The sequence below is a fragment of the Bos grunniens genome, chromosome 23, assembly GCF_055505025.1.
Source record: "Bos grunniens cultivar Pamir isolate PY7600 chromosome 23, Bosgru_T2T1.0, whole genome shotgun sequence".
Lineage (NCBI taxonomy): Eukaryota > Metazoa > Chordata > Mammalia > Artiodactyla > Bovidae > Bos > Bos grunniens.
The window spans coordinates 38,140,835-39,294,267 of record NC_141187.1 but is presented as its reverse complement, the minus strand read 5'-3'; the positions used below and the strand labels follow the sequence as shown (position 1 = coordinate 39,294,267).

Genomic DNA, 1,153,433 nt, shown 5'->3' with positions numbered 1-1,153,433 from the left:
TGGGACATAAATATTTTTGTGAAAGTGAAAGTTGCTCAATTGTGTCCGACTCTCGGCAACCCCATGAACTATACACTCCATGGATTTCTTCAGGCCAGAATACTGGAGTGGGTCACTGTTCCCTTCTCCAGGGGGTCTTCCTAACCCAGGAATCAAACCCAGGTCTCCCCCATTGCAGGCAGATTCTTTACCAGCTGAGCCACCAGGGGCTTTTTTATTTTACGTACTTGTTTTCTGCTGTGCTAGGTCTTCGTCGTTGCTTGGGTTTTTCTCTGGTTGCAGCAAGCAGAGGCTACGCTTCTTTGCGGCAAGCACGGGCTTCACATCGCAGTGGTTTATCTTGCTGTGGAGCGCAGGCTCTAGGATGCTCAGGCGTCAGCAGTTGTGGTTCCTGGGCTCTAGAGCACAGACTCAGTAGCCAAGGCACACGGGCTGAGGTGCCCCGAGGCATGCGGGATCTTCCCAGGCCAGGGATTGAACTCGTGTCTCCTGCATTGGCAGGCAGATTCTTTACCACCGAGCCACCAGGGAAGCCCACAGATGGGGCATAAACACAGACCAGGAGACCCTTAACTTGGAAATACCTTGCCTGAAGCTTTAGTTCACGTATGAGCCAGGAAGTCACAAACCATAGTTCTTTAAAACTATTCTCAAGGTTAGATTGTACTCCCACACTTCGTTGAGGTTATTGAAGTGTTACAGTCTATGTTTTGTGAATCTCCTCATTCTTACTTCAGTAAACCTCTGGAGGATTTGTCAATTTTCTCGTTAAAAACAAGATAAACAGAAGAGGCAAACCAGTGAGAAACAGAAATTTCAAGTCTAGAAAACATTGCATTTATTTTATAATCCCATTTATATTTAGATCTAGTGCATGCCCAGAAGACCTTGATATACATTTATTTCCTTGGGAGAAGATGCCAGCCTGTATAACAATATCTGCAGTCATTATCTCTGTCTGGTAGCAGATCACATTTGTTAAGCCCTTGTGGGCATGTGTGAATGCTGGATGAGTTATAATTCCTCTATAAGTATTTACATTCTAGGGGTAAAAACTCCACGTTAACATTGAATGTTAGAATAACTTGGATTCCTAAAACCCAGCAGAAAACTAGGAAAACGACTCCCACTGAAAATAACATGCTTTTGAGCTTTAAATCCACGCAATGAAACATACCACTCTTCCTATCAGAATATGCAAAGAAAACCAATAACCACCACTCATTGTTTGCTTTGGAACGATTGGAAAAACAAAAGATGTGAACATTATATTTGACTTATGACTAGATTTAACTTTCATTGCTGTTTAACCCAATCCTTTTCACCTCATGAGCTGAAAAATTCTGGTTCTCATTCAATACAGACCATCCTTTCTTCTCCCCACCCCCAACTTGAGCTCTTAAGGAATGTATTTCCTAGAGGAATTTTCTGGTCTGCGTTCTCATTCCCGCACCGCACACGGTGTGATGCACACACATAAGTATATACTTTGTGCTGTTTACCCTTAAAGGTCCGATGTGGATGGCTACCCTAACAGCTGACTCCTTTTCAATATGCAGTTGATAATAGCTGGAAGTTCCCTTAGAGTTCCCCAATTTTTAAACATTAAGTCTTTTAGACTCATTCCAGGCCATTTCCTTTTCTAGTCTTTGACTCTTTCTTGAAATGACCCCTTTTAGTTCAGCCAAATGTAAACAGAACTGAATTTTAGCCCTGCTCTTACAGGGCTGTGTTTAGATTGTGATTTACTTCAGGCCAATGCTTTCCAAAGGAGTAGATTTTGATCTCTGGGAATCCTTGAAGGTGAATAATGACAAGGATCGGGAAGGCAAAATTCAAATTATATATATATATATATTTGTTCATCATTCTTATGTTAGAGGGGGAAAAACTAGATTTAGAGGCAAGTAAAAAGCATCTAAGCATGAACAGACACTGTCATAATTCAAAAACACAGAACTATTAACCATTAAAATAACTGTTTACTTATACCTCCATATTATTTCAAAATGGATTTTATTATGGTGCTCAGTCGCTCAGTCATGTCTGACTCTTGTGACACCATGGTCTGTGGCCCACCAGGCTCCTCTGTTCGTGGGATTTCCAGGCAAGAATACTGGAGTAGGTTGCCATGCTCTCCTCCAAGGGATCTTCCTGACCTGGGGATCGAACCTGAGTCTCCTTTGTCTCCTGAATTGTAGGTGGATCCTTTACCACAGAGCCACCAGGGAAGCCCTTAATTTTATTATATGATTCCATTTATGTGAAATATCCACAATAAGCATATTTGTAGAGTCAGAAAGGAGACTGGTCGTTGCCTAGGTCTGGAGGGTGGAGATGGGGAGAAATGGGGAGAGGCTGCTCGGGGCGCAAGGCTTCTTCTGGAAATGATGAAAATGTTCTGAAACCGGACAGTGGCGAAGGTTGCTCAGCTCTGTGCATAAACTGAAAACCACTGTACTGTACGCTCTGAAAGGGGGGGATGTTATGGCTTTGTGCATCAGGTCCCAATAAAGCTGTTATTTTTTAAATGTACATGGTTCCCACCCAACAATAAGAAGATAATAAATAACCCAATAGAAAATGCACAAAGGATATGTATTGGGAACTCTCAGAAGAGGAACCAGAATTAGATAAATAAGTGGTTCCCCCCACAAAGGGTCGGGGAAAATGCAGAGGGCAGACAACAAGGAGATGTGTAAGCCCATTATATTGGCAAAAATAGTAACAATTCCAAATGATATCAGGATGTGAAAGTGAAATTCTCACTTTCCCACACAGCTGGTGGGAATGTAAATTGGTACAAGAGCTTCAGAGGGCGATTTGGCAACATCTCAAAGATAAGCATAGCCTCCCACCTGGCACTTCCGTTTCATTTCTCAGCACACTCTGGCACAGCAGCGTGAAGATATTTGGACAGGGACATCCGTCAGCATCGTTTGTAATAGGGAAAAAAGGAAACAAATGAAGGATCTATCAATAATGGGATGGGGAATTAAATTGTAGTACATGTTTACAACAGAATACCGTATACCACTAAAGTAAATTAGGTTCACTGGGGGAACCTTTGGCAGTCAATGCAAAAAAAAGGAAATTTGATCAATCACAGAATCAGACCGCGATGGAAAAACACACAACTCTTCCTGACACTAAGATCCAAGGGAAACTTCCCCCAGGGTTTTCAGAAAGAGATAACAACCATGGAAGTTGAGTAATTAACATCCTCTCTGTCATTCTCTCACGCATAAGAGACCCTCATTTCCACAAAGACACATCCCTGTGCTTCAGTCTCCAAGCGTCTGGCTTTGCCAGAAGATTCATTTTTGAGAGGAGGGGTTAGAAACTGGGTGCCAAAGTACTTTGCTTGGCAGCATGGTGTTTAAGATTTTTTTTTAATTTGAATGCCTTCAGGTGGGACATAATACTCCTTGGAGGAGCTTGGTAAAAACTTTCTGCCATGATGAACATGCTCTATTACCTGCACTGTCCAGAGTGGTAGCTGACAGTCCTATGCAGCAACCTACTAAGTACGTGAAATGTGGCTGGTTTAGTAGAAGAACAGAATTTAAATTTAATTTAATTTTAATGTAAATAGTCATGTGTGTCTCGTGGTGACCCTACTGGGCAGTACAGCTCTAGAAGACCACAGGTCCCACCATTTTCTACTTTATTAAACCTCCCACCCTCAACATCACACATTTAGGTCGTCTGGCCCCTAGAGGTATTTTTGTATGTCAATCATGTTCTAAAGTACCACATTTGGAGGAAGGACAGATTGTCATTTTATTGTATATCCTCTTTTGTTCATTGATTCAATACTCTTTCTACATATATCAGTCTGGGGCAACACAGCACTTACCATCTTGGGGGCAGCACAGACAAATCAGTCTATGACAGCCCTGGGGATGGGCGATGTGTGTGACGGGGGAAAAGCAAGCTCCATGGGGGCCACGCAGGATGGAGGTGCTCTGCAAGGGAGAACTAGGAATAAGCATTAATCAGCTGCGGGGAGGAGCAGTTTTCAGAAGAGGAAACAGCGTGACCTCCTCTACAGATTCAAAGAAATTCACTAGAATTTAGAATGCGGGGGTAGAGGATTGTGAAAGATTGTCAAAGGGTGAGATCCTGCAGGATGTTTGACCTGACTTTGGACTTTGTCCTGAAGGCAACAGAAAACCACTGAAACATTTTACACAGAGGAGTAGATTCTTATGATCTCTACATTCAAAGAAACCCACAAGAATTACCATGTGATCCATTAATTCCACTTCTGTAGATACCAAAAAAATTGAAAGCAAGGTCTTGAATATGTATTTGTATGCCCTTGTTCATAGTGCCACTATTCACAATAGCCAAGCGATGGAGACAACTCAAGTGTCCATCAACAGATGAGTGGATAAATAAAACATAGTCTATACATACAGTGGAATATTATTTGGTCTTAAACAAGAAGGAAATTCTGACACATGCTACTATATGGATGAATCTTAAAGACATTATACTGAGTGAACAGGTTAGAGACAAAAAGAGAGATAGTATATGATTCCACTTATATGAGGTAACTAGAACATTCAGATTCATAGAGACAGAGAGTAAAATGGTGGTTACCAGGGACTGGGGGGAGGAGGGAATGGGAAGTTATTGTTTAATGGGTACAGAGTTTCAGTTTGGGAAGATGCAAACTGTTTCAGAGATGGATGGTGGTGATGGTTGCATAACAATATGAACATATTTAATGTCAGTGAACTGTATACTTAGAAGTGGTTAAAATGGTAAATTGTCTGCTGTGCATATTTTATCCTAATAAAGAATAAATGAATAAAATTAAATAAACTCTTCATTATTTCTTGCACAAACTCTGTAAAACCCTCCTTACTGATCTCTTTGGGACCATTCTTGATCCCTTGTACAAAGTTTATTTTCTACTCAATAGTGCAAGTGATGGATGAAACATGAGTCAGGTCACCTCCTCTCTGGCTGAACAGTTTTCAGTGGCTGGACAGTCTCTAGATATCTGGTCCCTCATCACCTCCCTGGCCTCCTTTCCTCCACTTTCCAAAGGCTGACTCCACTCCAACCTCACTGGTCTCTTTGAGCTTACCAAGAAAGCTCTTTACGTTAGGTCTTTCTCATTCTGGAACATCCTTTCCTCTGATGTTCACCTGGTTTGCTTTCTTACTTCATTCTGAAGGTAATATTACCCTTCAAACACCTTCCTTGACCTCCTATAAATATGGCTACCTTGCTTTCCTTCATAGCACTCAACCCACCCTTCATTTTAGTATATATCCATTTGTTAATTTCTTGTCTGTCTCTCTTGCAATGTTAAGTTCCATGAAGACTAGGACTTAGTTTTGGGTGCTACTGAATCCCAGTCACTGGAACAGAGGCAGTCATGCAGGAAACGTTCAATAAATATGTGGTGAATGAAAGAAAAATGATAGTTCTGTTTCAGCAAGATTGTGAGGATGGATTGCAGTGGGGACTAGAATGGGAGAAACCAGGTTGGGTGGCTGCTTCTTAATCACACAAGTGGTTAAAACAGCCAGGATGGATGATGGTGAGTGTGGTACACAAGGAGATTCAGGGAGACAGATATTTAGAAGAGGAAATCAAGAGGCGGGATGATGGGTTCATTCAATGAAGTAGAAGAGTCAGAAAGAGGAGCAGGTTTGCAGGAGAAGTGAACTCCATCTTAAACTCAGAGTGGACTTTCTTCATAGAAATATACAGTGGGCAGTTCAATTTCTTCAACAGAGAAATCTGGGTTAGAAATGCAGATTTGGCAGTTCATAAATATAATCTCAGTGGAAATTTTGATAACTGTTGAGCAGCAGTTAGTTGGAGGTTATACTGTTTGAATTAGTATTTAAATGTACATATTCACTGCTGCCAGTTAAACAGACTCATGTGCTCTCACAGTCAGCCAAGCTGGTCATATTTTTTAAACTGTAAGGAATGCAGGAAATGAAACTTCTATTTAAAAAAAAATTGGGGTAATGCTACTCTTTTTTAAATTGTAACTGGGTCAATTTTAATGGATGATATCCAATCTTAAACCATATATTCTATAATCCACCTAATTAAAAATACAGATTAATGTTTAGCCTTTATGGGAACATCATTATCCTTTATATTTAAAAAATAATCTCCTAATCCAACTCATCATTTCACTTATGTGGAAATAATATCCTTTGGATGTTAGTGACCCACCCATCTGAAAGTGAAAGTGTTAGTTGCTCAGTCATATCCGACTCTTTGTGACCCCAGAGACTGTAGCCCGCCAGGCTCCTCTGTCCATAGGATTTCCCAGGCAAGAATACTGAAGTGGGTTGCCATTGCCTCCTTCTTTGACCCAGGGATCAAACCAGCATCTCCTGCATTGCAGGCAGATTCTTTGCCACTGAGCCATTGGGGAAGCCCAGCTCACACAGTTGGATGTAACAAAATAGAACTGGACTCCAGAGCTCCTACTGTTTCTCAGTAGTTCATAATCGTGGGCACACTGTTTTGATTTCTGTTTCGGTGTATCTTTGGAGGATTCCTTCAAAACTGCTCATCACGACTGTGTGTGGTTAACTAAGGCCAAAGCTACCCAGAGATCCTACGGTTAACAGCTGTCCCACCCAGGGAAGCATTGTTAGACACCAAGTCTTCACTCTTCATTAGTTTTCTGCAAAGGTGAATATGTACAAGAACTCCTTGAAAATAGAGATATGGCCTCCAAGACATGCTCAGGATACTAAAAAGGACAAGGCATTTCTGCCTTCTTGATTTAAAGTCTGGACTTTGCAACCACTCCGGGCCTCTTCTCCAACGTATTTCTTACTTCATGGAAATACACTTTCAGATGATGTCCCTAAGGATCAAAGTTCAGTGCCCACATCTAGCAATGAAACCTTACCTTAGAAGCAGAATAAAGAGCCATCTCAATTGTGAGGGTCACTCGATCAGAGCTGGTCATTTTCTGACCATGGTGGAAACTAATTATGTCAGACTCTTTTATCACATGTGTAATTACAAAGACAATCAACTTTATTTTTTTAACTTTTTGTTTTGTATTAGGGTGTAACTGATTAACAAAGTTGTGATAGTTTCAGCTGAAGAGCAAAGAGACTCAGCCATGCATGTATATGTATCCATTCTCCCCCAAACTCTCCTCCCACCCAGGCTGTAACTGCGGCAAACTCTTTAAATGGCTACCCCAAGCCTCCCCGACTTCTCCTTAGACCTTCCTACTACAAATTCCTCACTGAAGTGCAGATAGCCAAGGGACTCAATTCAGATCCTGAGACACAAGCAGAAGTCTTCCCAGGCAGATGCTGGTAGTTGGCATGATCCTATTCCCATTTCCCTTCCCTCCTTATGGATGCGATGGCTTGAGCTACAGCAGCTTTCTTGTGTTTATGAAGGAAGTGAAAGTGAAGTTGCTCAGTCGTGTCTGACTCTTTGCGACCCCATGGACTGTAGCCTACCAGGCTCCTCTGTCCGTGGGATTTTCCAGGCAATAGTACTGGAGCGGATTGCCATTTCCTTCTCCAGGGTATCCTCGCGACCCAGGGATCAGACCCAGGTCTCCCGCATTGTAGACAGACGCTTTACCGCCTAAGCCACCAGGGAAGCACTTATGAAGGAAAGAGCCAAGCAAATCACACAATAGGGGCCCTCCCATTGTCTCACTGCTGAACCAAAACCCACCAATGCCAGATGTCTCAAGGGAGAAAAGTTATTCTCTTTTTGTTTAAGCCACTGAAGATGTATTTTCTGTTTCCCACCTCTAAATGCAATTATATTAGATTAGTCAATCTAATTATGGGGAGGTGGTGGTGAAGTGGTAGAAGAAATGGGAGAATTGGGTTCTTTTAGATTAAGTAAGTTTTATTATTTTAATTTTTAAACATAAATAAATTAGAAATAAATACGATTATAGCCAAAACACTAATGAAACAACTCAAGTTGAAAGGGTTGGGGACGGGGGTAGGATCTATCAGAATATTTGTAGTTGGAAGCTAGTGTGTATATGAGTGTACACATTATAACTATGTGGGTGTGTATATAGCCCCCAACACCTTCTCTCCGAATTGGGAATTATTTGTGCATAAGGTTTTCTTATGAGGTCCAGTTTTATCCCTTTATACCACCATAATCAAGCATCAAAATAAAATTTTAAAAAATATAAAAAATGACCTAGAGAGTCAATATCTGAAGACAACTTTCATTCACAAGGAAACTTTCCTAATTTGTTAAAGACTGAAAATTGCCCCTAAAATTTCAGAATATATCCTAGGAGCATGAAATTGTACAAACCATTAGAGATCCTCTTAGGCCATTTGTGAAGCTCTCTAGGGCTGCACCCGCAGGACCATGTGCTGAAGAGATTAGGGAAAATCTGCTTTGCTCAGCCTGGGACTCGGGCTCCATGCGTGTCCTGACACGACCCTGTGACAGCCCACTCCCTCGTCTGTGCAGTACGCAGGGCCTCCGCTGACTAAGGAACTGCGAGCCCTGGGCTCTGTTGCTATCAACACCTTGGCCACATCACTGCCAACCATCTGCTGGCTTTCCCTGCCTCCATCACTCTGCAAAGATCACGGTTCAATCTGTTCTTTCACACCAGGGCCAAAGCTTCCTGATTGACAATGCTAGTCAACTCAGAAGTCTAGATCTTGCCAACACTGGATTTTTCCTTAGGTCCTTGGTGGGTTTCCACCCAGTTCTACAAATAACAAGGGTAGGAGGCCTTTGAAATCCAGAGGCATGTTCTTGGTTCTCTGACTTTGCAGGTAACAGCTGAGCACGTGTCTCAGCATTATGTTGTCATCCTTGATTTGACCACCAGGCTAGGAAACACCGAAATGGGTGAAGTCAGCCCACCCTGGCTCTGTTAGAACACCTGCTGGCACCCTCAGAGCTTCTTCTTTTCCCAGGTGCCACCTGATGACTCTCTGCCCACCCAGAACCCTCCCCTGGAAACTACACACAGGTGTCCCCAGCCAATCGCTTGCCACACCAGGGAGAGAGGCCCTTCATGAATAACTTAGCCTAGACTTAAGGTTGTATGCATTGTGGACACTGGCTCTTTAACAACCACCCCAAATCCAAAGGCATGAATCAGGTGGTACTATTTCAGGCACCAGTTGACAGGCTGCTGGGAGACATTCTTCAGCAGCAGCGACCCCAAGCATGTCTAGATCCAGCCTGCCTTCATTAGAAGCCTCTGGATTCTCACTTTTGTGAGACACTAGCACTGACAAATAGCAAAATAAAAATGAATACAACCTGCACACATTTTTTTGTGTCCTCTTTCTACCATCAGCTATTTCTTAAATCAAGTCATCTTTTTTACTAACCATAGAAGTTGTAAAACAGTGTCAATGTTTGCTGGAAATCCTAGAAGCTCACCAAACTAGCCAACCTGTAGGTACACCACACTGTTGTAACCACACACAGGCAAAACTTGTCCAAACAAGGCAGAAAAACAGCCCATTGGGTCACTTTCCTTCACATTACTGTCATTTTCCAGTGGCCACTAAGAGTCATCTGGTCGGTCTCTCTAATCATGAATATTCCCTATTGTGACATTGTTGTTCAGTCGCTCAGTTGTATCTGACTCTTTGTGACCCCATGGACTGCAGCACACCAGGCTTCCCTGTCCTTAACTATCTCCCAGTTTGCTCAAACTCATGCCCATTGAGTCAGTGATGCCATCCAACCATTGCATCCTGTCGTCCCTTTCTCCTCCTGCCCCATTCTTTCCCAGCATCAGGGTCTTTTCCAATGAGTCAGCTCTTCACATCAGGTGGCCAAAGTATTGGACTTTCAGCTTCAGCATCAGTACTTCTAATGAATATTCAAGGTTGATTTCATAGTCTATATTTTGTTTCATGAATTAATTTCTTTGTTTTTCTAGTTAATACAAATGAAACATCACCTGATTTTTCTCTCACTCAATGCAGCATAGACTCCCCCACTAGCTCTGCAAATTATTTTTTTCAGTGGTATGTGGAAGCTGGCAGAATAAGCGATCTGTTATTTGTCCTGCTGCAGTGGCTTATGAAGAAAAAAGCATGACAATTATAAGAGCAATGTTTTGAGTACTTAAGGTTGATGTAACTAATTTCAAAAGTCCTTGGATCATCGTAGGCTCCTCCCCTACCTTCTGCCAGATCTTTTAGGTCCTGTTAAAAGAGCCTCTAAAATCATGGGAATTGTGTTCAAAGTAATTTAAGAAAACAAACTTTACACCTTTGCAAAAATAGTCCACTGGGAATTATTGGTGTCAGTTTTCAACCCTGACAGACTGCCTGGTGTGAATTTCACCTGCCATTTGTTAAGGATCCCAAGGATTGATTCAGGGCAGCCGGGGGAGTCAACAGGCAACTCCTCATAACATAATTAGAAGGGAACCCTTTGTCCCAGGAGTGTTTTTCTCTTTCTTTCCTGCCCTCTGCAGTATGGGCTCCAGGTCTAAAAATGCTACTTCTTAGCAGAAGCATAACAAGCAACAGGCAAATGCATTCTCGTCTGTGATGGAAAGCAAGCCCACACGGCTCATTCTTACTGGGATAAAAACAAACCAACACGGAGACAAAATGCATTGCGAGGCGTACGAGCCCATGGGTGCAAGATTTCACCTCAGAGGCTGTTTCTGTCATGTGATGGGCAGGTGCTCAAAGGCACCAGTTCTGTTAACCAGTCCTGCTGTGTGTGCCCTTCTCTCCCCCTACTTCCCTGGGTGAGACATCATGTGAAGCCTCTGTTCTCCCAGGTGTGAAACAAGCACAATGATAACCTCACACATCAGGTACCTCCGTGAGGACTGGGCTCACAGTCATGCCCCTGTCTACATCTGTGTCACTTTCCTTGCCTGCACCCACAACCCCCCCGTGAAAATCTGCAAGGGGAATTTCTGTTTCTTTCTCTGTCTTTATCACAGCCTCTTTTTCTATTCCCACTGTTGACACAGTCTCTCTAGTTCTACTCACTTCCATCTGGCTGCCAATTCATTCCCACAAAGCCAGATGGAATTACAACCCAACACTGTACCGTTCAAATGTGGATTTCCTCCTTGTCCCATACATCCTAGCTGTACTTTGATAAGATGAGACTCTTTGGACATCATAAAGTGATGATTACTTTGTAGTGTTACATGTTCGAAGGTCAAAAAGAAATACAGGAGGGAGAGTCTTATCCAGTTTCTTTTTTTTTTTTTTGGTTTAATTTTTTATTTTTGACCACCTGCACAGGATTTTAGTTCCCTGACCAGAGATCAAACCCGAACTCCTTGCACTGGAAGCACAAAGTCCTAACCACTGGACCACCAAGCAAGTCCCCAGTTTCCTTTTTAAACCGTATGCTTCCAGTCAATCTGATGGGATTACATAGTGAACTTGTATAAGAAGTGATTTTGCATCTATTGCCTGCTAATCTGCAAAAAAAAAAAAAAAGGGGGGGAGGAGAATAGGACTATTGTGCAATGAATTAGCTCAGTTTTAACAAGTTTTGTTAGGTGAATGATATCCTCAAATGCTTTATGGATTAAAAAATCCCAGCACTGGAGGTACAAAAACATATCTGTAAAACAACGCCAAGCCCATCAGCTGTTGTCCCTACCTGTGCTTCTGAAGGGAACAGAATTCAGTATTAATTTCATGACAATTTTTTTCTAAAGCTAGGATCAAATTGGAGAAGGCAATGGCACCCCACTCCAGTACTCTTGCCTGGAAAATCCCACGGACGGAGGAGCCTGGAAGGCTGCAGTCCATGGGGTCGCTAGGAGTTGGACACAACTGAGCGACTTCACTTTCACTTTTCACTTTCATGCATTGGAGAAGGAAATGGCAACCCACTCCAGTGTTCTTGCCTGGAGAATCCCAGGGACGGGGGAGCCTGGTGGGCTGCCGTCTATGGGGTCGCACAGAGTTGGACACTACTGACGCACCTTAGCAGCAGCAGCAGCAGCAGGATCAAATCACGGCTCTTCAAAAAACTTTGAGAAGGAATACATTTTTAGAGGCAGGGTTGTGAAAGTCCTAGAGTTATGTTCGACTGTTTGTGACCCCATGGATTGTAGTCTTCCAGGCTCCTCTGTCCATGGAATTCTCCAGGCAAGAGGCAGGGTTACCTGGAAGTATGTAGAGGCTGAGAAATGAAGCTTTAGACTAATGTAGGTTCAAATTCCTGCTCTTCTACTCATCAGCTATATAACTTGGACAGATTACAAAGCCTTGGTTTCCTCATCTCAAAAAGAGGAATGAGAGCATTTTTTGTAAGATTTGTGGCATTCTGTATGTAAAAGAGGCTGAGCACAAATAGTGGAGTTTTCGACTTGGGATTGGATCCTGGCATTGTTATGTGACCTTGACCTTGCTATGCATTCCAGCACCATTATAGCTTAAATGGAACCGTGATACATGTCTTACAAGAGTGCTGTAGAATTAAACGAGACTCGACTACAGGGGTCAGTAAACTTTTTCTCACAGGGTAAGATAATAAATATTTCAGACTTTGCAGGCCTTGAGGTCTTTGTCACAACTATTCAGTTCTGTCCTGGTCACAAAAAAGCAGCCATAGATAATGTTGAAGTGAATGGACATGGCTATGTTCCCATAAAACTTTACTTATGAAAACAAGTCATGAGCCAGATTTTGTCCATAGGCTGTATTTTGCCAATTCCTACTCTAGAGATGATTAATAAAAGATAAAAACTGTAGTTAGGAACACAATCTTTTTAATTCACATAACGGATAATAGATGAGAGAGAAAGAGAAAGAACTGAAGATTCAGTCTTTCCTTAGACATCAATATGCTTTTACATAATTATTCCATGTTATGGTAGCTCAGCTGGTAAAGAATCCACCTGCAATGCAGGAGACCCTGGATCAGTTCCTGGGTCGGGAAGATCCTCTGGAGATAGGCTACCCACTCCAGTATTCTTGCCTGGAGAATCCCATGGACAGAGTTGCCTGGTGGGCTACAGTCCAAGGGGTCGCAAAGAGTCAGACATCACTGAGCAACTAAGCACAGCACAGCATATATCCATATGAATTCTATGAACAATAATAGTGCATATGTTGTTGTATAGCAGAAACTAGCACATTATAGACTAGTTATATTACAACTTAAAATAGTTTTAAACTAGTGCAATAAACAATAAAAATACATGTACTCCAGTATTCTTAGCAGCACTGTTTATAATAGCCAAGACCTGGAAGCAACCTAAATGTCTATTGACAGATGAATGGATAAAGAAGATGTGAAGATGTGGTATGTGTGTGTATGTATATATAATGGACTATTATTCAGCCATAGAAAAGAAAGAAATAATGTTATTTACAGCAAACTGGATGGACCTAGAGATTATCACACTAAGTGAAGTAAGTCAGACAAATATCATAGGATATCACTTATCAGTTTAGTTCAGTTCAGTTCAGTCGCTCAGTCGTGTCCGACTCTTTGCGACCCCATTAATTGTAGCACGCCAGGCCTCCCTGTCCATCACCAACTCCCAGAGTTCACTCAAACTCATGTCCATTGAGTCGGTGATGCCATCCAGCCATCTCATCTTCTGTCGTCCCCTTTTCCTCCTGCCCCCAATCCCTCCCAGCATCAGAGTCTTTTCCAATGAGTTAACTCTTCACATGAAGTGGCCAAAGTACTGGAGTTTCAGCTTTAGCATCATTCCTTCCAAAGAATACCCAGAACTGATCTCCTTTAGAATGGACTGGTTGGATCTCCTTGCAATCCAAGGGACTCTCAAGAGTCTTCTCCAACACCACAGTTCAAAAGCATCAATTCTTCGGCACTCAGCCTTCTTCACAGTCCAACTCTCACATCCATACATGACCACAGGAAAAACCATAGCCTTGACTAGACAGACCTTTGTTGGCAAAGTAATGTCTCTGCTTTTGAATATGCTATCTAGGTTGGTCATAACTTTCCTTCCAAGGAGTAAGCGTCTTTTAATTTCATGGCTGCAATCACCATCTGCAGTGATTTTGGAGCCCCAAAAAATAAAGTCTGACACTGTTTCCACTGTTTCCCCATCTATTTGCCATGAAGTGATGGGACCAGATGCCATGATCTTCGTTTTCTGAATATTGAGCCTTAAGCCAACTTTATCACTCTCCTCTTTCACTTTCATCAAGAGGCTTTTGAGTTCCTCTTCACTTTTTGCCATAAGTGTGGTGTCATCTGCATATCTGAGGTTATTGTTATTTCTCCCGGCAATCTTGATTCCAGCTTGTGCTTCTTCCAGCCCAGCGTTTCTCATGATGTACTCTGCATATAAGTTAAATATCACTTATATGGGGACTCTAAAAAATGATACAAATGAACTTATCTGTTTTGTAAAACAGAAACAGACTGACAGATACAGAAAACAAATTCATGGACAGAGTGATAAGACAGGAGTTTGGGATTAATAGAAACATACCAGTATACATAACATAAAATAAACAACAAGATCTCACTGTACAGCATGGGGAACTATATTCAATATCTTATAATAATCTATAATGGAAAAGAATCTGAAAAGAAATATATGTATATCTATATATCACTGAATCACTTTGCTGTATATCAGAAACTAACAAAACATTATAAACAAACTTAACTTTAAAATTATTTTTGAAGTATTTTCATAGGCTGAATCCAAATAAAGCAAGGTCATGTGGGTCATGATATATATTTTGGACTTCATCCTGAGGGAAATGGAGACCTACTATGGGGTTTTAAGCAGGACAGTAGCAGAAGTCAGATTTATGTTTCAGAAGACATGGTGGCTATAGTGTGAACAGTCCTGTTAGCAATCTATTGCATAGTCCAGGCATGATGTAATGGTAGCCGAGACAGGATTGGTAGAAATGGTGAAGAAGAGTGAATGGACCAGAGAAATATATAAAAGGTACAATTGACACAATGTTAGATTGGTTTCTGAGAATCAGAAGGCATGGGAAAGACTACAGTGGAAAGACGATAACAGTCTGGGAAAAGACAAGGAGTGGATAGATGGTCACATTATCTAGTGAGCTAGGGAAGAAGAACAGGATGATTTAGGGACAAGATGCTTCCATTTTGCACTTGTGTTTGATGGAACCATGAGATGCCCAGTTGGAGAAAGCTTTTACCACACCTTCTCGGCTGCCCACCTCCCGCCATGCACCTCTGACCTGCTTCCTTGCTCTTCCTTGCTCTCTTTCTCTCCTGAGTTTAAGGCCTCCCAACCTCAGGTCTTTGAATTCCCATCAGAGGAAACAAAAATAAAAACATATTTATGAGAAGGACTCATAATTAATTCTCCCTAGAGAAGACATTTGGAGAAAGCAATGGCACCCCACTCCAGTACTCTTGCCCGGAAAATCCCATGGGCGTAGGAGCCTGGTGGGCTGCAGGCCATGGGGTCGCTAAGAGTCGGACATGACTGAGCGACTTCACTTTCACTTTTCACTTTCATGCATTGGAGAAGGAAATGGCAACCCACTCCAGTGTTCTTGCCTAGAGAATCCCAGGGACGGGGGAGCCTGATGGGCTGCCGTCTATGGGGTCGCACAGAGTCGGACATGACTGAAGTGACTTAGCAGCAGCAGAGAAGACATTTGATAATCTCATATCAGAGTCTGAAGCATCTCCTTCCATTGATTGGATGGTATTCACTGGTCTGGAACGTTCCCACAATAATGGTTAGTTATATGGTTCATCTCATATCTGTTGATTAAAAGTGGTCTCCAGTGGGTTCTTTCTCAGAAGACAGCAAGATCACTGAAATATGGGTTCTAACTTCTTTCCTAGAACCACCTGGGATCCCACCTACCCTGGTAGATGTCTCACAATGTATTTATATTAGAGCTATGATTTTTACCCAGTATCTAGTTGTGGAACCCTTTTGTCTAAAGAAAGTTTCCCTAGAATAGAAGTTCCCTAGCATAGAAGCTGAGATGGAGATTCTTGCACAAGTGATTTATGGAGGAAATGCTCTTGGAGAGGAGGAATTAGAGAAGAAGGATAGGGCAGGAGGAAGAAACTAACAAGGACAAGGATGCTGTCTCAGCTGGAGCCTAGCTTCAGTTTGATCCCCAGGGAGCCTGGGAGCCTATCTACACCAGAGTCAATCAGGCATTAGGCAGGGGGTCAGCCTTTTGTATCCCACCAGTTGGTTATTGACTGGGGGTGGCTGAGACGGGTATAACCTCCAGGCAGCTCCATGCTGAGGGCAATTCTTTGGACCAGGGGGGCAGCAGTGGGTCATAAACAGTCAATGTTCCCTGCAGTGAAGGGATGGGTGCACCCATCCCCCTAGATTATCTGGGAAAGGTAACCGAGACAGGGAACTCATGGCTTTCTTCAAACAAGATCTTATCAGGAAGCCCAATGTATGTAAAAGAAAACACATGCTCATGTACACTGCTGATGCATGGCACCTTCACCAAAAACTTTCTGACTCCTCATCACCCCCAGAAGGAGAGAAAGCTCACCAGTTTGTACGAGAAGCCTACATAAGTAAATAGTAAATATTGTGTTTAAATACTTAATGTCTAACAATGTGAGAAAAGTAACCAAATTAGATAAGATGACCATCATCTCAAGATATAATGAGCTTAAAGCACATTCTAAAAACCCAATGAATCAAAGAAGAAAGAATAGCAAAAATAAAGATGATTTTACAAGGAGATGCAAGAAAAGTGTGTGACTAGTTCGATTATTGAACCCAATCCACACTGGGTACTTAATAAATATTTGCTGAATTGAACGGCTGAATTGAGTATCTCCCCCAAAACATCATCCTCTGAATGTTTAATGTTTTAAATTCATTCGTTGAAGTCTTAACCCCCAGTATCTCAGAATGTGACCTTATCAGGAGACAGGTCTCCACAGAGATAATCAAGTTGAATGAGATCATTAGGGCGGGCCCTGATCCAGGATTGCTGGTGACCCTATAAAGGGGGAAATGCAGACATAGACACATAGAATTAAGACAGTATGAAGAGAGACTGGGAGAAGACACATGTCTGCAAGCCAAGGAGGGAAGCCTGGAACCACTCCTTCCCTCACAGCTCTGAGCAGCAACCGAGTCTGCCAACACCATGATCTTGGACTCAGCCTGGAGAACTGTGACTCAACAAACCTTTGTTGTGTAAACCGCCCGGTCTGTGGTCCTTTGTTAAGGTAGTCCCAGGAAACCAATACATGTGTCAAGGAACATGTTTGGGGAAAACACTGAGGGAGGGGTTGACAAGGCTTTGCCTGTTTGATTACAAGAAAACCAAGAGTTGTGGGACTTCTCTGGTGGTCTAGTGGTTAAGGCTTCAGCTTCCAATGCAGTGGGTGCAGTTCCAATCCCTGGTTGGGGAGTTAAGAGTCCCACAGACCTCACAGACAAAAATTTGAAACAAAACAGAAGCAACAATGCAACAAATTCAACAGACTTTTTAAATGGTCCATGTCAAAAAAGAAGAAAGGAAACTAAGAGTTGCTATCTCACTGCTTGATTTCAAAGTGAAATAAAGTCATCAAAGAATAATCAAAGTTATAGTAAACAGCAAAAAGTCTAAGAATACCAGCATACCATGCAAGGAAAATATAGACAGAAATAGAATTGTACTTTGAAATGATGGTATTCCACACGACAAATCTGAAGGATAGAGATTGAACAAAGAAAGTGTGGGGTTGATTATTATAATAAATTAGGTATAATTAACAGACGTAGAATCACAGAAGTTAAACTTTGTTTTAGGATAATGGATCATCAAAAATATCAATCAAATAAAGCACAAAAAATTTTCTTCACTTGATTAACAACAAAAAAAGAGATTCTACATACCACATTCCCAAAGTAAAAAATAGTGCAACTTGAAAGAATAAACAATAGTAGAGTTGATTAAAATTTTAAATAATAACCTACATCAGAGAGGAAATCCACTATATAATTCAGTATATTTTAAATAACACATCCATTTGGTCTAATACCCACATGTGGTCGATAAAGCTTATACATGACTGTCACAAAATTTTGCAAGTGCAAGTAAATGCATCAAAATACACATAGTTGTCTTTGGGTTGTCAGACTCAGCCCTAATTTTCCTTATTTAATGAATTTTCTAAATTATCTGTTTTTCAAAAAGAAAGAAAATCATTAAGAAAAACTAGGAAAAGGAGAACTAATAAACTAAGCATAAATAAAGAAGCAAAAGCTATAAAATGAGTAACAGGAGCTTCTTTGACAATTTTTTTTAAAGTGTTAATCAATGAAATAAAAAGAAAATCTGGATTAATAATATTCAGTCAAAAAAAAAAATAGCTATCACAATTCAAACCCAAATTTTTTTATTTCACTAAAATAGAGGACTATTATTTTCAATTGTATGTTAAAATACTTGATAACCAAAACAAAACAGATGAGTTTTCAAAAATATAAAAGCTAACAAAACTTGCAGAAGTAAAAGTTCTCATTTTGATTAGTGTACTGTCCTAAAGAATACCTCATGAAGTTTTCTGAGAATGTCTTTAAAAATTAATCTCCAAGCACCAAGTACCTTTGTTATTCCATCTTCGCGTGAAAAATTAACAACAGGAGATGATTTATTATAACACACTTACTATATTGAGTTGGCCAAAAATTCCGTTCAATTTTTCTGTAAGATGTTACAGAAAAACCAAGGCAAACTTTTTGGCCAGACCAATAGCAGAGAAAAAAATGCCCCGGCAGAATTAAATAGAAGGGGAAAAAAAAAAAAAAGGAAAAGCTTTTACAATAAAATGAAAAAAAAAAGGAGAAAAGGCCACTGACCCTGCTAAATTTGCAGATCTTTCCAATAATAAATAATTCCGTCACATATTGTTTCAGAAATGGGAAAAAAATATATGTTTCTGACCTGACATTTTAAAGTTAAACATGAATTTATGGCCCAAATCTAAGGCCAGTAACAAAGAAGAAAACTATAACTATCAGCATAGATGCAAAGGAAGAAAGGGCAAAAGGGAGGAAGGGGAAAAGGTAAGAGAGGAAGTGAGGTAGTAGGAAGGAGGAGAATGAGATTGTTCCAAACATCTAAACACAAATAATCACTGATGACTGAGTTAGGTTTATTTCAGGAATGCAAGGTCAATACAACAAAACATGATCAAGAGCATCATTATATTAACAGGAAAAAGTAAAGATCATATAATTACACGAATAGGTACAAGGAAAGTATTTCATTAATTACAAATATTTTCTTGATTAAAACTCTAGGAATTTTTCTTTCTTAATTTGATAAAGAGTGCATACTTAAAACCGATAGTAACTATCACACATAGCATAGAACTTAGCATTAGAAATGTCCAACTTCAAAATAGGAAGATGACAAATTTCCCTTTGTCATTAATCCTACTTAATATTGTACTAGAAAAGTTGTCCATTGTATTCTAAATAAAAGAGATGCAAACATAAACAAAGGGGAAAATAATCTATGACTTTTCACAAAATGTTATATTTGAGTTGCATGAAGAAGCAGGTTATAGGGAAGATACATGCATCTTAATTGGATTGTCATAAATTAGTGACATGCCTTAAAAAAACAACCAATGAAGTAGTGGTACTAGATGTTTGTTCTAGAAACCAGGAAAAAATGATTAACCAAAAAGAATGGAAATCAGGAAAAGAGTCACTCATTAATGAGTATTATTGGGATAACTAGATATCCATATCAAAAATTATGTGGATTACTACATTATGTCATACAATGAAGTAAAGCCTATTTTAAAAATAGAAGCTATAAGAGTATTACAGCTATGGATGGCTAGTTATCAGTATTGTCAGTCAAAGATAAGATTTCAAAAGAGATGAACGGGTAGGATGAGAAAATACAACAAAACAACGCATACAAAATTCACAGGCTTACCATTAATTATGAAAATCAAAATTTAGTAACTCTAGGATCCACCTTTTAAATCAGATGAACTTGATTTACATAGCAAAAATCCAATACACTGGGACTGCATGCAGAAGGGCATACTAGCAGCTACCTCAGGGCATGTCTTTCCAGAAAGCAATCTGACAATATTTAAAAACATCATTAAACTCTTCCGCACGTTGACAAATCTATTCTCATTCTCCTCCAAACTCCAAATTTTAGGAATAATAGTTTACATAAGAATGTTCATGGCAGCCGTTTAATAGCAAGCTATTATAAACAGCCTAAATGCCCAACCAGGAGTAGATGCTTAAGCAGATGAAGGCGAGTGCTGTGTGAAGTGCTTGCTTTTCTCCTTCACCCCCTCTCTCAGTGAATGACAGCACCGCCCACACAGGAACCCAACAGAGAAACCTAAGACTTCTTTCTTTACCATATTCCAGCCCTCCCCCCATCTGTTAGCTTCCTGACTGGTCTGGGCCTCCAATCTCAGACTCCTCCAGGTCATTTTCCGCAACAGTGCCAGAGTGCTAATTCTGAAACTCGAGTCTACTTGAAAGTCCTATAGCGCCCATCCCCCTCTCCCCAATCGCCCATAAAATTAAAATCCAAACAGCATGGCATCCAAAGTTCTCCCAGACCTGACCCTACCTACCCGGTTTATTTCTTCACACCACTCCCCATCCCCCACTCCCTACACACACACACACACACACACACACACACACACACACACACGCATACACCCTGTTCCTAACCATCTGGACCATTTTCAGTTCAGCAAGTTCATCACGCTGTTGACAATTTACAATGCTGTTTCCTTTGCCCGGAATGCTCTCCCCTCCCCTCTTGTCCTCCTGACAAACACGCCTCACCTTTTAACCTTCACTCAAGCTTTACTTCCTTATAAGCCCTGGGTCACATAGCTGGGGTAAAATGTGTGCACTTTTGTCTCAGATAGGCAAAAATGCACTCCTACATTGATTTCCCCTCTGTTGTATCACTCCTGCTCGTTATCGGGGCAGTACCAAAATGTATTGATAATTCCAGCTCTTGGGGTTTAAAACTGTTAACTTTCAGGAAGATGGGGAAGGTTCCAACACCTCCTGAGTCAATTTCTTCTTTTTCACAGAGACTCATGTGCCCCCACCACCCCCACCCAACGTTGCCTGCAGGGACATCCCATATCCTCACCACCGTGCATCTGAAGATACCAGTCTCCTTCCTGGCTTTGCTGAGATGCCACCTGCCTTGTCAAGTCTCTGAACATAATGAACCAGTAGTTGCTGAGATATGGTGTCGACCTGGTCTGAGGAGATTGTCATAATAAGAAATCCACGACCTTTGGCATCATGCCTATATTCTAAAGCCTCCTCAGTCTGAGCCCAGGAGTCTTGCCACTCTCCTGGCTGAACGAACAGTCCTGCTCTGACGTGTGTGTGGAGCTTCTGGAACCCTCGTGCCACGTGCTGGCTTCGGGCACCTGGTACTCTGCAATCAGGCTCATCCATGGTCCATCCTCTGCCAATGCCATCCTATTGTTCTTGAGAGATACAGGGTGGGATGATGTGATGAACTGCCCCCAAATAATACCCAAAGAAACAAGGGATCTGCCCCAATATAATACCAGACTGTTTCTACATCTTTTCCCAACCCTGAAGTTCAGCAGTTATAACTCAACCCTTGCCCTTCACCTCCTCTCTCCTGAGTACCTTCTCTTAGTGCTGGAATGGGTTTCTGATGGCCCTTCCCAACTTAACAGGAATTACTTACATCAGTGCTTCTCAAACGTTGATGTGAATATAAATCCCCTGGGGATGCTATTAAAATGCAGATTTCTAATTCAGAAGTTCAAGAGTGGGACCTGAGGGTTTGCATTTCTTACGAGTTTCCAGGTGACACCAAGCAGGCTGGTCAACCACCACTTTTTCAGGAATCAGGCTGATCCATCCTCGTTCACTGTATTGTATTTGTTTCCCCCACTCCACTTCCCTGGGACAATAACAGCAAAGATGGCTCAGGGAAAGAAAATAGGCGCTCAATGGGAAAATGTCTCAGAGGGTGTTCCACAAATATTCTCTCAGTCCACCACCTTCTCTCTCCCACTGGAATCCTCCTGCTTCTTATCTGCTGTACAAATTTCAGCCACTGCTCCTGTATCTGATTCTCTTCATTTCTCTAAGTAATTTCTTGAAAGTACAGAACAGAATCCCAAGCTGGTGGCAAAGGGCTGCATATGGTCCCACAGATGTTTTGTTTTACTATCACAGTGTTTTTAAAATATATGAACGGGTTGCCAAAGGTAAAGCACTGATTCTCAACCCCAACTGCACATTAAAATCACAAAACATGTCAGTGTCTGAATGCTACCCTCAGAGAAATTCCACCTTAATTTAGTGCAAACGCATCAGTGCTTGTTTTTAATAAACTTTCTTTTTTTCCTTGTCATGCCACGCGGCATGCAAGATCTCAGTTTCCTGACCAAGGATCAAAACCCTTGTCCCCTGCATCGGGAGTGTGGAATCTTAACCACTGGAGCACCAGGTAAGTCCCTTTAATAAACTGTTTATTCTTGAACAATGTGAAATGTAGAGAATTATTGCAAATGTGGTGGTTTAGTCGCTAAATCGTGTCCGACTCTTGTGACCCCATGGACTGTAGCCCACCAGGCTCTTTTGTCCATAGCATTTTCTATAATAACAGGCAATAATTTTTACTCTAGTTACAACTACATTCCCTAGACTCCCACACAGCAACTCAGGGGAGGGTGGTCCTGACAAACTTATTTTGCCCAACTTGGAAGGAGGCATGAAGCCACATAAGGAGAAAGCTGGGCATAGGGAGAGTGGTTTTTCTGGCCAGCACAGTAATGGAGAAACATTTGGTTATTCGGAGACCGGCAGACCTGATTGGGCCCTGGAAGCAGCAGCCAACGGAGCAGGCCAGTCCTCAGTGTGGTTCTGGGAACTGTTTCCCCAAACACAGCCTCCTCAATCTATTCTTGCATCTTCCCAACAATTTCTCCCTAAATTTACAGCCTGGATTCTGTCATCTTCATTTATTCCTCTTGAGTGATAGAATAATTGGTCCGAAACTGTAAATTGCCTACCCTGTATCTATTCTCTTCTTCACTAACTTCTATATTTGGGAGGTGTAAATATGTCCTGCTTTAAAAACATATGCTCCATCTTCATATCCCTTTGCAGAATGAATGGCCAAGGAGATGAAATGGAAGAGTTTGGACAGCACTTCTGGGAAAGATCTAAAGGCAAGACCTCAGAGATACCGCAGGGTCGGTCCAGACCACTGTAATAAAGCATATAGTACAATCAAGCCAGTCACACCAATTTTGGGGTTTCCCAGTGCATCTAAAATTATGTTTACACTCTACTGTAGTCTCTTAAGTGTAGTCTATTAAGTGTGTAGTCTGTTTCTATACTGTAGTCTGCTAAGTAGCACCATGTCTTAAAAAATGTACAGACCTTAATTTTAAAATACTTTATTGCTTAAAAACATGAGTTGACCATCATCAGCTCATCTTGCTGAGCCTTAAGCAAGTCATAATCTTTTTATAATCGTCATATCAGAGATCGCTGATCACAAATCACCATCACCCATCTAATCATCACGGACAAGCTTGAAATCCTACACAGAGGTACAAAGTGAGCAGATGCTGTTGGGAAAATGGCACCGACAGACTTGCCACAAACCCGCAATTTGTTTTAAAAAGAGAGTCCAGTATCTGTGAAGGACGATGAAGAGAATCGCCATAAAACGAAGTGTGCCTGTACTCGCTGGCAAGCACTCATTTGTCCAGACCATCCTCCAAGTTGGACGAGATGTTTTTAACACCAGCTCTTGTGAAGATGGAAGCCAAGTGCTAGGGATGGCAGAGAAGAAAACCAGGAGGAGGAGGCTGGATGCTGATGCCACAACGGTGCCATCTCACCAGCCCTCGACTCCCTGCATCCGGCCTTCCTGATATGTGAGCAACAAACTGATCTTGTTTAAGCTACTATTATGGGGGAGGGAAATGGCAACCCACTCCAGTGTTCTTGCCTGGGGAATCCCATGGACGGAGAAGCCTGGTAGGCTGCAGTCCATGGGGTCGCAGAGTTGGACATGACTGAAGCGACTTAGCAGCAGCAGCAGCAGCATGGGGGAGGGGGTTCTCTTTTCCTAAGCATTTAGAGCAGTTTCTTCATAATATAAACGTAATGCAACAAAATATCCAGCTGGAAATGAAACTTTTTGAGTGATTTTTGCTCTAGGGAAAGGGGAACTAGAAAGTCAGCTTGGCCTTTTCACCTCCCCAGTCTAATCTCCTTCGAGCAGTCAAAAGGGTCTCCCTCCATCTTCAGAGCCAGTTTAAGGTCTGAATGTTCACCCAGGTGGTCAAAGCTGAGACGATGAAAGATTGCCCTATTATCTGGCAAGGGAATTCTTTCTTTTTAAAAATAAAAATTATTTATTTCTTTGTGTGGAGTGTTTTTTTTTTTTTTAACTTTTTCTGGTATACTGTAATGGCACCCCATTCTAGTACTTTTGCCTTTCAGAAAATCCCATGGATGGAGGAGCCTGGTAGGCTGCAGTCCATGGGGTCGCTAAGAGTCGGACACAACTGAGCGACTTTACTTTCACTTTTCACTTTCATGCATTGGAGAAGGAAATGGCAAGCCACTCCAGTGTTCTTGCCTGGAGAATCCCAGGGACGGCAGAGCCTGGTGGGCTGCCGTCTATGGGGTTGCAGAGTTGGACACGACTGAAGCGACTTAGCAGCAGCAGCAGTATACTGTAGTACAGCCGATCAACAAGGTTGTGATAGTTTCAGGTGGACAGTCAAGGGACTCAGCCGTACATACACCTATATCCTTTCTCCCTCAAACTCCCCTTCCATCCAGGCTGCAACATGACACTGAGCAGAGTTCCCTGTGCTCTGTAGGTTCCCAGTAGGTTCTTGTTGGTTATCCATTTTAAATAGAGCAGTGTGTACCTGACCATTCCAAACTCCCAGACTATCCCTCCCCTCCATCCTTCCTGCAAGGGGGCTCCCTCTCATCAGTCTTTTATCCAGACAAAGCCCTGTGGAGAGCCTGACTTTGGATTCACTTGTTTATTCAGGGCTTCCTAACTCTTCGTGTGTGTCACACACAAACACTGCGTATGCCAGACATGGTCTGGGCAGTAAGTGGCAACAAGAAATGAAAGATCAGGGTCTACCCTCAGGGGGCAAGCGCTCTGGTGGGGCTCCTGCTGGGAAGCCGAGCTGAGTTCTAGAATCGGCCAAGAGGAGGTGACTGCATGGGTGAAAATAGAGAAGAAATCTCTGCCCATGATGGCTCTGCAGCCTGGGACAGAGCTCCCTCGCCCTTTAAGGGAGGGTTTCTCTCTCAGGCCAGCTGTCGCTCTCTAATCTGCCCTCCCCACCGTGATCCCAGCTGGACTCACGGCTCACCAGCTTCCCTGTTCCTTTGTAAATTATGGATAGGAACTCTAGCCCTCATGTTCTAAGAATAGGAGCGTAAGCTGGGGTCCAGTGAGCTTAGAGAAGGGGGAGCAGAGGTCTGGTTAGGTAGTTATTAAATCTTGGTTTTTAAAGACAGCTTTCTAATAGAATATACGCACTGATTATATCCATTTATTTTATAATGAACACAGACAGTGGCCTGCCATGTGCAAGGCACTTGATCTCACTCAGTCGTCACAGAAACCCAGAGAGTGATACACTATTATCTTCATTTTACAAATGAGATCAGTGCTCAGAGAAGTTCATTATCTTGATTGGGTGCAGTAAGAAATCAAAATTGATCCATCAGGCTCTGAGGTCACGTTCTTTCCACTTCACTGTTCTGCCTCCTCCATGCCAGCCTGCAATTAAAGACCTTGGATCCTGGAGAATACGGCCAGTTTAAGTTTTGCCAGGGAAATCATACAAATTGAAAACACAGCCACAACAATCACCCCACAAGAACTGATACTGAAGCTTCAAGTGGGCTGCCCAGCTTGGAGGACAGCACTAGAGCCATATGAGTCCAGGAATTCAGTGTTTTTCAATAATTATCTTTCTCAAGAGTATATCCAGCCATAAGAAATATTTGACAGAACAATAAATCACTGCCTTTTTTTTCCCTTTTTTTGGTAATTTACATGACCTATTCTTTCTGGGGATGAGGGTTTAAGGCCAGTTACTGCTGCCTGAAAGACAGAAAAAAAAAATTTTTTTTTTTTCTCACCATTTCACCTGCTCAGTCTTTGATTAACACTGTAGGGTCTTCAGAAATACCCACCGGTTAATTAAAATGCACAGACGAGGGGAAATTGGAGAAGAAAAGGAGTTACCAGAAACTTTTTTTCCAGACCACTGGCTCCTCCTAGAACTAATTAGCTAGAGGCATGTAGGAAGAGAGATTATATGTCTCATGGTCAGTAGGAGTGTTGGTTAGTCACCGACTGTTACCCTCTCCAGGCTGAGGAAACTTACTCCCCCAGACAGAGGCAGCGGCTCTGCTCCCATCACAGGAGGAAGATATCTCTAAATTTGTATTTACCACATACCTGCCACCTCAGTATCAGGAATGACAACTTGTCATTTATGTCTCTATGTCAAAAGTCTGAGTTGTTGGTGGCAAAGGACAAAAAAGTTAACTCAAACTGGCATAAGCTAAGAGGAAGTGTGTGTTTTTTTTTTTAAAGGAAATCTATTGGCTCATGAGACTGAAAAGTTCAAGGTTAGTACCAGATTGATAAAGCCTGGACCCAGAGGCTCAAATAGTTATCTTCAGAATTCCATTTTTCTCCATCTTAGCTGTGCTTTCCATGGTGTGGGTTAAACACTATGTGCTGACTGCTGGCAAGGTCAGGTTCACCTCATTCTTACTATTATCAACCCGAGAAGATATTAATGTAGTGCAATGGCACCCCACTCCAGTACTCTTGCCTGGAAAATCCCATGGACGGAGGCGCCTGGTAGGCTGCAGACCATGGGGTTGCAAAGAGTCGGACATGACTGAGCGACTTCACTTTCACTTTTCCCTTTCATGCATTGGAGAAGGAAATGGCAACCCACTCCAGTGTTCTTGCCTGGAGAATCCCAGGGACGGGGGAGCCTGGTGGGCTGCCGTCTCTGGGGTGGCACAGAGTCGGACACGACTGAAGCGACTTAGCAGCAGCAGCAGCGGTGTTTCCCTCTTAAGTTCTGGGTTCAATCTGATTGGAGAAACCTGAGTGCCTCAGCCATTTCTGAACCAATCACCAGCTAGGAGAATTCAGTGCTGCTATTGGTCAGCCTTGAGGCACATGCTTCATCTCTGAAGTGGCGGGTGGAGGCTCCAAAGGGGGGGTGGAGACTCAAAACCATTGGGACTGAGCAAGGTTGGATGGGATCAGTTCCCTAAAAGAAACCCATGGAGCTTTTACCGGAAGAAAAGGTGGAACAGATAGTAAGCGATCAAATGTTAGACTCTTTGTGACCCCATGGACTGTAGCCCGCCAGGTTCCTCTGTCCATGGAATTTTCCAGGCAAGAATACTGGAGTAGGGTGCTATTTCCTTCTCCACCGATGGAACCTGGGTCTCCTGCATTGATTGGCAGGTGGATTCTTTACCATTGCTCCACCGGGGAAACCTGAAACAACACATATTCGTACAGTATTCCCACTGCCTAACACAGTGTTTGGCACATAGTCGGAGCTCATAAGTCTTTATTCAATTTATTATTGCAGTAAGAGGTCTTCCTGGTGCCGATCTGTGCTTGGAGGAGTGCCCCGACTCTGGCTCCCAGTGGTGTTGGTAAGAGATGCCCCTCTTGGCTTTCTTTACTGTCAGCCCCTCTCCTCTGAGTTCTGAGTTGATTCTCACTTGATCCTGCACAATCTGCTCCGCTTCACAGCATGCCTTCCGTTTCCCAGTCATAACCAGTCAACCCTCTTTCCCCTGAGGTCGAGCTCTTTAGAAGGCAAAGTCCAAGTTGCCTCCCTCCCTGGTCTTCAGGACTCAACTGGACCTGAGCTGTTCTGGATGAGACACAAATGGGGACAAGTGCATTGCTATACCGGGATGAAGGACGGGGAGTGAAAAGATGCCAGAACGGGGGTCCTGTTCTCTAGCTCCTTCATTGCATCCTCTTTCCGAGCCACCCAGGGCCTCCTTTCCACAGTTTATCTGGTTGGTATCCCGAGAATAAGTCCGGTGATCTTATAAGATGGCAGCAGTTAGTGTCTAAGTAGTATGACTACATTGGTAAATTTCCACCTCAGAGTGTTTTACTAGTTGGCCAGAAAATATTGTGTCCTTGAAATAGTCAATAGCTAAACCCTGTCTAGCATCTGTAAGAAGATACACTCATTTCCTGGCTACTGTCATTTTAGAGGTAATCCCCAAAGAAATTAAAGTTGACTGAATCGTCTTAAATTATAACTCTCACATGCTAAGTTAGTCTAACAGGATGTTGGTAATATTCTCTTTTTTCCCCTAAATGTCTTCCTAATTAATCAGTTCAGTTCAGTCACTCAGTTGTGTCTGACTGTGACCCCATGGACTGTGGCACGCCAGGCTTCCCTGTCCATCACCAACACCTGGAGCTTACTCAAACTCATGTCCATAGAGTCAGTGATGCCAAACTGATGCACTCATTTTAAAAATTTACATTGTATAGAACAGCTATTGACCTTTATCATGAAAATTGTGTTCCAGAAGGTAAAATATCCAATTTCCTATTTTCACCACCCATATTATTTTTAAATAAGCCTGACATTTAAGACATTAATTATAGACATACATTCTTGTTCAGGCATCATAGAACCTGGAGTAACAAATAAACTTTTCATTTCTTATGCATTCCAAATAAGAACTTGAAAAGGAGAATGGGGAAGCAGTTACCCAAAACAGTGGATTTTAATGGGTGCTTGAGGATTTGTCTTCAAGTATTACTTTACAGTCTGAGGAAACTGAAAGTGAAATATAGCATAGCTTATGATAAGAGACCTAGTCTATATCTGTGCCATGCATTTCTTCACAGAATGTTGTAATCCTTATCTCAGTGATCTTTATAACCACAAGCAGAGTTGAGTAGGCGGTCAATGATTCCATTTTACAGATAAAGAAATTGAGGTACAGAATAATTGAGTTTCTCAAAGTCACATACATGAGAGAGAACGCTGGGAATAAAATCCACTCTTAATTATCAGCCAGTCTAGAAACTAGTCATATTTTTCAAAGCAAAAACCCACCCAGCTTGTTATGAACCTTTATTCTGCACACTCCCGTTCTTTCTGTCTCCCTTGATTTTCTTCTCAGATATCAATTCTCTTCCTGACACCAGAATCTTTTTTTTTCCCTAATCCTTGGTTGCCTCTGAGTATGAATTGATTTCCTGTTTGTGTTCCTAAAGCTCACGAGTGCATTTATTTTTACCAGCTAAAAGACATGAACCAAAATCCTTGTGACATACATTGAAATGCAGCTGAGTTGTTAAGTGGAGCACAAAATGTTGTACAATCAAAATACAATGGTTTGTGGGTGCAGAAAGTACAGGTCTTAGGCTACTCAGCCTTCATTTCCAGGAGGCATGTGTCTGCCCTTTGCTGATGGAGGGCTAAATTTGACAAATTGATTTTTTTTCCAACCAGGGTTAAATAACAATTAATTTCCCAGGGGGTATAACTTTCCTTAGGGGTTGTAGTCAAATGTCCTTGTCATTTCCATGGTTAGGTGACAGAAAAGTTGAATCTTTGGTTTTTAAATAGGCATTTGACAGCAAACGTTCAGAAAGCTTCCAAGGGCTTACACTAAACACCAAACGCTTCCTGGATCACATCACTTATTCTTAAACATATTGCAGATTCCAGGAGGGGAAGCATTTATTTAGCACGAATCACCTTCTAGGTGTCAGGGTCTTCTAGACACTGTTTCCCTAATCGAAAATGTATCATTGAAAATGAAGTAGAGAGAATAAGGAATCAATATTCGAGTAGCTTTTAATAGGAGGATAGAGTGTGTTGATTAACAGCAATGGGCTGCAGAGAGCTGTGGACTCAGAGCTTAGCTCTCTGCTGCCTTGGGATAGTCAGTTGATTTCCTGTGCCTGACTCCTCACTTATAAAATGATGTTAATGGTACCCAGTTCCTAGCATCCAAACGGAGCTGAAATGAGCATATAAAGCATCCTTATAATACTCAATGAATAGCAACTGTTTGAGAGTATGCTTAAACATTTTCAAAGGCTGTTAATTGCACTAGTGTGTATGAGAATATTCAAGGCAATTTGTCCCTGATGATTGGTGATAACCTGAACTTTGCATCCTGTTCTGTTCATCTTGTATACTGTTGTATGTCTCAGATACAAGGTAGCAAAGTCACTATGTGTCCATTTATAATTTGAATGAGTGCAGATGGTCCAGTTGTCTCATGGGCAAGTGGTAGAGCTTTCAGTTTCTGTAAGAAATGAGAGCATTGATTTCCAATCTTTTCTAAGAGGAGGGAGACAGAGTTCCTCCCACTTCCCTAGGGTCACAGAAAGGTAGTGGTGTATCCATGAAGATTAGAGAACCCAGCTGGTTACCCTTTTGTAAGTAGAAAATCTTTATAGATGTGATGGAATTGAATTTTAGTTTTGCAGATGATCTAATTTGAAGCGCTGGGGTTAAGAGGGAAAAATCTCTTATTTACTAAGAACTGAATTAGAATTGGAGCTTATGATGTGTTCTTTGACACCCCCGTGGCCATAAGGCAGCTGAGCCATGAGGACCTGGATGTAACCCAAGCTCAGTTTCTCTTCCATCTCTTGCTTTGTCGGATGTATTCTGCAAATGCTTAGGAGAATGCTTTGCCCTCCCCTCCGCCCCCCGCACCTTTTTACAACCAACGCGGCGTCTGGAATTACCAGCAGCTGCCACTAGCAGAACTTTATGCAGGAGTTTCCAGGTCTTGCTTTCAGTTCACTCTGATACAGGTGTATAAAGCCCTGCAGAATCCCTGCCGATCGGATCACTGGTCATGGCATGCACGGAGCTCATTAGCACTTTTCCTGTGTGAATGGGACCACTGCCTTGGTGTTCGATTGGTGGGAGTCAGTTAGCCACAGTCAGACCAATTACCACCTATAAAGTCACTCTCTCTCTCTCAGACACACACACACGCACACACACACTCACCCCCACCACCAGCTGCCTGACCTGTGGATAAACAGCCGCATCACATCCCCATCACAAGGTCAACACCACCACTAACTAGAAGGAAAGACCACAGGACTCCTTCATGTTGGGGAAAGTGGACAGTCCTACCCGAGGACGATCCTCATACCATCAGTACTGGAAACAGCAATGCGGAATGTATTTTAGCAACAAGGTAGGAAGAGTAAGGATGTGGAATGATTCAGGAAGCAGGGATAGAGATAAGCATGAGGTCATGTTGGTTAGCTATTATTATGGCACTTAAAAAAACAAACCACAGAATGTACTTGGGTGTACATGAGGACCCAAAAAAAGTCAACTAGTATCCATTAAGCAACAATGTTGATCACAATATTGAGTTGGATGTGGTTGGAAGCACATTAGAAGTATCTAAATTCTACCCATCTTTTAAGGCCTAACTTAAGTACCACAGCTTCTAAAAAACCTACCAAGAAGAATCCTCTGAACTTCTATTCTCTTTCTTGTCTGCCAGAAGTTTTCAAACTTTATTTTTACCTTGTTTTTTTCTCCCCCTGTGCTATACAGTAGGTTCTATTCATTAGGTATCTATTTTATACACAGTAGTGTGTGTGTGTGTGTGTATAAATCCTAATCTCCCAATTTATCCCCCACCCTTGCTTTCCACCCTTGGTGTCTATACATTTGTTCTCTATGTCTGAGTCTCTACTTCTGCTTTGAAAATAGGTTCATCTGTACTATTTTTTCTAGATTCCACATATATGCGTTAACATGCAACATTTGTTTTTCTGACTTACTTCACTCTGTATGATACTCTCTAGGTTTATCCATGTTTCTGTAAATGGCACATGTTCATTCCTTTTTATAGTTGAGTAATATTCCATTCCAGCACTTCATGGCAAATAGATGGGGAAAAAGTGGAAACACTGGCAGATTTTATTTTCTTGGGCTGCAAAATCACTGTGAATGGTGACTACAGCCATAAAATTAAAAGACACTTGCTCCTTGGAAGAAAAGCTATGACAAAACTAGAGAGCGTATTAAAAAGCAGAAACATCATTTTGTTGACAAAGGTCCATCTAGTCAAAGCTATGATTTTTCCAGTTGTCATGTATGCATGGGAGAATTGGACTATAAAGAAGGCTGAGCACCAAAGAATTGATGCTTTTGAATTTTGGTGCGAATTGTGATGCTTTCGAATTGTCCAAGACTCTTGAGAGCTCCTTGGACAGCAAGGAGATCAAACCAGTCAATCCTAAAGGAAATCAGTCCTGAATATTCATTGGAAGGACTGATGCTGAAGCTCCAATACTGTGGCCTCCTGATGCAAAGAGCCGACTCATTGGAAAAGATCTGATGCTGGGAAAGATTGAGGGCAGGAGGAGAAGCAGGCAACAGAGGATGAGATGGTTGGATGGTATCACTGACTCAGTTAACATGAGTTTGAGCAAATTCCAGGAGAAAGTGAAGGACAGAGAAGCCTGGCATGCTGTAGTCCCTGGGATTGCAAAAAATTAGGACAAGACTTAGTGACTGAACAACAACAACAATATTCCATTATATATATGTACCACATTTTCTTTCTCCATTCCTCCATCAATGAACATTTAGATTGCTTCCATGGCCTACCTATTGTAAATAGTGCATAAATATGTAAACATCTTTATTGAAGACAAGAATTCTGCAGAGGCCAATATGAACACCAGATATAAGCAGAGGGGCTCTGTGAGAAGTGGGGATGTGCTTGCCTGGGCATCTCTCCACTGATAACCTGAGGAAACCTAGGGTACCCTGGCATACTATTTGAAGAATGCTTGCCTTTAAGGTCCGTCTAGCCAAGGCTATGGTTTTTCCAGTAGTCACGTATGGATGTGAGAGTTGGACTATAAAGAAAGCTGAGGGCCAAAGAATTGATGCTTTTGAACTGTGGTGTTGGAGAAGACTCTTGAGAGTTCCTTGGACTGCAAGGAGATCCAACCAGTCCATCCTAAAGGGGATGAGTCCTGGGTGTTCATTGGAAGGACTGATGTTGAAGTTGAAACTCCAATACTTTGGCCACCTGATGCGAAGGGCTGACTCATTTAAAAAGACCCTGATTCTGGGAAAGATTGAGGGCAGGAGGAGAAGGGGACGACAGAAGATGAGATGGTTGGATGGCATCGCCAACTCAATGGACATGAGTTTGGGTAAACTCCGGGAGTTGGTGATGGACGGGGAGGCCTAGCGTGCTGCAGTTCATGGGGTCACAAAGAGTCGGACATGACTGAGCAACTGAACTGAACTGATCATTTACTTGGCAGTTAATTGGCATACACTGTCTTATGCCTCCCCCTGATTCTTGTAGGTTTGCCAACTTGATTACAAGTTTCCAAAGGGTAAAGATTCTAATGACAACAACAGAAACAGCAAGGGCTAGGAGCCAGAAGATGGAAGTTCGGGCCTGGCACTGCCAGGCATCAGGCCTTGCATATGCGCCCACTCAGTGTGCTGGGCCTTCGAAGACCAAACTGGATAGCACATAAGAAATGTGACTCTAATTCCCAGCATCCCATGAGAGTCTTGGTTTCCGTGTGCTGTAGATCAACGACTCTATTATATTTAGGGCTCCTTTCTGAGAGTGAAAGGAGCCCTAAAAATATCCTATGGATAGAGGAGACTTGCAGGCTACATTCTATAGGGTTGCAAAGAGCTGGACATGACTGAAGTGACTTAGAACTCATTCTCAGAAGTCTCCTGATTTAGGATGATAATCATATGACTTCTCTTTTTAAGGCTTCTTTTTTATTTTTAAAAAACATTTATGTGTTTTAATTTTTTTGGCTGTGCCAGGTCTTATTGTGGCATGCAGTATCTTTAGTTGCAGTATGCGAACCCTCACTTAGTTGCAGCACATGGGATCCAATTCCTTTGGCCAGGGATTAAACCCAGGACCCCTGCATTAGGAGCATGTATCACCAGGGAAGTCCCATGGCCTCTATTTGATTCATGATGCTGTGCTGGTCCTACAGTCTTCCCTGGTGGCTCAGACGGTAAAGAATCTTCCGACAAGGCCGGAGACCCAGGTTCAGTCCCTGGGTCGGGAAGATCCCCTGAAGAAGCAAATGGCAGTCCACTCTAGTATTTTTGCCTGGAGAAGTCCATGGACAGAAGAGCCTGGCAGGCTACAGTCCATGGGGTGTCAAAGAGTCAGACACAACTGAGCAACTAACACTTGCATGCTGGTGCTTCACCTACACATTCACACACCCAAACACACACACACACACACACCCTAGGATCCAGCATTGGGCTTAGGACATAATAAGAACTCAATGTATATTAAATTAATTCATGGTAAGACATAGTTATTAACCTAAAGGGACTCAAAACCTAGCTGAGGAGATGACTTACATGTATGAAGTCTCTGGAAATCAGTACAAACCAGTGTCCGGGGAGGGCTGGTAAATTGCAAGACACACGAGAAAGCCTGCAGGCAGATCCCATGTGCTCCGTACCACGGGTGGTCCTTCCCATCACAGCAAGTGAGATTCTGAACATCAGAGCCAGTGAGAGAAGCCAGCTGAGCAATGGCCAGGACCCAGACACGGCAGACCACCAAGTGGGAACCGTGACTGGGTCCACAGGGATTTCAAGGTAGTATCAGGGAGGCACAGTGTGGGTCTGGTTAGCTGGCTGGCTGGCTGGCAGCACTCCACAGAGTGAGACATTTGACAGCAATCCAGGCAGGCAGCGGTGTCAGTCAGGTCCTTGTGCGAATAGGCCAACAGCAGTGGGGTTAATGTGCTAAGGGCAAGCCAGGCATTGGGTCCAGGCAACCCCATGCAGCTGCCAAACCCTGGAGAAGAACAAGGCATAGTGGTTTAGGCAGGAACTTTCTGAATGTTGGGGGAAAGTGGATGCTCTAATTTGGGCTGATTTGGCCAAGGGACGTGCTGGGATCTCAATGGTGGGTGAGAACTGAAAGAATGAGCTGAAAGTTGGCGGAGACTGAGAAGTGGGATTAATGTGGTTTTAGGCATGGCCCCAGGGAGAGAAGCCGGATGTCCAAACCACAAACTAGGGTCTGACTTGGGTTAGTACCAGTGTTCAAATCTGGCAGCAGAAGCCCAGTCCCTGCCTCCTGTTAGAACCAAGCAAAACCACTGGGGCTAATCCCACCAGATATGATGGGTCCCTGGGCATAACACGACTTCCCCAGGGCGAGCGTTGCAGTGGGTGAGGCTGAAGGGAGAGACTTCTTTTTTTAATATAAATTTTAATATTTACACTGGATGTATTTTAAAACTGACTTTGTATTCGACTTCATGTTTTATACAAAAAAAATTTTCACAGGAATTAGATATAATAAAATATTAGGTGGCCAGTAGAAATGTGCTCCTAGACTCTAATAATCCTATAAAGAAGTATTTTCACTCTTGTGCACCTACAACAATTCAATCTCTGTGGCACGAATAGCTTCCTAAGACGAATGAATAATATCTGTTGACATAATCTCTTCAGCTCTATTGTTATTAGGAAAGACTAACTCAGGACTCTTAGTAAAGACAAATCTTCATAATGTTCATAGCAGCACTGCTTAGAACAGCCAAGATATGGAAACAATCCAAGTGCCCATCCACAGATGAAAGGCTAGAGAAAATGTGGTACATACACACAGGATGGAATACTACCCAGTCTAAGAAGAATGAAAATTTTTCTATTTGCAGCAACATGGATGTACCTGGAGGGTACTATGCTAAGTGAAATAAGTCAGACAAAGAAAGCAAATACTGCATGTGATATCACTTATTTGTGGAATCTAAAAAACAAATGAATATAATGTGAAACAGAAATAGACTCACAGGTATAGAGATCAAAGTAGTGGCTACCAGTGGGGAGAGGGAAGGAAGGAGGGATACAATAGGAGAAGCAAGTTAAGAGGTTCAAACTACTATCTATCCAATAAATAAGCTGCAAGAATATTCTTGTGTAGCCCAAGGAATACAGCCAATGTTTTATAATAACTTCAAATGGAATATAATCTGTAAAATTTTTGAATCACTATATTATACACCCAAAACTAATATAATACTGTAAATTAACTATACCTCAATAAAAAAGTAAAAAAATAATAACAAATTTCAACACACAAAATACTTAGACAGCAAATCTAAAACTAGGTCACACTCAGTCAATGAAAAGCCATGAACTCCTGGTTTACCATCAATATAACCCTCCCAGCTTCCTCTTCTGCTCCATAAAAGCGTCCTCTTTCTCTTGCTGTAGGGAGACTTAACATGGCTTACCGTGGTTGCAAACCCCAGATTGCAATGCTCTGCTGATTCCTAATAAACCCATTCTGCTGGGAGAAATAAATAAAACTAGGTCATACAGCAAGGGTTTGATTGAGAATAGTTTTTGAGTTAAAGAGCCCACTGGGAGATCAGGAAACTAGGGGAGAGGGTGAAGAGCGCAGGGCACCCAGGACGGCTTCCGGGGCAATTTCATGACAAAATGTGAGCCCCTAGAGGGGCCTTTATATGTAGCGGTCCCAAGAGGGACTGACACAGATGCGCTTGAGCCCCTGAGAGAGGAGCCAATAGTGCATGGCAACAACCATCTGCAGATAAAGGTCGGGCAAGCGGTCAAGCAGGAGGGAGGCTCCTGGTTCGATGAGAGCCTGGTCAACTGAGCACAAGATTGCACCAGGCAGCTGGAGGGAACAGCTGCAGAAGAGGAGGTAGGGAAGGTCTGAGGCAGGATTCGAGGGCTTCAGCAAAACAGACTGCGAGTCAGGCTGGAGCTCCGGTCTAGGAGGAAACGTCAGAATCGAGGACAGAAGCACAGACACACGGACGAGGCACAGGCAGTGAGGAGAGATGTGAGGCCGGAGCATGTTGCACCCGCCCAAGTCCACAGATCCTGGCCGTGGGCAGCAGGACTGCAGTGGGGGTGGAACCTGGCATCCACTCTGGACTCAGACTAATTGGGGTTTTTGTCTTGATTCTGCCATGAGCTGGCTGTGAGACTGTCGACAGGTTAATTAACGTCTCTGAGTTGCGGTTGTCTCGTCCTGAAGATGAGGATAACAACATGCACTTGGCACACGGTGGCTGTGAAGATTATGTGACGGGATGTGTATGAAGCACTAAGCCTGGTGCCTGGCGCCATGCTAGATGCTCTGTAAACAGAGCTATTACTATCATTAAGACCAAATCCAAACCACACCTACAGCGAGGAAGGCGGATAGAGCCTTTAATACGCTGCCAGGTTGGTCCAGATCAATAAAGGAAATGGATGATGCCTAGCCTGGAGGCTCGGAGAAGGCAATGGCACCGCACTCCAGTACTCTTGCCTGGAAAATCCCATGGGCGGAGGAGCCTGGTAGGCTGCAGTCCTTGAGGTGGCTGAGTCGGACACGACTGAGCGACTTCACTTTCACTTTTCACTTTCCTGCATTGGAGAAGGCAATGGCAACCCACTCCAGTGTTCTTGCCTGGAGAATCCCAGGGACGGGGGAGCCTCGTGGGCTGCCATCTATGGGGTCGCACAGAGTCGGACACGACTGAAGGAGTGGCTTGGTCCTATGGAGAAAGCAAGGGCTGTGTTTCTTAAAATAGGAGTTCAGGTTCAGAGAAGAACCAGCCTTGGGGTGCCGACTCACTGGCCTCTGTTTCCAGCTCAAGGAGCGCCAAGCCTACAAGCAAGGTCCAACCCTTGCAGAAACAGGGAAGGGATATGGGATTCAGCAAATAAACAGCTCATCACCTTGAGAGCCAGTGGACCCTGTCATCCAAATATACCCCTCTCCTTAATTCAGGACCATTGGTACCTAAAATTCCATCATTACATGTTCATTTCTTTGAGTTAAATATTCTTCTCCCTGGGTGTAACTGTTCAAAAACGTAGGCCTTGGAAGATGTGGAATACACTGAGTCACTCATAATTCGTGTAACCAGACCTCAATCTGCTGAGATGCCTGCAACCCTCCCAGAGGATTCACGGGGGCACTGACCTTCCCAGACCTGGGGCAGCCAGCACCAGAGGAGATGAGGAAGCATCTTTAGGAAGACTTGGGAAGAAAGTGAGAAAAGATGGAAGTTCACACAGCCTTTGTTCTCTTCTTCCTGCTCACATCAGGGTTTCATGGGGTCTGTTTTCTAGATTCAGTTCTCAATGTGAGGACTATAGGCATCTGGTCATAGGCAAGATGGTCTGGAAAGGTAAGTAGAGGAACATTGTCTCCACTGACTCCTTTTTTTGGTGTCTAAAACCCTGATGAGACCTTCTTCCTTTACTCTCCAGGCTTCCCCTGATGAAGCTAATACTTGGACGCAATCTGGCTGAAGCAGCTTTGAATTTAGGCTCCAAAGCTACATGAGAAATTTATGTGTGGTTGGCTTGCAAAGATAAGTTTTTGACCTGTAGCCCAAACCATGTGTGCCTTGAAATGTGGCTGGTTCAAACTGAGATGTGTTATAAATATAAAATACACACAAGATTTCAAAGACTTATTACAAAAAGAATGTAAAATGCCTCTTTAATAATTTTTTACGTTAATTACATGTAGAAATGATATGATTTGGAATATGCTGGACTAAATAAAATATATTACTGAAATTTAATTCCACTTTTCTTAGGTTTTTTTAATGTGACTACTAAATTTTTTTAATTCCACATGTGGCTTGCTGCTGCTGCTGCTAAGTCACTTCAGTCGTGTCCAACTCTGCAACCCCATAGACGGCAGCCCACCAGGCTCTGCCGTCCCTGGGATTCTCCAGGCAATAACACTGGAGTGGGTTGCCATTTCCTTCTCCAATGCATGAAAATGAAAAGTGAAAGTGAAGTCACTCAGTCGTGTCCGACTCTTAGCGACCCCATGGACTACAGCCTACCAGGCTCCTCCGTCCATGGGATTCTCCAGGCAAGGGTACTGGAGTGGGTTGCCATTGCCTTCTCCGCATGTGGCTTGCATTATGTTCCTATTGGACAGTACTGTTTTAAACAAATTGATGACTTAGTTTTGTCCAAAGAGCCCCAGCCCCCAAAGGTCTGGCCACCCCCACAGTGATTGGTCAGGTGGGTGGGTACCTGACCTCTGGCCAATCACAGAGGGGCAGCTTCTTTGGTGAGAGGGAGGGGGTGGTTCCAGGTAGGCAAAGATAACTGAACATTCCCTACAACAAAGGAAGCCCTCAACAAAATGAAAAGACAACCTGGATGGGAGAAAATAGTTGTAAATGATATAACTAATAAGGAGTTAATATTCAAAATATATAAACAACTCATACAACTCTATCAAAAGAACAAACAAGCCCATTAAAAAATGAGAAGACTGGTATAGACATTTTTCTAAAGAAGACAAACAGATGGCCAACAGAATGTGGAAAGATGCTCAAGATCATTAACCAAGATAGAAATGCAAACCAAAACCACAATGAGCTATCACCTTACACCTGTTAGAAGGCTTTAATCAAAAAGAAATGTGTTGGTAAGAATGTGGAGAAAAGGGAAAGTTTGTGCACTGTTGGTGGGAGGTAAATTTATACAGCCACCATGAAAAGCAGTATGGAGTTTCCTTACAAAATTAAAAATAGAACTACCATGTGACCCAGTAATTCCACTTCTGGGTATATATTTAAAGAAAATGAAAACATTGATTTGAAAAGATAGCTGCACTTCAGTGTTCATAGCAGCATTATTTACAATAGCCAAGATATGGAAGCACACTAAATGTCCATCAACAGATGAATGGGGAATTCCCTGACTTAGGGGCTTAGGACTCTGCACTTTCACTGCCAAGGGCCCGGGTTCAATCCCTGGTCAAGGATCTAAGATTCCACAAGCTGCATGGCACAGCCAAAAACAAAACAAAACAAAAAAACAGCTGAATGGGTTAAGAAGATGAGATGTCTACATACATACACACACTAGAATACTGTACATACACACAGAATACTACTCAGCCATTAAAAAGAATGAAATCGTACCATTTGTAACAACATGGATGGACCTAGGGAGTATTCAGTTCAGTTCAGTTCAGTTGCTCAGTCGTGTCCGACTCTTTGCGACCCCGTGAATCGCAGCACGCCAGGCCTCCCTGACCATCACCAACTCCTGGAGTTCACCCAGACTCACGTCCATTGAGTCAGTGATACCATCAAGCCATCTCATCCTCTGTCGTCCCCTTCTCCTCCTGCCCCCAATCCCTCCCAGCATCAGAGTCTTTTCCAATGAGTCAACTCTTCGCATGAGGTGGCCAAAGTACTGGAGTTTCAGCTTTAGCATCATTCCTTCCAAAGCAATCCCAGGGCTGATCTCCTTCAGAATGGACTGGTTGGATCTCCTTGCAGTCCAAGGGACTCTCAAGAGTCTTCTCCAACACCACAGTTCAAAAGCATCAATTCTTTGGCACTCAGCCTTCTTCACAGTCCAACTCTCACATCCATACATGACCACTGGAAAAACCATAGCCTTGACTAGATGGACCTTTGTTGGCAAAGTAATGTCTCTGCTTTTGAATATGCTATCTAGGTTGGTCATAACTTTCCTTCCAAGGAGTAAGCGTCTTTTAATTTCATGGCTGCAGTCACCATCTGCAGTGATTTTGGAGCCCCCAAAAATAAAGTCTGACACTGTTTCCACTGTTTCCCCATCTATTTGCCATGAAGTGATGGGACCGGATGTGAAATAAATCGGACAGAGAACGATGAACTCCATCTGAGCTCATTTATATGTGGAATGTAAAAAAGAAAACAAACAGAAACAGACTCGCAAATACAGAGAACAAACAAGTGGAGAAAAGGAAGGCGGGAGGAGCAACATGGGGTAGGGGATTAAGCATGCAAACTACTATGTATAAAATATGTGTAAATAAGCTACAAGGATATAGTGTACAGCACAGGGAATGTAGTCAATATTTTATAATAACTAATAATTGAGTATAACCTTTAAAAATTATGAGTCAGTATGTTGACAGTATGTTGAACACACATATATATAAGCTTATAGAAACTCGTATAATATAAATCAACCATACCTAACAAAATAGATTTTAAAAAATAACTGACATTCCTTTTATCCCTGCTGCTGGGATCTGTTAAGAAAGTGCTGTCTTGCTTCTTGTCAGACACGAGGGACACTCAGGCAGCAGGAGAACCACTCCCACCCTTTCCCCACCATCAGTACTTATAGTTCCTGCCTGTGTGTGTAGAAACAGAAATTCTTAACTCTCTATTTTTTCACCAGCTGGTACCTTGGAGGATAGAACCTCCATTAAAATATCTTGTAGACCTCTTGACTCTGCTAGCACCCTCTCACCTAGATCCAAAAACCTGCTCTAGCTCCACCTCTGAAACAAGAAAAATTAGTCCTTGATTAGATTACTAAGGACACAGACCTTACCTCATTTCTTTATTCATTCAACAAATATTTGTGCAATGTCTACTCTATGCCCAGCGTTGAATAGAAGAGCTATCAAACAGACATCTGGCTCTACCAGCAGAATTTGATGAGTCCACCTTGAAATTTCCTTCCTGAAACACTTGCTCCTTGTTGCCCCTAGACATCCTTTTTTCTTAGTTCTTCCTACTTAACTGTCCAGTCTTCCATCTCTGTGAGATCCCTCCAGTCTTCATACCTCATTTTTTTACTGTCACAGACTCCCCAAGTTATAACTATCTTCCAATGGCTGCAAATTCAATCTATGCTGCAGCAGCATCTCATCTTCTCCATGACCAAATGCCGGTCCCACCTCCCTCTTGGGCCCCAGACTCATATATCCAGCTCCCTTTTCAACATTTCCACTTGGATGTGCAGTAACCATCTTAAATGGAGCACATCTAAAGCTAACTTCTACTTTCTCCTCTAAAATCTGCTCCAATTTGATATCTTGAAAACCCATTCTGCCAGCTGTTTAGGTTTGAAAACAACCCTGCTCAGTGTTATGTGGCAGCCTGGATGGGAGGGTAGTTTGGGGGAGAATGGATAGATACATGTGTATGGCTGAGTCCCTTTGTTCTGCAGCTGAAACTATCACAACATTGTTAATTAGCCATACTCAAATACGAAATAAAAATTTTTTTAAAAGGACATGGAGCAGTCCTCTTGCCTAGAATGAAAAATTAAATAAAAAATAAATAAAAATAGGAAAAAAAAATCTTGGCATTGTCCTGACTCCTCCTCCTTTCACATCCCATTTCAAATCTGTCAGCAAATCCTATCCACTCTATTTCAAAATATATCCATTTTCTGACGATTCTCTCCATGCTGACCTCTACTCCCTTGGGTCAAGCTACAGTCATCTCCTATGGGGGAATAGGGAGGAACATTACAGCTATTTCCTAATCAGTCTTCCTGCTAGTATCCTTGCCTTCCTATATGGTCTATTATTAAGTCAAAGGCCAGAGCGAGCTTAAAAAATGTAAGCTATAGCATTATCATTCTCAGAACACTCCAGCCACTCCATCTCTCTCTAAGTGAAATCCAGTGTTTACTATATCAACCAGGCCTACCATAGTCCCCCTGCTCTCTCCAATCCAGCCACCCTGGTCCCTGGTGTCCTTGCTTTCTTCAGACATACCAGCCAAGATGCTCACACTTCAGAGGCTTTCTATTTGCTATTGCCTCTCCCTAGAAAACTCTTCTCCTAGACATGTGCATGGCTTGCTTCCTTACTTCCTTCAGGTCTCTACTCAGACGACTTTCTCCAAGAGGCCTTCCCAAACCACCTCTTATAAAGTAGCACTCTATTCCTTGCTATCCCCTTCTTCTGTTTGATTTTTTTTCCCTGATGCTCATCAGTACCTGTTGTATATTCACTTCCATGTTTTTTTGTGTTTTGTTTTTCAGCTACACCATGCAGCATGTTGGATTTTAGTCCCCTGACCAGGGATTGAACCCACATCCCTTGCATTGGAAGAGCAGAATCTTAACCACTGAACCACCAGGGAAGTCCCTCACCTTTGTGTTTATTGCCTGCCTCCTATTAGGATGTGAATTCTCTGACAATAGGGAGTGTATGTTTTTGTTCACTATTGTCTCCCAGTATCAAGTATAACACCTGAAAGTGAAAGGGAAGTCACTCAGTCGTGTCCGACTCTTTGCGACCCCATGGACTATAGCCCACCAGGCTTCTCCATTCATGGGATTTTCCAGGCAAGAGTACTGGAGTGGGTTGCCTTTTCCTTCTCCAGGGGATCTTCCCGATCCAGGGATCGAACCCCCGTCTCCCACATTTGCAAGCAGATGCTTTACCCTCTGAGCCACCAGGCAAGCATGGTGAAGCATTGTTGTAAATGCTGGTTCAATATTTGTTGAATCCACAGTGGCAAAGAAATGGTTTCCTTCATGAAGATAATCATTGTAAGAGCCAGACAATAAACCACAAAAGAATAAACATATATAATTACAAGTTGTGATAGTGCTGTGAGGAAGCTAACAGGTACAGTGATGGAGAAACCACTTTAAATAGGCTGGTCAAAAGGGATCTTGGGAAAGAAATGATGTTTAGGATTAGAAGAATGAGATAGGGCCAGCCCTGCCAAGGGAGGAGAAGACCATTCCAGAAGGAAAACAAAAAACAAAAAAACACACATTCAAAGACCTTGAAGCGGAAATGAGTTTGACATCTTCAAAGTACTGAAAGGGGACCCAGAATAAAGGAAAAAATGACAAGAGTTGATGTTGAAGAGGATCTGATAGACTATGGTGAAGTTTAGATTCTATTCACCTTTCTAAGGCAAGATTTGTTATAGTAGCAAGTTGAGAGGCATAGGTGTCCAGAGATGGAGTATGGATTTCTGGCCCATTTCCTTAAGTTTCTTAGTTAGGAGTGAGGTGGCCTTCACAAGGAGAGCGCGGACTGGTCCTCCGACAACGGAGCTGCCAAGATGCCATTTCCCATGCAGGCAGCAGCAGCATCCTCTCTCTGTGGTCCCCGGCTGCTCCAGCTGTTCTCTTCGCGCCCTCTGTAATTATGTAGGCAGTTTCTTCTCCCGCCGCAGCAACGTATCGCATGACGTTTTCAGTCCAGGGGGCCTGGTCCCGACTGTCTCGTCTACATCCTCTTGGCTGACCCCTAGGCCATTGCTTATGCTGTTTCCCTGCAAAGAAATACTGGCCTCACCCACATCTCCAAAACCCAGCTCTAGTCCTGAGACAACCAGGAGATCTGACTTATAGGCCTGGCTCATCATTTCACATTTACTAGCTCAGAAGCCTGAATAAATGCCCCCTCCTACTGCCGTCTCCCCAGATACCTAATCTCCCTCCAGAGATTAGATATCCTGGATAGATAGACTTTGCAGATTGGTCTAAATGAAAGATCTTGGCATGGGGAGAGTATAGTCCACTGTCTGGGCCCATCCTAAATGCCATCACAGGGATTTTTATAAAAGAACAGTAGAGGGGGAAAAAACACAGACTAAAAGGGGGAAGGCAGTGTAACTGTGGAAACAAAGATAGGAATGATGCAGCCACAAGCCCAGGGATGCCAGCTACCGCCGGAAGCTGGAAGAGGCAAGAAATGGATCCTCCCCTAGAACCTCCGGAGAGGGTGGCCATGTGACGTCTGGTTTCAGCCTAGTGATTCTGACTTCAGATATCTGGGCCTCCAGAACTGTGAGAGAATAAAATTCTGTTGCTCAAAGCCACCAAGTTTATGGTAATTTGTTACAACAGCCACAGGAAACTAACACAATTATGCTGCTCTTTCTCTTGGCATCTTGTCCCTTTGGGAGGTCACAGCACCTTGCTGTCGGCTTTCCTGGTGAATTGCTAGATAATTCCTATTCTTACCCTTCTTGAGGCAATGCCCACTCACATTTGTTGCATCCTAATTTCACAGTTTTATGCATGGATGTTCTCTCTCTTGCAGTCTTCATCTGAAAGCCCCATGTCCTAGCTAGTCAGACTCCAGGTAAATATCTTTATGATGTGGGTGGCAGAATCCAGGATAGATTGTGCTCAGCAGGTCTAGAGGCTAGTTCAGTCATCCATAGGGTGTGGACTAGTAGGTGGTTTGAGCTAGTTGGATTTTTTTTTTTAATTTTGATAATACTGGGCACCTGAATTGTGATGACTAGAGGCAGATAACAAAGGCTGCAGGCTTTATTGTACCCAGGGACATGATGACCTGAAAGGAAAGGGAAGAACTAGCAAAACATAATAACTGAATGGCTCCAGGGGGTAAATAAAATAGAAACACAAGGTTTTAAACCTGAATCACTGGGAAGATAAATAGTAGTACTATTTACAGAAAGGGAAATATCAGGATGCAACGAGAGTTGGGGAGAGAAAATTATAAATTTTTTATCTGAAATGTTGAGTCTTAGGTAAGTGGGAATGGCCACTTGAAAGGTCATCTCCTATGAGAGGGTTCTTCCTCACCTTTGGTGCTTTCAGAATCCTCTTAATTAATTAATGCCTACAATTCACGCCTTAATTGTAGCCCTGATGACCCTAAAGCATGATTACTGGCTTTTCTGTCTCCATAATGGGCTTCTCAGGTGGCTCAGTGGTAAAGAATCCGCCCATCAATGCAGGAGACATAAGTTTGATCCCTGGGTCAGGAAGATCCTTTGAAGATGGAAATGGCAACCCACTCCAGTATTCTTGCCTGGGAAATTCCATGGACAGAGGAGCCTGGTGGAGGCTACAGTCTGTGGGGTCACAAAAGAGTTGGACACAACTTAGCAACTCAACAATTGTCTCCCTAACAGCCTGTGAATTCCTTAGGGGAAGAATCGTGTCTTCTTTTATCTCCAGCACCAAACACACTGTCCAGCACCTACTAGATGCTCAATAAATAAATTTTCAATGAATTAACAAATGAGATGATCCCCAGACAAGATGTTCAGGCTTCAGCCAAAGTCTTGGAGTTTATAGCCCACTTTCATCGGTAAACAGTGAAGCCATGAAAAATAGCACAGTTGAAACAGATGACAGCTTGTCATCAGTTGGGTTCTATAACAACAGGAGGTAGCTCTAGCTAAGTAGATTTGTAAACTTTGACCCAATATTCAGGTGTCAGGGATCACAATAATCAAATAAGGAAGAAGACAGGAGTCTGAGACATTATCATCCATCCAGAGCTTTCACGAAACTAAAAGTAATTTTTCACTAGCCAGGCAGGTCAAGGTTCAGTCACCCTTATCCCTGTTGTCATGCAATCTTATAATAAGCTGCAGTCAGAGGCATAAAGATATTCTTTATGTGATGTGCCTGACTTCTGGAGACTGGTAATTATATTTTATGCCATATCAAAGATCTAGTCAGGGCAGGAAGCTCTACAGGCAGTATACTTTCTTTGTTGGACATTTCTGCTCCTAAAAAGCCACCAAAGGTATGGAGTATTCTCTAAAATGCATTTCAGGCACTACTGGAAAATGATCTTCCTTAAATTCCCAGCCAGATCCTTTTTGTACCTCCTGCAGATATCCGGATATGGAGGTCAACATCTTCTGAATGCCAAAAGATTCAGACAATAATCCTGGCTGCTTTAGATACTGCTCTTACCTTCATAGCCTGAATCTATCATTGAATTTCCCTGGGCATTTTATGATATATTGATTGAGCCTAATTAAGTCAAAAACTTGCTTACTATTATCTGCCTTCACAGCCTCTGCACAGAGCTATTCAATTCAAACAACATTTACTAAGCTACTAATAAGTACAAAGCTCTGGGCTGGACACAAAGATAAATAAGACACAGTCCCTCTTGTCTGGCAGACCATGGTCTCAGAACAATTAGGGTTTGTATGCATATACTCTGGGATTCCCTCGTGGCTCAGACGGTAAAGTGTCTGCCTGCAATGCAGAAAACCCGGGTTTGATCCTTGGGTCAGGAAGATCCCCTGGAGAAGGAAATGGCAATCCACTCCAGTACTCTTGCCTGGAAAATTCCATGGATGGAGCCTGGTGGGCTACAGTCCATGGGGTCGCAAAGAGTCGGACATGACTGAGTGACTTCACTTTATGCATATACTCTAACCCAGGAAAATTAAGATAAATACTGCAAAAGCATTGTAAAGAGGGATCAACCTTTTTTCACAAAGTTTACCTTCAGTTACTGGATTGAAATGGTAATGATCTGAATTATTTGTTGGAAATAGTAATGACCCTGCCCATAGATTTGTACGCACTTGTTCCTGAAACAGGATAACGAATACTGACTCGTGTGGTATTATGTACCTCAATCACTTTCTTCACGATTAACCCAGACACATTCTTCTAGTAACCACCTCCATTGCTCCTCTGGTTCCAGAGCCCGTGTTTAGACAGACACAAAAAGATGTGGGATTATGTCCTAGGAAAATGCAGTAACATTTTTAGGATGACCTTGGAGAGCTTTGTTTCTTTATTTTGTTTTTAATAATTGTATTTATTTGTTTTTCTTTGGCTGTGTTGGCAAAATGGATGTTTGAGGAGGCTTTACAAATAGCTGAGAAAAGAGGAGAAGCTAAAAGCAAACGAGAAAAGGAAAGATATACCCACCTGAATGCAGAGTTCCAAAGAATAGCAAGGAGAGATAAGAAAGCCTTCCTCAGCAATCAATGCCAAGAAATAGAGGAAAACAATAGAATGGGAAAGACTAGGGATATCTTCAAGAAAATTAGAGATGCCAAGGGAATATTTCATGCAAAGATGGGCTCAATAAAGGATAGAAATGGTATGGACCTAACAGAAGCATAGATAACCATGATGATGCGGTCATTCACCTAAAGCCAGACATCCTAGAATGCGAAGTCAAGTGGGCCTTAGGAAGCATCACTATGAACAAAGCTAGTAGAGGTGATGGAATTCCAGCTGAGTTTTTTCAAATCATAAAAGATGATGCTGTGAAAGTGCTGCACTCAATATGCCAGCAAATTTGAAAAACTCAGCAGTGGCCACAAGACTGGAAAAGGTCAGTTTACATTCCAATCCCAAAGAAAGGAAATGCCAAAGAATGTTTAAACTATTGCACAATTGCACTCATCTCACACGCTAGAAAAGTAATGCTCAAAATTCTCCAAGCAAGGCTTCAACAGTATGTGAACTGAACTGAGAACTTCCAGATGTTCAAGCTGGATTTAGAAAAGGCAGGGGAACCAGAGATCAAATTGCCAATGTTTTCTGGTTCATCAAAAAAGCAAGAGAGTTCCAGAAAAACATCTACTTCTGCTTTATTGACTATGCCAAAGCCTTGAACTATGTAGATCACAACAAACTGTGGAAAATTCTTCAAGAGATGGGAATACCAGACCACCTTACCTTCCTCCTGAGAAATCTGTATGCAGGTCAAGAAGCAACATTTAGAACCAGACATGGAACAATGGATTGGTTCCAAATTGGGAAAGGAGTATGTCAATCCTGTATATCAATCCTGTATGTCAATCCCTACTTTTAAAACTTATATGCAGAGTACATCATGTGAAATGCTGAGCTAGATGAAGCACAAGCTGGAATAAAGATTGTCAGGAAAAATATCAATAACCTCAGATATGCAGATGATACCATCCTTATGATAGAAAGAGAAGAGGAACTGAAGAGCCTCTTGATGAAAGTGACAGGAGTGAAAAGGCTAAGATTCTGGCATCCAGTCCCATTACTTCATGGCAAATAGATGGAAAAACAACGGAAACAGTGACAGACTTTATTTTGGGGGGCTCCAAAATCACCGTGGGCAGTGATTGCAGCCATGAAATTAAAAGATGATTGCTCCTTGGAAGAAAAGCCATGACCTAGACAGCGTATTAAAAAGCAGAAATATTAGTTTGCTGACAAAGGTCTGTCTAGTGAAAGCTATGGTTTTTCCAGTGGTCATGTATGGACATGAGAGTTGGACTACAAAGAAAGCTGAGTGCCGAAGAATTGATGCTTTTGAACTGTGGTGTTGGAGAAGACTCTTGAGAGTTCCTTGGACTGCAAGGAGATCCAACCAGTCCATCCTAAAGGAAAGCAGTCCTGAATATTCATTGGAAGGACTGATGCTGAAGCTGAAGCTCCAATTTCTTTGGCCACCTGATGTGAAGAACTGACTCATTTGAACAGACCCTGATGCTGGAAAAGATTGAGGGCAGGAGGAGAAGGGGATGACAGAGGATGAGATGGTTGGATGGCATCACCGATTCAATGGACATGAGTCTGAGTAAACTCCGGGAGTAGGTGATGGACAGGGAGGCCTGGCGTGCTGCGGTCCATGGGGTTGCAAAGAGTCAGGCACGACTGAGCAACTGAACTGACTGACTGTGCTGGATCTTCATTGCTGCACAGGCTCTTCTTTAGTTGCAGTGAGTGCGGACTGCTCTATAGTTACCATGTTCCGGTTTCTCACTGTGGTGGCTTCTCTTGTTGCAAAGCATGGGCTCTAGTCTCGCAGGCTTCGGTAGTTGTGGATCCTGGGCTCTAGAGCACAGGCTAAATAGTTGTGGCATCAGGCTCAGTCGCTCCGCCGCATATGGGATCTTCCCAGATCAGGGATCAAACCCATGTCCCCTGCATTGGCAGGCAGATTCTTTACCACTAAGCCCCTGAGGAAGCCCTGTTTCTTTATTTTTATTTATTTTTTTGCAAATGATCATACACCCATGAAATCAATTTTAAATCTCTGAGGGGAAATGGATGTTTTTTGTTTTGCTCTTGACATCTTAAAACTATTCCTAGCTTTTTAAAGTTATTGCTTATTTTTTTATTTTTTTCAAATTGGAGTATCTTTGCTTTACAATGTTGCATTAGTTTCTGCTGTATGACAATGTGAATCTGCTATATGTATACATATATTCCCTCCCTCCTGAGCCTCCCTTCTATTCCCCAGCTTTCTTTCTTTAGTTGCAGAATCCTTTTATCACATTCTCATTACTTGATTCCCAGTTCTGGTGGCTCAGCGCCATGTTACCCAGAAACATTTGAGAGCTAAGTTTCAACAGTTGTGTGTGGACTCTCCTCTCTGTGGGACTCTCCCTGGTATCTTAGCAAAGGCTATTGATGCTGAGATAACATCCTTCACAATTCTTTCCCACTCCTTCCTTCTGAGAACAGCTAACATTCTGACATGTCTCCACCACTGCCAACATTTCAAGACAGGCACTCAAGAAGTGGATGAATCCAAATCTTCAAGCAGACAGTGCTGTACCCTAAATTCTGATAGAAAATAATGTTTGTGAAAACCTATAGCTATGTCTCTGGAATATTATTTTACATAAAACTTCAAGATAAGTGGTGTTTGCTTACGTGTGTGTGTGTCCATATAGATAGACAATCTGTGTGTCAACTTCCTAGTTACTTTCAAAAACTATAATTAGAGCAACCTTTGCGTCAAGGCTGTATATTGTCACCCTGCTTATTTAACTTATATGCAGAGTACATCATGAGAAATGCTGGGCTGGAAGAAACACAAGCTGGAATCAAGATTGCCAGGAGAAATATCAATAACCTCAGATATGCAGATGACACCACCCTTATGGCAGAAAGTGAAGATGAACTAAAAAGCCTCTTGATGAAAGTGAAAGAGGAGGGTGAAAAAGTTGGCTTAAAGCTCAACATTCAGAAAACGAAGATCATGGCATCCGGTCCCATCACTTCATGGGAAATAGATGGGGAAACAGTGGAAACAGTGTCAGATTTTATTTTGGGGGGCTCCAAAATCACTGCAGATGGTGATTGCAGCTATGAAATTAAAAAACGCTTACTCCTTGGAAGGAAAGTTATGACCAACCTAGAGAGCATATTCAAAAGCAGAGACATTACTTTGCCAACAAAGCTTCATCTAGTCAAGGCTATGGTTTTTCCAGTGGTCATGTATGGATGTGAGAGTTGGACTGTGAAGAAGGCTGAGTGCCAAAGAATTGATGCTTTTGAACTGTGGTGTTGGAGAAGACTCTTGAGAGTCCCTTGGACTGTAAGAAGATCCAACCAGTCCATTCTGAAGGAGATCAGCCCTGGGATTTCTTTGGAAGGAATGATGCTAAAGCTGAAACTCCAGTACTTTGGCCACCTCATGCAAAGAGTTGACTCATTGGAAAAGACTCTGATGCTGGGAGGGATTGGGGGCAGGAGGAGAAGGGGACGACAGAGAATGAGATGGCTGGATGGCATCACTGACTTGATGGACATGAGTCTGAGAGAACTCCGGGAGTTGGTGATAGACAGGGAGGCCTGGCGTGCTGCGATTCATGGGGTCGCAAAGAGTCGGACACGACTGAGCGACTGAACTGAACTGATGACTAGGCAGTAAGTGAATTGATTGCATCTCACAGACTTCTAGACTTCAAATGTATGGGTGGTTAATTTAGGAAGAAATTACCATGCTTTTCCTATACATATATCTTAAACAAGTCACTTAACCTAAATCTTAGTCACCTTTTTACAAAATGAGAATGATGATATCTGACCTTCTGAACTTTCAAAGTGGTAATAAGGAACAGATAGAACCATATTGGTTAAGACCACCTTCTATAAAACAAAGGGATTGTGATGATAATGAATCAAAAGTGTCTTCGAGACCTTTGGGTTCTTTGCTCTCTGTAGACCACTTGGCAACCTAGGTATTGTGGGCATTAAAGGTGGACTTCTTTCCATTAAAATTACTTATATCTTGAACCCCAAACATCTAAGACTAGAAGGTATTCGACTCAGAAAATCCAGAATCTTGTGTGCTGTGCTTAGTTACTCAGTTATGTCCAACTCTTTGTGACCTCATGGACTGCAGCCCACCAGGCTCCTCTGTCCATGGGCATTCTCCAGGCAAGAATACTGGAGTGGGTTGCCATGCCCTCCTCCAGGGGATCTTCCCAACCCAGGGATCGAACCCAGGTCTCCTGCATTGCAGGTGAATTCTTTATCATCTGAGCCACCCTGTCAATTGTTTAGTATTGTGTGTGATTAAATATTCCTCTGTGCCAGGCACAGCAATAGACCTTGGAGATGCTAAGACAAAGAATTCTGAATTTCTGCCTATAAAGGGCTTGGAATATAAATGAAAGCAACAAATAAATGAAATAAAATTGTATGGGTGATGTATAGAAGCTTGTATGGAAAAGAAATAGCACTCAGGAGGGAGTGGTTGAGTCTAGCATTGGTTGGGGGTGGGAGGGTGACAAACTCTGCTGACTGCCTACCTAACAATCACTCTTTCCCCTTCCCCAGCTCTGCTACCCACTGGACAGACTTGAAGGTCAAATATTCCCTTTCTCACCCTCCCAAAGCAACGAAGCATACATGTGACACAGATGTGTTCAGTGAGATACAAGGATAAATTTACTAGAATTGCTTTCTTAATAAAAGCTTTCATGAAAGATTGTATTTTTCAAACATGGCCACAACAAATGGTATCGATGAACTCATTTACAAAGCACAATAGAGATACAGATGTAGAAGACAAATATGTGGACATCAATGGCAGAAAAGGGTTGGGATTAATTAGGAGATTGGGATTGACATAAATACACTACTATGTATAAAATAGAACTATTGAGAACCTACTGTAGAGCACAGGGAACTCTAATCAATGCCCTCTGATGATCAAAATGGGAAGGAAATCCAAGAAAGAGGGGATATATGTACATGTGTGGCTGATTCACTTTACAGCAGAAACTAACACAACATTGTACAGCAATTATACTAAAAAAAATAATAAAAGGTGGCCACAACAATGGCTCTCAGTCCTATGCTCTTCTTACAATGTGATCTTAAAGCATCTCCCACTAAGAGATAGGGTCAAGGTCCCGTTCCCCTGATCCTGGAGTGAGCACTGACTGTCTTAGACAACAGAGTGCAGCAGAAGTGGCACTGTGACATTTGAGGCTAGATCATAACATTGCCACGTGTTTCCATCTTGCTCTGTTGGGATATTTGCTTCTGGAAGCCAGCCACCATGTTGCAAGGAAGCCCAAACTGCCGGGAGACCACAGGGAGAGACCATGTTGCAATGTTCTGGACAATATAGCAGAGTCCTAGCCCACAGTTGGCACCGACTACAAGATGTGTGTGAGGACATCTCTCAGTGACTGTAGCCCCTTCCAAGGAATTGGCCTTCATCCTAGCTGAGACCCAAGATGTGGTGGGACAGAAACCATCTTTCCCCACTGTGCTCTGAACAAATCCCTACAGAATCTACAAGCAAAATAAAATGGTTCTTTAGGGATAACTAGATAACTAATGAGAACCAGCTGTATATCACAGGGAACTCTACACAGTGCTCTGTAGTGACTCAAATGGGAAGGAAACCCCAACAAGAAGGGACGTATGTATACATATAACTGATTCACTTCGCTGGACAGCAAAAACTAACCACAACGTGGTAAAGCAACTATCCTCCAATAAGACATTGTTTTAAATAAAGTAATTCCTTTTATGTTACTCAGCTTTGGGGTGATTCGTTCACATCTGGAGTGTGGATATAGCTGGCCTGACCCCTTCTTTCTTCTTCCAACCTTGATTCTAGGAGCTGAGCAGAGTGGGAGCAGCAGAAATCTTACAACCACGTGGTGAAAGCACGATCTTGGCCTTGACACTGTTGAGCTGCTGAACCAACACCCACAACTACCTATCTGCAAACCTCTTGAAATGGGGGAAAAATTAACACACTCTTGTTTGTTTATGCTGCTATATGCCAGATTATCTGTTACTTACAGTCAGCCTGGTAAGATCTGGTGGATTCTGGGGGGATAAAATTTGATTTTAAAATATCAGTGACTGTCTAATCAGAAAGTGGAGGTAGCAATTGTAATCTACTCTTCTGAGAAATCTGACTCTGAAGAAAACAAGAACATGAAGTGGTAGCTGGGCTGAGGGTGGGGGATCCTATGGGAAAATTTTATAATCCATGAGGCACTATCTAGCAAAGGCTGAGAGATTAAAAACTGGAAAGAGGATGACCTCAGCAATTCTTGGCACAGCTCAATCTTCCTTTGGTTCTCGCTGTCTTCAGCCAGTCTCCCATCCAAGTACTAACCAGGCCCGACCCTGCTTAGCTTCCAACATCAGACAAGATCGGGCACGTTCAGGGTGGTGTGGCCATAGACCAGCCAGTCTCAGAGACTCCCTTGGAATTGTTAAAAACAGGGCCAGGACTTCCCTGGTGGTACAATAGATAAGAATCTGCCTGCCAATGCAGGGGATATGGGTTTGATCCCTGGTCCAGGAAGATCCCATGTGCCCCAGAGCAGCTAAGCCCATGTGCCCCAACTACTGAGGCCGTGCACCCCAAAGCCTGTGCTCCACAGCCAGAGAAACCACTGCAACTAGAAAGTATCCCTGTTCACCAGAGGCAGAGAAAGCCCACACGAAGGAACGAAAGGCACGAGGCTCCAGCACAGCCAAAAATAAATAAATAAAATTATTAAAAAAAAAAAAAAAACAGGGCCAGCTTCCAGGGCATGCAACCTATACAGCTGCCCAGAGTTTTGTGCTGAGAAGGACCTCTCGTGTGATGTAATGCTCTACTCTCTCTGTCTTGAATGTCTTGATTTTTGAATAAGGGCCCCATGTTTTCATCTTGCAGAGTCCTGCAAACCACATAGACAGTCCTGCCTAAAAGTTTCTTGCTCCAACTACCCACATATGTGAGGTGCTAAGAAACAACTTGGACTTTTATTACTAATGGATTTTTGTCTTAAGGGAACTATACTCCTCTAGTTTTAAATAATGTGGCACAGGGTGACATATAGACAGATCCCCAGATGGCCATCAAGAAAGTAGCCTCTAAAAAAAAAAAAGAAAGAAAGTGGCCTTTTCCATCTGGGAAATTTTCCAGTTCCCACGAGTCATGGGCCAGATGACCACAAGAGAGGTGAGACTCTTGTACTTCCATATTCAGACCATTCATTCAAGCCCAAGAATCTCCTGTGCAACACCTGCATCACAGAGTCAAACGTGCAAGCAGACCTGTGAATTAACTCCTCAAGAACTACACCCCATTATGCCCAGATAATTGGGCAGTTGAGTGGCCCATGGCTGACTAATACCTTCTATATGACCAGCTGAAATATTCCTCCCACAGTAATTATGAATTCTCTGGTCCATCCAGCCCATGACTACAACTGTGCCCACAGGATGCGCTCCTGGTCAGTCTCTGGGACACACTTCATGGGGCAAAGGCATGGTATGAAATCTTTGAAAAAGAATGCAGCTGATTAAAGGGGATTCTATATGGATGCAATGACCTTGGTTGCCATACTCATTATATTTTATCTCTCTAGCTGCTCAGAAGACCTCAGGATGTCTCTCTGAGGACGTGGAGAGCTAAAAATAGTTAAGCAAGTGATCTGATCCGTCCACTCTTACTGACGTAGATGAACAAAACGCTGTTCTCTTTTTCCTTTTTATGTTTAAGATTACCAGAAGCTAGGACTTCACCCATTGCTCCCCAGAGACACCCCTAAGGTGGGGCAAAGGGGACAACAGAGTGTTTTGCGAAGCTGTCATTTACGAGCTGTCAGGTGTATTATAAAGCAGAGGCATCATTTTGCCAACAGAGGTCCATATGGTCAAAGCTATGGTTTTTCCAGTAGGCATATACGGATTTCAGAGTTGGACCATAAAGAATGCTGACTGCCAAAAATCGATGCTTTCAAACTGTGGTGCTGGAGATGACTCTTGAGAGTCCCTGGACAGTAAGGAGATCAAACCAGTCAATCCTAAAAGAAACAACCTGAATATTCATTGGAAGGTATGCTGCTGAAGCTCAAGGTCTAATACTTTGGACAAGAGTGCAAAGAGCTGACTCATTAGAAAAGATCCTGATGCTAGGAAAGATTGAGGACAAGAGGAGAAGGGGACGACAGAGAAGAGATGGTTGGATGGCATCACTGATTCAAAGGACATGAGTTTGAACAAAGTCCAGGAGATAGTAAAGGACAGGGAAGCCTGGTGTGCTACAGTCCATGGGGTCACAAAGAGTCAGACATGACTGAGCGATTAAACAACAAGGCATGTGCCATAACTGTGGATCAGGAATCCCAGATGCAGAGCTCATTCCTTTTCTAGATAAAGGCACGGTGATCAGGTCTCCAGCCAGCTGGGCTGAGCTTTAGTCCTACCCAGAATGGAAACCAAGCAAGGGGGTGGGAGGTCTGCTGGGGGGGGTGGCCCACAGATGGTAAGGGTTTGATTAGAACCAGGGCCTGCATGTCCATGAAGGTGTCTATGGCCCCATTTTCCAGAAAGAAAGCAGCAGACTCTTCCCAGGCTCCCTCATCCTCCCCACCAGTGGGCAGAGAGCCGCTGACATATACCACCTGGCCTGACTCTAACTGGCTCAGGGAAGCAGATGGTCATCTCTAGCAGATGGGGGTGAGTGTGCCTGAGATGAGGGCGGTGAAAGCAGGAACTTCCCTCCTCTCCCCTTCCTTCTCCCTGTGCTAAGGGAAAAGGCTGAGATGAATTTGTGCCTCCACAGCCCCTTATACCAGAGAAGGCAATGGCAACCCACTCCAGTACTCTTGGAAAATCCCATGGACGCCTGGAAAATCCCACGGATGGAGGAACCTGGTAGGCTGCAGTCCATGGGATTGTGAAGAGTCAGACACGACTGAGCGACTTCACTTTCACGCATTGGAGAAGGAAATGGCAACCCACTCCAAAGTTCTTGCCTGGAGAATCCCAGGGACAGAGGAGCCTGGTGGGCTGCCGTCTATGGGGTCGCACAGAGTCAGACACGACTGAAGCGACTTAGCAGCAGCAGCAGCAGCAGCCCCTTATGCAGGGCTCAGCAACCATTTAAAAAAATAAACACTTGTTTTTAATAACAAACACTGGCAAAAAGGCAGAAAACAAAAAAAGCACCTCTACTCACTCAGAGGTGCTGTGTTTAGACACTCAGTTGTGTCCGACTCTTTGAGAACCCCACCGACTACAGCCCAACAGGCTCCTCTGTCCATGGAATTTCCCAAGCAAGAATATTGGGGTGGTTTGCCACTCCTTTCTCCAGGGGATCTTCCCCACCCAGGGATCAAACCTGAGTCTTCTGCATTGCATGCAGATTCTTTACCATCTAAGCCACCAGGGAAGAGGAAAAGCTGGTAAAAACCGTGGGTGGTTGATAAATGTCTTTAAGACTCATTTCTGTGCCCACAATAGAGAGCCCTGTGGTCCAATGCTTGCATATCATAGCAGCTTGAAATCACTTCACCCCGAATATCTTGACAAGGCATATGACATCCTTTTTTAAATCTTCTTTTTCTTCTCTCACCCACTGTCCCACACTCAACAGCTCACTTCTCAATTCTCAAAACCCTTCAGAAAATATCCTCCTCGCCCTAGCCAATATGCCTTTCCTCTTAATACTCATCACAAAAGCCCAAAGGAATTCATCTGGTAAGACAGGCCCTTCCATAGAGTTTGAGGAAGAGAAAAGAAACCTCTCAGGCAGTTAGAATTCTCCATTTCAAGTGGAGAAAGGGGAAGGTCAAGCTCATGTTCTGGTAATCGTTGTCTGATATGTGCATTTTTTTTAAAAAAGAATGCTTTTCTACATCAATCAATATTCTATGTTGTAATTTTGCCTGGCTTCATTGTATTCCATTGTACAGAGAAACTATAATTTCTTTAACCAAGCCATTATTTTTTGCAACTTTCACATAAGGTCTATAATAAACTTGATTGGTTTTTAAATCTTTGCACATATCCCCAGTTACTGACTTAGGGTAAATATCTAAAAGTAGGAATTCAGAGGCATTACTTGGGATATTTTGGGCCACATGTGTCACATAATAGTAGCTTAAATAACATGAGTGTATTTATATCTGGGATAAAATCAGAGTTGGGATGGTGATTCTACATCGTGACATCCAAGATCCAGGTTCTTTCCATCTTGTGGCTCTGCCATCTTTAGACATTGCTCTTAGCCATGTGAGTGAAAGACACACGTGAATGCCAGGCAAGGAAAAGGGGGAACAAGACACTGAACCCTACACTCCTGCCCTTTTAGGGCTCAATCCTGAGGTTACACACGTCACTTCTGCTCTCATCCCACTGACCAGAACTTACTCATGTACCCATTCATTGCTGCAGGGGAAGCTGGGAATATGATCTTTATCCTGGGTAACCTGGCTAAGGAGAAGGCAATGGCACCCCACTCCAGTACTCTTGCCTGGAAAATCCCATGGGCAGAGGAGCCTGGAAGGCTGCAGTCCATGGGGTCGCTGAGAGTCGGACACGACTGAGCAACTTCACTTTCACTTTTCACTTTCCTGCATTGGAGAAGGAAATGGCAACCCACTCCAGTGTTCTTGCCTGGAGAATCCCAGGGACAGGGGAGCCTGGTGGGCTGCCGTCTATGGGGTTGCACAGAGTCGGACACAACTGAAGCAACTTAGCAGCAGCAGCAGCAACCTGGCTAAAAATTCCATTACCATAGAAGAAGGGGTTAATAAGCATACATATTTTTAAGGTGTTTGATATAAACTACCTTATTGGTCTGCAGAAAGACTGTAGCTATTTATATTTTCCTCTCGTGCCAACACAGGACAATTCAAATATCCTGCCAAATTAATAACTCAAGAAAATGATCATCATGCTATTTTATTTTGCATTTTCCTAATTTCTGGTGACTTTTGTAACATTTATGTTTCTGGTGAAACACATCTTAGAAGTGGCTTCTGAGATTCTAAATGCAGAGGCAAACGGGAAACCCAGATTTCAGGATTATGGACACTCAGCAGGGCATGCCAGCGTGCCTAGCATCTTCCAGGGCTGTTTTGTTGCAGATAGTTCTAGTCCTAGTTCTCAGGAGTGGCCCTTTTTTTCCACCAGGTATGGATCTACCGTTACCAAGTAGGTACCCATGGGTTTTACTATTTCAAAGACTTCATGGCATGGTGAGGCAGCCCATTTGAGGCTAGGGCTGAATTCCTTAGAACTTAAAAGGTCTGTTCCTCCCAGGAATTCCAGGTAAACTAAGTTCAGTGTTATCTTTGTTTCTTTAATGTTGCCGGTCACCCAGGACTCCCAGTCCTAACTGAGAGCCTGATCCAGGACCACAAAAACTCCTGCCAGGTCTGGGAGATGTTCACAGTATCTGTTATGCTGAGGTAACAAACCCTTCCAAATTTCAGTGGCTTAAAACAACAAAGCTTTGTCACGCTTACAGCCCTGTCTATCTTGGGACTGTTTAGGAGTAGTGAGCTCTACTCCACGCCACTCTTAGCACGAGACCCCATCTAATAGAGCCTCACCATGCGGAACATGGCCAGCCCCTAACACAGCAAATCATGTACTTGCTCACAAAAGCTTTTTCTCAGAATGACATGTGGGGACTTTGCTGGTGGCACAGTGGATAAGAATCCGCCTGCCAATGTAGGGGACACAGGTTTGATCCCTGGTCTGGGAGGACTCCGCCGGCCTCAGAGCATCTAAACCTGGGCGCCACAACTATTGAGGCTGTGCTCTAGAGCCCTCGAGCCACAACTATTGAAGCCCACGCACTCGAGAGCCCAGGCTCCACAAGGAAAGGAGCCACCGTGATGCAGAGCAGCCTCCGCTCGCCTCAACTGGAGAAAGCCCAATCAAAGCAACTCAGGACAGCCAAAAACAAATAAAATAATACATTAAAAAAGTGACATGTGACTTCCACTCAGATCATATTAACCAAAGAAAGTCATACGGCTAGACTTCATTTCAAGGGGGAGGAGAAGTGAAATTCTACCAGCGTCCGTGAAGGAGGAGAACCAGAAACATTGGAGAATAGCACTAATGACGATCAGACTCTTATTCCCCGGGATGTAGGGGATGGGGAATGCACTTCAGGTTTTAGGAAACTTCAGAGTCATCTTGGTTGGTTTTCTAAGGGTTTTTAGGTTTGTTTTCCATTGTCCTTATGAACCTGCAGTCTCCTTAAGATACAATCTGGTCTCATTTGCTTTCGATCCCCAACACCTGGCACATCTCCTGGAAATTACTCAGCAAATATTAATTGAATGAGGGAAGAGAGGGGGAATTGCTCTTATATAAAAAGTACTGGAGGATGGAGAGCATAGGAACAGAATGCTAAGAAGGGTGACTGCCTGCTTGGGGCATTTCAATTCACCGCATGAAAGGAGCCGGAAATAACAAGTTTATATAACTAGGAGGCATGAGTGAAATGGTGGACAGCTAGCTAGGATGGAAGGATATTGACCCACTATTCTCATCATCACACACTCAGACTCATATCACCTTGACTCACACACACTCTCAGTGCGTCTGAGTTCACATGTGTATCAGTTTAAATTCCAATTACCTCATAATGCTACGGGGACACATAAACACGCACATACATACACCCAGCACTAGCTGATTATAAATGTCTTGTTCATTTTTTTAAAGGCTTGGTAATGATTACCATCACCTTGAAAAAAGAATTTTAAAAGCCCAAAAAGTTTCTATGATTTAATTTATCATAGGCAAGAGGACAAGATTGATTTATTCTTTATGTTTTATCTCACTAATCTTTTACACTAAACAAGCAATACATGTTGTATCAGTAAAGTGATCGTTTTGTTGTAAACTGCCAAATCAATTTAGGGTAACTTAAAAACCAAAGACAAAACAAATAGAAGAAGCTGGCTAACCCTAAAATCAAAGAAATTCCTAAATCCTCGAGAAAGATAGAAACCAAGGAAGTTTCAGGTCTCTCTTTTAACACGGCCAACAGGAAATTTGACTCTAAAAACCATATTTTCCTATATTATCCGTATTAAGGTTTAGATTCCAGGAAAGTATCAGATTGGCTAACTTTAGGTGATATCTGCTTTTCTGTTGGTGGGATAGAAGGTGGTAAACAGAATCACACAGACGGAAAGCAGGGTAGTTACTCAATAGAATGAACACCAATTAGGACAAAAGTAATAGCTATTTATGATATGCGCTTATACTTTTAGAATAAAAATAAATATACAGAAAGAAAATTTCAATCACCTATATCCCCAAGAAGTTTATATTCTGGTATACAGCCTTTCAGACACTTCTCTAGTCATATATTTCTCTTCCTTGCAATATTTGAGTCATACTGTATATCCTGCATTATAATTTGCCTTTTTTTCACTTAAAATATTGAGTTGGCCAAAAAGTTCCTTTGAGTTTTTTGTAACATGTCATGGGAAAACCCAAAGGAACTTTTTGACCAACCTAATACCTTGTGAAAACTCTATATAAATAGCAACAAGATCGAAATATAGTTTTTAATTCAGAGTAAGGACAATCAAATGAATTGTAATCAAAGATAGTGACCACTAGACTAATTAATCAATGTTAGAGTAAAAATTTACAGTTATGCTTTTCAGACCTATATTCCTACCCATGAACAACTACTACCAGTACCTCTGGATTCTCATCTCTTTGTCTATGTATCTTCCTACCTACACACATACCTTTCATCATCTGGCTGCTGCTGCTGCTAAGTCGCTTCAGTTGGGTCCGACTCTGTGCAACCCCATAGACGGCAGCCCACCAGGCTCCCCTGTCCCTGGGATTCTCCAGGCAAGAACACTGGAGTGGGTTGCCATTTCCTTCTCCAATGCATGAAAGTGAAAAGTGATAGTGAAGTCGCTCAGTCGTGCCTGACTCTTCGCAACCCATGGACTGCAGCCTTCCAGGCTCCTCTGCCCATGGGATTTTCCAGGCAAGAGTACTGGAGTGGGGTGCCATTGCCTTCTCCCATCATCTGGCTAGCGACCTACTATACCAGTCATGATGGACTAAGTTATGCTCTAGTAACAAACACCCAGGAAATCTCTGTGGCTTAATAAATGTACTTCTTCATCCTACCACATGTCCAATCTAGGTTGGGGAGATTCTGTTCACCTAGGTACCTGGGAACCAGGGTAATAAAATTTCCATTCAACCCAGCAGGGACACCAAATATGGCAAAGTACACCCTAGTTCTCAAAGCCTCACCCAGAACTGATACATCTTTTTACTTCTGATCATAACTCATTCATCAAAGCAAGTCTCACGGCCAAGCTAACAACTCTAAGGCAGCAATCCTGCCATGTGACCCTGACATGTCCTCAGAAGAATGAAAATATTTGTGAGTGGCAAGTGGCAGAGATGACATTTTGTTTTTTGGAGTTTATAAACAATTTAGTAGTAGAAATTAGGTTTGGAATGGAGAATAGAATCTTTCCCAATTTGCAAATCCTCTAAGAGGATCAAATGATTTAACCGTATTAGTCAGAGTGTGCATCATAAATCATTTCCATTTCTATCTCAAACTGTATTTTTCCCTTGCCCTAATTCCCCTGTTCCTCTATTACCAAATGAACAAGAAAGTAAGGATGTGGACAGCTGGTGTCAGTAACTCGCACAGAAGATGACTTTGTGATATACTATTAAATAAAAAGCCCAGAGTTATTCATTCTAGGTGATCTAAAACAAATTCTGAATAGTTTTGATTATTTAAACTGCTTTAAAAACTATCCCAAGGAACAGAATATTAATATTAGAGCACTATCATCAGTGATTCAGACCAGGAAACTATTATGAAAATACGACCTATAATAGTAGGTAGCTCAGGGACCAGTTTACTTCAAGGGTTGCCTACCAAATATATTAACTGATTAATGTTTAACGTGTTTTTTAAAGAAGTGATATATTATATGGCTCTCCTGGTGGCTCAGTGGTAAAGAACCCGCCTGCCAATGCAGGAGACATGGGTTTGATTCCTGGGTTAGGACAATCCCCTGGAGAAGGAAATGGCAATCCATTGCAGTATTCTTGCCTGGGAAATCCAATGGACATAGGAGCCGGGTGGGCTACAGTCCATGTAGTCTGAAAGAGTCAGACACGACTGAGTGACTGAGCTCACATGCAGATATATTAGATAGAATATGGGAAAGCTACATCTTTAGCCATTGTACGATGCAACTAAGATATATCAAACTGTTACATATATTGGTAGATCCCGAAGGGCACGGTCTTGGGGAAGAGAAAGATGGACAAGGTCATCTTAAGAGGGGATCTGAGTCTAGGACAAGTTGGGTACCAAAGTATACAGCCCTCTGAGTTAGGTGACAGCAGACATGGAGGCAAAGGTAGCTGATTGAGTCATACTAGAAACTGTGAGGCAGACAGATTCCAGGGATGACCTCTGATGAGACTAGACCAAATGCTCGTTTATAACCAATCTTGTCAACTCACTGGTAAAGAGTGGGAAAAGGGGAGATGATGGGATGACAGTTTGCAGCCCTTGGAAAGGGGAACTGAGCCAGCAGTGGGCACACAGAGGACTCCCTGAGGCCCAGGGCAAGTCTTACTGGGATGTGGGCAGGAAAGGGTAGCAGAGGAGGATGCTTCCTAGAAAAAATTCATGAAGACACTGAAGAACCAAACCTTGCTGCAGAGGGAAATTCCAAGCTGGTGACTGAGGGCTTGGCTTTCACTTCCTGGTCCCTGCCTTCTGGTCCCTGAGCAGCTTAGGGAGGGTGAAACTGGCCTCTGTCACACACACACTTCTTGCCAGACCTCGGCTACTCTGAGCAGAGAAGTGAGGGTCTCCTAGGTCCTAAAAATGGGGGGGAGGGGGGGACAGGCTGAGGGAAGAGGGATAGATGACACAAAACTGGATTCAGAAAAATGCTGCCAATCCTGCTATGGCCCAGTTAGTCTACCCTTCTTTTAGAGTCCAGAAGGTGTGTGTTTGGTGATAAACATTCATGTTTCAATCAAGCCAGCAAGTATTTTTTTCAGTCCAATATAATAAGCAAAATGGTTGAGCTATTTTTTTTAGTGCATCAAATATACTGGAATTTTTAAAAAATATATATTTTGTAATTATAAAATTAATATCTGAAAATTTCAAATATTTTTGGAAAAGCAGGAAACTATAAAGAAAAGAATTTAAAGTAACCATAAGCTCACTGCCAGGACATGGCTATTGTTAATGTTTAAAATAGTTCCTTCTCACCTTTCTCTTTGCAATTTTTAACAATCTAGACTTGCAAAAACATTTAAAATTATATGTTATATAGTTTGGACACTATATTTGTCAATTTTAAATAAAATATGAATGTCTTTCTATGTATTGGAAAAACTCTAACACTATTTTAATGGCTTTACATCATCTTAGTGGTTCACTAGCACTTATTCATTTTCCTATTGTTAGTCCAACATTTCATTATTATAAGCTACATTGAAAGCATTCATAAATACATTTCAGTATAACTAAAAAACATAAATATGTATTAAATATAAGTATATTCTATTATATATATATGTGAGCATATAACTTTGTCCACATTTTGAATTGTTTCTTTAAGATAAATTCTGAGAAGTGAAATCCAAGAGTCAGAAGACAAACATTGAAGTAGTTTTGAAACATGACCCTGAAATTCTCTGATACTTTTTCTAGGGAGGGCTGAGGGTCTATATCCCTTTTTCTTGAATCTCAGCAGGTTTGGGACAACTTCAACCAACACAGTAAGCAGAACTGACGCTGTGTGGTCTCTGAAATTTGATGGCTGGAGCATTCACACTTGAATCTCTGAGCTGTCATATATACAACATGACTACCCTATGGCTACCATGCTGGGAGGAAGCCAACCCACGTGGAAGCCAAGTGAGGACTTCAGGGGACGTTGCTGGCCTGTGCACCAGTAGTTGAGAAACCAAACTTGTGAGTGAGCAAACCTGAAATTTCCAGCCCCTGGCCACTGAGTCACCCCCAGCCTTCAGGTCTTACCAGCTGAAGCCCCCACATGTCATAGAGCAAACAAACCATCTGCTCGAATGACAAACCCACTGTTCGAATTGCTGATTCCCAGAATCTGTGAACTTAATAAAATGATGTTTTAGGCCAAGTTTCTGGGTAATTTTTCAGGTAGCAATAGTAACTGGGTCAAACATTTTCAGGGTCCTTGATTTATCCTGTCAATTTGTTTTCTAGGCAGCTTATGGCAATTTGGCCTCCCACCTAGAGTACATGAGACCTCCCATTGCACTGCACTGATCCACAGACATATTACAGACTTCATCTCTTGTTTAATCTTTAAAATTTTAACTATGGAAAATGAACATTCACAAAAATGAGGAACCAATGTATGAACGACCATGTACCCATCAGCTAGCACCAGTAATTCCCACTCTTACATCATCTCGGCCCCCTCCTACTCCCATTTTTTCTACCAGCAGAGCTGTTATATTTATACATTATTCTTCTTAAATAGAGATATATTTGCTCCTGTAGTCAATGAAGACCAAGATTTGCCAGGAATAGCTTCATTAAACAATAACAATGGAGTAAGAAGATTGTTAAATACGTATTAAATACTACATGTTAAATAGTTACAACAAGCAAGGTGCTATTGTATCACATGTAACTACTTATTTATGCCTCTTAGGAATTCTAAGAGGTAGATCAAATTAATTATCATCATTCCATTTTACAGATGAGGACACAGGAAACTAATCTGTTCAAGTTTGCATAGCTAACTAGGAAGTGGTAGAGACAGAAACGGAACCCAAGCAATTTGGCTCTGAAGCCCAGGCTGATAATCACTCTACTACTTCACCCCTCTTGAGGAAGCCTAAATTTTGTGGTTGGTTATAGCAAATTAGCTTGTATGGCACACTGCACTGATCCTCTAATCCACCATCATCCAAGTTACTAGGAAGATATTTGAAGGTTGAAGATAGATATGGTGCCATTTGATGAGGTGGCTCAAGTAGAAGTAGTCCTGGTTTGTGTGGAGCCTTGTAAAGAAAAAAGCCAGGCTAGAAAAAAAGACAACTGTGTTATAGGCTCATGAAGACAGGGTTTCTACTGCATATGAAATAGGTTGTTTTATACTAAAAGGAAAAAAATACAACTTCTGGATTAATATGGTAGATATGGTGCCACTTGACAAGATGGCTCAAGTAGAAGTATTCCTGGTTTGTGTGGAGCCTTGTAGAGAAAACAGCCAGGCTAGAAAAAAAGACAACTGTGTTATAGGCTCATGAAGACAGGGTTTCTACTGCATATGAAATAGGTTGTTTTATACTAAAAGGAAAAAAATACAACTTCTGGATTAATATGGTAGATATGGTGCCATTTGACAAGATGGCTCAAGTAGAAGTATTCCTGGTTTGTGCGCAGCCTTGTAAAGAAAAAAGCCAGGCTAGAAAAAAAGACAACTGTGTTATAGGCTAATGAAGACAGGGTTTCTACTGCATATGAAATAGGTTGTTTTATACTAAAAGGAAAAAAATACAACTTCTGGATTAATATGGTAGATATGGTGCCACTTGACAAGATGGCTCAAGTAGAAGTATTCCTGGTTTGTGTGCAGCCTTGTAAAGAAAAAAGCCAGGCTAGAAAAAAAGACAACTGTGTTACAGGCTCATGAAGTCAGGGTTTCTACTGCATATGAATTAGGTCTTTTTATGCTAAAAGGGAAAAATACAACTTCTGGATTAACATGGTAGATATAGTGCCACTTGACAAGATGGCTCAAGTAGAAGTATTCCTGGTTTGTGTGGAGCCTTGTAGAGAAAACAGCCAGGCTAGAAAAAAAGACAACTGTGTTATAGGCTCATGAAGTCAGGGTTTCTACAGCATACGAATTAGGTCTTTTTATGCTAAAAGGAAAAAATACAGCTTCTGGATTAATATGGTAGAATGAAGCTGAATCTTATTGCATTCCTAAGGAAATAATGGGAAAAAGAAGCAAGTCCTCCAAAAACTCATCAGCAGCAATCCAGTGAGGAAAGGAGCCTATTCCACTGCCATAAACCTTGAAACGATTTTCCAGAAAGAACACAGACTCAGGGTCAAGCAGGGCTGCCAACCCCAGTTCCTTGGGTCCCAAGTTACCAAAGCCTACACCTTCTCATCAAAACTCCATATCTGCAGATCTGTGTGATTACCCTTATTTTTTCTGCTTTCTGGATTGCAGGGAATGGAAATGGCTGCTGAGATAAATTGGATGAAATAGTCAATTGGAATAACCTGGACGGGAAAGCTCCCAGGCTACCCTCTAAACCAGGGGTCCCCAACCTCCAGGGTCTAATGCCTGATGTTCTGAGGTGGAACTGATGCAATAATAATAGAAATAAAGTGCACAAGAAATATAATGCTCTCGAGTACTTCCGTGGTGGCAGAGTGATAAAGAATCAGCCTGCCAATGCCTGGGACACGGATTCGATCCCCGGCTCAGGAAGATTCCACATGCCGTGCCACAACCACTGAGCCCGTGCCCTAGAGCCCAAGCTCCACAACAAGAGAAGCCATCACAGTGAGAAGCCTGCGCACTGAAAGGGAAGAGTAGCCCCTACTCCATGCAGCTATAGAAAGCCTGAGCACAGCAACGAAGATCCAGAGCAATCCAAACAAAAAATCATATAAATAAATAAATGTCATGCACTTGCCCCGAACCATCACACATCCACTACCATCCATGGAAAAATTGTCTTCCACAAAACTGGGCCCCAGTGCCAAAAAATTGGGGACCGCTGCTCCAAACTGGAGAAGGGATCCAAACCCTGTAGAAATGCAAAATGAGGAATGAACTCAGAGAGAAGCACATAGCCCAGGTTTTCTAAGAAGGCTCCAGCCCCAGTGGAGCCCCCCTACCATGGCCAGAGGGTGCAGAAAAACAGGAAATACACCGAGCCCTCCAATTACCGCACCACACCGAAAACAAACTGGTTTCAGATAAGGTGGGAAGACAGTCACGGAGTCACCCACACATCATCAGAGCAAACTGGGGGTCTGACAGAGCTGCCCTAACTTAAGCAAGATGAAAAGCCTCAGCACTGGTGAGGACGCACCGTGCTGTGGGGCTGGGGGCGGAGTGAGGGTGGAAGGAACCCAGTGGAACAAAAGACAAACACACTGCAGCTGGCATGAAGATGTAACTCAAGGGAAAGGAAGACGTGACCTTACCAGCGTCTAGGACAAGGCAGACCCAGGCAGCAGGACCTTTGAGAGAGGAGAGAATGGAGGAGAGGAGAACCAGCCAGAATGTGTCCACCTGAGACAGTGCTGAAGACCGGCTGGGGAGCCTTGAGACCTTATTCCTTCATGAAATTCAAGGAAGTGAGCCAGCTCCAGCTTTAGGACTAACATTGAACCCTTCAAGGGCTTCCCAGGTGGCGCAGTGGTAAAGAATATGCCTGCAATCGCAGGAGACGCAGGAGACTCAGGTTCCATCCCCGGGTCAGGAAGATTGTCTAGGGGAGGAAATGGCAGGCCACTCCAGTATTCTGGCCTGGAAAATCCCATGGACAGAAGAGCCTGGTGGGCTACAGTCCGTGTGGTCACAAAGAGTTGGACACAACTGAGCATGCACGCACGCACACACACACACACACTGAACCCTGCAGAAAGAAGACAGCTATTTGAGTACCTTGATGTATTAGGTACTAAGCTCTTTTCCTGCATTAAATCATTGAATACTTACAGTAACCCTATGAGATTATACTCTTATCATCCCATTTTACAGATAAATAAATTTACCCAGGGGCTGGAGAGGTGGTCTGCATTCAGAATCTACCCTCTTATCCATTATACTCCCTGGGGTCCCCTTTACTCAAAAAAAAAAAAAAAATTGAATCTTCCTCTAGAGCTAGAGGAATCCATTAGAACTACTGGACAGACAGAACTAACCACAGCCTGCCTATCCTGAGAGAAGTTAAGAGTTTGATTTTTTTTTTTTTTCTTCCCACTCCTATCCTCAGAAACAGGTAAAGAAGGAAAGCATCAGCCACCCACTTGGTTACACTTTTGCTAACAAACCTTATTGTCCATGTAAAAAACCAGGTGAAATTAATGTGATTTCTGTTAAGTGTTAAGAGCTTTCTCTTGGGTAAATGAAAATCCCTTCACCAACGGGTTTGGCTTCCCAGGCTGCAGACTACACCCATACATAAAACACCCACACAGGCACACACAGCTTGCAGCAGTGTTTTAACACAGACATAATTATGACTCACAGATAACCATGGCTGGAGCATAAAGCACTCAACCAGAAGTTACATAAGCATGGATGACATCAATTTTCTACTAGAGCAGTACTAACATTATGCATCGTGGGTTGGAGATTCAATTAACAGAAGGCAGAATAGGCCATTTATTGTAATGAATTCTTGAAACGGGGCGAGGGAGGGGGAACTGTCTTGTAATCACTAGTCCACTGTGGGGAGCGTAATATTTCAGCAATTAACAATAAACTCGGCGATAAGCCCAAATGTTTCTTCCAGAGAGGAATTTGGTCTTCAAACCAGTGACTCTGACTCAATATTTCGTGTTCTAGAGTTGATTACCCTTAAATAATTCCCACATGTGAATGATGATGGTTTCTTTTTTATATCTCCCGGAAAGTACCTAAATTATATCAAACTTCTCAAACCAAGAATAGGAGAGAAGGACAAAGCCAGGGTTCTCAGCTCAGAAGCATGAGGGACACAGAAAATACCTACAGCCTGTGGGGCCGCAAAAGCGCTCGACCCAAATGCTGTACCCTCCTCTCTGTTTTATTTGCTCCTTGATCCTTCTCTAAAGTTTCTGGTGTACGAGTGTATGGAAAACTTGTGAGAAGAGGAAGGATAGAAGGAGCTGATTATTGGAGACCTGATTATAAGAAGTTGACTGTATAAAATAGATCATCGGGGACTTCCCTGATGGTCCTGCTGCTGCTGCTAAGTCGCTTCAGTCGTGTCCAACTCTGTGCGACCCCAGAGACGGCAGCCCACCAGGCTCCCCCGTCCCTGGGATTCTCCAGGCAAGAACACTGGAGTGGGTTGCCCTTTACTTCTCCAATGCATGAAAGTGAAAAGTGAAAGTGAAGTTGCTCAGTCCTGTCCGACTCCTAGTGACCCCATGGACTGCAGCCTACCAGGCTCCTCCATCCATGGGATTTTCCAGGCAAGAGTACTGGAGTGGGGTGCCATTGCCTTCTCCCTCCCTGATGGTCCAGTGATTAACAATACACATGTCCACTGAAAGGTGGTGCAAGTTCGATTCCTAGTCAGGGAACTAAGATCCCTGCATGCTGCCTGGCGCAGCAAAAAAAAAAAAAAAATCATTGGCGGCCCTATCCTCTGTGACCTATTCTCTATAAAATATCATTAGTATTCCTGTCTCTATAGTACACCCAACTGTTGGCACATGTAAAGGTGTTAGGAAGATAAGCAGGAAGAAAGGTCAAGTGACGTCAAAAGGAGGATAGTGGCTGAAAGCGGTGTTGGCACCAGCACAACTTCCCCCTCCAGCAATGAGCGTGTGCTATAGGAAGTGATCTCACATCTAGGGAGACTCTGGGGCCCTCCCTGAAGCAGCCAGGAGTGTTTAGACACTAAGTTAGAACAAGTCAGCAAGAACTACTACTATTTAGAATCATCAAGGATATTTAAGTACTTGCACTGGTATGAGTGCAGGGGACAGAAGAACAAAGTGTATCGGGGGAAGAATCAGGAAGAGTGAGAAGAGGGGAAAAAAGGGACCAGTGAAAAGCAATTACAGGGAAGCCAAGAAGGTAGGGAGTTTCAAGAAGAGAGAGGAAAGTTAAAAGTGTCCAAACAGTAGGTGTCTTGAAACGTTTACTCCTTTAAAAAAAAAGTCTTTTCTGAATCCTACACACCTCCCTTGTGCTCTCTCCCAGCTACTGTCCAACCACGCTCTTCCTCAAGAGAAGTCCACTGTCTTCTGTCACTCTCCACCCTGCCTCTGAGTAATTCCATCCACTCTTGTACCTCCTCGCTCAAGTGCCCAGGTCACAGTATCTGACGCATGTTTTCTGAGTTAATTTATAGATGCAAAAATCCTAACCAAATGGAAGAAATTAACGACTTGATAATCATGAGTAGGTAGCCCCCATGCCTACTGAAGCCTAAGGTGATCAGGTTAATACCTGTGACATCTGTTACCTCAACACGAACCAGTCAGAGGATTGGGCATGAGCTGTACCCTGGAACACATCCCTCCCACCCCTGCCCCACTTACCTGGCCTTTAAAAATAAGTTTGATATTTGGCAAAACTAATACAATTATGTAAAGTTTAAAAAATAAAATAAAATTAAAAAGCAAATAAATAAATAAGTTGCTGAAAACTTTGGAGGAGTTTGAGCTTTTTGAGCACTAGCTGTCCTGGATCCCTTGCTTGGTGCCTTGCAGTAAACACTGCACTTTCCTTCACCACAACCAGACTGACTTTACTGTGTGTGGGTGAGCAAATCCAAGCTTAGTTTGGTAACACTTCCCTTATCTTAGCCACCTCTCATCTACATGTTCAGACTCCCAGATCAACCCTACCTCTCTCTATCTCTCCCTCAAGTTTAGGCTTTTTTTTTTTTTCTTTTTCAACTACTTGCTAAACAATTTCACCTGGATGTCCTACTGACCCAAGTGAACAATTCTCCCTGTCTATAACTTTCAGCTATACGTACTACTTTGACCATTACCGAAGCTGGAACCCCGAAAGGCATCTTTTATAATTCCTTACCTCTAACCCTCATTTCTGATACCTGAGACTTGCCTCTTTTGAATTCTAAACATTTCTCAGATTCATCATCCCCTATCCAGCCTGCGTACTTCCTGCCACTTCATCTCTCCTCTACCACCACTTCACATATGCACGTGCACGCTCAGTCAAATCCGATTCTTTGTGATTGCATGGACTGTAGCCTGCAAGGCTCCTCTGTCCATGGATTTCCCAGGCAAGAATACTGGAGTGGGTTGCCATTTCCTTCTCCAGGGGATCCTCCCTGCCCAGGGATTGAACCCGAATTTCCTGCATAGCAAGCAGATTCTTTACCACTGAGCTACCTGGGCAGCCACCACCATGATGATCTCCTATTACCAGAGAAGACCAGAAGGTCTCCTCTTCTCTGGTCTTGCCTCCCTCAAAGCCATCCTTCCCACATTCTCAGGGTCAGCTGATGGCAAAGCTCACCATTTCACTCTCCTCTTTCAAAGTTCTCTGGGACTTCCGTGGTGGTCCAGTGGTTAAGAATCTGCCTTCCAATGCCGGGGACGCGGGTTCCATCCCTGGTGGGAGAACTAAGACCCCACACGCTGTGGGGCTACTGAGCCTGCGTGCGTGGAGCCCACACAGCACAACTAAAGAAGCACACGCAGGGTAACAAAAGATCTCGCATGCCGCAATGAAGATCCCATGTGTGGCACTGAAGAACCGATGCAGCCAAATAAATAAATAAATACCAAAAAACCCAACTTTTCAATTGCTGCCATTGCCCATGGACACTATGTACACACTATGTCCATCGATGGATGAATGGATAAAGGAAATGTGGTATCAACATACAATGGAAGATCATTCAGCCACAAAAGAGAGATTTTGTCATTTGCAACAAAATGGATGAATCTTGAGGGCATTATGCTAAGTGAAATAAGTCCGAGAAAGAAATATCATGTGATCTGTCTTATATGGGGAATCTTAAAAAAATAACAACAACAAACCCTCATCAGTAAAGAGAACATACTGGTGCTTGCCAGAGGCAAGAGGTGGGTGTGCGTGAAATGGGTGAAGGCGGTCAAAAGATACAAACTTCCAGTTATAAAAAAAATAAGTCATGGAATGTAATGTACAGCATGGAAATTATAGTTAATAATAAGTGTGTGTGTTAGTCACTCAGTCGTGTCTGACTCTTTGTGACCCTATGGACTATAGCCCACCAGGCTCCTCTGTCCGTGGGATTCCCCAAGCAAGACAACTGGAGTGGGTTGCCATTCCCTTCTGCAGGGGATCTTCCCAATCCAGGGATCAAACCTGGGTCTGCTGCATTGCAGGCAGACGCTCTACCATCTGAACCTCCAGGGAAGCCCATAGTTAGTAATACTGTGTTACATATTAGAAACTTAGTAAGAAGGTAGATCTTAAAAGCTATTGTCACTCGAAAATATTTGCTATGTATGATGACAGATGTTAACTAGACTTACTGTGCTGATCCCTTTGCAATATACGCAACTATCAAATCATTACACTGTATACCTGAAACTGACATAATGTTATATGTCTATTATATTTCAGTTGAAAAAGAAACCTCACTTGCTGCCCATCATGCATTGGATAAAAGTTCCATGTCCTTCCATCATCCAGCCCCTGCCTCCCTCTTCCATCTCCTCCCAATGCTGTCTTCCCCAAACTCCAACAACAATGAAATTTATGAGGTTCTAATTACACGTGGTGCTACTTATTCCTCTATTTCTCTGCTCATGCCTCTTCCCTGAACCCAGCTCAGCCTGACTATCTCATACTTTAAGACTCAACTTTCTCCAAAAAGCTTATCTGGTCCTTCCAGGCTACTTTTCCTCCTAGTACCTTGTACATTTTTTAGTTCATGCAATACAACACTCAGAATTGTACCCAACAAGTGGCCTAGAGCAATAACTCCAGTACACTACACAGCTACTCTATTGCCTCCCACATCATATTTATAGTACCTGTTCTTATTTGTCTTAGATACTGAGCTACTTGAGGACTTGCAGGATACCTTTAATCTGGGCATCCAGATCCACTCCACCCTACTCCTCCTTGTTCTGGTTGAGGAGGCTGATGTACAGAAGCATCAACGGGGTTCCTCCTTCACTGGCTTTCAATTGGTTTGGAAGGGACCCATCAGGGTGAGGAGGTCAGGGTATTTATTCCCCAGCTCCCTGCTTGCTAGTTTGTCCTCGGCTGAACGGCACCCTTGACTGACAACCACACCTGGGCAGGAGCGTCTCTGCTTACCTTCCTGGTCCTTCTTCTCCTTCACGTCCCATGTCCCAGTAGGTTGGCTTCCGATCTCCCCCAGTTTCATGCCAAAGGATGGTAAGGGATTCCTGCTGTTCCTGGCCTTAGAGGACTACACTATCCCATGTGTTTTCCTACACTCTGTCTACATTCTCTTCATTTTTAAACTTTTTTAAAACCATCTTTTTTTAGATTAGTTTTTATTGGAGTATAGTTGCTTCATGATGTTGTGTTAGTTTCTACTATATAGCAAAATGAATCAGCCATACATATACATATATCCCCCCTTTTTTGGATTTTCTTTCCATATCAGGTCACCATGGTATATTAGAGTTCCCTGTGCTATATAGTACATTCTCATTAGTTGTGCATTTTATACACAGTATCGATAGTGTACATATGTCAATTCCAATTGCCCAATTCCTCCCACCCACCCCCACACCCCACATTCTCTTCAACTTACCCAGCTTTAAATACCATACATTTTCTACTGGAATCCTAACTGGTACAGGATAGTTATCTCTGGATATTCCTATCTAGCAGAGTGTTTGGCAGACAGTAGGTGCTCAATAATGACTGCATGAATAAATGTGTCATCCTGCTGCAGTTCATCAAGTCACACCCAACTATGTCTGAAACAAGAGTGATAGTTAACAAAGTAACTAAACTGGTTCAAGAGGAAATAGAAATACTATCAAAAGCCAAGGAAGGGGAGTAGTCCCAACAGAGGGACTCATATAGTCTGTTAGAATTAGAGAAAGCAGGGATGGTCTTGATCTTCCTGGTAAATTTAGGAGAAAGGAAGTTCACCTTTGGAATGTAAAGAAGATTGGAACAGCTAATGTGAAGAAGCAGATATGGAAGATACAGAAAAAAGAACTATCAATTATCAGGGAAAGCTGAGTTGGCATTAGTAATTGTTTGTATTTGCACATTTCTATAGTATGCTGGGGTAATGACTCTCTGATGTGAATAGAGGGACAGAATCCAAATAAAACACTGTGTCGAGTACTCCCATGGGCCAGGCATTAGGGTATCATCTGGAGACATAACAATGAATGAGACACTCTATATTCAGATAAAAAAAGAATAGAAGAGAAGACAAATACAAAAACAGATCATTTCAGGGCCACTTGGTAAAGACTATGGTCTGTGGGGAGCACCAATAGACATAGGAAGGGTTATCAAGCCAGCTTGGAAGAGAGAATGGGAAAGAAATCCAGGAAGACTTTCTAAGGCAGTGTCCTCTAAGAGTCAGCCAGGTGAAGAAGGGCAGCCCAGACTTGTAGTAAGTACAGTGAGCAGTGGAGAAAGTCAATGGGGTAGAAACCCAGGACTCATACACTCAACTCCAGACCGAAGATCCAAATACTAGGACCTTCTTGGAAAAATGTATTGTCTATGATTAGCTTTAATTACAAAAGGTATCATTAAAACACATCTGTAAATAATTCAAAGAAGCCAAAAGAGGATTTACAAAGTAAAAACAGAAAGTCTGCTCTCTCCTCACTTTCAGTTCCCCTCCACTCCTTAGCAATAAACCCCACTAATAACTGGAGCGGTTTCCCAAATTTTCTTCTGTGTGTGATGAAATAATATGTTGATATATTAATCGGAGTGATTTTGTCTTTGATATTTGTTTTCCGTTTGTTTTTTTTTTTGTAATTCTTTTTTATGTGATAACTCATTCAGTCATAAATAGGTCCCTACAGACCCTATACACTCACACTCACACACACACACACCATGAAAGCAGGACTGTGAGGCCAGGGCAGCGTAGGAATCAAGGTGACTCATGGCCAAAGTTTTCGATTCCAGTGACCTGATATAAAAGTATTCTCAGTTTCCAAATCTTGATGGTATGTATCAAAAGCAAAACCCTAAAATGCTGTGGTGTGCTTTGTCGTTCAGTCGTGTCCAACTCTTTGCAACCCGTGGACTGTAGCCTGCCAGGTTCCTCTGTCCATGGGGATTTTCCAGGCAAGAATATTGGAGTAGGTTGCCATGCCCTCCTCCAGGGGATATTCCCAACCCAGGGATCAAACATAGGTCTCCTACATTGCAGGCAGATTCTTTACCATCTGAGCCACCAGAACCCATTTTTAAAATATTTTTTGTGACTAAATGAAAAGTCCTGAAGTTCTTGCAGACAGCATAAGGGTATTGGTGAGGGATCTGAGTCAGAGACAACAGAATCACTCTAGCTAGCCATGACAGAAATGGATTTATCACTGCTATCTAAGCTTAAGGAATTTCCAAAAAGGCCAGGACCAGGTTTGGCAGCCACAGGGCCAGGAACAATGCCTTCAGGATAAACACCCAACCACACCAGGACCCTGTCTAACAGCCACTCAGCTGCCACTAGGACCACGGGACACCAGACAGTTGTGCCACCATCGGGTGGCACTGGAGGGATCACAGTCTCCACCACAGAATTCTCTCTCCCCGTGGGCTGCCAACTCATATCATTTGCTCCACCTTCTGAGTTTCTGGCAGAAGCTACTTACAAATGAGTTTGCAAAGTGGATTTTAAGCTTTCTAGTCTCCAAAGTACAGTCCAGAAGGGTTTGGAGTGAGCTCTACACAATTGACAGATTTCACTACAAGGCAACATACTTTCCTCCCTAAAGATTCAATAAAGTTTTGTCTTCTGTGAATGAGGGGATGGAAAGAGATATGATTTAGAAATATCTTTGTTTTTCCTGAATTGGCTCTCTTACAATGTGTCCTATACATGAGTGCAGGGCTGTGAGAGAGAATTAGTGGCTCCAGCTATAAGAACAAGGTGAGGGGACTTCCCTGGTGGTCTGGTGGTTAGGAATCCACCTTGCAATGCAGGTGATGTGGTTTTGATCCATGGTGGGGAACTAAGATCCCACATGCTGTGGGTCAGCTAAGCCCAAGGACTGCAACTACTGAGCCCTTGAGCCTCAAGTAGAGAGTCTGTGCCACAGCTAAGTCCCAACACAGCCAAAAATAAGTAAATAAATAAAAGAACAAGGTGGGAACTGGAAACCAGTGAAGAGTCAACATTTCCAAACCAGGATAACCAGTCACCTGTTAATACAGATATGACAGTAATTGACATCCATAGCATTGTCCCCTCCCACCCCAGCACTGACCTCTCTGCTCCTGAGAAGTGCCCTCCCCATCCCTACTCCCATCTATTCAATACATGGGTACATCAGAACTTCCCTTGTTCGTCTATGCTCTTTATCATTCTTGCCTGACTACATCTCCCAGCCAAATGTGGCTGAGCGAAGGGGTGGCAACTGGACCCAAACCAAAATAATGCCTACCTTTACTGGTGGTTTTGAATTTGTGACTTGGTGGTGGAACCAATAAGATCTGACCCTAGAGAGCTATTGGTAGCCCTGTCTCTTACTAGTCTGCAGTGAAAGAAATAAAGCTAACCCAAATGAGGGAAGCCATGGCCATAGACAGAGTTCCAGTAGTACTTGAGCTACTGGCTCAAGTCGTTCCCAGGATGTACCTGCATTACAACCCTCTGTGATTCACCATACCTGATGAAGTTTCAGACACCGTCATACAAAAGATGCACCCCATGTTATGTATGCATCTTATGTAAATATACTTGTAAAAAACAGTTATGTTCCATCAATTGTCAGACTCATTTCAAAGCTATTTAAAAAATTGTAACGCAAATTTTAGAATCAATGAGATAGAGTAGTTATTCAACTCTTCCTTGGCATCTAAGCAAATTCAAGTTGGCTTGCCATGAATTACAATGACAAGAATAACTAATATATTATGGACTTACATATGTGAATATGATGCAGAAAAAAGTTCCGACCTGGGAGTAGGATAATGTGAAAAACACACGGCAGTAAGTATTTCTTAAGGGAAAAATTATTTCATGCAAGAATTATAAACAGCATAAATTACCCTGAAAGTAAGCGTGAGTGCCAGTGTCCTCATTTGCCCTAGTATTACTTGGAAGCACTCTGGTGCCCCATCTTGAGGTGAAGAACTAATGGCAGTAACAATAGTTTCAAGCAAGTCAATTAAGCTGTTTTCTTATAATTATCAAACAAACACAATTTTGGATATTGGTTCATATACATAAGCATCTTCTCAAGAGTGAGAAAGTCCTCAGAATCCAGCCTCTTCATATAGTTAAATCATATTCTAACAATTAGTGATGAGAGAATAATTCGAACTAAAGAAAGCTTTGTTGTTGTTCAGTCGCTAAGTCATGTCCAGCTATTGGCGACCCAATGGACTGTAGCATGCCAGGCTTCCCTGTCCTCCACCATCTCCTGGAGTTTGCTCAAGTTCATGTCTGTTGAGGTGATGATGTCATCCAACCATCCCATCCTCTGCTGTCCTCTTCTCTTGCCCTCAGTCTTTCCCAGCATCAGGGTCTGTTCCAGTGAGTTGACTCTGCATCAGATGGCCAAAGCATTGGAATTTCAGCTTTAGCATCAGTCCTTCCAATGAATATTCAGGATTGATTTCCTTTAGGATTGCCTGGTTTGATAACCAGTAAAAATTAACTTTTTTAAAGAAAGCTTTAAAACTTTACAAATAAGCAAACTTTTCTTTGGGAACAAAACCATTGAGAAACTCAGATTTACCTTTGTCAGCACAGGTTAAGGGGACCAGTGGGAAGACTACAAAGATTTGCCAACTTTTAAAGGTGACAGTCCCACCAGAAAGAATTTACGGAGCAAAACAAGAACTCATTCTTACAAGTTCAAGTGTCCTGTAGCTCACTTTTATTTTAAATTTGACTCGTGGTCTCGTTTCTGCCATAGCATGAGCTGCAAACTCACACACTCTGCCAGATGGCTGCGGGAAGCCCATTAGTTATGCATCACACATCCTGATCAAAACTGAAAGAAATTATGCTCAGATTGAGGAGAGATGCTCGAGAGTAAGGCAATGATTAGAATTTTCTGTATTTCTACAGAAGATTTCACATCATCATTGTCCATAAATAAACTCATTCTTATGATCTGCAGACCCAAATTCTGGGATTGCTGCCAAAGGAACTCCTCTCATGGTTTGGGTCAAAACACACACGTCCCTGTGATATTCATTAGAGAATGCCATGGAGTTGATGCCTTTTCAAGGTTATCTCAAAAAGTCTGAGAATTAGACTGCAAGATAATACATTAAACATTGTGCCTTTCAGAGGATGTCTGTTTTTTAATGCATACCGGGGAGGAAGAAGAGGAATTCAGTTACAAAGGAAGCTTATTAGAAACTTCAAGAGAACAAACTTGAAAATTAATGGGAAATGCAGTGTATAAATACTGGTGATGAGAAAGATACTAAGCAGTACTTTGAAAGGAACTGAGGGACCCAAAGTGCATACAACAATATCAACTAATTGCAAAATATATAATCTTTGAAATAAAATATACGATCATATTTGTTGCTCAACAAAACCATCAGATTGTATTGTAATCATATGTTACCAGTTTTCTGCTAAGTAGAAGACATTCATGTAAGGGCTTATTCTAATGTAGTCTCCCAAGAAAAGTTCTTTTTTGTTAGTGCTTAAGGAAAACCCATTACTGTACATATGTCCATGGAAGCCAATCCCAGCTCCACTTGGTATTCTTCTTTTGACAAAGAATGAAATGAATAACTATTTTAGTCCTTGGTTTCCTCATCCATGAAATAAGAATTAAAATACCTATCTTTTGGGATTTCCCTGGTGGTCCAGTGGTTAAGACTCCACGCTCCCAATGCAGGGGGCCTGGGTTGGATCCCTGGTCAGTGAACTATACCCACATGCCACAACTAAAGATCCCACATACTGCAGCTAAGACCCAGAAGAGCCAAAACAAAAACAAAAAGCTGTCTTTCCCCACCCACTGGGATGCTGTGAAGAAAAATGACAGAGAGAGACATTTCAAAGAGGGGAAAGCTCTGTCTCAGGTGAAGAGAGGAAAATATCTGTCTGTCCTAGTCCCAGATTTTCTGAAAAAGCTAGACAAATGAACACTCACTGAGCATCTATGATAACTCCAAATCAGCTCCAAGCTTAGAAGACCACAGACAGGCAATGCAGAAATAGAAGTAGAGAAAATAGCACAGTGGCCCAGGGTGACGATGGCCTTCCAGTTGTGGGAGATGCAATTCCCTGCTCCTATGGAGCATCCAGCTAGTGTCCAGGGGAACCCTGGAGATGCAGTGTTCAAGCCTGGAATGTCTCCAATACATTCACCTGGGAAGCTTCCTACGAACATAATCCCTGGGTGCCTCTCCCCACACCCAGTGAACTGGAGCATCAGGAATGAAGAGGGATGTAACAGGTAGAGATGTAATTAGATGACGTCCTGGACTTCTCATCCAAACTCACATCACTGAGGCTCTGCCCTTATTATATTCAGCAAGATCCTGGTTGAATAGAGAATTCATCATCTAAAATAAAATAAAATTAAATTAACCTTTGATTTTGAAACACCATAGGTCTAATGGGCATCCTCCTGAACAGAAAATTATTTCTAGAGATTCACTCATTCACTCATCCTTCATTCCTTCAACAAATATTTCTTGTATGTCTCTTGTGGCACTAGGCTCTCAGCAGTGAAAAGGACAAAGTCCCAGCTCTGAGGAAGCTCTCACCAACATAAACTGGGCATCCAGGCCCCCAGCTTTTGTTTTCTCAGGTTTGATTCTTTAACTGAACCAGATGTTCTTCCCATAATTCCAAACATTCCTTCTCACCCTACCCCCTTTCTGCCACCCTTTCTTCCCTCCAGAAAGTCATTTCTATTTATTCGCAAACACAGGTTTTAACGTTTGCTCATCTGAAGTCTATTAGTCTCTGCATATTTCTGCCCTTGATTCCGCACTAGGCAATGCAGTAAAACAAGTGTGTCTGGGTAACATGTGCTTGCTCCTTGCTTCATTTTCTTCTGTTCTATATTCAGGATGACATGTGGAAAAGACGTCTTGGAGCAGGATGTTTACATGTACGGAGCTTGGGTAGATACAATTTGATGGGCAATGTAGACATAATCAACTGACAAAGACTTATGAGACATTCCTGAACATACAAAACAGTATTCTCATTCTCAAGAAGTGTACCAAGCTTCCTGCGATAGACAACACAGTCAAAGTAACAGAGACCTACCCTCTCCCTTCAGTAATGTGAGCAGAGGAGAGGAGGGATTTTAAAGGTGGCAGGCAAATTACCTCCTGTTGAATTAACAGTCCAAAGTCAAAATAATAATTGCCTTGTATTGAACAGTTTCACATTAGGTACTATTTGTGTGTGTGTGTGAGAGAGAGAGAGTGAGTGAGAGATGCAAAAATAGGAATAGTGGGTACCTAAAAGGATGAGCTTTTCACTGAATATCTCACCAGCTTTGGGCAGGATGAAAATAAGGTCACTTCTTGATAAAAACCAACAAAAGGGAAGATGGGAAGGTGACCCTTGGAGCATCCTCTCCTCCTTTGTTCTTCCTGCTTGCCCTCAAGTGGGCTTTCTCATCACCTTCACCTCATCAGCACCCCTCCCATCTTTCTGCTCTCAGACATTGCTACCCAAGGTCCTACTGTTTGTCTTGCCTCCTCACTAGGGTATGAGGATGCAGCATTCTATCCAGCCCCCTCCTTCATTCATCAACAGAGTAGGTCCAACTGTTCTGGTGGATGGACCTCCCTTCCTCCCTGCTTGAGAGCACCCCCGCCCCCTCCTTAAAGCTGCCTGGCCAAAGGAGAGGACGACCTTCCTAGACAGAGAAGAGCTGTGTCTGTATAAAGAGCCTACTGGTCTCTCCAACAGTCCTCCAAGCTCATGTTATTGTGTTTTCTCCACTACCAAATTTAGCCTCTCTGATCCAGATTCTTTGACATTGCTGGTAAACTTTAACAGATCAAGTAAATTATTCCAGGCTAATCAGCTCATGGGAGAAAAGCCATGGAGAATCTAAACACTTATCTGTTACCTCTCTCGGATGTCATCTGTGAATTATTACAATCTCTCAAAACAATGATGTCCTGACCTTTGTTCGCTTAACCCAAATAAATGACTCTGTAAGAGAAGAAATTTTAGGCTAGGGTAGAAAGGGAAGAGGGAGGTATATTAGTACCGGAGGGTCCTTCACTTCATACTAATACCTATAGGTCATCCCCCAACAAAACTAGTTCAACAAAGAAAATTCAGTAACCTTCTTGCAAATTATCTTCTTCATGAAGGGAAAAACATTACTATATTCTTCAAATGGTAGCCATGCTTTATATATTTTCTGCCATAGTTTAAGTTTAAAATGTTTTCACACAACCATAATGCGTAAGTAGCTCTCTATACATTTCCCCCAAAACATAACCTCAGGGTTTAAAAAGAAATCTGTTTTTGTAATAAATGTTGGGGGAAATAATGATAGGGATTAAATATCAACTACTTGCTCTTAAACCAAGAACACATCATTTCTTTTTGAACTCTGAAACCATCATTGAGTAACTGAAAGATAAAAATCATATTGTTTCTGGCTTTTTATGAGTGCTTTTGTTTTGTGTTGAGAAACTTAACATTTAAACAGAAAATACTATCCTGGAGAAAAGAATGTGATTTTTTTTTCCCTTTGGCAAATAAGACGTTAGCAAAGACGTTTACCTTTATAGAATTTATTAGAAACAAATTTACCTGCTGTGTTAGTATCCTAGGTTGCTGTCATGTAGGGCTGTAAAACCAATGAAATTTATTATCTCATAGTCCTGGGGGCTTGGAGTACTCTTGCCTGGAAAATCCCATGGGCGGAGGAGCCTAGTAGGCCGCAGTCCATGGGGTCGCGAAGAGTCAGACAAGACTGACTCTTCCAATGTTCATGCATTGGACAAGGAAATGGCAGCCCACTCCAGTGTTCTTGCCTGGAGAATCCCAGGGACAGGGGAGCCTGGTGGGCTGCCGTCTGTGGGGCTGCACAGAGTCGGACACGACTGAAGCAACTTAGCAGGAGGCATTACTCTGCGGAGAAGGCAATGGCACCCACTCCAGTACTCTTGCCTGGAAAATCCCATGGACGGAGGAGCCTGGTGGGCTGCAGTCCATGGGGTCGCTAAGGGTCAGACACGACTGAGCGACTTGACTTTCACTTTTCTCTTTCATGCATTGGAGAAGGAAATGGCAACCCACTCCAGTGTTCTTGCCTGGAGAATCCCAGGGACAGGGGAGCCTGGTGGGCTGCCGTCTATGGGGTCGCACACAGTCGGACATGACTGAAGCAACTTAGCAGCAGCAGCAGTCCTGGGGGCTAGAAGTCTGAAATCATGGTGTCAGCAGGACCATACTCCGTCTGAAAGCTGTAGAAGAATCCTTCCTTGCCTCTTCCAGTTCCTGGTAGTTTTCTGGCAATTTTGGGCATTCTTCAGCTTGCAGCTACACACCCCAATCTCTGCTTTCATCATCACATGGCGTTTTCCCTGCCCGTGTCTTCACGTGGCCATCTTTTTATGCAAACACCAGTCTTACTGGATTAAGAGCCCACACTATTCCAGTATGACCTTGTTTAACTTAACTATGACTCTATTTCCAAATAAGATGACATTGTGCAGTACTGGGGGTTGTTGTTATTCAGTTGTTATGTTGTGTCTGATTCTTTGTGACCCCACGGACTGAGGGTACCAGGATTCCCTGTCTTCACCATCTCCTGGAGCTTGCTCAAACTTAAGTCCATTGAGTCAGTGATGCCATCCAACCATCTCATCCTCTGTCATCCTCTTCTCCTCCTGAGGGCTAGGACTTCACCCTATCTTTTGAGGGGGACATGACTCAAGCCATAACATCCAGAATCTGCAATTTTATTTGAGAATGACTTGGAAACCAGGTATGGCTCTCTGGAGGAGCTGGGTACTTGGTCTAGACCAGTGATCCATTTTCAGAGCTCTGTTATATATAGGTCACTGGGCTCCCATTTAGGTGGTATGAGTTGTAGAAGTGTCACTGAATCAAGAGTAGGAACATCGGAATTTGAAATTCAGCTCTGGTCAGTGGAGTTTGGAGGAGAATGGATACATGTATATGTATGGATGAGTCCCTTTGCTGTCCACCTGAAACCATCACAATGCTGTTAATCAGCTAACTCCAATATAAAACATTTTTTTTCTAACAAAACTTAAAAAAAGAAATTTAGGGTCTGCCATCTAGCAAGTGTATGATTTTGGGCTATGCATTTGATATCTGTAATCCCTTGTGTTGGCAATTTGATCATTACTTTACTAGTGTGTGAGATGAGTGCAATTGTGTGATAGTTTGAGCATTCTTTGGCATTGCCTTTCTTTGGGATTGGAATGAAAACTGACCTTTTCCAGTCCTGTGGCCACTGCTGAGTTTTCAAATTTGCTGGCATATTGAGTGCAGCACTTTCACAGCATCATCTTTCAGGATTTGAAATAGCTCAACTGGAATTCCATCACCTCCACTAGCTTTGTTCGTAGTGATGCTTTCTAAGGCCCACTTGACTTCACATTCCAGAATGTCTGGCTCTAGGTCAGTGATCACACTATCGTGATTATCTTGGTCGTGAAGATCTTTTTTGTACAGTTCTTCTGTGTATTCTTGCCACCTCTTCTTAATATCTTCTGCTTCTGTTAGGTCCATACCATTTCTGTCCTTTATCGAGTCCATCTTTGCATGAAATGTTCCCTTGGTATCTCTAATTTTCTTGAAGAGATCTCTAGTCTTTCCCATTCTGTTGTTTTCCTCTATTTCTTTGCATTGATCGCTGAGGAAGGCTTTCTTATCTCTCCTTGCTATTCTTTGGAACTCTGCATTCAGATGCTTATATCTTTCCTTTTCTCCTTTGCTTTTCACTTCTCTTCTTTTCACAGCTATTTGTAAGGCCTCCCCAGACAGCCATTTTGCTTTTTTGCATTTCTTTTCCATGGGCATGGTATTGATCCCTGTCTCCTATACAATGTCACGAACCTCAGTCCATAGTTCATCAGGCACTCTATCTGTCAGATCTAGTTCCTTAAGGAGGAGAAGGGGATGATAGAGGATGAGATGGCTAGATGGCATCACTGACCCGATGCACGTGAGTCTGAGTGAACTCTGGGAGTTGGTGATGGACAGGGAGGCCTGGCGTGCTGCAATTCATGGGGTCGCAAAGAGTTGGACATGACTGAGTGACTGAACTGAGCTGAACTGAATCCCTTGTGTTAGAGAGGGTAAAAATACCTAGGTTTTTCTGGTTAGAAACACCTATGTATCTCAAGAGGCAAAAGCACCTAGCCAAGTAGGTGATTGTGAATATTTTAAATTGTTCAAAACAAGACTGTATTCATAGATTACTTGTAAAATTAAAATACCTTCATTAAAAAGCTTAAGGCTTTATAATCTGTAAAGCACTCCCAAATTAAGATATTACTACACTTAATAAATCATCAGTCAGTTCAATTCAGTCGCTCAGGCATGTCCGACTCTTTGCAACCCCATGGATAGCAGCACACCAGGCCTCCCTGTCCATCACCAAATCCCAGAGTTTATTCAAACTCATGTCCATTGAATCGGTGATGCCATCTAACCATCCCATCCTCTCCTTCTCCTCCCACCTTCAATCTTTCCCAGCCTCAGGGTCTTTTCAAATGAGTCAGTTCTTTGCATCAGGTGGCCAAAGTTGTGGGAGTTTCAGCTTCAGCATCAGTCCTTCCAGTGAATATTCAGGACTGATCTCATTTAGGATGGATTGGTTGGATCTCCTTGCAGTCCAAGGGACTCTTAAGAGTCTTCTCCAACACCACAGTTCAAAAGCATTGATTCTTTGGTGAAGAAAGAATACTTCAAGGTATTAAATATACTTAAGGTCTTAAAAATATTAATATTCCTTCCAAAGCACCTACCATTCATCTTAGACTTCACTCGTGCAAGTAAATGGCATTTGACGCAATTTTGTCCACAGCACTCTGACAATTCCACCTTACCGCATGCCTGTGACTGCAGAGGAGCTGTGCTGGAGAGCTCCCCAAGGCTGCTGCACCCCACGTGCAAACCCAGCACCTGCCTACAGTTCTGCTTGAAGTTTTCTCCCAAGGTGAGGAAGCCTACTCAACTGGCTGCACCAGCAGCCCTGAATTCTGATACACGAGGGAGCAGAGATGCTGGGTGGATGCCTGCGTCTCCCTTCCTTGGGAGGGACGAGTCTGAGACGGTCTACCCAGAGGGTCCCCGGGTCATCAACAACCCCTCTTCATTGGATTTTGCTCTTTCATTCTCACTGCTTCTTTACCCTTGCTTTCTTCACCCAAATAAACCACCCACACCCTAATACTTATCTCTGGCTATGGAGCTCAAACTAAGACAACATCTGATATTAAAAAAATAGAGAGACAACATCTCATAGACTTCAACTCCACAAGTCTTTAGATACGAATTGTTCCATTTGCAATAACAGAAACCCAACTCATACTAGATTAAGTAAAGAGGGTCCAACTCATATAATTGAAAGTACACCTAGGCCTAGGGATTCTACTTGTATTATTAGTACTTGAATTCTCTTCTTTTTCACTTTCATTGTCCTTTGCATTGACTTCATTCTCAGGCAGTCTCTCTCTAAATGGTGGTCTCTAGATGATCTAGACTTATACCTTCCCAGCTTAGAATACAGTAGAAAAAATTCTTCTTTTGCAATAGATATAGAAAAAAGAGTCCTGAGTGGAGTTTCACTGGCTTGGTTTAAGCCATATGCCCACCGATGACATTCAGTTCTACCTCATCTTACCTTAAGAAGAGAAATGAAAGGCAAAAGGAGAAAAGGAAAGATATATCCATCTGAATACAGAGTTCCAAAGAATAAAAAGGAATGATAAGAAAGGCTTCCTAAGTGAACAATGCAAAGAAATAGAGGAAAACTATAGAATGGGAAAGACTAGAGATCTCTTCTAGAAAATTAGTGATACCAAGGAAACACTTCATGAAAAGATGGGCATAATAAAGGACAGAAATGGTATGGACCTAATGGAAGCAGAAGATATTAAGAAGAGGTGGCAAGAATATACAGAAGAACTATACAAAAAAGATTTTAATGTCCTGGATAACTACGATGGTGTGATCATTCACCTAGAGCCAGACGGAATGTGAAGTCAAGTGGGTCTTAGGAAGCATCACTAAGAACAAAGCCAGTAGAAGTGATGGAATTCCAGCTGAGCTATTTCAAATCCTAAAAGATGATGCTGTGAAAGTGCCGCAACCAATATGCCAGCAAATTTGGAAAACTCACCAGTGGCCAAAAGACAGGAAAAGGTGAGTTCATTTCAATCCCAAAGAGAGGCAATGCCAAAGAATGTTCAAACTACTGCACAATTGCATTCATCTCACATGCTAGCAAAGTAATGCTCAACATTCTCCAAGCTACATGAATGGAGAACTTCCAGACATTTAAGTTGGATTTAGAAAAGGCAGAGGAACCAGAGATCAAATTACCAACACCTGTTGGATCATAGAAAAAGCAAAAGAATTCCAGAAAAACATCTACTTCTGCTTCATTAAGCCTTTGACTGTGTGGATCACAACAAACTGTGGAAAATTCTTAAAGAGATGGGAATACCAGACCACCTTACCTGCCTCCTAAGAACCCTGTATGCAGATCAAGAAGCAACAGTTAGAACCATACATGGAACAATGGACTGGTTCCAAATTGGGAAAGCAGAACATCAAGGCTGTATACTGTCACCCTACTTATTTAACTTATATGCAGAGTATCTCATGCGAAATGCTGGGCTGGATGAAGCTCAAGCTGGAATCAAGATTGCTGGGAGAAATATCAATAACCTCAGATATGCAGATGACACTACCCTAATGGCAGAAAGCAAAGAGGAACTAAATAGCCCCTTGATGAAGGTGAAAGAGGAGAGTGAAAAAGCTGGCTTGAAACTCAACATTCAAAAAACTAAGATCCATGGCATCCAGTCCCATCATTTCATGTCAAATAGATGGGGAAACAATGGAAACAGTGAAAGACTTTATTTTCTTGGGCTCCAAAATCACTGCAGATGGTGACTGCAGCCACAAAATTAAAAGACGCTTGCTTCTTGGAAGAAAAGCTATGACAAAACTAGACAGTGTATTAAAAAGCAGAGACCCCACTCTGCTAACAAATGTCCTCCTCGTCAAAGCTGTGGTTTTCAAGTAGTCATGTATGGATGTGAGAGTTGGACCATAAAGAAAGTTGAGCACAGAAGAATTGATGCTTTTGAACTGTGGTGCTGGAGAAGACTCTTGAGAGTCCCTTGGACTGCAAGGAGATCAAACTAGTCAATCCTAAAGGAAATCAACCCTGAATATTCATTGGGAGGACTAATGCTGGAGCTGAAACTCCAATACTTTGGCCACCTGATGTGAAGGACTGGCTCGTTGGAAAAGACCCTGATGCTGGGAAAGATTGAAGGCAGGAGAAGGGGACGAAAAAGGACAAGATGGTTGGATGTCATCACCAGCTCAATGGACCTAAGTTTGAGCAAGATCCAGGAGATGGTGAAGGACACGGAAGCCTGGTGTGCTACAGTCCATGGGGTTGCTAAGAGTCAGACATGACTGAGTGACTGAACTGAACTGATCTTATCTATCTTATTATTTTTGGTGTCACACAAGCACAGGACAAGTGAGTCCTGTTCCTATCCCTGGAGGGATAAATCTTTCAGTTTTACTCATGGATAGCTCACCAGTTTTGGGTAAAATGAAAGTAAGGTCAACTCTAGGCAAAATCAACAGAAGGGAAAGTGGACCTCTGAGCCCTAAAGCAGGAAAATCTAAGGCTTAGGAAAGATTTAATGACCAGGACGAGGCCACATTTGAATTTTATTTAATTTTTCACATCATGGGATATAGTCTTCTTTTGATTTTTTCCAGCCATTCAAAAGAATAAAAAAGTCTAAAAATGGCTCTAGATTGCAGGTTGTACAAAAACACACAATGGCCAGATTTGGTCCAGAAGCCAGATTTCCCATCTCTGACCTAGATCATTGCCACAGTCCTTGCCCCTCCAATACATTCCCCATCCTGTCACCAGAGGAATCCTTATAAGATCAAGTCTTATCATGTCACACATCTGTCTCAGTGACCTTTCATTGCCTTCAGAATAAATTCCACATAGCTTGTTAATGGGAAGCTTCTTCACAATTTCTTGCTGAAATGCTTTCATTTCCTCCAACAAGTCATGCATCCCATATTCCCTGCTCCCACTCCACAATACTGAAATAATCCCTATCATTCTTCTACCTACTTTTTCCCTCCAGGAAACCTTCCTTAAATTCTTCCGCCAGCCTGGGTTAGGTGTCCTTAATGTTTTGATAGCACTGCGTATTGCCTCACCTCACAGCACCTTTTAAATACGATATCATTAGTATCATAATATGTAATTACAGTGACCATGTTATTATCATTTCCTGTTTGCCAGCCTGTATCTTCAAGCTGGATGAAGACATCTTTCAGTCTATCCGTTTCTCACTTACATTGCAGTTCCTGAATTGGGGTCTGGCACAAAGTTGATGCTCAACAAGCATTTATCTGATAAATAAGTAATATGAGGAGGGCTGTCTTAGGAGGCTTTGCAGAGGAGATGTCCCCTGGGCAGAGTCTTAATAGATGAGTAAGAGTTTATAAATTTGACAGGGTGACTTCCCTGGTGGTCCAGTTGCTAAGATTCTGCACCCCCAATGCAGGGGCCTGGGGCTCGATCCCTGGTCAGGAAACAAGATCCCACATGCTGCAATTAAAGATCCTTCATGTTGTGACAAAGATCAAAGATTCCACATGCCACAGCTAAGACCTGGCACAGCCAAATAAATAAGTATTTTTAAAAATTTGACAAGGAGTGGTAGGCATTTTTTAAGCAGAGTGACAGCTATATTAGACATAGAAGTGGGAGAGACCATTTGAGATACTCCAGACAGTGTGAGTACAGCTTGGAGTTCATGCTGCCTACTGGAAAATGATGGGAAATGAGGCTAGAGAGATAACTGGAGAGCTTGTAGACGAAGATTATGAATTCAGTCTTAAATCTTCAGGTAATGAAGAGCCTCAGAAGGACAGTTTGTTGGATTTACATTTTAGAAATTTCACTTAGATTTCATTGCACACAGAGATAGTCTAGATACAATGAAAGTGCCTAGGATAAAGCAGACACGATCATTCTGGCAGTAGAGGTAACTGGACTTGTTGCCAACCTCCTTAGGAAATAATATTGGAGTCTGCAGTGACAATGCATGTAAGAAATTAGGGCCATGTGATTCAAGGAAATGTCAGTGGAAAGTTAGTGAAAATGTATATTTAAAACAGGAAAAATGGCCAGATTGGAAATACAGAATTAGAAGAAGTCACAGCCTGTCAATATACAATGTCTGATTTACTAACCCACATGTGGCTATTTAAATTTGAATTTAAGTTGATTAAAATTATATAAGGGGCTTTGCTGGTGGTTCAAGATGGTAAGGAATCTGCTTGCATTGCAGGACACCTGAGTTTGATCCTTGGGTTGGGAAGATCCCCTGGAGAAGGAAATGGCAACCCAGAATTCTTGCCTGGAAAATCCCATGGACAGAGGATAAAAACTCAGTTCATTTGTCAAACTAGCTATATTTCATGTGATCATTAGCCATGTGTGGTTAATGGCTATTGTATTGGACAGTGCAGAATTATAGAACATTTCAATTATTGTAGAAAGTTCTATGGGACAAAACTACAGACTGTTGTTGACATTGTAGCTTATGTCAAGATTGTCCCAGGAGTGCCTCAAAAAGTTAAATATAAAACTACCCTATGACCCAGAAATTCCACTGCTGGGTATACAAGTATACTTCATGTTATTATGCTTTGCTTTACTGTATTTTGCAGATATTGTATTTTTTTACAAATTGAAGTTGTGTGGCAATTCTGCATCAACCAAGCCTATCAGCACAATTTTTGCAGCAGCGTTTGTTCATTTCATGGCACTGTGTCACATTTTGGTAACTCTTTCAATATTTCAAGCCTTCCACCAACAAAAATGTTATGACTCACTTAAGGATCAGATGACAGTTAGCAGTTTTTATCAATGAAACATTTTAAAAGTATGTATTTTGTTGCTCTAGTATAATGCCATTGCACATGTAATAAACTACAGGACAGTATAAACATATCCTATATGCACTGGGAAACCAGAACATGTGTGTGGCTCACTTCATTGTGATATTCACCTTATCGTGTGGTCTGGAATCAAACCCTCAATATCTCCAAGATACCTATATATCCAAAAGAATTGAAAGCAGGTACTTGAACAGATATTTGCGTATTAATATTCATAGCAACATTATTCACAATAGCCAAAAGGTGGAAGCAACCTGAGTCTACCAACAGATGAATGGACAAACACAATGTGCATACATATAATAGAATATTATTCATCCTTAAAAAAGGACATTCTGACCTGCTACAACGCAGATGAACCCCAAAGATACTATGCTAATTAAAATAATCCACACACAAAAGGACAAATTATATGATTCCACTTATATGAGCTACCTAGAGTAGTCAAATTCATAAAGACGAAAAGTAGAATAGTGATTACCAAGAACTGAGGGAAGAAGAGGATAGGGAGATAGTTTAGTAGATACAGAGTTTTTGTTGGGGATGAAAAAAAAAGTTTGCTGTACAGATAGTGGCAATGGTTATACAACATTTATTTAGTACCACTGAATTTTACCCTCACAAATGGTTAAAATGATATCTACTATGTTATTCAGATTTTATAATAATAATAATAATATAAAAGATTACCCAGAGAGAATGAAGAGAGAAGGAAGAGGAGAAAGAGATTTGTAAGGAAATAAAGAAGAAAATGAAGCCATCAAGGAGATCCAGAAGGTCAAAGGGTTAGAATGAGAAACCAGAGGCAGTGCTGTCAAGGAAACCAAGGTGGAGAAGAAAAAGCACTTTTCTGCCCACAGGTCCATTTGTGACATGCTGCCAACCATGTTCCCCATTTAAAACCCACAAGAAAGTACACCCAGATACCAAGTTTGAAAAGGTACCTTGCATCCTTCTGCTTCCTCCCATCCCAGATCTCATTCTAGCCATTATCTAAGGGGACCACTTTTCTTCATTTTCAACTTCTCTCTGAGAAACTGAAAACAGCTTATCACTTTACATGCTGCTGTTAAGTCACTTCAGTCGTGTCTGACTCTGTGCGACCCCATAGACGGCAGCCCACCAGGCTCTGCCGTCCCTGGGATTCTCCAGGCAAGAACACTGGAGTGGGTTGCCATTTCCTTCTCCAATTCATGAAAGTGAAAAGGGAAAGTGAAGTTGCTCACTTGTGTCTGACTCTTAGCGACCCCATGGACTGCAGCCTATCAGGCTCCTCGGTCCATTGGATTTTCCAGGCAAGAGTACTGGAGTGGGTTGCCATTGCCTTCTCCCATCACTTTACATATATACATGTGTATACACACACACACACACACACACACATATTTGACTGTGCAAGGTCTTCCAGGATCTTTAGTTGCAGCATGTGGGATCTAGTTTCCTGACTGGGGTCAAACCTGGGCCCCCTGCATTGAGAGAGCAGAGCCTTAACTACTGGCCCAGCAGGGAAGTCCCTCCCTTAACGTTTGTTGGAAACATTTTTGGCTCATGTGGCATTATTTCAATGACACTTCCAATCTGCTAGTCTCAAAACAAACATTTTTTTAAAAAAAAGGAAAGGTAAATCTGAACAAGAGGATGAAGCAGCATCGTTTTCCCATCTCTCCTTACTCCCATATGAGAACAGAGAGACATCTAGATATGAAAACCGAAACCCATGGGCTACAAGACTTGGTGGCAGTGTTACCCCGGGAATCCCAAAATACAAATGAATGTGAACCAACCACCAGCTGCCATAAGAGCTGTGTGGTCTCAGCCTGTATATGAGGGAGAAGGAAAGAACTGCATGGTACTTGGTGCCTGCTGGATCTAAGAACAGGAGAACAGCCCCCTCTCCAAGAGATCCAGATTTTCACTGGGATGTGAGTGGACTGATGGGGTAATGGTGGCTGGAACAGAGAGTGGTTTTGCTCCCCAGGAGCAGGTGAGAGCAAGGGGCTGCAGTAGGAAGGTCTAGAGGGACCAGAGCAGTCTCACCCAACCCCCTCAAAACCGACCCTCAGGGCTCCCTTTTAAGACAGAGAGGAAGACCAAGGAGAAACTGCTGGGAGTGGAATCATACTGACCAGGACAGTATGGAATCAACTTAACTGTCCACTGACAGATGCATGGACAAAGATGTGGGGGGTGTGTGTGTGGGGGGGGGTGTGCGGTAGAATACTACTTAGTCATGAAAAGGAATGAAATAATGCCATTCGCAGCAATGTGGATGGACCTAGATATTATCATTCTAAGTCAGGTAGAGAAAGAGAAATATCATATGATATTACTTATATGTTGAATCTAAAATCTAAAATGATTCAAATGAACTTATTTACAAAACAGAAATAGACTTATAGACATAGAAAACAAATTTCTGGTTAACAAAGGGGAAGAAAGATACATTATGAATTTGGGATTAACAGATACACACTAGTATATATATGATAGATAACCAGCAAGGGCCTACTGTTCAGCACAGAGAACTACAATCAGAATCTTGTAATTACCCATAATGGAAGAGAATGTAAGAAAAAGTTTATACATATATATAACTGAATCTCTTTGCTGTATATCTAAACTAATACATTATAAATCAACTATATTTCAATAAATTAAAAAAAAAAACCTTTATATCAGGGCTTCCCAGGTGACACTAGTGGTAAAGAATTCAGTTGCCAATGCAGGAGACTCAAGAGATGCAGCTTTGATCCTTGGGTTAGGAAGATCCTCTGGAGAAGGAAATGGCAACCCACTCCAGAATTCTTGCCTGGGAAATCCCATGGACAAGGAGCCTGGTGGGCTACAGTCTGTGGGGCTGCAAAGAGTTAGATGTGACTGAGCACCCAGAAAGGCATATCACTATTTTTTAATGGGCATGACTAAATTATATTTCCTGGTGATGCATATTTGGGTGACAAATTTTTTTAAAAAACAAACAAGTGAAGACTTAAAACTATCAGGCTAATGGTACTTTTATTGGGAGGGAAGGGGCCGTGATCAGGATTTTGGGGAATGAAAAGGACTTCAGGGGTGCCGATCAAGTTCTACTTTTTGACTTGAATGGTGCTTACAAATGTTCACCTTATAATAATTCACTAATCTGTGATTTGTTTTGCTTAGTTTTCTGTATTTTTTTGTTTCAATAAAAGCCTGGTAACTACTGTGTGATCTATAAGATTCTTCTAGGAAATTCTGCTTTTAAAAGATAAAAATATCACACTGAGAGGGGTGACTTACTTATATCCCACACTAGTGGGTGGTCACTCTATTTATAGGATCTTTAAAGTAAGTACATTTTCAGTGAGCTAAGGTGAATAAGGAGACAACTAAAAGTTGTCAAAAATTTTAAAAAGATTAAAATCTAATTCAAAACAGCAAGGAAACACACACCTTTGAGATAATACCATTTTTTTTCCCCATCCAGTACATTGTATCTAAATAGTATTGTTAACTGAGCAGGAAGAGCTTTAGTAGAAGAGGCAATGTGCACTCAGGGTACAGTCTAAATAAATAGTTACACTAACAATGGTACCATTAGTTGCTCAAAGATTCTATATACAAGAGAATTGTCTATGTCATCATTGCCTAGGAAGCCAATGCACAGAGCAGAGACTGCTGGGGCATGCATGCCGGTGTGGCAGTGTTTCCCAAAGTGTGTTCTGTGGACCACTGCATCACAGTTATCCTGTTTATGAGGTGGATTCTTGGAGTCCAACCAGAAATTCAGATTCAGTAGATGAAATGGGGACTAATGCTCTAATGCAGGAAGTTCATCTGAGATTTATTTAAAAACACAAAAGCTCTATCTAAACAGTACCTTCCTGGACTGGTCAAAGAACTGAAGACAAGAAACTCTACACCAGCATCTATAATAAATAACCATAATGGTCAATTTTCAAGGATAAGCACTTAGAAATTTTGTTACTAGTGTTTGCTATGGTAATGGCTTAAGGACACGCTCCTTTTCCCTCCTAACCAGGAAGATAAAAAAACAGAATGTTATTTCTATGTGGGCAACCAACTGAATTGCAATAGAAAACCCTTAGATTCAAATCTTGAGATTCAAAACTCTATACTCTCAATCCAATGCAGCAACCAGATTTGGCTAAACTAAATTAGAGGCACAATTTAAATTTTAGATGTTCCAAAGACTATCTGGATTTGTGAGCAGTTTCCTTAATCTTGAAAACCCATAATTTTTCCATCTGAAGATTTAACTTTTAATTCCAAGATAACCATTTAATATTGAATAGTATTATTTCTTGGGAGTTATTTATATAGGTCTTATTATTGGCCAAATTGTATTTGACACTGAAAAAATGAAGACTTTTAGAGAAAACTGTAATGTCAAACTTTATACCGATAGTGTATATAATGTGTGTATATATATACATATATGCATACTACGTTGCTTCAGTCATGTCCCACTCTTTGCAACCCTATGGACTGGGGATTCTTCAGGCAAGAATACTGGAGTGGGTTGCCATGCCTTCTCCAGGGGATCTTCCTGACCCAGGGATCAAACCCTTGTCTCCTGCATTGGCAGGTGGGTTCTTTACCACTAGCGCCACCTGGGAAGCCTATAAATGTGTGTGTGTGTGTGTGTGTGTGTGAATAAAGAACTTGTTAGAATAAATGGAAGGATAAGAAGGTGCAGTAGGAGATTGGAAGCACCCATCAGGGTATTAGACATTGGGGTGGCAAGGCTGGCTGTAGCAATGGGAAATAATGGGCAGACTATTTGGCCCTCAACTTTAGAGCATAAAGGACTTACCTGGAGGGACTCGTTAAATGAGTCTCAGGCCCTGTCTCAGGGATTCTCATTGGCTGGGGTAGAGCTCAGGAATCTGCACTTTTATAATCTCCTAGGCAGCAGCAGCAGGGTAAGTCTACACCAGGTGGTCAGCAAGTCATACTTTGAAGAATCTTCAACAGGAGCTATCACCCAGGCTGGCCATGAGTATCATCCATGTATAGTAAAGAATGGTATCTTGGCAACAATTCAAAACAGGGTGAGTAGCAGCTAAGAGGTCTGAGGCTCAGGTAGGCAGGCTAACCAACCCAGGATTGCCATAATAAATCACAATAAACTGGGGAGCTGAAAACAACAGAAACCTACTCTCTGGCAAGTCTAGAAGCCAGAAGTCTGAAATAAAAGTGTTGGCTCTGTTCTCTCCAGAGGCTATGGAGGAGATTCTGGTCCTTGCCTCCTCCAGCTTCGGGTGGCTGCCGGCATTCTTCAAATTCTGCTCCTCATTCCAACCTCTGCTGCTGTCTTCACATGGCCATCTCGCCCTCTCTACACATTTCTCTTCTGGGTGTCTAAGAATACTTGTCATTGGATTTAGGGCCCATTCAGATAATCCAGAATGATCTTGTTTCAAGATTCTTAGCTTAATTATATCTGCAAAGACCCTTCTTCCAAATAAGGTCACAATCACAGGTTCTAGAGATTAGTACGAAGATGTGTTTTGGGAGCACTGACACCATTCAAACAGAATCAGGGGCCAATTCTGGGACAATTAGTTGCCTTGGGTCACTGTCAGAGCAAGGGAGAGCGTGGGGGTGACTGGCAAGAACAGTCTGGCTCCAGTGCTAGAGCAGTCTGACCTTTGAGGGAAGGTCTTGGGGCTCAGATTTAGGGACCAGTCAGAAGCTGGCCACCGACAGATGAGAGGGTTGGAGTAGGAGCTGCAAAGTTGACCTTGTTACCTTGAACTTCTGAGTCAGGATTCTATAATCCCCGCTAACCAGGACTTGACCGTGCTCCTGCCCTGGAACAAAGCTAAGCTGCCACGGCAAGTGGACATCCGGCGGCAGAGGGAAGATTAGAGGCTGAGTCAGAACTGGACCAAAAAGTGCTACAGCACAATTGCACAAATGAGTAGAATCATAAATTGTTGTTGTTTGTTGTTTAGTCACCAATTTACATCCAACTCTTCTTATGTGACCCCATGGAGTGTAGCCAGGCTCATGGTCTGTGGGATTTCCCAGGCAAGCACACTGGAGTGGGTTGCCATTTCCTTCTCCAAGGGATCTTCCTGACCCAGGGATTGAAACCAACTGTCCTGCACAGGCAGGCAGATTCTTTGCTGCTGAGCCACCAGATAAGCCCAGAATCATAAATACCTATTAATCAAAGTGCTATTATTATTGCTCCTTGTCATCATAATCTTGTGATATCAGTATTAACAATATGGGATCTCATTTAACATACAAGAACACAAGCTTTTAAAGATGAAAGTTAGATAGCCAGTAAGTAGAAGAGGTAGAATTTAAACCCAGATCACTCTGGCTCCAAATCCCCTTTTCTTTCTACTAAAACGTGCCACCTCTCCACAAATTAACTTCCAGCACTTCCTCTTCTCTCTTTGAACCCTTCCCACCCCATCCTGGGGTTCATTAAGCGTAACATGTCAAAATATGTCTTTCTCCACCAAATACCTTACATTAAAAAGTGTAACGTGGCTAAGGTAGAAGGGTAAATATTTCAAAGCTTCCTAAACTAGAACCACAGGGGTGGGTCTAGGTGGTTAACATTTGCTACCTGTGACTATGTCCTATCCATCTTACCATAAGCAGTAAGGAGGAGCGTGAGGAGTTCAGGCAGAGATCCTGTGCACAGTCCCAAGTCCTAGACTTGTCTCTTATCTTAAAATGCAGGTCTATAATGACAGTGCCTGTTGTACCATCACTTCTTCCACAACCCCCACTATATTCACCCAATTCATGCTGTCAGTGATGTACTGTTATTGCTGTTCAATCATGTCCGACTCTTGCAATCCCATGGACTGTAGCCTTGCCAGGCTCCTCTGCCCATGGAATTTTCCAGCCAAGAATACTGGAGTGGGTTGCCATTTCCTACTCCAAGGGTTCTTCTTGACTCAGGGATCGAACCTATGTCTCCTACAATGGAGGATTCTTCACTGCTGAGCCAACGGCAAAGCCCAGTGACATTCTACAGCTGGTGATATCCAAGTAGTTACTAGTTTCTTCCACAGTGACCCACAGTGGAAAGTAACATTGATGATCAAGACCAAGGAAGTTGCTAATACCTTATGCCTCTAGCCCAATGAGGCATTGATGCCCTATGCTGCTACTGCTGCTAAGTCGCTTCAGTCCTGTCCAACTCTGTGTGACCCCATAGACGGCAGCCCACCAGGCTCCCCCGTCCCTGGGATGATGCCCTATGAATACCACCTAATTTGTCCTAAAGATAGTGTCAGTTTGATGACACGTATCATTTATGTTAATAAAGGTTTGGGTACTGGGCCTTGGATCCTCAATTAGCTTGAATGCAAAAACCAAAATTTTCCTAAGCCTGGTGCAAGTTTTAAAAATACTTTGAGCTCACCCTATTTCAGGTAATAAGACTGATATATCTTGTCAGGCTTTTCATAGGACTGGGTATATGAGTTTTGGAAATTAATAATAATAGTCTTGCAAAAGGGCTGGAGGTATTGCAATGCTCATCACCCAGTGAACACCAGATCAGCAGTTATTTTGTACAGTTCTCAGTGACTGGAACTGTAAATGATGACCCAACCTATGTACACCTTTTCTCTCAACCTGCTCGGGGTCCTTTTCCTGCTCAGTCTCAAAGGCGCAATCTTCAATTTTAAAGTCCATGAATACTTGCAGCAGTACAAAAGTCAGTTTGACAATAATTTAATATTTTTCTGGTGGCAATGAATAGTTTACTTTAAAAAATTCTTTGAAAATATTTTGGAGTAAGTTTGGGTTGTTCTGTCAGAGAACTTGCTAGGAAACCAAAATTGTAAAGTGCTGGTGCCAGGCGTGCGGCGTTTGTTTGGAGCAAGACGTCATTGTGGGAAGCGTGTACTTCTTTGGATTACCGTTTGGCGGATTAGAACCCCGCCAATCAGTCCTAGGTTAGCCCAGATTAACCGCCCTGGGTGCTTCTGGGCCAGAGGGTGAGGGGTTGGAGGTGTCTGCTGAACTCAAAATTCGCTATAAGATTTCACTTGGCAAAACATTCGGAGTTAATTTTTACTTAAATCCCATCAGGCTAATAATGAAACTACCAGAAATGATCTGTAATGGTAACTAAATGGTGCCCGCAACCACGTCAGTCGAACCTTCTGCCCCCACGATTCTGTCCGCCCACATGCTTCTGTCTGTCAGCCTCGGCCTCGGGATCAGCTCTTGCCGCATTGGTTGGATTTCAGGAAGGGGGAAACCCACGATTTAAAGGGCTCAGTTTCCACCTGCCAGGCGTCATTTGCAAGGTCCAACTTGCCTTTGGCACACACTTGGGAGAATCTCTCGCCGTCGTTCACCTATTACGGTTACTGGTCAAACGAAAGTGAGTCCCCGAAAAGTGTCCCCTTGGTCACCTTGACAATTTCCAAAAGCGAAACTTGCGCTCTAGGTTAAATCCACACTGAGTCTGCGGGGCGCGGAGTCCTGCCCAGGTCAGCAGCGCCCGCCCGGCTGGAGGGCGGGGACGAGGGAGGAGCCTGTACAAGGCGTGGTCTTCCGTGGGAGAGAAGGCAGACTTTACCCCCCACCTCCAAAACCCCACACTGCGTCCCAGCCAATCAAGGAAGAGTATGCAAATAGAGGCCCTGTCGCCCCGACAACCATGATGCGCGGCAGCCAATTGAAACCGGCAAGTCGCGGTCCTGCTCCACGATTGGGACGGAAGGAATGAGACAGAGGCCCAATGGGCTGTGGGAACGGTCCTCGGCGGGTTGAGGGGCGGGGATATGCAAATATGGTTTGAAAAGCCGGCGGGAAATCTGAGTTTCGCGGGAGGACCTTGGCGCGTAAACCGTATCCCTTCATTCATTGTCAGCAGCAGCTTCCTGGAGCCATTTTTCAGCTGCCGGCCGCAGCACTCGGGCAGCCGCCGCCGCCTCGCAATCCATTGCATCGGCCGCCCCCGACGCCTCCATCCCCCCTCGGGGCCCGATATCCGTGCGGCCGGGACCCTCCTCTCTCCAGGGCCCCGATTATTTTTGGCCCCCGGGGCCCGTGCGGTGCGGAAAAATAAAAAGAAAAGAGAGAGAAGGGGCTCGGAAGCGCCGGGCGGGGAGGAGAGAAGGAGAGACTTGGAAACTCCGACTGCAAATAATAAAAGAAATTGCAAACAATACGTTAATATTACCATAGCAATAAAAAGAGCAGGAGCGAGAGATGAGAAAGGGGATCCAGCCCGCCCTGGAGCAGTACCTGGTGACCGCCGGGGGTGGGGAGGGGGCGGCTGTCGTCGCTGCGGCCGCTGCAGCCTCCATGGACAAAAGGGCACTGCTAGCCAGCCCCGGCTTCCCCGCCGCCGCCGCCGCCGCCCCGAGCGCGTACATCCAGATCCTCACCACGAACACTTCCACCACCTCCTGTTCCTCCTCCCTCCAAAGCGGCGCCGTCGCCGCCGGCCCCCTCCTCCCCAGTGCCCCCGGCGTGGAGCAGACCGCTGGCAGCCTCATCTACACCACGCCGCACGGACCCTCTGGCAGAGCCGGGCTGCTGCAGCAGCCACCAGCGCTGGGACGCGGCGGCAGCGGCGGCGGCGGCGGCCCTCCGGTAAATGCCCTCCCGTCCCCACCGTCCCCAGCCCGGGCGGGAGGTGGGCTCGCATTGCGCGGGGTGGTGGGCGCGCTGCGGGCCGCCCTTGGTGGGGAGCGCGGGGCCGAGCGTCTCGGGCCTCGGCGGCTGCCCCTCCAACGAGGGTTTATTGTTAAAGACTCGTGTGTTGCCCCCCGCCAGCGCCCGGAGGGTCGGGGGACTCCGCCGCGAGCGCAGGGCGGCGGGGATCGCCTTGGCGCGAACCACATCAAACACTCCGAAACTTTTCGCGGCCCCCCCTCCTCTTCTTTTCCTGCACTTTTCCCTACCCCCACTCTCCCCTCCCCTCCAACTCGAAGCTTCCTCTTTCTCGGGCGTAGGAAGGGGTCACGCCCCGGATGGAGAAGGGGGTGGAGGAGGGAGTAGGGAACTGGGGAGTGGGAGACTCCGGGGGGTGGAAACCGGGGTGGGGGCCCTGGGGGTGATAGCCCCCCCTTCCGGCCTCCAAGGCCCGTTGGCAGCCGGGGGTCCCTAAGGCGTGCTCGGAGTGCAGGGGCTCTGCCAGGTTGCGCTTTGACACATTTGGGGATCTGTTAACTCCCGGCAACAAAGGGGCTGGGGGGAGTGGAGGCGGGCGGTGGAGCACGGATCCGGGTGCCGGCGCGGGCGTGGGCTGTCTAGCGGGTGAGGGGCTCGCGGGCTGGCGGCCCCGGCCTGGGCGCATCCCGGCGGTGGCCGCGGCGGCGCCCGCGTGGCCCGAGCGCCCGGGCCTTCCTCGCCGGGCCCCGGGCCTGCCCTTGACCCGCCTCTCCCCTTGCCCCTTCCTTCCCCCCGCCCTGTCCCCCTCTCCGCCCCCCGGCGACGGAGGGCGGGGGCAGCCGTGTTCCCGTCCCGCCGCCTGGGTCTGTCCCTCTCCCCGGGACCCGCCGGTGACGTTTCGCACACGTGCGCGGAGGACGCGCCTGTGACTGGGGAGGAGGCGGCGGCGGCGGGAGGGGGCGCTGGAGGGGGAGAGGGGGCACCCACTTCCTCCTGCTCGCCGGCTCCCTGGCCTGGGACCGTCCCGGCGCCCTCGCACCCGCCCCCGGCGCGGCCACCCTCCCTCTCCTCTCCCCGGCACCCCCCCCCTCCACGGGCGCCCGCCCTCGCCCGGCGCCGCCGGTCCGCTCGGCCCTCCGGGCCCCCTCTCCAGCCGGCACCCCCCACCTCCCCCCCGGAGCCAGGCTGGTTTCGGAAATGCCCTTACAGCAGCAGGTTAGTGACCGGGACGGCTCGGGGGGCCGCCGCCGCCGTGGGGGTACAGGATTCTGCTGGGGGGCTGGAGCCGTGAGGGTAGGCGGTTGAGCGGGGTTTTGGAGTGGGAACGGGGGGTTGGGTGCTCGAGGGAAATGAGTAAGCAAGAAAAATGTAACTAAGTAAATGCCCCGGCCTCCGGTTCTAGGAACCCAGGGGGCAGGAGTGTCCGCCCCAGGGGGTGGGTATGGCGTTTACGTGGATTTTTTCCTAGGGGGGCCGAGGGATGGGCGATCGGAGGGGGGCTTCTCGCCGATGGCCGAGTTGAGCTCTGTTTTCTGTCTTCCTTCCCTTGTGCTGGAGGGGGAGGGGGGCGGGTCAGAGGGTAGGGTGTCTGTAGGATTCCCAGGCCACCCGCCACCCCCTCCCTTTGTCCCTGTAATTTATAAAGCGCCTTTGAGAGATGATTTAGGTCAGTATGCGGCTTCTTTTTTTGTTGATACTAGAAAGAAGTGTGGCCGGGAGGTCTTCCCCCTTTCTCCTTTTCTCTCCTGCATTCCCTTCCTCCATGCCTCCAGTCTTCTCCCTCGTGGTGAGGCTTGGCCCCCACGAGGCTAGAAACGAACCAGACCCAGTTTTGATAAATGGTGGGTTGGTCGTACCCAACGTTGACCTCACCTTGTCTCGGCTCCGAATGGGCTGAAATTTGGGGAGACTCGAGATTCTGCAGAGGTCTTTAAGAGCGGCAGCACCCAGGCAGCACTTCGGGGGCAAGAGATGGGTCTGGGAAGAATGAAATATTTTATTTCCTGACTTTTCTCAATTTCTCCTCGAGTTGGGTCTTTAGTGCTTTTCAGCCCCGGAGATACTTGCTAGGGATGTGTGATACCTTCTCAGTCAAAGGAGCTCTCTTCGCGTTTAGTGACTAGGGTCTGCCAGCAGGGGGGAAAAGAGTATAGGACCTGCTCACACATACAGTATCCACTGTGCCGGATTCTGTCACAGAAATATGCCACGCTTTTACTGACATTAAATACTATTACTGACTTTACCTAAACAGGCTTGGATGTATTTCAAGCATATATGCCCCCTACTCAGTTCTGCTCCTATATCATAAACCTAATCTGAAACAACCAGCTATTGACATACTTCTGGGATTTGATTCAGATTTATGGGAGGGTAGTTTTGATCATGGGAAATTGCAAGACCACCGGTTTGGTTTTTTTTTTTTTTTTTTTTTAACTTTTGAATTTTAGCCCACTTGGGCCCAGTCTTTGAAACTGTGTAGCCAAACTTCTCTGTAGTTCATTGTATTTAAGTATAGAAAATTACCCTCACCACCTTCCAAGCTATTTCAAAACTTTATCCTTTTCATGAGATGATTATTCTAAAGACACGAAAACTGTATATAAAGTTTGGTTTCTTTTTTTTTTTTTTCTTATCAAAATTGTATTAGCCCTCTATTTAAGTCTTGAACTTTTGTTGATATTCTTTCCCTAAGCAGGAGAGACAGCTCGGGGAGTGCTAAGTGATTGGCTGAGCAAAGAGATCATTTAAACACTTTCCATCCAAAACAGGTTGAGAAATCCTGTTGAGGTTGCCAGAGTTGCAGACCTACCTGGTTCTGATTTCCACGTTCTGTCTTTGGAATTTAAAACTAAGAGCATACTCTTCACCTTTTTTTTTTTTTTTTTAATGTGGAAAAAATCCATATATATATGTGTATCTATTATTTGTATATATATTATTTTATATATATATATATATATACACACACACACACATTTAGTACCGCCTTACTGCTGCAATTGCCTGTGTCATTTACAAGTCATCAGATCTTAGGCAAATAACAATCTCTCTCACCAACACTACTGTAAAAAAAAGGGGCAATAAGAAATATGAACATGAAAATTTTTTTTAGGGTTAAATATGACAGTGCAAGTAAAACACTTAGCACTGAACCAGGCAAATAGTAGATGCCTAATAAAATGGATATCCAGAAATGTTATTTTTTTTTAACTTAGAGAAATAATGTAAGAACCTGTGCACACTGCCCCTTTGTTGACATGTATGAGTAAAATGGCTAAAACTCTTTCTAAAGTGGTACATAACTATACCTAACTGAGTTTTTAAATCCATATGTCATGGCGATCTTCAAGAATGGATAAAATAAGGACACATCACTAGGACAGGCCTGTGTTAGAGATGGCGGTGATGTACTACCGCAGCATGAGCTTGTGGCTTGAGTTGTGACAAATGTAGATCAACTCACCCTCACTTTCTGGCCTTGCCCTTCCCTTGATCCCAGGGACCTACCATCCTTGGGTGCAGCCTGTGCTCTGTCGCTTTTGCAGAACTGAGCTCTTCATCATTGCCATGGCATAGACATGCACCAGGTAAACCCAGTTTCAGACGACGAGCTGTTGGACACAGAACAGATCTAGGGAAACCAGAGTCAACAAGCACTGTCTTCTAGAACTGAAGGGGCTTCATCATTTTCTGCCTTTGCTAAAAAGCAGCTGAATGAGTTCATCCCACTTCTAGAAAGTTTGGGATCTATTAATGCAAGCGACAATGACCTGTCACATCTGATTTAATTTGATCCAGCCAGAGCAACCCGCTGATTAGACTTTGGGAAGGAACCCACAATGCTTGAAATTTCCGTGTAAGAATGGAGAAACCATAGGTGCTATAGCTGAGTCTTTTTTTCTTTTTTTTTTCCTGTATGAGTATAAAAGAAGAAAAATGCTGGGTTCCTGTGGTTCTGTACTCAATAATCTTGCTTCTGCTGAGATAGATGGTTAGTGCCAAGTTTAAGCTAGGAGAGAATTTTTAGTCACTACATACCCCAAAATGGAAGTTTTAATATAATGCAGTGCCCAGACTCGGGCAGTACAAATAGCTCTACTATAATCAGTACCCATGGTGCCACTCTAATCATCCTCTGAAACAAAGCACTCTTAAATGTGGCTCTGTGAGCTAAAGAACCCAAGCTTGCGACCAGGAAAGGATTTTTTTTTTTCTGTTTTTCTATAAATCGTCACCTTGTGTAATACTTGGAAGAGTAGATTCTGAGATTAATGTTGTGTTGTGTAAAAGCTAACTTGAAAACAGAAAATAATACTCTGAGCTTAGACATGAATAAATAACAGCATCTGGAGATTGAAAGGTTATAGAGAAAAGTGGCTTTTATTCTCATTTCTTAACAGGTATAATGCATAGTTGTCTTTTATTGCCATTCCCAGCGATACACCATCCATACCTTTAGCCTCCCTCCAAAGGACCTGGACCCATTTGGCAAGGCTTCAAATATTCATAGTTGATTTTCTGGCTGCTTTTCTAATTTGACATGAGTTACATATATTCCATTTGTATGTCCAGTTTTCATCCACTTTCCTAGGCTGACCAACCCCCATTTCTTTTTTAACCATCTGCTTTCTACTAACATTTTAAACTAGGATGAGTGAAAAATCAACCACCGCCTGTGCTCACTAAATCATGTCCCTCCTAGATGTACGTGAAACCACCACAAATAGTGCGTGGCAAAGAAGGTAGCTTGCAATTCTTATCAGACGCTCTGTTTCATTTTAGTTTTTAAATAGAGGAACTTCCCTGAATTCTTTGAGGTACTAAGCATGTGGTTTAATGCATATTTTTCATGCTTGTTAGCAGCTTAAAAATAGTGTTTCGAGTACTGTATTTACAATGGCTGAGAAGCATTTTTTTTTTACACTAATCATTTTTCAGGGGACTAAGAAGGCCAGCTAACTGGGAAAGCAGTGAGTATAGGAAACCACCAATGGTATCTTCTTCCTCCTACCCTGACCCCCTCTTTGGCTTCCAAGAGTGACTTGGAAAATGTATCTTACCCAAGGACAAGTTGTACAGCAGAAGAGACAAAAAAGCAGCAACTGGGATGGGGTCAAGGAATCCACAAAGGCGACGGTGGGGATAATACAGAGGGATCACACATACAGCTTCTGCATCAGTAAAAGGGAAATTGGTTTGTTTTCTGTTGTCACTTTTGCTTCACACGCTCTTCCCCCAAAGCAATGCATTTTTAGAACGCCAAGAATGCGTGGGTTACAAGGATGTATTCTCAGGTTGCCTCCAACCTTAACTGCTGTGGCGGCTACGGTCATCTATAGTAGGGGTGCCCAAGCTCCCGGATCAAAGAGGTAAACCCCCTGGTCACCAGGTTGTAATCACAAAGCCTGTGTACCTTGCTTTGCTGGAGAACCTGAGTGAAACAGACCACTGCTTAGGTTTACATCAGCGGAGGTTGATAGAACAGACAGCTGATGGAATAGAGAGGACTTCAGAGGAGGTAGGAAGAATAAAAGTAATTGACTTCTGTCTGCTTTCTATTACTTTAGCCCAACTGTCTGGGGCCATTTCTAGTGTCCCAGCAACATTTTTATAACAAGTCTTACAATTAGCACAGCTGATAATTGATATTCTTGATGGTCTTTGAATCATAACATGTGAGAGCTGTAAAAGCAAGAATCATCATGTGACCCAATGCCCTTCATTTCACAGGTGAGGAAATTAAGACTCAGTGCAGTTGAGTTACTTACCCAAGGTCACAAGCTAACTAGCGACAAAGCCAGAACTGAAACCGGAGACTTGAATTCTTAGAAGCCTCATTCGCCAAGAGAGTTAACTGTGTCCCATGTGCCCTGTATGGGAAAATTGGGATGAGTAGAATGTATTTTAGATTGCCTTCAGGAATGGTTACACTTTTTGAAAATAGACACATACAAAAGTGTCCTTTGAACAGTTGGCTTTAGAGTAACAGCTCATTCTCAAAGATACAAAATAAGCGAAGCTCCTTTAGATGTTCAGTGAAAGGGAATTAAAAAAGAAAAAAAAACAGAAGGAATGACTGACTCATAGAAACGTGATAGTAGCATGTTTAAAGCTTTCTGTGTTATTTGCAGACTTCTGTGGATATGACACTTCCGGTGCTCGGAAAGTGAAACATACACTTCACTGAGAATAGAACCTGAAAGGATTTTTGCCATCGTCTTTGGGAGAGGGGTACGCGGTAGCTCTGGTGTTGGAGGTCTGTCTGGGCCGTCCACATCCTAGGTGACTGCTGTGCTTTTTAGAGGTCAGGCGCCCTTGCCTAGTGACCTTAGACCAGGTGCCCTGCCGTCTTTGAAGATTGCTGGCTAAACAGAATGGCCGGTCAGTTTAACTCTTTCAGAGGAAGTCCTCATCCCCTAAAAGCCAGAACTTTTAACTCTTGAAATTGAGAAAGCCTAAAAATAGAATCGCTTCAAGCCCTGAAGCCCAAAAGTGAAACATAATCCAGTGTGGCGATAGTCCACTGACTAGGAGGCAGGGATATGGCTGGTCTATAATCCACAGACCAGAAAGGTGCTACCTGCAGGTACAGTCTCGATCAGGGCAACTGTTGGTGAGACCTGTGGTCAACAGTGAAGCGGATTTCCCCTGAAGGACTCTATGGAGGATGGAGTCCATCTCAGAAAGCAGGGGAGCCAACCACCCTTGGTGCTCCCAGCCAGCTCATGCCTGGCTACCCAGGAGATCCCGTTGGCTCCTCCAGCCTGACTGCTGAGAAGGGCTTCTCCGAGCTCTGGTTTTCATGATCCTGAACGTTGCAGCTCTGGACACTGGGGGTCACGGGAGGTCCACTCAGAGCCTGTAGACTTCACCCCTCCCTGGCCCCTTTTCTGTGTCTGATGCTTTGAGGCTCCAGAAATAGAACCCGAGCAGCCACCCTGTGGCCCCATCCATTCTGAGCCTTTCTGGGTTTGGTGGCCCTTAGGAGAGCTGAAAGCTTCTATGTACTGAACCCATGCCCTCCACCTAAAGGGCAAAGTAAACTAAATGATTCAGACGATGGAGCGTGAAGCCAGTGTCTGGGTTCTTATTCTCTCACCAATGTGTCACTGGGCAAATCTGCTTAACCTCTGCATCTTCATTTCCTCCCCTGTAAAATGGGGGCATCATCCTACCTACTTCATGGGATTGGGAAGATTAAATGAGTTCATGCCGTAAGGTGTCTAGACCAGTGCCTGGCCCATGGGAAGGATTCAGTGGATTCCTGATGGAATTGCTTTTTCTGTTTAGGACTGTCTCTCGGGCCCTTCCTCTGGTGGTTTATTTTCAGAACCAGCCCCAGTGTTCATCCAAAACCAGTGATGCCTCTAAAAATGACGGTGATGGGGAGGAACAGTGAACCGCGAGGCGGGTTCTCCTAAACATATTCTTCAGGATTTTTGTATGTCTTTATAAATTGTGCATGGACTTGGGAGAAAGAGCAGAAAAATAAGCTCTTTATTATAATAGCCCTCTCAGTAGTGATAGTTTCATGACTAGAAATTTTATTTCTGTGATGATCTGTGCTACGAAAGTTGCAACTATTAATGTGATGTCACTTCTGTACAGTAAACGAGGGCTTAAGACAGAATGGTGGAGATCAGGATGTCTGAGGTCTCTGGGCCCTGGCAGGATGGGGAGGACCCCATGTCGGTGTAGGGGAGGGGCTCTGCCTCTGGGCCCCGCTCTCCCTTTCTCAACCCCGGCTGGCAGCGCCCGGTGGTTCCGTGTGTTTGCCTGTTCCTCCCACTTACCCCTCACCTCTCCCTCTGCCTGGCGTTTATAGAAGGATGCTAGAGTGACTTATCAAATTAATTACAACCTCCTCCCTACCGTTTGAGGTCCCGGGAAATCTTGCCCTTCCCGTTCTTCTTCCCAGCTGGGATGCTGGCGGGTGCAGCGTTTAAGGTGCTGCTGCTCTCCTTTGTTGTTCAGTCGCTCATTCATGTCCAACTCTGTGACCCCGTGGACCACAGCTCGCCAGGAGCTTTCTCTCATGCATGTATTTGCTCGTTCCTCTCGGCCCTTCCCGGTGGCCTATCAAGGACACGTCCTGCACAGGGCCTCCCCTGATTCCCAGGGCCTCGGGTCCCCTCCCCTTCCTCGAGTTCCTGCTTCCTTCCTTCCTGTAGCACATTTTAGTTCACCTTCCATCCCCATCAGCGGTGCCCTTGACTTGCTCTTCCTCCAAACCCACAAGCTTCAAGAAAACCAGCCTGTGGTTTGTCTTCATGTTGCCCTTGCCATGGCTTCTTCATCGTGGATGCTCAATTATTTGAGAAGAGGCCTTTTCATCAGGCGGCCATAGTGTGCTTGACACCCCAGTCTTCCTGTCGAGGATGCAAAAGAAGTATGAGGTGTGCGATCCACCCACTCTTTGAGTTTACAGTCTGTTTGGGGAGCCAGGCTTTAAACACAAGCCGAGTTGCAGGCAAGACTAAACAGGAGTCGGGAGGAAAACACGACTCATCTTGTCCTCGGATGTACAGTGTCGGCAGGACGTGCCTGCCGGGCCGGCAGAATGGGGAGGCCATGGCTCCCGTGGTCACCAATCTTAGAGCACGTGCAGCTGTACTTCTGGATCACCTGAGCACTGAGGAGAAATACCCCATCTAGACGTGAGATTTTGAAAGTGTCCCAGGTCATTTTAATGTGCATTCAGTTGGAACCTCTGGACTAGGTGGAAAGGGAGGGCTGGGGAGGCTGATGATGGCTGGGAAGACATCTTGAAGCCAAATAGGGAGGTGGGAAGTAGGCATAAGGAGACCAGCTAGACTGGCATCCATAACGGAAATATTCACACCTAACACTGGATACATTGGGATGACTGGTCTAGAATAGAGATTCCCTTCCTGCAAGGGCCGGGGGTATGGGAAAGTGAAAGTGTTAATCCCTCAGTAGTGTCCGACTCTTTGCGACCCCACAGACCATAGCCCACCAGGCTCCACTGTCCATGGGATTCTCCAGGCAAGAATACTGGAGTGGGTAGCTATTCACTTCTCCAGGGGATCTTCCCCACCCAGGGATCAAACTCAGGACTCCCGCATTGCAGGCAGATTCTTTACTGTCTGAGCCACCAGGGGGAAATGGGAAGGTGAGAATAAGTGGCATGGGGGTTGGTCTTGAACAGAGAAGAAATGCCCTTTCTGAAGAGTGCCAAGGGACCCCACCCCAGGTGATGGTTGCCAGAGGGGAAAGCAGGCCGCGTTTGTTGCCAGGTCTTCAAGTGTCTTAAAATGGCCAGGAATCTACCAGTTTTTAAATGTTGGCTCAATTAAAAAGGAAAATGTGCAAGCCAAACAAAATAGGTCTCTAGGCCAGATCTGGCTTTAGCTCTGCCTCTCAGCAGTCTCTGGTCTATGGGATAATAATAGCTAATGTTTATCAAGTGCCCGCGCGTGGAGGCCACTAAACTAAGTGCTCTACGTGCATTAGCACATTATCCGTATAACCTGTGAAGTGGGTGTCGTTATCATGCTTATTCTTCACAGGAAGAAGCAGACAGTGAGGGGTTAAGAGGCTAGCTCAGGGCTCCACTGAGGAGTGAGGCAGGTGAAATTGAACCCAAGGAGCCTGGCTCCAGGGTCTGCTTGTTCCTGGTCTTTATCCTCTATGGTCTCTGTTATGGTAATAATTCTATAGTACGGACCCCAGATACCTGTCAAAAAGAAGAGATCCAATGTTTTTTTTCTGAGCTACTCGAGAATAAGAATTGCCTGCAGCGTGTGTTCCAGATGCAGATTTCCAGGCACTTTCTCTACCCTCAGAGACGTGCCCTGGCCTTCTGGAACATTTGGGAAACACTGCTGCAGGTGGTTGAGCACAAGCAAAGGTTCTTGTAGCTGGAGTGACCTGCAGAATCAGGAGCTGCCTACAGAATCCGCGCACATTCCATTCATCCCAAGTCCTTCCTCACAGACCCCAGAAACGTGGGCAAGGTGCACCGGTATCCCATACCTACCCTTGTCCCAACTTCTGGATTTCTAGCTCATTGCCAAAGGCAAACCATCCAAAGAAATGTTACCCAAAACCCAAAGGAGGTAAAACAAGGACTTCCCGAAAGGCTGAGAATCTTAGGGGGTCCAAGGGAGCACTGCTGCCTGGCACAGCACCACTGGAAACCAGGGCAATTCACTGGACATCCTGCCCTTGAGGGATTTGCTTTGGCTGATAGTAGGAAAGCTTTCCATTCTGTTGGGTCTGGGCTTGCCTGGAACAGGTTACCACGTGGACAAAAAGCCAGAACTCCCCCTGGAAAGAGAAGTGGGGCATACCCTTTAGAGCATGGGCGCTACAGTGTCGATGAATCTAGAAGCAGGACAGCAGCAGGGATGGTGTGAAAGGCAAGATGGAAGAGAGAAGAAATAGATGGCCTTGGCTCCCCACATGGTTAGCTTATGGGGCTGAAAGAATGGACTGAGTTTTTCCTCCATCAGGGTTTGTACCACGTGGAGGGAATGATGAGTTTGGAATGTGTTGGCTGTGAGGGATGCCAGGGGCCACCCAACTTTCAAAGAGGCTGGGACCCAGCACTAGAAATATGGCTTTGGCACAGAGGTTAGAGGGGAAGGCTTGATGAACAACAGCCAGCCAAGAACGATCTCCCTAGCTTAAAAAAAAAAAAAAAACTGTGGTGCTGCAAAAACCTTTCATTTTCACTTCTCCCTTTATAATATGAAAACGAGACAGATTCATCAGGTTGATTTGGGCGGGGGGAGGATCAATACTGTCAGGGCTCCCAGAGACGAGCCATCAGTTGTTATTTATGAAGTGCTTTCCCAGGTCTGGGCCTGGCTCCTGGCTGCTTTGAGAAAGCCCACAGTTTGCAACCTCTCAGAGCAAAGACGAGCCAGCTGGAGAGAGCTGTGCATAGAGAAAGGTCACATAATTATGTCTTGAACTAAGATGGCTTTTTTGACCATGATTTCCTAGCCTCTCTGATTTTATTTAAAAAAAAAAAATCTTGGATTTATTTTCTTAAGCCCTCGCATATTAAAGTTTAAAAATGAAAGAGCCATGTAAATTCTTTGTTATTGATTTTTAAATATGTAACTTGTGTTTAAGCCTGTTTGCAATAACCCTTGAATTGACCGATTTTTGTTGGTGTGGTGTATACCCAAACTTGTGATGATTCCACTAATAATGTGGTAAAGTTTTCAACCTTTTCTATTCCTGTTTTCCTTGCCAGCATCTCAGACACTCTAATCCTGGAATTGGTCTTTAGGAGGGAGGTTTTCAACTCTGGGGACCCATGGCATTGGTTGTGGGGTACGGAAGGAGCAGAGGGCTTGGCGATCCGGCTCCAGAAATGGGCCCTGTCACTTACCAGCCTGTGATCCTTCACAAATTCCATCTATGAGCTGTAACTACCAAAAATAGTGTTCCTGTCTCCTTCCGTAATTGAAAGGATTCAATGAGCTATGTTTATAGGAAGTGTACTGTGCATTCCTAACTTAGTGTATACACCCCACCTCCCCTCCTCCATGGTAGGAGCTCTTGAGAATTGATTACATCTGAATTCTCAGTGTTTTTAACCATTGGAGGGAAAACAAACTACAGGACAGATACTGAGCACTGAGCTGACTGGGTTCCCAGTATTCTGGGTGCTCCAGTGACTAAGATACTCTTGCCTTCAAGTTCATCAGGAGATCAGTTTAGTCGCTCAGTCATGTCCGACTCTTTGCTACCCCATGAACCACAGCACGCCAGGCCTCCCTGTCCATCACCAACTCCCGGAGTCATGTCCATTGAGTCGGTGACGCTCTCCAACCATCTCATCCTCTGTCGTCCCCTTCTCCTCCTGCCCTCAATCTTTCCCAGCATCAGGGTCTTGTCAAATGAGTCAACTCTTTGCATCAGGTGGCCAAAGTATTGGACTTTCAGCTTCAAAACCAATGAACACCCAAGACTGATCTCCTTTAGGATAGACTGGTCGGATCTCCTTGCAGTCCAAGGGACTCTCAGGAGTCTTCTCCAACACCACAGTTCAAAAGTGTCAATTCTTCAGCACTCAGCTTTCTTTATAGTCCAACTCTGACATCCATACATGACCACTGGAAAAACCATAGCCTTCACTAGATGGACCTTTGTTGACAAAGTAATATCTCTGTTTTTTAATATGCTGTCTAGGTTGGTCATAACTTTCCTTCCAAGGAGAAAGCATCTTTTAATTTCATGGCTGCAGTCACCATCTGCAGTGATTTTGGAGCCCCCAAAAATAAAGTCTGACACTGTTTCCACTGTTTCCCCATCTGTTTCCCATGAAGTGATGGGACCGGATGCCATGGTCTTAGTTTTCTGAATGTTGAGCTTTAAGCCAATTTTTTTACTCTCCTCTTTTCACTTTCATCAAGAGGCTCTTTAGTTCCTTTTCACTTTCTGCCATAAGGGTGGTGACATCTGCATATCTGAGGTTAGTGTTATTTCTCCCGGCATTCTTGATTCCAGCTTGTGCTTCCTCCAGCCCAGCGTTTCTCATGATGTACTCTGCATAGAAGTTAAATAAGCAGGGTGACAATATACAGCCTTGACGTACTCCTTTTCCTATTTGGAACCAGTCTGTTGTTCCATGTCTAGTTCTAACGGTTGCTTCCTGACCTGCATACAGGTTTCTCAAGAGGCAGGTCAGGTGGTCTGATATTCCCGTCTCTTTAGAATTTTCCACAGTTTATTGTGATCCACACAGTCAAAGGCTTTGGCATAGTCAATAAAGCAGAAATAGATGTTTTTCTGGAACTGTCTTGCTTTTCCGATGATCCAGTGGATGTTGGCAATTTGATCTAGGGGAGATGAAAGGAGTTTTTCAGTAACTAAGATGAGAGAAAAGATGGTGAGGGCCCTAAGAGAGTATGGATGAAGTTTCTTAGGCATCCAACCTGGGGGCAAGAACAGATAAGGATTTTGGAGGTTCGAAACTGGAGCAGCGTTTCGGCACCGTTGACACTTTGGCCAGACTCCTCCTCGTGGTGGGCAGGTGGTCCCATGCACCTTGGGGTGTTGAGCAGCGTCCCTGGCCTCTGCCCACTAGATACCTGTAGCACCTTCCAGTTACGAGAAGCAAAATATCTCTGGACATTGCCATTGTCCCTTAAGGGTAAAACCCGCCCGCACCTCTCCCTGGCCCCCTCCCCGGGCCTGTTGATGAACCACTGAACTAGCTCTTTAACTTGGGCATGCTCAAGCCCCACATGGAACCACATGGAACTCCAGCACTGGGATCACTGTCCACCACTGAAAGATGATACAGAAAAAACCAGCTCTGTGTAGCCAGCAAAGCCCTGCCTGTTTTATGATCAGGCAGGCGCACTAGGAATGGGCCACTCGAAGCCCCTCCCTAACCTGGAGAAGAAGAGATCAAAGCCTGCAGTTCCAAGAAGGCCAAAGAAGTTTTGCGTTTATCATTGACTCAACTGGGTAATTAAGAAAAGACTTTCTGAAAAAACAGGGACCTTCTGCTCGGGACCAGCTTCTCCACTGATAGACTAAGGACTTGGTCATATCACTTACTTTCCAACCTGTTTCCTCACCTGTTAAGTGAGGAGAGTCAAGGTTTCCATCTCGTAGGTAACTGTACAAATTGAGCGCCCAGCGCTGGCCACGTACACTCCGAGATGTTGGTTGTCATCATGTGTATCGTTATTGCTGTTGCAGTCATTGCTGTCAAGCTGAGCTTCCCTCTCAGGGCAGTTCAGCTATTAAAAACCATTCCCTTCGTTGCTGGTGTTTCCACAAGAACTTTCCTTGCACCTCTATCTCCGTGCCAGCCCCAGTTTCCACCATGGGGCAAACTGATCCATTTGACTTACTTAGCAGGTATGTTTGGGGCACCGAGTATATATGTCAGCCCCCATTCTAAGTTCTGGGATGCAGCAGGGTAGGCACAAAAATCCCCTGCCTTCATGTGGTTTGGATCACGATTGATGAAAATTTTGCCACATTTTGGCAAAATAGCCACCTCCCCCCAACCTCCTACTGTTCCTTTTTTTTTTTTTTTTTTAATTGGAGGATAATTACTTTACAATATTGTGGTGGTTTTTGCCATGCATCAACATGAATCAGCCACGGGTGCACATGTGCGCTCGTCCCCCTCCAGCCTGACACCTCTCCTTCCACCTCTCTCCCCACCCCATCCCTCTGGGTTGTCCCAGAGCACCCGTTCCTGTGTTAGATGGATCCTGTTCTGTTTTTTTTTTTTTTTTTTTACAATGTTCTTTCTTAAATCAATGGTTCTAGATCAGCAACAGCACTCAGGCTGTTAGAAATGCAAATTTTGGATTTATATCCTAGACCTACTGACCCAGAAATTCTGGGTGTGGCCAGCAGCTTGGGGTTTGACAGGTACCCCCAGCCCAGGTTGAGAGGCACGGTTTGGGGAAAGATGCCCCTCAACAAAAAGGACTAGGGGAAACCAAGGTCTGAGTTGGGCCGTGTTACGTGCTGCCATCAGAGAGGGAGTTGCCCATAAAATGTGTGTGTGAATCGCTCAGTCATGTCCAACTCCTAGTGACACCATGGACTCATGGTAGCCCGCCAGGCTCCTCTGTCCATGGAATTCTCCAGGCAAGAATACTGGAGTGGGTTGCCGTTGCCTTCTCCAGGGGACCTCCCTGACCCAGGGACCATACCTGGGTCTCCTGCATTAGAGGCAGATTCTTTACTGTCGGAGCCACCAGGGAAGCCCTGCCCAATATAGTACATTTCCAAAAACAGCAGAGCTTATGAAAGACAGTCTTAGATGTATCAAGACAGTTCAAAACTGGCAGCGTGCTTTGATCTCTTCCGGGCCTGGCCTCCCTCCTTGAAACAGGAGGATCCTGCAAGCCACAGCGCAGAACTCAGTCACAGACATTCTTAGCCTTCTTTGGGCTTTTCAGCATCCTGTGAATGGGAAAACTGCTTCCTTCCCTTTTCTCCAGAAGCTTGTGATGTGTGTGTTTGACAGTTATGCTCCTTCTTTAAATGTCTTCTCTTTTAATCATCCTCTTATCTATCTGAAAGTGAAAGTGAAAATGAAGTCACTCAGCTGTGTCTTGACTCTTTGCGACCCTCTGGGCTGTAGCCCACCAGGTTCCTCTGTCCACGGGGTTTTCCAGGAAAGAATACTGGAGTGGGTTGTAATTTCCTTCCCAACCCAGGAATCGAACCCAGGTCTCCTGCACTGCAGGTATCTACCACCTGAGCCACCAGGGAATCCCATTCTTTTCTATCTAGCACCAGTAAAAAAAAAACAAAAAAAAAACCCTCACATCATAAGCCAGCTAGATGGACCAGGCTTCCCTGAAGATGAAATGGTAGCTCTCCGTACTCGTCTGGTAATTTGGGTATTTAAAGATACCATGAGGAGTAAATGAAACGAGAGACCCTGGGCCAGCGTCCAGCCTGGAGCTGGGCACAGAGTGTCCAGCCACTTGATAAATTCCCGCCCCTGTTCCCAACTCATTATGAAAACCAATAAAGGCATTAAATAGATACCACAGTTATTTATGTGAAAAGCTTTTGACTATAGACAGTTTGAATGAGTATGAATAACCATCATATAAATTATAACCCAAATCATGGAATCAGCAGTTTTGATCTGTTAAAACTTGTATTAAATATGTATGTAATTAAATAAACTTTAGAGACTTAAAAGAAGTAGATGTTACCTGATTTTTCTTTTTTTTTTTTTTCATGAAAATGGATTTTTTTTTTTTTTTCTTTGTCTGAAAGACATGTGGGATCTTAGTTCCCTGACCAGGGTTTGAACATGCACCCTCTGCATTGGAAGCATGGCATCTTAACCACTGTACTGCCAGGGAAGTCCCAAAGATGGATTTTTATTTTTTTAAAGCCCTAATCAGATTAACAGAAATTCTTTACTTCTGCACTAACCCAAACCTGGTTCTGTTTATATGGAATCTGTTAATGTAAGAGCCATCTTCAGTTTACAAATGCTAATTAATTACTATTATGTTGATTATGTTAAAAGGCGTGTTTGAGATGGACTGATGGTTCCTTTTGATAAAGGGTTGTGTCTTGAAAATGCACGTGGAAGGTTATAAAGCTTTTCTGTGGTCCAGCTTGGACCTGTTGCTGTCTGCTTCTACAAGTGCCTCTCTGGCCATTGTTAGGCCTTTCCTCCCCCCACTTCCATCTGCCCACCTTCAGCCAAAACAACTTCTGGTTACAATGATGTCTTTCAGTTTGCCATTTGTGGTTGATTGTATTATAGAGGTTGGGAAAGTAAGGCGAGCAGTACTCATTTCTTGCTTCCTGCCTCGCTCGAGAATAAGGATCAGCTTTTCTCAGTCCTTGACTTTGAGCGTTCACTCCTGTATATGGTTAAGGGTGGCCAAGGTGTGGCCCTGCAGTGCCGCCCCTCTGAAGGTCTGTTATGACGCGGTGCCCACCGCCCTTTCCAAAACCAGGTCTGGGAACCAGGGTGTGGGCTTCCCCTGTGCCGTGCAGAGTAAAAGAAGTATCTAGACTAGAAGTAAAAGACTAGAGCCATGCTGGCTGCATAGTTGAGTTTCATAAATATTTTTTTGATGGATCTAAACAAGCATCATCACATTTGACAGTAACAGGTTACTGAGCGCTGGAGTTTTGCTGTAATAGAAGAATAATGTTACAGTGGTCAGCTTGTGGGCTGCCGCTTTGAAGTCAGCTAAATCTCCGGCTCTTTGCACCTTGGAGAAGTGCACTCAATCAGACTAGACATAGACCCCAACTTGGCACGATTAAGGACTTTATTTATTTATTGCCCTGGGGACTACTTGGTGTAAATCAGAGTTCTGGAGGTTGATGAACTGGAATGCAAACTTACTAATTTACTCTGAGAAACATAACTGCCAAGTGGACAGTTGCAGAAATTGGTGTTGCCTTGGGTTTGCAATCAGAAGGTTATTAGCTGAGTCAGAATACGGGGTTTGACTCATCCTGTTAGCATCTTCCCACTGTGCTGGCTCCCCTCTGGAGCTCACCTGCAGGGTCGGGAGGCCTGCCTTCTGCTGGAAGAACATAATGGACACTGTCATTTACTCGGGCGTCCCGTGGTGTCTGTTAGGATAACACTGACTTTGTTGCCTTTTTTAAGGGAAAATACTTGTTTTTAGTCCAGGTTTGTTATTTAAAGAAATCAAAGATGGTCTAAGTCAGTGAAGTAAAGTTTGAAATACCCTCTCCACTCCCTCCTAGTCCTGCTTCACTTTCCAGAGGTGACTACCACAGCTTGGTTTGTCCCTTTTATATCCACTTGCAAATATATATGTTATATGCAGATGCAAATTGCAGCTTGCAGTTTGTACTTAACAGGTATTAGATGCATTTCCATCTTAATGTCCGTTACACCTTGTATGTGACAGTCACTCAGTCTTGTCTGACTCTTTGCAACACCATGGACTATACCGTCCTTGGAATTCTCCAGGCCAGAATACTGGAGTGGGTAGCCGTTTCCTTCTCCAGGGGATCTTCCCAACCCAGGGATTGAACCCAGGTCTCTCGCATTGTAGGCAGATTCTTTACCAGTTGAGCCACCAGGCAACTGCTGCCCATTATATGGGATATGCCACAATGTAGTTAATTCTTCCTATTTGATTTTTATTCCTAATTTTATAAACGGTTGTACACTAAATGTCCTTGTACATATGTTTTTGTGCGTACATGTATTTCTGAAGGTTAGATTTCTTTAAAAATTTTTTAATTCAGGTATAGTTGATTTAGAATATTATATTCAGGTATACAACATAGTGATTCAAATTTTTTATAGATTACACTCCATTCAAAGATCTTATATGTAGACTTCTCTACATATATTGAATTTGTAGATTGTATTGTATATATTATATTGAATATGTAGATACATTCATATCTATGAATGCATATTCATATTATATTGCATATGTAGATTTCTATACATATATTGAATTTTTGTCACAGGGCACTTATAGTAAAATGCTGGATGGTTGTTGTTTAGTCACTAAGCCACGTCCGGCTCTTTTGCACCCTCATGGACTATAGCCTGCGGGGCTCCTCTGTCCATGAGATTTTTCTAGGGAAGAATACGGGAATGGGTTGCCATTTCCTTCTCCAGGGGATCTTCTCGACCCAGGGATTGAACTTATGTCTCCTGCATTGGCAGGTGGATTCTTTACCACTGAGCTACCTGGAAACCCAAAATGCTGGATAGATAGGGCCAAATTGTCACCGATTAAAAGCCAAAGCAACTCTTCTTCCTCTCACCAGTATGGAGAATGCTTCTTTTCTCATACTCTTTACAATATGAGATCATGTTAGTTGTTTTGCAGTTTTGCTCATGATGATTTTGCTAGAAATGCTAGATTCTATCTCCCGATTCTTGTTTTGTGTTTCTTTAATTATACGACTGTCATCACCACCACTGCTGCTATTATTACTGCTGCTGGTTAATAATATCTGTTGGATGTTTTATGTGACAGGATTGTTTTAAGCACTTTAAATGAAATTTACTAATTTAAAGTTCAAAATCCCTGTGAATGTGCTATGATTATTGTTGTGATTTTACAGATGATGAAAGAGAGAGGAATTAGTCAATTTAAGCATCTCTGCCTAATGTATTTCTGAGTTGCTTCTTTGTATCCTTTATCATTTGTGTTTATACAGCTATTTATAGTTTTCTTACTGATTTATTGGAGCTTCTCAGATACTGCACTTGCTCTGTATGTATGTGTGTGCACATGTGTGTGTACTAAATATTTTTTTTGCCAGTTTGTTGTTTTTCTTTTCTATGAGATGTATTTCTCTGTACAGAAATTCTGCTCATTTTTTAATATATAAAATTATAGTCTTTACTTTTGTCAGTTTGGCGGCCCTTCCTAATCCCCAAATTATAAACTATTCTCCGTTTTCTTCTTCTGACCTTATAATTTTATTATTTTGATGCTTAACCTCTTTGGAAGGGGTTATGTGTAGGTGTTAGAGATCTGACCCCGTATTTTTCCCAGATGGATAGCTAGTTACACTAGTGCCATTTATTGAGTGGCTCAGCCTTTACCCGTGAATGTGAAATGCCACTTGTGTTGTGTGTGTGTGTACATGTGCGGCCTCGTGCACGGATCTTTGTTGATCAGTACTTGGACCTTCTACTCTGCTCTGCTGATATCTTTGTCTCTTTCTAAGGAAATACCATCCCTCTAAATACAGTAATTTTATGCTATGTTTTGCTATAAATTGGAAAAATCCCATCCCCTTTCATCTTATACTTGGTTTTTTCATTAAAATTGCTTTTTATTATTGAGTCATTATTGGTTTTCATTATTCATTCTTGCAATTGTACAGACTGGGGTTCTCTCTCCCCTCTCCACTGTCAATTTGGGGCCATAAGAAAGATAACAGTTGCCTACTTTATTGTGACTGAACCACCACCACAACAACCTGATTGAATAGTTTTGTACACAAGGTATGGCAATGAGCATCTTAAATATATTATTTCATCTTGTAAAGCAACCCTCCCTCATCTGTCAAGGGGGAAGGTGAGGCTCAGTGGTTAAGCTGTTTGTCCCCAGCTACATTTCCAGACGAAAGGATTTCAAACCTCTCTCTTAACTCTGATGCTCCCTGCCCACCCCTAGACACGTGGAGTCTCTTCATGGGGTACCTACAGGCCTTTGTCTGGGGTGGGTTATCAAGTGTTTCCATGTTCTGCGGGGCAGTTGATGGCACTTAAGCAGTCTTTATTGTGTGAAGAAGACCTAACAAGATCCCTCCTAAGGACTCAAACATTGGGGCAGCAAGAGTTGAAAGACCTGGCTTTGCCAAGAGTAGTTTTTCCAATTTAGGATGAGTCAAGGTGGGGCCACAGTGTAAAATATAGAAAATGAGAGGAGAGAAATCACTTAGCAGATGCTTCTTAGGCTGGATACTGGTTTAACTCATCCTCGGCTCTGAGAGCATCTTTGGGTCAGGGCATGGATCATACAGAGGTGAGGTATACACTGTCCTGGATGTTAAAGGAGAGGCATTTTGATGGAAGAGGCCACAGACAGGACTCTGGGAGCTTCTACAGTTTCAGAGAAAGGGCAGCACGTGTTGGAGGAACAAAGGCCTGCAGAGATCCTAAGAGAAGGGTTTAAATAGGGATGCTTTCTCTCTCTGTCTAAATCCATCTACCTACCAATCTATGGGGCTTCCCACGTGGCGCAGTGGTAAAGAATTCACCTGCCAATGCAGGAGACACAGAGACACGGGTTCAATCCCTGGATTGGGAAGATCCCCTGGAGTAGGAAATGACAACCCAGTTCAGTATTCTTGCCTGGAAAATTCCCTGGACAGAGGAGCTGGCGGGCTACAGTCCACGGGTCTGCAAAGAGTTGGTCACAACTGAGCAACTGAGCACCAGTCTAAGACGTCCTGTCTCACTGCTGGTTGCCTCTGGATTCAGTTTCTCTCAGGTGCCTTCTGTGGGTTTTTAAGGGTGAAAGTAATTTTCTTCGGAGAACTTTGAAACTGCCTCCCAAACAAGTCCAGCTGAGCTCCCACCAGGAGTCGTGGAAAAGTAATCCTATTTATTAGTAGTAGTATATTGATTTTGTGTGTAAAATGGACCCAGAGGCCTGTGACAATGAGTCCATTTGAAATTATAATTTAAAATACCTAACAGAATAGCCGGGCAGAACTACCACCCCCTGAATGTAAATTATTAGATGCTTAGTGAATTTCTCATGTGCAGTAAATTGGCAATCAGCAGGTCAAATTTTGTTTTTTAATATCCTAAATTCTTTCATTTTTTCCTTTTCTTCAACAGTCACAGGTGTAAGGATAGAGGCGTAGCTATTAAATCTCAGGGACCCATATAAAAATAATAACATATAGTTGTGCTTTGTTGTTCACTTGTTTAATCAGTCCACTTTACCATAAAACACAAGGCACTTCATCAAAGAATTCTTTTGCTGCATGACTGCACTCTTAATTTTGTGAAAACTTGCAAGGTTTCCTTCCAGACTGAAAGGTAAATGTATGATTACTTTATTACCTATTTAGCACTGGCTGCCCAGCCTTGATTTTAGGTCTGCAGTTATGGCTGGTACATCCGTTTCAGTCCCACCTGCCCACTGGGCAAATCTTTCCAATCACCACCTAGTGTCCCAGGACTGTGACTCCCAGGCGGGCCGCGGGGCTGCTCTGGTGGTGACCACGTGGTGCGGGGAACTCTGATGCCCTGGCTTCACCTCTGCTGACCTGAGCTTTCCCTCGCTCCTGGGGCTGAAGTTTTAACTCTGCCCACTCTATTAGCTGTTCTTCTCCATCTTTCTTTTAAAATATACTTTCACTTTTTCCTTCCCATCCACACCCCTGCCCCCCCCCCCAATACAACTGCCCCGGCATCCTGGCTTTTTCCATTCTAGACAAATGATCTGTCCACTGTAACTGTAGCTCCGTTGTGCTGATATCTGTTGAAATTAGACCTAGAATCTAAATGCAGCTTCATGGAACGATGGATGAGAGAGACATTTTTCTCTTCGAACAGCCTGTGATCTACTGCTACTCCAAACCACCTATCTGTAACTTCCCCACGATGATACCTGGGGGTGGGGGGTGTTGGGGGGAAATGGGGAAAGGGACTTAGAATTAAAAGTTCTGTATAAGGCACTGGGTTAGCTGGTTTTGCCTCCATAATAAAGCAGCAGGGTGTTGCCCACCATTGCTAACTGCTCCCTCCCCTCAAGCGTATTGAATGGACTTCAACCTCATTGCATTTCTTATCCTGTGATAGGAATCGAGAACCTTCCCTGTATTCACACCCACTGCTGCTTCTTACCCTAGTGTGACTTTGTAACCTAAAGATGAAACGTTTCACTTGTGCTTTAGGGAATGTGCTGCCCAAATGTCATTTTCCTTTAGAAGTTCAAAACAATAATTGGGTCCCGAAACTACTCCTGCAAAGATAGGTGTGTGACAAATATGACTGTGTTGGAGGCAGGCCAGACTGCGTGGTGATTTCTTGGGAGGCTGCTTAGGAAAGAAGGATGGACCAGGGCCCAGCTGGCAGAGGGGTTTGCTGGGGGGTCAGGCTTCTCGTGGGGACATGGGGCCTGGTGGGGCTCACAGCCTGGAAGGGCCAGATCAGTTCTTTCACACCTTGGCTCATTTCTGATTTGTCAGGTGTGAGCCATCTTTATGGCCTCCTTCCGCTCAGATCCCCTGTGACTTTGTCCACTAAGCTACAGGGGTACTTGGGGGCTCAGGGTAGCCGTTCAGCTGCACCCATGCATTGGCTGTTCCACTGGAGGTGACTGGGACCCTAGCAAGGAGGGGAAACCACTGAGGGCGGGGTCCTCCCTTCAGTCACCACACCCTTTCCCAGCCAGACTTGATGTCGCTCACTTCTCCTCTTTTCAAGTCCTAAGGGTTAATTATGTTGTTTACTGTTTACATTTGCATTCCTGATAGTGCTCTTTCACAGTGAGTTGGCTCCAGTTCATTTTCTAGTCTAAGTAGATCTCAGAAGCAGGGTGTGGTTCTTCTGGCCTTTGAGATGGGCACAGTTCAAGTGCAGCAGGCCTAGAGAATGCCACAGTCATTCAGAAATCGCTGAAGATCTCTGCCTGCCCGCAGCAGGGACTTTGGTCCCTGCCATCTAACGACTCACTGAACTGAAATTTAAGTTCTTGCAGCGATTCTGAGAAATACTGAGAATTGTTATTTCTGGGTTGCAGGTGAGGAAAGGAAATGAAGGTCAGAGACATTTAGTGACTTGTTTTTCCCCTCAAGGTTAAGAGGTTGAGGTTAAGAGGTTAGAACTTAGCAGTTACTTAGTTTTAAAATCTCTGCGCTGTGGGGGCTCAGCAAAGTTACTTCGCTTTTCTAGACCTCAGTTTACTCATCCATAAGGTGGGATAATTCATGGCCTGCATCTCCAGGTTGATGGAGAGACAGATGAGAAGGCACATCATAAAAGGTGACCAGAAGGTTAGGTCTTCCTAGATGGGGTGAGCAAGTAGGAGAGATGGGACCGAAAACAGATCTCCAGTCTAAACCTTGCATTAGTGCTCCACTTCCTCATATAAAGAGAATTAGAGGCGTCTTTAGATAGATAGACCTGTTGCATTTAATTATACTATAAATATGTTTAGAGCAATTTTGACCATCATGGATTCGGTGCAAATTTTGTTATAACTTTTTTCCCCCTTCTCTCTGTTATTCTAAGCTGAGCTGCAATGATACTTTTAAAAATTGCCAGGAGCTCAGGACTAGAGAGAGAATCAAGAGACTAAAGGTTCTCCTAGGCCAGTGATTCTCAACTGGAGCAATTCTGCCCTCCTGGGGATGGATATTTGACGGTGTCTGGAGACATTTTGGGTTGTCATAACTGCAGGTAGGAGGCTGCTACTGGCATCTGGTGGGCAGAGGCCAGGGATGTTAAGCATCCTGAAATGCACAGGGGCAGCCTTCCTTGTAGTAAAGGATTGTTGTTGTTTAGTCGCTAAGTTGTGTCTGACACTTTTGTGACCCCATGGACTGTAGCCCCCCCAGGCTTCTCTGTCCGGGGGATTTCCCAGATAAGAATATTGGGGTGGGTTGCCATTTCCTTCTCCAGGATATCTTCCTGACCCAGGGATTGAACCCATGTCTCTTGCATCTCCGGAAGTCCATTATCAGGCCCCCAATGTCAGCAGTGCTGAGGTTGAGAGGTCGTGCTCTCAGATAATCCTACTTCTATTGCAGTCAGACTTTCTTCCATTAATGCAGAATCATTTAAATCTTTTCAAACAAGGTGTGCTCATTTCCTAAGGTATAGTGTTTTCCACGTGAGCTGTCTTCTAAGTCCTGAAAACTTTGGACCATGTCTCGGACTATAAGGGGAGGAGGAGACAGGAGAGGAATTTGTTCAGCTGTTCCTCGAGGTGTGTAAAGCATTCAAATCCAATCAATTTTTCTCAACAACTTTCTTTTTTGTGTGTTTCTTTCCCCCCACCAGGGTCATATAGCCTACATTAATGTTTTAGTTTTTGTAAGCACGAGGTAAACAGTAAGCTATACAAATAAAATGGGTTCTTAATACATTTTAATCGCTCTTTTTTTGTACAGGTAGTTTATGGCTTTTTGCTCCTACACATGGATTTCGGGGGAATTTTAATATTTATTCTTAAACTTTTAAATTTCTTTCAAATTGAATGACCATAATTGTTAGAATGAACCATCAGTTCTAATGGGAATCCTGTCAGAATAGCAACTTATTTGAACTAGTCATGCTTTGAGCATGTGGTTTATTGAAGTTAAATTAGGAAGTTTAAATTCTAAAAAGAAATCTTACTTTTAAATCCTAATTTTGATAATTTTCCATTCTGGGATGTTAAGGTAAGTAGGATTGCCATATAAAATAAAAGATGCCACCAGATAAGTACTTTTAGTTTAAGTATGTCTCATGCAATATTTAGGATATACTTATAATAAATTATTTGCTGTTTGTGTAAAACTAATTCAGCTGAGTGTTCTGCATTTTTATTTGCTAAATCTGGCAACTCTAGTGATAGAACTCAGAGTATTGGAAAATACCAGGAAATTCCACTCATGTCTGGCATCTCCCTGCATAACTTCATCTTGGATGCTGTACTTTATAAAACTGTTAAATAATACGTTTCAGACAATTATTTGCCAAAAAGATGGAAATAATTTTCTGAAGGCAATTTGGAAAATTTGTTCTGTGATCCATTGATCTTTAAGGGTAGCTTGAATAAACTAGAAGTAATCTCATCTGAAGTTCAGAAGTGCCATATATCTGAGCTTAAAACTCAGCTTCAGAGATGAAACTTGGATGGGAGAGAATCCATTCTATGGTTTGACTTCCAGGGATTACCTGGAACTTAAATGAGGACTTAATAATCTCTAAACTCTTTCTGCTGCTCCTTTCAGTGCTGAAGGGCCAGTTACATCGAATGGAACAGGTAGATTGTAAAAGACTTTAGATTGGCTTTGGAAAATAGCAAAAAAAAAAAAAAGCCAATCAAAATTCTTCTCTGAAAGACAGATTTTTTGTGGGACTTCCCTGGTGGTCCAGTGGTTGAGACTTTTCGCCTTCCAACGCAGGGGCTGCGGATTTGATCCCTGGTTAGGCAGCTGAGAAGCTAAGGTCGATCCCACATGCCTCGTGGCCAACCAACCAAAAAACGTCAAACAGAAGTAATATTTTAACACTCAATAAAGACTTTAAAAATGGTCCACATTAAAAAAAGAATCTTAAACAATAAAAGAATTTGCAAGAGTCTACGGAAAGCCTGCATGCCCAAGTGAGTCTTCTGTAACCTCCCTCTCAATTATCTACTGATAGCCATACTTACCCTTTGGGAGGAAAGCAGCTGTCATAGATGCCAACATCTTGTACGTCTTTGTGGCCTGGAAATGGGTCCATTGCAGAATGTTGCTGCCTCAAGGATGTTTTTGCCTCTGGAGGAAAAGCCAGCTGTGTCAACTGTCGTCACCTAACTGCACGTTCCCTTGGGTCCCATATCTTTTTCCTGCAGTCCACCCTGTTTTCAGCCACCTCTGGTGCCAGCAGAACTGCTTTTTGCTTTCTCCCGAGGAGCTCTCTAGTGCCACACGCACTGCAGCCTACAAGTCAAGGGAGCTAACACCCCTAGAGGCAACCCTCCACTCCCTGGGAAAGGAAGGAAGCCATCAGTTAAATGGCCCTGCCTCCCAGAACAATTTTAGGGGGCATTCTGTTACCCATGGCCGTGAACTGGTCCACACTCTCTTAAACAATACACCTGCCTCCTGCCCCCTGCTGCCCACTTCTTCTCCCTGGGAGCACTTCCAAATAAACTGTTTGCACCCAAATCCTTGTCTCGGTTTTTATTTTTGGAAATGTCTAACATTAAGACACCTGTTGCATTAGTTGCTAGGGCTGTCATAACGAAATAACCACTGACTGGGTAGCTTCAGCAATAGAAATTTATTTTTCAGAGTTCTGGAGGCTGGCAAGTCCAAGATCAAGGTTAGGTTCAGTTCAGGCCAGCAGGGCTGGTTTCTCCTGAGGCTTCGCTCATCTTGGCTTGCAGATGGCCACCCTCTCGCTGCCTCTTCTCATGGACCCTGGGCATGTGGATCCCAGTGTCTCTCTGTGTGTCCAGATCTCTTCTTCTAATAGGGACACCAGTCATTGTGTTAGGGCTCACATTAACGACCTCTTTTTCACTTAGTCATCTCTTGAAAGATTCACTCTGAGGTACCAGGGGCTAGGGCTTCAACCTATGAATTCTGAGGTGGATGTTCTTCAGCCCAGAACACCTGTGAAGAAGAAAAGGTTGATGTAGAAAATGAACTGTTGTGAAAGTTAGTCACTCAGTCGTGTCCGACTCCTTGCAACCCCGTGGACTATGGCCCGCCAGGATCCTCTGTCCATGAGGTTCTCCAGGCAAGAATACTGGAGTGGGTAGCTATTCTCTTCTCCAGGGGATCTTCCCAACCCAAGGATCAAACCCAGGTCTCTGGAGTTGCAGGCAGATTCTTTACCGTCTGAGCCACCAGAGAAGCCTGCCCCACCATAATTATTTGGTCCCAAGTTTGTGGCTTTTTCCACAAAAATTTTCCATCTTGTCTATCCTAGGACCTTGGAGAGGTAGGCCTAGGAACTTGGAGTGGAAAAAAACTACAGTAGTTGGCTATCTTGCTTTAAGTTTAGGGAGCAGCCTGTATGAGTCCACTCCCGCCCCCTTCATTCTGGAGCAGTCATGCCAGGCAAGGCTGCTTCAGCCTGAAGGAGGTTAATGTCTTAAAGAAGAAAAAGACATCATTAGGCATACATCAGCAGAAAACTGTTTGAGATAAAACTGACTATATGGTACAGTCCATGAACTTAGAAGTTTAGGGGAGACAGGCTGCTTCAGTGGGGTTGAATTTCTTGTCACTGAAGGACTGATCAGATTATGACAGGTCATGGTTGAATTAGGTGATTTGTGGAACTCCCTACCCTGAGATTCCCTGATTGAGAGATCAGTGTGGCCTGGAGCTTGTGAACACGTGTGATAGATGGAGGGAAGAAGCGAAGCTTACGGCAGAGATGAGCAGAGCCTCTTTCAGGATCTTGGAAGAGACCTGAGGGTCTGTAAGAGGAAACGCTGAAGGGCATGGTGCAGTCAGGTGTGTGGAAGGAGAGGGACTTTTTATGTGTTTTCTCAAGGGTCCCACAGCACAAAGGAAGATGCTCTGGGTGGTGTTTTGTGGGAGGGAAGGGGGGTCTAGTGGGTAGAGCAGCTTTTTAGAGGGAAATAAGTTAGGAAGTAAGAAAGGCCTGAGCCAAACTTCTTCCTGCCTCAGAGCCTTGGTACTTGCTGTTCCCTCTACCTGGAATGGCCTCACTCATGTCTTCCCACATGGCTGTGGTTCCTGGTCATAACTGACTCAGCCGACACTTCAGAAAGGGCCCTGCCACCAGCCAGTCTAAAGATGCCCCTCTCCCACCAGCCACTGTCTCCTCTTCTTGTGTTTTATTTGTGTCACACTAACCTGGACCTGGGCTCTTCACCCAGTACCTAGAATGTCGCCCGCCACTTACAGGTGCCTGGTGAATATTTGCTAAATGAAAGAACTCGATTGGGCTCCAGGGCCCGGACCGTCCAGTTGGCCATCTGTCCTTGTGGACTTGGCTTCTGGGTCCCGTGCATCGAGTTGTGAGTCAATCGCAGTTGATTATGTCTTTTCAGTTGCTGGCAGTAGGTGGACTAGCTGAGATTTGGGAGGTTGAAGGTCACTAAGAGTTTCCTCAGCATCTTACTACTTTTTTTTTTTTTTAAGGTCATATTTACTTAGTCCAGTTCAAATACTTACTGAGTGCCTGTCTTGTTGCTGTGTGTTGCTGTGCTGTGCTTAGTTGCTTGATTGTGTTGGAGCCCAGCAGGCTCCTCTGTTCACGGGATTCTCCAGGCAAGGATGCTAGAGTGGGTTGCCTTGCCGTCCTCCAGGCTGTGCATTAAACTTACTGTTAAATAGTTCTCAGGAATCACAGAGCAAATAAGACCTCAAGGAGATCACAGGTCAGTGTATGGTCCTTTTTTTTTTTTTTTAAGTTTGCAGTAACTTTTTTTTCTTTCATCAATTTTATTTATTTATTTTTGGCTGTGCTGGGTCTTCATTGCCACGCGGGCTTTTCTCTAGTTGCGGAGAGCAGGGGCTACTCTCTAGTTGAGGTTCACGGGCTTCTCATCGTGGTAGTTTCTCTTGTTGCAGAGCACAGGCTCTAGGGTGCTTGAGCTTCAGTAGTGGGCTCAGTAATTGCGGTTCCTGGGCTCTAGGGCACCAGTTCAGTAATTGTGGCACCCCGGCTCAGTGGCTCTGTGGCATATGGGGTCTTCCCAGCTCAGGGGTTGAATCCGTATCTCCTGCGTTGGCAGTTGGATTCTTTACCACTGAGCCAGGGTAAAGGGAAGGGAAGGCCCCAGTGTATATGGTTCTTGACGGCCTCTCAGATAGAATTCTAGATTTCCTTTATTTTTACTAGCCTCTAACTGAAATTTGGGGCTTCCCAGATGACTCAGTGATAAAGAATCTGCCTGACAATGCAGGAGACGCAGGTTCCATCCCTGGGTCAGGAAGATCCCCTGGAGAAGGAAATGGCAACCCACTCCAGTAATCTTGCCTGGGGAGTCCCATGGACAGAGGAGACTGGCGACCTATGGGGTTGCAAAAGAGTGACTTATCAACTAAACAACAACAGCAATGACTGAAATTTTTCGTTTCCTTTCATTATGAATGTAGGCAATAAATCAGAGCAGTCCTGACAGTACCTGTGACTTCATCACCTATAGAAATCACAGATGTTTTCATATCACATTACACTTGTTGGCACATATCTTGAAATGCTCATCACAGCTTCAAAATGACAGTGATTTTTGGACCTGTTACTGGATATTTTTATTGAATGCTTAGTAAAACACACAGATTACTGTATCGTAAATGTCTTTTTAATATTTTGAGTAGCTGTATCTATCTCAATACAAGTGTTTCCTTTACGATCCTGTGTATTTTATCTTAGGCATACAAAAACATTAGTCTGAGCAAGCGTACATGGGCTTCCCCAGAAGACCAAAGGAGCCCCTGGCACAAAAGAAGTTAAGAGCCGTAGTGGAATTATGTAAAACAAACAAACAAACAAAAACCGGGTCCCATCACTTTATCTTAAATTAGGATAGTTAGTAATTCCTATCAAAAATGGTCCCCTGCTCTGGGCTTACTGATTCTTCTTGAGTCTTCATCTGGCCCCCAGGATCTTTTGTAATTTTGAGATGGACCTTGTGTGAAAGATTCTTTTTTTCTCGTAGTTTGATTGGAAGATATACTCACCTTGACAGGACTGTAAGAGGATATTGCAAGCTTTGATGATAGAGCAGAAAAATCTTAGGACAGCTGGTCAAAACAAGCTTGTCCTGCCTTGTGGGAGGGACAGGGCTTTCAAATGATCCTTTGGTTTAAGACCTTAATTAAAAACAGCCTAAATTCACTTGTGGCAAGAGTTTATTAAAGGAAAATAACCATGAGTAAGTCTCTGTTGTGATCTAAAGAAAGGAGCATGCCAGCAAGGGTCAGGAGGCTTGAATCCTGGTGAACTTGGTGCAGAGTACCCAAGAAACCTCGGACGGTCACTTAACAGTTTGTGATCTATATAATTAGGGGGTGGTTTGGTCACTAAGATCCGGGAGTCTCTGAACCTGAAGACACAATAATCTGTGACATATTTACATATAGTTTAAACTGTGATGTTAAGGTGTTAGAAGAACAGTTTACCAGTGATACATCTCCATTTCACTTTTCATTCGAGAAGCCTCTTAGACCCACAAAAAGCGCCTCAATGCATCAGTGGATTCTTCAATGTTAACAAAAGTGTTCTGCTTATTCTTTCTCTAGACAATAACTAGAGCAATGCAGGTTTCTTCCAGAATGCCCTTTTATTCAGCTTAACTGTCATACCTTGGAAGCTTCACTTCTTGGTCTCATTTAGGATCCGAAAGGGGCCAGGTAGCTGAATATCCTTTCCCTGCCCGGACACCCCATTCACTGCTGCAAACTTTTTAACGCCTCTGGGCATCCTTGGAATGACTGAGCACTGGGGACCAGTCTCGCGCCATACTGAGCAGAGCGAGTGGCTTCTACCCTTCAAAATCAGCAGAGGCACCTGCACACAATCAGAGCCTGGCAGACGGAGAGGAGGTGGGGAACCTAGAGAGTGACCAGTTCCAGGCATACTCCATGGAGAAGGGCCCTGGAGTATGGCGCCAGAGCCACGGCAGTTGGCATCTGCCCCCAGCCCTCGATACAGCACTAATGTGCTAGTGGGCGTCGCCGTGGATGAGTGAGGTCCCACTGGATTATTTCAGAATATTTCATGATGGTTTTTATGTGTTCTTCCCAGCAACAGCTCTTTGAAGTAGTTTACTAGTGGATCCATTTTACAGAGGAAGAACTTGAGACCTAGGTTGGTTATAACTTGCCCAAAGTCAAGTGAAAAATTAATGGTGCACCCTGAATATGTGGCGACTTGAATATTACTTGGACTTTTTGACTTGATAACAAGACCAGACTGCTTTAGCATTGTAAAAGTTTACTAAGTCGGTTTGTTAACTTTAAAAAAAATAAAAAAGAGGGAACAATATGTGTTACTAAAATTCATTGCACTGGCTGAATACCGTAATTAAAGGGATACCAGAGGTAAGAACGAGCTCCTTTTGTTATTCTAGAATAATAAAAGTGTTGTTGTTAGTCCCTCAGTCATATCCAACTCTGTGACCCCATGGACTATGGCCCACAAGGCTGCTCTGTCCATGGAATTCTCCAGGCAGGAATACTAGAATACTGCAATGGGTTGCCATTCCCTTCTCCAGAGGATCTTCCCAACTCAGGAATCGAACTCGGGTCTCAGCGATTGTTATTACAGCTCCTTCTTTCCTTGCTTTCTTGTTCCTCTCAACCTCCCCTGGGGAAAAAGAGAACTTAATCAAAACTAAGATCATATACCAAAGAAGTGCCTTTGTGAAAAAGGAATATTTGCGTTTTCTCTTAGAACATTTACAGTAGAATGGAAATTCTAGATTTTCTTCCTCTCTCTGTACATTAGGAGGTTTCTCTCATTAGCAGCCCTTTCCCCCGTCCCTTAAACAAAAGGACCAGGCAGGAGTAGGGAAGCATGCAGGTAAAGAGATCACAGTGACTGTAATTCAAGCCCTTGAATTCCAGTAAAGTTCTAATATGGACTTACATAAAATTGTAGCCATTAAGTCCATTTAGGGAGCAGGGAAATCTTTCATACCTTTTAAAACATCAAAAATCAACATTCCCAGGTGGGATGTACTACCGAGAAAATGAAGTCTCTTGGTTGGACCTAACTGATATGGAAAGTGAAAGAAACATCAGTCATTGCCAACTACAGGTGACCGGTCATTTTGAATAGCATTTATCAGCTTTTGAAATGGCATTAATTTTACAGGAACAATTTTTCTCTCTAGGGCAAGACTGTTCTTTGGCTTCTGATAGCCTTGATCTACCAGAAGAGTATAAAAATTGGAAATTTTCCAATCCAATTTGGAAAAGAAACAGCATTCTAATCTACAGAAAACATTGGATGATTCTCAAAATGTTGGTTCTGCAGTGTTTGTATATTGCTTTACTTAGGTTGGCCAAAAGTTGACAAAATGCATTTCATAACCCTGTTTCTGTTTTGATCCCTGGGTTGGGACGATCCCCTGGAGAAGGAAATGGCAACCCACTTCAGTATTCTTGCCTGGAAAACCCCATGGACAGAGGAGCCTGGTGGGCTACAGTCTGTGGGGTCCAAAAGAATCAGACATGACTTAGCAACAACAACAACAACACTATTCTGTTTAGTTGGGGAGAGTGGAGAGTGATTGACTTGGAGAAGCATCTAAAATCCAGAAGGGAAAGAAATTCAACACGGAATTCTGAGTAGGCATGAACAGAAAAAAGTGAAGCCACTCAGTTGTGTAACCAACTTGCTATTGAAAGGACTTTGGAGATTCTCTACTTAGTACTTTTGCTTTACTGCTTAAGAACTGAGTCAGAGAAATCGATTGCCCAGGGTCAGCAAAGCCAGTGCTAATGCGGCCTTTTTGATTACCACCTTCCCTGTGCCATCTGTATTCTCCCGCCGGGCTTGGTTATAAGATTTATTTAACGATGTTGACCTAGGATTATTTGTGATGGTGAATACCACAGATTTGACTGGGTAATGTGATCCTTTTTATTTGCTTTAAGTTAACTTTAGCCCTTAGCATGGTGTGTTGGAAAGGGCACTAAACTTGGATCCGGAAGACTTGAGTTCAAGTTTCAGCTTCGACCTTAGCTTCTCCTCAGCAAATCTGAGAGCCCTGTATTCTTAATCCATAAAATGGGGATAATAATACCCAATTTACCCTCCATAGTGTGAGGATTAGTTGTGAAAAGCTTTGTAAAGTATAAAGTACTAAAAAAGCATAAGGGTATTCATGTTTTCAAATTTTGCTCACCCTAATTTGCATAATCAATACAAATGCTTTTTCTCTGTTTTTTACTCTGAGTATCTTTTCCCGTTAGAATTTCTAGATGCTAGGAATGATAGCATCTCTCTTGATCTGGCCTTTGTCTCAAGGTGTATACACACTCCAAGTAGTACCTCTGGTGCAATTTGTCAGTCCTTCAATCTGTCTTAAATTTTTGTTTCATTTGACATGAAGCAAATGTTCAAACTTATATTGTGAAAATCCTAGCTTGCTCTCCACTGGGGAAGTAGAGAACTGAGTATGGTTTGTGATAAGAGCATCACTTTAAAACAGCCCACCTAGGCAACACAGATTGGAAGGAGATCTGGTAATCGCACTCTTTTGTTCTTCTATGAATATAGCCGATCTGGGCAATTTGGGCACCAGAGTGAATTTTTAGGCATGAGTTATCTGGTTAAGTTAGCCAGATAATTGCCAGCTGTCTCCTCTGTTCTCTGTTCTGTAGACCCCAGCCTGAGTAATTGTCTTGTTTACTCATGCAAGCAAGTTGCTGGTTTCCATTTTCAAACAAAACCAAACTACGTATTAGAATGGTATTTTAATTGAGCTATTTTTGCCACTGATTCAAAGGTCCCCCATCTCTTGCCAGAAGAGTTGCCCAGATGAGAACCCATGAATTTAGTCGATTTGGGGGGTTCCCTTGTTGACTCTAGGAAAGACTTACACACAATAAAAGAGATTTGGAAGTTGATGGTCTGAGATTTTGTGAAATATTCAAAACTTATCTCACATTCTGACCAAATATTTTTCTACTAATTTTCATAACTAAATGGAAACTCCAGCTGTATAAATAATGATTTTTGTTTGAAAATATTTCTTCCCTTGTTTTTAGAACCATCAGGGGAATTAAATTATAAATAAGTAGCAGCAAAGAGCTGCTTTGTCAGTGTGAAAACAAATGTAAAATGGCTGAAATTTTGAACTGAATTCTAGAACGTAGACACCACCCTTCCATGTGGGTTGACAAAGCAAGCTGCGCTCTCAAGAGGGAGGAAGGTGTTTACTCACGTCTTTCCTTTTGTTTGTGTGTATGTTTATTCTTAATTTATTTGCCCATTTCTCTGTTGGATCTGATTTTAATCCTGAAGTTCTTTCCACATACTTTTAACTGATTACCAGTGCAGTGATGTGTCCATCTGTACCCATCTTTTTTTCCTCCTATTTTTTTTTCTTAAAAAAAAAAAAAAAAGAAAGAGGGACTACCCTGGTAGCCCAGTGGTTAAGACTTCTGCTTCCAGTGTGGAGGGGTGCAGATTCGATCCCTGGTCAGGGAGCTAAGACCTCGCATGCCTCAGGACCAAAACATTCAAACCAAGGCAAAACAAAAAACAGAAGCAATATGGTAACAAATTCAAAAAAAACTTTTAAAATGGTCCACATCAAAAAAAAAAAAAATCTTAAAAAAATTCACCTTTCATTGACCTCACAAACCTCATCCTACTTAAGCATATGTAATGAAAATACTTTATGACCCGTGCTTTCTGTATATTTGTATTTTGTTTATAAAGTCCAGTGGAGAAAGCAGTGAGTCATCAGCCTAGCCAGGGTGTTCTCTGCCCAATACTTCACCTGTTGCTGTGAAATCCCCTTATCAAAACATTATGAATGGGGACTTCTGTAGTGGTCCAGTGGTTGAGACTCCAAGCTCCCATTGCAGGGGGCCTGGGTTTATCCTCGGTCAGGGAAATAGATCGCACACACCGCAACTAAAAATCCCATATGCCCCAATGAAGATTGAAGATCCTGCATGCTGTAACGAAGACCTGGTGCAGTCAAATAAATAGAATGAAACTCAATTATAATGATAAGATAAGCAGAATAAATATAAAGAAGTAAAATTAAAAACAAAAACACATTTTGTGCTATCAGGACTCTTCATTGCACTTTCTGAACTCCCGTCACTGTACATCAAGGATGTTGTCACATTATTGAACTATAGGCTTCAGAGATTTTGAACTCATCTTTCATTGGAGGGAGTTGTATTCATCATTCCACAAACACTTAACCAATGCATATTTTGTGGCAGAGATATTACTATCAAAGAAATGGTAATAATGAATTATTTTTATTTAATTATAATAACCTAGGTTAATAGTGGGAGAAGGCAGTGGCACCCCACTCCAGTACTCTTGCCTGGAAAATCCCATGGACAGAGGAGCCTGGTAGGCTGTAGTCCACGGGGTCACGAAGAGTCGGACACGACTGAGTGACTTCACTTTCACTTTTCACTTTCATGCATTGGAGAAGGAAATGGCAACCCACTCCAGTGTTCTTGCCTGGAGAATCCCAGGGACGGGGGAGCCTGGTGGGCTGCCGTCTATGGGGTGGCACAGAGTTGGACACGACTGAAGCGACTTAGCAGCAGCAGCAGTAGCAGCAGCAGGTTAATAGTGTCACCATTATCTTATACTGAACTTTCCTGTAGAATTATTCAGTAGAAACAAGTGGTTGCTGTGATTTTTTTTTCCACTATGAATTTTTACCTTAGCCCTAGCTTACTTCCTATCATGAGAGTTATATATCCATCTGTCCAAAAAAGAGAAGAGAAAATTTAGCCCCCCTCCCCTGCCCATCAGGAGAGCAAAAACCATCTACACGCCTCGAGGCTTCGCCTCTCTCAGGCTTCTTGGGGGGAAGTCAGTGACACCAGGACAAAAAGGCCGTTTTTCTTACTTGGGATTTGGTCTGCTCTCTGGAAACCAGTGGCGACACTGAAGTTTTCTTTCCATAATGATCTTAAGTGTTGGTAGTTACCGTCTCTGTGAAAACTCGTTAGGAATGAGTTCTTTTCCTCTGGACTGGGAAGTCACACGCTGGAGCTCACAGTGGAACAACAGGACGGAGGATTGCAAACCTGCTTTAACTCAAATTTATTTCTGCCTGATTCTGCCAGGAGTCATTTCAGTGGATGTCTCACTGTGTACAGATGGTCAAGGAGAGGGAAAGTGGCCAGGGGTAGGGGTGGGGAGACCCGGCAATCAAGTGAAGCCCACACGGGGCGAGGACCTGCAGGGCTGAGCATATCCTTTAGGAATCTTTGTTTAGTTGGTTTGTTTTATTGTGGTAAGATATATATAACATAACATTTGTCACTTTTAGGTGTATAATTCAGTGACATTAAGTACATTTCTAATGTTGTACAACCATCACCGCTATTTCCAGGATTTTTTTCACCATCCCTAATAGAAACTTGCTACCTGCCATGCAGTAACTCCCCACACCCCCCACCCCCTAGTCCCTCGTAACCACTGTTGTACTTACTGTCTTTGAACTTGACTACTGTGCGTGCCTCATACAAGTGGAATGATAAATTATTTGTCCGTCTGTGTCTGCCTTATTTCACTTTGCCTAGTATCTTTGAGGTACATCCATGTTGTAGCATGTATCAAGATTTCACTCCTTTTCATGGCTGAGTAATATTCCATTGTGTGCATAATACACGTTTGTTTATTGGTTCATCTTTCAATGGACTCTGAAGTTGTTTCCATCTTTGAGCTATTGTGAATAATCCTGCTATGAACACTGGTGTAGAAATATCTTAGTTCCTGCCTTCAATTCCTTTGGGTGTAGATCCAGCAGTGGGATTGCTGGAATATATGGCATTTCCATGTTTAACTTTTAGAGGAACCTCTGAGCTGTTTTCCACAGAGGTTGTTTTCCACATTCCCACCAGCCTTGCACAAGGCTGGGAATCCTTGTTTTGACCCCTATGAATGTCACCTAATTCTGATTTGCTCGCCAGGCCTCATTCCTCACTGGGTTTCCCATGAGTAACTGTTTTGACTATCTGATGAGCTGGCTGTGGTTGGGGAAAGGAGCGTTTTTGTCGTGTTTTTACCTGGTTGGACATGGAAGCCTGTTTATGATGTGTACGAAGGCTTCCTGAGGCCTGGCTGTGGGTGCTGTGGTGTCTGTGTTCTCCACTGTAAAGGGAGCCACATGGCAAAGACTCACCCTCCCTCCAGAAGCAGTCTACTTTCCAGTCTTTTCATTCTCTCGGTAACCATCTTAATAGCTGCCGGGTCGTCTAAATGAAAAATTTATCTTGTGCTGCTTACCCAAAGGAAAGGCTCCTCACATGTCAGATATTATTTTACCAATTATCTTGGTAACTTCTGTACTTTTCATTTCTTCAAGCAAAGGTTAGAATTATTTGCATCTCCATAACCTTCAACTTTTTACACCTTTTTATAATTAGTTAGTAACAGTAAACCAAGCAAACTTTAGAATTATTTGAAATGCTATGACACCTTCAACTGCATGTGTTTGTGTGTGTGTGTGTGTGTGCACTTATATTTGGACATGATTCTTTTCCTTCATCAATGCAGATAAAGCCTTTCATTTAGGTTTGCCAAACAATCATTTTTATGGAAATCTGAGATTTTTTAAAATTAAATTTTAAATTAGTCAATTTAATTAAACTTTACATTAATTTTTAAAATTAATTTATTTAATTGGAGGCTAGTTACTTTACAATATTGTGGAGGTTTTTGCCATACATCAACATGAATCAGCCATGGATGTATGTGTGGCCTCTGGTCCCAAACGCCCCTCCCACCTCCCTTTCCACCCCATCCCTCTGGGTTGTCTCAGAGCACGAGCTCTGGGAGCCCTGCTTCATGCATTGAACTTGCACTGGTCATCTGTTTTACATTTGGTAATGTACATGTCTCAGTGCTGTTCTCTCAAATCATCCCACCCTCACCTTCTCCCACATAGTCAAAAGTCAGTTCTTCACATCTATACCTCTTTTGCTGTCTTACATATAGAGTCATCATTTCTTTCTAAATTCCATATATATATGTGTTAATATACTGTACTGGTGTTTCTGTTTCTGACTGACTTCACTCTATATAATAGGCTCCAGTGTCATCCACCCCATTAGAACTGATTCAAATGAGTTCTTTTTCATAGCTGAGTAATAGTCCAATGTGTGTATGTACCACAACTTCCTACTTCATTCATCTGCTGTTGGACATCTGGGTTGCTTCCATGTCCTAGCTATTGTAAACCTATGAAACCTTTTATATTGTAACCTTTGAAACATTTGCATGAAGTAGGTAGCCTGAGCACCATTTTTTTTTTTTTTTGGCAGACGAAAGAAGTGAGCATGTCTGTCAATGAGGAAAGCTGGACCTGCCCAAATTCCCTTGGGGGTATGATGTGGGAAAGGCTAGTGTAGACTGGGTACCACCATCTGTGATGGGAGCTGTGTAGGCACAAGTGAGGGCAGAGACATCTGCTTTCATTTCTGTCTCTCTCTGTAGCCTTATCCTTTTTGGGTCCCCACTCTTTTTCTCTTCCTGGATTATTATGCTGGAAATGGACATAACCATCCCACATCACAACTCGTTTCCCCATACCCTCACACTTTACAAATACACACTTTCTTCATCTGGAATCCCCAATATGGGGATAATCCCCGTTATCCCCAGGGATTTGGGATAGCGTTTTTTGAAAACTGTAGTGCTTCAGATGCTGTCTCAGCCTGTGTGAATTCCCATGGCTTTATTGCCTATGGAAATTATTTGACTGTGTGTGTACTAATATAGGCGCTTCCCTGATAGCTCAGTTGATAAACAATCTGCCTGCAGTACAGGACACCCTGGTTTGATTCCCGGGCCAGGAAGATCCACTGGAGAAGGGATAGACTACCCACTCCAATATTCTTGGGCTTCCCTGGTGGCTCAGCTGGTAAAGAATCTGCCTGCAGTGTGGGAGGCCTGGGTTCGATCCCTGAGTTCGGAAGATCCCCTGAAGAAGGGAAAAGCTACCCACTCCAGTATTCTGGCCTGGAGAATTCCAAGGACTGTATAGCCCATGGGGTTGCAAAGAGTTGGACACAACTGAGCGACAATATGGGCTTCCCTGGCAGCTCAGACAGTAAAGAATCCACCTGCAGTGCAGGAGACCTGGATTTAATCCCTGGGTTGGGAAGATCCCCTGGAGAAGGGAATGGCAACCCACTCCAGTATTCTTGCCTGGAAAATCCCATGGACAGAGGAGTCTGGTGGACTACAGTGTACTAATATTGCATGTCTTCCATAAGTTAAAAGTTAGTGGTTATTTTATTTTATTTATTTCAGTTTAATTTCCTATCAACTATTTGATCATTGTTTAGCTTGTAAGTTTTGTTGAGATAAAAGTTCCATATTAGTGCCTTGTACCTTTGAAGACACATTAGTGTCTTCCCTATGGTGTCCTGTACCACACATTTATGATTTGATACAGTACTTTCGAGCAAAGAGGTATTTTGTGTGTGGGGGGAGAGGGGTAGGTGTTGCAGCATGCGGGATCTTAGTTCCCAGGTCAGGGATTGAACTGGTGGCCCTCTGTACTGGGAGTGTGGAGTCCTAACCACTAAACCACCAAGGAACTCTTGCAAAGAGATTTTTAATATTAGATACTCATAATTCATCACAAGTTCAGCCTCTGTGAAATAAGCTTCATTCAGACCCTTGAAACGTCCAGTGTATTTTGCAGAAGAGTTGTGTAGTTGACACCTTGAACAGTTTAAGCCAGCCAGTACGTGCTCAGTTGTATCAACCTCTCTGTGACTGCATGGACTGTAGCCTCCACCAGGCTCCTCTGTCCATGGGATTTTTCAGGCAAGGATACTGGAGTGGATTGCCATTTCCTACTTTAGGGGATCTTCTGAAGCCAGGGATCGAACCTGTGTCTCTTGCATCGACAGGCAGATTCTTTACCAGCTGCACCACCTGAACAGTTCAAAGGTTTATCCATCTCTTAGTTCATCCCTTCACAAAACAAGAACATCTAGTTTCTAGTCTGATCCCTAGTAGCCCTCAAAAAATGTTAGTTTCCATCTCCACTTGTCCAAGTCATAGGTCTGTTTCTCTTTATCCCATTGTGTGTCAGTTCCTTACTATGACTGATGCCAGAAGAACAGGCAGGAAAGCAGAGTGAGGGCCATCCTGGCAGTTCTGCCCACGTTGTTCACATCCTCACCCAGTAGCAGCAAGATCCTTGAAAATGAAATGTCATGTCAAAAGACAAAACAAAAAGAACAGAGAAAACACATTTTATTAACTCTTCAATGCAAGACTTTCTACTAAGTCTGAGGAAATGTTGCAGAGTCAATCCAAAGGCCTTGGAAAGTCACCCTGAGTCATGAATGGGCGTAGTTTATGGCCGGGACGTAGCATCAGGACCTCTGAGCTTTCATTCTGATGCTGAGTTCCCCAGAGGCAGGTATCACACGGGACCCAGGTCTAGCCCAGTTTCTGCCACATAATAGGTGCGTGTTTTTGGAGCTAAACTGCCTTGGTCCTGCCACGCCTTGAACCCTTGGTCAAATCACAGCCTTTTGAACCTCAGACTCTTCCTCAATCAGGGCAGGAAGTGGGGAGCAGGTCATCATGAGTTGTGTGTGTGTATGTATATATATATATATATATATATATATATATATATATATATATACCTAGAAAGTTTAAGAACAAATAAACCTTCATGCCAAAAAAGCAGCTTTATAAAATGTCACTAGTTTACTGCATCTTTATAAAGCAACGCGGCCACCTTGGACCCAGAAGACATTAGTTTTTAAAAGTGTCTTCCTTGGCTAATAACAGGATGTAGTGTGATAAGTCAGATTAATGTATTATATTAGCTGTGGCTCCAGAGAAAACAGGGAGGTCCTCAGAGCACCGAGGAGAGACGACCCTCCATGCCGTCTTGAATGCCATTGGAAGGGGAATAGGACCAGCCACTGCCTCAGTGTTCTGCAGCTTTTGACAAACTTGGGGGAAGGGCCCAGGCTCTCTTGTGAGGTTTTTTTTGCCCATGGGACAAATGAGCTAAGCCGTACTGCATTATTGGTTGTGTGTGTGTGAGAGAGAGAGAGAGAATCTCACAGTGGCAGAGCTAAGTAGGTCCTGCCATTTTGCTTTACATCTGACCAGCCAAGCCACCGCCTTCTCTGCTTGGGCCTCTCAAGGAGGCAGTTCCTCCATTGCCCCCAACAGAGACCCACGGCGATCTTCTGGGATACTTTTTCCTGAGTGTCAGTGATTTGTACTGATCCAACCTCCAAGGGGAAGGGACAGGATGAAATAGAGAATTTATTTTTATGTTATGTCATCTCATGCAGAGACTGCTACATAATCGGGAGTCAGAAATTGAAAGGATTAGGCCATGAAGTCACTCTGCCTGTGAGCTGGGTTACAACACGTTCATTCATTGTAAAGCAACAGAAGCCACTGTCATTACCATAATTTATTTGTGACAGAGTAAGCTCAAGGAATTAAGCAACTTGGAGTTCCCGTCTCTGCTGGAGAATGCTGGGGAAGACCTCTGTGAGACCTCAAGTACCACCACCACCTTCTGGAGATGAGCACATAGAGGCCCAGAGAGGAGCGGTGACTTGCCCAGAGTCACACAGCAATTCAGGGCCATATCGAGGGTTAGGAAATGGGTAGTTCTTGATACTGTCCTTGGGTCTTTCTAATCCGTTTCCTGATGACACAGTGGATAGGATTTTCCTCAGATTTCCTTCTTTAGGGTTGAAGTGAAAGGTCTTTCACTTGTCCAACCCCATTCTGTTTTCCAACTAGATTACAGGTAGCAATTGTAGAAATTGAGCAAGAGATGCTGGAAAGCTAGTTTGCGGAGTAGGTGGTTTGGTTTTTTTGTTTTTTGGTTCGGTTGTCAGGAGCACTCTGTACACAGCCTAGAAACACCTCCCGGGAAATGATCATTGGTTCTCCAGGGAGTGTTGTGCAGTGGCCGGGTCTGTGCTTGCTGATAAAGGCCCTTTTGTAGGTTCCTGCCGCTGAGAGTCCATGCAGGAAAGGTCAGCTGACTTGTTTTCTTTCATTGATACGTGACACAGAGTCAGAACTGTAACTCTAGTGCCTTGACATGTGCCCAGAGTAATAAATGTGTTTGTTTTTATTTTAAAATTTTTTCTATAACATTTATATATATAAGGTTTATGTTAACTTTAGTTTTTGTTTTTCTTCCAATTTTATAGAAATGTTATTGACATGCAGCACCATGTAAGTTTAATGTGTACAGTATAGTGATTTGACTCACTTACATCATCAAGTGATACCACAAGGTTAGTGAGCATCTGTCATCTCATATATGTGCAAAATAGAATTAAAGAAAAAAGTGTTTGTGGAGCTATTGGTAAAGAACTTGCCTGCCAGTGCAGGAGACATAGGAGACGTGGGTTTGATCCCTGGGTCAGGAAGATCCACTGGAGAAGGAAATGGCAACCCACTCCAGTGTTCTTGCCTGGAGGATCCCAGGGACAGAGGATCCTGGTGGGCTTCCGTCTATGGGGTCGCACAGAGTTGGACACGACCGACGCGACTTAGCAGTAGCAGTGTTAATATATTTCTCTTATTGTACATTATATCCTTGAGGACTTCCCTGGTGGCTCAGACGGTAAAGCATCTGTCTACAATGTGGGAGACCTGGGTTCAATCCCTGGCTCGGGAAGATCCCTTGGAGAAGAAAATGGCAATCCACTCCAGCACTATTGCCTGGAAAATCCCATGGACAGAGGAGCCTCATAGGCTATAGTCCATGGGGTCGCAAAGAGTCGGACACGACTGAGCAATTTCACTTTCCTTAGTATTTATTTATAACTGGAAGTTTGTACCTTTTGACTGCCTTCATCCAATTCCTCCACCCCTACCCCTCATCTCTGGTAAGTACAAATTGAAGTTTATATTTACTTTATAAATTTTATGCAACAACAGTCTGAACACAGAGATGATTTTAAAATAAGATACTTCAGGGATTATGTAAAAACTGCTATCACTTCAGGGAGGCATGGAGGTATTAAAAATTTGGTTACTCTGACTTATTTGTATATTCTGTGTATTGTACTTCATACAGTATCAAAAGATGTTTCCTGGTTTTGAATTAGAGAAAAGACAGGTCTGAGAGGTGGGGGAAGAGGAGGGTGTCATTCTTGGTCTGATCTAGGGAATTTTATGTTCCTCAAGTCTATAAATTAGGTGCTTCTGTTGATTGTTTATTTATTAAAACAAGTGGGGGGAGAGTGCCACGGAGTGAAAAACACTGGATGGCAAACATCTTGAGCGTGGCTTAAAAGCATGGGCTGCAAAGAAATGGAAATTCATTGACTTAATTGGAAGAGAATATTTATAGAAATTGAATGATCCAGTAAAATTAAAAGCCTGGCTTCTTTCATCTTCAGAGACCTTTTGTAGTAAATGCTCTTCTGAAAAGCCCTTGCCTGTAGAGTGGACTTTGCCACCTAATGTCTGGCCTCCTAGAGGTCAGTGGTTTTGGCCCAACCCTATCACTTGACTTGTATTTGCTAAGCCCTGTTTTTTGAATGGGGGCAGGGTACAGGACTTTGAAAGGTGCTGAAAACATGTAAGGAAAAGCACTCACAGACACCAAAGTTTTCTCATGTTTTGAATAGTACTACACTTTGACTGGGGCTTCCCGGGTAATAACTCAGATGGTAAAGAAACTGCCTGTAATGCAGGAGACCTAAGCAAAGCAGGTTTGATCCCTGGGTCAGGAAGATCCCCTAAAGGAGGGCATGGCAACCCACTCCAGTATTCTTGCCTGGAGAATCCCACAGACAGTGGAGCCTGGCGGGCTACAGTCCCTGGGGTCGCATAGAGTCGGACACGACTGAGACAACTTACCACAACACACTTTGGTTTCAATCACTATTATAGAGGAACTTTTATGAGGTGTATCTGAAGATCGTACTCTCAGGCTTGTTCCCATCCACCGCCCCACCCTCCTGTTGCCATTAGTCTTGTGAATTCTTCCACTGTTTGTGCAAACTCAAAAAATTAAATATTTTTATTTTCCTCCTTTTCTTACAAAAGATGACAGCTGTTGTTATTCTGAAATTTGTATTTACATTTAACGAAATACTTTAAAAAAATTTCTGTTGGTGTATAGTTGATTTATAATGCTGTTTCAGGTGTACAGGAAAGTGACTCAGTTATACAAGTACATATATCCAGTCTCTGTTACTGTAAATTCTTTTTTCATATACTCAGAGTTGTGAGTAGAGCTCCCTGTGCAATACAGTAGGTCCCTTAATGAAATACTTTAATGAGCCTTCCGTGTCAGAACATACAGAGCTACCTCATGATTTTCGGACGTAAATAGGCTTTTGACTGTGTGGATCACAATAAACTGTGGAAAATTCTGAAAGAGACGGGAATACCAGACCACCTGATATGCCTCTTGAGAAACCTATATGCAGGTCAGGAAGCAACAGTTAGAACTGGACATGGAACAACAGGCTGGTTCCAAATAGGAAAAGGAGTACGTCAAGGCTGTATATTGTCACCCTGCTTATTTAACTTCTATGCAGAGTACATCATGAGAAACACTGGGCTGGATGAAGCACAAGCTGGAATCAAGATTGCCGGGAGAAATATCAATAACCTCAGATATGCAGATGATACCACCCCTATGGCAGAAAGTGAAGAGGAACTAAAAAGCCTCTTGATGAAAGTGAAAGAGGAGAGTGAAAAAGTTGGCTTAAAGCTCAACATTCAGAAAACAAAGATCATGGCATCTGGTCCCACCACTTCATGGGAAATAGATGGGGAAACAGTGGAAACAGTGTCAGACTTTATTTTTGGGGATTCCAAAATCACTGCAGATGGTGACTGCAGCCATGAAATTAAAAGACGCTTACTCTTTAGAAGGAAAGTTATGACCAACCTAGATAGCATATTGAAAAGCAGAGACATTACTTTACCAACAAAGGTCCATCTAGTCAAGGCTATGGTTTTTCCAGTGGTCATGTATGGATGTGAGAGTTGGACTGTGAAGAAGCCTGAGCGCCGAAAAATTGATGCTTTTGAACTGTGGTGTTGGAGAAGACTGTTGAGAGTCCTTTGGACTGCAAGGAGATCCAACCAGTCCATCCTAAAGGAGATCAGTCCTGGGTGTTCTTTGGAAGGACTGATGCTGAAGCTGAAACTCCAGTACTTTGGCCACCTCATGCAAAGAGTTGACTCATTGGAAAAGACTCTGATGCTGGGAGGGATTGGGAGCAGGAGGGGAAGAGGACGACAGAGGATGAGATGGCTGGATGGCATCATCGACTAGATGGACATGAGTTTGGGTAAACTCCGGGAGTTGGTGATGGACAGGGAGGCCTGGCGTGCTGCAATTCATGGGGTCGCAAAGAGTCGGACACGACTGAGCGACGGAACTGAACTGAATATTCCACTGCATGGAAGTGTCAGTTACCAAACCAAGCTTCTATGAATAGTCTCATAGATTCTGTCAGTCTTCTTTTACTACAAACAAAGTTGCAGATGTATCAGCTTCACCCACTTGCAACTGTAACTGCAGAGCAGTTTCCTGAAGAATGGGTCAAAATTTTGATCAGAGAATATGTTCACACATACTTGATGTTGTTGATTGCCCTTTCTAGGAATTGTTTTATTTTGCTCTCTTTCCAACAGCATATGAGAGTTTTACCAACAGAGTGAGTTTTCACACTGTTGAAATTTTGCCAGTCTGATATGCAAACCATATCTCAATATATATTTTACATTTGCATGCCTTTTTTAAAGAGTGTGAGATGAGACATCTTATCCATTTAAAGGCCATTTGTATTTCTTTGTTTGCAAACTGTGTCTTCCTGTACTTAACTTACTTTTCTACTGAGTTGCTGGTCTTTGTGTTATTACTATATAGAGTGCTTTATCTAATAGGGAGATTAATTAGCTCTGAGACCATGATATGATCTCCAAGTATTTTTCACAGTTTATCATTTTCTTTAGCTTTAAGGTTTTGGTTTGCCACACTTGGAAGTCAGTTTTTATAAAGCATATTTTTTTTCCATTCTTTCTTTGTTGACTTCCAGATTTTGAGTCACAGAAAGCGTCCTCCACTATCCCCCTTCCACACACACATACAAAATTGAGCCCGTTTTGGGGGTTTTTTTTGCAGAATTATGTAGGGTTTTTTTTTTTAATATTTCAATATTTGCTTCATTTGAGGTTTTTCCTGCTCTTTTACAAAGTACAGACTCAACTTTGTTATGTTTTTTTTTCCACATATTACTCAATGGCCCTGACCACTTAGTTAAAAAGCCCACATTTACAGCCAATTAAATGCTTCCCAGGTGGCAATGGCACCCCACTCCAGTACTCTTGCCTGGAAAATCCCATGGACAGAGGAGCCTGGTAGGCTGCAGTCCATGGGGTCGCACAGAGTCGGACATAACTGAAGCGACTTAGCAGCAGTAGCAGCAGCAGCAGCAGGTGGCACTAGTGGTAAAGATGCAGGAGATGTGGATTCGATCCCTGGGCTGGGAGGATCCCCTGGAGGAGGGCATGGCAAACCACTCCAGTATTCCTGCCTGGAGAATCCCATGAACACAGGAGCCTGGCAGGCTGCGGTCCATAGGATTGCAAAGAGGTGGATACAACTGCAAAGAGTTGAACACACAGCACGAATGCCACATTATGAAATAAGCCTTTTGTAAATGAAACATAGCCACTATTTTTTTCTAAAACAAGAAACTATGAAAAAAAAAATCATGAGTCCATGTTTTTTTGAGGGTAAATTTTTTAAGGTCTTCCTCTTTTAACTTGAGGCATCTCTCATTTTCTCCTCTGAGGGTAACATTTACTCACAAGTGAATGAATGAAGTTAACCCATCTGTACCTTTCTAGGGGGGTGATACAAATTTGCCTCTTGACATAAATCTCAAGATTTATCTTAATATCTCGTTTCAATCAAAGTGAGTTTTCTCTTTATCACAAAGCCTGAAGCAAGACAGAAACATTTCTTGTTACTTCAGAGCATGCCATTTGTGAGTCCTGGGGACAGAGGTCCTCATCACCACACCACACCACACCAGCAGAATCTGTGGCACCTGGGAACTTGGAAATGCAACTTCGCATCCTCAGCCTCTGGAATCACAGATCTGTGCTGCAGGGTCCAACAATCTGCATTTAACAAGCCCTGTGGGTGATTCTCAGGGTGCTTAAGTTTGGGACCCACAGCCTTAGAACTTATATTCAATCTACGAATGGAAAATTGCAACCTTAGAGCACTGCCTTTAGGGTGGATAGGTTTGATCCTTATCTTTTTGCCATGGGAAAATTAAAGACTGGTAAGAAATGACAATATCTGCACTTTAACAATAGTATTCTTAGAATAGACATCTTCTCTGGATTCTCCCAGAAATCACAGAGATAATGTCATTAGTGCTTTGGACTAGTACATCTTCCATCCAGAATTCAGCAAAACTGGTTTCCATCATACGCTAGGAAGTTTTGTAGCATTGAAGACCTGCCTTATTCCTACAAAGCATCATTGTTCCTTCTGTCTCTTGCCCTTTTGCCTTTAAAAATAATTTGGTATCAGAACAGAATACATATTTCCCTCCGATGAGTGTTTGCTACACCAAAATTGTGCTTCTATTTGGCAGATTAAGGCAGACTTCCCATAAACAGCAGTACCTTTGAGCCTAATTGCCAACCAGGGTATACCTTAGAGCTGTAGTTCGGAAACTTTGCTAGGCATGAGACTCAGTTGCAAGGCTTTAAAAACTCTTGCCACCCACGCAGCCACATGGATGGACCTCAAGATTATCATATTAAGTGAAATAAGTCAGAGAAAGACAAATAAAATATGATATCACTTATACGTAGAATCTAGAAAATGATGCAAATGAGCTTATTTACAAGACAAAAATAGACTCAGACATAGAAAACAAGCTTATAGTTACCAAAGAGGATGGTGACGTGGGGATAAATTAGGAGTTGGGAATTACTATAAACACTGCTGCTGCTGCTAAGTCACTTCAGTCGTGTCTGACTCTGCGCGACCCCATAGAAGGCAGCCCACCAGGCTCCCCCATCCCTGGGATTCTCCAGGCAAGAACACTGGAGTGGGTTGCCATTTCCTTCTCCAATGCATGAAAGTGAAAAAATAAAGTGAAATCGCTCAGTCGTGTCCGACTCCTAGCGACCCCATGGACTGCAGCCCACCAGGCCCCTCCATCCATGGGATTTTCCAGGCAAGAGTACTGGAGTGGGGTGCCGTTGCCTTCTCCACTATAAACACACTACTATATATAAAACATAAACAACAAGGGCCTAGTGTATAGCACAGGGAACTATATTCAATATCTTATAATAACCTATCATGAAAAAGAATCTCAGAAAGAATATATATTCCTTTTCAGAATATATATTCATACATATATATATATGTGTGTGTATATATATATATATATATAGTACACCTGAAACTAACACAGCATTTTAAATTAACTATGTTGTTGTTGTTTAGTCACTAAGTCATGTGTGACTCTTTTGCAACCCCATAGAGCCCGCCAGGCTCCTCTGTCCATGGGATTTTCCAGGCAAGAATACTGGAGTGGGTTGTCATTTCTTCCTCCAGGGGAACTTCCTGACCCAGGGAACAAACTTGCGTCTCCTTCATTAACAGGAGGATTCTTTACCATTAAGCCAGCAGGGAAGCCCAAATTAACTATACTTCATTTTAAAAGGCTTAAATAAATGAATATGAAAAACAATTTTGCCACCCAAACCACACCCATATACCTAATCAGTATCTCAGGTGTGGGACCCAGGCATCGGAATTATTTAAATGTCCCAGTTGATTCCAATGTATGGCCAAGTTTGGGAACCAGGACTTGAATGTTTATTTTACCGTCATCCCGGATATCACAACAAAGACTCTTAACCGTGACCAGACATCACATGCAAAGAAAGTGTCCTGAAAATGCCAAATACAATCAGAACAAGAAACTTGTAGTTGAAACAGCAACTGGCTTGAAACTTAAATCACCTGCTTTGGGGATGACTTTCTCATCTTTTGAAGATTCTGGGTGGTAGCATGTGTTTCTCTCCAAACCCCCTGTATTTCGTGGTAACAGTCTCGCTGATTTGGTTGGCTGCAGAGAAAGTGACACAGTGTCCGGGTGGGTCATTATTGGACTTTCCCATTGGCTCTGCTTTCGTGCATTTAGTGGGTTGATTCCAACCCACTTTGGAAACTTTGACCTCCCGAAGATTCTGCTATCTGAGCGCCTCTGGGAAAGCCGTGGTCCTTTTCAAATCTTTTCCTGCCTTTTGCCCATCAGATAGTGCTTTCTCTCCAGCAGGAGTCGATAATCATGCCTAGAAGTCTGTGACTTTATTAACTGATTCTGCCATATAATTTTCTCTGTAGAGAATCATAGTTGGCTGAAAGGGAAGATGAAGATTGAGTGCAAACTTTTAGAACATTCTGCATTCTCTGAAGACAGGAGACTGTTCATAATAAAGCAAACATTCTTTTGCACAAGCCCTGAGGCAAGGGTGTCCCAGATGCTTTGACAAGGGTGCCATTTGGTCATAAACAGTGTGATAACAGGGTGGGGACGGAAAAGAAACTCTCTCATCCCTTTTACATCTCCAGACAAGTCTAGAACCAAACCCTGAGGAACCCGGGGAAAGAGCTTGGGAAATGATCCACAGGTTGCTTACACACCCACACACACACCTTGGCCACTCAAGTTTAACGGTTGAAGGAGCTGGGGAGAGGGCAAAACGGTGTTTGGCTACAAACTAAGTCACAAATCAAGAGACTTCTGCTCTTCTTAAATTTCTGCTTCAGGTTCTATGACAGCTTTTGAAGTGTCTTATTTTCATAACTAATCTAGTAAAAATTTCTGGTGAATTTAACACTTCCCAGGGGCTGGTTAGAACCCTCTTATGGAAGGGATCTTCCTGAGAAATGTAAATACAAGTGAACTTTATTAGTAGATGAGGTTTCAGAGATGTTCACAGGCATCAAGGCTCTGGAACGTATTCTAGGGATCTTTCTAGTCCTCTCTTCACTGTGTACAAACAAGGAAACTGAGGCCCAGAAAGCTCTGCAGCTTGGCCAACGTTTCTTGCCCTTCACAGTCTCACTGTTAAAAGAAAAATCTTTTTTTTAAGTTATATTTTGTGAACTGACAAAAAGAATGATATACTACTGTGGTAGAAATAACAGTAATGTATATGTTCCTGTAGCTTCTTATTTTATTCTCCTTTATAAACCACTCTGAGAATATAAAAATAAAGAGCGTTCTCCAAAATTGGAATGTGACTCAAATAGCCCTCTTTTCCTCTCTGCTTTTTATGAAGTGGCTGCCTACACTGCACATGTCTTTCAGTGAGCAAATGCAATTGTGAGTACAAATAGAGATTTTTGTAAAAAATCAATGTCAGTCCATGAGTTGAAAAAAGTACCAAAGTAATTATAGGATTCATTAATGATATGTTTAATAAAAACTATCCAGGTTTTTTTTTTTTGGATTGGTTCCATTTATTCTATAAAAATCTTAACATCCTCAGGTCGGTAAACATAGCTGGTTTGCAGAGATCAGGAAGTTTGACTTATCACACAGATTTGTTATTTTTAGTAACCAGGTACTTATTTCACATTTATAATAACTGTGGAAAAGTTTAACACAAGTTATAGGAATCGCTAGACGAACTCTCAGGTGAGACCTCCGGCCATTCTGTAACGTTCGCCAGGGGTCCTAGGTCAAGAAAAGCTATGCATTTCCGGTTTGTGACCTCGTGTTGCTCACCGCGAGATTTCCTGGCCCAGAAGCCGCGGGAAGAGGCTTCACCGCACTCAGAAGGAGCGGTGTTTGGTCGCGATGCAGGTACCACGTCAGAGATGAAGAGAGTGCTTGTGCTTCTTGCCTCCACCATGCGGGTATCTGGAAGTAAGTTCCGTCGTTCCTCGGTTTCCCCGGGAGATTTGGGTCCAGGACCCTTGGGTATTCCAAAATCCCTGTATGCGGAACCCACTGAGCCAGAGGGCAGACTATACAGACAGGGGAGAAATAGTTCTCCAAGTTGTCAGGTTCAACTTGAGTCATTTTCGTGATCTCTCTTTTGTCTCCCAATTAACATAATATCTATCGAGATAACATCCAGTGCTCCAAATAAGGTACATAGGCTAGAGGTAGTAAAAAGATAAAGGGGGTGAGAAAAAGAAAAAAAAAACCTCACTTGTAAAAAAGGAGACAAGCTCCATTGGCCCCTAAAAAGAACCTGATTTGTTCCACGACTGAGCTTAAGCCCTGTTCAGATAAATCGCTGCTTTTCCTGTAATTACCAAGCTGCTGAATAGAGCCAGGTCCTTGATAAGCTTTATAGTTTGTTGTTGATTTTCATCATTACTAAAGGTTAACATTTATCATCATCTCCTATACAACCCAGTAGCTTTTTTTTTTAACTCGCGATAAAAAACATTTTTGCCTACATGCTCTTTGAATTCAATATTATCAAGTTTGCATATTTTTAGAGCTATTGTAGCACCAGTATTCAATCCCACATTTTTCATAGCATTTATTTCTAATATGTTTGCAAGATCTTTTTATGTGCATTTGGGAAATGAACCGATTTCATATGTATTCATTAGCCATCACTGCCATAGGCTTTTCTGTTTGATTTTCTTCTGGACCTCAAAGGTAGTGGCTCATTATGAAGCAGAAAAAGCTAAGACCTTGTTCGGAACCTTTCCTGGGTAAGTGAAAGGATTCTGAATTATAATCTCTATCAAAATGTTTGCTCACTAATATAAGAGGAAATTAAAGTCCTTTTCGTGTGTCAGAACCTGAGAAGTCAAAACTGCAAAAGTGAGTTGGGAGAATTTGACTCCTTTCAAAGGGTTATATTTTTTTCTATCTTGATGGCTGTATTGTTTTGGCCTGCAAATCTAAAAAGAGAGGATCCATGCTTTGTGTTCTCCAGACTGCTGCTGCTGCTGCTGCTAAGTCGCTTCAGTCGTGTCCTACTCTGTGCCACCCCATAGACGGCAGCCCTCCAGGCTCCCCCGTCCCTGGGATTCTCCAGGCAAGAACACTGGAGTGGGTTGCCATTTCCTTCTCCAATGCATGAAAGTGAAAAGTGAAAGTGAAGTCGCTCAGTCGGGTCCGATTCTTAGTGACCCCATGGACTACAGCCCCACCCGGCTTCTCCATCCATGGGATTTTCCAGGCAAGAGTACTGGAGTAGGGTGCCATTGCCTTCTCCAGACTGAGGGGTCTTTAAAACCTAGGTCATGCAGTACATACCATTCAGGAATTGCTCTACAGCTAAATCAGGGCCCACACTTACACAGATGACTCCTCTCCTCCCCTGCCTCAGACCATTTCTCCATTTCTTCAGTCTTAGAAAACTCACTAGCTGTCCTACTTGGTGAGAAATTTCTATTCTTTATTGTTTAAAGAATAAAAATTTAATGTTTAAAAAATAGAAATTTAATGTTGAAAATTCAACATTTTAAGAGTGTTGAATTCTCATCTTAGAGCCAATACATGTCTTATGGGTATTATTTTATTCACTTTCCAATGAATCCATTCTATCTTTTAAACTCTGGGAAGTTTCTCAAAAATAGGTAGGCCTGTTGGTAAAATTCTGTCATTATAAAGCAGGTAAACTTGCATTTTTTGCAAGTGGGTACTTCATTTAAAATAATCTGTTCCCCAGAAACAGGAAGCTTCTGTAGAAGTTATTGGGGAGAAAACAATTAGAATAAAGAGGGTCTTCTATCATGTGTTCCCTGTCTGGGTGTTTTAGGGTGATTCTCCCATCTCAAAAGTTGTTTAATCTCATATTTACTTTGTTGGGGATCATATGAATTAGGATCTATGTTAAATTTCCCATAAGTGTTTGCTCTTCAGTGATCTTGCCACAAAGAGCACCAGTGGGTGGAATGGATTTACAGGGATTATGTGAAGAGACTCATTAATCCCAGGATAACCTATAAAAACCAAGACTCCCTTATTACCTTTATATGGAGAGACTACAATCAGCCCTTCCTATCCACAGGTTCTGCATTTACAGAATATTTCAACCTCAGATTGAAAATATTCTGGGAAAAAATTCCAGAAAGTTCCAAAAAGCAAAACTTGAATTTGACATGCACACTAGCAACTATTTACATAGCATTTACATTGTGTTTACAAAGCATATCAGATATTATAAGTGATCTAGAGATGATTTGAAGTATATGGGAGGAATGTACATAGATTACATGCAAATACTAAGACATTTTATACAAAAAAATTGAGAGTCTTTTGATTTTGGTATCCTGGTTGAGGGGCAGTGGGGTGGGGAGGCAGTCTTGGAACAAATCCTCCGTGGACACTGAAGGACAAAGGAATTCTGAAATTCTCCAGTCACCACTGTACTGTGTATAATATTGTGCTTCTAAATAGTCAGTGTATCTGAGAATTGACATCACTATGTTTACATTGTTTTTTTTTTTTATAAGAAATTTTCATCTTAACAAGTGAAAAATTTGTCAGAGGACCCACCTTTCCTTAATTGAAATAATCTATATGAAAGAAAGTACACAGTAGGCATTGGATAATCAATTTCCTTTCTGAAAATTCGAAAGTTACCTAATTATAGGGAAGCAAAGAAGTGGTATTATAGAAATGGTCAATAATCCTAAAACCTGAAGGCTCTCATCCCCTTCTTTCTTCCTTTCTCCCTCTTATCCTTCCATCCTTTTCATAGACTTGATTCTTTTGTCAGTCTTCACGGAGCTTTCCACCCACCCTACCTCCCAGAAGCCCAGCCGTCCCAAAACCTCATCATCATGAGGGCTAGGGCTGGCTAGCCCTCACACTTCTCATCTTTAATTTCTAGTTCCTCACATTTGTCATTTACAAATTCCTGGTCCCTAGGGATTTTTGTTTTTAACGTTTCCTCTGTTAATATTCTTTTTTAATCAGTTTTTGAAGTGAATCACAAGGTAGTGTATTATGATATACCTTCTAGCAGAAGTCTAAAACGTACTGCCTTCCTTCACCCTTCACATTCCTCCTCATTTGATGGACTTCCACTTAGGCCTTTTCTGTGTATTTTCAACTGTGGTTGTTTTTGCTTTTACATAGGATACCATAAGGCAAATACTGTTCTGACTTGCTTTTTCTCTTTCTCTAACTGCTGCTGCTAAGTCACTTCAGTCGTGTCCGACTCTGTGCGACCCTATAGACGGCAGCCCACCAGGCTCTGCCGTCCCTGGGATTCTCCAGGCAAGAACACTGGAATACCTTCTCCAATGCATGAATCTTGCCTGGGATTCTCCAGGCAAGAACACTGAATACCTTCTCCAATGCATGAAAGTGAAAAGTGAAAGTGAAGTCGCTCAGTCATGTCCGACTCTCAGCGACCCCATGGACTGCAGCCTTCCAGGTGCCTCCATCCATGGGATTTTCCAGGCAAGAGTACTGGAGTGGGGTGCCATTGCCTTCTCCACTTTCTCTAACTAGATAAAGCCGAAGATGGATCTCACCATAAAATACTGCAGCTACATAATGTGGGTGTATAATGTAATGTTTACTTAACCATTCCTCAATTAATGGACAACAGACATTTAGGTGTTTTTTTTTTTTTTTTAATTATTTTTAGCTCCCCCTACCCCCCCCCCCCACCATTAAATACAATGCTGTATTTAAATCCTTGTACTTATCTCTCTGTGCATATGTTTTTAGTATATCTCTAGGATAAATTGGTTCTCAGAAGTGCAATTATAGTGTCAAAATGATGTGTGCATTTAAAATGTTGATCACACTGCCAGATTACCCTCCAAATTGTTGGGCATGTACCTACTCTTTTACTAGCCAACTCCTGTTTATTGTGTAATTTTTTTTAATTTACTATAAAATGTTTCAGGTACAAAGGGTACAAAAAAATAGCCGCATGTAATAACATGAACATTTTAAGAGTGCTGAATTCTCATCTTAGAGCCAATATGTGTCTTATCAGTATTATTTTATTCACTTTGCAGTGAATCCATTCTATCTTTTAAACTCTGGTAAGTTTCTCAAGAATAGGTAGGCCTGTTGGTAAAATTCTGTCATTATAAAGCAGGTAAACTTGCATTTTTTTCCAAGTGGGTAGTACATTTAAAATAATGTTTCCCAGAAACAGGAAGCCTCCATGGAAGTTATTGGGGAAAAACCAATTAGAATAATGGGAGGTCTTCTGATGCCAAAGAAGCTGAAGTTGAATGGTGCTCTGATGACCTATAAGACCTTCTAGAACTAACACCAAAATAAGATGTCCTTTTCATCATAGGGTACTGGAATACAAAAGTAGGAAGTCAAGAGATACCTGAATAACAGGCAAGTTTGGCCTTGGAGTACAAAATGAAGCAGGGCAAAGGCTAACAGAATTTTGCCAAGAGAACACACTGGTCATAGCAAACACCCTCTTCCAACAACACAAGAGAAGACTCTACAATGGACATCACCAGACAATCAATACCGAAATCAGATTGATGATATTCTTTGTGGCCAAAGATGGGGACACTCTATACAGTCAGCAAAAACAAGACCGGGAGCAGACTGTGGCTCAGATCATGAACTCCTTGTTTCCAAATTCAGACTTAAATTGAAGAAAGTAGGGAAAACCACTAGACCATTCAGGTATGACCTAAATCAAATCCCTTACGATTATACAGTGGAAGTGACAAATAGATTCAAGGGATTAGATTTGATAGAGTGCCTGAAGAACTATGAACAGAGGTTCGTGACGTTGTACAGGAGGCAGTGATTAAGACCATCCCCAAGAAAAAGAACTGCAAAAAGGCAAAATGGCCTGAGGAGGCCTTACAAATAGCTGAGAAAAGAAGAGAAGCTAAAGGCAAAGAAGAAAAGGAAAGATATATCCATCTGAATGCAGAGTTCCAAAGAATACCAAGGAGAGATGAGAAAGCCTTCCTAAGTGATCAATGCAAAGAAATAGAGGAAAATAATAAAATGGGAAAGACTAGAGATCTCTTCAAGAAAATTGGAGGTATCAAGGGAATATTTCTTGCAAAGTGGAAGTCGTTCAGTCGTGTCTGACTTTTTGCTACCCCATGGACTATACAGTCCTTTGAATTCTCCAGGCCAGAATACTGGAGTGGGTATTCCAGTATTTCCCTTCTCCAGGGGATCTTCCCAACCCAGGGATCGAACCTAGGTCTCCGATATTGCAGGTGGATTCTTTAACAGCTGAGCCACAAGGGAAGCCCAAGAATACTGGAGTGGGTAGCCTATCCTTTCTCCAGCGGATCTTCCCGACCCAGGAATTGAACTGTGGTCTCCTGCATTGCAGGCAGATTCTTTACCATCAGAGCTGTCAGGTATTCCCATTTCATGCAAAGATGGGCATAATAAAGTACAGACCTAACAGACATGGAAGACAAAAGAAGAGTTGGCAAGAATACACAAAAGAACTATACAAAAAAGGTCTTAATGACTCAAATAACCAGGATGGTGTGGTCACTCACCTAGAGCCAGACATTCTGGAGTGTGAAGTCAAGTGGGCCTTAGCATCACTATGAACAAAGCTAGTGGAGGTGATGGAATTCCAGTTGAACTTTTTCAAATCCTAAAAGATGATGCTGTGAACGTGTTGCACTCAGTATACCAGCAAATTTGGAAAACTCAGCAGTGGCCACAGGACTGGAAAAGGTCAGTTTTCATTCCAGTCCCGAAGAAGGGCAATGCCAAAGAATGTTCAAACTACCGCACAGTTGCACTCATCTCACATGCTAGCAAAATGATGTTCAGAATTCTCCAAGTGAGTCTTCAACAGTACGTGAACTGAGAACTTCCAGATGTTCAAGCTGGGTTTAGAAAAGGGAGAGGAACCAGAGATCAAATTGCCAGCGTCTGTTGGATCAAAAAAAAAAGCAAGAGAGTTCTAGAAAAACATCTTCTTCATTGACTACACTAAAACCTTTGGCTGTGTGGATCACAACAAACTGTGGAAAATTGTTCAAGAGATGGAAATACCACACCACCTTACCTGCCTCCTGAGAAACCTGTATGCAGGTCAAGAAGCAACAGTTAGAACCAGACATGGAACAATGGAGTGGTTCAAGTTGAGAAAGAAGTATGTCAAGACTGTGTGTATATTGTCACCTGCTTGTTTAACTTATATGCAAAGTACATCATGCGAAATGCTGGGCTCCATGAAGCATAAGCTGGAATCAAGATTGCCGGGAGAAATATCAACAACCTCAGATATACAGATGATATCACTCTAACGGCAGAAAGCAAAGATGAACGTAAAGGGCCTCTTGATGAAGGTGAAAGAGGAGAGTGAAAAAACTGGCTTAAAACTCAACATTCGAAAAACAAAGATCATGGCATCTGATCCCATCACTTAATGGCAAATAGATGTGGAGACAGTGGGAACAGTGACAGACTTTATTTTCCTGTGCTCCAAAATCACTGCAGACAGTGGCTGCAACCATGAAATTAAAAGACACTTGCTTCTTGGAACCTAGACAAGGTATTAAAAAGCAGAGACATTACTTTGCCAACAAAAGTCCATATAATCAAAGCTATGGCTTTTCTAGTAGTCATGTATAGATGTGAGAGTTCAGTCATAAAGAAGGCTGAGTGCCAAAGAATTAATACTTTTGAACTATGGTGTTGGAGAAGACTCTCCACTCCCTTGGATAGCAAAGAGATCAAAGCAGTCAGTCCTAAAGGAAATCAACCCTGAATATTCATTGGAAGGATTGATGCTGAAGCTGAAACTCCAATACTTTGGCCACCTGATGCAAACAGTTGACTCACTTGAAAAGACCCTGATGCTGGGAACGCTTGAAGGCATGAAGAGATGGGTATGACAGAGGACAAGATGGTTGGATGGCATCACCAACTCAATGGACATGAGTTTGCACAAGCTCTGGGAGATGGTGAAGGACAGGAAGCCTGGCATGCTGCAGTCCATGGGGTCTCAAAGAGTCTGACCTGACTGAGATACTGAACAACAAATACTTCCATCTGGCATAATTTCTTTTTGCTCAAAGGATTTCATTTAATATTTCTTTTAGTGCACATATACTGGTTAAAGTTTTTTTCAGCTTTTGTGTCTCAGAAAAAAATCTCTGTTTTGCCTTTGGATTTTGAAAGATATTTTTGCTTGGTATGGAATTCTAGTTTGACAGTTTCTTTTCTGTCAAAGCTTTTAAAGCTGTTGCTCCACTATCTTCTGACTACATAGTTAGAAATGGGAAAGTTCCCATCATTTTTATTTCGTTTTTTAACTTGTCCTTTTTTTTTTTTTTTTTAATCCCTCTGGCTGCTTTTTGGATTTTCTCGCTTTGTCATTGATTTTTGAGCAATTTGATTGTGATGTATGTGCCTTGATACAGTTTTCTTTATGTTTCTTGTGTTTGAGATACTGAACTTCTTGAAAAAAAACTGTACATTTATGTCATTCATGTCTCTACTTAACTTTTTGAACATATGCAATATAGTTATATTAACTTTTATATATGTCTTTGTCTACTATTTCAAACATTTGTGTTGGTTCTAGGTTCATTTCTGTTGATTGATTGATTGATTTTTTTTTTTTTTTCTCCTAAATATAGGTGGGATTTTCATGCTTCCTTGGAAGCCTGGTAATCTCTGGTTGGATGACAGTCATTATTGGGTGCTAGACATTTTTGTATTTCTGTAAATATTCTTGAGTTGTGTTTTGAAATGCAGTTTCGTTTCTTAGAAACAGTTTGATCTTTCAGGTCTTGCTTTTTTGGGTGGGACAAGAGCATGTTTATTCAAGGGCTACTTTTGCCTCAGCAATGAGACAGTACTCTTCTGAGTTTTCTACCCTATACCTCATGAATTATGGGGTTTTTTTTGTATTTTTTTCCAGCCTGAGAACAATTGTAGGAACAATGTGCCTGTGGTTTCAGGCCCTGTGGGAACTCTCGACAGTGTTTTCCATCCCCCTTGGGTGTTTGTTTTTCCTAGACTTGATTCGTGTCTTCACGTACATCAACCAGTCAGGGGTCTGCTGAATTCAAGGGACCTTCTGCAGATTTCTAAGATTCTCTCTTTAAATAGGTCTTTCCTTTTTGGTCCTTTGTCCAAATTGTAGCTATTTTGAACTCCCAGACTCTAAGCAACATCTTCTCAACTCAGCCTTCACCTGGGTTCCTTCCTGCAGTACTACTGCAGCCTAGCAACTCCCAGCCCTCAAATACAGGGATTGAGTTTGCCACAAAATGAAAGTTGAGTGAGCAGGAGAGCAGCACTTTTTGGCCATCAAGTCAATTGTACAAGTATTGAATATTGCTGACATGATTCGACACTAACAGATGTCAGCTTTATGTTCTTTGTATTTCTTAAAGTAACACTTTACTACTTTAAGAAGGAGTTCTTCAATTAGTTCTTAGGGTCATAAATCTTCCAAAACCATTCTTACTTCTTGAAGTCCATTTATTAATATCTTGCTTCTGTACCAGGAGATAGTTTGTGAATCTCTGTCCTCCAGAGCAAAGTGCCCTGTCCCTTGAACCCTGGGTGATAATTAAACACATGCTGTTTTTCTGAGATTTAAGGTACCAGCACTGTGCTGCAAGCTGTTTTAGCAACTATGTTCTGAAGCAGGCTTCTGTGAACTCCCCAGTCTGGATTCAGAACAGTTACCCTCATGTATTAACAGTAACTCAATGGGAGAAAGATTGCTGACATTTTTTGGTGCTAGTAAGGAAACAGTGAATTACTACTCTCTAAAGTTGATCCGTCAAACCCATGGTAAGAATTTGTTTGTATCTGTTTATTGCATCTATAAACTCTTTTTAGAGGTGAATGGTTGAGGACATAAAAAGAAGTACTTTTGTGTGTTTAATTATCATTGTTTTCCATGGATGGGATGAGGTCCAACTATTCAAATGGATAGCTCAGATTTGCTTTTATTTTTAGTACTTGTTTTGAGTCCTCACAGATAACATTAAGCATGACTGAGATGTAATTTCATTAACCCAAAAGATGATTGGCTTTGTCACTTCATAAAATTTTAGTGTTTGGTATGAGCAACATAGGTGTCCTTTGATAAAACATAATGAACATTTTTAAGATGGTAATAATTTATCCTCTGAGTCCATAGACTGTGGCCCAAGGCCATATCTGTTCCACTGCCTGTTTTTAAATAAAGTTTTGTTGGAATAGAGTCAAGCCCGTATATGTATGTGCTCTGGTTGCTTTCTTGTTACAACAGCAGATTTGAGCAGTTACAACAGAGCTGTGTCCCACAAGGCTTAAAATATTTACTGCCTGGTCTTCCTGGTTTATTACACTGCTGATGAAAGGAGGTAAAATCTCAAGAAAAAAAAACTAGGAATTGGAAAGGGAAGTAGAGATTAAATAGTACTCCAGTGAGAGCAGCAGAATGAGAGCCTGTTTCCTAACTGCCCATCGCTGAATATATTTTAAATACTTTTGCCAACCTCCAAATTGGAAATTCAGATGTCTGAAGAGAAGAATTCTTGAATTCCATTTTATGGGCAATAACTACATATTCAAGGCTAGCAATCATTTAAATTAAAGAAGAATACATTATGAATTTGGTAATATGAATAAATGTAAAACTGTCTTTTAAGTTAGCAATTTAATTGCACAATTTTCCCTGTCATTTATTTTTCTGTAAAAGCATAGAAAATTCAGACTTTGAAGGGAGCAATAAAGCATAAGCATTGCAGAGGGGATAAAAATCTTTTGCCCACTCTGATTTAGAGACCTCTGTGACTCACGGATAAAAAGGGTCATCATAGTGTTTCTTATTATTAAAAGTATTACTCATTTTTTCTTATTTCATCTGAGTAGCATTAGGTTTATATAACTTATTAATCATTACTTTATCTTAAGCTTCTTACCCATTTACTCTTAGTTTGAGATACATAGCCAGACAGACAGATTGACAGAATTAATCTGTTAAAGGTTTTCAGAGGTCTTCACTTTTTAAGACCAGCATATTATTAGGGGTAGAAAGACATTAGAGCTTCAGGTCCTATTTTCAAAAGAAACAATTGCCTTTATTATGTGGGTTCATTTACTGATATAAAATACCAAGCACAGTGCCTTATACTTAGAGACCCAATAGTGTATATGTGTCAATCCCAATCTCCCAATTTATCCCATTCCCCAGTTCCCTGCGCACTGCCCCCCGCTTGGTGTCCATACGTTCTCTATATCTGTGTCTCTATTTCTGCTTTGCAAATAGGTTCATCTGTACCATTTTTCTAGATTCCACATACATGCATTAATGAATGTACTTAGTGCCACTGAATTATAGTGTTAAATATGGTTAAAATAGTATGTCTTCTGTCATGTGACTTTCACCACAATTTAAAAAAAACACTTAAAAATAATCAGTGGTATTAGAGAGGCTTTGCTATTCAGAAAACAAGAACAACATGCTATGAAAATAGGTTGAGGGAGCGAAACAAATGTTCTTGGAAATTAAAAATCTAGTTGCCCTTTTTTTAAGTCAAGTAAAAGCTAAATTTGGTGTAAGCAAGTAAGTAAATTTGATGTTAATGAGTAGAACAACAACAACAAGAAGACTTGGAAAATAGAAGATAAAAGCTTTAGAGGATCAATCCAAGAGGAATAGGAATTCCAGAAAGATTAGACCATGACAATGAGAGGGAGTGGCTTACAGCATAAATATTCCTCACCGCTGAAGGCCAAGCATGTAGTTTCTAGAAGCTCACAGTGAGTGAACAAAAGAAGCAGACCTGACTATGTGTTGTGAAATTTTACAATAAATGTGAGACAGGCCTGGAAGCTTTGAGGGAAGTTAAAAATCAAAGAGCTTCAAAGGAATGAGAATCTGTGACCGCAGGTTTCTCATCATCCACCGTCGATATCAAAACCCTGGGAGCAGTGACTTCAGAGTCCTGAGGGCTGCTGATGGCCAACCTTCAGTTCTTAGCTTAGAACCCTCAAGTGCGAGGGTGGAACACACATTTCAGGTATGTTAAGGGCTCAGACTTTCTCTTCCGTACTACTGTTGGAAGGTGTTCCAGGAAAACAACGAATTAACAGCAGGATCAGGAAACTGACTCTGTTGCAAGCAGTAGTACCCAACTCTGGCCAGCTTAAGCAGAAAAGATATTTATTGAAAGGATATTGGATAACTCCACTGAATTGTCAGGAAGATTAGAGACCCAGGCTTGGCAAACAGGCAGAAACAAGGAAGGATCTGTAGCCAGAACCACAGCTAAAACATTTCACCGCAGCCATCAGCACCAATCTGCTCTTGTGCTGGAGCAACTCCAAATTCCAGACCTAGGGAAGGTGTATCTGCCTGTCCCAGCCCAGGGGACCCTAGCCCAGGTTCCAGGGAAACTGGGAGAGAGGACTGGGAGTCTTCAGTTTCTGTGGTTGACTCGAGAGGGAAATTTCTCCCCTAACCCTCTTGAGTTCCTTTGGCTAGTGTAATGATTTAATTGACACAAAACAGATTAACAGAGGAGGGAGAAAAAAGAGAAAAAAAAAGCAATTCATATGCATGAGGTCTTAGAGGATTAAGATCCCCAAAGTGACCAAAACAGGCCATTTATCATTCTAGATGAAGAACCAATTACTTGTGAAAATTTAACCACAAAGGGGCTTGTGCTTGGGGTAACAAACTGGATGAAGAAGTAACAAAGTTTGTTTATATGGCTTCCTTACCCTTGAATTCCCTAATTCTGGTGATAAGGAGGCTTTCCATACCTTCATGTGAGAGAATTATTTCCCACTTTCATGGGGAATGGGGTGGGGGTAGGGGGGATGGACAGGGTGGTTTTTTTTTTTTTAATATATTTTTTCCCATCTATTTCCTCAAGTAACTTTTTTTTTTTTAACTTAAATTTATTTTTAATTGGGGAATAACTGCTTTACAGTATTGTGTTGGTTTCTGCTATATACCCACCTCAATCAGCCATAAGTACCCACCTCAATCAGCTGTAAGTATCCATGCGTATGTCCCCTCCCTCATGTGACTCCCTCCCACCTCCCACCTCATCCCACCTCTCTAGGTTGTCACAGTCAAGTAACTTTTAATTCAAAGTTTTTAAATATAGAAAGGAAGGCAGTCACCAGTTCATAAGTAATTGACTTCTGTTCCAAAAGTTGTACGTCAATTTAAGATTTCTTCTCCTTTAGAAGCATTCTTGTGTACCTGGTTAGATTCCCAAACTAGTCCACGAATACAAGTTAGAGTGAAGTGAAAATGCCTAGATCTGTTGTTTACAAATCAAAAGAAGCAACAGAGTCAATTTTGGGGTCCATTCTGGTAGTCCATTGAGAAATTGTGGAAGGATTTGCCTGGGGCCGTGAAGCAGGCATGGAGGGGGGCACCTGAAAAAGAAAAGAGACTCTTCTGCCCACCAGATGCTTGTGGCTAGAATGTGGGACCTCAGGCGGCATCTCCACCAAGGAAAATGCACACTAGCTACTGCCGGTGCCAAGTGCTCCCATCTGAGCTTCTTGGGTGCTGTTCAGTTCATCAGTCCTCTGAGATACTGGTTTCTGAGTAGGCTTCTCACCTAACAGCTTCTCTTGATAGATTCTAAACTTAACCTGTTGCTGGAAAAAACTCCTGGAAAGACCAGAGCTCTTCCTCTTAGGTAACCTTATGTTCAATGAAAGATTGACGCTGGCAGTGTGGTTATTTCTTCTCCGAAAAAGAAAAAGTTAAGAAAATAAAATCACTGTAATCCTACCGGGAGAAGGCAATGGCACCCCACTCCAGTACTGTTGCCTGGAAAATCCCATGGACGGAGGGGCCTGGTGGGCTGCAGTCCATGGGGTCGCTAGGAGTCGGACACGACTGAGCGACTTCACTTTCACTTTCCACTTTCATGCATTGGACAAGGAAATGGCAACCCACTCCAGTGTTCTTGCCTGGAGAATCCCATGGACGGAGAAGCCTCGTAGGCTTCAGTCCAGTCGGACACGACTGAAGTGACTTAGCAGCAGCAGGCCGTAATCCTACCACCCAAAGATTAATACTGTTAAACTGTTATTATGTATCCTTAGATACTTTCTTTCTATGCATATAGTTTTCCCACAGAAGTAGTAAATCTTACTGTTTACTGCTTAAAAAAAAATCTTACATACATAAATGTACATCATTATTAATTGCATAACATTACGTTATATAAATGTAGAATAACTTCCTGAATTTTTCTTCTGAGATTGGGCATTTATGTTGGATATATGTGGAAAAGTATAAATATTCAAGAAACTGGGTGTGCTGTTTTTAATAGACAAACCATAGAAACACCGTAAATGTTCTCAGAATATACTCCAAAAAATGGAAGTGTTAGTTTGAAAGATATAAATTTAATGTGTATACAGACACCTCACTTTGTGAAATCCAACCAAATGTTACAGAACTATAAACATGAAATCATTACCTCATATTTAATTTTACTTCTTAGACATAATCTCCGTTAACATTGGATGTGGATCTTTTCAGACTTCTCTCCTCTGTGGATACATGGGAAATTTCATATTGAAGTCTATAGTTTTATAGTTTTTACCCCCATGAGATAATACTATACACATCCTTGTGCAACCTTAATTTTTCCCCTTTATAAATATGTCTTAAAAAAATATTTCCAAACATGTAGATGTATGTGTGTGTGTTTATCCCTTTTATAGGTTGGTAATGTTGGAGCTTTGTGATTGACCTGCCAAGAAACTTTGGGAATTTATTCCTCGATTCATTGAAAATAAATACGTCAGTTTGATTGAGTGCATACCATATGCAAGGCTTTGAGGAAACCAAGCTACTTAGGATCTGAGCTCATGGTCCAGTGTGGAAACCTGGAGAGTCTATGTGTTATGATAGTGAAATCATGCCCCAACAGCAAACACTATGGCAGCAAAGGAGGGACGTGTCAATCAGTCCAGGGAAGTCATGGTCACTGACAAGCTATTTGAACAGACCCGAGTTCAATCCTGGTTTCTGTGATTTATTAACTGAGATTTTAGGTAAATCCTTAACTTCTCTGCCTCAGTGCAAGATGGCTTTAGGAATGCCTAGCCCACGATGCTGTCATGAATATTTATTGGGGAAGTGGTTATAGCAGAGGAGTGTTGAATGCCCATTAGTAGGTGTCTGTCTAACTAAACGAATCATGATATATTAATGGATACACTATTATGCAGCTCTGAAAAATAAAGTCACTCTCTGTATACTGATAGGGACCAAACTCCAAGATGTATTATTAACAGTGTGTGGTTTGCTACCATTTGTGTAAAAAAAAAATTTTTTTTATAAGATGTGATGGTTTAAAACTATATGTACTTGTATTTACACAGCCTGTCTAAAAGGATATCTAAGTAACTTAGCAGTGCTTGCCTTTGAGGAAGGGAATTGGGGATCAAGAGTGAGAGAAAGACACAACATTGAAAATCAACTATCAATAAAAATTTTAAAAGGAACAGAAAAGAATGGGAGAAAGATTAGCTGTCCAGGTATATCCATTTGTGCTGCTTGAATTATCTTGTGTGTTTGTTATGAGGAAAGTTTTTTTTAATTATGAATAAAATAAAACAAGTTTATCATAAAGTAAGATGGTATCAGTTTAGTATAACTTCAAATATTTTTATATGCCAATCTTTCACTATCATTTTATGGAATGGTTACAGACACAGACTTTAGAGTACATATTTACTGGCTGTGGGGATATTGGAAAAGTTATTTAAGAAATCTAAATATCCATTTTCTCCTGTAAAGTAGGAAATTATATTAACCACTTTATGGGGTTGTTGTAAAAATAAGATACATAGTCGAGTGGGAAGCGATTAACCTGTTATATGATATATTGTAAGCACTCAAATGTTGAGTGTGCTGTAGTTAATACTAAAAGGCTGTATCTAGGACTCTTTGTTGCAAGTGATAGTAATCTAACTGTTGTCATTTACCAAAAAGGGACATTTGTCAGCTCACACAAATGAAAGTCCAGAGTAGCTCTGTTTTGGGGACTGGTGACATCTAGCAACCCCTTTGAAGGGACTCAGTCTCCCTTCAGCTCTTAACTCTGCTTTCTTCTCTGTTGGCTCATCTCCTAGGGAGCTCCAGGCTCACGTCCTACTAGCCTCGCAGTGAAAAGAACCCAGTACTATCCAACAGAAATCCCATTACTGACTGATTCATCATGCTTTGGTCATGGGCCCATCCGTCAGTCAGGTTAGCCAGCCGACTGGACCATGCTGATGGGTGGGCCCAGATTAAGGCACCCACCTCTGCGACTTTAATGGGAAGGGCCAGCCTAAGATGCTGAACAGTGCCAGACCTTTTGTTCTCAAGCTTGGAGACAAAGAAACCACCTAAACTGAGAACTGTGAAGAAGTTCTCCAGATGAAAAAAATAGGAGCAAGAAATACCAAGGTAGACAGAAACCACGGATGTTCCCCCCGGCCCACTGCTTGGCTGCCTGACAGTTATTCCTGTTATTTTCATGTGTATATTTCCTGAAATGCTTAATGGTGCAACTCTTCCATACAGAGTCATGTCATCATAGTTGGGGCTGAGGTCCTGAAGTTAACACATACTTCCTTTCCAGTAAAAGCCACCCTTGATAATGACAGCTCAGGAAGATGCTGCATGGCTCATGGTCAGCATTTACTCCTCCTCAGGACCAAATGGCTGGGCCTTCTGTTAAGTACCACATGTATTAGTTGCTTTACTGGTAGAGGGCATGTAATACGAAGATCCCTTTATAAACAAGGTAGCTCTCCGTTCAGCAAGACATTCACACTAAGAGCAAACAAACGTTGAGATAACCAAGAGGAGATTTCCTCTGTGCTGGTGCTCTGCCCAGGGCAAGGGGGTGTGTAGGTGGAGACTACCTGCCCTGTTTAAATCCTCCCACCTGGCTTCTTATTTGTTTTAGCAGGCACATGTGCTCGAACTTGCTAAGGTAACCATTAAAGTAATGTTGCTGCATCATATATCAAAATGTGGAGCCCTTCCCCTAGAAGAGAGTCCCGTTATTGTGCCTGTCTTCAGATCTAGCACCTGCACAAGTTCTGTGTGGTTCAGTTTAGTCCCTGCTCACTACACAGTGGAAGAAAGGAAACAGGATAACCCGAAACTTCATTTGAAAAAGGGGAGATCACACACGGAGCTCACCTCCCGAAGCACATCCGTGTCCTCCCCACAGCGGAAGGCTTTCTGGAGATGTGACCTGCTTGTGGGGCCAAGATGGCCACTCTGATTTCTGTCCTTTAGGAGGATTTTTCTGAGGGTGCCCTTCTTTCATTTCCTTTGGGTATAAATTCACAGGCTTAGTGATTGATTCCCTCAGAGACAGAGGTCTCATAGGCTGTCACTTTCTCGGGTGCCTTTCAAATTGAGTCGATTTTCTATCTAGTATTGAGATTTGGTCCACTCTGGTTTGGTGCTTGGTTACCAAAGTCACACAGCCTGACTAGTTTTGGTCCTTGAAGTTGAATCTGAGTTTCTTAGCAACAGATCTCAGAATTTTCCCCAGCCCACAGCCTACTGCTTCCATGGACCTTAGCCTCAGAGCAGTTGGAAACAACATCCTAGGATGGAGAAGCAAAAACAAGTATGTCCCCAGGCTGCTGGCCAGCGGATGGTTCTTTATTGAGGGGTCAAGGAGGATGCAGCCTGTAGGGTGCAGGAGTTAGGATCCCAAGCTCTTTTCCCATTTTACTTTACTTCTGTGGGCGCTAGCCAGGCCAGAGAATACAGCTCTCTTAAGTTTTTACAGAGAGAAAGTGTCTCTAGAGCAGAGCTGTAGAGCTTTTCTCCTCTATTTTTAGGTAAGCCTCAAATGAAGCTTGTCTCTCTCAGTAATAATTTCCTGAAGACCACAAGAAGTGGCCACCACACCCTGCCCCTCTTTAGCGATGCACACCGGCTCCACATTGCACTGGAGCCCTTCGTGACTCAGCCATTTCCACAGGCTCTTACTCTGCCCACCTCACCTTCCTTCAGGAGGTCCTTCAGGGGTCCTCACCACACCTTCAGGAGCACAACTCAAAGTGCTCTGAGGAAAAAAAGAGGCTTTATTGGCCAGTGTAACTGAAAAGTCTGGGGAAGACCAACTTCATGACCTGACCCAGAGTTCTGAAGGATGGCCTCAGACAGACTCCCACCTCTCCTTTTCCTCACTCTGCTTTCCCCTGGGGAGGCCTCATTTTCAGGCCACTTCCGGCTAACAATTTAACCTTACTAACAAGCCACACCCCTTACTAGCAGTAGTTCCAGAAAACTTCCTTGGATTGCCTTGTTCACCCAGCTTTGGTCCTAGGTCATCTGATTCGATCACTGTGGGGGAGGGTGAGGATGGAAAGAAAGACAAGCCTAGTCGGGGTCACCTGTGTGCACGGATACACCTGTCTGTGGGAAGAGATGCTCCCCAAAGAACAATCAGGGAACTAGCCCGATTAAGAGGGAATGTTCTCTGGGCCAGCCAAAGCAACAGGCCCATATAAGGATTTGACGGACTATGTGGGAGCAGATGATGACATGCAGAGGGCTTCCCAGGTGGGGCAAGTAGTAGTAAAGAACCCGCCTGCCAATGCAGGAGACATGAGACAGGGGAGGGTCAGTTCCTGAGTCGGGAAGATCCCCTGGAGGAGGTCACAGCAATCCACTCCGGTATTCTTGCCTAGAGAATCCCATGGACAGAGGAGCCTGGCAGGCTTTGCTAGTCCATAGGGTCATACAGAGTCGGATACGACTAAAGCTGCTTAGCACACACACAAAGTTAATTTGCTAATTGTCATTTCTGGGCCTTTGGAGTGGTGATGTTTAGCTCAGCACTGCTCAGTGGAAAGATACTGTGTGCCACAAACACAGGCCACGCAATAAAAAGATATATATGTGTGTATGTGAACAACAGACTGGTTCCAAATAGGAAAAGGAGTACGTCAGGGCTGTATATTGTCACCCTGCTTATTTAACTTATATGCAGAGTACATCATGAGAAACGCTGGGCTGGAAGAAGCACAAGCTGGAATCAAGATTGCCGGGAGAAATATCAAGAACCTCAGATATGCAGATGACACCACCCTTATGGCAGAAAATGAAGAGGAACTAAAAAGCCTCTTGATGAAAGTGAAAGAGGAGAGTGAAAAAGTTGGCTTAAAGTTCAACATTCAGAAAACGAAGATCATGGCATCCAGTCCCATCACTTCATGGCAAATAGATGGGGAAACAGTGGAAACAGTGTCAGACTTTATTTTTGGGGGCTCCAAAATCACTGCAGATGGTGACTGCAGCCATGAAATTAAAAGACACTTACTCCTTGGAAGGAAAGTTATGACCAACCTAGATAGCATATTCAAAAGCAGAGACATTACTTTGCCAACAAAGGTTCATCTAGTCAAGGCTATGGTTTTTCCTGTGGTCATGTGTGGATGTGAGAGTTGGACTGTGAAGAAGGCTAAGTGCCGAAAAATTGATGCTTTTGAACTGTGTTGTTGGAGAAGACCCTTGAGAGTCCCTTGGACTACAAGGAGATCCAACCAGTCCATTCTGAAGCAGATCAGCCCTGGGATTTCTTTGGAAGGAATGATGCTAAGGCTGAAACTCCAGTACTTTGGCCAACTCATGCAAAGAGTTGACTCATTGGAAAAGACCCTGATGCTGGGAGGGATTGGGGGCAGAAGAAGGGGATGACAGAGGATGATATGGCTGGATGGCATCACTGACTTGATGGGCGTGAGTCTGGGTGAACTCCAGGAGTTAGTGATGGACAGGGAGGCCTGGCATGCTTGGATTCATGGGGTTGCAAAGAGTCGGACATGACTGAGCGACTGAACTGAACTGAACTGATGTGTATAGATAAAATACATATACAGATAAAATGATCACTTTAATAGTATCTTATTTAATAATTTATAAAGCCAAAACAGCACCATTTTAACATGTAATCAATATAAAAAAATGATTCATGAGCTCTTTGACCCTTAGTTTTTGAAATCCAGTGTGTGTCTTACATGGACAGCACGTGTCAGTTCACATGAGCCTCCTGTGGCTCATGGCCACTGTAGTGAACAGAATGAATTTAGCTGATAACTTTTCCGTAGAGAAGCTGGATATGTATCATCAGCTGATAAGTTGTTACTTCAGTGTCTACATCATGGGGAGTTATTTTGAAATTGTGAATCTCCTCATTAGGAGAATCCACCCTGAAATGAGCCTAAATGCACATTGCTGTGTGGGTGTCTAGTTGGTACCACCCCTGTCTGAACGCCCTTCACACCCATGCAGTCAGCAGTCGGCACTTACTTACTTAATTACCTGGCTTCTTTCCTGGTCTCTGCACAGTAGGAACCAAGGGACTCTTTATCTGTCTTGCTTAGCTCTGTTCCCTAAGCCCAGAGCCCAGTACACAAAAGACACAAAGTGGATATTTTTAAAGTGAAAATCAGATGAAAAAGTTGGGTGAGAACTTCTCGTTTGCCCAAATTGATAACAAAATGCAGAAAGTAATCCCAGTGGAAGCCCAAGATTGAGTGTTTGTGGTATTTTTTATTCTGATGAATGACCATTTGTAGTCTGTGACTAGTTGTGTTCCTCTTCAATCACTCTTTCTTTCATTGAATATATCAATATATGTATATAGAGAGAGAGACTGTATGTGTGATTGAATACCTACAGAAACCCAGGCTCTGTGCCAAGCCCTAGGTCTGCAAGGATAAATGGGAAACAGTCCCTGCCTTAAAGGAAATGAGAAACAGATAAGTAAAATAACTCTTATATCCAGCAAGTGTTATGATACCAACAAACACAGAGTGTATGGGGGAACACATGGAAGGGGGTTCAGTCCAGGTCAGAGATGGAGGTAGCAGCCGAGGTTTGCTGGGGGAAAGTGAATTAAAGTTCCACGGTGCCTGTGGTATTCTTAGTCTCCAGCCCCATGCCTGGCACATGTGTTGAATCCATGAGTAAATGAACAAAGTGCCTGCAGAGCCTAAGCCTGAAGGATCGTTGGATCTGTCCATCTGTGCACAGGAGGCCAGAGCCCCGTCTTGGAGGGTTCCGGGGAGCCCAGGCTGGAGGGAACTGAGGCCCAGAGGAGGCCGAGGGGGCCAGGGTAGGGCTGATGCAAGCCCGCTGCGTTTGGTAGGAGCCAGGCCGCAGCCTCACTTGCGATTGTCCACATGACCTGTGACCAACAACTGTACTCTCTTATTCCAGGCAAAGCGCAGGCTGGAGCTAGGAGAAAGCGGCCAGCAGTACCTCTCAGATGGTTTAAAAACCCCCAAGGGCAAAGGAAGAGCTGCACTCCGGAGTCCAGACAGCCCAAAAAGTAAGGATTGTGTCGTCTTTCCCTCCCCCAGGTGTGAACTTCCCAACTTTCAGAGCTCGTGGCTGAAGGGACCCGAGGTGTGGACAATTTTGGCATGTTTGGTTCTTTTTCATTTCTGTCTTTGCCTGTCCAAAAAAATAAATATGATGTCTGCAGACACCCAGTGAAAGGTTTACAGAGTGAGTCCTGTTACCTGTAAGCTGACCTCAGGGGAGGCCTCTGTTGATATGCACAATTTCATTTTTCAACTCAGAATGTAAACTCCTTGGTACCATTCCATGGTCAAATCTAACTAACTTGCCTTCATGGACCTTATTTGAGGGACCAAGGCTAGCTGGGCATTAGGTGTTACCTCTGTTGGCCTAAATCTCTAGCTCAGCATATGGCAGCCTAAGACTTGATGGAGACCAGTGAATTGCAGCTAGTTTGCATTTCCATCAACATGATCATTGTTTCTTTAAGAGAAAAGGAGGTTGTAAACAGCTAAATTGTCCTTTATGTCTCTGGCATTTAATGTGGAGGCTAAATTAATTTAGACTTCATCCTCTCCTAACGTGTAGTTTATGAATTAGGGAGTCCACAAATTGTGTGTCATATTCAGTTAAACCCTTGACCTGTATACCTATAAGAGAATAAATACAATATTAAATGGGGATATTTCATACCAGAGGGATGGGGAGATGGGATTGAAAGACATTTCCTAGGCATTCTTCATCTACATTATTTGGAAAGTTGGTGAACAAGTTATATGCAAACAGATAAAGGAGTCTGAAAAGCCAGTTAGGATGGGTCTGTCATCAAAAGCTGGAGAGGTTCACAGTCTGAACCCATTGAGTTAGGCTCCATGTCGCTACAGCTCCATGAGGCTACAGCACTTTTCATTCATTCAACAGATAGTTTTGAACACCTACCATCTGTGAGATACTTCACTAGTCCCAGAGTAAGATAAGTCAAAATAGAAACTACTGAGAAATACGCAGCGAAACACTTTCATCAAACAGGAATTTTTACCATCATTTCCTTTTCTAATAAAGCAGTTCATAGCTTTCTATGACTCACCAAAAACATCAGCAACAACAGCTTTGCTTCTGATGCTAATACCTGGGCTGCTGGGGGAGAGGGGGCTTGCTTGACTGCAAAGAAACCCTTCATTTCTTTACCTTTCCCCCTATTCCCCCTACCCGCTCGGTTTTTGTTTTTCTTTAAGCTCCAAAATCTCCCTCAGAAAAAACACGGTATGATACATCCCTTGGTCTGCTCACCAAGAAGTTCATTCAGCTCCTGAGCCAGTCACCTGATGGGGTCTTGGATTTGAACAAGGCGGCAGAGGTGCTGAAGGTGCAAAAGAGAAGGATTTACGACATCACCAACGTCCTGGAAGGCATCCACCTCATTAAGAAGAAGTCTAAAAACAACGTGCAGTGGATGTGAGTACGGGTCACCCCCCACCCCCAGTTCACTGGCTCTGGGCTGGGTTGGGGGTGGGGTTCCTTGCAAACTGCAGCCGGGTTTCTCCCAGGCCCAGCTTTCACACTCATGCCCACACTTTCATTCCTTTTTCCTCCTACTCTTCTCTCTCCTCTCTTCCCTCCTCAGTTCCTTAGCCGAAGTTCAGAGTCTCTTTACAAAGAGACCTTCTGTTTAGCTGGTGTCATAGATAAAAGGATTTATATTCAGTTAGCCTCAAGCAAGGGGACCCTGGGATTAAATAGGGCCCTGCAGATGTACAGTAACTTGCTGTTCAGCTGTCACCATCATATCAGCATGTGTGCTCTCATGTAATCTAACAGATGCTTACACAGGCCTCTGGCTTGTCTCTAGTAGGAATTTAGAAACTATCTATGGCTGGTATCCACACATACGTGTATTACACAGTATCTTTATCCATGGTTCTCACTGCAGATGAACTCACTTTCTCTGTAAATTAAGTCAAGACTTAAATGCCTTGGTTCCTTCTGGAAAGCCTAGATGATAATACTTGTCACCTACACACCCACACGCATGATTAAATGTGTGATCACATCATTTGTGAATTATGGACAGAGAATCTGAACACCCAGTATTTGAGAAGCAACTTCCAAAGCCTTATTAGAAGGGTTGACTTTGAAAAAACACTGCTTCTAACGTAAGACAAACAGGTAGTTTTTTGTACTTTTTGGAATTTTGTGACGATTCAGTAACCCACTTTAGCCAGTAGTTGAGACAGACCTGTTGGGGATTGGTCTTTGTTCTTGCTTCCAGCACATCTGTGTTTCCTTAACCTCCTTTTCCTTCTTAGTTGTTGGTATAAGACGCTCAGAAATTACCTAGGTTTTTCATGCTTTTTTGGGGTGATGTTTGGTTGAATTTTTGAACCATTCCGTCTTTTCCTTCCAGTCTTTCTACCTTGCTGTTTCTTTCCTTTCCCCCCCACACCGCCCCACCCCCGCCATTTCTTTTTCCCCGCTGGGAGGCACGTGGCAGGAAGAAGAGCCGCCTCCTTCTGCCCTTTGAATTTGAGTCTTCTAAAGAAACAGGCCTCCTATGGAGGAAAGAAACCTGAAAATAGCAGTGTTTCTTCACTTAATTTCTATGGTGTGAAAAGTGAAGGACTGTATGTATAAAAAAAAAATGTATAAACGTTCTAATTTTAACACTTGGCTAACAAGCAGTGTGACCTCCTGCATAAAGAGGGGACGTTTACCCGAAGGACCATTTCTCCCAGCCCTCCCTTTCACTGCCCCACCCCTACCCCCCGACCCTTTTGGCCTGTTGAACAGCCAGGCAGAGTCTGTGTTTGGATTTCCAGGGGCTGCAGTCTGTCTGAGGACGGGGGCATGCTGGCCCAGTGTCAAGGCCTGTCAAAAGAAGTGACCGAGCTCAGTCAGGAAGAGAAGAAATTAGATGAACTGATCCAAAGCTGCACCCTGGACCTCAAACTGTTAACCGAGGATTCAGAGAATCAAAGATATCCTTTGTGCCACCTGTTCAGTGGGGGTCAGTGCTTTCTAGACTATTTCCAGAGTTGACCATCTGACTTTTATGTGCAAGGTAGAATTTTACCCAAGTTTCATCCAAGTAAGTGGTGGGGGGAGGGGCAGTGCGGGGGGCATGTGTATGTGTATTCATTATTTATGGAATGATAGTTATTAGACTGCATCCTATCATCTCTCTTCTGATAACCAGATGGGAACTATTTTTTAAAGCATTTTATTCACATGTGGTTGGGACATACGGGTACATTCATAGCATAGGACAACACTATTAATGAGATCCATAAGGTGTCAGTATTCATATTAATGATAACATTAAGCAGATTCATCTTAGCCTTCCTGGATTTTGGATGGGTGTTAGCTGTCATTGTTGCAGTTCTCATATTCTATTTTCATTTCATCAGATATTGGAAGCAGTTGGAATTTATTGACTCTGTGTGACTGAACTATAGTTGAAGGAGTTGAGTGAGTGTAAGAAGAATTGTTCTATAATTTTTAAAGCACATTATGGTGGCTCAGCGGTAAAGAATCTGCCTGCCAATGCAGGAGAGGCGGGTCAGATTCCTGGGTGGGGAAGGTCCCCTGGAGAAAGAAATGGCAACCCACTCTAGTCTTCTTGCCTGGAGAATGCTATGGACAGATGAGCCTTGTGGGCTGCAGTCCATGGGGTCACAGAGTCAGACATGGCTGATCGACTAAACAACAACAACACCGGTGCTGAATCACAGCACTGAAAACTGATTGCAGAAGCACCCTAAAGCTTAAGAAATCTCAGTTTATCCATTCTTCTAGTCATTGGAAGTAAAAGTATTAAAAAGCCAACTCTTGTTCTTAACTGGCTGGCAGTCTGTTGACTACCTGAAGGAAACTTACTGGTCATCACTTCACGTCAGACCATAGCAGAGGGCGATTACTTCATTGTGTTGACAAGAAGGTTTTGCAATCTTCTCAGTTATTAGTAGAAAACAAAACCAGTATTTTAAATAATCTTGTTTCTAATTTTAGCTCCACGTTTATCTTTGTTAGACAAAAAATAAAATGTGACCTGCCCAGTTTCTTGTAGTGTCTCATCTAAAGTAACCTTTTGCTAAAAGTTATGGAGACATTTGTTTTCCAATTCAAGCAGTTTTCTCAATTGTTCATTTCCTGTTGGCCAAAGGATTAACCTTGTCAGCTGATGGTTAGTGAGCTGGAGAAGAGGTGTGATGATTTGACGCCCACCACCCACCGCCTCGTTGGCCAGGGTGGTTTTACAGGGGAAGAAAGAAGAATAGCCGTAGCTGGGCTGTTTCCTACTTTGTGTAGTCGGGAACCCCTTAAAGGAGGAGATGCGGTTTTTACACACGATTGGCAACTTGTAGCCTTATCACCTACATTCGCTTTCTCTGGGGCCTTTTCTGCAGAAGTGAAAGCTTCCTTCCAGGGGGCTGCTATCCCAAGAAACAAATTCAGGAGGGAGCCACAGTGGAAGCACTTGCAAGTTTGTAAGATTAGAGAATATGTTTGCACAATTTATTTCAATTTGCCATCCAGTTCCGAATGTGGTACAGCTTGTTCACAAATGTGTTGAAATTTTCCTTCCTGCAGCATGTTGGGTAATTGTAGATGAGCTTTTGTTTTAATAAGTTGTCAGATAGCTTTCTGACAGTGGGCTATGGGGCAAGTACCTAGTTATCAGTTTCCCCACTGTTCTCAGTAAAAATTCACAACTGTCAAGTCTTCCATAAAGATAGCAATTGGCTTCCTTGATGAGACAGATGATGACCTAAAACCTAGAATCCTGCATGAGCTTCTCTGTCAAGCTCAACAGTAAATTAGCTGTTGTCTAAACTACTGAGACTTAACATGATAGTCTGTGAGATGCTGGATGCTCAGTCACTTCAGTCGTGTCCCAACTCTTTGTGACCCCATGGACTGTAGCCCACCAGGCTCCTCTGTTTATGTGATTCTCCAGGCAAGAAGCCTGGAGTGGGTTGCCATTTCCTACTCCAATAGTCTGTGAGAGATGCCCCTAAATGTGCATGCAGGGACTTCCCTGGGCTCCAGTGTTTAAGAGTCTGTACTTCCACTGCAGGGGGCAGGTTTGATCGCTGGTCAGAGAATTAAGAGCCCACATTCCACTCAGTGCAGCCAAAAAAAATATTTTTAATGTGCATGCAGATTATGGGTGAAGGAGTTTTTTTTCTGGACAGTAGGTTCATAGCTTCCTTTAATTTCTAATAAAAAGCTACTAATCTAAGGGACATCATTTCCTCTAGGCTAAGACCTATGACTGTATCGAACATATTAGATCACAGACTCCTTTCACTATGTTATCTTCGGAAATGCCTTCATTGGCTTGTGATTTGCTATTTCATCTTAGGCATTTTTTGGTACGTTAATATAAAAAAGCAACTGGCTAAAGCCATTGTAGATTAATTATGTTATTCCACGTCCCTTATAAAAGAAAGCTATGTGAGCTCTTCTCTAGTAGCACCAAGTCAAAGCCTGTCTCTCTAAGCAAGCTTGCACAAATACTTTTATCATATAATAAATACCATATTCTTTCATAATATCCTCTTAGGTTTGACTCTCAGGGCACTTTAAAGAATTGTTCAGTGCCCAGAAGTAGCTACCGAGAGTACTGAATATGATTTTATTCTCTTTTCCTCAATCATTTGGTTTGCAGAGCATCTGGAAGCTGCTTTCCTCCTTGTGAGCACCGAAATATTGTAGTTAATAGTATTATAGAAAGGACAGTTTTCCTAACAGAGAAATAATGACACTCTTATCAGCAAGCAGTCTATAACACAACCAGCCCAGGTGCACTTAAGAAAACAAGCTGTCTGCCTGAGTGGGACTTGGAGTTCTTCCACGGATAAATGTAGTTGCTACTCATTCATTCATTTTGGGTGGCTGCTGACACTTTATAATAGTAGAGTAGCAGATATAAGTTACTGCAATTTCAACAAAATTATGGCTAATAGAGCTCAAATTTTTTCTGTAAATTGGGATTCTGCGGTCATTCAACTTGAATGACAGAACACTCAGAATCTGGTTTGAAAAGCCCTGACCAAACTGAGTTTAAGTTTTCTTTTGAGAGTTTAACTATTCTGTTTGTTTTTATGTTAATATCTTAAGTAGCCGTGGACTTTTTAGAAATGGGCAGGAAAAAAGCTATATATTTGATTTGTTGTTTGGAAGATCTAGAAGGAGATAAGACATAAAATACTTAAAATTTTTTCCATGCATCTATTTGGTTCTGTTCATAGTGGTTACATCTGAGACAATTAGTTGGAAGAGTTCCTTAACACTCATTACGTTAGCTTATGTTACATATCAAGATATTCGAAAAATTAGTGGCCTTAAAGACCAAACTGTTATAGTTGTGAAAGCCCCTCCAGAAACAAGACTTGAAGTGCCTGACCCAATAGAGGTAAGGAGATAACATCTCTGTTCACCTGCAGAGATCTTTTTGGAGTGCCCGGTGTTTTTTGGTTTTCTCCTTATAAACTCTATTTTGTATTGGAGCATAGCTGATTATGTCATGATAGTTTCAGGTGAACAGTGAAGGGACTCAGCCATATATAGACAGGTATCCGTCCTCCCCCAGACTCCCCTCCCATCCAGGCTGCCATGTAACACTGAGCAGAGTTTCGTGTGCTATATGGTAGGTCCTTGTTGGTTATCCATTTTAAATATAGCAGTGTGTACCTGACCATTCCAAACTCCCAGCTGTCCCCCCACCCCCACAACCATAAGTTCATTTTCTAAGTCTGTGAGTCTGTGTCTTGTAAGTTGTACCATTTCCTTTTAGATTCCCCATATATGGGATGTCATACGATATTTTCCTTCTCTAGCTGACTTAGTTCCCTCAGTGTGACGCTCTCGGGGTCCTTTTAGATTCCCCATATATGGGATGTCATACGGTATTTTCCTTCTCTAGCTGACTTAGTTCCCTCAGTATGACGCTCTCGGGGTCCTTTTAGATTCCCCATGTATGGGATGTCATACGATATTTTCCTTCTCTAGCTGACTTAGTTCCCTCAGTATGACGCTCTCGGGGTCCTTTTAGATTCCCCATGTATGGGATGTCATACGATATTTTCCTTCTCTAGCTGACTTAGTTCCCTCTGTATGACGCTCTCGGGGTCCTTTTAGATTCCCCATGTATGGGATGTCATACGATATTTTCCTTCTCTAGCTGACTTAGTTCCCTCAGTGTGACGCTCTCGGGGTCCATCCGTGTCGCTGCAAATTGGAATGCCTAGTGTTTAAAGAATCATTGACGTCAGTTAAAATCCATATTTTCCTGAAAGCTTGAGAGTTCTTCCCCATCTGTTTTACTTAATCCTAACCTTAAAAATGTATGAACAGTTTGCTATGTATTGAATGTCCATAAAGTCTAATTTTAACATACCAGGGCATTCAACTCAAAGTGGTTGATAGTTTACAAAGTGGTATATGGGGCCCTGTCCCTCTTGTGGTTTACTCTTTTTCATAATTTGTTATCTAGTGGTTCTGATTGATGTGAACCAGTGGGGACTTTTATGTTGATTACCCTGGATATGGTCCCCACCATGAATAAAGATATAGATGTTTTAAAGTAGCTCCCTACCTTGTCTTAGCACATTTAAAGAATTTATTCATTTATAACACATTAACATTTATAAAATCAAATGAGACTTTGGGTTTGCTGATAGATGAGAATATTATAAGGAGCATATTTTTGTGATTGTTTTCAAATATACTTTGATAATATAAGCTTAGACTATAAGATAAAGAAATGTAGTAAAAGAATGCACACAAAATAAAAAGAATGAAATTTACAAACTCCCATCTAGTGTAGAGTTCTCATCTTAAATGATCATAATAGGTTTATGACCTAGATGAAGAATTTTAAATATTAGTGTGCTGTATTCTTTTATTAAACTCAGTTCCTAGCACTTAAGACTACTTGCTATTCATGCAGTGGCGATTAAAGTTCAGTATAAACAAACCCTACTCTTCAGGAATGAGTAACATAGAAATATGGTATTTGGAACATTTAAAAGACCTTTTAATAGTTTGCATAAAAGAAATAATTTTTTTTAAAAGATTCACCTCCTCTTGGCAGGGATCAGCAAAGTTTTTCTTTATAAAGAGCCAGACAGTAAATATTGTTGTCTGTGTGAGCCCTGTAGTCTGTTGGGACTACTCAACTGCACAGTCCTACCGTTATAGCATTAAAAAAAAAGAAGAAGAAGAAGCCAGAGGCAACATATAAGCAATGAGAATAGGTATAACTTTTCCCAATAAAACTTTATTTACAAAGCCAGTTGGTGGACAGGATTTCCCTTCGGGCTGTAGTTTGCTGACCCCTGCTCTAGAGGTTGACAGTCATTGACTGAGATAGACTACCAGTGGAGAAGCAAAAGCAACAATGAAAATTACCCTTTCCATTTTTCCATGAAAATTACAAAACAGCTTCCAGTTTGAACTTTTCTCACTTCTATTCATAGAGCCTACAAATACATTTGGCAAGTACCCAAGGACCCATTGAGGTTTATTTGTGTCCAGAAGAGACTGAAACACACAGTCCAATGAAAACAAACAACCAAGACCACAATGGGAATATCCCTAAACCCACTTCCAAAGGTAAAAATTCCACTTTTGTCATTTGGAAACTATGTTAAAAATGAAGGTAACTAGAAGGATCCTGTATCAGAATCACAAGTCTTGGCAAGAAACAAAAATTTCTATCATTAATGTTACATTAAAAAAAATTCCGAATAGTTTTCAGAAGAAAATAATGATCTTGGGCAAATGGCTCCTCCACCCACTTAATGGAGTCCCCTCAGGCTTTTGCTATTGGCAGAAACTGTTTCTTTGCAGTGTTTTGGAAAACCAGCAAAAGTGAAGAGTGGAGGTGTGATAGCTGTCCAGCTGAATCACCAGCTATACTTGGCCACATACCTCTGAGTGATATCACTGATCATTGGAGAGGGAACTGAAAAAAAGTTGGGAGAAGGAAGCCTTTTGCCCAAGAAGTTTTATCTTAATTTTTCCCCCCAGTGTGATGGGGAGAGAATAAGGGAAGAGAAGAAAAAATAAATCTAATTCCTCCCTTCATTGTCTCCACAGCAAAGGAAGCTCTTTGTAGTCTTTTTGTTGTCTCAGATTGGAGATATGTACTTAATTTTTTCTCCCTCCCAAGATAGCAGCAAGAAGTGATTTAAGTATTCAGATCTGACTTAATATTGAGAGGAAAAAAAAAAGGCACCTCAAATGATAAAACCAAAAACCACTTTTTTCCCCCACCCTAGAACTTCAAAGTAGATGTGTCCTTTTATTTGTATTTTTAGAATTATCTTTAATAAGCTAGTTGTTCAAAAAAAGACTAAAATCAGTGACCTCTACTGGGGAGCCAACTTTTCAGTCTGCATGTTTTGTTTTGCTTTTCCTAAAGGATGACTAACTGGTATTAGAAACTTGTTTTTGAACTTGTTAGTCTCTAATCTTTGAAGCTACCTGTATTCTTGTTTGCTAACGGTTGATATTTTAAAAGATGAGCGAGTAGACAAGAACAAGAAAAGGCTGACCAGAGTCCCTACTCAACAATGCACGTTAGTATAAAAGCTGATCTATACCATAATGGCAGGTTTCCCCAGTGGCTCAGTGGTAAAGAATCTGCCTGCCAATACAGGAGACGTGGGTTCCATCCCTGGGTTGTGAAGTTCCCCTGGAGAAGGAAGTGGCAACCCACTCCAGTATTCTTGCCTGAGAAATCCCATGGACAGAGGAGCCTGGCAGGCCACAGTCCATGGAGACACAAGAGTCGAACATGACTTATAGACTAAACAACAACAGTGTCGTAATGTCATCTAATTGTCCTTAGCAAAAGAATGCATGCTTCTATGACAGCAACGTGTATATGCTTCCTCCAGATTAGATTTTTACCTGACTCATTTTCTTGTTTCCACCACCTTTTTCTTTCTTCTCAGACTTGGCTTCAACCAACTCAGGACATAGTGATTGCTCGATTTCTATGGCAAACCTTTCTCCTCTGGCCTCCCCGGCCAACCTTTTACAGCAGACTGAGGACCAAATTCCTTCCAACCTAGAAGGACCATTTGTGAACTTACTGCCTCCCCTGCTCCAAGAAGACTATCTCCTAAGCCTCGGGGAGGAAGAAGGCATCAGCGATCTCTTTGATGCTTACGATTTGGAAAAGCTCCCGCTGGTGGAAGACTTTATGTGTAGTTGATTATGCTTCGTGTGAACTCCCCTTATAAACCAATATTTTTTTATTATGGAACCAGAACATGTGTCATGCAGTGTTGTCCCTTCCGCCCTTCTTCCTCCAAGATAGTATCATGAAGTAAACTACAGACTTCAGAACAAAGCTGACATTTTAATGAATTTAAAAAAACAAAACTATCAACGCACAGTTGCAGGCTCCCTTGGGAAAGCCCTGCCTTGCCCCAGGCTCCAAAATCTCCTGGATGAGTCAGCAAGTGAGAAAATGTGCAATCAGGTGTCTCTCACCCGTCCTCTTCCTCCCTCCCTCCCTCCTGGATTGGCTTGCTGTGCCTGACGGATGGGCTGTAGAATGGGGTCTGGCCACCTGGCCCACTCGAAAACAGCAATCTTCCTTAATAGCATTTCAAGCCGTGCCTTCTTCGCAGAATGCATGTCTTTGGGGTCTGCTAATTTGGGATGGAAACTGCAGGAACTGTAAACTTGAAGTCATGCAAAAGTATGAAATGAATTTCTTCAGCTCTTCTTAGGAATATTTAAATTACTGTCATAATTCAGTTTAAGCTATGGACCGCATGTCCCACTCGGAGGCCAAGAGATCTTCCACAGCCTTTCAGATGAAGAAACTGTTCTCCAATACTCATCGCAGATACAGAAGAACAGTCGAGTTCTGCCCCTCTAAGCTGTTGTGGATTTTCCTGTCTCCATAAACCACTCCCACTCTCTTGCCCCCAACGTATTTGTAAGTTTGAAGTTTATAGCAAATGCCTACTTAGGAGTTCTTTGTGGATTGTTTTTTTTTTCTTTTTCTTTTTTTTAGCTGCCATTTAAGCATTCCTGTGGCACCCATCAACCATTTCAATTTAATTGTTTACTTTGAAGCGGTTTTTGCTAATTCAAATTATTTTAAGCAGAGGTAGAGAACCTCTACTGATCAGAGCATGTGTGATCTAAGGCTTAATAGCCTCGGCGAGAAGCTTTGCCCCATCTCGCTTCCTTCCCCAGGAGGGGGTGCTCGGAGCGAGTGGAGCTCACTGACGGGGGTGGCCCATTGGAGAGAACCAGGTCAGACCCCCAAGAAGCAGCAGGTATGGATGGATCCCTCCGTCCCTTGGGCTTCCCAGGCCCCCTGTGACCGGGGAAAGGGCTCTTACACTGCACTCAGGGAGACCACTTCTCAGGATGGGGTCGGATGGAGAGGCCTCTGGGGAGAAGGACATCCCCCGTCGTGAGTAGCATGCTATCAGTGGCACTTCGCTTCAGCCATTGAGAGCAGGGAGCTCCCACTGTGTCTGGGGCTACAGGAGTCCTGGCCAGAACCCCCGTTCCCCCTTCCACTGTGAAGGAGCAGGTTGGACCAAGGAAAGCTGGGGCTATAGAAAAAAGGCAGGGCAGGATGCCAGGACATCTCCCACTTAACTCTTCAGGAATGGCGTCCCAAGTCGGAGGCTTCCTGACAGTGGCAAAATCCTACCAGTTGAGTCCAAGAATGGCTTTCCCATTGGCCAGGGGGTAGATGGCCATCTCCCACTGGGAATGTGGCAGAGTACCTCACATCCATTCCTTGGATGCTAATGACTGTGGGAATGAGGGAGTCATCTAATAAATAAAACCTCAACACCAAGAATGGTTGAGTTGAATTGCTGTTCTGCCCGACACAGTGGGAGGCACATGGTAGGCACTCGATTCAACAGGATGGGAAAAAAGAAATACTGGGTTGGCCAAAAAGTTCATTTGGGCTTTTCCATACCATCTTATGGAATATTCCTTACTTATATCCCTTAGGAAAAGTACAAAACCTACGAAAGCCCCAGCCGATTTACTCTAGGTAGATTTCCACAATATGCAAAGTGGTGGTGGGGTCAACACAAATGACACCAGCACTTTAAACTATTTGTGTAGGTATGCATGGGTGTATGTTTGAGAAGAAAAACAAAGGTGCAGTTTATCCTCCTTTTTCTTCGGCCTCCATCCCCGCCCTCCTCCCCTGGACACACACTGGACCTGGTCCGAGATGAAGCATTGGGTGGGGGAGGGAGGGGGAGCTTTGTGTCAAGTGCCTACTGGAAATGCACTGTGGGGTTTTTTTCCTCTATGGGAAACCATTTATGCCAAGCTTTTCCCTATTTCCCATATTTATCTCATCTGGTTAGCTGCCTCTGCTTCCAGCTTTGTGTAATTCTCTTTGCCAGCTGCACAAAGCTGATTTTTTTCCAAAGTCTAAAGACTGAGCTCACCTGGCTATGTGGTTGTGTGTTTGGTTGAATTTCTTGTTAAACCTTTTCGTAACGTGATGCCGTATTTATTGTTTTAAAAAACGAAAAGAATCCTAATAAGTCTTAAAAGTTCCTTCATGCATAAGGCTTTCCCAGTTAATGGGCTTAACTGGTGTACAGTAAGTAGACGTCCATACTGTATTCTGTTTGCATTAGTCATTTTCTTTTTGACATAAGTTTCTGGCACACGAAGTGGGTTAGTACTACAGTATTTGTGTTACTTTAAGTACTGAGTATGCAGGTTTCCTGGTACCATTGAGTTGCTGCTATTAAAGCTCACACATGAAATGGCTAAAAGTTACAAGTGTGCGAATTATGACTGCGTGAGCCTTAGAGAGTAAATTGTATAAAGAGCAACACATGAGCTGTCAAACAGTGTTAGGTGTGTGTTTATATGTACAGATTTGTGCGTAGTAATCATTTTATTTAAGTTGATACGCAGTCTCCTCATATTTTCATTATCTAGCAATTTTGTACAAAATAGCAATTAATTTGTAAACACTGCCAGAATATTTTCTAGCTGGTTTGTAATTTTTTAAGAGTGTTATTTTTTTTTTTTCTTGTTGTTGTTCTTGTTGTTGTGGTGGTTCTTGTGTTCATTTTTGTTGTAAGTGTAGATCTGTAAATACAATTGCAGTATTTAAAGCTTTAGCTTTCAGGAAAAAGAAAGTAAGAACTCAGTGTGTGCATGACAACTCGTGTGTACGAAATGAGGGATTTGAAGGAAGATGCCTTGCAGAGTGAGTTGGGTGGCAACTGTCCGATTGTGGGAATTTCTTTTCCTGTGGGGTACGAGATTTTGTCAAAAGGAAGTATTTCTCCCAGAATTGGGAGTATGCAAACTACTAATCAGTTTAGCTTTGTGTTGTATGCTAGTTTAAAAAAGAAAATATGTAATATAATGTAAAAAAAAAAAAAAAGCTTTTATGATGGATTTTGTAAATAGATTTGTTACAGGGTAACCTGTTCTCTAGCTGTGATCTTACCACTTCAAATGGGTGTAATTTGAATAAATTTTGTATGGTAAAGGATCAATAAAATGATTTTTTTTTTAAGAGTTCAGCCTTGTGAATGGTTTCTTACTATTGTCTTATGCTCTTACATTATATTTATAAAGACATGCTTAAGTTAAGGGGAAAGTTTGAATAAAAACTCAAAACATCATATGCTTTACTGTTCTGGGAATCTGGGGAGCATTAAGCAAAAGGCTTTTTGACCACTTGTGAGTGTTTGCCACTTTAGGAAGCAAAAGAACTTGCCATGTCTCTGATCACCTGCAGAAGCCACCCGTGGAAGAAGGATTTGTACACCGAGAAAACACCAAGTCAAGTTTTCTTCCTCATAAGGAGCTTGAAGCAAGTAGATTATTTCTCAATACAGGTAATTGCCTCCCTTGTTCTAGATTCACTCCATGTTCTTTAAGTGAAGTAGTTGTTCATTTATTCATTCAGTCACTCTGAATGAGCATGAAGTGATTACTATATGCTGGATATGGTTGTAAGTGCTGGAGTCCAAATAGAAAAAGACAAAGATCCTTATCAGCATGAAGAAGCTTACAGTCTAGTAGGGAAAGAAATAAGTTTTAATTAGAATTAAATTCTGAGGACAGGCTCTTAAATGATTTTTTCTTCTGAAGCCATATTTGGAAGACTTAAGGATAGATGCTTTGAGGCAAAAATGGAAATGAAGGGAAGATAAAAGCCTTGCTATTGGAGAGCTGTACAAGGAGGAGAGATTCTGATCCAGAGAGCTTTAGGGGCCTATGCATCTGGATGCAGGAAGGTTTGCAGAAGACTGCCTGGGTGGGTACAACTCAAACCTGAATAGCCAATGGATTCATCTAGGATCCAGGAAGCTGGGGAGCACCTGAATCCAATCTAGACTACAATCCAGATATCATGAAAGAAAATGGAAAAATTAAATGGTAGGTCATGCCTTGGGATACGGATGAGAATCCCTGCCCTGCCTACTTAGAATTAATCACCCAGGAGTCAGTCAGAAGTTAACAGAAATACCATTAACAGCAGGAAGTTGCAGTGATCCACAGAATGCAAAGAGCAAGCTTTCTGTTGTGCCCTTAAATCTGGGACTTAAAGACTGAAAGACAAATAGAACAATTTCTTAAAATACTCTGGAATGTTTATAACACTAGGAATTAGTATTATACTTTGTTGTGCAAAGAGTACTATCAAAAAGTTCTGGAATTCCTTATGCCGGGGTGTCTGAAAAGTGTTGTGGGAAACAGAAGGGACAAAGTCCCATGTTATCACGTGCCTTAGAAACAAAACTGGAAATTCTGGCATGTTGGGCTTCTGTTGGGCTGTTGTAGGACTTGAGTATATACAACAGAAAAGACAGAGTTCGTTCTAGGGAAAACAGAGGATGTGTGTGTTTTCTCTTTCCTGCATCAATTTCAGTAGCTGCCTGCACACATCAGGAATACAGAAACAAGGGAATCAGAATCATGTTTTAATTTAAGCAGGAAATTCAGATAAAGAAACCAAAAACATTCATTAAGGCCTACTTTTTCAACTTGAACAAAACCATGTCAACTGATAATGACCAGAGAGTCACAGGATTTGAGTTGGAAAGCAACCTGATCCTGAACAAGGAGCTGGTTTCATCATGTGACAATTCAGCCATCATTTTTTTTTCACCAAGAAAACCATCTCCAGAATCCTAATCCAGTGCTCTTCCTGCAATATTTTAAGGTCTCCTAGTTCCTCCTCCTCAGACACATATATCAGAAACTGGCCTCTTCTCAGTTTTACTCTTGGAACCACAGCCTGGCTGACGTGGTTAATTCATCCTTCTGAGTTAACTTCACCTGGAAGCTCTGTGACCATCCTGTCCACAGGCACTGATTTCTTGTACTCTTCCCCATCATATTTGATGAATGCGATCACTGTCTTCTGTGCCTCTGTGCACAGTTACAAACTGAGAGAGATGGAAACCATTGGAAGTCTAAGTTGAAGGACTCCTCAGTGGTTCTTTTGTCCTCAGTCTTTGATAAAAATGGATTTGCTGTATTTAAACAGAGGAAGAATTGAATCCACAACAGCTTCTAAATAGGATGTTCCATTTCCCCCTTGAAAGACTCAAACTTCTCTTCCTGTACAGACTACTTTTCAGCTCCAGAAGCCTTTAAGACTTTTTTTCTGCATAATCAAATTCAGGAACAGTTGCCTCAGCTGAAACCTAAATTAAACTGTGTCTCAGCCTTGAACAGCCCTTAGCATTGTACAGGGCTTTACAGTTTACAATGGATTTTCATCTGCCTTATCTCTGCATATAAAGCCATTTGTAACTGATGGCATTAGCTGCAGAAGTAACTAATCAATCTACAGAACAGTATGTGGGCAGTGATATGAAGAAAGGATAAAAAGCACTTAGCTTTAAGCCATACTCTGGAGACCCAAGGAACAAGAAAGAACACTGTGATTCCACAGGAGAGATCTGAAATAAAGACATCAGTAAGTAAAAATTAAACCATGTCAACAAAGAGAGCATGTTTCAATGGGTTAGGTATGGGAAGAGAGGTTGTATGTGCTTAGAAATGGGAAGAAGCAGAACGAGACCCAAGATGCTTGAAAAGAGCCACAACCAAATCCTACCCTTGGCAAGAAACCAAAGTACAGCTGTTCTTTAGTCAAAGAGAAGGTACTATCACCATTGACTCAAAGTTTGGTTATCTATCAAAGGAATAAAGTGAGTACTAAAGACAGGGACAGGCATAGGGGTGCAACAATGAAAAGGAGACAATAGAAAGCATAGAAATGATTCCCTTACCTGGTCCTGAGAAGGAGCTAAACCAGCAACAGGGGGGCAAAGTTATTTCTAAGTGAAGAATAAAGAATTGGATAGGACTCCTGCTCTAGCAGTATGGCAGATTAAATGGCCAGGAAACCCTCCTGTTTCAGAAAAACAGAAAAAAAATTTTTTATTATACTGCTGAGATTACAAGAAATTCCCATGGGCCAGAAGAATAAAAAAGAACTGAACTAAAAAGAAAGGTTGAAGAGCATGTAAACAGTAAAGACAGATAAGCCTAAGGTTGGCTACCAGTTGCATTTCAAATACTGTTGCTGGCATTGAGAAAAATTGTCTCGGGCCAACAAAGAAAGCCTGAAGAACTAAACCTAAGATTCAGATTAAACCAGATAAACTGGAAGAAGGCTCTAGTGCTCCAGCTCAGAGTCATCTCTCTGGCTTTCAGCAGAGCAAACTCATCCATATTCTGGACAAGACCACATAGGACCACAGACTACCAAATAGAGTGTTAGTCACTCTGTTGTGTTCGATTCTTTGTGATCCTGTTAACTGTAGGCCCCCCAGTCTCCTCTTTCCATGGAATTCTCTAGGCAAGAATACTGGAGTGGGATGCCGTTCCCTTCTCCAGGGGATCTTCCCAACCCAGAAATTGAACCTGGGTCTCCTGCATTGCAGGCAGAGTCTTTACCATCTGAGCCGCCAGGGAAGCCCCTAATATAAGATCACAGTGAAAGGTCAACAAACACGAAACAAACCAGCATTGATAACAGAAGCAGAAAACATCAGATTTAGAGCTCAAAGAATTCAAATAATGGAATTACCAGATACAGTATATAAGATAAATATGTATGAAGTGTTTAAGAAGAAGTACTACAAAAACGAGTGACCAAGAAGAAATGATCAAAACTGCCCCCAGAGACTTGGAAAAGAATAAAATGTTAGGAATTAAAAATATAATTGTTGGAGAAAAGAAATGATGGCTAAACCAGCAGTTTAGATACAGCTAAAGAGACCGAAATGAATTGGTATGACGAAATTACCCAGAGTATAGCACAGAGAGAAAAGGAGATGGAAAATATAAATACATTTTGAGAGATCCAGATAATAAATATTTTAGGCATTGTGGGCCATAAGGTCTCTGTCAAAACTACTTAACTGTGTACCAAGAAAGCAGCCATAAACAGTCAGTAAATAAATGAGTAGCATGGCAGTGCTCCAATAAGAATTAGGGATGCTAAAATTTGATTTTCATGTATTTCTCACTTGTCATGAAATAATATTCTTCTTTTGACTTTTCTCAACCATTTTAAGAATGTAAAAACTGTTTTTAGCTCACAGGTTGTACAAAAAGAGGTGGTGGGTGGTTTCTGGTCCAACATGTAGAGTATGGAAGCTGTCACCCCTGTCCTCAAAACAAGAAAAAGACTGAACAATGTGCAAATCAATAACTGTCAGAGTGAATTACAAACTCGAGCAGGGCTCAGACCAAGGGGCACTTCCCAGGACTGCTGCTGCCAGTGCCCCCGCCCCCATGGTGAGCCACTGCGACCCACGTCTTCACAGGAAACCCTCCAACACTAGCAGATCTCCGCTATTTCCCAATTGACCAGAGCGTGTCACATAGGAGCACCTCCATAATTGACTGCTTTACCTAGTTTCTTTCTGCCCCCCATTTAACAATAAAAAACTGAGACTCCAAGAGCTTAGGTGATTTGCTCAAATTCACAGGGTTAATAAGTGGCAAACTGGGAATTTGAACCCAAGGATACTTGACGCCAATGTTTTTTCACTCTGCCACACCACCTCCAGAAGCAACTAGAACAGGTGGGCAAAATACATCCTTCTAGCCTTATCTGGAGATGCTGACACTACACGGGGGAGGTGCAGAGTTCTGCAACACAATTTTTTAACAAAAAGATAACTTCAGTATGAAGACCAAGCCCTTGCTGACCTCACTCACTTCAAGAATATTCTCACACATGTGTGCAACCCTTTGTGACACAGACACATATCACAACCTGTACCTCCCTGCTTCCTGGCCACACAGCTGGACTGCACTTCCCTGCCGCCCTTGCAGTGAGACACGGCATGTGGCTGCCTTCTACGCAATGGAATGAATGAAAGCACTGGCCATCACCTCTAAACCTGGCCTTTAAAACACCAAAAAAAAAAACAACAGACAGCCAACTATATGTTATTTATAAGACATCTACTTTAAATACAAAGACAGCTAAATTAAATGTAAAAGAATGGAGAAAGATATGCCATGAAAATACTAACCAAAGCCAAGTGGATTCACTGTATTAATTTCAGATAGAGCAACACTATTTGAATTAGTGCCCCCCAGAAGCAGACACTTAGGCATAAACCTAATAAAATATGTATGAGATCTACATGAGGAGAACTGTGAAGCTCTGATGAAAGAAGTCAAAGATCTATATAGATAGAAGGCTATTCTGTGTCCATGGATAAGACAAAAAATTGTAAAGGGATCAGTTGTCTCCAATTTGACCTACAGATTCAATCCCAAATTAAAATTTCAGCAAATTATTTTGTGGATATCAACAAAGAGATTCTAAATTTTATATGGAAAGAGAAAATTCCCAGCATAGCCAACCCAAAACTGGAGAACACAGTTGGAAGACTGATACTACCCAACTTGAAGAAATACTATAAAGCCATAGTGACTAAGTCAGTATGACACCGGTAAAAGAATAGACAAACTCATCTGTGAAACAGAAAAGAGAGTCGAGAAGTAGAACCAAAAAAATGTAGTCAAGTCATCACTGAGAAAGTAACAAAGGCAATTCAATGGATAAAGGACAGTCTTTTCAACAAATGGTGCTACAACAATTGGACATCTACATGCAAAAAAAAAAAAAATCTAGACACAGTTTTCACCCTTTTCACAAAGATTAACTCCAAATTAATTATAGGCCTAATGTATTGGAGAAGGCAATGGCACCCCACTCCAGTACTCTTGCCTGGAAAATTCCATGGACAGAGGAGCCTGGTGGGCTGCAGTCCATGGGGTCACTAAGAGTCAGACACGACTGAGCGACTTCACTTTCACTTTCATGCATTGGAGAAGGAAATGGCAACCCACTCCAGTATTCTTGCCTGGAGAATCCCAGGGACAGGAGAGCCTGGTGGGCTGCCGCCTATGGGGTCACACAGAGTTGGACATGACTGAAGCAACTTAGCAGCAGCAACAGCACAAATCCATAAAACACAAAACCATAAAACTTCTAGAAGATAGAATATAAGAAAATCTAGGTCCCCTTTGGCTTGGTTATGGCTTTGAGATACAACACCAAAAGCATGATTTGTGAAAACCGTTTTGATAAGTTGGCCAGTTTGATATGATAGTAATGGTCCTTTATTCTTAAAAGTAGGTAGTGAGTTCATAGGTAGTCATTTTATTATTAATCATCAACCTTACATTCACCCTGCACATAATACTTTGTAAAATAATTACACAATTTTTGTCTTAAATTTTGAGGTTGGGCCTGAAAATGTCAGAAGGATAAAGGCAACGGATTGGTATGTTCTGCGACAACCAACTGATCTTTACGGTGGTTTATTCACTAAGTCATGTCTGACTCTTTTGCGACCCCATGGGCTGTTGCCCGCCAGGCTTCTCTGTCCATGGGATTCTCCCGGCAAGAAGACTGGAGTGGGTTGCCATTTCCTTCTCCAGGGGATCTTCCCCACCCAGGGATCAAACCCTGGTCTCCTGCAATGCTGGCAGATTCTTTACCAGCTGAGCCACCTGGGAAGGGGGACAACTGCTCTTTAGAGTACCAAATATGATAGATTAATACCTGATATATTGCTAACCCACCATAGATTGAATTATCTTTTTTTTTTCTATGCTGCACACTACAATAAAGCCTTCTGATAGATAAAAATAGGGAATTGGGTAGAATTAAGAGAAAGGCAAAGCTTTACAATTCATTATTTTTTAAAGCCAAGAATTAAATCAGAAACAGAATGCTTGGGAGAGAAACAAGTAGACAGAAAAAATTAGTTTCACCTCAGCAGGACGATGGCATGCTCTGCCTAGCCCTTCTTTGAAGTGCTGATGTGTGCAGACAGAGTTCCACGAACTGCCCTCGATTAAAACTGCTTTTCCTCCAGGCCCCTTGTCCAGCTGGGTTCAGTTACCTTTTCAAAGGCCCCAGGCACAACCTGCTTGTGGACGGGTGCCAACAGGGTAGAGGTCGGTGAGAGCAGGAACCACCACTGATACTGAACTGTGTGCCTTGCCCCTTTTGTAGTAATTTCATGAAAATACTCAGCAAAAACTGGAATAAGAAAGGATTTTTTAAGCCATTCTTGCTGATTTATTCTCTCTTGCCTCTGTCTCACCTCCAAATTTCACAGCCCATATCATATCATCTTTGCCTTATCTTCTTTCTTCCTTCGGGCCTGTTCTTTGTCAGAAGATCACAACCAGTGTGAACTTGATTCAGGTGCCTACTGACCCAGCACTGACCTCCCAACCCTGAGCCCAAATGCCCCCTTACGACCCAGAGTTAGTATTTCGCGTCTTAGACCTTAACATTCCAATTCTGACTCTCACAGTATGCACTAATAAAAGAGCAGAGACAATCAAACAGTATTGCATTGACTGTCCTCTGGAAAGAGCCACTCAACTCATTTTACAACCTTCTTCGGCTCTCTCATCTTTCTTTCCCCCACTTATTGTACTTTGAGGGAAAATTCTATATAATCTATACACTTTTATCCTTTGTTTATTTTCTTCCTCTTCTTTGCTTTCAAAATCGATTTTTAGGTATTATCAACATTTGGCTTAACACATGAAGGTCTAGAAGCCTCTAAAAGTTATTTCTGACACGTTTTCATTTCACTGCTTATGTTTCAAAAATTAGAAACCCTATAATTGAGTAAAGCTGCAGTGGTGTGGATTTCGTCACTGAAGTCTCATGTTTCCTCCAAAGCAGTCAACCAATATTCATCGTCAAGCCCCAATTCCCTACCACCTACAAGTTCAGTGTGGCCTCTTCTTTAGTCCAGTGCAAACTACCCACACATACACACACATTAAGAGTCTCCAAGTCACCCACAACACACAACAGTCTCTCAACACTCATCTGGTTGCTAATTACGAGTTATTCTTCTTGACAGTGCCTACTAGCTCTTTTTCCATTTCTCCCATAATACTCAAAACAACAAAAGAAACAAGTTCCTTTTCCCTAGACACAGAAAAAAACTAGCTCTTTACTTTTATACCCCCTTATCCTGTACCCTACCTTTGTTATTTAGAAGGTGCAGGGTCTCCTTCACCTCTGCTACAGGCACCAGGACCCAGTTGCTGGCAGATCCAGGATAGACTAGCATCAAAGTCCTACACCAGCCATATTCAGTCACCTCATCCACCAGTTCAGTTCAGTTCAGTCACTCAGTCGTGTCCAACTATTTGTGACCCCACAAATCGCAGCACACCAGGCCTCCCTGTCTATCACCAACTCCCGGAGTTCACTCAGACTCACGTCCATAGAGTCAGTGATGCCATCCAGCCATTTCATCCTCTGTCATATCCTTCTCCTCCTGCCCCCAATCCCTCCCAGCATCAGAGTCTTTTCCAATGAGTCAACTCTTCGCATGAGGTGGCCAAAGTACTGGAGTTTCAGCTTTAGCATCATTCCTTCCAAAGAAATCCCAGGGCTGATCTCCCTCAGAATGGACTGGTTGGATCTCCTTGCAGTCCAAGGGACTCTCAAGAGTCTTCTCCAACATCACAGTTCAAAAGCAACAATTCTTCGACTCTCAGCTTTCTTCACAGTCCAACTCTCACATCCATACATGACCACTGGAAAAACCATAGCCTTGACTAGACGAACCTTTGTTGGCAAAGTAAGTCTCTGCTTTTCAATATGCTATCTAGGTTGGTCATAACTTTCCTTCCAAGGTCATGGATGCAGTTACCATCTGCAGTGATTTTGGAGCCCCCAAAAATAAAGTCTGACACTGTTTCCACTGTTTCCCCATCTATTTCCCATGAAGTGATGGGACCAGATGCCATGATCTTCGTTTTCTGAATGTTGAGTTTTAAGCCAACTTTTTCACTCTCCTCTTTCACTTTCATCAAGAGGCTTTTTAGTTCCTCTTCACTTTCTGCCATAAGGGTGGTGTCATCTGCATATCTGAGGTTCTTGATATTTCTCCCAGCAATCTTGATTTCAGCTTGTGCTTCTTCCAGCCCAGCATTTCTCATGATGTACTCTGCATAGAAGTTAAATAAGCAGGGTGACAATATACAGCCTTGACGTACTCCTTTTCCTATTTGGAACCAGTCTGTTGTTCCATGTCCAGTTCTAATTGTTGCTTCCTAACCTGCATACAAATTTCTCAAGAGGCAGGTCAGGTGGTCTGGTATTCCCATCTCTTTCAGAATTTTCCACAGTTTATTGTGATCCACACAGTCAAAGGCTTTGGCATAGTCAATAAAGCAGAGGCAGCTGCAGAGCCCAGGCCATCCTGGCTCCTTCCTTCTGTGATTCTCCCCAAGGAGGGCAAGACTGGAAAATTCCAAATCAGTATCTCCCACATAGTACCAGCCAGCCACGCCTAAGTCCGACCCACACTGCCTGCACCCCTTGGCTTCTGGCTCTTGGCTGCACCGACCTTAAAAATTTATCTCCCCAATTCTCTACAGCTGTGCAAGGTCCCTTTGGCTTAAGTCTTCCTGATCATCCGGAAGCACCCAGACTCCCTGCATCCCCCTCTCTGGCTCTCCCCTTAAGCTTGTGCTTCCCAAACAGACCAGCGACAGTGACCTACCTGCCGCCTACCCGGTGCTCTCAGGAGATTTTTGCACCTCTTCTTGCCCTCTTCAGACTGGAAGCCCTCTACCTCCTGGGATCTTCTCCCTCACTTCCAGCCATACCTAGTTTCTGGCCATCCCAAGATCTTTTCCGGTCACCCTTTCTCAACCCAGGACCCTTAGAACCTAATCCAAGGTTCTGCTGAGCCGACTCCCTGCCCTGTGTAGCCCCGTGTGCCTGGAAATAGAGATGGAGACAACCCAGCTCCAGCTTGAAACCAGACTAGCCAGGTTCCTCCACCGCCCCAGCTATCTAGCTTCTGAAAATCACAGAGGTAATTTGTTTCTGGTGAAATCACAATTTTGTCTTTATATATATATATATGATTGTTTGACATAACTGAAATAGATAGTACTAATGCTATGTCACTTATGAAAACTTTTGTTTTAGGATGACTATTTTCCTTTCTGGAGAAGGCAATGGCACCCCACTCCAGTACTCTTGCCTGGAAAACCCCATGGATGGAGGATCCTGGTGGGCTGCAGTCCATGGGGTCACGAAGAGTCGGACACGACTGAGCGACTTCCCTTTCAGTTTTCACTTTCATGCATTGGAGAAGGAAATGGCAACCCACTCCAGTGTTCTTGCCTGGAGAATCCCAAGGATGGGGGAATCTGGTGGGCCTCTGTCTATGGGGTCGTACAGAGTCGGACACAACTGAAGCGACTTAGCAGCAGCAGCAGCATTTTTTTTCCTAGGGTAAAAAGGTGATATGATAATAGACAAAGAAAAGGGGGCTACCTCCCTGGTAGTGGTTAAGACTTTGCCTTCCAATGCAGGCGTTGCAGGTTCAATCCCTGGTCAGGGACCTAAGATCCCACATGTCTCAGAGCCAAAAAACCAAAATATAAAACAGAAGCGATATTGTAACAAATACAATAATGATTAGAAAACAAAAAAGGAAATGGGGACCACTCTCTGGACTTTCTCCATTTTTTTATGTACCACTTAGAGCTGCTACTCTGGAGAAGCTGGGGAGACGCTAAATGAACATCACGTAGAAAGCCTCAACTCTTAGTGTTACGTACATAATAAAGTTCCTATTGTTTCAGTTATCAAAAATATAGTGGTTTCAATGTAACCTCCTAAACTTATATAGCTGTGTAATTAAGGAGATTTTCCAGATGGTTCAGGAAAATTCTAATGCATGTTTATTGAACAGATTCAGTTATAATTACAAAGACTCTTTTCTCAGTTCTCGTCTTGATCTCAGCAACTCTCTTTTACTTTAACTCACTTTTTAGCCCTGCCACCGCCAAACACGGCTTCCCTGATGGCTCAGACAGTAAAGAATCTGCCTCCAATGCAGGAGACCCAGGTTTGATTACTGGGTTGGGAAGATACCCTGAAGAAGGGAATGCAATCCACTCTAGTATTCTTGCCTGGAGAATTCCATGGACAGAGGAGCCTGGCGGGCTAGAGTCCATGGGGTTGCAGAGAGTCAGACACGACTGAGTGACTAATACACTATACACTATACCCCCAAACAAAGGGCTTCTAGAATCATTACGTTTGTAGATCTGAGGAAAACAGCATAGTTTTTGGAGGGGACGGCGGGCACTGTGCCAGGTCTTCATTGCTATGCATGAGCTTTTTCTGGTTGTGGCGACCTGGGGCTACTCTTTAATTGTGGTTCATGGACTTCTCATTGCAGTGACTTCTCTTGTTGCAGAGCTCTAGAGCACTCAGGCTTCAATAGCTGTGGTACTTGGGCTTAGTTGCTCTTCAGGATGTCGGATCTTCCTGGACCAGGGATCGAACCCACTTACCCTGCATTGGCAGGCAGATTCTTAACCACCTGGCCACAGGGAAGTCCCATAGCATATGTTTTAAGATGGTTTTATGGAGAACAGTTTAAGCCCGTAAAAAAAAAAAAAAAAAAAAGCCTATATATATCCGTATGTGTGTTAAGTTGTTTCAGATGTGTCCGACCTTGTGCAACCCTAAGTACTGTAGCCTGCCAAGCTCCTCTGTCCATGGGATTCTCCAGGCAAGAATATTGGAGTGGGTTACCATACCCTCTTCCAGGGGATCGCTCTGATCCAGGGATCAAATTCTCCTCTCTTAAGTCTCCCGCATTAGCAGGTGGATTCTTTGTCACTAGCGCCACCTTGGAGGCTCCTGTATACATATACCACATCTTTATCCATCTATCTGTCAATGACTATTTACAATGGACATTTAGGTTGCTTTTATGTCTTGGCTATTGTAAATAGTGCTGCAGTGAACATGAAGGTGCCTGTATCTTTTTGAATTATGGTCTTCTCCACCTGAAAGGTACACCATATTTAAATCAACTATACTTCAATTTAAAAAAAATGCCCGGAGCTGTTTTGACAACACATTGCATCATTGAGCGCTTGGCTTTCATTATGCTTTGAACGGTGAGAGATTGATGATATGTGCTGTTTCTTTCGAAACTTCTTAACAGGAAGGCTGGAATGGAACGAATGTGAGAATCAAATCATATGATTGTAGCCGTGGCTCCCCAGCCCAAACCCGAGGTGTGATGATCCCTTCCCTCTTCCCTCCCTGGACTAGCTAGTGCTCTCTGTTGAGGCAGGGGCTGATTCATCACACCTCTCTGAGCCCAGTTGCGCCTAGCCCATTAGGCGGCTGCTCCCACTACCCACCGCTGTACAAACTGGCACACAGGAGCTCCACTCTGGAGGTGCCAGCTCCCAGACCGCCTTGTTGGTCGCGAGGTGACTGGTGGGGCCAGGGAAAGGCTGAGCCCACGGTTCCCGCCGCCTCAGGCAGTGATCCTGGTTAACGGGTGTGTCAACTGCCTCTGCGTGGCCTTCATGATCTCTGCCGCCTGCAAGCCTCACTCCACTGGGGACTGGAGGATGACATTGCTGGAGCAGCGGTTACTTCTTCGGACATGGCAGCTTTCTGGAGTCACACCTTTCAGCTCAGGGTACTGTGGTGGCAAGATGGGCACCAGTTGTGGTGGGTACGAGTTATAGCGGCCGTTGGTTGGTGTTCACATCGGCCCCTCCCCCAAGCAAGCGACCAGTAGTGAGCAACTGTCAACTAACGACCGTTAATGCTCCTGCTCCCCCATTGGTTGGTGGCACAGGGGGCCCCTCCCCCCTCTTGTATATAAAAGGAGCCTGAATTCTGACTGAGGTAGGTTGGTTTTTTGAGAGGCTAGTCTGCCAACTTATCAGTCTGCTAGCTTTCTGATTAAAATAATTATTCCTTGTTCCAAGAACTCATCTCCCAATTTATTGGCCTGTTGTGAGGTAAGCAGAACCATCTTGGGCTCAGTAACAAGATGACTTTTAAAAAAAATGACTGGTCTGTTATATGGATATCCTATGGGTTCTGTTTTCTGGAGAACTTGACTAATGTAGCATCTATGTAGTAGAAAATTGTGTCTGCACCTCCTCCAAAATCAAACCACTGAGTCAACACTGGTGGGCCCTGTGATTAATATTACATAACCCTCATTTCCTAGACTCAGCTGATTGAATGAAGTCTCTTCTCTAGGAATTGAAATTAAAGTTAAGAGAAATTCGTGTCTATTTCTTGAATAGAGGAGATGAAACGATTCGGGAATGTTGTGTAGCTACTTTTCACATGAAGTGAGTAGCAGAGGAAGCCATGGCAATTAAAGAAAAAGGAACTCCAGAGGTTAAGAGAAACTGAAGTAAGAGAGCAGTGAGTTCTACATGCTTCCTGAGACCAGCAGCCCCCTCCAGCCCTGAAATTCTTCTTATAATAAATTCTTCACTGCTTACTTGGGCTTAAGTTCTTTGTATTACTTGCAACCAAAACCTCTTAACTAATTTAATAACCTAGTGTGTCAGACAGTTTATCAGCCAGTAGGGATATGGAGATTTTAAAAAAAGATATAGTTCTTATCCCACCAGCCCACAACTCTCCACCAAAAAAAAAAAAAAAGACATGGTCCCTTCCTGCAGGGAACTTCCAGTACCCAAGGGAGAGGTACACACTTAAGCAGATAAAGGCTATACAGTATACTAAGTGAGGAGATACATTGTGTTGCCAAATTTAGAAAATAAAAACAAAAGCAGGATGCCTGGTGAAATTTGAATTTCAGATAAACGATGAACACATTTCAGTATAAGTGATTCCCAAATATTTTACCTGGCAACCCCAATGAAAGGATAAACCACAGACAGATGTTAGAGAAGCATGTGTGTGTGCACGCACGCGTGCTCAGGCATGTCTGACTCTTTGTAACCCCATGGACTGTAGCCCATGAGGCTCCTCTGTCCATGGAATTTTCCAGGCGAGAATATTGGAGTGGGTTGTCCTCCTCCAGGGGATTTTCCAGATCGAGGGACCAAACCCATATCTCTTGTGTCTTCTGAACTGGCTGGCAGATTCTTTACCAACTGCGCCACCTGGGAAGCGCTGTTAGAGAAGGGGGGTACTTAATTCAAACTATGTTGTCAGAGAAATCTTACTTATTTATATATCTGCTTGGTTCTTTTCTGGAAAAAGATCACTTGGGTTATGTTTTAAAGGACAAGTGTGTGAGTTCACCAGGGGAAGAAAGGCAGGAAGTGTATCTGAGTGAGAAAGAAAAAATAACAGGACTAAAGGCACAGAAGCATGACATGGCAGTATGTGAGAGGGGATCTCAAACATTTTGTTATCACCAAAGCTCACCAGTGCAGGCAAGGAGATTTAAAATGTCAGTAAATGTTCAGGGATTCAGATAATACACTAAACATGATGATTTTCTGTCTGTGTGCACGCCTATTGGAACGTCAGGAAAGATATTTTTAAAAATGTAATTCATAATGACACTAGAAATGTAGAAGGGCTATAGGCAGCAGATAAAAGAGTTGAGGGATTCATGGAAAATAGAATATTTATAGCATGACAGTAGCAAAGCAACAAAATGGAGAAACTGTAGGCAAAACACAAATAGGAGAAAGTCACTTCAGTAATATTTCAAGAGTATGAATGAATTTTCCTAAAGAAACCCCAAGTTCGGTTGTCCATACATAGAAAAAAAGAAAAGAGCCTAGATACATCAAAATGGAATTACTGAAAGGTCTGACTTGGGACAGCAGGATCTTCTAGATCTCCCTCCCCTCCCTATGTGCTAGCCAACAGTTTGCTCCCAGAATAAAGGCTTGGGGATGTTTTTTCTAAGCATGGCAAGGAATGGTTAGGGTTAGAATTATCATGGATAGTTGGGTCAGAGAGCAAAAAGGGAGGCGCCAGAGGTAACTTTAGACTATGGCCAAGACTGTAGAGGGTGAAAGATTCCAAATTAAAGTCAGGAGCACTGCTCTGTAAAGAGAATTGTATTTCAAAAGATAGGTAGAGGCCCCAGGTAAGAGGAAGGTGCCTCCAAAAATCATCCTCAATATTTCTTGATTTCTCTTTCTGTATATAAACAAGTACATACATATACGCATGTATATTATGAATATATTATCTTTCTACTTTGACAAATACTCCTTCATAACAAAAATTTTTTTAGTATTATATTAAAAGCCATGGTTTGCAAAATATTCAAGATGTCTGACTTTAAAAGTATTGTATCTGTCTGGATGGTCAGTTTAGGGACCAATCATGCTTAAATGTGTAAAAAAAAAAATCTGTAATTGATAAATGATTATGTATTTAATCCATAGCATTTCTTTTTCTTGACCATAACAGCAAACTATTATTATATCAATATTTTCACATAATTGGTGTTCTACCAGCAGTTATTATCTGAGGGATTAAAAATGTAAATATCTTTAAAATGTATAAAATTTCAATTATTTTAATGAAAATGTGTATGAAAATATGAAAATTATTTCATACATAAGGTTTCAAATGTTATTTTCTCTAAAGTTTTAAATCATTAAAATGACAAACTACAAATTTAAGTTAATGAATATTGAATTTTCAAATCAAATTACTTTTAAAACTGAAATTTAATCTTATTTTTAAAAATTTATTTAAATGTTATTAATTTTAAAATAAAATACATTAAAAGGTAGTCACATATTTAGTTTTTATTATCCATCTGATTGTCAATAGAATCAGCATCATGTGACATGCCTATTATGTCTAAACATGTACATATATACATGCAAATTTAAGAGAAATATGAATGATAATATTGTAAAATTTTATTCAGCTGTACAGTTGTTACAAATGTTGAGCTAATATAAAAGAATCTTCAGATTCACAAAGGCAGGCAAGAAAAATGGATGCTGAGCCCACTTAGAGAATAATATTCATTATGCAAGAATCTACTGCATTCACCTTGAGAGGAAGGATTTGTCACAAGTATTATTTTGTATTTTCTCTCTCTTTAGTGTTTCTGCCTCTTGAAACCTCCCTGCTGAAACAATACCCATTTCTGAAATTGACAGAACACAGCTAACAAATGTTTAGGGCCTTTGGACAGGATTGCTTTTTTTTCCATTTCAAGGTCATGGACTTGAGGGAAGGTACTGGCATGACAGCAGATGTTTAGGGCTGCAGATCTCACTGTGCCAGGACTGAGTTCCTGTCCTGAGTAGAAAAAGCACCTATGTTCTCTTTAATAATTTTTTTCTGTGCAGAGTCTTTTATGCCCAAGTGTCAGAGAATGAACGCTCCTGTTGCCACATGACCCAGCTCTCACTTGCCATCATCAGAAATAGTTTTCCATGATCAAAACTTAAGCCCACTGGACTTCCCTGGTGGTCCAGTGGTTAAGAATCCACCTGCCAGTGCAGAGGACACGGGTTTGATCCCTGAGCTTGAAGATTTCACATTCTGCGAGGCAACTAAGCCCATGCACCACAATTACTGAGTCTGCTTGCTGCAATCAGAGAAAACCCACATGCAGCAACAAAGACCCAGTGCAGCCAAACATAAGTTGAAAAAAAAAGACAGGACCTTCTGTTTAAAAAACAAACAAACAAACAAACTTGAATCCACTGATAGGTAACCAGAGAGTCTCATTTGAGGGCTTCCCAGGTGGTACTAGTGGTAAAGACCCACTCTGTCAATGCAGGAGACATGCGATGTGGGTTCAATCCTGGGGTCGGGAAAATCTCTTGGAGGAGGGCATGGCAACCCACTCCAGTATTCTTGCCTGGAGAATCCCATGCACAGAGGAGCCTGGTGGGCTACAGTCCGTGGGGTCACAAAGAGTCAGACACGACTGGGGTGACAGCACACAAGCATGCTCTTTGGAGTGTGGAAATAAGATGTTTAATTTACATCCACACAGCAAACATTAACAAGAAAGAAAAAACAAAATGAAACAAAGCAAGATCCACCAAGCATCCAGGGAAGATCAACCCTTTGAAAGAGCGGCATCAAGTGCAGCAAGAGAATTAACTCTTGGTTACACTGTGTTCGTTAGAGGAGAGACAGACAACAGCCAGGTCCTGACAGGCCTTTCTGGTCATGCTAAGGAGACTGGATGCTGTACAGCTGTCAGAAGGCCAGGAAAGGTTTCATCAGGGAATGCCTTTATCATACTTGTGTTGTAGACAGGTCACAGGCTGCAGTGTGAAAAACAAGTTCCAGGGGAATAAGATTAGAGGCAGGAAATAATTTAGGAAACTATTTAACAGTCTAGATGGGAGTTGATGGATGGAGGCCTGAACTAGGCAATGAGAGTAGGAATAAAGAAAATTATCTGAAAGTACTTATAGATATTATTATTAGAGCATAATGAATGATTGGATGTAAAGAGGAAGAATAAAAGCATAATATAATATCAAGGATAATATCCAGTTTTCTGGTATTTTAACTGTCTGGATCATTGTCTTGCTGATTTTAAAAAAAACAACAGAGGAGGAGAAACAGATTTGGTTAAAATTAAAATTAAAAAAAAATAGTCATAACAATAACTGCAGATAATAATATAGATGACATCTCATAAGTTTCCACTGTGTGTGTGTGTAGTCATGCAATCGTGTCTGACTCTTTGCAACCCTTTGGACTGTAGCCTGCCAGCTCCTTTGTCCATGGGATTCTCCAGGCAAGAATACTGGAGTGAGTTGGAGCTTCTACTATGTGTATATAATTCCATTTTATTCTTTGAAATAGCTGCATCTATTATTCTAGTTGATGTTACAGACATTCTGAAAAATGGATGCTATTCATTAGTCCCTTTTGACAGATGAAAAAACAAGGTAGTAAGGTTAAGTAACCTGCAAAAACTCACAGATAATACCCTTAATTAACAGTGTTACTGTTATTTTAGCATAGTTTATGAGGGTCGTTTCTTTTCATGTCTGCTTTAATCTATCACTGCGTAGTAAAATACCAGAACCTATTGGCTCAAAACAACAATAAACATTTCTTATCTCATACAGTTTCCGTGGGTCAGGAATTGGGGAGCAGCTTTGTTAGGTGGTTCTGGCTTGAGGGGTCTCATGAAGCTCCAGTCGTCAGCCAGGGCAGCAGTCTTCTGAACTGGACTGAGACTGGAGTATCCACTTCATGTTGGTTCACTCATGGTCAGTGTGTTGGTGCTGGCTTTTGGCAGGAGGCCTCAGTCCATCCCATGTGGACCCCCTCATAGGTCTACTTGAGTGTCCTCATCGCATGGCCACTGGCTTTCCCAGGGTGAATGATCTGAGAAAGAAAAAGATGGAAGCTATACTGTTTTTTATGTCCTAACCTTCCAAATCACACACAGTCATTTCCTCAATATCCTAGTGGTTCTTCAAGTCAGCCAGATTCAGTGTGAAAGAAGAATATATAAAGTTGAGCCTCTTGAGATCATCTTGGACACTGGCTGCCATACATCCTCTAACCTCACTTTGTGGCATGAAGTCATAAAACCTTTCAACAGTGTAATCTAGCTCTCAGCTCATCTGACTTAATCCACATGTGTGCGTGTGAGTGTGTGCTAAATTGCCTCAGTCATGTCCTACTCTTTGCGATCTTATGGACTGTAGCCCACCAGACTCCTCTGTCCACAGGATTCTCCAGGCAAGAATACTGGGTTGCCATGCCCTTCTCCAGGGATCTTTCCGACCCAGGGATTGAACCTGTGACTCTTAAGTCTCCTGCATTGGCAGGTGGGAGACAAGCATGCACTCCGTACCCATAAGGCAAACTTTTACTAATATTGAACCTGTCAACTGAGCTTTAGTCAATGTTGAGTATCAGAAAATTTGAGATGGTAATCACTGACAGGTTCCTTGAGACCAGTGAAGCTTTCTTGGGGACTAACAGTATAGAAGGGCTAGCGTAGTGGGTCTCTGTCTCCCTCCTGTCAGGCCACTCTCTTCCCATTCATATATTTCAGTTTCACGGGCCCTTTTTTCTACTTCGGAGCCTTTGGATCTGCAGTCCCCTCTGCCTAGAATTTTTTTTCCTTGCTTCCTCACATATTCTCTCTCCTCTGGCTTCTTATTCTAGGCTTCAGTTTACATATCACTACTTCAGAGAGTACTTTCCTCTTCATATGAGATTCAAATGGAATAATGGCCTCTCATAACTGGGGGGCCCTGAAACTGACATCTTGCCATGAAGCAGGTGAAAAGAACTCTGCTCTGATTGAGGAGGGCAGCTCCATTAGCACCCACATGGGGAAGAAATGGCACCATTTTTATAGTTATTACGAAGGATGATAAAGACAATTACTGCTATTTGTCAGTACTTAGAGAGCAGTTGTACCCTTGTCCTCGGCTCTTTTAAGAATTCATAAAAGCAAGAGTGAGTAAAAGGGATTTTACTAAAGATGTCATGGGAAGAATGAGAAGAAAATAATCTGCAAATATATCTCTTACATATCTCTGTTTCTAAGCAACTTTCTTTGCTGCTTTGGTATATTTTATCCAGTGTTAAATGTTTACCAACCAACTCTTTCAGGGGTAGAAAGGACTTATTTGTAGAGTTGCCAACTGCTGTGGTGTAAATATTCTCATTGTAGTTGATTTAACACTATAAACATGATATCACTGAACATGGAGTTATGAAGAAATGCCAACCATCAGCCCTTGGGAGCCAAGAAGAGCCAACTAGAGCACCTTCTACCCCCTTAGCACCAACTACATCGATTCTTTTCTTCTTCCTCACAGATTTAACTTCTCTCTCAGCTCCTGACTATCAAACATCCCATATCCAAACCCTACTCAGAAAAACAAAGGGCCTCAGTCAACAAGATTCAACCCTCCTAGAAGGCAGTATATATATTTTTTATTTGATCAAAGTTAATAGATGGGGAAACAGTGGAAACAGTGTCAGACTTTATTTTTCTGGGCTCCAAAATCACTGCAGATGGTGACTGCAGCCATGAAATGAAAAGACGCTTACTCCTTGAAAGGCAAGTTATGACCAACTTAGATAGCATATTCAAAAGCAGAGACATTACTTTGCCAATAAAGGTTCGTCTAGTCAAGGCTATGGTTTTTCCTGTGGTCATGTATGGATGTGAGAGTTGGACTGTGAAGAGGGCTAAGCACCGAAGAATTGATGCTTTTGAACTGTGGTGTTGGAGAAGACTCTTGAGAGTCCCTTGGACAGCTAGGAGATCCAACCAGTCCATTCTGAAGGAGATCAGCCCTGGGATTTCTTTGGAAGGAATGATGCTGAGGCTGAAACTCCAGTACTTTGACCACCCCATGTGAAGAGTTGACTCATTGGAAAGGACTCATTGGAAATCCCTCCCTCCCTGATGCTGGAAGGGATTGGGGGCAAGAGGAGAAGAGGATGACAGAGGATGAGATGGCTGGATGGCATCACTGACTCGATGGACGTGAGTCTGAGTGAACTCCGAGAGTTGGTGATGGACAGGGAGGCCTGGGGTGCTGCGATTCATGGGGTCCCAAAGAGTCGGACATGACTGAGCGACTGATCTGATCTGATCTGATCTGATTGAGCAGCAACTATGTGCCCAACCCTTGGAATACAGCAGTGAACAAGAAGGACCAGCTATCTGTCCTCATGAGTTTATAATCTAGCAGCCAGCCAGCCAATTACATCCATAATTTTAACATTACTATTATAATAAATGCTCTGAAACAGGCCTGATACTAAAAGTTTAACAGTACGTCTTGACCTCCATCGAGAAATCAGACAAGGTCTCTGTGAGGAAGAAACACTCAGGATTAGCAAGGTGGGAAATGGAAGAGTGTTGCAAGCAGAGAGAACAGCCTGTATGCCGGCTCTGAGGCAGGAAGACAGTGAACAGAAAGACAGCCAGTGTGACTGGAACATAGGGAACAAAGAGAGGGTGATGGCAGGCAGAGGCTGATTTATGCAAGGTGTTTGGATGTAGGATTTTATTCCAAAAGAAGTTGGAAGTACTGAAGAATTGGCAGGAGGAAAGTTAGATGCTTAGGTTTGTTTTCTAGATCTCACTCTGCCATGTGTGGAGGTTATTGTTGTTTAGTTGTGAAGCCATGTCCAACTCTTTTGAAATCCCAAAGACTGTAGCCTACTAGGCTCCTTTGTCCTTGAGATTTTCCAGGCAAGAATACTGGAGTGCATTGCCATTTCTTTCTCGTTCAGTTCAGTTCAGTCGCTCAGTTGTGTCCGACATTTTGCGATCTCATGAACCACAGCACTCCAGGCCTCCCTGTCCATCCCAACTCCCGGAGTTTACTCAAATTCATGTCCATCGTGTCGGTGATGCCATCCAGCCATCTCATCCTCTGTCATCCCCTTCTTCTCCCACCCCCAATCTCTCCCAGAATCAGAGTCTTTTCCAATGAGTCAACTCTTCGCATGAGGTGGCCAAAGTACTGGAGTTTCAGCTTTAGCATCAGTCCTTGCAATGAACACTCAGGGCTGATTTCCTTCAGAATGGACTGGTTGAACCTCCTTGCAGTCCAAGGGACTCTCAAGAGCCTTCTCCAGCACCACAGTTCAAAAGCATCAATTCTTCGGTGCTCAGCCTTCTTCACAGTCCAACTCTCACATCCATACATGACCACTGGAAAAACCATAGCCTTGACTAGACGGACCTTTGTTGGCAAAGTAATGTCTCTTCTTTTGAATATGCCATCTAGGTTGGTCATAACTTTCTTTCCAAGGAGTAAGCGTCTTTTAATTTCATGGCTGCAATCACCATCTGCAGTGATTTTGGAGCCCCAAAAAATAAAGTCTGACACTGTTTCCACTGTTTCCCCATCTATTTCCCATGAAGTGATGGGACCGGATGCCATGATCTTCATTTTCTGAATGTTGATCTTTAAGCCAACTTTTTCGCTCTCCTCTTTCACCTTCATCAAGAGGCTTTTTAGTTTCTCTTCACTTTCTGCCATAAGTGTGGTGTCATCTGCATATCTGAGGTTATTGATATTTCTCCCGGCAATCTTGATTCCAGCTTATGTTTCTTCTACCCAGCATTTCTCATGATGTACTCTGCATGTATGTTTGGCAGTATATTTTGTTGGCATAGCTTGACTCTTGGGATCTTAGTCATCAAAGTATTTCTTCTAAACTCAAATGTGCTAGATCATAAGAGGAATTCAAGAGAATGTTATCTCCTCTCTCTTTATTCATAGGACATCTCTTATACAATTCCCATGGCTGTCATTTGGGATATTATTATCTCAGTTTACCAATTAGGAAATTGAAGTTCAAGGAGTTTAAGCCATTTTCTCAAACTCATTGAGATAGGAAGTGGAATAACTAGGATTTGAAGCCAGACTGTTTGGTTCCATTTCTGGGCTCTTGATCTTTATCTTACGTTAAGTGCACCCGTGAACCATGCTGTGTCACTGAGTTCTGGCTGAGAAGCACTGATAGAGCCGTTTCTCAATCAGCCCTACAGACTTTTCAGGATGTTGCTGGAGAACTACAGAATTAATAGTATGACTCAAACTGTTTTAAATATACATTTAGAAAACTTTTGTGTCAATTTTGTGCAAAACACAAAGCAAGATAGAGTTGTGAATATAAACTGGAACCAAGACCTTTTCTACATCTGTAGAAAACAGTGATTAAAGTATTTTAAGCCAAGTTTCACAGGGTGCTGCATCTTGGAGGCAACCCAGAGGATCATTGTTAACTGGACAAAGGGTCAACATATCAGGGGAGAATCTTAGAAAATCAGTTCATTCTTCCTAAACTCAGTTTCTGATGGATAGCAGCCATTCACCCTTCTTTTAAAAAGAATGCTCATTTTATTCTGTGAAACCTTGCCTCCCCAACCTTCAGTCCAGGTGCTGTAGGTGGCATTCATTCCATGTCCCACTTCCAAAGCGTTGGTGTGGGATAAACTTTATGGCTTGTGAACTTTATCTCAATAGAGCTGTTATTTAAAAAGTAGAATTCATGCAACTTAGACTGGCTAATTAGAATATTACATTTTCCTGGCCACAGTAAATTTGTTCAGGGACAGTCACGCAACTTAATCAAGGTAATAAAAATAAATGAGACTTTTGCTGGGATTGTTAAAAGGCACACCTTTAAAATTTTTTTTTAAATTGAATTGAATTTAGGAAGATGTTTCTACAGGCAGCCATCTCATTACCTCATGAAGCCAGAGAATAAGCCCAGGCTTCTCAAGACAAGAAATTGAAAAGGTGTTGCCTGATGACATTTTGTTTCTCCTTTCTCCCAATCCAACCTTGACTGAAGTGGGATCTTAATCAAGACTTAACTAACAAGCCAATAACCTATTTTTATTTAATCCAATTTGGATTATAGTTTCTGTTATTTGCAGTGACAAAGACGTTCTAAATGATGAAGAAATGCATAATAGAAGGACACTAAACTGTAGAAAAATCTAGGGTAGGGTAGTTTCAAGAAGAGTGAAGAATCCTTTCTCCTGGGCTGGAAAGTTGGTAACTCTTAACCTCTCATGTAAAGTAGTAAATAACTGATCAAATGACGATCATGTATTTTGTCCTGGGACTCAGACTGTTTATTGACAAAGGATGGGACATCAGAGGATGGAGTAGAATGATGTCAGAATTTTAGAGTATACTGGCTATTTCTTGTGGCCTATGTTCTTATGTTCCAAGGAGGGCTTAGGTTGCAAGTGATTCATTATGAAATCTAAGAGCTAGCATCAACATTTTAAAAACACTCCTAACCCCACAGATTCAATCTAACCACCTTGCAAAAAGTACTCTGCCTGAGAAACTGAGCAAGTACTGTTTACAAAAGAGTGGATGGAATATAGGCCTGGAGCAGAATAACCTCACCTACCTACCCCAGCACATCATTTTGAACTTTTCAAGACAGATGTGGAAAGAAAGGTCACTAAACGAAGGGTTATAGAAGAACAACAGAGCACTGAAACCTGCTGCTAAGAAACAGAAGTCCATAGATCCTGTTCTAGACTCAACTAGTTGTGTGGCTTTGGCTGTTAGCCCAGAGAATTGCAAAGAAGCAAGAGCTAACTAAACTCCAAGTCTGGCAAACAAAGACTAGTGATTATCTCACATCTGAATCTCTTGCCACACTATTAGTAGCTAAAGAGATGTGAAGGGAAATCCTCCCCAATGTCCACCTCGAAAATGGCCATGGAGGACAGGGACCATTTTGACCAATTAAGAAACTGACTCCACCGCCATGACTGGGGACCTTGCCATCCCTATCCAGCAGTGTATGATCTATATGAACTGGGGACCACTATGTGTTTTTTCATACTTTTTCCTTTTTCAAAAAAGGGTTGATGGAAGCTTGGTAGCAAAGACAGATCATGACTTCACTTTTATTTCTGATTCTCTCCCCCAGATAACTTGAAACTTGATATAGAGTGTAGTGTTGGTTCTAGCCTATCAGGAAGCAAATGCTGATGAAGTCAGAAGTGCAAAAAGGTGTATTGGTCAGGGGTTGGGGGTGGGAGGGATGGGGAGTGGGGGTGGGGAGAGCTTTACACTCCTTTAAAAAAATTTATTGGGAGTAATGTCTGTAAGGGCTTCCCTGGTGGCTCAGTGGTAAAGAATCCACCTGCCAATACAGGAGATACAGATTTGATCCCTGAGTCAGGAAAACCCCCTGGAGAAGGAAATGCAACCCAACCCAGGCTCCATTGGAGCCAGGTGGGCTACTGTCTATGAGGTTGCAAAGAGTTGGACATGACTTAGAGACTAAACAACAACAACAAACGTCTGTAGAAGATACAAGGGGAGCAGGTTGGGTAGGGAAAACCTTCAGTTGACAACAGCAATCATATGAAGCCAGTGCCATGGACAGTTTTGTAGCAGTCAGAGTGATGGCTACATATGAATAAGTCTATCAAGTTTCACCACTACCTGAGGGCAGTTGCTCAGGAAGAGCATGGCCTCAGCTAAGAAGCTGGGGTGGATCCTGAAGGCGCTGCTGCTGAAGCGGGTAGCTAATTGCATTCTTCACAGCTGAGCAGCTTGTGCTTTCTTGAGAGCAACCCTGCTGGTTGCACTTCCATGGCTGCCACGGGGTGGTAACCAGTTGATCTGACCATCTGAGCAGCTTGTGTCTCTCATTACCATTAATATACATTTCATATGTTGGTGTGTGTGTGTGTGTGTGTGCTTGCATGCACGTGCACAAGAGTTATTTTTATCATTTAATTTGGACTTTGCTAGATTATATGGAATCACTTAGAGAACTTAGACATGTATTTCAATGGAGCAACTAGACAGGTCTTTGAGTTGTCTTATTTTAAGAATGGAGTGGTTGTGTTTTGGTTGCATATGGTATTCCTGTATAGAAGTGTGGACGTGTTTTCACGTGTGCATATGAAAAGAAGGGTGTGTTGGAATGTTGAGCTGCTGAAAGGAATGAAATGACTAGTGAAAATCCATTTTTCTACCTAGTACTTGGTCATCATTCCAATTTGCCTCTGTGGAGGCCCCCCGTCCCACACCAGTGCAGGTGGTTTAGAGTGAGCATGTTCCACACTTGCATCCAGGGGCGAGTGCCACTCAGTCATTGTACTGAAGCCCCTGTGCCATAGCAACTCCTTAAGGAGAGGCACAACACCCAGTCAGAGCCGACAGTCTGCGATGAGACTTTTGTTTTTAGATTATTGACTGAAAAGTAATTTTTTCTTCTTTTCTTCTGGATTTGAATCTGGAAATTGGCCTGGAAACTAATGACAGAGTCTGAGAATGAAAATGAGGCCAAAATGAACGACAGAGTCAAGACATGGAGGGAGAAATTGGTTGTGGGTGAAATTATTTGAGGCTCTAAATCCATTTTTTGCCTGACGCATGAACCATCCAAAGATTTAAACATCATGTTTTACTTAAGAAAATCTGGTTAATGTGTATTCACACACACATCATTCGCCATAGACCTAAAATGTATATACATACATATATACACGTGCTATTCTGTTTATATTTTCTTCTATATCTACTTCTATATTAAAAATGAGTTCACACTGACGTCTGTAATTTAAATCCTGTACCACAGTGTTCCTCCTTATTTTGTCTGTTTTCATATTTCTCATTCTCTTGTTAGTGAGAAACTTGGCTCCCATTATCCCCAATACATTATTTGCTTGATCATCTTATATGCAACTAATCTCCCATCATGGCCACCATGCCTCTTCCCCTGTCATAGACACCCTCTCACCCTTGGAATCTGACACCCCACCCTCACCCTTGGCAGACACTCTTACTCGGTCTGAGTTCTGATACTCTGATACTTTGTGCCAGGTTGGTACAGGTGTTGGCCCATACAGATATCCTGGGTCATCCCTGGCAGGTAGTATCCATAGTATGGAGATACCATTGTTCATGGAACCATTTACCTGTTGAAGGATGTGTTAGTTATTTCCAGTAATAGTGTGCGGTATTACAAATAAAGCTGCTGTGGACAGCAGCATGTTTCTGTGTTAACATGGGTCTTCATTTCTGTGGAATCAATGTCCAGAAATGTAATTTATAGATCATCTGATGTCTAGTTTTTAAAGAAACCACCAAGTTCTTTTCCAGAGTGGTTCTGCCCCATTACATTCTCCTAGTCTAATGACTTTTTCACTAAATTGTTCAAGCAGGGCAGAGCAAAGGAGGGAAAACAAGGGAAGGGAAGGAAAAGAGGAAAAGGAAAAGGTTGTAAACTATCACCTATAGTTAAGTCTATATCTATGTCTGGTTTCTTTGGGCTTTCCCAGGTGGCTCAGTGCTAAAGAATTTGCCTACCAAGCAGGAGACAAGCTTTTGATCCTTGGGTCAGGAAGACCCCCCGGAGAAGGAAATGGCAACCCACTCCCAGTATTCTTGCCTGGAGAATTCTATGGACAGAGAGGCATGGCGGGCTGTAGTCCAAATGGTTGCAAAGAGTCAGACACGGCTTAGAGATTCAACAGCAAAACACAGCTGCTTTCTTTAAGTTTTTCTTTTGCTCTAGATTTCTGTTTTCATGCTACTAACATATCATTTTAATTTTGGTCTATAGAATACTCTTTTATAAGAGCATTGTTTTGCATGTGCATGCATGCTGTCGCTTCAGTCATTCCGACTCTTTGTGATCATATGGACTATAGCTCGTCAAGCTCCTCTGTCCATGGGATTCTCCAGGCAAGAATACTGAAGTGGGTTGCCATGCCCTCCTCCAGGGGCTGTTCCCCACCCAGGGATCTCTTATGTCTCCTGCATTGACAAGGAGGTCTTTTATCACTAGCACCACCTGGGAAGCCTAAGAGCACTTTTTAACCTGTTCTTTTCAGAATTATTCTTCAATATTTTGTCCATTAAAATTTTTAAAAATCCAGTTTTCAGTTCAGTTCAGTTTAGTTGCTCAGTCGTGTCTGACTCTTTGTGACCCCATGAACTGCAGCACGCCAGGCCTCCCTGTCCATCACCAATTGCCGGAGTCTACCCAAACCCATGTCCATTGAGTCAGTGATGCCATCCAACCATCTCATCTTCTGTCGTCCCCTTCTCCTCCTGCCCTCAATCTTTCCCAGCATCAGGGTAATCCAGTTTTATTGAGGTGTAATATGCATACAATAAAATTCAACATTTTTGGTGAGCAATCCTAAGAATTTTGACAAATGCACAGAATCATATAACAACCATTATTAAGATATTGAACATTTTTTAACACCTTAATATGTTCTCTCACTGTTTACAGTCACCTTTTCCTTTATTCCCAATTCCTGTCAGTTGATGTTTTCTGTTTTTATAGTTTAACCTCCAGAATGTTATACAAATAGAATCATGTAGTATGTAACCATTTATGTCTTTTTCATGCAGAATATTTATATGTGTTAAGGAATTCATTTCTCTTGCTGAATAATATTCCATTAAATGTCTGTACTAAAGTTCAATTATTTACTAGTTGAAAGACATTGGGTTACTTTCAGGTTTTTCTGGTATTTGAAAAAATGAAGTTTATGAACGTTTCCTCATTTCTACAAAAATTCTTTTGATACTATTTTCATGTATAGTTTTATGTTATTTTTTATTTGCTTGCCATGTCTATATTCTAGCTTCTAATTATTGTTTTTTCTCTTTAGTGTGTTATATCTGTCACTTGTTATAGTAGTCTCTTTTAGAAAAATCAGCTGTTGATTTTGTCATGTGTTTTTAATTTCTAATTTATTTTATTATGCTTTTAATATTTTTTTCACCCAAGGTTTAAAAATTTTCTTATCTAAGATCTTAATTTAATGTTTATTTAATTATTAGTAACCAAATAATTTAAAGGAATATCTTTTTTTAAAAATTTTTTTTGGTGACATCGCATGGCTTGTGGGATTTTAGTTCTCCAATCAGGATTCAAATCTGGGTCCCCCACTTCTTCCCCCCTCCCCACTCCCACAGTGGAGACATGGAGTCCTAATCACTGCACTGCCAGGGAATTCCCAGCATATTGAATTTGCTTGCCTTTTACAGTTTTTGAGAAGTACTTTATTTTTTAAAATAAGTTTTTATTGTGTTCTTTTTGCTTGATAAGTCTACTATTTAGGAGAATTAAATTTTTTTGTATGTAACTAGGCTTTTTTTGGTTTAATATTTTTGTTATTAATTTCTGTTTTTATCACAACTGATGGCCTGGAGAACATTATGTATGCACTATAAATAGAATTCTTGCACCTCATTTAATTTATTACAAACATCAATTAATTCTGTATTTGAAGATGTCAGGACCTTTTATACAATACTTTATTCACTCAGTCTCTCATATTGACAATGGAGAATTAAAATCTCCAGCATAATTTTGAGTCTGTCAATTGCCTGTATTTCTAACAAACACATATACACCAGGGTTTTGACACTTGGGTCACATCCTCTACCTAATTTCTGCAACTTCTGCACATAAATTACATATACCATTTCTTACTGTCAGAGTTTCTTAGTCTCTACTCCAACTCTTACTTCCTTTCAACAGCTCACTCTCCTCACCATATCCTGTACCTTATTACAGTTTGGGGCTCCTCCACCTATGACATCGCTCTCTCAGACCACATCTTTCTTCTTGATTCCTGACTCCCACAAAGCAACAAATTCATCTAACCATGACCTGTAGCCTCTCCGCTCTTTTCCTTCTTCCAGTTGGATTTATCCCATTTGGGATTCTCATTCCAATTTGACTCTCATTTTCAACCACTGCAGCTTCGTTCTCACTGGTACCTTTAATTTCCTTTTCTTCTTGGTCCTTCTACTCTATCTATCCTACAGATCCCCATCACTGGGTCCATACGTTCATCTGCCTTTTCTGTCAATACACTCAACTATGTTCAGGGGCTGCAGAATCAGTAAGGACTCTTTATTGACAACGAGAAATCAACTGGAGCTAGCTTCAAAGGAAATTATCATGAAGATTCACATTTGTATCTGCTCAGGACTTCTCTCTTCATTTTTATCTCTGTTGCTATCTGCCTGATATGCTTCTTTCTTCTCTTTCTCTCTCTTTGGACCAGCTTTCTCATCTCCCGTAGTCACATGGATTCTCCTTCACAAACAACTCTTCTGTTAGATGTCAAAACTGATACTGGACTCTTAGTCTCAATTTTGACTTCATAGGGGAAGACCTCTGATTGGGCCAATTTTGGTCAGAGGTCAACTCTAGATTAATCTATTAGGGCCAGAAGGGCATGGTCATGTTAAATGGCAGCAGGGGACTCTTGTTACCAAGGGATTGTGTTACCATGTGCTCATCCATGAACTTACAGCCAGGGAGGATAAGATATCCTGATGGGGCTTGCCCAGTTATATGTAAAATCCAGTACCGTGGTTGGAGGAATCCTATGTTCTGATTGAACTGGTCTTAGTCACTTTCCCACTAATAGAGGCTGAAAGTAGTCCATGGCAGCCTGAACCACACAGAATTAGAGTAGGTTCTTCTGGACAGAGAAAAACAATGACTATCTGACATCATTGCTAAATGATAGATAATGAAGCTGAGAAACTTTCTGGTACATCTGTTTATTGGAAATTTTTTCATATGCAGGGCTAAGCTATGATCTAAGTTTTTACTCAGTGTGTTTTTGTTGCTTTATTTGAAGTTTTTAAAAAGATCTTAGCATGTTAAAAATATCCACATTCATTGCCAAATATCAAACACTTTTTTCAAAGTCCAATATAAATGACCTTAGATTATTTTGGATTAACCACATCATTGTTTCCCTCCATTAGCCAAGATAATCAACAATCAACTAAATAAACTTATATGTCATTTGTCTAATAATACATCATAATTTTGTCAAAACAAGTCAACTTCAGGGAATACAGTTTTGTTTTGAGCAAATTCATTTAGGATATTAATTTTGCCCATATGTACACATAACATAAATATATCCTTTGAAAATAAATGCTTTAATTATTCAGTAAGTGACTTTTTTCTAAACAGCCCTTTTTTGCCTCCTTACAAATAATTTATTGAGAAATTAAAGTGGGTAAATACAAGAATACAACAAAAAGAAGACAAAATATCTTGTTTCCTTTATTTTCCTTGCTTTTTCTTTTGATCTTTGTTCTTACTTTCTGGTTGAATAGACAACAAACTCAAGGGGGTCTTTGAGAAATTTAGAATAATCAAATTAACCATAACTGGACGCTCCCTCTACTTCCTCCCCTCCTAACTATTGCAGCTTATTTACTTACTTTATTTATTTGGCTGCACTGGGTCTTAGTTGTGGCATGTGGGATCTAGTTCCCTGACCAGGGATCCAACCTGGCCCCCTGCATTGGGAGTACAGAGACTTAGCCACTAGACCACCAGGAAAGTCCCTGCTGTTGCAGTTTAAAGCTGATTTCTCTGTAACTTCAGGGAATAAATTCTCATTATATCAGCTATGTGTTGATAGGGTTGGGTTGTAAGAGTTGTTCTGTTCTCTGGCTGAGAGTCTCTGACTAGTATTGTCCTACCTGGCCTTTATCATTCTCACCACTCACTCTCAAAGAGATTTTCTCTCAGTGGAATTGCAAATCTCTGAATTTCCCCTACAGATTTATCACTTGTAAGAAAGTACTTGGAAAGAAGCCAGAGAGAGATATGACTAATAGAGAGCATTTAATGAATGCATCAAATACACACACACACACACACAAGCCATCTATGGTTAAGGAGAAAAAAAGAAAAAGGAAGAAAGGATTTTCTGTTTCTACATTTTCCTGGCAATGATCACATTCTTCTACTTTTCAGTGAAATACATCTCCAGTATAATATATTAGTTGACTCTTGATGATCACTGCTAAGGTCTTATTATTTCACAGAAAGCTCTAGTTATTAAAAAGTCACATTTCTTTAAATATGTTTTTTAAAATAACATCAGCCAAATGTATTTGATTTTTAAAACTAGGTGAACAATCTTTATTTAGTCTCCGAATATTTACGTCTCAGGTACTATGATATAATGCTTAGAAAATCGTCACTGTCCTTTCTCAGAAGTATGACTTCAGTAGTTTTTCCCTCTCTGTACAGTACCATGAATTTTCCCATCTCCAAAGGATTATTCTCATTTAACACACAATAATTCTCTTGTTTTTCCTTTCTTAACAAAATTTCCCTCCTTTTGAACCCACTTTCTCCACTTTTATAGTCCTGTATCTTTGCTCCTCTTTTTAAAAAATTTATTTTTAACATTTATTATAATTGAAAGATAATTGCTTTACAATATTGGTTTGATTTTTGCCATACATCAACATGAATTAGCCATAGGTGTACATATGTCCCCTCCTTCCTAAGTCTCCCTCCCACCCCACCTGCCCCTGCCCCATAGGTCTTCACCGAGCACCCAGCTGATCTTTGCTCCTCTTTGTGGTAAAACTTCAAAGTTGTCTCTAAGTCCTACCTCCAGTTATCTTCCCTTCTTCCCCCTTGAATCCACTTCATTCAACTTCTACCCACTCCCATCCACCAAAACTACCCTTCCAAGTTGCTCAATTCAGTAACTTTTTCTCAGGCTTCATCTTACTTGACCTGTCCACATAATTGGACACAGCTGATCACTCCCTCCTCCATAATATACTGTTATCATTTGACTTCTGGGATACAACACTCCTAATTTTCTTCCTACCTCACTGGTTACTCCTTATCAGTTTTCTTTGCTGGTTCTTCTTTCCTCTTATCTTAGTATTGGAGTGCCTCGGGTCTCTCAGTCTTTGAGCCTCTTCACTTCTTATGTCAATTCTAATCTCATTTAATATTTTGGCTTAAATATCATCTAAATTTCTCACCCAAACCTCAGAATCATAATTCTAACTGCCAAGTTAACAATCCAGTTGGATGTCTAGTAGACCTCACAAGCTAAATAGGTTTAAAATCAAGCTCCAGAAGCAATGCCACTCGATAGCAATGAGCACACCCAATAGCAGTGAGCTCACGCCTAGTCTCTAAATACCATTTCCCACTAAAAGGAACCACAACTCCTTGGAGAACTGGTTGGTTCTAGGCATAGGACAGAGCAAGTGCAAGATGAGCCTAGGGCATCTTGTGCTGCCAGAAAATGAGGTGCGGAAAAAAAAAAAGGAGTAATTCTCTGGCATCAAGTGGTTAGGACTCTGTGCGCTCACTGTCAAGAGCAGGGGTTCAATTCCTGGTCAGGGAACAAAGATCCCACATGCTGCTCAACACGGCCAGGAAAGAAAAAAAAAAAATGCAGATGTGTCAAAAGAGCACAGAAGCTAACCTGAAGGCCAATGGCCGAACCTGGAATAATATGAGCATCAAATTAATTTTGGTAGTGGATTACAAACCAGAGAATAAAGTAAGTGTCTGTGAACCCATACTAATATAAATAATTGAATAGAGAAATGAGAAGGGACAGCTCATTTAATAGTACAAATAGAAGGAATAATGGAAATGGAAAATGACCTTTGTTAAACAGCATAATAATAGCTGTTGTCTACATCTCTAGATCATTAAGGGATACTAAAACGGAGGCAAATACACGGTGGGAAACAGAATACTTATATATTCTCAAAGTATCTTCCCACAAGACACTTACTAATAACAATGGAAATATAGTAGCCTTACGTTGCAGAAGCCATGTTCGAAGTACATCACTGGTAAGTGAGACCTATCAACATCAAGTACGTCCTTAATATGATGGACCGAGAAGGGCACAGCATCACTGCTGGAGAGTGTTGCCAAAAATTTGTAACCTGAATTTGGTCATCAGCAAACATCAGACCAGCTCATATTGAGGGACGTTTTACAAAACACCTGATTCATATTCTTCAACAGTGTCAAAGTCACAAAAGACAAAGGAAGAATGAAGAACTGCCGTAGATTGGATATCATATCAATGTTAATAGTATTGTATCAATGTTAATTTCCTGGTGTTGATAATTATACTTTGTGTGGGTATGTGTTAGTTGCTCAGTTGTGTCCGACATTTTACAATCCCACGGACTATGACTTGTCAGGCTTCTCTGTTCATAGAATTCTCCAGGCAAGAATACTGGAGTGGGTTGCCATTCCCTTCTCCAGGGGATCTTCTCAGCCCAGGAATCAAACCGGGGTCTCCTGCATTGCAGGCAGATGGCTTGTAGTCTGAGCCACCAGGGATTATACTTTGGTTATATAAAATGCTATCCTCTGGGGAAGCTAGGTGAAGGTTATACATGAAATAATTATAATAATTTTACAACTTTAAAAAATCTAAAATTAAAAAAAAATTAAGCATATTCAAAAATACCCCAAGTTCCTGATCTCCTCCTTCGGCAGTCTGTTCCATTTCAATTGATAGCAATTTCATTGTTCTTGTAGTCTAGGCCCCAAACTTGGAAGTCATCATCCTTTATTTATTTTTTCTCCTGATACCCTAAATCAACCCACGGGAAATTCTAAGGACTTTGTCCTCAAATATGTCCAGAATCTAACCACTTTTTATCACCCGCTACTCATGCCGACTTAGTCTAGGATTCCATCAGTGACTCCCTGGGTTATTTCAACAGCTTTCTAACCAAACTTCTTCATCTGCCCCTCTTCTTGGAACTCTCTAAAGTCTCTCGTTTCTTGAAAACTCAAAGGTCTGAAGACACTTGTAGTTTGGTTTTGTTCAATCTCTGACATCTTATTACTTACTCTGTTCCAACCACACTTATCTTCCTTCTGTCTTTGTTCAAAAAATTTACTTATTTATTTTTATTGAAGTATAGTTGACTTACAGTGCTATGTAAAATACAAGTGTACAACACAGAAAAATTTCAATTCACAATCTTTCAAGGTCATACTGTTTATAGTTATGATAAAATATTGGCTATATTCCTTGTGTTGTACAATATATCCTTGAAGCTCATTTATTTTATACATAAGAGTTTATACCACTTAATCCCCTACTCCTGTCTTGTCCCCCCACTTCCCTCTTCCATTGGTAACCACTAGTTTGTTCTCTGTGTCTGTTTCTTTATATTTGCTCATTTGTTTTATTTTTTAGATTTCATATGTAAGTGATAATGTACAGTATTTGTCTTTTTCTGTCTCACCTATTTCATGAAGCATAATACTCTTCAAGTTTATCTATGTTGTTGGAAATGGCAAAACTTCATTCTTTTTTATGCCTGAGTGGGTATCACATCCTCTTTATCCATTCATCTGCTGATGGACCCTGCTATCTTTTGAACATGACAGGTGTGCGCTTTCCTTAGAGACTTTCCCCTGGGTGGTACCTTTTATTTGAATGCTCTTTCACACACATTTTTTTTGCTAACCTCCTTATCTTTTTGAAGGCTTTGCCTAAAGGTCTTTTTCTCAACAACCCAACCAATATAGGCTTAAAAACTGCAAGTCCATCTTTAAAAACTGCAGTGCTCACTCTTGGTTCTCCTTAATCTGCAGCAATTTTGAGGTTATTTTATCACCTCTGAATATACTAATTTTAATTTATATCATATTTATTATGTATTGTCTGTCTCTACTTGCTGTTATATAGACTCTGAAGAGGGATGAGATATTGGTCTGTGTTTTTTCCCCGAGTGTTAAAACAGTTCTTGGTATACTGTATACATGCAATAAATATATTATTATATAACTCAATAAATTTGTTATTTGAGTCATATATTACTGAAGGATAGAGAAAGGATAGAGAAGGATAGAGAAAATATCATATGTCTCTTCTCCAATCAGGGAGTTAGACAACCAATATCAATTGTTTAAAAACTAAGAGAATATGTAAAAATAAGATTATGAAAGGGTTAGTCGCTCAGTCGTGTCTGACTCTTTGCAACCCCAAGGACTGTCCAGGCTCCTCTGTCCATGGGATTTTCCAGGCAAGAATACCGGAGTGAGTTACCATTCCCTTCTCGAGGGGATCTTCCTGACCCAGGAATCAAACCCGGGTATCCTGCATTGCAGGCAGATTCTTTACCATCTAAGCCACCAAGGAAGCCAGGGGGGGAAAAAAGATTAGCCAGGACTCTTTTGGTTGCAATTGAAAGACATCTGCTCAAAGTATTTTTGGGGATGAAAAGGGGAATTTACTTGTTCACAAAACTGAAGAGCTCAGAAGTAAACCTAGCTCCAGGCATGTGGAAGTGGGGGGCTTACAGCTGTCTTTACAATTTCTTGATGTCTCCCTACATCACTCAGATCTACTTTCCTCTGAAATAGCCCAGGTCTCAGGCAGGTGTCCACATGGTGGCCCTTGAAGTTCTAGCTGTAGATTCTCCCACTGACTGAGAGCCCAGAATCCTCTCTGGCTTGGCATGGGTTACCTGCCCTGGGGCAAGGCAATGTGGTGATCTCATCACTCTGGCCTGGGCCACAAGAATAGCCCCCAACCACCCACAGTGACAGTGGGAGAAGGGAAAGATAAGATTAATTATAAAATTGAGCCAAACCAATTTGTGTAAATTGATAGAACAGGATAGCTGATACTAGAAGTATAGCACTCTGACCCCTAGTGGTTAGATTACACCAAGAAAATTCATCATTAGCCCAAAGACAATAGCAGGTTAATTTATTTCACATCATGTTTTTAACATGAAATAGCTCAGATGGTAAAGAATCCGCCTGCATTGCAGGAGACCTGGGTTCGATCCCTGGGTTGGGAAGATTCCCTGGAGAAGGGAACGGCTGCCCACTTCAGTATTCTGGCCTGGAGAATTCCCTGGATAGAGGAGCCTGGCAGGCTACAGTCCATGTGGTCGCAGAGTCAGACATGACTGAGCAACTTTCACTCATTCACTTTTTCATTTATTTAAGGACACCAGTGTCCTTTTTTATCCTCTACATTGAAGCATTCACCCATTTGGAACGAATGTTCTTTTGACTATTCTTGTATCCTTTTTTAATTCTCTGTTTTTACTATCATCATCTTCTTGGTTTCATATTTAGACTATTGTGATAATATCGTTATTTCCTATTTTTTAATCCTTTATGAAAACAAACACCTGAAAACTCTTACTAAAAATCTGCTTTAGTTGTATGGCATTCAGCTGGGAAATTTACCTGACAATTTATCAGACCCAATCAAAATCCCTGGGTCTAGAATTAATTTTCATGTGTCCCCTTATTCTTCTGTCATTAAGAAATCACAGTTAGCTTTCTACCACGTGTGGTGGGAAGGTAGCATATGTAATAATATATTTGCATAATATATGTTGACCTGCTGAACTTTAAAAGTTGAGAACATATGCTTATATATAAATAGATTAATTCATTTTAAATTTCCTTCTACTAAACTTATCTGATATTCTACACAGAAAATTTCACATATGTTTATTATCATTTTTCAAGAGTGAATTAAATGCATGATTCATTTATCATAAAGAGATACTGATTGGAGCAAATTTATAAGTATGCCAGCTAATTGCTCAAATCATAAACTAAGTTTAAATTATGGCTCCTAAATTTTTATAAGTTTCATATTTTATTCCTTCTTTCTTCATTAGTGGCTGAGATAGTAAGAATTCTCTACCTTCATTATTGCCCACATTTTCTCTTTAATTTTCACTGTGAAGAATAACATTAAAAGATTGAGTTAATCACTCTGGAGGTTTATAATTTTATTCCATATTTCCCTTTTCATTCTTTTATTTTTTTTCTCCAGTGATTTTCTTTATTTGAAATTTTGCATTTTAAATGAAAGTATACAGTTTCTTTTTTCTGAGTTATTTATATAGAGTTGAAACAAGCACAAAAACCTGAAGTTGGACTGCCTAACCTTTAGTTTTCTCTGTAAAAAGGGGATAATGAGACTAATACTAGTACTCCTAATTTATAGGATTACTTATGGAGTCATTGTAAAGAATACATTTGATAATTCACATAAAGGACTTAGGGTGGTTACTGGCACGTGTAAACTCTCAAAATATGTTAGCTTTTACAATTATTTTATAGGCTCAGTTGCATTTTTAATGTATCTTTTTATACACCAACTGGTTTGTCTACCACCAATCATTTATAAAGCATTAAAAATACAATATTTTAATATTATATTGTTGGCTGGAAAAACAATAACAATATGGAGTGTCTATTCTTAGGAAGTTTAAAAGCTAATTTGAGATACAAAGCATGAATATTTAAATTTATAAACAAAATGTATTATACACATAAATGGAATAATATTTACCCTTAAAATGAAAGGACATTCTGACATGCTGCCACATGGATGAACCTTGAAGACTAAGTGAAATAAGCCAGTTACAAAAGGACAAATATTGCATGGTTCCACTTATATGAAGAAACTATAGTAGTCAGATTCATACAAACAAATTCTGTAGGATGGTTGTCATCAGGGTTTGGGGGAAATGGGGATTAGGGAGTTATTGTTTAATAGGTAGAGAGTTTCAGTATGGGAAGATGAAAAAGTTCTGGAGATAGATGGTTGTCTAAAAGTGTGAAGGTACTGAATGCTACTTGCTGCTGCTGCTACTTACTGAGCTGTATAGTTAAAAATGGTTAAAATGGTAAATTTTATGTTATGTACATCTTAACATAATAAAAAGATTTGAAATTTAAATGTTCATAAAAATACAATGTAAACAGATAAACCAGTAAATAATAAATTATCAAATGTCATTTTAATTTTATTTATAAAATCCATCCATTTACTTTTTGAATAAATAACACATCTGCATGGTCCAAAAATGAAAGGTATAAAATAACATACAGGGAAAAGCAAATCTTCCTTTAGCCACTCAGTATCTTTTCCTAGAGACATGATTCTATTACCAATTATTTATACATCCTACCAGAGATTTTATACATGTATAAAACTGTAGTTATAGCTATATTCACACACCCTTTTTCCACTTAAGAATAGATAGTGCATAGACTAGATAGTGCATAAAGAAATTATCCTTCAATTAAAAATAAGTTTAAAAAAGGATAGTGCATTAAAAATAAACTTGTTCTTTTTCAAGAGCTGTATAGATACTGTAAAGATATTTAACCTATTCCCTACTGAGAAGCCAGTGAGTTTTCAGTCTTTTGCCTTTGAAAGCAATCTTTCAAAGACTAATTTGGCACATATGTCATTTTGTGTAACCGTGAGCATTTCCATAAGTGAAATTCCTAGAAGTAGTGTCACTGGCTTTTCAAATGATCCAGATTGAGTGCCTTAAAGAGACAGATTTCACCCAAGAAGTGCTAGTGTCAGCTGCTTTATTCCCAAACTTGGAAACATCCTTGTATCCTCTCTTTTACACCTATCAATCTCTAAGTCTTGCTCATTTTACCTTCTCAAAATCTCTTCTGTCTTCTCATTTCATTTTCCCATTGCTCACAGCCAACGATTTCATTTAGGCTTTTCACTGTTTCTTCATGTTTGAAATGTCCTCAAACCCAGCCTCTTGCTCAGGTACTTTCATGCTACCCAATACAACCAGGATTAAGTCTAATGTCTTAATTTTAGCAAACAAAGCTCACCTTAATCTGGTCCCTGCACTTTCCTTTTCAGCCTTTTCTGCTATCACCCAGCTTTACTCTTTTTGCTTTTATAATATATAACAGTTTATAGTTTTAGGCCCCCATGTATTTGCCCTCACTGGAATTGTCTTCCGAGTCTGGAATACTCTCACGGCATCCCAGGGGCAAGTACTGATTTCCTCATGTAAGAGAAGGAACCTCCCCGTTGTACCCACAGGCCCCTTGCATCCATCTTCGATAGGGATTGCTCTTCTCTACTGAAGCTATATCCTTGTAGTAGCCTCAAAGAGTGGTAGGGAGTTTTCTTTTTTCCTTTCTAACCCTATCATCCAGCATCATCTTGCTTGAGGACACATGGCATGCACTCAATACACTTTCTTTGATTGAACTTAGATCTTGCAGAGAAGGGGTGCACTCATTCCTTCACCCCACATATGTTTATTGAGAGGCTATTAAGTGCAAGATGATGTATTAGGCAGTGGGATTACCACCAAGAAGAAGATGAGCCAAGGCCCACTTTTGGTCTAGAGAAAGAGGTGGGGCAACATAACACACAATTCTAATTCATTTGGGTAAAGACTTCCATGGACCTTACGTCACAATTTAGAATTTTTTTTATAGATTAGGATGAACAAAGTGTGGCATTTTAACTGGAGGGAATTGCACTAGGAAAGGTATTTACAAAATGAGCCAATAACTCCAAATCACTGTGAAACCCAGAGTCAGACGTAACTCTGAATTCCTGTTCGTGGCCTATTGTCTTCTATAGTGGAGATGCTTTTCTGGTAAACAAGGTCAAATACGATGTCTAGGGTAAAGAATAAGGTGAGATAATTCATGTAAAAGGTAACCAAGTCAGAATCTTACATACCCCTTATTAAAATTCTCTTTTTACGCCAAACTCCTACTTCTAAACTGTCTTCTGACCGTTAAAAAACAAAAACAAAAAACAACAAAAACCCTTGCTTGGTGTTAAATGATCTATATTAAGTTTAATGCAGCTGTTCTTTCTTTACCCTTTTCCATTTTCGTTAACACGATCTCTTTTCAGAAAAGGCTGAGGAAGCTGGGAAAATGTAATGAAAAGAGCAGGTTCTTTGGAGTCCGGCAGAGTCGGATTGAGTATGGAGGACAGTTACCCCTAGCACAGTTATTTTGGACAAGTAATTAAACTCCTAGCTTCCTCTTCTGTAAAATAACAATAAATAAATGGGGAGATAATGTTTATATAAAGCGTTGAACACAGTGTCCCACAGTAGTAAGAGCTCAGGCATGTATGCATGCTCAGTGGCTCAGTCGTGTCCCATTCTGCAACCCCACAGAGTGTATGTAACCCGCCAGGCTTCTCTGTCCATGGAATTCCCCAGGCAAGTATATTGGAATGGGCTACCATTTCCTTCTGCAGGGAAGAGCTCGGGGAGGTTAGCTATTAAACGATTCTAAGAACTCTATGTCTTGAAGGTCTTCTCCCTCCTGCCGTCAAAGGAATTGTTAAGTGTAATCGGTTAAACCTGAACGCGCACGTTCGGCGCCGATGTAGTTTGACCTCTCCAGGCCGCCGTCTGCGAGCATGCGTACATAAATGTGGCGGCACGTACGTGTCATGGCGAGCTCCAGCTAAAGTCTGCAGTTTCCGGAGAGTGGCGTGTAGGTTCTGTTACTTTTGGTTGGCTTGTTATTTCCCGACTGCTGGGTAAGGGTGGCGGGTGGATCAGTGTGGGGCAGAGTTTGACCAAAGCTCCTTTTATGGCAAAGCCTTGTTCCCCTAGTTTCAGTCCTTCTCGTGGCCGTTCGCTGGTTTGTTTCGAAATTGAAAGAAAACTTACCAGCTGGGTTGGGAGCATTGGGAAGCAGCGTTGCCTGAAGTGAGGACCGGGACCTTGGCCTTAGGTGCTGCAGGACTGTTAGGAGTACTTAAGAGATCTCGTTGCTTACTATAAAATTTAATTTCCTCCGTTCTCCCACTTTCTGCGTTAGTGAGTTCGTGGGACGGGATAAGGCTTTTACAGTTACCATGCTTTCACAAGGCTGCATCTCAATAAAAATTTAAACTGAAATTGGTCTGAAGAGCAGGTGTCTTGATTTTTCACTTTTCTTTCTTGTTCACTGGTGAAACCTGTCTCTGAATCTTGGGACAACACGTGTCTTTTGGTGTCGGGTGATATGGATACCTATTTCTTTGCTCTGTTTTGTAGTAGTATTACTACTGGATCACGCTGACGTATTGTAGTGCCGGATAGTATTTATTACTAGGGCCATACGCTGGATCTCAGTCATAGCAAATGTGGCAGATGTCAACATACCAGTCCTAATCAGTAAGAAATTGGGAGTGGTACAGAACACCGGTAACCTTGCTGTATAAACAGCATTTATAGAGTGTAATCCCTTTTAGGTAGTTTTAGAGGCCTTACTGTGGTTTTGTAAACTTGTTGCGAACTTTCTTTTCTAAACAGTTTTTATTTTCCAGACTCATCTTTCAAGACGATTTGAGACTAATTGCAAATAATCAAGGTACTCGTTTATTTTAAAACTTTTATGTTGGGAGTGATATTTACCCAATGTAATATGCAAAGAGGTAGCCTAATTTTAATTTCTTAGTGATTTTGTCACCATCATTATATGGAAACGCTAAGATCTCCATATCACTAAATCCAAGAAACATTTTCACTCATTTTACTCAAGCTTTCATCACTTTCCTTAAGCAGCACTGAACATGTCCACCTGTTTGACATACTGTCTTCATTTTCCTTCTGTGACCCACTGATTTTTCTCATTTGGTGACTGCTTCTTGATCTCCATTATAGGAGGTTTCTCTTCTGTTTGGTAGGTAAATTTGGAGTTCCTTAAGGCTCGGTCCATCACCTTTTCCAATTAGGAGAAATTCTATTCTTTTTCTCTCTGGTTGATCTAATCTACTTCTTCAGCAACACTATTCTTTTTTATTTTAGCCATCTTAGTGTGTGAGAAGTGTCTTGTGGTTTTGATTTGTATTTCCTTGATAGCTAATGATGTTGACATCTCATGTTACTGGCCCTTTGTATATCTTCTTTGGAGAAGATACATATTTGCAAATATGTATCTTCTTGATGGTGTTCTTTGAAGCATGAAAGTTTTAAGTCCAGTATCTTTTCCTTTGTTGTTCTTTTGGTGTCATAAGAAAGATGTCAGAAACACATATACCTATGATTTCTTATAAGAGTTTTATAGTATTTCTTAAATTTAGGCCTGTAATTTAATTTTTGTTTATGATGTGAAGTTGCAATCCAGCTTTATTCTTTGCATGTAGCCATCAAGTTGTTCCAAAACTATTTTTTGAAAGCATACTCTTCCTCATTGAATATTCTTGGCACCCTTTTAGAAAATCAGCTGACTAGGTGACGTGTTTTTGACAGGCATTCTAGATGATTTTTATGAAAAAACAAACAAACAAACAACTCCAGGACAGTGATTTTCAAACTGTAGTGCATGTCAAAATCACCTGGAGGGCTTGTTAAAGATTGCTGAGCTTTACTCCAAGTATCTGATTCAGTTGGTTTGGAGGGGGACCCAAGAGTTTGTTTCTAGGAAGTTCTCTAGTGACCCTTAATTGTGCTGGTGTGGGAACCATACTATAAAAACTATGGGTGTAGGACTTTCGTTCCCAACTGTGGCAGCACATGAGACTTACTGGAAAGTTTTAAAAAATATTGATGGCTAGGCTGAGTTCTAGAGATTGATTCAACTAGAGCGTGAACTAGTTGATGATTTTGTTGTTGATAATTTTCTATAGCTCCCCAGGTGACTATAATGAACATCAACTGAGAACTTTCCTAGGAGAACAGTGGTTCTCAGTGGGATGTATAGTGGAATCACCTGGACAGGTTTTACATAGCCACCCTTAAATTCCACTCTGGAGATTCTAATTCAAAATGGGGCCTCGGTATTTGCTGTTATAAAAGCTCTCCTAATAAATCACCTCTGTAAATAGCCAAATATACTATCTATTTGTCATCTTTTTCCATGTCTCCTTTTTCACTTTGTTTTTATTTCCTTTATCAAACTGATTTTCTCTGCCTTTGAGAGAGAACTTTATATGATTCATTCTGTAGCGCTTAACTACTATCTTGCTTTCTACTATCAAAACTACTATCACACTTTTCATTATTATTCACTTATTTAATGTTTTCTGAAGGCTAACAATTCACTTTACCGGTTTGTTGGAAGTAAAAAGCTTGTTAATAGTGATAGGTGAGTTTATTCAGGTGTTTATGATATGCAGCCAAGTTTAGGAACCTCTGCATTTTATATTTGTCTCTTTTGTCTCTCTAGAGTGAATTTCTAGAAATGGAATTGCTGGGCTAAAGGACATATATGTGTTAAAGTTTGATATGTATTGCTAGATTGCCCTTCAGAAAGGGTATGGCAGTTCTACCATGCTTTTAGCTAACAGTTGGTTTTTTGTCAGTCTTTGTTATCAGTGGGGTAGATGGAAAATAATTTCTTGTTTAAGCTCAGGCCCTTAGTGTGTTTGAGCATTCTTTCCTATGCTTAATGGCTATTTGACTTGCTTAAGTGTGTTGCCAGTTTTTCCTTTGCCCATTTTTTTTTCTGGAATGTTTTTCTTTCTTAGGGTCATCTCAGACTCTTGCATTATTTGTGCTTTGCCAGTGAAACGGAGTCATCTGGGGAGAGCTTGGTGTTGAAAGAGGGTCCAGTTCTAGTTGTCAGTGGACAAATCTTCTAACTCCTCTGGACTTCTCCCATATAGTGTGAGAATTTCCTTCTGTGTTATAGAAAGACTAGCTAAATTCAGCTTAAACAAAGATTTATTCATCCTTTCATTCAGCAAATATTCTGCACTTGCTGTGTGCTAGGCATTGTTACAAGCGTTGTAGATATAGTGGTAAAAAAGACAGGGTGCCTCTGTTCTGAAGCTTACACTGTAGTGAGAAAGACACAAACAGTTATATATATGGAGTCAGGTAAGTGTGATGAAGGGAAATGAAGCATAAAGTGGAGTTAGAGGCTGGTGAGAGTGTGTGGGATGCCTGATCAGTGTGTGGTTATTTTAGATAAGGTCGTTAGGAAAAGCCCTCTCCAAGGAGGTGTTATTTGAGTAAAGGAGTAGGCAGCAAGCCATCCAAATATCTGGGGATGATATTCCAGACAGAGGAAGAGCAAGTGTGAAGGCCCTGAGTCAGAAACTAGCTTGGTCTGCTTGGAGAATGTCGGGAAGGTTATTACAGTTGGGGCAGAGTGGGAGGTGGCAGAGGGACCATATTTTGTAGACTGGGTTGTGGACAGTTTAAAAAAATTTTTTTTGAGAAGCTGCAGTGAGCTAGGTAGTTTAGGCACCACCTGGGATGAAGCAGTGAACAAAACACTCAGAAACCTCCCCAGCCCCGGAGTATATATCCTAGTAGAAAGAGAGAGTAATAAGATGATGAAGGTACTGTGGTGGAGGAAGAAATTTTCCTCTACAGTTCTCAGACAAAAGTGTAGTAGCATGTGGCATGTGTACATGGGCTTCCCTAGTGACTTGGTGGGTAATAATCTGCCTGTAATGGGGGAGACCTGGGTTTGGTCCCTGGGTTGGGAAGATTCCCTAGAGAAGAGAATGGCTACCCAATTCCAGTATTCTGGCTTGGAGAAGAATGAGTGGATACCTACTCCTCTCCTCCATGGACAGAGGAGCCTGGCAGGCTATAGTTCATGGGATTGCAAAGAGTGGGGCATGACTGATCAGCTAACACTTTAACATACATGGGACAGACCCAGGGAAACTGAGTAACTTGCCAAAATGGCTGAAACTCTTACCTTAAATATTGTTTTCAGCTAAAGACAAAAGATCTTGGGGGTAGTGGTTTGGGACCTCAAAGGGGAGGAAGGCAGTTGCCATGAGATGGAAAAGCAAATGTTTGGTAACAGTTTTAACAGACAGACTTTGCCTGGTTGCTCCCCATCTGTGCACATAGTTCATACTATAGTTATCTATGGGGATTGCCTCCCTTCCTGAAACATGTCTTCTCTTTACATTCTTTTAGCAGTTAGAAGGAGGGTCAAAGTTTCTTCTTGGCCTTGATTTGTCTTCAGCTCAAAATAACCCACATGCAAAGAGACATTTTTGGTGGCAGGTTTGCTCCTCTGTAGTGTCTAAGCGTGTGGGGAGGTGCTATGGCACGAAAGCGAGGCTGGGGGGATGGGGACAGGGGGTGCGTGTACATGGTGAGGTGGGGGTTGTTCAGAAGGACCTCACTGGTGACATTTGGACAGAGTTCCAAAGGGTTTCAAGGCATGCCAGGCATGACCAAGACCTTGAGATGAGTGTGTGCCTGGTGGGTATGAACTAGCCAGGAAGCCCATGTGTCTGAGTGCAGTTGAAACTGTGCACCTCAGATGGGACTTGAATCCACAGCCTGGGACCCAAACCTTGCCAGAACCCAGACGGGACTTGAACCCACAGTCTTTTAATCGAAATCACATACCTGGTCTCAGGGCTTCCCCAGTGGCTCAGACAGTAAAGAATCTGCAATGCAGGAGATCTGGGTTCGATCCCTGGATTGGAAAGATCCCCTGGAGAAGGGAATGGCAACCCACTCCAGTACTCTGGCCTGGAGAACATGGACAGAGGAGCCTGGTGGGCTACAGTCCATGGAGTTGCAAAGAGTTGGACATGACCAAGCGACTAGCACATTAACACATACCTAGTCTCAGGACTTAATGAAGCTCACATTCTTCTTATCAAAATAATTCAGTGAGAGACAATAGGTAAGAAGTGGGTTTATTTAGAGAGAAACACACTCCACAGAATGTGGGCCTTATCAGAAGGTAAGAGGCCCCAAAATATGGCGTGGTTAGTGTTTATGTCTGGATAATTTCATAGGCTAATTTCATGGGCTTCCCTTGTAGCTCAGTTGGTGAAGAATCTGCCTGTAATGCAGGAGATCTGTGTTTGATTCCTGAGTTGGGAAGATTCCCTGGAGAAGGAAATGGCAACCCACTGCAGTATTCTTGTCTGGGAAATCCATGCACAGAGGAACCTGGCAGGCTACAGTCCATGGAGTCCCAAGAGTTGGACACGACTTAGCTACTAAACCACCAGCCTCTAATTTCATAGGCTAATGAGCAAGAGGATTATTCCACTTATTTTGGGGAAGGGGTGGAGATTTCCAGGAATTGGGCTACTCTAAAGTGGCTCAGAGGTTAAAGCGTCTGCCTGCAATGTGGGAGACCTGGGTTCGATCCCTGGGTCGGGAAGATCCCCTGGAGAAGGAAATGGCAACCCACTCCAGTAGTCTTGCCTGGAGAATCCCATGGACAGAGGAGCCTGGTAGGCTATAGTCCACGGGATTGCAAAGAGTCAGACACGACTGAGCGACTTCACTTCACTTCAGCCTTTCACAGTTAGCTCTGCTCTGCCGTGCAGTGGCTGTGTCACTTAGTGTGCTGATGTAGTACAGTGAGCGTATGAGGCTCAGGGCCCACTGGAAGTTGGATCTTCTGCTACCTTGGACCTAGGTGGTTCTTACCAGTGTATCATGTCCTGTGGCTAAGTCTTGTGGAATCTTCCTGGACAAGGGATTGAACCCGTGTCTCCTGTATTGGCAGGTGGATTCTGGATTCTTTACCACTGAACCACCAGGGAAGCCCCTGTCCTTATATAACTTAGTAGCGATTTTAACTCTGGGCTTTTTACTCTGAGATAGACTACCAATGGAAGGTTTTGATCGGAAACCTGAGATGAACTTAGGTTTTAGAGGGATCCCTGGCTTATTGTGCAGCAAGGTTCCTTTGGGAATTGAGGGTAGAAGCAGGTGACTATGACAGTAATCCAGGCGAGAGTTAATGTTGGGACCAAGAATGTAACAGGGTATGGTCAGAAATGGTTAGATTCTGAATATATTTGGAAGCTCAAGCCAATGGGATTTTGCTGATGTATTGGACTTAGGGTGAAGGAAAGAGGAGTCAGGGATGATTCCAGGATTTTTGGCCTGAGAGGTTAGAAGGTTGGTATTGCCTTTCAGTGAGATGGAGAAAGTCGTGGGGGGATCTGTGTGATCCTCCTGGCTGCAGATGGGGTCAGGTGGGGAGAGAATCAGGAGTTCTGTTCTTGATTTTAAGTTTGAAGTAACTCTTAGCCATTCAAGCAGGGTGTTGAGTAGGCAGTTGGATGGACATCTGAGTCTGAAGTTCAGGGGAGGCCTGGGGCTGGTTATATAAGTATATAGTTAGTATTTCAAGGCCACAAGGCTGGATGAGATCACCTAGGGTGCGCCTGTAACTAAAGAAGAGAAGACGTCCTGTAATGGAGCCCCGGGGGGGTTCTGACCTTGAGAAGTTGGAGAGATGAGGAGCGGGCAATGGAAACTTGGGGAGTGGCTAATGCGGTAGGAGGAGAACTCAGCGTGTGGGATCCCAAAAGCCACGGAAGAAGATATCTTGAGGGAATGAAGGGTCAGTAGTGTCAAGTGCCGCTGGTAGGATCACATGAGATGGCTGAGAGGTGACCGTTCCGTAGATTGTTGGAGTCACTGAAATCAGGTTGGCAGTTTTGGGATGGTGGGGGTGAAAGCCTGGCATATGAGAAACTGGGAGGGGGAAACTGGAGACAGTTCTTGCAAGGAGTTTTAAAGGATAGAAATGTGATAGAGACAGTAGGTAGAGGAAGCGAGGCCATGATAAGGTTTTTTGTTTTTTAAATGGGAGAAATAACAGTACCCGTATACAATTAGTGATTAGGTAGGGAGGAGCATGACTAGAATTCTGTGCTCAAGCTGGTTAGAATAGAGGGGTTGTTCTTAGAGGGGTAGGTAGTTCCTAGTAACAGGTTGGTATGTGGGCAAAGAACCATTTCCTATTAAGAGAATGCAGTCTTCTGTCTGCGGAATGTGGGAGGGGATCTGAGGGTGGGCTTCACTCACGCCTCCTGTTTTCAGTACCATCTACAGCCTCATGAAGAGGCAATCCATGAGAAATTAATTTTCAGAAAGTTTCTAAGATAAATGAGTTTGTTTCTTTACTGTAGTTCTTCCCAGCCCTTGCTCCATAGTATACACATACATGCATGCACACACATACTGGGAGTCTGTGAGAGGCAGAATTTTCCAAATTTATTTGACCACAGAACTAGTTTTTCCCTGATAGTTCATAGAACCAGTTTGGGAGAAACTTAGTTCATTTCACCTTCCCTAGTGTGCTGAGTCAGAGAAGGCGATGGCACCCCACTCCAGTACTCTTGCCTGGAGAATACCATGCATGGAGGAGCCTGGTAGGCTGCAGTCCATGGGGTCGCTAAGAGTTGGACACGACTGAGCGACTTTACTTTCACTTTTTACTTACATGCATTGAAGAAGGAAATGGCAACCCACTCCAGTGTTCTTGCCTGGAGAATCCCAGGGACGGGGGAGCCTGGTGGGCTGCCGTCTATGGGGTCGCACAGAGTCGGACACGACTGATGCGACTTAGCAGCAGCAGCAGTGTGCTGAGTCAGCCAGGGCTCTTGTTGGCAAGAGCAGAAAGCCCAGCTCAAATGAATTTAAGCCTCGGAATTCCTGAGCTCACATGAATGGGCAGAGCAGGGCTATGTCTGGCTTCAGGCATTGGTTGGATCCCGCTGCTCAAGGATCTCGTCTCTCCAGCTCTTATAAGACTTCCTGCCTTGGGTAGTCTTCTGCTTTGTGGCAGGCAGGATGGCCCCCCAGTAGCCTCAAGTTGACATCCTCCTAACTGAGCCACTTCAGTGAAAGAGAAGTTAGCACTGGCATGGAAGTCCTCGTGGTGATTGTGACTGACTGGGCTTGTTAGGTCCAACCCTGAGCCGGTCTTTATGGCTCAGGGTGAATTACTCTGGCAGGCATGGGTCACATGCGCCATTGTTGCACCTGGGGAGGGAGGAGGCCTGTAATTGACAGGTGGTATGCATGCTGCAATTCATGGGGTTGCAAAGAGTCAGACACGACTGAGCGACTGAACTGATGCATGCTGTGGTATGTTACAGATTTGTAGTGATATCTCATTGTGGTTTAGTTTGTATCTCTCTGATTGCTGGTAATGTTAAATCTCTTTTCATGTACTTAATGTCCCACTCAGTAAGATTTATCTGATTTATCCGATGTTTCTTGTTTTTCAGTATCTCTTGTATTTTCTGTAAAGTTAGAGTTAAAATCTAAAGGCTTTATTAGATTCAAGTTTGGCAAGAATATTTCATAGGTGATATGTTAAACAGATGTTCTGAGGACTCATGCCTGTATCATTTGTAACTTGTTTATATGATAGAGAAAATGCCTTCTGCATCCTGTGATACATTCCTGAATGACATAGAAGATATTGTGTCGCAAGAAGATTCAAAGCCGCAAGACAGGCATTTTTCGAGAAAGCACGTTGTTCCAAAGGTGCGAAGGCGAAATACCCAAAAGTATCTGCAAGAGGAAAACAGTCCACCGAGTGATAGGTAAGCTGCTTTTGAGATTATATTCAGTACCGTACCATGGGAGAGGCTGACACTACTGTATGTGATACACATAATGTATCTTTTAAAAGAATCTTTGAAGTTTTGAAAGGAAATATGTAGGCTTTTTTAATTTGAATGGTTATATTTAGCAAAGTCATTAATTAAAGATGTCAAATTGCATATTGGCCTAGGGCAGTATTTGGCACAAAGATAGATCACCCTGCCTCCCACCCTCCTCCGACCAGATCTCTTTGATATCACTGTGGTTGGTATGTTCTTGTTACTTCCACATTAAAATTTTTATTGGAATTTGTGATTCTTATGAGATAGTGGTGGTTTGGGCATGTGGTTTTTCTTAGCAAATTTAAAGTACTTATGAATCAACTAAAGGCTTTTGACACAAATTCTTGTGCTGTTTATACTATTAGGTGTCTAGTAGAATTCTAATACAACCTAGCCAGAAAGGATTATGCAGTTTTAATATGCTTATATTTGTGTATATAGTAAACTTGAAAACTTTGATGCATTTGATTATTTGGAACAGAGTCATAAAGTCTATGAATTTAAATTTGCTTAATACCTGAAATTTATTAACTTTTTCTTGACCATATCATTAAAGGTAATGTCTTCTTAGTTGTTAATTATTTAGGGCAATCCAAGTTGAAAGTCCTTTTATTCCCTTTCTAAAAATTACATTTTTTAGAACTCTTTTTATATGTGGAATACTTTTATTATTAATAGTGCTGTAGGGTGACAGATTTTCATTTTGATTGAGTTATTTATATCTAAGTTATGAAGATTGTGATTAGTATATAGTGGCCTTCAGATGTGTTTAGGTTTTCCTTATTTGCTTTTGCTGCTAGAACCATCTTCTGTGCTATTGTTATTTGTTTGTACCTTTCCAGGAATTGAACTTAGTGGTAGTATTTAGTAGTATTGAACTTAAAATACAACTTGGAGAAAAGGTATTCTTTACATAGAAAAAGAGTCTTAGAATTTTATACTGTTATTTTATCTTGATTTTAGACTTTTGGTGTAACAGAACATTATGTGTTAAGTTGGTACATTTAATGAATAGCTTATGAATAGAATGCAGTGAGTGTTTTTGCATAATATGCCCAGAAATTAACTAGTGCTTTTTATTTTAAAAAATCCCTTAATGAGGCTTATTTTTTAAAATTGATTAACAGCACTATTCCAGGCATACAGAAAATTTGGATACGAACTTGGGGTTGTTCTCATAATAATTCAGATGGAGAATACATGGCTGGACAACTGGCTGCTTATGGATATAAAATTACAGGTAATGAGATACGTAATGTGTTTTATTGATTACATTTTTTAAAGCCAGGGTTTTTAGAGATATAAGTTCTAGCTTCAGCAACTAAAGGATATTTTAGCATGACTTAATGATTTTAAGAGAAAATAAAATGCTAGTATGTTGTCTAGACTCTTGAGCAACGTGGCTTTGAGCTGTGTGCCACACTCATCTGGGGCCCTTTGCCAGTGCATATGCTATTGGACTGACAGTCTGGGGCTGGTTGAGTCCTGGGATGTTGAGCTCTCCAATAGGAGAGCCAGGTGCGGCACTTGGGGATATGTGGATTGTGATATCGGCCGCAGGTCTGGGAACCAGTCCCCTGCAAGTGCTGAGGGGTGACTATATATCTCATTTAAAAAAAGAAAAATAAAACTCCTCATTTTGAAATAAGTTTGGACTGACAGAAAAGTGGCAAAATTATGTTTCTGTACGCCTTTTATATCTTACGTAGTTTTGGTATAATTCACTGGGAAGTGAGCATTAGTGCAATACTATTATCTAAACGACAGAGCTTGTTTGGATTTTGCCAGGTTTCCCACTTACATTCTTTTTATGTTCCAGGATCCAATCTAAGATCTCACCTTACATTTATTTGGAATGTCTCCTTAATCTCCTCCAATCTGTGCCAGTTTCTCAAATTTTTTCTCATTTTTTTATGACCTTGACTCTTCTGAAAGAGAATCATTTTGGAGAATGCCCATCACCTTAGGTCTGTCTGCTAGTTTCTCATGGTTAGAATAAGGTAATTAATGCATTTCTGGCAAGAGGAGCATGCAAGTGTTCTTGTATCCTTCTCAGCGCATCATGTCAGGGGCTTCATGATGTTAGTACACTAACCCTTATCTGCCAGATTTCTCTTCTGAGTTATTTTTCTCACTGTAACCAATAAATATCCTGTGTTTCCTCAACCTTTTGCATCCTAATTTTAGTATTCGATAATTTTAGTGTCTGTTGGTGAATCTCGTCTGCAACAGTTGTTACTGTGATAGTTGTGTAGTGGTGGTTTTCTATTTTCTTTCCTCCCACATTTAATAGCTTGAATTCTTCTAATCCTCTGGAGAAGAAAATGGCAACCCACTCCAGTATTCTTGCCTGGAGAATCCCATGGACAGGGGGAGTCTGGTGGGCTACAGTGAGTTGGACACAACTGGGCGACTGAGCGTACACACTTTCTTCTGTAAGGAAGCGCTGTCCTTTTGCCACCATGCTACTTGTTTGTATCAGTATGGATTCATGGATATTTATTCTACAGGTTCTAGTTCGGTGCTGTCATCATGTCGTTGCTTGTATTTTTCCAGCTTTGGCCACAGGACCTCATCAGGCTGGTGCCTGTGTCTTTCAGACATGCCCCCCTTGCTTTCTGATCACTTCCTTATTTTCTGGCACCACAGGAGGTTCTAGTCTTGTATTTTCCCTTTCCCAGCCTCAGAAGCAACCACTTTTTCGAGAAATCCTGACCCTTTTCATTAGGAGACTAGTGTTTAGAACCAGACCAAAGACCTGGGCACTAGGTGTGCTCATTGCCACCATGAAGTATCAGTGCTTCTAGATCCTCTCCACAGAGTTAGGAAATACGTAGGCATACTAACTGGCGCGCACACATCTCTGTTTCTCTTATATGTGTATTAGATGGGAACATAGTTTGAGTGCTTTGTGACAGGCAATGGCCCAATGCTTTATTTGTGTTATCTTGCTTGTGCTCTGCTTAGTCATGTCCAACTCTTTGCGACCCCATGTACTGTAGCCCTCCAGGCTCCTCCGTCCATGGGCATGGACAGAGATAAGAATACTGGAGTGGGTTGCCATTCCTTCTCCAGGAGACCTACCCGACCCAGGAATCAAACCTGAATCTCCTGCATTACTCCAAAACACTGCTTTTGACCGCTAGTCTTTATCACATAGCAACTTGCTTTTGCATGTGTAATTGGCTGGTCCTAGGTTCAATGCAGATGTTAGGAGTAGGGAAGATTGGAAAGTTAACTCCTTTCATAGCTTTGTTTCCTTCAATAAGTAAATGGTCATATGTCATTAATTTTGTTTTTGATACCATTGTTTAGAGAGCGAAATCAGTCTTAAAACAGGTAAAAAAAAAAACACTGAAAATCTGCTTTTAGAATCACTTCTGTGTTCATTAGTAATTTTTATATAATTTAGCCTAGACTTGTCTAATACATTCTGATGGTGCATTTGAAAATTAAGGAAATCACTTTAAAGGTAATTTCCTGAAACATTAAAAAAAATTCTAAGTTTGATTTATCCTGTGTGTGTGCGTGTTAGTCGCTCAGTCGTGTCCGACTCTTTGCAACCCCATGGACTGTAGTCCACCAGGCTCCTCTGTCCATGAGATTCTCCAGGCAAGAATACTAGAGTGGGTTGCCATTTTCCTATGTGATATTAAATATCCAACATATTTTAATGTTTCTGTCTATTAGCATTTTTAAAAAATCTTATAACAGTACTCTTCTATATAAAGTAACAGTCTTAATGTGTTTACACAAGAATGTTAAGCTTTGTTATGCACACCTAATTTTGGTTTCTCATTTGGGAATACTAAAAAGGGAACATTAAGGAACCAATCACTTAAATATGAAATTTATTTTTCTTAATGTGGTTTATTTTATATGTCTGTGTTACTGATACATATTTTTATTAATTTTATTTGTTTTTGATTTTACCCATTTCAGAAATTTGTAATCGGTTTCAGTTTAGTCTGGCTTGAGTGCAGTAGACACTAGGACCACTTTTCATGCTTGTCTAGATGCTATAGGCCCAGAAAATATAAGCATTATCTTCAGTAGGACATTTAATAAGGAAATCTCTACAGGAAATCTCTCATTTAGTTAGATATATGAATGATTTCTGGATGCCTATGCCAGTGGTCTCTTTTGTTATTGTGAAATAATGGGAGTTTATAAAAAATATTATTTCTTAATAGCTTATAATTAATCAAATGTAGACCTAAAATGGGCTTCCCTGGTAGCTCAGCTGGTAAAGAATCCACCTGCAATGCAGGAGACTGCGTTTTGATTCCTGTGTTGGGAGGATCCCCTGGAGAAGGACATAACAACCCACTCCAGTATTCTTACCTGGAGAATCCCATGGGCTGAAGAGCCTGGCGGGCACAGTCCATGGGGTCACAAAGAGTTGGACATGACTGAGCATCTAAGCACAGCACATACCTAGAATATTTTCATTTAACTCTGTAATTGATAAGAATGAGGTATAAAATAGTTATATATATATAATGTACACAGAGATTATTGAAAACAGGATACAGAGAAATTCAGAATTCTCAGTTACCAGTGGGGGATATTTTTACTATTTGAGGAAAGTGGATGTTTTTTTACTATTTGAGGAAAGAAGAGAGATTATGTCAGTATATACTTGAAATTGCTGCTTTTGTGTAAGTCTAGGAATATAATTCGGAGAAGGCAATGGCACCCCACTCCAGTACTCCTGCCTGGAAAATCCCATGGGCGGAGGAGCCTGGGGGGCTGCAGTCCATGGGGTCACTAGGAGTCAGACACGACTGAGCGACTTCACTTTCACTTTTCACTTTCATGCACTGGAGAAGGACATGGCAACCCATTCCAGTGTTCTTGCCTGGAGACTCCCAGGGACAGAGGAGCCTGGTGGGCTGCCGTCCATGGGGTCACACAGAGTCGGACATGACTGAAGCGACTTAGCAGCAGCAGCAGTAGGAATGTAATTACTCCATAGTAACACTGCACAGAGGCTTGCTCAGAGTAGTAAGTGCTTGTTTGGTGACTCTTTCAAACCCTTTTTATTTTGAGGAGAAGGTGATTTAAACCTTTGAAAATAATTCCTGCTTGCTTTTCATTTTCTGCCCTACTGAGGGAAAAATGATGTAATTCTCCAAAACTTGGACACCTGTTTGCATGATATAATTAAATTAGTATCATGGAAAGCAGTCAAACTGTCCTGGTAGGTACACTGGCTTTTAAAAGAAGTGTGATTTGAACACATACATTTCATGAGTGTGTTCTTCAAGTGAGCGATTTCTTATAGACTAAATAGAAAATGCACTCCCCCCTCACCATAATGCTTCCTTTGGTTATTGGTTTTGGATTATTTATTTTGGAAAGTTGGTAAATTATTTTCAGTTCCTCATTGGTTCAGTTCAGTTGCTCAGTCGTGTCAGACTCTTTGTGATCCCATGGACTGCAGCATGCCAGGCCTCCCTGTCCATCACCAACTCCTGGAGTTTACCCAAACTCATGTCCATTGAGTCAGTGATGCCATCCAACCATCTCATCCTCTGTCATTCCCTTCTCCTCCTGCCCTCAATCTTTCTCAGCATCAGGGTCTTTTCCAATGAGTCAGCTCTTCGCATCAGGTGGCCAAAGTATTGGAGTTTCAGCTTCAACATCAGTCCTTCCAAGGGGTCACACAGAGTCGGACACGACTGAAGCGACTTAGCAGCAGCAGCAGATCTCCTTTAGAATGGACTGGTTGGATCTCCTTGCAGTCCAAGGGACTCTCAAGAGTCTTTTCCAACACCACAGTTCAAAAGCATCAATTCTTCGGCACTTAACTTTCTTTGTAGTCCAACTCTCACATCCATACATGACCACTGGAAAAACCATAGCCTTGACTAGGTGGACCTTTGTTGGCAAAGTAATGTCTCTGCTTTTTAATATGCTGTCTAGGTTGGTAATAACTTTCCTTCCAAGGAGTAAGCGTCTTTCAATTTTATGACATTTTAAGGGCGGTCTAGTATGGACATTATTAATGGCTTTAATGACTAGAGTAGTTGTTTTTTGCTGTCCTTCATTTTGAAATTTCTTCTCTTGTATGTAGTCTCTTCTGCTGCTGCTGCTGCTAAGTCACTTCTGTCATGTCCAATTCTGTGTGACCCCATAGACAGCAGCCCACCGGGCTCTCCTGTCCCTGGGATTCTCCAGGCAAGAACACTGGAGTGGGTTGCCATTTCCTTCTTCAATGCATGAAAGTGAAAAATGAAAGTGAAGTCTCTCAGTCGTGTCCAACTCTTCACAACCCTGTGGACTGCAGCCTACCAGGCTCCTCTGTCCATGGGATTTTCCAGGCAAGAGTACTGGAGTGGGGTGCCGTTGCCTTCTCCATGTGATCCTTATTAGAAGCCATTTTTCTCCTGGAGTGGTGGGCAAGAGGAATATATACCATTGGATTCCATGCTGCAGGAATGTGCACAGCTTATTAACTTCTGTTCTGAGTGAGAAGTTGGGAGTTGCTGTTTAGTTACAGACAGCAGTGTCAGCTGAGAGCTTCCTGGTCCATTCCTACCTCCTTAATTAGAAGGTCATCTCCCATCTTCCTGACTTTCGTATTCTTGAATTTCTAGTGCAATTCAGTGAAAGACTCATCAGCCGTCTTAGTGCAGAGCTTTTAGCTTGCCTTCCATGGACCTCTGTAATTGAGCCTTCTTGCCCCTTCACCATCGCCACAATTATTTACATGTGGATAGTGTCTTACAGTTTGTAAAGTGCATTCATATCTAATTGTTAGTTTTATGTAGCTTTGGGATAAAGACAGAACAAAGACTTTGTTGACCTAGGCTTTGAAAAAGTTATTTAAAAATATCCTGACATATAGGTTGCTGACTTAAATTATATATATTGGTCATTAATGTTTACAATGAAGGGTTTAGTTATGTGCTGAGTAGAACATTTTCTTAATGTAATACAGAATTTCCTTGCAGAAACTCTTTATTGTGTAGCCAGAGATGGTGCTTTTATCTGAAGGTTTTGAAGTCTGTCTGGAATTACAGTGAAAGTAAATTTTACTGTGATCATTTGCAGAGTGCTTGTAATGCAGAGGGGACTGCAGCTTATAGATTGTTGAATCTTAGCGTTATTTTAAAGCCCAGAAGTTAAACATAGAAAGGATTATATAAAGGGAAACAAAGCCTTTCCTCCAACTAAATTAGAAGCTATATCTGATCTGTAAAACGTCCTCATATGGGCATTTCAGGCTAATTTTATAAGCTTTTACTTTTTATATATATCATATGTTCTAGAAAACTATATTCTTATTTAAAAGTACTTTCTTTAAGTACTTTTAAGAAAATACTTTTTACTAACTTCCCAGTAATTTACTTTGATTTTCTCTCCCTGGTTATTGTGGAAATACTATATTAGGTGCTTTTCATGTAATCTTGTAAGAATATTCTTCATAAGTCATAATATTTTTATGGTTACTTTTTGCCACTATTAAATCACCTAGAAAATTGAGAATTTTATTAAAAGCTGGTCTTGTATGAAGAACCGATGGTGCAGGGGTAGAAGAGTAAACCTTTTCCAGGGTGTGTCTTCCAACAAAATAAAACCAGGATGAACCACTTGTGGCAGGGATGACAGTTGGTATTGGATCACTGAGCTCTGTTTTTTCTATGGAGTCTCTCTCCAACAGATTCAGCTTTTAAGGATAGAGGTCTTAAAAAGAAGTCTTAAAGAACCTTTTATCTGCCCAGATGGGAGAAAAACCAAGACAACTCACAATGTTAGGATTTGTAGACAGAAAGTAATTAGATGATATCTATATCTTAAATCTAAATGTATATTATTTACTTTTATTTATTGGGATTGAAACAGTCGAACCAGACTGTCTTTTTTGATCAGACCTCCTGTTCTGGGTAGGGCTTCCCTGGTAGCTCAGCTGGTAAAGAATCTGCCTGCAATGAGGAGACCCTGGTTTGATCCCTGGATTGGGAAGACCCCCTGGAGGAGGGAATGGCTACCCACTCCAGTATTCTGGCCTGGAGAATTCCATGAACTGTATAGTCCATGGGGTTGCAAAGAGTCAGACACGATTTCCTGTCCTGGGTGGGTGAGACTTTGGAATCCTGTACTTGGAGTTCTGGAATGGCTTACCTGAAACAAGAACATCCTTTGTGATCTCAGAAGGAATTGAGTCAAGACTTAGTCTTCAGCCACATTCCCTTTTTGTTGAAGAAAGTTGATAAGGAACGGTGGTAAAGTAAAAGATGCAATGGTTGAAGCGTGGAAGATGAGCACTATTTCAGGGGGCTAAAGTATGCTCTCTAAAGTGGAAATTGCAGGCTACAGATTTGATTTCCTAAATAAAACCAAAGACTGAAATGAAAGTCAGTGTAGGAGAATTAATTAGCCGAGGGTGTGCATGTGTATTAATGAAAGACTCCGTCATTTGGAAGAATGTGGACAAACGTAATTGAGAAATCATTTTTATAATTGGGTCTTAAAGTGCTTCCATTTGGGAGGCCATTGATACATATAATTAATTGCCATATGTATGCATCACTTTCTGGAAAACTATCAACTGTTGCCTATGTGAGCTCAGGGAGTAAGTAGACTTTATAGAAGTGTTATAACATTGTTAGGTTACCTGAAAATGGAGCTGAATATGTACATTTCATAAGTGTTGTAATAAAGATATTACATATCTTAATTGGCATATTGTGATGAATGGTTTTCCTGTAACTTTTCTTTTCTTTTTTTTTTTTACTTTAAAGCAACTTTATTGATGAATAATTTAGATTATATTTACCCTTAAAATTTACCTGTTTTCCCTTATAAGGTCTTGTAAGGAAGTTGTCTTTATTTTAAAATCAGCCTGAGATGACTGAGAAAATAGGAGAAAATTGCTTTACATAAGGAATTGTTACATAAGGAATAATAGTATACTTTATATTATAAAAAGTGAATAGCTTTCTCTATTCAAGTTCCTAAAATTTAAATTCTGTATACTAAAAATTTACTTAAATCCTGCAGTGCTTTAAGTGGAATGAAACATCTCAAAAAAGTGTGTTGGGACTCTGTTACTGTGATACAGATCAGGATACATACTGTTTTTTTTTTTGATCTTTACATTCTAGTTTTTTCTTCTTTAAATAGAGCATGGGAATATTTAGTTTGTTATTTCTCCTCTTTTTGTCTCAACAGGAATGTCCTCTTATCATAATAAGAAGCACAAAGCTACATGTGTTTCAAACAACAGTCAACTAAGTGGGACTAGTTTTGATTGTACTGTTATCCATGCAGATTAAGTAGTGTCAGCTTTGTCATTGTTGTTTACATCCTGAGCAGTGTGTCTCTCTTGTATTTGAGAGTGAAACTACATGGTTGATTAGAATCTTCACCTTTTTCAGAGATACAGAGAAAATCTAGTTTACTCTTGTGAATTCTAAAATATTTTGGCTCCAGGTTGTGAATGTCCAGTAGTAGTTAATGTGCATGGTAATCAAATTATTTGGATAAAAGTTCTATGTTCTTTTTCTTAATTTTCTCACTAATAGATGTGGGGAAGCTTCACCTTTTTTTTTTTTATCTTTCTTTGAGAACGTGAAGATCATTTTTCATCTGTTCCACTTTTGGCCTGACCTTTTCAAGTCACTTAAACTTCTTGTTTGCATTTTTAAAAATTAATTAATTTTGATTGGAGGCTAATTACTTTACAATATTGTGGTGGGTTTTGCCATGTAGCACGTAAGTGGTAGTACTTCAGCTCACACATAGTTGCATTAATTTTTGTGAATAAACTGCTGTGGAGTGCTGAGTTGTATTAAGATGACATCTTTTCAGAATTGCTGGCATTCTGGTACTGAACAACTTAAAATAGTTTCTAGGTTCAGTATTTTAGAATTTTTATGAGTGACAAATTGACAGACTGATAGATTTTCAGAAACTTTTGTGTAATTGCTTAATATTCATATTACCCTTTGAGATTTTATAAAACTTTTTTTTGATAATTTAGAAATAGCCTGTTTTAAAATTTTATTTATTTTTTAAGAAAATGGGCAGATAAATAATTATCACCAAGGCTTCGCTTGAAAATCTTTCTAGGCATTGTTTTCTCTGAATTGGGGGAAAAAACTCTTTTGAGATACTGACACCAGAACATGTAAAATAATGTTGGCTTTTTTTGGCTTTTAAATTTCAGTGGGTTTGGGTTAGAGAGACATGTATTTTTAGCTCTTGGACAATAGATGGCAGTATTACATTATATGATCACTGCAGCTGTGCCATTACTAGGAAAAGTGAATTTTGTGTTACAAATAGTCTTCTAATAAAATTATTAGAAGTCATTAAGTTTGTTAACTCTATTTTATTCTGACTTACTGCTTTTTAAACTTTTTAGTAGGACTTGTGTAAGAACTGGACAAATTGACCTTTCCAGAGGCAGCATGATTCAGCTTGGATACAGCTCACCATATGCTTGACACTGCATGTGAAATTGTTCATTGATCGAGTACTACTTGACATCCTTGTTGCTCTGTTGCCCTGACTGTGGTTCTTCTAGAATGTGGTTATTGTCCTTTGCCGTGCTAAAGTGGGAGATTTTGAATCTGAGGATAAACATTTGATTCCTTTTGGCATTATATTGCTTTCATGCTTAACTAAAAACTAACCTTTGTGTAAGGTACATCTTGAGTATCTCATTACTCCCCAAATCTGTTAACAAATATTGAGGTTAAAGATGTTCCATTTAAAGGAGAATAGAGTGAATTATAGCACTTTAAAATTTCCCCTGCTAACATGTGTTTGGTTAATTCAAGATGGTTTGAACATCCAGGCATTTTCAGAGACTTTTCGTTTGGTCCTTTCTTCATCGTAGCATGATGATTCTCAAATTGAAAAGTGTCTACGAATTTTTGTGTCGTGTTGTATACACATATTCATGTATATGGGTGATTTAAGGGCTGAAGGCAACGGCACCCCACTCCAGTACTCTTGCTTGGAAACTCCCATGGGTGGAAGAGCCTGGTAGGCTGCAGTCCATGGGGTCGCTAAGAGTCAGACACGACTGAGCGACTTCACTTTCACTTTTCACTTTCATGCATTGGAGAAGGAAATGGCAACCCACTCCAGTGTTCTTGCCTGGAGAATGCCAGGGATGGGGGAGCCTGGTGGGCTGTTGTCTATGGGGTCGCACAGAGTCAGACACGACTGAAGTGATATAGCCGTAGCCGTAAGGGCTGTGTGTGTGTGTGGTGTGGTTATTCTTTTGATCACCTGATCTGATCATTTTAGATCCGTTTTAACTCCTTTTACAGCTGTGTCTCCACTTGCTCTGGTACCGTTCAGCTTACTTCCTTTGACTTGGAGTGGTAACTCAGCTACTTCCTGTCTTACGATTATTTATCGTGTTTTTTTTTTTTAACCCTTTCTCTGCCATGGTGTGTGAGTTCCTTCTGTCTTAATCATCTTTGCCTTTGTTTGGCATCTCAGAGACACTGTAGCTTAGTGATTAAGAGCGGACTGTAGCCATTAATATTGAGCCAGACTGTGAAACCAGCTACCGCAGTGTGTTAGCTTTATGGCTCTCGACAAAGGACAGGACCTCTATGCTTCAGTATCCTTAGTTATCTAATGAAGATGACAATAGCAATCCTTTCTAAACATTAAATATTAGTATATACACAAGTATTCAGTGTGTGGTTTCATCATTATCAAATTCAGTACCTGGCACACGATAGGAATTCAGGTGTTTTTTTGTGTGTGCGTTAGTGAACAAATGAAAACTATTTTTTTGACTATAATGAAGTTAACTTTGTTCTTTATGCTCTAAAGAATATTTGTAAAATATACAAATTAAAGTATATTCTAAAGGTTCAATAAATGTGTGTGGTGTGTGTGCGTGAGTCCCTTGAGTTTTTTCAGTAAACTCCTATTTAGTGGCTGTCAAGTCCAGACTGCATGGTCCTGACATGTCTTGGTAAGACCCCTCATATTATCACTTTGCCTGACATGGACACTGCAAATTATATTGAATCAGTGATCTAATTTAATCCATTCTTATAAATTGGAAGTAATTGCTTTCAATTTAGTAGGATTGAATTCAGTATTAGAAATTTTGACGTTCCTTCAAATGCAGTAAAATTTAGTTCTATATGTTTTCATGTACCTATGTGTATGCCTGTGCATTTGCAGACAGAAGTGATCTTGGAGCATCGCTTGTAATCAAGTGAGTTATTTGCAGGAATTGGTAAGGGGGCATATAGTATAGGGTGTCAACGAAAGTGACATTTTCTCCTTTTTTCCCCTTCTACCTAGGGTGGAAGCAAAAGAAATAAAACTAAGGGCCTTCAAAATCGGATTTTCATTCATTCAGAAATAGTGGAGGGAAATTAAGAGTATCTAGAGAAGATTTCTATGTTATTTACTCTTGCGGTGGGGGCGGTGCATTCAGTCCTCCCAGTGATGAAGAAAGAACTGTGAGGGTGAAATGGAATACAAAATGTATTACGTTTATATTCAATCTTTCCCACTAAGTTATTTTTAGAAATGGCTAGCTTTACCAGCTTTTATGTCTCACACTGTGCTTATTCTTCTTGAATATATTAAGAACAAGAGGTGAGGCTACTTAACGAACATTTCTAGTTAATGTCTGGTAATTGTATTTGATTCTGGAGTTCAGTTTCTCAGAAGATGTAGTACTTCTGACTCTTCCCTCTGGCTTGCTCTTTGCTTTTACTTTTTCAGTATTTTCAGGAACCATTTTAGTTACCATCTTACCAGCTCTTCTTTCTTTTGAATTGAGTGGGGGTATACAGTAATTTAAGGACTCATTACATATATTAACTGTTTCTGAAATTTCCATGAATTACTATCAATGACTGCACTTTGAGTAAAATTCATAATAACAAATGAATCAAAGATAAGACTGTTGAATATTTTCTTTTTTCCATGTGAGAGCTGAATTCTTAGTGAGCTTACAAAAATCAGGGAGTTGTGAAGGTGTTTTAGAATAAATATATTACAGTCTCATAAAAATTATTCAGGAAATCAATGGAAGAGATTAAAAATAGAAGATGTTGAAAATGCTCTATGCTATGCTATGCTAAGTCACTTCAGTCATGTCCGACTCTGTGTGACCCCATAGACGGCAGCCCACCAGGCTCCCCCGTCCCTGGGATTCTCCAGGCAAGAACACTGGAGTGGGTTGCCATTTCCTTCTCCAGTGCATGAAAGTGAAAAGTGAAAGTGAAGTCACTCAGTCGTGTCTGACTCTAGCGACCCCATGGACTACAGCCCACCAGGCTCCTCCGTCCAAGGGATTTTCCAGGCAAAAGTACTGGAGTGGGGTGCCATTGCCTTCTCCGCTAAAATGCTCTACAGACATCTAAATACAAGAGATCAAATTAAGACAGAGAAGCTTTAGGGAGAATATTTGAAGCTTATCATTTCCATCTCATCTGTAAGCAGCTTTTTATCTTGTGTCTTAGGTAAGTTGCAAATCACGTGCAAGCCATAAACAAGGGCTTTTTTACCCTGAGAGAAAAAAAATGAGAGAAGGTTTTTTAGTTTTCAGTGAAGGTTTTCTCTGTTAGCATAGAGGCAGGAAGAATACTGTGTTAGACGAAGAGTTTTTGTGTTTGTAAAATGTAAACAGCTGTGTGAATGTAGTCAGTGGATGTTCTTCATGTAATAATTTAAGCATAAATATCATTTCTTTGCAAGTGTATACAAAAAAACTGTACAAATAGTTATTTTGCAAAATCTTATGTAGCGTGGAAATGTGTGCATTATTGTTCAGTTCAGTTGTTGTTCAGTACAGTGCATTATTGTACCTTACAGGATTTGACTGAGGAATTAATGTTGAAATTTAAAAACTAGCAGTTTCAAGATATTGAGGACTCAGCCATTCTTAACTGAGGGATTATTTGGGTCAGGCATTAACATTTTCTGAACCTCAGTTTTCTTTGAAATGACATGGTGGTCTGCCAACCTCATGAAAATGAAATGGAAGCATATACACGAGATAATACTTCAGTTTTTGAAAATGTAAGTTTTAAAACAAACAGCTAATTTATTATACTTTAATGTTATTATATTGTAAACTGGTGTTTTAAAAATTTCTCTTTCATCTGTTACATTTAAAGGTATTTTTGTACAATTTAGAAGCTCAGTTCTGAAATATACCAAAAGGTGGCACTGTTTACATATGTATACTCTGCTTTTTGATGAAAAAAATGTTGCATGTTTTATCTGCAAATGTATTAAATTGAGGTTATATTTTTTAGGTTTAATTTTCTGTTTTGTAAATGGATTTTTAATTCATGTAAAGTTTGCTAGGACCAGGTTTCATTTTTATTTGGAAATGGTTTGGAAATTCAGATATTTAGCAATCATCTTGTAGACATAAACTCTAGTATAATCCAGTATAATTAATGATAAAACCTTGTATTAATGTGACAGCCTAATGTTTCATGGAAAACATAGTTGCTTTTGTATAGCAAAAACCATTAATTTTTTTTAAGCCTCTAAAAACTACCCAGTGATTAAAACATAACAGCTATAAATAAATGATTTGTGTGGCTTTTAGGTCATACCACATAGGTTATCCATTCTGCAGTGTTATTTTATGGTAAAAATACCTTTGAAAATTTACCAAGACCTTCCATTGCTTGCATTTCCTACTGGGAGTAGTGTGATGAAAGGAGACTCTAGATTCTATGGATAGCTTCTCTAGGTGAAGAATGCAAAAATTAAGTAAAATGAATTTGACTCGGAGTGAGGATTATTTATATAATAGGATGTGGGGAATACATTTCCCATGCTATTAGGTGAAAACCTCCTGATTTTTTTTTTTAAATTCATGGAGCGTATTATATCCAATGTAGTTTATGACCCAAGAAGATAATACAACTATTAATATTATATTTTTAATGTCCAATCAAAGCTATCTTTTTTTTTTTTTTAAATATAAATAGAATTTGCCAGTGATTTTTGCTGGATGTAGACTAGCACGGGATGCTTCTGTGACTAGTAGTATGAAATGCTTGACTTTTGTTTGGGGGTAAGATCAATAAATCTAAGACGACTTCAGGTGTGGTTCCACTGTTTCCTTTACTTAAAAGTGGAAAATGTTTCCAGCCAACATAGCTTGTACATTTTGGTTTTTGTTATTTTCTTAAATATCTCTTTTTAAGGTACTAATCCTTAGAAATAGTTAACATCTTGCTCCATTAAAAACTCGTCTTTATAGCTCTGACGTGATTGTCTCAGTTACTAAATGTATGTAGCTTGGGGGAAGTGAAGACATACTTGGCAGTTAGAGGGGTTCATTATGTTTATGAGAGTGTATGTGCTTATATCTAAATGTTCACTCTTATTGCTGCTTTTGCCAGTGTTACTAATATACATGTGTGATTTGTCTGAATTATTTAAAAAATGGATAATTAAAGGAGGATTTGACTATTCAGCAACTGTTTCAGTAGCTAAAAACTATCATTTAGACAGTTTCTTCCAGTGGTTGACAATTTTTTTTGTGAGCTATGGAATAGTATGAAAAATTGAAGGAAAGTATTGTGACACTTTAATACTTCAGAGCCCATACTCTTAGGAAATTCTTATTGTAGAGATTAATAGTGTCTTAATTATTCAGCAAGAGACAGATCTGTTTTTTAACCTAGTCTTTTAATATATGTAAAACTTGTGGGTTTGGTAAATAACAGATTATTTTCATAAATGACTTTGGGTTTACAGATTTGTTGTAAGTTAGAGCAAAAATGCACTCATAATAACTTAAAAAAATTGTTTCTGTACATGAAACTGAGAGACAGCTAAGTGTCCCCAAAATGCTTTCAATAGGTTCCCATCTACAGCCCTTCCCCAGGTTCCCCATAGCTTCAGATGTGCTTCTCAGGATAAGAGCTGAAGTAATAAAATGTCATATTATACAAGCAGTTTTTTTTTTCCCTAAATAATGCTTGTGATTAAAAGAAATCCAGTCAATCAGCATTGTATATCTGTATGAAAAAAAAGATCCATCATACAAATTTTGTTTGGCTCCTTTAGATGCCTTCATAATGTGCTAATTTATGCTGCTGGTCTAACGGTATGACCCTTCCCTGTGGCCTAGATATGTAAATCTGTTATAGCTTTTTAATTTCAGTCATCTGTGTTGGTTGAATATGCTTGTTAGTCCACCGTACCACTCACCAGTCTATGTCAGAGACTGGAAAAGAACAAGAAAAATGAATCTCAGAATCGGTTTCTTTAAGCATGCATTAGTAATGAAGGAAATTACAAAATAGACATAATTTTAATAAGACTGTTACATCTGAACATTCATTGAAAATAGTAAGTACTCCAAGTACTGTCAGCTTTTAATTAGGAAAGGGAATTGGATCATTGGTTTTATTAAGCAGAGGCTTATCAACATCTTTTTATTTTTTAATTTTTAAAAATGTCAATGAGAAAATATCTCAAGAGTGAAAAACAGACATCATAGACAGTTTCTAAGAAGTCAACCATTTTATTATGCTTCTTTCCTATTCTGTGAACTTTGAGGGTCATGTATCCTCAAACACCAATAGTAGAAAAATACTACCTGTGGTTGAAAATTGCAAGACCTTATGATGAATATGCAGTGAGGATGACCAAGGCTTAAAATATGGGTGAACTAAAATATTTAAAAAGTGTTAAAAATTTCATAGTAAACAATGTATATGACTTAAACATAAGTAATTCAACTTACCTATTCTTCTTCATTCAATGAGAATTACAAAGTATTTTTATTCTTTCTTTCTGTGAAAAGTATTCTAGGGGGGATTACTTTTCCTTCTATTATTTAGCCCTTTATCTGAAAGTGTAATGCCCCTGTAGCTTTGCCTTGGAATTTTTGTCCCCCAGTTTTGGTTCTTGTCATAATCTGAAAGACACTGATCAACTCAGATGCTTGAACAATGTGGGGTGATTTTTAAATACGCATACTCAGCATCACTGAATAAGTATTTCTCATACCTCTCTGAGCCTGTGACTCCTTGTCTCTAAAATGGGTTATGGGTTGTTGTGAAAATTAATAAATGGTTGATAAAATGTTAGCTTTTATTATATTAAGTATTTAATAAAGAAAATTCACCATTATGTTTTAAATTCGAGTCTCTGCAATGAACTGGTAACTTAATGAAATTTAATTTAAACATGTTTAATTTACTGTAATCTATTTAAATATCTTTTAAAGTATTTCTCTTGCAGATCTTTTTCTTATGGTGAGTGTTAATTAGGACATGAGGCTAGTATATTGAAGTAATGTATAATAAATGTCTTCTTTGGGGAACCAGCGAGGCAGAATGGGGTGATTTCATGGAAGGAATTAAGAGATTAGAAGTTGGGAGATTGGAGGTCTTGCTTCTGAGATGACATGGATTATCAGGGAACTTATTTATCTTTTCTTTGGCTTTCCCCCTTGTTTTTTTTTTAAAGTTTTTTACTTTGGGCTGTGTTTTTGTTGTTCAGTCTCTCAGTAGTATCTGACTCTGCAACCCCATGGACTGTAGCTTGCCGGGCTTCCCTGTCCTTTACTAGCTCCTGTAGTTTGTTCAAACTCATGTCCATTGAATTTTGATACCATCCAACCATCTCATCCTCTGACATCCCCTTCTCCTTCTGCCTTCAGTCTTTCCCAGCATCAGGGTGTTTTCCAGTGAATCTGCTCATCACATCAGGTGGCCAAAGAATTTCAGCTTCAGCTTCAGCGTCAGTCCTTCCAATGAATATTCGGGGTTGATTTCCTTTAGGATTGACTGGTTTGATTTCCTTGCTGTCTTTGGACTGTAGTTGATAGTGTATACATACATAGGCTTCCCAGATGGTGCTGCTGCTGCTGCTAAGTTGCGTCAGTCATGTCCGACTCTGTGTGACCCCATAGACGGCAGCCCACCAGGCTCCCCCGTCCCTGGGATTCTCCAGGCAAGAACACTGAGTGGGTTGCCATTGCCTTCTAGTGGTAAAGAACTCTCTTGCCAGTGCAGGAGATGTAAGAGATGCGTCTTCGATCGCTGGGTTCGATCCGTGGGTCAGGAAGATACCCTGGAGGAGGGCATGGCAACCCACTCCAGTATTCTTGCCTGGAGAATTCTACGGATAGAGGAGCCTGGTGGGCTACAGTCCACAGGCTCGCAAAGAGTTGGACACGACTGAAGCCACTGAACACAGGCACATAGTGTTAGTTTCATTACACATATGCACGTATCTTTTTTTTACTTTTTAATTCTCATTTGTGAAATAACACATTTTGATGCAGAAATATGAGGGGCGAGTGGACAGATCATGTTTTTTCACTTTCTTTGTCTCACTTTGAAAGAGGTAAAGCTTCAGGTTAAGTACCAGATGTGAAATCCTTCTAATTCCATTCCTCCTCATCCCGTCTCCCTCACCACACCTCCAAATCAGGCTTTTTCCTTAACACACTATTACCACCAAGATCATCTTTATCTCTGCTTATAGCACTCATTAGCTTCTAGAGTTATTTGTTTACATGTCTTTCTCTTATAAAACTGAACTTGAGTACAGAGATAGCCCTTGTTTCTTGTATTCTTGGTACCAGTTACCATATTTGGCCTATAATAAACACTCAGTTCATGTTTGTTGAATGAATTTGTATCAATATTCATGTCATTCATGAGAAATGGGTCAAATTTACCAAGTGATACTATGAAGTACAGAGGTGGTTTCTCATTTTCGTTGCCCTTTCTTTTACTATTAGGTGTAAACCACCGATGGTTTCTTAACCACCTGAAAGAATTAAATTTAGCATTTTTTTTAGGTCAAGTAGTCTTAAGTTTTTGAGACCATTTAATGAGCCTGACCATAGTAAGGGGCCTTCTTGGTGCATTACAAATGCTGTGATTCATGGGGACCTTAAGCATAGATTTCCTGCCTGAAATGACTGAACAGAATAGACACATTGTTCTTTGTTAGTTTCCTCAATTGGTTCTTTTAATTTTCCTGTTCCTACTGGTGATACCTTAAGGCATCTGGCCAGTGCTGAGTATTTCTTCCTGACTCATCATTTCTTCTGCCACCTGCCAAAGACATGCTTTTACTTTGGTCAAGAACATCTGGGGCGAGTTAGATTTCATCATGGTGTAGGTTATGGAGCACCTGAGAAATCTAAGCATGTTGTGCTAATTAGCATTGACTGGCAGCCACTAGAATGCTTAATTCTGGTGGTTTGCTTTGTAAACCTAAAGGTGTTATAGAGGATGGAAAAATCCTTTATCGGAGTATGAAACTAGCTGCTAAGTTTGAATGCTTGCCCCCACTCCCAGTATGGTTTTTACATTGTGTGACGTTCCTGTAGATTATACTTACTTTTTTATAATCCTTCAGGATCGTTAGAATTTGTTTCCTCAGGTATATTTAAATCACCCCTTTTAAAGATAATTTAGAAAAGAGGACACTGAGGGTTAGTGATTAAAAAGGAAGAAAAATGGCTCCTAGATCGTTTGTAGAGACTTAACCTTTCACCCTGGAAGAGAGAGATAGTTTGGGGCCCTAGTGCTTATCATCTTTTATCTGAGAGATGGGACAAAGCTGAGGGATGTGCTGGAGGGTCCCTGGGACCTCTTGGGACCCCTCCCTGCAAACGGGAATCTGTTGGAATTCCCAGAAAGAATCTATTGGACTTGTAAATGTTTGGATACATCTTGAGTATGCATTTTATCTGCTGCAAGTCAAAAGAAGTTTACTCATATTTGAATTAAACTATAGAAAGGAAATCCTGAATTTTCTCGGAAGCAGGGGAGGTTCAGTTCAGTTCAGTTGCTCAGTCGTGTCCAACTCTTTGCGACCCCATGAATCACAGCACACCAGGCCTCCCTGTCCATCACCAACTCCTGGAGTTCACCCAGACTCACGTCCATCGAGTCAGTGATGCCATCCAGCCATCTCATCCTCTGTCGTCCCCTTCTCCTCCTGCCCCCAATCCCTCCCAGCATCAGAGTCTTTTCCAATGAGTCAACTCTTCGCATGAGGTGGCCAAAGTACTGGAGTTTCAGCTTTAGCATCATTCCTTCCAAAGAAATCCCAGGGCTGATCTCTTTCAGAATGAACTGGTTGGATCTCCTTGCAGTCCAAGGGACTCTTGTCTTCTCCAACACCACAGTTCAAAGCATCAATTCTTCGGCGCTCAGCCTTCTTCACAGTCCAACTCTCACATCCATACGTGACCACAGGAAAAACCATAGCCTTGACTAGATGAACCTTTGTTGGCAAAGTAATGTCTCTGCTTTTGAATATGCTATCTAGGTTGGTCATAACTTTCCTTCCAAGGAGTAAGAGTCTTTTAATTTCATGGCTGCAGTCACCATCTGCAGTGATTTTGGAGCCCCCCAAAAATAAAGTCTGACACTGTTTCCACTGTTTCCCCATCTATTTCCCATGAAGTGATGGGACCAGATGCCATGGTCTTAGTTTTCTGAACGTTGAGCTTTAAGCCAATTTTTTCACTCTCCTCTTTCACTTTCATCAAGAGGCTCTTTAGTTCCTTTTTACTTTCTGTCACAAGGGTGGTGTCATCTGCATATCTGAGGTTATTGATATTTCTCTCGGCAATCTTGATTCCAGCTTGTGCTTCCTCCAGTCCAGCGTTTCTCATGATGTACTCTGCATAGAAGTTAAATAAGCAGGGTGACAATATACAGCCTTGACGTACTCCTTTTCCTGTTTGGAACCAGTCTGTTGTTCCATGTCCAGTTCTAACTGTTGCTTCCTGACCTGCATACAAATTTCTCAAGAGGCAGATCAGGTGGTCTGGTAGAGAACCTGAAAAGTACAGTCTTTGTCATTTCGAACTAAAAGTTAAATGTCACTATTCTTTTCTTTTAGTGTGATATCTTCATTAGATTGTAGTAAATTTTACAGATATTGATAGGGGCTTCTGTGGGTTCTTTTTCTACCTTTGGTCTCCCTGTCCTGTCTTCCAGTTAGATCTTAAATTTCTTCCAAATTTATTATTCTCCTGCTATGGGAATCTTTAGAAACATTAGCCCCCTGATTGGGGAGGGTCTACATTGCATCTGTATTTCTTAATCTCTAGAAAGATTTATATTGAGTAAAGAATAAGTATTAAAGGTGGTAGAACAAGAAAAAACTCGATGTTAAAGCAGCATCTAGTGTGTTAAACTCTGCAAGGCTGACCAACTTGCCATGTCATCTTAGCCAAGCCATTTAATCTTTTTGGGTTTCAGTATACTTATATCTAAAATGAGTGAGTTGAACTCCAGTGTTCTCTGGTTCTTTATAAATTTATTTATTCATTAGATATTCATCATGTGCCTATGGTGCTGTGTATTCATCAGTGAACAAGACTGATACAGTCTCTTCCTTGTAAGAAGGCTTCTATTTCTCCTGTCTCTGCTGACCTGTCTTTCTCCCCGTTCTTCGCTTATCTCGTACTTGGGTGGATAATGAAGAAATGAAGCAATGTGAGGTGATGAGTTACAAATTTGGAGACCCTGTTTATTTATGTACAGAATGGATCAGTGTTTTTTTTGGTGGGGGGACAACTTGTAAAGAACATAGTTTGTATATATTTAAAAGGTTATTAAAATGAAGTGAGTTATCTGCTAGTGGAAATGATGGGGTGACTTAGGAGTGAGAGAACTGAAAGATTGCTAGAGAATGATCTTGTTTGAGTTTTGGTGTGCCAGTTATAAATGGGATAGATTTATCCCTGGTGTTGAAAAGTAGTTTAAGAAGTGAGTTTTTGGTATATTTACTCATGCCTAAGGTCAGATGTAATTTTTTGGGGTGGAAGAGGAGTGGGCGGATCTCCTTGGTTTGAATCAGCTCTAATATCTTGAGCTTTATGCCTTTAGTTGGAGAACTGAATTTGTCTCAGAAAAGGGGGAAACAATTTGAATAGAGTTAATTGAAATGAATGGAGTAAATTTTTACTTAATTAAGAAATACACTGAGGCATCCAAAATGAAGGAAACTCCTATATTTGGCTTCTGCATCTGAAGTGATCCTCTAGTCTGTGTAGATTGGTTCAAGAGCATTTTACTCTCTTGAAGGCAACCAAGTTAGCTTCACAGAATTTAAAACTCTGGCTTTTCCTGAGATACTGACGAAGGCTGCTAAATTTATTGGTTATTAGGGAACGAGAGTAAGTTCAATTTTCTCCAGACTTGTGACAATTAGAGGTTGGTTCTAGCATATCTAATGCTTCAGTTTCAAGGCTTCCTCTATTTGAGAGCTGTTTTGGGGAGATAACCCTGTAACACATACATTTTAATGAGTACATTACTTTTACCACCTGCTGAAGTCGACTTGGAGTGACTACTGACCTGAAGTGAATGCCTGTGTTCAATATTAATATGGCATGTCTGGATCCAGACAGCAATCTTTCATTTTGACATGCACATAGTCAAAGTAAATTAATGTTTAAAATGTGAACACTTTAAGTTCAGCCAGTGTGTGCATTCCATAATAATCCTTCAGAAGCAGTTTACATAGAAATGCTGAGTGCTTTCTTATACTTTATTTATCATATGTATGGGTCCACATTGCAGTATTTGTAACAAGATTTATCCACTGCTATTTTTTGTGACTCGTCTTGAGGTGGCTAAAGAAATTAATTATTTTAGGATTTAGTCTTTGCATGTTTTAAATAAAATTACACTATTTTTAAAAGATATTTCTGGCAAGACAAGTAGTCTAATTTCAGTTATTTTTTTTTTTTTAAACTAAGCTAGTTCCTTCCTTTATTTCTGCTCAAATCACACATTTTTGAAAGTATAGTAATATCTAGCAAACGTTTATGTAATAAGGATATTGCTGGAGGATTTTTCTCTTCTTCCTTACGTACCATTTTCTAACCTTGCTTATATTGGTTAAAAAAACATTCATGGCAGATGTAGTAATGGGAAAATTATATTAACATTTAAGTATTAAATTAGCCTGTAGCCAGTCTCCTACTAATATGATGACATTTAGTGAGTTCAGGATTTTAAGGACCACGTTGTGCAACTCATTGTTACACATTTCCTGTTTGCCTTTTTAAAAAAGTATGTTCGATCTGCCTTTTCAGATGGAAACTTTCCATTGTGGAATACAATATTCTTATTTTACCTTGCTTGTCACTGTTTGCTGCTTATGTATTAAGAATATGTGTATACATATTTACACACAAGTAACAAAACGTGTGTGTATATACATATGTGACCATATATACACATTTACTATACACACATTCTTAATACATAAGTAACACACACTGACAAGCAAGGTAAAATAAGACACACATAAGCACACGTAGTGACCATAATGGAAATAGTATGTGACTGGCGCCGTCTGCAAACAAGACAGTTTTCATAACACTTTTACAGTTTAATTTCAAAGAAGAATCTCAAGTTATATTTATTAGCAAACATATTTCAGTTAGCGAGCTTTTCATCCTTTAGAAAGATGGCAGATGGAAGTGAACTTAATATGTGTTTAAAGAAAATACACTGCATTTGTTTTAAATTCTATTTCTTAGAATCAGCCTCATGCTTTTTATTTTGTCTTAGAGTTGTAATAAATGGCATACTTTTGCTGCAAATATCAAAATTAGGTTTCTGCTCTGTCTTACAGAATTTTCTGTTCAGAAATAAATCATTTAGTTTAGGGTATAGATCATCAAATAACAGCTGTTAGACTACGCTTTTTTAGTACAGTTTTAGTGTCCTGGATCTTGGATATTCCTCCATCAGAAAATTATGTACATTTACCCATGATCCAGTGGGTTTAGTTCAGACTTGGAATCACTGTACAGAGAACACCTATTGTTTCCTGTGAGTGATGTGTGCCCTACAGACCTGACCTTTGACCTTTGTGACCCACTGCTCTTCCGTGATCATGGATCTGCCCTGATTCAAGCACAGTCTTTCACTGGGGCCTGTTTTTCAGTTCTCGTGTGTGACGGCTGGCTGGCAGAATTAAACATCTGCTTTGTGGCTGTGGAAGGCAATGTGACTAGCTGGCTTATACTGGGTTCAGATTTATAGCACTGGCTTGATGAGTATTAGGCTGTCACTACCTGAGTTAAAACTAGCTGTGGATAAATTGTCTTATACCATATGAACATGCTCATATCTTTTTGTTCTGCTGCATGAGGAATTTTTGTCCCTCTGTAAGGTTTTGTAAGAGGTTTTGTATCTGAGTTTGGATTCATTGAGAAGTCAGTATTTTAGCACCGCCTCTTTCCCAGTCAGAGACTTTGTGAGTGACTTCTACAAAAAAGAGACTGTATAAGATTATATGATCAGGCCTGTTAGTCCTGATCTGACTTTTTATTTGCTTATTTTATAATTTTCTACAAAAAAAAAAAAAAACTCAGCCATGTTCTACCTCTAGAAAGGATGAGTATAGCTGGAATATATGTACATGTAGGTTTTTATGGAGGGTTAGACATCTGTACAAACACATTATAGAGGAAGTGCATTTTGTTGAAGTAGTAAGATCTCTCAGAAGTAAGAGGTATGAAGGCCACGGAAGTCTTGGACTATTTTGTTGGAAGCTACCTTATACCTCCATCGACAGATGATGAGGCAGATATTTTCTTTGGTGAAAAGTAGTTCACAACAAACTCCGATATCCACCTCTTGCAGCTTTATGGACTTAATTCAGAGGGCTGGTTACTGAGAGCAAAATATGTGCATGATTACATATAATCAAGGTTAATTTTTATCAAGGGTCACCATGTTTTCGCCATGGTCTGACAGTCATGACCTACATTACAAGAGCCCTGTGGGTCTGTCTGGTGTATTTTTGCTTGATGTCTGGGTAGTTTATTTCAGATGCTTGTCAGTTTCATTATATATTATTGTTTGTGGCTCTTGCTAGGTTTTCAGGTATACCATAAAAACAGTGCTCTTTGCAATTAGATTGTCATGAGGGAGCTTCTGTTTATGGTATGTAAACACTCTTTAATCTTGAAGGATGAGTAATTTGGAGGACGTTTTTCATTTGGTTTTGTGTTATATTCACTAGGTAGATTATTTTGAAATAGAACAGACTTTAGTTCTACAACCAAGATTCCAGAATTGATTCAGTTAATTCATTCTTAACTCTACTTGGGGAAAACATTTTGGAGTTTTCAATTCAAATGCATTTTCCTTGCTTAAGAAAAATCCAGATGAGTAGTTTATTTCACAGCTAGCAACTAAGTTGAATTTATAAGTCAGAAACTTACAAATATTTTCCCCTTTTGCCAGTACAAAAGGAATGGTAAATAGTGTTTTTAAAAAATGTGATTTAGGACATTTTGGTGATTCAAAAGACAAGCCTTAATGGCTGTTAAAACTGGGTATTTGGTTTTGTAGCTTGAAATCATATTTAATTTTGGCCGTATCTATCTTAGAAGTTTAAAGGATAAACAGTTCAAACAGTAAGAAAAAAGCAGTTTGTGTTTTGTCAGTTTTCAACTTTAGATATCAGTAAATCATTGCTGTAGCCTTCTTTATCTTTTGTTTGCACAAAAAACCTGTTAGAATTATGTCTGAGGGGACCATCTGCTGTGGTTCCCAGTCTTGTCAGTGTGATAAGGGATAAGCTGTATAAACAGGGGCAGCAAAAAAAAAAAAAAGAAAGAAAAAAAAAAAAAGCAGACTGCTTTTAGGAAGGGAAAAGTATGGTGTGGGTTTAATTTTATAATGTATCCATAGAAAGTCATAGGATTTTGCTCATAGTCTATCGGGATTGAGGGTGTAATGTATTTATTTAGAAACCACAGGTCCATGTTATTTGAATGGCTTATCTTCACGTTAATATTATATCTTCCTTTTTGATTACAGAGTTCCTGTTTTGGAGGTCAGGCTTGTATAAGTTCTTTGGAAATATTTCACTATAACTCTTGACATTGCAGTATTTTCCAGGTTGTCTGTTCAGTTTTTGTTGTTTTTTTTTTTCCCCCTAGCTGTTAATTTTTCTCTGAGTTGAATCATCAGAAATCATCCTATTCCTTTCTCATTTGCCATGAAGTCATGGTGCTTCATAAGGAATAAGCCAGTCATTTCCATGGCAACACACTATCAAAACATCGCAAATCTGTCTTGTCCCTTAGCTTTAAACTCTCAAGTGCAGGAAGAAGGAGGTGTGTAAGCAGTGGCATTATTCTTAGAGCATATTGGATTATAGAAGGGTTGAAGGAAGGAGAGGAAAGTCATTTTAAAAAATTAATCTCAAAAGTACTTTAAATTTACTTTGTTATACATACGTGGTGTGTGTGTGTGTATGGTTGACTTTATTTTGAATCAAACATTTTTTTTTTTTAGAATGGAAAAATGAAGTTTCTAAAAAACTAACTTGAGACTGGTCATTTAGTGTCTATGAGAACAGCAAAAGAAGAAAAAGTGACTGAGTTGTATTATCCATGTAAACGTACTAGTCACTCCAGTCAAGAAAAGTCTGCCTTTGCTTAAAGGCTCAATCTAGCACGTTCTCATCCGTCACTTCGGCTTAAGGCAGTATTGTTTCAGCAAGAGAGTAGCACCTTGAACTTCACAGTGAGTTCCAGAATTTTGTCAGTTTTTTTTTTTCCCCTGATGGGAGGAGCTAGTGAGATGATGTGATTACCACTTGTTTATGGAATAGGAGGATAATGAGTGTTGAATCATTACTGAATCATTACGAACCCCCTGTTGCAGACTTGTGCTGTGTCTTCTCCAGTCCTTACTCTAGAGTCTATCTGCTGTATTCCTGCAGTTGGCACCCCTGACTATCCCTCCTATTGGATGGCAGGCACTTAGGAGGCAGGAGCTTGTTTTTCTCTGGGTGAATGTTAGCAAGTGTTCAGTAAACATTTGCTTACAGAATAGAGATCACAATGAATGGAGTTAGTTGTTTATGATAAACTATTTTTTTTCCTATGGCAGGTATATATACTCCCACTTTTTTTTTTTCTGTGGATATATAAAATGAAGTTGGAATATGTCCTACACCCCAGGCCTAACACACAGCCGTCACTAGAGAAATCTTAGCCTGTCTCCTCTCCCATTCACTTCCACATCTGACTAGCTAACCCTGGCATCTCTAAGTTGTCTGTCGTGGGATAAGCAGCTGCTGGTGGGGAACGTTTTCAAAGTCTACAGGCACTACTTGGAGGATTGCATTAAATTTTTTTCATTACAAAATACTCGACAGAGAAAAAGAGTTAAAAGAATAAGGCACAGAACAGCCATGTACTCCCAACCCAGATTTAGAAACAAATGCTGTCTATACAGTTGCAGCTCCCTTACGTATAGGGTAGAGATTAGGTGGGAGTCTATTTTTCATTCTCTTTCTGCGTATTTTCTCCAGAAAAGCTCCAGCCTTCAAAGGAAATCTTCCCCCTCCTCTGTGCTTTCAGAGTACTATACTCCAGGCCTCTGAACCCAATATATTATGACCATCTGTTCAGATGTCTGTCAGCTCTGCCCGACTGGGGCTCACCTTTGTATTCCCAGCAAGCACACAATGACCGGGATGGAATAGGTGCTCAGTAAGTGCTTGTTGAGTGAACGAATGAATGAATAGGTGCAATTCTTTCCTCACAAACACCATTTTAATGTAGGATTCTGTTCTGTTCTGCAAACTATTTCCTTGTCTAGGCCATAGTTATAGGGCTTTGCTGCTCTGATTTGAACAAATTGAATTAAACATAAAATCCTGTGGAACAGATGCATTTACAAGTCTCTGCTCACACAGCTGCTTGCCTATTTAATAAAAACGTTGCTGTTTTGATTGAGTATTCATAGTCTTTCTTTCTGTTAACTCTGTTAGCATCGTGGTGTAAGCAGAGACAGGAAACTCTGCGTTGAGTGGAAGAATGAGCCAGTGATCAGAACTGAGAGAGACAATAGGAGATGGATGAGGTGGATATAAATAGGAGGTGTGCTGTTACTAGAAAGCACAGATGCATATATTTGTTCTTCGTGGACCATAACTCGTTAAGTTTTGACCCTAAATTTCACAATTCTTTTAGTTTTCCTTCTCCTAAATCACCTATATAACTTCCCTAACTCTCAATTACAAAGAGGTATTTGCTTTTTAGTAAAAAATTCAGGTATAATTTATGTCCAATAAAATATACAGGTCTTAAGTGTTCAGTTCGATGAATAATTCCCATTTTGTGTTTCCATGGTCCAACCACCCAAAGAAGATGGAGACCATTTCCATCATCCCAGAAAATTTTGTTGTGCTTCTTTCCCATCCATCCTCCCTTTTCCTTCCCATCTGTAGCAGCCAGTTTCTGATATCTCTGCTTGTTCTTGGGAGACATATAAACAAAATCATATGATATGTACCCTTTTGTGTGTGGCTTCTTTTACTCAATGTTTCTGAAATTCATATTTTTGCATATACAAATTGTATTTGCTTCTGATAACAAAATGTGTACACTCACAACCAGATAAAATTTTATTTTTACCTGAAGCCGAGAGATTGAGCAATGCTTTTTCAGGAGCATTGTTAATAGAATTAATGACTACAACTCACATTGATGGAGTGCCAGCCCTTATGCTAAGTTCTTTGCACACATTATCTTATTTAGTTGAGTTCTGTGGTTGTGTGTTTATTTAGTCCTCTGTGGCAGACCTATTTGATGGAAGTCTTGACATCTGATGAAGGACTGTCTTGTGTTGTAAAATTCTAATTGTTTTCCTCAGGACCAAGCAATGTTTATGGCAGGTGTTGATGACCTAAAAGACGAACCAAGAGCAGGAGCATAAAAGGGCAATGGAAGAGTGGCGCTGGGTAGGGAAGAAAGCCGTGCGGTAGCTCGGTTTAGATTCCCCTGACATGGATGCACGGAGATAGCCTTTGTATCTGTGAAAAGTTGTTGTGTTAAGACTTTTTAAAGGTGCTTGTAATAACACAGTGCCCTTCTTTTTGTTGAGGATTTTCAGTCCAGCTTTGAGTTTTCATGTCGGTTTTGTTTTGCTTGCACTTACGTAATGCCTGCCGTGTGCCAGACGCTGACCTAACTGCTTTACATGTATTCTCACAAGTGTGCGAAGTGGGAACTTTTTCTTCTTCATTCCTGTTTTGCATGTGAGGCTGCTGAAACACTGAGAGGCTAAAAGCCTGGACCAAAGTCACGTGAGTCATAACGGTGAGCTGGGATTCCTACCCTGGCCGGCTGGTTTCAGAACCCACACTGCTTTTAGTCACTAAAGTATAAGCCACAGTCCCCCAACCAGCTTCTTCCTTTTGCTTGACCTTGGTGGTGATACTGGCTGAGTCTTGGGTTAGGGAGGATTGATAATATTTATACAGAGGTAGTGATTGGAACTTAAATTAAGACTTGTGTAGTCCATGAAATAGTGCCTCTTTAAGCCTTTATGCACAGAGGATTGATACTTCTCAGCTATTTGTCTGTACACCCTGTGGGTGAGAGACTCAGAAGATTCGTTGTAGGGAAGGTCTCTGAATAAATGTATGTGTGTGTTTTCTCAGTCATTGGCAGTTGAAAGTAGTATACCACCACATGGGGTCTTGTGCTCTGAAGGATTGGACACATCTGCACTAGGTCCTTGACATTTGTGAACTTAGCCTTCAGGGTGTCAATTATTTTCAAGCACCCACAAAGTCTATGACATTTGGTAGTTAGTTATGAGAATACTATCAGTTTTGTCGTTGTAGGAATTAGCTGTCAGGAGGCGGGATTATAATATCTAGTCCTTCGGTTAGTGAGCCCAGCAGAGGTTCCCGCCTGTCTTGTGATGATCGTGAATGTGGGAGGACCTCAGCACCCATCCATTGGCCATGTCAAGGGGGCGCTGTTGTCACTCGGGTCCAGCCCGGCACACATTTCTTCCCTGGACTCAGGCCCTCAGTGTTACTTTCGCCCCCTTGTCACTTATGGAGCAGTTACTTTTTACTCCTGTTTGGTCTTTAAAGATGAAATCCCTTAATTATTTATTGTCTGTCTCCCCTCTCCAGGTTGTAACAGAGACTGTTCATGGCTGTCACCTTTCTTAGCTGTGGGTTCAAGCATTCAGGACAGTACTTTCCCTTTTTCACTGTGCTGTAACTCTTGTATCTCTTCTTCAACTCATGGTTAGGTTGGCTTCACTGACATTTTTTTCTCTCTCTAATTTTTTTCATCTTAAAATACATTATTAATTTTTGCAAGAGAAGCCCAGGTGTTTTTTCAGCACAGCCTTCAGAACCTTAGTAGCACCTTAATGCTGTAGATCATTTCTTTGCTTCCTACTAACTTGGATCTTCGGACTTTGTGGAAACCTGGAATGGGGTTATTATAATACACATTTTTCATTTTTCAAAGTCATACTTACATTTCACTGTACTGTTATTTGGGGATAAAAGGTTATCTCACATTTGTATCTTAACAAATATACCATATATCCTTTCTGGTAGAGATTATTTCAAATTCACAATTCTTTTGTAAAAGAATATTTTATCCATATACTGACTCATGAGATATACTGCCTGTGTTTGGTTTGGTAAACAGGCCAACTTACAATTCTTGAAATTCTTAGGAGTTGTTTTCATTGCAGCTGTGCAGTGTGTACTTGTGTAAAAGATACTGAGGTTTGTGTTGTGGGGGGTTCAGAGATGAAACCTTATCTTCCATTCTTACAAAACATTCATCCTTTTTTAAAAGTTGAAAGGTGTTAATGTTTTGGGCAAACCAAATATAAATTCCTTTTGTTAGAGTATGGGTAAAATTTTGAAGAACAATTCTATACATAATAAATTATTAATTTATCACAAATTTCATTAACCCTCATTTTTAATGCTCTTCCTTATTCCTTTAATGCTGTTCCTACATTAATGAAATGTAGGTATTAAAGTGACCCATGTATTGTGACAGTTAGTAATGGCGGCTGCTGTAGCTCCTTCAGAACTGAGCAGATTACAGCCAGTGCGAAGTGCCTGCAGTGGTCTTGAAGTACAGTCTCCAGTTTGGGTATTATTTTACTTATGATTTATACTAAATATCATGAAAAAGGCACGTTTTGCCTTTTTCAGTGAAGTACAAGTCAGTAAACAACCTTTAGCACCCTAGTTTTGGTTTAGCTATTCATGGTAATATCGAAAACGTACTTAGCTTTTACTGTATGCTAGGCATTACTCTGTGGAGAAGGCAATGGCACCCCACTCCAGTACTCTTGCCTGGAAAATCCTGTGGACAGAGGGGCCTGGTGAGCTGCAGTCCATGGGGTTGATAGGAGTCGAACACGACTGAGCGACTTCACTTTCACTTTTCACTTTCATGCATTGGACAAGGAAATGGCAACCCACTCCAGTGTTCTTGCCTGGAGAATCCCAGGGACAGGGGAGCCTGGTGGGCTGCTGTCTGTGGGGCTGCACAGAGTCAGACACGACTGAAGCAACTTAGCAGGAGGCATTACTCTGCGGAGAAGGCAATGGCACCCACTCCAGTACTCTTGCCTGGAAAATCCCATGGACGGAGGAGCCTGGTGGGCTGCAGTCCATGGGGTCGCTGAGGGTCAGACACGACTGAGCGACTTGACTTTCACTTTTCACTTTCATGCATTGGAGAAGGAAATGGCAACCCACTCCAGTGTTCTTGCCTGGAGAATCCCAGGGATAGGGGAGCCTGGTGGGCTGCCACCTATGGGGTCGCACAGAGTCAGACATGACTGAAGCGACTTAGCAGCAGCAGCAGCAGCAGGCGTTACTCTGAATGTTAATGCATGGTTTTCCAAAAAGTAATACTAAATCTTTCTGGGAAAATAGAACAAAGCTGTCTTGCAGAACCTGGGTTTGAAAAGCCTAGCACTGTATCCCCAACTCCTTTTTTTAGGGGAAAAAAAAATGTGCTTACAGATGTATAAATTGTATGAATATATATTCAAATGTAGACACACTGCAATTTTCTAATTCATGTATGTAATGCATAAAATGCTATTTCTTTCACAAGATATTTTATATCAACCTTTTCATTTATGTGAAGTCAGTTTTAACATGTTGCTTAGCTATTGAACGAATCTGTGAGATATACTGCTGCGGGTTGAGGGAAATGATTTTAAAAATGAAAAGATTGGGTCTTTGTCCTTATTTTTTTCAATTTTTGCAGGTGGCAAATATGTATGATTTCGATATAAAGTGATGCCCTTGTTTTCCCAGTGAGTAGGTTAAGTAAAGTGTTATGACTAACTGGAATATATAAAGTTTAGGAATGCAGATGAAATTGTCACATATCCTTATATTAAGTTATACATGTGTGCTTTAAAGTTGCATCGTATGAAGTAGTTGTTAAATGTTGCTTTCCTCCCCTGGCTTTTCATGAAGCAATTTAAACACTTCCAGGGCATCATGAACATACGGGTTTTTTCTCTCTCCTTAAATCACTTTGAATTGTCTGACAGTTTGACTTTACTTCCATTTGACTTGTTTGAAATCCAACATATTTTGAGTCTTTGAGGTCCCTGGAAATTTTCTCTGTGGTGCCCGTTCTCATAATTAAAGGACAGTTGGTTTTGTCTTTCCTCTTGAAGAAGCATATATGTTGATCTCTAAAGTGTAACCACTTACTATAATGCTTTGTAAAAATTTGTCTTTGAAGGACTTGTTTACAGTGAAATCAAATACTTGCCAGTATCAGGTTATATCCTTAGGAGTTAAATCAGGCTTAAATCCTTTACAGCCCTTCTGACCGGTTCAGGTGACTGATTCAGGCGACTTCCCTAGGCTTCCAGGGATCCTGTTACTTGGGGTAATGTCTACTTGAAGTGATACTGTAACTCACAATAAGGGGATGGAGAGAGTAAGAGCCGCAGTAAAAAAGAAAGACTTGATATGGACTGAATAGGAATATGAAACAATTTTCTCTTCTGAGGGATAATTGTTCTAGGAAAAATAAACCATACCTTTGCATTTGGGCATTTTTTTTTTAATAGCTATCTAACACCTAGTAGAGAGAGTGGATAGCTATATTTTAGCCCACTTTTTTCTTACTGTACTGTCACCATTGCATACTTGCTTTTCCTTGCCATGAATTTAGTTCTTTTTACCTGATCTTTATGTTTTTTGGTTTCATATTATCTTGTTAGATTTTTTCCCCTCATCAGGTGAAGAACCATTTATCACTATTGATGTCTTCAGGATCATAAATACCTGTAACTCTTATTTGGGGCATTAGAATAATGTTCTATTGGCTAAGATTCTACCAACTTGACCTCTAGTACATGTTGATATATTTCTGGAATGAACGTTCCTGTGATCCATCCTTGCACACCAGAACTTTAATATTTGAATTCAGACCTGTGCAGTACAGAAAGACAAAATACGCTTTTAAAATATTTGCATGATAATCTAAAGAACAAAAACATTTAGTGGGAGTGGTGGTAGAATGTTTCCAGGATCAACACTTGAGTGCTGTAGGAGAAAAAGAAAATTATTTTAATGGATGGCAGGTGGTAGAGTTGAAAAACAGGTTTTTTATAATGGAAATGCTAAGAGTCTTAGCTATAGTGAATGGTATTGTTACACTAGATATAATAGACGTATTGCATTATCTTATCTAATCAGACACTTTTGTTAGTCAAAGCGTCCCCCCATTAGTTTCAGCATGCTTATTGCAGAGAATGATTCCTCTCAACAATTTGAACTACTTACAAAATTTTTAAAAGACTGAGGATATTATTTTATCTTTGTCAAGTTTTAACAGATTTAATAAGCCTACATTTATTTGGTTAGAAAAATACTGCGTTATGCTAGGAAAGCAAGTATAGGAAGCAAGCTAGATGTAGTCCAGATGAGAGGGGATATAACTTTGCCCCTTTAATGAACATCAGTAATGGTGATTGCTTTTTTTTTTTTTTTAATGTTATTACTCCTATTTAACATCTGATTTGTTTTCAGTGCCCTTACTCTTAGAAAAGGGCTCAGGAAATTGAATTACATTTTATATAGTTAATTTCTAATATTGTTCAAATTTTGTATAATTTCTGAAAGCTCATTGTAAACAGGGGTCTGTAGTGTTTGCAAGTTTGGGAGGCTAGGAAGGGAAAGACCACACAGGAGCTGGGTTTGATCACAATGAGAAAGGCACTATGTATGGTATGCTTAAAGGCAAAGAGACTCAGTTATAGTCTAAGAAAGTAGAACCACTTGGTCTGTCCTGAGTAAACAGACCACTGTCTGATGGGGAGCATCAGTCAAAATAAAAGTAGGTAGTTGCCATTTGGGGATTACAGGCAGGAGACACTTTCTGCACATGGAAGCTGGATATGTGTATAATCCTCCCACCGCATCCTGGAGTAGCAGTGCTGTGTCTGGAGGGCAAGGCGGCAAGCTGTGGTTGGTGATGACTGTGACACCTTTTCTTCTGTGTAACCTTGAGTGTTCTTCGTACAGAATGGATTGGTAAGTCCTGCACAAGTCAGGGCTTAAGCTGAGGTCCCTGTGTAGTCAGGTGGTTCCAAGAATATGTTTGTTGGATAGAACTCTTGAATAATTTAATGCGTGCCAGCTTGCCAGTGTTAGGAATACAATGATAAGTAAAACACAGTTGATTCCTTTGAAAAGCAATGTCTAACGAGGCACATAACTGTTTAGAACCATCAGAAGAGAATAGTCACATGTTCCCAATACCAAATCCTCCTGTCTTCATGAATTTATTTCACCAACCTACCCTGGCCCCTCCATGGCCCTTGATGAATGGTCTATGCACCCTTCTGATGAGATGATTGGATGGCATTACCAACTCAATGAACATGAGTTTGAGTAAGCTCCAGGAGTTGGTGATGGACAGGGAAACCTGGCGTACTGCAGTCCGTGGGGATGCAAATAGTCAGACACGACTGAGCGACTGAACTAAACTGAACTGAGGCCAGCTTTATCATTGTGAATTCACCTCCTCTCATCTGCTCAAGGACGTTCCTGCTGTTTTTCTCCTTCCTCTATTGAACCCTTTCCCCTCTTTATTGGATTATTCCTGTCATCAAACATTGTCATCTTAAAATAATGTCCTTCCTTGGCACCATATTTCTCTCCAACTGTTCCATGTCTTTTTGTAGGTGGCAAAAACTCCTTGTAAGCAGTTGTTTATACCTACTGCTTCCCCTTCTGCTCCCAGCTTACTCCAGTCGCACCCCTTTATAAAATGCTCTTGTCGAGTTCACCAGTGACCAGATGCAGTCAGTACGTCTTTGTCCTCTTAGTCTTTATCTGTTTGCATTTGTCATAGCTCTTTCCTTCTCGAAATACACTCACTGGACTTCCTGGACACCACTCCCTCTTGGTTACTGGTTCTCTTCCCATTTCACCGGCTGCTCCTTCAGTCATATTTGTTACTCCTCCTCATTATTATGATATGGTATCTAAATGTTGGAGGGTCTCCAAGGTACTTCTTTGTTTTCTTACCTATACTCACTGATTTGGAATTTTATAGAGCTCCACAGCTTTTAAAGAATCTCTATATGCTGGCACTTCTCAAATATATATTTCTGAATTTAATCTCTCCTTTGGGCCCTAAACTCTCTGGTTATGTATTGTTTGATTGTGGATCTTTAATAGGCCTGTCTATTTAACATGTCTAAAACTCCTGATCTCTCCGACAAATCTCTTCCTCCATTGTCTTAATAAGAGGAGTCCACCTTTCAGTTGAGGACGCGCAAAATTCTGGAGTCAAGGATGATGCCTCTGGTTTTCACAGCTCACACTGAGTCTTTCAGCAGATGCTGGCGGCTCTGTCCTGACATCCAGAGTCCCGCTAGTTCTGTCTCCCACACCGAGGCTGCCATCTTACACCAAGTCAGTGGCATCTCGTTGCCTAGATTGTAATAGTTGCGTGACTTATTTCCTTGCTTTCACTCCTACAATCTGTTTTCCACCCAGCAGTCAGAGATTCTTTGAATACCATCTTTCGCTGTTCAGCTCAAAAATCACAGCACTGTCCAATAAAACTTTCTAAGTGGTGGAAATGTTCCATTTTACATTGTCTAATGTGGTACCTGGGGCCTCCCAGATGGCTCAATGGTAAAGAATCTGCCTGCCAGTACAAGAGACGTGGGTTCGATCCCTGGGTTGGGAAGATCCCATGGAGGAGGAAATGACCACCCACTCCAGGATTCTTGCTGGGATAATCCCATGGACAGAGGAGCCTGGCAGGCTACAGTCCATAGGGTCACAAAGAGTGGGACACAACTGAGCATACGTGCACGCAGTATGGTACCCATTGACCATCGGTGGCTGTTCAGCACGTGAAAATTGGCTAGTGTAACCAAAAACCTGAATTTTAAATTTTATTTAATTTTAATGAATTTATAAACAGGCATGTGAGTAAGAGCGAAAGTTTTTATCAAGACTTGTGAGGTGTCAGATGAGCACCCTTTCACTTCTCTGGCTCCATCTGCTGCCACTGTCACCTTCATGTTCTTGCTGTTCCTGGAACACAAGCATGTGCGCACAACACAAGCGTGTGCGCACACTTCCTTTCCCTTCGCCTGGACTGTTTCCCTCCCGGTATCTCCTTGTTCTGGTCTCACATCTCAGACTTTGTTCAAACGTTGCCTCACCAGAGAGTCTTTCCATGACTCCCCTATACAAAAGAGCATCTTTCCCTTCTCTCTGTCTCTAATTTTCTGTATTTCCTTTGAGTAACGATCACCAGCTGATAGACTTATTTGTTTGTGATCTGTGTCTTCCTCACTAGAATGTAAGTGCTGTGAGAGCAGGGGCCTTGTGTCGCAGGACTATCTGTAGCTCCAGAGCCTAGAGCAGTTGTTGGCAGTCAGTAACTAGTTAATAAGTAAATGATTAGCGTCAAGGTGATGATATACTCTTGTTGACTGATGAATGAAGGCTTCTTGTCATTATAGAGGAATTAGTAATGACTTCAGATTCAGGACTAGAACTGTCTTCATAGAACACTGAAACTCGAATTAGGCCTTCATAGAAAATTGTCTTATTTTAGGAGAGAGAAAATTAATGTGACTTAATTTATATTTTGTTTTTACCTCATTTTCAACAATGGTGACATTTAGGCAACTCAAATGAATACACAAGTTCTGTTGTGTGGTGGACTCTGTGCTGGGTCATAGTGAGATAAAGAAGATAAATATGATGTTCTTGCTTCCTTCCAGGAACTCACTGTATGTGATACAGTGATATTCACTGATTGGAAATAGAGTAAAGTAGTGAAGTTTAAGTTCAGCTCTTTGTATTAGCATTTAAATGATATATGGATTATTTAATAATTATAAGATTGACATATAAAAATATTTTGAGAAATGTCTGTTTGATTCCATCTATACTGATAATGACCATTCCTCCTCATGGTTGATTTGCTCCAAGCTGTTGTTGATGGGGATCAGTTTTTTTTTCTACCTCCCTCCTCTTCTCATTATGGGATTGGGTTCTGTAGAAATCTAACCTGGCCAATAAAACTCATCAGTTGTCTATGAACTTTCAAAAATTACAAATCTGAATTGTTAAGATTTTCATTGTAAAAAAGGAGTGCTAACTAGGTTAATATGATAATCTTGGATTGCTGCAGAGTAGATCTATGTAAATACTTGATAAATTTAATGCTTTTTAAAATCGAGTAAATATAAACTGAGGCAGTGTCTTAGTACCCATTTCCCAGTGTGTTGTGGTTCATTTAGATGTCCTGGGTGAAAAATGAGCTTTTCAAAGCTACTTCCTTTTCTTCAACCCAAAGAGTATATTCTTCAAAGTCACCTTCAGCATCCCTCCCTCACCCAAGAAAACTCATCTTTCCTCCTAGCTGCCTATGTTCCTCTTAATTCTTTGAGCCCACCTTTGAATTTTGGACTTGTAAAATTATAAACATTTATAAATGTTTGATCTCTAAGTCCATGGAACAGCTTTAAAAATCTTCTTTAATCTCTGAGATGAGGCAGTCAAGAGTCAGGCATCTTCGATTATGGAATCTCTTTGAAGTTTTCTTTCTGTCTCAGTTTTTCCCTCTAGCACTCCTACGTTCAGTGGCTCAGAGGTGGGTTTTTTCATTAAAACATTTTTTTCCCCCTTTCACTTAGGTCTCTTTGGCAGTCTTTCAGAAGTTCACAGGCAAAATTAGTAAAATTAGGCTTTGAACTTTGTTTATTGTGTTCAGACTCCACCTCTCTACCAAGATTATTGCTTGAGTTAGAAAGATCTCCTTTCAAAGTGTTTTTTAAAATCTATTTTACATGTTATTGCTGCTTCTCTTGTAGGTATAGTAGTCCTAAAAACAAGCTGTTGTTTTCCTTGTCTAGACTAGAAAATTCAATTAATCAAGATGTCTTGAGTCTAGCTACTATCCATTTCTGTTTAATAGAATTATACACATAAGTTTTGAAATGAAAAATCTGAAAACTTACAATGTGAGATTTTATTTTGTGGTTTTACGTGAATCAGAGTCTTGGGCCAGGGAATAATATGAAAACTCTCACTACGAAAAAGGTATCTTGTTGTTCTTTCATTCAGGTAGCCCTACGTGAGAGTATTGGTAGTCTTTTTATCTCACATCTACTCTCCTACATTGAGAAATGTGCTTTGCTTTTTGTTATCAGATTCATATGTTATGAATGTTCGGAGTAAATAGCATTAGTCAGAGCTGTTATACTACATGTATCATAAGATCTTGCATATTTGTGTTGGGCTTTTACTTTGGTGATAGGTTTGCCTCTGCTTTCTCCTTTATGCTTCGTACACACACATACGCACACCCCTTCTAGTTTCAGATCACTTGCTACTTGATTTTAGATGTCATTGATACTCTTAGTGAAAGTCAATGAAATTGAAAGGCTTAACTTTGTAAGAGAGTTTTTGTTTCTTTAATTCTATACTTAATAATTATTGTTTTTCAAGTTTCCTTTGGCAGGTATTCTCATGGAACATTCCAGGATCCTATAATACTTCTTGTTTGATTAGAAAATTATTCATTACCTGTCTCTCAGTTCTTTAGGAAAGTAGAAAGCCTCCCTGTTCACATCAGTGAGACTGAATTTCAGAAACAGAATATATTGCACAAAAATACTTAAAAATTATTTTGTTAGGTGAGTTTTCTCTTATTTCAGTGAAATTTTATGAAGCTCAAATTTACGTTTCAGAGATTTACAGAGTGACTCATTGACTGTAGAACCGCAGTCTGTTATTTTAGACCTTAGAGGGATGATATAGGAAAGCAGGCACCAGGCTGCCTAAGTCCAAGAGCCACTTCGTTACTTATTTTCTTTGTCACCTTGAATAAGCTGTTTAACCTCTCTGTACAGAGTTTTCTCATCTGTAAGGAGGATGATAGGACCTATTCTGTATGGCTGTTATGAATAATAAATGAACTTAGATTAAAATATTTAAGACACTTAGAAATGCATTAAAGTATATTGAGAAGAAACAGTCCGATAGTAATACAGCTGCTACTAGTATTATTCTTGTCCTATTAGTATTTACAGTTCTGTGCCTGGATTCTTGCTTTGTCATTGAATATTTATGCGACTCTCCAGCTTACTTTACTTCACATCTAAGTTTTCATCTTTAAAATGAAGATTATATTATGTTGTACCTAATAAAAGTCATCAGAAGGCATAGACGCATATCCAAATGATCTACTACACTGATCTCCAAGCAGAGTAGGGTATAACTTTATTACTAGCAGTTGTATTATTAGCATTTTTTCCTCTTGAAAGTCCTACCTGATATCCATTTTCCTTTTCTTTAACCTGTTGTAATGTTTCACTGTATCCTGCTAAATGAATATCTAGAGAGTTTCCAAAAAAGAGGAACGCTTTTGGAATTCCAGACTTTAGACAGAATTGAAATAAATGCTGCTTAATTGCTGGCTGTGGGAGAAACATGGTGGGGACCATTATGGTTTCAGCACTATGTGTGAGGATGTGAGTGCTGGGCCAACAGGCCAACATTTTCCCTCTCCTTTATCTCCTGTCTGTCTGCAGATAGGCCGTCCTCTTTGTCCGGTATTGTTTCTGTTGTGAGGTTGTTACAGTGCCTGGAGTTACGGTGCAGACACTGTGATATGAATCACAGTCCTTTTAGAGTGCCGGCGTGGGGCCACGTAAAACTGTAAAGGCATTAAAGGATTAAATGAGTTTCAGAGGCACTGTTAGAAAGATGAAGTTGCATTTCCTTAAATTCTTACATTTGTCATGGTTATAGTTACAGAAAGCATGGGAATAATCTGGAACCTAGGGAAGGCTGTGGCATGCTAGTTTTGTGTCAGAATTTGCTTTTGCTAATGTCACATACTGATTTTCTTTTCTCCGGAAGGCAAAATTGTTTCTAAACTGAAACCTCAGCTTACTGAGCTTATAGTATGAGCTTATGATTTTGAGGGCTGTATAGTGATGACTGAAAAATAGGTTACAGCCATTTTTGAAGCGAGAATGTGTTTGAACTTCTGCATTAAGAATGGCATGTGCTATGTGTCTGACACATCTTGCTGAAGCAAGTCGGTAATGACATGACCTCCTGTCATGAGCACAGACACATGTTTTAAATTCATAAATGGTGGCCCACTGAGAAATGTCTACTGTGTTCATTAAAGTATACATATGGAGCTGGAATCAAATTAAACATTTCAAACAGCTCATTTTATCAACTCTTAATAATTAATTAGTTTTTAGCACTAAGAATAAAGGTAATTAAAATAGATTTACTCCATGCTATAAGATTTCTGCTTCAGGAAGATGAAAGAGAACATTTATTTTTCATACATTTAAACATTGGCATATCTGCTTTTATTCTCTGGGGCCTTTATATATATAACAAAAGAACTTACTGAGTTTTCTAAATTATAAAACTGTAATTATAAAATATATTTAATGCTTTTTTAGTCTACCTAATTCAATTACAGTTTGTTGAAATGTTAAAATTCCTTCTTTAACTTCTGCAGTTAATGAAAAGGTATTTTCTGCTACTGTGGTGTATTGTCAAATCATTTTATTTACATTTTTCTTAGTCTCTAGTGTGGTTTATGTCTTCACATGGTTTAAAATACCCAAGACATAAAAAGATTCACAGACAAAAGTATGTTCCTGTCTGAATTCATTCCTTATTTGCTCTGTTCTCATATCCTCTCCTTGTGAAAACATTGATTAGTTTCTGTGTATCCTTCCATAGTTTAAAAAATGCAAACAAATACATTGTCACATTAAAAAAAAAAAAAAGGTAGAGATCCAGGCATATAAGGTAATAGATAGCAAATGTTAGATAATGCCTTGGAAAGAATAAAGTCAAAGTATTGTTATTCTTGGAAATCATTCAGCTGTGTGTATTACCTGCTCCCCTATTATTTCAGGTTGAGTGTACGTGTTTGCTTCATCTTCAGAATAGAAAGTTCCTGGTGAAGATCTACCCTATCTGGAACTGTTTCTGTTGGACCCATCCTATGCAAACTTACTCAGTCATGCAAACACTGAGTGCTTTATACAAATATTACCACCTGTATTTTTTATTTGTGTTTCTCAAAGGAGTTTTTGGTAAAATTTGCATAGTGATTCAGCTCATTTAGTTTTGTATATTGTTAGGAGTTCAAATGCTGTGGATATGAAACATTATAGTGTGTACCAAATAGAAAAGTTCTATGACAGGCAGCGTTCTCAGGATAACTCTGTCTCAGATATTCAAATTTGAATTTGCATATTGAATCTAGACCTATGATTATTAACCCAACTCCATTTACAGTTGATGAAGATTTGCATAAAATTGGTCTGCTTGATAGCTTATGGTATAGTGAGCAAAATGTTAACTCCTTATTTATGTAGCATGTGCAGCTCTGACTGACTGTCATGGTGAAAAGCTAATCTAAGCACATTTAGTTCACTGATAATTTTTTCTGGAAATTAGCTGTGGTATCATGTCACAGTGTCAGACACATGTCTGACAGGTTTGCCTTTTCACACAGGAGATGGTGGATGGCATGTTTCAAATCCTAGAAGCTGTGCCATGTTAAATCCTCTCTATATGGGATCTTTCAGGAGAAGGGTGTGTTTTATAATTTTGAAAGAAATTGCACTAATTTTGTTTACTTCATGTTGGCTCTTGTTTCATTGTAGGCTTTATTTCTGATGTTAACTGATAACTTGCCATTCATCTCATCTTTTTTGTTATTGTTTTTAGAAGCGGATTCTGTTTTTTATTAAATACTGTGTGAGTGTGTGTGTGTGTGATAATCTACTGGAGGCAGTGAGTGAGTGAGTGATAGTCGCTCAGTCGTGTCCGACTCTTTGTGACCCCAGGGGCTGCAGCCCACCAGGCTCCTCCATCCATAGGATTGTCCAGGCAGGAATACTGGAGTGGGTTGCCATTCCTTCTGCACGGGATTTTCCCAACCCAGGAATCGAACCTGGGTCTCCCACGTTGTAGGCAGACTCTTTACTGTCTGAGCTACTAGGAAACCCTCACTGGAGGCAGTGAGCTTATATCAATCTTTTCAGATAAAGTTCCTGGTTATTTACAAAGGTTGATTACTTTTGAGAACAGTGATTGCCTGAGATTTGCAAAGGCAGAGGAAAATCACACCTCTTGCTTTACCTTTCTCCATCTGTTAAACCTACTGTAAATATATTGGTAAGGGTGTTAGGCCATTGACTAGGCGGCTGTATTTGAACAGTTTGATTCTATCAATTCCATTGAAGTTGTTATTCTCTGTAGGACCTCGGGATGATATCAGGTTCGAGTTAGTGGCTGAACAAACATCAGTCCTTAAGTAGTACAATTTCAATTAAATTTCCCCTTTTATTATGAATAGTCTCTATGCCTTTAAAAATAAGTTTTTAATAAGATGGTAATTGAGTAATACTCAAGGTATTTGTAAAGTTTTGGCTGCCTTGAACAAATCTAATGATGTCCAAAAAAGCCTTGAATTATACATATATAAATATAAAATATTTTGTGGCATTATTTATAAGTTATTTCTGGCTAATGTGCACTCCTTAGTGTATTTAAAGTATTAGATTTGTAAAATTCACTTTATATACAATATTAGTTTAGGACATGTGTTACATAAAGCCAGGCAAATGCCTCTATGAAACCTGGCATGTTTTTTTGTTCCCAAATCCTGTGTTGTGTGTACTGAGTGATAAACAGTCATGTTCTTAGTCAGGTTGATCCTGGATCCCCTGAGGGAACTGGTAATTTCCCTTGAATGGCATTTCTAAATTTCCAGTTTCTTCCTGACTTGCTCTCCGTGTGGCTCACACTGAAGTCAGATTTCTGAGAAATTCAGTGTTACTGATGAATGCTTTGTACACGATTATAGAAGGCTCAGGACCTCTGAGAAAGAGGAGAGATGTAATTAAATGCAAATGGTAGTAACTTGTTTAATTTTGAGTTAATGTAGGTTAATCCCACGTCATTGACCACTTGGGGATATGGGGTCCGTCTAATAAATACAATGATTCTTAGTTTTCCTTTTAGATCAATTAATGTTTGAGTACAGCAAACTTTTATTAAGCTTGAACAAACTTTTTCTGGGAGAAGGGTAAGTAGTGATTAAAGTTTTGAGTTTAATAAGTGGAAGGAAAAGAGAAACCCTGAGAATTGATTTAAATTTGTTCTTGGAGAAATGGGAGTACTCAGAGCATCCCTGGTAGTGAGCTGGTGTGTGATGGTGATGAAGGTGATGATATGAGTAAAAATCTGGGAGGATCAAGCACAGCTATACTAATAACACAGAACTTCAAAGTTTGCTTTGTGATTATTGATGATAGAATTGTAGTGGAGGAAGAAACTCTTGCCAGCACTAGACTCACACATGTATTGTATTAATAGGAAAACTGAGGCACATAAAAAGAATGGGGAACTTGTGCCAAGTTATTGAACTAATAAGTGACAGCTTGGATTCCAGGTCTTTTTTGTTTAGCCTAGCACCTTTTCCTTTGCTACTATCCTTACTTGTTTATTGGTTATACGGAATTATTATTGGGCTAGAACTGTGGTGTTGGAGAAGACTCTTGAGAGTCCCTTGGACTGCAAGGAGATCCAACCAGTCCATTCTAAAGGAGATCAGCCCTGGGTGTTCTTTGGAAGGACTGATGCTAAAGCTGAAACTCCAATACTTTGGCCACCTCATGCGAAGAATTGACTCATTGGAAAAGACTCTGATGCTGGGAGGGATTGGGGGCAGGAGGAGAAGGGGATGACAGAGGATGAGATGGCTGGATGGCATCACCGACTCGATGCACATGAGTTTAAATGAACTCCGGGAGTTGGTGATGGACAGGGAGGCCTGGCGTGCTGCAGTTCATGGGGTCGCAAAGAGTCAGACACGACGGAGCAACTGAACTGAACTGAACTGACCAGATGGTTAGGTGTGATTGAGAAAGGAGGTAGGAAGACCTCCTTATTTCACAGTTCTACTGATGACCAGGGTGGCTGACAATCATAATTGCCATTGTAGCATCGAGGGCTTGCTGGGTAAGAGCCATGCTGCAGAGAGCTTTCCATGTACTTGCTGTAATCCTCGAAAAGAGATCTGGGGACTAGAGAGCATTGTTATTCTATTTTGTAGATGCAAAAGGTAGGTCTTAAAGAGATGAAGTAATCTGCTAAAGTATAAGTATCTGCTGAGTGTAGGCGCACAGATCTGAACTCCCATTCTGCTTTCCATTGTATGTCTATCAACATCTAAGGGAAGGCCTTTGAAAAAACCCAAAGCCCTTTCTAGCTCTTAAAATCTACTGACCACTGAATTTTAGTATCTTTTGTTTTATTTTTCAGTTACAATGGGAAAGTTAGCTTATTGGAACTCACTCTAACTTCTAAGTGAGTAGACTCCTTCATGTGATAGAGCTCCTGCTGGATGGTCTGATAACCCTTAGAAAGGGAACAGTTTGATTAGGTTGATCACAGATAAGTAAATAGATATGTAATTTTAGTTCTCAAGATTTTAGGCTTCTCCTGCCTGGTTAGTGATTACTTTCTGAAGTGGTTTGAAACCATCTTTAAAATGATTTATTTACAGTCCTCTGAGGATTAATGGCAAATGGACAAGTTGCCCAAGGTACTTGATCTTTGAACATTGGAATATTTACCTACCTTTTTGTCTTCCCATGTTTCCTTATTTCTCCAAAACTTCAGAGATTAGTGATGGATTCGGCAGCCTCACCTGCTTGTTCTCTCATTACCTGAGATATCAATCACCTGGGCTGGATTTAGAACACTGAGACACTTTATTCTTCCTCATCTTGGCCAGTATTTCCTTTTTGTCACATTCATTGTTTTCTTCTCTGATCTGAAGAAAAGATATCACATCCAGTTTCTCAAGGCAAGAAAGAAAAACTCAGTAATCATCTTTTCTCTGGGTCTCCTTTCTTGGTTGGGACTGTAGTCCTGGCATACTGATGAAATCTCAAGGGGATAGATTTAGCGAGCAACACTCACTTGTTCCCTTTTGGGAGCAAAAGTTGTATTCTGTGATTTTTCTCCCCCTCCTACTTTTTCCTTTTTCTTGTGATTATTTGCCTCTGGCAAACACCAGTAAGAATCACAGTGCAGACGTCAAGGATTTAGAGGTAAATCTATGGCCTCTTCTGCAGATAATGATTCTTTTGAGAAATAGCTGCTGGTCTATAATTGGGCCTTACTGGAGATTGAATATGCAATCATGAGATACCAGGTGACTATGTGACCTGAGCTGCCTGAGCATTGGGTGTTGTCTAACCCATTTGGCCAGAGATTGGGAGTGAAGACCAATCTGTTATCAGATGGGAATGGAATATGAGATCAAATTTGGGCAGCTGTGGAATGTGTAAGTCAGTTGTATGAGTAGGGGGGTCCAACTCCTTCAATGCCAACTTTTGTTGCATTGCTTCTTCTTTTTCAATCTGTGTCTCTGGCCTCTCTGAAGTTCCTTATGATCAGCTGAGCAAAGAAGAAAACGACTTGAGCCTGGTTTACAGATGGGTCTGCATGATATGTTGGTTATCACTTAAAAGCACAGACACTATAGCACTAAAACCCTACTCAAGACTAACCATGCATGACAATGGTGAAGGAGAATCCCTACAGCGGGCAAACTTTGAGCAGTATATTTTGTTGCCTGCAATCCTTGGAGTGGGAGATGACCAGAGAGAAAGACCTAGATTGATTAATGGGCAGTTGCAGATGTTTTGTGTAGAAGGAGCACAGTCTGAAGATTGGTGACGAGGAAGTCTAGGGAAGAGGTGTATGGATGAGCCACTCTGAATATTGAGGCTGTGAAGATTGTTGCCCTTGTGAACGCCCACCAAAGGGCAGTACTGCAAATGAGTTAGAACGATGTCCTCTGTGGATGTCAGTCAGCTTCTTTCTCCAGCTTCCCTGGTTCTTGCTCAGTTGGCTTATGGAAAAGTGACTGTGTTGGCAGGGCTGGAGGGGTGCTCATGGTTCGACAGTATGGACTTTGTCTAACAAGACTGACCAGACTTAGGCTATTGCTGAGTCCCTAATCTGCCAGCAGCAGGTTCGACGTTGAGTCCCTGACCGGACTGTCTTTACTAAGGGAGCCAGTCATCTGCCTGCCAGTAGTTGATTATAGTGGACCTCTTCTATCATGGAGCGAACAGAGGTTTAAATCTTCACTGTAATAGTCACATACTCTGCAAATGAATTTGCCTTCTCACCTCTAATGCTTCTTCCAACAGCATCATCTGGGTTCACAGAATATTTCATCCACTATCATGGCATCCTGTGGGCTTCCCTGGTGGCTTACTTGTGAAGAATCTGCCTGCCAATGCAGGAGATGCAGGTTTGATCCCTGGGTTGGAAAGATCCCCTGGAGAAGGGAAATGGCAACCCACTCCAGTATTCTTGCCTGGGCAATTCCATGGACAAAGGAGCCTGGCGGCCTACAGTCCATTATGTTGCAAAGAGTTGAACACGACTTAGCAGCTAGACAACAACAACATGGCAGTCTGTATTGTATTGCTTCTGGTCAGGGTGTTCACTTCACGGCAGCAAAGGTATAAAATAGGCTCCTGTCCTTGGAATTAGCTGGTCTTGCCACATACCCTGTTACCCGAAAGTGGCTTGCCTAACTGAAAAGTGGAGTCGCTTACTGAATACTCCATTACAGTAGCATCCTTTCAATACCATGAAAGGATGGAGTTCTGCATTATAGGATGCAGTCTAGACTTTGAATTATACGGTTTTCTCTCTTCCACAGTTAGAATTCATGGCTCTGGTAATTAAGGATTGAAGTGAGAGTGGCGTTTCTCACTGTTATACCTAATAATCCACTTGTAGAACTTTTGCTATCTGTCTTGGGAATACCAAGCTCTGCGGTTTTGGAGATCTTAGTCTCCAAGGGAGAATGTTTGCACTAGTGGGAATGACGGTGGCTCTGCTGAATTGGAAGATGAAGATACCATTTGGCTATTTTAGAGACGTTGTGCCATTGAACCAACATGTGGTGAAAAATGAGTGTAACTTATGCACTGGAGTGCTTGATGTTGATTACTGAGGGGAATTTGGGTTACTCTTATTTTATGGAGTCAAGGAGACAAAATCTGGAACCCAAAGGGTTTTGGGGCATTCCACCTAGCATTTTTATTCATAGTAATAAAGGTCACTGGAAAACTGTATCAGTCAAAAAAGGAGAGTGATTAATGACTCGTCTTTTAAAAATGAAGGTTTGGGTTCACTCTGCCAGATGAGGAACCCAGAGCAGCTGAGATAGTTTAATCTCTAGAGATTCAATTTTTTTTTTTTTTTTTTAGTCTTTCGGGTCTATGCTTAATTTCTTGAACATAAGTAGATAGTTATAATAACTTTTTAATGTTTTTGTCAGCCAGTTCTAATGTCTATGTTAATTCTGGGTCAGTTTTGATTTACTGATTTTTCTCCTCATTATGGGATTTTATTTTCCTTCATTTTTGCATTGCATTTTTGAGTAGATGCTAGACATTGCAGACTTTACCTTGTTCGATGTGGTATTTTTGTATTTCTGTAAATATTCTTAAGCTTTGTTCTGGGATCCAGCTAAGTTACTTGGAAGCAGTTTGGTGCTCTGGAGCATGACCAGAGCCATGCTTGGTCAAGGGCTGCTACTAAGGCAAGACCTTTCTGTGTACTCTACACAGTGTCCCGTGAATCATAAGGTCTTTCCATCTGGCTGGGGAGAATAGGCATTATTCCCAACCTCAAGTGAGCTTTGGGCACTGTCACCTCCATTCTTTTGAGGTCATTCTTTTTCTGACTTTGGCTTGTTTCCTCACATGTTTGCACTGATTAATGCTTAGCTGAATATTTGAAGAGTCTCTTCTACAGATCTCTGGAGTTCTCTTGTTTCCCATACTCTGTCTTGCAAACCATAGGAAACCTTGGTTTCCCCAGACCCTTAACTTTTCTAAATTTAGATTCTTCTAGACTGTCTTGGTCAAATACATCTAGACTGGAAACTGTTGAGGCAGTAAGCTGGGGCAGTTGAGAGCCCACCTCCTTTGTATCCCATCTCGCAGGGCTCATTGTCCTTCATGGTGTGATGTTCAGTATCTTAAACTGTTGTTCTGTATATTTTGCATGTCTTTTTTTTGGTTGTTTCAGGTGGGAGCTTTTAGTGTAGTGTTTGAAGCCACATATTCATGTAACATTTAATAGGCTAAGATTAAGCAGAACAAAACATATTGATTATTTCAAAAGTCAAAAGAAAACCTTTCTGCATCATGGGAACCTGTTTTTAGCCATTTATATCCACTTCTTAATCATGGCGAGATGTATTTTTATTGAAGATTTGTGTGTCTCCAGAGTTTTTCTTCATAACTTCTATCAGTAGAACATAGAGAAGAGAGAATGCAGATAAGATTGACCTGATTGCCTCTGTAGGTTTGTGTTTGCAGAGCAGCTGAATGTGTAGAATTTCAAGGTGATAGAGAAGTCGAGAGGAGAGTTTATCTGAGCACCAAAGAATCATTTGTAAATAAATGTGGGATGGAAATGAAGAGTCAAAAGAGAAGCTTTTAATGCCCAGTATTCCTAAGGTCTTGTCTTCAGTATATGTTTCGTGTTTGTTGTTTATTGATTTGAGATTGGCTTTGTGTACGTTGGAGAATTTATCAGGCTGAAGGAGTTGATCCAGACATGCTACAGAAAAGTTGGATAAGAAATGGGAGAGCAGAGAGCTAAGTTTGCAACTTTTGATAGAATTGGTCTCAATTAAGGGAGAAAATGGCCAACCTTGTGGCTCCCACTGCGGTTTTGAAGGCCACTCTGGTTGTTGGTTTGAGTCTTTATGAAGTAAGGTTTTTATTTCTTTAACTTCTTTTTGCCTTACTGTATGTCAGGTGCTTTCCCTGGAGAAGGGAATGGCTACCTACTCCAGTGCTCTTGCCTGGAGAATTCCATGTACAGAGGAGCCTGGTGGGCTCTAGTCCATGGAGTCACCAAGAGTTGGACACAACTGAACAACTAACTTTTTCATTTCATGCCAGGTGCTTTACATATATTATTTCATCTTTTTTTTTTTTAATTGACAAATCCTGTGAAGTATTTGGTGTTAATCTCATTTTTAAAATGGAGATTTTTGAGGCTTATAAGGGTTTTAGGTAGTTTATTTAAGGTCACTGCTGGTTAGTGAGCAAGGATTGTGCTGGGGTTTTGACTCATAGACAAGTATTCTTTATACTTCATCACATACATGGGTTGTGTGTTTATATCTTCCTTCTGAAGGTAATAGATAAAGATTTCTTTCCGTGGGTAAAGAGCAAAAACTGAAGAACTGAAAGTAGTTCTTAGGTTATCTCAGTTTATTCTGGTCACCAAATTAACAGGAAAAGGGAAGTATAGACTGAGTAGCCTGTCTAAAACCCAAGCTTTGTGTTTTCCCTGTTCTGACTTAACGTACATTTTGTTGAAATGCCCACAGTCACTGTGTTGAAATGGCCATATGTTTCTAAATAAAATAGTTACATATTTTTAAATGCATTTTTAAAACTAACTAATCATGCATTCTTGTAAATGATCCAAGGATTAAAGTAAGTTTTTGTATCAGGTAGCACGTGGAGTCATAATTTTAGTATCTCAGGAAGATTCAGAGTCCATTTCCCAAATAAAATCATCTGATCCCAAAGCACAATTAAATAATACTATAAAAGCAGAGTTGTTATGACTAGGGGGTGGTGGCTGTACCTTTTTCTTGAAGGCAGTGTAAGAATAGAGTTGAACACATTCAGTGCCAGCATGTATTCTTTTGTTAAAGCCTGTTGCATTATTAAGAATGTTAAACAGTAGTGTACTTAGATAGCCCGTTACTTTAAGTCTGAGTATGCTCTGTAGTTCCTAAAATAACATGAGTAGTAGATTCTGAGATACCACCATGTGGACAGATGGACGTTTACTGAGGAAAGCAGTTTAGTGCTCATTATATAAAAGATATTACTGCTTTTGGGAATGTATAAAGCCTGTGGCCAAAGTTGAGAAGATTCTTGAACTAATAAAAATAATTCTCATTGTGTGATTGTGACAGTGAAACTGGCACTGTATGTGCTTTTGTTTTCTTTGGTATACTCTGTATGTGTGTGTATGCTCTGTCAGGTCTGACTCTTTGCAACCCCGTAGGACTGTAGCCTACCAGGCTCGTCTATCTGGAGTTTTCCAGGCAAGAATACTGGAGTGGGTTGCTATTTTCTACTCCAGGGATCTTCCCAACCCAGGGATCGAACCAATGTCTCTTGCATCTCATGCACTGGCAGGAGGATTCTTTACCTCTACACCACCCTGGAAGCCCATATACTTGATATTTGAGGAATTAAAAAATTTAAGAAATTGAAGTTCCAAATTGGTATCAGGTTTTATAACTGCATTGTACTATGTTTTACTCTAGCCAAAACCAAAAAGTAAATAAAATTCAATTTTATATCCTTGACAAGAACACTGTTTTGTTGCTGGCATATGGTTAGTCATTAGTTGTATTCAGTACTATACCTTCCTCATTTAATGGCACCATCTGTTAAAACTATGACTGATACCAGTAGAGAGGAAGCCAATTATTTATTTAGTTTGTAAGCATGGAGTAAACGAGAGTATGTATGAAGTTGCCTGCAGTCAAGTACTTTACAATGGGTTTAGTCAAAAGAGTTGGTGCTAGTGCTACTTTGGGAAACCAGATCAGGAAAGAACATGATTTGGCATCTTTATTTACTCTTAGCAAAAGGGTAATGTGTTATAAAAAGTAAATAACACTTGATTAAGTTATTTTAAAAGATTTGCATGATATGCCTTGTTTTTAAAGGAACTTCCCTGGTGACTCAGATGGTAAAGCGTCCGCCTACAATGCGGGACACCCTGGTTCAATCCCTGGGTTGGGAAGATCCTCTGGAGAAGGAAATAGCAACCCACTCCAGTACTCTTGCCTGGAAAATCCCATGGACGGAGGAGCGTGGTAGGGTACAGTCCATGGGGTCACAAAGAGTCGGACACGACTGAGTGACTTCACTTCACTTCCTTGTTTTTAACACTCTCAAACTATAGGTGTTTGTGGTTTGTGATTGCAGCTTAACATGCTGAGGGTTCAAAAAGGTGTTCACATAATGAGGCAGAAACTTGTACAAGAATGGTTTTTATAGACTGGATTTAGGACAAGTTTATACAGTAAAATAAATCTTAAGAAAATTGTTCAGTTCAGTTGCTCAGTGGTGTCTGACTCTTTGCGACCCCATGAATCTCAACATGCCAGGCCTCTCTGTCTATCACCAACTCCCAGAGTTTACTCAAACTCATGTCCATCGAGTCGGTGATGCCATCCAGCCATCTCATCCTCTTTCGTCCCCTTCTCCTCCTGCCCCCAATTCCTCCCAGCATCAGGGTCTTTTCCAGTGAGTCAATTCTTCGCATGAGGTGGCCAGAGTACTGGAGTTTCAGCTTTAGCATCAGTCCTTCCAATGAACACCCAGGACTGATCTCCTTTAGAATGGACTGGTTGGATCTCCTTGCAGTCCAAGGGACTCTCAAGAGTCTTCTCCAACACCACAGTTCAAAAGCATCAATTCTTCGGCGCTCAGCTTTCTTCACAGTCCAACTCTCACATCCATACATGACCACTGGAAAAACCATAGCCCTGACTAGATGGACCTTTGTTGACAAAGTAATGTCTCTGCTTTTGAATATGCTACCTAGGTTGGTCATAACTTTCCTTCCGGGGAGTAAGCATTTTTTAATTTCATGGCTGCGATCACCATCTGCAGTGATTTTGGAGCCCAGAAAAATAAAGTCTGATACTGTTTCCACTGTTTCCCCATCTATTTCCTATGAAGTGATGGGACCAGATGCCATGATGTTCATTTTCCGAATGTTGAGCTTTCAGCCAACTTTTTCACTCTCCACTTTCACTTTCATCAAGAGGCTTTTTAGTTCCTCTTCACTTTCTGCCATAAGGGTGGTGTCATCTGCATATCTGAGGTTGTTGATATTTCTCCCGGCAATCTTGATTCCAGCTTGTGCTTCACCAGCCCAGCGTTTCTCATGATGTATTCTGCATAGAAGTTAAATAAGCAGGGTGACAATATACAGCCTTGACGTACTCCTTTTCCTATTTGGAACCAGTCTGTTATTCCATGTCCAGTTCTAACTGTTGCTTCCTGACCTGCATTTAGGTTTCTCAAGAGGCAGGTCAGGTGGTCTGGTATTCCCATCTCTTTCAGAATTTTCCACAATTTATTGTGATCCACACAGTCAAAGGCTTTGGCATAGTCAATAAAGCAGAAATAGATGTTTTCTGGAACTCTCTTGCTTTTTCCATGATCCAGTGGATTTTGGCAATTTGATCTCTGGTTCCTCTCCCTTTTCTAAACCCAGCTTGAACATCTGGAAGTTCACGGTTCACGTATTGCTGAAGCCTGGCTTGAAGAATTTTGAGCATTACTTTACTAGCATGTGAGATGAGTGCAATTGTGTGGTAATTTGAGCATTCTTTGGCGTTGCCTTTCTTTGGAATTGGAATGAAAACTGACCTTTCCCAGTCCTGTGGCCACTGCTGAATTTTCCAAATTTGCTGGTGTATTGAGTGCAGCACTTAGTTATTAGACATTTATAATTTGCTCCTTTTCATGGCTTTGACTCTGTTGTGAAATAAAGTTTTGCATTGCCTGTATGGGGCAATAGCACAGTTAGAGGCCTTGTTGCAGGCTGGGAGTATACACATTGTTGGGGTTCCTTACAGACCTCTGTGGTTGTGTTGTGGCGGTAGTAAATGTGCGTGCTGTCAGTCTTTTGGTCTCTCCAGCTAGGCTCTTGGAACAGCTCTATTGTTTTTTAATAGTTTTGACTTTGAAATTACTTACAGTTGTGCTTTTGTCTGGTGTCCTCTTGACTCACTCTTCCTGCCCACTCTTTAAAGGACCAATAACCAATATTGGGTTGGTTGAAACCCAATATTGAAATCAGGTTAGGATTTCCCTTCCCTCTCTCTCCCCCTCCTTTCCTCCTTTCTCCCTTCCATGAGTAAATCTTATCCAGGTGATAAAACCAAAAATTAACAAAATATAAAAGGTAGAGAGATATGGCAACAAAGTTCACCCTTGACTTAGAATCTGTCCTGAGTCATTGTGTCTGAAGAGGTCTGCGGTAGTACACTGTCTGCTCCTCCTTGACCAAACATGATTCATACTTGTTGGAATGGACATAGTTTTCTAGACCAAAAATGATTTTCCCTCGAATCTTTGAGGTATTCTTTCCTTTTAGAGTTCAGTCTAATAGATCAGAAATCTGATGAGAGTCTGGCTTTCTCTCTGTAGGTATCTTATCTTATCTTTCCTTTTTAGAAAACATTTAGGACTTTATCTTCAGAAAGCCTCAGTCTGAAATAGCAAAAGGGTATTTCCAGGTGTGGATGATCTTTCCGTTACCATACTTAGCACTCTATTATCAGTCAGAAGTCCCAATATCTTATCTCTAGGAAGTTTTCAATTTTATTCTTTATTTCCATAGCTTTATTTCCTTTGTCTAATTATATTTGTCATGGACCGAACTTCTTTGCCTTTTAACTTATTTTCTGTTTGTCTTTTTGCTGTACTTTCTGGAATTTCCTTTACAATGGTACACTAAAAAATATGTGGTAGCAGTTAACTTTAGTGCATATTTAAAAATTCGTATGTGCATTAACTATATCTAAAGAAATGTTTTCCATATTCCACATTTTCATGCAGATTGTTAATATATTCTCAAATTTATATATACATATACAGTGTTAATTTTGTGTGCTAGGATGACCACCCCTTTATCAGCAGTGACTTCTGGGCTCATCTTTCATGCCTCTCCGGCATTTTCTCTCAGTTCTCTTCTGTAGGTTACTTTCTGTTAACTACTTAACCATCTTTTGCTTTTGCTGCCTCTTTCCTAGCCTGAGAAAGTGTGCCGGTGCCCATCTACCCACCCCAGAATAATTTTCTTCTAGTTGTGACCATTTCATCATCTTACTTCTTTAGTGTAGAGACAGATGACAGGCAAACCAGACATTGTGCCTTGATGATAGACTAGTAATTATAACGAGCAGTTGGTTGTGCCTGCTACTTCTGTGGATGTAGGAGGAATTCTAATAGTCTGATTGAAAACAAATTAGAGATTATTTTTAAGTAATAGTATCACTGTCAGGCATCTTAACTTTTTTATCAGTGTATTTTGAGTAGGGAAGACTTTTTGTGACTCAGGACCAAAGCATTTGTTACATCTTTCAGTTTAGTTCAGTCGCTCAGTCATGTCCGACTCTTTGCGACCCCATGAACTGCAGCACGCCAGGCCTCCCTGTCCATCACCAACTACCAGAGTCCACCCAAACCCATGTCCATTGAGTCGGTGATGCCATGCAACCATCTCATCCTCTGTTGTCCCCTCCTCCTCCTGCCCTCAATCTTTCCCAGCATGAGGGTCTTTTCAAATGAGTCAGCTCTTCACATCAGGTGGCCAAAGTATTAGAGTTTCAGCTTCAGCATCAGTCCTTCCAGTGAACACCAAGGACTGGTCTCCTTTAGGATGGATTGGTTGGATCTCCTTGCAGTCCAAGGGACTCTCAAGAGTCTTCTCCAACACCACAGTTCAAAAGCATCAATTCTTTGGTGCTCAGCTTTCTTTATAGTCCACCTCTCACATCCGTACATGACCACTGGAAAAACCATGGCCTTGACTAGATGGACCTTTGTTGACAAAGTAATGTCTCTGCTTTTGAATACGCTGTCTAGGTTGGTCATAACTTTCCTTCCAAGGAGTAAGCGTCTTTTAATTTCATGGCTGCAATCACCATCTGCAATGATTTTGGAGCCCAGAAAAATAAAGTCAGCCACTGTTTCCACTGTTTCCCCAGTTACGTCTTTCAGTTTTACATTAATAGTGTATGTAACCAAGACTCTGGTATTTACTATTACTATCATGCTTTTGAATCAGATGGAGAATATTAAAAAAAAAAAGTTTTTGAATGAATAATTTATTCACATGACACAAAATTCAAAAGGAATGAAAGGGTGTACAGTAATGTCTCCATCCGCTTTAGTTACTAAATCTTCCTGAAGAAATCTGGTTTTAAAATTTCTTTCTCTTTATAAAGAAGGACTTGGAAATATAAGGATAAATGTGCATACATAATCACACTCACATGTATAAACAAAAAAAATTTTTTTTGCTTCCTTTTACCTTTTACCTAAAATATTTTTTGCTTCCTTTTACCTAAAAGCTGGCATATAATACACATGATTTTGCACCCTTTTTATTTAGCAGTATGACTTAGTGATTGTTTTTACCATTTCATTGCAAATTTCCTTGATTCTTTGAACTAGTATTGTATTCTCCTGTATAGTGTAGGATCTTTTTTTTTTTTTTAACTGGACTGTTTATTCTAGACATTCACACTGCTTCTGTTGTCTGTTACTGTTACCAACAGCACTGCAGTGGTACGCACATCCTTGTGTTTGTGTGTTATTTTGCATGTATATCTGTTTGAATAAATATCTGGAAGTGTAATTATTGGGTCAAACAATGTATGCATTTATAATTTTGGTTGCTCCCAAATTGCCTTTTTTGCTAATGTGATGAATGAAACATGGTATTTCAATGTCTTTTAATTTGCATTTCTCAGAAGAGCTATATTTATCTCTTGTGACCTGTCCATATCCCTTTATCCTTTTTCCATTGGTGATGCTTACTAATTAGTAGGCCATCGCTGTTTGGGAAAGTGTTCCTTTGTGATATGATTTCCAGATTGTCCCCTCTTTATTGTACTTGTTGTTTATGGTTGGTTTTGCCATAAAGAAAGTAATTGTTTTTTTATACAGTTGACCTTATCAGTGTTTTCTTTTATACCAAGATGATGATCATAATTCTCTCATTGCTTCTGCTGTGACCTTAATGGTTTCACTTTCCTACATTTAAATCTTTGAGCTGCTTGGAATTCATTTTGATTTATGTGTGACATGTGGATCCAACCCTCCCCCTCGTCCCAGATGACTAACCAGTTCTCCTGACACTATTAACTGAGTCATTTATCTTTTCTCCTTTAATTTGAAATGCTACCTTTACCATACATTAATTTTGTATATGCATTTGTATTTTTTTCCATATTTAGGAGTTATGTTTGTTTATTGTGAAAGTGCAAACATCCACCAAAGTAGAGGGGATAGTTGAGTGAGCCCTCTACACCTATCAACAGGTTAAGTAATTAAGATTTATCTTTCTTTCATTATTTGTTTCTGCTGAGGAATTTTAAAGCAGTCCCAGATACGTTATTTGACCCTTATATAACTTTTGCCTGCAACTCTAAAAATACACATATTTTAAAAGATAAGTTAAATATTTGACTTTTTAATTTCAAATTCAAGAGAAAAAACATTTGAGGCTAACATTTGGTGTCTCTGTGCTTTTCTTAGTCATCCGTTGCTTCAGAGGGTGATGTCATATTAGCCCTTTGGTTGTTTTAGTGTTGAATCATCATGAAGTTCTCATCCTGCGCTGGGTTCTTTTTTTGAAGAGCCTGGGTCTGTGTACCATGGGTATTGAGATATTTTTATTAGTGTAGAGGTGCTCCGATGATTTCACTAGTAGGCTGCATAATGGCCAGTCTGTGTGTAGGGTATGTGAATAATAAAATTGTAAATGGCAGTTAAATATAGCCAAATGTATGGGTGCTTATGTATCCATAAGCAATTAAGCAGGGATACATAAACAGTTAAGCTACATCTTAAACTACTTCTGACACTGTATGCTGCTGCTACTGCTGCTAAGTCGCTTCAGTCGTGTCTGACTCTATGCGGCCCCATAGACGGCAGCCCACCAGGCTCCCCCGTCCCTGGGATTCTCCAGGCAAGAACATTGGAGTGGGTTGCCATTTCCTTCTCCATTGCATGAAAGTGAAAAGTGAAAGTGAAGTCGCTCAGTCGTGTCCGACTCCTATCGACCCCATGGACTGCAGCCTACCAGGCCCCTCCGTCCATGGGATTTTCCACGTAAGAGTACTGGAGTGGGGTGCCATTGCCTTCTCCGTCTGACACTGTATAGAAGGCTAGAAATCGTACTTGAGAATCAGGGCTTCAGATTGTGCGGCCCATTTGATTCCATAGTTCTATCACTAACGTTAGTGCTGTTTCAGGCGTGCCGGTTTCATATGAGAAAGTACACATCCACAGTGCCAGATGGGCACACATGTTTTACATAACTATGAATTTCAGTTTAACTTGTATTTGTCAGATTTCATGGCTAGATTGTTTCCTTTCAGTTTAATCTTAAAACTGAACTAACTTCATAGAACTTGTTCGTAATAATTCAATTATATCCTCAGATTTACTTCCAAAGGCAGCTTCAGAAACTTAAAACATATCTCACACTATAAAACTTTTGTAAATGATAAGCCATTTTCATCAAATAGCCCTGGTATTCACTATGATTCACCAAATATCTTACTGTGATATAAAATGAGTTTGGAATTTAGTTAGCATTTGCACATTTCATATGTCCAATTTGACTAGGAATTCTTCCGTTTTTTTTTTTTAAAGAATTTTATCATTCCTTGATTTTCTTTAGTTTCTCTGTGTTTTATGTGCCTTGTTAACATCTGTTACTGTCTGGTGAGTCTCATAGATATTTGACTAGTTAGGAAGCTCTGGAAGCAGAGCCCTACAACTCTTGGAAATGATCTGAGGAGGCACTTTTTCATTTATATCATTGATTTTTACTATCTAGTCATTTGATTGAATTAAAATAAACTGCCCATATTCTTAAGCTTTTAAATTTCCCCTTAACTTCTGTGTGTGTTCATCTGACTTGGAAAGGTTATAGCACAATCTCTTAATGAATAATTTAGTGGAAGTCTAATCACCACCTCTCTTATTTGACTTGAATAAACTGTCTGAAATCTTCTTTTCACCCTATGGCAAATTATCTATGGCAAATGTACTCCGTTTTTCCATGTTAGACAGAATTTCTTGTTTCCTTCTGGTAGGTTTTTGTCTCTGTGCTGGCTAAATAAAACAGAATGTGGGCTGAAAACCTTACTTTTCTACATACTTTGTATTTGAGGAAAAAACAAACATAAAACCTCAGTCTGAGGGAAATGGTAAAAATCTCAAAGTAGTATCTAGGCACTGTGTATTTAACAAGATAGCTTTTCAGTTTTTATAAATCTAACCTGCTTTCAGAACTACTAAATTCAGAATTATTGAAAATAATTATTAGTCCAGATCCTTAAAGAATTTAAGTGTTTGTACTATCTCTTGCTTCACAGTTTGCTCTATCTTTTCCTAGTAACAACTTTGCATATATCATCTTTAATTTTGACAACAAACCCACAAACTGAATATTATCTCCATTAGATGAAGAAACTGAAGCTCTAGAGGTTGTCCTTGCCATTCACACTACTAGGATATGAAGCAGTGAAGATTCAAAGCTACATTTCTGAATGCAAAGTTCTTAACTTTTCAACATTTGATGGTTTCTATTGAGTTCATGAAGATGACAAAACTATCGATAACACTCTGATATTTATTGTACTTTTATTCCCTGTCTATCTAAGTCATCTTTTGCGGGGTAGATTGGAGAACTTTAAACTTTTAAAATAGTGAATATTTGTTCTCAGTAGGCTTTTTTGGTGGATAGTTTTAGACTTAAAAGTTAAACGTATGGTACAGAGTTCATGTATGTGCCCCTATTCCCCCATGCGTTACCTGTAAAGAGTCAATATTGATGCATTTTTTACTAAATCCAGATGTAGGTTGCCAGGCTCCTTCCTCCTCTTTAGACCAAGAGGCCGACACTCATCTCTGAGGAAACTGCTCTGAAGAGGTAGAGCAGAAGCCAGTCTATATCTGATTTTTGGCTAGGAAATATATGCAGTCAAGCATTCATGTTGGTAAGAGATTACTGCTAACCACAAAAAATGAGTATCTCAGTTCAGTCACTCAGTCGTGTCTGACTTTTTGTGACCCCATGGACTGCAGCATGCCAGGCCTCCTTGTCCATCACCAACTCCTGGCGTTTACTCAAACTCGTGTCCATTGAGTCAGTGATGCCATCCAACCATCTCATCCTCTGTTATCCCCTTCTCCTGCCTTCAATCTTTCCCAGATCAGGGTCTTTTCAAATGAGTCAGTTCTTCACTGTAGGTGGCCAAAGAATTGGAGTTTCAGCTTCAGCATCAGTCCTGCCAATGAATATTCAGGACTGATTTCCTTTAGGATGGACTGGTTGGATCTCCTTGCAGTCCAAGGGACTCTCAAGAGTCTTCTCCAACACCACAGTTCAAAAGCATCGATTCTTCAGTGCTCAGCTTTCTTTATCTCAAGTTAATGATTTTAGTCTTTTTCTGTGTATGGAAAGATGCAGGAATCTGGGGTCATTGAAATTCTTCCCAAGGTAGGCTTCTAACTATCTTTGGAGCTAGTTCATCCAAAACAGAGTGCCTTATCCTCTTTTATTCTTTTTCATCCTAAATTGCCCTAGGGTGCACTGTCAGTCAGCAGCTACAGTGGCTTGCCACTTCACCATTGTGGAACTGGGTGGTGGGCAACACCCTTTGTTCTTCTTTGCTCATCCCCAGAAGCAGCCATTTCTCCAGGGAGCCCTCGTTCCTTTTACTGGATCGAGATGTTTGAAACCAAGATTGGGGTGCTGGGTATACTGGTTGCCAGTGCTTGTCATTTCCTTTAGACCATCTCTGATGGCAGATCAAGGAAATATATATAGGTACTCTAACCCATGTGTCTGTACATATGTATAAATATTTCTATCTGTATCTTTGTTAGGTTAAACATGAGTTCTTACTTATGTCTCCAACTCTAGTTCAGTATAACTCTAATTTTTTAAGTAATTGAAAAAATTTTTTTCTTTTACAAATCTATGGCAATTTTATCCTGTCCCATAATAGATACCCTCTTCTGTTATTCAGCTTTGTTTGTTTAGCTATATTAGGTGGATTCATTGTTCACTCCAGTTGTTTCCTGTAAGGACTTCTCCATTCCTGTATCATTTTCATTCTTCTGTGGACTGTATAGCTTTTTTATGCTCAAGTTGCTGCCTCCTCCTTCCCCAGTGTTTATGGATAGCTATATTTCCTAAGCTCTTACTCATATGTTTGAAATTGTATTTTAAATAAAAATTAAGTTCCATCAGTGAGATATTTTTGAAAATTTTATCCATTCACCTTTCATCCTCATAATATTTCTTTTATTTCTACATTTATTTATTTATTTTTTGGCCATGAGACATGAGAGATCTTAGTTTCCTGACTAGGGGTTGAATCCACACCCCTTGGAGTGGAAGTGTGGAGTCTTATAACCACTGGACCATCAGGGAATTCCCTCATAGTTTCTGATTTTGCATAGATAAGAGGGGCAAAAGAGTGAAGGATAACTCTGAGATGATGATTAAAATACTTTGTTTTCAGTTTTACATGTTTACTCTGCTTCCAGATGACATTTAAAACAAATTTTATAGATTAAGTTTGGTCCCTTCTCAGATTAGAATGTTGGTGGTATTTTTTTTTTTTTTTCTTTGTTAATTTTATTTTTTCTGTTTAGTTCATTGGGGTTTGAGAAAGACAGGTTCAGTGATTCTGTGTTAATCTGCCATCTTTTCCCTTGACCAGCACATTTTTTCTTGAAAGCCTTCCTGCTCTGGTTTACTGCCTCCTCAAATTTACTATTTTCTTTTCAGTGCTATTGTGTCATCTAATTATTAATCTTAGCTGTTATATAGTACAACTCTCAATTTTTTAAGAACTTAATCAGCTGTCATTTTCATGAGAAACTGACAAATTGATTTTTTTAATACTAATCTGAAACAGAAAGGAGACCACTTGGATTTGCCAGGCTTTTTCAATAAAATGTTTTTGTTCCTAAGCATCTTTGTGGGGATTGTTTGTTTTTATATGGCTTTTTGGTGAAGAAAAATGTGTATTAAAGTTGCTTTGTTGGTTAGCGAGCAGTGAAATATAAATCAATCTGTATATTTCCAGAGCAAAGCTAACTTCTCTTCAAATAAACAGTTGTAGACAAGTTTTGTTGTTGCTGAAATCCCATTCATTTTTTAGTAACAAAGAGTTTTAACATTCCAGTGAAATATATACCCTGACTTTAGTGAAATAAGTTTTGAAAGATCTGAAGATAATCAGTATATAAGCTAACTTTTTAAGCCAAGAAAGCTAAGAAGTTTACATGGTGATCCATTTGGACTGTGGACAGTGGGGAGATGATATAATATTGTAACAGCCTGCCAACTCACTTATTTTGTAACACTTAAATTATTTACTGTATTAAAGGTTTTAAAATGGGATCCTTTACAATATACTTTCCCAAACTCCACAGGAAAGGGAAATTGCTATGTTGTGTTCAGATCTTGTTAAAATGAAGTCTTATTACTGTAATTTACAGAAAGAGAGGTATACTGATTCAGACATTTTTTTGTCAAGTGCAAGATGCTTACTGTATGTGTTTTTACAATGTAAATCAAGATGGAAGTTACTAATTAATAGGTTTTGCTGATTTCTAAGTCATAGTGCCTGGCATAAAGAAAAATAGTGCTATGTAATAGGCCCTTATTTTATTCCTGATATATTTTGAAGTGCTTTTACATACGTTTGACAGCAGGAGTGTATAAGTGGTGATTAAAGTTGAGAGTTTGGAGCCAGAGTGCTCAATTCAAATCCTTGTTTTATCATTTGGCAATGTGTGACCTTGGCCAAGTTGCTTACGCCCAGGTTCCTCATCTGTAAAGTGGAAACAACCATGTTCCTGTCTTGTGGAATTGTTGTAAGGATTGAATGAATTTGTGCATGTAGAACTCTGAGAATCTGGCACAAGAATGTGCTGAATAAGTAATAGTTATGATTTGTTATTTTTTTTACATCTCTTTTTTTTTTTTAAGGCCACTCAATTGCTTTTTTTTTTAATTTTATTTTATTTTTAAACTTTACATAATTGTATTAGTTTTGCCAAATATCAAAATGAATCCATCACAGGTATACATGTGTTCCCCATCCTGAACCCTCTTCCCTCCTCCCTCCCCATACCATCCCTCTGGGTAGTCCCAGTGCACTAGCCCCAAGCATCCAGTTATTCATGTGCTTTCTTTGGGAGACTGGAGAACCTTTTATTTGCAGCTTATTATGGAATTCTTTTCTTGAAACTAGATCCTATGAAGTTTGGGAGAGTTTACTACCTAATTCAAGGGGTTTGTTTTCAAAGTTTATGAGAAAGCATTTGGTGATTTGGGGTGACTGCTAGCATGAGGGCTGGTCAGCTCTTGGTTTAGGAATGGAGTAGTAGTAGTTAAGAGATGAGACTCACGGAGATGGTCTCTTCTCTTCAGTCAGTGAAGAGGACTCATTAGGAAAAATTCATAGTATTTTGTCTGTTTTTGTAATACTTTCCTTCTCTTTTGAAGATGCTTATTGTTATACTCTGACTCAGGAGTAGGCTAGGCAGCTAATAGGGTGTCCAGCTGCTAGGCAGGTAATAGGATGTCTTGTATATAAAATATGAAAGTCCTGCCTCTGATATACTTGGATCCCTACTTCTTTGCATCTTTATTCTGTCTCAACAGCTCACCAGCACCCTCGGCTCCCCAAACTCACATGAAACTGGGCTATCATTTCAGATGAGAACCGAGGGCCAAACTTAATTTAAAAGCATCCATTTCCACAAACGAAGGGAATAGTAGGGGGAAAAAAGAGACATGAAAATCTGAAAAGTATTTCAAATTATAAGATGACTTAATACAAAAATATGTACATAAACTTCTATGTTTAAAATGCTGTGTAGTGTAATATTTTTGCAGAGTTGATGGAAGCCAATTTTTGTTTGTTTTTAATTGACTTTGTTTTATTCACACCAACAACTGGTATTAGAATAAGCTGTAGAACAGAAAATTTCTTTGTAACAATGATTTTATTGAAACAAAATTCTGTGTCTAATGCTTATATGCTTTTTGCATAGATCCTATTATTATAGTTTGTAAAAATATTCTCACCTTCTTCATCTGTTTTATGAGTAGTAGCATGATTTCCCAGAATACTTAGCACACTTAATTAAAAAAGACAATATTTGTCTTTGCTGTGGTTGCAGTGACACAAAACACTGACGCATTCTGGATAAAGACATTATGGACAGTTAATTCCTAGAAAAAATTATTTTATTTCTTTTAAAGCTTTTTCTAAGAATAAAGTCATAGATATGATTGGTATCTGTTTTAATAACTGTAATCTAGAAATAGTTCCATATTCTATTCCACTTTGGCAAACTTCTTTTAAATATGTTGTAGAACTTTTATTTGCATAAGTTCTCTTATCTATCAAATGTAAGAATGGCTGTTAGGAAAATTTTATTGGTTAATTAAGTTAGTGTGTAGTCAGGATGCATTCATTTTACTTTTTGTGCATTGGTTAGTTAGACAGGAATTCCAGGGTGTCTGTATTAGTCTAGAATGTTAGCCACAGTTTCTCACCAGGGAAATGTGTGAATTTCACTCAGTTAATGGAAAGTTTTTAATGTCTTTGTGACTCATGACAAATTGCTGAAAATTGGGGCTTTCTAATGAGTCAAGTTATATAGGTAGTGTGTAAGAAGTCAATATATTGCTGTAAGGTACATTTTAATAAGTGTTTAGACACATTTGACTTAAATGCACTCTGTATTTTAACTCTCTTAAGTGATTTGTAATATTTAGGTCTATTTGCCCCATGAGATTAAGTAGAAGTAAAGCATTTAACAATCAATGAATTGCTTCTGGGTAGAACAGAACAAACAGATTTGGCTGTAGTGAAGATTATAAAATATCATCGTAGAAGAAAATGTTGACTGGTAAGTTAAAAAAAAAAAGTGAGATTTTATAAAATCGAAATTGGGAGACTCTACCCTCCTTTGACAAATCCTGCTTTCTTTTTTTTTTTTTTGGTTTAGGCTTAAAGCCATTAGCACTGTCTCCTAGACCTACCTTAATTGCGTTTGCTATTACCCAACTGTTATAGTCTGATTTAGGATCTTTTTTCTTTACTGCAGTTGCTTTGCGCAGAGTGGGGTTGAGAATGTGAATTGAGTGTTTTTTTTTTTTTCCTGTTTCTTTTATTTTGTAATTATTTAACTTCTAACTTCATAGTTACTACCTTTTTTCCCCCTCCTAGACTCACCGAGTTGGAGTAGTCTCTTTCAGAAACCCCCTCACTTTATTGTTTTTTTCCTGATGCCTGTATTATATGCTGAACCTAGCTTCATTGCTTTCTAACTGTGGGTTTTGGGAGATACCATTTTCCATGTGTCTCATTTTACAAATCAACTTCCTGCTAGAATGTAAGCTGGCTGGAGACAGGCTTTGACAAAATCTTGATCACTTTGTTTTCCCAGCACCTGGTAGAGTGCTTAACACATAGTAGGCTCCTCAGGGGAGAAGGCAGTGGCACCCCACTCCAGTACTCTTGCCTGGAATATCCCATGAATGGAGGAGTCTGGTGGGCTGCAGTCCATGGGGTTGCTAAGAGTTGGACACGACTGAGCGACTTCACTTTCACGCATTGGAGAAGGGAATGGCAACCCACTCCAGTGTTCTTGCCTGGAGAATCCCAGGGATGGGGGAGCCTGGTGGGCTGCCGTCTATGGGGCCGCACAGAGTCGGACACGACTGAAGTGACTTAGCAGCAGCAGCAGGCTCCTCAGGATACCTGTTGAATGAAAGATAGGAAATGAGATCCCAGAGAGGCTAAGTGAATATATGTGGAGAGTGTATATTATAACACATACTATCAAATTAATATCCTTTATAAAAGTGCTCCAGAAGGCTTTAGAAAGATGAGTTATTATGTGTGATATTCATGCAGTAGTAAATCATTATTCATATTTTAAAAGAATCTATTACTAGATAACATACCTTGTTTCTAGGTAGGGATGCTTTATATTGTATATAACAAAACACCTAATCAGCAGTGGCTTAAACTAATGAGGATTTATTTTTCTTATATGAGGAGAAGTTTGGAGGCAGGTGTCTTGCTGACATTGGCTGAGCTGCTTAACAATGTCAGGTCTGTTCTGTAATTTTCTTGGCCTTTCCTTCATGGTTGCAAAATGGTTGCTCCTGCTCTAGGTATCACCTTTCTGTGTGGGGTGCCAAGAAAAGGGTATGGATTGACAGAAGTATTTGTCAGGAAGCCTAAAGCCTTTGTGAGACATCTCATGTCATTTCACCAGGAAACCAGAAGCTGTCTTGGAAACCTTGTAGCACAGCTGACTTTGCCCTAAGTGTTATGGCCAAAACTGTTTCAAGGGGTCTCTCCTAACTGAAAGGAAGGCTGAAAAAGCTTTCCCAGCCTTTGGTAAAGAGGGAGGAAGGGAGAAAGTTTGGAAATAGGAGTTTGTTAACTGTTGTTTTTGCTTAGTCCCTAAGTCATGTCTGACTCTTCCATGATTCTTTGGACTGTAGCCCTCCAGGCTCCTCTGTCTATGGGATTTCCCTGGCAAGAATACTGGCATGGGTTGTCATTTCCTTCTCCAGGGGATCTTCCCAACCCAGGGATTGAACCCATATCTCCTGTATTGGCAGGCAGATTCTTTACCATTGAGCCACCAGGAAGCCCCTTATTAGCCATCAGTTCACTTCAGTTGCTCAGTTGTGTCCAACTCTGCTTCCCATGGACTGCAGCATGCCAGGCTTCCCTGTCCATCACCAACACCCGGAGCTTGTTCAGACTCATGCGCATCGAATTGGTGATACCATCCAACCATCTCATCCCCTTCTCCTCCTGCCTTCAGCCTTTCCTAGCATCAGGGTCTTTTCCAGTGAGTCAGTTCTTTGCATCAAGTGGCCAAACTACTGGAGTTTCAGCTTCAGCATCAGTCCTTCCAATGAATATTCAAGACTGATCTCCTTTAGGATGGACTGGTTGGATCTCCTTGCAGTCCAAGGGACTCTCAAGAGTCTTCTCCAACACCACAGTTCAAAAGCATCAGTTCTTCAGTGCTCAGCTTTCCTTATGGTCCAACTCTCACATCCATACATGACTACTGGAGAAACCATAGCCTTGACTAGACGGAACTTTGTTGGCAAGGTAATGTCTCTGCTTTTTAATATGCTGTCTAGGTTGGTCATAGCTTTTCTTCCAAGGACAAAGTATCTTTTAATTTCATGGCTGCAGTCACCATCTGCAGTGATTTTGGAGCCCCCCCAAATAAAGTCTGTCACTGTTTCCACTGTGTCCCCATCTCTGCCATGAAGTGATAGGACCAGATGCCATAATCTTAGTTTTCTGAATGTTGAGTTTTAAACCAACTTTTTCACTGTCCTCTTTCACTTGTAAGAGGCTCTTTAGTTCTTCTTTGCCTTCTGCCATAAGGGTGGTGTCATCCCTGTATCTGAGATTATTGATATTTCTCCCAGCAGTCTTGATTCCAGCTTGTGCTTCATCCATAGTATTTGCAAAGTATATCACTTTGGCTAGCCAGAATCACAATGCAGCCTTCTTATGACTGCAGTTACCTCCTCTCTGGGGAGATGGCATGCTGCTGCTAAGTCGCTTCAGTTGTGTCCGACTCTGTGCGATCCCATAGACGGCAGCCCACCAGGCTCTCCCGTCCCTGAGATTCTCCAGGCAAGAACACTGGAGTGGGTTGCCATTTCCTTCTCCAATGCATGAAAGTGAAAAGTGAAAGTGAAGTCGCTCAGTCATGTCCAACTCTCAGCGACCCCATGGACTGCAGCCCACCAGGCTCCTCTGTCCATGGGATTTCCAGGCAAGAGTACTGGAGTGGGGTGCCATACATGTACGTTATAGATCAGGATGTCTGCTTGACATGTAGTTTTCTCCATCGGCTCTGGTTGTAGCCTGTTGTCTTCTGGTGACCTAAAGCTAAAAGAGAAAATCTGCATCCTAGTACACTACAGTGGATTAAGGAACAAGATAACAAATCCTCCCACTTAGGAAAGTGAGGAATTAGAAACTCACTGGTCCACAAACACAGCATACTCTGGAGGATATGAATATAAAAGGGTTCTGTTCTGGCAGTGAATTTAACTTTGTAAATTAATAGTGAATTAATCTATCTGCTGCCCCATTTTATGTTTCTTGGGAGGATCTCCTCAGTCATAAAGGTCTTATTTCCTGTAGCTATCAGGAAGACTGACTCCTCCCACTCTCCTCTTCCTTTGCAGAATTGTTTGCGCTATATGAGGGACTTTCTTTTTTCATTTAGATTTTGGAGTAATTTTATCTATTTCTACCAAAAATCTTACTGGGGTTTGATGGGAATTGCATTAAGCTTATAGATCATTTTGGGGAGTATTGACATCTTTGCTGTGTTGAGTCTTTTAATCCATGAACATGGTAAGTCTCTCCAGTGATTTGGTCTATTTTAATTTACTTCAACAAAATTTTGTAATTTTCAGCATAGAGTTCTGGTACATATTTTTCTTTTCTTAGATTTATACCTATTTCATTTTTGTTGAAGGACTTACAAGTGTTATTCTTTTTGTTGATTTTTTCCCCACTTGTTAGTTGCTAGAATATACATGTGCACTTGCTTTTGTTTGTTGATTTTATATTCTGCGACCTTACAGAACTCGATTATTAGCAGTTTCTTTTGTAAATTTTTTGGGATATTCTATATAGATAATCGTATTATCTGCAAAAAGAGAAGGCTTTCTTTCTGATTTGTTTGCATTTTGCTCTTTTTTCTTCATTGTGCTATCTGGAGCACCTAGTGCTTTGTTGGATTTGAGAAGTGAGATGGGGTAGTTGCCTGGATTTTTGATCTTAGGGGAAAAGAACTGTCTTGCACCATTAAGTGATGTGAGCTGTAGGAGTTTTGGTAGATATTCATTATCTATTTGAGGAAAATACTTTTTCTTTCTAGTTTTCTGAGTGTTTTTATCAGAAAAAGGTATGGATGACTTATAGATACTTAAAAATGCTGTGAGGGAAACTGAATTATTTTTTACTAGGAAATATGTTAGTGCATGAATAGCAGAATGATAAAGTCTCTTACCTAATACATATGGTACTTAACATACCAAAGACATAAGTATCTGGCTCTGAATCAACTTCACTTATTTCTCCATATTTAAGGAAAGATTTATGAATATAATTACATGTGAATATTTTTCTCTTTAGCTTTTAAAATAGATATTCCCTTAATAAAGAGATTTACAAAAAACCTACTTTGTCAGTATATTCGTTGGTCCTGCCAGACACTTTTCCCATAAGAATGATGCGTATTTTCCTGTCAGAGAAAAAATGCTTCTTTTGGATAGTCATGTTCCATGTTTTTTAGTGCCTTTCATTCTCTTGCAATTTTTTTCGTGGCAGTCTTGTGTTCTTACATTGTGGAACAGCCTATTTTCTCTAGTTACTTCATTTCACAAATAAAAAATAATGTTTTCAGAAAAGTTGTAGGAGCACTATAAAAATCCTTTTCTTTTTCGAAGCTATTTGATAGCTTGTCATCCCCAAATACTTAGTGTCTGTTTCCTGTAAAGTTATTGTCCAACAAAGGCAAAACACCGCCATCAAAAACAGGGAATTGGCTCTTAGGCTTCACCACCACCTCCTCCTTGGCCCTCACACAGGTTATCCCCATAATGTCCTTTATAGCAGGAGGATCTGCTTTGAAATTTTGTTTGCTTGTTTGTTTTATTTTTAAAAAATCTATAATTAAGTGAAGGATAATTGCTTTACCATATTGTGTTGGCTTCTGCCATACAACAGTGTGAATCAGTCGTAAGTATACATATGTCCCCTCCTTCTGCAGCCTCCCCCGCCTCACCCCGTCCCACCCTTCTGGGTTGTCCCAGAGCTCCCCGTGAACTCCCTGTGTGTTACACAGGAACTTCTCATTAGCTTTTTACACATAGCGAGGTAGATGTTTCGCTGCCACTCTCTCAGTTCATCCCACCCTCTCCTTCCCCCACTCTGTCCAAAGTCTGTGCTCTGTCTGTGTTTCTGTTCCTGCCCTGCAGTTAGGTTCATCAATACCGTTTTTCTGGATTCCGTATATACATCTGTTAATATATTTATTTTTGTGTTTCTGACTTACTTCACTCTCTGTAACAGGCTTTAGGTTTATTCACTTCATTGGAACTGACTCAGATTCATTCCTTTTTATGGCTGAGTTATATTCTGTTGTATATATGTATCACAGCTTCTTTGTCCATTCATCTGTCTGTGGACATCTGGATTGCTTCCTTGTCCTAGCTATTGTAAACAGTACTTGTGTGATCACTGGGGTACATGTGTCTTTTTCAATTATGATTTTCTCACAGCATATGCCCAGTAGTGGGATTGTAGTTTTTTAAGGAATTTCCAAACTGTTCTCCTTAGTGGTTGTATCAATTTACATTCCCACCAACAGCACAGGAGAGTTCCCTTTTCTTTCCAACCTTTCCAGCATATATTATTTGTAGAGTTTTTGGTGATGGCCATTCTGAGCAGTATGAGGTGATATCTCATTATAGTTTTGATTTGCATTTCTCTAATAATGAGCGATACTGAGCATGTTTTCATAGGTTTGTTGGCCATCTGTATGTCTTCTTTGGAGAAATGTCTGCATAAGTCTTCTGCCTACTGTTTGATTTTTTTTTCCTCTTGGTATTGAGCTCCATGAGCTGCTTGTATATTTTGGATATTAATCCTTTGTCAGTTTCATTTGAATCATTTTCTCCCATTCTGAAGGTTGTCTTTTCATCTTGTTTATAGTTTCAATTGCTGTGCAAAAGCTTTTAAGTTTAATTAGGTCCCATTTATTTAATTTTGTTTCCACTACTCTTAAGAGGTCAAAGAGGATATTGCTGAGATTTATGTCAAAGAGTGTTTGCCTATGTTTTCCTGTAAGAGTTTTATAGTTTCTAGTCCATTCTGAAGGAGATCAGCCCTGGGATTTCTTTGGAAGGAATGATGCTAAAGCTGAAACTCCAGTACTTTGGCCACCTCATGCGGAGAGTTGACTCATTGGAAAAGACTCTGATGCTGGGAGGTATTGGGGGCAGGAAGAGAAGAGGACGACAGAGGATGAGATGGCTGGATGGCATCACTGACTCGATGGACGTGAGTCTGGGTGAACTCCGGGAGTTGATGATGGACAGGGAGGCCTGGCATGCTGCGATTCATGGGGTCGCAAAGAGTTGGACACGACTGAGTGACTGAACTGAACTGAACTGAGCCTTACATTTAGGTCTTTAATCCATTTTGAGTTTGTGTATGTTGTTAGGAAGTGTTCTAATTTTGTTCTTTTACATGTAGCTGTCCAGTTGTATTCCTATAAAGTAACAGTGAAAAATCAGAAAGAGAAATTAAGGAACTAATCCCATTCACCACTGCAAAAAGAAGAATAAAATACCTGAGAATAAACCTAAGGAGACAAAAGACCTGTTTACAGAAAACACTGATGAAAGAAACCAAAGACACAAACAGATGGAGAGATATTCCATGCTGCTGGGTTGGAAGAAACTATACTACCCAAAGCAATCTGCAGATTTAGTGCAACCCCTATCAAATGACTAAATACATTTTTCACAGAATTAGAACAATTTCACAGTTTGTATGGAAACACAAAAGATCCCAAATAGCCAAAGCAATCTTAAGAATAATGGAGCTGGAGGCATCAACCTTCCTGACTTCAGACTGTACTACAAAGCTACAATAACCAAGACAGTATGGTACTGGCACAGAAACAGAAATATAGATCAATAGAACAAGATAGAAAGCCCAGAGATAAACCCACACACCTATGGGCACCTTACTTTTGACAAAAGAGGCAAGAACATAACACAGAAAAGTTGGCCTTTTCAGTAAGTGGTGCTGGGAAAAGTGGAATCACATGTTGTGTTGAGGTGTCACATCTCCTTAAGACTCTCTTAATCTGGACCAGTTTCTCTTTCCTTGCCCTTTCCCTTTTGTCACTTTTGAGGCGTACAGGCAGTTACTTGAATGATTGTCCTGTGGTTTGTGTTTGTCTGATGGTGCTCGTGAGTAGGTCCCCTTTAGGCGTCTTTGGAAGGACTGTCTTTAGACTCGATCCTCGTAGTGTATCCTGCCAGGTGACACCTGCCTTGGATTTGTCTCATTATCGGTGACGGAGGACGTTAACTTTGATCGGTTTTTTAAGGTGATGTAGGGCTATTTTTTTCCTGTTATACTTAATAATGTATTTTGTGAGAAGGTTTTTTGAGCTATGTAAATTTCTTCTTAAAACTTTTCACCTCTCTCGAACTCCTGTACTCTGCACCTTGCTGTGTCCTACAGGGCTGGCCTCCTCAGCCCTCTTGTAGCCTGGTGCCCTGTGAGCACACCCTCCTGACAGCTCACAAGGCTGCCCTCCGTGTACAGTCACCTCACACCGTTTATGCTCTGACAGCAGACACCTGCCTCATGTGGCACCGTCCTCACCTCCCATGGGCTTGGGCACCGCAGACCAGGCTGCCCTCTTGCACGTGCCCCTCTTACTGTGCTCCAGCTCTGGCACCCCGCTGGGCTGCCCCCCACCCTGCACCCCAGGATGCCCTTCTTGTTCTTCCTGGGCCCTGAGACCCTGGGCTGGGCTGTCTGCCTTAGTGGGTGTTACCGCTTTGCTCAGACTCTGGCACTTGGTGTCAGGCCACACTCCTTTAGTCTGTCCCTACCTTCGTCATTTGTGGCCACTGATACCCCATGCCAGTCACTCTCGTCCTCCTGCTTGCTCTGACACTCCCTGCCTCCTGACCCCCGCCCGCTCGGTTGGGCTCTGATAGCACTTCATGGCCACCACCTTCCCCAGTGCCCCCTTTGTTCAGTGCCCCTCATCGCCCTGTGGGAAATTGTATGGAAGGGCGGGGGAGGTGAGGGGCGCTCAGGTTTCCTCTTGTTACTCTTTTCCCCAGCCGCCACATTGTTGCTTCCTGGTCTCCTCTCTCTACTTCATAGCTCTTTTTTATGAGGAGTAGTTAGAGATAATTTATAACATTCGAAGTGCTAAATTCACTTTCTTTGGAGAAAAATAGATGACTATAATCTGTGATTCACTGTGCAAATCTTAGCTGTTTTAAGTATCATGAAAGAAATAATCACCCTACACGGGCATTAAGGCAACATCACCACTTCCCTCAAAAGGAAAAGCGATAGTTCAGATCACAAGTGCTTCAGTTCACCTGTTAGAGAGACACACCATCTTGGCCCTGCCTCCTGGCTTCCAGCTTAGGACGGCAGTCTGCAAGTCATGACATCTTTCTATCCCTGTTTCCTCATCCACAACCTGGGGATCATAAATACTTAACCTGAGCTGTTGGAGCTCAGATGAGATAATGTACTTGAAAGTGCTGTGCAGAGGGTAAAATGCCATGCAGATGTGGTTCTTCAGTTCTAATTTATTGCAGAGTCAAATGGGAATCTACAGGAAATTAAGTCAAGCATTTAAATTGCACTTGTGATTTCTAGGCAAATTCCCTCTGATTCATAAGGCAGGGAAGAGGTCAGCATAGATTTTGCTTTTCGCTACCAATTTAAATCAATTGTTCTGTTACCATTATTCAATCAGGCAAACACTCCTCTTTTGAAGTCCTGCCCACCCATTCTGCCTCTGTGACACATTTCCACCTCCTTGGTGATTTTTACCCCTGGTGTACAATAGTCCTCTTCACCACGGTGCCTGCTGTCTGTCATCCGTGGTGACCCCTGCATCATTGACCTTACATGAGTTCTGCGTTTGACCTCATTTAGTTGTTTGTGGTGCAGTTGTGTTCTCATAGATCACTGGAGAGTATCTTTAAGTGAATGTGTCTAATGCTGCAGTCACACACTTTTCCTATGGCCTGCTCCTCCCTACAGCTTCCATTTATGTTACTAGTGTCACGCTCTGCGTGCGCCTTCTAGGTTGGAAACCTTAAACCCTCTGTTGTTTGCTGCTAAGTCACTTCAGTCATGTCCCACTCTGTGCGACTCCATAGACAGCAGCCCAGCAGGCTCCCCCATCCCTGGGATTCTCCAGGCAAGAACGCTGGAGTGGGTTGCCATTTCCTTCTCCAATGCATGAAAGTGAAAAGTGAAAGTGAAGTCGCTTAGTCGTGTCTGACCCTCAGCGACCCCATGGACTGAAGCCTTCCAGGCTCCTCCACCCATGGGATTTTCCAGGCAAGAGTACTGGAGTGGGGTGCCATTTGCTACTATCTAATTGATCTCAGGTGGCCTGGGCCTGCAGTGGTTGAAGCAGGGCTTTGGTTTCCTGCTGGAGATTGAGAGCACAAATCCTAGCCACTAGACCAGTGTTCAGTGACAAGGCCTCGGCCCTTCAGCTTTGCAGAAAAATAAGTCCCTGAAAGACAGAAAGTAGTGAAACAAGTAAAGTATTTATCAGGAGGAAAAAGAGTACAGTAAGTGTGGATAGAAACACAGGCAGACTCAGAGTTGCTGAGTTGTGCCATTGTGGTAGTTTGATTTACTTTTATGGGGCATTTCTTCCAGGTTTCCTATGGCCAGTCATTTTGATTTGCCTGGTTCAGAGTCCACATTTGATGTCTTAAGATACCTCCCATGTGTGTACATGCATCTCTTAGCCAAGATTGATTCCATACCAAAGAGGCTTATGGGTAGAACATCAGTTAGCGTCACTCCTGTTTTGACCTCCAAGGACCCTTTCTGTACTTGTGTGGTCAGGGAGGTCTCTTGACTTCAAGGATGAGGAGTATGTGGTCTCTTATCCCCGATCTGGGCAGGACCCAGCCTCCTCCCTTAGTTGTCCTCCCATTCTCAGATCCACAGGGAACGAATCTCCGGTTGCTTTACTCTGGTGGCACCCATCTGCCTCCTATCACATCATCATTCACTAAGTTCTTTTGTTTTTGCAGAAACCTCTTTCTCACTTGAGCCTTCCTTTTCCTGTAATTAACAGACTATGTCTGGCCCTTATTACCTAATCTCTGAGCTATCAAAATAGTCTTCTTCAAGGCCAGTGTCAGAACCTTGACTTGCCAGGTCCTAGCCTGGGCCTCTGTTGAATAACTGGATGAAGAGGAACCTCAGGGCCAAAGCCAAGTTTCAGAGGGGCCAGCCCTTGCAGATGAGTCAGTAGGATGGTATAGAACACGTCTCCAGAGACCTTAGTTGAGATCAGGCTTGGGGAAGAAGCTCTGCCTTGTCAGGCTCAGACTCCTATCTGAAAGCCTCTAGAATTTAGGAAGACCTCATCTTTAGAACATGAGTGTCATTATCTAAATGTAGCTCCAGTTAACACTTTGGCATGTTTCCTTCCAATCTATTTTTAATGCATAGTTTTTTGTTTTTGTTTTTTTTACTTTTTCTATAATTGTATGTATAAATTGCATAATGTCTATTAAATGGAAAACATTTCCCATGGTATTTTTGCAAGTGCAACTGAAAAAACTGATCGGTGCATAGTGTTCCACAGAATGAAAAGTTGCTGCTGTCTTTCTTCCTGTTAGAACAAGAAGATCCCGGGAAGAAATACTGGATTGTCTGTCAGAGCCTGACCCCAGCTTCTGTTGAAAGCAGTATTTCTCTAGATGTAACTTTTGATTGCTGACAAAAACTACTCTCTTTGCCTCCAAAGTTTGGTCTTGATGCAAATTCATTAACTGTCCTGATCTTTGCTGCTTTGCTTATTTGTTCATCCACGTGCCCCCCTTCCCCCTCCTTTTTTCTCTCTCTTTTCCAGCCGCACCTTCGCCTCTTTGCCTCTCACTCCCTCCTTCCTCTACCACTCCCTTCCCCTCCTCCCTTCTTGCCATCCATCTGCAGTAAGAGCATGTTCTCTTCTAAGTCCCGAGCTTGGCTCTGGGGATTTAAAGATGAATAGACAATTGAGGGACTTCTCCTGAGGGAGAGAGATGCTTATGACTCTTTGCCAGGTTGTGTCCCAAGCTCATTTGGGTGCACATGGTGGGCAGAGCCTTGCTCTTTCTGAAGAGGGTAGAGAAGGCTTCCTGGGGCAGTGACTTGTACCTGAACTGTGAAAGGTATCACCTGGTAGATGTTTGTGTTTTTCCTACTTTTTGTCTATTATAGATAATGCTGCTGTGTACATTGATGTACATGTTTTTGTGTGGACATATATTTTTATTTCTCTGAGATCTACACCCAAGAAAGGAATTTCTGGATCATATAATAACTCTGTACTTAACAATTTGAGGAATTTCCAGATTGTTTTCAAATTAGCTGTATAGTTTTCCATTCTGATCAGCAGTATATCATGGTTCTAATTTCTCTACATCCTCATCAAGGCTTGTACTTATTTTTATTATAGTCGTCCTAGTAGATAAGAAGTAACTCCTCGTAATTTTGATTTGCGTTTTCCTGATGACTGTTGATGTTGAGCATCTTTTCATGTGATGAGTTATTTGTATATATTTGGATAAATGTCTTATTCAGAGCTTTTGCCTATTTTTAAATCAGATTATTTGACTTTTTATCATTGAATTGTAGTGATATTTTATTGTCTCTAGTGTTTTGAAGCAAAACTAATACTACTTTATGCTTTAGACTTTTACGTAGAAAATGACTCAATCAAAATTTTGAACCACCTAAAAAGAAAGAATTTAAATCTGAAAAATAGATTTGGAGATGGGTATCAGTACTGATTTCCAAAAATAACATTTATAGGTTCCACAAGTCAAATGCTATTAGGTGGTCATACTTGTTTTTATCAAGCTTCTTCTGCCTATTTATGTGCACTGCCTTGCCAGCTCAGCTGCTCAGTCGTGTCTGACTCTTTGCAGCTCTATGGACTGTAGCCTGTTAGGCTCCCCTGTCCATGGGATTCTCCAGGCAAGAATACTGGAGTGGGCTGCCATGCCCTCCTCTAGGGGATCCTCCTGACCCAGGGATGAACCTGCCCTCCTCCAGGGGATCCTCCTGACCCAGGGATGGAACCTGCCCTCCTCCATCCTCCAGGGGATCCTCCCGACCCAGGGATGGACCTGCCCTCTGCCAGGGGATCCTCCTGACCCAGGGATGAACCTGCCCTCCTCCATCCTCCAGGGGATCCTCCTGACCCAGGGATGGAACCTGCCCTCCTCCAGGGGATCCTCCCGACCCAGGGATGGACCTGCAGGGACCCTCCTGCATTGGCTTCTTTACCGCTGCACCACCTGGGGAGCCCCGCTGACGTGCGCTGGTATCAGAGAACTAAAGACTTCTCTCAGGAAGTCCCCAGCTGCTGTGACAAACGGGCAACATTTTCTAACAGTTCTTCTTGCCCAAATAGTCCTTTAAGGCAATTGTTTTTCTTCTCTTTATCTCAAGTTGGTCAAACACATTTGTAACTTCAGAAAGTGATACTGTGATTTGGGGATATTATTTATGCATATCTGTCAGTCAGTTGTACAGCAATTTTTGGATGCCTGCTTAGGTATATGGTTGACTCACTTTGTTTCTCTTCGGGGGTCATACTCAAAATATCTAACATTGGTGTGGTGTGGGCATTAGCAAATCAAAATGCAGACTGACTCTAAAGTACTTCACTCACAGTTTCATTATTTCAGTCATAGATCCTTTATATTGTTCTTCTTTGTATTTTGCAATCTAGCGAACCTATGCCTAGTCCATAGCTTTTTTTTTTCTTTTTTTTTTTGATGTGAATCTTTCCTCCTTTGGTAGCTTCATGTATTTTTCTTTTGATTGCCAAATTGATAACTGTTTTGGCCCAGTAGGTTTGTTGGGTGTTAAAATCGGAGGTAACTCTTGTATTAGAGATAATAATATTCAGCAGATATCATAAATTTACCTTCAAGGAGATACTTCTGCATTCTAAAATTGGTCATGGAAGTGTACTATTCCAAGCAGAGTTATCAATTGCTAACCAGTTGAGGATTGTATATAATTTGAGTGGCAACCAAGTGTTTTGCGAATTTGCTCATGAGTGGTTTCTCTAGGTCATTAAGATTTATTCCTCAGCTGAATAGAACTCTTTTCAGTATACCACTTTACAAATATTTGAATCAGGAAGAAAATTTTTCATGGAATACATGACTGTAAAGATGTAATCGGACTAGTTGGCTGCTCCACAAAGCCATCTTTTCACTGTCCCTGAGCCTCGCTCCCTGCGCACCGCAGCTGTAGGTCTGTCCACCTCTTCATGAGATGTGGAGTCAGGTGACTGTACTGCCAGAGTCCGTGAACTGGGCTTTCTCTTTAGTCTGGTGCACTGGATATCCAGTGTGCCCCACCATGTCAGACGCCGCTGTGGACACCAGCTCTGAGATCACTGCCAAGGGCTTAAAGGAGAAGAAGGAAGTTGTGGGGGAGATGAAAAGTGGGAGAGGTGTACCCACAATGGGAAGGCTAGTGAGGAAAGTAGGGGGCAGGAGGCTGCCAGTGAGGTAGAAGAAGGCCTAGAGGAAGGAGGTGTTGGTGAGGAAGACAGTGAAATGAGGATGAGGAAACTGAGGCAGCTGCAGGCAAAAGGGCAGCTGAAGGGACGAGGGATGACGATAGTGACACAAGAAGAAGAAGACAGATGAGGATAACTAGACAACAAAAAAGGAAAAAAAAAAAGAGGAAAAAAGAAAAAAGCCCACTCTGAGCCATTCATTTTCCACTTCCTTTCTTAGAATCTCAACAACATGATTACCTTGGAGGGGGAGGCTGTCCAGGCTGCCCACTGTGGGCTGAGCCACCCGAAGGTGATGCATGCTCTCTCCACCATCCACCAAACCCACCACACAAATCTGCAATAAGAGAAGGAAAAAACCCCTAAGCTTTCCAGGCATGTCCTGCTTCTTAAAAGAGACATAGAAGACAAGCTTATGGTTACCAAGGAGGAAAACCAGGGTGGGAGGGGTAAATTAGGAACTGGAGATTAATGTATACACACTATTATATGTACAATTGATAATCCACAAGGGCCTACTGTGTAGCACAAGGAGCTATATTCAGTATCTCGTAGTAACCTATAATGGAAAAGAATCTGAAAAAGAATAGGTTTATATTTATTTCAACCCTGAATATTCATTGGAAGGACTGATGCTGAAGGTGAAGTTCCAATAGTTTGGCCACCTGATGTGAAGAGCCAACTCATTGGAAAAGACCCTGATGCTAAGAAAGACTGAGGGCAGGAGGAGAAGGAGGTGACGGAGGATGAGATGGTTGGATGGCATCACTGACTCAATAGACATGATTTTGAGCAAACTCCAGGAGATAGTGAAGGATAGGGAAGCCTGGCATGCTGCAGTTCATGGGGTCTCAAAAGAGTCAGACAAGACTTAGAAAGTGAACAATATATATATTTGTATAACTGGGCCACTTTGCTGTACACCTGAAACTAACACAGTGTTGTAAAGCAGCTATGCTCCAATTAAAAACAGTGCTTTTGAAAGGAAGATTTGTTTGTATTTTTAATTTGGATTTTTATCTTTAAACATACTGTTAGAGTTTAGCCATTTTTAATGATTGTGTGTGACCAGACCAACCTTTGGAGTGTTCTCCTTCCTATTTCTGACTTGACTTGTTGAGTGACCATATTCATTATAATTTCAAAGGAGAAAAAAAAAAAACTGGGTTTAAAAAAAACCCCACAAAAACAACAACAAAAGCATTCTTATTCCCAGGATGCTGGTAACCTTGTATGCACGTACTGTGCTCTAAGTAGTTTTATGAGATGATTATAAAGGTCAAAGATAAAAGGTTTATTTTTTCTACTTTTTTTGCCTATGAAGTTGTTTATTTTTTTGCCTGTTTGTGTGAAACATTGTTGTTCAAAAATAAACTGGAATTGTATTTTACTGAGTCATTTTTTAAAAAAAGATACAGTTGTATTTTTTTTTAACAACTCTATTTTCTGGTTTGCAGCAAATTTTCAATGACTTATTTTCTCCTTACCAAAATATAGTTGCAAATAGCCGCCAATAGTATGTATCTTGTTCACCCAGTTTTCACTATCCACATACATAGATTGTCATGATAATCTAGTGAAGACAAAAACAGCTCTTGCTTCCCTTTGGTTCATTGCTAGTTTTCATAGTTAACCTTAATGGCAGCCATAGGGAGGGACAAGCCTGTGGCGTGGTCCAGGTGACGTAAACAAGAATATTGGCTGTGGAGATAAAGAGCAGACACATTCACATTGTTTTGGAGGGAAAATCCTTTGGAAGTTGTTGGATTTGTGTGGGAGAAGATGAGGTGAAAGAAGCATCAGTGATGATTCCCAGGTTTCTGGTTTCAGCATCTGAGTACATAAGCCGTGAAATTGAAAGACTCTTGCTTCTTGGAAGAAAAGCTATGACCAACCTAGACAGCATATTAAACAGCAGAAACATCACTTTGCTGACAAAGGTCTGTATAGTCAAAGTTATGGTTTTTCTGGTAGTCATGTATGAATGTGAGAGTTGGACTATAAAGAAGGCTGAGCACTGAAGAATTGATGCTTTCAAACTGTGATGCTGGGGAGAACTCTTGAGAGTCCCTTGGACTCCAGGGAGATCAAGTTAGTCAATCTTAAAGGAAATCAACCCTGAATATCCATTGGAAGGACTGATGCTGATTTGAAGGTCTGATACTTTGGCTGTCTAACGCAAAGAGCTAACTGGTTGGAAAAGACCCTGATGCTGACAAAGACTGAAGGCAGGAGGAGAAGGCGTTGACAGAGAATGAGATGGTTGGGTGGCATCACCGACTCAATGGACATGAGTTTGAGCAAACTCCGAGGGACAGTGAAGGGCAGGGAAGCCTGGCCTGCTGCAGTCCATGGGATTGCAGAGAGTTGGACATGACTTAGCAGCTAAACAACAACATGTGTCATTTATAGAGATGGGGAATTCTGGAAGAGGGTAGAGTCAGTCATTTGCCTGTTTGCTCTCAGATTCAGTTTCCTGACTTCTGCCCTCTGTATTGCAGGAAACTGCATTTCACAGTTTCCCTGCCTTTTGGCATGTGTGGTTAGATTTGGCACGTAATGGGCACTGATGGAAGCGTACCAGATGGGAGTAGGGATGAGGTAGGGTTGTTCCTCCCTCTCTTTTTGCCCAGGAAGTGGCGGTTTCATTCCTGTGGCTTCAGTCCCTATCAGAGGGCTCTTCCTTTACTTGCAGTCCTGGTTTCTGATGGGCAGCTCCTGTTGTTGCTCTTGCTGCTGCCAGTGGTGAGATGCAGCTTCTGGGCCCTTCCAGTGGGTTTCTCTCGCCCTTGGGCTGGTAACAGTTTCCTGATGTTACTCAGCTCCTGGTTACTTCACTTTCCCCATTTGGTGACTTGGCTTCTCCATTGCCTATGTAACCACACTTCTATATTAATTATTCTTTATCTTAATGCCTAGAGTGGTTTCTGTTTTCCTAACTAGAACCTTAAGAATACGAGGGTGAAAATTTGAGAGTTCAATTTGGGAAATGGTCGGTGTTGAATTTAATATTTTTTCGGTACATTCCAGTGGAGATGTTGCTAGATAAGTTGGATGATGAGTTCAGATGGATGTTTCAACTGGGAATGTAAGTGTGGGTGCCACCTCTCAGTGCGCTGGCAGTGTTTAATACTGTGAGAAATACGGTTGGAAGCATCCAGTGAACAGATGACAAAATCTAGGCTTTAAATCTACTTTGTGGAGGACAGATGGGGAGGGATAAAGTAAAGTAGCTGAGGAGGTAAGAGGAAAACAGGAGAGGGATGCTCTTGTCAATGGAAAGGAGTGTTTGACGGCATGGTGTGCGGTCTTGTGTTTGGTTATCTGTTTCCTTGATGAAAGAAGTTTGCAGGAGATTGAGAGTGGCTGAAGCTCTTCATCAAAATGGAGTGGTGCAAGAGTGACTGGGCGGAAACAGAGTATAGCTGGTGCTCAGAGACAGTTCTTTCCAGGTACTTGACTGTGGGAGGGAGTATAAGAAATGGGAAGCTAGTGGGATGATTAAGACAAACTGCATTTTGTAAAATTGCTCTTTTTTTTTTTTTCTTTGAAAATACTGAAGTTTTGAATAGGTTCAAAAATTTTAAAAAGTTATACAAGGAAAATATCTTCCTCTTGGCTCCCATCAATCCCGTTCCACTTCCTCCTCCAGTCCCAGCCATTGCTATTCATTTTTTGTACACATGCCCCCAAATTTCTGATGCAAATACAAGCAAGTGTGAATATATATTCTTGATTTCCAGTGATTTCCAGTGCTGGCATAGTGTCTTTATTATTTGGTTTCTTATTTTCTTGAACCATATGTTCTGGACATCTTTTTACTTTAGGACTTTGAGGTTATTCTTTTTTTCTCCTTTTTTAAAGCAGCTTTATAGGAGTTTCAATTCTGAATATACTAATATGTCTTTAGCTGGTCATCTTTTGCTGTTACAAATAATGCTGCAATGAGTGACTTTACACCCATGCAAATATGTTTGTCATAGGCTAAATTCATGGAACTTCTCAGTCCCAGGATATGCATTTGCTATTTCCAGAGATAATGTCAAGTTGCCTCCATGGGTGATGGTCTAGTTTGTAACCTCTACTATGCATGAGAGTTCCTGTCTCCTCATAGTTACACCAGCTCAGTGTCTTTTCAAGCTTTGGGGCTTTTGACAATGTAGGAAGTGAAGAAAAATGGTACAGGTATAGTTTTATTTTGTTTTTGGTGCAGTTTTACTTTTCATTGATTAAGAATGAGGTTGAACATCTTTGTTCAAGAGCCTTATGTGTTTCTTCTTTCATAAACTCTGTTCATATTCTATGCCCTTCTTTTATCCAATTAGATTTTGGTCATCTCAGCATTTGAATTTTACGTACTAGGCCTGAGGGCCTAAAAGCTCAGTGGCAGGAACATAGCATATAAGGTGGGCTTTGGACAGAGGGATGGGGACCCGATCATGCAGTGCCCCGTAAAGTCCACTTGTGTGTATATTGCTGCTTAGTTTAGAAGCCTGTTTAACACATTTGAAATAGGGATTCTTTGGACACAGTTACTTCTGAAGTAATTATGTGTCAGGATCAGCAGAACAGTTTAACCTGGGAAGAGGATGGAGGAATATTAGCAGTGTTCTGTAAAAGATCTGTCTAGCATTCTATTCATATAGGTCTATTTACCTATATAATTAATTTTCAATGGTTATCGGTAGATTTTTGCTGACTCTTACTTCTCATTTAGAAGAGGAAAAAAAAAATGTTCTTTTCCCTTCATACAGTAAACAGGGTTCAAGCTGACCCTTGGCTTCCTCATCTTATTTCTGCAAAATGCTCAGCAGGAGTATTTTAAAAGAACAAACTCATTATGCATGTAATCTCCAAGGATAAGTGCTTCCCCGGGAGATGCTGTATTCTGCTTCACTCAGAAACATGCCGCGGTCACCAGCGCTGTCCAGTGAGGGAGGGTCAGTTCTGGCTCCAAGTGTTTCAGCCTGGGAGCTGGAGGTACTTCCCGTCAGTCTGTCCCTCTTTCTCCTCGTTTTCTTCTCTTCATCTTTCCTACTCCTTTTTCTCTCTCGTCTTCTCCCCAGCCTCCCAGCGCTCCAAGCCCAGCTGGTTAAAGGGAATGTACTTTGTCAGGATCACTTTGCTTTTATAAAATAGATCTTGAAAGCATGGTTATTCTATGCTTTCATGCATTTATACATTCCCTGTAAAGAACAATAAAATGTGGAAGGAAAATATGAATACATTGACTAGAATTTTTATTTTTTGCCTTTCATTGATTTGAAGATATTACTTTTCAATATGTTCCTTAAAGGTGCTTTAAAATTTTCTTATTAAAGCGTGCTCCATTCTCCAAGTTTTTCGTAGGCATCCAGTGGTTTGTCTTACATAAAGAAATTTCCGCAGCGGGATTAAACGTAATGGATATTGAAACTGTTGGGACATGATTTGTCTTCCAGAGTTCTGTGGTAAAGAAATTGCCCCCAGATGCTACTGGGTTTAAAACAGTCAAGACCATTTGTACCCCTTCGTGTTGTTCTTACTGGATTTCTATTTGTATCAGCTTGCTAACTTCCTTACTCACATCTGTGAATTTAAGTCTTTTAAGGCTCCTCGCACTGTTTGCGGCTGTTCCTGTGCGCAGTTGACAGTGGAGTGGCTCTCTGAGGCGCGTCTCACTGTGAGTAGCTGATGTGAGCCACGCCCATCTCTTCTGTAACGTCACCTTTATGCAGAAGGCTGCAGGGGGATGGGAAGACGGGCTGCTTTGAGAGTCAGCCTGTGCTTTCCAGTGATGCTCCTCTACTCAGTAGTAAGCTTTTCTTTACTTGCCAGTTTCCCACTGATTATGGAAGGCCAAGAGCTGACGTGTTCATGGTCTTGAAAAGTTTGGAAATAGCCTAACAGCTCCTTTTGAAGCCTGTTTATTTGCCTTCTTAGAAATAGTATCATGAGGCAATCTCACGGTCATGGAATGCTGCTTTATTTTGTTTTTAGGTATTGGCTGTGTTATTTTTGATCAGGAGGCAAAGAGCCACTAATGAGGCATTCTGATTTCCTTAAGTTTACAGTTTTGGAGTCAGTTTGTCTGGATTTCTAATCCTGCCCCCACTGTCGTACTCTGATTTTAGGCGTTACTTTTCCTTTCTATCCTTAAGAGTCCTCCTCTGTAAAACCGGAGTAAAAGTTGAACCCACCTCAATTTGGAGGATTAGATGGATAAAAAGAAAAGGAAAATGACATGCTTGGCTCATTGCTGGGTGCATAATATGTACTCAGTAGTGTTAGCTATTATCATTATTGCTAATCAGATTTTTATTACTTTGGATTTGGAAGCGATTTATCTTGTGTACATAAAGAAATAGTTTGGAAAGTAAATGCATTTCTATTAAAATAAATAATAGTTTGTTTCTCTGTCCTCATACTCAAAGTGGGTGGTGTGTCAATGGCCATCATTTTCTTGGTTCAGTGAATACAAAAGCTTTTAGCAGTGGGGAGAAAAGTCCCAGAAAATGTTTATCAGATCGCTGTTTCCATGATGGATCACAGCAGGAGCACAGTTTATGTTCTTACCTTAAAAATAAAAGAATACTATTGATTCTGAGCTCTACAAAAGAAATTAAAAATGATTTTTTAAAGGCTTGATTAGTATTTTTAGTTTAAATGCTTTTAGAAATTCAAACAATGCATATGGATATAAATTAAATATTAACATGTCCCTTCTCAGGGTTAAACTTCATAAAATTATAAAAGTAATATCCATGCAAGTTTAAACAAAGAAGAGAGGGAGAGACTATAAAAGGTGCACATTAGACTATATTGGAGGCCAGCTGAGCCTTCATCTTATTTCCAAGGGTAAACACCTCAAACACTTTCATATTTATGCTTCAAGAAATTTTGTTTTTTACTTAGAATTTCCTCTTTTCTCCTTTTCCTTTTTTAAACACAGAGGAAGTACAAGATCTACTCTTTACCTTGCTTTCACTGATGATATAACAAAGATTATTATAAATAAGCACTTATAGATATATCTTGCTTTTTTAACAGCTAAATGGCTTTGTAGCTGCAGTCCCATTATTTATTTAATGTCTCCTTATAAAAATTATGTAAGCTTTCTGAGTTCTTTGTTTTTTCAATCTTCCATGTGAATTTTAAAGTTTGTTTGTATGTACATATATACACATACATGTATATGTGTGTGTTTGTATATAAATGTGTGTGTGCTGCAAGTATCCTACAAACATGTGTAGGAGAGATTCTAGGGCAAGTTTAACTGTCTGATAGCTATTCCCACGTTGTATTCCGAAGAGCTTCATCAGTAGAGGCTCCCTCGATAGAGTAGAGCTTGACACTTCCTCATTCCTTTGCTATCACTAGGTAGTTGTATACTTTTTAATATTTTTCAATTTGGTATTAGAACAAATGATCTTATTTTGTTTTGCATGAAAAAAATTCAGTGAGAACAATGTACATTGGGATACAGTTTTAATAGAGCAAAAATCTAAATGTAAAACCCTGAGTGTATTAAAATATGAGTGAATTCCTTAGTAATCTGGGAGTAGAGGAAGCTTTCTAATTATGACTCAGAATCTGGAAGCAATAAGAGAAATATTTGATAGATTAGCCAACACAAGCTGTTATATGTAGAATAGATAAACAGCAAAGTCCTACTGTGTAGCTCAGGGAACTATATTTAATATCCTGTGATAAATCATAATAAAAATATGAAAAACAATATATATGTATAACTGAGTCATTTTGCTTTATAGTAGAAATTAACACTGTAAATCAACTATACCTCAATAAAATTAAAAGAAGAGTTTGATAAATTTGATATCCTGAAATATAAAAAGCATGTTCAGTTCAGTTCAGTTCAGTTGCTCAGTCGTGTCCGACTCTTTGCGACCCCCTGAATCGCAGAACACCAGGCCTCCCTGTCTATCACCAACTCCTGGAGTTCACTCAAACTCACGTCCATCGAGTCAGTGATGCCATCCAGCCATCTCATCCTCTGTCGTCCCCTTCTCCTCCTGCCCCCAATCCCTCCCAGCATCAGAGTCTTTTCCAATGAGTCAACTCTTCGCATGAGGTGGCCAAAGTACTGGAGTTTCAGCTTTAGCATCATTCCTTCCAAAGAAATCCCAGGGCTGATCTCCTTCAGAATGGACTGGTTGGATCTCCTTGCAGTCCAAGGGATTCTCAAGAGTCTTCTCCAACATCACAGTTCAAAAGCATCAATTCTTTGGTGCTCAGCCTTCTTCACAGTCCAACTCTCACATCCATACATGAGCACTGGAAAAACCATAGCCTTGACTAGACGAACCTTTGTTGGCAAAGTAATGTCTCTGCTTTTGAATATGCTATCTAGGTTGGACATAACTTTCCTTCCAAGGAGTAAGCGTCTTTTAATTTCATGGCTGCAGTCACCATCTGCAGTGATTTTGGAGCCCCCCAAAATAAAGTCTGATACTGTTTCCACTGTTTCTCCATCTATTTCCCATGAAGTGATGGGACCGGATGCCATGATCTTCATTTTCTGAATGTTGAGCTTTAAGCCTACTTTTTCACTCTCCACTTTCACTTTCATCAAGAGGCTTTTGAGTTCCTCTTCACTTTCTGCCATAAGGGTGGTGTCATCTGCATATCTGAGGTTATTGATATTTCTCCTGGCAATCTTGATTCTAGCTTGTGTTTCTTCCAGTCCAGTGTTTCTCATGATGTTTTCTGCATGTAAGTTAAACAAGCAGGGTGATAATATACAGCCTTGACGTACTCCTTTTCCTATTTGGAACCAGTCTGTTGTTCCATGTCCAGTTCTAACTGTTGCTTCCTGACCTGCATACACATTTCTCAAGAGGCAGGTCAGTAGTCTGGTATTCCCATCTCTTTCAGAATTTTCCACAGTTTATTGTGATCCACACAGTCAAAGGCTTTGGCATAGGAGAAAATATTGTAACTTCTATCACAGACAAAAGATTAACATCCTCTTTGTGTGTCTATTTGTATGTATGAGTAAATTAAAACATGAGATTAAAATGACTATTTAGCCTAGTAGAAAAATGGGCAAAAGATCTGAACAGACAGAAAATGGGGGTGGGGGTGGGGAATGACTCTGCAAATGATCCTTAAACACGTGAAAAGATGCTCAACTCATTCTTCATAAGAGAAGTGCACATATTCAAATCCTACTGCTGCTAAGTCACTTCAGTCATGTTTGACTCTATGCGACCCCATAGACAGCAGCCCACCAGGCTCCCCCATCCCTGGGATTCTCCAGGCAAGAACACTGGAGTGGGTTGCCATTTCCTTCTCCAATGCATGAAAGTGAAAAGTGAAAGTGAAGTTGCTCAATCGTGTCTGACTCTTAGCGACCCCATGGACTGCAGCCTACCAGGCTCCTCCGTCCATGGGATTTTCCAGGCAAGAGTACTGGAGTGGGTTGCCATTGCCTTCTCCCAAATCCTGCTGGCTTCCTATTTCTCACTGCAGTGGCTAAAGTACAGAGGTTTGATAGCACACTCCATGGGCAATGCTGTGGATAAGTAGGTAATCTCATGCATTGCTCATGGGAGTGCGAAGCTAAGTACCCCTTACAGATGGAAATTTATCCTTTGACTGAACAGCCCCACTTTCTTGGAATGAACCCTACTTCGTTCCAAAGGTAATATGGGAAAAATACAAAATGATACATGCACAGTGCTATTGATTACAACACCATTTGTAATAATGAAGGGCTGTGAATAATCACATCTTGGGCTCTGGATTCCATCTGGCCAGCCTCAAGCAGGTAGCTTTTCACACCAGTCCTTATATCCCAGCTCTGGCATTGGCAATATTTAGCGTATGTACAGATGATTTTCAGCTGCAGATCAGGGGTTAACAAGTGTTAGAGAACAAGTTGAGGGTAGGTAGAATTCAGTCCTTTGGCTTCTCAGAGTCTGTGCCTCCAGTTTTGGTGTCTTCTCCCTGCCTTTCCCTTTCTTGGTCCGTTCTTGCTCTAATTCTGCTTCTCTTGGGACTGGAGAATCTGCCATGGATTAAGGCAAGACCATGAGGTGTTAACCTTCTCTTGAAGTGAAGTGAAGTTGCTCAGTCGTGTCCAACCCTGCTACCCCGTGGACTGTAGCCCACCAGGCTCCTCGGTTCATGGGATTCCCCAGGCAAGAATACTGGAGTGGGTTGCCATTTCCTTCTCCAGGGGATCTTCCCACCCAGGGACCGAACCCGGGTCCCCTGCATTGTAGGCAGATGCCCTACTGTCTGAGCTACCAGGGAAGCCCCATTAGGATGGTAATAAAAAGAATGGAAAGGCAGGACAAATATAAATGACACTAGAAGATAATAACTTAAAAATCATTGGTGTCAAGAGGTTTCGAGTTTGAGCTCCAGGTTTAATGAAGACGTTAATCCAAGAACTAAATTGCCTACCAGCAGTAGGATGTTTGAACATTTGTTTTGTTTTGGGTGATGAGGTTCTGGACACTGCAGGTGTTCTGTTATTTCCTAATTGTTCTAGATGGTGCTGCTCTAAGGTAGATGTACCAAATACTAGCTTATTTCTTCCATTTCAAATGCATGTCACCCTGCCTCCTATAGTAATGTTTGAAGTTGGGATGTATCTTAAAACTTAAAAGAACTGAATATAGTGTTCAGTATAATAGCTCTTGAAGAGCTATTACAAAGTTGACTGTGTTCCTTATGGTTGATGGCATCTTAAAACCCAGAAAATGGGTTCATAAGGGGACAGAACATGTGGAATCAACATTTCTTAATGGCAAATAGCCATATATAATTTTTCTCCTCACTCGCCTTTTGTAATGAATGTTTCTGTGTTATTTAAAAACCTTAGAAAAAGGCCTTTGCTGAGTGTGTGTGGGTTGGCACAGAGCAAGCAAATACTCAAAATTGAGAGAGGAAAATGATAAAGGGTGGAGGATCATCTTAATTTTTTAGTAACGATACAGATATGTTTCTTTGAGCTCTCAGCATTTAGTACAGTGGATGACTCCTTTTAAATATACTCTCTGCGTGGAATTTTGTGACGCCATGGGCCCTAGTTTCTATCCTCTTATTGGCTGTTTCTTTTCGATGGCCTTTTCTCATCTCCACTTCTCCATCCGACCCTGAAGCACCAGTGTTCTGTCTTCTACTTTTCTCTCCTTCCCCCTCTATATTCTCTCCTTAGGTGAGTGTGTCCATTCCTATGAATTCAGTTATTTTTTGGGGTTTCTGAGTCTCCCATTTGTGTCTCCAGCCTGGAAGACTCCTGAAATCAAATGACTGATCAGTATTTCTAGTTAAATATTTAATCGGAATCTCGAATATAACATGGCCACAACAAAACTTTGGATTCTCTGTTCCCCAAATCATGTCTTTCTACCCTTCTTCATCTCAGTAAATGGCACCACAGGCAACTGATACTCAGGCCAGAATCTTTGCCATGTGCTTAAGGATCCTTTTTGATTCCTTCTTGCACAATATATACCTACTCTATCAGTTTTTTTTATTCTACTTCCAAAATATGCCTTTCTTTACTTCTCTGATTCATGTCATTGCTCTGACCCCAGTCCAGGTTTCCATCACCTTTCGCTTATTCTTAGACCATTGCATTGCATCAGCTTCCAACTGGTTTTCTTGCATTTACTTTTTTCTCTCACTTGTTTTTACTTTTACCCTATCTACAGACTTTTCTTCACAGTGATTGCAGAATGGGATTACTGAGGTAGAAATTAGTTTATATGTTTGAAATCCAATGGTGACTTCCCCTTACTCTTAAATGTAAAGCTCTCACATATTAAAAAGCAGAGACATTACTTTGCTGACAAAGGTCCATCTAGTGAAAGCTATGTTTTTTCCAGTAGTCATGTATGGATGTGAGAGTTGGACTATAAAGAAAAGCTGAGTGCTGAAGAATTTATGCTCTTGAACTGTGGTGTTGGAGAAGATTCTCCAGAGTCCCTTGGACTGCAAGGAAATCCAACCAGTCCATCCTAAAGGAAATCTGTCCTGAATATTCATTGGCAGGACCGATGCTGAAGCTGAGACTCCAGTACTTTGGCCACCTGATGTGAAGAACTGACACATTGGAAAAGACCCTGATGCTGGGAAAGATTGAAGGCAGGAGAAGGGGATGACAGAGGACAAGATGGTTGGATGGCATCACTGACTTGATAGACATGAATTTGAGCAAGCTCTAGGAGTTGGTGATGGACAGGGAAGCCTGGTGCGCTGCAGTCTATGTGGTCACAAAGAGTCGTCAGACACGACAGAGCAACTGAACTGAACTGAAAGCTCTTAACTTGCCGACATCATCTGATTCCTGCCTGCTTCTCAGACCTTTCTCTCCCTATGTCCAGTCATGCTGATCATCTCTGTTACTGGAACATGACAGGCTTGGGCCTTTTTCATGGCCTTTGCACTTGTGGTATTTTCCTCTTGGAGTGCTCTCTCTTCTGATCTTTGCTTGGCGGATTCCTTCCCATTATGTCAGTCTCAACTCAGATTTAAACTTCTGAGGGAGACTTACTTTGACCAGCAACCCCACAGTTATTGTCTGTTCATTACCCTCTTTAATCATCTTAATATCATTGACCAGCGCCTGAAATTACCTTGCTCGTTTCTGTTCTTTTGTTTTGATCAGATTTCCTCTTTAAGACTGTAAACTCCTTGAGGCTGAAATCTCTTTTCACAGCCACATCCCCAGCACTTAGGACACAGCCTGACACATAGTACAACCTCATTGCATTTTGATTGTTGGTTGAACAATCTTTTTGTTGGTAGAACAATCTTTTTGACTTCTAAGTAGAATGATCTTTTTGCCAATATTAAATATATTAGCTCAAAACTAAGTTCAAAAGTAACTGGATAAGAAACTCATGTGTTCATTGGAGAAAGGACATTGTCTTTTTGGAGGTGGTTACCAAAAAGTTTGTCCTCTTTGGTGGCTCAGATGGTAAAGAATCTTCCTGCAATGCAGGAGATCCAGGTTCAGTCCCTGGGTGGGGAACAACCCCTGGAGAATGGCAACCCACTCCGGTATCCTTGCCTGGAGAATTCCATGAACAGAGGAGCCTGGTGGGCTATAGTCCATGGAGTCGCAAAGAGTCGGACACAACTGAGCAACTAACACACACACACCAAAAAAGTTAGATACCTTTGTGGGCATATTGGTATATTCACAGGATTCCTATTGGTCATGAGTACTGGATAACCAAGCATAGTATTCACTTTATTTTGAAAGGCAGTACATTTCAACATTGGCAAAATTCCAGACAAAGTAGAATAATGTGCCTTATTTATTAATGGAGTTCTCCTTGAGAAGGCTTTTGTTAAAGTACGGGGAAAGTGGTCTGACGACTTGAAGGTGACCGGAGAAAAGAATGTGGCAGGATATAGAGTTGTCATCTGCCACATATGGTTCTGTCTCTTGACTTTTGTTTGTTTGAAGTAAGTCCGTAGTCTCTATATTCTTCATCATTAGCTAACAGACACCGATGATTTTTTCTTATGTGCATAATACATAGCTCATAGTATTGCTTTGTCTTTCAAGATTCAACATTCATTCAGTAAATAGTAGATACTCACTAAGTACCTATGTACGAGGCATTGTAATAAGTGCTGGGGATCTGGCTGTGAGTAAGGTAAAATCTTGGTCCTAAATATTTGTTGAATAAATTGGTGAGCTTCTTGAAGCTTATTTCAGAGGATTGGTGTGGCCTTCAGAGCTTTAGGAAATTGGTAGAAGGCATCTAACAAGCCATATGCATGTGGTCCCACACATTATCCCTCTGGCATCTTCTTTTTTATTCCTGCTTGTGCACTGTTTTGTTTTCCATGGTTATTTGAATGTCTGTTCTGTACCCATCACTGTGTTAGGCCCTGGACATTCAGATAACAGCAGAAAAAAAATATTGTCTTCAATATCTCTTTAATAGTAATATAGACAGACTGGGAAAATGTATTATCTTAATGTAGAATTGTAAAGTACAAGGATAGTCTCAACACAGTCTACTATGGGAGTTCAGAGAGGAGGCATCGAACCAACATCAGGGGGAAACTGAAGGGTGAATAGGAGTTAGCCAAGTGGGTAGGCAGATGAAAGGGGATGAGCTATTCCTGTGAAGCAAATAAAGTGTGCTCCTCAGATTGACTAGGGCAAACTTGAGGAATTTGCTTTGGTGTGGCTGGAAGGATAAAGACTATAGGGAGAAATGAATATTGAAGTTAAGGAGGTGGAGATTTTTGAATACCAACTGGAATTCACTGGAAGATTGAAAAGGTAATCTGATCAGATTGCTACAAGAAGATTGTCTTTTAGGTAGCATTTCTGGGGATAATTTGGGAGGAACTAGAAAAGGTAGGTGAATACTTGTCATCTCTGATTTTGAGCAGGCAGCATAATCAGATCGATGTTTTACGGACAGCCCCTCTGGGTTCTGGGTGGGAAGATAGACTCTGGGGTGCGGGTGAGGCGTGTGAATGGAAGGAGTAAGACAAGTTAGAGGGAATCTTAGTATTCAGCTGATGGATAGTAATGAGGAGCTTTTCTTTTCAGATAGTTGTGTATCTTGCCTCTTTGTAAAAAGAAATTTACCATTTTTATAAAAGATGCTGGGGAAGAAGGTTTTGCCAAGTTTTACTGGAAGCTTGGACATGCTCATCCTCCCTTTCCTGTTATGTCCTCACCGGAAGTTCCGTTCCCAGGTAGAGAACGTACACACAGACATCAAGTGTCCTTGGTTTTGCATTTCTTTTGACCTTTGCTTCTGTTCTTAATGAAATACCAGTGAAGGTGCTGCAGTTTTCAATTTTGGTTTTCCTTTCATCGTGGTAATCCTGTTTTACTGTTTAAGTCCTTTTAGGCAGTAAGGTTGTTGGAATAGCATCAAGCACTTCAGGCATTTATAAATTCATTTCAGTAAACATGAGTTTAGGTGATTTGTTGCATAGCTAGTGAGTTTATTATTGTATATAACAGTATCTAATCGAATTAGCGAGAGGAATAAAAGGCTCACTTTGATGTAAATCATTAACTTTTTCAAAGAGGAGAAACCATATTTTTAGTAACATCTTAAGCTGAAGAATATTCAGTGTATAATACATGTGCTTCAATAATGTTAATACACAGTCCCCAGAGAGGCAATTAATTTCATATTCAGAGGTAAGATTAGGCCAGTTTCACTTTATCTTTTGGACGTTATTAAATACTTGCAGGTATTGACAATGCAGGAAGAAAATGCTTATCCTCTTTATATTTTAAATGAGAAAATAAGAGCACAGGTTATATATTTTTAATATTTATTTCTCACCAATGTTTCCATATTGAAGCAGCTGCATGTTGTATTGTAATGGCCCATTGACTTGACTCATCCACTAGCTCTTCCCCCCAACCCCCCACCCCCCCACAGTCCCAATGCCATTTGAGTAAGCACTTGGATGTTTTTGGCTGATTAAATGTGATACTTACTTTCCTGTTTCATATTTCTGTTTTTAATAGAAAATGCATCAGATGCAGACTTATGGCTCCTGAATAGTTGTACTGTAAAAAATCCAGCTGAAGACCACTTTAGAAACTCAATTAAGTAAGTGAAAGCTGATTTTTTTTTTCTTTCTTCATCTTTTCTAAGTGTTGTAAGAATTTCTGGAAAATAGCTTTTGAAAGATTACTAACATTACAAATACTCAGAATGTTATCAATAAAAGTATGAGTTGGACTTTTATAATTATACTGTTTTGATTTTATCTGATAAAGAGCAAAACTTGAATGTAGACTTTTCTAATAGATGTTTGAGTATATATAAAGATGGCTAATAGGTGTTTTGAGTATCTGTTAAGTATTAATAACATAGTTTTCTCAGGGAATCCAGTCCCTACTTTTTGAAACTGCCCAAAGCAGTCCTTACCTCTTCGCTCTTGCCTGCCTGTTAGTGCTGTTCTAAGTGCTAATAATGCCTGGCCATCAAGGAAATTGCAGTTTACTGGGGGAGGGGGCATGTAATCCATGGTTATTGAATTGTTCTTCAACTTACAGTGAAAGAAATATTCTTTTTTTCACATCTCTGAATCTTATTCCACCCACCTTCTTAGAACCTTCATTCTATAAATTTATATTCTCATTCACCTCTATTTTCAACCTCTCCAACCCCATTGGTGCCTTTGCATTGACCTATAAACACACTCAGGTCTACTCAGCCCCATGCACCCCTTTTAGCTATCATCTTGTTTTTCTTCTTGCCTTTCCTGAGAAACTTAAGATTCTTCATTTCCTGAGTTCACTCTCAAATTCAGTCCCCACCACATTGGTTTTATTGTGAAATATGTCATACATAAATGAGTTTATGAAACATGTACAGTTTAAATAAGGGTAACAAATGTAACACTTATGCATCCACCATCCAGCCTAAGAAATAAGGCGTTACTAAGACCTTAGGTAACTGCTCCGTGTCCCTCTTTCAGTCATATCCTCAAGATGTAATCTTTATCCTGACTTGTGTGAGTCATCCCCTTCCTTTTATTTATCATCTGCTAAATATATCTGTAAACAATGTGTTTAATTAGTTTTTCCCTGTTTTAAGCTTTGTTTATTGGACTTACACTGTTTGTGTTCTGAACTTGCTTCTTTTCTCTACCATTTTGCTTTTAGATTTATCCACGTTGATGGATGTAAAATAACCCTGGCCATTTGTAGTATCTTACTGAGTGAATTTGTCATAGTTTCTTCATTTTATTATTGAAAGAGTTTTGAGTTTTCCCTGTTTTGCTTTTATGAGCATTGGTGCTCTGAATATTTTGAACATTTTCCAGTGCAGCCGTGCGAAAGTTATTTTAGGATATGTACCTGGGAATTGAATTATTGGGTCACAGGTGTGTGCATATTCAAACTTTTAGGTGATGCTGAACTTTTTCCCTGACGGATATACTGAACCTCATTCCCACCAGTCATGGATGTGTGTGGTTGTTCTCCATTCTAGCTAATACTTGATATGGTCAGGGTTGTAAATTTCTGCCAATCTGGTGGTGGAGATGGTATTTCAATGTGGTCTTAATTTGTTTCTATGATTACTAGTGATGTTGAGGATCTTTTTGTATGTTTGCCATTTGAATTTTGTGTGTGTGTGTACGTGTGTGAAATGCTTTTAAAGTATTTTTTTCTGATACTTGTCTTTTTATTTGTGGGAATACATTCAGTGCATTCTGTGTACTAACCCTTATGTATTGCATCTGTTGCTCCTATCAGCTGTGGCTTATCTTTCACTTTCTTTAACAGTATCTCAAGCTGAAGAGAAATTCTGGCTTAAAATTTTCTGTCTTTGCCTTTGGGTCTGTGCTTGTATTCTTTAAAATGTCTTTCCCCTACTCTAAAGATATTCTTTGTATTTTCTTCTAAAAATTTTGTGGTTTTTAATTCTTAAATTCATTTTATAATTCATGTGGAACTGATTTTTTTTTTTCTCTTGGTATGGTACCAGGAAGGGGGTCCCATTTTATTTATTTTTTTTTTGCATAAACACCAACTTTTCCAGTATCATTTATTATTTTTTTAAAAAAGCCTGCCCCCTCTCCTTTTATTTATTTATTACCCACTTTGTCATAGGCTCATTGTCCATAGATATTTGTGTCTGTCCCTTGGTACAGTGTTGAGTGTAATGGATTTATTTCTTTGTGTTGGTGCTTATTCTACATAGTCGTAATTAGTATAGATTTATATTAGGCCTAAACGTTTGATAGCTCTAGTGCCTTTTTGTTCTTCAATTTGAAGGAAGCCATGTTTTAGTTTTGAAAATGCGAAGTTACGGCTAAATATTATAATAAAGTAATGGATAATATTTGATCTTTATCAAGTGTCTTTTGTATGGCAGGCACTGTTCAAGGTGCTTTACAGCAATTGGATATTATCTAATTTAATTCTTACAGTCTTCCAATGAATTGTAGTTTTCACTTTTATTTCTGTTTTACGGAGGAAGCAGCATCTGTTTTGAAGATGAAGTTCTCTAAAGCCCTTGAGTTCATAAATGGTGGAGGTGGGATATTAGCATAGGCAGTCTCACTACAGTCTGTGAGTTGTTAAATTTAATTCTATGCTTTCCAGGTAAAGACGTCAGGTAAGCAGTTGTAGATTTGGGGCAGATTATCAGACAACACTTGAGATACAGCTTTTGTATTTCCATAGAAGTGACCTTTGAATGTGATGGTGTTCTCAACTCAGTAACTATGGAATGAGCAGAGAAGACTTGCTATCTGAACAATGGTGGGAAGGAACTAAGGAGTTAGGGCTGTGGTTAGGACCAGAAGAAGGTAGAGTTAAAACAAGAGCAGAGCATGAAATTTGCCAGGTGCTGCTTGTTTTCAAAGAATGCTTTTTATTCTGTGAGATGTCTGTCATGTTCCACATGATCTACTTTTTTCTGCACGGGAAAGGCATAAGATAAAAAGATATTTTAGTGCTACTGATAGCCTCTAAACTCAGAGAACTAAGTTTCTGTGATTATCAATGTTATAATGTAATTAATGGATACACTTCTAGACTGTTTGTACAAGTTTACTTAAAAAGTCAAATATAACTCGTGTCAGTGGGTTTTCTTATATAAACTGTTGTGAAAGTGGTTCAAGATAATGATACGGTGTTTGATTAAGTGAGGTAATCACTTAAGATGTGTTTGTCATTTTAATACTACAAAGCTAGTGGTAGCCAGCGCAGGTTCCTTTAATGCACTGTTCCCCTTGATTGAGAGAAAATTTAAAAACAGTATTAAAGGTGATTAAGTATTTTTTTTTAATGGCTTTGAAGGCTTTTGATAATCACAACTAGCTCTTGTTAACGTAACACCTAAGCTAACGTTGGGTTTGTTTCCAGAATAAATATAATCCTGTAGAAGGCACATTAACAATTAACATTGAGAAAACATCCAATTCAAGTGACATTTATATATGTAAAGACTTTCAGTGAAAGATTACCTACTTTTGTCAAGCATTTCACTTTATTTAAATGTTTTCCCCTCTTTCATCACTGTCTCCTAACAAAGCAAAACAAAGATAAATAGTTCAGAAACTTTATTATACCTTCAGTCACGCTACATGTTTGTCTTCTGTCTGGCTCTGGCTCCATCCTTTCCCTTCAGCCTGCTCACTAGATGCATTGTTTTCTTCTCATGATAGTGAGGCAACGTTTAAATGCAAGGAGAGCACTATCAGGGCTTCCCTTGTGGCTCAGATGGTAAAAAATCCACCTGCAATGTGGGAGACCTCAGTTTTATCCCTGGGTGGGGAAGATCCCCTGGGAGAGGGAATGGTTACCCACTCTAGTACTCTTGCCTGGAGATGCCCGTGGAGAGGGGAGCCTGGTGGGCTATAGTCCATGGGGCTGCAAAGAGTCGGCCACTACTGAGTGACTCAGTGCAGCACAGCGCCTGGTAGGGTGTTGCATTTCTCCTTGTTCAGCTGCACCTAATCCCTTATGCTCGAACTCACCCTTTATTGAATGGGTGGGGGGCTATATTTCTCTAGTCTGAAGGCACCACGAATGATGATTGCTTCACTTTGCCACTTATGTCTGGGTGTTTGTCATCATTTCTGATCATCTGCTTTTGTTTCGCTCCCAGTGTAATCTTGATATTTAAGAGTAGTTTGTCTGTTATCAAATCATTTTATCTCTTGAGCTACCCGACAGTAGACCCTCTTGTTTTCACAGAAGAAAAGAAAGAAAACTGTGAGAGCTTTACTATCTTTTATGTGATTAATGCAGTCTTGATTAAGATCTTAGAACTGCAAATATGTGACAAGGCAGCCATGGCCTTTTTCTTTTCTCTTGGTGGTGGTGGTCAAAAGGATTAGGTTTGCAGCATCACAGTATAAAAAATATTGGGAGTATTATTTAACCTTTGTTGCAGAGCATATTGGCATAAAATTATTTGGAAAATTTGATTTTATATACTGGTGCTGATAATAAATCATGTGTCCTTAAGTAATTTCTTAACCTAGTCAAAATAACATAGTTGGGATGAAAATGCATGTCTGTTCATCTGTAGGCTCTACGGCTCAATACTTTCTACTAGTTGATCTAATCACTAAGGTTTTGCAGTGTTTGTATTATTGATACTCAGATTGATAAAAGAGTAGGAGTTTTAAGTAGTAAAAAGAGTTAAGAATGATTTTTTTGTCTGCCTTTTGAACTCTGAAATCTTAAATGCTATTTTTGCCTTTACTAATTTTGAAAAAATCGCTAATGAGCCCCACGTTTTGTGATGGCAGGCTGTTTCATGCATACTCTTTCCTCTTGAGCCCTTGCCAGTTGCCCTGTCCTTGTTTTTATCCAGTATACCAATTTGATTTAGACAATATGGCCTTTAACTTGAGGGGCTCTTGAGTAAACGAAAAAGATCAAAAGTTTAAAAAAAATTAGAATTTCCTCTTAATGAGAGTATCAAATAAGAAAACTCCTTTGGTTCATGCTTTATAGAAATGTGGGATCTTTTCCATGCCACCTAAAGGAGGTCATTCAGAGGCTGGTGAAAATAAACACGTCTTGTGTGTTCTATATAAATGACAGAAAGAATAGCCAGCTTGCTTTGATCATGGACTGTCAACCTCTGTTTGACCTTGTGCGTTATTAACCCAAATGGGCACTGTGGTTTAGCCATACTGATAGTAGATAGACAAGTCACGAGTTCTTTGAACCACCTTTGCCTGAAGAAATAAATGGTAATGCTAAAGGGATGGTTTAGATATCTAAGTGACATTACTGGAAAGAACCATGGAAATATAAGGAGAAATGGACCAAGATGAAAGTGTGTTTTGAGACAGAGGGTAACCTGCTTTGTATGATATCTTCAGTTTAAAGGAAAGTTCTTTTTAGAAACAGCATCTTGTTGATCAAACAAATTATTGGAACTTCATTCCTATTCTGAAAATATTTTTGGCTTTATGTGGATGTAGTGAACTTCCTTATCGTAAGTTAAAGTTGGGGGACACATCAGAATATTATTTCAACTTGAATTTGTAAAATAAATTGCCTTCAAAAAAGCTGACTTATTAAGAACAGAAATGCTTTCGTTTTCAATTAGTACTTACACAGTTTAAAGAAAGAAAAAAAAAACTGGTTCTATTTTAACTAGATTTGTTAGTAATCAGGCAGTCTTTTTTTAACTAAAAAAATTGGCATTGGGAGATAAAAATACTAGCTTTTAGTTTGGCCGTTTGCAAGAAACAGGTTAGATAACACTGTTTTGTTAAACTTACTTTTTTTTTTTTTTTTAATGCTGTAGGCTGTGGATTTTTTCTTTAAACGTTTAATTTTGGCTTTTCTGATTGTATGAAGTGACTTTAGTTCAGTATCAGTTTTATGTTATTGTTTCAAGTGTCAGCCACAGAAAGTGAATCATTGTTTGCTTGTACGACTCACAGTCTCATGGTTCCAGCTCTCCTTTCCCGCCTTAAAGGTTTCCCTCAATATGGAGTGTTAGTTCAAAATATTGTACTGTTTGACCTAATATGTATTGTTGCTCAAGTTTTGTCTAATGTGACTGTTTTTCTCAAAGCAGTGCTATTTTTAACATGAGCTTACATTTCCTCCTACTATTTCTCATCTACTTCTACTGTTGAGATACTATCTGTGTGCTGATGACTCCCAAATTTCTGTTCCTGACCCTGGTCTCCCCTTCCAAGAACCAAGCTTGTATGTCCAGCTCCTTTCTGGACTTCTTCCTTTAGATGCCCCGTTGACACTTTAAATCATTGTGTCAGAACCTCTCCAGTATCTGCCTCACCTTTTCTCCAGCAGCGTTCCTATTCCCTGTCTTGTTGGGTTACAAGTCACTGATCAGAGAGTCTGGGAGTTTTCTTTGACTCCTTCTTTCCCTTCCCAATTTTCCCTATCCTTTAGAATTGATTCTCCTTCTGAAATGCCCTTCTCTTCCTCCCTTCAACTTCTTTCTTCTCTTTGCTTTTGCCCAGGGCTATTTAGTGTTTATTGTGCTTCTTGGAATTTGCAGTGAACCAGTATGTTCTCATGTTTCATCAAATTGCCACGAACTGGACACATTAAATTTAATCTTTTCTCTCCATCCCTGTTGCTAATGTCTTAGTAACGGTCCTCCGTGTTTCTTGCTCTTAATATTACAGCAGAAGTTGAGCCTGTTCTCAGCTTTAATTATGTTCCAGCTCATGCTTTCCTGTCCTTCACACTCTGTAACGGTTCCTTCTCAGCTACAGAATAAAGATAGAATTTCTTGTTTTAACAAGGTATTTAAAAATAATCTGTGTGGAGAAAAGGGAACCCTCTTACACTGTTGGTGGGAATGCAAACTAGTACAGCCACTATGGAGAACAGTATGGAAATTCCTTAAAAAACTGGAAACTGAACTGCCATATGACCCAGTGATCCCATTGCTGGGCATACACACCAAGGAAACCAGAATTGAGACACGTGTACCCCAATGTTCATCGCAGCACTGTTGATAGTAGCCAGGACATGGAAGCAACCTAGATGCCCATCAGCAGATGCATGGATAAGAAAGCTGTGGTACATGGAGTATTACACAATGGAGTATTACTCAGCCATTAAAAAGAATACATTTGAATCAGTTCTAATGAAGTGGGTGAAACTGGAGCCTATTATACAAAGTGAAGTAAGCCAGAAAGAAAAACACCAATGTGGTATACTAACGCATATATATGGAATTTAGAAAGATGGTAACGATAACCCTGTATGCGAGACAGCAAAAGAAACACAGATGTATTGAACAGTCTTTTGGACTCTGTGGGAGAGGGAGAGGGTGGGATGGTTTGGGAGAATGGCATTGAAACATGTATATTATCATATGTGAAACAAATTGCCAGTCCAGATTCAATGCAAGGTGCTCGGGGCTGACCCAGAGGGATGGGATGAAGAGGGATGTGGGAGGGGGGTTCAGGATGGGGAACACATGTGCACCCGTGGCGGTTTCATGACAATGTATGGCAAAACCAATACAATATTGTAAAGTAATTAGCCTCAAAAAAAAAAAAAAAAAAATCTGTTCCTTGCCTGCCTCCATTTCCTCTGTTCTTTCTACTTCTCCATAGAATTTTACTTCCTGCCAAACTTGTATGATTTTCCAGACACATAATGTGTTTGCATATGTTTTTCTTCTTCCTTAGAGTGTGCTGTTCTTCCCCCACAAATGCGTGCATGTGATACTCTCTTCTCCTCTCTCTTATGCACCCCACGCAATCCTACTTGGCAACCTAGTCATCTTGTGGTACTCCTATCAGAGGTAATTCGGTGTAAGATTATCTTCCTGCTGCCACCCACCCTTCACCTCTAGGGTCCACAGAGGTAATCGCCTTCTGCTTTGTGCTGCTGCTTCATCCCAGACAAACAATCTATTGTTGCGTATTACATTTTATTATTTGTTTACATATTTGGCTCTCTGCTAGATTGTGGTCTTTAAGTCAGGTTATTGACCTCAGGAAAATCGTTTTTTATGAAGTCTTTGACCCTCTAACTCCACCATATAGTGATTTTCTTTTTCTTGGGAAACAGATACCATCAATAGAGTAAGACTTGCTTGTCAGCTGTTCGGAGACTCCCAAGACCACTGTGACTCCCTTGGAGACACAGGCTTTTATTTGCTACAAGGGGAAAGAACTTTCTAAGTTGCAAGACTGTACGAAAGGGCTCTCTTTTTAAGGAATCATGGCATTTTGCTTTTTATGTTTTGCTTATAAACTAGGAAGAAACCTGCTCCCTTGTTGTCCTAAATGAGATAAGAAACATGCTTGTCACAATGAGTCCACAGTTCTTCCCAGAGGGAGGTAGTGAAAGGAGTGAGAATTCTTCCTTCTTGAAGTTTCGCTTGGTCATGTTGGCAGAAAGCTCAACTCTGAGTGGCAGGACCCTGTTCTTCCTGCCACATGAAGCAAGCTGGGCCTGCTTCAGAATCTTGGCCATTGATTTAATTGAAGCTTCTCATCTCAAGTCAGAGGGTAGGAAAGGGTAGATAAAAAACAGGTAGTATTTGTCCTTGTTATAGACACATAGTTGTACTCAACATGTATTTGTACAATTAGGTTAAATCGATTGATTCTTCCTTTTGGGGGAAGAGTGCTTGGCATCATTCTGCTGTCAGGGCATCAACAAGTCATTGCTAATATATTATTTTGTGTTATATTAAGTATATTATTATATAACTTTATATTTGAGTATCAAGTTGTCCAGTTTCAATGAATGAACAAAATATTAAAAACCCCAAAGTGGGAGGAAAAAAAAATCAACATGACTGTTGTGGGGGAAGAAGTAGATGTTTTGGGGAGGCTGACTTGATGCAGGATCTTTGTGAGAGGAGTGGAACAGTAAGATCTATGCGGACAGTGATGTGTCTTGTTTACTGAGGGATCTTTAGTTTCTAGAACGGTGCCTGGTAAGTATTTGGCACTGAGTTTTTCATCGAATTGAAAGCTGGTTTGATGCAAGCCAAATTTCTCTGGATAAGTTGCTGTTTATGTGTTAGATCTTCTTACTGTCTACCATATGTGAATTCATATTATTCAGGTCTTAAGTCATGGATCTGTTTAGTCTACTTTCTGTTGTTGCTAGGACTTTGTATTGTTTTTCTCCCCCGTCAGCTAGTCTGGGGTTAATGATGGTATTGAATGAACATGCTTTCTGGAAACATAAATGAAGAGCTCTCTGTTGATTCCTAAAGTGAAGGGTGAGACGTAAATAATTCAGGGCAGATTTGGACCCATTTCCTGTTACAGGCTTTAGTTGTGTGTCCCCTATCCATGGAAAAGCCTGGAGATGAATGGGAGTATGGGGAAATTGGTACGTGACAAATCCCAGTGAGAAATTTGATGGGGCATAAAAGAGAAAGTATATTTTAGGATTGAAGTCCTGGTTAACTTCAAACAAACAGAAAAGGAATAGTTAAATTTACAGTTGAAAGATTAGTTACTTAATTTGCAAATCAGGAACAGAAAAAACAGTTTAGATGTAGTAAATCATTTTAAAATGCAAAGCTGAGTTTCATAGCTACCTAACATGTTTTTGGAGAATAGTATTTTGCATATTTCATGATTACTGTTACAGCAACAGTTGCTTTGTGTTTGCCGTTTTAAACAGGAGAGTAAGTGAAAGAGGTCAGTGTATTATGTACTGGCAACAGCTGGCTGATAGCATTGAATACTTACGTAATTAAATATATGTGTTGGCTGCTGTCCTAACATCTCTGTAGGTGGAGGCCCAGAAAGCATGCAGAAACTTGCTTCAGCAGGATTAAAGATGAAATCAACATGATCTAAGCCTGTGCTTTCAGCCAAGAGTGATTTCCTATTGTTTTGGTTTGAAAGACATTCTACTTATTCTTGGTGTGTATGTGTTTATGCAACAGGAGAGAAAAAAAGATGCTTGTGTTTTTTTTCTTCTCCTTCTTGTATGCTCTAAGTGTGAAAAACATAATCTTTCTGAAGTTTTGGTCACTCAGTAGTATTGTTTATTAGCTGATAATAAATGAAAAGTATGACTTTTAAACCCATAGGAGAAGATACTAAAATATTAAATATTAACTGTTTCTATCCCTTGTGGTTACAATTAGGTTTAGGTGTCCTCTGGGTCCTATTAAAATAGTTACTTTGAATTTTAGACTACATTAAGACTTGGTTGTCAGTGACCATGGAAAACTGGATGGAGTGCAGTGAAGGATACATAAAATCGTCAGCTGAAGTGCAACTCTGCCTTTAGTGAGTGGTCTCATCTGTGGATGCACATTCTATCCAAAGTACCCTATGTTTAGCTTCTCTATTACTGGTTTTATAGCCCCAGGGCTGAGGGCAGTCCTTAAGGTGCACTTTTGAGCACAGACTTTGAGTGGATGGTACCACTGAGGGTATTAGGAAAAGATAACAATTTTTGTAGACACAATCTGACACAGCTGTGTGTGGCTGCCCCCTATAAATAATCCCGAATTTTAATCATATCTTTGTCTGTAACCCAGCCACTGTGTCTTTTATGTGTATCCCAGCACCTCATACACTGGTTGACAATAATAGTTGAACAAATGAATGAAAATACCCGTGTGTTTGCTTTCTTGGTATGTTGGCTATTTTTGTTTTTTGTTTTTTTTTCTTTTTCTCCTGACCTACTCCACTCCCTGCCTCTGTCAGAACAAATGTCTTCCTTTGTAGCTTTTCATGGAACTTTTTCTGTATCTCTTTCCTATTAGATTGCATTACTTAGAAATTAAGTTCAGGTGCATGTCATAGAAGACCCTAAAAATAGAAGCTTAAGTAAGATTGCTGCTGCTGCTAAGTCACTTCAGTCGTGTCCGACTCTGTGCGACCCCATAGACGGTAGCCCACCAGGCTCCTCTTGGGGGTTTTATTTTTCTTTATATAATACAAAGTCTATAGTTAGGAAGTTGCTGGCTTTAGTTTACCAACTCAAGGATGTTGAGATCTGAGTCTCTAAAGTTCTGCTGCTCTTTCCATTATGATGTAAAATGGTTGCTACTCTTCAGGCATTGTATGTACTTTACAAAGAGGAGGAACTATGAAAAGGGACAGTGCCAGCTGCTGCTGCTAAGTCACTTCAGTCGTGTCCGACTCTGTGCGACCCCATAGACGGCAGCCCACCAGGCTTCCCCGTCCCTGAGATTCTGCAGGCAAGAACACTGGAGTGGGTTGCCATTTCCTTCTCCAGTGCATGAAAGTGAAAAGTGAAAGTGAAGTCGCTCAGTCGTGTCTGACTCCTAGCGACCCCATGGACTGCAGCCCCCCAGGCTCCTCTGTCCATGGGATTTTCCAGGCAAGAGTACTGGACTGGGATGCCATTGCCTTCTCCAATGCCAGCTGAGTTTGTCCCTTTTTTAAAGAAGCTTCTTGGGAAGTCTCACACAAAACCTTGTGTTTGCACCTGTTGGCTGGAGCCATATCACATGACCACCTCTATTTGTAAGGGAGGCTAGGAAATGCAGTGTATTTTCATTTGATTTCAGTTCTTGCCTGGAGAATTCCATGGACAGAGGAGCCAGGCGGACTACAGTCCAAGCGTTGGACACGACTGTGGCTAAAACTTTTACTACATATCAGTTTTGTTTTTGCTCCCAGCAGAATTGGGGTTCTGTTAGTACTGAAGAAAGGGAGAATACTTACTGTGTCTTGATACCTCTGCCACAGGTTGTAATCTTTGAGGCAGGATACGTGTTTTATTTATCTTCCTCATCTGGAATATTGTGTGACATTCTTAGCACATTTGTGAACCAATGGACCCTCTCACTCCTGTTTACTTTATTCAGAATATTTAAGAAACAACATAGTTGATGTTTGAGAACTTTTTGTCTTTTTGGTTACCCTGTGCTATTTCAGAAATAATAACAATAGCAAAATGGGAATTTTCACATACTTTCTTAAGAACTGCAGTGACCATATTTGAAATGGATTTATAAGGAAAGTATGTATCTCATTGTTCTGATACTTTGTTTTGTGACAACAAGTAAACCTGGTTTAGAAAAGTTTTGGAAAAGTTTAGACGGAAAACAAAAACAGAGTTTAAAATTTATCATAGAAGGTCTTAAACAATTGGAGGACAGGTTGAGATTTAAATCCATTATATAATTAACTGCTTGAAAACAGTATTTTTATATAATTCTGAAAAGTTTGTTTCATCTGACAACAATGCTTCTTGTTCTCAGATGGAGGTTTAGTGTTTTACATTTAATTTGAAAATGGAGAATTATATACAAACCAGTGAAAAGCTAACCAAAGGGAAGAGTTCTATAATACTTGTTGGATTTCTGTAGGTGCCATTGATTATTATTAGAGGAAAGTTGAATATCCAGTTCCCATTCCAGATTGTGACTTTAACATTCTGCAACAGTGTCTTGGTGTCCCTGCAGAGATTCATAGACTAATTCTTTGTGCTCTTGTTCATTTATGGATTCATAAATGTTCTATTTTATATACATGAAATAGTATTTGCTCATCTATTGATGGACATTTAGGTTTTTCCCTAATAACTGGCTATTAAAAATATTGTTTATAAACATGCTTTGATTGGCATTTTGTAGAATATTAAACTTTTGTATTCATTTGCATCTTGAAATAATGTAATACTCAAAAGTTGCATAACAGTGCAGAGATTTCCTACGGACCTTTCACTCAGCTTCCTGTAATGTTTAAATATCTTACATTACCATAATTCAGTGATCAAACCAGGAAATTAATATTGATTATTAATTTATTGATAAATGACAATAAATTATAATAAATTTATTATTATAAATAAAATACCATAAATAAGTTCATGGTATTGACAATACCATGAACTGTTGTTCAGACTTCATTCAAAATTTTGTGCTTTTCAGGTTCAGGATTCAGTTTAGGATCCTACATTGTCCAATATAGGACAGTTCCTCAGTCTGTCGTTTATGACATTGACACTTTTGAAGAGTACTGGTGACCTTTGTTGTGGAACGTTGCCTAATTTGAGCTTTCCTAGTATTTCCTCATGATCGGATTCAGATGTTACGCGTTTTGTCAAGAATACAGAAAGTGATAGGTACGCGTCCTTCTCAGTGTGTCATACTAAGAAGACTCAGGGCATTGTTAAATCTTTTTTTGTTGTTGTTAACTTTGACATATAGTAGCTGGGTATTAAATTTATCTGCTTAAGGTGGTGGCTTTCGGCTTTCTGCACTATAGTTACTATCTACACCTTTGGAATGAATGAGTATTTTGTGATACTTTGGTATTATGCATGTATCCTGTTTCTCATGTTTTCACCATTAATTTTTGCCTTCATTGATTATTTTTGCATATAACAATTAATACTGTGTTACTTTTCAAGTGATGATTTTTCTGTAGCCATCATGCATTCTTTGGTAATTAATTGCAATCTTGCTGTAAGAAACAGCTGACTCTTTCCTCCTCCCATCTGTCTATTGATGGCTCAAGCAGTAAAGAATCCACCTGCAATGCAGGAGACACAGGAGATGCATGTTCAATCCCTGGATCAAGAAGATCCTTTGGAGGAGGGAAATGGCAACCCACTCCAGTATTCTTGCCTGGAAAAGTCTCATGGACAGAGGAGCCTGGTGGGCTACAGTCCATGGGTCACAAAGAGTTGGACATGATTGAGCACACACAGAGTCAAGGTTATTTATTTTAATCTTAGACATAATTCCTTGCTATCATTATTTTGCTGCTCAAATTGTCTGGATTCGGCCAATGGACACTCTAAGTTGGCTACTTCCCAATGCCATGAGAATCCAGGCTTCTCTTGTGCTCTTCTTGCTTTGGTCTTGATTTGAGCCATTTCTCCCAGGAGCTCTGGTTTCTTTCATTGGTGAGGGATATAAAGAAACCTCTGAGAAATAGGTATGCTCCTTGTTACTGGGATATCATTGCAATTAGGCACTGTAAACTGTGGACAGGGCTAGGAAATGTATATTTGTACGCACATATTTATATCTGTGTATATGTCAGTTCAGTTCAGTTGCTCAGTTGTGTCCGACTCTGAGACTCCATGGACTGCAGCTCTCATCCTCTGTCATCCCCTTATCCTCCCGCCTTCAATCTTTCCCAGTATCAGGGTCTTTTCAAATGAGTCAGCTCTTCACATCAGGTGGCCAAAGTGTTGGAGTTTCAGCTTCAGCATCAGTCCTTCTAATGAATATTCAGGTCTGATCTCCTTTAGGATGGACTGGTTTGATCTCCTTGCAGTCTAAGGGAACTCTCAAGAGTCTTCTGCAACACCACAGTTCAAAAGCATCAATTCTTTGGCGCTCAACTTTCTTTATAGTCCAACTCTCACATCCATACATGACTACTGGAGAAACCATAGCTTTTACTAGATAGACCTTTGTTGGCAAAGTAATGTCTCTGCTTTTTAATATGCTGTCTAGATTGGTCATAACTTTCCTTCCAAGGAGTAAGTGTCTTTGAATTTCATGGCTGCAGTTACCATCTGAAGTGATTTTGGAGCCCAAAAAAGTAAAGTCTGACACTGTTTCCACTGTTTCCCCATCTATTTGCCATAAAGTGATGGGACCAGATGCCATGATCTTAGTTTTCTGACTGTTGAGTTTTAAGTCAACTTTTTCACTCTCCTTTTTCACTTTCATCAAGAGGCTCTTTAGTTCCTTTTCACTTTCTGCCTTAAGGGTGGTGTCATCTGCATATCTGAGGTTATTGATATTTCTCTCGGCAGTCTTGATTCCAGCTTGTGCTTCCTCCAGCCCAGCGTTTCTCATGATGTACTCTGCATATAAGTTAAATAAGCAGGGTGACAATATACAGCCTTGATGTACTCCTTTCCTGATTTGGAACCAGTCTGTTGTTCCATGTCCAGTTCTAACTGTTGCTTCTTGACCTGCATACCGATTTCTCAAGAGGCAGGTCAGGTGGTCTGGTATTCCCATCTCTTTCAGAATTGTCCACAGTTTGTTGTGATCCACACAGTCAAAGGCTTTGGCATAGTCAATAAAGCAGAAGTAGATGTTTTTCTGGAACTCTCTTGCCTTTTCAATAATCCAGTGGATGTTGGCAATTTGATCTCTGGTTCTTCTGCTTTTTCTATATCCAGTATTTGTATGTGTGTTAAAAAGTATAAGGTTTACTCAGAAGCATCACTGGCAACTTATGCTGTTTATCATCCCCGTTCTTCTCTTCTTTCCATCCTGTTCCCACCTGTCTCCATTAGCTTCTGGTTTCTTCTTTGTTTTTGTACATATAAGCGCAAGTCAAGTCTTGATTTTTCTATTTCCATCATGTCTTTTACATTTATTAATTGGACTTTTACGATGAGGGTAACAGTTTTCTCCCCCATCTATTTAATCATTTATTTATATCAGTTTTGACTCATGGTTATTTACTCTGTGGGTCATTATTCCACAGAATAAATATACAGAATTCTGTATGCGGAATCCATGTAAGTTTTAGAAATCTCCCTCTAATTTAAATGATAGCGTATTCTAGAGATTTCTCTATTCTTTACCCTTTTTTGGTAATAGAGGCTGGAAACTCTGCTTGAGTTGATAGAGATCATCCTTTCTTATGGCTGAGTAGCACTTCGAGTGGCTGTATTTTCAGCCACTTTCAGAGATGTGCACATTTACATTGTTTCTAATATTTTGTAGCTCCAAATAGTGCTGTAGTGACTAAACTTTTGCATATATATATTTGTATTATTGGAAGTTTATCTTCAGGATTAATTTCTCAAGTAGACATGGCTAGGCTGAAAGGTAAGTGCATACATAGGTATTAGTTACCAAAGTACACTTCAAAAAAAAAAGACAGTCTCTTTGTTTTTAAGGTTCTTTCTTCTGATGGCACATTTGTGAGATTCTCCGTTTCATATCCTCTAGTTCCATTGAGATTAAAATCCTTTCAGACTCAACCTCTTTATTTTATAAGTGTGGTTCCAGCACTATTTGATCCATGAATATTTCTAAGTCTTATAATTCTGTTGTCAGTTGTGGCTTTAGAATTAAAGTGTTCTTTTCATATTTAACCCTTGTGGCTTGAATTCTACTTTGCTCTTTTTTTGTGCTCTTTTTATACCTTTGTCTATCCCTTTAATTTAACCATTCTGAACTACTCTGCTTCACTTTGTCTCTTGTGTATAGAACATTTGTAAGCCAAATTTAAAATCTTTTTTTTTTAATAAAGAAAGCCAAGCTCCTTTGTATTTGTTGATATGACTGATATATTTGTGTCTCATCTCCGTGGTGATATTTTGTGATTCTCTTTATATATGTATATTGTTTTATATTTGTTATGTTTCTCTATGAGATATACTGTTGTCCTTAGATTAAATGATAATTAAGAACATTTGTATTTTTACTTCAGTAGTTACGTTTGTCTCTGTCCTGTTTGGATGATTGTATTCCTCTTTCACCTGTTGAGTCATTTACCATCTATTCAGCGCTAGAGTTTAACTTCTGACGTTTTGCATTCAGTGGACTTAGTTTACTTAGTCACTTCCTCTCCCTTTTCTTCAGATTTTTTTTGCACCATTTGTACTTTGTTACAACTTACAACATTTGTACATTAATCTTCAGCTTTCAAAGATTAATGTTCTCACTTTTATTTTAGTTTCAGATTTACAGTTATTTGTATGAATGGACTTACCATTCTGTTTCTCTGAAATTTCCCTAGTCATTGGTTGGTTGCATTAATAAGCTTGTTTTGTAGTAGATTCTTCAAGAAAGGATTATGAATTCCTATTATGTTTAAGACTTTTTATATAGCATTGATATTTGAAGGACAGCTTGACTGGATGTAAAATCCATTATTCATACTTTCTTTCATTGAATTTCTATAAAAACAAAAACAAAAAGCTGCTCTACTGTTGCCATGCCTTGTGTTTTAGAAACTCTGATGTCAGTCAGATTTGCTTGCCTCTGTTCATTGTTTTTTTTTTTTTTTTTTTTTGTGCCTGTGGTCCTTGAGTATCTTTATTTTAAAGCCTAAGAGTTTACTCCAGAGAAGGCAGTGGCAACCCACTCCAGTACTCTTGCCTGGAGAATCCCATGGATGGAGGAGTGTGGTAGGTTGTAGTCCATGGGGTCGCTAAGAGTTGGATATGACTGAGTGACTTCACTTTCATGCGTTGGAGAAGGAAATGGCAACCCATTCCAGTGTTCTTGCCTGGAGAATCCCAGGCACAGGGGAGCCTGTTGGGTACCGTCTATGGGGTCACACAGAGTCGGACACGACTGACGTGACTTAGCAGCAGCAGCAAGAGTTTACTAAGGTTTATCCAGGGGATTGTTCCATGTTAACTCTCCTAGGTATTGGAAGAATTTCAATATGTAGACTCAGATCTTCGTTTATTTCTGGAAAGTTTTCTTGGGTTCTAATTTTAAATATTGGCTCTATCTTTTTTTTTTTTTAATCTTCTTTCGGAATCCAGTTTTATGAATGTTATTCACATTTCCTGTTCTCTAATTCCACCACTTTCTCTTCGACTTGCTTTTTTTTTTTAGCTTCTTTATCTCATTTTTTTTGGTGCTGATTGATTTACTGCATTTCTTAATTATTCCCTATTGCACTTTTATTAGTTTTAGAATGGTTCTTTATAGTTAGGTGGAATCATTTTGGGGTGAACGAGTTGGGAAGGCTTTTGAAAGACTAACTTTTAATCTAGATCTCAAATGAATTCTAGATTATTTATTCATAGTAAGAGAAAAATATTTGAAACATAGCAGAAAAACACTTAAAAAAAAACCTGTGTGTTAAATTGCCATTGCCATTCCTCCTTCTGCCATTCCATTTCCAGCCCTCTTCAGGCAAGACCTAGATTATTACTAGGAATGGAAATTATATGCGGATAGTATTTTGTTCTGTCTGGAACCAGCTGACAAAGGGTTCATTATAACCAGTAGCAGTGAATAAGAATAAGTTGAATTATTCTTTCGTTAGTAATAGTGACTATGAGATAAAATGAGTGGCATTGTTATCCACAACTGGGCCACCTTGTGTGTTAGACATCTATGTGGAGAGACCCTTTTAGCTATTTCTCCAGCAAATATCATCCCTTATGTCTTACACATTGTTCAGGGTTCTGGAAACTGGAGCATGGACCCTGTCCTCAGCTATAGATAAGCATCTTTAGGGGAGGGCTTTGAGTCTGGGTCTGTTTTGTGTTGAATGGTTTTAGAGGGAGGTTCTGGCATAATTGTATAGTTTCTGAAAGATAAATGAATGTTCCTTCTGAAATTTATTGGAAGAACATCTTAGGATACAAGGACATTATCAATTATGTTGCTATTTTAAGAAAAACTTTATTTTGTAATGATTGTAGACTCCCATGTGTTAGTAGTTTTTAAAGCTATAACATTATATTTGAAGTTAGTTTTGCTATAAATATATGCCAAATTAAGGAAAACTGAGAGTGAATTTCCTGACAGTACTGTTAGCAGTGTTTGATTTTTTTTATCTTTATTGCTCAAAGCACTACTATTCTAGGACTAGTCTTTTTTTTTTTTTTTTTTTATAAGATGGTTAAGACTAGACAAGTTGTCACTTGCCTCGAATTGTTCTCTCAGTAAGCAAGACTTCATTAAGACTGAATGTTGTCTGTCACTGTCTACATCTGCGATTTTCTTTATTCTGATTGAAAGAAAATCTTTACTTTCTGCATGTAGCGTTCTGTGGGGCTTCCAGGTGGCTCAGTGTTAGTTCCACCTGCTAATGCAGGAGATGCAGAAGACTCAGGTTTGATCCTTGGGTCGAGAAGATCCCCTGGAGGAGGAAATGGCTACCCACTTCAGTATTCTTGCCTGGAAAATCCCATGGACAAGAGAGCGTGGCAGACTGCAGTCCCTGGGGTTACAAAGAGTCGAACATGACAGAGCAACCGAGCACACACACATGTGTGCTTTATGTAGGAATCTGGCTGGACAGGGCACTTTTGGATCAAATCTTGAGCCTTAAAAAACCTTGAAAAGGACAACTTAATGATGGTTCTGTTCAGCAAGGTGAGGTTTTTGATAATAGGGCAAAACTTAAACCCATATTTCTTTTTTGCTAGCTTGTAAAGAGGTATTTTGTTTTATCTCTAAGTTTTCTGACATCAGGATGTAATTTTAAGACAAAAAAGTAACAGTTTTGGATATCAATGATACTAAAGTTTTTCATGTCTGAGATGAACAACCAGCATTTTATGAAAAATGAGAAACAGGTCGGGAAGGATCCATGACTTCGGTTCTGTTTGTTGCGTCACTTTGGGTGGGTCTTTAGACTAGGCCTCTTTCCTATTGGCCTGCTTTGCCTCAGTTGTTCAGTGTCGTCCTGAATGCACTCACAGTTCTTTTGCAGGATGGCCTCTCTTTTGTAGATGAATCCCTATAAGGAACATAGGAAGGTGTTACAGTAACAACTCCTAAGTGTGACCTGGAGTCAGAAATGGTTCTAGGCAGCCACAGTCCTGTGCTCCCAGGAGTTGGGGAAATCAGTGCTTTCCTGCTGCTAAGTTGTGTGTTGTCCCCGGCCTTTGACCGGACAGGCTTGAACCAAGTGTTTGCCTGGGTCTAAATTCTGTTTTCTTTCCATGTCTTAAATTCCTACTTTTCAACAGGCATTGTATTAGGGGCCAGGGACCCACAAATGAATAAGGGAGAGTCCTGTCTTTATTTGATAGGAGAGACAGTGTGCCAGCTCTCAGTTTACCGTCTCTCAGCCCCTAGTCCAGCCTTCTCTGTCTTGCTTTGTGGAACTGGAACTGGACCCGGTAATAATAGTTCTTGTGTTAGCTGCTGCAGTCAGTAGAGGGCGCTGGTGGGAAATTGCAGGGCTGTAGGAGGAGGAAAGCACTTCTCTGGATTCTAGGCCTCCTTCCTTTCTCATGCACTGCAGAGCCAGGCGGGTGCTTGGAGGCCTGGCGAGGATGGAGTGGACAGTACAGATCCTTTCCAGCAATGATGACACTGCAGGCCACATCCCTCAGGCAACTCTGGTCCTGGCCGTGCCATACCATCTGTGCCTTTACGATCTTCCAATATCATTGGTTGTTGATCCATAGACTTTTCAAACTATTTTTCTTCCCGATTATTTAAAAAATAAGGTTAGCAGCAGATTGTAGAATGTTTAGAAAATGCAGTTTCAGAGCTGCTTGTGTTCCTTTGTGCACTTGGCATGCGGCTCTGTGACTCTCCAGTCTTTATCTGCATGCGTTCCTCTTTCATAGAGATGAAATTGTTTTGTGCTATTTTTGTGTCCTACTTAAAGACTCAAGTTTATTACTTGATTGATACGAGTTTTCAATGGCTGTGTAATATTTCATGTTATGGATATATTACAGTTTATGTACATTCTTTGATGCTTAAACTTCATCCAATTTGTCCAGTACGTCCAATACATGTATATAAACATGAAAGAAATGAACATCTCGGGTGTAAGTCTTTGGGTTCATTGCTGGCTGGCTATTGTGTATATTTTTAATGTAGCTTGTATGTGCAAAGGTATAATTTTGGGTGAAAACAGTATTTTAAAAACTCCAGGTACATGTTGTCACATTGTTCTCTGGAGAAAGTGTATGAATCAGCTTCCTGTCCAGCAGTGAAAGAGGCACATTTCTCCCTCATGTTCTTTTAGAATTACACCTTTTGACTTTGCTAATTTAATGGGGATTCGGATGATAGTTCCTTGTTTTAATATGCGTTTCATTGATTATGAATGGAATTGACTATTTTTAATGTATTTGGATTAGTTACCGTTTACTCTGTCTTTAATTACAGACTTTGTTTTTCAAGTATGCTCATGTGAGCTTCTTTGTATATTGAGAATCAGCTATAGGAGAACTTTGAAAGTCAGGGTTGCTTTACTGTGCTCTTAAAGACAGTGAAAGTGAAAGTGTTAGTTGCTCAGTCATGTCTCTTTGTGATCTCATGGACTGTAGCCCGTCAGGTTCCTCTGTCCATGGAATTCTCCAGGCAAGAATACTGTAGTGGGTTGCCATTTCCTCCTCCAGGGGATCTTCCCGACCCAAGGAGTGAACCTGGGTCTCTTGAATTGCAGGCAGATTCTTTACCATCTGAGCTACCAGGGGAGCCCATTTAGACAGTAATCAAGACAGTGAATTTAACATTCAGATCTTGGGAGAAGGTTTTGTAGATCGTTTTTTGCTATTTTTCCTATGTATCCACCATGGTCTGTTTGAGTACTTTCATTGGTGTACAAAAATAGGAAATAGAGATTATGATATATTATATTAATAACTATTTTGCTCATACATAATGATAAATATATTTTTCAAATAAGATGAAATGTATACGTCATGCAACAAATACTGTATTACTCCTGTATTACTAGACTTTTTTTAAAAGTAGGAAATATCCAAGGGAGTGGGCAGTACTGCTTAAAAAAATCTTTAGGGACTGTGGGTGGGTAAAATGCTGTATGACCTAGCTCCTAAGAGGTTTTGTAGCTCTCATTTGTAAGCTGCCATTCATTATTCCGTCTCTTGTCTTTCTCTATCTCCAGCTTTCTTCCTGCATTTTTGGACTTGTTTCTGCTGAAAATATGAGTTCACAGTGGTGCCCCTCCGGGCCAGGGCATCTCTGGGCCAGCAGACCCCGAGCAGCCAGTGCTGCTGAGAGCAGGTGCATGTACAGATGGTGTGGTGGGGCCAGCCTGCCTTCTGCTGGGTGGTGCTGGAGGTGATTGATCACACTGCTTGCCCTGCATGATGGTCTGAAGCAAGGGCAGCAAGTGTACCAGGCTAGGTGAAAGTCAGCAGTGGCAGGGCAGACATGCACACTTAATTTAATCTGAGTTTTATTAGAGTTCCTCATTAGTGCTCTTAAGCAGTGGCCTCTGTACATGCTATTTTGCCTCCTTGTCCATCTCTTGCCCTCTTTCTTCTGATGGAGGTGATACTAAAGGTTTCAGAAAGGGCAGAAAGCAAGCATCTTGAGTTGGAGAAGATACTCAGTCATCAGTGCTCTCATAATTTGAATGGACTCCAAGGCAGTGTAAAGGCAGCTCATTACGCGCCTCATTCTGGTTTCTGTGTTTTCTTGTAGGTATTTCCAAAAGAGTACACATACCCATAGGGTAGATAAAACAGTGCATTGGGAGTTGGGTGAGAAGAAAATAGTAAAAGCTTCATTTGTATCTCATTCTTTAAATGTTCTGTTTCTGTATATTTTTATGAAGTGCACAAACAGTTTTCACAGTGAGTTGTGTGTGTGCATGCTAAGCCACTTCAGTCGTGTCTGACTCTTTGTGACCCATGGACTGTAGCCCGCCAGGCTCCTCTGTCCCTGGGATTCTCCAGGCAAGAATACTGGAGTGGGTAGCCATGCCCTCCTCCAGGGAATCTTCCCGACCAGGAATCAAACCTGTTTCTCTTATGTCTCCTGCATTGGCATGCAGGTTCTTTACCTTTAGTGCCACCTGAAGAAGTATATAATTTACAAGTAAACATATATAAATTGGGGTGGTATGCTTAGAAGCCTTTTAGTTTGGACTTTGTTTTCACAGCATGCAGCTTTTAAATTTTGTAGGACTTTGTCTTACGGGATTTGTTGTATAGGTCTGGTAACTTTTGCGTATTAATACTAGGACATTGGTGAAACCACAGCCCTTCTTGGATGGGACTTGAATCCGTGATCCCTGATGATCCCTGACAGTGGGACTCAAACCCCCTGTCTTTTTTTTTTTTTTAATTATTTCTTTAAAACTTTTTATTTTATATTGAAGTATAGCTGATTGACGATGTTGTGATGATTTCAAGTGAACAATGAAGGGACTCAGCCATACATGTACATGGACCCATTCTCCCCTAAACTTCTGTCCCGTCTCGGCTGCCACATAACATTGAACAGAGTTTCCTGTGCTATACAGTAGGTCCTTGTTGGTTATCCATTTTAAATACAGCAGTGTGTACATAACCATCCCAAACTGGAACTACATGGTGCTGCTTAAGTCATATGTATATTAGCAAAAGAATGGTAGCATATACTGAAATACAGTAATTCATCTTAGGTTTCGGTATAATGTCCCCTTTCACCTAGTTTTTTCCCCCTTCACGTATCTTCCTGGCTTGGGCAAAAGCAGAAACGCAACTCTTGAAGGACTGTTAACTGCCTGTCGTCATGTGACAAGATCCAGGCCTCACATCTACCGTCCTGTGTTTCAGCTTTCAGGACTTGCGGCTTGGGTGTGCCGCGAGCTCCAGTGCGCCTGCTCTTCCTTCCAGGTAGTGAAGATTGTTGCCGGGTTACTGGATTCTTTTCTTGAGTGGTCATTAGCTTAGGATGGTCTCCCAAGCTCCCTTAACATTCCCTTTCTGTCTTTAATCCCTTAGTGGGACTTTTAAAGTAACTATTTCATTATCCTCCTCTATCCCTATCATTGGGACATTTACATAAGGTTACTGTCTACCTATTAAGAGTTTTTTTGTTCTGCCTTTTTTTCCCCCCTCAGAGTAAATCAGGCTTAATAGAGTACATATGAAGGCCATGAGGTCGAGGACAGTTCTCACTGTTTCTTTGCCAGGATTACATTCTGAATTTAAAAATGTCAAAAAGAGGAAGGACTTTAGAGATGGCTAGTGTGGATGTATTCTTGGTTTGTTATTTAACCTGGAGTTTTATAACTGTTTTAGGCAGCTTTCTGTTTGGAGCCCCAGCCATCATGAGCTCTTGTGAATTCTGTCTACAGCTAATAAATAGGTGTAATGATGGTAATTTGTCTCTGGTTTTCTTCATCTTTACTTATTTTAAGTGTTTGTTTATGATGTTGAAACCATTCTGGCCTTTTAATTTGGTGTATTTCACCGAATTTCTGTATGAGTCACTGAGGGGTTAGTTATTTTTGGGAACTCTGATATTTTATTATTCTTGTTGTTTGAAAATCATGAAACCTACAGTGAAACCATTGTAGAAAGCTTATTGATGGGGAATATCAACTGTGAGAATTTACAGTAATTCTCATTTTTGCATTTTTCCCCTGAGAATAAATAATTTATTAGGGCTTCACTTTTTAGTTTTAGTTGTTGTTTTTCTGCAGCCCCAAACATGAGAAAGAATAATCAAACCACTTGGATAAATTTGGAAAACTCGTATTTTGAGGGGTCACAGTTAAGAGAAAATGGGAGCTGCCACCAGTGGCAAGAAGTTACGAAGGAGTCAACTTGGAAGGGATCAGATCTCAGCTGGTCTTTTGAGGGGAGTGGGCCTTCCAGTTCTAAGGGAGATTCACTTTTCTTCCTACATTCTCATTTCCTTGACATACGTTTTAAATGTGCACATACTTACTGGCTTTTCTTGTTAGTCAGAAATACTAACCATTTGTGATAATTCACCTAATTGAGATAAGAATTCTTGTTACTTACTTGCACATTACTGAAATTCCTTTGAAACTAAAACTTGTAGAATTATCAGCTATTAGAACTTTTTTTTTTTAATCAGGGAAGAAGAGCAGTCATTTTCTTGTTTCCCAGAAACCCAGGAGTGATGAACAGGACAGATGACCAAATTATCTTTCCAGATAGATGTGTTTCTTCCAGGGGTGAATATTCTGTTCTCAGTTTTTTTTTTTTTTTTTGGATAGACTTCCTATTAATGTACACCTAGTACTACACACAGCAGCAGCCTTACTTTCTTGCCTGTGGCTTCGCATGGTCAAGACCACAGAAATACTTCTGCCTTCTCTTGTCATGTCTCATCCATTTAATATGGATGATTGAAGTCTAATAGTAAAAGCTTTTCTAAGACCTAGTTATACTTGAGATTACTTGACTTAGAAAAATTTTGGTTTAATTAACTTGGAGTTCAGAACCTACAAGCTAAATTTGTAGGAGACAGTTTTTGCTCTTGATACAGGAGGAACCCCTTTCCTTCCACAGAAGGAGAAGAAAGGACATCTGTACCTGTGCATCAGGGTGTCATTGTTTGAGTTGTGCAGAGTGCTCTCTGCCCCCATCTTTCCATATTTTCCATGTTAATTTGTTATGAGGCATCCACTCAGCAGAGGTAACAGGAACCACAGCTACACTGATGCCAGGGATAAAGAAGCCCTTTCTGTCTTTTCCTGCACAGCCCAAGAAGGTAATGAAACATGTCATCACTCATGTATGGAAATATGTAAAAAACATCCTGAAGACCTTTGTCACTCCATTTCACCTCTAGAGAAGTGAAAATGTTTTAGGTCCCTGTATAATACATAGCAGCCTCTCTGCCACCTTGTAAATTTGAAAGTAGATACAGGACTGTTTTTTAGGATGTTGTCTTCCTGGGAGAAATTGAGTTGTTTAACACTTTCAGAACCCCATGTTCTCATACTTCTAGATGAAACTTGATCCTGATAGGTTTGTCCAGAATTGTCTCAGTTTTCATGACTGTTGTGTAAGGAAGACTGATACAGATACTCTATGCTGTCCTGGACCATGTTAATTACACTTGCGATGTATTTTGGTTCCACATCACAATGATTTGTCCCCAATGACCCTTTTATCCTTTCTAGGCACATTTTTTGTTGTTGTTGTTGCAGTTTCCCTTTGCATTGTATTGCTTTGACAACTGTAATTTGAATCAGATCTGAAAGAGGTCCAGAATAAAATATATTTTGATATTAAAAAAAAAAAATAAATAAAAGGGTATCTAGGACATTTGGCCCACCATCCAATAATCCTTTATCTCTCGGATGGAGGGCTTGTTGTAAAACTCATCCCCTAGGGCTGTTCATGGAGAAGGCAATGGCACCTCACTCCAGTACTCTTGCCTGGAAAATCCCATGGACAGAGGAGCCTGGTGGGCTGCAGTCCATGGGGTCGCTAAGAGTCAGACACGACTGAGCGACTTCACTTTCACTTTTCACTTTCACGCATTGGAGAAGGAAATGGCAACCCACTCCAGTGTTCTTGCCTGGAGAATCCCAGGGACTGGGGAGCCTGGTGGGCTGCCGTCTATGGGGTCACACAGGGTCGAACACGACTGAAGTGACTTAGCAGCAGCAGCAGCAGGGCTGTTCAGGTTATAAGTCTATCCAGATGTTCATAAACACACATGGTTTTCTCTTTTAGAACTGAGCCCAGGTATCAGGTTATCCTTGGAGGAAGTGGTATTTCTCTACCACGAGGGAGCTTTGGGTCTTCATGTCTGCTAATTCAGTTGCCGCCTGGCTTCCTGATCCCTGTTCCCGCTACTTCCATCATTATTTTGTTCACATATTCTCTGGCCATGCAGGTATACCCTTGATTGCCACTCATTCTGCAAGATGCTGTGTGCAGCCAGTCTGGGTTTCACTGATTTTATTTTTTATCATGATAAAATGTGCATTACATGAAATTTACCATTTTAAACCCTTAACTATACAGTTCAGGTGCCACTAAGTACATTCAGATTGCTATGTAATGCTCACCACTGTCCACTCCAGAACTTTTTCATCTTCTCAAATTGAAACTCTACCCATTAAACAATAACTTCTTTTTTCCTTCCCCCCAGTCCCTGGTAAACCCCATTCTACTCTCTGTCTTCATGAATTTGTTCCAGGTACCTCACGTAAGTGGAGTCACGGAAATGTAAAACATAGATCTGAAAAGATCACTGCCATGTTTCTTGAATGCATGGCGTAAATCACCAGTTAAGGTTACGTTTCATCTTCTCTTAGCCCCAGAAGACATTCTGCAGTGACTGGCCAGCTAGAAGCAAGAGAGGAAGACATACAGGGAGACCCTAGAGATGATGGGCCTTCTTCCTTTTAATAAAGACTAATCCTGAGAAGTTATCTAAAAGTGAAAGAGTTCTTCCCCATGTTTTTTATACCCCTCAGTGACAGCGAAGTTGTAGTTCGCGAAACAGAAAAACTTGCCAGTTACTCAGGCTTTACTTAGTCTCCAAAGATTTTTAAGGTTAAACTATGAATTCTTTAAGAAATTGGGTAGCTAAAGGCATCTCAAATTAGTGAGTGAAATAAAGTTCATTCTTAGAAAACAAAAATTACAATTTTGCCTAGCAATTCAACAAGGACTTTTTCCTTTGGCTAGCTTTTTTCTCTCTAACACTAGCATATGGACATTTAAATTTGGAACTCCTTTTTATCTCTAGCTTTCATTTCATGCTTGGATTAGATAAATTTGTTTTTATTTTTTATAATTTTTTAAAGTAAATATTTTGACAAAAGTGTATTTTAACCAAATATCTTAAGTTATTTTTAATATAGAATGTATGAAATTGAAATATGCTATGATGGAAGAAGTATCACAGCTGATGGTTATATAGCATTCGAGTCCATGCTGTTTTATGCTTTCGTTAACTTTATGGAAGTAAGTCCATGACCGCGTCCGCTGCTCACTTTCCTTCCAGCTTTCCCCGGGTAGGATTTGATCCAAAATAGTACATACTGAAGGATATTTGTGTGATGTTGGTACTCGGCACTCACTTTTCATAGTGTTCATTTGTAATAAATTTTAGCATTTTCCCACTTTTGCTCATGAGGATTGAAAAAAAAAATCTTATATGTTGCTTTATCAGACACTTGACAGCTTAGATGATGATCTAAGCATTTCTGGTGACTACATAGAAAGTTATTTTTCTCTATCAGTTCATTCAGGATGAAAAAGATGAGAGAGGTGCAACAAGTGTAAAACATATCTGAAATAAACTGATTTTTTTTTTTAAATGAACAGCAATAACAACAAAAAAAAACAAGCCAAACTAAACCCCACTGAGCTGTGCAGATCATTCACACCTTTGGATAAAATGATTTGAAATCCAAAATGCATCACTGATTGAAAAATAATGACTTCTTGAAAGTGTTTATTTCTGCATAGGGTGAGATGTTTGGGATGTCAAGTGAACTGTATTTCCTAATAGTTAAGATTTTATCTGTTTTTGGAAGGGATGGAGTAATCAAGTAAATCAAATGAGAAGGCCCACTTATTTTGGGGAAAATGTAAATTGTGTAATTAAAAAGAAGACTGATTTTAATGGAAAAAAACAGTAGTTGTTGGTGACTGATTAGGCCTATATGATTTTTGAGTCACAAATCATTTTAATAATCTGGTAAAAGCTAAGGACATTCTTTCCCTATCAAAAAGAAGCACATTCACAAACATGTGAGAAGTGTTCATACAATTTCAGTTGGATTTCTGGAAGGCCATCCATGGGGGTGAAGTTAGAACATACACAAATGCCAAGTCTTTCTCTAGAGACTGTAGTGAATTGACGTAAGTTGGGTTTGTCCTTTCATGACACTTCAGTTCAGTTCAGTTCAGTCACTCAGTCGTGTCCGACTCTTTGCGACCACATGAATCGCAGCACGCCAGGCCTCCCCATCCATCACCAACTCCCAGAGTTCACTCAGACTCACGTCCATCAAGTCAGTGATGCGATCCAGCCATCTCATCCTCTGTCGTCCCCTTCTCCTCTTGCCCCCAATCCCTCCCAGCATCAGAGTCTTTTCCAATGAGTCAACTCTTCGCATGAGGAGGCCAAAGTACTGGAGTTTCAGCTTTAGCATCATTCCTTCCAAAGAAATCCCAGGGCTGATCTTCAGAATGGACTGGTTGGATCTCCTTGCAGTCCAAGGGACTCTCAAGAGTCTTCTCCAACACCACAGTTCAAAAGCATCAATTCTTCGGCACTCAGCCTTCTTCACAGTCCAACTCTCACATCCATACATGACCACAGGAAAAACCATAGCCTTGACTAGATGGACCTTTGTTGGCAAAGTAATGTCTCTGCTTTCGAATGTGCTATCTAGGTTGGTCATAACTTTCCTTCCAAGGAGTAAGCATCTTTTAATTTCATGGCTGCAGTCACCATCTGCAGTGATTTTGGAGCCCAAAAAAATAAAGTCTGACACTGTTTCCACTGTTTCCCCATCTATTTCCCATGAAGTGATGGGACCAGATGCCATAATCTTCGTTTTCTGAATGTTGAGCTTTCAGCCAACTTTTTCACTCTCCTCTTTCACTTTCATCAAGAGGCTTTTGAGTTCCTCTTCACTTTCTGCCATAAGGGTAGTGTCATCTGCATATCTGAGGTTATTGATATTTCTCCTGGCAATCTTGATTCCAGCTTGTGCTTCTTCCAGCCCAGCATTTCTCATGATGTATTCTGCATAGAAGTTAAGTAAGCAGGGTGACAATATACAGCCATGACATACTCCTTTTCCTATTTGGAACCAGTCTGTTGTTCCATGTCCAGTTCTAACTGTTGCTTCCTGACCTGCATATAGGTTTCTCAAGAGGCAGGTCAATATGCCAGCAAATGTGGAAAACTCAGCAGTGGCCACAGGACTGGAAAAGGTCAGTTCTCATTCCAATCCCAAAGAAAGGCAATGCCAAAGAATGCTCAAACTACCACACAGTTGCACTCATCTTACACGCTAGTAAAGTAATGCTCAAAATTCTCCAAGCAGGCTTCAGCAGTACGTGAACCACGAACTTCCAGATGCTCAAGCTGGTTTTAGAAAAGGCAGAGGAACCAGAGATCAAATTGCCAATATCCGCTGGATCATGGAAAAAGCAAGAGAGTTCCAGAAGAACATGTATTTCATGACACTTAGTTTTTGTCAAATAAGTTTGAGGCAGGGGTACTTCTTCTCTACTGGTCTCACACCACATTAATACACAGTATGTATTAATCAGTCATTAGTGAAACAGGCTCAAAACAGTTAATGCAGTTTGTTACATAAGCTTAACTGAAGGTTCCAATCTCTGTTCTCTTTGGTGCCTCAACTGGCACTTTGTCTGGAAGGTTCATCCAGGCAGATGCAGTGACATTTTAGAAGTAGGATTTAGTTACTTCCTCCTACACCCAAAACTGGACACAGGACCTTCTGGAGATGAAACTCTGGGAGCTGTCTCTAAGGTAAGAGCCACGGACCTCACTAACTTATCTGCCCTGTCAGCTTAGAGTGTGTCATATCCCTAAATTGTTCAGTCAGTTCACGTGTCTTGCATCCCGTTACTTTCAGTAAGTGAAACCCATTTCTGGCAAGAATCCTGCACAGAAACAAGCTACTGTTTAAAAAAAAAACAACAACAACAACCCTCATTTCTGACATTTAATGTACCAATTAGCAAACAGTTGTTACTTGAGATATTGATAATAGAAATAGCTATACTCGTTGTGTCTGGAATTAGGATTCTGGTTAGAGCACCCTGAATGTCCCTAGACTCCAGGTTTGAACTACAGAAACTTCCTTCTTTATGCTAAAATATTTAAATTAGCTGACAGACATTGTAACAACAGATAATTGTATGCTTTCTCTCAATGAGACCCTTGTTTCCTATCCACCTGCTTGTAACCATTTTCCTACCAGGATTGATTTCAGTCCCATGTTTGAAGTGTTCCAGCGTGTGTGCACATGGTCCCTGTCTCATGGTGTGCTCTCCAGTACGTTTCCTTGTGTGTGGCTATAATACAGTGGCTGCTGAATGAGTTTTGATTGAATGAATAATGGACAGTAAAATGCCCGCTGAATAAAATGTCAGAAGGCATTTTAAATTTGGAAGAATTTTAGATTTACACAGAAGTTGCAAAGATAATGTAGAGTTCCTGTATACCCTTCACCCAGTACTGCTGTGAAGTCTTGTTTTTACCCATTCCTCACTGTTGACCTTTTACATCACTGCAGTGCTTTTGTTACAAATGAGAAATTCACCTTGGTACATCACTATTAAGTACACACCGTGATTTTTTCAGATTTCGCGCGTTTCCTTTTCTCTGCTCCAGGATTTCATCCAGGATTGCATTTGATGGTCATGTCTTCTTAGTCTCTAGTCAGTGACTGTTCCTCAGACTATCCTTGTTTTTGACAGTTTTGAGGAATACTGTCTTGAAGAATATCAGCTGTTCTGTAGAATGTCCTTAAGTTTGCATTTGTCTGTTATTTTTCCTCATATTTAGAGTGGGGTTATGGTTTGAGGGAGGAAGATCAGAGATGAAGTGCCACTTATTAGGAGTACATACTAAACAAATTTTTAATATTTCAGTGTCAGAGTGGAGAGGTGGAGAGAGCAAGAAGGTGAAATTTTAAATCAGTTTTGGCATGCTAAAAATTGTGGTAAGGATAAGGCAAGGACTCTAAATCTTAAAGAAAAATGTAAACTTATCTGGGGGAATTCGGTCCTAGATACTCATGTCATGCATTGTGCTGTATGTTGGAGAGTTGATAGTATTTACTTTATTTAAATGCTTGAGTGATACAAATCAGAGCAATGAAAAGGCCAGGGGTATAAAAGATGATGCACATCAAGGTAGCACTGCAATGATCTTTAAAAAGTCTCTCAAATAACCAATTTTTTGAAGTCAGAAACATTCTTAATGGTATTTTTTTTTCCTTTGCGGCTCTGTGTTTTGCTTTCCCTGTGTTCTTCTGCATTAGGGTTGATATTTTTCAGGCCGAGTTAATGATATTGAGAAACATTTCAAAGCATTTGACACCAGAGTAGTTTATCCCTTAATTAATGGTGAGGTGGTTTTGCAGACGGATGACACACTTTAATCTGTTGCAGAGACTAGTCTTGTTAGTTATTGATTAGTGATGAATAAATTACTGCCGTTTTTAATCAGAAGAAAATTTCTTTTGAGGATAATTAATCAGATTCGTATATTTCCCAACCAGTGTTGGGTTGTCATCTTTTTTAGTGGCAAGAATGAACCTGCCTGCTTCTGCCCTGGATAAATTCAGGATGGAGCAGACAGGCTTCCAGGTTTGTATTTTGATCTTTACTTTCATTTAGGCCGACGAGAAGTGTACTTACTTAAAAATTACTTCAAACCGCCTTTCCTGTTGAGTAGCTTTTGAACTACCTGCCTGACAGATGGTGTTGGAAGTAATTACTGAAATCATGTGTTTACCTGTACGTGGACATGTGTGCACCAGATGCACTCTGTTTACCCAGTGCTGCTGACTTCTTAAAGGAGTAGACACCTTCTGGATAGAGTTGCATAACTTAGGAGAAGGAATAAAAGCTCTGCCAGCCAGAGCGCTCCAGCCCTCAGTTGCAAAATCAGCTGTACTGAGAAGGACATTGATTTCTGCGTCTTCATGAGTGGTCACATTATTTGAAAGAACCACTTTCAGTTATTATTTACCTTTCCTTCTTTTGACTTACTTAGTATTTTTATTTTACTTGCCTACTGATTAAGCAAATAACCCCCGCCCCCAACTGTATACTCAACAGTAGTTAAGAGTGGTCAAACTTTTAATATGATGATTATGGTTTATTATATTATTTATACTCAATATTTTAAAAACCATGTTTTATAGGCCACATGGTAAAGATATATCTACTTTCTCTATTTCTACATTCTGATTTTGGAGATCTGGCCTTGGATTAAGCATTTTTTAAAAAACAATTTGTGGGTAATTACCTTATTCATGAAGTTGGAAAATACCTACTTTTAATGTTTTATTTATTAACCATCAAATCTGAGTTTATGTTTTCCCCTTCATTTCTATTTTACTTCTGTTTAAATAAAATTTTAAAAACTTAAATGATAATGACCACCTTTTCACATGTGTGCCTGAAGTGTTCAGGTTTGAAACTCAGTACATTTAGCTGTCTATAAATCCTGAGAAACAAGGGAAGTCATTGTTTCAAGATTTTGACAGGTGCAAAACTGTAAATAATTACAGGCCTGGGCAGAAACTAGAACAGAAGTTGCAGAGCAGCTGGCAGGCCTGACCTGTGACAGGTCTAACCTGAGTTAAGTAGCCTAGATTTCATGGCAAGCTCAGATTTGTTTTATAGCACAAAATTCACCTTCTGCTATAAGACTTCAGTGATTGAGACTAGATACCAGCTGCAAAGGGAAAAACATATACAGAATATTGAGAAAGGAAACTGTCCATTGAGCCACCTTTTGTGTGACTTCACAACCAGATGGAATTTTTATAGATGAGTTTTTAAATTGATTTACATGTTGACTGAAATAAATCACTCAACACCCAAGAGGAGGGTGGTCTGGGCTTTTTTCTTAAAAAATACTTTTTATATTGTCTGTTTCTAAAACATCTTGATTTTCAGTCTTAGGAGCATAGCTGACTTATTTAAAGAAAAAAGCAATTTTAATTATACTTGGGAATACCTGAGTTGCCCTTTTTTTGGTTTTCTTAGAAAATAATGCAAATTTTTAATGGAATGGGGTTTTATTACCTTCAGATTCCATTAGGCAGTTCCCCATTTTCAAATTGCCAGGTTTGTTGTTTCCCCTCCATACACCATGTTGTTATTGCCAGGGAAGATTCTAATAATGATTAACAGGAAAACATGGAGTAATATAGTTAGTAAAATCATATTAGTGAAAATTAGTGAAATAAAACTTCTGTTAGATTTGGGGCTACAACTCTTGTGGAGGGAAGAATATAATGGCAGTAAGTATGTAAGCATGACATTATGTAACCAGTTTTATAGGTAATATATTTTCAGGAATATATTTAATACTTGAATGTGCACATATGGTTCATTGTGGTATTAATTTAAACTTTGAAAAGTGCTAAAAGTTTCTATTATTAGGGAAATAGTGAAGTTTAATTTATGATCAATTTAAACATGAATTAAAGATCTTTATTGTTAATTGTTTATTGTTTATCTTGAGAACATTTGAAAGTAACAGGCCTGTATTGTGAGGTTCAGTCAGCATGATGTTCAGAGTCTCAGGAATTAAGCACTGTTCTAGGCCCTGGGGCTTCATTGAATATGAAAACACTTAGCTTACATGGGCACAGAGAGAAAGAAATATGCATTGATAAGTTATTTATTGAGGTATAGCAAATACTCTTAAGTCCTGAGGACATAGTCGTGATTAAAGCAGATCTTTTATGCAGTCTTTTATGTGTCTTGAGAAACCTATATGCAGGTCAGGAAGCAACAGTTAGAACTGGACATGGAACAACAGACTGGTTCCAAATAGGAAAAGGATTACGTCAAGGCTGTATATTGTCACCCTGCTTATTTAACTTCTATGCAGAGTACATCATGAGAAACATTGGGCTGGAAGAAGCACAAGCTGGAATCAAGATTGCCGGGAGAAATATCGATAACCTCAGATATGCAGATGACACTACCCTTATGGCAGAAAGTGAAGAGGAACTCAAAAGCCTCTTGATGAAAGTGAAAGAGGAGAGTGAAAAAGTTGGCTGAAAGCTCAACATTCAGATAACTAAGATCATGGCATCTGGTCCCATCACTTCATGGGAAATAGATGGGGAAACAGTGTCAGACTTTATTTTTGGGGGCTCCAAAATCACTGCAGATGGTGACTGCAGCCATGAAATTAAAAGATGCTTACTCCTTGGAAGGAAAGTTATGACCAACCTAGATAGCATATTCGAAAGCAGAGACATTACTTTGCCAACAAAGGTCCGTCTAGTCAAGGGTATGGTTTTTCCTGTGGTCATGTATGAATATGAGAGTTGGACTGTGAAGAAAGCTGAGGGCCGAAGATTTGATGCTTTTGAACTGTGGTGTTGGAGAAGACTCTTGAGAGTCCCTTGGACTGCAAGGAGGTCCAACCAGTCCATTCTAAAGGAGATCAGTCCTGGGTGTTCTTTGGAAGGACTGATACTGAAGCTGAAACTCCAATACTGTGGCCACCTCATGTGAAGAGTTGACTCATTGGAAAAGACTCTGATGCTGGGAGGGATTGAGGGCAGGAGGAGAAGGGGATGACAGAGGATGAGATGGCTGGATGGCATCACCGACTCAATGGACATGAGTTTGGGTGAACTCTGGGAGTTGGTGATGGACAGGGAGGCCTGGCGTGCTGCGATTCATGGGGTCGCAAAGAGTCAGACACGACTGAGCGACTGAACTGAACTGAACTGATGTGTCTTTCATATAGTTTACATTGTAGTTGGAGAAGAGAGGTAATGGGTAATTCTGGTGACAAATGTTATGAAGAAAATGAAAGCAAAGTCTTGGGAGAGATTGGGGATTCTAGTTTGGATAGAATGGTTGAGAAAGATTAAGATTCCTCTGATCAGGTGACATTTGAGCTGAGACCTGAATGAGATACAGTGCTAACAGTGGAGATATTTGAGGAAAGAATATTCCCAGCAAATGGAATAGCGGTGAGAAAGTGCTGGGATAGGAGTGTGCTAGGTTGTTCAGTGAACAGGTAGGACAGACCAGTGTGGTGGTGGAGAAGGAGCCAGCGGAAGAACGGTAGGATATGAGTTTATTTTCTGCTTAATGAATGGCTATGCTTGTATATCAGGAGTAAAGTCACATGGGGCCAAGCTAAATTCTATATGAAGTGACAGTGGTATAAAACAAGAAAATAAGGATCTGTGGAAGATGTTCCTAGACCAGACCAGGAAATAATAGAGTCAATTTGCTCATTGTTCCTGAAATTAAATTTCACTTCTGTGACTCTCTTGGCAATTTACTCTTTCAAAGTGGAATTCTACGTGGTATAGTCCATGCCCTGAGGTCTGTATAAATTGTTGAATTTATGGTGTGCCAGTACCCATTACAGTGTGGCCATCCGGTTAATTGCAACAAAGAATATGAGGTTTGGAATAAATGGGTCAGAAAGCCTGACTAAAATGAGAATAACAATTCACATTCAATTAAAATGTGCACAGCCTGCAATAATTTTTCATTGTAGTAGGGTTAAGGGGAGACCAGAAGTAGAATGATAATTAATAGTTGTAAATTTAAAAGTCAGATTTATTCCAAGTGTTAATTTTTCCTGGAAGTATTGTGCAAAATGGTCAAGTTCCAGAAATTGTAGAAACACAGATCATAGTGTTTGTAATTGACAGGCATGCTAGGTAGCTGACCTCAAATGTGAACTAATTAACTCAGGGCTTGTGTAATATGCTTTAGTAAAAGCAGATATTTAAAAATAATTGTTTTTTTTTCATTTTACCAAAGAAAATATTTATGGAGTTTTAATTTATTGTAATATCACTGAGCACTTTTTTTTTTTTTTTTTTTGGTGATTTTCAATTTTGACACAGGTATCAATGAATGAAATTTTGTTTCAGGCATAATATTATTACTTCAGTTTATTCACAAAATATTTATAAAGAACATAATCAACTATTATAAAGCTACCATATTTAAAACAGTGCAAGTTTTTGAAACTCAGTGATGAGTATTGAAATGCCATACAAAGGTAAGACTAATTAAATCTGTACCATTCAGAGAAGTATTTCACCAAGAAGGCTTCTACGTGTAAACAGATTGTGTTTAAAAAAAGTTCTTTTGCAAAAACTTGGCAGAATTCAGGGTTCGTTTTTACTCAGGAGTAATAATATATATGGTATTTGATTTTCAGCCAAGCTCAAAATGTATTAGGAATCTATTCAAATGGATCTTAGAGACAAGTCTAGTGCAGTTTTGAGCAGATCTAATTTCCAGTAAAAACCTGTAGCTTTTCTTTTCCTGGTGCACGTGTGTCAGCAGCGCACTCCTCCTCGAGTCCGTTTCGAGTTACTTGTCTGCTGCCTGTGTCACTTTGTCCCCTGTGGTGGGTAAGAAGTCTGTGTTCGTGGGATTGCTTCATGTATTGGGTCTACAGGTAAGGCTGTTATTGATGTCACCAAACGGTTAACCTGTCACTAGCTCTTCCCCGGGTCAGCAGTTCTTACCCATGGGGTCACCATCCCTTGATTCTCAGCCACAAGAAAGCTGAGGTGATGGGCAGAGCAGCCCCTGACCCCGCCATGTGCTTCTCACCCTGTCCCACAGTAGGAGGTGGTGAATGCTGAGTACTTTGCCTTCTTTCTACTTAATGGCCCAGGGTGCTTCCTGTGAAGATTCCATTGACTTAACTTGACTCTAATGATGGGATACCCACCCCTTTCACTAACTTTGCCCGATGCAGGGTTGTTTGTGGTTGGGCATTGGCTGGAGGGTGAATTGTGTGGTGGGGGAAAATAGATAGGGAGGAAAGAAGAAAAAATCACTCAGCCTAATTCCTTTTACTTTACATTAGGCTTTCCTGGTCCATTTGGGCAAATTTGAAGTAGTGGTCAGATGCCTGTAGGCTGACCCATCCAGCTTTTGCCTACTGTCCACTCTTAAATTTCTATTAAAAATATCCTGCAAGTCAAATTCAAGGAAGCTGGCCACACGTTTCTCCTTGCTCTTGACTTTATTTCAGATTTGTAACATCTCACCTTTATTTACTGAAATAGGCGTGTTCATTTAATTGAGCCCCCTAATTTTACAACAGAGGAAGCAGAATACCATCAAATATATAACCATATTTAAGTACAGAAGCATATTTAAGTACATAACTGTGTATCTGTGTTTATGTGTATCGTCTGTACGTCTGTTATACAGAGTAATAAATAATCCAGGAGCACAGCATCTGTCTCTCACCTGCTGCTCTCTTTATGATGTGAAGGGGTGAGTCACATGAGTAATTGTATAACTTGTACAAAGTACTCGGAAGACAGTTTCACTTGCCTAAGTCCTTTGCTGCCTGTCATAAAGATGAAAAGTTTGAGCCATCTGTTACTTAAAAAAAATTTTTTTTTTACCCTGGTGTACCACCTGGTGTTTAACTAGGCCCCGGGATTTGTTCCAGATACAGCACTGCTTCATTGAACAAATATTGGGGTGAGGGGCGGGTAGGGTTTGGTGATTACTTCTGCAACTTGGGAGGGGCCCTTTACACTGAGTCTTGAACAATGTTATTTAGATCATTGTTATTTCCTATTGTGGTTTGCCCATCGTTAAAACCAATTTTGTCTTAATTTTGAAAATTGGATATGAGGAGTAACATGACACAAAACCAACATCATACAATGCTGGAGATAATGTTCTGTGCAGCATGATTTAATTTGGAGCAGCGGATGGCCACCTGCTAGGCCTTTGTTCTTGTGGCAGCCTGGCAAGTGGCCCCAGTGTTTTGGGGCTTTTGTTGGTCACGTGGCCATGGAGCTCTGCCGGGTTTAGTTGCAAACCATTAATCTGGTAGCGCTGAACGATGGAATATTTGACTACTGGGTGTTTGAATTAAGAAAACAAATCCCTTTTAAAGTTGTTATTCAGCAATCACAGAATGCTTTTATCTTGTTGATATAACATCTGAGTCCTTACATTTTATCTGAGGTTGGGTTATTCTTATCTACAACATAGTAACAAAAATCTAATAGTAGTATTTGGCATTATGGTAACTAGCTACCATATAGCACCTGTCTGCTTACCCACTGTCGTAGAGTAAGCCTGTAATTCAGTGACTAACCTGGCACCCTCTGAGAGTGACAGAGAGCCACTAAAAATTATACTGGGGTTAGAGGCATACATGAGGACATATGAGTACTGTGTGTATAAAACATGGGCATTTTTATCATCCCCTGTGATCAGGAATAACCAAATATTCCATATACATTTAAGGATGATTTCTTTATTTAAATTGCATTAATTGTGGCTGGTATAGAGTAGGCATTCAGTATTTGCAATTTGAGTAAATGTTTATATTTTTAAAATGTTTAAAGCTTCCTGCTATTTAAAGATATTTGTCTTTAAAAATGTACATTTATAAGCAACTTTGGGTTAAAAATCCTCTGTATATTTTCCCGATATTTGGGCCCAGTCTCAGGCTGCCCCATAGTGATAGTTCCCATTGGCTTATGATTTGAACTCTGAAACCATTTCATTATGCAGTATACTATAAAGGTAGGGATAGCACTTGAAAATTGCAATTGCCTATGGTTCTGTCTAAAATAATTTAAAATACATATTAGTGAGCCATTTAGTCAAGTGCTTATGACTTAGCCTAGTAACTTACTTTACCTTGTTACTTGAAGTTGTTAAACAACTCATTGGATACTTAATGATTCCTTAATTTCTTCTGACAAAATTAGGATACCAAGTTATTCAATTTAGTTATCTGATAGTACCCAGTCAGAGAGATTCATAATGTGGGAGCACTGAAATTCTGGACAATTTTTATGCAGAGCTTTAAGTTTGTGTTTGTCACTTTAAAATTTTTCTTTGATTTAAATTTTCTCTATTAGCCTTTATTTTTTACATATGAGACATAGAAAAGGGTGCAGGAATTTCTCTCTTTTTCTATATGAGATAATCAAATGTGTCTCTTGCTCATGTGGCCATCTCATGAGGTGGATTTTGAACCCTGGAATGTGGGTTACAGTGTGGTGGGTTTTGAAAAGTCAGTTGTGGTTTAGAGGTAGTCTGTGATGTGGGCTGGGAACTTCAGTGTTTTTTTCTGGTCTGAGATAGGTTTTTTAAAAATTTTTTAAAGAGAGTGTTAGAAGATCTGGGGTTCTAGACCTTGTTAATTGGTCTGACATGCCATTTGTCCTAGTTTCTTTCTTTCTAATGTGAAAATTGAAATAGATGTTAAATTCCCATTTCTTTATTCATTGTGTCTGTGTCTTGATGACTTCATAGTCTTGATCTTTCTCCATCTTTCCCTTCTTTTTAACAACTCTGACCTGACTTTTTTTTTCTCTTCATTTCAGTTTTTTTCTTACTGTTCTCGGGTCATGCTTCTCTGACTTTTTCTTCATGTTAATAAGAGTTCATGCAGTCTTCTTGTTTATTTCTACTCTCAGTTCAGTTCAGTTTAGTCGCTTAGTCATTTCCGACTCTTTGTGACCCCATGAATTGCAGCACCCCAGGCCTCCCTGTCCATCACCAACTCCCGGAGTTCACTCAAACTCATGTGGATCGACTCAGTGATGCCATCCAGCCATCTCATCCTCTGTCGTCCCCTTCTCTCGCCTTCAACCTTGTCCAGCATCAGGGTCTTTTCCAATGACTCAGTTCTTCGCATCAGGTGGCCAAAGTATCGGAGCTTCAGCATCAGTCCTTCCACTGAACACCCAGGACTGATCTCCTTTAGGATGGACTGGTTGGATCTCCTTGCAGTCCAATGGTTCATAATTTTCAGATACTGATTATGATAGAATTTGCTCAGTGCTTCCTGATTTTTATACAGTAGAACTAAATCCATGAGGAAGATTTTTATTTACTTGTTAATTATCTTTCCCTCTTTGCAGTGGAAGCTTCCAGGGCATTCTGCCTTGTTTATAGCTGTATTCCCAGAGCCTAGAAGTATGCTTGGTGGCTAATAACTATGTGAAAAAATGAATAGAAATACTTTAGTTTCCTGATAGTTTATTAAGTCAAGATATTAATTAGGGAGAGTCTTGGAGTTCCCTTGCTCTAGAGAAAACCTGAGTCTTGGCTGGTATTTGAACCATCTTTTGAGGCGGGAAGTTCTTTGTAGTGATTCTTGTTGTAATAATATAGGCTTAGAGCCTCTTCTCTTTCTAGTGCTTTTTGTCCATAATCTTGATTTTATTATTTCATCAGTTAAGATCCTTTTTGCTGCAAGTAATAGAAATTTCAGCTGAATCTCACTTACACAATAAGGAAGGTGGATTATTCTCAAAACAGGAAGCCTTGGGAAGCTTCAGGGTGGGTTGACTGAACTTAACTGTTGTCATAAGAGATCTAGGTTCATTTATTCTTTTTCCTCTTTTTTTTATATTCTTACCTTCATCCTTAAACCTGGTCCTTTTTGTGGTTATAAGGACAGGAGCAACAGCTGAGTCCCTATTTTATTAAAAGTGGGGAAGAGACTGGCTTTTCCTTCTTTGAAGACCATGGCATTGAAATATGTATAATATCATATGTGAAACGAGTCGCCAGTCCAGGTTCGATGCACGATACTGGATGCTTGGGGCTGGTGTACTGGGACGACCCAGAGGGATGGTATGGGGAGGGAGGAGGGAGGAGGGTTCAGGATGGGGAACACATGTATACCTGTGGCAGATTCATTTTGATATTTGGCAAAAGCAATACAATATTGTAAAGTTAAATGAAATAAAATAAAAAACAAACAAAAAAGACTTTCTGCATGTGTCATTGGTCCAAACTGATGTCAGACTGCTCCTTCCTGAGCGCCGGCAAAGAAGATGGCAGTATAGCAATTGACTTGGACTCCGCATCTCTAGTGAAATAGATATTGGAATCAGGTGCAACACTAAGATCTCATATAAATTAACCTTTTAAAATAAATTTCTAAGGACTGTTGATTTCCTGAGTTCCAGGTTAGTACTTCCCAAAGGAATTAGGTTCATAACCAAGAGGATGCTAAACGTTATCATGATAATTGCTTCATTAGGGAAATTATAGTGTTTAAAAAAATGTGACAATTTTGGTCTGTCTTGCCAAAGTCTAATAAATATGACATGCTGCAGTGTTTTTATAAAGTAGAAAGTAGATGTGTTAAAGGCAGAACCATCACTCCCCCTTAAGTGTATTTACACTGATAACAATTGGTGTGTTTAAATTATTTAAATAAAACTAAATCTTGTTGACTTGAAAAGTGGAGAAGATAAATAGGACATAGTGAAGCTTACTTAAAAAAATACAAAGTCAATATACAAGGCAACGTGCATCTGTTACCTTAACTTACTAAAAGGTTTTTGATTTACTTGAACGTACAGTAATGGATTATTTTTGTTTGGCTAAGCATTGTTAGTAAATATTTAATGCACAACTTGGAAGCACTATGATATTGTAGAGAAAGCACTGAATTAGGAATTTGAATCCAGATTTCTAGTTCTGATTCTGGCCCTAACTATCTGATTTCTAGTGAAACACTCAGCCTCTGTGAGCCCGCCTTCCTTTATCTGTAAAAGAGTTCCCCTTTAGTTTCATAAAAATGTTGTGCACTTCATTGGTTGAAACCATTCCTTTCCTGGGAATTTAGTGACATATCTTTTTCCTTTAGAGGTGTGGTTTTTAGTGTAATTAACATTATATGTACTTTAAGTTTATTTGAACTAGGAGGGACAGGTAAAGAATGAGTCCTGGTTGTGAGATAGATAGGTGTTTGGTCCTCAGTGCATATCGTACTTATAGAAAAGAGTTTTTCTGTTCTGAAACATACATATTAACTCATCAGAAAGACAAGTTTTTTGTAGGTATAAGTGTCTTACATTTTCCCAACACTTCTTGTAACTCATTTGCCAAAATGAACTTCTGATGATGTCTGGCATCTGGAATAATGTCAGGCTAGTAAGTTTGTAAATAAAATGCAGATGTCTAGATTTCGTAGATCAACTGTGATTCAGTAAAAAGAGGTCTGGATTTGGAGTCATAAGAGTTGATTGAAATAAACAGTCGCCTTTCAGCCTATGAAAGGGTGAAGCGGCACCGTGGAGGGTGACTCTGCCGGTTGTTAGGCAGGAGCATCTCGTAGTGACTGTCACTGTCATGCCTGGCTATGGCAAGCAAGGAGGCAAGGCCTGCACTAACGCAAAAAAAAAAAAAAAAAAAAAAGTTGGTTCAAATTCTGGTTTAGCCATTTAGGAAGAAAGCCTGGTAGGACAGTAGAATAATATGGACGCCGGGATTTGTTTGGTTTTACCGCTACATTAATATATTGTGATGAACCAAGACATTTCAGCTTGGGTACCTTTGGCTATAAGTAGCAAAAGACTCCAGAGAAGGCAGTGGCACCCCACTCCAGTACTCTTGCCTGGAGAATCCCATGGATGGAGGAGCCTGGTAGGCTGCAGTCCATGGGATCACACAGAGTCAGACACGACTGAGCGACTTCACTTTCACTTTTCACTTTCATGCATTGGAGAAGGAAATGGCAACCCCCTCCAGTGTTCTTGCCTGGAGAATCCCAGGGACAGAGGAGCCTGGTGGGCTGCCGTCTATGGGGTCGCACAGAGTCGGACACGACTGATGCGACTTAGCAGCAGCAGCAGCAGCAAAAGACTCAACCAAAAGTAGCTTGAACCATGAGGGTTTTATCATCTCACATAGTAGGAAGCCTGGAGATCATAGTTCTGGTTTGATTAATTTCGTGGCAGCAGTGTCTTCTACGATACATGGTCCTTTTGATGCTGCTCTTCTTTCTTTGTGGCAATATTGCTATCATAGCAATAATTTCCAGTATTATGTGCACTTATGGTGCACAGCCAGTGAAGAGAAAGGTTACCCTCATCATTGTCTTTTTTAGTAGAGAGGAGAATGATTCCTCAAAACTCCAACTGCATACCTCTGGCTAGAATTGAATCCCAAAGTCAGACCTAAAAGTTACTTACTAGCAAGGAGAATGGAGACATCTTCACTGACTTCTTTAGACTATTTTTTTTTAACCTGGCCTGGGATCTGGGGAGACATTCCCAAGCACAATGCCTCAAAGGACGGACAACAAACAAAATCAAGTTTCTGTTAGTAAGAAAAAAGGTATGAGTTGGGAGAAGGGATATGAGTTGGCAAGCAATAGTGAGCACTCCAGCTTTCTCAGAATCTAATAGGAGATGCACATACACCAAGAGACTGTGGTAATAGAATACGATACAGTCTATGCTGGGGAAGTGTATCAGGCGCTACAGAAGAATACACAAGAAAACCTAAGACCTGGTCATAGCAAACACCCTCTTCCAACAACACAAGAGAAGACTCTACACATGGACATCACCAGATGGTCAACACCGAAATCAGATTGATTATATTCTTTGCAGCCAAAGATGGAGAAGCTCTATACAGTCAGCAAAAACAAGACCAGGAGCTGTCTGTGGCTCAGACCATGAACTCCTTATTGCCAAATTCAGACTTAAATTGAAGAAAGTAGGGAAAACCACTAGACCATTCAGGTATGACCTAAATCAAATCCCTTATGATTATACAGTGGAAGTGAGAAATAGATTTAAGGGCCTAGATCTGATAGATAGAGTGCCTGATGAATTATGGAATGAGGTTCGTGACATTGTACAGGAGACAGGGATCAAGACCGTCCCCATGGAAAACAAATGCAAAAAAGCAAAATGGCTGTCTGGGGAGGCCTTACAAATAGCTGTGAAAAGAAGAGAAGCGAAAAGCAAAGGAGAAAAGGAAAGATATAAACATCTGAATGCAGAGTTCCAAAGAATAGCAAGAAGAGATAAGAAAGCCTTCCTCAGTGATCAATGCAAAGAAATAGAGGAAAACAACAGAATGGGAAAGACTAGAGATCTCTTCAAGAAAATTAGAGATACCAAGGGAACATTTCATGCAAAGATGGGCTCGATAAAGGACAGAAATGGTATGGACCTAACAGAAGCAGAAGATGTTAAGAAGAGGTGGCAAGAATACACGGAACTGTACAAAAAAGATCTTCACAACCCAGATAATCACGATGGTGTGATCACTGACCTAGAGCCAGACATCCTGGAATGTGAAGTCAGGTGGGCCTTAGAAAGCATCACTATGAACAAAGCTAGTGGAGGTAATGGAATTCCAGTTGAACTATTTCAAATCCTGAAAGATGATGTTGTGAAAGTGCTGCACTCAATATGCCAGCAAATTTGGAAAACTCAGCAGTGGCCACAGGACTGGGAAAAGTCAGTTTTCATTCCAATCCCAAAGAAAGGCAATGCCAAAGAATGCTCAAACTACTGCACAATTGCACTCATCTCACATGCTAGTAAAGTAATGCTCAAAATTCTCCAAGCCAGGCTTCAGCAATATGTGAACCGTGAACTTCCAGATGTTCAAGCTGGTTTTAGAAAAGGCAGAGGAACCAGAGATCAAATTGCCAACATCCGCTGGATCATAGAAAAAGCAAGAGAGTTCCAGAAAAACATCTATTTCTGCTTTATTGATTATGCCAAAGCCTTTGACTGTGTGGATCACAATAAACTGTGGAAACTTCTGAAAGAGATGGAAATACCAGACCACCTGACCTGCCTCTTGAGAAATCTGTATGCAGGTCAGGAAGCAACAGTTCGAACTGGACATGAAACAACAGACTGGTTCCAAATAGGATAAGGAGTACGTCAAGGCTGTATATTGTCACCCTGCTTATTTAACTTGTATGCAGAGTACATCATGAGAAATGCTGGGCTGGAAGAAGCACAAGCTGGAATCAAGATTGCGGGGAGAAATATCAATAACCTCAGATATGCAGATGACACCACCCTTATGGCAGAAAGTGAAGAGGAACTCAAAAGCCTCTTGATGAAAGTGAAAGTGGAGAGTGAAAAAGTTGGCTTAAAGCTCAACATTCAGATAACTAAGATCATGGCATCCCGTCCCATCACTTCATGGCAAATAGATGGGGAAACAGTGGAAACAATATCAGACTTTATTTTTCTGGGCTCCAAAATCAGTGCAGATGGTGACTGCAGCCATGAAATTAAAAGACGCTTACTCCTTGGAAGAAAAGTTATGTCCAACCTAGATAGCATATTCAAAAGCAGAGACATTACTTTGCCAACAAAGGTCAGTCAAGGCTATGGTTTTTCCTGTGGTCATGTATGGATGTGAGAGTTGGACTGTGAAGAAGGCTGAGCGCCGAAGAATTGATGCTTTTGAATTGTGGTGTTGGAGAAGACTCTTGAGAGTCCCTTGGACTGCAAGGAGATTCAACCAGTCCATTCTGAAGGAGATCAGCCCTGGGATTTCTTTGGAGGGATGATGCTAAAGCTGAAACTCCAGTACTTTGACCACCTCATGCGAAGAGTTGACTCATTGGAAAAGACTCTGATGCTGTGAGGGATTGGGGCAGGAGGAAAAGGGGACGACAGAGGATGAGATGGCTGGATGGCATCACTGACTTGATGGACATGAGTCTGAGTGAACTCCGGGAGTTGGTGTTGGACAGGGAGGCCTGGCGTGCTGCGATTCATGTGGTCGCAAAGAGTCGGACACGACCGAGCGACTGAACTGAACTGAAAGTTGCAATGGTTAGAAAAGACTTTTTTGGAGGAAATGACATCTAAATTGTTACTTGAATAATGAGTGGAAATCAGGCAATTATTAGTCATGGGGCTGCGCTTCTTTTCCCCACATTTCTAAGAGGTCAAAACCTAGTCATGATGGTGTATCTGAGACTATTTTAAGAAAAGTTTTAGGGCAAAAGTTTTGAATTCAATACCCAACAGATTTAAGCCCTATTACCTGTAGCTATAACAATTAATGTTCAGAATGTTTCTTATTCTTCAAGTAAAAGTTAGATAATAACTTTCCAAGGTGTTCCCCATCCTGAACCCTCCTCCCTCCACAAAACACTATGCAATGTTTTGTGACAAGAACTTGGACCATCTTGTTTTGCCAAAATGATGTATGATGATACTCTTTAATATTTTTTATTGTTTGTGTGTCAATGTTTGAGTTGAGGTTTACTATGTTAAAATTCTTGTGAACACTTCAAATAAAGTTTTTTTTCTTATTAAAAAAAAAATAACTTTCCAAGGGCCATATCTTTTTAGTATGAAACTCTTATAGAAGAGTCTTAGAATCAGCGAACTGTAATTGCGATATCCTTAACTCTTGTACAAGCAGCTATTACTTACCTGATGCCTTGTAGTGAGAAAGGTGTTGAGTAGAACAAAACCTAGGATGACGTTCATTATTCAGGAAGCACAGATGAGAGGCCTTTCCTTTTGATTAGGATGCAAAGCATGTGCAGTTGGCCCTTTTTGATAGAAAAGAGATGGAGTTCCCCACTTGTTTCACAGAAGGGAGATCAGGAATTCTGACTGGAACATGCTTCATTTGAGATGGTTACTAGACAGCTGTTTATATAGATGAGGTTGAGATTTGAGAGAAGTATTTGGGAATCCTCATTCTAGTATATAAAGCCATAAGCCCGAAGAAGTTTGCTTAGGGAATTGGGGTAGACAGAGGAGGAGAAGACCAAGGACTAGGAGCCAGCAGAGGGGGCTCAGTCCAGGTGGAAGAAACCAGGAGTGTTTTGTCTCAGAAGCCAAGTGAAGGATACGTCTCAAGAAGAGAGAGCGGTCAGCTGTGTAAGTGCTGCCGAGAGATTGAGTCAGTTGCAGACCGAGAATTGATCTGCTGAGTTTGTCAACCAGAAGCAAGCTGGTGGTGGTTCTTGCTGAGCAGTTGCAGTGGAGAGGTGGGGATGGATATAGGACTGATGTGAGTGAATTTAAAACAGAGTGAGAGAGTAAGACAGGGTACAGATTGCAACTTAAAGGAGGTTTGGTATATAAAGCGAAGCAGAAGTGGAGCTAGAGCTGAGTGGGGAAAAATTTAGAGTCAAAGAGAGTTTTTGTTTTGTATTTTTATTTAAAAAAAGAAAAGCAATTTATTTGGCTGCACCAGGTCCTAGATGCGGCACGCAGGATCTTAAGTTGCAGCACACAGGATACCTCAGCTGGTAAGGAATCTGCTTGCAATGCAGGAGACCCCACTTCAATTCCTGGGTTGGGAAGATCCCCTGGAGAAGGTATAGGCTATCCACTCAGTATTCATGGGCTCCCCTGGTGGCTCAGACGGTAATGAATCTGCCTGCAATATGAGAGACGTGGGTTTGATCCCTGGGTCGGGAAGATCCCCAGGAGGAGAGCATGGCAACCTGCTCCAGTATTCTTGCCTGGAAAATTTCCACGGGCAAAGGAGCCTGGTGGGGCTACAGTTAATGGGGTCCCAAAGAGTTGGACATGACTGAACAACTAAGCACACACGTGGGCGCAGAGTGTGCACGAGGGACTGGGAGCCAGCATATGGATCCCTCGTGTATGGGAGCCAGCATACAAGCAGAGGTATTGGGCTTACATGGCAGTAAGGACAGTCGATTTATTTTAACAGATGTGGACACAGAGCAAGTAGTTTCATAGACACAGTGGTGGAAGGAAATAGCAATTCTCTTCTGATTGCTTCTGATTTTCAGTGAAATAAGATCATCTGCTGAGAACCTTAAAGGAGAGAAGCCATGTCAGAGCAATAAAAAATGTTCTATTTTCTAAATAGTATTTTAGAAATATATTTTTCCTTTAGCTGTTGGGTTTTGTTGTTGCTATGATGGTTAGCAATCTGTGCCCAAATACTTTTTATTTAACCAGGGAGAGTTGAATTTCATTAGGGCTCGTACATCATATATCAGACTCAACCTTCTCTCCTCCCACCGCCTTTAGAATATGGGTATTTGAAATTCTGTAATGATAGGAAAGGTTTAGGGTTTTCTCTGTGTTCTGGTTCTTTAATTTTTCAGTGGTAGAGAGGGAAGATGGATTCACTGAGTTCAGTTACGTTCTGCAGTATCCACTTGCTTACAAGACTTGCGAGTAGTTGAAAACACATTCCTTCTACAGTGAAGTGTTCCAACTTCTGAAGCTCTAGTGGCCTCCCTCTAGTGAGGGTGACCCAAGTAGAGAGATGATTTTGTCCAGGTTTTAAGTGAAGTCTCATCTTTCTTCTTCAGCAGGTAGCAATCTCTTTTATATATTGTTTTTTTTTTTTTTCTGAGTATTTCGATGTATCCCTTTTAAGTTCTAGAGCCTAATGTTAATTTCCTCTCTTATTCTTGTATTCCATTTTTTTTTAGCTTGCTTCTCTAACCTTCATTTTCCTTATTTGCAAAGTAATAATCCATCCTTTAACTCACAGGTTCTTCATGAAGCTTGCATTAGGCAGCATGTAATGTCTGTGAAAATCGTTCTGAAAAGGCCTAACGTGATGTAAAAAGGAAAATTCTGTGGTCATGATTATCATTTTTGTTGTCCTCTAGGAGACATGGACCATCCTTTAGACTCTTGGGTTTCACCTTTCAGGGATGTTCATTTCTTGTGTTCTTATTTCTTTTCTGTTAGGCACTTAATGTAGTCACTTGAATGTTACTTGGAATTTTGATGGGTGGAGTTTAAATTTAAACACTTTTATAAACTGGAGGTGAGAGAAAGGAAATGGAATTTTTTTACCTGTTTTCATTATTGTCACTTTTTAAAGCCACAGTAATTTCTGTCCCAGTTTTACAAATGGATTTGTGAAACCATAAACCAGAATTTAAAATATTCAAAATGAAATTTCTTCTTCTGTTTTCATTTGCTGATTTTCAACTCTGCTGGAGCTCAGTGGGGTGTAAAAAGATTGAGCATCCATCACAGCTTTTTGGCGGGAATTATCAAAGAAATTTAATTTTTTTTCTAGTTAAATAAAACTTACTAAATGGGAAAGAAAAAAATGTCTAATGATCTTTGCCACTGTGGTATTATTTGCCTAAACTTGGTGGATTCTTGTGGCAAATATTACCTTTTGGGGGCAAATATTTTTCAACCAAGATTTTTAGTGCTGGAATAAGTGTCAGTGTTCATCTTGTTTAACCATTTTCATGTGTATGTGAGAAAATGAAGACTCAGAGATGAAGGCAGTTTGTCTTGCTGATGATTCATGACACAGCCAGAACCCAAATGGACAGCTTAGGATCTTCTTTCCTGAACCGCCTGCCTCTTAAAGCTCACAGTTGTGTCCTCAGAAAGAACAAGTGTCGTTCCCTGTCCCTGGTACCGAAGAGCAGAGTGCAGTTCTGTTCACTCTTCATGCTCTTTCATTTTCCTGTCCTTTCAGTGATGTAAACAGTAACCAGTTGCCACAAAATATAGAAAATAAGCAGATTTTTTGTGATGTTCTCTTGGAATCTCTTTAGTAATAATTCTGACTTGCTTGGTCTCTTTCAGTGTCATTCCAGTCACCTCCTCCAAAGATGGTCAGAGGACAGAATACAGTTTTCTTTCTACAAGTATGCACTGGGGTTCTTCCAGCTAACTGTGACATCCTGTTTACATACCGTGGGTTCAAACCGCTTTCTGGTGGGTTCTGAGATATACAGGGAGATTGAAAAGGCTTTAGAGACAGCTACCACACTTTTACTTCTCTTCCCCTTTTTGTTTACTGGGAAATCTGTGGTTATTTAGTTCTAGAGTATTTTTTTGTTGTGGTTGTTGTTAGAAATTTATTTTATTTTAACTCTACAATAATAAATTTTAAAATTTATTATAATTTTATGATATATAAAAATTATATGCCGAACAGTGTATAGGTTAGGGAATTACTTTAAAGCAAACACCTCTGTCACTATCCCCTCAGTTCAAGAAATGACCCATTTAGGAGAAAAAACCTGAAGTGTATTTTAAAATCTCTCTTAATCAGTAGGTTCCCCTTCTGTCCCTTTCCTTATCTGTTGAAAATTTACCTGTTGAAGAACCTGGGCCTTTCGACCTGCGAATTCTTCATAGTCCAGATTTTGCTGAACTGCATATTCCAGTACAGTTGAATATGTTCCCCTGTTCTGTTTTTGCTGCAAATTGGCAGCTTGCTGCAGTGCCTTGACGGGATTTGGGGTTGAATTGTAGTCTCATCAGGAGGTGTGTAACATGTGGTGGTTTGTCTGTTTGCAGTGTTACCAGCTTTTGATGCATAATACCCAGAGTCTGTATTTCTTTGGAGTTTGGAAAATGGTGACTTTCTACCATCTCATCCTGTTGTCAGAAATTAGCTGTAATGATGTTATAAGGACATGTTCCCCCTCATCTGCTATTTACTTGTTGGTAGAGCTTATGGAGAAAGGCAGATTAAATTATAGATTCTTTTTGTTTAGCTGATCTCCTGGATAATAAGTTGGTTTTCTGTCATTCTCAGAAGGTGACTGGTAATCTGTTTTTTAAAAAGCATGGTTAGAAACTCATGAATTGAAACATATTTGGGCTTTAGTCAATTGTTATTCTTGCCCAAGTTCAAACTGTCCTGTCTTTGGCCACTGTGATGCCCTTCAGGTTGGTTTCTGAGACCCTTTGACATGACCCTGGAACCCTCTGATAGCTTCCTTGCTCTCAGGTGATTTGATAAGATATTCCAAGCTCATCGTGTACATTTCTTGTCCCAGATGTACAATCAACCATTTCTCTGCAAAGCCTTGGTTATTTTAATGGGAAATGGAGTTTTGTTACCACATCTGGTGCTTTGCTTCTGTGCTAGTTATTATTTCTAGGCCGTTTCAGTCTTTTCAGTGGATACATACACACACAAACTCAACTTTTAAGATAAAATAGCTCATGAGTTCATATTGACATTTCCAATTTACACATAAGTTTATAGGGTTTTCACCTTAATCTCATATATTACGTATATATTTCCTTCACCAAGAATCCTAGTTCTCAAGTACATTGAGGATGATAGAATTAGAATTATCCCATAGTTGTCATTGGGGTTCCCTGGTGGCTCAGATGGTAAAGAGTCTGCCTGTAATGCAGGAGACCTGAGTTCGATCTCTGGGTCGGGAAGATCCCCTGGAGAAGGAAATGGCAACCCATTCCAGTATTCTGGGCTGGAAAATCCAGTGCATGGAGGAGCCTGGCGGGCTACAGTCCATAGGGTCTCAAAGAGTCGGACACAACTGAATGACTTCACTTTCACTTTCGTAGTTGTCATTAGCTTTTCCCACTTTGTACATATGGTGAAAGTGTTAGATTTAGATACTCAGTTGTGTCTGACTCTTAGTGACCCCATGGACTATAGCCTACCAGGCTCTTCTGTCCATGGAATTCTCCAGGCAAGAATACTGGAGTGGAGAGCCATTCCCTTCTCCTGGGGATCTTCCTGACCTGGAGACTAAACCTCGGTCTCCTGTATTGACAGGTAGATTCTTTGGTGTCTGAGCCACCAGAGAAGCCCATATAGTAGTTTCAGGATAATAATACTTGTATATCACCAATTATAATTACTGAAAATGTTAAAAAGATTTTTTTTTTTTTTTTTGCTAATACTGGATTCCATTCTCCTCCCAAATATTTTCAATGGGAATTCTCTATCATCATGTAGTCATTACATAATGTCTCATTTTCAACCCTTATTTGGCATTCATTCCACAAATGACTATGTGTTTAATGCCTGCCACAAGATCCCATGTAAATATCCTTCTAGTTATTTTTGGTGGTTTGAAGTGCATTTGAGTAGGTTTCTTAGGAAGGATTCCTGGGAACAGCAGCCTCTTGGTCACGGTATGTCGATAATAGTGCTCTTTATACTTGATAATCAGTTTTGCAAGATATAAAGTTCTGGGTCACATGTTCTTTCTGGCGTAGAGCACTGCTTTTGAAGTCTGGTGACAGTGTAAGTTTTCCCCCTTTTAAAAATCGTGTTGTCTTTGCCTAGAAGCTCAAAGGAATTTTTTCCTTCGAGTCCAGTAATCTTACTGAGTGTGTCCTGGTTTTGGTTGTTTTTGTTGTTCGGGGTGATGTTCTCAGGTATATAGTATAATCTTCCAGTATATAGACAAATCATTTAAACTGTTTTTATGTCACTTTTCTTGAATTATAATTTTTAGTACTGCTCCATTGCCTTCAGGTTTTTTTCTCTTTTAGGAATTCCTCTTATTCATATGATAGCTTGTCTTTGCCTGTCTATTAATTGCTACTTTCTCTGGAATCCCATGGTCTTGCTCAACTAACTTGTTCATTCTGGTAGCTTTTTATTCCTTTAGAATTTTATACATACTCAGTTATTTCATTTGTGAAGAAACCTTTTTAATTCCCTTCCCCTGTGGTTGTATGCCTTTTCTTTCCTTATAGCTAGGCCCTCTATTATAATACTGAATAAAAGTGATAAGAATGGGCATCTTTGCCTTGTTTCTCATCTTAGGTAGAAAACATGTTAATTATTAATTACAGATAAAATGAAGTATCTTATTTATTAGTTCTGAGATAAAAATGAAGGAATATCAGTCTAATACTGTTGGTTCTCTCTTTTTCTCATGTATATAGATATGTCTGTGTTACTTCTGTGCATTAGTAAAATATAGTTACTTATAGGACCAATTAATTGATTAATTTCAGTAGAATTCAGAGAGAAGTCTCCAGAGGAAAATGGAAACTTTAAATTAACCATGGATGTCAGCTAGCCTTAATAATTAAAAGAAGAAAATCACAAGAATGACATGCTTTGTTTGTACAGATAAAGGGAAATGGATAATTAGTAAGGTTATACAGTTAAACTAAACCAAATCTTTCCCTTCATTCTTAACATATATAGTTTTTGACTCAAGATACTGCATGCTTGCTATATAGCAGTTGTTCAATAAGTATTTGTTGATTAAGTAAAAGTTTTTTATTCGCTGCAGTCCTGTATGTTCTGTGTGTGTGTGTGTGTGTATACACATGTTGTTTTACACATCTCAGTGGGAGCCTGTAGTCCCTCTCTATATGATTCTGCTGATAATGATGAAATAATAATGAAAAATCTTCTCTTTAGTTTATTATGGTATACTTTCGTTTGAATCATGTTGCTAAATGGTGAATGTCATTTGCTTGGTTATTTTAGTTGATAATTTGAATTGGTGTCAAGGTGATGAAGTTTGCCCTTTGGCTGGTGTTGCAAACAGGAAAACCTTGACAGACTCCCCCACCCCAAAGTGGATTTTGGTAATGGGGCATTTTCGCATAGAAGGCAGTGTTTGTTTTGCTGAAATTGCTCTGCTTTCTAGGAGTAGAGTTGAGTAGTGGCTCCAAGGTTTGTCTGTGAGGTTAAAAAAAAAAATGTGTTTGTGACCTTTCTCATCTGATGTCAGAGTAGTTATAACTAATAGCTATATTACTTTTCTGAAGATAAAATAAAAAGTTAAAGAAAGAGTAATGGAGGGGACAAAGGAGAGAGTTGAAAGGAAAATAGTGCTGTTTAAACCCTATGAAAATAGTTCTGAATATGATAGTAATTCTTATAAACTGTTTACTTGATTTCTGAAAGTCAGAGACCTTTAAGGACTTACCATAGAATTCAGAGTACATAAACGGTGTTGATACTAATCGAAGGTAGTTCCTATGATTGGATTATCTATATTCCTGGTGATGAAAAAGATGGATTCCTGCTTAGTGTCGGCTTTATTAAATTTTAAGGGTTATACACATGGCTCTTAATCACAACTTGAGTGAATAATTGATTCTAGTGTTATTTCCTGCTAATTGCTTCTTCATTGGTTTATTATATTGCAAGAAGTTTCTTGAAAATGTACTCTGAGGTGTGTAAAGAGAATCATCTAGGTATTACCCTCAGAGAGCTTACAGTCTTGTAGGGCAGAGATGTCTACTGAAAGACATAGTACTACATAGATCATTGCCGAAGATTGGAAATCATTTGCCTTAACAGTATTGATTATTTAAGACAATGACTTCTTCTGAATTAGCTAGTTCAACTAGAGTATGTTAAAAAATGAGTTTTTAAATAGCACCCTAAGGGACTTCTCTCAGAGAAGGCAATGGCAACCCACTCCACTGTTCTTGCCTGGAGAATCCCAGGGACTGCGGAGCCTGGTGGGCTGCTGTCTATGGGGTCGCACAGAGTCAGACGTGACTGAAGCGACTTAGCAGCAGCAGCAGGGACTTCTTTGGAGGTCCAGTGGCTAGGACTTGTACTTCCAATGCAGGGGGTCTGGGTTCTATCCCTGGTTGGGGAACTAGATCCCACTTGCCTCAATGAAGGCCCAATACAGCCAAATAAGTAAGTAAATATTTAAAAAACTAGCACCGTAAAATGCTGATATTCTCTGTCTCTTCCCTTCTAATGAAACCTCTTGATCATGCAGGAGTTAGAGCTGCCTGAAGCCCAGTTAGGGCAGTTTCACTGAATCTCTTCCGTTGCCTCAGTCCTGTGGGTTGGGGATTCCATGACTGTGTAAATTAGCCAAAGAGATGACAACTGCTGGTCTTCACCTTTCCCAGGGCAAAGTGTTTCCTGCTTGGCCAGTTTAAACAAAGGACGTTTCTGGTACTGCTACCAGAGGATCAGTTTTTCCATTAACTAATGCCTCTTTGGAAACGTGATTTTGAAAAGATGTGAAAAAACTGAAAATTTTGTTTAGGAACCTTTTATAAGCTTTTACAACAGCTTTTTATTCAGACTGTATGAACCAGTTGTAAATTCTAATTTTGCCTGGGTCTTCCACCAGAAATCAGGTTGGGATCTAATAGTACTCTAGCTCAAATTGTACTCAAGTTGGAACTCTAAATATGGGTGAAAAACAGTATGTGTTTTCCTTCAGAACTTTTATCCCTGTAATACCGTGTTTAGTTGGAACAAGAACTGTGAATTTTCTTCATTCCTTTCTCAAAACATAGGTTCCTATCGTAAATTAATTTTGGTCTTTCTTGGTATATGTGATAATTAGAGTAAATTATAATTAAATGTGCAAATTGGATGGTGAATTGAATAAATGTAACAGCTGATCAGGACACTTCTTTTCAATGTCACCTTATTAAAGTCTTCCTATATACTGATATATTTTGAGTTTTTATTTTTTTTCTTTTGAAACAATTTTTTTCTTTTTCGTTTCTTTGTTCCTTTTCTCTGTTGAAGGATATTCTCAAGTGTTTGCTATGACTGGAGTATCAGTGTATTGATCGTAGGGAGGTGAACTAGTTACAAATTTGCTTTTCATTTTATGAAAATATTAAGTGCTATGCAAGTTCTAAATGCAGTTTTAAAAAATATTTTAAAAAGTCTATTTGTAGTGAGGTATGTATACAGTGATCTGGTGATGATTAGCTTCATTCATCTTATTTTGCCTTGAATTTTGAAGTTACATAAATTCACTGAACCTTAAACGTCATGATGTAGGATGGGCGGGGGGAACCTCTTTGTATGTACCCTCTTAGGTTTAGCAACTGGGGCATGTAAATTAAAGTGATAAAAGACAAACTAATCAGAAAAACAAAACAAATGTAATTATGTAAGTATGCAGGAGTTAGAATTTGGAGATTATGACAGAGAAGGCAATGGCAACCCATTCCAGTACTCTTGCCTGGAAAATCCCATGGACAGAAGAGCTGATAGGCTGCAGTCCATGGGGTCGCGCAGAGTCGGACATGACTGAGTGACTTCACTTCACTTTCACCCCCTTAATAAAGGGGGTAAAGAATTAAGAATTTAGGGGTTTGGGGTTTATTGGGGAGGTATAAATTATAAGAAGGTGATTAGGATATGTACAATAAGAAAGGCTTTTTAGTAAGGCTTATTATGCAGATAAGAGTCTGGTGATAAGAGCTGTCTCTGGAGTAGTTCTCTTCCTGGGACTAGAGAGGGAGACACGTTTACAAATGGAAATTTATGTCCTGCTTTTTACAGATAGAAAAGGTTTTTTCCTGAGTCTGCTGTTTCTTAATTGCCTTCAGCTCAAAATAGTTCATATGCCGAATTGGCATATTTTGGGTTGGCATATTCTAACCCTTCAATGAGAAAAGCTTCTAGGTGACTGATAACATTACACCAGATTTTATGAGGCCTTGTTTGTTGTTTAGTTGCTAAGTTGTGTCTGACTCCTCTGCGACTCCATGGATTCTAGCCTGCCAGGCTGCTCTGTCTATGAGATTTTCCAGGCAAGAATACTGGAGTAGGTTGCCATTTCCTTCTCCAGGAAATCTTCCCAATCCAGGGATCAAAATCACGTCTCCTGCATTGGCAGGCGGACTCTTACCACTGAGTCATCACTTTTTTTTTAAACTGGCATGTCCCTTGATAAAAAGTTTGGTTGCTACTTGTCCGTAAACTTACTTGTATTTACTCAAGTTCTAAAGACCCTGATGCTGGGAGAGATTGAGGGCAGGAGGAGAAGGGGATGGCAGAGGATGAGATGGTTGGATGGCATCCCTGACTCAATGGATATGAGTTTGAGTAAACTCCAGGAGTTGGTGATGGACAGGGATGCCTGGCGTGCTGCGGTTCATGGGGTCGCAAAGAGTCGGACACGAATGAGCGACTGAACTGAACCTTGTGCATAAAATATACTGCTTTTATATTTCTGTTCAGTTTGCATATTTCATGCTTTTGTTTTGATCTTTTTAACTTCATGTGTATTCTTGGAGGCGCAGATTCCTTTTGGTATCTGACAGATGTCTAAGCATATATTGTACACATAATAGACACAAAATATTTCATTAATGAATTTGTGAAAGTAATTTAAAATGAAGTCTTTGATTGTTTCAAAATTACTCCAGAAATTTTTGTAGATTCGTTGCATGGCAGTTAGAAATGGTGGTAGATTTGGATAGAAAAGTTAGAAGTATCTTGAAGTAATAGCTGACACACAGGAAAAAGAAGAATCAATATATATGGCTTACTATTTGAGGTTTTTTGTAATTCCATACAAATTGTGAAATTATTTGTTCTAGCTCTGTGAAGAATACTGTTGGTAGCTTGATAGGGATTGCATTGAATCTATAAATTGCTTTGGGTAGTATACTCATTTTCACTATATTGATTCTTCCAATCCATGAACATGGTATATTTCTCCATCTATTCGTGTCCTCTTTGATTTCTTTCACCAATGTTTTATAGTTTTCTATATATAGGTCTTTAGTTTCTTTACTCGAATAGCCAAAGCGATCTTAAGAAAGAAGAATGGAACTGGAGGAATCAACCTACCTGACTTCAGGCTCTACTACAAAGCCACAGTTATCAAGACAGTATGGTACTGGCACAAAGACAGAAATATAGATCAATGGAACAAAATAGAAAGCCCAGAGATAAATCCACGCACATATGGACACCTTATCTTTGACAAAGGAGGCAAGAATATACAATGGATTAAAGACAATCTCTTTAACAAGTGGTGCTGGGAAATCTGGTCAACCACTTGTAAAAGAATGAAACTAGAACACTTTCTAACACCATACACAAAAATAAACTCAAAGTGGATTAAAGATCTCAACGTAAGACCAGAAACTATAAAACTCCTAGAGGAGAACATAGGCAAAACACTCTCTGACATACATCACAGCAGGATCCTCTATGACCCACCTCCCAGAATATTGGAAATAAAAGCAAAAATAAACAAATGGGACCTAATTAACCTTAAAAGCTTCTGCACATCAAAGGAAACTATTAGCAAGGTGAAAAGACAGCCTTCAGAATGGGAGAAAATAATAGCAAATGAAGCAACTGACAAACAACTAATCTCAAAAATATACAAGCAACTCCTACAGCTCAACCCCAGAAAAATAAATGACCCAATCAAAAAATGGGCCAAAGAACTAAATAGACATTTCTCCAAAGAAGACATACAGATGGCTAACAAACACATGAAAAGATGCTCAACATCACTCATTATCAGAGAAATGCAAATCAAAACCACTATGAGATACCATTTCACACCAGTCAGAATGGCTGCGATCCAAAAGTCTACAAATAATAAATGCTGGAGAGGGTGTGGAGAAAAGGGAACCCTCTTACACTGTTGGTGGGAATGCAAACTAATACAGCCACTATGGAGAACAGTGTGGAGATTCCTTAAAAAACTGGAAATAGAACTGCCTTATGATCCAGCAATCCCACTGCTGGGCATACACACTGAGGAAACCAGAAGGGAAAGAGACACGTGTACCCCAGTGTTCATCGCAGCACTGTTTATAATAGCCAGGACATGGAAGCAACCTAGATGTCCATCAGCAGATGAATGGATAAGCAAGCTGTGGTACATATACACAATGGAGTATTACTCAGCCATTAAAAATAATACATTTGAATCAGTTCTAATGAGGTGGATGAAACTGGAGCCTATTATACAGAGTGAAGTAAGCCAGAAGGAAAAACACCAATACAGTATACTAACGCATATATATGGAATTTAGAAAGATGGTAACAATAACCCTTTGTACGAGACAGCAAAAGAGACACTGATGTATGGAACAGTCTTATGGACTCTGTGGGAGAGGGAGAGGGTGGGAAGATTTGGGAGAATGGCATTGAAACATGTAAAATATCATGTATGAAACGAGATGCCAGTCCAGGTTTGATGCATGATACTGGATGCTTGGGGCTAGAGCACTGGGACGACCCAGAGGGATGGTATGGGGAGGGAGCAGGGAGGAGGGTTCAGGATGGGGAACACATGTATACCTGTGGTGGATTCATTTTGATATTTGGCAAAATTAATACAATTATGTAAAGTTTAAAAATAAAATAAAATGTAAAAAAATATATATATGGCTTACTGAGATTGTTTATCATGGGGCCACCCAACCTTATGGGTCTTGTTACTCCCTGGTTAGGACATCATTATATCAAAGCAAAGGGTAGTGATGCATGACCAGTAGTACTGTCTTTACTCTGATCTTGGGTAATCTATTTAATCTTTGTGGTCCTCTGTTTCCTTTTTTAAAAGTGAAATGACAGGATTGGAAAGTTTTAGATGTCTCTTACAGATGTGAAAGTCTATCTACAGTGATTATCTAAGGCAGTCAAATACAGGTTCAGTTAGGTTCACGGTACCTTATGTAATAAGAAGTGTAGGCATGCCACATATTTTGGAAATATTTCCTTGAAATGGTTACACATGTTTTGCCTGGGATGTAGGCCAGTGTGTAGAGGATAAGGCTTTGGGAGGTAAAAGAAGGCAAATGAGAATGACTAACTGGAAGCTATCTAGAGTTAGAGTTTAATAATATAAATATATGGACAAAAACAGGTATGCAGTGACTAAACAGGAAATTTTGAAGTAGTAAACTTGGTTCCTTTGAGGAAGTAAAGCCAAAGCCACTCGTCCACTTACAAGGGATATTGTAGAAAATATTAAGCATTTGAGTAAAATCTGGACAACCTTCCTATCCAAGAGAAGGTCTGGGAATGTGGGGACCACTTTGAGGTTACCTAAGTAAGTTAGGGAAGTTGATAGGGAGGAGTGTGGCATATCCATCCTCTGAGGTTGGTCTCTATTCCAAGGTGATGTCTCCCAGAAGCTGGTTGGCCTGACTTACCGCAGACACCAGAGAATCGTCCCCTTGCCCTGTTTGGGTGTCAGCTTTCTACAAACAGTGTTACAAGTGTCCTCTTTATTTTTCTTAATTCCTTATCCAATAGTGGTGGCTATTATTTACAATTTGGGATATTTTCTTTCAGAATCCCTGCTGGGGTCAAGCCCCGGTGGATCCAGGGAATTCGGAGCGGGGATGGCGTCGGCGAACTGGATACAGTAGCTTTAATTAAATATTAATTAGAGATATAAAGAGTAATAGAATAAGGATAGCTCAGTAGGAAAATTCAGTGGAGAAAAGAGGCTGAATAACTTGGTTTACATGGAAAGCTAATAAAATTCCAAGGTAAGGAATTTACATCACCTACGTAGGCCTCAGGCATCCTCCCGTTCTCCCTAAGGAGAGGAGACAGTAAGGCCTCCCTGGTCAGATCTTAGAAGCTCAGGCATAATTAGTAGGCTTGATGAGCCTCCATGCTCCAGATGGGAATTCAGCCAGAAGGTGAGAGAAAGAACGACATGGGGAGACCAAGTTTCGGTGAACAAGGCCCACACTTTATTTTCCAAAGTAGTTTTTATACCTTAAGTTATGCATAGAGGATAATGGGGGAAGGAGTAGAGTCGTGCAGTAAGCCAGGCTTTCTTCCTGCAAACTTATCATATACAAACGTTTAGGTGATTTACATCATCTTCTGGCCAGGAGGCCTGTTAACATTTTATGACCCTTTCTTCAGAAAACTTATTTTTCTCTAAAGGTGATTATTCTAAAGTCAGGCACTACCCTCCGAAAGCATTAGATAAAGTTGCATTCCTATAGGGCAAAGGTGTGGTGGGCTATAACAAGAAAAGTATTAACTCAAGGGTCCAAGGTTACAAACATTAAAGCTACTACTTACATTCCTATACACCAATTATATTAATCAATACACTGCCAGGGACACAGTAGGTAAGGGATATGGAAACTTAGCAGCAAACATTGGCCCAACAAGTGAAAAACCCTTCACCAATGCAATTTCTAATCAATCGTTTAACTGCTCAGAGGAATCTGTATTTAGACAGTTTAGAACATCTCATGCCTCTCATGGTTGGGAGGCTGTGAACAATCACATGTGGCCAGAAGAACCTGTTCAGGCAGGTTAGAGGACTTCCAAAGGAGTTTTTAGGTTGAAACACTCTTGTCATGCCCAGGAACTTTATCAACTGGAGCTGTAAGTTAACTCTTTTTCAGAGAGAGGTGGTGGGGGACAGCCCCCCATAAAGTCAGAGGTGTAGGTGAGAGCACAAAACAGTAAATTAGGCATACTCTGGTTTTGGGGGTAGATGCTCGAGAATTTCCAGGGGGACTCCTGAGGCTTGATCCCATCTTTGCGTATGCCGAGCCTCCTTCCTCATGACCTTTGCCACGGACGAAGTTCCTCACGCTGGCTCCCTGCAAATCCCTGGTGGGATTCAGAGAGAAACATCTTCCCATAAGCCTGAGGAATCGTTCTCATTCTCTGCTCTTGACTCCGTTTGGAGCATCAGGTCAGTTAGGCCCACCTGGTGCTCTGTAACCACATTTCTTACCTTCTACCCACCGTGCAAGCACCATTCACCCATTTTCTGATTCGTGCAGGAGGTCCTTCCTCCTCCTCCTTCCCAGACTTCCTGTCTTTGGTCTCTTCCCTGTCCCCCATCACTTTTCCCCTGTAGCTTTTTTTTAAAAAAAACTTTATTTTTTTTTTATTTTTGAAGGTTCATATGTAGGGGATTTTCTCTAAGTCTCTACTTACATGACAACAGACAATGACCCAGCAAACCCCTGCGTGTCACAGAGAAATCCTAGTCCCTGCTTCATTACAAGAACTCCTCCAGCCCTAACAACACCTGGCCTTGTCATAGGATTTCAGTTCAATACTAAAATTATCATTAAGTCCACTAACACTTTGACACTATATGGATAATGATGAGACATCATCCGAGAAAGCCCCTGCCAAGGCCATCCTACACCAACTGTTCTAAAAGGACTTTGATCTGGACTAACTCTTTCCATGCTTTCAGAAGTCCTGTTTCTTTCTTCTTCTTCTTGTTTTTTTTTTTTTTTTTAGCACATCTCACCCTCTCCTTCCCTCTCCCCATGTCTATAAGTGTATTCTCTATGTCTGTTTCTCCACTGCTGCTCTGTAAATAAATTCTTCAATACCATTTTTCTATATTCTGTATATATGCACTAGAATACAATATTTATCTTTTCTCTTTTTGACTTACTTCACTCTGTATAATAGGTTCTAGGTTCATCTACCTCATTAGAACTGACTCAAAGGCATTCCTTTTTATGACTAATATTACATTGTGTATATGTACCACAACTTCTTTAGCCACTCATCTGTCGATGGACATCTAGGTTGCTTCCGTGTTCTAGCTATTGTAACTAGTGCTGCAAGGAACAGTGGGATACATGTGTCTTGTTCAGTTTTGGTTTCCTCAGGGTGTATGCCTAGGAGTGGGATTGCTGGATCATATGGTGCTTTTATTCCTAAATTTTTAAGGAATCGCCATACCATCTTCCATAGTGGCTGTATCAATTTACATTCCCACCAACAGACTTTTTGATGATGGCCATTTTGACTGGTGTGAGATGATATTTCACTGTAGTTTTGATTTTCATTTCTCTAACAATGAGCGATGTTGAGCATCTTTTCATGTGTTTGTTAGCCATCTGTATGTCTTCTTTGGAGAAATGTCTGTTTAGATCTTGTCCCACTTTTTGATAGGGTGGTTTGTTTTTCTGTTATTGAGTTGTATGAGCTGCTTGTATATTTTGGAAATTAATCCTTTGTCAGTTGTTTCATTTGGTATTATTTTCTCCCATTCTGAGGGTTGTCTTTTCACCTTGCTTATAGTTTCCTTTGCTGTGCAAAAGGTTTTAAGTTTAATCAGGTCCCACTTGTTTACTTTTGTTTTTACTTCCGTTACTCCAGGAGGTGGGTCATAGAGGATCTTGCTTTGATTTATGTCATCAAGTGTTCTGCCTATGTTTTCCTCTAAGAGTTTTATAGTTTCTGGTCTTACATTTAGGTCTTTAGTCCGTTTTGAGTTTATCTTTGTGTGTGGTGTTAGGGAGTGTTCTAATTTCATTCTTGTCCATATAGCTGTCCAGTTTTCCCAGCACCATTTATTGAAGAGGCTGTCTTTACCCATTTGTATATTCTTGTCTCCTTTGTCAACAATAAGGTGCCCGTAGGTGCACGGGTTTACTTCTGGGCTTTCTATCTTGTTCCATTGGTCTGAGTGTTTGTTTTTGTGCCAGTACCAGTCTTGATGACTGTAGCTTCTTCCCAAACTTCCTGTCTTTGGTCTCTTCCCTGTCCCCTATCACTTTTCCCCTGTAGTTTTTTTTTTAAAAAAACTTTTTTATACTTCTCATTGAAATTCCCTTTCCTATAATGAACCAACCTTCCTTACCGTGTTAACCTCTCCACAGCAGTCTGTTGTCCTTGTCAATTACACCTCAGTGATGCTGGGAAGGAAAAAAAGTCCATGCCCTATCCTCACGGTCTTTCTTAACGTCACAGAATCCTTTGGTCAAACAAAATGTTTCATAGATTCTTGGTATGTAGAGCAGATGAAAGCACAGTAACAGGCTGCAGGAGGAAGAGGAAGACTCTGGCTGTCAGAGAACCCATCTCTCCATCATAACCGGATTCCCCTGGGTCTCTGTCCATGGGCACATGCTGCTTCTCCCACAGAGATGTTCGCAGCTCTCCTTGCGACCTTGACATCTCTGTTTTCCCCTTTTATCCAGAAACCTGGGTTCTAAGGCTTGTTTCTTCCTCTTTTCACTAGATTGTAAACATCTTGAAGACTAGACCTTATCCTCTTATTTTTTTGTTTTCCTGTGTTTAGCATGTGGTGAATGACTGGTGGTAGAATGGAAACATGAAATGCTGAATTAATGACTTTTCAGTAAATAATAGTTCTTAGAGGTGAACCCAGGAACCTTGTATTGGCAATAAGCACAATAAAGGAAACCTATTGAACCTGAAATTAAGTACAGATTACCTGACTGGATTTAAATGGCCAGTTCATCAGGGAATGGTAGCTTGTTATATCCAGATACACCCTGAAGAAATGCCTGCTCTGTCTAAAAGGACTAACCACTGTGGTGATCTGTCTCTGGTGCCTACTTTGTTTGCCACTGTTACAAGTGTTGAGAAGCTTTAACCCTTCAGACTCCTCTTTTCTAGTGCAGTGAAGACCACTCGCCTTATGGTAACATTCTTCATTCTCACGGATTGTACAGTGTGCAACTATGATTTTAGCTTTGTTGGTTAAAATCATATTCAGTCTTGTGATCCTGAGATTATACTCCAGTTACTTTGGATTTGAATGTTTCCAGATACCCCCGGTTACATATTTGAATATATCTGGCTTATTTTTTAGGTTGATAAATCCTATCAAGACTTAGAGTAACTTTATTTTCAACCTTTGGCAGCTCCCAGCCTAACTCTGCAAGTCCCGACAATAGTCATGTCTGGAGACAGTGGCACTGTTGGTACAAACTTTGCTCTTTGGTTGTTCCAAAACTTAGGAAGGACATTGTGGTTATTGACACAGATCACAAACTCAGATCCTTAGTTGTTTTGTCTTAGGTTATTTGCTGAGATATTTTTTATGAGTTTCAGAGGGCTATGTAGGCCTGCATGTAAATACTTAAAATAGCATCCTCTCACTTGAGTATTTGGATGGAGACAATACTCACGTGCAGAGTAGTTTAGACTGCTTGCTTTGCATGGAAGCAGCTGGTTTTGACCCTCTTTCCACTACTGTTGTGAATAAGAGTTTTTAGGAGTGTTATCAGTAGACATTTAGAAATAAAAAAAATCAGACGTAGATTTAAGAATACTTTTTCATGAAAGAGAATTTTGATTGAAGGCTTAGATATTCTATGACTATTTTTATATGGATTAAGTGTCAATTTGCAGAAAGGATATAAGGAATAAGAGAAGTGAACATGGAGAATATGCAACATTTCCTCCTTTTAGAGGAACATTTCCTGCTACTTTTAGAGACCTGTGCTTTTCTTGATAGATCCATGAATTTATTACTCTTCTGTTAGACTATGATTTTGTTCATGAGACTCAGGAAAACAAGAACTGTGAAGTATTAAATAGTGTTTCTACTTTGAAGACATTCAACATAATATAATCTTTGTCTTTCTGTGTTGTTTTAATCAAGAAACTTTTGCTCCAATGTTTATTATACAGTCAAAACTCAAGTTTGATTTATGTTCTGAAATGTAAGACTCAAGGACCCAGAATATCCTGGGCACTCATCCCAGCTCCAGCACTAACTCCATAAAGTGTGGAACTCTGGGCCTCGACCATTGCGTCTTCTTAAGTCTCATTTGTGAAATATTAATATTATGTCGTCTTTATCTTCTGTTGTTTTTGTTCAGTCACTAAGTCTTGTCTGACTCTTTGCTACCCCCATGGACTGCAGCACACCAGGCTTCCCTGTCCTTCACTATCTCCCAGAGTTTGCTCAAACTCATGTCCATTGAGTCAGTGATGCCATCCAACCGTCTCATCCTCTCTCACTCCCTTCTTGTCCTGCCCTCAGGTTTTCCCAGCATTGGAGTCTTTCCCAATGAATCAGCTCTTTGCATCAGGGTCATCTCTTTGGTCTCCTGTATTGATAGGAGGATTCTTTACCTCTCACCACCTGGGAAGCCCCTTATTTTCTATGATGCTATGAATTTTAAGATTCTGTACGAATTATGTCTTTTGATGCTTGGTAGAAAAGAAGAAAAGATTTGTCTTCTGTATTATTCAGATTAATGCCTTAGACAAGGATATATCTCTATTTCAATTTAGAAATAGGCTTCAGAAATATGAACGATATTGAATTAACGTTTCAATTTTCATTTTAATTGACATTCCAAGGCTATCTAAAATTTATAGTATTTTAGAATTTCTTAAAGTATTATTCTTGTCAGCATTCATATTTTGAAGGATAAGGCTTTAAAAAATATGTCTGTGCTAGGTACATTTCTAAATAAAAGAAATTTCAGGCTTTATTTCAGGCTTATTAACCTGAACAAAGTTATCACTAAACAAAAAGAACAGGATGTAAGAAAGGAATATTTAGAACAAGAACACTCTTTGAGAAATTGCATTAAAACTTTTGGTCACAGAGTGTAGCATCAATATTCCATAGCTGGGGTATGATTTTTGGCTTATAGTTCTGGTCTGCCCTAGCATTTTAAAGCCAAATTCAACAAAAAGCATGAAATAATATTTTAAATAAATTATTTAAGCATCTCTATTTTGAACTTTTCCTCCTAATTTTCTGGTGTTCTGCTTACGCCCTAAAATCAGCCTTGGACTGTTATTTCTTGACCTGGTCTAGTGTTGATAATGTCAGCAGAACACTTTCCCTGGGTTATTGTATATTGGCTGTACTGTTTTCGAAAGTACATAATGAAGACCTTGAGGAAGTACGTATAAATGCTAACCATGATTATTACTGTTATAGAATTGTTGGTAGTGATTTTATCTTTTGTTTTTCACACTAATATTTTTTAGCCTATGGGAACATTTATACATTGCTAAAGAACCTTACAGTTTTGTACTCCACAGATTCTCTCCACATCTTTAGAGACTGTCGCATCCATTGTCATCAGCCATCACTTTGGAATGCATTTCTAAAACCTACCCCCAACTTTATTCCTGGCCAGCCAGTCAAGTTGCATTTTCAGAGACTTGCTGGGCATTACTGTTACCTCAGATCTGATTTGTCCTATTTGAATTTCCTTATGCTTCCCTGGTAGCTCAGACAGTAAACCGTCTGTCTACAATGCGGGAGACCTGGGTTTGATCCCTGGGTTGGGAAGATCCCCTGGAGAAGGAAATGGCAATCCATTCCAGGACTATTGCCTGGAAAATCCCATGGACAGAGGAGCCTGGTAGGCTACAGGCCATGGGGTCGCAAAGAGTAGGACACGATTGAGTGACTTCACTTTCCCTTTTCTATCTTTACTGGGGCTTCCCGGTTGATGATAAAGAGTCTGCCTGCAGTGCAGGAGACCTAAGTTTGATCCCTTGATCAGGAAGATCCCCAGGAGAAGGAAATGGCAACCCACTCCAGTATTCTTGCCTGGAAAATCCCATGGACAGAGGAGCCTGGCGAGCTACAGTCAAAGACTCTGACACGGCTGAGAGACTAACACTTTCGCTTTTTATCCTTACTACTCAGCTTCTGCCGATAGCTGGTGGCACCAGTGCTCTTTTGTATTTTCTTAGAGTAGGGATTTGCAATCTTTGGCCTTTTGGCCAAATCGCACCTGCTGCTTGTTTCAAATAAAGTTTTATTGAAACAAACACACCCATTTAAATACTGCGTCTATCTGCTTTTACTCTAAGATGACAGAGCTAAGCAGTTGCATCAGAAACCTGTGGTCACCAAAGCCTGAATTAATTCACTGTCTGGCTGTTTTTTAGAAAATGTTAATCCTTGCCTTGGTCTCAAAACCTTGGCACCACCTTTGATCCATCCTTAAGCTTTCCCAAGTATATTCTAGCAAGAGAACTCGTCTCCTTTTAACTTTTCTTTTTTTTTGGATCCTGCACATGTGTTCAGGTCCTCACGACCTTTTGCCTGGGGTATTAAATGAATTTCACCACCCCTTGGCTTCTTTTCCCCATGCAGTTCATTTTGCACCTTGCCACCATGGTCCTTTACTCAGTTTGGCTCCACTTGGTGTCCACTCTGCCACCAAAACTTAAAAAATTTCCCCACTGCCCACTAAATTGGAGCCTGCCCAGCATTTTTTTGTGAGGCTCCTTCCACAATATAAGCCCTATTCATCTCCTTTATACAGAAATTTTCTCTGTAATGAAATGCTTTCCCCCAGCTTTCTCTCTTCTTGCCTTTGTCCATGCTGTAACAACTGCCTGAACTTTTTCTGCCTCCCTTGCACCCTCTCCACTCCTATGAGTGCATGCTCAGTTGTGTCTGACTCTTGGCGACCCTGTGGACTGTAGCCCACCAGGCTCCTCTGTCCCTGGGATTCTCCAGGCAGCAATACTGGAGTAGGTTGCCATTTCCTTCTCTAAGGGATCTTCCTGACCGAGGGATTGAACCCGCTTCTCTTGCATCTCTTACATCGGCAGGCAGATTGTTTACCATTGCGCCACCTGGCAAGCCCTCTCCACTTTTATCTTGTTTTAAAATCCTCTCAGATTTTTTCATAAAGCTTTTTACTGTCTTTTCCTGTGTGCATATTCTTTTTCCCTCCATCATATGTTGCCTGTGTATCTTTCTGTTGCTTAATGCTGTGATGTTGTTCTTTTGCATCTTATCTGTTATAAACCAGAACGGTGTCAAGTATGACACACGTGTCTTCTTCTTACTGTGGTCCCTTAAACACTTACTGTCGTGTCTTGTGTGGATACCTGCTCAGTCATGTCTGACTTTTTGCGACCCCATGGATTGTAGCCTGCCGGGCTCTTTTGTTCATGGAATTCTCTAGGTGAGAATACTGGAGTGGGTTGCCATCTTCTTCTCCATCATGCCTTCAGTTCATTTCAGTCACTCAGTCATGTCCGATTCTTTGCGACCCCTTGAATCGCAGCACGCCAGGCCTCCCTGTCCATCACCAACTCCTGGAATTTATTCAGACTTATGTCCATCAAGTTGGTGATGCCATCCAGCCATCTCATCCTCTGTCGTCCCCTTCTCCTCCTGCCCCCAATCCCTCCCAGCATCAGGGTCTTTTCCAATGAATCAATTCTTCGCATGAGGTGGCCAAAGTACTGGAGTTTCAGCTTTAGCATCAGTCCTTCCAAAGAACACCCAGGACTGATCTCCTTTAGAATGGACTGGTTGGATCTCCTTGCAGTCCAAGGGACTCTCAAGAGTCTTCTCCAACACCACAGTTCAAAAGCATCAATTCTTCAGCGCTCAGCTTTCTTCACAGTCCAACTCTCACATCCATACATGACCACTGGAAAAACCATAGCCTTGACTAGATGGACCTTTGTTGGCAAAGTAATGTCTCTGCTTTTGAATATGCTATCTAGGTTGTTCATAACTTTCTTAGATGTACTTAATAATTAAGTAATTGAATCACATTATTGGAAGCCAGCTTTTTTGGGGGTGGGTTTAATTTTGGTGACCTATCAGATCCTTGCACATTTGGCAGTGAATCTAGGTGCATAGCTCAAATTTTTGAAGAAACCAAATATTATTCCATTGTATGTGTTATTAATGTAAAGAATTTTGTTACAATGTATTGATTGTTTGTTTGTTTGTTTGATAAGGTATTTCATATGTCACATTTACTGCAAGAAAGCTGTTTGTGTGTAATGATGTGCTTGGTACTGAATTTTTTTTTTTAAGTAAAACTAAGTGGCAGAGCCAGGCAGTAATTCTCTTGGTTATGTTAAGCAATTTACCACAGTCACATTTCCTTGATTCTGTTAACAAGTTTTTTCATGATTCCAAGTGGATAAGTTATACCAGAGTATTTTAAGAAGTTATGGAAGTGAAATGCTTATAGGTGCTGATAAACTAGTATTTTGTCCTCTGCCTGTTCATTCACTTAATCATTCTCTGCACACTTCCCAGCAGGTTTTGGTGTTGGCTGTTGGTCACACATAGCTGGCTCTGTTAATCCACTCCCCACCACCCCCCCTACTTTTTTAGGCTTTCAGTTCTGAATTTGTACACTTGAGAAAGTTGACAGAAACAAGGTGTGCCAGCTATTGAGACTTTTCGCTTCATAGTGTGTAGCCTAAAGTTTCCACGTCTGGAAACGGGGCTGCTGATTCCCTTAGCTTTCTCTGTTGGTTTCAGAACCCTATGCATTGCCTGGAGAGGGCAGTCAGAAGCACATTTGGGTGTATAAATCACCCGTAACCGAGCAACCTGTGAAAAAAATATACAGAGTATCACAGGTCCAAAAACCACATACTTGAAAAAGAATTGAAGATTTACAATTTTAATGTAAAATAAGCAAAGAATATGGATAGTTTCCAGGTTTTCCACCGTCTTCTAGCAGAGCATCAGTGTTTGCCGAATGCTCGCGTGCCCAGACAAATGACTGACACCCTAACCCTCACTTACATCAAATATGTCCCAACTTCCTCCTAAGTAAAGAAATGCCTAATACAATAACCAGACATACATACCTTTGAAGCAGCATTTCCACTTCTTAGAATTTATGTTAGGGAAATAGAGAACTTGGCATAGCTTTCACACCTAGGTTTTTATAATCCAGGAATACTTGCTCAAATATTCAAAGATTATCTTATCTATCCATCCACATGTGTTTGTGCATGTATATGTATGCACATATCTGTATGTGTGTTTATTGTAAAATAATTTGTAATAGTGAAAAATTGGAAATACCCTAAATGCCTCTCAGGACAAGATTAGTTAAGCTATAGTATACCTATACTGTTAGGTTTAAAAAGGATGAGATTCCACTCCTGGGTGTATATCCAGGATATGTAAATACTAATTCAAAAAAATACATGCATCCCCAATGTTCTTAGCAATATTATTTACAATTGTGAAGATTAGGAAGCAACCTAAGTGTCCATCAACAGATAAATAGATAGAGAAGATGTGGTATGTATTCACTGTATACACAATGGAATATTATTCAGCTATAAAAAAGAACAGAATTGTGCCATTTGCAACAATAGGAATGGATTTGGAGGGCATTGTGCTTGATGAAATGAGACAGAGGAAGACAAGTACCATATGATACCACTTATATGTGGAATCTAAAATATAAAAAAGCAAGTGAATTTAACAAAAAATGATAGACTCACAGTGAAAACAAACTAGTGGTTACCAGTGGGAAGAAGGAAGATCAGGATAAGGGATTAAGAGGTACAAATTTAGGTATAAAATAAGTAAGTTATGAAGATATACAACATGAGGAATATAGCCAATACTTTATAATATCTGTAAGTGGAGTATAACCTTTAAAAACTGAATCACTATGTTGTGTACCTGTAACTTATATAATATTGTACTGTACTGTCAACTGTAATATCAAATGTACTTCTATTAAGAAAAGTAGAATACAAAAAAAGGGATGTGGCTAATCTTTAGGTAAAGACACAAATGATAAACAAAGTGTATTGGATGGAAGTTATAAAATAAAGTATTGAAGTATTGTTTCATCTTTGTGTATTTATAGTGAACACAGGTCTATTTACACATCATACCTGCATTGAGAGGGATTGTCTAGACATAAGCATAAATAATCCATAACTTGTAGACATCTCTGAGGAACAGAAGTGAGGAGCTGTGTGAATTCTCCGAAGAGAGGGGGATATTATACCTTCTGTTTCTTTCCTATTCAACTTTTTAAACGTATATTTTACTTTTATACTAGACAAAAAGACTCAGAAATCATATAGTATGTTTTAGGAACATTTTCATTAATATTTAAAATAAATATAACTTATTTGAATGGCTAATGTCTGTCTGGAAAATGTGGCTTTCAAGAATGATTTATATCCTTGAGAATTCTATGTAAGTAAAATTTTTTTCTTTTAGAATGAGGCGGTAATGAATGACCTTACCAGATTGAACTGCCATAGTGTCCTTTATGGTGTGATAAATAGACGCCTAGTTCAGAAGTCATATTATAATGTACTTTCTTGAAGCAGCTGTAAGAAAATCCTGTTTTGTGCTAGATGGGCTTGTTGAGTTCTAGGGAACTTATGTCCACTAACATCGGTTTCCCAGGGTACACTTGTGAGGAAAAGAATTAACACTACTTTCTCTTCTATCTTTTAGAAAAGCTCAAGAGGAGAACAAGAAAATAGTGCTTGCTGGCTGTGTTCCTCAAGCCCAGCCTCGTCAGGATTACCTCAAAGGGCTGAGCATCATCGGGGTAAGCTTGCGCCTGATGGGAATATAGTCCCACACTGTTAAAACTTGTCATAGCCCCTTATTTTCTGTTTCCAGGTTATTTACAAGCTTGGTTACACTTCTGGATGTCCTTCACACACTTTCCCTATTGCTGTGAAAATTTTGTTATGTCTTTGTAACATTTGAACCTAGCATGGAAACATGTTCTAGGTTCTCTCATTAAAACACACACACACACACACACACAATAAAAACCATGGTATGGAATTTAACTTCGTTAATTATAACCTGGTCTATGTCTGCCTTCAGGAGTGTCTCTCGTGTATCATAGTAAATAGATGCGTCTTTTGGAATGTCCCACTTCCGTCATAGTTGTCCCCCGAATCTTGGCTTCACCATTACGCTGTCTCAGTCTATGCTGACTGCTCTGTGCCAGCCTCGACAGTCCTGTCTCTCGGTTTCCCTTTCCTTATTATTTAGTTACCTTTCATTTACTCTCTCAGCATTTCACAGAATTGTAAGTTTACAGTTAACTTGTATGATGTTTTGAATGTAGCCCACCTCTCTTTTTGAATTACTAGCTCCATGCCAACAGCTTTTCTATCTTTTTCTAAAACTCTGACCGTGTTTCTCCAGCCTTTCCCACGGTGCCAGAGATATAGTAGACAGTCTTTCAGAAAGTGTTTGGTGACTGAATGAAAGAAGTTTTCCCGTTGTACTTTTACTGTTGGTGTGCTCCTTTCCCTGTTGGGCAGTAAGCTCTCTCAAGTCGGGAGACGATGACCTACTATCTTTGTGGCCATCACTGTTCACACATGCCCAGAGGTAGCATTTGGATGGTATTTGTTGACCAAATGTTGGTGCTTCATCCTTTCCACCATTGATGATCTTTTAAAGAGGTTTCATAGTTTAAAAAATATATAAAAATATTACATGTTCATAGAAAAGACTATATATAAAATCGCCATCTGGATTGGACTCACTGGATTTTTTTTTCTTTTTTCATGTACTGTTGATAGGTTCTTATACTGTATTCTCAGTGTAATGAACTTGTTTTCCACTGTGAAGTCCTTACCCCACTGGCAAATTTAATAATCTTTGAACAAACATTCTCCTGTTAAACAAACAGAACCTGAATGTTTGGGAACTTTAGTTTGTTTTTACCACTTGTCTGTTTACATTTTGATTTCTCTTGGTTTAAGGAATGAACTGAATATGGACTCCAGAGTTATCTTTTCATGTCAAACTAACTTTCTCCATAAACATGATCCTGCTATGTTAGGAAAATAGAAAACTAGTTAGAATGCTGTTTTAGAGACAAAGTGTGGTAAAAGTTTGGAATTCATTTTTGAGTTTATCTCAAGGAATTACGTTCCCAGAATAGTAGAATTTCTATAGTATGGCAGAAGCCTGCTCCCTGTGTGCATTATAGGAACATTCCCCAGAACTCTACTGTGTGTTGTGAAGAGTTCAGTGTATGTGAGGATCTTGGGGAGATTCTCAAGATGTTGTAAGAGAGGATGCCAGTGCTGGTGATACGGGAGATGATTTTCAGAGATGGTGTAACTCAAGGACGTGGCAGTAAAAAATTTTCCCCGTTTAACCTAGCATGCTTTGTATTCTGTCTCCTTGTCTCATTTTATTACCTTTTAAATTCTTTAGATTTATTTAGTTTCTTTATAATTGGAGAAATAATACGTTTGAAGAAAGTGAATAGAAAGAAAATTCATGATCCTGTCACCCTAACACAATACTTATAACTTTGCTTATTCTCTTCAGGGGCTTCCCTAATGGCTCAGACGGTAAAGAATATGTCTGCAGTGTGGGAGACCTGGGTTCAATCTCTGGGTCGGGAAGATCCCCTGGAGAAGGGAATGACTACTCACTCTAGTATTCTTGCCTGGAGAATTCCATGGATAGAGGAACTGGTGGGCTACAGTCCTTGGGGTTGCATAGAGTCAGACATGACTGAGCGACTAACACTTTCACTTTCATTCTCTTCAGACTTTTTTTAACCTCTGCATATTTTACTTAATTGCAATGTCAAAACTATTTCGTGTCCCTGCTGTTCCATGAGATTTTATTCCATGAACTCTTTAACCATTTTAAGTCCTGTGTTAATATTCTACTGAAGGATATACCACAAGTTACTTAATTGTTCTTAATTGTTGGATATAAGTAGTTTTCCAATTTTTAGGGAATATACATAATACAATAATGTTAATCAAGGGCTTTCTATCTGAAGATCAGCATATTGTGAAAAGTTTCCAAAAGTAGAATTGCTGTATCAATAACAACATTTCAGAGTTGTAATATAATTATATCTTTAGTAATATTACTAAAGTATAAGATTGTTCTCTGTCAACATCCTTTACACAGCATTTGTATATGTGGCAGCTATATGACATCTGTCATAACTAGGTATAAAAGCTGTGTCCAGTAGAACTGAAATCTTAAAAAAAAAACAAAACTGGAGAAGGAAACCAGTGTCATTTATAATTGGCATTTGGAGAGATCCATTTCTGTATAGGGCTTCCCTGATGGCTCAGTGGTAAAGAATCTGCCTACCAAGCAGGAGACACTGGTTTGATCCCTGGATGAGGAAGATTCCTGGAGAAGAAGATAGCAACCTGCTCCATATTCTTGCCTGGAAAATCCCATAGACAGAGGAGCCTGGCAGGCTACAGTCCACAGGGCCACATAGAGTCAGCTACAACTTAGTGACTAAGCAGCAACAACAGTAGTTTCTGAATAGAATTGTTGAACTGCTACAAAATCAAAAACCTTCTGAAATACAGTGAGTTCTAGTCAAGTAAAGAAACAAATTATATTGGCTTACACAAAAGAATTCTGGAGTGTAAAACAATATGAAGATGTTTAAATTCAATTATTTGGGAAACTATTTTTAGGAGGATATTTAGAATTGTATTAAACAGTTGATTTACAGACTGTGTGAAAACTGTTATTCCAATCTCAGTATTTCCCTCATAGTGTTTCTATGATGGAGGCATCAGTAGAGATGGAAGGAAGACTAGCTGTAACTATGGCCTGTGCTTCCACCTCCTGCTAAGATTTGTCTTTGTTGCCCCTCAATACAGGGAGGGTGGTCTGCTCTGTTGACCAAGCGATTGAAATAAAAAGCTTTAGATCGTGAGCAAGGAACTTATTGCAACCCTGGGATTAAAAAGACATACTGCCCATGTTTGCAAGTGCTCCTGGAGTAAGCATTTAAGAAGATGTTTACTAAGGAAGAATGATATTTGTTACTGTTTTGACATGCTAACTTCCACCCATATCAGCCTTTAGAAATAGGACATTTAATTTTTTTCCATAATCAGAGATGGCAGTGTGGTGGGGGCACATAGTAATTGGTGATTTGACGCCTGGGCTTTATAATATCATCTCTTAATACTTTCTGAATCCAGTTGTGGTTAATATTATCTGTGTGGTGGGATAGAGAAAGAGGGTAACAGAATATCAAAACCAGAGGTAATACCTATCAACCTCTGGGTCCAGAAGTACTGGCTTCGGTGGCAGTAATCTTTAGACTTCTCTCATCCTGGTTTTTCCTTATAGTAGGAGAAGACAAAGGACAGATTTGAAAACATATATATGTTGGATAAAAAGATCTTTTTTTTAAGCAAACCTCTTTCCCTAATGTGATTAAATGAAGTTTATTTGTAGAATATAAATTTATAAAAATAAATTTATAGGTAATCTGTGCAGAATCAAGATCTTTTCCATTTTTAAGGGATCTTAAAACATTTTACCTTACTGTGAAAACTGTTATTTCTCTTTGGACAAATATTTATAGTTAACTATTCACCTTGCAATTAGTTTTCATGCAATGCTACGTTTTTTTTTTTTTTTCAATCCTTGCTCTTAATTGTATACATTAACTCTGTGGCTAGCTGTAGGTAGTTCCAAGATTGTGTGACTGCTCTATTGAATGCTATTTTTCTTCACTTTGTTCATTTTTTGGCAGGAAAGTTGCTTTTAAATTAGTCAGCCAGAAAGGATGTTCTCTTTTAAAGTTTGGTAGCAGGAAAGAATAGCAGACATCAGAGCTCAGAAAGCCAGACTTTAAGTCCCAGGGTTGCCACATTATTCTTTCTTCTATTCAGCTAGTACTTACCGAGTACCTACTAAGTGCTAGCTACTGTTCCAGGTGTGAGGGATGCAGTGGTTTATAAAAAAGATCCTTGTCCCCATAGAGCTTACATTCCAGTTCTTGGGGAGAGAAATCTGGTTTGAGCCCAGGATATCTTCAGCCTCCTGGAGCATTTGGTGGGATGGGTCCCTAGGCAACAGGGAGATTGATGAGGTGGGAATTTGTTTGTAAGGGTCAGATGCAAATACACTTTGTGTCCATCAGCTGGGAGTTCTGTTAGAAATAGACAGCTGAAATAGTATTTATTTACTTGAGCTCTTCCTGAGGTGGTGGTATTCCTCAATTCCTAGAGTAGTCATTATTGATAGCCATGACATTTATTAAGAAGGTTGGTTTTTATTCTGTTACATGAAAGCAGGCTTACAGAACTATACATTTTGTGTAGTTTTTTGTGCTAGTAAACAAAGACTTGCATCTGAACTCGGCTTGGTGTTGACTCATTAGCCTTGTCTTTGTGTTAATATCTCTAGAAATACTAAATAACGGAATTAATCAACTGGTTGTAACATTTTAAAACATGCAGTTCAAAGTGGAATATACAGTTGGATGTTCAAAATTTGTGAGTGATAGAACTTCCTGATGTGCCAGCTGTGAGCCCTGCAGGCAGGTGCATATTTTCTTTGGAGAAATGAACAAAAATGTCCTTTAACACAGGTGTCCACTTATCTCAGGGACTATTACCAGGTTGATTTGCAGTGGTTTAAACATTTTTTCAGGCAGGCTACTCTAATCCCGAAGAGTCAGACAGCATGGTGACTGTTTCATATATGAATGTTAATTTTGAAAATTATGTGTGTAAATAAAGGAACATTTGAAAGAGGATATGTTTTAGAATATTTCTATGATATACTGTATTCCAAAAGGAGAATTCATGAAATGAAACAATGTCCCAGTAACAGTGGCATTGATATTGAGGGCAAAACTTGAGAAACTATTCTTCTATTTTTTTCCACTTCATGTCATTTAATATTTCTTCTTGTCATATTCCTTTTTTTTTTTAACCTTTAATTATCAAAATGACAGCACTGGAACAGAATGACAGGTAGATTTAAAAGCCCGTTCATTTTTGTGCCTTCCTAGATCTATTGTCTTTACTTTTTTGGGGCCTCTATCTATATGTGTACATATTTTTCACCTACTGAAGTATATAAGAGGAGGTCTAGCATATTACGATTTAGGTTCATGTCCCTGGCCCACTGCTTGTTAGCTGTGTGACCTTGTTCAAGTTACTCAACCTCTCTGTACCTCAATTTCTTCATCTGTAGCGTGGAGAATAATAATAGAGCCTAACTCTGAATTTTGTAAGGGTTAAAGTATTTAATAAATGGGCTTGGCATGGTCCCTGGCACATCATTAGTGCTCTGTATTAGCTTTTTAGAATTATTTAATTCTCTTACTAGTGGGATTAACACTGAGTACAGCTATGTGCCTGGAATGAAGCTATCTGCTAGAGATACAGAGGTGAATAAAATTTGTTCCCTAAAGACAGTGAAATCTGAAGAGAGCTGCAAGTAATCATGATAAATACACCTAAGGATACAGTCTGGTGGGCACACAGAGGTTAAAGTCGTTCTTGACGGGTTTCAAAGGTCAAGTAGTGGTGTGATGAATGGAGGAAGGGGAGAGGGCTTCTGAGCAGAAGGCTCATATCTAAGGAAAAGCATGTGTGCTTAAGGGTGCCGTGGAGGTAGAAGGAATATCAAGAAGTGTGTCCTGATTTGAGTATAACTTGGAGGCACTGGCTTTAAGAGGTGTGGTTTGAAGTATTGCAGACTAGTGATGAATAGAGTGGGAAGGAGTTCAATGCAATGCTTAGGTCAAAATCAGCATGACTGGGTTAAAGATGAGGGCAGGAATAAGACAGTATGCAAAGGTGTTACAAGCGGTATAATCTGGTGGTTATTTCTATATACACCTGTTCATTATTTTAAACTCTTCTTGTATGTTATTGGTACTAACTTTTTTAAGTAAGATTTATTGAGATATAATTAACATATAATGAAATCACCATTGAGTTTTATGTGGAACATTTCCATTGTACTGGAAAGTTCTCTTATATCCTCCACCCCCCACCCTTAACAAATGTAAACAGGGTCCCTGGAAATCATAGTTCTGATTTCTGTCCCTACAGTTTTGCCTTTTTCAGATGTCACATAAATAAAATTATAAGCATACCTCAGAGATATAGTGGGTTTGATTCTAGACCACTCCAGTAAGGCAAACATCACAATAAAGCAAGTCACATGATTTCTTTTTTGCTTTTCAAATGCACATAAATGTTATGTTTATACCATATTATAGTCCCTTGTAGCTCAGTTGGTAAAGAATCTGCCTGCAATGCAGGAGACCTAGGTTCGATTCCTGGGTTGGGAAGATGCCCTGGAGAAGGAAATGGCAACCCACTCTGGTATTCTTGCCTGGAGAATCCCATGGACAGAGGACCCTGGCAGGCTCTAGTCCATGGGGTTGCAAGAGTCGGACATCACTTAGTGACTAAACCACCACCACCATAGTCTCTTAAGTGTGCAATAGCACTGTGTCTAAAAAATATATTCATACCTTAATTTTAAATGCTTTATGGCTAAAAATGCTGTGATCTGAGTCTTCAGTGAGTTGTAATCTTTTGGGGAGTGGAGGGTCTTAACCTCAGTGTTGATGGCTGCTGACTAATCAGGGTGGTGGTGGCTGAAGGTTGGGGTGGCTGTGGCAATTTCTTAAAATAAGGCAGCAGTGAAGTTTGCCTCATTGATTGACTCTCCTTTCCATGAATAATTTCTCTGTGGCCTGCAATGCTATTTGATAGCATTTTATCTACAAGAAGAACTCTCAAAATGAGTCAGTTCTGTCAGATCCTGCTGCTGCTTTATCAACTAAGTTTATATAATATTCTAAAGCCTTTTTTGTCATTTCAGTAGTCAGTTAAATTTGCTGTCTTATGTGGGCACAGTTCATGGTGCCCCAAAATAACTACAGGAGTGACATTAAAGGTCACTTATCTCAGATCACCATAACAAACAAATATAATAATGAAAAAGTTGAAAATATGCTGAGGATTACCAAAATGTGACACAGAGATAGGAAGTGAGCAAATGCTGGAGGAAAAATAGTGCCAATAGACTTTTTCAGCAGCGTTTCCATAAATCTTCTATATATACATATAAAACCCTCCATATTTGTAAAGTGCGATAGTCCAGGCTTTGCCTCTTCTATGTATATATATAAAACCCTCCGTATTTGTAAAGTGCGATAGTCTAAGCTTTGCCTCTTCTATATATACATATAAAACCCTCCGTATTTGTAAAGTGCGATAGTCCAGGCTTTGCCTCTGTATATGTTACTTTGTTTTTTCACTTAGCGTAATTCATTCAGTGTTCATACATGTTGTGGTTAACAGTTTTTTACTTGTTACTGTATGGAGTTATTTCACTATATGGATGGACCACAGTTTGTCCATTCAGCTAGTTGATAGAAAAGTTGTGTTGTTTGCAGTTTGGGGCCATGAAGAATAAAGGTCCTGTAAACACGTGTGCACAGTCTTTGTGTGTTTGCGTTCTCTTGGGTGAATACCTTGGAATGATACTGGTTGGTCGTGTAGTTAGCATTTGCTCAGCCTTTTAAAAACTGCCAAATTGTTTTCCAAAACAGCTGTGCTGTCTTGCATTTCTACCAGCAGTTCAGTTGCTTCACCTCTTGACCAGAGCTTGGTACTGCCAGTTTAATTTTAGCAGTTGTAGTAGTAGATTAGTATTAATAGTATCTCATTGTGGTTTTAATTTGCTTTTCTCTGTTGGCTAGTGATGCTGACCATATTTTTTGTGATTATTTGCTATCCATATATCTTTAATAGAGCGTTTGAACTTTTTTTTTTTTTAAATCACCTTCTCTTTTGGTGACCTTGAGTTAGGACAGTGTTTCTTAGATAGGACACGGACACACACACACACACACACACACACACACAGAGCACTGTTTTTTAGGACAGGAAGGAAAAGAAATCAATAAATCGGACTTTTCAGATACTGTTAAGATGAAGAAATAAGCCACGAACTACAGAAAGTATTTCCAAAACATTTATCTCCTAAAGGGTTTATATCCAGAATATATCAAGGACTCCTACAACTCAACAGCAGGGAATCAACTTATTTTAACATGGGAGAAAATGTGTGTGTGTCTTTTAATCACTACTTTTTATTGCCTTTTAAAATATTGATATCATAGAAGCTTGGAATTTGAGGGAGAAGGGAGTGAGTGGGTAAAGTCTCCTGTGGTTTCAAAACTTAAAATTTATGTTTCTAGGATCTAGGAACAGGTCTGATAAAATATATATATTTTTCTCTTTTAACACCCCCCCTTTTTTTTTTTAAAGAATGGAAGGGATTTGTTCAACTCTTCACTCTGTTTGCAGTTTACCATGGTGAACACTTAGACAAGCTCCAGAAAGCCAGGGATGTTTTTTGCTCTTATTTTACAGCTTTACATATTTTACATTATTTTCTGTACTTAGTACAGTGCCTGGCTCAGTAAATATTTGTTGAGTGGATATTTGTTAAATATCAAGTATGCATTTATGTTTTTCCATATTGTTCTCAGTTTTACCAGCAGCATTTATTGTTAAAATGTCTTTTCCTTCTTTGATGCTAACTCTTATCATGTTTGTTTCTTAATTAATGTATGAGTTTTGTATGTTGCTTAACAAATTACCATAAACATGTTGCTTAAAATAACACATTTATTATCTTATGCTTCTGGAGATGAGTTGGACTTGGGTTTTGCTGGGTTAAACTCAAGGTGTTGGTATGGTTGCGTTCTTTCCTGGAGTCTCTGGGGGCGTCTTCTTCCTTGGTCTCTCCAACTTTTAGAGGCCCCACATTCCTTGACTTGTGGCCCCTTCTTCCATCATTATGGCCAGCAATGCTGTCTTTCTCTCTGTACCTTCCTCTAGCATTGCCTCTCATCTCCTGAGATGGGAAAGATTCTTAACGTTTAAGGACTAGATTGGGCCCCTTTGCCTAATCCAGGTTAATCTCATCATCTCAAGGTCTTTAATCATGCCTGCAAAGTCATGATTAAAGTTTGCCTTGGAAGGTAACATACTCTCCTGTGCTATGGATCATGACTGGAACATTTTTGAGAGGCTATTATTCTGCCCACTACATGCAAATTATTTATTGATGATTTATGCCCCTAATGTATGTGTTTGTTTTAATTCTTTTTTTTTTTTTACAAGTTTTTTTTAATAAGAAATGGGCAAAGCCAGCTTTCTTTTCAGAATCAAAATGCAGAACAAATGGAAAAATTATGGTACTTAAACCTTCACAAGTGTGAGCCTCCACAAATAATGCAACCAAGTTTTACATTTTTTAACAGCCCTTCTACATACACTCCATCTTCTCTATCTTAGTTCCAAATTTTATCTTCATTCCCAAATATACCAATTCCATTGTTACTTAAAAAGAAAGAGCCTTCCCAGTTACTGTCAAAAACTACTATTTAGCTTACCCCTCCACTACTCAGCAAACTACAGAGAGGATGGAGTGTAATATGAGCAGCACAGAGTCTTATGCAATTCATGAGGACCACTAAGTCCTTACATGAATCTGGTTGCTAACATTTCTATTATAGTACTTTTTTTTCAACTTTAGTATTACTTGAAAAATAATTTTTTACTTTATAGCATGTCCTATTATTTAATATGGCCATAATATTCTAATGTCCCAAGGAATGTTTCTTTATATCATTTAGTTTAGTGTGTTGATTAGCTGCTTAAGGTTTCTCCCTCTCCCCCCCAGAAAGTTTTATAGGCATTTTAATTAGATTTAAGAGCGAAAAGTTCCTGGTACTGATCCCCATTTTGCTGGCATCCATCTAGCCTGGCTTCATCTTTCACTTAGTAATTTTTATCTCTTACTCAGTGTTCATCACTCACTGGTACCATTCAGGTAGAAAGTATGATTTCAGTAGTGTGTGGAATGTGTTGTCACATAACTTTTGATGAAAGGGCTATTTCTACCACTGGGGAATAATTTTTCTCAATGAAGAGATGAAAGGAGATCATGTACTGGCAGATGAGAGAGTTGTTTTTTTTTTTGAAAAAGTTAAACCACATGTAGTGTCAAATGCTCTTTTGTATAATTCATGAGCAAACTTGTTCAGGGGCTTGTGAATTCAAGAAATTTTACTCCAGTAGAGTTAACTAGTGACTACTCTGGACTTCCCCAAATTTAAGAGATTTGGAAATTGAGTTCTCTTCCAATAGCATTTATAGAGATAGGGACTTTCCTTAACGGCTTAAAGAAAAAAATTTTTTGAGAGAAAAATCTTTATTTTTAACCATGATGTCAGTATTGAATTTTAACCTGTCAAATGCTGATTATTGGATCAAACTCCCATTATGGTAAGAGTGAAAAATCTGAATATACACTTAATGGAAAAGGCTTTTTATAGTATAGTTCTTCACAGAAAAAGAAAAGCATTTTTTTTTTTTTTCCCCAAAGGTTGATAGAATTTTTAGGTGCTTTTAAAGTTTTGGTCTGATACTGCTTAATTAGAATGAAACACAGATTTGTCCTAGTTTATTTATGTACAGGCAGGGTTAAGAGTGCCAATGAGAGAGAGCCTCTGTATCTGTGTTGATGTGTATCTATAGTGTATAACCTTTGTTACTCCTGAAAGGATCTGAAGTGTCTTGGGATAAAATCAAGAGATAGTGAAACCCCAGCCAGATTCATGCAGGTATAAAAAGACCAGCATCAAGTAATAGAGAAATATGGATGAAGAGTAGTTTTTACACATTTTTGATAGTATTAGCCTGAGCGATGCTGTTGAGATTGTTCTGTTAATCCTTCAGTGACTTCCTTCAGCGGGTAGAATAAAATCTGACCGGCACAGCATGAGCTGCAAGGTCTTCCCGTAGGCTCCCTCTTCTGATTATCTTACTTCATTACCTACCATGGCGCCCCCATTCACCATGGCTTCTGTCTCTCTTCTCCTGTGTGTGATCTTCCCCCTGGAGGCTCACGCTGGTGTTTCTGGCGTACGGCTCAGGTCGCAGCATTGATACTACCTGTCCAGAGGTTGGCCTGGACCACTGTAAAAAACTGCTCTCTCCTCCTCCAGTCACTGCCACATTTTGCTTTCTTCATAGCGTCTGTCATGATAGAAATGAACATGTTCCATTGTTTAGCTCTTTATCTCCCCCAACCAGAAGCAGGGACTTGGTGTTTTTTGCCATTAGTTCCCAGGTTCCTAGAACAGTCATAGTCCTTGGTTGGTGCTTAATAGATACATGTCGAGTGAACGCATGCACAGCAGAGGTGATTTGTGGATGAGCATTTGGGGGGATAGTTGTTGCCTGGGTTCACTTGAAAGTCCCAAGTTCAGTTGGATAGCATTTTGTGATTATTTAATAATGACATCTACATACAAAGGAAAAGGGAAACTCGAGAAACCTGCCCCCTTGGTGCTGTTTCTAGATAAGATTTACTGAGACTCGGTTCAGTTCAGTTGCTCAGTTGTGTCCAACTCTGCGACTCCATGCACTGTAGCACACCAGGCTTCCCTGTCCCTCACCCACTCCCGGAGCTTGCTCAGACTCATGTCCATCGGGACAGTGATGCCATCCGACCATCTCATCCTCTGTCGTCCCCTTCTCCTCCTGCCTTCAGTCTTTCCCAGCATCAGGGTCTTTTCAAGACTACTTGGTTAAGAATTTAGCAGGATACCTTCATGCCTGTGTTCCCTCAGCTTAGGAAATAGCAGTAAGTATCTATTGCCAAGAGATGTTGTGAGGGTTAAAAGTGATGGTGCATGTGGCATGTTAGTACGGGGCTTGGGGCAAGGTAATTGCTCATTATTACTAGTCATTAAGCTTTATTGACTGTGTGAAAGCCTTTGACTGTGTGAATCACAATAAACTGGAAAATTCTGAAAGAGATGGAAATACCAGACCACCTGACCTGCCTCTTGAGAAATCAAATGCAGGTCAGGAAGCAAGTTAGAACTGGACATGGAACAACAGACTGGTTCCAAATAGGCAAAGGAGTACGTCAAGGCTGTATATTGTCACCCTGCTTATTTAACTTATATGCAGAGTACATCATGAGAAATGCTGGACTGGAAGAAGCACAAGCTGGAATCAAGATTGCCAGGAGAAATATCAATAACCTCAGATATGCAGATGACACCACCCTTATGGCAGAAAGTGAAGAGGAACTCAAAAGCATCTTGATGAAAGAGGAGAGTGAAAAGTTGGCTTAAAGCTCAACATTCAGAAAATGAAGATCATGGCATCTGGTTTCATCACTTCATGGGAAATAGATGGGGAAACAGTGTCCGACTTTATTTTTGGGGGCTCCAAAATCACTGCAGATGGTGACTGCAGCCATGAAATTAAATGACGCTTACTCCTTGGAAGGAGAGTTATGACCAACCTAGATAGCATATTCAAAAGCAGAGATGTTACTTTGCCAACAAAGGTCTGTCTAGTCAAGGCTATGGTTTTTCCAGTGGTCATGTATGGGTGTGAAAGTTGGACTATAAAGACAGCTGAGCACCGAAGAATTGATGCTTTTGAACTGTGGTGTTGGAGAAGACTCTTGAGAGTCCCTTGGACTGCAAGGAGATCCAACCAGTCCATCCTAAAGGTGATCAGTCCTGGGTGTTCTTTGGAAGGACTGATGCTAAAGCTGAAACTCCAGTACTTTGGCCATCTCACGCCAAGAGTTGACTCATTGGAAAAGACCGTGATGCTGGGAGGGATTGAGGGCAGGAGGAGAAGGGGAGCACAGAGCATGAAATGGCTGGATGGCATCACCGACTTGATGGACATGAGTTTGGGTGAACTCCGAGAGTTGGTGATGGACAGGGAGGCCTGGCATGCTGCGATTCATGGGGTCGCAAAGAGTCGGACACGACTGAGCGACTGAACTGAACTGAACTTATCTAGTTGCTGGTTGTTGAGAAAAAAGGATGCTTCATGCACATACTAAAGCTGTATCTCTGACTGCAGGACGGTTTCAACCTCTTCCTGGTCTGTGCTTTTATTTTAGCCTGGTTGGCAAAATTGTGTTTGAGGTGTGTGTTAGTTTCCTGGGGCTGCCTTTATCAAGGCAAACCAGGTGGCTGTCTTAGCCATACTCCAGTTGCCAATAACCACAGGTGTGTTTATGAATTAATTAAAATTAGAATTCAGTTCCTCAGTCACAGTTAGCCATGTTTCAAGCAGGCAGTAACCGCATGTGACTAGTGGCTGCCATGTTGGACAGCCCTGTGTGTAAACATTTCTCTCATTGTAGAAAGGTCTGTTGGAGAGCACTGCTGGAAAGAATTAGGAAACAGACTAGCTCTTTTATTTGCTTTGGGTAACTTTGTATAGGTTTATTTCTTGAATATATGTTGCGTTATAAATTTGGAGTAGTTCATAATAGCTGAAAAAATATTTTTATGGGTTTCTTTTAAAAGTTCTGGAGCAGAATGACTCATTAATGTTATTTATGAATTGTTTATTCACCAACTCTTTTCTTCATTGTCAAGAACATATGGAGTCAGTAATAGAACATACTGCATGTCTTTTTTCCCCCTGTATATTTATAACGAAGTGCCTGAAGGACACAAGATACTGTTTTATTTATTTTATTTGAATTATATGCCTGAGACTAAGCTCTTGTGTATTCAAGGCTACAATTTATAGTATTAATTAAGAACAGCTTTCTTTTTCTCCCCAGAATGAATTCAATATATTCTTCATTATTATATGTGAATCTTGAGTTTGTTTTCATTCATGATTGTTTTTTCTTCTCTCCCTGCCTCCCACCCTGTGCTTTTTGCCTCCTGACCTTTCCTTCTTCCACTTAATTCCCCCTCCCCTGACTCTTCTCTGTCTTCACTGGCTACTCTTCTTTCTTTTTTTCTCCCACTGCTTCCTCCAGTAACCTCCTTACTAGAAATGGAAATGACACAATATTCTCTTTAAAGCATTTAATGAACTTCTCCCCTGCTTTTTTGTAACCAAATGCTCCCCGCCCCCCCACCCTGACCTTTTCCTTAAAGATACATCTTTATCTTTAAACACTTTTTTAAAGTATCTGTATAAAGTAAAGATACATCTGTATCTTTAAACACTTTTTAAAAGATACAGTTCAATCACCTTACTATTCTTCCATTTAAAGTGTGTAATTCCATGGTTTTTAGTATATTCACAGAGTTATGTGACCATCACCACAATCAGTTTTTAAAATATTTTCATCACTTCAAAAAGAAACACAATACTCCTTAGCAATGCCTCTCCCGTTTTTTACCCACCCATCCTAGGCAATCACTCATCTACTTTGGCTCTCAAGTTTTTCCTGTTATGGTTATTTCATTTGCATGGAATCAGACAATATATTTTTTTTCCTCTGGCCTCTTTCCTTTAGCATAATGTTTTTAACATTACTAATACTTCATTCCCCTTTATGGTTTAATGATACTTCGTTGTATGCATAATACCAGATTTTATTTATCTGTTCATCAGGAACTGGGAGTTGGGTTGTTTCTACCTTTTGCATATTGTGAATAATGCTGTGACTGTGTACAGGTTTTTTGTGTGGACGTATGTTTTCATTCCTCTTGGGTATCCACCTAGGATTGAAATTGCTGGATCATACTCTTCAGTGGTTTGAGGATCTCCTAGACCGGTTTCCAAAGCAGCAACAGGATTTTATTACATTCCCACTAGCAGCACGTGATGAGGGTTCCAATTTCTCCGTATCCTTGCCCACACTTGTTACTGTCTGTCTTTTTTATTATAGCCATCCCAATGAGTATGAAGTAGTATTTCATTATGATAAAATATATATAACATAAAATTTACTGTCTTAACCAATTTTAAGTGTGTAGTAGAGTGGTGTTAAGTGCATTCACTCTTCTGTGTAACCATCACCACCATCCATCTCCAGAACGTTTTCATCTTTCTAAACTGAAAATTTGTGCACTTTAAACAATAACTTTCCACTTCCTCCATTGTGGTTTTGATTTGCTCTTTTCATGTGCTTATTGACCACGTGTATATCTTCTTGGAGAAGTGCCTATTCAGATCTTTTGCCCATTTTTAAGTGGCTTATTTATCTTTCTACTGTGTTGGAATAGTGCTTTATATAGTTTAGATTCAAGTCTCTTCTCAGGTATATGATTTACAAAAATTTTCTTCCATTTTCTATGTTGTTTTGTTATTTTCTGGGTAGTGTCTTTTGATGCACCAAGAGTTTTTAATTTTCATGTTCAGTTTGTCTTTTTCCTTTCATCACTCATACTTTTGATGTAATAGTAAGAAACCATTGTCTTATACACAGTTCATTTAGCTTTATGGCTGTGTTTTCTTCTAAATCTTACAGTTTTAGCTTACCTCCAACTTTTCAGCTGTTCCTTCCACATGCTATTCTGACTCTTCTCTAGAGATCCTGCTTCTTACTCGGTCCATGCGCTGTGAACTTGGGTGCACTACCTTGTTTGAACTGCTGTCTCCAAGTGCATAAGAAAGCATTTTTGTTTTGATTCCATTGTTGAATTGTTTCATACTGTACTTCTTTTATGCTGTCTCCATCCTCAGCTCATGTGTCGGTTGTTCACCTACACTGGCTGGGAAATTTCACCAACTCTTCCTTCCTTGTGGTACCCGTGTTTATAATATCGTGGGCAATCTGAGTGTCCATATGGAGTGTCTTGTCAACATTCTAACCTTCCTTACTTCTCAGCTCCAGTCGTTATCACTTTTCTCCTTTTTCAGCAAATTGTTCTCATGACACGATCTTGCCATTCTTCAAAAATGCTAAATGCTTATACCTGTCTTCTATTATCACCTCCTGTTCTCTTTTTCTTCTTTCTCTCTGTCCTCTCTCCCTCTTACCCATCCTCCCCTTCTTTCTTTGCTTTCCCCAATGCCCAGCCACTTTGTTTCTCCTTCCTGGCTCTGGTCTCCAACCTGTACTTGAAGTATCATCTTATCCAACATGCATAGTTAATTTCCTTTTTTCTTCATCCTTCATGTGCATCCTATAAATCTCTCCATGCTACTTCCTCAGCCTTTTGACCCTTCCTCACATATGTTGTTGTTGTTCAGTCACTAAGTTGTCTGCAACCCCATGAACCGCAGCATGCCAGGCTTCCCTCTCCTTCACTGAGTTTGCTCAGACTCATTGTTCCTCACATCTGTTAGATGTTCAATAAATGATGAGTGAATGAATGAGTGATAGAATGAGCAAACCTTGGATCAGTTTATTTAACTCTTCAGTTCCTGCAGAAGAACTGCTGGGGCCCTGGGAAAAATGACACCTATACAAGGAGTCACTGTTAAAGTTCATGGTATCTCTGTACTTCAGCAATTTTCATGTATTTCTAGTCTTTACTTCTTTTAAAAGGTACTAAACCTTTTAACACATATTTTAAACATCCACTGTGTTCTTATTTAACAATATTCTTTCTCTCTCATAGCAGATGAACTTCTATTTCATGTAGGAAATTGAGGCCAACAGATGGGAATCTTGCTTAGTATTCTCTGGCTTCTACAAGAATAATAGCATCTGTTTTCATGCTTCCCTCCTAACCCCCTATTTAAGAACAGGATGACTTGGCCCCTCTCCCATTCTGGGCTTGTGTCTCTACTGGTGTTTTGGATCTTACTCTCTCTACCTCCTGAAGGACCTAGCTTTATTAATTATTTCTTCTGTCTCCAGTTCTTTTTTCTCTATGACCCTTCTCTACTTAGCGTGTATATTTTAAAAAAGGAAAGAAAGAATTAATACACTAACACATGTATACTCAATTTTTTTTTTAGCTACAGGAGTCCTCTTTCTCTTTTTTCCTACTTTGCTTTTAGTAAGCATCGTCTAAATTAGCTGTCACCATTTTCTTATGACTCATGATTAATGAACTGTTTCTCCTGAGTTGATTGACCCCCTTACTGTTAAATCAGGCATACTCACTTCAGTCTTTATGTTACTAGTTATCTCTGAAGCATTTGACATTGTTGGCTACTTCTTTCTTTTTGAACTCTCTGCTATCTTAGCTTTGATCACATTGTATTAATATAAAGAAGCCATGTGGATTTCTTTTATAGCCAAGCTTAATGGTTCCAGTGGTTCTAGGTGGACATCCATCTCCAGTTAGGTAGGTTTGTTGAGTAGTGAAGCTCTAACTTTGAGATTTACTTTGCCTTTGACAATTTCCCAGCAATTATTGTTACCACCGCCATCTTGCTGGGCGGAATGATCACAGGTGGAGCTGGATTCAGTGGGTTCTCGCATGTCTTGCCTTATTTCCTGTAAGGCACTGGGGCCAAAAGGATGTTTCAAAGAGATTTAATAAAGTGTTTTTAAAGGTTCTTCTTGTTTCTTGTTTCAGTTGAGCTTATGATGACGTTTTTGTATAATAATGAAAGATTAAGAATAACAGAAATGTTCTTCAGTAGGGGAATGTGTGGATTGTTGCTGTTGTTCAGTTGCTAAACCATGTCTGACTCTTTGTGACCCCATGGATGGCAGCACGCCACACTTCTTTGTCCTTCACTGTCTCCCTGAGTTTGCTCAAGCTCATGTCCATCGAGTCACTGATGCCATCCAATCATTTCATCCTCTGTTGCCCCCTTGTCTTCTTACCCTGTATCTTCCCCAGCCTCAAGGTTTTTTCCAATGAGTCGACTCTTCACATCAGGTAGCCAAAGTATTCGGAGCCTCAGCTTTAGCATCAGTCCTTCCAATGAACATTTTGGGTTTTTTGCCTTTAGAATTCACTGGTTTGATTTCCTTGCTGTCCAAGGGCCGAAGAGTCTTCTCCAGCACCACAGTTTGAAAGCATCAGTTCTTCAGCACTGAGCCTTCTTTATGGTCCAACTCTCACATCCGTACATGACTACTGCAAAAACCATAGCTTTGATTATACAGACCTTTGTCAGATAAGTGATGTCTCTGGTTTTTAGTACTCTGTCTAGGTTTGTCATAACTTTTCTTCCAAGGAGCAAGTGTCTTTTAATTTCATGGCTGTAGTCACTGTCTGCAGTGTTTTTGGAGCCCATGGGAATGAAATCTGTTACTGTTTCCACTTTTCCATCATCTATTGGCTACAAAGTGATGAGACCAGATGCCATGATCTTTGTGTTTTGAATGTTGACTTTTAAGCCAGCTTTTTCACTCTCCTTTTTCACCCTCATCAAGAGGCTCTAGTTGCTCTTCGCTTTCTGCATTATGTTATATCCATACATAGGATAATAGGCACTAGTAAAATGAATGAAGTAGATCTAGGTGTATTGATGATGTCTAGAAGAAAAATCAAGGAGCAGTTCTATTACTTTATCTGTCACCTATCTCATAATTTGTAAGGGGGGAAAAAACCACTATGGAACAGAACTATGCATAAATGTTTAACAATTGGTATCTACTCATCAAACCATTATGAGTGAGTTCATTTGAGGAGTGGAAATGGAAGGTGTTATGAATTACTTTATTTATCTTTAATATTTCTGTTTTGTAGTAGAACAATAATGATTTTGAGAATTTTAAATGTAGAAAAAAATATTAGCTTATGACCTATTCTTACTTGTCTTGCTCTCCTTCCTCTAGCTTCTTGGGCTACAATCTTGACTTGTTTTCATTTTCCTTCCAAACTCTAGCCACTCTTTTGAATCCCCTTAGTGGGCGTCTCCTATCTTAATCCTGTTTATCCCTCAGAGTCACTTTTGGTTCCCTCTAAGCATTGCTGGATTACTCAGACATATTTTGTTATTAATGTCTTCCCTCTGGGTTCCCATGGCACCCTGGGAAATCTTTAGTCACTGGTGTCTGGAGCAGGAGCTGTTATTTGATTTTGTATTCCATGGACCTGAGCGGAGTACTCAGCACATGGTAGAAATTCATTAAAAGGGGTTTCAGTGTTAAAATAATAAAGTATCAAATTTGGAGTAGATCTTCTTAATACCAGCAAGTCCTTTTTTGTAGGTTGTTGTATTATGCTATTTTCCTTGAAGCTCTGTGTGAAGATACATGTTTTAATTAAACTGAAGTTTATATCTCAGGATGTGCTGAGTTTATATTTGATAGGCTATTCTAATTGAACTCCAGGCAGTTTATTTAAATGTAATATGATTTCTTTAATTATAATTGTAGGATGGAGAGTGATAATTTCATACTTCATTGTAACACGAAACAATATGAAGTATTTTTATACTATCTTCAAATGCTTTAATTAAAGAAGATCTGCATTTGTGTGTTTCAAAATGTGTTCTCTTGACCCAAGCAGAAGGATAAACAAAAATTAATGTTTCTTTTGCATATAAACTGCTTGCCTGACAGTTTGTTTTCTTTTTAGGTTCAACAGATAGATCGTGTAGTAGAAGTTGTGGAGGAAACAATTAAAGGTAAATGTTGAGAGTGAGATAATATGTATATTGTTTGAACTGTATTACAGATGAAGTAGATCTAAGTGTATTGATGATGTATAGAAAAAAAAATCAGGGGACAGGTCTGTTACTTTATCTGTTACCTATCTCATAGTTAGTAAGTGGGAAAAAAACACTACAGAACAACTATGCATAAATGTTTAACACTTGGTATCTACTCATCAAACCATAAAGTAACTTCACCTGAGGAGTGGTATTAGGGGGTGTTATGAGTGAGATAATGTATATGTTTGAAATATATCATGAAGGTACTATACTTAACATTTGTTAAGTATTTTTATGAAAGTTATTGTTGGACAAAAATCATAACATTTTGTCCTTGCCTGCTTCGTGCATTGACCAGTCCAATATGGGAGGCTTATGTTTGTTTGGCTTTTTATTTTAGTGTAAAATAGACTTAATTTGAATCTGGGATTAGGAAGATAGGATTTAATCTTAAAATAAGGAAATGGCTTTATTTGCTCTTTTTTTCAGTTTTATTGAGGTACAGTTGACATTTTTTGCTTGTTTTTATATCACATAATTAGTTGCAGTTATTCCTTCTGAAAGGACTGTTAAAAGTAGTACTCAGTTTTGATTTCTCTTCTATATGTAATTTTTGTATTTACACCAGAAAATAGAATTACACTTTGATTGTTTTATTAGCCAGTATTCTTTGAAATAGATTCTTATTGAAGCCACTGAGGAGTAAACCATTCTTAATTCTGTGGATTAATTTGTAAATATTTATAGCCTACTTCTGTTAGATTAGCATGAATGAAAACTGATAATATGATATTAAAATATTAAGTGAATTGAGGTTCTCACTTAGAATTTTAGCCATTTTTTAAATAAATGCAAATTCTGTGTTTTTTAAAAAAAGTCTACTTCCACAAAGTTGATATTTTTAACCACATACTTTTCCTGCTGGATTGTATTTACTACCTTCCACATGCTGTTACTCATTAATTTTGAATCTTTAATTTACTCTTGTTGTTGAGTTGCTAAGTTGTGTCTGACTCTTTGTGACCCTGTTGACTGCAGCACTCCAGGCTCCTCTGTCCTCCACTATCTCCCAGAGTTTGCTCAAATTCATCTTCATTGAGTCAGCGGTGTTATTTAACCATCTCATCCTCGGCTGCCCCCTTTTCTTTTGCCTTCAATCTTTCTCAGCATCAGGGTCTTTTCCATTGAGTTGCCTGTCTGCATCAGGTAGCCAAAGTATTGAAGCTTCAGCTTCAGCAACAGTCCTTCCAATGAATATTCAGGGTTGTTTGCCTTTAGGATTGACTGGTTTAATCTCCTTGCTATCCAAGGAAGTCACAAGAGTCTTCTCCAACACCACAATTCAAAGGCATCAGTTCTTGGGACTCAGCCTTCTTTATGGTCCAGATTTATTTAATTTATTAAATGATTACAGAATATGAGGATTTTAGACTTACATATTAGTCTTCCTTGAAATTCTGAGACAAAATGAAATATCAGGATTAAAACTTTGTAGCAGTGATAAGTTTGAAACTTTTTTTCAAACCGTACCTCAGCCCTATCTTATGAGGTGTAGAAGTACTAGCATTTATTGTGCACTTAGAGTGACAGGCACTGTACTAAGCATGGAGTAAGTCACTTCAATATTTTACAACAGTGCTGTGAAGTGAGTATGTCCTCATTTTTCAGAAGAGGAAGTTTGAACACAGGGTATACAGGTAGTGAATGGCGGAGTTGGAATCTGAATCTAAGCATTATGACTCTGATGCCCCCTGCTCTTAAATTTGCCACTCCATTCACACTATACTATGACTGCTCTGCTCTCTCCTGGTTGAGAATCACTACCTTAACAGTTGTTCAACTGAGCTTCTTAAAGTAGTGTTTCAGGATGCTTGAGGATTCTATTGCTTGTCTTGAGTACCTGGCATATATTGTTGTTGTTTAGTCACTCAGTTGTGTCTGACTCTTTGTGACCCCGTAGACTGTAACCCACCAAGCTCCTCTGTCCATGGGATTTCCCGGGCAAGAACGCTGGAGTGGGTTGCCATTTCCTTCTCCAGGGAATATTCAGGAATATTCCCAACCCAGGGCTGGAACCTACTTCTACATTGGCACGCAGGTTCTTTACCACTAAACCATCTCGGAAACCCACCAGGCATATACTAGTCCCTAAATTATATTAAAAAAAAAAACTAAATGACAATGAAGACAGGAGAAAAATCTAGCAGACTATGGGTGTGGCTATGAATTTTAGATGATATACCAAAGAGGGACTGTCTGTGAAAGATAATTGATGAGTTGAACCTCGATAAAATTAAAAACTTCTGCTCTGCAAAACATAGCATCGAGAGAATGGGAAGATGATCCACAGACTTTTGCAAAAGACATACCTGATTAACTGTAATGTAAAGTACACAGAATACCTCTTAAAACCCAGCAATTGGAAAATAAACAACCTGATGAAGAAATGGGCCAGTGACTGTATCAGAAATGTCCCCAAAGATACACAGGTGGAAAATAACCATATGAAAAGATGCTTCACATCACATGGCATCAGGGATGATACCAACCAGCCTCTTGCTGCAGGAGTTAACTCATTGGCACAGATTCAGATTTGCTCGAAAGGAGCTTATTATGAAGAACAAAAGATGCCCCTCTCACTGTTGTCACTCAGGAAATAATAAGAGTTTTAGGAAATTGGTACCAGGAATGAGGGATGGTTATGTATTTCTGTATCACAGTATCACAGAAGGCCTATCACTTCCAGGTTGGTTTAATTAGGGATAGCCTCTCTCTAAAGAGTTTTGCTTAAGTAGATTTATTGGAGAGATTGTAGTTGAGTTTTTGATAGTCTACAGCAAGAGTTGAGTTGAAGATGAAGTTGATGTGGAGTTGATGTGGGTGTTCATTGGCAGGTTGGTTTGAGGATGGGAAGGTTGAGGATTTAAATCTTAGTAATACAAATCAGGAAAGGAGTATGTCAAGGCAGTACTTTGTCACCCCGCTTATTTAACTTATATGCAGAGTACATCATGAGAAATGCTGGGCTGGAAGAAGCACAAGCTGGAATCAAGATTACTGGGAGAAATATCAATAACCTCAGATAGGCAGATGACACCACCCTTATGGCAGAAAGCGAAGAAGAACTAAAGAGCCTCTTGATGAAAGTGAAAGAGGAGAGTGAAAAAGCCGGCTTAAAACTCAACATTCAGAAAACTAAGATCATGGCATCCGGTCCCATCACTTCATGGCAAATAAATGGGGAAACAGTGGAAACAGTGTCAGACTTTATTTTTCTGGGCTCCAAAATCACTTCAGATGGTGATTGCAGCCATGAAATTAAAAGACACCTGTTCCTTGGAAGAAAAGCTATGACCAACCTAGACAGCTTATTAAAAAACAGAGACATTACTTTGCCAACAAAGGTCTGTCTTGTCAAAGCTTTGGTTTTTCTAGTAGTCATATATGGATGTGAGAGTTGGACTATAAAGAAAGCTGAGTGCCGAAGAATTGATGCTTTTGAACTGTGGTGTTGGAGAAGACTCTTGAGAGTCCCTTGGACTGCAAGGAGATCCAACCAGTCCATCCTAAAGGAGATCAGTACTGGGTGTTCATTGAAAGAACTGATGTTGAAGCTAAAACTCCAATACTTTGGCCACCTGATGTGAAGAACCTGACTCATTGGAAAAGACCCTGATGCTGGGAAAGATTGAAGGCAGGAGGAAAAGGGGATGACAGAGGATGAGATGGTTGAATGGCATCACCAACTCAATGGACTTGAGTTTTGAGTAAACTCTGAGACTGGTGATAGACCTGGAGGCCTGGCATGCTACAGTCCATGGGGTCACAAAGAGTCAGACACGACTGAGTGACTGAACCGAACTGAATACAAGATAATTTTAGAGACAGAAGAAATAATTTTGGTAGATGTCCTTAGTTTGCAGATCAGGAAGCTGATCCAGGAAGGAGTTATGTGACTCATCTGAAATCTGGTTAATGGAAATCTGGAACTGATTTTTCCATTCTTTGCTTTCTATTTCTTCTGCCAATCCTTACTTTCATTAAGACAGCACAAGTTAGTGAAATAATGTGGTCCTTATAGCAGTTAACTACTTTCTGTCTGTCTTGCAGTAAGTTATTTCTCTGAGGCTCAGTTTAAAATGGAGAGGATTAAATGGGTAAGACTTTTGCAATGCCTGGGATATACTAGGGGAAAATTCTTGTGTATTTATTTCTACCTCTTTAATACTTAGACTGTTGGAATAATCTAACTCACCTTCAATAGCAGAGATGCTCCTTTCAATTGGACTGTGTCTATGGCCCTCATGTTCTGGAAATGTTTTCCTCTCCTGCATGCATACCTTCAACGGTTGCCTGTTACGTACCAAGTTGACTGGTGACTTCTGCCTCATTCCGCCATTTCCACTGTTTCTTCCATCACTTCCATACTAAGCCTTTTGCTCCAGCCAACTGGACTGTTTGATGGAATGTTGATATACTGTCCTGTATATTATTTGCAACTTGCTCTACATTTGTCTTAGGAACTTACACATAGCAGAGAAGTTCTGTTTGCCTGCCAGACCCATTCCCCACCCTTCCTCACCTCGACGTGTGTCCATGGAGGCAGAGCTGTGTGGACTACATTGGTAGGATCCCTGTTACCTGGTGTCTAGTTGCATTTCTCCAGTTAGAGGTGTGATTAGAGTATGAAATGGGAGGGTTCATTCCCTTCTCTCAGTTCCTTCTTTCCTGCTCATCCTAACCCGAAGGTCGTAACTCCTATCAGGTGGCCCTCTCTAGTCATCTGTTTTTCTCCTGGTTCCTGTAGCTCTTCTTTTCCTTTGCTTTTTCAGGCACAAGGCTGGAAAGAGCATCCTGTTGTTGCTTGCCTGAGAGTCTTGCATTGTCTCTTGTTGGTCTTCCTAACCTTGCCAAACTTGAGTGATTAGTGCCTTTATTAAAACCTCTTCCATTATGCAGTGTGCCATCTGCTTTGCTGGGGCCCTGGTTGATAGATGCTCGGTGGAGAAGGAGGCTCTGCCCAGAAGGGCCAGATGGAGTACAGGCTGACCAGGGTATTCTGCTGTAACTGTTCTGTTTCCACATTTGATGCCTGTGGGGCTCCCTCATATGTCTTCCTTGATGGGGATTTGGACACACAGCCTCTACCACAGCCTGTTTGTGTGGTTTTTACATTAAATGAAGTCATGTTTTTTTAAAAACCATATTAGTAAGATACATTGGTGACAAAAACATTTAAATCTATTGTATTGGGTTGGCCAAAATGTTCATTCAGGATTTTCTGTAAATTGTTATGGGAAAACCCAAATGAATGTTTTGGCCAACCCAGATAATTATAGTAAAACCGTATAAAGCATATTCCTTTTATGTCTCTCTTGGTTGGAGGAAAATGGAGAATTTAAGTTAACGCTTTAAGACTTCTCAATGTTTAACACTGGTGGCCTGAAAATACCATCCATATATATCATTTGCTTTAGGAGAGGCCAAATTATAATGACTTTAGGATTTTCTTCTGTGTCATCTTCACAGTTCAACAAGATATGTAGCTGAAGCTAATGGAAGGAGTACAGTATTTAAAGGATTTCAGTTCAGTAGAGTTCACTCGCTCAGTCGTGTCCAACTCTTTGCGACCCCATGAATCGCAGCACGCCAGGCCTCCCTGTCCATCACCGACTCCCGGAGTTTACTCAAACTCCTGTCCATCGAGTCGGTGATGCCATCCAGCCATCTCATGCTCTCTGCTCCCCTTCTCCTCCTGCCCCCAATCCCTCCCAGCATCAGGGTCTTTTCCAATGAGTCAACTCCAAAGTATTGGAGTTTCAGCTTTAGCATCAGTCCTTCCAAAGAACACCCAAGGCTTATCTCCTTTAGAATGGACTGGTTGGATCTCCTTGCAGTCCAAGGGACTCTCAAGAGTCTTCTTCAACACCACAGTTCAAAAGCATCAATTCTTTGGCGCTCAGCTTTCTTCACAGTCCACCTCTCACATCCGTACATGACTACTGGAAAAACCATAGCCTTGACTAGACAGACCTTTGTTGGCAAAGCAATGTCTCTGCTTTTGAATATGCTATCTAGGTTGGTCATAACTTTCCTTCCAAGGAGTAAGTGTCTTTTAATTTCATGGCTGCAGTCACCATCTGCAGTGATTTTGGAGCCCCAAAAAATAAAGTCGGACACTGTTTCCACGGTTTCCCCATCTATTTCCCATGAAGTGATGGGACCAGATGCCATGATCTTAATTTTCTGAATGTTGAGCTTTAAGCCAACTTTTTCACTCTCCTCTTTTGCTTTCATCAAGAGGCTCTTTAGTTCCTCTTCACTTTCTGCCATAAGTGTGGTGTCATCTGCATATCTGAGGTTATTGATATTTCTCCCGGCAATCTTGATTCCAGCTTGTGTTTCTTCCAGCCCAGCATTTCTCATGATGTACTCTGCATACAAGTTAAATAAGCAGGGTGACAATATACAGCCTTGACGTACTCCTTTTCCTATTTGGAACCAGTCTGTTGTTGCATGTCCAGTTCTAACTGTTGCTTCCTGACCTGCATATAGGTTTCTCAAGAGGCAGGTCAAGTGGTCTGGTATTCCTGTCTCTTTCAGAATTTTCCACAGTTTATTGTGATCCACACAGTCAAAGGCTTTGGCATGGTCAATAAAGCAGAAATAGATGTTTTTCTGCAACTCTCTTGCTTTTTCTATGATCCAGCGGATGTTGCCAATTTGATCTCTGGTTCCTCTGCCTTTTCTAAAACCAGCTTGAATATCTGGAAGTTCATGGTTCACGTATTGCTGAAGCTGGCTTGGAGAATTTTGAGCATTACTTTACTGGCATGTGAGATGAGTACAATTGTACAGTAGTTTGAGCATTCTTTGGCATTGCCTTTCTTTGGGATTGGAATGAAAACTGACTTTTTCCAGTCCTGTGGCCGCTGCTGAGTTTTCCAAATTTGCTGGCATAGTGAGTGCAGCACTTTCACAGCATCATCTTTCAGGATTTGAAAGAGCTCAACTGGAATTCCATCACCTCCACTAGCTTTGTTCATAGTGATGCTTTCTAAGGCCCACTTGACTTCACATTCCAGGATGTCTGGCTCTAGGTGAGTAATCACACCTTCGTGATTATCCCTCATCAGTCTCTAGTAAAGGAGGCCTCTGTTGTTTTATCTGTTTTGCTGGTATTTCATTTAGTCTAATTCCAGATGCCTCCAGTGTTGGTAATTCAGAGCTTTCCAATACGGTACAATCTGCAAGTTTAATTGATTTTCCATTTCTTCTGACTTCTTGGTAATTGATGTGATCCTGGATTAGACTGACCTGAATTCCCAGGGTACTTCACTGAACAGTTCTTTCTTATTTAACACATTCTATTAATCTTTACTTTGTCAGAATTGTACTTTGCATTTGTTACTGATTTAGAATATAAAGTTTTTGTAAATTGAGACTGCAAGGCAGATCTGTCTCAAGTATAGTTTTATCAGTGTTAGTGACTTGAGTAACCTCCCTACAAAGTCCAGTGGAGATTTTCTTGAAGATGTTTCAAACTTAATGAGCAAGTGACCTGAGCTCGGACAAGTAACCTCGTACACCTGGGATAGTATTGGATCACAGATAGAATTGCATCACATCTGCTTTTTCAGTATTTGCTTTTTAGTAAAATAATTTTCTTGATTTTTCAAAATATGCTTTGAAGGACACTCCTGCACAGCCTCTGTTACTATAGTCTGAATGTAGTGGGAACAGGTGGATGTTGGTTCTACATGTTGTGAGCACTTCCAGTGTCACGGGTGCAGTTAGATAGGTGGTAACTTCTGCCTTCTGATAACTAAAGGAGCCAGAATTTATTGCAATCTTTTTTTTTTTTTTCCATGAGCCGATTTGTTTTACCTGTATGTTCTGTATTAACCTGTGATTACAGGTTGGTAAGCATTGCGTTTTTGCCTCCTTAGATGTGTCAGTTGGTGTTCTTTCCATTCTCTTTCCCTTCTCTCCTCTCCTTTAGTTTCCCCGAATAACCATAGTCCTCACCTTTACTTATTTGTCCTCTATATTTCTTGTATGTCCTAGAATGAACTTTTTATTCATCATATTTCTTTTAGATAGCATTTTTTAAATCATAATAGTTTTAGAAATAAGACCAAGCAAATTTCTTTATGACCCCAACAGCAAAATTCTCCCAGAAGACTGTAAGTTGATTTCTTCACATCACTTTATTCTATAATAGATGGTTTGGAATAATGACTGCATAGGACAGTTCGTGAGAAGAAACCACTGTGTCTTGTCTGGATATCTATAACTTTATAAATTATCAATCCTGTTTCTAGCCACAGAAATAATAAGTAGTCCCAGTATTATTTATCTGCTTCAAAAATAGCCAAGTGATGCTCTCCCAAGAGTCTTCTTTAAACATGGGAAATAGTTGCATTTATTTTATTTTTGAAAATAAAAGTAGTTAAAGAACTTTAAGTTGGTTGAATACTTTTCTGCCATTAAAGCTTTTAAAACTCAAATGCATAATATGTTTCCCAGGTGAATTCTGCTGTGCTAACTTCAGTGTTTTATGTGTTTTGGTTCTGTTAATTTAATTACACTCCTTTTGTGTGTTCATCATTTATATTTTCTATTCAGAGATGCATGATCTTATGGTTTGCAGCTACCTTTACTGATAATGGGATTTATTGATATGAAGACTTGGGTGTTTCATTAACTTTGATTTCTTTGTTCCAGAGTGGGAGTGGGGTGGGTGCATACTGTTGATTAATTCGTTAGGTTGATGATTGTAACATAATTTTCACATAACTTTTATAATGGTTCACTGGATTTGATTGTTCAAAGCAAGGCAAGGAAATTACTTTAAGTTTGAACTTCTCAGGCTTCCCATGACCCAGCCCATGTGTTTGTGGTCTCAGTGATCTGTCTGGTAAAGCACCTCCATCCTTCCTTGTTTAAATATTAACAAGGACTTGCCTGCTGTGAAAATTGGGCTTACATGTTAACTCTTTGCAGAGTTTGATACTGCCTTGGCAGATTGCAGATTGTTGAGTTCTCTAAAAATGCATTATTGTAGTCTAAACTTTTATGAGTGCTGTCCATGTCAAAACAGTTTATAAAGTTTGAACATCAATAACATTAATCATGTCTGTAGATTAATAATTTTCTTTTCAAGTATTTGGTATTCTCAGATATAAATATTTCTGAGTCCTGTAGTTCCAATTTCTGTTTACTCTACTTTATGGAGAAAGAAATGGCAACCCACTCCAGTACTCTTACCTGGAAAATTTCATGGATGGAGGAGCCTGGTAGGCTACAGTCCATGGGGTGGCAAAGAGTCAGACAAGACTACGTGACTTCACTTCACTACTTTCTTTAGTAATGCCAAGTAGATCAATTAATCCTATTATGAGGCTCTCATAGAAGTCCTTAAAATTAATATAATTAATAAAACGTCAGTGTACCTAAGTTCTTTTACTGTAACTATCTTTTTAGAGAATTAGTATGTGGTACACTGCTTTATACTTTGCATGTGTATATGAGCTTTCTTACTATTTGGAAAAGTTTGTCTTCATTTAAAGACTCTACTATTTTTGTTTAGTAAAATGTGGCAAGAATAGTTGAGAGTGTAAACTTAGGGAAAATAATCCTAGCAGCTTTATTACATTTTTTAAATAGAGAGTAAAATTGTGGGTTGATTGTGGTGTTGCTTATTCCAATATGACTGTCAATAAAATAGAAAATTGTATTGGTAATTCTTCTTTAGTACTTTATAGCTGAGTTCTATAAAAATAGAAATACAAAGTGAAAAACCATGTTAGGTCATGTTAGAGGTGCACTATCTAAAATCCCAGGAGCAAAAAATACATAAAATTTTGACATCTTTGAAAAATTTCTTGAAAATATTTTATAGCCAGTAAAATCATATATCACAGACAAGTGAGAAAACTGGTAACATAGAGTAATTTGATGGTTCAGATGTTCAGTTCAGTTCAGTTCAGTCGCTCAGTCGTGTTCGACTCTGCGACCCCATGAATCGCAGCACGCCAGGCCTCCCTGTCCATCACCAACTCCTGGAGTTCACTCAGACTCACGTCCATCGAGTCAGTGATGCCATCCAGCCATCTCATCCTCTGTCGTCCCCTTCTTCTCCTGCCCCCAATCCCTCCCAGCATCAGAGTCTTTTCCAATGAGTCAATTCTTCGCATGAGGTGGCCAAAGTACTGGAGTTTCAGCTTTAGCATTATTCCTTCCAAAGAAATCCCAGGGCTGATCTCCTTCAGAATGGACTGGTTGGATCTCCTTGCAGTGCAAGGGACTCTCAAGAGTCTTCTCCAACACCACAGTTCAAAAGCATCAATTCTTCCGTGCTCAGCCTTCTTCACAGTCCACCTTTCACATCCATACATGACCACAGGAAAAACCATAGCCTTGACTAGATGAACCTTTGATGGCAAAGTAATGTCTCTGCTTTTGAGTATGCTATCTAGGTTGGTCATAACTTTCCTTCCAAGGAGTAAATGTCTTTTAATTTCATGGCTGCAGTCACCATCTGCAGTGATTTTGGAGGCCAGAAAAATAAAGTCTGACACTGTTTCCATGGTTTCCCCATCTATTTGCCATGAAGTGATGGGACCGGATGCCATGATCTTCGTTTTCTGAATGTTGAGCTTTAAGCCCACTTTTTCACTCTCCACTTTCACTTTCATCAAGAGGCTTTTGAGTTCCTCTTCACTTTCTGCCATAAGTGTGGTGTCATCTGCATATCTGAGGTTATTGATATTTCTCCCCGCAATCTTGATTCCAGCTTGTGTTTCTTCCAGTCCAACGTTTCTCATGATGTACTCTGCATAGAAGTTAAATAAGCAGGGTGACAATATACAGCCTTGACGTACTCCTTTTCCTATTTGGAACCAGTCTGTTGTTCCATGTCCAGTTCGAACTGTTGCTTCCTGACCTGCATACAGATTTCTCAAGAGGCAGGTCAGGTGGTCTGGTATTCCCATCTCTTTCAGAAGTTTCCACAGTTTATTGTGATCCACAGAGTCAAAGGCTTTGGCATGGTCAATAAAGCAGAAATAGATGTTTTTCTGGAACTCTCTTGCTTTTTCTATGATCCAGCGGATGTTGGCAATTTGATCTCTGGTTCCTCTGCCTTTTCTAAAACCAGCTTGAACGTCAGGAATTTCACGGTTCACGTAATGCTGAAGCCCGGCTTGGAGAATTTTAAGCATTACTTTACTAGCCTGTGAGATGAGTGCAATTGTGCGGTAGTTTGAGCATTCTTTGGCATTGCCTTTCTTTGGGATTGGAATGATAACTGACTTTTTCCAGTCCTGTGGCCACTGCTGAGTTTTCCAAATTTGCTGGCATAGTGAGTGCAGCACTTTCACAGCATCATCTTTCAGGATTTGAAATAGCTGAACTGGAATTCCATCACCTCTGTTACTGGACAAGAAATTGAAATCTGATCCTCTCTTTTTCTTGAACATTTTGACAGAAGAATTTACTTAATGAGACAAGTTGTAGGTTTTCTTCTATTAGGTGATGTCATTGGCCCTTCCTTAGAAAATCTAATCTTGGTAGCAACTGATGTTGAGAAAGAATGCTCAGTTAATATTAAAGTTCTGTATCTAATGTTTGAAGATGCACATATTTTCTTTGAAAATTTCATCTCATAACCCTCTACAAAGCATACAGCATACATGCAGCCATTACTTCGGAGACTGCAAGAATAAATACCAATTTTGCTTACTAGTTTGAAGATGGAAAAATTCATTTGTAGAATCTCCAGTTAGGAGATCAACTATGGATGCATTTTTAAGTAGAAACTTAATCAGTACTACTGTTTTATAACAAAGCATATGCTGTATTGAGTAAGAAAGAAATAGTAATTGAAATGTCTTCATGAAAGATGCCTTCCAACACATGAAATCTTTATTGTAACTCTGAAATTCAAGTGCACCATTTCTTTAAGCTGCCCTGAAGTCTGGTGCTGTAATGGGTGAGAATCATTGATTGAGACTATGCAGGGTTATGCTGAAATACTTGGCTCTGCTGCTCACAGTTTCGTGTTTAACAACCGACACAAGCTCCTTGGTTCTCCATTTCCTGGCCCATAAATTGTAGGATATGGTAGGTCCCTTCAACTCGGAAATTTTAGGAGCGTTGGGAGTCTGCAGTATAAAACTGAGCTTCCGAGCCTGTCATTAGAAGGAAATGGTGACATTTTGGACAGTGATCTCTAGCAAAAGTTACTGTAATGTCAGTAGCTTTTTCTTGCAGCCTAATCTCCACATGCCAGATTTTCCTTTTTTTCCCCCTATGTTGTCTTACTTACAAAATGAATCTGAAGGCATTTGTGGCAGACACACTGTGCATTTGTCTTCTCTGTGTCTTCATATTCTCCAGTGAAGAGGGTCTTGAATAAAGACAGGTCCCTCAGTCCTTTGCCCTTATTCCATTCCCTGGTATCGCTCTCCTAGGTGGTGACAGGCTATGGAATTCCCAATGTTGCTTAAGAGTTTCGTGCTTCGCTAAAGCAACTTTCAGTTCTACCCTGGGGCGTGTTTATTTTGGGGCTTTGAGACAGGTATTTTGCATCTTGGTGGCTGGGATTGCTGGGGGGGGGGGGAAGTAATTTGAGAGGATTTAATGTAAGGCATGGATTTCACTTGCAGCAGTGATTCTGTAGAGTGTTTACTGGGAGGGGGACCCTTCACCAGAATGGCAAGGTAGTAGGGTCTTTTATTTGAACCTGGGGAAGCCAGGGGGGCTGGAGACTCTGCCATGTGGCCTCTCACCTGGATTCATTGCCTTGTGAGTCACTGGTATGATGCTAAGGATCCTGTCACTCAGGTGTCCTGGGGTGGGAAGATAGCCATGGCTGTCCGGGCACCTACGCTTAGACTTACCCAGGGTCAGGTACAGTTCCTGGTGCCCTACTTCTGCCTCTTTCTCTTCCTTCATATCCAAGAAATTGCATCAGAATGCCAGTGAGTGATCTGAGAGGGATGACCTTGAATCTACTTTGATTTATACATTAAAAAAAAAAAAAACTATTTGAAAACCTGATTATCATTATCAATGCAATTATTTGTGACCTATTTCCTAGCCCTCCGGAGGTTTAAAGATAAATGGAATCTGACTTTAACTTACAGTGCTTTAAAGTTGTAAAAATCTCCCTGCTTTCTTCCTTTTGAGAAACGTCATTTGCATTATAGGTCTTGATAGGATTACAATTGCATTAATTACAGTAGCAACTGTAATTAACTTCTTTCTGGCTCTTTGTAGCTTACACTTTGGTATACGTTAATTCATTTGTACTCCACAGGAACCCTGGCATTGCTGATTATACCGTAATTATGGTACATTGCCGTGTACCATAATTTGAAACCTAGTCCTCTAATCTCAAATTCTGTTAAGCTGCTTACCTTGAATGGAGGGAAGTGAGAAAGTGAGACCTATTTATTATCTCCATCCTTCCTGACTATTGACTAAGGTCCTGGCTCACCTATTTCTAGTTCCCTGTCATATTCTCTCACATATTTTGTTCCTTTACATTCCTTGTTCCCCTCTTTGATTTCTTTTTCTCTCCCCTTCTCAGTTTTGCATGCGATTTAATTTTGTGCCAACATAAAAAACTTTTTTGTAAGGAGTTGATAAAGATTTGCTGGTGGCTCAGCTGGTAGAGTCCACCTGCAATGTGGGAGACCTGGATTCAATCCACGGGTTGGGAAGATCCCCTGGAGAAGGGAATACCCACTCCAGTATTCCAGCCTGGAGAATTGCATGGACCGTATAGTCCATGGGGTCACAGAGTCGGACATGACTGAGCGACTTTCACTTCACTTCAATAAAGATTTGCTATATCTTTTAAAAAATTTCTGAAAAGCATATTTTAGTCTTAATCTTGTTGTAAAGGTATTTAATTTAGGAAATGAGTGATTTCCTAATATTCCTATGAATATTAATATTCATTAACTTTAAGCAGCAAATAAAAAGTTAATCTAACCAAAAAAAAAAAAAAGCTAAGAGATTCTACAGTGCATTCTCTTGGGTGTTTTTTTAAGAGTAATTTTTGAGGGTTTTAAAGTAAAATGCAGTTTGTACAGTTTTTACTCTTAAATGATTAGGTCAAGAAATCCTCCTGTGTTTTTTAAGGATATAGCCTATGTTCTAAATTCTAGTTTTGTGTTTAGGCCAGATAAGTATTGAAGCTGTAACCAGAGGATTTTGATGTGGATAGCTTTCAGCCTTTAATATTTCATAATCAGTATTAATTGTAATTTCTTGAATTAAGGTTGTTTTTCTTTTCCCTCCAATATTCAACACTCAAGGTTTGAATTAAGCTTTAAAAATAATGTTTGACCAGTCTTCTGATTAGAACTAGGAATGCATCTCAAACCCACATAATTTCTACCTCGTAAACTATGTTTAGACACATTTAATTTTGAAGGTGTGGTTCTTCACAGTGGAGCTCCTTTATGCCAAGTCTTAATAAGTCTTTTCAGTGAATTCTGATTTTAGTGATAGGTTGGTTTTAAGAAGTGGAAAATGAACAAGCAGGAATTGTAGCAAAGATCTGTGCTTGCTGTGTTAGCAATATGGTGTCCAGATGTGCTGGGAAATGTATGTAGGAGTCGTGTATGCAACTTGGCGCCTGTCTTGCTTGGCCTCCCACACTACCATGTCATTTCTCCTTGAAGCCTTTCCTGATCTTTTTCCTTTTTTAAGGAAAGCTGACCACTCTCTCACGGTGAACCACTGTACTTAAAGATGTTGATCATCTCTGGCACTTCATTCCAGTTATTTGTTTACAAGTTGTTTTCCTCAAGACTTTAAATCCCTTTAGGGCAGAAGTCACTGTGGTGACTCAAGACAGAATAGTTTTTTGGGGGTCAGGGTGTTTGTATTTGGGGAGTCTTTATGTTGTACCTAAATAACGAATATAATATTTCAAACATACTTCATTTTTCTACTCATCTGTTGCATTTTGGAACTTTCAGTTCCAGTTATGCGTGTGCATTAGTGTATTGTGATGTGATATAAAATGTGCTTCCTCTTTGTTTTCCTTATATTTCTACACTTGTTTCCCTGTTCACATTTCTGCAGAAAGGCAGTGATAATGCCTATCACAAGGGGTTGAGGACCATGAGTGTGAATTTAAAGCCAATAAGCAAGTGCCAGATGCCCCTTTCCCTACCTTCCTTCCTTTGAGGCTGCTTTTATACTGTTTCCACCTCTCCTCTGTCATATTTTATAATGATTTGAATAATAGCAGGAGGAACTTGACATGTTCATTTGTGATTGGACTTGGGGATTGGAGCTTCAGTTTTTGAAAGTTGAATGTGGCTTGCAGGTTCTCAATTCTTGTATAATATCATTCTCTCTTTTTTTTTAAGGACCCTTGAATGCCATCTGTTATTAGGTCTGTTATCTCTGCTTTCCATTACTGGTACAGTAATTTGGGGAACATGGGTTTGAGCATGAGCAATGATTCAGTTTTTGCTTTGCTGCCGTGGATGCCTTACTTACTGAAACTGAAGTGTTGAGTAGCTTTACTGCTATAAACGTTAAAGTCTTGGAGCTACTTAACTTTAGAATTCAGGAGAGCCTACTGTAGCCAATGACCTGAGTTTTTAAGAGTCAGTACTAAGGTGGAGTTACTGACATGGGACTGCTCGGACATTTGACTATTTTGATGTACACTTGGTTTAGATTGTGAAAAATACGTTGGCACCATACAAGTCTCCTCTCATTGTCATAATATCACTTGTCATATATCCACTTGGAAAAGAGGTAATTAAAACTTACAATTAAGTGCTTTTTGTAATTTGCCTCCAGAGTGTATCTCCATTAATGAAGATACCTTGCTTATGCAGATTGTTTGTTATAAGTATTCTTTGTCCAGTGTGATGACTTTAAAATAGTTGCCATTAGTTACACCAATAACGCTGTGAAAATAAAAGAAAAAAATTGCCTGAGAACATTCCATTCCAACATGTTTTCCTCTTTACACCTTCCATAGTTCCAGCTGCTGCTGCTGCTAAGTCACTTTAGTCATGTCCGACTCTGTGTGACCCCATGGACTGCAGCCTACCAGGCTCCTCCATCCATGGGATTTTCCAGGCAAGAGTACTGGAGTGGGTTGCCATTGCCTTCTCCCCATAGTTCCAGATCATACATTAATTTCACATCATTATAATTACAATATAAATACATTTTTGTGCAACAAGAGTTTTGATACTGAAATAACCCTCAAACTTTTAAGGGGGGTTAGGCTTTGTATTCTATTCTTGTCCTGTCTTCCTCTCCAACCCCAAACTCTGAAAATGCATGCTGGTAACATCAGAACTTTAGTAGGCTTTCTTCACTTTTACTTTGATTCACGCTTTGAATTCTGTCTTTTTGGACAATTGATTCTTACTATTCTTCTCTTATTGTCTTTTTTCTAAGTGTCATTGTTCTAGTGAACATTAAAAATTTTCATAATTGCTGAAATCTTAGTAGTTAAAATTGGCACTCAGATTGTACTGATCTTGTGTTTTTGCATCAATTCTGGAATTTCAGGTAAAATTTTCCAGCTTAGATTAGCTGCTTCTCTCACTTAACCCAACTTCTTTGTTTTACTTTGCTCTCTTCTTTTAAGATGACAGCGTTTCAAGAGAGTTACTAAGTGTGACTATTGGAGAATGTTGGCTTTCTTGGGAGGAGCCTACATCTAAAGAATGACATTGGTTGGAGTAGAGACAAACTTGGCCAAAGTTTTGTTTTTCTGTGTAATTAAGTAGTTAAAAAGCCTTTGGAGGCTATGCCAAGAAACAATGCCAAGCATTTTGTAGAAAAACAGAGTAAATTGAGCATTGGCTTTCTAATATTCTTAAACCATATTCAAATTGATGGGAATGTATTTACTTAGGTGAGAGTTGTGTTTGTAGTGCATTTACTTGTTTTTAGAAATTTTTGCTTGAGTATCTGTCTGTCTTCTCTTACCCTCTGTCCCCAGCATCGTGTTGGATTGCTTTATTAGGAAGTTTTCCAGGGGGCTGACCCAGAGCTTAGGGTTCAGATAGGTCTTTGGAATGTCTATTAATAGGACTGAATTTGTGTGAAGTGAGAGCAGTTAGTAAGGGATGAAAAAAAATTGGCATGAGGCCTCTTTGGTGGTGGTAGAGGTGGGTGGTCACATATTAAGGAAACAATGAATGACCTTTAAAATTAGGTGGAATGGATGAAATATTGAAGGAAAGTCTGGCTGTTAATAGAGCCGTTAGAAGAAAAAGAAATTAAAGGGAAAATAAATAAACAATTGAAACACAAGTTGTCAGATTACCAGTGCTTCTCTAGTATGTAATGATATTCTAAGGCTTTTGTACAACTCACTTTAGTTTGAAGAATCAGAGGGGGAAGTTTGATTTTTATATGGAAACATAGTTTCATTAATAAATATGTATTTTTTTTTTAGGTAGTCCTACTTCTATCACTCTGTGTGTGTGTCTATTTATATATACACTTATATTCCAGGGGTTGGTACGTTTCTGCTTGTAAATGACCATTATAATTGGATTCCTGATATGTCGACAGATTGGGTTTTCTAGTATGTATGGGTGGGATGTTTTTCCTCAGCTCTAATAACGTTCAGTGTGCAATTAGCCCTGTGAGATTTGGAAAAGATTATTTGCTCCTGAAAAATCCAAAACAACATTGAATGTTGATTCAACAAGTATAGCAATTATTGTTCAAAACATGCCCTTTTCATATAGGTTTATCAGTATTATGAATTCACAAGTATGCATAAATAGTGAATTATGTAAAGCAAACTAGCTTTAGGTTCCATACTTTGTAATGTGTAATAATTTTAGCTAATAAAATGGTTTAGTAACATTCTTTACTGAATTAGATCAAATGTAAAAACCAGCACAGAATCAGGGTTTTGTAGCTGATTTATAAATAACTGCTGAAAGCCTCAGGCTTAAAATTAAATTTGGTTTAACAGGGCAAATTTTATGTGACACTTGTAACAACTTAGAGAGATGTTTATTAAAGATGGTTAATAAGCCCACTGAGACATATTTGACCATTATTTAAAGGAGATGAAATGTGAATTTACATTGAAAATTGGAAAGATAAAAGATCTCTGGAAATAGAACATTTGAGTGTGTCCCATTCTACATATAAGGCAATCTTCTTTTTTCATCGTTGCATTAAAACCATACATTTCTGTTTTAATCACTTACATCTTTATTTCTGTCTCCTCAGTGGTCTCATGTTATTATCAGTTGACGTGGTTACCCTGAGCATAATTGTTTCCAACTGTTCCTATTAATACTTCCTCCTCTTATTATGTGTGATTGAAAAAGTGAAAGTTGCTCAGTTGTGTCCGACCCTTTGTGACCCCATGGACTATATAGTCCATGGAATTCTTCAGGCCAGAATATTGGAGTGGGTAGCTGTTCCTTTCTCCAGGGAATCTTTCCAACCCAGGGATCGAACCCAGGTCTCCCGCATTGCAGGTGGATTCTTTACCAGCTAAGCCACAAGAGAAGCCCAACAATACTGGAGTGGGTAGCCTATTCCTTCCCCAGGGGATCTTCCCAACCCGGGATTTGAACCGCGGTCTCCTGCATTGCAGGCAGATTCTTTACCACCTGAGCTATCAGGGAAGCCCATTGAAAGGACGTAAAAATTAATATTTTCACTTGGCTTTTCTTTCAAATTCTGTTGTCCTGTTTTCTTTTCTTCCTCTCCTTCTCTTTAGCCGCAAAGGGTGATGAAATTCACAGTAGTCACAAAATAAATCAGTATTCATTGAACAGCATTCTCTTTCCATTACAGTGCTAGGCATCAGTGACCATCCAGAAGGAATTGAACAGAGAAGCCATGTGTGAGTGTCTAATGGTGGACCATGTGGCTTGGTCCCTTCAGAAGTATAGCATGTTCATTTTCAATATAAATTTGCTCTCAGAGTTTCCTTTTTGCCTTCCACATTTTTATTCCTTGAGCATGTTTCCCTTTCCTGAGTCCTTTTTTCCTATCTTTCTGTCCCGCAGATAAACCTTGTTTAAGACTTCTTCAGTTTTATTCTTTATTTTGCCAAATTTCAATTTGTTTTAGAGGGTAATACTGATACATACTCATATAATGGATAATGATTTGTATTAATATTAAGAGTATATGTTTTTATTCTGTGGTCTGTAGATATAAGGGGTTAATTTGATGCAGCAATTCTGTTTGCAAAAAGATTTTTAAAAGAGATGGTATATAACAGTTATAAAAGTTTTATACTGCTAGCCTGTTTTTATTTTTAGTAATCATTATGTGATTGAATTTCCTTTCTTTCATCTTTGGCCAGATATAATGAAGGGCTTTTATATTATATCCTACTTTATTTTTAGTGTAGTATATTTTTTCAATTAAAAAAAAAAGACCCAGACTATTGTTAGGTCTGCCACTCTTTAATGAATCATTGGATTGGAAAATAACTCATTATATCATCAGGCAGAGATATGTTCCTTTATTTGCATGTAGATAGTGGAGATGAATAATTTATCAAATGTTATTAGTATGGGCTCATATTGCTGAAGTCTCAGCAGGATATAATGAAATTTGTCTCATGCTAGTATGAAAATAGCATGCCTTTGCATAGTCATTATTGAACTTTTGGCATCTCTCAGAACTATTATGTTATCATGCCAATCTTGCTCACCTCTTCATTAACTGGACTTGTGATGGAAGAGTTGAACTTATCTGAAATCTGTGAAATCTGGTATGCCAAATGCTTGCCTGAGTCGAGCTGTTTCTCCATCAGAGCAAGAATTTTCAGAGTAAATGAAGTACTTAATGTTTCTTATTAAAGTGATTAGTACAAAAAGGGTATGACTAATGGTTTTATTACTTCTAGTCCTGAAAAGCTGTCTGTACAGGAGATGTTTAAGCAATATATCTTTCTGAATTGAGGGATGATGAAACATACATATAATTGCTTATATGAATCTTATATCTGTGCTAATTATGTATTTGAAGTTATTTTAAATAATTGCTTTAAAAAATTTGGCTTTGATTAGCTTGTGGCATGACTGTATGTGAAGGTCAACAAATCTCCCCACAAGCAGCAATAAAACTGGACAAATGGTCAAAAACAAACCATTCTGGCACTGTGGAAATTGACCAATAGCAGTCAGCAAACTGAGAAGTGTTTCTTTGTGGGAACAACTGAACTTTGGGTAAAAACAATATGAGTCTAAGGTGTTTGTGCTTTCGGTAAGAACAGTGTGAGTCTAAGGTGGTACTGTTATTTTCTTTCCCCAGCTCCATAGGCAAGGTTGTTCACCTAGGGCAGAGCAGGCTGTGAAGACCAGCAGCTTCACTGCTGCACCAAGAAGCCTCAGTTGACTTGGCTTAGACTTTAGACTTTAGACTTTAGAACTGTTTAGACTTTAATGGCAAGTGGCTAGGGGTGAGTAAGTTGGAGGCTGGGGAGCGGGGGTCGGTAGGTAGGGGATGGAGTGTCTCTGACTCTATATACCTGAAGTTGTAGCTTGTTTGGCAGAAGTAGTAGACAGACAGACTAGCCACAGCTTTAGCAGAGACTTCTGGGAAGTGAGACAGAGAGAGGATGCTTGATAACTCTTCACAGACTGAAAGTTGATTAGAGGGTACATGTGCCCAGCAGGGACCAGAGTGGGCCCAAGCCACTTAAACTTACCTGTCTGTTGGAGCTTGCATGCACACCCTGAGAAGATGGGAGAGGACGCAAAAAAGTCCAGGAGAAAGTAAAAGGTGGGGCAGACTTGAAAATGGCCCTAACATTGAATGCTCTCAGCTCACACACAGATTAGTCAACAACACGTAGTTAGGACTTTTACTGGCTTAAGGCATTTGAGCATATGTTGACTAGTCCTTCACTTAGCTTTGCTATGCAGATACAGAATTGATTGCTAGAAAGTTATGTCTGGGGGCATAAAAGCCAAAAAAACCAAGAAGGGAGATCAATGGCCGTTCATTGTGGAGACATAGAATTCACAGATTTAGTCCATTGTTTAGTGAATTACTAAACAAAGACAGCAGCAACCTTTAGGAGATAAATTTGAATTGAGAATTGCTGCAATATATTACCTAAAATTTCTAATATTTAATAGAATATTATAATAGATATAAAGAAACCAAATATACATGTAAGTGAGCCACTTTGCTATGTAGCAGACATTAAACACAACTTTGTAAATCAACTATGCTTCAATGAAATGAAAACAAAACCAAGTATAACCATAATCAAGGTGGGACAAAGCAATAAGTATCAATTGTCTTTGGCCAGAAGTGGTGGATTTAGAAGACAGAGACTTGATAGAACTAAGTGAAGTGATGTTAAAAGTCTTAAGAAAAGGATGATGACAGTGACTTGAATAAAGAATTACAAAATATTGGAAATTATATGAGAACCAGTGGAAAATCTGGAGTTGAAAAGTACAGTACCTGAAGTGAAACATGCATTAGAGAGGTTCAACTGCAGATCTGAGATGGCAGAAGAACATTTGTGGATAGACTAGGAGAAAGACCAGGCTTAGGTAGAAGAGCAGATGAAAAATGAGAAAGGCCTCAGAGACCAGTGGGACATCTGACACACCAACAGATGTATCATCATGGGAGTCACAAAAGAATCCAATAAAAAAGCAATAACAACAACATTTTTTAACAGTACTGGATGAAAACTTCCGGAAGTTGATGAAAACTGTTACTTTTGGATCCAAAAAGCTAAGTGAGTTCCATGTGGAAAAATCCCAGAGATCTGCACCTATGCACATCATAGTCATCGTTGAAAGAGAGGGAAAATCTTTATTGCATAAGACAAATTACATATTAATACTATGTGTGAGAGAACAAAAAGATTAATGGTTGACTTCTCATCAGAAGCAACAGAGGTCAAAGACAGTGGAGTGATGCATTCGGTACTCAGAGAACAAAACTGTCAACCAAGATTTCTATATTTAGCAAAAGTATCCTTCACAAATAACAGCAAACTAAAGACATTTCCAAATACCAATTTTTCTTGGTTTATAAGAAATATTAAAGATAATTTTTCAGGCAGAAAGTGGTGCCAAATTGGAAATTCCCAGGAGGAAATGAAGAGTGCTAGAAGTGGTGATTTGGAGAAGGCAGTGGCACCCCACCCCAGTACTCTTGCCTGGAAAATCCCATGGACGGAGGAGCCTGGTGGGCTGCAGTCCATGGGGTTGCTAAGAGTCAGACATGATTGAGTGACTTCAATTTCACTTTTTACTTTCATTCATTGGAGAAGGAAATGGCAACCCACTCCAGTGTTCTTGCCTGGAGAATCCTAGGGATGGTGGAGCCTGGAGAATCCTAGGGATGGTGGAGCCTGGTGAGCTGCTGTCTGTGGGGTCGCACAGAGTCGGATGCGACTGAAGCGATTTAGCAGCAGCAGAAGTGGTGATTATGTGGGTAAATATATTGTACTCTGTACATGGTATTTTTAACATTTTAAAAAACATGCAATTGTATAAAACAACAATTCTAGCATTATATTTTTGGGTTTATACAACTATTTGAGGGCTTCCCTGGTGCCTCAGATGGTAAAGAATCTGCCTGCAATGCAAGGGACCCAGCTTTGATCCCTGGGTTGGGAAGATCCCTTAGAGAAGGGAATGACTGGCCACTCTCTCCAGTATTCTTGCCTGGAGAATTCCATGGACAGAGGAACTTGGCAGGCTATAGTCCATGGGGTTGCAAAGAGTTAGACATGACTGAGCAACTGAACTGAACTGATGTTAATATATGTGATGACAATAGCGCAAAGGAGGAAGAAGGAAAAGAAATGAAGCTGGGACAGTTGAATATCTGTGTGCAAAAATAAAGTTAGACTTTTATTAAAACAAAAAAAGTAACACAGTGGGCCCTAGACCCAATTATTAGAATGAAAATGATAAAACTTGCAGAAGAAAATGTAGGAGAAATCTTTGGGCTTTTGGTCTAGTCAAAGAGTTCTTAGATATGACACCCAAAGCATGGGCTATAAAATAAAATATAGGTAAGTTGAGCTTCATTAAATTTAAAAAAGCTTCAGTTTTCAAAATATGCTATCATGAAAGTGAAACTCTAAGCCACAGACTGAGAAAATATTTACAAATCATATATGTCATAAAGGTCATATAACCAGAATATGTAAAGAATTCTTATAATTCAATAATAAGACAAACACTACAACTAAAATATTGGCAAAATACTAGAGTAGACATCTCTCAGAGAAAGAGAGCCCAGTAGGGTGTGTGTGTGTGTGTGTAAAAGCAGGTATTATTATGTTACTTGTTCCCACCATCATGGAGGCTGAGAATTCCCAATGTCTGTAGTCAACAAGATGAAGACTCCAGAGACCTGATGTGTAGTTCTGGTCCAAGCCCAAAGGCCAGAGAATCAGGAGAGTTGACAGTGTAAGTTCTGGTAGGCAACTGGGAAGGCATGAGACCCCAGAAGATCTAATATTTCAGTCTGAGTCTGAAGGCTGGCAAAGACTGCTTACTCAGCTCAGTAGTCAGATGGGAGGAGTTCCCTCTTACTCAGCCTTTTTGTTCTATTCAAGTCTTTGATTAATTGCACTAGGCCTACCAGTGTTAGGCTGAGCAATCTGCTTTACTCAAGTCTACTAATTCAAATATCAGTCTCATGCAGAAACACCCCCACAGACACACCCAAAATAGTGTTTGGCTAAATGTCTGGGCACCCTGTGGCCCAGTCAACTTTACGTATAAAATTTACCATTACAGTTGGCTAATCACATGAAAAGGTGTTCAGTATCATTATCATCATGTAATGCATAGTCACTCAAAGCACAGTAATATACCATTACATGCTCACTGGAATAGCTGTTCTCAGAAGTTACAGTATAAGGTCTTGGTGATGTGGAGAAACTCAAACCTTCATACATTGCTGGTGGGATGTAAAATGGTAGTACTTTCAAAAACAGTTTTTTCTTATAAAATTTAAATTTACAGCATAACCCACAATTTTCCTGGATATCTATCCAAGAGAAATGAACACATATATATGCATGAAGATCTGTATTCAGATATTCATAGAAGCATTATTATAAAAGGTTAATTGGAAACAGTCCAAATGTTCATCAGCTGGTTGATAGGTTAACAAAATGTATCTTTGGTATGGGAGCAGGGATAGACTATAAGTAAGCTTGAGGGAATTTTGGAGGTGATGTTCTAAATGTTCTAAAAATGGGTCATGATGACTGTACAGCTGTATAAGTTTATTTAAAATTGTTGAATTGTGTATGTACAATGGGTGAATTATACAGGATGTACCTCAGTGATATTATTAAAAAAATCATATGTATATATATATAAATAAAATGGCAAAGTAAATACGGAAAATAATAATTAGGAAATATCAAGCAGATGGAAATTCTTTGTTCAGTTCTTCCAACTTGTCTGTAAGTCTACAGTTTTTTATTTTATTTTTATTTTTTTTAATTTTATTTTATTTTTAAACTTTACATAATTGTATTAGTTTTGCCAAATATCAAAATGAATCTGCCACAGGTATACATGTGTTCCCCATCCTGAACCCTCCTCCCTCCTCCCTCCCCATACCATCCCTCTGGGTCGTCCCAGTGCACCAGCCCCAAGCATCCAGTATCGTGCATCGAACCTGGACTGGCAACTCGTTTCTTACATGATATTTTACATGTTTCAATGTCATTCTCCCAAATCTTCCCACCCTCTCCCTCTTCCACAGAGTCCATAAGACTGTTCTGTACATCAGTCTCTCTTTTGCTGTCTCGTACACCGGGTTATTGTTACCATCTTTCTAAATTCCATATATATGCATTAGTATACTGTATTGCTGTTTTTCCTTCTGGCTTACTTCACTCTGTATAATAGGCTCCAGTTTCATCCATCTCATTAGAACTGATTCAAATGTATTCTTTTTAATGGCTGAGTAATACTCCATTGTGTATATGTACCACAGCTTAATTCAGAATTTTAATGGGTCTTAGTGTTCTGATTCTTTTGTAATGGTTTTTGAAAAATTGTTTAAAAACTTTTTTTTCTTAAATATCCAACCCTCGTGTGTCATTTTATCTCAGCTTTTTATTTTTTACTTCTTTGATTGACAGTTTGCCTTGAGCAGATGATCTGCTTTTGCACTTGGCCTTCAGGACCAGTGCCCAAGTGAACCCTTCCTACTTTCTATACATGTCTGTGTTAGAGACCACTCAGACCTGTGGAATGACACTCTGAAGATATTCCTATTTCTCTCATCTGTGCAGTATAAATGTGCAAATATTCTAAGCAAGGCGCTTATGACTGGAGGACTTGGCCACAGCTGCCTTTCCCTTTGGTAGTATTACTTAAGGTCAATGATTATATCTTCTCTGGGTCATTTTGTTTGTTTTCTTCTTTTTATAAAAGAAAAAGTTAAATGCAAATATCAACAGATTTGTTGAAAGCAGTAAATTAAAGTGATGTTGTATGACTCATGCTCACATATATTTATGTGCTTTATTTGAAGGTCACTCTGTGAGACTGTTGGGTCAGAAAAAGGATAATGGAAAACGTTTGGGGGGAGCACGACTGGATTTGCCAAAGATTAGGAAGAATCCACTCATCGAAATCATTTCCATCAATACTGGGTAAGCTTCTCTTGCATTTACTCATTAAACATTCAGTGTACTCTAGTTTTTTGTTTATTTGTTTGTTTTCCTGGCTATATGATATAGGAAAGTAATTGAACATTTCCATGGGAAAGAAAAATAAAAAATGAATTTTTTAAAGAATCATACCTGAATATCATTCCCTCTAAAATGTTCCCTGTACACAGTTACGCTTATATTTGCAGCAAAAGTTTTTGTCTTTATAAAGATAAAAAATAAAAAAATTAACATTATTCTAACTTTTCCTTTTTGGTTATAAACACGGATTTTATTTTTCAGCTCTGCCCTTGGATAAAATCTTTTTAAGAAGAGTATTTCATTCTGTAAAATGGTTACTACACCCATCATCTTTGACTATTTTTTGAGTGGGTTTTATAGTAAACATTGCCCAAGATCCTAACCATATTCTGATTCTTAACTATCTGAAATGAAGGTTTTTCAGTGTTACTTTTATGAGCCTTAAACTGCAAATAAATACACGTTGTGACTGGATATCAAGCACTCTGAGTTCTGCCTGACTCTTAACTCCTGGAATAACCAGTCATACTTGGTTTTATTTCCTTTTGTTTAAATTATGACTGCATCTGATAAAGTTACTTATTTCCCACTTTGATCTACATTATCATAGGCTGATAATAAACTTAAATTTAAACCTCTAGGGGTCCCTCCATTTATGCATCTGCCTCACATTTCCCACAGATTTAAGCCTTCCTGCTCCTTTAAAATTTTATCTTCCTTCCCTCTTTTAAAAAATTGTTCTTTACCTGCCCTTTGCTTTCTTCATGCTCTTTCCCATTGAGAACAGGTGAACTTATCTTTCCTGCTTCAGCATCTTCCTGCCTCTTTCCCAGCCCGTGCCATCCTTTACCCCTACACTATGGCAACTGTCTTGTCACTGGTCATCTTTGCTCTTGTCTCATCACCTTCTGGTTCATCCCACCACTGCGACCAAAGACCAAGGAATGTTGATTTTTCCCTAAAAGCCCTGGAGGCCTTTCAGCTGACTTTGTGAACTTGTCCAGGACTGACTCTGGCTCTGTGTGGAAGATTCAGAACCTTCCCCCCAGCCCCAAGCAAGTCTTACGACTTCTCCACTCACTTCGGGCAATCCTGCTGACACTGTTGTGTGCACCTTTCTTTGGGTGGCTGCTTGTTCCTCCCTCATGACCAGACTGAATACCTTCCTTTACACCTACAGCATTCCCTGTTTGCCTTGATTGTGGCACTTTTCAGAAGGTAGAATTTGTATTTTCTACTGCATCATGAGCATCGTGAGTTTAGAAAGTATTTCAGTTGTCACTGTTACTACCTCTGACTTCAGTGTCTAGGACAAAGTGAGTACTCGATAAATGTTGAGTTAATGTTGTATTTTTAAATTATTTCTGATTTATTTGGCCATGTGTTTTTCAAAATTTCCCCTAGGTAGCCATTGTAAATGCATGAAGTTAAATTTCTTCCCCTATATTATAACTTAACATTGTCTTCTCTTGGACTTAGTGTTTCTTAAAATGAGGCTGTGGACTTTTTCAAGCTTGCTGGATATTTCCTTTCACGTTCTCATCCTCTTACATCTCTCATATTACTGTATAGGAAAGCCCCTTAGTAAGTAAATCAGCAAACATTCTTCCACTGTTAAGAGGATTCAGTTCATACTGTCACTGCTTGAGGTAAGAGTTTCTAAACTTCTCCGACTGCTAATCGTTCTCCGGAGTCAGTTGGAGCCTTATCACTTGTTCCCAGATGAAAGTATCTCTGTGACTGTTTGTCAACGATATCACTCTTAACACCTTTACCTTGATTTTTTTTTAAACCTCTGATAGAACTCATAGCTTTTTTTTTTGTTTATATTTAAATATTTTAAGAGTTCTATGGGTAATTATTTCTTTCAAGTGAAAATGATCACCTCCATCAAAATCTTACACTTTTCAAAGTTTTATGGCTTTCAAATTAAATATGGATATACAAATTTCATTTAAATGTTGTATTTATCAGTTAGGGTAAGGATTCCATTTGTAACAAATTTCATTCCATGTATTGGTAAATTATCAAAGTGACTTTTTTTAATTTAAATTTATTTATTTTAATTGGAGGCTAATTACTTTACAATATTGTATTGGTTTTGCCATACAGTTTTACAGTTCTAACTTAAAATGTAAAAGGGTATATTAGTTGCTTTAGCCAAGAAACAAATTGAAACTCTCAGATCATGCTAGATTGTGGATGAGCTGAGATGACTATTTATTTGATCATATTGTGTATAATATGAGTACCTTTATTTCTTAAATAACACTTATCTTTTCCTTCTATACTGTCCCAATTTTATGTTCAATTATTCATCCTACTCATGTTTGCTGTATTGCATGTATAAATTTGGTCCACTCTGTTCCTTGTCCCAATTTACAATGTTCTTTTTTTTTTTTTTTTGAGATGAACCTTTTGAGGTCAGCTGCCCCTTGTCCAATGTCACTCTTATTTCTAGACTGTCCCTTATGGGGTAAGGACTCCTTGTAGACGTAAATAGGCACATGTTTGTCTAATAGGATGATAAAGCTATATGGATATGACTCAATACAAGTGAGAATAAAATTAATCATTGCTAATGTATATATCAGTGCTAAAGAATATTCAAACTACCATACAATTGTGCTCATTTCACATGCTAGCAAGGCAATGCTCAAAAATCCTTTAAGCTAAACTTTAGCAGTACATGAACCGAGAACTTCCAGATGTACAAGCTGGATTTAGAAAAGGCAGAGGAACCAGAGATCAAATTGCCAACATTCATTGGATCATAGAGAAAGCAAGGGATTTCCAGAAAAACATCTGCTTCATTGACTACACTAAAGCCTTTGACTGTGTGAATCACAACAAACTGTGGAAAATTCTGAAAGAGATGGGGATACCAGACCAACTTGCCTGTCTCCTGAGAAACCTGTCTTCTGTATGAGGGTCAAGAAATAACGGTTCGAACCGGACATGGAACATCAGACTGGTTCCAAATTGGGCAAGGAGTATGACTAAACAATAGCAACAACAATGTATGTTGCTTAATATGTGCCAGACACAATTCTGTGAAATGCGTACTTTTTCCTGTATTTAATCCTCAGAAGAGCCCAGGAGATTTTTTTTAGTAGATGAGGAAACTAGGTTACAGAGAAGTTTGGTGACTTCACATTGTCCTGCAGCTAGTAGGTGGCCGAGACTGTGACTTATCCACTGTTCCCATCAGGTATTTTTGTGGGTTCATAGGAACAAGGGGTCATATCAAGTGAGGGGACAGAATAATCTTTGCCTTATAATAACATTTGAAATGCTACACACACACACACACACACACACACTGCACATCAGTATCTGTAGGCCACCCATGTTTCTTGCCTGTGGTTCTGATATCAACCCAGCACACACACACACACCCCCCCCACACACCACCACCACCACACACACACACACACACACACACACACACACACACACTGCACATCAGTATCTGTAGGCCACCCATGTTTCTGGCCTGTGGTTCTGATATCAACCCAGCACACACACACACACCCCCCACACACACCACCACCACCACACACACACACACACACACACACACACACACACACTGCACATCAGTATCTGTAGGCCACCCATGTTTCTTGCCTGTGGTTCTGATGGCAACCCAGCCAGGAAGGAACAAGTGCCTAGGTGGTAGTTTTGGGAATGAAAAGCTAGGGTGGCAGAACTGTGAAATGGTTAAGAAGATGGGCTTTGGCATTCTTCAGTGGATTTATTTGTTACCATGGAGCTAGAAGTTCCAAAGAGCGGTTGGAGGTAGAAGTACAAAGCTGAAAAGAAGCCTTAGTTGGAGGGGGTGAGAATTGAGGTCATTGAAGGTGAATGGTCAGTGCCTGTGTACAGAAAATAAAAGAAGAGAGAGGAATTATTTATGAAGTAGAACTAGTCAGAGGTGAAGGTTTTATGAATGTGTAATGTCTAACTATTACTTCTGATTCCTTAAGGAGAAGTAATACTGGGATTGTTGTTGCTCTTCAGTTGCTAAGTCCTGTCCAACTCTTTGCAAACCTATGAACTGCAGCACACCAGACTCCCCTGTCCTTCACTATCTCCTGGACTGCTCAAACTCATGTCCATTGAGTTGGTGATGCAGTCCAACCATCTCATCCTCTGTCGCCCCCTTCTCTTCCTGCCCTCAATCTTCCCCAGCATCAGGGTCTTTTCCAATGAATTAGCTCTTCACATCAGGTGAATAAAATATTGGAGCTTCAGCATCAGTCCTTTCAATGAATATTTAGGGTGAATTTCCTTTAGGATTGATTGGTTTGATCTCTTTGCTGTCCAAGCAACTCTTAAGAGTCTTCTCCATCACCACAGTTCAAAGACATCAGTTCTTCAATGCTTAGCCTTCTTTATGGTCCAACTTTCACATCTGTACATGACTACTGGAAAAACCATAGCTTTGACTAAATGGACCTTTGTCAGCAGAGTATGGTCTTTGCTTTCTAATATGCTGTCTAGGTTTGTCACAGCTTTCCTTCCAAGGGGCAAGTGTCTTAATTGCATAGGTGAACCACTTTGAAAGAGCGGGAAAATTAGAAATTTTGTTAGAAATTAGTAGGCTTTGCTAAACGATGATTACTATTTGGAGGAGTTCAACTATAAAGTGAGAGAGATGGTCTTCAGAAAGATTTTTCTGAGCTTGTTTATAGAGGCAGAGAGGTAAGGATTAGAAATATATTGACAGAACCTGAACAGGGACAGTTGTGAAATAGGTAGATAGGTAAGTGCTGGGAGAAAGATGCTTTCATAATTCCTTAGAGATAGGATTTAAGGACATAAGTTTAATTGTAGAACTTATCACTTCATTTTTCTTAAAGATTTTCACTGATTTAGAGAAAGATGTCCAGTCCCTCCATGCCATCAGGCAGGATGGAGGGTGGAGGTTCTGTGTCACATTCCTTTATGCTGTGGTTGATACATTAATGCCATGGTCGCTTTTTGACGCCACTGACTTCAGATACAGCCAGTGCTTGATCAGAACAACCCCCACCTTCTAGGATTTATCACTTTTCTTCTTCCCCTCTTTTCTGCCTTTGATGGTAGTGTTCAGCTGATATTCTACCCTTGGCATTTTCTGTAAACTGGAAGCCATATACAATCTGAGATTCTAATTAAATATTTGGCCAGAAATAATCTTGTTTCTGAGGATATATTTAATGAAATTTGAAGATGCATCCAGAGTGTTTTTTTGTTTCTAATTTTTTTTTCCCTTTCATTAAATTCATGGAGTGAGGTCATGGTTCTGACACACAGGAGAGTAGGAAATCTGTGGATATTTATGTAGAAGCGTATCAATCAAGTGTTCTGGTCAGTATAATGGGGAGTCAACATGTGCATAAAAGGAGGAAGTATGCTGAGGTTGAAAAGCTCAGTGTTTTGTCCAGGGACCCCATTTATGTGATTGCTTTATTTGGTTATTTATTGTTTAGTAGTGAGAATGGAGTGTGGAGATAGAACATAGTGCTGGGGACAAAAGGTTAAAAATCAGAAATTGGGCCATAAAGAAAATCTCTGGTTCATTTTGCCTTCTCTGTCACTATTAAAGTCATCATTTTTGACAGTCCCTTGGCAATTTTTGTTCTTCCGAAGCCAGGAGTTGGATGCTGCTCAGAGGTTCTGATATGAGGTATGTCATTTTTTAGACACTACTATCAGATAGACATTACTATCACCAATTTGAAGGGATAATCCTCCACAAGGCTAAACACGTCTTAGAAAATACCCTCTGACCCTGTAATACTTTACTGATACTTTCTCTTTTAAAATTTATCTTGTCTTTCTTGTTATTTGCCATCTGCCAGACATAAAATGATGGTATATGGGAACTTTTAAGGGGAATCTAATTTTTTTGAAATTACATACTTCAATTCATTTTCATTTTTAAAGTATCTGTTACTTCCCCTCCCCGCCCCATGACACTTGAGCTTTGGAAAATAAACTAATTTGGATGTTTTAACTTTTTTCTGTAATGTCCAGAATTTATAAGTCCCTATTCCAGAGCTAGATAGGTAGGTGACTGAATGAATGAAAGAGCAAAAGTGCGAATTTCTCTCATATAAGTGATGTTATTTTTAGAGACACAGAATTACTAGTAACATTTGGTTATCTTTCTGGTTCTAATGGTAAAACATGAAGTAGTTATTAACTTGATATAATCACAATGCATTTGAAAATACAGTGATTATTGCTTACCACATTACCAGGTATTGTGTTAGATATTATGACATATACAAAGATAAACATTTCTGGAGTCAAAAGGTGACCAATACTGACTGAAATAATCTAAAACATGAGCATATGTATACCTGTGATGGATTCATTTTGATATTTGGCAAAACTAATACAATTATGTAAAGTTTAAAAATAAAATAAAATTTAAAAATAAATAAAACATGAGGCTCTAAATGCAGAATAAATAGCACCTCCTCTGTGGGGAGCTTATTCTGTTCCATATTCTGGGGAATGAATGCTCATAGGTTCCAGCATGACCCTCGTCTAGGGGTGAGGGTACACAGCAGTGACTCCTGAGACCTCTGGAGGTAAGAGATGTGAGACCCTCAGTTATCCTCTCACTGCCCTTCTATGAGATGTGACAGCCACACAGAGAAATGGTCATCTTTTCCTTGACCTTTGTCATCAAACAAGACTACTGCCCTTATCAGTACATACGTGGAAAATGTAAACCTCAAATGCTGTTTTTTAATGTTACTTTTAAATTATAGCTTTCAGAAAATAATGTTCTGTTTAGAAAAAATTTTTGGAGGCATTTAATTGTAAGTGTTCTTATAAAGCTTGAATTAAGGTTCCAAAGAGATCCTTGGAGGGTTGAATATATGCAGTATCACACTTTTGTTAGGCTGAATCTTTCTAATATTTTGTAATTTGTTAATATCTTAGCATAGTGTTGATAAATAAGATGTTCTTTTTTGCTCAGTTATACTGTACTGTTCTGTTCACATGTCTTGATTGTATTAACTATGTCCCTATTCTGAATCTGCTCTCCTGAGAAAAGTTCCCTAAGCCTGGTGCCATCCTCAGAGACATTCAGGTCCCGACACCTTTCTCTAGGAGACTGTATCTCAAGATAAAACATGTTCCAAAAAGCATTCAGCAGACTTAATAGTCACTCATTTACTTAACATTTATGGGTCAGAATCTTTTTTTTACATATAGACCACTGATTGACTATAAATTAATGTAAGTCAATTTTGTCATGTGTAACTCTAGAGGTTTTTTGATGGACAGTAGTAGCTACCAATGAGGATTAGTTTGCTTTCTACAACCCAGCTGTCAGGTTATAATGAAAGCAAGTCCCAGCGCAAAATCTGCAATCAGAGTTTAAGTAAACTGGCACCTTCTACCTGTTCTGGGTGATTAAATCAGACCTTGCAGGAAAGGGTCACTTGAGTCAGATGAGACAGTATGATTAGCCTCAGGCAGCCAGAATCCTCTACCCAGTGTCGAGAGTGAGTGTAAAGGAGGGACCAAGACAGAATAGTGTCCTTAAGGGTCAAACTGTTTCCATTGTTTCCCCATCTATTTGCCATGAAGTGATGGGACGGGATACCATGATCTTTGTTTTCCGAATATTGAGTTTTAAGCCAACTTTTTCACTCTTTTCTTTCATTTTCATCAAGAGGTTCGTTAGTTCTTCACTTTCTGCCATAAGGATGGTGTCATCTGCATATCTGAGGCTATTGATATTTCTCCTCGCAGTCTTGATTTCAGCTTGTTGCTTCATCCAGCCTGGCATTTCACCTGATGTACTCTGCATATAAGTTAAATAAGCAGGGTGACAATAAACAGCCTTGATGTATTCCTTTCCCTATTTGGAGCCAGTCTGTTGTTCCATGTCCAGTTCTAACTCCTGGATGCAGGTCAAGTGGTCTGGTATTCTCATCTCTTGAAGAATTTTCCACAGTCTGTTGTAATCCACAGTCAAAGGCTTTGGCGTAGTCAATAAAACAGAAGCAGATGTTTTTCTGGAAGTCTCTTGCTTTTTCTATGATCCAGCGGATGTTGGCAATTTGATCTCTGGTTCTTCTGCCTTTTCTAAATCCATCTTGAACATCTGAAGTTCATGGTTCAAGTACTGTTGAAGCCTTGCTTGGAGAGTTTGAGCATTACTTTGCTAGCTTATGAGATGAGTGCAATTGTGTAGTAGTTTGAACATACTTTGGCATTGCCTTTTTTTGGGATAGGAATGAAACTGACCTTTTCCAGTCCTGTGGCCATTGCTGAATTTTCCAAATATGCTGGAATATTGAGTGCATCACTTTCACAGCATCATCTTTTAGGATTTGAAACAACTCAACTGGAATTCCATCACCTCCACTAGCTTTGTTCGTAGTGAAGCTTCCTAAGACCCACTTGACTTCACACTCAAGAATGTCTGGCTCTAGGTTAGTGATCACACCATGTGGTTATCTGGGTCATGAAGATCTTTTTTGTATAGTTCTTTTGTGTATTCTTACCACCTCTTCTCAATATATTCTGCTTCTGTTAGGTCCTTCTAACGTCTAAAGAACGTTTCTGTCCTTTATTGTGCCCATCTTTGCATGAAATATTCCTTTGGTATCTATAATTTTCTTGAAGAGATCTCTAGTCTTTCCCATTCTGTTGTTTTCCTCTTATTTTTTTGCATTGATCACTAAGGAAGGCTTTCTTATCTCTACTTGCTATTCTTTGGAGTTCTCCATTCAAATGGGTATATCTTTCCTTTTCTCCTTTGCTTTTCGCTTTTCGTCGTTTCACAGCTATTTGTAAGGCCTCCCCAGACAGCCATTTTGCCTTTTTGCATTTCTTTTTCTTGGAGATGGTCTTGATCGCTACCTCTTGTACAGTATCAAAAACCTCTGTCCATTGTTCGTCAGGCTCTCTATCAGCTCTGATCCCTTGAATCTTTTTGTCACTTCCACTGTATAATTGTATGCGATTTGATTTAGGTCATACCTGAATGGTCTAGTGGTTTTCCCTACTTTCTTCACTTTAAGTCTGAATTTGGCAATAAGGAGTTCATGATCTGAGCCACAGTCAACTCCCGGTCTTGTTTTTGCTGACTGTATAGAGCTTCTCCATCTTTGACTGCAAAGAATATAATCAGTCTGATTTCGGTGTTGACCATCTAGTGATGTCCTTGTCATCTCTTGTGTTGTTGGAAGAGAGTGTTTACTATGATCAGTGCGTTCTCTTGGCAAAACTCTGTTACCCTTTGACCTGCTTCATTTTGTACTACAAGGTCAAATTCGCCTGTTACTCTCAGTATCTCTTGACTTCCTACTTTTGCATTCCAGTCCCCTGTAATGAAAAGGACATCTTTTTTGGGTGTGTGTTCTAGAAGATCTTGTAGATCTTCATAAAACCATTCAGGTTCAGCTTCTTCAGCATTACTTGGTTGGGGCATAGACTTGGATTAATGTGATATTGAATGGTTTGCCTTGGAAACAAACAGATAATTCTGTCATTTTTGAAATTGCACTCAAGTACTGCATTTAGACTCTTGTTGACTGTGAGGGCTACTCCATTTCTTCTAAGGGATTCTTGCCCACAATAGTAGATATAATGGTCATCTGAACTAAAATCTCCTATTCCACTCCATTTTAGTTCACTGATTCCTAAGATGTTGATGTTCACTCTTGCCATCTCCTCTTTGATCACTTCCAATTAAAAGACGCTTACTCCTTGGAAGGAAAGTTATGACCAACCTAGATAGCATATTCAAAAGCAGAGACATTACTTTGCCAACAAAGGTCCATCTAGTCAAGGCTATGGTTTTTCCTGTGGTCATGTATGAATGTGAGAGTTGAACTGTGAAGAAGGCTGAGAGCCAAAGAATTGATGCTTTTGAACTGTGGTGTTGGAGAAGACTCTTGAGAGTCCCTTGGACTGCCAGGAGATCCAACCAGTCCATTCTGAAGGAGGTCAGCCCTGGGATTTCTTTGGAGGGAATGATGCTGAAGCTGAAACTCCAGTACTTTGGCCACCTCATGTGCAGAGTTGACTCATTGGAAAAGACTCTGATGCTGGGAGGGATTTGGGGCAGGAGGAGAAGGGGACGACAGAGGACGAGATGGCTGGATGGCATCACTGACTCGATGGACGTGAGTCTGAGTGAACTCCGGGAGTTGGTGATGGACAGGGAGGCCTGGCGTGCTGCGATTGATGGGGTCGCAAAGAGTCGGACACGACTGAGTGACTGAACTGAACTGAATTTACCTTGATTCATGGACCTGACGTTCCAGGTTCCTGTGCAGTATTCTTTGCAGCGTTGGACTTTACTTCCATCATCAGTGGAATCCACAACTTGGCATTGTTTTTGCTTTGGTTCATCTCTTCATTCTTTCTGCAGTGACTTCTGTACTCTTCTCCAGTAGCATATTGGGCCCCTACCAACCTGGAGAGTTCATCTTGTGGTGTCATATCTTTTTGCCTTTTTGTACTGTTCATGGGGTTCTCAAGGCAGGAACAGAGAAGGCGATGGCACCCCACTCCAGTACTCTTACCTGGAAAATCCCATGGACAAAGGAGCCTGGTAGGCTGCAGTCCATGGAGTTGCGAAGAATTGGACATAACTGAGCGACTTCACTTTCACTTTTTACTTTCATGCATTGGAGAAGGAAATGGCAACCCCCTCCAGTGTTCTTGCCTGGAGAATCCCAGGGACGGGGGAGCCTGGTGGGCTGCCGTCTATGGGGTCGCACAGAGTCGGACACGACTGAAGCAACTTAGCAGCAGCAGCAGCAGCAGCAAGGCAAGAATGCTGAAGTGGTTTGCCATTCCCTTGTCCTGTGGACCATGTTTTGTCAGAACTCTCCACCATGACTTGTCCATCTTGGGTGGCCCTACACGGCATAGATCATCGTTTCATTGAGTTAGACAAGGCTGTGGTCTGTGTGATCAGTTTGATTAGTTTTCTGTGATTGTGGTTTTCATTCTTTCTGCCCTCTGAGGGAAAGGATAAAAGGCTTATGGAAGCTTCCTGATGGGAGAGACTGACTGAGGGGAAAACTGGGTCTTGTTCTGATGGGCGGCGCCATTCTCAGTAAATCTTTAATCCAATTTTCTGTTGATGGGCAGGACTGTGTTCCCTCCCCTGTGCTTGACTGGAGACCAAACTATGGTGAAGGTAATGAAGATAATGGTGACCTCCTTTAAAAATTGCTGCAGCTGGTGACAGCAACCACGAAAGTAAAAGATGCTTGCTCCTGGAAGAAAAGCTATGAGCAACCTAGACAGCATATTAAAAAGCAGAAACATTACTCTGCTAATACAGGTCCATCTAGTCAAAGATGTGGTTTTTCCAGTAGTCATGTTATGGATGTGAGGGTTGGACTATAAAGAAAGCTGAGCACTGAAGAATTGATGCTTTTGAACTGTGGTGTTGGAGAAGACTCTTGAGAGTCCCTTGGACTGCAAGGAGATCCATCCAGTCCATCCTAAAGAAAATCAGTCCTGCATTTTCATTGGAGGGACTGATGCTGAAACTGAAACTCCAGTACTTTGGCCATCTGATGCAAAGAACTGACTCATTTGAAAAGACCCTGATGCTGGGAAAGATTGAGGGCAGGAGGAGAAGTGGACGACAGAGGATGAGATGGTATCACCAACTTAATGGACATGAGTTTGAGCAAGCTCCAGGAGTTGATGATGGACAGGAAAGCCTGGCGTGCTTCAGTCCAAGGGGTTGCAAAGAGCTGGATGTAAGTGAGCGAGTGAGGTGGACTGGACTGGCCTGGACTGAATGGTCCGAGACAATGCTACCCGAAGTGTGATCTGCGGACTAGTGCCGACTTCTTAGCAACTGTGGATGGCTTGTCTGTGACAGTTACAGAAACTGAGAGCAGGCACCTTAGAAACTTTTAAGATGGTTTAACGTTGCCGTTATGTCTTATAATTCCTTTTCATTGTATTTCACAAAAACACTGGTTTACAACAGGTTGGAAACAAAAATCCTGGTCTGTCACTACAGTTTGATAAATATCAGTCTCAGCTAGGGTGTTGCAAGATTTATTACCCTCTTTCGGCAAATGTTTCAGCCACTCGGCTGATGTTGAGAGTCACTGATTTCAGTAATGTGATCCCATTTCTACTATCTTTTATGCTGATCAGTAAGCACTTGTGTTGAGTAGTCAGCCATTACTTTCAGAAATCAAAATTTATTTCTGTCATTTATTATGCTAATTTGCAAAGCCTGTGCTGTTGACCAAAGATAAAAGACAGCTAAAATGTATCAATTATCTCTGGAAGGTAATCTTTCTAATTAAGTACTAGCAAAAGGTGTCTGTTCTCAGTTGTAGCTTAAAATAACTCATACAGTTTTATGTTACACCCTTGACATTAGGGTTTTCGAAAGTAACTTATAGAAGTCCTAACAGGGCCACATGAATCTTCAAACTTAAGGTTATAACTATTTTTTTGGCACATCCCTAAGGTCAGTAGATAACTGTTATTATTCTTGTGCTTCTGCAAGCTTATGGAGGCCAGAAAATATCTCTTAGTAATGAGCCTGGAATGTGGCTCCAGTGTATTTCAGAGAAGATAGAGTTTATGGTTCATCGAAGGGACCTCTGTGCTTGGGGTTTAGAGTCATAGACACTGTTATTTTCTAGCTCCATGACTCAGATATGTTGGGTAACTTCTAAGAGCAGATCTATTTTGTAAGTTTTGACACATACTACGTGCTGTAGACGTAGCCTGACACATCATGGGCGTTTCAATAAGTGTTTTCCATAACATTATGGTCTTGCTGTATCCTGTTCTCTATCAGCATTCTCCAAGCCACCCCCGCCATCCTTTCTCTTCACCCTTTGTACTTTTTTGGCTGGAAAGGTGCTGGTACTAGAATTTAAGGTTAGGAGTTTATCTGAGAATCATCAGCTCCTCAACTTCCTATTTCACTTGTTGAGTTTTAAGTGAATGTTTGATAAATAAATGGAGAAAAATTAATCTTAGTCTCACCCATAGCTTGTATAGCAGTCTTACTCAAAATATTCACTTCAGAAGCATTTTAGTATTTCAGTGACAGCAGGGTTACTTAAATGCAGGAAGTTCTCTGGCTGTGCTGGAATATAATTCTAATTACTTCTCTCTGGCTATAGATGATTGTTTTCTAGAGAAAAAATGTTAATTTGGACCATGAATGAAGTGAAACTTATCTCAAAAAATTAAATGTGTGAAATTGAAGCATTCATGTCAATTTTGAACTTGTTACATTTTTGCTTTTATCCCAGAACTAGTTGTCCTGAAATTTGCAGCTTTTTTCATATCTTCAGTGAAACCCTAGATACCTTATTTCCACTTAACTATTGTGCAAATAAAATTTTAAAGTAATCTTATTTTTAGTGCATCATAAAAACTGTATTTGGGCAAGATCATTTATAAGAACAGTGGATGGCACTATTGGCTCATACCTGTGAAGTAATTATCATTAAGTTGCAAAATTTTGAAATGCAAGCCATTTTAATAAATGGCTTTAAGTGGCCCAGTTAAAAATTTTAGGCAGTGTTAAGGTGGAGATTTATTCTTAAATTTTGTAACTTCTTTTTTATGTAGCATTATTTTATATAAACTTTGAAATGAATATATAACTTTTTTAGTAATTATATATAATAGCTGATTTTTAAAAGCCATTTCAAGTTCTAGCATGTTACAGTCTATAATGTCATTGTAACTAAACAGTACATTTTCCTTACTATATTTCTCTGATCAACAAAATTGTTTACTTTGATGAAGCTAGAAGAACTCTGAATTTGGATAAAAAAGCTAAATTTAAAAGTATTCAAATTTTAGCAAGGAGATTAAACCCCGAGGAGATCAAGACATAAAGGAAATCAACCCTGGATATTCATTGTAAGGACTGATGCTGAAGCTGAAGCTCCAATACTTTGACCACCTGACACAAACAGCTGGCTCATTGGAAAAGACCTTGTTGCTGGGTCTTCCTCCTGGAAGTAGGAGGAAGTAGGGGACAACAGAGGATGAGATGGTTGGATGGCATCACCAACTCAATGGACATGGATTTGAGCAAATTCTGGGAGATAGTGAAGAACAGGGAAGCCTGGTGTGCTGCAGTCCATAGGGTCACAAAGAGTCAGACATGACTGAGCAACTGAAGAACAACAAATTTCAACATATCATTAAAGAAACCTTAAAGTTAATTGAATAGAATGGTTCACAATTTTTTTCAGGTTTAGAGATTGTATAGTGAGGATATACATTAGTTATAGATACTTACAAATGCTTTTATAGCTTAGAAGGTTTATCATTTTATTTCATGTATAGAAGTCTTTTATATTTGTTCTTTAAGAAAACTGAAGAACCCTGTTTTTGGACATTGATTTATTCAACAAACATGGCTGAACATTTATTAAGTGCAGAGAGTTGAAAGGTGCGTTAGTTTGTTGTCTGCCCTTAAGAATTCCACAGGAGACAGAGTGAAAGAAGCACAAAACACTTAAATGGTAATGTTGTAAGTACAACAATACAAGAGTGAACAGAGTTGTTACGAGCATGATGGATTGTTTGGATGAGTTAGAAGGAGCTTCCCTGAAAAGTGAATCCTGTCTCTCAAAGTGTATCTCATAGGTGGGTTCAAAAGTAGTTTAAGCAGGCACCCCCTCCTATTACCATGAACAGTGATATTGACTTGTGAAAGGCAGTGTCTCATACCGAGTATGATGAGTGGATCAGTGTGGTGGTATTTTGAATAAGGGAATGGTAGGAGAAAGGCTAGGCAGAGAGAGCTTGAGATTCCTTGGGGTCAAATATGGCCTCATCATTTTATCATTTGCTTTGTGATATTGTATGTTATTCAGCCCCTCTGTAGATCTCAATTTTCCCATCTATCAGTTCAGTTCAGTCGCTTAGTCGTGTCCAACTCTTTGCGACCCCATGGACTGCAGCACACAGTCCATAGGCTCACCTATAAAAGAGGGTAGTAATTGTGTTGTGAGAATTTAAAGAGATCATATGTTTAAAGTAATTAACACAATGCATAGCATGTAGTATCTGTTCATGCAATGATAATTGTTTACTGCTATCTGAAGAATTGATGCTTCTAAACTGTGGTTCTAGAGAAGACTCTTGAAAGTCTCTTGGACTGCAAGGAGATCAAACCAGTTGACCCTCAAGGAAATCAACCCTAAATATTCATTGAAAGGACTGATGCTGAAGCTCCAATACTTTGGCTACCTGATGTGAACAGCTGACTTATTGGAAAAGATCCTGATGCTGGGAAAGATTAAAGGCAAGAGGAGAAAGGGGCAACAGAGGATGAGATGGTTGAATGGCATCACCAACTTAATAGACATGAGTTTAAGCAAACTCTGAGAGATAGTGAAGGACAGGGAAGCCTAGTGTGCTGCCGTCCATGGTTGCAAAGAGTTGGATATGACTTAGTGACTGAACAGCAACAACAGTCAAAACTACACAGAAGCTAGACCTCAGGCTTCACTAGATTGCAGTTTCCTTAAGACCATGGAGGAGTAAGTGACAGAGTTGTAACTTAAACTACATCATCTAACCAGTTCTTTTCCCAGTAAACCACAGGCTCACTGGCTTCTAGCATAGTTTTGTATTTTTCCTTGCATTGGAACCATAGTTGTTTGGTTAGCAGAAAGTGAAGCCAGTCTACAGAATAGTCAACTAAACTCAAAAAAGATGATCTGGGCCCCGTGATTTTATGAGGAGAATGGAAAACATGGGCTGTCAAGTGAAGATGGACTGGGAGAATTTCTGCTGTTAGGTTTTACTGTGTCAGATACCTCTTAAGATACATTAAGTTTATCTAGTGGGACAGAATCTGAGGTTCCTATTCTGATGTGTAAAGGCTAGGACTGCTCAGTCATACAGCTTTAGAGATGGGTGATAAGTACGCACTCCTCTCTGGTTGTATGTTTGTTTGTTTTTGGTTTGTTTTGTTTTTAAATCGGTGCTTGAGTTAGGGTGCGCTTTGCTGTTGTTTAGTTGCTAAGTTGTGCCCGACTCTTTGCGACCCCGTGGATCGTAGTCCACCAGGATCCTCTGTCCATAGGATTTCCCAGGCAAGAATGCTGGAGTCCGTTGTCATTTCCTTTTCCAAGGGATCTTCCCGACACAGGGCTTGAACCTGCTCCTCTTGCATTGGCAGGCATATTTGTTACCACCGAGCCACCTGGAAAGTCCAGGCTGCACTTAAAAGGGCACAACAGAAGTGGATGAATGGACGTTCCCAAAGCACTGCCATTTGTCAGTTTTCCTGTTGCTTCAGGAAGACTTGTTTTCCAGTCTTGTCAGGAAGGGGAGAATAACCCCAATACTTGGGTTGCTCAACTTTAATTAAGTATAATTGGACACACATGTAATAAAAGCCTGTCAGTTTTTCAATACAAAAATAATATATATTTTATATTCATTTCTGAAACCACTTTATTTTTATTCTGCTACATCTCAGCAGGGTAGCACACTAGTTGTTTTGTTTTTGCTAACCCTAACAAAGCAGAATGTTTTGTTTGGCTTTTAAAAAAGGCAATAGTGCATGTAGTTAAGACCTGTACTTTATCTGATGAAGTCATCTCTAAGGAATGTCTGTTTTTCTGTAAATCCACTAAGGAAACAGGATTTAAGACGAGGTCATCTTTACCTGTGGCGGATTCATTTTGATATTTGGCAAAACTAATACAATTATGTAAAGTTTAAAAATAAAATAAAATTAGAAAAAAAAAACTAAAAAAAAAAAAAATCCTGGTTTTCTATTTTTAAACAATGTATATAGGTCTGTGATTTGTAATGTGTATTTTTGTGGTTCTTTTTAGGTTGTCCTTAAAATATTAATGGTGAGAGATAATACAGACTTCGGAAAGTCTTTGTACCTTGCAGAGCACCTTTTATATGTTGTTCCATTATTGCTCTCGAGGAAAACAAACTGTCTGAAATGAGATTTTTAGTCTGCTCTCCTCTTCCCCCACTTCCTTTGCCCATCTCTGTTTCTCTCCTCTACCCTTCTATAAATATTTGGGAACGAGGTATGTATGGATGGATCAATTTATTTAGGACTGATAACCCTTCTGACTGAACAATATCCCTAGTCATTATTGATGATCATATACTTTATTCATTGGTTTGTTCATATATTCATTTGTTTATTCTTCAGTTCGGTTATTCAGCATTTACAGGTATCTGTATGTATCAAATCTTCTACTAAATGCAGTGAAAGAAACAAGGTTTACCTATCTTATCACTGCCTCATGAGTCTTTTATTACTAATGTAGTTTAAGTTAACTGATAAGTAACCATGTTTTAATCTTCATTTAATATAATAATCATCAGGTTTTTTTTTTTTTAATGTGTGACACACAGAGCTATGTGCCTAGAAATGGCTGCAAATATAAAGAATGAATAGAACAGAACTTGTCTCATATATGATGGCTGAAAATGGACTTGTACAACAGGAGGATATCACTTTTGTAACAAGTCAACTGGGTAGGCCTCTTTGGTAAATTGATTACTGTTGAGAATTGCGTCATCTGTTGTCACATACTATTTTCACTCTGGAATTCAGGAAACCCATGATCTTTTGAATGTTGATCCTCTGCCTACTCTGTGAAACACCTGATTTCACTTCTAAAGAATGAAACTGTTAAGACCCCTTTTTGCTTCCTCCAATTTCTCTCTCATTCTTATTTCTACTATTATGTTTATTTTTCCATTTTACTACCATAATTGTCAATAACATGCAAAGTAAGAAGCAAAACAATAACAGTAAAAGCAAACAAAATTTTGAAAAATTTTTCATGTATTTTTCTTTTGGTGCATCTCATGGCTTGTAGGATCTTAGTTCCCTGACCAGGGATTGAACCCAAGCCCTGGCAATGAAAGCTCCAAGGCCAAACCATTAGGCCGTCAGGGAATTCCCAAATTTTTTTCATATTAAAAAAAAAAATTTTGTGTCCAATGCCTATGAGGAGAGAGTGAGAATGAAGTTCTGTTGGTGCTGAAAGCAAATTTTAGTAATATTTAGTGACACCTGATGGTTGCGGGAAAAGGAGGACGTCAAGGCTGTATATTGTCACCCTGCTTATTTAACTTCTATGCAGAGTACATCATGAGAAACGCTGGGCTGGAAGAAGCACAAGCTGGAATCAAGGCTGCCGGGAGAAATATCAATAACCTCAGATATGCAGATGACACCACCCTTATGGCAGAAAGTGAAGAGGAACTAAAAAGCCTCTTGGTGAAAGTGAAAGAGGAGAGTGAAAAAGTTGGCTTAAAGCTCAACATTCAGTAAACTCAGATCATGGCATCTGGTTTCATCACTTCATGGGAAATAGATGGGGAAACAGTGGAAACAGTGTCAGACTTTATTTTTTTGGGCTCGAAAATCACTCCAGATGGTGGCTGCAGCCATGAAATTAAAAGATGCTTACTCCATGGAAGGAAAGTTATGACCAACCTAGATAGCATATTCAAAAGCAGAGACATTACTTTGCCAACAAAGGTCCATCTAGTCAAGGCTGTGGCTTTTCCAGTGGTCATGTATGGATGTGAGAATTGGACTGTGAAGAAAGCTAAGTGCTGAAGAATTGATGCTTTTGAACTGTGGTGTTGGAGAAGACTCTTGAGAGTCCCTTGGACTGCAAGGAGATCCAACCAGTCCATTCTAAAGGAGATCAGTCCTGGGTGTTCTTTGGAAAGACTGATGCTAAAGGTGAAACTCCAGTACTTTGGCCACCTCATACCAAGAGTTGATTCATTGGAGAGGACCCTGATGCTGGGAGGGATTGGGGGCAAGAGGAGAAGGGGACGACAGAGGATGAGATGGTTGGATGGCATCACCGACTCAATGGACAGGTGTCTTCATGGGTAAAGAATCCACCTGCAATGCAGAGAATGCAGGCAACCTGGGTCGGGAAGATTCGCTGGAGGAGGACATGGCAACCTGTCCCAGTATTCTTACCTAGAGAATCCTGTGGACAGAGGAGCCTGGCAGGCTACAGTCCATGGGTCACAAAGAGTCGGACATGACTGGAGTGACTTGGTCTTAAGTGCAGTTAGCTTTGACATGTCTGACTTGTACTATTACATATTAAAGAGCATAGATTTTCAAATACATTCATAAATTCATTAGGGTGAATTTACAGAAGTGGAATTTTATGTCAAGGTTAAGAACCTTTTTATGGATCTTGGAATATAAACCCAATTTGCTTTCCAAAATATTGTTATTTACAATGCTAAGGAGAGGTACACGTTTTACTTCACTGTAAAGTCTTCATTATTATTCCCATTTTAGAGAAACTGAGGTTGGAGAGATTAAATAATGTGCCCAGAACTACCACCTTAGTATAGATATAGCTAAAATTTGCAGCCTCATTTTATTAAAGAGGTCTGTTAGGCCTAGTGTTAAGAGTATAATTCTGGAGCCAAACTTCTTAGGTCTAAATCTTGGCTTCAGTGCTTGACTGTGTAATTCTGGGCAGGTTTCATTGTTAGTTTTCTCATCTCTCAAGTAGGAATAATAATGAAAATAATATGTTTCATAGGATTGTTGTGAGGATTAAGTATATCCCTGTATATATATAGCTTAGACAAGCATCTGGTAAATATAATTGCTGTATAAGAGATTGTTATCATTATAACCATTATTCTTTCTAAAACAACATAGGCGTTTTGGGTAATCAGATTACTGAACCATTCAAACCATTTTGTGTGGATGAAAGAAAGCCAGCCAGTTAGCCAACCAGACTAGAACCCACATCTTTGGCTTTTATACAATTATGATGTTTTACTTATAGCCTCCTTATTTTGATACACTAGATGAGAAAGAACTAGTCTAGCTTTAAAATGTCTATTGTAAACATATGGATTTGTCCTTTGTAACATTTCCTTGCCAAGTGTTTGGATGGGTCATAGAGTCACATGATAGTTTGCGTTTTGAACAGCAGTTTCATTTAAGCTATTTAGTAATGGGTTATACTGCCTAAGATCTTTTGCCAATTAATGAGAATGGTCTGAGGCCTCCTTTTAAATAAGGGATGGAAAAAATAAAACCTTTTAATTAGGGATAGGCTCTGCAAACGATTTAAAATTTTCTTTATTATTTGTAGCCCCATGGCCAAATACCAACTGCCCACACACCTTCTTAATACGAATCTATTCTTGGATAATTAAGAATCCTTTTGGCAGATAAATGTATTCAGAGACTGTTGGAGCCAGAAAAGATTTTAGAGATTCAAAATCTTTTTTTCACAGGTGGTGAAGCTGAGGCCCACAGGACACTCAATAGCCTGAGGTCTGGTGGCTTGCCTGTCACACTCACTTTTGGAGAATTTGGCTCATGACAAACAGAAACCACTTTGACAGGTGGTAGATCTTCACCTTTAGGATTTTGAAAGTTGGTGGGAGGATTAGAAGCATTTGTAGTCTGCTAGACATCATAAAAATGATATTTTATTTTAGCTTGTGTTGAGTTAAATATAGATCAAAACACCAGAAAGTGGTATCGCTTTGGCTATTAATGTTTGGCCAATAAACAATGGAAAACATTGACTCTATGAAGTGAATTGGATTGCATGAATTAACAAGGCTATTGAGACCTAAGATTTTCATTTGATGAGTGAGAACCTTCACAGCAGCTCCAGATCTCGCATATCCTTGTGTTCCCCTTTTATTGACTCATTATTTGCCTTTTCTGTCAATATTTCTGGTTCTAATCTGTACCTTAATTTATTCCTGTTGGTTTATGTGTTTGTATCCTTCGCGCCTGTATGCTAATAGCAACTAGCATGCAGATACTCTCAAAAAAGATTTTATGACTCTGTAATGGTGTATTTTCATTTTCAAGTGTCACTGTTTCCTGACTTGGCCACGTATTCCAGCCTTTCTCAGTTTGTGCTGAGAGAATTAAGCCTAAACTTACAACCCAAATGTTGTATGCATTCACTGTGGATTATCTTCTCTCCTGGGCATCTGGATTGGTAAACAGCCATGTACGAGTCTTGGGAGAAGTGAGAAAGTGATCACTTAGATTATTTTTTCTACTAATTAGTTATCTTGGCACACTGGTTGAGAAAGTCTGGTTTATTCAATTTATCCGAACCTCTAATACCCTTCTTAAAACTTACTTTTCTAAGAAGTGACGTCATTGATTGATGGATCAATGATGGATACCAGTTTTTTTTTTTCCACTCCATATTCCTGTAGGTTGTGTAGACTTAAATTTTTACTAAGGGTGGTTGCTAAGTTTGCTTTTTTGCTGAATAGGTTACAGAAAATCGGCTTATTCTTTTCAAAGCAGCAGCAGTAAGTGTGTAATGGAGTTCTCATGTTTCTGTATTTTTCTCCTGTAAAGCCTTTACTACTTGAATGTCAGACTGGCCACTCCTTGGGTGGGCTTGTATGTCAAGGTCGTAGCATGTCGTACATGCCAAAATATCATCCATGTGTGTTATCCGTGTCACTGCTGGAGAAAGGAGTACTTTGTGTACGGCACTTCCTGAGAGAGAAAACAGGAAGCTTGTCGTATGATGCCTCCAGTCTTCACGTACTAGGTTCTTTTCCTCTTGCTGATGGCTAGAATCAACTCTAGCCCTGAGTGCAGCAGTCTCCCTGACAGTGAGTCACCAGGGCTGTGCGTGATTTTGGGTCTCCTTATAGTGAGTCACCACGTCTGAGCATGGCCTTGGGTCTCCTACAGCAGGAGCTTACTGTGGGATATTGCACTGATGATCAGCATGTTACAATTTACAGTTATAACTAATTCAGTAGTGTTTTGAGACGTGTATTGCTGTTTTTATTTTGTTTTTGATATTTTTGATGATCAGAGTATAGCCATCATCCCAAACAAAAGAAAGGTATACTTTGAATGTCTTACTGTTAACGGTATAGTGTAGTGAGGATAATTTTGTTACTAGATTAGGTGGCAGAGCGTTGTTTATTATCCCCTGGCACTGTGCCGAAAGAATACAGCATGCCTTGACGTAACCAGAGGGGGTGCTCATCACAGGTTTCCCAATCCACAGGAAGGCAGCAATCAGAAAAATTGGCAATTTAACATAAAATGTCTATTCACAGCAGAATTTCTTTAGAAAAAATGAAAAAATAAAAGTGAGGCTGCAAGCAAATTGTCTGATGAGCACTGTTGTTAGCCAAATAAGAAAAGCTGCTCATCAATAGTGACTTAATTAAATCATGTTTGATTGTAGCGCTAAGGAGGTATATCCAGTGAAAATAAACTTGTTAAACGTTAGGTGAGAACAGTTGCCCAAAGAGTTGAGGATGTGGGATGCTACATCAAGAGTTGATTAAAAAGCAAGACAAATAATTTTGTGTGGTTTTCTCTGGGTCTTTATTAGTCAACAGATGTTGCTAATGCTGCTTGGTTATGGTTTATTAGTAGAGTCACTGATGAATTTGTGGTGATGGAAGGATGAGCCTCTCTGAATAGACTGTGTGGAATGATCTACAGGTGAGAATTTTTACAAAGAAAGTAATAAAGCATTAATTCAGTACGAGCTGAAATGGAATCTGTGAAGATGTGTTCAAATCTTTGATGAAGTTACAAAGGGAAATTGTAAGATGTGTAAAGCATATAGTTATTTACTGTTTTATTCATCAGCAGATAGGATTTAAGGAAAATAATCTGAATCTTGGCATGTATTATTGCACTAGTGATGTCATTGGTGAACTTCATTTTTTGTCTCACACACTAAGCCTTTCTCATTTCCATGAATTTTTGTCAGAAACTAAAGCTAAATGTAGTGACTTGCCTTACTACACAGCAGTTGGCTACTTAGCAGTGGCAAAGTTGTACTGTGACTTTTTTTTTTTTTTTTTGAGATGGGGGCTGGAATTGAAATTTTTTGAATGGGGAGAACCACTCCTAACTACTATTGCTGAACATGAAATGACTTTGGAGATAACAAATCTTTGCTAAAGATTTGATAATATTTCTTAAAATGAAAAGGTAAAATGGAACTTACATGTAAAGCTTACACTCTAGTAAATTCATTGTTTGCAACTAATGTTCACATCACAAGTAATCTCCGCCTACTCTCTGCTTCATGTGCCATCAACTTAAACCAGGAAGCACGCTCTCCATCCCCCACAGGTTTTGTAGCAGATACATCTTTTGATCTCCAGCTACCATCCGAGCAGCATTTTTTTGAACCACAGTGTCAGAGCAAAGGAAATTTCCATACTTCAGCATCCAGCTGAATGTGCAGTGAGGACCTCCCACCTGATCTTCATTGAAAAGGATTCATGTGTCTTGTAAATGACAAACTAAAAGGCAAATATCGAGAACAGAATTCTATAGATGCCTCCAAGTGATGAGAATGCTCAATTAAAATCAGCCTTATGTGTGGTTCTTGGTATCTGCCATTACCTATCTATGTGAAAAGATGTTTTCAAAGGTAAAATAAAGTCTCTTCACATATCAGTCTTAACAAATGAACATTTGTAGTTGAATTTGATGATAAGGGGACATTAACTTTGAAATTAAGTAAAATGTTCTCTCTCATAAGTAAAGAATGTCACTCTTCTCATTAATATACTTTTATTACATTAATATATTAATGTATGGATTAGTTCTGTTATTTTATTAACAGAATTAATTTTTTATATAAGTACTTACGTATTGACCTCGATATTGCCTTTGGCCTGGAAAGCCTGGCCTGAAAAAATATTTGCTCTCTGGCCCTTTATTTTAAAAAAAAGTGTTCCATGCCTTTATTAGTTGATTGAATGTGGGGAGGGAATAATGGTATCAGAAGACATGATGCTACCCATGGTAGCAGGAGCAGCCCGTGGTTTCTGGTGGGACCCTGCTATGATGTTCTTGCAGACAAGGCAAGAGAAGAGGTTTGGTGGTGAGACAAAGATGAACAGTTGAGTTTTGGCTCTGTGTTTGGGGTGCCTGGGGGAGATTTTCAGGAGCCAGTTGAAAATTTGGGTCTGGGTTTCAGGAGAGAAACCAGGACTAGATAGTTTTAAAGGTATTCTATAATCCTTTAGGAAATATGTATGGTTTTCTACTATGTTTTCTGTTTTGAAACAATGCTTATTTTTCATGAAGTTCCTAAAACACAGATTCTGGTCACTAAGTAACTACTGGTCTTTGATTTTATACTAAGAGGAATATTTCACATTATTTTCTTGACTACATGATAGAATTCTCTTTCACTACACACACCTTTAATGCTCAGCTACAGTACTTGAAGTAGCATCTAGAAGATCTTTTTCGAAGGCAAAAGGCATACATGCATTTTGGCTTCACCAGTGTTGCTTGCAGAAACCACAGTGTTTTTATCAGAGGGAAAGCAAAAACTTGTTTATAGTGGAAAGCATAACAAAATCTGTGATCTTTTTTGCCTGAGGACTCTTTCCAAAACAACTTACTGTAACAGACATCTAAGGTCAGTATTTCCTAATTAAGACTATTCAGCTAGTGCTGGGGCTCCCAGTCCCAGCCATCACCCATATGGCCATTCCTAACACAGTCCCCACACACACTCCACCCCCCCCCCCACACACACACATTCCTTCCATAATATGGCGTGTATTTCAAGCTATTAGTCAGCATCTGGGGGCTGTGCTTTTTTTAGCTTAAAATAATATGTTACGAAAAGTTATTTTACTTCATATCACAGGTGATTTTTAACTTTTATTTTTGCCCTTTTTTGAAAAAGTAAATTAGAAATTCAATGTGCTGAGTAGTAATATCTCTTCAATAGCCAACTGTGAGCAGAGAATTTAATGTATTGATATTTTTGCATCTGGAGTATGTGAGATGAAGCACTGGCCCAAGGAGGCAACACACTTTTTGTTCTTGTCTACTCTCATCAGAATGCCTCATTCTAGTGAATACTCAGTAAATATTTGTTCAGTTGAACTCAGTAAAATCAGCGAAATAGAGGATTAACAATTGAAGAATAAATACATTTTAGAAAGGGAGAAAGGAGACACTTGTAGATGAGTTGCTCTGGTTCTTGAAGAGTGACAGAAATTTAGGGACTGCTTTGGCTTATCCCTTTTAGCTAATTTTTTTTTGTTTTCTTTGAAGAGTGTAACTCCCTGAAGAAAGGTAGTTTTATTTTTGAGATCTTAATGAAATTACTCAACAATATTAACTATGTTTAGTATTCCAATCTTGTCATGTGAAAAATGCAGCAAGTCAGTTTAAAGGTACATCTTAACTTCCAGGGCTTCCCTGGTGGCTCAGTGGTAAAGAATCTGGCTGCCAAGCAGGAGATGCAGGTTCCATCCCTGGGTCTGCAATGTCCCTGGGAAGGAAATGGCTACCTACTCCAGTATTCTTGCCTGGAAAATTCCATAGACAGAGGAATGTGATAGGCTCCAGTCCATGGGGTCGCAAAAGAGTCAGACATGACTTAGCAACTAAACAACAACAAACTTACTTATAGGTAGACATCCCTATAGGCTGATAGTTATCCTTTATTTTGCGTCCCATTTTCCTACCTGTACTCTTCCACATTTCCTTTATTTATTTTTTCATTATGGAAAGTTTTAAGCATATAGAAAAAAAAAAGTAATATAATGAACCCTCAAGCATTCACCAGGCTGCAGTGATTACCAACTAATGGACAACCTGTATTATTTCATGTGCTTCCCACCACCCCCCGCCCCTTGTCTACCCTAGCTCAACTTGATTATTTTGGAGCAAATTTCAAACATTGTTTCAATTAATTGGTAAGTATATCAGTTATATATGTCTGAAGAAAAGATCTTGTTCATTCTTTTTCCTTATGTGGAGGGGAAGGGAAAGAGAAACCAATCTAATATCATGGTTACACCTAAAATAAAATTAATAAATTTCCTTACTATCAACAAATACATAGTCAGTCTCAAAACTTTCTGCTGACGCCCTTGCTCATTCTTTTCCTCCTCTTCGCCAACCATCTTTACAGTTGGTTGTTTTGAATCAGGACCTGAAGGAGATCCTCACATGCTTTTAGTTGAAATATCTACCGTCACAGCATTGGTGTTACATGTCCAAGTTGGCTATCAGACTCATGAGTTTAATCTAATATGGCTTTTATTTCAGTTCATAGAAGGACCAAGGCCAGGAGACAGAACAGGTACAGCCTCTTCATCTCAGCAGGAAGCCTGGCCTGCCTACTCCATATACAGCTTATTTTAGCCGTCACCTGTATAGAGCATTTCACCTGCCATGGTCAAGAGTGTGGATGCCACATTGACACAGTGAAGCCTCAGCCTCAGTTTTTTACTAAATTTTTAAACCATTCAGTTGCGTAGGCCACAGCCTACATACTGCTTTGCTGAATACCAGGGACAGTTCTATACTGCAGATGAAGCGGGCATAACATTCTAATTTTATAACCCCAACATTTCCAAGTGGGAGAGGAAGGACACTGACATCATTCCCAGGATGTCAGACCAGGCCATTATTAACCCTTTATTCACATGTTCTCTTTAAGAATTTTTTAGTTTTTTTCTTTCTTTTTGATCTTAGGAAATCATTTCATTTGTCCTCCAGTTTCTCACATTCTAGGTTTTGTTGATTATATCCTCACCATGTTATTTGATATGTTTCTTTATTTCCCAGTTTCTGCTGTAAATTGGAAATTAGATCTAGAGACTTGATCAGAATTTAGAATTTTGGCAAAAATACTTCATAGCAAGTGGTATATACTACTTATTGCATCATATCAGGGGGGTTATTTTTAGTTACCTTACTTTGGTTAAGCTGTACTTAGCCTGTTTGGGCTGTATAACAAAATACCACTGAATAGTTTATAAACAACAAAAATCTATTGCTCACAACTCCGGAGGCTAAGCAGCCTAAGATCAAGGTGTTACGTGGTCACTTTCTGCTGAGGGCCTTCCTCTTGGTTCAGAGCTGTCACCTTCTTGCTGTGTCCTCACATGTAGAAGGGTCACGTAATCTCTCTGGAGCCTCAAAATTATAAGGGCGCTAATTCCATTTATGAGGACCCCACCCTCATGACCTCCCCAAAGTCCCACCTACTAATACCATCACTTTTGGGGATTAGAATTTCAACATTCAAATTTTGTTATTAATTGTGGGTTTAATGTTTTTGAGAGAACTTACTTCTGTTCCTAAATTTGCTAGGGATGTTAATCATGAATGGGTGTTTAATTTTGTCTGATGCTTTTTCTGCATTTATTGAGATGATCATGTGTATATTTACTCATTTTTAGTCTTAGTATGGTGAATTACATTAAAAGATTTTAAAATGTTAAACCAACTTTGCTTTATTGGTTGGTATAAATCCCACATGTTTAAGAAGTATTATTATTTTATGTATTTTTGGATTCAGCTTGCTTAAAGTTTGCAAAGAATTTTAAAACATATTTTCTTATAAAATGTTGGTCTATAGTTTTCTTGAAGTCTAGCTTATATATATGGGAAATGCTGACCTCCATCTTTTTATTGGTATGTTTAAACCACTCACATTTAATGTGCTTATTGGTGTGCTGGATTTAATTCACCCATTTTGCTGTTTGCTATCATCACATGTGTTTTGATTCCATTTGTCCTCTTATGCCTTCTTTTGCATGAAATGTGAATTTTTTTTATTCTACTCTTTTTTTCGTTCCATTTTCTTAGTAGTTGCTCTGCATACTTTACAGTATTTATGTGTACTATAATTCCAACTCATACCATTTTAGATACAGATTAAGAGAAACCCAAGTAAGATGGTAGGTGTTGCAAGAGGCATCAGAGGGCAGACACACAAACCATAATCACAGAAAACTAGTCAATCTAATCACGTGGACCACAGCCTTGTCTAACTCAATGAAAACTAAGCCATGTCCTGTGGGGCCACCCAAGACGGGTGGGTCATGGTGGAGAGGTCTGACAGAATGTGGTCCACTGGAAAAGGGAATGGCAAACCACTTCAGTATTCTTGCCTTGAGAACCCCATGAACAGTATGAAAAGGCAAAAATGATAGGATACTGAAAGAGGAACTCCCCAGGTCGGTAGGTGCCCAATATGCTACTGGAGATCAGTGAAGAAATAACTCCAGAAAGAATGAAGGGATGGAGCCAAAGCAAAAACAGTATCCAGCTGTGGATGTGACTGGTGATAGAAGCAAGGTCCAATGCTGTAAAGAGCAATATTGCATAGAAACCTGGAATGTCAGGTCCATGAATCAAGGCAAAGTGGAAGTGGTCGAACAGGAGATGGCAAGAGTGAACGTCGACATTCTAGGAATCAGCGAACTAAAATGGACTGGAATGGGTGAATTTAACTGAGATGACCATTATATCTACTACTGCGGGCAGGAATCCCTCAGAAGAAATGGAGTAGCCATCAAGGTCAACAAAAGAGTCTGAAATGCAGTACTTGGATGCAATCTGAAAAATGACAGAATGATCTCTGTTCATTTCCAAGGCAAACCATTCAATATCACAGTAATCCAAGTCTACGCCCCAACCAGTAATGTTGAAGAAGCTGAAGTTGAATGGTTCTCTGAAGACCTACAAGACCTTTTAGAACTAACACCCAAAATAGATGTCCTTTTCATTATAGGGGACTAGAATGCAAAAGTAGGAAGTCAAGAAACACCTGGAGTAACAAGCAAATTTGGCCTTTGAATACGGCATGAAGCAGGGCAAAGGCTAATAGAGTTTTGCTAAGAGAACACACTGGTCATAACAAACACCCTCTTCCAACAACACAAGATTCTACACCTGGATATCACCAGATGGTCAACACCGAAATCAGATTGATTATATTCTTTGCAGCCAAAGATGGAGATGCTCTATACAGTCTACAAAAACAAGACCGGGAGCTGACGGTGGCTCAGATCATGAACTCCTTATTGCCCAAATCGGACTTAAATTGAAGAAAGTAGGGAAAACCACTAGACCATTCAGGTATGACCTAAATCAAATCCCTTATGATTATACAGTGGAAGTGAGAAATAGGTTTAAGGGCCTAGATCTGATAGAGTGCCTGATGAACTATGGAATGAGGTTCGTGACATTGTACAGGAGACAGGGATCAAGACCATCCCCATGGAAAAGAAATGCAAAAAAGCAAAAATGGCTGTCTGGGGAGGCCTTACAAATAGCTGTGAAAAGAAGAGAAGCGAAAAGCAAAGGAGAAAAAGATATAAGCATCTGAATGCAGAGTTCCAAAGAATAGCAAGGAGAGATAAGAGAGCTTTCCTCAGCTATCAATGCAAAGAAATAGATGAAAACAACAGAATGGGAAAGACTAGAGATCTCTTCAAGAAAATTAGAGATACCAAGGGACTATTTCATACAAAGATGGGCTCATGAAAGTAAGCCCATGGTAAGTCCCGTCTTACCATCATGAAGTAAGACGGTAGGTGTTGCAAGAGGCATCTTACTTCATGACGGTAAGACGGTAAAGGACAGAAATGGTATGGACCTAACAGAAGCAGATATTAAGAAGAGGGGGCAAGAGGTTGCAAGAAATATTCTTTTGTACAGAAGAACTGTACAAAAAAGATTTTCACGACCAAGATAATCACAATGGTGTGATCACTCACCTAGAGCCAGACATCCTGGAATGTGAAGTCAAGTGGGCCTTAGAAAGCATCACTACGAACAAAGCTAGTGGAGGTGTTGGAATTCCAGTTGAACTATTTCACATCCTGGAAGATGATGCTGTGAAAGTGCTGCACTCAATATGCCAGCAAATTTGGAAAACTCAGCAGTGGCCACAGGACTGGAAAAGGTCAATTTTCATTCCAATCCCAAAGAAAGGTAATGCCAAAGAATGCTCAGACTACCACACAATTGTACTCATCTTACACGCTAGTAAAGTAATGCTCAAAATTCTCCAAGCTAGGCTTCAGCAATATGTGAACCATGAACTTCCTGACGTTCAAGCTGGTTTTATAAAAGGCAGAGGAACCAGAGATCAAATTGCCAACATCCACTGGATCATAGAAAAAGTAAGAGAGTTCCAGAAAAACATCTATTTCTGCTTTATTGAGTATGCCATGCCTTTGACTGTGTGGATCACAATAAACTGTGGAAAATTCTTCAAGAGATGGGAATACCAGACCACCTGATCTGCCTCTTGAAAAATTTGTATGCAGGTCAGGAAGCAGCAGTTAGAACTGGACATGGAACAACAGACTGGTTCCAAAGAAGAAAAGGAGTACGTCAAGGCTGTATATTGCCACCCTGTTTATTTAACTTCTATGCAGAGTACATCATGAGAAACTCTGGGCTGGAAGAAGCACAAGCTGGAATCAAGATTGCCGGGAGAAATATCAATAACCTCAGATATGCAGATGACTCCACCCTTATGGCAGAAAGTGAGGAGGAACTCAAAAGCCTCTTGATGAAAGTGAAAGAGGAGAGTGAAAAAGTTGGCTTAAAGCTCAACATTCAAAAAACGAAGATCATGGCATCTGGTCCCATCACTTCATGGGAAATAGATGGGAAAACAGTGTTAGACTTTATTTTTGGGGGCTCCAAAATCACTGCAGATGGAGACTGCAGCCATGAAATTAAAGACGCTTACTCCTTGAAAGGAAAGTTATCACCAACCTAGATAGTATATTCAAAAGCAGAGACATTACTTTGCCAACAAAGGTCCGTCTAGTCAAGGCTATGGTTTTTCCAGTGGTCATGTATGGATGTGAAAGTTGGACTGTGAAGAAAGCTGAGCACTGACGAACTGATGCTTTTGAACCGTGGTGTTGGAGAAGACTCTTGAGAATCCCTTGGACTTCCAGGAGATCCAACCAGTCCATTCTAAAGGAGATCAGTCCTGCATGTTCATTGAAAGGACTGATGCTAAAGCTGAAACTCTAATACGTTGGCTACCTCATGCGAAGAGTTGACTCATTGGAAAAGACCCTGATGTTGGGAGCGATTGGGGGCAGGAGGAGGAGGTGACGACAGAGGATGAGGTGGCTGGATGGCATCACTGACTCTATGGACTTGAGTTTGGATGAACTCCGGGAGTTGGTGATGGACAGGGAGGCCTGGCGTGCTGCAATTCATGGGGTCGCAAAGAGTCGGACACGACTGAGGGACTAAACTGAACTGAAGAACTTTATAGCAGTATATGATTGCATTCTCTTTTCTTCCTTTATTCAGTTGTTCTCTATTTTGCTTTTTTATATATTCAAAACCACATAATAAATATGATTTTCTATTGCTTCTTCTTGGTCAGATGCTAAAGTCTTTTTGCCAGTGTTTTTTTTTAGCGTTTTTGCTCCCATATTCTTGGGAATGGTTGCAGTTTTGGTTTAATTGTCGAATTTCCGAATTATTGTCATGTTCATTTAAGAAGAAAAGTATGGGATAGTTTCCTTGTTTTTCTGGGTTTTGGAGTAGTTCATGTAGCATTTGAATCATCTACCCTCTCAAGACTCAGTGGTGGAAGGAATGCTTTAGATTGTCTGCTCTGATATTGGGTGTTTTGTCTTCATATCTTTTCTGGGATCAGTTTTCCTAATTTGTATTTTCCTAGAAGTTAATTCGTTTTACCTAAAGTTTTCAAATCATTTACATAAGTTTATGCAAAGTAGTTTCTTACTTTTAAAATTTGCCTGTTTTGATGATTATTTCTTTCTTGGCCTTTCTGATTCTGCATGTTTTCCCCTTTATGCCTTGCTTCCTGATTAGGTTAGTGTTTGTATACTTTTTTTTATGGAGTTATCCTTTATTGGCTTTTATTCTGATTTAAAGATGTAAACATGTTTATTGAAAAATGATTCACAAAATTTGGAAGAAGCACAGCTAACAAGATAAAAATCAGCTAGTCTACCACTCAGAGATAACCTTTTTTAACAGTTTGGTAACATTTCATATGTTGCTATGCGTGTAATTAATTGCATGTTAATTTAACACAATTGAGATCAGTTTTCTGTGCACATATTTGTATTAGTGTCCTAGGGCAACCTTAAAAAAGTAAACTGGGTAGCTTAAAATATAAAATTTATCCTTTTATGGTTTCAGAGGCCAGAAATCCAAAATCAAGGAGTAGGCATGGCCATGCGCCTTCCAAACAGAACTCTAGTCTCTGTTCATCTTCATGTGACTTACTTTCTTGTGTGATTGTACTTCCCTGTTCTTTTAAGGACTGTATTCATTGAGTTAGGGCTCATCTGAATCCAGTATTTTAGGTCATCCTAATTATGTCTGCTAAGACTATATTTCAATAAAGTCACAGGTTTTGGGTTGACATGCGTAAGGGGATTATACCACTCACCCAGGGCTTCCCTTGTGGCTCAGCTGTTAAAAAATCGCCTGCAATGCAGGAGACCTGGGTTCAATCCCTGTGTTGAGAAGATCCCCTGGAGAAGGGAAAGGCTACTCACTCTAGTATTCTGGCCTAGAGAATTCCATGGACCATACAGTCCATGGTCTTGCCAAGAGTTGGACATGACTGAGCGACTTTTACCGTTCACCCAAATACTATACTCTGTTACTTCCCCTTCTATTTATTACAAGGCCTTCTTTGTACTTTGGTTTTTATAGGTGAATTTCAGGATCTGCTGCTGGCACTGTCAGTGCTAGATTAATCAGCATTGTGATGAGCTAGCAGCAAACTACATTTACAGTTTACCCACAAGCACAAATTGCTGTGTTTACCTAACAAAGCGTCCTCATAGGAAAGAGGAGCATGGCTCATTGCGTTTCCTTAGAGCTTATATTCTGGTTCATTTTAGAGGATGAGAATGTTCTTTCTCATATTATTCTTGAAAATAATTTAAATGTATCATATATAAGTGAATAGACTGAATGTTGTATTTTTAAACCCAAATTAAGTGTTATAAAAAAATAATAGATTTAATCAAATTGTATCATTGGAAAACTTAAAAAAAAAAGGTGGCTTGAGTGGTTTTTTTTGGTTGTTGTTGTTGGTGATGGTGCTTTTTCCTGGACCTTTATCATGATACCCATCCTGGTCCTCGTGTACCCTGTAACATTCTCTAGTTATCTTCAACATTTCTTTAACAAATGTTGGTCTAGTTCCATTCCTGTTTTTGTAATACAAAGGTCAATGGCTTTTCCTTATTGTGATGAGTTAATAAATAAGTACTTACTGATGTGGCTGTTTAACACTTTAAATTTTAATTAGTCTGGATTCAGGATTCTAGAGGGCAGGTTATGGGCAAGGATGCAAACATTCTTTGTGGATATTACATGTAATGTACTGTGTGCTATCTGGATGTTTTTGCTTGTTTCTCTAAACTGACTGAAAGGTAAGTATTACACCACGCAAGACAAGACTCTGCAAATGGACGTCACCAGATGGTCAATACCGAATTCAGATTGATTATATTCTTTGCAGTCAAAGATGAAGACGCTCTATACAGTCCGCAATAACAAGACTGGGAGCTGACTGTGGCTTAGGTCATAAATTCCTTATTGCCAGATTCAGACCTAAATTGAAGAAAGTAGGGAAAACCACTAGACCATTCAGGTATGACCTAAATCAAATTCCTTACGATTATACAGTGGAATTGTGAATTAGATTCAAGGGATTAGATCCGATAGATAGTGCCTGAAGAACTATGGACGGAGGTTCATGACAATGTACAGGAGGCAGTGATCAAGACCATCCCCAAGAAATAGAAATGCAAAAAGGCAAAATGGCTGTCTGAGGAGGCCTTACAAATAGCTGAGAAAAGAAAAGAAGCTAAAGACAAAGGAAAAAAGGAAAGATATACCCATTTGAATGCAGAGTTCCAAAGAATAGCAAGGAGAGATAAGAAAGCCTTCCTCAGTGATCAGTGCAAAAAAATGAGGAAAACAAGAGAATGGGAAAGACTAGAGATCTCTTCAAGAAAATTAGAGATACCAAAGGAACATTTCATGCAAAGATGAGCACAGTAAAGGACAGAAATGGTATGGACCTAACAGAAGCAGAAGATACTGAGAAGAGGTGGCAAGAATACTCAGAAGAACTGTACAAAAAAGATCTTCGTGACCCAGGATGGTGTGATCATTCACCTAGAGCCAGACATCCTGGAATGTAAAGTCAAGTGGGCCTTAGCAAGCATCACTACAAACAAAGCTAGTGGAGGTGATGGAATTCCAGTTGAGCTAGTTCAAATTCTAAATGATAATCCTGTGAAAATGCTGCACTCAATATGCCAGCAAATCTGGAAAACTCAGCAATAGCCACAGGACTGGAAAAGTTCAGTTTTCATTCCAATCCCAAAAAAAGGCAATGCCAAAGAATGTTCACACTATTGTACAATTGCACTCATCTCACAGGGTAGCAAAGTAATGCTCAAAATTCTCCCAAGCCAGCTTCAACAGTACATGAACCGTGAACTTCCAGATGTTCAAGCTGGATTTAGAAAAGGCAGAGGAACCAGGGATCAAATTGCCAGCATCCGTTGGATCATTGAAAAAGGAAGAGATTTCCAGAGAAACATCTACTTTTGCTTTATTGACTATGCCAAAACGTTTGACTGTGTGGATCGTAACAAACTGTGGAAAATTCTTCAAGAAATGGAAATACCAGACCACCTGACCTGCCTCCTGAGTAATCTGTATGCAGGTCTAGAAGCAACAGTTAGAATTGGACATGGAATAACAGACTGGTTCCGTATCGGGAAATGAGTGTGTTAAAGCTGTATATTGTCACCCTGCTTATTTAACTTATTTGCAGAGTACATCATGCTAAATGCTGGGCTAGATGAAGCACAAGTTGGAATGAAGATTGCCGGGAGAAATATCAATAACCTCAGATATGCAGATGACACCACCCTTATGGCAGAAAGCAAAGAAGAACTAAAGAGCCTCTTGATGAAAGTGAGAGTGAACAAGTTGGCTTAAAAGTCATCATTCATAAAACTAAGATCATGGCATCTGGCCCCATCACTTCAGGGTAGATAGACAGGGAAACAATGGAAACAGTGAGAGACTTTTTTTGGGAGGCTCCAAAATCACCTTTGGTGATGATTGCAGCCATGAAATTAAAAGACACTTGCTCCTGGGAAGAAAAGCTATGACCAACCTAGACAGCATATTAAAAAGCAGAGATATTACTTTGCCTACAAAGGTCCATCTATGGTTTTTCCATAGGTGACCCGTCTATGGTTTTTCCATAGTCAAAGCTATGGTTTTTCCAGTAGTCATGTAAGTATGTGAGAGTTGGACTATAGAGAAAGCTGAGTGCTGAAGAATTGATGTTTTTGAACTGTGGTGTTGGAGAAGACTCTTGAGAGTCCCTTGGACTGCAAGGAGATCCAACAAGTCCATCCTATAGAAAATCAGTCCTGAATATTCATTGGAAGGACTGATACTGAAGGTGAAACTCCAATCCTTTGGCCAGTTGTTGCGAAGAACCGACTCATTGGAAAAGACCCTGATGCTGGAAAAGATTGAAGGCAGGAGGAGAAGGGGATGACAGAGGATGAGATGGTTGGATGGCTTCACCAACTCAATGGACATGAGTTTGAGTAAACTTCGGGAGTTGGTGATGGACAGGGAGGCCTGGCGTGCTGCAGTCCATGGGGTCGCAAAGAGTAGCACATGACTGAGCAACTGAACTGAACACCACTTTCAGTATTAGGAACATGAAAACAAAATTATATCAGTAGTTATTGGTATAATGGGAGCTGTAATTCAGGCCTTAGTATTCAAAATTTTGCTTATAGCACTGCAGACAGGATTTTTAACTTTAGATTATTGTGAAAGTGATACACATTCAGCAGAAGTCTTACGTAAAACTTTTCATTTTGATCTTTTCCCAGGCTAGTGGTAAGGGGTGCAGTTTTTCCTTTGTGCTGGACAGCAGTGGTGAGCAGCCCGCCACCTGCCAGGCCACCAAGAGGGTAAACACCTGCACACTTATAGGCATTCCTGACCCAAACAGCCATTGTTTTTCATTTTCAGTACAGAATTCGGTACATTAGAGGTCCAACACTTTATTGCAGACTCTGCTTTATTTTAAGTTAGGTGGTTTTACCCAACTGTGGGCTAATGTAAACACGTGTAAGGAGAGGTAGGCTAAACTAGGAGATTTGGAAGCTTACTGTATTAAATGCAGTTTAGATTTAGCCATATTCTCAACTTCAAAAGGGTTTCTTAAGACCTAACCTCATTGTAAGTTGAGGAACGTGTGTAGTTCATATTAGGAAATGTACACACAGGCCCTGGTGCAGAGACAGGAGATGTGTGTATGTTTGTGTGTGTGTGTGCAAGTATCCTCTATAAAGTCTTCTGTAAGGAAACCCATTTTTATGAGCTGAAGTGGAATTTTACTTGATTAATTTTTTATTTAAATCATTTAAATTCTCAGCCATACACTGTCTCTTCATTATCATCATAGGTTTAAAATAAGTTATTTGTCAAAAGGTCGGAGAAAGTCATTGTCAAACTGCCTTTATTTTATGCTGCTGCTGCTAAGTCACTTCAGTCGTGTCTGACTCTGTGCGACCCCATAGACGGCAGCCCACCAGGCTCCCCAGTCCCTGGGATTCTCCAGGCAAGAACACTGGAGTGGGTTGCTACTTCCTTCTCCAATGCATGAAAGTAAGAAGTGAAAGTGAAGCCACTCAGTCGTGTCTGACTCTCAGCGACCCCATGGACTGCAGCCTCCCAGGCTCCTCTGTCCAGGGGATTTGCCAGGCAAGAGTACTGGAGTGGGGTGCCATTGCCTTGTCCTTATTTTATGCTACTGACTTGTTTTATGTTGTTGGATTAAATAAAAGGGGACTCTTTAGGTGTTTTAAAAACCTGCCTTAAAAAAAAACCCTGTCTAACAAGAATTTACTAATATTTTTTGAAGGATAATAATGATATAAAGTTGCTCTGCATCTCCAGCAAGCACACAAATGCACCATTGCCAGCTTGGTGGGACCTGAGAAGGCTGACTTACTACATTATCCTGAGAGTTTTTATGGTTTACGTCAACACAGAACTTTATCGTAGGATTTTTGTGGGAAAAAAATGGCTTGATTTTACAGAATGCTTTACAGAAATAATGGCAGACTGGATGAACATGAGTATAACCTAACGTGCCTGGCTCTCAAAGAAACTTCCTATTCCTTAAAAAAAGATCTTTTTACTCTTTTCCAAGCCTTGCGCTCCCATTCCCAACCCCATCCCCATCAGTACTTACCAAGTGGTCATTACATTATGGTTCATACTATGGTGTCAATTTTTCCCAAAGGTGCTCCCCTCAAACTAGTGAGTCATTTCTGTGTTGATGGCTTATTTCAGAGCTTTCACAATCTCTCATTTGGTCTTGTGGAACCAAATGTTACACGATCACAATCAAGGGTTAGATTACGATCTTTGATAACATGTCTCAGAGTTGGAGTAAGCACTGTTTCTTCACCTGAGGGATGTTTCTGAATTGAATCCTGCTAACTGTTCTCTGATAATAATGCCCTGTGTCTCAGATTAGTACCTCAGTCATTACTCATATACTATGGAGCAATAAAGTCAAATTATTATAGAACATTATTGGGTTGGCAGTATTATAAATAGCAAGCCAGTATCAACTAATTATCTTTTTTGTCTGAGTGTTTTGTATTTAAGAAAAGTGATAAGGTTCTTCTCATTAAAATTGAGCCAGTGTTACTTTTCTACCTCCTGTAATTGAAATCAGTTACTTCAAAGAATTGTAGATCTGTATTAACCACAGAAAATAAAGAAGAGTAACTACATAATTGCCCATTCTGGGCTTCTCCTTAATAAGGCTTCATTCAGAATCAAAGAATAAGGTTTGTTAGAACAGATGTGTTCAAATTACATAAACACTTAAGAATTCATCGTAAAATTCATATCAGTGAATTATGCTATACCAGTGTGGTAGATGTATTTTAAAAGTGCTCCTTGTCAAGTCACAGTGAGATGCTGAGGTACCCTGGGGAGTAAGAAGAGTGGCTCAGTGTTCAACTTCTTGTGACACATCTTATAGAATGTTTTAAAAATCTTTTCATCCTCTATGTGTTATTAACGGATGGCAGGAGTATGTGTTTCTCCAGTTCATAGATAGTGCAAGAGCTTGATGTGTGTTTTCTGTTAAAACAATCATTTGGCTTAATTGTGTTTGCAAGTTACTCAGTTGATCTGGCTGTTGCACACTTTCTCATAGTGCCATTTTCAGGGGTGTTTTCTATATTTTTGGCCCTTGTGTGGTCAGCGTATCTTGTTGCAGAACTTTGATTTATCTGTTTGCTGTTTTATTTCCCCGTGTTTTGTATGCTCAACTGTTTATCTTGAGTATGTATTTTTTTATCTATATTGATGGATTGTTTGGCAAAGATGGCAGTCTGCTGGGCTGTCCAAAAACGTTTCAGGTGGGTTATAAGCAAACATATTTTTTACTTTGCTCAGGAAAAGATTTAGAGTATAGAGATTCCTTGGTAGCTCATCTGATAAAGAAGCCACCTGTAATGCAAGAGACCCGGGTTTGATTCCCAGGTTGGGAAGATGCACTGGAGAAGGGATAGACCACCCACTTCAGTGGGCTTCCCTGATGGCTCAGCTGGCAAAGAATCTGCATATATTTTTCTTACCTATGTTGATGGATTGTTTGGCAAAGATGACAGTCTGCTGGGCTGTCCAGAACATTTCATGTGGGTTATAAGCAAACATCTTTTTAAATTTTCTTGGGAAAAGAATGAGAATGTGATAGGCGTGCCTGGTAGATTTCTTCTGACTCCAGGCCTCTATAGATACAATGATTTGGAGTTTTTTTGAAGAAGTGGCGGAATATTTCATTGTTGCTGGCAAATGTATTTCTTTTGGGTTCATTTAGAACTCTATCTTGAGATGGCTGGACGGCATCACCGACTCAATGAACATGGGTTTGGGTGGACTCCGGGAGTTGGGGATGGACAGGGAGGCCTGGTGTGCTGCAGTTCATGGGGTTGCAAAGAGTCGGACACGACTGAGTGACTGAACTGAACTGAGAACTCTATCTCCTATATTCCTGATGGTCACACTGATACCTGAACTCTGCTTCACCCCTTTGATGACAGAAAATACCAACTATCTAGATACTGTCCTGTGGTGACAGATCTAAGTATTCATCTTCTGACGCATTGAAATCTTTGATCACTAAGCACATGAGACTTTTCTATACTTGAAAACAATGCTAAGTTGAAAGATTTATTTACAGTGTATGAATATTTTTCTTACATTCTGCATTACAAATGGATTTTTATTACAGAGATAGGAAGATAGCAGTAAATCTCATGTCAGAAAATGTTAGCTTTCATTCAGTGTTCTGAGTGAAAATTTTAGAGGATCTCTCAAGGACCTTGCTCACTCCTGCCTTTGACGCTGTGAGCTGAGGTGGAGGCTGCCTAGTTCCCGTGGTTGCCCCGGCTTCCTCTACTCCGAGAACACCAAAGGGCTGAAGTCTAGGGTGTAGCCTGCCCTGGGCGCCAGTGGATTCCCTCCAAGAAGTCTGTGCTTGCTTTCTGTTGGTGCTCCTCAGAAATCCTGAAAGTAAGCAGAAGTGCTTATGCCTAAAATGTGTCGGCAATATTGTCACTGCTCACAGCTCCTTAGAGACAAGGATTGTAATAGTGCGGGCAGAAGAGAGTGTAGGCTTCTGACTCGATTTCAGCTCCTTTTGCTGCCTGTGGTTGCACCAACATGTTTAGTCTTGCTGGAGTCAAGTTTTCATGTCTGGAAGCCAGTCTCTTCTTTAATGGTGGTGATGGTGGTGGCCATGGAGGAGGAGGAGGGGGAACCCTTGTGCTCTGTTTGTTGGTGAGAGTATGAATTGGTAGCCACTGTGGAAAACAGTATGGCGCTCTAGCTCTATGTGCTTAGATGCCCAAAATATGAATCTTGTAAAGAATATGTTACTGGTGTAAGACAAGGTCCATACAGAAATAGTCAGTGTTGAGAAATTTTGCATCAGGTTTTAAAATTTGTTTTGTTTTTTGGTCATTTTAGATATAAGTAATATTTCACTGTGTCACACCCTGTGCTTTTATGACAGCTTTTGTAAACTTTTAGAGGATGACGTGATTCTTCTTGGCAGTACTTGTGACACGAAGGCATATCCCTTAGTGACACACTGTATTCAATGTAAAGACTTTTATGAATTTTTGCGGATAATATAAGTCTAATAAATGAATTTTTAAATGATCCCAGTTTACAGATACTGACCCAAGTTGGTTATTTGTAAATGCCTTAATGAAGATATTGCCAGATTCCAAATATGGGCAGGCTCCATAGGCCCCTAAACCTCCTATGGTTTGTTATTTCTTTTGGATTTATATCTCCTCTCCATTCTATTTTTTTTTTTAAATAAAATTTGAGAGATTACTATGTTACATTATATTTGAGGGAAAAATTAATTTCTTTTTATTCACAGAGTAAATTTGGTCCTGGAAGAGAGGTTCTTGCAACATGTAATTATTTAATGTCCTCTTTATATAGGATCCACATTTAAGTAGGTGTACTCTTGCCTGGAAAATCCCATGGATGGAGGAGCCTGGTAGGCTGCAGTCCATGGGGTCGCTAAGAGTCAGACACGACTGAGCGACTTCACTTTCACTTTTTCACTTTCATATATTGGAGAAGGAAATGGCAACCCACTCCAGTGTTCTTGCCTGGAGAATCCCAGGGGCAGGAGAGCCTGGTGAGCTGACGTCTGTGGGGTCACACAGAGTCGGACACGACTGAAGTGACTTAGCAGCAGCAGCAGCAACTTACAGTCTACCTGCAGCCTTTCTCTTTTGAGATAGAAGTAGAGTTTTGAGTGAAAATTGCTCTCAGGGGAAGCCAGTCCCCCATCCTGGTGGACTCAGCCTGTTAGCTTGAGGAGAGAATGGTTGTCCTCATGGGCTTCATGTAAATGCAGAAAGGAGGGGGATCTGCTGAATTAAGTCCTTATGACAAAAAGCTATGACTATTTTCTCCCTAAATATAGTAATTTCTTACTGTGACATATTTCATCCTCTGATTTATAGTGTTTCTTTTTTGTCTTTCTTGCTTGCTTCTTTGGTGAAACTTGCTATTTTCAGGTGTTTTGATTTGGAGGGAAGTTATAAATGGAATTGTGTATTTTGGAGAAGGTCATCAGTCATCACATGCCTATCTCCCTTTTTTATTTTTAAACGGCACACGAGTGTCTGACTCGCACGTGGTGTTTCTTGCTTGGCCGGCTGGTGCCAGATGCTGTGCCTTTTGTTTTTAAGAGATAAACGTCTGGTGGTTTTTGTTTTTCTGTGAGACACATGTGAGTCATACTTATCATGAACTGTGTCCTTCTTCCAAACCTCTAATTATTTTGAACAACTTACCTAAGCATTTAGAAGCTAATAGGTTAAAATTTTCAATTGGGTGTCTGTTTATAAAGGATAGCTGAGTCATTTACACTTTTTATTCCTTCATAGGTTACTGCAATTTTGTCTTGGTTGAGTATCTACCAGTCCTGTTGGCACCAACTTTGTTAAAAAAATATCACTCAGTCTCTGTGACTGACATCCTTCTTAGTCATGGGCAGTACCAAAAATCTAGATTTCATTTGTGTATAGAATCCTGTGAGTTACACTCTCTAGTTGAGTGGCTGGCTCATAGTTTTAAAAAGCAAGCAATACTAATAATCAAAAAGACAACTGAAATACTTCATATATTATTGAAAAACCTGTTCAGCATGATCAAGGTCACTTTTATTTCCCAAATATAGTATGTGTAATGGTTAAGAGAATGGATGTGGAACCTGCCCTGTCTGGGCTTATATACTAGCTCTACCACTTAACTGGTTCTGTGATGTTTGTGATATTTGTCAAATCACTTTGTCTCTATGTGCCTCAGAAAAATAGGGAACAATAATAGTACCTACCTCAGAGGGTTGTTTTCAGGATTAACTTAATATATATAAAGTGCTTACAACAGGTAGGTTTATATAAGTCTTAGCTATCATTAATCATCTTTGTGATTGTCTAGTGTTACTAACAAACAAAACTGTTAATAACAAGAATTTATTCTATATTAAATGTACTAGGACTTAAGTTTTTAAAGCTAAAAATTTCCTGTAGAAACCATTTTTTTATCCATAACTCTTTAAGAAGTGAACAATTGAAGCAAAACACTTTTCACTACCAAAGACAATTGCAAAATAGTGTTTTAAACATTAAAAAAATATATATACCTGGAGTTGTATGAAAGACCAAAGAATGTGGTTCTACCATTTTTAGCATTGTTTGTTCTTTTAAGATTTACTCAAGTTCCTAGTTCAAGACATAAAACATCTGATTTTCTACAGAAAGTAGATACCAAATCTTCTATGTCTTCTATCTAAAACTTAAGTTTTCATTGAGCTACCACTTAAGTTTTCTTGACTGTTGATACACTTCCACATTATTGTTTTAAATAGTCTTTTTTTTTTTTTAATTGGGAACATTTCCTTGAACATTCACTTAAAGTATCAAAAGAAGTTTTTGTTTGTGGTTGGAAAAAATGTCTTTAACCTGCCAAGAGAACTTAAAATTGCATAAGAAAATGGGTGTTGATGCTGAGAAATGGTGTGTAGGCTGCAGATCTCTTGTTCTGTCTGAAAACAGTGATGAAACACAAACAACAAATGTGGAATTGCTGGTGCTCTATTTTTGTGTGGGAAAGACAACTTCAGAGAAGGAGAAAACTTTCTGCTGTTTTAATAAATTTTTATTATATTTAGGCATGGGATTTTCTTGGCAATCATTATAGGGATCATGAAAAGTTAATTTCTGTAAAAAGTCCTATGGTGCCTGTTTCATTGTATTTGTGTTGAAATTTAGCAGGAGTTTATAACTTGGGACTCTTTGTGGATCTTTAGGTGATCTGTGAACTCTGAAAATTATCTAGAGTTTACTTTGTTTTTGAAGATTTTGTGGTATCTGTTTTCACTAATCAATTTTTACTTTCTTTTTTACATAGTAGTAAGATATATATATAGATATAAATATATATATAACAACCATTTTACCCATTTTTAAGTGTACAGTTAGTTCATTGGTATTAAATACATTCATATTTTTGTGTAATCATCAGCACTGTTCATCTCTTAGAACTTTTCGTCGTCCCAAGCCGAAACTCTGTGCCCATCAATCAGTGACTCTCCATCCCCTGCCCCACCCCAGGCCCCTGGCAACCACCATTCAAATTTCTGTCTTTAGGAACTTGACTACTCTAGATACCTCAAATAAGTAGAATTATACATTTGTCCTCCTGGCTAATCCATGTTGCAACATGGGTCAGAGTTTTATTTTTTTAAGGCTGAATGATATTCTGTTTTATGTATAGGCCACATTTTGTTTACAGATTAAACTGTTGACACACATTTGTGTTGTTCTGCGTTTTGACTATTGTGAATAATTCTGCTATAAACACTGATGTGCTGTTTAAGTTTCTCCTTTCAATTCTTTTGTGTGTGTACCTAGACGTGGAATTGCTGGATCATATTGTGATTCTCTGTTTCATTTTTTCATGAACCAGATTACTGTTAGCCACAGGGGCTATATTCTACTGTCTGTAGAATTCTGTGTTGTGTACATTTTTCTTGGGAATCAATCATGAGATTTGGTCAAAGTCTCAAAGTGAGCTATAGTTCTAGTATTTAGTCCTTATCAGATTCATTATAATGCCTACATACCTAATACAGTGAATACTGTATTCCAGACATTAGTTTTATTAAGCCACCCACTTGTTTCCTTGTTCTACCGAAACTTCCCTGGGAAGGTGAAATGCACAGCATTACCTTTCAGGTTTAGTCTTATGACTTAACATCAAAATAGGTAGCTGTAGGATTAAGTAGAATCTTGTGTTCAAGTCATCCTGAAAAACAATTTTTTTTCAAGCTTACCAAAGACTGAGATGACAAAACACAAAAAGTAGCTTCAGATATTTTATCTCAGGTCCTTCTGTCCTGATAGTATGGCCATGATCTAACATTTATCGTTTTGATTTCTCAGATTCACAGAAGAGACTGTATCGTGTACCTCTTACTACTTGGGTTAGCTGTTTTCAATGTGAATATGATAATGAATTTTCTGAAGTATTTTAGCAGTAGGTTTTTTATTCTCTACTTTAAGCTTTAAAAGAAGCAGGTGATGCTATCTCACTCCACCTCTTCTCTCCTCTTTTGTCAAGGATCTCTCTTGTTGATGGGACAGGGGCCTGTCTCAGCACTGTCTTCGGTCAGGAGAAAAGGTGGACAACAAGCAGTACCATTAAACTGCATTTTAGAAAACGTGCTTTTTTCTTTTCTTCTTCAAATTAATTAGCTGAATCACTGGGTCTCCATTTCTTATTGGTAAAATGAGAGGATTGAACTAGAAGGATGTACTTTCTGATGTTTTTTCTAACTCTGGTTTTCTTCTTTTTGTGTGTGTGTGTGTGTTTGTGTGGGAAAGGAGTATGATGCCAGACTCAGAAACACACCAAATTCTGAAACCTAGCATATTACCCAAATAATCTTTATGGAGTCTTGATAATATGTCTATGCTATAATTCTTCCTAATTTGAAGGGTCTGTCTATCTTGTAAACCTCATATCTCCCAATATAAGGCATTTTTCAAAGTTGGCACCTAGAAAGAATGCAGGTGCAAAGAACGTTGTTCAGGTTAAAGTGAAAGTGGAAGTCACTCAGTCGTGTCCGACTCTGTGACCCCACGGAATGTAGCCTGCCAAGCTCCTCTGTCCATGAGATTTTCCAGGCAAGAATACTGGAGTGGGTTGCCATGCCCTCCTCCAGGAAATCTTCCAGACCCAGGGAAGGAACCCATGTTTACCACATTGCAGGTAGATTCTTTACCATCTGAGCCACCAGGGAAGCCCTGTTCGAGTTAAGGAAGGTATAAAATTATTGTGGCAGACAGTATTTAATTGGTTCTTAGACGTTCTTAATAGATTTTGCTGCATATATTGCTTGTTAGCATTCACAGATTTCAACTACAGATCATCAATAACCTAATGATAATGAAATATAATAATTTATATAATGCTAAGTTAAGAGATATACCTTACTTCAATGGCTTTGTTTGCACTTTTCTGTGATATTTTTGGCAACCTTCCTCTGACTTTCAGAACATCAAGTGGTCTTGAGTGCAAATCTGTACTTCATCATCTCTAAAGGAGAGGGACTATATTTTAAGAGCAAAATATTTCCCCCAAAGTCTCAGTGCATTTTGTTGATAAGAATTTTATTCTTGCGCACTTCTAAACTAATTCCAGTTTCCATAAGAATGCCATGTGCTGTTTGGCTTAGTTCTGAGTTCCTCAAATAATTTATTGGAAAAGGAAAAGGGGTTTCTCTATAATCATGCCCTACTCTAGAACTGGTGCTGGAGCCGGTTTTTCTTGAGCTTTATGGATGACATGAGGGAGGAATCAATTCCTGAACAAAGCCAATATTCTTTTAGGAAAGGGAATGGGACTAAGTCCAGGGCAGGAACCTAACACCATGCCCTATAGTTCACTTTTCACTCCCAGACTCCTCTCATACATGTTCTTAACTAAAATTTGCTCTTCAACAAAACACCCTCATCACCTCCCCAAACGGGGACATTTCAATGTCTCATTCAGTTCCAAGACCAGGTCCTCTTTCTCTGGTCTGATGGAACCCCTCTCAGTCTTTCGGCCTAAGGCTGGGGAATCACTTCTTTGTGTCTGCTCATAATGCTGGAGCAAGAGCAGGATGATGGCGGTAAAAATTCCCACTTTTAAAGGAGAATAATGGGAAACTACCCACATTGGCCACTCTTTCATGGTCCAGGAACGATGAGTACTCCCTGTACCAGCAGGAAGTTAATTTCTTAGTCAGTGTACTTGACAGCAAGCGAGTTTTACCTCTGAAAATGTTTCCTGTTTCTTGTCTTCCATGGCATATCTGGGGTGGCCTTTGGGAAGGATTGTCCATTGGAACTACAGCTTCTAGTAACTCTCCCACAGTGGATGGGAGGCTGCCTCCGAGCAGTGGTTTTCAGTGTGGTCTCTGGACCAGCAGCACAAGTATGACCTAGAGAGCAAGTTCTTAGGTGTCACCCCAGACCTACTGAGTCAGAATAGGGCCACCAGCAACCCGTCTATTGACAGCACTTTCTAGAGCTCTGGACCTACTCTCGAGTTTCCGAGCCGTTGACATAGACCTTTAGCAGGTTTTGTGATTTCTTTGGCAGGTTATCTCCCATAAAACCCAAGTAGACTACTGGTCGATTTGTGGTCATTTCCCATTCTGGGTACCCAGACTTGTTCTTCTTGAGCCTGTTAGAACCTGAAGCCTCCACCCAGGCTCTGGGACCTTAATTTAAAGGCCATTGGCCTATCTTGGCCTCTGCTTGCTCCTTACCCTTAGGCTGCATTTCAAATCCATTTTCACAATGAAGTGTATTGTCTTCTTTGTTAGGCTAGGGCAAGGCCTATTAGCTGGAGGTGCTCTGGAAAGGACAGCTGTGGGGGCGGGAGTTAGGTGTCTTCTAGGCTGCAGTCTCCTGTCCTGTGGAATCTAACTTCCCAGACTCTGTTTCACAAACCATAGTTTGGCTTTCACAACTTAGCTTTTTGTTTGCTTGGTTTTTGTTTTAACCCTGCTGGAGTCCACATAAGGCCAGACTTTTAGGTTATTTGGGTTATAGAGGCAGAGAGAGTCTCTTGTAGCAAAGATCTGTTTTCTCTCCTCTCTGCTTTTAGCCTCAGTTTATCTTAAGTAGGCAACACATTTCATCATTCTTCATCATTTTTTTTTTATCATTCATCATCATTTCATCATTTTGGGGATGCCTCCCCAAAAAGGCTGAGAGAAAGAATGCTTGTGTCCTTCAAATTAACCCTCTTCCTCGCCCTCCTTCCTTCTTCTGAGCATTGAAACAATAGCCCGTGGGTTCCAGCTTTAACCTCCTTTTCCTCCTGTGTAATGGAAAGGTAATATCGCCCACACATGCACTATTAAGTTGTGAATTGACTGAGTACCTGTGTCATTTGTTTGGAGATGCCCTCAAGAAATGGCAGTGGGAAAAGAAAAGGCTTGAAGTGAATCAAACTGAAGATTGTGTTTCAGTTCAGTTCGGTCACTCATTCATGTCTGTCTCTTTGCAACCCTATGGACTGCAGGCCTTCTTTCATCCAGGCCTCCCTGTCCATCACCTACTCCCAGAGTTTACTCAACTCATGTCCATTGAGTTGGTGATGCCATCCAGCCATCTCATCCTCTGTCATCCCCTTCTCCTCCCGCCTTCAGTCTTTCCCAGGATCAGGGTCTTTTCAAATGAGTCAGTTCTTCACATCAGGTGGCCAAACCATTGGAGTTTCAGCTTCAGAACCATTCCTTCCAATGAATATTCAGGACCGATTTCCTTTAGGATGGACTGGTTGGATCTCCTTGCAGTCCAAGGGACTCCCAAGAGTCTTCTCCAACACCACAGTTCAAAAGAATCAATTCTTCAGTGCTCAGCTTTCTTTATAGTCCAACTCTCACATCCCTACATGACTACTGGAAAAACCATAGCTTTGACTAGACAGACCTTTGTTGACAAAGTAATTTCACTTGTGTTTCAAAGGCTGTTTAATTTGCTGAATTTTGCTTGTTAGCTCACTGTACCTATAATTAATTTGCATGTTATGAAAATATTTTCTCTTAGAAATAAAAAGGCAGCACCACCAAGGCAATCATAGCTAGAAACTCAGCTTAAACTTACCTTCTGTGGTGAATTAAAAGACTTTACACTAAGAAAGAAATAGACACTCCTGCTCCTGTAGCACATTGCAGTGGGGGATGCCTGGCATGCTAAGGAGTAGTGACTTTGCAGGGTCTGCAGCTGTTCTAGCTTAACATTAGTGTAGCTTACAAGCTATTTTTCTTGAAATTTAAATACCTTAGGATATGATATTTGGTCATGGATATCAGAATATCAGTGGAATCTTGTCTGTTAATCTAGCTAATTTTGACTTTGTATCTTGAAGTCAGATGACCTAGGGCTTCTTAAGTTCAAGTCCCAGCCTCACCACTCATTCAGTTCAGTTCAGTTGCTCAGTTGTGTCCGACTCTTTGCAACACCATGAATCGCAGCACGCCAGGCCTCCCTGTCCATCACCAACTCCTGGAGTTCATCCAAACTCATGTCCATCGAGTCGATGATGCCATCCAGCCATCTCATCCTCTGTCATCCCCTTCTCCTCCTGCCCCCAATCCGTCCCAGCATCAAAGTCTTTTCCAATGAGTCAACTCTTCGCATGAGGTGGCCAAAGTACTGGAGTTTCAGCTTTAGCATCAGTCCTTCCAAAGAACACCCAGGACTGATTTCCTTTAGAATGGACTGGTTGGATCTCCTTGCAGTCCAAGGGACTCCCAAGAGTCTTCTCCAGCACCACAGTTCAAAAGCATCAATTCTTTGGTGCTCAGCCTTCTTCACAGTCCAACTCTCACATCCATACATGACCATTGGAAAAACCATAGCCTTGACTAGATGGACCTTTGTGGGCAAAGTAATGTCTCTGCTTTTGAATATGCTATCTAGGTTGGTCATAACTTTCCTTCCAAGGAGTAAGTGTTTTTTAATTTCATGGCTGCAGTTACCATCTGCAGTGATTTTGGAGCCCCCCCAAATAAAGTCTGATGCTGTTTCCACTGTTTCCCCATCTTTTTGCCATGAAGTGATGGGACCAGATGCCATGATCTGAGTTTTCTGAATGTTGAGCGTTAAGCCAACTTTTTCACTCTCCTCTTTCACTTTCATCAAGAGACTTTTTAGTTCCTCTTCACTTTCTGCCATAAGGGTGGTGTCATCTGCATATATGAGGTTATTGATATTTCTTCTGGCAATCTTGATTCCAGCTTGTGCTTCTTCCAGCCCAGCGTTTCTCATGATGTACTCTGCATATAAGTTAAATAAGCAGGGTGACAATATACAGCCTTGACATACTCCTTTGCCTATTTGGAACCAGTCTGTTGTTCCATGTCCAGTTCTAACTGACCTGCATACAGCTTTCTCAAGAGGCAGGTCAGGTGGTCTGGTATTCCCATCTCTTTCAGAATTTTCCACAGTTTATTGTGATCCACACAGTCAAAGGCTTTGGCATGGTCAATAAAGCAGAAATAGATGTTTTTCTGGAACTCTCTTCCTTTTTCCATGATCCAGCGGATGTTGGCAATTTGATCTCTGGTTCCTCTGCCTTTTCTAAAACCAGCTTGAACATCTGGAAGTTCATGGTTCACATATTGCTGAAGCCTGGCTTGGTTAGCAGCCTTTTTTAAAAAAAAAAGAACTCACGGGACTGTAGTTGCTTTATAAAGTTGTTAGTTTCTGCTGTACGGCAAAGTGAGTCAGGTATACGTATACATATGTATCCCTTTTCTTTTGGATTTCCTTCCCATCTGGGTCACCACAGAACACTGAGTAGCGTTCCCTGTGCTTGATTCTCATTAGCTATCCATTTTATACGTACTTAGGCTCATTCAACCTGTTTTTTCATGTGTGAAAGAAGGTCGATAAAAACGTGAACCTCACTAGGTTACTGTAAGGACTGAAAGTGATTTGTTGTTGCTGTTTAGTTACTAGGTTTTGTCTGAGCCCGTGGACTGTAGCCCACCAGGCTCCTCTATCCATGGGATTTCCCAGGCAAGAATGGGTTGCCATTTCCTTCTCCAGGGGATCTTCCCAGACTAGGGGTTAAACCCACATCTCCTGCATTGGCAGGCAGATTCTTTAACACTGAGCCACCAGGGAAGACCACAAAAGTGATTTAATACATGGAAAGTGCTTAAAATAGTACCTCGCACACAGTAAACATTGTCCTGTTATTAGCTTACTATTTATTATTACGCCAGCAGTAGTGTTTTGTTTTTAAGAATCTGTAGTTGAAAGATTATTTCTTTATAAACTGTATACAAATTGTACAGTTTTAAAATGCAATAAAATATGTATTAGGTTGGAAATTGAGATATTGAGGTTATTGTGAGTCTTTTAACACATATTAGCAGATTTGGAAAAGTTAGACCAATTTGTACCCTTATCAGCAACCTTTGAGAACCCTGGAAATGGAATTACCAAGACAAATTAGAATGATTTTATCTTGAAAAATCTGAAAATGAACCGATATCCCCTATTTTATCTAGAAGAAAAGTTATATAGAACAGGAAATACTGGAATTTTCCAGTAGGATCTGTTGAAAGCCCCCCCCCCCCAAAACGGTAAGACATCTACTCTGGAAGAGACTAATAAATAGCATTTCCCATCATTTGTTTTATATTCTTTGGCAGTTGTGGGCACTCAGCTACCTGGTCTGATCTCTAAAATTTGGGTAAACGCTTTTACCCAAGCATGAGTCTTTAGAAAGGATTAAAATCTGTATTTAATTGGGGTAGCTTTTATCACTCCTCTCCCTGTCTCCAAAAAAAGGGAAGAAAAAGAGCTTTTTTGGGATCAATAGGGGTTCTTGGAATTGTTCAAGGAAATAGGTGTAATATGTATGAAGGAGGAGAACACTGTACACAAAACAAACTTTTGTGCAGCTGAAACTTGAGTGCAGACAACGTTTTGGAGGTTTTGGTAGCTTGCTTCATGGGCAGCAGCTTTACATTGGGGATCTGCTGGTCCCCTCATTTTATTGTTGATATGTGGTATTTTGTCTTGGCCCTGCTTTAGTATAATTGCCAAACGGAAGAAATAGGTATATGGATTTTACTTATTCAGTTATTTTAATTCTAATTAGAATTGTACTTCTCAAATTTGAAGGTTTTGTTGAAGTTAAAATGGTGGGTAATTGCATAAATGCTTAGGTGTTACTTTTACATTTCAATTTAAAACACCTCCTCTCTCTTCATTATGTAATTTCACTATTATTTGGCCCAAACTGTTTTCCTACACAGGTTAGAAAATTATCTGAGTTTAGCTTACTAGTTTTAACACAGTTGAAATATAAGATATATTTTTTTCCCCAGGATGTTTTGACCCATGTTGGAGCAATACCTTTTATCCTAGGCACCAAAATATGGTACCTGTTATATGTTATAGAATTCATTCCAGATTTCACCCTGGCAGACATCTGTCTCCAGAGCCACTGAGGAAGCAAAAACAACAGCTCTTCGCTGATACTCCTTTACTTTTTAATAGATTTGGGGGTCAATTATTCAGGTTTTTATTCTCTAGGTGTAATTAGTGTGTGGTTCATCAAACTTTGAGGAGATTAACCCTTAGATAAGTGTTGCTGGAGATTACTTCTCATATGTTATCCATTAGAATATTTAGAAGTGAAGCTTCAGTCTTCCTTAATAGCAGATAACGTTAGCAAATATGTTAACTGTTTAGCCACAAGAAGTAAATTGTTATTTCTAATGTCACCAAGTAAATTTGGCCTCAATTCAGGCATATAAAAATAGTACCACTTTTTACAAATGCGTATGCCTTGTTTCCGTTCTTGTAGATTCTGATACAGTATGTTTGGAAAGCAACCAGTTGTCTGTATCTAAAAAAAAAATCAAACCCCAAAACAAACTCAGAGATGCAGTGAGTATTTAGGAGTGACAGTGGCAGAATTCTCTGTGTGTATGTCTGTGTACTTGCACATCTGTGCTTTACATACAGGTGTGTATGTACTTGATTACATTACCTTACAAGAGTATTCATTTCTGCTTTTTTGACCTTATCATATATATACATATATATATATGATATATATGTATATATATGATTTACACACACTTTGTAAGTCAAGTGCCTTATTACTCTGTTAGCAGATAAATAGTTGCCATCAGAGTCCCTGTTTCTTTTTCAGCTTGGACATATATAAGTTAATTCACATCTGCTGCACATAGTCACTTCGGCCAATCAGTTGTTTTTGCTTCACTAGTCAATATGACTTGATGACTACAGCTGTCTCCACTGAGAGAGTTAATAAGCTTAACTTAGTTGTTTGTACTGCTGTCATTGTTTTATAAAATTAAAAATAACAATGTAGATGGAATAAAAGAAAAATTTGGAAAAGTATGTGCTTTATGATTGTCAGGATTTCCTCATCTTTCACCATATGTTTTGGTAAACACATTCAGAAAACAGTTGTTGCTGTTATGGGTGTGGAAGTATATCCCCCAGGGAGTAAGCCACTAGCTACAAATAGAACACATTTGGAAATCCAGCTGGTGATTTTTATTGTTGCTTATTAATTATATTCTATGTTTGTATCAGTTGGCATTTTACTTGATTTAGGCTAATATTCAGTAAAAATCTTTTTTTTTTTTCTGCTTTTTTCATTTATCCATCTTCAATTCTAAAGGTTGTCATTGACCAAAGAAGGCTTGCACATGGCCAAAAAGCACATGAAAAGATGCTCAGCATCACTAATTATCAGAGAAATGTGAGTCAAAACTATAATGTGATATCACCTAACACCGATCAGAATGGCCATCATCAAAAAGTCTACAGGCAGAGCTGGAGAGGGTGTGGAGAAAAGGGAACCCTCCTATACTGTTGTTGGGAATGTAAATTGTTACCTCTACTATGGAGAAAAGTATCTATGTTCCTCAAAAAACTAAAAATAGAACTACCAATTCTTTCCAATATAGCTCTCGAAGTGGAACTGCTGGATCATATGGTAATGTACTTCTACTTTTCTGAGGAAGCACCATGCTGTTTTCCACAGTGGCTGTACCATTTTACACTTCCACCAGTGCCCAAGGATCCAGGTTTCTCCACAAATACTTCAACACTTGTTTTTTGGTTTTGTTTTGTTATTTTGGTAATAGCCATCCTAATTAGTGTGAATTAGTATTTCATTGGAGTTTTGACTTTTATTTCTTTAGTGGTTTGAGTATCTTGTCATGTCCTTCTTTTGGTCATTTGTAGGGCTTCCTTGGTAGCTCAGCTGGTAAAGAATCCGCCTCCAATGCGGAAGACCCTGGTTTGATTCCTGGATCGGGGAGCTCCCCTGGAGAAGGGATAGGCTACCCACTGTGGTGTTCTTGGGCTTCCCTGGTGGCTCAGGCAGTAAAGAATCCACCTGCAATGCAGGAAAGCTGGGTTTCAATCCCTCAGTTGGGAAGATCCCCTGGGGCAGAGCATGGTGGTCCACTTCAGTATTCTTGCCTGGAGAATCCCCTTGGCAGGGGATACTTTTTACAGTCCATGGGGTTGCAAAGAGTTGAACACAGCTCAGTGACTAAGCACAGACATTAGTCATTCATATATCTTCTTGGAGAAATGTCTGTTCAAGTCCTTTGCACATTTTTGAATTGGGTGGTTGTTTTTGTTCTTACTGAGATTCTGAAGTTCTCTGTATATTCTGGACATTATCTTTTATCAGGTATTTAGTTGGCAGATATTATCTCCAATTCTGTGGGTTGCTCTTTTACTCTGTTGACAATGTCTTTTGATGCAAAAAATTAAGAACTTTTCCTGAAGTCCTTTGTCTGTTTTCTTACATTGTCTGTGACTTTGATGTCAGATCCAAGAAATTATTGCCAAATCCAATGTTGTGAAGCTTTTGTCCTTTGTTTTTTTCCAAGAAGTTTATTGTTTTAGGTCTTGCATATAGGTCCTTGATCCATTTGAGTTAAGTTTTGTATATCATTTCAGGTAAGGGTCCAACTTCACTTTTGTGTATGGATATCTAGTTTTCCCAGCATCATTTGTTGAAAAAGTGATCTTTACTCTTTTGTGAAAATCCTTTGACCGAATACATGAGGGTTTATTTTGGGGCTCTCTATTTTATTCCACTAGTTGACATGTCTGTGTTTATGTCAGTACCACACTGTTTTAATGTAGCTTTATAGAAAGTTTTGAAATCAGGAACTGTGAATCCTCTAGTCTTTCTGTTTTGTTCAAGATTGTTTTGGCTGTTTGGGCTACCTTGATATTTTATATAAATTTTGGGATAGGCTTTTCTATTCCTACAAAAAATGTCATTGGAGTCTTTTTTTTTTTTTAATGGATTGCATTGAATCTTTAGATCACTATGGATAATATTGACATTTTAATGATACTAGGTTTTCTAATCTAACATGAGGTCTATTCACATTTATTTATGTTTTATTTATCATCTATGGGTAACATTGACAGTTTAATGATACTAAGTTTTCTAATCTAAATTGATGTGTATTTGTATTTTTCTGTCTTCAATTTCTTACAGCAGTGTTGTAGTTTTCAATGCAAAAGACTTTACAGCACTTTGGTTCAGTTAATTTGTAGGTATTTTATTCTTTTTGATGTTATTGTAAATGGAATCATATGCAGAGATGATTTTACTTCTTTTTCCTAATTTCGATGTCCCTTCTTTCTTTTAGTTGCCTAATTGATCAGGCTAAAACTTTAAGTATTATGTTGATTTGAAGTGGTGAAAGTAGGCATCCATGACTTGTTGCTCGTCTTAGAGGAAAAACTTTCGGTTTAATCACTGCATATGATGTTCTTTGTGAGTTTTTCATACATGGTTTTTGTTTTTTTTTTATGTTGAGCAAGTTTCTGTTTCTAATGTGTTGATTGTTTTTATAGTGAAAAGATGTTGAATTCTGTCAAATGCTTTCTCTTCATCAACTGACATCATGTTTTTTTTTCCTCTTTCATTCTGTTGATATAGCATATTATGTTGATCAATTCACATTGCGGAAACTTCCTTGCATTTCAGCAGTAAATCCCAGTTGGCCGTACTATATAATTCTTGTAATGTGCTGCTGAATTCTGTTTGCTATCAGCTTGTTTATTGAGGATGTTCACGAGGGATTTCCTTCTCCTTTTCTGTGATTTCCTTCTCTTTCAGTGGTTTTGTATGATTTGAGTGTTAGGGTAATTTTGCTCTCAGAGAATGAGTTGGAAAATATTCCCTTTTCTTCATTTTTCAAAAAAGCTAGAGAGGAATTGTTATTAGTTCTTCTCTAAATGTTTGATAGAATTCACCAGCGAAGTAATCAGCTTCAAAGCTTTTATGTGTTGAGAGATTTTTGATTACTGATCCAAGCTCTGGACTAGTTACAGGTATATTCACATTTTCTATTTCTTCCTGATTTAGTCTGGATATGTATGTGCTTAGTCACTTAGTCATGTCTGACTTTTTGCACCCTGCAGACTGTAACCTGCCAGGCTTCTCTATCCATGGGATTCTCTAGGCAAGAATCCTGGAGTGGTTTGCCATATCCTCCGCCAGGGGATCTTCCCAACCCAGGGATCGATCCCAAGTTTCCTGCATTGCAGGCAGATCTTCACTGTCTGAGCCACCAGGGAAGCCTATTTAGTCTGAATAGTTTTTTTATTTTCAGATATCTGTTCATAGCAACTGGGTAATTCAATTTGTTGGTGTACAATTGTTCATGTCACTCTTATAATCCTTTTAATATCTGTAGAGTTAGTAATAATGGCCCACTTTCATTTCTGATTATACTAATTAGTCTCTTTTTTTTTTCTTTAGCTAAAGGTTTGTCATTTTTATTAATCTTTTTGAGGAATCAACTTTTGGTTTTATTGATTTTCTCTTTTGTTTTTCTATTCTGTATCTTTTCTCAAATCTTTATTTCCTTCCTTCTGCTAGTCTTGACTTTATTCTTCTTTTTCTGTTTACTTACATTGTAAAGTTGAGTATCAATATGAGTGGTTTTTTTTTAAGTGTTTTTAGCTAGCTATGAAATTCCCCATAACACTCCTTTATCTGCACCCCATAACTTTTGGTGTGCAGTGGTTGTTCTTGTTCATATCTAATTGTTTTCTAATTTCTCTTTTGTGGTTTCTTTTTTGATTCATAGGTTGTTTACAAATGTGTTGTTTGATTTCCACAATATTGTGAATTTTCCTCTCCTTTTTTGTTACTTACTTCTGACTTCATTCTCTTGTGGTCTGAGAAGAAACTCTGTGTGATACCTATCTTTTAAAATATTTGGAGTCTTAAATTTCAGTCTAACATCCGGTCTGTCCTGGAGAATGTCCCATGTTTATTCTGTTGTTGTTGGGCAGTTTGCGTTCAGATCTTCCCCTGTAAGTTGCTAGCCTTCAGCAGACTCCAGAATTCCAAAATAGTTACATCAGGCAGATTCTGCCAGTGCAGTTGTTGTCTAGGTGGGGAGACAGATTCCTAGAGCTTCCCACTCTGCCGTCTCATCTTAATCCTCTCCAACAATCATGTATTCTTACCTGATTTATTGTATCTCATGAGAAGTAGAGTACAATCCATGATACAGGAATTTCCGATAAGATTGATTGCATCTTCCACTTGGCCATCTATGCAAATTTGGACAAATTTTTTAATCTTTTTCAACCTCAGTTTCCTGTATGAAAGTTAGGAATAATGATACTTATACCAAGATTGTTGCAAAGATAAATGAAACAATTAGTATAAAATTATTGTATGGCTGAGTGCCTGGCAAGCATTCCACAACCATCTTTTACTCTTACTAGCACTTCCCCACCCCAGAAGATTTTAAAGCTTGTGTTGACTTTTATGGAGATAGATTGACGATGATGATAAAGATACCTTTCAGGTAAAAGAAATGAGAAATAAGGGTACAGAGTTTAAATACATTGACACAACTCCTTGAAGCAAAAGATGTAGCACAGCAGCTAATGGGAGTAGGATAAGGAAAACATGTAGTTGCAGTTGTTTTTTAATTTAGTACAAATAGAAGAAAGGTTAGCAGTTGTGCTCCCAGACCCTTCTATCCCAAGCCCTGTAATTGCAAAGGGTACTGCTGCTGCTGCTGCTAAGTCGCTTCAGTCCTGTCCAACTCTGTGCGACCCCATAGACGGCAGCCGACGAGGCTCCCATCCCTGGGATTCTCCAGGCAAGAACACTGGAGTGGGTTGCCATTTCCTTCTCCAATGCATGAAAGTGAAAAGTGAACGTGAAAAGTGAAAGTGAAGTCGCTCAGTCATGCCCAACTCTTAGCAACCCCATGGAATGCAGCTTACCAGGCTCTTCCATCCATGGGATTTTCCAGGCAAGAGTACTGGAGTGGGTCGCCAGTGCCTTCTCCAGCAAAGGGTACAATTACAGTTAAAGACAGAAGCAGCAGTACAATGAAATTTTGGAGTCGGACTGGATATGGAGGCAGGAACTCAAGTGGAGAGATTTGTTCCATGGGAGGAGCCCTGGCCATCAGTTCAGTTCATTCGCTTTGTCATGTCCAAATCTTTGTGAGCCCATGGACTGCAGGCCTTCTTTCATCCAGACCTCCCTGTCCATCACCAACTCCCAGACCTACTCAAACTTCATGCCCATTGTGTCAGTGATGCCATCCAACCATCTCATCCTCTGTCGTCCCCTTCTCCTCCCTCCTTCACTCTTTTCCCAGCATCAGGGTCTTTTCCAATGAGTTGGTTCTTTGCATCAGGTGGCCAAAGTATTGGAGTTTCAGCTTTCAGCATCAGTCCTTCCAATGAATATTCAGGACTGATTTCCTTTGGGATTGAAGGGTTTGATCTCCTTGCAGTTCAAGGGACTCTCAAGAACCTTCTCTAACACCACAGTTCAAAAGCATCAATTCTTCGGCACTCACCTTCCTTTATAGTCCAACTCTCACATCCATACCTGACTGCTGGAAAAACCATATCTTTGACTAGATAGACCTTTGTTGGTAAAGTAATGTCTCTGCTTTTTAATATGCTGTATAGGTTGGTCATAGCTTTTCCAAGGAGCAAGTATCTTTTAATTTCATGGCTACAGTCACCATCTGCAGTGATTTTGGAGGCCCCAAAAATTAAGTCTATCTCTGTTTCCATTTTTTCCCCATCTATTTTCCATGAAATGATGGTAGTTTTCTGAATGTTGAGCTTTAAGCCAGCTTTTTCACTCTTCCTCTTTCACTTTGATCAAGAGGCTCTTTAGTTCTTCTTCACCTTCTGTCATAAGGGTGGTGTCATCTGTGTATCTGAAGTTATTGATATTTCTCCTGGCAATCTTGATTCCAGCTTATGCTTCATCCAGCCCAGCATTTCGCATGATGTACTCTGCATGTAAGTTAAATAAGCAGGGTGACAATATATAGCCTTGATGTACTCCTTCCCGATCTGGAACCAGTCTGTTGTTCCATGTCCATAGGAAGCTTAAAGAATTTAGGATCAGATCAGATCAGTCGCTCAGTTGTGTCTGAATTTAGGATATATTCTAGTTTTTCAGGTATGTTATTTTTCCTTTGCTTGTTCAGGATTTTGTTCTTGGCAAACAGGAATTATCATTTGAAGCTCCAATCAGATTTTGCTGCTAAAGAGTATCTTTGGATTTGTTTAAAAGATCAAAAAGTTTGTAATTTTCCTGAAAGTACTCTTGAATACTTTAAAAACCATGATGAGGGTTCACAATAGACTATATTTAACTATCAAGTCTGGCACAGCCTGCAGTGTGTGAATCTTTTTGTTTCTTGAGTTTTTGTTTTTTCTTTGCTTCATGAGGGTTCCATATGGAAAGGCACAATGTGATTTTTCCAAGGTTTTGGTTTACAAAGGACTTATTTTGTAAAATTTGAAGCTTTGAGAAAGATGATGCTCTGTCAACTGATTAAAAATAAATAAGAATTAGAGTATGTGAATGACACAGAATGTTTGAAGTGTTAATGTTATTGTTAAAAATAATCATTTTTCCATATTTAAAATCATCTTTGTCCTGAAGCAGAAACAGAATCCTAAGTCACATAATTTTTTCTCCCCTTAAAAACAGAGATATCAGTATAGGTGGATTTTTAAAAATATAACTCTGATTTTTAAGTCATTCTAAAGCTTGTGATATCAGAAGATGCTCTTTAAAAGAAAAAGCCTAATGTATTAAAACTTTTAATTTTCATTCACTGTATGTGGTTTAGGTATCAAATTAGCATGTTATGCATTTGAACCCTTTGAAATATTTTTTTGATAATTTTAAAATTTTAATTGTGGAAATTCATTATTTTATTTGTTTCATTTCTATAATGTAAAACTATTACACGACAGATGTTTTTCAAGACTTGAGTTATACTGCTGAATTAAATGCCTGGTCTGCCTCTGCTTTTGAGGTTTTCAGTTATTTCTTGGTGTGTGGCCATCTAACAACCTGTACAAAGATGGGTAGGTGGAGTGTGCTAGCTTTACCCTTCTGTGATAACAGGGTATGTCTGTTCAGGATTTTGCTTCTTCCTTACAGTTCAACAGCCATCTCTTTCTGGTTTTGGCTTTCAACAGTCAACCCTCAAAGATCTTTTGTTTTCTCACAGTTAAAGAAACAGGCTCAGTGTTCTTACTCTTAAACAATTACTTAATTGTTTACAGATAACTGAAACTACGAAAGGTTTCTGTGATGAATCTATTTTGTTGGAGGCTTGTCGTGTGGAAATGATCGGTCATCATAATTCCTGGTGATTGAGAAGATTGTTTTTAAACCAAAGAGCATCAAATAGCTCACTGTTTTCTGATTTTGCATTGGCTATTTTTCCTGTGTGTTGTAACAAACCTCTCTCCTTTTTAAATGTAAGACATAGCAGACTTAGTGCTTGATTAGTGCTGTTTTAACATGCTTAAGAAATACTCTCCATAGAAATTTTCACTTTATTTAAATAATAATAGGTATTATCGTGGTAACTGCAGATAGGGATGAACCTATCATACAATGGAGAGTGTAGAACTTCAAAAATACATCACATCAACAACTCTGATTAACTCTGGAGGGAGCAGTTTAGTAAAGAATATTTTGAATTCTTAATGTAACATTTATACTTACTGCCTTGTTTTGATTATTATAAATGTTTCTGAGTATCAGTCACCTTGTTTTATTTAAACATTTTAGTCCATTTTTCTAATTGGTTTTCCATGGGGAGTACATTCCCACCTTTATTAAGTGAGCCAGTAGGAAAACATGATGTGGTTTCCATAGTTGATTGAAGTCAACGTATCAGCAATGCATCAGTTCCAGAAGGTCAGGTATTCCTGGAACATGATGGTGCATAATGCTTTCCTTACAGAATTGTTGAGGATGGTCACAGTGAACAACCACTGACCAGTACTTACTGATCACTTAACTAGGTGCCAGCAGTACTCTAAGTGTTTTATGTGTGTTAATTCATTTATATAATAAATACTTAAAATGCATTTTTCCCTTCTGTTTTCCTTTCCCTCCCCTAGGCTAGTACCCCTTAAGAAAGTTACTTCTAAGAAATAGCCCAAGTTAGAAATAGTATCAGCTTTTATCGAGATTGTCTACTTAATTTACGGAGCTCTGCATTGGGGGTAGGAGAAATAAGAGAATGGGTCTGGAGAAATAGATCAGGGGAAGTAGTATCAGGGGGTAGAGAGAGCATTTTTCCTGGTTCAACTTGAGTGAATGGCAGAGGGATCCTGGATAAATAAATGTGGGGTGTGCAGCATCGAGCCCATCATGGAGCCACTGAGGAGAGGGGCAGAGAGACCTTAGCTGTAGAATTTAAAAACCACAGCAAAACCAAGAAAGTGACACATTCTGCTAAAGTGACACATTCTGCTAAAGTGACACATTCTGCTACAGAGCAGCTGTAGGGTGCAAATAGAACTCTTGTAAACAACAAGGGTGAAATAACAAGTTTGGGCCAGTGGACGGACAGGAAGACTAGCCTGAGATTTCCAAAGAATGAACGAGAAACAGGTTTCAGACAATTCCACACACAAGAGGACTTCCCTAGTGGCTCAGATGGTAAAGAGTCTGCTACAATGTGGGAGACCTGGGTTTGATCCCTGGATTGGGACGATCCACTGGAGAAGGAAATGGCAACCCACTTCAGTCCTCTTGCTTTGAAAATCCCATGGACGGAGGAGCCTGGCAGGCTACAGTCCACAGGGTCGCAAAGAGTCAGACACGACTGAGTGACTTCACTTTCATTTTTCCATACACAAGATGAAGAGTACTAGCTGTGTCTTTGAATATCTGTGCTGCATCACTGTACATCTCATGTCAGATGATTGCTTGTCTTATTATATCTTATCTGCATTTGTCTGTAGCTAGGTATTTGATGGACTTCCCAGGTGGCACTAATGGTAGAACCCACCCGCCAAGGTGGGAGATGTAACAGATGCGGGTTTGATTCCTGCGTCAGGAAGATCCCCTGGAGGAGGTCATGGCAATCCATTCCTGTATTCTTGGCTGGAGAATCCCATGAACAGAGGTGCCTGGGGGGCTGCAGTCCATAGGGTTGCGAAGAGTTGGACATGACTAAAGAAACTTAGCATGCACACAGAGGATATTTGATATGCATTTGTTCTGGGGAGGCAGCTTGGTATGGCAGTAGGAGGGAATTTGAAATTTGATGGACTTGTGTTTTGAATTTTAGTTGTTAGATGTCTTGAACAAGCCACTTACCTGATTCCGCTCCCCCCAACACTGCTGCCACAGTTTCACTGAGATATAATTGACATATAACATTTTATGAGCTTAAGATAGAAAGCATAAATATTTGATACATGTATATATTGTGAGATGTTTGCCACATTAAGTTAATATTCCTCCTTTTATATAATTACAGATTTTTCTTGTAATGAGAACTTCTCAATTCTCTTTTCTTACTGCTGTTCAGATATACAATAGAGTATTGGTAACTATAGTCATCATGCTGTACATTACACCCCCAGAATTTATTTTATAACTAGAATTTTGTACCTTTAGGCCGCCTTCACTCTTTTCCCCCACCTCTCACAAATCCCACCCTCTGGCCACCAACAGTCTTTTGTTTCTATGAATTTGTTTTTTTGTTTTGCTTTTGTTTGTCTCGTTTTGAATTTCACAAAAATTAGATCATACAGTATTTTTCATTTTCTGACTGACTTATTTCACTTCACATAATGCCCTCAAGAGCCATTCACATTGGTGTAAATGGCAGTTTTTCCATGTTTTTTAATGACTGAGTAGTATCCCTTATACAAATGTATCATATTTTCTTCATGCTTGTCTTTGTTGAAGAAACAGGTTGTTTTCCATGTTTGGCTCTCGTAGATGATTCTGCCGTGAAAATGAGGTTGTCCGTACCTCTTTGAGACAGTGATTTCATCTCCTTTGGAGATACACCCAGAAATGGAATTGCTGGATCATATGATAATTCTATTTTTAGTTTTCTGAGGAAGCTCTGTAATGTTTTTAATGCTAGCAATACCAATTTATATTCCTGCCAGTAGTGCACAAGTTACTTTTTGTCAGGTGCTGTCAACTCTTGTTTTTTTGATAAGAGCCATTCTAACAAGGGTGAGGTGATATCTCATTGTGGTTTTCATTTACATTTCCTTGATGATTAGTAATCTTGAGTATCTTTTCCTGCAACTGTTGACCACTTGAGTATTGTATTTAGAGAAACGTCTAGTCACAGTGTTTGGCCATCTTAATATTCGATTATCATTTATTGAACTGTATGAGGACTTTTATATCTAGAATATTAACCCCAAATCAGATATTATGAATCTCTTATTATGGAAAAGGTCAGTTTTCATTCCAATCCCAAAGAAAGGCAATGCCAAAGAATGCTCAAACTACCGTACATTTGCACTCATCTCACGTGCTAGTAAAGTAATGCTCAAAATTCTCCAAGCTAGGCTTCAAAAATACGTGAATAGTGAATTTCCAGATGTTCAAGCTCATTTTAGAAAAGGCAGAGGAACCAGAGATCAAATTGTCAACATCTGCTGGATCACCAAAAAAAGCAAGAAAGTTCCAGAAAAACATCTATTTCTGCTTTATTGGCTATGCCAAAGCCTTTGACTTTGACTTATCACAACATACTGTGGAAAATTCCGAAAGAGAGGGGAATACCAGACCACCTGACCTGCCTCTTGAGAAACCCATATGCAGGTCAGGAAGCAACAGTTAGAACTTGACATGGAACAACAGACTGGTTCCAAATAGGAAAAGGAGTACATCAAGGCTGTATATTATCACCCTGCTTATTTAACTTATATGCAGAGTACCTTATGAGAAACTCTGGGCTGGAAGAAGCACAAGCTGTAATCAAGATTGCCAGAAGAAATATCAATAACCTCAGATACGCAGATGACACCACCCTTATGGTAGGAAGTGGAGAAGAACTAAAGAGCCTGTTGATGAAAGGGAAAGAGGAGAGTGAAAAGTTGGCTAAAAGCTCAACATTCAGAAAAGTTAAGATCGTGGCATCCGGTTCCATCACTTCATGGCAAACAGATGGGGAAACAGTGTCCGACTATTTTTTGGGCTCCAAAATCACTGCAGATGGTGATTGCAGCCATGAAATTTAAAGATGCTTGCTCCTTGAAAGAAAAGTTATGACCAGCCTAGACAGCATATTAAAATGCAGAGACATTACTTTGCCAACAAAGGTCCATCCAGTCAAAGCTCTGGTTTTTCCAGTAATCACGTATGGATGTGAGAGTTGGACTATAAAGAAAGCTAAGCACAGAAGAATTGATGCTTTGAACTGTGGTGTTGGAGAAGACTCTTGAGAGTCCCTTGGACTGGAAGGGGATCCAACGAGTCCATTCTAAAGGAGATCATTCCTGAGTGTTCTTTGGAAGGACTGATGCTGAAGCTGAGACTCCAGTACTTTGGCCACCTGATGCAAAGAGCTGGCCCATTGGAAAAGATCCTGATGTTGGGAAAGATTGAGGTCAGGAGGAGAAGGGGATGACAGAGGATGAGATGGTTGAATGGCATCAGTGACTCACAGGACATGAGTTTGGGTGAACTCCTGGAGTTGGTGATGGACAGGAAGGCCTGGCGTGCTGTAGTCCATGGGGTCGCAAAGAATCTGACACGACTGAGTGACTAAATGGAAGGGAAACATGGAATAATCATATATTATGAATCAAAAATTCAATCATATATTTTGAATCAGATATGTGGCTTGCAGATATTTCCCCCGTTCTGTTGTTTGCCTTTTCATTTCATTGATTGTTTTCCTTTGCTGTGCAGAAGCTTTTTCGTTTGATGTAATCCAGCTTGTTTATTTTTGCTTCTGTTATTTGTGCTTTGGGTGTCATCCAAAATTAAATCATTGCTAAGAACAATGTCAAGGAACTTTTTCCCTGTGTTTTCTTCTAGGGGTTTCTGGTTTTACATTTAATTGTAATTGTAATTTACATGGTTTATGGTTTTACATCTAAGTCTTTAATTCATTTTCTATTAATTCTTCTCAGTGATAAAAGTAAGTGCTTTTGCAAGTGAATATTCAATTTTCCCAGCACCATTTGTTGAATAGACTGTCTTTTCTGTATTGAGTATTCTTGGCTCTTTTGTCAAATGTTAGTTGACTGTATATTCATGAGTTTATTCCTGGACTCTCAGTTCTTTTACATTAGCCTATATGCCTGTTTTTTCACTGCTGCTGCTGCTAAGTCACTTTAGTCGTGTCCGACTCTGTGCGACCCGATAGACAGCAGCCCACCAGGCTTCCCCATCTCTGGGATTCTCCAGGCAAGAACACTGGAATGGGTTGCCATTTCCTTCTCCAATGCATGAAAGTGAAAAGTGAAAGTGAAGTTGCTTAGTCGTGTCCAACTCTGTGCGAACCCATGGACTGCTGCCTACCAGGCTCCTCCGTCCATGGGATTTTCCAGGCAAGAGTACTGGAGTGGGGTGTAATATCGTTTGAAATCAGGAATTGAGCTGCCTTTGGCTTTGCTCTTTTAAAAAAATTTTGTTTCATCAATGTGTTAAACTTTTCATTCTGCAGATCTTTAACCTTCTTGGTTAAATGTATTCCTCGGCATTTCATTGTTTTCAATGCTGTTGTAAATGGGATCATGATTTAGTCCTGGTGGGCTGTTTGTTTCTAGGAGGTTTTATTTACCCTAGGTTGTCTAGTTGGTGTGTAGTTGTTACCACAGTAGTATCTTACGCCCCTTTGTATTTCTGTGGAATAAACTGTGTTATCTAACTTTTTCGAAGCATCTATAAGATGGAGACACTAACACCCAATTTGAGAAGAGTTAAATGGGACAATGTATGTACAACGTCAAGAAAAATGCCTGGTGTTCAGTCAGGGCTAAGCAAAAGGAAGTTAGTCTTCCACAGTGTGAAAGTGAAAGTCGCTCAGTCGTGTCCGACTCTTTGCGATCCCATGGACTATACAGTCCATGGAATTCTCCAGGCCAGAATACTGGAGTGGGTAGCCTTCGGCATTGAAGGCGGATTCTTTACCAGCTGAGCCACAAGTGAAGCCCTAGTCTATGGGACAATATTTCCAATGGAAATAACTAGATTAATATTTACTTTTTTAACATCAAAAAGCTAATGGAGAGGAATTGCTGAACCAATGAAAGGTTAGAAACTTTAAAATGTAAGCCAGCACTTAGGGTCACTTTGGCCTAATAGGAATTTGCTGCTCTGAAAGGGGAAACTACTCTTAACTGAACATTTGCTAGTCTCATATAGGTATAAGTCATCAAAAATTAGAATTGATCTTTGAAAAGCACCCACTATTTTGAGCTAAATGCCTGAAGGCTGGCACCTTAAAGGTAAGGGTAGATCAATAGTAAAAAAAACTACAACTGGCTTCAGAATAAATGAGAAAACTTTAAGTCTTTAACCAGTGTTAAAGTGACCCAAGATTGCTATCATTTCCAGGCAGATACAAAGAAAACTTATTTGGAGGAAAATAATATACTAATTACTAAGCCTTAAATTATTTCTGTCAATAACTTTTAAAATATAGTGTTTAATACACAATCAACTGTAACCAAACACAAAAAGAGAATGGACACCATGAGTGAGAACCAGAAAAAAATGAGAAAAAAACAAAAAGACTCACAAATTGATTATGAACGTTGGAAGTAGCACAAAATGTTTGAAAAGAAAAATAAATGAGCTAACACTTTAGTAAACAAGTTGGAAATTGTGAAATGCAAAGTTCAAAAATTGAGGAAAATGTAGTTTCAGAACTGGAAAATAAAAAAATAAATAAATAAATAAAAGTTACTTTTTTTCCTTATTAGGGAACAGATGAAAGTTCAAAAGAGAAGACATGTAACAGTTAGGGGACCAGAACCTCTATTCATATGAGAGACCACAATTTGTGTGTGTGTAAATGGCTTAGCAAGAAAGTGATGTTAGTTTTTTAAGAGAATGTAGTCTGTTAAAAAGTTAAAAATCCTTGCCAAAACAAATGTGTTATTTTACTCAAGAGTTCCATGCAAAAATGATTATAAATTAAGCATTACATTGTTGCCTCATGATTTATATGATTTATATATATTTTAAAATTATATATTAACAGAATGACACATTGGCTACTTGTAATTTTTAGAAGTTTAATTTTTCTCAGTTTGAAATTTTCAAACATTCACTTAGTGATGGTCTTTAAAAACCTTGCTATTTATTATAGCAGTTGAATCTTTGAAGAGATGTTATTCTTTGTTACGTTCAGTGTTGCTGAGACTTATCTTTTTGGCAAAAGTATATTTTATTATGTGTAATGTTTTTTTTTTTAATTTTATAATAAAATATTTAAACTTTTTAAATTATAAGAGTAGAACCAACATTTTCGTTATTAAAAGACAATTCTTTATTATCTCTTAGGTTTTTTGGGAGATAATTCTATTTTTAATTTTTTGAAACTAATATTGTCGTTTGGTTTCTTTGTTGAATATAATCCCAAAGAGCATTCATTGGACCTGTTTTAATATTTCTTTCTGATTTCCAAGAGTTAAAGATATTATCTGAAGATTATTAAGAATGTATTTTCTTATGAGAATTTTATGTTGCCGATTTATTCTTATATCATTAGTTAAAAGTTAAAACTTTTTCATTTATGAATAATGCAGTTTATATAAGTGATATATAAATTTTAGTTTTATAATAGACAAATAAATTCCATTGGTTTAAAAATTATGAATGTTTTTTCTTTTAGATTAGCCATTTTAAGCACTTATAAACTTTGTTCTGTATTAATGTGTGCATTTGAAATTAGTATTATGTGGTTTGTACAACCATACTTGAATAGTTGAAACTTAAAAGAATTACAAATTGCAGATTTCTGTGCCTAGTGGAAATAAATATGAAGCTTTAAAAGTTTTAACTGTATTTATCACTATCATTTGAACAGGTGTCTCAATGCTTGTACCTACTGCAAAACTAAACACGCCAGAGGAAATTTGGCCAGTTACCCAATTGATGAATTAGTAGATAGAGCCAAACAATCTTTTCAAGGTAAGAGTTTCTAGAATTCTGTGTGATTTCAGTCTCTTTAATAAATTTTAATAGTCTTCTAAGTAAAACTTCACTTTAGGTGTATGCCTATTTAGTTTTCTGAAGAGTTTACAAATGTTTCAGCTTATCTAATAGAAGATGTTATCAGATTCAGGTTATGATATTTGCATAACTTTTATTTCACCGCTCTTCTGTTTTCTTATGACTCTAAGGTAACTGACATACTTTGAAATTTATCACCTGTCTTTATATTTCATGGGAAAGACAAAAAAATAAAAATGAAAGCCATGACCTTCTGGTGTGTGTTAATTAGACTTTTGTAGACTGAGTGAAATATTTTTTAAAGATTTCTGCCTCTTTGTTAATGTTTGGGCCATTTAGAAAACGGAACTAATAAAGATTATCAAGAATCTTGGAAAGAGAAGGTAAATTTTACTTTGAGCAAGTAAAGATAACCCCCACTCGTCCATAGGACTGTTGGAGCTGTGAAGATTGGTAATGGTATAGAGTCCTAAAGAGAGTAATTCTTTGTGTGGGTGGCCAGCTACTTCGGATTCATCACTTGCTGGAAAATGTGATTGCCTCAATGTCTCTCAGCATATAGTAAGACATTTGTAACATGAATCACAATTGTGTTGACACATGACCATAAATTTCCTCTTTTGTCTTTGTTTATTGTATGTGTATGTAACATTGGTGTGTTTTTATAACCAACATGAGATAATCTATTGTCTCATAGTCTTGTGGGTTAATACTTATTGGCGATGTGCTTTTGCTTTTAGCAAGTAACTTAGAGTGCTACTTCCAGTACTTAACACCCTGAATCTCAGAAAGTATGTTTTACAAACTCACGTATTTAGTGAGAGGCTTTTATCAACATGAATTTGAACTGCTCTTTAAAACAAAGAGAAAAATACTCTTGATTAATTCAACACTTCTGGACATTTTTTTTTTCTAACTTTATATTCTTAGCAGAGTCCCCTCTTCTGTTCACATTCAACTTGTACTGAAAGGAATAAATAGAAACTCAGTGACTCTTGTCGTTCTGTTTCAGAACCAGGTGAATTGGCTAATCAGAGAAGTCTGAGTGGTTGTCTTTTCTGCAATATGGTTACTTTAAGGATACTTTAGAAAGGGAATGAATTTGTACAGAAGCCTACTTTGTTTGAAAAATGATCCTTTGCTGGCATTCTTACTTGGTGTTTGTTTTCCCCTATATCTATTGGATAACAGAGATATTAGGACTGTGATCATAGATATATGATCTATCCACTAACTCTGATTTAGAAGGCATACAAATTACAAGTGGGTTTGCTGATTAAAATGAGTGACTTAGAGAATATATCAGAGGTTAACAGTGACTTAGTGGCTATTTCTAGAGAAAGTATTAAAAGAGATTTATTTAATATTACTTTCATCATCATCAATAGATACATATATGCTTGGTTAGTCCCCCCACCATGAAATGTGTGCAGTGCAATGTTTTTCTATTGTCTTGTTGATTGAAGGCTAATTTTTGGACTGATGGGCTCATTGGGTTGATACGTGGAACTATTACTAAAATACCGAGGTCTTAACTTTCTAGGTAAGCCAGTGTGTTTAGGGAATTTTAAGTTGTGAGTATCTGATGCTCTTTGCCATAAGAGAGTTTGAGTTCACAACAGTGCTCTGCTGGGTTCCAGCCACATGATCTGACAAAGGTACTTGATGTATACAAATCATGGTTTTCTCATTAGTATGACATGTAGTGTTGCTTATTGTTTGAATTTGAGATAACTTACATGAAGTCATTGGTTGTGCCCTTATGATAAAGAAGGCATGTGACTTAAACTGGAGGAATTTAAAATAAATCAAAGAAGAGAAGTCTAATTTTTTTTGAGAAGTCCAGTTTTGAGTGAGAATATTGTAATATCTGTAACATTAATTATTAGAACCATGTGACATTTTCTTTTACTTTTAAAATATATTTTATGAAGAATGTCTTTACAGATAGGAACTATTGAGTATGACAGTCACCTTTTGTTTTCTCAGTTTGACAAATGCAAAATTATGTTAAGGATGGCCTTATAATTTCACAGTAGGAAATAGCAATCTATAAGCTCACATTTTAAAGACATTGAGTTAGCAGCATTGTCTTTTGTTCTGCAGCAAACCTTGGTATCATAATGGTTGTGTAGAGTTCCTATGAGTTTTATTTATTTTATTTTTTTTAATTTTTTAAAATTTTATTTTATTTTTAAACTTTACAATATTGTATTAGTTTTGCCAAATATCAAAATGGATCCCCCACAGGTATACCTGTGTTCCCCCTCCTGAACCCTCCTCCCTCCTCCCTCCCCCCTCCCCATACCATCCCTCTGGGTCGTCCCAGTGCACCAGCCCCAAGCATCCAGTATCGTGCATCGAACCTGGACTGGCAACTCGTTTCATACATGATAAGTTTTTAAATTGCAAAGAATAATTTATAAAGTTAAATGTAATAGTAGAAATAGCCTGTTTTTCTTCTTTGGTGACTCTTGTGTATCTCATTCTTTAATCATTAAGAAATTAGGAATATTTAGAGGATCAGAGCCCCTTAAATTCTACATTATACCATTATTAAATTTTCCCGTAATCAGTAATAAACATGGTTCTTTGAGAATTTTAAGAAGAAAAGTCTAAATATGCTGTTGCTAAATTTTAGTGTTTAAACCTGTTAGGTCAATGCAAGTTAAATTTCCCAACTGAAAATTGCATTCCTTTTCTTACTTTTTCTTAAATTTTTAAATGACTATGTGTCACAAACACAAAATGTTTTTTAATAAATCTCTATACCAATTGTAGGATAGGGAGTATATCCCTGGTTGCCTGTCATGTGATAGACTATACAATAAGGTAACAATTTCTTTCTGAATAGCATATTCATGGACATTTTATATTCATAAACATTTATTTCTTAGACATCTAATGAGTGAAGAGACTAGTGCTAGCCCATAGGCAAGGGAGCATTCAGAAGAGATTCTGAAATAATCATGAAATCATTCTGAATATAAAGTGGCTTCCTAAAGTACTAAAAATATACTGACTGTGCATTCAGCTGCCAAGAATGAGAAAAGGAGCCCATTAACTTTTGAATGGATATCATTAAACAAACTTTATATTTTTAATAGAAACTTTAGTTTACTTTTTATGAACAATATATATAGTTTACATTTTGTTGGTTTCCTAGCTTTTTTTTTTTTTTTTACATTTTCATTGACTATTTTAACCTTCTCATGTGTTTGTCATTTTCGTGGCAGTTCTGCATATGAGTGTGATATTTACCAGGTTAATTTCTGGGTATCATCTCTTTGTTGTAACAGACCTCTGGGAAACCTCCCACCCTCACTTCACCTGTGCTGAGCTTTAGGTTTTAAAACTTCCTAGCCATGACATAGTCTTTGAGGACTGGGGTTTGACATAGTTGCATTTTAGATATCTAGAAAAACATGTCAAGCAATGACCAGGACTTTGTTGGGGCCAGAATGAATTTACAAGCTAGTGTTTTCTAGGATATTTGTATTGATTTTTCTCCAGCAGCTAATCAATCAGTTTCAGTTGTATAAGTGATGGAGCAAACCTTTTTAAGTGTGCTGGGTGAGTGGTGTGGAAACAGCACCTTTCTCTGCTGTCTCTGGAATCAAAATGTAGAGATGATGGATGGGCTGTTTTCATAGCTCTCGTGTGCTTTTCTAGATCTCATTTCTGTGTTGTTACTTTTTTTTTCTTCCTCATAAATCTGAACACCCCCCCCCCACCACAAGATAAGTGGCATAAACTGGTTATGGAAAGGTGAATAAATTAAGATGAAATATTCAGAGCAAGGAGAAAATTTCTTGATGCTTAGTGATTTAGAGATTTATGTTGGGATTTGATGAATTCAGTTTTATTTGAAGACTTGCAAAGACACTGTCTAGTGTGTATGAGATTAATTATGCAATGCAGCTGGAAAACATTACTTCCTGCCCTTTTGGATAAGAGAGGATATGAGCAATATTTGATTTTCTGGTATATAAACTTGAAATTGTTGAGTTGTATGGTTTACATGAAGTTGCATTTGACTTATAACCTTTAGTAATTAATACTGAATATTGATTTTCATCTAAGATGAAAAAGAGACCAATAATTGCATCCTATTATTTATATGGCCGTTGTTTAAATGTCTCTTTTATTCTTTTATCTTTTCATTTGTGCTGTGTTCAAACTGAGAAATCTATTTCTTCCATAGGATTAATAATGTTAATATATATATTTCTTATACATTGTCAACTTCCACCAAAGGATTTTAGGCAGCTTACATTAAAGGATTATATGTAATAGACCATAACAAAATAAAGGCTATCTGAAATACTGTATTGAGTTTCAAAAGAGGAAAGATAATTTTACCAACTTGTGAATCTTGGCTCTCCCAAAGAATAGGGAGTTAGGGTGATGTATATAATTTGATAATTAGTTTTTAATGACAAATCCACATGTCTGTAGACTGTAAATACTAAGAAGAGTTATTTGCTTACATCCTTTTCTAAGAGACATTGACAAATATAATAGAAATGCCTTTAGCCTGTAATGTATGGAGAAGGAAATGGCAACCCACTCTAGTATTCTTGCCTGGCGAATCCCTTGGACAGAAGAGTCTGTTGGGCTACAGTCCATGGGGTCACAAAGAGTCAGACATGACTGAGTGATTTAGCATGGTGATGTACAGAATTTCGAGATAGTCTCTCCATGGCCTTTTCTTCTGTTGACTGTTACAACCCCCCCGATATAACATTAAACTATAACTTTTAAAAGAAATTTTAATGGCAGAGCTAAATAAATTTATGTAATATGTATAACTTGATAGGAGAATCTGATACCTAAATAGCTGTTTGTCAGATATTTGGTTTAAATAAGCTGAGATTAATTACTTTGGTGTCAGAGAATGTTAGTAAAGGTTACCTACAGCAGACCAGAGTATAACTGACTTGGTTCTTGCCTCTTCAGACCTTTGAGTTTCTAAGTCAGTGGTGTTCTTAGCAATAAAGTTTTCTTAGCAATAAAGCAACTCTTTTTTCAAATGAAATTTGAAAAGTAAAAGCAGAACTGCCAGGATTGAAGGTAAGAGGTGGGGCCCTGTTTAATACGAGTCCTTTGCTGCTGAGCCCTTTCTTTCCTCAGAACATTTAGGATTCAGCCTGAACTGGCTGGTATTGATTAATGTTTCTCTGCTCTATTCCTTAAATCCACCAGTCCAGGGCTGGCAGATGTTTTCTTAAAGGGCCACATCATAAATGTTTTAGGCTCTATGGGCTACAAGGTCTCTGTCCCATCTGTTCATTTTTGTCCTTGTAGCATAAAATCAGCTACCTGTAGACATGAATGAGTGGGTGTGGCTGTGTTTGAATAAGGGTTTAGTGGTCAGCTTTGGGGAAAGGTAACTTAAATAAGATATTATTGAGAACTGTCTTATGGTCTCTGATATGTTAGCTAATACACATAAATTCATAAGAGAAGGATGTAGTCTTTAGGAACTAATGTTCCTCTGGCATCGATTAACATTATCAGTCTGGCTGTTCATTTTAGTCAGTTGGAAATTTTGGAAAACCAAAACCACACTGATGTCTGTGTCCCCTTGCTGACAACTGCATCATTTCTGTGGATTGGGAGACCCTGCATTTTCTAAAATATAGATGGTTCTAACGTATAAGCGAGAGTTGAGAACTTGAATTGAGATCCACTAATTTAGATGATTTTTTGGTTGAAGTTACTAAGTGAACTGACCCTCTCAATCTCTACTGAGAGGGACTGTGAGGAGGAAACCCTGTTTGGTTAGTAAAGAATGAGCCAGGCTAGAGAGGATGGTGGGGCAGAATGAAAAGAGAAAGTGAAGTCGCTCAGTCCTGTCTGACTCCTTGCGACCCCATGGACTTGTAGCCTACCAGCCTCCTCTGTCCATGGGATTTTCCAGGCAAGAATACTGGAGTGGGTTGCCATTTCCTTCTCCCATAGTACTGTTCATTTGTAGATACCCACTCTGCTGGTTAATGGCTGGTTTCAGAATCCCCTAATGGTGCTTTCTTATGTGAAGAGGCTCAGTGATTTTGGTTTTCACTAGGTATCACAGAAGGGTCAGCTGGCATTTTACAAGTGTTTCCTGGGCTCTGTGGAAATCAGAAAGATGGAAAAGGCTTGTCTCCAAGGAGCTCCTCCTAATTCAGGGGGACAGAGTAGCCAGTTGGACTAATGAAAAGTAAAGTACACCGAGCCAGGAAAGACAGTGTTCAGATGGCAAAAAACATTGAGCTTTTTTAACTTTGGATTTTGATCCATGATCTGTCCAGGTGGTGTCAGCAAATTGACAGCCTTTGTGCTCCTCCCCCACCTTCCCAGCTCCAGGCATCCTTCACTGATCAGCCAAGCTTTCCTCTCAGAATCCCTCTCTATCCTGAGTGCTATTCTCCACCGCTTAGTATTCTAGATGAACTCTACTTGCCATTCTGAATCTTAAAGTCTGTGTTATGCTGGAGGTAGACGGAAGAAACCACAGTAACTATTGGAACTGTATGGTTGTTGTTTTGACATTCATTCAACAAATATTTATTGAACATTGATTAGAAACAGTTCCTGGTTCTACTGATAGGTATGTGCTTTAGAAATGTGGTGATAACAATACATTATTATAATCAGCCTTTGATTACTTCTGCCAGTAAGATAGGGAGACCAGTGGTGAGGTTTGCTTATCCCTGCTGTGGGAAAGAAAGATGCAGTTCCAGGGCTGTTTTACAAAATGGCATCTGTTTATAATTCTGTAAGCTTTCATAGATCAGAGTACATATAACCCAAAAGTACAGAAAATTTGGAGCTTCTGGGAATATCGTTTTAAGTCTGTCCCTAGGAAAACTAGAGTGTAATCAATCCCCCACTGTTACTGGTGAGTTTTACCTTTTTCACTCTGTTTTGTTCTACAAAACAACCTGCAAGTATGCAATTAGTTATGAAAAATTATATATAACATAAAACCTTTGCAAAACAGATGGGAAAAGTCAAGACTTGGTGTGGAATTGGAACTTGGGAAAGTAGGCCATAGTCACATATGCTGTTTCGACTCTGAACTTGTCTTAAAAGCTTATTTTCTGTAAGAATGAAAAAACCAGCTTGGCATTAGATTTGAGAGAAAATTTTCACTTGTGATCTCTTGTAGGGAATGGGAAAGATGCATTAGGCCTCAACAGCATCCCCTTAACACTCAGATCCACATACCGAGTTTCTTACAGTTGTATGTTTTGGCATTCCTTGTTAGAACTTGTAGCCATGCCCTGTAAAGCATAACACTCTGACAGGATTTCTTGGGAGCCTAAGAGAATACATTCCAAGTGTTTGGGACTTGCTAGTGATCTGGCTGCACTCCCACGGTCCTTGGGTACTACAAAGGAATCCTGCTGTAGAGGCTAATAGCTTAGGGTTTGCACACCCAAGGTTGTTTTGCGAGATGATACATCAGAGTACAGGAAGAAGATACAAGGATTTGTATTGATTTGTATTTTCTCTTCCTTAAAAGCTTTCTTGGTATATGTTTTATATTGTATATAATAGCACAGTTGTGCTTGAGTATAATTAGTAAATATATCTCCATTGGGATTCATTAAACCTTTTTTTTAATTCATTCAGGAGAGTGATTTTCTAAAATATGGAGACCACTGATTCAGAGGAACAAATAGCCTGCCCGTTTACCACTAGAAACCCAATTCTTTGCACCAGGCATCTGGTTTGAGTAGGGTTTGCTCTCTGTCAGGGTCCTAAGGTGCCCATATTCTGTTTTGATTGAGGGCAAATCCGTCTGCTTTTGAGATCAAATAAGCAAAGGATAACGTTGATGACCTTTGGAGGAAACCTGTAGTACTTAATGAAGACTCTTGCCGAGCATCTGCTCAGAGGCAGGCTCTTAGTCCTCGGCAACACGTGTTTCCACTCTGCTTCCATCTGGGTTTCAGATCACTGGAAGACTGAGCCAGGAGAGTGTCGGGTCGGGTCGGGCCTGGGTGACAGTCCATATTTGGGTTTAGTAGGTGCTCAGTAAATGTTGAATCGGTGGCTATCCTGAATTGATGATGCTCGATGAAATTCCATATGCGACTTGGAACCTGCAATGAAAATATAGCCTGGAAAAGCTATATTTCTAAAGTGTGCAAGGGATATTGCTTAGTTTCAGCCGCTCTTCCGTCACAGTTGAGTACTGTGTCTCATAACACAGGCTTGATTTTTTGACACCAGACATTTGGTGGCAGTGGCTTTCTAAGATTTGCAGAAGAGAATTAATTTACTTTTGGAAAGTATCTTCTGGTAGTTAACAGTACCTGTCATTTTACCAAATGAGTATATCCATGTAGGTCCCATGTTTCTAGTTATTAATAAACATTTGCTTTGACATTTCTCTTCTGCAAAACAGAATACAGCAAACAATTTGTGGTGACAAGGGGACCAAAGTTAACTGAGGGTTTGCTTTCGGAAGTTCAAACTGAAGGTAATCTGTCTCTGGGATCATTTTGGTGAACTTTAAAGGCTGCAAGTTAGTTTTGGAAGGTTTTTTAATGGAATTTTAATAGCCCTGGAAAGATGCGAAACTGATACTGCTACCTGGTGGTTTGTAAACCTGACCTTTGTGAGATGTTTTCTGGGCAAAAGTACTATTTTGTGATGCCAGCAGCTTTTATTGATTCTGCAGAGTCTGCAGTTTTCTAACACTGGCTGTCAATTCATTCCAGCTGAAAAATTATTAAATTTCTTCTCCTGCTTGTGTGGATATTAAATTGCAGTAAACATACTTGCACAGTGTCAGGTACAGCAAGCACAATTTTCTGCGTGAAAAAAATGTTTGTTAGTGGGACCTTGGCGGTTCAGCAGAGGTTATAAATTTCTGTATTTCTTCTTACTTATTGCTCTCAGTTATGGTTTTTATTTCTCTTGGTAAGTTCCTTGTTATTTGTAATATAAGAAAGAAAAGTTTGATTTAGACTGCTGACTTTAAAAACTATACCCTTTAGTTCATTTCTGGTCTTGTCAAAAGAAAAAGATGGCAGTAAGAGGATTTAACCAGTAAAAATATAATTGGAACAGAATGAGAAAGATCTGATAAAAGAATGAATTGAATGAAAAAGGGAAGGGATAAATAAAATAATTCGATGATCATCAATTCAGTTCAGTTGCTCAGTCGTGTCCGACTCTTTGCAACCTCATGAACCACAGCAGGCCAGGTCTCCCTGTCCATCACCAACTCCCGTAGTTCACCCAAACTCATGGCCATTGAGTCGGTGATGCCATCCAGCCATCTCATCCTATGTCGTTCCCTCTCCTCCTGCCCTCAATCTTTCCCAGCATCAGGGTCTTTTCCAATGAGTCAGCTCTTCACATCAGGTGGCCAAAGTATTGGAGTTTCAGCTTCAACATCACTCCTTCCAATGAACACCCAGGAATGATCTCCTTTAGGGTGGACTGGTTGGATCTCCTTGCAGTCCAAGGGACTCTCAAGAGTCTTCTCCAACACCACAGTTCAAAAGCATCAGTTCTTCGGCACTCAGCTTTCTTTATAGTCCAACTCTCACATCCATACATGATCACTGGAAAAACCATAGCCTTGACTGGATGGACCTTTGGTGACAAAGTAATGTCTCTTCTTTTTAATATGCTGCCGAGGTTGGTCATAACTTTTCTTCCAAGGAGCAAGTGTCTTTTAATTTCATGGCTGTGGTCACAATCTGCAGTGATTTTGGACCCCCCAAAATAAAGTCAGCCACTGTTTCCACTGTTTCCCCATCCATTTGCCAGGAAGTGATGGGACCAGATGCCATGATCTTACTTTTCTGAGTGTTGAGCTTTAAGCCAACTTTTTCACTCTCCTCTTTCCCTTTCATCAACAGGCTCTTTAGTTCTCCACTTTCTGCCATAAGGGTGGTGTCATCTGCATATCTGAGTTTATTGATATTTCTTCTGGCAATCTTGATTCCAACTTGTGCTTCTTCCAGCCCAGAGTTTCTCATAAGGTACTCTGCATATAAGTTAAATAAGCAGGGTGACAACATACAGCCTTGACGGACTCCTTTTCCTAATTGGAACCAGCCTGTTGTTCCATGTCACGTTGTAACTGTGCTTCCTAACCTGCATGTGGGTTTCTCAAGAGGCAGGTCAGGTGGTCTGGTATTCCCATCTCTTTCAGAATTTTCCACAGTTTATTGTGATCCACCCAGTCAAAGGCTTTGACATAGTCAATAAAGCAGAAATAGATGTTTTTGAAACTCTCTTGCTTTTTCAATGATCCAGCAGATGTTAGCAATTTGATCTCTGGTTCCTCTGCCTTTTCTAAAATGAGCTTGAACATCTTGAAGTTCATGGTTCACGTACTGCTGAAGCCTGGCTTGGAGAATTTTGAGCATTACTTTACTAGTGTGTGAGATGAGTGCAGTTGTGCGGTAGTTTGAGCATTCTTTGGCATTGTCTTTCTTTGGGATTGGAGTGAAAACTGACCTTTTCCAGTCCTATGGCCACTGCTGAGTTTTCCAGACTTGCTGACATATTGAGTGCAGGAGTTTCACAGCATCATCTTTTAGGATTTGAAATAGCTCAACTGGAATTCCATCACCTCCACTAGCTTTGTTCATAGTGATTCTTTCTAAGGCCCACTTGACTTCATATTCCAGGATGTCTGGCTCCAGGTGAGTGATCACACCATCGATGATCGTACATAACACATAGATCCTTTTGTATTGCAGAATTCTAGGTAAGGAAGGTGAATGATGGTGAGGTAGTGAAGTTGTTCTTAAACTTTCCTGTCTCTGAGACTAACTTGTGGACGTTGGAGGTGTATGTTTAAAATGCAAGTATCAGGCCAGATACCACCCTTATGGCAGAAAGCGAAGAAGAACTAAAGAGCCTCTTGATGAAAGTGAAAGAGGCAAGTGAAAAAGCTGGCTTAAAACTCAACATTAAAAAAATGAAGATCATGGTGTCTGGTCCCATCACTTCATGGAAGATAGATGGGGAAAAATGGAAACATTGAGAGGTTTTTTTCTTGGGCTCCAAAATGACTGCAGATGGTGACTGTAGCCGTGAAATTAAAAGACACTTGCTCCTTGGAAGAAAAGCTATGCCCAACCTAGACAGCATATTAAAAAGCAGAGACATTACTTTGTCGAGAAAGGTCTGTCTAGTCAAAGCTATGGTTTTTCCAGTAGTCATGTATGTATGTGAGAGTTGGACTATAAAGAAAGCTGAGCACTAAAGAATTGATGTTTTTGAACTGTGGTGTTGGAGAAGACTCTTGAGAGCCCCTTGGACTGCACAGAGATCCAACCAGTCAATCCTAAAGGAAATCAGTCCTGAATGTTCATTGGAAAAACTGATGCTGAAGCTGAAACTCTAATACTTTGGCCACGTGATGGGTTGAACCAACTCATTGGAAAAGACCCTGATGCTGGGAAAGATTGAAAGCGGGAGGAGAAGGGGACGACAGAAGACGAGATGGTTGGATGGCATCACCGACTTGATGGACACGAGTTTGAACGAGCTTCAACAGATCTGGCCAGATTTGCGATTCAGTAGGTCTGCCGTAGGCCCAGGAATGTACAATTTCAAATGAATCGCTTCTAATGACCTAGATGCAGGTGTTGTGGGAAACACTTCCAGAAACTTGTCTAGAGAATTTTCTTGATTAAATACACCAAGTCATTTGATCAGGATATTGAAGGGATGAAGTAATGTACTGTTTATGTCAAGAATATCAGCATAAACAACGTAAGCTACACAAATGATCTTCTACATGTTCATCTTATCGGGAAATAGGTCTTGCAATTCTCTAAATGCCTTTGTCAATGGATGTGAAGTGACAGGCTTTCATGGTGGGTGTGGGACACTAGCAGTGTTTCATGAGTCAGGCTGATACAGAATGTGTGTGTGCACGAGTGCACATTTGATATGGCATGATTAGAGCCCAGAAATATGGTCAAACTCAAAAAAAGTAGCCTGGAAAGCATCAAAACAGAGATCTGAATAGAGATTAAAACTAGAGTCTGAAACCAAAAAGATAGAAGATGAAATCCAAGTGCCTGGAGAATAAATAGATGAAAGTCCTAATTAATTAGCATGGGCCATATTGCTTGCTTGCCACTTGCAGAGTGAAGAACTTAATTCAGGGTTTAAAGGCAATGTGTGCAATGGACAAAACCCACTTTTGGCATTATAAACTGTTTGAAATATTTAAGCTTAGGCTTTTTATTTTTTTGTTTAGGCTGTGCTGCGTGACATGTGGCATCTTAGTTCTCTCACTAGGGAACTAACCTGTGCTCCCTGCAGTGGACGCATGGAGTCCTAACCACTGGACCACCAAAGAAGTCCCATAAGCTTAGTTGATTTTGTTTCATAATTAATTACATATTTTATAAATGCATTTTAGAATCTAAGATTTAACAAACCCAGCAAATCATAATCCCTGTTTTCTTCTCTCTAAATATCATGTGGATGAACAGTGAAAAATCTACTACTCAGTGGCCACCACTGACTCACTCCCCTGGTAGTCATGCTTTGTATAGACAGGGCCCTTCTACATTAGCTGTCTGCTTGGCATGTGTCTTGCTTTGGCCATTGGAGCATGAGAAAGCCTGATGCAAGCAGTTTTATAAACACTTGTATACTGGGGCTTGTTCTTATGGAATGTTGCTTGGATCCCTGAGTCTCCTTGAAAGTGGTCCAGCTAACCTACTGCAGTTATTGCATGGACATAGTCAGCCCACAGATGTACCAGCTGAGACTCTAGATGTGAATGAGGAAGCCATCTTTAATTCTCCCACTATCACACTGGTCAAAAAAACCAAAACCCAATCCACATTGCAGAACTATGAGCAATAATAAATTATTGTTTTATGCCACTAACTTTTTGTGTAGTTGTTTTGCAGCATTAAGTATATTGTGTTAGCTATTTTAAAAATGTATTTAAAATTAAAATGTCATAATGCTATCATTATATTTACAGTACCTGTTCATTTTAGCCAAATGGATTCAGGATTGCATTTGGGTTATGAACAGAAAGGTTAAATTCTGTGACCTTAAGAAAGGTGTTTCTTCTCTCTCAGGTTCAGTTTTTTCATCTGAACAGTAGAAATAAAGTATACTCATTAGATAATCAGCATGAATTTTAAGCAAGATGCTGTAATACTAAATCTATGATACTTTGAGAATACTTAAAAACTGTTGTTTTTGTTCAGTCACTAAGTCATGTTCGACTCCTTGTGACCCCATGGATGGCAGCATGCCAGGCTTCCCTGTCCATCACCAACTCCCAGAGCTTGCTCAGACTCATATCCATTGAGTCAGTGATGCCATCCAACCATCTCATCCTCTGTCATCCCCTTCTCCTTCTGATTTCAGTCTTTCCTAGCATCAAGGTCTTTTCCAATGAGTCAGCTCTTCGCTCAGGTGACCAAAGTACTGGAACTTCAACTTCAGCATCAGTCCTTCAAGTGAATACTCAGGGTTGATTTCCTTTAGGATTGAGCTTCTTGTTGTCCAAGGGACTTTTGAGTCTTCTCCAGCACAGTTCGAAAGTATCAGTTCTTCTATGCTCAGCCTTCTTCATGGTCCGGCTCTCACATCTATACATAACTACTGGAAAAACCATAGCTTTGACTACATGGACTTTTGTCGGCAAAGTGATGTCTTTGCTGCTTAATATGCTCTCTATGTTTGTCATTCCCTTCCTTCCAAAGAAGTCTCTTAACCTCGCGGCTACAGTCACTGTCCGCGTTGATTTTGGAATCCAAGAAAATAAAATCTGTCCACTGCTTCCACTTTTTCCCCTTCTAATAAATGGGTGCTTATTATTATTGTGTTTATTCTTAATGATTTTAGTAAAAGGACAAGGAGGAGGAAGGGGAACAGAAAAGAGAAAAGATTGTTGCCATTTTATTTTTCTTTCTAAATCTGTCCTGTGTGTATTAGTACATACAGGCACATGCCCTAGCCTGGCTATTTTTTGAGCTTCCCTGGTAGCTCAGACAGTAAAGTGTCTGCCTACAAAGCGGGAGACCCGGGTTCGATCCCTGGGTCGGGAAGATTCACTGGAGAAGGAAATGGCAACCCACTCCAGTATTCATGCCTGGAGAATCCCAGGGACTGAGGAGCCTGGTAGGCTAAGAGGAAACATTGGCTGGTAGATGTGCTTCTCACACTTTAAAGGGCAGACAGATCATCTGGAGATTTTGTTAGCATGCAAATTCTGCTTCCGATGGGTCTTGAGTGGGGCCTGAGAATTTGCATTTTAGGTTCTCTATTGATACTGATACTGCTGGTCCTCATGACCTTTCATATTTTAGTTTGGAATCCCCTCTTCAGTCATCATCTTTCACCATTCATAATTTGTTCTTCACTCACTCAGAATTTTTTCTTCATACGTCTGTGATAGCACTTGCCAGGTGTAGTTAAAGTGATCCATTTAAATATTTATATTTTTCAACTTTGCCTCCTCTGTGATCTCTCTGATAAAAACTGCTTGGGTCTCACTTTTCTTGATATCACAATTAATGTTCAATAAGTGTCTTCTGATGCATGCCCTTATGATTCTCATAACTGAACTGGGAACTTCATCTTCCATTTTACTACTCGGAAATAGTAAATGTTCAGAGAATAAACCTTCTCAATATCTGGCTGTGAATCCTGGAGTTTGAAGGAATAGTCAGCTAGTGTCCTTGCTTGGGAATGAGAGAAGAATGGATTGTTCACAGATGTGAATAATTTTGGGAGGATAATGGGGATTGGGCACAGTTCAGACTGTTTCTTTTTGTGAATATTAATGTACACCCATACTATATCATATAAACAAATAGTAGAAAATTAAAATATTTGAAGCAAATTTAATGTTCTAGGTAGGAAATGTTGAAGAAAGCTTGTATTTAAAAAGATAATATCTGTTTTCTTTGAAAAATTGGGTTGCTACATATTACGTAGAAGTGAATTCATTTCTGCTTTTATATCTATATTTGTTCACTCCGGCTACATCTGTGCTTTATTTTTTAAACTAGAAATAATTTATATGCAGTGGTCTGACCTTCATTTACAGTTTTACTGACTTTCAGATATAATTCACTGTGTAATTAGTTTTAGTAAAAAAAAATAATAATAATAAGAGGAGGTGAGTAGGAGAAGCCTGGGACTATGTTAAGTGGAGAATAATTGAATAAAGATTTTAAAAATAATTTCTCTAACTGTATTAGCTCTGTATTTGAATATTTCCAGCAGGATTATTTCTGCACCTAAATGTTCAAATAGTATGTGCTTTTTATAAATTCATAAATATTGTAATCACATGAAAATATACTTCTCCCTGTGAATTTTGAAAATCTGTAAATTTTTTTGCTCTGATTGTCATTTTGCTAAATAGTTCTTGATTTGAAATGAGTACATACAGGGAAATGTATGTTGTTTCATTTTTTAAGCACCTTTGCCAAGATTAGTGTTGGATTTAATCTTAATTGTTATTATTTGTTTATTTAACAAACATTTGTCAAGTACCTAGTAAGTGGGGATATGTGATAGTGAAATCCTGCTTACATTCTACATTTTCTGTAGTGAATCTTGGGACATCTAGAAGAAACAATTTGTGATTTTTAAGTATGACATGATAGCAGGTTATGAAACAAATATATGTTTTTCTTCACTAAAATACAGAATTTGATAAAATGAAAGTAGCTACTTAAAAATGACTGACTTGTTCAGAATAATTCATATCAAAGGAAAAGTAAATGGAAACTTGGATCGGTGTATTTTAGGTAGGACAGCTTATTTCTCAAGTTGGGTTTCAGCTAACTCTTGACATCTAATCACATATTCAGCCCCTACAGTGCTAATTATTTTTAAACACGGACTTCAGGAAGCCAAATTGCCATCCCTAAGCAAAGAAAAGTTATTTTGTATGCTGCATAGTATTTATTGTATTCTACCACCAAGCAACATAGACTTTTTGCACATCACTGATTTTCTTCCTTGCTTTATTTTGTTCATATTAGTGACACTGAGTTTTTGTGTGTGATAAATATAGGTACGATCGTAAATCTAGATCAGACAGTTAATAAAACTGTGTAAGCAGTGGGTGTCAAGTCATGTTCTTTGTACTAATACATCTAGTGTTTCACTTCACCCTTACGTTCGTTGAGTGAATTATAGCTGCTGGTGCATTGGCCCTGTTTTACTGCAGCACAGGTTCCTCTGAAGGTCTGAAGAAGAATGTGAAGGTAGAGATTTCCTGATGGATGAGCCAGTGTGCTTTGCACTGTAGCATGCTGCTCCTTAGGGAGAATATTGCAAATGCATTGGTTGCTGTTGTGCAGTTTAATCTATTATGATAACGGGTCATTTCATCAGTTGGGAGCATTTTGAGAGACGCGCCTCGTGGAATTGCAATCATCATGTTCTTGAATGGTGGCACTGACACGTTTCACAGGTTTCCAGCTTCTTTGGTCATCACTCTTTCAAAAGATTAGATACCTAAAAAAATAACAGAATGCTGAAAAATCAGGCCCACACAGAAATTTTAGGTTCTAGGTGCCTTAATACACCAGGAGAAAGTATTTTCATTTGTGTGTCAGTAAATAGACTACATTTAAGTCTGTTCATTTAGGTACATTTAAAACTCTGCCTTATTGTAAAATTACCTGTTCTTTTCAAGTTTGGAGATTTAAAAATGTTTAAATGTGTATTTCAGTGTACATGAAATGAATATAGAAATGATGTTAATGATGCAGAAAGATTAGTTCTATATGTAACTATTAACTTGAGACTTTGGATCTGTGAAGATCCTTAGTTTCTAGTGTACCCATCAGAGTTGCTTGATTGCCTAAAATCTATGTTCTCCTCACGCCACAGACTGGCACTAAATGAACTGTGAATTTTAATTTGAAATGTATTTGGAAACCAATTTCTATTTAAAAAAATGGATTTATAGCTTGAAAACTGGGTACCTCAGAAATGCCAAGTAAATCCAGTTCATCTTCAGTTGCCAGTTGTGTCTGTTTTTAATTTTAGGCAATTGCATTTGTGACCCACTCTTGTTTGGCTTTACTTTTTGAGAACCAGTGCTCCAAAGAAAGAAAAAATAAACCCACTTTTGTTCCTAGTTTATTTGCAAACCAGGTCAGACGCCCTTGATTAGCTCTCAGTTGGAGGATAATTTGAACCTTGACAGATTGAACCCAAACAGCAGGGTTTCTCTAGTCTGGCCAACAGATAGAAAAAATAAAATAAAAGCTAATTCCAGTTCATAAGCCATACAACAGGACTGAATAAACGCGCAACTGTTAATGAATAGCTATTTCAAATATTTACAAAAGGCCCAAGAAAAAAGAAAAGATTAGCATCTTAGGCAGCTGTTCTAAGGGAACCCTATTAAAAATAAACATGATAAATGATGCTTGAGAGCTTATGTATCTGTCAAATATCAAATACATTCAAAGAAAAAAAAACACTATTTCAGAAAAACAAAAAACTATTAAGACTCTTTGGAGCATGGCTATCCTGCTTTGTGGTTTACAGTGGAATTTTATTTTTATTCTTTTTTAAATGTATCTTTTCTAACCCCTCAAATATTCTTAGGGATGCTGTTTTATAGAGTGTAAGGTTATGGGTAAGTGAATGAAATCATTTGAATGGTATCCATTGTGATTAAATTGGTTAGGAACTTTAAAATTCAGCTGTCTGTCATTTGAATGAAGACATACTGTTAATTTTTATTTTATGGGATTGCAGATGACATAATGGTTTGAATATGACTAATAACATTTTAGCATCGTGGCAGTTGTGCTAGAAAATGCTACATAGAGATGGAAATTGTTACTGACGCAGTGAGGTGTTGGTTCCCCACACTGATTACAAGTACAGTTATTATTGTCTCTGTGTGCTTTGAGCAATGTTTCTACAAATGCACCCTAGTCTATTTAGGTAAAATATCCTTTGTGTGCTTAGCTAAAATAAAAGAAACTATACCTGCCATACGTTAATGACTTACGTACATATCTTTGGAGTTCAAGACTTACCATTCATGTTTCTAATTATTTTTGGTTCTTTGAAAGTGTGGAGAGGAGCAGTTTGAATTTTCTGAAGCTTGAATTTGTATTTGAGTAACTGTGTTCTGAGGCTGAAGTGGAAGAACAAGTCATTTATCTGATGAGTGAGTTTAGATAGCAGCTCAGCGTTTGTCTCATGTGATGTAGAGTAAGTCTCTTGTAACTTTTTAGTTGTAAATGACTAAATCTTTGTTTCTGTGTCCAAGATGTCACCTAAAGGAAAGCCAGTACTAGTGGTGTAACCTTTGTGGATTTGGAGGTCTGTAGATGGTAAGGAGCTACTGTATTAATCATTGAATATTTGAAAAGTTTGAAAAACTTAGTTATTTTGATTTGAGGTCATTTCTGATTTTGTAAAAGTGTGATTCTTTATCAGGAGTACAGCTCATTTTGTGAAAGTTCATAAAACATGTCAGTGGTTGAAGTGTAGCCTGTATGGGTGTGATGTCTGTGATATAAATATAGAGCAACTTGGTCGTGATCTCAACTACAAGTCAGATCAGATATACTGATGGATTCTTAGGCCTACTGTTTATTTTCAGGCCAGTTTCATAACCAGTGCAGGAGTGTGGCCATCCTCACATCCTTAGTCCATTCTAGAAAGCGGGGACCAGGCTGACAAAGGATCATGGGATGCCGTGATCTGGCCCTAGACTTCTCTGACTTCACGTTCTATTCCTCTCCAGCAGTACTTTTATGGACCCATTTCCCCTATCCCCACCCAAACTGGCACAACTGAATGCTCCATAATACCCTATCACCTGAAATAGCCTTTAATCACCATTAATTTATTTTTGCCCTCTAATGTAAGGGTTAGAAAGTGGGAGGGAAATGACTAAAGAACATAAAACTGATGTATAAAGGGGGCATGAGTATGTAATAAGAGGATGAGGAAGAAAGACAAGTCAGTCCTTTTCAGTTACAGGTTGCTTCTGTGTAATAGACAATGTTATTATTAAATTACTGTTTCTTTGAAATATACACACTGCAAACACACACACCTGAGGGGAATTATATTATGACTTATACATGTAAGGAGACCAGTATCGCAGTTTGATATTTTTAATGGTAACTTTTCTGTTTCTGCTCTCTTGAAGGGGTACTCAGTATCACCCCCTTTCTGAAAGTAGTTTTAGTGAAATCCAAAAGGGTCTGTTCTTTCGAAAATACTTGGGTTCAGACTCCGTTGATAACACTACATTTTCATGCTGTTCTGCAGTTATAGTAGACCCTTAAACTTAGAGACTCTCTTTGTGCTTCATCATTGTAATTTACACACTGGGCTGGTACATTCTCTTCAAGACAGTTTGTCTTGTGCCTCCAGCTGCTCCCCAATAGCCATTGTGCTGAATAAGCACTTATTTCAGTATGTCCTTGATACAATTAATGCAGGCATCTGCAGAAGTGGCGGTGGCGGCAGCAGCTGCAGTGCCTTATGGAAGCCAACTTCTGCTTAGCATTGTGATAAAAGAAATAGTTTTGAGCTGGAAGCTAATGTTGGCTTATTTTTAGCATAAAAAGAGTTGCACCTGCCAGGGCTAGTGGAGGACTGAGGTTTGTTGATTACACGTTCTTGTTAGTGCCATTGTTATTGGTAAAATGGGGATGATGTCATCCTTATCAGACTGAATTGGCACCCTGTAGAGTGACAAATAATTTACCCTCTGCGGTTTTATCAGCATGGGCCGCATGTCAGAAGCAGCCAGAGTGCTGGGTTTTCACAGTTGAATGCTATGGAACTGCAGAGGTGTATGAAAATGAAAGGGATTGATACTTGTAATCAGTGCACATAGTCACGGCCAAGGTGTAATGAAACATAAGTGCACATTTAGGGTAATTATGCTGCTACCAGGTGGGGCCCTGGGGCTTTGCATGTATAGACGCTGCTTGAGGTGGCGGATGTGCAGCGAGGGACCCTGCAGCAACCATCTGGTAGATTCTCATTTTCTCATTAATTCTTCTGTCCCCTAAGTCTGGGCTACATTGACTTGGAACAACGCTTCATCTGTTCAGTATCTCATCTCATCTTAGTTGGGACTTGCTTTCAGCAGTGGTATTGATATGATGTAATTCACAGTCTCAGCTATGTGAAATATATTAGAGCAAATCATCAAGGTGATTGTTTTGTTTTGTTTTTGCAGTAAAGCTTACTGTCTTTGATAACATCCACATGGCTAATTATAAACGATTCACCACTTTTGTAGTTATTTTTTAATAACATAAGTAGAATAGCTGTTCACATTGGCTAAATAAATGTACATGGTTCTCCAAAACGTTTTATAAAACACAAGATTATTTTATTTATAAAAATTACAAAAGTGCATTTTCTTTGGTAATTATAAAAATTATATGTCTTATTTCTACAGGGTGATATAATTTTTGTCTTAGATAATAACAAAAACTTACTTTACAGCCAAGCTTAGGGATAAATTATTTGCACAACGATATAAATATACTTAATGCCCCTGAGCTGTACATTTAAGAATGATTAAAATGGTTCTTAAAAAAAGAATAAGAAAGTGATATTTGAAGTTACGTTTGTTTTGTAGGGAAGTAAAATGCTTGAAATTTACTAAATGAATTCTATAAATATTTTCACATAATATTAAGAAAAATAAATTTAAGGCATCTAGCATAGCATTTGTAGGTAGTTCTCATGACTGCTTTATTTATTGATATAAATATTAATGTCTTAAATCATTTTAGTGAAATCTGTAGTACACATTCATATAAATACAAAAAATAGCAAAGTAACAGCTACTGGATGACTTTTTTATACCATATATTTTATATCAAAGTTCGATATATCATAATAATGTGGACAATCTTCTGGAGTCTGTGGTTCCATTTAACTGACATGAGATTAGTGATTTCACAATCTTTAATAAATACAAATATAATATTTGTATGGTTTGCGTGGTTCTCTAAGAGCTTTTTATAAATAATAAAAATACCCCTATTGAAATTTTCCACTAAGGGAATCCCCATCATTTTGTCATTGCATTTCCATGAATTTTCCTAAAATGGAAAATGAAAGAAAGATATGTCAAGAACTATAGGAACGCCCCCTGATGCCCCCGAGGTCTGTCAGTGGCCCTGCACAGAGGCCTGGTGGACATTTCTAGTCGCAGCAACGCTGCCATCTGAACATCACTTCAGTGGATCCAGCCTGCTACCCAGATACCCCCATCTGCATGGAAGGAGAGAGTTAAAAGCAATTTACTGCTTTAAAATACCCAACTATTTTTTTCCCCCATATTTGTCTTGAATAAGGCTCCTAAAACATTAATAAAATGTATCTCATTTCCCCACCTTTCTATTTATATAAATTCATTTAAGGCAGCAGATGAGAAGAGGTTGAAAACTCCTTATAAGTTATCTCTTGGGAAATTATTTGATTATTACTTACTAAGTAGTGTGGTGGTGTACAGAAAACATGTCAGCAGTACTTTATTCTCTCAAAGTTTACTCATTTGTGTTCAGAGCATTTAAATAGGATTTTTTTTTTTCCTCATACATTCAATGGATATTAGCTAAATCACCTATTTACTAGGCTCTGAGCTTAGCCCAAGTCTGGACAAGAGGTCAAATCATTTGAATCCTGACTTGGCCACTAACCAGGTATGTAACTGAGCTAGTGATTGCACCTTCCCAAGCCTCCTCATCTAAATCCTGGAAATGAGAGTCCTTTATACAAATCATGAGAATTCTTGATAATGTATTCCTAGCAGAGGGCCTGTGAATGGGCACTCAGTGGATGGTTGCTGCTGTTACAGTTTTTTTTTTACTAACAAGTGTGATTAAGAACCTGTACTCCAGTGTTTAGATTATCTTCAAAGAAACCATTACACAGGAAAATACAAGAATAAGTCATCCTATACTGACCAGCACCACACGTTTCTCAAAGGCAAAGGTGGACCTTTACCTACATAGTTCCAAGATACTTGCTGCTGCTAAGGCGCTTCAGTCGTGTCCGACCCTGTGCGACCCCATAGACAGCAGCCCACTAGGCTCCTCCGTCCCTGGGATTCTCCAGGCAAGAACACTGGAGTGGGTTGCCATTTCCTTCTCCAGTGCATGAAAGTGAAAAGTGAAAGTGAAGTCGCTCAGTCGTGCCTGACTCTTAGCGACCCCATGGGCTGCAGCCCACCAGGCTCCTCCGCCCATGGGATTTTCCAGGCAAGAGTACTGGAGTGGGTTGCCATTGCCTTCTCCGTCCAAGATGTTTAGTAGATCAGAAATGTCTGCTGGTGTGTATTGATCAATTAGGAGAAATACATGTATATCCCTTCTCATTGTGGTGTTATATATGTATGTATGTATTATTTTTAAATACATAAAATACATAAGAATTAAAAGAAACAAATTATATTGAAATACTATCAATGTGCAGAAAGGACATTTTTGTGGTACGTGTTTTTAATTAATATATTAAATAGCAAGATGCAGCTATATATCTAATAATTTTAATAATTTCCTAATAGTGATATATCAAAATATCTGGAATAACTATAATAGATAAAACTATATACAAATTTACAGGTACTGTAAATACCTGTAACTTGGTACTATAATTCTAGAAATGCAAAAATTTGGCAAAAGATTAGTGAAAGCAGAGTTGTGATATTTTTTTTTTCCCTCTCATTCAAGTTCAGGTATCATTCTTTCCTGCATCGCTCAAGTCTGTCATGGCTTCAGATTTTTGTCCCCCAGGTGGAGTATAGGTAACTTTCAACTAGCTTTCTTAGTGAAGGAAGAGATGTATAGAACAATGACAGAAGCGAATACACACACTTATCAACATCAACATAGCAATCCAAAAATGATTCAGACTAGCTGGTTTTCTGTTGTATTTGCCCTTGACCAAGATCCCTGATAAATGGACTCTTCAATACTATCTCTGTCCATCCCTTCACAGTTTTATACTCAATAGTTCCTTGTTATTTGATTATGTTTGCAAATACAAGTGTATAATACAAGTATTTTATTTGAACTAGAGTACAAACTTTCCATGAAACTGATAAAACTTCTTGTTAGATCTGTGTCATAGGTCTATAACATTCACTTAGTTTACAAGAAAATATCTATCCCTTTACCTGTGAGCAAGATTATTCAGGAACACAGTAGACTTGGAGTTCCCAAACCATGGGACCTTAGGTTGAGTAGATACCTAAATTGAAATCTTCAAATTATTTTGTCCAAACATGGAGCAACAGGAAAGATCCAAGCATATTTCTTAGAAATTGTAGTTGTGTAGTTTTGTGTATCTTTACTTATAGAAGATTGTAGCCACAAAAATATGCCATGTTTTTAAAAACATATTCAGCAACTTATATTATTGAAAACATTTTCATTTAAAGTACATTCATTAAAGCAGCAATACTTCCTTTTTTTTTTTTAACTCTGAAAAGCTTACTTTTCCTAATATGGGCTTTTCTGATTAGGGTTTTGATTATCAAAATTGTACTCTGAGCTAAGTAAAAATAATTTAATGAGAGTCATCAGAGTTCAGAGAAATTTGAATTTTGGCTTTCAAGATGGATGCAGGATTATCTAGGAGGTACCTGTAAGCTGAGTTTCAAGGACATATAGGATTTGATAGATGGTCATGAGGGACTTTGCTGGTGGCTCAGATGGTAAAGCATCTGCCTACAATGTGCGAGACTGGGGTTCAATCCCTGGGTTGGCAAGATCTGCTGGAGAAGGAAATGGCAGCCCACTCCAGTATTCTTGCCTGGAAAACCCCATGGACGGAGGAGCCTGGTAGACTACAGTCCATGGGGTCGCAAAGAGTCGGACATGAGTGAACGAGTTCACTTTCACTTTCATGTGGTAAAGGACCTTTCTAGGCTGGAGGAAGTAATGAAAAGTAAAAGTGAAGGTGTTAGTTACTGGACTGTAGCCTGCCAGGCTCCTCTGTCCATGGGCTTCTCCAGGCAAGAATACTGGACTGAGTAGCCATTCCCTTCTCCAGGGGATCTTCCCGACCAAGTGATTGAACCCTAGCCCCCTGCACTGCAGGCGGATTCTTTACTGTCTGAGTCACCAGGGAAGACATAGGCTGGAGAAAGAATACGACCAAATACTGAAGAAGAGTGACATATATTTTCCTTAGGAGCAGTGCGAATATGGACTCTATAGAAGCCCAATTATTGAAGATTTATAGCCACAGCTAAGAAGCTTAACCAGTATTTTGTAATTATTGGAAGGAAATAAACTTTTCTTTTTTTAATAAGAAAAAACATAGGAACAAATCTACGTTTTAGGGAAATAATTCAGGTTGTATTATGAAGGATGATGAGAAAACGGAAAACATTGGAGAATGAGATTGTCAAAGGCTGTTCGAATGTTTGAGGTAAGAGACTTATATTTAGCATTGGGAATTTTGAAAATGATGCGTTAGAACCAAGGGATACCTTAGAATACAGATTTTTAAAAATTAGAGGATGGGAAAAAACACACACAGTCTCAAATAACCTGACATTTTAGCCTGCGTGATTGGAAAAGGAATTGGAAATCGAAAAAAAAGAGCTTGTTTTAGAGGAAAAGGCAAGTTTAGGCTTAGGTTCAGTGTAGTGTTGGAAGCTTTTCTTCATAGAAAAATATAGCTGCCTATTCTAAATTGTTATCTGATGCTCTCCGAAGAAGTTCAAGTTTAAAGAAGCCTGGGGAGTCAAACTTTGAAGGAGAAAGCTGAAGAGGTGCCATCTGTTTTGGAGAGGTTAACTAGGATGAGATTTAAGAAAATATCATTGATGTGAAAATTAGGAACTCATTGATTTCCTGAAGAGAACAATTCTATTGTAGTAGCTGGCCCTAGACTTTCGAATGGCCATAGAAAGCTTGTCTAAAATGTAGGTTTATTAAATCGTTATCACCGGTCTCTAGGACTAGGGCAGGGCCTAGAAGTCTGCTTTGAAAATCACTCAGATGATGGTGATGACAGTGATGATGGTGATGATTATAAGTTGCTGATACACACACACACACACATATATACAAACACATATATACCTGATTTATTATATACCAGACACTGTTTTGATTATAAGCATAGTCTCATAAGAACTCTATGGAGTATGTACCATAATTGCTCTGTTTTACAAATGAGAAAACTGAATCACAAAGAGATTAAATAACTTGCCCCAATTTACACAGCCAAGAAATGATGACTCCACAGCCTGTGATCTTGACCACAGCACTGCTTCCGGCGAGTGCTGAGAATCAGTAACTTAGCACACCGGGGATCAAAGGCAGCCAAAGGGAGACCATTGACTCAACCTTTCATCTACCAAGGCCCTTAGTCATCGTATTTATTTATTTCTGTGGGTGTCTTAAAAGGCATTGCTTTGTTTCCTGTTATAATTCTTGTAACCCTGTTTTGATCTTGCTTAATTTTTAATATTATTTGAGCCTTAAAAAATGTAAGTGACTAGGTTTCTTTTCACTTTCCAGAGGCTCTGGGCAAGTGATTGCAGGGAGAGTTGGATTGCAGTGAAATTAGTAGCTGAGGGGAGGCAGAGAAATCAAAAGTAGCTGGGGTTTGGGGGTTAAGGAGTAGCTCCTGGCCCAGAAGTCTATGTAGAAGGGACTTAGGGAGGCCATCTGAGGTGGGGAAGCTGTGGCTTTCAAGCAGACACACTGAGTCCACTTCGACTTATGTTAACTTGTACTACTTGGTTAGGGCATTGGGCCACGGATACAGAAGGAAATAATTGAGGTTGGGAGTTGGGGTCAGGGAGAGATTGCTAAAGCCCCGTTGAAAACTACCCTTCAGTGTCCCCAGCTATGGACAGAAGAACAAAAATGATGTGGTAGATGATGAAATTGTATGGAGGGACCGCTATTTTTACATTAGGGGCTACTTATGCATGTGTTGGTATGACAAGGAAAAAGAAAGTAGAGATAAAGTTTTTGGTCTTACTGGAGAGACAAATCTTGCATAATGGGAGAGCAATTTCAAAGGAAATGGGAAAGGATAGCAAGGTTAGACAAGCAGAAAACTAGGAACACTCATTACTGTGACACAAAAAGGGGAAAGGAGAGTTCATGTCAAAAAAAAAGAAATTTTGAAGTGATGGAAGGAAGGTTAGAGACTTTCAAGATGAATGTTCTCCAGTTTTTTTAAGAAGTAGGTAGCAAGGTCGTTGGCTCCCAGGACTCACTGGGGATTTGAGGAGAATGGTTGTATATCACCTGATAATTATATGTTTCTGTAGACTTTTAAGATTTGTAAGAGAAAAAAGCAATAGAAGCTCTTAGATGTTTCAGTATTTAAAATGTTTCATCTTTACTGTTGTTTCTGAGATGTGTTGGGGTGGGGGTTGGAAGACTGATTCCAGGAGGGGGCAGCAGTGCTATAATCATTTAATTTGGGTACATATTTCTTTCTTCTGTTCACTTGGCTTTTAAAAATTGGGTAATAATGTGTTTTCTGTCCCTATTACCTTAACTAATGAAAAAAATAGAGTCTATAAAGGCACTTAATTGTTTTACAATTAATTAATTTGTCTCACACTACTAAGCATAGCAATTGTGGAAAGCACTAAGAATTATCCTTATATGTAATAGCTTGATTTGAAAAATTTTAATTTGAGATTGGCCTAATTTTGCCTCATCTCTATGTGCAGCTTGTATAATAAGAAATTTAAAAAAAAAAAGCTCACCAGCTTAAATGGCTTTTAAAATGTAAACTGTGGGAATATAGGCCTAATTGTGCTTGTTGAAAGAGATTTTAACATATAAACATTAATTTTTATTGAGCACAGTCTGAATTGAAAAAGGCTAAACTTCCATGTTAAAATAATTTGGCAATCTAAGTGCAGATTCAAAATTTCTGAAAATACAAATAAATTAAAATGTTAGGCAGTGTTTTGCCATCTGTAATGAATTAGCATTCCATTTTACCAGCTGTTGCTGGGGTTTGGAAGCTAACTCAGGATCTGAACACACTGGTGGATTGGTTGCTACTGATATAAGAACCTGTAGTTTAGACTGAGGGAGGGCTGCACCAGTGATTAGAGAAGTCACTGCAGTTCTAAGCATTGGAGATTCTTCCATTTGAGGCAGGAAATAAGGGTACACTTTATGTATAGAAGTTAAATACAAAGGAGGAAGATGGGTACCATTACCTGCTACTAAGTGGTCAGAACATTCAGGATGTTGTTCTGACTACTCAGCAGTAGTGTTTGAGCAAGTAATTGTCCTTGCAGGGGGAAAAAAGAAAAAAATGGCACCTGTCTTTTATCTCAGTTCAGTCACTCAGTCGTGTCCGACTCCTTGCAACCCCATGGACTGCAGCATGCCAGACTTCCCTGACCATCACCAACTCCTGAAGCTTTCTCAACCTCACATCCATCAAGTTGGTGATGCCATCCAACTATCTCATCCTCTGTCGTCCACTTTTCCTCCTGCCTTCAATCTTTCCCAGTATCAGGGTTTTTTCCAATGAGTCATTCTTCGCATCAGGTGGCCAAAGTACTGGAGCTTCAGCCCTTATAGTAGGTACATTTTAGGCTAAAATGGCAGTATTTGTATATTGCCATGAAATTTCATACTCCAAATTCTCAAATTTTTTTCTTCTTGCATTTTATTTCCAAAGCTTTTATTCTGAGCTTAGAAGAGAGAATGCTTTCTTGGAAAGAATTTGAACTTTGAAGTAGGCATCAGTTCAGTTCAGTCACTCAGTCGTGTCCGACTCTTTGTGACCCCATGAATCATAGCACACCAGGCCTCCCTGTCCATCACCAACTCCTGGAGTTCACTCAGACTCATGTCCATTGAGTCAGTGATGCCATCCAGCCATCTCATCCTCTGTCGTCCCCTTCTCCTCCTGCCCCCAATCCCTCCCAGCATCAGAGTCTTTTCCAATGAGTCAACTCTTCGCATGAGGTGGCCAAAGTACTGGAGTTTCAGCTTTAGCATCATTCCTTCCAAAGAACACCCAGGACTGATCTCCTTCAGAATGGACTGGTTGGATCTCCTTGCAGTCCAAGGGACTCTCAAGAGTCTTCTCCAACACCACAGTTCAAAAGCATCAATTCTTCGGTGCTCAGCCTTCTTCACAGTCCAACTCTCACGTTCATACATGACCACAGGAAAAACCATAGCCTTGACTAGACGAACCTTTGTTGGCAAATATGTCTCTGCTTTTGAATATGCTATCTAGGTTGGTCATAACTTTCCTTCCAAGGAGTAAGCGTCTTTTAATTTCATGGCTGCAGTCACCATCTGCAGTGATTTTGGAGCCCCCAAAAATAAAGTCAGCCACTGTTTCCCCATCTATTTGCCATGAAGTGATGGGACCAGATGCCATGATCTTTGTTTTCTGAATGTTGAGCTTTAAGCCAACTTTTTCACTCTCCACTTTCACTTTCATCAAGAGGCTTTTTAGTTCCTCTTCACTTTCTGCCGTAAGGGTGGTGTCATCTGCATATCTGAGGTTATTGATATTTCTCTCGGCAATCTTACCTAGAAGTAAATTCAGACTCTGTTGTTTCTAGGTGTGTAATCTTGTCAAAGAAGTTGCTTAAACCTTCTGTGCCTCAGTTTCTCCATCTGTAAAAGAATGATGATATCTATCTCGTGAAATTGTCAGGACAATTCTGACACCTTGGAAAGCCACCTCACTCTGATAACTGTTTCTATAGTCCAGAACATATGTAAATCGAGGGAGAAAAACAACGGTAGCTTGTGTTTGGTCATTAACGCCTTTCTGAGAGATAAGGCCCAGCTCAGTCATCTGTTGATTTCCTCCACCATGTTAAGATCTGTGATACTATGAATAGTAACCAAGACACAGATGTGAAGGTTCACTGAATAAAAATGTGCCAAAACCGTACTATATTCATTTCACAGATAGAAGATTACATTGGAGGCTCAGCTGGTAAAGAGTCCACCTGCAATGCAGGAGACCCTGGTTCAATTCTTCAATTCCTGGCTGTAGACTTACCAAAAGGACAAATGCTTAGTAAAAGTTTGTTTGCTTCAGAATTGAAACGTCAGAGTCCTACATCCTTACGTTGGCAGTATCATGCGAACTCAATGCATTCTGCTTCTAGAACAGATTTCGAATTCAGTGTGTGATCATTAAACATTTTGTTGTCTTTCTTCATTTTGAAGAGGACAGTCACTTTTAAGTGTTTCACTTTTAGCACCTTTAGGTAATGAAAACAGTTATGTAACAAATTGACCAGTTCCCAGTGTGCTACATACACTACACACGCATCTCTGTGTTTCCCTCTTACCTCTTGACTGTCAACCTTCGTACCAGTTAGCCTTCTAGATATTGTAAGAAGTCTTCTAGATATTATAAGGTACTGTAAGTCTTCTAGAATTTACATGCTAGCCAGAAACAGCTCAGAGTCAATATTTATTCAGTCAACACACAATATTTTTAGTGTACTGTGTGTGCTAGGTATGGGAAGACCTAGCTGTGACTGTTACAGTCCTGGCCTCACATAGCTGACCTTCTAATGGGAGTGGGGGGGTGATGGTTTGGACGGCTGCAAATGTCTGAGAAAAGACAAATATTTGTACTGTGATCTGGTGAGTGCTGTGATGGGGAAGACTAGCGTGGTGAGAGGAGCTTTCCTGTAGCCAGTGGTACAAAATCTGCAACACTTTACCTAAAAATGTATGTAATAGCAGTTAGGACTCAGGGATGTGGAAATGCCTCCATTGTTCGATACACATAGTGATTCTGACTCTGACAGATTTGTGCAGGCCATGTACAAACCTGTGTGGTCTAAGACCTGACCGCAATTTAGAGAGTTTTTAGGTAAATACAGTGAAAACATCCTGGGAGTCTTCAGATCTTCCTTTGTCTAAAGTTTCTGTCATGTTCCCACTGTCACAGAACCTTCAGGTGTCCTCCCGGGTTGCCCAGCACTGAGAGTGCCCATCAGGCTGTCGTACAGGCCTGCCTGAGCTCACTGCCCAAGGGTGAAGACCTGTGTCGTCGATGGACTGGTGACTCACCTTGTGTCACTCTGCCTGGCCCTGGCTGCCTCCTCAGCAGGAGTTCAGTGTGAACTCAGAACCTCTTTGTGACCCTAAATTAGTTCTGTGTGCATTTCTCACCGTTACTCATCCACGCGTGACTCATGGCTCGGCTCTCACTTTAAACGTGTGCACTGGGGTCACTCTTAATTGAGCCTTCCTTCTCTTAGAAGCAGAATCTCATACTTATCCTGTGTTGACTCAGCCCTCGAACGTTTGAAGTGTCTGTTTGGCTTTGTATGGTTATAATCCTAGCTCCGTAGCCTGGAAATTCAGGCTACTTGTGGTCTCTATTTCCAGCGGTGGCCTAACCACCCCACTTCCTGCTGCTCCTGTCAAGCTCACCTACTTAGACTTTTCCACATGTGTTTCAAGCTTTGCCACCAAGATGATGGATCTTGGCTGACCTGGTTTCATTCTTTCAAGTCAAGCTCAAAGTTGCCACATTGGTTTTGAAATTTGAGGTGATTTCTCCTACCAGAAATAATTTCTCCCTGTTCGAAAGTGTCTTGTATTTAGTAATACCAGTAATACTTTCCTTTTTCTACTTTGCGTTGTAGTTTATTCGTATTATGCCTTGTCCCCTCTACTAGAGTATAAAATGTTTTTGTCTGTGTACCATGGAGAAGGAAACAGCAACCCACTCCGGTATTCTTGCCTGGAGAATCTCATGAATAAAGAGGAGTCTGGTGGGCCACAGTCCATGGGATCACAAAGAGTTGGATGTGATTGAGTGACTGAGTACACATGTATTGTCTCCTTCATATAGGTTCTAAGTAAAATTTTGCTTAAATTGAAGAAAGTGGGGAAAACCACTAGACCATTCAGTATGACCTAAATCAAATCCCTTATGATTATACAGTGGAAGAGAGAAATAGATTTAAGGGACTAGATCTGATAGAGTGCCTGATGAACTATGTATGGAGGTTTGTGACATTGTACAGGAGACAGGGATCGAGACCATCCTCTCCCACAAAAAAATGCCAAAAAGCAAAATGGTTATCTGAGGAGGCCTTACAAATACCTGTGAAAAGAAGAGACGTGAAAAGCAAAGGAAAAAGGAAAGATATACCCATTTGAATGAAGAGTTTCAAAGAAAAGCAGAGAGAGACAAGAAGGCCTTCCTCAGCGATCAGTGCAAAGAAATAGAAGGAAACAGTAGAATGGGAAAGACTGGAGATCTCTTCAAGAAAATTAGAGATACCAAGGGAACATTTCATGCAAAGATGGGCTCAATAAAGGACAGAAACAGTATGGACCTAACAGAAGCAGAAGATGTTAAGAAGAGGTGGCAAGAATACACAGAAGAACTGTACAAAAAAGATCTTCACAACCAAGATAATCATGATGGTGTGATCACTCACCTAGAGACAGATATCCTGGAATGTGAAATCAAGGGCCTTAGAAAGCATCACTACGCACAAAGCTAGTGGAGGTGAAGGAATTCCAGTTGAGCTATTTCAAATCCTAAAAGATGATACTGTGAAAAGACTGCACTCAATATGTCAGCAAATCTGGAACACTCAGCAGTGGCCATAGGACTGGAAAAGGTCAGTTTTCATTCCAATCCCAAAGAAAGGCAATGCCAAAGAATGCTCAAACTACCACACAATTGCACTCATCTCACACGCTAGTAAAGTAATGCTCAAAATTCTCCACGCCAGGCTTCAGCAATACGTGAACCATGAACTTCCAGATGTTCAAGCTGGTTTTAGAAAAGACAGAGGAACCAGAGATCAAATTGCCAACATCTGCTGGATCATGAAAAAAGCAAGAGAGTTCCAGAAAAACATCTATTTCTGCTTTATTGACTATGCCAAAGCCTTTGACTGTGTGGATCACAATAAACTGTGGAAACTTCTGAAAGAGATGGGAATACCAGACCACCTGACCTGCCTCTTGAGAAACCTGTATGCAGGTCAGGAAGCAACAGTTAGAACTGGATATGGAACAGACTGGTTCCAAAGAGGAAAAGGAGTACGTCAAGGCTGTATATTGTCACCCTGCTTATTTAGCTTATATGCAGAGTACATCATGAGAAACGCTAGACTGGAAGAAGTACAAGCTGGAATGAAGATTGCCGGGAGAAATATCAATAACCTCAGATATGCAGATGACACCACCCTTATGGCAGAAAGTGAAGAAGAACTAAAGAGCCTCTTGATGAAAGTCCCATCACTTTATGGAAAATAGATGGGGAAACAGTGGCTGACTTTATTTTTCTGGGCTCCAAAATCACTGCAGATGGTGACTGCAGCCATGAAATTGAAAGATGCTTGTTCCTTGGAAGGATAGGTATGACCAAACTAGACAGCATATTAAAAGCCAGAGACATTACTTTGTCACCAAAGGTCCATCTAGTCAAGGCTATGGCTTTCCCAGTAGTCATGTGTGGATGTGAGAGTTGGACTATAAAGAAAGCTGAGCGCCAAAGAATTGATGCCTTTGAATTGTGCTGTTGGAGAAGACTCTTGAGAGTCCCTTGGACTGCAAGGAGATCCAACCAGTCCATCCTAAATGAGATCAGTCCTGGGTGTTCATTGGAAGGACTGATTTTGAAGCTGAAACTCCAATACTTTGGCCACCTGATGTGAAGAACTGACTCATTTGAAAAGACCCTGGTGCTGGGAAAGATTGAGGGCAGGAGGAGAAGGGGACAACAGAGGATGAGATAGTTGGATGGCATCACTGACTCATTGGACATGAGTTTGGGTTAACTCGGGAGTTGGTGATGGACAGGGAGCCCTGATGTGCTGTGATTCATGGGGTCTGAAAGAGTCGGACATGACTGAGCAACTGAACTGAACTCTCCATGTTAATGTTCTTATGCATTTCAAAGTAAGATGCAGACGTCAGTCAATTCATTCTAAATACTTCATCAAGCACATATGGCTATTTATTAACATTAAATAAATACAAACATTCAATTGCTCAGTTGTATTAACCACATTTCAGTGTCAAATTGCCACTGTGCCTATTGGCTACAAAAGCACTGGAGCAATACCCCATCACGCTCGTAGATTCCACCCACATTCAAAGGGAGGGAGTTATGTAAGGCATGTACAGCAGAGGGCGAGAATCTCAGGGACCGTATTTCAGTTCTGCTTACCACATGTGGGAAAGTGGCAGCTGCCTGGAATTAGACATCCTGATCTTGACGACAGTGCAACAACTGGGAAAAGAAAGCATGCCAGAGAAGGTAAGAAGAGCTCAAGTTCAGTTCCTCATACTCTGTTTCCCATCCAGTCACCTATTAAGAATTGGGTTTTATTATGCTTCAGTGTAGATCTGAGAAGCTCCTGTTGAAAGAATAATTGGGGCCCTAGGCCAATCTATAACAGAACTCATGGTAATACTTAAAGTATCCAATTTTATCTATGACTCACAAATGTCTTTAGACCACTCTCTTAAAAAGGATGAATTAAAAAAAAACTCACACTGAACAAAAATTTCAGCAGAAAAACAGAAAATAAAAAAATCAAGTACTAAAGACAGACAAGTTTCCATCAGTACAAAATGTAAATATAAGAAGATTTCTTTCAGTTTTGGAAGCTTGTTCTTAACACACTAAAGGACATCGAATCCAGAAATCAGAGGAAGCCACTGTGAGAAGAGAAGACATCACAGGAAGTGAAGACTACATGAAAAACTGGTGAGGAAAGTCAGAAACTGCCTAGGATGCTATTTCACAAAAATCTGTATGTAAATTTTTATAGTGGCTTTATAGATAATTGCCAAAATTTGGAAACAGTGCAAAGGTACTCCAATTGGTGAACTGATAAACCACTTATAGAATGTTCATACAATGGAGTACTGCTCAGCAATAAAAAGAAATGAATATGCAACAATACGGATAAATCTTAAATACTCTATGCTAAGTGAAAGAAGCCAGTCTGAAAGGTCTACATTCCATATATACTATATGATTCTATTCACAGGACATTCTGGAAAAGGCAAAACTACTGGGACAAAAAACAAATCTGTGGTTTCCAGGGCTTGCAGTGAGAAGAGGGTTGGACAGCAAAGGAACAAAGAGGACATTTTTTATGGGTGGTACAGCTATTTAATGGGTTTACCAGGTGGCTCAGTGCTGATAAATCTGCCTGCCAGTGCAGAAGATGCAGGTTCAATCTCTGGGTTGGGAAGATCCCCTGGTAAAGGAAATGCCAACTTGCTCTAGTATTCTCATATGGAAAATTCCATGGACAGAGAAGCCTGGCGGGCTATAGTCTATAGGGTCCCCAAAATCTGACATGACTAAGTGACTGAGCATGCACATCTGTTTAATATCTTGATTGTAATGACAGTTACAATTTCCGAACAGAATGAATTTTAAACTATGTAAATTTAAAAAAATTTTTAATTTGAAGGCAGAAATAGGAGACTTGAGATTGCATAAAAATAAATAAGGACAGACTTAAAAAAATAAAACCTTAACAAACAAATAACAGCAACATGCTAGCAGATAGGAAAAGCATTTCGCAGAGAGCCATTTCTGGAATAAGCAGAGTTCAAAGAGGAAAACAGAGAAAATATAGGTGTTTACCTAGAAAGCCCAAAAGAAGCAACTAAAAATCTACAGGATTAATAATTAATAAGAAAGGTCAATCAAATGTCTGGATAAATATAGCAAAATCAATAGCTTGCCCATCTGTAGGTTGATAAAGTCAGAAGACATAACCAAATAAGAAAATCCATTCACAAGAATAAGCTAAAAATAAAATCATAACAAATAAAGAAAAAAATTAAGGTTTTTAGAGTTACATATCAAATATACAGAATGTATGTTTATAAATATTTAAAGAAGGGGCTTCCCAGGTGGTGCTCGTGGTAAGGAATCCCTGCCAATGCAGCAACTCAAGAGACCTGGATTCAATCCCTGGGTTAGGAAGATCTCCTGGAGAAGGAAATGCAACCCACTCCCATATTCTTACCTGGAAAATCCCATGGATGGAGGAGTCTGGTGGGCTACAGTCCATGGGGTTGCAAAGAGTCAGACACGACTGAGCACTTGAAGTCAGCATAGTGAAGAAAGAATAATACAATGGAGAGAGGAAGGTCTCTTTACAGTGATCCTTGAAGTACAGTCCCAGACCACCACCAGCAGCAGCATCTTCAAACTTGAAAGAAATGCAAGTGCTCACGCTGTACTCTAGATCCACTGAATCATAAACTCTGGGGATGAGGCCCAGAGATCTGTGTTTAATACGGCTTCCAGGTGACTGTGATGTTCCTCAAAGTTTGAGAACCAAGATGCTGATGCTGGTTTTAGGATCATACTTGGAGAACTGGTAGTTTATTTACGGAATAGTGATGGGACAAAGACTTAGCAGATATCCAGAAGGACACCACGTTAATTCCTCATTATATACACACAGTTTATACTTAAGGGTACCAAGTGGGGCAGTGGTAAAGAATCCGCCTGCCAGTGCAGGAGATGGAAGAGACGTGGATTCGATCCCTGAGTCGGGAAGATCCCCTGGAGGAGGTGCCAGTGCAGGAGATGGAAGAGACGTGGATTCGATCCCTGAGCCGGGAAGATCCCCTGAAGGAGGAAATGGCAACCTGCTTCAGTATTCTTGCCTGGAAAATTCCGTGGATAGAGGAGCCTCGTTCAGGAGCTACAGTTCAAGGGGTCACAAAGATTCAGACATGACTGAGTGACTGAGCACACACACACATATATATGCATATATGTATATTAATAGATTTTATCCTGCATAAGCTCCAGATGGAAAAAGAGTAGCTAAGGGCAATGCCTGGGTAACTCCCCATCCTCAGAGAGCTGGTGACGCCCTGCTGAGGAAACACCCACAGCCATCCAGCCAAGTCACCTGTAGATGTTCTTCCACCTGCTGAGCTGCTTGGGTGTCACAAGAACTAGTAATAACAAATTTCATAACCTTCTTATGGGGACTTAATTTGCAAACTTCTGCCCTTTATAACATTTAACTCAATATATATATAGTTATATAACATATAACTCAAATTTCTAGATAGTCGACCTTCCAATATATTTTCAGATCTACATTATAAATTCAGGAGGCTTTCTGTAGATCATATAAGATATATAGGTCATAGTGAAGTGAAGCAGTGCTTAGTCGCGTCTGACTCTTTGTGACCCCATGGACTATAGCTGACCAGGCTCCTCTGTCCATGGAATTTTCCAGCAAGAATACTGGAATGGGTTGCCATTTCCTTCTCCAGGGGATCTTCCCAGTCCAGGGATCGAACCTAGGTCTCCCGCATTGCAGGTAGATGCTTTACCGTCTGAGCCACCAGGGAACTATATAAATAACAGAAATACCTATTATGACATAGCATCTTTTACATTAAAGATGTAATGTAAATTTAAATGTAAATTTACATATTTTACATTAAAATATTGTAAAAACTGAAAGAATTTCATTTCTCTGATTGGGGTGGGGGGGGGCGGGAAGCCCATAACATAAAATATGTAGAACTTCTTACCCTTACCTCACATTCCCATTCTAAATATTCTGGAGCCCTTGGCAAAACTTCTTCGCATTCATGCATAAGAAAATTACTTACAACAATTCCAATATAATAAAATAGTCCTGAGTGCTTCTCTGCCTGTTAAGAAGACATGGAATTTACTTATAAAAAAAAATAATAATAATTGAACTATTAAAAGTCACAACCTCTGAGAAAATTAAAATGACTCTCTTGGTGAACCAAACACTGAAAAACAATGGCAAGAACATGGCAGACATCCCTGCTCATAACAGCCAAGGAAGCCTGAGATGGAAGAAGAAAGAAGCAAGCAGATGTAAAACACAGTAAGACAAAAATTGCAAGAAGGCTGGGAGTAGCAAGAGGATCATCAGCACCACGATTCTGCCTGTAATTGAGAGATGGACAGTTGTGGGAAACCTTTTAATTGACAGAGAGGAAAAACCTCTGTTTAAGAAACATGGTCAACTGCTTGGTTTTAATGGGTTGGATTCTCTCACTAAATATCACTACAGGATGCAGGCAGCTAATAGCAGGGATAGTTGCACAGACAAGGACCTGGAAGTTCAGAATATCAGGGATCACTTCTAAAATGAGAGAGGTAAGAATAATTAGAGGAGGTCAGGGGCAAAAAGTGTAGAAATTCAGCAAGGATAAGAAGGAATTAGCTGATAGAACGGAAAATGAAGTTTAAATTAATTTCAGAACACCAGGCAGAGACAGCAGTAAGCCTGACACCGGGACATACATTTTTGCTTCCTATATCTTGGAATCTCAGGCTTTTCATCTATAAAAGCAGGAATAATAATTACCCAAACAAGTTGTTTTGAAGATTAAACGACATAAGAAATGTTCAAAAACCTTGTACATAATGGACAGGAAATACTATTTATTGAGAGCTTTTTAAAGCGTATATGAGCTGTTTTAAACCAAGAGGTGTATTCTGCTCCTCTTAACCAGGGTGTACCAATACTGTACTTTAAAACTGAGTAGAGATTCTTACTGCACTTCCCTCTCACTTCTAAAGTGTTCACTGCCAGTTCAGCTTTGTCAATGGTACTAATGGGCTTTCTGGGTCTAAAGAAATGGAAAGAAGGCCCAGATGACCGTCAGCCTTAACACTGTAAATACTTCTCTGTTCTCTTAGTACTGGAACGCTCTCTGCTGAGAGAGATTTATTTAAAAACATAGGGTTGTTATGGTTGGCTTCAAAGGTTCATTGACTTACTCAACAATTGAATGAGTGCAGGACAACAGTGCAGAGCTGCTCTATGTCGGAATGAGGGCAGGGGAGGTTAGCACAGAAAGGGGTGCTGGAGATCAGAGTCTTTGGGGAAACAGGGAGAAGCTCATTAGGTAAAAGGTAAGAAGGACTTTCAATCTTGCTGCTCTTGGTTCCTAGCTAACATATGGGAGCCCACTCCTTTCCACTAGCAAAAGTTTCAGTTCAGTTGAGTCGCTCAGTCGTGTCCGACTCTTTGTGACCCCATGAACTGCAGCACTCCGGGCCTCCCTGAGTGAGTGATGCCATCCAGCCATCTCATCTGCAGTGTACACCAACACTGGTGTACAGTCAATATAATCAACATTTAAAAGGTTGACAACACTAAATGTTGGCAAGAATGTTGAGTGACTGGAATTTCACTCATTGTTGTTGGGAATTGAAGTTTCTAACCACTTTGGTTTCCAGACCACTAGACCATCTGACCTGCTTCTTGAGAAATCTGTATGCAGGTTAGGAAGCAACAGTTAGAACTGGACATGGAACAACAGACTGGTTCCAAATAGGAAAAGGAGTACGTCAAGGCTGTATATTGTCACCCTGCTGACTTGTATGCAGAGTACATCATGAGAAATGCTGGACTGGAAGAAACACAAGCTGGAAACAAGATTGCTGGGAGAAATATCAATAACCTCAGATATGCAGATGACACCACCCTTATGGCAGAAAGTGAAGAGGAACTGAAGAGCCTCTTGATGAATGTGAAAGAGGAGAGTGAAAAGGTTGGCTTAAAGCTCAACATTCAGAAAACGAAGATCATGGCATCTGGTCCCATCACTTCATGGGAAATAGATATAGAAACAGTGTCAGACTTTATTTTTCTGGGCTCCAAAATCACTGCAGATGGTGATTGCAGCCATGAAATTAAAAGACCCTTACTCCTTGGAAGGAAAGTTATGACCAACCTAGACAGCATATTAAAAAGCAGAGACATTACTTTGCCAACAAAGGTCTGTCTAGTCAAGGCTATGGTTTTTCCAGTAGTCATGTATGGATGTAAGAGTTGGACTATAAAGAAAGCTGAGCGTCGAAGAATTGATGCTTTTGAACTGTGGTGTTGGAGAAGACTCTTGAGAGTCCCTTGGATGACTGCAAGGAGATCCAACCAGTCCATCCTAAAGGAGATCAGTCCTGGGTGTTCATTGGAAGGTCTGATGTTGAAGCTGAAACTCCAATACTTTGGCCACCTGAAGAGCTGACTCATTGGAAAAGACCCTGATGCTAGGGAAGATTGAGGGCAGGAGAAGAAGGGAACAACAGAGGATGAGATGGCTGGAGGGCATCACCGACTCAATGGACATGAGTTTGGCTCCAGGAGTTGGTGATGGACAGGGAGGCCTGGCGTGCTGCAGCTCATGCGGTCGCAAAGAGTCGGACACGACTGAGCGACAGAACTGAACTGAACCACTTAGGAAAAGGTCTTATAGTTTCTTATAAAAGTGAAAATGAAAATCGCTCAGTTGTGTCCAACTCTTTGCAACCTCATGGACTATATAGCCCATGGAATTCTCCAGGCCAGAATACTGGGTAGCCTGTCCCTTTTCCAGCGTTTTGTCCTGACCCAGGAATTGAACCAGGGTCTCTTGCATTGCAGGCGATTCTTTACCAACTGAGCTATCAGGGAAACCCAAAAGTGAATGTACACTTTTCTAATGATCCAGATAGTCTACTCATTTATTGAAGAGAAAGAAAAGCAAATGGTCAGAAAAGATTTGTACGGGAATGTTCATAGCCATTTTGTTGACAGTAGCCAAAAAAAAATTGGAGACATCTCTTGCGTCCATCAGTTGAAAATGGATAACCAAAGGATAGTTTATTCACACAGGAAAGTATTATTTATAGATTAAAAGAAACCACTGATAGAAGGAAAAACGGATTTGTCTCAAAACGTGCTAAGTCAAAGAAGCACTACACAAAAAGCACTCGAGGTATGTTTTCCATTTACCTGAGTCTGTAGAACAGGCGCGGAGAAGGCAATGGCACCCCACTCCAGTACTCTTGCCTGGAAAATCCCATGGATGGAGGAGCCTGGTGGACTACAGTCCATGGCGTCGCTAGAGTCAGACATGACTGAGCGACTTCACTTTCACTTTTCACTTGCATGCATTGGAGAAGGAAATGGCACCCCACTCCAGTGTTCTTGCCTGGAGAATTCCAGGGACGGGGGAGCCTGGTGGGCTGCCGTCTATGGGGTCGCACAGAGTCGGACACGACTGAAGTGACTTAGCAGTAGCAGTAGAACAGGCGAAACTAACTTAGGGTGGAAAACGTTCAGTGTGTTGCTTCCTCTGGAGTGTGGCTCGGGAGGAGGTAGTGGAGGTTTATTGATCAGGTGAGTTGGGATCACTTTCCAGAGGAGTGCGGATGGCATCTTGAGAGTCATTTAGGTTCCACAAATGTTAATATTTGTCAAAGCTCGCTTAAGATTTATGCATTTCCTTTTATGTAAATTTTGCATCAAATGAAAAAAACACTCTAGTTCGTGTTATAAGAGGAAAATAATTCTAAGCTTTGAAGTCAGTTCCTCAGTAGCATAAACCAACTGCATGTCTTATGGGGCTGTTACCGCTGGCATTGGGCAGCGAGAGCCTGCTGTTTTACAATGCACTCACCTTACATCTTAACAATGAACACTCTAAGCTGCATCTTGGTGTTTCTGACTGCTTAATTATCAATTTGTATACTCTGAGCAGGATGCACAAATGCTGTTTATGGAAGCTTTCCTTTCTCAAGAACTTCCTGTCTAGTGATAAAGTCATTGGGGCCCAGATTTGAACACTGTGCGAAGTTGTAAAAAAAAAAAAAAAAGTGCTCAACAATGAAAGTGGAGGAAGTGTACAGTAGGTAATTTGATATATTTTCAAGGATAACAGAGTATTTATAAAATCATCTTTTTCTGTTTGTGCCCCTTGTAATTTCAGTCTGATGGCAAAGAACCTTCTGGTGACATCCAGATTTTTCCCTCCTAATTTCTTTGTGCACAGTTGCTCAGTCATGTGCAACTCTTTGCAGCCCTCTGGCCTGTAACCCACCAGGCTCCTCTTTCCATGTGATGTTCCAGGCAAGAATACTGGAGTGAGTTGCCATTTCCTTCTCCAAGTGTTTCTTTAACATTGCTTAAAATAAGAATCACCTGGAGTGTGAGTTCAAAATACGTTTTCTATACTCCCCTCCTGGACATTCTGCCCCAGTGTGTCTGAATGGGAATCATGGTTGGTACATGTCTTTTGAACAAGTACATAAGGCAGTTCATGTCAAATTCTTTGGGAGACACTGCTTTCCGATTGTATGTAAAAACAGCAGACATGAAGTACTCTGGTAATTCTTAGTGGTGACCAATAATAGCTTAATTATTCAGTAGGACAGTAATAACAATTATACAATAATATTATTGAATATGGCACTGTTAATGTAATCCAATCACTCATCTGAAGGCCTTGTTTAATCCTCCACACAAGAAGAAGGTGCTATTATTATCTCATATTACAAATGAGGAAATAGGCCCAGAGAGGACAAATATTTAATTTGCCCTTGGTCACGAGGATAGAAGTTGACAGGATCAGGCTTTAAACCTAGATATTCTGGCTGCAGATTTCATCCCTTACCTAGCACTTTGCTTGGCCACAAAAATAGGTTGTGACAAGAACCTCTTGGAAAAAAAAAAAAAAAAATTTTTTTAACCTTTAAAAAACTTTGTAAAAAATACTTATTTATTTGCCTACCTTGGATCTTAGTTTTGGCACATCATGGCATCTTCCATCTTCATTGGGGCATTCGACCTCCTAGTCTCCACATGTGGGATCTAGTTCCCCGACCAGGGATCGAACCCAGGACCCTTGCAGTCGGCGCTCAGAGTCTTAGCCACTGGACCACCAGGGAAGTCCTGAGAATATCTTCTTTGGAAGGTTGGAAGGAACTTTTCTCCATGAGTGTGATGAGGTAGAATGATGTTCCAGTGCCTGGACCCTTCCTCTCGTATCTCCTTACTGACTCTAGACTCTTGACCTTGAAGCACACAGGGGTTGGAAGGCTTTGGCTTGACCTGTGCAGGATCACTTATTAGCAGCAGGGTGGTGGGTGTGTTGCAGCCTTCCTTACCTTGAGTTCACAGTGCTTCCTGTGTTGGCTGGATCATGGCAGGGGATGCGAGGGGTATGTCACTCACCCTCTACTCCTGTGCTGTTTCGCCCTTTGCTGACCTTCCTGCTCTTTTATGTATATGGGGCTCATCCACTTTTCTTGCTGGTTGCCTGTTTTTCTTTTTAGCTATTACTCTTTAGTCACTGAGTCATGTCCAACTCTTTGTGACCCCATGGATTGTAGCCCACCAGCTCCTCTGTCGATGGGAGTTTTCCAGTCAAGCATACTGGAATGCCCTTCTCCAGGGGATCTTCTTAACCCAGAAGTCAAATCCGAGTCTCTTACATCTCCTGCATTGGCAGGTGGGTTCTGTACCACTAGGGTCTTTTGTCTAATCTCCATGGAGTTTTCTCCTTAACTCTTTCAGTTCCTGTAGCTTCCTTAGAGCTACTCTGGTTTTGTATCTCTCCTCTTCTTTAGCATTTTGTGACTTTTGCTTATTGTGTATCTCTGTTAAAATATGTGTTTCCACACCACCCCCATGAAGAATCAGTACCTAAAAGTTGAACTCAAATTTGATGAAGGCAACACCAAAGACATGGGGACCTGGGAAACTGTACTTGAGTGCTGCAGCCTGAGGAACTTTATGGGATCAAAGATACGTGTCTCCATCAAAAAAGGAGTGATAGGAAGAGAGGTGGAAAGGGAATCATGTAGATGAAAGGATTTTAAAAGAAAATTGTGGGGTGTGGAGTGCCCCTGGATCCTTATTCAAACAAACTTTTAAAAGATGGACACTTATAAAATTGAATACTGATGAGTTAAAAAATATTTTAAAACTTTTTAAATGTGGTGATGAAATATCTGTAGTGAAGTGACATATCTGCAATTTGCCACAAAAATCTCTGGGTGGGGTCGGAAGGGAGGGCATGTAGGAATGGGAGGCTTGGGTCTCTATGGGTTCTATTCGTTGAAGCTGATTGGTAAGTATATGAAGGTTCATTATACTATGCTATCTACTTGTATGTGCGTTTGCAGTTTTTCATTATAAATAGTTAAAATGAAATATATGCTTATACTCCTTTATCTGCATCAACCTCCAGAATTAATGAAGCAGTTCTTACTTTAAAATGGATTCTTTATCAGGAGTTTTCATTTACCTTATAGTAACTATCCACTTCTACCTTGAACTGCTAAGATTTTGTTCCAGTATTTTCTGACAGGATCTTTCAAGATTAACCAAGCCTTTAGAAAGCAGTTCCCCTCAGCATCTGTCAGTAGAGTCTGATCAGATTGGTTAAATTAAATGAATTCAAATGCGGCAAAGTCAAGTGCATGAGAACCTCCTGGTCTCCACCGAACATCTGCTCCTGGTGATGGGCTCGAAAAGGTCAGGCTACCTGCTTTACCTAAGCTGCATTTGAGGGAGCAGGTGCAGAGTCCTTGGCTTCTTTTGTCCTGCACCTGCCTCACCTCAGGTAAGGAGAAACAGCTGTGGAAAGCAGAATAGCATTACTCTGTAGGAGGTGGGTCTGGAATGATATCAAATAGGCAGCTCTCCTTGCAGCCTCATTTTTAATAGCTGATAGCTTTAACTTGGCATCACAGAAGAAACACATTAGGACATCCGAATAAGGTACTAAATTCTTTGGGATTTTGACTGGAGTCAAGTAATCATGTTTCATTCCACTGCCTGCCCTGAATGCAGTTTAGAGCTTCCTTTCATGAGGCGTTTGCTGGCCTTTTCCTTGCCTCAGAGCCTTAGGATAGTAGGGTTCTGTGCACCTGCCTTCCTGCTGTATGGCTTAATGGTTCTTGGCATATTCATTTTAGATCTCAGGCCTGTGGCAAGTGTTTAATAATTGCAGTAAAGTGCAAGGATGTTTCTAGTGCTAAAGAACCTGCCTGCCAATGCAGGAGATATAGGAACGCAGGTTTGATCCCTGGGTCAGGAATATCCCCTGGAGGGGGGCATGGCAACCCACTCCAGGATTCTTGTCTGGAGAATCCCATGGACAGAGGAACCTGGAGGACTACAGTCCAAGGAGTCATAGAGAGTCAGACACGACTGAAGTGACTTAGCCTGCATGTATAAAGGCATGTTACGTGATGTGTTAAGGCTGACTGTTTGGGGAGGGCCCCACTCAGCAGGGCACTTAATGTAAATTTTAAGGTGTATTTGTCTCATTACATGATTTTTATTTGTAGACAGAGTTGCACTTATCTATACAGTTTTCAAGGTTTTCTGTCTGGTAGAGTATAGAATGTATAATGGTTAAGTAATTGACTTCCACAGTTAAATGAATTGCTCTTCTTCTATTTGTTGAATCTCCATGACTTTAAATAACTTATTTAACATAATTATCCTCAGTTACTTGTCTATCAAGTGAGGAAAATGATAGAACTAACCTCATGAGTTGCAGTGACAATCAAATGAAAAAATGTATGCAAAGGGCTTGGTAGGGATTGGGCTTGAATAGGTGCTTAAGTGATGGTGATGATGGTAATAATACTCACAGTGGTGGTGATGGTGAAGGGAGTAGTAGTATAGTAGTGTGTGAACAAAGAGATTGGGTATAGAACTTTGGACGTTTTTAGAAATTAACATTATTTTATGCTAACAAAACAGACTTTGCTCAAGCATTCAAGTGGTGTGATTATAAATGAAATATAAATACATAAAAAAATGTTGCAAGCTTTTTGGCATATAATTGTGTACTAAGCCCATTTTAATCAAGGCAAGAATGGAATTACTGCCAAGGATACTGGTAGTTCATTTGCTTATTGGCTCCATACTTAGTATCTAAAAATGTCATTTTGGGAACGTCCCTGGTGGTCCAGTGGCTAAGACTCTGTGTTCCCAATGCAGGGGGCCAGGATTGGATCCCTGGTCAGGGAACTAAGATCCCACATGCCACAACTAAGACCCGGCACGGCCAAATAAATACAAATAAATATTTAAACTGTCATTTTGGAGTCAGTCTAATACATGAGTTTTCAATTCAGTGTATTATTGACCTCAACTATTTGGTTTTTAAAAATTCAGCTTAACTGTTTTTTGAGTCAGACATGGTAAATTAGTATACATATTCAACAAAAATCTTTTTTTTTTTTTTTACCATACCATTCAGATGGTCTTAATAAATCGACAGTAATAAATTTACTAATGTTAGAACTTGGGAGAATTAACCTCTGATCTTGCATTGTGCACTATTTTGCTGTGTTTTCAATCATATAGGAAATAATTCTTCAAGTGGTATCAAGGGGAAAGCACATTAACACATTAAATTTTTTAAAAGCCTTAAATTTAAGCTGTTTTTAAAAATAATTTTGAATGATAATCTTGTTTGTAAAGGCTGCTCTTCTAAACAAGAGATTTTCCATTTGGGAAAGTTGGAAGAAGGTCTTTTATTTCATGTTTGAGTGTTTCAGGTATAATAATTGACCCTACATTTATAGAGCTGAACCACAGATTTTTAGAGATAACCATTATTTTTATTTTTCACTAAGCTATGTACTTTCTAACTTTAGTTTTGACAAACAAAAATAACACATGAGATACATAGCTGTTGTAGCAAAAACTGAATTTTTCAAAGAGAATGAATAGATGTTGGTATTGTCACATGTTCTTTAGTTTTTTTAAGAAATAAAATACTATGAAGTTGAAATACCCTATCATCTCCCACCAGGTTTTATTCTCCTACTTTTCTACCAAAAGTAACTGCTGTCATGAATTTGGTATTTATTATGTGTGTATGTTTTGTAAGTTTATAACATTGAAAAATGGTTTCATACTCTAAAATATTTTTTAACTTTTCTCTTTTCACTCAACATGTTCTTTCACAGGGCTCTCCATATTCGTCCGTATATCTGTTTCACTCTTAACAGCTCTATAGTATTTCATCCTATGAGTTTACAGTTTATTCATGTATTTGGTGATGAACGTTTGGATTCTTTCTGGGTCGGGAAGATCCTCTGGAGAAGGAAATGGCAACCAACTCCAGTATTCTTGCCTGGAGAATCCCATGGACAGGGGAGCCTGGCAGGTTATACAGTCCATGGGATCGTAAGAGTCGGACGTGACTTAGCAACTAAACCACAGTTACAAATAATGAAATACAATGAACATCCTTATGCTTATTTCCCTGCATACATGTGTGGTAGTTGCTTCAGGGTATATTACCTCTAAGTGAAATCTTGGGTTAATGGATGTGTTTATTTTCAGCTTTACTGGATATTACCTTACTGCTCTCATATAATCCTTCCAGAAGGATATAAGTATTTCTGTTTCCCCACATCCATACAATTCATTTTTTAGAATTCAGAATCTAAAATTTCTGTCTGAAAAATGATGTAAGCTGACAGATACATAGATCAGTGAACAGACAGAAGTGTGTTTGTTCAGTAGGGTATTTACCATCATTGTGTTGATAATTTTCATTAGGAGATTTCAGAATTTGCAGGTTACATCTAACATTGGCTGTTGTGAGAAGGTCAGATAAGTCTCCTGTCTCTTTAGCTTTGTTTAACTTTCACTGTTTATAATCATTCCTAGAAAGAACAGGAATGGCTTCCCGTGATAATCTGCCCTATTGTGAGCACCTCTCTGTCCAAACCGCACTCAGGTGCATGATTACCCTGTAGAAATATGCATGTTTCTTCAGTTCAGTTCAGTTCAGTCACTCAGTCATGTCCGACTCTTTGCAACCCCATGACTTGCAGCACGCCAGGCCTCCCTGTCCATCACCAACTCCCGGAGTTCACTCAAACTCACGTCCATCGAGTCAGTGATGCCATCCAGCCATCTCATCCTCTGTCGTCCCCTTCTCCTCCTGCCCCCAATCCCTCCCAGCATCAGAGTCTTTTCCAATGAGTCAACTCTTTGCATGAGGTGGCCAAAGTATTGGAGTTTCAGCTTCAGCATCATTCCTTCCAAAAAAATCTCAGGACTGATCTCCTTCAGAATGGACTGGTTGGATCTCCTTGCAGTCCAAGGGACTCTCAAGAGTCTTCTCCAACACCACAGTTCAAAAGCATCAATTCTTCAGCGCTCAGCTTTCTTCACAGTCCAACTCTCACATCCATACATGACCACAGGAAAAACTATAGCCTTGACTAGACGGACCTTTGTTGGCAAAGTAATGTCTCTGCTTTTGAATATGCTATCTAAGTTGGTCATAATGTTCCTTCCCAGGAGTAAGGGTCTTTTAATTTCATGGCTGCAGTCACCATCTGGAGTGATTTTGGAGCCCAAATAAATAAAGTCTGACACTGTTTCCACTGTTTCCCCGTCTATTTGCCATGAAGTGATGGGACCAGATGCCATGATCTTCGTTTTCTGAATGTTGAGCTTTAAGCCAACTTTTTCACTCTCCTCTTTAATCACTTCTTAAAATTCTGTTTCTCAGCTTTCTTTCCCCCTTTTGAAGAAGCTCAAAGTCTGATTTCCCATGCTCCACAGCAGTGTGTCAAAAATAACTTAGCATTCTGGACATGGCCTAAAAGGGAACACTGACAGATAAAAATTAAGAGATTTGGATTTAGAAATGGCTTTTTTTCTTTTGAAATCACTTTATGAAATTTAGAAATGAGATTCAGGAGGATGGATAAAAAAGTCTTGGTAAAAGCATATTAAGTAAGACATATATATTATGTCCTCTATGTATGTATGCTCAGTTGTGTCCGACTCTTTTGTGACCCCATGGACTGTAGCCCATGAGGCTCCTCTGTCCTTGTAATTCTTCAAGCAAGAATACTGGAATGGATTGCTGTCTCCTTCTCCAGAGGACCTTTGCTACCTGGGGATCGAACCCACTTTTCCTGTATCTCCTGCATTGTGAGCAGATTCTTTACTCACTGAGCCACCTACATCCAGTTGATATAAAAATGCATTTGAAAATTGCTTATATGAGTGTTTTCTGCTCATGTGAGAATGGAAATGAAAAGGTAAAAAATATTTTAAATCAATAATGAAAGCCAGGATTGGGTTTTGTGGTTTAGGAAATAAGTATGTATGCTGCTGCTAAGTCGCGTCAGTCGTGTCCGACTCTCTGTGACCCCATACATGGAAGCCCACCAGGCTCCTCTGTCCCTGGGATTCTCCAGGCAAGAACACTGGAGTGGGTTGCCATTTCCTTCTCCATGTATGTATAGTTGTGTTTAATTTGTGAACTCATCAAATTAATGTGGTTCTTTCATTTTTCGGTTAACATTTCAATGTTGATTAGGTTTCTGCTCCCCACTGTTTGAGACTGCGACTGCTAGGTGTTACAGGTTAGGTGTGGAGTGCAGCAGGGACCACCAGGATGAAAACTCCATCCCTCTGCTCTCCCTGCCTTTCTCAAAATAAATCTGTCTTCTCAAAGAGAGCTGTGGCGTTGGAACCCTGTAGTTCATCGAACTCAGTTGGGTTAAAATGTTCTTGAGTTCAGAGGATGGTCTCAGAAATTATTTTTTACTTAGACCTGCTGTCTCCAACAGTAAATGAAAAGGACTTGAAACTTCTGTTGGTAAAAGTGAAATCTTAAAAGAATTTGTATGAAACTTACATTTAAATGAAGAGCTACCAGGTAGAGCGTTGAAAAGTGTGGCAATCTTGGCTAAATGTACTTAATAATTTGGAAACTAATTGTTAAGTTTTATTGTTTCCAGGACTCCTGTGCTACTAATGTAGATTCAAAATTGTCCTAGATAATTATCTTAATGTGTTCAATAGCCAGTGTTCTGCTAGAGACATGATTATCTTTACGGAAAAGATGACCTTCTTAGACCAAAAACAACTGAAATATAAAGGGTGGGTGAGGATTGAAATAAGTAGTTATCTCTTAGTAATTGAACTTATTTTAACTTTATATTATATAGAATTTTTATAGTGAGTGTGCAAAATCTTTTTTCACACAATTAATGTGAATCACACACCCCCTCATTATAAAGTAATTAAAAATGCAAAACTAAAGCACTTAATGGTTTTAATACTGCACAGAAAGTAGGAGGATATATGGCAGCTGTGATTTTTGTGTCATTTATTCTTTTTTTTTTTTAAGTTAAATGGCTTCACAACTAATAAATCAATCTGCTTAAGATTGGATTATATGGGGAAAAAAAAAGATTGGATTATATGAATGACTCAGTCAAGGTCTGATGAATTGATGAAATCTATAAGAAGTCCATGAAGAATGTAGTTACTCCTCAGGGTATAGTCTTGTTAATCAACAGACTTTTACTCATTCACTCCTGGGTGGAGAAGGAGATCGCAGTGACTCTTGGGTATATTTCAGCTTGTGACAGTTTATAACAGCTGGGTTCTGTAATGGGGGACTCCTTGGGCTCTTTTTGCTGTTATTGCTCGGTCTGTTTTGTTACTTGCCTCTGCTTATCTCAGCATACTCATCCTGTCCCGTGTGTCTTTCTCCATACCTCTAGATCTTCTCTTGGTCCTTAGAGGTGCCGTCTTTCTGCCCCACACCCTCCTTTTGTCTCTCTTCTCGTTCCTGATCAATTTGTAGCCCTCTCTAGTTGGGGCATTCTGATGAGATATTTAGAAAGGCTAGACCTTAATGACTAGAGCAGACTCACTAAATGCGACTATCATCCAAAGAGTGGCTTCATGCTTAGTTTTCTTTAGCTTCTTCTCAGAAGTGAACACATTTTTATAGGAATGCTGTCATTATTCTAAAGTGGCCTACTCTTGACTAATGGCTATTTTTCTTGGCATCTGAAATCCAACAGAAAACCAAACCAATTCTGTTTTCCAAATACTATGAATTCAGTAGGATTGGGAATACTTATTGAGAGTACTGATAAATGGACCAACATTTAAATACTATCACCATGAAAATTATTAAATAAAATAATGTTCTGTGAAGTCAATCATATATATTATCTCATTCTCAAACAGATTCTGTAGGTAATCTTATGATGGAGCTTTTTGCAAAACAGTTCCCTCCTAATTTATGTTTGCTCAAACTAGCTTATTGCTAAGATTGATGACTTCCAGAGGTTCCCTCTATATAAAATATTTTATTGCTAATGAGTATTTTGGACATCATCTTACTAAATTCTGTGTTTTATTTGTATGGAAATTGAGAGCAAAAGGGGATAAGTGACTTGCCCATGTTATATAATTAACTAGTCCTAGTGAAGTCAGCACAACAAAACATGGTATCCTAGGATCCTTCTTCTATTCCACTCCCAGTTCTGTGCTCTGAGAGTCAGTATCACTAGTCAAGTATAACATATATACAAAACATTATATGAATGTTAAGTGTATAGTTTGATTTTTGGAAACCGAAACCACAAAATGTAATATCTAATGGCACCCAGACTAAGAACCAGAACATTCCCAGCAACTCAGAAACCAGTTTCTCATCTTGCAGGCATCCACCCAGAGTAACTGCTTCCCTGACTTCGAATACATTGATTAGTTTTGCCTTTGTAAATGGCCAGATTATAGGTTTGAACTGTATTTAAGGACAATGGAAAGAAGTCACAGCAAAAGTTTGGAGGAAGAGAGGTGACATCATCTGATTTGCATTCATAAAAGATCGGTAGCTGCAGTGTAGAGAACAAGTAGTAGAGGCCCAGAATTGAAGTGGAGCGACCAGGAAGAGGCTGTTTGATGACATCACCTGGTGGTTTGACCTGGTGCCCTGGCAGTGCAGATGGGAAGAACTGGGCAGATTGAAAACACACACACACACACACCTTGGCTGCACAGCTGGCTAGGGCAAGTAAGCAGAATTTAGATGTAAGGTGTGAGGAAGAAGTAAGGGAGGCACTAATATTTCCCAGGTTTATGGTTGTGATATAATGTACTGAATGAGAAGGACCAGAAGAGGCACGAATTTGTCTCAGAAGCTCTGGAGGTCCGTGTGGGGCATGTTATTTTGAAATAAATGAGCTGTCAAAGGGGGATGATCAAGGAGGTGGTTAAATATATAGCAATATCTGAAGTTTGAGAAAAAGAGTCTGAGCTGGAGATCTGAATTTGAGAATCGCTAAAAGAAATTATTTAAGAAGGCATGGAATACCATAAAAGGGAGACAGAGAAATGAAGATGTGATCCCAAAGGCAATAACTGAAGAATGGCCATTGGTTGTAGATGGCAGCAGGTCATTTAGGCAGGCAGGCCACATGGATGATGAATGAAGAGCCTGTTGAGGTAAAGCCCTCCTGGGAGCCCAGGAAAGTAGTGATATGCTTGGCTGTGACCTTGGGGCTTTTGCCCACAAGTCATCCATCTGTCAAACTGTGGCTATCACTGTATTCTTATAGGCTAAGTAGCACTTAGCTTATAAAAGTTAGTCAGTTCAGTCAGTCATTTCCAACTCTTTGCGACCCCATGGACTGCAGCATGCCAGGCTTATCTGTCCATCACCAACTCCTGGAGCTTGCTCAACCTCATGTCCATTGAGTTGGTGATGCCATCCAACCATCTCATCCTCTGTCGTCCCCTTCTCCTCCTGCCTTCAATCTTTCCCAGCATCAGTGTCTTTTCCAATGAGTCAGTTCTTCGCATCAGGTGGCCAAAGTACTGGAGCTTCAGCATTAGTGTAAGTGGTGGTTTTTGAGGGAAAATGGGCAAGTTTGAAGTTGTGGATGGAAAAGCCACACTATTTTTTAATGTATATTTGCCAGTCCTGCTTACAAAACGTCTATGCCTAATTTCTGTATCTGAACAACCAAGCTTAACTGCAGTCTTCCCTTCCCCCCTCCCCTTTATACACAGGCACACACACACATACCTTTAATGCTGAATATCTTAATTTTTGATATCAAAGCTTTTCTGAGAATGTTAGTCTTTGAAACACTAGCTCCTTTAATCTTCCCAAGCATCATTATTTGGAGATGTGTTCTTGAATAAAGTGCTGCTGGAATTAGTAAATGTGTATGTTCATTACTTGACTCAGCCAAGTTCCTTTGAGACTTTGTAATTGAGCATTAGTAATATGCATCATTTTAGAAGTCTGCAGAGATCAATCTTGATGTTCCCTCTCTTAGCGTTGCTGCTCTTACATGCCCTTATATGTTTATTGGAAAAGACTAGATGATTTTCTGCTCCTGCATGCTTCAGTTCAACTGTTCAGTCACAATTGTATTTTCTATGGAGTGCATATAGTAACATAGAAGACAAAAGAATTCTGGAAATGAACGTGCTATTTTTAAATAGAAAGTGTTTTATTTGGAGGTGCATATAACCAACCCTAAGGAGTAAATGAAACTCAAATCTCTATGCAGTCCTGTCATAGAACAGAGCTGGGCTTGCTTTATTTTGTCATGGTAGACATAAATCCTTTTAGGATTAGAAATTGTAGTCTCAAAAGTGACTATGAAGAAAAACTAGTAATTAGGGAAACTAACAACCGTTAGCTGATCATCTCACCACTGTGGTCTAGGAAGTATATGGATCAGTTAGGTCTGTCAGGGGAAGCAGGGCCACTGGGAGTTATGGGATAAAGGATACCCTATAGGGGGTGGGGGAAGCGACAAATCCTCCAAGTGAGGCTTCAACAGTACAGGAACTGAGAACTTCCAGATGTTCAAGCTGGATTTAGAAAAGGCAGAGGAACCAGAGATCAAATTGCCAACATCCGTTGGATCATTAAAAAAGCAAGAGAGTTCCAAAAAAACATCTGCTTTATTGACTATGCCAAAGCCTTTGACTGTGTAGATCATGACAAACTGTGGAAAATTCTTCAAGAGATTGGAATACCAGACCACCTGATCTGCCTCCTGAGAAATCTGTATGTAGATCAAGAAGGAACAGTTAGAGCTGGACATGGAACAACAGACAGGTTCCACATCGGGAAAGGACTACGTCGAGGCTGTATATTGTCACCCTGCTTATTTAACTTATTTGCAGAATACATCATGAGAAACACCGGGTTGGATGAAGCACAAACTGGAATCAAGATGGCTGGGAGAACTATCAATAACCTCAGATACGCAGATGACACCACCTTTATGGCAGAAAGTGAAGAAGAACTGAAGAGCCTCTTGATGAAAGTGAAAGAGGAGAGTGAAAAAGCTGGCTTAAAACTCAACATTCAGAAAATGAAGATCATGGCATCTTGTCCCATCACTTCATGGCAAATAGATGGGGAAACAATGGAAACAGTGACAGACTTTATTTTCTTGGGCTCCAAAATGACTGCAGATGGTGACTGCAGCCATGAAATTAAAAGATATGCTCCTTGGAAGGAAAGTTACGACCAACCTACATAGCATATTAAAAAGCAGAGACATTACTTTGTCAACAAAGGTCCATCTATTCAGAGCTATGGTTTTTCCAGTAGTCATTTATGGATGTGAGAGTTGGACCATAAAGAAGGCTGAGCACCGAAGACTTGATGCTTTTGAACTGTGCTGTTGGAGAAGACTCTTGAGAGTCCTTTTTACTGCAAGGAGGTCAAAACAGTCAATCCTGAAGGAAATCAATCCTGAATATTCATTGGAAGGAGTGATGCTAAGCTGAAGCTCCAATAGTTTGGCCACGTGATGCAAAGAACTGACTCATTGGAAAAGATCCTAATGCTGGGAAATGTTAAAGGCAGGAGGAGAAGGGGACGACAGAGGATGAGACAGTTGGATGGCATCAGCGACCCAATGGGCATGAATTTGAACAAGCTCCTGGAGTTGGTGATGGATAGGGAAGTCTGGCGTGCTACAGTCCATGGGGTCACAAAGAGTTGGACACAACTGAGCAACTGAACTGAACTGAACTGATAGGAGGTTGAGCTTCCACAGTGGGGCAGAAACAGGATGTCCAGGCTGGAGATCGGCCGTGGGCCTCAGGCTGCTGCTGATCCACAGGGTCAGGTCAGACACACGTGCTGGAAACAAAATGGAGGAGAATGATAAGTTCGAATCTGCTGGCATTTCTGTGCTGTCAGGACTTCTAATTACAATGAGTTTCATTCAGAGTTGTGGCTGCTGCCTCACTTCGGCTTACAAGCCTCATGTAAGGTCCTCCTTGGGCGGCTTATGCTCAGGACAGAGCAGAGTAGAAACAGACGGCCACAGTGCAGAATCTGAGCAACAGGGCTCCTGAAAGTTGATGTTTGCTTTCAGCCACTTTAAATACCAGAAGTATCGAATGGAGATAAAAGAAACGTTAATGTATTTTTCACTAGAAAACAAAAGTCTTGAATATGTAAGGTCAGCTTATTAAAATTATGCACTGCCAATGTTTATCAGATTTAGATGGGCCTAAGTGTAATTGCTTGAAAATATTTAGTATTGATTAAAAAAATGATAGGAATTATGAGTTCAGATTTAATTGAGTGAATACAGTGAATTCTGTCCTGAATCTTCCTTGGTAGGCAAATACAAAGACACACGGGGCCAGGCATAACTCTCTCTCGATTTTAATAGTAGCTGTGTTACAAACCAGCTCTGTGACTTGGCATGAATATTTAATGTCTTTCATCTTTACCTTCTTTATTTATGGAGATTAAACCAGGACATGGAAGCAACCTAGATGTCCATCAGCAGATGAATGGATAAGAAAGCTGTGGTACATATACACAATGGAGTATTACCCAGCCATTAAAAAGAATACATTTGAATCAGTTCTAATGAGGTGGATGAAACTGGAGCCTATTATACAGAGTGAAGTAAGCCAGAAAGAAAAACACCAATACAGTATACTAACGCATATATATGGAATTTAGAAAGATGGTAACAATAACCCTGTATACGAGACAGCAAAAGAGACACTGATGTATAGAACAGTCTTATGGACTCTGTGGGAGAGGGAGAGGGTGGGATGATTTGGGAGAATGGCATTGAAATACGTATAATATCATATATGAAACGAGTCGCCAGTCCAGGTTTGATGCACGATACTGGATGCTTGGGGCTGGTGCACGGGACAACGCAGAGGGATGGTATGGGGAGGGAGGAGGGTGGAGGGTTCAGGATGGGGAACACATGTATACCTGTGGCGGATTCATTTCGATATTTGGCAAAACCAATACAATATTGTAAAGTTTAAAAATAAAATTAAATTAAAAAAAAAAAAGAAATAATGTATTTGAAAACTAAGAGGCAGTATACAGTCTTCAGATATTACCATGTCTTTAGGGAAAGGTTCCCTCCAATTGACAAGAGGTTAACTTACAGACATTTTAATTTGAAGTAACAACCTTTTAACGAATAGACTGTGTGCAATACCTAGTAAGACTTACTCCAGTGAAGTCTCTCTTCAAGCAGTTGTAATGTGACAGAATATTTTTATTAAAATTTAGGTATTCATATTTCTTGGTTGTTGTTCTAAGAGGATTCTTCACCTGTATTTTCAGTGAAAGTACTGGGTTAGCTTTAATAATAAGAAAATTACTCATTTGCATCCTAGAAATTATATCCTTGTTTGCCCTGTTGCCACAGTACATCTGAAGGAGCACTAGGCATTGATCTATTCCAATGATTTGTCAGAGTTTGTGGTGGTTTCCTCTTTGGTGCTGTCTCCTTTCCTCATATACAAAACTATATTCAATAAAAGATCAAGCACTATATGTTAAAACCCGAAAGCTACAATAACCAGTAATGTGATAAAACCATGTATGCTTTTCTCTCTGTGATTTGTGTATGATGCGATGCATACAATGGTTTTGTTGAATTTATGCCTCTCTAGGACAGAGTTCAAATTACACAGGGCTGAGGAATCTTTCTAAATATCTCATACAAGAAGAAAATTGAGGTTAGGTAATCAGAATTGATGAAGGGACCAAAAATGGGTCAGATTTTCCCAAGAATATGTCACGGATCAGCACCTCTTAGAATTAATCCAACAAGTCTTGACTCATTCACTATAATTTAGTTTTGTAAACCATTGATACTTTTCTTAAAAGGCCACTAGTCACATCTAGACTATTATTCCATAGGCAGTCAATAAGATTTATCTAAATGTTTTAGGTGCTTTATTTAAAATCAACTTAAAGCACAGATTTTATTTTCATGTGGTATTTGCCCTGGTTTTGTTTTGTTTTCCAATGTTTGAAACATACATGAGTACATTTCACCCAGACCACCCACCAACTAGGTGCAACTCTGCCCTTCTTCTCCATTTACAGGGAGAAAAATGTTGCCCTCGTGAGAAGGAGGCGGGAAGAACAGATTCCTGGGCAGGCCTCAGGCAGAGCAAAGCTGTGGTGCCCAGAGAGGCAGACAGCAAGTGCTTGTTTTCCACCAGGAGGGCCCTTGGTGGTGGAGCAGTCTGAGTTTACAACTTGAACCTGGTGGATTGAGCCCAGTGGGGAACAGTGTAACTCATACAGTCATCACACCCACTCCCATCTCTCCAGAAGATAAGCATTAATTATTTGTGGTTATCAAGTCCTCTTTCCTCTATTCTCATGCTTTAAATGAGAAAAGGCTTGTTATTCTCAACTGTTTTATTTCTAGATGTTTTCACTTGATCATTCTTCTTTGTTCTTATTCTAACAGCTGTACTTTGTTCTCAGCTAGCCCACTGTTTCCCAGATGTCTTTGGTAGGAATCATCTTGGCTACTGGTTAAGCTTCTAGTTTTCTAGCCTTTTCCCATGGAGGGTCTGCTTCTGTGATTCTGGGTGGAGCCTGGGAATGCACGTGTATAACAAGTACCTCAGGGGATACTTAGGGTTTAGGCAGCGCTGCCTGACCTTGACCTCAGTGTGGCAGTGCGCTGCTGCTGCTGCTAAGTCGCTTCAGTCATGTCCGACTCTGTGCGACCCCATAGACGGCAGCCCACCAGGCTCTGCCGTCCCTGGGATTCTCCAGGCAAGAACACTGGAGTGGGTTGCCATTAGCAAATCCATATGCGGGTAGGATGCCAGCTTTAGCAAATAAAAATACTGGTGACTTATGGAACATACTTATGCCCCAGGTTATTCATTGTATATCTGAAGTTCAAATTTAACTGGGTGTTTTATCTGGTAATCCTACCTTTGGGAAAAAAATAGATCTCTACTCTAAATGCACCTATTTGAACTCATATAGCCTGGGGGCCAGATAAATTCTAGTCAGAGTTAGAAGTCTCTCGGACATAAAATGGAGGCGCCGCTTCAAACCCTCAATGTGTTCCCTCCCCCAAATTCATATGTTGAAGTCGTAAGCCCCAGTACCTCACCTTTTTTGGTGATAGTGTTGTTACAGAGATAATCAGGTTTAAATGAAGTCATTAAGGTGGGCCTTAGCCCAATATGACCGGTGTCCTTATCAAAAGGGGAAATCTTGTTGGCCAGCACTCACACAGGGAAAATGCAGTGTGAAGATGAAGGCATCATGAGGGTGATACCACGGAACTCCAAAGATGACCAGAGACCTCAGGAGGCTAGGAGACAGGCGTCAGATTCAGCCATTGTAAGGAATTAGCTGTTCCAACTCTGTGGTCTTAGACTCTAGCTTCCAGAGTAGGAAATTCTGCTGTTTAAGGCACTCAGCTTGTGGTGCTTTGTTAGGGCAGCCCTAGCAAGCTAATAAACACGTGGTACAAAACTTGGGCTGATGAGCTTTTTTTCTCGCTTTGGTGTGGAAAATCTGTGGAATGTGGGCTTGACTACTAGCATGATCTCCATTTTACAAATGTGAGAGCTGAAGCACAAAGCAGTTAAATGACTTACACAAGCTTACACAGCAAGCCATTGATCACGGTGTTTCATATTTACCAATATTTATTAACATATAAGCAGAATCATATTTATTGCCAGTAAAGTAAAAGGTAATAACCTTTGTTGAGTGACTGTCTTATGCCAAACACTTCATATACATTATCTATATAATCTTCAAGATAACCAGTGATTAGGGATTGTTCATTAACTTCATTTTATGGATGAAAATCAAAGCTGAGGAAGATGAAGGGTTTGGGCACAGTCAAGGAGTATTCCTCCAAGAGGAGGAGCCAGGAATCAAGTTCAAGTCCTCTGGTTCCAAGCTCTATTCTGTACTACTTCTAGACAAGGAAGATGCTCACCAGTTGTGTAGCTCTGTAAAGGAATAGATGAAAGAAAAATAGGTTATTTATTTAGTTGGATTTTTTTTTTTTGCTCTAGAAGTGTGTATTTTGCTTCACATTCTCATTTTGCATACATGCACATGAATCAGTAATCTTTGATGTGGGCAAGATCACCCACAGTGCCTTCATCCGTGAGTTTTTACCAGAATTAGAAGAATGTGATAAAAGTAAAGTTTTAGTGTTATTACAGGCACTTTTATTCATGCTCTTTCTGTTTTGCCTTTAGACCAGAATCAGTTCAGTTCAGTTCAGTTGCTCAGTCGTGTCCGACTCTTTGCGACCCCATGAATCGCAGCACGCCAGGCCTCCCTGTCCATCACCAACTCCTGGAGTTCACTGAGACTCCCATCCATCAAGTCCGTGATGCCATCCAGCCATCTCATCCTCTGTCGTCCCCTTCTCCTCCTGCCCCCAATCCCTCCCAGCATCAGAGTCTTTTCCAATGAGTCAACTCTTCGCATGAGGTGGCCAAAGTACTGGAGTTTCAGCTTTAGCATCAGTCCTTCCAAAGAAATCCCAGGGCTGATCTCCTTCAGAATGGACTGGTTGGATCTCCTTGCAATCCAAGGGACTCTCAAGAGTCTTCTCCAACACCACAGTTCAAAAGCATCAATTCTTCGGCACTCAGCCTTCTTCACAGTCCAACTCTCACATCCATACATGACCACAGGAAGAACCATAGCCTTGACTAGATGGACCTTTGTTGGCAAAGTAATGTCTCTGCTTTAGATGTTGTCAAAGTTAATTTCTGGGTCTTAAATTCCTATTAATGCTCAGCAGTTTCCCTATAGGATTGCTGTTGATAAAATCTTTCTGACGAGGGAAATGTTAAGATTTTACTTCTGTCTTCTTCCTCCTGTGCCTTCCCCAGCATCTGAGATTTGTGGTGTGGATTTATTCCTTTGAGTTTTCACTGCAGTGTGTCTAGCCCAGCGTTTTAACAGTTAATGTTTGCCTAGTAACATTGGAAAGGAGGATTTCTCACCAGAGGTGATTTCTGGCACGCAGAGTGTGTGGCTTCTGAGATTTATTATTTTTATGGGGTGGAGAATTTTCTCCAGGCTATTTCTGTGAATGAGAGATCAAAGTCAGATGGATCTGACAACTTTCCTCTGAGAGGGACCACCCAATGGTTTGATAGTTCTTGTTTTGTTTTTTTTTAACCACTCGGTGACTGATGTTCCCATGATCCACTGTCATTTTGTTTGGAGTGAAAGCGTATGAAGAAGCCCCTCTTTCTGCTCGTGATTTTTGCCAGAAAACTACTGGGTGCTTTTATTGTTTTTATTATTGTTTCATTCAAATTCATAAAAATTTCCCATGTTCTTTTCCCTCCAGCCACCCCTCCAGCTTCTCTTAGCTACTATTTGTTTGTTTTCCCTTCACCTAAAGTGGAGTTCAGTGAAACCTATTTGACTCCCTGTCTGGGTGGGGAAGCAGCAGACTTTCCTGGATTGGGTTCTGGCAACAACTCGGAGACTAGCTTCACCTTCTCTTTGAGGTGAAGTTGGCCTCCTAGATTCTGCTGATGAATAGTTTTATCAGGGAAGTGGTGTGTTACTTTGGCCTTCAGTTCCTTACCACGGGTAAGGCGTTCAGGAGTCTAGATACATGAGGAATGGGGTGATCTAATTTAGGAATAGCTGAATGAGGCAGGTAATCAGAAGTGAAATCAGAGGCACCTTATGAAAAACCAGATAGCTCAGCAAGCAGGATTAAGTTGGAGGCACACACGGTCAAACAGTTGATCTAAGAATCAACTGTAACTCAGGAAAATTTCTGCGGATCTCACTTTCCACGTTGCCTTGTGCGAGGTCGCTCACTTTTAAAAAGTCCATGTTTCACACAAAACTGTATCTGTTAAAAGTATTTTCTAATGTTATTCTAAAAAATGAAAATGAAAATCATAATAATCTTGAATTTTTCTAGAAGATAGCATCGTAGGTTAGTTAGATTTGCGAACTATTTACTCAGTAAATGAATCTGCCTGTTTTCCCTAGTGGGAGAATTGTGACACATGGTCTTTTTTGCACATCAGAGAAAAGCCACAGAGAAGAGTAAATCATGCTCATTCTATAATTCTGCCCACATATAAGTACTATGAAGTTTTGTGTGTGCTTCTAATTATTTTTAAGGCTTACACAGTCATTCTACTTGACTGCAGGAAAGGATTCCAGGACTGTTGGAGACACAAAAATCTAGATTGCCCAAGTCCCTTATATAAATTTGAACAGTACAGTTGGCCTTCTGTATCCATGGTTCTACATTCACTGATTCAACCAATGGTAGGTTGGTTTTGATCAGTGATTGTTTGAATTCCAAGATGCAGAGTCCACAGATGCAGAGAAGGCCCACTGTAAATGCAGTGTTTGTTTTAGGACTTCAGCCTGGAGCTGATAATCCTCTTACATCTACTTCTCAGTCTATTTACTCACTTATATTCCTATCCCTAAATACAGTTTTTCACACGGGAGGCTCCATAAAGTGATGCTGTCTTATGGAGGATTAAGAAACAGAGATCCACCCATCTTTGTTGTGTTCATCCATGCATGATGCTGAGGTGAGCAAGAATGCTACCAGCACTTGGCTTTCCTGGACGATCCTACCCTCTAGGATTGACCAGTAACAGTTTTGTACGTATCATATCCTGAAATCCTTCACTTTATGAGTCAGAACAAAGTGTCCATGTTACAGAGGTGAATACACGTGTTTAATGATGAAAGTGGTTTTTTGTGAGAACTTAGCAAAAACTAGTATGTCAGTAGTCATTGAGTTACTAAAGGTAAAAGGCAAAAGGAAAGAGGAAAAGGAGGATTAAAGGAAACAGAATTCACCAAGTGGGACACAAATCAGTAAAGGGCGTGAAGCATCAGCTGTGCCTATACAGTTTGAAAAGGCTACTGCTAAGTCACATCAGTCGTGTCCGACTCTGTGCGACCCCATAGACGGCAGCCCACCTGGCTCCCGTCCCTGGGATTCTCCAGGCAACAATACTGGGGTGGGCTGCCATTTTCTTCTCCAGTGCATGAAAGTGAAAAGTGAAAGTGATGTCGCTCAGTCGAGTCTGACTCTTTGCGAACCCATGGACTGTAGCCTACCAGGCTCCTCCGTCCATGGGATTTCCCAGGCAAGAGTACTGGAGTGGGGTGCCATTGCCTTCTCCTTGAAAAGGCTGAGGGTGACTAATATGTATCGGAAATGTTGGCACCAGACAACTAGAAACACTGCAGAGTTTCTTCCTCTCTGTAATGGACTTAAATCATGCTTAACGATACTGCTTGAGCCAGACCATATTTGTTTGCTGTATTTGATATAATTATTTGTTTTAAAACATTCTCTTTTCCATGATGTAGGGAGGAAAGCTATTCACTTTCTTCTTTGTGAGGCTGTTTATTTGGTTTTAGCAATTTATAACTTCATCCTGTTGGCATTAGTTGAGTTTGCTGGCCACCCAGTACCTTTTGAACTTTCTTGGGTGTAATCTGGGATGTTTCCAACCTTGGAGAACCACTTCCCCAGGATGGAGCTCAGAAAACCAACCTCCTGTGCCCTAGGGCACTAGAGCATGACCTAGATTCCACTAAGAAATCTAAATTCCGAAGTGAGCAACTTGAGGATAGAGGCCCCACCTGTAATCCGTTTTTGCTAGCCAGAGAGGCAGAGCAGCCGCCTGCTCTTGGGGGTGGCCGTGTTTGCAGGCTTGGATTCTTGGTGCAGCGGAAGCACTGACGCTCTCCTTCAGCCTGTGTTGTATTGTGTCATATGTTGTTCCCGGAAGCTTAGGACTGAGCCTCATTCTCGGTATCTTGTTAATAAACTCCCCTTTTCTGCGATTATTCAGAAATCAGCTGCTGTTACTTACAACTAAGAACTTGAATAGTATCAATTCTCAATTAACACTGTGAAGCATCTCATTAGGGTGCCAGACTAAACTTAGAATGCCTGTATTTCAGTGACAGATAAAGGCAGAAAGCAGGGTGTAGGCTTAGAACTTGAAGAATGATACCGTTTTTAGGACTAGACCTAGAACGATAGGCCTGTCAATGAGAAGTGATGCCTGGATTCAAGGTAAAGGTTTGAGTTCACTCTGGGAAAAGACAACTCCAGCATGAGGTGACAGTAGATATCAAAGTCAGGAAAGTGAATGGAATACGTTAGATTCATGCTTGATAGGCATATTGCTGCTGCTGCTAAGTCACTTCAGTCGTGTCCGACTCTGTGCGACCCCATAGATGGCAGCCCACCAGGCTCCCCCATCCCTGGGATTCTCCAGGCAAGAACACTGGAGTGGGTTGCCATGTCCTTCTCCAGTGCATGAAAGTGAAAAGTGAAAGTGCAGTTGCTCAGTCATGTCCGACTCTTCGCGACCCCATGGACTGCAGCCTACCAGGCTCCTCCGTCCATGGGATTTTCCAGGCAAGAGTACTGGAGTGGGGTGCCATTGCCTTCTCTGGATAGGCATGTTGAAATACGGGTAATTTTTGTATTGGTTTTAGACAATTTTAGATCTCAGTACCAAATTTTTATTTTGACTTTCCTTTGTCATATTTCCAAGATATTAAGTCTTAAAGAGTTTCAAAGAATTGGATTCTTTGTCTACTATATACAGAAGTGACTAAGCCTAAATTATTTTTATCTTTAGGATTATGTCTTATCATCCACACTTTTGTTTAGTTGATTTTCAAATTTTGATGCTAATTTTTCAATTTTTAGTGAACAGTATGCCCAAGACAGCACTTACAATGAAAATATGCTTCAAAAATTGTGGACCTGTGAATTTATTATTTGGATACTCTGAGTTTAGTAGACTTATCCCAATATTGTGAGTTTTACTTAAAATGAATACTAACTCTTAATTTGAGAATATGACAATCAGGAGGTAATGTTATTTTAATAATACAGACCAAATACTAAGTGCCTCTCTTCCTTGAGATTCAGATGATTATCTTAAAGTCCTTCTCATACCCATACAACTGAAGGTTTCCTTCTTAAAATTTTCTTATTGCAAACTAGTACAGCCACTATGGAGAACAGTATGGAGATTCCCTAAAAAACTGGAAATAGAACTTCCATATGACCCAGCAATCCCACTGCTGGGCATACACATGGAGGAAACCAGAATCAAAAGAGACACGTGTACCCCAATGTTCATCACAGCACTGTTTATAATAGCCAGGACATGGAAACAACCTAGATGTCCAATCAGCAGATGTCCATCAGCAGCAGAAGAAAGCTGTGGTACATATACACAATGGAATATTACTCAGCCATTAAAAAGACTACATTTGAATCAGTTCTAATGAAGTGGATGAAACTGGAGCCTATTTTACAGAGTGAAGTAAGCCAGAAAGAAAAACATCAATACAGTATACTAACACATATATATGTGGAATTTAGAAAGAAGGTAACGATAACCCTGTATGTGAGACAGCAAAAGAGACACAGATGTATTGAACAGTCTTTTGGACTCTGTGGGAGAGGGCAAGGGCGAGATGATATGGGAGAATGGAATTGAAACATGTAAAATATCATATGTGAAATGAATCGCCAGTCCAGGTTTGATGCATGATACAGGGTGCTCGCGGCTGGTGCACTGGGATGACCCAGAGGGATGGGATGGGGAGGGAGATGGGAGGGAGGTTCAGGATGGGGAACACATGTACACTCATGGTGGATTCAAGTCAATGTATGGCAAAACCAATACAATATTGTAAATTAAAATAAATAATTTTAAAAAATATAATGATAATAATAAAAATAGCCTCCATTTATTTAGTGGTGACTGGATCCAGTCTCTGTGTTATATGTTTCACATAAATGATCTCTAAACAACACCCAGCAAGACAAGTTGTTATCCCTGTCATATTAATACCAAGAATATAAGGCTCAGAGAGCTTGAGTGACTTGCTCATAGCTCTCCAGGTCTGTTTAAAGTTGCTGTTTCAGAGTAATGTTTTGTTTGTTTGTTTTTGGCCATGCCATGCAGCAGGAAGGATCCACCCCAACCGTGGATGGAACCTGTGCCCCCTGAAGCAGGAGTGCGGGGTCTTACCCACTGGACTGCTAGGGAAGTTCTCAGAGTAATTTAAGATTAAACAAAAGGAGACAATGGTGCTTCTCTTAGGGATCTTTACTTGTTGCTTAACCCTGAACCTGATCTCAGAGTGTTAAGTATAGTAGCCCTGTGGCCCAGCCTAGCTTTGATATTCAGACAAGAGTTGTCCCTACTCTGTGGACCAGATCTGTGTCTTGATGTCACAAGTTACTATCTTGTAACAACCAGCAGTGACTACTGAGAATGACTTCATTTCACTCCCTGTTGAAGTAACTCCTCATAGATTTCAGCTTCACTTTGTCTAGTTTCCATTCTTCACGCAGGGCCAAAACAGTAAAATGAGTTGAAAGAGTGCTGTGTTGACTTGTAAACCCTCTGACTTGTTTCTCAACAACTGCGGATACCTCCACTCTTCTTGTTCTAAGAAGGAAGAATAAGTCAAACGTTTCCTCTTATCCTGAGAGATGCCAGGCCTGATTTGCACTTACTTTAGAAGCCTTAATATATTGTTTGTATGCTGTTAACTGTGAATGAAGTACCTCAGATAGATTTTCCAGAGCTGTGGTACTTAAAAGCATAGGATATTTTGAATAAAAAGTAACAGGATATTTGAACAAAATTCAGCTTGGTTTTGCGATGAGGGCATGCATTCTGAGCCAATGCAGAGAGAAGAATCACATCAAACTTTTGTGAATCCTCCTGTGCTATTTGGAGAACAAACTTTATATTTGAATAGATCTTCACCCCATCAACATTCAAAGGGTCTGCTTCATGTTCCATAAGGAATCGCATACTCAAAATACAGACATAAAAGGAAGCACTATAAATTTTTTTGTGTGTTTTCAGCTTTAAAGAAATTGTGGTTTTGAAGTTTTTCTCTCTTGACCCTCTTTAGTATTCTTATTTCTGGGATGTCTGAGTAGGAGTGAAGGAAAAACTTAACAAAGTGATGGTCTCACCTGAGAAATACTGGAGTCAGAGAGAGGAGACAGTATGGAAATGAACATTTTCAGTCTTACATATTAATCTAGTAACATCTAGTCGTGTGTGTGTGTATGTACTCTTTTGGGAAGGATGACAGCCAAACTGCTATAGTGAAGAAGTGGCGAGGTTAAACTGAGGGTTCCTTTATTTCCCTGTGCATTGCATTCAGTATTATTTTTTAATTGTTTGAGTCAAACAGCTCCAAGCTTTTTCACCCAGAAAAATAGTCTGCAGTCTGCAAGATCTGGCTGAAGACTGGGATGAGAATAGAGAAACGGGAGTTGAATTTTATGGCTTCACTTTATTCACCCAATAACTATCCCTTTGGAAGCTTTTGTTCATTACAAAAATAGGTTATTTCAGTAAGTCTAAATAATGCACAGAAATTTCCATCATTTATCAAATGGTTTGTAAGTTCAGCTACATCTGCATACATTTGAGCTGATGTATTAAAAATAATGAATAGCATAACTTATCTTTTAAGGTATAGGTCTTAAGCATTAGGAACCAGAGTATTTATTAGGTGGGGTGGTATTTGACTCAAAAATGTTCTGTTATGCAAAGTAGCACTTCTAAAAATGATACTGTCATTTTTAAAATGTATTTAGAGGGGAAAAGCATGAACATATAAACTTAGGTATTTAAGGTATTCAAAATTCTAATAGAGAAAATTGGTTATTAGCACACTGACTTGTTAGATAGTTAACTCTCTAGCTTACATTATAAGTACTACATTAGTGATATTCTAAGATATATTTGCTATAGAATACAGTGTTGCAAGAGCAAAAATCCACAGTACCCTGTTTAGTAAATTTTAGAGTACATTGATTTTTACTTTGAAGTGAGGATGCATTTATATACGTAAATAAAGATATATTTTATAAATGAGGAAATTTTGTAATTATTTGGAAACATTTTATGGTAGTTTTTTCCCTTAGAACCACGTTTTACAAAGTGTATTTTATTTTTTCCCAGCTTTATTGATACAGAATTGACATATAACAAAAACAGTGTATTTTATATTGTTGGAATCTTACATTCCATTATATGTAGTATATATCTTTTAAGTATCAGTTCACTTCAGTCGCTCATTCATGTCCAACTCTTTGCGACCCCATGAATCGCAGCATGCCAAGCCTCCCTATCCATCACCAACTCCCGGAGTTCACTCAAACTCACGTCCATCGAGTTGGTGACGCCATCCAGCCATCTCAACCTCTGTCGTCCCCTTCTTCTCCAGCCCCCAATCCCTCCCAGCATCAGAGTCTTTTCCAATAAGTCATCTCTTCGCATGAAGTGGCCAAAGTACTGGAGTTTCAGCTTTAGCATCAGTCCTTCCAAAGAACACCCAGGGCTGATCTCCTTCAGAATGGACTGGTTGGATCTCCTTGCAGTCCAAGGGACTCTCAAGAGTCTTCTCCAACACCACAGTTCAAAAGCATCAATTCTTCGGCACTCAGCCTTCTTCACAGTCCAACTCTCACATCCATACATGACCAGTGGAAAAACCATAGCCTTGACTAGACGGACCTTTGATGGCAAAGTAATGTCTCTGCTTTTGAATATGCTATCTAAGTTGGTCATAACTTTCCTTCTAAAGAGTAACCGTCTTTTAATTTCATGGCTGCAATCACCATCTGCAGTGATTTTGGAGCCCCCAAAAATAAAGTCTGACACTGTTTCCACTGTTTCTCCATCTATTTCCCATGAAGTGATGGGACCAGATGCCATGATCTTAGTTTTCTGAGTGTTGAGCTTTAAGCTAACTTTTTCACTCTCTTTCACTTTCATCAAGAGGCTTTTTAGTTCCTCTTTACATTCTGCCATAAGGGTGGTGTCATCTGCATATCTGAGGTTATTGATATTTCTCCCGGCATTCTTGATTTCAGCTTGTGCTTCTTCCAGTCCAGCATTTCTCATGATGTACTCTGCATATAAGTTAAATAAGCAGGGTGACAATATACAGTCTTGATGTACTCCTTTTCCTATTTGGAACCAGTCTGTTGTTCCATGTCCAGTTCGAACTGTTGCTTCCTGACCTGAATATAGGTTTCTCAAGAGGCAGGTCAGGTGGTCTGGTATTCCCATCTCTTTCAGAAGTTTCCACAGTTTATTGTGATCCACACAGTCAAAGGCTTTGGCATAGTCAATAAAGCAGAAATAGATGTTTTTCTGGAACTCTCTTGCTTTTTCCATGATCCAGTGGATGTTGGCAATTTGATCTCTGGTTCCTCTGCCTTTTCTAACACCAGTTTGAACATTGGAAGTTCACGGTTCACATACTGCTGAAGCCTGGCTTGGAGAATTTTGAGCATTAACTTTACTAGTGTGTGAGATGAGTGCAATTGTGTGGTAGTTTGAGCATTCTTTGGCATTGCCTTTCTTTGGGATTGGAATGAAAACTGACCTTTTCCAGTCCTGTGGCCACTGCTGAGTTTTCCAAATTTGCTGGCGTATTGAGTGCAGCACTTTCACAGCATCATCTTCCAGGATTTGGAATAGCTCAACTGGAATTCCGTCACCTCCACTAGCTTTGTTCATAGTGATGCTTTCTAAGGCCCACTTGACTTCACATTCCAGGATGTCTGGCTATAGGTCAGTGATCACACCATCGTGATTATCTTGGTCGTGAAGATCTTTTTTGTACAGTTCTTCTGTGTATTCTTGCCACCTCTTCTTAATATCTTCTACTTCTGTTAGGTGCATCCCATTTCTGTCCTTTATCAAGCCTATCTTTGCATGAAATGTTCCCTTGGTATCTCTAATTTTCTTGAAGAGATCTCTAGTCTTTCCCATTCTGTTGTTTTCTTCTATTTCTTTGCATTGATCGCTGAGGAAGGCTTTCTTATCTCTCCTTGCTATTCTTTGGAACTCTGCATTCAGATGCTTATATCTTTTCTTTTCTCCTTTGCTTTTCGCTTCTCTTCTTTTCAGAGCTATTTGTAAGGCCTGCATATCAATACATAAGAATTGTAAAGATACTAGAACCTCAACCAATTTTGAGGTTCTAATGTTAAGCCAGTGATATGGGTTGGTAAGTACTATGGCATCTTGAATAATACTTCCAATTTTATCTCTTTTATGATAGGGATGTCCTAGCTGAAAATGTGGGAAAAAATTAATGTTAATTATCCAGACATCAATGAAAATTTTGACAAATTCCAGTATATATTTTCCATTAGAATATTAGGAAGATGAACTCAAACATATTAAAAGATATTCTACAATGCTCTAGTAATATTTAGCCTGTGGATGGTTTCCTACAGATGATATCATTAAACTGAAACATTATTGCACTTTAGTAAATAGAATGAAAAGCTTACAGAAGGTATTGATTCATGACATCAGTATGGGAGAAATTGGTGGTATTAACAGAATGGAAGACTCTGAATTAACTGTAGAAGATTTGGTCTGTAACATCAATAAGTATATTAGTATGTTGAACTTGTATAATTGTTTCTATAAAGAATTGAGGTTTAGTGCTCACCCTGCTTGGGGTGCTGGGGGTTTGAGGGTCTGGGCAGCTCATATAGATTATGCCAAGGATATGTTGTTCTTATAAGAGTTAATATTACTTTGGGGTAAACTGTTGATATATAAGTATTGAGAAATAATTCTTCTGTTAGTCTCTGGGGAAATTCGGGGAAAATGTGTTAGAAAAATAGACCTCTGAGAAAAATTTTTAAAAATTGAAATGGTTTGATTTAAACAGAAGAACCAAGCGATTGAGTTATAAGAAGAGGTCCCAGCTGTCCCCCATTTCTGTGAACAGATAGTAAGAATAAATGAGTATCAGTGAGAGTGGAAGCAGGTTGCTCATTGTATTAGTACCAGAAAGAAAAAGAGGAACCTATTCTTAGGAATTTTGAATACAGTACATAATTGCACCTGGTAATAACTGTGTACTCATTTCATAAATATTGAATGTCTTCCAGAGGAAGGTCTAATGTTAGGTATTGATTCCTGTTTGAAGCCAAGAAGCTAAGGACTAGATATACAGTACCCTTCCTAGTTCTCTTTCATGAAAGTGGTTAGCAGGCTAAATGAGACTTCTTGAGAAATGGAAAAACGTGTGTGGTATCTATTCCATGAGGTGATGTATCAGTGTTACATACAGTCAAGAAGAATAGAATGGTTTTATAGAGTTCGTCACTCTTTGATGTCAATTAAACTGACCTTCATACTGAAGTGTCTTTTGCATATTCCTTAAGAAATGTCAAGAGAAGCAAGAGAAGGTTAGTAATGCGACTTATATTTTCTTTGTCATTATTTACAGTGTATTATGTACATAGTGTAATCTGTCAGCCAACTTTAATTTCATAAGCTATTCATTGTGTTTAAACAGTGCCTTTCTTATATTAAATATTTATGGCAGTCTTTGAGAAGAATACATTAAAATGGCAGGTGGGGGTTGTTTTAAACATTTCCTTGATTGAAGGCAAGCGACACCCTTGTGAATTTATAGTTTGCTTTCAAAGAAAAGTTCACAATGTCTGATAATAACCCAAGGAAGCTAGAATTCCACCAATTCCCAGCACTGCGATTTCAAAAAGCAATGGCTGCAAACAATCTTCATGCTTCAGCACCTTCCATTTTGAAATTGTTTGCAAGGGCAGTGAAGAATGATGAACAAAAACATTTACAGTTGTATTGCCTATTAATAATTCAATAGGAGTACACCTATTTTGCATTAATATTACTTTTTCATTGATTTTTATCCACAGTAACAAAGATAAGTGGAAAATCAAATTTTTGACCTATGTTGGACAAGCAGATATGTCCTAAACTCTAGAATTCTGCAGCTTAAAGGATATTCTGGGAGTCTTGTCCTTGGTTTCCAGAAGGAGGGATGTGCCTTTTTGCTTTACTATTTTCTGTTTGCCTTGGTAGCTGATAAGCCTGAATGATGATTATTTATTGGAAACCATCCAATAACACTTAACCAGGAATAACACTTTTTTTTTTTTTTGCCTTCGAGAATGATGTCTTCTAGGTTAAACTTGAAAGAACTATCTATCTTTAATTACAGTACTGTCTTTAGTAGTCATGATAAAATCTGTTCTCTTTAATAAGAGCTTTGCTGAATATAAAAACGAATTCTGTGAATTTTTATGAAAATCTTAGAATGTTATTTATTAACTGTCTCATCTGACTGTTGATAATTGAGATGCTGTCTCCTTAACCACTCTTACTCTCTCTAAGTGAACAGCCTGTGTTTGATGTAAAAGGGTAATGACTGTTTCTGAAAACAAGTTATTTTAGTTCATCCAACTACTTCATTAATGTTTGGTGAGAGCTTTGAAAGTTTCTAGTTGGAGAGAAATTATGACTCTTGTACTACTTAAGTCACTTCCTAATCCTTAATGGCCATCCTTGGTTGATAAAGTATTTATTTACAACTAGTAGAAAGTATGGGTGTGTGTGGGTACCTTGGACAGTCTGATAATTTCAGAGTTCTTTTAAATTTATATCTTTCAAGTAGTTAATTGACATTTAGTGTGGATGTTAGGCAACTAAGAAAAATTGTGTGTCTTAATTTTTTTAAATGGTTTATTATGTGTATGGTCTCTAGCGTCACATTTTTAATATATAATTGAAGAATTCTTCCACACATGTGCTTTCAGGCATCTTTGAGTCCCCTGAAATAGCAAGCTAAATATTGTATGTGGCTTATTTCTGGAAAGGGATCCATAACTTCCACCATGTCAAAGGCAATCTCTAACCCAGAAGATTTGAGCTACAGTAAGAGCCAGCAAAGTCAAGTGACTTATTTAAAGGTAGACAGTATTGAAGGAGCCTCATTTAAAATCCTTTCTCCCACCTAGACTGTCCCTGAGGTTTCCCTATTTTAAAAGTTACATGTGCAAAACCTGGAATTAAAAAAAAATTATGGACCTTTTCCATACAAAAATCTATTCCACCCACGATACGTATGAGCTAGAGACCTGGACTTATAATACTTCTATGATACTGTTTTGAATTGAATCTGAGCTTTAAGTTATTATTTGCAGAAGACAGCCAGTATTGATTCCATTTTGTAGGAGGAAGTAATGCCTCCTCCCCTGCCTAATTTTAACCTTATACAGTGGAAATTTAGCTTCTCCTTCTGACGTTTATTGAATAAATCTTGATAGTTCCCAGATAATAAGAAGGATTCCCAGTAGACCCTGGAAGGATCCTCACTTAAAGGCCCCAGCTTAGTGAGACGGCCTTTCTGTGAGGATGGTGACAGCATGTGGTTTTAATACCTGCAACCACTCATTTGTTGGGTTTTCTTTGGGGATACTCCTGGTGTTCTTGGGGCGAGGATACATAGAGATATTATCCCATTCTTTCTGGTATTAAAGGCTCACTTGAGGGCAAGGATACTAGTTACCAGTGCAGCACAGTGTAGGAGAAGGTGGAGGAGAGACTCCCAAGGAGCAGAGATGGTCTCCATTCAGAGCCACAGTAGGGAAGGTATGATACAGTCAAGAAGGCAGTGGGATGGGGATGTTCTGACAAGGGCAGCTACTCACAAGGAAGGAATGATAGCAGACTGGATGTTTCCTGTTTAATCTTAATCCTGTTTTTTAATAGTCTTTCTGTATATTTTTATGTCAGCAGCCATGATTTTTGCTTTGTATTTGGCCTTTCTTTAACATTCATAATCATCAAAATAGGGTTTTGGGGGTTTGATTTGTAGCAGGCAGGGCATGGGCTAGATTTATTATTTTTAATTTTTGCTGGCTCACACCAGCCCTCACTGAAAATCTACCCCTGTCCACCTCAGCAGTCGCTGGCACCTGTCTTCTGCATGGGCAGGTAGGCTGCTGATGGCCCCTTCCCGCACATCATTCAAGGACCAACTCACGTCAGTGTCTCCCATCCCATTTGGACCAGACAATATACAAGGAAAAAAGGCTAGAGATTTAGTGCACTTTTATTTATTTTTTTTAAAGTGTCAGCTCCTGGCTTGTGATGTAAGTACTTGTTTAAATATTCTAAAACTGTATTTTCTTTTTCTTCTCTAATTTTAACTCGTCTTCATAAAGTCTTTCAAAAAAAATTATCAAGGTGGTTTGGATTTTCCAGATCAAAAGTGTTAGTAATTTCTGGACTTCTTTCTTGACCAAAAAGTGCCAAGAAAAGCTGCATTAAAACAACAAATCTAATTTTAAGAGCACTTCATGTGTTAAAAAGCAGACTCAAACCAAACTAATGAAAGCTATTTAAGAGAAGTCAGTTGAAGTGGTTCTAAGCACTTATTTCATTGCTTTCTTAACTCCTTGACTGTTAACACTATAAACGTGAATTTGAGAAAAATTAACTTGTTTTTGAACTCTATAAAAAGTATTTTTTTTTCTTTTAATTAACTTTATTGTTTTTAAAGCCCAGCATCAAGCTCTATTTCTGTGCTTGGGTAGTTCCCATTTGCAAATGGGGCCATTTCTGCATATAGGTCTGAACAGACTGTGCCACAATTATCCTTTTTATTGTAACTTGACTGTCAAACAAGTAGTTTCCTTCTCCAAATGGAAATTCAGAGTAACTCAAATGCCTTCGTAAACGTATTGTCATTTCCAATTTCCAAAGGCAATGGCCCCTGATCCAGCAAACAAAACCTGCATTGAGACCTGAAATGGACCCAGACTGCCTTACTACTTTGGTATTCCACATAATAGTAACGTTCCTAGTATTTGTTGTCTACTCTGTGGCAGCCAGCGTGGGAATTGCTTTGTATGGATTATTTCATTTATCTTTACATCTCCCCTGTGAGGTGTGGGTGTAATTATCTCCATCTCACACCTGAGGAAACTTGTGCTCTGAGTTATGGAATCGACTTTACCCAAGGCTTGCTTGTTGTTTAGTTGCTAAGTCATGTCCAACTCCTTTGTGACCCCGTCGACTGTAGCCCACCAGGCTCCTTCTTGTCCATGGGCTTCTCCAGGCATGAATACTGGAGTGGGTTGCCATTTCCTTCTCCAGGGAATCTTCCCAACCCAGGGATCAAACCTGCGTCTCCTACCCAGCTGGCAATGGTAGAGCCAGAATTCTGAACCAGGTTGACTCTAAAGCTCCTGTAACATGAGCATCTGTGCTGTACTGATACCCAGGGATGTATATTTGTGTGTGTGTTTCTAGTGATAATTCATCTTTGAAGCCTCTTCAATTTAGGGGAGTAACTATACAAAGTAGTTGGCCTTGTTGGCTTTAGGTCCTGTGCTGAGTTCTTTACTGGAAAATTTGCCATCATTGAATTGTCACAGTCCAATGTTACTGTGCCCACTTTACAAACAATACAGAAGATTTTAATGTGGTCATTGTCACCGACTAATAAGAGGCCATCCGAGGACATTAGAACCTGGTCTTTCTTACAAATATCATATGATGTCACTTGTATGTGGAATCTAAAAAAAAAACAAAAATTGTAAATAAGTTCTTTTTTTTTTTTTTAGATTCCACATACAGACTCAGACTTAGAGAACGAACTTATGGTTACCAGGAGGGAGGCGTAGGGAGAAAGGGGAGGTTGAGAGTTTGGGATTGACATGTCTACACTGCTATAATTAGAATTTGTAGTCAGCAAGGACCTATACTGTATAGCACAGGCAACTCTGCTTAATAATCTATAATCTAAATTGGAAAAGAATTTGAAAATGAATAGATACATGTATATGTATAACTGAATCACTTCTTTTTTTTTGTTTGTTTATTAAATATTTAAAAAAAAATCACATGCTCCCCATCCTGAACCCTCCTCCCTCCCAACCTCCCCATACCATCCCCCTGGGCCTTCCCAGCGCACCAGCCCCAAGCATCCAGCATCGTGCACTGAACCTGGACTGGCATCTCGTTTCATACATGACATTTCACATGTTTCAATGACATTCTCCCAAATCTTCCCACCCTCTCCCACAGAGTCCATAAGACTGTTCTATACATCAGTGTCTCTTTTGCTGTCTCGTACACAGGGTTATCGTTACCATCTTTCTAAATTCCATATACATGCGTTAGTATACTGTATTTATGTTTTTCCTTCTGGCTTACTTCACTCTGTATAATAGTCTCCAGTTTCATCCACCTCATTAGAACTGATTCAAATGTATTCTTTTTAATGGCTGAGTAATACTCCATTGTGTATATGTACCACAGCTTTCTTATCCATTCATCTGCTGATGGACATCTAGGTTGCTTTCATGTCCTGGCTATTATAAACAGTGCTGCGATGAACATTGGGGTACACGTGTCTCTTTCCCTTCTGGTTTCCTCAGTGTGTATGCCCAGCAGTGGGATTGCTGGATCATAAGGCAGTTCTATTTCCAGTTTTTTAAGGAATCTCCACACTGTTCTCCATAGTGGCTGTACTAATTTGCATTCCCACCAACAGTGTAAGAGGGTTCCCTTTTCTCCACACCCTCTCCAGCATTTATTATTTGTAGACTTTTGGATCGCAGCCATTCTGACTGGTGTGAAATGGTACCTCATAGTGGTTTTGATTTGCATTTCTCTGATAAAGAGTGATGTTGAACATCTTTTCAAGTGTTTGTTAGCCATCTGTATGTCTTCTTTGGAGAAATGTCTATTTAGATCTTTGGCCCATTTTTTGATTGGGTCATTTATTTTTCTGGAGTTGAGCTGTAGGAGTTGCTTGTATATTTTTGAGATTAGTTGTTTGTCGGTTGCTTCATTTGCTATTATTTTCTCCCATTCTGAAGGCTGTCTTTTCACCTTGCTAATAGTTTCCTTTGATGTGCAGAAGCTTTTAAGTTTAATTAGGTCCCATTTGTTTATTTTTGCTTTTATTTCCAATATTCTGGGAGGTGGGTCATAGAGGATCCTGCTGTGATGTATGTCAGAGAGTGTTTTGCCTATGTTCTCCTCTAGGAGTTTTATAGTTTCTGGTCTTATGTTGAGATCTTTAATCCATTTTGAGTTTATTTTTGTATATGGTGTTAGAAAGTGTTCTAGTTTCATTCTTTTACAAGTGGTTGACCAGATTTCCCAGCACCACTTGTTAAAGAGATTGTCTTTAATCCACTGTATATTCTTGCCTCCTTTGTCAAAGATAAGGTGTCCATATGTGCCTGGATTTATCTCTGGGCTTTCTATTTTGTTCCATTGATCTATATTTCTGTCTTTGTGCCAGTACCATACTGTCTTGATAACTGTGGCTTTGTAGTAGAGCCTGAAGTCAGGTAGGTTGATTCCTCCAGTTCCATTTTTCTTTCTCAAGATCGCTTTGGCTATTCGAGGTTTTTTGTATTTCCATACAAATTGTGAAATTATTTGTTCTAGCTCTGTGAAGAATACTGTTGGTAGCTTGATAGGGATTGCATTGAATCTATAAATTGCTTTGGGTAGTATACTCATTTTCACTATATTGATTCTTCCAATCCATGAACATGGTATATTTCTCCATCTATTAGTGTCCTCTTTGATTTCTTTCACCAGTGTTTTATAGTTTTCTATATATAGGTCTTTAGTTTCTTTAGGTAGATATATTCCTAAGTATTTTATTCTCTTCGTTGCAATGGTGAATGGAATTGTTTCCTTAATTTCTCTTTCTGTTTTCTCATTATTAGTGTATAGGAATGCAAGGGATTTCTGTGTGTTGATTTTATATCCTGCAACTTTACTATAATCATTGATTAGTTCTAGTAATTTTCTGGTGGAGTCTTTAGGGTTTTCTATGTAAAGGATCATGTCATCTGCAAATAGTGAGAGTTTTACTTCTTCTTTTCCAATTTGGATTCCTTTTATTTCTTTTTCTGCTCTGATTGCTGTAGCCAAAACTTCCAAAACTATGTTGAATAGTAATGGTGAAAGTGGGCACCCTTGTCTTGTTCCTGACTTTAGAGGAAATGCTTTCAATTTTTCACCATTGAGGATAATGTTTGCTGTGGGTTTGTCATATATAGCTTTTATTATGTTGAGGTATGTTCCTTCTATTCCTGCTTTCTGGAGAGTTTTTATCATAAATGGGTGTTGAATTTTGTCAAAGGCTTTCTCTGCATCTATTGAGATAATCATATGGTTTTTGTTTTTCAATTTGTTAATGTGGTGTATTACATTGATTGATTTGCGGATATTGAAGAATCCTTGCATCCCTGGGATAAAGCCCACTTGGTCATGGTGTATGATCTTTTTAATGTGTTGTTGGATTCTGATTGCTAGAATTTTGTTAAGGATTTTTGCATCTATGTTCATCAGTGATATTGGCCTATAGTTTTCTTTTTTTGTGGCATCTTTGTCAGGTTTTGGTATTAGGGTGATGGTGGCCTCATAGAATGAGTTTGGAAGTTTACCTTCCTCTGCAATTTTCTGGAAGAGTTTGAGCAGGATAGGTGTTAGCTCTTCTCTAAATTTTTGGTAGAATTCAGCTGTGAAGCCGTCTGGACCTGGGCTTTTGTTTGCTGGAAGATTTTTGATTACAGTTTCAATTTCCGTGCTTGTGATGGGTCTGTTAAGGTTTTCTATTTCTTCCTGGTCGAGTTTTGGAAAGTTGTACTTTTCTAAGAATTTGTCCATTTCTTCCTCGTTGTCCATTTTATTGGCATATAATTGTTGATAATAGTCTCTTATGATCCTTTGTATTTCTATATTGTCTGTTGTGATCTCTCCACTGTCATTTCTAATTTTATTGATTTGATTTTTCTCCCTTTGTTTCTTGATGAGTCTGGCTAATGGTTTGTCAATTTTATTTATCCTTTCAAAGAACCAGCTTTTGGCTTTGTTGATTTTTGCTATGGTCTCTTTTGTTTCTTTTGCATTTATTTCTGCTCTAATTTTTAAGATTTCTTTCCTTCTACTAACCCTGGGGTTCTTCATTTCTTCCTTTTCTAGTTGTTTGAGGTGTAGAGTTAGGTTATTTATTTGACTTTTTTCTTGTTTCTTGAGGTGTGCCTGTATTGCTATGAACTTTCCCCTTAGGACTGCTTTTACTGTGTCCCACAGGTTTTGGGTTGTTGTGTTTTCATTTTCATTCGTTTCTATGCAAATTTTGATTTCTTTTTTGATTTCTTCTGTGATTTGTTGGTTATTCAGCAGCGTGTTGTTCAGCCTCCATATGTTGGAATTTTTAATAGTTTTTCTCCTGTAATTGAGATCTAATCTTACTGCATTGTGGTCAGAAAAGATGCTTGGAATGATTTCTATTTTTTTGAATTTACCAAGGCTAGCTTTATGGCCCAGGATGTGATCTATCCTGGAGAAGGTTCCATGTGCGCTTGAGAAAAAGGTGAAATTCATTGTTTTGGGATGAAATGTCCTATAGATATCAATTAGGTCTAACTAGTCTATTGTATCGTTTAAAGTTTGTGTTTCCTTATTAATTTTCTGTTTAGTTGATCTATCCATAGGTGTGAGTGGGGTATTAAAGTCTCCCACTATTATTGTGTTATTGTTAACTTCTCCTTTCATACTTGTTAGCATTTGTCTTACATACTGCGATGCTCCCGTGTTGGGTGCATATATATTTATAATTGTTATATCTTCTTCTTGGATTGATCCTTTGATCATTATGTAGTGACCATCTTTGTCTCTTTTCACAGCCTTTGTTTTAAAGTCTATTTTATCTGATATGAGTATTGCTACTCCTGCTTTCTTTTGGTCCCTATTTGCATGGAAAATCTTTTTCCAGCCCTTCACTTTCAGTCTGTATGTGTCCCCTGTTTTGAGGTGGGTCTCCTGTAGACAACATATGTAGGGGTCTTGTTTTTGTATCCATTCAGCCAGTCTTTGTCTTTTGGTTGGGGCATTCAACCCATTTACGTTTAAGGTAATTACTGATAAGTATGATCCCGTTGCCATTTACTTTATTGTTTGGGGTTCGAATTTATACACCATTTTTGTGTTTCCTGTCTAGAGAATATCCTTTAGTATTTGTTGTAGAGCTGGTTTGGTGGTGCAGAATTCTCTCAGCTTTTGCTTATCTGAGAAGCTTTTGATTTCTCCTTCATACTTGAATGAAATCCTTGCTGGGTACAATAATCTGGGCTGTAGGTTATTTTCTTTCATCATTTTAAGTATGTCTTGCCATTCCCTCCTGGCTTGAAGAGTTTCTATTGAAAGATCAGCTGTTATCCTTATGGGAATTCCCTTGTGTGTTATTTGTTGTTTTTCCCTTGCTGCTTTTAATATTTGTTCTTTGTGTTTGATCTTTGTTAATTTGAGTAATATGTGTCTTGGGGTGTTTCGCCTTGGGTTTATCCTGTTTGGGATTCTCTGGGTTTCTTGGACTTGGGTGATTATTTCCTTCCCCAGTTTAGGGAAGTTTTCAACTATTATCTCCTCAAGTATTTTCTCATGGTCTTTCTTTTTGTCTTCTTCTTCTGGAACCCCTATGATTCGAATGTTGTAGCGTTTAATATTGTCCTGGAGGTCTCTGAGATTGTCCTCATTTCTTTTAATTCGTTTTTCTTTTATTCTCTCTGATTCATTTATTTCTACCATTCTATCTTCTAATTCACTAATCCTATCTTCTGCCTCTGTTATTCTACTATTTGTTGCCTCCAGAGTGTTTTTAATTTCATTTATTGCATTATTCATTGTATATTGACTCTTTTTTATTTCTTCTAGGTCCTTGTTAAACCTTTCTTGCATCTTCTCAATCCTTGTCTCCAAGCTATTTATCTGTGATTCCATTTTAATTTCTAGATTTTGGATCAATTTCACTATCATTATTCGGAATTCTTTATCAGGTAGATTCCCTATCTCTTCCTCTTTTGTTTGGTTTGGTGGGCATTTATCCTGTTCCTTTATCTGCTGGCTATTCCTCTGTCTCTTCATCTTGTTTAAATTGCTGAGTATGGGGTGTCCTTTCTGTATTCTGGCAGTTTGTGGAGTTCTCTTTATTGTGGCTATTCCTCACTGTGTGTGGGTTTGTACAGGTGGCTTGTCAAGGTTTCCTGGTTAGGGAAGCTTGTGTCAGTGTTCTGATGGGTGGAACTGTATTTCTTCTCTTTGTTCAGTCGCGCTCCTTTCGAAGAGTTGGATTGCTTTTCTGGGTGCCTGATGTCCTCTGCCGGCATTCAGAAGTTGTTTTGTGGAATTTACTCGACGTTTAAATGCTCTTTTGATGAATTTGTGGGGGAGAAAGTGTTCTCTCTGTCCTACTCCTCTGCCATCTTCTGAAGCTTCCTGGTGTTGACACTGAAGAGGCAAGCACACTGTGGGCACCGAGGGAGAAGCTGGACAGACAAGCAGACTCCAAGGCCCAAGGAGCAGACTGTCTGTAGCCTCTGTGGTCTCCAGCCTCTTGGATGGCAGTGGCAGTTCTCCGGATGGCCAGACTTTCTTTGCTTTTTCTCTGTTTTGATTGCAGTCTCTAGGCCTGGGGAAGTGGATTCTCCTGCCATGCCTTCCCTTTGGTGGGCGGAGTCCTGTAACTGAATCACTTCTGTCTACACCTGAAACTAACACAGCATTGTTAATCACCTATGCTACAATATAAGTAAAAATTAAAAAAGAAAAAGAACCTGTTTTTCTCCAAACAAAATTATTTTTCTATTTCTGGGTTTTCTATTTAGACAATAGAAAAACTATTTTCTATTTCTGTACTATTGGACAAGCCACACAAAAGGATTAAAGTACAGAGGTGGGGGGTTTTGTTTGTTTGTTTTGTTTTAGTGTGTGGTGGTTATTTGTCTCTGTGGGACCTAATCATCTTCAGAACACTTTCTAAAAAATTGTTTCCTAACTACAGAAATATTGGAATATTTTGTTATTTAAAAGAATGCATCCTTTCCACAAAGGTTAAATATTTGAATCATGTCCCTGCTTTCTGCCCCATTGCTTTTCCTCCTTTAGCAAATATTAGTTAAGTAGTTATTATGTGCTATGGTCCTTGTATGAAGGGCTGAGAGCACCTAGGTGAGTGAAACCACTGTGACCTGTAAGAACTTCCAGGTGCTTTTTGAGCAACTACTGTGTACTGCTCACTTTGAGGTTTACAAGTAGAGTAAAACTCCCTAAGGTCTTCAGGGGATTGATTTTACAGTGTAGGTTATCTTTACATATTTAATATGCATCTCAGAACACTGAGATCTTATTCTGTATTTTGGCTCCCACACCTAACCATAAAATCTGGCCATTGTCTTATCTTCCTCTGTTCTGTGTTTCTTTTAACTGTAGTGGGAAACCTGTTCATCATGGCGACACAAGAACTATTTGCAAACTCTTGTTAAGAATCGAGAGCCTATAATCCTTTTGGGGATCAATAATTGGGAAGTATGAAATCACAGTGTGTTAATTGATTTCAGGGAGGAAAATTTAAGTCTTGAAAAGATTGTTTTTAAAGACTTTTGATAGTATAAATTGTTGTTGCTGTATACTCCCATGAAGCCTAACCCCTGGTGTTTCTCTAGGTGTGGTTATCAATATCAGCAGAATACCTAGACTTAGATAGACATCACCCAGATGTACTTCAGTAGAATTTTATCCACCCTGCTTGAATTTTTAAGATGCTTTGTAAGTGATCCTTAAGCACAGTAGCACTTGAAATCTCTTTTCTTGTTGATTTTGTATGTATTTAAGCAGAAGCAACTCTGGTTTGAGTAAAACAGAAATCACAGAGGGATACTTAGTGACTTGTGAGCCCTAAAGAAAGCCTTACTAGATGTCCGTATGCCTTCTGGCCCAAAGATGTGCCTTCCTTAACAGATGGTTGTTTCTTCAAAGGTTCTAAGTAGGGTGAGGCCAGAATTCCGTAACACCAGATTCCAGAGCTTTGAAAACTCCCACTTCTCAAAGGATCTAATTTCCTAACCAACACCAAAAATATTCCCTTAAAAAAAAAAATGGAAGGAGAATTTTTTTTCCCCCTACTTATTTCCAAAGAGACCTCTTTTTCTGATGAATTCATGTAATCCTCACAGACCCCTCCCAGGAAACAGTGTTAACTTTGGTATATCCTTGCTACAGATATCTAGACTATCTACTAGATAGATATTTTTGTGTTATTGAACAGTTAAGTGAGATGGTTATTATTTATCCTTATGCTATGCTAAGTCACTTCAGTCGTGTCCGACTCTGTGCGACCCCATAGATGGCAGCCCACCAGGCTCCCCCGTCCCTGGGATTCTCCAGGCAAGAACACTGGAGAGGGTTGCCATTTCCCTGTCCAATGCATGAAAGTGAAAAGAGAAAGTGAAGTCGCTCAGTCGTGTCCGACTCCTAGCGACTCCATGGACTGCAGCCTACCAGGCTCCTCCGTCCATGGGAATCTCCAGGCAAGAGTACTGGAGTGGGGTGCCATTTACATCCTAGTTAAATAACTAGCCCAAAGATACCAAGTTAATCAGCAAAGATTTTAGGAATGAAACCGTGGTTGGCTGAATTGCACAACCCTCTTGCTAAGGCAGGCACAATGGAAGATAGCGCTTCCCATTCTGAGCCCCACACGCAGAAATTCCCATACGATGAAGCCAACATCTTTCCGAGCTTCGCAGCAGATTAGTACTGAGTGAAAGGACTTTCTTCATCTCCCCTGAAAGAGAGTCACCCTCTTTCTGAATTTAACTATTTACCTTACTCATGAGACTATAGTGTCATAGTGTCCTTTGCCTCAGGACAGTAAGATAATTGTTTTGGTTTTAGAGGTCTTTCCTTTTATTAGAATAAACCGAAGTTATGTTTTAGTAAACAATATTATACAGCCAAATAGGTGACACTGTCCTTGTGAAAGTTGGATGAGAGTTGAATCTAAGACAGTGATGAGACGTTTCTGAACTAAAACTAGAGTCTCAAAATTAAGACTGTCTCTGCAACTGTAACTTTAGCACATTTGACTGAATGTTATAATGTATTCACTGTAAAGTCTAGAAGCCTTATAAATATATGACTGGCAGTTGCCTTAGGCAGAAACCTTTTACTGATGCAATGAGATAAAAGTAATTAAGCTACATGTAGACTGATGGGTAATTAAATCCATGTGAAGCATTTTGTAACTAATTGCTATGTTCTAATCACAGATTGCTTTCTATTTGTCAAGGTAAGTGTATATAATTACACAGTCCTTATTTTCTTTAATCTGAAATCATCCCAGTTGGATGAATATTTTTAAGCACTGAATCTTAGACTATATTTGGTACATTTCTTGCATAAAGATAATTTGCATATTTTGTCATTTGAGGGCCTTTTATAATAAAATAGCTGTTAGGGTCACTGATGGCAATTCTGTGGTCAACAGAGATTTCTGCAATCTAGGTTCATTGTTCGTTTTTATTTCTTTTAATAGTAAAGGTGGTTTGTTATTTGCTGAAACTGGTAATGTTCAAAGCATCATGCGCACTGTGGTGCTGATCACAATCGTTTGAAAAGACCAAGGGTCAGTGCGTGGTGTGAAAGAATTTTAGTCAAAAATGGAACTAGAGGATGTGAAATGGAAAATCTCAGAAGGATGGAAGTTAACTGAGAGAATGATTTCCCATGAATATCTGATTTACAGAAGATGGAGTCATATCTCTTGTATGTTGTTGTTTGGTCGCTGAGTTCTGTCTGATTCTTTGCGACCCCATGGTCTGTAGCCCACTAGGCTTCTCTGTTCATGGGATTCTCCAGGCAATTATACTGGAGTGGGTTGGCATTTCCTCCTCTGTGAGATCGTCTTGACCCAGGGATTGAACCCAGGTCTCCTGCATTGCAGGCAGATTCTTTACCTGCTGAGCCATCATCGAGGAAAGCCCCTTTTTATTGCTAATGACTATTAATAGCCTTGTACTTTATAATAAATATTCTTTACCTTTGGTCTCTTCTGGTAACTGTTGTGCAAGTCATGGTTTCAAGATGAAATGTAATCTGTTTGATAAAAAGCCCTTGTCCTTCCCACTGTTTTTCCTCCAGTAGTTCAAGTCGCCCTGTGAGCATGTGGAATTGGACTCCTGCTGCTGCACAGCAGACCCTCCCCTGCCCTCTCTATGGAAGAGAGTGTCTGCAGCTTCCCAGTGATGGGATCTGCTCCTTATCAGTCATAAGTCTTATGTTGATTCCTTTACACCAGTTTCTTGTCCGCTAGATTCTCCTCTGTATTAGTGCTTATATAATAATAAATATAGGTGTAATATATTTTCTTTGTTATGTGCTGTGCGGTTGCTTAGTCATGTCCGACTCTTTGCGACCCCATGGACTGTAGCCTGCCAGGCTCCTCCTCTGCCCATGGGATTCTTTAGGCAAGAATACCGGAATGGGTTGCCAGGTCCTCAACCCAGGGATCGAACCCAGGTATATCTCAATTTAATATCTCAGAAACATGGAATATTCTTTCCATTGCATGTTGACATTATCATTTTCACATCTCCCTGGGCTACTCCTTAGGATTATCTACAAGATAGATAATATCTTATAAATATGTAACTTAAAAATATTCTGTGCATTTACTTCTAAATTCTCTTTCATAAACGTGTCATCCATTTTGTTTCTAAGTGCCCTATAACTGGCAAACGTCACGTAGGACTCAGTGGTGACTTCTTAATAAGTACTACTCTGTGAGGTTAATGGCAATAATAAGACCTGTTTCAAAAGCCAGACTTTTCACTTTTAATAGCAAATAAGTACATAACATTTTTCTTCTTTATGTTATGTGTGAAGCTTTTAATTTGAAGACAAAATTCTTCAAATTTGGTTCATTTGATGGTATTAAAAAAAAAATAAGGTGATAATTTTTAGAAGCATCCTGACATTAGCTACTTTAAATCAGGAAGTTGTACTCTTTGCTAAGGGAAATGGGTTCTTGATTTGCATTGTTTTTACGGGAGAATGGTATTTAAACCCAAGGTCACTAGTTGTGCTGACTGCTTCTGGCTTATCATCTTCTGGCTTGATCTTTGACATTTCAAGTGCGTGGAGTTCTATGGAACTGAATAAAGTGCACTTCTGTATAAAGTGATGATCTTCAAATAATTCTCTAGTGGAACTCTTTTTTTACCATTAAAATAATGCTGCTTTCTTCATTTCAAAAGGAAAATATTAACTTAATTCATAGAAGTATCTCAGTTGTCAGTATTTTTCAGAGAACTTTTTCTCATTGTTTTGATGTCTAGCCTTTACTTGGCTGGATGTATGAAAGATGACAGATTAATTCCTAAATAGAAAACATGTATTAACTGAAGCTCAAATAATTTATTATGATTATTTTATAGTCTTTGCTTTTTTTCTGTTAAATGTGTATTTTAAGTATTTTTTGATTGTGCAGTTTTCTACTATAATGAGAAAAGCATTTTTTTACATTTAAAAAATTTTTAATTGGAGGATAATTGCTTTACAGTATTGTGTTGGTTTCTGCCATACAGCATCTCAAATCAGTCATAACTATATATACTTCCTCCTTCTAGAAGCTTCCCCCCCAGCCCCCCCCCCCCATAGTTATATTTTGTATTCTGTTTGAAATACCATGTCTTTCTTCTGTTCCTGCCACTTAAACCTGAGGTCTGCACTTGCAGGCTCCTAGTTTAGTCTCCACGTTCTCGCCCCCGAGGTGTCGTCTCCTTCTCTAGCGCTTTGTGTGTTCCTGTTTTCCTGTCCTTATATTAACTGAGTAACTAAATCAACAAATATACATTGGATGCTCATCAAGTTTCAGGCAGTAGTCTATATTACAGGAGATACATTAGTGAAGAAACCAGGTGAAAATCTCAGTCTTATTGTAGTTTTCATCCTAGTTGGTGGGGAAGAGTGAAAATACACTATAAACATAATTAGAAGTAAGCTATTGTGTGTTAGACATTTTTTTCCATATTTCCTTCTGCTGGCTTCTCCCTCCTGTGCTATTCACCGAGTTACCAGGGATACTTTTGGAGATCTTAAGAATAAATAGAGAGTGAAAGAGACCCTCTCTAGGACCTCAGCTTAATCCTCAGCCAGTTGAAGTCACATGAGATAACACAGAAGAACTAGGAAATTTCAGAATACAGAATAAATCCCTCCCCCACCACACACACAAAGGGTTTTTTATTTTTTAAAGAATATTTAAGTAAACCCATTTGAAATATTGAGATTGGATTTCCTGGAAGAGATTTTGCAGACTTAATAGAGGTAAGTTAATGCATTTAAAAAATGTAACCAACTTATTTAAAAAAAAATTAACAAAATGACTTTGCTGCAGTTGGCTGAGTTTGGTCTGGTGCAGTACTACAAGTACTCTAATTTCTTTTTAAATCATTTCTGCATAGTTAGAAAATATTATAATAATGTATTGACTGCAGGAATGGAGGAGGAGAAGGTAGAGAGTTCCTTGTAATGGTTTTATGCAGGGGAATTGAGGGAAGGCAAAATTATTATTAAGTTAACATGAATGTTTGATATTTCAAACACAAATGAATGGGTGATATTTCATTTTTTCACAAAGAAGAAAAGTTGTGTATATCAGCCTCGAAAATTAGCTTTTTAAAGGATTTCTTCTCAACTGATATGTTGGTTAATAACAAGTGAGTCACTTACCTCACTCATATTATGTGTTTCCTCATTTTTAAATTATGAGATAAATAATGGCTTACAATTAGAGACAATTGGTAGATCTTTGTATCAAAGTTTGGGAATACTATTTGTAGTAATACAAAGTGTGAGATTAAGTATTCAAGGAATTTTTAAGTATAGTTTTATATAGAATAATAATCTTGCTTTTTTTAAAAATTGTGAACTATATGAAATGTGCATGTCAAAGATGACTTAAACATAATACACAAAATGGTTGTAGTAGAATTGGGAGTTTGCTAATGGCATTTTTATTAACTTTAATACTTTGTGAGATTTTAATACAATATAGCAACACAATCAAATAAAAACAGATATAAGTAAATGAAGTATAAAATGTATAAGGGATAACATCTTATATCTGTTGTTATTTAACTGAAATTTTTCAGTTTCTCTTGATTATTTAGAAGAAAGTACTTTTTATTAATGAAACTTCGTGTTCTTTTAGTTCTGCAATGTAGACAATTTTATAGTCTATATAACGGTGCTGTCCAGTACAAATACAATGTAAACCAAGTATGTGATTTAAAAGTTTCTAGTCGTCACATTAAGAAAAGTAAAAGAAAAAACTACAGGTTAAATTTTATCAAATGTTTTAATTAACCCAATATATCCGGAGTATTTCAACTTGTAATCAACATAAAAGTTCTTATTGAGATATTTGCAGTCTTTTTTCATACTAAGTCTTCAGAATCTGTGTACTTACTGCATATCTCAATTTGAACTAACCACATTTTAAATATTCAGTATCCAAATGTGGTTGGTAGCTGTCATATTGAATGGTGCATGCTTATACTCTTAATGCATCTCATGGGTTATCTGTACCGTGTTTTGATTTTCTTCAGTCAGTTCTTATTTCTAATGTTACTATAGCTTTCTTTCTTTTGAGTTTTAGTTGATACTTTTCAAGTTTCCTTTTCCAGAGGATCTTCCCGACCTGGGGATCGAGTTCACGTCTCTCGTGTCTCCTGCATTCCCAGGCGGGTTGTTTACCATTAGCTCCACTTGGAATGTCTGACTCTTTGCTACCCCATGGACTGTAGCCTGTCAGGCTCCTCTGTCCATGGGGAATCTCCAGGCAAGAATACTGGGTGGGTTGCCTTGCCCTCTTCCAAGAGATCGTCCCAACCCAGGGGTTGAACCCAGGTCTTCTGCATTGTAGGCAAGATTCTTTACTATTTGAGCCACCAGGGAAGCCCATGGTTGCTCTAGGCTTTAAATATGCATAGTATTCTTTACAATGAATTTTCTCAGCTTTGTTTGTCTGAAGTCTTTATTTATCATTGGAAAAATATTTTCCTGTTTCATTTGAATACAAAATTCTAGTTCAGTGTTTGAGTATTTTGAGGATGTTTCTCCATTACATTCTGGATTGCATGGTTCTAACAAGAAGTTTTCTGTGATTTTTATATCTATTCCTGTGTATAATATCATCCTCATCCTCAATTGCTTTTAAAAGTTCCTCTTTATTTTTAAAAAGCAATTAATTTATAATATCCTTTGGTGTGGTTCTTTATTCTACTGAGGCTGATTGAGTTTCTAACATTTTATAGTTTTTATCAAATTTGGAAAAAAATTCAGCTGTTACTTTAGGGACTCTATGCATGTATTAATCAGCTTACTGTTGTTCTGTTCACGCTCATACTCAGGGTTCTCGGTGCCTCTTTGCTTCATTTTGGTTAGTGTCTGTTACTAGATCTTTTTCTCCGGAAGTTCCAGTACAGTCTTTTAAAATTTTCTGGTTTTTTTTTCATCATGTTCATATTTTTCGACCATGTGAATGACATCTACAGTAGCTATTTTAATGTCCTTGTCTGCTAACTTTGTCATCTCTGTCATTTGTGACTCTGTTTCATTTGATTAATGTTTTTCACCACATCATACCATAGTTAGTATTTTGTTATATGCATGCCTGGTAATTTTTGTTCAGATGCCAGGCATTTTGAAAATTATTTTGAATTTTGTTGTGTTCTTTTTGGACTTTGTCCTGTTTTAGAGTTAAATAGTTTGGAGAAGGCAATGGCAGCCCACTCCAGTACTCTTGCCTGGAAAATCCCGTGGACGGAGGAGCCTCGTAGGCTGCAGACCATGGGATCATGAAGAGTCGGACACGACTGAGCGACTTCACTTTCACTTTTCCTTTTCATGCATTGGAGAAGGAAATGGCAACCCACTCCAGTGTTCTTGCCTGGAGAATCCCAGGGACGGGGGAGCCTGGTGGGCCACTGTCTATGGGGTCGCACAGAGTCGGACACGACTGAAGCAACTTAGCAGCAGCAGCAGCAGTTTGAAATTAGCTTTATTTATTTTTTGAGGCTGTCTTTTTTCAAGTCTATTAGTATAGGTCTAGAGCAGCTATTGGAGAAGGCAATGGCCACCCACTCCAGTACTCTTGCCTGGAAAATCCCATGGACAGAGGAGCCTGGTGGGCTGCAGTCCATGGGGTCGCAAAGAGTTGGACATGACCGAAGTGACTTAGCAGCAGAGCAGCCATGGGGCTTCCCTGGTGGCTCAGTAAGTAGAGAATATGCCTCCAATGTGGGAGATCTGGGTTTTATCCTTGGGTCAGGAAGATTCCCTGGAGAAGGAACTGGCAACCCTCTCCAGTATTCTTCCCAGAAGAATCCCATGGACAGAGGAGCCTGGTGGGCTATAGCTCACAGGGTCGCAGAGTTGGACACAACGGAGCAACTAACGCACATAGAGCAGCTTTTAGTTTAACACAATTTTTTTCTCTACCCCTAAGTTGGTTAACCTTGTAAGGACTCTATCCAGTGATTTGTATATTCTGAAGTCTTTCTTTTGGCTTGTAGGAACAAACTGTTCCTGGTCCTTTGTGAGTTCCAGGAATTGTTAGTCTTATGCTTTTCTGTGACTCTTAACACAACTTTGGGGTTTAGTTTTTCCTCCCGTGCATTCTCAGTGAGAAACTTGAGAGGAGCCATCTGCTGTTCTTTGGAACTCTATCTCTGTACATCTTTCTCGTCGATGATATTTGCGCCTGTAAAGGTAGCTCTCTGAACTCCAGTTTCCATCTCCTCAATTTGGAAAGATGACCAGGCTCTATTTGCTTCTCTTTGTCTGTGCTGTGGCCTAGAAAATGCTGCCAGGCAGTAAGATGGACAGTTAGAGGACTCACCTTACGTGCTTCTCTCAAAAATCATAGCCCTGCACTGCCTTCTGCTCCTCGTCTGATGATTGTTGTTTTATATATTTTGTCAAAATTTCTAGTTGTTTATAACATTAAGGCAATTCTTGTTACAGTTAATCCTTCATGTGTAAAAATGGAAGTCCTCACAACATTTCTTTTTAATTAAAATTATTTGCTGTCATTAACATGGCCAGAGTCCACAATTCATACTGGATATTATACGTTCCTCTACAGAAGCAGATTGTTGGTGGATATAATTTTGATTACTGGTCAAGCTACAGAGCTAGGCTTTGGCATATATGTTATTCTATTATAATATATATTAAAAACTTTTATTAATATCATGTGCAAATGTTTATAGTGCTTTGTTCTTAGAAATTTTAAATTGAAGAGTAGTTGATTATGAAAATCAGACCTTCCTATTCTGATAGGTCTTCTTCTCCAGGCCCAACCACCAACTTCTCCATACAACTTCCAAACGTTTAGATACGTTTTTGTCCTAAAATTGTACTGTAACATTTCATTATATAAAAATAGCACTCACTCTTCCCCCCGCATTTTTTTAGTTTTACTCAGTAGAAAGCATAAATATCTTCTGATCTCTTTGATATTACACCTGGAAAGTGCACAAGCAATGCTTCCCGACTGTTCTAACTAGCCCATTTTTTTGTCAGTTGCCAGTTAATAGTAAAAAAGAGTAAAACTGACCTCAGCTATTCTTATGTATCATAATAGTTAATTGGTGTGTGGATAATAGATTTTTGAGCACGAGCCTCTTTGTCCTTTCTTTTTCCCTGCCACACAAGAGAGGATTCTATTTTACTTATTCTTATCTATCCTTCTTCCTGAAGTCATTGTAGTGGCCAATCATCTTTGAAGACTCTCTGGGTCTGTGGCAGTTGTTGGTTAGTTGGATGTCAGCCTAAGTGATGCTCAGTGATGGGGTAGTAGTGCTTAGGCTCTGTTGGATGGGAAGAAGAAGAAAAAGGAGCAGATATATAAGGATGATACCACTTTCTTTTTCTCTTTCTAGTGCTCCCAACTAGAAAGCATAAATGTGTTTCTGGTCTTGGGTTTTTTGCTTGTTTCTATTTAAATACATGAGTCTTGTTTCATGCATTTTGGTCAATTGTAATAAATTCCTTCTTCAAAAAAAAAAAAACAGTGAAAGAAAGCAATTTGACAAAGACTGGACGGTGGCATTTCCTGTTACTTCTTGTCCTGGCCCTTCTCATGTGCCAAATCTAGTGATTTGAGGATTCCCAAACTGTTTGGAATATTTTTGATCATAGGTTTGAGAGTATCTTAAAACCTGGAGATATTGAGAGCTTTCACTAGTAATTATAATATCCAGCTTGCATATCCATTGCATACAATAGTTAGTAGGTTATGGATGTATCGTATTTACTTTCTTAGCTCCGCCCAGTGAGCTTGAGCCTCTTGCAGCAACTGTTGTCACAAGTGGCTCCCATTTTACAATTTTTTTTTTTTTCACAGCACACATCCCTTCCCCATTGTGCCCCAACCACACTGACAGCTTTGTGCCCCCTTGGGAACTGTGAAAGTGCTTGTGCTGGGTCTTTGCACTTACAGTGCGTTTGCTGCAAGCACTCTTCCTTCAGATCGCTGGTCTCCTGGGCTTGCTACTTGGTTCATTCAGATTTCACGTCATCCTGAGTTGTCCTCACTTTTCCCTGTCGACAATGACAGCATCCTTTCCCAACCACTGTATCACTTGTTCCTCCGTTCCTGCTTTCAGACATTTTATTAGCAGTTATTTTTACTTGACAACATATTCTTTATCTCAGTTTATTGACTCTCACTTGAATACATTTCTTAAGGGCAGAGACCTATCTCTAGATCTGAAACAGTGTCTGGCACATAGTGATACTCAAAAGATATTTGCTAGAAGAAGGATGAGTGAAAGAATGTTTGAATGAATGAATGATGTATTTGTATTAAGACACCTGCTCAATGTACCTTCAGGCTGAATATAAGAAACTCTAGAAAATAGAAAACTCTGTTTGCTGTTTAAATTTGAAATATCAATAAGCTTTATATTTAAAGTCAAAGTTCCCTGATTCTAACTACAGATGTTTGGTGGAGTTCACTTATGAGAAAGACATTTAGAATTAAAAAATGTTAGTCATAAAAACATTCTGTTTATAAATATTTTTGTAATGATTATATGTAATAATTACATAAAATTATTCTGTAATAATTTAAGTTCTCTTTGTTCCTCATTCTGTAATTGAGTTCAGTAGCCAAAATAACACCAAATCTTTTTAGTTTCCTTTACCCTCTAAACTCTTCTGTAGGTCTTCTGGTTTGTCTTGGAATCCAGATAAATTTCTGCCATTACTGTGATCAGCTCATATGAATCTTCTCTGAAACTAGGTCCTGCATTACAGGTGTCTGTTCTTTCCTCCTCCTCCTTCCTTTTTTATCTATACTGTTTGGACTGCTGGGAGTGGAGCCTGCTGTAATTTAAAAAAGAAACAAAAACAAAATAACATCTCCCTACATCCTATTGAAACACCAGAGGGTCCTTTCATAGACATGGCTGTCTGTATTCTCTCTAGGGGTATTTAAAAAGCCCGTGTATGGAGCAGAACACACTAGTATTAAGAGGATAAACTTAATCTGCCTCATTGAGGCTTATTGCAGATTTTCGGAGACTGGGGAGTCAGATGCCTTATTTTTAGAAAACGTGTCATCCTTTTGTGGTGTTTAGTTTGGTTTTAGCTTGCCATTATTTCCAAATTCTTACGAAAGTGTGGAAATAAACAATTTTTATATGATTATGACCTTTCAAAAGGAATTAAGTAGGTTTTTTTTTTTTTATTTAGCAGCAACATTGTCAATCTATTCAAACAATTCTTTTTTTTCTGTGTATGACTGCAGTCAGATGTCAGTGTACTCTGGAAATACTGTCTCTTTGTTAACTCTTATTGTTAAAGCACTTAAAAAGATCATTTTAAAGTTTAGTAAATTTATGGATAATTGGTCCATCTGAATTTACATGTACACGGGAAGTTTCACCTCTAAGTAAAAAGATGGTTTGTATTCACTTTCTATGGTATCCTGTAGTCACTATCCAGTAATAAAGAACTCTAAGTAATTCTAAGAACTCTAAGAACTTCTAAGGATTGCTTAGAAGTTAAACTATGCAACAAATGTGAAGTATTCAAGTTGCATTTTCATAGTGTCCAGAGAAAATTGATTTTGATATTTTCTCATTGCCTAGTGCAGAACCTGGTACATTACTGCGTTCACTCTGCGTGTATCCATGTGTATACATATATGTTTATATATACCTATGTGGGGACAAGGAAGAGGTACTTTCAAATGTTAGCTGAATTCAACTTAATTACTCATTTTTATTGAACACAATCTTATTAATTAAATTGATTGGAACCAAAGTTTATTGAGGGCTTCCTGTGTGCTAAGGCGCCATAATAGGTCCTCGGCATAAATATATTTAGGAAGATTTTGCATCTCTGTCCAGAAGATTCTTCCATCCTCTCAGGAGAGACAAGCAGTTAAACCTGTAATTATAATGCATTGTGGTATGGGATTTTGTACAAGATGTTGGGAAACACAGGAGAGGAGCATCTCAATTAGCCTGGTTGGTCAGCAAAGTTTCCTGGAAGAGGTGTTCATTATGCAAGAAGAGTGAGGTGTGTTTTAGACAGAGAGAACAATGTGTGCCAAAGCCTTGAGTTCTGACCGCAGTGTTCCCCAGTGTTCCCCTTGCCTGGCACAGTGCTTGTATTGTGAGAATGTGAGGGAGAATGTTCTTGATCTTAGAAGCTATGTGCTGACATATTTAGAGGTAAAGTACCCTAATGTCTGCAGCTAATTCTCAGATGGTTCAGGAAAAAAAAAAGAAAGTTGTATTTGTGGATGTGGAGAGAGTGTTCACAAATGTGACAAGATGTCGTTCCTGAGTCTGGGTGAAAGAGGTACATGCTTTTGTTGTACTGCTCTTGAAAATTTTCTTGAAATTCAACACTGTTCAAAATAAAAACAGGGCAAAAACCTTCAGGCCACTAATAAACTTTTTTTTAAGTTTACGAAAACAGTATAGACATAATTGAAGAATTAGCTCATAGATAACTATCTTCTTTGGCAGCCTGTTTGGGTATTTGTCCATGATGAATTATTGTTCTATAAAAGATAGCCTTGATTGGATCTGCTGTGATGCTTCTTTAATAAAAGTGTTACTTAAGCCCTTTTTATCTCAATGGAAACTTAAGATCCCTGAGTGTCTAATAGTAGGATTAGAAAGGACCAAAGGAGTTATATTGCCCAATTCACTCTTAAATGAATTAGCTAAATAGGTAGAAGGCTACCTGTGTGTATTAGTACTTAGAAATGTTGCCATTGAAGCAATTTTCATGACCTTTCATATGATAAAACAGAGGATCATATTCAATTCTGAATTTTAAGATAATTTTTTAAGAAGAAAGAGCCCATAAAAGTCTAGTTCATATACGCTGTGACCCTTAAAAGAGAGAATGGGGAATTAAGAGCAGAGAATGCAGTACAGACTCTTCTGTCTATGGGATTTTTCAGACAAAAGTGGTAGAGTGGATTGTCATTTCCTTCTCCAGGGGATCTTCCCGATCCAGGGGAAGATCCAGGGATCAAACCTGTGTCTCCTGTGTCTCATGCATTGCAGGCTGATTCTTTACCAGCTGAGCCATCAGGGAAGCCAAATAACGCTAACAAATAATGTATATTTAATTCATATTCCCTACTGGCCTATATTCCCTATATGGAGAAGAAAATGGAGCATGAAGGCTGGGATGGACGGTGAGAAAGGCTGGGGAATGGAACTGTAGGGAAAGGGAAGGCCAAGGCTGGTAGTGGAGAGCACAAGACACGGGGAGACAGAAGCGTCTTCTGAGAAGAAAGCTGTAGCAGATTTTGAGGTGATTTTTTTTTTTAGTATAAAAGTATAGTTGATTACAATGTTGTGTTAGTTACTGGTGTACAGAAAAGTGATTCAGTTAGACCTATGTGTGTGTGAGTGTGTGTGTGTGTGTGTGTTCCTTTTCATGTTCTTTTCTACCGTGGTTCATAGCAGTATATTGAACATCGTTCCCTGTGCTATACAGTAAGCCCTTGTTGTTTATGTATAGTAGTTTGTATCTGCTAGTCCCAACTTTCTGCTTTATCCCTCCCTCCAGCATCTTTCTCCTTTGGAAAATGTACGTTTGTTTTCTATGTCTGTGAGTCTGTTTTGTAAACAAGTCCGTTTGTGTCTTTAGATTCCAGGTATGAGTGATATCATATGGTATTTGTCTTTGTCTGTCTTCCTTCACTTAGTGTGATAATCTCTAGGTCCATACGTGTTACTGCAGATGGCTTTCTGCTCTTTTTTATGGTTAATATTCCATTGTATATACGTGCCCCGTCTTTATCCGTTCACCTGCCGATGAACACGCAAAGGTTGCTTCCGTGTCTTGGCTGTGGTAAATAGTGCTGCAGTGAACACAAGGGTGCGTGAATCTTTCAAGTTATGGTTTTTTTCTGGATGTATATGCCCAGAAGTGAAATTGCTGGGTCATGTGGCAACTTTGTTTTTGTACCAGTCTGCATCCCTACCAACAGTGTAGGAGGATTCTCTTTTCTGCACATGAGGTGGGTTTTTTGATATTATGTTTAGTTGATGTTGATTTTCTTACCATATAGTGCTAAGAAAACATCACAATTTGCAGTTTTTATATTGGTATAGTCTCTATTTTTAGAGACTACTCATATGGAATAACTGAAACAACTCATGATCGTGGAAATTTTTCCCAGTGATAAAGCATGAGCTACCAGAGAAATATCACTTCTCTGATCAGATGAAATCAATCATCACCCATATTTTAATTTATTACAATGAAGCTCATACACAGGAAAATTTATAGTGAGTCATGTCTTTTGGAATTCAATTTTGGCAAAGTTTGGTTTTTCCGAAAGGGTTTTCTTTATTTTCAGACTGTGTTACTGAGAATATTATCTTTCTTTTACTATTAACTTTTTATGTCTTTTACTTTTTCCATCCTCTGTCACCTCAAATTACTGTGGAGCAGAGATCAAAATCCAACTGTTGATATTGCTCTGTCTTCAGGGGAAAGAGCATTTCAGCTATAAGCTGATCTGTAATTACTTGGGTAAAATGATAATAAATTCCAATAACTAAACTTTTTAAAGAATTTTCCTTTATAAGATGCATTTCCTTTCTTCCTGGTATCTGCTTTTTTTTAAACCAAAATTAACACAACCAAAGGATGATAGATAATCTTATGAACCTAGTGTGTATTAGAAAAGTCAGATAGGCAGTAAGGAACATGAACAAAAGTCATTTTTAGGAAAAAAGTAAGGTATCTCCATGGATGCTTAGAAAAGACTCACTCCTGTATCCTGAGTTTCTACCCACCACGTTCTTTTATGCAGGTATTTTTTATTAGAAATATGGAAGGATTTATTGGTGATTCACTTCTCTTGTCTCAGTTCTTCCTGCCTCCGACTCTCTCTCATTTCCATGTGTTTGTTTTTCTGACATGTATCGGTATTAATTAAAATCTATGTTGCAGTGTAGACTGGCTCTCTGTCACTGGGGTTACCTCATATGCACTTCAGTCCCCTCAGATTGCCCTTGATTTCCGTTTCTCAGGCTGTGTTCCGCCAGCATCCACCCCTGTCCACCATCACCACTGATAGGGATGTATATGAAGTTCCCAGGGCGTCTGTCAGTGTCCCCTCACCAACGCCTGTAATAGCCAGTCTCAGGTCACAGAAGTCTAACGATGAATCCATATCTGTCATGAGCTGGAAGAGCTGCAGGGCACATAGTAGGTAAGGGCCTAATAACTGTTTGATGGACGAATAAAGGAATGAATGTGCAAAGGAATAGAGCTCATAACTGAAGTCCTTGAGGAATGAAGCTGTTTAGGCAAGCACTTCTGTCCCTAAGTATAGCCAATTACGTATGCAGCTCGAAGCATGCATGCGTCGCAATGTCCATTAGTGATTACAGACTGCAGCCTTGGGTTTCCCTGGTAGATTCATATGCAAGCTGACCTGGCAGGAACCGCTTGCACTATGAATAATCACAAGGTTCCCAGAGGGCAGGGTTTCAGTGGCGGGGATTCCGCACCACAGAGCTTCACCTTTGCTATGAAATGGCTTTGTGTGTCCTAACGGTGGGAGGCACTCTCATTAGAATGAATGCTTGAAAGGTCGCCTTCCAAAACCTGAACTTTCTGATATAAAGAGCAAAATCATCTTTGACAAAGTTGGGAATTGAATGAGCAAGGCACAGTTCTCCTCAAGTCCAAGGACTTCACATTTTGCACATGTTTTCTCATTTCATTGTGTTTTACACCAGGTTGCTATTATATCAAGCATTTTAGCAGCCTTGATCTTGGAGGCATGGAGACCATTATTCCTGTTGTTGCTGACTTAGTGCTACAGCTGCTTCCTCTTTCTGTGATTTAATTTGAAGCTTCAGCCCACCAGGGGGCTGTTGGTCCCCACCTATGCAGACTGAAGAGCTGGCTGCTGTTTCCACATGGCTATTATTTCCACCCTATTCACAGCGATTTTTCCCCTTCTATATTCATCTAGCAAACAGCAAGGCACTGTTCCAGGAACTTGCTCTCTCTACATAAGGCATAACATGGAACCATTTGGGTGGAAAAATTATAAATTAAAATTATTCTGTTCATTTTAAAATATTCATATTGTGTTGCTCAAATGCCAGTAACTGGAAAATCATGGATAATGTCCTGTTTTTATAACCTCTTTCAGAGTGTTTTAAAATCCGTTTATGTTGTTACTTAGCCATCTCTTTTCCTGGAGTGGATTTTGTGATAAGATTTAAAAAAAAAAAATGATTGTATGAGTCCAGTGTCTGATGGCATATGTCATGTTAAAATACAGATGATACCACTAATTACAACCAGTTTTTTTCAACAGAAAAACACTCTATGTACAGAGGATATTTATAAAATTATAGAGCCACAAAGATAGCCTGTGGATATGCCAGATTATTTACTTTGAGGATAAAACTTTTTATTAAATGATTAAAACTAAGCAAATGTTTATTAATTTCTGAAACAACATATTTAAATTAAGAAAAGATATATTCATAACATTACAGATTTTCAAATATGAGGTGTTAGAAATGTTTAAAAAACATCTCTAACTTTTAAAATGGAACTTTTTTTTTAATGTCTTCTTTAATTTGGGGAAACTAAATTTTATTTCTGTCCTTGTGTTTTCCGTGTTGTCTGGATGTGGGTGAGGATGTGCTTGTCTGAGAAAGAGAATCAAGTGGGGAAGAGTTAATATGTTTTTATGTCAGTTGATTAGTTTGTTGATAAAGTAAATATATCTCTTCTTCTAATGGAAAGAGCTCTGACTGGAGACCGTAACTTCATGTATATTTTTCCACCTCTGTGTAACACATTAAAGAGAGTGAAGATCTTTCTCTTTTGCTTCTTTTTTCTGTTAAAGTTCACATTCACATAGAAACCGTATGTTTTATTTGTTGTCTCTCTTGGCTAGGAATATTTAAGTGTATTTTTTAGATTCTTCTGTCAACCAAAGACAATTTAAAATTTTAATTTTTAAGTGTCTTCCTAGAAACGTCTACTTTTGGTTCAGGCTGTCGTATTTGTTTGTGTGCCTTGTGCGTGTGTCGAGTGTCTTCAGAAGCAACAAACCACATTAGCCTGAGCAAATTTCACAGTCCCTCGTCACTGTTTGTTTTTGCCTTGTGAATCATTTGGCTTATAAAACAGGCTAATCCTTTAATTGAATATGCCTTCAGAAACATTCTGTGCACCCTACAAACTTGGGTGGCTCTTGCTAACTCTGCTTTATTTATTTTAAATAATACTAGGTGATCCCAAAGTATTTCCTTTCAATTTTTGGAAGACTGTTATTGCAAGTGGTAATGTTTGAAGTCAGGATCCTTTATAACAACAGTAGCAAGGAAACGCAGATACCTTTTCCTAAAGTCCAACTGATGGAAAATAGGATGCGATCTGTCCTATTTTTAGTAAACAGGTTTTCCAACACAGATGCTTAGTTCCTACAGCGACCAGCTTCTTTGAATGCAGCAATACAATGCACTCTATTCTTAATTGAATAAAGAAAACAAATTGGCATAGTTACTGCAGGAGAAGTGGGTACCTCATGATGAATAATTTGTGAGTCCAACTTTAACTACACTTGACATTTTTCCTTAGGTCGCTGACAGACTGATTAGTGAGTTAACTGCTGATGGTACCTATTCTGTGGAGGGACTCTTTCAGTTCTGGGGCTTATGCTGTTCAATCAACTAGGTATCCTCTGTGATGGGACTAAAGCCTCAGTCTTGATCAAAGGGCTTTGGAGGAAGCATTGGTTGAACTGATTGGCTGTGAATGTTAATCACTCCATAGGACGCACTGATAATTTACAGCATTGTTGTAACTCTCTGGTGTTCATAAAATGAACTTAATAACCCAGTGCCACCATGGGATAAGCTGCTTTTTCTCTGCAATTGAATACCCAGACTTGCCTGCATAATAGTGTTGAAAAAACCTGCATTAAAAAGAGTGAGCAGCTGTATGATGAAGGAAATGGCTCTGCAACAGATTTGTTAATTATCTTCTTTGATTTGCAGAGGGTGTTTGTGAGATATGGTTGACCAGTGAAGACACGGGGGCTTACGGCAGAGATATTGGCTCCAGCCTCCCGGCCCTGCTGTGGAAGCTGGTTGAAGTGATTCCTGAGGGAGCGATGCTGAGGCTGGGCATGACCAATCCACCCTATATTTTAGAGCACCTGGAGGTAAGGAAAAGCAGCTCATTTCCATGCTGACACAGACCTGAACCAACCCAGACAGCGTGGTGGCAGCCTCAGCACCATCCCACGAGTTTCCTTTAAGACCACTTTCACATTTCTTTTGTGGTCGCACATTACCAAGAATGAATTGGGAATTTCAAGCCCCCTCTTTTGTCATTCTGCACATCTTGTTTCTGTTTCCTCACCCTTAGTTAATGTTGCCTAGGTTTTCTAGCATTTGCCATCTTGTCCCAGTTCTTTGTATCTTGCTTACAGCCCTTCAGTTTTCCAATGTGTAAATTTGCCTCAATCCCTCCATTTTTAACCCTTGTCTATTTCAGGACAGATAATACGGTGCATTGATTTTGCAACCAACTGTGAACATTGCATTATCTGAACTGCTGTTAGCCCTACCAGTAAGGATACTGTGCTGCAGAATTTAAGGATGTTTTAAACTCCATCCCTTTGTCTGGCGATAGTTAGGGGTGAAATGAGATCAAAGAGACACAGACCTTCATATTCTTCAACTTGGTTCTCTTGTGACCACTGTGAAAAAAGGAGTTATGATAATGCAAGATCCAGAGTCTTATTTTTATAACTTCCATGGATCAGGTTGCTTACCCTCAAGTAGCCTACTGTTAAATTAGGAAAATGTACATTTGTACAAGTAACTATGGTTGTTGTTATCATTTAGTCACTCAGTTATCTCCAACTCTCTTGTGACCCAGTGGACTGTTGCCTGCCAGGCTCCTCTGTCCATGGGATTTCCCAAGCAAGAATACTGGAATGGGTTGCCATTTCCTCCTCCAAACTCTTCCGAACCCGGGGATTGAACCCAGGTCTCCTACATTGTAGGTGGATTCTTTACCACTGAGACTCCAGGGAAGCCCAAGTAACTATGGTACTTGATGACAAATGGTACAATAAGTATGAGCAAAGAATATGGACAAGGGAGCAACCATTTAAATGAAAAAGTATGTGCTGGGATCCATGATTTTTATTTAAGAAATAAATTATGCTATTAATCTCATAGTTGAGGACAAGTACTCTTAGAAAATCATGCAGTCACTTATATATATATATTTTTTAGTCACTTATATTTTTAATGAGTTGTGTTCTTTGCAATAAGTTTGCACAGAAAAATGACATTGCAAAATTTTAAAAGCCAGTATAGTGGCTGAAATTAAATGTGTAAATGCAAATAAATATCCCTGAATTGTTTCTGTTGATTTGGTTTAGAGGCATTTACCATGAGGTTGTTGCTGAAAAGTCATGCTACTATGAACAACTTATTTTAGAAATTCTGAAAACAGTTGATTGCAATCTGGTTGTTAAATATAAATATATAATGAAGAGATTTAGCAATTTTGTTACATTTTCCCAGCAAGATCTTTTTAGTAACTGTGTGTGATTTATGTGTTAAGTGTGGTACTTTGGGCAATGTGGGACAATTATGATTTACTATTTAAAAATAAGTTGCAGGCATGTCTGTTTTTACTTAACTCTTTGACTTTTAACTTGAAAAACCAAGATGATTCTCTGTAAAAAATCAACTCTGCTAAGAGCGGTCTTGGGGTGTTTGCAGTAAATGTGAGGCATCATGAAGACCAGGAGATGTATTGGGTCTTTGGTGGGTAGGAATAGAAGTAAGCCCTGCCAGTATAACAGGCCAGTTTCTTTGGATTTAAAAAAAAAACTCATTAAAGATCAAGGGAACATTAGTAGCTACAGAGAAGTTCAGGTGGGGAGTAAACACAAGGGGAAAAAAATAATGTATTGGCTCTGAGATGAGTAACCTAATATCTCTTGGAAAAATTTCAGTCCTTTAATTAATTGCAAAACTGCAGAAGCTAATATTGCAGTGATAGCAAACCCTAACGCTCAGCACCTGGCATGGTGCTAGACTTGTTGACCTCCGAATAGATGCTCCAGAAGAGCTGCTAATCAATAGGAGATGTCAAATATAGCTTTATACTTTACCTGGAAAAACAATAGGTGTTTAGTTCATAGATTGTAGTTAGAGTGAAATAATTTCCAATTGTCATGATGTTGTTGTTATTCAGTCACCCAGTTGTGTCTGACCTCACAATCTCATGGACTGCAGCACGCCAGGCCTCCCTGTTCCTCACTATCTCCTGGAGATTGCCCAAGTTCATGTCCATTGCATCGGTGATGCCATTCAGCCATCTCATCCTCTGTCGGCCTCTTCTCCTTCTGCCTTCAATGTTTCCCAGCATCAGGGTCTTTTCCAATGAGTCGGCTGTTTGCATCAGATGACCAAACATTACCTTTTAAAAATGCTTGCTCTAAGATATCTATAATGTTGGCCTTCCCTCCTACATTCTCATCTTCACGAGGGCATTGTCATTGTCTACCTCTTGATACCCCACCCAGTAGTGACTGAATGAATGAGTGAATCAAAGGGTGAAAAAAGAAGACCTTTCTTCATAAAATAGATTATAGAGCCCACGCTATCGTTTTGAATTTCAAAGTGTTAACATTCTGGCCAGAAGAGGCAGCACAAGATGACAAAGTAAATGAGCTTCAAGGGCTTCCATGTGTGAAAAAGGACATTAGGGAAGGGAGCCGACCCGAGGGAGTCTCAGCCCATACCCACAGTGCATTGTTATTTACCCCTTTTCCTCTTACTAAGCTTAGACCACTCTGAAGAAATTACTTGATTTATCTAAAGTGCTGAAGAGAACTCATCAATAAGGAAAAAAAGAAAACAGAAGAAAAGCTGAAAACAGAGGGGGAAAAAAAAAATCCCAGTGAATGACAGGTGATTTTTTTTTAAAACCATCAGGATAGAAGGAAGCCACTCTTGAATAACTTCTCTGATGCTTTAATACCTTTATGGTGGGCATTCCTGGCAAATTATGCTGGGAGGACCCAGCCTTTTTGTGTTTCTGGAAGATGCTTCATGCTACAGACTTTAATTACAGAGCACTCCACTAGGTGGGTTTCCTTTCTCTTGGTTCTGTTCACTTCACATTACCTGACTCTTGAGATTTTTCTTAAACTCTTTTAACAGTTTTTTTTTTTTTTTAATTGAGCAGTTTAAAGGAAAAGTCATTTAAAGGAAAATACCAAAGTTTCTATCATTATTTAAATGTATGGTGTGGAAAAATGGGTCTGTTGAAAATACATATTATTAAGTCTTCCCAGGAACAGAAGATATCACACTTAACATAGGATGTAGGTTTAAGTTTCTATTGAGAGTCTAGCATTATGTATGGCACTTTATATAGCAGATATTGCATAAATGTGTAATGAATAAAAGGAAAGGAGGGAGAATTCTTAATCCCTAACAGGCAGTCAAAGTTGAGTATCTGATTGGAACACCTACAAACCCTATTTTTTTTTTTTAATTTATTTTTTTATTCTTCCAATTTTATTTTATTTTTAAACTTTACATAATTGTATTAGTTTTGCCAAATATCAAAATGAATCCGCCACAGGTATACATGTGTTCCCCATCCCGAACCCTCCTCCCTCCTCCCTCCCCATACCATCCCTCTGGGCCGTCCCAGTGCACCAGCCCCAAGCATCCAGCATCATGCATCGAACCTGGACTGGCAACTCGTTTCCTACATGATATTTTACATGTTTCATTGCCATTCTCCCAAATCTTCCCACCCTCTCCCTCTCCCACAGAGTCCATAAGACTGTTCTATACAGCAGTGTCTCTTTTGCTGTCTCGTACACCGGGTTATTGTTACCATCTTTCTAAATTCCATATATGTGCGTTAGTATACTGTATTTATGTTTTTCCTTCTGGCTTACTTCACTCTGTATAATAGGCTCCAGTTTCATCCACCTCATTAGAACTGATTCAAATGTATTCTTTTTAATGGCTGAGTAATACTCCATTGTGTATATGTACCACAGCTTTCTTATCCATTCATCTGCTGATGGACATCTAGGTTGCTTCCATGTCTTGGCTATTATAAACAGTGCTGCGATGAACATTGGGGTACACGTGTCTCTTTCCCTTCTGGTTTCCTCAGTGTGTATGCCCAGCAGTGGGGTTGCTGGATCATAAGGCAGTTCTATTTCCAGTTTTTTAAGGAATCTCCACACTGTTCTCCATAGTGGCTGTACTAGTTTGCATTCCCACCAACAGTGTAAGAGGGTTCCCTTTTCTCCACACCCTCTCCAGCATTTATTATTTGTAGACTTTTGGATCGCAGCCATTCTGACTGGTGTGAAATGGTACCTCATAGTGGTTTTGATTTGCATTTCTCTGATAATGAGTGATGTTGAGCATCTTTTCATGTGTTTGTTAGCCATCTGTATGTCTTTTTTGGAGAAATGTCTATTTAGTTCTTTGGCCCATTTTTTGATTGGGTCGTTTATTTTTCTGGAGTTGAGCTGTAGGAGTTGCTTGTATATTTTTGAGATTAGTTGTTTGTCGGTTGCTTCATTTGCTATTATTTTCTCCCATTCTGAGGGCTGTCTTTTCACCTTGCTAATAGTTTCCTTTGATGTGCAGAAGCTTTTAAGGTTAATTAGGTCCCATTTGTTTATTTTTGCTTTTATTTCCAATATTCTGGGAGGTGGGTCATAGAGGATCCTGCTGTGATGTATGTCAGAGAGTGTTTTGCCTATGTTCTCCTCTAGGAGTTTTATAGTTTCTGGTCTTACGTTTAGATCTTTAATCCATTTTGAGTTTATTTTTGTGTATGGTGTTAGAAAGTGGTCCAGTTTCATTCTTTTACAAGTGGTTGACCAGATTTCCCAGCACCACTTGTTAAAGAGATTGTCTTTAATCCATTGTATATTCTTGCCTCCTTTGTCGAAGATAAGGTGTCCATATGTGCGTGGATTTATCTCTGGGCTTTCTATTTTATTCCATTGATCAATATTTCTGTCTTTGTGCCAGTACCATACTGTCTTGATAACTGTGGCTTTGTAGTAGAGCCTGAAGTCAGGTAGGTTGATTCCTCCAGTTCCATTCTTCTTTCTCAAGATCGCTTTGGCTATTCGAGGTTTTTTGTATTTCCATACAAATTGTGAAATTATTTGTTCTAGCTCTGTGAAGAATACTGTTGGTAGCTTGATAGGGATTGCGTTGAATCTATAAATTGCTTTGGGTAGTATACTCATTTTCACTATATTGATTCTTCCAATCCATGAACATGGTATATTTCTCCATCTATTAGTGTCCTCTTTGATTTCTTTCACCAGTGTTTTATAGTTTTCTATATATAGGTCTTTAGTTTCTTTAGGTAGATATATTCCTAAGTATTTTATTCTTTCCGTTGCAATGGTGAATGGAATTGTTTCCTTAATTTCTCTTTCTGTTTTCTCATTATTAGTGTATAGGAATGCCAGGGATTTCTGTGTGTTGATTTTATATCCTGCAACTTTACTGTAGTCATTGATTATTTCTAGTAATTTTCTGGTGGAGTCTTTAGGGTTTTCTATGTAGAGGATCATGTCATCTGCAAATAGTGAGAGTTTTACTTCTTCTTTTCCAATTTGGATTCCTTTTATTTCTTTTTCTGCTCTGATTGCTGTGGCCAAAACTTCCAAAACTATGTTGAATAGTAATGGTGAAAGTGGGCACCCTTGTCTTGTTCCTGACTTTAGAGGAAATGCTTTCAATTTTTCACCATTGAGGATAATGTTTGCTGTGGGTTTGTCATATATAGCTTTTATTATGTTGAGGTATGTTCCTTCTATTCCTGCTTTCTGGAGAGTTTTTATCATAAATGGATGTTGAATTTTGTCAAAGGCTTTCTCTGCATCTATTGAGATAATCATATGGTTTTTATTTTTCAATTTGTTAATGTGGTGTATTACATTGATTGATTTGCGGATATTGAAGAATCCTTGCATCCCTGGGATAAAGCCGACTTGATCATGGTGTATGATCTTTTTAATGTGTTGTTGGATTCTGATTGCTAGAATTTTGTTAAGGATTTTTGCATCTATGTTCATCAGTGATATTGGCCTGTAGTTTTCTTTTTTTGTGGGATCTTTGTCAGGTTTTGGTATTAGGGCGATGGTGGCCTCATAGAATGAGTTTGGAAGTTTACCTTCCTCTGCAATTTTCTGGAAGAGTTTGAGCAGGATAGGTGTTAGCTCTTCTCTAAATTTTTGGTAGAATTCAGCTGTGAAGCCGTCTGGACCGGGGCTTTTGTTTGCTGGAAGATTTTTGATTACAGTTTCAATTTCCATGCTTGTGATGGGTCTGTTAAGATTTTCTATTTCTTCCTGGTCCAGTTTTGGAAAGTTGTACTTTTCTAAGAATTTGTCCATTTCTTCCACGTTGTCCATTTTATTGGCATATAATTGTTGATAGTAGTCTCTTATGATCCTTTGTATTTCTGTGTTGTCTGTTGTGATCTCTCCATTTTCGTTTCTAATTTTGTTGATTTGATTTTTCTCCCTTTGTTTCCTGATGAGTCTGGCTAATGGTTTGTCAATTTTATTTATCCTTTCAAAGAACCAGCTTTTGGTTTTGTTGATTTTTGCTATGGTCTCTTTTGTTTCTTTTGCATTTATTTCTGCTCTAATTTTTAAGATTTCTTTCCTTCTACTAACCCTGGGGTTCTTCATTTCTTCCTTTTCTGGTTGCTTTAGGTGTAGAGTTAGGTTATTTATTTGACTTTTTTCTTGTTTCTTGAGGTGTGCCTGTATTGCTATGAACTTTCCCCTTAGGACTGCTTTTACCGTGTCCCACAGGTTTTGGGTTGTTGTGTTTTCATTTTCATTCGTTTCTATGCAAATTTTGATTTCTTTTTTGATTTCTTCTGTGATTTGTTGGTTATTCAGCAGCGTGTTGTTCAGCCTCCATATGTTGGAATTTTTAATAGTTTTTCTCCTGTAATTGAGATCTAATCTTACTGCATTGTGGTCAGAAAAAATGCTTGGAATGATTTCTATTTTTTTGAATTTACCAAGGCTAGCTTTATGGCCCAGGATGTGATCTATCCTGGAGAAGGTTCCATGTGCGCTTGAGAAAAAGGTGAAATTCATTGTTTTGGGATGAAATGACCTATAGATATCAATTAGGTCTAACTGGTCTATTGTATCGTTTAAAGTTTGTGTTTCCTTGTTAATTTTCTGTTTAGTTGATCTATCCATAGGTGTAAGTGGGGTATTAAAGTCTCCCACTATTATTGTGTTATTGTTAATTTCTCCTTTCATACTTGTTAGCATTTGTCTTACGTACTGTGGTGCTCCCGTGTTGGGTGCATATATATTTATAATTGTTATATCTTCTTCTTGGATTGATCTTTTGATCATTATGTAGTGACCTTCTTTGTCTCTTTTCACAGCCTTTGTTTTAAAGTCTATTTTATCTGATATGAGTATTGCTACTCCTGCTTTCTTTTGGTCCCTATTTGCATGGAAAATCTTTTTCCAGCCCTTCACTTTCAGTCTGTATGTGTCCCCTGTTTTGAGGTGGGTCTCTTGTAGACAACATATGTAGGGGTCTTGTTTTTGTATCCATTCAGCCAGTCTTTGTCTTTTGGTTGGGGCATTCAACCCATTTACATTTAAGGTAATTACTGATAAGTATGTTCCCGTTGCCATTTACTTTATTGTTTTGGGTTCGAGTTTATACACCGTTTTTGTGTTTCCTGTCTAGAGAATATCCTTTAGTATTTGTTGGAGAGCTGGTTTGGTGGTGCAGAATTCTCTCAGCTTTTGCTTGTCTGAAAAGCTTTTGATTTCTCCTTCATACTTGAATGAGATCCTTGCTGGGTACAATAATCTGGGCTGTAGGTTATTTTCTTTCATCATTTTAAGTATGTCTTGCCATTCCCTCCTGGCTTGAAGAGTTTCTATTGAAAGATCAGCTGTTATCCTTATGGGAATTCCCTTGTGTGTTATTTGTTGTTTTTCCCTTGCTGCTTTTAATATTTGTTCTTTGTGTTTGATCTTTGTTAATTTGATTAATATGTGTCTTGGGGTGTTTCGCCTTGGGTTTATCCTGTTTGGGACTCTCTGGGTTTCTTGGACTTGGGTGATTATTTCCTTCCCCATTTTAGGGAAGTTTTCCACTATTATCTCCTCAAGTATTTTCTCATGGTCTTTCTTTTTGTCTTCTTCTTCTGGAACCCCTATGATTCGAATGTTGTAGCGTTTAATATTGTCCTGGAGGTCTCTGAGATTGTCCTCATTTCTTTTAATTCGTTTTTCTTTTATCCTCTCTGATTCATTTATTTCTACCATTCTATCTTCTAATTCACTAATCCTGTCTTCTGCCTCTGTTATTCTACTATTTGTTGCCTCCAGAGTGTTTTTAATTTCACTTATTGCATTATTCATTATGTATTGACTCTTTTTTATTTCTTCTAGGTCCTTGTTAAACCTTTCTTGCATCTTCTCAATCCTTGTCTCCAGGCTATTTATCTGTGATTCCATTTTAGTTTCAAGATTTTGGATCAATTTCACTATCATTATTCGGAATTCTTTATCAGGTAGATTCCCTATCTCTTCCTCTTTTGTTTGGTTTGGTGGGCATTTATCCTGTTCCTTTATCTGCTGAGTATTCCTCTGTCTCTTCATCTTGTTTAAATTGCTGAGTTTGGGGTGTCCTTTCTGTATTCTGGCAGTTTGTGGAGTTCTCTTTATTACGGCGTTTCCTCACTGTGTGTGGGTTTGTACAGGTGGCTTGTCAAGGTTTCCTGGTTAGGGAAGCTTGTGTCGGTGTTCTGGTGGGTGGAGCTGTATTTCTTCTCTCTGGAGTGCAATGAAATGTCCAGTAATGAGTTATGAGATGTCTATAGTTTTGGGGTGACTTTGGGCAGCCTGTATCTTGAAGCTCAGGGCTGTGTTTCTTTGTTGCTGGAGAATTTGCTTGGTATGTCTTGCCCTGGAACTTATTGGCCCTTGTGTGGTGCTTGGTTTCAGTGTCGGTATGGAGGCATTTGATGAGCTCCTGTCAATGAATGTTCCTTGGAGTCAGGAGTTCCCTGGAGTCAGGGTTTGGACTTAAGTCTCCTGCTTCCGATTATCGGTCTTATTTTTACAGTAGTTTCAAAACTTCTCCTTCTATACAGCACCATTGATAAAACATCTACATTAAAGATGATAAGTTTCTCTACAGTGAGGGTCACTCAGAGAGGTTCACAGGGTTACATGGAGAAGAGAAGAGGGAGGAGGGAGTTAGAGGTGACCCAAATGAGATGAGGTGAATCAATAGTGGAGAGAGTGGGCTAGCCAGTAGTCACTTCCTTATGTGCACTCCGCAACTGGACCACTCAGAGATGTTCACGGGGTTATACAGAGAAGAGAAGAAGGAGGAAGGTAACAGAGGTGGCCAGAAGGATAAAAGGGGGGAATGAAAAGGAGGGAGACAGATCCAGCCAGTAATCAGTTCCCTAAGTGTTCTCCACCATCTGGAACACACAGAAATTCACAGAGTTGGGTAGAGTAGAGAGGGGTTAGGGAGGAGCCACAGGCGACCTGGTGGAGAAAAAGGAGGGTCCAAAGGGAGAGAGAGCAGTCAAGCCAGTAATCTCACTCCCTAGTGAAAAATGGGTCCTGAAGATTGGGTCCTTAAAGGTACAAAATTGGTAACAAATACATAAAAGCGAAAATTAAAAATCTAGAGTAGAGTTTGGAATTTCAAAAATATGATGTTAAAGAAAAGAAGAAGGAAAAGAAAGAGAGAAAGAACGAACAAACAAAAACAAACAAGGTCGCGAAAATTATAAAGAAAGTACAGGTACAAAATTGATAACTAATACCAGAAAGCGAAAATTAAAAATCTAGAGTAGAGTTTGGAATTTCAAAAATACGATGTTAAAGAAAAGAAGAAGGAAAAGAAAGAGAGAAAAAACGAACAAACAAAAACAAACAAGGTCGCGAAAATTATAAAGAAAGTACAGGTACAAAATTGATAACTAATACCAGAAAGCAAAAATTAAAAATCTAGAGTAGAGTTTGGAATTTCAAAAATACAATGTTAAAAAAAAAAAAAAAAAAAAAAGAAGAAGAAGAAAAATAAAGAGAGAAAACAAACAAACAAATACGAACAATGTCACAAAAATTATAAAGAAAATACAGGTACAAAATTGATATCAAATACCAAAAAGCATAAATTAAAAATCTAGAGTAAAGTTTGGTATTTCAGATATACAATGTTATATAAAAGAAGAAGAGAAAGAAACAGAGAAGAAGAAAAAAAAAAGAAAAAAAAAAAGTCACAGAAATTATATAAAAAAAAACTATAGGTACAAAATTGATAACATATACCAAAAAGTGAAAATTAAAAATCTAGAGTAGAGTTTGGAATTTCAAAAATACAATGTTAAAGAAAAGAAGAAAAAAACAAAAAACAAAAAACAAAAAAAAAAAACAAGGTCAAAAAATTATAAAATATATATATATATGAAGTTTGCTGAAGAAGAAAAAAATAGGGTCTTTTTTTTTTTTTTTTTGCAAAGTAATAGGTTATAAAAGTGAAAATTAGAGGAACAATAGAGGACTTAAAATTTTTTTTTTTTTTAGGTAAAAAAAAAAAAAGAAAGAATGATCGTAAAAATAATAAAAATATATCTAGGATTTTTTTGGTTTTTTTTTGTGGGTGTTGTGGGTTCAGTTCATTTTTGGCTAGTTCCTTGGTCAGATTTATATTTCTCAAGATCTATAGGCCCCTTCCTATGTAGTCCGTAGTAACCACAGGGTTTTGATCTATTGCCTGTAGCTTCCAAGGCGTTTCCCTCTGTTATATCTTCTTCTGTTTGCTAGTCTCTTCAGTATCTGGTTTCCGCCCTGACTCAAAGGGCACGGTGGAGGACACTTTTTCTTTTAGGCTTACTTGTTCAGTCGCGCTGTGGGGATGGAGGGAGGGATGCTGCAAACAAATAACACTGGCGTGGGCTCGCAGTGCCTCAGCCACCCTGGGTCTGCCCCCGCTCACGGCGCGTGTAGCCTCCCTGTCCACACTGCTCGGACTCTAGGTTGTTCCGCCGGGAACAATCCGAGGCTGGCCCTGGGCTGCATGCACCTCCCAGGTCCAAGCCGCTCAGGTTCAGGCACTCGGGTAGTCCTCAGAGGCGCAGACTCAGTTGGGCCTGTGTTTTGTGCTCTTCCCAGGTCCGAGCGCCAATTTGCTCTTCCCAGGCGAGCGCCAATGCTGCGACTTATCGCCTCCCCGCCACTCGGTTATCTGGATGTAAAACCGGCGCACCTTCTCAGGCAGATGTTGACCGTCCAGACCCCCAAGAAGTTTTAGTTAGCAAAGAAGCCTGCTTACAATTTTATAGATATTGTCTCTCTGGGGCTGCGATTGCCCCCTTCCGGCTCTGGCTGCCTGTCACCGGAGGGGGAAAGTCTGCAGCCGGCTATCTCTGTTCAGTCCTTTGTTCCGTGCGCGGGCCTGGCGGTCTTAGGTTAGGGCTGGCTTTTCGCGTGGTAGGTATCCCACAGTCTGGTTTGCTAGCCCAAATTATTTCGCTCAGATAGCGCTCAGGGTATTCAGGCCAGATTCTTACTCTCAGCGATGCAGCCCGCGCCGCGCCTCCCTGCCCAGCCCCGGTTTGCTAATGGCGGATGCAGGCGTCTGCGCTGCTTCTCTGCTGGGGGAGTTACCGTAGGGCTCGCAATCTGCGAGTTTTAAATTGTTTATTTATTTTTTCTCCCTGTTATGTTGCCCTCTGTGCTTCCAAAGCTCGGCACAGATTCGGCAGTGAGAAGGTTTCCTGATGTTTGGAAACTTCTCTCTTTTTAAGATTCCCTTCCCGGGACGGAACTCCGTCCCTCCCTCTTTTGTCTCTTTTTTTTGTTTGTTTTTAATATTTTTTCCTACCTCCTTTCGAAGAGTTGGGTTGCTTTTCTGGGTGCCTGATGTCCTCTGCCGGCATTCAGAAGTTGTTTTGTGGAATTTACTCGACGTTTAAATGCTCTTTTGATGAATTTGTGGGGGAGAAAGTGTTCTCCCCGTCCTACTCCTCCGCCATCTTGGCTCCTCCCCTCTACAAACCCTATTTTTAACTTATCGATGCTGTAAAAAACCATAGGGGATTCATTTTAAATGATGACATAACTGACAAAGATATCTTATTTATACACACACACACATATATGTATATACAATCTATATATGCGTGTGTGTGTGTGTGTGTGTGTGTGTGTGTGTATAAAATGCTTGGTGGGAAAACACCCTAAAATTGATCTATGTAATAATCATTAATTTGAATACGAAATAGAAACTGTTGATAAAATAATAGATTAAAAAGCATTTTACTTCATATTAGATCTGTGATGCCTCTTCATTACTCACCATGTAAAGATAAGCTCTTTATAATGACCTACAGGGTCCTGCCAGCAAATTTGGAAAACTCAGCAGTGGCCACAGGACTGGAAAAGGTTGGTTTTCATTCCAATCCCAAAGAAAGGCAATGCCAAAGAATGTTCAAACTACTGCATAATTGCACTCATCTCACACACTAGCAAAGTAATGCTCAAAATTCTCCAAGCCAAAATTCTCCAATTCAACAATACATGAACCATGAACTTCCAGATGTTCAAGCTGGATTTAGAAAAGGCAGAGGAACCAGAGATCAAATTGCCAACCTTCGTTGAATCATTGAAAAAGCAAGAGAGTTCCAGAAAAACATCTGCTTTATTGACTATGCCAAAGCTGTTGACTGTATGGATGGCAACAAACTGTGTGAAATTCTGAAAGAGATGGGAATACCAGACCACCTGACCTGCCTCTTGAGAAATCTGTATACAGGCCAAGAAGCAACAGTTAGAACTGGACATGGAACAACAGACTGGTTCCAAATCAGGAAAGGAGTATGTCAAAGCTGTATATTGTCACCTGGCTTATTTAGCTTATATGCAGAGTACATTATGAGAAATGTTGGGCTGGATGAAGCACAAGATTGCCAGGAGAAATATCAATAACCTCAGATACACAGGTGATACCACCCTTATGGCAGAAAGTGAAGAACTGAAGAGCCTCTTGATGAAAGTGAAAGAGGAGAGTGAAAAAGTTGGCTTAAAACTCAACATTCAGAAAATGAAGATCATGGCATCCGGTCCCATCACTTCATGGCAAATAGATGGGGAAACAATGGAAACAGTGACAGACTTTATTTTGGGGGCTTCCAAAATCACTGCAGATAGTGAGTGCAGTCATGAAATGAAAAGATGCTTGCCCCTTGGAAGAAAAGCTATGACCAATCTAGACAGCATATTAAAAAGCAGAGACATTACTTTGCCAACAGAGGTCCATCTAGTCAAAGCTATGGTTTTTCCAGTAGTCATGTATGGATGTGAGAGTTGGACTATAAAGAAAGTTGAATGCTGAAGAGTTGATGCTTTTGGACTGTGGTGTTGGAAACACCAAAAACAACACACTGAGAGTCCCTTGGACTGCAAGAAGATCCAACAGTCAATCCTAAGGAAGTCAATCCTGAATATTCATTGGAAGGACTGATGCTAAAGTTGAAACTAATACGTTGGCCACCTAATGCGAAGAACTGACTCATTGGAAAAGACGCTGATGCTGGGAAAGATTGAAGGCAGGAGGAGAAGGGAATGATAGAGGATGAGATGGTTGGATGTCATCACCAACACAATAGACATGAGTTTGAGTAAGCTCTGGGAGATGGCCAGGGAAGCCTGGCCTGCTGCAGTCCATGGGGTTGCAAAGAGTTGGACAGGACTCAGTGACTGAACTGACTGATAGGGTCCTTAAGATGCTTCTTTCATTACATTCCTGTTTGCTCTTCCCTTTGCTCCCCTTATGCTGCCTCCTGTATAGCCTGAATTTTTTTAACCCATTTTATACTCCTGCTATTTTTACTTTAATGTTTTTTTTTTTACATTTCATACTTACCATATGATGACAGTGGGTAGTAATCAGTTAAGCAGAATTACTAATGTTTGCTACTGCATATATTGACTAATATATTCCCCTAATATGTGCTCCTATAACATCTAGTAAAGAGATATTTTCCCTCTATTTTTGCTTTCCTGTTGATATCGCTGAGATAATTATGCTAGCATATTCCTCTTCAGTGAACTCTGACCTTCTAGATGGAGTGGCTTGTGAATTTGATACTCTTGAAACTGCATTGCTTAGTTTTGCCCTCTGGGTTGTGGGTAGCCCACAGGTAAGGTATTATGTTACTTCAGACTAACCAGTTGGTGCTAGTGGTAAAGAATCTTCCTGCCAATGCAGGAGATGCAAGAGATGTGGGTTCAATCCCTGAGTTGGGAAGATCCCCTGGAGTAGGAAATGGCACCCTATTCCAGTATTCTTGCCTGGTAAATTCCATGGGCAAAGGAGGCTGGTGGGCTAGTCCGTGGGGTTGCAAAAGAGTTGGACACAACTGGGTGAGTTAACATCATCTTCATTTTATTGACAGAGAAGCCAAGTCTTAGAAAGCTTTAATAATTGACTACATTACATAAGTGATTAGCAGCTGCCTGGTCTCTAGTGTCCTCTGATTCTAAAATATATTCTACAATCCTCCATCTTCCATAAGACCTTCCCCAATAATTTCCAGTTTCTTTCCTTGTTTTGTCAGACTCTGTCCAACATGTCTGTGTCGGCATTCGTCCTGGGGCAACATGATTCCTTATTTACACATAAATCCAACAAAAGTGTTCTCATCTTTAGGGAGAGGCTGTATCGTTTATCTTTGTGTTTCAGCGCCATGGAAAACTTGTGCTTGATAATTGTATGGAATGATGTGCTGGCTCTCACTTTACCTGCTGTTTGACTGCGTGTCTTACACATATTGAGGCTCTTTCATATCTGGGCTGAGCATCTGGTTTTGGAAAAGTTTGTGGATAGTTGTCATACATGCTTCTCACCGTGGGTCACCCTAGTGTGAAGAGGCACTAGGTGGTGGGGAAAAACCCACCTACGCGGTATGCTTTAGTTATTTGCCCTGCTAACGTATCACGGTGACCGATCGTCTCTTTTGAACTACCTAGAGCCAATGAGTTCATTATATGATTACTGAACTTGTCGATTATTTAGGTTTTTAGCTTCTTTCTTCTCTTTCCTGCCTCTTAGCTTTCACTGCTTTTTGTCAACTCCATCAGAGAAGTCAACAGTGGATGGTCAAGGAGGAGAAATTAAAACCAGGCAGATTGTCTTGCTCTTTATTTTATGGGTTGGCTGGTAGGGAAAAAATATGAAAGCTGTTGACCAGTAGGGGATATGAGGATTATCTGTGAATTTGATTTACCTAACCTATCCTTGTTCTCCTTTTGTTACGAATAATTTAAAATAACTTTTATCTTCCTTGAAGATGCCTGTATGTCCTAGAGTCCTATCAGAATTTTGGTGTACCACTTTCAGCCTGGTCCAGAGAGAGCAAGTTGATTAATCTGAAGGACATATGCTTTTTATTAAGGACTTTTCTTATGTTCGGATTATGAATAAAGCAAATTGGTTACATTTAAATTTATGTTACTCTGCAAAACGTTGCTGAAAAGTATTGCCACCCATATTTACATTGATTACATTTTAATCACCTTGATTTAAAATGTAAAGTTTTTTTACAAGATTTATATTTAGTATATTTGTTATATATATTATATTATGTAAGTTTAATCATAGTGATATTTTAAGTATTCCATCCATTTTTGATTGAGAAATCTTGTAGGTACTACAAGACAGTTTCCTGCTACTCTTGATTTTTGTATATTTTATTTACTAACTTCTATTTAAAAGACCTTACATTTTAATCTAATTGTTGATTTAGCAAAGTTAATTTATCTGGTAAAAAACAGTAGATATCTGTCAAGGACTTTCACTGCATGGTAATTTATAAACATTAACAGTATGTTTGGCTTGGTCGACTTCTGAAAAATGCCTCATAGTTTCAAAATAATAGCAAACTCAGTACCTGCTGTGCTTATGTTTTATCAAAGCAGTACAGAATTTCCAGATTGAAGTGAACAGTTCACATGTGTCTTTAAACCTTTGGATTTTTCCTTGAGATTTATACTTTGCAGCATAATAGAAAAATATGCAAATAGATTTTGTGCTGTTGTATGCAAACCATTTCACCCTTTCGGTGAATAGAAGGGCAAGGACATGAAAAGGAGAAGTCTTTTATTTCTGCAGTCCACTATAGCTTTTGAGTCTTGTCAGAGGGGTTTGATGTGACTGTTGGCACCCAGCTTTCTACTAATTAGAATTACCAGCACCTTACTTCATTCTTAACCTGCCATTGATTTGTGACTGGATTTCAAGAGATCAGTGAAACTTCTGAAACTGGAAACCAGAGTTTGTGCCTCTGAAAATTTAGGGGGAAGAGGCCTTCATCAATTATTAAAAGGATTTCTATATCCTTGATAAAAAGCTTGTCAAGCCTAATTCTGAGAGCTGAGAGCAGCCCACCAGAAAGGAAGATAAATGGGGCTTTTACCCCAGTCCTGTTTGCTGAATGACTTGAATCCTGGTAAAACCACAAAATAAATTCATTTATTTATTAAGGCACTGCTTGTATTTTTTAAATTAATTTTTATTGAAATATAGCTGCTATACAATATTGTGTTGTTTCTTCTGTACAGCAGAGTCAATCAGTTATCCATACACCCACTCTTTCTTAGATTCTGCTCGCATATAAGTCATTACAGAGTACTGAGTAGAGTTCCCTGTGTTATACAGTAGGCTATTAGTTATCTATTTTGCATATAGTAGTGTTTGAGTGACTAAGTCTTGTAACAGCACGCAGGTCAGAGGACCCAGAAAAGAAACAAGCTCATAAAAAGTTAGACTTTATCTCAATAAATAACCGTTGCTCTCCTCACAGCCACAGACTCATCAGTTTCATCAGGAATCTTATGTTTATCATCCCAGGTATGTTTTTCCCAAGGGGAGAATGAACTATTTTGTACATGACTGTTTCTCATGTTGAAAATATTATCTCTGTCTTCTTGGGGAGAACAATGGAAAATCCATGTTTTAAGATTCTGTTTATGTGGTGGTAATTTATACAGCGACTCACCCTGTGGGCCTCCCTGCCGCCCCCAGTTTCTAAATGACCAGATAGCATGGGTGGGAGTGTAGACTCAGCAAACAAATATAAATAGATTGGTTTTGGTTATCATAATATGGTTTAATCCACTTGGTGATAATATCATCTGAACTTTGCAACCACTGATAACATTTTTCTCTTGCCATTGGCCTAAATTTTTACGTATTGCTCATGAAATCTAGTGACTTATTGACAGTCATTCCCCAGAGAGATGATCATTTTCCTGAGAGGAAAAAACATAGAGATAAAACATGGGATATATATTTATATACCCTTTAACAAAGCAGAACACTTTAATAGGTCAGAATTGTAAATATAATTCTAGGATACAAGAAGCCTGGAAATTTACATATTTTGATTGTGGCATACAAAATATTCCTGTTTCATCTTTTAGTATTCTGGTGTACATCTCAGTTTCTAAAGAAGGGCATTAGATATGTATATGCTTTAATTTGCATCTTAAAAGGCATTTCACTTTGCCATTTCCCTGAATCCTTAATTTCACAGGAGTAGCTGAGAAGGCTTCCATGTCACCTGTCAAAATTTGTATAGTTCAAACTCCACAATACACCATCTGTGGGCTTTATCTTCCTCATTAATTTAGGAAGTCAGTTATGCTCAAACCATTGAGAAAAGCTGCCTCTGACTTTTCCTTCAACAGCACAGAACATGGCTAACACATAAGGTATTTGATGTCATTTTTTCTTTACACCTTTCTTTGAATACTAGGATCATTTCTGTATTGATTTCTTTGCTCTGATAGCCTGCGGAAGGCTACCATTGCTAATTCAGCACTTAGTAAAATGAAATCTTCATATTTTATATCAGGTGGGTAATGGAATTTTCACGTGATTCATGGTGTAGAACAGAAAGGTTGGTAATGAAGTTAATGGTTCATAGAAGAATTGAGAGACATTCTGCATATTTTCCAGAAATAGTTCTTGGTTAGCTTCTATTTATTTTTAATCTACTAAATTGTTTGTTGTTTTTAGATCCAGTGTGCCTCTGTCCTTTTTCCCTTATCTTCCTTTGCCTATCACAAAAATAATCCACATGAAAATGTTAGGCTGTCACATTTTAAGTCCAAAATTCTTTAATGTCATTTAACAGTAAATGATGATTGTGTCCTAAATTGGAAATGTAAGGGGTCTTAAACTATTGAGAATGCCTTTATTTGAATGTGTTGAACAGAACTATCAAGTAGATAATGAGCATGAGGGGTGTATGTATAATATTACATCATTGTTAGCATTAGTGGGTGCTGCACGTGGGCCAGGTAAGTCAAACTGTTTAGAATAATATTGAAAGTTCTCCAGTTGTTCATTAGTTTAAGGGGGCAGAAATCCATTCTGTCTCTTTATAGCTTGTATTTTTCTCTGTTTTTCAAATTGCTGTGAGAAGTTTGCTCCTCGTAAAGCCTTGTTTGATTAGAGAAAATATTGTTGATAAATCTATCTCTAATATGTGGCAACAGAGAAGTAACTTTCATAGTTATGTGTTAAAATATGTCTAAAAAGCAAGCTTTACATCAACTTTTTATTACATAGTCATATGAAATAGCAGCCTAAATGCTACTCAGTTGAAGTCTCCAGACATTCATCTTTTCCTTCATTGTCTGCTCTATATTCATGCTTCTTTTTTCCACCTCAGTAGATCTTGTTGTCTTTTGTTCCTCTATTACTGTCTTTGTATTAGCTTCCTAAGGTCACCTTAACAAAGTACCACAAATCGGGTGGCTTACAATAACAGAAATCTCCGCTCACAGTTTGGGAGGCTAGAGGTTCCTGAATCAAAGTGTTGTCAGGGTTAGTTCCTTCTGACCTGTTCTCTCTCCCGGCTTCTGCTGGTTGCTCACAGTCCTTGGCATGCCTTGGTGGGTGGACATATCACTGCAGTCTCTGTTTCCACTGTAACATGGTGTTCTCTGTGACTAAACCGCCTCTCCTTTATAAGGGCACCAATCATTGGATTAGAGCCCACGCTAACTCACTGTGACTTCATTTAAACTTGATCACATCTGCAAAGACCCTGTTTCCAAAGAAGCTCATTTTCATAGGTTCTGGGGATGATGATGTCAAAAATGTTTTTTTGTGAGTCACAGTTCAGCCTACAATAGCATTCTTTTGTGGTAAATACATATCCTCTATGTGCCATTTGAATTTATATATTATAATCTTTAAAATTACTTTCTCAGTGCTTACTTTGGTATCTTAACCTATAGTAGTCTGCTGCTACTGCTGCTAAGTCGCTTCAGTCGTGTCCGACTCTGTGCGACCCCATAGACAGCAGCCCACCAGGCTCCCCCGTCCCTGGGATTCTCCAGGCAAGAACACTGGAGTGGGTTGCCATTTCCTTCTCCAATGTATAAAAGTGAAAAGTGAAAGTGAAGTCGCTCAGTCTTGTCCGACTCTTAGCGACCCCATGGACTGCAGCCCACCAGACTCCTCTGTCCATGGGATTTTCCAGGCAAGAGTTTAGGCTAATATCAACTTTGCAATAGGATGCACAATTTTTGCTTCTATATGTAGCTCAATTCTCTTTCCCCTTCTTTACACTGATGTTATCATACACAAGCATATCTTTATAAACTGTACATATATCTACATATTCATAATTAATACTTCATGCATTTACTTACAGAGAAGGCAATGCCACCCCACTCCAGTACTCTTGCCTGGAAAATCCCATGGACGGAGGAGCCTGGTAGGCTGCAGTCCATGGGGTGCCTAAGAGTCAGACACAACTGAGCGACTTCACTTTGACTTTTCACTTTCATGCATTGGAGAAGGAAATGGCAACCCACTCCAGTGTTCTTGCCTGGAGAATCCCAGGGACGGGGGAGCTTGGTGGGCTGCCGTCTCTGGGGTTGCACTGAGTCGGACACAACTGAAGTGACTTAGCAGCAGCAGCAGCAGTTGTTTAAGTTAGAAAGACAAAAATAAGAGTTACAAACAGAAACCACAGTTATATCATCTTGTATATTCACCTTTACCCGTGTTCTTTATTTCTTTGTGTGGATTGGAGTTTACTACTATGTAGTGTCGTTTCATTTTGGCCTTGGTGGACTCTGTTTAATATTTCTGAATTGGGGTTCTTAGCAAAGTATTCTCTCAGTTTTTGTTTATCTAGGCATGTGCTAAGTTGCCTCAGTCATGTCCGACTCTTTGCAGCCCTGTGGACTGTAGCTGACCAGGCTCCTTTGTCTATGGGATTCTCCAGGCAAGAATACTGGAGCGGGTTGCCATGCACTCCTCTAGGGGATCTTCCTGACCCAGGAATCAAACCCGCATCTCTTGTGTCTCCTGCCTTGGCAGATGGGTTCTTTACCACTATCGCCACCTGGGATAGCTTAGCCTTTTCTTTATTTTTGAAAGATGGCTTCTCTGGAGAGAGAATTCTTGGTTAGCAGTCTTTCAGCACTTTATATTTGTCTTTGAACGACCTTCTGGCCTCTGATTTCTGATATCAACTGTTAATCATATTGAGGATCGCTTATTCACGATCAGATACTTGTCTCTTGCTGTTATCAGTACTCCCTTTTTGTCTTTTCAGTGGTTTGTGAGATCATTAGGTATAGATCTCTTTGAGTTTATCCTATTTAGAATTTGTACAGCTTCAAGGTTATGCAGATTAATGGTTTTCCTCAAATTTCTGAGTTTGGGGATATAATTATTTCAGATATTTTTCTACTTTTTTCTTCCCTTCTAAAATTTATATTATGTATATATTCATATGTTTGATGGTATCTCACAGATTTGAGACACCATTAATTTTTACTCATTGTTTTTTCTTTCTGTTCCTCAGACCGAGTAATATCAATTAACCTGTCTTCAAGTTTGCTGATTGTTTCTTATGCTAGCTCAAATCTGCTGAGATCCTACAGTGAATTTTTAAATTTCTTTTACTTTTCATACCAGAATGTCTTCTCATTATTGGTATTCTTTATTCAGTGAAACATCATTCCCATGCTTTTCTTTAATTCTTAAGCATGATTTTCTTACTTCTTTGAAAGTCTTAATCAGTCGATCGAGTCTCTCTTTGTGACCCCATGGACTATAGCCCATCAGGCTGCTCTGTCCATGGAATTCTCCAGACAAGAATACTGGAGTGGGTAGCCATTCCTTTCTCCAGGGATTTGTCCCACCTCAAATATTGAACCCACGTCTCCTGCATTGTAGGCAGATTCTTTACCACCTGAGCCACCATAGTTAAAATAATGATTTAAGGTCATTGTCTAGGAAGTCCACTCTGTGGGCTTTTTCTGGGTGAGTTACTGTTGATTGCTTTTTTTTCTGTGTGTTTTTCATGCTTTGTAATTTTTTTTTGAAAACTAGACTTTTAAATATAATGTGGCAGCTCTGGAAGTCAGATACTCTTTACTCCCCAGGATTTATTATTGTTGGTGGTGGTTTAGTGACTTTTTAAAATTCAGTCAAGTCAGTACTTTATTATATGTGGCCAGTGAAGTCTCTGTCAAATTAAAAGGTTAATAGTCAACTAACGATTGGACAGAAATTCCCTTAAATGCCTAAAACCAATAAGTTTCTGTCTTTGCAGAAGAGCCCTTTATGCATATTGGAGCATCCTTCAGCGCTCAGGTTGCTTACAGTTCCTGTTTGTGTAAAATCTCAGACTTAGCCAGAGGTGAGAGCTAAAGGCCTTCTCATGTCTGCTGAGTAGGTGCATAGCCAGACATGCACACGGCCTTGTGCATGCACACGGCCTTCGAGAGTCCCAGGAATATGTCAGTGTGTTTCAAAACCCCTTCTGGACATCACATTCCCTAGCTTTTCCTTTTTAAGCTTTTTGATTTACTTATTATTTGCTCTGTTATTTGCAGCCCCAGGCAGCCATGATGTTAAGCAATTGCAGCTGATTATTTTTGACAAATGCCCCTGGGAAAAAGGCTTTTCTCACTGGGTGAGTGCCAGGTCAGGTTAAATAAGAAATCCATGTGAGTGGAGTCTTCCATGAAACCACGACACAGGTCAAATAGCAACAGTTTTTCTGGGAATGGAGTTTTGAAGAAGCTCCAACCCTCTTCTGCCCCCTCCAGTGGCTGCCACAGCTGCTGGTTTTCACCATGATTAAAGATACTTGGTTTTTAAGGCCACCACAGAACTGAGGAGTGGGAGGTGAGAAAAGAGCCGGTTTAAAATGCCACGTAACTCTGTGTTCTTACCATGACTGCTCCACTTTTCCTGAATAAACACTCCTCAGGTTGCTGTAACTTTCAGTTAATTTCCGGAGTTCTGGAAAAAATTAATTCTGACCATTTTTGTCACTGTCCTCATTGTTTTTTATGGAGGAGAGGCTTTTCAGGGGTCTTTACCTTGCCATCCCTGCTGATGTCAATAAATACTGCTTACACCTTAAAATGGGCTGCCTCTGTGTCTCTCAGGCCAGGAGTGTATGGGGTTGGCTCAATATTCTTCCTCAATTTTTGTGTTCCACGTCAAAGGTGCCATCACCTTTATGGTTCCATCTGCCCTTGTGAAGCTTGTGAGGAGGAACTCATGTTATTAGTAGGTTATTGACTGCAAAAGATCACTATTAATTGAGTCTCTCAGTGGCCTGTAACAAATAACAGCCTCATAGAAGGCATTTTAGCAACTAAAATGCATCCCTCATTAGATACTCATAGCTGTGGGCATCAAACAGGAAAATGTCGCTTACATCTACAGAACCTTGCTTGAGACATATGGTTGCTCCCCTGTCTTTTTTTATTGATTCTTTTTCTCAAAACCATATGAAATATTACTCTGCTATATGTATTCTAATAGATCAGCCTCCAGATCACTTTCCTGTATTGTTGAAGCTATTGTAAATCTCTTGTCATGGAAATGCTTCATTTTCTAATACATGGTATTTCCATATATGTTCCATCCTCTGGATCATCTTCCAGAAAGCTTTGTGCATCAGTTGACTAGGTATTTGTTAATTCAAAAGAGGTTTGCTGTTGATGCTGCTTTACTGAAGTAGGAAGATATCAAACTTAGAATTAAGCTGTACACCATAGAATTTGCAGTGAAGCACTGGAAAATATTGGTAATTTGCAGATGTGTAACTCCTGAAATTAAAGAGTCATTTTGAAATTTGCAGTACATTGTTTTACTGTCATGAAAATAAACATAGGTTTTAAAATTTACCAAAATTTTTGTTAAAATATCTTTATGATGTTTTTCTTTATTATCCTTCTAGCTGAAAGGGACATGACTGAATTGAAATGTTCACAGGAGACCTGAATCTGAATCAATTTGTCATTAATCTGGGAAATTAGTTGAATCTTGATCACTCTATTTACATTTCAGTCTTTTTGAAAAGGGAACATCATTTTGAAGGGATTGAGATGAATGAGATAGATTGATATTTTTCCATTTGATCTCTTTAATTCTGAGCCTTCTAAAATCTTGGCAAACTCATTTTACTTGATGTGACCTAGAACTTAAAAATATAGCATTTCAGAGAATTGCTGGAATTCCCTGGTGGTCCAGTGTTTAGCACTCCATGCTTTTATTGCTGAGGGTACAGGGTCAATCCCTGGTCAGAAAACGAAGATCCCACAAACTGTGTGGTGCAGCCAAAAAAAAAGAACGAAAGAAAGAAACCCACAAAAAAACAAACAAACAAACAAAAAACGCCAAAGAAATGTGTCATTTCATCATTCCATATTTGGTATGAAATAATCATCCTAATACTTTCTTTGACGGTTGTATCATGTTTATATAAGCCTGTGAATGAGAGGCCTGGATCACAAAAGCTTTCTGATTCTGTAGTTAAGTGTGGGGAATCACTTAATTTGTATCCTCTGTCCAACACCTGAGAAAGAAACATGGAGCTCCTCATTTGCAAGTGCTTTTCATGCTGCAAATGATACAGTAGAAAAATGGAATCTGTAGAAAACCATATCAAGGAGATCTCTCTCTTATTGAAGGAATAATCGTTCCATAGACCATTCTGGTTCCCCACTTACATCCCTGGAGAGGAATTGGGGATCATTTAGGGGGCTGGAGCCATAAGCCCTCGGGAATACTGCCAGCATTCACTCCCAGTCTTCCTGGGTTTGAGGCACTTGACCCCATGGGCTATACAGTCCATGGAATTCTCCAGGCCAGAAGACTAGAGTGGGTAGCCTGTCCCTTCTCCAGGGGATCTTCCCAACCCAGGGATTGAATCTAGGTCTCCCATATTGCAGGCGGATTCTTTACCAGCTGAGCCACCACGGAAGCCCATGGGGTTGCACAGAGTTGGACCTGACTGAGTGACTTTCACTTTCACTCTTTTCTCTTAGTGTTCTTTTACAAGTCTCCCAGGGCACCAGCCACTCTTCTTTTGTATACAAACCTATCTCAGTTAATTGCATTTACCAAATATGGTGCTTTATACAGGTTTAAAGGTTTGCGGCAACCCTGCATTGAGCGCCTGTCAGTGCCATTTTTCCGACATCATTTGGTCACTTCATGTCTCTCTGTCACATTGTTGTAATTCTTGCAATATTTAAAGCTTTTTCATCATTATATTTGTTATGGTGATCTGTGATCTTTGATAAATCTATTTCAAAAAGATTATGACTTGCTGTAGGCTCAGATGATTGATTAGCATTTTTTAGCAGTATTTTTTAACTAAAGTATATACACTTTTTAGACATAATGCTACTGCTCACTTAATAGACTACAGTAAAATATAAACATAACTTTTCCCACCCTTTTTTCCCTTTTTTTCCCCAACTTTGAGTTATAATTGACACATCATATTGTATAAGTTTAAGATGTACAGTATGATGATTTGATTCAAATACGTGTTGTGAAATTCACAAGGTGAATTGACACAGCCTTTACATCACGTAGTTACGACTTTGTTGTTGTTCTTGTTATGGTGAGAATATTAAAGCTCTGTTCTCAGAGCAGATTTCCATGATACAGTACAGTATTGTTAACTATAATTGCCATGCTGTGCATTAGATTCCTAGAACTTAATTCCTCAGTTCAGTTCAGTTCAGTCGCACAGTCGTGTCCGACTCTTTGCGACCCCATGAATTGCAGCACGCCAGGCCTCCCTGTCCATCACCACCTCCCGGAGTTCACCCAGACTCACGTCCATCGAGTCGGTAATGCTATCCAGCCATCTCATCCTCTGTCGTCCCCTTCTCCTCCTGCCCCCTGTCCCTCCCAGCATCAGAGTCTTTTCCAATGAGTCAACTCTTCGCATGAGGTGGCCAAAGTACTGGAGTTTCAGCTTTAGCATCATTCCTTCCAAAGAAATCCCAGAGTCCTTACTATTTCTGAAAAGAAGTTGTCAAAATAGAGCAGGAAAACCAATAACCTACTTCTGTTTCTCTGTTCTTCTATACTTCCAGTCCTTTTTTTACCAGGTGATGGGAGGCTGTGCTGTGTGGCATGTGGGATCTCAGTTCCCCAACCAAGGGGTCAAAACCTGCACCCCCTATAGTGGAAATGCTGAGTCTTAACCACTGGACCACCAGGGAAGTCCTGAACTTCCCTATTTTGATATAATCCTGGATGTGCTGCTGATTTGTGTGGGGCACTGAGGGAATTTTTCACATTTCTCTGGGTCTTGAGGGCATAATAGCAGTTACCTATACAAAGAGTATTGAACAGTGTGTCACCAGTGCTCTGTAGGATGCTATATAAATGCAAAAGTTTGGTTTTAGTTGGATTAGAGTAACATTGGCAGAACAAGGAACATCTTAGAATAGTATCTAACATATAGAAGTACTTAATAGTTTTTAGCTATTAGTATTACCATTATTATATCAGAGTTTTGGAACTTTACCTTAAACCGATGCATCAGATCAGAAAGTACTTAACTTGTTCTTTTTCTGTATAAAGGTATCTTTTGGATCACACATGTATTTGCTTATCAGAAATCTCACAATTAATAGAATAAACTGAAGTACAAGGTCTTCATGGGGAAGGAGAAAGAAATCTAGTGAGGGAGTGAAGCAGGACTCATTTGGGAAGTGAGAGACTTTCCGAGGGCTCTGGGGAGGAGTGGCTTGTAGGTAACTGGTAAGTTTGAGCAGAGATGGAGGGATGCCTTTGGTCACCTGGGCTCTGCAGTGATGCTGCTATCTGTCGTTGCCCACCAGAATGCCTACAAGAGTCCCCCATGTTATTCTCTGTATTAGGAATTTGTTACTATTCCATTGTGTGAAGTGTTCCATAGTGTGAGTATATAATAGTTTGTTCAGCCATTTTCCTGGTGAACACTAGTGTGATTTCCAGATTTCAATTATTGTGAAGAAAGCTTACATGAACATTATCATATGCGTCCTTTACTGAACCAATGTATTCATTTCTCTGAGGAATATACCCAGGAGTGGTATTGCTGGGCCATCGGGTAGACAAATGTTTGGCTTTGATAAAATTGCCAGCCTTGTGTGAGAGTTGTCACTATTCGCTTAAATAGACTTTTGAATGAGAAGACCCTTCAACAGGTGGCCTAGTATAATATTACCCCTGTAAGGCCAGTAGTTTGGAATTGGTTGTGAGTTGGTTTTCTGCAATAGGTACTTGATGTAATGCCTATTCAAGAGAATTTTTAAAAATTTAAATGTGCAGGTTTTTTTATGTTAAATGTGTTTATATGATAGCAGATTCAATAATTGAACCAAATATTCTAGAATGCCTTTTGATATAATTTAGTTTAAACTTCCTATCATATAATACAATTTAGATTTATATTTGAGAGGACACTGCTCTGAAAATCTGAAGATCTTAGTTCTAACCCTAATTCTAGCACTATATATCTATTTGACCTTAGGCAAGTCATGTAACCCCTTTAAATCTTCCTATAGAAGTAGTAGAGGTAGAATGGGAGTTTGATTTATTTATCACTTAATTTCCTCATTCTATGATTTGTTTAATATGTCACTTAAAGCTAATATTATATTCTAATTAATATCTAAATAATAAATTAATACCTAACAGATTAGTTTTCATTAACTCAAAGAATAAAAGTGGTTACAGACTCAAAGACATGGGAAGTGACTCTCAAATTTTCGACTGCTGAGACTGTAGGATTTAGTAAACCAAAAATGTTAAGTTCTTAAAAAATAAAATGCTAGCAACTTTTCTGGCAAATACGTTGGTTTTGTAATATGTCACAGATGTGTCTACTTCGCTACTACATAATCAGAATCCTAAAGGAATTTCCACATATAACATTGCAGAGGTTCAGCTTTGGAATGGGTTTTGTAAAGTCAGCTTAAAACAGATTCAAACCGTCTATGGCCCTTCAGATCCTACCTACACAGATTCTGAGTTTCATATGTGGCTAGTGTTTTTCTTACAGTTACTAGTAAGTGCCATAGTGTACGGAAAAGGGCAGTAGCTGTTTCTGTTCTGATTAAAGGTAGAAATTTCCTTTCACAGTCTTGCCATTTCAGAATTTGATTCTTCTATTACATCCAGATGGGACTAAAGGAAGCCTTATATTGTACTTTTTCTTACTGAAGAATATATAATTACACTGAGCAATGCAGAATACTTTGTGAAAATATAAACAGGAAACAGATGTTAAGTTAGACATACAGATAACTATAAAGTTGAGCTGTATCTGAAGAGTACCATGTTTTCATATTCTCTTTGGGCTATACGTTAATAATTATATTACTGAGTGATAACATGTTATATATTCTGTTTGAAATGGACATGGGAATTTATCACTGCACATTTTAATGTTGAGTAAAAAAATTAAAATGTTTAATTATCATTTTGTTATTGTTATTTGAGAGACATAAACAGTAAAATGGCTAGTGAATATGAAATTTTTTGTTTTTTGAGATTGTAGTTTGTCTGCTTAGAAAATTTCGTATTTTGAAGAGGAATATTTTAAGATATGTTTGAGTATTTTAGCATTGGAGCAGTATTGTCTGCTTTTCAACTGATTGGCCTTGTCATGTGACCACCTTGTATCTTAAAAATGGCTTTAATTTTAGGTTCCTATAATTTAGTAATACTTACAATTGGTCTCATGCTTGCAAATGGTGACAAATTATTTTTTATTAACTTCATTAAAAATTCTACTGTATAAAAAATGTAAGATGTCCATTGATGAAATGAACCATAAAGAAAACAACAACCTGAATGGACCTTGAGGACATTATGTTAAGTGAAATAGGCAGAGAAAGACAAATACTGTATGATCTCACTTACGTGTGAAATTAAAAGAAAAAAGAGCCCTTATACAAAGAGAACAGATTGGTGGCCGCCAGGGGTAGGAGAGTGAAGAAAATGGGTAAAGGTATTCAAAAGGTACAAACTTCCAGTTATAAAATAAACAAGTCCTGGGAATGTGGTGTGCAGCATGGTGACTATAGTTATAATATTGTATATTAGAAAGTTGCTGAGAAAGTCCCTCTTAAAAGGTATCTTCACAAGAAAAAGAAATTTTAGATCATGAGGGATGTTACCCTGACTTATTGTGGTGATTGTTTTGCAACGTGTATATATATATATATGTCAAATCATGAGTACACCTGAGACTAATACAATGTTATATATCAATTTTATTTCAGTTTTTAAAAGTGAATGCCAATTTTGCTTTTGGTTGTACCACTGTACAAAGTTACTCAAACTGTACAAAAAAGCAGCACTATAATCTTCCAGCTTAAAGTGCAGAAACTTAGTTAGGTATATGCTACCTATAAAGTTGAGGATTCCCTTGGAGGCACATGCAGAATCATTGAAAAAGCCAAAATGAGAATTGTGAATCAGTTCAGTTCAGTTCAGTCGCTCAGTCGTGTCTGACTCTTCGCGACCCCATGAATCACAGCACGCCAGGCCTCCCTGTCCATCACCAACTCCCAGAGTTCACTCAGACTCACATCCATCAAGTCAGTGATGCCATCCAGCCATCTCATCCTCTGTTGTCCCCTTCTCCTCCTGTCCCAATCCCTCCCAGCATCAGTCTTTTCCAATGAGTCAACTCTTCGCATGAGGTGGCCAAAGTACTGGAGTTTCAGCTTCAGCATCATTCCCTCCAAAGAAATCCCAGGGCTGATCTCCTTCAGAATGGACTGGTTGGATCTCCTTGCAGTCCAAGGGACTCTCAAGAGTCTTCTCCAACACCACAGTTCAGAAGCATCAATTCTTCAGCGCTCAGCTTTCTTCACAGTCCAACTCTCACATCCATACATGACCACAGGAAAAGCCATAGCCTTGACTAGACGGACCTTTGTTGGCAAAGTAATGTCTCTGCTTTTTAATATGCTGTCTAGGTTGGTCATAACTTTCCTTCCAAGGAGTAAGCGTCTTTTAATTTCATGGCTGCAATCACCATCTGCAGTGATTTTGGAGCCCAAAAAAATAAAGTCTGACACTGTTTCCACTGTTTCCCTGTCTATTTCCCATGAAGTGATGGGACCGGATGCCATGATCTGAGTTTTCTGAATGTTGAGCTTTAAGCCAACTTTTTCACTCTCCTCTTTCACTTTCATCAAGAGGCTCTTTAGTTCCTCCTCACTTTCTGCCTTAAGGGTGGTGTCATCTGCATATCTGAGGTTATTGATATTTCTCCCGGCAATCTTGATTCTAGCTTCTGCTTCCTCCAGCCCAGCGTTTCTCATGATGTACTCTGCATATAAGTTAAATAAGCAGGGTGACAATATACAGCCTTGACGTACTCCTTTTCCTCTTTGGAACCAGTCTGTTGTTCCTTGTCCTGTTCTAACTGTTGCTTCCTGACCTGCATACAAATTTCTCAAGAGGCAGGTCAGGTGGTCTGGTATTCCCATCTCTTTTAGAATTTTCCACAGTTTATTGTGATCCACACCGTCAAAGGCTTTGGCATAGTCAATAAAGCAGAAATAGATGTTTTTCTGGAACTCTCTTGCTTTTTCCATGATCCAGCGGATGTTAGCAATTTGATCTCTTGTTCCTCTGCCTTTTCTAAAACCAGCTTGAACATCAGGAAGTTCATGGTTCACGTATTGCTGAAGCCTGGCTTGGAGAATTTTGAGCATTACTTTACTAGCGTGTGAGATGAGTGCAATTGTGTGGTAGTTTGAGCATTCTTTGGCATTGCCTTTCTTTGGGATTGGAATGAAATACTGAGTCTATAATTTGTCTCACTTAAACACATTGACTCATGATGAAATTAACTGCTATTCAACTCAAACAAAAAGGTACCAAATATTTTTTTACTTATGATGTGGTAGGGGGGTGTGCTGTGGTGGGGGGCTTAAAATATAAACTGCTTTAAATGAGAATTGAAAAGAAATGATCCTTTGTGTACCTTGTGAAACACAGGAAGAGTTGATATATGAGATGTGCATAGTTTTTCATAGGCACGAGTAACCTGTAAGTAGGGAGTTGCATTCTAGCGTGAGACTGACATATGAACAAGGGTGAAAAATCTAGAGAACGTTCCAGGCAAAATGCTATAGATCTTTTCTGAGTGGAAATGGCTTCCCAGGGAGTTGGTATATGTTGGAAAGAGAAAAGAAAGCCATCAGGGAAATGAGATTGTAATAGAGCAGAATGCCCGTCTAAGATGTTGGGACTTGGTTTTGCAGACCCGTGTATGTTCAGTTACTCAATCTTGTCTGACTCTTTGTGACCCCATGGACTGTAGCCCACCAGACTCCTCTGTCCATGGAACTTCCCAGGCAAGAATACTGGCATGGGTTGCCATTTCCTACTCCAGGGAATCTTCCTGACCCAGTGATCAAACCTGCATCTCTTGCATCTCCTGCATTGCAGGCAGATTCTTACCACTGTGCCCCCTGGGAAGCCCATGAGTGGTGTTGAAACTTTTGCCTGATATTCAGTTCAGTTCAGTCACTCAGTTGTGTCCAACTCTTTGCAACCCCGTGAACCACAGCACACTGGGCCTCCCTGTCCATCACCAACTCCTGGAGTCCACCCAAACCCATGTCCATTGAGACGGTGATGCCATCCAACCATCTCATCCTCGGTCATCCCCTTCTCCTCCTGCCCTCAATCTTTCCCAGCATCAGGGTCTTTTCCAATGAGTCAGCTCTTCACATCAGGTGGCCAAAGTATTGGAGTTCCAGCTTCAACATCAGTCCTTCCAATGAACACCCAGGACTGATCTCCTTTAGGATGGACTGGTTGTATCTCCTCGCAGTCCAAGGGACTCCCAAGAGTCTTGTCCAACACCACAGTTCAAAAGCATCAATTCTTCAGCGCTCAGCTTTCTTCACAGTCCAACTCTCACATCCATACATGACCACAGGAAAAACCATAGCCTTGACTAGACGGACCTTTGTTGGCAAAGTAATGTCTCTGCTTTTTAATATGCTGTCTAGGTTGGTCATAACTTTCCTTCCAAGGAGTAAGCGTCTTTTAATTTCATGGCTGCAATCACCATCTGAAGATTTTGGAGCCCAGAAAAATAAATTCAGCCACTGTTTCCACTGTTTCCCCATCTATCTGTCATGAAGTGATGGGACCAGATGCCGTGATCTTAGTTTTCTGAATGTTGAGCTTTAAGCCAATGTTTTCACTCTGCTCTTTCACTTTCATCAAGAGGATCTTTAGTTCTTCTTCACTTTCTGCCTTAAGGGTGGTGTCATCTGCATATCTAGGTTATTGATATTTCTCCCGGCAATCTTGATTCCAGCTTCTGCTTCCTCCAGCCCAGCATTTATCATGACGTACTCTGCATATAAGTTAAATAAGTAGGGTGACAATATACAGCCTTGACGTACTCCTTTTCCTATTTGCTTGTTATTACTCCAAAATAATTTTTTAAATCATGTGCCACCTCATACATTTTTGATTGATATTGTAGTTTTTTCATGGTAAGTTTAAATAGTTGCAAAGGATGTAATCTTTGCTATGTTTTAAACAAAGAATTATAGTCAAATAAAATTATCACTCATTTTTCAAATAAATATTAAAAATTAGAAAAATTTACATCATCCTTTTTTCCCCTGGATTTAAATCTCCATTTTCTCTATAGAAGCCTAATATTTTTAAGCTTGAAAGTCATCTTACTTTCCTTCCAAGGAGTAAGCAAAAAGATTTTTTAGATGTGTATATAAATTAAAAGATTTGTGACCACAAGGATCTATGTATTTTTTAAGAAGCCTATTTTATTAAGTCATTAGTGGTAGTATACAATTCATCAGAAACTAAAAATACTTAGTAAGCATTAATATAGAAATGCATTATAAGTTCTGCCTTGAATGAAATGGATGTTGAGGGTGGCAGGTACAGTAACTCTCTATGTTGCTTTGAAAAAGGCAGCTTCATAAGTCCCTGTGTGGTGACCTGAAGGTGTTCAGCAAAAGTGAGAGGGAGGTGTGACAAGAGAACTCCGAATGAAGCCTTGACCACAGACAAATGGGTTTTATGAAAATGTAGAAATGGAAATTAAAGAGCTGGACATGGATTCATTTTTAAATGACCCTCACCTACTGGTTTGTTTTGCTGGTTGCTTCGCTCTAGGAATACTCTGTGCCCGTTTGAAGGGCCGCACTTACACAATGCTTTGTAAGAAAGAAGTATGTGACCTAGACAATGCAAAGTCATGGTCAGAAGGTGGATTTGGCCAAATATCAGAGACTTCTGAGGGTTGAGTGGAAGAAGAAACACACAGAAGTTAATGGGATATAATGGGTGAAGGTGAGAAATGCAGAGAGTTTGAAACTAATCAGGAAAAGTTTGCAATTCTTTGACAAAGATGTGCTGAGTTCATTTTTTAAAACTGAGCTATAATTGTCATATTACTTACTAGTGTCAGATGTACAACATAAAAATTTGTTATTTGTATGTATTCTGAAGTGATCAGAGTAGGTGATAAGGCTGGGCAGCCACCAGTCTGCTCTCTGTGTCTTATGAATTCTTTCTTTTTTTAAATTTCGAATGTGAGATCATACAGCATTTGTCTTTTCTGTCTGATTTATTTATTTCATGTAGCATAACACCCTCAAGGTCCATCCAAGTTGTCACAAATGACAGGATTTCCTTCTTTTTTTGGTCTGAATAATACGTATACTGTTGTATACATACACCCCATTTCCTTTGTCCATTCATCCACAGTGAGTTCATTTTTAAACGTCATATATATAATCAGTCCTTGGGAAGGTCTTTCAATAGTTTATTAACGGGAAAATAAACACCAAGATGGGAGTATCCCATTTGTTTTTAATTTTTAATGAGTAGTTTTAATGTCTAATCTTTAAACCTCTAAGGGGTTGGATTTTCCTGTCTTCATTTCACTCAGCTGAAAACATTTCAGAGTGTTCATTGTTCTCAGGGCAGCCTCTGCAGAGAAATTTCTTTGTCTGGACCTTGTTCTCCTACTTCTTGACACCATTTCTTCAGGGACACTGAGTATTATTTATTCAGAATAAATTATTATTCTTATTTCAGAATAATCCCAGGTTTTTATAGATTGCCTGTATGAACTGTGCCCGTCTAGTTAGTTCTGTGGAGAGGTTATTTAGAGTCCTGTGAGGGTGGGACAAAGGAAATGAACTGAACATGCTATGGACAACTGTGGGTGGCACCGTTGCTCTCCATAGGGTTCATTTCAACGTATTACACATTTTGTTAGCCTCTCTTGGACGCTCTGTTTTCCTGTCTTCTAGATTACCAATCTCTAGATAATTTTGAAATATTAAAAAAGACAAAATAATTGACTTGGAAATTCTTTTTCTCACCTAAGACAGGAGGAAATACATAGCACATAATATGGTGTCTTACATCTCCTTAATGATTGTTAATCCACATTGTAGTCCACATTGCAGGTGGATTCTTTACCAGATAAGCCACCAGGGAAGCCCAGGAATACTGGAGTGGGTAGCCTATCCCTTCTCTAGAGAATCTTCCCAACCCAGGAATTGAACCAGGGTATCCTGTATTGCAGGCAGATTCTTTACCAGCTGAGCTACCAGGGAAGCCCTTAATGATTGTTATTTAGACCTATATTTATCCAGTTTTGAAGCCAAGTAAACATAATATGTGAATAATGTATATTTATAACATTTGATCATTGGGAAGATGAAGTTCAAGTCCTACTCTACTATCTTTATTTTCTAAATAGGTAAATCTTCTAAAAATGGCAACATGTAAGATCTGAAAATACTTTTGTATCAAATGATCACTTGTCTTATTAGGCAGATCCTTTCAAAAAAGGTGCATCAGTTTTTCATATTTTTAAAGGCCACAGACTTTGACAGAAAGAAGGAAAATAAAAATCTTCATTTTCCCCTCTAATCTGAGGAAATCAATTTTAATTGCATAGGATTTTAACTTCAATTTGATTTAAAAAACACTTAAAAAATATTAGGTTGGTGCAAAAGTAATTTCAGTTTGGGACTATGAATTTTAAATCATTATAACTAGGCTCAAGCACATCTTTTTAAATCAAAATTGGAACCATTACAGTCAACATATTTTTGCCAGCAAGCAATAAGTTTGGTTATTCCTGTAGCATAAAAATCCAGACTTTAGGATTCAGCAAACTCTTGGAAAGCATTTTCTGCTGCTGTTGCTTGTGGATGGATTTTTCCCTGCAAAAAGTTGTCGAGGTGCTTGAAGTGGTGGTCCGCTGGCAAGCAGTCAGGCGAATATGGCAGATGAGGCAAAACTTTGTAGCCCAGTCCGTTCAACTTGTGAAGCATGGGCTGTGTGACATGTGGTTGGGTGGTATTGAAGAGAATTGGGGCCTTTCTGTTGACTGATGCTGACTGCAGGTGTTGCAGTTTTTGAAGCATCTCATTGATTTGCTGAGCATATTTCTCAGATATAATGATTTTGCCAGGATTCAGAAAGCTGTAGTGGATCAGATGGGCAGCAGACCACCAAAGAGTGACCATGACCTTTTTGGGGGTGCTAGTTTGGCTTTGGGAAGTGCTTTGGAGCTTCTTCTCAGTCCCACCACTGAGATGGTTATCCCCGGCTATCATATACAATCCACTTTTCATCGCACATGACAACCCAATCAAGACATGATCGTTGTTGCATAGAGTAAGAGAAGACAACCCTTCAAAACAACGACTTGTTTTGTTTTTGGTCAGTTTACGAGGCACCCACTTATGAGCTTTCTGACCCTCCCAGTTTGCTTCAAATGCTGAACTGCTACAGAATGGTTGGTGTTGAATTCTTCAGCCACTTCCCGTGTAGTTGTAAGAGGATGAGTTTCAGTGATTGCTCTCAATCGGTCGTTGTCAGCTTCCAATGGCCAGCCACTTCACTCTTCGTCTTTAAGGCTCTCGTCTTCTTTGCAAAACTTCTTGAACCACCACTGTGCTGCACCTTCATTAGCAGTTCCTGGGCCAAATGCACTGTTGATGTTGTGAGTTGTTTCTGCTGCTTCATGACCCATTTTGAACTCAAATAAGAAAATCACTCAAATTTGGTTTTTGTCTAACATCATTTCCCTAGTCTAAAGTAAATATAAAATAAGCAGTAAGTAATAAATTTTTAGCAAAAAAACATAAAGGAGAAGTTCCCATTCAAATAATGTTTAACATAACCACATTTGTTTATTCCAGTATAAAAGGGAAGATTTCAATAATGCAAAAACTGCAATTATGTTTGCACCAACCTAGTAGCTCAAGTCTTAACTGGTAAATTTGGCTCATCAAATGAAATTTTTTCCTGATGTTTCTTTGCATTCTAGACAAGCTATCTGATCCTATAAGTTTGGAACCACAGTGCTTAAAAAAGCAGATTCAAATATCAAAATACTCTGTTAAGGTGTTCTTAGACAAGCTAGCCTACCATTCAGTAACTGGAAATGCTTTCATTTCAGGTCCAATTAAGGAACTGACATGTGAAGCCAGTTTTACCAAAGTGAAAACAATTAAAGTAGAACAAAAAAGAAATAGGCTCCTCTTTGTTCCTTTATAAAAACCATATACCCATTTATCAGTTTCAACTCAAATTCCATGTTATTCAATAGCAAAGGAGTAAAAAGAGTCTATTAATTTGTTACCTTTTAATTTCAAGTACTGTTGTAAGAGCCATTTAATTCAGGCATTTTGAGACATTTGGGGAAAATTCACATTTTAATAAATCAAATGCATTTTGAGACATTTGGGGAAAATTCACATTTTAATAAATCAAATGTAAGGAGAATTTTGCAAACTGAAAATTTGTAATTGTCTTTGTGTTTTTGGTATTGTTTTGGAGTGAAAACTCTTCACTGTTTATTTGCAGCCCTGCTTCTAGAAATGATTTACTGTTTACATTGTCATGTGAATTAATTAATGCTGGTCCTCAAAAAATATTTTAGATTTAGTGAGGACACATTTGTGAGACACTTTTGGTGGAGCAGAGTGTAGGAGAGTAAAAAATCTTTTCCTCTACCTATCTAAGGATCTCCAGGTGGTTTCTGTAAGTTAGACTGGCCTAAGATAGATTAGTAAGAGAAAAAAGGTTATTGACATGTGCTTCCTGCCTATGTGCATGGAAGCACCCAGTAGTCAGTAACCCTAAAGGGTGTTTAGAACTTGGGTTTACTTACCATCTTATGCTAAAATTAAAGAAAATGTATTTGTAGCTTTGGGGTGTAGAAAACTAGTTATGGGAAAGTGACTAAGAAATGTATAGTGAACAGGGATTGTTTAGAAAGGTTTCTTATGGATATTTAAGTCTTGTCTTCACCATTGATTTGTTGTTGTTTTTCATTCACTCAGTCATGTCTGACTCTTTGTGACCCCGTGGACTGCAGCACGCCAGGCTTCCCTGTCCTTCACCATCTCCTGGAATTTGCTCAGATTCATATCTGTTGAGTCAGTGATACTATCTAACCATTTTATCCTCTGCCAGCCCCTTCTTTTGCCTTCCATCTTTCCCAGCATCAGGGTCTTTTCCAGTGAGTTGGCTCTTTGCATCAGGTGGCCAGAGTATTGGAGCTTCAGCCAAGGTATTGAAGCTTCAGCCTCAGTATCAGTCCTTCCAATGAATATTCCAGGCTGATTTCCTTTAGGATTGACTGGTTTGATCTCCTTGCTGTCAAGGGACTCTCGAGAGTCTTCTGTCACCACTGTTGATAGGAATTGTTAAAATTTTGTTCTCGGTGTGGAATTTCCATGTTTACATCTTTTTTCCCCAAAATTTCTACCTTTAAAAATGGAAATTTTATATGTAGAAATTCCTTTTACCAAAGGAAAAGGAAGGTGCCATTTTTTGAGCTTTTCCTGGGTCTGCTGGTTCTCAGTCGCCTTTAGCTCAAAATAATGTATATGTGAAAGAGGCATATTTGAGAGTTGGTCTATTGTAACTTTAGTCAGGGTGACTGTGTTTACACTACAGCTGTACCATTGACCTTAAACAAGGTTTTAACTTCCCTGAGTCTTAGATTCAGTAAAACTACTTTCTAGGTTTGTGCAGAAATTTAAATGAGATAATGAGTGTTGTTATCACAGTAAACTTGGGTCTGCTTTCATGACTCACCAAAGCCAGTCTGCTGGCACTAAGTTGTACGAAGGAAAGTATAGCATTCATTGCAGGGTGCCTTGCAAGGAGAATGGGCTCCTCCCACTCCAAAGACCTGAGGTTCCTGATGACTTTCAGGGAAGGATTTTTAGACAGAATTTGGGGTGAGGGTTGCAGCTCATGGACTTCCCTGTGATCTGTTGGTGGTGAGGTAACAGGGTGATGTTCTGGAAATCTTAATCATCCACCTTATGGTTCACAGACCTGGGACTGTACCACAGTCAAAAGTCTAGAGCTTGTGGTCAGTATGTAATTGCCATTTCCACCTGGGTGTGGGTCTTAGTTTCTGTAGAACATCTCAAAGGTGTGTGTCAGACTGTTATGTATATCCCTTGAGGAGGAACTTGGACTCTCTTTTATCCCTAAACTATTGCTTCAGCTTTTAGTGCTTTTCTTGCTTCACTACTTTTTCTTTGTGCCTGCGTTCTCTAACTTGGATAATTAGACTTGAGTCTGCTCTTTGGAACTTGGGGGAGGCCTAAGGGACTAAAACTCCCCTGAAAGCCCCTGCCCCCAGCTCTGCAGGTTTCAGCGTGAATCAGCAAATGGTACCCCGGCACCTAGGGAGGCTATCTGTCATCATTGCTGTTATTACTATGACAGCTACTACTGTTGGGCTTCCCTGCTGGCTCAGATGGTAAAGAATCTGCCAGCAATGCGTGAGACTTGGGTTCAATGCCTGGGTTGCGAAGATCCCCTGGAGAAGGGAAAGGCTACCCACTCCAGGATCCTGGCCTGGAGAATTCCATGAACAGAGGAGCCTGGCATTCCATGGACAGAGCAGCCTCTTTCCATGGGATCAAAAAGACTTGGACATGACTGAGCAACTTTCACTTTTACTACTACTGTATCACTTAATGGTATGTGATTCAGAAACTGCTGAGATCTTTCTCCTTTCCTCTAATAATCATTCCAATTAAATGACTGCTTATGGTCCTTTTTTTTTTCCCCCCAAAATTCCCTTGTGCTAATTGGCTTCAGTCTTATCCAACTCTTTGGGATCCCATGGACTATAGCCTGCTAGGCTCCTCTGTCAGTGGGATTCTCCAGGCAAGAATTCCCTTACAATAAATTTGAGAGTGGGGAAAGAATTGCCCCTCCCTCTTCTCCTTCTGCTTTCATTCTCATTTTTTTCTTCTTTTCAAACAAATAAATTTCTTCCATGTCTGTTTTTTTCTTACTCTCTGATCATAACACCAGGGACAACACAGCTCGAATGGTAACAACTTCTTCAGGAATGATTCTGAGCTGTTTTGCTGATTCTTATCTCTGATTCTCCTTCGTTTATTGTTTTCATATTCCAGTTTCTCTCTCCTGCTATGCTAATGTGGGAGCATTAGGGGTCCCTTGAATATAAGAATCAGGGTGATTTGGACCCTGCTTAGAAGAAAGTTTTGCTTCTTTCATTTCTGAAGAAATAGAGCTCTCACAGAATGATATATTGTCAAGAAATATTATGAACTTGATATTTGGTCTTTGAAAATCATTTTAGATTTTCTAAGCACTGGCAACCCACTCCAGCACTCTTGCCTGGGAAATCCCATGGATGGAGGAGCCTGGTAGGCTGCAGTCCATGGGGTCGCTAAAAGTGGGACATAACTGAGCGACTTCACTTTTACTTTTCACTTTCATGCATTGGAGAAGGAAATGGCAACCCACTCCAGTGTTCTTGCCTGGAGAATCCCAGGGACGGGGGAGCCTGGTGGGCTGCCATCTATGGGGTCGCTCAGAGTCGGACACGACTGAAGTGACTTAGCAGCAGCAGCAGCAGCAGCAAGCCTACTAGATCGTATCAAGTATAATTTTATAATTGTTTCATGATGATAGTAACAACATTGCTTTAACTATGATTTGTTTTTCTCTATTTTTTCTGTTTTTCCAAAACCTTAAAAATGAGTATCTATTACCTTTGTATAAAATAAAGACATTCATTTTTAAAAACAGAATAATGTTTTTTTTTCATTATGTTCACTAATTACCATGTACATCTTTATTTTAGAAGTGAGTAACATGTTTAGCTTGTAAAATCTATGAGTCCAACCCTCAAACAATTCTTTTTTTAATTTCAACAAATAATTTTACAGTCAGTGTATTTGATAAAAGAGTAAATAGGTAGAGAATCATTAAGTGGTCTCCAAGAGTACTTATTACTTTTCCCAAATGTACTTTTAAAGATAGAATTGATATTATTAGATTTAAAAAAGCAGAACTGATATGACAGGTCACTGGATCACTTTATAAGATATACCGCCTTATATCTTATGTGTCGTTATACCTGTTGACTGTTTTTGAGTGTACAGTTCACTGACATTAAGTACATTCACAATATTTTGTACCCATAACCACAGTCCGTCTGGAACCTTCTCATTTTCCTAAACTGAAATTCTGTGCCCATTAAACAATACACTCCCTGTACCTCTCTCCCCCTTGTCTTTCTTGAGTGTGCCTATTGTAGGTACCTCATGTAAACTTCACTTTCACTTTTCACTTTCATGCATTGGAGAAGGAAATGGCAACCCACTCCAGTGTTCTTGCCTGGAGAATCCCAGGGACGGGGGAGCCTAGTGGGCTTCCTGCCGTCTATGGGGTCGCACAGACTTAGACACGACTGAAGTGACTTAGCAGCAGCAGCAGCATGTAAGTGAGCTCATGCAATATTTTTCATTTTGGTCTGGCTGATTTCACTTAGCATAATGTTTTCAAAGTTCATCCCTGTTGCAGCAATATTATGTCATTTTAAATATCTCTTTTTTGGGTAGTTTTATTCTCACCGCCAGAGCACTCTGTACAGACTTCATTTAGCTCTTCTGTCCTACAATTTTACCATCCATGCTCATACCCCAAGAGCATACTGTGTTTTTCTGTATCTCCTCATTTCCTTGCTTCCTGGCACTTAAAAAATTAATGTATAGTTGAATGAATGGATGATGGAATGATTCAGTTGAATAATCAACATGGCTGTTTTGGAGTAAGTCCTACAAAGGTTTCTAGGTAAAGGTAAAATGTCTGATTGGGACAGACATTTGTCTTCACTTATTTTAATGCAAACACTGAAAATGTTAACTCTTTGCAGTTTTGCATTAAAGACAAAATCCGTGCCTGTGTTCTAGGAGATCCTATTTCCGGAGTCACCTTCAACACTCTTAAAGTCATATAGGTCAAGGTAAAATAAGACCAGAGTTGTATTTCACGCATTCCTTCGGTAATGACACTGTATCAGCCACTAAGTCATTTCCCTGCATCTACACTGATTCTTGGGGCTCGGTGGTAGAGATCTGCCTTCAGTGCAGGAGCTTTAGGGGACTCGGGCTCCATCCCTGGGTCGGGAGGATCCCCTGGAGGAGGGCATGGCAACTGACTCTAGTATTCTTATCTGGAGAAGCCCATGGACAGAGGGGCCTGGCGAGCTACAATCCATGGAGTCGCAGAGAGTTGGACACGACTGAGACAACTTAGCACATCCACATTCAAACTTCTTCTCAGCCATCCAAAGATAAATTATCATTAATAGCATTAGAAAGTGAACTAGGGAGCATAAAAAGAGAACATTTCCCATCCTTATATCCCAAATGAAAAGGAGTCGATATTGTGAACAGATTCTAATTTACACTTTGTCTATAACTTAATTATAATAGGAAATTCACTTCTAAACTGCAGAGTTAACATTTTCAGTATTTGCATTAAAATAAGTGAAGACAAAATGTCTGTCCTAATTAGCTTTCATAGAAATGGTAAAAGGACATTAGTGCCCAATTACCATTACTGCTTCACCTCAGTGTCATTCTCAGTTCAGTGTCAGAGTCAACAATCAGACTTTACATTATGAAGATGATAATATATGTTAATACTAAATGTCAAAACACTAAGAGTTGTAATTATACACACATTTATTTTCAACTGATATTATCAATGGCTTGTGTTATTTTTAAATTATTCTACTCTGCTAAGGCCAAGAAATCAAAAGAGAGCTCTTATATCTGGATTGTGGTGATTGTTGCATAAACCTACACATATACTAAAATTCATGAAACTGAACACATAGAAAAAAAGTCAGGTTTACTGTACTAATTTTAAAATAAGATAAAACAGAAGAAAACTAACAACAAAATCTGTTGTGATTCAAACACTGTATAACATGAACAAGTATATGGTAAAAAACAAATATATATATATATACACATATATATATACACGTGTGTGTGTGTGTGTGTGTGTGTATATACACTTTAAAAAGTATATATACTTTTCCCTTAAAAAAAGACCATGTCTACCAAACACTAAAAGAACAAATCAATACCTGATCAATTTAATAGGGATAGTATTGATACATTCAACCTAGTTAGACTGAGCATTCAACTCAGACAATTCAGTTGGCTTCTCTTTAATATGAAGTAAATAAATAATTAGCATTGACTGGTGGGTTCCACCCTGGAATCCCCAATTAAAGAATCCAGTCAGAAGGCAGATGTTAAAGATCTATCTAGAAATATTCAGCTCTCCTTTATTTATGATCTCATTATCCCCAATGATGCTGATTTCAGATAACTTTATTTCATGTGTCACATGGAATAGAGTGGAAAGTATGTTCTGGTGATTACTCTGCTCTAGTTACGGATGCTTGGTATATAAAATGATGCAGCAAAACAAGTGTTTATTAAACAGCAAGCTGTGTCTCTAGGATAGGGATGCAAAGAAGGCAGTAACCTTTGCGTTTTCTAAACATGTGAACACACAACAGCCTCCTTTGATGAAGGCACGCTCACGTGTGTAAGGCACTCCACTGAGTACTTTATGGATATCTCATCTGACCCCTCCCTCTTCGGTGTAGGTATTTTTTATTATTTCTCTGGTAGATTGTATCATTGCTTACCAGACATTCTGGTTTCCCTCTCCGTGATGGGAATCTCTGCCTCTCCCTCCTCCGTGTTAGAATCTCTGCCTATTAAACCTGAGAGTAGCTGTGAGACCTACAGTGGCCAGTGAAATGCATGCAGAAGTGACAGGCACAATTTCTGGGCATATGGTTCAAGTTGATGATTCTATGTCTCTCTTTGCTTCCCCCTCTTCCACATTTTAAATTTGCAAGTGAAAGCGACTTAAGCAAAGCTTCAACCAATCCATGACATTCCTGTAATGTGAGGAAGAGTTACATTTTTGTTGTTATAAGCCACCAAGAGTTTTGAGATTATATACAGTATCACCTGATGCATCCTACTGATACACTGTCATTTTATGAATGAAGAAAACAAACATTCAGAAACATTTAAATAATGTGTCTGCAGTGAAGAACAGTAAATAGAATAACTAGATTTAGAGCCTAAGCCTGTCCAGACTGCTGAGTCCTTTCTCTTAACCACTTTTCAATACATATTGGAATGAAAATGTATATCAGTTACAAAACTAGAACACAGGACAGAGAAATGTAGTTTTATGGGCCACAGAAAGTTCCACCCCAAATGGAGTTTACTTATATTTTAAATTTATTTGTTTTTTTAATCAAAGGATAATTGCTTTACAGAATTTTGTTGTTTTCTGTCAAACCTCAACATGAATCAGCTATAGGTATACATATGTCCCCTCCCTCTTGAACCTCCCTCCCATCTCGCTCCCCATTCCACCCCTCTGGGTTGATACAGAGCCCCTGTTTGAGTTTCCTTAGTCATACAGCAAATTCCCGTTGGCTATCTATTTTACATATGGTAATATAGGTTTCCACGTTACTCTCTCCATACATCTCACGCTCTCCTCCCCTCTCCCCATGTCCATAAGTCTGTTCTCTATGTCTGTTTCTCCATTGCTGCCATGCAAATAAGTTCTTCAGTACCATTTTTCTGGATTCCATGTATATGTGTTAGTATATGATATTTATCTTTCTCTTTCTGACTTACTTCACTGTGTATTATAGGCTCTAGGTTCATCCACCTCATTAGAACTGACTCAAATGTGTTTTTTTATGGCTGAGTAATTTTCCATTGTGTATATGTACCACAACTTCTTTATCCACTCTTCTGTCTGTGGGCATCTAGGTTGCTTCCGTGTTCTAGCTATTGTAAATAGTGCTGCAGTGAATGATGGGATACATGTGTTGTTTCCAATTTGGTTTCCTCGGGGTGTATATCTAGGAGTGGGATTGCTGGGTGAAGTTTACTTTTGAGTGATAAGAATTTTCCAGGCACACTTCACCATCCTGTGAATATGCTAAAAAACATTTATTAATAATTGCTTACTTTTTATGAGTGAGTGGTATGCTATGTATTTATATATCAAATAAGCTATTTTTAAATTCCTAAGGGTAAATGGCATAGTTTCTTACCTTTTTTTTTTTTTTTTTAGCATATTCTTAGGTTAGCTTATGTATATTATGTATGCTTGCTTCTTAGATTAGCTCAGGTATCTTAGGTTAGCTAAAAAAAAATAGCAGTGTTAAATTTTGCATTGTAAGTATGCATATACTTGCCAACAGAGTTATAATCTGAGAGGGCTTTCACTGTGAGTGAGTTGCAGGGACATCTGAATGCAAGTATTAATGTGTATTACACACTCCTACACACTGAGCGACTGTGCTGGCTCCTAGTGTATATATATTCAATACCAGGTGGAAAATGATGACTGATATGATAATTGCAGGGCAATAAAAGTGAGACTTAACATTGCTTTTAAAAATATACCATATATAAATAACTTTTCAAAATTAAACCTGTTTTCATTCTTTTTTTTTCTTTGCTTTTTAAGTTCATTAAAAAATCACAAACACTGAGATGATTACCAGCTTGTAATAGGAAAACTCCATATGAAAACAACAGATAGAAATACTATTTTCTTGATCTGTTAGGCATTCTGGTCCTTACCTACAAAGTAGTCAACATTTATATTTTAAGCAGCCTTGATACTTCAACCCTTACATTAAAAATGAACTGGTATTAAAATATTAATAGATACTGTTTCTCGGAGAAGGCAGTGGCACCCCACTCCAGTACTCTTGCCTGGAAAATCCCACGGATGGAGGAGCCTGGTGGGCTGCAGTCCATGGGGTCGCTAAGAGTCGGACACGACTGAGCGACTTCACTTTCACTTTTCACTTTCACACATTGGAGAAGGAAATGGCAACCCACTCCAGTGTTCTTGCCTGGAGAATCCCAGGGACGGGGCAGCCTAGTGCGCTGCCGTCCATGGGGTCGCACAGAGTCGGACAGGACTGAAGGGACTTAGCAGTAGCAGTAGCAGTAGCAGATACTGTTTCTATGCTAGTTGCTACAAGGGCTCCTCAAAACACACACAGGCATGTGCACACACACTTGTGTGCGCACATGCCTGCTCACACACTTGCCTGTTTTGTTGTTGTTGTTCAGTCACCCAGTCGTGTCCCACTCTTTGTGATTCCATGAACTGCAGCACGCCAGGCCTCACTGTCCTTCACCATCTCTGGAGTTTGCCCAAATTCATGTCCATTGAGTTGGTGATGCCATTTAACCATCTCATCTTCTGATGCCCTCTTCTTCCTCTGCCCTCAGTCTTTCCCAGCATCAAGGACTTTTCCAATGAATCATCTGTTTGCATCAGATGACCCGAGTACTGGAGCTTCAGCCTCAGCATCAGTCCTTCCAGTGCATATTCAGGGTTGATCTCCCTTAAGATTGACTGATTTGATCTTGCTCTCCAAGGGATTTTCAGAAGTCTTCTCCAGCGCCACAGTTTGCAGGCGTTCTGCCTTTATAGTCCAGCTCTCACAACCATACGTGACCACTGGGGAGACCATAGCCTTGAATGTACAGACCTTTGTCGGCAGAGTGATGTCACTTGCTTTCAGTCTCTGTTACCCACCTCAGAGCTTAGGGTTGCTCTTGACTGCTGTTCTTGAGCACACATTTGTAAATTACTTCCATAAGAGTATACATTGTGATTTTAATCCAAAGCTCCAGCAGATTTTTAGAGCTATAACCCATGGTGGGGCTACCTAGAAAGTATCTGATCTTGGCTTCTAAAATTGTTTGTTGCTGTTCAGTTGCTAGGTTGTGTCTGACTCTGAGACCTGTGGACTGTAGCAGGCAGGGACTCCCTGTCCCTCACAGTCTCCTCTCATCCTCTGCCGCCCTCTTCTCCTTTTGCCTTCAATCTTTCCCAGACTCAGGGTCTTTTCCAGTGACTCGACTGCTTGTATCAGGTGGCCAAAGTTCTACAGTTAAGGCAGGCCAATTATCTGCTTGTATACCTGCCTGAATATGTGCTTCTCTACCTGCTTTAGCCAAGTGGAACTAATGGAAAGTTTGTTTTACTGTCAAATAGCAATTATATTTTAAATCTTTCTCGTTGTATGTGGATGTGGTTTTGACTTAAATCTCTGTTTATATGTTTGGTGGTGTATACTTGGCATAGTCCTAGTCATTGTAGAATCCAGAGAATGGAGTAAGACATGAGTACTATCCTTGTAGACCTGTTTAGGAGATGCACGGCCACGTTGCATGGTAGATTTAAGGAAATAAGTTGGTGATAGCAGGAACAGATTGCTGAGGCATCACAGAATAAAAAGTCATCCCTTATACCAGAGAATCTGGAACTCCAAACTAAACCTTAAAAATAGAGAAGAATTTTGAAAGGGGAAGTAGCCCAAAGGTTATTCATTTGTTGTTCAGTCACTCAGTTGTGTCCAATTCTTTGTGACCCGATGGACTGTAGCACACAAGGCTTCCTTGTCCTTCACTATCTCCTGGAGTTTGCTCAAACTCATGTCCATTGAGTTGATGATGCCATCCAACCATCTCATCCACTGTCGTCCCCTTCTCCTCCTGCCCTCAATCTTTCCCAGCATCAGGGTCTTTTCCAATGAGTCGTCTCTCCGCATCAGGTGGCCAAAGTATTGGAGGTTATATGTAACCAACAGTGTTAAGTGAGAAGAGGGATAGAAGGGAAAACAATACAAAAAAATATCTACTTTGTCTCTTTGGGTTATATTGCTGCTGCTGCTGCTAAGTCGCTTCAGTCGTGTCCGACTGTGTGACCCCATAGAAGGCAGCCCACCAGACTTCCCCGTCCCTGGGATTCTCCAGGCAAGAACACTGGAGTGGGTTGCCATTTCCTTCTCCAATGCATGAAAGTGAAAAGTGAAAGTGAAGTCGCTCAGTCGTGTCTGACTCTTAGCGACCCCATGGACTGCAACCTACCAGGCTCCTCTGTCCATGGGATTTTCCAGGCAAGAGTACTGGAGTAGGGTGCCATTGCCTTCTCCATTGGGTTATGTTAATATACGTTAAGTTGTGGTTCTTCTAGTGAAAGAAGTACAGACTTTATGCAAGGGGTGAGCTTATTTTTGTGTTTTGGCACCTACTTCTATGAAGTTGCAAAGTCTGTAGTATGAAGCTGGAGATAATTACTGTTGGGAAATCTTACTTTGAGAACCAAAGAGGGGAAAACCCACCAAATTTATCCTGCTTGTTTTCTATTAACATTGTAATTTGAAAATTGTCATACTATAATAGGGTGATGTTTCATCTAGTGAAATATCCTGTTTATAGTAGAAGGGCCACCCTGAGTGTTTCCAATAGAGACTGCACCCCTTCTGGCCCCCAGGTCATGTTCACTGGGAACCCCTTCCAAATTTATTTTTTGCGAATCAGTACAAGTTATCACTCCTTCACTTACTAGTTAAGGAAGCTACCTTGTTGAAAAGCAATTCTATCTATTGATGCTTTCATTAACGTGTATGAAAATGTGTTAGTATGAATTTTAAACATTCTCCAAAGACGAAGCATGTTAGATAATTTATGTCTTAAATGCTAACACATAAGCACTTTACTGGGTTGTCTTATTCTTACCGTAGCCCAGTAACCCTATGAGGTGGGAATTACCACTGTCTTCATTCTTCAGATAAGAAAACCAGTGCACAGAGATTGAAAGTAGAATTTCAATTCACAAATTGTGTTACTTGTAAAGGTGTCATTTTTTTTTTGCCACAGTATGTATGTTGCAGGTTAGCTAAAGCTGAGTCCTGCCCCTTTAGAAAACAGAGATTTTTGTATAATTGTTTTTCTCACACTGTTCAAGAATGGTGATGCTCAGGTGTAAAAAACCTGAAAGATGGAGAGTCATAGCAGGAGGCCAGTGTATTTACTCAGAGTCGGTAGTGATGATGAATGTTCAGGCCTGCCTCCCGCAGCCTTATACATCGTAGTCTTGAGAAAGGAGGTGAAGAGCCTTCTGACTAAATACGCAGCCAAGAAATGCCAATTCTGTGAAGGAGAACTTCAGGTCATGTGTTAGCCAGTCGTTTGCTGCCAAATCAATCCTTGAACTTCAGTCCCAGTTGAGTGATCTATGTTTAACACAGTGTGTCTGTGTGTGTTAGTCGCTCGGTCGCATATCCCAATTAATTCCTGCAAGAGAAGGTCGATAAAGGACATCCATGAGTAATATCATTTGGTTATTTGAATTTCTTAATCAGAAGGATTTTTTTTAAACCAACTAAGCTGCTCCGAAGCAAATAAGGAGCTTGAGTTTGTCATTCTTTTCTTCCACTTTGGTCAAAATACTAGTATTCATAGTCAGTGCAAAGAAAAGGAAGGGACAAAGGTCACGGGTGATACGTATACATGACTGAGCCCTGAATAGCAAAGAGGCGGTCACCTCTATGGAATTAGGTGGCTCTTTGAGTCCACAAGATCCCTCAAAATGCTTTTCTAATGATAAAATTAGATAGCAGATGTGAGAGTACAGTATAGTACTTTGAAAAGTAAAATCACTGGACACATGCAAGGTACTGAAGAGCAGTTTCTTTCTTGACACTGTTACCTCTTTCGGACGCTTAGTGTCCACCCTGTCCCTCAACTCCCTCTTTCCCCCCCTCCCCTCCCCCACCACTGATGGGCCATAGTTCGGCACATTTTTCTTACTGCTCACATAAATGGTTTCCTTACCTCAGTTTTCCTTTTACCATTCTTTTTCCTGTCCATTTCATATCCTTGGAGGAATTTAGAACAATCTATGTATTTCCTAATTATTTCACTCAGACCTGCTCTCTTTAACTTTACCAGACAGATTCTTCTTCCTGCTCTTCCCTTCTTTCTCCTCTTTGAAACTCTGCAGCTTATAGGTGGAGAAGGCAATGGCACCCCACTCCAGTACTTTTGCCTAGAAAATCCCATGGACGGAGGAGCCTGGTAGGCTGCAGTCCATGGGGTCACTAGAGTCGGACACGACTGAGCGACTTCACTTTCACTTTTCACTTTCATGCATTGGAGAAGGAGATGGCAACCCACTCCAGTGTTCTTGCCTGGAGAATCCCAGGGACGGGGAAGCCTGGTGGGCTGCCATCTCTGGGGTCGCAGAGTCGGACACGACTGAAGCGACTTAGCAGCAGCAGCAGCTTATAGGTAGATACCAGTAGGTGACCAGAGGTGAACTGATTGGCTTCGTTGTCTGATACTGTGCCTTTTGCATGCTCAAAAATAAGTGTTTGCTAACTATCTGAAAAAGAAACAAGTGAGTCACAGATTTCTTTTTCTGCTTTAGTATTAAAAAAAAAGTATTGACTTTCTGTAAATTTGGGAACTTTATTCAAGTACTCAGGATTCTACAGCTTCAACTGTTTGCCTTAAATATTGCTGTTTCTGCTGCTAATGTAACAGGCCAGAATATAACATTGCCTTGAGGCAAGGGATGAGTGGTGCTTATTTTGAAGAACTCAGAAATCTTTTTAGTCTCTAGGATTTACATGAGTTTATCTCTGTTTCGTCACCTAAGAGAGGCAATGACCATGAGGAAGTAGCTTTTCTGTTAAATCCTCGGGAAGTCATGTTAAATTCCCAGATGTCATCCTAGAGTGTAGTCAGTGGCCTTCACTTGAGGAGCCTAGAGGATTGGTATGTTTTTAGCTGTGTTTATTCACTTGCACTTGTGAGAGTTGATCTGATTTGTTAAAATGATTAATGTTTTCTCCTTCCATCTTTCCCAAGGAAATGGCAAAAATCCTTCATCACCCCCGAGTCTATGCTTTTCTGCACATACCAGTTCAGTCTGCCTCTGACACTGTGCTCATGGAAATGAAAAGAGAATACTGCGTGGCTGACTTCAAAAGAGTGGTGGATTTTCTGAAAGACAAGTAAGTCTGTTAGCACTTAAGAAAATCACCGTTTCTTTTTTCTTTTAAAAGCATGTGGCAAAAATGCACTCGTGGTAGCCACAATTAAAGGCCAGAGAGGTGAGGCTTTTGAAGCTTTCAAAGCCTTGAGTTTTCCTTAGACACCCTTGATGTGGTTTCTTCTTTCCTCTCAGTTTTATCCACCTTCCATCTGTGCATCACACACCATTAATTTGTGTAGGGTTGCCAGTCTTCCTAAGGTAATGTGCATTGTGATCATCTCTGTACCTGACCTAGTAGATGAAAACTGCTTTAGCTTTGCTCTGCTTACATCTCCTTTCATGTGGCTTTTTGAAGCTGTCAACTGTTTCTGACATGGAGATAGGTCAAATCATGTCACTACAAAAGAGATAATTTTCTACGAAATAGCATTTTTGGAAGAGTATCTGGGAACATCTTTGCTTTTACACACTTACCCCTGTAGTTTTCTTGAAGAATGGAGCTTTATAAGGAGGTTTTGAGATTCTGTTTTTTTAAAGTTCAAATTGCCATTGACCAAAATTAAGGCATATTTACACAATCTCAGACATGAATGATAATTTTGCTTCCACAGAAAACACTTGCAGCCTATAATTATATTCTTAAAAATCCTACTTCTCATCATCACCAAGGGTTGAATGCCTTCTATGATTATACAAGGCAGGAAATAGTGCCGGCCAAGGTCATTCGGAACGTTCTCAAGTCCGGGGCACTATCCTCCCCTTGGGGAATATGTCATTTATCTTGGCATATTTGTGGCATGGGTCTTTCTACTTTCCATAATTTTTTTCCCATAATTTTTTCCTCTGTTGTTTTTCTTAATTAAAATACAACTCTTTATTTCCATCTTGTTTATAATTATGTACCTTTGTACCAAGTACTACATGGATATGATTGCTTTATACAAATTGTAAGCAATTATTTTTTCCACCTTCAATTAGTCACTTATCCTGACTACATACAAATCTTTTTCCTCTGTTTACTTTCTCCTTCCTTCCTCATCTTCCCTTTATGTGTCTAATTTTTTTTTTCACCTCTAGGCGTTTCTTGATTATCCTAACCACCAGAAATAAAGACACTTGGTTTGCATTCAAGCAAATCCAGCTAATTGTTCAAATATTCAAATCAGTGAATGGAAAGTATACTTATTCTAGGATTTCATAATTATAATCATTAAGTATATACAACTTTCAAAGTAGAAAACAGAATAATGATGGATCTCTAATACTTCCTGATCTTGAGAACGGAGGGCAAAGCTAAAGAATAAGGATTTTTATGTTAGATGTCTGTTGTTGGCCTGTGTCCCTCCTTTGCATCTGTTCTAGCTTATTCTACATAAAGTTGTCTCATGTACAGACAAGTTTGGGCACACCAGTATTGGTGAATGTCTTGTTTTCAGAATTACAAATAAATTGTTGTGATATGTGCTGTGCTCAGTTGCTTGGTCGTGTCTGACTCTTTTGAGACCCCAAGGACTGTAGCTCGTCAGGCTCCTCTGTCCATGGAATTCTCTAGGCAAGAATACTAAAGTGGGTTGCCATTTCTTCTTTGAAGGTTATCTTCTTGACCTAGGGATCGAACCAGAGTCTGCTGCTTTGGCAGGAGGATTCTTTACCACTGGGCCACCTTCAGTCCAGTTCAGTTCAGTCGCTCAGCATGTCTGACTCTTTGCAACCCCATCTAGGAAGCCTCAAATGAATTGTTACACCTGTGAAATTTCTTGCCTCTTGCTTACCAGAGCAGTAGCAGGTAATGCGGTAGCAATAGCAGATAAGCACGTGGTTCATACATTTGCACAAGATTTTGCTGAGAGCAGACATGTAGCCTATTGTGCAAAATAGACAAGAGCACTTTCCAAATAGTTTTATTAATGTGATTCAGTGAGGTAAAGGAATCAACAGCTTCCTTTGCCTTCATTTGGGCAAGTGCTAACTCAGTCATTTGGGGAATTACTGTGGCTGCTTAACTGGACAACAATCTCCTGACAAGTTCTAGCCGTTTATGCTACTCTGAAGATGGACCTTTTAAGTCTGTTGCCTCTTGAACACTTTCAGCAGCATCCATAAGCTAAATAGGGGTCAAAAGATGGATCATGTCAAGGAATTAGAAAATAGTGCTGAGCTCATTTTTCTTTCTTTGGATTCTGAATTACTCTGAGGCATCCACAGAGCTTTTCTAGAATTACCCGAACTGTCTGGAAGACTCCAGAACCTACCCAGGGATCTCCAGGATTTCCAGCACTAGAAATATCAGAGGTCCCTGCAAGAGGGAATTAGAGATTGCTGGAGAAGATAGCCCATCCCACCCATCCAGCCACAGTTTCGGTTTCAGGTGCTGTGAATCACTGGAATTGGAAAATACAAGTCTAGCCAGTTAGGATCTAAATTTTTTTTTTAATTAAGTCTTGTACTATTTCTAGTTTTAGACAGTTCATCAGAACCAAAAAATTGTGTGTTTTGTCCAGTTTGTCTTCTTGCTTGGACTAGTACAGGCTCACTCTTGTGCAGACTCTAACTTTACTCTTTAGTAGAAAACTTTTCCTGTCCTCTCAAGGAAGTCCACCTATCCAGTGAATCATTTCCAGTGATGATGGACATATAGGAATAAATGAAATATTTTAAGCTCTGACATTTGCTTATTTTTCCCTATGAAAATCTAGCATTTGGAAACAGCAACATTTCATGGATTTCCATGGAACGCTTGTCTGGGCAACTGATCCAGCACATAGTTGTTTCATCCAGTGTTTACTGAAACTTAATACAGTCTTGTCATTCTTAGGAGAAGGGCTGATATTACCATGTTGCTCCTGTGTTGTCGTTCAGTCTGTAAGTCATGTCTGACTCTCTGCAATCCCATGGACTGGAGCACACTGGGTTCCCGTGTCCTCCACTATCTCCCAGAGTTTGCTCACACTCTTGTCCATTTTGTCAGTGATGCCATCCAACCATCTCATCCTCTGTCACCCCCTTCTCCTCCCGCCTTCAATCTTTCCCAGCATCAGGGTCTTTTCCAATGAGTCAGCTCTTCGCATCCAGTGGCCAAAGTATTGGAGCTTCAGCTTCAGCTTCAGTCCTTCCAGTGAATTTTCAGGGTTGATTTCCTTTAGGATTGATTGACTGGTTTGATTTCCTTGCAGTCCAAGAGACTCTCAAATCCTCTCTAGCACCACAGTTCTAAAGCATCAATTCTTCAGCGATCAGCCTTCTTTATGATCCAACTCTCACATCTGTACATGACTACTGGAAAAACCATAGTGTTCACTATATGGCCTTTTGTCAGCAAAGTGATGTCTTTGCTTTTTAATATGCTGTCCTGATTTGTCATAGCTTTCCTTCCAAGAAGGAAGCATCTTTTAATTTCATGGTTGCAGCCACTGTTTGCTGTGATTTTGGAACCCAGGAAAATACTTCATTTCTGTTTGCCATGAAGTGATGGGACCAGATGCTGTGTTGCCCTATTTTGTGAGTGAGTGAAGTCGCTCAGTCGTGTCCGACTCTTTGTGACCCCGTGGACCATAGCCCACCAGGCTCCTCCGTCCGTGGGATTCTCCAGGCAAGAGTACTGGAGTGGGTTGCCATTTCCTTCTCCAGGGGATCTTCCTGACCCAGGGATCGAACCGAGGTCTTCCACATTGCAGGCAGACGCTTTAACCTCTGAGCCACCAGGCAGCCCTATTTTGTGCCTCATACTAAATACTTGACAACCGTGTTCACTTAAAATAGTAGGTCTGGTGCTCGCTTCTTTTGCTTTTTAGCTTCTGTATAAATGTGGCCCTTTTTATTTGCATCCTGTTTCCTCTGAAGCCTTTTCTGTAATGAACCTTTAACAAATGAAGAGTCATGTTAATTCATTTTTTTCTCCAGCAGTGTGAGGGTTCTCAAATAATCATGTTATGAATTAGGGACGAGGCATTTCCTAATCTGTTTCTTCAAAAAATCCAGTCTTTAAAACAACCTACTGCATTTAAGAGTGAAATCCACACTTTGGGATTTTACCTGAAGCTGCACACTTTTAAACTCCCCATTCAGCAGTATTTGTGGTGCCATGTTTCTCAAACAGCAGAGGTGAAATCTTTTTAATTAATTTTCTTTACAGTTGAAATCGGCCGGTGTTTTAGCTAGGAGCAGTAGAAGTTTACATGTGAGCCAACTTGAAGCTGATTCATTATTCTCTTCAGTTGGTTGAAAGTTGGCAGCTACTATCATAACAGCAGCTGGATTGAAGATAAGCTGGAAGTGTTGGCACGTGTGGCGGCATATGGGACTTTATTAAATCATGCAACCTTTGCAAAGAAAAGTGTCTGAATTACTTAATATACTAATTTAAAACAGCTGTTCATGAGCAGACACTCTGACTAAAATTATTCTATTCAAATTTATTAATCTAGTTGGACAATTAACTATAGTCCTTTGATGTTTTTATTTAAATAAATAAGATGATTTCTTGAAAGATGTGATGGGATATATAGGGATATGGAAGGAAACTATATAACAAAGCATGAGATGCACTTCGGGTTTTCAAGAGATTTGTGTTTTAATAATTTTTAGTAAATACGTCGTAAGTTTACTTTCATTCCCTGTCACTTTACTGGTTTCTCTGTTGTCTTTTTAACATAATACTGGGATTTAAGAAAGCAGAATGTTTGAATTATTTACTTTTATTTTCTCGTGTAATTTTAAAGAGTTACCTCTCAATGAGAGAATTTTTCACCATGATATATGAGGAGATTATAATTAGGGTTCCCAGGACCTTGGGGCCTTAGATATAAACTTTGAGTCCTTCCCCATTTGAGCTGTGTTGAATTTACAGTCACTCCCCAATGAAAACTGTATATTGTCATACATGTTTAAAAAATGATAACATGCAGAGTTCTCCTCTCAATCATGTGTTCTGATGCTAAGTAAAACAACTGCTTAGTCCTCAGATTCACACATGAATGTGTGAACGGAACAAGCAAGAATGTCCTATTGATAGCTGCATCTTAAGAAATGAAATTGTTTATGAATTAAAAGACCTAACTGTTTACACAGATTATTTTGTTAAAAGTCCAGTGGCCTTGTGGTTTATGTTAAGTAGACCTTAAACATGGGAGACAAGATCCATCTCCTAGGCGAGGGTGGGATGGTTTGAGAGAATAGCATTGAAATGTGTATTACCATATGTAAAATAGATGACCAGTGCAAGTTCGATGCATGAAGCACGGCACCCAAAGTCAGTACCCTGGGACAACCCAGAGAGATGGGGTAGGCAGGAAGGTGGGAGGGGAGTTCAGGACAGGGGAACACATGTAGATGTATGGCAGAAACCATCACAATGTTGTAAAGTAATTATCCTCCAATTAAAATAAATTAATTAATCTAAAAAAGAAGATGTGATATGACACCCTCCCTGAGAGGATCTTCCCAACTCAGGGATTGAACCTAGGTCTCCCCTATTGCAGGTGGATTGTTTTACCATCTTAGCCACCAGTGAAGTCCTACAGATACACAGTGGACTTAAAAAAAATTAAAGGATTCATCTCCCTTACTCAGTAAATAAAATTTGAGTGAATTAATGACCAGTTTATTTTTACTTGCAAGTTGCATGGATCTAAAGTAAGTCACACCATATGATAGCATCTTTGTGTTGTCTTGTAATTTTATGATATTTGCTATCTCAGAATTTACCTTGTCCCTTGTGTCTGTGATATCCATTCACACACCCCTAAGTTTACTATAGTCAGATTTCCCAGAGAATGCCAATAACCAATAACTAGTGAGCACTCAGGAGTAAAGAGGCATCTTCTAGTGGCGAAAGCAAAGTAGAGGTGAAGTGGCAGCTTTGCAGAGAAAGTTCTGACCTCTGATCTCTCCACTCTACACTCAGACAGCGAAGGGTCACAAGGGCACGGAGCCGCAGTCACCCGAGCAGGCTGATTTCTCTGAGTGAGTCATGAATGTACCATGTCCAGTCTGTCCAATGCCCTATTTTATCCATCTATCTGCAAAAAAGTAATGCTCTCTTTTTAGCATGCTGAGTTCTTTTTCTTCCTTTCATGTGCCCATACTGGAGCACAATCTGATAAAAGGCAAATTATTATTAAACTTGTATTTTATTCCATCCCCTCCCACCTCCATCTTGAAGAAAAGAAAATTGCAAAAAAAAAGAAAAGGAGTGATTCAAGAAGGATTTGGTAATTAAGTTTTCCTCCAGATGCCTTCCCAGATGTGTTTCTGTTCACTGAATACCCACCTCCAAAATAACTTAGGGAAAACACTTTCCTCAAATATATTTTCTGTCTCTTTATCATCATCTTTAATATCTTTAACTCGATTGTTATTTTGGGGAGACCCTAGGGTCTTTTTCACACTTTTATCTTTTGTCAGATTTTTTTCAGAGGTAGTAAAGTTCTGCTCTTCTCCCTTCTCTCCTTTGCTGCCTTTAAATTTTTTCAAGAGAATGAATGCATATCATTGGAACAGTTACTTAGTCAAAAAGCAATTACTTTTTTCTTTTTGAACATGGTATTATATTTATATTTGGAAGATTTTGACATCATATAGTACATACCATTTTACTTGTGGATTACCCCAAACTTGATTCATTGGTTTGAAGGTAATTACATTTTCTATTGATTTAGTTATTTTCCTTCTAGACCAGTTAAGAGAAAAGTCTCATCACCCCTAACCTCTTCCCACCTTCTTTTGTAAAATGATTGTAATGTAATATTTCTGGTAGAAACTGAGATGTTATCTTCCTCCAATCCTTTGTATGTTTTCTCTGCCTAAGTGTTTTCTTGTAAACATTAGAGGCTGTAAAGTCATATACCAATAGTAAGCATTTTTCCTTTCGGAGTGCTGCTTCATTTCGTAAGGCTCACACACTGTCACAGTGTTACAGAAACCTCGGCACGTGTGTAGGATAGGTGTTTTCAATCTGCACTATAGGATGGAAGTCAAGGTTCACACGCTTAAAAAGACTTGTTGAAATCCCATAGTGACTTAATTCATTATAGGACTAGATCTTCAGTTTCTACTGTTTTTCAGTCTTCCAACTGATTCTAATAATGTTAATTAAATGGTTCAGTTTTTTATTTATCTTTTTTGTGCCTAACACTATAATATCTGGAACAAAAACAACACGTATATTTATGTATATAAAAGTCATGGTTCAGCTTGTCTGTGAGTGACAGAAAAAAAAAAATGGCCATAAAGAAAGTAGTTTATTTTTCAGTCAGGTAAATGAAGTCCAGAGCTAGGAAATAGGTCTTTATAAGTCTCTGGCATATCAGGGATGCAGGCAGGATAAAGCTTTCATCTCATGGTCCAAGATTGAGCTCCAGCCATCAGATTTGCATTCTAGTCTGTAGGAATGTGAGAGGCAAAGAAGAGTATGTGTTCCTTCTCTTTAAATGCTTTCTGAAAGTCACACATGTTACTTTGTTTATATCCAGTTGGTCAGAACCTAGTCATGTGTCTGCACTTGGCAGAAAGAAAGGCTAAGAAAGGTAACCTTTATTTTGAGTGGCTTTGTCCCCATTTGTAAATGAAGAGCTCTGTTGCAAATAAGAGTGAGATAGTGGGGAACAGCTAGTAGTCTCTGTCTCAGTTTGTCCCATTTGATCACTCTTCTTGCTACATACAGAGCTCATCCCTTATCTGAGAGAGAGAACCCAAGCCCCATCTAGGTACCCTATCCTACTGTACCATGATTTATCGTTGATGCTCCTTCCTTTTTAGAAGGTCCAGATGTGGCTTTCTGTGGACTGATGCTATAAACTAAAGACTGGTGTAAAGTCTTTGTTTAAAATGGATTAAAAATAAGATGAGTATTATAACTTTTATTTTTTTAATTTAAATTTATTTATTTTAATTGGAGGCTAATTACTTAACAATATTGTATTGGTTCTGGCACACATCAGTATGAATCCGCCATGGGTGTACCCGTGTTCCCCATCCTGAACCCCTCTCCCACCTCCCTCCCCGTACCATCCCTCCGGGTCATCCCAGTGCACCAGCCCCAAGGATCCTGTATCGAACCTGGACTGGCGATTCGTTTCTTATATTATACATGTTTCCATGCCATTCCCCCAAATCATCCCCCCTCCCCTCTCCCACAGAGTCCAAAAGACTGTTCTATACATCTGTGTCTCTTTTGCTGTCTCGCATACAGGGTTATCGTTACCATCTTTCTAAATTCCATATATATGCGTTAGTATACTGTATTGGTGTTTTTCTTTCTGGCTTACTTCACTCTGTATAATAGGCTCCAGTTTCATCCACCTCATTAGAACTGATTCAAATGTATTCTTTTTAATGGCTGAGTAATACTCCATCGTGTATATGTACCATGGCTTTCTTATCCATTCATCTGCTGATGGACATCTAGGTTGCTTCCATGTCCTGGCTACTATAAACAGTGCTGCGATGAACATTGGGGTACATGTGTCTCTTTCAGTTCTGGTTTCCTCAGTGTGTATGCCTAGCAGTGGGATTGCTGGCTCATAAGGCAGTTCTATTTCCAGTTTTTTAAGGAATCTCCACACTGTTCTCTATAGTGGCTGTACTAGTTAGCATTCCCACCAACAGTGTAAGAGGGTTCCCTTTTCTCCATACCCTCTCCAGCATTTATTGCTTGTAGACTTTTGGATCACAGCCATTCTGACTGGCGTCCCATTTGAAGAACGGGAGAATGGGAAACACATTTCAGCTACCATTTGGTGGGAATTAACAAACCCTGCTTGGTAGAAATCATGAACATTTTCTGCCCTAGTACTGAGGGACATTCTTTAGTTGTCCCGTCTGATAAGCCCTGGTTTCCTTCTGTGAGGGCAGCTCCCCAGTTGACAGGCCTTCGTGGCCATATCTGAGAAAGGCAGTAAGCAATGTGATCTTCTGCTGGGTGCAAACACTCCCATGCCTGCTTCCTTCTGGTGCTGATTAGAGACGTGGAAATTGCTTTAAGAGCTGTCCAGTCTATCCATGGCATCCTGGTGTATCTTTAGCAATTCCATCCCCTCAGAAATTTAGTATGCTTTGTCTGTTTGTTTCTTGTCAGTTCCATGAACAAGTGTAGTCAAAAGTCATGTCTGGACATAGTTTTGAACCTGAAGGCTGTCTTATTTATTGACCTCTGGCCTCTTTATCTCCCTCCTCTGAATTTACTGATGACTCCTTTCAGACCACCTAAACCTCTCTCAATCCCATCACTGCTGGTAAACTGGGGCTAGTGTATGACGGGGCCCCGGTTCCTCTTCCATGGTATTGTACCAGAGCCTTCCTTGGCTTTTGCAAACCTGCAAACCTCAAAATCACAGGATTCTCAGTCCAATTAGACTGTAATTCACAAAGATTTTCTTAGGAAAGCTCTGTTTTCTTCGATCTCAGCTTGCAGCTGGATAGCCCAAGTCTGTTCCTTGTGGCAAAGAACAGCAAGGAGAAGCCAAGTAGTATTTAACATTCTGAATCATTTGTAACAATTCTACTGCTGCAGACTTTGTTAACATTTGGTCTGTCTCCCAAGGTTCAGTTCAGTTCAGTCGCTCGCTCAGTTGTGTCCGACTCTTTGCGACCCCATGAATTGCATCACTCCAGGCCTCCCTGTCTATCACCAACTCCTGGAGTTCACTCAGACTCACGTCCATCGAGTCAGTGATGCCATCCAGCCATCTCATCCTCTGTCGTCCCCTTCTCCTCCTGTCCCCAATCCCTCCCAGCATCAGAGTCTTTTCCAATGAGTCAACTCTTCGCATGAGGTGGCCAAAGTACTGGAGTTTCAGCTTTAGCATCATTATTTCTAAAGAACACCCAGGGCTGATCTCCATTAGGATGGACTGGTTGGATCTCCTTGCAGTCCAAGGGACTCTCAAGAGTCTTCTCCAACACCACAGTTCAAAAGCATCAATTCTTTGGTGCTCAGCTTTCTTCACAGTCCAACTCTCACATCCATACATGACCACAGGAAAAACCATAGCCTTGACTAGACGGACCTTTGTTGGCAAAGTAATGTCTCTGCTTTTGAATATGCTATTTATGTTGGTCATAACTTTCCTTCCAAGGAGTAAGCGTCTTTTAATTTCATGGCTGCAGTCATCATCTGGAGTGATTTTGGAGCCCCCAAAAATAAAGTCTGACACTGTTTCCACTGTTTCCCCGTCTATTTCCCATGAAGTGATGGGACCGAATGCCGTGATCTTCGTTTTCTGAATGTTGAGCTTTAAGCCAACTTTTTCACTCTCCTCTTTCACTTTCATCAAGAGGCTTTTGAGTTCCTCTTCACTTCCTGCCATAAGGGTGGTGTCATCTGCATATCTGAGGTTACTGATATTTCTCCCAGCAATCTTGATTCCAGCTTGTGCTTCATCCAGCCCAGCATTTCTCATGATGTACTCTGCATATAAGTTAAATAAGCAGGGTGACAATATACAGCCTTGATGTACTCCTTTGCCTATTTGGAACTAGTCTGTTGTTTCATGTCCAGTTCTAACTGTTGCTTCCTGACCTGCATATAGGTTTCTCAAGAGGCAGGTCAAGTGGTCTGGTATTCCCATCTCTTTCAGAATTTTCCACAGTTTATTGTGATCCACACAGTCAAAGGCTTTGGCATAGTCAATAAAGCAGAAATAGATGTTTTTCTGGAACTCTCTTGCTTTTTCGATGATTCTCATATATTTTCCCCTAATTTATTGTGATTCAGTGTTTTAATTGTATCATTTGAAAAAATTTCTATTCTTTTCAGTTTTTCCTTGAAAAAAGTTGCTTCATTGTCTAGTTCTGACTCTTTCAACAGTTATAATTGGTTTCATTCTTTTTCCTTCTTTTAAATAATTTGTGCTTTCAAGAATCATGATATAATTAAATTTTGCAGAGTGTTTTTCTGCTTATAAGAAAGTCAGAATTCATCTTAACTTTTATAGCAGTGTAAGTCCCTGAATTTTTCTTCTAGTGATAAAAGAGACTAAATTTAATGAGAAACACTTTACAACATTAAGAATCCTGGTACATAGGAAACTTAAGAAAGCTGTTAAATTTTAAAACATTTTTGAGTAATATTTTCATGCATAAAAGATGTATGTTTTCCCTTTCTGTAAGTGAAAATAAATCTCTATTTTTCCCCACATAAATAAACAACAGAAATATGCAAATAGAAATATATTTGCATAAAAATATTTACACTTAGTGCCATGACCTTTTGTATATGTATTACTGAATAATTATATTAATAGCTAATACTTAGTACTTAAAAATGTCTCAGTCGCTCTTCAGATTGGTTTATATGTATGAACTGATTTAATTCTTAAAACAACCTTTTGAAACAGGTATCTTTGACTGTCACATTTTAGAGATGAAGAAAACTGAAGCACAGGAGAGCTTGAGGTCACACAGATAGTAAGTGACAGAGAGAACTTTGAGCCCTTGTTGCCGGGTACAAGAGCTAGTTCTTTTTAACTATTTATTGTGCTCTACTATTGAATGTGCTGTCCTCTGAATAAGTACTGCTCAAAAACTGGCTCATAGACCAGTGCCTCTTTGCAAATTCTTTGTCATCGATGCACAAGATTATTACTGAAATTGAAAGCAAGCACGTAGATTTTCTAGTAATTTAACATTTCCAGGACATCAAATTTATGATATGTATTTTTAGTAATTCATCTTACTTCCATTTTAGAAATGTATTGGTCCATAATGAATTGGAAGGAAAACTGGTTATTCTCCACAAATAGTTCAAGAAGCACTGTTCTGAATAAAGTGCCTTTTATGGCTGTTAGGTGCTTTTAAATTCATAATTTCATTCAGTTCTCACAATAACCTTGGAAGTTTATGGTGCTATTCACATATTTTTTAGGTTGAAAAACTAAAGATTAGAGAAGATATATATATATATATGTGATAGATCTACAATTCAAAGCCTGTTCTTTATTCTATAAAATACAGAAATCATATTCTCCTGTCCCTGGTGACATTCATATTGAAACATATAAATTTGTTGAAGCCTTTCAAGACATTTTTTTTCTTCTGTTGGTTATCTTCATAAAAGAGAACTTTGAGGAAGTAAGAATTTTTTTTAAATGTAAAGATTCTTGAACTCTAACAGAGAATAATACAACCTGGTCATTTATTAATTCTTTGGTAAGACATTATTTTTATTTTTTAGAGGCAGTTCTTCAGATATTTATTGGCAACCCTAGCTCCTTCCACTTACTAGTAAATATTGCTTAGAATGAGGACTTCAGATCTTCTTATGGTAACAGCAGAGCATAAGGTAGCGTTTTCTCAGCTTCCTCATCTATAAAATGAAAAGGATGGGGGACTTGCCCGGCGGTGTAGTGGCGCTTCTCCTGCAGGGGGTGCGGGTTTGATCCCTGGTTGGGGAACTAAGATCCCACATGCTTATGCCGTATTGCCAAAAAAAATTTTTTTTTAATTTAACTTTCAAAAGGATGAGCTAGTTATTTTGAATTCGAGTCTTACTGAAGATTTGTGTCATTTCCCCCCCTTTTCTTAGCTTTCTTCTGATGAGTGTTAGTCTTTTCTTCTTTCCAGTTACTCCCATTCTCCAGAAACCCTTCATGGAGCTTGCATTTACCTGTGACTCATTCCTCCTCATGCCCACTTTCTCTTGAAGAAAGTGGCTTTCTCTTGAAGAGTAGCTGCTTCCACTGCATGCCTCCACTGTCTCAGCTTTCTGTCCGCTTCTCAATCCTCTAGGGTCTGGTTTCTGCCTACTCTCCTTCACTCCTGTCAAGTTCCTCATTGCAGACTCCAGCAGGCAGTCTTCTTCAGCCTTAATTTTCTCCTCTTACATTGGCCAGCTCCCTCCTCTGTGAGTCAGGTTCAGTCTATGCTTGTCCCCTCCCTCCCCGGCCCTCACACAGGTGCATGCATCTACAGACTGCTTTTCAATGAGAGCCTTTTGCCTGTCCCTCAGGTGCTCAGTGCTCACCTTTCACGCTTACTCTTCCTGCCCTTTGCGTCATCTTAGTATGAAGCCCCGCATTCATCCATCCAAGTCAGAAGCACAGTTTTTTTGAACTTCCCTCTCACCTTTTCCCACTCAGTCTCATCTGCCACCAGGTCTCATGAGTTTGATCTTCCACTCAGCTCGTGTCCCACGCCTCATCCCCACTGTCACTGCCTTCATTGTGGAGGTTCTTTGAATTGCGTTGCCTCGTAAACCCCTTCCCAAACTCCAGGCTCATTCCCTCCAACCCATTCTTCTCTTCGTTGCCAGATTGTTGTTTCTAAAATATGTACTGACCTTGTATTTTTTAATCAAAATTATATTCCAGTAAAAACAAAATCATCCTTAGATCCCCATTTCTGGCCTTCAGTACCAGAAATGACAACAGTAGCCATTATTCCAACTACTAGTTACTGATGTGTATGCCAGAAATTCTGCAAAGGATTTCACCTGCATAATCTCCTTATAGTTTATCTCCATTATGGTGTTTCCCACATGGTTCTGTGCTTGTGTTTCCCTCTGCAGACACTCCCCCCAACCCTCTTTAACTTCATGAGTCTCTTCATGTATTTCTCTCCAGCACCTACTATAGTGCCTGAAACATAAACCCATTGTATTTCTGCTGAATGAAGGATTTCTGTTGTTGTTGACATAGGACTAACTTGAGTTGTGGGATGTGGAGATTTCAGAAACCTTTAGTAGAAAAGCCTACAGTAAGGACAACAAAGGCTTTGCTAGTGAGGACGGAATACTTGTCTCAGCTCAGGGAGCCAGAGGCTCTGTAACCCAGCGCCCCTGCCTCTTTCATCATCACCTGGTTGTCGCAGGTCCCAGAAAGGGTGAAAACGATTGTCTTTATGCTTTGATTCAGTGCATACAGCCTGCTACTAGCAGCCTCATGCCGACATGCACCATATTTTAAGGTAAAATAATTGTATTCTCTAGAAAATAGCCTTGGAAATTCAGCTCCCTTCCTCTGTCCATTTTGTCTCATTCTTCACTGCCGACCCCCTTCACTGAAAGACAGTGATTTCATTATTGCTACTGTGAGAGAGCTGACTCTTCCAAACTGTTTTTTATTTCCTAAATGATCAACCTTCACACAGCACGGTATTCTCTGGTTAGCAGCAGAAACGGTTCTTTTTAATTTCCTTTCTTGGGTGTTTAATTTAAAATATATAAAGTTTAATTTAATTTTTCCATTTCTGAGGTGTTCAAAGGGTGTAAGCTGAGCTTGTGAACACTTTCAGGTCAGGTTACCAATAGGAATTTGACATTTATATGAATAAGAATAATACCAAGAGTTACAAAAGTTAATAAAGAATTGCAAGGACTCTCAGGCTCTGTGCTTGCGGCCATAAATTGATTGCCAGCAGGGGTCAAACAGGAGTCTCTCCTGGCCCCGCGCATTCTCCCTTGGGTAAGCCAGTGCAGCGTTCGCTGCACCAGCAGAAAGGGCAGAGTGAATTTATGCCTTCCTTCAAACAAATTGCTAGAATATTCACTGCTTAAGATAGGTGTGGATTAATAGAACTTCTTACTTAGCTAAACGCAGGGCTCAAGATTATTTTTCTAGAAATAATACCAAGCCAAGAGAAATAAATCTAACAATGCAGGCACGTATATACAGACAGGCTCTGTTTGGTCCATACTGTATGTTTCAAGATAGGATTTTGTATTTCTGTTTCTGCTGTAAAAGCAGTTGAGAAAAACTAAAGAAACACTGATTTCAGAGGAACTAATTTGGTGCTAATTCCCTAAAAGAAAATGCAGAAACCAAAGTTGATCCTTCAAGTATGAATATGTATATGTTACAATTTTTCATTGGGTCTGTTTATTTCATATTGGTTTAATGGAATGTATTCTTATAAAAATGTCATTGAAATATTGGAATAAGCTTGTGTCTAAGTAATAGAAGTTATACTTAGATATAAAATAGAATTGTCTACCCTTTTGCAAATATTGTGACTTTGAGTGCTTTTGGTGAAGGTGAACTCTAAAGTCAAGCAAACCTTTAATGGCCTAAAATGAAATAATACAAGTTTCTACATTATTTTATCGTTTCCAGTCACTGCTTTTCGTTCCTTATAGTGGTCAGGGTGTCTTTTGTGAAGGTAGGAAGTGAACTCTTTTTGGTCTGCATTCCCGCACATGTTGTTTATCCATATATACACTAGGTGTTTTCTTAGTGGCAAAAGGGAGGTTATACCTCACCTACCTTATTTTATTTCTGTTGCTTTGTCATATGTCTCATTCGTTAGGTGTTTTCTTATTTTGGTTTGGTTTTCATTTTTAAGTATAAGAATTGATTTCTATTGTGCTCAACATCGAGTTATTCCTTTTTTCTTTTCTCTCTCAGCTTAAAGAGAAACTATTTCTGGGTGCCCGTTATTTACAATACTGCAGATGTATTATTATTTTTTTCCTAATTGAGATCCCATGTGTTACTCTTTCTACTGCTGTGTCAGGTGCTGTGTACAGAATTAGAGTTTCTAAGGGAGTTGTTTTTTGCATTAAAAAAAACCAGACTGGAGTCTAGATGGCATGCATCTTAGTGGTTTTGGGTATGAATGGGATATATGAAATGTAAATAATGCCTTTGCCAGAGCCTTGAAGCTCACTCATATAGCAGTGAGCGGCCTGCGCTCAGCTGTCACACAGCGGACCACTGTCCTGTGTGGCATGCATCTTTTACAAATGTTCCTTACTTAACTCGATGTACATAGGGATCATCATCCATACAGCATTAAGCAAAATATAACCTATTTAAGTCTATCCTTCAAAATGTTTCATATGCCGGTAGGCCACTAGGAGATGCTAAATAACAATATGGCCATTTAATTTACTTATGTCAGCTAGCATGAAGGAAGGAACCTGAAATGTTGCTTCTGGCTGTATATATATATATATATCCCCCTGCCCCGCTTTACCTTTTTTCAAATCATTTTATTTATGCAGTGGTCATTTTCTCTTTCCTTCTTCACCCTGCAAATATTTTATCTCCAAAGTAAAAATGCTTCTTTAACACCAGCATCCTAAATGATACTGTTAAGAAGTTTTAGGAGCTATGGTGGTAACCTTATTAGAAACACATGTTTCTTCCTCTTTTTCTTTTATTCTTTACTCCAAAAAAAAAAAAAAAAAAAGAAAAGATATGTGGTTTTGCCAGTTTAATTAGTATGATCATGAACGTAAAGAATGAGAAGGAAGCTTAGAAACATAGTCTGTTTTTCCTTATTTTCAACCAAAGCCTAGAGAAGTTTTGGGGTTTCTTTGTTTTTGTTTTTTCTGTTTTATATATATTTAACAGGGTTGCAAAAGAGTCGGATATGACTTAGCAACTAAACACCAACAAATGGCCAAGTCAATCTCTGGTTTTCTGTGGCACCTCTTGACTGCCATAAAAAAGGCTCGTTTCTGAAAATGTCAGAAATCTGTAAGTTGGCTTATTGGAGATGGCCCCATATCCTCATTCTGAACAAGAACTTTTTTGTGTGGAAATAGTTAAAGTGAGAATATTGGAGCAGAGACCAGATAAGCTAGGTTTAAGTCCTATCTTTGTAATATTGACCCAATTGCCTAACCTTTTTTGACTTTGGTTTTCTTACCTCTAAAATGAGGATAGCAATACCCTTTCTTTAAGGTTCTGAGACTTTGATGAGCTTATATGCAGCAAGATATACTTTAGGTTATGTCTGACCCTTTGTGACCCCATGGACTCCCACACACCAGGCTCCCCTGTCCTTATTGGGAACAAAGCTAGTGAAGGTGATGGAATTCCAGCTGAGCTATTTCAAATCCTGAAAGATGATGCTGTGAAAGTGCTGCACTCAATATGTCAGCAAATTTGGAAAACTCAGGAGTGTCCAGAGGACTGGAAAAGGTTAATTTTCATTCCAATCCCAAAGAAAGGCTGTGCCAAAGAATATTCAAACTACCGTACAATTGTGCTCATTTCACATGCTGTCAAGGAATGCTCCAAATTCTCCAAGCTAGGCTTCAGCAGTACATGAACTGAGAACTTCCAGATGTACAGGCTGGTTTTAGAAAAGGCAGAGGAACCAGAAATCAAATTGCCTCTTCACTGTAAACCTTTGCTTTCCTGGAACACCTTGAAATCTTCGTCACTGGCAGTTAATTTTGCATGAAGTTATTCTTGTTGAAATGTCATTGATTGATAATGCCTGAAAATTTCTTTCCTCAATAAAATTTACATTTGGTTGGGGTCTTTATTGACTTAAGGAAAAGAAGAAATAATAGAGAATAGGTTAAGAACTCTGAAGAGCCAATGTGCAAGATAATTTTGTCCAGAAAGAAATGTCAGAAGTTGCATGTTTTTAAATGAACCCACCTACCCATTTTAGAAGTGCTACCAGTATGTGGAATAGTACAGGCTGCTACCACTGCCTCTTCCTTTTCTGCCCCCAGGTACAAAATGTAGTTTCATTTAAAAGCAGAATTAGTTCTGTCATCTCTGGGTGGTGTAACACATTACCTTGTTCCACTGTTTTAAAATAAATACAGAAAAGTATTCTCCTGAGTTGTTGCACAGGTTTCTGCCTAGCCCAAGAGTTAATTTGGGCCAGAGCATTATTGAAAGAGGGTAGATTATCTTCAAAACTCTCATGGCCTGGCTACTGCCCAGAGTCCTGGGAGATGTAATCAGTTTCAGTTAATTCTAAACAATAGATTGTGGCGGGAACTCCAGTAAGTGGCGGGTTGACTGCGCCCAAACTGTTGATTTAAGTTGTCAAGAGAGCTTGACTCATACTTAGACCTGACACCAGCTTGGATCAGCTGACTTATCTGTAAACCATTACCAGTAAAGGAGGCTGCTTTTGTGTGTGAGGAGGGAGGGGATGACCCCTGGTCATGTTACCCCTCCTCCCACTCTCAGTGGCCTCACAGCCTGGCCACGAGGCTCTTTCAGTGGCTTTTCATCTGCCCAGGCTTTGGCTTCTTCAGACCACTTGTTCCCACCACTGGTTATCCTCTCACAGCCCAAGGGAGATGCCAGTGTGGTGGTGGTGTGTAGTCGCTGTAAGTCGTGTCTGACTCTGTTGTGTTTCAGTCACTAAGTAGCTGAGCCAGTGTCCTGTGTGCTTTGTCTGATTTCTATTTATTTCTGTCTTGTTAGTGATGTTTAATAAGAAGTCCATTCGTATTCACTTTATCATGTGCCACATCTATATTGCACTTCATGATTTTCATAGGGAATCATATCTGTCCAATATATTTTAGGCTAGGGCAGGGCAAGAAGTCCATTGCATCAGCATTACTCATCCTTGTTACCTTAGGATTAGATCACTCGGGTTAAATACTGGTTGAAAGAGTGATCTAAGGTTGAAAGCATGAGGATGAATGTGGGCAAAACATTAGCAGTTCAGTATGATTTTTTTTTTTAAGTTTGAAGGTAAATATTTCTCAATTGGTATTCAATTTTTTTCTACCATTAGTCTTTGAAGATAAGTAGTGATTTGAAATTGAGACACATAGACAAATGGAAACTTGTTAGCCCTTTGATATATGTTTAAATTTATTTACTCTGAGGTGACTGAATGTCCATCCCTAGGTATGTTTGTTTCAGTAGATCCTCTTAAAGGGTACTTTTATTTCATGGGGAGGTTCTAAGAGGAACTAGACCCCAGAGGGTGAGCCAAGGTATCTGTGACCTCACACCCTCCTGTTAGTGCCTGACTCTTTAGTCTCAGGAACCCTTGAGGACCATGCTTTGATATGGATTATCTTCATATTCTTTCTATAAATTAGTTTTTGGTCTGGAAAACCAAAAAGCTGCAGCTCTTTAAGTACATAAGTCAAGTGATTTTCTTCTTCCATTGCCTTATCACGCTTTATTCTCTATCACTTTCCTGTTACAATTTTGGAAGTCTCCAAATCATTTAAAAGATTTGCTTCTCAATCATAAATGATTCCATTTTCTAATGACTAGTATTTTATGTTTTGGAGAATGTGTGTGTGTTAAGTTGCTTCAGTTGTGTCTGACTCTTTGTGACCTCATGGATTGTAGCCCTCCAGGTTCCTCTGTCCATGGGATTCTCCAGGCAAGCATGCTGGAGTGAGTTGCCATTTCTTCCTCTGGGGCATCTTCCTGACTCAGGGTTGAACCAGCATCTCTCTCGTGCATTAGCAGGCAGCTTCTTTCCGACTAGTGCCTTCTGGGAAGCCCCCCTTTTAGAGAATATCTGCTACAAATTTCCCTTGGTTTTTGTTTTACTTTTCTGTTTGCTTTTCATTTATCTTAGAGTGTGAATTTTCATGAGAATAGAAGCAATGGAATGGCATGATATATTTTTATTTACCATTGATCATGGCCATTTCACTTTTCCCTGGCAAAATGGGGACAAATCCATCATGGCTCTTTCATCATTTTCTGCGTCATTCACTTTAATGGGGTACGTTAGTTACTCACATGGTGTGACATGGGAAAGGAAAGTTACAATTGTTTTCCTTTAGTTTACATAATGTCTTCACATGAGAGGAAACTGTCCTCGAAGAATGTATCATGAATTTTAGTATGTGGCATTTCCTTTTATATTAATTTGTAAATAAATATAGAGATAGTAAAATAACAAGACATGGCAGTTCCATTTTAGCCAACAAAATAATATGCATATTATGCTTAAATCTGCTAGGTTTTACTTTACAGAGATGACTTGATAAAAAGCATCAATATTAGGCATAAATTTTTGAGGGGACAAGGTATGAAACAGTTTGATATATGACATGAGCTTATATAATTTTAACATATTAACAAAATGTATTCATTTATACCTACTCTCAGGAATTGAGTATTTCATAGAGAAATGTGAAATGTATTTTTTTTAATGCAGTTGAAGAAATCAAGAAAAAGGAGAAAATTACTGTAGGCAAGATAAGGTGATGCCAGTGGTCAGGTTATTATGAAGAATATGCATCCTCCAGTGTCGAGCACTTTCAAGTTGGTTCTGGGTAGTTGGCACTTGTACATTTGTCACCCAGCCTTTTTCTTCCCCCAAATTCCTTCTGCTTTGTGGATTGTTAAGATGGGCTAAGATGGTATGTATCAGTATTTATAAGATAGTATTTATCACTCAGACACACTTTTTCTGATTAAGCATGCTCTTATCTAGTTGCTTTTCTGTATGCTTTCAGTTTTTTTTTTTTCCCAAAGACTTACTTGTCTGCTCTAGTTTTTTGTCTTGACTTGGTTTTGCTTGTTTATATTTGTTATAAATTCAATCAAGTTTTAAAGAAATGCAAAGGAGGATGAGTGTTCTTGTCTCCCCTCTCCCTCCAGAACTTACAGGCCACCCCTCTGACTTCTTCCTTATTGCATTTGGAGACAGAGATTTGGGTCTGTTAAATGAGCAGTGAAATGGAGATGAATGAAAAGAATTCAAACTGTTGTTTTCTCTGGGCCTTGGAAATGAAAGCTTTAAGGGAATTCTTTGAATATATATGTGCTGTAATCATTCTCTTTGAAATAAATAGTAAACTGATTTTGTGAACCCTTGCTACTCTTTCTAGCTGCCAAGGAACTTAATATCAAGAGAGAGAAAGCTTCATCCCAAACTTGCCTGACAGCTTGCTCATTCATCTGCTTGCTTTTCATTGGTTTATGTTATGGACATGGAAGAACTTTATAGAAAAAAAATATAATGTCAGTTAATTTTCAACTATTATTGTTCGCTGAATTTACTGCTGAATATCTATCAGTTTGTATCCATTTCTCTCACATCATTCTTTTGAATACACATTTCCATGATTCAGTGTTGTCCATTTTTAGAGGTTATATAACATTTTAGAAAGTTAACATTCACTTCTTTCCTTAGTTATTCCTCATTGTTGAACATATGAATTGTGTCCAACTTCCAACTATCATGTAAAGAGTTGGCTAAGAATTCCTTTTCATTTTTTATGAAGTGGAGACTATAGAAACAAGTTAAAATTCATTGTACAGTTGTTTCTTGGTATCCCTGGGGAATTGGTTCCCGAGCCCCAGTAGATGTCAGAATCCATGGGTTTTCTTTTTCAGTCTGCTTTCCATATTCACATTGGCTCAAGTCCCTTACATAAAGTGGCTTAGTACTTTCGGCTCCCATGGATTCCATACCCCTGGATACAGATGGGCGACTGTAGGTACAGCTAATGTATTAATGTTAGATAGTCCAAAATTATACTATACAGGTGCATTTTTCATTTCTGTAGATTCACTGTAGGTAGATTATATATCCATATATATTCAAAATAAACAGTATAGTTTTGCTCATATTATGGGATTCTTTTGAAATAGGCTGTGAAGACATTTATTTGAAATCAAAAAAATAGCTTTGTTGAATTGGAAAAATTGATTTAATCGTTGTAATTTCAATTTGAGTCTCAGCTTTTGCATACAGAGAGTAGATTCAACATGCTCTGAAGTTCACCTTTGCTCTAAAAACTCTACCATTCTAAAACTTGAAACACAGTTTTGCTGTTTTAAATTGTTATACATGATTATTATTATATCTTTGCTTTTTATGATGTATTCTTGGTCTCATCTCTGATTTACTTAATGTTGAGTCACAACCAGGAGGGCAGCAACCAATATCTTTATTATTCCTTTGAGAAAAGGCAGACTTTCAATGATGTTTTTTTCCAGGAATTTATTTTGGGGAAAAGTGGAAACTACTCATGTGTGAAAACAAACAAATGTGTGGTCTTAACTAAGATGTTGTCAGAAAAAATGGCCTCATTTCTAGACGCTTCTTTATCTCTTATTGGGCATGATTTTATGTATTTTGTTGTTCATTTACAATAATGAGTGGCTGCCAGAGGGTGAACTTCAGCCTCCCTGTGCTCTCTCTTTCCTGTTCTTCATCCTTGTCATGAACTCTCATCATTTGATCTCTCCTAATTCTCTGATCTCCTGGTTCCCACCTGGCCTGGACCCCACTGTCCTCTCTTAGTGACATTCTTCGGTAACAGCTTTGACATTCATTTACTTCTAATCCCACCCTACCACTAGCCTTGCCTCTACCACTAGCATTCACTTCTCCACCCTCCGGATTGCTAAATATGCCTATAGAAGTCTGCCTTAAACCTTACTAAAGGAGTCAAATGTTTTAAATCTCTGAATGAACAAGAGAAAAAAATTAGATGAAAGTCAGAGTGGAGATCATTGGAAGTCAGAGTGATGGAGGTGGTCGTGGAGAAGCCCTGTTTTCCTATAAAATTTCCTATAAAACTTAGAGCTTCTCTGTAGGATAAATACGTTTTGATATGTGGATTAAGTGCTCTAACTTTAAGGTTTGTAGGTATATATGAGCATCAGTCCAGTTGAGTTCCATCACTAAGTCGTGTCCGACTCTTGGCGACCTCATGAACTGCAGCACGCAAGGCCTCGCTGTCCATCACCAACTCCTGGAGTCCACCCAAACCCATGTCCACTGAGTCAGTGATGCCATCCAACCATCTCATCCTCTGTCGTCCCCTTCTCCTCCTGCCCTCCATTTTCCCCAGCATCAGGGTCTTTTCCAATGAGTCAGCTCTTCACATCAGGTGGCCAAAGTATTGGAGTTCCAGCTTCAACATCAGTCCTTCCAATGAACACCCAGGACTGATCTCCTTTAGGAAGGACTGGTTGGATCTCCTTGCAGTCCAAGGGACTCTCAAGAGTCTTCTCCAACACCACAGTTCAAAAGCATCAATTCTTCGGCGCTCAGCTTTCTTCATAGTCCAACTCTCACATCCATACATTACCACTGGAAAAACCATAGCTTTGACTAGATGGAACTTTGTTGGCAAAGTAATGTCTTTGCTTTTGAATATGCTATCTACATTGGTCATAACTTTTCTTCCAAGGAGTAAGCATCTTTTAATTTCATGGCTGCAATCACCATCTGCAGTGATTTTGGAGCCCCCCAAAATAAAGTCAGCCACTGTTTCCACTGTTTCCCCATCTATTTGCCATGAAGTGATGGGACCTGATGCCATGATCTTTGTTTTCTGAATGTTGAGCTTTAAGCCAACTTTTTCACTCTCCTCTCTCGCTTACATCCAGAAGATCTTTAGTTTTCTTCACTTTCTGCCATAAGGGTGGTGTCATCTGCATATCTGAGGTTATTGATATTTCTCCCGGCAATCTTGATTCCAGCTTGTACTTCTTCCAGTCTAGCGTTTCTCATGATGTACTCTGCATATAAGTTAAATAAGCAGGGTGACAATATACAGCCTTGACGTACTCCTTTTCCTCTTTGGAACCAGTCTGTTGTTCCATGTCCAGTTCGAACTGTTGCTTCCTGACCTGCATACACTTTTCTCAAGAGGCAGGTCAGGTGGTCTGGCATTCCCATCTCTTTCAGAATTTTCCACAGTTTATTGTGATCCATACATGAACATCAGTTTCCATAAATCCCATCTTCTGATGCTTTCTTGAAATCACCTGCAGATATGTCATGATGAATTTCATTCTTGTTTTTTTTTGTAATAGAGAAAAGTTCAAAAAAAGTACAAAGGGGATGCAGTCAAAAATAAGTCTCTCACTCCAGCCAGTCAGTTTCTCTTTTTCTGGGGTATTTTTAATTGAAGGGAGTTGATTTAATTACTCTCTTGTTCCATCCTCTCTTTTCATTGAAGCTGACAGGGGTTATAGTAAAAGTCTGGGACTTGGCCTTAGTTCACTCTTTCTGTCTTCATTTCTTATTACTGAGTGATAGATTACGACATCTCAAAGCCTAGTCTCTTTCAGTGTGTTATTTGCATGACCTTTGAATATTATTAGGAAAATGTTTCAATGTCCCAAGTTTCCCCAAAGTGTGGAGTCATCTAGGCCTTTATTCCTGCATTACCTCTGGTGACTTTTTTATTTTCCTTTGTTTGCCTAGGACCTTCCTGGTTTATGACTGTTGTCCTGGCATATTTATTAATAACACCATGATTTCACTCCATAGTGCCTGTGCTTGTATGGAGGATAAATAGCTTAGATACATAATCTGTATCATTTAGCTCCCACAAAATGCATCTTTTTCAGCCTCTTGTTTCTACCAGCCTGATACTGTTTTATATACTGACAACCCACCAACCTTAAAGCTCACCCCATTGCATCATTTGTCATATGCACAATTAAGGAAAGGATTTTGAACAGCGTCAAACACGGTAAGTAGGTCAAGTGGAATCAGGGCAGAAAATAACATCTGTGAATTTGCCAGAGATGAGATCATTTCATCACTGTGCTAGGGCAGGAGCCAGGTTATAGCAGGTTTACCAGGAAGTTAATCATGAGGAAGTGGAAGCAGCAACGAAGGGAAAGGAAGAGGAAATATTTGGAACCAGTTAGGGGAAAGGGATGGAAGACCCAGGCAAGACCAGCTGGATGGATTTTGTACTTAGTGTAGGCAAGCCATAGTATAGAGAAGAGCTTGGTGCTGCTAGAGGAAAGAGCAAGCATAAAGAACAAGAAAGCCCATCAGGGTCTCTAGCAAAATAGAATCCAGAGCACAAAGAAAAAGCAAGTGTGTTTTTAGGAACCTGGAAAGAAGATACAGAAAATGATACCAAGCCATATTGATACATGTGGATGAAGACAAAATGGTGGTCCTGCCAGGTGGTCCCTATCCTCTCCCTCAAGCAGCCAGCGTTATTTTCTGTCACCATGTTGGCTTTGCAGCTTGTCCTTTTATTAGTTTCCCACTCTTCACCTTTGAGCCATCGTTGTCTTATCTCTGGAGATTCTAACATCCTCTAAGTATCTTTATTTTTATTATTTTTTTAAATTTTATTTTATTTTTAAACTTTACAATATTGTATTAGTTTTGCCAAATATCAAAATGAATCCGCCACAGGTATACCTGTGTTCCCCATCCTGAACCCTCCTCCCTCCTCCCTCCCCATACCCTCCCTCTGGGTCATCCCAGTGCACCAGCCCCAAGCATCCAGTATCGTGCATCGAACCTGGACTGGCGACTCATTTCATACATGATATTATACATGTTTTAATGCCATTCTCCCGAATCTCCCCACCCTCTCCCTCTCCCAGAGTCCATAAGACTGATCTATACATCAGTGTCTCTTTTGCTGTCTCGTACACAGGGTTATTGTTACCATCTTTAATTAATTAAAAAAAAAAAGTAAAGTAAACAACTGTTTGGAATTACACCTATTTAATTTTAAGTAAGTTAAAGCAGCCAGTTAAAGCAGCTCATAGATGAGCTAGTTCGATAGGCTTTATGTTACAGAGATGAATGCAATCTTTTAAAGCACACATGTAGTTTGATCTCAAGGCTGGCCTGTACCTAGTAAAGTTAGCCAAATCACTGAGGAAAACATCTGTTTTGTTATCAGGCCAACACAAACTGCCTACAAGTTCAATGCATAAAAGACGTGCTCATGTGAACATAGGGTTAGTTTAATGCAGCTGTTTGTTCATCCAACCAAAAAATGGATAATCTAATCTCAGCATATTATTTTTGCTATTTTTTTAAAGAACCAATTTTGGTTCAAGATAAATATGAAGAAATAAAACATGAGCAATTCATGTATGACATTTTCCCTATGCAAACAAAAGAGACAAGAGTACAAAATTCCATTTTAAAAATTTTATTTGTGAGTTGTAAACTCAATTACTTTTGAAATCTTTTAATCTATAAATTTTGCAGTGTAGTGGATTTGTCTGCATGGCATGTGTAAAGATACAATGTGTTTTACTGGTGCTCATTTTTTACAGGATGCTAAGAACTTTTCATATTGAAATATTTATTCTGTTAATGTTTATGCTTGTTGGTGTTTATGCTTGAGATTCAGTACAAATTTTATTTCAGCATCTTTCTCTTCTTATCAACAGCAGTCTTAGGCAGTCTTAGGAACATATCACAGGAACATATAAGATTTAATTAACATCAAATATTGCCTAAAGAGTTAAGTTCTCAGTAAGCAAGGTTTTGAGACCCTCAATTGGAGACTGGGCTTGTTTCAAATCTATTGAAATTCTCTTTATAGAATTATTCAGACTAAAGAGCAGGCAATATCTGAGACAAGGTACAACTGCCTAGTACCTTCTTGGGAATCTCCTGTATTCTGGTGCTTATCTTTACTATTAAATGATATAGCTGCCATAGATTTTGTTTTCAGCATAACATATCTGAGAGGAATGCTTTACTTATATATATATTTTAAACTATTCAGAGTATTTAGAGAAGCATCTATTACAGGGCTCGGCAAGATTTTTTGATAAAGGGCTGAATAGTGTTTTAAGACTTCGTAGATCAAGAAACAAAATCAAGGATGATTTATGTACCATCCATCTCTAAAGAAAACCAACCTTCATAAATTGTTATTGTTTAACTTAAAAATATAATAATTACTACAATATTTAAAATATTGGCCTGCTAGTAAGAAGGATAGAATTAATTTATTTGAATAACATTTCACTTTTTGGAGTACAAAAATTAATGTTCCCTGTCATCACTGACTGTCATCACTCAGTCGCTAATATTCATTTGTCAGTGTTGATATCTAATGAGATTTTTTTGTATTTCTTTTTTTGAAAATATTTTTTCACACAGAACCATAATGCTGAATATTGGTATCACTTCATGATATCAGTGTTTCATGGTTTTAATTCAATATTTCTATCACTTGGCATTTGTAGAATTCTGTTAGATCCTTTTTTTATATATATATTTTCCTTTTATCAAATCTGTCACTTCCAATTGAAGGTTGAGTGGAAATTCCTCTTAGTCATACAATTAAATGACTTTTAAATGTGGATGTTTCCCAAGCACCGGTATTAAGATCAGAAAAAATGCTGCTTATACTGTAGTTTGAACTCAGAAAATAAATCTGCTGGAAATTTGTGTAGGAATGGAGAGCATGCTGCACTTCTGACAGCACAGTAAATATACAAAGCAGATGAGCACTGTGATTTAAACACTTGTGATTTAAACAACTTAGTTGTCGTCATAAATGACTTTGTATGTGTGTGTGTTAGTTGCTCAGTCGTGTCAGCCTCTTTCCGACCCCATGGACTGTAGCCTACCAGGCCTCAGGCTCCTCTGTCCATGGAATTCTTCAGGCAAGAATACTGGAGTCGGTTGCCATTCCCTTCTCCAGGGGATCTTTCCAACCCAGGGATCAAACTGGGTCTCCCACATTGCAGACAGATTCTTTACCACCTGAGCCACCAGGGAAGCCTGTAAATGACTTTACTGCAGTATAATAAATTTTGCATAAAAGCAAAACTTACTGTTTAATAGGTTGATTCATTAAGAAATTGAATAATTAGGTTGAATTCATTAAGAAACATTATCAAATCTATAACAAAATATGATCTTCAAGCCCTTTTTTTTTTAAATTTTATTTTATTTTTAAACTTTACATAATTGTATTAGTTTTGCCAAATATCAAAATGAATTTTGATAATATTGGTTGAAGCTGATTTTTCTTGTCAAGAAAAGTTTCAATTATCGACCTCGATCTCAAAAAAATTACTATATGACTTTACCACTGCTAAATCTTTGAAGTGGTTTGTGGTAGGGTGAGGCCAAATATTCAACTTCTTTGTCTCTAACAAAAATTCAAGGAATTGATGAAAGTTAAGTCCACAAGAGTGAATGAAATTGTTGGTATTCCTGGCTCAATAACATAAGATTCAAATATTTCCACAGAGTACCTGCTCATCGGTATCATCGGCTTTCATTCTCACAAACTTGTAAATTTGTTCACCTAAGGCTTTCTTTGTGTTTCATTCTTTATTTTTACCTGCCATCAGTTATGTCATAGCAGATTCCACTTCAGATGGTAATGAATTACTGTTTTCTCAACTCCTTTGAAAATATTCTTGCCTGTAGGTGTGCCATGCAGATTATTCACAGAGGCTCATTTTCAGTTACTTCAATTTTGGCATGGACTTCACTCATAAATATGCTTCCCAGGTGGCTCAGTGGTAAAGAATCTGCCTGCCGATGGAGGAGCCACAGGAGACATAATTCAATCCCTGGTTTGGAAAGATCCCCTGGAGAAGGAAATGGCAACCCACTCCAGTATTCTTGCCTGGGAAATCCCATGGACGGAGGAGCCTGGTGGGCTCCATGGGTTGCAAAGAGTTGAACACACCTGAGAACACACACATCTTCTACCTAACTCATAAATGAAAATAACTTTGCAGTACTTGTAACATCTCTTAATTTATCAGAGCCAAGGATTACATGTCAAAATCATTTGCTTTGTTTTCTAGTTGATTGTTGACATTGGTCCTAATATCCTCAACTCTGTGTGGATAGAACATTGAAAAGAAGGAGGTTGTGGGGAGAGATGGGGCCAGAGGAGTTAGGTTGTTACAGGCCTTACCTGCTTGCTATTTATAATGCTAGAGATGTATCTTACAGGACATTGAAAGTTTTAGGATTTTTGTTTGTTAGTTTGCTTGGTCTCACAGGCCTTTATTGAGAAGAAAAAAAATATCTCCAGGGTAAACCCAACCTGGAAGTTAAATCTGAAGTTGTTTTGGTTGAAAAGTCAGAAAGTGGGAGACCTAGAGCCCGTGGTCCTAAAGTGCCACTCAAGCCCTATTCCCTTAGCCTTTTGTGCAGAACAATTTGAAACCACTGTTTTTAGCTTGACTGGGGACATGTGATAAAATGTCCTTTGAACAAAGTGCCTTTGCATTACCAGAGCAAGAGGGAAGAAACTTAACCAATCCTGTTATGTATTAGACACTGAGCTAGTAACTCTTTTAAAACATCTCAATCCTCATGGCAATATAATGAGTAGATATCACCAATTTATGAAACGAGGAAAAAGAAACTTCAAATTCATGGTTAGAGGTTTTGTTGTTGTTGTTGTTTTTAACTATCTATAGACTCTCAGCTCTCAGAAACAGTGGCTACCGAACCACATACACCTGAAAGGTGGCTGATATAACCGAGGAACTGAATCTTAAATTTATTTGCTTTTAATTCACTTTCATTTAAATAGATAGATAGCATCTCCTATATGTGAAAATTCAGCTCTAGGTAACAGTCTCATTCAAACTGATTTGTTCTCCAATGATCCTCTTACTTTCATTTCCTTGGAAAGATTATTACGTGCTTTATATTTATCTTAGACTGTTTTGTGTATCACATAAATGTTTAATTTCACTTATTTAAACTAAAAAGCTGACAATCATGCCTCAATAAAAAGCGTTTATGGGATTTGATTTTTCCTCCTTAAAAGGAGGACTAGGTCTTTAACTGGTTGATTAATGTTTACTCAGCACCCACTTTGTGCCAGGCACTGAGCTGGACCCTGGGAATGCAGTGGTAGCAGGACAGTCAGTGTCGTCAGGAAACTTACCAGTCCCCGTGGAGAAAACATAGACATAACAAGCAGTTGCATTGGAACCTTAGAAAATATGGAGGACTTGGCCGCTCGGAGAAGGAGTGAATGAGTCAAAGTGCAGAAAAGTTTTCCTAGAGGAAATGCCCTTTAGTTTGAGGCCTGAATAATGAGGCAGGGTTAGCTTTTCCAAGAAGACGTGGAGGAGCAGTAAGGAGACTGTTGTTTGTGACGTCTTCAGCTAGAGAGCAGGGACTGCAAAGAAGGGATGGACTGTAACACAGGATACGAAGTTTAGATGATGTATCCTACACAGCTCAGTTCTCTGGGGGCACATAGCAGGGCACAGAGGCTAGGAATGGCTGGCAGGAAACAGAATAATTAGCACAAATTATAAAACCTAGATGGTATTTTGAAGTTTAATAAAAAGCAGGTTTTTTTCATAGTGGTTATTACTGCACTTACTAGTCATGCTTACTTTCATTACCATTCCTTTGTAAATTAATTCTAGCTTGAGAGAATTTGGGGGATCACTCAGTAAGAAGAACTGTAAATCTACACTTTTAGAAGGATGATTCTCCTTACACGTCAGAAATATCCTTTTTGTACAAATCTGAAATTCCTCTTGAAATGGTCATTTTTCTTAAACTGACCTAACATATTATAGTACCTTAAAAGCTTGTTCGAAAGATACATGTGTGTGTGCTCAGTCATGTCCAGCTCTTTGCAACCGCATAGACTGTAGCCCACCAAAATTCTCTGTCCATGGGATTTTCTGGGCAAGAACGTGGGAGTGGATTGCCATTTCCTTCTCCAAGGGATCTTTCTGACCCAGGGATCAAACCTGCATCTCCTGCTTTGGCAGGTAGATTGTTTACCACTGTGCCACCTGAGAGGCTTCACTTGAAAGATGGCCAGTATATAAAGCTTTTCCATTATCAGTTTTTAAGTCAATTTTTGATGCAGTATAGTTGATTTACAGTATTAGTTTCTCCTGTACAGCAAAGTGAATCGTATACATGTATCCACTCTTTTTTAAATTCTATTTCCATGTAGGTCATCACAGAGTATTGAGTAGAGTTCCCTGTGCTATATAGTAGATTCTCATTATAATTATCTATTTTATACATAGTAGTATGTATATGTCAATAAATCCCAATCTCCCAATTTATCTCTCCTCCCTCCCGTATCAGTTTTATGCTTAATCTTTACTTTCCTCATCTATGAATAAAGAAAATATTAGTTGCCCAGTATATTTAGCATTGGTGTAGGTAGTAGCACTGCCTAAGAATGAACCTCATGCATGACTATATTTACTCTCATATTCAGTGTCTTCCTTCAGAGTGGAATATATGGGACCTGCTTGTACATATATATCATGTAAAATGGTATACATTAATTCACTGTCTGATGATATTGATAACTAGGAATTTCAGTCAGCATACTTGTCTTCTTACACCACTAACCTAATGAGAAGTGGGCACGATTTTCAACAGCTCACCATTAAGCTTTACATTGATACACGCCTGCTCTAAACATGTGAAAAACCTGTTTAGAAATTAGCACCTTGTAGAATATAGGGACCATTTAATTAGGGTCTCTACCTTCATACTTGTATTTTAGTATGTTTAATATCTTGCTAAATATTGATGAACTTCATAATCTTCATAATTCCAAGAGGATTTAATTAATTGTAACTTTTGGAAGCATGTCTGTAAAAAATGAAATCAGAGCAGTATTACGCCTATAGAAATCACTCAGCTATTTCCCCTTGAACAACTGCAAAGTATGGTTGAAATGTAGGGAACTGAGCAATATGAACCAATGTCAGTCAGTAGACTTGTCGTATAATTTTCTCTATTTTGATGTCTTCCATTACCTTTTTTTTCTGTTCATGCATGAAGGTTTTAATGTTTTACATGGAGGAGTTATATAAAAAATTAGTGTAGTTTCAGTGGCTGATTTTGTGCAACAAACATTAAATCAGTTCCCATGAACAGCCCCTTGGTGCAACCCTTAATAAATGCAAACTTTATTTTTAGTAATGACCTTTCGTAATGTGAGCCTTGATCCATTGAGATGCTCTTCACTTTTGATGCATCTCCAAATCCCTTTTTTTATGCATTTTAAATCAACACACGCTTGCTCTGAATTTATGCATGTGGATTGACGGAGATGTAATTTAAACACATCTGTTCAAATATGCATTTCAGATCAACTTGGTGCCGGTTCTCATAATACGATGGAGTTCTTGACGGGTATTATATCCCTAAAGTACACAACAGATGGCATTTATTAGAGAATGAATAGAAATGAAGTTTAAGGATGTTGAGCTTTTTGTCTTAAGTCATTCATTTTTTAGTCATAAAACAATAATGGTCTGAAGTCCTGTGCCCCTGTGATAAAGCTTTGTGTGAGCCTGTTCTGTTTTAGATGAATGTCTCTTTGTCAAGTCAAGATTAAAAATATTTTTGTTGAGTGCTCACCATTGCTGAGAAAGTTAGATAAAAAAGGGATAAAGTAAATAGTAGGCTGTTAAAAATTAGATACTAGCTCCCATTAACACTTTATAAGCCATATACATAATGGATTTAAATAGATTGAATAGCTTCTTGAAAAATCTTTATCACTTTAGGCATATGTCAATGAAGAATTTCAGATTTATTCAAAATATTGTTACATTAATATTTTGGGGTCCTTACTTCAGTGCTAAAAGTGAGATTTCTGTATTAATCTTCAAAGCCAACCTTTGTAACTTTTAGTACAACTACTTGTACTAAAATAAATGACATAATATAATGTCATTTATAATAATATTATTATTTATTAATAATAATCTATTCTAGATTATTTTTATAATATTATTATGATCTATAAAGGATGATCTAAAATTAATGTAACTTAATTTAATATAATTTAACATCATAATCTTTAAAAGGATGATCTAAAATTAATATAAAGAAACTCATTGCCTTTCAGATTTACCATTTTCAGTTGTGAAATACGCCTAAACGATTGTCATTTCAACAAACATTGAAAAATACCACATAAACACACATTGTGCATTCCTTAATTCCTTGCACCCCTCACTCTTTGAAGCATCGTGCCCCCACATATATCTCTACGCCCACTCCTGTGGATGAGAAGCTGACAAGACTGCAGTGGCCCATGAGATGATGAGCCTTTGAGAACAGTGAGGACTGAAAGGTTTTCAGGGCTATAATTAGTTTTTAGAACTTATTTCCTGTCCCAGAATTTATAATGTTGGGAACCAGTTCCAAAGAGCTGAATCAAGGATAAGAAACAAAATCTATATATGCATGCCTTTTCCCTGCATTTGATGGGAAGCTATATTCTCACATCTGTAATCAGATGCAGGTAAACTAGACTGAGATTATTTTTTGAGCTATTACTGACTTCTACAAATAATACCACAAATAAGTCTCCCCCTCTCCCCCCAACCCCAGAGATTTAGACAGAGGGAGTGCAAAAAGAAAGTCATGATTTGTAAGGTAACCTGCAGTTATGTTAGGCATTAATAGAAAACATTTTAAAATATTTGAAATAATATAATTGCTTTGCACTGGGAACACGCACATGAATAAAAGATGTTAGCAGGTGTCCTGCTAGTATGGAATCTCATGCTGTTGTATTTATTGGAAATATGCACACCATCAACAGATTTAAATTTGTAAAAAGTAATTGGACCAAGTTCGAATAAAAAACTCAGGCTTAAAATCATGTAACTCCTTTAAAATGAATTTCCAATTTAATAAAATAGAGTTCCTGCATCAAATTACCTTTTATCTTAGGTTTTTCACTATTATTCTGAAATTCATATTTCTGGGTATTTCATATTTTACTCCTTGAAAATACTTTAACACACAATATACAATTATTGCCTATCATATGTGATGTGTCCTTTGCATAATAGGATAATGGTTTTTGTAGAATTTCTAATATTTGACTACTAGGGATTTAATGTTTAATGTCTCTCTTGGTTGTAATTTTTATGGTGAGTAGCATAAAGATGTGTAAACATCTCTTTATTATAATTGATGTACAAAGATTCATTTTCTTTCTTTTTTTTCATTTTCTTGTTATTTCATGTTCATCAGCACAATTTGTTTTAATACAATAAATTACATGCAAAACAGTTTTAGCTTTGTATAAAGGAATAGTCATCTATAATACTAGAGTACAATTTGCTTTCTGATAAAAGTGTTGTTGTTTTTTTTTTCCTTCTCCTTTCGCTCTGTTTTTATTCCCTTAATGTTCTGAACTACTTGGTAAATGTAGAGTCAAGTCTTAGTCCATCTTGAGAGAGTGCGCCTGCCTTTCCAGCGCTTCATATAGTGCGGTCATTATGCTTACCTTTCAACGTTATCTTTTAACTTTCCTGCTATGTACTCTCCCACCACTACTGCCATCCACCCCATCCCTGCTGCTGTGCTAACAAACACTTCCTAAAATTGACATATGACATTATATTAGTTTCAGGTGTACAACATAACGATTTGATATTTGTATGTATCATGAAATGATGGCCACAATAGGTCTAGTTGACATCTGTCTTCATGCAGAGTTACAAATTTGCATGTGTATCCAATGAGGACTTTTAAAAAAGATCTACTCTTTAGGTATGATGTAATAGCCATTGGTTGTGTTTTACCACCTTGAGTTTCTTCTTTTATTTTTTTGATCAGAAATTGATTTGTTAAAGCTGTTTGGAAGTATTCTTTATGATTGGCGCTACATACATAGACTGAAGTGGAATGTAGATTCTAGTGATGTCACACTTTGTTCCTTTCAGGAGATTGTACGTTAGAAGGTGACAGTCTGGGGCCCTGTGCACCCTGTCATGCCATGCTGTTATCATGCCAACAAGCCTCTGCAGTTTTTCCTTGTGTCCTTTCTCTCCCTATCTCCAAACCCGTGTTATTCCTAATTTCATGTTCTCTGTAGTTCATACTCCCATTTATTTCACCACCTTCTCCTTGTATGGAATCTGGCCCTGTCGGCCACGCTACTGTTCACCCCCATGGGTGCGCAGCCCTCCAGTGGACTCTGATCCTGTTTGCTCAGTCCTTTGGTTTGTAGGTGAAATTCAGTTATCGTGGGCTTCCCAGGCGTCTCAGCAATAAAAAATCTGCCTGCTGATGCAGGAGACTCAGGAGACCTGGGTTGAATCCCTGGGTCAGGAAGATCCCCTGGAGGAGGAAAGGGCAACCCAGTCCAGTATTCTTGCCTGGAGAGTCCCATGGACAGAGGTACTTGGTGGGCTACAGTCCATCGAGTCCCAACGTTGGACACGACTGGGCACACCTGCACCTTTCAGTTGTATTTTGGTGAATCAAATTGCCTCTAAATCAGGCTTTCATCTGGTAGCTCTTACCACCCCAGTGCCTTTCTGATAGACTACACATCTCTATTTACATTGGTGCTCACACACAAAAATTTTTGGTGGTCTTACATCACAGTACAGAAACCTTTTAGATGGACTGTGTTCCTGAGAATGGTTCAGTTGAGTAGGTTTGAGAGGTAGTAATGTTCCTCTATGCAGAGGCTTTGCCTCTCAGAACCTCTGTAAATCTTCTGAGATGGTTGTTTTGATGTCTGTGAAACAGCACAGAGAAAGCAGTATCAGCGTGTACCACACTGTGGTTCTTTAGAGCTGTTAGTAGTGTCTGAACCGTATGAGAGACAGAGATACTGTGGTTTTTGTACCAGGCTGTGAACTGTCCAGGACTTGGAATTCAGCATCACCATCGTTATCTTCTAACTATTCCTTAGATTATTTCACCAAAAAAGGATACAATCAGGGCTACTTTCTAGACCTTGCATAACCTGGGACGTGCTGTGAAGTGTTAAAAATTAACAAGATTTTTTGTTTTCTCACTGGCTCTCTGAGCCAAGGGCTAGTTCTGTCTGCTAATGTTTCCAATCTCCTGGGAACCTCTCTCTCCTTCTCATTTGGGCACTGCTGAAAATGTGTGTGATAAAATCTCAACTTTCATGAATATCTTTTTGCTAGCTACTGGCACAGATAGGCTATCTGGTGAGGATTTTTTTTTTTTTTTCTTTCTCTTTCTTTCCTTTCTACATTTCTTTTCCTTGGCTGAAAGGACTGGGAGTCAGAAACTGTAATCCCAGGTCTGCTGTCCTGCTAAGTCACTCTGTGTGACCATGGACAAGCGACCTTGTCCTCAGTGACCTTGGTTTTTAGCATGAAAGTAATAATTGCATAACTGAGGAGAGACTGAGCAGATGATGTTAAGTGGGTATTTTTGTTATTTCATGGTTGTGGTCTCATCAGATGGCACTTGTGTTTCTGGATGAACGTCTCAGTCAAGTCACTCTACAATGACGTCCAGCAGTTTGGTATTTCTGAAAATGGAAGTCTTTGGGGATGATTGTATCTAGCACTACTGGAGATGCGCTGCCCACCATTGCAGGGAGGCAGTTTGTCATTTAAAGTCACAGACTCTGAAAACAGACAGACCCAGGCTGTGCTGCTTATTGCTGCATGACATTAGGCAAGAGACTTAATCTCTCTGTGCTTCTGCTGCCACATCTATGAAATGGACAAAATATTACCTATCTCATTAACTGCTCTGAGGATTAAATGAGTCAGTATATGAAAAATACTTGAAGAATGCCTGAAATAGGGTAAGTGTTCAATAAGGTTCAGAGGGGCTGGCCTCAGAAAGCACCACGCAGTCAGCCTGGCACTGAGCTAAATCAAGTGTGACTAGTTGTATCTGTCTTCTTGCCTAATGGTGACTTTGGAGTTTGTTATAATGTCCTGATGTTCCCTTATGCTTTGCTCCTGGCTTTTAGAATGTTTCTTGATTTACGATCAGCTTCCACCAGCCTCAGAGCAAGGCCCAGCATCCCAGCCCCACTAAACCCAGCGTATAGGGCACAGGCTGCCTGCACACAGCTGCTGTGGTCAGAGTGGAACCGGGTTACTCGCCGTTGGGGAGAGCCTCAAGCATCTTAAGGCTTGGAGAAGCGTGTCTTAAGTCATGCTGTAGAGGGCTGGGGGACCCCCACTGCTGACAGACCAGTCTAGCGTGGTGTGAGACAGAGCAGAATTGCTCTTTTGGAGGTAAAGATGTGGACCAAACCGGGGATGCGGAAGGCAGTGTCATATAGAGTGATGGGCCCTTCATGTAAAGTCTATAATGTCTCATGAACAGGCCCATTTCATGTGATATTTGTGTGGAAAGGGATCTCGGTCCCTGCTGCCTCTCTGGCACAGCAGCCCTTTGAGACGTTCTCTATCCATCTGCGGAGAGGGGCTTCCCCAGAGGCTCACTGGGTAAAGAACCTGCCTTCAATGTGTTAGACGCAGGAGATGCGGGTTTGATCCGTGGGTCAGGAAGATCCCCTGGAGGAGGGCAAGGCAACCCACTGCAGTATTCTTGCCTGGAGAATCCCATGGACGGAGGAGCCTGATGGGCTACAGTCCGTGAGGTCTCAAAGAGTCGGACGCAACTGAAGCGACTGAGCACACACACACTTTACTGAGAACGTACCATCCAGTTAATCAGCAGGTTTTGAATGGTGGGACTTACCACCCTCAAAAACACAAGGAAGCAACTCTAATGCAGAATTAGAATGAAAACTCCTCTCCCAAGTCTCATAAACCTGGCTTCAACTTTAAACATTCCAGCTCAAACCCCATTTCGCCAAATTTTAAACTGAAAGTTACAAATAAACTCAGGTCATTTAAAATAAGCTTTGACCCCTCATAAATCTTCTACTTATTTCTAGAAATAAGAATTGAGAGTGAAGCAACTGTTAGTGAACTAATACATTTTTTTTTCCTCTAATTTTATTTTATTCTCAAACTTTACATAATTGTATTAGTTTTGCCAAACATCAAAATGAATCCGCCACAGGTATACATGTGTTCCCCATCCCGAACCCTCCTCCCTCCTCCCTCCCCATACCATCCCTCTGGGCCGTCCCAGTGCACCAGCCCCAAGCATCCAGCATCATGCATCGAACCTGGACTGGCAACTCGTTTCCTACATGATATTTTACATGTTTCATTGCCATTCTCCCAAATCTTCCCACCCTCTCCCTCTCCCACAGAGTCCATAAGACTGTTCTATACATCAGTGTCTCTTTTGCTGTCTCGTACACCGGGTTATTGTTACCATCTTTCTAAATTCCATATATATGTGTTAGTATACTGTATTTATGTTTTTCCTTCTGGCTTACTTCACTCTGTATAATAGGCTCCAGTTTCATCCACCTCATTAGAACTGATTCAAATGTATTCTTTTTAATGGCTGAGTAATACTCCATTGTGTATATGTACCACAGCTTTCTTATCCATTCATCTGCTGATGGACATCTAGGTTGCTTCCATGTCTTGGCTATTATAAACAGTGCTGCGATGAACATTGGGGTACACGTGTCTCTTTCCCTTCTGGTTTCCTCAGTGTGTATGCCCAGCAGTGGGGTTGCTGGATCATAAGGCAGTTCTATTTCCAGTTTTTTAAGGAATCTCCACTTGTAAAAGAATGAAACTGGACCACTTTCTAACACTAATACATATTTTTAAAAGTGCTCACTGGAGAATCACTGCCCTCATTGTAAGCAGGACAGATCAACTCCAGTGGCCAGTGTCTGGGCAGCATCTATGAAGCCTTTACTCCAAAGAGAAGATTGTCACTTAAAAGCCCTGAAAATCACCCCTTCTCTTCCCCTGCCAGATAGATAAAGGCCAGAGGTGAGCTTCTAGGACTTTGAAGTAGAATGCTGAGATTGATATTAGTCAGAACAGGATTACTCATTAGTGCATATGAGTAAGGGGGTTCCCAGGTGGCGCAGTGGTAAAGAATTCGTCTGCCAGTGCAAGAGACACAAGAGACACGTGTTTGATCCCTGGGTTGGAAACATCCCTTGGAGTAGGAAATGGCAACCTGCTCCAATGTTGTTGCCTGGAATATTCCACTGGACAGAGGGGCCTGGTAGGCTACACCCGTGGGGTCACAAAGAGTCGAACACAACTGGGTGACTGAGCATGCTCACACACACACACATATGAATAAAGCCTGTTACTTTATTGAGATTTTTTGTTCATCACCCCTGTCTTTTTTTCCCAATTCTCCCTTTCCCATCACCTTTAATTCACTGGGCACCTTTGTTGAGCCTCAGCTATCAGTAAAGCTGCTGCAGCCTTGCCAAAGAGTATGAGAATGTGGCTCTGACCCCATCCTAGTTCCACCAAGTGCTTATGATTTACTAGGACACATAAGACAAGAAAAATGTGAGAGGTGCCAGGTGCCATCATAATCTGGCCTTCACAGATGTACAAAGTAGGAACCAGGAAGTCGAGATGCTGAGAGAAAATCAGAAAATATTTTGTCAGAGAGATGTGTCATGAGGGATGAATTGTACAGATAGGTGCTAATAGATTGTGCACCAGGATTCCTCAGGGAGAGAGTATTCTGATTTGAACTGTATCAAGAGGACTTTGGTGATAATGAAAAGATTGATTTGGGCTGCATTTTGCAGAGCATCATATGCCCACTGACACCTCCCCCCCCGCCACCGCCAGTTACCCTGGAGTGTCCCTGAGAGTACTTACCTACAATTAGACTCATCAGTTTGTTTGGTTGTTTACGATACAAGTGATAAATATTTTTGGCTTTGTGATTGCAACCGTCACAGTTACTCTTTTCTTGTAGCCAAAGCAGCCATAGTTGACATGGAAATGAAGGAGTGTGGCCAAGTTCCAATAAAGCTTTATAAAAATAGGCAGTGGCTAATTTTGCCCCACGGGCCATAGTTTGCCAACCCTTGATCTGATTTTGAGAGTAAGCAAAACAAAACAGGAATTCAACCAGTGAGGGATAAAGAAAGTGTGAATACTGCTTCTGTATTTTGGTTTGATGGCTTTTGGATGCCCTCTCTGTCTTTATTTTTCCAGTATTACTTAAGATGCTGTACAGGTTGCACTTTAGGATGGTATAGACTTGAAATGTGATATCTCTGAGTTCTTGATGATAACAACACCTCTATTAAAAGTAGAAATTTGCCTAATTTCTTATTTGTAGTTGACTGGATAGCATAGTGATAACATAGTTATCACTATAGCATTTTATAAATTATTCTTCCTGAACCCAGTGTTCAGTCACCTTCCAGTGATGCTTTCCTATTAGAGAATGCTGTGATATGGCTCTGAGTCTCTAAAATTTCAGTAAGTGATTTTTTTTTTCAAAGTTTAATTTAAAAAAAATTAAGCAACTTGCCCAACTTTGTAGTTTTTGCCCTGTCCTGATATTCATTTAATTGGTTCTGCTAATGTGAAAACCCTTTCAAATATGAAAAAAATAAAGCAAGAGAGAAAAGTTGATTATTTCTGTAATTGGATTTTCTCTTGAATAAAATGATTTTACCCACTTTATCTTTCTGACTTAAGGGATGGGGGTGGGGGACCAGTTTTCTTTCATACTGTAGTCAGAAGCAGACAGAAGGTTTAGTCTGTTCCAAGGTATCAGAATAGTGTATTGGTTATGGTTGTAATTAATTACCGATGCTGAATATACCCTGGCCCCTGCTTTCATTCCCAAATCTAAATTTCCACTGTGTGCAAAATAATTCCATCCAGGAAGAATTCTAATTACTTCAGTAATTATCGTCTTATCTCTAAATGGAATTCAGACATTTGCAGCAGTTTATGAATGTTAGAAATGTTTCATTTCCTTTTCACCTTGAGTAACAGAAAAATACACATTACAGAATCTGGCTTCATTGAACCTTATAATTCATGTTACCATAGAAACAGGAAAACTCATATAAGAATTGTGTTAACAGTAGCATAGATAGTAAATACCTTCACTTTAACCAGCAGTATCATAAAATGATTTTAATAAAAGATGTGTAAAACTTCTGTGAAATTTAATATGGTTCCTTTAACTATTATAACAATATTATCCAGTTTGCTTACTTTTAATTTTTAAAGCAATATCTTTGGTCTTACGTAGGGCTTTGTGCTTACTCCTACATATTTGCTGAGGAAAGCAAACACGGTGTTACAGGATAAAAAACTTACTTAACATGGTATTTATTTAGTTTTTAGTTAACTGTGATGATTCATTTGATTTTTTGCTTGAGGCCAAACTGCATATTCTGGATTTAAACCAGGTTTAGAAATGTAATGGATGACACTAAATTCTTTGGTGTTATGCATATGCACATCTTTTTTTTTTTTCCCCCTGTTTACCAGCTACTTTTCTTTATGAGTTTCACAAACACTTCTGCCCATGAACCTGATTAGTTTTTACACAGACATTTAATAGTCTTTTTTGTTTTTACCATTTTATTTTGTTTTTTTCAGTTTGTAATATTTTTAAATTGAAGTGTAGTGATTTACAGTGTTGTTGATTTATGCTGTACAGCAAAGTGATTCAGTTATGCATATATACTTTGTGGTTTACCGTAGATATTGAATATAGTTCTCTGTGCTGTCCAGTAGGACCTTGCTGTTTATCCATTCTCTCTCTTTATATAAAAGCTTACTTCTCCTAACCCCAACCTCCCATGCCATCCCTCCGCCAACCCATTTCTTTTTAAATCCTGATTTAAAATTTTTATTCCATTTTAGATCCTGATTTCTTAGAATTTCTGGAAATTTGCAAAGCTTCAACAGATCGTCTGTCATTTTATCCATCTTCCTTTGCTTGTCTCATGTATATTACTTTTTTACTTCAAAAAAGTTAAGATTGTACCAAATTTAAACAGTAAACATCTGAATTTTTTTAAGCTTATCAAAAGATTTTGTTACTTTCAAAGAGAAGAAATAATTTTAAAAACTAATTACTGCTAGCTGCTCTTTCTCAGAGAGAGACCTTGAAAGTCTATCCCTGATTATAAATATCACTTAAAATTACTATGTGAATTATATATTAGCATGTAGATTTTGGCTACTATTGAAAGTAATTTCTTCAAACAAGTAGATTAAACTGCTCTCTGAAGGTCAGGAATTTTATATGTTCTGTTTTGAAAAAGATCACAGCTATTTATTTGTAGGAATATATTTATGTTCTTACTCTATTCAGGTTCTTAAAAAATAGGCTTGAAGTTTTTCTAAACCTATGTTTTTACCATTTATGTGTAATTTTATCCTCAGAGAATGTGATCTGTGTAAGTGTGATCTCATTAAGGTAGTAGAATATGAACTTTGATGAATTTGATTATTTTGATCAGTGTCCTTTCATGAGGAAAAATTTTGCAAGCTTTTTCTAACAGAGGATATTTAATAAACCCAAACAGTTCAGCCTGATCAGTGCTCTTTCCACTTCTCTTCTCTGGTGATTATAGAAGCATTTAAAGCCTAAATGGTTACCTGATAATATATACTTTTTTATGTTTATCATCACTCATCAAGAAATAGGTAGATATAATTATTCCTATTAACAGATGGTTCCAAGAAAGGAAGCAGTAATAATATCCCTAGAAAGAAATCAGATTTTAAATCCAAACAGATTTGGGTTTCTAGCCCCAGTTTCTAGCCACTCAATCACAGATTATCTTAGTTTTCTGAGCCTCGGGTCCCTCTTTCACAAAATAGAGGTGACAACACATTCCTTCCTGGACTGCTGTGATGACCAAGTAAAGTGATGAATATGAAGCATTTATAATACCGGCTGTTGTACAGTATGTGCTTAATAGAGGCCAGCTTGCTTTTATGTTCCTTAAGAGACTAACAGAAATGGGGAACAAGACCATGCCAACTCCCTTGAACGTGGACTCGCCTCCTTCTGCTACACTTATGGCCCCTGCTTCTGCTCGTGTTTCTTCTGTATCTGGTAGTGTGGGTAGTGAAAGTGAAAGGAGCTCAGTCATGTCCAACTCTTTGCGACCCCATAGACTATACAGTCCCTGGAGTTCTCCAGGCCAGAATACTAGAATGGATAGCCTTTCCCTTCTCCAGGGGATCTTCCCAACCCAAGGATCGAACCCAGGTCTCCTGCATTGAGGGCAGATTCTTTACCAGCTGAGCCACAAGGGAAGCCCAAGAATACTGGAGTGGGTAACCTATCCCTTCTCTAGTGGATCTTCCCAACCCAAGAATTGAACCGGGGTCTACTGCATTGCAGGCAGATTCTTTACCAACTGAGCTATCAGGATAGTGTGGGTAAGTGTTAGTAAAAAATTACAGCAGTAGTATATGATGAGAATATAAAAGACACTAAAAGTTGACATGCCATGATTAGTTTGATACTCTTCATCACACAAAATATTAGAAGATACTGACATGGTGATGTGATTAAAGTATAAATATGTATGAGTATGTGTAAAGTTGGAAGAAAATTTATGACCAACCTAGACAGCATATTAAAAAACAAAGACATTACTTTGCCAACAAAGGTCCGTCTAGTCAAGGTTATGGTTTTTCCAGTAGTCCTGTATGGATGTGAGAGTTGGACTGTGAAGAAAGCTGAGCGCCGAAGAATTGATGCTTTTGAACTGTGCTGTTGGAGAAGACTCTTGAGAGTCCCTTGGACTGCAAGGAGATCCAACCAGTCCATCCTAAAGGAGATCAGTCCTGGGTGTTCATTGGAAGGACTGATGTTGAAGCTGCAACTCCAATACTTTGGCCACCTGATGCCAAGAACTGACCCATTTGAAAAGACCCTGATGCTGGGAAAGATTGAAGGTGGGAGGAAGGGGACAACAGAGGATGAGATGGTTGAATGGCATCACCAACTCAATGGACATGAGCTTGAGTAAACTCTGGGAGTTGATGATGGACAGGGAGGCCTGGCGTGCTGCAGTCCATGGGGTCGCAAAAAGTCAGACACGACTGAGCAAGTGAACTGATGTGTAAAGTATACGAAATTCTAAAATACTCTTAATACTAACAATTTCTGGCCTCAGTGCAACCTGACAAAAGTCCAAAAATATCTAACACAGGAATTATACTAGCACTGAGTTTGTTTCTGTAAGTTAATTATGTTAAAACCTATTGTACAAATAAAAACTGGTCAATAGAAGTTGATAACTAAAAATAAAATTAAATAAGTAGAACTTAAAATATCTGAGCCAAGTTTCTACTTAGAATGTAACTTAACCAGTAGTTCTGTACACAATTTTCTGTTTGGTAAGGTTTCCATATGTACATAAATGTGATCAATACCTAAGTGACACAGATAAGTGATAAGACTGACCCTTCCTTTACCATGTAGTGGAGTGGGTAGCTATTCCCTTCTCCAGGGGATCTTCCCAGCCCAGGGATTGAACCCAGGTCTCCCTCTTTGCAGGCAGATTCTTTATCAGCTGAGCCACCAGAGAAGCCCAACAATACTGGAGTGGGTAGCCTATCCCTTCTTCAGTGGATGTTCCTGACCCAGGAATCAAACTCGGGTCTCCTGCATTGTAGGCAGATTCTTTACCAGCTGAGCTACCAGGGAAGTCCTACCATTTAGTGATTCTGTGATTATTGGCAATTTCTTCTACCTTTCTGAATTTTATTTCGCTAATGTTACTTTGGGGCTTCCCTGGTGGCGCAGAGGTTAAAGCGTCTGCCTGCAATGCAGGAGACCTAGGTTCGATCCCTGGGTTGGGAAGATCCCCTGGAGAAGGAAATGGCAACCCAGTCCAATATTCTTGCCTGGAGAATCCCATGGACGGAGGAGCCTGGTGGGCTACAGTCCACAGGGTCCCAAAGAGTCGGAAATGTTACTTTCCTTCTCACAGAGACTAAATAGACTCTACCTTACATGGAGGTTATATTAAACAAGATATTTAAGTTCACGTATTGCCTGTTACTTAGTATCATATGATAAGTGATGGTCACTGTTAACATCTCTCTGACAGGATTAGAATAACACTGGTTAAAACATCAGGTAGTATGTAGCATGCACCATCCTAAGCAGCTAGTATAGGTACTAACTCATTAATCCTCTTATCTGTGAATACTTTCGCTATCCTCATTTTATAGAAAAGGAAACTGAAGCATCCTGGTGCTAAATAAGTAACTTGACCAAAACCTTGCAGCTAGTTAGTAGCAGAGCCCCTCGGGGAAGATTTTCCTCCTAGTCACCCATGTTAAAAGATTAGGAACGGACTCCCAAGCCTTCTGGTCTTTCTCTGTCCTAGTGACCCATTTTGGCTTTTCAGCCCTTAGCTAAATCGATCAGGGGTGTTTCTGTTTTCAGTCCAGGTCCTTTGAGAACTTTTTTGCAAACTTATGAAAATAAATTCAAAGCTGCTGAAAATTTTTTTAACTTTATTTGAAGATGTCATACTGTTTCTCCCTAAATTTCCTCCTTCAGTATGAAGAGAATGACTCCTTGTTGTCATAAATCAGTAGTTGGGAAATAAGTGCACGTGTTCTTCCTTCTAGTCCTTCATGAAAGCAGGCTCTGAACATAACTCCCTTTCAACCTTAACTTTACCTTTTATTATCTTTGCCTTTTCTCCCCTATTTGACCATATTTAACTCTTAGGCTATGCTCTGTCAGGAGCTTGGCTAAGGACTTCTTAGAATAAAGTATATTATGGAGAATTCCATTAACTGTCTATCTTCAGACAGATAATTTTTGTTTGGGTGTTGTTTTTTCACTTTTAAGAGGTTTGTTGTGGGTATAATTTGGATGCCATCCAGTATGCACCCAACGTAAGTGTGTGTTTGGAGACTTTTAGTAAATGTATACATTTGTGCAACCGTCATCACAACTGAGTTTTAGAATGCTTTCGTTATGACAAAGATTCTCTTAATGACTACTTGGAGTGAATCCCTGCTCCCAGCCCCAGGCAACCACTGATCTGTTTTCTGTCTCTATAGTTTTGCTTCTTGTAGAAATTTCACACAAGTGGAAACAATAAGTAATCCTTTGTGTCTCCCTTCTTTTATTTAGGAATGTTTTCAAGGTTCATCCATGTTGATGCATCTATCATTAGTTGGTTCTCTTTTATTTCTAAATTTCCATTATATGGATATCCATTTGTTTATTCATTCACCAGCTGATAGACATTTGGACTGTTTCCAGGTTTGAACCATTATGAAGAAAGCTACTGTAAAAATCTACGTGCAGGTCTTTGTGTGGACATATGTTTTAATTTCTCTTGGTGCATAACTAGAAATAGACTTTCTTAGTAACACTGAGTGAGTTTTTAACTTTTTAAACAATTGCCGAACCATTTTCCAAAGTGCACCACTTTAAATTCCCACCTGCTATGGGATAAGGGTTTCCATCTCTGAATATGCGCCCTGATGGCTGCTGTTCCCAGTGTTTTCAGCATAGCCGTGCTCCTGAGCATGTGGTGTCTTATGTGGTTTTACCTGGGGTGTCCAGATGACTAATAATGTAGGCAACTTTTTATGCACTTTTTCATAGTCTCTGCATATCTTCTTTAGTGAAGTGTTAAAAATCCTTTGCCCAGTGATCAGCCCTGGGTGTTCTTTGGAAGGAATGATGCTAAAGCTGAAACTCCAGTACTTTGGCCACCTCATGCGAAGAGTTGACTCATTGGAAAAGACTCTGATGCTGGGAGGGATTGGGGGCAGGAGGAGAAGGGGACGCCAGAGGATGAGATGGCTGGATGGCATCACTGACTCGATGGACGTGAGTCTGAGTGAACTCCGGGAGTTGGTGATGGACAGGGAGGCCTGGCGTGCTGCGATTCATGGGGTCGCCAAGAGTCGGACACGACTGAGCGACTGAACTGAACTGAACTGGTATCTTCTTTAGTGAAGTGTTAAAAATCCTTTGCCCAGTATGCAGTTGTGTTGTCTTCCTGTGTTGATGAGCCAAAAGTGTTCTTAATATATTTTGTGTACAAACTATACTAATCTTTTTATCAGATATATGATTTGTAAAGCTGTTCCCAGTCTGTAGCTTCTCTTTTTGTTTCCTTAATGGTGTGTTTTCCAGTAAGCCCAATTTATCAGTTTATCCAACTTTTTTTAATAGATTGTGCTTTTGGTATTGGTGTTATAGCTAATAAATCTTTGCCTTACTCAACTCTCAAAGAGTTTCTTCTGGAAATTTAGTAATTCTAGCTATTAGATTTATATCTATGATTCATATAGAAGTACTTTTTATGTTTAATGCAAGATAAGGGTCTAATAAGTTCTTTTTTTTTTTTTTTTTTTCTTTTTTGGCATATGGTATGTAATTGCTCCAGCACCATTTCCTGAAAACACTGTCTCTTGCCCTTGTTGAATTTCCTTGGCTGTTTTGTTGAAAATGAACTATAAATATATGGGTGTACTTTTGGATTCTCTGTGTTGTTTCTCTCACTGGTCTGTCCTTATACTGCTACCATGCTGTCTTGATTACTGTAGCTTTTGTAGTAGGTCTTTGTTGCTAAGTCGCTTCAGTCGTGTCCAACTCTGTGCGACCCCATAGACGGCAGCCCACCAGGCTCCCCGTCCCTGGGATTCTCCAGGCAAGAACACTGGAGTAGGTTGCAATTTCCTTCTCCAGTGCATGAAAGTGAAAAGTGAAAGTGAAGTCGCTCAGTCATGTCCGACTCTTAGTGACCCCATGGACTGCAGCCTACCAGGCTCCTCCATCCATGGGATTTTCCAAGCAAGAGTACTGGAGTGGGGTGCCATTGCCTTCTCTGAGTAGGTCTTTAAGTTGGGTTTCTTATGGCAGAAAGTGAAGAAGAACTAAAAAGCCTCTTGCTGAAAGTGAAAGAGGAAAGTGAAAAAGTTGGCTTGAAGCTCAACATTCAGAAAACAAAGGTCATGGCATCTGGTCCCATCACTTCATGGGAAATAGATGGGGAAACAGTGGAAACAGTGTCAGACTTTATTTTGGGGGGCTCCAAAATCACTGCAAATGGTGATGGCAGCCATGGATTTAAAGGATGATTATTCCTTGGAAGGAAAGTTATGACCCACCTAGATAGCATATTCAAAAGCAGAGACATTACTTTGTCAACAAAGGTCCGTCTAGTCAAGGCTATGGTTTTTCCAGTGGTCATGTATGGATGTGAGAGTTGGACTGTGAAAAAGGCTGAGCGCCAAAAGAATTGATGCTTTTGAACTGTGGTGTTGGAGAAGACTCTCGAGAGTCTCTTGGACTGCAAGGAGATCCAACCAGTCCATCCTAAAGGAGATCAGTCCTGGGTGCTCATTGGAAGGACTGATGTTGAAGCTGAAACTCCAATACTTTGGCCACCTCATGCGAAGAGTTGACTCATTGGAAAAGACCCTGATGCTGGGAGGGATTGGGGTCAAGAGGACAAGGGGACGACAGAGAATGAGATGGTTGGATGGCATCACTGACTCCATGGACATGAGTTTGGGTGAACTCCAGGAGTTGGTGATGGACAGGGAGGCCTGGCGTGTTGCGATTCATGGGGTCACAAAGAATCAAACACGACTAAGCAACTGAACTGAACTAAAGTTGGGTTTATCCATTCCATTAACTTTGTTCCTTTTCAAAATTGTTTTGGCTATCTTAAGTCCTTTGCATTTTCATATAGATTTTAGAATCAGCTTGCTGATGTTTTCTATTGGAAAACATGCTGAAATATTTTGATGGTGGGTGGATTGAATCTTGCATCAATTTGAAGAGACCAGCAATCTCAACAACATTAAAATCTTCCAACCCATGAAAATATTTTTCAGTTTATTTAGCTATTCTTTAATATTGCAGCAAATTTTAAGAAACTCTCTTTATCTGTTTTTATGCTCAAATGTTTTCTTAAGTATTTTTATGCTAATAGGAATGAAATTCTTTTCTTGATTTAATTTTCTCATTATTCATTTAATATATAAAAATACCATTGATTTTTCTAAGTTGATCTTTAGCATTAGTGAACTCATTTTTTCTAGTGGATTCATTAGATTCCTTAAATTTTCTACATAGGAGGCTATGGCACTTGCCCCCGAAAAAACTTTTCCTTTTCAATCTATATGCTTTTAATTTCTTTCTCTTACTTTCCTGGCCTGAATATATGTTCTGCTCCACTAAAATGCTGAATTGAAGAACAGAATTCTTTGCCTTGTTGGTATTCTTAATGGAACAGCATTTAGTATTCTACCAATAAAGATGATCATAGCTCTAGACCTTTTATCAGGTTGCAGGAGTTTCCTTCTGTTCTTTCTTTGCTGAGAATTTTTATCATGAATCAGGGTTGGTTTTGTAAACTGAGTTTTCTGCAAGTACTAAGATCACCATGGGGATTTTATCCTGTTTTCTTTTCATATGGCTTATTTCATTAATATTTGCATGTCATACCAACTCTTGCCTTTCTGATTAAAAACATAGTCATGACATAGAATGCTTTTAATGTATTTCAGTATTCAAAATGTTAATATTTTGTTAAGGATTTTTGTCTCTGAGTTCATGAGGATTATTGGTCTGAAAATATTAATATTTCCATCTCTTTTTCTGTTTTTGCATATAGACCACTTTTGCTGAACTTGTAAAATGAGTTTATTTCTCATCTGTTTTTGAAATCATGTCTAGGAATTCCTGATTATCCAGTGGTTAGAACTCAGTGCTCTCACTGCTATGGCTCCAGGTTTGATCCCTGGTCAGGAAACTAAGATATGGCATGCCAACTGGCCAAAAAAAAGAAATAATCTCTGTAGAATTGGTTGTATTCCCTCTTACATATAAAGTCATCTGGACTGGGTTGTTTTGTGTTGTTTTCTTTGACTATTTTAAATTACAAGTTGGATTTTTATAATAGATAAAAGGCTATCCAGATTTTCCTGTCTTTTTCAGTCCATTTTTATAACTTACATCTTTCAAAGAATTTGTCCATTTCATCTAAGTGTTTAGTTCATTGACACAAATTGCTTATAATATTCCCTTAGTATCCTTTGAATATTGATCGCATCTATAGTGCTGTCTCCTTCATCATGTCTGAAGTTGGTTATTTGTGTGTTATCTTCTCAGTCTACTACTAGTTTAGTAACTTTATTATTTTTAAAGATACGGCCTTACTTTTGTTGTTTTTTCTCTATTTTCTATTTTTTTGTTTCCTTCTTTTACCTTTATTAGTTTATTTGTCTTACTTTGGGCTTGATTTGCTCCTTTTTAAACCATTTAAGATGGAAGGTTAGATTACTGTTAACCTCTTTCTAACACAGACATTTAAATTTATTAATTTCTTTCTGAGCACTCCTTTAGCTGCATCCCATATATTTAGATATGTTATATTTTTATTTTCATTCAAGATTTTTTTTCTCTTTCTACTTCTAATTTAGTGTTTCCTGAAAGTGTGGACTGATCGTCCTAAAATTAATCTCTGTAAGACTAAAAAATAATTCTTTTAATTATGTATTTTGCTTATGCCTAATAATTTTAATAGGTCTGATATCCTTTTTTTGATCATTTTTACTGCTTTGAGATAGCATGTGTGTTAGTCTTAATTTTTTCACATGTGGAATTTAAAGCTCATAATTTATTGAGACCTAAAGAATTACATAGAATCATCCTTCTTATACTTTTGCCAATAAAACACCAAATTGCAAGTGAAAATATTGAAGTGAATTAAAGCAGCACATTTTTTGTAGCATTTCAGATATAGTATGGAGTGTATATTTGTACATATTTTTAGTCAGTCTGAATAATAAGTATTTTAAAATATTTGGAGTTTTCTTAAATGCTGGCCTACCTATTACATAGGTAGTATTCTCTTCACATGTCCCTGACTAATTTCTCAGAACTAATCATAAGATCAGAGCAGAGGCATAGTTGGAAACATTCTCATTAATTCCATTCCCAAGTTATTTAATGAACCTTTTTGCAAGTAAATAACTAGTGTAAGTTGGGGAAAATGCATCAAAATTTCTCTTATTTAAGCTAATTGAACATTTTCACCATTCTTTCAGAAATAATACTACTATGAAAATGTAAATACAGAAGGTCTTCTAGATTTTAAAAAGGCTTAACAGCTAGTAATTATATTTATTAGACTCACAGTTTCAATAAATTTGTGGAAATGGTCATTTAAAAATATTAGTATTTTGAAAACTTACACCGTCTCAAAAAGCAGCATTTACTCACAGTTAGCATTAAATATCTGCATTAATATTCTGTTTTACGCCCCTAAAATTTTCTCACAGACTCTGAAATCATATGCAGTTAATTTAGAATTTGGTCCACTTCAGACTTGTTTGATTTTTCTCGTGTACTGAAGAGAATTATTTACTAAGCAATTAACAGTGTAAATATGAGATTTTTTTTATTTGGTTCACCTAGGGAGCCCAATTATTTTGAAGAACCTAAGTAGAATGATTTGCATATACAAAATCAATGTATAGATAAGTTTCAACATTAAGGTGTAGTCTCTAGTTTGAAACATCTCATGGGTAGTCAGTTTATGTTGTTATATACTTTGAAACTTAAATTGCATTTACTTTTAAATACTAACTTAGGTCTTTCACTAAATCAGTGTCCTACCCTCACCTCTGTTATTGGTCAGCTTTTCTGTAGATGATCAAATGTTTATGCATTGAACACCCTCTTCCTTAACATTTATGATGACTACTGTAAAGGTTTGTCTTTTCTTTTTTGCTCTGGACTTGAAGGCCAAAGTAAGCAGGTGTTGCATCATGCTGAACCCAATTACACGGGATCAAGAAGGATGCTGGGTGAGGGGGAGGAGCAGTAAGGTACTTTCCTTTGGGAATGCCCCACCATCTAGTGCCAAGTTCATTCCAATTCATAGCCAAGCATAATAGCCAATTGTCTTTGTCACTGCAGTGTTTCACAGGCAGTTTCTCAGATTTTTTTCCCTCTAATTTCCTAGGGGAGATGGACTCGTCTCTCTCATTTCTGCTGTGATCTATTACTTTTATTTTTAGTTGTGGATTTCTTTTGTTCAGAAGTGGTTTATGTCAACTGTAAAAAAAAAAAACTTGCTAATTGAAGTTATTGACATAATTTTATTTCACGTGCTTTAGTAAGTCTAGAAAAGCATCTTTTTATTTAAAACTTACTATTAAAGCATATGTTTTTATGATATTTAAAAATAATTTTGATAATTACCCTTAAAAGAAAAAATATTTTTATATCACAATAAAAAATAAAAAAAGTTTTTTCCAAATATGCTGTGTCATTTTTCTCTGTGCATTTTGTCTCTTTTTCTGTTTAGCAGCACATAGAAAAGTTCCAGACCTTGGAACTTTTACTAATTAAAGTTCAGCCAAATTAATAGCTGGGTGAGACTAAGCAGAAAGCAAGAAATATTTTTAAAAATGAATTTGTCATTCTTTCACACAATATTGTGGCATACTTATGGAGAAATTCAATAGCCAAAGAGAAATGACTGCCAAGATGCTAACATGAAATTTTTAAAACTTTCAAAAAAAAATTAACACCCTAAAAACTTACAAAAAGTTAGAGGGGGCACATGTAAAAAGTTTGCATCAGAGTCAATCTGGAAATCTCATCAGCATCCTTGCCTAGTTTAAAAAAAAAAAAAGAGGAACAACACAACATTCTGATGGCTAATACTTTTTATTTTGGAGTACTGTGCATGGCCACACTATTGGTCAGTTGTGTGGATTAAGATGTTCAGAGATGCTAAGACAATAACAACAAAATTTCCCTGCCACTCTTTTTGATGAAGCTTTTGAAAGAGTACTCCAGCAGAATTAAGGAGAACAGAATAGTCAAGAATTAAGACAACATCAGTTAATTCGGTCGCTCAGTCGTGTCTGACTCTTTGCGACCCCATGAATTGCAGCACGCCAGGCCTCCCTGTCCATCACCAACTCCCGGAGTAAGGATGACATAGGATCCAGGAAAAAAAGGTGATTGAAGAAAAGACCAAGGAGCCATATTCAAGAATGAGAGCTGGTCCATTATGAAAGCAACTCATGTTTGAAGAAAGTTAGGAATGGCATTTCCAGAGAAAAATGGAACTGGTGAATTATATGGTACTTTGAGAATTTAGAAAATAATATTGGATTTTGACAGAACTGATGGATCTGGAAAACATTAATTAACTACATAGAATATTAAACATTTTTTAGAAAATCAGGCAGTTATTAAATCTACAAAAAACTAAATGTGCAGAAGAAACCCTATTGATAGTATACCAGTTGACAATAGAGTGAACAATATCATAGCAATTATACCAATGGAAATACAATTAATACTGTTAATTTAACTAAAAGTTGAGCACTGATTATGTTGGGAGGAGAAGGATAAAGTAGTTTAAAGAGCTAAATCCTTGTTGAAGTCAGCAAATGTTGCCTCAATTCAGTTCAGTCACTCAATCGTGTCCGACTCTGCAACCCCATGAATCGCAGCATGCCAGGCCTCCCTGTCTGTCACCATCTCCCAGAGTTCACTCAGACTCATGTCCATCGAGTCAGTGATGCCATCCAGCCATCTCATCCTCTGTCGTCCCCTCTTCCTCCTGCCCCCAATCCCTCCCAGCATCAGAGTCTTTTCCAGTGAGTCAACTCTTCACATGAGGTGGCCAAAGTACTGGAGTTTCAGCTTTAGTATCAGTCCTTCCAAAGAACACCCAGGGCTGATCTCCTTTAGAATGGACTGGTTGGATCTCCTTGCAGTCCAAGGGACTATCAAGAGTCTTCTCCAACACCACAGTTCAAAAGCATCAATTCTTTGGTGCTCAGCCTTCTTCATAGTCCAACTCTCACATCCATACATGACCACAGGAAAAACCATAGCCTTGACTAGATGGACCTTTGTTGGCAAAGTAACGTCTCTGCTTTTGAATATGCTGTCTAGGTTGGTCATAACTTTTCTTCCAAGGAGTAAGCGTCTTTTAATTTCATGGCTGCAGTCACCATCTGCAGTGATTTTGGAGCCCCCCAAAATAAAGTCTGACACTGTTTCCGCTGTTTCCCCATCTATTTCCCATGAAGTGATGGGACCAGATGCCATGATCTTCGTAACAATCAGTAAATCTAGAAATAGCAGAATAAGCATCAGTACTAAAATGTAAAAGAAAAGACAAACATCTGAATTATTTAAAAAATAGGTACTTTTGGGGAATGGTAGGGGGCCATGTTTCTCATAAACTTTTACAATTTAGGGTATTTTAAAACTCTTTGCAAATGTCTCTCCTAAAAATAAAATTTAATTTTTAAAGGAATAGTGGTGTTTAAATTGTCAAGGAAGTAGAATAATTATGGATTGTAGTTAACTTTGTACATTTTTGTCTCATTATTTTCTAGAGTTCCTGGAATAACTATTGCTACAGATATTATCTGTGGTTTTCCTGGAGAAACAGACCAAGATTTTCAAGAAACAGTGAAACTTGTTGAAGAGTACAAATTTCCAAGTCTCTTTATTAACCAGTTTTACCCAAGACCAGGAACTCCTGCTGCAAAAATGGAACAAGTTCCAGCACAAGTGGTAAGACATTTTTCTTGTAAGATATAAACTTTAGCCAGTAGCTATAACAGTGCAGCTGTGTTGCCTACCTTCACGCAACCAGCTCGTGGTATGACCCTTAAGTTACAAATTATGGAGTGTTTGTTCCCAGTTGGGGTCAAGGGCAGGGAGACCTTAGTACACTAAATGACCTTAGGCGACTAAAATGTTACTTTTTTTTTTTTTTCCTCTTGGGGAATGAGGGTCAGATAACACTGGGAAAATTTTTTTAAAACTTATATTTAGTACTAACTGTATTTACAAGATAAGTCCTTGAATGTTTGAAAATAAGGCAAAATTTAAAAATCTGTGAGTGAAGGAGGCTTCCCTACTTCATAAGAGCTGCTTTTCATAATTTGTTGCTTACTGGGGAGTCCCCTGGTTTTCTTCCCTTTCCATGGGATAGATTTGATGCTGTCTCTCTATTTCGGATGTGGTATTGCTTTCACAAGGAACCTCAATTTCATCCTTACACGTTCATTGATATATTAGAATAAGATGACATGAAATAAATGTGAAAGAGTTTGAGATCCAGGAAAGGCAAACTGTTTCCCAGAATGCCCCAGAAATTAATAGCCTCACACAATTTCTCACACAATAGCCAATTTCAGTTAAATTCATTGGCTCAAGATGAAAAAATATTAGTAAGCCTTAAGAGGAAGTAGAATTTTTTCAATGAAAAATTTCTGCTTTGTTTCTGATAACTAAAACAAATTGTGTGCCACCATTAATTTTTCATAAACATAAAAAGAAATCAAATGAATTCCTTGCTTTTTATATCTAAATTATAATTTTTTTGACATATAATATGCATACAACGAAATTACCTCTTTCCAGCATGTGGTTTTTCAAATTTTGATAAATGCATTCACTAGTGTAACTGCACCTACCATCAAAATCTGGAACAGTTCCATCAGATCCCCTCAAATTCCCTTTTACTTTTTTGTAGTCATCTACTCTCTCCATCCCCAGCTCCTGGCAACTACTGTTCTGTTGTCCTTAAATAGTCTAATTCATTCTTTTTTAAACTTCTTTAATAAAAAAAATTTTTTTGAGCTATGACATACATGCAGAAAAGTGTGTTTCTAGATGTTTTCTCTTCATCTCTTTTCTGGTTTCTTGCTGTTTGCTATAGCGAGGAGCGAGGTGAACAGCAGCAGTGACGTGTTTGGTCCCTACAGAAGTAGAGCTGCTGTCCACCCACAGGGCTGCTGGAAATACAGGCTCTGAAGCCCCACCCCACCCCAGACCTCCCCATTCAGTCTTCTTCTCCAAGTGATTTGTGTGTACATTAAAATTGTGGTCTTGGAGAATACTCTTGAGAGTCCCTTGGACTGCAAGGAGATCCAACCAGTCCATCCTAAAGGAAATCAGTCCTGAATATTCATTGGAAGGACTGATGCTGAAGCTGAAACTCCAGTGGTTTGGCCACCTAATGCCGAGAACTGACTCACTGGAAAAGACCCTGATGCTGGGAAAGATTGAGGGTGGGAGGAGAAGGGGACGACAGAGGATGAGATGGATGGATGGCATCACCAACGTGATGGACATGAGTTTGAGTAAACTCCGGAAGTTGGTGATGGACAGGGAAGCCTGGCGTGCTGCAGTCCATGGGGTCACAAAGAGTCGGACATGACTGAGCGACTGAACTGAACTGATCCTAGTTTACCATTGCTTTACTCATCGGTTTTTAATCTGTCTTCAAATCCACCTAAGGAATTTCTAACTTTCTTTAATTAATCTATTTTTTACTTCTAGAGTTAAAATATTCTTTTTTTTTTTTTTGTAGATTCCAGTGTTCTGATGAAGTTCCCCATACTTTCTTCTGTATTTTTTTTTAACATGTTTAATCAGTTACCTTAATGCCCATACTGAATTCTCTAATATCTGAATCTAATGTCAGTTTGTTTGTATTGACTTTTTTCCCTTGATTTTGATGACTTGTCTTCTCTTTCCATATATATGATCATTTTCATTCTATGATTACCTTTGTCTATTAATTTTTAAAAAACGGCTATGGGTTCTAGATTGTAATATATCTTCCTCTGGGAGGACTTTGGTTTTGTTAGACTCTAAGGTAAGGACTAATTATTGCAACTGATCTGAGATTGATTTTTGAAACTATTTTTTAGTCTTTCTGAGGATTGGGTTATTTCTAGCTTGCCCTAACTTTTTGAAGGCGGACAGTGGCGTGTTGGTATTTAACAGCTGACATTCAGTGGGATGGGTTCTGACTTGTAGCTTTTCCCGATTTCCATAGTGTAAATACTTTCACTGTTGCCAATTTCAAATCACCAGTGTGATATCACTCAACATCAAATTGGAAAAAGAAACACATAATCAACTCTTGGAACTGGTAAAAAGCCTGAGTAAACCAAAATTCTGTGGTGGTTACCAGGGCCTTTTCTTTATAGGAGGTTTTCAACTTTTAATTTTTGTCTCTGTAAGCTCATGAAAACGCTTAAGGCTCTGCATAGTTACTCAGTCTCTTAGCTTTTACTTGGCTTCTCAAGCTGCCATCCACTGCTTACAAATTGATAAATACCCAGAGGGGAAAAGTAGATTCAAATATTGAGCTTTTCTCTAGGATCTTCATTTCTCAGTTTCTCACTGCCTTGATAGCTTTTTGATGTTGAAACAGTACATATTATAAATTTTATTTACCTTTGCTAACTGTTGTTGGAAAGATCACTGGTCTGATACAAGCTGGTTTGCCTTAGCCAGAAGCAGAACTCTGCATAAAATCAGCTTTCAGATGCTTTTTATTTTGTTCTTTCATCTTTTACACATAACCCCTTAGCATCTTCCTTACATTTTTAGACTTCAGTCATCCAGCCCTGGCATAGCAGAACCTTTTTTTTAAAAAATGACTTTATATATTTTAGAGCAGTTTTAGATTCAAAGCAAAATTGAGTAGAAGGGACATAGAGGTCCCTTATGGTCTGCCACATACACATGCAGCTTCCCCTGATACCAGCATCGCTTGCCAGAGTGGTATGTTGGTTACATCATTATCACCCAAAGTCAGTAGCTTATATTTCATTTCACTCCACATTCTGTGGGTTTGGGCAAATGTGTAAAGACATGCAACTACCGTTATAGTATCGTACAGAATAGTTTATCTTCAATAAAAATCCTCTGTACTCTCCCTTTTCGTTGTTCCCATGCCCTTCAATGCTCCTGATTATTTTTACTGTCTTCATAATTTTGCCTTTTCAACTATGTCATATAGTCAGGATCCTAGAGTATTGTAGCCTTTTCAGATTGCCTTATTTCACTTAGTAGTATGCAGTTAAAGTTTCTCCATGTCCTTTTATGGCTTAATAGCTCATTTCATTTTGAAACAACAGAAATTCATTGTCTGACAATTCTGGATACTAAAGCCCAGAGGCAGGCCCCTGCTTCTCTGGACGACACAGGAGAATCCTTCCTTGCCTCTTCCTGGCTTTGGGTGGTTTCCTGATCGTCTTCCCCTTGCTTATATCTGCCTTCATGGTCACATGATGTCCCTATGTGTCTCTTGTCTTCATATGGCTGTCTTCCTGTAAGGGCTCCAGTCAGAACAGGTTTGGGACCCACTGTACTTCTCACCTCAACTTCTTACATCTGCAGTAACCCCCTTTTCAAATAAGGTTGTGTTCTGAGGTTAAGGGGTTATGACTTCATCATACAACACAATCCACAGCACTTCTCTAAATGTCTGTAATTATGCTCTAGGTGAAAAGTGTAGCCTGAAAGACTTTGATCTTTATAAAATTCAGAATCTTTAATAAAGGGAAATAAGTATTAGTGATGAAACTTTAGAGGCTTTCCATCAAAGAGAGGATGTATCATGTGCCTTGAATCTCATTGGTTTTCTTAAATTTATCAAAAGTTAACAATTGTCTACTTTAAAGTAGGTACTTTTGAAACTCCTTAGTAACTAGACTTCACTAAAGTAAAACACTGCTACCAAATACTCATTGGAAAAGACTGATGCTGGGAGGGATTGGGGGCAAGAGGAGAAGGGGACGACAGAGGATGAGATGGCTGGATGGCATCACTGACTCGATGGACGTGAGTCTGAGTGAACTCCGGGAGTTGGTGATGGACAGGGAGGTTTGGCGTGCTGCGATTCATGGGGTCGCAGAGTCGGACACAACTGAGCAACTGATCTGATCTGATCTGATCTGACCAAATACTTAGATAGGAAAATTTTCTTTAAGTTGTTTCCTTATCTAAAAAAATCAGTGATAACAATAGGCTCTAACCCATACTGAAAGAAAAACAAAATAACAGTTACTTTCAAACAACACTTTTTATCCTGTCTTTAGAATGCCTCTTAGTGAAAATATGTTGTTGCCTTGAATATATTTTATTTCCATTAAAATCAGACTCCCCAGATGTTCTTTCAAAAGGTCAAATTTGCATGTTTATATTTTCTATTTCATTGAGTCTTCCTTTCTTAGTCTTCATTAATCTTAAGTAATTCTATTAGTATTTTAAAAATTGTGGCTGAGGTTCTTAGTCTAACTAGAAAAGGTAACATAAGTTTAAAAAGTCCTTTGATTCTTAGCTATCATTTCCAGACTTTCTTTTTAAGAAAATTTTGATGAAGAATAAATAATGAAACTGTAATGAAGTCTGTGTTTTAAGAGGCCTATGACTTGAAAAAAAATAATTTTTAGGTGACAAGACTAGCTTTGGAATGTTCATGTTGGTTTAAAACATTACCTTGTAATATTAAACCCACCTGCTTGCTTGTCTTACGTCTTGGAACCAGAGATAGAGATAATGTGTTTAGATCTATGTTAGCATAAAATACTCATAACTCACTCACATGCAGTTTCTAGTGCATTTACCCTAGGGATGATGCTTCTTCCTCAGCTCCGAAGAGTGTAGGTGCTTGTTTCTGAGACAGCTGCAGGGCCATCCTTAGGGTAGATGAAGGTAGCTTTGCTGAAACTGTGCCCAGCGGATTTCGCTGAGGGAGTGAATTTCTGCTGGAGGTATTTCAGATCAGGGCTAGGTGACCACTTGGAATAGATGTCAAATAAGAAATGTTCTTAAATCATATGCAAATTTAAAAATGGTGACATATAACTGCTCTCCCAAATCTAGCTGCCTATGAATTCTTTAAAAAAGCAGATGGAGAAGTAAAGCAGATAGATAAGAACTTTGTCACTTTTCTCTAAATGTTTTTAAAACTGACTGTTGTTTCTGAGTATGATGTAAAAGTTTAACAGCTTAATATTTTAGAGAATCTCAAGTTGCCTTAATGGAAGGAATTCTGATATTTTTACCTTGCTTGATAGCATAATTACATTATTTACACAGTTTCTGATTTTCAAATTAAACTTTTTTCTTTGGGAGGAGAGGGAAAAGTATTTTCCAGAGTTTTTATACTCTAGATTGTTCATTGTATTTTATTCTAAACCAATTTCCAATCATACCTCAAGGCAAGCCCTTTTTCTCATGATCTTTTTCATTTGATTTATCTTTTCAGAAGGAATATTTTGGGTTTCTTAAGCAGTTAATTGCATTTGGTTCCTATAGTGGGTCTTTTAAGTTTCTTTTTTCTGGACATGTCATATCTCTTTTTACTTCCATTTTTGATAGAGTTTTTAGCCTGACAATAGTTTTGTTTTTATAGATTTCAGCAGATTACTTAGAATCTTTTATGATGACTCTATAGTAACAGTGAGAAGTGTGAGCTGGGTTTTCATCCATATAGGTGGTTGGGAATCACCTACCTTGTATGAATTTTAATACAGATGGTATTCATTTAACAAATGGAGAAGCAACTTGAATGGTCTGTAAGGCCCCTTGAAACTCTTAATTGTCTTTGATTCTCTATCATTTGGTCTTAAGGCCACCATTCAAACCAATATTTAGAAACTTTGGGTGCTTTAGCTTCCTAGATCATCCACTTAAATATGTTTTCTGCATTTCCCTATTCTTTCACCTTTTCCTTTATTATAAATCTGATGACTTTTTGTTTGTGTAATCAGTTAATTAAATGGCCTTTTCTTGACTATAAACTACTAATAGTAAACATAATAATTTGTTTTTTGTGGGGACTTGTAATGGTGGCAGTAAGACCAACTGTGGTAGAGAGAATAAATGACTCCCAAAAATGTCCACAGGCTAATCCTCACACCTGTGAATGCATTGCCTTACAGAATAAAAAGGGCTTTTAAGATGTGATATGTGAAAGCATGTTAAATGGGTGGGGTCAGTGTAATCTCAAGAATTCTTCTAAGAGGAAGGCAAGAAGGTTAAACCTACAGAGAGGAGATGTAAGATCAGAAGTAGAGATCAAGTAATATGCTTTGAAGATCAAGGACAGGACCATGAGCTAAGGGATGCTTGTGGCCTCTAGAAACTGGAAAAGGCCAGGAACAGATTCTCCCTTAGATATTCCAGAAGGAACACAGCATTGCCTACACCTTGACTTTAGCCCATGAGACATGGTTGTAGGCTTCTCACCTCCAAAACTAGGAAAGAGGTAGCATCAGTGAGACCACTGTTCATCTTTACTGCCATAGGTGGGTTTTTGTTTGTTTTTTAAGGTGATTGCTCCTGATTCCTCTCAGCCTGAATCATTCTTCAAAAAATCCCATCGCTCCCTCCATGAATCCTCACTGCCCCTGCCTTGATTTCTGCACTCTGAATCTGACCTTTTGCCTGCCTGCCTGCCACTTACCTTTTTATTAAGTCCTGATGTGATGGTAATGAACTAATTCCATTGTCATGTAAATCAGTTCTCATGTAGTCAAGCCCACAGGACTAGACATATGTAGACTGTAACTCCAGGATGGAGCCATGTTTTGCTCAGGATGGTAAAGATAAGAAAAAGCACAGATTTTTGTTGGTACCTGAAACCCTTTCATATGACTCTTCTATTAAATACAAGCTATTGTAAGAAAAAATTAGAGATGGCTATACTTTAGAACCATGGTTTGTCTTGAAAACCTTAGTATTTCAAGTTTTCTAAGATAATACAATTTTAGGACAGTGAAAAGTCAGATATGATTTGAGAACCTTGAGTTCAGTGATAGCAGTCTGAGTTCGTACTTTATGGTGACCTCATAGAAAGTTGCTTTTTTTTTTAACCTTTCTTAGAAAAAAATTTGCTTCATATGATTTTTTTAGATTTTTTGCTTTCATTTTGGCATTTATTTTTAGCCTGCTTATTTTATGAATTTATAATTACCAAATAGTGGGAAGGTATGTGGTTATAAGTTTTCTATCAGATGCTGAATAATTGTGGGTATTCGGGTTGAGAAGGACTGAGTGATTTTGTATTAAATAAAGAGAATATAAACTCTATCCTTTGCAAAGTCATCTTTATTATATTTTAGTCTAACTTTTTTTCAGTGATGATTACATGCTTTGATTCATACAAGTTTCAGAAAAGTTGGAAAGATCTACATAATTCTTTTATGCCTTTTATATGAATTTGATTTATTAAAATTGTAATATTCAATTTGAACTCACTTTTATTACCTTAATAACAATTTTAGAACTGAGTGGACTCTTCGGAGTAACTTCTAAAGATAAAGAACCTTAAGATCTATCCTGTTTTTTGATCTTATATTATTTTTTCTGTGATAACTATGGTTCATTAATAACTCCATATTTATAACCTTCCAAGGGATTTATATGTGTAGTTCCAAGTATTAGAGCTAATGTTAAATGTGTGTTTAGGTCAACAGAATATATTTGGTAATTTAATATGACACTCTTTTCTAACTTCTGCCTCTTAGGATCATGTTTATTTCATGATTAAGGACTATCTTTATTTTTGCTACTCATAATAAGATACCTTTATCAAAGTGGTATGTAAGATTAGAAGATATATTGGCAGGGAAAATAACCTTCCATTGTTTGAATATTAATGTGTGCCTGAATCATATAGTCTGTATTTTTCATGTACTTTGTCCTATATTATTCCTCCAACAAAACTTTTCGGTATTGTTTTATACTTTAGGGGTGAGTTAGGTGAGACTCAGAGAAGTTAAATAAACTCATCCATGGACTTCCCTGATGGCTGAATGGTAAAGAATCCACCTGCCAGTGCAGGAGATACAGTTTCAATCCCTGGGTCAGGAAGATACTCTGGAAAAGAAAATGACAACCCACTCCACTATTCTTGCCTGAAATGTCCCATGGACAGAGGAACCCGGCGGGCTGCAGCCCACGGGTTACAAAGAGCACACGACTGAGCATGCGCGTGCGCATAAGTGACGTGTCTGAGACCCCGTTCTTTTCTGACTCTTGGCGCCATACTCTTATAAACAGTAAAATAAGTATTTATCCCACAGAGTCAAAATAATTTAAGGATATTTTGACCAAAAAGTGTTGGTTTCCAAAGTTGTTTTTCTATCATAGCAGTGATTTCTAAAAATTTTTGTTTCTTAAAAATGATTGTAAACTGATAGAAAAGTTGTATACCTCCAGTATACCCTTTATCCAGAGTTACCAGATTTTAACATTTCCCTACATTTGCTTTTTCTCAAGAAACAGACACTTAGACATTGACTTTTCCCCCTAACCTGCAATGGAATATAATCTGAGAAAATGCACACACACACACACACTCACAAAACTGACATCATGCTGCTTTGCCGCTTAATATCTAGTGTGCATTTCCCAAAAACAGTTTCTTAATCACAATATTGTTATCAAATTCAGGAAGCTTAACAATGATACAGTGCTTTCTCTAATTTACAGTTCAGATTCCAATTTTGTCAAGGATCCTGACATTGTCCTTCATAACTGTCATTTTTCTGATATGGGACTCAGTTCAGAATCTTACATTTAAGCTGTTTAGTCCTCTTTAATCAAGATAGTTTCTCAGATTTTCTTTATATTTTGTGGTGTGTTGACACTTTTTAAGAATAATGGCCAGTTATTTTATGGAATGTCCCTCAATTGGGGTGTGAATTTTCCTCCTGTTTAGATTCATGTCACATATTTGGCCCTGTTTAAGTAAACAAATGATGTTATATCCTTCTCAGCATATCACATCCGGAGACACATAATGCCTTTCTGTCCCTTGCTGGTGATCATGCGGTTAAGGTGGAGTCTGGTTTTCTCCACTGAATACTTATCTATTTTTAGCAAAAGAATGTTTAATCTCAAGTATTTAATAGGATCATAGACAGGGATAAGAAAAAAAAAGGCCTTGAAAACTCAAAAATTTTAGTGATTTAATTCACACTTTCAATTTTATGATAGCTTGAACTGCCATAATGATGTAATTGAAACAATTTTTCCTTTCTTAGTTTTAATATATTCTAAATCTTTAGATTTTTTCTATCAGTTTTTAATCCTTAGAGTACAATTGTTTTAAACAAGATACTTTTCCCATCTTTTAATTGAAGCATAGTTGCTTTATAATGTTTTAGGTGTACAGCAGAGTGATTCAGTTTTGTGAATGTGTATATTTGTGTATTTTCTCAGATTATATTCATTGTAGGTTATTGCAAGAAACTGAATATAGTTATGTGTGTTATGCAGCAAATCCTAGTGTCCATCTGTTTTTTTATTTAATGTAGTGTATATCTGTTAATCCCAAATTCCTAATTTATCCTTCCCCACCCCTGAACATGACAGTTTAAATTGGGTGTGCAGGGACAGAGAGGGGAAACTAAAATTGGAAAGGCAGAAAAATTGTTTCATTGACGTGCCTGTATATTTACACAGCAAATAAGCACATGTAGAACTTTCATTCTTAAAAATTGTGCATATCAAAAACTTGTGTGGATTGAGAGGAGCTAGGAAAATTCATGGATCTTTAACATTTGGAGGGAATTCATAGGTCATGAGTGAGATATTTCTCCTGAAATACTGTGATACTTACCAACTCTGTTGGAATATACCCAGTGTCAAAGTCATACTGCTGGAATAAGAAATGTTTTCCATGTATCTTTTATTCCTTTAGTCTTTCCTCTTGAACTTTGTTATTGGTGAAATGAAAAGGCATCCTCTCAAACTGCTTTCTGAGTCATTTTAACTTATTATTTTAGGACAAACAAATATAAAAAGGTGGAGGGCAAATTCTGTATGTAAATTCTATGGCGGAATCCAGTTACTGTTGGTTCTACTTGGAATCAAGCACAGAAACTTGATTGAGATCACTGGGGACATTACAGAGTTAATGAAAAGATTCAGTAATTGATGGATCTCTTCCCAACTAACTTGATATTAAGTCTTAGAGAGCCCAGGAGCTCCAAGACCCCCCTAGGGAGCAGCCCTCTTTATTCAGATGCTATTAAAATGAAAATCAGAGTGTTCTTCAAGGGTCTAGAAAGGTTATCCAAATGGATAATTTGTCAGGTACCTGAAATCCTATTCCATTAGAGAATTTAAAGACCACTTTGAAGTAGTTTAATTTGATTTCATCTTCTATTAGCGGCCAGAATTATACAGGGACAGATTGGAAGATGGAAAGAGGCTCTCTGCTGGCACCTCACACCAGTATGACGTAACCACAGCAGTCAGAGTGCCCATAATGACCAAAAACATGGTGCTGGGGAGGGGTTTAAGTCTCTTGATCCCTTTGGAAATTGGATCTGCTGTTGTTAAAAATATAGTTAAAACTATAGTTAGTGTCAAAAAAGTCAAAGTGTTAGTCCAGGTCTCTAATTCTAGGTCAGTGGGTCTTAGCATTTTTTGAGAATTTGATGACATATATAAATATATATATATAATATTTACTACACATATATACATGCACATATATCCATACATGTGCATTCTTTCCAGAAAAAAGGCAATTTTTCCTAAAAATGTTAATGTTTTTAGAGTGTATAGGTGTCCTTAGGCCACGCATGGTAAGGAACAGTGTGCAGACCGATTTGTGTCACCTGACTGGCCTCTGTTGTCTCTGTTGACTTCCTGTCCACAGTTGGACATTTCCTCAGAGATGGCAGGCGCCAACAGTGAATGCTTGCTGAATGGAATAAAAGGTTAAGTGTAGACTAACCACATAATTGCAGAAGAAGTCTCATAAAAACACTAACTTTGATAAATAGATTCTTTCATGAGGAAAACATACTTGAACATATGATTAGCGAATATGCTTCATATAAACCTAACAAAGAAAACCAAGTCAAGAACAAAGATAGTACAGCATTTCTAGAAACTGGACTTATAGAGGTCTGAGATAGAATGAGAAAGAGACCGCTCTAAGAGTCATAAAATAGGACTGAAGCAGTTTATAAATGGCATTTAAATGAAACTGAAACAACACACGTGCTCTGTAGGTTAAATGATTGGTTGGATTTTTTGTTGTTTGGGGTTTAGGGGATGTGGACGTTCTATCAGAATGTAATCATTATTTATAATGAAAACAGTGCAGCCTGATTCCAAACAACCAGTTTACTTCATCATCTGCATTCTGGGGGAGAGACAGTTCAGCTCATGTACTTTATGCTTAGGCAATCAAAGATTACTAAACAGCTGAGGAACACAACTAACATGAAGAATAGGGCCAAAGCAAACAAAGAGAAGTGGGATGAGAGAAAGGGGGAAAAAATAGACACAGGACTACACAGAAGGAAAAAAGCTTTAAAAAAAAAAAAAAGACCTTGATATTCTCAGAGAAATGAGAGAAAGTATTATATTCCTGAAACAAGATCAGACTGCCAAAAGTAAAGATTTAGAGAATAAGAATAATTCTTGGACATTAAAAGCATGGTAACAAAGTGAAAAATTCAGGAGAGTTAGAAAATAAAGTAGAGGAAATCTCCAGAAAGTAGAACAAAAGGAAATGAGATAGCAAATTTACTAGGGAAAGAAAGGAAAATTAAAGAACCAATCCAGAACAGGCTAACATTCAAATAATAGGAATTCCAAAATAAGTAAACAGAGAAGGATGCAATTATCAATGAAATGAGTCAGGGATATTTCCTGTGACTATAGGACATGAATTGCCAACAGAAAGCCATCACCCCGAGACCAGCAGTATGTATGAAGACTAGACCTCTACTAAGACAAGAGACACGATCCAAGTCACATTAAAAGGATCTGTAATCAGAATGGCTTCAGACTTTTTAATGGCACCCAGAAAATGAATGATGCCATCTCAATTCTGAAGTAAAATGCTTCCCGTCCTAGAATTTAATATCTCACCAAAGTATCAATCAGGTTCCAACATACCTCTTTTTCAGAAAGCTTTTAGAGAATTTCTGAGCATCATCAAAACAAAGGAGTATACTGAGAAAGGATTTAAGACAAAAGAAACAGAAGACTCAACACAGATGAGAGGCAAGCAGAATCTCCAAGACCATGGTTAAAGAGAGAGCCATGAATCAGAAGAGCTTGGAGAACAACCAGACTAAACATTTAGTCTGAGGGAAAGACTTCAAGAAGATTAAAAGGATAGACTACTTCATGTGAATGAATGTCTTGAACAAAGTCTTAGATAAGTGGAAGGGAATTGGGGATTGAATTAGCAAATGCATAGAAGATTAAGTAAGTGAGAAAAATGACTTTAACTCCAGAAAAAGAAAATATACATAAAAGGAAATGTGATCATAGTTGTTGCACAGCCAGATGCTGCATGGCATGTGTATGATGTCATCATATCAGGAAGTGGAGCTAGGAAACATACAAGTGAACAGGGGGAGGGGAAGGTGTGAAAGCTCATGTCCTATAGTGAAAGATCCATGTGTAGTATTTAAGACTAAAAAGTAAGGATAGCAATAAAGACATGTTTACTTAGCAATATGGTGATAAATAGACTAAATACTACTGAGGAAGCAGAATTGGGAAAGGGCAGCTGGGAAGGATGTTGAGGTTGACTCTGTCAGATTAGATGCAGGTATAAATGATTTTGGAAAACAACTGAAAAGAAAAGCAAATGATGGGGAGATTAGGATTAAGAGAGTTGCTAAAACCAAACAACACACAGAAAAAAGAGATTACCCCATCACTGCAAACTCTCCAACCTAGGAATTTGTCACTGCTGCTGCTGCTGCTGCTGCTGCTAAGTCGCTTCAGTCGTGTCCGACTCTGTGCAACCGCATAGACGGCAGCTCACCAGGCTCCCCTGTCCCTGGGATGCTCCAAGCAAGAACACTGGAGTGGGTTGCCATTTCCTTCTCCAATGCATGAAAGGGAAAAGTGAAAGTGAAGTCGCTCAGTTGTGTCCGACTCTTAGCGACCCCATGGACTGCAGCCTACCAGGCTCCTGCATCCATGGGATTTTCCAGGCAAGAGTACTGGAGTGGGGTGCCATTGCCTTCTCCAGAACTTGTCGAGGTGCACATAAAAGCCAAAGAAGAGGCCAGCGGTGTTGAAGGAGAAAAAGAGTTATAAAGAATGCATAGCTCTTTATATGAGCTATAACCTATATGGCTAATAGGTTCATAAAGAACTTCCAACATTGCTCTGAAATTTAAAAAAAAATAATAATGAAGCTTATGGTCATCTGCTGTTTGTAATAGAGGAAACCAGTTTATCCAGTCACTGGGTGACAAGATGGAGGTTGAAAGTTGCTTAGTCGTGTCTGACTCTTTGTGACCCCATGGACTATACAATCCGTGGAATTCTCCAGGCCAGAATACTGGAGTGGGTAGCTGTTCCCTTCTCCAGGTGATCTTCCCAACCCAGGAATCGAACCCAGGTTTCCCGCATTGCAGGTGGATTCTTTACCAGCTGAGCCACCAGGGAAGCCCAATTGCTGATAAAATGCATGGAGCATTCGGTAAATCTTTGAGTAAATGGATAAATACTTACCATTGTATAGTTATGAGCACTTTGAAAATATATAAAGCACTGTATAAATGTCAAAAAATAGTGTTTGGACTTTGACATTTATTAAAGTTACTTTAAGCATAACTCTTAAAATCATCGTAGTCAGGTAGTTTATCCAGCTTTTTCTAAGATACTCTTGTGATTTTGCATTGTAAACGTGCATGTATGTTTACCTAAAGGCCTTTTCTCCTTCTTTTTTTTTTTCACCTTAGGATCATCTCCCAGTCCGAAAAAAGCAGAAAGCACACAATATTCACAATAAGTAGCTATCAGGGTCTTCTCACTTAGCTCTTCCTCTTTGGAGACAGAAAGATAGGTGAGAGATGAGAGATTGATGAGGGTGTGAGAGTGGTTTGAAGAGGCTGAGGAAGGAGTCCTTCCCTGAGCCCCGAGGATATGCCTTAGGGGATAACTCCCTAAGAACCAGGAGCCTGGCTGAAGTGACAACAGTTGTACAACCTCCAAGGAAGTTTGTAATCCTGGACTTGGTAGAAGCATGCCCGTCTTCTCATTACTTACTAGTCAGGCCTGTCATTTGGTACAGAAACCTACCCTCTCTGGGCATTTTTTTTTTCCTGCTTGTGTGAACATGGGTTAATTTCTCCAAAAGTTATTATGTAACATGAATTACATTTAGCTGGAGTTGTCTCGTGTTGGAATGGGCACAGCGCAAACCACAGCCACTTTATGTTCCTCCTATCTTGCCCTTGGTCTAACTTCCCAGGCCTCAACCACCTACCCACCTCCACCTGCATCTTTCTTGACAGTGGCTGAAAATATTGTTTGTCTTAGAGCCAACCTCAGAAATTTCCATCCACTGGCTGGATGCCTAGTAACCTTGTTCTGCAACGTGAAAAAGAATCGACTGATTTCTGAAGTGACGAGGACAAGAGAATGGAGAAGATTGAGCTATATATTAAATTGTCTTCTGGTTATCAAATAAAGAGTCCTCTGTCATAAAGGCCAAAGATAAAAAAAGAAAATGTGTATGTTTAATACATAGAACAAAAATAAGTCTATTTTTGATGCAGGACTGGAGGAGAAAATAGGTCAAAAAGCCCAACCGTCCCTGAAATGAATTTTAGACTCTTATTATTGATGTGATGGGGCAGAGAGAGATATGGGTGATGGTCGCGTTGCTGATAAAAGTGATTTTTTAACAGTAGATGCTGAATTAGATGTAGAAAGCAGAAGAGTTATCAAAACTACATTGTCATGTCTGACCTTCCAGGTCCCAGTCGTGGAATCATAATAAAAACGAGTTGTGGGCTTATCTCGAGATGCAGCAATAACTGGCGCAGAACAATTTTTGAGCTCTTTGAATAGAGTGATACCAGGGGTTCTTTGGGGTCATGAAGGAGATACATTGGTTTTGATCAGTTTTTAGAACCATAGAGCAGCTTATTTGTGGGTCAGAAAAATTTAGTTTCCTTCATTCTCGTGTCATCGTTTTTCCCCTTGGGTGCGAGGGGGGTTAGCCTCTGGAAGCCATGATGAGGCTCTGAGCCTTAATAGAGTTTGTGCAGATCCAGACTGTACAACCCTGTGCATTTCACTATGTTGGGCTCCAAACTCACCAAATGTTAGATACAGTAAAAGCATGTTACTACCTCTCTGTAAAGGACAGGAAGGAAAGTATTTAATGCCAATACAGAAAGACATAGGACTCCAGGGCACTAATTAGAAAAAGCCAACCTGCATTTATTTTTATCCACTTGCAAAACAGCATTCTCTCATAGTTACATCTCTGATACAACTTCCTATTTTTACCTTTTTTCAGTTATATAATTTGTCCTTACTAAAAGGGTTTACAGACATCAGATGTTGTTATTAAGCAAGTAGACAAAAAGTTTAATAAAATCACTTGTCCCTGTCCTCTCCCTAATTTCAAGCAGGTCATAGCATAGTCAAACTTTGGAGACAAAAATAAAGGCCATGAAGTGCGTAGATGGCAGCGGATTTGTTGCCTGATGCTGTTCACTGGGTTGTGTTGATGGGCCAGACATCCAGAGGGTTTTAGCACCGTTAACTGGCCGTTCTAAAATACCACAGTGAGAACAGTTGTGACGTGTTAAAGGGATTTAAAAAAATTTTTAAGTGACAGTGAAACCTCTTCTTGTATTGGTAATATTTATATGTATGAATTGGTCTAGAAATTCTCAAATTGTGTGAAAGCAAATTTTATAGGAATTAGATTAAGCCCAGTTTCCTTTCCTTTGCCAAACTGCTCAGGTAAAGAGTACCCAAAGGGATGGGGTGTGGGAATGGAAAAACCTCCGTGCGGAGTAATATTTATTCTTGCTCAGCAAGTGTTTGGGTTATGTTGTAAAAGCTAGTACTGAATGTATGGATAGCGAATCAGTTATCTGGCTCTATTCTGAACTGTTATTGGTTATTTTATTTACTTGTTTATTTTAAATGTTAGTAGCTCAAGTCGTGTCTCACTCTTTACAACTCCATGGACTGTAGCCCACCAGGCCCCTCCATGCATGGGATTCTCCAGGCAAGACTACTGGAGTGGGTTGCCATTTCCTTCCCCATGGGATTTTCCCAACCCAGGGATCGAATCCGAGTCTCTCACATTGCAGACAAACTTTACCATCTGAGCCACTAGGGAAGCCCTTGTGGGTAATGCATGACTTATAGCTGTTGATTTTGTCCTTTCCTAGTATTTTTTCTGCTTGGCAAAAGAAACCGGTGCTGTCCTTCCCCATCCTGTGTGTAACTTGTCAGGGAGAGGAGCAGTTTTCGTGAGGGTGTAGACATGCTAACAAAAAATGTTGTGTACATATAACTTGACTCAAAAGCAAAGTCCCGTGGAAATAAGTTTCAAATTCTGGAGTTTTTATGATTATCATCTTGAAGCAACATTTTACGGTTATAAAAATAACTATCAGGCATAAAATTAATTTGCATTAACTTAGTAATCTGTATACAAACCATAAACAGGCCATTCGTTAGCACAGTCACTTAATAAACAGTGTTAATGCCACAATGTTAATAGCCAGAATTTTTGCGATTCATTTAGCAAACATTTAAGTACTTGCTGTCTGTGTGCCTGGTTGTGGTTAAATGTGATTATTTCTCCCTGCTAGTTTGTAAGTTCTGTTGAGTCCAGTGGCCTCATCTGACTTGCTTTCCAGCTCAACAGTGATGAGTATGACCCCCTGGGTACACAGTCAATGCATCAACTGAATGAATCATAGATTCTATTAATAGCTGAGGGTTTTTTTAAATTTTATTTTATTGGAGTATAGTTGATTTACAATGTTGTATTAATTTCTGCTGTACAGCCAAGTGATTCAGTTGTGTATATATACATTGTTTTTCATACTCTTTTCCATTATGATTTATCACAAGACATTGAATATACTTCCCTGCGCTATACAGTTACGACATTGTTGTTTAGCCACTCTGTATATCACAGTGTGCATCTGCTAATCTCAAACTCCCACTCCGTCCCGCCCCCAGCCCCCTTGGCAACCACAAGTCTGTTCTCTAGATTTGGGAGTCTGCTTTGTAGATAAGTTCGTGTCATATTTTAGATTCCACATATAAGTGATATGGTATTTGTCATTCTCTTTCTCATTTACTTCACTTAGTATGATAATTTCTAGGCTCATCCATGTTGCTGCAAATGGCATCATTTCATTCGTTTTTATGGAGCAGTATTCCATTGTGTATATGCACCACATCTTCTTTATCCATTTATCTGTCAATGGACATTTAGGCTTCTTCCATGTCTTGGCTTTTGTAAATAATGCTGCTATGCACATAGGGGTTTAGTAACTAAATTTTAAAGCTTAGAGAGGATATTTTAGGTACAGAGGAAGAGAGTGAAGGCAGAAAGACTTGAGGAAGCTCTGAGGAATGACCAAGGAATGCTGCAGTGGCTTTGGTTCAGAGATAGTACCCAAATTACCCAGGGGGCAAGTGATTGGATTAATGTGACACAGGGGAGCAGGCGTCACAGGGAAAATGAAGGACAAAGGAATATGCAGAAGCCAAGGTTACCAAGTTGAGTGTTGTGTTCATGAATCAAGAGCCTGGGGGAAAAGATGACCTGGGTTAGTTGTTTGAGGCTCAATTTCAAAGGATCAGTGAAAATTAAACCAAAATGATGTGGGATTATGGGGGTGGCAGCATTTGTTGGGCAGATCCCACATGCAAGTCACTTTCTTTAGTAAAACATTGTGTACAGAAGTGATGACCAGGACATGGCTTCTGCCCCAAGGAGGCAGTGACACACAGGGAGGGTGGTGAAGAGATCTGTGGAAGCCCATGGTTTAAAAGTTTCTTTCTGTTTTTCTAGGGAGGCGCGGGGATCCAGAACGAATTTGAACTGGGATTTTCAAATGGATATAATATGTGGAGGTGGTAGGGAAAGCATTCCAGGCAAACGACATAGCGTTAGCAAGATATGGACTCAGGAAAAGGCAGGGTCTACCAGGAACAGTACATTGTCTTTGGTGTTAGTGGGGAAAGTGGGACGAAGCCCTGATGTGATACTTGAAACTTGATTCTCTGAGTGATGGGAGCCCTTGCAGGTTCTGAAAGAGGAGAGTGACAGATGATCATGTCTTAGAAAATTCACTCCAGCCTCAGGACAGACTTGGGTTAAGCAATGGTTCTCAACCTTGGTTTCACGTTAGCCTCACCTGCAAAGATTTAAAATTCCAAATTCCAAGCTGAACCCCAGATCAATTAAATCAGTTGTGTGTGCTTAGTCGCTCAGTCATTTGCAACCCCATTGACTGCAGCTCGCCAGCCTCCTCTGTCCATGGGACTTTCCAGGCAAGAATCCTGGAGTGGGTTGCCATGCCCTCCTCCAGGGGATCTTCCCAACTCAGGGACCCAACCCAGGTCTCCGGCATTGCAGGCAGACCCTTTACTGTCTGAGTCACCAGAGTCTCTAACAGTGGCACCCAGACGTCAGTATTCTATAAATCCCCCAGTGATTCTAGCGTGCAATGAGGACTGCACACCAGTGACTTTGAACAGGGCTTGGCAGACTCTTCCTGTCAAAGGCCAGATAGTATTTTTGGCTTTACGGGCCACAGGCTTTCTGTTGGAGCCATCCCAGGCCGCCTTGGTCCACAAAAGCAGCCACACACAATATGTGAATGAACGAGTGTGGCTGTGTGCTAATAAAACTTTATGGAAATCTGAATTTCATATAATGTTCACAGGTCACCAGTATTCTTGTTCTCTGGATTTTTTTTTTTTTAATAGCCGTTCACAAATATAAAAGCACAGTGCAGACTGTGCAAAACTAGCAGCCAGTCATTATTTGGCCCGCAGAGTCTATTTTGCCAGTTCTCGATTTTAGAGGGTGAAAATTGGCCTCAGGTAGGCCAGGAAAGAAAACATTTCTACAGCAGTTCAGATAAGAGGTAAGGTTAACTCTCTTTTGTGGTTCATTGCAAGGGCAGAGTGAAGATAAGTGATACTGAGTCGATATTTATAGCGACTCACGTTCTCATGCACTACTTTCGAGCACCCAGAGGTTACTGTACGAAGGAGCCTGGAAGGGGGAACCATTGTTCGTGGTGTGTAGAGCTTAGTTCCCCTTTGACTTTGTTCTCTTTGCGGGGATTTGTTTTACGTTGAAAGGCTGTTTCTTTTCCCGCTGCTTGTGATGGCTTTTCATTCAGCAGCACCCATCACCACCAAACAGCCAAGTCTCCTTCCTTTCTTACGTGCCAGCCATGCCTTTGTTTTCAAAGAATGACCTTTCCTTGCACACAAATGTTCTCTTTAGAAAGTAAGGTGAGCCTGATATAAGGAGATAGGGCTACTTATATTTTATTTTATCAGATACCACTGAATTTATGCAGAATTCCCTCTGCGTTTTCTTCCAGCATTTGTTGCCTCGTTAAGGACTTGCCAGGGCAAATGGTGCCCCTGCTCGTCCACCACCCTAACCGTGAGACCCAGAGGCTGATCGCTGCTCCTTCTTTCCACTGTTTTAGGAAACGTGAGACTGGTGGAAGTTTCCCACTGATACCCACTGTGCTTTAAAATCAGTGGTGCATTTCCATGATGGCCTGGTTATTTTATTTGAGCACCATTACACTGAGTGAACAGATTCACTTATCTGTTTTCTGACTTCCACTCTTAGAAGTCTGCTATTTCAGTGTTCTCTGAGAAATGTCTATCCTGACCCCTTTCCTGACTGTGAAGACTGGAGAAACTAAAGAACACACTGTCTCTCCTTGGATTTGCTCTTACAGGAGGGAGAGAAGGAGATTTAAGACTACAGCCAGCAGCGTTCATGGTCATTTCCATCTTCTTGCAAATCTTACTAGAAAATAAGAGGTCAAAAAAATCTATAAAGTTAGAGCAGTTTTCTTTTATTTTTCCTACCATCCTCACAGTAGAGTTATTTCTCAGAGAACACAGAAGTAGTGAACATACCATATAAAGGAAAAACAGATGATATTCTGAAGAATCTGTTTGTTTTCCTGAATGTTTTGGGGTGTTTTTGATCACCAAACACACTCACATCACTAATTTTTTTCCCCACCAATTTCTAAATGTGGGGGTCCATTGTTAAAATCCAAAGACTTGTTTTTCCTTCTCTGCAGTGACCTTGAATGATTATCATCATTTTAGGGACACCAGCCAAAAACGTACAACGTAAAAGTGAGGTTGTGATTGAACACTGATAATGTCAAGTGCTTTTAATTAAGCTTCTGACGTTTTATACGTCGATAACAAAATAAAGGTTCAGGTTTATTAAATTAGCTTTCGACTTGTTTTTTCAAAAGCTCTTACCACATAGGGAACTAAATATATAACAGCAGCCTGTTCTCTGCAGTCAAAGCCTCAATGTGCCCCAGAGGAATTCCTGCATGGAATCCATTTTTAAGGAAAGGAAAAGGTCAGGAAATAAGGCAAAGCCACAGACATAATATGGGGATTAAGAATGGGAATGTCTGGTAGGAATCACAACCTAGGATGGCAGCAGCTGAAAGACAGCGGGGAACTGAAATAGAGGAACAGAGGTTACCAGTTGGAGGAGACCTTAGAGATCGTCTGGGATAGTGGCTCTCAGCTTTGGCTGCTCACTGGAAAACTCAAGAGCATTTAATTCACACACTTGCATAGGTCGCACCACGCCAATGAAATCAGCATCTCCGGGGATGAAGATTGGAGCGCAGGTTTACTTGAAAGGCTCCGCAGTGATTCTGACCTGCAAGCAGGGTGGAACCTAACCCGACTCCTTCATTTCACACTGAGGTCCAGAGCAGATGCCCCGCCCAGTGGTCAGAGAGGTGTTGTCAGTCTAGGTTCCTCATCTCAGTGTAGGGCACCCCTCTCCCCTCAGCCGTCTGTGCCAACAATCATGGTGTCTTCCTCTGCCCTCCCCCGTCTTGTATTCCTGTCTCTCCCAAGTGCCCCCTGTCCTGCCTCGGGGCTGTTGCTCACATTCATCTCGCCTCCTCTCCTTGCCCCTCGCTTCCTGTGGGACGGTGTCGCTTTTTGGAGCCACTGCACCCGCCTCTCTCAGTCTTCAGCCTCTAGCCTTGCTCCCATGCTCCATATGTAATGCCGTGACAAAACTCTGAGACACACATCTGATGCTTTTTCACAATTCCTACACCACACGCTCGAATCATTTAGCTGTTTCTTTGGTTCAACAAAGCATGTCCTTTTTTCTCTGTCTCTGCGTGCCTGTGCTCGACCTACTTTCTTATGGTTTATAAATGGCACAATCTATCTATAGACTCAATTCTTTTCTTTCTGCTTTTATCAAAAACTGACCTCCCCCCAGTAGGCGAGACGATTTTCCCTCTTCAACCAAACGTTGTCCTATTTCAGCTGAGTTTAATGGGCCGCACTTTGCCTACAGCCTGACTAGAGGAACCTGCCGATGCAGAAAGTATAATAGAGGATCCCACGGTCAACATCAGACCTGCCTCAGCCCCAGACCACATCCCTGGGAGTCATGGCCTTCACTGACCTCTGAAGGTGTCCCGGCCACTTCCTTTCTCTTCTGACTTCAATGTCTGTCCTTGTTCCCACGGCGGTTCTCCCAGTTCCTAGTCCTTCACCAACAACCCTTCGGATTCTCAGTCCTTGGTTGTTACCTTGCAACTCTTGGCTCTGGCTCTCTCCACCCTTTTGTCTCAGGACATGGTTCTCTGGCTCTCCTGTGGAGCACCTGCCTCTTCTAGGTCATGCAGTGACTGACCAGCCCTTGTTCCCTAGCCCTTCCTACCTGGAGTTTTGACTCCAGCCCCGTGGGTTGAACTTAGAGCCACGCTCTTCTAGTCCCCTCGGCACCATCACTGCCCGATAGTCACCGCTGCCCCTGCACAGCACAAAGGGCAGCTGTTCAGAACTGACCGTCCAGAGGGTGAGCTTGCTTGGCTCCCGTCCTCTCACTCTGACTTTGCTGCTGCTGCTGCCAAGTCGCTTCAGTTGTGTCCGACTCTGTGCAACCCCATAGACGGCAGCCCACCAGGCCCTACCGTCCCTGGGATTCTCCAGGCAAGGACACTGGAGTGGGTTGCCATGTCCTTCTCCAGTGCATGAAAGTAAAAAGTCAAAGTGAAGTCGCTCAGTCGTGTCCGACCCTCAGTGACCCCGTGGACTGCAGCCCACCAGGCTCCTCCATCCATAGGATTTTCCAGGCAAGAGTACTGGAGTGGAGTGCCATCGCCTTCTCCAGGCAGTGTGAATACTTTGTAATAACAAAATAATCCTCATTCCTTCCTCCCATCCCTTGTATGGTGGCCTTACAGGAGGAATAAGGGCTTATTTCACATATACATGAGCATGTATAATCAAATACATTGTTGTTGTTACATGTATTTTGAACAAACAATTGCCTATTAGATCAATTAAGAATAAGGCTCACATTTCTGACCTATATTATTTTCTTTTTCTCTAAAGAGCTTCTTTTAACCAATTCCCTCAATTTTTCTTTGTCTGAAAGAGTCTCCAGTTCAGTTCAGTCGCTCAGTCTTGTCTGACTTTTTGCGACCCCCATGGACTGCAGCATGCCAGGCTTCCCTGTCCATCATCAACTCCCGGAGCCTACTCAAACTCATGTACATTGAGGAGGTGATGCCATCCAACCATCTCATCCTCTGTCATCCCCTTCTCCTCCTGCCTTCACTCTTTCCCAGCATCAGAGTCTTTTCCAGTGAGTGAGTTTTTCGTATCAGGTGGCCAAAGTATCGGAGTTTCAGCTTCAACATCAGTCCTTCCAATGAATATTCAGGACTGACCTCCTTTAAGATTGACTGGTTGGATCTCCTTGCAGTCCAAGGGACTCTCAAGAGTCTTCTCCAACACCACAGTTCAAAAGCATCGATTCTTCAGTGCTCAGCTTTCTTAATGGTCCAACTCTCACACGCATACGTGATATGGGTCTTAATTGCTCCTTTATTTTTGAAGGATCGTTATTCAAGGTACAGAATTCTAGGTTGGTGGATTTTTGTCTCTCAACACTTCAAATACTTCATTCTACTCTCTCCTTGCCTGCAAGGTTCCTGAAGAGAAGTTTAATATAACTCTTACCTTTGCTCCTCTGCAGGTAATGTGTTTTTTCCTTTCTGGCATTTTTCAAGATTTTTTCTTATCTTTGATTTACTGTAATTTGAAGATGATATAGCAAGGTGTAGTTTTCTTGGCATGTGTCCTGCTTGATGTTCTCTGAGCTTCCTAAATCTGTGGTTTAGTTCCAGAATTTTCCAGAATTTGACCTTAGTTTGGGGAAATTCTTGGTCATTCTTATTGCAAGTTATTTTGTCTTCTCCCCTCTCTTTTTTCTCCTGCTATAAGTCCAATAGCATATATGTTATACCTTTTATCTCACAATCTTTGGATATTCTCTTTTCTTTTAGTGTTTATTCTCTGCTTTGCAGTTTAGAGGTTTCTATCAAAATATCCCCTAGCTCAGAGATTCTTTCCTCAGCTGTGTTCACTCTATTAATAAGCCCATAAAGGCATTCTTCATTTCTGTTACATTATTTTTGATCTCTAACATTTGTTTTTTTTTTCTTAGCATTTCTCTCTCTCTGCTTCCAATGTCCATTTGTTCTTGCATGCTGTCTGCTTCACCCATTAGAGATGTTAGTGTATTAATCATAATTGCTTTATGATAATTCTAACATCTCTGCCATGTCTGGTTGTGACATTTGCTCTGTCTCTTCAAATTGTGGGTGATTTTTTCCTTTGACATACCTTGTGATGTTTCTTGATCATCAGATATGGTGTCCTGGTTAAAAGGAACTGCCTTTAATAATATGGCAAGATGTGTGTGGGGGGAAGTGTTATGTATTCCTGTGATTGCGTCTCAGTCTCTCAGTCAGCCTAGGCCTCTGCACTGTGATCTTCACAAGTGTTTCTCAATGTTTTTCTCTCTCTTTAGGTGGGATTGGACGGTGAGGTGGGCTGGAGCTGTGTGTTCCCTTCCGAGGTCAGTTAGGTAATAACCCTAGCAGGTTAGGCTCTGATTAGCTAGCTTCTCTTGGGGGCAGACCTTGTGAAGAGCAAAATGCACTGGTGTATTCCAAAATGATTCATTTTCCCCCTCCTCCTGCCAGAAGCCCAAGGGGATTTTTCTCTGATTTTTCTATGGGGCTTCTGCTGGTAAATCTCACAGCCTTGTGGGGGTCCCTACAACTGGATCCCATCGGAGTCCTTAACTCCCAAAGTTGTCAGCACTGAGCTTCCAGTAATTATTGTTCGGGTTTCCCTGCCCCAACTCTGGTCCCAGCAAGGCCCTGCTCTGCTCGGTTGCTTGTTGGTCTCTCCAGTTGAGGGTGGGGGGGGGGCGGGGGGGGCAGTGTTCCTCGTGTCCTTTGCTCTCGTCTGGGTCTAAGACACGTTGCTGGTGTTTCAGAATAGTAACTTCCAAGTTCCTTATAGACAGAACCAGAAACCAGCAGTCAGTCCATTGAAACTCAAACTTGTTCTTTTGTCTTCTTACCACAAAGTATGATGAAGACCTGCTGAAACACTTGAGTTTTATTAGAACATACCTTAAACACATCAAACTCCTTGAAAGCTTGTAGGTTTTCCTGTTTTTGAGAATCCATATGTAGAGTTATTGCAGTTTCACCTTATACTCAGCACTATTTTATTTTAGAAAACGTTAACCTATAAATAGAGAATGGGCCCAGAAAGCATTGAATTCGTTTGGGGAACCAGGAGAAGTAAAATTGGTGGATATTGTTAAAACTCAATTGATTATATTTTGATCTTGTTCGAAATACAGGTTCTCATCACATGTGTAATGCCTTTCAGATCTGAGCTCTATTGTTATCTTTGATGAAAACTGAAATAATTACATTATCTGCAAACCTGAACTGTTAAAAAAAATTCTCCCCTAGGACCTTTAATTTTGTTTGGTTTTGTCTGAAAGGGAATTTAAACATGAACATAAAAGGGGTCATTGGTGTTTTCTGTCCTTGCAGAGTGAGATTCTGACTTCCCCTGGAGGAGGGCATGGCAACCCACTCCAGTATTCTTGCCTGGAGAATCCCACAGACAGAGGAGCCTAGTGGGCTGCAGTCTATGGGGTTGCAAAGAGTCGGACACGACTGAGCATGCACGCACATCTCTGTGACCTGGACCTTGAGCTTAGTGATGAGGTGGACTTGAAGGCACCTTACACAGTTCTTGGGGAGGTGTTTGCCATACTTATTGTACTGTGGCCACCCTCATTCCAAGTTCATCACACAACTTGTTTAACATGTTTACTTTTTAAACACTTGGAGAATTAACAGGTGGTTGCATGACTGAGATGTTTGTTTTAACAGGCGAAAAAGTGGGAGGTAATTTAGACACACACTGTGATGCAATAGGAAAATACCTAATTATTCCATTTTTGGCTCAGCTTTTAGTTTCAGTTAAAACTGCTGATAGCAAGGCTCAACAAGTCTTGTAGCTTCGTATTGTTAACATGGTCTGTGTGTGAGAAACTGGCTCACTAGCAACTGGCTTACTTTAGTTACTTGTACACAAAACCTGCTACTTGGCTTTAGTGCTAGAACTTAGTAAAGGGTCTCTTCTCAAAGTTTCTGTCACCAGCAGTTATAATGTGACTACAGAAAGCTCCAAAAGCCCTATATCTATTTCAGCATGCTCTCAAAAACAACTTGTAACATTCTCTGAGTATAGAATGCTCAGAATGCAAAATCCTGAAAAAACAGCTAATTGATATTTTCCTTGATATGTTCATCCTGATGTGTCAATATAGGTTATGATTGATTCTTGAACTGTCTTCATTCAGTGAGCAAAAGGAACAAGGAACTTTGCTGGACAAATAGTTGTTCATTTAATTTGGGGGTCACAGGACTATTGCCAGAAGTGGACATGGTCAAAGATAGAGATTCTGTGAATAGATCAGAGATGGCTATTTCTATAACTTTTTTTGTAAAGGGTCAGATAGCATTTATGAACTATAGAGTCTCTGTTGCAACCACTCAAATTCTGCTGTTATGGAGTGAAGTCAGCCATAGATGATACATAAGCAAGTGAGTGTGACTATTATTTTTCATTAACATTTTATTTGCAGAAACAGACAACAGGCTGAGTTGACCCAGGGGCCCTCATTTGTCAACCCCTATTCTAGATCCCAGAAGATGCAGCTCTGGGCTACATGACTCTGACCTCACAGGAAAAACAGCAGTGGTCTTCAGTTAACTGGACTAATAATATGTAGCCTTCCATAGTCACAGCCAAGACTTCACTGTAGTTGTATATAGTAAATTTGTTGTCAGACAAAAGGGCATTCTTTCTTCACTGTCTGCTTTTGGGGTTTAATCTGAATAGTGTTACTTGCTATTTATTTATACCCTACTTTCTTCCCCAAATAATAGAAGGTATATTTGGATTTTAAAACCCAAACCCACATAAAAGGCCGCACCAAACTGCCTCTGCCTATCCCTTATCCACTTGCTGACTCAAGCTGGGAGCTCTACCGTTTTTGGACTGATCAGTCCTGGGAGACCCCGTAGGCTGAGTACTGATATGCCACCTATTTTATCTTCTCTAGCATAATTTCCTTTCTGAAAAAAAAAAATTTTTTTCCCCAGTGTTTTATATTGTCTCCTACCAAAGGAAGTGTTAATATCCGTCATTTCTCTTCTGATTGAAGTATAAGCCAAGAACTGTTAAACCAGCTAAGTGGGTGTATGGAGAGGAAAGAGAAAATTAGAAGCTAATGAAAACTCTGGTGGGCAGGTGACCTGTTCAGAACAGATGCCAGGGCTTGGAGAGCCATGAAACTTTTCCATACAGTTAGACATACATCTCTGCTCTCCAGAGAAATGGAGTTAGGGCAGCCAGGTGGTCAGCAACATGGCTCAGAGGTAGACAGGGGAAGTGGGGATTTTGGCTGAGCTGCAGGGAGGGATGTCGGCTAGTGGGTGTCAGAATGTGGAAACAGGCCAAGTGATTTGAAGGACTGCTTACTTGAATTGGGCTCCAAAGATAGTTCCAAAGTAGAGAACTAATCTGTAGGAAACCCGTGAGTGTGTACAAATGACTCTAACACAAGGGCCTCAGTGATAATAGCTCTGACTCTGCAACCAGGTAGATGCCAAAGGTCATGTAGGACCTATGCTGGAGATCTTTGTGGATTTCACCCTGGGGAGGTGCAATGGGTGTGCTCAGGAGGAGACTGGAGTTTAAAGAAAGGAAACATGGGTACTGGCCAAGGATCAACAACATCAGAGTAGACCCAGAAGCCAGATGGGAGCAGTCTTAAGGACAGACTGGCCACTCTCATGACAGAATTTTAAGATGTGGTATATGAGATGTTCGGATGGCATCACCGACTCGATGGACATGAGTTTGAGCAAACTCTGGGAGTTGGTGATGGACAAGAAAGCCTGGCATGCTGCAGCCCATGGGGTCACAGAGTCGGACACAACTGAGCAACTGAATTGAACTAAAGTGGGCTAACTCTATGATACAGAAAATCTAAATACAAGAAATGCATTCTATAATCAGCAGCTGGGATGGTGTTTAATACCTGTTTTTTAAAATGTCTTATCTTTTCACTAAATTTATAAATGTTCTAACCTTTAAACAGAAAAGAGAAATTAAGAATTTCCAACCTAAGCCATAATCCCTTTTTTCATTCACTCTTGGTGAGGGGAAGGTTGGTCTACTCTCTGGAGGAGGGGGCTGCCTGGCTGTTCCTATCAAGGTAATAAACATGCCTACTCCTTGATTCTGCAACTGGACTTCCATAATTTATCCTTTTAAAAAACGCACACTCTCAAGCTGGCCTAGATGTTTGTGCAAAGATTATCGTTATATTTATAAATTGAAATGCATTGAAGGAAGAAAGTTCAGATTTCAGGAGTTTTGGGATTTTAGAACTCTTAAGGGATCACAGTGCTGGATATACAGGCACTTAAGTTTGGCAAGGATAAATAGTGAAGTGGAAAAAAAGTAAATTTCAGAAGAATGTATACAGAATGATCCTTTTTCTTTGAAAGTAAAAGTTATCAGTTGTGTGTGAAGATACATGCACAGAAAGTCTGAAACCATCCACAAAATTTCTCACAGTGGTTACGGGAAGGTGGATTAACATGCTGATTAAACAATTAGTAAACAAAACAATCAGTAAAACAAAAGTAAACAAGCTGATTCTTACAGTCACCTCTCCTAAGAGAATAGCACCCTTCATTATCACAGATGCTGGGGGTAAGGAGATGGAGAAGACTCACTTCTTGTAATGAAGAAGACATCATGAGAAGTGAAGGGGGTTTTCTTCTCGTAACTGTGTATGAGAGTCATGTGTTGTCATTACTGATACAGTTGGTATATGCCTGTCTAACTCAGGTATATTCATTTATTCATTAGTTCAGCAAATATTTATTGAGTGCCTACTGTGTGTGAGACACCATTATATCTATAGCAGTCATATATATGTATGCATGCATGCGTGCTAAGTCACTTGAGTTGTGTCCAACTCTTTGTGACCCTGTGGACTCTAGCCCACCAGGCTTCTCTGTGCATGGCATTCTCCAGGCAAGAATACTGGAGTGGGTTGCTACTCCCTCCTCCAGGGGATCTTCTCGATCCAGGGCTCCAACCTGTGTCTCCTTCAGCTTCCACATTACAGGTGGATTCTTTTACCACTGAGCCTCCAGGGAAGCCTTGCTCGTGCCCAACTCAGAGTAACAGAAGTTGGTGTTGCTGTGAAACCGAAAGTGTTCTAAATGTATTTTCTTTCTTCTCATATATATTTTTTTTAGTGTCTGAATATATGCATTTGTAATAAGTAGAGCTGTAATTATGAAACTTTGCATAAAGAGACTGCCTGGCTGGCCTGTGACAGTGATCCACATGACCGTCAAGTGGCCTTGGTTTCTGGTTGTATCCATTCATCCCAAATTAACCATGTAGGTCCTCGGCCTGCACAAAGGAAAAAAATCTCAATGTCGTAAAGTAGATAGAGAGATAGAGCTAGAGATCTACATTTAGATATATACACATGTGTGTATTTTTGCCACCTGTCAACTCAAAGGTTTGTGTTTTCTCCCACAGAAAAAACAAAGAACAAAAGAGCTCTCTCGGATATTTCATTCGTACAATCCATACGATCACAAGGTAAGAGCAGCGTGTTATCAGTGTGATTGGGTAATAGAAGTGCTTCTGAACGTAGAGCACCGGGTTCGCCAGTACACAGTCATTTGGAAGTACACTTCTACCAACTACATTTATATTTCAGTTTTAATTTTTAACTCTTTATCTCTTGTAAAGAAGAGAGAAAATTTGTATTTCTGAACTAAAATATTCTTCTGTATTCACATTAAAATCTGGTTACATATTGTCACTGAAGCCTCAAAGACTGTGAAAAGACAGATTTGGGGGTGTTTCTTGATTAGTGGGTTTTTTCCTTTCCAAACAGTGTAGTAAATGAACTTGGCTTTTGAATTGATGAAGATAGAATATTATCTGCCAACTCTCGGTTCACCGTTGCTCCTGACAGAAAGTTCTATTTCTTAAGGAAAAAAAAAAAACACTCTAACAGAAAGCAGTGCCTAGAATTATACCTGAAATACTCACTCCCGAGAGCTTTGCTGTACCGAAGACCACATAGTTAATGACCTTGGCCCTCCATCCATCCAGTAACTTCATAGATCCACAGCCAGTCGTCTTGTATGTATGCCCCACACTCTCCACTCCCTGTCTTTGAAAAATTCTTAAGCCTCTTCTCACTGATAAGTATTTTACTATATATTTGTAAAACATAAATTCTTAAAAAAAAAAAAAAAGAAGAAGCCCACTAACTTTTTAAAGAAAATGCACAATACAGCATCTTCATGGGGAAATATATGAAAGTATCCTGAGACTTGTTCAAATCTTCTATATCATGTAAGGTTCCGATAAACCTGTTAATTTGAGGTGATTTCAGAAGCAAACAAAAAACATTTGCACGGTTGAAATGCTGATATAAACTTAAATCTTTATCTATGAATTTACAAAGAGACATGTGGTAGGGATTTTTTAACTAGCCAAAATAAGGAGTGTGAAAACTACTTTCTTCATTTGAGAATACAGAGATGTCTGGATTCAGGAGGAAAAAAATTGTGCCAATTGTTCATAGAAGTTGAAAGAATTTGAATAGCTTCTGGTTTTTCTATAGTAACCAGTTGACTTAAGCGTCAAAAATCTGTCAAAAGAGATGTTGTATTCCATGTGACCACAGCGATGTACAAGACTAAACATTTATCATTTCAAGTTAAATTTTTCAAGTGAAATCGATCACAGAAGAATAGCAATTTGTTGGAAAGAGCTTGAGCAAGCCAGGAGTGTCTGACAGTGTAGGCGGAAGGTGCAGACTGATAAGTAACAGGACAGCCAGAGGAATGAGATTGGCCAGATGTCCGATGGGAAAGTCGCCTTTTTTTTTTTTTAGACAGTGTCATTTAATTAACATAAATGCAACAGTGGCTGAAGTTAATATTTAACAGCAGCAGCAACAATAGGCTGTGACAAATCAGAGGTTGTGCCTGACTTGTCTAATTTTGCCCACTTCTAACATTTTTTGAATTCACTGTTAAGGGAAATTCCATTATTCTTTTATTAGAACTCTTAATGGAGCTTAGCCACTCACAGCTTCTCCTGGCTTCCTCTTCATATCCTTTGTGGCATTGTATCAAAGTCACCTCAGATGATTTTGGCTTCCTCTGTGAAGACTTCATTCCTCTACAAATTAGTCATCAGGCAGTGAGGAACTGAACATAAATGCTGGATGGAGCTCCCTTTGATCTTTGCTTTAGGTCGGCCATAAATTACTGTTAAGTAGCTGGACGGCTTGATGAGTGATTTTTGAAGCACCCAAGGTTTAGCCTGATGGCATTCTGTTTTTTTCTATATATGCAGTTAAAAGGATGAAATTTTCTAGAAAAATTTCTCCTTCCCCCTTACTCACCTCTTCATGTTTTTCTAAACTCCTTTCAGGCAAGTTTAACTGTTTTACTCTTAACCATGTCTCTTGAATCATGGGCATTGAGTGACGTGCAGTGTTTTCTCAATGTTAGAATGTTCCTTTTTTCTCCGTAAGTAAAATAATAGAAGATTGTGATTTGAGTTACCTTGTCATTTTAATTCCCCAATTATATTCAAATTAGTTTTCTAGACAGATAGATTTTAGTGTAAAATGTTTTGTAAGATGTGGTTAAAATTGGTTTAAACATCTCATGCTCAATGAGCTTTCTGGAGAGATCTTTCAGGTTATATATATATATATGTCGTAAATGAAAGCTTATAAAAAATAAAATATAGGCTGTCTTGGATTTGCTTTAAAAAAGAATTAAAAGGGGGACATGGGTAGGGCACAGTAAAAATAAGGTTGGCCTTGTGTTGATGATTATCAAAACTAAATTATTGGTTTGTAGGGGTTCATCCTTCTGTGTATTTTTTTATATGATTGAAATTTTCCATAGTAAAAATTATGCCAGAAGTAAAAAAAAAAAAAAAAAAAGCACTATGGTCTACTCATGGGAGTGAGTGTTATGGTATTCTATTCTTCTCTAGCTAGATTTTTTTTAATTGTTCATTTTCCCCTTGATGTAAATTTGTACCCAAGAAGGAATACTTAGCATTTCAGAAGGTTCATAATGCTGAGTAAACCCAGAAATGCAGATCCTGTTCTAAAGTTGGCATAACTTTCTGGGGGTTCATCCCAAATTATAGTGGGTCACTGAAAAGATAGTCTTGCCTCCAAGAAACCGTTAAAACCGTTGTATTGAAAAAGGGGCGTCGGCCCCACCGTTTTGTTCTCACTGAGTTACTTAAGTTTGCTCTCCTTTTCTCCGCCAAACTGAGACTGTGCCTGCCTGACCCCAGACACAGGAAAGTCACCAGGTTAAACAAATTTGTTGTTTGAGTGAAGCCAGGTGCAGTTTCTTAATCAGACTTGAAAGCCATTGTTTAGGTTGTAAATGGTCAGTTGGTTCTCTGTAAGTGCTGTGGCAAAAAGCAAATAGAGCTTAGGGCAAAATGAGCACTCAGGATGAATCTTGAGGAAAATACTCAATTTGTTTTTTTTAATACTCTGAGTCAAATTTTGCTGGAGCCTGGAAGAATTTCGCTTTGGATTGTTATCTCTAGTCCTATGTTCATCTTTTTTAAAAATTGTTTTTAGGAATTCTCGTAAACATACACAGAAAGGCTTGACCAAACCCTGAGTCTCATTTCTCTATCCTAATAAAAAGGGAACATTGGTAAAGGAAATCCAGTAGCCGCAGGTAATCTGATTGTGTTTTGTACGTTATATTCTTTCCTCTGTTGTTTTAATAAACACATAATAAACAGAGCTTGGAATTTCTGAAACCACATCACAGCTAACCACAAACTTATAGGACCAAAGGTCTCCCAGGCCAAGGACAGCCAACCTGGAGTTGCATTTCTTCTTTGGATAAGTCAAGGATAGGTGGAATAGGTTATCATTAGAATGTTGTTATTAAAGCTATGCAGATTAGCTTTAATACTTTTTGTCTCTGACCTGAAGAAAATATTGCCATGCATATATAAGATGTCTCCCTCTTTCCTGTTGCCTTCCTTTCTTTCTTGTTACATACTATCAGAATTATGTGTGGGAGAAATCTAGGTTTATCAGCTAAATACAGATGTTTATAATTTGCTATCATAAAATGCTACTGTAAAATATGAACATACTTGGAAAGGAAAAGGTACACAATCTGTTTAGGTCTGTAGTGGTTTTTACATCTGCACAATTCAATACTTCCTCAACATAGATAATCTATATGAATTAATATATACTCGACCATTAAAAGTGAGTCTTTTTAACAGGTTGTCACTGTTAAAGTTTCTGTGTTTTGTGAAGCGGGCTTCTCATTTTCTTTTAGTGACTGTTGTTGTTTGAATAATTTTCGACATAAATCAGTGGACACGCATGAGTAGAAACATACTTGTGTTGGTGAAGTAAACTTTTCTTTGTCTTTTGGTGACCAGTGTTATTTTGATGATTTTTTCCTGCACACATAGACATGTATTGCTTGAACTGTAAACAGACTCATGTGTGTCCAAAAAAACAGCTGCCTGTGAATTGAATACACTTGAGAAGTTAGCATATGAATAGACAGAAAATCACTCAACCGGAGGTCTTTTGTGTAGCGATCTTAGCCATCAAAAACACAACCCAGAACCTGAAAGTAAGCCAGCCTAGGCCCAGACTGTCACAATCATCTAATTCTCTCTCTCCCTGCCTCATTAGTTCTTCAGTTCTCCATCCATAAATAGTCCACTTAAAAAAAAAAAAATAGTTCTAACAAACATAGATGTGTACCACAGTCAACTCTAGCAGCAGTTAAAAAGAGGGTGGTTATTGCTTCAAGAAGTCAGAGCTGCATTAAGAAGTGCCCGCATGCAAATGAATGCAAGGCCGAGGTTGGCCGTAAAAGCTCTAAGTCATTAACAGAGGGCTTCTAAACGTGCAGCCGCCCAAGGCCACTGAATGTGCGTCCAAATATCCCTATAATACAGTTTTTGTAGTCCCAGAGTAAAATAATTGGACCTAAATTACCTCAGGAAGCAGAAGTTTTCTTTAAAAAATTGTAGAGATGTGTATAATCTATTTTTACAAACATTGATCTTTTCAGAATAAATCGTCTTTATCCTGAAAACTCTCTTAGGAAGAGCTGGTTGTTAATAACGTTGGATAAATGAAGTATGTATTACTATAGAGAGTGGTTTAATAGATGAGAAATAGTCAAAGAGTGGTTGAACATGTATTGGTAATTGGGTAAAAAATTAACCAGGTGGGACAGAAAATGTATGAGAACCTAAGAGATGAGAAGGGTAGAATCTGTCTTCCCCCCAATTATTTATTTAGTAGATAGTCTAAAATTATTAAAGCCTTTGAGAATTGTTATACTTTTATCCTAAAGCTTATTCTAGGTATAACTTGAGTGAATACTTGTAAGTAGTGAATCAGTACAATGCATTTTTTCAAATTTCTGAGTTGGTTTTGGCTGCAGTGGGTCTTCGTTACTGTGCACAGACCTTCTCTAGTTGCAGTGACCGGGGCTACTCTCTATTTGTGGCACATGGGCATAGTTGCCCAGAGGCATGTGGAGTCTTCCCAGACCAGGAATTGAACCTGTGTGCCCTGCATGGTAGGCAGATTCTCAACCACTGGGCTACCAGGGAAGTCCAGGACAGTGCATTCTTACCTGCAGTATTAAATATACGAAAATAATTGACATGTGTTTTCCTGATCCACACTTCCTAAGATTACCTTAAGAACTGTTGTGGATACAAATACTTCTTGGAATTCATACCTACTAGTGTACAGTGAACTATGTAATAGAAAGTGTAAAATTATATTTTTTGCAGCTTCATTTGGACAGAAGCCCAATCTATTTCAGAAGTCTTGGGTAAAAGAAGTCTTTGGTTATATACCGTCCTTTCTTCCCTAAGAGACTAGTAATCTCTGTGGCATCAAGTTTCATAAATCCACATAACACAACTTAAGCCAAAGGAACAGTTTCATTTCAGAAAATCATCTACTGATTTACATTTTTCCATTAATCACATCTGTCTAGTAATTTAAAATGGAAGTTACTTTATCCAGTTCTTTATGTTTGAAGAGTCACCGCCATTTGACTCAATCCTGAGGCAGCTACAGAACTGTCAAACCTTCATCATGCCCTGTGCTTGGAGTGAAGTAGCATCAGAGTGCCTTGGGTTGTACATTTAGAGAAGGAGATGCGGGTTTGGATTATTGCCTGCTGGCCCTATTGGGCTTTGAGCTATCTGCTCTCTGGAAATAGCAACTTCAGTTCTTGATGGATCCAGCTCTCTTTGATAGCCAGATTTTCATGGCACATGCAGAGGAAGAGACAAGTTATTGATTTGCCATGTTTATGCCATGCTTAAAATGGTTCTCTGCAGCAGGTTGGGCAAAGCTATTTGTGCACTTACTTAACTCTAGTCCCCATCTTTGGCAAAGACTAAAAGTTGTTTAAAAAGTAATTTGGGGGATGTTGCTAAATAGCAGGAACAATTGGATAAATGTCTGATTGAGTTCCCTTATTGTTACCTTTGTCACATTCATACTAAAACCATAGTTTTAGTTGTAGTAAACTAAAGAGCATACAGCATACTAAAACCATGCTCAGGTTATGGCCTTGGAACACAGGGAAGTGAGCACTTCAGTAAATACTAAACTCATTTCATTGGCCTCAGGAACTCTACACTAAAGTCGTATGAGTAACTCAGTCTCAAAATAATGGACATTCTAAAGAGCTCTTTTGGTGTAAAATCTGTGCTTCCTGCTCAAGGTAACCGTACGATTGTTACCAAAGAGGCAGATATAGTTCTGCTATTTCTGGCTTCAAGAATAGGTATCTCTAGACACCCTTTTGCTTCCTGATCCATGCCAACCTGATCCAAAAGCATTTTCTTTATTTTTAACTTTTCTCAGCTTGTGATTCAAGTTGAATAATGGGTCATGCTTCCTGGGGCCTAACTTTGATATTGTACCATTGTATTTTTCTCTTTTCCTTCTAACATGGCATTGTTCTAAAAATTAAACTTTTTTTTTTAAACACATTGATTTATTTTGTTACTGTAACTTCAGGGATAGGTTGTATCGAAGTATATATAAATAATGAAGATTTTAGTGGTATGTTAAAATGATATATCCAGGGACCCATAGATGTCAGAATTCTGCTCTGGCAGTTTCCCTGAGGATTGGCAAGGAGACTGGAATCTGATTGAATTATCATCATCATCATTATCATCACACTACTTAAAGCACACTGTGTAACCGGTACTGTTCTCAGAGCTTTGCATATACACATTTAACCTTCATACCAACTCTATCCGTACTGTCATTGGATTGGCCAAAAAGTCCGTTCAGGGTTTTCTGTAACATCTTACTGAAAACCCAAAGAAGTTTTCTGGCCAACTCAGTATTATCCCTTGTTTTACAAATGATGAAACTGAGGCATAGGTTAAGAAACTGCTCAAGGTCACACAGCTGTAAGTTACCGAGCAGTTTAGCTCCAGAGGCCATGCTCATCACCCCTGCGCCACAAGTAGCAGCAGATCTGCAGATGAAGAGGCTCTAATAAAGGTGGATTGATGAGCGCGACTCAAGTGCCAGGTCAAAACGGGCCTTCTTACCCTCCACCTGCAAATCTAAATCTAAATAGGCAAACTCCATGTAGACACAGAGGTGGGAGAAGAAATAAGGAGAGAGAGAGGATACAAATAGTCCAGGGGAAAAGCATCAGGGGTTCCATAGACTGCTTCCCCACAAAGCACCCAGTAGAGCAGCGAGAACTACCACCGTCACCTCCACTCTTCCCCCATCTGATAAATCCACCGTCAGCCTGGGGCAAGGGAAACTTCCTTTAAGCTGGACTTCCACCATCAGAGACTAACGGATGACTATTAAGCACTGTTGGGCACTCTGTTTGCAGAACGTGTTCACCTTGCTCTCCTCTCAGCTTGCATCTGTGAGGGTAGGGACGGGACAAGCTGCAACTAAAGGTTGGAGTGTTTAGGGCCAAAACAGCAGGGGATATCCAAGCCAGAGAAATAGGACAAGCCCGCCTATAAGCCTAGAGCCCAGAAAAAGGTTGAGGAGAGAATGAACTGAAGTCACATGGAGATGGGAAAATGCCAGCAGGACAGTTTGGAAACCTGTTCCATTTATCAGGACCCCAGCTAGCATTTGGGGTTCTAAATCAGAAATCAGAAAGTTCCCCAGGTCCTCATTTAAGAATGTTTAATTTAGTAGCATGCTCTCTTACCTCATACCTCTCTGCCCAGCTGCACCCAGGAAATATCAGGAATAAGGAGAAATGAACTTCATGATCAAATATTTTGCTAGCATTTAATGTAAAAGTATTGATAAAAATTAATCAAAAGAAAATCTAAAAGGCAACAGAAGCAAAAATAAACAAGTGGGGTACATCAAACTAAAAAGCTGCACAGCAAAGGAAACCATCAACAAAATGAAAAGGCAGCCTATGAAGTGGAAGAAGATATTTGCAAATCTTATATCTCATGAGAGATTAACATCTGAAATATATAAAGAGTTCATACAACTCAGTAGCAAAGTAACTCACAAACAGTTCAATTAAAAAGTGGGCAGAGAATCTGAATAGACATTTTACAGAAGGTATACAGATGGCCAACAAGCACCTGCAAAGATGCTCAGCATCACTGATCATCGAAGTCAAAGGAATCAAAGTGAAAGCTGCTCAGTTGTGTCCAGCTCTTTGGGACCCCATGGACTATACAGTCCATGGAATTCTCTAGGCCAGAATACTAGAGTGGGTAGCCTATCCCTTCTCCAGGGGATCTTCCCAACCCAGGGATCGAACCGGGGTCTCCCGCATCGCAGGTGGATTCTTTACCAGCTGAGCCACAAGGGAAGCCCAAGAATACTGGAGAGGGATAGCCTATCCCTTTTCCAGCGGATCTTCCTGACCCAAGAATCGAACTGGGATCTCCTGCACTGCAGGCAGATTCTTTACCAGCTGAGCCATAAGGGAAGCCCTTATCACTAATCATCCGTCACTCATCATCAGGGATGTGCAAATCAAAACCACAGTGAGACATTAACTCAAACTGTTAGAATGGCCATTATCAAAAAATCAAGAAATAAGTGTTGGTGAGGACGAGGAGAAAAAGAATCCTTGCATTCTATTGTCAGCCACTATGGAAAACAGTATGGTAGTTCCTCAAAAAATTAAAAACAGAACTACAGAACTACCAAGTGATCCAACAATTCCACTTTTGGTTATTTATTCAAAGAAAACAAGAACACTAACTCTACAAGAGATATACACCCCATTGTTCATTGCACCTTATTTACAATAGTCAAGACATGAAAACAACATGAGCGTTCATGGATAGGTGAACAGATAAGGAAAACATGTGTATGTACACACACACGGTGGAATATTATTTAGCGATAAAAGGGAAGTCTTGCTAATGGACCTTGAGGGCATTATGCTAAGTGAAATAAGTCAGGCAGAGAAAGAAATACTGCATGATCTCACTTAAATGTGAAATCTAAAACAAAGCAAAATAAACTCAAAAAACAAACAAAAAAACAGATTGATGATTTCCAGAGTCAGGTGGTGGTGGCAGGTGGGAGAAATGAGTGAAGGGAGTCAAAAGATAGGACTTTCGATTATAACAAATAATCCATGGAGACGCAATGTACAGTATGACAACTAGAGTTAATAATTTTGTAGTGTGTATTTGAAAATTGCTGAAAGAGTAAATCTTTAAAGTTCTCATTAAAAGAAAAATATCTTACATGTATGGGGACATATGTTAACTGGACCCACTCTGATCATTTTGCAGTATATACAAAAATTGAATCGTTATGTTGTACACCTGAAACTAACATAATGTGTTTCAATCATATCTCAAGTAAAAAAAATAAAATCTACATAGAAGTGGCCGTTACTATATTCTAAATTATTTATCAAGTCTAAAGGTATCTCATTTTCTACTGTCGCTGTTATATGAAATTCACTAGCGTGAGGAAGAAATCAGCAGAGGAGGGAAGAGGAACTGCATAGTATCGAGAGCCAGAGTGTGTGGTGTACCACTCAGCCCTCAGCTGCTTAACTCCCTCTGTTCCACCAGTCACCCCCCAGGCTGGTCTTCTACCATCAGCCTCTGCATGCAGTTAAAACGCATCACCAGCCTCTTTCTGTCTTGGTACACACCCTGTACCAAAAAAAAACCTTTTTTTCTGTGTCTGACCACCAGTGGGCACTACTGTCACTTACCAGCCTTCCCCAACAACATGCTTAGCTAGCACACCCTCCACTTGACATATTAGGCCTGTTGCATGTTGGGTTGTCAGTGTTGTTCAGTCTCCCAGTCACGTCTGACCCTTTCCAACCCCATGGACTGCAGCACGCCAGGCCTCTCTATCCCCCACCATCTCCGGAAGTTTGCCCAAGTTCATGTCCATTGCATTGGTGATGCGGTCCAGCCCTCTCATCCTCTGACGCCCTCTTCTCCTCCTGCCCTCAATCTTGCCCAGTATCATGGACTTTTCCAATGAGTCAGCTGTTTGCATCAGATGACCAAAATACTGGAGTTTCAACTTCGGCATCAGTCCTTCCAACATGTCAGGTTGCCAGTTAGCAAATCAAAACAGGACACCAGTTACACTTGAACTTCAGATAAACAACAAGTTGTTGTTTGTTTCTTTTTCTTTTCTTTTTTTTTAGTGTAAGTATGTCTCACGCAGTATTTGGAGTTTACTTATACTAAAAATTTATTCGTTCATGTGAAATTCACATGTAAATGGATGTTTTGTTTTTATCTGGCAACCCCAGTTGTATGTGCATTACACTTTTCATTTTGGCAAATTGAGATAGAAAGATGAAAGGGAAAAGAATATCCCAGAGAGAATTAAATAAAAAATGAGTTTAAAACCTCCTCTATATATAACATGAAGGATATGCGCAAGTTTCTTCCTATTCCTAACCCCATCCTTGTATAATAATGTGCCTGGCCTCCCTGTCAAAGACTGACACCGGTGTCAGATGGTTTTTCAAACATTTACTGTTTTAATGAAGAAGATGAAACAAGTTACTCATTTAACTTTTGTTCTCTAAAATCTTGTGACTGTGTTTTTTAACCTGGGGAACCTGTTTGGAAAATTGCTTGGAAGACACAGAAGTTAAAATTAAAAGGTGCTCGTAGCTTATTTTCAAGGAAGAGTGTTCAGATCCCCCCTGAAGAGTACACTTTATTTCTCCAGCAATACATTTTGTTGTAAAATATGTTAATAACTTCTCTCCAGCTGAAGTTCTTTTTATTGAGATGTTTTGACACTAAAAAGCATTAATGCCAGTGATGCTTAAAGCAAGTAATGCAGGCATCCACTAGAGAAATGAGGAAGCTACTCCTAATTTTTTTTTCCCCATCTATAGCTCTGCTGCTAAAGTTTTCAGCTAGATGACAGTCTTTTCATTGGTGGTGTGAGGGTTGATGCTCTTTGCAGAGTTTTCTTCCCAGACCTGGCCTCTATCTTCCTCAGCACATAATTAACAACAGGTACAGACCTCATTCTGTGTACCACTCCTATGATCACCAACCTTCAATACAGATTGTGACTTCCACATTTTCCAGAATTCTCTTGACAAAGAGTAGTGAAATGAAAGTATTTCTGTGGGCCAGTAATTCATTCTCTCTAGGGTTTCTGTGCAAGGTTAAGAAGACATAATTATGGTTAGCATCGGTGGCATTTTTTAAATGTATACATTAATACTCTTCTCTTGAAATTGTAAATCTAGAGAATTTTAGCATCTGAGAAAAAAATGACTTAACCAGCTTCTTCTCATGATTGTTAATACTTTTCATTATTCAGCATTCTAGCTTTGGATGCTTTTCAGATTTCCAAAAGTATTTTAAATGCATGTGTGTCAAATAAAAATGAAGGAGTTTTGAAAACTCAAGTTTTTTTAATGTAGCTCTGTCATTATATGGCACACACATGAGTAAGGAGATTATTCCCTTTTTAATTACTGTAAACTATTATCATCTGACATAGATCTCTAGTTCAACTTAGGCTCCCCCCTTTTTTTTTGAGGGGGTAATTTTAAACTTGTTTGTTTGTTATATCCCTCACTTCTTATTTCATATCAACACTTTATTTTTCTAATTTAATTTAAAACCATGATGTAGTTAACACTTTTGCATTCGCCTCCCTCCCCTGACCTCTAGGGGCTTCCCAGGTAGCACAATAGTGAATAGCACACCTGCCAGTGCAGGAGACACCAGAGACTCGGGTTTGATCCCTGGGTTGATTGCCTCCCTGGAGAAGGAAATGGCAACCCACTCCATTCTTGCTCGGAAAGTCCCAGGGACAGAGGAACCTGGCAGGCAACAGTCCACGGGGTGGCAAAGAGTCGGACACGACTGAGTGACCAAGCACGCACATACACCCGCGCCTCTAGCGCCTGGGTGCTTCCTTTGATTATTCTTCAGCTTGTCCCTCCCCGTGAGCTGAGTGTCTTCCCCATCCATTGTTTGTACTGCATTTCCTTACCGTTGCCACTTTTATATCTCTCCACACAGTTTCTTAGATGTTTTTGCTTTTTACCCTCTAACGTATTCCTGCTTGGAGTTGTATGGGTTATAGTTCTTGGGATCTTCAACCTGGTGACGTATTCTGGGACTTGCTTCCCGTCCCTTGGAGACAGAAACACGAAAACTCAACACTGTGTCTGTCCCTTCCCCCTTCTTAAACTAGAGAGCGCCTATAATCCCGCCACCCTCCCTGTTCCACGTCTTGTACACATAAAGAAGTCTCTCTGGTCCTGTTGAATTCTTCCTCTTACTTCAAGACTCAGTTTCATTTTACCATCTTTGCATCTTTTCTGATGTACCTGGGAAATTGTTCTCATGCTGCCTCTATGACGAGCGTATGTCTTTATTATTTGAGTTGTCATGCTCTTAGAATTCAGCAACCATGAGGTTTGCTTGCTTGTTTGTTTTTTAGGGAACTGGTACCATACCTGGGATAAAATGCCTAGAATCCAGTGGGGCAAGAGGAGGAGGTGGCAACAAATGCTGCATTAGAGTCATTTTGTTCTGTTCTGTATTTATTGTTGACATGGCTGTTTCTTCCTATTACACCATTCGTGTCAACAGGACAAAGATCATGTCTTTTTCTTTTCCCTCCAGGGGAAGACCCTGAATGATGGACTAGAATCAAATGTGTTATGTGTATGAAGTGTATCTTGTTCTTCTTTTGCTCTGCATACCATAACTGTACCAAGCCCTTACCCGTTATCCCACAGCAAGTACAGGGTGAAAATTCAGCCTTCTCATTGCCAGTTTGGTGCTCCGGCCATGTGACTGTGTGGTTGGAATGTTCCAGTAGTAATGACCACCGCTGCAGGAGGATGCACTAAGTTTGTTCTTGGTTTTTAATCATAAAGTAGGTAATACATGCACTTAATACCATATTCAAAGAAAGTCTCCCTCCTGACCCAATATTAGAGATCCCTGTTCCCCTCCAGAGGCAACCACTGTTTTAAGTTCTTTGTGTAGACCTCAAGTTGTTTTCTGCATATAAAAGCGCATACCTTTCTATGTGTCTTTATAGACATTTATATTCTTTTTTTTTAATTTATTTATTTTTTAATTGAAGGATAATTGCTTTACAGAATTTTGTTTTCTGTCAAACCTCAACATGAATCAGCCGTAGGTATACATATATCCCCACCCTTTTGAACCTCCTTCCCACCCACCTCAAATGCTTCTCCTTTTCATTTTATAGTATGTCTTGAAGATAATTTCAATCCGTAAATAAAGAGCTGCCTTTTTCCTTTTTATAAAACAATAGATGTATATGCGCAGCTCCAGATGTGCACCGTATTTATTTAAGTAGACTTACTGATCTTCAGATGGCTTCTGATCTTTTGATCTCATACTCATTGCTGTAGTCTGTAATCTCACATGTCACTTCACTCATGTATAAATATTAACTGTAGGATAAATTTATACAAGTGGAATGACGGGATCATAGGTGTGTGCCTTTTAAATCACGATAGGAATTGTGAAATACCCACTAGACAAGATGTTGCAATGTACATGCTCATCAACATGGTCGTTCCCCCACACCCTCTCTGACATACTTTGTCAACTGACTTTTAAAATCCTTTCCTGTTAGAGAAAGACATCTTCTTATAGTTTTCATTTGTATTTCTTTTTTGAGTGTAGCGACTCAGTTGTCAGAAATAGCCACAAAAAATAGAATAATTGAATCTTTGATTTTATGTAGGTATCTCCACATTTAAAACTTAAAATTCTGACCCATAGATTGGCTCGGCAAAAAAAAAGTTCATTCAGGTTTTGTACCATCTTATAGAAAAACCTGAAAGAGTGTTTTGGCCAACCCAGTATGTACCAGCTGTGTACCTTTGCCAAGCAACTGAAGCTGTATTTATCTCCATTTTCTCCTATGCAAAATGAAAATGTATATAACCCTAAGAAAAGAAAAAGCTCTAGCTATTATAATAGTGAGACACCATTCATTAGAAGATGCATCTCAAACTGAGAAACGCTAAAATGTAAAGGAGAAATGTGCAGTTAAGAATCAGTGAAATTTGCTCTTACCTGATTCGTAGGGTTGTCCTGAGGATGAAATGAAAAGCATTTGGAATAGCACCCAGCAGGCACATAATAAATGCTCAAAAAAATGTCTGCTTATTGTTCTTGCAGTAAAATCATAGTTAGTAGAATGTCAGCTCCACCACTAGTACTAAGCATATAGTACATTCTCAATAAATAACCGTTGCTGTAATTATTTTTATTATTAATGCAAAATTTATTGTTAGAATGTAATCAGGGGTTTTGTCCGTTTTGTTCAATGCTGTTTCTCCACCACTGGAAACAGTGCTGGCCTATGGCAAGTGCTCTATAAATGCGTGTTGATTGAAGAAATTAATCTACTGCCTCCTCCAAAGCTTCAGCAGAATTGTATGTAGAAATCTTCATTTTTTTCTGAGTAGCAGGGTTTGGGGATCTTAGGGGTCTGTGGTCTTGGGCTCTTCTCTCCCCACCCCCGCCACTTCCATATTCACTGAAACTTCTAGACCTTATTAAAAAACACCTGCTTTAGTTCCAGAAATAGCAGAGCCCTGTGGAGCTCTATGGAGCCCTGTGGAGACTCTGATGCTGGGAGGGATTGGGGGCAGGAGGAGAAGGGGACGACAGAGGATGAGATGGCTGGATGGCATCACCGACTCGATGGACGTGAGTCTCAGTGAACTCCGGGAGTTGGTGATGGACAGGGAGGCCTGGCGTGCTGCGATTCATGGGGTCGCAAAGAGTCGGACACGACTCAGCGACTGATCTGATCTGATCTGATCTGATGGAGCTCAGTGTAAACACTTAAAAGCCTATATTTATAAAGCTAAAAACTTTGAAAGAATTCTTCAGGATATTGTTGGTATAATTTTTTTTCCAAACAGTAGTCAGACTATTGGTCGGTTGAAAAAAAAAATAGTTTTATATAATCTGTACATGATTCTAGGGCTTCCGAGGTGGCGCTAGTGGTAAAGAACCTGCCTGCCAATGCAGGAGACATAAGAGATGTGGGTTCGATCTCTGGGTCAGGAAGATCCCCTGGAGAAGGAAATGGCAACCCACTCCAATATTCTTGCCTGGAGAATCCCATGGACAGAGGAGCCTGGTGGGCTATAGTCCATGGAGTTGCAAGAGTCAAACACAACTGAAGCAACTTAGCACATACATGATTCTAATAAGAACTAATAAGGTTTGTGTAAGTCCTACATTTTTAGAGTTTGCATTGTCAAAGCACAGTATAGTCATGCTTCAGTTTCCATAGGGGACTGATTCCAGGACAAACCCCTCGCCCAAGGGTACCAAAATTCACAGATGCTCAAGTCCCTGATACAAGATGATAATAGTATTTGTATGTAACCTACACACATCCTCCCACGTACTTTAAATCATCTCTAGGTTGCTTATAATACCTTGATGTTCAGTTGCTAAGTCATGTCCAACTCTTTGCGACCCCATGAACTGCAGCATGCCAGGCTTCCCTGTCCTTCACTGTTTTCTGGAGTTTGCTCAAAGTCAAGTCCATTGAGTCAGTGACGCCATCCAATCATCTCATCCTCTGTTGCCCCCTTTTCCTCTTGCCTTCAATCTTTCCCAGCATCAGGGTCTTTTCCAATGAGTCAGCTCTTTGCAATTAGGTGGCCAAAGTATTGAAGCATCGTTTTCTTCCAATGAATATTCAGGTTTGATTTCCTTTAGGATTGACTGGTTTGATCTTGCTGCCTAAGGGACTTTCAAGAGTCTTCTTCAGCACTAGAGTTCAAAACTATCAATTCCTCAGCACTCAGCCTTCTCACTCCAACTCTCATATCTGTACATGACTACTGGAAAAACCATAGCTTTGACTACATGGACCTTTGTTGGCAAAGTAATGCCTCTGCTTTTTAATACCCTGTCTAGGTTTGTCATAGCTTTTCTTCCAAGGAGCAAGCATCTTTTAATTTCATGGCTGTAGTCACTGTCTGCAGTGATTCTGGAGCCCAAGAAAATAAAATCTGTCACTGTTTCCACTTTTTCCCCATCTATTTGCCCTAAAGTGATGGGACCAGATGCCATGATCTTTGTTTTTTGAATGTTGAGTTTTAAGCCAGCTTTTTCCCTGTCCTCTTTCACCTTCATCAAGTGGCTCTTTAGTTCCTCTTGACTTTCTGCCATTGAAGTAATATTGTTTGCTATGTGAGATTATTGGTATTTCTCCTGGCATCTTAATTCCAACTTGTGAGTCATGCAGCCTGGCATTTCACATGCTGTACTCTGCATGTAAATTCTATGTAAATAGTTGCTCTGTGTGTGTGTGTGAGCTCAGTTATGCCCAACTCTTTGCGACCCCATGGACTGTAGCCTGCCAGGCTCCTCCATCTATGGAATTTTCCAAGCAAGGATACTGGAGCATTTCCTTCTCCAGTGATCTTCCTGACCCAGGGATTGAATCCTCATCTTTTACATCTCTTACATTGGCATGCAGGTTCTTTACCACTAGCACCACCTATGAAATATAGGAGATATGAAATATAGACTTCAAGTGTGTGTATATGTCTTATAAATATTTGTGGGGTATGTGTATTTAAGTGTGTAGAGAGCGGTGCATGTGTGATATGACTAAAGTATAAGCTCTGGCTAATATCAAGGTTGGGCTTCCCAGGTGGCACAATGGTTAAGAATCTGCCTGCCAATGTAGGAGATGCAAAGAGACATGGGTTCGATCCCTGGGTCGGGAAGATCCCCAGAGAAAGAAATGGTGGCCCCCTCCAGTGTCCTTGCCTGGAAAATCCCATGAACAGAGCAGCCTGGTGGGCTATAGTCCATGGGGTCACAAAGTGTCAGACGCAACTGAGCATGCAAGCAATATCAAGGTTAGCTTGAATAACTTAATTCTCTGCAAATAGCCAATTTCTGGGTAGTTGTTCCCACCTTAGAAGTCACCCTAAAATTCTTTGAATGGCTTCACCCATACTCAAAAATTAAATGTGGATGTTTTTACCTTAAATTTAGTTGAGTGTTTGAGTGACAGTTCGGTTGAAAAATCAGCTATCTCTTAAATCAGCAGAGCCTGGCCCTGCTCTCGGGTCCTTGGTAGAGGAAAGAGGGCCTCTTGCTCTTCTATGAGCATCTCAGTGTAGATGGAGGTCAATCCACGGGTTATGAAAGTCCCCTTTTATCACAGCCCCATTTGCTGATGGGTTTATCTGACTTTACAGTCACTTACCTTTCACTTACTTGAAGAAGATTAGGTCAAAACCTGAAAGTTTGCTCTGAAAAATGGAGGCAAACCTGGTGTCTCCTGCTGAAATGCTGTCACAATCTGTAGTGAGGTTAGAACAACAGAAGAGAACTGCTACCAAGCTGTCACTAAGCTCGCGCCGCCGAAGGCCAGCAGCTGCCGAGGCTTCGGGTCTGCCGGTGATGCCTCTCCACCTGATGACCGAGTTCACTCTCTCTTTCTGGACTTGGTAGGTGGAAACATCCCCCAGTCTTCACTTCAGTTGTAATGTGCAAATGTACTCATTTTAAAATAAAGACAAATGGTTTCAGTTCAGGGATGAGAAAGCTCTTCAGATTGAAAGAGAAAGCTCTTTCAAATTCTGACGGTGGCACATACGAGTATTTTAAAACATCCCTTAAGGATTGCAAAACCCTGATCTAAGGATATAATTTGCTGATTTCCAGGTAATAGGTTCCTAGTGTAATACACGCGCGTTAGTTTGTTGATCTCTTCAAGGGTTTCCCCCAGCTGTGCGGTCTCCCCTCCAGGCTTCTCCTCTGTGTCTCTGACGAAGGTAGCTCTCGCCTGTTCACAGTAGTGTTCTAGTCCTCGCGTGCCTGTGGATGCGCCCAGGAACCTGAGCATCCATGCAGCAGGCTCCAGGGCATCTCCTCTGGAATCATCCCTTAACCTCACCACATCCTGGACTGGATTCACCCCCTCCCTCCACTCCACGCCCAGCACACCTGCTCTGTGTTTACCACCTTGACAAATACCAACAGGTCATCCTGGCTTCTCAGCCACAGTCCAGGATGGCATCCCTGGCCTCTTCCCTCTCCCTTTACCCGCCACCTTTGCCTGGTCAGATTCTCCCAGCTCTCCTCCTGTGCTTTATCTAGATCTGACCATGGTCTTCATTACAGACCCCCTCATGGGGGCCTCTGACAGTGCTCTCCTGAGTTTCTTCACCTGCCTCAGATTGATTTCCCTGTTTGCATTCTCACTGTGCTCCCAAACTCTAATCTGTTCTCCTGCTGCTTTCTTTTTTTACCTGGTTGATTGTGTTTTTTAACATTTAATAGTAGATTGTTTATTTTTTTATTGTAGTATAGTTGTTTACAACTATGGTTGTGTAATTGTAGTTGTATAGCTGTATAGTTGTTATATTAGTTTCTGCTGTATAGCAAAGTGAAACAGTTATATATACACTTTTTTTTAAGATTCTTTTCCCATATAGGTCATTTCATTACAAAGTACTGAGTAGAATTCCCTGTGCTGTACAGTAGGTCCTTATTTATCTATTTTATATATAGTAGTAGTGTATATTTTGGAGAAGGCAATGGCAACCCACTCCAGTACTCTTGCCTGGAAAATCCCATGGATGGAGGGGCCTGGTAGGCTGCAGTCCATGGGGTCGCTAGGAGTCGGATACAACTGAGTGACTTCCCTTTCACTTTTCACTTTCATGCATTGGAGAAGGAAACGGCAGCCCACTCCAGTGTTCGTGCCTGGAGAATCCCAGGGATGGGGCAGCCTGGTGGGCTGCCCCGTCTATGGGGTTGCACAGAGTCGGACACGACTGAAGCGACTTAGCTTAGCTTAGCTTAGTGTATATATGGGGCTTCCCAGGTGGCTCAGTGGTAAAGAATCCGCCTGCCAGTGCAGAAGACACAGGAGATACGGGTTTGATCCCTGTGTCAGGAAGATCCCCTGGAGAAGGAAATGGCAACCCACTCTAGTGTTCTTGCCTGGGAAATCCCATGGGCAGAGGAACCTAGCGGGTTACATCCATGGGATCCCAAAAAGTCAGACACGACTGAGCATACACACACACACAGTGTATGTATGTCATTCCCAGTTTGATGGGGATATTTATAAAATACAATTCAGATTGTGTTAATCCCCTGCATGAAATACTTCCACAGCCCTGAGTCATTTACAGAATAAAGCCCCAGAGAGATAGCTAAGGCCCTTTCTGGCTGGTTGCGCCTTCCTTTTACCTCATTCTCCAGCCTTCCCAGGTCCAACAGAATTGCATGCCTCTCCCAGGTACCCCGTGCTCCTTCTGCCCCTCATGTCTATGTACTCCCTGTTTTCAATTTCTGGGAGCTGCTGCTCTTTCATTTCCCTATTTCATCTTTCCTCCTCCAAACTCAAATCCAGTCACCTCCTCCAGGAAGCCATCCTTGTCTTCTTTCCTCTCCCCCTGTTCCCCCAACCTCTTGGTCCTTCTGTCTCCCCTGGATGAAGCTTTTGAGGACAGAGTTTGTGTTTGTAAGGTCTGCAGCTCCGAAGGATTAGGGATGGCTGACACACAGAATATGTTTAATAAATGGTAATTTAAGAGATGAACATAATGTTTTTTCAAGGTCTGATTGTCTCATACTCTTGGCTGTGTATCTCTGAAGCATCTATATCTGTGCACGCATGAGAATTATAAGCTTGTACGGACAAGCAGTGATCCCACTGGATTTCTGGATTTCATATTTAAAATTTATCTTTTCTGTTCCCAGTTATGTTACCTTTATATAAAATTAAGGAGAATGGTTTGAAAGCAGGGTATGCTTTCTTCTGTGGTTGAGTGGAGTGTACAAGGGTATGTTGCCTCTTCCACACCCAAGGTTTACAAATTTGATGGCAAATTAGAATAATGGGGGTGCTTTAAAAGGTACTGATACTTGCATCCCACGTGTCTGCACAACATGTGTGTGTGTTACATTGCTTCCAAATGTTCTATATGAGCATAATCAGCTTCTTTTATAAAGTTATGCATTCCCATCTCAACTGAGCCCTCAGTCTTATCCTTTTCTACATCGGCAGTCAGCTCCCTTTCTCATTTCTCTTGGCACTTATCCTAAACCTTTATCACTTTTCTGAGCCTTCCTGTCTCACTTCTACCTGTAGCATGCACATACATGCACACACACACACACCCCCCACAGCCCAGTCATGAACTGGTCTTCTGTTAATATTGCTCAAACAGAAGACCCAAGTCTACAATTTTGATTTGCTAGTTTTACCCATATTGTACTTAATTCGATAATGTGACATATCCCTAAGGATCCTAATTGACTTATTGGATATTTTATTTAAAGTAATGTTGTGAATAACTCAACTCATGCTGACTTAAACGAAGAGACAATTTATATGTATAATTTATCGTCTTCCTTAATTGAACTGTCAAGGTAGATTTTTGCATTAAGCCAGGTTTGATTCAGAACTCACATGGAGTCACCAGTAGCAATCTCTGCTGTGTCACTTGGCAGGATTTGATGTATCAGCCATCCTCAAGCTCCCCCCACCTTAGAGTTAGCAAAGTGGCTGTGGCAGCCCCTCTCCTCACACCACCAAACATAAAGAAGAGAGAAAGCCACTATCCTGAAATATCCAGCTGAAGTTCCACCAAACCTGATCAGTTTGAATTGTATGTACTTCCCTGACGTGGGGATCAGTGTGCTTATTGACTGAAGCCAGTCAGCGTTCTCACCCCGGGAGGCAAAGGATGTGGTTAACTCACTCAGACCACATTGGCTGCAGCATGAGAGATGAAGGGGCAATGAATTCCCCAAGGAGTAAAGAATGAGCACAGCTAGGGCAAACAACAAATGTTCACAGCCCCTACGCTACCATAACATAGTCTGTCTATGAGGATTCCATCCACATTTCAGCAATGTATATTTAATTTGAAGTGTCATGCATGTGGATATAGTAAAATTGCTGGGTCATATTGGACCATTTTGATTTTCTAGTGAAGTGAATGCCAAAACATAGTTATAATATGCTCTGTTGTTATAAGCAATGTAGGAAATCACTCTCTGTCATTTGAATTTATGAATTTAATTTTTTTACAAATAATGAAATTGCTCCACTAAGTATTAGAGTTATGGTAAAACAGAGTCTGAAGTTGCTGTTGTTCAGTCACTCAGTCATCTCTGACTCTTTGCCACCCCATGAACTGCAGCACGCCAGGCTTCCCTGTCCTTCACCGTCTCCTGGAGCTTGCTCAAACTCATGTTCATTGAGTCATCCAACCATCTCATCCTCTGAAATCCCCTTCTCCTTCTGCTCTCAATCTGAAGAACCAACTTCAGATCAGTGCTTCATGACTTGATGTTGGATAAATTATTTTGTCTGATCACTAATTTTGTTATCTGCTAGATGCAGATACTTATTTATCTCACAGAGTTATTGTACCAAATGAAGTGATACATGTTAAAGCATATAATGAAAAACAAAGTTAATTGTTATTTATTTCAGTATTTCATCAGGTTGAGTTTACTTGACCAAAGAAAGTATCATTATAATTAAAATGTGATTCTCTTTTACTGACACATTGCCTTCATTACTTAAAACCTGTTTTCTTTTTATTTTTTGGCTTTATCTAAAGCCTCAGGGTGGCTTATATAAAAAGTACATAATACATTTTAGAATAAAATAAGAAGAGCTGTGTTGTTTACCCATAAAATCTGAGTCATTGTTACAGTTGAGAATAAAAGCCTGGGCTTCTGGGAAGCAAAGGCAAATAGATAAACAGCTAAATGCACAGCTTTCATTTTGTAATAACGGAAAGTATATCACTCAGGAGGAGTGACAACCTTTTCTTAGGGCAAATCTCTAAATAGAATATACCCCATCAATCTTCCTGTTAAGGGGCATTGAACAGCATAATGGGCTATTGTACCATCAAATTTATAAAACCCAGTAAGCTTTCAAACTATTTTGGACAGTTTTCAAAAGAGAGTACTGAAGCCTGAGTTTTAATAGGCCATTTATTAGCTGTGTGACATAAGCAGTTTGCTAAACTTCTCTGAGCCTCAACTTTCTCATCTCTGAAATGGAGATTAAAAAATAATACCTACCCCATGGGGTTATTATAAGGAATAAGAAGAGAATATATGTTGAAGAGATTGGTACAGTGCTCTGAATGTTGTACTTAATAAATGTTAAAAAATAAATCCACCAGTAAACTTGTATTGCTATAATTAGATATCTGTTAAAGAATATCAACAATGAGGTGATTTTATGGCAGTTAAAGCATCCGTGTGATTGGATACTAGAAAGTATCACTAGGGCCCTTCAACTAGATAAAAATCTAACCAGTTTGAAATCTAAAGGAGAGAAGTGAAAATTGTTCACGTTCTCTTTGTGAACTGATTGTTTCTGCTATATGTATATTTCTGAAGTAAGTCATTTTAGTATAGTACTGAGACACTCCAGGGTAGCATAACAGTGGAAAGCCTGTGCTGTGAAGGGTCAAAAAGCTAACTAACATGTGTGAACCCAAAGTAGACCTCATAATTCACACTTTGACTGACAGTACCTGCCTTAGAATGCTGCTCAGATGTGTGTTGCCATATTAGCATATCGCAGCCTGGTTCTTGTGGCCCAGCCAGTCCTTTGTATAATCAATATTGTCTTGCAGGATGCTAACTCTAGTTTACCATTTCCCCCACCCCACCCCCCAAAAAAGAACAAGGAGAAAAAAATAAATTGTACTGATAACTGTAGATATAATCCAAAATAAGATTACTTAGATTATTTTACATACTAATACATTGGCAGTAGATGGTTTTTACCTTTATCCCTTAAATAGTCAAAGTAACAGGGTATATATTTAGAAGCATTAATGTTAGCACTGAGAGGAATTGTTAAGGTCAAATTAATAAGCAGCTCCTTCTTTTTTCTTTCTTTTTAATTTAGATATGAAAACTGTGGCCCACAGGGGTTACATGCCCTGGTAGTTAGCTAATTAATGATAAAACTATACCTTGCAGTGAGATTTGCCAACTCTTCATCTGAGAGGCCTTTCACCTCACCACAAGGTGCTTTGGAGATTTGGGGGCATCGTTGTATACTTTTGTTTGTAGCTATTACTGATTTTCAATATTTGCATTCTACAGAATAAGAGCTTCCTTATTATTTCTAATTACTCCGGAATTCAGACCTTCAGTGAACTCCACATTTTAGCAAACTGGACTTAACAGTTTGGACTTCCCTCATAACTCAGTCGGTAAAGAATCTGCCTGCAGTGCAGGAGACCTGGGTTCAATTCCTGGGTCTGGAAGATCCCCTGGAGAAGAAAATGGCAACCCACTCCAGTACTGTTGCCTGGAAAACCCCATGGACAGAGGAGCCTGGCGGGCTACAGTCCATAGGGTCACAAGAGTCAGACACGACTTGGTGACTAAACCACGACCAGCACTTAACAATCTAACCCCTTCAGGTTGATGTGCGGTTGACTTGTGAATGTGACTTTGCAGGTGACTCAGCCTCTGATCAGTTAAGTGGTGCAGTATCATAACACACCCGCTGTTCTCAGGTTACCCAGGCCTCTGGGATTTGTATGGAAGGAAGCAACAGTTGTGGCCCTCTTGGCTTTTCTTCTGGTAGAAGGTCACAGAATTGGCCAGGCTAGTTGGTAAGCCTTCGGTTCCCTGGAAGACCTCTCCATAGCCCAGAGAATACAGTGGTTAGGGCTGAGAGAGAATGGTGTGACAGAAATCACCAGTGCCAAGACAGCAAGGACCTGCCACTTAGAAGTAAACTTGATTTCTCTATTATAAGCCATCAGTCCTCTTCTCTCTGGTTTGCCCTCTGCAATAGCTACCTGCCACAGTGGACTGAAAAAGAATGTGTTCTCAAAGACTACCTAACCATACAGAGTCACGCTTATGACTGTACAGAGTTCAAAAAGTGGTTACAAAATAGCATATTCAGTATGATGCAATGTTAGGTATTGGTGCTTCTGAATTGTCTACCTTTTATATAATATGATTTCTCTAAGAGGAGTAAAAGGAGTAAATATTCCTTTCCTTTCAGAAGTCTTTGACTGGGCTGGAGAAAATTTGGATGCCTCTAGATTTTTCAGACTCTGATATTTTAAATCTGTGTTATGTGCTTTAAATATAAACACCACTGAATTTTGGAACTACCAATGGAGGACAGACACTGTGTTTGGGGGTGTTTATCTCAATAACATGTAGTTCTAGAAGGATATACTGTTTCTATATCAGTTTAATTTCTACTTTATTCTTGGCCCTTTTTGATGGTATGATGTTGTATGTGTTGATCACAACTTTTTACTCTTTTTTTCCCTAATGGAGAGCAATTTATTCACTATATGCATAAGTTAACCTTAAAAAAAGGTCACAACTATTTTCTATTCAGCTATCACCATGCATCTTCATTACTTTGGTGTGGTCCATGCTGTTCTGTGTAGAACAGAAAGTCACCATAAGTAAGTCAAAAGGAGCTTGACAAACCACCCAATATTCAAGTTTTAGTAGACATCAAACAGAGAAACATTTCACGGGAGGGAATTACTCAGAAAGGTAAATGTTGTTCAACTTTCCTGACACTGAAAAATTTAAATGAAAACTAGATGGCTACTCTAAAATGTTTTTGATCAGTTCAGACTGTTTAGTTCTTTACATTAAAGTTTCACTGATTTGAGGTAGTTTCCAGGGAGACTTGATACTGCATTAGTCATATCCTGAACTACGAACAAAGCTAGTGGAGGTGATGGAATTCCAGTTGAGCTATTTCAAATCCTGAAAGATGATGCTGTGAAAGTACTGCACTCAATATGCCAGCAAATTTGGAAAACTCAGCAGTGGCCACAGGACTGGAAAAGGTCAGTTTTCATTCCAATTCCAAAGAAAGGCAATGCCAAAGAATGCTCATACTACCACACAATTGCACTCATCTCACATGCTAGTAAACTAATGCTCAAAATTCTCCAAGCCAGGCTTCAGCAATACGTGAACCATGAAATTCCTGATGTTCAAGCTGGTTTTAGAAAAGGCAGAGGAACCAGAGATCAAATTGCCAACATCTGCTGGATCATGGAAAAAGCAAGAGAGTTCCAGAAAAACATCTATTTCTGCTTTATTGATTATGCCAAAGCCTTTGACTGTGTGGATCACAATCAACTGTGGAAAATTCTGTAAGAGATGGGAATAGCAGACCACCTGACTTGCCTCTTGAGAAATCTGTATGCAGGTCAGGAAGCAACAGTTAGAACTGGACATGGAACAACAGACTGGTTCCAAATAGGAAAAGGAGTACGTCAAGGCTGTATATTGTCACCCTGCTTATTTAACTTATACGCAGAATACATCATGAGAAATGCTGGACTGGAAGAAGCACAAGCTGGAATCAAGATTGCTGGGAGAAATATCAATAACCTCAGATATGCAGATGACACCATCCTTATGGCAGAAAGTGAAGAGGAACTCAAAAGCCTCTTGATGAAAGTGAAAGAGGAGAGTGAAAAAGTTGGCTTAAAACTCAACATTCAGAAACAAAGATCATGGCATCAGATCCCATCACTTCATGGAAAATAGATGGGGAAACAGTGGAAACAGTGTCAGACTTCATTTTTTTCTGGTCTCCAAAATCACTGCAGATGGTGACTGCAGCCATGAAATTAAAAGACGCTTACTCCTTGGAAGGAAAGTTATGACCAACCTAGATAGCATATTCAAAAGCAGAGACATTACTTTGCCAACAAAGATCCGTCTAGTCAAGGCTGTGGTTTTTCCTGTGGTCATGTATGGATGTGAGAGTTGGACTGTGAAGAAGGCTGAGCACCGAAGAATTGATGCCTTTGATCTGTGGTGTTGGAGAAGACTCTTGAGAGTCCCTTGGACTGCAAGGAGATCCAACCAGTCCATTCTGAAGGAGATCAGTCCTGGGATTTCTTTGGAAGGAATAATGCTAACGCTGAAACTCCAATACTTTGGCCACCTCATGCGAAGAGTTGACTGACTGGAAAAGACTCTGATGCTGGGAAGGATTGGGGGCAGGAGAAGGGGACGACAGAGGATGAGATGGCTGGATGGCATCACTGACTCGATGGACATGAGTCTGAGTGAACTCCAAGAGTTGGTGATGGATAGGGAGGCCTGGCGTGCTGTGATTCATGGGGTCGCAAAGAGTCAGACACGACTGAGCAACTGAACTGAACTGAACTGAACTAAGAAAGTATAGACACATCTGTTTAACCTGTACTCATACATAATGCTACATTAGTTACTAATTCAGCCTGCAAAACAGTCATAATGTATGCAAGGTCCAAATTAGTGAACAATATTTATTTTTAAATAAGGGAATATTTAGTTTATACTAAAATAATAATGGATAATAAATACATAAACTTAAAAGCTATTACCTTCAAGTAATCTCAACTGATTTCAAAGAATTAGACAAATTCAGTATTCCAAGGAGGAGTATCTTTGATTCATATTATGAGTAGATAAGAGTGACACATTTTCTAAGACATCAGTAAGACTTTAAAAAGGAAATGTGGTTATTTAACCATAGAACAATTCTTAACCTAGCCAGTAATTTAAGTAGTACAAATTTAAATTATAATAAAGTATTATTTTCACCTATAAAATTATGAAGACTTTTAAATAGAGACTACCAAGTGCTGGATGAGAATATAAATTTTAGAGCCCTAAAATTTGTACCATTTAGCTCAGCAATTCTGCATCTGAAAATCTATTCCAAGGAAATATTTCATAAGACAGAAACACCACTTTTCACGAAAATGTTCACTGTATTATTAATGATGATAGGAAAGAGAGAGAAAAAAGCTCAAACGTTTGCCATTAAGGAAATTAATTATGTAAGTAAATCGTAATATATAAGTGCGGTGGAATAATGCCCAGCTGATAACGATTATTTACATGGAATTTATAGCAATGTAAGAAATGCTCATATTACTAAGGGAGATGGTAACAGAATTTTACGTAACTTTGCAACAAAATATTGAAAATAGAAATATAAAAAATTTAAAAATCTCCTAAGTACTGCAGTTCTATTTAAGGTCTTAATTATGTAAATATGCATGATCACTTCTTTTTCCATCATTGCTACAAAAGTTAAAGTAGGCTGTTCTCTTTCCAAATTATTTCACATGTCAAGCTATGAAGGTCATAATATAATTTTTATCTTTAGATGGAAATATCTTTAGATAACACACTTAAGTTTTCCAAATATTTTTATTTCCATTAGCCTTTTAAATGTGTGGTTTTCAACGTATTTAAATACCTCATTTTGCTGCATAACTGTCCTGGAGGGAGTATACATTTCCTGGAATTTTCTTCTTGCGTGTACATCTGTCTCCCTCCTCTAAATTCTAGAAAATTAGAATTCCGAGATGGTATTTCAGTGGCTATTATATATATTCGTTTTAATTTTTTTTTCCTAGTCCTGCAATGCATGGGGATTATTTAACATTTTCTAAGCACACATGATCCATTTACAAAAACAAAGCACCTTGTGTTTCTGTAGTTATTTTTATGTAAAGCTATTAAAGGAACAGGAAACATCTTTCAACCACCTTTCTGCCTACAACTGCCCCCAAAATAGTCGTTAGTATTAAACATAACAGAGACTAAAATTGTTTCCCATAGATCCATGGAGAAAGGCTGCAAAGTAATACTAAAGCATTTGGGGTTATTTATAATAAAGCCTGTGCGAGAGAAGAAAGACGCCAGCCCACGCGTCAGGCAGACAGTGGCAGCTGCTGTGTTGCTACGTGGCACTGTCCCATCCCAAATCAAATGGGAAATGGATGCTGTTTGACACATACTGTCATCAGTGCAAACATTATTAAAATAATGAAAAAGCTTCTGAATTTCTTTTTTGTTAACCTTAAGGACAGACTGGTTGTTGGGGTTTTCCCAGCTCTTATGCTCAAGGGCTCCAGCGACGAATGCCCACGCCAGATTTTGTATCCCGCCAAGCCTGAGCTGCGACTTTTTATCCCAGTGGGACAGTGCAGCTATGTTCTTGGCATTTTCTGCCTATTACCAGTTAGGGTCTGTGAACAGCATCTCCATTTGTGAGAACCTCATTGTGGAGAGCACGCAGTGGTCTTTTCATTTTGATTGATGGTTCTAGTTCTGCACCATCTGGCTTCTGATAGGCTGCATTAATCATATCCTGAACTAAGAAAGTGTAGACACGTCTGTTTAATATGTACCCATACATAATGTAACATTAGTTATTCATTCAGCTTGCAAAACAGAGTCATAATGTATGCAAGGTCTTTATATAGTAAAGCATAAATATTAATATGCGACCCATTAATGCTGTTTTTACTTGTGCTAACCTCCCACTAGTGCATTTGTTTGTGAAGACTGAGGAATTAAGAGAAAGAAGGCCATATGCACATTTACATGCACATATATGGTTTTGCCGATGTCGCCTATGAATTTAGAGCGCTGCATGCTTATAATACGTACCTTGCCCATATTTACTTTGTATCTCTCTCTAACTGCTTCTTAAGATGCAGGGTAAATGCAGGCCGCAACACAGATGCACTTTTTCTCCTGTGAACTGCTTGCGTCCCATGTCGGTCATCCGTTTGCTGGGGTCGCTGGGGTTGTACACCGCCTGCTCTTTTGTGCTGCCTCCGGCTGGGCCCACCTTTCACACACTCTGCCTCCTGCTGTGTCATAACACCGAAGGGAAAAAGAGAGAGGATAGAAATTCTCAAGTCTCAGGAAGTTGTTCCAGATTCTGGACTGTCGTACTTCTCAGTAGCTTAAATTTGGTTTTAGAAATTTGCTAGGCCCTTTCCAGTAAAGAGGGATTTAGTGTGCATTAATCATAATCGTTTCAGCACTTCGAAGAGGGAGGGTAAAAGAGGATTTAAATTCTCTTGGGAAGTTCCCTTGTACACAATTGCAAGAGCATATTTCTTAAGGTAGCAAATTAAAACCATAACTTCGTAAAACACATTTTGTGTTGTATTAATTAAATTTTATCCTAACAGCACCACACCATATTCCTCAGTGGTTACATCTTCTTAATGTGTGCCTTAAATTCTAAGGATGTATTTTAATGACTCCTACTCCTGAAGAAAGAGTGAAGGTTAAAGCTTCACTTTAACCTTGCATACAACTTGGGTTGGATGCAAAATACAAGCCAAACTCTTAACAGGGCTCAGTCCTGGAAGAATGCATGGGACACAAGGCTGATACTGTGTTTTTTTGATGAGAAAAACGTGAACTGCAGTTTCTGTTTGAAATGTCATTTCTTTGAGGTTTAATGTGTCACATGAGCACTATGAGCAATACCAATAGAAAATTGTATAAAATGTAATCCATGGGCCCAAATGGACATCCGAAGAGTTTATGATATTAAGGTAACATTATCTATAAAGCTAGAAAAAAGTAGTTTTTAAGACTTAAAACAGTAACATAAAATATTCGTCTCATCTGTTTCTTATTTTAAAGCTATTTTAAGCTATTTCTTCCAGCAATTTACATCCCATTATTACTTAATTCATTCCATTAATTGATTTCAAAAGATACACTCAACTGCCAACAACACTGCATTGAAAAACTAGAGAGTAGAAAATCTATGATAAACAGGACTATGACCATGAGAACACCAATGTAGTTCTAGGAATTTGTGAAAAACTCTTATTTTGCTAAGGGGAGGCAGGGTTCATATCTTGACAGTGCCACTCAGCTAGCTGAACAGTATTGAAAATGGGTTCAAACTGGCCAGCCTATTTCCAGTAATTTACATCCTATTATTACTTAATTCATTCTATTAATTGATTTTTAAAAATACACTCAACTACTAAGAACACTGCATTGAAAAACTAGAGAGTAGAAAATACATAATCATCCTTCTCATACATAATAGTCTCACTGAGCTTTTTATCTAAAAAAGAAATATCTTTAATTCAAACCTGATTTATTATCTTGAACATGGTTGGTGAGGACCAAATGGTATAATGTACACGTGTTAACTTTTAAATACATGAGAAATATATGTGTTATAATTTGTGTCGATGAAACTTCCCTGGATTTCATCTGTTATATTCGTGAGAGTTTGCACAGTGATACATACCCGTCCTACATCACAGTTAATTAAAAAACCAGTGAAATGATGAATACATGTGTTTCCTAGTGCCTGGGTTCCTTCTCTTGTATAAAATTCCTTTAGAGTTTACAGCAGAGGTTGAAAACTTTTATTTGCCTGTAAAGGACCATATGCTAGTGAAATAAAACATAATTTAATTCCTTCTTCAAGGAATATCTAAACTATTGGACTGTGCTTCTTTAAAATTAAGGACATTCATCCTGAAGCTTGAACAGGACTGAAACGGTAGGGCTTTTGAGCAAAACATTTCATTCGTTCAGGAAGGCAGTGCCAGAAAGACAGCTTTCTAAGCCCAGTGCTTCACTTCTCTGTTGGAGAACTGGGGCCAGGCAGAGGGAGGGCATGAACAGATGTACAAGTTACAAACTAGAGAGCTTTCCCCTTCCTCCATGACTCATCATTAGACTTTGATTCAAAAGGCAATGAAGTCCCAGAGCGCCAAATAAACCTCTTTCAAATAGTAAATACAAGAACACAAGTGACTTTTAAATCTGTACCTTTTTAATGAATCTACACTATTGTGTTTTGGCATTATCATGAATATATAAACATTTATTTGTTATTGAATTTTAGACACTTTTTCACATGCCAGCTTGTTGGAGGGATGTGTATGGTTCTGCAAATAAGGAAAAAATAAATTCCATTCAAGGCTTGATTTTGTGTTTGCTCTGACTTTGGATGAAATCAGGTGCCTCTGTGCACTGAGCCTAGTATCACAGGGTGAATTTTAATGTCTGTAAACTAAGTCTTGCCCTGATGCCAGCTTTGTCCCCATTTAGCTCAAGACTCAGAAATCATTATGTGAAATTTTATAAATTTGCATTTGTTCATTCAGTCACTGTAAGCAAGGCACTGGAAACAAAGAATCGTGTAGGCCAAGGTCTCAACACGTGGTGTGCTTAGGAGGAGAGAGGTGAGCACCTAATTTTAATTCTAACGGCCACACCAAGTGCCACTCACACCACTGTTATCAGTGACTCTGTTATAGTAATATTGTTCATGCTGCTGCTGCTGCTAAGTCACTTCAGTCGTGTCCGACTCTGTGCGACCCCACAGATGGCAGCCCACCAGGCTCCCCCATCCCTGGGATTCTCCAGGCAAGAACACTGGAGTGGGTTGCCATTTCCTTCTCCAATGCATAAAAGTGAAAAATGAAAGTGAAGACGCTCAGTCATGTCTAACTCTTAGCGACCCCATGGACTGCAGCCTACCAGGCTCCTCCGTCCATGGGACTTTCCAGGCAAGATTACTGGAGTGGGGTGCCATTGCCTTCTCCGAATATTGTTCATAGCAAGCTACAGATACAGTTCAAAGGACCCACATTGTATGAAATTTTGAAAGCACAAGGAATGCTGTACCAGCTTCACACCTGAAGACAGTTGAGGGGATCAAGACTCATTCATTATTTGATTCAGGTCAATGTATTCCTGGTTGTTCATTGGAAGGACTGATGCTGAAGCTGAAGCTCCAATATTTTGGCCACCTCATGCGAAGAATTGACTCATTGGAAAAGACCCTGATACTGGGAGGGATTGGGGGCAGGAGGAGAAGGGGACGACAGAGGATGAGATGGCTGGATGGCATCACCTACTCGATGGACGTGAGTTTGAGTGAACTCTGGGAGATGGTGATGGACAGGGAGGCCTGGCGTGCTGCGATTCATGAGGTCGCAAAGGAGTCGGACACGACTGAGGAACTGAACTGAACTAAACTGAATGTATTCCTCATTCTCCTAAGTCCTAAAATTACCCACATTTTCCCCCTAAAACTCATATTTAGAAGTTTATCTAAAATTGTCATGGCCCTTGTGTTCATTCACCAAGAAGGTAATGGTCCCAGTGTACCTCTTTGGGTTTCTACATCCAGCTTAAATTGTAACCAAAGAAGCAACACCTACCTGTGCAGGTAACTTCCCAGTGCTTTTTCCTTGATGGAGGAAATACTCTCATGTATTACGTCTTTTGACGCTATCTCAAATCATAAAGATAATACTGAGGGATTGCTTCCTAGCTGTCTCTTCTCTACCACAGTAGATTATTTGCCCTTGTATCTTCCCCAAGGTCTCCAAGGTTATTGACAGTATAGACCGGTGTCTGCCATTTCCACTCCCTCACCCCCACCCCCGACTAATGTGTGCCCTGCGCCACATCCATAGACGTGGAGTAAGTGCACTGACTGGAATAAAAGCCGAAAACTCTATTGGGAGGAGCTAGAGAGTGGGACAGTCATGTATCATGCAGTTTGTCAGCATTAATGTGAACAAAAGGTCATCAAGGCTCATTTACAATAGGGAACGGACATTGATTGGCTCTGTAGAATTCTACATGTCAGAGTTAACCCAGTTTGCTGTAATTATTTAGTTTCACATTGAAGATACCCATTCTTTCTATTAAAAAAAAAAAAAAAGCTAGCTGTTTTCGATAGTAGTTGATCAACCTGTGTATTAGTTATGAGTTATTTCAATTATTTATAACCTGCACTTGACCTTCACTGCCAAAGGTGGATTTGTAATATTAAAGAAAGGAACTACTCTTAACTTACCTTCTTTTTCAATCTGTTACCTATTTTCAAACTATTTTCAAAAGGTAGTTTAAGCATGAAAAAGTCTTGAAATGGTAAATAGACTGAAGTCTTCTAAATATACGAGATATTTATCTATTGAAAGTGTCTTCATTTTTATGATGTAGGCTTTTTTAAAAGATAAAACACATAAAAATGTGAATTGGTTTTCTTTTCCTAAACAATAATTTCACTAGAATTCTTCATTAAAAGAATCTATTCACAGGGCATAATGATGGCATGATGGCTGTTAAAGCTCATTTTTTTCAGATGGCAGAAAAACAAAATACTGAAAGGAAAGCTTCTTGTATGGTTAATAGAAAGGTTAGACAAGATGGGAAGATGCTTGTCAGAATCAAATAATATATAGGCCAAGGTGTCCCTATTTTCCCTAAGAGTGGAAAGTCTTAATATCACAGCTCTTCGGCTCTTCATTCCACATCTATTGTTTATAAACATTCCTAGAACAGCTCCGTGTAACATACACGTGTGCCCTGTTCTCCTCACAATTCACTTTCAAATGTGTTACTAGGGCCATATTTTTATTTCAAATGATGCTTGATGCCCTTAACCCTGGAAGATCTGTGTAGATACTTTATTGCTATCTCAATTTTGTCATGCAAAAGAAAACAATTTCTCCAAAGTCAGTAGCTCAGCCATAGTAACCAACATTATCAGCGGGTGTGTGAGTTTGGAGGAAACCATTATGTAACATTTCAACCCGGCAACCACACCCAAAGCTTTTTAAATGCCCATCCTTTAGTGAACATAATTTTTTTCCCATTTCTGTGATCGAAATTTGGCAAAACATCTGGGCGGCATAGCGAATAGGAGAAAGAGCAAGTAATAAGAACGTTAGGTGAACCTAGCTTAGAAAGTGCCTTTTCTCCTCTACTAGCTGTGACACGTTGGGCACGTTTCCTAGTGTGTTTGACCCTCTCATTGGTCATCTATAAACTAGGGGAGCACCGTGTCTAATTGTTGTGAGAAATGAACCTTTCAAAACAGCCGATTCATTGTACATAAGTGCTCCTAAAGTCTCTTATCCATTTCCTTTCCCTTCCTGCTAAACAATTACTATTTAATATACTCAGGAGTCTAGACACTTAGAAATACTGAATTATTGAATATTTTCATGTTGTATTTCTCACGCCTTTCCATGACAGTTGAGAAAAATAGATCGTAATGAAAATACACACACATCATGGCTTGACCCAGTCAAGGCCATTTTTATACATAAATTCAAAGTCCAGCCCAGACCTGGAGAAGGTTGTGAAGTCAAGTTTGCCTCTTCTGGCAGTTACCTTCCCCCTTTCCTCTCTGCCTGACCTGCTCATTGCTCCCAAGCTCCTCCCCACCTCTCACAGTCAAGCCACTTGCAGGAAAGACTATGCTATACATGTACATTACCAGGTATAAATGATTAAAAAGGGTCAATGTGACAATCTCCCTGGCTACTTTCATTTTAATAGAAGAGACAAGGACTCAAGCCCAAGTATTCATAACTAATTGTTGACTCACCTGTGTTAATGAACCTTCTTACTTTCTAACAAACTTTCTGGAACTGATCAATTATGCAATCTATGAAAATGATAACTTGAAATTAGCCTTCTCTCCAGCGGGAGGTTACTTTTGATGACTATGATCCCCGCAAAGAGATCCACAGATCACTGGCAGCTATCCCTTTCAGGCAAAGCCCATAACACTGTGACCATGTAGTTCAGGAAAATGTAGTGTCATCGAGAAAGAGAACTGGGGTGAAGAGAGCATGGCAGCAGCAGCACAATGACCAGAAGGAGTCATTTCTGGTCACCAGCGTATCCTAAGAAGGACATAACAGCACTGGAGAAGGCAGAGAAAAACAACTTCCACCTTCAGCACAAAATCAGTAGTAGTGTGTCTTTTCTTAAAATCATCACTTATGGAGAATATAGGAAAATCATGTTAATTGTTAAGATATATGTTACAGGCAAGAATAACTTTATTTCCTCTTAGGTAAATTAAAATTGCATCTTCTCCAAAATCCCTAATAAAGGAGAGACTGGGCAGACTGGTAGGGAGTTGTTGGTAATCTCTGCTTTCTGCTGACTCTCTGTTTTGTTGCACTTCTCTGATAGAGGATGTGGTCAGATATGAAAGATCAAGGAGAAGGAGTAAAGAGGAATCCACTTAACTGCTAAATGTTCCCATGAAACATATGAATAATACTCTTGTCAAGCACTGGATTATATTCCGCCCTGTGTGTATGCTTAATTATGTCTTGGCAACTAGATTATACATTTCTCATGGGTAGAGGCCATGTCTTACATTTTCAAGTGCTTTAAAGGAAACTAGGCCAGAAGTTGACATTTAATAGGTTCTAAGTAGATACTTGATGAGTGGAATCGGATTTATGGTAAAGTTACTTATGGATTCACCCCCATGTAGAGGCCAGATGTAAACACTGGAGGGATCTAATGTGATTTTTCTTGGGAAAAACCTGGATGTGACTGATGTGATTTTCCTTGAACACATGTTTTAGGATCACCCTTTTAATTCAGACTAATTGGTTCCACTGCATCTTCTTAAGAGACTTAGCCACTTCTTGACCAAATAATGTGTCTACCCAAAGCTCTCAACCAGGGTTGTTGTCATACTATGATGGTGTCTTGACATGTGGTACCAGGGGTCAGGAATGCTCAACATCCTGAGTATTGCTCAGCACAGTCCTACACAGCATAAACTTGTGGTCATGAGCTCATAGGAAGCACTGCATTCCCTACTTTTCCCTTCCTCCTACTCACACCTTGTGTTCACGCCTTGCTGCTTATCCGCTGTGTCTAAGCTTTACTCCCCTACTTGACTCTCAATCATGCCAAGCTCCATCTGCTTCGTTATTTTTGCAGGTTCTGTTTCTTCTGCTCTTGTCCTGCATTCTCCTCTGGCAAATGTTCTAACCCACTGGAACTCAGCTCAGGCACCAGCTCTTCCAGGAAGCCTTTGCTTGTTTCAAACCCAGACTGGCCTAAGTGACAGTTTCATCCTTCTGCCGTGACGTGTATCCCCATGAAACTGTGGTTATGGGTTTGTTTCCTGTCTCTCTTATTAGACTGAAATCTACTTAAGAACAAGTTGGATGTCCCAGGATCTCACTGAGTGCCTGACACGTACTGAGCACTTCATAAATAATTTTTTGAGTGAGTGAATCAATCAGTGCAATTTTCACACAGGAATTAGTTCATTCAGCAAATATTTATTGTGTACCTTTCATAACTAGGAAGCGCCTTTGCCATGAGGCATACAAGGGTATCAGCACCGTTGGCATCGTGGACGGCAAGGGAAGGGATGAGGTCAGGATAAAGGATGGAAAATTATCCTTCCAATGGGGCCAGCTCAGGTTTGACTCACTCGGTAGCTCTGAGACTGTGCGTGGGACCCAAGAGCATAAGAAGCCTAGCCCATGCTGTTCTAAGTGAGATCATCAGATCCAGCAGGTCCTCAAACGTTTTGATCTCAGAGGAGCTATGTACAGAGGTGGGAGTAAGCATTTAAGAATTTGACAAAGTAATTTATAAGTCAATTCGTTCCTGATGCATCTGAAATACTTTTCAGAAAGGAAAGGAAAGAGGGGAAAATTTTTTAAGCTGTTCTTCACCTCAGATATTTGAGCATCATTGGTCCAGGCAATCCCAGAATTGTGATGAATTTGTTTCACACAAGACTTCAAGTTGGGTGATGCCAAAGCAGGATCTTCCTGCTAATTCTCACCTTCCTTTCCTCCCCTCCTGGCAAGGGACTAGTGAACTTGAGACAGAGCCAAGGGGTTAGAATTAGGGGCCTCTCTGAGTACCTAGGGCTTTCCTCATAACCCAGTTGGTAAAGAATCTGCCTGCAATTTAGGAGACACAAGTTCAATCCCTGGGCGGGGAAGATCCCCTGGAGAAGGTCATGGCAACCCACTCCAGTATTCTTGCCTGGAGAATCCCATGGACAGAGGAGCATGGTAGGCTATAGTCCATGGGGTCATCAAGCAGAAAACCAACAGAAAAGAAAGAAAGAAAAGAATTGGTGTGGATCAAGTCAACCTGTCAGGAGTTTCAGGAGAGCTGAGACTCCACAGAAATTAGGATACTACATTTTCGCTTCAAGCAGCGGGGTTTAGCACACCTAATTTCAGCTCCTACCTCCTAGTGAGCTAGTGGCCACCAATGTACCCTCCACCCTGACAATGATTTAGCTCAAGAACTAAGCGGGACTGGCTGGATTCATCAGCTGAGAACTCTCTTGGCAGCAACTGAGTGGGTTACGGGAGGCGGAAGCTGACATGCCTAGGATATGAGGAGCACTGTGCCAGGTATTACGAAGAGTCAGAGGTGAACAGTTGTGTTGACAATTTGAGCCAAAGCATAGGCCAGAACACAGATAGAATGCTCTCAGAGAAACAGGAAGTACAAATTGTAGTAAGATATTCGTAATGAATAAACATGAACTAGTTTGTGTGACAAAATTCTTACAAAAAGTCAGAGACAGGAATGGTAGTGGTACATTTAATGACTGTTAAATGGGAAGCAGTATGACCCTCATAAAGATTGTTTATGTGTGACGGGGCAGAAGCGCCACATGACAAAACTGGTAAGCTTTACTCACAGGAGTTCTAACTAGTGTAGAAAAAAAAAAAATTCCTGCCAGACAGCATGTCTGCTTTGTTTGGAATAGCAGCATAAATATCTAATTTGCCTTGTTACAGAGAAGAATGCATGATCCGGCAGCCTGTAGCCAACCAAATAATCATTCCATCAGGCCGAAAATGTTGGGAACATAATTAATTTGCTGATTTGGCCTAATCCTTATTTTCCAATGAAGAAACACTAATCTGTAAGTTCATATTTCATTTAGTCATATTTTATTTTTTTAGAAGCTCAAAACAGTTTTGCCAGGACATCAAAAATAAGAGCAACCAGGATAGGTCAGTATACCCTTAGTTGGGGACGTTAAAAACACACACAGTAATAAATTTCCAGAAGTTTGTTTTTCTTTGAATATATCTCTGTTTTATAGGGGTTTTTTTTTTTGTATTTTCGTGTGTGTCATCAAAGCAAGTGCGTCTGTAAGGATGGCCCATGTCTCATGAGTGCAAGGCAGGACCGTGTCAGCCTTTAATATTAGCGTTTCCTCCCCAAAGCGCTGCTGTTCATTTTTCAGTGGCAGAAAAACGAGGGTGACTAACAGCTCACACAAAAGCTTTGTGTTTGTTTTTAAACAAAATCGGCTTGATGTTATTTAAATTAGAAATTGATATTCTGCCTCTTAACTTTGTCAGCCTTTCATTTTTTTTTTCAGCCGGTGTCTTGCTAGGTGTTTCAGTTTCCTGGTGCAGTTGTAATAAGTGAAAAGCAGATACATTTTTATTAAACCATAAAAATGATCAACTACACACTCTTCTAGAGAAGGCTCATGTGCAGCGTAATTGTTTAATACTGTTTTCTTTCCACACAGAGTCAACCTGAAAGACTATTGATTGTACCAAACCCAGTTTCTTAACGCCGTAATTCTCCAGGCCTGTGTCCCCAGGGGCCCTCGTCAGGAGGGTAATTGTGTGTCTTGCTGCTTTCTGTTGAACGCCCAGGGACAGGCCGTCTGGAATAGCTCAGGTCATAGAAGTGTGCATTTCCCCATGCTGACCAGCCTGCTCTCTACCACAGAGGAGGCACACCTCTTCATGGGTGGCTAAGTGAAGAGGAAATTTGAAGGTGGGAAACACCAACATTTTAGTAGGCATATTCAGAAAAGAATAGCATACCCTTCTATGTGAAGTTTTAATTTTGCCTTCATTTATAGAGATGTGCCAGAATCATCCTAGTAATTACTTTCATTTGTATAGTACTTTACACAAGGCACCACCAAGCCCTGTTCTCTTGAATCAGTTAATTTCACTTCCTTGAGCCTCAGTTTTTTGATCTGGGGGGGGCGGGGAAAGAATGAGCATAAAGTTGTAAATGGTCCTCTTAACCCCACCGAACTGTGCAGGTCAAATGATGTAGAGTTTGGTCAAGCAAGCGTCAGGTATCTTCCCCTTGGCTCGAGTGAAGTTGCCTACATCCATTAACAACTGTTTTTAAGCAACCACCTGCTGGTAAGGTCTGAGCCATGAGCGGAGAGCCCAGTGTCTCACAGGCTCTAGGAATGGATTCTGTGATGGGGTGGGTCACTCTGAATCACCTGTCAGTTCTTCAAAATGAAGGAAATGGGTGCAGGCAAGCTGGGACCCCAGTGAGCAGGCAACCCAGGAGAATGCCTGCCATCACTTCACATATTTTCTGAGACTTTTCTGTTTCAAGTATTCTTCAGTTCAGTTCAGTCGCTCAGTCATGTCCGACTCTTTGCGACCCATGAATCGCAGCACGCCAGGCCTCTCCATCCATCACCAACTCCCGGAGTTCACCCAAACTCATGTGCATCGAGTCGGTGAGGCCATCCAGTCATCTCATCCTCCATCGTCTCCTTCTCCTCCTGCCCCCAATCCCTCCCAGCATCAGGGTCTTTTCTAATGAGTCAACTCTTCGCACGAGGTGGCCAAAGTATTGGAGTTTCAGCCTCAGCATCAGTCCTTCCAATGAGCACCCAGGACTGGTCTCCTTTAAGATGGACTGGTTGGATCTCCTTGCAGTTCAAGGGATTCTCAAGAGTCTTCTCCAACACCACAGTTCAAAAGCATCAATTCTTTAGCACTCAGCTTTCTTCACAGTCCAACTCTCACATCTATACATGACCACTGGAAAAACCATAGCCTTGACTAGATGGATCTTTGTTGGCAAAGTAATATCTCTGCTTTTTAATATGCTGTCTAGGTTGGTCATAACTTTCCTTCCAAGGAGTAAGTGTCTTTTAATTTCATGGCTGCAGTCACCATCTGCAGTGATTTTGGAGCCCCAAAAAATAAAGTCTGACACTGTTTCTACTGTTTGCCCATCTATTTCCCATGAAGTGATGGGACCAGATGCCATGATCTTCATTTTCTGAATATTGAGCTTTAACCCAACTTTTCACTCTCCTCTTTCACTTTCATCAAGAGGATTTTTAGTTCCTCTTCACTTTCTGCCATAAGGATGATGTCATCTGCATATCTGAGGTTATTGATATTTCTCCCAGCAATCTTGATTCCAATCATGTATTCTTACTTACTCTCAATCAGAGATTTACACACAGTGGCTTCAACCTCATGAAGTGACCAACATTAGTTCTTCACTCTCCGTAGGCTTGAGCACTAGATGGTTACGTCCCCTTCAGTTGCCTGGAGCCTTGAAGACTTTAATATCTTCCACGTGTTTCTCTGAGGTCTGCAGAGCTAAGTGTGCAGGACTCCTGTACACATATTGGAGTCACAGCCTCTCTTCCCAGGCCGTTACGTTTGCCCTTCTCAGAACATTGTCTTGACTGTTAAAAGTGTGCAGACTTTCGTATTTGTTTTTAACAATGAAGGGCAGAAAGTCTGTAAAAATTTTAAAGTAATAATGTCAATGTCTTCATTTACTGAACTGAACTTTTCACGTTCAGAATAAATATCTCCTTTGTAGTAACTCCTTAAAAAGAAAAAAAGATTCTGAGAGCTTGTAACATTATTATGAGAAGAGATTTTTTTTCCCCTCCTGTGTTAGTGACATCCCAGAAAACTGGAATTCTCTATTAACCCCTAGGTCAAGCATCCACCTTGACACGCATCTCTCTATTCTTCCTCATTTGTAAAGGAGCATTTTTTTCTTAACTTGATTCCTCACCTCTTTTTAGGGAGCATTCCAAGTTAATCTCAACAAAGAATAGTAATTTGGATTTGCAGTCTGTGGTATTAGGGAATAGGTGAAATCAAGTAAGTTTAGCATTAGAAGAGCCATAGAGATCATCTTATCTAACCACTTCATTTTGCACTGAGGCTGCCATAGCCCAGAGAAGCTGAGTGTCTGTCTAAAATCACATGGCTGGTTTCTGACTGATTCTATAATTTGATACACTAGGCAACATAAAGAGTGATATTTCCTAAAGGTTATGGTGGACTAAAATATAATGTTTTTTATTAAAATAAATACATGTGAAAACTGGCTTGGAGACTTCACACTTCCAAACTAGTATTCAATATTACATCTTCCTGCTGTCCTTATTGGGTCTGGACTGTGTGCAATACAATTGCCCAGTAAAAGAAAATGTATCCTCAAGTATGGCTCTGGGAATCAGGGACCAGGCAGCTGCCTGAGTGCCGGCATGTACTTTCCGGGTCTTGAGTTTTTTCCCCTGCTCTGAAATTAGAATGATAAGGTGGCTGACATGTCCAGCTATCAGCTCCACGGCATACCACTCGTCCTTTAAGATTACCCCAAAATATTGCAGTTGTTGTCCCATAGCCCAGAGAACAAATGGTTTTTATTTTGGACCCTAACCTCTCCAATCTATCATACAAATTTGAAGGTAGGTTCAACCCAGTAAATATGGAAAGACTGGACTGGACTCAGTTGCCTCCACTCTTAACCTTATGAGTTTTGAAGTGAGAAGGAAAATATGTGGATGTATTTCTAGAGAGTCTAGCATTGTTCCTGGGAGAGACTGGTCCCACTAAGACATTCTTGAACTCACCTTCCTACCCAGGTCCCTACCTGGTGCCTACCTTCAAATCTTTGCTGTTTCCCTGTGATCAAAATAAACCTCCTTTCTCCTGCACTCTCCTACCTGATCTAGATCCATAACTACATTTGGGGGAGCCTGCAATTGTCCATGCCCATCAGCCGTCATGGTTGTGGGTGCCATGACGAAAGGCTCTTCAGCCAGCACAGGCAGAGAGTTGACTGTCGACACCCTAGAACCTGCCACCCAGCAGATAGGTTTTTGCTATGACTGTATCACACGATACAGGTGAGGACCAACTTGGCTTCTTTTTCATACAGTAAGTCATTTTTATTGAGATGCTCCTTGACATAAACACAGAGTGACTTCATTTAGTACAGAGAACGCTCAGCAGGATGAAAGTCTGGAAAGCTTAGGTCCTCGACTTCATGGTGTTTTGTTTTTCACTTTAAAAAATGGCTTTCACCTTTAGTCGTCTGAAAGGCAGCACCGTGTGAGTAACTTTCTTACCAAACTGGCCAGTAGAGCCAGGTGGGGACTAATGGGACCTGTGGAGTTCGGAGGCCTTTCTGGACTGGTCTGGATCTAGGAAAGGTCAGACCATCACACAAGGGCTTAGAGCCTAAACTAGTAGGAATAAAGAAGCCTAACCTGCATCTCCTCTTCCCTTGTCAGTTCCCAGGAGCCTTGCAAGTTATTTGAGCCAAGCTCCCTGGTTCGTGCCCTGAAACCAGGACCACCCTCTCTCCTTAGTCATGTGGGATCCTGACTCTACTTTGACTTGAGAAGAAGTTAATTATGGCTTGATTTTTTTTTTTTTTTTTGGAAAGAATGATTAATAATCACTTCCATTTGGTGGAATGTAATCTGTGGAGGCAGTATTAATGCTTTTACTCCCTTAAAAAGCAACATAAGGAAGAAAGAAAAGAAACAGGAAGCCTGGTACACTTTTTTGCAACAAGTATAAAATGATATATTTAATCTTGAATAATTAAACAAAAACATTTTTATTCACATAATGTTACAATCATATTGCTAATACCAGCTTAATGCTTACTTTTTAACTAATTCATTTTCTCATTTGTGGCAATCGAGAAAGCTTTATTAAATCTAATGACTGTTTGAGGATTAAGTAGGGGGAAAGCATGTTCTAATTACAGGGATGGATAAAAGCAAACTAATTAACCAAAAACGTGTATTTCCTTCCTGAGAGCTGTCTGGTCAGCCATATCCGAGATGAACTTGGGTTACCTAACTCCTGAGTTTTTTAATCATGTTTTTAGATTGCATTTTGTACACCATCTGTACCATTAACACGACTGTAATTTCTGTCACAGTTGGAAGCCTCAGTTAATAAATGTTTTGTTTTGGAAGGGGATGGGGAGGCAGACAAGAAGATGGGAATGTTTATGAATGAACCAAAGGAAGAGACTGTGTCTTAACTGAGGGGTTATGAAGTTAAATGCTAGGCATGTACAACTGAGGTTTTGGTGTTGCCCTTCTGTGCTTCACATTATTGCTAATGTTTACATTGGGAAATAGTCATAATTCATCCTTCAAAAAAAATCTGATCTCATAGATTATCACCATCTAATAACAATAATAATAATAATACCCTGGAAAACCTCATTCAGAACATATACAGAAGAATAGATCTTTGTTTTATGAAACTCAGAAGCATTGATTTTTTCAGTGTTTTGTATATTCTGAGCAAAGCACAGAATCACAGTGCTATACTTTTGAGCCCCCAATAAATTATTTTATCCTTTTTTGAAAAAATTACAGATTTTCTGGGCATGATTTCCTTTTTTAGCTAGCAACTACCACAGCAGTCTTTTTTCAAACATTTTGATTATGTTTTCACAGCTACAGAGAATGATCAGAGGTTTTTAAAGCATCTGATTATAATTTCAGAGAATGGTAGTATACTGATCAAATGTCCACAGGAATAGAGGATAAAGTTGAAGGGTGGGGGAAGAGATGAGACACAATTGGAGCTGCAGACTGTTGTCGAAAACCAAGGCTACATTCTTTGCAGATGGAAAAGATGGCCACTCATGACTAAAATCTTAAAAACTACATGAAGACTGAATTTTTAGTTAAGTCCTAGAATACTCGGATGAAATTTTATATCTGGAAGCAGAAGAGACATTAGCATTCATTCTGTGTAGGAAACATCAGTGTCTGTTGTATGCCTAGTATCTGCTGTGTGCTTAGGGATACAGGGGATAAAGATAGCCTCCTTCAAGGAGCTTATGGTGTCAGTCAACATTTGAGGAACTCGGAGTTAAAGCAAAATAGAAATTGTAGTAATTTGTATACAAAAAAAAAAAACATTCTAAGGAGAATTTATATAATAAAATGATCTTGGTAGTATACAATGAAAATAGCACTGATCTGGTTGCAGTAATTTGTATATACAATGGCCTTTTGGCATTCTGCCAGCTATATATCCTAGCGCCTTTGTGAAACTCCAGACTCCCCAACAACCTTACAGCTTATCATTACCACACTACATTATGCTAATAAAAGTATTTGAAAATTTATTAAGGCATGGCAGCTTCGGGGCTTTCTGAAATAGACTGTGTACACTGGCAGTAAGGAAGCCATGTAAAGATGTAAACACTGGGAAGCTGGCTGTCTTCACTCTTTAAGCAAGTCCGTCCCATCCACCAGTCTTGAAGTGGGGAATTCTAGATTGTGTGTCACCAAAAAAGCCAAGAGATACTTGCCCTGAACATCCCAGTTCAGAGGAGTAGTATCTCACACTCCTTTGAGGATGAGGAGTTCTTGCACTAATTGCACGTTTATCAAACAGCACACACTTTGAGGAGTGAGAGACAGTGGCTGTTGGGTATTCATAAACAAGGTACGCAGGTACCCCTTATTTGCAGTACTAAAAGTCAAAACTTCCAATGACGCCTTTGAAAGCGTCTGGTGGAAGCTTGTTTACATGGCTTTGGTCCAGGACCGTGTTTTCTAGCAATATGTTCTTTTTAACAGAATCCCACCACTGAAGGGAATGGTTCAGACAGGAATTTTGTTGTAATGCACATTTTCCTATATAACCAAATCGTCACCCTTAAAACCTAGTTAAGATGATGAGGGCAAGTATAGTCAAAGCCTCCATAAAGTTTCTTGAAACCTGGCTCAAATGTCAGCTAGCCAAACATTCTTATCAATAAAACCAGTAACCTTGGAACTGATCAGATTACATACTCCAGCTAACTTAATATGTAAAACGCTTTCAGATAATTGCCACCCAGCCTTATTAAATACAGCAGCCCGATTTCAAGGTTATCCTGTCAACTTCATCCTGACTGGCTTTCCATATTCCATTGCTGGCTTTCTAACTCACTCTTCACCAGACTGAAATCAGAGTAATGAAAACAGTCAAACTGCTCATAAAATGTCACACTACTATGAGAGCACACATTATTTCTACAGATATTTTCTGTCAGTCACTAGATCACTACTCAGATGACAGCATTGCCAGCCTGAAACAGGCTTTAGAAATGACAGCCCCGTACCATAAAGACTACTTCAGCAGTAAAATTTACTGAGTTGTCCCTTTGATCTCAGCCTACAAAAGATACCAAATGTTACTCAGGAATAAATAAAACATTTATAGAAAAGGGGAGAAAAGGTTATATGCTTCATTTTGCTTATCAATGTCATTTCCAAGCCAACAATTTTATTAGGGGTAGGGGTATGGTGACATGCTATTTTTAGGTTGTGGGGGAGAATTGTGACATTTAGAACAAATGTCATAGCATTTCTTCAATAAAAATCCATGCTGTCAGCTGCCTAGCTCTAGAGAATTACAGAAAAGCTGCACTGAACTGAAAGAGAAGTAACAGTAACTTGATTTTTACCTTAACCCTCTCAGACCCAGCCTCAGTGTGGACCGACATTAATGACAGTTTTTGTTTGGTGTACAGCTTAGAAACAGGTCTGTATTTGCACAGAATGTTTCTTAAAAGAATCTGTTCTGTCTACTTAAGAAATGACCCTGTGTTCAACCAAAGCTTTGTCATTTGTTTTGTTCAGTGAACCTTGAGGAGAAGCAAATTCTTCACAAACAAAAGAACTCAAATACATACTAAAATAACTACTCCAAAATGAAAGCCAGAAAATGACTGTATTTATTGACTGTGAACAACAAAATGTGCAGCAGCAAAAAAGAAAAAAAAAAAGGGCAGAAGAGATAATTATTAGAATTTAATGTAAAAAGAAATAGCATGAATGTAGTTCTTGTTATGGAACTTCTTGCCCTTATCTCTCTCACTTTTTTTTTTTTTTTTTTTTTGGCATCTGTTCCCATTCTACCATGAAATATCTCCAGGTTGTTATTTAACTTCTCAGGGACAAGAGCCATATCTTACATTTCTCTCAATTCCCCACAGTGCCTAGCACAGTTCTTGATAAAATTATTGAGCAGTTACAGCACTGGTTTGAGAAATACGGTCCGTATCTAATTTGTCAGTGTTTTAGTTCTCGCTAGCATGCCACACCTCCCCATACACACAGTGACTTTCAGGCTCCATTTTCAAGGCTCAGATTCTACTCCGTCCACCTTTATTCCTGGTCAGGTAATAATGTCATCTTCGCTGACCATGACCTATGCACTTTTAAAACAAGTATCAGTATCTCATTAACTGAGAAGATGGAGACCGCTGTGACTTTCTAAATATTCTCGCCTTTCCTCTTCGGAAGTAACCCTGGACTTCGTTCATGATCTTTCCTTTCCTTCCTGTCCCAAATAGATTCCTCTCTTCCTTCCCCTCGACTCTCAATCAGGTCTCTGCCAGCTTTCCTGGAATGCTCTCACTTGTCCCCAGGAGTCTTTTTGCTTTCTGATGGGCCTAGTAATAATCCCCGGTTTACCTGCCTTCTCTGTGTGCTTAGTCGCTCAGTCATATCTGACTCTTTGTGGCCTCATGGATGGTAGCCCACCAGGCTCCTCTGCCCATGGAATTTTCCAGGCGACAATACTGAAGTGCGGTGCCATTTCCTACTCCAAGGGATATTTCTGACCCAGGGATCGAACCTTTGCATCTCCTGCATTGGCACGTGGCTTCTTTACCACTAGCGCCACCTGGGAAGCCCACCTTCTTTAATGACCATTAAATACTAAACATGAATGCATACTCAGTGGGTCCCAGACATTGGGCCAAGTAATCCATGTGGGTATATGATATACCTTCGAATAAGGTAGAATCTCTTCTTTTCAGTAGCTGACAGCTGTCAAACCAATTCAACAGGTAACCTGTTCTACATATCACCCCCACAAACAATCATTCAGCAAACATTTCCTGAGTCAAATCCAAGTGACACAGTGATGGCTAATGACACTCCTTGCTCAGGGATTGCACAGTGTTTGCAATTCTGTGAGCCCACACCAGCCTCACTGCTCATTTTGAACTTGCACTTGCTTCCTGTCCCAAATTCTGAAGTGTATTTTATATGTATCCAGAATGCTTCATGTGGTTTTTCTTCAATTTTGGTAGAAACATTTTGAAGGCAAAGACTGTTTTTCCAAAACTGAATTGCTTTTTATCTTTCATGGTCATTGCCTGACAGGGGGCTCTAACCACAGGGCCACCTTCTGCAGCCCCTCAAGCTGTGCTCTGTTCAGTTCCAGGGGGACCAAACACATCTCCATCTAAGTGACTCTTGGTGCTCAAGAAATATCTGTTTGACTCTTAGGATGCCAGCAATTTATGAAACATCGTTTTGTTTTCAAAAATGTATCCTTAAATCCTTTCTTTCTCCTACTCTCTTCAGTTTCCTCTAGAACATAGAGCCATGGAAATAATTCATACTCACTGGTTCAGAAGTAGGTGATATTTTGAAAATTCGTTTTCTTATGAATCAGATACATATGATTTAGTAATCTGTGTATGCCTCCAATTATATTCCTAACCTGTTGTTTTCTAATGGTGTTTTGACATGACTTTGTAACACTTGTTATATATACTGACAACCTCATTGGAAGGGTGGAGGTATGTGATTTCTTTTTATCATTGAGGGTTGTCGTTTCTAACCATGGCTTCTCAAAGAAGAATGATTGCTCTTGTATGGGTTTAAGACTTCAGTGAATTAACGTAATGTCATTTAAACTTGAGTTGCTTCTGCTTCTGTTCTGATGTCAGTGAACATATGTCAGATTTCTTCTGTTACGGCAGCAATATAGCATCAATAGCAATATTTCATATTAATCAAAATATAAGATGTCTCACCTTTATCTTCGTGTGCATATATAGGGCAAGGTGGGGAGGGTATCACTCTCTTAGCTTGGAAAAGAATTTCTCTTAGGAAAGGAAATAGCTTTATCTAGGAAACTATTTTGAGAAACAGTTTTATGGATGAAAAAAGAACCTGAGGCCATGAATTACAAGGAAACAAGACTGTGAAAGATAGAACTGACCACTTGGCAGTAGAAAAATAGAATGAATTTTTCTCTCAGTATAAATGGAAGAAAGTTAAAGAGAGGAATGAAGTAGGGAAATAATTAATATTCAGTTCAATTAAATAATTAATAAGTGATTTGTACTTTTTTCCCTTTGTGCCCTTAATCACAAAACTGAGTCAAAAGACCAGAAATTGGGAATTAGATGTGACCTTGAGAATGCAGGACCCCTAGATGTTGAAAGTCATTTGGAGAAGGAACTGTACTTTTTTTGGTAAGACAAGATGTGGGACATTGGAGCCTATATCTAAAGGAGCAAGAAGACCCCGGATGACATCCGTGTTTCATATACAGTCATGCCTGGCTTTGATCCTCAGCTCTGCCTTTTTTACCAGCTGTGTACCTTTCGGAAAGGTACATAAGTGCATTGTGCCTTAGTTTCCTCATTCACACAACGGAAATAATAAAAGTATATACGTGTGTGTGTGTGTGTGTGTGTGTGTGTGTATGTACGTGCATGCATGCTAAGTCGCTTCAGTTGTATCTGACTCTTTGCAACCCTATGGACCATAGCCCACCAGGCTCCTCTGTCCATGGGGATTCTCCAGGCAGGAATACTGGAGTGGGTTGCCTTGCCCTGCTCTAGGGGATCTTCCCGACCCAGGGATCAAACCTGAGTCTTCTGTGTCTCCTGCCGTGGCAGGCGGGTTCTTTACCACTAGTGCCATCTGGGAAGCCCATACATATGTATGTATGTGTATGTGTATATATATATATATTTTTAAAAACTGGGTTGTCTTGATGAAATAAATTAATACCTATGAAGAAGTTAGTAAAGTGCTGTACATAGTAAGCACTGAATGTTGCCATATACATCATCCATCCTCATGCAAGCACGCATATGTCAGAACATTTTGGTTTGCTTTTCATGTATATCCTTAAACCTGAGTTCCAAAGAAGTAACACATATAAAAGCCATGCTCGTGCTTAGTTGCTCAATCGTGCCCAACTTTTTGGGACCCCTATGACCGTAGCCCACCAGACTTCTCTGTATGGGGTTTTTTAGGCAAGAATACTGAAATGGGTTGCCATTTTCCTCCTCCATGGGATCTTCCTGACCCTGAGATCAAACCTGTGTCTCCTGTATCCCCTGCATTGCAGGCAGATTCTTTACTTGCTGTGCCATTGGGGAAGTCTATAAAACCCATTTTAAGTAGTTAAAATTGATTCAGAATCCATTTTTTTCTAACACCCTTATTTCTCTTTTAAATATAAAAAAGTATTTTATACTTAAATGAGTAATTTATTATCTGTATATAAATATATGTTGATATCTATGAATGAATATATATTGATATCTATAGATATCTACATATTTATCTATATCTTGAAATACAGATGTCAATATATATTATCTGTATATTATTTGGCTCCATATGTCATCCTGTATTTATTTTCTTTTTTCATTATATATTTTATAAGATGAAAATCATATCAAAGTCTTGATATATTTTCCAATCCGCATATATTTCCTCTTCAGAAGTAATGCTTTGTTTCTAAAGTAATGGTGTGACTAGGACTCATTATACATAACTTTTATAGCTTTAATCATTGGGCTCTTGTCTGCATAAAATGGAAAAGCAGCTTACTTTGTAGAAGTTATTAACTTCAGCAGTTACTAAATGCTGTCCTGTGTAAAATATTAAACTACAGGGATGGTGATGTTATTTTGAGAATGTAATTACTGTGTGTTTTGATTGCTTCCTTTTAAACCTTCAGGCCATTTACTACTGACCAATTTTGGTAGCCATTTAAGTTCGTAAAAACTGTTTTACCATATTGATTCCAATATATCTAGAAACTTAGCCATGAAAAACTATAATTTATATCTAAGTAATCTTCTAGAAAACCTTTTCCCCTAAATAACTGTTTGTTTTACCTAATTTTTCTCTAGAATTATTCTGCCTTTTAATCATTGTGTAGGTAGGGTGGCAGGGTGTTGTAGGGGCACAACTTTAAAAAGATACACTATTTAATAGTGATTTCTTTTATAGCTGGGAGGGAACTTTTGAAACAAGATATTCTGTTTTAGCTCAGCACAAATTAGAAATAGAAAACACGGGAGAACAGGGGAAATGGTGACGGCAGAAAGGATGAGGGACCTGACTTGAGAAGAACATGAAGAAATCCGACCTCATTCAGGACATCGGGCCAATCCCAGTACTTCCCCCTTTACCTCCAGACACTTTTCCAATCTGGTCTTTCTTCTCTGTTCTCATGACCTCCCATTTTTTCACTTTTTACATCTTATTGCTTCCTTCATTTTCTGTCTTGATACAATGAAAGCTCTAGGAACAAGGACTGTGTCTGCTTGCTTTATCCCCAGTACCTAGGGCATTTGAACAAGGACTGTGTCTGCTTGCTTTATCCCCAGTACCTAGGGCATTTAGAAGGCTAACGAGTATGTGTTGAATGAATTAGTGAATTCACTTATACGTCACTTCGCAAGTTGGTGATTATTCACTGTGTTCAAAAGACCCATTTCCCATGCCTTAGTACTTAGTCTGGCAAGGAATTAAATTCATAAAATCTGTGAGAAGGACAGCCTGCCAGTACGTATCAAGGCCTTCCAAGTATGTAGAGGAATATGTTAAAAGAAACAGTCGTGAATCTGAGTAAACATAAATCTATGAGAATGTTCATTATAGAACTGTTTGTAATAATAAAATGTTAAAAAAAAAAACCTAAATATCCAATAATAGGTAATGAGTTAATAGATACTCTACATTCACAGGATAAGGCCATGAGGTCACTGAAAAATCATGTTGTAAAGGAATATTTAATGGTGGGGGGATGTTTACTGATGTGTAAAAAATGGAAATAATATCTTTGATATCAACTTTATTAAAATAATAATTACTATACATTTGCTTAGGAAAGAAAAAAAAGACTGGTAACACATACCACAACGTTAATAGTAGTTATCTCTAAGTGACAGAATCCTGGGTGGTTTCCATTTTCTCCTTTGGTGGCCTTTCTGAATTTTTTGAAATTTTTTAAAACAAACACACAGCACTTTTGTAGAAGGGTGGGAAGAAAGGAAGTTTTTCCAGTGTCACTCTGTGGGACAAACTCATGAGAAAGTAATTGAAAGGGCAGTGGATGGTGAGGAGCGGAGATGGTGTGTGCTCAAGATACAGATGATTCAGTGGTCAAGAGGAGCAGCCACCAAAGAGTTTGTCTGGTGGGGTCAGCAGAGCTCGGATAGCTGGCCTGGTCCAGAGAGATCCCTGGAACCTGAGGAGCAAGATTGGTATGCATCATCTTTGTCATTGCTTTGGCATGGAATCCTCCGAAGAATGTTAAGCCATGTGAAGTAGGTAGAAAACAGAACCCTGGTAAGTTGTGTCTAGAGGAAGGGTCTGTATTCTGCCTGGGTGGATTTTCAGCATAGGATTAGCCATGTATTCCTTTGGCTCTTGCTTTCTTTTTCTGCACCGTGTTCTTTGTTTCTGCAGTGGTATTTTGAGAAACAGTGGGTAGAGTGGAAAGAGATGGGCTTTTGGGCTTGGCCGAATTCAGCAGACAGGAGCTCAAGCCCTGCTTTATCAACTCTGAGCTCTATGACCTTGGACAACTTTGTTTCCATGCCCTGAGCCAAGAGTATTAAAATGAGGCTAATAACAAGTACCTTGCAGGGTTTCAAGCAAGATAGATGTATATAAAGTCACTGGCTCGATGCCTTTCACGGTTGTAGAAAGCTAATAAATGTTAGCTGTTGTCCTTAAGATTGTCTTTTCTCATTGCTCTTGCTTACACAAGCACAGTGTATCTTATAATTACAAAACCATATGCTTGTGTCGATGTTTTGTTTGTCATTTTCAAAATTTTTTTTTTACTCAAGTAAAGAAAAGCCAGTCAAAATCTTTAAAAAGTTCAAATCTTCCCCAGTCAAAGCAAGCTGCTTTGTTGATTCTGAGTGATCCTAACCAAAATCAATAGTGTGGTGATACTTCTGTTTCATTCTGACATCTAGCAGTCACCTAAACTGGCCTTCCCAGAACAAAACAGTCTTTGAGAAATGCAAGCACATCACTCAGCCTTGTTATGGAAAACTGGCAGACACCTGGATGTGCCCACAGGGACTGTGATTCCATTTCTCACTCCATAAGCAACATCCTTCTGTTGTGAATTAAATCTTCACAGTCGAAGTCTGTGTCTGCATGTGCTTGTTTATTTGGAAAAGAAATGTTATTCAGAGACATTTTATTTGTAATAGTTATGGAGCACCATGAGAGTGGGTGAGCTGCATAGTGGCATAGTGCGCTTTCCATGTGAAGATTCCTCATGAGCATTTATTTTTCTTTCTGGCTTAACACTCATTTCCTATTAGGACAAGGGACAAGTTATATTTTATACCTAAGTGTGAGTGTGAGGGCTTACATGTGTTGGTAACATCATGTATGGATATTGTATGTGGTCTGTACGTCAGTTGGAGTATATAATACCTGAAGCTGTGCATGTTGGGGAACTGATTTCTGTTTGCCCAGGGAGGTTTCTTTTCTCTGGTTTCACCCACCCTTGCTTTATCCAAGAGGGTAAATGCTGTCCTCTTATCTCACAGCCCAAGCCGAGTTCGGCATCTGAAGAAGCTTAAGGTCCCAATGCATCAAATTATCGTGCTCAAACTGTTGTTTATTACAGTCCAGTTTGTCCTGTCATTCCAGTGACAGAATGTCAAAGCTTTTCTTTCCCGTTACCTTCAGCTCTCAGCATCTGCAGGGATCTGATATGCTGTTCCTGCTTTTACTCTGGGGGGACTCTAAATGCATGAGATGAAGGCTGCAGGCGCTGGTTAACCCTTTTGCTGAAGCTCAGGTTTCCGCCCCGCTGTTTCCCTCACCAGACCGCGAAAGCGTGGTCTATTTTATGGCTGTCTGGTACTTTCTTACATATTTCCATCACTCTTCTTTTGAGCAGTGAATAACCACAAGCAAATCATGTGTGATAGCCTTCAGGAAAGTATTGACGGTTTAAGTCTAGAAATTCAATGTGCGTTTCATCACTAACTACAAGTATACAATCTGTAATCTGAGTGATTGAATTTGGATAAATAGGAACCGTGTATCCTTTAAAACTCAGTCTAGAATAGCTAAATACGCACATGAATTTCCCATTGGATGTTTAAAATCTTCAACTTCTAGACTTTCTTTTTTTTTAATTAGACACATGTGTACATAATTATGTATTTTTGGTTTTACATGACTGTCATCATACATGTAATTATATATGACTTGTCTTTCTGGGATGAAGTTTTGTGCTTCCTAAAAATACTTTCATTGCTAGGATAGAATGCAACTTCTCTTGTTCAGGTAAGAGAAAATCTGCCAGTAGTGAAAAATGCCACCCTGATTCAGGGAAACATTTGTATATTTCTCCTTAAAATCTTTGACCAGGGCAAGTCCTCTTCTCTCACATGGGCTTCAGCAGTCACCTGCTCACTCATCCCTCTGCGTTCATTCTTGTTTCCCTCTCAGATCTTTTCACTGAAGGGAAACTAGAATGATCTTGCATACCAATAAATTTGATCATATCACTTCTCTGCTTGAAACTTTACGAGGACTTTCCATTCCATGGAAAGCCCTCCTGTACATGAAGCTGCATCTCTCCCCATGCACCCCCAGCTCTCTGCTCTGAGCGCACCTCGCTGCCTTCTGCTCCTTCATGCAAACCTTGTTCCTTCTGTGCTGTTTCTCTGCCCTAAATGCTCTGCTCACTCTTTTTTTTTAAACCCCATTAGCTCCTGGTTACCTTGTGATCTCACCCCGGAGCTTCATTAGAGAACCTTTCCCAGACCTGTCTGCCAAGGCCAGATCACCATCCTTGTTAATAACAGGTGACACGCCTCTTAAACACACATCGGAGTTACCATTTTATACTTGTGTCCTTGTTTGATCACGGTTCATCTCCCTCACTAGACTGAGTTCCATAAGGACAGGGATCATACCTGGTTTTGCTCACCGTGTCAGCAGAGCCCAGCCCAAAGCCTGGCATATGGTACACGCTCAGTGGAAGCTTGTAGGAGAATGGAATGAAGACAACCGTATCTGTAGTATCTTCTGTTTTATGAAAGTATATCCTCAGTCACCCTGGTTTACAGTTTTCACAGATATCCACTCTTTTTTTAATAAATTGAAGTCTAGTCGGTTTACGATGTTGTGTTCATTTCTGCGGTACAGCAACGTGATTCAGTTATACATATGTATACATTTTGTAATATTCTTTTCCATTATGGTTTCTCACAGGATGTATCACAGTTCCCTGTGCTGTACAGTAAGACCTTGTTGTTTATCCATTCTGTATATAACAGTTTGCATCTTCTAACCCCAAACTCCCAACCCATCAGTCCCTCCCTCCCCGCCTCACAGCCACAAACCTGTCCTTTACAGATAATCACTCTTAACAGTGACGCCTAATTCACTTAATTATCACTGTTGAGAACTTGCTTCCCTTGTATATTCGTTTTGTAGTCCGCGGTATAGACTAGCCTTTCAAAAATTAAAATCCCTGCTCCAAGCAGGGTTTGAAATTCAAAAAGAAAGTGAAAGTGAAGTCACTCAGTTGTGTCCGACTCTTTGCGACCCTATGGACTGTAGCCCATCAGGCTCCTCTGTCCATGGGATTTTCCAGGCAAGAATACGGGAGTGGGTTGCCATTTCCTTCTCCAGGGGATCTTCCCAACCCAGGGATCGAACTCAGGTCTCCTGCATTGCAGGCAGACTCTTTACTGTCAGAGCCACCAGGGAATCAAAAAATTCCCTCTAGTTTTAAGCAGCATGGATCGGGTTTGAGGATATGTTTCCATAAGAGACAAGAGAGAGAGATTATTGACTTCCTAGCACCTCTTGAAAAAGATCCTTCCAGTGAGACCTGATTATTTTCATATCGTGTGTTTTCAGAACAGGACATGCTAAAAAAGAAAAAGACACTGTGACGTCAGATGTGCAGGCAGTCCCTGTGGTTTTGGATTACCTTTTGCTTTTGTCCCTTTGTGGCCGTTCTCTCGGGGATTGCTTTGCCGAGCTGGGCAATATGTGCCATGTTTGTGGTCTGTAAATACTTTTGTAGACCCACTTTAAACCACACTGAGACCCAAGTTTGAGGGTTCCAGGGAAAGATCAGGAAGAATCTTTCGGCTTTTTACCAATTACAAGGTAGCATACTCAGATGCTACCTTTTCGTTTCATCTTTTAGTTTGAAGGAGGGAAAAAAATGATTTTTTATTCACTATAATTTTTGGATACATATATATTTTTACTTAAACAGTGGCTAATTCAGTCAACAAAATAGCTGTTAATTAGAAAATGCAAGTTTAGGAAAAATAGGAGTCAATTGTAATACAGGAAGCTTAGGGGATGTGGTGAAGTTGGGGTCAAGGTGGACAGAGAATGACCTTTTGGTGTCACCAGCTCAATTTGCGTGTCACAAGTGCAGAATAATGAGTTACCCCACTCCTCTGAGCTGAGAGATTATGGGAAGCTTATATAAATGGACCCATCTTCCTCCCATACTTGACGAGGCTACATTTTTTTCTCCCCTCCAAAGATACTGTATAAGATTGACATTATCAGAATGAAAATGTTGCTTGCTATTTTTTTCCTAAACAGCAGCAGATAAGCAGAGGCCATTTTCTAAGTAACAGTGACTTCCTTCTTCATTAAAAGATTATTTATGTTCTGTAGAAAAACACGATTGAAATGGTAGTTCCAGCAAGCAAGTTGGACCAATATCGCTCTTTCCAATCAGTGCAGAAGATAAACCGTTAGCAGTAATGAAGAGAAGCCCACCGAACTAAGAATATACTGCTTCGTGATACAGAATTTTGGGGTGGTTTTAATCACTTTTTGCCTTTCAAGAGAATTTGTCCACTTAATATATTAATAGAAGCAATCTTAGTTTCAGATTTATAATGTTTCTGAATATATGTTTTTCATTGTACACATAAAAATTAAATTTAGAGGAAAAAGTCTCAAAAATCACTCTTCTGTAAAGCTGACTATAAACTCTGCTTCTCCGTTGCTGCCATTATGGGATTGGAGTAATTAAGCAGACATAATATAACACATAAAGGAATTTATTAGGCTTTTATTAAGGCTGGATAATTTGAGTTTCAGGTTTTAAATCTCAAAGGGCTCATAATTGTTGTCATTTTCTGCTAAAAGCCACATTTAGAAAGAAGTTAAACTACGGTGCAAGGGAAAAGATGTGTTTGAATGGAAAGTACATAGTGCCATTTTCATTAATTCAGCACTTGAATGCGAGTGCCTATTGTGCCTAGCATGAGGCTTTTAATAAGTAATAAGACACTGCTTGCCTGAGTTCCCTAATTTATGCTGATATTTTTCTTGAAACAGTGTTAATTGCAGGAAGTCGTCATTGGAGATGGAGATGTGCCTTGGTAGGAAGGGAGAGATTGGTTTCAAATTCCAAAAATGTGAGCAACTAATTTGCTAGACCAATTTAAAATCTTAGAAAGGTTTTCAATTTGATTATTGACTCAAGAAACACACTGAAACAGCTCCAGGACTCGGCAGCGTGAGTTCGGGAATGGTTTGGAAGACTGAACAGCCTTCTCTGGTTAAACAGTGTGTCCTTGCAGTCCTTGGTTTTTAAAAATTCTGTCTGAAGAGTGTCAGTGAGTATGGTATCTTTGATTTTTTAGGACTTTTTTTTTCCCTGAATATTAATATATTTGGTACTGAAATTCTCTCTGTGGATACTGTAAGGTCTTGAACTTTACTGTCCCCACAAAATTCCTTGAAATTTTGCCTCTCTGATTATGAGCCTTAATTTACAGTTTCTCCCAGAAGTCTAGAGAACATCCAAAAGCCTTTCCTAGGGGCATGGTTGTCAGGGCAACAGATAGGTGATACTTCCCGTCCTGTCCTGTCCTGTCTCCTTGCGTGTGGTCTTGTATGCTCTGCTGCTGCTGCTCTTCAGTCTTGTCCAACTCTGTGCAACCCCATGGACAGCAGCCAATCAGGCTCCTCTGTCCACGGAATTCTCCAGGCAAGAATACTGGAATGGGCTGCCATTTCCTTCTCCACATATATGCTCAGTTGCGTCCAACTCTTTGTGACCCCATGGATTGTAGCCTGCCAGGCTCCTCTGTCCATGAAATTTTCCAGGCAAGCATACTGGAGTGGGTTGCTTATTTCCTCTTCCAGGGGATCTTCCCTACCCAGGAATCAAACCTGAGTCTCCTGCATTGAATGTAGGCAGACTCTTTACCACTGAGCCACCTGGGAAGCCCCCATCCTATCTCCTTACAGACCCCTCATTCCCCATAAAGCTGCATCTCTTTGGGGTCATGAAAATAAATATTTCCCCAAGAGAGACAACATTTTAAAATTTAAGAGACCCTGGAACCAAAAGCTTTCATGGAAAGGGGGTAAACGGGACTCAAAACCCTGAAGTTCATTCCACTGTTTTACGTACAACCAGCCCTGGCCCAGGATTTAAGTTGGAAGAATTCTGTTTAATGGAGGTTTTGCTCTTACGTTGAAAATAAAAACAAAACTGCAGGGATCAGTCGGGCTGAGCATCACATTTGTAGTTTCCATGCCACCTGTTCTCACGGACCTGGAATAAGACTGTTGATGTCTCATTTCCTATGTCACACCTGAGCCCATCAGGGTGGACTCACCACACCCACAGAGTGAAGTCAGGGCATCTGTCTCACAAAACACACAGAGTCTGGCCTTAAATTCCTGCCTGGTGTAGGGGGCCAGCAAATGGCCCTTTTCACCTCTCTACTCCTCACTAGCCCCGCCTTGTGAAAAAGACACTTCTCTCCAGGTGGCAGAAGCTGACATGGTGGTTTCTTGGCCCCGGCTGGGTCTGGCTCCTTCCTGGAGCTTCTGTAATACCGTGTGCCACCTCACACCTCAACACTGCAGAGGCCTCACGCACATTCCTCGCCTCTTTGAGCTGCACCCTGGCCTCTTGGTCTTCACAATATCATGAAGCAAATACCACGTGGAGCTACGGAGGGAACCCTGTATGGTTTGGGGACAGAATAGCCCTTAATTTCAAGTCACCACCTTTTGCTCTTTCCTTGCCTGTTTCTCTTCCACCTTAGTCCCTACCATTCTGAACCCTTAATGGTTCTCCATCCACATGCCAAAATCCTTACTCCATGGAGGGTTATAAACCACAGACATTTGTTAGATGAATATCAGGAAAAGGCATATGGAATTGAGTTCTCAAGCAAATCTTATCATAAACTTTGTGGCCTTATAGTGATTCTATGGTTTTAATTATCTGGGCTTGTGGCTGGCAGTCTTGCCTCTATAGCTCTGTCTAAATTATAGTCCCTGGATGGTCTGTCTCAGTGCTCTTAAGCCTTCAGTGCTAATCCAGGGTGATGTTTTCACCAATCTAACATAAGGACAGTACAATAAAGTAAATTTAAAATCATTGTTGAAGAGATATTTTTTAAAATGCCTTCGTATTTTGAAATGATTATCATCATAAATATTAAACCTTCATGAAAGTATGTCCCTACTTGTAAAGTGAAAAAAAACGAACGGTCAACCTTATAAACAAACTGGTTTTCCTTCGTTTTTTAGCAGCTTCATCTGCCCCTCCCCCAATTTTCCTAGTACCCCTGCTCTAATACCCGATAATACCCACTGGCATCTAAGCTTCACCACCACACAGAGGCCTGAACTGGCCCCTCTACTTCCCATCATCTCTACCATTTCCTGTCTCAGAACTCAATTGGCTGGATGGCATTCATTCCTAAAAGTTCTGGCTGGGCAAAAATACATCAATGATGGTATAATAATAACCAAGAAACTTACATTCATAAGCACAGGGTCAAAAAGTTCTCAGCCCTGAGTCTAGATCAGGATGCCCTTTCCTCTTCTGCGGCTTCTTTTCTGCTTGAACCAGCTCTTCCACCGTTGTAAACCTGATTAATTTGGGGAGGCTTGATTTTTTTTAATTGAATTACTGTTTTTCATAGTGGCTACACCAATTTACATTCCCACCAATAGGGTAGGAGGGTTCCTTTTTCTTCATACCCTCTCCAGCATTTATTGTTGGTAGACTTTCTGATGATGGCCATTCTGACCAGCATCAGGTGATACCTCATTGTAGTTTTGATTTGCAGTTCTGTAATTGATGCTTTTGAACTGTGGTGTTGGAGAAGACTCTTGAGAGCCCCTTGGACTGTAAGGAGATCCAACCAGTCCATCCTAAAGGAGACCAGTCCTGGGTGTTCATCTGAAGGACTGATGCTAAGGCTGAAATTCCAGGACTTTGACCACCTGATGCGAAGAGTTAACTCATTAGAAAAGACCCTGATGCTGGGAGGGATTGGGGGCAGGAGGAGAAGGGGACGACAGAGGATGAGATGGCTGGATGGCATCACTGACTTGATGCACGTGAGTTTGGGTGAACTCCGGGAGTTGGTGATGGACAGGGAGGCCTGGTGTGCTGTGATTCATGGGGTTGCAAAGAGTCGGACACGACTGAGCGACTGAACTGAACTGAATAATTAGCAGTGTTGAAATCTGATGAATTTTTATTCATCCTTAACACTTGACTGCCAGCCTCACCATCAGTGTACCTGTCTCTGCTCCACACCTGTGCTCACTGCTTTCCTCAAGAGCATGGGCACATTATATCAGAAATAATCTTTTTTTACATCTGTCACCATCACTAAGCTAGAAAGTTCCACCATGTAAGGAATCTGGCTTCTTCAGCTTTGTGACCTTTGCACACCCTCGGAAGATTTTTTTGAACTGAAACGAATGGAACAGACAGCTAAGATGTGGCTAAGCCGGATGGAAGCACTTTCTTTCTTCCTTCTCCAAGTGACCCTTCAGAGGAGCAAACTTCCTGATTAAAACCCTGTTGCAAAGCTACTAATGGTAGCTTTGGCAGCAGCAAAGAACACTTCTTACATTCCCTCCCTTCCACTTTCTCTTTCATGAGGGGTGGGGCCACCTCGTTCCTATTTAAATCACTCAACTCTTCTAAGAGTGTCTGAGCAATCACTCCACTCCTGAAATCAGTTTCTTTGTTGCCCAGCTCACCTAAAATTTGGAGCTCAAGTTTTTGTGTGGTGGTAAAGTAAAAAAGTCGCCAACAGTTGGACACGACTGAGTGACTGAACTGAACTGAAAGTAAAAAAAAGTATCAGTAGTATTGTTTAGGGGTCTAAACAAAAGAGCCAAAAATATACTTGATTGATAATCAAAATATCAAATTGCTTTTATTTGCTCTGAGTGGTCTGACATGATAAATAAGCTGCTGCTGCTGCTGCCGCCAAGTTGCTTCAGTTGTATCTGACTCTGTGCAACCCCATAGACAGGCAGCCCACCAGGCTCCCCTGTCCCTGGGATTCTCCAGGCAAGAACACTGGGGTGGATTGCCATTTCCTTCTCCAATGCATGAAAGTGAAAAGTGAAAGGGAAGTCGCTCAGTTGTGTCCGACTTTTTGCGACCCCATGGACTGCAGCCTACCAGGCTCCTCCGCCCTTGGAATTTTCCAGGCAAGAGTACTGGAGTGGGTTGCCATTGCCTTCTCTGGATAAATAAGCTAGTAGGTTCTTTTTATTTTCATATTCATATAAAATTTCTTGATATTGCCTTATGGAGAAGGAACTACTAAAAAACACTCAGATTTGAAAACCATCAGAAGAGACTAGATCAATAAATTGTTGTGTTGATATATTGTTCTCATTGTAAGAACATTTTTCATTTTATTCAAGCAAAATGCATTTCTTCAGAATGGACTGTGTCCAAAGCTTGTGGCAGATACCAAGGAAAGGGTGAAGAGGACACGGGCCACTGTCCCAGACAGGGAGGCTGGTAGGGGTCAGCACTGCGTATCACAGGACACTTACCGAAGAGTGGGTAGAACGCTGTCAGGGTGATAGCTGTGAAGAGTGAGGGCCTTAGCTACCTGAGGACTGGGGCAGGCAGGCGCCTGAAGGGACATTTCACAGGGGAAGAGAAATCTGAGCTGAACCTAAAGTCTAGTTCAGAGCTTAGGAGGACATTCTGGAGGCAGACTGCCCGGATTCATACCCTAGTGCTTCCATTTACCACCTGCGTGACCTTCAGAAAGTAACTTAACCTGCCTGCGCTGATAGCTTTCTCATAAGTAAATGGAAGGTAAATGTAGCCCTTACCTCTTATAATTTTTTCTAAGTGTTACACATTTGAAATGACTCATGTTGTACTCGCTGAGCGCTTAGGACAATGCCTGGCATGGAACTAACTTTGCTTAACTACTATTAGGAGTTGACCTGACAGTTGAATTAGGGAAAAGAAGTCAATGTGGGGGTATCGAAGTGTGAGAGAACCTCTGAAGCTCAGGGAATTTTGTGTAGTTTTTCAGTATTGCCCCCAAAGGAGGTGCTACACGTACGAGTAGAGAGGGGAGCTCTCTTTACTGTGCGAGCAGAGGGGTTTGGACTTTATTCTGGGATAAAGTGGCGGGGCGCCTATTAAAAGGCTTTAGGTGACTGGGTTTGGGCTTTGTAAAGAATATCCTCCTGCCAGTTTTAAGGCTGGAAAAGGAGATTGAGGATAATGTTAAAGCAGATGGTATGACTGGCAGACAAGCAGGTGGGTGGACTCACAGGAGCAGCAGAGGAGAGGGTGCTCCACTCCTCACATGGAAGTTTTGTTAAAGGCTAATTGCTTTCATCCCTTTTGATGGGCCACGTCCTTTGATACACTAGTCATCAGCCACATCAAATACTACTACAAGTATATTGTCCTCATTTCGAATTTAACTACTGAAAAATCTTTAGATGGACAAAGGCTTAGCTTTCAATTACTGGAAAAGAAAAATTTAGACCTGCTGTGAACTATTGGGACTATGGATTTTTTAGATAGAGGAATAGTTAAATAACTTCAGTGAAGATTGTTGTTGTTGTTGAGTCCTAAGTCATGTTCAGCTCTTTGCCACCCCATGGGCTGTAGCGTGCCAGGCTTCCTTGTCCTTCACCATCTCCTGGAGTTTTCTCATACTTATGTCCATTGAGTCAGTGATGCCATCCAACCATCATTGTCCCCTTCTCCTGCAGACTCTTCTCCAGTGCCACAGTTGAAAGCATCCATTCTCTGGTGCTCAGCCTTCTTTATGATCCAAGTCTCACATCCACTCTTGGCTAGTGGAAACACCATAGCCTTCTTTATGATCCAAGTCTCACATCCACTCTTGGCTAGTGGAAACACCATAGCCTTCTTTATGATCCGACTCTCACATCCGTTTGGCTAGTGGAAACACCATAGCCTTCTTTATGATCCGACTCTCACATCCGTTTGGCTAGTGGAAACACCATAGCCTTCTTTATGATCCGACTCTCACATCCGTTCTTGGCTAGTGGAAACACCATAGCCTTCTTTATGATCCGACTCTCACATCCGTTTGGCTAGTGGAAACACCATAGCCTTGACTAGATGGACCTTCGTTGGCAAAGCTTTGCTGGACCTCTGTCTCTGCTTTTTAATACGGTGTCTAGAAAAGCTGTCATAGCTTTTCTTCCAAGGACAAGTGTCATTTAGTTTCATGGTTACAATCACTACCTACAGTGATTTTGAAGCAGAAGCTAATAAATACATGGATACCATACTTTGACTATCTCATATGTGGCTGCTGCTGCCGCCAAGTGGCTTCAGTCATGTCCGACTCTGTGCTACTAAACATCTATTTATTGTCTGCATCAGTACCAGTCTATTATGAGGGTGTAATATATAAAACCCATACAACTGCCTATGCATGTGTGCATGCTCAGTCGTCTCTGACTCTTGGCAGTCCCATCGACTGTAGTCTGCCAGGTTCCTCTGTCAGTGGAATTGTCCAGGCAAGAATACTGGAGTGGGTTGCCAGTTCTTTCTCCAAGGAATCTTCTCGACCCAGGGATCGAACCTGTGGCTCCTGCATTTGCAGGCAGATTCTTTACTGCTGAGCCATTGGGTAAGCCCTGGGTGACTGTGAACATATCCCTTAACCTCTGAGAGACTTGGTTTCCTTTTCAGTTTCCTGGAGATAATATGGTCATGCCCTGGTATCCTTGGGGATTCCAGAATGCACACACACGCACGCACATGCACACACACACACAAAATACCCACACCAAAATCTGTGGGTGCTCAAGTCCCTTATATAAAAGAGGCATAGTATTTTCATATAAAATACATACATCCTCCTGTATACTTTAAATGGTCTCCAGATTTTAATACCTAATACAATGACCTAATACAATGTAAGTGCTATGCAAATAATTGTAAATACAACGAAAATGCTATCTAACAGTTTCCAGGCATACATAAAATTCAAGTTTTGCTTTTTTGATCTTTCTGGAATTCTTTTTCCAGACCTGCGGTTGGTTGAATCTGCTAATACAGAACCCACAGATATAGAAGGCCATCTGAACTTCAGATGGTTGTCATGAGAAACAAATGTGATAATGTAGGTGAGAGTCATGTGAAACAGAAAAGTAGCAGAGGTGCTGTGGTTTGTCAAGCTATCCATCTCCTATGGGCTATTTTAAGCTGTTTGTCCTCTGGTTGTTATGAATTTGGGTTTAGTTTTTGTGGAGTTTTTGAGCCAGGGTAGGAGTTTGAGTTGTAATGCTGTTCAATTTTAATTTTTGAATTGCTTTTCCAAAATATTTCTTCCAAATGCAGTGTCAGAGCTGACAGTTGATTGACTTAATCACTTGTAATGAAAATGCCACTAAAAGTAACCATAACTAATTCATATGAACCATGGAAGGGCTATTTAATAAATACCAGAAAATATTTAATTAGCTTAGAAACAAAGACAGCAGCTAGTTTATAATAGACATGACGATCTTACCTAGCAATGGCCACTCAACTTTATCATTCTGCCTAGGTCACTAGAATTATTTAACAATCTTAGGCCTCATTGTGGCCAAGGATATGCACTGCTCACAACAGTTTTATGGTCTCTGTATTCTGTGACCTCCCTTTGACACCATGTGAATGTACCATCTCAGATGACTACTGCAAAGCTTGTAAACTGATTAAAGGACCAAACTCCTGAGTATGTTTACATGGATGGCCAGTTGACAGACCTTATCTAACATGTACTCCTCTGCCATTGAAGTAAATCAGGACTGTTAGAGATTCTATTTGATTTAATTTAATAAACTGTATTTGCCATGAGGCATTATGTGCCTTACTCAAGGAGACACAAGGGCCTGCAAGCTGATGTCAGAGTACATGTGGGAGTTTATGAGGCCTGTTTACATTGCCTTCTACAGCTGTCTTCTGAAACTCTCGACTCTGTCATGTGTGATAGACGCTAGACATAGCCTAGACGGTGTGCTGGATTATAAATGGCTGTGCACAGTTGGCGGCACATTCGTGCTTGACAGTAAGCCTGAGGCGTGGTGCGGGTCTACCCAGGCTGTATGTGTGGGATGTGTCCCGTCTGTGGCCACAGACCACAGGTGACCGAAGGAAGCATGCTGACTAGTGGCTTGAGAACAGAAGCAGAAGGTGAAATGAAGTCAGTCAGTATATCCTTTGAGAAGATAATAGACAACTTCTCACACCATTGAACTCAACTTTCTACTCCTAGTGAAGAACCAAATTCCATGCGGGTAACATCTGGGCACTCAAGCTGCTTCATCAGCGATGCCTATGAAGGGCATTTGAGAGTAAAGCAAGATGGGGTCGTGATCAGGGTCGTCAAGTGTCAACCAGCCTAGAAGACAACTCGTTTGAGCAGATGCTCTACAAGCAACACATGGAGGCTACAGAGAGATCGGTTTTGAGTCACTTTGGGGAAGAACCTTTAATGCTTAATTGACAGAGCTACACACGACGACATTTTTGTAAGTGTGCATTTCCTTGGACTCAAAGCTGTTGTCTTACAAATCAGAAAATAATACACCACAGTTGGGAAACGTTGATAGGAGTAATTTCAAAATAAAATGCATACCATCTGTTTCTAAGGGCTAAAGGGAATTTTCCAAAAATCAGGGTGATTTCAAAGAGCTATAGAAACAATTTTTAATATCTCCATAGCCCAGGTAAATAGCAAGCTTTCTTTTAGGTAATATATTTAACCCCAAACCAACAGCACTTACAGTATTTTTTCTGTCTCTTTCCATCTCAGTTTCTATTCCTGTTTGTCCCTCTCTTTCTCTCGTCTTTTTCTCAGAGATTCCTTTTTCCTCTTTACAAATATCCTCCTTCCCCAAAACATAAACATGTAAGTGTATTCTTTCCTACCTGAGACAAGAGCTGATGTGATGTGACTAGATCTCTTGGGCTATAAGACGGAGTTCCGAATCAGTGAGGACTTGTGAGAAATCCACGTGAGAGCCAATAAATTATTTATTTAGAGAAAGGAGGAGCCTACACAGGACAGTTTTTATCCCAATGAAGAAACAAAATGAGATGGTCTACAAGTTGGACATTAAAAATATATATGAGACGAGGAGCCAAGATGGCGGAGGAGTAGGACGGGGAGAACACTTTCTCCCCCACAAATTCATCAAAAGAGCATTTAAACGTCGAGTAAATTCCACAAAACAACTTATGAATGCCGGCAGAGGACATCAGGCACCCAGAAAAGCAACCCAACTCTTCGAAAGGAGGTAGGAAAAAATATTAAAAACAAAAAAAAAAGAGACAAAAGAGGGAGGGACGGAGTTCCGTCCCGGGAAGGGAATCTTAAAAAGAGAGAAGTTTCCAAACATCAGGAAACCTTCTCACTGCCGAATCTGTGCCGAGCTTTGGAAGCACAGAGGGCAACATAACAGGGAGAAAAAATAAATAAACAATTTAAAACTCGCAGATTGCGAGCCCTACGGTAACTCCCCCAGCAGAGAAGCAGCGCAGACGCCTGCATCCGCCATTAGCAAACCGGGGCTGGGCAGGGAGGCTCGGCGTGGGCTGCATCGCTGAGAGTAAGAATCTGGCCTGAATACCCTGAGCCCTATCTGAGCGAAATAATTTGGGCTAGCAAACCAGACTGTGGGATATCTACCGCGCGAAAAGCCAGCCCAAACCTAAGACCGCCAGGCCCGCGCACGGAACAAAGGACTGAACAGAGATAGCCGGCTGCAGACCTTCCCCCTCCGGTGACAGGCAGCCAGAGCCGGAACGGGGCAATCGCAGCCCCAGAGAGACATTATCTATAAAATTGTAAGCAGGCTTCTTTGCTAACTAAAACTTCTTGGGGGTCTGGAAGGTCAACATCTGCCTGAGAAGGCGCGCCGGTTTTACATCCAGATAACCGAGTGGCGGGGAGGCGATAAGTCGCAGCATTGGCGCTCGCCTGGGAAGAGCAAATTGGCGCTCGGACCTGGGAAGAGCACAAAACACAGGCCCAACTGAGTCTGCGCCTCTGAGGACTACCCGAGTGCCTGAACCTGAGCGGCTTGGACCTGGGAGGTGCATGCAGCCCAGGGCCAGCCTCGGATTGTTCCCGGCGGAACAACCTAGAGTCCGAGCAGTGTGGACAGGGAGGCTACACGCGCCGTGAGCGGGGGCAGACCCAGGGTGGCTGAGGCACTGCGAGCCCACGCCAGTGTTATTTGTTTGCAGCATCCCTCCCTCCCTCCCCACAGCGCGACTGAACAACTAAGCCTAAAAAAAAAAAAAAAAAAAGTGTCCTCCACCGTGCCCTTTGAGTCAGGGCGGAAACCAGATACTGAAGAGACTAGCAAACAGAAGAAGATATAACAGAGGGAAACGCCTTGGAAGCTACAGGCAATAGATCAAAACCCTGTGGTTACTACGGACTACATAGGAAGGGGCCTATAGATCTTGAGAAATATAAATCTGACCAAGGAACTAGCCAAAAATGAACTGAACCCACAACACCCACCAAAAAAAAAAAAAAAAAAAGTCCTAGATATATTTTTATTATTTTTACGATCATTCTTTCTTTTTTTTTTTTAATTAAAAAAAAAAATTTTAAGTCCTCTATTCCTTTAATTTTCACTTTTATAACCTATTACTTTGCACAAAAAAAAAAAAGACCCTATTTTTTTCTTCTTCAGCAAACTTCATATATATATATTTTATAGTTTTTTGACCTTGTTTTTTTTTTTTGTTTGTTTTTGTTTTTTTCTTCTTTTCTTTAACAGTGTATTTTTGAAATTCCAAACTCTACTCTAGATTTTTAATTTTCGCTTTTTGGTATATGTTATCAATTTTGTACCTATAGTTTTTTTTTATATAATTTCTGTGACTTTTTTTTTTTTTCTTCTTCTCTGTTTCTTTCTCTTCTTCTTTTATATAACATTGTATATCTGAAATTCCAAACTTTACTCTAGATTTTTAATTTATGCTTTTTGGTATTTGATATCAATTTTGTACCTGTATTTTCTTTATAATTTTTGTGACATTGTTCGTATTTGTTTGTTTGTTTGTTTTCTCTCTTTATTTTTCTTCTTCTTCTTCTTTTTTTTTTTTTAACATTGTATTTTTGAAATTCCAAACTCTACTCTAGATTTTTAATTTTTGCTTTCTGGTATTAGTTATCAATTTTGTACTTGTACTTTCTTTATAATTTTCGCGACCTTGTTTGTTTTTGTTTGTTCGTTTTTTCTCTCTTTCTTTTCCTTCTTCTTTTCTTCAACATCGTATTTTTGAAATTCCAAACTCTACTCTAGATTTTTAATTTTTGCTTTTATGTATTTGTTACCAATTTTGTACCTTTAAGGACCCAATCTTCAGGACCCATTTTACACTAGGGAGTGAGATTACTGGCTTGACTGCTCTCTCTCCCTTTGGACCCTCCTTTTTCTCCACCAGGTCGCCCCTAACCCCTCTCTACTCTACCCAACTCTGTGAATTTCTGTGTGTTCCAGACGGTGGAGAACACTTAGGGAACTGATTACTGGCTGGATCTGTCTCCCTCCTTTTCATTCCCCCCTTTTATCCTTCTGGCCACCTCTGTTACCTTCCTCCTTCTTCTCTTCTCTGTATAACCCCGTGAACATCTCTGAGTGGTCCAGTTGTGGAGTGCACATAAGGAAGTGACTACTGGCTAGCCCACTCTCTCCACTATTGATTCACCTCATCTCATTTGGGTCACCTCTAACTCCCTCCTCCCTCTTCTCTTCTCCATGTAACCCTGTGAACCTCTCTGAGTGACCCTCACTGTAGAGAAACTTATCATCTTTAATGTAGATGTTTTATCAATGGTGCTGTATAGAAGGAGAAGTTTTGAAACTACTGTAAAAATAAGACCGATAATCGGAAGCAGGAGACTTAAGTCCAAACCCTGACTCCAGGGAACTCCTGACTCCAAGGAACATTCATTGACAGGAGCTCATCAAATGCCTCCATACCGACACTGAAACCAAGCACCACACAAGGGCCAATAAGTTCCAGGGCAAGACATACCAAGCAAATTCTCCAGCAACAAAAGAACACAGCCCTGAGCTTCAAGATACAGGCTGCCCAAAGTCACCCCAAAACTATAGACATCTCATAACTCATTACTGGACATTTCATTACACTCCAGAGAGAAGAAATACAGCTCCACCCACCAGAACACCGACACAAGCTTCCCTAACCAGGAAACCTTGACAAGCCACCTGTACAAACCCACACACAGTGAGGAAACGCCGTAATAAAGAGAACTCCACAAACTGCCAGAATACAGAAAGGACACCCCAAACTCAGCAATTTAAACAAGATGAAGAGACAGAGGAATACTCAGCAGATAAAGGAACAGGATAAATGCCCACCAAACCAAACAAAAGAGGAAGAGATAGGGAATCTACCTGATAAAGAATTCCGAATAATGATAGTGAAATTGATCCAAAATCTTGAAACTAAAATGGAATCACAGATAAATAGCCTGGAGACAAGGATTGAGAAGATGCAAGAAAGGTTTAACAAGGACCTAGAAGAAATAAAAAAGAGTCAATATATAATGAATAATGCAATAAGTGAAATTAAAAACACTCTGGAGGCAACAAATAGTAGAATAACAGAGGCAGAAGACAGGATTAGTGAATTAGAAGATAGAATGGTAGAAATAAATGAATCAGAGAGGATAAAAGAAAAACGAATTAAAAGAAATGAGGACAATCTCAGAGACCTCCAGGACAATATTAAACGCTACAACATTCGAATCATAGGGGTTCCAGAAGAAGAAGACAAAAAGAAAGACCATGAGAAAATACTTGAGGAGATAATAGTGGAAAACTTCCCTAAAATGGGGAAGGAAATAATCACCCAAGTCCAAGAAACCCAGAGAGTCCCAAACAGGATAAACCCAAGGAGAAACACCCCAAGACACATATTAATCAAATTAACAAAGATCAAACACAAAGAACAAATATTAAAAGCAGCAAGGGAAAAACAACAAATAACACACAAGGGAATTCCCATAAGGATAACAGCTGATCTTTCAATAGAAACTCTTCAAGCCAGGAGGGAATGGCAAGACATACTTAAAATGATGAAAGAAAATAACCTACAGCCCAGATTATTGTACCCAGCAAGGATCTCATTCAAGTATGAAGGAGAAATCAAAAGCTTTTCAGACAAGCAAAAGCTGAGAGAATTCTGCACCACCAAACCAGCTCTCCAACAAATACTAAAGGATATTCTCTAGACAGGAAACACAAAAACAGTGTATAAACTCGAACCCAAAACAATAAAGTAAATGGCAACGGGAACATACTTATCAGTAATTACCTTAAATGTAAATGGGTTGAATTCCCCAACCAAAAGACAAAGACTGGCTGAATGGATACAAAAACAAGACCCCTACATATGTTGTCTACAAGAGACCCACCTCAAAACAGGGGACACATACAGACTGAAAGTGAAGGGCTGGAAAAAGATTTTCCATGCAAATAGGGACCAAAAGAAAGCAGGAGTAGCAATACTCATATCAGATAAAATAGACTTTAAAACAAAGGCTGTGAAAAGAGACAAAGAAGGTCACTACATAATGATCAAAGGATCAATCCAAGAAGAAGATATAACAATTATAAATATATATGCACCCAACACGGGAGCACCACAGTACGTAAGACAAATGCTAACAAGTATGAAAGGAGAAATTAACAATAACACGATAATAGTGGGAGACTTTAATACCCCACTTACACCTATGGATAGATCAACTAAACAGAAAATTAACAAGGAAACACAAACTTTAAATGATACAATAGACCAGTTAGACCTAATTGATATCTATAGGTCATTTCATCCCAAAACAATGAATTTCACCTTTTTCTCAAGCGCACATGGAACCTTCTCCAGGATAGATCACATCCTGGGCCATAAAGCTAGCCTTGGTAAATTCAAAAAAATAGAAATCATTCCAAGCATTTTTTCTGACCACAATGCAGTAAGATTAGATCTCAATTACAGGAGAAAAACTATTAAAAATTCCAACATATGGAGGCTGAACAACACGCTGCTGAATAACCAACAAATCACAGAAGGAATCAAAAAAGAAATCAAAATTTGCATAGAAACGAATGAAAATGAAAACACAACAACCCAAAACCTATGGGACACGGTAAAAGCAGTCCTAAGGGGAAAGTTCATAGCAATACAGGCACACCTCAAGAAACAAGAAAAAAGTCAAATAAATAACCTAACTCTACACCTAAAGCAACTAGAAAAGGAAGAAATGAAGAACCCCAGGGTTAGTAGAAGGAAAGAAATCTTAAAAATTAGAGCAGAAATAAATGCAAAAGAAACAAAAGAGACCATAGCAAAAATCAACAAAACCAAAAGCTGGTTCTTTGAAAGGATAAATAAAATTGACAAACCATTAGCCAGACTCATCAAGAAACAAAGGGAGAAAAATCAAATCAACAAAATTAGAAACGAAAATGGAGAGATCACAACAGACAACACAGAAATACAAAGGATCATAAGAGACTACTATCAACAATTATATGCCAATAAAATGGACAACGTGGAAGAAATGGACAAATTCTTAGAAAAGTATGACTTTCCAAAACTGGACCAGGAAGAAATAGAAAATCTTAACAGACCCATCACAAGTATGGAAATTGAAACTGTAATCAAAAATCTTCCAGCAAACAAAAGCCCAGGTCCAGACGGCTTCACAGCTGAATTCTACCAAAAATTTAGAGAAGAGCTAACACCTATCCTGCTCAAACTCTTCCAGAAAATTGCAGAGGAAGGTAAACTTCCAAACTCATTCTATGAGGCCACCATCACCCTGATACCAAAACCTGACAAAGATCCCACAAAAAAAGAAAACTACAGGCCAATATCACTGATGAACATAGATGCAAAAATCCTTAACAAAATTCTAGCAATCAGAATCCAACAACACATTAAAAAGATCATACACCATGATCAAGTGGGCTTTATCCCAGGGATGCAAGGATTCTTCAATATCCGCAAATCAATCAATGTAATACACCACATTAACAAATTGAAAAATAAAAACCATATGATTATCTCAATAGATGCAGAGAAAGCCTTTGACAAAATTCAACATCCATTTATGATAAAAACTCTCCAGAAAGCAGGAATAGAAGGAACATACCTCAACATAATAAAAGCTATATATGACAAACCCACAGCAAACATTATCCTCAATGGTGAAAAATTGAAAGCATTTCCTCTAAAGTCAGGAACAAGACAAGGGTGCCCACTTTCACCATTACTATTCAACATAGTTTTGGAAGTTTTGGCCACAGCAATCAGAGCAGAAAAAGAAATAAAAGGAATCCAAATTGGAAAAGAAGAAGTAAAACTCTCACTATTTGCAGATGACATGATCCTCTACATAGAAAACCCTAAAGACTCCACCAGAAAATTACTAGAACTAATCAATGATTATAGTAAAGTTGCAGGATATAAAATCAACACACAGAAATCCCTGGCATTCCTATACACTAATAATGAGAAAACAGAAAGAGAAATTAAGGAAACAATTCCATTCACCATTGCAACGGGAAGAATAAAATACTTAGGAATATATCTACCTAAAGAAACTAAAGACCTATATATAGAAAACTATAAAACACTGGTGAAAGAAATCAAAGAGGACACTAATAGATGGAGAAATATACCATGTTCATGGATTGGAAGAATCAATATAGTGAAAATGAGTATACTACCCAAAGCAATTTATAGATTCAACGCAATCCCTATCAAGCTACCAACAGTATTCTTCACAGAGCTAGAACAAATAATTTCACAATTTGTATGGAAATACAAAAAACCTCGAATAGCCAAAGCAATCTTGAGAAAGAAGAATGGAACTGGAGGAATCAACCTACCTGACTTCAGGCTCTACTACAAAGCCACAGTTATCAAGACAGTATGGTACTGGCACAAAGACAGAAATATTGATCAATGGAATAAAATAGAAAGCCCAGAGATAAATCCACGCACATATGGACACCTTATCTTTGACAAAGGAGGCAAGAATATACAATGGATTAAAGACAATCTCTTTAACAAGTGGTGCTGGGAAATCTGGTCAACCACTTGTAAAAGAATGAAACTGGACCACTTTCTAACACCATACACAAAAATAAACCCAAAATGGATTAAAGATCTAAACGTAAGACCAAAAACTATAAAACTCCTAGAGGAGAACATAGGCAAAACACTCTCCGACATACATCACAGCAGGATCCTCTATGACCCACCTCCCAGAATATTGGAAATAAAAGCAAAAATAAACAAATGGGACCTAATTAACCTTAAAAGCTTCTGCACATCAAAGGAAACTATTAGCAAGGTGAAAAGACAGCCTTCAGAATGGGAGAAAATAATAGCAAATGAAGCAACCGACAAACAACTAATCTCAAAAATATACAAGCAACTCCTACAGCTCAACTCCAGAAAAATAAACGACCCAATCAAAAAATGGGCCAAAGAACTAAATAGACATTTCTCCAAAAAAGACATACAGATGGCTAACAAACACATGAAAAGATGCTCAACATCACTCATTGTCAGAGAAATGCAAATCAAAACCACCATGAGGTACCATTTCACACCAGTCAGAATGGCTGCGATCCAAAAGTCTACAAATAATAAATGCTGGAGAGGGTGTGGAGAAAAGGGAACCCTCTTACACTGTTGGTGGGAATGCAAACTAGTACAGCCACTATGGAGAACAGTGTGGAGATTCCTTAAAAAACTGGAAATAGAACTGCCTTATGATCCAGCAACCCCACTGCTGGGCATACACACTGAGGAAACCAGAAGGGAAAGAGACACGTGTACCCCAATGTTCATCGCAGCACTGTTTATAATAGCCAAGACATGGAAGCAACCTAGATGTCCATCAGCAGATGAATGGATAAGAAAGCTGTGGTACATATACACAATGGAGTATTACTCAGCCATTAAAAAGAATACATTTGAATCAGTTCTAATGAGGTGGATGAAACTGGAGCCTATTATACAGAGTGAAGTAAGCCAGAAGGAAAAACATAAATGCAGTATACTAACACATATATATGGAATTTAGAAAGATGGTAACAATAACCCGGTGTACGAGACAGCAAAAGAGACACTGCTGTATAGAACAGTCTTATGGACTCTGTGGGAGAGGGAGAGGGTGGGAAGATTTGGGAGAATGGCAATGAAACATGTAAAATATCATGTAGGAAACGAGTTGCCAGTCCAGGTTCGATGCATGATGCTGGATGCTTGGGGCTGGTGCACTGGGACGGCCCAGAGGGATGGTATGGGGAGGGAGGAGGGAGGAGGGTTCGGGATGGGGAACACATGTATACCTGTGGCGGATTCATTTTGATATTTGGCAAAACTAATACAATTATGTAAAGTTTAAAAATAAAATAAAATTAGAGAAAAAAAAAAAAAAGAAAAAAAAAATATATATGAGATTAGAATGTTTCACCAAGTCTACCCAGTGACAGCAATGTTGACACCAATGTTGTGCACCAGTGTCCCCACTGAGACCTCGAATCACACCTAGCCTAACCCTCGGTGGCCTGGTCAGACAGGATGAAGGAAAAAAAGAAAATAGAAAAGCCATCAAGCTTTTGCTGGATGTAGATGAACACATACTTACCAGTGAGAGAACAAAAGTAATAATGAGAGTAGCTATTGACCTGTGGAGCATGCGAGTGAAGCTTAGTTTGTCTGATCAGGTGCCTAAAAGCATGCCCGATCACCCGAGGTGATCATCAGGACCATACCACACTGTCACAGAAGATGGGCTGGTTGACCAGGCGATCGTTTAATATTAGTAAGGCCAGAGTTATGAGGGAAGATTGCAAAAGAATTAATAGTTGTATTAGTCATCTTATTTCATACATATTACCTACTTAAGGATTTTTTTAGGTTTCCCTTCTACTTCGTGAAGTTTGGAGCAAAAAATCATGACCCTGTTTCTAAAATATTTCTGAGGCCATGAATATGTTTCACTGTTTTCACAGGAAAGGTAGGGAAAACTTCCTGTCATTTACAGAGGCTGAGAAAGTATTGATACCATAACCTACCAAAACAGACTGTATTGTTTTTAGCCAACATTAATTCACTGCTTAGGAGAGTTGTAAGGTAATGGTTTGTTTGCAACTCTTGTCATTCATTGTCAGTATTCTTTAATTATCATAATATTAAAGAGAAAGCTGAAACAATTTTATAAGCAAAAGTTACAAAGTGGGGAGTGGTAGTTCTGCTGACCCATTTGTTTGCTCACCTTCGTTAGTAAGATGTGTGTACGCTTGTTGCTCAGTCATATCCGACTCTTTTGGGACCCCATGGTCTATAGCCCACCAGCCTCCTCTGTCCATGGGATTTGCTAGGAAAGAATACTGGAGTGGGTTGCCATTTCCTCCTCCAGGGGATCTTCCCAACCCGGAGGTCGAACCTGCTTCTCCTGTTCCAGGTGAATCATTACCACTGAGCCCCCTGGGAAGCCCCTATTAGTAAGATATTTTTATTAAATGAGTTTTATATGATTGTTTTAAAAATGCCTGTTTTAGAGCATCTGTAAAGGAGGGAGGAAGGGAAGGAAGGAAGAGAATTAATCACTCATAATCCCACCACCCAGAGTTAACCATTAGCACTTCTTTGTGTATTTACTTCCTTTCGCTTATGTTCCTTTATTTTATGATGCTGGCATTATACTCTGTATACAAGTTAATTTAAAAAAATTACGTTGTGAACATCATTTGTGTCTTTGAAGTTCGTAAAGTCAGGAATGGCTACACACTAAACCTGGAATGGATGCATCAGTTTGCTGGCTATTCCTCTATTGTTGGACACTCAGATTGTTTCTCATGTTTTGGTATTATAAATTACCCCATAATAAGCATCATATAACACACATTTTTTGGTCCCAATATCCATTTTCAGTAAATGTATTTCTGGAAGCACAATTATTAGGTTAAAGAGTATAAATATTACTCAGTTAAGGGTTCTTGATAGATACTGTGAAACTGTTTACTAGAAAAGCTGACCACTGTACATTCTCACCCAAGTATAGCCTTCAATTTCAAAGATTAATTTTGGGGGTACTGATGAATGATTCTTCTAATGTGCTTTTGTATTTATTTTGCTTATATTGCATCCAGATTTTCTACATCTGTACTCTAAAGTAAGATTAATGTGTAACAGTGGGTCTTAATTTGGAGGAAGTCATGATTCATTTGAAAATCTCATGAAAACCATTAACCTTCCTCTCAGAAAAATTGACATACCGACAAAATGCATAATTTTACATATTTTCAAGGGAAGACTGTCCACAGTCATTCCCTTAAAATATTGTGGCTGCCGTTATACTAAGTGCTTTACGAGGATTATTTTTTTAATCCTCACAGTTTGGGGCATCACAGAGGAAAATAACTCACTCAGAGTGGCATAACTAGCACAGCTGACGCTCAAACAACACGCATTCAAGCTGCACAGGCCCACTTCTGTCATCAACAAAGCCATCCTGCAGTACTGCACAATTCACAATTGGTTGATTCTGCAGACACAGAACCACAGATGTGGAGGAGAGACTAAAGTTACTCAAGGATTTTCAACTACACGGAGGGTCGGTACTCCTAATGCCCGTGCTACTCAAGGGTCAACTGTGAGTGGCTGACTGGGATTCCAGCTCCAGAACCTGCCCTTTTATCCAACATATTACATTGTATTGAGGTTAAGATACCTCATCTTTCATCTTCCTTTTTCGTATTATTTTCTCAGGTTTTTTCTACTACTGACTTCTAAAAATCTAATGGGGAGATTTGCTGTATTTTTCGATGCTCTGGATCTGTTTCTCTAGCATGAGGTTATCTGTTTCTCAGAAGTTGAGTTGACTGCTAAGAAGCTTTCTTACGTAGAGTCTTTTAAGAGGAAATTGTGTAATAACCTTTTCAATTGCTTGTATGCATAAAAGTTTTCATTTTGAGTCAATTTTTGTAATATAGTCCTACAATCCGTCCTACACTGATTTCCTTTTTCACCTTTTTTAGCATAGAGTTGTATGTAATGTTCTCTTGCCCTTTTCACTCCTCATTTTTCTTTTCCCCCCCATCTTGACTGGTTTGCTAACATTTTGTCTGCTTCAGGATTGATTTGTTGCTGTGTTTCATTTCGGTTTTGTGAGCTCCTCCCCCCTCAACATGAACAAAAATATGCTTGAATGATTAATTGTTCCTATTTTTATGTTTTCTATTTCTGGCTTTAATTGTATTCCTTTATTCTGCATTTCATAGGGTGTGGCCATTGTTGGGGTTGTTGTTCTTATTTCTCTGATTGCCAAACTTACATATTTGTTAATTCGTTTTCTTCTTTCCTGTCTAGTATGTAGTATTCTAATCCTATTCTTAAACTGACTCATTTGGAGTTTCTCTTTTCTCTTTGGTCTAGTGATTAGCATAGTGTTTTTAATTTTTGTATGTATTTTAATAGGTTAATAAGTCTTAAGATAGTAGAATCTTAAGTTCATTCCATTCAAGAAGTTTGACCATCATAGAGAGGAATGCACGTGAACTTACACTCACATGTGAATTTACATTTTAAATTCTGTTCAGTTCAGCGACTGTTTATTGATTCCCCACTGTGTGCCACGATCTATGCCAGGCAGTAGGAACATGCCAATGAAAAGATAGGCGTCATCTCCTTTCTCAGGAAAGTTTTATTCTGGTAGAGAATACAGACAAGTATACAAGTTCAGGAGAATTAACTGAAAAACTAAGGGGTATGAGCCAGGTACAAGATTCCATCAAGACTAAAATTAACAGAAAAAGACTTTAAATGAAAGTAATAGAAAAAGATCCCATTCACAATAGAAACTAAGCAATACATATACCAACAAATAAATCCAGTAACAAATGATAAGATCTTTAGGATAAAAGCTGATTTTTTTGAAAAATATAGAAGGTATATTTAAATTATAAAACATAACACATTCTTTTGTAGACAATTTAATATCATGCTACTGTCAAATTTCCCCCTATTATTCTATATTGTCAATATAATCTTAATCAAAAGGCCAACAAGACTTTTTGATAAATTTTGCTACCAAAGAGTAAGCATTTCTATACAATAAATGATCATTAAAAGATAGGCAAGAAATCCGGGGGAAATACCTTTAATATGTTGTTGTTGTTCAGTCACTAGGTCGTGTCCGACTCTGCGACCCCGTGGACTGTGGCATCCAGGTGTCCCTGTCCTTCACTGTCTCAGAGTTCACTCAGACTCACGTTCATCGAGTCAGTGTCGCCCTCCAACCATCTCATCCTCTGTTGCCCCCTTCTTCTCCTACCCTCAATCTTTCCAAACATCAGGTCTTTTCCACCGAGTCAACTCTTTGCATCAGCTGGCTGAAGTATTGGAGCTTCAGCTTCAGCATCAGTCCTTCCAGTGAATATTCAGGGTTGATTTCCTTTAGGGTTGACTGGTTTCATCTCCTTGCTGTCCAAAAGACTCTTAAGAGTCTTCTCCAGAATTACAATTCAAAAGCATCAATTCTTCGGTGCTCAGCCTTCTTTTTGATCCATCTCTCACATCCATACTTAACCCTTGTACTTCAGTAATTGCAGCTTAACAGACAAACGGGCAAATGGCATTCAACAAAGGTGTGAGAGATACTCAAACTCACTGGCAACTAGGGAGATGGAAATTACACCAAAAATATTTCTTTCCTTTTTATGCTACAAAGGTGGCACTACTGGTAAAGAACCTGCCTGCCAGTGCCAGTGATATGAGACACAGGTTCGATCCCTGGGCTGGGAAGATCCCTGGAGGAGGGCATGGCAGCCCACTCCAGTATTCTTGCCTGGAGAATACCATGGACAGAGGAGCCTAGTAGGCTGCAGTCTATAGATTTGCAGAGTCAGACACAACTGAAGGGGCTGAGCAAGCATGCACACACCATGTTGCTGGGTCTAGAAGGAAAGCCCTGTATACTAGATCAGTTCAGTGCAGTCGCCCAGTCGTGTCCAGCTCTTTGTGATCCCATGAATCACAGCACGCCAGGTCTCCCTGTCCATCACCACTCCCAGAGTCGACTGTCCATCGAGTCGGTGATGCCATCCAGCTGTCTCATCCTCTGTCGTCCCCTTCTCCTCCTGCCCCTTCTCTATGCTAAATGGGAAGGTATAAATTGATAAAGCCATTCTGAAGGGCAATTTGGTTGTATATGTGAAAATTATAACTAAATATTCTTCCTTCAACCTGGTTATTCCACTCCTAGAGAAATGCTCAGCCATGTGTCCAGAAAGGTATGCATTGTTGTTTTTCATAGCCAAAAACTGGAAACAAGCCAAATGTCTATTAATAGGGAAGTAGTCAAATAAATTATGACATCTTTATTACATGGCCTCCTGTGCACTGATTTAAAAAATAAAATATGGCTTTATGTGATAGCTTTCTCCTGAGAGCACTGGGGACCCATTGTAGCATTTTAATGGAGGTGTATGACATGACCAGACTTGAGTTTTTAAAATATCTCTTTAGATGGATTATGGGAAATGGATCTGAGAGACAGAAAATAGAGGCTGTTAATCCCTTCAAGTATCAGTGGTGGTCTGTGGTATGGCAGAGCTTGAAACCGCTGTTACACAGCTGAAAAACACTCTTATTAGAAATTTATTTTGTGCTCCATTTTGATATGTATTTGTTGTTAATTTTCATTTTATATTGGAGTATAGTTAGTTAACAGTGTTGTGTTAGTTTCAGATGTATAGCAAAGCAATTCGCTTATATATATACATGTTCTTTTTCAAATTCTTTGCCCATTTAGGTTATTACAGAATATTGTACAGAGTTCCCTGGGCCTTGTTTTTAAAACTAGGTCTCTTGCCTTCTACTGTGGAGGCTTTTGGGTTTTTTTCCTGCACATTAATACACTGGCTTATTTCCATTTTTAGGATGTTTTGTTTTTATATATCATGATAATTACTGTTTTGCTAAATTGAACACACATTACACACACACTCATAAATCCTATTTTGTAGAAAGTATATCTATTATCAAATACAAGGAGGAACTAGTTCTAATTTCTAATGATTACTTATTTTTCATAGATTTGATTTGCTTGCTTAATTCTGTTTGGAAACCTCATATGATTATTTTTCTTTTTTTAAAATTATTTTTCTACTCTCTTGATTAACTTCTGAACGTGAATATATAAAAAGTAGGTGTTTTGAGCAAAACCAGAAGACTTGATATATGAAAACAAAGACTTGATTTAAAGAGTGTGATATGATTTTCAGCCCAGCTAGGTATTATTTAAGATTTTCATCTTTTAGTAGCAAGACGATGATGCATTACCTCAAAGATAACTGCTGGATCTACTCAAACATTTGCTCCATAAGGAAATTGGAGAATCATCATTTACTGAGATATTTGATGATTTTCCAAAAAGATAATGAAAGCAAACACATAGAGTAATAGTTTATTTTTGATTAAAAAAGTTTTCTTAGAGCCTAGCAACCTAACCGGAAATGTTGAATAAACCAATACAAGAAGTGTCATTTTAAAATATATTTCATAGTATTTAAGCTGCTATTTTTATGTATGTTTCTTTAATTCTAAGGTAGTTGGATGTAAGCTTTTCCCATTTTATAGGCAGCAGAAGTGAATGGCTTGTCCAAACACAAGTCACAATCTCATTTGACCTCAACCTGTTTTGTCACCCCTTGATGTTCTGTCTAGTCTGTCAACTAAGCAAGGAAATGTCACTTACAAGATAAGAGTAGCCAGTGCTGCAAGCACAGAACAGCAGAAAAAAATGAGAAATGAAGATTCAAGGGGCCATCATACAGTATCCAAGGTGAGGGCAAGTTACTGGGGAGAGAGTAAGATGAGAGAAAATGGGAAACTGTCATGAAATTACATTCTTATCATCATTCTAAACCGTATGACAGGGGTGATATATTTAAGGATTTTTAATAATATAAAATTCTTGCACAAAGCCCGTGCCTATTGTTCTTTGTAAATTCTTCACCATCGATGTTGCGATTGCACTGATAGTGGAAAAAACATCAGTGTGCTAATAATATAGATGTGCTCTGTGTAGATTCTGAGCTCAAATAATGAAGAAGAGGCTATACTTTTTAGCTTTTTTTTTTTTTTTTTAAAGCTTGATTTTAGTGTTAATTTTGGGCTTCCCTGATGGCTCAGATGGTAAAGAATCCGCCTTCATGGCAGGAGACTGGGATTCCATCCCTGCGTTGGGAAGATCTCCTGGAGGAGGAAATGGAAATCCACTCCAGTATTCTTGCCTGAAGAATTCCATGGACAAAAGAGCCTGGTGGGCTACACAGTCCATGGGGTCACGACTGAGCGACTAACACTTTCACATTCACTTTTAGCGTTAATTTTAAATTGTATATGTGTGTGCATGCTCAGTCATGTGGAGAAGGCAATGGCAACCCACTCCAGTATTCTTGCCTGGAGAATCCCAGGGACAGAGGAGCCTAGTGGGCTGCCTTCTATGGGGTCGCACAGAGTTGGACACGACTGAAGCAATTTAGCAGCAGCAGCAGCTCAGTCATGTCTGACTCTTTGCAACCCCATGGACTGTAGCCCACCAGACTCCTCTGTCCATGGGATTTCCCAGACAAGAAATACTGGCATGGCTTGCCATTTCCTACTCCGGGGATCTTCCCGACCCAGGAATTGAACCTGCATCTCCTGTGTTGGCAGGCAGATTCTTTACCACTGTGCCCCCTGGGAAGCCCTAAGTCGTATATAAGCCTTTTTAATTGAAAGCAAGGAGGAATCACGTTGTCAAAGATGATCCTGTTAAAAGCTACTGCAGAAGGAATTGTTTGATAAAAAATAGTACCCAAAAAAGTTTCTAATCCTAGGCATCTTCCAGAAATAACTTCCTCACTTGTACAGTCTCTGGGCCTCTGTAGTTGTAATGGTGATACCAGCATCACTAGCAACTTATTTTCATGGAGCAGTCATCACGTTCTTAAGAAATCACACCTGCTGTCATTTGTTGAGTGAACTGGCAGTACTTGCATCTGACTGAGGACCAGAGAGGACTTAGCCAAACACAGGAGAGCTCAGCTCTGGTCTCCAGCTGGGTTCCATGTTCTCTCTGTAATGCTTGGGTTCCTTGCAGAGCACACAGCTTGGGGAGTGAGTCCAGCCTGCCACATTTTTCTGAATTTTTACACAAACAACATTTCAGCTCAAAAAGTGTGAGAAGATCGCTGTCACAATGAGTTTTACAAGTTTAGAAACTTCCTCGCCAGCATTGCTGTTATCTTTTAACCTAGGACACAGCAAGTGAGAGACTCATTAGAAGGGAAGTGACTTCCATGCTGTCAAGTATAGCTGCATATCTTCCCTCACCTCTTCTCAGAGTGAGAAAAGGCCCCAATATCTTTGCAAAGAAGGTCTGGGATTTTCAAAGAGGGAAAAGGAAGTGGGGTGCGTGGGTGGGGGCATGATGGTCAGGGGAAGAAAGAATGAGAGAGAGAGAGAATGAATGAGACCATAATAGAAACATAACCCAAAATAGACTTATAAAGTCAGTTGCCCAACAGTTCTTTATCATGGGTGTGCTTGTTGATAGTCAGATGTTTCCTTCATTTATTAGTCTGCGGCCTTATTCAACCTCAAGACAAATCTAAACAAGGTCACATACTGAACATGAAGCTGCCTAGTTAGAAGCAAGTAGTTTGGGGGAGGGAGGGCATTTCCCCCCACCCTGTTTTGTAGGATGGGTGTATTTCAGTAATTAGCCTAAACTTTTTTTTTTCTACTTCTTGCCTACTAGCTTTCTGGCAAGCTGAAGAATTTGGAAGTAATTGTTTATTCATAATAAATTACTTTGTATTTTAAAAAAATCAGAAATAAAATTTTTGTGACTGAATATTGTAGCTTATGAACTATGCCTCCCTAAAAAGGAAATTATTCCGCTTCACCATCATACAGTATGTGACCTTGACTTTCTTATATACCTCTTATCCAGGGCCTTGTTTCCTGCTCTCTTCCAGAAGCAAAATAAATAGAAGGATGGTGCAGCATTGGAGACTGCAGAAAACGCTTGGGCTAGGATGCTTGGTGCCCTAGAGCTGTATCTAACTCACTTAGCCTTGAGCTAGTTACTTAACTTTGTGTTTCTTGGTCTCAGACTTAGAAACAACAAAAGTACAGGTGAAAATGAAAAACAGGGAACTGTTGTCATCCTTCACCAGAGTAGTACATTTGTTACAAATTATGAACCCACGTTGATACATCAATAGAGGCTGTGCCTATATTGGACAAGGAGATACTTGGGAAGTCTCTGGATCCTCCTCCCAGTTTTTCTATGGACATAAAACCACCCTAAAAAAAAATAAGGTCTTTAATAAAAATAAATAAGGAGCTGTGTAAGCAAGATTATTGCAGCTGCTATTGGGCTTCCCAGGTGGCACGGTGATAAAGAATCCACCTGCCAATGCAGGAGACACAAGAGAAGCAGGTTTGATCCCTGGGTTGGGAAGATCCCCTGGAGAAGGAAATGGCAACCTGCTCTTCTTGCCTGGAAAATCCCATGGACAGAGGAGCCTGGCAAGCTGTAGTCCATGGGGTCACAAAAGAGTTGGACATGACTGAATCACACACAACAATAGTTTGTTATGAAGGTGGTAACAGAAAAATGTATTTCTTCTGTGTTCCTTGGAATAAACTAGAGAATTAAATCCTTTGAGAATAATCTCACTGATAATTTGATTCCAGTTTAGCAAATTTTTACAAAATATCAGTACTTGACAGCAAATAGAAATACATACTCTTTAAACCAGTTCACTCATTCATTCAACCTTTTTTAAGCACCTACAGTGAACCAGGCATGGTGTTGGCTCTAGAGATATAGCTGTAAATAAAAGAAACACAGTCTCTGATCTCATAAAATGTAGAATCTTGTGAACTTTCATCTAGGTTATTTATTTCCGCTAAAAAAAATTTAAGGTATCAGCTCGCTTACCTTAAGTAGGATATTTTGCCCTGCCGTAGTGCCATTTGTATATACTGTTCTTAAACTTCCCACCGCCCTGTACCCTGCTTGGTAACAGAATTGTTTATTATTATGATTCTGATATGTTAATGAAGAGGTACTCATTTGCAAATAACTGTTTAATCTGTAATTAAAATCTGGCAGCTCTCAAAAATAAAGACAGTTAAAATGCATAGTCACTGGCCTGCTGTATTAAATATGCAGTTGCAAGACATTAGGCAAGGCATATCCTATTTATCACTTTTAATGAATCTTTCACCCTAGTCCCACTATAAGCCCTTGATGGTATTCCTGTTACCCCACTCATATGCTTCTGAAAGCATTAACTGTTCATGGGTCTGTGCGTGCCCCAGTATAAAATCAAAATCTCTAGGGTGTTTTTGATCACATATAAGCAACCTTTAAAAAAAAAAATTATCACTACCATATCCTCATTAAGATGATGGGCCTCTGACCATATCCTGATGTTTGCCTAGCAATCTGAAATTCATGTATGCAGAAGGAATTTTTCTTATCCTTTTGAAAGAAGAATGATAAATATTTATATAGCCTTAACTCTTTCAGGCAGGCACAGGATCATGTTTTAGAAATGACAAGAAGCTGCTTGGGGTGTTGTTTTCTTCTCTTTTAGCATAATTCATCTGTCCAATAGCTACTGAAAAAATAAATTGTAGGTTTATCAATATTGGACAGTTTTCTTCCTTTTTTCCCATTAAATGTGTTCTGTCTTCTCTGAAATCCTTGTGAGTCATGGCTTTGAAAACGAAGTACAGAGCTATCTCTGCTTTGGGGGCAGAATTCCTCAAGAGAGGCGACAACAGGCCCAGCAAGACCAGCAAGGACCCCCTGCAGCCTTCTGTTTTGTTAGCTTGTTTGGCCACCATCTATATACGCTAAATAGTCCTGCATCCATACTGCGTTGCTTTCTAAAAGTTGTGCCTATTCTGCAACAGTAATTGGACAGAGCCCCAAGATGGTTTTTTTCTTAAAATTAAATTTTTCTCCTTACTCCTTCAATCAAGATATCCAGGAGTAGGGTTGAACTCATAAATGTGTTTCAGCTAACAGATCTACCTTCTACAGCCAATGAAAGATGCATGAAATTTGCGAACTTACTCCTGGCGGGAACAGGAGTCCCATCAGCTGTAATGTTGGATGCCAATAGTCATCCAACTTTTCCAGCACATATACTGACTCCCAAATTTAGGTCATTAAGTCATTAATCTGAAGACAACTCAAGATTCAAGCCAGGTAATTATTGTAATTGTTTCTTTCAGACAGGTAAACCGAATACCTGAAATGTTACTCCCGTTCATTCTTCTGTTCAATCTTGCCTTTGGCAAACGTTGTTAATTCCAGGCTACCGTCAGCTCTGGAAGTGAAAGGAAGAACAGTGGTGATTAGACTAGTGCTGAGCGACTTGGCAGCAGCAGGTGTGCGGCAAGGGCCAGCCCGGCCGTGTCCAGGGGATGCTCGAAGCTGCTGTTGCCACCGCAACCACTGCCTGCTGAAGTGCAGTTTCCACTGTGGGCGCTTAGCCCTCACTGCAGGACACCTTGCTGGCCCTGCCTCCTCCACGGATATGTGAAGCACAAGTAGCCTTTCCATTGACTGGTTTCAAACCCCCTTTAAGATGAGGAAGCTGAGGCCCCAAAGTGAAATGGTTTGTTTGTGGAATCAAACAGCTCATTACTGGCAGAGGTCAAACCACAGGCCTCTGGTTAGTTTGATTATTATGTGTCTTGCTGTGTTCCTCCTTGGGTTCATCCTACTTGGGACTCTGTATTTCCTGGACTTATGTGACTATTTCCTTTTCCATGTTAGAGAAGTTTTCAGCTATTATCTCAGGCCCTTTCTCTCTCTCTTCTCCTTCTGGGACTCCTATAATGCAAACGTTGGTGCTTTTGATGTTGTCCCAGAGGTCTCTTAAACTGTCCTTGTTTCTTTTCATTCTTTATTCTGTTCCATGGCAGCAATTTCCACCACTCTGCCTTCCAACTCACTGATCTGTTCTTCTGCCACATTCATTCTGCTGTTGATTCCTTCTAGCGTATTTTTCAGTTCAGTTAGTGTATTTTTCAGCTCTGTTTGATTGTTTGTTGTGTCTTCTCTTTGCTAAAATATTCTTGTAATTTCTCACTCTGTGCATCCTTTCTTTTCCTGAGTTCTTGGATCATCTTTACCATCGTTACTCTGAACTCTTTGTTGTGTAGATTTCCTGTTTCCACTTCACTTAGTTGGTCTTCTGGGGTTTTATCTTATTCCTTCATCTGGGAAACAAAAGACTTCTTGATTCCCTGTTTAGTAGTCTTCAAGCTTTTCTGTTGACCAGGGCTCTACACCCGTGGCGGATTTGTGTTGATGTATGGCAGAACCAATGCAATATTGTAAAGTAATTAGCCTCCAAATAAAATAAATAAATTTAAATTAAAAAAAAAAAGATTAAAAAAAAAGAGAGAGAATGAAATTATACCAATGTACCCAGAAAGCTTTGTAAGATATTAGACCATAGACTCAGATTGTGATGGTTTTCAGAGATCTAGTTACTGACTGGGAATTAAAACACCAAATTGTTGTGCTTTAAAATATAAATCAGGACAGACTTCATAATAATGTGTTATATTTGCATACTGCTGCTGCTGCTGCTGCTAAGTCACTTCAGTTGTGTTCGACTCTGTGCGATCCCATAGATGGCAGCCCACCAGGCTCCCCCGTCCCTGGGATTCTCCAGGCAAGAACACTGGAGTGGGTTGCCATTTCCTGCTCCAATGCGTGAAAGTGAAGTTGCTCAGTCATCTCCAACTCTTGGCGACCCCATGGACTGCAGCCCACCAGGCTCCTCCACCCATGGGATTTTCCAGGCAAGAGTACTGGAGTGGGTTGCCATTGCCTTCTCCAATTTGCATACTACTTTTTTGCAAAACTTTGAGGTGGAAATAGACAAGAAGGTTTTGTTTGTTTGTTTGTTTGTTTGTTTTCCTCTCTCTTTAAAGGTACAGGGTGATCTATTAAACAGGAAATATTGAGTGGAAGAGAAAATTTTTTAAAACTCACTCTTCCTCATGGGTGGAAGGTGGCTACCAGCTCTTGAATGTGGAGTAGTTCACCGGAAGGAGAAGGGCCTTTTAAGATTAAAGTGACTTCTCAAGTTTTATTTTAACTGTGTGCTGCCACATGCAGAGTGCATGTGGCATCAAAATATCTCACTCCATGTCTGCCATGCATGATGTGAATGACCTGAATATTCTCAAGGTTTCTCAGTGCCTGCAAGGCAGTGACTTTGCCACAGTGTGGACAATCCAGACATACTACACAGGTTGAGGAGGTTTTCCCAGCTGCTTGAGGCATTGGCTCAGTTTCTGTTATTGAGTCTCTGTAACAATTAAAGAGGTTCCTGTCCACCCCTGTGATCAACAGCTTTTCCTAGAGTAGTGTTTGGGTTAAAGTAGACTCTACAATACTGTATTTGGCAGGAAAGGCCATTAAAAAAATCAAAACAGCCCTCATAACTAGATTCCTTTTTGAAAGGTTACTGACTAAAAAAATACAGCTCAGAATTGGAAATTGTTCAATTTAAATAACTGCATTATTTTGTCTTTCCTACCCTCTCAATCCTCAATCCTTCCCCCGAAGTAGATTGATATGAAAAAGTACGTAGGATTACTTGACACTTTCATTTTTCTTAGTGATCACCCTGGAAGAATATTTTTTTATCCTTGGTTTAACTAGAATCTTTTCTTTTTGGTTTAAATTTATACAAAAACTACCCACGGGTTCACCTGCAACCTCAATTTCCTTGTGTTGAATTTCATATATTTTTTCAGCTGTCTATCATCAAGAGAAGATGGGGAGAAGGGATAGGTCTGAACCAGACATTTAAATTTCATGGTGTGTGTGTGTGTGTGTACGCGCACATGCACACATGCTCAGACTAATTACTGGTTGCAGTAAATTTGGTCGAATTTCAATTTAGCTTCATTAACTCTGAAACAGGGTAGTGATATCAAAGGGAGGGGAAAAAAAGAATAAGGGAAGAGAAGCAGATCAATTGTCTTTAAATAAAGACATTTTAGGAGGGAACTGGTATTCATTTTTTAGGTCATCATTGCTACTTCTCAATATTATATACCTATAAACAGCCCTATAGTAGGACTTGCCATGTGCTTGAAGAAGCTACATTTTCACAGCAGAAGAGGAAAGCAGAATAGAGCATTGAGATGCAGGTGCACAGCAGTACAAGTGGCCTCTTTGCCTGCAGCCATAATGCCTGGCCGAGAAGGCAGAAGCTCTCCAGCCCAGCTCTCAGGGTCTCCCTGAGCTAAGCCAAGAAGCCCGGAGCGGGTGGGGCTGGGAGGGCGCAAGAGAGAATAATTGTTATTCAGTCTTCTTTAATGAGATGTATTGCCCACTGCTGAAAGATTGGAGCTGTGTCTTTTGTTATGTTAATTAGACACCATTAGAGCTTGGCTGTCTTTGATTTCTGCTTAATCCTTTCTGCTTCCTCTGCCTCCATCCTGACTGGCAAATGGTTGAAAGATGGTGGGTGCGCTGCACGCGTTATTTATTGCTCACATCTATGCTGAGTTCTTTGGTAATAGGGTTGCTAACAAAAGATTGATCTCACCAAAGGCGGTAGGTATTTTGGATGTTCATTTTGGCTTTTTAAAAAATGAATTTGAGAATGGTCTATTTCTGCCAAACATCATTGTTCTTTAGATGGTTGCTCTTGCAGCCACACAGAATGGGAAGTGACAGATTGGAAATTTTAGATGGCCTTTCTTTGGTTGCCTGGATTACCTGGAAAACAACAAGCAAATTGATCATGCCTTAGGCTTTTGGAGAGGCTAGGGTTGACCAGAAAAAAATGGAAACAAGATTAATTTAAAGGTCAAAAAGAGAAATTTAGTAGTTTGAAATCTCTGCCTTTAACAATTTATAGATATGTAGGAGAAGGAAATGGCAACCCACTCCAGTGTTCTTGCCTGGAGAATCCCAGGGACAGGGGAGCCTGGTGGGCTGCCGTCTACGGGGTCACACAGAGTCAGACATGACTGGAGCGACTTAGCAGCAGCAGCAGCAGCAGCAGGTATTCTTTCCTAAAATTAATGCATTTCGTTTACATAATTAGTCCAAATAAGGGTGTTTGGGGTGAGTTAAAGGGGAAAAAATTAATCAATCTGGTCCTTAAAATAGTGAAAGGGGGAATTTCTGTTAAATTTTTAAAGATCACATAATAATGTTTTAGAACAGCACTATCCAATGGAAATGAATCACAGATGTTATTTTAAATTCTCTAGTAGTTACACAAAAAAATAAAAAACAGGTGAAATAAATTTTAATATTTTATTTAACTCAGCATATCAGAATCATTATTTCGTTGCCATACAACAAATAAAGACTGCCATTTGTTTCTCCAAAAAAAAAAAAAAAAATAGATTTATTACAGATCAACAAAGAATGGCAAGTTTGGTGCCTACCACCTTGGTGCACGTGTGGGTACTTAGTCACTCAGTTGTGTCCAACTCTTTGTCACTGTAGCCCTCCAGGCTCCTCTGTCCAAGGGATTTCCAGGGAAGCATACTGGAGTGGGTTGTTGCCATTTCCTCCTCCAGGAGATCTTCCTGACCCAGGGAGTCAAAACCTAGGTCTCCTGTATTGGCAGGTGGATTCTTTAGCACCGCACCACTGGGAAGCCGCATCCATGGAGCCACATGCAAGGCTCCACAGAGCACAGAGAAGAGAACTCTTTGAAAGGAGGCAAAAGAAGTCGGAGGGCTATGAGAAGCCAAGGGTTCCCTGGAGGAACTGAGTTCAGAGCACTACTGGAACTGGTTTTTGGCTGCGTTGTTTCAGTCTCATGTTGGCTGAGCTCTTGCCAGGAAAGCCGAGGAAGTCTTCTTTACTCTTGGGTGGTACAGTCCTCCTAAAACACAGAGCTTCCCCTTCCAGCCTCTTGACTAATTTAATTGAGGTTTCTGTTCATCAGTTAACAACTTCAACCTGTAAACAATGTAAAGTTAATAAGCTAGTTTGCACACTCTTTTAGTTACATTAAATTTTTGAGATCTGCTAAGTTTTTTGTCCTGGTGTGTGTTTTCCAGCATATCTCACTAAGGGTTTGCCACATTCAGGTGCTCCACAGCCACCTGTGGCTGGCGGCCACAGTACTGGGTGGTACAGTTTCAGATTACTTCTTTAATTTACCACATGGCCTAAAAGCACCTGTCAGGATAAAATCCAATTTTAAAGTTACAGATAAACTTGATGAGTTATATGTTAACATTAAATCTCTCTCTAAAACTCAGCTGCCTACTTCCCTTTCTTTTTGTAATCTGAATTATTTATTGTGTTACCAGTGAAGCAAAAATTCTAAAGATGCTTTCCAAGGAGGTAATCTGTTCAACAGTTCTAAGATATAAGTATGGTCACCTTTGCACTTAAGTGAAAATCTCATCAAAGAACAATGGCCCAGACATGCTGAGCAATGGTTGATAGGGACCAGTGGGAAAAGATTGGGAAGGCAGAAGCAAATGGAGATAATTTGTTCAATCTTAGAACTTAAATCTTAATAAAAAAGGGTTCCACATACATGTCCCATGTTGGCCCCGCTTGGTCATCCCATTAATAAGACATCATAAATAGATTTTACTGGCAACATCTGGTTTTAGCACTTTTGATAGTTTTTAAATGTAGAGTTTTTAAATTGTAGAGCTTGCCTAGTTTGGGAAAAAATACGTGTAATGTACTTGTGCCAAATACGTGATAAGGAAAGGCTATTTGGGTTTGTTAAGAGAACAGATGTCATGTTGTATATTCTTATCACAATTAAAATAATTCCATAAAAGCATTGCAGATAATACCTCAGAATGTTCTAGATTACCAAAAATCTCCAGGCAGATAAATAAAACTTGACTGGTTTTCAAATTGGAAGTTCAGTCAGCACTGAGGTACAGATTTCTAATGCAGCCAAGGAATCAGGTCAACATTTGTCATGTAACTATTTGCTATTGAGAATTACTGTATCAATAAAGCACTGTTACTATACTGATTATTGTTGGCTAACTCCAATACTTTGGCCACCTGATATGAAGAACTGACTCATTAGAAAAGATCCTGATGCTGGGAAAGATTGAAGGCGAGAGGAGAAGGGGACAACAGAGAATAAGATGGTTGGATGGCATCACCAACACTATGGACATGAGTTTGGGTGAGCTCCAGGAGTTGGTGACGGACAGGCAGGCCTGGCGTGCTGCAGTCCATGGGGTCACAAAGAGTCAGACATGACTGAGCTAACTCAACCAACTGGACAGAACTGATCAACCAACAGAAGGAAAAAAACCTTTGTTTGGAATGAAATTGCCTCCACCTGGGAAGAGACCCCTTTGGTTGCCTTTTTCTTACTGGGATGTGCACATAGCTAAAAGAAAATCAGCCAGCAACTGAAGACAGAAATACAAGGGCTGTTGTTAGAAGAAATTTCATTTTCTGATTCAATTCAGCAGAACCACCTTGGTCTTTGTAACTTTCATCACTGTTTTGGGAGGAAGGACTTTGAACAAGCCAGATTGTTTTTTGTGTGTGTTTAGGTTATTTATGAAATGTGAGGAAGGACTAATAGAGACACTAAGATGCTCATGGCAATTACTAGATAAATAAACACTTTAGAGGTATGGATATTCTACATTAAAGGAGCGTTCTTTCCCTTTGAACACACTTAATTCTAATAATAAGAATAGCTAGCTAATATGTGTTTTTTTCACACAGAGGATAGTATTTAAAAAAAATCTAACAATGTATTTCCCATCATTGTTTAAGAGTCGGATCCAAGTCCAGCCCCTTTCACAGTCAACTGTCCTCCGTCGTCTCTCGGGAACCCTTAAGTAGACCAGTAACTGATGGCAGGCGTTTCCAATATGCTGGACTTAGAGGCTCATTACTTGTTTTCTGTGCTATCATCATTTTGACACACATTCCTGTGTCACGGCCCTGTTTCGTTATAGAATGGCGTTGTGGATAAGGATGATATTAAATTTTAATGTTATTGCTATTATTACTGTTGACTGTTTTTAGCTTAAGTATGCCTGCTTCTTTAATTCCAGCTTCTGCAGGGCCAGAAAACAGAAGTGTGCATAAACAGTCAGGAAAATTACTGTATACCCTGGAGACCCAGCATCGCATGCTCTGCCTGTTGTGAATGATGAATCAAAATGGAAAGGTTATCATTTTCATTAGCTAGGAAAGAACAAGACCATACTTTTCTCCAAGTGTAATTACAGTGGTTCACTGGCAACATTACACTGCAGTAATTAGTCTAAAGGTGTATGTGAGGGCAGGCTTTTGCACAGACACTAGAAATATTATTTCAGAGTTTAAGGTCACAGCCTTGTGTTTAACATGTTCCAGGCAGCTTAGGGGGGAAAAAAAACTAATTTGACTGGAGCTAAAGAAAGACATTTGACATTTCCCAGAGTCATGCATTCAGAAACCAGTCAGGTAGAAAAATTGTATTTTATTATCTACAATTAAAAAAAAAAAAAACTTAGCTGCAAAAGTAGCATGTCAAAATATTGTATAGGATAAGCAGAGATAAAATTCAGGTTTATTAGAAATGTGCAGTAAATAATTAGAGCTTTTGATACATGTGTTTTAATCTCCATTTCTCCACCTAAGGCAACTGGACAGAAAAATTAATTGCTAGAAACTTTTCAGAGGAAGCAAAATAATTCCTCTACCTTCTTGTAACTGTTTTCAAGAAATAAATATTTCTCTTACACAAGTCTAATATACATCTGTCCTTTCTGTCCTTTATGAATGTTTTTGGGTACCCTGAGCAGTTATATTGAATTGTTGAAATCTCTGTAACCTGACCCTTTATGAGTAGAAACTGAATTGCAATTATTTTCCAAAGCCACACGTAAGGTTTTCTGTTTAAGTAAAACAAAAGTGAGAAGAGTGAAAAAAAAGTTGAAAAAAAGTAAAATTTACATAAAGTTTATATTTTAAAGCCACATTATGGACTTAAAAGAAACTCTGCTTCTTCTAGTTCAGAGAATACTTATACAAGTCACAGTTCTTACTGGGTTAAAGGTAAAAACCCAAGTACTCTTAATGTCTTTGTTAAATTTCAGTATTATCTGCCTGTCTTGAAGCAATTCTTTTTAGCTTCTCTCTTTACATCCTGAAATAGCCGTGCAGAATGTTGTTTGTTTTAGGACCCGTGGAGAAATAGAATGTACTTGAATGAGCATTCATTCAGCAACCCAATTCTGTTGGAAACCACTGCTTTTTTCATGCTAGTGTGTGTTTTCTGTGTGTTATCTGCCCATATGGCTAGAACTGATGTTTCTCACCACTTAAGGCACTTGGGAAAATTTGAAGCATAGATGTGACACAAATAACACAGCCAGCTGATTATATAACGGACTGAAAAATCTGCCCCCAAATTGAATTAAAAAAAAAAAAAAAGCCACTGCTTTACTGCTTTTTGTCTGTCACAGATGTTTCTCTGCTCAAGGAAAAGCCGCACACTCCAGAATTAGAGCCCTGATGTTGTACGTTTTCTGCGGCTAGGAATTCCATAGGAGACATCAAGTAGCAAGGATGCTTCCAAGACTTCTCTCGGCCACTGAACAGATCAGTGCATTCTGCTGAACCTCAGTCTCCTCTCTGTGAAATCAGAGTTTGCTAAGCCCCTTTCAGGTTCTGAGCTTCTTTGTCTATTCAAGGGAATGCAGTCTTTATTTTCTGCCTTTGTGTTTGGAAAAAAAAAAGCAGACGCGCTTTTTTTTTTTTTTTTCCACGTCTTTCCAACAAAGCCTGGAAAGTTCTACCCCGCCTGCACCTCCCGCCTTCATAGCAGGGACCATGGTTCCCATCAGCTCTGTGAGATTAGCAGATCATGCAGGATCCCATGGGCTTGTTCTGTACCTTCAGTGACCCCATCTGTGAAACGGAGGGATGGTTTCATAGGACTGGTTCTGTTACAGCAGGCTCCACTGAATCCCAGAGACGAGGTGTTGAGGCAAGAAAGAGACTTTAATCGGGGAGCGGGCAGACCGACAAGCTGGCAGGCTAGCACCTCAAAATAACCATTTTATTGGGGTCTGGATGCCAGATTCTTTAATAGATCAGAGAGAAAGAAACAATGAGGAGCTAAAGTCAAAAGGCAGAACAGAGAGGAAGAGGCAGTGAGAAAGTCAAGTGAAAGGGTCTTCCATCTTGCCAGACATCTCCAAGGGAATGGCCAGCTGTTGGAAGGGGTGTGTTAATCTCTTCTCTTCACAGGTGGACAGGGACAAACTCTCTCTCCATGAGCTGAACAAAGGCACTTCAGTTTACAGTCAAGCAGAGGGCAGGGTCCCCCAGGCGAGCCATGGAGTATCAGTAATAATAAGCCATGGAGTATTGATTATAATGATAAAAGCAAAAAAAAGCAAGTCAACGAAAGTTTCCAACATGGAGTCAGAATTGGCTTCCTCCCTGCAACATTTCTGCAGTTCATTTCTCTTAAAATGTAATTTTGAAGTCAGGTTCACATGGACTGAAAGAAGTTGTGCGTGTCATAGGAAAAGCCACTGTCTTCACTGACATCTGATGAATAAATTACAGAGTACATTTGTCTGCTTACAGCAGGTGCCAGGTCTGACAACCACTTTGAAAAGTTCTGACGCATGTCCTGAAGGTCAGACTTTGTAAATGGAAAGTGAAAAGTGCAAGAGACTATATTCCCAACCCAACTTCTTAAACTCTAAAATGCTTTAGAAATTAAAGAAGCATTTTATAAATCAGCTATAGATTATGTACCTGTAAAGCAAATCAAAAGGCAAAGAGATTATTTTAAAAAGAACTTTGTTGGGAAGATTTTAACAGGATTCTTCAGGTGCAGGTCACTGGATAGCTTTATGAGAGACTCTGTCAATGTTTCTTTGGTGGGTATTAAAATCAAGTTGTTCCTTTCAGGGCAGCAAGAAAGTGGCTATAGTTTGCAGAGGGTTCTAAGCACACATTTACTGGGAGAAAAGGGACAGCCTGGATTCAGAGTACAAATTTCCTTCATCTGAAACCTTGTCAGCAGATCAAATCTACCATGAATGATGACTTAGAATTTTGGACCTGAAAGGTCCTCTAAAAATCAGAATCCACTTCCTCTTCAGTCTGCTTGCCTCGCCACCTCCATTGTTACTTCTACCAAACTCTCATTTTTTTCCTGTAAGGAAATCAAAGGCCCAAAATGTAGCCAAATTTCTTTTATCTTAAAAATAATCTACTCAGACCTGTGTCCTCTCGCCCCACTCTCCAGTTCAAACATGTGGCATTTGATGTCTTTGAATAACCCTTCTTCCTCTCCCCAGGGTTCTGCTGAAACTGTGCGTTCCTGCTTCTGACCCTTCCTTCTCCCTCCATCACTTTCCCCTTCCATCCTGTCCTTGAAAGTTCCGGTTATCTGGGAGTCATCCTCTGGATCCTTCTGTGGGTTTACAGTTCCACTTGCGTCTTCATCATTCCTGCTGAGTAGCCATATTGTGCTGCCAGTCACAGAGGGCATTGAAACCAGTATCTTCAGCCTCCTTTGTATTCTCTTTCTCTCTCTATGGGCGTGTGTGTGTACCTGTATATATTTTCTGTAAACTCAGGAGTTTGTTCATTTTTTAAATTACACAAGCAGTCATTCTGTTAACTTCCTCTGCGAGGGGCTTGTCTCAAAGCCAGTGACGTAGCCTTGCATTCCTGTCAGAGATTCCAGTTGCTGGGGAGGTTCTGTCAGCAAGGGTGAGAAGCCAGGGAAGAAGCCTCCTTTTCACAGAATCTCAGAACGTCAGCAGAGAGTAGATGCTGCAGAATCTAAGTGAAGATTCTGTATACACCTATCCTTCTGTAAGACAGGCTGATCCCTCTCCTGGGGGATCCCTCTGCCTTTAGTATATTTGAGAGCTGAGTGATGGTAGTCCTAGGGACCTAAGGGTATCTGTAGTCTTGCCCTTTTGCTCCTGAAGCCCTGCTTCTTCCTCTGAGACCAAGACTGCCTTGCTGGGCAGTAGAGGCATTCTAAGTCAAATTAGGATGATTACCCTAAATCTAGTACCGTGATAGCTCAGGCAATAAAGAATCCACCTGCAATGTAGGAGACCTGGCTTTGATCCCTGGATTGGGAAGATGCCCTGGAGAAGGAAATGGCAACCCACTTCAGTATTCTTGCCTGGGAAATCCCATGGACAGAGGAACTTGCCAGGCCTCGGTCCTTTGGGTCGCAAAGAGTTGGACACAACTGAGCAACTGACTACACCCTAAATCTTGTTATGTGATCTTTAACCACACAGAGTTGTCACGTAGAGTTGGGGAGAAAGCGGTTGGAAAATAGGGAGATGGCTCATTTAAAAAAAAGATTTAAGACTTACACGTTTGGACTGTAAGTTTCCTTATTGTCACCAAGGCAATGTTGCCTCTTCCAGAATTCCAGCTCAATCCCCCCTCTACTGCTGCTAAGTCACCTCAGTAGTGTCCAACTCTGTGCGACCCCATAGACAGCAGCCCACCAGGCTCCGCCATCCCTGGGATTCTCCAGGCAAGAACACTGGAGTGGGTTGCCATTTCCTTCTCCAATGCATAAAAGTGAAAAGTGAAAGTGAAGTCGCTCAGTCGTGTCCGACTCTAGTGACCCCATGAACTGCAGCCTACCAGGCTCCTCCTTCCATGGGATTTTACAGGCAAGAGTACTGGAGTGGGGTGCCATTGCCTTTTCCAGTCCCCCCTCTACACACTTCCTTAACTTTGTTGTTGTTTTTAAGGTTATTTGAAACCGTTGATTCTCTTAAAAGTCATATTTGATGTTCAGTTCATTCTTTAAAAAATACTACATTAGAGCATTTATTATTTTTTGTGTGTGTGGCGGGGATGGCGGTTTCAGGGGGTGGGGATAGATGGCATCAATTTTTGGTCAAAGTCCTAGGTTGCTCATGCTCATTTTTGCTCAGTAGTTTCTGGGGAACTTAAAGAGCCAATGAGACAAAATCGATGGCTGAAGGGACCAAAAGGGTGACTGGAGAGGTGTTTGCCACTGTAAATGACCCATCGCAATTTTCCTGAATCCCATTGGCAAATAGTTAAATACTCCATACAAATTGTTCTCTAATGGTTGACCAAATGCCCTGCCCTGTGCTGTATAAACATAGCAAGTTTTTCTAACTATGTGTGTGAATTACTGTCATGGTTAGTCTCTCCAGATAAAATAGAATAACCCCCAAAGTGATAACTGCAAACATCCACATTAATTCTAACAAGAGGAAAGTCTCAGCATTCGTTTTTGGTGGCTCTGCAGTCTCGTATTGTTGTTAATTTCCTGAAAACTTAATGTTAGATGAAGTGTAATTGCAGATTTCCTTAAGAACCATTGACAGATACTTATCCTAAGTCATAAGCAACTCACACTGTGAAATGTGTGCAAACATTCTAAGTTTCCTTCCAGAAGAATATACTTCAGTGAAACCCAGTATTCATCAGGTTTTTTTTTGTTTGTTTTTTGTTTTTAATAAACAGGGCCATTAAAGCTCAAAGTAGAAGTTAGGAGAACTTCCTTTTGTTGTAACTTGATTTTTAAAAGAGATTAATGTTGCAGGAACTTTCACTGGTTTTCAAGGAGTGAACTACATCAGTCTGTGATGTGTCATCTTGAAGACTTTACTAAGTGGCTATATTTGAATGATAGAGTTAAAAAAAAAAAAAGAGCAAATTATAGTGTATTTAGGTAATGGCATTGTATAATGGAGAGAGGAGTTTGGTGTTTTCAGTTTTTTCTTTGTAATTGTTAGGTGGTCTATTTAGTGCAGCTGTGTTTATGTTTCCTAAGTGGTAACTGCCTGAACATGGTGACAAGTCCCTACATAAGAGAAAAGGGATTTTGTTCAAAAAAATCTTGCCAACGTACTTTAACATGGAGGGTTGTATTTATCAAGGAGCAATGGCAAAAATGATTCTAGGCATAATCATCTAATATAGCTGGTTTGCCTCATCAGCCATTTTGACAACCTTGTTTAAAAAAAATAAATAACTGATACTTTAAATGTTGCATTTCACAGTGGAATAAACTTGGAAATGGTAGAATAATTTAGAATGGTCACATTGCTTTAACCAACATTTTGGCTAATTTAACTTATTGGTTATTAAAAATCCATGCTTAAATCATAAATACAGATCCTGTAGAGAATAGTCTCTTAAAAAAATAAAATTAATATGCAGTCACAGCTGCAGCAAAAAAAAAAGAGACAGTTGCCCGTGAGAGAGAAAATGTGTATATTAAGCAAATAACTGAATTAATCAATAATTTCAGAATTGCATGCAGTGTATGAAATGTTTAGGTGCAGAGACTTAATGACTAGTTTTTGAGGTGTTTTCTTTAGTGTTACATCCCTCATAACTCAAATTAATGTTTATTACCAGTCTCTCATATTGCCAAAATATTTTCATGAATTTGGATTAGAAGCAGCTTGTTCTGGCTTGTTTTGCAACTTTGTTTCAAGAAACAAAGTGATATTTAGAAGATTTTTGTATGTCTCAGAAGCCTTAATTATCTAACTTCTGTTGAAGGAAGACATAAGATCAAGTTTTGCTTCATAGTTCTCTAAGACAATAAGATTTTTTTCTACCCAAATTTTATATTACTACATAAATAATAATGCCTTTCTGGAAATTTGAATCCGTGATTCTTGTATTGGCTGTTAAGTAGCTAGCAATTTAGATCTACTTTAAATTCAAGAAGACACGACTTGGGACTTCCCCAGTGATCCAGTGGTTAGGACTTCATCTTCAGTGCACGGGGTGTGGGTTCCATCCCTGATCGAGGAGCTGAGATCTCACATCCCTCACAGCCAGAAAACCAACACATAAAATAGAAGCAATATTGTAATAAATTCAACAAAGACTTTAAAAATGGTCCACATTAAAAAAAAATCTTAAACAATTTAAAAAGACATGACTTGCTGGTCCATAACTCTTTGGGTTGGTGTTTATTTTGGATTCTCAGACATCTGCCTGATGGCTCCTATTTTTTTTTCTCCCCTCTTTCCACAGATTGGTCAGAGACAACAAGTGTTAGTCACGGAAGAATCTTTTGATTCCAAGTTTTATGTTGCGCACAATCGATTCTACGAGCAGGTAAGAGACACTCCCACACTCTCAGGATTTCTCCAAAATGAGAAAGAGTTCTGAAAGTAAATCAATTTAAGCAAAAGAGACATAAAGTAGCAGAGATTCGTATTGATAGCATCTTGTGGCAGGAAGGCTATTTTATAGCATCAAGCCAGCCAAGCTAACGTGGGGCTTATCTTTGTGGATCTACAAAACATTCTATCCAAAGGAGTAAGTCTGTTTTAGTCCTCATTCGTCTTTGATGGGAGCAGGCTTTGGCGTTGGGGAGTTTGAAACAGGCAGTTCTGACTGCCCCAGCCTCCCACAGCCTGGCACCGTGGAGGGAAAAGTTCTGTCCAGGGGACAGGAAGGATGTCTGCACCGGCGACATCGGCCTGGAAGGGCGGGGACTTCCTCTCCCTGTCTCAGCGCTCTAACAGGCTTTTGGTTGTTTGTCTGTTGGTTGGCTTTTTTAGTTTCAGAGTTTTATTTTTTTTGTATTGCCTTTTTTAAAAAAAAAGAACTTCCATCATAATGAAAAGTGCTGAGGGCAAAAGGAAAAGAGTTCCTTGGATTCAGCTCACAGTGTGTGAACAACTTTGGAGACCAGAGTGAGGATCACACTAGCTTCACGTGGAGAGTTTTCTTCGAGGCCCAGCTGAAGGGGCTCCCCAGTCCCTGCCCTTCTAAGGCAGCGTGCTTTGCTGCACCAGCAGCCAGACTTCTAGTTCAGTGTTTGGGGTTGCACTTCCCCAGGCAGTGAAGCAGTTCAAAAATGACTAAAGCAGACAGTGCCTCCTTCAGGGGCCATTGGCCCTGGGAAGGGCCAAGGAGGAGGTGCCATAGGCCCCTCTGGGTTAGAGACGCTCCTAGGGGCAGAGGGATTCCTTGGGTCATTCCTGGATCGTATTTTCTTAATATCAGGCGGGTTTTCCTACTTTTTTGTTCTTCTCTCATCAAATGAGAGGTGAACTTTTTTTCTGTGGATTGTGGCCTGGGAAGGCTCTTCAGGCCAGTATGGGCCACCCTGGTAAGGGATGAGCAAGGGAGGCTGACCGCCTGTGTTAGAAGCAGGGAAGCAGGAGTGGGAGGGGGGCTCCAGCATGGGTGTTCCATGTGGACTCATCTCACGCTGGGCACCGGGTCCTCAGGGAACGGGGGAGAGCCTTACAAGGCCCAGGCTGAACATGCCCTGTTTAGGCCCCAGTAGAGACTACATTTGAGGTGGTGGTGGTTGTTTAGTTGGTAAGTTGCGTCTGACTCTTTGTGACCCCATGAACTGTAGCCCGCCAGGCTCCTCTGCCCATGGAATTCTCCAGGCAAGAATGCTGGAATAGGTTGCCATTTCTCCTCCAGAGGATCTTCCCGACCCAGGGATTGAACCTGGGTCTCCTGCATTGCAGTCAGATTCTTTACCTTTGAGCCAGCCAGTTGAGGACTGATCCCAGCTCTCCGTGTTTGAGCTGAGAGTCCCCATTTTCCGTCTCAGTAAATGACTCCAGAGAACCCTCTTCCTCTTCAGGTCAGCCTTCTGCTCAGCTCTCTGGAGGAGCTGGATTATATTTTGGTAGCCTCTTTCCTCTTCTTTCTCTTGCCATCTGGGTTTTTGCCTCAGCAGGGAACTTTTTTTCCCCCTTCATTTTAAAGGCGATGGCATGCCTCATTAGCTGTTTCCTCCAATTTAAAGCAGTAGAGCTTTTTCCAATTATTAAAACCGGAGAGGGAAAAAACACTGAGCCCTTCATTCAGATCAAGGCAGCAGATCAAGGAGAGTTATTTTCCCCCAGAATACTACCAGATCTCCCAGGGACAGTTTACTCTAGAGATTTTCTTATTTTATAAAAACTGATTTAAAAGGGCTTTCATATCCTGACACTAAGGCTCTCTTAGTTCATTTGCTTGCCATGAGTAATCCACCACCCAGGTGACCTTTTTCCTATACTTTGATGAAGCAGTGTACTCAATGGTCATAAAAAATCAAACTCAGAAACACCAAGATCCAATTTAGCCTCTCGGAGAAACTGGCTATGGAATTTCTGGGTCTCATCTGACTTTTTTTGTGTGTGTGTGTGTGTCTCTACAACCAAGCCTATCGAAGATTTCATAGGAATTATTTTTCTACAAAAGATGACCTCCAGAAGTGAAGATTGTATCTAGATATCAGAGTAGACTGCTGGATCAGAATTAGGCTGTTTATTTTGGATTCTGAGTTGAAAAGATTGGCAGGTAGCTCCAGTTCTGAAATAGAAGTGTGAGGGAGAACAGAATACATACAGGCTACGTGTAAGTCCCAGAAGAGGAGAAACATTTGCTGGAGGTAAACAAGTATTTTGATCTGTAATCTTTAGTGGAAAGAGACCATCTGACAGTTTCCTATGAGCCAGCCAAAGTACCCTTCAGAGGAGCTGGCTCTATGTGGACGCAGAACTAGCAAATAACATGCATTTTATAACAGAGCGAAAGAAATGATGGAAACCATCAGTTGAAGAAGTCATTTAGCTCCAAACACCAAGGTTTGAACTATGGAAAAGGGAATTGTGAAATGTTCTTCTTCTTCCCCCAAAACAACAGGCATGTGCACACTCACACACACACACACGCACCCAAATATTCAGGCCTTAATTTAAAGGGGCTGTTTAAATCATGGCTCTGACAGTGAACTTGCAAGGTTCCAAACGTATGAGGGTTTCATCGGTGTTGTCCCAGTTTTCTTCATTGCCTGGGACAGCCGAGAGCAGGAAATCAAAGGCCTGTTCAGAAGTAACTGGCTGTGCCTTCCACGTGCCTTAGGACCACAGGCGTCCTGCGAGGAGTGAGCACTGTCTGTGGCCCCACCCCTCCCAGAAATGCCCTCCCTGTCTGCTGGATACCCAGATTTTTGAGTATCTGGAAGATAGAGCCCACTTAAGATGGGATCCCCAAAGAGAAAAAGGACATTAAAGGACAAGTGAGGAAATCTGAATAAATTATAGACTTTAGTTAATAGTAATACATCAATAATTTGTCCACCTCATGCGAAGAGCCAACTCATTGGAAAAGCCCCCCATGCTGGGAAAGATTGAGGGCAGGAGGAGAAGGGGACGACAGAGGATGAGATGGTTGGTTGGCATCACTGACTCAATGGCCATGCATTTGAGCAAGCTGTGGGAGATCGTGAAGGTCAGGAAAGCCTGGCGTGCTGCAATCCATGGGTTCACAAAGAGTCAGACACAACTTAGTGACTGAACAACAACAATGCATCAATATTGGCTTATTAATTGTGACAAATGTATCATACCAGCGTTAGATGTTAATGAGAGGGAAATTGCACCTGGGGTGTGTGAGCTCTTTGTGCTATGGACAATAATTCTGTAAACCTCAAGCTGTTCTAAAATAAAATTTTATTTCTTAAAAATTAAGTCTTCTGTCATTTTTTTTCAGGTTTTAGTGCCAAAGAACCCCACATTCATGGGGAAAATGGTCGAAGTGGACATTTATGAATCAGGAAAACATTTTATGAAGGGGCAGCCAGTTTCAGACGCGAAAGTATACACACCATCCATCAGCAAACCATTAGCAAGAGGAGAAGTCTCGGGTTTAACAGAGGTGGGTAAAAGCGCCTTCCTCTCTGCCCAGCTGGTAAAAGGCAGCTATGGAAGCTCAGTGATTTCCAACCATGTTTCTGTTATCTTGTACAGTTCCCTTTTTATATATGCATGAGGCTTTAATCCTTTCTGACAGATTGAAATCCGAATTAGAAAGATGCATTTTTGCTGATGCCTATAGCTTTGCTTCTCTGCTTGCGGAGAGAAGCAGCTCTTTCTGCTTCTAGGCTAGAGGCAGAGGGCAGAAGCCATTATTTCCAGGTGAAAGATTTAACAGCAAAGATGATCTGATCAGTATGTTTCTGTGTCAGTAGATCCTGAGTGGAAGCAGGTAAGGAAAAAAAGGGTCATTTTCGTGCTTTGTGAAGATGGTTATAACACAGTAAAAAAAAAAAAAAAAAACTACCTACAGTTAAACAGGCAGTAAACCATGTCAGTGGATATGGTTATGGTGCCTTTCTCTAGGGTGTTAGCTGAGTATCTGCTTTAGTCATGTGGAGTGAAAATTAAACATTTTTTTTTTCTTTCTATAAAAAAGTAACCTGACCCCTATTTTATACCTTGGTAAATATGGCTGTTTGCCAGGCTCTCTCCTACATTTCATTGAGCTACAGCTGTAAAAGCTGATGGAGTGTGAAATGAAAATGTGTATCACATTTCTAAGCATCATTTGATGTCCTTTCTTCAACACAATTGTTAAGTGCTCCAAAAAAAATAAAAAGTAGAGCGCTGACTTAACATTCAGAAAAATGATGAGTGATATTTATCTGGCTGTGTAACTCCAGATTTGTTTTAGTAGATGTATTATCTCCCATCCCACCCTACCCCCACCCCAAAGCAATGGCAAAGGCACGTCCATTAAACGTTAGGAGTAGTGACAAAGAGGGTCGTATTATCTGTATTCTCACCTATTGTGATGACAGTCTCTGAAATCCGAAAGTGAGTGACAGTTCTCACGAGCTTGACAAGGACATGTGAAGACTCTGTGGGCACAGCCGTCTGACTGATGCGGAGTGATGTCAGCCAGCTTTTGTCGAAACCCTGCCAAGTGTATCAGCCCACTTGACCAGGAGGGAACTCTCCAACTTGATAAGCATATAAGCATAGAAATTAATGTTTTCTGTTGTTTAGAAAAAAAATCATACATCATACTTGGGGGTTTGGATGGATGACCAGGAAGGAGCAATGAAATCCAGCATTTGAATTCTATTGTTTTTGATATTTTGGGTAGTACTTCAGAAATTTTTCAAGCAAGCGACTTAAAAAAAAAAATCTCTTTTTCCTCATGGTATATTTTACAAGGTTGATTTTAAATTGCCACAGTGAAAAGAATTTTATGGCAAATAGCAGCAGTGGGCAAAACTGTTATTTCAAAGACCCTGCCTGATTTAATTCCTTCATGTATGCCTATCAAAATGGCTGGTATTTTAAAACATCACATTATAATTATATACAAGTGAGGAAAAGCAGCATCCTTTCATTGGTTCCTTCCCTGTAATGTTACTTCCTAAGAGGGCAGCCCCATTTAAATTCCACGGGCTAGTCTGTTCTATTTTCCTCTGCCTCCCTCCAGCCTGGGAAATGGTGTCATCAGCTCCCTGACCAATCCCTCCTCTGGGCTGGGTTGACCCTAAAGTCCTAGGTGAGATGAGGATAAAGGTCATTTGACTGCTGGCCCTTCTGCCCTTCTAGGAAATATAGGTTGATCTCAGGCATGAGGCCAAAGGGTTCAGAATATTGATTTGTGCATTTAACGTTAAGGGGAACATCCAGCAAGCCCTTTATCACCATTTGTGACTTCATGTAAATTAATGAACAGAGCTTTCCATTTTATTATTTGTCTGCTTTTAAAGATATGCCAAACTCGGGGTCAAAAAGCCTTCTTCAAAAAAGCATTTGTCCTGGTGTTACAAACGTTTTTGCTGATGATATGAACCAAAATAGATTAAACAGGAGAACAGCTCCCATTTTTATAGGATTTAGAGGAAGGCATAGAGGTTATAATCCTGCCTCAGACATTTTGAGCTCTTTGAGCTCTGATAAAGGTACTGGAACTCCTCAGTGAAAAAATGAGCTTCACTCTGTGGATGAAATGTGACCCTGGGGTCAGATAGAGCTGAGTTTGCATCTCGACTTGTCAATTTACTCCTCTGAGCTTTGGTTTAGTCTGTTAAATGGGAATAATCATTTCTTTCATGGGGTTGTTGAAAGGAACGCATTCAATAGTATGTAAACCACCTAAAACTAGGCTTGGGACATAGTAAGTAGTTACTAAGTGGTTGTCTCCCCTTTCCCCTAAATCTAGCTGCTTTAGAAACAGCAGACTCCGAAGATGACCTTTGGTTCTTAATTATTTAGCTGTGATTATGCAGTGCACATAATCTGTGGGGGGGCGGGCGGTGAATTTCTCTGATAGGGTAATCTATTCAGTGCCAAAGAAACTAATCCCATCAGAATTTCTATCTTCTTAAATTTTCTTGGCTTTTCCTGAGTTTTTCTACAGTAAATGCTTCCTCCTCCACACATTATAAAGAAATCTAGAAAAGCCAAAGCATCTAAATCAAAATACTGTAAAAAAAAAAAAAAAGTGTTTCCCATAGTAAATATGTTTCCTTAATTGAGAATATTATGATTATTCTTTAAGTCTTAAGCCCTACGCTACTTTGGACTTAAAACTGGGAGGGGTACAACAGACCAGGGGAAAAGCGCAGGCCGGTGGGAGTTACGAGATCTGGATCAGAGGATTCTGGCCTCTGTGGTGATAGACTCTGTGACCTTCTGTACATCACTTAGGTTCTCTGGACCTCGGTTGTCTCTAAGACTCAGTGTTTGAAATATTTCATCTGACAAAAACGGGTTGAATGCCTACCCTGTGGCAGGACTTTGAATTCTGTAAATATTAATAGACTAAGGCCTAGTTATTTTCAAACAATGATAGTTATGTGAATGCCCATAGCATGGTGGAAAAGGAAAGCTTCTGTAGAGTCAAAAGGTAACTGTCCTCTAAGAAATTATATCCTAATAAAAACAGCATGTAGTAACATTTTTAAATGGTTATTGCTATTCCTCTTTTCAGTTTGGTTAGAAGAATAGAGGGAAAAGAGAATAGGATAGAGAGACAAAATTTGTCTGATTATTTTTAGAGAAGATTGGAGCCAAAAATGCCACCTCTAACCAAATAGGGAACATTTTTGAATAAGTATTCTTTAAGGATAATTAATTGCAGAAAGAAAGCTATGAATTATTATCCTATGGAAAGCACTATAGGGTTCAAAGGAGTAAAAACATAAAGGACAGATCGTGCATTTTTCTGTGGACACAGTCAGGCAGCTTTGTTCTTAGGATGAAGAAGAGATGGGAGAAAGCAGAGGACATGTACATTTTCATAGGTGTTCTACGATAGTTGGAGAAGGAAATGCCAACCCACTCCAGTACTCTTGCCTGGAAAATCCCATGGACGGAGAAGCCTGGTAGGCTACAGTCGATGGGGTCGCAAAGAATCGGACACGACTAAGCAACTTCAACTTCACTTCTATGATAGTGATTCTCAAGTGTGGTCACCAGATTGGCAGCATCAGCAGTATATGGGAACTTGTTATAAGGCAAATTCATGGGCCCCAACCCCAAACTGAACTAGAAACTCTAGGAGAGGGACCTAGTCCTCTGTTTTTTCAAAGGCTGTTTAGATAATACAGACGCACACTGAAATTCAAGACCCCACTCTTCCAGGAAAATGATGCTCAAGTCGGGGAGGAGTGTTTGATGTTTGTAAAAGCAGTTTTACTATTTTAATGTAGTAATACCAGACTTTTAATATACCAGAGTGAGCTTACACTAGGTACAAAAAGAGAGAGGAAAAAAAGGATGAGAAAATGGACAGTGTTAACCATCTTCCCCTTGTTCCAAGAGGTGTTCGAGCTGTGAGTCCACCTTAGGAATACCAGGGAATGTGAGCACTGCTGCTGCTTGATAAAGACGAGCCACATCCACTGCTGATGTTTCTTCTTCTGTGGCCCCTGTTACCATACACCACTTGTATCCTCCCATCTCTTAGATCCATACTCAAGAAGTCAGAGCTATTTTGTGCCTTGCAAAAGAGAGAAAGGAAGACAATTCTCTCCTAATTCTAAACTTAGAAGTAAGCAGTTTTATTCCAAAGTGTTCCTCTTTTTAAGTTTCTTCGTATTTGTAAAGAATCACTTTAAAGAAAGAAGAGGCAGGGTGGCTCTCTGAAAAGAGCTCGAGACTTGGAGCCTGGCAGGTATGGGTTCAGACCACAATTCCTACAGTGTTGTACAGCACACCTTCTTCAGTCAAGTCTCTCCATCTGTAGAATGGAGGTAAGTGATTTGCAGAAGATTAAACTAGATAATGTGGACAACATACCCACGGCATAGTGTGTATGTTAGTATTTGATAAAGGGATGCAGTAAGTATTCCTTTAAAAATCAGTGATTTAATGGCTTTATTTTAATGTCTTTACTGTTCTAAGTGGTACATTGCTTCCATTGGTCTTCACCATCCAACACAGTGTAGCGAATAAGAACATGGATTCTGTATTCTGATCATCTGCATTTGAATCCCTGATTTACCATAAGAAACAGAGCTTGGGACACTTATTCAACCTCTTTCCAGCTTAGTTCTTGCCTCTGGAATTGGGGAATAACAACAGTACCCACTTCATAGAATTTCCATAGAAATGACTCAGCAATCAATCAATGTCAGCTCCTGTTACAGTAAATGTTGGTCACTGATAATTAATAATAATTATCATTATAATTTGCAGCACATGCTACAGCATCATTTCACTTTAGGCAATGAAGGTAAAAATTGCACAGTCTTGTATCATTGCAAATGTTGTGCTCATCAGCCATTGATTTTGTACAGATCAATTTAAGGGTTCCTCCACACAGTGAGAATGACAAATTCACAGAGAGAGACTCATAACAATCTTATATCACTGACTGTTCTTACTGCCAGGCATTTCTTTCTCTTATTCCTTACACTGCCTTTTAAAGAATATTCTAGAATGGAGACCAGGACCTGCCCTGTTTCTCACAAGGGAAGGGAAGGCGGCCCCAGGGTCCCCGGCTGTCACCTGTTTCTCATCTACCGGGACTTTGATCCTAATAATGTATTCACTTGAGCGGTCAGATAGCTCAGCACCAACACAGCCGACTGCCCGCAGAGAGGAAGCGGGAGTTTTAAAGGGTGGCGTGGTTTGCCTCATTACCAGACAAAGGGCCAGCAGGATGTTCAGGTGTACTGAGTTTTATGTACAAACTATACTATATTTTTGGAGCTTTGACCCTTAGAAAGGCATCGTTAAAATGCTTTCCTCTCCATCTAACGTTCATTTCCAAAACCACTGAAGTAAAAGGGTCTATTAGTTCTGGGCCAGATTTGAAAGTGCATGAAAACTGCATTCACGAGGTTAAGAAATGGCTTAATAATTAAGTTAAAACATTTGAAAGTAGATCTAATTTCAAACAGATCAGCTAACCGTGTTAGAAGCAAATGAAGGTGTGTTCCTTCCTATTTTTGCTTCCACACCCCACCCCCCAAGATACTGGCTCCAGTCCCAAAGCAGTTTTTCCTAGTTTTTTTTTTTTCCCCCTTTTAACTTCTTGTAAGATTGAATTCTTCATTGCCCATATGTTCAATCGGTGTCACGGTGAGAACTATAGCACGTTTAATATTTAGTCCATTTCTCCTGTTCTTATGGCTTCTACTTAGTTTCATTTGTAGATCTGTTAGGGCGTATTTGGGTTTCACAGTCTAGATACATAGCTTTTATTCTGTGCGCTTGAGCTGAATTTATTGGGGATTACAGCCTAACTCATACGATTATGTCAGTTCAGAAGGCCTTTCGTATGTTAGCTGTGTCTTCCACTCACCAGTTTGAGTACCATCCACAGTGTGGTCAGAGCAGGCTGATGCTAAACCATTAGCTTTCATTTCACTTGTATCACTAACTGTGCCATCACTCGTGATAATATTCCCCCTCTTGAGGCTTGTGGCCAGGGCATAGTGAGGGGAATTGCATGCATCAAGGAACTGACTCCACCTCAGTGATAATAACAATAGCTGCCATTTACTGAGCCTCTGCTATGTGCTGGGTGTTGAGGCTTCTTACCTGTGTTACCTCCACTTATGATTCCAGTCTGGATTAGAGCAGCAAGAACACTCAAAAGTGTTCTTTACACGGCTGTGCACGCTCACGAAGAGGCATCCTAGGGTGGGACTGGGTCCTCTGCATCCTTTGCCCACATGCGGGGAAGCAAGTGCAAGGGGCTTGAGGCAAAAGCGGGGGCAGACTCCCAGGGCAAGGAGGGGCTCAGGGCGAGAGAAAAGAATCAGGCCCCTGAGCCTGAATGACTCACGCGTTCAACCCACGGGTAATGCCTGGCCTCTTAGGATATGTCTTAGCACTTACTGAACATATTATCCCAGCACTGGACTACATATTGGAGATAGAAGTAATGAATATGGTCTTAGCCTTTGAGATTTGAGCCTGGATGTTCTCCTGGTGGCTCTGCTGTTCTGTTGTGACCCTTGTTGGGAGGGATTGGAGTGAGAAAGGGTCCTGTGGGTGTGCGCTGGCTACCCGTGTGACGTCATTGCTCTGGTGATGGGAGTTTTACAGGTGATCCCCACCAAATCTCAGATGCCAGGACTGCTCTTTGGTATTCTCATTTGGACTATGTTCCTTTCCTTTCAAAAGTCTTGAGCTTTTTACTCAGGCATCAGTGAGCAGTGCCAAGTATGATCACGTCTCAGTTTGTCTGGGTATAATTAATAACAGTGCCTTTTTTCATTCTTTGAGGGGTCCTCGTTTGGATGATAAATCAAGTGGTCCTCCGATCAGTCTGTAAAGTAGGTCCAGACTGCTTGGGGTCAGGAGTCTAAGGTGTGATCCTTGCCCTCAAGGAGATGGAAGTGTAGTTGGGAAAGGAAGACAGGTGCTTTTTGAACAAAATCTGTAATATATAAGGTGATAAATGAGATGACATCAGATCAGAAGAAACTGGAAGATGGGAGACCTTTGTAGAGTTGAGGGATCAGCGAATATATGGATCAGGGTTCTCTAAAGACGACAGAAAACAGTTAAACAGAAAGGGGTCCAAAAAGGGATACTGAGCAGTTCACAGAATAATTAGAAGGGCTGCGGAGCAGACTCTTGGCTAAGTTTTCCAGAAACAAGACCCAAACCACATAGAAGCTGCTGGTAAGAGATGTTGCCTCTGCCCCTCTTGCCCCAGCAAGACAGAAGCCCCAAGCTCCTGTCTACTTCCTGACGAAGCTTGCTTCACAATCCGGGTCTCAGACCTGTTGCATCTGAGTGTGGAACCAGGGCTTCAGATTTGCACCAGAAGGACAGAAGAGGATGGGAAGATGGAACGTGTTTCCTGGAGTCTGTATCAGTGAGGTGGAATTTACAGTGTGGAGAACACTAGTGTGATGAGGGTATTCACACAGTTCCCACTGCAGAGGGTGGCATGGGTCTGATGGGGTTAGAACTGGACTGGAAGATAAGAAGGACTTAATCAGGCAAGTGAAGGAGAAGATTCTTCTCAGTACCAAAGGAACATAAGTCAGTGACAGAATGAGCAGGAATGAATTTGGCTTTCTTTGGGCATCTGTAAGTAGATGTGGGCAGTTGGGCGCAAGTGTATAATAATGTTCATTGTAAAGAGTGGCCCTCTGGGCTTTGAAGTGAAGGAGCAGATTATATTGGGTTTACCGGGTGCCTCAGTGGTAAAGAATCCACCTGCCAATGAGGAGACACAGATTTGATCCCTGGGTTGGGGAGATCCTGTGGAGAAGGAAATGGCAACCCACTCTAGTATTTTTGCCTGGGAAATCCCATGGACAGAGGAGCCTGGCGGGCTACAGTACATGGGGTCAAAAAAAGAGTCAGACATGACTTATGACCAAACAACAACAGCAGCATGTTACACTGGGTTGACTAAACAGCTCATTTGGGGTTTTCATAAGATGTGACAGGAAAACCTGAATGAACTTTCTGGCCAGCCCAATACAGTAGAGCACATGTATTAGTCTATGATACTGCAGTAACACATTAACCCTGAAATCTCAGGCTTAACACAGGAAAGGTTTATTTCCTAGTCTTCACTGCAACACATCTAGTACCATTTATTGGGTGATCTCAAACCATGGCTTATCTGCTCTACACAGGCACTCAGGGACCCAGGCCGACCGGCTAGAGAACCAGCTCTTCACGGCCTCAGCACAGGAGGGGCAGAGGGTATTTCTACTTCTGTCCATTGGCCAGAAGTATTCACATGGCCTAGAGTTTAGGAGATACACACTTCTGTATGAATAAGATATGAGGGAGTACTGGGAGTTTCTGCCATGCACGCTGGAAGGGTTTTGAGCACAAGTATAATGGTGAAATTTGCCTGTGTGAGCCAAGTTCACAGGAGCAGGGCCGCCCCGTCTGCTCCGTTTGCCACCAGCTTTGGGTCATAGCACAGCGCCTGACTCAGAGCTGGTGCTCTGTGCACATTTGTAGAATGGACTTGACTCTTACTGATGCGCACAGTAGGAGAGAGGCTTTCTTGGCCGGAGGCAGGGAGGTTGACAGTGCGTGATAGGCTGATAATCCTCGGTTCCTTCAGCTCAGGACATTAGTATATTCTTCAAAGGCTAAAAAAAAAATCACAGTCAAGCCACCCAGCCTGCTCTTTGAAGTCATTTGACATCTTGATAAGCAGATTGCAAAAGCCTCTTTTTAAATTGATAATAATCTTGCAAGTTTAAATTCTTTTCACGGAAACTGTAACGATGAGGACCTTAGAGCCAGGCATGCTTCTAACCATCAATTTTCAGCCTGTTTCTCCTGTCATGTTCAGAGTACTAACTTTGACTTGTGCCTAAAATAATAGAAGCATGAATACCTTCTGTTTTGTAGCACAGTTTGCCACGTTTTAAATTTAAAGGGCTTCAGAGAAACAAATTCTCTCCTGTCCCTCAACCTCCCCGACACCATTGTATAAAACTACTGAGAAACATAAATGTACAAGCCATGTGTCAAGTCAACAGTTGTCTGGTAGGAAGTCAACCTGTAAAAGTAAGATCTGGTAACTTTCAAATTTGCCACCACTTGAGAAGTCCAAAGGACAAAAAAGGAAAAGCCAAAAAACACTGGAGATTTACATAATCGAGCTCAGCATTTTCCCTCTGGAGGCCCCCAGCTCTTGGGGATTCTTTCTTGCAGATATCCACTCTGAAAGACAAGTATATCCCTCAAGCACATAAACTTTGTGATCTTTCTACATAGATTTGGGATTTTGGTTCTGTCCCTGATAACTGTGTGATCATTGGCTGGTTACTTACCATCTCACGGTGTCTTTCCTCTTCAATAAATTGAGGGTAATAGAGTCCATTCAGTAGAGTAATTCTGGCAGTGAAATGAGATAATGCATGGGAGGCACCCAATGGTACTGGCACAGAGGAAGTGATCCGTGACTATGTGGTACCAAATTGGAGGTGTGCTGATGATCACTGAAGATTTATTTGGGCCTGGTTAACTGAGATGCTAATATCACATCCATGACATATATACCGTGAGAAGAGGAGGCGGTCATTGGTCTTTTCAGTAACGTTTATAACCGCAACAGCGTTTTTAAAAGTATCAGATCAGATCAGTCGCTCAGTCGTGTCCGACTCTTTGCGACCCCATGAATTGCAGCACGCCAGGCCTCTCTGTCATCACCAACTCCCGGAGTTCACTCAGACTCACATCCATCGAGTCAGTGATGCCATCCAGCCATCTCATCCTCTGTCGTCCCTTTCTCCTCTTGACCCCAATCCCTCCCAGCATCAGAGTCTTTTCCAATGAATCAACTCTTCGCATGAGGTGGCCAGAGTACTGGAGTTTCAGCTTTAGCATCATTCCTTCCAAAGAAATCCCAGGGCTGATCTCCTTCAGAATGGACTGGTTGGATCTCCTTGCAGTCCAAGGGACTCTCAAGAGTCTTCTCCATCACCACAGTTCAAAAGCATCAATTCTTCGGCGCTCAGCCTTCTTCACAGTCCAACTCTCACATCCATACATGACCACAGGAAAAACCATAGCCTTGACTAGATGAACCTTTGTTGGCAAAGTAATGTCTCTGCTTTTGAATATGCTATCTAGGTTGGTCATAACTTTCCTTCCAAGGAGTAAGCGTCTTTTAATTTCATAGCTGCAGTCACCATCTGCAGTGATTTTGGAGACCAGAAAAATAAAGTCTGACACTGTTTCCACTGTTTCCCCATCTATTTCCCATGAAGTGATGGGACCAGATGCCATGATCTTCGTTTTCTGAATGTTGAGCTTTAAGCCAACTTTTTCACTCTCCACTTTCACTTTCATCAAGAGGCTTTTGAGTTCCTCTTCACTTTCTGCCATAAGGGTGGTGTCATCTGCATATCTGAGGTTATTGATATTTCTCCCGGCAATCCTGATTCCAGCTTGTGTTTCTTCCAGTCCAGCATTTCTCATGATGTACTCTGCATATAAGTTAAATAAGCAGGGTGACAATATATAGCCTTGATGGACTCCTTTTCCTATTTGGAACCAGTCTGTTGTTCCATGTCCAGTTCTAACTGTTGCTTCCTGACCTGCATACAAATTTCTCAAGAGGCAGATCAGGTGTTCTGGTATTCCCATCTCTTTCAGAATTTTCCATAGTTTATTGTGATCCACACAATCAAAGGCTTTGGCATAGTCAATAAAGCAGAAATAGATGTTTTTCTGGAACTCTCTTGCTTTTTCCATGATCCAGCAGATGTTGGCAATTTGATCTCTTGTTCCTCTGCCTTTTCTAAAACCAGCTTGAACATCAGGAAGTTCACAGTTCACGTATTGCTGAAGCCTGGCTTGGAGAATTTTGAGCATTACTTTACTAGCGTGTGAGATGAATGCAATTGTGTGGTAGTTTGAGCATTCTTTGGCATTGCCTTTCTTTGGGATTGGAATGAAAACTGACCTTTTCCAGTCCTGTGGCCACTGCTGAGTTTTCCAAATTTGCTGGTTACCTAAAATGAATACTTTGTGATCATGTTTCTAAGTTTCCCCTTTTCACTGACTTTGAGTGCTGTTTCTTTTCTGCTCCCCTTCAGATGATGTCAGTTCCTCTGAACTGTCAAAAAGCATCATGGTGCAGGATAGTGTTACTTGCTACAGGCTTTTTTAAAAAAAATATTCTTGTAGGAGGTGGTTTTCCATGCTCTGTACTGTATAATCTGATAATAAACACAAACAATCTGCCTAATTGGTCTCCCTCTTTTTACCATCTATAAAAGTCAGATCATGTTTCTCTTGTGCTCACAACCATCTAGGATTCCATGACCTAACATATGTACCCAACAGAATTAAAAGCAGGCATTCAAATAGATACTTATTCTGTTTATATGCCAATTATATTGTAACCAGTGTTCATAGCAGCATTATTCACTATAATCAAAAGCTGAAAACAATCCAAGTGTCCATCAACAAATAAATGGATTAAACAGAATGTGTTTGATATGTTGATATATACATGCAATGGAATTTTGTTCAGCCATAAAAAGAAATGAAGTTCTGATACTTGCTACCACAAGGATGAACCTTGAAAACATTATGCTAAGTGACCTGTCAGGCACACAAAAAAACAAATATTACATGATTCCACTTATATACAAGATCTAGAATAAGCAGAGCCTTTTTCTGTAGAGCCAGAAAGTAGATTAGAGTTTATCAGAGGTTGTGGGTACAAGGGTTGTTTCTTAATGGTTGTAGGGTTTCTGTTTGGAATGATGAAAAAGTTTTAGAAAGAGACAGTGGGGATGGTTGTACAACATGGCAATTGTAATTGCCACTGATCTGTACACTTAAAAATGATTCAAATGGTAATTTTTATGTTATATGTATCTCATCACAGTAAAAAAAAATTTTTTTTTAAAGTCTAGGGTTTCCCATGACACTCAGAATGGAAGCCAAAGGCCCTGTAGTGACCTCCAAGGCCTAGTGCCTTGCACACCCCGCTGGTCTCTCTACCGTATCATCGACCTCTTCCCCGTCAAACCCGCTAAGCCAGCCACAGGCTCATGCTGCTCCTTGGATGTGAACACACCGAGTTTGCTCCCTCCGGAGGGCCTTCCCGCTTGCTTGTCCCTCCGCATGGAACATGCTTCTCTTAGGTGCCACATGACATGTCTGTCATCTCCTCCAGTCAGGTCTCTGCTGAAATACCACCTTATCCATGAGGCTTCCCGAGGAGCCCTCTGTAAAATAGTTACCCCCGCCTTCTGTCAGACCTAGTACTCGCTGTCCTGATGGTACATCTTACCATCAGACATAGCAAATATTTATGTGCTTGTCTCCAGCTAATAAACAGGAGTCCCATCCATGAGGGCTGAGCTGTTCTGCTTTGCTCACTCCTTTGGCCTTAATGTCTGAAATAGCGCCTGCTCACTCGGTGTCTCTTGAATGAATGAATGAATATATTTGTGCTGTTAGGGTATCCCTTACTTCATTGATTCTAAAACCATATACCCAGTGGCACTGAGGATAGTACTCAGGATGACAGGGTTGATTGTGACAGCAGGTAACATCACCCATTTTTTTTGTTGTTCTTATTGTTTAAAACCCAAACTTCTGCCAAAACACTCTCATGGTGACCCATTTGGACAAAATCCCTAAGAGTAATTATTTTGAGTTGGACTGATTAAGGATTAACTGCAAGGCACTCAGTTGTTATCTTCATCTACATCCCAGTTCTCAGTTTGCTCCGTGTGAGGAGGAGGATGGTTTCAGTTGTGGTTTAAGAGATTATCAAAAGGACTTAATTGTCAACGAAGCATTTTGACCCAATTCATCCCTTCTTTTTTTTTTAACTTTACCACACCTGTGGAGCAGCTTGCTTATTTCCAGCCAATAATTTGGAATAGATGAGTTCTGATTTCTGCTACTGTCATGAACATTGTAATCCCAGGCTTTATAGTTCTAAGCAAGCCTCCTGGGGTAGGTGTGTGTGGGTGTGTGTGCACATCTGTGGCTGATATTTAGTAAGCAAAAGAGAGAACTGTACTATTAATTTTGACTCTCTCTACCCTACCCTGCTCCTTATTTTGGTGAGTGTTAAGAAGTTGAAAATAAGGAAAATGTAGGTTTATTTGAATGGACGTTTGGTGCTAAGATTAAGAAGGACAAATAAAATGAAAGCATTCAGACAGAAGCCCACAGTGGAGGGGTGAGAAGGCAGCGAGCCTGAGCAGTCACCTTCATTCATCGCTTCTTCCCCGGACTCTCTCAGCAGTGACATTAGGGATGCTCGAGTGAAGATGTGCCTCCCTAAGTTTATATTTTAGGGATAAAATGCAGTTACGATAGAGATAATTTTCTGCTCTGAAGATAATTTTGTATTCTAAGCAAACTTTTTAAAATTAGGAGATTTTGAGTTTCTTTTCCAATAGTGTACTGCACTGCATAATGTATATTTCAAGACAGTTTCCTTGCATTGATCACATATTTGGTTTCGATAGATTTTCTGTGTAGGCCATATGTTCAGGCTCAGTTAAGAAAAGATTCTAAACTCTAATTTATCTTGAGTTCTAAGATATCAAACGATTTATCCTTCCTCCCTATTAGCTCTCACTTCAAGCTGTAACAGTGCCTCTGGGCCATGAGAAAATTTACACATAAGAAATATTTTGAATTTGTTAAAAGAAGTTCAGAGCTTAAGAGTTGTTTTCAGATCTCTTGAGTAGGATGAAATACGATCTTACAGGAAATAATTAGGTGATGGGCAGATGCCGAGCTTTGGTTTTTGATATGATTATGTATCTTTCTTTCACTTGGCACAGCTCAAGTCAGAAAGTTGGGCACCTAACAAGGAGGGGTCACCGAGACCACACAGGGGCACTTCAGATCTGTTCCTTTGGTGGACGTCAAGCCAGAATTATTCAGGATAGACTCTGAAATGCATTTGATCCTATGGTAGATAGTTTAATAATTTATGTTTGGCCTTATTAGCAAAGCCATGTGTTTACTCGATCACCAAAATAAGATGAAAAAAACTGAGATCATAGTGAGTTTTTTAAGTGTGTATGTGGTCCAGTTGAAAACATTTTCTTTGCAGTTTTAATGATCTTATGGCAAGTACACATTTGAGGTGGGGGGAGGGGAAATGACACATGAATAATGGCTGCTTTAGAATTGCTCATGCCCCAGAGTGGCACCCAAAGGCTGATGGTACTGTGCTGTCATCTTGTAATTGCAGCAGAGGTTTTCCAGTGTCAGTTTTCTCCCAGAATAAATGAACAGGTGTACTAGATTCCCAGTTTCATTTGTTGATCCTGTTACATGATGACGTGCCTGTAACACTAATGGACTGTGTGTGTAGCGTTCTTTCCGGAGACTGCAAGAGCTAGAAAATGCTACCATGTTTGGTTTGGAGATAATGAACACTCTTAGTGACGTGGTATTAATATGCTCCCAATTAGAGACAGGTCCCGAAGAAGAGTGGAGAAAGGTGCCTTGGCCTCTGTGATCCCCTGTCTGTCCTGGCATCAGATAATGACACGAACGCAGGGACAAGGTTGTCTGTGCGTCCGGGAAGGGGAACTGGCACATGGAATGCCATCGCTGGGTCCTGGCAGCACCTGCAGGTGGCAGGGCTGAAGAATTCACTTAGAAGCTGCGCTGCAAGATGGGGAGACAGTTGGCAGCTCTCTTACAGGGATCTCTCTTATTTGAGCAGAACCAGACCAACTGTTCCTCATTAAAACACATTTTGCAGCATGTTCTAATGTGAGCAGATTAGGGATGTGTGCGTGTCGCCCATGCAGAGAAAACCCAGTGACACACCATCCACCGGTCACGTTTACTGAGTCTCAGCATGGCTCAGAGCCGCGAGACAGGTCGTGTGGAATCCCCTGACCTGAGGCTGGTTTTCCTGGACGGGCATTCTGTAGGGAAACACAGAACAACACCATCACCTCCCTGTGAAGTGGACAAAGTCATTTTGGTAGGAATATTGATACTGGCAGTTGTTTTAATAATTAGGCAGCGCCTTGATTTTTCTCATTTGTTCGCATTGCGTTATAAGTGTGTCTCTGATGCGTAAGCACCCAAGCTGGACTTAATATGACTAAAGCCATACCTCTCCCCCTTCCCCTTTACACCTGCTCTATAAGCTGGACAAGTACTTCAGGTTGGGAGAAACTCACGTTAACTTCTTCACTGAGTGGTTGGCAGAATTAAAGGAGAGATGGCATGGGGAATAAAAACATGTGCTGGACACTTGGGGAACATTCCAGAAACACTGAGTCTTCTCCTTTGTGTTTATGCACAGAGCTTACCTTCCGCCTGCCGTGCCTGATCCTTATGCCTCTGGCTCTGCAGCCGTGTCTCACTTTATAAATGTTTTTGGTGAAAAGGAGAAGGACGTTGGAGCTGTCTCTAACTTAGTTCCTTCCTTTCTAGTTTCCTTGAAAATAGCACCACAGCAGTGGTGGTGTGATATTGGAGGAAGGTGTTATCTGCTTCCTGAGGTTTCTGAACATCAAAATTGGTTTGGTTTCTAGGATTTTTTTTTTTTTTAGTGTATATTCATGGTTCTATTCTAATAGATTTATTACTTTCATAGGATTTGATAAGCTACACCTTTGAAAATTCGTAGAATATGTTTAAGAATTTGGATGTAAGTATGTTTAGAACTTAATCAATGAAACAATGAGATTTACAAGGAGGAAAGATCATGTTAATTAAAGTTAGCACTTTCTCAATATGTCCTTAATCTACTGTGACTAGATAAATACGTGAATCTTTTTGACTGAGCAGAGGTCATATCCTGCTCTGTTTCCATCTGTCTTGTAAAGGCACTTCTAAATGGAATTTGACTTCTTAAGAATTATAGATCTGAGCGTTGATGTTTGGTCATAGTAAATAATAAAATTTCTTGTATTTGTTGTATTACAGCTTGAGAGATAAAAGTGTGTCTTGAATTTCAAAAGTTAATAACTCTGAAAATGTTTAAGAGGTTTATGGAAGGTTCAAGCCTTCTATTTACTTTCCAGAACTATTGACTATGCCAAGTTTTTCTTCTCTAAAGTCAGTTATGTGCATTAATCTATGCACATGTCTATGTTTAAACTTTATCTTGCTACTGGTTATTTATCATCACTTCACCTATAAGCACTTTTTTTCCATTACAGCATGGAAATACTATATACACTATTTTCTAACCATGAATGCTGCTTCTGACTGTGGAAACTGCAAGAGTTGTGCGTTTGCATGTTAGACGAACTTGGACTTTATGAGAAAGTCCTTGTATTACCTTTATTTCCAAATTACTTTTCCTTCAGTATCCCAGTGGTAATTGACAATTGAAATGTGCAAAGCTACATTGTAGTTGGCTACCAATTACTCTGTCATCTGAGAAGCTTTTTTTCAATCATATTTAAAAACACATCATCAGACTCTTTTAATCAAGGTCATGAATTGGTACAGAGTGAAGACCTGGAGGCTCAGATGGTAAAGAATCCGCCTGCAACGCGGGAGACCTGGGTTCGATCCCTGGGTCAGGAAGATCCCCTGGAGAAGGGAATGGCAACCCACTCCGGTATTCTTGCTTGGAGAATTCTTGCTTGGAGAATTCCATGGAGAGAAGCATGACAGGCTACAGTCCATGGGGTCGCAAAGGGTCAGATACGACTGAGCAGAGATAATAAGAGAAGCACAGTGTGGTAAAGACAGGCTGCGTTTTCTCTCTGCTGCCCTGTTGTCAGGCTCACATTGCTCTCAGGGAGAGTGGCCGGTCAGGGGGCTTCTTGTGGCTGTGGGGGGAGGCCACTGCACTTCCATACGCTCCTGTGATGCAGCCTGTCCCTCCAGGACAGGAGAGTGCTGGCACCAGATGGGTCAGTTATGTTCAAATGTGTTCAGTGTTTGTGTGGGAGAGGAAAAAAAAAAAATCAGTGCCTGAGGAAGAATGACTAAGGCAAACCCAGCCCCAGATAATCTACAATGGTAGTTTAATAGGTACCGTTTATATTTTGAGCAAAATTTTATGGCAAATGAGTTGGAAGGAGCAGAGGAAAAATTTTTATGAAACTCTTGTTAACAGTCTAAGGGATTTTTTTTCCGACTCGGAGCACAAGTACTTTACCTATTCTTGTAGCTTTGTGAAGCAGAAGGTGTTACGAAGTGAAAGTCTCTCAGTGGTGTCCGACTCTTTGTGACCCCGTGAACTATACAGTCCATGGAATTCTCCAGGGCCCAGAATACTGGAGTGGGTAGCCATTCCCTTCTCCAGGGATTTCCCAACCCAGGTCTCCCACATTACAGATGGATTCTTTACCAGCTGAGCCACAAGGGAAGCCTGAGAATACTGGTGTGGGTAGCCTATCCTTTCTCCAGTGGATCTTCATAAAATCAACCAAACAGGTGGGTCAGTGGTAAAGAATCCGGCTGCCAACAGAGGAGATATGAGACGTGGATTTGATCCTTGGATGGGGACGATCCCCTGGAGAAGGAAATGGCAACCCACTCCAGTATTCTTGCCTGGAGAATCCCATAGACAAAGGAGCCTGGTGGGCTATAGTCCACGGGTCGCAAAGAGTTGGGCACAACCGAGTGACTAAGCAGACACAAATGATTAAAGCTTGGAGACTCACCTAGTCCTGCCCCCAGGCAGCCTGACCCCTGATCCAACACCAGTAATCACCGAGTGGCAGCTTCTGGAATTGCAGGCACAGAACCAAGGTCCAGCATTCAGAGCTGAGGGTTGGGGTAGGTCTTCCCTGAAGCTTGTAGAGCTTAAGACTCAGGAACTCACACTTTGAGGGGGCCATTCCAAGCGCCTGTACCTAATTTTGAATTGCTTTTTTTTTGAGAGAAGGCATCAGGCCCCACGGTATCTGGATCTGTGAACCTCCTGAAGTTCTCTGCCAGGTGTGAGCCAGGCTGTGTATATATGTGCACAGACGCCTCCACATTTTTCTGGGGGACCAGTCTGTAGTCCTCACTGACTTCTCAAAGCCATCTGTGACTTAAGAAGATCAAAGGACTCAGGCCTAGGAGAAATTAATCAGCCTCTTAGTTCTGGTCTTGTAAAGCTAAGCTTAGAAAGTGATGGTTTAATTGCTAGAGGCAGCAACCGATGACTTGTGTACAGTTGTGCCCACTGATCACCAGAGACATGGCTGAGCCTGTTTTTAACCAGCTAGATCTCATCTGCAATACATCCTCACACCCATCCATCCATCTATTCATTTCTGAACACTTGCTTGCGTGCCTGCTCTGTGTTTGCAGCTGTGGAGGTTCCGAGAGCCCAGAGATGAACTAGGCGACCTCCCTGCTTTTGAGGAACTTGCAGAGCTTCTGTCGTTTCAGCTGCAGAAGTACACGTTCTTTCCCAAGGCTGCCATTATCCTTATGAGCGCTGTCCTTCAGACCTTGGGGCTCTTTTAAATGGATCAGAATGAAAGCTTGTCATCATATTCCCCGCTCCAAAATACCACACAGAACACCCATCTTACAAGAGAGTGATTCCCAGGGCGTGTCGAGGTACAGGTGTCTCTGCTTTGGGGACAGTATCTCCATCTGACCAGCTGTGAGCCTCCTTATCTGGGCCCCCGGCACAGCGACAGCAGGGGGTCAGCCCAGGTCCCCAAGGAGCCTGGAAGGAAATGATGGCGTGACTGCCATTGGAATTGAGAGATATATCCTCGTGATCAAAAGCTGCATTAATTTTGCAATTAGTCTCCTGCGGTCAAAGCAAGAAAATTCTTCCCTATCTTTCACATGTAAGTCTTTGCTGGTAGAAATTGGGTTGTGAAAGTTCTTCTCATTTCCCCCTTCCTATTCTTTGTCCCTCCATTACCCACTCACCTGAACTCAAGTGTTGTTGATTCTACATCAGAAGTCTGTCGTTCCCTCCTTTCCATGCCTCCAGCATGGAGGTCCTCGTCGCCCTCCACCCCATCTCTCGCCACAATTTGCCCCAGATTCCCTACCCGCATTCTCTCCCCTCCCCTCACTCCACCCTACTTTCCTGCCAGAGTCGCCTCTGTAAAGCACACTTCCAGCACTTCTGCTGTGCACAGTGGGGCTGCCGTTCCCCGCAGGGCCGAAGCTGTCACAAGCGGATTGTTTGAAAGCGTGGAAAGAAAGAATAAGCGAAGGGAAGTAGCTGTTCAGAGACCTTTGGTGCTTCTGTGGATTTCTTGTGCAGTCGTGCCCCTGGGTCACCCCCTCCTCCCCATCCCTGCTTCATTCCTTCCACCCAGTATTCTCCTTCCCCAATCCCCACCTCCATCTCTCAAAATGCTATTCAGGTTTCAACAGGGGAGGCACTGATTCTAAGGCCTGTGCATCAGGTGGAAATCTTATATCATGGAATCAGAACTACACTTTGAAACCCTAGAACCACCCTGAGAGTGGCCAGGGGCCCCCGTCCTCCCCACACCTGCAGAGATGCCTGAGGGAACAGACACTGCCTCAGAATTCTCACTGTCACATCTCCTGGCTCCTCATGTCCCCACCGAGCTGGGTTTCCCAGTCTTTCCATGTCTGGTACCCAGAGGGTCACCCAGAGGGTTATATGGCACCCAGGGTCAATGGAAGGGCTGCGTGTGGGGTGGATCCCTCTGGCCACCTAGACCCCTTCAGGTGCCCCCTAAGGGTCAGGAGCAGCCCTCCTACAACCAGTATGTTTGCTGAATAAAATTACTTCCTGTGGTTTTTCCTTTGTCGTTATTCTTTTCCTGAGTAGATACAGTCATATCCCTAAAAGTTAAGTTCCTTTGTGATGCAACTCCATATCAGTTCTGCCCTTCAGGGAATTCTACCTTGATTCTCCATAAACACTCCTTGTCTCTCCCATATAGTTTGAGTATAACCTGGAAATTTATGAACTTGGTCTTACCCTTAAAGGAAAGGAACCGTCGCTTATACCTGACTTAGCCCACCCGACCTGTGTGGGTGTTTGAATGCGTCTGTGGTGGGTTTTGAATGTGTCTGTGGTGAAGGAGTAAGTGAAGCTGCTTCTTACATCAAACTAGAATGGTTCTGCAGTGCAAAGGAGGCCATCAACAAAAGGAATAGGCAACCAACCAAATGGGAGAAAATATTTGCAGACTGTGTATTTGGTATCTGATGGGGGGGGTTGATACCACAAACATATAAAGAACTCATGTAGCTCAATACCAAAAAAGAAAAGTGATTTTAAAAATGGGCAGAGGATCTGAATACTCACCAAAGACATACAGATGGCCAACAGGTGTGTGAAAAGATGCTCATCAGCACTAATAATCAGGGAAATGCAGATTAAAAGCACGATGAGATATCACCTCATACCTGTTAGAATGGCTACTATCAAAAGAGATTAGAACTAACAATGCTGGTGAGCATATGGAGAAAGAGGAACTCTCGCGCACTGTTGGTCGAAATGTAAATTGGTGCAGCCGCTCTGGAAAGCAGTATGGAGTTTCCTCAACAAATTAAAACTAGGACTATGGTTTGATCCAGCAGTTCTACTTTGGAGTGTTAGACCAAAGGAAACAAAAACACTAACTCAGAAAGATGCCTGCATTCCCGTGTTCATTGCAGTGTTTTTTACAGTAGCCAAGACATGGGCAGGGAAGCAACCCAATGTCCATCAATGGATGAGTGGACAGGGAAGATGTGGCATATGTACGCAATGGAATATTACTCAGGAATAAAAAAGAAGGAAGTCTTGGCATTCACAACAGCATGAATGAACCTTGAGGGCATTATACTAAGTGAAATGCATCAGAGAAAGACATGAAATCTAAAATAACAAAACTGATTGTATAGGTGCAGAGAACCCCTCGATGGTTGTCAGAGACAGGGGCATGGCGGATGGATGACATGGGTGAAGAGAGTCAAAAGATACAAACTTAGAGTTAGAACTACATTCCGGGGATGTAAGGTACAGCACGGTGACTGTAGTTAACAATTCTGCGTTGTATACTTGGAAGTTCTAGAGAGTAGATCTTTAAAAGCAGTCTTTACTAGGAAGGAATTTTGTAACTGTGCTGTAACAAGACCTACTGTGATGCTCATCTCAGTGGATACAAATACTGAATCCTGTGTTGTACACCTGAAACTAATACAATGTTATATGTCAGTTATATCTCAATAAAAAAATGTGTTCCTTCCAGGAATCTTTTGCTGAGTTGATATAATATCAGTGCTTTTTTCTTTTTTTTTTTTTTTGTCCTTAAAACCTTTGCTTTCCTCTTTGTTTCTGTCTCCATAGGAATTCAGAAATAGGCTTGGGAATCACCTGAATTCAGTACCCCACACCTCAGCTGCAAATCGACGCGAGTCGGCCAGTTCCCGAATGGTGCTACGATTGCAAAGACTACACCAGGACTTTGCACTGAAGATGTCTGTGGGCCTGGCTCTGTTTGCTCTTCTTTTTGCGCTTTTGGTCAAGGTCTATAATTAAAACACAACCAGCTGAAGCATCTGTGAAGAAGAATAAATTTCTAATTCAAATCTTCAAAGAAAAGGAGAGCAACCACATCAGTTCTCAAAGGGCAATGATTTATACTGGCCTCACTAACGGCTCTTCAGCCACACTCTTTAATGAGGCTTCCCTGTCTCACATTGAGTTGGACCCATTGGTTATTTGACCTAAAATCTAATAACGGCTGCCATAGCATATCTTTTCAATTAAGCGCCCTTGGGTTTATTTTTAGCAAAAAAAAATGCAAGTGGTTGCATTTTCTTTAAATCACCAGTCTTCAAGTCAGAACCTGTTTGTATGGCGGGTCTGGTTACCTCTTCCTCATGCAGGAAGAATTTTCCATTTTCAATAAACATTTTAAAATCTTATCTTTCTCTTTATGCGTTGTTTGGGGCCCCAATATTACAAAGCTTTTATTTTCCACAGCAGATGTGTTACGGAAAAGTTTATATGGAAACCTGTGTTTGGAACGTCAGTCCTTCCGGAATGCACAGGAAGAGCCTGCCAATTAAAGGATCCTGGCAACATTTTGAAAAATCTGAGGAATCACCCCCCTCTTTAATAACCCACAAACTTTCAAAAACTGGATTTGTCTAAAACAAGCTCTGCCTCTTTTCTGGCTTTTTTTTTTTTTATCTATTTACATCAACTGTTTATTTCTACCTGATGTCATTGGTGTTCACTAAATGAAGTGACTTGTGTTACAATAAAAGCAGTTGGTGTAATGAACAAGTCTCACGACTATTCGAATTTAAATAATTTATTTGGATTGTACAGTTACAGGAACATCAGGCACCCTGTGGTTACAGGACAGTTTTCATTTTAAATCCCCACCCTCTTCAGCTTGTGGTTTTATCCCAAAATGTTTTGACCTCTTTTGTGTCTTTAAGGAATCTAAGTTCAAATTATGTCATCAGTCATTGATTTAAAAAAAAAAAAAAATCAAAGACTTCAGTATATACCTCTCAAACCTGGTATGTGGTTCTAAGAGATCATATTTAAAATGCAAGGATCTGCTCTTAACCCTCTGGGAGCCCTGCAGTGACTCAGCCACTTAGGATCCTGCTGATCCATCAGCAGGAAGAGGGAGAAGAGTTAGCAGAGTATGGGAGGGAGCCTGCTGGGTGCTTCCTTTTTAAGATACATGCAATCATTTTTTTATTAATAAACAGTGGGTTCCAGCATAGTACTGATTTAATGAAAACCTTGCAGACGTGGAAATACCACCAAAAGCCTAGAGTCACACTATACAGGGCAGAAGAAAAGCTTCACCTCTGACGCTAGAGACAGCAGGCTGCCCGGTGCCTTCCCAGTCCCTAGCTCTGTCCCCCAAAAGCTTGCAGTCCTTATTTCTAACATCATAGATTGTCTGCATGTTTGTGAATTTCATGTCAGTGGAGTCACATGGCGTGTGCTGTTCTGTGTGTCTGCCTTTTGCTCGGCATTGCATGTGAGACACACCCAGGTGGCTGTGTGTGGCAGTCGTTCACTCACTTTCCTTGCTGAAGACAATTCCATTGGATGAGTATACCCCACTGTAATTATCCATCCTGCTTTTGAGTTGTCTCTGATATTTTGGCTATTGGAATAATGACGCTATGAATGTACGTTTGGGTCCACATATATATGCATTTGTGTGAACTTACTTCAAGCGGGGGCATTGCATTTGTGCACGCCGCCAAATGGCTTTTTGCAAGGGTTGTACCAATTTCCATTCCCATCAGCAGTCATTGAGAGTTCTGTGTGTGTCCACTTGTTGACGTGTAGCCTGCCATTCTCCCCACTGTTTCTGCACCTTTGACTTTCTCCAGTCGATCTTGTCTCTGTTGTCTCTCATCGTGACTAGCCCTGTTTTGATCATAATGATAATACTGATAATCATGAACCGTCTAGCCTTTAAAAGCATCAGACGAAATGATGTGGACTTTATAAGTGTTCTTCCTGAAAACACAGCCCTGAGATAGGTATTGTTATTCTCATTTTGCTGAGGGGGAAAAAAAAAAAAAACCTGAAGCCCACAAGATTAAGTAACTTGCAAGGGACACAGAACCACTAAGTTGTAGAGGCAGGACTTGAACTCAGCTTGACTCCAAGGCCTGTGCTCCTGGGCTGTATACTTTCCTACTCCCTTGGCTCCATCTTCCATATGAACTTGACCCTGTGGGTGCCTGGGTTCTGTGGGAGCCCAGCCTTGCCCTCTGTGTTGTCCTGCTCCAAGAATGTGCCTGGTACTTGATACACTTTTAAAAGATGTATCATGCAAGTTTATTGTCTCTTCCTTCGTCCCTCCCTCTCCCTCTCTTTTTCTTTCTGTCTTGCCTGATTCACCAAGTGTGAGACTGTCAATAAGATAATGTAAAAATTCTTTGGTGAAAACTTTGCTTTGTTGCTGGGAAAATGTGTCTAAACATCAGATTTCCATATGTCGTTCAGTCAAAACATGGGCTTTTCCATTGACTTAACTCCAGGTTGCATATTTCAGTGTAAAATATAAGATGTCATGGGGAAAGAATTAAGAGTTACAAGTGAAGCTTCAGGAGGCTTTAGCATTATAAAATAAGCATAGGGGGAAAATGTAGGAAGGGAGAAAGGTAGAGAAGGAAGAAAGGAGGGAGAGAAGGAAGAAGAAAGAAGGGAATGATTTTCTTAAGACTCGCCTGACCCTAGGCATCCCAAAGTGCTGTAGTGAACTCGAAGGAGGACCATGGGATATTTTAAATTTTTGAAGGAAACAGAGTGAATTTGTCAGATACCATGTAGAATAATAGCTCAAAATAGTTTACAGTTTCAACATGAAAATGCACATTTTTTGATGTTACCATGGGCTCCCCTGGTGGGTCAACAGTAAAGAATCCACCTGCCTAACAGGAGATGCTGATTTGATCCCTGGATCAGGAAGATTCCCTGGAGAAGAAAATGACAATCCACTCCAGTATTCTTGCCTAGGAAAATCCCATGGACAGAGAAGCCTGGTGGGCTACAGTACATGAGGTCGCAAAGAATCAGACATGACTTAGCAACTAAAGAACAACAACAAAAATACTTTTCTAAGACTAGGTTTTAGGTGGTTGCTGTGAGGAAAAGCCGGTATGAAGTGAAAAAATCAGTCTTTAACAAGAAATGAATGTGATTTTATTTCAAACTTTGACAAGTTGTGTAGTGCCCAATAGATGCAGATAATTATAATTTTAGAATGAAATAAAGATATCTTTATTTCAATCTACACGTATATTTTTTCAAACACTTTTTGTAATATAGTAAGATGGAAGTACTTATTAAGTTGTTAGTCCCTACCTACTTAATGAAAGAGAATGGGTAGCTGTTTGTTTTGGCCTAGGAATACCTGAATCAAGAAAGCTTGGGCACCTCTGTTCCATGATGCAGCCTAATGTAGAGCATCCAGGCCAAATTTGTATTTAATCTGTGTCCTAATCATTTCTCAAAGTGCTGTTAAAAGTTAAGTCATCAATAGCACATGTTTAATAAACTTACACTTGCTTTACCATTGAGCTTGGTTTCTACGGTATTGAAACTGTAGAATTTGAGTTAAGGAACCATGAAGGAGTTAAGGACCCGGATCGACTGGATTCAGATCTCACTTGTTTCCAGTACAGATCTGAGGAAGACAGTATAGGGAAAGAGCATGAGATTTTTTTTATATCAACCAAAGTTTGGTTTACATTTGCAGCTAGACCACTTCTTTCTGAGCCTCATCTGTCAAATAGGAGCAAAACTCCATTGCCGGGTCATTGAAAGATGAAATGAGATCACATTTATCAAGTAGCGTGTCCTTGGGACACATCATTTCTTCCCCTTTCATGATTCCTTTAGCAGTTTAAACATGAAAATCGATTTTATAAATAAGGGTAGGTGTTTTAAATTTTGATATTAACACATGGCCACCCAAAAGAATTATATGTGGAATAAAAAGATCCCTGCCTCAAGGGACTTACAGTCTAATTTTAACAAATGCAGCAGAGGAAGAAAAATTCAAAGAAAATGGGTTGCAGCTGTATGTGAGGAGATCAAATTAATGAATGCTGCACAGATTTGGGTGGCCAATCTAAGATCAAGAAGCAGATTTTTCCATGGCCAAAGATGAAAAGAGCAAAGAGATTAATAGGGAGGTCTAGAAGTCATGCCCTCCTCCACCCTACCTTGAGGATAAAAGGAAATGCAGACACTGTTATTCTTCATTAGTTTTCTGTCAATTATTTCATACCAGTACTGTTTCCTAGAGCTCTAAAGCCAAAATATCCCAGCTGTAGCAATTGAAGCAAAGTTTCTTTTGGTTTCTTATGGTCTTCTTAATTTATGGGCATCTGAATACACTTATAAGTACTGATGAGGCAAGTGCCTAGAAAAATTGTGGAGGGAAAAAACCCAAAAAATCTTGGATCAAGGTAAGGGAAAGCTGGGAGTTCAGAAAAGCCTGAAGAACTAGGAAGTTTAATTCTTGGGTTTATCTAATCTGCTTTTAATATGCCTGATTAATCATCAAAACTATAGTTATCCCAGACCGTCCAGTTCTGAGGACAAGCTTTTACCTTTGATTTTTAACTCCCAGTTTTCATAAAGAGCAATATAACACATGTGTTTTTAAAACAGACCTAAAGATTTTCAAATAGATAATAAAGCAAATTGTGTACTTATGACTTGATACACTTGGACCCAGCCTTTGTGGCCTGAAGCATACCATTCACATAATGTATACATACGTAATGAAGTAATGAATCTAATTATACACTACAGCTTACTTTTAAATTGCTATCTCCCTCAAAATGTCACTTTGGAGTTACTCTGATGACACTCAATCCTGAAAGTAGCTCCTCTTGCTATCTTGTGAATCTTTGCCCTTGCAGTAGGAATTCATACATTTTTCAATCTTGCAGGTGTAATTTATTTTGAAATAACCAGGAGTAATTTAAACAGTGAAGCAAAAGACTGAACTAAGTGTATTCAGCAAAAGATTGAACTAAGTCCCTGGGAAAATTCTTTTTTGGGCTTTGGCTCTCTTAAGAAAATCCCTTGCAGGAGGAATTGTTTTCTTTAAGCACTAGAGTTTCATCCCTGACCAGCATAAACAAAGAAAAGTCCAGGAGCTGTTCACCTGGCTTCACAGGTGAATTCTACCAAACATCTAAAGATAATTGACATCAATTCTTCTTAATCTCTTACCCCAAAAAAAAACGGAAGAGGAAGGAACACTTCCTAACTCATTCTACGAGGCCAGAATTACCCTGATATTAGAGCCAGATAGACACTATAAGAAAATTGCAAATTAAAAATTCCCCTATGAATATAGAGGCCAAAATACTCAGCAAAGTATGAGCAAATTAACTTCAATGACATATCAAAAGGATTGTTTACCATGACCAAGTGGGACTTATTCCAACAATACAAGTTCAATATAAAACCAATCAATGTAACATTAATCAACGTAACAGCACATTAATTTAAAAAAAAAAACATGGGTGGGGGGCATGTGATCGTCTCCCCTGATCCAGCAAAGACATTTGACAAAATCCAACACCCTTTCATGACAAAAACTTCTTAGAAAACTAAGAATATGAGAGAAATTCCTCAACATGATATTTATAAAATATCCATGTAGTGGTGAAAAACCAAAAGTTTTCCTTTAAGATAAGGAACAAGACAAGAATGCCCACTTTCACAGCTGCTATTCAACACCGTGCTAGTAATCCTGGTCAGAACTGTTAGCTAAGGGAAAGGAAGAAAAGGAAGAGGAAAACTATGTTTGCTGATGACATGATCCTATGTATAGAGAATTCCGAAGAATCCACAAGAAATCTACTAGAGCTAATAAATTCAGCCAAATTGTAGATGACAAGATCAACACACAAAAATCAGTTCTTTCTGCACAACAGCAGTGAACTAGAAATTCAGAAAGCAGTTCCATTTACGACAGCTTTTAAAAGAACTAAATGTTGAAGAATAAATCTCACAGAGGAGGTAAAAATTTGTGTGCTGAAAACGACCTAACATTGCTGAAAGACATTTTTACATTTCAAAATAAATGGAAGAATATCCACTATTCATGGATAGTAAGACTTAACATTGTTTAAATGTCAGTATTACCTAAAGTGAGCTACAGATTCAATACATCCGCGTTTGAAACAGCCCCCCCCCCTTTTTTTTTTTGCAGAAGTGAAAGGTAACCTTTATTCTACTTTCTGTCTCTGTGAGTTTATCTACTCTACACTTATGAATGGTTACAATGATCAATAGTATGTTATACATATTTTATCAAAATAAAAACAGCATGTAGTCTACAAAGGTATGTATGGTGAGTTTGAGAAAAAGTGTAGCTAGAGTGAAAAATATATAAGAGAAGTGCCTGGAAATTACACTAAAAATAAGCTCAGGTGGTGAAAAGTTTTTATCCCATTCTAAAGAATTTAGACTATTTGATAGTCAAAGAAGAGCCACTGTAGGATTCTAAATGGGCTTCTAAGCTCTGAAGAGATTCCTGATTGGAAAGATAAGCAGTCTGGAAGGTGGCCTGTTCTCTTGTTGATGATCAGACCAATGGGCTCCCCTTACCTCACCCTATTCTGCCACTTTTGAAAACATACGTCACTTTTCAGGGACCACAAAGCAAGACTTAGGGAGAGTTAAATCTCTGTCCTTGGTTTTATATTTTTTATCTGCTGCCAACCTTCAAATTTGTCCATTTTCAAGAGAACCATTTGCTAAGCCTCACTTAGCCAGTGGGTGATAGTTCTTATCATTGCTGTAACTGACAATGGTGTTGCTGATATGGGGCTTTGTTTTACAGTTGTTGCTGTAACATGTCACTAGAGCGGGTTGTGTGGGTCCCATCAGTATTTCAATTAAGAGAGTGCCTCAGTAAGAGTCCAGCTCCTGTCTTCGCAGTTCAGCGTGTTTGATCCTTAATCTTTGCTTTGGCACTCCTACACTGAGGAGCTTCTGGGGACCTAACAACCCTCTGCTCCTCCAGCACCTGCTACTTAACTCTGCTTATCTACAGTGATTCCCATCAGTGCCTCCAGCTTTCTGGTCTTGATCTCCTGTATCTCAAATTCTCTTAATACACCTGTTCAGTTAAGAATTCACATGCTTTGTTCTCAACACATGGATGAGAATTCTTAACCAAAAAGCCACCTGGGATAACTATCTCAGGCCGTGACCTTAGACAACAGATGCTTCTGGGTTTTTTGTTTCTCTGTTTTGGGAGGTTTCCATCAGTATGATTCCTGCAGTCTTACCTGGAGCCATTTGAGATACAAGGGAAGGGTTTTGTTGCCACAGAACCTTCATGGTCCACTACTCTCCACTCCGAACTCCACAGAAAAACTCTAGATTTCTGATTATTGGCCCATAGAAGTGTTAACACTTGCCTTGTCCACAGGACAAGGAAAAACTAGGCTACAATTTGGTCTCAACTCCATGCTTTGGGCCTGAGGAAGGAGACTCGACTGTAGCACAGTCTCTCACCCGGGAATCAATGGAGAATAGTCAATGCCATGTCTTATTTGGTTCCATATCCGATAATAAAATTGGAAGTTAAACAGAAAATAAACCAGGAGATGGAGCTTGTAGAGTCTGAGTCCCCTTGAGAGAAAGTAAAGGAGCTTTTGAAATTCAGCTTTAAATGCATTATATGAAGAGGCATTCCCAATGGGCTGAGTTTTGTGTCATTGAAAAGGTCTGCTCTAGCTGTTGCCCTTGACCATTTCTCACCTTTGCTGTTTTTATGTCTTTTTTGGTTTCTGGTTTTCCAGTAGGTTTGCTTCTTACACATTTCTTTCACATGTAAGATCTCTAACCCTATTCAGGCAGGATAAGATTCTCAAGCCTCCAATTAAGATCCATCTTCTCTTTTTCCCCTTTTAACACAACATCCTCCAAGATTTTGGAGGCTAGAGAGGTTGAAAGTTCCAAAGCAGTCTGACAAAAAGCACAAGTTGGTTGGATCCCAGTCTGAAAAAAATTAATCTTATCAAACCGGTTTGCCTTGGGCAGTCAGAATTATACCAACTACGAGAACATTCACTAACTAAAAATGTCGTATTTCAGGTTGGAGACTATTTTTAATGCCTTTGGACACACAAATGGAAAGGAGAGGAGGGGTTGGGGAAGAGCAGTTTAGCACCAGCTTTCCCTCACGCTATGTGGCAGAGTCAAGCTGCAGTAACTGCAGCTGCAGCTGAGTAGCGGCAGTAACTCCAATTAATATTTGAAGCAAAACTCATAGCAGCCCAACACTGAAGTCACAAGTGTAAACCCCTAGAAGGTCACCAGCGGCTGTCTTCTGGTAATCAGTCCCAAACAGCATCTGTTTCTTTGCAGGGAATTTAAACTTTCCTCCAGTCAGAGTGGAAATTTGAATAAGTTTCGCAGAAAGACTGTTCTTTCTCATCGCTTGATAAAAGACTGGGCTTGCTGCATGTCTTTCTGCTTCACCCATGATTTGGGCTCACAGGAAAAGTAGGGGTGGTGAGCCCTGCAGGTCAGCCTAGAATAAGAGCAAGAGGGGCTCCTGGGAACCGTAAAGGTTGGCCCCCTTACAGAAGGCAAAGCTGAGCTTAGGAGGAGTTTGGTGGCTTGTCTAAGATCCATCCCTCTAGTCTGGAGCATTTCTGAACAGGAATTCCAAGGATTCTCTTTGGTGTTGAGATGCTTTGGGACTTACCTGTGTCCAGACAATGTGTCTCTTGAGGTTCCCCCTCATGACTAAGAGAATGCTATGCACCCTGATGCCACCGGGTCCAGAGGTGTCCCCAGCACCTGTCTCCATCCCCTCAGTTCTTAGTCCCAACCCCAGAGAAGGCAGTGGGGGGCCCTGTGCTGAACCGACCCAGAATGACTTTTATCTCTCCACTGGAATGGGTTTATAAAAAGCTGAGTTATAAGAAGAAACTTGAGTGGAGTTATAAAATGTATATTCCTCAAACTCGAGTTTATTTCCTCCCTGCCATTTTTGGTTTTAGAAATGATGCCTAAGGATTGGTTGGATTGGCACAAGAATCCAAGCAAATGGAAGCTTAGACATACTTCTGATGCATGTAGCAGTAATAGTAAAGAAGAGCAGCATCATCATAGCCATCATTTACATAGACTCAGGCAAGCACTTTGAATACATGAGGTTATTTAATCCTCATAGTCACTCCAAGCAATTATTCTAGATGAGGAAACTGAGACACAGAGATGTGACTTGCCCAAGGTCATTAGCAGGTAAATGGCAGAGCCAAGACTACAGCCCAGGCAATCTGGTACTACCACCTGTTCTCAACCAGTTTACTGCTCTCAAGCTAGAGGGTGGGCAGGGCACCCACAGATACACTGAGACCATGGACACAGGAGGTGCTCACATTAACCTGAGGGCACTGGGAGAAACAGAATCCCTTCTGGATGCAGGCTGAAGACTTTGTGAAGGAGAAAGACAACTTGGCAGTTGTTTGGTGCTAGGTGCCAAGCACTGTGCTTGGCACTGGAATTGAAAAAAGTGAACAGGACAGATGCCATCCTACCTTTGGGAAGCTGGGCGGCAATTGCAATCCAGCCACTCAAGGTAGAAAATAGGGAATCATCAGAGCATGGGAGGGACATCTAACATGGACTAGGGAGGTCCTCAAAGGCTTTCTAAAGAATGTTAAGGGACTTCCCTGGTGGTCCAGTGGTGAAGACCTATGCTTCCAATGCAGGGGACACAGGTTTGATCCCTGATTGGGGAATTAAGATCCCACATGGTGCATGGCCAAAAAATTAAAATTAAAAAAAAAAAAATACTAAGTACAATGAAAGGGCAGATGTCATAAGATCAGGGGGCAAGCAGAGTATAAAACAGGTTTCTAAACAATGAGGGGATTTAGCCAGGCAGAGAGGTCGGAGTAGAGTTTGGGGGAGCCTGAAGTCAAGGGTCAGTAGAGAGGCGACTAGGGCAGTCGGACCTTTACCAGAAGGTATCCCTGCTGACGTATCTTCTAAGGGCAAGTTTCCTGTAACTGGACGAGTGAAATGTCATCCCTAAAATTTACTCTAAAAATGATCAAATGAGGAAAAGTAAAGCCCATACATGAATCGTTTCTACCATCTAGAACAAAAAAGCCACAGATTGTAGCTATTTAACTAAGCAATTTTATTTAGCCCCTTCTCTTTTCTTTCTGACCATCTGTAGAAAAAAAAAATTAATTTTGGAACCCCTTAGTACTCGTCAGAACCTCCCCTATCTTCAGAAGGTGGCAGGTGACAAGTCTTTTCCTTTGCTGATAATTTTCTCTATCTCTCAGTGTTTTGTAATCAGATGTGGTAGTTCTAAATTCCCTTTATTCCAAACATAGGCAGGAAGCAATTTCTCAGACAGTTTAACTTTGATAGCAGGTAATTTTAATCCATTGCAAACATCAACCTGACATGGACTTGCTATCTTCATTATTTTAATTACTCTTTTGGGCCACTTCGCCCATGCACTGCCCCCCCTCCCCACTCCCAACTCCTTCCTGGAAGAAGTGAATAGAAATTGGCAGCTTTAATCTATCATGCCAAAGACCAGATAATTTTTTGCTTAATAATGATATCATTTAGCTGCATACCTTAAGTAATGAAATTTGTTTGTGAAACTCTTTATCTTAACCCCCCAAAAAGAGAAAAAGTTACGTTTTTTGATGGGAGGTGAGTCCCCTCTGTCACACTGCTGTCCGTGCTGTTCTGAACAGCTGACAGTTTCTGTTAATTTACTTTCGCTCCCCAGTCCAGCTTCCCATATGGAAAGCTGGAGTGATTTTTGAATAACAGCAAGTAATATCTGATGTGGCAGCAACTGGCAACTCTGACATTGAGCTCGGCTGTGGCCATTACCCAGGATCCCTCACTTCTCCTTGAGATGCAATTACAATTTCACAGGCTGGAATTAAAATTCCCTGTGGTCTGCAGTAGAGCAACTGACACTGTCAAAGTGATTTCAGGCTGCTAATCTCTTGCTGGGGTATGAGTGCAAAAAAAGAGAGTTCTTCCTCATGGAAACAAAGGTCTGACAACTTTAAAACTCGGACTCTTTGATATGTTGTAATTCACTCTGAGGTCAGCGGGCACTGCCTCCTTCCAGCATGACTTGTTATAGCACTAGATTGCAGAAGACAGGTGTTTTCATAATGATGGAGCAGAAAGAGGGCTTGGGAGGGGAAGAAGTGTTCAGACTAGGAAGAAAATGAATGGAAATGGGGAACTTCCCTGGCGGTCTGGCAGTTAAGACTCCGGGCTTCTGCTGCTGGGGCCGTGGGTTCGATCTCTGGTTGGGGAGCTAAAATCCCACATGCTGTGTGATGCAGCCAAAAATAAAGAAGAAGAAGAAGAAAGAAAGGGGCCCTGGCTATTGTATAAACCGAATGAGAACATGGGCAACTTCTGAGCCCTGACCTGGGAAAGGACACAGAAGCACACGGCCTTTGCCAGAGTTCTCTGAAAGGTCTTCATTGCTCTCTTCTGCCCCAACCCTGCAAGGGAAAAGCAGGAGTAGTGCGTTTTAACAGAAAACTCAGAGATTTGGGCATTAGACCTGAGTTCTAGTCCTGGCTTCTCCTCTTATTGTGTTATCTTTCACAACAAAATTTAACTTCAAGGCTCAACTTCCTTTTCTGTCAAATGGGGCTCCTAACACCAATCTCTTTGCCTTTTCCTACTGTTGATGGGGTTCCCATAGCAAGAATACTACAGTGGTGTGCCATTCCCTCCTCCAGTGGGCCATGTTTTGTCAGAACTCTCCACTATGACCTGTCCATCTTGGGTAGCCTGGCCCGGCATGGCTCATAGCTTCATTGAGTTAGGCAAGCCCCCTCACCACAGCAAGGCTGTGATCCATGAAGGGGAAATGCAGAGTATGCCCTGAGAAATGCTGGGCTGGATGAATCACAAGCTGGAATCAAGATTGCCGGAGGAAATACCAACGACCTCAGATATGCAGATAATACCATTCTGATGGCAGAAAGTGAAGAGAAACTAAAGAGCCTCTTGATGACAGTGAAAGAGGAAAGTGAAAAAGCTGTCTGAAAACTCAACATTCAAAAAACTAAGATCATGGCACCTGGTCCCATCACTTCATGGCAAATAGAAGGGGGAAAAGTGGAAACAGTGACAGATTTTATTTTCTTGGGTTCCAGAATCACTGTGGACGGTGACTGCAGCCTTGAAATTAAAAGACGCTTGCTCCTCGGAAGGAAAGCTATGACAAACCTAGACAGTGTAATAAAAAGCAGAGACATTACTTTCCCAACTTTTGAATTACATTGCTGGAGAAGACCCTTGAGAGTCCCTTGGACAGCAAGGAGATCAAACCAGTCAATCCTAAAGAAAATCAACCCTGAGTATTTATTGGAAGGACTGTTGCTGAAGCTTAAGCTCTAATACTTTGGCCACCTGATGCAAAGAGCCAAATCATTGGAAAAGACCCTGATGCAGGGAAAGATTTAGAGTAGGTAAAGGGGGTGACAGAGGATGAAATGGTTGGATGGCATCACCAACTCAATGAACATGAATTTGAGCAAGGTCTGGGAGATAGTGAAGGACAGGGAAGCCTGGTGTGCTGCAGTCCATGGGGTTGCAATGAGTCGGACACTACTGAGCAACTTGTGAAGGATCGGATGTGAAAAGTGCTCTACACAGTGGCCTATCCATAATACATGCTGATTAAATATTTAGTCCTTTTATGACCAGTACTTTTGTCACAGCCAAGTACCGTCGGCAGAGTTGCTTACTAAATAGTTTGTTTTCAGTCAATCACTTTGGAAACTTAAGTTTATCTATTTTAAAAGAAAACATTTATTACAAATGGGAAACCTATGTCACTTGCCATCGGCAGAAGGTTACCATTTAAAAAATGAAAAATAAAAGGTGCTAATAAATTCTACTTAGCACTGGTGAAGAAGGCTCTGGAATTTTTAACACTAATTGGTTTAAAAAGTAAAACAGAAAAGAGGAGACAAGAAAAATCATAGAGAAGCATCCAGGGCATTCTTGCCCCAGTCTGAGCAACTTCCCTAAACTGATGTCTCAGTCCTCCTTCTCCATCAGCTACTCACCCCTACAGGTGTTTGTGGATCTGATCAGTTTCCATGAGACTGTTGTTTCATTTCCTGTAGCCTCCTTCTTGCACTTGAAAATAGACAACCATCTAGCAGAGAAGAGAGTCAATTCCTCTGAGTCTTTCTTTCACTCTACTCCCCAGACCCTGATGTCAGTTTATAAGCGAAAGCATGTGGGTAAAACTCATTTTCTTTCTGATGAAGAAACATGCAGACCTGCCAATGAGAGTTGGCAGTAACCCAGTAACACCCAGTCTACTCCGGAATTTCTCAGTGGTCAGGAACCTGGATGGAGCAGAGCTAGGAGATGTATCTCCCACACCCTGATTTCATTCCCTCCTTCCTGAAGCCCCACTCAGCAGCACAGGCCCAAGCAGCCACACTTTTTGTTCACTGTTTTCACATTACCCAGTTATATCCTTGGTTCGTTTTGATCTGAGCAGGTCTTTTCTCTACAACTACCAAATCATGTGATTTTATCATCTTATTTTCCAAGTTTATCTTCTGAAAGACTTTTTATAAAATTTCTACACCAAACCCATGTCCCTTCTGGGAATGATATTAAGACCTGTTTCAGCTACATCTATAAAAGTCCATGGCTAGCCTCAGACTGGCCACATCAGTATTCCTGGGACAAAGGAATCAGATGATGAGAAATTTCAGTTTCTACTGCGACCTTTCTACTTAGCTCCTGTGATTACCTCTCAGGACGCTCCGATATGTCACATACCCCAGGTAACCAACAAAGGCCACCCCTTGGAAAACCTCACCTGTCCATTCTCAGAAGAACCTAGGGGAAACAATTATGCAAAGGAATAGAAATATTTATAACATTGAATAAAAATTACATTTTAGAGGGAAAAAATATAAAACTGTCCTAAAAGAAGGCATACAAAGACAAGGAAATTACTAAGATTAAGTAATAGATGAAAAGTAATCCTTGGATTCATCTTTTATGTAGAATGATCACTTAGCATCAGGCAGTGTCTGGAGCCAGTGCTTTCCATGAGTACAGAGGGAGCCTCCCTCTGTACTCAGCTTTTAAGCTGTTTCTCAACTTTCATGGGGATGACTTCCACCTTTTGTTTTTAAATTGCAGTGAAATTCACATAACATAAAATTACTTTAAAAGGAACATATCAGTGACATGTAGTATATTTGCAATGCTGTACAACCTCCTCTTCTGTGTTCAGTTGAACCCTTTCACCAACTTGGGGTTAGGGCTATCAACCCTCAGCGCAAAAATCCACACACAACTCAGAATCGGCTCCCAGTACCCGAGGTTGCTCTGTGTCTGTAGTTTTTCTCCATATCCTCAGTTCAGCCAACCACGAATCCTGGAGTATTAAAACTACAGTATTTACAGTTGAAAAAAAATTTGCATTTAAGTGGACCTGCGTAATTCAAACCCGTGTTGTTTGAGGGTCTGACAAACTCTGCACGGAGTAAGCAGTAACTTCATTTTCCTGTCCTCTCTTTGTAGCATCTGTTGTATTTTTTGTCTCTATGAATTATGCCCATTGTACATCCCTCATTTAAGTGGCATCCTGTAATAACTGTCCTTTCGTGTCTGACTTACGTCACTTCACATAATATTTTCAGTCCGTGTTGGAACATGTAGCAGAACTTCGTAACTGTGGTGGTTAAATAATATTCGGTGGCTTGTATACACCATTTTGTTTGTCCGCTCACCTGTTGGTAGTTGGGCTGTTTCCATCTTTTGTCTATTTTGACTGGGGTTGTTATGAATATGTGTTTTAGTTCCTATTTTATTTAGTTCCTAAAATACATGTATTTTAGTTCCTATTTTCAATTCTTTTGGGGTATATACTTAGGAGTGGAATTACTGGGTCATATTGTAATTCTATGTTTGACTTTTTGAGGAACTGTCAAATGGTTTTCTTACAAATCTGCTTCTGGTAACTCATTCTATTGGAGTATGCATTCCCATTTCCTTAGATCCTCTTAACAATTTGCTTTAAAAATTTCCTACCAGATCTAGAAATTTAAAGTACAACAAGTCCCATGTAGATACAACTTATCTGCAATAGCCGTCAGCCTTCTGCTACAGCTGTTTCATTATTTCTCCCCGCAGACTACCTCATTTGGGTTTCGTGTATCATGTAATCCCTCCATTCCCCAATCAAAACTTAAGTATACTACTAAAAATAAAGAGCAGACTCTTGTTACCACCATAACCAAATTAACATTAATTCTTCAATAACAACCAATTAATAGTCTATATTTACATTTCCCCAATAGTCTTAAAATACTGTGTTGCCTTTGATTTGTTTGAATCAGGATCCAAACAAGATCCACTGTATTTCTTTGGTTTATATCTGAAGTGTCCCTATAAGTTGGTTTTAGCATCTTTCCTTTTTTTTTTTCTTTTGGCTGCACCTTGAGGATGTGGGATCTTAGTGGCCCAACAGGGATCCAACCAGGGCCCATGGCAGTTAAAGGGCCAAGTCTTAACCACTGGACAACCAGGGAATTCCCAAATCTTTTTCCCTTTTATCTATGTCATTGATTTGTGTAAGAAACCAGATCAGGGTTTCCCTGATGGCTCAGCAGGTAAAGAATCTGCCTGCAATGCAGGAGGTACAGGAGATGTGAATTTGATCCCTGGGTAGGGAAGATCCCCTGGAGGAAGAAATGGCAACCCACTCCAGTATTCTTAACCTGAAAAATCCCATGGACAGAGGAGCCTGGCCAGCTGTAGCCCAAAGGGTTGCAAAGAGTAGGACACAACTGAGCAAGTAAGCTGCAGCACACGGATGTCTTACAGAATGTTCTCGTTTTGAATGAACCAGTTTCTTCCTCATGGTATTGTTGATGTTCTCTTAACAGAGAACATCATGTCCTTAGCAGGTAAACATATCTTGTTTATAATAGTGATATAGTAAATTCTTACAGCAGTCAATTCCTACAGTAGTCAGTTATGTAAAGCTTCTCTCAGACTTTAAAACCAACAGTAGGAATCACCTGAGATGTTTTTTTTTTTAAATGCAGATTCTTGGCTCTTATGCCCCTCCCTTCATATTCCCCTCTGCTCCCCAGAGTCTGACCGAGGAGGTGTGGGTTACAAACCAGAAATCTGCATCTTAAGGAAACTTCTCAGGCCATTTGGTTGCAGATGGTCCCTAGCTACGAGGTAGAAGCCTCACTTTATGGTGCAGTGTGAATGGACATGTGTATATTTTAAAGTCACTTTTTATTCCATGCTTTAACCATACATTTCAGTTACCCAACTAACCCAGTATAAATAAGAATGTTGCTACTCTAATGCTACCCTAGATGAAATGACCACCCAACATTCACTGTGCTGATTCAGTCACATCTTAAGTTACCCACTTCATTATCCAACGAAAGGGCTAAACTCAGGTCCCCACCTGGGCCTGAAAAATGTGGATTTCCTCAGCTGTAAGTTGTCTAGGGGAGGTCTGGGATAGCTGATGGGGTGTCTCAGTATATCCCAGATGCTGTATATTTTATCTATTTTTAAAATATTTTTTTCTGTATTTGTCGTGTTTGTATTTGTCCTGACCACAGGTAATAGGTCAGAAAGCACTGGAAAGAGTGCTAAAGCAACATCTGGCCAACCTTATAAACCAGTTTTCTCTGTCATTCCATGTCAATAATGGCAAGCAATAAGTAAATAGATAACGTCAATTGTTGTGGACAACAAATTCCTAAAATACATTGGTATATATTGAATACTCTATTCTGAGTGTTTGTGACTAGCAAGGATAAATGCCTAGTGGATTTTGGGAATTTGATATCCTTGTGTGCATGTCTCAATACTGTAAATATTGATATTGTAATGTGTACTTCTATATTATTTGGAATATCTTAAAACTACATTTATTGTTATAAAACTATAGTGTTAATTGCCTAGCAACTATTGTTCCTTTCTTAATTTCTTAAATCATTGCCCCACCTAAAATCACTTGGTCAAATAATTTTGTTTAACAATCTTATAATTCATCTTCTGTATATGAATGCAGGGTTTGAACTGACGGAAAGCTTTTAAATAGCTTTGGGGATAACTTTCAAATTACTGATGGCATTTGCTTTAAATTGTGATTCACTTCTCTGGGCAGAAGATTTATTTCGATAAGCTCTTAAAATTAACCATATTCTCTAAAGTAAGTTTTCTTAAACACCAGCCTTTGTATTTTATCAAGAATACTTACATTAGCATTTGCTATATTACTGTCCAACTGTGGATTTTTGAGAAGAGAATTTTCTGTGAGGTCCTTTATTTAAGACAAATTCTCCCCCCTACTTTCTAAAAGTGTCTGAGGTTCTTGGGTCTTTGTGTCCTCCTGCAATCACTATTCCTGACATTTACAAAATAATGAATCACTTTTTCTATTCATTATTAGTTCTTTTTCCTAAGAGGTTTCAATAACAGCACATGTCTGATGTCATGAGCCACAGAATATTAATTAAGGAGAAAAAGGTCACAAGTCCACTGCCCATTCATATGAGGAAAGCACCAGGAGAATGAATCCTTGGCTCTTGGCTCACTGTCATTCATTCATATTCCAAAACTGTCACCCTCGTAGCTGTCAACCACTTCTTTCCCCCTATGCTATGACTTGAACAGTTATAACCAGTCACCTTACTGCCAGGAAAGATTAAGAGATAATAAGGAGGAGAAAAATGAAAATATTGGAAGATTAGAAACATTTTTTCAACTTACTATTTATTTTCAAAAAATGCTTTTGATTTTTCAAAGAGTTTTCAGTAACACACAGCAGGTATAGAAGAGTTCTCTGTAATTCTTGTCACTAGTTAAAAAAGAAAGGGGAAAGAAGCCAACGTGTGCTTCTTTCATTTTGCCAGACACAAAGTAGGGCGCTTGATAGTAGTTGCCTCACTGAACATAATTAATAGTATTTAGAGTTCTCAAAATTTAGAAATAGTTTAATCTATACAGCATGGAGACAGGACCCACGAATAATATGATACAAAGACAAGATGAAGATGGTCATGTTTTCTTTAAGGAAATACTTACAGATACTTGATAAAACTCAGGAAAGAAACCTAGAAGTAGAGAGGAGTTGAGCTTTGTAATGAAAAAATACTGTTTTGTGAAGACCTGACTTTTAGAATGTCCTCTTAAAATGATTAAACCCTCTTATGTGGGCTCTGAGTAACAACGAAACTGCCTTAAAGCAACCTCCCCCCAAGAGGCCAGCATGGGAAATTGTTTACAAACTGTTTCTGATTCGTTTCTGGCCCTCTCAGGAAGAGTCCCTTCTTCCCTCCTGACATATACATCCTTCCTCCTTTCTTTCTTCCAGACACTTAATGGTGTCTATTATGTGCTAAGTTCTGTTAAGTAATGGGAATATGAAGGTGAAAGAAACACGGTCTCATCCACGAAGAGCTAATAGTGTTTATTTAGCAGGAAAGAAAGCCACATAATACATGGCATTTTGGGGTTAAAGAAGTATCTGTTCTTCTGCTCAGAAATGCTAGAAAAATAACAGTTTCATTGCTTTGCATTATATATATATGTGTGTGTATGTGTGTGATAAAGAAGTGAAAATGTTAGTCACTCAGTCATGTCTGACTCTTTATGACCCATGGACTATAACCCGCCAGGCTCCTCTGTCCAAAACCTGACTCCAGGCAAGAATACTGGAGTGGGTAGCCATTCCCTTCTCCAGGAGATCTTCCCAATCCAGAGATCAAACCCAGGTCTCCTGCATTGCAGATAGATTCTTTACCATCCCAGCCACCTTATATTATGAAAAAACAGCACAGTCTTTAATTCTAGAGCCATGAAAATTGACAAGCAACCAGGTCCAACAAAATTTCAGAGAGTCGTGGAACTAATAAGTGATGAGAGGATAGGAGAAAAACCTGTGTTTTCCAAGAAGGTTGTCTCTAAAATATCAGTGTGCTCTGCTGACGATGCTTCTCTCTCTTCCTGCTTTGTTTTTGGTTCACACTTTCCGCCTTGACTTCCTGGCTACCTCTGCTGGGGAAATATTCTCCTGTTAGTTCATCTGGTCCCTTTCTTCTTTGGAGGGTGTATCACACAGTCCAGGAATATGAGGGAGAAAAGGCTTAAACAAGTGAAGGGGGGAATACTCTCACATACAAGAAGTCTGTGGATTGGCTGGGAAGGTGGCTCCCTATGGCTTCGGGAATTCAGATTCTTCCAGATGTCTGCTGAGACCTTAGTGTGTGGTGGTGATGTCCTCTGGGTGGTGAGATGGGTATCTATTCTGTAGCCTCGCGTTTGTGCAAGAATAAGGAGAACAAAGGCCAAAAGCACTTCTCATGGATTTGGCCATTTTTGAAGTTTTCCCAGAATCCTCATTCTGTGACTGCTGCTTACGTCTCTTTGGTCAGAAACATATCGTATGTCCGTCCAGCCATACTTGCAGGAAGCTGGGAAATTAGTGGGTTTTTTTTTTTTTTTTTAACTTTTTATTTTATATTGGAGTATAGCAGATAGTTTCAAATGGACAGCAAAGAGACTCAGATGTACATCCATTCTCCGGCAGCCTCCCCTCTCATCCAGACAAAAAGCTGGGAAATATAGTGTTTAAAAGCTGGGCACATTCTGTGAGCAGTGGGATCAAGCAAGGATGAAGGAGATGGAATTTAAAAATCCCATGCCAGAGGGCCTTCCCTGGTGGTTCAGTGGTTAAGAAACCACCTTTCAATGCAGGGGATGTGGCTTCAATCCCTAGTCAGGAAACTAAGATTCCCACATGCCTGGGGGCAACTGAAGCCTGTGCCCCAGACACAACTAGGAAGAAGCCTGCACATTGCAACTAAGACCATTCACAGCCCAAAATAAATAAATATATATATTTTTAAAATCCTACTGCCAGGTCTCACCCCAGACCACTGACATCTCACACTGGGTTTTAGCCTTGACTGCACGTTGGAATCACCTGAGAAGTTTTAAGAACTGCTGATAACCTGGTATCATCTCCAGAGAAAAATAATGTGATCGCTCTGGGGTGAACCCTCCCAGGTGATTCTAATACCTAGCAACGTTTGGGAACCACTGTGCTCCCAGCAAGCCCAGCCCTCAGTAACTGTTCGCACTGCGCAGGTGATGGCAACGTGCAGCCCGCCAGAAAACCACTGCGTGAAGGCAGCTCCCTTCTCAGCAGAAAACTCGTGGTACTGAGTTGGGAGCTGTAGTGGGTCGCCATTCCTGTTCTTAAAACTGGGATTTCAGAGTTGGTATCGTTTGAGCTTGTAGACAGATCATGGAGAGGCTGCTTTTCAAAGACAATGATTAAGACAAAGGAATAATTCAATCTCTACAGCCTTGTATTATCCAATTCATGGCCGACTCAGTGGACATGAATTTGAACAAACTCCAAGAGATAGTGAAGGACAGAGAAGCCTGGTGGGCTACAGTCCACGGAGTCACAAAGAGTTGGACACGACTTAGCACTAAACAACCACACGCTTACAAAGCACTGGTTGTTGGCACAGATTTGCAAAGGACTTTTCCATCCTTGGATACTTTTATGTCTTCAGTCCCTCCTCTGAGACCCTCTCAACAACTAGGTGAGTATTACACTTTTTATTTGTGGACAGTGGGATTGGAGGGTGCTGTGAGTAGGAGGAGGGAGAACCTCTTCTGGATGTAATGAATGTTCTGCCCGGGGCTGCCCTGTGAGTTGTTCAAACTCTTATTGGGGATTTTATCTTCATTGTGTCCTTGTCTATGGTCAAACTATCCTGCTAATTCTGGAAGGGTGAGAGTGTGTTGTGTTCAAAACCCGACTGCTTTGATTTTGAATGGAAATCAGAACAAACTTGAGATGATTTTTTTTTCCCCCACTCACTCACAATTAATAGAAATTGTTTCATGTATCTTTGAGCTGGATTATTCCACCTGTGGCAGGATACATTATTTCAGAGGCCTGATTCATGATTTTAAAATGCTTTTAAACCATTTCCAGAGCTTGACCAATGGCCCAAAAGTTTGCTTTAGGGAGAAGGTAAGCTAAAGCCCCTTTTGAGCAACACAGTTCTACAGTAAAGATAAGGGAGATGAGACCAGAGTTGTTGTTTAGTTGCTAAGTCGTGTCTGACTCTTTGTGACCCCATGAACTGTAGCCCACCAGGCTCCTCTGTCCACAGGATTCTCCAGGCAAGAATACTGGAGTGGGTTGTGATTTCCTTCTCCAGGGGATCTTCCCAACCCAATGATCCAACCCATGTCTCCGCCATTGCAGGTGGATTCTTTACCCCTGAGCCACCAGGGAGGTCCCTGAGACTGGAGTCTCAATGATAATTAGTACAAAAGGAAGTTTTGAAATTGAAAACATAGATTTGGCTCTCAGAGTCAAGGTGGAACCAAATAAAGGAGAAGGTTTCTTGGATAATTCCCCATAATGTCACCCTGACACACTGCATGTGTATTGGTCTTTCTTAGAATTTATCCAAAGATTTGAGAGATTGGAGTATCAAAATGAGTTTGTTATAATAATAGGTACTGTGTTTTAAGTACCTGTTTTGTACAGGACGCTTTTCTAGGCCTATTTTGCATATTATCTAATCCTCACAATAGCCCTTTTTACAGAGGGTTTGCCTAGTGATTCAGATGCTAAAATATATGCCTGCAATGAGGAGACCCAGGTTCAATCCCTGGGTCAGGGAAGATCCCCTGGAGAATGATATGGCTACCCACGCCAGTATTCTTGCCTGGAGAATTCCATGGACAGAGGAGCCTGGCGGGCTACAGTCATGGAGTCAGCAAGAGTTGGACACAACTGAGTGACTAACTCTCCCTTACAGAAAAGCAGCTGAGGCTCAGTGCAGTATGGTGAGTTGACGGAAGTCAGCTCTGTGGTAGGTGGTAAGCTACAGAGCTGGGATTTGAAACCAGGTCTCCCCTTAGGGCAACACTCCCCAAACTTTTTGGCACCAGAAACTGGTCTCGTGGAAGATGATTTTCCCACAGACCAGCATTGCGGGATGGTTGGGGATGTTTCATGTGCATTACATCTATTGTGTACTGTATTTCTATTATGATTACATCAGCTGCACCTCAGATCACCAGGCATTAGGTCCCAGAGGCTGGGGACCCATGCCTTAAGGAATTCCTTTAATTGAATTATTTACAGAAGAAGGAGGAGGAAAAAAGAAAGAAAAAAAATCTGAGAAAGTGTTACAGAAATGCTCAACCATCTGTGGCTAATTTTTCAAAATATTTTTATCTGATGACTCCACCTCCAGATTTATTTCTAGACATAGGATAGTCATTTCATCAACCATGCTGAGAGGCGGGGGGAGTCATGACAGGCCCTCCCCAAGTATGAACTGAGTGTGTGAATGTGGTTTCTGCCATCTGCTCACTATGAAGTGAGAGTCAGTGGGACCAGAGCAGAGGTGCTCAGTCCTGTGAGCAGAGTTGTCCTTTTGAGGAAAAGGACTTCTGTTTGTATCATTGTGGAGCATCCTATCTGTGGTGGAAATACCAATGGCAGCTAAGATTTGGAAAAGCAATAACTATGGCCTCGGCATTTCTTTCCATGGTTCCTCCCTTCTGACTCTGAATTCATACTCAGTAGGAACTTATCTTGTGCCTTCTGTTTGTCTAGCATTATCCTGGGTGTTGTGCCCACCTTAGCCATAATTTTCAAACCAGAAATTTATTCTACATTAATTTCTAGTTTTTTAAATCTTAAAACTAAAGCTGGTTTTAGGAATTGCCATTGGCTGCCAGTTGTTGACCGGATAATATCTGAACACCTTAGCTTGGCTCACTGCATGCTGCCAGTTGCCTTGCCAACCTAATCCCTTGCCAGTCATCTCCATGGCAACTCCAGCTCCTCAGAGATGTTCATTGTTTTCGGGGGGTGCTTGGTCCACTGATGACTCTGTGCCTTTGCATATACTATGTCTTCCATTTCGAATTCCTTTCCCTCTTAATCTGTAGGGTGTATTCCTGTCCATCCATAAGAGCCTTATTTGCACATCCCCTCTCTGGGAGGCCTTTCTGACTGTTAGGCAGAGTGAGTTGTTCTGTCTTCAGTTTTCACGACTGCTCCCAAAGTAAAGTAAATATAAAGTAAAGCCTATAACAATACTTCTTATTGACACTTCGCTCCCAATGGAATTTGAGAGCAACAAGGGCCAGAACTATGTTTTATTTATCTTTTTCTGTGTCATGCCTGCCTGTTGTAGGATTTCAGTAGATGTTTGGCTGAATAAGTTGATAAAATGACACAAAATTGAAACTCCATTCAGAGAACCTGAGAGTTGGAAAGGTTCTTAGGGACAGGAGATATGTTGGGAGAAACATCATTCCTGATTGTATAACTTTGAACAGATACGGAGTACAATGATGAATATGTAGGTAATAACCAGGGTATTTAGACATATTAAAACTTAATATATGACATTTATATAACTATAAAGAAATTCAAAGTAAAGATGTAGTTTCTGTGGACTTGAAATTATTTCTAGAGGCTTTGTGAAGGAGATCAGTTTGAAACCTATGCTTGAAAGATAGGATGGAAGGTTCTCTTTAGTTTAAGGGGGAAGTCTCAGAAAGCCATCTGCATTGAGGAAAAAGAGGCAAGAATCCAGAAACACAGAGTGCCTGGTGCCTGGCAAGTCCTCAGTGCTTGCGTGATTTTGCCTGAGTGTTTGGAGTATCCATGTGCCCCTCATCGACTCCAATTTTCAGTTAATTGAGAACAAACGCTAGCAGTCAGATGAGCAACAGAGTTAACAGTTTCACTACCCAGAGCACGCCCCCTGGGAAACTGTGGACAACGTGCTCCCCGAAGCCAAAGCCCCAAACCTAAACCCCAAATGGTCTTCCTGCTCCTACGTCTGCAAGATGGAGGCTGGTTCCCACCTCTTGATGAGCCAGGTGTGCAACAAAGATGTGTGGCCATCAGAGACAGTCGCAGTCACCTAATGAACCTAGTCAGTTCACCCAGCACGAGGGAGAAAGCTGGAGAGTGAAGGAGAGTGAAGGAGAGAACTAGAGGCTGGCTTCTCAGGCAGCTTCTAGAAGCCAGACTCTGCACACTAAGAACCACAGGGACCCGGAAGAGAAGCAGGCTCCCTGCCACCTTTGGGAATCTGTGGCAAGGTTTTAGGGGAGAGAGGGGAGATGGAGACAGCTTCAAACACCTCTGACACTTTGGTGTTCAACTTGGAGTTAAACTAAAGCAGCAGGGTCTCTTTTTTTCTGGGAATAGCATAGACTTTAATAGGGTTGTGCTGTGCTAAGTCCTGTCTGACTCTTTGCGACCCCGTGGACTGTAGCCTGCCAGGGTCCTATGTCCGTAGGATTCTTTAGGCAAGAATACTGGAGTGGTTACCATTTGCTCCTCCAGGGAATCTTCCCAACCCAGGGATCGAACCTGCATCTCCTTCACTAGCAGACAAATTATTTACCACTGAGCCACTAATAGTGTAAGACAGACATGTTTCTTTGCCCTTGCCCATGTTTAAATTGGGACTCAAACCTGGTCTAAATGAACATCTTTAGGACCCCCAGGTGAGGAAGGAAGTCTGTTTCGAGAGGTGCTTGGCTGTGGGATTCACAAGGATGTTGTATTTATTTCCCAGGGCTTCTGTAACAGATTACCTCAAATCATGTGGCTTAAAACAACAGAAACATAGTCCCCCCAGTACTGGTGGCCAGGAGTCTCAAATGAAGCTGGCGGCAGGGACATGCTCCCTCTGGGGTCTCCAGGGGTGCATCTGCCATGCCTTGTCCAGCTTATGGTGGCTCCAGGCCTTCTCTGACTTGGATCTACAGAATCCCATCCCTGTCTCTCTCTCCACGCGGCCTTCTCCCCGTGCATCTGAGTCTCTCAAACCCTCACTCTGCCTTTTTCTTATAAGAACACTCACAGGTCACTTTATATAGGACCCACCCAAATCCAGGGTGATCTGATTTTGAGACCCTTCATTAATCTGCAAAGATCTTTCTTCCAAATAAGATCACCTTCATGGATCCTGGTGGTTAGGAGTTGGACTTCCTGTTTGGAAAGTTCATGTTCAAGCCTCTGCTTGTGGGAATATTTCCACTGAGATGGTGGCCCATATAAGCTAAAACCTCTTGGAAGCCGTGTCAGCTCAGTCCTGTTCTGACTTTCTCTGTTCTTCAGGGCTTAGGGCTCCCCAGACTGGACCCAGGAATCCAGGAACCAAATCTCCTCTCTCTCTGCCACCTCCTTGTCAATCTCCTACCAACCCCCGGCCTCCCTTATTCTCTCTCCTTGCAGTAGGAAATACCCACTTTAAACACATGGGCCTGGAGAAGTGAAGCAATTTGTCAAGGTTATACAACCAGTTAGCAAAGGCAGGACCAGAGTTCTGTGGTCCTAATCTGAAATAGTTATTTTAAAATCATATGGCCGCAGTTAGACAGCATGTGGAGTAGCGCTTTGCAATGAGAACATTCCGCTTCCTGCATTCCTGGCAACCTTTCCAGGCTGTCTCCAGAGAAACTTATCAGCCTGTCAGCCTTCTCACCAGCCCCTCGTACCTTCTCTGTGTCATAGGCACGACAAAGTGCAGACAAACTCTCTTCACACAACCTCCTCAGCCAAGCGCTCCGGAGGCCTCCCATCCAAGGCGAGCGATGGCAGTGACTTCCAGGCAGCTGAGCCACCCACGAGCTCTGTGAACTACGCTGTCAATTTTTATTTGAATCCTCCTTTATTCTCAGTGTGATTTCATTTAGGGTTGGCCTCACTTCCTGTTCAAATGCCAGGCCTGTGGCCTCACACTAACTGGCAGAACTATCTTGTCATCACTACAAAGAAAGAACTCTGCCCCTGGACTCTCGAGGAGGAGTGGGGCGTCTATGCTAACTCCATCTTCCCGGGCAGCTCCCAGACCTCAACCAACAGTCGAGAGAGAGCAATGAGGGATTCCATCTTTACTTTCTGTTGCTGGGAACCACCCTGGGTTGAAATTGTTTCTTTTTCTCAGATCAAGTTTGCTTTCTTGTGTTCTCAGGGAGTAGAAACAGAGAGACCAGGGTGTAGATCTCTGAAATGATGGCTCCCATGAAAAAGATCTTCAAAGGGAAATGAGTAAAGTATTCTGAACCTCGCCTTGGAGTGCTTATGGAGTCAGAAAATGCCTTCTTTGGCAAAGGATTCATCTCAGGACACATGTAAGGGCTAGAAGCTGATCTTTTAGCAAACATTAAAACTGGAGTATAGGGAATAGGAATGGGACAAAAGAAGCTCACTGCCATTACATTTTCAGTTGGACATCTTAGGGTGACCAGCAGGCGCTATGCCACAGCCAGGAAGGGCCAGGATGCAGGTTTCTGACCACAGCCTAAGAGAACATCCCTGAAGGTTGCTTCTGATATTTTGCCTGTATTCTCTGACTTGGTATAAAGCCACTCTAAGTGTCTGCCTCTTTGTAAAGTTCATTTACAGTTGATGGTGGTGGTGGTTGTTTAAATCTGGGAAGTTTAAGCCTAAGAAAAGCAGAGGCAGCAACCTGAGATCACATTTGAGCTAACTTGGGTGCCCAGGCTTCAGAAAGGGCCAGAGGTTAGTTAAGGTGAGTTGGATACGCACCACCTAGCATAGCTCACAGACACCAGAGCTGAGGTTGGAACCAGACTGAAACTAAGCAAGTATGAAATGAAGCTGGGAGCAGAGGACAAAAGCAACAATGGTGTTCAGGTCTTTGTCTTCTTCTCAGCAAGGGGCCAGAAGTCAAAGTATGCTCTACCCACGAGTATACTCAAATCAAACCACATAGGCCCCATGAAAGGAGGACAGGCAGATTCCTGAAGTTCCCCACATGCTTTTCAAGCTGAAATGCCATTCTCTTCTCCCACTCTTTCTAGGTTTTCCAAATCAGCCCTTTATTCTCATCTACAGCCATAAATGGAACTTCATACCTCTCTTGGGGCCTATGGAAATGATGAAACTGAGGCTCAGAAATGAGGAGACTTGCTAAGCTCACACAGTAGGACTCAAAGCCAGGACTCAGAACATGCAATTCCAACTCCATGGCCAGTGTCTTTTCTCTATTTAGGGCAAGATCAATAAATATTTTAGGTACATAGACTTTGCATTGGCAACATGGCACTCATTTTGGGATATGCAACCAGTTAACAGTGGATCATGATCTAGGGAAAAGTCCAGCCTGGAAATGTCAACTTGAAGAGTCACTTGCTTGAGAGCTGGGAGGCTGATGAGAATGTTCAGAAAGAGAATATTGAGGAAATCAAAAAAGCTTGATGATAAATCCTAAAGGAATTTCCCAATTTAAGGAGTGAAGGACAACATATGAGCAGACAAAGATGCCCTGGTGGCTCAGACAGTAAAGAATCTGCCCCCAGTGCAGTAGACCCAGTTTGATCCCTGAGTTGGGAAGATCCCCTGGAGAAGGAAATGGCAACCCACTCCAGTATTCTTGCCTGGGAAATCCCATGGACAAAGGAGCCTGGCAGGCTACAGTCCATGGGGTCACAAAGAGTTGGACACAACTGAGCAACTAACAGAAGGAAGATGGAACAGCGAGAGAGGTGTGAAGAGGAGCAGGACAGGCTAGTGTCAGAGGAACTAAGCTAAGACAGAGTTGTAAGAAGGAGGCAGTGTCAGAAGGTTTTACTTGGAGGTAATGTTTTGCAGGGGACAAGCTCCAAAAAGACTCTCTTTGAGTTAAAGTTAACGAAGCAGTTGACCTTAGAGGTCTTCAGGCTAGACCTCTTTTCTGAGTTCTAGCCTTGTATGTTGAAGTAGTTCCTGGGCTTTCCCAAAGTACCGTGAATCATATAATCATGTATTCAAAGTACTGCAAATCGTATAATCGTATATTCAAATCGTGTGTCCTGAACTTACATCCTCCTTTCTGCATTCAGCTCCCCAGTTCAAATGCTCTTTTGTGGTTCTTACTTCCTTCAATGTATCTATCATCTATTATGTATTCAAAGGTAGCTCTTGGTAACATCTTGTTCCAGCATCTTCCTAGCTGCAAGGGAGGCTGGGAAATTGGGCTGGAGTTGACTTGGACCAGGGCTTGGCAAGTGTTTTCTGTGAAGGGCCAAGCAGTAAATATTTGAGGCTTTGCAGGCCATATGCTCTCTGTTGCAGCTACCCGAATCTGTTCTTGGAGTGTGAAAGCAGCCACAGACAGCAAGTAAATGAGTGGGTGGGTCTGTGTTCCCATAAAATTTTATGGACAAAACCAGGTGGTAGGCTGGATTTGACCCAGGGGTCGTTTGCCAGCCTCTGGCTTAGACAAAGCACAACCTACTTCTAAGTGTCGGGGACACTGGAGCTGCAGACAGTCATGATTCTGTAAGCATGAAGTCAGGGGATGCCAGCTATTGGTGGGCCATTAACAGGGCCAGCTATGCCTGGTCAGGGGCATTCTCTTCTCAGGCATGGGAAATGCCCCTTCCTGTGACTGAAGGCCACAAACTAGAGATTGGTGGTCTTTGTTGAATCATGGAAGCCATACTTTGGTTTTCAGTAAAAAGTGCAGCTAAATGTTTTCTTCCCTGTCTATTGCTCATCAGAAGGGTTAGTCACTGATAAGAGCCTTTGGCAAAGGGACCCACTGAGCCTACAAGTCAGCAAATTATAAAAATTTTAAACTGGTGTGTTCTGGCTCTAGAAACTTGGTGGAAAGGAAAGTCGGATTGAAATAGCTGGAGGGAGCTGTGAGGCCAGGGCACCTGTGCTGGGGTGTATGTTAATTTGTTTGGAAATATTTATCTATGCACACATAGATGGTGCACTTGATGAGTGACTATATTTGTACTGCACTTACATGCTTTTTCTCCGCCTTTAATGCAATCAGTGCACATTATAGAGGCATGAATATGTAAATGTTGAATAAGGCTTGAATTTTTTAATTAAAAACGTTAAATCAGGGGAATTGTAAGTACCCAATTTAACATTTTAAATATGAAATGAAATGTTCTCCTTCATTCCCATTCATGGCCATGGATTTTGTTGATATTCATCATGGAACTTGATGATTTTGTGCCAATCTGTTTTTAAAGGAGCTGGCTTGGGCTTTCGTGAGATCACAAGGACTAGAAGTTGGGGGTGTGGGGAGGGTAAGACTGGGGGAAAATGACTGTCTAAAGAACGCCTCGTTTCCTGTCCTGGTCGATGCTATTGGCGTGTGAAGCGGTTTGCAGTTGTGTACTTGTGAAGACTAACAGCGTATAAATACTCAGTTGGGAATTAAATTTCCAAAAGGAAGCATTTCCCCACTCAATTTTCTCTTAATTCAGAAAAATTGCTTTTAATTTGATGTAACACAGCAGCTTATAACAGTTCCATTATTCTCCCCCAGGAATAAATGCAGGCTTTTCTCTGCTCCCTTTTCCAATTGGTAAACAAAACTCTCTCTTCAGGTTTTGCTCTTTCTGAAGAGGAAAGCGAGCCTGTCTACTGGCTTGGGACTAAAGAGTTCACATTGAGATGGGTTGTTTGTTTATTAAACACTTCCTTACGTGGGGTTCACTACTGTCCATGATTAAGTTACGAAGAGTCCATGCCAGATTCTTTGGAATTTAGAATCTTCCATGGTCTATGCAGTGGGGTGACCTTAGCCAAGTGGCTGGTCGTGATATCAGTAGTAATGATACTTTATAATCTTGTAGCAATTTATTCAAAGTATTTGTGCCCGTGTGTTCTTGTTTCATTTGAAACCTGCCTGCGGGACTCAGGAAGAGAATGGGTCAGGCCATTCTAAGTCTCTTTTGAAGCTACCACCATGAGTTCAATAAGGTGGTTAAGTGAGAAAGAAAAGAAAGGGCTAGCCTAATGATGATCGAGTTTGGGTGAACTCCGGGAGTTGGTGATGGACAGGGAGGCCCGGCGTGCTGCAATTCATGGGGTGGCAAAGAGTCAGACACAACTGAGTGACTGAACTGAACTGAATGATGATCGCACCCAATTGAAGCCTAATTGACATGCTAGTGTGAACAGGTAGTGGGAAATCCAGTATATAGTGACTCAACAGTGCTTGGTCCACACTCGCCAGTAAACTCTCAGGATTTGGAAGGCTTTTCACTTGAGGTTCCCTGGTTTGGTCATTTTCTAGGGGAAATTCTCCCTGGAGTTTGTCCTACTCCTAGTATTTTATTCTATTTTATACTAATTACTGTCATAGTTCAAGGCATACAATCTGGAGTTTTCCAAGAATGTGAATTCTTCAAATTCTGAGACCCTTCCCACATTAAGAGAGGGAATGCAAAGTGTTCAAGTGACCATGATCTGATGGTGCAAACATTGCATTCATGGCGATAGCAGAATTAACCTGTCTTTTCTGAAATGAAAGGGCTGGCAAAATGTCATCTTGTAATACCCCTGTTTAGTTTAAACCCAATGTTTCTTTCACTTATACCCAAGTGAGGAAAGTATATATTAAAATTTTTTTAATAAATGCTTCATTTTTGAATAATTCTAGATTTGCAGAAAAGTTGTGTAGATATTACAGTGTTCCCACACAACCCTCACCAAGTTCTCTCTACTGTTAGCATTTCACATTACTATGGTACATTTCTCAAACCTGAGAAACCACTGATAGCCACTATTAATGCAACTCCAGACTTCATTTGGGTTTTACCAGCTTTAGAAAAATATTTTCAAGTCTCCGATGTCTGAGTCTGTGTACAGGGGTCAGTTCAGCAGTTTCAAGTTCTGTGAACCCAAGCTGGTGATGTTGAATCACAGAATGGTATTGTAGAGAATTTTAAGATCCATATAGTGCTACAGTATTTTTAGAAATGAGAGAAATAAGGTCACTGGGGGAACAAAAATCACACAGGGCCAACATCACTTCAGTTGTGCGGAGTATTCTGCCCAGACACCTCTGACTAGTGGCCACTTAGGTCTTGGCTGCCCTTTTCTTGGTGATAAAAAATCCTTGGATATACAGACACACCTTCAGGACACATCTGTGTTAGAAGTCCCTTCCTTTATAACATGCAGGAAGATCCCAGTTCTCCTGGTCCTTCTAATCTGTTCAAGAAGAAGTTCTATGGCAGGAGCCCAGGCAGAACAGGTAGGCGGAGCTTCTGAAAAGAGTGTGATTGAGGTCTATTTCCAGTCTTGAACAGTACAGGGGAGAAACGGGTCATCCTAAAACTGTTCGGGTTTCCTGGCAGTAGGCACTTCATTTGGGCTGTCTGTGTGGATGTGGGTTAACTTCAGGTACGTGTAAGGTGGTGTGATCTTGCATGTCAGCACAGCAAGGGGCACAGGAAACACTCTGTCAACATGCATAACCATTAGTCTATCTACAGCTGATGCCTTTGAGTCATCTCATTGAGGATCAGGGCGACCCAAATACATTTCTTCATAGCAGTACAGATGGATACCAGGAAACGGAGCAGATGCATCGTCGCTAATCAGGCAGAGACACAGCAGGCTAACTAAGAGCGAGGATTCACATGCCTTCGCAAACCTTAATTAAAGAGCTCGGTGCCTCCTTTTGTTTTATCTGTTGCCAGTGTTTGGTCTCCTATTGTGACAGCTTTTTTTTTTTTTTAAGTAGTCATCAATTCGCTGTGATAATGGAATGGGGAGACAGAAGAGTACTGTATCTGTGAAACAGCCATAATGTCTGGCCAAGAGTTAAGGAACTGCTGTTTCTGCAGCTGCAAACCAGTGTTTGCAAGAACCAACCGCAAGGGAGTCCAGAGAGAGGACGCAGGGATCTGGATACCTCGGAATCCATCCCACATCGTCTTCTGTCTTAGGCAACAGCCAACAGAAACCAAATGTCCTGTCCTTAACGGAGGGAGCGCTAAATTATTGAGCAGGCTCTCAACAGCAGGCGAGTGGAACAGGCATCTGCAGATTTGTGTTTCACGCCCCAGTAATAAATACAGTGTTGAGAGGCGAAATCTGTCCCAGCAAACACACAGGGCTTGGGGCAGACTCTGCTCACAGGCTCTTCCATCTTGCAGAGATTTGAGGCGAAGGTTGTTGGCTGGGCTCAATATCCCTCCATGTGAGCTGGGGGAAGGGCTAGGGGTGGAGAAGAGGTACCTCAGCTCATGTATAATAGGGCTTCCTGTTATTGAGGGAGTTCAAGAGAAGGAAGCCAAGGGAAAATTTCACGTGCTGGAGAATATGCATGAAAATGTAGCTCCGAGCAGGGTTTGTCTTGCCTCCAGGGCAATCTCCTTGAGGTGAGGAGCCCTCTCTGGTTTGCCATCCTGTATCTAGTTCTTTGAATAGTCTCTGGTCATAGTGCTCTACTCAAGAAATATCTCATGGGCCTAGTTTTGTAGAAGCCTCTAAATGACACAGTCTCATGTTTGTTGCTGGAAGGCAATGGAGAGACACATTGCATCCTAATAATTTGCAAGTAAAGATAGCTGGGTCCTTAGAAAGAGTATTGAATTAGGAGTCAGAAGTCCTGATGATTTGGAGTGTACTTTATAAATTCAGAAGTTCTTTTGCCAAGATACGTAATCTCTCTCCATGCCGGTTTCTCAGGACAGTCCTATTTGATGGTGACAAAGGGTGCTAATGGGTGTGTCCACTGCCCTGGGCGGTGTGTTACCCCTTTACATCTTCATCATCCCTAGATCTAGACAAATTCATATCTTTAAAAGAAGACTGGCTCAGGCCCCTCCTCCCCTCCTCCCCCAAAGGAATGAATTCCAGGTATGAGGATTAGAGAGACCAGGAATACCTGAATCTGAAGATAGTCAGAAGGTTTGGGTGGTGTGCCTCACTAGTGTGAGATCAGCCCTGTTTTAAAACCCTTGATGTGGGTGTACTCACCCATATTAAGCACGTGCAGTCACAGTGGCCCGGGCTCAGTGACCTCATTCACTCAGCCTACAGCGCCTGCTTGACCTCAGCTCCCCGCTCCTATGCCCTGGCCTTGGGACCATCTGGCTTCATCTTCTGGGTCGTGATATCGACCTAGGATCTGCCATGTTTGGGTGACCCATCAGACATTTCCCAGCATGCTTCGCTATAGACTACAATAGATCCAAGATGGTGATAGAAATGAGTCTTGACATGTGTGAGTTGACGCCTGGTGTTTAGTCAATTACAATTAGTTAAGTTATTAAGTCAGGCCAGAGACAGGCATGGATTGGCCTCATTGTAATCTTGAGTCTCACAAAGAGGCCAGCTGACAAACCATGTGGAGAATGTATGTAGCCCGCATTTGGAGAAGCCCAACATGCTTTCTCTCCTAGTGGGAAAAGAAAGACAGAGGAAACCATTCTGTGACCCTCTTCTCTTCATTGGAATAGGTTTTTCTTTAAAGCATCTATCTTTCAAAAAGTTAAAAATGCTTTATTATTACTTAGTTACCTGTGAACTGGCCTAGAGGCCCCTTGGAGCCCAAGATTGGAAGCTCCTTGGAAGAAAAGCTATGACAAACCTAGACAACATATTAGAAAGCAGGGTCATTATTTTGCCAACAAAGGTCCATATCGTCAAAGCTATGGGTTTTCCAGTAGTCATGTAGGAACGTGAGAGTTGGACCATAAAAAAAAGCTGAGTACTGAACAAATGATGCCTTTGAACTGTGATGTTGGAGGAGACTCTTGAGAGTACCTTGGACTACAAGGAGATCAAGCCAGTCGATCCTAAAGGATATCAGTCCTGAATATTCATTGAAAGGATTGCTGCTGAAGCTGAAGCTCCAAGCTTTGGCCACCTGATGCGAAGAACTGATTCATTTGAAAAGACCCTGATACTGGGAAGGATTGAAGGCAAGAGGAGAAGGGGACAACAGAGGATGAGATGGTTGGATGGTATCACTGATTCGATGGACATGAGGTTGAGCAAGCTCTGGGACTTGTGATGGACAGGGAAGTCTGGCATGCTGCAGTCCATGGGGTCGCAAAGAGTCAGACACGACTGAGTGACTGAACTGAATTGAGAGGCCCCTTGGATTCTGGAAGTCGTCAGCCTATAGCTTGTGTTTTAATTTAGGTTTACCATGCAAATATTTCTGTACTCCCAAAGAACTTCAGATTTACTAAAAGCACTTCCGGAATCTGAGGGCAAGTTTGGATCCATGTTTGTTATACCCCACGCACAAACAGTGTCATCTGTGTATCTCTAAAAGGCTAATGCTGGTTGGTTCTCAGCAGAACATTTGGAGAACTATACCCAAATGCACTCTCATCAGTCCTGTCAGGGTATTTCTAACTTTGGTTGGGATTTGTGTTCATCATCTGCCAGTGGCTCAGCTTTGAGGGTAAGTCAAATTTTATTTTTTGGGGCTCCAAAATCACTGCAGATGGTGACTGCAGCCATGAAATTAAAAGACTCTTACTCCTTGGAAGAAAAGTTATGACCAACCTAGATAGCATATTCAAAAGCAGAGACATTACTTTGCCAACAAAGGTCCATCTAGTCAAGGCTATGGTTTTTCCAGTGGTCATGTATGGATGTGAGAGTTGGACTGTGAAGAAGGCTGAGCGCCGAAGAATTGATGCTTTTGAACTGTGGTGTTGGAGAAGACTCTTGAGAGTCCCTTGGACTGCAAGGAGATCCATCCAGTCCATTCTAAAGGAGATAAGTCCTGGGTGTTCTTTGGAAGAAATGATGCTAAAGCTGAAACTCCAGTACTTTGGCCACCTCATGCGAAGAGCTGACTCATTGGAAAAGACTCTGATGCTGGGAGGGATTGGGGGCAGGAGAAGAAGGGGACGACAGAGGATGAGGTGGCTGGATGGCATCACTGACTTGATGGACGTGAGTCTGAGTGAACTCCGGGAGTTGGTGATGGACAGGGAGGCCTGGCGTGCTGCGATTCACGGGGTCACAAAGAGTTGGACACGACTGAGCAACTGAACTGACTGACTGACTGAGCATATTGAATTTGCTCCAGGGCATTTGAAAATGCACTGGAGTTAAGAGTTGGTATTGCATTTTTTGTTTCTCATTCTTACCCTTCACCCAAAGACGAACATTGAAGTCCCGTTGGGTGGGTGCTGACCATCAGCCTGGAAGCTGAGGACAGCTACACAGAATGGAGAGGTCATGGTTCATGTCTGAGAAGAGTGTAAATGGCAGAGAGAGAAACTGAAAACGGAAAGTGACGGAAACAGGTTAACACTCCCGCAATACAATCTGACCATTGGGGGCATTCTACCTCTTCGGGATACAAAAGCTTCAATTTTCCTTTTGCCACCCATGTTTATCTGAGTCAATTGTCTTGCTAATTCATTAGATGATTTTGTTTAAGTTGATGAGTTAGATTTTAGCCACACACATTTTGGTAATTCTCACAATATTTCAAACCTTTTCATTATTATTGTAGTTGTTGTGATGATCTGTGATCCATGATCTTGGATATTACTCCTATGACTCTCTGAAGGCTTAGATGATGGTTAGCAATTTTTGGTAATAGAATATTTTTAAATTTAGGTCTGCACATTTTTGAAGCATAATGCTACTGCCCATGTATTAGAATACAATATAATGTAAGCATAACTTTTACATGTACTGGGAAACCAAAAAAATTCATGTACCTCACTTTATTGAGACATTCCCTTTATTTCTGTGGTCTGGATCCGAATGCACAATATCTTCAAGCTCTGCCTATATTACTTTGCAAAGGACCATGACTTGTGTTGTGTTCATACTCTCTCTCTTGCCATCCCCTTTGCTTGCTTGATGAAGCCAGCCACCATGTGGCACGCTGCCATGTGAGGAAGCAAGGAATAGAGTAAGGCCTCTGGCCACCAGCTCATGGGGAACCAAAACTCTCAGTCCAACAGCCTAGGAGGAAATGCCTCCTGCCATCAACCTCTTGAGTGACCAAGGGCAGTATCTTCCCCAGTCAAGTCCTCAGCTGACCACAGCCAACACTGGGACTGCAGCCTGTGAGAGTCCCTGACAGCAGAAGACTCACATAAGCTGCACCTGGATCCCTGACCCATAGAAACTGTGAAATGATGAATGTTGTTTCAAGTCACTGAGTTTGGGAGCAATTTGTTAAGTAGCAGTAGATAACTAATTTGGCACACTGAGTAGTTGACCTCTGATACCGCTTCCAGACCTATAGGGTTCTATGAGTTTTCAAGGGTTAAAAAAAAATGAAACCCAAAGGTATTGACTATATTGATATCTAAGCTGTGTTTTTTTCTTTTCTTTCTTCTCTTTTCTTATTAAGCCCAATAAATAGTTGTGCTATCTGTTGGGATTCATTTTTCCTTGTATCCAGGCTTGTCAGTTGGCTGAAACCTTATTAGGCTGGCCAGAAAAAGTGAACTAATTCAGGCAAGAGTCTTTGGAAATCCTAGAAAGTCCAGCAGGAAAAGGCAAATACCATCTGGTAGCTAATGCAGTATGCCTTGCATGTGAAGTAAGAGCGATCAGAGCTCAAATAGAGAGAGTGCTGAGGTGTCGTTGATTGCTCTGGGTCTGAGCAGTGCTTTCTAATCCAATCTATTATTTTCACCTTTAGCATCAGGGCCCTTCAGCGCCGGTACTGAATGGTTCCTGAAGTCATCTATTCGAGTTGCTGCCACAGTTGCTTTCTGCATAGATACATTTGTGACTTAACTGCTCTTGGTTCAATAAAATAATTACAGAGCTTTATTGCAACTTGAGGAAGCCCCAGCAAGGTTTTGCCACTGCCGTTCCAAAGATCTATTACTCTGCCAGTCCAGCCCACAGAGTTAATGTTTTATATTAGGATTTCTAGTCTTTATTCCTAGAAACGGAGAGGCAAGTGACATGCTAATGCCTGATGTTGTTGAAAGAAATAGAAAATGTGGTTTGAAATTTAGGTGATTTAAGTAAAAGGAAAATAGCACAGTGAACCAAATTGACCCCCTTTCCCCACAGGGGCGTACTTCACAATGCTTGAGCATTGGTGCATTTTAAACCAACAAAATGGTCTAGAAGACAGACCCTATGGAGCTCAATCGTGTGAAAGAAATCATCCTGGGCTCTCAGCACATCAGGTACTTAGAATCCGTTAGGAACAGGCACAACTGCTTGTTGATGCCTCTAAATAGTGTTCTGATCATGAGTAGCAGTCTGTCTTGGTGGAGAGAGAACGAGAGACATTAAGGGGATGTGCTCAGGAGAGTGCACCTGTCACCTTTAGAATCATCCCAGTGGCCTGGTGTCATGGATTTCTTCAGCCGTTGAGTATGTGCTCAGTATGGTGGGTCTTACAGTTCTCTTCCAAAAAAGTTTCCATTTGTAGGACATCCCTGGTGGACCAGTGGTTAAGCCTCTGTGCTTCCAATGCAGGGGGCACAGGTTCAGTCCCTGAACTCAGTCCCAGGGAACTAAGATCCTACATGCTGTGCAGCCAAAAAAAATTTTTTTTCAAACATTTCCATACACAAAGATTTTCACAAAATAGGTTATATCTCCCATAAAATACCAAGGACAATAGATCTAAGGGTATAACAGAAACCCAGAGGTTAAATCTTTTTCTTTTTAACTGGGATAAAATACGTAGAACGTGAACTCGGCAGTTCTAGCCATCTTCAAGTATGCAGTGTACTGGCATTAAGTACATTCACAGTGTTGTGCATCTGTTCCCACCATCCGGGTTCAGAACTTTTCATCACCCTATGAGGAAACCCTTACGCACTAAGCAGACGCCCCCCATTCCCTCTCCTTCCAGATCCTGGCAACCACTAACTAATCTGCTTCCTGTCTCTATGTATTGGCCTATTTTGTATATTTCATGTAAATGGAGTCATATAATATGTGGCCTTTTGGGTCTGCCTCTACCAGTATTTCATTCCTTTCTATGGCGGAATAATAGTGTGTGGTACGGATGGGCCACATTTAGTTTATCCGTTCATCAGATGATGGACACAGGTTAAACGCTTTTGACATTGATTAACAGCAACACTGACTGAAAGTGTTTTAAGTATCTACCACAAATTAATAGATAACTATATTAGTAATAATTACCACTTAGTCCTAAACTCTTGAGAGTCCCTTGGACTGCAAGGAGATCCAACCAGTCCATCCTAAAGGAGATCAGTCCTGGGTGTTCATTGGAAGGACTGATGTTGAAGCTGAAACTCCAATACTTTGGCCACCTGATGTGAAGAACTGATTTATTTGAAAAGACCCTGATGCTGGGAAGGATTGAGGGCAGGAGGAGAAGGGGACGACAGAGGATGAGATGGTTGGATGGCATCACCGACTCAATGGACATGAGTTTAGGCCAACTCCAGGAGTTGGTGATGGACAGGGAGGCCTGGGGTGCTGTAGTTCACGGAGTCACAAAGAGTCAGACATGACTGAGCAACTGAACCAAACTGAGTCCTAAACCAAGTAGCACATCATAAGAATGAGCTCCTTGTTCTGGAAGCAAGATTCTTGATTTTGAATCATCTTCTAAAATGCTCAGACAAAAAGGTGTTTGAAAGATGTGATTGTCTTGAAAATGGATCTACTGAATGCCATAGGATGTTGTTACTGGTTCTGGCTTTGGCATTGCACTGGTGAAAACTTGGTCCCCAGTAGAATGATGGTGGAGTGCTTTGGGGAAGGTTCTAGGAGGAGAGTCCAGGAAATCTCTCTTAGGTTATGTATGCATGTGGAGGTTCTGTTCTTCTGTCTTTCTGGTTAGACCTTTGTCAATGTCCATGAACAGTTTTGCCTCAGGCATGCAGATGATCTTCCCCTAGCAGAGACATTCTTGTGTGTGGGTTTCTGTTACTCCAAGGGCTCACCATTACTCCCAGTATGATTGGCACTGTTGAGCTTGGGAAATGGAATAGAATATAGGAAGGGAGAACCCATAGCCAGGGAAGCTGGTAGTAGGTCTGAGATGGAGAGGTTGGGCTGGTGTAGATAGAAGCGTCTCTAACTTCACATGTGTCTTCACATGAGGACAAGAGCTATTCCGATGTGTAATCAGACACCTTCTGTCTAAAAAATGAGATGATCTGGGAACTTCTGAGGGTAGACAGACATCACAGGCCAGAGAAATGGGAGCATATTTTGTTCTGTAGTTCACACACATGTTGGTCAGTTTTAATCAACTCAGCCTTGTGTATTTAGAGACTCCTATCTGAGTTATCTTCCAAGACACTTCTCAAACTCCAGCACTTACATCAGAGGAGAAAGAAATAAATGCCAACTTCTTCTTGAACTGAGAGAGTGAGAACACAGGGGTTAGTTATTGCATGATTCTTTATATCCTCTATAGACTTTATAAAAAATCATAGATACCTTCTGATTTTGTAACAAATTCCTAAAGTGTTCTGCACACACCAAGCAGTTACAACTGAAATGGATAGCAACTGCCTTTCCTTTTGGAGAAATAGCCCACGCCCTTAATTAGGCCACTGTGTGCCCTGCACAGCATCTGTTTGCATGGTGTTTGCCGGAAAGTCTAACGCGCAGCGTTGAATACTAGTGTCCTGCGGCCTCCACCACCACACATCCAGATGTGAGCTGCCACTTCCACTCCGGTTTCTAGGATTGGCATTTCTCCCTGGCCCATCCCTGCAGTTCTTAGGACAAGATCTCAAACTGGCTCCTGTCTGCAAGGGAACATTGTGTGGGTCAAAGTCAAAGTGATTCATGAACTGTGAACACGATTTATCTACCTGTATAGAATGGCTTTTCAAGGAAGCTGCATTCTCTTTCTAGAAGGGTTATCAGAGTACCTTGGTCATGACAGTATAACACATCCTAGAAAAAATGCACATGGTTAACTATGAGTATCAGTGTACAAGGGACACTCACATAGAAAATGGAGCATATTAAGTGCTCAGTTCATGAGCCTTCATTTTGAAACCACTGGCAAAAGTCTAAGTCGGGGACCTAGAATATTTTCCGGGTGGGAAAGATATAAACAACAAAGGCTTATGCCAGGCTTTTTGGCACAACCTGTCAAACGTTTGTCTGTTTCTTTGAGATGTGACAAGAAAATTTTAGCCTGATGCCAGGTGGACTCTGCACACCTTGTGGGAGAACTTCTGGATGAAGGCATTGAATTCGGTGAGATACTTAAGGTGTTTCTAAAGTCCATCTCTTCATATAGAAAACATAAATCCTTTCTACCTTCTCTCCTGAGTGGGCATCCCATCTGTGTTTGAATGTCTTCACTAGCAGGATCTCATTAGTCTAATTTCTGAAAATGAAACATTTGCCCTGTGTGTACTTTATGCCTCTCACAGCTCTAGAGGCCAAGACATCTGAAATCAAGCAGCCAATGAAGACACCAATCATGTTGCCCATAGCTTCTTGCCACAAACTTGATAGCTTAAGACAACAGAAGTCTGTTCTGTCCAAGTTCCTGGACTGCATGCACAGGAACACCAGGGTCTAGAGGAAGAAAAGAATCCTTGCTCTAAAGAGGTGTCCTTGTAAGGGGTCCTGCCTCACTCTTCTCTAAGGAGAAGGAAAGAGAAGAGAAGGAATGGGGGAGGCAGGAAGACTAGGAGAGCTGGGGTATTCTTTTCCCTTCTCCTTTGAAGATTCCATTTAAATCCTGAAGAGAAAGCATTACCCAAACCCTTAGGGATCCTGGAAGAACAGAGGAAGTTTGCAGCACCAGGAGGGTTTGCTGATACTTAATGTGCTCTCTAGCCTTGGAAGCCACAACAGGGCAGATGTGGTGGGAAGCCTAGACAGCAGAGGCTGCAGAGCCTCGAGATGGATTCCTACTTTTTCCATTATGTTACTTGTGACTGTAACCCCATTTGCTTTCGTGATGAGCAACTGAGAGCCCACTGGCGTTTCTCATCTACTAGGAGAGAAGACTGTGCTAGATAGAACTATGAAATCAGGGTTTATCTGCTGTATGAAAATATAGGAACCAACTTGTCAAATTCTCTGAGAAGTATGAGAGCAAAATTATCATAATGTGGTCTCTAAATAAAAAGAATACACATACATAGTAAAAGAGCAAGAAATGTTTATTGTAAAATATTTAGAACATGCAGAAAAGCCCTAAAAAGAAAGTAAAACTGCTTGTAACTACCATCCAGTGATAACCCTTGGCATTTTAACATACATTGTTCATAAAGGCACACACACTCCCAATTTGGATTATATTATTCATGCTGTCGTGTGTTTTCCCTTAACAACATTGTTAATGTTTTCTTAAGGTGTTAATTATTCCTCTAAAGGTGATTTTAAGTGACTGCATAATATTTCGTTGCATGGTTATGACATAATTTATATAACTAATCTTCTAATTATTGGACATTTAGCTTGTCTCCAGTTTTTCACTCTAAGTGATGCTGCTATAAGCATCCTGTAGGAAACTTTTCATGCACATCCTTTCCAGATAATTGCCTTGTTGTGTTATCTTTCCTATTTTTGCTATTTTCTCGATATATTCAGTTCAGTTCAGTCACTTAGTCATGTCCAACTCTTTGCGACCCCATGAACCGCAGCATGCCAGGCCTCCATCATCAACTCCTGGAGTTCACCAAAACTCATGTCCATTGAGTCAGTGATGCCATCCAACCATCTCATCCTCTGTCATCCCCTTCTCCTCCTGCCCTCAATCTTTCCCAACATCAGGGTCTTTTCAAATGAGTCAGCTTTTCGCATCAGGTGGCCAAAGTATTGGAGTTTGAGCTTCAACATCAGTCCTTCCAATGAGCATCCAGGACTGATCTCCTTTAGGACTGATTGGATCTCCTTGCAGTCCAAGGGACTCTCAAGTCTTCTCCAACACCACAGTTCAAAAGCATCAATTCTTCAGCACTCAGCTTTCTTTATAGTCCAACTCTCACATCCATATGTGACCACTGGAAAAACCATAGCCTTGACTAGACAGACCTTTGTTGGCAAAGTAATGTCTCTGCCTTTTAATATGCTATCTAGGTTGGTCATAACTTTCCTTCCAAGGAGTAAGAGTCTTTTAATTTCATGGCTGCAGTCAACATCTGCAGTGATTTTGGAGCCCAAAAAAATAAAGTCTGACACTGTTTCCACTGTTTCCCCATCTATTTCCCATGAAGTTGATGGGACCAGATGCCACTATCTTCGTTTTCTGAATGTTGAGCTTTAAGCCAACTTTTTCACTCTCCACTTTCACTGTCATCAAGAGGCTCTTTAGTTCTTCTTCACTTTCTGCCATAAGGGTGGTGTCATCTGCATATCTGAGGTTATTGATATTTCTCCCGGCAGTCTTGTTTCCAGGTTGTGCTTCCTCCAGCCCAGCGTTTCTCATGATGTACTCTGCATAGAAGTTAAATAAGCAGGGTGACAATATACAGCCTTGACGGACTCCTCTTCCTATTTGGAACCAGTCTGTTGTTCCATGTCCAGTTCTAACTGTTGCTTCTTGACCTGCATACAGGTTTCTCAAGAGGCAAGTCAGGTGGTCTGGTATTCCCATCTCTTTCAGAATGTTCCCTTGGTATCTCTAATTTTCTTGAAGAGATCTCTAGTCTTTCCCATTCTGTTGTTTTCCTCTCTTTCTTTGCACTGATCACTGAGGAAGGCTTTCTTATCTCTCCTTGCTATTCTTTGGAACTCTGTACTCAGATGCTTCTATATTTCCTTTTCTGCTTTGCTTTTTGCTTCTCTTCACTGCTATTTGATATATTCACTTAGCACTAGCAATGTTAAGTTGTACTTATGTATTATATTAAGGAAGCTCTCGTTTTATTTGCTCTCCATCCATGACACAAGTTTATTTTCTATTTTAAAAGCACTTCTTAAATAGTTAGGATAAACTTAGAAAACCTTATATTCAACTACAGACACACTAGAGCATTGGACTGTGAATTAGTCGACTTACTTAGAGTGGCATAATAAAATACCATAAAGTGGGTGGCTTAAACAATAGATAAGGAGGCTAGAAGTTTCAGATCAAGGTTCTGGCTGATTCAGATTCTGGTGAGCATCTTCTTGGCTTTGCAGATGGCCACATTCTCTCTAGGTCCTCACATGGCCTTTTCTTGTTAAGCACATGTTTATGGGTAGAGAGTGGACTCTGGTGCCAATTTTAATAAGAACACTAATCCTCTCGGATCAGGGCCCCGGTCTTATGACTTAATTTAACTTTACTTCCTTAGGGACCCCATTTCCAAATACAGCCACACTAAGGGTTAGGGCTTTGACATAGTGAATCTGGGGGGAGATGCAAACATTCAATCTATAGTATTCTGCTCCTTACTCCCCAAATCCATGTCCTTTTCAACGTGCAAAATACATTTACTCCATCCCAAAGCCCCCAAAGTCTTAACTCATTACTGGATCAACTCCGAAGTCTAAAACCTAAAAATCTCACCTAAAGATCACCTAAACTAGATATGGGGGAAACTTGAGGTAAGATTCATCCTGAGGCAGAATTTCCAGTTTCTAATTTTGCCATTGAGAGTGAATTGTCCCAAATTCAAATGTGAAAGCCCTAACCCCCAATACGATTATATTTGGAGACATGGCCCTTGGGAGGTAATTAAGTTTAAATAAGGTCATAAAAGTGAGGTCCTAATCCACTAGGGTTGGTGGCCTAATAGGAAGAGGAAGAGAGAGATTTCTGTTATTTAAGCTACTCAGTCTATGAGGCTTTGTTATGGCAACTCAAACAGACTAACCCAGTACCCCGTGCTGCTCTGCCTCTGCTCCTTTGCATGTAACCTTAGTTTCTTCTCTAGAGGTGTTTAGGATCTATTGTTTCTAATGTTCTGAAATATGATAATGCATCTTAATGTGAGTCATTAAAAAAATATGAACTTAGATATTTTAAATTTGGAGATTCAGCTTCATTTATTTCAGTTTTGGAAGTTTTCTCTTGTATTATTATATCTTGATGTGAGTCATTAAAAAATATGAACTTAGTTCAGTTCAGTTGCTCAATTGTGTCTGACTCTTTGCAACCCCATGAATCGCAGCACACCAGGCCTCCCTGTCCATCACCAACTCCCGGAGTTTACCCAAACTCATGTCCATCAAGTCGGTGACACCATCCAGCCATCTCATCCTCTGTCGTCCTCTTCTCCTTCTGCCCCCAGTCCCTCCCAGCATCAAGGTCTTTTCCAATCAGTCAAATCTTCACATGAGGTGGTCAAAGTATTGGAGCTTCAGCTTCAGTATCAGTCCTTCCAGTGAATAGTCAGGACTGGTCTCCTTTAGGATGGACTGGTTGGATCTTCTTGCAGTCCAAGGGACTCTTGAGAGTCTTATTTTCAATTTGGAGACTCAGCTTCATTTATTTCAGTTTTGGAATTTTCCTCTTGTATATCTCCCTAATATTTTCTCTGCTTTCTTCTTTTCGAATTTCTGTTATTTGGGTATTGGACACTATTGTCCAACCCTTAATTTTCTTGCCTTTTTCTTCCTATTCTCCATTTTTATCATTTTTTAAAAAGTCTTCCCTATCTTTTAATTGTATTATTAAAGTTGTAAGTCTGGCTGTCATATTTTTTAGCTTCCAAGGGCTCTTAAATGCTGACTATTATTATGATTATTAAATATATCTTATTCTTGTTTCATGAATGTAATGTCTAAGTTTTCTTTGATTTTCTGTGTCATTTTTATTTCCTGAGTTTTTTTGTGGGGGGAGGGCAGTTATATGTTTATAGTTTTCTCCATTTTGTAAGTTTTCCTCAATAAAGGCTGAGAAGGAGGCAAGAGTCAACTTGTTTCCTATACAGAATTCCTAACAGTGTCCCTATATTTATCTCATATCTCATATGTATGTCCTTCAGGCTGAAACTGTCTCCAGTATGCTTTTCTGGGTTTCTGAGATGCAAAGTAGCTGGTTTCTCAGCATTGTCATCTCTGCCAACTCTTCAATTTGAATCTTCCCTTATCTGCAAAGTATTTACTGTTCCTTCCTTTTCTTTCTATCTTTATATGTTTCCATTACAGTTATCTTCTGGTTTCATTAAACATGAACTTTGTGTTTCTACATCCTTGTTGTTTTGAGGGGGTTTGAGGGGTTCTTTTCAAGAGAAGGGGGCCACAAACATGTTTACCATCTAGATCCAAAAGCACTTCAGACCATCTGAGAATGTTTTTCTAGTTCCCTGGTGGGAGGGCGAAACATTTTGAGTCCCTTGTGAAGATAATGGACTTTAAAGCCAGATGAGGGCCTTTGTGTGTCCCACAGAGGATCAATGATGTAGAAGAAAATTGGAAAAAATTCAAATCCCATCAAGGATTTTTCTGAAATGCAGAAAATGGATAAACGGTCTATTTGAATTATGGAATTTCCTGTTTGATAATGCCCATTGCTCGTAACTGGTTGGTCAAAATTAGATTTCACAGAAACATGTTTTGATTACAATGTTAGAATTCTACAGCAAGACATGCAATGTGATTTGAAGTCCTCAAACTCCTTAACTGTCAAATTGAATTTTTGTAAGCCATACTTGTTCAGCCTTTAGAAAAACAGAAAAATTTGACAATGTTCTTCTGGCCAGAGTGAAGCAGAGTGGGAATAACCATGTCATATTTAAAGTGGGGATGGTAAAATTCTGCCACTCTTTTCAAAATAATCAAGGTGAAGGTTAACTTTCCCCAGTGACTGAGGAGAAAGATCTAGGACTTGACTTTGGGCTTCTCCAAGGCACAGAATGGTTTTGTGGTTCCTGCTCTCAAGGATATTGAAGGAATAATATTTTTAAAAAAGGCTTAGTCATTCTGTGTGTGTCATTTACCGTCTATATGGTTTGCATTAGCAAGACTTCTGCAAATTGTGTGGAAAGGATTTAAAACAGTTCTCTGGCTTATAAGAGAAATGAGCCCGCAATTCCTGGCTCAGAGTTCCTTGTGGGAGTCCTGGTGTAAAATGATCTTTTACATGCCTGGTTGGAACTATGAGTCTAATGACATCTGCATTTTTTTAAAAAAAAATAATCATTTTGCATGTTGAACTAAAATTTTCTATTTCAGCCTTTTTTTAGTACAAAGTAGATGGATTCATTGTATATACATATTAGTACACAGAGAAGAATCGTCAACAGATGTAGAATACATATTTGAGGAGATCTTGGGGTGATGACTGTGTAACGATTTTGGAGTTGGGGTTCTCCACTTTTTTCCCAAACAGTGTTGTGTGTTAAGGGAAAATTCTCCCAGGTTACAGGTGCATATGGCCAAGTCAAATTTTTCCTATAGGCAGGACCCTCTCGTGTGATTTTAGGCAGTCAGAAAACGTCCCTACCTCCCCAAACAGCTTATGATACTATTACCCTCTGATAGAGTCTCTTGTTCTACTTCTATAAATCCTGTCTCTATTTCAGCACCTTTGGGAGAAGTAGCACATTTCCAGAGGCACACATGTCCCAGACCAGGTGGTGAATTTGCTTCTCAGCATGGACATGAGAATCCCAGGGACGGGGGAGCCTGGTGGGCTGCCCTCTATGGTGTCACACAGAGTCAGACACGACTGAAGCGACTTAGCAGCAGCAGCAGCAGCATGGACATGAGAGAGAGGAGGAGCTAGAAATGCCCATAAAATAGAAAGCAAGGAGGGCTTGGTTAAAAGGAGGATTTTGTAGCGAGACAGACAATGTGATTTGAAAACCACGAACTACTTCGCTGTCAGACTCAATTTTTAGAAGCCCAGAGCCAGAAAGGTTGCAGAGCCTAATTAAGGCAAGCTTTTCTTACTTTTCAGTTTCGCTGAGGGCAAGCCCTGCAGATGGACTAGGAATCAGAAGCTTCCGTGTCCTGTGTGGTGAAAAGGCAGGGTGACAGAGGAGCAGATGGGTCCCGGGAATGTGGTTTCTCTGGACCACCAGGTGAACTCTGGGCTGGAGGATGGAACGCTTGTTTCTCCACCACCTGCCCGGAACAAGTTCCTAGGCATATCTGGGCCTAATAAACAGAATTCCTCATCTTGTCAGCATCTTAGCTCCAGTGGAGAAAAAGGGAATTTCACTCCTAGAAGTATTTGCTTACAAAGAATTTCTAACACTTCATAAAGTACAACTGTTTGGGTTGGCCAAAAAGTTCTTTCGGACTTTTTCCAAGCCCATCTTAAAAAACCTGAAAGAACTTTTTGGCCAACTCAGTATCTCTTTAAGAGAGTACAACTGACAGGGGAAAAAAAAAATCCTAGCTTCCTTAAAAGGAAGTGAGGATGGTTGTTACAAGTAATACTTTAGTGGCAGATTCCCAACTTTCTTTGTAATACAGGAGAAAAGACTCTGGGGCATGACCTTCTCCAGGTTAAAAAATGTTCTTTGACTCCTCTCTACCCACAGCAGTTATTCTTACCTCTGTGAGAATATTTTTAAAAAGCTCTTTCCAGGAAAATGTGTGCACACACGCACACATGCACACACTTACACTCTTTAATTATAACTCTTAGGCAACTTGAACGTTTTCACATGAGAAACTAGACCTGCAGAAAAAGTCCAGTTTCCAAAGCTGTCCTTTTGTTTATTTATCAGCCTGGTCCTTCCAGTCGTCGTATCCACGTCGGGCAGAGATGTCTTGCTGACCTGATTCAGTTGCCCTGCCCCTCTGGGCTGCTGGCTCCTGTGGCTGCCCACGTGACTCAGACTCCGTGGTCTAAGGCCGACCAGCCCTTCTTAAGGGCATCTAGTCTGCTTGGGTTGCCATAGAAGATACCATAGATTGGGTGGCTTAAGCAACATACATTTATTTCTCACAGTCTGGAGGCTGGAAGTCTGAGAGCAGATTGCCCTCTGGGTTCTGGTGAGAGCTATAGAGATCTCTTCCTGGCTGGCAGATGGCTACCTCCTCACTCTGTGCTCACATGGTGGAGAGAAAGGAGGCTCTGGTCAAACCTTTTTCTTGTAAAGACAGTGCTCCCATCACAGAGGTCCCATACTCATGACTTCCTGAAGGCCCCATCCCCAAATACCATCACACTGGGGGGTTGGGCTTCAACAAAGAAATTGGGGGAGGGACACAAGTGTTTAGTCTATAATATTTTCTCCTCTCTGACTGTAGTTTGAAAGAGGGTAAGAAGTGACTTCCAAGGAAAAGGACAGAGTATACCCGAAGCATTGTAAATCAAATATATTTTCAGTAAATAAAGTCCATTTTGTCTTAAAAAATGAAAAAGAGAATTGAGGGCAGAGGTGAAAGAGGATTAGAAGTGAGGAACCTGAGGTCTTCAGATTTGCGTTCATCTACTATTTCCAGTGTTTGTAACTTGAGCTTTAGAGACCCTTTCCTGACACTTGTCTAAACATTCTGATGAACATTTTAACTTTCACATCAAAACATCTTCTCAGTTGAGAGGAGAGGTTTTCTGGGAAAATGTTGGGCTTCATTTTGAAACAAATGGTGTCTATAATTGAAATAGAGATTAAATTATCCTCCTCCAGATTCTATAGACCTTCTTTTTCCTTGAAGGATCACATACAAATTTCATGCATCCCCTGGCAAAATTGTGGCTGGAGACAAGAGTCTGCCATTGAGGACAAAAATGTAATCTCTAAAGGGTTCCATCCTTGACCTCGACAGAAATAGAGTGTTTCCATGTGGTCGCCTCTTGGACGAAGGTCAAGATGAGCAGAGACCACCAAGCACATTTCAAGAAGGATATTACATTTCACTGGAGCCAGTAGCTCAGAAGTGAGTTATTAGAGTTTTGTTTACTATACCCTCCGGCTATATCCTTAATTAGGTGGAACTGATAAGCTTGATAAATTTTGAACTATTGCTTTCTGTTTGCCAATAACAAAATATTACTGTGTAGGATGTTAGTTATTTTCCGCATCAAACCCCTTCTCTTTTCCTGAAAATATCATTAGTTTCCATTTCAATAGGCCTTTTGTTTAGAGGGAGAAGAATGTCCTTTTTACCTTTTTTAATTAAAGCACCTCAGTGACTAGTATACAGTTTCTTTAGACTGTACCCTGACCCCAATTCTCTGCTTCCTTCTCTTCAGGGCTCCAAGGTTTCACTCTCTCAGGTAGTAATTAGATCAAAGAAAGGATTCAGGCACAGGTTATTTCTCCCCAGTTCTCACACGTATCTTCGCTTATAATTTTTCATTCTCCTTCCTTTCTCTCCTTCCTTCCCTCCCTTCCTCCCTTCTCCCTCCTCTCCCTTCCTTCCTTTCTTTCTTTCTCCTTCAACTATGAATTAAGCAGACCCTACTGTATAGGTATAGGAATCGGTATAGGAATCTTATACCTATAAACATTATATTTCTATTATAAACTGATAAAAAGATATACGGACAGTATTTTAAGGAACCCCAAACCACTGGGGTAACAGCAAGAAAAGAACAACAACAACAAAACATATAAAGCAACTATGTACTTGTTTATGAATCAGTTGCATACATAAATTTATTCATACAATTACACTGATATGACATGTTGGAATATTTCCTTAGTGATGTCGCAAAACTATAATTATGATCTTAATGAAGCATTGCGTCAAGTTTTAACAGGTCCAAGAATAATTATTTTACTGATCTGTTTGGGATGCAAACTTAGAAGCCTAAGAGTTCAATTAATTCTCTTACAGTCAAAGAGTTTGAAAGTAGAAGGCTTTTTTTTTCAGGGTAGTGTTTAATATAGATTTAAGTCTGGGTTCAGTCTCTGTAGGCCAGAAAGATATCCTCTTGCTAACCCTGTCATTCAAATACATCTAGGAAGAATAGTCCAAGTAATCACACCTAGGAAATGAATCAGCTTATTGAGAGGTAAGGGGAAACACCTGGATTTTAGAAATGAACAGCAAGCTCAGCAAATGAGATTGCCAAGAATATCTGTGGGAAGGAATAAATCAGCAAGTTTTCAAAGATGAGGTTCATAAGTTGTTGCAAGTTACCCTCAAAACAGAAGAATGTGAAACAATTGGCTAAAATGCTCTTTCATCTTATACAGAAAGATTGCCTCTAGGAAGAGGCTATTTAGAAAGATGGTGCTTGAATCATTTTTGAAAAAGTTTCTTCTTTTCTGACTTATATCAAAAATGAGACTTCTAGACAGCCTTTTGTTTCAGGATGTTTTCTTTAGTTGGTTACTAACATGTTTTTCTGTGGCTGGGCAAATTTGAAAGAAGTGAAAGAGAAGGTTGAGGTAGAGAACAGATGGGAAGAAAATAAAACCAAGGGTTGGAAGTGGCAAATATATAGGTAAATATAAAAGACTGTGTAAATGTATTTTTTTATGTTCTTCAAAAGACATTTAGAATTGTGTAAAGCAATAATTATAGCCCTGTACTGGTGGGTTTATAACATATATACACATATGTGTGGCAGTAATAACATACAGAAAGATGAAGGAAATGAAGATATACTGAAGCAAAATTTCTATATTTTAGCAGAATTAAACTGAAGTATATTGTTATAATTTAAGATGCATAGTGTAATCCCTAGAGCAACCACTATGAAAATAGCTTTAAAAAGAGCTTAAAAAGAGGAATTAATATGGCACACTAGAAAATATCTATTTAACACAAAATAAAGTAGTAAAAGAGAAATAAACAAAGAAGACTTGAAATATGGAAAACAGCAAAACAACAAATGTAAATCCAACCAGATCAATGATTACATTAAATTTGAGTGAACTAAACATTCCAATTAAAAGGTAGAGATTGCCAGAATGGATTAAAGAACAAAAGCTGACAATATTCTGTCTACAACTAATACATTTTAGAGTCAAAGGCACAAATAGATTGGATGTAAAATGGTAGAAAAAGATATACTATGCAAATAATAATCATAAGAGAGTTTGACCATATTACTATAAGACAAAATAGTCCTTAATAAAAAATTATTACCAGAGACAAAGAGGGACATTTTATAATGATAGAAGAATCATGAAAAAGATATGACAGTATAAGTGTACACATATATAACAACAGTACTCCAAGATACATGACCAATAACTGACAGAGAAAAGAAAAAATGTCGAATAATCATAGATTTTAATGCTCTTCTTTCAATAATTAATAGACTAACAGAGCATGATCAAAGATATAGAAGATTTGACTAACATTATCAAACTTAAATGACCTAATGACATTTATGGAACACTCCACCCAATGACAGTAATTAATATATATTATTTTCAAATATAAAAGGAATATTTTCCAGGATAGACCATATATTATGTCACAAGAATAAAGGGATTAGAACTATTCACCCCTAATGGAATTAAAGTAGAAATCATTAACAGGAAGAAATTTAGCAATTTCCTGTTATTTGGGAATTAACAGAATTACAAATAACACATGAATCTAAGAAGACATCAAAAGGGAAGTATTTTGAACTGAGTTAAAACTCAAACCTAACATACCAGTAGTTACAAATGCAGCTAGAACAGTACTTGGAAGGAATTTTACAGATTTAAGTACCTATATTAGAAAAGCGGTTCTCAGAATAAATCATCTAAGCTTCTATAAACCAGCTAAAGAGGAGCAAATTGAAGCCAAAGCAGGCAAAAGGAAAGAAATATAAAGGGTAGAACTCAATGAAATAGAGAGCAAAAACACAATAAAGAAATCCAGAGAAATCGAAGTTGCTTCTTTGAAGAAATGAAGGAAATTGGTAAACTTTTACCTACCCTGACCAGGAATAAAAGGAGGGAAGACACAAACCATTAAAACCAGGAATGAAAGAAGGGACATCACTGACCCTACAGAAATGAAAAGAATTATAAATGGAATATTATACAACTTTATGCTAATAAACTAGACAACTTAAAAGATGGACAGATTCCTAGACAGGCATTAATTACCAAAATTAACTGAAGAAGAAAGTAGAGAATCTGAATAGAAAGATAAGAAGTAAGAGGAAACTAAAGTAGTAACTAAAAATCTTCCTACAAATAAAGTCCCCCCAGTCCCAAGTGGTGAATTCTATCATTTATTTAAAGATGAAATAATACCATTTCTAGATGATGCTATCAGAAAGTAGAAGAGAAAGGAACACTTCCCAATTCATTCTTTGAAGCCATTATCACCTTGATAACAAAGCCAATCAAAGACATTATAGATGCAAAAATCTTTTTAAACATGTTAGCAAACTGAATCTAGCAACATCTAAAAAAAATAATGATATGTCATTGCCAGGTAAGATTCATGTCTGAAATACAAGGTTGGTGTAACATCTGAAAATCAATTAACATACCATATTAATGGCTTCCCTCGTAGTTCAGTTGGTAAACAATCCGCCTGCAATGCAGGAAACCTAGGTTCGATCCCTAGGTTGGAAAGAGAAGGTTCGATCCCTAGAGAAGGAAAAGGCTACCCACTCCAGTATTCTGGCCTAGAGAATTCCATGGACTGTATAGTCCATAGGGTCGCAAAGAGTCAGACATGACTGAGCAACTTTCACTTTCACCATATTAATACATAAAGGACCAACTTCCCTACATGATTAATGATAATCACTAAATGCAAAAAATGCCATTGGCAAATCCATCTCCCAATCATTATAAAAACTCAAAGAATTAAAAGGAACTTCCTTAACTTAATAAAGGGTAGGTATGAAAAATCTATAGTTAATGTAATACCTAGTAGTGAACTGAATGCTTTCACCATGCCTATCCAACACATACCAAAGGTTCTAGCTAGTGAAATAAAGCAATTAAAAAAAAAAAAATCAGTGGCATCTAAATCAGAAAGAAAGGGGTAAAACTGTTTTTGTTTGCAGAAACAGAATCCAGTATAAAAAATCTTAAGGAAATTGAACAAAAGCTAGTAAAACTAATCAAGAGTATTTAGCAGGATTCCAAGATAAAAGAGTCAGACACAACTTAGACACAACTGTTGAACAACAAAAAGATAAAAGATCAGTATACACAGATCAATTGTTTTTTCTATGTATTAGAAATATATAATTAAAAAATGAAATTAGGAAACAATTCCATTGATAATAGCTTCCAAAATAAAAAAAATACTTCAGAAAACACTTGGGGCTGGTGCACTGGGACGGCCCAGAGGGATGGTATGGAGAGGGAGGAGGGAGGGGGGTTCAGGATGGGGAACACATGTATACCTGTGGTGGATTCCTTTCGATATTTGGCAAAACCAATACAATATTGTAAAGTTTAAAAATAAAATAAAATTTAAAAAATAAAAATATAAAAAAAAGAGCATGTCTCTAAAACCTAAAATTGTAAAACATTGATGTCAGGAATTTAAGACGATCAAAATAAGTAGGAAGACATCCTATGGTCATGAATCAGAACACTCAATATTGTTAAGATGACAGTTCTCCCCCAAAGTGATCTATAGACTAAATAGTATCTGTATCAAAGTCCTATCAGTTTTTTCTTTTTTGGGGTAGGAATTGGCAAACTAATCCTTCATGTATATAAAAATGTAAAAGACCTAGAATAGCCAAAACACTTTTGAAAAAGAAGAATAAAGTTGGACAACGTACACTATCCAATTCTAAAACTCACTGTAGAGGCATAGTAGCTAAGACTGTAGCGTTGGCATAGGATAAACGTATAGATCAGGGGAACAAAATTTAGCATCTAGAAATAAACTTTTATAGTCTTTTTTGATGAGAGTGCAAAGCAGATCAGTGGGAGAAAAAACAATCTTTTTAACAGATGGTTTTGGAACAATTAGCAACTTTTTCCCCTTAAGTAAAAAGGAATTTCCACCTAGACCTTACACTATACACAAAAAATAAACTTAAAATAGATTACAGATTCAGGTGTAAGAGCTAATGCTCTAGAGGTAAATTTAGGGGGAAATCTTTGTGATCTTGAGTTAGCCAGTGGTTTCTTAGGCACCAAAGTTACCTTCCACTTAAAAATGTTGATAAATCAGACTTCATCAAAATTAAAAATGTTTACCCTCCAAAAGACACAAGAAAATAAAAAGCCATGTCACAGACTAAGGCATAATGCTTGCAAATCTAATAGAAGACTTCTATCCAGAACACACACACACAAACACACATACACAAACACACATGATATATATCTTATAGATAGATATCTTAATACCTTACAAAATATCTTATATAAATCTGAAGTATTTTATAAGTATGTCTTATAAGATATATATGTCTCACTGTATATGAGACATATATATCTCATTATATACACACAAATCATATATGTGTGTATATAATGGAGGGCATATTGATGGAGTATATTGTTTTAAACTCTTACTATTAAATAATAAGGAGATTCCCAAGTGTCACAGAGGTAAGGAATTTGCCTGCCGGTGCAGGAGATGCAAGAGACACCGGTTTGATCCCTGGATCAGGAAGATCCCCTGGAGTTGGGAGATGGGGGAAATGGGGTGATGAGGGTCAAAAGATATGAACTTCTCATTAGAAGATGAATAAGTTCTGAGGATCTAATATACAGAATGATGACTACCCTTAATACTGTACTGTATACTTGAAAGTTGCTAAGCAAGTACATCTTAAATGTTCGCACCACAAAACAGCAATTGTAATTCCATATATGTGATGTGATAGAGGGGTTAGCTAATGCCATGGTAAGGGTATCAACACATTGTACAGCTTAAACTTACACAGTGTTGTGTGTCGGTCATATCTCAATACACCTGGGAAAAAGTGTTCAAATCTCCTTTATCTCTTAGTTGGTTTTTAAAACGTTTGACATATCTGGAGTTTGTTCTGGCATCAACCCTTAACACCGCAGTAAGTGGTACAGTTGGCTAACTAAGTTTCCAAAAGTATTGGGTAATTGGTACCAATGCCGATGACATATATTTAATTCTAAAAGTAAATTTTTGTGCAGAATATTTATCATCTACCTCCAATGTATTGTGAATTCCACTGTGGTTTTTAGAGATAACCTTTTGCGATTTTTGTGGGAGAATGTATTTAGTGGGCAATAGGAGAATTAACTGTGTAGACTGTAACTGTTATCTCGTCCTTCTTTGAATTGGCTGAGGCCGGCGTGGGCTAGCCAGGAAAAGATGTGTTGTCAGGAACAAGAGTAATTGGCCTTTCTCCGTGACTGCTTAATGGGATCTTACATTAATGTGTATTAATGTATCCAAATTAGTGTCATTTTTTAAAGCAGTGCAAGTTTAGAAACTGAACCAAAGGAATGCTATTACTTCTTTTGTTTTATAAAAGGAAGCTGAACAGAAGGTTGATTATAATGTGGCTGGTTTGCATGTATTTTAATTACATTTTGTGTGGCCCATAACCTCAGGAATAATGAGATTCTAGGAGTATTCCATTAGAATCTTGGTGATGATTTGAATGGATGAAATATATACATAAATTCTCTGCCTTGCCCCTCCATCACCCCAACACATGCAAACATATCATTTAACAAAAAAGTCATGTGTGATTTCTAAAAAATACACATGCTAGAAATTCTATCCCAATGGCTTCTACCATCTAATCACTCTGAGACTAAAAACTTATTAAAACAATGTTGGTCAAATGTTTCTGTTGCTCAAACCAGTTTTGACTTTTTAAAATAAATACAGCTAGAACTTGTCTCAGATTTTTTTAAACAGTAAAGTTGACAAACCTTTGCCCTAGGAGGGTCGCGTGTTTGAAAACAACTGGGATTTTTTGGGGGTCAAATTTGATGATTAAGATGGTTTATCAGGTTGGAAAATATAATTTTTAACTGAAAATAGTATATCCTGATTAAGTATTGAGATCTTTACTTAGGTGGTTTATAAACTCTTTTAAGGAATGGAAGTAGCTGTTGATTTCTTTTATGGAGGTGAATTTTCTAGTTATGTGGAATGGAAGAAACCTTTTAGTCTAGCAGTTACCATGTAATTCTTGGGAATCATAAAAATCATGGTGTCAAACTGAGTTGAAGGTTAGATACTATGATTATATTTTCAGAATTCTGAAAATCACAGCTCCTCAACTATACCGTTGTCGTTCGTCACTAATCATGTCTGTCTCTTTGCAACTCCATGGACTGCAGCACAACAGGCTTCCCTGTCCTTCACTGTCTCCGGAGCGTGCTCAAGCTCATGTCCATTGGCCACCCAACCTTCTCATCCTCTGTTGCCCCCTTCTCTTCCTGCCCTCAAGCTTTTCCAGCATCAGGTTCTTTTCCGATGAGTCGGCTCTTCACATCAGGTGGCCAAAGTATTGGAGCTTCAGCTTCAGTATCAGTCCTTCCAATGAATATTCAGGGTTGATTTCCTTTAGGACTGATTGGTTTGATCTCCTTGCTATCCAAAGGACTCTCAAGAGTCTTCTCCAACACCACAGCTCGAAAACATCAGTTCTTTGGTGCTCAGCCTTCTTTATGGTCCAACTCTCACATCCATACGTGACTATGGGAAAAACGATAGCTTTGACTAAATGAACTTCTTCAACTATACATATAAAGCTAAAGCTCCTCTTCTCTTCTCCCCCCACCCCCCCCAGTCCATCTTCTATTTGGTATCAAGAGTAATCTTTTTTTCAGTATTTATTTATTTGGCTGTGCCAGGTCTTAGTTGCAGCACATGGAATCTTTTTTTTTTTCTTAGTTGTAGTATGTAGGATATAGTTCCCTGACCAGGGATTGAACCCGGATCCCCTACATTGGGAATGTGGAGTCTTAGCCACTGGACTGCCAGGGTAGTCAGAGAGTAATCTTTTAAAATGGTAAATTTGTGTCTTCTCACTTTGGGATTTTCAGTAGGAATCAGTGATTAGATGTGAACAGTGAGGGAAAGAAGGGAATCGAGAGTGACTTCTAGGTTCTAGTTTGAGCCACTGAATGGACTCTGGTGCCATTTGTTGGGAACTGGGCAGCCGTATGTTCCTGCAGAGTTTCCTGGGGCGGGAATCCTCATTCATGCCCACCCACTGCAGCTCCTGCTCAGACACCCTACTCTTCCTTCTTGGTTTGGCCAACTCCTTTTTCTTTAAAACTTCAGCTCAAGAGTAGCCCGTTTACAAGCCTTATCTCCCCTTCTCCCACCCAGAGATACATAGGGTGAGTGTCTTTCCCCTTCTCTTAGTGCTCAGAATTTACATTTGTGCACTCACACCAGTGTCTTCTCATGGCTGGTTTGCATGACTTTTCCTCCCTTAGACCATGAGAACAGCAAACCCCGTGCCTTACCCATCACCCTGTTTCAGAGCCTAGCGCAGTGCCTGCACTTGGTCCACAAAGAATGTTGGTTGAAATCAAATGAAGCTACTCGCAGGTTTCAGTGGTCACCAGTACACCTCCCAGCTGCCACGTGGCAATGACAAGTTTTGACGTTTAGAGACTTTTTCCATGTCTATCTGTGTTATGCCTTTTAAGGTGCTGATGATGTCCATTTAAATGTGTGTTTATTTAAGATGGCAACATCTGGGGTGGGGTTAGGGCAGGCTTGGAGCGAGTAGAGTGAACTGTGATTACATCTCTGATCCCAGGTGCTTTTAAGTCTACTCAAGTCCTTCACTGGCCATATTGACTTAGAGACATTTTCAAACGCAGTTTTCTCAACCTTATTGGGATTTTACAAGTACATTCCTTTCATTTGTTCTCACAGGTATGTTCAGTACAACATGAGAAATGCTCATGTGATGCCTTTTCAAATAATGCCTCTCTCAACTCCCCCTGAATTGTTTCTTACAATGCCGAAGACCTGCAGTGTCGTGCAGGCAGTGGAGAGCCCCTGGAAGAGCGAGCCCTTCTCTTGACCTACAGATTCTGTACATGGAATAGATAGATATGTGCACCAATGTGGAAAGCTGCCCGTACTGAGGCCAATTTGATGAGAGTGAGACCTTAAAGCAGAGAGCCTGTTCTCAGTTACCAGGGAGAAATCAAAACTATTTAAAACACCTCCGATACAGGGATGGGATACAGGATGGACTAGGATACACGAGGAAAACCGCTCCTCGCGGGTCTCTCTTTGTGCTTCCTCCTTCTGGCTTCCTCTCCCTTCCACATTTTTTTCTCCCACACGTGCCTTCTCACTTTTTCCTACCTCTTCTTTGTTTTCTCACTCGCTACCTGTCACCTGCCCCTTTTTGGGGAACAGTTGATGAAGAATTACTGTGCATGTATCACGCATCCCATACATATGCATATGTTTGTGCCTGTAACAGAATTATATATGTTTCTTGAGTGTATGGTGTAAAGCTTCCCATTTCCAGTTTCTAATTTTAATAGTTATATTTCTTTCTCTCTCAAAACAGTTTTTTTTTCTTTTTTCTTGATCAGGTACATGTGAGTCTTTCTTATTAGTTTATTTTTCTTCCTCAAGATCAGTTTCCCTGCCTGGCCCACCCTCCCACATTCTTGCGTTCTGGCTGAGGAAGAAAGGAGGAGAAGAATGGGCTGAAATGTGCTGTGGGGGGCAGGGCTGGAGGCAAGGAAACCAAGTCCCAAAGAGTGGGTGCCCCTTCCCCTTTGCACTTTTGCCAGCTAGAGCTTTGGACCAAAAGCTTTATTTAAAACAGGAGCTTCACTTTCCTCAACAAAAATAGAAAGCCATCTTTCCCCATTACAAAGCTGCTTTGCTCTTATTCAGCGTCATTTTTTCAGGGAGCACTTGACTTGCTCGCTCAGTGCCCAGGAAGCCACACTCTCTCTTGTCACCGCAAATGAACCAGAAAATTCTCTGAAGCGACAGGACCCGACAGACAGAGGCTTGATTTCTTTTGTGTGCACATGTGTGTTATGCATAAGAAATCATTATCTTTCCATAGACTGGGGTCATTCTCTTCTTTCTTTTTACTACCGACCTATAAATTTAATTATTTTTAATTATTTGGTCGCTGCAGCTTTAATTAAAAAGTCTTACTTATCTTTAGAGGTTTCCTTTTTAAATTTCTAGAGATTAGGATTATCCACAGCATGTCAGCTTGTTTTATGTCCATATACTATATGGTTTCTATAATGATATAAAAATGAATTACTGAGATCCTATGAAGCTAATCATATTCTGCATTTCCCTCCTAATAATCCCAGATTACATTAATCATAAATGTCAGCAGCGTCTCTAGATGACTTCTTGACTTTTGACAAAAAGCCTTCATCTTGGCCCTTTAAATTCCAAGGTCAAGGAGAATGTAACATTCAGAATAATTATTAGCATTATTTTACGTTGACATTTCCCCCCTGCTTCTAGTTTAACATTCCACCCAGGCAATGAAGACGAATGTCATCTTTCGATTCACTGGAGGGAATTGCCCCAATTAAACCTGACTTAAAGGCTATTGGAAATGCTGTATTAATTTGCCGTTTCTTCTTTAAAATAGAAAATATTTCATGAAGGAGAAGAATTTTCATTAAAAGCATTAAGGATTTACCATGACATGAACAAGCAATTTTTGAATTGACTTCTTTTCTCCCCAGGCTAGAATAATAAGCACAGCGCACCTCAGCCAGACCAGGGGCTCCCTGTCAGTGGGCATTCCATCCATACAAGCCTCCTCCTCCTCCTTTCAGCTCAAAGGTCATCATTACAGTTTTGTCACATCAAAAATGATTAGAGGTGTCTTTTAGAAATCCTGGCCTTTCCGTGTAGCAGGGCCTCCTGCCTGTACTCCCTTTCCCCAGACCCCACCCTTCTCCACGTTAAAAAAAAAAGAAAGAAAAAAAAGGCTAAGGTTATTGGCCATAAGAAATATCAATAACCTCAGATACGCAGATGACACCACCCTCATGGCAGAAAGAGAAGAACTAAAGAGCTTCTTGATGAAAGTGAGAGAGGAGAGTGAAAAAGTTGGCTTGAAACTCAACATTCATAAAACTAAGATCATGGCGTCCAGTCCCATCACTTCATGGCAAATAGGTGGGGAAACAGTGGAAACTGTGAGATACCTTGTTTCTGGGGGGCTCCAAAATGACTGCAGATGGTGACTGCAGCCATGAAATTAAAAGACACTTGCTCCTTGGAAGGAAAGCTCTGACCAACCTAGACAGCATATTAAAAAGGAGAGACATTACTTTGCCAACAAAGGTCTGTCTAGTCAAAGATATGGTTTTTCTAGTAGTCATGTATGGATGTGAGGGTTGGACTATAAAGAAAGCTGAGCACTGAAGAATTGATAGTCTTGAACTGTGGTGTTGGAGAAGACTCTTGAGAGTCCTTTGGACTACAAGGAGATCCAACCAGTCCATCCTAAAGGAAATCAGTCCTAAATATTCATTGGAAGGACTGATGCTGAAGCTGAAGCTCCAATACTTTGGCCACCTGATATGAAAAACTGACTCATTGGAAAAGACCCTGATGCTGGGCAAATTGAAGGCAGGAGGAAAAGGGAATGACAGAGGATGAGATGGTTGGATGGCATCACCGACTCGATGGACATGAATTTGAGCAAGCTTTGGGAGCTGGTGATGGACAGGGAAGCCTGGTGTGCTGCAGTCCATGGGGTCGCAAAGAGTCAGACACTACTGAGCGACTGAACTGAATGACTGAAGGTTACTGGAGCATGTTCTGAAAAAGCATCTAATGCTATGGTTGCTATTTAAGATGGGGGTGGTGAGATACTTTCCAGAACATAAGAGCCAGGAAGTCAGAGCCCCTCTCTGACTTATTCAATATTACATCTCCAGCAACTGAACCGGGGTCAGACCAGTATTTCTGATGTAAATGAATGGAGGCCTGAGACTGTGAGTTCTGGAATCCAGACTGCGATTGTATCCCCAGTCTTGCCAACTACTTGAATTCGTGTTCTCTTGTGTCTCCTGGCAAGTTATGACATCCTTCTAAGCCTCAGCTTCTTCATCTGGAAAGTGAGGGTCATAGTACCAACTCCATGAGGTTGTTGTGAGGGTCAAGTGAGATAATGCTTGTAAAGTGTTGAGCTCTGAGAGGCCTGGCAACATTTCAGTCTTTCGAGTGAGGCAGAGATGGGCCAGGGTTAATATCACATCTCCCCTCCCTGCCCCTGCCCCACTTAGATCTGTTGCCTAACTTTTGCCCTAGGGTGTGGGGAAAACTAAACACCCAGGTACCATATGGTTTGGGGCCAACTGCTAAATCTCTGCCATTCACTTTCCAAGCATCTCTTGTGAAACTGTAGGAATCTAACTCCCCGCACCACCCGCCCCCCCCCCCACCCCGCCCTCGCCGACTAGTATTCTAAGGCAAAATTCCCAATTCAGTCCTGCTTGCCAGGTGCCTGTTCCAGCCACCGTCTGAGCTTACTGCCTGCAGCAAGTTTGGGTCTTAGATGCTTGTCTCTTTGGACTGAATTTCCGGGCCTGGCTCACCTGGATCTCACCTACATCTATGCCACAGCCTCACCTTCCCTGCTGATTGGATAGGGTCCCCTGGGTTTTGCACGTGTTAACTTGCCTGATCCCCCATCTCCTGTGACTTGTGGCCTGACATGAGGCATGTCTGTCCCCCTGCAGTCTGGCCTGGCCCTTGGTTTCAATCCCTTGTCCTTTCATAGAGCCGCCTGCCACTGAGCAACCCCCTGATGTCATCACCTGCACAAACTTCATATTGTTGTATACTGGGGCTTGTCCTAATGTCATGTTCACTATAGGTAGGAATTTTGGATTGGCCAAAAAGTTCATTCACGGTTTTCCATAAGATGGTATAAAAACCCAAACAAACCTTTTGGCCAATCCAGTGTTTCTTCCCTCATGCTACCTTCTCAAATAAACAAACAAGATACTTTGAAATATATCAGACATCCCAACAAAAGAGAGAGAGGAAATGCAGAGATAAAATAATACCCCACCATCGACACTAAACAAACATTAACATTGAGCTGCGCTGGCTTCAGGCTTTAAAAAGCTGCAGGGTGCAGACAGAGGCGCGTTCCTTTCCTGAGCCCTTCTCAGCACAGCTTCCTTCCTCCTCCCTTGGAGGGAAGTGCCGTGCTGAAGTGGGTCTTTTCCCTCCCACACATGTTCTCATACTTTCACTGTGCATTTATGTGTCCATGAATTATATCTGCCATGGTTTTTGTTTTACGGTTGTATATAACTTAAAATTTTATGCAATAGGCTGATGGTATCTGTTATGGGTTGAACTTTGTCTCCCTGAAGTCCTCTGTTAAAGGCCTAACCCCCAGGACCTCAGAAGCTGGCCTTATTTGGAAAAAGTACTTTTGCAGACTAGTTGAGTTATGGTGTGGCCCTACTGAAGTAGGGTGAGTCCCTGTGACTGCTGTCTTTATAAACAGAACATCCTGGGGATAAAAAGCCCTCCAAGGGGAAGATGGGATGTAGACATAGGAGAACACCTTGAATAAGCCAAGGAAGACCCGAGGTATGGGAGCAGGTCATCCCAGCTCTCAGAGGGGAACCCTGTCACCCCTCTTTTTAAAACATGCGCCATAATGTCTATTTTTATTATGAAAACATTGAATGTTGACATGTTGCTTTATTGCTTTTTAAAAAACCTACTTTCTGACTTAAACCTATTCAGCAAAAATGCCAGTAAATCATATAAACTATAGTTTGGGTCTTTTTAAAACTAGGAACATGATCTGTTTAATAATAATCAAACAGTAACACTCAACCTGAGTTGTATGAGCCTTTAACTTACAGTTCGTTTCAATAGTGAGCTTAAAATAAGACCAAATAAAACAAATAAAAGCCAAATAAAACCAAACACATGTGATAAACTGCTGCAGAAGTTTCTGAGAAACGCACTCCTCTGCACTGCTCAGCATCCTTCTGTCTCTTCGCCGAGGTGCAGTTGCAGCCAGATCACGTGTCAAGGCGCTCATTCTAGACTGCTGTCCTGCTCATCTAGGAGTCACACTGGGTGGAGGGCTGATGCTGCGTTACCCCCCAGACCATACTATCTTGCCTTTGAGTAAATCCATTTCTTTAAAAGGAAATCATTAGCCAAGAACTGCAGTATCAAATTTAGAAACAATGAGGCCAACACATTAAATCAAATGTGTTAGTACTTAAAGTCACAAAGTCTGAAAAGTAAAAATAGACAAATACAGAACTTTTATAAGCAACCAATGAACTAAGGCAAATAGCATTGCCACCATATGCCTCAAAATGTTATATTTTTGGTGTCTGTAGCCCTTTGCAAATTATATTTTGGGACAGTTCAGATGAATTTTAGTAAAAGATGTGTGTTCTGCATAAAGTTAGAGTAATAGTATCGACATGGGTGGCATCATTTAAAAAAATACATTAATAGTCATATTAGTGCATGTTTTTCACTTGGTTTCTAAATCTTTATTTTCTGCGGAAGCAAACCGAAGTGCTCTCTTAAGACTCAGTCTTCAAAGTTACAATATAATCTCTATTATTCCTAGAGGTTTTAGAGCTAGGTATGGCCCTGTTCCTTGCCATCATCTTCATTTTCGTCATTCTCACCATCTTGGTCTCCAGATTCATTTCACCCTCTACTTCAGCCTCTTGATCTCAGGTTCCTAACCTCCAAATTCATGAGTGAATTTACTTCTGAGGTTGAAGCCACCCAGTCTGTGATACTTTGTGAGGGCAGCCCTTGCTGACTGATACAGTCTCCTTCCACAGAGTTACTTTCCTTGCCTCAGAGCTATGCTGTCTAGGTTTAGCAATGCCAGAGGTAGCAGACCACCACCCCCATTTGAAGTAGCAAATGTGGTAAGGCTAACATCTTTTAAGAGAACATAGCCCCACAACACATGCATCTCTTGTTTGTTCTTTCCAGTAAAAACTGTTCTGAGCACCAACTATGTGCTAAGCCCTAGGACTTCAGGGAGAGCTGATGAGCAAGGGGGAAAGGCATTTAGAAGCGAAGGGAAGTGACCTGGGGCTTTGAACATCACGCCAGCAGGGAAGGGCAGTGGGGAGTGTGCTGGGTGGCATGAGCGTCTAAGCTGGTGGTGTTGTGGGGAGAAGGGAGCTGTTGTTGGAAGCATTGTACTGCACTGCTGCTGAGATGTGCACTCCTCTGTTGCAGGGCTTCCCACACTTCATCAGAATCCCTTGGCGGGTTTGCTGGAACACGGATTTCTTGGCCCCACTCCCAAAGTTTCTGATTCGGGAGGTCTAACTGGGGCCCAAGGATCTGCACTTCTAACAAGTTGCTCAGGTGGTACTGATGCTGCTGGTCCAGGGAACACACTTGAGAACCACTGAAAAAGAAAGGGGAAGTGCAAGTTGTGCCCAACTCTTTGTGACCCCATGGACTGTAGTCTGTGGAATTCTCCAGGCCAGAATACTGGAGTGGGTATACTTTCCCTTCTCCAGGGCATCTTCCCAACCCAGGGATCAAACCCAGGTCTCCCGCATTGCAGGCGGATTCTTCACCAGCTGATCACAAGGGAAGCCCAATTGGTCTATTGGATTTGACAATCTCATTGTAGTTTTTGTGGCCTTTTGTTGTTGTTTAACCAGTTTTTAGCAGGATCAAAACAAACATGTGTCATATCCCGGGTTGTAAAAGTCTTGCTCTGCTTAGTCTTTTTTTTTTTTAAGTTTCTGGTAGGGTTTGAGAAATTTCCTTTTATATCAGTTTCTTAGCGTACAGTTCTCACAACATCCAGCGAGGGTATGTGTGTCTACACCTGTACATATTACAAGGGCTTTTACTTCTCTCTGGTGATCTTCACACCCTTCTCATCCAAAGCGCCTTATAAATGATGAGAAAGTTTCTTAAACTTCCTTACTGCCTCTCTGAGCCTCTGTGTAAGGTTTTTGTCAGCCTCTGTTATGGACTGAACTGTATCCCCTAAAATTCATATGGTGCAGCCCCTAATCCCTAGTACCTTAGAATGTGAATATATTTGGAGAGATCTTTAAAGAGGAGTTACGGTTACATGTGGTTATATGGGTGGGACCCTAATCTAATCTGACAAATGTCAGTATAAGAAGAGAGACACTAGGGATGCACAGACGAAAGACCATGCAAAGGTCACAGGGAGCAGGTGACCATCTGCAAGCCAAGGAGAGAGGACTCAGGAGAAACCAAATCTGCCAATACCTTAATCTTGCACTTCCAGCCTCCAACAGTGTGTGAAAACAAATTTCTCATGAGCTACCCAGTCTGTGGTATTTTGTTATGGTAGCTTGAGCAAAGAGTACAGCTCTCCACTGTGGACTATATTCTCCCATCACCATCTACAGGCTCTACCTCTCATCTCCATGAACCCCAGAAACCCATCAGTCTACATCTAGGAACTTGGAAAACCCAGGGGACTGCTTCTGCATCAGCTTCTGCTCATTTCTCTGACTTTGGTTTCTTTTCTTTCTGGCACCTGGCCATTTCCCCTGTTTTCCTTCAAGCTCAGCTCTCCCTCTGTATTTGTAAGTGTTCTGCTTTATCCAACATTTGAGTATCTTTGTAACTGGAGGGATCGAGGCTACATCAGGTTCATCTGCCATGCTGCTGGAAATTCAATATTATATCCTGAAATCCATTTAACACATTCTTGCGTGCGACTCAAGTCATACTCCTCCCAATGATTTTCATAAGACAGTATTATCAAGCACAGGTTACAGATGGAAATCTAAAGGTCAGAGAGTTTCAGTGATTTTCCCCATGTTGCAATGCTAATTAATTTGGGAACTGGTCCTGAAACCTAACACCAGTGCCCTTTCCCTTCACCCTGGCACTGACTACAGCCTAAGTGTAATGGGAGTGTTTCTATAAGGTATGAGAGGAATATTCTAGTTCTATAGGCCATAGACTTATTTAAAAAGCCATAGAATATGCCTGGAAACTCTCCAGATTTCAAAAACACTGCTAAAATTCTTCCAAGTAAAGCTGGGAGATGCTGTCAGAACATCCACATTGGACAGTTTCTCTTATATAGAGCTAAAAGCATCTTTCTGAGAATCTGAGAAAACTGTCTTTTCCATACCATCCATGCCATCAATCCCATGAGACCGATTTTCATCTCTATTTATGCCTGGATTTAGAAGAAATCCTTTTTTTTTTTTCCCTAGTAGATTCTAGTGCCGGCCTCTGAAGGATTTTCTTCAGTAGTATATAATCTCAGAACTCTTGTGTGTTTTGAAAGGAATATGGAAATCTAACTTACCCGTTTAGAAATAAATTTTAGGCTTAGCTTAGAAGTAGATTTTAAGGTGGATTTCCTTCTTATATCCACTGACTTGGGTGGCTAGAGGACCACGTGGATGCAGCAAGCATCTGAGTTAGCTTACTGTTTGCTGCTCTGGCATCTATGACTGAGTTCTTTTGAACTGTCTTGATCTCTCACTTCCAACCTGGGTAAAGCAAATTGCAGATTATCCTTCCGCCTGGGGAACTCTAGAAGGATCCTCTAGTTTCATTTAGATCATCTCCGTTTCTGCCCCATTTCCATCCACCTCTGGGGTTTGTTTGTTTGTCTACCTCTCATGTATGTTTCTTGTCAACACCCTTCAGCCCCTGCCTTTCCTGAAACTCATTTCCTGGCTGGTCTCGTGAGAGCTGCGGTGGATTTGCTCTTCATTCCCGTAACTGCTAGCCTTTCTCTATACATGGTGTTTCTCTACATTTGCATCCTTTCGTTCTGACCGTCTGATATTGACATGCAATACCCACCTTTGCTTCTATACCCATAACTTTTTTATGGACACAGAGTTACAATCACAGTAGAGCCCTCCCTCTGTATTCACGGGAGATTGGTTCCAGGACCATGGTACCAAAACTGGGGGATGGTCAAGTCCTGTCTAAAATGACGTAGCATAGTTGGCCCTCCATCTGTGAGGCCAAACCCATGAGTACGGAGAGCAGACTGTACCCACTTAAGGCAGAAGAGTTCTTCTTGCACTGCGGCGCTTCTTCTTTGTTGGCCTGCCATTGCCGCAAAGTAACTCTGTACAGAAAGAGGTAGATGCTCAGAACCTGAAACCTCCTTTTAGCTCCTTGGTGGCAGGATTCTCATACTGCAGCAGTACCGCCTGGCCATGTTCTCGGGCACATGCTACGCTGTGGATAATCACAGAAAAGAAAGTTCTGGAGTCATGTCTTTGGAGTACTGTCCGTTGCTCTGTTTTCTTCTAATTTATTAAATGTGAAAAAAAAAAGATCGGGGTCAAAGCCCACGTCGTCTCCTCAGCACAAAAGGCTTCTCACAACAAAAGTGGTGGAAGCCTCCTGCTGACAAGAAGTCTTGGGGATATTACCAAAGCGACTTGGAGATGTGGTCTCTTCTAGGGAACAACGACGCTGCCTACACCCGCCGCGCGTCCTCCGATCAGTCCCTCGGGCCGAACTGTGTTGCTTGCGTGCTACTCACACACACAGCAGGCCCTAGTGATGCCGGGAATCTGTTTAATCGTCTAATGTGCTTTCACGCTTCTCAGGGGATTCAGGTGATTCTTTCAAACGGCAGGATTTTTTTTTTTTTTTTTTTAATGGTTGAGGGGATAAACAATAATCAAAAACATAGCGCCCCTTGGATCATTTTTGAAGTGCATCTATTTTTGTTTTTCTGCCTGAAACCAAAATGCTCTTGGCAAGGTCTGTCCCTGCAATGATAAATATCTGAAGTCACAGAGTCCAAAAGAAGGCAGGGGGCCCAGTGCACTAGTAACCAAAGTAGGAAACAAAAATCCAGATTTGAATACTTGACTGTGATTGCCTGGGTGAGTGAAGTGTTGGGTAAAATAGAACTTTCTATGTGTGGGGGGGAAAAAAAAGACATTTATTGCTACCACTCGCTTCACAAGGATGCTTGGCTCCAACAGCAGCTTTGCAAAGCATGAGAAGTTGCTGAGGTTTCTACATCTGTGAGCTAAATGCTCTTGGAGGTTGTTTTTTTCTTTTTGGTAAACAGAAAACATCTAAGCAAAAACATCATCTGAATAGTTGCTGTGAAGGAATTTGGCTTCTTGGATGGACTTGGAAAGCCTGTTAGCTTACCAACATCTTTCATTTTTCTATTCCTCCTTATGTGTGTTGAGGAGAGACCAGCAGATGAAGCCACCATATTCATCATGTGCTTTTACATTGGCATCTTCTTTCAAACACCTTGAATCTACACTTACGTTAAGGCTCTTACTTTGCATCTTTGGGTCCTGACCCTGTGGCATTCACATCATGTCTCAACCCAGCATTCCTCAAGCCCCAAGATTGGGCCTGGGCTTTGCTCGATGTCCACAGGGTGCTTAGAAATAGCTTGCATTCACAAAACTGGAGTCAGCCTGAGTTTTCTGAGAGCAGAGGATGGGGAGATTCATTTGTGTGACTTCTAGTGAGTTTGCTCAACAAAGAAAGGGAATTTAGGGTGAAACACACCAGAGAACCAGAGTAGGTTTTTCTGAAATTTCAATTGTTGATTTACTTGTTGATTGGGGTTGGGGGTTGTTTCTGTTGCTCAGGGGAAACCCTCCTTAGGCTCTCCGGTCAATGGCTTCTTTGTTTTCATGTTGTACCACTTCTCACCTCTGCCCTCAGGATTCCAGTCTTGATTTCCACTGAGAGAAAAATCTCATTCGATTTCATACGACATGACGGGGAAGAACTGCTGTGAGGGTGTGAGTGGAGCTGGCAGGGGTCTCACCTGCGGTGCAGGGCAGCAAGAAAGGAAATGACACTCTCCATCATTCTACCCGTGCCTATGCTCGATTCCATGCCAGTGGCTGGGCACCTCCATCATTGATGCTGAGGCTCGACTGGCTTGTAACTTCTGTTTCCAGAGGGTTCTCTCTGAGCTCCCGACAAAATGATTAATAGCCCCTTAGGTCAACCCTCCAAGACTGAGGAGACAAATATACCTCGTTCCTGGGGAAACAAGCCCCGGGACATATATTATCTAGGAAAAATGAGGTGGCCAATGAGCTGTTTCATTAGGTATTTATCAGCTTTAGTCTTTATTGTCAGACTTTATTTGGTTTTTATATACATATTTATATGTATGTATATTTTTAACTGTATATACATATATATATATACTTTATTAAAAACAAGAAAGCACTAGATGATAGAATATTATTTTTCAATTGCTTTTCCATTATTTTTCTTATTTCAAAAGGTGGAGAAGACTGAGATCAAAATAGGTTTAAGCAAAAAAAGAAGCTAAAAATAATCTATAGTTTTAAAATCACACAAATTAACTACTGTTAACAATTTGGTATATATCTTTCCAGTTATTTGTCGATGCATTCAAAGCCATTTCTTTAAACAATGAGAATTATATTGTGCATACAGTGTTATAATTACTTTTTTAATCTCAATATATTGTGAGGATTAACAGGGTAAATTATTTTTTAAAAAAGTTTCAACACACAACCTACTCAGTTCACTTCCGTTCAGTTGCTCAGTTGTGTCCAACTCTTTGCGACCCCATGAATCACAGCACGCCAGGCCTCCCTGTCCATCACCAACTCCCGGAGTTTACCCAAACTCATGTCCATCGAGTCAGTGATGCCATCCAGCCATCTCATCCTCTGTCATCCCCTTCTCCTCCTGCCCCCAATCCCTCCCAGCATCAGGGTCTTTTCCAATGAGTCAACTCTTTGCATCAGGTGGCCAAAGTATTGGAGTTTCAGCCTCAGCATCAATCCTTCCAGTGAACACCCAGAACTAGTCTCCTCTAGGATGGACTGGTTGGATCTCCTTGCAGTCCAAGGGACTCTCAAGAGTCTTCTTCAGCACCACAGTTCAAAAACATCAGTTATTCAGTGCTCAGCTTTCTTCACAGTCCAACACTCACATGCATACATGACCACTGGAAAAACTATAGCCTTAAGTAGATGGACCTTTGTTGGCCAAGTAATTTCTCTGCTTTTGAATATGCTATCTAGGTAGGTCATAACTTTCCTTCCAAGGACTAGGCGTCTTTTAATTTCATGGCTGCAGTCACCATCTGCAGTGATTTTGGAGCCCCCAAAAATAAAGTCTGACACTGTTTCCACTGTTTCCCCATCTATTTCCCATGAAGTGATGGGACTAGATGCCATGATCTTCGTTTTCTGAATGTTGAGCTTTAAGCCCACTTTTTCACTCTCCTCTTTCATCAAGAGGCTTTTTAGTTCCTCTTCACTTTCTGCCATAAGGGTGGTGTCATCTGTATATCTGAGGTTATTGATATTTCTCCCGGCAATCTTGATTCCAGCTTGTGTTTCTTCCGGTCCAGCGTTGCTCATGATGTACTCTGCATAGAAGTTAAATAAACAGGGTGGCAATATACAGCCTTGACGTCCTCCTTTTCCTATTTGGAACCAGTCTGTTGTTCCATGTCCAGTTCTAACTGTTGCTTCCTGACCTGGATACAGGTTTCTCAAGAGGCAGGTCAGGTGGTCTAGTATTCCCATCTCTTTCAGAATTTTCCACAGTTTATTGTGATCCACACAATCAAAGGCTTTGGCATAGTCAATAAAGCAGAAATAGATGTTTTTCTGGAACTGTCTTGCTTTTTTCGATGATCCAGCAGATGTTGGCAATTTGATCTCTGGTTCCTCTGCCTTTTCAAAAACCAGCTTGAACATCTGGAAGTTCACGGTTCACGTATTGCTGAGGCCTGGCTTGGAGAATTGTAAGCATCACTTTACTAGCGTGTGCTGCTGCTGCTGCTGCTAAGTCGCTTCAGTCGTGTCTGATTCTGTGCGACCCCATAGATGGCAGCCCACCAGGCTCCCCCGTCCCTGGGATTCTCCAGGCAAGAACACTGGAGTGGGCTGCCATTTCCTTCTCCAATGCATGAAAGTGAAAAATGAAAGTGAAGTCGCTCAGTCATGTCTGACTCTTAGTGACCCCATGGACTGCAGCCCACCAGGCTCCTCCGTCCATGGGATTTTCCAGGCAAGAGTACTGGAGTGGGGTGCCATCGCCTTCTCCAACTAGCATGTGAGATGAGTGCAGTTGTGCAGTAGTTTGAGCATTCTTTGACATTGCCTTTCTTTGGGATTGGAATGAAAACTGACCTTTTCCAGTCCTATGGTCACTGCTATGTTCCAAATTTGCTGGCATATTGAGTGCAGCACTTTAACAGCTAATCTTTTAGAATTTGAAATTACTCAGCTGGAATTCCATCACCTCCACTAGCTTTGTTCATAGTGATGTCTCTTAAGGCCCACTTGACTTCTCACTCCAGGATGTCTGGCTCTACGTGAGTGATCACACTATCATGGTTATCTGGGTCATGAAGGTCTTTTTTGTACAGTTCTTTTGTGTATTCTTGCCACCTCTTGTTAATATCTTCTGCTTCTGTTAGGTCCATACTGTTTCTGTCCTTTATTGTGCCCATCTTTGCATGAAATGTTCCCTTGGTATCTCTAATTTTCTTGAAGAGATCTCTAGTCTTTCCCATTCTGTTGTTTTCCTCTATTTCTTTGTGTTGATCGCTGAGGAAGGCTTTCTTCTCTCTCCTTGCTATTCTTTGGAACTCTGCATTCGAATGAGAATATCTTTCCTTTTCTCCTTTGCTTTTCGCTTCTCTTCTTTTCACAGCAATTTGTAAGGCCTCCCCAGACAGCCATTTTGCTTTTTTGCACTTCTTTTCCATGGGGATGGTCTTGATCCCTGTCTTCTGTACAATGTCCTGTACAATGTCACAGCCTACTAGTATCCACTAATAAAATTCACTGTTACAGTTATTATTTTTTGTATCAAGTATCATTACCTGTTTTCATTCTCATTATAAATAATCCTCTAATGAAAATTTCATGGACCGATCGTTAAGACAGCTATTGTTATTTCTTTCATATTGGTACTTGGAGAATGACTGGGTTAAGGATATTCACTTATTCATTAAGCAACTCCTTATTGAGTGTTTACTATTTGCCAACAACTGTCTTAGGAGCCAGAAATAACAACCAGAATAATAAGACACATTTGGTGTCTGCTCTAGTGGAGCTTGCACTCCAGGGGGAGATGAAAAATAATTAAACAATTACAGAGAAATTGAAGAAGAACAAATTCAGATGGTCAACAAACATAAAAAGATACTCAGCCTCCCCCTGTAGCAAGGGAAATGCAAATTAAAATATCAATGAGCTGTCACATTACACCTATTAGAATGACAGAACTAACCCACAAACACCAAAAGCCAGCCAGGATATGGAAGAGATGGGTGCTCTTGGACCCACATTGCTGGCTGAAACATGAATTATTATCACAACTTTTTAGGAAAGTAATCTGGCCACATTTATAAAAAATAAAATGCACATATACTTTAACTCAGCATTCCTATGGAAATAGTACTTAAGAACATAACGTTTGAAGGGGATCAGTTAATGAAAGAATTTTAATAGAATTTATTTATCAAAATTTTAAATCGAAATATAGTTGATTTACAATGTTGTGTTAATTTCTGCTGTATAGCAAAGCAATTGATATATATACACACACACACGATTCTTTTTTTAATATTCTTTTCTATTATGGTTTACCATAGAATATTGAATACATTAATAGTTCTTTATGCTTTACAGTAAAACCTTGTTGTTTATCCATTCAATATACAAAAACTTACATCTGCTAACCCTAACCCCCCATTCCATCCCTTCCCCAAACCCCTTCCTCTTGGCAACCATCAGTCTCTTCTGTGTACCTGTGATTCCATTTCTGTTTCATAGACAGGTTCATTTCTGTCATATTTTAGATTCCACCTGTAAGTGTTAACATGTGGCATTTGTCTTTCTGTCCACTTCATTTACTAGGATAATCTCTAGTTGCATCCGTGTTGGTGCAAATGGCATTATTTCGTTCTTTTATACAGCTGAGTAATATTTCACTGTGTATTTGTACCACCTCTTCTTTATCCATTCATCTGTGTTTCTGTGTCTTGGCCATTGTAAACAGTGTTGTGAACATAAAGGGTGCATGTATCTTTTTGAATTATAGTTTTGTCTGGATGTATGCCCAGGAGTGGAACTGCTGGGGCAGATGGTAGTTCTATTTTAAGTTTTCTGGGAAACTTCCATACTGTTTTCCACAGTGGCTGTACCAGCTTATATTCCCACCAACAGTGTAGGAGGGTTCACTTTTCTTGACACCTTCTCCAGCATCGGTTATTTGTAGACTTTTTAATGATGGCCATTCTGACCAGCGGGAAGTGGTACCTCACTGTAGTTTTGATTTGCATTTCTCTAATAATTAGCAGTGTTGAACATCTTTTCAAGTGCCTGTTAGCCATCTGCATTTGTTCTTTGGACTTCCCTGGTGGTTCAGTGATAAAGAATCCACCTGCCAATGCAGGAGATATAGGTTCAATTCATGGGTCAGTTTCCTGGGATATAGGAAAGATCCCCTGGAGAAGGAAATGGCAAACCACTCCAGTATTCTGGCCTGGGAAATCCCATGGACAGAGGAGCCTGGCAGGCTATAGGTCATGGGGTTGCAAAAGAGTCAGACACAACTTCGCAACTAAACAAGAATAACAAATTTCTTCTTTAAAGAAATATCTGTCTTGGTGTCCTCATTTTTAAATTGGGTTGTTTGCTTTTTTGTTGTGAGTTATATGAGCTCTTTGTATATTTTGGAAATGAAACACTTGTTGGTTGCATCTTTTGCAAATGTTTTCTCCAATTCTGTAGATTGTCTTTTCATTTTGTTTATAGTTTGCTTTGCTGTGCGAAGCATCTAAGTTTGATTAGGTTCCATTTGTTTTTTCTTGTCCTTGTTTTTATTTCTATTGCCCTGGGAGACTGACCTAAGAACACATTGGTATGATTTATATCAGAGAACATTTTGCCTATCATCTCTTATAGGAGTTTTATGGTGTCATATCTTATGTTTGTGTCTTTAAGCCATTTTGAGTTTATTTTTGTGCATGCTGTTAGGGTGTGTTCTAACTTCGTTGATTTACATGCAGCTGTCCAACTGTCCCAACACTACTTTCTGAAGAGCCTTTTTTCCCCACTGTATATTCTTGCCTCCTTTGTCGAAGATTAATTGACTATGAGTGTGTGGGTTTATTTCTAGGCTCTCTGTTCTGTTCTGTTCATTGATCCACATGTCTGTCTGGAGCACAGAATTGAAAGTAAGTTAGCTGTCATGCAGCAGACGAGTCAGCTTTCAGTCCTGGGGCATTCCTCTCTCTGCTTCTCAAGCATTCCATCTGTATGATGGGTAACTTCTCTCGACCTTGTAGGATGCTCAGCAGGATACCACGAGGTGAAATAGATGAAATGGCCCAGCAGGAACCTGTCACAGGAAATCCTCACAAGGTGTTGCTTGATCTAAATCTGCCCACTCAGTCTCACAGTGAAGTGAAGTGAAAGTCGCTCAAATAGTGAGGCAGGAAGAGCTGTGAGGGAACTTGGGAAAATGCAAAGCCTGTTGCCCAGGGGAGGTCTTGACAGCAGCCAGGGAACCAGAGCCGGAGCCTGAGGGCTGGGCAGGCACTTGGTTCTCAGCTACATTCTTTGCATACTTTTCGCTGCAAAAAGTTGAACCAAGTACAAGAAATTGGTGACTGTGCTAACGGCCGGGAGAATGAGGAACTGGATGGGGTGAAGTGCTCCAGAGGAATGTCTGGCACAGAGTTCTTCTTTCCAGAACTTTCCAGCACTGGCAGGTGTGAGGTTGTGCGGTCACCACCAGCCTTGCCAAGGAGATTCAGCACTAACCAGGGAGCACAGAGGGGAAAGTCCCTTGCGTGCCAGTCACAGAAGAGGGCATGATGAATATCAGCTCCAAAGATACTCTACAGGCATCAAGGCTTGGCCTGTTACAGAGGTGCAGTATGCTGGCCAGCTGTAAAGGATGGGGGAAAAAAGTGACCAGACAAAGCCCGTCCCCACCATTCTTTTTAGAAGGTTCGGTGTGTACCAAGTGTCTCATAGCACAAGGGGAAAATATCTGAAAAGACAAGGAAAGGGGAGAGAAATCCTGCCTTATGTCCATGAAACTGAAGCCTTTGAATGTCGTCCCCCGGCCCCATACGCACCTAAAACATGGTAGGGCTCCCAGCCTTCTTTCAAATCCAGCTTTAATTGTGCTGCATGATGTTTCTGTGGTGTGCTTTGACCTTGAGGTAGAAATCTGCTGCCAAACCATGCCCAGGCCCAGTTCTCCTGAGAGAAGAAAGGGAGCTAGTGTGATAGATGGATGCGTCCTCACGTGCCCCAGCTATGAAAGCAGAAGGAGGCAAGGGCAGCCTTGAGTCTGCAGGTAGGCGAAGGTCAGAGGACAAAGGGCAAAGGATGAGACTGGGACTAAAACACGTACTTTGGTTTTGAGTTCTGAGGTAAAAGCCTTTTCCAGATGGGCCTCCTTCCTTCTCCTCCTTTATTCTTCACCTTCCTGGCTTGATGACCTCATTGTCTCAAGTTAAGTCATGGTGGAAACCCTGTGAAGTAACTGACCTCCCACAAAATCCTCCTGTCCTCACATCCTGTGGTCAGCACAGGTCTAGGTAATCATTAATTAACCTTTTAGTGCTGGCTGTTTCTGTTGGCCACAGATATACAAAGGCTTCAGTATAAAAACAGTGTCATGCAGGAGACCTGGATTTGATCTCTGGGTCAGGAAGTTTCCCTGGAGAAGAGAATGGCTAACCCACTCCAGTATTCTTGCCTGGAGAATTCCATGGGCAGAGGAGCCTGGCGGGCTAGTCTATGGGGTCGAAAAGAGTTGGGCACAATTGAGCAACTAACACACATTCACACACATAAAAACAACAGCTCAATAATTCCCCATATTTATGTGAAAAAATATTCATAAAAATGGAAGGTACTGTAAATTCAATAGCTTTTTCAAAAAAAAAAAAAAAAAAGAAATCATGCCAGAATTGCTGTTGGTAGAACCTCAGCACTTTGGGGAGATTCTAGGCCTGGCTCTCCTAGTGTTTATGAAGACAAGTAACTTTCCTTTTTCTCATACATAAAATGAGGAGGTTGAACTAGAAGATTGCTATGGTTCATCTTCTTCTAAAAAAAAAAAAAAAGACATTTTTCCACGATTCTTCTGCCTCAAGCAACAGTTAGGGATTACCAGATTGAGCAATATTTGGGACACACTTATTCTAAGAAAACGTTCGTTGTTTATCTGAAATTCAGATTCAGCGTGGTGTTCTGTATTGTATCTGGCAACCCTACAGCAGTTACATTTTTGCTAGGAGGAGAGCGGCTGACCCGGGCTCTGCTCTCTGACCCGGGCTGGAAGCAGGACCGATGGAAGGTGCCTGTGAGAATGGGCTCTCTCCCACCCGATCGCACTGGTCACCCCGGCTGCAGAGCAAGAGAAGACCCCACTGTCCCACTCAACTTTTCTCTCATCAGGGACGCAGCAAATTAAAATCTCTCCAGATCTTTTTAGGCAGAAAAGCTCAAAATTATATTTAATTTGGTCACGTTTCTTTCTTTCTTTTTTTTTTTTTTTTGAGTTGCAGAGAACATTTTCTTTCTTTAGGTTCATGCAATGAAACTCATGAGATAAACACCCTTAAAGTGGCACTATTTTGAGGCTTCAATGAGTATATGCTGATTCAATAATGTGGTTTTTTTCCTTACATTTTCTTATTTTTATTTTTTAATTATTTTAATTGGAGGCTAATTACTTTACTATATTGTGGTAGTTTTTGTAATGTGGCCACATTGCTAATCGGCATTAAAAAACAAAAAAGTAATAACTCCTTTTCAGTATAAGGAGACAGTTTTTTCCTCTTTCTCCATGGAATCAAGTTCTAGCATGTAACCAAGGAGGTAGGTCCTCCTCAACAAAACAATCTTGGACACAGTATGCATTGGAATAAAATTCACTTTGTGAGGGAGACATACAGAAAAGATCTTCACGACCCAGATAACCATGATGGTGTGATCACTCACCTAGAGCCAGACATCCTGGAATGAGAAGTCAAGTGGACCTTAGGAAGCATCACTACGAACAAAGCTAGTGGAAATGATGGAATTTCAGTTGAGCTATTTCAAATCCTAAAAGATGATGCTGTGAAAGTGCTGCACTCAATATGCCAGCAAATTTGGAACACTCAGCAGTGACCACAGGACTGGAAAAGGTCAGTTTTCATTCCAATCACAAAGAAAGGCAATGCCAAAGAAGGTGCAAACTACCACACAATTGCACTCATCTCACACGCTAGCAAAGTAATGCTCAAAATTCTCCAAGCCAGGCTTCAACAGTATGTGAACCACGAACTTACAGATGTTCAAGCTGGATTTAGAAAAGGCGGAAGAACCAGAGATAAAATTGCCAACATCCATTGGATCATCGAAAAAGCAAGAGAGTTCCAGAAAAACATCTTCTTTATTGACTATGCCAAAGCCTTTGACTGTGTGGATCACAATAAACTGTGGAAAATTCTGAAAGAGATGGGAATACCAGACCACCTGACCTGCCTCCTGAAAAATCTGTATGCAGGTCAGGAAGCAACAGTTAGAACTGGACATGGAACAACAGACTGGTTCCAAATAGGAAGAGGAGTCCATCAAGGCTGTATATTGTCACCCTGCTTATTTAACTTCTATGCAGAGTACATAATGAGAAACGCTGGGCTGGAGGAAGCACAAGCTGGAATCAAGACTGCCGGGAGAAATATCACTAACCTCAGATATGCAGATGACACCACCCTTATGGGAGAAAGTGAAGAGGAACTAAAGAGCCTCTTGATGAAAGTGAAAGAGGAGAGTGAAAAAGCTGGCTTAAAACTCAACATTCAGAAAACTAAGATCATGGCATCCGGTCCCATCACCTCATGGCAAATAGATGGGGAAACAATGGAAACAGTGAGAGACTACTTTCTTGGGCTCCAAATGACTGCAGATGGTGACTGCAGCCATGAAATTAAAAGACGCTTGCTCCTTGTAAGAAAAGCTATGACCAACATAGAGAGCATATTAAAAAGCAGAGACATTACTTTGCCGACAAAGGTCCATTTAGTCAAAGCTATGATTTTTCCAGTAGTCATGTATGAATGTGAGCATTGGACTATAAAGAAGGCTGAGCACCGAAGAATTTATGCTTTTGAACTGTGGTGCTGGAGAAGACTCTTGAGAGTCCCTTGGACTGCAAGGAGATCCAACCGGTCCATCCTAAAGGAAATCAGTCCTGAATATTCATTGGAAGGACTGATGCTGAAGCTGAAACTCCAATACTTTGGCCACCTGATGCGAAGAGTTGACTCATTTGAAAAGACCCTGATGCTGGGCAAGATTGAAGGTGGGAGGAGAAGGGGACGACAGAGGATGAGATGGTTGGAGGGCATCACCAACTTGATGGACATGAATTTGAGTGAACTCTGGGAGTTGGTGATGGACAGGGAAGTCTGGTGTGCTGCACTCCATGGGATCACAAAGAGTTAGACATGAGTGAGCAATTGAACTGAGGGTGACATACCCAACACCTCAGGGAAATAAGGGTGCTCTAAATCTAGAAGCAGGATTCACCTTTAGAAGAAAAATGGGATGAGATTTACATTATATAGCATTTGATAGCTTATAAAAATTTTTCTTACATTGTTTGAATTAATTTTTTATCAATAACCCAGTGAAAAGTCTAGGTTTTTCCTGGTAGCTCAGATGGTAAGGAATCTGCCAGCAATGCGGGAGACCAAGGTTCAACCCCTAGGTCAGAAAGATCCTCTGGAGAAGGGAATGGTTACCAACCATTCTTGGTATTCTTGCCTGGAGAATTCCATGGACAGAGAAGCCTGGCAGGCTACAGTCCACGGGATCGCAGGGTCAGACACAACTGAGTGACTTAACGCTTTTCAATGAAAAGGTTATTCCATTAGTCTTATTTTACAGGTAAAGAATTTGGCTTAGAAATGTTACATTTCTTCCCCAAATCACCCAGCAAGTCAATGGAAGATGGGGCTTGAACCCAGGTTCTTAACCACAGTTTCCTCCATCTGCCTGCTGTCTAAGAACTGTTTTTCTGGAAGAGTCACATATTTCTAGGGTCCCCATGGGATTTGGAAATAAATTTTCAATGCCTTCTTGATGCTTTTGACAGAATGGTAACATGCCCATCCTTACACAGGCCCCTGTCCTGGGCCAACCCAGCAAGCCAGGACAGAGGCTCTGAGAGCTGGCTGATCAAGACCAGCCAGGCTGATTAGCATTATTTCCACAGATGAGGAAACTGCAGGTCAGATTGTTGATATCAGAGCAGGCAAGCCACTGCTCGCCTCTCTCCCTCCAGTGATCAGGCCGTGCTCAGCCCAGGCAGCCCGGGAAATCCTCAGAAAAGCGCACATTGTGAATAGAAATGGCTTATGAAAAAAGTACACAGCCCTGTTTCTCATTTCTGTTGCTGATACGGGCTCACACCCTGCGTGTGTTTGGTGACTTAGTAATGACTCCATTGCCATTGATCCGATTCACTTCTGCGGTCTCCGCATGGGTGGACTGGGCTGGGTTCCAGGCGTTGTTTATGCCAGGAAACTAGAAAATGGACCAGAACTCTCATATAAGCTTTGCCATGCTGCTCGGAAAAAAAGCTGCTAGTGTTAGGATTTTGAATACTGATGGCATTGTTTTCTCTTACACGAATAGTCTTAAATGTTTTCCTGTTGTATTTGAAAAGTACGTACTACTGATTTTATATAGTAATTAATTAGTTAATTTAGCTCTTGAGAAATAAATCTCTCACATCCCCTTACAATCTGTGGGTATCCCGTTTGTCTTTACTCATTTATATGCTTTACACATTTACATATTTTTTGATCACCAATGAAGAAGAAGAATAAAAACTTACTGTAACGACATAGGACAAATGACTTTCGGAAAACAGACACCAGATGAGATTATGGAATGAGTTTTTAGATTCTTCTTTCACTCTCATAAATATAAAATCCCTTAAAAATTATAACTCAAGGGAAACCTCCAAGTTACTCAAGCCTACTTCTAAAACCCAGTCTCCACAACTGCGTAACAGTCTCAGTTCTTTCTAGCTGTTGACAAACAACACATATTAACATAATTGAGATAATTAAGGGCAGTGCCAGGTACTGTTATGCTACAGGCTTCTGCAGAGCAGGGGCTGCCAGTTTCCGCTCCCTCCTAACAGCCTGAAGGTGTGGAGATTAACACCTACAAAGTGTGGTGGCTTGAATTTAGATGAGGGGAGAGAGACCGGCTGCTTCCTTTGATTAAAACATTACAAGAATAATTATTACAATAGTGAAATGGCTTCGGCCTTCTGTTAACATTTTTTTTCCTCTCTCCTCTAGTTTATTCTGTATCTCTGGAACTTTTTTTTTCCCCCCCATTCCTCCATATGGCAAATCACTGTCATTGAAAAGTCTTCTACTTCAAGTTGAGAACACTTTGTATGGTTTGAATTGGTGGTCCGCAAGACAGGGTAATTTTCATTGTTGCCAAGGAGAGGAAAATATTACTTCTGGAGAGCCAGCAGGTATTGTATTAAACAGTTGTACCAGCTAGAAACAAATTATTGCCTTTATTCAAAACTACCAATTTGAAGTCAGATGTGTTCATTTTAGTGGGACATGAGTCACAGGACCAGCTAGGGCTCTTGTGTTGACAGGTTCCTCAGCAGGTCAGTCTAGACCCAAATCAGGAGAAACACTGAGCCTGTTGGCTGCTGTTTTTACATCAAGGTTGTAACTGCTTTTAACTTGCAAACTGATTCCACCATCACTCCTTTCTCTGTCTCAGGCTCTGGAATATTTAAGAAGGTTTAGAGGAAGGGAGATACACATATTGAGCAGAATCCAATTGCAATATCCATGTACTTCTATTTCAGTTGTGATTTCTACAAAATTATTGCATATATATTATTGCTGCAGCCTCTGGGTCCCCTCTGTGATATGAGATAAAAGACAGTCACTGCATTTTTGCAAAGGACAAAGACACTCTGGCTTTATTTCTAAAGATCTTGTGATCCAGAACTTGGTTCTGTTCTTGGAAAACAAATACAGGCTCAGCCAAAAGTAGCACGAGCCATGTTATCAGCTGATATCTCCGTTCTGTATTTTTAGTGGGCAAATAAAATCTATCAGGACAGTGTAATTTAGAAGGGTGGAGAGAGCCGCATAATTTCCAGGGCTGGGAAAAGAGTTCTCTGGAGCATTTTTGGTGGAACTGATCTGTTTTGGCAGTAACCTTCAGCTTCCTTTTTTTTTTTTTTTTCCTATGTGTGGGTTTGTTGTTTTTTTTTTTTTAATGGAAAAATACAGCACAAGACCCTGAAAGTTGAGAAGCAATGACGGAGAACACTGCCTGTTGCTCTCTCACTAAAATTTGTTTTCTGCTGCCTCCTTGCTAGAGACATGTTTACTAATAAAGTGCCTTCCTATCAGAAACTTAATTGAATTGAACTTATTCAAATCTTGGAGGAAAAGTGCCTTTTGGGCATTTCATTCCGTCAAAATCTGACATACCTTTTGACCTAATTGATTAAAACCAAAAAGCCCTCCATTTAATCATATGAGTTGGGAACCCAGATCATTTTCTCAGGAAAATCATCCTCCTCGATTCTCCCCTGGAGCCCACTCTACTCTTTCAGTTTCTCAAGGGAGATAGAAATCAACTTTGGGTAAACCAGCACTTTTTTGAAGATGGTGAAAATGAGACAGAATTAGAATATCATACTAGATTAAACGGGAGCTGGAATAGGGAGGGTTTGCACCTTCAATTCCAGATCCCAGAAGTTAGCCACACAGAATCTTGTGTCCAGAGCCCAGAAACCATCTACCAAAGACATGTGCTCACTGTGTGGAGCAGAGTGAAAGGATGGAGCTGACTTTGGTAGCATCGCATCAATTCTTTCTTTGTGAAACAGAAGTGGAGTCCCTGGTGAAAGGTGGTGACCACCTCCAGTTCCATTTGATTTGGCAGGTCCGTTGGTCCTGTGAGAGGATGCCCTTCCTCTTCCTCTCCTCCCCAATCAGTGAGACCGAGGGAGATGCTTGTTGCCTCTTCCATGTTCGAGGGAGCGGCTGAAATCAGATGCACGTGGCAGGAGTTGTATAAGGTCTGAGTACTTGGAGCTGGAGAATTGCAGAAGCTTAACCTGAATATATGCATCTCTGTGTGTGTGTGTACATTTGAAATTTAACAAAAAGTACAGTAAGAAATAAGTACCTGTGTTCGTTTCCTTTGCTGTAACAAATGATCATACACTGGTGGCTTAAAACAACAGTGTATTCTCACCCTTCTGAGGCTTGAAGTCCAAAAACAAGGTGTCAGAGGGCTGTCTCTCTGAAAGCTCAAGGGGAGAACTTGTTCCTCACCTCTTCCAGCTTCTCGTGACTGTGGGCATTCCTTGGCTTGTAGCTGCATCACTCTAATCTCCGCCTTCATCTTCTCATCACCTTTTCCTCTGTGTGTCTCTGTGAAGGATACTTGTCACTGGATTTAGGATCATAATGATATCCTCATCTCAGGATTCTTAATTACATCTGCAAAGACTTTTCCCCCAAATAAGGCCATGTTCACAGATGCTGAGGTTTAGGGTGTGGGCGTAACTTTTGGGGGGGCACCATCTTGCCCACTATGATCCCTCAAACTTGACTGCTCCGAAGAAAATGTTTGGAAGTAGGTGTGATATTGTAAACTGGTTGATTAATTTGCGTAAATGTAGTTTTTTTTTCTTTTATATGCCTTAATTTATTCCCCAAAGGTTTTAAGGTAGAAGCATAAGATCATGCATTGTTTATGAAGAGAAATGATTTTTATTCTAGACTCGTATTGTTCTTGCAGATACACATGGTGGATGGTGGGAATGGCAAGCCTTTCTCAGGCACCTCCAAGCACAGGAGCACTCATTTCACAAAAGGAGGGAGAGGATATTTCTCCTACTGTCTTGGCCATGTTCTACCGAGGACTTTGTCATCCCTACTTTGCCGAGTCTCCTGGTAAGCTGCTTCCACAGGTTCTTTCAAAGGCAGTGATTCTCTACTTTTTTGCAACTGCAGACGCTCATGCAGTCATGTTTGTTGATTCCTGCTCCTTAAAGGAAGTTAAGGAGAGAAATGTCCTCAGTATCCCAGAATATTGCCTGGCCAGTTGGCCAAAGATGAAGAGACAGAGGACCTCAACTGACCAGCACACATTTCTTTGGTTTGCACCATGCTGTGCAGACACAGGCTCAAGGGAGACGTGGCGACCAGGGTATAAAATGATAACCATTCTCCCTTGTTCCGTGTGCATCTTGCCCTTTTTTCCTGAAGCCATCACCGCCCATCTTTTCCCACAAAGTGTAGCCCTCTTAGACACCTGACTCACAATCCCTCTTAGGGATCATCATATTTTAAACTCTAGATCCCCACAGATGTGCCCCAGTGTGCTGGTCCCTAGTCTCGGGTTTGCTGATAAGCTGGACATGAAGCTCATGCTTAGACTGGAGCTGAGTGGTGGACTTAAGTCCTGGTTTTATCAGAGGAGCCAGCACTGGGGATTAAGGAGCATTTGTGCCATTATTAAGACTCTGAATTTGGTTCTTCTCCTATGACTGTTCCTTGAGTATTGCCCTTGCGGAATCCTGGAGGGAGGTGGGGTATTTGTAGTCAGGATACAGACATTCTTGGGTTTCCAGTCACAGTGCCTTCAAAGTATCATCAAGCCCTCTTGTGATTGTGCAGGGGACACTCACTTCTTTGACTGGCTCAGTGACGTATTATACTGATTATAATTGACATCTGGCATCATAAAAAAGAAATATTTCTTCAGAATCTACAGACTACAACGAAACCCCATACAGTATCTTAGCACGGGCCTCTGCCCTCTACCTGAGAGATCATGAGGGAAAGAAGCCAAACAATCAACCTGAATCATGACTAATCAGATGAGCAATTCCTACTGAGCGGGAGAAAAAGCAGAAGCGGATATGATATGAGCAGAGCAATTCATTTCCCTCTCCACTTCTTTTAGTCACCTTGATTGTGTTGAACTTGACCGTATGATGGGCCCTATTTCATTCTGTTATCACTCTGCTGGATCAAGGTTTGATCAAATCCGTAGTCCATCTGAGGTGAGCTGCCATGGGGCCTTAGCCTGTTTGATATCCCAGTCTGACATTTCTTCTCTGAAATGTCTTCTTCCTATAGCTTGTATTTATACTTAGTGAAGGATTTCCTAGACTCCGATCCAAGAAGCATGAGTCCTGAGAGCTGTTTTGACAAGAAGAATAAAAGGGGGTCTGGCATCTAATATGTTTGGAAAACTCAGCATGCTGTAATTCCCTACTTGGAGATTCATAACAAGCATTAGAAGTCTCCTTGACCTTGGTTAATGTGGAATTTCCCAAACTTATTTGATTCCAGAACTCCACTTTCAGGTAACACCTATTAGTAGAGGCACATTCTGGAAAACACCAGCCTGGTAGGAGATATGTTGGATTTTGAAACGAAAGACCTTTGTCCAACTCACCTCTGTGATTTTCTGTTGTCATCAGATAAGGTACTAGTGACCTCGATTTGCCTTGTATATAAAATGAATGTATACAACACTGGCTTATCTGCCTACCTGGGGAGTGAGAAACCAAGGTGTCTATGAAAGCACCTTTAAAATTATAATGACCGTTCAAAAATAGTTCTGTGTATATAGATCTAGAACAGCACATTGAATCTGCTCCCATTCCTGATTTTGTAAATAAAGTTTTATTGGCACACAGCCATGTTCCTTTGCTATGTCTATGGCAGAGCTGAGTCACTGAGACGGAGACGATATGGCTTACAAAGCCCCAGCCTGGAGTCTGGTTTGAGGGTGCCCCGGTGGCTCTGACCCCCTCACCAAGTAGTTCAGATGTTAAGGTCTCTAGGACTAGCTGGAAGATGGTGAAATAACTGCACACAGACTTTCTCTAGATAATAACTTGGGTGATGAACATGCCTGGACACTTACAGTAGATTCTAGAAGGTTGCCCAGTCCACCCCAAGTAGGAGGAGGAGCCAAAGAGCTTGCTACTCCAGGCCTATGGAAGGGGCAGAGGGACATTTGTCACAAATGCCTTATTGTCAATTGCAGCCAAGGACGTGATGTCTCTATGAGTTTCTGAAATCCTGAGGAACCAGAAACAGATATCTACTTGCAAGCACCCTTCTCAAAGGATTAGCAGAGTGTTGAAATATTGTGGTCACCTTTCTTAACATTTCATCCTCAGGTCCTCCCTGGTGTGAGAGCTGGTATTCAGGACCCCCCGGTACCCACCTCTCAAACTGGTGGAAACACTCAGATCAGCATTCTGAAAATCCACCTCAAGGATTTTTCTGGAACTTGGCACCCTGAACTCAGCCACTTTATGTTCACAAAACATTCCTGGAAGAAAGAATGCTGTCTACTTAGTTGGCGGGTGAGTAACACGATAAGAGCCTTAAGGCCGGGAACTGGATACTGGTCGTATCACTCAGACCCCCTGTTTCTGGTCTCCGCAGTCAGGAGCTGCTAACAGCATCTGGCGTCCGTAACTCTTGGTGGAGGAATGCTGGCCAGGCTATTTGTGGCGCCTATCTCTGAGAGCACACTTAAGACACCTCATACATCTCCAGCCTTCCTCCCCTGCTCGCGTGGGTGCGTCGGCGGTGATTGCGTTCATGACGGGGAGGGATGACATGCGCCGGAGAGTCACCGTGACCTTTCAGGGCTCTGTTTGTCTTCTGAGAATTGCTCTTGAGAGTGTGTACTTACTTCTAGTCCCCAAGGATCTTAAAAACTCAAAGAAACAGGATGGAAATCACAACTTGAGAGCTGATTATCATCCTGCCCACTCTCCCCTGCCGACTCGTCAACTCCCCTGAGCAATTTAGAGGCAAATGGACTTTCCTTCTGCTTGGGGTTCACGGCCCTCTTCAATCTGGGGATGGTTTTGTTCCCCAGGACTCCCTGGCCTCCCGCGATGGACAGGTGGGAGCGTCCCTCTCCCTTCTCCTTGCCTCACTCAGGCTCTTCTCTTCACCTCTCAAGCCCCATTTTTCCTGACATCTCTCAGCCATTTTATCTGAACCTAAGCTCTAGATTGCAGTTTAACATTTAAATAGATCCTATGACTTAGAGTCCCCTTGAAATACATATGTATTTTTACTTTCCTCTTTCCATCAAGAAACATCAGCTTCTTAAAAGCAAAACCTATCTACTTCATCTGGGCCTCCCCATCAGTCTAAATACTACCATATAGTAGTTTGTCAGTAAATGCTGTTGAAAAAGGAGAATTTTGAAGAGAGGTTTCAGGGTCTCTCTAATGACTACATTTAGAAAAAAAATGCCAGGTTTCAGAGAGCTGCAGTGGCAGCTTCAGTGTGAGCCGTGTTCATTCCAGGACTTGGATGCGTCTGGCAGGCCAGGGGTAGGCCACCAAGACCTATTTGCATTTGATCCAAGGAGTTTCCTAGGAAGGGAGTCACCCTCGAGGAAGAGACAGAAAAGGGCTGTGATATTTGGACAAGGCCTTAAGCCAATGAGGGACAGAAGGGATTTATCAGTTTCCTGGCACTGGCATTACAAACTGAATGATGTAAGACACAGTAAAGTGTTCTCTCACCATTCTGAAGGCTAGCCGTCCAAGATCACGATGTTGGCAGGGTGGATTTGGACCTGCCTTGTTGCTTTCAGCTTCTGGTGGCCCCCGCATTCCTTGGCCTGTGGCCACATCACTCCAGTTTCTGCCTGGCCTCATGTGGCCATCTTCCTCTGTGTGTCTGTCTTCACATGGGGTCCTCTCTCTTATAAGGACACCAGACATACAGATTAAGGGCCCCCGCCATGACCTCATCTTAACTTGATTGCATTTGCAAAGATCCTATTTCCAAATAAATCCACCTCCACAGGTACTGGGGCTAGGACTTCATCACATCATTCTGGGGGGCATAATTCAGCTTATAATAAGAGACATCTTTAATAGAGTTACCTGTTGCTCTTTAATATCTTTCCTTTCCTTAAAGCCTGAGAGGAAATAAGTCAGTAAATCTTTATAAAACATCAAGTTCATATGCTTTTGTTGTATACAGTCAGCCTTCTGTGTCTCTGGGTTCCACATCTACAGCTTCAACCAGCATAGATCAAAAATATTTGTTTAAAAATATTCCAGAAACCAGAAATTCCCTGGTGGTCCAGTGGCCAGGACTCTTCATTTCCACCGCAAGGGATCCATGTTCAATCTTTGGTCAGGGAACTAACATCCCAAAAGGCATGCGGCATAGCCAAAAAAATAAAAAATTTCCAGAAAGGTCCAGAAAGCAAAACTTGAATTTGCCACATGCTGGCAACTATTTAATAGCAGACATTTTACGAAGTATTATAAGTAATCTAGAGATGATTTAAAGTATATAGGAGGATGTATGCAGGTTATGTGCAAATACTATACCATTTCAAATAAGGAGCTTGATAGCTGTGGGTTTGGGGACCTCAGGGTTCCTGGAACTGACCCCCCTGGACACTAGAGCGGGCACGCTGGTGAGGTTACGGACATCTCCCCTCTTCTGGAAGCTGGTGGAAGCTGAATGAGCAACCGAGTCTGAGAAGAGGCAACCATGCCTACAGCAGGAGCAGAAAAGCATAGGAGCAGAGGTTTCAGAAGAGGCAAGAGGACTGTGTCTAAGCACGTATTGGAAGGAGTAAGACCTCACCAGAGACTACGGGCAACCCTCTTCCTTCCTTTCCTGCCTGCATCTAAGCTTCCCTCCCACCGCCACATTTCCTCTATGGGCAGTCTTCCTTGTTTCTCCAGCTCTCTCAGTCTCACGCTGTCTGGGCTTCACTTCTACCTTTTCTTCCTTATTCCAAGTCCCTATCAAGCCATTTTATTCAGAGGGGAAAAAAATGATTTTCTCCTGTAGAGAGTGTCATCTGTATCATTAGAGTTCTCTTGGCTTTGTTTTTCATTGTGTCGCTTTCAAGGAATGTACCTTTGCCTTGACAAATGAACGACCCCTGCTTGCACTTGAGAGCCCATCTCGTTGCCCAGGGCTGTGGCCCCTGCTCCTCTCCAGATCTGGAACATCCTCTGACCTGCCCCACCCAGGCAGTGGAGGGGGTCAACAAGCCCCTTGGAGCTTTAGGTGGAGAGATCGATTTCTAGAAAATGTGAAGCAGCCCTCTTCCAACCCACTTCCCTCTGGCTTCCCTGTCCCACTGATCGGCAGAGGGTGGAGATGACCAGACGTTTCCAGGTGTCACGAACGCCCTTTGGTTGTAGCAGCTCTGAAAAAGTGAAGTGAAAGTGTTAGTCGCTCAGTTGTGTCTGACTCTTTGTGATCCCATGAACTGTAGCCCACTGGGCTTCTCTAGCCATGGAATCCTCCAGGCAAGAATACTGGAGTGGGTTGCCATTCCTTTTCCAGGGTATCTTCCCGACCCAGGGATGGAACCTGGGTCTCCCACATTACAGGATTCTTTACCGTCTGAGCCACCAGGCAGGCAGCTCTGAACCCCTGCCCAGAACTGTGTGGGTTGGCGCTGTACGTACCTGTTGTTGACTGAGCTGGCTTTTACACATCCCCAGTGAGCGTTCTCAGCACCCTTTTTATTTGGTCACGGGCATCCTCTTTTTTGACATAACAGAAATTAGACTAACGCCAGCCTCTCATTCTGGAGGCCCGCATTCGGTGCCTTGGGGAGAAACCTGTAGTGGAAAGCTGCCTCTACCGACATAGACCCACGGGGCCCAGGGCATCTGCCCCAGATGTGATTCCACGGGAGCAGAAGCCAGGCTGTGGCGGCAGCAACCACAGCCCTGGCATGTCCTGTGAAGCCGAGCCTCTGGGGATCTTGTGACCGGCAAGGTGGGCTGCCGCAGGGGGGTCACAGCCTCTCCTGAGGGGCAGAGGGGGCAGGGTAGGAATGAGCGCCTCCTTCTCCTCCCTGCCACACCTCCAAGCTGTGCCCTTGTTCACCTCCCTGGTACCCAGGCCCTTTCAGGCTGGCACTGATGGGGTAGGAGGATGCTCTGGTCACAAGCATGCCAGCCATACCCCACCTTATGCATTTGCTGTGGGTATAATCAGGGCATCAGCAGGAACTCGACAAACCAAAAGAGTAAAGCAAAGTCCTGAGATTTGGGCAAATATTTAGGAATTGAAAGATCTTTGTTAACATGAGCGTGTCTGCAGATGATATGTTCTTGCATGTTTGTGCTTACATATTTACTTACAGAGGCTTAATCATTAAATCATGTTATCCCCTAAAGATGTTCTCAGCGGCAACAAATCTCTTGGCATGAGATCTCATAGCAATAAAAACCCCTCGTGACGGGCAGGATGCTGTTGGAGTACAGAAAATAAATTTGAAAAACTAGGTTAAAACAGTAGGAGGCACGATAGTCTAGCAGAAATAAAAAGGACAATCTAAGACTGTCACATCTAGATCTTTTTCTGAATCATCTCTGCACTATTTTTAGCTCTGATTGTGTGTGTGTGTGTGTGTGTGTGCGTGTGTAAAAATGATGATAGCATTGCCTTTTCTCCCAGTTCCTGCCCAGAGCTTCTCCATCTTCCTCGAGTCTGGAATCAATATAATTTTTATTGAAAGGAAACAACAGGATTGAGAAATTGATTCAACAGATTGGGTTCAGAATAAATGATAGTAATGAGGGGGAAGGAAAGAGGAAACTTTGGGACACACAGCACACTCTTTTTATATTTTTTAAAGAGTTTATTGTTACATGAAGTTGGCTATGATTTTTTAGATATCAGTTAGTCAAAGATTAATAATAATATTGCCATGTGACAGCCTGATAGAGGCCCTTTTTCATTAATTACTCAATCACACCATCTCCCTGGGGAAGGTGGAACACTCCCTGTTTTATAGATGAGAAAGCAGAGGCTCTAAACCACCAGATGAGTTGCTTACTTAACTTGTAACCATTGGAGTCTGGCCAAAATACCATGAAATGCATTGGTGGAAATATCATAGATCTTCGATGTGGATATCCTATGGGCTATTCCTTATCTTCTATCATTTACCCTCCCTTTCCCCAAGAAACTTGCTCTTGCGCTGGGTCCTGTGCTTCGTTGCTTCCAAGGCCTTAGCTACTTGCCCAGCCCAGGGCAGACTGAGAACAAATACAAACTTGTCCTCCAGGTAAATCTGGAGACCAGAAGATTAGGTCACCATGGCTGATGGACCAATCAGTTACTCAGTGACTCAAAGGCTTTCTTGCTTCCTGGCTTTCCCTCCCCATGCAGAGGCAGGCCATCGAGGGATGAAAGTGATGCTGCCTCAACTGGCAGACCCTGGGCAGTGTGTGGACCAGGCTGGCCCCTGGCTTCATTTAGCATTACATGTTCCAAAGGGCTTTATATGTTCCAAAAGGCAGCCTGTGAGACATACAGATGTTAATTGTTTGACATTTTTATTTTATATTGGAATATAGTTGATTAACATATTGGAATATAGTTGATTAACAGTGTTATGTTAGCCTGAGGTGTATAGCAAAGTGGTTCAGCTATACATATACATGGATCTATTCTTTTTCAGATTCTTTTCCCATATAGGTTATTACAGAATGTTGAATTCCCTCTGCTGTACACTAGGTCCTTGTTGATTAGGGATGTTGCTTTTTAATCTCTATTCTCAAGAATAGAGATGGGAGAACAGAGGCCTGGCTAGTGCCTACGCTGGTCGGGAGCACCTGCCCCCAGGGGTCTGTTACGTGTGCAGCCCTCTCTACTTTACAATCCAGGTGTGGCTCCTGAAAAGCTTTACTTCTTGACTATCTCCAGCAGCAGCAGCAGCACAGGCTTTGTGAGTTAGCACAGGAGATGTTTGGAAACACTTTTCATTGTCAGGACAATGGTGTTGAAGATACAGGCACAGGCTGGGATAGTCCCTAGGCCCCTCTGCCCTCGACATTCGGGGCTGACGGCTGCAGTCAGCCTGGCCACAGGGCCTCCTCAGAATGGCATTTTGTGTGGCCCGGATGCAGTCACCTGATCTCCACTGGAAAGTAAACAGAAGTTTTCTGTTAGGGTTGAGGAATACACACCTCAAATTAGAATATTTCAGAAAGTGCTTTTTGGGATGTGTAAACAGACCTGGGGTTTTACTCGCCTTTCAAGAACATGCGCTGTGACTGCATGGGTACCTGTTTCCTGGTCAATATTTGCCAAGTCAATCTGAGACTCACTTTCATTGTAACATGTCCCTGCTGGTGAGTGTGTGTGTGTATGCGTGCGTGGGTGCTCGCATGCACACCTGTTATCCAACTGGTTGGCTGAAATTGCATGCATTGACTAATGTGGGCTGGAAAGGGGTCATTGTACAGATCGCTTCTCAACCTTGTGTCACAAAGTAGCTGAACATTCACCATGAAAATAATCAAGAAAGCTGGGAACGCTGGTCATTAAACATTCCCTGGGAAGGCTGGTCATTAAACATTCCCTGCACACCACTGCCTGTAGCCTCTGGAGGCTAATTGAGAATGGCCAAATTGGTTTAGGAGAGTTTGCAAAATAAATCAATCTGCTTACCTCTATTTTTAATCCATAATGATGCTCAAAGTAAGGTTTTAATTTGTCTTATAAGAACCTTAGAGTATATATATATGGCCTCTCAGGTGGCTCAGTGGTAAAGAATCCGCCTGCCAAGCAGGAGATATGGGTTCAATCCCTGGGTTGGAAAGATCCCCTGGAGAAGGAAATGGCAACCCTCTCCAGTATTCTTGCTTGGGAAATTCCATGGACAGAGGAGCCTGGTGGGCTGCAGTCCATGGGGTTGCAAAAGAGTCAGCCGTGACTTAGCAACTAAACAACACCACAACAACACACACACACATGTACACACAAACACATATACACACCAGGTTTAAAAATGCTAAAAGCATCACTTCATGAAATAGTAAGATAATAGAGAGGGAGCCTGGCCAGCTACAGTCCATAGAGTCGCAAAGAGTTGGACACGACTGAAGCGACTTAGCGTTCACACACACACAAGACATACAAAAAACTGAAAAAAATGGAAAATATCATCCTTAGTTCTACCACCCAAAGATAAGCATTTTAAAAAACAGAAATTTACAAAGTTAAGTCACTTGACTAAGCTTTACCTTTAAGAAAGAAAGCCTAGGGAAGCCCTCTTCTTGATTTTGTTGATCAAGAAGGAAGGCCCACTGGAAAGGTGACTTTTCAGTCTTTCATGATCACTTAAATGAGTCACAATTCCAACCGAAAATCTGCTTTTCCATGAATTTAAAACAAGTTTGAAGTTGGCCCTCCCTTTGTCTTGGATTCCAGGGTCCAAAAAATTACAAGGCTGTCTGACTTCAGCGTGTTAACAGGAATTTTAGGGGTTATGAAATAGCAAGATAAACCGTCCTCCAAATTCTCACAGTCTGCCGCATCTGAGCTCCCTGAGAAACTGTTCTCGGCAAGGCGTTTGGTCTTCAGAATCACTGAAAAACGAAGGCTCCTTCCGGTTGCACAACGAGGTCAGCAGTCACTGCGGTGAATTCACGGGCCCGCACAGCGCAGCCGTCAGGGCCTGGCTGGTTCAGAAGCCCGCAGCAGAGCTCATTAGCTGAGACGTGTTTGCTTTGGAACCAAGGCTGTTGTAGAAATAAATCGAGGATCCAAATGTAATAAGAGACGCAGGGCCAAGACTCTCTCTTCTTTTTAAACAGCGCTTGCAACTTGTTACCCTGCCTCTGATGCTGTCACCCTGCCATTGAGCTGAACTCACTGCATCTGGCTCTGATTAAGTCACACAAGGAGATCCAACCCACTAGCCTTCCAGGGCACCACCGCTGCCCCTGTCCTGAAAACGCACCCGTGTGAGCTCACCCCTGATGCCTTGTGTAAAGTCAGGCTTGTGACTCTTCCCAACCTGTAGGATAAGTGTAATTCTTCTATTCTAGAACTTGAAGTCCATAGCAATAGTTGTACAGAATGTTGATGGCTTGGAACTAAAGTCCCTGCCCTCATGATGGGGACATCAGGGGAGAAACATCAATTCATAAGGCCCAGCAGAACTCAGATCACAGAGCAAGTGTCATGAAACCCATGGCTAAAAAAGCTTCCACTCACCAAGAGTGAACCTAATGTAGACTAGGGACTCTGGATAATAATGATGTAGGTTCATCAGTTGCAGCAAATGTACCCCTCTTATGTGGAATGTTGGCAGAGGGGGAGGCTCTGTGTGTGTGGGACAGGGAGTAGATGGGAACTCTCTACTCTCTATTCAATTTTGTTGTGAACTGCTCTTAAAAATAAAGGCTATCTTTTAGAAAAGCTTCTATATTCAAAGGATGGGAAGAGGCAGTTGTGAGAGTGGTGACATTTCTGGCGACACTCTTGAGTATGTGTTGAGGGATGCACTGGACCCTAAGTCATTAGAGATGAGTTTTCGAGAGAGAGAGAGGAGTGAAGGAAGGAAGGTCATTGGTAAGCCTTTGTTTCCAGTAAACACATTCACCCATTGGTTTCCAAAAGTTTTCAGTTAAAAGTGATGAGAGAGGGAGAGATGATTAACATTCAGTATGGTGCCTTTGACAACATTGTTTGCGGAAGATTTGATTCGTTTCAACATGATGCAGTAGAGGTAGAACAAGGGAGACAGTCAAAGGCCCAGAGATCTGCAGTGTGACTTCCTCCTGCCAATCCACAAATCTCTAGCAAAACCTGTAAAGAAAAGAAAATTAATAAAATGCCTGCCTTGGAGTCATCAGAGAACAGGCTGAGTTTTGTGTTCGGGGTGTCTCAGTGTGTCACAGGGACAGCTCCCAAGGGTCTAGGAGAGTGAAGCCAAGAGAAAAGCATGAAAGGGAATATGATTGTCATAGGAAAAATAATTTTATTAGTGCTGGTTTTCTTAACTATGGTAATGGTCAATTTGAGGAATATTGTTACAACCAGAAAGATCCCTCTGGTGGATATATTATACCCAAACCTAGAAATTGCTGACATCAACACCAAAGCCAGATGGTGGTTTCTAAACTGGTTTAATAATAGAATCCAGTGTTATCACACAGAAGGCCTACAACTACTAAACCAATTTAATCTGAAATGATGCTCAGAAGGTATAATAGCGAGAGACAGGATAGCTCCAGTCATATGGGAAACTACTCACGATCCATTAATGTTGGAAGGTTATTGTAGAAACAGAGACATCACCTGGGGTTTGACTGTTTATTGTTAGAAGATAAATTGAACCACACCGGGAGGAAGTCATGACATCTGCTAAGTACTTTGAACTTGGCCAGAAAACCACATATCTCTTCTTGGTGACTGATGTCTCCAAGGTGGCTTTGATAAGACTTACTGGTTTTTAGCTCCTTCATAATCAGACAAGAAAGAAGGTGGCAGGATTTTAGTACGATGCTCAAAGATACTTGTGGGAGAAACACATCATATATGTTTATATTAACTTTCTCTTCTGCTAGATGTGGAGCGGATCTGAAACATCTTTGTGTTGGGTGACTGGGAGGGGTGATGGGGGAATGCGGTTTTTCCAAGGTGTGGATTATTGATCCCGCATACATTTAGGGCCTCTGAAGGGCAGGGCCATTGTGGGGGAAGGGGTGGGGTTTCATAGGAGATCACAGCACCACCATCCCTATTGATAAGCTTGGCACTGAGGGAGTGGAGCCAACAGTGGGATCACTGGACTTTGAAGGGATTATGTGGACCTGGGGAAATAGTAGCAATATGACTCCCCTAGACTAAGGACCAGGCCCTCTTCCATTTTCCCAGGCCCAAAGACATGCTTTAAAACCAAGCTAGTTATGGCTGCCCAAGCATCTGTATCAGAATCTACCTTCAATGGCCTCCTTGCACGTTGTTTCCAGCTGGAGCTGGAAACAGGTAACCTATTCCCAACCTTCCCCAGGGTTAAGCTCTTGTCCATGGCATGTGACTACTACTTGCCCCTACTGGACTCCTTAGGAAGTCTTTAGCTCAGTGTTTCTCAATCGTGACTGCAAATTAGAGTCACCTCTAGCCATACTTATGCTCTAAATTTGGACTGGAGAGGGCTTGGTATAGACAGGGGTTGATTATAGAATTTGGACTAAAGCATAGCTCAGATGGTTCTAATATATAGCCAGGGCTGAGAACCACCCCCTTCGCTGAATCTACATCTGGGTTCTGCCCAGGGTTTATCTGATCCTCTTGTTATATTGACTTCTATTGAGTTGACCTGGTATTGACTCCCCAGTGTGCCTGGGTTCTGATCTTTGGTATTTATTTGTCTTGTCTCCCAACCTATTGCCCACTTGTCCTCTGAAACTTGCATTCTTCTTCACAGTCTTCTGGAAAATGGCTTTTCCTGCAGAAAAACCCAATCATATCAAGAGGCATTTTAGTAGGATCTTTACTTCCAGAGACCAGAACATGATTTTCTGGTTCCATCTGCAGTCTCTGGGTGAGACTGAATCTGAAGCCCAGGGGTGTCCTGATAGCACAGTCCCAAAGCTGTAACAAAATGTCTCTAGGGGTCTCGCTGTCTGCATGGCTCCCTGAGTTCAAGACCCAAGGTTGGAAGTTGTGTACATGCGGCTTCCAAGGCTCTCCAGCTTAGAGCCAGCACTCCAATTATAGAATTTTATACACCTCAGAAAGGGTGGAAAAACAAGGTGATCACAGTTTACACTTTGCCTAAGTAACACGTTCTCCCAAACGTAGGAAATTTTTGCTTCAGAAATGCCCAGCCTCTATTCTGAGATACTCCTGTATGGTGTTTAAACTTCATCATTTCACTGTTGAGGAAACAGAAAGGACAATGGGTGGCTTCCGGAATCTAGAGCAAGGTGAAACTCTCATAAACCTTTATTAGACCTCACTAATCCCTTCCCTGCTCTGTGTCTGTTATCCTGAGACACAGGCTTTGCTGGGTGACAGTTTAAAAAAAAAAAAAAAAGAGTGAGAACTTCCCATGTCTCAACAACTTTGGTTAAAACCTCCAGGAGCCCTGGTCTCTTGCAAGTGAGACATTAAAAAAAAAAAGAAGCTTAGGAGTTGTGAACTCTTCCTTTGAAATTCTCATTTGCTTTTGAACATTCCCCTCTTCATAATGTAGGAGACTCACTTATATTACCCACGGCCCAGGCTGACTAGGAGAGATTTTCAGTTCTACAAAGCTAGCCTGGTGTTTTGTAGGATTATATCTTCTTTCTTAAGTCTTTTTTGTGATGTAGAGTGATGGGTTTTCCTGAGCTCAGGTTCTGAGATCTGAACACACCACCCCTAGGTTATCAATCTGAAATACAGCTTTAAAAACCTGCATAGATAGGGTGGTATGTGAAAAACCAAAACCAAAAACCCAACTCCCATACGTGAACTTTGTCCTCAGGAGATATTGAATCATATGTTTGCTAAGTTAGAAATATTATTTAAAGCAGCTTTATTTGTTAAATTACTCTCTGTTCATTACATGAAGGACACATACAATTTAACAGTAATTTTCTAGCTACTATTCCTTTGTTATTATGGGTAGTGATGCTAATTTTTCAAGAAACTGGTATGGTGATTTCGGTAAAATACGGGTTTAGGCTGCCTAGTGAAATTCAATGAAATCAATAGGAAGCTCCCGTGCTTGCATCCTGAGCATGGAAACTAAGGAGGTGTCAACACACATACATTTCCCAGTAATGAAGCTTCAAGATGTGCTCCTTAATGGAAGATAATCAACTGCAATGCAAATTTAATGAACTCTGATTTTGAAATGCAAACCAAATCCAGTATCCCACAGAAGATTAACATAGTCGATAATCTCATTTGAAGCTTTAAGCTGTGAGAACCATCCAGGGCACTGACCAGATCTGCCTCTTGAGGTGCTCGTAGCCGTCCTTCTCAGGCTCACTGCCGGTTCCTGTGGTCTTTTCTGCATATTTCACTATTGGCTAAATGCTACCACTCTGATCCTTAACAGGGGTACTATCATATTTACAGTAACTACCCATGAAATGTTAGCCTGCATTAGACTGTTTAGAAGAAGAAGAGAAAAAAAAACTTATCTGAACTCATGTTTTTTTTAAAAAAGAGAAAGAAACAGATGAAAATATTGGCTTTATTACTGGTAAACTGAATTGGAACACTCTGTGGCAGAACAGCTGGAAACTGCACATGTCTCTTCAGATTCAGAGCTCAGGCCGAAGACTTTTCAGAAAGTAGCATATTTAAATTTTAATGGCAATCATCTAAAGATAATGTGATGAAATGGAAAATGGAAACAGTGTTCCAATGTAGTTTACCAGTAATAAAGCCAATATTTTCAATTGTTCCTAAAAAAAATAATAATAATAAAAACCCTTAGAACTGTACGAAGAGTGACCTTAGTTGTAAATATAGCCTTCAGTTCATAATAATACATCAATATTGGTTCATTAATAAATGTACACAGTAAAGTGTTAATGGAGAGGAGAAAAGGAAGAAAGCCTTCTCAGCCAAACCCTGCTCTGGTTTAATGCAGGCATGCACCCCTCCACAGAACAGCTTCTCTTTTCCCCGTTCCATCCTCTATCAAGCCTTGGGGGGGCTCTTCTTACTTTCCTTGAACCACAAAGAACCTCCCTCAGCCCCTCTGTCTCAGAAAATGGGGCCGTTTGCCCTGCATCAACGCTTCAAAGTAGAACTCCCTTCCTTGATCCCATGGCCCTTTATCCTTCAAAGGTCCCCAGAGAAGGCCGCCTGCAGAGTACCCTTCTTTCCCATGTAAAACTACTTCCTGCGGCTCAGGTGCCTCGACTCACACCATGTGTTTTTAGGAGTGGCTGACAATCAGTAGGTCCGGGATGTTTTTCTGGCTCTGTTGTTAAGGCACCGTGGTGCCAGGCCGAGCAGGCAGCGGAATATGTAGGTCTGGAAAGTAGGAGAGAGGTCACAGTCGTCCCCACCTGGAGCTATTCATTGACATTAATAGCTAAGCCAGGATTCTCAGCCAAGGAGACGGAAAATGGAAACAAAATTCCATAGCACCTTGAGCTCCATGGGGCGGGGGCTTGGTCTCTTCCATGTGAGAGAGAGAGTGGAAAAGTAGAAAAGAGAGACAAGTGTAGCAACTGGAAAGTCACACCATGTAGAGAATTCTCACAGCACAGAAAAAGGATGTGATGTTGTTTTTTGCAGCTTTCTAAGTCAGTGAGGAATACAGGTTGCTAAGCCCTTTGAAGAGTATTTTGGAAGCAAATAAAGCCTTCTGTAGAAGTTAATTTCTGAAGATTTATAGACTTGGTACTTAACAACTGTACTTAGAGTAACTGCATAAGGGAGAAGAAGACTTAGCAATAACAGCTTGGAAACAGTAAGGGCTGCCATAGTGCGGTTGGTGTGATTTGTGGTTCACAAACCACATGTGGCATATACGGTGGGATCAAGACTTGAGATGAGGAGAGACTGTTTCTGAAGCCACATTTGTGTTCAAGGTTATTCCCTCCCCCACCCCCCACCCCCAGTTCCTTAGAGGAGAAAGAATTGGAAGCACGTGTTACAAACCACTATGTAAACTTTAGAGTTCATTTTGTTTAAATAATCACAGTGTGCATTGTAAACTGAATCTGGGTTGCCAGATTTACCAAAAAAAAAAAATGGGACACCTAGTTAAATTTGAATTTGAGGTAAACAATGAATAATTGTTTCAGTGTCTGTTCTGTATTTTATAGGACAACCTTAAACTGAATGCAGTTCTCATTAGAGTATCATATTCAACATTCTCAACAAAGCTTACTGTTTTCCTCATGAGGCTCCTAGTGAAAGGCGTCTCGGTTTTGCTGCTATCCTCTGAACGGACTGAGTGTCCTCTAGCTCCACCATTTGCTGTTTCTCCAGTTTCTCTGTAAAATCTCCATTCCCTTGTGCTCTTGTTGTTGTTTAGTGGCTAAGTCGTGTCCGACTCTTTGTGACCCCATGGACTGTAGCCCACCAGACTCCTCTGTCCATGGAACTTCCCCAGGCAAGGATACTGGAGTGGGCAGCCACTGAGAAACATTCCAGATTCTTGCTTCCTGAACCTGCTAGATCCTAACTGTGCTTTTCTATTGTTGACCCTTTTCTTCTAGTTTTTTCTCTTCACTGGTCCACTCCCCCACTTCTTCGCTTTCCAAGATGACCCGCCTTCATCTATAGATGTCCTCTGCTTCACTTCCCCAGCTGGGAGCCAGCCTTGCCCACTTACAAGTGGGAGCTGCTTTTGTGGCCAAGATGGTACACTGCACCCTACATACCCCAATCTGCAAGCCCAATAGATCTCATACATCCCCCTTAACTAGTCAAGCCTAGAATTTCATGCCCGCGGAGGCCAAGATGAAGAGACACAAGTCCCTCTTACAGAGCACTGTCTCTTTAAGGCTAAGTTCTGCAAAGCTTCCACAGTGAAGGCTGCTCAGACAGCCCCAGGGGCTGATTAGAGGCCAGTTCTCAGAGATCTTAGGTTAAGGCAGGGGCACATCTGAGAGTATTTTTGCACTATTTTATTTTATAACACTAGGATCTCAGGGGAAGGGCATTGCACCATTTTCTTCGGAGCTCCAGACTCCAGCTCAAAGCCTCATTCCAAAGAACCCTTTCATATTTATTCACCCTGAAATAAAAAGATTTTAATTTGAGCTGACAGTCTCGACATTTCATTAGCACTGAAATCAAGTAAAATCAATTCATGTCACCAGGATTGTTTATTACAGAGAAGGAATAATATATATATATATATATATATATATAAAACCGCAGAGTGGCATTTTTCCACCCAATGGTTATAGAGAGAAGATGCCTTTCTTTGCAACTGATGTACTCAATTCCATCCAGTCCCCTGAAACTGCTCTCCCTGGTTACCTCTGTGAGGTTATCTCAGCATTTCTGTGACCTGGAGCCCTAAGAGTTCTGTTTTGGGTCCTCTGAGGCATGTTTACCCTACCCAGGCTGGCAGTGATAAATGCCTTATCTTTTTCAACCAGAGGTTATTTCTACCAGAGTTCTGCTCAACTACTTCTAACAGCTCAATACCTGGGTATAGTTTCTGCAGTGGCCCAGGGTGGGTTAGATCTGGGCAGGACTGGGGCAAGCCCCAGGAACCACTCCTAGCTAGTTAAAACATTATTTCCATGTGAGCTAATGCCATTCTGTAAGCTTTTCATGGAAACAGCTCAGAATTATCTAGCAACATCTGGGATGACTCTCTCTCTCTTTTCCCTCACAGCATGAACACTGTCAGAGATTCCTAGTTCATGTGACTATTCGCCCTGTAAATGTGATTATCATAGGAACTGCATTTATCCACGTGGACAAATGAGTTTGTACACGTAAAAATCTTTGGAGCCAAAGCCAAACAAGGCCCCTCTCAGAAACGCAGACTTTTTGCCACCCTTCATTCCTTCGAGCTCACGGCTATTTTTATAGCAGCTCGAAAGTCTTGAGTTTTGGGAACAAGCCAGATGTTTTGGGGTGTGTCTGTGCAGATTCAGAGATCTTTGAGGGGGAAAAAAAGGCAGCAAAAGAAAACAATTTTCCTTCCCTTGGTTTCTAAGCATTTCTGTTCATCTGCATCATGTATGTTATGCTAAGTTGCTTTACATTTGGGAAAAGAGACTGTACTTTAATATTCTCTGTAATCTTGGTTTTCATTTCCTCTCAAGTCCTTTATTCTACTGCCAAGTTGCTGACCTGTCTAACCTTTGCTGCAAGGATGAACTCTGACCTTCATGGAAATTCCACCATCTCAGGAAAGGAAAACTTTAGCTCCAGCCAGGCCTAGAATCTTGCAATGAAAGGAAGCTGAAATGAGATTTTTATTGGAATAGACACTATCCAATGGTTTGCTCAAAATTTAAAGAGCATTTTTAAATCATTTAAATTTAAAGCATTTTAAAGAGTTTCTTTAAAAAAAAAAAAAGTCTCCAACATTATTGTTTTAAAATATGTAGCTTCAGATGGTGCCTGGAATTAGGCTGTTAAAATAATAATAATAATAACAAAAATCAGTGTTTTCTCAGTGTTCAGATCCTAAGTTCAAATCTTCAAATTTTATCATAATGATGTGTGTGTGCACTCACTCACTTAAGTTGTATCCAACTCTTTGCAACGCTATGGACTATAGCCCACCAGCTTCCTCTATCCATGGGATTCTCCAGTCAAGAATACTGGAGTGGATTGTCATGTCTGCCTCCAGGGGATCTTCCCAATCCAGGGATTGAACCCGTATCTCTTACTTCTCCTGCATTGGCAGGCTTTCTCCAGGGGATCTTCCTGACCCAGAGATCAAACCTGCATCTCTTAAGTCTCCTGCCTTGACAGGCGGGTTCTTTACCACTAGCGCCACCTGGGAAGCCCAACAATTTTTAATATCACAAATAGGAAAAGCTGCTTTATGAATTACTTAGTCTTTCTCTTCCGTATCTTCCCATTTCCTTTTTCAGTTCAGAAGGGCATTTTTACTCACTAAATATATTGTGATATTGCTTTTCCAAACTTTTAATTCCATGGGTTATGGAGGGTTTATTAAAATGGGAGTGATTCCCAGTACTGTAGAAAAAGTGTTCTTTTTGTGGGGAGGGAGCAGCATCAAGCCATACTATTACCCTCACTTGCCTACTTGTTATTTGATTTTCAGAAAGAATTTACAATTAGTCTGAGGTCAAAGAGTCTTTGGGGCTTCCCAGCTGGCACTAGTGGTAAAGAACCCGCCTGTCAATGCAGGAGACTTAAGAGATGCAGGTTTGATCTCTGGGTCAGGAAGATCCCCTGGAGAAGGGCATGGCAACCCACTCCAGTATCCTTGCCTGGAGAATCCCATGGACAGGAGCCTGGCGGGCTACAGTCCAGGGGGTTGCAAAGCACCAGACACGACTGAGCAAGCCATCACATATATGTGATATGCATATAAATATATGCATTAAATATATGCATATATGTCATACTAGCTACATATATTCCTTATCCCTGGAGAAGGAAAGGGCAACTCACTCCAGTATTCTTGCCTGGAAAATCCCATGGATAGAGAAGCCTGGCAGGCAACAGTCCATGGGGTCGCAAAGAGTCGGACGTGACTGAGCGGCTAAACAAGAACAAATATGTCTTATACTTGGTATACTAAATATGTTTAGTTTTATATACCTTATTTTTAATATTTTAATTTTATGTGCATGTAACATATGTATAATCAGGGTACATAGATACACGTGTTATATTTAAGGCTGGAAAATATTAATGTTCCTTAGGAAAAAGAATTATTTTTTGTACCATATGAGAATTATATTTGGGAAAAACACCCAGCAGGGGGATGTTTTGCAAACTTCTTTGGCTAGATCTGTTGTGGAGGCTTCCTGTGGCAGAAAGTCTCCATGTTGAATGCATATAAGAAGTTGTGTATGTGTAAGGAATATAGATCAGCTACATATCTAAGGGAGAGAAGGAGCAGTGCTCTGTATGGATTTGACCATTTGCTCCTCCTCCAACTGCATAAAGTACAGTTGTTATAACTGAAAGTGGGAGGAAGTGAAAACTTCTGAAAGACGGGTGTCAATTCTTGACACCGACAGCTCATTTCAAAAGCTCAGCAGCAGTCCTATTTTCAGAATTTCTAAACTGATGTAGATTTGAGGTGCCAGCTAGTTAGAGAAGACAGAAATATATTAATAGACTCAGGAGGTGTGACCCAAAGGTGTGACTTTAATATTATAAATCAAATCCCTGGTTTTCAAAATCCACCCTCCCCCAACCCCATCCATCTCCAGTCTCCCACCCCACTACTGATCAGTCATCAATTCCCAAGTTTTCATGATTGACGACAGTGCCTTCTGCTAAATATATATATATATATATCCCTGAGATATGTTAGCATATGGACTGAGATGCAAGCTAAGTACAGGGAACAGACCTCAACCCTTCCTCCCTGATACTCTTATTCAGAAGGTCTGGGTGAGGCTAGGAATTTGCATTTTAATGAGCACCCCAGCGCTTCCCTGGTGGCTCAGACAAGAATCTCCCTGTAATGTGGGAGACCAGGATTTGATCCCTGGGTTGGGAAGAGTCCCTGAAAAAGGAAATGACAACCCACTCCAATATACTTGCCTGGAGAATCCCATAGACTGGAGCCTGGCAGGCACAATAACAAGGGCTCAATGATAGGAAGGGTATTTGGAGTACAACTTGAGCCAGTCTGTATTAAAGTGTGCATGGCTGAAGGTAGATGCCTCCTCCCGAAGTTGAGAGGAGCCCTGGGCATATGCTTCATGGGCATCGCAGGGAACAGACAAATTTGGGCATACCATCACCTCCTCCACGCTTTCTCAGGACTAGCTCTTGATAATTATCCATATGAAAAAGACTAGAAAAAGCTCTTTGCCTTCTTAAGAACAGTGTGAGTAAGATCATATGAAGGGACCATTTTTTACTGGAGGGAGGAGTGTTCGAAGCCTTTAACTTTGGAACTTGGTGAATGAATATCAGCAGTGTTTGATCTGCAGAGCAGACAGGGCGCCGAATGATCTGGAATGGTTCCCCTGGACACCCTCCCAAGATGGACATCTCTGCTTCATGCACGTTCGATACTCTGAGGGCACAGGCGCTTCACTACGAGGAAGGCTGATTGGATTTGTGACCAGGAGTTGGGGCAGTCGGCCAGGGAGACCACTGGGCATGGGGTTGAACTTGCTGGGAACCGGCGAGGACCTTGGAAAGACTGAGGACACAGAAACAGGGACGGCCTGGGGCAGAGGGACAGGCCTTCGTGGCCAAGGTGGTGGTGCCCTGGAGGACCTAAGCAGACTGATCTTGGCTTGTGTCAACAGGAAAGCTGTAACAACACACAGTAGGGAGGCATCACTTTGGGTAGAAGGTTTTAGGGAGAAACAGCATCAGCCAGAGGGACCTTGAAGAAAGAAAGGCATATAGACATCAGATAGGGGAGCGTGGAAAAGGGCAGGAGCCCAGATGCTAAAGGATGCTCGCAACTCCTGTGGTCTGGTCCGTTGTCCACGATAAGGCTGAAAGTTGGGCTGGGAACAGCCCACCTGTATGTCAGGTTAAAGGTGTGTGTGTGTGTATGTCAGTGATGTGATGGAACAGGTGAGTTCTGTGATGAAGCCCAGGTTTTAGGAAGATTGAGTTTAGGAAGCTGCAGATAAGGTGGATTCACACAGAGCAAGAATGAAGTCAGAGACATAAAGGAGATTCTTACCATAGTCAAGGGAAGCATTTTATGGAGGCCTAACTTCAATACTTTGGCTACCTGATGCGAAGAGCTGACTCATTGGAAAAGACTCTGATGCTGGGAAAGACTGAGGGCAGGAGGAGAAGGGGACAATAGAGGATGAGATGGTTGGATGGCATCACCAACTCAATAGACATGAGTTTGAGCAAATACCAGGAGATGGTGAAGGACAGGGAAGCCTGGCGTGCTGCAGTCCACAGGGTCACAGAGTCAGACACAACTGAGTGACTGAACAACAGCAGCAAACCAGGGCAGTGGCAATTAGGGCCTTTGGGACACTTGAATTTTGCAGTGGAGCTGGGCCTGGTCAAGGAAAATGACCAGTTTGATTTTGAACCTACTATTACATCTGAGATGCTGGCAGGCAGTCCTTGTGGAAATGTCCATCTGGCAGCTGGGGACATGGGCCTGATGGTAGAAGCCCTGAGCTAGGGAGCAGAACCTCAGGAGCTGCTTTGGTTAGAGGCAGGAGTGGGCAAGGCGGGGAGGGAAGGAGACAGGAAAGAAGGCCTTCCCGAGGGAGGGACCACTGTGGTGCAGCGTGATGGGAGCCAGTGAATCAAAGAACCTCAAGGAGGAAGTGTCAGCAAACAGTTTCAGCTGCTGCAGCAAGGCCAGGGCTGATGACCCCAGGGGTTGGGGCTACTGTTGGCATTAATAATACAGGAAAAGTATAGAATAACTCACAACCTAGGTGTCGGAGCCAGGGGGCAGTTTATCCTTACACCAAGTGGTTAGTGTAATCAAGGGAAGGATTTTCAAAATATTCATTCATTCATATTACCGTCAGAAAGACAGAGGTCCTTTTGTCAGGGGGGTATAAGAAAAAGTGCAGAGGTTGAAGATACAAACAGTCCATGTCCATTGAAACGGCTCAGAGAGGATGCAATGAAGAGCCGTGAGCACAGGCCTTGGCACAAAAGGGGCCCCCGTTTTCTTCAGGCACAGGATGGAAGTTGCTGGTGAAGTTACAGAGAAGGAATGTTAAAAGAGAAAACGGGTACAGAGCTTCAGTTCGGGATGATGAGAAAGCTCTGGAAATGGAAGGTGAATGTACTTAATACCACTGAGTTGTACATTACAGATGGTGAAAGTGGGAACTTCGGTGTTCAGTTCAGTGCAGTCGCTCAGTCGTGTCCAACTCTTTGTGACTCCATGAATCGCAGCACACCAGGCCTCCCTGTCCATCACCAACTCCCAGAGTTCACCCAAACTCACGTCCATAGAGTCGGTGATGCCATCCAGCCATCTCATCCTCTGTCGTCCCCTTCTCCTCCTGCCCTCAATCCCTCCCAGCATCAGAGTCTTTTCCAATGAATCAACTCTTCGCATGAGGTGGCCAAAGTACTGGAGTTTCAGCTTTAGCCTCATTCCTTCCAAAGAACACCCAGGACTGATCTCCTTTAGAATGGACTGGTTGGATCTCCTTGCAGTCCAAAGGACTCTCAAGAGTCTCATTTAATCAGAGAGAGAGAGAGATAAAGAAAGGGTGTGGCCAGTCAGGTAGGTGAGCAGCCCCCTTGGGCAAGGACAGGGGTGAAGAGCAGTGAGGACCCATACTAGGCAGCCTAAGAACTGGGTGCCTGAATGGCCCAGGCTCAGGGGTGCAGTGGGAGATGCTCCTTTTCTTGGTAAATCTTAATCCGGTCACAGTCATCCTTTGCCCAAAATTTGTCAGTGGTTTCCCATTTCTCTGAGGACAGAACCCTTGACTCTACCAGGACTTCCCAGGCCTGGCGGGAGCTGACCCCTGCTCACCTCCCTAACTTGCCCCCCACCACCCTTCCCCTCAGACTCCTCCCTTCAGCCACACAGGCCTCCTCATGTCCCTGGACGTGAGGATAGATGCCCTCCCAGGGCTTTTACCTGTGCTATTCCCCCGAACGGCCCCTCTCATGCTTCAGGTTTCAGCCTTGATGCCCCCTCCTGCGGAAGTGGCCTCCCTTGCCCCCATCATGTCTAGCCACAACATCCGGGCACTCCCTTCACAGCACTTGTCACGTTGGGGAACAGTGTATGTATTTGTGTGTCAACCTGTTCATTCACTGTCCTCCCACTAGTGAGGGTGTGGTGGCACTGAGAACCACTGTGTCTGACCTGTCTCTTCCCTACAAAGCACTCTCCACACGTAGTAGATATTTGTTCAGTGACAATCTGCCGTGTGAATGAATAAATGACTAGATCAACCTCTTGACATTTTGCCACAGTGCCCAGCAGCCTGGGCACAAGAGAAAAGAAAACAGAGAATGGCGATTCCACTGGAGTAGGAGTGACTTTGGGGGAATGTACGTGAGAATCTGGGAACAAGGGGAGCTTACCAGACTCATGAGAAAAGAATGTATGAACCCACTAGGGTTTTGAATAGACTGACTGAGATGAAAGTACTCAGATAAGGAAGAGATGGCCATGCTCAGGTTTGTTGTGTATGTGTGTGTATTTCTGCATAGCACCCTGAGGGTGGTCAGGCCAACAGCCCCAGGAGATCCCCACCCAGATTGCCTGAGACCTGAGATGGTCTGAGACGTCAGCAGTAGTAAAAGCTACTTGGGCACTTGCTCCAAATTAGTGCTTGTACTTGGCGAATTGGCTTGTTTAATCGTCACAACAGCCCTTGTGGTGAGTACTTTTATGAAGAGCAAGCCGTGAGCAAGATGGCAGAGTCGCTGACAGAAGGCATATATTCCAGGTGCTCCTTGGAGACAAAGGGTCAGTCCCCCACCCATCATTGAATAAGCGAATGAATCACTTGCCTTGGGGCCTAAAGTCTTTTCTTCTGCGAAGTATTGTTTAAAAATGCCTTGTCCAGAGTACACCCTTCAGTGATGACTTGATTAGAAAGCCCCCACGGAAGCACTGCATCTTGAGTCATTAGACTCATTCTTCCTCCTCCTTTTAAGCACCAACTGCCATCTTTGGCACTGTGCAGATTGGACAGAAGGTTTGCCTTCAGGGGCAGAGAGTGAAAGCCATAATTTTCTGCCCCACTTAGCACGATACGCAATTTTCATTTTCTGTTTATAAAAGTGATTAGCACCCATAGTATAGGAGCAACTTTTGGGGTGGAGTTGTGTTGAAATTTCAGCTTGGGAGCTTGGAAGGGAAAATAAGATCAAAGTGGAGTAAGAGGAGGAAATGTAAATATTAGGGAAACGGCCTGGAGAGGAGGGTGAAACGCCAGTCCATCTGACAACAGGTTTCCACAGAGAAGCGTATTTTCATGACCAGTTCACATGTAAATAGTCCACGGCATGGGTTATTTTGGCAAAAGCGAGTTCAGAAAATCTGCTCAATAATATTCATTCAACTTCTTTCGCCTTCCTGTTGACGTCAGTACTTTCCAGCATGAGCAAGTGCTCAGGAGCCATGTGGAAGGTGTACAGCCCAGGCAGGAAGCCCCACCCCCCACCCCTTCCCCCCACCCCCAGCATCAGCCTCCTTTGGGTCATGGTGAGACAGTTCCCTTCAGGATCTGCTAGAATGGTTTTCAGCTTTGGTAATAATGATTGTGAGGGCTGAAAGTCCCTTCCCAACTCCTGCCAAGCCCGCAGTAGATGGTCTTGTTGGTAGTAGATGTTCACGTCGTTAAGGGTTGAACACGGAAGCACCATTGCAAGACAGAAGAAGTGTTGATGCTATGGCTCCATGAACTATTTCTCCTTATTTTCATTGACCTCTGTACTGCTCCTTGTTAAAGCAGAGTAATGTAAAGGATACAGCTAGGTGGTTTGGTAGGAAACCTAGATTGAAAACTGTTCTAGAGATTACTCTCATCTTCATCACACCGAAGCAGTGTGGGAAGTACATTAACTCACTGATAACCTGAGGTGGACAAGACTTACTGAGGGGGAATGACTGAAAAAGATTGCATTTTGGTTACATTCCTAAATAGGGAAGATTTCCGTTCATTCCTATGAGACTCTCACGCATACTCTGTCAACACAGAGCTGATGGTGAAACCTGTGGGAAACTGTCTAAAGTTGAAATGGGTGCCCATACGCTTCATTTATGGAGAGATGGCCCTGTTTCCAAATCATGGGTTTTAAAATATTTTTTATTTTTTATATCTATTTGTTTGCTTGGCTGCGCCAGATCTTAGTTCCCACATGTGAGATCTAGTTCCCTGACCAGGGATTGAGGCCAGGTCCCCTGCATTGGGAACATGGAGTCTCAGCACTGGACCGCTAGGGAAGTCCCTCAAATCGTGGGGGTCTTAAATACAGCCATGTGTTGATTTTCCAGACCTGCTATAACAGAGTATGACAAACTGGGTGGCTTAAACAATAGAAACGTACTATCTCATAGTTCTGGAAGCTAGAAAATCCCCAAGATCAAGGGGGCCCCGTAGTTGGCTCCTCTTGAGAACCATGAGGGGGCCTCTGTCCCAGGCCCGTCTCTCAGCTTCTGGTGGTTGCTGGCCATCGTTGGTGTTCCTTGCCTTGGAGAAGCATCACCTTGATCTCTGCCTCTCTCTTCGCACGGTGTTGTCTTTATGGGCATGTGTCTGCATGCAGATGTCTGCTTTTTTTTAATATTTCTTTTAAAAATATGTTTTTAATTTACTTTTGGCTACACTAGGTCTTTGCTGCTTCATGAGGACTTTCTCTAGTTGCGGTGAGCGGGGGCTACTCTGGGTGGCAGCGTGCAGGCTTCTCATTGCGGTGGCTTCTCTTGTGGAGCTCAGGCTCTGTAGTTGTGACGCACGGGCTTAGCTGCCCCAAGGCATGTGGGATCTTCCCAGACCAGGGATTGAACCCATATCGCCTGCACTGGCAGAAGGATTCTTATTCCACTGCACCACCAGGAAAGTCCCATATGTGTCCTTTTCATAGAAGGTCATATTAGATTAAGATTCACCCTACTCCAGTATGATCTCATTAACTACATCTGCAATGACCTACCTGCAAATAGGGTCACATTCTGAGGTCACGTGGGTTAGGACTTTAACACATGAATTTTGGAGAAAATACAATGCAATCCATAACAAAAGCATTGTTATGAGCTTATTAATTAGCTGATAGGATATATAGGCTCTTGACTTCCCCTTTTTACTTTTTCTTGTTGTTGCCCAGTTCCTTATAATAAAAGGTTAAGAAGGAAAAAATAAAATTCAAGCTAATGTATCTCGCTTTGTTGCATGCAGCTTTGGGAATAGGATGAGGGTCAAAATGAGGCTTTTAGTTCATGGTGTGTGTAAGTGGCTTCCCATCTGGCTGAATTAAGGATAGATACCAGATCTAATTAGAATGACAATGATGAAGTAGGGATTATAATCCAACTTAAAGTCAGGAGCCATGATATTAATGTTTTCTGGCAACAATGCTCACTGCCATGTGGTTTATTGTTGGAGACCTTCATCCAGTATGTACAGGTGGCAGGTTCTGATTTAGGCTGACCTCAGAGCCCATACTCCACAGAGTGAAGCTGGCATATCCCTACCTGGAGGTCCAGGACAGGCCTTGAAATAGGTTGTGGCTCATTGAACAGACTGGGAAGACTGGTGGGCTTTATACTGACAGACATGTTTGTTTGCAGGTCAAAGGGTGATGCAGCTCTTATTTTAAAAAAAGACAAACTTTTTCTTCCTACGTATCACCATCTCATTTTCCTTGTAGCCCATTCTCAAGACCTCAGTCATCTTAGACATGCTACTGTTTCCCATCTCTCCATCTCATAAACTGATTTTAGACCAAATAGTTTTCACAGTTTTCTCCAAAGGAAATTATTCTGAAATTTCCACTGCCAGAGTTTTTTTTTTCTTTTTTTCAGAATATTCTAAAATGTAACCTCTGAAGGTATCAAGGAGATGTTTAGAAAATGAAATTTCATTTTACTAATTGCCATGCTGCATAGCTCTTAGAGGGCTGTGGTTAGGATTACGGGAGGAAGGCACCAGAGTGGATTACAACACAGAGCTGACCTTTTACCACCCGGCTGAAGCTCGAAAAACAAAACCAAATCCCATCTTACTAAACCATACCTGCGTCTTTTCTGGGAAATACCCCCAGAATACTAGTTTGTTTGTTTTGTAACATGGTTTTTCTTGCCTGGGAGAATAGTCCTGAAACTCAAGTTGTACAGTTCTCATGCTACATAAGCATTTTGCCTCCTCGGGTTGGGCTTGAGGACTTTTTTCCTTTCCTTCTCCAACACACATCAAATGCTTAAGATCACAGTTTTGTCCTGGACAGGTTATGCAATTTTAATCTTATAAATATGAAAATAAAAGGCATAATTAGAGCTAAAACAGGATGCTTTAATTTTAATCCAAAGGAAGCAAAAACAGCAACAGAGAAGAAAAGAACCCGATTAGGACTGTCTCTGGGGTAAATGTCCACTGGCCCTAGTTTCTTCTACTTTTCTCACTCTTTTCTCCATCCCCACCCCATCGCTCTCGGTCTCATCTTCTCTGCCTCGGTGACACTCTCGTGTTCCAGTTCTACCCCAGCTTGGGCCACTAAAACAACAAAACTTAAAAAACAGATTTAACCTGATGTGTTCGTGACAGTGCATTTTTCACTCTCAGGAAAAAAAAGGGGGCTGGGGCTTCCCTGGTGGCTCAGCAGTAAAGAATCCACCTGCCATTGCAGGAGACTGGAGTTCGATCCCTGATCCGGGAAGACCGCACAAGCTAAGCCTCTGGGCCACACTCGAGCTTGGAAACCACAACTCCTGAGGCCGCGTGGTACTAGAGCCCAAGCTCCACAGGGAGAGAAGCCACCGCAGTGAGAAGCTCGAGCCCCGCAACTAGAGAACAGCCCACACAGCAGTGAAGACCAGCACAGCCAAAAATAAGAACATATTTTAAAAAAAAGAATAAAGGAGGCTTTAGAGTTGGTGAGATACTTGAGCCAGTGAGTGAACTGCTGGTGGTGTCAGGGAAGGTGGCCCCAGAGTGGCAGCGGCCTAGTGGTACAGACCCCGTTAAGAATAAATGGCTAATACTTACTCACCACTTATGTGCATATATGAGAATTTGTTTCTATTTTATAACAGTCCACAGTGACAGGTGAAATGGTTTCATTTTACAAGGAGGGAATTTGAGGGGAAAGAAGTTACTTCACAAATTACTCTACTCTCCTGATAGAGCTGGGAGAGGAACGTAGGTCTTTCTGACCAAAACATTACCCATTACTTCAGTTCAGTTCAGTCACTCAGTCGTGTCCAACTCTTCGTGATCCCCATGAATCGCAGCACGCCAGGCCTCCCTGTCCATCACCAACTCCCGGAGTTCACTCAGACTCATGTCCAGCGAGTCAGTGATGCCATCCAGCCATCTCATCCTCTATCGTCCCCTTCTCCTCTTGCCCCCAATCCCTCCCAGCATCAGAGTCTTTTCCAATGAGTCAACTCTTCGCATGAGGTGGCCAAAGTACTGGAGTTTCAGCTTCAGCATCATTCCCTCCAAAGAAATCCCAGGGCTGATCTCCTTCAGAATGGACTGGTTGAATCTCCTTGAAGTCCAAGGGACTCTCAAGAGTCTTCTCCAACAGCACAGTTCAAAAGCATCAATTCTTCGGCGCTCAGCCTTCTTCACAGTCCAACTCTCACATCCATACATGACCACAGGAAAAACCATAGCCTTGACTAGACGGACCTTTGTTGGCAAAATAATGTCTCTGCTTTTGAATATGTTATCTAGGTCGGTCATAACTTTCCTTCCAGGGAGTGTCTTTTAATTTCATGGCTGCAGTCACCATCTGCAGTGATTTTGGAGCCCCCAAAAATAAAGTCTGACACTGTTTCCACTGTTTCCCCATCTATTTCCCATGAAGAGATGGGACCGGATGCCATGATCTTCGTTTTCTGAATGTTGAGCTTTAAGCCAACTTTTTCACTCTCCACTTTCACTTTCATCAAGAGGGTTTTTAGTTCCTCTTCACTTTCTGCCATAAAGGTGGTGTCATCTGCATATCTGAGGTTATTGATATTTCACCCGGAAATCTTGATTCCAGCTTGTGTTTCTTCCAGTCCAGCATTTCTCATGATGTACTCTGCATATAAGTTAAATAAGCAGGGTGATAATATACAGCCTTGACGTACTCCTTACCCTCTATCTAATAATAACAGGGCAAGAACCAGAAGAACAGGGAGTCAGAGGTCTCTTCCTGATCTTGAAGGTAGAGTTATATGAGATCTAGAAGTTGCAGGTGCCAGGCAAGATCATTAGGTTGCAGCGTTTTCCATTCTCCTTTGGTCATGGGGCAGGGCGAATGTGGTTTCCACTGAAGATGAGGCCTGAGAAAATGTTACAACTAAGGTTTAAGTATCAAATGTGTGCATACAATGGAATATTATTCAGCCTTAAAAAAGAAGGAAGTCTTGACATATGCAACCACACAGATAAACCTGGAGGACATGATAAATGAAATAAGCTGGTCACAGAAGGACAAATACTGCATGATTCCATGTACATGAGGAATCTAATATACCCAAAGTCAAAGGCATGGAAACAGAGAGTAGAATGATGGTTTGCAGGAGCTGAAGGGAGGAGGGAATGCAGAGTTGCTGTTTCAGTTCAGTTCAGCTCAGTCACTCCTGTCCGACTCTTTGCAACCCCATGAATCGCAGCACGCCAGGCCTCCCTGTCCATCACCAACTCCTGGAGTTCACTCAAACTCATGTCAGAGTTGCTATTTAATGGATATAAAATTTCAGTCTTGCAGGATGAGTAAGTTCTGGAGACCTGCTATGTGACATTTGTCTACAGTCAATACTCTATTGTACATTAAAAAGTCTAGAGAAGTAGGTCTCATGCTGCTGTTCGTACTATAATAAAAACCACCACCACAAACAACCTCAAGTATGTAATGGACCCACTCAGCTTTTTTTCAGCAATAGGATGGGGGTTAGGGGGCTGGCAGCATAGGAGAAAGTCAGTGATTAGATGGCACTTGAGAGGTGGATTAGAGAGAGGGGCAAAGCTTCAGAAGAGGACACAAGAGAATGGAGAGGATGCTGGCAAAGCAGAGACAGAGTGTGTAAACTGGAGGGATCCAGGGTACCGCACAGGTAAATATGGAAATAAAGCCGGTGGCTCGTCCTCTTGTGATTTCTTCAGCTGTCCCCTCTTGCTAGCTGCTTGCTGGTTGTAGCATAGCTTCTATGCCTCCAGCTAACATGCCTGCTTCCCAGTAGAAGGAAAACAGTGTCAAGGACATCCTTGCCAGCACTGTGCTTGTGTTCCATTGGCCAGAATGACTCCTGGACACCCCAGACTAGAAAGGCTGGGAGAACCAGTAAGCCAGCTGGGATTGCATTAAAAACTATAAGAAGGAAAAGAATGGGTGAGCAAGGTATGTGCTTCTGGGGTTGCTGTTAGAGCCTTGGTGTAAATAACTGATCAGTTGGCTTTTTTACCTGAAAGCTGTTACGCTATAGGAAAGGACTTTTGGTAGGTAGGACAGAAGTAGACCCAAGGTGAGGAAAGAAAGGGCAGTTTCGTTGTACTGTGTGCTTTAAGAAACCAGGTTTTTTGGGAAGTTCAAAGTGTAGATCACTTAATAGGTAGAAAATAGCCAGGCAGTCAAGGCTCCCAAGGTGGGAGCAGGGCCGAGTGATGGGACAGGGTGATAAAAGCAAGAGGTGATGGCAGCAGTGATGAATCCAACTTACAATTGAAATTTTCCCAGTATCAACAACTTTTCTGGTGTCCCAGTTGCTCAACAGCTTCTTCAGTGCCTGTTTGTTTGGGGTTTTGATTCTGTTTTCATTGCCATGCAAACTAAGACTTCACAGATGCCAGCTGTCAAAAAAAACCGCACCCTGGACCCTTTCCAGGCCATTAAGAAAGATGCTAGCAACCTACAACCTACAGCACAGCTAGATGAAGGAGCAGGAATGCCCTCCTGGCTTTGGGCAGCTGTTGCCTTTGGGAGTCTGCCTGTTCATCACCGAACTAAACGGGCTTAGAGGGGCAAGCCCAGGACAAACCTCTGGATGCTGCCTTCGCTTAGCCGCAGACTCTTACGGCCAATCTTGAATTAGTTTATCAAGAACGAGGCCAATCATGAATTAACTCAGCAGGAAGAGCCAGAAGGAGGGGAGATCCTGAACCCTCCCATTTAATTTATTTTCTCTCATTTATTCCCAGTTAATTTTAGTTCAGTTTCATCTTAGAAGTTCCTTTGGCTGCAAAGGCGTGGGTTTTCCCTGCAGTGAGGTCACGGCACTGGGCTTGGGGAGGATCATTTACATTTTTTGGTCTCCCAAAGGATGGAGCCGCTGGCAGCTCTCACAGGCAGACAATGACTCTTTGTGGACACAGCAGTGAGTGACTTGCCAAAGGTCATCCTTGTAGCTTGAGAGAAACTGCCACCCTCGGGGCTCCCAGTTGAACTTGGAGCCCAAAAGAAACCCAGAGGAAGGTTTACCCTTTTAGTGTAACTTCTGTTATCTCTAGTTCGAGCGTTTGGCCTCACATTGCTGGAAGATGATTTTTTTAAACTTGCCTTATTTAAAGTGATTTCATCACGCTACAGACCCACCTGCTAGTGCAGGAGATTTAAGAGATGCGGGTTTGGTTCCTGGGTCTGTAAGATCCCCTGGATGAGGGCACGGCAACCCACTCCAGTATTCTTGCCTGGAGAATCCCCGTGGACCCAGGAGCTGGGTGGACTATAGTCCACAGGGTACCTGAGTCAGAAATGATTGAGCAATGCACTAACATAAAGGAAAAAATATAGGCTCTTCTGAGAGGTAGTTTTCATGCTACCTCATGTGAAATTAATTTTGTGGACTTGAATAGAAAAGTGATGTGAAAATTAACTGTTGTACAGTTTGGCTGTTTTTAGGTTCATCTCACAGATCTCTGTAGATACCTCCACTGTATCGTATGCCCCATTGAATTCCAGCTCTCTGTGTACTTGCTTGTCTCCTCTACCAGCCAGTAAGCTACCAGATGATTTTGGATGAATAAATAAACATCTGGGAATGGAAGGCGAGTAAAATCAAACAACAAATAATGAGTTAGAGTGATCGTTTAAAAGGTGCCAAGCACTGAACAGAAAGGCACAGTTTAGCTCAGGTGCAGTCTTATTAAGATGCCAGTATAAAAACACACAGAAATGTTTGCATCTTATTCCCCCAAATTTAGTTAGGGTCCTTTTGGTAGTACATAGTAACAAGAGTGGGGATGAAGGTTTCATTTTCCGCCCATCGGTATTGACTTGTCCGTTCAGTTCACAGTGGACCCACCTTCACTCACACCCTTGCCATCTCTCCTGGGTCCTCCTGTGACAGCCTCTGAGTTTGATCTCCCTGGCCCCTCTTTACAGATAATCTTCGCAAACTATGGGCCTGAATGTGTCATTCCTCCTTTCAAAACCACTCAGTGTCTCCTCCTCATCTTAAAAGAAAGCCAGGCATCTCAGTGTGCCCTGCTGCTGGGCTCCTCCTCACTCACCCCCATCTGCCACCAAGCAGACCATATGTGTTAGTTATTGTCAATTTTGTGCAGCCCTTGAACTCTCCATGTTGTTTCACATCTCTGGGCTTTTTGCACATACCGTTTGCTCTGCATGGACTGTCCCTCTGCCCTTTGTCTTCCTATAACCCATCTTCAGTTTCTAAACTCAGCTCAATAGTCGAGTCACTTGAGGGCACGCCCTTCCTTCTCTCTCTTCCTTTGTGACTGAGTTCATCTGCTTCTCTTGTAATATCTCTTAGTCTTGTTATCTTGTGTACCTGGTGATCATCTCTGGTGCACCAGCAGGACGTGGGTCTCATTCATCTCTGTCCCAAGGATTCATACAGTATCTGATATGTTCCATTTTCCTGATTCATATGCGTGAGAATGGCTGAGTGAAGGAATATTTGTAGACTTTGTTGAAGAAGTAGAGCTGTGGGAGATTTTCAAATGGCGAGGATGAAAGGTATAGAAAGGCCTTGTAATACCAAAATGTATGTGGACTTAAGTCCCAAATACTTTATATTAATTTTAGCGAAGCCCTCTTTCTAGTCCTAGAGCAGTGGTTCTCAAAGTGGGATCCCCGGATCGCAGCATCCGTTACCTGAGACCTTGTCAGCCATGCAGATTCTCAGGCCCCATCCCAGACCTGGGGTAAACCCAGCAATCTGTATTTTAACAAGCCCTCCAGGTGATCTGATTTAAGCACACTTAAATTTGAGAACCACTGCCGCAGGGAATAAGGAAGTCAGGCTTATGCAGTACTCTGGTTTCCTAGCTTGAAGTTAGTGCAGATTAGTGAGTTTGCACAGACCCACTGGTGTGGGGAAGACCACTGGGGACTCTATTCCATTAAGTATGTAAGACCCCCATCCTGCTTCAGATCTCCTGTCTTGTCTTAGTCTGGCTTTCCCACATCCCTCAGTTCCTAATGGCAGAGCAGAGAGTTCTAGAAAATAAATTCTAGAACATTTGATGAACATAAAAAGATATATAGGGAATGCAAAAGACCTGTTTGTATTGAAACAAGTTCATTAGCCTCAGGGTCTGTTGTACCCCCCGGGGGAGATGGAAGGACACAGTGTCATGTAGTGGGCAGATTGTGGCTTTGAAGTCAGGGATATGTGGATGAGAATCCTGCCCCCAACACTGGGAAGCTGGCCAGCTCCTTGACTTTCATGGGTCTTAATCCCATCAAATACTAGGTAATAATCTATAAGGGAAAAGAATCTGAAAAAGAATATATATGTGTGTGTGTCTGTGTGTATGTGAACTAATTGAATTGCTGTACTGTACACCTGAAACTTACATGATATCATAAACCAATTATATTTCAAAGTACGGTTGGTTTACAACATCACGTAAGTTTTTTGAAAAAGAGTTCAGCTATATTTCAAAAAACATTTTTTTTTTCTTAATGTGAAAGGGGAACCAGTCCCCACCCTGTAGGTGTGTTGTGAGAATCAGCTGGGACATGACGGAGCTCGGGTACTCAGCAGATGCTCCCCACTTCTGTCCCCCACCACCTGGTAAAAAGCCCTGTCCTTGGCCAGATTCACAAGGAAAAGGAAAGATAAGGCTGAATCACTCTGTGCTACAACCTGAAGATAGGCGACCCCATGGCATTCCAACAAGAATTGGTGACAGAGAAACCCTGGCAGGTTGCCCGGTAAAATAGGGGGCACCCAGTTAAACATGAATTTTAGATAAATGACAAATAACTTTTTAGGTAGTACCAGTGCATCCCAGGGCTTCCCTGATAGCTCAGTTGGTAAAGAATCTGCCTGCAATGCAGGAGATCCCGATTCGATTCCTTGATGGAGAAGATCCACTGGAGAAGGGATAGGCTATCCACTCCAGTACTCTGGCCTAGGGAATTCCATGGACTACACAGTCCATGGGGTCACAAAGAGTTGGACATGACTGAGCAACTTTCACTTTCAGTGCATCCCATGGAACATTTGGGATACATGCTCAACAATTACTCATCTTTCACCTGAAATTCACATTGAAGTGGCTGGCTGTATTTTTCTTTGCTCAACCTGGCAACCCCGACTCACCTTTAAGGTAGAAGTAAGTTCCATGACAAGGCTTTCCCCGAGCTCAGGCCATCTCTGAGCAGAACCTTCTGGGCACAACCTGATAAGAAAACTCTGCACTGGGAGATGTACTGGGTGGTGTGGGAGGAGGGGAGGGCAGCTGCAGGTGGAGAGTCTCCCCTTCGTTAGCTTTAGCAAAAGAATTGGAAGCTACCTCTTGCCTTCCCGCCCCCCGCCCCGACTCCAGGCCCCTCTGGAGGTGAAGGTGTGGCCACTGCCCCCTGTATGTGCACTCGCTGTACAACTTTAAGTCACGTGAGGGATCAGAAGCCACAACTTTCCTTGTTAGGATTCGATGGTGTTGATTTTCCAATTTGGTATTAGAATGGTAAACAGGACTTCAGTCAATCTAACACATGAGTTGGATCTTAAAGCATTTGCTTATTTCCACCCACCTTTGAAAGTGCTTAGCAGTTGAATTATTTAAAGCTGAAAGAGCTGAGGGAGTTAGGAAGGAGGGCTGCCTGCCCCAGGCACAGCCAGGGGAGGGTGCTAAACGCGGTTATCAAGAGATCAAAGACCAAGGAGAGACTCCTTTGATCTGCTTGTCAAAGTTGCAATTAGATCTTTGAGACTCTGCACTTGCCCGCCGCCCCCTCCCCACCCTTTCTTGAGATTTCTTCTCTTTTCCCAGACACCTGGAAGTCGTCGAGTGAGGCGTGCCCCGGAAAACCAACACCACGTGGCTGAGTGTGCCCTAGGCCACCACCGGCATAATCTGTCCTAGAGGAAAACCCCTTTTCGAAATACAGTTGCTTTCATTCATCATTTTTGAGGGGAAAAAAAGGTCCAAGTGAAATCCCCCCCAGTTAGACCTGCAGATGCACATCCCAGTGTGGGAGCTGATATGAATCATAACTGTGCTTTCAGCGCTTTTCCTTTGATACAAAAGGGAAAGGTACCAACTGACTGGGACTCACTTTGAGTTGCCTGGATTTTCCAAAGGTTTGGATGAGAGGGACAGGGCGGGGGAACCCAGGGAGGTGTGTTCAGATCTGAGCAAAGGCTGCTCCCTATCCAAGCCATATTCTCTCTCAGATTTCTGTGACTTTTCTTTTAAATTTTTTATTTTGTATTGGGGTAGAGTTGATTAACTATGTTGTGACAGTTTCAGGTGGACAGCAAAGGGACTCAGCCATACATATTCTGCCCCCAACTCCCCTCCCATCCAGGCTGCCACATAACACTGAGCAGAATTCCCTGTACTCTACAGTATGACTTTTATTTTCCAGATAACACAACCACATTTAAGAGCCCTGCTCTGCCTTCCCTTCACCCCCAAAAAGCTGCTTATCAGGGTCCTTAAGAGCTTATTCATGGCAGTCTTCTGAGCAGCCTCAGTCTCATTCTGAGAAGTTTTTTATACAAGTTGTACGAGTTGGAAAAGTACAAGAATAATGGATACATTTCTGCGATGAGTCAAACGCTTCATCCCTATCAGTCTGTGTGAGGTACAGGATGTCTGTGGTTTTAATGTTTGTGTCCTTAATGGACAAGATTTGATATGTGTGTTTCCTAATCCTGAGCTATTGAAATATTGATTTTCATCCTGACCTGGCCTCCTGGGCACAGAGCCAGTCTATCTGCATCTCTGCCCTCCACATTTAGCCTGTCTTCCTGCTGGCCTAGACTGGGAACACCAGGGTGAGATTAGATTTGTTGGGGGGCAGGGGGAGGAATGTAAAACCAGTGAAATAACTGGCCTCATTTCTGTTTGACAGAACAGGGCAGCTATTCTTGACATTCTTGGCTAATGTTATCATGTGTTTACCCTAAGAGCCTTTTGCCTTTTATTTTCCTTTTTGATTTTTTAAAATCTTATTTTATTGAAGTAGAGTTGATTGACAATAATGTCTTAATTTCTGCACAGCAAAGGGACTCAGTTATATACACACACACACACACACACACACACATATGCTTTTCCATATTATTTTCTATTATGGCTTATTGTGGTGACTTCCCTGGTGGCTCAGATGATAAAGCGTCTGCCTACAACGTGGGAGACCTGGGTTCAATCCCTGGGTTGGGAAGATCCCCTGGAGAAGGAAATGGCAACCCACTCCAGTATTCTTGCCTGGAAAATCCCATGGACGGAGGAACCTGGTACGCTACAGTCCATGGCGTCGCAAAGAGTCAGACACGACTGAGCGACATTTACTTTACTTTACTATAGGATATTGAATATAGTTCCTTCTACCATGTTGTCCTATCTGATTTGAATATATAGAGGCTATCAGTGAAAATAAAAGAAATCTGAGCTAAAGATCCATTTGAACATTTCAATAGGGTTGTCTAAAATATGTAAAATATTTTACAAGGAATTCCAGAGAAATGAAAAATCTATACCACATCGAAAGTATCTTCTGACATGGAAAATATTAGAAACTTTTCCATTTTTGTGTGCTCTTTGCATATCGATGGTTTGGAACCAAACTCAAAACCTGGTGCTGGGCAGTGTCTGAGGGGCTATCAGTTCAGTTCAGTCACTCAGTCGTGTCTGACTCTTTGCGACCCCATGAACTGTAGCACGCCAGGCCTCCCTGTCCATCACCAACTCCCAGAGTCCACCCAAACCCATGTCCATTGAGTCGGTGATGCCATCCAACCATCTCATCCTCTGTCATCCCCTTCTCCTCCTGCCCTTAATCTTTCCCAGCATCAGGGTCTTTTCAAATGAGTCAGCTCTTCGTAACAGGTGGCCAAATTATTGGAGTTTCAGCTTCAGCATCAGTCCTTCCAATGAATATTCAGGACTGATTTCCTTTAGGATGGACTGGTTGGATCTCCTTGCAGTCCAAGGGACTCTCAAGAGTCTTCTCCAACACCACAGTTCAAAAGCATCAATTCTTCAATACTCAGCTTTCTTTATAGTCCAACTCTCAATGACCGCTGGAAAAACCATAGCCTTGACTAGACAGACCTTTGTTGACAAAGTAATGTCTCTGCTTTTTAATATGCTATCTAGGTTGGTCATAACTTTCCTTCCAAGGAGTAAGCATCTTTTAATTTCATGGCTGCAGTCACCATCTGTAGTGATTTTGGAGCCCCCCAAAATAAAGTCAGCCACTGTTTCCCCATCTATTTCCCATGAAGTGATGGGACCAGATGCCATAATCTTTGTTTTCTGAATGTTGATCTTTAAGCCAACTTTTTCACTCTCCTCTCTCACTTTCCTCAAGAGGCTCTTTAGATCTTCCTATTTGAACACAGCGGGTGGGGAATGTATATGCCAGGCAACCATCATCCTCTTCAGTTAAACCCCTTTGCACCATGACAATGCCTAGGAAATAGAAATAAAACAAAAGTGAACCCTAAGTAGATGAATAGGCCTTCCAGTAACATGTTTACTGCTTTCTTAAACCTTGTTGACCTCCTTCCTCCGTTCCTGTTTCTAACACCATTTCTTCAGTGCACCGACATAGCCATTCACCTGGACTAGGGCTGTAATTTCCTCCTGTGGTTCCCCTTGCTCAGGCTTCTGCCTTTCAGTATTCACCCTCCATACCATTGCCAGACTGAGGTTTTGAAGATACCCATTCATTTACAGCCCCCTGTGCGGTGCTGTATTTAGTTGCTCAGTCATATCTGACTCTTTGCGACCCCACGGACTGTAGCCCGCCAGGCTCCTCTGTCCACTGAGATTCTCCAGGCAAGAATACTGGAGTGTGTTGTCATGCCCTTCTCCAGGGGATCTTCCCAACCTAGGGATCAAACCCAGGTCTCCTGCATTGCAGGCATATTCTTTACCATCTGAGCCACCAGGGAAACCCACGAATACTGGAGTGGGGTAGCCTATGCCTTCTGCAGGGGATCTTCCCGACCCAGAAATTGAACCGGGGTCTCCTGCATTGCAGGCGGATTCTTTACCAGCTGCGCTACCAGGGAAGCCCATACAGTCCCCTAGGAGCCTTTTACTACCCAGAGTCCCATGGCCCTTTATTAACATAAACAGTCATCCATCTCCACCTGCAAACTTGGCTTCCTTCCAGATCCGTCTTGAACTTTGCCTTTCAGAAATACTGAGATGCCATGTTTCGTGTTTGCCTTTGCACATGGAGTTCATTTTTCTTGGAGATCCATCCCTTTCTTTTTTCGTTTTGGAGACTTCACTCAAGGACATCTCCAGGAATGCTTCCCTATTTGCCATTTTTTCCTCCTTAACTTCCCTCCTTCACAGTCAGTCCCTGTATTTGCTTCCATGGCTGTCCTCTCCACATTTACTGGTTTCCTTTGGCCCGTTCATCTCCTTGACTACACAGTGAACTCTTTGAGAGTAGGAGCAGGCTTTGTTTACCTTTGTATCCATAGTGACTCAGTGGAACAGAGAGAGTGTTCATGAGGGTTTTGGACTGAAATTTTAAGAGGATACTGAGAGTAGAAAAAGGAATAATAAAAGCAAAAGAAATGGGCATTGGTTACATTTTGATTGCAGTAACAACCCTTTGAGGAAGGATTATTGTCTCCATTTTATTGATGAGGAAACTGAGGGTCATAGAGATTAAGCTTGGCCAAAGGTCCCAGACAGCAAGTGGAGGAGCCATAACCCAAGCATGAACATCTAGAATAGTTCTAAGAAATGATCAATAAAGATAAATAAATATTTGTTGAATTGAACTGACTGATAAAATATCTACAAGCATCATTCTTGAGTGTGTTCATCATTAAATCATACATAGGAAGAGAATTTTTAAAGACCATCTGGTTTCTTTTGGTAGGATTTTATCTTAATACCAATTTGATGTAGTAAAATTAGGTAACACTCTCCTGGATTTAAAGAGTCATTCATTAGTTCCTTCAGCAAGTATTTATCAAATACCTATTATGTGCCAGGCATTGTACTAACACATGGGAGTGTGATTTTGGGGAAGAAAACTTGCCCCAATGATGCTTTTCTGGAAACTAATCTGTCTAAAAAAAAAAAAAAAAAATCCCTGTAATAATGTGGATTGAACTAAACATTGATTCACCAGTGGCTGAGTATTTTACCAACCAGACTCACATAAATCATGCACACTAGTAGACCCTGATCGCTGAAGCCAGGAGCACTTATGAATCACCACGGACTTCTGGATCTTTGGGGGTTTGTTAGTTGGAACAGAAAGGACCGTAAGCAGCCAAAGAATTTATTGAAAGGATTCGTTGGCTCAGAGAACCTGTACGACAGCTGAAGGACCAGGCTCAGCAACTGGGCAGAATCAGAAGGAGGCGATACATCAGATTTTTGGCTAACATCCCTCTGCAGAACAGGCCAGTGGGGACACTGCTGTCACCGCCAGTCTGTGGTCCACATGGCTGCTGGCCCTGAACTCAGATGGCTCTGATACCACTGCCTCCACTAGAAAAGGGTTACCCTGTGTCCCCATATCGTACTATCATCAACTTCTCTTCCTTATGGGGACTTAGAATTGGCGAGCCCTGTGCACATTTAAGTCTGTGCCTTGGCTGGCAGGGCTGCTGGGATCGTGGTACCCACCTCTGCAGCTACTTTAGAGGATCAAGGGCTCTGCCTCCCCAAAAGGCCTATATGCGGGGGCATTCTCCAAACACAGGCAGGGCGTCTAAATAGAAAAATAGTGTCTGCTATGGCCACTAAGGCAGACTTTTTAAAATCTCAGTGATGGCTACATTGTGCAGTACCAGCTCAGTTCAGTTCAGTCGCTCAGTCATGTCCGACTCTTTGCGACCCCATGGACTGCAGCACGCCAGGCCTCCCTGTCCGTCACCAGCTCCCGGAGTTTACTCAAACTTATGTCCGTTGAGTCAGTGATGCCATCCAACCATCTCATCCTTTGTTACCCCCTTCTCCTCTCACCCTCAATCTTTCCCAGCATCAGGATCTTTTCAAATGAGTCAGTTCTTTGCAGTATTGTGCAGTATGCAAATGAATAAATACTTTTGTTAACACTACTAATTAAGTTCCTGAACTATCTCGGGTAATTAGTTGCAGTGTTTTATAGAAAAAATGGTCAAAGTTTTATCACATGCCTTTCTTTCTGGAAATAATAAAAGTGAAACTATAATAGTTTGTGACCACATCTAATTTCCCCCCTCCCTCTCCTCCTTCCTTCCCTTTCTCCCTCTCTCCTACCCTCCTTCTGTAAACATTTATCAAATGTCTACTATATCCCAGGCATCGTGCTTGCTGCTAGAAAATCAAAGATAAAAGATAAATAAGACATGCTTTTTACCGTCAAGTTGTCCCTAACATCATGGAGGAGAGACAGACATGGAACAGATTTTGACTCTACCATGTTAGAGGTGCTTGGATAGAAATTGGAAAAGGATTCAGTCAGGACATGAAAAATTGTATGTTCATCTTTACCCCATGGAATTGAAAGGTTGGAGCTTCCCTGGTGGCTCAGCAGTAAAGAATCCGCCTGCAGGCAAGAGACGTGGGTTTGATCCCTGGGTCAGGAAGATCTCCTGGAGGAGGGAATGGCAACTCATGTCACTATTCCTGGAATTCTCTAGAGAATTCCATGGACAGAGGAGCCTGGTGGGCTACAGTCCATGGTGTCACAAAGAGTCAGACACGACTAAAACAACTCAGCGTGCATGCACATCAAGAGGTTAGGACAAGCTTTGTAGACAAGGTGGTATTCGAATTGAGTCTTCAAGGATGTAAGTGGTCACCCGGAGAAAAGACAGACGAACATTTCGAACTGGCAGGGTAGGGGGAACTCATGATGAAAGAAGAAGGCATGAAAAATTGCTGACTGCTCAGAGTAACTCTGAACGCTTGAAACGGCTGGAACCTAGTGTTTGGGGGATGCCTGATGGACGGTATGATGTAAGACCTGGATGAAATAAAATGATGAAAGCCGCTCAGTGCATGCAAAGGGGTTTGGAGCTTACCTTGATGGCCCATGGAACCACTGAAAGAATAACATGATCCGATTTATATTTTCAAAAATCACTCAGAGGACAGTGAGGAAGAAGATCTAGAATAAGATGAAAAACCAAGAGGCCAATTAGGAAATTATTTTAGTACAGGCAAAAGATGGCAAGATCGTGTAGTACTGTCATCACAGCGGGAATGGAAAAGAGGGTAGAAAATAAATTTTTAGGACTGTAGGACTGTATGGCTGAGGAGAAGACTGGGGTGCCCTTCCTCAAACAGAGACCCTGGGAGGAGGAACAGGATTTTGTTTGGGGGGCACCAGGGCTGGTTGGGTGGAGACTGAGATGACTCTCTAAGCTGTAACCATGTTGATCATCTAGATGGAGATTTTGTATTGGTGGCTGCATATAAAGGACAGGAGCTCAGGAGAGATCTGGGATTGGGGTCAAAAATAAGAGTTTTGTCTCCATAATTACCTTACTAAGAAATCTCTAGGCTCCCCTAGTTACTAGAGGAAAGCTGATAACATATATTCCCAAAGCATGAAACTGGAAAATTCAGGCTTAGTCTCAAAATTCCAAAGTAGGAGCTGAAGTTTGCACCCTCCTAAATCTCAGAGTATTTACAGCAAATAATACTGAATTTAGAAATGCATTTTGACAATGGAAAAGACACTGGGCTGGCAGTCACATCTATGTCTTCCATAGAAATTCTACCCATTACTTGCTTTGTAAATTACTCTGGACTTGCTTACATCTTCTCTGCAAAATGAGAACTGATTGATTTCTATAGTCTTTTTTTTTTTTTTTGGTTCTTGTTGCTGTTCAGTTGCTAAGTCGTGTCCAACTCTTTGTGGTCCCATGAACTGCCGCGCATCAGGCCTCCCTCTCCCTCACCATCTCCTGGAGTTCACCCAAGTTCATGTCCGTTAACTTGTTTGGTTCTAAATTAGCCAAAATAATTAGAGTCCCACCTTGGATACATATGAAGCCATGTCCTTTTGATTCTTAAGTTAGGTCTAGCTTAGGCCTCCAGAGATTGACGGGATATCCAATGTCTCTAAGTTATCCAGACTCCTGAGTTGTGGGAATAAACATCTCTTGGAGACAGACCTGCCCTATACACGAGGTAGCCCACCTCGTGGCTGCTTTTGCTCCATCACTGCCTTCCTGGGGACCCACATGGTCACAGCTCAGTGCTCCAGGCTCTCCTGTGACGATACCATTGCTGTCTCAGGTCTCCGTGCCGAGAGGATGATAATCACTCTCCCAAGGTCCATAGCTCTTGGTTTACATTTCCTTGCTTGGCTGTTTCCCACCACACCCACACTGTCCCTCCTACACCGGAACCACTTCTCCGTCACACTGTTCTTGTGGAGCTGGGCTTATGATTCCAGGCTCGCTCTCTGCCATCATGCTGAGACCCCCTTTGGGGACCCTTGGTGTCTTTTCCCGCCAGAAGCCTTTAGTTAGTCTACTCCAATGTACCAGACACTGGTTTGTTGATACCTATTTACTTTGCATTAAAACAATTCTCCCCAAAGCCAGGGACACCCCCAAGAGGACTTGCCGTCTCTAGGACAGAGAAGTGGCTTACAAATTTCAAATAACTGCCTACTGTCATTTTTTTTAAAGCAATTCTAATTGACCAGACACCTATTTAACATTATATATCTCTATAAACAATGGACAACAGTAAGAGAAGAGGAAACACAAAAGGAGGGACCTGGAGAAAACTCGGGAGTGAAACTTTTGTAGTCAGCATCCCATTAAGCAGATACAGTCCCTGTTTAGAAATCATTTTGTTAGGATCCAGTTTTTCAGCTGAGGCTATAGGAAATTCTTGTGGCGTGTGGGAAGGAGGGTGTCCATCATCACGACAGAAAGGATAGTTCATGCACACCACCCACCCGGCGATCAGCTCTCTGCATACGGTGGCCACATGTTGAGAGCTGCCCTTGCTGCTTCTCCCAACTTATGAAAGTGAGGGCCAACCACGGACTGCCTGGGGGTGGGGGCGAGGCTGGGGGTGAAAATGTCCACCCCACAGCATCACAGAAGAGCCAGCAAGTGGGAGGGTCTCTGAGACTGCTGAGTAATTTTCAAAGAGAAAGGGCAGTTTTTTCAAGACAGTGTGGGGAAAGCAAGCTGGACTGATGTGTAAGGAGGCAAAACATTCTAGAAGAACATCACCATTTCTTGCACAATCAACCACTGAGTATGTGTCATCAAACACGAGATGATCCTTACCTGGCAATAACACAGCTAAAATAGATCATTTAAGTAATTTCTCACTGTGACTGAGTTCAACATGGTCTTTAAGCTTCCCGTAACAAGAATACTGACACAATAGTCTGAAGTACAGGAACATTTTATTTTCTTCATAATCAGATGAAAATGTTGTGGGTACAGAGGCAGAGAAGAAGGTCATACTGGGTTTCTCTGTGCCTTAAATTTAAACAGCTTTTTTATTTTTTTAACAGTAACTGTACTAGTAAACTTTTTGAGATGAAATGAAGAATTTGGGTTTCATCAGGAAATCTACATTCACCTTAAAGAGGATACACAATAGCCTCAACTTCGTTATTTTCTGAAGATGAGTTCTTTGGGAACCAGAATCCTGTTTTTGCTTTGTACTCATTGCTTGTGTCAGGAAGACGTGAGAGACAAAGCCCAGCGGGTTGACTTCAGCCACGACAGCCCGATGTACTGAGCATGAAATATGCGATGTGTGTAATTGCTGGATCCTAATCCCATCTAATGAAAACCCAGGACGGTGACTTGCTGATCCTTGGTTTCATAATTAGAAGTTTTGCAGGAACAGACCAAGTCAAGAGAAGAGGTGTACTTTTATAACTAGCGGTTGCTATAATTAAAGTTATTAGTTAAGGAAGGGCTGTTACTCGGGGCAAAACAATCAGAAGGAAGTTTAAGCAATTAAGTCAAATTCACTGTGGTTGTGAGGGTTTGGGTTTCTTGTCCCCCTTTCTTTCTGGAAAACAAAACAACCTCAGGCAAGGGTTCTGGACTTCTCAAAGAGCATCTTGACTCTGCAGTGGCTGGAGGGCAAACAATGAGCAGTGAACTGTGCTGCTGATTCTATCAGCAGGTTAATTAAGAAAGCTGTGAGTGATGATTAAAAAAAAAAAGCCAGCACATTTTCAGTTCATATTGACAAAATCCATGACCTAGGCAGAACCGATGTTTGTTCAATACTAGGAAGACATGCTAGAGGCATTTAGAGGAAAGGACTGACACAGAAAGCTGAAGGTCCAGTTTGGGATGTCCCCTGTTAATAGTGTTAGCAGAATTGATCGTTAGAAATTCCCCATGCTTTTTCCTCTCATATAAATTATGTAAGCAGAACTGTTCAGGCCCTCAGACTCATTCTGAAAAACCCAGTTCACTCATGATGGAGTTGTCGTAAAGGAGCTCTGGTTTGGGAGACTGGGTTCTGGTCCAAGCTCTGAAACTAACGTGTTACAAGTTTGGGGACAGTGGGTTTGACTCTGCATTTCCACTTCTAAACTTCAAGACAGTCCAGTCTCAGGAATGCAGAAAACCCACCTTCCCCACGTAGCATCTTCCACTGGGGGAGTCTGTTCCCAGCTCTGGTACAGGCTGGTAGGAATGCATTGCCCATAGGGCAGTGGCACAGAGTGGCACCTCCTCCTGCAGGATGAATCACTGCATCTGCTGCCTGGGCAGAGACTGATGAGGAATTTGAGAGGAGACCATATGGAGGGTTGTCCTAGGTCTGCAAACCCTGAAGTCAGACCTTGATCAGGAAAAGGCTCCCTGTTCCCTAGTTAAGCTTCTGTTTCATTGACCTCAATGTTGGCTATTCTGTTTCCCTTTCCATGACCTGTGTGTGTGTCTGTGTGTGTTAGTCCCTGAGTCATGTCCACCTCTTTGCAACTCCATGGACTGTAGGCCACCAGCTCCTCTGTCCATGGGATTTCCCAGGCAAGAATACTGGAGTGGGGAGCCATTTTCTCCTCCAGGGGAATCTTTCTGACCCAGGGCTCAAACTTGGGTCTTCTGAATTGCAGGCAGATTCTTTACCATCTAAGCCACAGGGAAGCCCATTCCATGACCATGAGTCATTCCCAGTCCCCCAGAATTTGTCCCCTAGGAAACACCACAAGCCATTTCCTTGTGTTGCTGACAAGCTTGAAGTGTCTATGGGATTGCTTAAGGGTCATGGAAAAGAGGTAAAAGGGAGTAAAAGGGCTCCTCCTAGACCTGGCATTGACTTTCCCTCCCTGCCCCTTCCCCCACTTAGAGAGGCCACCACTGGTGATGCCCAGTTGGCTCAGGGCAATGAGCCACCACAGAAAAAGGTAGGGAGAAGGGACCTCTCTCAGGAGGCTCAGGATGTAAGGGATGTAACTGACAAACCTCTGACTGAAAAATAAGACAGTCAGGTATGCTCAAAATGTTCTTTTGACACAGTGACTCACCACCTCAGAGATGAGTTCACAACATCATTCCCTGAAGCCTGACTGTCAACACTTGAGCATCTTTAGAGACTTAAGCTCCAAATTTAATCCTGTGATATTCTGCACCCTTTAAAAGTCTGGTGGTAAGAGATACAAATACTGACTCCGCAAAGTGAGTTCAGAGATTTGATTGAAAAATTAAAATACACTTAAATAATTTCACTCGCTCTGGTTTATAGGAGCAAGAATATTGTGTATTTGGACAAAGTTGGCTGGATGGCATATTGAAAACCCCAGATGAAAATGAGGAGAGGGAGACCTTATAAGTTACATGGAAGAATCACAGGACATCCCTGGGAAGGTCATAATAGCAAGAGTCTTAAAAGAAATAGCAATAGAAGACCTTAATTAGCACGGTCTTAACAAGGGGCAATTGGAAGTGGAATGAATAGAGTTGGAATAATTGAGCTCTGAAAATACACAGGGAGATGGAAACTCAACTCAGGGAACTAAATACACCATAAATTAGATAAAAGCAGAATCTCAAAACCAGAATCTATGCCAGAGGCGCAGACAGGGGATTTTTATTGCTTTTAAGGGGTGACAGTTGGAGTAGCATGGGCTTACTGGTTATGTGCCTCTGTTCCATCCTATCTGCCCCTACGCTTTGCCTCATATGATAGGAAAGCTTAACGTGTAAGGCTGCATTGGCCAAATGCCAGGCAGAAATATTGAGGAAGGGGTGCCACTAAAAACAAAAATTTCACATTGAGATTTGCTAGTGAAAATTTTACTTTTTTTTTTTTTTTTTACAAATAGTCATGGTACTTTCAGGTACACAGGCATTTTCTCTACTTTCACAACCTCTGTCTTATCAGTTCAATTGTCACTCAGTCGTTTCTGACTCTTTGCAACCCCATGAACTGCAGCATGCCTCGCCTCCCTGTCCATCACCAACTCCCGGAGTTCACCCAAACTCATGTCCATTGAGTTGGTGATGTCATCCAACCATCTTATCCTCTGTTCTCCCCTTCTCCTCCTGCCCTCAATCTTCCCCAGCATCGGGGTCTTTTCAAATGAGTTAGCTCTCCACATCAGGTGGCCAAAGTATTGGAGTTTCAGCTTCAACATCAGTCCTTCCAATGAACACCTAGGACTGATCTCCTTTAGGATGGACTGGTTGGATCTCCTTGCAGTCTAAGAGACTCTCAAGAGTCTTCTCCAACACCACAGTTCAAAAGCATCAATTCTTCGGTGCTCAGCTTTCTTCACAGTTCAACTCTCACATCCATACATGACCACAGGAAAAACCATAGCCTTGACTAGACAGACCTCTGTTGACAAAGTAATGTCTCTGCTTTTGAATATGCTATCTAGGTTGGTCATAACTTTCCTTCCAAGGAGTAAGCGTCTTTTAATTTCATGGCTGCAATCAACATCTGCAATGATTTTGGAGCCCAGAAAAATAAAGTCAGCCACTGTTTCCACTGTTTCCCCATCTATTTGCCATGAAGTGATGGGACCGGATATCATGATCTTCGTTTTGTAAATGTTGAGCTTTAAGCCAACTTTTTCACTCTCCTCTTTCACTTTCATCAAGAGGCTTTTTAGTTCCTCTTCACTTTCTGCCATAAGGGTGGTGTCATCTGCATATCTGAGGTTATTGATATTTCTCCCGGCAATCTTGATTCCAGCTTGTGTTTCTTCCAGCCCAGCATTTCTCATGATGTACTCTGCATAGAAGTTAAATAAGCAGGGTGACAATATACAGCCTTGACGGAGTCCTTTTCCTATTTGGAACCAGTCTGTTGTTCATGTCCAGTTCTAACTGTTGCTTCCTGACCTGCATACAGATTTCTCAAGAGGTAGGTCAGGTGGTCTGGTATTCCCATCTCTTTCAGAATTTTCCACAGTTTCTTGTGATCCACACAGTCAAAGGCTTTGGCATAGTCAATAAAGCAGAAATAGATATTTTTCTGGAACTCTCTTGCTTTTTCCATGATCCAGCGGATGTTGGCAATTTGATCTCTGATTCCTCCGCCTTTTCTAAAACCAGCTTGAACATCTGGAAATTCATGGTTCAAGTATTGCTGAAGCCTGGCTTGGAGAATTTTGAGCATTACTTTACTAGCATGTGAGATGAGTGCAATTGTGCGGTAGTTTGAGCATTCTTTGGCATTGCCTTTCTTTGGGATTGGAATGAAAACTGACCTCTTCCAGTCCTGTGGCCACTGCTGAATTTTCCAAATTTGCTGGCATACTGAGTGCAGCACTTTCACAGCATCATCTTTCAGGATTTGAAATAGCTCAACTGGAATTCCATCACCTCCACTAGCTTTGTTCATAGTGATGCTTTCTAAGGCCCACTTGACTTCACATTCCAGGATGTCTGGCTCTAGGTCAGTGATCACACCATCATGGTTATCTAGGTCGTGAAGATCTTTTTGTACAGTTCTTCTGTGTATTCTTGCCACCTCTTCTTAATATCTTCTGCTTCTGTTAGGTCCATACCATTTCTGTCCTTTATCGAGCCCATCTTTGCATGAAATGTTCCCTTGGCATCTCTAATTTTCTTGAAGAGATCTCTAGTCTTTCTCATTGTATTGTTTTCCTCTGTTTCTTTGTGTTGATCGCTGAGGAAGGCTTTCTTATCTCTCCTTGCTATTCTTTGGAACTCTGCATTCAAATGGGTATATCTTTCCTTTTGTCCTTGCCTTTAGCTTCCCGTCTTTTCACAGCTATTTGTAAGGCCTCCCCAGACAGCCATTTTGCTTTTTTGCATTTCTTTTTTTGGGGTTGGTCTTGATTCCTTTCTCCTGTACAAAGTCACGAACCTTTGTCCATAGTTAATCAGGCACTCTGTCTATCAGATCTAGTCCCTTAAATCTATTTCTCACTTCCACTGTATAGTCATAAGGGATTTAATTAGGTCATACCTGAATGGTCTAGTGGTTTTCTCCACTTTCTTCTTTCTTGTAAGTCTCTAAATATCATATTCTGATTATATTATTTCCCTGCTCAACATATATAAGTCTCTTCGTGTCTGTGGAATTAAGTCCAGCTATCTCAGCCTAGCCCTTGTGCAAGTTCTGCATTATCCAGATCCATGGGTGTTGACCTACAGTCTACAGCAGACCTGTGCCCCTTCATAGAGGGATGTGACAGGTGCTGGTCCCCACAGTGGATGTTAGTGGTTTGCATTTGGCACTCATTTCTTTTCCTCCTTCCTTTATCCTGGCAACCCGCTCCAGTATTCTTTCCTGGAGAATCCCATGGACAGAGGAGCCTGGTGCGCTAGAGTCCATAGGGCCGCACAGAGTCAGACACGAATGAAGTGACTTTGCAGGTATCCTAAGATAACCCTTATTTTTCTCAGATCTCCATTTATACTCTACTTGGAAATGCATCTCAGAGTAAAAGGAAGGCTCTGATTGGTCTAACAATAATCCAAATCCTGTTGTCAATGATTGGTTTAGAAATGTGCTAATTACACAGTTCTGGCCAGTGAGATGTGAGAAGTGTGTCAGAGGCCTCTGGAACTTTTCTTGGTCTTGAGAGAGGCTTAGAAAGAAGTGAAGTCTGTCTTTGGATGCTGCATGTGACTGGGTTTCCTGAAAGTAAGCCAGCCTCAAGGATGGAAGAGCAGAGAGAGTCTAGGTCCTTAATGGCAACCCCCAGCCGCTGAAGCAACTACTAACTCTCCAGTCTGCCCTGCTTCTGGACATCCTGTGATACTGATATGATACTATTTCGTAGTTTAAATCAGGGTCAGCCTTTCAGCTACTTGCAGCCAAAAACATTGCCCCCCGTGTTGGCCCCTTTTATTTACTGCTCCAACCTCATTCCAGTCTGAATCTTTACACTTCAGGGTCCCCGCTAGATGTATCTGTGCGTCTCTATAAATGCCCCCCCAAACACCCTCCCTCCTTCCCTCTGCCCAGCTTCTGAAATCCTCACCATTAAAAAGCTTTTAAAAACATCCTTACCATTAAGAACTCTTTCCTCATAATCCACTCTCTCCTACCGGCAAGTTTTCCCTCCTTTGAATTCCTAAACCCTTTCCTTGCATCTCTTCTGGCATTTTTCCTATTCAGGCATTATAGTTATTTGTGTGAACATCAGGTCTTTTTCTCATTGGAAAGTCCTGGGCTGTGTCATTTATAGTTTTGTATTCACCTCCTACCTACAGTAGAGTCTGTGTTTAATATAAAGCACAAGAAATTGGTTGATGGAATCAGATATGACTAGACTGACTTACCACCCACCCTCTGAGAACTCAGTGGACACTAATTAGCGTACTAATGAAGTAAGAAAACTAATGACGCAGTTGATTCTCTCAAATGTCACCTCCATGTGAGACATGTATGAAAATGAAATTTTTGAAGAATCTGGCCTCTCTAGTAAATCAAGTTGAGTGAAATTCAGTGGTGACAATTGAATGACATTGTAAACAATAGGATCAATTCACTAAGAAAGCTCTTTGCATTTAAAATGCAAGAGTAAATTGCCCAAAGAGCTTGGCTGTGGTTTTTCAGTTGAGTGGAACAGTCAGATGCCCAGATTTCAAGAGCAAAATTGGAACAAAACATAGTGCAGAAATTATGCTCCCAATTCATCTGATGAAATAATTGGCTTGTAGGATTTACAATACTGTGACAAATCTAACAAATTAGGAAACTGACATCTTGGTTTGAGACGAAGGCTATATATCATACTGTTAAGTGGCAATAGAATATTGACTTCATTCAGAAATCATGGGTCCCATTTATGTTCACCTTATGATAATTTATTGACACACCACTCATGATTTCTACACTCTTCTGTCAAGGTATTTTGTTTCCATAAAATGATGAACATAATATGCTGTTCTTTCATGAATACAACATATTTTAAATAAGGATATTAATGTTAATATTTTCTGTTCTATGCATTTCCTGTTTTTTCAGAGAATTTTTTGTTCTTATGTTTTGATCAAATCTTCTTCAAATGTCTGGCAACCTTTGGTTGTTCACATGCATTCCAGACTATGGCAATAAAAAGTGTGTTTAGAAGCTCAAAAAGAAGGAAAGAAATCATGGGTCAATAACCTTGCATTTCTTTTTCATGGGATCTTTTAAAACAATGACATTATTTGTTGATCTCTGACCCATGTCTGACTGTAAAGATACAACTAAGATTGGAGACACATTTTAACTTCATCATAATTTTTAATTAATTTGAAATATTTTATGCATACAGGAAAACACAGAAGCTAATGTTACAGACACCCCATATACCCAACATCCTTATTTAACATGATAATATTAGGCTGCATTTGCAATATTTCTTTTATATTTTAGATCACATCCTTTTGTGTGATGCTCAGGATAAATTTCTACTCAGATTTTGAATTCACAAATCATTATGATTTTCTTGAGTTTGATTTTTGATTTAGAGAGTAAATTTACAGAGAGTAAAATACATAGTAAATAAGTGTAGGTCCAGTGATTTTTGACAGACCTACACACCTGTGTAAACAAACATCCCAGTGTAGATGTACATTTTCATCACTCTAGAGACCTTGCTTGTGCCATGTTGCCGTCAGTCCCTCTCAAGAAGCAAATCCTGTTCTATCACAGTAGATTATTTTTGCCTGTTCTTAAACACCATGTAAATGAAATCATATGGTATACATATTCTTTTGTGTGTCTGACTTCTTTAGCATGACAAAAAGGGTTTAAGATTTACCGATGTTGTTACATGTTTCCATTTTCCTCTTTAGATTGCTTAGTAATTTTCAATCATATGAATATACTATAATTTCCTTATCCATTCTCTTCCTAATGGACTTTAGGGTAAGCTTGGGATTATGAATAAAGTTGCAGTGAACATTTTTGTGCATGTCTTTTGGTAGATATGTGTTTTAATTTTCTTGAGTTAAATACTTAGAATGGAATTGCTGAGTCTTGGGGAGGTACATTTTTAATTTTATAAGAAGCCAAGAAACTTTTTGTGTAGGGATTGTACAATTTTATATACCCAGCAATGGTATGAGAGTGCTAATCACTGCACATTCTTGCCAGCATTTGATGGTTGTTAGTCTTTTTAACTATTATTTTTTAGTGAAATAAGTGGCTTCTCATTGTGGTTTTAATTTGCATTTCTTTGTTGACTAGGAAAATTGAGCACTCCATGTTTTCTTTTTATCATACTAATATACTTTTGGTGAAGTATCTAAGCATTTTGCCCATTTGAAAATAAGCTTCCTTTTTAAAAATGTTGATTTGTAGTGGATTTATGTATTTTGGATTCAAGTCCCGTGATATATAATTATATATATATATATATATGATTTTTCTCTTGTGACTTCCCTTTGCATTTTCTTAATGGTATATTTTGATTAGTAGAAATTTTTGCTTCTCTTTTCCTACTTTTTGGAGTTAGTAAAATATTTTTTAGTATTCTGTTTCCTCTATTGACTTTTTAAAAATAGCTTTTTTAAGGCATAGTTGACATACAATAAACGGTACATATTTAAAGTGTACAATTTTATAGGTTTTGTCATATGTATACACCTGCAAAACCATTCCCATAACCAAGATAATAAACATATCCATCACTCCTGACATATTTCTTCAGTGCGCCTTCTGTAATCTTTTTCCCCATCTCTTCTCCTCCCCATTTTTTTAATCCCTTGGTAGTAACTACAGATATGCTTTCTGTTACTATAGATTAGTTTGCATTGTTTAGAACTGTGTAAAAATGGAATCATGCTCTGTCTGCTCTTTTTTTGTTTGGCTTCTTCCAGTAGCATAATCAATTTTGGTTCACCCTTATACTTAAAAGTGAAAATCACTCAGTTGTGTCCAACTCTTTGGGACTCCATGGACTATACAGTCCATGGAATTCTCCAGGCCAGAATACTGGAGGGGGTAGCCTTTCCCTTCTCCAGGGGATCTTCCCAACCCAGGGATCAAACACAGGTCTCCCCCATTACAGGCAGACTCTTCACCAGCTGAGCCACAAGGGAAGCCCTCCTTATATTTGAGTGTGTCAATTCATTACTTTCTATTACAGGCAAGCATTCCATTTGTATCCATTCATCTACTTATGAACATTGGGACTGTGTTCAGTTTGGGGCTATTAAAGATAAAATTTCTATAATCATTTGAGTGCAAGTCTTAGTTTTGGCACATGCTTTCTGTTCTCTTGAGTTAATCTCTGGTAGGAGAATGGCTGAATCCTATGATAGGCTTAGGTTTAACATTTTAAGAAACTGTCAAGCTGTTTTCCCATGGTTGCATTATTTTATATCCCCATTCTCTGTGTAGGAATGTTCAGGTGCTCCACATATTCATCCACACTGATATAATTTTAGACATTCTAATAGATGCTATAGCATCTCACTGTGATTTTAATTTGCATTTCCCTAATGACTGAGATTGAACATTTTTTTAAAATCTGCTTATTTTCTTTGGCCAAATATGTATTCAAATCTTTTGACCATTTAAAAAAATTGGGTTGTTGTTTTCTTACTATTGAATTTTGAGAATTCTTTATATTTTCTGGATCCAAGTTTTTTTTATCAGATGATTTGCAAATATTTACCCTCATTTGTATTTGGTATTTTCATCCTCTTCATTTTCTTATTATAAATGGCAGGAGTTTCTATTTCTGATTAAATGTAATTTATCAATTTGTTCTTTTATGGATCTTGCTTTTGTTGTCATATGTAAGAAATCTTTGCCTTACCCAAGGTCACAGAGACTTTCTCCTATGTGTTCTTCTATAAAGTTTAAAGTTTGGGTTTTATATTTAGATCTGTGATCCACTTTGAGTTAATTTTTGTACTGATAGAAGTTTACTTTTTGCATATGGATATCCAATTGTGGGGCTTCCCTGGTGTCTCAGACAGTAAAAGAATCTGCCCACAATGGGGAGACCCAGGTTCACTCCCTGGATTGGGAAGACGCCCTGGAGAAGGAAATGGCAACCCACTCCAATATTCTTGCCTGGAGAATTCCACGGACAGAGGAACCTGGCAGGCAATAGTCCATGGGTTGCAAAAGTTGGACATGACTGAGCGACTAATGCACACACATCCGATTGTGATGCAACATTTGTTGAATGTCGGTTGACTTTTTAGGTATTCCTCTTTGTATTTGTTTTAAAAACTATTGCCCTAGGGAGTTTATTATACATTCTTAGTTTGTCATAGTCCACTTAAAGTAATATTGTACTACTTCATGTAAAATACGAGAATCTTGCAGTAGTATAATTCCATATGCTACTACTCCATTCTTTATGAATTATCATATATTTTGCTTCTATTTATGTTTTAAAATCCACATCAAAATGATCAGATCAGATCAGATCAGTTGCTCAGTCGTGTCTGACTCTTTGTGACCCCATGAATCGCAGCATGCCAGGCCTCCCTGTCCATCACCAACTCCCGGAGTTCACTCAGACTCATGTCCATCGAGTCAATGATACCATCCAGCCATCTCATCCTCTGTTGTCCCCTTCTCCTCCTGCCCCCAATCCCTCCCAGCATCAGAGTCTTTTCCAATGAGTCAACTCTTTGCATGAGGTGGCCAAAGTACTGGAGTTTCAGCTTCAGCATGATTCCTTCCAAAGAAATCCCAGGGCTGATCTCCTTCAGAATGGACTGGTTGGATCTCCTTGCAGTCCAAGGGACTCTCAAGAGTCTTCTCCAACACCACAGTTCAAAAGCATCAATTCTTTGGCACTCAGCCTTCTTCACAGTCCAACTCTCACATCCATACATGACCACAGGAAAAACCATAGCCTTGACTAGACAGACCTTTGTTGGCAAAGTAATGTCTCTGCTTTTGAATATGCTATGTACGTTGGTCATAACTTTCCTTCCAAGGAGTAAGCGTCTTTTAATTTCATGGCTGCAGTCACCATCTGCAGTGATTTTGGAGCCCAGAAAAATAAAGTCTGACACTGTTTCCACTGTTTCCCCATCTATTTCCCATGAAGTGGTAGGACCGGATGCCATGATCTTCGTTTTCTGAATGTTGAGCTTTAAGCCAACTTTTTCACTCTCCACTTTCACTTTCATCAAGAGGCTTTTTAGTTCCTCTTCACTTTCTGCCATAAGGGTGGTGTCATCTGCATATCTGAGGTTATTGATATTTCACCCGGCAATCTTTATTCCAGCTTGTGTTTCTTCCAGTCCAGCGTTTCTCATGATGTACTCTGCATAGAAGTTAAATAAGCAGGGTGACAATATACAGCCTTGACGAACTCCTTTTCCTATTTGGAACCAGTCTGTTGTTCCATGTCCAGTTCTAACTGTTGCTTCCTGACCTGCATACAGATTTCTCAAGAGGCAGATCAGGTGGTCTGGTATTCCCATCTCTTACAGAATTTTCCACAGTTTATTGTGATCCACACAGTCAAAGGCTTTGGCATAGTCAATAAAGCAGAAATAGATGTTTTTCTGGAACTCTCTTGCTTTTTCTATGATCCAGCGGATGTTGGCAATTTGATCTCTGGTTCCTCTGCCTTTTCTAAAACCAGCTTGAACATCTGGAAGTTCATGGTTCACATATTGCTGAAGCCTGGCTTGGAGAATTTTGAGCATTACTTTACTAGCGTGTGAGATGAGTGCAATTGTGCGGTAGTTTGAGCATTCTTTGGCATTGCCTTTCTTTGGGATTGGAATGAAAACTAACCTTTTCCAGTCCTGTGGTCACTGCTGAATTTTCCAAATTTGCTGGCATACTGAGTGCAGCACTTTCACAGCATCATCTTTCAGGATTTGGAATAGCTCAACTGGAATTCCCTCACCTCCACTAGCTTTGTTTGTAGTGATGCTTTCTAAGGCCTACTTGACTTCACATTCCAGGATGTCTGGCTCTAGGTCAGTGATCACACCATCGTGATTATCTGGGTTGTGAAGATCTTTTTTGTACAGTTCTTCTGTGTATTCTTGCCATCTCTTCTTAATATCATCTGCTTCTATTAGGTCCATACCATTTCTGTCCTTTATCGAGCTCATCTTTGCATGAAATGTTCCTTTGGTATCTCTGATTTTCTTGAAGAGATCCCTAGTCTTTCCCATTCTGTTGTTTTCCTCTATTTCTTTGCATTGATCGCTGAAGAAGGCTTTCTTATCTCTTCTTGCTATTCTTTGGAACTCTGCATTCAGATGTTTATATCTTTCCTTTTCTCCTTTGCTTTTCGCTTCTCTTCTTTTCACAGCTATTTGTAAGGCCTCCCCAGACAGCCATTTTGCTTTTTTGCATTTCTTTTCTATGGGAATGGTCTTGATCTCTGTCTCCCGTACAATGTCACGAACCTCATTCCATAGTTCATCAGGCACTCTGTCTATCAGATCTAGGCCCTTACATCTATTTCTCACTTCCACTGTATAATCATAAGGGATTTGATTTAGGTCATACCTGAATGGTCTAGTGGTCTTCCCTACTTTCTTCAATTTAAGTCTGAATGTGGCAATAAGGAGTTCATGGTCTGAGCCACAGTCAGCTCATGGTCTTTTTTTTTTGCTGACTGTATAGAGCTTCTCCATCTTTGGCTGCAAAGAATATAATCAATCTGATTTCGGTGTTGACTGGTGATGTCCATGTGTAGAGTCTTCTCTTGTGTTGTTGGAAGAGGGTGTTTGTTATGACCAGTGCATTTTCTTGGCAAAACTCTATCAGTCTTTGCCCTGCTTCATTCTGTAGTCCAAGGCCAGATTTGCCTGTTACTCCAGGTGTTTCTTGACCTCCTACTTTTGCATTCCAGTCCCCTATAATGAAAAGGTCATCTTTTTTGGGTGTTAGTTCTAAAAGGTCTTGTAGGTCTTCATAGAACCGTTCAACTTCAGCTTCTTCAGCGTTACTGATTGGGGCAGACTTGGATTACTGTGATATTGAATGGTTTGCCTTGGAAACGAACAGAGATCATTCTGTCGTTTTTGAGATTGCATCCAAGTACTGCATTTCGGACTCTTTTGTTGACCATGATGGCCACTCCATTTCTTCTGAGGGATTCCTGCCCGCCGTAGTAGATATAATGGTCATCTGAGTTAAATTCACCCATTCCAGTCCATTTCAGTTCGCTGATTCCTAGAATGTCGACATTCACTCTTGCCATCTCTTGTTTGACCACTTCCAATTTGCCTTGATTCGTGGACCTGACATTCCAGGTTCCTATGCAATATTGCTCTTTACAGCATCGGACCTTGCTTCTATCACCAGTCACATCCACAGCTGGATATTGTTTTTGCTTTGGCTCCATCCCTTCATTCTTTCTGGAGTTATTTCTCCACTGATCTCCAGTAGCATATTGGGCACCTACTGACCTGGGGAGTTTGTCTTTCAGTATTCTATCATTTTGCCTTTTCATACTGTTCATGGGGTTCTCAAGGCAAGAATACTGAAGTGGTTTGCCATTCCCTTCTCCAGTGGACCACATTCTGTCAAATCTCTCCACCATGATCTGCCTGTCTTGGGTTGCCCCACGGGCATGGCTTAGTTTCATTGAGTTAGACAAGGCTGTGGTCCTAGTGTGATTAGATTGACTAGTTTTCTGTGAGTGTGGTTTCAGTGTGTTTGCCCTCTGATGCCCTCTTGCAACACCTACCGTCTTACTTAGGTTTCTCTTACCTTGGGCGTGGGGTATCTCTTCACGGCTGCTCCAGCAAAGCGCAGCCATTGCTCCTTACCTTGGACAAGGGGTATCTCCTCACCACCGCCCTTCCTTCCAAAATGTTACTATAGTTAATTTAAATGGTCAATTTTGCTTTAAATAAATTTTAAAAAATAAGAAAGCCAGGTTTTTAAAAATGTATCCACATATTTACTAAGAGCGTTATTGATTTCTCTTTGTATAATTAAAGTTCCATCTGTTATCATTTCTCTTCAGTCTGAAGAATGTCCTTTAGCATTTCTTGAGGTGAGGATCTGCTAGTAATGCATTTTCTCAGCTTTCTTTTATCCAGAAATTTATTTAAACCTCATTTATTGAAGGATATTTTCACTGGCTGTAGAATTCTAGGTTGACAGTTTTCTCTCTGTGTTTTATACATATCCATATCATTCAATTGTTTTCTGACTTTTGTTGTTTTCTGTGAGTAATAGTCATTCATAATTCTTATCTTTGTTCCTTGATGTACAATATCTCTTTCTTTTCCTCTAAATGCTTTACAGTTTATCTTTGATTTTTACCACTTGGACTATGATATGCCTACTTATGATTTTCTTCATGTCTTCCATCAATTTTGGAAAATTCTCATCTACTAATGCTTACTTTTTTCCCTCTCCTCTCTCCTCTCCTTCTTCATCTCCACTTACACTATGCTAGATCACTTTGTATTGTCCCTCAGGCCACTGAGGTTTTATTTGTTTTTATTTCCAACATTTTTTTCTTCATGTTTAGCAATTTGGAAAACTTCTGTTGAGCCATCTTCAGGGTCACTGATGCCTTTTTTACAGTATCCAATTTGCTATTAAGTTTATTCAAGGGATCTTTATTTCAGATTTTGTATTTTTCAGTTTAATATCCATTGGCTCCTTTTTATTGTTTATATTTATTGACTAAGATTCCCCATCTCTTACATCACATTTATTCATGCTTTATTTCATATCCTTAAGGATATTTATAATAGGTGTTTTAAAATCCTCATGTGCTAAACCTAACATCTGGGTCATTTCAAGGTCTGTTTCTATTTTTTATCCCTTGATTCTTTGCAGATTTAATAATATTTTATTGCATGCTATATATTGTAAATGATACATTGTAGGGAGAATTTGTTGTAGGGAGATGTTGTCTCCCTTTAAAGGGTGATGAGTTTTGTTTTGGTAGTGGTTACATAATTTGTATTGATGAATCTTGATCTAGTCAGACTTTGTTTTAGAATGTCTTAGAATGGTCAGTTACTATTTTTGCCCTAACTCCTGTGGAATGGCTTTTATTCTAAGATATAAATTTTACTAAGAAATGGCTTTATAAGAGTCTCAATTGAATATCTTATGTTTTCATTGAGGATGTTCACTCCAGCTGGGCTGCAATCCCAAAGTCTCCAAACTCTGGGTGATCACTAATACCTCTTCAGCTCTCAGCCTCCAGCAGCAGAATTCAGAGTCAGACTTTGTACATGTCCTTCTCAGTTCTTGGCCCAGGATCTGAGGGATTCTCCACCCAGTTTTCTCAGGCTCCAGCTCTGTATAACTTCCCTTTCTCTGGCCATGCCCCCACACATTCTAGCTGCCTTCAAAACACCTTCTGATAATAGTGGTAATATGGATAACTCTATCTTGTTTCTGATTTTAACAGAACTGTCTTTAGTATTTCATTGCTAGTTTCCAATAAGTGCTCTTATAATTTTTCCTTTATTTTACTTAGAGGTTTCACCATGAATTATATCAATTACTCTTTTACCATATATTGGTATAGTCCTATAATTTCCCCTGAATTTTTTTTGTTATATTAACACTTTATTTTTTTAAATTTTATTTTATTTTTAAACTTTACATAATTGTATCCCCCTGAATTTATTAATGAAATAAATTATGTTGATAAAATTTCTAATTCACATTCTTAGATTTCTATAATAGATCCATCATTTATACACTGATAGGTATGTTTTTCAATTTTTCAAGCCCTTAACATTTCAATTAATAAACCAGAATAATAAGTTTTAAAACATAGTGTGCTTTACCAAGAAAAGGAAAAGCACTAAGTTTCAGTCATTTTGTCTTAACTAAACATACCAAGGCAAGTAAATATAGTTAAAAGAAGTTTGTACTTCATCTCTCTACTTATGTTTACTAAGACAGTTCCATTCAGCTTTATAGAAGTATAATTGATGACAATTGCACATTAAAGGCCAAGTTGATATTGTGAAGTGAAAATAATTTAGATTCCTGGATCTACCTCTTATGAAGCAAGTGACCTTGTTTAAGTTACGTACCCACTCAGAGCTTCAGTTACCATCTCTGTAAGGTCCGGGTAAACCACACCTATCCTGCCAGGTTAATGGTAGCATCAAATGTGATGATGGATGGGGGTATGTTTTATAAGCTATAAGTTATTGTTGGTGGCTATTTTCTTTTTCTTCAAAATTTCTCTATTCTATTTCTTTTAAAAATTAAGACTAGTATTTTTTAAAGCAGTTTAAGGTCCACAGCAAATTTGAGAGGAAAGTTTACAGAGCTATCCCATATATACTTCCTGCCCCTACACGTGCACAGCCTCCCTCTTTATCTGCATCTCCCACCAGAGTGAGGCACTTGTTACAGTGATTCACTTCCATTGCTACATCATGATCCTCCACAGTGCTTGTTTACATTAGGGTTCACTCTTGGTGCTGAGCATTCTATGGGTTTAAACAAAAGTATAATGACATGTCTCCACCGTTACAGTATCATGCAGGGTATTTTCACTGCTCTAAAACTCCTCTGTACTCCGTTCAACTCTCTCTCTCTCTCTCCAAACCTCTGATAACCACACTGCTGTTTTGTTTTGTTTTGTTTTGTTTTGATCTCTGTCGTTTTGCCATGGCTGTTCTTTGTTACCTGTGGTCCCCAAGGACTGCACAGTTGACACAGGACATTCCTTGTTAAGGAAAGGACTGTGGGGAGACTCTCTTTTGACCCTTGTTATCACCTGTCCGCCACTGGGTTCGCTATCCTGGCGGTGGGGCAGGACCCCCTGTTGTTTTTTGGACAGGCAAAGAAGGGAAGAAGAAATCCACTCTCATTCCTTGCAAAAGAGGGAAAAAAGGAAAAGGGAAGAGGAAATTCATTTGTCTCTGAGGGGAAAAGGAGGGAAGAAACGTACAAGAAATACACTTCTGTAGGCTGGGAGTCTACCAGAAGCAGAATTTTTACCCTGCCTCCAGTATCCCTGTGAGAACTAGGTCTTAGTTTTTCTTTAAGAAACGGTGGGGAATGATTTTAACACTCCAGTTCAACTACCTTAACATTTAAACAGATTTTTAGAGGCAGGTTTGGAACCTGCCTAACCACCTAAAGAATCCTGGGAGATTTTTTATTTGTTTGATTGTTCTTTTTGTGGGTTTTTTTTAATGCATTATATATTAAACAATCATACAAAAAACATAAAACCTTGTAAAGCTGTTTTGTAACTTACCTCACCTTTCTGTTTCTACCCAGATGCTTCATATACACTTCATCAGCTAAAGCTCAAAATGCCTAAGCACACGACAGCGAGCAATGCTTATGAAGGGTCCTATTGAATGGCTGAAGAAAGGTGATCAGACGTCAGAATTTATAGCAGAGAAAGCAGCTGTTCTGTTTTGGAAAGCCATGGAATTGCTTTGGGGTGGTCTTCAAGGAGCAGTCAACAAACCTTCAGGTGAATGTCAGATACTCAGGGCTGCCTGACCCCAGGCAATAAGAATAATGGAGAGTTGTGGACAATTTCAGAATTGAGAGTGTCTTAAAAGTAAGACTATTCTTGGCAAAGTAGCCAAAGTTTTACACATATAGAAACATATTAAACAAATGTGCACAGATGCCCTTCAACTTGTCACTCTGGGCAGTAAAACCATTAAGTGGCAATATTAGGCCTTAAGTACATTCACTTGAACTAGTTTAACTTATGTTTCAGATAATGAATCAAGTAAGTTCTTAGACTTTCACTCTTCTTATTTTTCTTTCTTCTGAATTTAAATCCTAGTTCACTCCTAGGTTTCAGTATTCTGGGAGATCTGATTTGTATAAAATAGATGTAAAGATAAGCCCTCCTTATTTATAACCAGACCACAGAATGGTCAGTGGTGAGAGAAATATCCCCCTGGTTCAGCTCTGTAATCCTGAAGACAGCTAAAGGAGAAGTTGGTTGGTAGGCAGGTATCTGTTGATGGCATGATGCACTTAGATCTGCTTTCCATGGGTAATGTTCTGTTTGGTTGGTAGCCTGGTTTGTTGTTTTTCAGGAAAAATACTGCAGATATATACATATACTTCCATGCTGCTGTCCTGGTTTCCACAATCCAGGATCTAAGCTTGCCCTCTGTTTCATTTGTGTCCCTTTAGAGACTCAAAATTGATATATGAAGTGGAATTAGCTTGGGTTGATGCAAAGAAAGGTCAGGGACTTTTCAAAAACAGTGATGGAAAAAGGATTAAATAAACCAGACAAACCAAGAGGGCAGGAGAAAAGAAAAAAAAAAAGGGAAGAACCAAAAATGATGATTAATGTTGATGATGCTGGTTTAATTGAGAAATATAAAGGCTGCAAAACATTGTGAAATCAAATTAATGACCTGGAAAATAAACTCAGACTAAGAAATGTCGGATTGGAGAATAATCTTGATGGGGTAGAAGAAACAATGACAGTTTTTCCCCCATAGAACATTGCAAAACTGCTTTGGGTGAATAATTTTTAATTCCTTCCACAAGATGTATCTTAATTTCACTAAAGTTTGATGCAATCTGTATTTTATATGTGAAATGAGAAATTCTTACAGCGAAAAGACAAATATCTTAACTTGCTTTGGCCTCTGATGACTTTCTGTTTCTGTAGAGAAGCTGACAGTTACTGGCTTTGATTGTTTTTGATTATATAGGATGAAAATCAAAGTTGTTAACAGTCCTAAACATTATGAGTCAAATGCTTATCTGGCTACCTCCAATGATCATACTTAAAACGCATACTCCTTCGAACTATTATCTTGATAAGTATCTTTTCAAGGTTGTGCTGAATCAAAAGAATTTTTGAATAGTAAAGAGGAAAGTATTTTAGAGAGGATGAGAGCAGCAAAGTACTTTCTTTGTTCCTGATCCTAACTTGAGATTCCCAGAATCAGTCCTAGAGTCACAGTGGGTAAATGGCCTTTTTATTTATGGGATGTGGTATGATGCATCATTATTACACAAATAGTAGATAACAGTTGTTGAACATCTATTCTATGTCTGCATCTATGCCAGACATGGTTCTAAGTGCTTTATATATGTAAATTCAGCTGGGTTGCACTATCATCCATGTACGATTGGTATCCTCATTTTAAAGATGAGAAGAGCGAGCTGCAGAGTTAAATCATGGCCCCAGGTCACACAGCTATTACAAAAGAGGCTGGACTCATATCCAAGTTATTCTGGCTCCAGAATCCATTCTTTCAACCACAATACTGTGGTTCTGAGATATTTAAAGACACTGGGATTTTAAAAATAATCTATTTCTGGCAGTCAGTATAAAAATATATTCATGTATCCCAGGAATAGTTTTGTTAGCAAAAGGAAATCTTTCTCCCTCTCTTTTTTTTTCTTTGTTACTCATTCATTTTAAGTCAGTTTAAATACAAAACAAGTCAGAGTTTTCTGCACTGCCAAAAAGAGTACAGTAAGGTGTGGAGCACACAACAGAAACGCATGCTTAAAGGGACTTTGTTTTATCTTCCTGGCCTGAAAGGGATCATATTTTCCTTTTTTAAAAAAATATGGAGCTAAAGTTTAAAAGAAACTGATTTTTTGTTTTAATTAATTTTATTTCCTTTGACATAATGGCCAGTTTATTTATTTGACCGAACCACGAGGCATGTGGGATCTTAGTTCCCTGACCAAGGATGGAACCCATGCCTCCTGCAGTGGCGGCATGGAGTCTTAGCCACTGAACCACCAGGGAAGTCCCCATAATGGCCTGTTGATATTACACAACAGCAGTGATTTTTAAAAAAAAAAATGCTTCAATTCAGAGCAGAGAAGAAGGACCATGTTTTGAACCATGGAATGAGAAGGTGTGAGTAACTCCTGGCTTACCAGGAGCAGAGATAAACGCAGAAGAAGGGAATGAGTTGGTTACTACATCCCTCACTGCAGTAGGAAGCACAGTGTCTCTCAACATGATGGATATCTCAACACCAGAGCTGGAAAGAGGATTTGTTGGTTTTTTTTTCCACCCAAAGGATAATTTTACACAGTCTCTCAAGATGGTTGAGGTGGCTGTAATCTGGCCAAAGTTTCTTGAAGGCTGGAGAGTACACGTACAGCAAAATAGAGAAGAGAGACTGGAAGCAGCGTGGGAGAGATGAGCCCCACTTGCCACCCATCCACTACTACACCCACCGCTTTTTCTTCCTGCTCTGCAGGGCTCAGTGTTTGCCACCAAAGTGGAAGAAAGGGTCTTTGTGAGCCTGGGGGCTCAAACAGGTGAGAGGAAATGCACCTGAAGAAAGAGTGGTAAGAGTTTAGAAAAAAATGTTAAAAGCTGTGGAATTCCGTCAAAACTCAACAGGATGGAATTCCATCAAAACCATACATCTCAGATGCCATTGCTGAGAGTCAAAGACTAAGCTTAGATCTCTACTTTTTACATTATAATTAGGAAAAAGTATATAGCCTCTTTCTTGTTTACAGAGCTTTCTGGCTACAGAAAAAAAAAATTTCTCAAGGTTTTGTATGCAGAAGGATGACTTAAATAGCTTTAAGAGTTATTTCTTTTGCAAAGAGTATGTGTCCTTGCAATTTTAGTAATTTATTTGTGGTATCATAGGTTAAGCCCACATTTGATGAGAATGCTGATGGATGAAGACATACCTGTATTGCGATTTTTGCAGTGGACCATGATTCTAGATTTTATGCTTGAAGACGCGGACAAAGCAGGTACTAGGTCTCTTGGCAGATATTTTTATCTGTAATTGGGACACTTGCAGTTGCTTCTCAGTGGTGAGGATCAATGCATTGGTGGTGTTGAATCATGTCGCTTGACTTGACAACCTGTGAGTAGAGATTTGAGTGCTGCAGCAAGCAAGGTATTGTATCACTTCTGATTTTATAAATTGTGGAATTGTGAATAGCAGCTCTGACGGCAGATTGCACGTGAAGACTCTCAAAGGCATTTTACTTCATGCTTTCTAAGATGGTAAAATCATGATAAACTTTATGCAGATCCCCCCAAAAAAGGGTAGAGTTTGGGTGAGATTTCATATGAGATACAAGAGTTTGGATGACCTTTTTTTTCAATATAGCCAATTTTACAACTGATGAAGAGTTAAAATTCTACTGAAGATTTATCTTCTTACAGGGTAAGTTTTATTTATATTTTCCAAAATTATGTGCTTTATGATTTTGTCATAATGTCCATTCATTAAAATATAGAAAATTAGAAGTAAATATGTCTGAAAGAGTCACGTACTTTAACCAGTTCCACAAGCAGTGAGAGTAGAAACTGAGTTAGGAACACAGGAAGTCTGATTTCTGAGCCAGTGCTTTCTCTGTGGCATCACAGTTTATCATTTAGCTAATTTAATATTCTACTTTTTGTTTTGACTTAACATTGTGCCAAAAGTGTATTTGAAGTAAATCTTTCTTAGGGGGAGATAGATCATTCTGCCAAGTACCCCACCAGTGTTTTTGAACAGGTAAAAAAAAATCTTATGTCAGTGTTCAGGGTAAAGATCAAAATGCTGGAAGGTTCACACTGTGGTGTCTGGATCCTGCTGGAAACACAGGGTATTATACAAAGGCTATTGCATCCCTCCTCACCCCTGGTTGGGGTTTTGCAGGGTCAGTAAGAAGAGGCGATGACCACATCTATCTTTATTTCTAGAAGTCAGAGAACAGCTTGGTAAATTTTATCTGAGAAGAAGATAGAATTTTAAAAATATTTAAGTAGGTATGTATGCCAGGTCTTAGTTGCAACACTCAGGATCTTTGATCTTCACTGTGGTGTCCGTGATCTTTTTAGTTGAAGGATGTGGGATCTTTAGTTGTAGCACGTGACTCTAGTTCCCCGACTAGGAATCGAACCCACACCCCCTGCATTGGGAGTTTGAAGTGTTAGCCACTGAACCACCAGGGAGGTCTCAGGAAGGAGATAGATTTTTGTTTTAATATTTGTTTATTTGGCTGCATCAGGTCTTAGTTATAGCAAGCAGACTCTACTTTGCATCATGCGGACTCTTTCATTGCGGCATACGGACTCTCTAGCTGTGGCACAGGCTCAGGAGTTGTGGTATGTGGGCTTAGTTGCCACATGCAACGTGGGATCTTAGTTCCCCAACCACAGATCGAACCCACGTCCCCTGCATTGCAAGGTGGATTTTTAACCACTGGATCACCAGGGAAATCCCGGGAAGGAGGTAGAATTTTTAAGAGAAATATCTAAACCATAAGAGAAAGAAATGGAAATTTGTTTCCTAGGAATTACTGAAAAAAGAAAGGAGAAAAATCTCCCCTAGCTCACATGGTTAAAGTGTGTCTTTGCATGCCAATGAATGTATAGGGGTGTCAATTAGTTGTTTCTAAGCTTTAGATCTGTAAGGAATGGAGAGAAGTCAAAAAGCAAAGCAAAGGATAAAGAGTAATTCAGTATAATACTCTCAAAAAGCTGTAGCTGAGTAATACTAGCACCCAGCTTATTGCAGGACGTGGGTTTTCCGATGACAGGGTTGGGAACCCTCCATTCCTCCTGGGGGCCCCTTGCATCTCCTGGAGGCCTTCCCCCACTGCCACTCTGCTCCCTCCTAGGCAGCTGTTGGCTGTTCCTTCATCTGCTGTTTTCTGGGCTCCCATTTTCCTCCAGGACATCACTGCACTCCATCATACACATGCTCCTTGTCATGGATGCGTCTCCTATGTAGATGTACTCTATAGTTGGTGAAGTACCAGACTCATCTTACAGTTTGTAAATTATGCTTGGATTCAGGCGCAACCTCTCTACCAAAGCTGTGCAGCTAAGAGCTGCAGCTCATATCACATGCCCTGAGTAACACCCAACCCCCCTGCCCCTGCCCATCACTTGCCAGCAAGATTTGTTTTCTCTGCAGAAAAACATGCATTGCCCCACGCTGGCAGTCACTTGTTTTAGCACTGGCTAATCACCAATACTGTTTGTGTTAAGTGAGATTCATAGATGCTGATTGCATTTATTGCATAAATTACTTCATTATTAAAATCAGGTCATTTGAGCCTCCAAACCATTAACATGAAGGTTATTAACATAATTTCATAAGCTAATAAATCAAGCACAGGAAAAGAATTAAAGGGTTCTTAGTGATAAGTGTTTCTTCAGAGATTAAGGAACACAATTTTCTTATGCATATATTAACATTGTATGAGTGGGTTCTCACAAGAGCAGTTTTTTTCTCTCTGCATACATGACTCACAGTCCATCTTCTTCATACTCGGCCTCTCTGAAACTCATTTTCAAAATTAAGGTTTTTTTTTTCCCCCTTTTCAAATAACTATAAAGCAATTTTCAGCTGAACCCATTAGCCTTCTGTGATATGCACTGCCTATAAAAATTCTTATCTTTTCACACTTCTTACACTGCGAAAGCTTTGGGATGGAGGGAAGGCAAGGTGGAAATGGAAGGAAAAATACCTTGGATTGGTCTTAGATAATGCCATTTTCATTCCAGGTGAATTTCAAATATAGTCCTAGTCTTAAGAGGTCCTAGTGAAGTTCTAATTATCTCTCTAATTACAACACATACTGAGGTTAAGTGTTCTTATCAAATGGTGCATTAAAAATGGGTTTTATTCCCAGGCTGGATCTAATAGGCTCTGATGCTGGCCTGAACACAGAGAGACTGCTTCCCTCGTTCATTTCGCTCACCAGATTGTGAAAGACTCTGCGGGTCAGAGCCATCATTATCCAGGGCAATGACGTTGCCTAGAAACGAAGAGAAGTTCCAATGTAAATCTGACTATAACAACTTTATCCTGTGTGCAATTTGTGTAATGTTTTTAGCAAATAGCAACTGATGGATCATAATTGAAATACGTAGACTGTTGTTAGCAAGCGTTACGTGTGATTATACAGGTGAACTGGGGAGATGGGTGGGACCAATGATTCTTTCTAAGAACAAGGGTAGTGAATCACACTATATCTTTCCCTCTGTATCTTCCGTGACTATGAATATTCCCCTGAATAAAGCACAAACTCCACCCAGACCTATTCCTTCCCCTCTCCTTAAAACCTTTCAACAGCATCTCATTGCTCTTTGGTTTAAAAAAAAAAAAAGAATTTCTCAGCATGGCCCACAAGCCTCGTGTGGTCTGGAAGTGGAAGTGGAAGTGGAAGTGAAGTTGCTCAGTCGTGTCTGACTCTTTGTGACCCCATGGACTGTAGCCTACCAGGCCCCTCCATCCATGGGATTCTCCAGGCAAGAATACTGCAGTGGGTTACCATTTCCTTCTCCAGGGGATCTTCCTACCCAGGGATCGAACCCAGGTCTCCCTCATTGCAGGCAGACGCTTTAACCTCTGAGCCACCAGGGAAGCCAAAGTCACGTGGTCTAGACTGTCCTTATTGGTCCAACCTCGTTTCATAGCTGGCTTTGCGATTCTGCTTCCTTCAGTTCTTTATAAGCACTTTTTCTCTGCCCATCACAGGGCCTTTGCACTGGTTTCCCTACCTTATTATAATATTTTCTGCTCTCTGAACCCATTGATTTCTATTGATTCTTCAGATCTCAGCTCAAGAACCACCTCATCCAGGAAGGCTTCCTTGACTTTTATTATTAGGTCAAATCTTTTCTGGTTCTGATAATACCATGAGTTGCTCAATTAGATGTTAGCACAATTGCCATTTTAAGTTTTCTAGTGTGTATTTTTCTTACTATGAACATGCTTACATGGTGAAAAAAATCAACATAAAAAAGATGTATATTTAGCTATCTAGCTTTGATTCTTGTTCTCATTTACCCCACAACCTCTCCTTTGAGAGACAAATATTTTTCTTTATTAGTTTCTTATCTATCTTTCCAATATTCCTTTTTTGCAAGAACACATACAAATACATATCTTGTTTCTCCCCCATTTAACACAAAAGATAAGACACTTTATGGGAAGGGAATAATGTTGAAAGGGAGGGAAGTATATAGAGGCTATAATAGACAGGAACAGAAGAGACAATTTTTTTGTTTGGTTCGACTTTCAAATTTTTATTTTATATTGGAGTATAGCCAATTAACAATGCTAGGATAGCTTCGGGTGGACAGCAAAGGGACTCGGTCATATATATACATGTGTCCATTCTCCCCAACACTTCCCTTCCATCCAGGCTGCCACATAACACTGAGCAGAGTTCCCTGTAGTATATAGTAGGTCCTTGTTGGTTATCCATTTTAAATATAGTAGTGTGTACATGACCATCCCAAACTCCCTATTCTGAAGAGACTATTTCTTATAGATCCTGTGAGGATGGAAAAGTATACATTTCTGCCCTCAAGGAGGTTATACTCTGGTAGAGAGCTATGCACATTCCTTCAAAGAAAAATGTGCAGTATGACAGAGCCTGTGTCTGTGATGACTTTTTTTTAAAAAGTCTTTTTTGAATTTGTTGCAATATTGCTTCTGTTTTATATTTTGGTTTTTCGGCTGCGAGGCATATGGGATCTTAGCGCCCCAACTGGGGGTTGAATCCGAACCCCCTGCACTGGAAAGCATTCTCTTAACCCACTGGACCACCAGGGCAGTCCCTCTGATGACTTTCTGTTGATGTGCTTCTAGACCCTGCCCTCCAGGCTTCTTTTACATGAAAGAGAAGTAAGACCTTTGTCCTGTGCGGGTCTTCACAGTTTGTTGTTGTTGTTCAGTCACTAAGTCATGTCTGACTCTCTGTGACCCCATGAACTATATAGCACACCAGGTTTCCCTGTCCTTCAGTATGTCCCTGGGTTTGTTCAAACTCATGTCCATTGACTCAGTGATGCCATCAAACCATCGCATCCTCTGTCATCCCCTTCTCCTCCTGCCCTCAATCTTTCCCAGCATCAGGGTCTTTTCCAGTGAGTCATCTCTTTGCATCAAGTGACCGAAGTACTGGAGCTTCAGCATCAGTCCTTCCAATGAATATTCAAGGTTGATTTCCTTTAGGATTGACTCTTTTGGTCTCTTGGGAATCCAGGGGATTCTCCAGAATCCTCTCCAGTACCACAGTTCAAAAGCATCAGTTCCTCAGTGCTCAGCCTTCTTTATGGTCCAACTCTCACATTCGTACCTTATTTAGGGTTCTGTTATTCACAGCCAGACCTAATCCTAACTGAACAGACTCATAGAAAAGACCTGGAGAATTATTAACAGCCTTTAAACAAGACCCACATGCTGTGTCTGGATAATAATAATTTTTTAAAAAATATTTACAAGGGAGAGGAAGATCAAAATTGTATGTCAAAGGGCATGTTCCCTTTATATGCCCATAATGCAGTTCAGTGCTCAGCGATCAGTGCAAAGAAATAGAGGAAAACAACAGAATGGGAAAGACTAGAGATCTCTTCAAGAAAATTAGAGATACCAAGGGAACATTTCATGCAAAGATGGGCTCGAAAAAGGACAGAGATGGTATGGACCTAACAGAAGCAGAAGATAAGAAGAGGTGGCAAGAATACACAGAAGAACTGTACAAAAAAGAGCTTCACAACCAAGATAATCGTGATGGTGTGATCACTCACATAGAGCCAGACATCCTGGAATGTGAAGTCAAGTGGGCCTTAGAAAGCATCACTACGAACAAAGCTAGTGGAGGTGATGGAATTCCAGTTGAGCTATTCCAAATCCTGAAAGATGATGCTGTGAAAGTGCTGCATGCAATAAGCCAGCAAATTTGGAAAACTCAGCAGTGGCCACAGGACTGGAAAAGGTCAGTTTTCATTCCAATCCCAAAGAAAGGCAATGCCAAAGAATGCTCAAACTACCACACAATTGCACTCATCTCACATGCTAGTAAAGTGATACTCAAAATTCTCCAAGCCAGGCTTCAGCAATACGTGAACCATGAATTTCCAGATGTTCAAGCTGGTTTTAGAAAAGGCAGAGGAACCAGAAATCAAATTGCCAACATCTGCTGGAACATCAAAAAAGCAAGAGAGTTCCAGAAAAACATCTATTTCTGCTTTATTGACTATGCCAAAGCCTTTGACTCTGTGGATCACAATAAACTGTGGAAACTTCTGAAAGAGATGGGAATACCAGACCACCTGACCTGCCTCTTGAGAAACCTATATGCAGGTCAGGAAGCAAGAGTTAGAACTGGACATGGAACAACAGACTGGTTCCAAATAGGAAAAGGAGTACGTCAAGGCTGTATATTGTCACCCTGCTTATTTAACTTATATGCAGAGTACATCATGAGAAACACTGGGCTGGAAGAAGCACAAACTGGAATCAAGTTTGCCAGGAGAAATATCAATAACCTCAGATACGCAGATGACACCACCCTTATGGCAGAAAGTGAAGAGGAACTCAAAAGCCTCTTGATGAAAGTGAAAGGAGAGTGGAAAAGTTGGCTTAAAGCTCAACATTCAGAAAACTAAGATCATGGCATCCGGTCCCATCACTTCATGGGAAATAGATGGGGAAACAGTGGAAACAGTGGCTGACTTAATTTTTGGGGGCTCCAAAATCACTGCAGATGGTGATTGCAGCCATCAAATTAAAAGACGCTTACTCCTTGGAAGGAAAGTTATGACCAACCTAGATAGCATATTCAAAAGCAGAGACATTACTTTGCCACCAAAGGTCCGTCTAGTCAAGGCTATGGTTTTTCCAGTGGTCATATATGGATGTGAGAGTTGGACTGTGATGAAAGCTGAGTGCCAAAGAATTGATGCTTTTGAACTGTGGTGTTGGAGAAGACTCTTGAGAGTCCTTTGGACTGCAAGGAGATCCAACCAGTCCATTCTAAAGGGGATCAGTCCTGGGTGTTCTTTGGAAGGAATGATGCTAAAGCTGAAACTCCAGTACTTTGGCCACCTCATGAGAAGAGTTGACTATTCGAAAAGACTCTGCTGCTGGGAGGGATTGGGGGCAGGAGGAAAAGGGGACGACAGAAGATGAGATGGCTGGATGGCATCACTGACTTGATGGACGTGAGTTTGATTAAAGTCCGGGAGTTTGTGATGGACAGGAGGCCTGGCGTGCTACAATTCATGGGGTTGCAAAGAGTCGGACACAACTGAGCGACTGAACTGAATGCAGTTCAAAGATTCTGGAAGGGTAGAAAGTCCCAGGGAACTAAGCTATCAGCAAAAGGAAGCCCACAAAGTGTTAAGGAAGCTGGGATGTGACACACACTGGCATCTTGGGCTCTCAGAAGCTGGGCTCGAAACGTGGAGATGTAGACTTTGGTGGCATGGTGTGTCTCAACCATGGAACTGACTTTGGTTTATGGTTCCTGATATATTAAAGTCACTTTATGTTAATAGTGATGATATCTCTCCTTATTTAAGCCACTCTTGGGAATTTGAAAGGAGATAGCCAAAAAAACTCCAGGCCGGCATGCTTCCACAGAACAAACTACCCGAGGAGTTTCCTGCTGAAAATGCAGTGACCTGGGTGTTGCATACAGTAGACAAACTGAGCTCCGGGAAGGAGGGTGACTCCCTAGACCACCCAGCCCGTTAGTGAGGCTTTGAACTCTCCTCCCTTGAGGCTCCTAGGCCCGTTCACTCTCCTCAGCACTGGCTTATCTAGAAATTTAATCCACTCTCCTTCAGGAAAAGTGGTTGTGCCCTGGGAAGGCGGCTGGGGCAGAGGAGAACATTCATCTTAGCCATAAAGTCACGGGCAATCAAACACTGAGCTTTCATCTACCACCCATAAAAGAGAAGTTCAGCTTTCAAAATGTCTGCAGAAAAGGTTCTTTCAAGTTGTGCCTTTCCGACTGTAAGAAATGAGTCCTGCATATGAGTCCTGCTTGAGATGGTGCCTGATGAGACACTTGGTGTGGGGTTGAGAGATGCAGGGCAAGGCAGTATTCTCCTGTCTTCCCTGTGGAGTTAGAGATCTCCAGGTCCCAAGAATTGACAGTGGACCAGTCACAGGTACGGTTACAAAGTTGTACTTGAGATCATGAAATCATACATAAAGCAAATGTTTTCTCTAATGCTCGATAATAATTTCCCAGTGCACAGAGCCCTTCAAACAACAATATTGCTGTTTGTTTTTTTTTTAACCCAAAACCCAATATACTGTTTCTTTCTACTAAATCTTTCAGCATATTCCTTACTCATTGCAAATTTCTACCACCCATCTGTGTACAAAGGTGCTAAATCTGAGTTGGATATAACAAATCCTCATATAATGGGAGTCGTGCTTTTTTCAAAGGCTTTCTTCCCCGTCGCTTCAGGAATGTAGCTATCTCCGAATCTCGGGTTTTTAACACTGAAAGAAACCTCTTAGTTCAATATATAAAAGAATCCAATCCCTTCGTTTATAAATGAGAAATACTGAGGCCCAAAGAGAAGAAAGATTGTGCCCAAGGTCACGGAGCCAGTTGGAGTTTTAATAAGTATCTCTTCAATTGCTTTCCTGTCTTTGCAGAACAGATTAAAAGGACATAGCTTTTCTTCTCCTTCTGTTTTCTTAGCCACCCAGCATTCCAGTTGAGGTCTCGTGTTTGGAATCAGAAATATAGGACAACAAAGTACTACAATATACAATTCATCAAATATATATATACACACATATATATATATATTCTTTTTTTTTTTTACTCAGAACAAAATGTATCATAACAATTCATTCTTTCTCACCTTTGTCATCAGCCTTCTATGCATGAGATGAATGGGCTGTTCTCTGCACCGAGGTGCGTTGTGGAGATGTCATGCATTAACAGCTAATTAGGAGCATTTCAGAGCAGAAGCTGGCCTGCTAGCACAGCTGAGATTCTGTGTCATGGTGCTGTTGGACGCAGCTGCAGCTCATGGGTGTCCACAAAGAGCGCCCAGCACAGTGGAGACAATTAGCCCAGGGTTAGAAGAAGGCTTCTGAGAGCAGCCAGGGTGCTTGCTTGGAGCCTGCCAAGTAGCTGTGTCGGCTGTTGGTCTGAGCAAACTGCTAGATGCCCAAAGGCCCCTGGTAACCCACCGTGAGCTCCCAACACCTCTTCAGATATTCACAGGGAACAAACTGCAGGCATCCAGAAGGGGCAGCAGATACTTGTGAAAAGGGCCGTAGTGCTAAGAGGAGGAGACAGAGATCATCGGCACCACCTGCCTCTAAGTGGGTGATGTTTCTGTCTGACTCACCTTCACTGTCGAAACATCAACAGCCGTTGGCCAAGCTTTCAGTCCCCAGACAGAAGTAAAACAATTAATCACACAGCATGCTTTGGGGAAGGAGGAGAGAGCGTGACATATTAGGATACCATCACTAGAGGTGATAAAATTCACACCTTCTATACATGATTTATCTGATTTACTATGGACAGTATCACTAGTATGTATCAAAGTTCTACTTGATGCATTCCAGGGAATTCAGTATTTTGCCTTCATTGAAATTGATGAGGGTGTAGTAGTTTTCACTTCTCATTTCAGACATTTAGAATGAGAAGGGCCTTGCTTTTCTAGCTTCAACTCCAGAAAAACAAATAGTGGATTCCTCAGTATTTATTCAGCAACAACTCAGTATTCATGGGCCTGTGCTCCAAGATGTTGGGATTAAAGCTGGACCCACCTGATTCTTGGAGTACTTTATAAGCATCACGTAAGTCATATAAATATTGAGCACCTGTTCTGGACCAGGCAAAGAAGAAGACTGTTTAGACATTACTATTTTGAGATGGCTACTAGTGAAGGACAAGGAAGCCTGGTGTGCTACAGTCCATGGTGTTGCAAAGAGTCAGACGTAACTGAACAACTGAACAAGAACTGGGTAATTGGGGCTTCCAAGGTGGCTTGGTGGTAAAGAATCTGACTGCCAGTGCAGGAGATGCAAGAGATTCAGATTCAATCCCTGTGTTGGGAAGATTCCCTGGAGAAGGAAATGGCAACCCACTCTAGTATTCTGCCTGGGAAATCCCATGGACAGAGGAGCATGGTGGGTTATGGTGCATGGGGGCCACAGAGAGCCAGACATGACTGAGCACACACAAATACACTCTTGGTAATTGCCACCTTCACTTCCTTTCTTTTTCCTTCACAGGGAATTCAAAAACTTCTGAACACTTTCACTAGTGTTTAGTGAAAACTAATAGAAACTGATTGTCATGCACAGCACAAAGAATGTAATTGGTTTCACAATTACTTAATTCTCCCCAAAAACAAACCATAGGGACTTCTAGCTAAACATAGCAGATAAAACAAACAAACATGATTATATCTCCATTCCCACTCAAAGCCTCAGTAGGATGACAGTACGAGAATGGAAAACATATGTCAGTGAGGGCCATGGGGACAAAAGAGGAAATGACATTATTTTGAAACCCAGAGATGGATGGGCAATAACTAACTTACTAGACAGGAGAAAGCTGAATGGCAAGAGCCTCTAAGAAGCAAAGCCAAAAATCAGATTTGATGGAGCCACGGAGGCCTGGAGAGTCTCAGCAGCAGACACACCAGCTGCCCCCAAAGGGGTGTGTGCAAGACTGATGCCAGAAGGAGTGACTACAAATCTGTTTAAGGAATAGCTGGACCTAGATTCCCTATGGTTTCTTGCACTGCCAGCCACTGTCTCCTCCCTACCCAGGACAAATCTGGAGGTTTATTCTCAAGAGAGGCTAAGAGAGAACATTCTGGATAGAGGAACACTGGACCCAGCTGAGGGCCTTTGTGACATATGGAAACCAGGGATGCTAAGAGGGGCATCTGCACACAAAGAGTGGCATCAGCAGCACCATTTTAAAAAAAATCGGGGTACAGTTGCTCTACAGTGTTCTTAGTTTCTGCTGTACAACATGAATCAGCTATACACATATCTGTATCTCCTCCCTCTTGAGCCTCCCTCGCTGCGCCCCCCGCCCCCACATCCCACCCTTCTAGGCCATCACCAAGCACTGAGCTGAGCTCCCTGTGCTGTACAGCAGCTTCCCACCTGTGCTACACATGGTGGTGTCTATATCTCAATGCTACTCTCCCAATTCACCCCACCCTCCCCTTCCCCAACGTGTCCACACATCCATTCTCCACATCTGTGTCTCCATTGCCTTGTAAATAGGTTCATCAGTACCATTTTTCTAGATTCCACATACTACACGCGTTGATATACAATATTTGTTTTTCTCTTTCTAACTTACTTCACTCTGTATTGACAGATTCTAGGTCTGTCCATGTCTCTACAAAAGACCCAATCTCATTCCTTTTCATGGCTGAGTAATATTCCATTGTACATATGCACCATTTCTTCTTTATCCATTTATCTGTTGACAGGACATTGAGGTCGTTTCCATGTCTTGGCTGTTGTAAATAGCAGCACCATTTCACCCTTGTTACCAGAAAGCTGGCAGCCAGGCTGCACATGCACTGGCAGGAGAAAGGAGGCTTGGGGTAAACTGATCAGCCCCAAAGAAAGTATGTACAGATACGAGGTAACTGGCAAGCAGTGCCATGTTCAGTCCTAATCCCTGAGACCTGTGACTGTGTGAGGTTACGTGGCAAAGGGTAATTTGGGTGGCAGATGGAATTAGAGTTGCTAATCAGCTGACCACAAGAAGGAGAGGGTCCTGGGTTATTCAGGTGGACCCACGGTCATCACCAAGGTCTTTAAAAGTGGAAGAGAGAAGCAAAAGAGGTCAGACTGATGTCATGTAAAAAAGACTTGACCCACTGTTATTGGCTTTGAAGACGGAAGGAGAGGACTAAAGGTCAAGGAATAGGAGTGGCTTCTAGAACCCAGAAAAGGGAAGGAAATGGATTGTTCCCTGGAGGCTCAGAAAGCAGTGCAGCCGTGCCAACAACCTGAAGCGAGACCATATTAGACATCTGACCTCCAGAACTGGAAGACAGTAAACGTGTGCTGCTTCAGCTGCCAAGTTTGTGGTAATTCGTTACTGTGGCAATAGAAAACTAGATATGAAGAGTGGGGGGAACCCAGCAAAATCCCCATCACCCTCCAGTGAATCTCATTCGTTGCAAATCCCATACATATACTTTCATTCCTCAGACAGGAACTTTTGAGGACTTCTGCCATTGACTTTTTAGGACTTCTCTTGAAAATGGACAGCAAAAGAGTTAACAGATATTTGAAAGAAATATCTAACATGAAAGGTGAAGTCAAAAATTATCTACCTAAAGAAACTAAAGACCTATATATAGAAAACTATAAAACACTGGTGAAAGAAATCAAAGAGGAAACTAATAGATGGAGAAATATATCATGTTCATGGATTGGAAGAATCAATATAGTGAAAATGAGTATACTACGCAAAGAAATTTATAGATTCAATGCAATCCATATCAAGCTACCAACAGTATTCTTCACAGAGCTAGAACAAATAATTTCACAATTTGTATGGAAATACAAAAAACCTCGAATAGCCAAAGCAATCTTGAGAAAGAAGAATGGAACTGGAGGAATCAACCTGCCTGACTTCAGGCTCTACTACAAAGCCACAGTCATCAAGACAGTATGTTACTGGCACAAAGACAGAAATATACATCAATGGAACAAAATAGAAAGCCCAGAGATAAATCCACGTACCTATGGACACCTTCTCTTTGACAAAGGAGGCAAGAATATACAATGGATTAAAGACAATCTCTTGAAGAAGTGGTGCTGGGAAAACTGGTCAACCACTTGTAAAAGAATGAAACTAGAACATTTTCTAACACCATACACAAAAATAAACTCAAAATGGATTAAAGATCTAAATGTAAGACCAGAAACTATAAAACTCCTAGAGGAGAACAAAGGCAAAACACTCTCCAATATACATCACAGCAGGATCCTCTATGACCCACCTCCCAGAATATTGGAAATAAAAGCAAAAATAAACAAATGGGACCTAATTAAACTTAAAAGCTTCTGCACAACAAAGGAAACTATAAGCAAGGTGGAAAGACAGCCTTCAGAATGGGAGAAAATAATAGCAAATGAAGCAACTGACAAACAACTAATCTCAAAAATATACAAGCAACTCCTACAGCTCAATTCCAGAAAAATAAATGACCCAGTCAAAAAATGGGCCAAAGAACTAAATAGACATTTCTCCAAAGAAGACATACAGATGGCTAACAAACACATGAAAAGATGCTCAACATTGCTCATTATCAGAGAAATGCAAATCAAAACCACTATGAGGTACCATTTCACACCAGTCAGAATGGCTGTGATCCAAAAGTCTACAAGCAATAAATGCTGGAGAGGGTATGGAGAAAAGGGAACCCTCTCACACTGTTGGTGGGAATGCAAACTAGTACAGCCACTATGGAGAACAGTGTGGAGATTCCTTAAAAAACTGGAAATAGAACTGCCTTATGACCCAGCAATCCCACTGCTGGGCATACACACTGAGGAAACCAGAATTGAAAGAGACACGTGTACCCCAATGTTCATTGCAGCACTGTTTATAATAGCCAGACATGGAAGCAACCTAGATGTCCATCAGCAGATGAATGGATAAGCAAGCTGTGGTACATATACACAATGGAGTATTACTCAGCCATTAAAAAGAATACATTTGAATCAGTTCTAATGAGGTGGATGAAACTGGAGCCTATTATACAGAGTGAAGTAAGCCAGAAAGAAAAACACCAATACAGTATACTAACGCATATATATGGAATTTAGAAAGACGGTAACAATAACCCTGTATACGAGACAGCGATGTATAGAACAGCCTTTTGGACTCTGTGGGACAGGGAGAGGGTGGGATGATTTGGGAGAATGGCATTGAAACATGTATAATATCATATATGAAACAAGTCACCAGTCCAGGTTCGATGCACAATACTGGATGCTTGGGGCTGGTGCACTGGGACGACCCAGAGGGGTGGTATGGGGAGGGAGGAGGGAGGGTTCAGGATGGGGAACACATGTATACCTGTGGTGGATTCATTTGGATATATGGTAAAACCAATACAATATTGTAAAGTTAAAAAAAAAAAAAACACACATAAAAAAATAAAAATTAAAAAAATAAATTTTAATTGATTTTTTATTGAATATAATTGCTTTACAGAATTTTGCTGTTTTCTGTCAAACCTCAACATGAATCAGCCATAGGTATACATATGTCCTTTCCCTTTTAAATAAATTTAAAAAGACTAACATGAATCAATTTTAAAAATCAGAAGCATGTATATTTAATTCTTGCAATTAAAAAATGCTATATATCCTAATTCATTAGCTAAAAATAAAGACTCTCAAAAAAAAAATAAATATCACAGAGAGAACAGACCATTGAGGGAGCAGAAGAAAATGTAAATAAAACAAAACCCTTGGAGAAATAAGAGAAGATGTTGCATCCATAACACAAGAATGGAGTCCTTTTTCTTAATGGATTTTTTTTTTTAACTGGAGGATAACTGCTTTACAGTGCTGTGTTAGTTTCTGACAGAGTGCTCTTAAAAAGGAACATTCACAAGACTTAACGCACTTTTAGACTTTCAAAATAGGTACATGAATATAGTAGTATTTTATAATATTTTAGTGAGATGTGATTTAGTTGCTCAGTCACATCTGACTCATTGCAACCCTGTGGGCTGTAGCCTGCCAGGCTCCTCTGTCCATGGGATTTTCCAGGCAAGAATACTGAAGTGGGTTGCCATTCCCTTCTCCAGGGGATCTTCCCAACCCAGTGATCAAACCCAGGTCTCCTGTATTGCAGGCAGATTCTTTACCTACTGAGCCACCAGGGAGCCTGATACAATAGAATAAATAAATATTAAATAGAATGGTACAGAAATAGTTTTTAAAACTTCAAAAAAAGTCCATGGCAAGCCATCAGCATGGATCTCTGTTAAAGATATTAACAATAGGTCTTACTTTAAGAGCTACCAAGTGAATTTAGAAGAAACAAGAGGATAAAATTTATTGCTATGCTCAGAAACACCGTGTGAACGAGTCCATCATAACTCGCTAGAGGATGGAAGATTGCATGGAGAGTGAGAGAGGCTCTCTAGCTGAGGCCACTCCAGCTAGCCAGCCCCCAGCAACTCCAGTAACCAACTACAGCTGAACATGAGCTCAATCAAGACCAGGATTGCCCAATCCAGTTCAAATTTCTGATCCACAGATTTGTGAGTACATAAAGGGCTGGTTTAAGCCAGTATCTTTTGGGATGATTTGTTACACAGCAAAACTAACTGATACTATGCGTATGTGTGCATGTGTGTATACGGGAGTACATAGTAAAGTGAAGTTTGTGTGTTTTATAATGGGAAATCAATACATCTATCTAAATTTGAAAAAGCAAGCAACACAAGAGAAGCAGTTTACTTAGAAACATGGGGACAAAAACAGTGAACAGATTTTAAATGGATAATCTAGTCAGTAAATCGGTAATCTGAGAAGTATAAATCGGGTTGGTAGAGATAGAGGATTTCCTTACAGGCTGGTAGAATTGTTTGCCTTCTAAAAATAAAGTAAACATTTCATTTTGATAAAACTGCAAATTAAATGGAAATTAAAAAGGAAAATAGCCCAACTTCCAGGTTGCTGGTAGTCAGCTGGTGTAGAGCATCGACCATTGCCAGCAGGAGTCATGTGTTCAACACATGCCCTGGCAGCTGGAGGACTTTCCTACTAAGGCCTTAAGCCGCAACCAACCCAGTTTTCCCTTTTGATTAGTATTCAGTCTTCGGGCCTGCATACTTGTGGTTAGTACACAGTGGGAGAACTGAAAAAAAGAGCATATGGAAAAGTTAGATGCTGAGTCGCAGACACTGCAGGTGTTCTTCAAGTTGATATTCTCCATCCTCGCGGAGTCAAATAAGGACCACAAGCATCAAAACATCATGGAAAACCGGCTGCAACCAAAAGCTGGGCATGGAAAAACTGGTCACTAAAAATCGTGCTGTGGTCACACTGTTGAATTGGCAGGGAGAAAAAAAATGGATCAAATCACCATGCTCAACACCATGAAGTAGCACCACGAAAACAACACACAAACAGCAGTAACAACATCTGTTGTCAGACGACCACCCTCTTCTCCAATACTACAATCTCTGTGCTTTAAGTACTTTTCTTCTTTGAAATTATCATTTCTTAAGCGTGTTTGTTAAATTTGTTTTCTTCTATTACCTTAGGAGAAAGTACGTGATATTTTGAAAAGGCACAGAAGGTAAAACTAAGGTACTCGACCTTAAGTGATGTATTTATTAGCCAGGATAGGTGGATACTGTAGTAATCAAAACCCCCAAATCCCTGGGACTTCACAACACAGGCTACACCTTCAAACTCGGGTCTTCAGAAAGACCCTGGCTATCTAATTCACTCAAAATCTGGGCTGATTAATGCTGCCATGGGCACTTCCTTTCAAAAGTGACCGGAAGTGACACTCATCACTTTTGCTTGTTTATTTGTTTTTAGCCTTTTTCACATGGCTATGTCTAAATTCAAAAGAGTGAAAAGATGTAATTCTACCAAATACTTACCCAGAAGGAGAACTGGAGTATTTGTGACATGTGCCAACTCACTCTGCTATTTTCCCTGCTGCTGAACATTGTCATACATCACCTAGAATATAAATGAGTTATGTGTATTTTTATCCAAAGTATAGGAACTTTTTTCCTAGACATGTTTTACTCCAGAAAATTATCATGCTTTAGAGGCAGATGATGAATCTGGCTAAGAGGGGAGGGCCGGGAGGTTACATGAGGTTTGAAAGTTATATAAAGTAATGTGGTTTCCTTTTTGTTTTTATCTTCCTGTGGTTTAATGATGCAGCAAAACATAATGGAAAATGCACAAATCCTGGTCTTCTTCAAGTGGTTTCAATAACAAGACAATTTCCTTTCACCCGATCACTAATCAATTGTTTTTTTTTGCTTTCAAGTAGAGCCTTATTTCGGAGAAGGCAGTGGCACCCCACTCCAGTACTCTTGCCTGGAAAACCCCATGGATGGAGGAGCCTGGTGGGCTGCAGTCCATGGGGTCGCCAAGAGTCGGACACCACTGAGCAACTTCACTTGCACTTTTCACTTTCATGCATTGGAGAAGGAAATGGCAACCCACTCCAGTGTTCTTGCCTGGAGAATCCTAGGGGCGGGGGAGCCTGGTGGGCTGCCGTCTATGGGGTCGCACAGAGTCAGACACGACTGAAGTGACTTAGCAGTAGCAGCAGCAGCAGCAGCAGCAGCGCCTTATTTTTGCCTTTATTCATCTTTTAAACTTTTTTATTTTGTATCGGGGTATATCTGATTAACCATGTTGTGATAGTTTTGGGCAAACAGCAAAGGGACTCAGCCCTACATACACATGTACTCATTTTCCCCCAAACTCCCCTCCCATCCAGGCTGCCACATCAACCGAGCGGAGTTCCCTGTGCTGTACAGTAGACTCTTGCTGGTTATCCATTTCAAATATAACAGCGTATGCATGTCCATCCCAAACTCCCTAACTATCCCTTCGCCCCTCTCTCCCTCCCCAACAACCTTAGTTCATTCTCTAAGTTTATGAGTCTGTTTCTGCTCTATAAGTGCACCTCTATCATTTCTTTTTAGATTCCACATATAAGGGATGTCGTATAATATCTCTCCTTCTCTGTCTGACTTCCTTCACTTAGTGTGACGATCTCTAGGTGCATCCATGCTGCTGCAAATGGCATTGTTTCATCCTTTTCAATGCTTTTTGCCTAAATTTCAGACTGTGACTACAAGGGCACGCCACTTTCTATTTAAAAAATAATCAGAGGTGGCCTGGATGTAAAAATGCCAATGCATGAATAAGAAAACTTTAAATCTCAGAGCAACAGTTGAGCTTTGAGAAGGAGCAGTTCAGCTGAGCAGGGCCTGTGGATCTGCAGGATCAAAGAAGGGGAGTTTTCAGATGAGACACTGGGGTGGATAGGAGGGGAGTAGGTTTCCATCTCTGAGGACAAAGGAAGGAAACTTATTTTCCTGCTGTTATTTGTGAAGAACTTCAGTGATAACCACTGGGCTTCTCTCTTGCATCAGAATGGAAATAGATAGAGAAGTAGGGGTTCCAAATATTTAGGCAAAGTACCCAAACCCTTTGATCGTGCAGCTTCAAATATGTCATGCATCACAGCCAAGTATGGTTATAGTTCCTTGCTAAAATCCAAACAGAAAGCTGAAATAATCAGAACTCTTTATTGCCTTGGAGTCAGGAAAAAAAAAACATGGCAAGTAAACCAGTTGAAATCAGGCACACCTTCAAAAGAAAAGCAATTTCTGGAATGCTACAGGGTTAGGACTGATTTCAGCCAAATTTCTTAACTTCTTCAAGACACATGGCACATTCAGGCAGAAATAAACTTTGCTGAGATGAACCATTTACCACACATTGCTCATTTTGAACTCAAAAATCTTGCTTATGGAAGGTTCCATCTAGTCAGAATTATAACAGTAAGTTCTTTACCATGAGACCTAAGGAGATTTGTTGTGAATATTTGTGTGGATACTCAGACACATAAGTATGTGCCTTAAACTGCAAACCATCTATCCAGGGTTCTGAGAGGATCCTCCAGCTCTTCAGAACTTGCTGGTGACATGTGACCACCAGGGTTCTGAAGGGGTGACATCAGCTGCCACACACATGGCAATGCTTCTGGCCTCAGGCCCTTTATCTTGCAAATAGAAATTTATTGGTCATAGATTACTATATCAGACCCCATGGACAATAGCCCGCCAAGCTCCTCTGTCCGTGGAATTCTCCAGGCAAGAATACTGGAGTGGGTTGCCAATCCCTTCTCCAGGGGATCTCCCTGACCCAGGGATTGAACCAGGTCTCTTGCATTGCAAGCGGATTCTTTACCATATGAGCCACCAGGGAAGCCCTACCACATCATATGTAGTCCATTATATAGATGTAGATTTGTAGGTTTCACAGTGTTCACTTTAAGCTCTTTTTATACCTTATTGAATTCTCTCCATTAGAGTTTCTCAGTTTTGGCACTGTGACATTTAGGATGGGTAATTCTTTGTGATGGGGGAAGACTGTCCTGTGCCTTGTAAAATGTTTCGCAGCATTCTGAAGCCTCTACCAGCTAGATGTTCATGGCATCTACTCCTTCCAGTTATCACAAACAAAAGATGTCCCCAGATATTGCCAAATGTCCCATGGGGGCCAGAATTTCATCCATTTCAGAACTGCAGAGCTAGACCAATGCTGTCCTACAGGAAGATGATGCAAGACCTAAGTGTGAGCCTCAGAAGTAATCTTCACTTTTCTAACAGCTACAAGAAGAAACTAGCAAAAAAAATTGTAATATTTTTCACTTAACCCAATATCTGAGAGTCTGTTGGACTGCAGGGAGATCAAACCAGTTGATCCTAAAGGAAATCAGTCCTGAATAATCATTGGCAGGACTTAATGCTCTCGCTGAAGCTCCAATACATTGGACCTGATGCGAAGAACTGACTCATTGGAAAAGACCCTGATGCTGGGAAAGATTGAAGGCAGGGGGGAGAAGGGGACAACAGAGGACGAGATGATTGGATGGCATCACCAACTCAATGGATATGAATTTGAGCAAGCTCCGGGAGTTGGTGATGGACAGGGAAGCCTGGTGTGCTGTAGTCCTTGGGGTCATAAAGAGTCAGACACGACTGAGTGACTGAACTGAATATATCTAAAATATTACCATTTTAACAGGTAAGAATACAAAATATGAGGTACTTGCCATAGTATTTGTCCCCCATACTAAATTTTTGAAATCTGGTGTATAACTTACACTACAAGACATCTCCATTTGACTGAGCTTTCAAGGGCTTAGTACTTCCCTGGTGGCTCAGACGGTAAAGTGTCTGTCTACAATGCGGGAGACCTGGGTTTGATCCCTGGGTTGGGAAGATCCCCTGGAGAAGGAAATGGCAACCCACTCCAGGACTCTTGCCTGGAAAATCCCATGGACAGAGGAGCCTGGTAGGCTACAGTCCATGGGGTCGCAAAGAGTCGGACACAACTGAGCAACTTGACTTTCACTTTCACTTTCAAGGGCTTGGTAGTTACCTGTGGCTATTGACGATCCTGCTGGACAGCCCAGATCTAGATGGCTGTTAAGAACTTTGTGTTTGTCTCTCCAAAATTCATGTGTTGAAACCTACTCCCCAGTGGATGGTACTGGGAGGTGGGTTTGGGACCTAATTATGTTCGTATAAGGTCATGAGGATGGAGGTCACCCCCAACCCCCATGCTGGGTTAGTGTCCTTACAGGAAGAAACTCCAGTTTGTTCCTCAGCTACGTGAGGATACAGCAGGAAGACCACTGTTTGCAAACCAGGAAGAGGGCCCCCACCAGACACCAGTTTTGCCAAAGTAACACTTAAATCTTAGATTTCAGGTGGCAGAACTGTGAGAAAGAAATGTTGTTTAAGCTGCTCAGTCTGTGGTATTCTGGGATAGCAGCCTGAGCAGACAAAATCAGTGACTTTGCTTTTTTCCACTGTCTCCTGCAAAATGATGCCTGCTTTGCTTGTTGACAGCCTGATGCCATGGTTCTCTGTCTCTCTAGTTAGAATGTAAGTACTGGAAAGGCAGGGACCATAACTTATGCTCACGGTGGTAAATCTATTGCCTGGCACAGCGCTTGGCACAAAATCAGCACCAGTTGTTGAATGAATATGAGTGCATACCTGTACTCTCTCTGAGCTGTGTCTTCTTGCCATGGTGTTGGAAAAGGCAGATAGAACACAGACAACTCTGCTTAGTCACCTCATGCCAATTTTGTGTGGGTGTATTTGTACCTGAAGAATTGCCCAATGAGAACTAAAGACATGAACTTCTTGATTTATCAAAAAACTTATATTCAGGGATGGGGGTGGGGGGTTGAGATGGGTAAAGGAGATCAGCCGTATTGGATGGAAACTAACTTCTTGGGGGTGAGCATGCTGTAGTGATATAGAAGTAGAAATATAATGCTGTACACATTGACTGTTACACGTATTATAAACCAATGTTACCTCAATAAGTTTAAATATTCACAGTATGTTTACTGTTAAATACATGCATGAAACAGTCAACATCATTATTACTAATTTATCACAATGTTGGGTTAATTAGAATTCTCTACCACACATTCTGGAGGAATAGTAAATTGTAATTTTGTTGTTTTGTTTCACCATATTAGGTTTCTGGGGGTTTGTTGATTTGTTTGTTTTTTGGCTACACAGCATATAGGATCTTAGTTCCCCAACCAGGGATCAAACCAGTACCCCTGCAGTGGAAGCACTTAATCTTAACCACTGGACTGCCAGGAAGTCGTCATATTAGGTTTTTGGATGAATGCATCCTATTCTAACACTGGTTAATAGAACTGTGTGCAACAACAAGTATGAAAGAAAGCTCAGTGATGGCCATTCTTTCCTATAAAGACCCTTTTTTTCATTTGCAATTACCATTTAGAGAATTAAAACTGGTCTCAGAGTAACATTTGCATATGAGCTAGCATGGCTGGGTCTGTTTTTTCCTTGGTAAGAATGATCTCTTCTTTGTATTTTCCTTTGTGTTGCTTCATCCTTGAGTCTTCTTGCCTGACAACCGTCTCCAAAAATACTGATGAAGCAATGATTAAGAAACTCCCAAAGCAAATGATTTTAATTCTTTCATTCTGAAGCAGAGAGTTTTAGAAATTTTCTATCACTGTCTCCCTTCCAAATCTGTAAGATCATCAGAAAAATCCTTTGGTGTGGGCAGCTTTTAAAAAAAAACGAAAGGGACAGAGAATATATAAAAGGGAAATGACGAAAAAAGAGGATGACATTTCCAAACAGGAAATAAAAAGCAATATGGAAGTGTGTCAGGCAGTTGACTAGTAAATATGTTATTTTTCCTGAAAAAGAAGTCTTAAAGGATTCCACCCTCAGAGATTATAATTCATTGGCTCTGGTGTGGGTCCCGATCATTTCATGTTTTTAAGCCTCATGGGTGATTTTGATAATCAACAATAGTTAAGAATTAATGGTTTAATTTCCTATATGAATTAAAAGAGAGGGAACAGGATAGGAAGATATATCCTAAAATCCTTTATTTGTCTCTTGTGAGCCCATCTCTGGGCTAAGTGAAGTCTTGTCCAGTAGTGAGTCCTAGACATAAGTGAGGATTAATGAGAAATATTTTGAGCTAAAAGTGAAGACAACTAGGTTTAATTTTGTTTTTGACAGTCTGTCTTTAACCAAGTCATTTATTCTTGCAATCAGTTTTTCTACCTGCAAAATGGATTTTATAAGCAATTACTGTACATTTGTTGACAATGTGGTTTGAAATGTATTTAGGCTTCAGAAAGTACCTTAGTTAAAACTGTTATGATTATTCATTGGTATATAAAACAAAAGATCCGACTTACTTCTTAGTATCCACGCCCCCGACCCCGACAAAAAGTTTTCTTGCTACTTTTTCTTTTTTGGTCATGCTTTGTGGAATGGGGGAATCTTAGTTCCCCAACCAGGGATCAAACTTGTGCCTCCCGCAATGGAAGCTCAGAGCCTTAACCACTGGACAGCCAGGGAAGTCCTGTTGCCACTTCATTCACTGGTAGAAGATCCTTTTTATTGTTCCCATGAGAAATCATCCTAAGATTCAGTCTTAGAATGGAGATACAAGCACAGTAAGATCACAGATACATAAGAGATAGGCACAGATACATATGGTTTCTCTGATCTCAAGTAAAATCTTAACACAAAATTAGTTGCATAAAAGTATCTCTTTATTGTTTTATAGTATATTTTCAAATATATGGGTTTTTTACTTATTTGGATAATATTTCATATTAAATGCATAAAAATGCAAAGCATTCTTTGGTTAATATTTTCTAAATGATAGGGCTAATTTCAATGAGACATAAAAGAAAACTGTGGTTAATAACCAAGTATGAAAACATGGCTAGTTAGAATTAATTTGCATATGTAAACTTAATTAATGTTTATTTTATTCAAACTGAGGCATTTGCATAAAATTTGAAGGGCATTTCTTTTATGGCATGTTTTCATTTTGTTAAAGCTCTGATACTTTATAAATATCGTAATGGCTCCAGGGTGTTATAGCTCAAAATTTGTGGTGAATTTAATTTCATGGATAGCCAGTATTATATACCCCATCAAGAGTGTTTAGAATCTATCTTCAGAGAAGATAGAAGCAGCACATACTTACCTATCAATGTAAAATCTCAGTGATCTAGAAAGATGGAAGGTGGTCTCACCCAGCAATGGGCTGCTTTGCCAAGAGGCTATTTCTCTGATTGGTTTATCGCTCATGGGAAGAGGCACACGTGTGGAAACCATCTCAGATGGAAGCCAGCACCATATGCCTCTTGTAAAATACCACCCTCGGAGGCAAAGGAGAAGAGCTCTTTCTTCCCATCTCCATCCCATTTCCTGCAGCTTCTGTGAAGTCACAGAATTTGGGGAAACAGTGATGCTTCCTGGCCTCCCTCTCTCACCATCTGGGAACCAAAGTGGGAGGCCCCGCCTGCCACCACCACTTTCATCTGCCACATTCTGGGAAGTTCATCACCCATAGGATGATTCTAGCCACTGCAAGTCACCCTCATCCAGGGGAAAGAGAAAGACTAGGATGTGAGTCCTCCCGGAAACCTCCCCCTGGCCATGCCTAAGGGCCACCACATCCTGAGCAGAAAGGCCTTCGTCTGACTCCCAAGGCCGCCAGTAACTGGGCCTGGCCCTGCCAGCTTCTCTCCCCAGCCAAACTGGCCTCAGGAATCCCTGAACAGACTCCTCCCCGCCCCTGTCTTTGTGGAGATTGTTGCTCTTCCTTGTTAGCCTTCCAGGGGGCAGCCCAAGTCCCAAACCTTAGACAAGTCTCTCCCAGTTCCTCCAGCTCACACTACAGCTCCTCCCTTTTAACCTTACAATTTTTTCTGTAACAAGTAATTTAGAATCTAATTACATGCTAGGATGTATAGTCCTTTGACTGCTTCATGGTTAATTTCAGTTCCCCCACTTAAATTGTAAGCTCCTTAGGATAACTTTTGTGACTAATGTCTCTTTGCTAAACTTTCACTTTCCTTTCTTCCGGGAACCATCAGAGTGCTAAGTCCATAATAGGTGTTCAATAATTCATAGCATCTTAGACTCGGGACTTTTAAATCCAGATAATAGATGGCAAATAAACTCTGCTGTATTAGAGAAATAACCGCTTCCATAATGCTGTGTTCCTTTCTTCCTTCCTTCCCTTGTTCCTGCCTCCAGTCTTTCTTCTTCCTCCCTCTTTCCCTCGCTTCCACATTTATGCTCAATTGAAATCTCTCCACCCTTATTAGTTTATTCATTCAACCAAGATTCTTGAGCCCCTTCTGGGAGGTAGATCTTGCTAGCTTCTGAAGATATAAGGGTGACTATGACCTGGCTCAGTCTTTAGGGAAAGACAAATCGGTGAACACGGTGCAATATGAAAAGAATTATGCTGGGGGAAGGTTTAAAATTGCTGAGAGAGCGCCTGCCGCTCCCTGAGGGTCACAGTTTTGCAGTCCTGGAAGGTCAAAGCAGATCATTACTAAGGTTAAAATAGCATTGATTCCATTGTGAAGATCTACTACAGATTCTTAGCAGGGAAATGGCTAAGGTAGACTTAAAATCATACAAAGGACTTTGAAAATTATGTACCAGTTGTGTCCTAACAGTCCACCACGAAGAATATTCTTTGGGACTTTGCAACACCTTTTCTAATTCACGTGCAATTTTGCACGGTGATTATGTCCTGGGGCTAACACAGAAAAACCTATTCTATCCTCTATATACATAAAATTTAGCACAGTATAATATTGATATTATAGATTAATACTAATATTATAGATTAATACTAATATTATAGAATCTAACCATATGAAAATGGATTTTTTTAGAAAACAGTAGAGCTCTAACTTTGCACATTGTGACCATGGCATCCTGCCCCTTCAACTGCTTCAGTGGTGCTCCCCGACCCTACCATTATCAATCCCTGTTCCCCACCCCCATTTAAGAAACACTGGACTAAGTAGTCATCTAGCCTTTCTCATAGCAGCCTAGGGCCAAAGTTTCAAGAAGGAGCAGAGAGAACATTTTGTTGTTGTTCAGTCGCCCAGTCGTGACTAACTCTCTGTGGCCCCACGGACTGCAGCACGCCGGCCTTCTCTGTGCTTCACCATCTCCCAGAGCCTGCTCAAACTCATGTCCATTGAGTTGGTGATGCTGTCCTACACCATCTTGTCTTCTGTCATCCCCTTCTCCTCCTGTCCTCAATCCCTCCCAGCATCAGAGTCTTTTCCAATGAGTCAGTTCTTTACATAAGGTGGCCAAAGTATTGGAGTTTCAGCATCAGTCCTTCCAATGAATATTCATGGTTGATTTCCTTTAGGATGGACTGGTTTGATCTCCTTGCAGTCCAAGGGACTCTCAAGAGTCTTCTCCAACACCACAGTTCAAAAGTATCAGTTCTTCGGTGCTCAGCCTTCTTTATGGTCCAATCTCAGATCCATACATGACTACAGGAAAAACAATAGCTTTGACTATACAAACCTTTGTCAAAAAGTGATGTCTCTGCTTTTTAATATGCTGTCTAGGTTGGTCATAGCTTTTCTTACAAGGAGCAAGTGTCTTTTAATTTCATGGCTGCAGTCACTGTCTGCAGTGATTTTGGAGCCCAAGAAAATAAAGTCTGACACTGTTTCCATTGTTTCCCCATCTATTTGCCATGAAGTAATGGGACCGGATGTCATGATCTTCGTTTTTTGAATTTTGAGTTTTAAGCCAGCATTTTCACTCTCCTTTTTCACCTTCATCAAGAGTCTCTTTATTTCCTCTTCACTTTCTGCCATAAGGATGGTGTCATCTGCATATCTGACATTATTGATATTTCTCCCAGCAATCTTGATTCCAGCTTGTGCTTTATCCAGTCCAGTATTTCGCATGATGTACTCTGCATATAAGTTAAATAAGCAGGGTGACAATATACAGCCTTGACATACTCCTTTCCCAATTTGGAACCAGTCCATTGTTCCATGTTCAGTTCTAACTGTTGCTTCTTGACCTGCACACAGATTTCTCAGGAGGGAGGTAAGCTGGTCTGGTAGTCCCATCTTTTTAATAATTTTCCACAGTGTGTTGTGATCCACACAGTCAAAGGCTTTAACATAGTCTACGAAGCAGATGTTTCTCTGAATTTTTGCTTCTAGGAGTTTTGCTTTTTTGATGATCCAGTGGATGTTGGCAATTTGATCTCTGGTTCCTCTGCTTTTTCTAAATCCAATTTGTACATCTGGAAGTTCTAGGTTCACATACTGTTGAAGCCTCACTTGGAGGATTCTGAGCATGGCCTTGCTAGCATGTGAAGTGAGCACAATTGTACGGTAGTTTGAATATTCTTTGGCATTGCCCTTCTTTGGGATTGGAATGAAAACTGACCTTTTCCAGTCCTATGGTCACTGCTGAGTGTTCCAAATTTGCTGGCATATTGAGTGCAGCCCTTTAACAGCTGGTCTTTTAGAATTTGCTTTGTTCATAGTGACGTTTCTTAAGGCCCACTTGACTTCACATTCCAGGATGTCTGGCTCTACGTGAGTGATCACACCATCATGGTTATCTGGGTCATAAAGGTATTTTTTGTATAGTTCTTCTGTATATTCTTGCCACCTCTTAATATCTTCTCCTTCTGTTAGGTCCATACTGTTTCTGTCCTTTATTGTGCCCATCTTTGCATGAAATGTTCCCTTGGTATCTCTAATTTTCTTGAAGAGATCTCTAGTCTTTCCCATTCTGTTGTTTTCCTCTACCTCTTTGCATTGTTCACTGAGGAAGGCTTTCTTATTTTGCCTTCCTATTCTGTGGAACTCGGCATTCAGATGGGTTTATCTTTCCTTTTCTCCTTTGCCTTTTGCTTCTCTTCTTTTCTCAGCTATTTGTAAGACCACCTCTGACAACCATTTTGCCTTTCTTTTTCTTGGGGATGGTTTTGATCACTGCCTCCTGTACAATGTCACAAACCTCCATCCATAATTCTTCAGGCACTCTATCAGATGTAATCCCTTGAATTTATTTGTCACTTCCACTGTATAATCGTAAGGGATTTGATTTAGGTCATACCTGAATGAGTATGGTTTTCCCAACTTTCTTCAATTTAAGTCTAAATTTTACAATAAGTTCATGATATGAGCCATTGTCAGCTTCCCATCTTGTTTTTGCTGACTGTATAGAGCTTCTTCATCTTTGGCTGCAAAGAATATAATCAGTCTGATTTTGGTATTGACCATCTGGTGATACCCATGTGTAGAGTTGTCTCTTGTGTTGTTGAAAGAGGATATTTGCTATGACCAGTGTGTTCTCTTGGCAAAACTCTATTAGCCTTTGCCCTGCTTCATTTTGTACTCCAAGGCCAAACTTGCCTGTTACTCCAGGTATCTCTTGATTTCCTACTTCTGCATTCCAGTCCACGATCCAGTCCAGTCCTACAATGCAAAGGACATCTGTTTTTGGGTGTTAGTTCTAGAAGGTCTTGTAGGTCTTCATAGAACTGTTCAGCTTCAGCTTCTTTGGCATTAGTGGTTGGGGCATAGCCTTGGATTACTGTGATATTGAATTGATTGCCTTGGAAATGAACCGAGATCATTCTGTCATTTTTGAGATTGCACCCAAGTACTGCATTCCGGATCCTTTGTTGACTATGAGGACCACTCCATTTCTTCTAAGGGATTCTTGGCCACAGTAGTAGATACAATGGTCATCTGAATTAAATTTGCCCATTCCTGTCCATTTTAGTTCACTGATTCATAAAATGTCAGTGTTCAGTCTTGCCATCTCCTGTTTTACCACTTCCAATTTACCTTGATTTATGGACCTAACATTCTAGGTTCCTATGCTCTTTACAGCATCGGACTTTACTTTCACCACCAGACACATCCACAACTGGGTGTAGTTTCTGCTTTGGCTCAGCCTCTTCATTCCTTCTGGAGCTATTTCTCCGCTCTTCTACAGAAGCATATTGGGCACCTACTGACCTGGGGAGTTCATCTTTCAGTGTCATATCTTTTTGCCTTTTCATACTGTCCATGGGGTTACCAAAGCAAGAATGCAGAAGTGGTTTGCCATTCACTTCTCCAGTGGACCACGTTTTGTCAGAACTCTGCACTATGACCCATCTGTCTTGCGTGGCCCTGCACAGCATGGCTCATAGTTTCATTGAGTTAGACAAGGCTGTGATCCATGTGATCAGTTTGGTTAGTTTTCAGTGATTGTGGTTCTCATTCTGTCTTCCCTCTGATGGAGAAGGATAAAAGGCTTGTGGAAGCTTCCTGATGGGAAGGACCAGCTGTGAGGAAAACTGGGTCTTGCTCTGGTGTGCAAGGCCATGCTCAGTAAATCTGTAATCCAATTTTCTGCTAATGAGTGGGGCTGTGTTCCCTCCCTGTAGTTTGGCCAAACTATGGTAATGGTAATGGAGAAAGCACCTCCAGAAGGACTTATGCCAACATGCCACACCTCCCAGGACGACCCACGCCTCCACCAGACTCCTGGATACTTACAGGCAAGTCTAGCTCAGTCTCTTGTGGGATCGCTCCTCATTTCTCTGTGTCCTAGAGCCCACAAGATTTTGTTTGTGCCCTCCATGAGTCTGTTTCCCCAGCCCTGTGGAAGTTCTGTAATCAAATCCCACTGGCCTCCAAAGTCAAATTCCCTGGGGGTTCTCAGCCCCTTTGCCAGATCCCCAGGTTGGAAAATCTGTTGTAGGCCCTAGAACTTTTCAACAGTTTGAGAACTTCTTTGGTATAATTGTTCTCCAGTTTGTGGGGCATCTGCTCAGCAGCTCTATAGTGGGGCTGATGACGACCTCCTCCAAGAGGACTTTTACCACACACCATGCCTTCCAGGACTGCTGCTGTCTCGAGAACCCCCATGGCAGGCCACTGTTGACCCATGCCTCCATAGGAGATCCTCAACCAGTAACCAGCAGGTCTGGCTCAGTCTCTTGTGGGGGTCACGGCTCCTTTCCCTGGGTCTTGGTACATACAGGGTTTTGTTTGTGCCCTCTGAGTGTCTCTGGTGGTATGAGGTTTGATTTTAAATGCAACTGCGCCCCTCCTTCCGTTTTGCTACAGCTTCTCCTTTGCCTTTGGACAGGGGGCATCTTTTTTTTAGTGAGATCCAACATTCTCCTGGTGATGGATGTTCAACAGCAAGTTGTGATTTTGGTGCTCTTGTAGGAGATAAGTGCAGATCCTTCTACTCCACAATCTTACTTATACATGGGAGAAGATAAAGAGAGCTTTGCATGTCATAGCCACATTCTCCCATTTTTTTTTTTTTAATGAGGGTAAGCAGTGTGACAAAAGATTTTTGCATCCTTTTCTTGACAGTAGTGGCAATCTGGTAAATGTTGTTTTGTCACCAACTTCTGCAATTTCCAACACATTTTCTCCCTTCCTGGGTTGTCGTAAGGATTAGAGGCCATGTATGCAAACTATCTGCCTGTGTAGTAATGACCATTAAGAGTAAAATAAGTTTAGTATTGTTGAAGGCTTACTGCTGCTGCTGCTAAGTCACTACTATTACTATTAGACACTATGAGGTATTAGCAGAGATGGATGCTATTTTAAGCTATTTTTCATATTATCACTTTTAATTTTCACAGAAGCTCAGTGTCCTACTATGTCCTATTATGGCTGATTTATAAGTGAGAAACTGAGATTCTGAACATTAAAGAGGGTCATTCAGTCACTACGTGGCAAAACCGGTATTCAAAACTGAGCAGTCTCGGTGCTAGAGCCCAGCCCTCTGGCTTTTGCTACTATTGTCTGTAGGGCCAGAAGAGCATTCACAATTGAAACTGTCTTAGAAAATTCAGGACACTTGGTCTTGGTAGTTTCCAGTGGGTGGGCTCAGCAGAGGCCTTCTCTGGTGGCTCAGCTGGTAAAGAATCCACCTGCCAATGTAGGAGATGCAAGAGACTCAAGTTTGAGCCCTGGGTCAGAAAGATCCCCTGGAGAAGGGCATGACCACCAACTCCAGTGTTCTTGCCTGGGAAATCCCATTGACAGAGGAGCCTGGCGGGCTACAGCCCATGGGGTCGCAAAGAGTCGAAGGTGACTGAGTGCGCACGTGTGCACAGGCTCAACAGAAGGGACAGTGGGTCGTGTGTGAACATGTCACAGGGGCAGAGTGGGGATGAAGAGGAGAGCCACTGGACTCATACATGTGTCATGAAATCCAGCCATCTTGCTCTCACTCACCCACAGCTACCACCTCACTACCTCACACACATTCTCCTGGGACCCATTTGAGCTCCCTGAGAAAGCTTTTACTCTTCCACCCCACTGGTCTGTTATCAAATGTCCCAATTTCACTTGCATGACTTTTAATTTTTTTAAATTGGAGGATCATTGCTTTACAATGTTGTGTTGGTTTCTGCCATACAACAGTGTGGATCAGCCATAAGTATACATATATATCCCCTCCCTCATGAGCCTCTCTCTCACCCTCCCATCCCACACCTCTAGGTTGTCACAGATCACCAGGTTGAGCTCCTTGTGTTATACAGCAGCTTCCCACTGGCTATCTGTTTTACATATGGTAACGTATATGTACCAATGCTGCTCTCAATTTGTCCCATCCTCTCCTTCCCTGGCTGTGTCCACATGTACGTTTTCCTTGTCTGTGTCTCCTTTCCTGCCTTTGCATGGCTTTTAGAAACCAGGGTTCCTTTCTCGTTTTCTAGTTTTGCCATCTTTACAGCCTTCACACAGCAGGGTGGGTCTTTTGCCTTTCCCCTCCACCTTTTCATTTTCAATTTCAACCAGTAACAGAGATAGATTCATTAGACGATAAAAGCTAGCAGCAGGTTATTCCCAAACACCATTGTTTAAAGTAAAAATCACACTATCCATAGGGGATTGATTCCAGGACCGGGCAGATTCCAAAATCTGAGGATGCTCAATCTCCTTATAGAAAACAGTGTAGTATTTGTGTATAAGTTACACATATCCTCCCTTACTGTGCATGCTAAGTCACTTCTGCTGCTGCTGCTAAGTTGCTTCAGTCGTGTCCAACTCTGTGCAACCCCATAGAGGGCAGCCCACCAGGCTCCCCCGTCCCTGGGATTCTCCAGGCAAGAACACTGGAGTGGGTTGCCATTTCCTTCTCCAATGCATGAAAGTGAAAAGTGAAAGTGAAGTTGCTCAGTCATGTCTGACTCTTAGCAACCCCATGGACTGCAGCCCACCAGGCTCCTCCGTCCATGGGATTTTCTAGGCAAGAGTACTGGAGTGGGGTACCATTGCCTTCTCCAGCTAAGTCACTTCAGTCGTGCCCAAATCTTTGCAACCCTATAGACTAGTAGCCTGAAGGCTCCTCTGTCCATGGGATTCTCCAGGCCTGACTACTGGAGTGGGTTGCCATGTCCTCCTCCAGGGGACCTTCCTGACCCAGGGATCAAACCCAAATCTCTTAGTCTCCTGCATTGGCCGGCAGGTTCTTTACCACTAGCACCACCTGGGTACATACCAAATACATGGTAGATGCTCTGTAAATACAATGTAAAATAACTTTTAGCACACTGCAGATTCAAGTTTTGCTGTTTGGGGATCTTTCTGGAATTTTTTAATTTTGAACATTTTCTGTCCAAGGTTGGTTGAATGTTGGGATGGGGATGCAGAACCCAGGGATACAAGGGAGCAACTGTACTCTTTTGTTTTAGTAAAACCTCAGCTACAGGGTACAACTGAGGAGTTGGTGGCCAGAACAGAGGAAAAGAAACTTGGGGGCTTCTGGGAGGTAGAGTGTAGGGTGAGCAGTTAGGTGAAGCTGAGGAGGCAGGTGGGATGGAAGAGAAAGGAGTGTTTGGCTTCTCTCTCGCTCTTCTCCCTCCGCCCCTCACCTTTATCTGTTCTGATGTCATAGACTCTGCCCTTGCCCAGCAGGGTGAGATAAGGACAGCCAGCAACCAGAGGTTGGTGAGCCAGAGGGGCCTGGTGGCTGCTCCGGATCTGCTTTTGTGCAGGAGACAGATAAAAGCTGGCCCAGTGCATTGCGCTTGCCTGCCTTTTTTTTTTTTTTTTTTAAACCACAATTCAAATGTCCCATTTTAACTTATAGAAATTAAGTGCAGAATGACTGTAGAAAAATCAGGATACTTTAATCCAGACAGCACTTTTTCTGATCTCCTTTTGTTCTATCCAAATAATAGAATCTGTGGTCATCTCAGCTGCCAACTCGTCATTTGTGGTTTTATGCTAACTTCAGATTTGAGGGATAATCTTAGATTTAGATTGCCCTGGGTGCATGAATATAATGGACTCCAGTAACTCCTTTACTCCTAGGCCAGGCCAGAAACAGAAAGTAGAATACAATCTATCAAAATAAAAAAAGCAAGGCAAGACAAATTTTGAGAACCAGCATTTTAATTTTTCCAGCTGAATGTATTCACAGCCCAGTTTCTCTTTTTTTTTTTTCCCCTCCCTCCTCCCCTGCTTGCCTTTTTTTGCCAACCTGTAGAGAAATGAGTGGTCTCCAGGAGATTGAATATTATAACTGCTAACAGTAAACTCTGAAGGGGGAGTTGGCCCAGAATGTCATACAGCTGAAGAATAACTCCATGGGGAATTAGATAATATGAGGACAGAGGAATCCTGAAGGGGTCATGGCAATTGTGTTCAGGTAACCTTGAAATCATAGCAGTTTGCAAAGAGTTAACTGAAGTTGCTGACTGCCTTTCATGTGGAGAGAAAGGGAAAAGGTACCCAATGACTGCACAAGGTTCACTCATTCCTTGGCCAGCCGTTGGGCAGCATTTTGGGGGACAGGACACCTTGGGAGTGAAATTTTGGGGATTCCACATCTCGATTGTGCTAGGTGCCAAAACTAGAGCTTGCCTTCTTTTTAAGGAATCGTAGCCCCAGCCTCACCCCCTTCCCAAAGTGCCTTCTGGCCCTTGGTTTGCCAAATCAATGTGTAGAACCATGTCCTGTGAATGTGAAGATGGCGAGAGAAATCAACAGGGGACCTGAATTCTAAGCCGTAAGCCCAAAGGAAATGGTCTTCCCATAAATAAACACCAAGTTTGTCATCAGAAACAAATCAACCACAAGCCTACACTTTTCTTCTTGACTAATGGCAGGTGACCTTTAAAAAAAAAAAAGATAATAACAGAAGCAGAATAAGACATTAACAATCACAGAGACCACTTTAAGGGCACTTCCTCCCCTGGTTCCTGTATTTGTGTATTCCACAGCTGCCTTCCCAATGCTCAAAATGTAATTAAGAGGTGATAATGATATGTATCCCCCTTATCAAAGTCATTAACACATTATTATTGTTGTGAGTGGGCCAGCTATCGCGTGGTGGTGGAGATGCCGCTGTAGAAGAGTCTTTATTGCTCTACCGGGGGTTTCTGCTGTGATGAAGAAATTACAGTTTGGTGATGAATTAGCAGGTCACATTCTCTGTGAGTTTGAGTGTGTCTGATTTCCCCAAACCCTGTGGGTTTCTGAGAACCCCCAGAGCCGTTCTGACTCTCAGTTTAACCTAACTGCTTTCCTCCTTTCCAAGCTGTTTTCTGCAACGCAGGGATGGAACTCCCTTCTAGCCATCTATTGTACTTGAAGGGTTGGCTCAAAGTCCCCTATCCTTTGTACCTTCTTGGAATCTGGGCTCAGATACGGACTCTATACACATTCTAAGATGAGGTGGTCTCCCTGTTTGGTGAGCAAGTGCTACCATGAACAGATTGCGGCAGAGTTTTGTAATTATGTAACCTCTTAAACATCTTGGAAAAATGTGTATCTGCTTATGGAACTTTTTCACATTTTAAAGATTTCTACAGACTGGAGAGGAGGAGAAAACTGCACTCAAATTGGTTTCTAAAATCTCCTCCAGCTTTGTTGTATTAGAAAATGGTCTGATTCTTCTTAGATTTGTGTTTAAATGGTATGACCCTTGAGGGCAGCAGTGTATCTAATTTGTTGGTCATAAGCCTCCTCAGAACCAGAGTTAGAGGAGCTTAAAAATGACTCCAAATTTATCCAATAAATGTATATATTTCAAGGGTCAAATATTGCTTAAGAGCTTTAAAAAATAAAGACAAAACCCCTAGTTATACTCCTGCCCCACCCCCTTTAACACCAGTCCCTGCACATAGCTACTGTAAATTAATTTTAGCCATTTCTTCGTGTGTTTACTTACATATTTCTAAGTAACATGTGTGTCTCGCCAGATCATTATTTAGGGACTATTACAGTTGGGGAGGACTTAAGTCTCCTATCCCCCAACACTGCTTCCTCTTGTTCCCCTTTTTGGCAAAATCAATATTTAGGATTTATATTATTATAACTGTGTAAATAATGTTCTCTACTGAGCTAACACTACACTATAATTACCTTTCCTTTCTTGTACAACTTTTTGTTTTTCTTGGAGTTAATAATTGGCTTGTTTTTTTCCATCAGCCTGGCTCTGTATAGAACTCTCCCCAACTTTCAACAGTGTCCCCAAACGTTCCACGTGGTAATCTGTCAGTCGAAGCACCTCCTTTCTGGGACCCTTGACTTCTTTTTTCCAACCTGGACGCTTTTTCTTCTGGGCCACTAACCACCGTTCTCCTGGGACTCCCCTCTGCTCTCATCTTGTGGAGTCCTTCACCTCCTTCCTGTGTTGGAGCCTCTCCTTGGTTCCTCCCTGGTTTTCCTCTTTCTTGCTTTTCTCCCTCATTTTGGTGGCACACCCTTCCTAAGACGGGTGCTTGTGAGGTAAATTTACTGAGAGCCTTCCTGCCTGAAAATATCTTTATCCTACCCTTGCATTTGTTTGGCAGTTTGGCTGAAATTTAAATTCTAGGTTAAAATAATTTAAATTCTAGGTTAAAATAATTCTCTCTGAATTTAAAGGCATCACACCATTATCATCCAGCTTCCAGTGTTTGGATTACCCAGTCTAATGCCATTCTGATTGCCCATGACTTTTATGTGGGCATTGGGTAGTTCTGAAATTCCTAAATGATATACTTTGGTTGGGTCTTATCGTGTTCAGCGTTGAGTCGTCCTTTTAATTGAAAGTTCCATATCCTTTTGGATCTTTAAAGATGCATATCCTTTGGGTCTATGAAATATTCTTATAGTGTTTCTTCAATAATTTATTGCTATCAGCCCTGTTTCTCTCTCTACTCCCCAGTCTCCCTGATTTCTCCTGTGGAACTCTTATTGGTCAGTTATTCACCTTTCTGGATTAATACCACATATTGTTATCTTTTCTCTCACAAATGCCTGCACTATCTTTTTGTTTTATATTCTGGAAGATTTCACCTAGTTTGTCTCCCAAACTTGCTATTGATATTTTTAAAATACCAAGACCCACATTTCTAATTTGTAGGGAATCTTTCATGTTCTAAGATTGCTCCATTTTTCCAGTACCTAAGCTTGGTGCTATTTAATAGATGCCATCTGTCTTTTGACCTCTCTGTGACTAGTCATCATACTTTATTTGAAGGGTTCTTCTAACCTCTGCATTGTCTTTCTTCCCTCTGGTTATCTTGTTTCCTGTTTGCTTGTTTCGTCTTTGTCTTTCCTGTTGGAGGCTGCCCCTCAAATCTTGGGATCCTTGGCTGTGAGGGGTCACGTGTGAACTGAACGTTCTGTGTTATGTAAAGCTCACCAGCTGAGAGATTCACTATAGATTGATAGGCAGCAAGCCAACGGTTTTATTAGTTCACTCCTGAATTCTGCAGATCTTTTCCTTAAACCTTTTGATTTCTTGACAACAGGCTTTTCCAAAGCTCTTCCCTGGGATTATAAACTTGGCTGAGGCTTTCTGGGTGGTAGGTAGGAGAAGGCTAGAAGAGTTTGTTGATCAGGCTTTTGCTAACAGCCCTGTTTCTCTGTCTTCTGTGCCTTTGCCCTGACTCCCTGGTCCTGAGCCCATTTGGTTGAGTTTTTTGAGAGAATAAGTCACCTGCCTCTGGAGGTAGGTGGTGATGATGGATGGACTGAAGGAGCTGGCTCTCTTATGTTGACTTTCACTCACCCTTGACCTCATGCCTGTACCTTCTGCAGGCCCCACACCTCCAGCTCTTGAGACTTCCTGGAATTCTGAGGGATGGCTGGCTTGTTGCTTATTGGGTTGCCTCTGTGGGCTCACAAAATCCTCAGCTTAACCTGTTATCACTTCTCCAGTAGATTTCATATAGCAGATATTTGTTGACATCCTTGTCCACTGATATCCTCTTTTTCCTGTGAGTTTTTACTTTTATATTCTTTTACTGACATGTGAGTGGGGTCCCAGGAGTATAAATATATATATATATGTATGTATTCAGTATCTCACATTTAAGTAGATATGAATTGTGTATCTTGATTACTTCTGAGTTATATATATATTGATAAATGAAATTAGAATGGGAATTTATATATAATATTAACATAGCATTTATTTCAAGGTTGATAGGTGTCGACCCAATCTTCCCTTATAAATTAAACAAATAATATGTGAAAGTGGGATGTGCTAAACAGGTTAGACCAAGGTTTGTTTTATTCAGTTTCATGTCAACCATTCTCCTAGGACTTAGCCCACCAACTTGTACAAATAAACTTAAAACAATAATACCAACAGTGAATTAACAGACATGCAGTTTTCTCCTTTTCTTCAGTAAACATTGTAATTAATGATCACCTACTAAGTGCAATACACTTCTGTATGAGCTGGAAATATGATGATGAAGGAAACAGTCCTCAGCCTGCAGAGTATCACAGTCTAGTGAAAGAAACTGACAAGAAAACAGACAAACATCAGGCAGTGTATTTCATCTTAGTTTAGAAATAGGTACCCAGTAGATGGGGAAACAATGGAATCAGTGAGAGACTTTATTTTGGGGGGCTCCAAAATCACTGCAGATGGTGACTGCAGCCATGAAATTAAAAGACACTCCTTGGAAGAAAAGCTATGACAAACCTAGACAGCATACTGAAAAGCAGAGACATTACTTTGCCAACAAAGGTCCACCTAGTCAAATCTATGGTTTTTCCAGTAGTCATGTATGGATGTGAGAGTTGCACTATTAAGAAAGCTGAGTGCCGAAGAACTGATGCTTTTGAACTGTGGTATTGGAGAAGACTCTTGAGAATCCCCTGGACTGGAAGGAAATCCAACCATCAGTCCTAAAGGAAATCAGTCCTGAATATTCATTGGAAGGACTGATGCTGAAGCTGAAACTCCAATGGTTTGGCCACCTAACGCAAAGAACTGAGTCATTTGAAAAGACAGTGATGCTGGGAAAGATTGAAGGCAGGAGGAGAAGGGGATGACAAAGGATGAGATGGTTGGATGGCATCATCGGCTCGATGGACATGAGTTTGGGCAAGTTCCAGGAGTTGGTGATAGACAGGGAGGCCTGGCGTGCTGCGGTCCATGGGGTTGCAAAGAGTCAGACATGACAGAGCAACTGAACTGAACTGAGGTACTCAATGCGGTGGGATATCACTCCCCCTGAAGGTGATAAAAATATCTAAATCACTTTTTATTGATGCTCTTTATGTAGGATCCAAGCTCTGACTAGTGTGAAGATTGGAAATGAGTCTATATGGCCGTAAGTTCTATCCTAGATATATAGCTATATGTGATAGATCAACAGACAGACAGACGGATGGATGCTCTATTTTAGCAAGCCCTGTAGCCTAGAGGAGTATCACCAGAGATGGATGGAAGCTGTAAATACATCTTCTACTCATCAAGGAGAGACTCCCCAGGCTATGCCTTCAGAATTGATCCAGTGGTGGTGGGGTGGGTGTGGGTTCAAAACTGCTCCTCAGTCCTGAGAAGAGTCCTGGTAATCCTTGAAAACTGATGTTATTACTACAATAATCATATCATTGTTATTATCTGTAAACATGTCTGTGTAATCTTTGAGGGCAGGCTGAAGGTCTTATTCTTTTCTGGGGGTGCCATGGTGCAGTGCAAAGAACGCGGTCTTGTGTAGGGAAGCTGGGTTTAAATTCCACATATTGGCTGTGTGACTTTGGTCAGTTACTCATTCTTGCTACACCTACATTTCCTGATATCTCAGACTGATGTAGTAATACCTAAATCCCAAACTCGTCATATTAAATGAACAAAGCCAGATAAAGGGCTATGCACAGTTCTTGATGGAAAGTCGGTACAGAATAAATGGTTGCTATTAGTTTTTCTTCCTTCACCATCAGGCTGTGAACCTGACAGAGACCCCATATGCTGTTCTTACATGTAGCCCCACCCTTTGTGCAACACTGGGCATGAATTTGGCACTTGGGTCATAGTTAACGAATGAGTGAATAAATCAAAGAATGTTTGGATTGCACGAGTTGAGGTTATTTTCCTGATATATGAATCATTTGCCACTTTCTTCCTTTAGAATTTATTTCCTTAACAATTTGCTAATACTAATACACCACTATTGCTTTCTGAGCTCCTGGATTTCTTGTGCTGTAGTGCTGCAAATAGAGCTTAAGGACACTAACATTATTTTAAAATACCCAAACAACATTTCAAATCCAGTACCAGAATAAAAGGAGGCAACAGATTGTCTCCATTCTTCATTTAAAAGACTCTCTGGCCATCATTTCCCTTGGTGGGTCTGCAAATAAGAGAGTCTTTGGCTGTGAGGCTCTGCAGTGAGAATAAAAGGTGAGAGGAGATGGTGAGATGTAGAGGTCATATGTCTTTATTTTTTATTATGTGTCTTTTCATGCATTGGTAGCTTTCATCCATAGAGCTGGAGTGGGGCATTTCCAGCATCTCTTTCATCCATTCATGAATGCAGGAACAATGTTGGCTAGACAATCCTTCATCCTTTTCTAGTTGGGGCAATGCCGTTCTCTTAGGGTCATTATTTTTAAAGTTCTAGCCTCAATGTCATCCATACAGTAGCAATCTGGGCAGTAGCTCCTTTCAGTCTTTGTGGAGCTAAATGGCTTCTTGGCAGCTGGCATCTTGGACCACTGCAGAACATTGCCCTCCCCGCCTCAGGTAATTTATCATGTAATTTAGCTCTGAGTTCTAGTACCACTCTTTGGGTCAGCTTTTTTCCCTCACCTATTATTGGAAGTCCTTTGTGTGCCAAGACCATTCCTTTATCATTTATTTCCCACTGTGCTAGGCACATGCCTTGCTCCAAAGGGATCTACCATCTAACGGCCTCTTGTCTATCAGTGTTTCCTTGAACTCTGCAACAGCTGTCTCTTTGAAATATCTTTTTAGGTTAAACTCTCTTAGGAGAACTTCTTTGAGCTTATGCTTTTGATTCTTCAATATTATTGCTGATCATGTCTTTTTCTTTCCTTTCCCCAGGGGAATCTCATCTATTTCCAGGGCTCAAATTATGAATTCTATGCTAATAACAGTTAATCTACATACTCATCTTTACCCCTTAGGAAATTCACAATCAATACACCTAAAAATAAAAAAATTACCTTTTTGCACAAATCAGTATTCCTCCCTCTTGAAATTTATTTTAGTCTACCTTGTATTTATTTAAATATGTTTCATTTGATTGTAAACTGTCTCTCCAGCTATAAAGATATGTCTCTATGGATATTTATCTCTGTACCCCTTCCTCACTTGGCCTATATAGATGTCTAGTGAGTGTTTGATGGCTTATCTTGCTTCATTGTTCTGGCCTTTATATTTATACAAAGTTAGGTCAAAAGGGCAGTGCTTTGAGCTGAATATTCTTCCAATCCAATAGGAAGGAACAGATCCAGTGTGTTCTCCAGAAATGATTATAGGGTTTCAGACCAGGAAAATTAAAGTGATAAGGACATACATATACATTTTTTAAAGTTGATATTTTAAATTGGAATATAATTGTTTTACAATGTTGTATTAGTTTCTGCGGTACATCATCATGAATCAGCCATATGTATATACAGATCCCCTTTCTCCTAAGTCTCCCTCCCACCCTCTCATTCCACCTCTCTAGGTCATCACAGAGCACCCAGCCAAGCTCCCTCTGTTATACAGCAGCTCCCTACTAGCTAGCTGCTATTGGACACTTGGTATCCCCTGAAGGAGGAAATGGCAACCCCCTGCAGTATTCCTGCTGGGATGATCCCATGGGCAGAGGAGCCTGGCAGGTTACAGTCCACAGGGGTCGCAAAGAGTCGGACGCGACTGAGCGCGCACGGGTCTGTGTCGGTGCTGCTCTCTCGATTTGTTTCCTCCCCTTCTTCGCCCTCTGTGTCCAAAGTCTGTTCTTTGCACCTGCACCTCTTTTCCTACCCTGAAAATAGTTCATTGGAAGGAACTTTTTTTCCCAGATTTTTTTATGCATTGATATACAATTTTGTATTACAGAAAATAGTTGATTTTATAAAGGAAATCACTAGGTCATGACAATGTCATGACAACTCAACTGGAGGGTCCAAACTAGCTCAAGGTTGTATTTTTGAGGCAGCTAGGATGGAGATTAGAAGAGTTTTGTGCAGTATTATTATAGGTGACATGAGTTAAGTCATCTTTTTCAGCATAGTCTTGGAGAATATGTTTGTTCTGATGATTTCCAAGAGATTTCAGGGATGGCGCTTGAAACACAAGGATTGATAAGGAGGTTGTCCTTTGAGTGCCAGAGTTGTAGGGACTCACCTTATCACGAGCACTTGGTGGTAAGACCACAGAACACATCGCGTCCCATGGGTGCTGTCACTGCTCCACCCAAATGAGATGGGGAAGCTCACTGAACTTGCCAGGCAGGACAGACCACCAGAGCGGGTCACTTATATAGAACCTTCCCAGAGAATCCCTCCCCTTGCCTGCAGTCATCTTTTGTGGTGCTTCAGATTCACCAGTGTCTTACACACCCAAACATCCCAACCGTGCACAGATTTACAAGTGAGGGTACTGGAACCTTCCAGTGTCTCCCTGGAACCTCCATTGTGGTCTCTGTTTAGACTGGACCTTAAAACGCTAAATGTGCTTTTGCTCCACTAGAAACTTGGAAAGGGGGCTGTGAAATTTACAGTGCAATTCATATCATGGCAAGGATATTTTAAAACAGTGGTTTATGGTGTTTAAGCAAGCTGATTAGTCAGTGGGGATTTCTGCTGATGGTCCTTGGGATAGCAAGTTAATAGCTGGCTGCATGTCTGTGTTTTGGGCTTTGAAATGCTTTTGTTTCTTGGGCCACGCTATCACAAACTTCACTGCATTTTCAAACAACACACATAATAAATGACGTCTCCAAGAATCACTGTGAGGCTTACCTGGATCCCTCTCCCCTTGTTTTGCACTCCATCATCTGTTGCTTACATTTAAAAGCCTTCTGGAGACTGGTTTTCATCTAGCTCACTAGAGAGGAGTAGTTTTTCATGAAGAATTGGGTTGTTGGAGTGATTGTAATTCTTATTCTGACAATCTTGGCACCAGAATCGATTTAAAAATGTATACATTTAGCTGGGTTGCTTTGACTTGCCCTTTGATGGTGGATTTCGGTTGAATTCTCAGGCCTATACATGAACATTGACATGCTGATATAAATTAGCGTTTATATCTGCAAAGTCTCCAGTTAGATGCAATAATATTTAACTTAGCTGGAGAAATGAGAAACAACAAAACTTTACATGTGACACTGAAATCAGAGTACATTAAGATTCCCGTCTTCAGGCAGTGCTTCTGCAGGCAGCCCTACGTGACAGTAACCATGCCAGATGGTTAAGTTAAAAAATGCTGATAGACCTACAGATCTTTTGAGTTCAGTTAGCACACAGTACATTTCTCTGGTTCTCTGAGACTCAGGCTGTCTGTAACCAGACATAATTAAAAGATTAAAGAGACATTTAGAAATGTGAAGCTGGTCACTTTTTAATCAGGGAGATTGATTTTCCAATCCCAATGTGGAGGTGGAATCTTAAATAATTTATAGGGTGGAGATCAGTGGCTTGTCACAACTTGGCAAAGAGAATAAAGGCGAGGGGGAAAGAGGGACTTAATTTTTTTCTTCTTCTCTAAATGCTTTATGGAAAGGAGCATAGAAGGGAGGGAGCCGTGATTGGGTGGCTATGGTTGAGATGTTTCCCAGCCTCCATATCTCTGCTGGAAGAATGAAGATTAGTTTGGTCCTTCCCACCCTCCTTCCTTTTCTCCCCGTGGCTGGAGGTCTGGACAGATTCTCTCGACTACTCAGCAACATTTCTCTTTTATCCTACAGATACCCGTCAGGTTGCAATCGGGCTAAAACCAGAGTCTCCTAAAGAGGGATCGTGACTGTAATACAATGCTGCTTCCATTAGTCATGGGGGGCACTCCAGGGACACCCGTTATCCGAAACTAAATGATCAGAGTCAGAATACAGGAGCCTTCCCTGAGCAGGAGGGCTCTGTGGGGCTACATCAGGGCACTTCTGGTATTAAAAGAAAAAGTGTCATCTGATTGTAATGTAGGTCCAGTAATATGTGCAAGAAGATATTAAAACTGTGTATTAGAAACCTTGATGCTAAGGGAAAGAATGGGTTGGTTGGTTGGTTGACAGAAACCAGAAGAAAGCTTGCAGGGAGCAGATTGCTGGCAGAAGCGATTCTTTTAAGAGTATGGAGCGTTCTGGAAGGATTGAACAGGATTCCTCCTACACCCAGGCCTAGTTGGCAGGTCTTCCCTGAGTCCAGGGGTGTCAGGTAACAGGCTCACTGCCGGTGGCTTCTGAGCACGTGCCGATTATGACACCTGTCCCCTCTCACCCAAATGAGCTTTGAAAACCAAATCAGACTTATCTTCAGACACAGGAGGCTTAGTGAAATTTCCAAATTTGGTTTGCCATCACCCAAGATCTCTCTGCTGTTTTGAAAGTCTGGAGTGGCTTTGCCAGAAAGGAGGGTGGAATGGAGAAATCCTTTTATTCCTCAGAGACCCTGTGACATCACTGTTTGCTGTGAATGGGTTGCTGTTAAAGTGCATAGATCAGTAACGAGAAGTAAGTGATGGCAGGTCCTTCTGTACCGGCTCTTAGTCACCTGCCCTCACTCGTGGGGAAGGAGCAGGTGGGACAGAGAAGAAGGTAGACAGGTGAGGGTTAAAGCACTCACACTGTGCTGGAGGAGAGGTCGGAGGAAGTTCCTCTCATCAAGGGGAAGGAAATCTAGAAGATGGTCTCACATGGCATCTGTCTGCCATGAATTTGGCTGGAAGAGTTAGAAGGCTGGAACTAAGACATTCTTGCCACTCAGCAAGATACATCAATTGAGTGGTTTATCTATAGGAAATTTCCTCCCATAGAACTTACTGATTAGGGGTATCACTGTAAGGGGAGCCCAGAGCTTCTTAGAGTGAATTGGCTAAGATTCCTAGCCTTCTCCTTCTGAGATAGTGATGAAGAGATTAAAGGTAGGGACCAAAAACGAACGGTCTAAATAGTAGACTGTGGGGCTGGACATAGCAGTGAATTTCTGAAGATGAACAACATCCAAGGGGCGCTTTCTGCCTTCATACCATATCCCTGTTCCTGTGCAAAGTGTAACTGGAAACTACTATATGTCAGTTCCGTCATTTCTACCATCCTGGCTACTTGCCTATGAAGTTGGGCTTTTCAACTGCAGCACAACTGATACTTTGAGTTGGATCATCATTTTTTTGGAAGAGGCTTTCCTGTGCCTTGTAGGATGTTTAGCAGCATCCCTGGCCTCTGCCCATTCGATGCCAGTAATACCCACTCCCATCCCCACTTGTGACAACCAAAAATGTCTCCAGATATTGCCAAGAGCCCTGGGAGAATGGGGCCAAACTGCCCACTGTTGAGCATCACTGTCTTAAACAAAACCCTATAATTTCTATTGACTTGATAGGCCAATTACAAATCAGGTTGAATCTTCACCTATTTATCACACTTCCCTACAAACACATAATCAATAGTAAGACCACATGAAGCATGTGCCTGTGGGTTTGAGCCATACCGGAGTCATTCTCTCATAATTGTTTACTACTACTCTGTTTATACCGGTGTTGCAATACAGTCCTTAACAAGACTTCACACAGAAAGTCGTACGTTACCACCTTCATTTCACCTCTTTGCCTCTTTTTGTAATGACTCTCCTCCCACCCGCTTAACCACCAATTGACTTAAACATGATACCTCTTTGAAAAATGTTTTCCAAAAGGCACTGTTTACTGTAAAGAAATGATTCACTCTGGTGGAGTTTCAGGCAGCGGGGCTCAGGTGGCCTGGGAGGGAGTTGGCACCTCTCCCCATTCTTAGACCCCACCAGGCAGTGGCCACCTAGTCCCTCTGTCTGTATGGTTGGCGGTCATGTTATGTGTGGCCTCTGACAGCTGGCAATAGTAGTCAGGTTCGGGGCAGCTTTGCGAGGAAACCGATCTGGTTTTACGGCAAAGGATATTGTCTTAAAGGAAATGGAAGCTTTCTGCCCCAGGAAGGGAATAAGCACAATCAATGATTCTTCCAGGGCTCCTGGTCCAAGCAATTTTGGTCAGGTTAAGCATGTCAGCAAACTGAACAAAGTGTTAACCATCGCAGATTATGAAATGCAGAGTCTCATAAGGTTACCAGTAAATGTGGGAATTCTGGGTCAATAATGGCAAATTCTGGGTAAATCAAAGTCAAAGAGAAAAATTAGGAGGACAAATCAACCAACAACCACCGGTACGGTTACCATAAAGAGCTCTTCACTTAACTGAATGAGAACGGGCAGTATAATTTCTGTCTGTGAAACTGAGGGCCTTCATCAGTTCAGTCCCTTAAACTAAAGCTTGCTTAATAAATAACATCCTGTTACCTGCCTTCACTGACTAATAGTTCTTGGAAACTGCATACCCTGCAAGCTTCATGCAGCTTAGGCAATAGATTACAAAACTCCTTTCACTGCCCACTGTAGATAACACCTCAGACTTATGGATCACTATGTTTATGGTTGATTAAGTTGTCTTTCAGGAACTTAAGAGTTAGCTGCTGTCCAGCTTGAGTCTGAGCCAGTTAAGATGGGCTGGGGCCACCTAACTGACAACTGGACACACACGAGTGTCCGCTTAGTGACCTTTTGACTTCAGAGGGTCAAAAACTCCATCCTCACATCATGCTAACACCACCATTTTCTGAACATATATCCCATGAAAAAGCTCATAACTCAGAGGCTCCTGTGCAGAGCAGCCATTACCCTGCCCCTGTCCTGCCTCCATTCACCTTGCCCTGTCCCTCCTACTTCATAGTCTCTTCATTCACAGATACCCCAGGCCCCTTGCTTCCGGGAGGCAGATCTGTTCTCACCTCCTAGTTCAGCTGCCTCATGAGTAAACCCCTTCTCTGCTGCAGACCTTGCTGCCTCAGCATCTAGCTTGCTGCAAGTCAGGCAAATGAATTTGGTTCAGTAACATCTGCATTAGCATAGTGTTGCAAATGATGTTTGATCACCAGATACATGCCAGGGTAGGGGGGCAACCCCTGTCCTAAGGGTCTTCTACCACTCAGGCCAGCTAGAGGAGGGAGTGGACACTTGGGGCCACTGATACCTAGGTCTGTCTGACGATGGAGCCTGAGTAACAGCCAGTCCCTCTGAGAGCCAATGTTGCTCTATTCTGTACCACTCTGCTGGCTGAAGAAAGTAAAAAAAAAAAAAAAAAAAGATTTTGTTGGTTAAAATTCTCATGCTATATATTTCAAGAAGTTTCTCTGATTACTGGAAACACACGTTTATTCAAAATAGTAAAATGAAACACAATAAGACTGAATAAACTCCATCCCGTGCTTGTATCTGACTTTCCTGAACTGGGATGCTGTTCTTGGTAGGAACACAACGTCCCTGAAATCTGCAGAGCAAAGGCGGGGCGGCAGTGAGCTGTAATCTGTGACTGTCAGGTCTCTCCCGTGGAAATCTGCTCCTATCTGTCTCTGGACACATGCCATCTCTCCTGTCTGTACATACATGTTGACTCTTTGCTGAACCCTTTTGAGATGTCTGGTGAAAACTGGATCTGGCGTGCAAATGTTTACTGAGCTTCCAAGCTCTGGAACAGCTACTTTCCTCCCCACATAAATGATCTGCTCAGCATACGACTCAGGCCTTTTTTTCCCTTGACTTTCAAACATTGGGTAACTCACTCCCACGTGATCTCATTCAGTTTCAAGGTTCAAATACCATCTGTTTGCTGATGTCTCCCAATTGGTGGCTCAGACGGTAAAGAACCCACCTGCAATGCGGGAGACCTGGGTTTGATCTCTTGGTTGGGAAGATCCCCTGGAGGAGGGCATGGCAACCCTCTGCAGTATTCTTGCCTGGAGAATCCCCATGGACAGAGGAGCCTGGGGGCTAAGTCCATGGGGTCGTTTAGAGTCAGACACAACTGAGCGACTAAGCACACACCCAACCCGCTATGTCCTCTAGTCCAGAGTTTTATCTGAACTCCTGCTTCGCATTTAGGGTCACAATGGGGATGCATCATAGGCATCTCAAACCTCTCCTGTTCAGAAGTCTGACTCCTGATTCCCATCCAGCAAGCCTGCTCTCCCTGCAGTCTTCCCCATCTCAGCAAATGTCAGTTTTACTCTTCCATAGGACCAGACCAGAAACTTTTATCACCCCATCCCTCACTTCCTATCTCTAATCCATCAGCAAAACCGTTAGTTCCCCCTTCAAAGACCACCGATCCCGAATCAAGTCATTTCCTGCTGCCTCCACATTTGATTCTGATCCAAGCCCCACCTCGACCCTCGCCTGGTTAAACGCAAGGGCTTCTAACCCAGCTTCCTGCTTCCTCTCTTGTGCCCTTTTATCTGCTTTCTCAGCACAGCAGCTAGAGGAGTTCCTTTAAAATTGCTGCTCTGCTTAGGATCATCCAAAGTCCTCCCATCTGAGAGTCAAGCCAGTGTCTTATGGATAAGAGGCCATGGCGATCCTCCCAACCGCATTTTCTGCCCCTCTTCCTCTTACCGTGTTCCAGACCCACTGTCTTCCTGGTTTCTCCTTAAGCCCACCAAGACTTCTGCATCTGAGTCTCTGCACTTGCTATGACCTGCCAGGACTGCTGCTTCCCCGGACAGCAGCCTGACTTCCACTCTTACTGACTCTTCATTTCTGCTCAAGGATCAGCTTACCAGTGAGGGAATCCTTGACCCAAGTGTCTGCAGCGGCACTGGGGCCTGTGCTCCCCACATACACCTCTCTGCCCCCTTACACACATTACTTTTCCCATGGCATTTGTCACTTACACTTTTACACCTGCTTATGTCCTGTCTTTTACAAGGATGTAAGGTTTATGAGGGCAGGATTTTGTTGACTGCTGCGTCCCAAGGGCCTATCAATGACTGCTACCAACATTTGTGGAATACACTGTACCTTTTAATTCCATTTAAATGTGACTTCTGTGGGAAGCCTTCCATGATCTCCTACGTCTAGGTTAATCGTCCCTCCCACAGCTTTCTACACACTCCCTGTTACAGTGCTGCTCACACTGCAGGGTGGTTTCATGGTTAATTTATTTTAAAAGGCTCCAAAAGGGCTGTATCTTTTTTCATTGATGAATCCCCAGTCATTGCACAATGGTTAGCATATCATCAACACTCAACTATTTGTAAAACTGAATGCAACTTATAGACATATGTATACATATGATGAGACAGGATTTTGAGTTAAAATTCATATAAGGTAGAATTAAGTATTTTAAAGTGTACAATTCAGTGACTTTTCATACATTTGCCATGTTGTGCAGTGATCAACTTTATTCAGTTTCTGAGCATTTTCATCACCCCAAGAGGCAACCCCATGCCCATTAAGCAGTTACTCCCTAAGTCACTCCAGCCACTGGCAACTACTAATCTTCTGTCTGTCTTTACGGATTTACCTATTCTGGACATTTCATATAAATGGGATCCAACAGTATGGGCTTCCCTGGTGGCTCAATGGTAAAGAATCTGCCTGCAACGCAGGAGACGCAGGTTCAATTCCTGGGTCAGGAAGACCCCTGAAGAAGAAAATGGCAACCCACGCCAGTACTCTTGCCTGGGAAATCCCATGGACAGAGGAGCATGGTGGGCTACCTTCCACAGGTCACAAAGAGTCGGTCACAACAGAGACTACACAGCAGCAACTGTTGGGACTTTTTTGGTCAGTAAGGTTTGAATCCATGTGACTTAAAGCGTCTTTAGTATATAGCAAGACTGTTTTTAATCCTATTGGCACGGGTAGCAATATGTTTAACTTGAATCTTTTTCTTTCAAGGACATACCACTTGAAAAGGCTAAATAAATTAACCTGAAGAACGTTCTTCCAAGTTATCACTGGTATTTTACCAGAAGCCTTTTTTAGCACTTTGGCCAGTCCATCAAGCCTTCATCTTTCTCCAGCTCCCCATCCTGTGTCTTTTATTCCATCCCCCGCATCGCCACCAGTTTACTCTCTCCTCTCCTACCTCTTTCTTGACGCCTGCTGGGATGAAAGTGCTGGCGGTAAAAGACGAAAGCGGAGGGGAACGGATGAAAGTCTATAAAATCATGAAAGGTAGAGAAAAATCTGTGTAAGAACTTGTTCTCCCAATCTCAGAATCTTTTTGAAGCTTAGAGGCACTAGTTTAAGGGAAAAATAAAAGAGAAGTTCTTCTATCTTATGTAGTAGATTGAATACATACAGAGCTTGTTATCCCAGTGAAAAGATAAATAGCTTTAGGGTTTAGACAAATATACAGACGATAAATCAATAACAGGCTGTTGAGAGGAAGCTGGGGAGAGGAGTTAACATCCGAGGGCAATTTCATTCCCTCACACAAATGCCCCCTCACTGGGGCAGGCACTGAGCTGACGGGCCCAGCTTGGGTCCCATGGTGACAGGTTAACTGGGGCCTCCTCACTTCATCTACTAGACTGTCTCTTCCTCAAAAATCTTCCTGGAATTGCAGTCAGCTTCAGATTTTCAGAAGCAGATTGCACAAACTATCAGTTAATGTGCCCTTGTGTTGGCCATGAACGTATTTCTGGCTTTGGGCTATTTCAGAACTTGGAGGGGAGAAAGGTGACGGGGGAAAGAAGGGCATGGAAACCAATACATCATTTTCCTTGTTACCAAGAGTGGATTGATTCTACCTTGGAGGAGGCAAAAGCAATGATTTTGGATTACTTCAAGTTTTCAGTAGCCTGGTTAATTACCATGGAACACCGAAGAATTAGCTGAATAGTTTCAAAACTTTGTATTTGATTAAACACCTTATTGAAGAAACAGCACGTCTGTTGTAGGCTTTGACTTCAGCTTGTTTTTACTGTTAGAATTTTTAGTAATTTGCATGCTCAGTCACTTTGGTAGTAGTGTCCAACTCTTTGCAGCCCCATGGACTCCATGGGATTCTCTAGGCAAGAATACTGGAGTGGGTTGCCATGCCCTCCTCCAGGGGACCTTATTCCTGATCCAGGGATTGAACCCACATCTCTTGCATCTCCTGTATTGGCCGGCAGGTTCTTTACCACTAACACCACCTGGGAAGCCCCTTAATAATTTGGGAAGGGGGCAATATTAGCTTAAACCTGTTGTACATAATTCATTCTATTGTAATATCCCAATACAATGGTCCAAGACTGATTTGGTCCCAAAATATTTCTTTGTTTACTAGACTGTTAATATATATGGTTTAAACTGGGGCATGCCAAAGCTTCCCTGAAACAAATGAACAGTAGTAACCAAATATCATTTCCTTTCTCCAGTGAAAATAGCTGGATCAATGGATGGGCTGAAGAAAATGAAAGCCAAAGCAGTGAGATTTCTTTTCAAAAGCTTAGTAAAGAGGCAACTAGAAAAACTCACAGACATTTTGATTTCTGAAAATGAGGGTGTGCTTTTCTCTCAGAAAGAACCTGGTAAGATTTAGCATAAAAATGAAAGTAACGTCAAAGCTTCAGGCACAATGCAGAGATTATTAATCTTGGAGCAAAAGGCACTTGGCCAGTTAAAATAATGATTTTAAACAAGGACTCCAACTTTCCCAGCAATGGCTGAAACCCAATTAGGTCTTTCCAACTGGAGTTGTAGTGCATTCTTCCAGATTATGCAGTTTGGCATAATACAGAATGAGTAAACGTTCAAAAGAAAATAATATCATTTAGTGGCTTGCCCTGACCCAGTATTAATGAGTGGGGAGGGTGCATTTGCTAGTTAAAGACATGCTAAAGCCCAAGGGTAGGAGGTCCCTTGACAAGAGATGACAAATGAGAAGACACATGTTTTTGATTTGTGTGGTTTCCAGTAGGAAGTAACTGATCAACTCACATGTGTTTTTTTAGGACCTACTTCATGTCTAGCCCTGTGCTGGGTGTTGTTGGGTTTGCAGGAACTTAGCTCATCTGGGATCCTTGCATCCCTCATCATCATTATCACCACCATCACCATCACCACAGCCCCTGTGAAATGAACTATATACATCAGGCACTTTCAACTTATTTCACTGAATGTTGACAAATCCCCTGCAAGGGAGATATTTTGCCTATTTTACCAATAGGAAAACTCATGTTCAGAGAGATTAAGAAACTTGCCCAGTGTCTTTTATTATTGGCAGAGTCCAAGCCCGAAATTCTACATTTTCAATATCTATAAATCTTATTAGAATTTACTGAATTTTTAAAAAATGTATTTTAAATCTGGTCAGTTTTAGTTCTTAATTACTTGGAGGAAGTTTTAAAGCAAAGCTGAAATTTTCTTCTTCCACATAATAACTTGGTTTTCCAACTATTTCCACATAACTATTTACCACTATGTATGACTGCTATTTTAAGTCACTTTGGGCCGCCTTTGGAGCTTTAAAATTATTTTTAATGTACATATGTATTAATGGAAAGGGACAGACCTGTTCCAACACATTCTCTAATAAATATAGCACATCTGAAATTATTTTGTTTTTATCTTGACTAAAATTTATTAGACTGCATTTTTTTAGAGAGATTTAATTCACATACCATTAAATTCACTCTTTTAAAGTGTACAATTCAGTGGTTTGAATATAGACACAAAGATGCACGCAACCATCACACTCTCATTGTCCCAGAAGGAAACCCTAACCCATTAATGGTCATTCCTCATTCCCTCTTCACTCAGTCTCTGACAATCCCTAATTTATTTTCTGTCTCTCTAGATTTGTCTATTCTGGACACTTCATATAATCATACAATATGCAACCTTTCATGTTTGGCTTTTTTCATGTAGCATAATGTTTTCAAGGTTCATCTGTGGTACAGATGTATCAGTAAGTAATGCCTTTTTATGACTGCATAATATTCCATTGTATGGATATACCACCTTTTGTTTTTATATTAGTCAGCTGATGAACATTAAGTTTGTTTCCAGCTTCTGACAGTTATGAGTAATACTTCTATGAATAGTCACGAAAATGTTTTTGTGCAGAAATATGTTTTCTGTTCCCTTGGATATATACCCAAGAGTAAAACTTCTGGGTTATACAGTAATTATGTCCAACTTTTGGAAGAACTGACATACTGTTTCCTACAGCAACTGTACCATTTTACTTTCCCATCAGTAAGGTAAGAGGTTCTAATTTCTCTACATTATTCCTAATACTGGTTATTGTCTTTTTAATTTTTAAAATTGTAGCTATCCTAGAAGGTGTGAGGTGGTATCACCTCATGTGTTTGATTTGCATTTCCCTAAAGACTAATGACGGAGAAGGCAGTGGCACCCCACTCCAGTACTCTTGCCTGGAAAGTCCCATGGACGGAGGAGCCTGGAGGGCTGCAGTCCATGGGGTCGCTGAGGGTTGGACACGACTGAGCGACTTCACTTTCACTTTTCACTTTCATGCACTGGAGAAGGAAATGGCAACCCACTCCAGTGTTCTTGCCTAGAGAATTCCCAGGGACGGGGGAGCCTGGTGGGCTGCCATCGATGGGGTCGCACAGGGTCGGACACGACTGAAGTGACTCAGCAGCAGCAGCAAAGACTAATGATGTACAGCCTCTTTACATACACTTGTTGGCTATTGTGTATCTTTCTTGGGAAAATATCTATTCAGGTTCTTTGCCTACTTTTTAATTGGGTTATTTGTCTTTTTGTTGTTGAGTTTTAAGAGTTCTTTATATATTCTTGATACTAGACCTTTATCAGATATACTGTTTACAAATATTTTTTTTCCTATTTTATGGATGGTCTTAACTTTCTTGATACTGTCTTTGAAGTGCAAATTTTGATAAAAGTCCAACCTTTTTTTCACTTGTTTTGCTTTTGGTATCATGTCCAAGAAATCATTGCTTAAGGACGTACAGAAAAGACATGGCTACGTTTTCTACTTGGAGTTTTATAGTTTGCTCTTACATTTGGGTTTTTAATCTACTTTTGTATATGGTGTGAGGTGGGATTCCATCTTTGTTTTTCTATTGCTATAATTAAATGTCTTGGCAGAATAGCAGAGTGATTAAAAGTTCAGACTCCAGTATCTAACTGCAGAGATGTAAACCCCTCTTCTTCAGTTATTAGTCGTATGATCTTAAGGAAACTCCCTAATTTCTCTGTGCTTCATCTTTCTCATGTAAAGAGAGATACAACAGTAACTATTCATTAGTCTGCTTTACAATTCAAATAATAGAACTGTCATAAGAATTGAGTCTGTGCATTTTAAGTACTGACAGTAAGTACTGACAGATAAGTTACTATCATCTCTGGCTATATAAACTCTCCTTACATAGGATTATAGGAATATGTTTTCAATGACAGTCTTGACAAGTGTCTTATCAAGAATAAAACTTAGATATATTTTAACATACCTCAAATGTTCCAATAGGGTTGGATGTGGGCTGAGTTTATAGTTGTAACTCAACACGAAAAGAAACAAAGTATTTGGAGAAAGGCATTTCCAATCTTTTCCAGAGCTTCACACAAATATAGAGAGACTACAGCAAGGCAAATGGATTAGTTTGCCAGGGCTGTTGTAACAAAGTACTACAAACGGATGGTTTAAACAACAGAAATTTAATTTTTTCACAGTTCTGGAGGCTAGATATTTGTCTTCAGTTTCCTCCTTTTGGTGGCCCTGCCCACTCCAACCCCCTCTGGGGGCCAGTCCTCACATGCAACTAGCATCATTTTGATCACATAGAAAATTAGACACAAAAGAAATCTAATTTCTACCAATGTGCAAGCAACTTAAAATGTTACCTGTTGACCCAATAATGGATTCCTTACCCATGAAGCACCACCAAACTATGAATTGTTTGACTCCCAAAAGGAGGATCTGAAAGCCTGACTTTCTTGCCAAAAAAGGTTGCCAGCCCTGATTCGACTTTTAGTACCCTGCCAAGAGAGTGTCCTCTGCTACCCGTTGTCCTGTTCATCTTTGCAAAACTAAGCCTCACGCTCTAGGGCTTGGCGGGGCGCTTCTGATCTGTCTTTGCTGGACCTCCTTCCATGTGAGTGGCTTCCAGTAAGAACCAGAAGTTAACTTCTTCTTGGCATGGTACATCCTGATGCAGAAGCAAAGGCAGTGCTTTACTCTAAAACTGATGTATTATTGTGAAACTCTGATATTTGCAACAAGCCAATGAAGGCAATGCATTGGAAAGGAACATGGTTTTGTTAACTCTCTAAATCTTTTCATGTAGGGAACAAACTGCCTCCTTCATAGCACATCAGTCTTACTGAGATGAAAGGTCCTTAATTTGGATAGTTTGTAGAAAAGATTTACCAGGAAACTTTCAGTTCACATAACGAGAAGCTTCTAGGTAACTTCTAGAATTTCTTGTCTTCCAGTGTGAACTCAGTGTTCTTAAAAAGAAAAGGCAAGGGTTAGTGCTTCCTGGGATCTGGCTTCAAGTAATTAATACACCATCACTGTCTTCAACTGGGGGAGCAGGCATGGGGTAAAAGTGTTGCCTTAGGGAGACTTTTGTCAAATGGATAATTCAAAAAAGTCATTCCTTTTGAGCTTGGAGTCATTAACTCCTCTAGTAACCAACTGTGAGAGTTATGTTTGAGCTTGTCTTGAAAATTACTTAAAAAAAAAAAAAGGAATAGACAAGGGGCTGTTGACTTGGCTGCCAGTTTATTTACACATCTTAAGCAAGAAGCTGCATATACTTGTTTTAAGATTCGTTTGGAATCCTACTGGCATTCTGCAGTCATGTCACAGAAGAGTCCGTCTGTGTCAGAATCAGCCCCTGCTACGGTGCAGATCAGGCTCCAACATTACAGATGGTAGGTAACTCATTCCCTTTTAATTCAGGAAAAGTGGTATTCAAATACTTGTTTTATACACTCAAGCATTTGAGCTGCGCTGTGCTTAGCTACTCAGTCGTATACACCTCTTTGTGACCCCATGGACTGTAACCCGCCAGGCTCCTCTGTCCATGGGGGTTCTCCAGGCAAGAATACTGGTGTGGGTCGCCATGCCCTCCTCCAGAGGATCTTCCCATCCCAGGGATCGAACCCAGGTCTCCTGCATTGCAGGCGGATTCTTTCCCATCTGAGCCCTGACGGAAGCCCAAGAATACTGGAGTGGGTAGCCTACCCCTTCTCTAGGGGATCTTCCCAACCCAGGAATCGAACCAGGGTCTCCTGCATTGCAGGGGGATTCTTTACCAGCTGAGCTACCAGAAAAGCCCAGTCAACTCAAAGGAAACTCTTTAAGGACAAGCTCAATGGCTGGTACTTTATTCAAAGAAGTGACAGCTCATCAGAGTGCTGTCAGTTCTGTTGGTTCTTCTGTGATGAACCTGAGGAAGGAAAAAGGAATTCCAGCTCTCATCGTGTTTGGGGTTGGAGTAGGTGTCTTAGTTTGTCAGGATTGCTGTGCCAGAGCACGCTGATGAGGAATGACAGGAGCCTATGGCCCCACACGGAAGCTGGGAAGTCCAAAATCAAGGTGTCGGCATGGCTGGTTCCCTCTCAAGGCTGTGAGGAAAGGATCTATTCCTGGCCTCACCTTGGCTAATGGATGACCCTCTTCTCTGTCTGTCTCCCTTCCGTAAGTGGTCCATGTCCAGGTTTCTCCTTTAAGGACACTGGTCACACTGGATTTGTTGCTGCTGTCGTTTAGTTGCTCGGTTGTGTCCGACTCTTTTGCAACCCCATGGACTGTAGCCTCCACCAGGCTCCTCTGTCCATGGGATTTCCCAGGCACCATCAGTGGAATGGATTACCATTTCCTTCTCCAGGGGATCTTCCCGACCCAGGGATCGAACCCACTTCTCCTGCATTGGCAGACAGATTCTTTATCCCTGAGCCACCAGGGAAGCCCTTTCCTGGTTGAGGGCTATCCTAATGACTTCATATTAACCTGTTTACCTCTATAAAGACCCTATTCCCAAATAAGGTCACAGTTTAAGGGCTTTCCTGGTGGCTCAGGGGGACACAAAGAGTCAGACACCACTGAGTGACTAACACTTTCTAAGGTATTACATGTTAGGACATCAACAGATGAATTGTGGGGGGATGAAATTCAACCCATAACGTGTGGAGGGTCGGGGGGAGGTGTGGCATTCAGTGAAAACCCACATAAGGGACACCCACGGCTGATTTCTAGTAGCCGCACCGATACCTTCAGTGCAAAAACAAATGCTTTCAGCGTCTCAAAAACAAACCTCCTAGAAGCAGTCAGCTTCGTTCACTGTGTTCTATTAACTGATGCACAGAAGTGCCCAGGACCTTTTGGAAAAGACCTTCACCAGAAAGTGTAAGTAGTTAAAAGACTTGGTATTTGAAGGACCATCATTTTACTTACCTCACTCACCGATCTTTCATTCTGAGTAAGTGAAGTTCCTCTGTTTAAAATTACGCTGTAGCCTAATTCATCCTTATCTAGAGGATACCTAGGACAGTGTGTCTTTAGCATGGAGTAATGATAACTTCAACGGCACGTTTGTTGAGACACACAGATCTACCTCTTAAAACCTGGACTACTTTGAACAGGTGACTTAACCTCTCTGTGCTTCTCTTCCCGTATGTATAAAGTGGCTTACTAACAGAGTTGGAGAATCAGATGAGATAATGCCAGTGAGCGCTCAGTTTGGGACCTGGCACACTGCTCAATCAGGTGGGAGTTGTTCCAACTTTATTATATTTTGTATCTTCATAAAGCAAGATTGTGGATCACAGGCCAGGTCTTTAGTGTCTACAGGCTGAGAGCGGGTGTGGAGGGCCTGTCATAAAGGGAGCTTCCTGATTCTGAGGACACTTAAAAGCTGGGTGACCCACACTCCCAACATCCTGCATGTCCCTTGCATGTATCACTGCTTCGTCTGGACTTCCTGTTGGTATGCAATGGTGGTTGGCGCCAATGTGATGCAGAATGCAAGGTGGAGATAAAGTCAGAAGGGAGGAGAGACAGAAGGATCTGTGAGTAAATAAGAACTGAAATTCAGAGTATTTAGCCTTTTCATCACCTACAATAAGTAAATGCTTGAGAGAAGCCCATGCTGTTTAAGATACATCTATTGATAGAAAATTCCCCTCGATCTTGTTTCTATCTATAGTCTTCCATATAATCAACCCTTAACTTTCCTTTCTAAAGTCGATTCTCTTGACTTTCTTTGGTTCTCTTGGCTGCTTGGTTACTGGTTTTTCATCTGCATAATTAATCTGTGTGACTTTCTCTGATACCATGTGTGTAACCAAACTTATTACTACTTTCCCTATATTTCTGGCTACTTCCAATCACTTATAGTCTAACTGGCTGTAGCCAGAGCTTAATGGAGAAGCTCACTCTGATCAGCAGACAATTCAAGACCACCCAGAATGTTCCTCTAAACCATTTTTCCAGCCTCATTACCATCATTCATTACAACAAGCCCTTTAATCAGGGCAAATAAGTGACTTACTGTTCCCCCTGAGTTCCCAATTTCCATGCTGTTGTTTTTTTTCTCCCTGGAATAATCCTATTTCTTTCCATCTTTTCTTTACCCTTTGTGCCCCCCCACCCCCACCACTTCCCACCCAAAACACACACATCAACCAGAGCCTCCAACCTCCAGCTCAAAAAATGTGGCCCCTGCCCTCCCAAGAAACTCCACTGCCTCTCCCAAGGTATTTTCTTCAGACTCCATCCCATGCCACATCTAGCAGTATTCTCAGCTTTATTCTTAATGATCTGCATGGGGAAACGGAAGCTCCCCGCTCCCCAGAGCCTAGCTCACTGCCTGACATAGAGGGGCCACTTGACACAGGTTTTAATGAAGGGGCAAATGAACGAATGGGAGTGAACAGTACAGGGAAAATCCCAAACATCAAATAATCCCAAAGCAATCTATATGTGAGTTTGGAATGTATTTTATACACACATTCAGAGAACATCAAACACAAAACTTCAAACACAGCAATGAGGCCAGCCTGTGCAGATCCCAGTTGGGTGGGGTGGCCTGGGAAAAGGGTGGGAATCCTAACAGGAAAGGAGGAACTTCTCACTCGGCAACAGCCCTTCCCCAGCCTCAGTGGCTTATCTAGAAATCAGAGAGACTCCATATGGCTTAAGGGTGCAGGGCTGGGTAATGAATAAATGATTGTAATGCCTTTGGAAATGGAAGTGCTATGCAAATGCTAAATGATAATAGGAGAAAATAATCATCTTCCATTATCTTCTTTAAAGATGTAAATGACATAACTCTTTTAAATCTAAAGTGGGTTCAAGAAACAGCAGTATGCTGAACAGGGAGGTGGACCAAGTGATCCTGCAAACCCATTCAGCGCTCTGAATGCAATTACAGTGCTGACCATCAGCCCTGAAAACAAATTACAGTAGCTAATGACAGGGAACAGTAATTAGAATGTTTTTAGAAAATTACTTGGAAACAAAATTGTCAACAAAGACCTCTCAAATATAGATGTAAACAGCTTAAATAACAGAATAATGCAGTGACCTCTGCCCCCAAGTGACACGAAGATGATGTTAAACACATTCCGGGTCCCAAATCACCGTCTTCCAAAGTGATTATGTACATTGTTTTTAACCTCAGTCTTCGTGGGTCATTCCAAATGAGGTGGAGAGCCAAGTGCCCTTGAACATTCTGCTGTTTAGTAAAGTCTTATCCGGGTTCACCCGTATATTCTGGATAAGTCTCCCTTTCCCCTCTCCTTTGCATTCTTTGTTATCTTTGGCATTCGTTTTTGAAAAACATGCGCCTCACTTGGAACAAATCCATTAAAGCAAACAACCTTAAAACTTTCCCAACCGCCCCCACGGCTGTGATCCACAGGCGCCCCGATACTGGGAGGGGGGCGCTCGCCTGCCAGGGGTTACAGTGCTTGGGGGGATCCTGCTGGAAGTTTCTTGTTAACTATAATAGGATCTGACATTTACGTATCTCAGTTTTAATTCCCTGCAGACTGGTACAGCTCAAGCCTGTGATAAGTACGTGGGGGGATGGAGTATAGAGGAAAAAAAAAAAGGCATGGGTGGAGAGAGGTATGGAACAGGAGACAAGACACATTGCAAGCCTTGAGATTGAAACACGTTCTCATCGCACTTTATTAGTAACAGAGCAAAACCAAATTTCCCCAAACAGGGAAGTTTGAGGAGAGAACAGCTTCAATAAAAGGTTGCCACTTTTTTTTTTTTTTTTTTGGCTCAGAAAAGCTCAAGTTTAACTCCTCATTTTTGGCCTGTAATGGAGATTGGAGCAATTCCTTGCAGTTGTGTTCATCTGTGTGTATTTTAAGGCAAAACAAGTACCAAAAAATATGTGTTTAAAAGAAACCATATTCAGTGGAATTCTTTCTGAAATGTGTGTTCCACATCCTTCTCTGACTAGACAGCATCCCAAGGAGGGCCAGTGTCTTGTAACTGAGAGCTCCAAGGTCACTCCTAGAGCCAACCGCCACAGAAAATGCTGGACCGTAATTTATGCTTGGCCCCTAATATGAAGTCGTTTTGAAAATGTCTTAGCCCACTTCGGGGTGGTTTTCTCTGCCTCTGGACTTTGCTGTCAGGCTAGCTAATTTCACTTTTCACAACCCCATCCACTTTTCAGTTTTCTGCTTCTTAACATGCTGTGGCTTAAACCTCTAACTCCCAAGAACTGTAGCCTAACTGGCTCTCAGTAGGGGCCTGTGAGCAAAGTGATATTGACTGCTTGCTAGAAACTTTGCATTTTTCACTTTTGTTCTTTGACCACATTCCAAAGATCTGAGCTGACTGTATAAATGGGGTACCACAGAAATTAATAAAAGCTGCTAATTATAGCACAGAATTTAGGCATCTGATAGAGATTTATATGAGATACTCATACAACCTTTCTATTTTCTGGCTTTTAGTTTCATATTTTCAGGATGATGCAATATGTTAACATGCTATTTGTTTCTAATTAATTTGTAAACATCCACTAATAGGATTAATATAATTCTATTACAGAGAATTTGTTATACAGAGGAACAATAACCCTAAAACCCATAGTCCTAAATCTTAACCCTACCATGCCTTGCACTTTGGGGTATTTCTTTGACATGCATACACATGCTTTTGCAAACATCCTGACATCTTCTATACAAGTGTATATCCTGGATGTATTGAAGTATAGTTGATTTACAGTGATTCAGGTGTAAAGTGATTCAGTTATGCTTCTGTATGTATACTATTCTTTTCCAGATTTTTTTTCCATTATAGGTTATTATAAGATACTGAATATAGCTTTCTGTGCTGTACAGTAGGTCCTTGTTATCTCTTTTATGTATAGTAGTTTGCATCTGTTAATCTCAAATTCCCAATTTATCCCTCACCCCTTCCCCTTTGGTTTTTCTGTTTTATCAATAAATTCTTTTTGTTTTTTAGATTCTACCTATAAGTAATACCACATGGTATTTGTCTTTCTCTGATTTCACTCACTGTGACAATCTCCAGATTCATTCATGGTACTGCATTCTTTTTTGTGGTTATATCATTTTTATGGTTGAGTAATATTCCGTATTACCTCCATATTTTGGTTATTGAATGGAGCTATGGATATTGGAGTACATGTATCTTTTCAAATTAAAGTTCTTATCTCTTCTAGATGGCTAGGCATAGGATTGCTTGGAGAAGGCAATGGCATCCCACTCCAGTACTCTTGCCTGACAAATCCCATGGACAGAGGAGCCTGGTGCACTGCAGTCCATGGGATCACCAAGAGTCAGACATGACTGAGCGACTTCACTTTCACTTTTCACTTTCATGCACTGGAGAAGGAAATGGCAACCCACTCCAGTGTTCTTGCCTGGAGAATCCCAGGGACGGCAGAGCCTGGTGGGCTGCTGTCTACGGGGTCGCACAGAGTCGAACACGACTAAAGCGACTTAGCAGCAGCAGCAGCAGGATTGCTAGATCATATGACAACTCTATTTTTAGTTTTCTGAGGAACCTCCGTACTGTTTTCCATAGAGGCTTCACCTATCTACATTTCCACCAGCAGTGTAGGAGGGCTTCCTTTCCTGTCTGAGCCTTTTAATTTATTGTTGGATTCAGTTGGCTAGTATTTTGAGGAATTGTGTGTCTATGTTCATCAGTAATATTGGCCCTGTAATTTTGTGATTCTTTTTTTGGTCTGGTTTGGCATTAGGGTGATGGTTGGTAGTTTCACAGGATGAGTTTGGCAGTATACCTTCCTCTGCAATTTTTTGAAGTAATTTCAGAAACAGGTGTTAACTCTTCCTTAAATAGTTGGTAGAATTCCCCTGTGAAGCTCTCTGGTCCTAGACTTTTGTTTCTTGGGAGTTTTTAAATTACTGATTCAATTTCAGCACTGGTAATTGGCCTGTTCTTATTTTCTGTTTCTTCCTGACTCAATCTTGAGAGATTGTACGTTTCTAAGAATTTTTCCATTTCTCCTAGCTTGTCCGTTTTCTTGGCATATCGTTGTTCATAGGAGTCTCTCTGTATTTTTACATCCTGTGTTTAAAATGCCCTATGTGAAATGCACTATGTCATGGATAAAGAACTTGTGGTACATATATACATGGAATATTACCCAGCCATGAAAAGGAACAAATTTGAGTCAGCTGTAGTGAGGTGGATGAACCCAGAGCCTGTTATACCAAGTGAAGTCAGAAAGAGAAAAATATACTATATTAACACATACATATGGAATCTAGGAAAATGGTACTGATAAACCTATCTGCAAGGATGGAATGGAGACACAGAGATTGGACTTGCGGACACAGTGGGGGAGAGGAGGGTGGGACAAATTGAGAGAGTCGCACTGACATGTATATACTCCCATGTGTAAAACAGATAGCTTAGACAGCTAGTGGAAGGCACTATAAAACACAGCCCAGCCTGGCACTCAGTGACAACCTAGAGGGGTGGGAGGCTCATGAGGGCAGGCATATATGGTCATAACTGATGCGTGATGTTGTACAGCAGAAACCAACACCACATTATAAACCAATTATCCTCCAATTAAAAATAAAAAATTCACCATAACTATATTCCTTGTTGCTATACACACACACACACGTTTTCATTGCTGTCCTTTTATTTTTTTAACTGAAGGAGAATTGCTTTACAGAATTGTGTTGGTTTCTGCCAAACATGGCTATCCTTTTAATGACAACAGATTATTCCACTGAGTAGCTATATAATGATTTACTTAAATATTTTCTTATTATTGGGACTCTAGATTATTTTCAAATTTTTACTATTTAATAACTCTGCCATGAACATCTTCCTGAACATAGCTTTTCCTTGTGGGATTTTATCCTTAGGAGTCTCAGAAGTAACATTACTTAGAAAAAGAGTATGACAATGCAGAACCAAGTCTTAGAAAAGAAATTTTTGAATGCGTGTTGGTAACCTTGGATAGCAACTGAGCACAACTCCAAACCAGCTGGCAGGAATCCCAGAGATGAGAGGTACTAGGTCAGGGGAAGGTGTTCCACAGCTCTGCTGCTACGCTTCTAGTCCCGCTCTACAGTGGAAAGAGAGGCTCAGGAATGTTTTAAAAAAGACAATGTGAAAAGTGTATTTGGATCACTGCTGAAATGAAGCAGCTATGTGGAGAAATCTGTATCATGGCACCACCCATGTTCACGATGATTCATGGGAGGAAAAATGGGAAAGAACTAGCTGGAGAGAATCCTTACTTAAGTGTTCATCCAGAAAAACTCTTATTTTAAGACCACTTAGCAACTGCCTTATACTTGTGTTTTTACTGAATGCCACATGAATGCACTGGGATGGTTTTGACAAATAACAGAAGATCCAAATAAGAGCCTAAACTGGAAGAGGTTTATTATTTGACATGATAAAAATCCATAAGAAATAATAGTATTAATAATCATTTCAGAAATAACATTAAAGGACTACGTCCCAGATATTATTCTATGCTCTCAACTTATATCAAGTCACTTATTCCCTTGTATAAAGCTCGTGATGTGTCCACAACTTGAGACGAGGCAACTCGGAAGGTTTGTTATTAAAGTGTGCACAGATATTAGGTGTAAGATCCAGAATGTAAACCCAAGCTGTCTAGCTCCTACTCTTCTAATAGGACTGTTGTCTAAACAGTTAATTCATTGGTTCTGTAATTTCACAAATGACAGAACACAGCACCTCGAGCACGCCGCTGGATTTACAGGTGGTGTGCACTCGCATTTGTCGGTGCCTGTAGTCTACTGCTCTTAAGTATCTGCTACATCGCCCTTGGATCTAGGTAATTTCCAGTTTTCTCCTTTGCCGTCTTCATCACATCGACAATAGCTTCCTTCATGGATAAGGGAGGTTCATTAATTTGAAGGATCACAGATACGATGATGTCCAGCAAAGGTGAGTCAGACATTTTCTTTTAGAATTTACTGCTTAGCTTCTTAAAAAGTACAATGTACATGCACAAATCTAAAATGTTCAGCTTGATAAATTTTTACCAGAACACTCATCACCACACAGATTAAAATACAGAACATTACTGGAACCTTAAGCCCCCTCTGAGATTCTTATAGTTATTCTGATGAAATTCTCCACTTTTCTGCTATTTTATTAAACATGTTGATCATAGTTATTTTTACTTCCTTGTCTGATTACTCAAATATCTCAATCACCCCTCGGTCTAATGTATGTTTCTATTCATTTGTGGTTTTTTTTTTTTTCATTGTCAGGCTTTGTGTATGAAAAATTGTAAGGCTCTTACTAATGATATTTTCATTCAAAGATGCTTTCTTTCTTTTCTGAAGGCAGAATAATTTCAGGTCAACCTGGTTTGGCTAAGAGTGGATCCTAGGCTTTCTTAGGCTTGTTCTTCTCTCATAGTAGAGTCATCCTGGAGGGGTCTCAACAGTATCTGGGCCCTTCAGTCATGCTGGGCCTCAAACCTCAACCTCTATCTGTTCATCCTCTTTGGAAACTCCAAACCTGAACTTTTTCCAGTCCAGAGAGAGTGTCCCTGTGCCCAGCTGTCATTTTCTGTCCCACCTTCACTCCTTACACCATTGTTGGGTACAAGTAGAACGTCCTGATGGTGGAGGGCAGAAGGAGAGTTGGGTGGAATGCAGGGCTTCTTTCTCCTCTCTCCCCAGAAATTTGGCCACTCAATTCCTGTTTGCCTTCATTGTTCTATGGCCTTCAGTAGTTGGTTTAAATATTTTGTTCAGTCTTCATAAGGAGGGGCAAAGGGAAAAGTCTATCCAGTATGCCCTCAACGGAATACCTCTTAGGCAGTCCCTGCCATTAGAACTTAAGTGAGACAGTGACAAGGGCAAAGAGACCAACATATACAGTTAGACCAACCTGGGCACATGGGACATCTGAGCCAAACTGAGACTCTGCCAGAAAATAACGAGAGGAACTGGGATTCCAGACGATCTAAGTGGCGGTGCTTCTCCTTAGAAGGACTACGACGTGGGGCTCTCTACAGTCTCGAGATAGACCTGATGATATAGGCACTTCTTTTCTGCTTTGATTCCATTAGTTTACAGGCCCCTCTGGATCTCTGCTCTGCCTGCGTGTGTGCGCCTGCTCAGTCATGTCCAATTCTCTGGGACCCCACGGACTGTAGCCTGCCAGGCTCCTCTGTCCGTGAGATTTCCCAGGCAAGAATCCTGGAGTGAGGTTGCCATTTCCTTCTCCAGGGGAATCTTCCCAACCCAGGGATCGAACCCACCTCTTCGTATCCACTATCTAAACTGTGTTTAAAATCTAGATAAAGCAGGTTCTACTATTAAATCATTTGATTTTAAATGGAATTTTCTTATGTGAAACATTAGAAATAACATAATATTAAAAATTGTGTTATGACACATCCAAAGCTAAAATAATGGACAATCTTCTCTTCAATACCCATAACTCCAGAAACTTTGTATTATAGAAACCTACATAAATTATTTATAATTAGTTTAGTTTACTCATTTTTTTTTAAAGTACTTTGGTTCCTGGACAAGATGGTAGAGCAGAAGGACCTTGTTCTCACCTCTTCTCACAAGCACACCAGAGTCACTACTAACTGTTGAACAGCCGTTGATAGAGACTGGAACCTACCAAAAAAGGTATTCCATATCCAAAGACATGAAGAAGAACCCACAGCAAGACCGCAAGGGATGCACTCCCGATATAATCAAATCCCATACCCCCCAGATAGGCGACCTACAAACTGGGGGATAATTATATTTCAGGACTTCTCCTACAGGAGTAAGCTTTCCGAGCCCCACATGAGGTTCCCCAGCCTGGGGGTCTGGCACTGGGAGGAAGAACCCTCAGAGCTTTTGGCCTTGAAGACCAAGGGGGCTTGATTACAGTGTCCCACAGGACTGAGGGAGAGAGGGACTCACTCTTGGAGGGTGCACACGAGGTGTGATGTGCCCCGGGACCCAGGGCAAAAGCAGCTGACTTAATAGGAGCCTTTAAAACTATCTGAAGAGATAATAGCTGAAAACAGCCAAGAACAGGAACTGCAGGGAGTTCCATACAGGATTAACCCAGGGAGGGACATGCGAAGACACGTAATCAAACTCACAAAAATTAAAGATAAGGGGAAGATATTAAAAGCATAAGGGAAAAGCAATAAACAACATACAAAGGCATCCCTATAAGGTTACCAGCTGAGTTTTTAGCAGAAACTCCGCAGGCCAACAGGGAGTGGCAGGATATATTTAAAGTGATGAAAGGGAAAAAACTTACAACAACAGTACTCGATCCAGCAAGGTCCTTGTTCAGGTTTGATGGGGAAATCAAAACCTGTACTGAAAAGCTAAGAAAACGCAGCATCACCAAACCAGTTTTATAACTAATGCTAAAGGAACTTTTCTAGGTGGGGGAAAAAAAGGTCAAAACTAGAAATAAGAAAATTATGAAATAGGAAAGCTCATTATGAAATGGGTAAAGGCAGACATACAGTAAAGGTAGGAAATCACACACAAATACGTTATCCAAGCCAGTAACTGTGAGAGGACGAGTACAAAGGCAGGATATGTGAAGTGCAGTTGAAATTGAGATCAGCAACTTAAAAACAATCATATATATGTGTGTTTTTTTTAATGTATAAAAACTGAGTCATTTTGCTGTATGCCTGAAACCCAATAACATTGTTAAATCAACTATACTTCAGAAAAATTACTTGGCCATTCTAGTGTGTTAGTCGCTTAGTCGTATTTGACTCTGTCAACCCGTGGACTATAGCCCACCAGGTTCCTCTGTCTGTGGAATTCTCCAGGCAAGAATACTGGAGTGGGTTGCCACTCCCTTCTCCAGAGGATCTTCCTGACCCCCGGATTGAACCCAGGTTTCCAACACTGCAGGCAGATACCTTAGCATCTGAGCCACTTGGCCATTATAGGATGTCTGGAAAATTACAGAAATGCACGAAGAAGAAAAAACTTAACTTCAGTCTCACCATCCTGGGATTTTATTACCTTGTTAACTTTTGGAGAATACCCATAGGATATTTTCTCCCTCTCTCTCTGTGTGTGTTTGCACACAATTAGAATAGTTTTAACACTGTGGACATTTTATACATTTTCAAAACAAACTTTAAATCTTTATTGATTTTTTTCCTTTAAGATACAGATAAAAATTATAGTAGGTTAGCTGATTATTAGGGCTTTTTACTTAAATAAAAACTATAAAAGTGATAATTCCTTCATATTACTTTGACAGTGTTTTTCTCCATTTGAATCATATGACCACACATCCTGGGAGTTTTAAAGAAAAAAGTAAAATTTTATGAGAGTCAGGTCACAATGAAAACAAACAAGGAATTCAAGGGTAATGTGTGGAGTTTCACAATGTCATGCTTACAACTTCACGGCAAATTTTGAGATCAAACTGTGACATTTCCAGACTGAGACTCCAGAACTCTAAACCCTCCTCCTGTTTTATTTCACCAACATATGCAGAGTATTGGAGGTCTCATAAGAGGAATCTGAATAGAGAGAGGAAATAGCTAACATCAGGGAATATCCTAGAGAAAGAAAACCATGATTTCCTTTCTACCAGAAAATGTAGCTGCTCAGCTGAGATTTGTCTTTGCTCATGCAAACCATTTATTGGGGTACAAAAAGAAAATATTAAAACTGTAGTTTTATTTCTTCATTAAAAAATATTTTCTCTATATATATCTTATATGATATATATTAGTACAGTAGGATATATGCACACTTTATAAATTATTATGTATATTCAGTTCAGTTGCTCAGTCGTGTCCGACTCTTTGCGACCCCATGAATCGCAGCACGCCAGGCCTCCCTGTCCATCACCAAATCCCGGAGTTCACCCAGACTCACGTCGAGTCAGTGATGCCATCCAGCCATCTCATCCTCTGTCGTCCCCTTCTCCTCCTTCCCCCAATCCCTCCCAGCATCAGAGTCTTTTCCAATGAGTCAGCTCTTCGCATGAGGTGGCCAAAGTACTGGAGTTTCAGCTTTAGCATCATTCCTTCCAAAGAAATCCCAGGGCTGATCTCCTTCAGAATGGACTGGTTGGATCTCCTTGCAGTCCAAGGGACTCTCAAGAGTCTTCTCCAACACCACAGTTCAAAAGCATCAATTCTTTTGGGGTTAACTAAAATTTGTATATATTACACAAAAAGATATTCTCATAATAGAAGTATACAAGTAGAAACATTTGGAGATCACTATCATCCTTCAAAAGCACTTCTTTACTAGACTCTGAGCTTTTAGGTGGAGGAAAATCATACCCTCACTGGAAAATACACTGTTTTAAAATGGTATGTCTTTTACAACAGAACTAAGTTGAAGCTGAAACTCCAACCCTTTGGCCACCTGATGCGAAGAGCTGACTCATTGGAAAAGACCCTGATGCTGGGAAAGATTGAAGGTGGGAGGAGAAGGGGACAACAGAGGATGAGATGGTTGGATGGCATCACCGACTCATTGGACATAAGTTTGAGTAAACTCTGGGAGTTGGTGATGGATGAGGAGGCCTGGTGTGCTGCGGTTCATGGGATCGCAAAGAGTCGGACATGACTGAGCAACTGAATTGAATTACTGAATGAAGTCTAAGGAAGAGGACTTCTTTTCCAGCCCCTTCCCTGTGCTAACAGAGAAGAGATTCACTCACTCATGCAGCGTGTATCGAACGCCGCTCTTTGGAGAGCAGCATCCAGAGCACAGGGAAGGAAACAGACAGGATTAAGACACGATCCAGACGATAATCTGTCATTCAGGGAAAAGGGAGGTGGGAGCTCTTAGTTCAGATTGGGGGTATTGGGAAGAAGGTTTCCAAGTGAGAGATTTCCATATGCAAGGGAGTGCCAGGCAGTCCTGGATGAGGAACCGAACAGAGCCATGCAAGCGCAGAAAGTCTTTGAGCTGTTGGAGAAAGGCAATAGTTCACAGAGACCGGATGCCAGTGTACTCAGAGCTATAGAAAGGACTGTAGACTGGACTGGAAAGGAGACCGTAACAGTTCTTGGATATCGTGCTGAGTCTGAGCAAAAGCTTTGCAAAACTCATATTACTATTCCCATTTTTATATGCAGAGAAGCCTGATCACAAGGTGTGTAGAGAATAGAATGGGCTTCCAGTCCGAGGTTCTTTTCACTTTTCATTTATAACTCCTAGCCATATAAAAAGAAAAACGCAACATCTCCTTGAGTCATGAGAATAAAAGCAAAAATAAACAAATGGGACCTAATTAAACTGCAAAGCTTTTGCACAGCAAAGGAAACCATAAACAAAATGAAAAGAAAACCCACAGAATGGGAGAAGGTATTTGCAAACAAAGCAATCGACAAGGGATTAATCTCCAAAATATACAAACATCTCATGCAGCTCAATATCAAAAACAAACAACCCAATCAAAAAATGGGCAGATGATCTAAATAGACATTTCTCCAAAGAAGACATGCAGAGAGCCAAGAGGCACATGAAAAGATGCTCAACATCACTAATTATTAGAGAAATGTAAATCAAAATTACAACGAGGTGTCACCTCACAACAGTTAAAATAGCCATCATCAAAAATTTTTCAAGTAATAAATGCTGGAGACGGTGTAGAGAAAAGGAACTCCCCTACATTGTTAGTAGAAGTGTAAATTGGTACAGCCACGATGGAGAGCAGTATGGAGGTGCCTTAAAAATCTAGAGCGTTATACCACATGATCCAACGATCCCACTCCTGAGCATATAGCCAGAGGAAACCATAATTCAAAAAGATTCGTGTGCCCAGTGTTTGTTTACTGTAGATAGGACGTGGAAGCAACCTCATGTCCATCAGCAGAGGAGTGGATAAAGAAGACGCGGTACATATATACAGTGACATCTTGGTCATAAAAAAGAACAACACGATGCCATTTGCAGTAACATGGATGGGCCTAGAGATTGTCCTACTGAGTGAAGTCAGTCAGTCAAAGACAAACAGGATACCACTTACATGTGGAATCTAAAGAAATGGTACAAATGAACCTATTTACAATATAGAAGTCAGACGCAGATATAGAAAACAAACTGTGGTAACCAGGGGAACAGGTGGGGCTCAAGTGGGAGACTGGGATTGACACACATACACTACTCTATACAGAACAGATAACTAAGAACCGGAAGCACAGGGAACTTTTTTCACTCTGTAGTGACCTCCATGGGCACAGAATCTTAAAAGAAGAGTGGATGTGTGTGTGTGTGTAACTGACTCACCTTGCTGTGCAGCAGAAACTACCACATTGTAAATCAACTGTTTGTTGTTGTTTACTTGCTATGTCCTGTCCAACTCTTGGTGACCCCAAAGACTACAGCCCGCTAGGCTCCTCTATATTTCAGTTTTTAAAATGCAGGATAAAATGCTTTTCAGCGTTGTTGCTTAATTGTCATGTGAGTTTAGAAGAGGTAAATTGAAACACCTAATAAGACTGAAGAGCCCTTTTGTCCTTTACATTATCAGGCCTCTTAAGTCATCATGTGTGATGACTTGCCGCAGTGCTCACAAAGGCTGTCATTAAAGCATTAATGCCAGGGACTGCAATCTCTGTACCTCCATATCCCTGTGTCTGACATAGTGCCTAGGCCCTCACAGGTACCTAATAAAGAAGGAAATAAAAACCAGTTTTTCTGTTTTCCTTTTAAAGAAGTCCATTAAATTTGAATTCAATCAAGGAAGTTGATTAGGGAAGGGCTCAGTCGCTTCAGTCGTCTGACTCTTTGCAACCCCATGGACTGTAGCCCACCAGGCTCCTCTATCCATGGGATTCTCCAGGGAAGAATACTGGAGTGGGTTGCCATTTCCTTCTCCAGGGGATCTTCCCAACCCAGGGATGGAATCCGCATCTCTTGCGTCTCCTGCATTGGCAGGTGGATTCTTTACCAGTGTGCCACCTGATTAGGGAATCATGCACACAGATACATTTGCAATCAATTTATGTCCCTTTACTGTGGATTTGGAATTTTCTTTATGAAAATTAGGGTTTTTGAATATCTAGTTGACAGCTACCTACTTATAGTAATGGATAGAACACAGTGATGGGAAGTATTACAGGAGTTAGCTTTAGGTAAAATCTTGGTTCTATGCATCAGTTAACCATGGATAAAACTGTATTTCATCTTAGGTATTTTCTAGAAGTTTCATTTTTCTCCTCTGTGACATTGGAATATTAGTACTATTTTGCAGGGTTGTTGGAAGGCTTAGAGGTATAAACTCTGTATTTAATATAAAGTCTGTCATGTAGGCACTGAATAAGTTGCTGCTATTACTGCTATTTTCTATTTGAATTTTTAAAAACTCAGTTATACTTCTTGACAAATAGTCATTTTGTTGGATGGTATTCAAGCTTGTGAAATCTGTGAATCTGTTCTACAGACATATAATTTTTTCAATCTGTGTAAGTTTAAATACAGAACAATCCTGTTGGTCTGGTTAACTTCGGCTCAATTGTTTCCTGTCTGTGAAAATATCACCGTTTGTTTAACAGCTTCTGTCAGAATGGGGTTAAGGCAACCTACAGAATAGTAGTAAAATCGGGTTTAAACAAATCTGTCTGTTTATACTTAATTCTACTTACTGATAGAATGAACAGTTTTATTAGAAAATAATCAGCGTGTGGATCTCTTTTTTTTCTACATTCGCTCCACCTTCACCACACAGACCCTCTTAATCTTCCAGTGATTCTTGTTGAGTTGGGTTCTTAACAGATAACAATGAATTTTAAGCATAGTATTTACCACACTCTTCATTCTCTGGGGAAACTGATTTGATGGGAACAGCAGATTTGGAGTTCTGACCTGGGGCGATGTAGACAATTTACAGAAAAAATAAATAACTCGGCAGAGTAAACAGTATCTTTTGAGAACTTATCATTCCCTCTCCAGAAAAGGCTAGCAGAGTGATTCTTCTATGTATCTTATTTTGTTGGAGACATAAATCTCAGTCATAAAATCAGCTAAGGACTCTGCAACTTTACAACACACATGCTGTGGGCTTCCTAGAGTTCCTACAGATCAGAGCATCCAGCTCGTTCCCATTCCCTCAGGAATGTTTCATTGGAGGCTTGAGACACGTGAGTTAATAGGGTTCATGCTCTCCATTCTGTTTTTCCTCTTTGCAGGTCTCCTAAGAGGATTAATTTACGCATCCTATTTCAAGAGAGACTTTCACACTAAAAATGTCAAATTATTACCCACATCATCTTTTGTCACTTATTAGTGAAGTCTCAATGGCCAAGTCCCCCTTTCACATGAGAAGTTCACGTGGGAGATGAGTCCTGAGTTTTCCACAGTCACCCCACTGAAGCTGAGCACCCGGGAAATTCAATGTGCAAACCTCAGCCTGCAGACAGACGGTCCCGTCGCACCCTCCAGTCCTTCAGTAAAGACAAGTGTCATCCAGCTTGGTAAGTGGGTATGTGTTAAATTCTAACAGTCTAGTCTTTTTGCCTTTTTATCAGCCACACAAATTCCCCAAGTTGTTTGCTTTTCTAGTCGAAAGCAATAAAAAATAAATAAAAAATGGAAACAACCCATATGGTAATAAGCTCTTATTTTGTGGCGCAAGTCCAGCGGTCTTTGCAGGGGGCCCCTTGTAGTTTGCTGGGCCTTGGCCAGTGCCCCTGGAGGACACGCGGGGTGGGAGGACCCACGGCCTCTCCCTGCGGTGGTGGAGCTGAGCCGACAGCCCTCGGCCAAGGCCTGGACCCTGCAGAACTCCACCTGAGAACCCTGATTTGGGCCCCTTCTCCAAATGCACCCACTGACTTCTAAGAGGTTTCCCCTAACCTTTACAGGGTGATTGAGAATAGGTCCAGACAGAAAGTAGAATGGTGATGGCCAGGGAGTGAGGGCGGGGGCAGTGGCGAGAACGGAGAGTCATGGTTTAATGGCACGGTTTCAGTGTCGCAAGATGAAGAGAGCTCTGGACGGTGCTGATGGTTGCATGACATTATGAATGTTAATACGGCTGAACTTAAAATTACTTAAGATGGTAAATTTTATGTTATGTGGAGTTTACCATGATTTTTTAAAGTGGGGGCAAAAGAGTAAGTCCAGAGTTATCACCACACCTTTAAAGGAAACAGGCTCAGTGCAACTTCAGAGTCTGGGCTCAGATGCCATCTTGTTCATTCCCATCCTAGTCTCCTCGGAGGGCAGCTCTTGGCCTTCAGCCATTGGGTCCACTCTCAGCAGGAGTCATGGACCGCCTGTGGGACCCTCTGTGCAGCTCACGTCTGAGGGTTGGAGAGAAGGGCCCCAGGGTTGCTTGGTGACCCCCAATCCCCACTGCTTCTCCCGGGCTTGGTGGCACAGGCTCATTCGTCTCTGTGCCCAGGCCTCGGTCTACAGCACAATTTGGAAGCTGATCTACCCTGGGGAACTTTCATTTTAGATGATTTTCTACTGAGGGAGAAGGTAAGATCAGTGCTCTGATGCTCTAAGGATTCGAGGCACCATCAGAATGGCCACCAGCAGAAAATCTACAAACAATAAATGCTGGAGAGTATGTAAAGAAAAGGGTACCCTCTTGCACTGTTGGTAGAAATATAAATTGATACAGCCACTATAGAGAACAACAAGGAGATGCCTTAAAAAACGAGGAATAAAACTACCACATGACCCAGTGTGTGGGTCATATGGGGTCATATGCTCCCACTACTGGGCATATGCCCTGAGAAAATCATAATTCCAAAAGACACATGTACCCTAGTGTTCAGAGCAGTGCTATCTACAACAGCCAGGACACAGAAACATCCTAGATGTTCATCGACAGGTGAATGGATAAAGATGTGGTACATATATACAAGGGAATATTACTCGGCCATGAAAAGGAATGAGTCAGCTGTAGTGATGGGGATGAACCTAGAGGCTGCTGCACAGAGTGGAGTAAGAGAAAAACAAATACTGTATATTAGCACACACATATGGAATCTAGAACCTATTTGCAGGGCAGGAACAGAGAGGCAGACACAGAGAACAGACTTGTGGGCAGAGCTGGGAAAGGAAAACATGGGGCAAACGGAGGGTAGCACTGACGTGCGTGCCCTATGAACGTACGTGCCCTACCGTGTGTAAAGCGGCTCGTGGGGAGCTGCCTGTATGGCACAGGGAGCTCAGCTCTGTGCTGTGATGACCTAGAGGGCTGGGATGGGGGCAGGAGGGAGACTCAAGAGGGAGGGGATATATGCTTGTTTATAGCTGATTCACATTATTATAGAGCAGAGACCAACACAACATCGTAAAGCAATTATCCTCCAATTAAAAAATTTAAAGATTCAAGTATCCCAAACTTCAAAGTTTTCCACCCCATGACTTTTTCCTAATCCACCTCTCCTCACAAAACTTGCCAAGGGAGAGAGTGGCTCTGACCTACGCTGCAATTTCTCTCCCCGCTTCCCCATACCTTCCATGGTTTCATATGATTTCGTACACTCTGCCATCCTCCTCCTCTGCTTTACTTTTCCACCTTAGCACTCAGGACTGTCTGATTTACTGTGGTAGTTGAAAAACGTATCTTATTATCCGTCCGCTTTTTAGAACACATACCCCATGATGTCGGATCGTCCATCCTTTTTGTTCATTCCTGTATCTCGGGCCCCTAGAACAGTGCCTGGTACAGATTACGTGCTCAGTGATCATGTTGGATAAACGTCAATGAGGAACAGACTGAGGGCAGGTCTAGGGCCACTGGCTGCCAGTCCTGACTGTGCTCAGGGGAGGACACCCAGCTCATCTTTCCCAGGGGCCGCATGGCTCATCAGAGGTGCCCCCCAGACTCTGGCTGTGCCCCTGACAGCCTGAAATCTAGTGGATCCCCTTTTCATTGGCCACTGACCTGGTGGAGGGTACAATACTGAAGGGGTTCTTTGTATGCATAAACTGAGTATCTCAAGCCTCACCCTTGTGTAGAGCCAAGGGAGATTATCCTGACACTGAACATCAATCCGAGGTGCTCTCAACTCCCACCCCTGTAACTGCAGGCCCTCGACACCTCTTCCTCTCTGTTTCTGACACGTTCTTCCATGCAAACTTGGCCAAGGCACCTGCCCACCACCCTGCTGCCAGTGCCCTCCTGAGGAAGGTCCTCATGATGCCAACCATCTGAACCACTTGGGAGTCCCCTCTCCACAGCCCTGGAGCTTCGCTGTGGGCTCTAGCGGTGTGATGGAGAGGACTCTGTAATGACTCGCCTGCCGGTGCAGGAGACATGAGAGACCTGGGTTCAATCCCTGGGGCGGGAAAACTTCCTGGAGAAGGAAATGGCAACCCACTCCAGTATTGTTGCCGGGAGAATCCCTTGGGCAGGGTTGCAGAGTCGGACATGACTGAAGTGACTTAGCGCGCACACACACACACTGCTTCTGCTCAAAACTTCACTGGCCACAGCACCTCTGGGGGCTGGGTCTGCAAGATTTATGGGCAACCCGCCAGGCTGGTGGGGAGTGGGGCAGAGGGCTTGTTCACCTTCCTTCTCCTTCCAGGTGCTCACACAAAGTAACACCCCTCGACTGCTGCACCCAACACAGATGGGTCTGTGCAAACAGATTTCAGGGGCTGGGCCCCTGCAGCTGTCACCCATGGGCCAGAAGTTTCCAGCCTCTGAGCCAACAGGACCCCCGCGTGTAGCTCACCCTCTTCTATTTCAAGGGTCCCCTAGGGCTGATCCACCCTCTGTTTCTGACTCAGGTTCACGCATGTGGATCAGGAGGCAAGTCTTAGCTCCTGCACCCCCTGCTGGGAACACCATCCCAGTTCTTCTAGGGGGTTCTGGGAAAGCCTGCTGCAGCTTTCTGTGCACTAACCCATCTATCATCTATCTTTCTTCCTTTCTTTACACACATGCTCACTGAACGAAGCACAAACCAGCACAGCCCTAATGGACTGACAGCCACTTGCCCTAAATTCAAAAATTAGTATCCTTCATATCACAGCTAAGAGCTACCTAGTAGATAAAAAAATATATCATTCTGAAGTCATCCTCCCGTGATGTCTTCCTTTACTTCAAAATCCAAAATTATGCCCTTTTCATGTCCCTTCCATGCATGTAGCCCCCACCCACTCCCTACACAAAGTCTTGATCAACTTGTGACACACACAGGCCTTGGGTTTGAAAAAATGTGGATTTTAACAAACTAATATGTAAATCCTTCAAAAGGGAATATGCTGTTTTCAGCATCTTTTAATGATCTGCTACTGCTGCTAAGTCACGTCAGTCATGTCCGACTCTGTGCGACCCCATAGACGGCAGCCCAACAGGCTCCTCTGTCCCTGAGATTCTCTAGTCAAGAACACTGGAGTGGGCTGCCATTTCCTTCTTTAATGCATTAAAGTGAAAAGTGAAAGTGAAGTCGCTCAGTCATGTTCGACTCTTCGCGGCCCCATGGACTGTAGCCCACCAGTCTCTTCCATCCATGGGATTCTCTAGGCAAGAGTGCTGGAGTGGGTGATCTGGCTGTAGCTAAAAGATGCCTATTACATGTCAGCAGTGGGACTAATAGATGTTACTGTCTGAAGCGACCAAAGGTTGGTGCCCACCTCTGAACAGTGAAGGACAGTGGTCCTCGAGTTATAAATAAATCCCCAGCAGTGAGCTCCACGTGGCTGCTCCTGAGGCCATGAGGCCTCTCCCAGACCACATGTCTCTCTGCCGGTGTCGACGTGTCCGGGGCTTGCTCAGTCTCCTGTTACTTTGCACACGTGCCCTACTTTGCTTTAGGACAAACAAGTTTGCAGAAGCTCCCAACTTATACTTCTCTTTAAAAATGACTCAAAGCTGAAAAAACAGTGAGGATCAACTGTTCTCAGAGGAGGAAGAAAAATGTGGAGGGCTTGTCAGTGCCGGGAAAGGCGGCACTAAACTTTGACCCGGAAGTATACTGTCTTTCTCCAAAGACTGCTTTTAAACGCCCCCCAGCTAGTTCTCACACAGCAACAAGAGTCTGCCCAAGTCGGGCAGTGGACCGCCTCTAAATCTCTGGTCCAGGAACCTGCAGGCCTCAGGCCAGTTCTTTGCTAGATAGTGGCCTGGTGTGCTGTCTTTCAGGCTCTGTTCAAAGTCCACAATTTTTATAAATAAACGTTTCTCGTGGAAAGGGTATTTTAAGGTTGCTGTTTTGAGAGCCTGTTTTTCCAGAAAATGTGAACTGTTTTTATTATCAAATGTCTTTTAGCCTTGTGATCTGAAACAAAGTATCACAAAGGTCTGGATGTCATAAACTTGAAAAAATAAAAATAAAACAACAACAACCTGCCTACGCCAGCATTTTAATACGTGAAGATGTCAATTTGTAATTAAGGCTCAAATTTTCAATCGCCTAAGTGGCTGACACTGATTCCACTTGGAATCACTGTTGATTTATTTATCCTGGAATAAGTGCAATACCATTATGTCTTGGTGACAACAGAAATAAGCTTTGGCCAGGTCTGTACATAGTTTGGAGATGAAGAAAATAGGTTTTGAAAGGCAATGGGCATTGCTGATTATAGATTTTTATTAGGAACAGATGTGGGGCCCTGGTTTTCAGCAGGAGACAAACTGTTATTGAAACAAGCAGCTGACTAAGAACCATATAATATCTTCTTTTTTAGGACAGAAAAATAGTAACAAATTGAATTCAGAATCTTTTTCTACAAGGGGTCACCTAACCATCAGAAACAAACTCTAAGATACTTATTTATGCACATGTTGAACAGCCCACAGCAAACACTCCAGGTGGGGGGAGCTGTTTGTGATAAGCAATCTCCAGGCTGAGAAAGAGGTTTAGACAGAAATTATAAAGAACTTCTTTTACCACTGTGCTTCAGATTGCTAACCCTAACCTAATGTCTGTCACAGAGAGTGAAGTCAGAAAGAGAAAAACAAATATATTAATGTATATATACGGAATCTAGAAAAATGGTACAGATGAACCTATTTGCAATGCAGCAATAGAGACACAGATATGTGGACACACTGGGGAAGGGGAAGGTGGGATGAATTGGGAGAGTAGCATTGACGGATATTCACCACCATGTGTGAAACAGATAGCTAGTGGGAACCTTAGAGCTCAACATTCAGCAAACGAAGATCATGGCATCCAGTCCCATCACTTCATGGGAAATAGATGGGGAAACAGTGGAAAGAGTGTCAGACTTTATTTTTTGGGGCTCCAAAATCACTGCTGATGGTGACTGCAGCCAGGAAATTAAAAGATGCTTACTCCTTGGAAGGAAAGTTATGCCCAACCTAGACAGCATATTAAAAAGCAGAGACATTACTTTGCCAACAAAGGTCTGGCTAGTCAAGGCTATGGTTTTTCCAGTGGTCATGTATGGATGTGAGAGTTGGACTGTGAAGAAGGCTGAGCGCCGAAGAATTGATGCTTTTGAACTGTGGTGTTGGAGAAGACTCTTGAAAGTCCCTTGGACTGCAAGGAGATCCAACCAGTCCATCCTAAAGGAGATCAGCCCTGGGTGTTCATCAGAAGGACTGATGCTGAAGCTGAAACTCCAATACTTTGGCCAGCTCGTGTGAAGAGCTGACTCATTGGAAAAGACCCTGATGCTGGGAAAGATTGAGGACAGGAGGAGAAGGGGACGACAGAGGATGAGATGGCTGGATGGCATCACCGACTCAATGGACATGAGTTTGGGTAAACTCTGGGAGTTGGTGATGGACAAGGAGGCCTGGCGTGCTGCAATTCATGGGGTCGCAAAGAGTTGGACACGACTGAGCGACTGAACTGAAGTGGGAACCTGCTATCTAGCACAGGGGGCTCAGCTCAGTGCTCTGTGATGACCTAGAGAGACGGGATGGTGGGTGGGTGGAAGAAGATCCCAGAGGGAGAAATATATGTATGTATGTGTGTGTGTGTATGTATAAACACACACACACACATCTAGCTGATTCATGTTGTTGTACAGCAGAAACTAACACAACATTGTAAAGGAATTGTACTATAATTTAAAAAATCGTAATTGTAAAGAACTTCAATTGCATCAGATCACTTCACTCTAAATTTGTTTACGGCTGCCCCATTTAACAGTTTCACCCTCTTAGTATGGAGCAGTACCAATGCTAAGTTACATACTGTATGATCATTTTGTGTATTACAGGCCTATTTCCCTCCCCCTCTAAGGACAGAGTGAGCATTTTGGATTACTTGCTGCCCAGTTTGAGGCTGTGTCAGCTAAGGCGACCGTCAACATTACAGACATTACAGATGATTTCCATCTGTCTCTGCCATCCTCTTTTGTCCCCAGTCATTTATTGAGACATCCCCCCCCCACTTCATTTCATTTAATAACACTTCCCAGAAATTTCAGATGATGCCTCCAGTCATATGCCATTGGCCAGCACTTATTCATATGTCCACACTTAGTTTCAAAAGGAGTCTGGGAAATGGAGAATGATCTTGAGTGGGCCATGTGCCAAGTTAAAGAATCAGGGTTTGACTTTATAAAAGTGAGGCCGGCTGGGACCCGGGACCCTTTGCTGCAATGCTTGGATGTCCCTTTGAAAACCAACAGGAAGTGTGTGCCTGTGCAGTTGGGGCACATTCTACAAAAAACCCACAGAGCACAAGTGCCATTTCTGAAGAGCCGCGAGCAAGAACGAAGGGTCGGGAACAAGAAGCAGGGTCCTGCACACGCCCCCTGCACACGAGGCCTCCAAAGGGGTGGGCAAACCACCAAAGCCACCCCTCAGGCCTGACTCCTGGACACGCCCCTACCCTCACCCCATATTAGGAACCAGGGTGCCCTGCCTCGGTGAGTGAGCAAGCGAGGGAACCTGTTGTTCATTCTCACTCCCTGCTTCTGCAGCAGGAGCCCCAAGAAAACCTTGCCTGAATTTCCTGTCTGGCCTCTGATCAATTTCTATTGATTAAGGAGGCCAAGAACCCTGGTGGGTAACAGAAGGGGAAATGGATACAGGGATTAACTAGTAGGCTGTACCAATGACTTGTACCAATTTACACTATCATCAAGGTATGGGAGTTCCTTTCCCTCCACAGTGTTCATTAAAATTGGTATTGTCAGACACTTTTTGTCAATCTGATAGACACTCTTATTTTTTTAAACTTTTTATATTCATATAATACCACCATTGCCTTCCCCTCCCAGACAACCAATCTATTTACATGCTCAGATGCTCAGTCATGTCCAGCTCTTTGCAACCCCATGGGCTGTAGCCTGCCAGGCTCCTCTGTCCATAGGATTTCCCAAGCAAGAATACTGCAGTGAGTTGCCATTTCCTCCTCCAGGGAATCTTCCTGACCCAGGGATTGAACCCATGTCTCTTATGTCTCCTGCACTGGCAGGTGGGAAGCCCCTAATATATTTAATATATATTCATATTATACAGGACAGGTGGTATTTGGTATGCTATACAGTCCATGGGATTCCCCAGGCCAGGATACTGGAGTGGGCAACACCGTTCCCTTCTCCAGGGGATCTTCCCAACCCAGGTCTCCCGCTGAGCCACCAGGGAAGCCCAACTGGTACGCACCTATTTTGAATTCTTTAGTTCATAAAATGGTTGCATTATGTGTCTTTTTTCACCAAGCACTGTGTTTTCAAGGTCTTTCTATGGGCACAGCTGTTCTGTTGCTCCTGCATCATCTCCTGTGATTTTCACCCATATATCTTACTTGCCCACCCTCTCACTGATGGACACTCAGGTTGTCTCCAATTCTCCGACATCACTTACGGCCTTACAACAAACAGGTTCAGGGATTTCCTGGTGGCTCAGTGGTAAAGAATCTACCTGCCAATGCTAGAGACCTGGGTTCGATCCCTGATCCAGGAGGATGCTACACGTCACAGAGCAGCTGAGCCCATGCGCCACAACTATTGAGCCTGTGCTCTAGAGCCTGGGAGCCCCAAAATACTGCAGCCCGCACGCCCACAGCTCGTGCTCTGCAGCGAGAGGAGCCGCCACAATGAGAAGCCCGTGCACCACAACTGGAGAGGAGCCCCCACTCCCTGCAACTAGAGAACAGCCTGTGCGACAACGAAGACCCAGTGCAGCCAAAACTAAATAAAATCATGAAAAAGAAAACTGAGGTTCAGAGAAGTTAAAAAAAAATTAGTCCCAAGTCCACAAAAACAGACATGTGACTAACTAGTACCAGGAATAAACTCACACATCTACAGTCAATTAATCTTCAACAAAGGAGGCTAGAATATACAGTGGGGAAAAGACAGCCTCTTAAGCAAGTGGTGCTGGGAAAGTTGGACAGCCGCATGTAAATCAGTGAAATTAGAACATACCCTCACACCCTACACAAAAATAAACTCAAAATGGCTTAAGCACTTAAATATATAAGACTTGATACCATAAAACTCCTAGAAGAGAACATAGGCAAAACATTCTCTGACATAAATCATACCAGTGTTTTCTTAGGTCTCCCGTGGCAACAGAAATAAGAGCAAAAATAAACAAATGGGACCTAATCAAACTTACGAGCTTTTGCACAACAAAGGAAACCATAAGCAAAATGAAAAGACAGCCTACAGACTGGGAGAAAATACTTGCAAATGATGCAACCAACAAGGGCTTAATTTCAAAAATATCCAAACAGCTCAATAAAAAAACAATCAAAAAATGGGCATTAGACCTAAACAGACATTTCTCCAAAGAAGACATACAGGTGGCCAACAGGGACATGAAAAGATGCTCATCATCACTGATTAGCAGAGTATAAAAACTACAATGAAGTGTCACCTCACACCAACCAGAATGGCCAATGTCAGTAAGTCTACAAATAGCAAATGCCAGAGAGGGTGTGGAGAAAAGGGAATCCTCATATACTATAGGTAAGAATGTAAATTGGTGTAAATTGGAGGACAGCATGGAGGTTCCTCAAAAAACCAAAAACAGAGCTACCTTATGAGCCAGCAATCCCACTCCTGGGCATATACCTGGACAAAACTATAATTCAAAATGATACAAGCTCCCAAATGTTCACAGTGATGCTATTTAGAATAGAATGTCCATCATTAGATGAATGGATAAAGAAGATGTGGTACGTATGCACACACACAATGGAATACTACTCAGCCATAAAAAGGATGAAACTTGCCCATTTGCAGCAACATGGATACAACTAGAGATTATTATACTAAGTGAAATAAATCAGAAAGAGAAAGACAAATATATGTATTGCTTATATGTGGAATCTAAAATATGACACAAAGTAACTATCTACAAAAGAGAAACAGACTTACAGATATAGAGAACAGATTTGTAGTTGCCAGGGTCGGGGAGGGATATACTGGGAGTTTGGGATTAGCAAATGCAAACTAGTATATACAGGATGGATAAACAACAGGGTCCTACTGTGTAGCACAGGGAACTATATTCAATATCCTGTAATAAACCATAATGGAGAAGAATATGAAAAAGAATTAAAAAAAATTTTAATTGAAAAAATGTCCCAAGTCCCATAGCTAATGTACTCTACTGCCATTGGTGAATGGTCTCTAGAAAGAAAGGGTGCTAGAGAAATCCACTTGTAAGCAGAAAAGGTAAGTGTCTGGTGTAATTTCAGAGATTCCAGGTAGCTTTCCTGCTCCAAAATCTCTCTTCCAATCAGCTCCAGTGATGCCTCAAAGTTAATAGCAGAGATTCCTTTCTTTGACTTAATGCTCTCTCTCTGATTAGAATCCTAATAGATTGTAAATCTCATTGGTTATTTATGCCTTGTGATTAACTTAGTTTTCAGCCCTTTTTTGGAGGTAAAAGATTAGGTGAGCCACATAGTTATTGAGGGCTTAAAGGGCAGTCTATCAGTGGGGGCTGTATTCAGCTATGAATGTGTGTGTGTGTGTGTTAGTTGCTCAGTCCTGTCCGACTCTTTGTGATCCCCTGTGCTGTAGCCTGCCAGGCTCCTCTGTCCATGGAATTCTCTAGCCAAGAATACTGGAGTGGGTAAGCCATTCCCTTCTCCAGGGGATCTTCCTGACTCAGGGATCAAACCGGGGTTCTCCTGCATTGCAGGCAGATTCTTTACTGTCTAAGCCACCAGGAAAGCCCTATAGCTATTGAGGGGTTAAGGGCAGTGTATCAGTTGAGACTGTGTTCAGCTATGAATATATTAATGTAAAAACAGTGGCTTCAACAGATGGGAGTTCCAAGTGGTTCTCACAGCCTGATCGCTGACCAGTAGAATGAGCATCACCTGGGAACTTGTTCCAAGTCCTACGCCAGAACTTTTGAATCAGATACTCTGAGGGAGGGGCCCAGAAACCTGTGTTTTAATGAGCCCTCCAGGTAATGAAGATGCCCACTGGAGTATGGGGACCACAGGGGTTATTCTAACTGGAAGCCCAGGGTTGAAACAGTTGGGGCTGGTACTCTGACTTAGCAATGCTGAGGATGCCAGCTGCTTCTCTCCCCCTGCTCTGACATATTCAGCATACGGTTCTCATCTTCGTGGGAGCAAGATGTACTCTAGATCAGGGGTCCCTAAACCCCAGGCCATGAACTGTCAGGAACCGGGCCACACAGCAGGAGGTGATCGGCAGGGGGAACCGAAACTATCCACCTGCACTAGCCCCCCCACGCCCCCCAAATGCAGGCTGTGGAAAAACTGTCTTCCACAAAGCTGGTCCCTGCTGCCAGAAGGTTGGGGACCACTGCTCTCGATGCCATATCTGCACGCTAGGTAGCAAAAATGGGCAAATCCACAATGAGTGGGTCTCGCATCTTTCCCAGACAGTCTCTGCTTATGTCTCCATTGACAGTAAACATCACAGAGCCATGCCGGATGCTACAGAGTCTGGCTGTCGAGTGAGTATGTGTTAACTGTGCACACCGCCGTTGTCCCCTTATCCTGAAGAGGTTAGTAAGAGGGATGTCGGGGGTGGAGGCGTGGATGCTGTATGCACGGAACTCAGTGGTCTCTGCTGCTGCTAAGTCGCTTCAGTCGTGTCTGACTCTGTGCGACCCAATGGACGGCAGCCCACCAGGCTCCCCCAATCCCTGGGATTCTCCAGGCAAGAACACTGGAGTGGGTTGCCATTTCCTTCTCCAATGCATGAAAGTGAAAAGTGAAAGTGAAGTCGCTCAGTCGTATCCGACTCTTCGAGACCCCATGGACTGCAGCCTACCAGGCTCCTCTGTCCATGGGATTTTCCAGGCAAGAGTGCTGGAGTGGGGTGCCATTACCTTCTCCGTGGTCTCTGCTACTTGCACTTAAAAGCAGAGACGGGAGAAGCCAAAGTAGAACAGTAAGGGGTCAAGAAGTCCTTAGCCTGTGTCTGTCATAATTGTTCTGGAGGCCGGCTTAACATGGAGAGAAGAGGTCACCACTCTTGACAGGCTGGTACACTGCAGGGAGACGGCTATTTCACCTGGCACGAACAACAGGCATTTCGATTTGTGGCCAGCGGTCCCCTCTTGTCCTCAGAGATCAGGAGACGTTCTATCCTTCGCAGTAAGTAAACCCGAAACACTAGCCCCAACACCGAGCAGGGCCTCCTGTGCAGCAAAAACCACAGAAGTGATTAGTAGTGGGACAGGAACAGATTAAGGAAGACTTGTTATGATGAGTTTGTTTACATGAGCTCCCCACAGCCCAGGAGAAGAGATGATCATTTATTTTTGCCTCTCGGCCTTGAGGCTGCTTTTTTTTTTTCTTCCCCTGAGTTTATCTCTGCCTATTGACTTAACCCTCCAGCTCAGGTAGTTCTTCATGTATTTCCTAGGTGTGCTTGGGAACAAGGACCCCGATCAGAAAGAATGTAAATATCTTTATCTTAGTCCTCCAAGGGCCATCGTTTGCAAAAGGAAAACCTAGAGCTGCTGTGCCTTCAGCCTGGGGAGGTTATGAAATGTGAAGGAGATGCTTCACCCAGGGGTCCTCAGGCACGGTGGCGCTTCCTCCAGCCTCTGCCTGGGAGGGGCGGGGCCGCTGCTGCTCACTCGAGACCTTTCATGTCTCCCTGCTCCTGGGAGTGGGCTGTGCCCATCAACACTACAGGTGGGTCCCATGCAAGTGCCAAACAAGCAGCTGCACAGCCCAGGGACTTTGAGCTGTTTGCAGCTCTCCTCTCTTTGTATCCCTGCCAGCTCGCACACACCTGGGATTTCACCAGCTGCCTGCCCACTGCGGCCCCCCTTTCCCCCCGCAACCTAATCCTCACGACACCTGCTCCTCTCCAGAGCAGCGAGTCTCATCCCCACCTTGCCTCAATAAGGCCTGGGGAGCTTTGAACAAGACCTACGCGTTTCATGCCTGCAACAGTCCACTCCCACTCATTTCATGGCAAATTAGGAGGGATTAAGGTTTACTGTGAAGAAAAGCTGGAGCTGACAATTAATCAGCTTGGTCATTTGGGGATCAAATTAAATTGGACCTGAGACCTTGGCTCTACAATGGAATCAAATTCTTTCTTTGGCATGGTGCGTGTTTTGGATCACGGTAACAAAACACAGAACTCTCGCCATCTTCCTTCATTGCCTATAGATTCTGGTTTAGCAATTTTAAAACACAGCAAGGGGTGAGGCAAGTACTGCAGTTTGGGTTTTTGAAGTGAATGCAGGCCTTCAATTCAGCAAAGTTATTTTGTCTTTCTTTTGTCTAAGAAGTCTCTCAGGTGCTGGGGGCAGTAAGTGTGATTTTGACCTCCGTGTCTTCAAAATCCAGTAAAAGATATGGAAGTGCTATTAATATAAATTTGACTATGGAGCACTAGAAATATTAAAAGCTATAGAAACTACCAATTCTGATTGTGGACTGGCAGTGGTGTTACAGAGGAAGTGACATTTGAGCTGAAAGATGAGTGGTAGTTTTATACTTCCTTCCAGCAGACACTGGGGAGTGGCCTGCAGTCAGGACCTTTTAATTGTGTCTGACATTGTTTTTGTACCATTACTGCTCCTAACATTCAGGGCATGACTACAGTCCAAGACTAAAAGAGGTAATCACCTTTGGAAACTGCCAACAAACATGAATAACTCTTCTGGGGCCAGCTTTTCTCGAGGAAGTAATAAAACCTACCCTTGTGGCCAATGACAGCATGAACGTCTCTTTCTGGCTCCCCTCACTGCCTTGTGACTTTGAACAGGAAACATATCGATTCATTGCCCTTACAAATGTGGTTTCTTTATGATGGTTTGACCTAATCAACAAATGAGTTGTAAGTACTCCCTATGTGCTTGGTACTATTCACTGCCACTTCTCTGAGTCACAGAAGCACAGGAAAGATGAAAAGTAGGGAACTGAAAGCACGCTAATAAGCCGTGTTATTCTAAGACAGAGTATTGTTTTCAGAAGTGGCCACAAAAGGTTTTATAGTTTGTAAAGGTTTAGAATTCTAACTTTTCAAGTAACTCTTAGCACGCACCCCAGGGCTCCCTCTTGCTTAGAGATCATTCACCATGGTACACTGATGGGCATCACCAATATTTCTGGTCCTGTTTTTGGGAACACAGAAGGCTGCATTTCTCTAGCCTCTTGAGTTTAGGCATGGCATAGGTTTTACCAATGGAAAGTGGGCAGACATGGTATTTCCTATCTGAGTCAAAGCATCTTAACCACCAGTCCTCAGTTACAGGACCCTCTCCTCTGGCCTCAGTGTCATGGAAGCCTACTTCCATAAGCAGGTGTCTTGCTAAACCACTGAAGGCGGACAGTGTACCTGAAGAGTCACACAGACCTGCAGCAGCCTTCGCCTAAGTGGGGAAAGGCAGTCAATGTGACGCCAGGTCCTTTCCTTTACCCCTGCTGCCTCCCAGGATGCTTATCTAAATCAGTCCCTCCTGATTGAACTATTTTATCCATATTTACATAAATCCAAAGTCCATATGGACCAAGTAATTAGCTTCCCTCTTTTTAATGGTCTCTAGCCTCAATCTCCGGAGAAGGCAATGGCACCCCACTCCAGTACTCTTGCCTGGAAAATCCCATGGATGGAGGAGCCTGGTGGGCTGCCGTCTATGGGGTCGCACAGAGTCAGACACGACTAAAGCGACTTAGCAGCAGCAGCCTCAATCTCACTTGAATTCTGAATCAAGTGCCTGATGAGGTCAGTTGTCAAAGAAACCAGAGAAGAGAATGTAGACAGAATGAAGCAAGCTGTCCCAAATTCTAGAAAAAGCAAACCAAATAATTGGCCAATGGAGTCAGCATTATGTTTGATAACAATATTTTTATGAAATACTCAGATTAAACAAGAAACCCAGAACTTAAAAGCTCTAAAAATTTTGTCCACTCTTTTTTTTCTAGAAAAGGTGACTGTAATCCAACCAATGCATGTGTAAGTAGTCCTCTAATGTCAGTTATCTCCAGTAAAGTTTTCACAGTTTCATGTAGTAATTTGTTTTCCTGAAAGTGAAGTTGCTCAATCGTGTCTGACTCTTTGTGACCCCATGGGCTGTAGCCTACCAGGCTCCTCTGTCCACGGGATTTACCAGGCAAGAGTACTGGAGTAGATTGCCATTTCCTTCTCCAGGGGATCTTCCCAATCCAGGGATTGAACCCAGATTTGTTTTCCTAGAACCCCTGAATATGGATAAGCTCCCCAGCTTCTAGCCTTACAGTCCAGCAGTGAGCTGTACACAGGACAGAGTGAGGCTTTATGAGGGCAGGGACCATGACAATCTTGTTAACTGATGGATTTCAGTGCCTTAGTTTGATGCCCAGTAGGTAGTAAACTATTAGACACATTTGGAAAACAAATAGACAAACATAAACATCCTATGCCCACTGACAAAGATGGCAAACACAGAAATAAGAATGTGCTTTTACACAAATGAAAGTTTTGTTTAGCCAGTGACATGAAGGACTGTCATCTAAGATCTGCTTATGCAATCATAACTAAGTTACATAGGTTTACTTGAAGTCTGAGTTCAAAAACGGAAAATAATCCCTCCCTGTTATATTTCAGTTGAAAACCTTAGATTTTTGTTTCATACATATTAATTTAATATTAAAAAGAATTCTATTACTATTCTGAACATATATCTTGATATGCTTTTGAATTGTGATGCTGGTCAAGACTCTTGAGAGTCCCTTGGACAATCAGGAGATCAAACCAGTGACTCCTAAAGTAAATCAACCCTGAATATTCATTGGAAGGACTGAAGCTGAAGCTCCAATACTTTGGCTGCCTGATGGGAAGAGCCAACTCATTGGAAAAGACCCTGATGCTGGGAAACATTGAGGGCAGAAAGAGAAGAAGGCAACAGAGGATGAGATGGTTGGATGGCATCACCGACTCAATGGACATGAGTCTGAGCAAACTCCAGGAGATAGTGAAGGACAGGGAAGCCTGGTGTGCTGCAGTCCATGGGGTCACAAAGAGTCAGACACGATTAATGACTGAAAAACAACAATACCTTGGAAAAAGACAAAATTAAAATTGGAGACTTTTGAGTTGGTGGGGTGCACTTCCAGTGACCCTAAAGTGGCCGGCATGGAGGTCTGACTGACAAAAAGGAGTCAGTGGAATCTGCAAGGGGCTGTGGGGAGGATTGTGCAGAAGCAGTGAAAAGTGGATGCCTGGTTATAGATAAAGCAAGCTCTCATTCCACAGTATTCTCTTCTGCTGCTGGGGTAAACCGTAATTTGTATCATAACACCTGGAGGACTGCTATGAAAGTTCTGGCTTTTTCCATTAGTTTTTCATTTAAATAAAAGATCCTGGGAAAAATCCAATATTGGAGATGGGGACAAGTGATGGAATAAAAAGATGTGCGCTCACCTCTTCTTAAAAAAACACCAAAATCACAACTAACTGCTAAACAACCATCAACAAAAAAAACACTGCAACCTACCAAAAAAGATAACCAATACCTAAAGACAAAGCAGGAGCCACAGTGAGATGGAAGGAGGGGCCAGTTGCAATAAAATTAAATCCCATACTTGCTAGGTGAAGTGAAGTGCAAGTCACTCAGTCGTGTCCAACTCCTTGCGACCCCATGGACTATGCAGTCCATGGAATTCTCCAGGCCAGAACACTGGAGTGGGTAGCCTATCCCTCCTCCAGCAGATCTTCCTGACCCAGGAATTGAACCAGGGTCTCCCGCATTGCGGGCAGATACTTTACCAACTGAGCTATCAGGGAAGCCCACCCGCCAGGTGGGTGACCCAAAAACTGGAAAATAATTGTATCACAGAAGATTGAGGGCCAGAAGAGAGTGGCAAGATATATTTAAAGTGATAAAAGGGGAAAAGTTACAACCAAGACTACTCTATGAAACAAGGATATCATTCAGATTCAAAGGAGAAATCAAAAACTTTACAGATAAGCAAAAAAGCTAAGAGAAATCAGCACCACCAAACTAGCTTAACAACAAATGCTAAAGGAACGTCTCTAGGTAGGAAACACAAGAGGAAAGAAAAGACCTACAAAAACAAACCCAAAACCATTAAGAAAATGGTAACAGGAATATACATATCAATAATTACCTTAAATATAAATGAATTAAATACTCCATATAAAAGACACAAACTGGTTGAATGGATATAAGACCCATATATATGCTGTCTACAAGAGACCCATTTCAGACCTAGGGGCACATACAGACTGAAAATGAGGGAATAGGTAAAGATATTCCATACAATGGAAATCAAAAGAAAGGTGGAGTAGTAATACTCACATCAGACAAAATAAACTTTAAAATAAAGACTGTTACAAGAGACAAGGAAGGGTGAATCCAAGAAGAAGATAAAATAATTTTAAATATGCACGCAATGAAAGAGCACCTCAATACACAAGGCAAATGCTAATGGTCATCAAGGAGGAAACTGACAGTAACACAATAATAGTGGGGGACTTTAACACTCAACTTCCATCAATGGATGAATCATCCATACAGAAGATTAATAAGGAAACACAAGCTTTAAATAACACCCTGGACCAAATTGACTTAATTGATATTTATAGGACATTCCATCCAAAAGTAGCAGAATATACTTTCTTCTCAAGTGCACACAGAACATTCTCCAGGATAGATCACATCTTGGGTCACAAATGAATCCTGGTAAATTAAAAAATTAAATCATATCAAGCCTCTTTTCTGACTACAATGCTATGAGATTAGAAATCAGTAACAGGAAAACAACTGTAAACACACACGGAGGCTAAACAATATGCTATTTAATAACCAAGAGATCAGAGAAGAATCTACAGAAATAGATGACAACTAAAACACAATGGTCCAAAGCCTATGGGATACAAGAAAAGAAGCTGTAAGAGGGAAGTTGATAGCAATACAATCTCACCTGAAGAAATTAGAAACATCTCAAATAAACACCCTAATCTTACACCTAAAGCAACTAGAGAAAGAAGAACAAACAAAACCCAAAGTTAGTAGAAGGAAAGAAATCATAAAAATCAGAACAGAAATAAATGAAATAGAAATGAGGAAAATAATACCAAAAAAAATCAATGAAACTAAAGCTGGTTCTTTGAGAAGATAAACAAAATGATAAACCTTTAGAAGGTTTATCAAGAAAAAAAAAAAAAGCTCATCAAGAAGAAAAGGCAGGGAGACAACACAAATCAATAAAGTTAGAAATAGGACAGGAAAAATTACAACTAACACTGCAGAAACAGAAAGGATTATAAGACACTACTATAATCAACTATATGCCAATAGGTAACCTGAAAGAAATGTACAGATTCTTAGAAAGGTACACATATCCCCTCCCAAGACTAGATTAGGAAGAAATAGAAAATATGAATAGATCAATCACAAGTAAAGAAATTTAAACCAGGATTTAAAATTTTCCAATGAACAGAAGTCTAGGACCAGGTGGCTTCATAGGCAGTCTATCAAAAATTTAGAGACAAGTTAACACCTATCTTTCTCAAACTCTTCCCAAAATTGCAGACAGAGGTGCATACTCAAGTTCATTCTACAAGGCCACCATCACCCTGACACCAAAACCAAAGCTACTATAAAAAAAGAAAATTACAGACCAGCATCACTGATGAAGATAGATGTAAAAATCCTCAACAAAATAGGATCAAACAGAATCCAACAAAACATTAAAAAGATCATATACCGTGATCAAGTGGTATTTATCCTAGCTATGCAACAATTGTCAATATATGGGAAAATCAATGTGATATACCATATTAACAAATTGAGGAATCAGAGACCACATTGCCAACATCTGCTTGGATCATCAAAAAAGCAAGATAGTTCCAGGAAAACATCTACTTCTGCTTTATTGACTATGCCAAAGTCTTAGACTTTGGATCACAACAAACTGTAGAAAACTTTAAAGAGATGGGAATACCAGACCACTTTACCTGCCTCCTGAGAAATCTGTATGCAGGGGTCAAGAAGCAACACTTAGAACTAGACATGGAACAACAGACTGGGTCCAGATTGGGAAAGGAATACATCAAGGTGACAAGCTACATTGTCACCCTGCTTATTTAACGTCTATGAAGAGTACATCATGTGAAATGCCCGCCAGATGAAGTATAAAGTGGAATCAAGATTGCCGGGAGAAATATCAATAACTTCAGATATGCAGATGACACCACCCTCATGGCAGAAAGCAAAGAAGAACTAAAGAGCCTCTTGATGAAAGTGAAAGAGGAGAGTGAAAAAGCTGGCTTAAAACTCAACATTCAGAAAACTAAGATCATGGCATCTGGACCCATCACTTCATGGCAAACAGCTGGGAAAACAGTGGAAACAGTGGCTGACTTTATTTTGGGGGGCTCCAATATCATTGCAGATGGTGACTTGCAGCCATGATATTAAAAGACGCTTGCTCCTTGGAAGAAAAGTTATGACCAACCTAGACAGCATATTAAAAAGCAGAGACATTACTTTGCTGACAAAGGTCCATCTAGTCAAAGCTATGGTTTTTCCAGTAGTCATGTATGATTGTGAGAGTTGGACTATAAAGAAAGTTGAGCGCCTAAGAATTGATGCTTTTGAACTGTGGTGTTGGAGAAGATTCTTGAGAGAGAGAGAGCAAGGAGATCCAAAGCTTAAACTCCAATACTTTGGCCATCTGATGTGAAGAACTGACTCATTGGAAAAGACCCTGATGCTGAGAAAGATTGAAGGCAGGAGGAGAAGGGGATGACAGAGGATGAGATGGTTGGATGGCATCACTGACTCAATGGGCGTGAGGTTGAGCAAGCTCTGGGAGTTGGTAATGGACAGGGAGAGCTGGCATGCTGCAGTCCATGGGGTCACAAAGAGTCAGACATGACTAAGCAATTGAATGGAACAAATTGAAGAATAAAAACTACATGATCATCTCAGTAGATATAGAAGAAGCTTTTGACAAAATTTGACATCTATTTATCATAAAAAACTCTCCAGAAAGTGGGTATAGAGGGAACCTACCTTAACATAATACAGGCCATATACAACAAACTCAAAGCAAACATCGTTCTCAATGATGTAAAACAAAGCATTTCCTCTAAGATCAGGAACAAGACAAGGATGTCCACTCTCATCAGTGTTATTCAACGTAATAATAGTCATAGTCACAGCAATAAGGGGAGAAAAAGAAATAAAAGGAATCCAAATTGGAAAAAAAAGTAAAATAGTCTTTACAGATGACATGGAACTATACACAGAAAATCCTAAAGATGCCACCAGAAAACTACTGGTGCTAATCAATGAATTTGGTAAAGTTGCAGGATAGAAAATTTATGCACAGAAATCTCTTCCATTCCTATACACTAGCAACAAAAGATCAGAAAGAAAAATTAAGGAAACAATCCCATTTACCATTGCAACAAAAAGAATAAAATACCTAGGAATAAACCTACCTAAGGACACAAAGAAATATACCATGTTCTTGAATTGGAAAAATCAACATTGTGAAAATGACTATACTACCCAAAGCAATCTACAGATCCAACGCAATCCCTATCAAATTACCAATGGCATTTTTCACAGAATTAGAACAAATATTTTTACAACTTGTATGGAAATACAAAAGACCCCAAACAGCCAAAGAAATCTTGAGAAAGAAAAACAGAGCTGGAGGAATCAACCTTCCTGACTTCAGACTATACTACAAAGCTACACTAATCAAGACAGTATGATGCTGGCACAAAAACAGAAATATAGATCAGTGGAACAGGACACTGGGAGTGTTTTAATTTCATTCTTTTACATGTAGTTATCCAGTTTCCCCAGCATCACTTACTGAAAAGGCTCTCTTTTCTCCCTTGTATATTCTTGCCTCCTTTGTCATAGATTAGGTGACCAGTAAGTGGTGCTGGGAAAACTGAATAGCTACATGTAAAAGAATGAAATTAGAACATTCCCTGATACCATACACAAAAATAAACCAAAAATGGTTTAAGGAGATAAATATAAGGCTGGATACTAAAATTCTTAGGGGAAAACATAGGCAGAAACCTCTTTGACATAAATCACAGCAAGATCCTCTTTGACCCACATCCAAGAGTAATGAAAATAAAAACAAAAACAAACAAGTGGGACTTAATTAAACTTAAAAGCTTTTCCACAGTAAAGGAAACCATAAACAAAATGAAAAGACAACCGTCAGAATGGGAGAAAATAATCTTTTCAGTTGCTTCATTTGCAATCAATATCCAAAATATACAAGCAGCTGATGCAGCTCAATATCAAGAAAACAAACCCAATCAAAAAATGGGCAGACCTAAACAGATATTTCTCCAAAGAAGACATGCAGATGGCCAATAAACACATGAAAAGATGCTTAACATCGTTCATTATGAGAGAAATGCAATCAACATTACAGTGAAGTATCACCTCTCACCAGTCAGAACAGCCATCAGCAAAAATCTACAAACAATAAATGCTGGAGAGGATGAGGAGAAAAGGCAACCCTCTTGCACTGCTGGTAAAAATGTAAATTGATACAACCACTATGGAGAACAATATGGAGATTCTTTAAAAAAAAAAAAACCTAGGGATAAAATTACCATATGACCCAGCAATCCCACTACTGGGCATATACTCTGAGAAAACCATAACTCAAAAAGACACATGTACTCCAGTGTTCATTGTAGCACTATTTACAATAGCCAGGACATGGATGGACATGGACATCTCCACCTACAGATGAATGGATAAAGAAGTTATGGTACATATATACAATGGAATATTACTCGGCCATTAGAAAGAACAAATTTGAGTCAGTTGTTATGTGGTAGATGAACCTAAAGCCTGTTATATAGAGTGAAGTAAGTTAGAAAAACAAATATTGTATATTAACACATATATATGGAATCTAGAAAAAAGATACTGATGAGCCTATTTGCAGGGCAGGATTAGATGCAGATGTAGAGAACAGACTTGTAGACACAACACGGGAAGGAGAGGGTGGGATGAACTGAGACAGTAGCATTAAATCACATACATTACCATGTGTGAAACAGAGAGCTAGTGGGAAGTTGCTGCATAACACAGGGAGCTCAGTGTGGTGCTCTGTGAAGACCTAAAGGGGTGGGATGTGGGAGGGGTGGGAGAGAAGTTAAAGAGGAGGGGGTATGTGTATACTTATGACTGACTCATGTTATTATAAGGGGTGGGAGGGAAGTTAAAAAGGAGGGGATATGTGTATACTTATGACTGACTCACGTTATTATACAGCAGAGCTCAACACAACACTGGAAAGCAATTATCCTGGAATTAAAAATAAATTTTTTAAAAAACTGAGGAAAAGATAGGCAAAACACTCTTTGACATAAATCACAGTAAGATCCTTTTGGATCCATGTCCTAGAATAATGAAAACAAAAATAAACAAATGGGACCTAATCAAACTTAAAAGCTTTTGCCCAGCAAAGGAAACCACATAAAAAAAGATGAAAAGTCAACCCCCAGAGTGGGAGAAAATATTTGCAAACAAAATAACTGACAAAGGATTAACCTCCAAAATATACAAGCAACTCAGGCAGTTCAATATCAAAAAAGCAAACAATTCAATCAAAAATGGGCAGGAGACCTAAATAGACTTTTCTCCAAAGAAGACATACTGATGGCCAACAAACACATGAAATATAGTTCAACATCAATAATTATTAGAGAAATGGAAACCAAAACTACAATGAGGGCTCACACTGGTCAGAATGGCTATCATTAAAAAGTCTACAGAGAATAAATGCTGGAGAGGGTCTGGAGAAAAGGGAACCCTCTTACACTGTTGGTGGGAATGTAAGTTGGTACAGCCACTATGGAGAACAGTATGGAGGTTACTTAAAATCTAAAAGTAGAAATACTATATTAGCCTTTAATCCTACTTCTGGGCATATACCTGAGAAAACAATAATACAAAAAGATATATGTAAGGGAAAGATATACCCAACTGAATGCCGAGTTCCAGAAAATAGTAAGGAGAGATAAGCAGGCTTTCTTCAATGAACAATGCAGTGTAGTAAAGGAAAACGATAGAATGGCAAAGACTAGAGATCTCTTTTCACTTTCATGCATTGGAGAAGGAAATGGCAACCCACTCCAGTGTTCTTGCCTGGAGAATCCCAGGGACGGGGGAGCCTGGTGGGCTGCTGTCTATGGGGTCGCAGAGAGTCGGACACGACTGAAGCGACTTAGCAGCAGCAGCAGCAGCAGAGATCTCTAAGAAAAATGGAGATATCAAGGGAACACTTCATGCAAAGGTGGGCATGATAAAGGACAGAAACAGTAAGGGCCTAAAAGAGGCAGAAGAGATTAAGAAGAGGTGGCAAGAATTACACAGAAGAACTATACAAAAAGGGTCTTAATGACCCAGATAACCATGATGGTGTGGTCAATCACCTAGAGCCAGACATCCTGGAGTATGAAGTCAAGTGGGTCTTGGGAAGCATTACAACAAAGCAAGCTGGTGGAGGAGATGGGATTCCAGCTGAGCTATTTAAAATCATAAAAGATGATGCTGTTAAAGGGCTGCACTTAATATGTAAGCAAATTTGGAAAACTCAGCAGTGGCCACACGATTAGAAAAGGTCAGTTTTCATTCCAATCCCAAAGAAGAGCAACGCCAAAGAATGTTCAAACTACCAGACAATTGGGCTCATTTCACATGCTAGTAAGATAATGCTCAAAATCCTTCAAGCTAGGCTTTAGCAGTATGTGAACCAAGAATTCCAGATGTAAAAGCTGGATTTAGAAAAGGCAGAGGAACCAGAGATCAAATTGCCAACACTTGTTGCATCATAGAGAAAGCAAGAGAATTCCAGAAAAACATCAAGTTCTGCTTCATTTACTGTGTTAAAGCCTTTGACTGTGTGGATCACAACAAACTGGAAAATTCTAAAAGAGATGGGAATACCAAACCACCTCACCTGATTCCTGAGAAACCTGTCTGTGGGCCAAGAAGCAACAATTAGAAATTTACATGGAACTGACTGGTTCAAAATTGAGAAAGGAGTACAAGGCTGTATATTGTCACCATGTTTATTTAACTTATATACAGAGTACATCATGTGAAATGCCAGGCTGGATGAATCACAAGCTGGAATAAGATTGCCAGGAGAAATAACAACAACCTCATATATGCGGATGATACCACTCTAATGGCAGAACAAAGAAGAACTAAAGAGCTTATTGGTGAGGGTGAAAGAGAGTGAAAAAGCTGGCTTAAAATTCAACATTCAGAAACTAAGATCATGGCATCCAGTCCCACCACTTCATGGCAAATAGGGAAAAAGTAGAAGCAGTGACAAATTTTATTTTCTTGGGCTCCAAAATCACTGCAGATGGTGACTGCAGCCATGAAATTTAAAAAAAAAAAAAAAAAGCCTGCTCCTTGGAAGGAAAGCTATGACAAACTTAGACAGCATATTAAAAATCAGAGACATCACTTTGCCAACAAAGGTCTGTATAGTCAAAGCTATGGTTTTTCCAGTAGTCATGTATGGATATGAGAGTTGGACCATAAAGCAGGTTGAGCACTAAAGAATTCATGCTTTCAAATTGTGGTGCTGGAGAAGACTCTTGAGAGTCCCTGGGACTGCAAGAAAATCAAACCAGTCAATCCTAAAGGAAATCAACCCTGCATATTCATTGGAAGGACTGATGCTGAAGCTGTAATACTTTGGTCACCAGGTGAGAAGAGCCGACTTACTGGAAAAAACCCTAATGCTGAGAAAGATTGAAGGCAAAAGGAGAAGAGAGCGGCAGAGGATGAGATAGTTAAACAGCATCACCAATTCAATGGACATGCATCTGAGCAAGTTCCAGGAGATAGTGAAGGACAGGGAAGCTTGGTGTGCTACAGTCCATGCAGTCACAAAGAGTTGGACACAACTTAGTGACTCAACAACAACAACCCCAATGTTCACTGCAGCACTATTTACAATAGCCAGGACATGGAAAGAACCTAAATGTCTATTGACAGATGAATAAAGATGTGGTACATATATATAATAGAATATTACTCAGCTAGGAATTGGAGAAGGCAATGGCACCCCACTCCAGTACTCTTGCCTGGGAAATCCCATGGACAGAGGAGCCTGGTAGGCTGCAGTCCATGGGATCGCGAAGAGTTGGACACGACTGAGCGACTTCACTTTGACTTTTCACTTTCACGCATTGGAGAAGGAAATGGCAACCTACTCCAGTGTTCTTGCCTGGAGAATCCCAGGGACGGGGGAGCCTAGTGGGCTGCCGTCTATGGGGTCGCACAGAGTCGGACACGACTGACGCGACTTAGCAGCAGCAGCAGCTAGAAATAATATTGGATCATTTGCAGTGATGTGGATGAACCTAGAGTTTGTCATACAAAGTTAAATAAGTCAGAAAGAAAAAATAAGTATTTTCTATTAATGCATGTATATGGAATCTAGAAAAAAATGGTACTGATGCACCTATTTGCAAGGCAGGAGTAGAAACAAAGACATAGAGAAGAAAGTTATGGACACAGAGGGGGAAGCAGAGGGTGGAATGAATTGCGAGAGTAACATTAACATATATACACTCCCATGTATAAAATAGCTGATGGGAAGCTGCTGTACAGCACAGGGAGCTGGACTTGGTGCTCTGTGACGACCTAGATGGGTGGGATAGGAGAGGTGTAGGAGGGAGACTCAAGAGGTGGGATAGGAGGAGTGTATAACAATGGATTCACACTGTTATACAACAGAAACTAACACAACATTTTAAAGCAATTATACTCCAGTTTTTTTTTTTTTTAAATCTTCCAAGAAACAAAAGTCCAGTACCAGATGGCTTCATAGGTGAATTGTATCAAACACCCATCCTTTCCAAACTCTTCCCCAAAATTGCAGAGTAAGGAACCCTCCCAAGCTCATTCTATGATGCCATCATCACCCTGATACCAAAGCCAGATAAATATATCACAAAAAAAGAAAATTACAGACCAATATCATTGATAAACACAGATGCAAAGATTCTCAACTAAATAGTAGCAAAGAGAATGCAACAACACATTAAAAACATCATACACCATGATCAAGTGGAGTTTATCCCAGAGATGCAAGCATTCTTCAATACAATGCAAATCAGTCAATGTGAGAAACAAACTAAAGAATGAAAACCATATGGTCATCTCAGGAGACACTGAAAAATATTTTGACAAAATTCAACACCCATTCATGGTAGAAACTCTCCAGAAAGTGGGCACAGAAGGAAATTGCCTCAATATAATAAAGGCCATATAGGACAAACCCAAAACAAACATCATTCTCAATGGTGAAAAACAGAGAATTTCCTCTAAGATCAGGAACAAGACAAGGATGTCCACTCTCACCACTGTAAGTCAGTATAATTTTCAAAGTCCTAGTCATGGCAATCAGAAGGAAAATAAAAATGACTCCAAACTGGATCAGAAGGTAAAACTGTCACTGTTTGCAGATGACATGGAACTATACACAGAAAACCCTAAAGATGCCACCAGAAAACTACTGGTGCTAATCAATGAATTTGGTAAAGTTGCAGGACAGAAAATTAATGCACAGAAATCTCTTCCATTCCTTTACACTAGCAACAAAAGATCAGAAAGAGAAATTAAGGAAACAATCCCATTTACTATTGCAACAGAAAGAATAAAATGCCTAGGAATAAACCTACCTAAGGACGCAAAATACCTGTATGCAGAAAACTATGAGACACCAATGAAAAATCAATGACAACACAAACAGATGGAGAGATATACCATGTTCTTAAATTGGAAAAATCAACATTGTGAAAATGACTATACTGTCCAAAGCAATCTACAGATCCAATACAATCCCTATCAAATTACCAATGGCATTTTTCACAGAATTAGAACAAATATTTTTACAACTTGTATGGAAACACAAAAGACCCCAAACAGCCAAAGAAATCTTGAGAAAGAAAAACAGAGCTGGAGGAATCAACCTTCCTGACTTCAGACTACACTACAAAGCTACACGCATCAAGACAGTATGACACTGGCACAAAAACAGAGATATAGATCAGTGGAACAAGACAGAAAGCTCAGAGATAAACACACGCACCTACGGGCACCTTACATATGACAAAGGAAGCAAGAATATACAATGGAGAAAAGACAGTCTCTTCAGTAAGTGGTGCTGGGAAAGCTGGACAGCTATGTAAAAGAAGGAAATTAGAACACTCCCTAAGACCATACACAAAAATAAACTCAAAATGGATATAAAGCCAGTGTTAGGGAAACTAAAACAGGGGAAGTCTTGTTCAGGCTTCAGAAGCAGGAGAGCAGACCTCTGATCTGCTTCTGACCTGCCTGGACCCTGCCCAGATTCCGTGCCTGCTTGCAATAAGAAAGGGAGGGCTTCCTTGGTGACTCAGCAGTAAATAGTCCACCCAGGTCCGATCCCTGATCCAGGAAGATCCCATATGCTACAGAACAAGTAAGCCTGTGTGCCGCAACTATTCAGCCTGTGCTCAAGAGCCCAGGAGCTGCAACTACTGAGCCTCCCCTGCCACAGCTACTGATACCCACATGCCCTACAGCCTGTGCCCTGCAACAAGAGAAGCCACTGCAAGGAGAAGCCTGAGCACTGCCACTGGAGAGTAGGCCCAACTAGCTGCAAACAGAGCAAGTCCACGCGTAGCAACGAAGACCCAGCACAGTCATAAATAAATAAGTAAACCTCAGGAAAAAAAAAAAAAAACACCGAAAAGTAGAACTACCATATGATCCAGCAATCCCTCTCCTGGGCACAGAGCAGGAGACAACCATTAATTCCCAAAGATACATGCACTCCAATATTCATTGCAGCACTATTTACAATAGCCAGGACATGGAAGCAACCTAAGTGTCCACTGACAGATGAATGGATAAAGAGGATATGGTGCATACATACAATGGAATATTACTCAGCCATAAAAAGGAATGAAATTGGATCATTTGCAGTGATGTGCGTGGACCTAGAGACTGTCATACAAAGTGAAGGAAGTCGGAAAGAGAAAAACAAATATCACATATTAATGCAGATAGGTGGAATCTAGAAAAAATGGTACAGATGAACCTATTTTCAAAGCAGAAATACAGATACAGACATCAAGAACAAATACACCAAGCAGGGAGAGGTGGTGGGATAGACTGGGAGACTGGGACTGACGTATATATACTACTGTGTATGAAGTAAATGCCTGATCAAGGCCTACTGTATAGGACAGAGGAAAAAAAGAAGGTACAATCTGTTAATAGGACATATATTAAGTTAACCTTAGAAATGCATTCCAGTAAATATTAGCTGCAGAAAAATAGTGTTTGATTCCATTTATACAAGGCACCTAGAATAGTCAAATTCAGAGAGTCAGAAAGTACATAGGCTGGTGCCCCTCAGGGGCCAGGGGCTGGGGAGTGTGGATAAGGATTAGTGTTTAATGGGGACCGAGTTTCAGTTTAGGAAGATGAAAAATTCAGGAGACGAATGGTGGTGAGAGTTGCATAACAATGGGAATGTACTTAGTGCCACTGAACTGTACAGTTAAATATGGTTAACAGAGTATGTTTTATATTATGTGACTTTTACCACAATTAAAAACATTTGAAAAATAAAGGAAGAGATACTCAATCCCTCTGTCATATGAAGACACAAAAGCCAGCTGTATGAGAGCCAAGAAGCAACCCCCCCACCCCGCCCACAACACACCAGAACTGGAACATTCTAGCACCCTGACCTCAAATGTTCAGCCTCAAAAATTGTAAAAGAATAAAGTTCTGTTGTGTAAACCACTCAGTCCAAGGTATTTTCTTATGACAGCCTGAGCAGATGAATACACATGGTTTCCATTACTCTCAATACACTTAATCAATCAACTTCATTTAAGATCCAGTCCTCCATGCTGAGCTACCCCTTCCACGACGGGAACACCTTCCTCACTGTGCTTGGCCTCCGACTTCCCATTCTGGGCCATCCTATATCTCTTCCTCCCCTCACCATGAACCTCTACTTTCCTGTGCTTCATCTAATGGTTGTGGGGCTGAATTATTTAGAAAGAGCAGGAAATGGATTTTGTTTAGCTCCCTAAAAATATCACTTGATTATTTGTAGAGATGTGTTTTTATCAAGCAAAAGTCTGAAAAGTTCATTAAACTTGAAGCTAGAAGAAAACATAATCTAACTCAACCATCTTACTTCATTTAGTAACTAATATCTGGGAATAATTTTTCTTATTCTGACTAATGAGAAATTGAGTCTTAAAAAAAAAAAAGCGTTTGCATTAATGGACCTGTAATTATAAAACTGCTTCTGGAGTCAGAACCACTGCTTTAAAGAATCCCCTTTTTATTTATAGAAGCTCCATTGTTACTTGGAATGATGGAAGAACTGATGCTATATAACATTTTAAAAGTAATCCAAGGCTATTAATGTCATTTCTTCATCTCAGTCAAAGTATTTATCCTGTACCTCCTTTGCATTTCCAGTGGACAGACTCAGGAGAAGCAGGTGAACAATTGAGACTTCTCAGGAAACTCTAAGAAACACAGTGACCGCACACAAGTGTTTTCCCAGGGAACTGGGGAGGGCTTGGTCTATAGGACAGCCTACAGACAAGGATGTGCCTTTAAAGATGGAGTAGATTTAGGGATGAGGGCAGAGAGAGAAGTAAACCAAGAGGAAATAGAGAAAAGGAAAAAAGGAACTAATGCCTTCATGGGCCTGTTTTGACTGGGGAAGGGAGGAACTTACAAAAGTATAGTGGGAGAACAGGACCTGCCTTGAGAAGCTGAATAGATTTGACTCTTGGGTCACATGAAATCTTTCAGATAATGCATTTCATATAGACCTGAGGTCAACTGCAAATAATAGAAAACCCAACAATAATGGCCTAAAGGAATAGGGGTGGATTTTTCTTATTAGAAATGTGAAGCTTAGTGGTTGCTGGCAATGGTTCAACTGCTAAAAACTGAAGGACCAGTGTCTGTGTGATTCTCGTGGGCTTTCCCTCATGGATTCAAGATGGCTACTGTTGCTCCAGGCATCACATCTGCATTTAAGACCAGAAGAAAGATGTTACAAGACAAATTTGTCATGCTTTATCAGGACAAAAGCTTATCCAGAGCCTTGCTCTATTGCCACCCCCAGCAGATATTCATCTGCCGAACATTAGCTTGAATTTTTGCATCATTCAGTTCAGTTCAGTCGCTCAGTCGTGTCCGACTCTTTGCGACCCCATGGACTGCAGCACAGTAGGCTTCTTTGTCCATCACCAACTCCCTGAGTTTACTCAAATTCATCTCCATTGAGTTGGTGATGCCATCCAACCATTTCATCCTCTGTCGTCCCCTTCTCCTCCTGCCCTCAATCTTTCCAAGCATCAGGGTCTTTTCAAATGAGATAATTCTTCGCATCAGGTGGCCAAAGTATTGGAGTCTCAGCTTCAGCATCAGTCCTTCCAATGAATATTCAGGACTGATTTCCTTTAGGATGGACTGGTTGGATCTCCTTGCTGTCCAAGAGACTCTCAAGTCTCCTCCAACACCGCAGTTCAAAAGCATTAATTCTTCAGCTGTCAGCTTTCTTCACAGTCCAACTCTCACATCCATACATGACTACTGGAAAAACCATAGCTTTGACTAGATGGACCTTTGTTAGCAAAGTAATGTCTCTGCTTTTCACTGTCTAGGTTGGTCATAACTTTTCTTCCAAGGAGCAAGCGTCTTTTAATTTCATGGCTGCAGTCACCATCTGCAGTGATTTTGGAGCCCCGCAAAATAGTCTGTCACTGTTTTCCCATCTATTTGCCATGAAGTGACGAGACCAGAAGCCATGATCTTAGTTTTCTGAATGTTGAGCTGTAAGCCAGCTTTTTCACTCTCCTCTTTCACTTTCATCAAGAAGCACTTTAGTTCTTCTTTGCTTTCTGCCATAAGGGTGCTGTCATCTGCATATCTGAGGTTATTGACATTTCTCCCAGCAGTCTTGATTCCAGCTTATACTTCATCCAGTCCAGCATTTCTCATGATGTACTCTGCATATAAGTTAAATAAGCGGGGTGACAATACACAGCCTTGACGTACTCCTTTCCAGATTTGGAACCAGTCTGTTGTTCCATGTCCAGTTCTAACTGTTGCTTCTTGACCTGAATACAGATTTCTCAGGAGGCAGGTCAGGTGGTCTGGTATTCCCATCTCTTGAAGAATTTTCCACAGTTTGTTGTGATCCACACAGTTTGCATCATTATTTCTCTCTATAAAGAAGCTGAGAAAGGGACTGGATAACTTTACCAGATTTTACGGGGAAGACAGGAAGGAAAAATGTGCTAGCAATGGGTGTTGGGTCTATCAATCTATTTGTCTTTCACAAGAAGCCTAATCAGTTATCTTTCCATTTATTATTTAGATAATAAAAGTTTCACTTGAATGTATTAACAGAAGAAGTTTTTAACCCATTAGTCATGTTACTAAGGCAGACAGCAGTGTCTCTATCCTTCACCTCTTAAAGTAATTGAGAAATATTATTATATGACTTAGATTTAGACATTCTGTTGCCTGTGACCTGGAGACTGGATCAAGTGATCCATTTGGTCTATGATATTTGATTAACTATATCATAGTTTGAAACACCAAAAAAAAAAAAAAAAAAAGAAATACAAGAACACCCTTCTCCCCTCCATCTACTTCACTGGAAAACTTCCAACAGCACTTTGCTTTTAGAGGTTCTAAGGTCAATGCCATTCCTTTTACTCAAAACTAGTTTTAGGTATGTCAAGAAAACTGGATAAATGAGGTGTAAGTAAAAATCAGGAAATCAAGATATGTTAAGTTTACTGAAACACATTTGGATAAAGCCAAAAATTGGTCTGAGATCCTATTAAGGAGATGTGAAGCCCCTACTTAAATATGGTGTGGGCATTTTATAGCAGAGTCACAAAACTTCCCTAGACATAGTATTATACAAGAGTATGTGTTATGCTTACTTTTTAAGTAAACACATTTGTAAATCACTTGGCAAACGTGTCGAGAGTCCAGGGTTTATTTCTGCTTCAACACTGCACTGCGGTCTTGGCTATACCAAGTTCCGTAATGGCAGCAACTAACCTTTTTCCCAGACAATCTTCATACCCTGGGGCAGAGAAAACAATGCCCCATTGTGAACTTGCACAAGATTTTCAAATGTGGTGCAATTTTGGTGTACCAGTGGCCTGAAGTTCACAAACCCAGTGAAGATTTCAACTAGCCTATACTTGTCAGCCAGAAAGCACGAGAAAGACTGGGGTAAAGTCCCTTTTCTTAACTACGTTTCAAGACGATCTAAAAGACACTTCTAGGCAGTTCCCTAGTGGTCCAGTGGTCAAGTCTTCACCTTCCAATGCAGGGGGTGCAGGTTCGATCCCTGGTCAGGGAGCTAAGATCTTATGTGCCTCATGGCCAAAAAACCAGAACATAAACAACAGAAGCAATATTGTTACAAGTTGAATGAAGACTTAAAAAACAGTCCACATTAAAAAAAAAATCTTTAAAAAAGATGAAGAGAAAAGACACTTTCTTTCCTGCCAGTCTCTCAAATGACCAGAACAAGATTTGCAATTGATTTCACAATAACCAAACAAATCACCTCTTTCATACACATTTCTTTTTATTCCATTGCTGGACTAGTTTAGGCTTCCCTGGTAGCTCAGCTACCAGGTAAAGAATCCACCTGCAATGCAGGAGACCCCATTTCAATTCCTGGGTTGGGAAGATCCCCCAGAGAAAGGATAGGCTACCCACTCCAGTATTCTTGGGCTCCCCTGGTGGCTCAGATGGTAAAGAATCTGCCTGCAGTGCAGGAGACCTGGGTTCAATCCGTGGGTTGGGAAGATCCCTTGGGAGCCTAGCAGGCTACATTCCATGGGGTCGCAAGAGTCGGACACAACTTAGCAACTAAACCAACCAACCAACCTGGAGGAAGGCATGGCAACCTACTCCAGTATTCTTGCCTGGAGAAAGGGCTTCCCTGGTGGCTCAGACGGTAAAGAATCCTCCTGTAATGCAGGAGACTTGGGTTCGATCCCTGGGTTGAGAAGATCCCCTGGAGGGGGGCATAGCAGCCCCCACCAGTATTCTTGCCTGGAGAATCCCCATGGACAGAGCAGCCTGGTGGGCTACAGTCCATGGGGTTGCAGAGTCGGACATGACTGAGCACCTAATCACAGCATAGCACAGACTAGTTTAAGGAAATTTACTCACTTCTAGTGCTTCTGTGGAGCTCTGCTAGCTGAAAGCCCTGGTTGTTTTCACCAGGTTCCATGCAAGGTGCACCATACGTATCTCAAATTCATTTCATCCATGCAACAGATTTTTATTCAGCACCTACTAATGAGCTGGTGTTCTAAGTAAGTGTTGGAGGTACACGATATTGGGAACCCTCACAACTTTACAAAGTAGTTGTTATTATCTACATTGTAAAAATTAAGAAACGAAGGCCCAGAGAGAGTAAGTAACTCCTCAAGGTCACACAGCCAGTCCATGGCAAAGTTGCCTTGGAAGACAGGTCCATTTCACTCCCTATTGTGCTTTCCACCCAGTATCTTGCTGCCCTCCTGCCAGCAACTGGCCTTATTGTAATCACGGGAAATATATGGACTCTTTTTCGAGACTACAATTCCTGAACCTTTACAGTTACTCTGCCAGAAAAGTTGAGGTTCATGTACGAAAACGGGAAAGGGGACTCTACCTTTGAATTTGGTCTGCGAGTTTTCATTGAGTCCTTTCTTTCCCAGACGGCTCACCTTCAAGATCTGGTTTCAGAAGCCTTGAAGCTATAAGGAGTGCTAATCCATGTTTCCACGAATTGACCTGGCAGGTTAGCCTTAGGTTGGGCATCCCATAGCTCTGGGTCAGAATATCCTCCGAGGGGTGAGAAGAGAGCCTAAATCTGCAGCCAAGCCTCTGATCTGCTTGCTCACTGTCTGCCTGACTTTAAGATGTTAAATTCTCTGTGCTCCAAGGTCAGGCTCATAAGAAACAAATGAGATACCACAGATGAGAGTGGTTGGAAAATTGGAAAATAATATAGAAAGAATAGCCATTATCCAAACTCACAAAGCAGAAGGGACTGAAAATTGAAGGCAGCATGGAAGAACACATCAGCTTAAGTCTGCAACACTCCTAATAAAGCATCATTTAATTATAAGCCTCCAAGGAGGGATAATAAAATTAAACATTGTCTGTCACAGCTCCCTTGTTACTGGTATCTGGGGCATGAAATTCTGAAGAGCATTCATTCTTCTTGAGAGTAAATGCAACTGTGGTCAAGAGGGGATCCCTCCTGCCTCACCGATCTAAAAACCAAGAAAGATAACCAGTGGGTATCAATCAGAGCTTCTGAATGGAAAGTTCAGAGTACAGCAGAGGAGAGCAGGCAGCTGATTTCCATCTGGTTGATGGAGCCAAATCATCTCCACATGCCCATGGGCAAGAATCCCAGAGGCAGGTTTTCAAGTGTCCCGAGGTCTCAAAAGACAGACATGAAGGAAAGAAAATAAAAATAATTTGTTGGCCTAAAGCCCCCCAGGAAAGGGATAGTAGGAATTCTGATACACTTCTCAAACCCAGAGGTGGGCGCACAACCCAGGGACTCACCTTCCCACCTAAGAACCTGCACGAATCCTGCGTCTTCTGCGTTCCTTTCCTTCATCAGCCACTCCAGTTTTCCAGCTAGCTCGCCTGTCCCCGCCTGTTACATTGCCCTTTCCCACTTTCTTTTAACACTACTTGGAGAGATCAGCCCTTACTCAGAAACACACACAGTGTCTTACAGAGACTGCTGCGGAAAGATGGAGCTGTGCAATGCAAAACAAAGAAAATGCAGCCCAGAGGGGAGAGGAAGGAGAGGAACTGGGCTTCAGTTACTGCATGCTACAACATCTTGGGTAAGAGCTCCAGCTCCCCTGAGCCTTAGTCTCCACATCGGGAAGAGTGGGAATTACCCCTGCTTGTTTGGGCCACAGAAATCAAATGAGATATTTGTGGCAATGCTTGAAAGCACTGTGAATATTAATGGGCCCGTCCCTCCCTCAATGATCTTATGACAAATGCAGTCGTTCAGCAAATGATTATCGAGGATCTATGATGGACCACACTAGCTGCGCCCACCTCTGGGTTTGAGAAGTGGATCAGAATTCCTACTATCCCTTTCCTGGGGGGCTTTAGGCCAACAGAAATTATTTTGATTTTCTTTCCTTCATGTCTGTCTCCTTCATGTCTTTCTGTCATGACAGAAAATTGGGCATGTTCCCTGACCTTGGGGAGGTGCCCTGGGCATGGGGCACAGCAGCATAGACAAGCAATTAAAATACACTTGGCTACATCTCATCAACTTACTCCAGTATTCTTGCCTGGGAAATCCCATGGACAGAGGAGCCTGGCGAGCTACAGTCCAGGGGGTTGCAAAGAGTCGGGCATGACTGAGCATGCACATCTCATAAATGGACATCAGGGGATGCCCAGCTCAGGTCAAAGGGCTTTGCAAGAAGAGGGATAACACAGAAGCTAAATCTTGAGCGATGACAAGGGAATTTGCTGGGGAAAGAAGGGGGTCAAGGTCATTCCAGCTAGATGAGTAGCATGTACAATGGCAAGAAAAATGAGAGCGAGCAAAGGTTAGAGCTTGTGATCCTGAATAGCTGGCGCCTAATATGAGAAGCCGGAGAGGCGACACGGGAGTCAGGAAGGAGGGGTCCCTTGGAGGACAGGCTGCCTGCTCAGATGATCGTATTTACAGAGTGCTCACCTGGTGCCAGGGCTTCCCAGGTGGTGCTAGTGGTAAAGAACCCGCCTACCAATGCAGGAGACATTAGAGACGTGGGTTCAATCCCTAGGTCAGGAAGATCCGTTGGAGAAGGGCATGACAACCCACTCCAGTATTCTCACCCGGGGAATCCCATGGACAGAGAAGCCTGGTGGGTTACAGTTCATTGGGTCGCACAGAGTCAGACACAACTGGAGAGACTTTGCACACACACACCAGGTAACAGGTATTTTCTAATATATCTCACATATCACCACTTCTAATTCTCCCAACCACTCCCAAGAAGTCAGTCCTATTATATTATTACCCATTACTTCTACTAATAGAAGGGGAAACTGAAGCTCAGAGAAATTAAGTTGCTTGCTCAAGGTCATATAACTGGCAAGTTTGCCAAGGAGTTGGGTTTTTTAAATGATTTATTGACAGTCTGCGTAACTGATAAAGTGCATGTCACTTGCTCATGTGGAAATTTATGTTGTTTGCTTAAATACTTAATGGTTAACGATCACTTGGACTTATCAATAAAGTAATCCAGTCATTGAAGTCTTCTCAGATAGGGTAGATTATAAATGGAAATTTATGTTTAATGATCAATTAACTTGACTAATTTTGCTTTTCCCTCTTTCCCTAACAATCCATTGTGAGAGATAAACAGAATTGGTGGACTTGAAAAACACAGAAACTTATAAGACATAGTATATACAAAACCCCTTTAGCTGGAGCCTCCTTTTTTTTTTAAGTTATTTCATTTCTAGGAATTTATCCTAAGCAGATCATCAGGCATACTAAGTTATATTGGATTGGCCAAAAAGTTCATTTGGGTTTTTCAGTAAGATTGTATGAGAAAACCCAAAAGAACTTTTTGACCAACCCAAAACAACAACAAAAAAGTCTAGTTTATCACCATAGGGTTGGTGGGATACCCTATCCTTTTTCTAAGTTCTAGTTTTCCTCTTCCAGCCCTTGGGATTGTGGAGAATCCTTGGGCTTAGGCAGTAGGAGAATCTAGGCAAGATAGTTTAGTCCCTAAAAGTTTTACTCTTCAGGCTTGCATGCATATAGTCGAGGTCAACGTCTCTGTGGATGACATCACACCCTCTGGACCCAATTCAGCCACAGGAGTGTAGGGTGCTCCCAGGTCCCCACAGCCCCCCATTCACAGTTCTGCCACCTGCAGGATGCCACCACGAGCTTGCTGCCACCACTGTCGCCTGAGGATTCCTCTCTCCTGAGAAACCCACCACTCGTTCCCAATCTTGGAATATTCCACCTTCTGCTTCCGGTCTGGCCCTTTTCCCTCGTAACTCTAGGAGTTCAAAGCCTCCAACGCTTTCCTATCTAGGACTCCTGGTTGACTCACCTCCCTGAACACATACTTTTGAAAACACAACGGCCTATTGACTTACCCCTGGGACCAAACAAAGCACGGACAGCCATGACTCAAAGGCCCATGTAGGTCCTTGGGAAGAGGAGGAAAGACCGACCTTGGTTGCTTTATAATGAACCCACAGCCTGGAAACAAACCCAGCTGATTCTGAATGCATTCTGCCACATTAAATTTTTAATGTTTCCAATTACATCTATAATAGTAGAAATCTGGAAGAATTTAAATGTTCCAACGGATTGTATATTGGAATAACACACAGCAATTAAAGGGCTCTGTTCTTGATATACTCATTTTTTAAAAGCAGCTTTCAAAGCAAGGTATACAATTTAAGTCCCATCTTTATAATTTATATATATACACAATTGTATCAATCAGTGCTCGTTTGATGAGTAGTGGGATCATTGTTGAGGTTTATTTTGCTTTTTAGCTTCTGTGCATTTCCCCAGTGTCTCCCATATATTTGTATTGTTCTTGTATCGAGACTTGCTGCAGAGTACAGCGGTTGGAGGTGGATGCGTGTGTGACAGTGGCCCTTTTCCTGGAGGAGATACCGCAGCAGAGTGAGGTAGCAAGCTATCCTGTCTTGGCAGATTGTCGTAAGAGTACTATTATCGGCAGATTATCATTATTATAAGAGTTAACTTGAGTAACTGTGTAAAACAACAGTTAAGTACAGAAAAGGTAAAACAAAAGCTTAAAAAATATATCAGGATAATATACTGCAGTGTTTTTAAGAAGTTCTTGTTTCCCCTTTAGACATCTAATAAGTAACATAAACAGATACTTTATTTTGGCCAACATCAGCTCTTGGGCAATGCTCCACTCTCAGAAACATGCCTGATATTTGTGTTGGATGGTGGACGTTTTATTAACTCACAGTGTGATTGGGAACAAGTTAATAACCTCTCGATTTGAGTTTCTTCATCTGCCATTTTTGCTCTGTTGTTTAACAAATGCATCTACCCTGTGCCCGCACTGGTTTGCAAATATTAACTAAGCTAACCCTCGTCCCTACCCCACAAGGAGAGACTATTACCCCCACTTTACACGTGAGGAAACCGAGAAACAAAGAGGGGTTAAAAACGCACAAAGTTCACCCCGATTGTAAAGCAACAAGATCAGGGTTCAAATCCGGGCTGACTGGCTCCGGACGGTCAGCCCTGTGTCTTATGCTGGACTCAATGACATCAATACATCTATCACTTACGGTGTGTAAAACACCCACAGAGCCCTGGGCATCTTCCCTCTCCATGCTTCTCAAATCTCTTTCTGTCCCCTGAAGTTTCATTTGGAAATCCAATTTTAAAAAATATCACTTATCTGGTGGGCCAGTGGCTAAGACTCCATGCTCCCAATGCAGGAGGCCTGGGTTCCATCCCTGGCTAGGGAACTAGATCCCACTTGCAGCAACTATTAATAAAAGAACCGAAATGCCCACAACTAAACAACAGAAAATCCTGCATGCTGCAGCTAAGACCTGGTGAAGCCAAATAAATAAATAATAACTACATATATAGATATAGATATCTCATATACACTCCAGGATTTATTTTATGAAACAAGTACTCCACTACCAGGTATTAATTTCTTATCTTCTTTGCTTTCAATTCATCCCTTCAGGACCGAATATTGAATTTAATACTTTTGAAAGCAAATTCACATCTTTAAGAAGCTCAATAAAATGCAGCCTTTCGGTTCACACAGTCTCTACCATACAAATACTACCCAGTGCCTGCCTAATTCAGTTAGCTGCTGGCTTTCTGGCTCAGTCAAATACAAAAAGACCAGTTTACTCCTCTTTAATATGCCCATAGAGAGACAGAATCACTTTCAGGTTTTTTCCCCCATAGAATGTTCTATATGTAAATACAAAATGGAATTTTCATATTTTCCAAATTTACTAACTTTAGAAAGCTCCCACAGGCCACAGCGAAGACCAAGAATCCCACATGCCTCCACTAAAACCCAGCGCAGCCAGATAAATAAAAATAAACAAATGTTTAAAAGAAAACAACTTTGGGATTAAAAAAACCTCAATTTGAGAATGAGCTTCCTAGATTTGAGTTAAACAGCCTTTTCCTCTCTGTACTAACTAGTAGAGCTTGACTTGTCCACAAACACAATAGCCAACTAATCAGGTTATCGAGGGACTGAGACCTCCAGGGCTCAGATTTTCGGAGGACTGAGACCTCCAGAGTTCAGGTTCAGGCTTGAGCTCCTGTGTAGACCCAAGCATGAGCTGGGTCTGGGCAAGAGTGTAGATGGAGACCTCCACGCCATCTCTAAATATTTAAAAGGTACAAACCGAGCCAACAATGCTGTTAAATAAAACAAATCCCACTCTCTTACCTTGACAAATCCTCCTTCCTGAGACCAGCATGGAACGTGGGGTTCTTCTCTGCTCCGGGGTTCCGAGCCAGAACCTGGCGGGGTTACGGACAGCAGCCTCTGGACTGACCAGCCCCTTGGCCGACTCCAGCATGCACACCGAAGCCTATCTGTTGACACCTGGCTGTGGTGAAGGGCACAACAGCGTTTACTGCAGGGCGCCAAGCAAGAAAACCAGGACAGCTAGTGCTCAAAAGCCTCAACTCCTCCGTGGGTTTCAGCAAAGCACGTTTACAGGCCAGGTGAGGGAGGGACGTCCCAGGGTACGTGAATAGCTCGTGCACAACCCTCTGATTGGTTGATGGCGAGGTAACAGGTGTCACACCTGTTAACGTGATCCATCAGTAAAACCCCCAGTAGGCGTGGGGGCTACATGCCATGATCATCAAGTTGTTAACATCTTCCATCTGGTGGGGGTTCTCTCATCTGTAAAACAACTCCAGCAGCGGGCATCAGACACTGTGATCTGGGTACTTGAGGAGGAGTTAAATCAGAGGATACGGGGGAGGGGCCTGTTCCCAGGAAGGCTCCACGGGGTCCTGCTGGACTACAATCTGAGGCGGCCACCTCCACCCATGTCTCGGGTCCAGGAGTGCACACACTGGCAGCATCCTTTATCCTCAGCCAGGCAGGCCGAGGATGTTGATGCAGGAATTCAGGGTTCCAGGGACCATGCTCTCCAAGAGAGAGAAGCACAGGCTCTGCAAGGGGGGGTCCCCTTGACCCACTGACTCTCCCTGTGGGGAAAGCTGTGACAGGGAATGACAGCGGAGGGACCACGGCAGGACCCTCTAAAGGATAACTCTCGAAAGCATGGTGCCCAGGGCAGAGGCCCCCCTTGCTGGGTCTTAAGGCTGTTGTTTTCTCTGGTATATCCTTGGTTGTCTGCTATGTTTTGTAGGATGGGAAGGGTCAGGGATGACGTGGTAGGAAATTAATCTTCCACAACTCTACGTTTGACCCTCCTAGAAGGAAAACCCTGTGCCTCCCCCTTTTGTCAAAATCAAACTAAACCTGTGCTTGTATGTATTTTGTACTTTGTAAAGTAGAATTCTGAAAGACAGAGGGCAGTCTCACAGGGGAAATACCTGAGGAAATCTTGGAGACCTCACATGGAAGAGCTTGGTCATTCAGTGAGTTTATTGGTTGTTTCTGCTCCACCCCAGACTGAAAGCTGGGGAGAAGGGGAGGACTTTAATGGGAGGTCCATTTAGATAAGCAAATTTGGGCATGACAAGAGAGGTCAGTGTGCTAGGATCTGTTAGAAAGCACTGAGTGATGGAGGCCAGTTGCGTTCTAGGACGACGGCGCCTTCAGTTGACACGATGATGACGGTAAGGACACTAAAATATACTGACTAGCAAGTGGGGGCCAAGCATTGTGCTAAATACATGATATATACCTAAGAAAATATCTTAATGATATTATATAGTTATACATTTCATTTATATAAATACATAATTTATAATTATAAATAAAATGTTTTAAATATAAATTATAGTCTATATATAAATATATGTCTATATTATATATGCTGCTGTTGTGCTGTGCTCAGTTATGTCCAACTCTTTTCAACCCCATGGACTGTAGCCCAGCAGGCTCCTCTGTCCATGGGATTTCCCAGGCAAGAATACTGGAATGGGCTGCCATTTCCTGCTCCAGGGGATCTTTCCAACCCAGGAATCAAACCCACGTCTCTTTTGTCTCCTACATTGACAGACAGATTCTTTACTACTGTGCCACCTGGGAAGCACACACACACACATATATATATATGTAATTAATGTATATAAATTACATATATATATGTAATTTAATACTCATAGCAACCTTTGAAGAAGTGAAGCTTAAAATGGTTGAGTAACTTGGCTTAGAATAATGTTGCTAGTTAAGTGACAATACAGATTACAATCCAGGTCTAATTACAGAACCTAAACTTTTAACCGGCCTGTTAAAACCAACTAGCACTTCATAAAAATAGGCAAACTGGTGGCAATCTAGTCAAGGACAGACCCCATCACAATGCTCTAATGATCTCTTTATCTAATATCTAATGAAAACCTTAGGTATACTGAACTGAATGAAGAAAGATGACCCTAGGGAGAAGTCACCTAGAAAGTGACTGCCATGTGTACACGGACCAAAGATTTGAGGATTTTCTCATCCTGAGGGGTCAGGGTAAAACATAATTTAAGAAGCAGGGCTTGGTGCTGCACTGATAGAAGTGTTATGGACCAGAACTGGAGACCAGAAGCTGAGTCTCTGAAACTCAGCAGGTTTGGGAAGCAGAGAGAATGTGCTCATTCTTAGGAGCTGCACCAGTGAAGATCTTAGAGGAGCTTGGTGTAGTGTCCAGCTAAGAAAGGACCAGATAAATATCACCCACAAGACAGGAAGAAGTCTTGAGAGGGCAACCCTTAACTCATTTATATATTTACAACGTAAATGACCAAGAGAAATTAATCCCTGTGAGTGTTCTTGTGATTCTTTATTACCCTACCTCTGCTTCCCATAATCATTTCCCTGAAATTGCATGCAGAAGAATGACTTGAAAAATAAAGAGATTTATTTCTTTGTTCTGAAAAAAAAAAAAAAAAAGGAGTCAGAACAAAGTGGAAAAGAGAAAAGCCAACTGGGAAAAATAGGGCAGGAAATGGAAAAGGCAGAGAAGAACCCAAGTTAAAGAACAGCTGGTGATGATGAAAGAGGCAAAGGCGTAACTTTATAAGTGTCTGCAGATAAAATAAGGAAAAACTGGTCCACGTATGGGCATAGACCTTGGAAATTAACTATGCATACCTGAAACCTCCTGCATCCCAGTACTGATGCTGCATTCCTAGTGGTCCCTAGGCTTAGTGGGTGAAGGCTCACCTGGGCGATGGGCATTCAGACTGGGAAGGGTCTTGTTCCCTCCACCATAGATATGGGATTTGTACCTTTACAGGGAGAAGGAAATGGCAACCCACTCCAGTATTCTTGCCTGAGAAATCCCATGGACAGAGCCTGGCGGGCTACAGTCCACGGGGTCACAAGAGTTGGACATGACTTAGCAACTAAACGATAAGAGCAGTACCTTTAAAACACAGCATCGTAAGGCTTTGCAGGCAGCCATTCATCATGTTAAAGAAATACTGCCGCATAAGAAAAAAACAGTATTTTCTCAAAATTCTACCTTCGTCATATATAAATTTGACTTAAAGGAAAACACTATAAACAAATGTTGAATTCTAGTTTTAAACACTTCAGCAGGCATCTCCTTCTAGAGCTCCTTAGAGGTAAACTATACTGATGCCTGCAACTTACTTTGCTGCTGCTGCTGCTAAGTCGCTTCAGTCGTGTCCGACTCTGTGCGACCCCATAGACGGCAGCCCACCAGACCCTGCTGTCCCTGGGATTCTCCAGGCAAGAACACTGGAGTGGGTTGCCATTTCCTCCTCCAATGCATGAAAGTGAAAAGTGAAAGTGAAGTCGCTCAGTCATGTCCAACTTTTAGCGACACCATGGACTGCAGCCTACCAGCCTCCTCCATCCATGGGATTTTCCAGGCAAGAGTACTGGAGTGGGGTGCCATTGCCTTAAAATGCAACAAAACAATAAGCTGGAACTGGTGGCTGAACAGAGGGGTACGTAGCTGGATGTAGATGTGATGAAGTCACTATAGGAAAATGATGTTTATAGAGTCTAAGGGGTTAGTATGTGGGTGTTTAAATGTACTTTTCAGCTTTTCTGTATGCTTGAAATTTTTCACAGTAAAATTTTGGTAAGATGTTCTTACTAGAGAGAAGTTCCTCTTTAAAAGACAGTACATAGACCCAGGACACAGACACAAGATTCTCAATCTTTTTGATTATGCTATCTTTTAGAAAGCCTCACTGACTAATGTGAGGGCTTGTCTTTGATATTCTTCGCCTGTTTCTTTTGTCTCACCTGCCTTTTTCTCTCTGGCAGTCTAGGACAGCAGAAATATTGGCACTTGGTAAAGACATGTTTCATAACTATACCCCTAAAACTTAGGAAAAACTACACTACGCCATTGTTCTTGTAGCATATGCTAATTAGAGAAATCACATGTCAACTAGGAATATTCTATTTGACTACATGTGAAATGCATCTCTTCACCACAGTATGTGTGTTGCAGAAAAGACTCTTGGTATTATGTGATAAAGTTTGTACACCCTATCTTAAAGCACATTAAAGGCATTCTTCTAGATTCTGTGAGTATGGTTCCAGGTATTTATACTTTAAATCACTCCTTCTAACTGTAGCTGACTCTCTGCAGTGACTCGGGGTTAGGAATTAGGAGGCAAGGGATAACTTTTTACCTATCTTTCTCATGCTCAAAAAAAAGAAAAAGTTGCAAAATAGTGTTAAGCTATGACTATCTGAGATTCACCAAAACTAACCCCTGCCAGTCTACTTTCATGGTTGATTCTTTAATTTTTCAGATTATTTGCAGTTGTAAAGTTATCCTGGTAGTCTTTTTAAGCTATGTTATACTTATCTAGAACATTGTAAGACACATCCATAGTGAAAAACTTGTCAATAATGAATTAGAATTTATCTAAAGAACTTATTTAAAAATACTATTATCATATACATTCGATGGCTTAAATAGAGTGTAAAGAGAAAATTTAATTTTAGAGAAATACTAAAGTTCAAGATTTTTAAGTTAGCAGCTCTAAATACTGCATCTTATTTGGTGGCAAAACAAGGGGATTTCAATGTCATCAAGCTTTTATACAAGACAGTACTAGGGGCACTCGCATCCTAACAAAATAAAACAAACCCCTTATTTTCCAAGAATATGAAGTACAAATACTTGAATCATAAAACTATGTTTAAAATTTGCTATTTTATCAAGTGAATAAAATTAGTTTCTGATTCCCAAAAAAGTAACAAAAATCTGATCTCCAATTTTTCTTAGAGACTTTGGGGATACCTGTTATTACTTATAATAGACTTGTATACCAGTTTACTCAATCAATGATTAATTACTCTGCTCCAGTTTTGACTATTGGAGAGCTTTAAAATGCCAGGAGGTTAAAACCTTGTGCAAAATATCAAGGCTATTTTTTTTTTTTTTACTACAAAAGAAAACACTTTAGCATCTAGGCAGTGTAGGTTTGTGAAAAGTCCTTTGTCACTAAGAGCCAAGCTTCTTTTTCAAAAGATAAGCATAATAGGTTCAGTATTTAAAATGTGAGCTATCTCACAAAACAGTATGGTAACACAATTGATCTCCAGTGAATTCTTGCTATTTTTAAATAAATTATGTAGTATGTAAAATTGTTTCCCCTTTTCTTTTGAAAAGCCTTAAAACCTTGAATGTATTCAGAGAAAAGAAACAAAAATTATATTTAAATCACTTTTTAAAAACACCATGTTTTCTTTGTATTTAGAAAACACAGGAAAAAAGTTGTTTGTTATCCCACGGTTAATTAGAATAACAGTGAGTGGAAAAAAAGCACAACATAAAAAAACATATACCCATTGAAACCAGACAAGGAACATCATCGACTAAAGAAACAATTAGAAACAGAACTTACCTCTTTCTGACAAATGTATTTGCAGGGGTGCAGGGAAGGGTAAAGCTGAGGTAATGGATTAAGAAATATACCAGAGTTCAGAGTCTTCAGCCAGAAACTCACAATATTGGACAGGTACCTTTCAACCCTACCTTCCCTCAACCACCAGAGACTGTCATCCCAGAAATCCTATCTAGATAGTCAAACTGAACTTACTTCAGTAGCGGGAGCCCGCACACTGTCTGCTAGCGAGAGTAAAATTCCACAAGTCCCTGCGCCTATTAAATGACTACAGTCTGTTCTCCACGGAGGCTTGAAGAGCCATGCCACTGTCCTGGGGTGACACAATGACCCTAGAGATGGAACCTGCAGCACTTGTTTAGGTGAAACTTCTGCTTAGAGAGCGAGCAGACACAAATAACAACAACCAAAGTCAAGGACCGAAGCTTCATTGATTGACTCAGACTCACATGCTCTTTAAAAGGGGCTGCATCCAGTTATTACTGGATGTCTCTTGAGCTTCTGTCAACCTGCAAAGTTTTTAACGTATCACCCCAGGATTATAATCCTGGGCTCTCTAACCTGAAAGCAGACAGCATTTGTTTCAAAATAGAGACAAAGATGAAAACTTCATCTTGGCTGCATTTTTTAATCTCCTCTCCCAGAATAGAATCTTCCCTCCCTTCCGGTAAACACATGCTTGTATACATTAAAATTTAAAGGGTGTAAAAATTAGCAAGTCCATACTCTCCTATACCGAAGAATCAACCCCCAATCCACAACAGGCTCACCATCTCCCCAAATTGCCATTTGGGCTCTAGGAATTCGAAACACACACACACACACACACATACAAATGCAAACCCAACAAAAGAGACATTGAAACCTAGGAGAATGTTGAGGTATCGCACACTCTGCTTCATTTTTGTTCCGGAGGGAGAGCGATCAGGGTTCCAGGCAGGGTGACATACCATGGGCATTAAAAGCATATAGTCAGTCTTAGCAAATTAGGTAAATTAGCGATCATTTGATGGTATTCTATTGTTGTTATTGTAATCAGAGTCATTTTCCCTGGTAGTGGTGCTTCGTGATGAAGCATAGTTCTCACGGGATAATTGTGAAAGATACTGAAAGATTCAGGCTCAGGGATGCCGCATCTGCTTTCAAAAGCTCTTCTGATTCAAACTGGCATTTTCCTTTATCTTGGAAATTGATTAGAGATTCAGATCATGCCGGTTTAAATGGAAAGGTGAAAGCAGGGTAATTTCAATCTATGAATTATTCAATCTCAGCCTGGTGCAATTGCCATCCAAGAGCGGATGCTCTGACGGTCCTTCCGCAGAGCCTCCATTATGCTTGTCATTTTTATTTCTTTATCTACGATCTCTTTCTCAGTTACCCAGCTTGTCCCTTAGGGCTCAGCTTCACAAACCCAAAGTATTTCAAATTGGCAGTAACCTAAACGTGCGCTGTCTCAAATCGCTGTCTCCACAGGCTGCCTTTTTTTTCCCCCAAATCATTTTAAACACACATACACACACATTCATGATGATATCTGTGAGGCTCTTTGATTCAATGAATTAAAACACGCACATACACACACACACACACACACACACACCCCCACACACACACAAAGATGAGGGAATCGCTGCAAAGAAGAGTTATGTTCCACTAACATCACAAGAGGAGATAAAATGATGCTTTCTGCTTCCTTCTTTGTTGTCGGTATGACCCATCCTAGTTGAATAACATCACGCAGGAAGGAGCCAGCACTAAACAGGCTTGCCTGGCACCCTGATTTCCAACCAGCACAGATGAAGACTGCATGGAAGGCAGACTAATCCAGGCAACCGTACAACTTAAGCGAGCACGATTATTTAGGAAAAATAAGAAGAAGCCATCAGAGGACCGCAATTAAACTGTCAATCTCCCAGGCTCCACCTGCACCCAGATTGCAGTCGCAAAGATTCTCCACTTGATGGCTGGCTGTGTCACTGCTAGTCGACAGCTTGTCCCCGAATCCAGAGAGGACTGGGATGGATTTAGGTCAGTGATTCTGGTTTCTCCTTTAAATCGTGTTCTAACTGAGGAGCCGGGGATCTGGGCCAGTCAACCATGAGCCGCCCGAACTGGGAGCTTGGAACATCAGTGCGGTGGAGGAATCTGCCTGCCCAGGCCCCAGCTGGGCACACAGCATCAGCATCTCCTTTGTCCTAGCCTTTATCCCACAGGTAGGGCGCCGCGCTTCGTGAGAAGCCCACAAACTATTCCCACAAGTGCTGGGGAGCCAGCCGCGCTCCAACCGGGGCGGTCTGGCCACCGGGCTCCGGGCAGTACCTGCTCTGCTGCAAACGCACGCTGCCAAGTGTGAAGCCATCGTGTGCATTCAGACTGCTTCTCTGCTGCTGGCTAAACACAGGTAAATGCTCCTCAAGGAAGAAATGCTAGGTAGCAGCAGGAACAGACCACTTTCAAACTGTCGCTTTTTTTTTGCCTAGTTGTACGCCTTGTGACGAGGAACCGGCAGGAGCCAGGGCTGGGGCAGAGCGGTGATGCAGAAAGCAGCAGCAATGACACAGCAGTCAGCTGACTCGCAGGGTGTGATTGCTCAATGTCCTCTGCAGAAGCGGGTCAGCTTCGAGGGTGGCACCGGTCAGATGGCCTTGACTGTGAAGCGGACTTGCAGGAGGGCAGCACCTGGCAGGGCTACCCGCCCCCCCCCCCAAACCCGCACCTGGCAGGGACACCTCCCATTGCGTGTCTCTCAGGCACAGTTTTTAACTCACAGCCCTCGGGACTTAACTGTTTCTGTCCTGCTTGCTGGGAAGGCAAGTGATTCTTGGGGTGACGGTCCCAGTGCAAACACAGGTGAAAGCTTTCACGGTTCCTATTGTTCGGGTTCATTTCAGCACCGAAAGAAGAATGGTGAGAGTTCTCGCCTGCGTTTTGGTTTTAAAAGCACAATGCCTTTTTTTTTTTTAGCAGGTAGAAATTGCCTTCAGCTACTGGTATGCCGTAATGAACTAGTAAATTGTACCTAACAGAATGGCACGAGCAATAGGAGAAAGCTCGCAGGTAAATTCATCCAGTGGTTAGCCTTAAATCATGGTCCAGCTGCTATAAAGCAGTGTGCAGGGCTCTACTGCAAAAGGCAGGTTGTGCATCCCAATTAATGGACACTAGAGCAAACAGCCTTATATGGTATCACCCCAGTGATTTGAGGAATGCTAAAATAAGAAAAGCCATCATTACCAGGCATTTGTTTAATGACTGTAATCATACTGAATTAATTTAACTTGCTGCAGTGTGTAACAGAAAGTCAATTATAAATGTGCACCAAAAGAATAACAATACTAGTATCTGCATGGCACCTTCTTCTGACAGGACATGCCCTTAAGGAGATCTCACATCCCCAACATTCAGAGAGCACGGGATGTGCTAAGTGCTCACAATCTGCAACGGGCCCCTCAGAGGACAGGCATTTACGGTTCTACACCAGAAGGACACATATCGTACGGATTGCATACAGACAGTCACCACCGTGACCCATGCCAGTTGTTCTGCGAGGACTTAGCCATTTTCCCCCTATTTGTGCCTTATGAATTTTATTTCTCTATTTGCTTCTTTTTTTACTAAACACTTAAAAAAATTTTTTTTTGGCTGTGCCCCATAGCATGTGGAATCTTAGTTCTCCAACCAGGAATTGGACCTGCACCCCCAACAGTGGAAACACAGAATCTTAACCACTAGACCATCAGGGAAGTCCTCTGTTTGCTTTTTATTTGGTTATTTTTTCTTTCTTTCTTTGGTTCTCTTGACACAAATCCTGACTGAATGAGGAAGTTTTTCAATAGCACACAGAGAGATCAAAACTGGAAGGAGTGGTCTCCCCTGGTGTGTGTGTGTGTTCTGTTACTCAGTCATGTCTGACTCTTTGTGACCTCGTGGACTGTAGCCGGCCAGGCTCCCAGCCATGGGCTTCTCCAGGCAAGAATACTGGAGCAGGATGCCATTCCCTTCTCTAGGGGATCTTTCCAACCTAGGGATTGAACCCATGTCTCTTGTGTCTCTTGCCTTGGCAGTCAAATATCTCTACAACTGGACCACCTGGGAAGCTCGGGGGTGGGGCAGAATCCACCTATTAATGCAGGAGACAAGGGTTTAATTCCTGGTCCTGGAAGATCCCACGTGCCAAAGAGCAACTAAGCCCATGCACCGCAAGTACTGAGCCTGTGCTCTGGAGCCCGGAAGCTGCAACTTCTGAGTCCACACGCCGCAACCGCAACTGAAGCCCACACGCTCTAGAGCCTGTGCTCTGCAGCCAGAGAAGCCACTGCAATGAGAAGCCCATGCACCCCACAACTAGAGAGAAGTCCCCGCTCGCCACAACTAGAGAAAGGCCTCGCGCAACGAAGACCCAGCACAGTCAAAAATAAATAGTGAAAATGAGAGTTGCTCAGTCATGTCTGACTTTTTGCGACCCCATGGACTATACAGTCCATGGAATTCTCCAGGCCAGAATACTGGAGAGGATAGCCTTTCCCTTCTCCAGGGGATCTTCCCAAGCCATGGATTGAACCCAGGTCACCCACATTGCAAGCGGATTCTTTTCCAGCTGAGCCACAAGGGAAGCCCAAGAATACTGGAGTGGGTAGCCTGCCCCTTCTCCAGGGGATCTTCCCAACCCAGGAATCAAACTGGGGTCTCCTGCATTGCAGGCTGATTCTTTACCAACTGAGCTATCAGGGAAGACCTACAAATAAATAAATAAATTAAAAAAAAAAAAAAAACTGGATGGAAAAGTGCCTTCCGTGTAATTAGGTGACTGCTATGAGTAGTAAGTGACATTTAAATAAAGCAAGGATTCTACTTTGAGGTAACAGAAGCCATCTCTCCTGTACCCTTTTTTGAGCTCCCATTCAAGAATCCAAATCTCAGAAATTGACCGTGCCACCTTCTTTCAAAACTTGCTATCAGGAAATGAGCCCCCAGATGGTACAAATAATCCATAAGGTTTCATTTAATTCCTCAGAGGCACTCATACTTTTGAGGAACCTAGGGCTTCCAGAAAAGACATGGCTACCTCTTGGGGGCAGATTTCAAGCACCAAAGCTCTAGGTGGGAAATCATTTCTATGGGGCAAGGAGGCCTTCCAGGGGGGTCCACGTCTCCCTCCTCCGATGGCAGGTCTGTGCGATGGTGCTGACCGCCCAGTGATGTGCAAGAATTCTAAAAGCTGGGTACTTGAAATCTGGGAATATACTGGGAATATTTACACCATGGAAGTGGACAAATACTAAAACTTTAGTGTTGTTGTGTTTTCTGGAAAGCTGGTTTACATGTTGTAATATATTTAATTATGTCAAGTTATACTACGTTCCTTTATTTTAACCCTAGAATCCAAAACGCTTAAGAATAAAAAGTACAATGGTTAAGCAAAAGGCTTGGCTTAGAACCCACTACAGATACTACATGCCCTGAATGTGTATGGTCAGTGTGGGTCATAGGGGCCAGAGAGATTCTGACAGCGCCTCTCCCCCTCCTCTAGGGCACCCTATCTTTCCTTGTGACTTCTCTCAAGTCCTCACTCACCAAGCAAAAATGGTCCACGCATTGGTATTTATAAAAATCTCCTCTTGCACCCTATGGCATATTTAATCAGTGATGTGTAGGGATTATAAAAGCTAGGCAGTTGAAATCAACCACACTGGGAATATTTACACCATGGAAATAGGCAAATACTAAAACTTTGGTGGTGGTGTTTTTCCTGGAGAGTGGGTTTACATGTTGTGATATATTTAATTATGCCAACTTGTAATATGTTGCTTTATTTCAAACTCAGAATCCAAAATGCTTAAGAGTACAAAGTACAATGGTTAAGTGACAGGTTCACAGCTTAGAGGGCTTATCCTTGAATCCTGTACCACTGATTATCTCTAAGACTTTTTGGGTAAGTTCATTACCACAAGACTCAGCTTCCTCTTCTATAAAACAGGGCTCATAATACTGTGCACCTCATAAGTTATGTATATTCATGAATATACATATATTTATATTCATGCATAAAACCACTTAGCATGGATTCTCACTCAGGCAAAGCTTCCAGTGGCTGTTAGTCATGATTATTTCCCCCTTCTTCTTCCTCCTGCTCCTCCTCCATCTCATTTAATTGATCTGCATAGCAGACTGACCTTTTTTGGACTGAGATAAGTGAAGATATTTTAAAGAGATTATAGGCAGAAAACAAACAAACACATACACAACCAACTTAAGATTCTGTAGAATGGAAGGTTTCCCTGTGGTTCCTGACCCTTGTGGATAACAGAGATTTGAAGGGCTGGTGCTATTTTTGCATATATTGTAGAATCTAAGAAAGCATCACAATCCAACCGAAAAATTACTGATGGACATCAGTTTCAGCACGATTTAGAGGTTAAAGAGAAGCCAAAATAAAACCGCACACTGTATTAGGAATTGCTGTACACAAAATGTGCAATCAGCCCTCATGAGTGAAATGCCAATTCTGAATAATACCAGAACTGCAGAAAGAAGAATAAAAGCAGTTCCCATTTAGTGAGTGTCTACAGTATGCCTATGCCCACGATTATCTTCCCAGGGAAATACAGCCATAGAGACACACATAGGGCCTCCTATGGCCAGAGTTCCAAATGCACTACACGTGATAACTCATTAACCCTGGGAGCCCAGCTTGGTGCTCTGTGATGATCTAGAGGTGTGGGGTAGGCAGAGAGGAGGGAGGCTCAAGGGGGAGGTGAGATATAGATATATATAATTATGACTGATTCCCATTGTACAGCAGAAAACAAAACAACACTGTAAAGCAATTTCCCTCCAATTAGAAAATAAATTTAAAAAGAAAAAAACTTATTTAATATCTACAGCAACACTATGAGGAAGATATTATTCCTGCAATGATTCCATTACGTTGGGGAGCTATTTTGATGCTTTCACAACCCAAAACTTGAAGAGGTGATAAAAAAATGAAAATGTTAACTGCTCAGTCACGTCTGATATTTTGTGATCCCCCTGGACTGTAACCCGCCAGGCTCCTCCATCCATGGAATTCTCCAGCCAAGGATACTAGAGTGGGTAGCCATTCCCTCCTCCAGGGGATCTTCTGGACTCTGGACTCAGAAATCGAACCCAGGTCTCCCACATTGCAGGCCGATTCTTTACCATCTGAGCCACCAGCAGGTGAGCATTATTTAAATCACACATCTGGTATATACAGGTTTGTGGATTCAAACCCAGGTTGTCTGATCTGGGTTCAAATTCAAATCTATGCTCTTGAATATTAATATGCAAATACAGGCTTCCCTGGTGGCTCAGGTGGTAAAGAATCTGCCTGCAATGCAGGAGATGGAAGAGACATGAGTTTGATCCCTGGGTCAGTAAGATCCCCTGGAGAAGGAAATGGCAACCCATTCCAATATTCTCGCCTGAAGAATCCCATGGACAAAGGAGCCTGGTGGGCTACAGTTAATGGGGTCACAAAGAGTTGGACACAACTGAGCGACTAAGCACGTAGTCTTCTTACAAATTAGTTTTCAGTTGTAACAGTCTCTTGAGAGGGTTGGCAGAGCTGCAGAATGAAGGAAAAAATGGAACAGAGATTTGAAGTCACAGATTTTATTTTCTTGGGCTCCAAAATCACTGTGGACAGTGACTGCAGCAATGAAATTAAAAGACGCTTTCTCCTTGGAAGAAAAGCTATGACAAACTTAGACAGCAGATTAAAAAGAGAGACATTACTTTGCCGACAAAGATCAGTATAGTCAAAGCTGTGGTTTTTCCAGTAGTCATGTAAGGATGTGAGAGCTGGGCCATTAAGAAGGCTTAGTGCCGAAGAATTGATGTTTTCAAATTGTGGTGCTGGAGAAGACTCTTGAGAGTCTCTTGGACAGCAAAGAGATCAAACCAGTCCATCCTAAAGGAGATCCACCCTGAACATTCACTGGAAGGACTGATGCTGAAGCTGAAGTTCCAACACTTTTGCCACCTGATGTGAAGAACTGACTCATTGGAAAAGACCCTGCTGCTGGGAAAGACTGAGGGCAAGAGAAGAAGGGAATGACAGAGAATGAGATGGTTGGATGGCATCACTGACTCAATGGACATGAGTTTAAGCAAACTCCAGGAGACAGTGAAGGACAGGGAAGCCTGGCGTGCTGCAGTTTATGGGGTTGCAAAAGAGTCTGACACCACTTAGCAACTGAACAACAGGAGAAGGGTTAAAGTCTAAAAGTTGGTGAGTAGGGAGACGCTGTCCCATAAGAATTATTAGAAAACTGAGTTTTCATTATAGTGTTCCTTTAATGATATTTTAACTCAGAGATATCCTGGTAAATTGGCTTGGGTGGGGACTAGAAGCCCTGGCTTGTAGCGTTTGCCAGTTTTTATGGTGTAAATACTCCCACCATGCCTGATTTCAAGACTCCAATAGTAATAACCTGTTCCCAAGATTCCTGAATATTTAACAATTGGTTCTCGCAAGCTCATAGGAGTAGCCCTTAGCAGATTAATGCCTCTATTTCCAGGTCAGCCTTCATCTCTCTGATTAAACCCCAGCTCTCTGATGCTTCAAGGTCTTCCATTGTCTTCTGTATCTTTCTTGTTCTCCCTCCCAAACTGTACTTGTACTTCTTATATTTGATGAAAGATGTTTTTACTTTTGTTGCTCTTGATTTTAAAGCAAGGTGAGACGTTTATATTTCTCTTCCCTTGACTAGCTAGTGCTTGACAGAGGTGTATAGCTTTCTAAGTGGGAGTGACCCTTGACTGACGGGGTAAAGGTTGTTTACTCCGAGAACTGGTCAGCTTCCAAGAGAACTAAGGAGCCTGCAGGTGAGAGTTTGCATGTACCCCCAATACTCACACGCATGCAATAATCTTTATTGCAAGCCTTGTACCGCCAGGTGCTTGTACAAACACACCACACTCACCACTTTGGATCTGCACCTGTTCTCAAGTGCTCCCCTGTACTTTATAGCCAGTACACAGTGTTTTGAGGTCCCCATACCCATGCAAAGTCACTCAGTAAGTACATGATTACCATGAGGTCATGATAGGAATTCAGACCTAGCAAATTAAACCGCAATTACCCTTTGAGAACCCAAGTAACTTTAAGGATAATCACCATGTTCTCTGTAATATTGTTTTCAGATCTTTGGGGAAGCTCATATTTAAAGCACATATAACCAAATGAAAAATTACAGCAAGGGACTGAAAGGTAGTTACAAAACAATATGTTAGTCACTCAGTCATGTCTGACTCTGTAACCCCATGGATTGTAGCCGGCCAGGCTCATCTGTCCACGGAATTCTCCAGGCAAGAATACTATACTGGGTAGCCACTCCCTTCTCCAGGGGATCTTCCTGACCCAGACATTGAACTGGGATCTCTTGCATTGCAGGTAGATTCTTTACCATCTGAGCCACCAGGGGAGCCCAGTTACAAAATAACTGCATGCTATTTGATTCATACAGCTTTAACAGAGGATTCCCAACACCGTTTCTTGTACCTGTGGGACACTTTGAAGTTATTCTTTTTTTACCCCCTTGGTTCTGTTTAATGCTAAGCCATAACTCTTTTGAATAATGTTGTTTGGTAAAATATGCTAAAATGCAGGCTCTAAGTGTAGGTTAGAGTTCAATACAAAATTTGGGGGTTTTTTCCTGTGTTACGTAGAGAAAGGGTTTTCAGCCTTTAGAAGTTGATTGTAAATGCAGTCTATTTTGGGAAAACACATAGCCGTGCAAGTTTCTTATTTGTTTATTAATGGAGGGCTCTATTCTAGCACCTAGATGTGCTTGGAGAATTCTCCCCAAGTATCACTGCCTTCTTATTCCATTTATTCTAATAACAAATCTAGCTCTACTTCTCTCTCCCTCTGCCTCCTTTCTCATTTCAGAAATGGAAGCTAAAAGAGATGAAAGTGAAAGTGTTAGTCGCTCAGTCATGTCTGACTCTTTGTGATCCTATGGACTGCAGCCCACCAGGCTCCTCTGTCCACAGAATCCTCCAGGCAAGGATACTGGAGTGGGTAGCCATGCCCTTCTACAGGGTATCTTCCTGACCCAGGGATCAAATCTGGGTCTCCCGCATTGCAGACAGATTCTCTACCATCTGAGCCACGAGATAAAAGTAAATAAGCGCATGCCTGTGGCATTGGGGAAAGGTCTTTGAGCTAGGAGGCAGAAGACACAGGGCAAATCATTGACCTTCTCCATCTCCGGCTGATTAACTTTAAGCTGAGAATGAGTACATTTTGTGAGGAACGCCTACAAATGCATAGTGCATGTGAATGTGTTTTAAAAAATTGGAACTACTATTTTAAAATGCAGGCACTAATATAACAGTATTCTGTAAATTTCTGAGTAAATCCTAGTAATGGGACTTGATCTAGTTACATACCACTGCTCATTCTCCACCCCGTTGCTGTTCCTAGACCCTGCCTCTCATTCCATCCTATCTTTGGCAATTTCTTGTTCTAATCATGCTTTGGTCAAGCACAGGAAACTGCAAAAAAAAAAAAAAAAAAAAAAGCCAAATCTTGTACAAAACTTGTTCTTTGTATCTTAACAGGAAATTAATTACTGTTGCACTTCTACTTTTAGGAAATTTTAGGAATTTTTCCTTGAAGGATATTGCTTGCTACAATCCACTGGATGCAGAAACAGTCTAAGAATTGAATCTGGTAGGAATTAGAACTTTTGAACACTACCAGTATTGCTGATATAGTCTAGATGGTGAAGCTTAGCAATATATTATACTTGCAACTGAAACCTAAGCTTTGCCATGCCTTTTTGAAATCTTCTGTTTGCAAAGCATTTTGCCAAAGGGATTTATGTCTCTTCTATTCTCAGAGGCCGTGGAGCTGGACAATGCCGGTCCCAGGGTAGATGCAGCCAATACGGTTCCTTTTCTCAGACCCTTCATGTCACAAATGCTTATTCCACTGGTAATTCAAAAATGAATCTAGCCAGTTTTCATATACTGTATCACTCAACATACCATCGTTTCTACAGTAAAATAATGTTATAACCATCAAAATTATTTCCTAAGTATAAAAGAGCTGAAGTAGTTAGCCTTATTATGTTAAAAATAATATGATGAGAAAACCAATAACGAGTCAATAAAATCATGCAGAGTTTAGGTTCACAGTTTCAAAGTGAATTAAAAGTCATCCTGATTTAGTAGGAGAACACATTTGTGAAAACTAGACTTCATAACAGACTTATGAATGATTTCTGTATGCAAATCAGATAAATGAGCATCCCTTAACATACAAGCACCCAGTAAGCAATCTGGACTTCTAAAGCCAATTGTATTTGCAAAGGCTGATGATATTCAACATAGTTGGAAAATGAGGAAGGTGTGACTGGGAGGCAAAAAGTGGAGACAGCATATGCCGTTAAATATTCTTTTAAGAACTATGGTTAACAAGGACTCATTAGAAGCAGTAGTTTAAAAGGTACATATTTCTACACATGAGGTTTGGCGGGTATTTATTTAGGATAGAAACTTTTAAAATAAAGTTATTGGCTGAGGAAAAGTTATTAGTAAAAATGATCCGTTGAGATATGGAAGATAGTAGGGTTGATTGATAGGAGTTCCAGAGAGACACGGGATGGGACCAAGAGCATCCGTGGAGAAGCCCGAGCGCTGCAACCGAGAGTAGCCCCAGCTCGCCACAACTCGAGAGAGCCCACGCTCAGCAACAAAGACCAAGTGCAGCAAAAAATAAAAATAAACTACAAAAACACCGAAAACATGTTCTGATCAGAAAAGACAGACTATTATCTCCCTAGACATAAATACTGTGATACTATTAATGTAGTCCATGATTGATGAACTTCTTTAGACAGTAGATCACTTGTCCTTAGGAAATAGTATACTACAGAAGTAATTAACAGGGTTTCCCAGATGGTGCTAGTGGTAAGGAATCTGCCTGGGATGCAGGAGATGTGGGTTGGATCCCTGGGTCATGAAGATCCCCTGGAGGAGGACATTGCAACCCACTCCAATATTCTTGCCTGGAGAATCCCATGGACAGAGGAGCCTGGTGGGCTACAGTCCATAGGGTCACAAAAGAGTTGGACACCACTGAATCAACTTAGCATGCAGGCATATATATATACACACACACACACACATATATATACATACACATATAAAGATTGTTCTTACATTAATATCTTACTTTGTAAAAAATGTCATGTCAATAGGTAATTGTTTTGCCTGTGCTAGTCTTATCTCCATTATAAAAACACATGGATTATATCTTATTTCTTTTATATTTGACACAGTGTCTACCCCTCTCCTGGATTGGTAATACGCATTCAGTATAGATTTGTAAAACTAAAGGGGTCTTGCAAAGATCAACTCCTCATGGTACTTACAGATAAGGGAACTGGGCTCAGATGCCTTGTTCCACCTCAGGCTCTCAGCAAGTCAGGGAGCCCATGCTTACTCTCAGATTCTTAGCCAGTGTTCACTGCACTGTACCACCCTGTCTGAATAATTCATACAAAACTTCCTTTGGTCTTATACTGTCTTTCTTCAAGATCTCATTTTACTGTACCCAGAATTATATTATTAACCTTTAAAATATCCTTGAGCATTCAGGAGGCCTTAAAGAAAACTTTCGTTTTCCAGGTGAACATACTTTAAGCTCTGAGACATGAGGATCCTGTCCACAGTCACAGCGAACCAGTGGCAGTAAGAAAAGAACATTTAAATGCTTTTGCGCCTGTAGGGGCCATGGTGCCGAAAAGGAAACAGACTGATAAAGACTCTCCATTTGGACTTGATCACTTTTTCCTCACCCCCATTGTTGAGATCTCTATAAAAATAGCTTTTCCACAGTGATGACTGTCACTCTTTCTAAATGGAAAACAACTTGTAAACTTCTTTTACCTCCCTGAAGTGGGACAATATTGGCACAAACATTTCCTTGATATTTAATAACTCTCTCCAACTGCTGCAGCTGCTCCAAGACAGACATAGGCAGAGATTAGATAGGGCGTTTGCACCTGGCCGGCCATAAACTGTTTCTTAGTTGCAGATGAAGGTTACCAGGCCCCATTCCCTTCTGTCCTCAGACCCAGAAGGTGGAAACATGAAAGAGAGCTGCAGTTATTTATAAACAGTAAAAACTTCTGGGGAGTGTATCAAATGAATGGACTGATTTGCCTACTCAGAGTAGAAGCAGTTTTTTCCAGGCAGTTGACAACTCTGGTGCTTAGAAATGCCTCCTCCTGGCCTAGTCCTTTCTATCCCAATGTTAGACTATAGGTTTTGTTTCTAGCAGAGGGTAGGTGTGAACTCAACACGGATTATGTGCTCCATCTGTGAGTTCTCAGTTCTATCCTTCAACAAGTAGGATGTTTTGTCTTTGCAACTTGGCCTTGGTACATCTGCCTCTTGCTGGTCTCTGCACCCACCACTCTGGTTTTCTAGACCCAGCATCGACCCCGGGTCTGGAGAAATGGAGCTCAGCTTGGAGAAGCGGGCGGAGCTGGGTACGTTTTGTGGAGTGTTCTCCTTAATTTGATTCAATGCATACTGGCTGGCCCGAAACACAATAAAAATGAGTTTATAGACCTCTGAGGCCAGCTGTCATCTACTTAGCCACAGTGTGGTAATTTGAAAGCATTATGGGAAAAAAAAAACAAACAAACTTCATATTAGCAGATCATTTGAACAGGCTCCTTTTCTCCCCCACAAATCCTAAGACTCTACACTTTTGTTACCAGTGTGTTATGTAAGCCTGATTCATTCTTAGACTGGAATAACTTTTTGACTATGCCCAATTCAGAGGCATGGGCTTCCCTGGTCGCTCAGTGCTAAAAGAATCCACTTGCCAATGCAGGAGACTTGGGTTCTATCCCTGGGTCAGGAAGATCCCTTGGAGAAGGAAATGTCAACCCACTCCAGTATTCTTGCCTAGAAAATCCCATGGACAGAGGAGCCTTGGGGACTATAGTCCATGGGGTCCCAAAGAGTCAGACCTGACTTAGTGACTAAACAACAAATTCAGAAGTATACACAAGGAACTTCAGTTCAAATGGAAATGTGCCATATTTGTGGCATTTTCCACTCCTTTTCTCTAGTAGTTTCCAAGCTTTTCAAGTATGAGAGCCCCTGTTCTACCTAATGATAGTTTTGTTTTAGTCTGTGTTGATTGAGACTACCAAAAGCTACTGTGAAAGCAGCATATTTTGTATTTATGAATCATGCCAACAGCAACCTACACATGAAAAATCTGCATATATTCCAATACATTATTTATTCTGTCCTTGATAGTACTTGGTATAAATATAGATTCCAGGACCCCTTAAAAGAACTCCAAGGATTTCCAGGGGTGCAAGGCCCAAATTATAGAGACAGTCACTGTTCAAAAAAAGCAATGACTCTTACAGAAGGAATTTGGAGGGAGAGCTGTTGAAATAATCTAGCAAAAACTTGCAGAATAAAATCTTTGGTACATCATGTTCCACAGGATAAAGAGAGGAGAAAGCTAGAGAGACAGGATTTGAATTTCCAGCAATAAGTTTAGGTATTATGATTTTGCCATTTAGCCAAGACTTTTTTTAATGGACCAGTGTAATTAGATAAAACTCCTAATCAGCTCAAATATTTTTATCTTCTTATAGTATGTAACCCTTAACCAGTATACTTACTGTGATTAGTAATACTGAACTATGCTCAAAAGTCCCTATATTAAAACTACATTAGTTAAAATGTAGACTACATGATGCACAATCTGATTTAATTTTTATGAGGTCATTAACAAATATTAAACTATAATATATAATCTAAAATCATGTTCTCTCTCTTTATTCAGACTGGTAAAATAATATTCAGGTAACTGGATATGTATTAAAAGTTACTTCTAACTTCATTTTCTGCTCTTGACTTGGAAAAAGCAATGGTTTCTAAAAGATTCTGATTCACATCTTAAAACACAGAGCAGAACTCCAACATAAATCATAGGCCCTTCTTCTCCAAAAAGTGTAGAGAAAAACACATTGTATCCCAATTTTCACTAATCCTTGACTTTTCCTATTTTCTCCTGAGAGTCCACTCTTCCTGAAGGAATTAGGTTTGGTTTGTAATCTAAAGCCCTGATGTTTTCACAAGGGGAGAAGACATGAAAAAGATCAGCCTCACACCTAAGCTAAATGATTCCCTGGATAATCCTCTCCAGATAGCAAACATTAGAACAAGCAAAGATAAACTTCACATGGGCAGCTCCAAGGCTACGCATCCCTAGGAGGGAAACTTCCAGACTTCCCTGGGTGCCTAGTTACAGAAAGGATATGATCCGTGATGAGGAAAGATACACATTCCCACATGCAGTTTACACAAGTAAAACAGTGATCCCCAACAGCAGGCAGGGGACCTGATAACCTCTCCTAGTTGGGCTGCCCAGAATTATCTTTGAAAGCCAAAGGGCAGAATACTGACATAAACTCAACTGCCCTGACAACATGGAGCAACATCTTCTGGATACAAACCTTTGCAGAACTTCCAAAAGGGCAAAAATCAAAGCCTTCACTCTCAGTCCTGTTCTGTCTCACGAGGTTGCATTCCTCATGTAGTATAACACCTCCCTTCACCCCCAAAGTTTTCAGCTCCCTCTCCCCAAGCCCACCACTGAGCCCCCTCTCCCTGGATTTACATCCAGGTGCGAATTCATACATGTGGTGGGAATCCTTCATCCAAATGCAAATCATTCTTGCAAGATCAAAATTCTTTTGCTAGGGATAGTCAGGGCAGGCCTCTAAGGAAATTTGCATTTTGACTGGTAGTATAGGCACAGCAGAGGGTTACAGAAGTGAAGGGACAAAGAGATCATTGCAAAATCAAATTCACAAACAAATGAGATACAAATATACTCTATTAACTGTCTACATTTTTTTGAAACAGGAAGAGACTAGAATTTAGAATGCTGATATGCACCCCATTGAAAAGGGGTAAAAAGAATTTTAATGAATCACAACACAACTCGAGATGCAGCCCATATCATTAGAGTCTCCATGATTGTAACTCAGTGGAGAGCTGGCTTGATTTAGCCTTCTGCTGATGATTTCTTATAGAAAAGGACTATAATTCAAAGTAAGAGTTCCATACTGCTTGTAGTTTAAAACAGCTATTATAAAAGAATATTCAAGCTAGCATTAGAAAAATTTTTAAACATTTACAACCCAATATTTCAAATAGCTTGCTATAACATTTGCAGACAATATTTTTATACTATAAAAAAACCCTGTGTACGAGACAGCAAAAGAGACACTGATGTATAGAACAGTCTTATGGACTCTGTGGGAGAGGGTGGGAAGATTTGGGAGAATGTCATTGAAACATGTGAAATGTCATGTATGAAACGAGATGCCAGTCCAGGTTCAGTGCACGATGCTGGATGCTTGGGGCTGGTGCGCTGGGAAGGCCCAGGGGGATGGTATGGGGAGGTTGGGAGGGAGGAGGGTTCAGGATGGGGAGCATGTGATTTTTTTTTAAAATATTTAATAAACTTAATAAAAAAAAAAAAGAAAATAAAAAAAAAAAATAAAATAAAAATTAAAAAAAAAAAAAAATGAAAATTTCTCCAAATTTAGCTCCAAAAAGTCCAGTCTTAGTCTGTTCTTTATATCATTCTCCTTCACCCAAATATATTGACACTGAGAAACCAAAATACCTAGAGTCTGATGTGGATAATGTGAGGCCAATTAAAATGACTGACGGGAAAGGTATCACCAACACTCACAATTTGTGAGATGGAGTCATAAGTACTTTGACTATTACGGAGATCCACCATGAGGACAGAAACTTGGATGATGACCAGTGTCAAACATCCTTGATCTCTGGGATTGACCTGCGGTGTGCCTCCCCACCAAACACACAGATTCATATCCTCGAGAGCTTTACAGGTAGGTGTGGGCCCTGTGCACAATGGACCCACCTCTACAGACAGGCTAGCAGTGATTCAAGGCACCACCTGGAGATGAATCTCCTGACTCAGATATGCAGAACACAGTAAGACTGGCCTTTGCAACCACAGGGGATGAATGACACCAGATGCATTTTCTTGAGTGTGGTTAAAACAGACAGGGATTAGAATCATTCGTGTAATATTCTCCTATGCTTCTGAAGAAGACTACAAGCTTCTCTGAGCACAAAAAGTTTCCCTGTTGCTGCTTCTCCTGCCAGATCCCCACTGCAGCCGAGTAGTACCAGACATCTGACCCATCAAACCATTGGCCATCATAGGAACTAGAGGCTAGATCAGCTGGGAGTGTCTGTTTGGAATCATTTAATGTAATTACTGGCACATGATAATAAGATATTTGTCTCTTTTCCTCCGTCTTTCACACCTGCCCTTCTCGCCTTTCTGAAACCAGAGTAGTATGTATGCGTGTGTGTGTGCGCGCATATGAGCGTGCACACATGCACACATGCTACTGAGTAAAAGTCCTATTCACATCTAACTGTAATTGTGTAACTCTTTCTAATCACAAAAGACTTAAAAGTCTTATCTTCATTAAAAGGAAGACAAAACTGACCCTACCCTCCCTCCTTAACTCTTCTCCATTCTAGCAGTAATACTTCCATTCCTTAAATGCCATTGGGAGTCAATAGACAGGCTTTTACAAACTGTGCTTTCTAAGTGCCTGCTTTAAACAACATGGCATATTACATATTTCCATTCAGTCCTTCCCCAGAGTCAACAGTGGACTCAAAATGCAACTGTATCTCCAGGTCTGTTACCACTGTTACATAATATAGTCTGTTCATGAACTACAAATTCTATGTCAGGCATGCATTAAGTGTTCAGTGAAAGTTCCATGCCATTTTACCTCTTATCCTTAAAGCTAACTGAAGGTTGTGCATGCGTGCTACGTCGCTTCAGTCATTCCAACTCTGTGCAGTCCCAGGGACTGTAGCCCACCAGGCTCCTCTGTCCATGGGCTTCTCCAGGCAAGAATACTGGAGTGTGTTGCCATGCCCTCCTGCAGCGGATCTTCCTGACCCAGGGATGGAACCCACATCTCTTATGTCTCCTGCATTGGCAGGCAGGTTCTTAACCAGGTAAGTGTAGCTTACCTCCTATGCTATTTATTCCACTGAAAGACCATTTGAATGGCAAGCCTCTTCATTTTCTGCATGACTTTAACCTTATTCATAGTTTCTGATATATAACACTATTACTTTCCTTCCTTTCATGGTTCATTCAATAGACACTTGTGCAGCACCTTTTATGAACAGGATCATGAGAGACGATGTAGTGCCATGGATAACAGAGCAGGCTGCTTAAGAGAAGACTCAGGATCAGCCTCGGCCAAGTCACTTCTGTGCCATTCCTCAGTTTCCTCATCTGTAGATTGGGGATAATTATAGTATCTTTCTCATAATGTTGTTGCAAGGAATAAATGGGGCAGATCTGTTAAGTGCTTAGAACAATGGCAAGCATCTGTTAAGTGATATATCCAGATATATCCAGGAGCTAGTACGGCAGTTCTTAGTCAGGGGTCCATGAACTGCTAGGGTCCACAGATGGACTTAGAGTGTCCCAGAACTCCTCGAAATTATCTGTAAAAGTTAAGACTACTTTGTCTAGAGGGGAAGTTAATCGTTTTCATCAGATTCTCAAAGGAGTGTGTGAAGACAAAAAGGTTACAAACCACTGAACCAGAGCTGCAGGGACGCAAGACAAACTTTCCTCTAACAGGAGATGGACATTTAGTGACAATAAATGTGACAGCAGTTATGTAGAAATGGTCCAGTGTGCAATGCGACACATGGAGGAGCCACCTGGGGGAGTGATGCAACCAACGAAGCTCCCTAGAGTGGGGAGCAGGTCAAGGAAGTCCTCGGTGTGAAGAGACAGCCAGGTGACAAGGGGGAGGAGGAGTGTTCCAGGGACAGTGAGCGCAAAGGGTCACGCATGAGTGGGCCAAGAAGAAATTATACGACAAGTAAGGAAGTTGGGAGGCTAACGTCTCAGTCACAAAGTGAAGCATTTAGTGACTCAGCTAAGGCAGGGGTCTCAGGTAGAGGCCAGCAGGTAAGCCAGGGTCCTTTCTTACACGTCGGGGGCTCGAGTCTCCCACCTAATTATTGCAGATATGTACTGAGATAAATTTTCAAGCATATACCTAAAGTATATTATTTCTACCAACCATAACTACCGGATGATGTTACTGATTTTCACATCAGAATTAAAAATCTACTGAGGGAAAAAAAGTGCAACTTTGAAAGCTAACTTATTTATGAAAAGGCATTTCCAATTCCATTTTAATTTGTTTCTGAAATCCAGCTGGAATGACCTAAGTATTCCTTGCATGCACAACATTTCAACATCAAGGGTATCTATGATCATTTCAGTGGTGGTAACTAGCTTTACATATTCTGTAGCTAAACATAATCGATTCTGTAGCTTCCTAATGATCTGCGCTGAGGAGTTATTATTCCTGATGGCAATTAATCAAAATTAAAACAGACTGCATAGAATGAAGCAAATTCAAACCTCCGGCCTCAGTTAGGAACACCTGCGTATTTAGATTAATCGTGGGTCCTGCTCGAATGTGACAGGTATATCAATATTATAGAGAAAAGAGAAGGGTAACATTTTCCAGTAGAGTTCCAAGTGTAATTCCAAGGAGCAAAGACTTTAAACCTGAGTCTATGTCAAACAAAACCGCACAAAATCCATAGTTGCCCAAGGGGGGAGAGAGGGAGGGGTAGAAGGAACTGGGAGATTGGAACAGACACACACACACTATTGATACTATGCATAAAACAGACAAGTAGTGAGAACTCTCTGTACAGCACAGGTATCTCTACTTAATGCAACAGTGATGTGAATGGGAAGGAAGTTCAAAGGGACGGATTATATGTGTATGCACGGCTGATTAATTCTGCCGTACAGTAAAAACTGATACAACAATGTTAATGCAACAGCACTTCAATACAAAATAATTTTAAAGAAATGGAGACATAAAGTCTTTCCCAGAGAATCAAAAGCTGCTGGAGTTCATTGCCACTAGACTGATAAGAAATGATAAAAGGAATTCTCAAGCTTAAATGAAAGGGTACTAATTCATCACATAAAAAGATATAAACATATAAGATATACTGGTAAAGGTAACTATACAGTCAAATTCAGAATACTCTAATACAGTGGTATAGTGTTAACTCCAGTATAAAGGATAAAGGACAAAGGTATTACAAATAACTATAGCTACAATAATTTGTTAATGGATATACAATATAATAAGACATAAACTGTGACATCATAAACATGAAACGAGGGAAAAGAGTAGAATTTTTGTGATCAAAGTTATCCGATTGAAATAGACTGTTATAGCTATCAGATGTTTTGTGTAAGTTTCATAGTAAGCACAAAGCAAAAATTTACAGTAGACACACAAAGATAAAGAGAAATTAATAAAAGCAAACCATTAGGGAGAAATCTGGAGAAGGAAAAGGCAACCCACTCCAGAATTCTTGCCCAGAGAATCCTGTGGACAGAGAAGCCTGGTGAGCTGCTGTCTGCGGGGCTGCACAGAGTCAGACACGACTGAAGCAACTTAGCATGCATGCATGCATTGGAGAAGGAAATGGCAACCCACTCCAGTGTTCTTGCCTGGGGAATCCCAGGGATGGGGGAGCCTGGCGGACTGCCGTCCATGGGGTCGCACAGAGTCGGACACGACTGAAGTGCCTTAGCAGCAGCAGAATGGGAAAATCATCAATTCACAAAGCAAATCAGCAAGAAAGGAACAAAGGAACTAGAGAACAGTTAAAAAACAATTAGCAAGATGGCCTTAGTATGTGCTTGGGGCTTCCCTGGTGACTCTGTGGTAAAGCATCTGACTGCAATGCAGGAGATGTGGGTTTGATCCCTGGGTCAGGCTGATCCCTGGAGAAAGGAAATGGCAATCTACTCCAGTATCCCTGCCTGGGAAATCCATGGACAGAGAAGCCTGACAGGGTACAGTCCATGGGATTGCAAAAGAGTCAGCCATGACTGAGTGACTAGTAAGTCACTTACACCACACTAGTAAGTCCTTACCTATTGATGATTACTTTAAATGCAAATGGATTAAACTCTCCATACAAAAGATACAGAGTAGCTGAATGGAGAAAACAAGAAGACCCAACTGTCTGCTGCCTACAAGAGACACTTCAGCTTTAAGGACACACATATGTTTAAAGTAAAGGAATGGAAAAAGACACTCCATGCTAACGGCATCCTAAAGAGAAAAGGGTAGCTATATTTGCATCAGACAGGATAGACTTGAAGTCAAAAACTGTACAAAAAGCAAAGAAAGTCATTATATTATGATAAAGGAGTCAAAAATATATAACAATTGAAACATATATGCACCCAACATTAGAGCACCTAAATATATAAAACAAATACTAAACAATCTGAAGAGAAAAATAAACAAAACAATAATATTAGGGGAATTCAGTATCCCATTTTCAATGCTGAATAATCATCCAAGCAGAAAATCAATATGAAACATTAAAGTTGAACCATACTGTAACCCAGGTCTTCCCAGGTGGCACTAGGAGAGAACCTGCCTGCCAATGCAGGAGACATAAGAGATGTGGGTTCGATCCCTGGATCTGGAAGATCCCCTGGAGAAGGAAATGGCAACCCACTCTAGTATTCTTACCTGGAGAATCCCATGGACAGAAGAGCCTGGCACCTGCCAGTCCATGGGGTCGCAAAAGAGTCAGACACGACTGATGCAACTTAGCATACCTTAGCCCAAAGGATCTAACAGACATTTATAGAACATGCTATGTAACAGCAGCAGAATGCACATTGCTTTCAAGCACACAAGGAACACTGTCCAGGACAGATCATGTATTAGGCCACAAAACATGTCTCAGAAAACTTAAGAAGACTGAAATCATATGAAGTACCTTTTTTGACCACAATGGTATGAAAACAGAAATCAGTTACAGAAGCAAAAATTGAAAATTCACACATATGTGGAAATTAAACAACAAACTCCTAAACAACTAATGGATCAAAGAAGAAATCAAAAGAAAAATAAAACACACCTTGAAACAAAAAATGGAAATGCAACATATCAAAACTAATGAAATGCAGCAACACAGTTCAAAGAGGGATGTTTATAGCAAAATGCCTACATTAAGAAAAGAGAAAGATCTCAAATAAACAATCTAACATTACACCTCCAGGGACTAGAAAAAGAAGAACAAATGAAGCCCAAAAGTTAGCAGAAGGAAGGAAATACAAAGATTAGAGCAAAAAAAAACGAAATAAAGACCAGAAAACAGAAAAGATCAATAAAACTGAGAGCTGTTTTTTTTTTTAAAAGATTAAAAAAAAAACTGACAAACTGTTGACTATAAAAAACAGAAGACTTACATTAAAAAAAATGAAAGGAGACATTAAAGCTGATACTACTGAAACACAAAGGATCATAAGAGATAACTATGAACAACTGTATGCCAATAAATTGGACAACCTAGAAGAAATGGATTAATTTCTAGAAATGTACATTTTGTTTGCCCTGAACTAAACCAGAAAGTAGGTAGGAATTTACCAATTGTGAAGTAAAAGTCACTCAGTTGTGTCTGACTCCTTGCGACCCCATGGATTATACAGTCCATGGAATTCTTCGGGCCAGAATACTAGAGTGGGTAGCTGTTCCCTTCTCCAGGGGATCTTCCCAACCCAGGAATCGAACCCAGGTCTCCCGCATTGCAGGTGGATTCTTTATCAGCTGAGCCACAAGGGAAGTTGCATGCACGCTAAGTCGCTTCAGTGGTGTCCAGCTGTTTGCGACCCTAGAAACCGTAGCCGCCAGGCTTCTCTGTCCATGGGATTCTCCAGGCAAGAACACTGGAGTGGGTTTCCATGTCCTTCCCCAATTTACCTATTAGTTGTTCCTAAATTTAAAATCAAAATATGCATTTGTGCTTCTCTCAAACTTTCAATTTTTTCTTTTTTTTTTTTTTTGGCCATGTTTCACACCTTGTATGACCTTAGTTTCCCAACCAGGGATCAAATCCACTCACTGATGCTCTGTGACAACCTAGAGGAGTGGGGTGGGGTAGGAGGTGGGAGGGAGGTTCAAGAGAGAGGGAACATATGCATATCTATGGCTGATTCATGTTGATGTATGGCAGAAACCAACACAATATTGTAAAGCAGTGTTTATCCTTCAATTAAAAGAAAAACAAAAAACCCACATCCTCAGCAGTGAAAGTGTGGAGTCCTAACCACTAAACCGCCAGGGAATTTCCCCCGATTCTGTATTCATTAATTGTTTTATCAAACTACAGCACCCCAGAGTAGCATGAGATAGATGTACACATAATGGTTAAGCACACATTCTCTGAAACCAGATTTCCCAGAGTTGAATCCTGGTTTTACCTTTTAAGAGCTGTGTAACCTTGAACAATTTACTTCATAGCCCTGGGTCTCAGTCTCCTTTTGCAAACTGGGGGGGACCATAAGACATGACCTATTGGGATTAAGGAACTGAATTCATATGTAAACAGTTTAGAAAAGGGCCTTGTGCATGGTGAATACTTCATAGTTTTATTATTATTTTTTTATTATAATCATTAGGCAAGTTTCTTTAAATTCTCTGAGCCTCAGTTTCTTTATTTGTTAAGAGAGGGATGATAGCATTGGTCACATCATAGTATTGTTACGAGGACTACATAAGATAATAAAACCACGTACTCTCCAACTAACAGCTAATAAATAACAATGATGATGATGACATCATCTATTGAGTGCTTATCACGTGATAATTCTTTTATACCTGTTGTTTTTCTTGTTTCATAGCAAGTCTAAGAAGTACATATCAGTTTATTCTTTTAAAAGATGAGAAAACTGAGGCCTGGGAAGATGAAGTAAAACTACCTCTGCTCACACAGCTTAATAATCGGCAGAATGAAGACTCTAGCCTGTCCACTGCATCTGAAAACTTGCTCTTTTAACAGGTACCTTATACTAATGAAAAAAGGAGAGAGGAAAATAAAATGTTTGGTGTCCTGTAGCTGAAATTCCATATCACAAATAATATGATTTAGAGTCCAGGCCACCCATTTTCATCAGAATAAATAACGTAATCAGAATAAATAATGCAATATTAGAATACTTTTCAATGAAAGAAGTAAGCTCTCAATTAGAGGCATGGATAAGAATCAAAAGTTTTGAAGTTTTAATTTTCTAGAACTGGGTAGGAATTATAATGGTAGCTTTTTTTCTTTTTAAATACAAACATGTCAATCTTAGTGGAAATTAAAAAATAATCATCATTAATGAATTGGCATGAATTTATTATCATGAAATAATTTATTCTTTTAAAGAATACATTTGAGATGTATTCTTATGAAATAAATTCTTATCAAAGGATAAATGTAAAGAATTAAGGAAAGTGGCTCAGACGGTAAAGAACCTTCAATGCAGGAGACTTGGGTTCGATCCCTGGTTTGGGAATATTTTTTGGAGAAGGGAATGACTACCAACTCCAGTATTCTTGCCTGGAGAATTCCATGACAGAAGAGCCTGGTGGGCTACAGTCCATGGGGTTACAAAGAGTCAGACATGACTGAGCAACTTACACTTTCACTTTCACAAGGAAAGTCCTTAAATGAAAAAAATTTGGAAGTTCCAAGCTACCATCTTATCCATACCAATTTTTATACCAAATAACAGGAATGATCACCTATTAAGGTTTAAACAAAATCACTCTTATGTCTGACTCACCATCATCAGATGAACGCATTCCCTAATGAGATCACTAGTCACTACTTATAAGAAGAAAAATTTATTAAAATAGAACACGAGAGTAAACACAGGTACAAACTACAAACGCATTCCTTAGCTTTCTGATTCTGGCCCTACAAAAACAGGCCAAGATGGGCAAGGCAGAAATGACCCACGAAGCATTCATGTATTTGGCAAATATTCCCAGAGTTTCTACTTGATACCCTTATATTGAGTTACAATCTAGGAGTCCAGAAAAAAAAAGGAAAAGAAAAAGAAAAAAAAAAAACAAGAAAGAAAAGGAAAAGAAAGAAAAAAACAATGTTCTGTCCTTGAAGTTACAGTCTAGTGAGGAATATAGCTGAGTGAATAGGCAATTCATGTGCAACATAAGAAGTGCTTTAAATGGGAAATGACATTAAATGCTCTATTAAAATGCTCCTTTTAATAGGTCCGTAGAAATGAAAGATCAAGAAAGGCTTTTCAAGTCTGAGCTGAGACCTGAAAAGTTTACAGTGGAGGTGATATTGTCAAAGTTGCATATTTGAAAGACCACTGCCCATTGGGAAGAGAAAAGACAGAAGGGGCACAACACCACAGGCCAGTCGGAGACTGCCACGGTGACCCTGGCTAGAGAGGATGACACTGGGTACCAAGGAAATGGCTGCAGGGCTGGAGAGAAGTGGCTAGATGCCCAAGATGATGATGAATTGGAATTATTAGAACTTGGTAATTAACTGGAAGAAGAAAGGAAAGGA

The 1,153,433-nt window shown here is 40.5% G+C and overlaps 3 protein-coding genes, 4 long non-coding RNA genes and 1 pseudogene across 44 annotated transcripts; 5 read left to right on the top strand and 3 right to left on the bottom strand.

Annotated features, from left to right (window-relative positions):
- Window positions 1–98,372: 98,372 nt before the first annotated feature.
- LOC147347663 (uncharacterized) lies at window positions 98,373–99,616 on the bottom strand. Its single transcript, XM_086370081.1, has one exon. The coding sequence runs from the start codon at window positions 99,614–99,616 to the stop codon at window positions 99,074–99,076; it is 543 nt and encodes a 180-aa protein (XP_086226207.1). The 3' UTR covers window positions 98,373–99,073.
- Window positions 99,617–99,879: 263 nt separating this feature from the next.
- On the top strand, window positions 99,880–184,453 carry E2F3 (E2F transcription factor 3). Of its 4 annotated transcripts, none has more exons than XM_086370079.1 (7): window positions 99,880–100,266; window positions 170,819–170,930; window positions 172,156–172,357; window positions 173,719–173,877; window positions 177,203–177,317; window positions 179,383–179,518; window positions 180,865–184,453. In XM_086370079.1, exons 1-7 carry the CDS (start codon window positions 99,880–99,882, stop codon window positions 181,125–181,127), a joined length of 1,374 nt encoding a protein of 457 aa, XP_086226205.1. In that variant the 3' UTR covers window positions 181,128–184,453. The 4 variants fall into 4 exon arrangements, 3 of the variants coding, with proteins under 3 accessions (XP_086226205.1, XP_086226204.1, XP_086226206.1); XM_086370078.1 differs by having other exon boundaries at window positions 172,138–172,357; XM_086370080.1 differs by lacking the exon at window positions 99,880–100,266 and adding an exon at window positions 101,269–101,502.
- LOC147347662 (uncharacterized) lies at window positions 124,063–126,120 on the top strand. The gene is made up of 2 exons (XR_015152425.1): window positions 124,063–124,187; window positions 125,371–126,120. It is a non-coding gene; the product is annotated as an uncharacterized LOC147347662 (long non-coding RNA).
- A 40,276-nt stretch (window positions 184,454–224,729) lies between the features above and the next one.
- Window positions 224,730–864,889, top strand: CDKAL1 (CDKAL1 threonylcarbamoyladenosine tRNA methylthiotransferase). Of its 25 annotated transcripts, none has more exons than XM_086370051.1 (16): window positions 224,730–224,810; window positions 225,631–225,674; window positions 233,418–233,592; window positions 234,783–234,895; window positions 326,815–326,899; window positions 398,021–398,117; window positions 417,600–417,648; window positions 443,206–443,326; window positions 510,262–510,365; window positions 608,598–608,764; window positions 658,118–658,263; window positions 711,665–711,845; window positions 741,132–741,194; window positions 839,394–839,477; window positions 842,871–843,035; window positions 864,309–864,889. In XM_086370051.1, exons 3-16 carry the CDS (start codon window positions 233,423–233,425, stop codon window positions 864,498–864,500), a joined length of 1,737 nt encoding a protein of 578 aa, XP_086226177.1. In that variant the 5' UTR covers window positions 224,730–224,810; window positions 225,631–225,674; window positions 233,418–233,422; the 3' UTR covers window positions 864,501–864,889. The 25 variants fall into 25 exon arrangements, with proteins under 25 accessions (XP_086226177.1, XP_086226178.1, XP_086226179.1 ...); XM_086370052.1 differs by having other exon boundaries at window positions 225,617–225,674; XM_086370053.1 differs by having other exon boundaries at window positions 224,730–224,856.
- LOC147347660 (uncharacterized) lies at window positions 234,787–311,548 on the top strand (annotated as a pseudogene). The gene is made up of 2 exons (XR_015152423.1): window positions 234,787–234,895; window positions 309,986–311,548. The product of XR_015152423.1 is annotated as an uncharacterized LOC147347660 (transcript).
- An 18,315-nt stretch (window positions 864,890–883,204) lies between the features above and the next one.
- On the top strand, window positions 883,205–1,014,694 carry LOC147347657 (uncharacterized). 10 transcript variants are annotated; one of them, XR_015152411.1, is made up of 7 exons: window positions 883,205–885,136; window positions 946,824–946,978; window positions 949,225–949,413; window positions 1,008,103–1,008,304; window positions 1,011,443–1,011,552; window positions 1,011,918–1,011,974; window positions 1,014,439–1,014,694. It is a non-coding gene; the product is annotated as an uncharacterized LOC147347657 (long non-coding RNA). The 10 variants fall into 10 exon arrangements; XR_015152416.1 differs by lacking the exon at window positions 1,008,103–1,008,304; XR_015152412.1 differs by lacking the exon at window positions 1,011,918–1,011,974.
- On the bottom strand, window positions 983,834–1,014,556 carry LOC147347658 (uncharacterized). Its single transcript, XR_015152422.1, has 3 exons — window positions 1,011,487–1,014,556; window positions 988,545–988,630; window positions 983,834–984,969 (listed from the first exon to the last, which is right to left on the bottom strand). It is a non-coding gene; the product is annotated as an uncharacterized LOC147347658 (long non-coding RNA).
- A 64,599-nt stretch (window positions 1,014,695–1,079,293) lies between the features above and the next one.
- LOC147347656 (uncharacterized) lies at window positions 1,079,294–1,150,340 on the bottom strand. Its single transcript, XR_015152421.1, has 2 exons — window positions 1,122,316–1,150,340; window positions 1,079,294–1,094,926 (listed from the first exon to the last, which is right to left on the bottom strand). It is a non-coding gene; the product is annotated as an uncharacterized LOC147347656 (long non-coding RNA).
- Between the last annotated feature and the right edge of the window lie 3,093 nt (window positions 1,150,341–1,153,433).

What these genes read in the sequence shown, in the direction of transcription:
- E2F3 (XM_086370078.1), top strand. Translation starts at nt 99,880, where the DNA reads ATGAGAAAGGGGATCCAGCCCGCCCTGGAGCAGTACCTGGTGACCGCC. An exon ending in GAGTCCAGACAGCCCAAAAA is followed by an intron (nt 170,931 to 172,137) that starts GTAAGGATTGTG and finishes TTTTTCTTTAAG; the next exon opens with CTCCAAAATCTCCCTCAGAA. An exon ending in CCCTAAACCCACTTCCAAAG is followed by an intron (nt 179,519 to 180,864) that starts GTAAAAATTCCA and finishes CTTTCTTCTCAG; the next exon opens with ACTTGGCTTCAACCAACTCA.
- LOC147347663 (XM_086370081.1), bottom strand. Translation starts at nt 99,616, where the DNA reads ATGCAATGGATTGCGAGGCGGCGGCGGCTGCCCGAGTGCTGCGGCCGG.
- CDKAL1 (XM_086370056.1), top strand. Translation starts at nt 233,423, where the DNA reads ATGCCTTCTGCATCCTGTGATACATTCCTGAATGACATAGAAGATATT. An exon ending in CACTTTAGAAACTCAATTAA is followed by an intron (nt 326,900 to 398,020) that starts GTAAGTGAAAGC and finishes TCTATCTTTTAG; the next exon opens with AAAAGCTCAAGAGGAGAACA. An exon ending in AAGGGCTGAGCATCATCGGG is followed by an intron (nt 398,118 to 417,599) that starts GTAAGCTTGCGC and finishes TTTTCTTTTTAG; the next exon opens with GTTCAACAGATAGATCGTGT.